General features: G+C 45.9%; 1 protein-coding gene and 1 long non-coding RNA gene across 2 annotated transcripts; one reads left to right on the forward strand and one right to left on the reverse strand.

Moving 5' to 3' along the window:
- Positions 1-25,654: 25,654 nt before the first annotated feature.
- Positions 25,655-566,722, reverse strand: HPGD (15-hydroxyprostaglandin dehydrogenase). The gene is made up of 7 exons (XM_069631435.1): positions 566,449-566,722; positions 565,803-565,926; positions 404,990-405,096; positions 362,133-362,229; positions 133,166-133,242; positions 62,557-62,720; positions 25,655-27,798 (listed from the first exon to the last, which is right to left on the reverse strand). The coding sequence occupies exons 1-7, from the start codon at positions 566,539-566,541 to the stop codon at positions 27,666-27,668; spliced, it is 795 nt and encodes a 264-aa protein (XP_069487536.1). The 5' UTR covers positions 566,542-566,722; the 3' UTR covers positions 25,655-27,665.
- Positions 566,723-985,102: 418,380 nt separating this feature from the next.
- LOC138515569 (uncharacterized) lies at positions 985,103-1,064,139 on the forward strand. The gene is made up of 4 exons (XR_011282080.1): positions 985,103-985,185; positions 985,930-986,078; positions 1,046,319-1,046,338; positions 1,062,469-1,064,139. It is a non-coding gene; the product is annotated as an uncharacterized lncRNA (long non-coding RNA).
- The last annotated feature ends 89,294 nt before the right edge of the window (positions 1,064,140-1,153,433 follow it).

The following is a 1,153,433-nucleotide window of genomic DNA, read 5'->3' on the forward strand; positions in this document are numbered from 1 at the left end:
TGAGCAACTAAGAGTTACTTCAATTCACGTGAGTACCAATACAGATTAAAGTTGGATTGCCTATATTCAACAGGCGTAAAGCTGGAGTCCGGGTTTTAAGAACAAGGAGACCCTAGATCTTTTCCACACCTACCAATACCCATGCCCTTCTGTAACTGTCTGTGTTGACCCTTGGGTCGCTAGCAGGCTCTACTGGTGGAGCATGTGCGTGTATACAGAAAACTGAACGTTTTCCATGTTCGTTGTGGGCAGTGGTGGAAGTGCAAAAAAAAGGAACTAGTGATACTCTGGCTGCATCCAGAAAAGAGAAAGTGGAATGGTCGGACAGATTGGGGGGTCAGGGGAGGGTGTAGTGATGACCAGGATTATAAACTTTGGCTCAAATTGTTGGATTTACAGGTCTGCACAGTAATAAAGTCTTATAGAGTTACTTACAAAAAACACAAATTGCATAATAAAGCCACATGACAACATGTATATCCTTATGATAGCATGTTAAACCAAAAGAATATTCTTGTGGGTTTAATGTTAATATCCTCAATGGTAAACTATAAGTCCCAGAATGCAAGATATTGTCAAACTGAAAAATCTAGTTAACCCCACTGTACTTTCAGTGATTTAAGATATGTAATGCAAGAAGTTGTGTGTGTAATAAACAAAGAATGATAGATATGCAGATTCTTTGTTACAAACTTCCAGCTCGTTGTTATTCGTGATGTTCAAAACATTTGATTAGTGAGTGTTAAGGATTTTGAAGATGCATCACACTCCAGACCAGGACTCTTTATACTGGCCAGGCTGCAGCGCACAATCAAAATGCCTTTAAATTTCTGAATTTGGATTCCGTTTTGAGAAGGCAGCCAACCCATCTCACACCCCCCTTAACATACACCCCGTGTCGCAATGGACCATGAACCAGGGCGGTGTGTAATGATAGAACATTTATTTATTTTTAATTATGAATAAAAATAAAACACATACAATATAGGGCAGCAATCACCAGTGTGGTGATAATTACACAGGAAAATAATAGAATACACTTAGTTTAACCTATATAAACCTAACCACTGTGAATAACTGATATGATATTCCTGATCCCTGATCCGACTCCTTTGTTGCATAAGAGTGCCTCTCGGCCTGTACCTTCTTACCTGCTTGCTAATCGTTAACAACACTTGTACTATACTTTCTTTATGTATTATTATTGCATTATTGTATGTAACCAAGCTCAAGTATACTTGTAACTGCTGCGCCTGGCTACCCCTGGGTTTGGAGCGCATTATCAAATAATAAACTAAACTAAACTTCTAGCACAGGATACACAATGCACAATTGAAAGAAAGCAAAATTACTTAAATGGCAATACAGTTAAGCATTCCCCCTGCAAAACCCCCTCAATCCCCTGTTGTGGGTGGAGAGGGGTAGCAAGGAGTCAGGTATACCATGCAAAAATCGGATTGAAAATCCAACCTACCACCCCTGAATGGGAGGCAAAAACCGGATTGAGCTCCCTCAAAAAATGAGCAAAATGGCACTCGGAATTACTAAGCAGTTGTTTTACATGAGCGCTTGAATGAATAAGGCAAGAATGTGTGTGGCTGTATCAAATAAGCAAGAAAGCTCGCCAGCTACAAGGCAATGTACTAACAATGGGCATACAGTTTAGAAAATCGACTTTGGAATGAAAAACACAATGCAGCAAGAATCACACATGGCGAAATTTCACTTGTTTTGTTTCACAGATTTAAAATAGCAGAACGGCTTGGAAAATGACCGAAACAGATAAAATTGGAATGCGGTTTTAATGCTAAGGGACAAAGGCACATAACAGGGATTGGTTGAAAGTGAAAGGATAACTCTGGATGGATGACAGTATGGAATTCTTAAAGGGAAAGGAAACTCAGTTTTTAAACAGGAACAATTTCACGGGACAGCTCGGTTGTGTTAGTAAAGTGATTTATTTTACTGAAACTATATTTAGTGACTAGATTGTTAAAGAAAGGCACATTATTTGAGGAGGTTATTTGCAATGGCAACCTATCCATGCTGCAGTCAGCTCTATATGAGAATTAATTAAATTATTCAAAATAGTACTAGGGACTTATACAACAGACGGAAATGATTAGGAAATAATGGCGCTAACACATGGAGATCAACACAATATTTTTTTCAAGGACAGGATGCACAGAGGATTCTAACCATTTTAAAGGCATAATACCAGGTAACAAAGCAAGGGGTGCAGTGTTTGGTTACTGGGGAAGGGAAATACAACAGGCACTTGAATGGAATAGATTGGACAGCCAGCCGGGCTTCGGGACACGGAACAAAGATCTGATCGCTTGGGCAACAGCTGGGCTCTCCTCTAAGGACATATCGGGGCAACCAGAGTCTGGTGTCATTAAACAGCGGGTGCATCAGCTGGGCAAAGCAGGTACCTGGCCAAATCAGATAGCTTCGCAAAGCAGAATAATCCCAAAAGAGTTCAGTAGCCTTCTCCCCTTTTTCCCTAACTTATTTGGATTTTTGTAGGGTTTAATTCTGGATTTGAGGTTCAGCCTAGGTAAGAGGTGGTTCTGGCTGGATCTGCTATCAGCTACCCCTGGCCTGGCACTGGAGTCTGGGATCTAGCAGGGTGAATGTTGGATGTCTGGATCTCTGGATGTTGAGTTGGATTTTTGAATGTCCTGACTCCCCCCTAAGCTTCCTCCTTATAAAGGCCGAATGACATCAGCGGATTTTTACAATGTGGGCAGAACTAAGCTAGACCTACCTCTAAGAATCGGATAGGTCAGCCTGTGGATGTCACCGCCTCCCTGTCATCTGATTGGATTGAAGGTGGTGACTCAGTTTTAATGTTGGTGTTTTCACAATGTGCTTTGTTCTACCAAAGTTACTTTTGCCAAAATCAGTTATGACACAAAATGCTAATTTTTATAAACATCGCCCTTATAAAAATTAGATAGGCAAATACCTGTCACGACCCTCGCCCAAAACCCCTTCTGGCAAACCTATTGGCCAGGTGGAGTCAGGACTCGGGCCTCTAGAGCCTGGCATCCTCTTCAAAAGCCCTCATGGGGCCAGTCCTGGCGCCTATGGCACCAGGCTCATACACCATGAACAACAATGTGCTTGGGAATTACTTTATTGTATTGTCAGCCAACATGGAGGCATCCACATAGCTTGGTACCCTAAGAACCAAGCTATGCGGTCTAGTGTTTTGGGTGTGGCAGGCCTGGAACTACTTTCCCTGGTACTACTTTACCTGGGCTATATAAACCACACCCTGACTGCAGAACATGCTTCGTGTTACTTTGCAGCTTGCAACGTGACGCTCACCATGTCCAGCTATTCCCTCGAACCTCGGACAAGCAGAACCTGCAAGGAGACAAAAGGAACATCATTAGCAGCAGCATCTTACCTGCAGTCTTTATCTTTAAACATTCTCAGCTACTGAGAACAGCTTCCTCGAATCTGCACGCCTCCCGGACAGAACGACCTGAAAGAGGAAGATAGAGGCAACATTAAAGAAATATGTAGAGACATTTACAAATTACGAACTGCTCAAAAGGCTTACCTGGCTGGTCGCCTCTCGGCTGGCACCACTCCGGACATTCCACTCGCGCTGAAGAACACCGCGACCTACCAGGAAGGAAAACACAGGTTAGCAAAGGCAAGACTTTGCAGCGCTGCATATAGCGCTTACTTACCACACCATAGCGCTCTTAAAGCACCATCATTTACCAGTGGGGCTCAACCAAGCTAGTTCGCCACGCTGAAGCTCCGCAAACCTAAGGGAGAAAAAAGAGACATTTTAAACAAAGAAAGGCATGCAGGATAGCAACAAAACTAAAGAACAGCAATAAGACCTACCTGACCAATATCAAACGGGCCGGCATCAGTGAAGTAACTGGACCGCACTCACCATGAAAGACAACACGCCCCTGCAAAGAAGGCAGGACGGAGAGCACGCCTAATTCTGCCACAAGGTGAGGAGAGGGCGCCAGAGGGACTGAAAGCATACGGGGTGGAGGGAGGATACTTACCCCATTCGGTCAGTCTTGAACACAGTCCTCCTGTATTTTCAGGCAGAACCTTCCCCGCAGACCACATCAGGGCAAAGCTGAGAAGCATACCAGCGGGTAAACCGGCTGGGTGGCGTCCCTGTGGATACCAGGTGAGCGTAACAATACCATATTTCACAAGGAACATTTCTGTCCACACACCAAGTTTTTGTGATATTGTTTAGTCATTCCGGCAATCTTTCACCATCTCCATGGAAAGCGTCACACCTAAAATTCTACAATTGTCTACATATATACATATTATCACTGGGCATATCTTCACTAAGTTGCAAAACTGTACCACGTACTCTTTCCCCAGAAATGACAGTTTCCTGGTGTTTGCCTCCACCACATGTCAGAAGGACCTGCAACGTCTTATTTCAATGGTGCAGAAATTACTATTAAATGGTCATAATTCCACATTACTGTTTCTTTAGGTTACTGAAATAAATACTTTCATATCAAATCAAATGGATGGCATCTGTCACTGGAGGGCAGTCCTTAAGATTTCCCCAGTCATCCTACCCCCACTGTGTCAGCTCTGGGCAGCAGGGCTACCATAGCAACCTTTCATTCTTGCAGATGCAGCTGAAGAGAGGTGTCACCAGGAATCCACACTTGCCTGTGACAAGGCTCATTCCCCTGATCCATTCTTCCCGGCTGGAGAAATGCCAGGAAGCCTGATGAGGTCGCCACATTCCACACCATGGTCCCTTTCATGTGCCCAGGAGGCTGTTCCACTTGGGCAAGGTAATTCCGTTCCCAGAAGGGGCAGGGCCCTTTGAAGCCAGTGCCTGCCAAACCTGGTCTGCTGTTCTCAAAGTAATTTTATTTATTTCTTTTTTTTTCCTTTCTTTAAACAGAAACCAAGTCTTTTTGGAAGTACATATCATGTATATTTGAGAGCAAACCCCATCTTCCATCACATTTCTGTGCAAGCACAGGGTATCATTTTAACATTTCACTTTCAAAAGGCATTTCCCTGCTTGGCAAAAGCACAATTTTACACATGGGTTAATTCTTCTTGGATGTCACTTTACAAATGTGGTGTTTCCTTGCATCTTTATCCTGAACATTTCCATGGCCCTAGTCAATTTCGAAAACACAGGAATCTGTTCAACGCAAGGGTTCTTTGAAACTGACATAAGCAAGGGAGAGAGAGAGAGCTTCTTGTGAGGAATTTTGCTATTGTCACTTTGTCACAAAAGTAAAACACTCGCCGTACGGCCTGGAGTGAATTTCTCTGCTATTTCACAGATTTTACTTGACACATAATGACTTTCAGGGAGGGTGGCCCTCCTTTGCTGGTGTATAACCTGAATATGGATGAACATAGATGTGTCTTACTGGAAGCAACTGTGTAATGTTGAAAAAAACGGAAATGGCATCAGTGCGCAGTCATTTTAAACACAGAATATGTTATTTTTCAGTGAGAAGTTTTTAGCTGGCAGCATAGCAGCGCTGCCTTTGAATTACTTTCTTTGCTGCACATGAAGAAAACACTTGCAGTCATTCTCAGAGTGTTCTATGTTTCATCTCGCCCCATATGTGCTCTACAGAGCCAGCGCAGCCATTATGTTTGTAACTGCAAAGCACAGTTTTGATGCAAGGGAATAGTGCTCCGCAGAGCCAGCACAACCATTCTTCCTGTAACTGTTGAAAATGCAGTTTGGTGATGTAGGGGAAGTTCGGCTGGGCTGGTAAATGTACCCCACATAACATGAAGCAACTTTATTGGGAAGGACGAGGTCAGCCAGTTGTAAATACAGGAGAAAGTGTCTGGGTTTAGAGAACATCAGAAAGAAAAGAATTTGATTAGATGGTTTACCACCTGAAGTGTAATATTTGCATAGGTATGGAATTTTAGGTGTGTATATGGAGACGAGTCATGACTCCTGTACATGCGTAGGTGGCTCTACCAGTGACACATTAACCCTCCATAATTAGCATTTTCAGGTGAGTCGTGAATTGACGTGATTCACGTACGATGGTTTGCGGGCCACTTTTTTTGAGGCGAGGGCTACTTTTCTTTGGGTGTCCAGGCTTATTTCTTGTCCCAGTCCAACACTGCCTCACCCATCCTGGAGGCAGCAGAGGTGGGTAATGGGAGTGGAATTAATGTAGACCAACAGCCCATGCCACTGCGCTCACCGAGACAGGGCCTCACGGTCTCATCCCGGTTTGGTAGGCCACGCAGAATTGAGGGAAGTGTGCCTGCTGCCCACTTGGAGTGGGAGGAAGAATTGCTTTGTGAAATTGCCCAGCAGGGCAAGGTACAGCAGGAAATGGGCAGGGACATTAATTGTCTGGCTGAGAATATCATCTCTTTTAATGCCTGAAGTCCGGCTATTGTGTGGGGAAGTCTCTGCCTTGAGGCAATGCCTACATGAAGAGATAAAAGCCTCAAGGAACCTCTGCAGGCAGGAGATGTCATACTTGGGGGTACTCCTGAATCTTCAGATGGAGTTCTCAAGGAAGCATTACCATCTGGAGAGGTCCTCCTTGGGGGACACTCTCAACATGTAAATGGATGCCTCAAGGGTAACCAAACAAGCTGGCATGCAGGCCACTCGCAAAAAGAATCATGAGTGTGACGTCCCAGTTTGGTTGATGCACATGCGCGGGCCTCGTGGTGGCCCCGCGCATGCGTAGTTTAATAAAGTGCGCCCGTGCGGCAGTTCCCGCCGGGACGCGGAGCAAGCAGCATCGCGTCCCGAGTGTTCTTGGGTGCGTGTCTGTGTGTGTGCCTGCGTGGGCCCAGGGGGACCAGATGTAACAACTGGCGATGAGGCGGGATCGCTGCCACAGCGTTCGCCCTACGGACATGGGCGTAGGACACACGTCGTCGGCACGAGAGTGCACGACGCAGATCGAGCGAGAACGTTTGTCGCCTCGAGGCAGTAGCGGCCTGAAAAGGTGCTCGTGCGCTGCCACGAGGGAAATTTTTGGAACTTTTGACTGTCCCCAGCAATCTGGGGATAATCCAAAAATAAAAAAAAAACTACAAAAAGACAGACACGAAGCCGCGGATTGGACACAGCGAAAAGTGCGCGGAAGAACGCATCAGCCAGGTTAGCGGCCTCTTTCACACCGAGGGGTGCCTGTGCGACCTGTGAAGATGTCAGGCAGCGAGGATGAAGCGGAAGTGGCAACAAGAGTGGTGAGGACACAACGGGGATCGCTACTGCCCATGCAGGAATTCGACATGTCAGGCCCCCCGTCTAAGCTGGGTCCCAGGTGGCTCCTATGGGTCAAGAAGTTGGAAATGTACTTTACAGCGACGGGGACTTCGAATGACGACGCAAAAAGGGCGACCCTTCTATATTCAGCTGGCCTGGACATTATGCGCATCTATGAATCACTTGCCCTACCGGTGGTCACGTATGACACGGTCAAGACCGCGCTGGAAAACCATTTCATCCCACAGTCCAATGTCGACTACGAAAGGTTCGTTTTCTGCAGAGAGAAGCAAAGGGAGGAAGAATCTCTCGATCAATTCTGTGCCAGACTTCGATTGATTGCCAGCACGTGTCGCTGGGACAACAACGAACTGATGATTAGAAACCAGGTGCTCCAGGGCTGCAGCTCGGGCAAATTGCGACGTCAAGTGCTGAGGGAGCCAGGATGGTCACTGCAGCAGATACTGGACAGTGGGAGGACTTACGAGCTAGCGGAATCCAGAGGGGCGAGTATGGACGCAGCGGTCAGGCCAAATGCAAGGGAGGAGGCCTTTGCTGTTTCCAAGAGAACTAAGCTGAAAGAAAAGTGGGCCCCGAAGGCATCGGAGAACAGGTACCCGTCCACGCCTGGGTCGATTTGTCCGGATTGCGGGTATGACTTGCCCCATGTTGAGGAGTGCCCCGCCAAGACGAGGTCGTGCGGGCGGTGCAATGGTCTAGGACACTATGCTCGCATGTGCCGCGCACCGGCCCCTGTACCCACCCAGAGAGGTCCCGCGAGGGCGAGAGGTGGCGGATTCAGAAGGCAACGCAGCATTGCTGCCCTCGAACAGGAGATACGGAAGTTACAGATCACGGAGGAAGAGGAAGAAGATGAAGAGGACAAAGTAGAGGTATTCTTCATCTCCAACATTGCCTCGGAGAGCAAAAGGAGGAGGCAGCCCAGGTGCGAGGTGGACATATTGGGGGTGCCGACCCAGGTACTCATAGACACGGGTGCTTCTGTGTGCGTGCTGGCAGAGGAGGACTACCAGAAACTTCCAGGTCCACCGACACTAGACAAGTCCACGGCGAAGATATTTACTTTTGGAGGAGACACCCCGCTGCCACTCAAGGGTGTGTTCGTGTCACCTGTGTCGAAAGGGGGTAGTAGCATCAAGGCAAAATTCTTTGTCACTGACGTGAGCCCTCGCTCGCTCCTCAGCTGCGCGGCGTCGGAGGCCCTCAACTTGGTTCATTTTGCATATGGTGTATACCAGATAGACATTGAGACACTGCTGGACAGGTTCTCGGGCATCTTCGAAGGCATAGGGAAACTTAAAGCACCCCCAGTGCGCCTGCATATCGACGAGTCCATCAGACCGACGGCCCTCAAGCATCGCAGGATCCCGTTTCACCTACGGGAAAAGGTGGAGGAGGAACTCCGATCACTGGTAGAGATGGACATTATTGAGAGAGTGGAGGGGCCGACGCCCTGGGTGTCCCCGATAGTGGTGGCCCCCAAGCCAAAGCAGCCTGGGGCAGTGAGAATCTGCATGAACATGCGCCTCCCAAACGCCGCAATTAAGAGGGAAAGGCACATCACACCCACTCTGGATGACATCATCGGAGAGCTTCAGGGGGCGAGAGTATTCTCGAAGTTGGACCTATGAGCGGGCTACCACCAGCTCGAACTGCACCCGGACTCCAGGTTCATAACTGCTTTTACGACGCATGACGGCCTCTTCCAATTCTCATCAGCCACCAAAGTTTTCCAGAACACCATCAGAGGAGCTTTGGCTGGCCTTAAAGGGGTGCTGAACATGAGCGACGACATCTTAGTCTTCACGGACTCTGAACGGGAGCACATGACGAGGTTGGAGGACACGCTCCTGAGGTTGAAGAACCTAGGGCTCACCCTTCATCGACAAAAATGTGAGTTCTTCAAGGACCGCATTGGCTTCTTTGGGTTCATTTTCCACGCAGCCGGTGTGTCGCCCGACCCCGCCAAAGTGAAGGACATTAAGGAAGCCGCCCCCCCCCAGTCACCTACGGAAGTGAGGAGCTTCTTGGGGATGGTTACTTATTGTGGGCGCTTCATCAAGGGGCTAGCGTCGCTGGCAGAACCACTCAGAGTACTAACGAGGAACGACGCTGCTTAGAAATGGGGAGCCAATGAGCAGGAGGCATTCCAGACTCTGAAAAATGCCCTATCAGGTGGAGACACCATGGCTTATTTCAACCCCAAAGTGGAGTCAGAGGTGGTGGTTGACGCCAGTCCGGTAGGAGTGGGAGCGGTGCTGATGCAACCTGACGAACGTGGGGACATGCGCCCCATCGCATATGCGAGTAAGGCCTTTTCGGACACGGAAATGAGATACTCTCAGATTGAACGGGAAGCGTTAGCCATCCTGTGGGGCTGTCGCCACTTCCGGTTGTACATACTGCGCAAACCTGTAGTGGTGGTAACGGACCACAAGCTGCTCCTGTCCATACTGGCTGGGGGGTCGTCCAAGCCGCCCCCCAGGATAGAGAGGTGGATGCTAGCCCTGATGGAGTACGGGGTGAAACTCGTATACCGACCAGGCACGAACAACCCGGCCGACTACCTGTCGCGCCATCCCAACAAGGAGAACTCTGTCACCGACATTGGGGCGAATGAGTGCCACGGGCTGTTGTGTCAGGTGGTGGAAGGGTCTCTTCCAATGGCAATATCGAGGCTGGAGATGGCAACAGAATGCTCAAAGCATGAGGTGTTCACCATAGTCAAGAATGCCGTGAGGAGCGGCGAGTGGAGGGAAGTGCTGCAGGACAACTCCCGCCGTCAAGCGGAGGCTCAGAACGACCTCCGGGCGCTCTGGAAGGTGAAGGATGAACTCTCAGTCGCGGACGATGGACTCATACTTCGAGGGCGGCAAATTGTTGTCCCAAGGGCACTGCGGTCAAGGATCCTCGAACTTGCCCATATCGGCCATCAGGGGATTGTCAAAATGAAGGCTCGGCTGAGAAACAAAGTATGGTTCCCGGACTTGGAGGGGCGAGTGGAGAGTTTCGTGAGGAGGTGTATCGCATGTCAAGCGGCGGCCCCGGGGGACAGACCTCCGCCGATAAGGTCGATGGAGAGTAGTTGCAGACCATGGGAAACTGTCCATGTGGACTTTGGCTCGACGGGTCGGGGAATGTACTTCCTGGTGGCAGTGGACCAATGGTCCAGGTACCCCGAGGTGGAGGTGGTACAGTCTACGGCGACAGAGTTCGCAACGAAGGCACTAGACAAAATGTTTGCCACCCATGGATTCCCAGACCTCCTGTGCTCGGACAATGGGCCACCGTTCACCGGCAGCCAATTCGCAACTTACCTCCGTGAACGGGGGATCCGGCATCGCAGGGTGTCCCCGCTCTGGCCGCGGGCCAACAGAGAGGCTGAGAGAATGATGCGGACTCTGAACAAGGTCCTGAGGATCTCCGCCTGTGGTGGTGAAGACCTGGAGAGGAAGCTCGTGGAGTTTCTGAGGGAATACCGGACGACGCCCGAGGGGAATGCTACCGGAGGAGGATGGCCGTCTGCCCGGAGTGATAGACGATGAGGGTGTCAGGGATGAACGGGCCAGGCGCAATGATAAAGAAAGTGAAAGGAGGGGTCTGCAAGAAAAGGAGGTGCGAGTGGGTGACACCGTGTTGGTCCGGAACAGGCACCCCGAGGGGAAGTTGTCCCTGCCCTTCGAGCCGCGCCCGTGGAAGGTAACGCATGTCAAGGGCACCATGGTGACGGCAGCCTGCGACCGAGGAACAGTCACGCGCAACCGGTCGTTCTTCAAACGCATTGAAAGACCGGCTGAAATGGGACCTCCGAGGAAAGCGCAGGGCTGGCTGGTCCGCCAGGAGATCCGGAGAGCGGGCAGGCTAGTCCGCCAGGAGCTCAGGAGAGCGTGCAGGGAAAGGAACCACCGAGACCAGAACATGAGGCTTCTCCTCCGCCTCCCACCTCGCCAAGGTACCCTATCCGCCGTGAGCGGCGGTTGACCGGGCATCTCAAGGACTATGTCCTGGACTCACGTCTCATGTGACTGAGCTGAACGAGGAAAGGTGAGACTCCTGGGCGGTCATATGTCCGCCCGTGCACCCGGCATGCAGGGAGATGCGCGCCCAACTGTTTATGTTGTTTTGATTAAAGTTAAAAAGGGATGTGACGTCCCAGTTTGGTTGATGCGCATGCGCGGGCCTCGTGGTGGCCCCGCGCATGCATAGTTTAATAAAGTGCGCCCGTGCGGCAGTTCCCGCCGGGACGCGGAGCAAGCAGCATCGCGTCCCGAGTGTTCTTGTGTGCGTGTCTGTGTGTGTGCCTGCGTGGGCCCAGGGGGACCAGATGTAACAATGAGGACCTACTTGCCAATGGCACACTGTTGCATGCTACAGTATCACGTGTGGCTGTGGCAAATGAGGACCAGGTATCGTCTTTGCATGGACAGGATCCCCCATCACAGGATCCTCTGCAGGGTGAGTCTTCACAATAAATCTTGCAAGAGATGCCATTGGAAAATTCCCTGCACACCCATCTCCTGTTACCACATCCCTTTCCACACCCCTTCTTCCTGCCCCCTGCTGACTATGAGCACAGTAATGGAGTTTGGTATATTTTGTTCTTTTAGCAGTCCACGGTGGACTTGTTTATTTTGGTTCTACAGAGATTGCCGTAGTGCTCTATGAGCAGTTGGTTGACTGCCTATGATACTTTGCAAATGATATATCTGGTGGGTTGTACATACAGACATGTTCAGTGAAGATGTCTGACGTGGTTAGTTAGTGAAGAACATGATCCCACATTCAGGTAAACGTAATGTGCCAGGATGTGCATAATATGTTTAGTCTGTCTGACTGAGTCCTCGAGTTCTCCTTTAGACATCTCTACTATCATTTCAGATCACTGAAGCATGAGCATGGCTGTTGACCTATACATTAAAATGGTGTCCTGATATGGCATGAGTAGGGTTGTGCATGAAAGTGTCAATCTGGTGATATATGGGGGATTTTCATTGACAACAAAGATGGGAGTTGTCTCATCTCCGTTATTGTGGACATTGGTTGAACCTCTGCAGCATGCTGGTAGTAGCCTGTCCCCAGAAGTTGTATATGTGAACATGATACTGGCGAAGGGACATGTACTGACTTGTTTGGTGCCATGTCATTTGCACTCATGTCCTGTGAGCCTTGCATGCCATGTCCTGCCATGATTGCTGTCAAGTAGCCACTCTATCATGCATGAGCATTCAAAAGACTTGACTTTCAGCTTCCACGTAAGCGCATGTTTTCTGCAACATGCAGCACTATTTGTGTGTTTCACATGTTTCCATGTTTATTATGAGTAGGGTATTTTGTACTTTGATGGAGAAGTGCCGATGTAAGTGGACAAACTACGTTTCTCTGTTGGAATCTGCAAAGCAGCTGCCATGTTGCTTTTAGTGCCAACTTAGTTGCAATTGGTGTGAGAACTTGCATCAGGTTGAGATGTATTCGGGTGTTCAGTGTGTGTCAACATTGCTTACTTGAAGCTATGGAGGACATCATGATCATAGGGAGATGTACATGTTTAAGGTACCAGAGGCATACATGAGGTGTGAGGTTGCAGGGGAGGGATGGCCAGTGTATGCCCATCAAGGTATGATGCTGCCAGCAGGGGAGGTTACAGAGAGAAGCTTCTCACACTGTCTCAGGTAGGGTGATGATTGGAAGGTGTTTTGTCTTGCAGTTCTTTATGTTGCGAAGTTCTCTCACCAATGGTAAATATGCACATTTTCATTTTCTTTTTGCATCGACAGGCTACACAGTTACTGCACAGGAAATGTCCCATGATGGTTCATAAATGAGAGCATGGTTTACCTTGGCCTGCGGGTGAGGCTCAAATGCTGCAGCACTAACTGTGAGCATGACTGTTCAGTGTGCTGTTGGGGGTCCAACAGGCATAGACAAGAAAACATAGGCAGGAAAGGGCTATCTGCTGGCTTTTTACATTGATGTTCCAGCAGAGTAGTTGTCTACTGATATTGTCACTTCTGATGTGTGATGGGCCTACTTAGATGCAGCATATGTAAAAGAGCCATCTGTCTGACTGCGGGCTGATTGCCTTAAAGAAGATGCTGCTGGATTTAAAATAGTGTACAGGCGTGCACTGGGTGACAGTGCAGGGACGAGAGGGTGATGTTCACAAACCCTCATTTGAGGAGTCCATTGATGGTCTGTGCATCTGCGTGCAGGACACATTTCAGGGGAAGGAGGTTAGTTGACTGAAGGCTTCAGATTAGACTTGCACACACCCTGGTGGGAGGTAATCCTGTACGACTTGACTGGACAGTGGGTTGTTACAACTGGTTGTAATTGGTGTTCCATGTCAGTTATTGCCACTTTTCCCACTTCCCTTCTACCTCATTCTATTACCATGCTTCTGGGGGTGTTGCATGCAGGGCCTGGTCAGACAGTAGGATTGTCATGTCACCAGACATGTCAGGCAACATTGTGCATATCAGTATGAAGGACGTGTCAATTACAGGGACCACACATGATACTTAGCTACCTGTCTGGCAGGTGTCCTTGCTGATTTAAGGATCACCTGCGGCTTGCCACAGCTTATTGGTCCGTTGATGGTGACCTGTTGTTCGGCATTGAATGTGAAGAATTAGGCACAGGCAAAGGTGAAGTCTTACGCAGCATATGCCAGTGAGGCTGTGATCTACCCAGTAGGCCAGGCAACTCCTACTTACTCTTCCTGTATTGCCAGTGGCGCGTGTGCGCATGCATGCATGCACACATGCTCACACACACACACACACGCACACACACACACACACACACACGCACACTAGGTGTTCTAACTCACATGCCTCTAATCAAGCAACTGCTGAAGGAGTTGAGCCACCTCTGTTGTTTAGTACATGGACAAGGAATAGGGGTGTGGGAGTAATGTAGCGTTGAATCTGTGTATTCCCCACAAGTTCATCTGTGCCCTAAGACATTGTTATAGTCTGGAGAGGTCCTCCTTGAGGGACACTCTCAACATGCAAATTGATGCCTCAAGGGTAACCATGCAAGCTGACATGCAGGCCACTCACAAGGGCTCTATCAGAAATGTCGTCAGGCCCAGTACGGTAGTCGCCTGTCTGTTCCCCTTTCCTTCCTATCTGAAATGTCACCAGGCCAAGTACAATACCTATTTTCACATTCTTGTTGTTCATGGCCTGCAAGAATGTCACTGTATTTTACCTTGTTCCCTCCCTTGCCTTGCCTTGAAGCGCTTTGAAACACATTGTGTATAGGCGCTATATGAATAAACTATCATATCATATCATGCAGGTTGTCATGGTGCATGCTTCCTATTGCTTGATATTTGTGTAGATAGGGGTGGTTGGAGCATAGGGACTGCTCTCAGTAGAATTGTGTATTTAGGTTTATCGTTGCCAAGTGAGGCTATCTGTTCCATGTCCAGACTATGGTCCATACACACACGGAAACACTGCTGCAGGACAGATTAGCTTCAGCCATTAGGTCGTACTTGCTGCACAACGGGTGGGATGTTGGGGTCATGCTGCCTGTGCACATGTTGGCTGTGCCGTCGTGGGTAGATTAAATGACTATGTTCTTTGAATTGAATAGTCTTCACAAGACAAGAATCTACATTGACCATGAGTGGTGTAGGTGTTGGAACGACATGTTGTACACATGTGTTGTATTTGTTTGTGATGTGTTAAGGCATGTGTGATTGTTGTGATATGTGTGCTGATGTGTGGTGGCTCCCAGAGGTCACGCACATCACTTTCTCATCTGGGTATATTTATCCACTGCACTGGGGGCAGGGAATGTAGGATGTGTTGTAGACATCAACCTCTCTGATGACTCAGCTGGGTGTTCTGTGTTTTGGGACTAGTGGGGTGTGGACAGCCTGAACTCTTATGCCAACTGTTACAGGCAGGAGCTGGATTTGATGCCATGTGGAGTGATACACACAAGTATTGATCGATTTCAAATTGCTTACTTATATTCCACAGAATATTATGTAGTCACCCAACCATTCTGAACTAACCCTAGGAGGATGTTCTAGCCTAGGGTATGCTGGTGCACTATTTATCTAGGGTGAAGGATAGAGGAGGAACTGTCCCTATCGTACACCAAATAAGCTCTTTATACTGGGTTAGACATGTGATAGTGCGAGTCCGAATAGCAGTTTCTTTAATACTCCCTTCTTTTTATAAAAACAGGGCGATTACACAGGGCGTGCAATCAATGTATGAGCTTCCCATATACACAGGTAATCACGCTGTTTCTATGAAACATTGAGCAGTGCAGCCGAGCAGAACGATGCCAAGGGACAGTCCATCAAATTTGCTGTCAGATGAGCAGGGAGCTCGGTGATTCATGCCATATGGTGGTGGTTGAGTTTGGTGCATCAAGGGATCATTTTGGCACCATGTTAATTTATTCTTGAGATAATCAGTCCTCAAAATCTGCCACATATGTCTGTAATCAGTGGCTATGTCGTGTTTGCTGCTAGAACCATGATTCTCTATTAGGGTGGGTGTGGTTGTACCTGCAGGGAAGATGGAATTGAGTAAGGATTAGCAATGGATTGTGCTTTTGCAGTTTTCATGGGAGCTGTTTACCATGGTAGGCAGATCTCTGAGGGGTATTGTTGTATTTATGTGAGGTAGTAGGTTGACAAATCATCGGGTGCAGGTATGGTAAGGTGTACAGGAGGATGAAAAGGTGTATTCGATTTTTCTACAGGGGTTCAAATGGGTGTCGAAGAGTCTGCAGGGGATCCATAGATTTAGGCAATTCATATTTTGTTTGAGCGTCTGATTCAGCTGGTTTCAGTGCATTCCAGGAAGGTTGGATTTGTGAAGAGAGGTCTCCATATCATAGGAGTAGTAAGGGACATTGCATTACCTTTCTATAGTTAGTTCCACTTGTGTTGACATTCACCTAACTGACCCTATGGGCAGGCAGGTAGATCAACTTCAATGTGTACGAGTAAGGGGCGGTGTACATGATGAACACAGACTTCAAAATCCAAAAAGACTAGGGTGTAAATTAACTATGTACTCACTTGGTTCAGATGTGTTTGACATACACTGCTGTCTTCATGGCAGAACAGCAGGCCTGAATAGTTAATTGTCACAATGATGGTTTGTCTTCTATTCAGTGGCAGATCTTACCATGGGCTTTTACCAGAGGTGGACACAGAAGGTTGCCATATCCAGGATGAGCTATGGCATGTGGTCAAATGAGGGTACAGGAGTGATTTTGAAAGTATGTTGCCCACTAACAATACAGCATCGCTGCAATGGTGTTGAAGTTTGGAAATTGTATTTGCAGCCATGATGTGAATGTGGATGATGCAGATGAAAGGGGTAGAGATGTTGTAATTGCATGCATGCAGAGACAGTCGGATTTGTGTGGATTCAGGATGACAATGGAACCTACATTAGCAGGGAGGATGTGTTTTTGGGGAATGATTCTGGCGCTTTCAGGTGACTGGGGAGAGATGGGCAGGTCAATCTTGTGCGGCTGGGTTGTAGGGTGGGCTTGGAGGTGGCAGGAAGGAAGCCCTTTACTGGTGTTTTACTGGGCAGGACCATGATGGTGTAATGGAACAGTGTGTGTGTACTCATGGGTGGAGGTGCTGTTTAGATGCAGTCTTACCTGTTATTGATTAATGGGCTTTCATCTCTATCATCTATCTCTATTTATATGGAAAGGTTTGGATGGTGTACTGTGGGAGTATAGTACAGAGGCGATGGAGGATAGCACAGGACACACCACGCTAGTCATGGAAGCAAGACCATGCAGATTAACATGAGTTTGAATTCCGGATCAGCGCTTAGTAACCAAACTCAGGTACGGTATTAAGCACCTTATAAAAAAACAATTAAATAAATAAAAAATATGTGAGGCAATCTAACAAGGTGCAGCATATTTTGGTTGCAAGTGTCAAGGGGTGTGAGAGAGCAATGGTGTGGTGGTTCACAACTGGTTTAAGGGACAAAACAGTCATGTCCATTAGTGATTGGGTATGTATGTCTTTAGATTTGCAGTCCAGCATTGATATTTTTTGGGGACTCAGGAAAGTGTAGCGATGCCTTCCAGTCATGCTTTGAGGTTGTTGTGCAGGGCATTGGTGTCAGTGTGGGAGAGACAGCCTTGGTTACAGACTCTTTCTTACAGGATAGATGCAGCATTACAAGTGAAATGACTGGATGGGGAAGGCAGTAATTAATTTTTGGGGCCCTGGAACTCAGACATAAATGAGGGGTGAGTGCAAAATCAGGGGTTATAGATTCAATGAGGGGTGGGGTTTGGATGTCAGGGTGCAGGTTAATTCATTGTTGTTTCCTTTTCATTTTGGATACAGCGAATCCTGCAGTGATGTTCCTGATATATGGATGTATGGCCAATCAATTATGTTCTGTGCAGAAAAGCAAGACAGGGAGGAGAGTGTTTCAAAATTTGACAGAGTGCTGATATGTAGATGTGTGGGCAAGGTGTTCCCGTTTTGTGTGATTGCAGAGAGAACATCTCTTTCCAATGTTAGCTATAAGAATTAGGGGCATGATATGAGTCCACCAATACTTATGCACTCAGGTGAGGATGCTTTGATTTAACTGCAAGGGGAAGCACTGATGGAGTGGTTACGCATGGGAAATGGCGCTGTTGCATGATAAAGGGGCATTGAACAGGGTAATGTTCACTAAACTGTCACCAAGACAGAAATGGAGGGGGTTCTTGGAAGAGGAAGCAGTGGCAAGGAGTAGACATACGTTGGAAGAAGATGATGCTGCTGTTCAGCAATGTATGTGTGTTGCATGACGTGCACAGCCCTTATTTCATGTATGCAGTGGTACATTGTTTTATGCACGTCTGAGTATTTATTTATTTGTGATTGGAGTTATATGTGTTGGATCTGCAGATTGTAGTTCATGAGGTGGTAGTAGCATTGATAGTTGTAGGGATGGCGTGGTAGTAGCATTGATAGTTGTAGGGATGGCAGGGTAGTAACAACTCCTCTGGGCTTTGTATTCTTTTGGGTGTGATCCATCACCAGTTGTCGGAATAGCTGGGTGAAGGTTGGTGCTTAGTATGTCATGGTAGAATGTGGCTGTTGCTGCTCAGACAGACAGGCATGTTAAGGGTTAGTTCTTAGAGGAGGAGGCCTTCAGGAGGTTCGTATGATTTACGTGTTAAGGGTTGATGAGTGGGTAACGAGAAATGTAAGTGAGTGAATGTGGGAGGGTGTGCAGGGTTTTTGATTGACAATGTTCAACTAGTAATGAACATGTTACTTTTTTGTTAGTCTGTGTAAGTATTCTTGGGGCAGCGACATTAAAAATACAACATGAAATACAAATGAGTCTGCACATGTTTTCTGCATTTTATTTGATGGTTGTAGATGTGGGAGATGTGTGATTGTTTGAGTAGGGGGCACACACCATGGGCCTCATTACGGCCCTGGCGTTAAGGGTTCAGCGGCGCCGTAAAAGGTGTCGGCGCCGTTAAACCCTTAACGCCTCATTACGAGGTCCCTTTGCGTGACCCGACCTTACCGGCTGGTTTTTCCAGCCGTTAAAGTAGGGACCCGCAAAGGGACTTTGGTGCTAATAACGGTACCGCAAATTGCGGTACCGTTATTAGCGCCTTCCCCATTCCCATTGAGCCCTATGGGGCAAAAATGGGAATGGGGAAGGGCCATGGCGGCATGGGGAATTACCGCCCCACCAACCTCGGAATGGGGTGGTAATTCCCCATTCCGCCATGGCGGACACCGGCATGGACCATGATGCTAATAGCACCATGGTCCTCCGCCTGGGTCGTAATGAGGCCCCATGTGTCTACCCAAGACAGCCGTTCTCAGGGTGTTGTTTATGACCCAACTGTGGTTGCCATGTTTCTTCGTTGAAGGCCATCAAGTATGTGGGTTTGGTGTGTGCTGTGGGGTGCATTCAAAGGCCCCAAACTGAAGGTCCCTTTTACCTGAAAAGCACGATTTCAAAAACTGACCCCAAAACAGCTTTTCATGTGTATTTTCCAAGTTAAAACTGAAGGGCCATGTGGAAAAGGCCTACCTGTCACGACCAAAGGAAAAGGCGCATTTTAGTCCACAAAAGAAGAAGGAATTGAAGGTCCCTTTCACATGGAAAACTGGATTTTTAAACACTGACACAAAAACAGCTTTGCATGTGTGTGTTTACAGAAAAATTTCAGGGAAAAAGACATGGTGTGTGCCGACAAAAATAATTGTATATTATGTTTGCATACAAAATACCAGCAGATATTTGGAAGCCACTTTGTTTTCCATGGAAAAGTTTCTGTAGGCCAGAAACAAACCCTTTTTCTGGCTGTGGGACACGTCACAAAGAACTACAACATTGCACGGCTGGCATCCTAGTGCTTACAACTACATTACAATGTGGCTTGCTCTGGAAGGTGTGGCAAACTAAGTGCCCTTTAGACTGGCTGTCCCTGCAGGACCATTTCCCTTGGCTGATGCATGACCAAAATGTAGACAGTAGGTGTGAAGATTGGAGTGGGGGGCTACCATTAGGAGAGCCTGAATCTGTAACTTTAAAGAGCAAGTGTCCAACACAAAGGGCCTCATTACACGGATGGCGGTAAGGATTTACCAGTACCGGTAAAATACCGGTACCGGTACCGGTAAATCCTTACCGCCTTACTACGAGGTCCCTTTGCGGGTTGGGGGATTTAACGCCTGCTTTTTGCAGGCGTTAAAATCCAACCCGCTAAGGGACCTCGGAGCTAATTATGGCACCGCAAAATTGCGGTGCCGTAATTAGCGCCTTCCCCATTCCCATAGAGCCCTATGGGGCAGAAATGGGAATGGGGAAGGGCAATGGCGGAAAGGGGATTTAACGCCCCTCCAACCTTGGAATTGGGCGGTAAATCCCCTTTCCGCCAAGGCGGTGCCGGTATTTTACCGGCATGAGCCATGGTGCTAATAGCGCCATGGCTCACCGCCTACCGGGTAATGAGGCCCATAGAGACTCTAAACATAAACTCACAGGCTGGGTCAGAGAGACAAATGGCTGGATGAAACAGATCTCCCATTTGCTGAACATACAGATTTACAATTAATTTAAAATGACTGTTATAACTTAGGCCCTTTTCCCAGCAACCTCAAGTCGGATTTGTTTAAATGTATGATGTAATTTCCAGGCAAATGTAGTTATCTAAAACTCATCCACCTGCGACTCAGGGAACTGTAATGGCCATCTAAAATGGGGTTCTGACTGATCTGAAAATGCTCCAAATGGGAGAGTTGGTGAACGGGTGAAGGATAACATTAGGACTATGGGTAATGAATTACATGATCCTAACTATTATGCTTTCTGTGAAAAACAGAGGGTAATTCCTAAACGGTTGTGCAACATGGTGCGGACCTGGCTGTAATCTTTTTAATTCCTCATGATTAACTGAAAAGGAATATATATATATATATATATATATATATATATATATATATATATATATATATATATTATGGCAGATGCTAATAAAATTATGAAGTTTTGCTATATAACTAGTTTTAGCCAAAGGACTAGGAGAACAAATGGGTATTGCAAATGGGGCTGACATATATCTGCTCCAGACTCTTTAACCAATCCTGTGAGATGGGCTGGATTTGGAAGGAGAGAAAAGGGTAACTGTCCAAGGCTAGTTGTGAGAACTCTTGCAGGGTACTTCCCCAGGATTGTAAAATTGGTGGTGTGATCGCTACTATATAAGAGGGACTGCACTTGGAGGAAAACACAGAGCTGCTGAAATTTATCATCAAGAGTCCTGCTGAAACTTAAAATCTAACAGCTGCAAGGAAACAACAGAGGATATCACTGAGCTGTCTATTTCTAGGAGGGCCCAAAAGCTGATTGGGCCCATGGTGGAGACGTGGGAGGTCATCCTTGAGAGTGGCGTGACCAGACCCCTGCACTATCTTTCCAGAGTGTCCTGAAATGCAGCTGTCTTTCCTGAACTTTAAACAGAGGCTTTCTATGTAAGTAGAACTGAACCCTTGGAAACCAAAAGGTGGGGGAATCTGTTTGCCCCAAATCCTTTCCCTTTATAGTGGGGCCAGGGGGGGCAATTTGAACCATGTTTCCACACATAGGAACCCACAGGAGACCCATAAGGCTGCATATAGCTTGAAATGTGGGGAGGAACAGGCGTCTAGGGAGTTTATGCTGGAATTAAAGCAGGCATTTTCTGAGGCTACCCGGCGGGTGAACACCAATAGTAGGGTGTACATAACTAAATATTTCCATGCGCTCCCCAGATACATAATTACTCAGTTGGTGCATTATTTTCACAAGCATAGGACCATGGATTGGGTGATTGAACAGGCCCCCAGAATCTATGAGGTCCAAAAGCCTGCTGAGAGTAAAGATATCGCTAAACCCCCCCAAAACCATCTAACACCCCTGCTGCAGCAAAGGTGGCAGAGGTAAAAATGACCCCTCCATTGATCTGGAGATGGGGGGCCTAAGTAACCCTCCTGCCAACAAGCAAAATGGATGGCAGAAGGGATGCCCCAACCATCCCAATCGAATGGTAGTCAAGCCAAGGCCCAGAACAATGATCCCTGTACCCTGCCACCTATAGAAGTCCTAGGTCCAAGGGTACAAAACCAATCCTGGGGTATGTATACACTCCCCCGGCCCAAGTGGGGGCTAATCAGGTAAGTACTGCCCCAGGAAACTTCCCTCTAAACTTACATCGGGAGAGAAGAATCACTGCATCTCCCAATCTGAACTTTTTCCCCAGATATCCCCCAAACCAGAACTTCCAAAACAATCCTCCTCTCTCTCCCCGATTCCAGGACAATAGATCCGGCATAAGGGACAGTTACACTTTTTGGGAACCGCAGAGGTATGACTTGAGACCTCGCTAACACCCAGACAAGGTCTCACAACTAGAGCAATAGGTTCAGTAACTGATCGATGATCTGGGGCGCATGCTGAGGGCTCAGTCTAATTCTCAACCTAACCCTGCTTCCCAGAATTCTCCAAACCCCAGGTCCGATCCACCAGTGGGGCAATGTCTGACAACCCACAGGCTCCTGCAGAGGGGGCCCTGTGGAGGGGAGATGCCAAGCCCTAGAGAAAGCTTCCTTTCTCACCCAAACAGAACCACTAAGATCCTCTCAGCCTGAAAAAGTCTCTTCTACCCCCGAAATGTTACAACCCAAAGAGCAAAGGGTACGTAGGAGAGGCCAAAGAAGAACCCAATTTGTGGAGGTAGTCCAGATCATCCCCTTTGAAAGAGAAGAATCCCTGGAGGACTAAGGTAAACAGACCTTCTCTTTCAAAAACTGGGGGATGCTTCCCAAAGAAAAATGGGTTCCAAAAGACCTTGAGTGGGACAGGGTAAGTATGGAGACCAACTCAGAACCAGAAACTATTCAACCCCAAACATGTGATCCACACAGAATTGAAATGGAGGGGTTGTCCTTTCTCCAATGACGGTTCTGAGAACTGTTGCCAGGTAACGTGGTACGGCCAATGAGCCGGGGAAAAGGAGGATTCCCCAACAACTATTATGGTGAGTTGCAACATTTGATCTATAGATTCCCGAAACTCAAACAGAATATTGCCTAAGATCGCAATGTTGAAGTTCAATATTAAGAAAATGACCACAGAGCTGTCAAATAACTCTCACTTTCTTTGCTGATTTTATGCACTAATTAAGGTGCAGGGTCAGTGGGAATTATCAGCCCTGGTGATACTGGATCCCAAGCCACCCACCTGTCCTTTGACCAACTAAACTCAGGATGGGCGGGCCACCAAATTCCCCTCACACCACTTCCTGGACAAGTCCAAAATTTCAACAGGAATTATATTTCCGTCTAAGGGGTTTCGGATCTGGAGAAAAAATAAATGGATGGCATCGGCTGAAACATCCGGTGATAGTTGTGACTCCAGAGGGCACACCTTGATTACTGGGGAATGATCTCCTGAGAAGGTTATCACCTTGGATAGACTGTGTAAACGAGGTCCTCTGGACTCAGGCAAACCCCCCTATAAAATTAAAAATGAGTACCAATTATGTAAGCCTGAATGGTACCTGTGACGCAATTGATTAACTTTCTGAGAATGTAGAGTTCCATTTCAAGAATAACTTAGTCCCAGACATCACTGTCTTCTGTGTAGTAGAACAAATTAGTGATGGGAACTCTTCTCCATTCTTGAAAATCAACCTTCCTCCCAGTTATAAGTGGCAATCTACACTGGAAGGGAAGACCCTAAAACTTTACACCAGTCCAAAATCAGAAGAAACATTGAGTCTGAAAATCCAAAATTATCAAATCATCCCAATTTTTACCATCTAGCTTCCCCCAACGCATGCCTTTCAGTGGAGGGAGGTCTGAAATCCAGTTTTCCGGTCAGACTTCCCAAACTCAGACCATATTGGGGGGGGGGTAAAAAACCAACCGCTAAATCACCCTCTGTGTATTTTAAAGTGAAAGTGTGGGTGAAATAATTGCCATATGCTTTCAGACAAATTTGTGAAAATAAACTGCTAGCTTATAAGCGTGCAGGAAAATCAAAATTGCACAGCACTACATGTATTATTGTTTTGGTTATTCTTCAGTTTAATTATTTCTTGAAGTGAAATTTGTAGACAGTAAAGACTTGCAATTTGGGTTTTTTTCTTAACTAATTTGTAGAATTGATTTGTGTAACAAGAAATTAATGGTGAGACACAAAGAGGGTCGGTGTGTAGTTTTGCAAATGCTATAACTTTTAATTTAAATAAATACAAATATATTTCTTGTACATCGGCCTTGTTCTTGGCTCATTGTTAGCTCGGGGGGGATGATCCAAGGGGCATGATATGCGTCTGAAGTAGGGCTGAAGAAAATAATGCATTAAACAGTTTGTTTCATAACGCCTTGAGTGGGGAGGGAAGGAACTCCCTGTGTTGAGGGTGACCTCTCAATAAACCATTACAGTGCCTTCCACACAGGATTCCTTTCATGAGAAGTATGTCTGAATAAGCTCATTGCGTATGTGCTGTTCTCTCACCCGTTGGCCTGCTAAGGGTATGGGTACTGCCTGTGGCTGTGGACCCAACCCCTCATGCACCTCTATTGGGATACAACATATTTTCATACAACATGTGGTGCATACACTAATATTACACCTGAAGGGTCAAGACAGCGGAACCGTGATTTCAGCACTCCAAATGTGCGCTCCACTACACCTCTTAGTGGAGATGTCAGCTACATTGGATTGGCAGCATCATGAATGGTGATAGCGGGTAGGCAACGTCCCCTTTAAATGACAATATTCAAATTCTTTTAATGGTATGTAATATTAGAGTGGTATGTATTGGATGTGACCCAATCAGCATGTTTGTGTGCGTGTGATGGCTGATACTCACCAATGATCTACTTGTTGCCAAAATGTCCAGATGCCAGTGCCTGGTGGATGGGGCAATGACATAATCTGTGGCTATCGTGGGTACATCCAAGGTAGTTTGCATTCACCTGCATGATATGCCCCTTCGCATCACAGATGACCTGCACATTGATTGAATGCCAATTTTTTCTATTCCAAATTACATTTTCTATGAATAATGGAGGTTGAAGTGCCACATGTGTGTAATCAATGGCCAGAAGAACCCGCAGGAAGTAGGCAACTGCATATAATTCATGAGCCACTCTTTGCTTTGCCTGCAGGGTGCGCAGCATATCTATGTGGCTTTGCACGCATGCTATAATGCAGCGCAAGACTTGCTGGAGACAGCGTGATTGTGTGGGCTGTTAAATACCCCCAACCATGGCTGTGAACCCGTGGAATGTGCCAGTGACCAGGAAGTGCAAGGCAGATATCACTTTCACCAGGGGTGGTATTGGGTGTGAGCACATGGTGAGGGACACCAAGTCATTCTTCCACTCCCTGACCAAATCAATTATGACGTGGGGGGAAATGGTATGTGCCATTCCCATTCATCATGCGGCATACCGAATATTGCTGCGCATTAATTCAAGATTCTGGCCCTCCTCATCCTTCTCCTCCTCCTTCCATGAAGTATTATGAATGCGAGCTAGGCAGGAACGGGCAAGGTTGTGACATTTCTCTAGGATTGCATTGCCCTTTTATACTTGGGATTTCACGGTGTAGTCCTACTTTGCACCTGATCACGGGTGGCTGTAACATTTGGGTCCTTTCCACTTAGCGCGGACGCATGATTTAATCTGTGAATGGATTCTGGTCCATGAATCGGCAAAATTAGTTTTGCGTGGCACAAAGTGCACTTTTTCATTGCAAAGTGCATTTGGGCCATGCAAAACTATCTGTAAATCAGGCCCAAATAATGATCCCTCCACATTCAATAATACAGTGCCATTTGATAGAAAGAACCCTCAAATCAGCTTCATTCGGCATCAACGTTACCTTTAATTATCAACAGAAATTCTGTTGGGCAGCACAGAACAGACACAAAGCCATCATTATGCACGAAGATGAACCAACGCTATTTTTACCCATAAAACCTTTCCTTCACATATGCCTCCATTTTGATTAGGAATTGTTAGAACATTTCGAAATCACAAATGTTTTCTCCATAAAAAAAGAAAAAAACCGTAGCATAATTGAAATCTGTCAGAAAAATCGGAAAATGTGGTTTAATTAACAAACGCATAACTGAACCATGTGCACAACAGTCTCCCTAACTTGTTGAGTGAGCTGAAATATGCAACATCACAACATGTTTGAGAATATCACAGCATTAGAGGGGACTGGAATCATGGATGTCCAAACATTTTGAAATAGGATTATAGTTTACCAACTGAATACTGGCTACAACCCTGATTACACCGAATTGACAAATACATTTTTGGGTTTCTCTTGGAAGCTGCACAATCTTCATACCAGACTTCATCCCATGCAAAGGCATTTGCTTTACTCAAAAGCAAGAATCACATTAGGCATTTACCCACAGCCTGCCCCATTGGTATTCTAATCACTGAGGCTAGGAACTCGATTATGTTACAATTAGAACGACCCACTTTCTATTTAAGTATGTTTCATGCGCCATGATATTCAGCTTTTAGAAGCCGATGTTTCTGCCTGGCTATAACTTCCCTGTGCTCTCAACGGATCCACTTACTGTCCACTAAATTCACAGAATGAAGATGTGAATTAGCTCACAGCGGGTGTTATAAAACCCCCCAAAGAGTGGTGGTACGAATGAGAATTACATCAACGGCTTGTCTTGATTTTATGTGTGGTGTGCAGTTTTGTAAATGTTGCTGTGCCAATAGCTAGCAGGTTTCTACATCCTACTATTGTGCGCATAATATGTTAGATATATTTATATTCTGGTTAAATATTAAATGTACAACTAACTACAGCTTATTTGGATGCTACATAATTGAAACCATGTTTTAGGGAGAGCTGCAGAGATAATGGTCCCAAACTGCATTCATGGAAAGAAATGGTTAAATTAACATTTAAAAAAAAAACTCAATTATCAATTGCATTTGAAGTAAATTGACATATGCTTTCCAAATCATGTAGAAAAATATAGATATCTTTGGTCCCAAAAAATGTACTCATCCCTCAGATAATGCTTAATAGTCCAAATAAGGAGTGCAAATAGTACCACGGAGAGTTAAAAGAGATGAATTGACCTTACTCTGTACAGTAAGGTTATAAATTGCGACAAGTCCCACTTTCATGACAACCAGAAAACGAATCATTTCACATTTGACCACTTCATTCAACTCTACTTCTCCCCTCAGAGCTCTTCCCTGCCCATTCCAGGTTGTCTGCTAACCCCCAGTAGCATACTCAACATACAGTACTTTGTTGCTTCCTGGCCAAGTTTGCATTTTTCAAATCCCATGCATACATACATTTGTTTTAGAAAAAAATGGGATAACTATTCAAGATTAGTATTCAAAGAAATGGCATCATTTTCTTTAACCTTGTACTGCGCTTAAGGTATTTCTGTATGGAGCAGCTTTTGTGGGTCATTTGTGGTGGAAACTGTGAACATTTCAACCCATATTACAAACGGACTAAATGGATACTATGTAGACAAGCATGCACATTATATCTTATACATGCTTGTCCTAGTATGCTTTATTTCATTGAATACTTTTGATATAACATATGGCACATTCTGCATTTCAACAAAGCTTTAACAAATGTAAAAATGTACATTTCCTGTTTGTCATGAATAGGTCATTCACATATTAAGGACAGTAAATCAAACATCACTAGGCTCAAACCAGTGTATACAACATTTTTCAATCAATTGGGGTGCACCCATTTTCTATACAAGCTGTATACTTCTGACTGTACATTATTGCTTTATTTGGTCTCATATCTTCTTTTCTAGCAATAACACCCCTTCTCGACTCAAAGTGCTCAATTAATGGCCATTACACTTTCGTTTTATAAGGTGTGCTGTAATCTTCAAAGTGAATCCCCTGTGACGTCGTGATCTTCATTACTGCTCCATTTAAAGCGTCGTCTTCAATTAGGTTCATCAGTCCTTCTGCAATAATTGATGTACTACAGAAAACAAAGAGAAAACATACATTATTTTTTAAACCCTTGTCCTCTATATTACTTACTTGAAGCTATTCTTTGTCGAGAGACTGACGCACATAATCAAATAAATAACTGTTACAATTCCAATTGCACATATCGTAAAAACGTTTTTCATCATGCACGCTTGTTGATAAAGCTTTCAGGGACAGGCTGTACCAGTCAGTATTACATGCTGCCGAGTGGTGTATTGCAATAAGTCACTAGGCAAAGCATCAGTGGCGTGCTATTGTTATTTTTATGTAATAAAGACGATCGCTGGGAAGCTTCTTTACATCAGCGAACAGAAAGAGCCCAATGCAACATGGCTGCCATGGAAAAAAGAAAAAGGAGTTAAAAAGCTATATTTTCTATTTCAATGGACGCACAACATGAGCGAAGTGATGTGTCAGAGAAGGAGGGAGACAAAGTTTAAGTGAAAACAGTTTTTTATATGAAGGAGGATGAATGGGATTTGGGATATAGGCCGGTAGTGCCCGAGTTGGGGTGGGTGGCAAGGAGAGAGAGTTGTGGATGCAGTAAACTTAGTGAAAGCCCTGAGTGTGGCTCACAATCTGCAATTTCCCACGGTCTCCCTCAGCCTTACTTACTTTATTGTTTAACCAGATTTCTTCATTAACACCAAAGTAGTTGTACAAGTACAATATAACACAATGCACTTAAAAGTCAGTATTCAATTAGTAACTTGATACAAAACATATAAAATCAACCCAACAGATATTCCCACCACGGTTTTGTTAATAAGTCATCCAGTTGACCAAAAGTATTAAAACAAATGAAATCCATAACTTTCTAATTCATTATACAGAATTAGTTGGTATCTTTAAAGCTATTTTTAAGTACTAGCTGTTCCCTGTGTAACAGACCCGTTCTAGCAGATCTTAGAGGTCAATATCGTTGGTAATTCATAGCGTCACTTCTGTGCCCCTTCTCAAATATCGGAACTACCACCAATCGCTTCCAGGAAGTGGGCGTAGGTCTCTGTGACCTATTAATGTTCATTGAAAAGGCTAAATGTATAGGTAACTGTCTTCTTTTGAATTTGAAAGGCATATAAGTATTAGATGGTATGCGAGGTATGTGCGGTATAAGAACAGTATCTAAGTTCCACCGATTACATTGGCCTCTATGATGTGCCTTTGTAGATGAGTAATTATCAACCTTGTTCCATTGCATAGTCCCCGTGATGGCATACGATTGCGCAGTAGCACAATTACAGCACCTACTTTCAGTTTTAGCTTGTGAGGAGGGATTTGTCCTACAGCGTTTCGCTCTTTAGAGACTGCAACATTGAGCCCCTGATTAACTGTTCATTGACACTGGAAACCGCTGTGCCCTTTGTGAAGAGAAGCGGGGGTGGAAAGAAGTAACTTGAAATTATTCCGAATGTTTGCGGTACTGGAAAGTGAAGGAGACCGCAGAGAACCGTGCTCATTCTGTTTGTTAAAATGATAGCTTTGCCATTTGGACAGCAGAGGGCAACCTAACGGCTGATGAATTGCATCAGCTTAGTACGGAAACATACCTACGTGTTTTATACATACAGATTCAGCTAGAGTCTACAAAAACAGTGGGCCATCGCAGTTAATTAAAATGGGCACTGCTTCAATACAAGATCTAATTGTGTTAGTCAAGAAAAAGGGTCTCAACCCTTCCATCCGCTCATTCCAGTAGCGAGGGCAGAGCAAAAGAAAATGTACCATGTCTTTTTCATGCCCCAGGCCACAAAAAAACATTTTTGGGAGCCATTTACCAAGCTGTTTCGCCTGTTATGGGGTAGCAGGTTCAACCTCGCCATTATCAGCAGCCTCCTACAAGCATGTGACTTTATCTTACATCCCTGGCTTGATGTGTACACCTTCAGCTCTGCCTATGTTTTCAACGAGGAGAGTGTATAACATGTCTGATTCACTTGCCCTTGATCTAGGCCAGACTTAAACTGTTGATTTGACATGACTTATAAAGCCTAGGTTAGTGTGGTCCCTACTGGACCCTAACAGATCATGCCAAAGGCCATCAGCTTCTCAGTACCAGTTATACTTATTACTTAAAACTGAGGTCTCCAGCTCTGAAAACCCAGCAAAAGTGTTAGGGTTAGTGGAAATGCCCATTTTCAGCTTTAGGAAATAGGTTAAATATCTTGCACGGGCTATTGACTCTATACTCTGTATCCCTAACTCGAGTCTCATGGCACTACTGTGGGGTTTGGGGAGGAGGGGGCGGGGGGTGAGGAAGGCCCATCATTTGACGTATACATTTATTCTAGACTAGTTCCAGGGACTTATAATTTCTGTATCCCCAGATTTCACACACGTATAGGATCATAGATGAGACCCTAATTTTGAAAACGTCCGAGCATTTGTCAAGTCCCTGAAAGTAAAACCAAAGAAGCCCCTTCTGCCTGAGGGCAGTCCTCTCTGCCTGAAGCTGCATACGTTTGGACCATAAACCCTTCCTCGTGAACAGAAGACCAAGGTACGTGCATGAGTCGACCACCTCAATTCTCTCACCGTATAAAAAACCCATTGTGTTGGTCCCTTGTTTTCCAAAAACATTTTGATTTTCTTTAACTTGTACCTATGCTTCTCTTAAAAAATCATTGGCATAACTAAGCACATGATTAAGGCCGCCGGGGGTTAATGATGAAATGACACTCATCCCCATATAGAAGAGCACTACAGTTACTCATCCGACTGTGGTGATAACAAATAGCTCTCAACATTGCGTGAGCTTACAGCCAGAAAAGAATGTATATAATACAACAGGCAACTTGGCCCTAAAAAAAGATATGATTCATGATGTGTAGTGGTAGGATTGTTTTTTTATATTGTCACCACTGTACTTTTCAGACCTACACACTTGCAAACAGAATAACCACTGCTGACTATGTAACATATGACAGTCTATAGATAATAAGTGACCCCCTCTTTTTAATAGCAACATACAGTGTTGAGATCCGTAAATAAAAAAAAGGCATCCATTTAAAAATATATTTTTAGTTCCACAATAATAATGAGGTCATATGGATAAACTAAATATGCGCTTACTATGTTAACGGGGATTTGTCAAGTCTCAAACTGGAACACATCTGCAGATGCCCGGAGCACTTTTGAGTTTGGCCTTTGTGAGTAACTTGTACATGCTCCAGGCACCTTTAGATTTGCTCAGTTTTAGGCATTGTGAACCAGGTATGAGATGGCAGTAGAAAATCAGAGATGCTCAATGTCACCTCTGCATTAGCTCCGGTGCAAATCTTTAAGAATCACCGCCTTAGTTCATAACATAATTCATAAAGAGTAGTTCTTTCTGGATTCTTTAGAAAGTACTATATATGGAGTAAAGTACCCCCAAATGTAAGCTACTGGGATACTGAAAGGCACTAAGGAGTTCATTAATCCTTTAGAGGTACGAGGTTAAAGGTCAAGTTCCTTTAGAACTTCACAGAACTCCGGGGGAGATCCATTTCTTGTAATATGTGGGTGCCTCCATCCCAATCCAAAACCCCTCCTATCATTTATTTTCTATTTTTTTCTTTTTTTGCAGCTTATCACACTCATCTTTCTCGATTTGTCTCTCCTATGGTTCCGCTTTTCTTGCTATGTCTGTTTTTTTGCATTTTGACTCTTTTCATTGCCTATTCCCGTGTTTTCGATTTTAATGAGGTTTTCATATTATTACTTTATTTATACCCCTATTAACTGCCCCCATGCCAATCTCTCCTCTGTTCCATTATTCTTGCGATGCACTTTGTCCTTGCTTTCCTTGTTTGCCTTACCTCACCTCAAGCTCCTTACTACTCTACTGCTTCTGGAAGGGGGAACTATGAGAGGGGTTCATGGGAGAGAGCGGAAGGAGGGGGGAGTTGAGGGGGTAGATGGGTAGTGCTTCGTGCACCACCGGAGCGCGGGAGGCTGGTCGGCCATTCCCTGAAATGTCTGTGTAGTCTAGAAACGGTAACCATGTGCTATAAAATCTGCCCATGTTTCCCATGCGGTTGGCGGTTATTTTTTCTGCAACTACTGTGTCCCAGCATTTCGCCGCCACATAGGGAGCACCGGGCCCTCGGCCTGTTTCCATAGCCGGGCTATGGTGATTTTAGCTACTGTGAGCAAGGGCGTACATAGGTCCGCCAGGTGATCCGTCAGTGGGAAAGCCCATTTCCCGCAGTAGAACAATTCCCGGGTCCCATGGAATTGTCAATTCCGTGATTAGTTGGATCTGTTCCAGCACCTCTTGTTGCCAAAATCAGGTTGACTTTGGGCATGACCATAATAGATGTAGTAGTGAGCCTGTTGTTGGACAGCCCCTCCATCATTGTGGCGGTATTGCTGGGTTATTTTTGTTTATAATTTTTGTGGACAGATACCACTTACAGCACACCTTCACTGCCCCCTCCTTGTTCATAATACATTTAGAGCTCTTGTGCATTCGGGACCAAATGCATCCCCAATCTTCCAACCCTAGTTCTCGCCCGAAGTCCCTCTCCGATTTGAGCATGTAGTTTTCTTTCTTATTGGGTTCGGATTTGTCGAGTAGCCTATAGAGAAGTGAGATTTTCACTTTGGGAGCCAATGCTGTTAGGGTGCGCTCTAGCGCGGTGAGCTCCTTGCCCCATATGTTTTTGTTTTGCTTTGTGACATCCAGTGCCTAAGTTGCGTGTACCAGAATCTTTCAGATTCTGTGAGCTGCAATTTCGTCTTACACTCCCCGAATGTTAGTGGGGCCCCATTGATGAAAAAGTCTGCTAATCGGTTTAGTGCCCCTTCCCTTTACTTGTCAAGGCCCTCCTGGGTGGTCCCGGGGTGAATTCATGGTTGTTCCATATCAGGGTAAGGGGTCCCAGAGAGCCCTGTTGTCCCATTTGCGAGCTGCCCTGCTCCTGCATTCAACTGTGTTTTTTGGTGGATGTTAATGGGCTTGTGTTTGGGGGCCCCCATGTCGTTGTGGTGTGTGGTAGGGTTGCAAGTGGCTCTGGGCTCCATGATTCCTCCATTTGCTTCCAGCGGGGCTGGTTGGAGGTTGCCTGCCATGCAAAGGCCTGTGAGAGTTGCACTGCAAGAGAGTATCTGGTGACGTCCGGCACCCCCACGCTACCCATGCCCGTGCCCCAAAACATGATTCGCTTGGCTATTCATGGTCTTTCCCTAATCCATACATATTTTAGTAAACCTTTTTGCAGTTTTTGGAGCATTCTCTAAGGGATCGTGATTGGGAGGGCTAGACTATGGTAGAATAGTCTTGGGACCAAGTTCATTTTCAGGGCCATGATTCTTCCTAGCCATGACACCTCTTGTTTGTGCCAGCGCTCCAGGTCGTTGTGCAACTCCCTGAATAGTTGTGGGAAATTAGCTGGAAATCCTTATTCAGCCTTATTTGGGAGCTGGACCCCCAGGTAAGTGATGTGGGATTTGGTCCAGGGGATGTGGTGTCTGCCTGCCAGTGCTTCTCTGTACTTCTGCAAGATATTAATACATAAGGCCTCTGAGTTAGTGTAGTTGACCCTAAACCCTGATGCTTCACTGAATGCCTCAATCTCTTGCCAGAGAGCTTCCAATGAGTCATCTACCTGGGTTAGGGTGAGGAGCATGTTGTCCGCATACATGGCAACTTTGTAGCAGCTGCCGCCCACCTTTAGGCCTTGTATGCGTGGATTGTCGCGTAGTCTGGTGGCAAAAGGCTACATAGAGAGTGCGAATACTAACGATGAGAGGAGGCATCCTTGACGTGTGCCTCTGGAAATAGCCAATTTTGAGGATCTGGTGCCGTTTATTCTCTGGGAAGTGGTGGGGTGTTGATAATTGGCTAGTCCCCATTTAATAAATCTTGGGCAAAAGTCAAAGTGGGTTGAAGAGGAATGGGCAAAATCACCCCCTCCTCCCACTCCAATGAGGTATATGATGCAGAAGAAGAACCAAAGATATCGTGAACGCCCATACTATTTCGGACCAGTTCCTAGTGCTCCAATCATTGATAAGTAGGTCGAGAGGTACCAACTCAGCTAACCTTACAGACCAGCTGTAGTACAAACCCTGCCCAAGGTAGATGAAGACCCTCAAGCCGCAACTAAGGAGACTTCAATTGACAGTATTGACTAAAGCGCCAAGAAGCAGACACCACGATGTAGCAGCGTTAGACAGGAAGTACACATGCCACCCGCACAGTGAAACACAAACAAGCACTCGATTACATGAATAACACAAATGTGCAGTTCTATAGTTAGAGGACAGCTACACCTATATACTGCCATTACTTTATCATTTTGTCACTAGTTTAAATGTAGCAACGCAGAAACCGCAAGAAGCAAGAGATCCTGAATGAAGCTTGCAATTAACCTTATGGAACTGCAGGAGCACCTATGGGACCGGACATTCCAGTGTTACTAACATATAGGGAGTATAGACAACATGAACATGTAGAAGCCATGTTATGGCTTAGGAAAATTACAGTAAGCCACAAGCCATCAGCTGAGGCGAATTTAAGCTGGACAAGTGTAAACTTGTGAGACAGGACCCCGCTGACAAGGCCACTGCCAAGGCCACTAGATACAAACAACATTCCATTCCCTGAACGACAGTAACACCATCTGCAGTAAATACAAATAATTCCTCTTAATTCAGAGCTGCAGAATCTCCAAATCATGGGGCCTCATTACGGGTCCGGCGGTAACCCTGCTGGTGCTACCGGCGGGTTACAGCTGGACCTGTGAAAAATTACTGTTTTTCACAGGTTGGAAAAATTGCCCGTGCCTGACTTCCCGGTGCCCCCGGGCTCTTCCAAGTCTGGTGGCCGGGAAGACAGGCACCAGTAATGTTGCTAGTCCCCATTCCCATGGAAACCCATAGGACTCCATGGGAATGGGGACACGGAAACACAGGCACTGGCGGGCAGGACATCATCCACCTGCAGAGTTGTAGTGTACCGGTCCGGAATCAATGGTGCCAGTAGGTTTACCAGCACCATTGTTCCCGGAAAGGCACATTTGTAATGAGGCCATGGTCTCGGAACACGTGACTCAGTCGACTCTGATGATGAACCGAAACCAGAGCTGGGGAAGAGACTCGATCCCACGCCTCCAGACAGAAGCATGCAACAAAGGCGTTTCAATGTAGGCACGTGTTGCACGATGTGAATGGGTACCCTCATGGTCTAAGGTGGTGCACATAAGTTACAATACTGACACATAGTCACTCTTATTACCTTGAGAACCATGCAGATCCCAAGCCTAGGGAGATCAGCTCTAGCCAATCACAGTTCAGGCCCCCAGGAGTGGGTAGCAATGGATAAGAACCAATGGTAAAACCCTCACACTGCAACATTGTGTAGAATTAGATAATTGGGGATGGACGAGGCCAGCCACCCGACATGCGAGAGCCAGTAGACTAACATGTAGAGAATACACTATAGATGGACTATAACTCAACACCCAATCCCAGACAACTATAGGTTTTCTGCATAAGGGCCCAGATTGTACCGTCACTCTGACGTCATGAAGCCACAAAAATGGCCCATGAGCCAGAGGAGGCTGAGACATCCACTGATTTCTTCTATTGTTGTACAGATCCCTGTTGGTTTTGGCTGTAATAAACCGCTGTTTGAACTTGCTGTCTGTCTCCCATCTAACAAGTCAAACGCCTCGTCAAGTGAGATCACCGCTAGTTCGTTCCCTGTCCTGGTTACGCTCTCAATTAAGTTTAGGGTGCGTCTGATGTTGTCCTGCGTGGTGCACCCCGGAATGAACCCTATTTGGTCTGGGTGGATTAGTTCGGGGAGGACTCTTGCCAGTCTGGTTGGTAAAGTTTTCGAAAAAGATCTTAGCTTCATTGTTCATTAGTGTTATAGGCCAATTGGAGGCACGTTGCTCTGGATCCTTTCCTGGCTTTGGGATAAGCACTGTTAAGGATTCTTCCATAGAGGGAGTAAAGCTTCCTGTTGTCAGGAAGGAATTAAATAGTGTCGCGAGTTGGGGGACTAAGATGTGAGCAAATGTTTTATAGAACTTTGCCGTAAACCCGTTATGGCCTGGGACTGCATTTTTTAGGGATTTGATTGCTTCCGTTATCTCCTTGGTTGTGATTGGGTGCTCAATGGGTTCTAGTTGGGGCAGGGTTTCCCTATTCTGGGTGGCTTTCAAGTAGCAGATTTGTGCCACTTTCTCCGTTGGGGTTCCCAACATGATTCCCCTATGGTGGCTTACCATTGCCTCCATCTTATCCCCCTCCGCGTACCAGGTTGTTCCATCTTGGCCTCTAAGTGTTTGGATGTTATTTCGGGTGTGTAGCTTTTTAAACTTCTATACCAAAATCCGATTTGCTTTGTTGCTGTTCATATAGTAGTATTGTTTGGTATACGCTAGAGCTCGGGATGATTTATCGGGCAGATGCATTTCCAGAGTGGATTCTGCTTGTTTAAGTTCTCTGCCTATTTTAGTGGTTTGGTGTTTTTTTAACCTTTTTTCCAGCTACGCCACCCTCTCCTCTAATCTGGTCTGTTGTAGTTGCCCCCTTCTCCTTTGCAGAGCAGTTAATCAGTACTCCCCGCACCACTGGTTTCATTGCATCCCAGACCCTTACTTCAGAGCACCCCAGTGCGTTTTCTTCCCTAAAGTAACAGGTGAGTGTCTCAGATAGTTCGCTTCTGATTGCTGTGTCTTGTAGTAGGGAGTCTTATAGTTTCCAGTGTCTTTGTAGTGGGTTTGGGAGACCCTGGACTTGCACATGGGCCATTACTGGGGCGTAATCTGATAGCAATCTAGGATGGATGTGGACCTCTTAGATATAGGGAAAAAGTGCACTGTACATCAGCATTAGGTCTATTCTACAAAGTCCCTTGTGGACGTGGGAGTAAAATGTGTAAACATGGACCTCTTCATTAGTGCGTCTTCAGGTGTCTATTGATCCTGTTTCCCTGAGGAATTGAGCGAACCATATTGCCTGTGAGGAATCTTCCCTTGTAGGTGGTAATGTTTTATCGCTGTGTGGGTCTGGGACTAGGTTGAAGTCAGCTCCCTCTGTGAATGTGTTCATATCTGGGAGGATATTGGAGAGGAAACGATCCTGCACGCTGTTTGGGCAGTATATGGAGGCCACAGTTAGTGGTTCTTCGAGGAGGAGGCCCTTTACTAGCAGATATCTCCCCATTGGATCTCACTTTACTGTGACTCGTGTGAGGGGGACCTCCAGGCTGAATATTAGAGCCACCCCACTCTTTTTCTCCCATGCTGTAGCGAAGTAGCACCCCGTGTATTGGTTAAAGGGAATCTGTTTTTCATCCGCTTCCCGGAGGTGAGTTTCCTGCAGGCATACTATGTCGGTGGAGAGTTGGGCTAGTCTGTGCTCCACTGATTTTCTTTTCCCTGGGAAACTGAGGTCCTGCACGTTCCATGTTACCATACGTAATTATTTGTTAGTGTCAACTGCCATGTTTACTCCCAGTTGCTATGCTCATCCATCCCCATACCACACCTGCGTGTCCCAGAGTGGAATTAAGGTTACCCCTGTTGCTTGCCCGTCTGCCTCTCTGATAAAGTAATTTCATGTTCCTCCTGTTCCCTCTTGACCATTCCCTCGAATCAAACTCTCCCCAAACTTTCCCCATCCTCCCTCCCCCCCCATGGAAAGTGAGCAGTAGAGCACAGCCCTCAACCTACGGGGCAACCGGCTCAAAGCCTGCACAACCAACCTTAATACAGGCCAACAGGGCCTCTTGCGGACATAGGTAAACATAGTAATTGCTTTCGATCTGTACAATGTTCCACTGAGTACCTATCGCAGGTGTCTTCCATAATTACCTCCTCCCCTGTTCACAACATTTGCTCAACAGTGGAAATTCGGGAGGTAAATTGCCAGAGCCCTGCGGAGCGGGTGGCCGCCTGTTTGTGGGCAGAGCCCTGGGGACCTACTGAGGTACGAGCACTGTGGCCCCAGAAGCGAGGCGTCCTTATGAAAAGGGGAGTTACTACTTCTCAGTCTTGGTCGCTTATCTTGCTTTTGTGGACTGGGCCATTGATCCTGCATCTTCGGTCCACCCGGGTACAAGGTTTCGCAGTGTCTCTTAACGTGATCTGATTGTGTGATGTTCCCTCTTTGGCGTTTTCATTCTCCCCAGCGGGGAGTCTTTCCGCTTCTTTTACGGTGCAGATTTGCCACTGCTTGCCTTCCAGGTTAAAGTTCAGTGCGGTGGGGTTACCCCACCGGTACAGCACTTTCTTTTCCCGCAGCCATTCCGATAGCGGTTTTAGGGATTTCCTCTTCAGCAGCATAGGTACGGCTAAGTCTTGATAGAGCATGATGAATGCGTCCCTAAATTGGATGCGCGTGGAGTTAATGGCTTCTTGCATTATCTCTTTCTTAATCCTATAGAAGTGCACTCTTGCCAGGATGCTCGGGTGGGGGGGGGGGCGAATCCTTGTTTTCATCTGGTTCTGTGCACCCTATTGAGTTCTGGTGGGATGCCATCAGGCAGCGTCAGAATAAAATATAAGAGGTACTGCTTGAAGTCGCCCAGTTCTGCTTCTGTGATGGAGTTTGGCATGCCCCGATTTCTGAGTCTCCTTGCTTCCAGGGACTTGCATCTAGCTTCCAGTGCCGTTATCCTGTCTGTGCCTTCCCCGATCTAGTATGTCTGGTCGCATAGTGTGGTTTCAATCTCTGCGGTTCTGCTTTGCACCTCGTCCATGCGCCTGTCCAAACTGGTGATTTTCCTCATTAATTCCTCCGTGCCCTTTTGGTATTCTTTAGTCATGGCTACCAGCAGGTCCTGGAGGTCTGTTTGGTTAACGCTTTTGCAGGAGAGTTGCTGGTGGGCTCTGGATCTCCTCCGTTGGTCAGTGTCTACGTCCGTTCCCCCCGCTTCATCTTCTCCATGGCAGGTGCTGCCAATAGAGAGGATATGTCTATTTGCTTTGCTGCTTTGTTTTTTTTCTCCTCCATTTTTCCCTTCGTTGTTGAAGTTTGTGGAGGAGTGTCCGGGCAGGCCCTTCTGCCGTAGTCGTGTGCCGTGTTGTGTTGCTACTGCTTCTGTCTGTGTATGTGCTGCAGCGTGATTCTTGCGTGAATCTTCGTTCTGCTTGCTAAACCTTGCGTTCCTGGCGGGTTCCGCTGACACTTCCCTCCCTTTCGGGCATTACCCCTGTGAGGTGGGCTTGTGTGGATGACGAGCGGAGAGTTGTTTGTGGATTCTGTACCGTCCTGTTTTAGTTGTTCAATAAGCAGCGTTGCAGATGTTGCTGGGCCTAGAGTGCCGTGTGCGCTTCAACCCCCCTGTAGTTCTTCCAAGTCGGTGCTCTCATGCTCTCCAGGCAGCCTTACTTGATTATCTGGGCTTATCGATGGCCCTGTCTTTGTATTTTCTCCAGCTCGGTTGGGGTTCAAGGACAAGGGGAGGGGGATTTACCCCTGATCGGAGCCTTCCAGCCCCAAGCTCACATAATTTAAGGCTGTGCTGATTTGTCTTTTGTCCCTGGAAATGAGTTGTGTCGGAGGGTAATGCAGAGCTTGGTGCAGTGATGAAGGACAGCTCAGCACTTCCTCCGTGCCTCTTGCTGTAGGTAAATGCGAGTGCTCCCAGAGTGGGTGCATGTGTCTCCCCCGGAGCTGTTACAGCAGTGCTGGGACTTTAAGTGGCGGTTGGTATCTCTGGGAAACAAAGTTGCCTCCACCCGCGGTTACTGCAGCATTGCTCTGTCCCTTCCGTCTGGGTCTCCGGAGTGGAAGGGGTGTTGATGCCTTTAGGGGTGCTGCAAGCGGCGGGGGTCTGGTGCTGTTCTTTGGAATTCTGATTTCACACATCGATCTGCCCCCACCTCGGTAGGTTTATCTGGGTAGCCCGATCAGCGATGCCTTAGCATTGCTTCAGGGCTTACCTGCGCTGTTTGCAGTTTCTCTCCAACTGGGGTGGATGGCTGCCTCTGCTTGGGTCAGAGCTCTACCTCCGGGTCTCCGGAGCAGCGCTGGGCTGCTTCCTCCATTGGAGCGGCTGGCGACTGAAGGATGGCGACTAATGCTGCTTGTGCGGCAGAGGCACCAGTATCTGTATAGGGCTGCATTAGGCGGTCATCGCCTTTTAGTGGTCTCCCATCATTCTGGAACCTCGGCGAGCCAGACCCCATCTGCCATTTTGGTAGCTCTATTAGATGAGCACCCGCCTCACAGCGTAGCTTGGTGTGCATAGACGGAGCCATAATGCGAGCTCACACTCCGTCTCATTATTCTCTGTTCTGCATCCTTCTTTATTGTTGAGTCGTGATTTGAACCACACTTTTTTACCGCTTCTATTCTCTTGGTTGTCGTGCTCGGGCCGGGAGCTCTTAGGAAGCCATGTCGTGTGCCATTGGCTCCATACCCACCCCCCAATCAGATATATGTTAAATGGAGCTTACACTCTGATGATTAATATAATTAAACACAGCCTGCATCAATCATAATATGTAACCTTTTTGTTGTTAACCTTAAAATGTAAGGTACACGGGCCCCACAAATTAAGCACAGACTTCTAAAACAGAAAATATTGCTGTATGTTTGCTCACATGGACCCATAGACAGCACCTTGACTCAATACAAGTTAGTGCCCGTTTTCCATTACATGTGACCGGCCCGTGGGCACCAGTAATATCACATCACTGTTGTAATGTTTAATGATAGCCAACTCTCAATGCAACAATATTGCCGTACCACAGTTGCTGTAGACGACCTGTTATTGTTTTCCTTCCTTTGAAAATACAGGCTTCCAAAGATCGATCATTGTGGGGGTTGCCCCCACTCCTCCTGTCCCTAATCACCATGTCCTCTTGGATTTAACACTCTCCACTAGTCAGTTTTGGCAGATGTTTTTGAGGTTCCCATTTGCTCAGCAAAATAATTATATTGATCATCTCTACTACTTATCCCTCATTCTTATTTTTCATTTGGGAAACAACCACAGCAGAATATACACAAATAACATAAGTATTAAAATGGAAGAGTGAATTACAATTGGAAGTGCACAATTCCAGACCAAGCACCTTTAGTAATGGTCTCTCCTTGTCTATACCCTTATAAATCCCACCTTAGCACCCCACCTGGCCAATCAAACAAGAGTGCGACTTGGGTCTCCAAGGAGACCCTGTGAAGGGGGCCTCAAACCCCTCCCTCACATCCTGTCCACCCAGTTACTCAGACGCCTAAGGAGGGCTTTTGTGTAGAAGCCCGCCAAAGGACGGCGAACAAAGGAACCAAACCTGGTTTGGCTCGCAGAGTAAAACACTAGAAAAACCTTTATAAAAAGATAAGGCGAAACAACTCGGCCGGAACCAAGTAAAATTAAAAGTTGATTACCGGGTTTTAGTTTGGGGCTACCACAATAGCCTCTAACAGTACAGAGGCTATTTTCATAGCTCGAGGTAGAATAAAAATGGTAGATACCACTGCCACCAGCCAAATCTTAGAGAAAGGGAACAAAATAATGTTCCATGAGAAACAGACAAAAAAGGATAACTATTAACCCCTCCAGCACTCTATTGGAAGATAGGCTGTACTGGGTCAAAGACAAGTAAAGTTAATGGCAACTTTACATTTTCTTGGAGACAGTAGTCAGTGCCAGAAAATAGAGTTTAAAGTGGGAAGTCTGAAAAGACAACCCTGTGTCACTGCACTAAAGGTGCTGTGTGACACACAGTAAAAAGATGATGCCTACGGGGTGGGTGAGACTCCATAGCCCATGAGCATAAAATGTACAACACACAGAAAAACACATGTAAGAGTGGGAAAGAAAGGCTCACACTCTTACCAGGTGAAAAGATTAGACCCTAGAAATCCACCAAAGCTGTTGAGGGACTCAACAGGTAAGGGAAATTAGCCATTCTGGAGAATTCTCCTGTACAGAAAGTTCCATATGGTATGAAGAAATCATTTACAACATAGGTTCTCTAGCATAGAAATACCCAAAGTTTGATAAAAGATAAAAATAATATGGTTTCACAATAGGAGGAAAATACATACATGGAGACTGGCATAGGCAAAGAATAGATATGCAAGATCATGAATGCTCATATTTAACTAGCCAACTGCTACCAAAACCTAAGCAATGTAGTTTTTACTTGAATATAACATTAAAAAATCTCTTTCACATAATTTTCCTATTGAAAGAATTCACAACTACGGCCATTGTCTCACCCAGACCTCAGTTATATTTGGAAAACTATGCACACTATTCCAGAGCTGGGCATGCTTCGTGATTACTGGCATTGCAATCTCCATAATGTCATTATGCATGTGTAGCCAATGGTCAGGAATGTTTTCAGCCCAACCTGTGCTCACGGCAGTACCTTGTTTTGCTACATGTTATGCTGTGCCGGTGAGAAAAGTAGTTGAATTACTTTTGAGATAGGGATCTGAGAATTGATTGGCCAAGCTATTTCCTCTCTCATCCAGCTCAATAGCAATATTGCATATCTAGAAAGGGTAAACCACTACGAATCATTACTAAGTATAGCCATTTGATGGCTTTTCTTGGCCAGTTGCTGTCACAAATCAAAGAAATGTGTGTTGATTTTTTAAAATATTGGTCATGGAACATAGAAATATTTAGCCCAAAAAAGATACAAGTGTGAAATTAAGTACCACTCATCCAGACTTTCCAATATTACCCCCAAATATTGTCCATTGTTGCTATTATGGATACTGGGCCAGAGGTAAGAAGGGTGATATCGCCAGCAACAAAATTGATATGCGTGGTGCAATTGATCTCTGGAACAGTGTAGGGGTTAATATTTCCATCCTGGATGATATGTGAGATGGGTGGCTTAATATATAGGGCAAACAGGAGGGGCACCACCATCCTGCAAGTCTATCAGAAACCTTTCTGATAGAACTGTACTGAGACAGACACATGCTGCTAGTCCTTATATAAATGGAGAATAGTGTTGATAAATGTAATTGGAAATCCAAGATGTCTATGAACCACCTACACATTTAAAGGACACATAGGACAGCCACATGATTACTGTGTTCACTGGTGTTATATGTTGTGATAAACCGATGTTGTTGTGGGAGTACTATTGTCAAGTGTATCTGTGCATTAGACCATCCTTATCCTTGGTTTCTATCTATGAACGCACGCATACACTTTGGTCCTCTATTTCTTTTTTCTGATTGTTCCTCTTCCTCCTTATGCTCATCCTGCCAGAGAAGGCCAGGCCATCGGCGCGCCGAGGAGCATCCACCGGTGGGTTTCCCGTCACCCAAAGACCACAGAGTTGCCGATGACTCCACGCCCTTGCTGGGCCACAGTTCTTCAAACTCTTTGCGGTCCAAAACTATAGACATCGAGGTGCCCCGCACTCCTCTTCCTTGCAGGATGTTTACGCTTCCCTGTCGACGAGCACCGCTAGGAACAAAGCTGCCACTTCACTGCCGTAGTTCACCGTGTTCATCACAAGATGTTCGACGACCCGTGGCTCCTGCCTTAAAGGGAGTGCACTCAAGAAGGGCCGTCAATTTCCCGACGAGGAACTCTACAACACCAGGTACTTTGGGGTTGCTGAACTATTGGAAAGATTCTTGGGAACAATATATGGACTGGGCTTGTGATATATCTTTATTCTACATGTTGCCCAGGTGGGGGGGAGGGGATCTCCACACAGAACTGTGTCTAGTGGTAGGGGCCAGTATTCTGCCAATTGTTCTAACCAACTGCTTTCCTCCTATGTCTATTGTTGGTTGCCTTTATTAAGTCATCTGTGTGACATTTGACCAGAGTATAGTTGATGCACTTTAATGAGATTTGATAACAATTGTGGTACCACTTTAGAACTGTATATATTTGCCATTGTAGATTTTCTGAGCAGAAAGAGAGTTATTGGGATAGTGTACATAACCTTGAATATTAATTATATAAAGACTGTGTTTTAACTAATACAGTGTGTGGGCATTCCTTTGTGGGGGCGTAGGGACTAAACTGTACTTAACAACCAGCCTGCATCACCTCCTGAGAAGCTAGTCCTTTATTGCTTGGCCACGTCCCAATAATAGAGAATCTTGGCTGCGGTCCTCTGTGCCTCTTCTCTGCCATATAGAGAGCAGACGTATAGACCCCCCTCCAGTCTTTACACCCTGCTTCCGAGTCTCCATTCCCGTGGAGTCCTATGGGATGCCACGGTAATGGGGACTAACATTTTCCAGTGCCTGACTTCCAGATCTGCTGGGACTTGTAATGTCCTGGTGGCACTGGGAAGTCAGGCGCTGGAAACAGTGCTACAGGGTTGGCGGCAACCTGCCGGTGGCACCGGTGGGTTACCGCCAACCTCATAATGAGGCCCAGTGTTTTTTGGTGTTTGGTTACTGATCCCTCCCATTCCCTGCCCCTAGCCATGCTAATTCCACCCATTCCTGCCCATCTCTGGAATTCTTTTATATATTGCTTGTTGTTGGAAAATATGTCAGAGCTTGCATGCTTTTCCTGCATTTTAGTGTCTTTCTTATGGAATCTCGGCATGCCGTTCATGCTCATTATCACAGGCGCTACAAGTTTGACCATTTGTCCTTTTTTTGTGTCATCTCCATTCACCCTGGTGTTGGAGCGTGTACACTGACTCTCTTTGATTAGGCAAAGCTTGGAGACAGGCTGCAGGACTGAGAGCTCTAGGCTTGACCCTGCCGCGTTGTTCATGGAGGTGTCCGGTTGCAGCAGCAATGTTGGTTTCACCAGCGTGTCTGCACGAAGGTCCATGGGTACCGTAGGTGGAAGATGGATGCTGGAAGCTCCATGGACTCAAGCAGCGAGCCCCGGCCTTGCAAGTGAGCAGTGCTGCCATGGCTGCTGTAAACGTGACCTGCCTGCTTTGTATCAGACTGTTTTATGAATGTGTGAGCACTTTTCAAAATAGCCAGTTGTTCGAATTTTTTCTCATAATTATGCAGTTTGCCGTCATGTCTTGAATGCTCTGCGGGGCTTAGTTGGCAGTATGTGTGCTGAGGTTTTGAGCTCATAAGAAAGGATAAAGTGAAGGCACTTAGCGAAGCAATGAACAAAAATGTGCAGACTGTGCTGTGACTTGTTGTGTTGCTGTGGGCATTGAGTGCCCCGCTGCTCGGTCCTCTATTCAAAAGGGAGAAAAATACTGAAACCATCGGAAAGTAATCTCGTTATCGGGTGAGTTTGTGTTAGCAATTGACTTGATAACTTGCGTGGTGTTCATTAATAGTAATAGCGTTTCCGATTGTTTTCTGCTGTGATTAAATGACTGCACCATGAAGGGGTGCCTGGGTAGCACCTGGTCCCAGAGATTGGCAACATGCAGCCCTTTTTTGCTGGTTTACTGCTCTTTCTGGTTTTATTTTCATTTTACAGTTGAAGTCAATGAAATAAATCATCCGTGAAAAGGGAAGAGCGCCACCAGCCACCAACGGTTCCAGACAGTTATAGATTCTCGAGAAAATGAAACCGTTGGGTTAGGAATCAAATCCCTTCAGTGGATGAAAACAGTTTGTTAACTCCTTGTGCGCGGGTCAGAGGTTTCCTTTGCAATGTTTTTAAGAACCACTAGTTATCCTCCTCCCCGCCCCCCATGCCTGGTGTTAGCATAGGAGAAGGTGGTGGTGTGCAGGATGAAGGTCTTGTTTTAGCTTTCCAGCTGCATCAATTTGAGATTCGTAATAAAGACATGTAAATGAGAGGTCAGTTCCAAATGGCACAGTTACAGAGGTACATCCCTGATTGAATAAAAGTGTGATTCCTCAGTCATTGGATGTTTCTTGGCTGAAAGATGGCCTTTTTTTGGACTTCATGGTCGCGCAACGTGTGACCTTGTACATAGGCGAGAGGGAGGTCATTGTCCGGGTGACGAGAACACCCGGGATAAATTAGGTTGCCCTTTCTGCTCAGGTATAATGCCCCCGGGGCCTTTGTTTTCTTATCTTTTGACTGCTGTCAGAGCATCCTTTTCTAGTTTCATTAATTTTATTGGCACGTCTGATTTAATTGCTTAATGCATATAATTGAAGAGGTGTGATTTGCTTATGAAATAAATGCATTGCTAAGACAGAGTGCTATGTATATTTAGTGCACTGCTACAGTTACGAACGCAATCTGTACCTTAAGGTCCGGTTTGAAAAAGATTTGTGTTAAACTGAGTTGAATTTTTCACTGGACCACATTACAATCTGTATTTCGACGTGTACTTTCCAACTGGAATGATTCAACACGTACTTCACGTTCAACTGCAATATCTCTTCCAACGAATTTTTTTTATTTTTTTATTTGTGTTATAGTCAACAATCTGACTTTTCACAACAAATCCATTTACATAGCAAAGAAAAAGAGAAAAAAATGACTGATCCATTATACATAGCAAAAAGAAAAAACACAATGTCTCCAAAGAAAAAACACAATGTATAATACAACTTTGTCTCCAATCAATACATAAAACCATGTTATCCCATTGGTTTCACCAACTTCAGTTCATTTAATAAGTGTCCTTCCCTGCCGTTAGTCTCACCCAGAACTCTTCTGTATTAAGCCATTCTTACTGGTGTACAAAACGTGCTAAATATTTTTGCCTGACTACTGTAGTCGAGCTACAAGTTATAAGGAAGTGTTTCAGATCTTGAGGTATTCCTTCCCCACAGAGATCACAGTAACCCTCCCGAGGCTCCATATTCAACCGTATCCTCGTAATTTCCTCAGTCACGGTTAGATTTAGTCAGAACCACAGGAGTTCTGATCATCATCTGGGTTCTGGGAATCTTCGTATAGATGGCAGACATAGCCTCTTGGTTTGTCACTTATCGGGATTAGCTTACATGATTTAATTTCTATGAAACTTGCCCATGTCAAGATCCAGTTCATTTGCGGCAGAGCACATTTCACTAGTCTGGATTTTCGATGAGGACAGTCTATGATTGCTCACATTTCAACAAGGTCTCACATGAATCAGTTTTTAAGTCTGTTAGATAGACACAGTTATCTTGTTTCAGATGTTCTTGTATATCCTTATAAAATTAATTATTTCCCGGCAATACCACCCGTCTATAGAGTGAACGCAATTTCCAGTCCAAATACATTCGTAATGATTGTATTCACTATTCATAGTTTAACCGGCCCATTGGGAGGGACCTTGGAAGATTGAACAACTTCTTCCACAAAAGCCCCTCCAAATGTACCCAGTTCACTATGTGGAATAGCATTGGACTCCATTCCATACAAAATTGTTGGAGTTACTTTCGCTTTGTAGAATTTAAATAGTGGCAGTAATGAGAATCTGCAACATTTATTCATGATCTTTTTCCTTTGGCCAGTCAATTGAGATATCTTGCTCTCTGGGCCGTCTTCCAGCTTCTTTAACGAGGGACGAGGGGAATGATCTTCGTTGAAAGCCCAGGTATTTAACCTCGTTTGTCACAGGAAAAGATAGACTACTCAGCCTCCAGATAAATATTGGGATCGTTTTTAATGGGCTGCAGAAGATTGTTATTGTTTTATGTAATGGGTTTACTACTAGGCCATTTATCTCTGCATATTTCTCAAAGGCCGTGATCATTCTTTCCAGGCCTACGGGAGTAAAGTCTAATAACACCATCGGCTGCGTAGGCCATCCGGTTGATGTTACATGATCCTATTCTGCGGCTGGCGAGGGCTAGAGCCGAGAGGGATTCTGCAAGGTCTGTGAGGTATAGATTGAAGAGGCAGGGTGCTAACATGCATCCCTGCCTTTTACCCCTATAGGTAGGGATCTCTGAGGATAGGTTTGCCTGCATGTCAAGTCTAACCTGTATGCGTGTGTTTTCATACAAGTATATAACTACTGCCAACAGGTTCTCTGGTAATCCCCAAAAACCTCACTAAAGTATTTTACCAAGACGTCCTCTGCAACCACATTCGACTGTAGTGAGCCCTGTACTAAGCCCTGTTGGTTCACCAGAGGCCAAAGTTTGTTTTGTATTTTCTGGTCTGACTGCTTCTAGCATCATCTGTCCATTTCGCAAACTCCGCTGGAATCTGTGATTACGAGACCAATTCCTACATGTATTTTGCGATTTACTTTCTCATGATTGAAAGCCATATCAGCATAGCCATGCTGTTGTATATTTCTTATTGCCTTTCTTAAGCCTTTTTTTCACACATATTTGTCTCCTCGTCAAATTTGGGTGCATATTTGGCACACCTAAAACCTGACTTCGCTCTTGGTGTGTAGAGGTCCCACAGGAACTCCACAAAGCTCCCTGGGGCTGACAGGGCTTCCCAATTGGTTTTGGCCTCTGAATTCTTCCACCACATTGAAGACTGCAAGTATTATAGAGGTGACGGTGTGAACATGCATTATAGGTACTGCCCCTCCTTACTGTACGTTATAGGGATTTTGCAAATCACCTTGGAGTTCTGTGACCTTGTACAGGAGATCCGTTTGCGCTTTATGCATTGTATTATAATAATCAGCCTTTGGTCTCATATGAGTCGCTCTCAGAACTCCTCAGTGACTTGCAAAAGCCTTTGCCATATCCCAACCTGTTGGCATTGCCAATGCTTGTGCTTTTCAGATGAATTCGCATAGAAAAGGCATTTGCATCGAGGGGATTTTATGTAGCACAGTGTTAAGGTGCATTTATGCAGCACGTATTACTGAGCATTCTGCTGTTTTGCATTGCTGTATTTTTATTCAAGTCACAGCTACTCTTGTTAGTGAGCTGAGGACTCTGGAAATCTGATTGAGATGCTGAAACAGGCCACACAGGTTGCACATACACATCTCACCAACAATCGTTCTACCCACTGAGCTACCCCTGCAGTTTACAGATAATCCGCACAGCAGCAAATACATTTAAAACCCAGTCACTCTGTGTTGTTCCCGATCTGGGTAAAAAGCAATGACATGTCATGCAATGCAAGCCAAACCCCCATGTCCTCGAAAACACACAACTATTGTCTGGACCTTGCTGGCGGGGGTACAATACACCAACACCCAAACTCAGTTGCGTGACAATGGCGGTGGTCATTTTGCTTAGCATAAAATATGTGTGTAACATAACACAACACACACATGTTTCACTCAGCTCCCAGAAATGTGCTAGCGCAAATGTTTGCACTATTATTTTTTGGTAGTGTCACTCCAAGGCAGAGGTTTGAGGCCCCTCAAGCCCTAAGAGCCCCACTTTACGCTACATCCAGGGCTCCCTGAAAAGAGAGCAAACAAATCTCATAGTTTTAGTTTCCTCATGTATCTCATGGTTACAAAAACCCAAGGCTTGTGCTCAAAGTGCTTATGGACAGACTTTAAGCCTTCCACAGTGTCATGTTCAGTGAATGCACATAGAAAGCCATGTCAAATAAAACACAACGTGCAAAGCCCCTTTCCTTACTCCACTAAGGCCTGAATGGCCTCAAATGGCCGGGCTCCATATATGGGAAAGGTGGAGGGAAATATGGCCACGTTTAACTGAGAGTGGGATTTCGATCACGGCTTCCTTGGGAGCAAAAGCCCAGTCCTTTCGTCCTGGAGGTTCTCGAGTCCTGCTAGGGCCTTTAAGGTGTTGGTTATGTTCATGCGAGTCAAGCATCCTCATAGGCTTACACTGGGCGCTTATGGGAGCGAAGGTGGTTGCCTAGTGGATTCGTTTATGTGACAGTGAGCATGAGCAGGCCCTTGATTATACAGGGAACGTTACATCGTATTCTTAATTGTGGTCCTTGGCAGATTCATCTCACTTGTAATCACGGTCATAAAAGTGAATATTATTCCTCATTTTTTAATGGTACCTTGATTTATTGACTTTGAAGAATGAAAGGCGGAGTCAGCCCTGCCAGGGGTTCGCACTTGAAAAGTGAGAGGTGATCACTTTGTATTCCCAGAGGTAAAGACAGGGAACTTAAAATGGGAAAATATATCGTTTGAAGCCAGCCCATTAAGCACTTCAGCAGTACCCTGTTAACTCCCGGATTAAGTACCAGGGCCTAATTCACAGACACGTTTTACAATGGCAAAACCCCATTGGAAAACGCTCTGTGAATTAGGCCCTCAGAGATCTATGCCCTATGCTGAGAACATTCTGGAGCAATGAGCTCACATAACTCCTCTGAAACTGAATATCATAATGAGTGCTTTTATCAACCAACAGTAAGTGGGTTTGTCAGTGTGTATTGTAAATGATGTGAGATGGGTTTGTCAGCCCCCTATATGTGTTTAACTAGTTTCATTAAAAAAAACAAAGCGTGACAGTGAATTACTGTCTGGTCACAGGGAAAACCGGCCTTTAGGACTACGATGGATGTTTTCATCACAGCATTGACCAGAAAAAAAGCCATACGCCTCCCTTGTTGTGTCCTAATCGGACACCGGAGCCAGTGCCCAGGAATGCGTACTGCCAGTAATAGAGGAGACACAGCAACCAGTATGTGCTCTCCGGTCCCCCGCCCATGCACTAACTACGTTTCAGCGTGAGGCTGCATTTATTAGCCGGGCGCGATGGCGTGGCATGTCACTGGACCTTAAATGGGACACACACCACACCCTGACTTTCCTGCTCCAGCGGTTACCCCACTGCTGAAACTCTCCTCTTCTCTAGCGTGTGCCCCAGCTTAAACCTTCCCAAATGTTCTTGTAGCCTCTGTTGTGTCCTCGTCAGGACACTGTACCAATGGGGAGGGACATAAACGAGAGGAGGTGATATGGGAAGGGAGGGGACGGAAGTGACGAGAGGATCATCTGCGACGAGGCAGTTGTAGAAAGGAAAAAAATAGAAAATGTTATCCTTCCTCGTCTGTCTCTTGCATTGTTATTAAACATTCTTTGTTCTGGTCAGGACGAGGCCAGAACTGCTTATCGTAGGCTCCCAGGCTCGCCTCAACAAACTAGACCAAAGGTATCAATCCTGAACCATTGACGGCAACATCATAAAAGTCTCCAAAGAGGTCAAAACACTAGGTGTGTACCTCGACTCCACCTTGTCACTAAAAAAACAAATAAACTCCACTATCTCAGCCACCACCTACACCAATAAATTAATCAATGCCTGCAGGCCTTTTCTCTCCATCTCTAGTTGCCTCACTTTATCAAGAGCGTTGATATTGTCTAAATTAGACTATTACAACACACTCTACCTAGGCACTACCACAAAAAATGTGAACAGGCTCCAGATCCTGCAAAATAATGCACTAAGATGTGCCCTTAACCTCCCGCGCAATGCTCACATGTCCACGGCCAGCAAAGAAGTCCACTGGCTCCCGATCCGCGACAGAATCAAGCTAAGAACCCTGGTCATCACCCATAAGTGCCTGTCACGCACCACCCCTCGCTACCTCTCAGACAAATTCGCTAGACACTGCTCCACTAGACCCACCAGAACCCCTTACCTGCACCAACTACAGATCCCCAACTATAACCTAAAAACAGCAGGAGGTTCAAGCTTCCCATTGCTCGCAGCACAATGTTGGAATACCCTCCCTCTTGCAATTATATCGGAAGCCGCATTCTGGCCATTCAGAGCCATGGTGAAATCATGGTTACTAGCCTAAACATCCAATCTGAATGACACGTTCGCCCAGCCGCCGTTCGCCACATGTATTAAGGTTCACCCTGGCTTTATCCGATTCAGGACCACCCTGTAACCCGGTCCTCACTCTCCACTGTAACTATCTTGTACCCTGTTCTCTGTATGCTCTATTCTTGTATGTAACTACTCAGAGCCTGGACTAATGTATGCTCTGACTGGTGTTTGTGTAACGATATGTAACTCTGCTGTGCACATGATTATGCACCCAGCTACCTGAGGGTTCGTTCACGCTTTATAAATAAACTAAACTAAACTAAACTAAACTAAACTAAACTAAACTAAACTAAACAGCCCGCCCAGTCATCTCACATAGCTCTCAACCATGTGTGCTGCAAAGGCGGGTGAAATCACCCAATTTTGTTTTTGGCGGATGAGACGCCCATTGGAATGAATGGGCGTGCAGGAAGCTTGGCGGGTGATTCAGCCCTTTACAAGGCGGATGACACCCGCCAAAAGCGTGTGAGTTGAGAGCTATGATCTCATCATTCTCTCCATTTCATTTGTCTAGCCTCCCTGTCTTCTCAGCAGACACCAGGGTACCTTCCCAACGAAAACAAAAAACATTGTTCAAATGTATTTCTTTGTCTGGGGTCATGAGTCAACCACGCTGTCTGCCCGTGTAAGTGCCATTGCTCCATTTTGTCTCTTTAAAAACTGGCAGGATAACATGTCATAAAGGGCATGGGAAAAAGAGCAAGAAGCACACATCACTCCATAGCTGAGCTAAGTGGGACAGAATGAGTGACATTGAAGCTCCGTGCCCACAGTGGGCATGCCACTACTCGGCATGTACAGTCTCCTCTGGGTTTAACTTCACAAGCATATTTCGTCCAGAAGATTGAGATTTAGCCCTTGATTGAAAAAGAGAGTCAGACAAATTGTCCTGTGTTGATCTTGGGGTACTGCACTTAATAATTTCACCATAAACAACAAAGAAGGATCGTGTTTTTTACCTGTCAATCACAAGTCATATGTTGGGAAGCCAAACAAAGCAGCCCTAACATGGTGGTTGACTAAAATATGACCTGCCAAATAGAAATAACTCATTAGGCACACACAACTTTCCAAATACGAAACAGTTGCCATAGTGCTACGGGAGGTGGCAGGGCTTAGTAATATTAGCCCCCACCAAACATTGCTGCTGCCCATTCTCAGCTATACACAGCCTAGTCCTTGACGACCCCAGTGATTTAAAGAAAAATAAATAATCACCCTGTCTTTTTGTACCGGTGCCTCCTTGACTTATAGGTGATGCAGAATGTGCTGAGGCAGGAGCAGACGAGGCAGTAGAACAGGTTATGCAATGAACCAATCAGAAGGTCTCTGAGCATGGGGTTGTGATCCTGCACTCTACAATCCGAAAGCAAAGGCCTGCATGCTTCAAGCATCAATTAAGAACCAGAAGAACACAGACCACTATTCTTACTGAGTCGCATAGCACAAAATGCAGGGCGTCCCTGCGAGTCATGTGGAATGCTGCCCTCCCCAAGCTCCTCATCAAAGCAAGTGCTACACTACTCTCAGGACCGTACTGAATCACCATACCTTCGCAATACCGATGATGATCACTGAAATGGTCCCCCACACAATGGTAAGGTTTATGACTTCTTCATTGTGATAAGTCTATATCACATGAACGCCCCACCGCTATTATCAAAGGCTCCTTCTAACTGACCTGAAGCTCTACTCATATTCTCATTCTAAATTGTACACTCTATATTCCACACATGCGTTCTACATAAGCAGAATGCTACAATCACACTGCTGCAGGGGCATGCTGTGCACTGGAGTAGGTAAAAGATGCAAGTATGATTTTAATCAAAGCTTCAATCTTTCACCTAGTGTAGAAACAAGGGGGGTGATGCCTGGCACCCTTATGTGCCGGCCACCAATGGTAGTTGAGTATCTTTTTCAGGGGGCATACATATTTGCCACAAGTATTCGAAAGAGCGACCGTGCATAGCCATGGACACCGAACCAACCAAGGTGAGTTTGAAGAGCTTCTCCCCCGATGAAAGATTTTTAATGATTAGGTCAAATTGTGCATTATACAGCGCACTTTCAATGACAAATCAGATAATAAACCAGACAGTTTTCAATCGGTTTTGAAGGGTAACTTATGAAACAAATCCAGATAGACACGTAACACTAATCATGCTTTCTTTTGTAGGGTAACTCCACAAGGATCTATGTGATCACTGCGCCACCCGTAACTGCGACGGCCAAAATGCTGACGCCAGTTACTGCGCGGCACAGTGATCATGTGGATCACTGTGCCTCCTGCCCCTGGCCTGCATTACCCCTATCAACCCCACACTCCACTTACCTTTAGGGCGGCACACGCAGAAGTGTGCCGCCCGTACTCTGCGATCCCTGCAGTGTCAGCTCCTCCCACTAATGTGGGTTGGAGCTGATGCCGCAGGGTGCTTTTCTTTTTTTCTTACGTGTCACCCGCTTTCCGAAATGGTAAGCAGGGGAACATCCCCATAACCCCCGCTCTGCTTGGGCGCAGTAAATGTCACCCTCATTTTGTGCACCTCCAAAGTCGCAGTGACTCCAGGGGCATACAAATGAGGGTGACATTTTTGTACAATACCCTCCACAACAACCAGACATAGATAAAACAACCTGCTAGGGAAAAAGGCTAAGGGCAACTTTTTTGAGAGGAACAAGAGTGTAATTTTTTATACAATAGGAAAATGGTAACAGGCTGTTATAAATCCACTGCCTCAGAGTTCTCTCTCTTTATCAAAGGGAACTTCATCTTATAAACGTAGGAATTATCATTCATGACGTGTTCCAATATACAGTATTCGTCCCCCACCCTGATTGGCTACCACCTATTTATATGTTAATAGCCACATATGGGCCTTTCTCCAATTGGTTGTGTCATTTTCTCCTCCACAATCTCCACACGTGGGTAACGGCCTCTTCACCTTGAAGCTCTGCAAGGTAATTGGTTAGACTATAAAAGGCACCAACTTGTCTTTACTTCTAAGCATGTGATGTGCGCCTGGTCATCAACATGAACTTGGCAGTTAACTTCTAGGGCAGCCTGGTCATTGCAAACAAAGCAACTCTTTTCTCATCCCAGAAATACAGGTGCCCCATCTTGCCCACCGCTGCAATCTTATAAGCATTGGCATCATACTTTGCTTTCCCTTGTGCAGATCACGGACCTTGTTCTCTGTTCCTCCTGTATCAGTTACCCCACCCAAGAGATAGGCCTGGTGTCCCACTTATCCATCCAATTCATGAAGGATTTAAGAGTATTATCCATGTATAACTTGTAGTTCAAATGGAATGACCATTATTCCCGGGGGCGCTAGTGTCCTAATTCTCAGTTCATGTTTTGGCAGCTGCGGACCTCTGCCCCGACTCTGATTAGTATGGCCTTCGTACTGGGCCAGAGGCCTTCTCCCATTTGGCTGCTTGCATTGCTACCAAATTGTTCAAAGGTCTGACTAGATATATTTATATGTGGGTGTAGGTGCGTGTTCCCTACCATGCCTGTATATTGGAATTTGATACTCAAGCAAGAGATGGGGCCTCGATGTTCTGTGTCTCCAACATGGCCTGCGAAGATTCAGGCCAACTCTTAAATGCAATGTTAGTTAATGTTATAAACGTTGCACACATGCAATGTATTCTACGTGACACTATCGCAAAGTAAATGGTTAGTTTTCCCATGTAAACTTCCAAAATACATGTCTCCCGCCAGCTGCTTTCACCCATAAAGTTCCCCCCTACTTCTTACACCACCCTTTATGCGTTCACCATGCGTTAATATATTTTTACGCAATCTAAAACATTTGGGAGAGGTGGTGATCTGAACATGCATAACAACACTTTATCATTGATACCCAGTAAGCAAAATGTCTTGAAATGGCTGTGCTGGCTTCACCAAAATGCCACTCAACCCACGTAATAACACTTGTCATGTTTGCTTTATCATGGATGCCCAGAGAAAAATACACTGTGACTGCCATTAAGTAATGGCTAGACTGGCTGCACCAAAGTGCCAGTCTAGCCATGTAATAACACTTATCATGCTTGCTTTATCATAGATTCCCAGCTCATAATGTCATGACACAGCAAGAGATAGCTACACTAGCTGCACCAAAATGCCAGCATAGCCACGTAATAATACTTATAGCTATCTAGTACAAAATGCCATGCCAGCCATTCTTGGCCCCCCAGCATCTTTCACACACACACATATAATCACATTCATAATGTGAATATGTGTGTGTGTGCGAGGTGCTGGAGCGCATAAGGGGGCGGCATGGCATTTGTTTCCTGGACATCTATGATAGATACAACCATCCATGTCTGCCCCCTGAGCGCCCCCCCCAGCACATCGCACAAACACACACACAATCACATTCATTGATTATATGTGCATGCAAGGTTTTTAGGAGCCCAGGGGGCAGGCCTGGCATTTCTTACTGGGCATGTATAGATTCAATATGCTCAATGTGATGTATTCAATTGTCATTTACGTTTCCAATATAGCTTCAGCTCGAAAACCCTATACTTAAGTTTGTATTTTACTTTACAGTGAAATTTCGCAAACTGCTGTTTTTTGTGCCAATTTTTTATGTCTTGGCAGAAACTTTCGCTAGCCAATCACAGACAGGCACTCCAGTGCAGATACGTCATGACTCACTGCTATATGATTTATAATAGTAACAGTTTCACCTTCTACGTTTGGAAGAATTACATACACATTTCCCCCTCAGAAAATATTGCTAGCTTCAGCTACTTGAAAATATATGTTAAATACACTGTTGGTGCATGAGGAAAACAATGTATTTCTAAAGAAAAGACTGTTTTCAAACATACTGGACGCTTCATTTCATTCTTCTAAAGCTCTGTTCTCTGCGTCCCATGTGGACAAGCAATCGTGTTTAAAGACTAGCACAAATGTTCTAGTTTTGAGCTAATGATTTTGGGCAGGTGTTCAAGTGAAGTGCAGCTCAACATTATGTGTGTTTTTCCATTTTACCCACCATGCAGCTCACACACATGCCGGTTCTGGAACTTGTGACCTTTAGAGCGCATACAGTTCGCAACAACAGAGATATCAAGCAAGCTATCTCACTGCGATTCTTTGGGATAACATTAAAGGAGTTGAGATGTGTTGTGTCTGGTTTATTGATTTATTACAATTATTTGTGCAGTTTAACCTGGGCACAGCTTCACAAGCTACTTTTGAGAAAGCAGAACAGGTAAGAAGAACAACCTTTTGTCGCTTGTGGTAGAAAGGGAGGAGGAAGAGTCAAGGGAACAGTTTTGCATTTCACTCCTGACCAAAAATATTCTAGGGGAATGACGTCGGTTGTTGTTGAACACCTTTGAGAACGGTCTTCTAACCCATGCAGCAGCGTTCCAAACATATCTGTTTTGACCAACACGGTTTCTCAAGAAACTGCCAAATAGGCCTTTTCAAGCCTCTTTCACCCTCTTGCCACCCATACGAATCAAGCTCAGACTGCCACATTGGTGCTAAATCCCTTTAATATAGGATGTTCACGCTGTGGGTTACAACTCCTCGTGTATTATTTCATTTTCATGAACATTGTGCTGCCATAAATTCTCTTTATCCTGGCATTATGGTTTTGTAGTGGGGAAACGGGCTGTTTGCAGAGTGGGTGCAGCAGTGGAAGGGCAAGGTGTTTGGGGCGCATGCACATTTAGATAGCTCCCAGCATATTGCAAGGGCAGGCTGAACACTTACTTTAGGGTGGGGGGTTGTGCAGCAGGGCCGCATGCTGCAGAAGAATGGAGTGGTATGGCTAGGTGGGCTGGTGTTGGATGAGTTGGGCATTGGGAAAAATAACCTTTATTTACTTCCTAGGATAGGGATGTGTGTTTACAGCAAGCCCAGCTGCTTCATTGGAGGGTCACACGCAGAGCTTGCACGTATCAATATCAATATATGTGTGTGTGGAAAATGCCTCAATGAAAATAAAAACTGTATTTTATTATAAAAAGGCAGAGCACCCCAATAATGCCTCCAGGCACCCAGGTTTACTCTCACACAGAGTTATGTATTTAAAATTGTACGGTTTTAGGTATACATTATACATGACAAAGTAAAGCAAGGATGTCAGGTATTACGTCCTCATGTTTGAACCTCAGTATGCAGATGAGCAAATGGCATCAAGGCCATCAGTAACTATTACATCACAAGTGGAAATGAAGAGGTTGTGGAACCGCTCCAAATAATTTGCATACGTGATCTAGAATCTTTGGTGTCAATTCCAAGAGTGGCATTTGATGCTTTTGGAAAATATTTCTAAGTAGCAAAATATGTCCTGTCAATAATATCTACAGGGTGAAGAAACCCAGCGAAAACCCATCACTCCATGGGAGACTTTGGGGCTACCTGTCATTCAAATACAGTCCAGGAGGTGCTTATGACAATGATTATTATTAGTATTATGATTAGGGTATTTATGGAGCGTGAACCTTGCTTAAGGAAGCAACAATCATAGGAGGAATAACACAGTGAGGGAAGCAGAGAAAATAGGAGTGAGGACTTAAACAGAAGGGTGGGTATTTGGCAGCATGGGGGGGAAGATAGAGGGGTGCCGATCACCAAAACTCAGGTATGGTGGGGAGTGCAGGGTGTGTGGACGTAGGTGTTATGGAGGAGCAATTACTTGAAGAGGAAGGTCTTGAGCTCTTTCCTGAACTGTAGAAGCGATTGGGAAAGTCTGATGTTGATGGGGGAAGCTTCCATCTTGGAGCATAGACAGTGAAGGCCGGTCTTCTAGTTCTTTCCTTCCTGCACTGTCATAATTTAAGTCTGCACATTTCCTTAGCTCTAGTGGATAGCAGTCCTCTGTAGATGCTGAGTTTTGCAGTAAGGTAGCTAGGGGACTTCAGGGTGACAGGCATGTAGATGATGCAACAGGATTTGAAGATGATACAGGCTTTCAGTGGCAGCCAGTGCCGTTTGATGAGGGTCAGGGTGATGTGTCGAATTTGCAGATTCCTTTAATGAGTCTTGCTGCAGCATGCAGGGCAAATTTCAGGGTTGCCAGGGTAGTCACAAGAAGGCCTTCCAAAAGGGCATTACCACCATCGCGGTGGGAGAGGACCATGGCTTGGACAGTGGATCTGAAGTTGTTTTCTGGGATGAAGTCTAGGGGAGGCATGGTATCACAAGTAGGACACATTCACAATAGGTACAATTTGTAATACCTTCATTGAAGTTTCTGGGGTTGGAAAAACTCACACTTGGCCCTATAACTAAGATGGGAGTAGTCTCAACCATCAAACGATAAACAAAACTGTCCTAGTGGAGTCTGTCAAGTCAAAATGGCCTATCCCAACAAAAACCTAACTCCTGCCCTATCTCTTGTAGAAAAAGTATATAAAGGAGAAATGTATGTTAAGGAAAAATCAGTGTTCAAAAGAATAAGAGTGGCTGAATCAGCTCTCCTCCCCACGTTAGACCACATGGAGAAAGGCGGTCCCGGTCGGCAGGATGACACACACTGGCTTGGGTTTTTAACACAAAACAGTTCCACAAAGAAAATATAGACCAAGGCCCGCTTGGCCTTCTACGTTAAAGTCTCTCTTTCCAGACTTGCAAATAATGTTTCAACAACAAGTTCACGTAGGTCCCCCTCTGCCGGGCTCAGACCTTTCACAACAAAGATCATATAGGTCAGACCTCTTCAAAAAAAAGTTCAACAATACTTGCAGGGGCCTCCTTTCCCAAAGCTTTTTACACTTCGGGTCTTCCTCAGTCGGGCTCAGACCGCTTTCGAATGTCGAAAACCTTTGAATATGCAGGACCACTTTGACTCAAAATCCAAGGTTCAGCTTTTCACTCTCCTCTTTTCTCTGGGTTATTTTTGCTTACTTCGCTTTCGCTGTTCATTCACTTTATCATTACAAACAATGCACCTTTACCAGAGACTTTCGAGTGGGCTACTTCTTTTTGCCGGACCACTCTGTTACTCAGTATCGCTGATTTCACAGCTGTCCTTAATTCAAAGTTCATTCACAATTCTGCCTTTCTTTGCGTCTCATCCACACGCGTGTAGCGTTCACTTGTAATATAATGATCCCACTTCAGACTTTTTTTTAACAACATCTCTCAGTTTGCTTGTCAACTCATCGGCTTTGTGCGTTCTTTCTTGGTTTTTACAGTTTCCAATTCACGAGTCAAGGTTAGTACTAAAGGCTTGTCCTCACCTCCCCAACACTGCCATTCATCCCCAGAGGGTCGCTGGCATCTGTGAAACACAATGCAACCTTCTGATGTGGGATCTGGCCTTCTCCACATATCTTTGATGGCCTGGTGGAGGCAGCAACCTCCTGTAGGGAACTCTTGGGGTGTTCAACCCGCTGCGCTCATCCCTTGATCCGTTGCTCTGCTCCAGTAGGTTTGCCTTTGTCCCAGTTCTGCTCGTACTCGTGTTTCGCTTTGCTCAAAGTGTGTCTCTACAGTCTGCCTTTTGTCCATGTGAGGAGAGCTAATTGGTATCAGGTGTATGCACTAAGAGTCAAGTGCCTGACTTTGCCTGACCCGATTAGTGGGACATGTCCAGTATGATGTTTAAGAGTTAGTCTTGTTACTCTAATTCACCCTCTTCCTCACCACAGTGGATTGAAGTTAGGGGGGGATTGGGACCTCAGAGAATCCCAAAAATTGAACCCACCCTAAAAAAATAGGATGGGTTAGGTGAACAAAAAAGGGGTGCATACCGCATCCCAAAATTGGATGCCTCACCCCACTCCCCGAAGACCCCTCACCCATGTGATCCTCCTGCACTGGTCAACCCCCAGGGTCTGGATGCAAACACGATGGCCATGCCCTGGCCATCTGAGAGATAGATCCCTGGGGACTAGTGGGTGAGACACCCTCTGGTTTCTCACATAAGGACTTGAGTTTCCAGAGGAGAGAAAGTTGGTACCAGACTGTGTATTCCTTGCTATGTGCTGTTTGACCGTGAGGTGTCTGTCGATGTTAAAACCAAGGTAGATGCGGTGTGAATTCCTCGAGGTTCATAGCAGAGAGCCAGGTCTGGATGTCAGGATATTCAGTGTTGTTGGTCAGCTGTAGGAATTCAGTCTTTGAGGGGTTGAGCTTCAGATAAGCAATAGGCATCCAGGACTGGATCAATGTGAGATAAGGTCATGTTTACACCACAATCCCAACAAATGAGTCAGTAATACATCTTTTTGTCAAATATTTCATGGAGGTCTATGAAGCAGGCACAATGTGGTAGTGTGACCAGTGTGGTGTACTTGCTGGCTAGGTGGGGTACACTAGAAGTATGATTCGTGGAACACTGTGCCTGACAGAACACTGCTTTGAACATCAGGGTTATCCAGCTTCTACAGTGGTTGGCATTGCTAGTAGTTCCAAATGTCTTTCTGACATGGTCATTGGTATGGTCATGGCCACTATCTGCGTACCACAAACTAGGGTAAAATGCTGTTGACCATTCGCTATGCCCTTTGACCACCGACCACTGTGCACTAATTATGATGAAATGCTACGACATACTGACCAGTGTTTCCCTTTTTTATTTGTCCAACAGGAATATGGGCCTGCAGTTCTTGGAGTCTGCTCTGCTCCCAATGTGCTTTGACTGCAGAGGTGTGTTGCTGTCTGTGTATTAGAACATTTATGAAAGTCTTTAGAAAAATTTCTTTTTAGGTAGCAGACAAAAACTGGAGCTTTGAAAGAAGAGCAGCAAATAAACATCTAGTGTCTGTGAAAACAGTGGATTTTAAAATAATCGCTTTTCCTCATGAAACAACAACACATTTAGCAAATACTGTTAAGTGGTGCAAGCTAGCAGTGCTTACTATAAATGTATATGTAATTGGCCTGGATGTATATGGTGAAACTCGGCTCAATGGTCCTTTCTCAGACAATTTGCGTGTTCATCTGATTATGGTCTTCAGGGCACTGTGTTAGAAATCACGCTTTAGAGTCATGACGTGTACAATGAGGGGGCCTGGCATGGCATGGAATAATTGCTGCTTTAACATAACAAAATGTGCACAAATACAACAGACTGCAGGATTTCAAATGTACTCATATATGGGCCTCATTACAAGTTGGGCGGTGCGGGTTAAATGCAACAATATAACCGTATACCGCTGCATAACTGCACGCCCAACTGAGTTGGAGGATTCACCTCCAGCTATGAACTGGAGGTAAATGTGCAGTCTTTCCGACCATTTATGGCGGAATTACCGCAGCAGAATTACTGCTGTGGTAATTCTGCCGAAAATGTCCCAACGGGTTCTAGGACCTAAAAAAAGAATGGGGACTTACACCGCCACTGCACCCCTCCCTTGATGATTTTCCAAATCTGGATGTCTTGTCTACAATTACGTTGAAATAATGCATATCTTTTATAATGAATCCAACATCTACTATTGGTAGCTGGTTTTTCCTCTTTGTTTGCATTATGTATTGTTCTCCATTTCCGTTGTGCAGTGATGAATGGCTACCTAGAGGATAGTGCTCACATCAAAGTTCTTCTTTAATTGTTGAAAGTGGTATTAATAGTATTTCCTCATTTTAAAAAGGTGATAATCTTAAAGGTTAACATTTAACTATGATGTATTGATTGATACTATAAAGCAATATATCGAGTACACACTTATGGCCTTGTTACAAGTATGGCATAGTAGGAACAAATCGGCGGTAATGGAATTACCACCAATGTTCCCACTGTGCCATACTACGAGTATGGTCCTGGATTGTAGGATTTACCTCTAGCAGAATGCTGCAGGTAAATCCTCGAACTTTCCACCGGAAAATCAGCAAAATCAGCAGAATTACCACAGCGGAATTACTGCTGTGGTAATTCCACCAAAAAAACCCCATTTAGTCCTACGGACTAAAAACAAATGGGGACTTACACCGCCACAACCACTTGTAATCCGGTGGTAATTGTTTTTTACAAGCAGTCAGGACTTTAAATGTCACTGTCACTCGGAGCATGCTTTCTCCTCATTGGGCAGTGTGCCACTGTTGTTTTGGCATCCATTGTGCACTCCAAGGGAGGTTTGATCTCCTTTTAAAGTAAACGGATTGTTAAGAAAAACATGAACACACACTGTGGTCGATATTAAAAATGCAATGAAGCAATTTTTTGTTTTTGTAACCACTAGGTACTCCGAAATCAGAAGATCAAGCGGCATTGCATGTACATTTACTTACTTTAGCACGCCATAGGATTGCATCATTCCTTTGATATTATCCTTGTACTTATAATATTCTCCCATAATTTCTTCTTTCTCGATGGACTCAAGGAGTGGTGTGTCAACAAAAGCTGGACAAAGTGTGTTAATTCTTACACCATAGTTTCCAATATGTGCAGCAGCCTGCGAAATATTTATATGAATAAAGAGCAAAGTCAGTATAACTTTAAGCAATTCAAAGCTGCATGTATATCATGTATATACGAGTTATGCTTCCGGAATTAATTTGCTGGCTCTATACACTGGGATTTAGAGAGATAGCCAATACTGACACAGCTTCAGCTATTGAGATTGTGTGAACCATTATTGAGCTTATAACTACAAACAGGATTCAAAAACAAATCATATTTCTTGTTTTTGGTTATGTTATTTGGGCATACTGTAAAAATGATGAAAATGTATGAATTGAAAATCAATCCTTGTTGCACACAAATGTAAATGAGATGTACAAAAACCATTTAAAATACATGAAATCAATGCACATCATTGGCAAGAAAATCATGTATTAATATACGTAGGTTTTAAAAATACAAAGGTGTTGGGAATCTCACCTAGAAATCAGACAGCTGCTCCTTTGTTAAAAGGGTTCCTTAATATTAACTGTATTTTGCATTTCTAAACGTTACTGACAGAAATGAATGAAAACAGTAACACGTATGTTTCAACAATAGGCATGCTCGAGCTTTCCAAAAACAGACCCACAGGTCCCACAAACCTTTACAAAAGAAGTTTGTGAATGGGGTTAGCAGAACCTTTAAAATGGCCCATGAATTTCACATATCTGCCTGCAATCCTCAAAATGAATGGAACAACAGGGGTTATTTCCTAACTAAACGTAGTCCCTTCTCCCTTTCATGGTGGCTAGTCACGCGGTGGAGATGTGCCAGGAACAGTACTGTTCCCGGTGCCAGCGAGGGACAGAGCAGCACAGGTAAGTGGGGTGTAAGTGATTTCAATCCAGCACACACACAAGTCAAGCCCAGCATGTAGTGCGCAAATGAAACCCTTATTTATTTTTATCTTTAAATTCAATATTCTGAACGATATACTACTCATATCACACCCTTCTCCTGAGAGCCCCCCGGTCGCACTGAACCAGGAATCAGGCTAGTTTGCAAAGGTAAATATGTATTTATGTATTTAAAAATGTAATCACAATATATTTAAATAGGTACACAACAATCACCAATGGGGTGACGGAATACTGAGTAATATCTTTAATACACCAAGAATCAAGTAATGAGCACAAAAACAAATGCAGCACAGAAAATAATACTTTTGGGTTGGTTTGGAACAGATGGCACTATGGTTAGTGGTTCCCCCTGCAATACCCCTCAACCCCCCCAATAGGCAATTAAATAGATGTGAAGAGAGAGCAGGTATTCAGGAATAGCACAAATCAAACAGAATATCACTCCCTCCTTCCCCCTTCAAACATAAGAGAAAAACGGAATTGACTTTTCAGCTGTCAGGATGGCTTTGAAATTGTCTTTGGAATTGGCTGAGCAAAAACACCAAATGTGGTCAAAGAATTATTATAAATTCCTATGTGAGCCACTTTGAACAGTTGCACATAATCCCAAACAATGATTTAGTCAAAAGAAAACATTTGAAATCTCAAAGTCCAAGTGGTAAAACAATTTAAAGCTAATTCACACGTGTAAAACCTTTCAGAATTTCAATTTGCGGAAAACTTTTCTTTGCTTGATTTTCACTATAACGGGTGAATCGGAGTTGGGTTCTATGGATAGCTAAGGATGTTAGGTACAAGTAGGAGTTACAATTTTGCTTCTGTCATAAAAACTGAGGGAGGTATAGATGTTTTAGTAAGAGTTATTTTTGCAAATAGGCGCGAGAATGGAAAACAGAAATGCACTTTTGAAAATGACAGATGGGTTTGATTACACAATATTATTACTATGAAAAAGCGAATGCCACAGATGGATCTTCCAGTCACCTGATCAGCATAACCCGCCTGTTGTGGATACTCTACTTTTCCTTGGGATTTACTTGTCTTAATCAATAAGAAGTTAGGGTTTAATAACACAATTGAGAAAAGAGTCAGCGCAAAGATAGTTCTAACAATACTATGGTTCTGAATTAAAGATGGGATGGGTTTGAGATTGGGCTCATACAATGCAGATACATTATGGGTCACTGTTCTTCCTATTGATACTCACAGAATAAGTTATTAAATTGGACCGTCAATTCTGGTCATGGGTTGGATCTGTCAAGGAAGGACAGCACATAAAGCACGGGACTGGATCAGCTAGGCCGGTCACCATATTTGCACAGGATCTGTCCTTCTTGTTTGTGGGTATTTCAATCAGCTTGATAGCGAGTTCCTCAGGCAAGCCTTGTGGTAGCAAGCCAGAGAATTTCAGGATACTAGTTCAAAAGGCCTTCTCACACCACAGCACTTCACTGGGTTGCGAGAACAAGTTTGAGATTTAGGCCTTGCAGAAAGTCAATAGTTCTCTATTGCTGGCAAGAGTCTTGGCATCTGGATCTGGAAGGATGTTAAAGCTGGATGTAGATCAGAGTGCTTCGCCGGAATCAGGAAAGTGAGTGGATCAGTGAGTCCCTATGTGTTGTCAGCTGTCTCTACTTATCCTTTCAAATGACATCACAAAATGGGTGTATGGGCCGGCTTAACTAAGCTTGCCCCTGTGAGCTGGGATTGGATCAAAACCTCATCGCTGCCTTGCATCTGAGTGATTGGATCAAGGCCGGATGATGTCACATTTTATGGTTTGCTTTACAGTCCTTAGAAACCTCCCTTTATCCACTGTTCTCAAAATCAGATTTTATCCTAAATACATATTTCTACATTGGTCACCTTTACACAAATCACACAGAAAGATTCCATATTTTATGTAGTAGCTGTTGCTCAAAATCCCCACAGCTGTGGGATCTTGTTTCATCTTTCTACAGAATTTTGTCCTTTTTGCCATGAACAGAATTTCCAAACATTCTGCAACTTTCCACAAATGTGTGTGTTTACCATAGGGATGTGTGTGTAAAGTTTCACAGTTTTAGCATTAACACAGTTCACATAAAACCACATATATTGCCATTCCTGTCCAGAATATGTTACACAGTTCTACCGCCTCTTAAAACGTGCAGCCAAAAATTAGATTGACAGATCGGTCCTTTGTATATTTTTCACCACTTTGAAGCTCAAGTTATGAGTATTTAACAATTGTTCATTGTTCATGCTTAACAGCAAATGGTTTGCCCATTTGTCTCTCCTTGCAGTCCAGGAGCAGCCCCCTCCCTTGGGAGTTCCTTCCAGGAGCAGTTTACGACCCCTTTCACACCTCTGTTTCCTGGGCTGAAGGGTCTGCTATTGTTCATTCTCTTTCTGTAGACAAAAGTCTGGGCTAACCCACTATTATGAATAAACCAGTGAGTTTCCGCTGAGAGGATTTCCCATCCCCTTGGAAGAAACCTGTTTTTTGACTTCCAAAGGGTTGCAGCTCAGCCAGGCTAATTTATTCTTAATTAAAAATCCAGCAAAAATCAAACTTGTTGCATCAAACATCAATACATTACTTTCTGAGCTTTAAATATGTGGGATCACAAACACAACCGAGATCTGTATTCCTTTTAGCTACAATACGTTTATGTTTGCTAATCAGGCAGACTTTTAGTTTAAATACTTTGAAGTTTCATCAGGAGCTCATCTGACAGCTGTCATTCACAGGTAGCCCAGGGTTCTGCACACAGAGTTTGACAGGGGTAGTCACTTTACATACAATTCAGTTTGTCTGAAGAAATGTTTTACTCTTTACACTTTAGGACTTTATATATTCGCCATACTTCATTAGATTACATGAATATTAGCGCCAAGCAAGATTTTGAATGTTGAGAAGTGTTGTGTATAGGCATTCTGGAGTTTTTAGCAACAAAGTAAATGTCAATTATAGGCACATTTTGGAGTTTCATTTGCAAAGCGCTGCTTCTCTCTCTGCACTCTGTTGGCTGGTCATGGAGCCCACTGGCACTTTTTCTGTAGTGTGTGCTCTATTCCACCACACATCCACCATGGGAGGCAGGTTGTGCATCCATCTTTTTGTTGTGTTGCAGAATGCGGTTTTTGTAGGTTTTCGGTGCGCACAAGGGTTTTGCAGCCATTGTTGCAGTTTCTTGCACCATAACTATCAGAGTGATGCCGCACAGCACAGCGGAGTGGGTCAATACATCCCACAGGGGCGGGAGTATGGAGGGGAGAGGATATGTGAAAAAGAGGGGTGGGGGTTGGGGAAAAGGGTAGGTGATGCAGGAGAGCACTTATCTTCATTCATGGCATGGGAAGATGGTAGCCGCCTGCTCTGAGGAGGTGGAGCGGGGTCAATCCCAGTGTTGTAAAGACCCTGTTCTGAGCTTCCTCATTGGCTGGGAGGGTGCCACACCCCCGCCCCTTATTGGGTACTAATAAAGATTAATAAAACATGGGATCATATATTGATATAGCACAAGTCATATAAAATGTATATAAGGCACTGAAAAGAGAAACATAATTCTTTATCTACACACAATCTTGAGCCATGACACCAAACAGCTATTCAGTTAGAAGCTTTATCCCACCTAGTTGAGGTCAAAATTGAATATTTATTATGTGTCGAGATTTCACTTTACTGTCTCCATATTCTTATTGCAGGATGGTTGCACAGTGCTATGCACAGCACAGCAAAGGAGAGCACACACCTTCTGTAATAGGTCCTAAGGTTACTTTACTGTTTTTCTTTAGAAAGTAACTATTTTGCTATGGCACTATAAGCATTTTAACTAGTGGTGTGTTTTGTTTTTGCACGCTTTGTGAGGTGCACTTTAAACCTTTACAAACTTCACAAGGTTGCTTGAAGATGCAAAGTTTTGTCCACGTCCATGTCTTACAAATTATGGTAAAAGGCTGTGGTACACTGACCATGGTCATTGGTATGGTCATGGCCATTATCTGCTTACCACCAACTAGGGTAAAATGCTGTTGACCATTCGCTATGCCCTTTGACCACCGACCACTGTGCACTAATTATGATGAAATGCTACGACACACTGACCCGTGTTTGCCTTTTTTATTTGTCCCTCTTTCCTCTTCATGAGAATTTCCCCAGAGAATTTCACGCATAAACATAACTGCAGAAACCACTGTGCATCCTTTTCTTACTGCAAAATGGTTCCCACCACATATGCAGTGTGTTCTGATTACCGCAGTAAGACAAAAACACCTTTAAAATTAAGTTCCGATTTTAGGCCCCTGTGACTCTACACATGCACCCTCTCTCCCTTTAGGGCCTTGACACATCCCCCAAAGCCACTCTGCCCCCATCCCTTCTAATATAATGTTTCCCTTGCGTCTTCCCTTGACAGACTTCTGTTACTGTGGTAACCTTGCTCTGTACCCGTGGAATTCTTACGAGAGTCCAGTAGTAAAACAAAATGGTTTGACTGGAAAAGACTTCACTAGCATTCCTAAAAGTATCAAACTGACCCTTGGTCCTCTTCCATCCTACCCAAACCTGCAGGAACAGTTCACATCAAGGAAACAAAATGGCGAAAGGCATCAGTGCCACAAGGCACCCTTGGTAGATGAATAAACGTTATTTTGAAAGGTGGCCCCCTCTTCACTGTCACATTTTTAAGAAACTGCTCTATGCATTTACATCAAACCACAAAAAGGAATATCTGCACCACTTTGCACTCAACGTGCTTCTTATATGGCACACATATGTCTAGCAGTTTTCACTTTGTGCCCTTTTCTCTATGGGAACATGAATGGGCCTGGTCCATAACCCGTTTTTTTACAGTTTGCCGAATAGACCCTACAGTTTCCAGTTTGGGTGTGGGTGTAGGGGAATAGGCCGTACCAGACAGCATTTGAAAAAATGCTAGCAACAGAATGTTTACAAAAGTTCATGGTTCATAGGTTTCAAATCATTTATCAGGCAGCCTACCTATATATATATATATATATATATATATATATATATATATATATATATATATATCAGATAAAGTACCTTTTAAACATACGTTATAAAGATATTGCAAGTCGCAGAGGAGTTCCAACTGGGATTTGCTTATTCTGATGCCCTTTTTTCAACCCTTTGTGCATTTGGGCATATAAGGGGGTGTTTCATGCATATTTAAAAGTGCAAGTTGAAATCACAAACAGGATGAGCTTTTAAATGTGCAGATATGAAGGTCGTGGCCCTGTGCCTGTTGGGGGAGGTGCAAATCACGACAGAGCCATTTCTGACCTTGCCATTCATTTTTCTTTACGTGCGACAGCTGCAATCACACTTGCATTTCCATCCCCCTAACAGGGATGGGAATGTTTTTTTTATTTCAAGCATTTCACAGAGAAAGGTGAAATGCACTCCCAACAAATAGATGGTTGCTAGGAGCGAGTCAAATATTAGTCATACAGTTATACGTGGTACCAACACTAATGTATGCAAGCGGGCTTGACAGTGCATCATTGCGCCAACGCCATGCCCCTCCTGAAATACGCAGGTCATCTTTGAAAACTTGCATACTTCTGAAAGTAGCACAAATGAAACGAGCAGACTGTCTGCACTGCTTGCACGTGCGCTACCTTTTGAGGATTTAGCCATTCGATTCTTCGGCTTTGTTGTTGAAGATGTTTTCCCTTCCTTCCCTGAGAAAATGTGCTCCGAGGTTGCTTACTCTGATCAATGCTACAACAAATATAACAAGCAATTGAATTCCTTTAGATGCATAATGAATGGGACTGTGGCTTCAGTACGTGATCAAAGAGTTTAATAGAAAGATTACGGAACTAAACGCTGTTATGGATTGGAGCTGATTGTTATGAACAAATGGTAGACATTGTGGCTTTAGAATATTCGAAAGCATAATCTGTTCCTGTACATTTTCGAGCAATAGAAGTTAATGTCACATAACCTTATATTCACATTGTACATGTGACACAATTGCCACACACCATGTATTGCAAATTAAATTAGGATCACATTTAAGTCAGCATTTCAAGATGTGGTCAAGCTGAATCCATCTGTCCCCAACATTGTGATGGGACAATTGACACTTTAATATTTGAATTGGACAAGTACTCACCCAAACATGTATCTTTGTCCTGAATCAACAGCTTTGGCTGTGGATGAAACGCCCCCTTTTATTAGGAGCTCAAAATGTCCTGTGGGTAGGCCGATAAGGACAAATCAGATTGTGATTAATTCTTGGTACAAGGATATCAGATCTGATTGTTAACCTGAGACTTAATGGGCATCAAACCCATTATGGATTATCCTTGTGAATCAATTGATTCTCTGACCAATAGGAACATGCACTTGATTAAGGATTTTTGAGGGCACTTCTCAGTTATCAGAGAAGATATTGTATCTTTAATGAAGATGAATAGCTCCCAGTGCCTGTAGGAAAACTGTTGATGTTGTGTATGATGTCATTAAGGAGTTAAAACCAAATGGCTTATAGAGGGTCGTTTGAATCTCGGCATCCTGTCAACTCCCAGGATGCCTACCAAGGTACATATAAAGAGGGAGCCTTATTATGAATATATGTCCACTCTTCCGGGTCACAACTGCCCAATATTGATTTCAATAGTGGAAAAGTTGTGGATGTAGGCAGCAAAGTCCAAAGCTTGACTTTATTAACAATGGCCAGCCATATTACTTTTTTGCAAGTGGGAATACATTTTCTAAACCATTCTGAGCAAGAGATTGTTGTTTTTGAATATTTCTTCCACCTACTGATTACATTTGGCCTATTGGGGACTGGCATGCTTTAGCCGGCCCACTTTTTAAAGACCCACATCTCGGCCCTGATACAGCAGCAGCTGTTCTTGTCTTCACTGCTCAGAGCCAGGAGGATCTCGACTCCGTTCCCACTATACATCTGAAGCTGTAATCTCCGTCCCTGATGCCTTTTACTCTGGTGCTGCCTTTCATCTCTATCCTACGTGTGGTAGGCTGTAATTTGAAAAAGCAAATTTTGAAAGCAAATGAAAAATCAAAAATTATTATTAATTTATCTGTTTATTACTGCCGATCACTGTGGGGCATTCTACAGCATTTTCACTGCCTCCCAATGCTCTGGGGGCAGTCTCTAGTGTGGTTGAGCGGTACTTCTTTAAATCTAGATTCCTGTGTGCATTTCCAAGATGGCCACTGCCTTTACCCTCACTTAGAAGGCTCCCCTGAGTGCCTCTTTGTCCGCCTCCCCTCCTACTGATTGGCTGCTACTTCATTTGGCCTATTGTTGGGCCGTCAGGCTTTAGCCGGCCTCCTCTTCAAAGGGCCATGTTTAAGGCCCTGTCCGTTCCTGTCAGTGACTGGCTGTTCTCCGAGCCCAGCTTTCTGATATCTTCAAAGAAAATGCTCCGTACTGGTATATTTACACACATTGCCCCTCATGACTGTCACCCCTACTTGTGCCATCACGTGAGTACTGCTAATTAGTGGCTGCCTCGGCGGCACTGAATTCATTTCCTCTGCCTCTCAAGTCATACACCTTCCAGATGCCCCATGCTATTTTGGTCACTCTGCATGCTGCTTTCACTCACTGTGACTCATTCTCACTGTAACCAACTACTGTACTGTTGCACGGCACTTCCTGTGCCATTCCTCCAAGACTGTGCCTGTTTGCTTGAAAATTGTTTAGCTGTGCCTCCTTCCTGCATTGAAAATGCCTGTTTGCTTAAAAATTGTTTAGCTGTGCCTCCTTCCTGCATTGAAAATGCCCGTTTGCTTGATAATCGTTTTTAGCTGTGCCTGTTTGCTTGATTGAAAGTGCCTGTTTGCTTGAAAATAATTTTTAGCTGTGCCTCCTACCTGCACTGAAAGTGCCTGTTTGCTTAAAAATTGTTCTTAGCTGTGCCTGTTTGCTGCACTGAAAGTATCTGTTTGCTTGAAAGTCATTTTTAGCTGTGCCTCCATCCTACTGTTGACTTCACACCTATAACCCATTTGGCCTACTGTGCCAAGTGGATCAGGTACAGAACTGTGCTTTGCAACATACTTGCTGCACTGTGTTTCTTTCTACTTTAGCTAAAATTAGAACTTGGCTGTGTGCACATGCTGCACTGTGCTTCTTTCTGCTTTAGCAAAAATCAAACTTGGCTGTGTACTTGCTGTTACCATTTTTTAAATCACTTCTTGCTGGGTGCATAACTTTTACTTACTACCTTTTTTAAAAACAGCGTTTGCTGTTGAGTACATCCTGCATTAACGCCCTGAACGTTCTACCTTGTCCTTAGTGCCCCCTCATACCCTCTGTCTCCCACCCCCTGTGTTTTTGTCCCTCAGACCCCCATACCCCTCCCTTCCATGTGCCTTAGTACATCAGCCTGGTAAGTGCCCTCCTCACCACTGCAGCTAGCTATGTCACTATCTGTCTCTCCTATCTTCTCTAACCGCTTCTCTATTTCCTATCCCTCTCCTATCACTAAATCTGTCCGGAAGAAACTTAAGAAGGACATACTGAGCTCCAACACAGGCCTTCCTATTGCAGACACCTATGTCACAGCTTCCGCTAGAGAGACTCTCACAGACATCCTCTTTGTCATTACCGCACCCGACCTATGGACCCGGTACATGGTCGCCTTTCTATGACACACTCATCACTGAAGTGTACAAGATCCTCTTTGTGCCCAGGCCCAAGGGGTCAGGAGGGGAGTGGTGTTGATCTTCCCAGAATGGATGCCGGTGTCCATCATCCCCACTCAGTCCTATTCCTCCTTCAAGTGCCTAGTACGCAGGGTCTTACTCTCTCCTAAATCTTCTCTCCTTATGGTCACCTTCTATTGGCCCGGGACAGTCCACTCTCTTCCTCTCCGAATGGGCTGACCTGGCCTCCTCTCTACTCTCCTCCTCCTCCTCCTATCAACTCGTCCTGCTGGGTGACCTCAACATCCATCTGGACTCTCCTGACTCCTCAGGACCTTTCCGCAACCTATGCAATTCTCTTCCTCTCCATTACCTTCTGGCTCCACGCACACAGCAGGCCACTCTTTGGATGCTCTCATCTCTACTGGAATCCCTCTCTCTATCCCTCTCACTACCTCACTCTCTTGGACCGACCACGCTCTTCTCTCTTCACACTTGAAGCTCTCCTCTCCCCTTGCATTGGCACACCCGGCACGGCCACTCTGTTTCAAAGTCACCAGACCCATGAAAAGAGTGACAGCAGCTGCCTTTGCCTCCACCTACTCTCCGCCTCCTACTCCTGCGACCGACTCCCACCCTGACAAAGCCCTCCCTAACTTCAATATCTCTATCTCTAACATCCTTGATACTCTTGCCCCTGTCATGAGGGTCAGAGTGAAGCCTTCCAAAATGTGCAACTCTTGGTACGACTCTGATCTGGCTGCCCTTAAACGCAAGTGTAGGGCAGCTGAGCAGAAATGGAATTGGTCAGGCGTGTTAAATGACTTCAATCAAGCACTCCCACTAAGTCAATGCCTTGTCTGGGATTGCTCAAGGGAAGCCCTTATTTATATATTTTTATGACAAGTTATACTCTGGATGATAAACCCTTATATAACGCCCCTCTCTTTGAATCCCCCTGACCCAAGAAGTAGGTTTGTTTTGCAATTCAAAAGATTTATTGAATAATTAAACAATATATATATCACACTTTTATAATAAATTAATATTTGATATCACACCTATGAGTATAATGTCGATCAACAATGGATAATGTTATACTAGGACACTTATTTTATTACTTAGGAGTAGTATAGAGGATAAGGTAGCTGAGAATGCTTTATGGTTTCAAGGAGATGCAAAGATGAATAAAAGGCAGTACAGAAATAAACTTGATATGATTTCAGCAAAAGATAATATGATCACTTTTTCTCTGACAATTCACTCCCCCCCTATGCGATGTAAGGAGATGGAAGTAACACACACAGTCTTCAGGAATACAATCACAGTAGAATACGAATTCTGTTCCCCCCTAGCAAGCTTATAGCACATGGGATGATTTTGAAACACAGGCGAAAGACTTTCAGGTGATTTGCAAGGGAGTGAAATATGCTAAAATTGATTTTAAATCCCTCTAGAGGTTCAGGGTGAATGAGAGATACTTTAAATCAGTTCAGGTTCTCACTAACAATGATTAATGAGGGATTATCAGGTTGAAAACGGATTTCAGTAATGGAAGCAAAGGACAGATCTTTCTACACGTGGTTGAAATGAAGCAAAATGTCAAATCGCAGCACTTTTTTTCGAGTGCGTCGAGCGCAATTAAGGAGGCGCTATAAGGAGTAGCAAGTCGGTTTAGAGCTTGTTGGAAATCTGGGAACCTTAGCTTTACAATAAAAGTTAAATCTTGGTCCTAGGACACGCGGTCCAAAAGATACGGACGATTTTGTGAAGGTAGTTTTTCAGAAATGAAATTACAGTTTCGGAATGACAGATGCGCTTTGAAAGGTTTGAATCAACAGGAGGAACACCCGATTTCTTATGATGCAGTTCTAAACAGGTTCAAATGTTTTGAATCAGATTATTGTAAACTAAGAGATGGGTTTTGCACAGTTCTGGCTGAGTACTTGCACTATAAATTTAAAAGGAATGGCCTCGTCACGGATCTGGTCAACAGGTTTAGCTGCGGTTCTCTCTGCTCGGCGGGCCAATCAGGCACTGGTTCTGTTCACAGCGGTCTGGTCTGGGTCTCTGGTTCTGCTGGTCTGGATCAAATGGATTCTGGATACCGCACTGCTTTCTGGATACTGGTTCTGTTCTGGATACACAGGACTCTCAGCAAGCAGCAAACCACACAGCCCAGCGGTTGAATAGTTTGCAAAAGATTTTGAGGCCTGCTGAAGACTTCAGCTCTTTGGAGTTTTTGTTCTGGAGTTAGTCTGGATCTCTGGAGTTCTGGTTTCATGAGTTCTCCGTCAGCGTGCTGCGCAGGAATTCAGTTGAAGGTTGGAAAATGAATGTCCCTGTCCGGCTTCCAGTGGCTCTTTTTATGACTTTTGAAAATGGGTGTGGATGCTAACTTTCTATGCCCAACCCACTCATGATTTGATAGGTCAAGGATTTCTCTTTGACCTGATTTGAGAAGGGAGCAGTGAGACATCCTATGTCATCAGGTGTCATGTTTATGGCTCCAAAGAAAGAACACTCCCCTTTGATTTTACCTTAGAAAATCATTTTCATAACTAAACATATTTCCCAAATACACAAGTGGTTGACATTACATGTACATATATATTACTTCGGGTAGGTCTCTGTTCCAACTCTGATGTTTCTAAGAGCCAGGGTTAAAAAATGGCAACCTATTTTCGTTTTTAGTTGGTTTACCAATATTGGATTTTTACCAAAAATTACACAGATGTACACCGCCTTTCTACACATATTCCAGTAAATTTTCATTTTTCTAGCGTGAATCCTGTGTCTGTAATCTCCATAATTCATGGGGTTTTGCCTCAGAACATGGTACAGAGTCCTAACACCTCTTAAAATGTGCACAGAAAAAGCACAAGAATAATGATATTAATTATATAATTTTGACAAGTCCGTACTATGAATTATCCAACTTTTTAAAATTATGCTCTGGCCCAGAGGGGTGTGGTTTCCCAAAGCGCATGGTGTAACTTCTGGTTTGTCCACTTCCTGCAACTCAAGTTGCTCACAGAGGCACCGCCCCTCCCCGTTTCTCTCAAGAGGAAGCCATTTACGACCCCCCCTAATTTAACATTTGCCTGAGCCGAGGAAGGCGCATTGTTCCGTTTCCCTCCAGTCCTAGGTGCTCCTCCCCTGATTCAATCAGGGAGGTTTCATCTCCTTTTGGTGGGGGCAGCAGAATGCAGCCAGGCCTGGGAAGAGTGGCTGAGCAGGTTTCAACACCTGTCGGGGGTAGTTGCTGGGCAGAATTCACTCTCTTCAAGCCAGGCTTCAGCCAAATGTCACTTTTGTTCCCAGTTTTTCTTCATTCAAAACAAACTTACAATTTGTACACATGCAGCTAGAATGCTGATTCTAAGTTCAAAACTATGACATTTAACAGTTGCAAACTACGTGACACTCAACAGTAGGTCACTCATTTATTTTAAACATTTAGATTTTAGTGGCTTTCAGTCCAATTTAACTTAAACTGCTGACATCCACAGCCCAGCCAGTTTCATTATGAATATTATTTTAGGCTCTTTCTTTTCCCAGATTTTGTATGCACACAAGACTACATTCTGCCAAATGTCTGCTGGTGTTCAGTGAGATTTTTGAATATCTTGCAATGTTTAAAATAGGCATTTTGAGCTTGCACTCAGAGAAACAAAGGTGATTTCAAAGTGTTTTTGAGCTAACAGGCACTGCTGTTTTTCCTTTGGCACACATTCCACTCATGGCACTCCTGGCCCATCACGCTCACACAGGTGGGTGGCAGGTTCGGCGACCATTTTGGTGTGCGCAAAACTGCGCGGTTTTCCTGGATTCTGGCGCAAATGTGGGCTTTTTCGGCCATCTTGGATTTTCTGAGCCCACAGCCCCAAATGTTGCAGCATAATAACTCGAACATGGGTCAAAACCCCTGACAGGCGGACCTTCTGACAAACTGGCCTGCCGCCTCCTTCAAAGGCAATATCGACTCTGCATCCACACCAAGAAAATAGTATTTATTCAAGCCTGCATCTACGTAGCATCAAACAACACAGCCAAACTTTTCAAAGTCTGGAAAGAACTGGCTAATCCTGCAGCAGCCTCCTCTTCTGTCACACCCACTCAGGACCTTTGCTCAGCAACACCTCTGGAGCCTCCCTTTGCCCCCCCACCACTTGTCTCTCCTCCCATTCCCATCACACCTGATGAGGTCACCAGAGAAGTCCAGTCTATGAAGGCCTAATCTAAACAAGTCCTGCCCCTCCAAAACCATGAAGGACAACATTGACTCTCTAGCTCCAGCGTTGGCTGATCTCTGCAATCTCTTTTATTGCCACTGGAGTTTTCCCAACTGCTCTTAAGTACTCCCTTATATACCCTCTGCTTAAGAAATCCCCTGCCGACCCCTCCATTCCGGCAAACTACCACCCCATCTCTATCACCACTTTCCTTGGCAAACTCCTGGAGGAGCTGGCTATCTCTCAGCTGACTATGCCCACTGAATCTGCTGGTTTCCTCCATGACCATCAGGCTGGCTTTAGAGCATCCAGAGGCATGAAAACTGCTCTTCTGAACGCCTGTGAAGACCTGCTCTCAAATCTTGACACTAACGCTCCCTCTGTCCTCATTCTTCTTGAGAGCTCTCCTCTGCCTTTGACACGGTAAACAACAACATCCTGATCGCACATCTCCGTGACATTCTGGGAATAACAGGTCAGGCTCTGGCGCGGTTAACCTCCTTCCTTTCTGACCGCCCATTACAGGTGGAACTTGGGTCCTTTCTCTTTACTAACAATCATTCAACCTGTGGTGTTCCCCATGGTTCTAATCTATCCGCCTTATTCTTCAATGTCTAGATGGCTACCCTGGCATGTGTGATTGCCACTTTTGGCTCTAACTTCCAGTGTTATGCGGATGACACGCAACTCTTCTTCAGGCTACCCTCAGCCACCTCCTCTACCTCGCTCATATCTGACTGTGTCTGCAATTCAGTCATGGTGTGCTGCAAACAACCTCTGCCTCAACACCAGTAAGACTGAGATCGTTTGCATTGGTACTCCTGCGCCCACTTTCCCACTCTCACTCTGGCCGGCCTCCCTTGGCCCTGCTCCCGCACCCACCTGTAAGGCAATAAACCTAGGGATCATCTTCGACTCCACTCTCTCCTTCTCCACTCACATTTCGGACATTTCTAAAAAGTCTAACTACCAGATGCACCTCCTCAGAGGTACTCTTCTTTTTCTCACCTTCCACCAGTTGCTCACTGTCTCCAGAGCCCTGGTTCTCTCAAGGCTGGACTGCTGCAACAGCCTATTTCTCAACCTCGCTGCCTCTTCTTTGTACCCTCTGCAACTCATCCAGAACAGAACCGCAATAATTATCCTTGGCCTCAAGCCCAGGGACTGCATCTCTCCGGTGCTGTATGCGCTCTCCACTGGCTCCCCGTGGCTACAAGGACCAAGTTCAAGACCCTCTTTATTTTTCCACAATGTTTTCTGGGGCCTAGGATCTACCTATATGCAACATTGCCTACCTAAATATTGTCCTTCCTGAACCCTCCGCTCATCTACCTCCAACCTTCTGCGAGTGAGCCAGTTCTCCAAGCAGAGATTTGGAGGGAGATCTTTATCCTCAGCAGGGGCCTCCCTCTGGAATAGCCTCACTGCTGCCCTCTGTCTTGAGCCTGATCTCCTTAAGTTCCGGAAACTCCTGAAGACATTCCTCTTCTACTCTTCCTTCTCTCTCCCACTACCATGCTAACCTCTCTCTCCGCTTCATCCCTCTATCCCTCCTTTTCCACACATCTTGCTGACTGGCCGCTGGATGTACCTCAGAGTCTCACAGGTCCCTGGCACCCTCACCAGTCCTCTCGCACTTGCCTCTGGGCCTGCACTTGCCTCATCGTTACTGCCCTTGGTCAATGACCCATGAGAGTGGCATCTCTCAGCACTTACCCCAGTTTCTGACTGACTGGGTGCACTTGGACCCCCTCTGCACTTGTCCCCCCTACCCTCTCCTGTACCGTCTGTGCACTTGCATGATCTGAATGTACCATGCCTTGAAGATGGTCTATCTATCTTCCCTGTATCCCCTCCTTGCATGGTGGCGCCTCAATGCACTTGGAAAGACTGCAGAATTGTTGTCAGACCTATTTGCTGTTATCTACACTGTTAATTGTATTATATGCACGTTCTCTGCCTGTGCAGACTTGTATCATTCAGAAATTCAAGGGCTCTGAATGACTGTTTTTTACCCTTGTTCCCTCCTTCCTTGAGTGCTTTGAAACACTTGTCTTGTGTATAGGCGCTTTACAAATAGACATTACCATACCATAGCATACCATCAGGTGTGTCCATGGCTGTCAGACAAGTAGGACTGCCCTGAGCTGAAAGAATGTAGAGTGCCAACCAGGATCCCCTCAATGTCTTATCTTTGAGTTTACTTCTCCCCAACATAGTGCATTTTTGTCTAAACCCTTACACAAGGGATTGGACGCAGTCCATGTTCTCAGATGAAACAATACAGGTATTAGGGACAAGTTAGGTGACAAGGATTTGGTCAATTTCAAAAGGTTGCAGGGGAAATTTTGATTTCAAGAGACCAGGCCAGTAGAAAACATTTTACAAAGAGGTATGTGTCACACTTAAGCTTTTCAAGGTCTACACATATCTTGACCAAGTGTATTGTAACCTGGATCTCCACAGATATTTCACTAACAGATGAAAAGTAGAGGTTGGAAATAATTAATGTATGAAATATCTATAAACACAGTTTGAAACAATGGAGGATTCTAACCCCACCGGTTGTTAAATCTTCTTTCTTTGCTTCTGACTTGTGATATCAAGTGATATCTGCTCTTTAAATTTGACTTTTCTTTTTATGAATATTTGGAGTGGTTACATATTAAGCTATGACCAAATCTTCAGTCTTCCAGAGGAATCAAGAAACATTGTGGCCAATCAAAGACATTTGCTATGTGGGGACTTTTTAGCGGGATTTAATGTCATACACAATCTGATAACCCACTAGCATTACCTTCAGAACGCCGACTAGATTTTCCCCAATTGATTACATGATTGTTAACACTCAAGCTTGGTATTTAATGATTGACTTCATGGTAGTTAGAAGCATGTAAGTTCACCCGGATCCCTTTTATTATCTTTATGGGGTGATTGAATGTGCCATATAATAGGTCATGCCTGGAAATTCATTGCAAATGACACCATCTATAGTATTGTGGAAAATTGTGCACAAAGTAATTGCAGGCACTCTGCAAAAGGAGTGAACATTAGTTATCTAAACATGTCATTCTGTGAGTACGACCAAATTATGCTTGCCTTGCAGTAAAAACCTTTTGCCCTGCACATACTCATTTATTCTTCCAGGAGTGTAAATAAACCAGAAAGCTGCTGCACTAACAGTAGCCTGAGACCCTGACTCTGTGTTCGTGTTTAGCTTGTGAATTAATGCCTGTCATGAAGAAATGTAACACTGAGTGTATAAAAGTTGTTTGTTTTCAGAATAACCTCAGAGGTACGGACAAAGCCTTTGCTGTCATTTTGCTCTCTGCTTAAGCGCATTCTAGATGAATAAACCTTTGACTGCCATAATGGGGCTGTGCCGGTATCTCATTCTTGGTGTGTCCACAAGCGGGCATTATGCATGAATTATTTCCCACAGTATGGAGGCCCTACAGTGGATGACTTTTAATCTTGAGGGAAAACTGTCAACTATTGGAATTAGTTTTCAATGTGTTACTAAATCTGGAATCAATGTTAAATGCTTACACCAATTGTTTAGAAGTGATTAATAGATATACTTACCTATTCACTACCATTCAACCTTTTTTTCACCTCCTTTTTTGTGTCCACCAAGGAACCCATGAGAGAGAGAGAGAACGCAGGAGACCGAACGGAGCAGCAGAAGCACTCTGTGCCGGCAGAGAATCCAGGTGGAAGGAGGCCACTCAGCCATGCGGATGTCGAGAGAGCCTCCAGCTGCCCAGACTACCCAGCTAGTGTAGCCACCACAGCCTTATACGAACCCCTGACAGAGAGAACGTGTGAGACCAAACAGAGCTGCACGAGCACTCAAGCCGGGCAGAGAAGACCCAGCAACGAACCCACAGCTACTAAGGTTTTTGGGGAAGCCAGAAGGGCACAGGAGCCCCAAGAACCAGGGTTTAGAAATACAGACACTGCCTTAAATAAAGGGAGGCAAGTAAATACATGGCAGGCTAGATAACCGCGTATATAAGTGACAACCTGTAAAGAATCAAGAGGAGCCTGGGACCCACCACCAAGGAAGAAGGAGATCACTAAACCCCTCCTATGTCACAGTACCAGGCAGGCTAGTGAAATAGGACCGCTACACAAAACCCCAATTGTAAACACTGAAAGAAACATGTGAAGGACCAGGGGAAGGGAGCAATTCCCTGTGGCATTGTGAACACTGAAAGAAACCTGAGAAGGGGAAGGGAGTTATTTCCCTGGCACTGTGAAAAACCTAAGAAAGGCCCGGATGTAGGGAGTCATTCACCCTGGGTCTGTGACATTGTGAATACAAGACCATACTTGGCAGGCTAGTGAACAAAGTTGGTGTAAGCCTGTGGAAGGGAGTCATTGCCCCAACTTGAGTAAACTTTGACAACGAGCCCAAGAGGGACCTGGGGAAGGAAGTCTTTGCCCTAGCCTTCATGAACTGTGGAAAATGGAACTTTCTGTTGTACCTACGAAAGAGACTGCAACCTTGGGTGGGAGTCATTCACCCAGTAAATAGTCCCTCCACATCACCAACACCGTAGACATTTCTCTGAAGAAGAGAGACACTCTTCTGCTTTAAGAAGACTCCCCAATCCTTTAGTTTAATTAAAAGTATAAGGGAAGGAAATGAGTTTTTGAAACCGAGTGTGGTGTTTTTAAGCTACAGACATTCTGACACATCCTTAGAATTTAATTGAGGCAGGGAAACCCCTCTTAGAGTTAGTGAAAGTTAATTATTTTCCTACAAATAAAAGTCTTTGCCCAAAAACATACCACCCGTGTGTCAATCTCCTCCTTCCACACCCTTACAGTGGGCATGGGGTTGGAATTTGCTGCGTTCTGCCATATAGGTACTACTGGCCCATACAATGGCAACAGCTGGCAAATGGTGTTAGTACCTGGGCATATAATATCAGTGCTAGAGAATGGCTGTCCAATAGCGATAAAAGAGCTGAAACTGTTGGCTTTGCAAATTGTTTTTAACAGGATTTAGGTGCAGATGTGAGGACACTTATTATAGAACCATACACTATCCCAATTAAACTCATAATCAGGCTACCAGCACTATTTGCTCTTCCTCACAGATGGGAATATTACGTAGCCCACGTGTGCAGGGCATTCTTATTCAAGCCAATCAAATGCACTGTATACAACTTTTGGATGCACAAGATTCAATAAAAAGTATCAAGGCCCTAAAGTAGATGCATTTGACCCACTGTAGGCACATGGCAAATATAATTTGGAGAACTAAACTACAAGTCCCAGAATGCAAAGGGCAGTTGACTGAAAAAACAGAAATGGTTGGTCACTTTGCAGCTTTGAAAGTCACTCAAGCTGCTTCCTCTACAGTATTAGACAGTTTGGCATTGGGTCATAACAAACATATAAACATGTTTAGAGCTCCGAACAGTTTGCAAACATGTAATATGATGTCTTTGAGCATACAGCAAGTGTGCATAGCCAGGAGCTACACACAGCAATAGGGAAGTATAGATGATGAAGGTTACACAAACAATTAACACTGTTGTTCTTAAGTTGCTGCTTGTGCCCTTGACTGAACTCTTGAAATATTTTTTTTTAAACTGAAACTCTGAATTCTCAGTGGAAGAGGAAGGGAGGCATTCTATAGATGCTAATCAATTGCCCAGAATAAGTTGAATGTTCTTCTCTGCCATTAGTTGCCACAGCACCGGAAGCAAGATATGATTCTGAAGAAGAAAAAACATGTAAACATTGTAGCATTGGTGAAATGTAGAAGAAGAAAATATCTGGCATTAATGGACATGCCATATTATCTTATTGCGGTCAAGCCTCCTCAATTCAGTAACATTTTGTGGAGGCAAGCACAAATAATGAACCATAAAGGAACTAAATGCCTCAAGAATTATAGATGGTTTACCATCCATAATAATGTTTTACTGTCAAATGAACCCTGTTTGGCAGACACAAATGGGTAGGTGGTAGGTGGAGGGCAAAGACAGAGATGAGAGTTATGGTAGTAGCGATAGGAGGCTGGAAGTTGGAGATGACAGGTGACACAGGAAAAGAGGCAGGAAGAGGAAGAAGGAGAAAATGCATGCCTGCTGAAGTGTTTGGAACATTAATGTGAGGTAATCTGAGAAATTGCCATCTTGCAAGTGTGTAGAAGCCATGGCCTTTTTGATTTGTATTAATTAATACAATGATATGGGTAATTCCATCTCAAAGGGTGATCTGCTAATTTGTTCCCCCATTCATAAAAAGCATAGTGTACACCTGTGCCTTGCTAAATCCCTTAACTGAGCTGCAGCGCCTGCTATCCAGTGGCAGAGAGCAGATCCAGAGGTGACAGGTGTCCATGTGACAGCTGCTTTGAAGGCCATGTCACGTACAGAGGCTGCATTTAAAGTCTGCACCTCTGTTCCAAATCCACATAGGCATGAGGAATTACTATTCTGGGAGTTTAACCTTTAAACATAAAGCCAAACCTGAATTTAGGGTATGGTGGATAGTAATTTGTACAGCTGTAAGAAGCAACACCAGATTGATATCATACATGTTTCAGCATGGTGAGCCCAGACCAGCTGTGGAAGGATTGTGTGTACTGAAAGCCAGGCCCTACCACAGCAGGACAAGTGATTGAATGGCTATTTGTCTCCTTTGATCCTTGGTGAGGTCTGGTGACATCTCTCTCTAGAAGGACAGCTTTACACCAGGAGAAACAGGAATCAAAGGGAACACTCATCCAAAATGACTAGCCCTTTTCCAGGGTGGACAAAGGGAGTGGCTGCGATAGTGTAGACAGAGGGAGCTCAGCATAGTAAGAGAACGATTCCACTATCTCGTTTCGATCAATACCTTGCTTTACTTCCAGACCCCTCCATTAACTTTAGCACAAAGATGCGACCCCTTAAAGTAGGCTTGTTTTAGTCCAATCACCTGCAGGCTTTTTCCTATAAAGGATAGAGTCTACCACTCCTCCTTTAATTCACCTTTGCTCTTCACAAACTATTATTATTATTATTATTAGAAAGAAGTAATTTGGAGAATTGATCTTTCCAAAGCCCTCAGCCACAGATAATGAGAAGTCCAACACAGAGTCAAGCCCTTCTCCCTATCTACTCCCAGGGCACTTTGGGGGTGACTTTGGCTGAGGACCAGGGCCTGCCACTGTGCACCAAACCTCCCTAGGCTGGGAGTGCAGAAGCGGAACAAACGTATCCGGTCATAGAGCCCCTGGAGTGTGTGTCATAGCATCTGGAGGAGCAGATCAGCCATTGCTCCCTCTTCTGTCATATTGAACTGGCCAAAATGTATTCAAACCGTTTCACTGCACTCGGACTAGAGGGACTCACTGGTGCTGCCTTTGGCACTCCATCAAACTCAATTTACTGCTGCATCACACCAGTCGAACTGGCTTTCTGCTGCATCGTCACAAAGCGGAGCATGTCACCTGTTCGGCTCGAACAACAAGCTCACTGCTGCAGAATTTACTTGAACCGCTGCACCTCTGCACCTTGCATTGGAGCACCACAGTCACCACATCAAACTGACTGACCTCGACTTAGCCCGCTGGAGGATTGCATCATATATGAACCTGAATCAATAGTTACCAACATCTCAAACCGCCTCAACTCCCGATCCGACTCCAGTGAACCATCTGAACTGCATGAACTGAGCTCCCGATTCAAACAAACTAGATACCAGCTCACCACTTGGTGCAGCATGACTCTGTGTACCCGAACCTGGTTCGACCCACACTGCAGCACAGCTTGAAGCCTTGGTCAACACTGTTGAACTGCCTAAGAACAGCAGAATGGTACTATTGACCAATAACTGCTGCCCGTTATCTTTCAGCCTTAGGAGTGGTTAGGCCACTTTTGCACCTTTTCCACTGAAAGACATATCCTTTTATTAATTGTGGTTGCTTTTAGTGCTGCATCGTTCTATCTATTGCATATTCTGTGTTCCCTCTTACAGGGAGGGGGGTTCAAAGTGTTTTTATAGTTATTTGTTCACTGGTGTGTTTGATTAAATTATTTATATTTTTATAGAACCTTGATTGGACATTCCTTTCATTTTGGACTGTTTGTACTTTATTGTTTAGGTTGCTTCTGGATCACGTTCACAACCCTTCTGAGAGTATGTCCTTCCCTCAGGCCACGCTACCACCAAAGGCGAAAGAGGTATATCTCTTGACTGATACTGTTTTACTTTTATGATTGGGATTACTGCTTATATGTAGAAGTGTGGGGGCTGAGTAGGCGATTTAGCCACTACTCATTCTTATATTCCTACAGAGCAGAAGTCATTTCAACACATAAAATCAAAGGGCTCCTGGTTACAGCCCTGCTCTACCCAGGTGGTTTGATAATTCAAACAGACAAATGAACAGGGTCAATGAACCCAGTACACACTCTTCTATAATGATTTTCACACAATGGTCAACATTACCAGAACGTAAGCATGAACCACATTTGTCTTCCTTTTTTCAATGGTTTAATACATGACAAAAATTGTGTTTGAGTTCAAACATATTTACAGGACATTCATCAATTCGAAAAACAGTATCTCCACGTGATACATTGGTGTTCACCCAAGATGATTAGCTTGGATCACAGTACAAAATATATATCTACCCTTCAATCAGTGAGGGATAACATTGAGACAAATGAGCAATTCAATAAAGTGTGGTTAATTACACAGCTTTTACAGTGTGTGTGTTGGGCACTCAGAAAAGGAGTCGACATGACTGTGTTTCGGCCATTTCTAGCTACACTGTGTAGCTGCAAATTGGTAGGCCTTCATCAGGACAAGAAAAGAATTTGTAGTGGGAGGGTCCTGTTCGCTCATGTTTGTAAGATGCCACGGCGTAGCTCTGTGGCATCTGGACTGGATGGCAGACCAAAAAATAATCGTTTGCATACAGCGTTCTGAAGCGAGCAGCCGGAGACCCTTCAGTTTCGCCTGACATGCTTGCTCCTATCTGTACTCCTTTCCAACAGTATGACTTATGGGGAATATCCCAATAGCCAAAATGTTAAAGGGAAGTTATGGAAAAAACATTGGATAATCCCGTAGGGTCATTATCAAAGGCATATCATTCTCAATTTTGAAAGGTGGGGTGTAGTGAAAATTAACGTACCAATAGAAGCAAATATTAGTGAGGCCCACTCTTATTGTTATGAAAATTACAACCCACATTTTCCAATAAGTTGTGAAAATCCTTTTTCTAACTATATCTTTTGTCTATTGGAGTGTTTGAAATCAGCCAAATTTTAGGTGCATGGAATATATTCAAAGGAGAAAGGCCCCCTGTCCAGATAAATTCCTCTTGAAATATGTAACCAGGATCCAACACTATGCGCACCAATTTCTTATGTTTTGTTCAAATCAGCCCTAAAAGCCGCCATAGTGTTGACTCCTTGTGTGTGCCCATTATCGAACTATCTTTAGAAAAGACTGTTGCACTTTGTCTATTGATCACAGGGCATGTAAGCTCTTGGGCAAAACATGTTAAACAGGATCCATTCGTAGGCTTGCTATCATCTGCCTAGAACAGCTTCCACATGGTAATGGGGACATCAGACCAATGATTTTGCTTTTTCCTAATTGCCTCAAATATGTTCAGTTCAAAACAAGTAATACTTGCTAGATTTTCTAGACTTAAAGGCTACTTTCAATTCAGTAAATCAAGAAAACGTATTGTTATCCCTAGTAAAAGTAGGCATAGCTATTCAGCTCCCTAGAGATTGTCCCCGATACAGCTCTTCTAAGGTACGCTGTCAGAAGAAGAGGGAAATGACAAGACCCCTCCACATTATAATAGCTCCAAAGCAGGGCTGTGTCCTTGTCCCCAATCTTTTCGACTGTTAATCAATGAGCTGAACAAAGAAACTTATTTTGAAATGAATGTACTATTTGTGTGGGGCAGTCCAACTACTTTCCTGCTCTGTGCCACTGATGCAGTGTTAGTGGCACTGATGGCTCAGGGACTGTTTTTTGGACCTATTGTAAATTAAAGGACTGGGTAGTAATCATCGCTAAGACCAAAGTAATTCTCATGAGGATCTGGAAAATCCCCAGACTGATGCAGAAAACAGAGAGTACTGTGTTTGAAACATGTTGGCATTTGTGACTATTTGGGCAAATGGATTGCCGTAAGCCTATCCTGGTTCTCACAGGTAGGGACGAGTCAGTGAACTGCCACTTGTAACTTTATCACTATCCTTCACTTGAACTGGAAGTTTGGAGGGACTGCTATAACATCTGCTCTTAGAGTTTTTCAAGCAACACATTTGTGAGCAGCATTATATGGAGCGGAACTGTGGGGATATGGTCCTATTCCTTGCCTTCCTGTAGCTGAGTTCAAGTTCTACAAAACTTTGATTTTGCCTCTTGGACATAACCCCTTCAATATGCATACAAACTGAATTGGGTTGGGGGAGGGGATTGTAATATTTTGGACATGCTTAAACTGAGTTTGCTAATGCATTAGATTTATACCAGGCCAGCTCCCATAAACAACACCCTTTATGATCCATCTTGCAGAGGCTTCTTCTTGCGACAAATCTATGAGGATTGCATGGATGGCATCCACGAAAGCCTAGTTTTTCTGTGTCTGTCTGGGCCCTGCAGGGCTTCAGGTGCCCCCCCCACCTCATCTCCTCCCACACAGCACCTTATGCTCCACCACCTCCCACCTCAAGGAAGTGTTCCCCAGCATGCAGGCGGCTACTCCAAGAACTTGTGACTCCTTGGAGCATTGTCCGCCCATTGCAGAGCACCATGAGTTATGCTCCGATACCTGATGCCTATTCACTAACTCACCAATGTGAAATTGAGCTGTGCCAAAACCAATGTTCTGCTGTTTCGCCTATGCCTTTGATATATCCTTCATTTTACTGCATTTGTTTGCTGTTTGGGCAATTTCAAATCTAGGTGTGTTTAACAACTGTACACCCCCAATTGTGTACCCAAGTGTTTGTACTCCATCTGTTTGCTCTCCTTTTTGGCTACTAGGCCACCTTGTGTATTGTGCTTGTGCCATGCAGTCTCCTTCTATCCTCCACCCTTATCTCTCCACCGCCTCTATGGCACTCTACCTCGCCTATCTATTGCAATGGCTTTACAATCACCTATCCTCCTTCACTTACGAAGTCTGGAAGGAAAAAGTTTTAAAAAGTTTGACCACCAACCCTGGTCTGCCCATTGCAGACACCTACGTCAGCGCAACTTCCAGACAGATTGTCACTGATATCCTCTTTTCTGTCCCCTCTCCAGATCTCTGAAACCCTCATATTATCTATACTCTCTCTCCTTTCCTATCCTCACCAGTTAATGGTGGCACTAAATGGGAAGTACTCGTGGCGGCTTCTCATCACCCAGTTTCATCATTAATGTTTATTGCAATGGCACTATCATGGCTCGGGGTCCCCAACCCAACCTCCCCCTCCTCCTCTTTGACCGGCACCGGTTGTCCCTCATCAGCTTCCTTCCTGCACCTCCTACTCCTTCCTCCTCTCTCCCTGTCCCTCTTCCCCCTCCTCCGATTGGTGTACCATGCTCCTGTACCCCTCATCGGAAAACCTTCAAAAGGCACAGACCTGCTTCATCTAACCACGCTGAATGCTTGCTTTGCTATCAAACACTCTGCTGACATCTGCCTCCTCCTTGAAGACATTCACCTGGATATCCTCGCTCTTATTGAGACGTGGTTCAATGCCAGCTCAGTCACTGCTTTTGACTTCTTTCTCCCTGATGGCTACAAGATCATTTCTAAGACTTGCCCTAACCGTTCTGGTGGTGGGGTTGCCCTGATCTTCTCTGAGTGGGTCCCTTCTTCCTTAATACCCACCCAGCCATACTCCTCCTTTGAGAGCTTGGTCTGCAAACTGGTCATCTCTCCTACCTCCTCCCTGACCATTGCCACTATCTATAGGCCTCCTAGCTCTATCACCCTGTTCCTCTCTGAATGGGGTGATTTCTGCTCATCTCACCTGACATCTTCATCTAAAATCCTTCTACTGGGTGACTTCAACATCCACCTTGAATCCTCAAGCAAAGCGTCCACTCTCTTCCGTGACCTCTGCTCCTCGCTCTCCATCTCCATTCTCCTCTCTAGTCCTACCCTTTCGGCTGGACATACTCTTGATGCCTTTATCCACACAGATCTTTTGGTCTCTACTCCACACGCCACTCCACTCACCTGGTCAGACCACTCCCTTCTCTCCTCCCACCGGGGCCCTCTCAACCCTCTGACCGCACCTTCCCCAGCTCAGTCAACCCCGTTCACAGACATCTTGTCAATTTGCATATTTAAGTACCTTTGGGTCTCACCCTAAGTTTCTAGGGGAATCCAGACGTGGACCCCTTGCTCACTATTCTTAGAGAGGCACAGCTCCTCCCTACTGATGAGGTCTAACTAGACCGAAACCCGTGTCTGGGGATGCTGTTGGTACTCTTGTTCAGAGGAGAATGGCTTAGCATTTCGGTGCTGGACTGCCCCAGGGCAGGACAAAGACTGATATGTTTGGGATATTTCTTCTCTGTGAAAGATAGTGAGCTAAAGACTATGGGTAAGTCTCTTGTAACCAGGACTAATGTCTGGCAGAGAGACTCCCAGGACCCCCCTTGTCAATTTATAACTGTAGGAGCCCAGGGTAGCCGGCAGGCTATGCCGGCCCCCTCTCAAGGACCCTGTGTAAGGATGCACCCTGTCTGGCCCTGTCCTGATCCTGGCCACATACGGCTGGTAAGCCACTATGCATGCACAGCCAAAAAAGCTTTGTTTGCTCTCTGCTTATCTGCCCCATATATACAACCTCTTAGCCACTTGATCCACCTTCATGCTTCCTAGCTGACGCCACCACATCAGCTCAAGGCCCATATCCGCACACAGTGGTGCACGCAATCCATTCACTGATTCTCCGTGCATTACCTATGCCCACCTCAGCCAGGAATACTCGCACCAGCTTAAGAAACCCTGCTATGTAAGCCACGTTCATTTGGCCGACCTAGGCACTCCCACAGCAGTCTCACCTGCAATAAACCCCCAAACCCTGATGGTTATAACCCGAGCCTAAACCCCATGAAGTCAAGGATTAGGACTGCTCCCTCCACTTGCAGCCCACAAACAGGCTTACTCACATGTCTAATGTTCACACATACAAAAAACTGCCGGCCTCACAGGCATGACTGTTCGCCTACACGTAATCACGGGGGTACTTCAAATTCAATCAACATGCTCAAGCCAACACAAAGACAGTTTCATTTGCCCTATATCAGCAAGGCTCCTCGGCCTATACACAGTACTGCCTTAAAGTTAAATGTCAGCACTACTGCCCTGCAAAGTAGTGTTGCCCCACTGCTGAACCTATTTTCTGCCCCAAAGTCAAAAATGTTAATAGTATTAATGTGCAAAATGTTAACATTGCCCCCATCCTGAACCTAGCCACTGCTCTAGTGTCAAATGCTAATACTATTGATGTGCAAAATGTTAGTGCTACACCTATGTTGAACCTAGATACTGTCCCTAAGTCAAATGTTAGCATAGTTGCCTTGTATAATCCGAGCCCCGCCCCAAGATCCAACCCAAGTATTGCCCCAATGACACATGTCAACACTGCAACCACGATCAACAACAGTATCCTCGACTCCCAATACTCCACCTCAACATTGACGGATCTGTGATCCCGGTCGCCTCCTCGGTAAAAGCACTGGGAGTCCACCTTAATGCCACTCTCTCACTAACTCGACAAGTAAATGCCTTCTCCTCTGAAGCTGCTTACTCTACGAAACTGCTTAACGCTGTCAGGCCCTTCCTATCCATAGACAACTGCCTAACAATAGCCCGAGAAGTAATCAGTGCCAGGCTTGACTACTGTAATGTCCTCCTCGCTGGCACCTCCTCTCGCAACATAAAAAAGGTCAAACCATCCAGAATAATGCCTTATACACTGCCCTTAATATACCACTCTCTGAGCACATCTCGGTCGCCCGAAGAGCTGTCCATTGGCTACCCGCCAAGGAAAGAAATCTGTTGAAGACCCTATCTATCACCCACAAGTGCATTTCCAATACCGCCCCACCTTACCAAGTGCAGAACATTGCCAAAGCACAATCCAACAGGCCAACTCGAGTCATCCACTCCCACAGATTATTCCAACCCAAGTTCAAATGAACCAAAGCGGGAGGATCCAGTTTCCCAGTATTAGCTGCCAAATACTGGATCTCCCTTCCACCTGCCCTCAGAGTGGAAGAATCCTACTGGGTCTTCCGTAAAACCCTCAAAACGTGGTTATTCAAATTACATGGACCCACTCACCCCTAAACTACAATAGCTTATGTATGAAGAGCACCCTATAGATGCTGCTATACTCGACAATATATTCCAGCAACTATGGCTAGCTGTATTTGTATATGTATATGTACTGCCACTCCGAAAAGATTGTAACTACACTTATGCCTATGCCCATCCTGGGCCTATGTAACAGGTAAAAGCGCCCTGATGTCTACGGGTTTGCGCACGCTCTACAAATGAAAAAAATAAATAAAATAAAATAAATAAATGATTACGCAGCACTGTAGGAAGTAGTGGTTCAATTCCCTTTTTGGTGAAGTTTAAGCCAAGATTTGAAGAAAACCAGAGGCGGGCTGGCTTTAATTGCAATTGGAAGCAGTTCCAAAGGGAGAGGGGTGAGTAGGGATAACGAACGGAAGTGAGTGGATGCGCGGGGCATGCAGCAGTGAGGTTGAGTGTAGAGGAGGAGCTGAGGAAACAGGATGGTGAGCAGACAGAGATAAAGTAAGCCAGGTACTGACGAGCAAGACCATTGATGGCTTTGTGGACTAAGAAAAGGAACTTGTAAAGGATGGGGCTGTACATGGAGAGCCAACCAGAATAGTGTCAGTAGGTAGAAGTGGGCGAGGATCTGCGAAGGTGGCAGATAGTACAGGTAACGAAGTTTAGGACTTTGGGCCTCATTACAAGTATGCTGGTGCAGTAATAACATACTGACCACAAAAGTGATGGGTGGAAGGTTTCGAATGAATCTAAACCACTGGCAATTGCTCTGGGCAACCTTCCACACCACCGTTTTTTAGCCCGTCTGCGCCATTGCAAAAGGGGACCAGCCATGTGCAAATCAGTCAGCAGCTGCCGCCACCGAAGGTAGCAGCCCAGCCCGAACTGCTAGGCCAGGTCCCCTCTGCACAGAAAACCAAGCAACCCCAGACATGTTTCGGCCTTTTTGGACCTCCTCAGTGAGGTGCAGCCTGGTTCCCTGTGGCGCAGCGAGCAAGGGACCCACGTCTGGGCATACCCTCTCTCACAAGGAGATACAAACTGACCACAATGGCGCAGACGGGCTAAAAAACGGTGGTGTGGAAGGTTGCCCAGAGCAATTGCCAGTGGTTTAGATTCATTCGAAACCTTCCACCCATCACTTTTGTGGTCAGTTTGTATCTCCTTGTGAGAGAGGGTATGCCCAGACGTGGGTCCCTTGCTCGCTGCGCCACAGGGAACCAGGCTGCACCTCACTGAGGAGGTCCAAAAAGGCCGAAACATGTCTGGGGTTGCTTGGTTTTCTGTGCAGAGGGGACCTGGCCTAGCAGTTCGGGCTGGGCTGCTACCTTCGGTGGCGGCAGCTGCTGACTGATTTGCACATGGCTGGTCCCCTTTTGCAATGGCGCAGACGGGCTAAAAAACGGTGGTGTGGAAGGTTGCCCAGAGCAATTGCCAGTGGTTTAGATTCATTCGAAACCTTCCACCCATCACTTTTGTGGTCAGTTTGTATCTCCTTGTGAGAGAGGGTATGCCCAGACGTGGATCCCTTGCTCGCTGCGCCACAGGGAACCAGGCTGCACCTCACTGAGGAGGTCCAAAAAGGCCGAAACATGTCTGGGGTTGCTTGGTTTTCTGTGCAGAGGGGACCTGGCCTAGCAGTTCGGGCTGGGCTGCTACCTTCGGTGGCGGCAGCTGCTGACTGATTTGCACATGGCTGGTCCCCTTTTGCAATGGCGCAGACGGGCTAAAAAACGGTGGTGTGGAAGGTTGCCCAGAGCAATTGCCAGTGGTTTAGATTCATTCGAAACCTTCCACCCATCACTTTTGTGGTCAGTTTGTATCTCCTTGTGAGAGAGGGTATGCCCAGACGTGGGTCCCTTGCTCGCTGCGCCACAGGGAACCAGGCTGCACCTCACTGAGGAGGTCCAAAAAGGCCGAAACATGTCTGGGGTTGCTTGGTTTTCTGTGCAGAGGGGACCTGGCCTAGCAGTTCGGGCTGGGCTGCTACCTTCGGTGGCGGCAGCTGCTGACTGATTTGCACATGGCTGGTCCCCTTTTGCAATGGCGCAGACGGGCTAAAAAACGGTGGTGTGGAAGGTTGCCCAGAGCAATTGCCAGTGGTTTAGATTCATTCGAAACCTTCCACCCATCACTTTTGTGGTCAGGCAGTAATAACATGTCAGTAATTACGTTTACTGACACATTTCCGCACTGGCATACTCCAAATTTGCTGGTGGGGTGGCTGGAATTACCTCCAGCCAGGAGCTGGTGGGTAATTCTGCCAATCCACTAGCAAAAATAGCATGTTTTACCAGCACTGGTATTACGAGTGCTGGCAATCCCGGCAACTACTCCTATGAAATGGGTAGTAACTACCCCTACAGGCACTTGTAATCTGCTGGTAATTTCGGCAGACCAATTGCAGTAACAGTAATTCTGTTTCGTGGTATCCCACCTGATGTACCAGTGCGATACCACCAAACCTGTAATGAGGACCTTTATCTTGAGGGACGAATGGTGAGGGCTACTAATCTTGCAAAGCTGGTAGCACCCCTGGTGGAGTTGTAACTAAATTACAGCTGCCAACAGCATAGTTCACAAGACAAGTGTAAAGTAGTACTATCACCTGGTGCCAAAATAAGGTGCTTAAAAAACACCCCTGTTCAAGGAGCATAACGCCTATCTTAGGATAGCACATCAAAAAGAGTTCCAGTGGCACAGATACTTCAGCAGAAATCTCTAAGACCACAGAAACAAGGTAAAAGAGGCAAGAAAAACAAGAGGAAACAACAAAAAGTTTAGGGATCCCATAAAATGAGAGCAGAACCCCCGAAAATGAGATTCTGCCCCGACAGAAAAGCTGTCTGATTATTGCCTAGAAAGAGCTTGGACTACGAAAAGTGAAAAGGGTCATTTGACCCATGCAGATCCACTGATATCTTTAAAGTCGAATTTGGCAATGCACCATTTCTTTTTTAAAGTATGGCGAATCTGTAGGAAACGGAAATTGTAATGAGCTCTAGCTGGAATTTCCATATCTTTATTGGTGGTGTATACTACTTGTATAGGCTTTATCAGAACAACGAAAACATTGTTAGCAAAGTGATACTAGAGGTGTTTTGGCGCCTATAAACACTTGTGTACGGGCGCGCTATAAATGTCATATCATATTACAATACATTTTGTGTTAGAACGGCCTAGAAGTTTAAAACTTGGCTTCAGGATCCTTCAGGAGACTCAAAGGATAGTAAATCATTGCCCCAGCTCTCCGGATAGTGCATTGGCTGCCTGTCAAATTCAGAATTAATTTCAAAACCTTGTGTATTGTCCAACATGTCTGAGGGCTGGCCCGGACCCCATTGACAGGAAACTCATCCCATACCTGCCTGTCAGAGTGTTTCTAACAGACTTCCACTTGAACAAGAAATACCAAAGAGGGCAATTCTGGCAAATATCCTATGGAACTTCATCCCCAGGTGACTTAGCTCTTGGAAGGTCACACAACCTTCAGGAAAGCCCTACAGTCCTGGCTGTTCACCAGGCCTTAATAATGGGAATGATGCCAATTTGAATGCTCCCGAGGTTGAAAAGAATGTACTGTCCTACTCATGTGCTTTCCAAAATGGGCACTGGACTCCAACATCTCCTCTTAAGCATAAGGTGTTTGATATACAGCTACTCAACCTAGACCTAATTAGAATGATCTCAGCCATGCACACTACAGTGGACACATGAAAGCAGTGACAGAGCTGGCTGGGCCACAGACTCCCGTAAAATGAGAATTTTCACCTCAGGGGCCAGTTGCAATGGCGTCAGTGCCACCCAGGTGACTTCCAACAGCAGGCATGGCTTTCCGAGTTATATCGTTAAGCACATTACTATTGGTACACCCTCCATGAGGGCTGCAAAAAAATCCGGTACATTTCACCTATGCACATCCACCCACACCCCCCTCGATGCACGTGGGACATCAACACATTCCCACATGTATCTGATTAGTGTGGGATCAAGGAAATCCAGAAAATCCCTGAAAAAGCACCCCATTTCCATCATAGGACAAATTAAGGACAGCCAAGAACCTTTACCCTGATACATTTCCACAGCGTTTTCTGCTTCACGCTATACACTTCGCATACATCTGGGCACATATTCCGTAGGTGAATGCGTGCTACTAACTCTCACTACTTCACATTAACTTGAGTGAAGCCGTATAAAGGTTATTCTGCCTATCTTTACCTCTTCTACCTTCCTAACACACATCATCCGAACCACCTGCTCCCCTGACGGACCCTAGCTGGTAGTGAGTCTAATAGGTTACCAGGTCCTGTGATTAACTTCTGGATATTCAGACACCCTAAGTGTTCTCTTCAGGTCATTACTGGGAGCCAGTTAGAAAAATACCGGAACACAGGAAACAGGCTCTTTGGCCCAGCACCCATAAATACTTCACGATTCACACTTACCTCTTACACTCTCCTACTTACCTGTCCCCCCACCCACTTTCTTCAGGAACCAAAGAGCAAGTGGCAGCCAAATGAGCTGAAGCTGTGCCACATGACACCACTTTATTATGATACATACAAATAATTCTTAATGCATACTCAAATGTGTGAGGTTTTCTGTCTTTCAACTACATATATCAAGTGCTTAAAGCAAGATTTTTATCTTAAAAGATATACAGGTAAAAGTATGTGAAATTAAATATTTAAATCAAGTGTCAATGACATTACAACAACCAACTCAAGCCTAAATAAAAAGAAACTTGACCTAATTATTTTCAGGGCGCTCACAAGACAGACAACAAAAAACAGAAAAAGGGGGCTTGGAGCAGAGGGCAGTATACCATACGATTGCAATATGGGTCATGCGCTTGGTTTAATCCATTCCCCTGTCAAACAGGAGTGTTTTCAGTTGCTTCTTGAACCTGGATGTTGAAGCGAAGGCTATAAGCTCCGAGGGGAGTGAGTTCCAAATGGTAGGTAGGTAGGCATTACAACTGGCACCACCAATCTTTTTTTTTAAAGTAACACGTGGTTGACGTAGCGTCATATTGTTGTTTGAACAGAGAGTTCGTCTGAAAGGAGTTCTTTGAACTCTCGAAGTAAGGTAAGAGGGTGCTTCACCTAAAAGACATTTGAACTCCAGGAATCAGCCCTTAAATTGTATTCACTGTTCATCTGGGAGCCAGTGTAACTTCCTATGAGAAACAGAAATCTTAGAACAACGACTTAACCCGCATATAGCGTGAACAGCTCCGCTCTGCGACACCTGTAACTTCTTTATGTTGGATTTGGAGGTACCTACCAAAAGACTGTTACAATAGTCCAATTTCGAATTTACAATGGCTGCTGCAAGCAGTACTCGATTATCCTCAGATAAATACTGGTGAATCTGCCACAGTAGGCTGACAAACCAGGCGCAGGAGGATTTAAGGTAAGAAACGTGTTTCTCAAGGGAGATGCGAGTCAAAGAAGACTTCTAATGTTTTGACTGCATCAGACACTATGATGGCATTACCATTGACTTCAAAACATTTATACCGAGTGTCAAGATTTTTTGGGTTTTTTTTTGGTGCCAATAATCAGCAGCTCCGTTTTTGAGTCGTTCAAGGCCAGAGAGTTAAAAGCCATCCATAACTGTTATGGCCTTGAACACTTTATTCACTCTGTCCACGTCTTCACTATAGACCACAGATAGTTTAAACACTATCTGGGTGTCGTCTGCATAGTTTGCAAACTGCACCCCGAATGAAACAAGATCACATAGGGGTTTTGAGTACACGTTGAACCATAGTGGAAACAAGCATGAACCCTGCGGAACTCTGCAGGTTAAAACTGTTCTTCGTAACTGGCCATTGCCCTTTACCACCTTAGCCGTCCTGGGTCCTAGGAAGGTTCTGAACCAACTTGCAGCCTGGGTGGTACATTTACCCACCTTAACCAGTCTTTTTTCTACAAGAGCATGGTCGACCAAATCGAAGGCCGATGAAAGGTCCAGCATAAGAGGTAATGCTGCATTACCTTCCTCGATGATGCCCATGATATTTGATTTTAAATCTAGGAGAGCAGTCTCTGTCCCATGATTCATGCGTAAGCCAGATTGTTCATTCACTAGGACAAGATTCTGCTCCATGAAGGTCTGGTATTGAGCACAAGCTATTTTGTCTATTATTTTCAAGAGGAATTATACGTTTGTGAATGGTCTGTAGTTTCCATGGACTGTTGGGTCAAGATTCTCCCTTTTTATTAACAAGTTATCCAAGCCTCCTTAATATTCACTGGGATATAAGCCTCTTGGAAGGAGCAATTTACAAATCTAGTGACCGATGGGGCAAGCGATTTAGCAAAGTCCTTAAAAAACGTTGCAGGGAAGATATCCCCCTTACAGGATGTGGGCTTCATTTTTTGATCATCTCAAACATCTCATCTTCCGATACTTCTTTAAAGGCAAAAGAGGACAGTGCCAGAGTTTGTAACATCACATGCCAATGCAAGATTAGCTTCGGCAGGTTGTAAGAGCTTAACCTGAACCAATATGTGTTTTTGATGTGTTGTTTTTTGGGTAAAACTGTCATGTATATGTTGGCACCAGTCATTGTCTACAACAATGGATGGCTCAACCGCAGACCCTTTAAGTTCTTGTATTACTGTAAACAGTTCTTTTGGTTTGCCTTTTCTATTTTCTATTCTTTCATACAAATTCTGCTCTTTAGCTTAAAAAACATCATCCTTTAAAGCTCTGACTGCAAGTTTATATTTTGACGCAGTATCATCTGATGGATATTTCTGCCAGTTACGTTCCGCCTTGTGTTTCACTCCGCTGGCATGCAGGACTCTAAGGTTAACCATTTGTGTAAACTGACTACTTTGTTCTGTTTAACACATTTTAATGGAGCTAAGGAGTCAAATGCTTGGTTAGTGGCTGCTTTGAAAGTGGATGTAAATACATCAAGGGAGAGACTCTCATCCATATATGGTTATAGCAGTAACACTCGAGGCGCAAAGGCCTCAATAGAAACCTTTTTGCAATTACGATTAGTATTGAGGGTCTAACTACTTTTAATGGTTTGGTAGGAAGCAATGGAGAAAGAATCTCAAAATGAAGAAAACAAATGATCAGACTAGATACATCGATCCACTGATGTGACCCACATAGTCTGCTTTTTCGACAAAAGCCAATCGGGGATGTTACCCCAACTGTGGGTAGGAGTATTAACATGCTGAAGAAAACCAATAGTTTGGAGTGATAGTAATAGAGTTAGAGCCTTATGATCTAGGGGATTATTTGCCATAAATTAAAGTCTCCAAAAATAATAAAAGGTGTCATTGTGATGCTGGAAATGCATTGGACGGACAGGGCCTCCATGTCCTTGTTGTGTACTCCCTTATCATGTGTGTTCTGTGTTGTTTTCTGCACAGAAGTCCACGTGGGACTCCTGGAAGTGCAGATCTCCCTCTCTTTGGTTGTGGTGAACAGAGACCCTTGGGATAGCCTTGCAACACTCATGGGTGGGGGTACAACCCTGTACCCATAGTGTATGTTTTTGGGCACCTGTGTGTGACCCACAGAGCAGGGTATGGGCTGGTGGCAGCTCCATGCTGAATTTGACAGGTGCACTGAGTATCCTCCATTTGGGATACCAAGGCCCTGGGGTGGATGTGAATGGCCTGAATGCACTGTGAGCCTGATTTGCTGCCTGCTTGCATGAATGCCCTTCTGACTGATTGGATGACTGAGCTTGACTGAGCTTGGCTCAGCAGTGTGAATGAGGGACATAACTGTATGTCTGGGGATTGCTCACTTACCAAAATTGTTCAGAAGCTGAAGTTGAAACTTGAAGCTGCTTATCATTGAAGCCCATAATTGCTGCTGTTTTCCTTCAACCCGATCCGAAAATTGTTGAGTCCGTTGAGGACTGATCCAAGAGAGAACCTGGCTTAGAGACCTTTCCCTGAGCTATGAGGGAACATTGTGCAGAAGCTGACCTTCATCAAGGCACCCTGGAAGCCAGTCCAGAAAGGCTGTCAACCGGAGACGGGGTCAGCCGAGAAATCTGAAGTAAAGCACCCAGACATCGAGGCCTAGAAGTCATTGCAGTCGACTGGGGTTTGGAGGATTTCTGTAACCGCTGGTAGACAGTCAAGTCAAGTTGCCTAGAAGCGTCGACAGCTTGATGCTGTGCTTCTTGATGACCGGATCCGCAAAGCTCTACCTTTTGCCTAAGAACATTTAAACAAAGGGCTCCCTTGCCATCACCGGCGACGGCTTTGCCCGTCGGAGAAAGTCGAGGTTGTCGACGACTGAGGAGAATCCGCCAGGGATTTCCCGCCACCCGAAGTCCACAAAGAGGCTGACGAGTGAAGGTCCAAATTCCAGCCGTGGTCGAGTCCCGATCACCGATTCCGACACTCGACGCCCGTTGCAGGGCCTACATTCATCGAGTCATCTTTGCGGCACCAAACTCTTTTCAGCAAGGACTCTCGATGCCAGGGTTCACCTTTCTTCGAGGACTCTCGACACCCTGTGGCTCCTGTTTAAAGAGAGTCCACCCTCAAGGTATCTGTCGATTAAACCGTCGAAGAAACTCTGCTAAACTGAGGTACATTGGGGTAGAAGAATATATATAGTTAAGTCTGGTACCACATAGACATTGTGTATATATTTGCCGTATTAGATTTGCCAAGTACACAGTGTGTTATTAATTATGTATATACATAGATCCTTATTTCTTATTTAAAGAACTGTGTTATCACATAACAGTGTGTGGACATTTCTTTGTGGGGAGCTTGGGGATTGCACGGTACTTAAGAACCAGCCTGCATCACCTCCTGAGAGTTTAAGCCTTGGTTGCTCGTCTTTTCGCTACCCTACAGAGAACCTTGGCTGGGGTGCTCTGTGCTTCTAGTCTGCCATATAGAGGGCAGGAGTATAGATACCCCCCTCCAGTCTTTAGACTGGTGGCAGCAGTGGGATGCTAATGGTTTTAAGAATCAGTGTGTAACCTTGCCACCTACAAAGTATACACACTTTGTTAATTTAAGGTTTAATGGTGTGTACTAGAATAACTACATTACATGCAATGGAATCTATTGCAAATGGTAAATTGACTAGGATGAGCTTAGAGGCTCTCCAGAGTGCTTGAGAAGCCAGGGATTTAGACTTTGAAGATCATTCTAGGAAGTCTAGGGATGTGCTGATAGCTGCCCTAGTGGACTACCAGACTGATTGCAATGCTCTTGATGAAGGGGGGGATGCAACCATTGAGGACACTGCCCATGGGGTTGTTATTGAATCTGTTTCTGGGAGTGCCACCTCTCCTGCTGTCTCTATTCCAAAAACCAGGATTGTTTCTTCAGGGAATGCCTTGGAACTTGAATTATTAAGAATGGAATTGGCCTTTGTATATAAAATGTTGGAAACCGAAGCTGAACTAAAGAGGGAGGAGTTGGCACAGCAATTGATACTCAAAGATAGGGATCCTGAAGTTAAAAACAAGGACACTGAATGTCAGAGAATCCAGCTAGAGAAAGCTAGAGTGGAGACTTCAGCCAAACCAGTTGAGTGTCAGGTCCCCTGCCACGAAGTATTTTTTTTTTTAATGTTGTTATTTGCATTTATAATCATACATTTATCAGGTTTACAATTTACAATGCATCTCTAAGGATTATGGTAACTAATGACAGTCTAACATTAAGAACGAAAAACGGTGTCTGTCTTCTTGCCCCTCCGGGTGGAACTGAACCGCAAGTTCATGGGTGCATGACACTGACATCCTAGCGTTCAGCTTGGGGGGACCATCCCGGTTAGGTGTTACAAAATCCACTTCCCATTGAGTCACACATATGCAGCATTTTACAATACAATTCAGGGAGGCTCGTCATCCGCTCAAATGTTACACTCACGTCACCATCAGACATGTTAATTCCTATGCCCCAAGTAGTGGTCTCAGCAGCCGACCATCATTCTAGTTCCTTTCACCATCTATCACATTGTGGGCCCCTGGGTAATTTCCATGCCATAGCAATCACCCTTTTCGCTAATATGCACACCATGTCCATCGGTTTCACAATATGTTTGTGCTTACTCAGCCTGGGATACATACCCAGCAGGCACTCCTTCGGAGTACAATCATACCTGTTTACCCCTGCTTTACGACAGGTGCTTTCCACCTTCTCCCAGAATCTCTGCACTTTGCAACACCCCCAGAAAAATATGCACCAAGTCGGCTTCCTCTCTGCTGCACCATGGACATGTTGATCGTGCATGTTTGTTAAAACCTGCCACTCTTGGGGGGGGGGTCATGTAAGTCCTATACATTACGTTTAGCTGTATTAACCTGAATCTGGCGTTCCTAGACGCCTCTTTCCGGTATGCGAGTACCCTTTGCCATACTTTTTCAGTAATCGTGACTTAGATCTCTCTCCCATTTTTCCTTCAATGTAGCATTGCAGGGATTGGGCCTATCTGAAAGTTGACCATATAGTCTAGACACAGGTCACCAGCCGTCGTTCAGGGTATACATCTCCTTCAGCAGAGGGTGCAATGTCGGCTCTTCTGGGCAGTTATCCCATTTCCTTTTAGCTGTTTGTTTGATGCGTTGATACCATATCAACTCTAGTGTTTGCAATGATTCAAAGTCTCTGAATATTCCCTCTTCAAACATGTTCCCCCATGTGTACAGACCCGCCCTCTCCCAGTGCCTTGTAGACATCGACCAACATCGGGACTTCTGGTGTGCAGGGGTGTTGTAAACGGAGCACCAATTTTGTCCTGCACCACATTTGCCTGGCCAGGTGCACTATCAGGGAGGTATCAGCTGGCCCCCGAGGGGTGTCCCATAGGACCTCTTGTGGGTGCAGCGGTGTGATCAGTCCTTGCAGATAGCCAGTTTCAGCTGTGGGCTCATCTGATAGCCACTTGGTTACATGACTGAGCTGTGACACCAGATAGTACCTCTCTAAGTCAGGGAGTTGTATCCCTCCTTCTTTGTGCGGCAATTTCAGCACTGCCAGAGACAGTTTATGGCGGGCTTTGCCCCATAAGAACTGTCCAAGCAGAACATCCAATTTCCTAAAGAACTCTGATTTTATGTGGTAGCATATGTTTTGGAAATAGTACAAGAATCTCGGAAGGAAGACCATCTTGGTGATGGCCGCCCTGCCCATCATCGATCGGGGTAGCTTGGCCCAGAACTTTATGGAATTACCTAAGCCCTTTATTACAGCCGCCGTATTGCACTCATGCGTAAGCTCAGGTGTGTGCTTGATGGTGACCCCCAGGTTCCTAAACTCGTGCGGCTGCCACTTTATTCCCACATTTGGTAAATCGAGCATGTTCTTCCCCTTCAGCACCGCCAGCGGGAATGCACATTACTTTTGTTTACTAAATCTTATTCCTGATACTCTTGCATAGTTGTCTAGTATTTCTAGTATTACCGGGGCATTAGCCTGCGGGTCCCTTAGGTATATGAGGACATCATCTGCATAAAGCGATATTATGTTGTATTTACCCCCCACTCGTATCCCAGCATCAAACAACTGTTTTCTGAGATATATTGCCAGTGGCTGTAGACCCAGGATGTATAGCATAGGTGATAATGGGCAGCTCTGTCTGGTGCCTCTCTGAATTGCCCATGCTTCTGACACCATTCTGCCGGTTTTAACTCTAGCCTGTGGAGTATTGTACAACACTTGGATCCATCTCACTAAGCCCTCTCCGAACCTTAACTCCCTCAGGACTTCCACTAGCCATTCCCAATATATCGAGTTGAATGCTTTGATGGCGTCAAGTGATAGTATCGCCATAGGGACCTCGCTCTCTTGTGTCTGTGCTATGATATGCTGGAGCCGGCGCAAATTGGCCGTTGTGTTATGGCCCGGGACAAAACCATTTTGATCCTCGTGTATCAGGTTCCCTATTACCCTGGCCAGTCTCTTGACCAATATGGTGGTTAATATTTTGCTGTCATAGTTCAGCATAGCCAGCGGTCGGTATGAGTCGCAGTCTGCTGAGGGTTTGTTTGGCTTTATTATCAGAACTATCAGCGTTTCATTCATACTTTGTGGTAGGCATCCAGTCTCGTACACTTCTGTGAAAACTTTGTGTAATAGCGGGGTCAGTATGGGCTTGTAGGTTTTGTAAAACTCTGGCGGTAGCCCATCACTTCCCAGTGTTTTACAAGTGGATAATGATCTGATCGCATCTGTCACATCCTCAGGGGTAATTACTTCGTCTAGCGTTTCCCTTTGGGATGAATTTAATTTGGGGAGCCCTATCTCCTCTAGCGTATCCCTTATGTCGGATGTCTCTATTTGGGCTTCATGAGCATATAACATAGAATAGAAAGCAGCAAAAGCGTTGTTAATCAACGCTTGTGTCTTATGTGTCACCCCTCCCTCGTCCCTAATTTCAGTGGGTAGGTGCCTCGGGTGTTCTCTCTTAGATATCCACGCTAATAATCTGCTCGGCTTATCTGCCTCCTTGTGTGCTCTGGCAGTGCAAGTAGTGTAATCAAACTTGGATAACCTCCCCCACGCCTCTTGGCATAAATCTCTAGCCTCTACCAGTTTGGCCTCATCTTCCCTAGTTCCCTTGGTGCTAGTTTCCATCTGCAGAATTTCCCCCTCCCGGCACTCCAGTTCATTTCTCAGCATTCTCCTGATGCCACCTGCACTCGCTATCGTTTCCCCCGGTTTATAGTCATAATGTCGAAAAAAAAATGTCGACAGACAAAAATGTCGAAAATAATAATGTCGAAAATAATAATGTCGACATCCTATACTTATAATGTAAAAAGTCATTTTTTCGAAAAAAAAATGTCGACTTTTTTTTTAGACATTATGACTATAAACCCTTAAAACTATCAACACCTCACCCAACACCCTCCTGCAACCCCCCCCACACCCCCCACCCCTCATATGCAACACATTCTATTTATAGATTTATTTATTTATTTATTCAATAAATAAATAACCAAAAAAAGGATCATTTTCTATGGAGGGGGTCCCCCCCAACCCCCCCTCACCCAACACCCCCCTGCCACCCCCCCCACACCCCCACCACCACCCTTTCACCCTCATACTCAACACATACCAATTATATATTTATTTATTTATTTATTTAGTCAATAATTAAATAAATAAAAATAGTATCATTTATTATGGGGGGGGTCCCCCCCAACCCCCCCTCACCCAACACCCCCCTGCCACCCCCCCACACCCCCCCCAACCACCCTTTCACCCCTCATACTCAACACATACCAATTATATATTTATTTATTTAGTCAATAATTAAATAAATAAAAATAGTATCATTTACTATGGGGGGGGTCCCCCCCACCAACCCCCCCTCACCCAACACCCCCCTGCCACCCCCCCCCCCCACACCCCCCAACCACCCCTCATACTCAACACATCTTATATATATATATATATATATATATATATATATATATATATATATATTTATTTATACAATAAAGTCAAAATTTCGAAAAAATATCGAAAAATGTCGACATTATTGTTTGTCGACATAATTTTTTTCGACATTTATTTTTCGAAATTTTGACTGTCGACATTTTGACTGTCGACATTATGACTGCACACCGTTTCCCCCCATGTCACCACCTACAATGTTTCCCAAAGTGTACCCCAACGTTCCACGCTGCCTTGATTAATACGGACAAATTCTTCCAACTTATCCCCTAGTTCTGCCCTAAAAATCTGGTCTGTAAGGGCTCCTGTGGGCATCCGCCACATTGGGATGGGGGGTCTAGGGCCTCTGATAGACCAGTGGATAAGCAGTGGCAAGTGGTCAGATATCGATCTGCCCAAATATTGTGCGCCTTCTATTTGTGCGAATAAGTTCCTGTCCATGTGTAGATAGTCTATTCTGGTGTACAGTCCGTGGGGAGAGGAGTAGTGCGAATAGCATCTTTCGGTAGGGTGGAGTTCCCTCCACACATCTACTAGGTCTAAATGATCTATTTACTTGTTTAGTGTCTGGTAAGTTGCTTGTGTCTGGTGTTGGGGTGCATTAGATCTGTCCAGCACCATATCCCTTGTGCAATTGAGGTCCCCCACATGAATAGGCCATCTCGGTGGGGTGTTATCTAGGTGCACAATATCTTGAGGTGTGCAGGTATGCTATGGTTGGGGAAGTAAGAATTCACTATACAGACCTTGATTTGCTAAATAACTCCCCACATTATCAGGTATCTGCCCTGTTTGTCTGTTTCTGTGCCCATCAGCTGAAAAGGTACCTCCGGGCTCACCCACGTGAACACCCCTCTGGCGTATTTAGAGTATTAGTCTCCATGTCCCTGCCCCCCAGCGTTCCTTCAATTTGGCCATGGCCTCAGCCGTGAGGTGTGTTTCTTGTGGTAGGGCTATCGATATTCTTTTCCTACTTAGGAAGGAGTTAATCCTATTTCTCAAGTATGTGCCCAACCCTCTTACATTCCATGTCAATATCCTAAGTTGCTGCGCCATGATTTTGTGTGTCTGCCCTCCTGTACCCATTTCCCCAGCCATGTGTCAGTTCGTCCCACCTCAGCGTCCCCTTGATCAGGGTGTGCCCCTTCTCAGTCTTTGCATCAGTAGTGGTCACAGTCACCCTTTTACCTGGATTCCGTAGCTCGAAGACAGACCAACATATAGAACAAATAACAAACCAAACTGTTGCTCCCAGCTGCTGCATTTCTTCTGCAGCACTCAGGGACCCTCGCGCCATCAATTCCCATCCTGGGTTTCAAGCGCAAATCTTCACTTGCTAGCAACAGGCCTGCACTAGTAGTTTCATTTGGGTATGTCCGTGTGATCAGTTGGGGAGACCGAGCTTGACCACCAGCCATTTTGTTGCAGCATAATGTTCAAGTGGTGTTTTAATATCAGCGAGCCAGTTCCTCAGTAGTGGCCAAATGCACTTATGAGTTTCTCTGCCTTCATTATCAACAGCAACGGGGTCCTTTAGGTGACCGCTTCTTCTCCGTCTGCCAAGTTGTTGTGCTCCATCCACATTGTGGCCGCAGCCTGTGTTTCCAGGAATACCTCTGGACCCTTGTATATCACCTTCAGTCTGGACGGGTATAGTAGCATGTACTTCATATTCAGTTGCCGGAGCCTGGCCTTGATTGGTATGAAAGAGTTCCTCACTCTCTGCACTGTTGTCCTGTAGTCAGGAAAGATGCTTATTTTGGAGTTGTCGCGCTCTATTGCTCCACCCTCCCTGGAATATCTGAGGATGGTTTCCCTGTCTTGAAAATTGAGGATCTTTGCGATCATTGGTCAAGGATGTGAGCCCGGTGGAGGTCTCTTTTGGATGGATCTGTGGGGTCTTTCTACAGCGAAGCCCTGCGACAGTCTGCCCACACCAATTTCCTGCTGTAATAATGTTTCCACGTATCCGGTCGGGTATTGCCCATCTATCCCCTCAGGCACCCCTAGAATTCAAATGTTGCTGCATCGGGCGCGTCCTTCCGCCTCCTCAGATCTCGTTTCTAGCATAGCAACTTGTTTTTCTAGTTCACTGACTACGAGTTTCAGGTCTGCAGTGCTCTCAGTTGTCTCAGTGGAATGTTGTCTCGGCATTGGTGACCTGCTCTCTTAAATTGCGTGCGTCTTGGCGCATTAATTGCATGTCAGACTTGACCTCCTCAATCTCTGTGTCAATAAAGGACCTTAGCGCAGCTATTGGTTCCAGTACTTGTCCATCTCTGCCGTCTCCTTCTGGTTCTCTCTGGGTTGCTGTATCAGTTGCCCGTTATGTGTTGTGGCATGAGGCTTAGTGGCGTTGAACAAATCCATTATTGTTGGCTTTGCTTTGTTTTTGGACAGTGACATTTTAGATTTAGGCATCTGGGGATGCGCAGTCTCAGGGTTTGGGGCAGCTATGGTTTGCCCTTCGCAACCTCCAACAGCACAGGAGGTATCCTCGTTGTGTTCCGTCTTTGCTCTTTCTGTGTCTTTATCCCTGTAACAGTCAATTATGCTGGGTGCAGCTTGTTCACAGGTCCCACAAGCTGTCCTGTCAATTGCTAGCGTATTCACTCCTGTGTCTGTGTCTCATGGGACCTGAGTAGGGCCAGTCTGCTGTGGTCTCCACTGTGTATGCCTCCTCGCAGCATGGGTCAGCGGGTTGTTCCTCATACCTACCGGGGTCCCAAGTCAGCAGCGTAGCACCCCTTGTTTGTGAGGTTCAGTCAGTTGGGGCGCTCATATTGCGACTTGCGCAGTGTTTAGCTGTCCATAAATGACATCGATGGATGCCTTTGGTGTGCCCTTAATTCATCTTTATGATGTGATGATCATCAGGCCTGCAGCCACATTTATATTGGGGTCCGTTAGTCCGCCTCTCACTCTCGGTTCGCTCCCCACCCTAGCCTCCTCTGTGCCATTCTGCTCATCCTCATATTTCGCCAAATCTTTGCTGTGGGAGTGCAGCAGCGCTCTAGTGTCAGTCTCTTGCAATTAAGCGGCGTTCCCCAATTCATGGGCTGTCCGGAGGTCGGGTCCGTTCTTACCTCCCTGTGCCCTCAAGGTGGTGACCGCAAGCGGTCCGACACACGTGCTACAGCTTCACACGCCGCCCCGTACTTCATCAGACCCACAGTTAACCACACTCACTGTTCTGTGTTCACTCAGTGCCTCCCGTCTTACTGTGATATTTCCCGTTGTGTAGTCTCTGTCTCCGCACCAGCAGCATGACGTGAGTCAGGAGACCAGTCTCCTGCTCCGGTTCAGCTGCCTGCTTCGTTCGCTGCTCTGCCAGTGACAGGGTTACCAGCAATTCCACAGGGCGCACTATGTACCTCGCTGCAACCAGTCTCTGCAGCAGCGTTATGGGATCCGCCCAGTCTCTGAGGACTCTGCCCCGACTCAGCTACGGTGTCCGGTACCTCGGGCTCGAGTCCCCCTGTGCGCCGCTCCCTGGCCCAGGTGATGTTGTCAGGGGCAGCAGGACCAGGAATGGTGCGGGGACACTTCCTCTCCTTGCCTGGCTGCGTCCGCCTCTTTACCCTCTGTTGCTCAATTCAACTCCAACCAGGTACAGCTGAAGTGCTTGCTTCTCCTATCGGCAGCAGCGCTCCACCCCTCCCCCTTCAGCAGCTCAGGCTCGCAGTCGCGTCCGCCATTTTGCAGTGCCCAGGGGGGAACTGCTCTTGAATCCGATCCAAGCTTTTCCAGGTCCGATTTTGCACAGATTTACTGCGTTAGTGGCTGCCTGTGTTTTGCCCACCTTTGGGTGTCCTTATTTCGTCCTGTTGTGGCGGTTAGCCACCTTTGGAGGATCAAACTTCAGGATCTTGGCTGGAGCTCAGTTTCTCTGCCTCTTCACTCCATGAGCACCAGGCCACGCCCCCCACCTGCCACCAAGTTTATGAAAGATTTGGTTGGTGTGTGTGTGGAGGGTTCTGATATCCTCCAATGGATTGAAGCATTTGAAATCGCCTGTGTAATCCATAATGTTGATAAGAGATTGGGGTAAGTTTTTGGTTGAATAGAGTGCCTCAGACTGGTTATTACAGTATTCTGAAACTGAGTGTGGAAGAAAGGGGTTAGTATGAGTGCATGAAATCTGCTTTGATTGCCAAGTTTGGCAATATACCTACCCAATGCTTTAAAAGGTTCAGGGAATATAAGAAAAGAGATAATGCTTCTTGGCTTGACTGGATGAGTGCCACACATATGAACATGATGGGGTGGATTGATGGATACAAGGTGAAAACCTTTGTTGAATTGTCCAATTTTTTTAGCATTTTTCTGAAGCCTGTTCATCAGATCTGCGTCAGTATGTGGCTGACCAGAACATTTTGGATCCCTTTAAGCTGTTCAGGCTGGCTGACAAGTGGGTCTCCTACCGGGTGTCCCTTAAAGAACCCAGTGGGAAGGACAAGGACAAAGAAAAAGGGGAATCTTAGAAGTCTGTGGAGTCCTAAAAGCTATCACAATCGAATAAACCTAAACCTTCCTCTCCTAAGAGCCAAAAATCTAGTGGGGAAAAGTCTAATGGGTGGGAGTATGTGTAGTGGTTCTCCTGCTGTAAAGCCAGCACCAAGTGGATCCAGTACCGTACCTCGCATTCTTGGCACTTGGTGGGACTTTGGGGCTCTGGACCACAAGAAGGGTAACCCCAGGTGTAAAGGTAAGGCACTTGGCATCCAGGCTCTCAGTCTGACCTACCCTTGCTCCATGCCTGAGGTGGAGGCCACTGTTCTCCCCTCCTCTACAGGAATTACATTTGGTTCACCTGCAGAGATTTCCCTAGTGTCCCTTGGGGCCTGGGACCAGTACACAGAAGTATAGGCTACTATCCCACAAAACACCCACAGATCTTTGAGAAGTGTCCTCCTGAATGGCCGGCCTCTACTGGTTTGAGAGACACTGGAGCAAGTATGACAGTGGTGGACATGACCCTGCTCATGCCAGAGGACTATGTAGGTGCTCCTCTGATAACTACCCGGTTATCTGGTGGGCCTTCCAAATTATCTCTTGTAGCCCTAGTCTCCATCACGATGCAGACAATACAGCAAAGCTTCCTGTCCTGGTTCAGGCCAATGTACCTCAGATCTCGGATGGACTACACCTGACTGCTGCTGCAGACATTAGATCGCAGGTCACACCGGGTCTGACTGCTAGTCTAGTACCAAAGCCAAAGGGGAGACCCAAGGTAAGATGGAAGAGCAAGAAGGCCACTTCCGTGACGGGGGCTCCTTCTCTTCCCGCTGTTTCAACAGCTCCCACTGGGATTCAGGCTCCAGATGGGCTGGGTCCAGTGGTAACCTGAGACTCAACTCCTGAGGGAGAAGAGCCTGAAGACCCTCCTGTGGGAGAGGTGCTCAGCCCAGAGGATCGCTCTGGCCTTCAATGCCTGCTGGCTGAAGAGGGGCCCTCTAGGGGCGACTTCTGTAATGGTCAGAGAGAGTGCCAGTCTCTCGAGGGTCTAAGAAAACAGGCCCAAGCACAAGGTGAAGTACCTATGTCTTTCAAAATCTATTGAGAGGGTGAGCTCCTTTGTAGAAAGCCCACGAAGCCTGAACCTGGTGCCCTCAAGAGGTTGGTGGTACCCCAGGTTTATATGTCCTTCCTGTTGCAGTTGGTGCATGAGGTGCTCTTAGCTGGTCATTTTGGGACCAAGAAGACTAAGCAAAGGCTCTCTGCACATCTCTACTGGCCCCGGATGGGAGTAGAAGTGGAGTCCCACTGCCAGACCTGTCCCACTTGTCTGGTAGGACTAGAGGCAGTGTCATTGCCCCACTGCAGCCTTTGCCAGTGGTTGGCACATCATTTCAGAGGGTTGGCATCAATATTTTTGATCCTTTAGGTCCAGGATGAACCTGTGACCACCTGATGTGGGAGGGTCTGTTTGGTCATGCCACCAGGTACCCTGAGGCTACACCCCTTCGGACCGTCACTGCCAAGGTGGTTGCCAGGGCTCTCCTGGGAATTTTTTACCAGAGTTGGATTCCCTAAAGAGGTGGTCTCTGACAGAGGATCCAACTTCATATCTAGTTACATACACGCAATTTGGAAGGAATGCGGATTAACTTATAAGTTCTCCACCTCCTACCAACGCCAGACGAATGGTCTGGTCTGGTTGAGGGGTTCAATAAGACGCTCAAGGGCATGCTGGGTGCCTTGGAAGAGCCCCTAAGGAGGAAATGGGATCTCCTCCTACCATGCCTACTGTTCGCCTACAGAGAAGTGCCTCAAGAAACTGTTGGTTTCAGCCCCTTTGAACTTCTCTTTGGACATCCCGTGAGGGGGCCCCTTGCCTTAGTAAGAGACGGTTTGGAAGCCACCCCTCCAGGTTCTGAAAAGCAAGTGGGGGACTATGTGATAGGCCTCAGACGGAGGATGGCACAGATGATGGGCCAGGCAACAGCAAATCTTAGGGCAGGTCAAGAATTGAACAAGTACTGGCATGACCTTAAGGCCTAGCAAGAGGATTGGACTCCAGGACAGGAGATCCTTGTGATGGAGCCTACCAAGCCTAGAGCTTTGGCAGATAAGTGGACTGGACCCTTCAGGATAATCTCCAAGATGGGTGAAGTCAACTATCTGGTTGACATGGGAGTCCTTGGGGTAGCCCCTCAGGTATTCCATGTTAACAGACTCAAGCCTTTCCACAGCAGAAGAGAGGAAGTCTAATGTCTTCTGCTAGCTTCAGAGCAAGAGGAGGATGAGAGTGAGCCCCTTCCTGATTTGCTGCATAGCAACCCTCAGGATCGCTCAGTGGAGGGAGTGCATCTCTCTCCAGATCTGACACCAGAGCAGCAGTTGGCCTGCAGGGCTTTGCTACGCCAGTATGGTCTTCTGTTCTCACTGACACCAGGGCTCACACTGTGGTGCAGGCATAAAATTGACACTGGTGACAGTGTACCTGTCGAAGGCAGGTGCTATTGGATGTTGGATACTGTAAAGAACCACATCCAGGCTGAGGTCGCCAAGATGTTCAATCTGGGTGTAATTGAAGCCTCAACCAGTCCAAAGTTCCCAGGCAGGTACCAAGGACTAGAGGTTCTGTGTGAACTTCTGATGAACTGATGCGCACCCATTGCCCAGGGCTGATGAGCTAGTGGACATCATATGTGCTGCCAGATTTTTGAGCACCTTTGACCTTACCTCAGGCTGTTGGCAACTAGCTCTGACGGACCACGTCAAGGAAAATACTGCGTTCTCAACACCTGAGGGGCTCTACCAGTTTAGAGTCATGCCTTTTGGGTTGAAGAATGCACCTGCCACCTTCCAAAGGTTGGTTAATCATGTGCTCAGTGGGCTGGAAGCCTTTTGTGTGACCTGTTTAGATGACTTTGCAGTCTACAATTTCACCTGGGAAGAGCATTTGACTCATATGGATCGGGTGTTGCAGGCATTGCGATGGGCTAACCTCACGATCAAGGCCACCAAGTGCCAGATAGCTCAGGTAAAAGTTACTTATCTTGGTCATGAGGTAGGAGGGGGTCAAATCCAACCTCTTCCAAGTAAGGTACAGGATGTACATGACTGGAACCTATGTACATTACGCAAACCCAGGTGACAGTTGTTTTGGGGCCTAACTGGGTATTACCAAAACTTCATGGCAGACTATGGAACCATAGCTGCCCCCCTGCCAGCTCTGACTTCGCCCAAGCAACTGAGGAAGGTTAATTGGACAGAAGACTATCAGAGGGCCTTTGTTGGCTTGAAGGAAAGTCTGTGTAGGGCACCTGTGTTGTGTGTGTGTGACTACAGCAAACACTTTATTGTTCAAACTGATGCCTGCGACACCGGAATTGGAGCTGCCTTGTCTCAGTTAGATGACAAAGGGAGAGAACTTGCTATCATATTCATCAGTAGGCAACTCAACGGTAGAGTACTTAGGTGGGTTACAGTTGAAAAGGAATGTTTCAGTATAGTTTGGAGCATTAGGCATTTTACGCCCTGCCTTATGGGGTCTACCTTCAAGGTCCAAACAGACCATAAGCCCTTAAAATGGCTTACGCAGATGAAGGGTGAAAAAACAAAACTGCTAAGGTGGTCCATTAGCCTGCAAGGGCTAGGCATCACTATTGAGCATAGACCAGGGAAGAGTCATGATAATGCAGATGGCCTTTCTAGTAGGTATGTTGACCGTCTGGATGAGAGCGTCAATCTCGTGGGGCGGAGGGTGTGACTGTGATCCTGGAAATGCATTGGAGGGATAGGGCCTCCATGGCCTTGTCCTGTACTCCCTTTTGGGTGTTCTGCGTTCTTTTCTGCACAGAAGTCCATGTGGGACACCTGGCAGTGCAGCTCTTCCTCTATTTGGTTGTGGTGAACAGAGACCCTTGGGATACCCTTACGCCACCCATGGGTGGGGGTACAACCCTGTACACCCAGTTTATGTTTTTGGGCACCTGTGTGTGGCCCAAAGAGCAGGGTATGGGCTGGTGGCAGCACCATGCTGAATTTGACAGGTGCTCCGAGTATCCTCCATTTTGGGATATCCAGGCCCTGCCATAGGAATCAATGTATTCCTGATAGGAGACAAGATGGCCCCTATGGCCTCTTGGTTTTTATTACCTGTTACATTGTTTTCCCAAAGTCCTGGGAAGCCTTGACTCTTTCCCTTCCCCTGACTGGCTGTTGGGTGGAAGAACCACATATGCTATTGTGGGGAAGTCCAGGCCAGACTGGCTGGAGCCTTCCCAGTGACTATGTTGTGGGTACACCCTTGGGGTGAGACCTGGGTGAATGGACTGTGTGATCAATATGTATTCCATGTTATGGGTGTCTGGTATCTGTGTGTGTGGCACACAAAATGAGACATCCCTGCCTGAAACTGACATGAATGCAGTGTGCTCTGCTTAAAGGCTGGGTGCTTGCCCCAATCCACATTCCTTGTCATGGGTGTCTGGGTGGATGTGAATGGCCTGAATGCACTGTGAGTCTGATTGGCTGCCTACCTGCATAAATGCCCTTCTGACTGATTGGCTGATTGAGCTTGACTCAGCAGTCTGAATGAGGGACAGAACTGCATGTATGGGGACTGCTCAGTTACCAAAATTGTTCAGAAGCTTGTTTAAATTTTAAGCTGCTTATCCCTGAAGACCAACTGGAAGAAGAAGAATTGCTGCTGCTTTCTTTTGATCTCATCCTAAAGCCGCCAAGTCTGTCGAGCACTGATCTGAGAGAGGACCTGGCTAGGAGACCTCTCCCTGGGCTACGAGGGAACATCGTGCAGAAACTGACCTTCATCGAGGCACCCTGGAAGCCATTCCCAAAAGGCTGTTGACCGGAGACGGGGTCCGGCGAGAAATCTGAAGTAAAGCACCCAAACATCTAGGCTGTCGAAAGTCCAGTGCCATGGACTAGGGTTTGGAGGATTTCCGTAACCGGTGGAAGCCAGTCGAGTTGTGTTGCCTAGAAGTGGGTACAGCTTGACACTGTGATGCTCGACGACCGGAGCCGCAATGCTCTACCTTTTGCCTAAGAATATTTAAACAATGGGCTCCCTTGCCATCACCATCGACAGCTTTGTCCCGCTGGAGAAAGTGGAGGTCTTCGACGACCGAGGAGAATCCGCCGGTGGGTTTCCCGCCATCCGAAGTCCACGAAGATGCCGACAAGTGAAGGTCCAAAGTCCAGCCGTGGTCGAGACCCGATCACTGACGCCGACATCCGATGCCGACACTCGACTCCCGCTGCCAGGCCTACGTTCTTCATCAAGTCATCTTTGCCGCACCAAACTCTTTTCATCGAGGATTCTCAACGCCAGGGTTCATCTTTCTTCGAGGACTCTTGAAGCCCTGTGGCTCCTGCTTTAAAGGCGAGGGATCTGTCAACGAACCGTCGAAGAAACTCTGCTAGACTGAGGTACATCGGGGTAGTTAAATATATATGGACTGGGCTGGTCAATACTCTTTATTACAGGTTGCCCAGGTGGGGGGGATCCTCACTCAGAATTGTGCCTTGGTACAGGGAGATAACATTCTGCATTGTTTAACCCAACTTGTCTTCCTTCCTATGTCCTATGCTGATACACCTTACTCTTTGATTTGTATGCCATTAGAACTGTCAGCAGTTGGTGCATTTTAAAGAAGTCAATAATGTGGTACCACATAGACATTGTGTATATATTTGCCACATTAGATTTGCCAAAGTACAAAGTGTGTTATTAATTGTGTATATATATTGAACCTTATTTTTTATATAAAGAACTGTGTTATCACACAACATAGTGCGTGGACATTCCTGTGTGGGGAGCTTGGGGACTACACAGTAATTAAGAACCAGCCTGCATCACCTCCTGAGAGTTTAAACCTTGGTTACTTGTCCTTCGCTACCTTGGCTGGGGTGTTCTGTGCTTCTACTCTGCCATATAGAGAGCAGGAGTACAGATACCTCCCTCCAGTCTTTACAGTCGTGTCTTTAAATCCTCCACCAATGAATGATTTGAGTTTCTCTTCAAAGAGTGGTGTTTGCTTGGGTGGTCTATATAATAGCAAAACACTAAGAGAATTGACAGGATTAATGTTCACTTTTATGAACATAGGTTCAGATAAGTCAAATGTTGGAAGGGCATATATATATATAAATCTTTAAAGAGTATGAAGACTTCCCCACCTCTGATTCCGTCTCAATCATTATGGAGGCAGGAGTATCCAATACTATATAAGATTAGAAGAGATTGTATATAATCCCACATGTGCGGGCAGAATGCTTTCTGCATGTGTGATGAACATACATACTTTCTGGACTCACAAACATTGATCATCATTTTTTCACTGCTGATTTTAAGGTCAAGGTCCTCACGTGATATCACTGGCAGAACTACAGCTGCACCAAGTCGTTGAGGAGACAAGAGACCAGCAGCACAGACTGGCATTTGTTTGTGATTTTTTCTGTGTTTTGATTGTTCACTTTTAATATTATCTTTACTTTACCACTCCACTTGCTCATGTTATGAAAATTCACTCGCCATACACAATCTGAGGGTGACAAGTCTGAACCCGCATAGGCTATTTCTATATACTCTATTGTATTAGGTATTGAGGTCACCTCATAGTTGTCACCCATATTTGCTTTTCAACGTCCCTGAATTGATATTAGGAAATTATGACTTAGACAGCTATCTCTTTGTATGGTCCACTGTAAAGAGTGACAATGTTTAAGCAGAGGGTAATGCTGTGTGAGCTCACCATAACATTATGGAGAGGGAGACTTGAGCATTTCTTGTCTATTTTTCCACCACCATCTCTCTCTTTCTCCCTCTCTTTTCTTCCCTCTTACGGTTCCATTGAAAGATTACTCATTTAATTCACCACCTTCACAGTATGTTTAAAAAACACTATCTGCCTTTTGCCATCCCATCAATACTTTTTACTCTACTTTTGAAAAAAGGGTGCACAGTGAGTGAGGCACATTGATGCTGTGGCTGCCTACATTCATCGTAAATATTATGCATTTAGCATTTTCTTTGTCTTGTGTCATTTAGTTTGTATATCGCTGTCTTTGGGTTCATGAGTAAGGATATGTATATATCTGTTCTTGTGTGAGTATTGCAAAGTAAGGCCGGATGTGTGTATTGTGAGCTCCTCCCAGGGCCGGACTGGGACCCAAAAGAGACCCTGGACTTTTGTTTCAAAGTGGCCCCATATTTCGCTGAACGACTTAGCCCAGCACGTGAGCCCAACACACTGTGCATTAGACAGGCCATGAGACGCTCTGTCCCGCACATGTCCCTGGGCATACTATGCAGCAGAGGACAGGACCATGGCACACTCCGCAAGTTCTAGACAAAGAAAGGTGCTACCACTTGGCTTGAGTTTAAAAAGGACTGTGGGTAACCAGCCATTATTAAGGTTAGGAGGATGAAATTAACAGGAGGAAGGAGCACTTGTCTTCCCCTGCTTCTGAAATGCTACCAATTAAACAGGCTAGGGTCAATCCCCCGTTCCAGGTCATGGATGACATTGTTGTCATCCTTCCCCGGACCTTCCTCTGGTTCTATGTTAACTGCCTGGTAGCTCGGGTCATTTGATGGGCTAAAGCACAGGTGGGCAAATAAAAGCGGAGGCTTTTATGGAAAATGGGACCACCAGGAGATCAATGCTTAGTGACGCTCGGGCCCCTGAACATGGCACAGCTTTCCCCATTCCCTCTCCAAGCCTATCCTTGGGCTCTGGCAGATGTGGGGCCACAGGGGGCGTGGTTGTCACTATTCACATTATGTGAAGGTGTTCACTAGTTCTGCTAGTTGCTCTCTCTCTCTCTCTCTCTCTCTCTCTCTCTCTCTCTCTCTCACTGGATTTATTAGGGGAGATGAAAGCTCTGTGCACGTGTCCCTGTGTATGCTTTCTATGCCCAGGGTGTGCAAACATACAGGAACTATGTGTACATGATTCTGAGGGTCCTCTCAATGGCTTAACGCGTTCAGGGGATAGGAGCTACGTGTAAAGGCCACTGAGAATGCTATCAATAGTACAGTGTGTGCACAGAGGTAGAGGCTGTGTGTACAGACCCCTGAGACCACACACACAACAGCATTGTGTGTACAGGGTGATGGGGGCTCTGTGTAGGCCTCGGAGAGCCCTCTCAGTAGCCCTGGGGCAGGGAGTTCAGCACTATGTGTGGCCCCCTGAGAACGCTCTCAGTGCCGTGTGTATATAGAGGTAGGCGCTATGTTTACGGCATGAGAGAGAGCTCTCAAGCGATCTGTGTGGGCATATGCGGTAGGTGCTATGTGTAGGCTTCTGGGAGTGCTCTCAAGAGATCTGTGTGAATGTAGGAGCTATATACACATGTAGGTGCACTTGTGGGTGAAGGGAGGTGGTAGACCTGCATAGAGAGGTGTGGGGCTGCCCGCATGGGCCCTGGGTATGAAGGGATGTGAAGAGAGGCCTTGGGTGTTCTGAGTGACCCTCTTGTATGAGCAATGCGCACATGCCCCTAATAACTGTCGCAGTGTGTGCATGGCAGTAGGTGCTGTGCACAAAGCAGGACAGCCGTGTGAGCACACTGTACCGTAGAGAGGCAGGCAGGCCACAGGCCAGTGCCACATCTGTATTGCACACAGTCCACGTTGCACAATGTGCAGGAAACTGGTCTGAAACACACAGGGCCCACTTTAGTCTTGGTGCCCCGTGGCAGGGTGTGGGAGGGGGGGCTCCTGTGCTATTAATTCCCACCAGGCTTCGTGGATACGCTGAAGAGACAGGGCACTGGACACATGTGCATTAGACAGGTCACTGGAGTTGAACCACAGCAGGCAATGTTTGGGGGATAGGGCACTGTGCACAAAGAACAGCCAGTCAATGTGCTCAAAGTCTTGCATCAGGACACAGTGCAAAGTACATGGGAAGGAAACTAATGGGCAATTATTCAATCCACACTGTGCAAGGATTGGTCAAAGAGATCACACTGTGGGAAAGAAAGATGCAGGGACACAGAGTAGGCCATCGTTATAGGGCACGTGATCAAATGTGTAAAGTGCATCTACCACATACAGTTTTCAAGGGCGAAGAAAAAGGTGGCCAGGGGGTTAACCATTGAAAACCGTTTTCTGATTAATCATTCCCATTGTGTAATAAACAGACTTTTGGGATACAGTGTAATGCAAATGCCCACCTATTACTTAGTTATGTGATGCCAACGCATGAATTGTAAAACATACACGCAGGGGGAATACACTCCTCTCATATCATTCGTAAAATGTACATTTCGGAAACACACTCAGTAAGTGCATAGGATATGATTGGTAACGTGCACAGACTGCAGGGATACACGGATAACACACCCTCGTGGGCCAGTGGTACTGCCAGCCACGTGCCATAGTTCCCTGAGTCCCATTTGGTACATTTTACGGATGGCTCTGGGTAGTGGAGGGGGTCAAGAAGAGAGTAAACCTGGAGAGAAGAGGAAAGAAGGAGGTAAAAGTACCGGAGCAGAACTAGCAAGTAAGGCTCACTCAGCAGTGTTTTACCCAAAATGCTCATCCGGTGCTGTCCGTTGTCACCACTGCGATACGGCATGAACGGGTGTGTGCTCTTTCAAGTAGCGGTCTTTGACACTCCCTTCTGACAGCTGCGGCTCTCCCCTACCCCCGTCAAAACGTGCTTGGCAGGACCTCAATGCAACTTTAACAACTCCAGGACACCACTACCACACGTGGATGTGTGAATTGCAGCAAGTTCAAGCCACGGAAAGCGTCTACCGAACCCCCACAAACAATATAACGTTATGCCAAAAAAGAAAAGTGAGGAAAAAAATGTAGAAAAACCATAAACAAGTAATAATTTACCTACAAGTACGTTTGAAACTTTTTTTTTTACACTGGATAACATGGCAGTTCCCCAAGACAATTTACCCATAAATGCCCATTTTAGACGCTTGACACCCAACTCTAACTGAGGGAACAAGGTTAATTTAATGTAGCTTTAGATGTTCCCTTCATCTTTGACGAAGTCGTCGCTGTTATTTCGGATCTCCCTAAGGGTAAGGCCCCCGGCCCAGACGGCCTGACCGCCGAGTTTTATCAGGAGCATGTGGCCCTCCTTGCTCCACGAGGTTTGGGAGGAGTCGATGCGTCTTGCTACCCTCCCCCGGTCCCTACGTGAGGCTCTCATTACCGTGCTTCCCAAGCTGGGTAAGCCATTGGATGAATGTGGCTCCTATAGACCTCTGTCACTCATTAACACTGATACAAAAAATTATCGCAAATAGGTTCCTCCCCATCATGAAATACCTAATCCACCCAGACCAAAGTGGTTTTGTCCCAGCCCGCTCCACCGCCTTAAACATCCGGCGACTATTTAATGTCATATCTAGAATAGACCCCCGAGCCAATGCTGTGGCCGTGACGTTGGATGCCCAAAAAGCCTTCGACATGGTCTCGTGGCAGTACCTGTGGGCAGTGCTCAAGAAGGTGGGGATCGGCCCATACATGTTGTCCTGTATCAAACTCCTATACACTAGCCCTGTGGCTAGGGTCCTAGTTAATTCTCACCTTTCGGCTCCCTTCTCCCTCCACAGGGGGACGCGACAAGGGTGCCCGTTTTCTCCCTTGCTATTTGCGATGGCCATTTAGCCCATGGCGGATAGTGTACGAAACAACCACGTGCGCAAAGGGATCCGGCTGCGAGATACCCCTGAAATTATATCACTGTATGCTGATGACGTGCTTCTATACATTAGAGACCCCTCGATCCACCTTGATCCGATCATGCGCGAAATTATCAAAATTGGCACATTCTCGGGCTTCACCATAAATTATACTAAATCAGAAATTCTACCCCTCACACCCGCAACGCCCCAACCTACCTGCGAATTTCCTCTCAAATGGGCACCGGGGGGCATTAAATACCTAGGGGTCCAAGTTTCCCTCTCAAAATCCTCCTTATTGTCAGATAATTATGGGGCCGCTGCACAATATGCCGGCGCCAGGATGGAAAAATGGCGTAATCTCCCCCTCTCACTATCTGGGAGACTGTCCCTCATAAAAATGATCATAGTCCCGAAACTCCTTTACATATTTGCTAATGTTCCACTCTGGCCCGGGAAACAGTACTTTGCAGACCTGCATGCGGGATGCGCCCGTTTTCTATGGCATTCGGGTGCCGTGCGCAGGAAGTGGCAGCATATGACCCTTCCGTATGAGAGGGGTGGCTTCAGTGCACCTGATCTCACTCAGTATTGGATAGCCGCTCAGGCCCAGCATGCTACATACTGGTACCATCACCACGACCCCCCCCCCGCATGTTAAGCTTGAAATCCTGGCGACTGAGGAGGTGAATGTCATGTCCCTGATCCTCTTTCACTCATACCGCTCGGAGGCCCCTGCTGACCCAGTGGCGTCCACTATAAGAGCGTTGCGGCAGATTCTGAAGCCCGGTTCTGGCTCCCCCTGTATTACAAATGGCTTCCCCTCTGGTCGTTCCCTGGCCTCAACCCCACACAAGATACGCTCCTCATGCGCCACTGGTCGGACCTGGGATACAAATCATTCTCCGACCTGTTCCCTGACGGGAAATTCATCACCCCGGATAAGTGGAAGCTGGGGCACTCCAAGTCCCCTCTTGAGTTGCTACACTACTTTCGACTTAGGGCGGCAGTCCAAGACATGTGGCTGTCATATCCGGACGAGCCCCCTTAATCCCCCGAGGTTTGCTACATCTCCAATTCCGCTGGTGGAAGGGGCATTGTATCCTCCCTTTATAAAATGTTGATGGCGCGAGCTGTAGAACCCCCCCCACACTGCTCGCGATGCCTGTGGCAGGGAGCTGGGATTGGACATGACAGATGGGATGTGGTCCAGAATGTGCATATATACACGCAAGGTTTCTCTTAATTCCAGAATTAGATGTGTTCAATATAAGCTGCTCAATCGCCTGTACTATACTCCCCATGTGATTGGGAAGTTTGCCCGGGATCAATCCCACCCCTGTCAAAGATGCAGATCCAATGATGCGGACCATGGCCATATGTTCTGGCTTTGTGGGGCACTGACCCCGTTCTGGAATGCGGTGCTTCAGACTCTCTCCGAAATAGTGGGGTTCTGTGTTGACCCTGACCCCCTGTCTCTTTTGTTTGGGCTCTGGGAGGGGCCTGAGGCGAAACGCGAGGCTAAATTTCTGAATGTGGTGGCGAGTGTGGCCAAGAAATGCATTTTGCAATGCTGGAAGCGCAGAGCCCCCCCCTGGAGATGTGGTTGAAAGCCCTCACCTGGACGCAATCTTGTGAAGAAGACTACATTAACATGTTGCCCAGTAATGCTCGTCCTAAAAACATATGGACTGGGTTTTGTAGCTACCTGAACCGCAAAGTGGATCTGGAACTTTTGTCATCTCCCCCTTCTCCGGAACTGAGGTCAGACCATAACACTTGATAAATGCTTATTTGTAAATGACCTTAGATAGGATTACATGTGTCCCTCTGTAGAATTTATGCTTTCCATTCATATCCGAAATGTAACTGTGTGTGTTGGATTGTTGTAACTTGCGCTATGCCAGCTGCCATTTCTTCCCAATAAACAAAAGTTTAAAAAAAAAAATTTAATGTAGCTAAGAATGTATGCGAGGATCAGCCTGACTTGGTGTGACACCCCAGCCAAGCAAATGGCGGGCCGATTCGGATTGGTGTCACTCAATTGCCAAGAAACAAAAACTAACCCTTGGACCTAAGGTGGTGTATCCACAATGATGCAGATGCAAGATAAATTGCTCACCGGAAGCAATTAGATGGCTAACCTCTTTCTTGACAGACAGAAAATCCAGGGTTCACTGGGGTAACAACTTCTCATTTGTGGAGACAATCAACTGCGGTGTTCCTCAAGGAGCCAGCCTGTCTCCTCTACTCTTTAACCTGTACACAAGATTCTTATGTCTGGCCCTCAACAAATTAGATGTCTTTTTCAACAAATATGCCAACTGCACTCAGCTGGCGGTGAAATTGAGCGGGGACTACAAACAGGATAGTGCAAGGGTGGAAGAAATCTACAAATCCATTGAAAACTGGATGAAAAACAACTGGCTATGTCTTAACGCAAATAAAATGGAGCTAATGGTCTTCGGTACAAGCCATGCCAGAGCCAAACTAAACAGCTCATATCAATCCTTCCAAATAAACAACATCCAAATCAAAGTGGTAGACAGAGTTAAAACATTAGGGATGTACATGGATTCGTCCATGAGCGCCGAAGCCCATGTTCTCCAATTAAACAAGAACTGCGCTTACCGTCTTCATCTCCTCAAGTCAATACGTTCCTACCTAAGCGAAGAAAATTGTGCAACTATAGCCAGAGCCACCATCTTATAAAGGCTGGATTATGGCAACGTCCTTATATTGGGTGCAAATAAGGGTCATATCGCCAAATGCCAAATCATTCAAAATAATGCGGTAAGGATTATCCAAAAGAAGTCCAAAAAGGAACACATAAGCGAAGACAGAAGGAATCTACACTGGTTAGCTCTTGAGGAAAGAATTGCATTTAAAGCTATGACGCTGACTCACAGATGCATCCATGGGACTGCCCCGTCTTACTTGAAAAACCAACTGGTCACAAATGTACCAAGACGGACACGCAGGTCAGATTCAAAAGGTCAAATCGAAATTGCCAGATTCAAAAAGGTTAACGGACTTGGGAAAGCCTTTCATATTAAAGCATCTACGATGTGGAACAACCTGCCCATCTCCTTAAGACTAGAACAAAAATACATAAGCTTCCGGAAAAACCTCAAGACTCATATGTTTCAATGTTAAACCGGTCCAAAGAAACTGATTCCCTTAATGACTTAATGAGCGCCTTGTCCTGTGATTTATATGTTTTGTCTTTTCGTGTATATGTCAGGGCCTTGATGCTTGCGAGCTGCTGGCACTATATAAACAAATAAAATAAATAAATAAATTGTGCATATTTCAAGTTCGTTAACATATCACCACAAATAACAGCATGCTTGTGACTGGAGTCAGTGTACAACAGACACATATCCACTTATTTTGACCATGTGCTTAGGTTTATTTTTATTGTAAGTGGTCTGGGTATTCCATGTACTTGTGTTCATAGGTTCTTTTGTGAAAGGCGCATTTACTTTCCTCCATGTGGATAGAAGATTGTGTTAAAATTGATCTTGATGTGACACCGGCCTAGAATCAGGTGTGCAACGAAACCAAAATTTCGGGGGCGGGGAGAGGGTAACACTTCAAATATTGGGAGAGGTGATAACTTCAGAGACTGTGGGGGAGGGGCAACCTTATTTGTCTGGGGGCATCTAACTTCTTTACATACTCCAATGAGACTATTCTAGTGTAGCATCAATGTTACAAGCAGTTAACCCTCTTATTTAAGCCTGAAAGCACCTACTTAAGGACTGCTGTGAGAATGAGCGGTCTCCTGTCCCCTCTCTACCCTTCCCGTCACTCCCCTGGCATGCAAGTACAAACCCCACATCACGAGTTCAATTGCCTAAAAATGTATGCAAATGAATGCAGGTGCTAACAGTGAAATGATGTACGTTCTTAATTGCAGGGCCTTTGTTAACAGCGAAGCCCAGGTACCGTTTAACATCTGTGTCCTGGTCTGACCAGCTGTGGCTCTGTAGGTCAGCAAGGTCGAGTTTACGTAGCCCACATTTTAAGGGGGGGCTGAAGCCTGGTCAGCTCAATGGTCTTGTGCCACTTCCTTGTATCAATCAATGGCATCAGCGGGCGTCTACATTGAACTCTCAACCTTAATTACACGTGTCTAGATTTATAAAACGCAAACATCGCATCACTTCTTCAACGTATTGACTCGGATGAAAATGATTTTATATTTCTGTTTTTTTTAGTAGCAGGTGCTTCAGTGAAATGTGCCAATTAGTTACACTACATCCATAGCTAAATAGGAGAACAGACTCTGTCTTAAGAAAAAAAGTTGCAGCCTACAAAGCTCTTCCTTGGCGCTTCCTCTATAAGTTAGAGTAATAACAATAATGTTGGTCAAACACAGTTAGTAGTCTAGGTTGTCAGGCACAAGTACTTTGCCAAAATGTGTGACTGCCACACACGCTAATTGTTAAAATATATGTTGATGAGAAAGAGACTCTAATGCGCCAACCTGATTTCTGAATAGTTTGTTGGTGAGTCAATAAAAGAACTGCTTCATTGAAACTTTTTTGAGATCAAAAAAGAAAATCCAATTGTATTTGTTTAAAAAAATAAGGAAAACAGTTGGGTGTTACATCACACCTTTTGTTTTTTTGCTTCATTCAAGTAGACAGGGAATATGCGTTTTCACAAAATAGCTAGTAAAGCAAATGATATTCCCATGTAGCTTGTATAGCAAATGACCCTCTCAAATGACACTCTCAACATGGGGTTCCCCATTGATTGTGACAATGGTTCATCAGGAGAGACAGTCGGTATTCCTAATTCTTAATTTCCCAAAAATAATTCTTGTTGTATCCAATATTTTTGGGTATTTTTGGTTAAAGTGGTACTGGAAATCCAATTGGTTGAAAGGGTAATTAACCAAGTTTTGTCCTGCCTAAAATAAACTAAAGGAAACACTCTAACAAAGGATATCCGTCCCTCACACTTAAACTTATAACAAATAAACAAGGAAATGCACAGCAGTTCAAAACAATATGGATTGAGTTCATAAAATAACCAAAGTCTCTCTTCAGAACCTGGGTGAACTCCCCTTCCCAGGTTTTAAACATGATTTTGCTTCACAGTTCAAGAAAACGACTCAAGGAAATCCTGATTCGCAACCAAGTTCCAATCTAGTTTGATGTAAAGTCAACTTGTCAACAGAAAGTTCCAACACATGGATTGTACAATTCTTCTTCTTCTTTACACAGGTTTTTATTTCTTCAATAGCAATAAAGGTTATATTGGTCAGGATAATGTGCCACTTTAACAACTCCAGGAAATATCACTTCTTCTCAACAGCCTTGTTTGGCTCTTCCTCCAGGACTGCTAAAACATACAATGGCCCTCATTACGACCCTGGCGGAAATCGCGGTGCTAAATGCACCGCGGAGCATGGCGGAAAGCTGCCGATAGCGCCATGGAGGTTGGCGGATTTTCCGCCCCATGCCGACCTTGGCGGGGCGGTAAATCCCCAATCCCCATTTTACCCTTCCCCATTCCCATTTTTGCCCCATAGGGTATAATGGGAGTGGGGAAGGCGTTAATTGCGCCACCGCAAAATACGGTGGCGTAATTAACATCAAGGTCCCGTAGCGCCATGGATTTCTCCGCCCGGAAAAACCAGGCGGAAAACGTTCCATGGCGCTACGGGAACTCGTAGTAGGGCGGACGGGTCCGCCGCGAATAACGCTGGCGTAAACCCACTCCGCCAGGGTCGTAATGAGGGCCAATGTCTCCGTCAGGATCACCTTGTAGAACTTCTCCAACTTCCACTTGGCCTGCTTCCTTGCCAGGCCTATAATCTCCAAACGTTTGCCATTCGAGTATAATACTCTGCTCAAACAACTTTCCACAACAACAAGTGCGTGTTATGGTCAATGTCAACTGACAAGAGGTCACAACAGTTCCACAGCATTCAATATATGACAGCTTCAAGACTTTCAACAACTTTTCAGGAAGACAAGGTTCACATTGATGCTCTTCAACACTTTTCTGTAATGATATGCCTCTCCTTCTGGATATCTCTATCCAGAAGGGCAGCCGTTTTGCCACTCTTGTTTCCTCACCTCAAAAACAACCTAAGACTGACAGGGATAGAGTCCCTTCCTATCTCTCCCCTGGTTTTGACAAGGTCTGGGCATCCCAATTTGTACTAGATTGTGCATATAACATGGGTGCATAGTTCCAGAGTTTATATCTGTTACATTAGCCCCCTTCTGCTGTTTACAATATAGGCCAGATAGTGTTTGTCTTATTTTCAGCCTCTCTTGTCTTGGGCAATGCTTACTGACACCTACTCTCAATAAAGTCGCCTTCATAGTTGGTTGTGTTTTTCACATCTCACACTTTCCAGATTCCTGTAATTTGACTTTTTTATTTGAAGTCTTAGCTGCTTTTCCCTCATTAGATATTCAAATATGACATGGGGATCATTTTCACTCTTACGTGAGTTCTGCCTCTGTTTTTTAACATCTGTTTGGTTTTCAAAATAAACACATGTATTACTTTCATTCACACCCAACTGCTGCTTTGCACTTGTTCTGCTCCTATGCGAGTGTCTCTCACTCACACTCCTGTTTCCAACTTGCGAGCGGAGACAGAGCACTCTGGGGTCTCTCCCCGGTCTCGACATGCACCTTTGTTCCCCTCGTGTTTCATAGGACTTCTGCTGCTGTTGCTCTTCATGGCACGGCAAACCTCCTCAGTAAGTCTGCCATTGTTCACGCCACTTGCTCCGGAGACCTCCTGGTACTCGCCAGCAACCAGTGACGGCCTGGAGTCTTACAGGTACATGCCAGCCACCTGTTTCCCACTGTGTAACCTCTGCACTTCAGGTTTCTGGGGATACCAACCCCCTCAGGGCCGGCAGTTGGAATCTGCCCTGCAATGGTCCTGGTGTCCTCTCTTTCGTCCAGCTTCGGTCTTGGATGCCAACTCGGATGATGTGCCTTCTGCCTCTGGCTTGCTCTGCTCTTCGCCAGCCGAGCCAACTCCTTCTCTATGGCCTGCACCTGAGGGGTATTTTAAGCCTCTCCGTCTCCCTCAGGTGTGGGTCATCTCCAATAATGAAATGACCACTCCTGCAACATTGTGCCTCTTCAGCCCTCTTACCCGTCCCAGGTTTTCTGATTTCTGTTGTTTTGCTTTCAAACCCCAAAGCGTTTCTTATAATATGAGGGACCGTTATAAGAATTAGTTATTAACCCTGATTCTACAGAAAAAAAAGCAATCCTTTTACACTGGTGTTATTCCCAACTTTCCTTTCGCTGCCTATTTTGGTAAAAGGGAGGTTCGAAAGGGTTTTGATTTCTCTACAGATATAGGAGTGTATGAGTATGTTCACCCCTATTTGTATGGGTATCTCACGGGCCAATTAGATGTTTATTGCAAAAAGCCATTACAGACTTTGGCATTGCCCAGCCATCCTCCCTAGAGGAAGATGAAGACCATGTATTATCCCACGGATTACTTTCACTCCCCCCCCTTTCTCCTCCCAGGTGATCCTCCCACAGAACACCACCCCCAAAGTCAGCATCAGGAAGTGTCTGGCTTTCCCTAGCCAACTGGGAGGATTTTCGGGAATTAGTGAGCGATCCGTAGCATTCATCACATAAGCCTGTGGGTCAGACAGAGGCATTACATTGCCCATGGTGTGCAACTACACACAGCAGACAATACAATGGGAGAGAGGGGCACCAGGCATGCATTAATAATCCTCACCTGTCAGGCGGCAGTCTATCTGGTGCCCTCAGCTGCAGCCACAGCCTCCCCCAAGTCACCTCCTGCCTCCTGCTGTCTGATGATGGATGCAGTGCGGCTCGCCTTGCCTGTCGTCGGAACACACAGCACATAGGCCAGGCTCCAGCAGGGCACTAGCTCGGACTCAGCAGTGTTGCACATTCAATCACAGGCCCGGCCACACCTGCGCATGTGACTTGAGCACAGAGCACACTATGGCTTGTGCAGTTTCAATGCGCAGGCGTGCGCTGTGTGTGCCCCAAAATCCACAGGTGGGGAGCGAGCAGACAAATCATGCAGTGAACCACACCCAGACTGGTTCAGGCTGGCCTGGCCTGGAGGATGGATGTCTCAGAGTACTGCTAGTTTGATATGAGTCCCCATGTGTCCTTCCCCCAGGAAAAGAGGCCCTATGTCACTGAGGACTATTGGGGAAACTCCTGGTGTCCCGGTGGTCCAGTCCAGGCCTGGCTTCTCACTATGGCTTCTATAACTTTTGTCTCTTTATCGAAATGACCAAACAGAAGCCTGAGAGTAAGTGACGTAGTCTGGAATTAGCAGGGCACTGTAACGACTGGAGGGTGGCATCTGTATTTCTTTCCCCAATACAGTTGGGGTAGAGGCACAAAACACACCAGCCAAGGTTCTCTATATGGTAGCAATGGACGAGCAACCAAGGATGAGACTCAAGGGAGGTGATGCAGGCTGATTCTTATGTACACTGAATCACCAAGCCCCCACAAAGGAATGTTCACACACTATGCCATGTGCTAACACAGTACCTTTATGTAAAATAGGGTTCAGGTAAATATATACACATAAATAAAATACTTTGTACTCTGCCAACACTATCCTAATGGCAATAATATACACACTATGTGGTATCATAATATACTTTGATTCAGTAAAAATGCACCAATTTTTGACAGTTATTTAAAAGCATGAGAATTCTAAGCAAGGTGTAACTTCATAGATTACTGTAGGAAGGCAGGTTAGAGTAGGACAATTGATAGAATGCTTTCTTTAGAGTAGATAAACAATACTGTGTGAGGATCCCCCCCATCAACCCATCAGGAAAAGTCAAGGTATACTTAATCTTGTATATTACAGCCCTGTGCAAATATGTTCAATAACAGTCTGCTTCTCTTTCTACAGATCCCACTACCCCAAATTACCTGGTAAACCACAGGATAACAGGATCCAAGATGAATCTGGAAAACGTGGATGAATCATGAGGATGCAAGATGCTCTTCTTCTTCACATCACAGCACCTTGAGTACCTTAGCAGGTGAAGTGGTAGAGTTTCTTGGCTTTACTAGACGAGACCCCTCGAGGATCAGCCCTCTCATAGAAGAGTAACTGGGATGTCTGTCGAGAAGAAGAAAGGAACCAAGCAGTGTCAGAAAGGCAGTACTTCCGGGCTTCAGAGTGTTCTCCATTGGTGGGTTGTTACTCCGGTTATGGATGTCCCACAAAGCTGAAACTAGCTGTGGACCTCGACAAGGCCTGAATGAAGACAATAAGATTTATGATGGCCTTGGATAACTTTCAGTGGTGACGGGCATAGTGGCAGAAGTAGGTGTCGGATTTTGGGATTTCACAGTTTACCATCTTTAGGACCACTGGACAGGACTGTGCACTGTCACCAAGTCTGGACACTTGGGATGTCTTCTTCAGATTTTCATGGTGTGAAACCGACTGCCGGACACTCCACTGCAGGCAGTAACCCAGGACCTTCTCCGGTGTGGACAATTGGGCAGTTGTCATTGCAGGGATGCCTCATAAAAGATTCTTCAAAGATTTGGAACTTTCACAGCTCTGGGTGTCAGCCAGCACTCTGCCAGGGTACCCGCTTTTGCAGGAGATACTCGGCACCTTGGTTTCCAAACGTCACAAACAGTCATCCAGACCCTTGGTGGCACAGATGAACCTCTTGAGTCAAGAGGTTTAGACACTCCTCTTCTGGACCCACAAAAAGGTTCTGTTCACCGGATGGCAGACACACAGGGCTGGCTTCCAAGATACTTTGGGTGAAGAGCAGCAGTTGCACTATGTCCCCTCATTGCTACGTTAAGAGGTCACCTATCCAGGTCCACTCTGGTTCAGTCCTTGAATTAGCATGGTAGTTTTTGGATTTGATGAAGAGATGCAGCCGCAGACTTCTTCCTCCAACTGGATTCCAGGATGCAAGCTTAAATGACTTCAGCTTCAGGTCTCCTGTTACAGCTTCTGACAAGGAGTTAAGTGTGAGGCCCCGCGTTATACAAAACACTCCCAGTTCACTCAGGCTGAGCCAGTCTCAGCCAGCTGGTTATACACAAGTGCATTCATGCAGGCAGCACCCAATCAGGCTCACAGGCATTCAAGCTATTCATCAGAAACCAGACACCCACAACACAGGATGTGGATTGGGGGCTACTCCTCAGCCTTTCAGTGCCCCACACTGCATTCATTCCAGTTTCAGTCAGGGCTGGCTCAGGCATTCTGTCACACAACCAAAACCAGACACTCACAACACAGAATGCATATTGATTACTCACTCCATTTCAGGCAGGCTCCACCCCCAGGGTATACCCACAACAAGCAGTCCCTGGGAAGGCTCCTGCCAGTCTGGCAGGAGGCAGCCCCAGAGCCACATTTGATCTTCCCACCCTACAAACATTCAGGGGAAGGGAACAGAGCCAGGGCTTCTCAGCACATTGAGAAACACGGTGGTAAGGCAAAGGAAACCAAGAGGCCAACAATGGCAATCTTGCCTTTGTGTAGGAATCCATTGATTCCATTGGCAGGGCATGTCTATCCCAAAAATTGAGGCTACCTAGAGCCACTGTCACATCAGCATGTAGCTGCCACCAGCCCATACCCAGCTCTGTGAGCAACACACATGTGCCCAGAAACATACACATACAGGTTTGTCCTGCTACCCTTAACCCTACCATGGGTGTCCTAAGGGTATCCCATGTCTCTGTCCACCGAGAACTAAATGAAGAGCTGCACTGCCAGGGGTCCAAACATAAGCATAACACACAAAATAAGGAGGTATAGGTCAGGGACAGAGAGGCCCTGTGCCTCCAATGCATTTCCAGCATCACAGGCACCCTGCTGGTATCACTGTTTTCTTAGGTCATGGCAGAAGATTCAACATGGGGTAAGCCATTTGGCTGCTGGATGGCGTCTTTTTTAGTGAAATTGCACTTTTACCACTGTTCTGTACTTTTAGAGCCAGTGGCAGGGACCCACCTAATTGGCTTCACTGAGGCTTCAGTAATGCACCAATCACTGAAGGATGTACGTTAAAAGAACGTATCCCAAAAGATTGAATTACAAATTTAGGAGCCCACATGCCCGCCTTTTATCTTTTGGGATTTTGCCTGTTTGTCCTCTGCACTGCCTTTAATGGATGCAGGGGACACCCCACAACCGCCGAAGCCCATAATACCGAACTGGGGGAGCGTGGGACAACCCTGCAACCCCTGCTCTTCTATTCTGTTTCATGGGCTTTGATCTAATCAACTATGCCAAATGCACACTAAACGTGCATTCGGCATTTTAGATTATATATTTTCATCCATTTCCATCACTGAATCCCATATCGATGTATTTTGAAAAGTTTGTCGCAAGGTAGCCATGTTCACTGTGTGACATTTTCCACAATCTGGCCTAGAGAAGACTTCAGAGATTACCGTTTCTGCCTAAAGAAACGCTCACTAGGATTTGTTTTAAGAAGCACCCCCTTTATGGGTAGTGTTCTTACAGAAAAAGCCACTGAATGGTTATGGGGGAAAGGTAGCATTATTGATTCAATTATACATGCGCGGTACAATTAAAGAAACTAAACTAAGTCCCAAATGTCATACTGGATGTTTTCTGCAAAATTTGGGCCAGAAGGACTTTATTTATGTTAGGTCGGTGAGTTCATGATATATTTATAGAATGTATGAGTCTTTCAACAAAGTGACTTCATCAGCTATGTATGTTTCAATATTGGAATCCCTCTGTGGATTCGTCATGTTCTATCCTCAAGAAAGATACCCCTTTCTTAGAGAATGTTGATGTGGGTTTGTATGCAAGGAGAATTAATGGTCTGGGGCAGTGGTGACTAGAGCGGGGCACATCTGCTCCAATGCTTTGCCGATTATTTTATATAATACTGTACCGCCCCATGCTTGTGGATTGTGTTTTGACCTCACCTTCTCGTTGACAGCCTCATCAGATTACTGTGTTCTAAACCAGCACAGGTGTTGTTCACGTTCGCAGGAGAAACGTGTGCCATCCAGGCATGTAGCAACAGACACTGTATTGGCAGACATGCTGAGCCATAGACAGCTGTAAGAAGTGAGGCAGTAAGGGGTGACTTAGAACCATGTCGCGGACCCCTACTGGTGGGAGGCCCAACCCCAGTACAGCTCACTGAGAGGGCCAAACTCTAGATACCATTCTAGCAATCAATGCATCCAGATAGAAGCTGTCAATGTTCTGCTGCATGTCCCAACACCCTCAGAGTACAAGGGTGGGTCTGGGCACACGTACCAAAGAATCGCAGTTCAAGCTATGAAGGATCAAGGATACACCAGTAAACTGGCCAATGTCAGCTGGGGGCTGCATTTAGTCGTTTTTCGGTAGACTGCAGCTCCTGTTTTTATTGGGGTGTTCTTTTTTCGAGACTGCCAGGTCTTCATATGCCTTCAGGTTATGCTCTTTTCCCATGTGAAGTTACTCCTCCGGGACTCGTCTCATTCAAGGCTAGATTGGTGAAATCTCTGGCTCCAGTGGAAGATGCAAATGACGAGGGAAGGAAGATAGAGCGAAATCATAAGGGAATCTACAGTTACGTATCACCAGTTCACTGTCTATTGTGACTCTAAAGTTTTTGTGATTCTGTGTAATATTTCCCTTGTGGAACATTTACATGCTTGCCTGGTGTTTATTTATGCTGGCAAATGTTTATTGAGGTTGCCACTGTACAAACCTAATTATTTCATTGCAAGCTTAATTAGTAGGACCCCCCTAATTTACTTGAGGTTGGGGGTTCCAGAACTTCTACATTCACTTGCAGGTTAGCACCATGTTTGTTGATCAGTCCAATCACAGCCAATGCACATGCCACAAGAAACCTTTATTTAGAAACAAATTTGTAGGAATTAGCCTGGGCCAGCAAACCTCTCAATGAAAAGCTATTGACAAATTGAAAGTAAGTGAGACAAAGAAAGATTCCAGTATCGTGGAAAAAGCAGACCTGTGCAAGACTCTTCCAGGTGCTACATGGCAAACATCGTTTTGCCATCTAGATGTATTGACTGGAGAGAACTCATGTTCAGGACTGTGGCAAAAGGTAAGCCTCCTAGTACTTCAAGTGGTTGCGTAAGAGTGACCCCTTGTCCACAGACTATCCTTGATCGGGTAGTGTGCTGCCTTATCAGAGATTACAAGCAGAAGACCCAACATAAAAACACTTTCCAGATTCTTGAGGTCTGCAGTCCATGTAGGCAATCTTAAGCTAGATGAAATCTTCAGGAACAGGTATCCACAACAGAAACATATATAAGATAAAAAAGAAGGCCAAAACAGCTGAGTTCAAGAGGAGCTGACCAGAAGAAAAAAGGATGATGTGTGGCTAACGACTCCTCCGAATACTTCCAAGACCAGATTGGCACCAATGAAGCTCAGAAAATCTGTCTACATGAGAAGGTCTTCAGCAGCTACAATTGCAAGAGGCCGCGCAGGTCCTTGCTTCATGATAAGTCTTCATCAGGGACTGGTGCTGTGTGGGTCTTTTTCTCTTGCATTGTAAAGCAACACTGTCCACTGGCCGTGTCACTGGGTCGCTGTAGCAACCAGCAAAGGTCATCTGCTAAGCATTTTCCTTATAGCTTAGATTTTTCTTCTTCATGCGTCTAATTGAAGTGGAGGCCCAGAACGTGGTTAATCCGCCAGTATGCATCTTATCCCACATGACCCACCACATAATTCATTATTAGGAAACACATGGCTCAACAACAGACATTGTCACCACATATCAAAATTACATGGCTACAAACAATGTAATGGCATGTCTGCAACACAAACAACTGAGAAGTTCTTCCATATGGGGTTGGAAATATTTACTCACAGCTATTGCTCGCGTGAATCCAATCACACCATGCTTCGAAGCGGAGTAAACCGGTTGGTATGCAGCAGGCATAAGACCTTCAAGAGAAAGAAACATCCGTTTATTACATTTGTTTGACTTGTTCGTTTTTAGAAATATTATGTATTCCAGTGACTCAGCTCCAAGATGCACCAGGACCACTTTAAAGAGAACAATTGTCATTGCAGGAGTAGCTCCCACATGAGCTGTTGGACAGCGTGTGTTCTCCCGTTTAGACAGCATAACAGTAACTAGGATGTTATAGGGAGGCAGTGAACATGTAATTAATTGGGATTGGATTGCACAATGAACACTTCATTTACTTATTGGCATTACATTACATATAGTTTTAATAGTTACAATTCGAAGTTTAGTATATCATCAAACATCGGACCGTAACTGTATCTTAGGTCAGAGTAGATAGCCTCAAGCATAGATACCAATGTTACACTTTGTTTGGTATCAATATTATTTATACAATATACGAAGATCATGAACAAGCATTTTTCTTTCAAATTCTGTGAAACATTACATTTAATTTCAAAAAGCATGATAGGGATTTGCAGTGCCGTGTTTGCCTTCTACATACTTTAAAAAAATAAAAAGTTTTATTGTTTTATAAACAACACACCAACTTTACCAACTTTTAGGACATTCACATATATGCATCACATAATTATTGTTGCATGTTTTGCATCACAGTCCACCCCCCTCCTACCCCTTTAACTCGAGTCCCTACTTCAATACCTCAGGATTCGTTCCTTAGGGTTTATCCCCCTCCTTGTTCTCAGGCGTCTCATCTTCGCTAAGTTCGGAGTGAGAGTCCCGCCATCGTGGCCACCAGTTGTCTCCACGCTATCAGGGGTCCTGCCTCCTCCTCCCCTCCCCTAGTGACCGCTTCATACCATGCCGCTGTCTCCGCCTCTGCCCATTCCAGGAGGTCGGCCCACCACACCTCTATTCTGGGTCTTTGGGCTGCTTTCCAGCCCATTGCAATTCTCTGTTTGGCCAAGATGTAAGCTAAGTCTTTCATCTTACTGATGTGCTTCAGGTTGCGTGGTCTGACCAAAACCCCTCAGCATGCATGCCCATACTGACTCCACCTCCAACTGAATCCCCTTTTGGGACAGACGTTGTTGAACCTCCATCCAGAATCTGCCCACCTCCGGACATGCCCAGAACATGTGGATCATATCGGCCTCCACCTCCCCACACCTGGGGCACTTCTGTATCACCGAGCTTCCAAACCTGGCAATTCTGCTAGGGGTCATATATGCCCTGTGGGTGATGTATAACTGGACCTGCTGTAGCCTCGCATTCCGGGATACCTTCTTATGATACCTCTGGGCCCTCTCCTATTGTCCGTCTTGCAAAGGTTCTCCTGCCTCCTCCTCCCAATCCCGCCTCAGTTGGAGCAGCTCCTTGCCCCCCCTGGCCATCAATAATTCGTAGATTCGGGATATTTCGTGCCCGCCCTCCGAAATATCATACAACGTCTCAATGACTGTATCAGGTTGTTCCCCTGGTGCTACCTCAGGCCACCTCTCTCGCAGTCGCTTGATAATTCTTGTATATGTAATATATTGTCCCTTGTGTACCCCTGTGTCCTCCATAATCCTCTGGAAGTCTAGTACCTCCCCCTCTTGCCATATGTCGCCAAGGGTCGCAAGGCCCATCAGTTGCCAGTATTTGAGGATCACTTTTATCATTTGCGTGTCCTCCCCGGATAGCGCCACAAGGGGCACCTGCGGGGAGCTTGGGGTCGGTTTCCCCGCCATTTGGCACACACTGCGCCACATTTGCCGACCCAGTTCAAGCAATCTCCCGCTACGTTGCATCTCTGGTTGGGGCAGCCACACCAGTTCCCTCAGAAAGAACGTGCGGCATACTTGCTCAGCAGTCTAGCTTCAGCCGTCTCCTCTTGGGACAGCCACCTTGCCACATACTGGAGCTGTCCCGCCAGGTAGTATATCTTGAGATTCGGTAGCTTTATGCTCCCCTTATCACAAGGGTTCCGCAGCTTACAAAGGGCCACCCTGTTCCTGGAATTATGCCACAAGAAGCCCCTGCACAGGCTATAGAGTTTTGTAAAAAAGCGTTTAGGGAGCATGTGTGGGATGTTCATGAAAACATTTAACAGCCTGGGCAGAACCACCATCTTAATCAGGGCCGCCCTTCCTATCATGGCTAGGGGGAGCTTTGCCCAGAAACCCATACTATTTTTAATGCCTTCCATTGCCCTCTCCGTATTGTATTTATGTTCATCCGCGGTCGTATGGTATATGTTAATCCCCAAGTATCCGAATATCCTGGTCTGCCAGGGTATCGGCAGAACAGGTAGGCTCCTGTGCGGGGCCCCTCTATATCTCCCGAGGGGGAACATGCTTGACTTCTTGGGGTTCACCGATATGCCCGAGAGGGTCGCATAGCAGTCCATCACTTCCAGGACATACTGTAAGTTTTCCTCTGGGAAGCGCAGGTACAGCAGTACATCATCAGTGTACAGTGATATAAGGTGCGGTCCCCCCTTCGTGTGGATTCTTATCTCCCCATACTGTTGTCTGAGACAGATCGCTAGTGGTTCTAATGCAAGAATGTAAAGCATGGCTGACCAGGGGCAGCCCTGTCTAGTGCCCCTGCCAAGCTGCCATTTGTTTGAAATTATTGTCCCCGTTTTGACCCTGGCCATTGGGCAGCTATATATCATCTTAACCCACCTCAGGTACTCTGGTCCCATCCCGTATTCCTCTAGGGCCGCCAACAACCACGGCCACCTCACAGAGTCAAAGGCTTTTATTGCGTCCAGCGAGACTATGGCCATTTCGCCTGGGTCCTTTTCTGTCTGTTCTATAATGTGGTGCAGCCTTCTATGGTTGTCAGTTATGTTCCTACCCGGGACATAGCCTGTTTGATCGGGGTGTGTAAGTTTGCCAATTACCCTTTTGAGTCTGTTTGCCAGCACTGCCGTTAGAATTTTGCTATCTTGGTTCAACATTGACAGGGGTCTGTATGACCCGCAATCTGTGCTTGGCTTGCCTGTTTTTAGTAGCAGTATAATCACCGCCTCCCTCAGAGACTCCGGCAGCCTTCCCCTATGGAACGCTTCGTTGAGCATAGCTAGCAGCGGGGGGAGGGGGGGGGGAGTACTTCCTGCTTGTATATTTTATAGAATTCACTAGGGAGCCCGTCCGACCCCGGGGCTTTGCATGTGGGTAGGTGCAGACCCACCGTCTCTAATTCCTCTATTGTAATTGGGGCATCCAGGTTCTCCCGTTCCTCATCGTTGCCTTCTACATACTTAAACCTAAAATCTTAAAGCACTCAAAAACAGTGAATTTGTCCTTGCATCAAATAATGTGATAATGTAGGTGTACGTTTTATTGAGGTTTTCCTGCATCTCAAATTGATAAGAAGGATCAGATTCTTGCCCAATTTAATTTGGAAAGGATGGCTGGAACAAGCAGATTGCCCTGAAATGAAGCAACACCTGAAGCACATTTGATATAGCCTAACTTTCACATCTTAAGGTGAAGTAATCTGTAAAAGAAGCATTCTGAGGGGGTGTTAATGAACCAAATACTATACAGACCCGGCTGAGTAACTGCTGCTCCCCTCTTTGACTAAATATCAAAAGTACAAGTCAGACCATCGTTATATTACATTGTATGGATTAGAATCTCTTTTGTTCAACACTACCATCATCATTTGTTTGTTTTTAAATTTACAAAATACCAAAAAACTACACATGAGCACTAATAAAGCATGCAATCACAATGGCAGATATTAATATATAATTGTAAAAAGAGGGTCACATTCATTAAAACAAATAAATAGTAATGTCAACATTTAGCAGGTAAAAGTAGCTTCATGTTCCAATACATTTTTAACCGCACGCACTAAGGTATATTCTAGTGTACGTGTCAAGAAAGGATCTTCTATCCCTTGACATCCGGGGTTCCTCACGTGTCAATGAGTTAAAGAACCAGAGAGAAATCAGACATGATCAGCTGGGGTTAGTTAGGTAAGTGTTCTACCCTCGTCTTATATACGTCAGCCCGCAGATAAACAGTGATGAATTGCTTCTCTCTCTTATGTACAAGGTAATCTAGCACCAAAGGATGAAAGAGTAAAACCTTACAACGTTGTGGACATTCCGGAAGTGGATGCTGTAATGGTCGCAAGTCGCAACCTGAGAGGACTGGATGCAAGGTCGTTCTCCATTGTTTCCATGCATTTTGCTCCGTCCCATTATTCTGGATATAGAATAGCAATGCAATGGCTCGGTGGCATGACAATGACAGAGTGCTACACTTGATTAAAGTGTTGACTGCTGCTCTGGGCCTAACAGAGACTGATAGTTCTGTTTCTGACATGACCCTATCTGCGTGGTCCAACTGCCTCTCACCATCACATATGTTAATCACACTCTGTGTAGACTGCCTATTGGCCCTTTCCACTTACAGAACTCTGCCCTCAGTGTGGTAGAATCTTCTAGTAGCAGTGGAGTTCTCTTAGATGCTTCACACTAATTTTCTAGAAGTGTGTTGAGATTTAGAAGACTGCAGGGGAGTAGGGTTGATTCAATACAATTTTTTCACCAGGGCAGCTTAAATAACTGTTTAGGTAAGTGATGTTCTGCTAATGTTGGTATAAGTATAAGAGTTGCCAACAGTATCGCGAGCAAGATGTGTACACGAATCTTGCCATGCTCAAATCTCAAAGCTTAGTTGGAACAGTCACTCAGATCATTACACACCTTTAGAAGAAAGCTCCTTACGCAAGGCTCAATAAAAAAATAAAAACATTGATAAACACCTTGAATTTGTCCAAAAAAAGAACAGCCCTCACAGGTGTGAGTGTGAGGAGAACATGCCATATCAAACCTCTCAGTCCAGAACTGCAATCACCTCTTTGGCTAGAGCTGGTTTCAAGAGTTGAGTTAAAGATCCTTTCTAAAACCTGGCACTGCAGCCAGAGGTACTTACCCAAGCAGGACAAACCGTACACACTACCTAGGAATCTCAGCTTGCCCAGAACTTTCTCTCATTCCACTATAAAAAAAAAACATGTGGTGGCAGAAAAGGGCTGATGGTACTCAACCTCACTCTCTGGAATGCCTGCCCAAAAACCTCTGACAGCAAGTCAACCACTGCCACTCCAGTAGAGCAAGGAAAGCGTTCCTGCATGGGTATCTCTGAATATGGCTAAATTCACTGCCTTTGAAAGACTGAGTATACCGAGACCTGAATTCACTTTAGGCACTAACCATGCCCATTGGGGCAGACTAATCCATGACTCATAACTTGGACTGCTTGCATCACCAAGACTGCATCTAGAATGGGAAGTGGGCACTGACCTGCAGACGGTTCCTTTTTGATAATTTGCTACTGAAGTAATTACTTCGAAATTGTACTTCAAATGTTTTTATTTTTATGTTGGGGTTCCTCCCACCCCGTTTCCCCTTTCCTCTCCATTACTACCCTTCCCCATAATCCCCCGCCACGAAACGCAGGGATGCGATTAAAAAAATGTGGCATGACACACTTGCATTCTGCAGCGTGTGCCCAGCATGAATTGAATTTTGTTCACAGTGTATCAATGATAACTTTTTCCTTCCCTATGGAGCTCTATGGAAAGCCACCGTGTGGATAATGTTGCTTAGTACCTAGATAGGTCATGTGGATGCCGGAAATGTAGATTCAGTGTCGCAAAAGAGCTTACAGTGGAATGCCAGGTTCTGCAGTGTGTGGTGTGTTTGGAATGTGTGCGCCCTGTTGCCGTCCTTTAGTATCAGTGTCACCTATGTCTTCTTCCCGTATGCCCTAGAATGTGTATGATACAAATGCCTGCGAATTGCATGACATGAATTGTGCTATTAAAAATGTGCTCATATTTCATACAAAACCCTACATGACACTGAAGTGGTAACCCCCATAGGACAGGTTATTTTCTTACACTGGCATCTTACTATCTGCCCAGCCAACTTCATCAGCCTCCTCACAGCCAAGTTGAGCATGTATGCAGAGCCAGCAGGTTTGGCGGCGTATGCCAACATATGAGAGCAGGACCTGCACAACTCTCTCGACCTTCAGACATGCTTTAACAATCCGCCTTTTACCCAGATCAGCCAGGGTGCATCTCAAGCCTTTGCCCCTTCACCTACCTCTACTACATAGAAAGAGCTCTTTGTGTTTCAGTGCACCCACCAAGCTAATATGCTGAACTCCTCAGGTCCCATGACTAGGTTACCCCCTCGCAGGGTTTTGTCAACGTCTCACCACTATGGTGAACCCTAAGCTTCAATGCGACCCTCATGTGGCATTGTCTGCCGCTGTAGACTGTCCCACGGGACTTCAGAAAAATATTCACATATTGGTCGTGATGCAAATTGTATCATTAAAGAAAACAATGAATAAAACCAGAGTTGCAATGTCCTTTTCCCTAACGTTGTTGTTCGATTGTTGCAACGTTTTAAAGTTATGTTATACTAGTACATGCCTTTAGTGGCTTCCGTGCGCATGTCCATGACCCCCAACGCCCTGACCTTTCAATTGCTACCCATCCTACCATCCCTAAGTCTCTGTGTTCACCTCCAAATCAACCACCAGGGGCCAACCACGTGCACACGCTGCAAGAACACACCTGCTCGAGCAGTTCCCAGATAAACACCACACCACACCACACTCAGCCCGTCTGCTGCAACACCCCAACATGCTTACTATCCTTACTGTAGCAACACCAGCGGGTTACAAATGATCCTCAGTAACAAATGTGGATCACGGCAAAGGTCCACCTGACAGAGGTGTTGCTAGGTCTGGAAAACATCAACGGCTACCCAATGTCAGGACTATCTGGATTCGGGGCTAGCTAGCCTTTTGGTTATAGCCCCTGAGCTTCTATCCAGGGCTATAACCAAAAGACGTGGGGCTGTAGTCCCCTCACGCCCCACTCCGTAGCCACCTAGCAACGCTTCTGCCACCTGGCAACAGACACCTGCCCAAAAGCAAATGGTAGGAGCTTAATAGTACATGCAGCAAGCACACTTCTCTTTCAATCTGCACACACAAAATGCCTCTTCTTGCAGGACCCGGCTGCAAGGGGTCGCCCACACATGGAAGAAGCTGCCCTTCACAAGACCCATTCATACTACATTGCACATGGACTATAAAATTTGACCTTTTATGTAGTGCTTTCCGGAAGGTTGGACTCATTCAAATTTCAGCCAGTAACGTTATATACTTTCATAATTTCGCCTCTAATTGATGACAACAACACATCTCTCTATAAACCGATCGTGTTCCTTGCAGGAAATCCTGCCTCTGGAAAGCTAGGAGTTTGGTTATGTGTTTGTGGATCTATTTTAACCATGTTCATACATTTGTATTGGGTTTATTTCTCGGTTTTGATATTTTACGTTCGACGTTTCGGTCCCCCTTTTGCTCGCTGCATTTGGGTTTAGAGGGATTTGTGTCTGTTTGTAAGAACCACGGGTTGTCTGGACCTTAACTTAAGAGGTACAACTCTATGATTGGAAGTCTGCTATAGATAAATGTGACCAAAAGCTCGATTTGTCTCTAGCACACTCAAAAGTTTAAGGTGGAGGATTAGTCATGCATGGTGAAGCCATACACGGTTGTAATTTTTGCAAGAACTCTAACTGCAGCCCTGTCTCCCCGTACCTCCTCCGATCCCTGCAATGGTCTCATGGAGCAGTCATGTAGTGTATGGGGCGACGATCTATCCTCACGACGTACATTGGACATCGTCATACTCCTATTCACTTACAGGCAGCATAGAGAATGGGCCAGAGCACAATGGAGCGGGGATCCGGCAAAACATGTCTTCCCGGAACGGAGCTCCGGCAAAACATGTCTTGGCTGCCCTGTCCCCAGACCTAGGGCCTTCCCCATGACACTCACACCCACGCTTCAATGAGCAGGCAGTTTTCATAAGATGTTGCAGCAGAGCAGAGTTTTCTGAAAGTAGTCTATTCACATCCGAGCTACAATGAGCAGGTGCCTTCCTGCTTCAAAACAAGAAGCATCTGTCCTGAAGCTGAGTTATTACATGCACGAGCAACCCACGTTTCAACAAACTGAGACTTTCAGTGGACTTGGCATGAGCAACTGAATACAGAAACAGCCAAAGCCTCATAGCTGTCCAGACTGAGATATATATGTAGATACATTTATTTCTTAGTGTGAGTAATGTGACCAATTAAAACTGCAGTGCCCAACTTCCATTATTTGCTGAAAATGGTTTCTTACTCACAATAAGACATCTTTCAAATTTAAAATTCTGGATATACATATGTTCCCATAATTCTCTTTGCTTTTATGCAAATTGCCAGGATTGGATTCTATGAAGAGATACTGTGCCTCATTACGAGTTGGGCGGTGAGTGGTTAAGTTGGCTACGCCAATTACGAGTTTGGGCATGGAGTGGAGGATTTGCCTCTTGGAAAATCCTGGAGGTAAATCCTCCAACTCACTGCCGAAGAATCGGCGGAATTACCACAGCCGAAATTCTGCCACAGTAATTTTGACAAAAAAGCCCCATTGAGTCGAATTGACTCAAATTAAATGGGGAATACATCACTACTTGTAATCTGACAGAAATTCCACTGGACCAAGTGGCGGTAAGGGTAATTCGTTAGGGCAGTATTCTTGCGGATTTACCTCTGGGATAGCACCCAACTCATAATAAGGCTCACTGTATTGAGGGACCTGGCCTGGGACATTGCTCCTCAGCCCACCCCTCCAAGGATGAGAGGTTTCGGTTCCTGTGTGTGGAAAGGAGGTATGAATTTCAGCAGCAATTCGGTTACACAAAAAATGTCAAATATGACACGTGTGCTGCCAGAGTCTGATTTGCGGTGGGGGTGGAAAAGGCCCAGGTACCAATAAAACATGTGACCCACAATCAGAAAGTGCCATTTATGAATTTCCGTAAACACTGTAGAGCAGTACAGAAAGGCACAGCTTTGGTCAAACAAAGGCACATTTTTGGTCAAATTTGGTGCAAAGAGTGCATTTCTAAAGGACACTATTTGTCAAAACAGCCACCTGTGCAGGGTAATAACTCATCAAAGTGGCCCACATTCTCCTGCAGTGTTGGCCCACACGAAGCTGGTGGTCTGCCTCTTTGAGCATTGCCCTATTTCCCCTCAGACCAGTCCAAGATTGGGCCTGCGATGGTCGCCTCTAACCTTCACCTGGTTCTCTTTGGAGACCAGAGACATCGGGAAGGTGAAAGACATGGGAGGAGGTACAGCAGCACCCACTTAGTCCCTGCATTCGTCAAATTTCTAGACATTGGCCCTCATTACAACACTGGCGGTAACCCATGGCGCTATTAGCACCATGGTTGCTGCCGGTGTTGTAACGAGTCCGCCAATGTTCAATGGGGAATTGCCACCCCATTCCAAGGTTGGCGGGGCGGTAATTCCCCATTGAACATTGGCCCTTCCCCATTCCCATTTTTGCCCATAGGGCTCAATGGGACTGGGGAAGGCGGTAATTACGGTACCGCAAATTGCGGTACCGTAATTACCTCGAAGGTCCCTTTGCGGGTCCTTACTTTAATGGCTGGTCCAGACCAGCCGTTCAGGTCGGGTCCCGCAAAGGGACCTCGTAATTGGGCGCTAAGGGGTTAACGGCGCCGCAGCCTTTTACGGCGCTGTTAACCCCTTAGCGCCAGGGTCCTAATGACCCCCATTGTGTGGATGGAGGGTGCGCCCTTCTTTCAGCGGTAGATAATGCCAGTGTGCACCAATGCAGAATCACAGCGCTTCATAATCATTTGTTGTGGTTTTATTCTTGCTTCCTGCTGAAAGACAGAAGGCGCACTCTCAATTGATGGTCTCGGGGAGAACTCAATGGCCTGGTAAAACCATGGGATACAAGATAACCACCGGATATTAGTGAGAGCATATGTGGATGCAGAAAGGAGAAATGCTTTCATTATTGACATTAAGAGACGATAAGGAAAGGGGTGCTTTACTAGCACGAAACTGCAAATACGGGAACGTTTCTCATGTGGCAGAATCTACTGTCAAAACTATTTGTGTTACACATGCTACAAGCTCACTGTGCTGTGTAAATCGTAACAATGTGTGGTCCAGGCTGTTAGTAGAACAGCATGCAGTGCATTCGTTTGTGCACACGTCATTTGTGTTGAAATGCTGGAGCTCTTATCACAAACAAAACATGTAAAGATACAAAACACATAATCCCCTTCTTTGCAGAATAAATTATCTATGAGGCGAGCACGAGGGGATCCCATCTGCCCTGTCATTACGTTCATAAAAGCAATCGTTACAGGAAAAAAAACATGTGGTTTGAAGTGTCCATTCAGTTTGCAAGGCTGAGCCTATTCAGTTAACGCCTTTGTTGATGGCCTTCGAGCCACGGATTACAATTGTGGGTAAGGCACAGACATCAAAAGCATGCAGCATCATGTTCAAGGTCATCGGAATAGTACTATTCACTGAAATCTACGATTTCATATAGGTGACTGACTGTACAGAGAAAAGCAGCACAAGTGATTCTTTCAAAGACTGCAGACGTCTTGCAATCCTTTCTTTCTTGGCCGATCGTGGCAGTAACTTCCAAATCATTGGCACTGCTCTTAAAACAGCCATTGGCATCCTGAGGGCAGATGCAGTATATGTGCCTAACGAGTAAATGGTCCATAGCGAGGGGTGCAGTGAAGATAAATTGGGTACATTTCAGAGTTTAGCAGTCCTGCAATCAGGCACATAAACCTGAGCATTGTAAACCAAAATGGTTCCAACATTGAATGATAAACCCCACATTGCATCATACTGTCACAGATGTTTTCCAGACTCTAGGCTAGAGTCTGGCTACTCTTCCTAAGAAGGCACACATGACTCCTGAAGCTGTCATTGCATCACCTACAGGTAGTTGTGGTCAAGTAGTTGTGGTCAAGTAATCCAGGCCGAGCCCAGAAATATAATGAACCCAAAGGGAGCGTAGCCACACGCTGCACAGAATGGCAGCCTGATACAGAGCTCCTGCTCCTTTTACTAATTTATTGTTTCAGAGGAGTCCACATTCATTTTTTATCCTTGTATCCGACTTACCTTGTTTAGCGATCCTGCAACGAGTGTTGTAGCTTCCCGCCGGCTCCAATCTGCTACCTCACTTGATGCGAACAAAAGGTCGTGTCAGACGTTTGGCGGGGGCCTGTTTTACTGGAGGCTCAACTGTCTTTCATAACACCGGCAGCCTCATTCAAAGTGACTCTTGTAATTTAATTTAGATTTTCAAGGAAGTTTCAACCCATTTTCTCATTCCCTCTCTCAGAAATATTTATAAAATGTGTCCACTAAATGGTCTTGGCTTTCTATCTCTCAATGAGTGATAAATATTTTTCACTCACTTGAAAAATACCACATAATAAATAAATGACCTGTGGAAAGATAATTTACTGTTGGTAGTCTGGCATCATTCTCCGTTTTCTTTCTCTCATGAGGTGCTGGTTTCATCATGACATTTGGTTATTGTTTTGCCTCTTTTTTTCAAACACTTTAAGGGTGACTGGCTATAACTTTAATACTTTAACCACTACATTTGCAGTAAATTCTGAGGGGTTTTCAGGGTCATATAAATATCACCTTACTGACTTAATTTTCCTCTGAATATGGCCACATCGAAAGGTCAAGCTAAGTCCTCTACTTATAAAGAGAAATCAGCACCTGTGGCGGCCGGTCACTTTAAAAAGGCCAAAAAGTGACTCTCCTCCTCCTGCACAAACAGTATTAGAGTCAAGTATGGAAACTATATTGCTGGAAATAAAGGCACGAAAACCCTTTATGGAAACCACTAATGACAAACTCCAACAAATGGAGGAGCCCTGGGCAAACTTTGAAAATAGAATAGATGAGGTTGAATTTGTGTGGCTGAAGACATCGCCACTCGAGTTGCTCACATGGAAAAATCAACAATTCATATGGTTCCGAAACAAAATGAAGATTTGAAAAAAAGAAATCGTAGAAATAACCTTTGCATGCTTGGTTTTCCAGAGGGAGTGGAAGGTAACGAAGTTGCCCTTTTTCTCAAGAAAACAATACCTAATATCCTTGGCTTGCATTTGTCCATTGCTCTTGATAGACAAATGAAACACAGAGCGGGGCCCAGGAAAGGAGAATTGCACAAGAAAAACACACCAAGAACAATAATCTTTTTACTTCTCGAATATGCGTAGCTTCAGCTGATTTTACAGAAAGCTAAAGGAATAGACCATCTGGTTTGGAATGGTCACAGGATTTTCATCTCACAGGAAGTGTCTAAAACCACGGCCCAGAGGAGAAAAGAGTTGCTTTCCTATCATCCTGCACTCAAACAATTGAATGCGAGATATGGCCAGATCCACCCTTGCAACTTTAAAGTCCCCTTGAATGGCAACACTTCCTCATTTGATGAACTATCAGACTTAAAGAACTTCATAAGACTTCAAAAGATGGAAGCAATGAATACCAGTACCACTAGCCACATATGATATGCCACAGAGGTCAAGTCCTAAAAATTAAAGTGGGCGGACTCATCAACAAATGCAATGGGATGTGACGTCACCAGAAATTAGCATATCAAGTTGAAATATGCACATTTCATTAAATGGGCTTTGCATAACCACCCAAATTACACAAGATGAATGGCATTTGCCTTCCATGAAATCAACATACACACAAAACCAAGAGAGGATATTTTCTTCTGATAGTGTTTTTAAAAATGTTAAAAGGTGTGCATGTTTAAAACTCCAAGAACCAATACAAATGTTTTACCTGGGACTTGCAGTACCGAAATGCGACATTTTTCCTTTAGTTGTTAGTTATTTTTCATCAGGTTATATAGTGCAGTGGTGAGGTGTCTGGCCTACAAACCTAACCTAAACGTAACAAACCTAACCTAAACTGTGGTTCAATCCCCGTGGTTGACTTTAATGCATACATTCAAAGAGAACATTCAATTTTTCTCATTTTAGCCGCGTGTACCCTCGACTTGAGCCATGATATGCCATATTCTCTTTCTTAGTATCCTTCTCATATTTCGCTTCAATAAGATACTTCTCTGAAATGATTTTTCTCTGGAATTGTCAAATATGATGACTATTTTGGAGTGGGCAGCCTTTATTGTTCGGCTTTTCATTTAACCCTTTTTTGGGATGCACCTAGTTTCCCTTTTGGCATTTTACATTGCGATTCTGGCCTTTGAACTTTTGTGTTTTGTCCTACCTTATTTTTTCTTACTTGTTGGGTGGATTCATCTTGAACATTATGATGCTTCAATTTTGTATTTCATAACACCAGGTGGTCAGATGTTGCAATGCTTTTTTTCCCTTTTCTCTTTTTTAACAATTTTTTGGCAAACTTAAACATTATTATATTGGTTTTGATATATGTTATCTTCTGCTTATATGTGAGGTTTCTTAATTGGGAACACGTTTTATTTATCTAATCACTGCTTATTTTCTTGTTATCTCTTGTTTAACTAAGACATTAACTTGTATGACATGGAATGACATGGATCTTAACAATCCAGTAAAAAGACAGAAGATTCTAGCTCTCATTAATAGATTTAGGCCAACTGTCCCATGTTTACAAGAAACCCATTTATCATTACAAAAATCCATGAAACCAAGAAAGAGTTGGGTAGGCAAGGTAATAGCTAGTCAAGCAAATGGTAAACTTAAGGGTGGAGGAATTTTGATTAAAAAAGGTACTCACTACCAGATCCTACATAAAGATACAGATACCAAAGGTAGATCCAGTTTCTGACGAGAGTTGAAACGAATGATTATATAAACTGACCTTCCTAATCTGGTATTATGTGGGGCCATTAATAATATTATTGATCCATTTTTAGACAGAAGATCCCATTGCCAATTTAAAAATAGTAAATCACACAAAGATTTTACAAGTTAGTTATTTAACAGACTTTGGGGTTGTTGATTCATGGAGATACCCAATCCTACAGATTTAGACTTTGCCTTTCATTCCCTTCTACATAATTCATTCTCTTGAATTGATTATATTTGTGTTGCCAAATCTTTATTACCTTCAATAATTGATTCCATTATTGAATCTTCAGTTATCTCAGATCATTCTCCAGTAATAACAAACATTGAATTGGGATGCATTAGGAATGGTACTAATAGATTGAGATTCAACAACTCAATACTCCATGACAATGGGCCTCATTAGGAGTTTGCCGGTCTGGAAACAAGGGTGCCGGTAAGCTCACTGGCACCCTTGTTTCCAGATCAGTAAACTCAGAGTCTGCCTGCCGGAGCCGCTGTGCCTGACAGGTCTGACCGGGTGGGTGCAGCGGCCATGGTAGGCAGACCGGTCATGGAAGCACCAGCATTGTTAGCAATGTTGCCAGTGGTTCCGTGTCCCCACTCCCATAGAGTCATATTGGACTCTATTGGAATGGGGACTTACATTTTACCAGCGCCCGACTTCCCGGGCCACCGGAGTTGCAATCTCCCAGGGGCACCTGGAAGTCAGGCACCAGTAAAATATTATGGGTCTGGCGGCAACCCACTGGTAGCACCAGCAGGGTTACCGCCGGAACCGCACTGAGACCAATTAACTTTGAAAAATCTGTTCTTGATTTTCATCATTTTTTCTTTCAAATCAATAAAGAAGATGGTACCTTCCACGCCAACAATTGGGATGCCTACAAAGCGGCAATGCAGGGACATATTGGGCCTGATTCATGGAAGTCTTTTATAATGGCAAAATGCCATAGGAAAATGCTCTGTGAATCAGGCCCATTATATCTTTTGCAGCTAAGAGAAAGAGCGAAGCAAAAAAATATCTAGATGCCCTTCTTGGTCAACTGCGGATCTTGAAGAAATACAGCTCTACAGCGAATGTTGCTATGCTTTGACAAATTCTTGCTCTTTGTTTTTCTATTAATAAAAAAAGAACAGACCTAGTGCCTCTGGTGTTATACTAAAGTTTAAGTCCAAAATCTATCAATCTAATACAGCAGGCAAAGTTCTAGCCTAATATCTCAAAGTTAAGAAAGAAATGTCCAGAATATCAGCCATTAGAAATGAACTAGGTAAATTAGTAACCTCTGATACAGATATTTTGAATGCCTTTGCCAAATTGTTTAAGAGAAATTATATACCTCAGAGCACATGCACTCTAATATTGACTTTAACAATTTGTTTGATCATTTAAAACACAACCACCCAATAAACATTGATTTAAGTAGCCTTAATACTCCTATCCACATACATGAAATCATCAAGACTATTAAAGATCTTAAGAAAAGTAAACTAATGGTCCGGATGGCCTTTCTATGGACTTTTTTTGAGCATTTTTCTCTCTCACCAAAATTAGAATCCTTCTACCAATTCTTTTCTAAAGCTCTTTTGGTTCTTTTTCCTAAACATAGCAAAGATAATGAGTTACCCAAAATCTATAGGCCAATTTCATTGATTAACTCCGATTGTAAGATTTTTGCAAACATTTTAGCCAATGGAATAGAATCCTTTATGTATACATTATTTAAGCCAGATCAGGTAGGATTTGTTAAAGGGAGAATTATTTCAGCTAATACTAGACTGTTTATGAATCTTCTCCATTGTATAAACAAAAATAACCATCCAACAAATTCCTATATGGCAATAGCACTTGTTTCAGAAAAAGCATTTGACCGTGTTGAGTGGGATTTTCTTTTCCAAGCCTTATAGTGGCATGGAATTGGAGATGGCTTTATACAGCTGGTTAAACTTCTATACTCTGACCCAAAAGCGTCCATCTTTATAAACAGTCAATTTCTTTGTTTTTCCCTTCATTGATGTGCTAGGCAAGGTTGTTCCCTCTCCCCTATTTTATTTGTCCTGGCTCTTTATTAGAATTAATTCGAAGGAATAAAGATATTGTAGTAATTAACTGTAGTAGTTCTGAATTTAAACTTGCTGCCTATGCTGATGGTTTATTAATCTTTCTTGAAAACCCAATAATAACACTCCCCCACTTACCAGATACTATTGACTTATTCTCTCATTTCTCAGGGGTTAAGGTAAATAAAGATACATTTGAAATGCTTCCACTTAATATACATTGCATAAAAGATGATTTTACACATTTTGGCCTCAACTGGAATCCAGTCGTTTTTAAATATCTGAGTATTTCTATTGCCTTATCACTTGCTCAAATGGTCAAGATAAATCTTCAGAATCTGCAATTAAAATTAAATGAATCAGTAACCAAGTGGTCCCCCTTATATCTACCATGGTTGGGAAGATTAGAAGCCATCAAGATGATGTTCTCACCTGTGATTCTATACTATTTACAATTGCTCCATATCCCTTTACCAGCCTCTATTTTAAAATCGATGAAGAAAATACTCATTAACTTCCTTTGGGGTCCTAAGAAAAAGAAAAGTAAACTTAAACACTCATATGATTGCTGTGGTATAGGATTTCCGAATTTTAATAATTATCAAAAAGCCTTTGTTCTAAAACTTGCCAAAAATTGATTTTCTCCTAATGAAGATGTGCATCCTCCTACTTGGCTGATGGTTGGAAAGTTTCTGGTCTTGCCATTTAACATTAGAGACATAAAGCGGGTAATTCATAGAATTTAGCGCACAAGTGGCGCACGCGGCTGGAGCACAAAGTGCGCGTGCGGCAGTCTGCGCCAGCCGCGTGTCCCAAAACCCATTTTGGCGCACAGCGTATTCATGGATTTATGCATCCATAAGCAGCCGTGGCGCAGCGACCCTGCAACAGCACCAGTTATGCCCCCAACCCCGTCCCGTGCACCAAAAACATTGCACAAATCCAGTACATGGCACAAAGGCCAGTGGACCAATATACAGCCCCCCCAACCACGAGAACGCGTGTAAAACACTCTGTGCACCCCTTGGAATACAGTTACCCCGCTCGCGCCAGGCCTATCGTGCGTAAAACTCCCCACGGACCCCTCGGAATACGCGTACCCCACTCGTGCCAGACCTATCACGTGTAAAACTCCCCGCGCACCCCTCGGAATACGCGTACCCCGCTTGCGCCAGAAAAATCACGTGTAAAACACCCTGCGCACCCCTCGGAATACACATACCCCACTCGTGCCAAGCCAATCACGTGTGAAACTCCCCGCGCACCCCTCGGAATACACGTACCCCGCTCGCGCCAGACCAATCGTGTGTGAAACTCCCTGCGCACCCCTCAGGATACACGTACCCCGCTCGTGCCAGACCAATCGTGTGTGAAACTCCCCACGCACCCCTCGGAATACACGTACCCCGCTCGCGCCAGGCCTATCGCGCATACAACTCCCCGCGCACCCCTCGGAATATGCATACCCCGCTTGCGCCAGAAAAATTGCGGGTAAAACTCCCTGCGCACCCCTCGGAATACACGTACCCCGCTCGTGCCAGCGAAATTGTGTGTAAAATTCCCCGCGCACCCCTCGGAATACACATACCCCGCTCGTGCCAGGCCAATCACGTGCGAAACTCCCCGCGCACCCCTCGGAATACATGTACCCCGCTCGCACCAGACCAATCGTGTGTGAAACTCCCCGCGCACCCCTCGGAATACGCGTACCCTGCTCGTGCCAGACCAATCGTGTGTGAAACTCCCCGCGCACCCCTCGGAATACACGTACCCCACTCGTGCCAGCGAAATTGCATGTAAAACTCCCCGCACATCCCTCAGAATAGACGTACCCCGCTTGCGCCAGACCAATCACGTGTGAAACTCCCCGCGCACCCCTCGGAATACACGTACCCTGCTCGCGCCAGGCCTATCGCATATAAAAGTCCCCATGCACCCCTCAGAATATGCGTACCCCGCTTGCGGCAGCAAAATCACATGTAAAACTCCCCGCGCACACCTCGGAATACACGTACCCCGCTCGCGCCAGCGAAATCGCATGTAAAACTCCCCACGCATCCCTCGGAATACACGCACCCCGCTCGCGCCACGGCAATCGCATGTAAACCTTCCTGCACACCCCCGGAATACACGTACCCCGCTCACGCCAGGCCAATCGCGTGTGAAAGTCCATGCGCACCCCCGGAATACACGTATCCCACTCGCGTCAGGTAAAATGCATGGAAAAAGTTCCCCCTGTAGTGTGGGCTGCCTGTGGGGCATGGGGAGGGTGGATGGGCTGCCTGCGGGGCACGGGGAGGGTGGAGGGGCTGCCTGCACGTCATGGACTGGGGTGATGGGCTGCCTGCGGGTCATGGGGAGGGTGGATGGGCTGCCTGCGCGTATTCCGGGGGTGTGCGTGGACTTTCACACTGATTTTGCTGGCGCGAGCGTTGTACACGTATTCTGAGGGGTGTGCGTGGACTTTCACACGTGATTTCGCTGGCGCGAGCAGGGTACGTGTATTCTGAGGGTGCGCGTGGACTTTCACATGCGATTTTGCTGGTGCAAACGGGGTACGCATATTCCCAGGGGTGCGCAGGAAGTTTTACAAGCAATTTGGCAGTGTGTGCCCTCCGGGGTGTGCCCCCCATGACCCACAGGCAGCCCACACCACAGGGGACCATCCCACACCCCTGGCCATGCCCTGCAGGCAGCAATCACCCCATACCATGCCCCGCAGGCAGGCCACATGGCCCATGCACTTGGGAGCTCCGACTCATGCCCCCCACCCCACCCACCATTGACGGGCACCTGCCAGCAGGCCCCGACTCATGTCCTCCACCCCACCCACCATTGAGGGGCACCTACCAGCAGGCCCCGACTCATGACCCCCACCCAACACGTCATCACAATCCAGATCCATGGCCCTTATGGCCACCCAAATCCCACCCCATGCCACCCCATGCCACCCCAGTCCAAACACCCAACCAAGCATTCCATCCACTACACATTGAAATACCCATGCCATGATAGATCCCAAATAACCAGTATGAACGTGAATACAGGTCCGTCAGACCCACACAATGGAGATACATGACTGAGAAAACCCACATTGTGACATGCACGAAACCAATGAGAGATGACCACACAAATGAAGTAAAAAAAACACAACTGTATGAATGAAAAGAAATTACACAAGAAAAAAACTAATGAATAAAAGGATGTCCGAAATAAAGCTAAAAATATAAATACTGAAATCAATAAAATGAAAATAGAAATGCCTCAAGTGTCCGTCCATAAAACGAAATCCAAAGTTAAAAAAAAAAAAAACATTCCTCCATGGTAAAAATAAAATAGTCAAATCAGGTCCATAACTATATACAATGTAAAAATAAAGTGTCCATGAGCCCAACAATCCGAAGGAAACCTAAGAAAAAAACCTACCTAATAAATAACTATTTACAAAAAGGTGGGGCATAATCCATGCGCCCTAAAGGAAAAAAATAAATAAAGGAAACAACTACAAAACTATTTACAAAGGCGGCGGGCTAGTCCCATGGCTCACTGTTTGATGTTCCGGGCCAGGGCATCATCAAACCCCACGTCGATGTTCCGGAGGCGGGCCTGTTCCCTGGCCTTGAGGTCTCACAGGGATGCAGCCATGGAATCCCTCAACTCCCTGCAAGTTTCATCGAGGCCCTCCTCCTGCCTCAAAGCCCGGTGCATGGAGTTCTCCGCCCTGACCATTTTGAGCCGTGCCTTCTCCGCCCGCCGCCTCTCGGCATCTATCTGCTGGCCCAACCGCTGCCACACGGAAGACACTCCCAGTCCGGGGTCCTCCTGCCCCTCTGCCGATGCCTGCCCCCGGGGTGTTGATGACCTCGAGTCATGATGCTTCCCATGCTGAGCCTGCTGCTGCCTTCAACGCAACTGCCTCTGCCACCACGATGGCGTTGGGGCTGATGGAATCCCCCAGTGCCGTCCTGCACGTGCCCTGCCCGATGATGCCGGTACATCTTCCATCTGCTGGGGTCCAGTTGGTGGGGTGGCCACCCCTGCTGGACCTCCAACTCCCGACTTTGGCAGGGATGGGATCTCCACCAGGCTGGCTGCATTGTTTGGGGCAGGTCCACAGGGGGCCCTGGTGGCATCTGGGCCGGAGGACGGCACGGAGAACGACTGGCGTATATTGTGCATAGAGGAGGAGAGGTCTGCAAGACTGGCCGACACATGGAGGAAACCCCCGATCATCCTCCCTCCCAACTGGGACACGTTGCCACACAGCTCTTCATGATGACGTGCGTGGTCCCCCCAGGAACCACGCACGTCATCACAAATGTCATGTGTGCGCAACGCAACCCCAATCAGGATGGACTCAATACTGTCATGGGTCCCCTCGTCCGCAGGTAGAGGAGTGCCAGATGACGTGGACCTCCCCACTACCTGCGGACGGGCCTGGGACGGGGCATCCCTGCTGGTGCATGGTGATGCAGTCACAGTGACATGCACAGGCCCCTCCACGGTGACCTGTGCTGTCTCCTGCCCCTGCCCCTGGACTGCACCACTTGCACCAGAGGTACCACCCCCACCAGGCCCCATGAGCGTCTCAGTAGCAGCCTCCTCCTCCTCCTCAGAACACACCACCAACCTGGTTGGCTCTGCACCGTCTCCCACCGTCGCAAGCCCCTGTGGGGGCTCACCCACCCCTTCCGCTGCAGCCGTAGTGGCGGATGCAGCACCAGTCCCCTCGCTCCCGGATGATGGAATTATCTGGGAGGGTGACTGGGCCTTGCGTCGCTGGCCGGTGGAGGCATCCCTGCCGCTTTCCTCCGCAGTGCCGTCTCCGCCCTCTTCTTCACTCGCCACTGTATAAAGGCAGACATTGAACACAAGCATCACGGTACTGTACAAAAGTCCCCTAGATAGGAAGCAATAGCACATGAGTGGCACTGTCAAGCGTCACTTCCATCATGTCCCTCCACAACACATGGGTCAGTGCAAGCAACACACATGCAGAAAGAGGCATGGCACATGCAACAAACATTTGCATCCATGTCCAAGGCACCATAGTAACATCCAATGGTGGGCTGAAACTCACATGCATCATGGGACATGGTGATGACATGCACACAAATCACCGGAGGGTCATGAATCTGGCCCTGTTTACACCCAGACACAGTGGATACAAGGATGACTAGGCTGCATCAGTGATTCAACACAGCGCCACGGACATGTGTCATACATCCATGGTGCACACACTACTCAGACACACGGACATGTACACCATGCATGTCCATGACAGCAGCACACATTTATCACACTACAAACATGTCAAAGTTAAGAAACAGGAATGCATACATGTGTGCATTCCGCATGCTGCTCTGCATGATGCATTGTAACACATACACCATCCATGTGGGTCACGCCTGACTGGACTCACATGCAGTACCATCATGTCCCTGCACACACATATCCATACATGACCCATGCAGCCGAGTAGCTAACTACCACCACACTGCAACATGCACTGTTTTAAACGTGTATGCATGGGCACTTACCGCTCGACTCCAGGCGGGCCTGCATCCTGATGATCTGGTGGTGAAGCACTGGGCGAATGCGCTCCAGGACCCTCATCTGCTGGGTGGTAAGCTGGACCCGGCGCCCCGCTGCCTCCAAGAGGCGCCGGGCCTTCTTGAGGGTCCTGGACTTGTGGTCCTCCCATCGCTTCTGGACGTGTTTGATGTTGCGGGGTGCCACCCCCTCTGTGTTGATGGCACCCACTATTTCCTTCCAGATCCTCTTCCGTCCTTCCTTGTCGGCACGCGATGGTGTGAAGAGGGCATCATAATGCCCCAGAACTTGCTCCACCAGGATACCAACTTCCTTTTCATTGAAGCTGGTAGCCCTCTGCCTCTCTGCTGGGGGGTTGCCACTGGTGCCGGATGGTGTTGTGTCGGACATGGCAACCCCCGAGGCAGGTGTGGGTGGGCAACTGGGTCCTGGGGCTGGGCTGTGGAGTGATGGAACACCAGTTGGGAGTCCTCTGTTCAGCAGGGGTGGTCACAGCAACTGGACCCCTGCAGATGGCAGATGTGCAGGCACCAAATGGCAGGGCACGGGGGCAGCAGGCAGCAGCAGATGACTCGTGGGAGGCTGCTCGGGGCTCTGGGGGGCAGTAATTCGGCCTTCTGGGCAGGAGCGTGTTCTTTCGTGTGTAGTCGCGTGACCAGCTTGACACAGAGTGATTTGGCACGTGAAAAAACAGCACGTCAGCGTGCATTTCGAGGAAAGCCCCTTAGCGCATAAGCATGTATGTGATGTAACACGCACGGGTGTTTCCCTCGGCACGGGTTAAAGGTCCCACGTGGGTTTCCATCGCTCTGTACCTGCTTTTCGTGGAGAGCGGTGCGTGTGTTTTCCAGACGTTGGGGTTCACACACGATTACTTCACAGCGGCTACAGTGCGTACTTCCTCTTTTGGTGGGGGTGTTGCCTACGCGTTCTTCTTCTACATGCACGGCAGACGGTGAGTCGCGCACGCTAGTTTTCCCACTGCGGGTGTCCCCGTTTGTCACGTACCCCTTTTTTCGGTCATACTAGCATGCGTGTTGACCACGTACACATTTTTTGTGTTCCTCGCTGCTACAGCATGCTGCGTGTGTTTTTTTACATGCACATGGGCTACAGGGGTCACATATCTCTTTTTCTTGCTATTTTGGGATGCCTGAGCGTTGCGTGACCACAGGGGCCACGGGCAGCCTTGCAGGAGCACAGGGGTGCTGTTTGCATCACGTTCCTTGCCCCCCCCACCCAAGTTACCCAGGACAATTGTTGTGTGCACATCTCATTGGTACTAGTACATCTGTGCCATGGTTGGGAGGCCACAAAAGGTGAGGGTCACCTCAGTTGAGCGGCCTCCACGTGCCCTTTCCCCTCACATGCGCAGTGCCTGTGCGTGTGGTTGGGGATGTGGGGGGAACCACCATGTCCACCAGTACGCCCCACCGTCTTGCAACATTGTGCAGGACACATGCTGCCACAATGATCCTGCACACTACTGGAGGTGCATACAGTAGCTGCCCGCCAAAGCGGTCAAGGGACCAGAAACGTGACTTGAGCACTCCAAATGTGCCCTCCACTGTGGGCCAGGTTGCAATATGGGCTGCGTTGTATCTTGCCAGGGGTGGGGTGGTGGTGTTCCGTATTGGCCTCATCATGTGGGTGCTCAGAGGGTAGGCACTGTCCCCTGGGGAGGTGATAATGGTTGTCATTAGTTTGGTTTGTGTATTTGTCTGTGTGTGACATGCATGCATGTGCACAGGCATTTGTACTCACCAATGAGCCATGTGTCGTCATGCTTCCCAGCTTCCAGGTCCCAACTCAGGGCGGACATTCTGTACATGAAACTGTCATGGGTGGACCGAGGATAGTTAGCATAGACTGAGGTGATGATCCCCTGTGCATCGCATACTACCTGCACGTTAATGGAATGCCACTGCTTGCAGTTGCGGTGGATATTCTCTGTAGCCCAGGGTGGACGTAGAGCTACATGGCTGCAATGTAGGGCACCAAGCACTTTGGGGAAGTGTGGCACCCTGTAAAAGTCCTTGACCATGGCCTGCCTTTCTGCGGGTGTTCTGGGCATGTATACGTGCCTGCGGACTGAGAGTCGCCCAGTCATGATTGCCAACACCTGGTGTAGGCAGCGTGACTGTGTGGGCTGTGAGACCTCCCCACTATGGCAGTGGTCCGCTGAAATGACCCAGTGGCCAAGAAATGCAGTACATTGAGCACCCTTTCCAAGGGGCTCAGTGCTTAGGAGCACAAGGTGGGTGATGTGAGGTCATCCTCCCACTCCTGGACCAGGTGTAGGATGATATGTGGTGGAAACCTATACCTGCCATAGACCTGGTCATCAGGCATCCCAATAAGGCTGGTCCTGGGCAAAAGAAATGCGGGGCCTCCCTATTCTTCTCCTCCTGCGGTGTCCCATGATCAGTGCTGCGAGAAATGGGACATTCTTCGTAGCTGTATATACGCGTTTGTCATTTGCACGCACTTTTATAATGCGCGGGGACGCTACAGCCTGCCTTCGTGTGGCGGACGTGTTTAGGCCTGTGCGCGTCTTTTGCCGTGCGCTGGTTTTTCCCTATTCGATTCCATGAATACGTGTAGTTCGCGTGCATGTGGGCGTTCTGTGTACTTCCCAGCAGTACTTCCCCAGTTACGCCCTTATTTTCATGCGTTGTTCCCCATTCCGCATGTTCCTTCCCATTTTGGTGTGTGCACTAGCATTGTGCGCTTTCGCTGTGCGTGTCGCGCACAGCGTTCGGATGTTGCAGTGACATGTAGGCCCGTGTGCGCCACGCGCGGATTTGGCGCACATCCCGGGGAAAACACGGGCAGGGCCTTCCATGAATCGCATACATGCGCTTGCTTTTTCACTCTTGTGCCAGCTTGCGCCATGAATTTTGGCGCACATTTGTTCCATGAATCGGCCCCAAAATTTCACTTCAATGGTTCCAACATGGGTTTTTCTAAAAACAATTTGCCTTACTAACTCTTATTTAAAGGATTTACCCTTTCATCTAATAAAATAAACCTGCTAAGGCCTTTTCTCCTTTCATATGGTGTAATATAATTATAAATAATTGCCCTATTTTTCGAGAATTATTGTATTAAGAAAGGTGTCAAGTTTATTAATCGAATAATCACGGGTGGAGATATCCTTACTGCTGAAGAATTTAAAATCAAATGTTTATTACCAAGATTTCCTCTCAGCCAATATGTTAACTTAATGAATGCGTGTCTCGATGCCATGAGTAGAATCTAACAAATTGGAGGGTGAACCTACTAGACTACGTTTCATGGAATCTCTTGATATCGTCAAAGCCTCTAGCTTCTATAAGACACTAAAGGGAGATAGATCCCCTAATACCAGGTGGTCATCTGAACTGCAATGGGGAGAGGATTGTGGAACACACTTTGATGATCAACTGTGGTCTATTATTTGTACTAAGACTAAAAGTGAATCTTTCTCTGCAAACTTAACCCAAACGCTGTACTTCTTCACTCATAGATCATTTATTACTCCAAAGAAACTCTGAATGTCTAAAATGTCTAATGACGATTTATACTGGTTTTGTCAATGAGCTACTGGAGCCTTCAGTCATATGTTTTTTTAATGTACTCTGATTAATTCCCTTTGGAAACAAGTTTGAATTATTCTTGAACACATTTTTAAAATGCCTGTCCCTCCAAGTTTAACTAATATCCTGCTGGGAAGTTAAGCATTTAATGCTGGGAAAATTAAAACATTTTTTATTATCTTTGACCTATTCATACTCCCTACTATCTGCTTAATTACATCCAATTGGAAAGATTTTACAAACATTTCTATCAAAGGTTGGTAGAATAATATATGTAATGTACATAGAATGGAAAGATGCTTTGCCAACTCACCCTCTCTCTTTTAAACATGACAAGAAATAGCAACACTTGTTAATTATTTAAATGATGTTAATGTTTAAACCAGTTATGCCTTTTTTAACTTTCTTTATATGAATTACAGTGAGCCCTTTGTTATTGCCTCATTTCTTGATTATCAGATTTATTTTCTTAGTTCTCTTTTTTTTTACATTATACATCTCAAGCAATTTATTCTGTAATAATGTAATATCTATTATTATATTTTGTTATGATCTGTGTTACCATAATATGTATTCATCTTTTATTGACATTGAGAATGTTGATATTTAATTTGTATTTTGAATAGAATACCACTTTATAAACTAAATAAATATAATGAACCGGAGACCGCGAGTGTCTAAATTTCAAGCGTTCAGAGTCAATAACCCTAACGATGGACCACAGGCTCAGTGCAGCATCGCGGAATCACTGGGAATTAATGATGTCTGTACATGAGCACAGGTTGCCCAAGAGAAAAATGACTAAAAGTGAGTGGCGGACAGCAGTGAAATGCTAGCATCCACGATTTTAGGAAGAGGAACTGCTAAACCAGAAGTATAACCGTGTGTTTTACAAAGGCCAGCAGAAAATGAAACGACCATCATCAACCCAATACAGCTCGACAAAAGCATAAATTAAAATAAAAAAAATGATATATAATATAACATATCTAAGATCTTTGTTGCCAACCAGTTTATGCAAACAAGAATGTCATCAGTGAGGGAAAGGGACGCTGGGTGGTGAGGGAGAGCGCGAGTGAGGGAGAGAGAGACTGTGTTGGTGAGTGCGTGAATTTGTGTAAACCCCATAACTCCTGCACGCTTTGTTTATCTGACTATGGGGATGGCAGGTGGATGTCTGGTGGATAGGTGAAACATCATTGTGGTCAGGGGAACAGGCCATTGTTAGAAACCTCTCCCCGTTCCCCACCTTCTCTCTGTAACTGTAGCAGACGGACGCTTTTGCTGTGCCTGTGGACAAAATAAAAGTCACCTACACAGTGCTGTCTTTCCCGGTGACGACAGGACCCTTTCCAAAAGCATGTTTACGTTACAGGCTACTGTATCCTTAAATGAAGACTTTGTCAACACAGTAGATTAGTGGCAGGGCCTCTCCATCCTGTTATGGCACAGGATGACAGGACACATTCCACTGGGAACGACAGCACCGAAGCTGCAGAGGTTTATCCATGGATTGCTGTGTCGTGACATGGCTTGTGTAGATGAGCAATATTTTGTCATGTAATTAATGAACCACAAAAAGGAGTGTTTGTGTAGGTGGGGCCACACACTGCATTGTTATGTGACAATAGCATACACACAGGCACAGACGCGGGTGCGCGCACATACACCCCCCACCCCCATGAATCATCAGTGGTGTTTTGAAAAGTGCCTTAATTCTAACGGAGGTTGACTTCTGTTATCATATAACAAGATGTTCTCACAGCACAGACCTGCACAACCATTGACCGCTCACCAACAGTGACAGACAATTCATATGGATTTGGATTATACCTTTCACATTGCCCTAGGATTAAAAGGCAGCTGACACTTTATTTACATATTTCAACTTTGTACAGAACACAGACATCACCTGAAGCGGCTCGGCTGCTTTGTCTGGGTTTTGGGTTGGTTTATTTCTATGTGGACTCTTGTACACAGAACGACACTTTTGAAATGAAGACTCCTTTGTTGGAATGGGCACAAAGGGCAGGGTTCTGCACCAAACAATGGATCTCTTTCACAGTACAGGTGTCAAGTGCTGACATTCTGTCGTAGTTGCTCCCTCTCTGCTCAAAGCTCAACTTTTCGTCCCAGATCCACATTTTTAATCAAAGCATCAAATGAAGATGACGGGCCATTGCCAGCCGGTAGTGCCAGTTTTGTCCAACGTGTCACATTTGTGTTTTTTTTTTTTCATTGCCGCCTGTGCTAGACAACGAATATCAGTGTATGGTCTGTGGAAACCCGTTAATTGGGGCAGGCCCTAAGACCATGCCCTCTTACATGTGCTGTAGGAAAATTAACATGAATGCAGTCTGGCAGCTCTACTGTATTAGTGTAAAAGGCTCGGGCCATTTAACCACTGGTGTGCATGACTGTACGATGGCCATGCTGGCTTGGGAAGTCCGTATTGGCCTTTGACAAGGTACTCATTTTGCTAACACGGTCTAGTAGGTGACTGGCTCCCTTTTGTTGGAGTTTACTTGATTTTGCGCTTTGGTCCTTTGATGCTTGTGGCCGAGGAGCTCTCTCACATGGAAGGTGCACTGCTCAATTGAAATGAGCCTCGCATCTCGCCGGGATACTCAGCCAAGAAATCCATTTGTACAATTACACGATTAACGCTGTTTTCTTCAAATGTGTGAAGTTGAATATGGTCTAACACTTCCCCAATGGTGTCCCTTTGAGCATTCATCAAAAATGCCATAGTTCATTGTAGCAAAAAGATCAAAAAACATAGTTATGGGTGCTGTGTAAGAAAATAATGTATACCTAGTTTAATCATTACCTTTATAGTATGTTTTACTTTGAACAAATAAGGGCACAGGTAGCTTTTTGCACCATTGCTTATTGTGAGTAGTCAGATTTGCATGTTGTGTGAGAAAGATGTTACATCGATGTTGCCCTACACATTATCAATGAACTACAGAGGAATCTCATAGCCAGCCAAACTGAAAATGATAGAGGGCAATATCAGGGTTAAAATTGAGGGCATGGGCCCAACTGTAAACATGGCTCACATTGGCCCTACAAGCTCTATAGAGCTAATGGATATTAATGCTTTAGTTCTGGAGAGAGCTTTAAAAGAGCTGCCAAAACTAGAACTGTCGACTCAGGCAAGAGACCCGTTTTATAAAAGTATGATTGTCCCCACTCAACAATGGGCGTTTGGCAGTGGTCGGGCCCAGGAGAGGGTACACAAAAATCCTTTTGTGGAACATAGTGGGTCGGAAAGTAAATTGGAAGACCCTGAATTAAACACATTTATATCTTCTTTTAAGGTTCTCCTATTCCAAGAGACCTGGGAATTAACATTGATGGAATTGTCAAACTTTCAAGGATTTGCTGTCCCGGCTGTACAGAGTAATAGGGGCAGAAATAAAGGGGGCTTGGACACATATATCTCTGTTAACCTCAGTGTTAACTGTACCTCAAAGCGTATTTCTAATACAGTGTTAAAGGTGTCTATCAGAAACGCGGAAGGTAAATCATTGTCCATGTTTCACTTTTATAATGCCTCACAAATACTCAATGCTATTTCTGATATAGTGTCACCTTTCAAGGCCTTTGGTGTGACTGGGAATATCCATTCAGCATTCTGTGGTGAAAGCTAAATGTTGATATTAGGCAGTGATTTCAAAGTAAGGTTGGGTGATTGACACGTGGGAGCAGAAGTGACCCAGGATGTGGACCGTGCACTTGGTGTCCCACCACCTATCATGAGGGAAGGGTCCACATCTAAAGCAGGTGAGCTGTTCTTAAGAACATTGCTGGAAAGATGTCTCCGCTCAGTAAATGGGAGGATGATATCGGATATGCCCAGACAATCCACATTTTGAAACAAGAGGTTCCAGTCGACAATTGATTACTTTATAGTATCTGTGTTCGACTGGCACCTCTTGCAGGATTTAAGCATTCTGCAAAGACCGGAGTGTGACCATGATCCTCTAATATTGCAAGTTTTCGTTGACTCCAAGCATGTATTAAAGACCTCAGCAAATCCTCATAACAAATCCTGCGCTGAGGAAACCAATAGAATGGGCAAATATAGATAGAGTAAAATTGGTGCATGTCTTAGCTCAATAGAAACTTGTCTAAACATCTCTGCCAATGACGTGGTAAAATTGCATGCATTAGACAGCATATTAAAAACTGCACCGTCCAATTTGCCAATTGTCTTTAGGCCCATTCAAAGTATTACAAACTATCCCACCTGGTACAATAAGGAATGTAGGAAAATTAAATCAAGGCTTTTAGAAATCATTAAGGATCCCAGCCGGGACAAAGCTGGTCTGGCTGAAACGAGACAGCTCCAGAAACAAACATTAAAAGATGCTAAAAGTCTCTAGGAATAAAAGGCATAGCAATGATTGACACTAGCTGCAAAGAATGCCAACAATAGTGAGTTATGGAGAATTCTGTCTGGGGTGCATAATGCATCCTCAAATATCACAAACATAACCCCGTCGGAAAAAACCTGGGTTATACATTTTCCAAAGCTGTACAACCAAATTGATGATGTCATTGGCCCAGGACTGCGAATATCCCCCACTGGGATCCACCATTACAGTTTGAGGTAAATGACCTAAGAACTGCTCTGTTTTCAATTTCATCTGGAAAAGCTTGAGGCCCGGATAAGTTGGCCCTTGTGGTTTTCAAGGTAAATCACCTGATATGGGTGCCAGTCTTTACAAGATCTTTAATGCCATAGTGGCAAAGGAGGGTACTTGTAGGTAAATAGATAAAAATCAGGGTGAGAGATCCGAGAGCAGCTGTCGAGTTTTTGAAGCTATTTTATTTTGCCTTCAAAAAGATTTTGCACAGATTAGTATTTTTAAACATTTACACAACTTTCGATAATCACGAAAGGTTAGGTGGACAGATATTTCTTTTTTTGCAAAATACAAATGAGTATCGTCCTCTTTTCTTGCGGAGGAACAATTTTCACAGTGATGCACGAGTATACAGTACAGGTGATTGATGACAGAAGGTGTCAACGGTGTGCAACCCAGGACTGTGATAGGTCCAGGGGTATTAGAACAACAATACTGAACACAACACTATTCTACAAACACATATAAACAGGGGTTGTGCCACAGAAAATCGACACGATAGTGTTTCGGCCAAGCTGGGCTGGGATTACGCCCGAGGTGGTAGTGGCCTTCATCAGGATGCTTTCTTACTACAGGTTCTGTCCGTAAAAGAAATCTGTGGGGGAAGGGGAGAGCTGTCAGGATCTCGGATAGTTAAGGTTTCATTTACGTATTAATAAATAATGGCTGAATGGTGCCTAAAAATACACTCAGAGTGTATTGCCATAGAACAGCTTACCGTCTGCTGTGGTGCAGCGGTGACGCTGTGCTGGAGTCCTGTTATGGTTGCCGGACGTTTGGAGACATGGGAAGACTCGTATGACTTGGGTCACTCAGGCTACTAATTAATGCCTATGGTCTCTGGGAGCTGTAGAGATAAAGGTAAGTATACCGTTATCCCCGCATGTGGGGGAGTCAGTGTATTTAAAGCACAAAACGAGGCCCATGTATATCCAGCATGGGATGTGTTTTAGTGGTGAGTGTTGGACCTGGAATGATGAACACCGGTGGTGTGGGTGTCTCGTGAGAGTGGTGTTTGTCAGCAAAACGATCAGGTGATGCCTATCGAATTGGTATCCTGTCGGTGGCAGGAATCAAGTTTAAAACGCCACGGTGAACTATGGGCTGTGAAACACAGTTTACTGTGATTAAAGGTGATACGAGCGTGCAAGAGGAGATACGATTTTGTGGTAGGTGCAAAGTCCGGAGTACTTGTGCTGGATCAGGGTGGAAGCTGGCTGTAGCCATCGCTGTGTTTTTGGTATATGCAGTTTGCCAATCTTATTGCAAGCATGGTGCTATTGTGCGCGTTTAGAAGATGTCTACCAAAAGGCTAAAGGTTTCTACAGTGCACGAGTGGGACTATAAAAGGACAGTGAATTAGGTAGGAAATGCTGGAGGTACCTAGGCTGTCTGTTCCGAACTTTCTAAATGAGAGAAAGAGCATAAAGCAACAAGTTGACTTAACGAAGCCTGTGTTGGCTGTGTCTGCGCTCCTCGCGGTAATGGATGCTACTGAGGAGTGCAGACACCATATGTTAAAAAACAGTACAGCCGGGCCGGCCAGCCAATAGGGTGCCCAAAGGAGAGTAGGGTGAGGCAAAGATAGGATTGAGTAATGGCCGTGGTTATTGGTGTTTGACAGTGGGCCAATAGAGAAGAGGCATGACAAGCAACAGATAAGACCCGTATGTGTGGGCTCCTGTCATGGATGACTTAAAAAACGGGCTGGACTGTTGTGGACTTAGTACAACGGGAGTGCGGCAGAAAGTAAACTGCTACAGATTAATGGAAACTGAAAGATGTGGATGGCTTGAAAAGAAGTCAATCGAAAGTTAGAGACATGTAAGAGATTTAACATGGTTTCATCCAAAGTCTAGACTATGTACAAAACATGTCCTTCGGAGGTGGACACAAGGTTGTGTGGTAAAGGCTCGATATACATAAATTGGTGTTAAGGTCTTGGTCTACAACTAGTGTTGAAAAATCCACATATATGCACGACAGTATAAGCGGTATAGTTGCTTATGTGATTAAAGCAGGATCATCCAATGCTGTATATACACAGTTGTTCAATGGCAAGAAAAATATGCAAACATACAGTGTCAGATAAAGGACAGCAAGATGTGAACCAGTACTCGGGAACGACCTGTAATGGACAAACGCCAGTAGGGTCTACGGGGGTCACTTAGTCCCAGAAGTGTTTCCACTCTACGGTGATATTGAGTCCAGTTCTTACTGTGTCCAGTCTGTGGACCCATTTCTGTTCGAGCCTAGTGAGCGCTAGATTGTTATCGCCTCCTCTTCTTTGCTGTTGTAGTTGTTGTAAGATGGTCCAGGTAAATTGCTCATTGGTGTGGCCTTTTCTGCTGTAATGCTCCACTAGTGGTTTATCCTGTATGGAGTTCTTGATGCATGATCGATGTTCACTTATCTTTTGTTTAATGGGTCTGGTTGTTTTCCCAATATAAATGAGCTCGCATGGACACTTTATCACATAGATTACGTTTTTACTCTCGCAATTCGTATGGCTGCGCATTGTCCAGATGAAATTTTTATGCGTGAATGTCTTGCTGGTCTTGGTGTAGCGACATGCGACGCACTTTCCACATGAGTAGTGTCCTACTATGGGCGGTAGGCCCCATAGTGTGTCTTGTTGTTTTTCCGGTTCGAGAAATGTATGTACCAACATGTCTCTAAGGTTCCTGTTCTTTTTAAAAGCAAATAAAGGTTTTTTGTCCAAAGTGCCTTTGTTTTTTATCAGGTGCCAATTCTTGTTTATGGTGGTTTTTAACAAGTTGCTGATAGGGTTGAACGTGGTGACACAGACCGTCTGGTCTATGGGTTCCTTGGTGTTGTTGGTCAGACAGATAGTGCGGTCGGTGTTGGCTGCTCTTTTGCAGGCCATTTTGATGGTTTTTTTGGGATAGCCTCTTTCGCTTAGGCGTTTTTGGAGTTGTTGGGCATGATGTTCGAATTTGTCTTTATCCGTACAGTTCCTGCGTACATGAAGAAATTGTCCGTACGGTAGGTTGTATTTGAATCCTAGTGGATGGAAAGTAGTGAAATGGAGTAGGCTGTTCCTGTCGGTTGGTTTCCTGTATAGTTCTGTTTTTACAGAATCTCCAGAGCGGTAGATGTGAATCTCCAGACTAGCGATGACCGAGAACTTCTTTCTTTTTCAAAACCAGATTTACCAGCAGGTAAAAGGCGTCAGCATGGGGGCTACCTTTGCCCCTGACGTAGCCAACCTATACATGGCACAACATGAGGAAGATAACATCTACCATGATGACAACCCCTACAAAGCTCACATCCTGCTTTGGCGCCGATACATCGACGATGTTCTCCTAATATGGGAAGGGAGCAAATAACTTTTGCTTGAGTTCCAAAAATGGCTGAATCAGAGAGACTCCCACATACAATTCACCATCGAATGGGATCATCAAGCGGTAAATTTCCTGGACCTCCACATCTACCGCTCTGGAGATTCTGTAAAAACAGAACTATACAGGAAACCAACCGACAGGAACAGCCTACTCCATTTCACTAGTTTCCATCCACTAGGACTCAAATACAACCTACCGTACGGACAATTTCTTCGTGTACGCAGGAACTGTACGGATAAAGACAAATTCGAACATCATGCCCAACAACTCCAAAAAACGCCTAAGCGAAAGAGGCTATCCCAAAAAATCCATCAAAATGGCCTGCAAAAGAGCAGCCAACACCGACCGCACTATCTGTCTGACCAACAACACCAAGGAACCCATAGACCGGACGGTCTGTGTCATCACGTTCAACCCTATCAGCAACTTGTTAAAAACCACCATAAACAAGCATTGGCACCTGATAAAAAACAAAGGCACTTTGGACAAAAAACCTTTATTTGCTTTTAAAAAGAACAGGAACCTTAGAGACATGTTGGTACATACATTTCTCGAACCGGAAAAACAACAAGACACACTATGGGGCCTACCGCCCATAGTAGGACACTACTCATGTGGAAAGTGCGTCGCATGTCGCTACACCAAGACCAGCAAGACATTCACGCATAAAAATTTCATCTGGACAATGCGCAGCCATACGAATTGCGAGAGTAAAAACGTAATCTATGTGATAAAGTGTCCATGCGAGCTCATTTATATTGGGAAAACAACCAGACCCATTAAACAAAGGATAAGTGAACATCGATCGTGCATCAAGAACTCCATACAGGATAAACCACTAGTGGAGCATTACAGCAGAAAAGGCCACACCAATGAGCAATTTACCTGGACCATCTTACAACAACTACAACAACAAAGAAGAGGAGGCAATATCAATCTAGCGCTCACTAGGCTCGAACAGAAATGGGTCCACAGACTGGACACAGTAAGAACTGGACTCAATATCACCGTAGAGTGGAAACACTTCTGGGACTAAGTGACCCCCGTAGACCCTACTGGCGTTTGTCCATTACAGGTTGTTCCCGAGTACTGGTTCACATCTTGCTGTCCTTTATCTGACACTGTATGTTTGCATATTTTTCTTGCCATTGAACAACTGTGTATATACAGCATTGGATGATCCTGCTTTAATCACATAAGCAACTATACCGCTTATACTGTCGTGCGTATATGTGGATTTTTCAACACTAGTTGTAGACCAAGACCTTAACACCAATTTATGTATATCGAGCCTTTACCACACAACATTGTGTCCACCTCCGAAGGACATTTTTTGTACATAGTCTAGATTTAGGATGAAACCATGTTAAATCTCTTACATGTCTCTAACTTTCGATTGACTTCTTTTCAAGCCATCCACATCTTTCAGTGTCCATTAATCTGTAGCAGTTTACTTCCTGCCGCACTCCCGTTGTACTAAGTCCACAACAGTCCAGCCCGTTTTTTAAGTCATCCATGACAGGAGCCCACACATACGGGTCTTATCTGTTGCTTGTCATGCCTCTTCTCTGTTAGCCCACTGTCAAACACCAATAACCACGGCCATTACTCAATCCTATCTTTGCCTCACCCTACTCTCCTTTGGGCACCCCATTGGCTGGCCGGCCCGGCTGTACTGTTTTTTAACCTATGGTGTCTGCACTCCTCAGTAGCATCCATTACCGCGAGGAGCGCAGACACAGCCAACACAGGCTTCGGTAAGTCAACTTGTTGCTTTATGCTCTTTCTCTCATTTAGAAAGTTCGGAACAGACAGCCTAGGTACCTCCAGCATTTCCTACCTAATTCACTGTCCTTTTATAGTCCCACTCGTGCACTGTAGAAACCTTTAGCCTTTTGGTAGACATCTTCTAAACGTGCACGACAGCACCATGCTTGCAATAAGATTGGCAAACTGCATATACCAAAAACACAGCGATGGCTACAGCCAGCTTCCACCCTGATCCAGCACAAGTACTCCGGACTTTGCACCTACCACAAAATCGTATCTCCTCTTGCACGCTCGTATCACCTTTAATCACAGTAAACTGGATTTCACAGCCCATAGTTCACCGTGGCGTTTTAAACTTGATTCCTGCCACCGACAGGATACCAATTCGATAGGCATCACCTGATCGTTTTGCTGACAAACACCACTCTCACGAGACACCCACAACACCGGTGTTCATCATTCCAGGTCCAACACTCACCACTACAACACATCCCATGCTGGATGTACATGGGCCTCGTTTTGTGCTTTAAATACACTGACTCCCCCACATGCGGGGATAACGGTATACTTACCTTTATCTCTACAGCTCCCAGAGACCATAGGCATTAATTAGTAGCCGGAGTGACCCAAGTCATACGAGTCTTCCCATGTCTCCAAAAGTCCGGCAACCATAACAGGACTCCAGCACAGCGTCACCGCTGCACCACAGCAGACGGTAAGCTGTTCTATGGCAATACACTCCGAGTGTATTTTTAGGCACCATTCAGCCATTATTTATTAATACGTAAATGAAACCTTAACTACCCGAGATCCTGACAGCTCTCCCCTTCCCCCACAGATTTCTTTTACGGACAGAACCTGTAGTAAGAAAGCATCCTGATGAAGGCCACTGCCACCTCGGGCGTAATCCCAGCCCAGCTTGGCCGAAACACTGTCGTGTCGATTTTCTGTGGCACAACCCCTGTTTATATGTGTTTGTAGAATAGTGTTGTGTTCACAATTGTTGTTCTAATACCCCTGGACCTATCACAGTCCTGGGTTGCACACCGTTGACACCTTCTGTCATCAATCACCTGTACTGTATACTCGTGCATCACTGTGAAAATTGTTCCTCCGCAAGAAAAGAGGACGATACTCATTTGTATTTCGCAAAAAAAGAAATATCTGTCCACCTAACCTTTCGTGCTTATCGAAAGTTGTGTAAATGTTTAAAAATACTAATCTGTGCAAAATCTTTTTGAAGGCAAAATAAAATAGCTTCAAAAACTCGACAGCTGCTCTCGGATCTCTCACTCTGATTTTTATCTATTTACCTACAAGTACCCTCCTGGGCATATCAGGACTTTGCCATGCGCCCTTTATATACTCTTATAGTGGCAAAGGATCAAATACTGCCCAGCTGCAAGATGTCCATTATAGTACATTTATTTTAAAAAGTTTGGATCCTAGCTGTTATCGTCGTATTTCTATGATAGATTTGTGTGCGAAATAGCAGGGAAGGGTCATATATAGTCACAAAATTGAGTGGGCACAAAATAAAAACATTACGCTAGAGGAACAATATGGATTTATAGCGGGAGTGGGCACAGACAAGCAGGTCCTAAACCTCGGGCTAATAGTGGATAAATATGTGCAGGGTCATGGTTGTCTGGTGTACCTGGGATTTATGGGTCTAGGTCAGGCTTTTGAGAAGGTAAACCGGGATACGTTGTGGGACCTATTGTGGGGTAGTGTCAGCCCCAAGACAAGAGGGCACCTGTTCTTGTCCCAATAAAAAAAAATACTTCAAGCCAGTTAAAACACCAGACCAAGCCTTCCGAATTCCGACAATTCAGTGCCGCAAACCCACAGCTACTGCCACACTGTATGAGTGAAGTTGAGACATCGACCCACCAATGCTGCGTTAGAGGAATACAGTCAAGACAGATTGGAGCAATGACTGAAGCTTGAGCCCATCAATGAGACTTGCTTGCTTTCTACTTATGGCTAATGTAGAGACCTTGTGGGCTAGCGTCCTTTCCTAGGCATTACCGAGTGCTTCCCTTCTTTAATGGGGTGATTAGAGTCTTTAGTGATTCTGTTTTGTTTTGTAAGGACTCCTGCAGTTATAGAGATTTGCTTGGAGATTGCATTTATTCTGGAGCTTACTGTTCTGTCATTGGGAAACTTCCACTTCTGATCCACATCTGTGGAGAATAGATGCTGCCACCGGTCCGCTCTATCAAGACAGAGGTAAAGGAAGTATACTTCATCTGTTTTACCTTTATGACTGAAACACCTTTGAACCAAGCTGTCGTACTAGTTTGGGTATAGTGCATAGATGTCTTGTCTGCCCCTTTTATTTCTATTGGGCAGAATAGAATATTGTGACATGCTGAGTTAGGATTACCACTTCCCAAAGTGACTAAGTCGAAAGTATTGTTATTCTTTATCACCGTCAGGGGTATGGTATTAGAACCGGTTACAAATACCAGCAGAGAAATACAGATCTAGGTTTATTCGTCAAGAGGTGAATGGGCCATTGACATCGTATTTATTAAAAGCAATTTCAGATGCTGAATTATTGGAAAAGGGAAAAGTGGGCAAGGATAAAAACGAGGGCCGGAAAGCGATGCAAGAGAAGGGGTGTGCTGTTTGGGTGATCTGTCAAAGGAGTACAAATCGAAGTCATAGTCTACACGATGAAGAGCTTTTTAATTAATTAATTAATTAATTAATTAATCTTTTATAACACCAGAGACCAGTCTCTGAAACTGTGTTGCTCTGCGTTGTCTTGCTTTCAAGACAAATACATTACTCTGAGCTATCCTCCCGGCCCAAGCTATGAGTAAATAATACAGAGCAATGATGATGTATCCAATAATGGTTTTAGGGAAAAAAAAGAAACTCACTGTAGCGTTCATCTCGTATTATAGTACAGTAAAATAAATAAAACATTTTAAACATTACAGATAACACAACATAGTGTTACCTGTCTTAAAGGTTTTAGGACCTACTTCTTCATGCGAATAAGCAGTACATGGTTTTGGAAAAGCTGAGTTAGTGTAGTAGCATGGGTCACATCTTGGAAAGGGAGAAGACTCACCATACAGCAGGTGTCTGCAATCTTTGGCTATCCAGCCACAGCTCCAAACATCTGGAGAGCCACAGTGTGCAGAGCACTGCGATTTAGGGCAGTGGACACACCTACTAATGGAGTAAAGCACAATAGGGCTCATTCTGAGGTTGGTGGCTGTTCTGTCTTGCTTCTCTGGATTTCCTGCCAAACTCGTTTACTGTTAGCACCAATTGGTCTGGTAGATTCACTGTGATATTCCAAGTGATAGTATGCATGGGGCCTTAACCCCCATCTTTTGTGTGCATGGGGATATTGGCGGAATTACATTTGGTGGCAATTCTGCCTGGTGTAATTACACCCCATTTATTTAGCATTGAACTGGAGGGTTTACCTCTTTGCTGGAGGTAAATGCTCCACTTCATTCTCAATATTGCAATTTGGCACCGTGGGAAAATCACAGTAATTCAGGTACTGCCCAAAAAAATGGCACTAACTGCATTTTATACTGCACCGCCAAACTTGCAATGAGCCCAATTGTTCCTGAAAGGAAGCCTACTGGTGTTGTTCGAAAAGAGCAAGACGATTGATGATGCAGACGTTTCCAATTGTTATTGTAACTATATGTTTCTGCAGTTCAGGATGCTGACCCTGGCATATTGGGTGGGTCAGTGAGTCATGAAAGGTCAACTGTTTTATGTTGTTGAGGTTGAGTGTAACATCATGGACTTGCTTCAATCTAGTTTTGCTTGTTATTTGTATGGAGGAACTTGTAACGTCTACTTAAATTAACGTTGTCATCAACTTACCTGCCAAATACAGCAGTATTGAACAGTAAGACGATTTCGTAAAAAATGGCCTCAAACATTAAGAGAAAGAAGCTATCATGTTATGCAGAGAAATTAATATGCATACTAACAAGAGGTTGTGGGAAAAGGCCGAATGCACAATGATTACAAAGGGGCACAAATATCCCAACAACACAGATCACAACACCGAATAGTGAAATACATAAAATTAAAACATGTGTTGGTTAAAATATTAATATATTTTCAGGGTTGTCCAACAAAGGGCACAAAGGCACTCAATAGATTGAAAAATCTGCTGGTCAATTCAACAGCTTTGAGGAGTATGTTGCGAACTAGACGAGGAGGCAGAGTCGAGTTTAACACTTCAAGGGTCTTTATTTGAACGAAAAAAGGAAGCATGCCTAAGTGTCCTTATTGCTACAAGGGATTTTCCCTGCCTACAATCTAAAATAAGGGTGCTCGTCAATTGTCAAAAACAAAAATTAGTCCTCAGTCCAAAGCCTATTACTTATCTGGCCCCACCAGTTTTGAAAAAACAACATAAAAATGAGCCAGAGCCGTAGCCTCCTAGCTCTTGCTTTGTCCAGGAAATGTTAGCTGGATCTCTCCCAAGTACTACAAATGATCGGTCACAAAAGAAAGGTTTTCAAGTGACTTTTTAAATCCTTCAGAAAAAATTGCAAGTCTTTACATAAACCAACTGTCTCATATTCTTCAAGGAGCGGGATTATACCCTTAGTACGTTTCCACCAAATTGGACCCTTTCTTTCCCTTAATATTGTGCCTTGGATAGGTTTATTGAACCCTACAGGTTCTCTTCTTGCAACAATGTCTCTTAATCCTTTCGGGCTCTCCAGGCCCCTCTGGTCTTTTGGATCATATTTCTCTCTCTTCGTGTAACTCAACCCATCCCTGTCCATCCTAGGTAACTCTTATCTTTTCTGCCTTCGGGTGTGCTCCAGCAGGGTTGCGTCTATGGTGTATGTGTTTATTTTCTTTCTCCTGACTGTCTCAGCAGTTTTGGTGATCCTCGAACCAAAAGAAGAGGATTTGTTCCTCCGCTGTTCCCTGGTCTCAGCATCAGTTTGAGACCCCCAGACCAACCATGTTTGCAACGTGGTCACACCACCAGGTAAGAAGGTCCGTCTCCTGCCCATCTATGTAGTTTCTGTGCTCTCCACCCTAAGAGTGGTGGATTCATTCCTCGGTTGTGCCTTGGTCTTTGTGTTGGTTTGCGGGTCCCAGACCCACCACGGCTACAGTGTGGTAACAACAGCAGGTAAGACGGTTCTTCCCAGTCTCCGCTCCATCTCGGCAATGTTGCCCTTCTCGGTGCTGGACTTCCAAAGTCTCTTTTTTCTCTCTTCGGTTGTCCATGCTACCGCTGGCTCTGCTGTGTAGCGTGGCTTCACCCCTCCAGGACGTTCTCACATTAGAGGCTCGCCTCTGCGTAGGATTCTTCCTCCTCCATTCAAGGTTCCTCATCTATTAATTCTCACCACTGTACTTCAAAGGGGCGTGCTGTTTTTCGTCAGCTGCTGGACTCAAGGGGATTCCAGCATTGCCTTGAGCCAAAGATATGAAAGTAATGTCAATAGGGTTTGAATGTAAAACAGAAGCAACAGCAGTCTTTTCCACTCCCATATATGCAGAGAGTATTTTTTTCATAGGGAGTTCCTTTTAGCAATGGGAGACCTTGTCCCCTAGAGGGGAGTCACTCCTAGTGACGCCCCACTTTCCCAGACCCCAAAGCACGCTCTTGCTTAGCGGGCTCAACACAGTAGCCTCACAGGGGGAAGCTCCCCCTAAGGAAAAAGAGACTGACATTTTCCAGCTTTGTCACAATAGCTTTGTGCAACACGCTCGCCTTAGAAACCGAACAGTGTCATACGTCATGGGTTTGATGCCATGGTTGGGTTGACTGAGTCCTTTAAATGCTCCAAGCCTCTCAGGTTGATAAATTGAATACCACATTGCCGGTAAAAATGATAGCAAAAAGAACCATTGGTTACCAATCCCTCTGAAATATTATGCTCTTTCAGGTATTATAAGTTAAATGCCCCAAATGGTAAGTTACCCTCATTCCACATAAAACATTTTACAAGGGTTTCGTAATGGTGTAAAATTGTTAGATTAAATGCAAAAGCAGCACCAAAGATGAATCCAGGAAAAGGTCAGAGCAAAGTCCACTGGGTGTGGAAGCCTAGTGCATGACATTTACAAGTGCAAGACAGGAGTGAAGATACATGTAAAACGCTGCTTCTACTATACGCAAGAATCTTTCAGACATTTCACACCTGCAGCAGATTTCATGAGTTTAGCAGTGCTGAAAACACGTTGCACCATCAGAGAACAATGGCATCGGTTAGAGATCTACAACAGTGGTAATAATACAGACATGCATTCACCATGGGAGCTATGTTAATTTCACAACACAAAACAAAATAACAAAATAAATGGCACTCTTAAACATTTGTGTACGAGCCCGATACAAATAAAATATCAATATCAACATCCGTACTGTGTGTACATTTAAGCGATTAGTCCCATTCTGTCGGATATTGGGTCTGCCTCAACACCAAGTAGCAGTCCTCTGTTCAGGTGAATGTCAAGATATGATTCTTCCCCTTAGTGCTACATTTTTACTTATCAGGGATACATAGAGAGGACCACTTGGCTATTTTGCTGAAATTGGATACTGTAGAGACAAAGAAAAAGTGGGCTCTCATTGCCCTTATCTTACACCTTGGTCTTGGGCATCCCACTGCACTATTCGCCCAGACGGACATGAGGGGCTTGAGTTCCCCAAAAAGATCAAAAATAGCACAGAGCCCCAGCACCACTAAGAAACTATTGCATGGTGAGCTGATTCACAGAGTAAAGTCTGTGCATAATCCAACAGTGCAAAGAAAACATTGTACCCCGTAAAATTCCAACGCAGACCACCAGCCCAAACCAAGGTTGCTCTGTGAGCAGACATTGCACTGTGAAGAGAGGCGCTAAATAGGCGATTACAGCGATTGCGTGGTGCAATCATACAGAACTCCTCAATGAATGCTTGGATTACTTACTGGTAATCTTCTTTACTCCAACACCTACTCTCCTGTGTCACAGTACTTACTCTATTAAGGTTCTCAGACCTTTGACAGAACCCTTTTGCCCATCCCTCAGACACTCATAGCCTGTGGCATAAATTACTTTCCGAATTCCACAATTCACCTTATAATATAAAGGAACTGGAACAATTTTAACACCGGGGAGCTACAAGAGAGTGTCAGTACTGTGAAGAGGAAGAGCAGGACTAGTAGTAATGAAGGTAGGGCCCACACAAGGATGGAGAAGGGGGTAGAATATGCATCAAGGCTCATAAACCTGTGAACAATGAGGTTGTTAGTACTGTGTCAAGGAAGAGTAGGGCTATGAGTAATGAAGATCAGTAAGTAATCCGAGCATTAACGCCACGTTCATCTTCCATGTCACATACGTTACTCTGTCAAGTATACCACAGATCCAAAGATTGGGCCAGCACCTACTTGGAATGAAAAATAATTACCCCCTGCACAACGGGAGCAGTTGCCATTCTATGTTGAGTCACAAGCAAAGCCCTGTTTCCCCCAACTATAAAAAGGCAAGTGTGGAGGACATTCCTCACAGAGACCAACAATTGAGGGGCAAAAAGTCACAGGCAGTGGATAGACATGTATCCAGACCATTCAACAGGCCTACGTCAAGCAGGCTGAGGGCCCTAGCCTTCTACGGTCCAAATCCAGGGAAGCCCATAGTCACAGAAGCTCTGGGTAAAGACCAGGGAAGAAATCAACAGTAGGCTGATTCCGAGCTCTCAGAGCCCCAAGGAACAGCTGTGCAAGACAAGGATTCATCACTACTCGCCGCATGAAGTGGGCAGAACCAGGGACTGAGAGGGAAATCTCCAACTGCATAATTTGATCCATAATGCCCTGTAGGGGGGGCAACCCTTTGGGAAAACAAGCACCTTGCCTCTCCAGGGTTCACTGTCTGGAATGCCAGGAAGGAAAACAGGACGATATATGGATTGGTCTGGTGCTTTATACAATGGGATGGCAGGATAAAATAATTATTAAACATAAGAGTGGTCTTTGAAAAGAATTCTGTCGCTAGGTGGAGCATCTTCATGAAGTAAGTACTGTGATGAGCAAGAGGGACATGGAGGTTATAACTTCCTCCCAAGCATCAGCCAAAGACAGTCTGTTAGTGTCTCTATCATGTAAGTACTCACCATGCAAATATCAAGTACACTGGAGACATAGGAAGGCAGATCGGCCTGCAAGGGCAGACCCAAGCCAGGCATAGTTAGTGCTATACTCATGAAGGAGGGAGAAGAGAATGAAATAGTCAAGATGGGCATCTTAGACGATGAATTCCCACTTGACCCGAGGCTGGCCTAATGCACACTAGTATCAGGTACTGGGTCTTCCACTAAGGCCCCGTTTCCTGCTAACACAGAAATCCTTTTGGACCACATGTTCATTAAAGAGTGAAGAGCCTGAGCACTTTGTGATACTGCTGCAAGTATCACCAGTCTGTGACAACAGTGAGTGCGAGAGGACCAGAAAGTCCCGGTCTGAGGGGATTCAATGGTCTCACCCGATGCCCACTGGCTACCAGGGAATTCAGTTGGAGGGTAGAAACCTCACAATTTTGCGTCACTGTTAAAGATGCCACTCCAGTAGACTGTCTGCTAGGAAGCGATAAACCCGATTCCAAAATCATTGCCATGGTTACATCATCTTGGGCAAAGGTGGCAGCTTGGGAAGCAGCCCTGGCAGCCCTGCGGCTGAATACAGCAAAAAACCGACTACGCCAGTACTACCCAGTCAGTACCCAGAGTCAACTGAGATGCCTGATCCTGCCAGTGACGATCTAGTGGCCACTGAAGTGCCTACTACCATGGTAACCAACTCAGTAACCTCTGGATTGTCTACAGGCATAGTCCCAACACTGAGGCACAGTGGAGGGCACAGTGGTTTTAGACCTCATGAGTCTCCCCAATCTAAGTGACTTGTCTTTAGCTGGGGGCCCGAGTCCGGCAGGCTTTTGCCAGGCACAGCGCGGCTGTCCAGCTTTGCAGATCTACATGAGCAGGCAGAGAAGCAGGCCCAGGGAAAGCCTCTGGGATGTTTAGGGTGCACTGGGAGAATGGCCTCCTGTACAGAAAGCCCTAGAGGCAGGGGGCCAACCGGCGGTCCCTCAATGCCACAGGAGGGTCATTCTGGACTTGGGTCCTGACATTCCTTTGGTCACTTCGGAATGAAAAAGACAACCAATAGGCCGTCTACCCATTTTTACTGCCCCCCACCCCGATGTTGAGCGGTTCAACATGATATGTGGCTTGGAGGAGCCCCACAGAAGAAAGTGGGATATTCTCCTGCCAGGCCTCCTGTTCTCCTACCAGGAGGTGCCACAGTAAGATGTTGGGTTCTGTCCCTATGAGCTCCTGTTTGGCCATGCTGTTAAGGGTCCGCTCAGTCTGGTGCAAAAAGGTTGGCAGGGAAATCCCCCAAATCCTTCCCATGACATAGTGGACTATGTGATTGGTCTTTGATTCATGATGGCTAAGTACAGGGAATAGAGCAACCAGAACCTGAAGGCCATCTAGGAACTCATGAAGCCCTGGCATGACCAGAAGGCGACCATGGCAGCGTACACACTAGGCCAGATGGTCTGGATCATGGAGCCTGTCAAGCTCAGTGCCTTGCATGACAAGTGGACTGGGCCCCACATTGTGCTGGAAAATGTCAGTGAGGTTAACTAACTCATTGACATTAAGATCCCCAAAGGAAGACACATTGAGTCTTCCATGTTAACCGGCTCAAACCCCATTATAGCTCAGATGCTTTATTGATGATTCATCACGGATGACGAGACTGGGGAGGAGACTGATCCCCTCCCAGACCTATTGCATTCAGAGCCCACTGAGGGCTCGCTTGAGGGAGTTCAAATCTATCCAGACCTCAAACAGCAAATGCATGACAGCCAGCAGCTGCTGGAAAGAATTCACAGGACTTTTATCGCTGACTCCCAGGAAGATTGATTGGTGTGTCCATGATATCGATACTGGAGACAGTAAACCAGCAAAAAGTAGGATTCACCAGATGTCTGACAAGGTCAAAGACACCATTAAGGAGGAAGTCTCCAAGATGTTGGGCCTGTGGGTTATTGAGCTGTCCTGCAGCCCCTGGGCTAGAACAGTGGTATTGGTCGTATTGGTCACTAAGAGGTCCAGTGGCGGGAAATCTGAGGCCTGTATTTGAATGGACTACAGGGGGTACAACTCTTTCATGAAGATAGAGACACACCCCATCTCTCAACAGCTGAATTCATGGACCGCTCAGGTCCTGCTAAATTCATGAGTACCTTTGACCTCATGGCAGGACAGTGGCAGGTCAGCCTGATGGATCATGCAAAAGAGGGGTCTGCATTCTCCACCCAGAACGGGCTTTATCAGTTCACGGTTATGCCCTTCAGATTAAAGAATGCATCTGCCATCTTCCAGGGAAGGGTTAACCATGTCCTAATGGGGCTGGAAGACTTAAACGTTGCCTAACTAGATGATGTGGTGGTATTCAACTACACCTGGGAAGAACATCCATCCCATCTGGAACAGACGCTTCAAGCCATGCAGAAAGCTGGCTTGACTATCAAGGCATCCAAGTTGCAAATAGTGCAGGTTACCTTGACTTACTTAGGTTACCGATTAGTCAGCAGTAAAAAGTAGCATCTCCAGGCCGCAATCCAGTTGGTGAAGGATTGGCCTCATGGGTTATTACCAGTGTTTTAGTAAGGGTTGTGGGACCCTTGCCCTGTGCTTTAAACAATGTCACGTCACAGAAACTGCAGAAGAAGTTCACTTGGACCCCTGCCTGTCAGTCATCCTTCCAGAGCTTGAAGGAGGGCCTGTCGCATATTTTGGGCAAGAGTTTATCATTCAGACAGACGCTTGAGAATTTGGCATTGGTGCAGTATTCGCGCAATTGAATTCTGAAGCGGTAGAACAACCTGCTGTGTACCTAAGTAGGCATTTGACCAAGCTAGAGCACAACTGGGCCACCATTGAGAAGGAGGCATTTGCGGTAGTTTGGACAGTACACATTTTTGGGTCTCAATTCTCTTTCCAAACTGACCGCAGACCTCTGAGTTGGCTTATGGCCATGTAGGGAGAGAACCCCAAGCTACTGCATTGGGCCATATCCCTGCAGGCATTGGACATGGAAATCCAACACACACCTGGGCCAAAGAACTTCAATGCGGATGGCCTCAGTCAGTAACTTCACCAGAAGGTTGAGCCATACTCTTAGATGGGTGAGTCTCAACCATTTTGGCTAGGGGGTATGTAACGAATTGCCAACTGGCCAGGGTGCAAAGCCCTGGATTTTATTAAATGATAAAATGATGCAGGTAATTCCATCTCTGAAAGCGTAATCTGCTGATCAGATTCCCCCTTCATTGGTTCCATGCCAAAAGCCTATTATGTATCTGAGTCCTACTGCATCAGTATCCTGAAGCACAGCGCCTGCTCTACCTGTGGCACAGAAAAGTCTCTGCTGTGCAAGGGCTGCACTTAAAACATGCGCCCCTGTACTAAAACTATGATGATCATAAGTAACCCATGATGGTGACAAGATAATTTCTAAAATAAAGGCTAAGTTTAGGCATTATGCCTGCTCCTACTTATGATTACGACCACCACCATCCCAATTTATATTGTGCATGTGTCTGCTCCTGTGAGTCAGCTCTGCAGTGGAAGGTGATGTGTATTCTTGTAAAGGTGCAACCAAAAAACACACAATTAGAATAATACTCAATTATAGAGGACTCAGTTGCACGTCAAAACCCAGCTTTAATCAAACAATAAATCCTAGCTGGGACAGCATACAAGTATCTCGTTCTCATACCTCTCAAACTTTTCAATGATTACAAGTGAATTTTGCCCCAAAACTAGATCAGCAATGACGTCACTATCAGTCTACAAAGCCTACGGGAAGTTAAGTTGGTTAATAGCTCAAACTACATATAGGATACTGTCGTGATAAGCTGCTAGGCACTTGCAGTAACCTGCATTTGCACTAACCCACTGAGCTATCTTGTGTGTATTAGAGCCTATTCGAAGCGTGGAGGAAAATGCTGACATCAACCAGGACTCTCGAACTGGGTGAGCCTGCATGCTTGCAAGGGGTTAATTGCGAAGGCCTTTTCTGAAGACATAAAACATCTAGCATTTGCAAGAGGCTCTATGCAGCCCTTGGGAGCCAGGCACAGCTTTGCTCGTCTTCGCTCTGCGAGTCAGGTGCACTGATAAGGCAAGAATGTCTGATCTTTTCAAAACACAGTGCCCGAAGCCTGGGAGCCAAGACTGGCTGTTTCCAGTCTTGTAACTTTCCCAGCAAAAAACATGTTTACTGCTGGGAAGGGAGAGCCTAGAAGCTTCTCGAAGAGCTGACACGTCATGATGATTGACGTGCAGCTCCTAATAAGAGAACTATACTTGGACCAGGGAAGGGGGGACTCATCCTGGGCTGTTGGAAAGACGCGTGTATCAAGAAGAACAGTGCCTGGACGACCAGCTGTGCACTATCAGGGCCGAGACTCCTAACATCACATCCCCGCTCTGGTGTAGGACTGTGGGGGCTTGGCCAGTCCTCCCCTCCTCTTCTGAGGAGTGCCGGGCACCTGTAGCGGCGAGGGTCCTGGGTGTGATCAGATCGTACCTTCATCTACATTTCATTAGGAGCGTAAGACCAAATAATTGCATATTCATCTGTGATTGATAATTGGCATTATATAGCTTGCACTTTCTATTTCCACATTATTATAAATTGCTGCTTAGTTTTCATTAGCCACTGTAGATAATAAATGCAAGCATTATATATTCTGTGTGATTGGCTTTTTTCCAGACTGAGATCATCGTGCACCTTAAACCTTATTTGTGTGGGAAGGTAATTAGGAGTGATTTACTTTGCACAAAGGGCTGGATCCCAGGGAGGTGCGGGTACTGCTTATCACTACATTTGGCGCTGTGAGCAGGGTTTACGAGTACAATGCCATTCTGGAAAAAACATGCAAAAGATGAATGCAATGGGGAAGATAGTGCACTCTGTCACATTCCAGGATGGCCGGCATCAAATGCTTGGTCGGGTGTGGCAGATATTTTGCATCGTTAGTCGGCACCGAGGGCATGGGACATGCTTGAAAATGATGTTTCCCCGGCGGTAATTAGTAAGTGCTTGGAGAGTTTACCGCTTGAGAGATGCAGAAGGGAGCTAAAGGCAGCAGGAAACATAGGCTGGTTATTCCTGCAGGCGCTCAGAAAGGTGCATGAGAATGAATTGCTTACAGATGCGCAGATTCGCAAATTAACAGATGAGATTTCCCTGCTCCAAGAGCAACAAATTATTATGAGAGAGACCCTTGAATCGTCCGTTAAACGGGCTGATCAGATGGGGGACAGGTGTGCCTCTTTAGCTGTGCGTGTAGCCACGCACAAGCGCAGACAGCGGCGGGGCAATCCGTCAAAGATAAGGATTTGCGTGCTAATTGGGAAAGATAACTGGGACCCAAATTTATGGTCGGGTGAAGTCAGTGATAGTGAAACTGAGCAAGCATATGACTGGAATGAGTCTGTTGAAATTAGACTTGCTGAATTAAATTGTTCTGATGAAGAGGAGCTGGAATGTGCTCCAAAGAAATGTGTTTATCCAGCGCAGCCGTTAATCACTAACAAGTCAAAAGGCCAAGCTGGCGGTGCAAATATTCAGAATACAAGGATTGTCCGCGATTATACACAGACAGAGCTTTTAGAGATTGCTAAGTTATTTAGACAGAAGCCAGGTGAAGCACTTCTGAGATGGTTCCTTCGCCTCTGGGACACGGGTGCCGATAGTATCTTCTTAACCCCAGAGGAACTGTTAAAGATGGGTTCACTCAGTACTAATGTGATGTTGGGACAGATAGTGCGCGGTGCGCTCGGACAGCAAGGTTCTCATTCCTTGTTTAATTGGCTTCAGACTGCCTTAATGACTCTGTATGGGAGTCCAATGGATATGGAAGAGAGTTGGGGCGGTTGGCAATCACTAACTGAAGCAACAGATCAGCTTAGAGAGATGGGTTTGCAGTGTGCACTGTACAGTGCAAATTTTGCAGGGCCTGACATGGAGTTGTTTACAGCTGGCATGCGCGCACGTTTGTTAAGAAATGCACCGAGTCACATGAAGGGCGCATTGCTTTCATTGCTGGGTCCAGCGCAGGGCAAAGCCATTGGTGAAGTGGCACTTCTGTTAGGGCAATTAGAAGGGCTGGATGTGCGTAAAGCAGCGCGCCTAGTGGCTGCAAACAATGATTCAGAGAAAAAGCGTGGTAAAAATGTAAAGTCTAAAGAGAAAGCTGATACTGTCGAGATCACACGCAGACAAATGTGGGTGGACCTGCTAAAAGCAGGAATTCCAAGGGAAGAGATAGATGGTAAACCCACATCTGTGCTGCTTGAGAAATGGAAAAAATTAAAAAGACAGGGATTGGAAAAAACTAAGCCCTCTGCACCCTCTGAAGAGGAGGTGTTGAAGCCCAAAGTGCGAGCAAAAGGTTACCCTGATTTGGCAAAGGACAAGTGGGAGGTCCCAGACCCCATTTTTGATTGAAGGGCTAGCTCTGTCTTTGAGGTACGGTTAATAAAGAGAACTAGTCCCAGAGACAGACGCCCTTTTGTGCCACTTACCTTGTACTTGGATGAGAAAGTAAAACATGTTTTGGCTCTACTAGACACAGGAGCTGAGGTAACCATTCTGAATGGCAATCCCAGTAAATTATCTGGTCCCAGAGTTTTGGTCAATGGTTATGGGGGAGCAGAAACTGTTGCAAAAGCTTTTAATGTAAAAATGTCAATTGGCGAGGGATTGCCTTTCACAGCAAATGTTTTGATTGCAGATATACCGGAGTACATCCTTGGCATGGATGTGTTGTTGGGCAAAAGTGTGACTACAGATTTAGGCGAATTTGTTTTTGGCAATCGAAAAATCCATGTGAGAGTTATTAACCCCGTTGTGGTTGGGCATGCCAAATGGTCCCCCTTGCATTTACCTCCTCCTGCTGACCCAGTGTGCGTGAAACTGTACCGGTTGCCAGGAGGACATAAAGAGATTGGTGAAACTATTGAGTCATTGGTGAAAGCTGGCATAATGAGGCAGGCAGTCAGTCCATTCAACTCGCCGATCTGGCCTGTCCGCCGCCCGGATGGGGCATGGCGTCTGACAATTGATTAACGCATTTTGAACAAGAAGGTGCCGGCCTTAGCTGCGGCGGTGCCAGACATCATCACCCTGACTGAAAACCTTACGAGAGAAGTGGGTGAATGGCATGTGGTCCTTGACCTGGCCAATGCATTTTTTCTCCATTGATATTGACACTGAATCACAAGACCAATTTGCTATCACTTGGGGAGACAGACAATTTACCTTTACTAAATTGCCCCAGGGGTATGTGCATAGTCCCACTCAGTGTCATGGATTAATTGCCAGAGACTTAAAGATGGTGCAATTGGATAATGTATTTATTGCTCATTACATTGATGACATCATGCTGACCAGTGTTGAGAAAGAACATGTAGAAAACGCTGCTGAAAAGTTGATCACACACATGCAAAATCGGGGGTGGGCCATAAATCCCAAAAAGGTACAGGGGCCTGCTCAAGAGGTGAAATTTCTAGGTGCAATCTGGTCTGGGTCAGTTAAGAAAATTCCTGACCCGGTAATTGATATGGTTCAGCAGATGGCTCACCAGCAGATAAAAAAGAGGCACAAAGATTCATTGGGTTAATGGGGTTTTGGAGAAATCACATACCTCATTTAAGCCTGATACTGAAACCCATTTACAAAGTCACCAGAAAGAAACATGACTTTACATGGGGCCTAGAGCAACAGACTTCCTTCCAACAGGCTAAAGACGCATTGCAAAATTACATCACGCTGGGGCCCCTGACAAAAACTGATCCTTTTGAATTGGAAATTCTTGTCTACAATGACGTGGCTGTGGCAAAAGCAAGGACAGAAAAGAGTGCCACAGGGGTTCTGGTCAAGGAAACTCACAGATCCTATGACAAGATACACTCCGCTTGAGAAACAAGTTGCTGCAGTGTACTGGGCTCTAGTTGAAACTGAAAGTATCACAGGCGAGCAACCAGTGACAATTTGCACAGAAATTCCAATCATGGGCTGGGTGCGTGACACTGCTGCAAATGGGAAAAGTGGCAGAGCACAAGACGCCACTCATGTCAAATGGAAATGGTATTTACAGCAACGTGCGAAAGCTGGCCGCACAGGGGTTTCCAGACTGCAAGAACAAATGCTGGAGGCGGTAGATCTGGAAGCGATGCCTGAACCAAACACCCCTGTGGCGTTGCCAGAATCTCCCTTCAAAGTCGCACCCGCCTATGATACATTGACAGAAGAAGAACAAAAGTCTGCATGGTTCACGGACGGCACCGCAAAGTATGATAAAGGGCAAAGACAATGGCAAGCTGTCGCATTCCAGCCCCACCGAGAAACACTGCTAATGAGAGAAGGTGTGGGAGGATCAAGTCAGTATGCTGAACTGCAGGCAGTGGCCTCCGTGATTGAACAGGTGAAGGAAATAGAGACTGCATACATATACACAGACAGTTGGGCCACATATCAAGGCCTGACACATTGGGCACCGGCATGGAGAAGAGATGGTTGGCAGATCAAGAACACACCGATCTGGGGAGGGCCAGACATCTGGGAAGAGATGTGGTGCAAAGGTGAGAGGTGCAAAATCTGCATTGGGCATGTCGATGCACACATGCCCCCTGACACCTCACTGGCTGCCCTGTTCAACAATGAAGTGGAATAAATGGCAAAGATTCGCCCAGTGACAACACCGCAAGAAGCTGAGGTGCTGCAAGGGATGGCGGATTGGGCACACCAAACCTCAGGGCATCTAGGGCATACAGGAACTTATCAATGGGCAAAAAAGAGACAATTGCCCATTACCATGGATCAAGCCATACAATCTGCCTCCCAATGTTCCGTGTGCAGTGAAGTGAAGCACTACCCTCTGGAGAGGAAGCCTCAAGGCCCTTTGAGAAGAGGTGAAAGAGCTGCTAGCGTATGGCAAGTTGACTACATTGGCCCTTTACCGCCCGAGAATGGAAAGCATTATGTGTTGACCATGGTAGACACATACTCTGGACTGCTGTTAGCTTATCCAGTCGCCCATGCAGATCAACGGGCTACCTTGCAAGGCATGGAATACCTCATCAGACACTATGGCATCCTGGATGAAATCCAATCAGACCAAGGCAGCCATTTTGCTGGAAACAATATGCAAGACTGGGCACTAGAGCAAGGCATAAAATGGACACTGCACATCAGCCGATACCCCGAATCCTCTGCTCTGGTGGAACGTAGCAATGGGCTGCTCAAGCAACAAATAAAAAAGCTGACTAAGACTCACACTCTCAAGGGGTGGTCCAAACATCTGGCACAAGCACTGTTTGAACTGAACAATCGTCCACTGGGAAATCGCCAGACACCCTTTGTGAGACTGACAAGTGTGAAAGTGGAATCTACAAAGACTCTTGTTGTGTGGAAAACCGACAAAGAAGCTAAGCTGCCTGTGGAAGCAACTGCAGGCAGCATTGGACTTGATCTATCTACCTGTGAAGATGATGTTATACCGGCGGGGCAAACCAAATCCATCTCGCTGGGTATTGGCATCAAATTGCCGGCTGGCACTTATGGACGCATTGCTGCACGATCCAGCCTGGCAAAACAAGGCATTGACATATTGGGAGGTGTGATTGATCCTGATTATAGAGGGACTGTTTTGGTACTTTTACATAATGCTGGTGCATCTGCAGTACCATTAACCAAATATGACCGAATTGCACAATTGATTTGTGAACAAGCAGTTGTCCCCCTAGTAGTAGAAAGCAAGCAATCCCCAGACACTACATTGAGGGGGGAAGGAGGCTTCGGTAGCACGGGAAAAAAGGTGTGGGTGCACCATCCTAACAAAAAGCCTGAGGCTGTGGAAGTGTTAAGTCAAGGTGTTGGAAGTACTTATGTTGTACTTTTGCATAATTCTGATGTGCCTGTTTATATTCCCGCTACTAGGCTCACACCACGAACGTAGAGCAGTATGAAGGGGATGGAACTTGCCTTGCTGTGGATGCTCCTGGCTTGCCAAACCAACGCTTTCTCTGTAAAGAGTGGGTTATTGCAAGACACTACATGGACTCTGAGAATCGCATGCACTATACCTGATGCTCCAGTCCTGCGTGATAACTACAACCGCACCGTAACCTGTGAGAAAAGCGTTACAAATGAGTATCCACATGGAACTGCAAGAGTTCTAGATTGGCACATTGTCGGACACCTTTTATCACTAACTCATGTGACTGGCGCTTATGAAATCTTAGGTCCAAAGGTTTCAGTGAATGGATCAAATAATTTGTTTGATGTTTCATGTTTCTTTTGCCCCAAGAACTGCAATGAGTGTACTCGCCAAGATTTTCTGGACTATAACTTGACCAAATGCCTTTCATACAATTGTACGTTGAAACAGCCTCTACCAGATGGTAGTATGGTGTTTGTATCAAAAACCAATAGTGTATATGGTAGGCATCCCACTTGGAGGATGGTGTTTTTCAAATCACACAAAGTAGAAACTGTGAACATGCTAGATTTTCCAGTAGTAAGACAACATTTAAATTGCAGACATGTAATGCACGCTTCCATCATTTCAGAGGTACACTTAGACGTAGACTTGTCACGGGGCAATGTCTCCTTAGTACTACCAAGCTGCTATAAATGGAGTCAATTTCTATGGCCCATCACCAAATTGCGCGTAGCTAGGGGTTTAGATTCATTGATTGCGGGTGCAGCGGGAGTGGGAACGGGGGCTTTAAATGCTTTTGACATAGAAACTGTGCGCAACAAGTTAGCCACTACGGGTTCTGATGCCAGCGGCGCTATAAAACTTCTGGCCCAGTGGGGCCCATTGATAAGTCCTACCCTGCGCAACACTGCTACAAGTATTGGCAACCATTGGAAGTGGCAGAATTTCAGCTATGAAGACATTTTCTCTGCCATAGGACAAGTCAACAAAACTGCTAAAGACACACGATGCATTTTATGGCAAACTTTGCTAAATCAGCAGGTGTTGGCTTTCCGCTCCGAATGGGGGCGACTATCTTCAACCCACTGGCACACGGAGCTACAGTTACCAGCAAACATATGGATTAAGCCGCTTGCTTTTGATTGCATGAATAACACCTGCCATGCGTTAATGCAAGTTAATAGGACTGCTTATGCTCTAGAAATATGGTGCCCTTTTATAGTATTGCCTATGAAAATCAATGGTTCCTGGTGGGTTCCGCAAATACGAGGGGAATGGTTAGACAGCCAAAACTACACCATCCACAGTCACACCTGCATGCCCTGGGATCAGGGGTGGGTGTGTCCCCTGACTGGGAGGGTTCCGGACCCATGCATACATCCCGTAGCAGGGGAGTGCACCTGGATGCAATACCACATAAATGGGACTGACATCTTCCAGATAGATCAGCATAAAGCTTGCGCAGTTACTAATCATTCCTTGCTTATTAACAATTATAGGTTATTAGGGAATCCTCAAGTATTTTGCTTAGATCAAGTTGTGACTATCTTAGACATTGTTACTCATACCCTATATTCTTTAACCCAGTGGTCTCACACTACTCTGCATGCTGAGCTCGGGCATTTGCTTAACTGGACTCTATCCTATAGAGTGATTACTGCCCGGCTTCAAGCTATTAGACTGTTTGCTCAAACTGCTTGGAAAGATTTCCAGACGCTAGCTACCTCAGTTATTTCTGCAGAGTACAAGCTAATAATAGACAGAAACCAATTGATCAAAACTGCTGACCATCTGCAATCAGTTACTACTCACCACTGGTGGGATATATTCACTGGATGGTCTCCCTCCTCCACTAAGCTGCTTAATATAATACTGCACCCATTGCTGTGGTTGCTGATTTCCCCAATATTCATACTTATCGTCTTCATTGGGCTCTTGCGCAGAATGTCTTTCCTTTATACTAGAATGACTGCGCTAGAGAAACGCTTAATTGGCCTACAGCACACTGTGCATGCTTCCAGATCATGGAACTGAGTCAGCATTTTCAGGCCTCACTTTGAAAGGGGTGGAATGTCGTGATAAGCTGCAAGGCGCTTGCAGTAACCTGCATTTGCACTAACCCACTGAGCTATCTTGTGTGTATTAGAGCCTATTCGAAGCGTGGAGGAAAATGCTGACATCAACCAGGACTCTCGAACTGGGTGAGCCTGCATGCTTGCAAGGGGTTAATTGCGAAGGCCTTTTCTGAAGACATAAAACATCTAGCATTTGCAAGAGGCTCTAGGCAGCCCTTGCGAGCCAGGCACAGCTTTGCTCGTCTTCGCTCTGCGAGTCAGGTGCACTGATAAGGCAAGAATGTCTGATCTTTTCAAAACACAGTGCCCGAAGCCTGGGAGCCAAGACTGGCTGTTTCCAGTCTTGTAACTTTCCAAGCAAAAAACATGTTTACTGCCGGGAAGGGAGAGCCTAGAAGCTTCTCGAAGAGCTGACACGTCATGATGATTGACGTGCAGCTCCTAATAAGAGAACTATACTTGGACCAGGGAAGGGGGGACTCATCCTGGGCTGTTGGAAAGACGCGCGTATCAAGAAGAACAGTGCCTGGACGACCAGCTGTGCACTATCAGGGCCGAGACTCCTAACATCACATCCCCGCTCTGGTGTAGGACTGTGGGGGCTTGGCCTGTCCTCCCCTCCTCTTCTGAGGAGTGCCGGGCACCTATAGCGGCGATGGTCCTGGTTGTGATCAGATCGTACCTTCATCTACATTTCATTAGGAGCGTAAGACCAAATAATTGCATATTCATCTGTGATTGATAATTGGCATTATATAGCTTGCACTTTCTATTTCCACATTATTATAAATTGCTGCTTAGTTTTCATTAGCCACTGTAGATAATAAATGCAAGCATCCTATATTCTGTGTGATTGGCTTTTTTCCATACTGAGATCATCGTGCGTCTTAAACCTTATTTGTGTGGGAAGGTAATTAGGAGTGATTTACTTTGCACAAAGGTCTGGATCCCAGGGAGGTGCGGGTACTGCTTATCACTACAGATACATAGGGGTTAGTTACTTTTTGGTCTATGCCTATCTGATGGCTCTACCTGGACCCATCCCATTATAGATACTATTTCTAATACATCATTACCGTGACAGCTAATTGGTTGGCATTATCCATCATAGGTGGTGTGGCAAGGCGACTTTCCATCGGTTTTTGCCTAGCCTCCCAACGTTGGAAATTTTGATGAGACATCAAGATATGAACAGAACATAAGTGAGGAAGAGAATTCCGTTGTGTGCCATAATTCCAATTAAAGAAACTTCTGGTCATCCTGAGGTGATGAGGCTTTCCCTTTCCTTTGTACTTGCCATTGTGTGTCGTCTGGTGTCTGTGTGTGTGTGTAGTGAGGGAGTTTTGCAGGTGTCTTATCTGGGTTTGGCTTGTGATGAATAGCTAGTGTTCTTCATGTCTGGATCACGTGTTAGGATACCATGTTTGCTAGTGGATTTCCTTCTATTTATTGAGGTTTTAGCTAATTTTGATGTGCATGTTGTGTTCTTTGTGGCCACTTGGGAAGCTAGTGAATTACTTTCTATAACGTCCTTTCGCTTACTGATCTCGTGTACCTGGACATCAATGGTCGTTTGTGCTCTTATTAAAATTAATTAACTTGGGAGTCTACCGCTTCCCTTCCTGGGAATCGTTATCTTGTGCCTGCGTTCTGTTCATCTTTTACTCCTTTCCTTGTTCCTGACCTTGGCTCTGGCTGTGAGCTACTGTCTGGGCTCTGCACAGGTTTCTAGAATACATGTCTTTTGTAAATTCAGCATCTTGGCCTCTGAGGCCTTGCTAATTCTGAGACCTGCTGCAGCCTCTACGTTAGGAAAATGGCTGCGCTTCTGTTTCAGTCTCCATAATGGCAACCTACAGCCGCTTCTATTCATCTATTCATCTTGTATGTCTGCCGTACAATGGTGTCCCTGCCTGTGTATTCAGCATTTTATCTATCTATAATTCAACTGCCCTATCAGTGTACGAATTTGCGCTCACTCCTCATCATCGCCACTTTCCCATCACTGGGACTGAGGTGAGACATCCACTGCCATCTTGTTTTAAATCGTGTTTAAATGCCTGTTGCCTTTGTCGAGGGCTGTGCACTCTGTCTTGTTTCCCAGCCCTCTTCCGTGATGTGCTCCCTTGTTGTTTCCCTCCCCATTAACCCATTGGATAACTATTTTCACAGCTTGAGCGAGGACCTAGTCCTTTGCTCATGCCTCGTCATAGCCACTTTCCCATCACTGGTGCTGAGGTGGGGCATCCACTGCCATCCTGCCCCCACATTGTGTGTTTTTGGCGTTTAAATCCCTGTTGCCTTTGTTGAGTGCTGTGTGCTCTGTCTTGTTTCTCAGTCCTCTTGCATGTTGTGTTGTGCTCCCTCCTCCTCATTGGGGGGACCATGGCCTACTTAGGAGATTCCCTCAGGACAGCCGCACTGCCTGTTGCAGGCCCCTGCGGTGAAGGGCCTGAGGCAATGGGCAGCTCCCACAGTTGCAGCTCCACAGGGTGTTATAGCCAGTGTTCACTGAGTGAGCATGCCATTTAGCCATCAACAAGTAGCGACAGACAAAGTAAGACAGTTGCAGGCAGGGGGATCAGCCATTACTGCTCCATATTTAACTGACCCTCCTTTCTTAATATTACTTATTTTACCGAATTCTGCAGTCTGCTGCACTTGGCAGCTATATGTTATCTTTATCTGGCATTGCTAAATTGTCATAATTTGCCTGTGGGCTTTTCCCCCTTTTTCAGGAAAGTTGAATCTGTGTGTTCTTCTTGCATTTGCTGCTGTATTTAAAAATGAGGCTTCTCCCTCTTTTCTGAGAAAGTCTAAACTGTATGTTCTTGTATTTGCTGTTAAAATAAATTAGGTTCTTCCCTCTCACCTCTATCTGGGGTCTTCCCGCGATACTGATAACTCGCTTCCAGGGGGTGTTCTTCGACCATACTATGTTACCCAGGCCTTTCTCCGTTCGTTGATGCTGGACTCTACTAGTGTCATTGCTGTTGTTTGCAGTTGGTGTCGTGTTCTGCAGTTCCTGCCTCCCTTCATCCCTATCCCCCTTCCTCCACTCTGCACTCTCCCTCAATGGTGCTCTCTCTCTCCCCTATCTTCTCAAATTGCTATTCTATCACCTATCCTATCGCTCTGATGAAGTCTGCAAGGAAAATGTTCAAGAAGGATCACCTGGTCTCCCATCCAGGCCTACCCATCACTGACACCTAGGTCAATGCTTCCTCCAGGCAGCCTCTCACAGACATCTTATTTGTCGTTCCTTTGGTGGACCTATGGATTCCCCTTATGATCTCTCTGCTCTCTCCTTTCTCTTCCTCTCCCATTAATGGTGGCAGCCGTTGGAGGTTATCCTGGCATCCTTCCTGTCCTCTAGGGTTATCATTAATGTATACCGAAATGGCACTGTCTTGGTCCAGGGTTCAGCCAAACCTCCGCCTTCTTGATAGGTGTCTTCCATCTCTCATCAACTTCCTCCCCTCTACTGCCTCTCCTGCTTCTGCCACCCCTCTGCCACCTCAGACAGATGTACCACCCCCTGTACCCCTCCTCAGAAAACCTTTAAAAGTGGCAACCTGCTCCACTTAGCTACCCTCAACACTCACTCTGCCGTCACACGCTCCTCTAATATCTGCCACCTCCTTGAAGACATCAACTGAGACGTCCTTGCTCTCACCAAGATGTGGCTGACTGCCAGCTCTGTCACGAGTTTTGACACTCTCCTCACTGAGGGCTACAAGATCCTCATTAAGCCCAGGCCAAACCAGATCAGGAGCAGAGTTGCTCTGATCTTCACTGAGTGGGTCCCTGCTACTACCATACCCACTCAGGCCTACTCCTCTTTTGAATGCCTTGTCTGCAGGCTTGGTGTCTCTCCTGGCCTTTCTCTGACTCTGGCCACCATCTACAGGCTCCCTGGCCAGGTATCCCACTTCCTCTCTGACCTCACCTCTTCTCTCCTTGCCTCCTCCTCCAAGCTTCTCCTCCTTGGACACTTCAATATTCGCCTGAACTCCCCTGATGTGGCCTCTGGGCTCTTCCTAAACCTCTGTGACTCTCTTTCCCTCTCCATTCTTCCCTCCGGTTTGACACACTCCGCTGGACACACCTTGGATGCTCTCATCTCTTCAGACATCCCCATCTCCAGCCCTCTCATTACTCCTCTCTCCTGGTCTGAGCATGTTCTCCTTTCCTCTCACCTGGACCTCCTGGGTCCCCTGGCTAAGCCCCCAAATGCACTGCCAACCTCCTTCTCCATTATTCCACTAATGAAGCGAGTGTCAGTTGCTGCTTTTGCTGCCACCTTCACTCCCCCTTCTATTCCTACCACTGACTCACTCTGACACAGCCCTTACTAACCTTCAACTCTCCATCTCCAACACTCTGGACACCCTTGCCCCTGTCATGAGGATCAGCATGAAACCTGCCTCCAAGTGCAATTCCTGGTATGACTCTGACTTGGCTGCTCTGAAACGCAAGTGCAGAGCAGAAGTGGCAGGCCTCGAGCACATCCCCTGACAGACTAGCCTGCTGCCTGCTCTAAAGGCAATCCAGACTTCCATCTGCTCAGAGAAGAGGACCTATATCCAATCCTGTATCTCTGCGCCACTAGAAACACTGCTGCAAAGGAACTTCCCAGCCCTACTGCATTCTCTAAATCCCCTATGCCTTCCCTGGCATTCTGCACTTCTCTGGCCAACCACTTCATTTCTAAAACTCAGGACATCTTGTCCTCACTCTCCTTTACTCCTCACTCCTCTCCCTCGCCCATTCTCAGGCCTCCCTTGGCCCCTCTGCCCACTCACCTCCTACTCTCCTCTTTTTCTCCCATAACACCGGATGAGGTTTCTAGACAAGTCCGCTCTAGGAACGGCTCATCCAAACAGGTGCTTCCCCTTCTCTTCTAGAACTATCAAGGACAATTATCTCCCTTGCTCCAGCCTTGGATGATTTCTGCATTCACTCCTTTGCCACTGTATCCTTCCCCTCACTCCTCAAGCACTCCCTTGCGCAACCTCTCCTTAAAAAGCCTTCTGCCGACCCTTCCTGTCCAGCAAACTACTGCCCTTTCTCCATTACCCCCTTCCTATTCAAACTCTTGGAGAAGCTTGCCATCTACCAGCTTATCCATCACACTGAATCTGATGGTTGTCTCCAAAACCACCAGTTTGGCTTCAGAGCCGCCAGAGGCACAAAACCTTCTCTCTTGAACACCTGTGATGACTTGCTCTCTAATCTCGATTCCAGCTCTTCTTCCGTTCTCATCCTTCTTGACCTTTCATCTGCCTTTGATATTGTCAACCATGCTACCCTGGTAAATTGGCTCTGGGACACCCTTGGACTGGTGGGCCTCCTTTCCCTTGGAACGACCATCCCAGTTTCAACAGGGCCCTTTTCTCTTCACTATCTCACTCTCCACCTGCAGAGTTCCTCAGTGCCCTATCCTCTCACCTTGGCCGTTCAACATCTACCTGGCTCCTCTAGCCCACTTCATCTCCATCTTCTCTCCTAACTTCCAGTGACATGCAGTTGACACACCCACCCTCCACGGGCCTCCTCACCTCACCTTCCTGTGAGGCAAACAATCTTGGTGTCATCTTTGACTCCCCTCTCTTTCTCTCCTCACGTCTCTGACTTTGCCAAGAAGGCCCACTTTCAGCTGCACCTCCTCAGATGCATTCTCCCTTTCCTCACCTTCCCCAGCAACTCAATGTCACCAGAGCTCTGGTCCTCTCCATGCTGGACTACTGCACCAGCCTCTTCCTCAATCTGCCTAACTCCTCCCTTCGCCGCCTTCAACTAATCCAGAATAGGACTACAAGATTTATCCTTGGCCTCAAGCCCATGGACCGAATCTCTCCATCCCTAAAATCTCTCCACTGGCTCCTGGATTGCTGCGAGGATCAAGTTCAAGACCCTCTGCATCATCCACAAGGCTTTCTGGGGTCGGGAACCCCTTTACATCCAACTCTCTCTCCTTAAATACCTCCCTGCTAGAGCCCTTCATTTGTCTAGCTCTAACTCTCTGCACATCAGAAATGTTTCCAAGCAGAGAGTGGGGGGTAGATCTCTCTCCTGCGCAGGTGCCTTCCTCTGGAATGGCCTCCCTGCCACTCTCAGATTTAAGCCAGATCTCTGGTAACTTCTAAAGACCTTATCTTTCTGTTCTTCCTTCCCTCTCCCCTGCTAATATCCCTGTCTGCCTCTTGACGGGTTTCCCAATTCCCTCCGAGTCTTCAGAGCACAAGGCCCTCTCACCCCAGTCTATCCCTGCACCTGGTCTCCCCGGATTTCACCCTCATTCTGCACTTGCCCTACTGGGCCCCTCTGCCCGCACTTGCCTGGCTGGGCCTGCACCCTTGTAGCTGTCTAGCCCCTTACCTCACACTTAGCTTGTGGACCTTCCTTTCCCTGCACTCTCTGCTTTCCCCTGCTTTGTCCACCTGGCCTCCCCTAGCACTCGCTTTTTCTAATGGTCCCTTCTGTCCTGACTGGCACTCCCCTCCCCTCTACCCTGCACTTCTTTTACTGCACTTGCACATTCCAAATGTCACAAGGCCTAGTAGGATCATTTTTTTGTCCTCCCTTTTTCCCCCGACCCTCTGGTCTTGTCGAGTCTTGAAACATATTTTTTATAGGCACATTATAAATACCCAATAAATAAATAGAAAGACAATTACTGAGTCCCTTTCTTGATTCACAGGAACCGCCTGTGCTTTTATACTGTGTTGCACTTTTTATACTGCACACGATTTGTGCATTCTACAAACTACCTTAGTCCTTATTTGTGTCGCACACCCCAACTAATTCTTTATGGCAGATTGCATGTAAATTCACTTTGGTTAACCCCTTAACTGCTTGGCTATTATGCAGGTCTCGTCCTCAGCACTTAACAGGCATATTGTTTCATGGAGCTCATTTTAACTCATTGTCAAACACTCCCAGGTTCAGGGGGTGGTACGGCTGTCTTAGCTTGTGACGTCTCTCGCCCTTGTGGTAATTGTGTGGGCCGGGGCAGAAGTCGGTAATGACATTAATCTGCGTCATCACATTCTGGTCAGCCGGGTGTAGCCCACCAAATGACAGGACAGGAACCTAGAGGGCTGACCCTCCTCTTTCATATTTCTGAGAAGGCTGGTAGCACCCTATGCCTGAGACAGCCACACACCAGGATGCACAGCAGATGTACTGGGCCCAGGCATCAAAGGAGCACCCTGATTCAAAAGCAGTAGCCTCACACCAGGTTGCTGTATCTCTAAAGGCCTTGGTTCTCAGTGGGAAGGGATGGGGATTATGATGGGCATGAAGGCTCTGGTCAAGAGAAGGAGACGTCTACCATTTTCGTTCTCGCTGTCTCTGTCTCTTTTCTGTCCCCTCCACATCCTGTGGAGTAAAGCACCTTGGTTGTGAGATCATAAGGGCAATGTCCACTCCATTCAAGAGCAGGGATTGGACTACTAAAGCAGACTAGCTTTAGTTCAATCACCTGGGTACTTTAGCCTTTAAAAGAAGGGGTCCAAACCCTGTGGCAGATTCTCTCAGATCCTCTCAGATCTTGTATAGCCACATATTCACTCTGAACAACACACTGGACATCCTTTGAGAAAGTTGCATTTACCAAAGCCCTCAGCCTGATGTGAAGAAGGAATTATACAAGACAAAAAGGAAGATCTGTTCCCTACCCTCTCCCAGTGCACACCGGGAATGACTTTTTGCTGTGGATCTGGACCATTCAATTCTGCACTGAAATCTCCTGAGCAGCGAGAGCAGACCCTCAACAGAACACTCTTGTCCTCGTGTACCCCTGAATAGGCCTCACAGCAACCGGAGGGCCAGACCAGCAAAAGCTCCCTATTATACCGCACCAAACCTGTTGCTCAACATTCACCACACCTGGAATGAGAGGGACGTCGCCGGTGCTGGTTGTTACGTTCCTCCACCACTTCAAACTTGCTTGCAATTTAAATCAGCTAGATGCTGCATTGTGTCCTAGCAAAAGGTCATCACCTGCTAAACCCAAAGTGACTGCTCGATGCCGGGACTCTAACTGTATCTCTGGCCACTGACTCTGACCTGAGGTTACAACCACGGCTCGACCCAGCTAGCTCTTGAACTGCCACTTCATGGACCTGCACATCCACGCACCCAAGGTCACCCCTTCGATTAACGTCGTCCGGTGACTTGAACTGCTAGAACATCACTCATTGAGCCGACCCAGCTGCTAAAGACGGACTCAACCTGGCCAACTAGCGAAGCGATCCTGGGACTACCCCGACTTGCAACCTTGAGAGCCGCCCTTTGACTGCACAGAGTGACCGCCTTCGCCCCTATTCGACTCTTGCTTGCTGCTTGGGCCCACACAATCCAAAGTGCCTGAATTGAGCTTGATCTGCTTGAGTCTACATTTGACAATGGGTCTAACTTAGTCAGTCCACCAATAACTGAATCCAGGTACTGTTGACTCTGAACCTTCCCCTCTGTCCACTTGGACCCTAGAGACTGGTTAGGTTACAAATCACTCCTGTTTTCATCCAAAATATCCTTTTTGTGGCTAGTGATTTACTTACCACCCCATGGAGCTACGCTCAAAGTGCTACTTTCTCCAGTCTATTGCAGCTTCTCTGTCCTTCCTTTGGGGTGGGTGTTTGCACAGTATGCTCTGCTCAAACTACTTGCAGATGGTGTGTTTGATTAAAGTATATATATTTTTATTGGCCCTTGATTGGACATTCCCTTTATTTTGGACTTTGATACTGTGTTGTTTGGGTGACTACTGGTTCACCTTCACACCCCTCTTAAGAGCATAGCCTTCCCTCTGCCCACGTTACCACAAAAGTCAAAGGAGGTATATCTCTGAACTGTCCCCGTTTCTTTAAGGTGCACATAGAAATAAACCTGGAAAACACCACTAGAATGTTGAACCCATAATGAAACACAATTCTCTCATATCAGCAAAATAAATAACACCTGGCACTGAAACCTTGCTCCTCTCCCACATTCATGCCCTCCTTTCCCCTTTGCAGCCCTCATGGACACCACCCTTACACATTAGAATGGACTCCTATATGTTGCACCCTCATCCATAAAATGGCGTGTAAGCCTAACACTGCCAAAGAACCCTCAACAAACAGCACGGATGCACCACTGAAACACAGGTCAGTTTAAAAACAGCATGCACCATCTACAATCCTACATCCCACAATTACCAAGCCCACCTTTCTGGTGACACATGCATCCCTTTACGCCTACAAACCATCAGAAGTAAGGACGTATGCAGACCTCCAGTCTACAGCGTCAAGTAACATGAAAACGGAAAACCGGCCTCCTCTCTCCATGAGCACAGAACCTGCAACACACTCAGGGTCAACCTCTGACTTGTCACCACACGTACACCTCTCAAGAATGAGCCCAGAACAGTAATTCACAAGAAATTACTCATCCACAACACCTACCTCCACGCACCCCCCGCTGCCCATCAAACCTGACATTTGACCTTTTCTGGGCCCTGCAATACAGCACCTGATTGCATTCACATTTATTTGCAGCATATTTGGCTGCACTCCCCATTGCTACTTTCCCACACCCTTGCAATGATCCCTTGCTAACTGCTTCCATCCACGTGCACATCCCCACATGACTAGGTAAGTGCACTGTAGCTTCCTGAATAAAGCTCCACCGTAAAGAAACACACACATGCAATCAATAGGAACAAAAGGGCAAAACCTCACAGGCCACATCACATCCTAACCCACCCACTCCTTACAGTAATGAACTGCCTACATATTTTCTAAAAGCTGGAAGCTGCAAAACAAGATATGTGTTAGGCAGACACAATAAATGTAACAACTGAACAAATCAGCTTCTGCATTGAGTGACCATGATACACTAATACATACCTCCACTATGCCAGGAAGCATGCACGCATATCCTACAGCAACATGTCCATTACCAAAATGAAACACAGAGTATTGCATCCAACCTAGTGTCACTCATGCCAAATATCAGAACAATTAGAAGCAATTGTTTCTTTAATGTGACTCAATCATCTTGGGAAGGTGGTTATAGTGATTCCTCAATCAGGCCTATTGTTTCTGCTTCTTTCAACAAGGGAGCTCAAATTTTCCTAAAATGTTCTCTTTTTATTAATTATTTTATATCACTCTTGTTTCATTCATTCGTATCTAATCAGTCTGCAGGGGTGTACTGGGAGAATGGATAACTGTACAGTGAGCCCAAAAATTCTGATGCAGAGGCCAGCCAGTGGTTGCTGGTTCCCCCAAAGCCACAGGAGGTTCGTACTGGACTTGGCTCACAACATTCCATTGGCAGGTCATTTAGAACCTACCAAGACAGCTGACAGGCTGTCTGCCCATTTTTGCCTACCTCAGATGGGAGTAGAAATAAGAGAATGTGTCTGGTCCTGCCTCACTTGCCAAGTATCCAAGGGTGGGGGAGCCACAAAGGCCCCCTTAATTTCACGGCAAGCGGTGGGGGGCCTTTTGAGAGGATCGGTATGGACATTGTGGGTCCTTTGGATCCCCTAACTACCTTAGGGACTGCTGTATCTTGGTAGTGGTGGATCACACCACCCGGTATCATGAGCCTGTGCCTTTCAGAAGCTTCAAAGCCCCAGTGGTGGCGAAGGCTCTCATAGGCATATTCTGCTCTGTGGGTTTCCCTAAAGAAGTTATTTCTGACATGGCTCCAATTTCATATCTGCATATATGAAGGGCATTTGGGATGTGTGGAGTAACCTACATGTTTTCCGCAGCCTTTCAACTATAGATAAATGGGCTGGTCACAAATAAGTACTAGTAGTTTCATATTTTAAGAATACCCTAATCAATTGCACTTTATTTCTTAGTGAAAGGTTTCACTTTGGGGTGTACTTTTTCTTGGTTAAAAGTCTGATCTTATTAAATTAATTCTGGGTCGCAACTCTTTTGTAGTGACCTGGCATCATTCAGTGATTCTGACTGCCCTCCCTCCTAGGGTTGGAACATCTTTGTCTTCTTCCTGAGGCCACCCATCTATGCTCTGGTTTAGCTTCATGTTAGGTGATTGCAGCACCATCTTGTTTTGTTATTGCATCACCTCTCATTAGTTAGGGTTGACAGTTAACACTGCCAAGGCCATTGGGAAGGTCACTAATGCAAAAGGAATGTCTGCCTGTGCCTAAATACACATACCGTAGGGCAAAATCAAGGGCTGATCTTTGAACAAAGTATGTTTTGGCTCAGGGTTGGCACTTTAGCAACACAAGGTTAGTCAAATATATTGGTATTGTGTGTACAGAGGAGTGGCATTGCAGAGGCCAGGGAAGTACTTGGATGCCCTTATGTTGATTGGGTTCGCAAATAGGCGATGCTTTTGTGCCCCTATTTGTTTTGACTCATATGTGGGACTTTAGCACCTCAATGAAATTTGGATCATTGTTGGCACTTTAGCAACCGTTAATTTAGAATAGTTGGCTCTTTAGCACCACAAATAGTTTGGTTAAAAGAAATGTTTAAGTTCCAAAATAAGGTTGAGCTCATAGCCTAAAAAGCAAACAATAAATAGATAGTTTTCATTCATAGCTAGCGTGGCTATACAATGTTGGTTCCTGCTTGATGCTTTGGCACCAAGCAGCACCAATGATATCTTTATACTTGAGGGCTGTGGCATGCAGCGGACAATGTACACTGAAATTAAACTGGGAGACAGGTGAAGCCATGGGTGTGCAAGAATGTGGTGTACTCTTCTGTGGCAATGCCCCCTAATTCATGCAGGACACCCTCCAAATCTCTCTACCTGGCACCTGGGAGAAGACCTGCATGGTGGAAGGAGTACTCTTAATCAAAGCCAGGACTGTTTCTTTTTGCCAATACGTGCTAAGCTTAGGGCCTTTTAGGAACGTGCATGCAATGGATGGGTTCACAGAATTACTCTGGAGTCCAAATAACCGAACCAACTCAAGAAGATGGCAAAGTACTGTTTTATTAACAATTATCTTAAACAGGGAGTTACAATGAACATCAATGAATTTTCACTCAATTTCTCTCAGCGATCTTTTCACAAAACATAGACTTTATACTAAGAATATGTCAGAGGTGACATTCTACTACGTGGCACATAATGAAACACCTACTAGGGATTGTGATAGGCTTAAGGGGAACCTCTAACTATACATTACATAGGACCTAGGATTGTGATTGGCTGCCCATTGTCAGATCGACAATATATGCCTACCTCTAAAACATGCAATCTTCAAAACAATTAAGTACACAGTTTTCAATTGGTCTTCAAACCATAAGGTCCTTCGTTTTACGGACCTCTACAATTGGTTGGTACCCTTGTGCCATGTCTGGATCATTCGGTTCACTTAGCAGCATGTAAGCCCAGACCCAGGTGCAGGGAGGTGGGCCTGAATCTACCTCCCCACCCAATTAGCCCAACATCTCTTAGCGCCCATGCCTTCTGCCATGAAGATTGTCTTTGAACTTGGGCTTGCAAAATATCCTTGTGTCAGGGCACATGGGAGTGCAGGCACTCACTATCGTCGCTGTTCTAGGACTCCAAGTTCCAGTTTATTTTCATCCTTGGCTCACGTGACCGGAGACCACGATTTAGTCCATTTTGCATTTATTAAATGCCTTAAATGAATAAAATGTGGCACTCTTGGTGTTCTTCCATTGCACCTTAACAAGAGATGATTCATCCTTCTCACGTTCACTCCTTCCAAGAATAGATAGCTTACCTTGGCTGCTTCAGTTTTGATACCACGCCAGACAGCCTCGCCATGCAGTTCCACGATTACAGCTTAATCTAGCTGCGACACAATTCTCCCTCTCTTCTTCATGGGTCCTGGCTTACTAAAATGTATGATACCGATGTCAAGGTTGTATACAGTTGCGGCTCCGCCTGCATTCTACTCTCTACATATAGCCAGCTTCTATGAAGACTTAGTCTAGCTTGCCTTTCAGCGTCTGCCCATTTATTTAACGGTTGATTTTCTGCAGCACTTCATGCATGTGTAATCTTTTTTGTATTTAAAAGTTCACTTGACTCTACTTTGTCATTAGTTTCTGTAAAATCTATGCATTCTCTTCAGCCAATATCTCGGGACGTTGCGCATGTCTCAAGTGACATCACTAGCTTCTCTTTTTCTCTTTTTCATATTCCTTCAGGGAGTTCCTCCCTCAGATTGTCGTCCCTTCAGGGATGCATTCGATAAGGTTGTTTTAATGGGTATCTTATTTCGAATATACACTGCTGTATTGGCACAACTTCTGGTGTCAAACACGGCACGATTTCAGGGGTTCCAACATATATGAAGTAGGGGGGCGTGATTTCTTGCAGAGGCATGCAGCTGCTCCGCTACAGTGCTATTTGTTGCCCTTTGAAGAGCAACATGAAGCAAGATACGCCATGAACTACTCAGTGATGTACTGAGCGGAGGGCAGGTGGGGGTACCTTGCCCCAAATGTGGCTCTTTTCAGTGATAGACTGGGACATTGGCAGGCCAATGAAGGTGCAGAGCAGGAGTTCCTGCTTAGCACCTTCGTTATCCTGGCAACAGGGCATCCCCCCGTCCTGCACCCTCATTGTTTGAGCCCCGGGCAGCAGAGCGGCTTTCCCAGGGGCCTGACATGTTGCTCTGTGTCAACAGAGCATCACACTGAGAGCCATTAGGTACTGATGAGAGTGAGAGGATACTATTAGCCGGGACTTTTGTCCCTCAAGAAATGAGAATGGTGGTGATCAGAAGTCAGAAGGGTGCATAATGCTGCATTCTTTATGACCTGCTTTAAAACCCAAAGGGGATGTGTTAGGCTAACATTAATATGCATGATGCTATTGTAATTTTGCATGCTTGATGGGGACAATAAAATTAAAGTCATACTTTTATTGCTCAACATATTTCTATGATGCTCTTATATGTAATGTGGTTTGCTTCGCAGACATTGCTATAAGGTATTATTTAAGCACATGAAATGCAAAGCAAAACCTTAATATCTATATCAGCTCGACCTCGGAAGCTGTGTTCAGTTGCTTAAATTACCCACATCCCGGTTTCACCGTTTAACCAAAGTGTTTGATCCTGGGCAAATCATTTAATCACACTTTGTCTTATCTGCAACTCTGTAAGTGATTCATGTCACAGGTTATGTTAATATATCGTACTATACTGAAAAAAAGCCTCATGACTATAGATGCACCATATATAATAGTGCAATTTAGGTATTTTGCACCACAAAGAAATGTTCCACTTGTCTTATTTATGGAAACTTATTCTAAAGTCACTTTTATGGTGCCTCCAAGTATGAAAGACTGATGATGCTCCTTGCAAAGTCCTTTTCTGTGAAGTCACTTCTGTTGGTGTCATCCATATGCAAATTAGGCGGTTTGCATGTATTTTGCCCCACAGAGCCTGGACAGGATCCACTAGATGAGTTTCCTACATCTGTAATAGTCTACCAGTGTTTTTGTTGTTGTTATGTGTAAGTGTTAAACTGCCATCTGCCACTAATGCTATCCAAAAAGTATTTTGTGGAGGGGGGGGGGGCGAATTATACCATATGGTATTTCGCACACTGCAGGTTATTCTGATGCGCTACCACGTACGAAGTGACCTGCAAAATCATTTGTAAAGTTGGCCACCCTAACAATGAGGCTGCTGCCATTCGAGCAGGAGTACATGGCAAACAGGTGTTCATGTCACACCCTGCTCTGGTCCACTGCAGCAGCTACAATCTGGAGGGGCACGGACACGGACACCAGACGGTGCTGTATGTTCTGCCTTCAGCTCCAGTCCCGTGTGCATTTCTGAATCTGACTTCAGAAATAATTCGGAGTCAGAGTACATCCGACTCCAGAAAGAAATGATCCGACTCCAGAAAGAAATGATCCGACTTCTTTCTGAAGTCGGACTAGCGAATGCGCTCAGGGACTTAAGAAAGTAACGTTCTAATTGCAGCGCGCACACCGCCCTGCATCATGTGGGGGACAGGAACGATTGTATGTCAGTTTAGCATTTATTTTCCCAGGAGCATTTGGGAGGAAAAGAAGCAGGCATTTTTTCCGAGGTACATTTTTCCCGCCACGCACCCCACTTTTGCAATGCTGCATACTCCCCTGGAACTCCTGCGTCGCACCAGTGCGCCAAACGCCATTGTCATCACATCTCAAAAAGGCATCCATGTACTTCCCAAACAACAACCGCGGCAGTGACAGGCGCTAGTTCACATGGTGTTATGTACACCCAACACACAAAAGAAAAAAAGGTCATTCAAAGTGTGTTCGTTGAAGACTTCCTGTGAGCAGTTAATAGAAATGTACAAAATAAATGTGACCTTTTGTCTGCTTGTATAATCTCTTGTGCCCAGAACACAAACGCTGAGGCGGAGCTCTGTGAAATGACTTCCTTTCCGCTGAACCAAGCAGGAACTTGCTGTTATGCTAGTGATCGTTTATCAAAATATATTTCTGAATAGTTGTAAAAGCTGTTGATAAACATCAGCTAAGTGTTTTAGCCTGACAGAAATCACTTGTAGATTTATGTAAGGCTATCGTGGTTAGCACATGCGCAGTCTGCAGCCGACGGTGATTGTGGAGACCCCAAATGTCCCAGGCTGCTCAGGCTGCCTATACTTTGCTGAGCGCCAGCTGTGGGCCATGTGTGATGTATTTGTGATGACCCGAACAGAGCTGGCTAATATGTAACCCATATTGAGTTAATGACGAATAATTAAACAGGTCTGAAATCATTTATTTTTGTTCGTGACCTCTGAATCTTTGATACAAACTAAACGTGTGCTGGCACACATTACTATATCTGGGAGCAGTTGCCAGAGATGACTGTCCTCAGTAAGACTAGTTAACACCTGAGGTTCACTACCCACCAAAAACAGTCATCTAAATGCGCACATCCAGGGGGCTGAAAAGGTGTATAGAAATGTGTGCACTCTGGTGAAGGAGGACTTGCTTCCATATAGATGTATCTGGCGCCATATATGGATAGACAGACCAGCGTCTCTGGTGATTTACCATCGGTGCACAGTGTCCTACGCGCGACTCCACTGTGTACCGGTCACGCACCTATACTGGAATGGCAGCACCCATGGGAACGGTTAGCAACGAAACCCAGTCCCTCTTCAAGTGCAAACCTTGACTGCATGAACACATCAGTGCGAGAACTGTTAGAATAAAGGTCAAGTTTGTAGAGCAGTTTGAGTACTGGTTGTATATTGCATCCTTAATAGGCGAAATGGCCGCTCACCGTGTTTTTTTAAAATTTTCAACATGACAATAGAAGTCTCATCCACGGTTGACTTTGCCATCACAGGCTGTCTTCTTTAATACTAATTTTAGCAAGGAAAAAACATCAAAATGAATAAATATCACAGGATTCATATTATTTTTCTTGAGGGGAAAGGTAATGGAGCTTTGTATTTTATTTAACGCGCAACACATCATGGGTGAAAAGGAACATGCTGGAGGTCTTTGTATGCAATTATCTGTATTAAGTTACATGTGCTGCATGCATCATGCATTTTAATTTTAAATGGGCTACTCACATAATGTTCGTAGCCTATTCCATTGTAATGGCAGGCATGCACAGTGCACGGGTTCTGCATGACAGAAGGAAGGCAAACCCATTCTACAGGTTCCCCAAGATACGGGATCACTTTCAGAAGAATATTTAAAACTCATGTTCTTGTTAGAGAATTGAAAAAGACAACTTAACAATATCAGTGCACTCAGACCATTTTCGCCTCTCGTATGAGGCACCATCTGTGATCCTGATGACATTTATATCTAGGGAAGATTACTACAAAGTTACTTTACATGGCACATTTGGCAAAGCTACGGCACATCAATTAAACAAAGTGACTGACTTCAGTTCTGATTGCTTGACAGGCTATTCAATCTATTGTTGCGTGTTACCTTCATTTGTTAGTGAGTGCTTTTCTCTAAAAGCCAAAGAGCACCCGCGATAGATGTGTAGTATAGAGCAGCACCTCCATGGTAAATTGCATTGCTGGAAAGAGGCTAGTTGTAGTTGTTTTCAAATTGAGCTATTACACTGTTACTCTATGTAGTAAAAGATATCCAACAAGGCCATGTTAGTATGGAAAAGGGTCAATGGCCAATTTTTGCATGATGGTTGCTTGCAGGTAACTAACATCATTATTATTGTTCATACCTGGTGCAAATGCAAGGGCTGATAATTTAACAAACAAGGAAATCTTCTCTGCACACCTCCCTTGTGATACAGAAAACCAACCTTTGCTCTGTGCCGGAAGATTTGACGCATTCTGAGAACTGGAGGAAAGTTTCATGGTGTATCCGAACTCTGCTGTCATGGGAGCAAGGGAGGAAGTTCGGGGTTGCCATGGATTTCAGTTGTAACCACTGAGAGGACTTTAGTCATCGAGAACCTGAGACAGACTTGTGCACTTTATCAAAGTAACTGATGGCAGCACTGTCGTTTGTAACCATGACTTTTGTTCTTTGCCTGCTTGTTATTGGCTAACAGAACGTTCTGTAGTTATTTCTTAATTTAACATTCTATGATGACTTTTATTTTCATTTCCTATGATTTCATCCAAGTTAAAGGCTACATGATTACACTTTTTGTGACATCTCCAGGATCAAAGGCTATGTCATTTTGTCTCATGAAATATCATTGTCGTGGTCAAAATATGTGTAATATCACTTATGTACATTTATGATTTTGGGGAAATTGTGCCTGTGACCTAGCGCACAGAAGAAAGTTGCCGTGTGAAAATATTTGTAAATCAAAATCTTGTTCTGCGCTATCTGTGCATTTGAAATGTCCTTCTCATAAATATCGGGCATGGTATTTTGAATTCCGTCTGAATTGTCTGCCAACGTTAGAGGTCTTTTGACCGAAGTAGGTTTACCTAGGGAACTCTGTGGATGTCGCTCGTGTGGGCTGGCACCATTAGAGAGAGACCATACATCATTTGGTAATGAATGTCCTGCCTTTTTGAATCATACGATTCTAAACTTAGGTCCTTTCATCCCCTTGGCCCTCATTACGACCCTGGCGTTGGACCATGGTGCTAACAGCACCATGGTCCATGCCGGTAATTTACCGACTCCGCCATGGCGGAATGGGGAATTACCGCCCCATTCCGAGGTTGGCGGGGCGGTAATTCCCCATGCCGCCATGGCCCTTCCCCATTCCCATTTTTGCCCCATAGGGCTCAATGGGAATGGGGAAGGCGCTAAGTACGGTGCCGCAAATTGCGGCACCGTACTTAGCACCAAGGTCCCTTTGCGGGTTGGTTTTTAACACCTGCAAAAAGCAGGCGTTAAAGTCTCCAACCCGCAAAGGAACCTCGTAATCAGGCGTTAAGGGTTTAACGGCGCCGCCACCTTTTACGGCGCCGTTAACCCCTTAACTCCTGGGTTGTAATGAGGGCCAGCCTACAGAGTAGACAGATGGTAACTTCTCACCTTTTTCTGGTTTTAGTTAATGCAGCAGGGTGAATATGATTTGAGTTTGGTGTGGGATGGTGAAGTAGGTGCATTAAGTTATGGGATGATGGGTAAACTTTTTCTGGGGTCCAATTTTCGATAAACATTTTTGTGACTATGGTAGCTGTCATAATAGATTGAATTCCATCTCGGCATGGTAAGATTTTAAGCTAACGGTTGTGAAATGTATGTTAAACTGTATGTCCAACTTTAATGATTTTCTTTTTTCTTTCTTTGTTTTTTTTAATGAAATATTCTACTTTTATCGTTTTTACGAATTTTATACTTATATCTATCTATTCTGGGGTTTTTTATATTGAAAATGTTATATGTTGCTTGTGTTGATTAGTGTGAAAAGATTTAATGTAAACTGAAATGCACAAATAAACAAATAATACATGAAAAAAATTATTTGAAATCACCATTCTCAAAACCATCATTTTATCATGCAAGGAAAAAAAATGCACGATTTCCAGCCAGGGAAAACATCTCATCTAAATATTGCTGTGGAAATTGCAACCAAGCTGTTTTGTTTTAGAAAGGAATAATTCTATGATGGTTCTACAAAGAGAAGCATTGGATCTGCTATTTAGCAACCAACTACTTTGCTAAAGCGAGTCTTTGGACCAGCTCTAATACTTGAACTGGTCCACCCCAACTCTTACCTTGAGTATTGTTCACGAGCAAGGGCACATCTATATAAGTTTATGCTCTACAAAGAGAAGGCTCTTACTGTAATAGGTTACCTTACCAGTTCCTTGCTGTTTTTAAAGACCAAAATATCTCTTTCATTTAGGGCTACCTTTAGTGTTTCATTTTTATCATTTGTCTGCATGTTGCCTGTCAGCTCTAGCATCTCTCATTGTCGCTTTGCTTGATGAAAGCATGCTTGACCTTTAACTTTTCAGATCATCCCTGTCTTTGACATCAAAACAGTCAGTTTAACACATTTACGAACTTACTGTTCTGCCTTCTTGCAGTCATTCTAAGCAAGATTTAAAATCTGGTTCAATGAAGCACGATGTCCCTCCCATCCCAGGCCGCACATCCATACAGGTCCAATCTCACAGAAGTGTTGTTCCAACTGTTTAATATACTTCGTCCTCAGTTGTTTGTGAAAGTATTGCCGGATGGACACTAGATGGATGGTAAAAACAGCCTATGTCGGGCATTTAAGAATTGAGCTCTGCGTTTTAGTAACCTTGGTTAGATTCCATTGGAAAGATTATACTTGTTAATATGGTACACTTGTGTCATGCCTGTCGCCTCGCGCCCACCATGCACGTCTCTGGTCCCTAAACGCTCCCTCTTACCTGTACACTCAGCCTTCAGATCGGCCAGGCAGTTCTACACACGTTGGAGGTTGTCTGGGAAGCGTCATTACTAATTACATTTCACATGCACTTGCTGGTGTTCGTGATTCTACGGGCACTTTCATTTTCTTTACGATGGTCGCAGGCTCCAATCATATGAAACGTATCGTTCCAGGAGGAACGTGATTAGCGACGCAAATACGTGCTTGTCATGTGACCAGTATTTAACACGGCACCATCAGACCCGCAGCGCTTCTGATCGTTTTCCGATCCTTTGGCGTTCTGGAGCTTGGAGTTTGTCTCCTCTAAGCAAACTCAGCGCTTCCAACATTTGTGGCAAGTACTTCACCTCCCCTCCTTCGCTCCATCTTCGCTCAGAGAGAATCCTGACTCTGCGTTCCTTTGTGGCGTTAACTTTCCGCTAGGATACCCTTTGAAGCCGTTCTGCTTCATTCATTATAATTTTCCTTCCTGGTACGTTACCCTGCAGCCTTCCCTTCCTGATTTACTACGCTGCAGACAATTCTCATTTTCTGCTTATGGTTACTACTTATTCCTGGTCTGTTTGGAGCTAATATCCTTTTCTGACAAACTTTAGCATGTGGTTTGTAATTAGCTGTTACTGAACCACCACCATTGAAATAATTATTTTTGTAAATTATCGTGAGTTCAATCCTACATTCTCACGACTTCACAACTACAAAAGGGCTTACCTATTGGAACAAGTTCTCTGTCCCTCCTTCCTGCTTCCATGTGCACTGAACTGTTGAACGCTATCCTGTGTGCACCAACCCGACTCTAGTGCGGCCCTCGTTCCGCCCGGGTTAGATTCCTTACTAACTCCCTTTCCTGGTCGTTGTTTCCTTTTGGATTATTTCCGGACTCATGGACATACTTGGCTGTGCTGATCAACAAGTTAGTGTATCCTGCATAGGCCCTCGTTGTTCTATTGGCTTTCCTCTGTTCTAATGTCCTTCCTTTCTACCAACAGCCTGGTGAATCTTGTTCCTCTACACGCCCTTTCCATCAATGACTCTCTTTGGCTGTAGATTATAATAGTCACAGAGTGACATTGATTGGAAGGTCTTCTCTTGACAGGACATCGTGCTACTTCCAAAAGACTGTTATTCACGGAACAGCTACGATTGTATCCTTTGTTTGGCTACCAGTCTGTATCCTTTTGATTAGTGTCTCATTTGAGTCACACACAGTCTGTATCCTTTTGATTGTTGCCTTGTATCCAAATCATAACAGAATCAGAAGCCAGAATGGAGGGTACTGATCCCCTATCGGTGGTCACGCAATTGGTGGCTAATTTGAGACATGAAATGATCACTGCCCAGGATACCTTTCAGCATCGTATGGATGTGATGCAAGACGCTTTATGCACCTACCCACAAGGGGTAGCTACCCCTGACGCCGTTGCCTCAGGTTCAGGCCTAGCAACGTCACAGAGAGCAGGTTCAAGTGCTGATGCCAACTCAGTTTCCTCTGGCTCCACCAGAAAGATTTACTGGGGAACCTAAAGCATACCGCACTTTCGTAAACCAATGTCGCCTTCACTTCCTATGCAGGCCCAGTTCTTTTCCGGACTTAACCACCAAGGCAGCATTTGTGCTGTCGCATCTGGGGGGCACTGCGGCGACTTGGGCAAACCCATTGTTGGAGACCAACAGCCTGCTATTATATGACTGTGATGCGCTGCTGTCAGCAATGAGCAAAGTATTCGATATGCAGTATGCAACCCAGGCAACGGATCTAGAACTGTTGAATTTACAACAAGGAAACCAATCCTTGTTGACCTATCTTGCACGTTTCAACCAATTAACTGCGGAGACACAATGGCCGGAAGACAAGAAGACTGCAGTCTTCTATAAAGGACTGTCCGAGGAACTAAAAGACGCCTTGTCAATGTTTCCTGACGTACCATCAGGGTACACGGAGTTGCTCGATCCTGTTCTACAGATTGACGGACAGAGAATTTCTAGAAAGGGCTAAAAGAAGCCCTTTTTGTTTTCTTCTATTCCTTCTGGAGTTACCCAGGGCCCCTCAAGTGAACCTGAGCCTATGCAAATAGGCGCCATTCGGGGTCAGTTATCCGCAGCTGAGCGAGAAAACCGTTGCAAGAACAACCTATGCATGTATTGTGGTTCCTCGGACCATCTACTGGTTTCCTGTCCTAAGAAGCCAGACAAAAAGATGGGAAACGCCAAAGCTCGGCAATAGTGGGAGTCCCTTTGCCAAGTACCAAATCGGACTCCACGTTGTCCTTTGCATCCTCCATAGCAGTAGCGGTATCTTTGTGTTTCAATGATAACACCATTCACACTAAGGCTATGATAGACTCCGGTGCGACCAATAACTACATTGATGTTACCTTCGCCAAACAATCAGCAATACCTATGAAGATGAAGCCAGTACCGGAATCAGTCAATACAGTTGATGGTTCAGCCTTATCATCCGGTTTGGTAACTGAGGAAACACTACCCATTACAGTGTCTTTACCGGAGGGTCATACTGAAAACATAGTCTTTGATGTAATCGCTGCACCTCAGTACCCGTTGATAATGGGTCTAGAATGGCTTAAATTTCATAATCCTGTGATAGATTGGGTCACAGGTCACATCCAGTATCCCTCTGAACATTGTACTGAGAAATGTTTTCTGAATACTGGAGGGATTCATGACACGCCTGTTTTGGCTTCCCTTCAAGGACTACCTCGAATAAGTGCGATTACGTCTCATAAATCGACTGTTCCTCAGGAATACTCCAAGTATGCTGATGTCTTTGACAAGGGCAAGGCGGAGATATTACCACCCCACCGACAGTACGATTGTCCAATCGATCTGATTGCCGGAGCGAAAACTCCTACAGGTTGGGTATACTCCCCGACTAAACAAGAGGATGCTGTCCAGAAGGTGTACATTGACAAGGCCCTCACAACTGGCTTTATACGTCCTTCTCATTCCCTGGCAGCATCTCCTCTGTTTTTCGTCCCTAAAAAAGAAGGGGACTTGAGACCCTGCATCGCTTACAGAGCACTCAATGCTATAAAACTCAAAAACCAGTATCCTCTGCCTCTGATTAACGTGCTGCTGGATCAATTGGTCACTTCTGTCATATTTACTAAACTGGACTTGTGGGGGGCTTACAATCTTGTACGTATCCGGTAGGGCGACGAGTGGAAGACCGCCTTCAAGACCCAGTATGGTTTATATGAGTACGTTGTTATGCCTTTCGGGTTGTGAAATGCCCCCGCAACCTTTCAGTATTTTATGAATGACATCTTTAGTGACTACATGGATCAGTTTATGGTTGTATACCTGGACGATATTCTAATTTACTCAAACTCCCTAGAGGAACACATATCACATGTTTCCAAAGTCATACAAAGGTTGAGAGAGAACCATCTCTTTGTCAAAGCAGAAAAATGTGTTTTTAACTCTCAAGACGTGGAGTTTTGGGTTATGACATCACCAATCACGGAGTGAGAATGAGCCAATCTAAGATTAAAGCCATCCTAGAATGGGCTGTGCCCAGTTCTATCAAGTCCTTGCAGTCGTTTTTTGGATTTGCGAACTTCTATAGATGGTTTATTCACTCTTTCTCTAGGGTGGTGGCACCGCTTACTACTTTAACAAGCCCTAAAAACAAGTTTCATTGGACACCAGAGGCTAAGGTGGCATTCGTTCAACTTAAGGAGGCGTTTACCATGGCCCCGGTTTGACAACATCCTGATCCAGAACTGCCATTCATACTAGAACTGATGCTTCTAATCAGGCCATTGGTGAGATTCTTTCACAACAATGCAAAGATAGCGGGTTGGAACATCCTGTAGCATTCTTCTCACGTAAACTGGCTCCATATGAAAGGAACTACACAGTAACCGAAAAAGAGTTATTGGCAATCAAAGATGCATTCATTAAATGGCGGCATCATCTTCTTGGGGCAAAACATCCAGTAATCGTGTATTCAGATCACCGTAACTTACAAGCTATTAAAACCATGAAGTGCCTTATGGCTCGCCAGGCTCGCTGGCATTCCTTTTTTGCCCAGTTTGATTTTCGCATCACATACAGGCCCGCTAGGGACAATACCAAAGCGGATGCCCCATCTTGTCTGCACTCTGGTGTGAACAATGCAGAAAACAAAAAACCTCCATTATTGGCAGAACATGTAGTCTTTAGTTGTTCTGCACAACCTTTTCTGAAACAGGAGGTCCTAGACTGGGTTTCACATAACCATCAGGAAGTACGTAACCTCCATCTTGAAATCAGAGGTGGCTTACCATTTATGAATGGCGCGTTGTACTTACCTAGCGAGGAAACACGTACCAAGGCATTGCGTTGGAGTCATGACTCCCTGGTAGCGGCCCATCCTGGCCAGAAAGAGACATTGGAACTATTACAACGGTGGTGTTGGGGGCCCAAAATGTCAAAGGACATTGTGGATTACGTCTAGTCTGGTTCACAATGTGCGCAATGCAAAAATACTCCAAGCCAACCTATGGTACTGTTGCGTCCACTACCAGTTCCCCACAAACCGTGGTACATGATATCCATGGACTTCGTAGTTGAGTTACTTCCCGTCCATGGATATGACACAGTTTGGGTTGTTATCGATTACTTCACCAAGATGGCCCTGTTTATACCTTGTCAGGGCATTCCCACTGCTAGGGTATTGGCCGACATGTTCCTAAAGAACGTCTTTCGGTTTTTTGGATTGCCTTCTATTGTAATCACTGACAGGAGGTCGCAATTCGCGTCCCGTTTCTGGAGGGCGTTAACCGCTGCTCTAGTCATGGAAGATCGCATGTCCAGCTCTTACCATCCTCAAACTGATGGTCAGACAGAGCGGGTTAATGGAACTATGGAACAGTATTTACGTTGTCTATGTTTGCAGTACCAGTCTACCTGGTATTCGCTGTTACCAGCCGCGGAATTTGCCTATAATAACTCACGGCACTCCTCCACTTGCACTTTTCCGTACTACGCCCTTTATGGACAACATCCGCGATCCCTTCCATTGGATTTAGCGCCATCTGAGGAAGCACCTGGGGCAGCTGACAAACTATCGGCACTGTCTGATTTGCATAAAAAAATAAAAGTACACCTAGAGAAAGCCAAAACCCGCTCCAAGTACTATGCTGATCAACAATGGATGGCCGCTCCAGTCTACAAATCTGGCATGTCTGTCTGGTTATCCACCAGACACCTAAAGATACCAGGGAAAAAGAAGCTCCTGGCACGCTTCATTGGACTCTACAAAATCACGCAGGTGATTAACCCTGTTGCTCTTTGTCTGGAACCGCCCTCACGTTGGCGGGTACACCCGGTGTTCCACGTGTCTTTGATTAAACCATGTACGTCGCGGACACGGCTGCCCGTCCGACCTTTGGCTCTTTCTGTTAGGGATGGTAGGGATACTAACGAGTATGAGGTCCGAGCAATTCTGGGCATGAAAATCCGAGCTGGGGTTCCCCATTACCTGATAAACTGGAAGGGGTATGGCCCGGAAGACCGGTCTTGGGAGCCTTTGTCTAACATCCATGCTCCTATATTACTTCATCGCTTTCATGCTGTGAGAGGGGTGGGGCGTTCTTTGGGGGATGGCACTGTCATGCCTGTCGCCTCACGCCCACCATGCACGCCTCTGGTCCCTAAACCCTCTTACCTGTACACTCGGCCTTCAGATCGGCCAGGCCGTTCTACACATGTTGGAGGTTGTCTGGGAAGCGTCATTCCTAATTACATTTTACATGCACTTGCTGGTGTTCGTGATTCTACGGGCACTTTAATTTTGTTTACGATGCCCGCAGGCTCCAATCATATGACACGTATCATTCCAGAAGGAACATGATTAGCGACGCGAATACGTGCTTGTCATGTGACCAGTATTTAACACAGCACCATCAGACCCGCAGCGCTTCTGATCGTTTTCCGATCCTTCGGCGTTCCGGAGCTTGGAGTTTGACTCCTCTAAGCAAACTCAGCGCTTCCAGCATTTGTGGCAAGTACCTCGCCTCCCCTCCTTCACTCCATCTTTGCTCGGAGAGAATCCTGACTCCGCGTTCCTTCGCGGCGTTAACTTTCCGCTAGGATACCCCTTGAAGCCGTTCTGCTTCATTCATTTTACATTTTCCTTCCTGGTACGTTACCCTGCAGCCTTCCCTTCCTGATTTACTACGCTGCAGACAATTCTCATTTCCTGCTTATGGTTACTACTTATTCCTGGTCTTTTTGGAGCTAATAACCTTTTCTGATAAACTTTACCATGTGGTTTGTAATTAGCTGTTACTGAACCACCACCATTGAAAGACATTTTTTTGTAAATTATCGTGAGTTCAATCCTACCTTCTAACAACTTCACGACTACAAAGGGCTTACCTATTGGAACAAGTTCTCCGTCCCTCCTTCCTGCTTCCATATGCACTGAACTGTTGGACGCTATCCTGTGTGCACCAACCCGACTCTATTGCGTCCCTCATTCCGCCCGGGTTAGATTGCTTACTAACTCCCTTTCCTTGTCGTTGTTTCTTTTGGATTATTTCCTGACTCTTGGACATACTTGGCTGTGCTGATCAACAGGTTAGTGTATCCTACATAGGCCCTGGTTGTTCTATTGGCTTTCCTCTGTTCTAATGTCCTTCCTTTCTACCAAAGCCTGGTGAATCTTGTTCCTCTACACGCTCTTTCCATCAATGACTCTCTTTGGCTGTAGATTATAATAGTCACGGAGTGACATTGATTGGAAGGTCTTATCTTGACAGGACATCGTGCTACTTCCAAAAGACTGTTATTTACGGAACAGCTACGAGTGTATCCTTTGTTTGGCTACCAGTCTGTATCCTTTTGATTAGTGTCTCATTTGAGTCACACACAGTCTGTATCCTTTTGATTGTTGTCTCGTATCCAAATCATAACAACTTGTGGTCTTCAGATTGGTATATAGGCGCTGGTAAAATGGGAAGGGCAAGGGTCCAGAGCAGAGGAGGTGATCTTGTACGCTTGTTCCATGTTAGTACTTTAATTGATGCTGTTGGTTTGGACAGTGGAGAACGAGTACGGGGGGTGCAGATTTCCTTTGTTTCAATGTGAAAGTGTAAGTTGAATTGAAGCTTTGCATAAAAACAATTATAAATGAATATTTAACTTGTATTCATGAGGTAGATAGAGTTGTGGTTTTGAATATTTCTGTTCAATTACTAATCGCAAGTATGTACTGCTTGATCAAAACTGATCATAATTGAAAGATTTTATTCTGAACCAAGGTACTTTATTAGTTAATTTGTTTATTCTTGAAACAGCTCCAAATTTGGAAACTTCTAAATTATAGGGATATATATTCCCCTTTGCCCAGAAGCCTCAACTTCCTCCCACTAAGCGTTAAAATATAATTAGAAACGGATGGCAGCTATTGTAAAAGATGAAGGGAGAGGCACACATTGATAGAGATTCATGGAAATGCCACGCAGTTCAAGTATGTTTACAGATGAGGGATGCATCACATATGCATTTATTTATTTATTATATTTATAATGCGCCCAACCCTGGGGTATCACGGTGTAGTTACAGACATCTTAATTATACTTAATAGCATTCACAGTACATTCATCGGACAATAAAACAGGATTTAACATATTGGAGAAACATTCGTTGTCATTACATGGTGAAAAGATGTCATATTTGAATTCAGATAATGGGAATCGTGTCATTGGTGTCTGGTTATGGGGCTAGCTGGGTCGCAGCTGGCTAGTTAAGTGGGAGGGTGAGTTGGGTAACAGCTGGTAAGAGTTGGTTCAATAGACAAGTTTTTAGTGGCCTTTTGAAGCACTGGAAAGATTCTTCATTTTGAATGTTTGTTGGGAGTGTGTTCCAGTGGTATGGGGCCATGACTGGGAAGCTGCTTCCTCCTGCTCTAGAGCTCTTGAAACGTGGGACCACAAGGAGAGTATTTTTGTTGGATCTGAGCGTTCATTTGGTTTCTTTTTTAGCTACTGAGTTATTGGTATATGTGGGTGCTTTCTTGGTGAGACATTTATGGGTAACGCACAAAGCTTTGAAGATGATTCTAGCCTTGATGGGTAGCCAATGGGTCTCCCTCCTGATGTTGGAGATGTGGTCTTACTTTTTTAATCCCAAGGCTGCGCTTAGTGCTTTATTTTGCATTAGCTGTAATTTTGCCAGGTTGGCGTTGGAAGTGCCTAGCAGGAGTACATTGCAGTAATCCAGCTTGGATAATATCAGTGCCCTGCCTAGTGTAGTACAGTTATTGGGCAAGAGGAATTGGCGACTTAGGGCAATTAGTTTGGAGGTGTAGGAGGTGGCTGAAGATAGGGCATTTACATGTTTAGTCATGGTTAGGTACATGTTTAGTCATGGTTAGGTTGGCGTCGAGGTGCACACCTAACGTTTTTACCTGTTTAAGTACTGGAATATGGGTGCATTCAATGTTAATTAATGTGTACTCCGGGTGGAGGGCGCTCATTTTAGTTGGGGAGCTCACAATGAGAATCTCAGTTTCCTCATCATTGAGGCATAAACCGTTGAGCCATCCAGTTTTGTATTATTGCATAGATTTTATGGATGACCATGGTGTCCTGGTCATAGTTCACTGTAATCGGTATGAGGATCTGGGTATCATCCGTGAAATTCGTATAGATGACACCCATAGCATCCAGTGCCGCAAATAAGAGCTTAGTATATGCGTTGTAGAGAGTAGGAGACAGCCATGATCCTTGTGATACCCCTATCGGAACTAGTAATGGGATCTGCTGCCTCTTTACCAATGGATAGTCTAGAGGAGCGATATGCTAGAAAGGATTTCACCCAGAGGGTGGCCTCCCTTGAGAAACTGAACTCATTTGCTAGTGTGGCACAGAGTTTGTTGTGGTCCACCAGATCGAATGTGACAGATAAGTCTAGTAGCAAAAGTATGCACAGCTTGCCTGCGTCCCTAATTGCGTCAATCTGGATTTTCAGATCCAGGAGTGCCATTTGGGCCAAAATCCAGATTGTCTAGCTCCCAATAGTTGGTTTTGGGTCACCGGAGTGAAATGGAACAGCCTTGGCCTTGTCTTTAGTTGTATCAAGAGTGGTGGAGGGAGTGTTTTTATCAGCCAGAAGCTTTCTTTTAGCAGAGATTTTATTTTGTAGTGATTCGATTTTGGAGGCTAGTGCGTTTTGGATGGTGGTACACAAGACTTTGCTAGAATTGACCAGCGTGGTGTCTGGGGTGGGATTTTCCAATTCTCTGAGGATTGTGAAGAGTTCTTTGGCAATCGAGGTGGCGTTGCTGATCCGAGTATTAAATGCATTAGCTGTGTGGGATAGGATTGCTGATTTGTATATTTTATTGGCTGCTAGGAATGCATTGGCCAAGTCTATCATACAAGTTTTTTTGTGAATATGTTCTAGGGATCTTTTGGTGCACCTGAGCGAAACTAGTTCATCAGGGAATACAAAGAGGAGTAACAGACCCAGACAACTGCCAAGTCGTGGCTGGGCTGGGGGAACAACCAAACCTCCGTCGGGAGGAAGGAAGAAGGTGCTGCTGGCCAGAGACCTCAAAGTAGACCGAGGTTGTCAAGCATAGGGGAAGGAAACCCCAAGAAGATGAAGAAGAAGAAGCAGCAGGCGAGTGCAGTGGTGTGACCCTGGGGGGGTATACAAGAGAGTGGAGGATGCGCCGCAACCGTGGATGCCTGGAGATTGTGGAACAGCAGGGAGAAGCAGGAAGCCAACGGAATGAGAAAGCAATTCATTTGGAAGTCCCGCTCCTAAGAAGAGGTCTGGCGACTCCAAACCCTGTGAAAGAAGGTAACCGAGATGTTGGGAGATCCGGGAGGGATCACAGCAACAGAGACTGCAACCATACTATTCATGTCAGTACTTGGTCAAAAGTTAAGAAGAGCAAAGAATACTCTGGGACTTGGTTTACTTCTCCCAGTAGTCGAGCAAAAGTTAAGAAGAGTAATGAATACTCTGGGACTCAGCCCACTCGTCCCAGTTGTCAAACAGAAGTTAAGAGGAGTTACGAATAATCTGGGATCCAAACTACTCGTCCAAATACTCAAACCGAAGCTAAGAAGAGTAACAAGTACCCTTGTACTCATCCTGCTTGTCCCAGTAAGTGGCTAGAGAGTTAGAAAGGCCACATAGAAGACAGTGAGTTTAAAGTAAAGAAGCAGAATAACATTAAGAATTAGAAGAACACGAAGAGGGAACTAGTCTTTCTAGTGAAGTAAGGAAGAGAAGGACTTTCAGAGACACTATAGAGAGCCTTTTTCCTAGGATTCTAATGCTCAAAAGGCTAAAGAGGAGAGGCCTAACCAGAAAAGCAGTAGGGGAAAAAGAGAATGGGAAAAGTCACGTACAGGAACTACATCAGTTAATTAGAGAAATAGCTCAACAATATCCGTAGATTGCATATAGAAAACAACAAAAGATATCTAGGAGAAGGGAGCCACTCTCCTAGAATTTTGTTGAATGAATGCTGAGGAAACCTATTCAGAGGAGGGAGTCATTCTCCTGATCATTTTGTTATTTGAAAGTGGAAAAAACACATTCAGGAAAAGGAAGCCATTCTCCTGGCCCCATGTTATTTGAAACTGTTCTAAATCTAGTCAGGAGAAGGTAGTTATTCTCCAGAACATTTTTTGTTTTCTTATAGTGGTAGGGATGTAACAGTTTACAGTTGGACGGATGACAGACCATATTCGTTTGGACTTCCCTAAAGATGACAAGGCCCCTAGTTAGTTGGTAACGTAGGGAAATCCATAGGGTAGGGATAGTCAGGGACTCTTCTGCTATTATTTCAATAAAACCCTGAACCACGAAGAACTTGTCTGACTCCTCCTTCTGACCTACCAGAGTACATTAATTAAATCCACCATGTGCAAGAAAACTAAATAGAAAAACACTATATAAAAACCTCACATGTGGGAATAACCACAATGATAGTAGAAATAGTATGTTCATGTATGAAAAGGGATGAATGGTGACCTAAGCAGTTTGAACTGGACCAGGGGGGCAGTTATCTGCCAATATTACTTTTTCATTTGTATTGGCAGTTCGGCAACAGGGAACCAGGTTTGTAGGTGCTTTTGGTGCACTTTGAAGTGGCTCGAGTGCGGCGGTCGCATTGTTCTAGGCAGGGACCAATGTTCAGCAGTGGTCGAACAGGAGCTCTTAGTGGTTTGAAGGTAAGGCTTGGAGAAGGGCGGATCGTGAGGGCCACCCAGGGTGTTTCAATTGTGAAGATGCTGATGATTGGATACACGATTATACATCTGGTTTGATGGAATGCTTGAGGGGCCATGGATTGTTAGGGCCACCAGTGTCAGTTCAACAGTTGAGTAGATAATGAAGCTGCTGGAGACTGGATTTCCAGTTCAGTTCCAGTGGTTTGATGCTTCGTCCAATGGTTGGTGTTCAATAATCCACGAGGACCAGTTCAACTGGTGAGGAAGATCGACAGCGAAGATGCTGGCGTGCAAGTGGCTGTTCAAAAGTGGTAGATGCAACAAAGAATGTGTAGTTTGAGCCAAGGTGCAGTTCGGGTTCAAAGCATTTGATGAGTGCCAAAGGCAGCTCCAGCGAGTCCTGATGGTTTGATGAAGTTGAAAGTCTTGAATCAAGGTTTGCGGTAGTTTAACAGTGGAAAATGCAGGAATCCCTCCCTGGGGGTCTCATAGACAGGTGTAGTCCTTGTTATGAGACTCCCATAAAAGGGAGGCTGTTGAACACTTCCAATGGTCCTTTGCCACAATGAGGTCCTGGGCACTGATACATGTCTTGTTCTAGGAGGATAGTGTGAGGAATGTTACCATCTGCAAGGTGGCTGTGCGCTCGCCTGGGCATTTTTATATTTTAAATGAAATTGAATGATGGTACATCAACCTCTGGAAAATGTGTGGGGCTTATCCACACATTTTCCTATGCTCACTGCATGACAGACACAGACCTGTGTACTCTGGGTAGACACAGCCTATAGGCGCCGTCCCCCTGTCATATGTAGTTGGAATATGACAGCCAAGAATACATCAAGGCATCTCAGAAGGGGGAAGGCAAAATATTCCTACTGCCATGGCCAGCCTAATTAACCAACAAAGGTTCCATGGATCTGCCCTTTCCTTTGTTAGCTGTTGTTGGCAGCTTCACATACTAATCAGCGTTAATTCAAACAGGCCCACGGGAGACCTGGTCGCACGAATAACCAAGGACAGGAAAACCCCAACAACCTTTGATATGCACTGTGTCAACCTGAAACCATCTCCTGCCTCTCAGTTTCAAGAGCAGTGACCTGTCATTTCTGGAACTATGTATTTACAGTAGTCATCCATGCAAGAGGACCCTATTCAGAAGGTACGAGTATGTGGTTTGGCAGAGACCAAAAGTCATGTCCCGCCGCAGCTTCAACAGAGACCTTCCGCTTTAATCAGGAACCACAGAGAGCTCAATTAACCATAGAGACCCTTGATCTACAACAGACAGGAAGATGGGTGGGATTTAGTATAACACATTTCATCCCTTTACCTTTTCTGTTGCAAAGCACGCTGGTTATGACCTCAGGCACATGTGAGATTGTTGGTGGGGACCCAGAATTGGTTCATTAAGGTAGGCTTATCCTACACCAATCATTGGGGTCCATTTGGCTTTAAAAGAGAGTTGAGCCCCTATTTTTGGGCAGATCATCTGAAGACTTTGCAAGGATTAACAGGGAGAACTCATGTGGACCATGGCTGAAGGCACAGTCTTCCTTACAGCTTATGTCAGTGAAGGAAGGCCAGGATTTCCAAGTGATAAGTAAGATCCCTCCCCTATACATATGCCAGGGAACAGAGGGAGATACTGAATCCAGAAGGTTCTGCAGCAGCTCCAGAACCGATACCCAGCCATACACTCTGCTCTGCTCTGCAGCAAGCTTCATAGGTGGGAAGTACCAGAGTTCTTGAACCAGGACAAGGCAGCTGCCTGCAACACCCTCCTCAGCTTTGGGCGGTCTGCCTTGAAGCATGACACAAGCCCAGTGAAGATGCTAGGAGGAGTGCATCTACTGACGCCCACCTTAAAGGACATTTTTGAGGCAGTGAAGCTCCTCGAGCTGCAACCGACTGCACCGCTGATGACTGTTACGCCGCAGTTGCTAACACCGTCCGAGACGCCTCGACATGTGCTTCAGACCAACCGGTCAGCACTGAGACAATTCCTGACCCAGAGCTACCATGTAGGCCAGCCTGCAGCCGTCCATCTAGCCTCGCTCGCCAAACTGCCTGCTGCCTGATACCCGCAGCTGTCTCTCATCTTGAACTCTGTCACAGAAGCTGCAACGCACGCTGAAACCGACTCCACACTATTGAGCACCAAGTACTTCTACAAGCACAAGGTACATTGTGGTTCTGTCCCCCATGGTCCTTCTCTGAAGGCCCCTAGTGACATTTTATGACCCATTGCTCCCTTTGTGCTGAAACCAATGATCCTTGAACTACTGCAATTAATTACTTTACAAACTACCCTCTTGTCAGTGTTCAGAGTGCATCCCCTTTCCTTCTTGGAACTGTCCTCTGCATTCCTTTACCGGCTGGGTTGTATTTTGTAGTGTGCTACAACTGTCTTTTGTGATAATAACAAATTAGATATTTGTATACAAACTTGAATGGACAGTCCCCTTTATCATTGAGTAATAATTGCTTTTTCGCTGTGTTGCAACTAACCAACGATCCACGACCTTGCATAGTTAAGCCTGCCGGTCTGTCCGTGTTTCCAAAATTAGACAAGAAGGTTTATAATTTGCTTGTGTTTCCAATCTGTTCGGATCCCTTCTGGTGTACTAGAGGTGTGTGGCTGATTGATGGTTTAGAAACTGATATTCATTCCTGGACGACTGGTGCCACGGAAGTTGATTTGTCACATAGGTTCTCCCCCATTGTGCCATTGGCTGGGTAGAGAACAGAACTGGCTTATGCCTTGGACACTCAGACTTCACCTCACTGATGGAGGGCTTTAGAAAGTCAACTCTGCCAAAAGAAGTCGAGTGTTTGTTCCAAACTTTATCTGAGACTGAGTGGGAGACCCCTTCTTTTAAAGGCAAAAGTCTGTCCTTGGAACAAGTGGACTTTGTCTTCTGATGTCACACCCAAAGTTATTTACGCAACAGAAAGTGGAGGGGACAGGAAGGAAAGATGGAGCCAGAGATAAGCAAGATGGTGGCACCTTCCTGTAGCCGTAAAGAGCTCCCTTTGTCTACATGAACCCCACTCACTTCTCTTCCCAATAGAATCAAAGTCCCATTTGGTATGCAGCACCCTGGTGTGAGGTTACTCCTTTTGTGAATGGGTGTACCCTCTGATTCCTGCTCCCAGGACAGCTTCCTGTCGAGTCAATGTCTCCATGGGAAGGGCATTCCTTACCTTTACAAAGGACCAAAGAGAGGCAACCAGCAAGGTTACAATCGTGCTTCTTGCTTGCAGTAGCCAGGACAGTCTGACTGGGTGAAATACAAATAACCTTTCCACAGCTGAGCTGGACACCAGGGCTAACAGATATGTGATATCAATTGAATGTGACTGTGATAATCATGAGAAATAGAATCCACCATACCATAACTCATGTATGGCTTAAATACAGTTTAATGGGCCACTAGGACAGTCAACTCTATTGGGTTTGGAACAGAGGTGCTCATCTTAAATGGAGCCCCTGTGCTTCAGTGACTTTGGCTGTCACTGCAGCCCTCAACAGGGCACCTGTGACCAGAACCTGCTCTTTGCCACGGGACAGCAGGGGCTGCAGATAAGGATAGATTTAGTGAGGCACAGGTGTGTACTTTACTTTTGCCATGGAGTTTGCAGTGAGGGGATGGTGGGTGGGGAGGGGTCTGGTTAGCAGGCCACCCTTTCTGAGAGAATAACACATCATGATATGTTTAAATAATAATCCAAAAGGTCAGGGCTTCTACACTCTTGCCAAATAGCAGTCCTTCACAATAACCACACGAATGCAGAAGTGAATCCGTTGTTATATTGTGAGGCAATGCATATACAATAGCTCCCATTTTCCTTTCACTTTGTGAGGAATAGACCAACGTGATTATTACAGGACGGAAAACATATGGACTTTGTGTTAACACGGGTATGTATATAGCTGGTGGTAATAACACCGTTTTTATACGAGACAAGGGCCTGATTTACAAAAGCATTTTTCAATGGAAACATCCCTCATAAAAATGCTTTGCAAATCAGGCCCTTAATGTGGTCATTACTCACTATGTGCATAATACCGGTTTGGAAACTTGAAGTAGAGGTCTGAATGCTAGGATCGATTCCCTATATAAATGCATAAGTGTAGTGTGTATTGATGATTGAAGCTGATGCGAACATGCTAGTTTACATAGGGCACAACGGAATCTGAATTGTAGTTTGCCACGTAATAATAGGGTTTCTTAATACCCAATTCAGTGGTACTCAATGTTACTCAGTGCATCGATCTCGGAAGGTTAAATGGTCCGAATTGGAACTGCCTGAAATGAAACCTAGCAATGACGGTTTCGTAAACATGTCAGGGGAGAGCACTTAACTTACTGTACAATCCCACTTAAAGTATAGTGTGTGAAACTACGTGTTTCAAAGAACAGACTTTTCCTTTATTACAAATGTCTTATGTTTTAATTGGTTTGTGATGTCATAATGTAAAGGCGGAAATGTAACTGAATATGTTCTATTCTTATTAGCACAGGGAATGGGAACATGCTTTAACTTTCTTATAGATTAACCCCTTACTTTTACAAGACGCCTAATGCATGCTCATGTTAAACCCATTCCAGTTACGTGAATTTTGCGATTCAAATACTTAATTTATGAGGAAAACCTTGCTATTTAAACACTACAAAATGTAACCACATTTAATGTACTAACTCTGCTTGTCTATTAACTTTACTCACTATTAAGGAAAACATTTCCTTTATTACCCAAAACATGTGCTGCTCCTAACACTATGGGCCTGATTCAGAGCTTGTACTGTGTATATAGTGTGCAGAGCCGACATTCTCCCCTCCAGTTTCCAACACCATCATTCTGAGAAGGGTGGAAACACTGGAGGGGAAATGTCGTGCTTTCCAGCAGCAGAAGCTGCTAAACTCTATCTTTGCCGGGGAAACGTGCTCCAGTGGCTTAGCGAGCATTTTTCAAAGGAGTGGCACTTTTTTTAATCCAAGGACGTTTTCTTAAACTTTCTTTGAAATAGAAAAGTGCAGGGACGTCATTTCACCAAAATGCCTGGGATAGCGGAAGTGACATCACATGACCCTCGACCTCTGATGACATCACAGGAAGTGATGTAATTTGCCCCACCCCCTAAGTGATATCACGGGAAGCGATGGACCACGACCTTTCACCCCTTGACAAAACAGGAAGTGTCATCACATAGCATTGATCCTAAGTATACTATGAAAAATATGGCTATGATATCACTATAATGTGATGTACATTTCATACAAAAATGGATCGCCATATGCATAGTCCGGATCAGTGTGTATAGGCCCATATTACCAAATTACTGTGAATGCAAGCAGACTTCCATGGTCAATGATAATGATGTCTTATTATGTAGCACTTACGCTTAAGCGCTTTATATAAAGCATTATCACCCAACCTGTGTTGGTACTCATTCATCGACCTCAGAAGGATGAAAGGCTGAGTTGAGGTGTTTAAGAACATACTAAATCAGTGACTCACCCCCTGAAGTGTACCTGAAATAAACCTTTAGTGAGTCTAGAAATTATTGTATAGAATTCCAGAAAGACAAATGATGATTTATAATTCCTATACTTTCTTATTTAGGGTCACTGCTGAAAGTGTTAGACTTGTGGAACCCCGTTTTTTTTTAAGAGGCCTGTACAAGAATGTCAACCACTCCAGAACCAAAGAGCCACATGGCACTTGCCACAGAAGCTTGCATTTAAATACAAAATGTTTTCTTTTTTCCCGGGTAGCAAGGGAGACCTCAGGGCCCAGGGGTCGCAGTTGTTACCCCCAAATGATGTCCCTGGAAAAGAGGTCCTGCAATCGGAGAAATTCTACATAATGGTAGAATGGGCGCTGTGGGCTTAGACGGCACTTCCAAGGGTACCGTTAATGTCTGCATCTTTTGGCTGGTACAGGAAGGGTGTTCTGGCCGCTGAATGCAGTCCTTGCCAACTCCTCGCATGTGAGGTGGTTGGCAAGGCTGTTGCCATGCCGTAAATCACAGCTTTGCAGGAGTGGCGGCATATTTATTGCCGCCACTCCCGTAATACACTGGAATGCATGTCTTCATGGAAAAGTGTCTCACGGCACATTTCCATTTTAACATGCACCTATGAATCGGGCCCTATTATAGACCTCCATAGTGGTAATTACCGCTTGGGATTGTGGGATGTTTTACCCATGCATCCGAGCCCTACCACAAAAACGGTGCATTACTGGCATTGAAAACATCATGATGGCCAGAACTCCCCAGAAAATGCACAGGGAAAACATGAAGAATAGGCTGCCACCCAATTTTGCCTATGTTGTGAGCACAGGAGGGCACTGCCTAAAACCACCATTGGGCTACACACACAGTAGCCTGAAACCATTGGGAATGGCAAGGCTGATTGCCAAAAGCAACCCAGAGCTGTTGGGAATTCATTTTCTTGATGTCAAAAAGTTTCTAAAATCATGGGCACAAGACCACTCTAAAGATTTAACCTTCCTGTGGGGGGTTCCACATCACCACTCTACTGTAAGGACTCCCATCAAAATAATGTTAAGCAAGGATTATATACTATCAAGTAAAATCCCCTTTTTGAAATGCATTAATTCAAGACAGATCCCAAAAATGGGTGCAGTACCAGCTTTGTCCACAAACCGGCGCTAGCGGTCTAAACTCGGACAGGAGAGCTGTCTTGCAGAACTGTGCATTGATCAGAAAGAGTCTTATTAAATTAAAAGTTCAAAGGGGTTGACTGGCCTGAGAACTCTTAACACCCCAGAGACCCACACCAGCCCAGGATATCACATGGCCCTGTTGATTGAATCAGGGGAGGGGCACCTGTGGACTGCAGGGAACTGAACAATGAGCCTTCCTTGGCTCAGGCAATTGTTAAATTAGGGGGGTCATAAATGGCTTCCTCTTGGAAGGAAATGGGAGGGGCAGGGCCTCTGTAAGCAAGCTGAGCTTGGGGGAAGTGGACAAACCAGAAACTCCACCATGTGCTTTGGGGAAACCACACCCCTTTGGGCCAGGGCATAATTTTAAAAAGATGGATAATTCATAGTGCGGAATTGTGAAAATTATATAAATAATATCATTATTCTTTTGATTTTTCTGTGCACATTTTAAGAGGTGTTAGGGCCCTGTGGTATGTTCTGGGGAGTATTGGCGGAAAATAAGGGTATTACTCCAATCGTCTGTATGTGAAAAATCTGACACTTCATCATCTAATGCCCATACACCTTGCGCACATTTGTGTAAATGTGGGTAAAGATCTGATATTGGTAAACCAACTTAAAACGAAAATAAGTTGTCATTTTTTAATGCAAGTCCCCAAGAAGATCAGAGTTGGGCCAGAATGTACCTTAAGTAATCTGTAATGTGTACATGTAATGTCAAACAACTGTGTATCTGGGAAATATGTGTAGTTATGAAAAATGATTTCTAAGGTAAAAGCAAAGGGGCATTTCTTCAATAGATCGTAAATGGCTGACATCACTCTGACACACTATCCTTTCTCAAATCAGGGACCAAAGAATCCTTTGGCCTATCAAATCTTAGAGGGTTGGGCATGCAGAATTAGCCGACCCACCCACTTTCTAAACACATAAAAAGAGCAGCTGAAAGCCAGATAGGACTTTCTTTTTCACTTTCTGTGGAGCATTTTGACAGACAACTCCACATCCAGACTTCAGACTTCACTTCCAGAGACTCCTGACTCTAGAACAAAACTCCAAGAACTCTAGAACCCAACAGCTGAACTCCTATTAGCAGGCCTTCAAAACTTAGCAACCAAACCAAACTATTCAGACAGCCGGGCTGAGCTGTCTGATTCTGGCTAATACCCAGTGCCAGTACCCAGAAAGCAGTGCTGAATCCAGAACCACAGACTAGACCAGAAAGCAGAGCTGTACCCAGACCAGACCGCTGTGAGCAGAGCCGGTGCCTGACAGACCCAGAAGGCAGAATTATCCAGAGAGCAGAGCTGACCCAGATCTCTGTGCGCGGAACCAGTACCAGAGAACCGCAGCCAATCCTGACCCGATCCGTGACGAAGTCGCATTCCTGTCCAACATATAGTGTGAGTACTCAGCCAGGACTGTGCAAAACCCAATCTCTTAGTTTAAAATAATCTAATTCAAACTATTTTAACCTATTAAGAACTGCATCATAGAAATCGTGTCCCTTCCTTTTGATTCAAAGATGGAAAATTGTCCTCTGTCATTCTGAGCTTTACTTTTATTTTGAGAATCTACCTTCACAAAATCGGCCGTATCTCGGGAACCGTTTGTCCTAGGAACTTTCATCTTAAAGCTAAGATTCTAAGCTTTCCAACGAGCCCTGAACCTTATAGTGCCTCCGTAATTGCACTCGACGCACGCAACTAAATTGCCGCGATTTGACATTTTGCTTCATTTCAGCCACGTGTAAAAATATTTGTCTTTTGTTTCCTTTGCTGAAATTCGTTTGCAACCTGACAATCATTCATAGAGCATTGCTAAAGTGATCATGAACTAACTTAAAGTAGCTGTCACTCACCCTGAACCTCTAGAGGGAATTAAAATAATTTTTAGCATATTTTTCCCTCCTTTGCATACCACCTTTAAAGTACTTTGCCTGTGTTTAAAATCATCCCTGTTGATCTAAGCTTGCTAGGGGGGAACTGAATTGGGATTGTACTGTGATTGTATTCCTGAAGAACTGTGTGCGTCACTTCCACCTCCTTACATTGCATAGAGGTGGGGTGAATTGCCAAAAGGGAAAAGTGATTATATTATGTGTTGCTGAAATCATATCAAGTTTATTCCTGTGTTGCTTCTTTTCTACCTTGCATTTCCTTGTACCATATAAAGCATTCTCATCTACCTTATCCTCTATACTACTCCTAAGTAATTACCCAGTGTGCTAGTATCACATCATCCATTGTTGATCACTCACTGTCATATGTCTAAGTGTGATATCAATTATTAATTTATTATAAAAGTGCGATATATATATATATATATATATATATTGTTTAATTCTCAAATAAACCTTTTAAATTTGCAAAACAAACTTACTTCTTGCCTCAGTGGGGTCAGGGGGATTCTAAGAGAGGGGTGTTATATAAGGGTTGTCATCCAGAGTACAGGAACTGGACATAAAAATATATAAATAAGGGCTTCCCTTGAGCAATCCCAGACAAGGCACTGACTTAGTGGGACTACTTGATTGGAGTCTTTAACAGGATAATGACCCTTCCCCAATATATAGGCTGAAGCAAATTATCCCCGCGATAATGACCTTTTCCTTGGTCCATCAAAAATATAGAAAATTCACTACTTCATTTTTTAAGTACAGAACATTTTGTTCTGATCAGCCACATATCCACATATATAATTTGCAGGACACATGAAGTTCACACAAAGGCTACAACTAAGAAATTAGAAGCGTGAAGTACAGCATTAACCTCTGAACACATCTAGTAATCATTGAAAGGAGCTGAACAAAGTATGAACAAGTAACATACATCATGCTTAAACTAGTACCAGAAGGGGATGTTTAGTGTCACCACGAATTTCCCAACACCGTGCAATTCAAATAATTTCACAAAACTCAGTTTGTGGAATTGCTCATGCTAAGAAGATATGCTCTGTTTTCACCTTGCAAAGAGCTTTTTATTTTTTTTTAAAACTCTTTATTTCTCATTTTCAACAAGTTACAATAAACAACAGAATTAACATCCTATGTCATTGAATTGAAAAATACATAACAGTGGAAAACAAAACAAAACAGAATTCCAAAACATAACTCTGTATTCCACCATATGTGAAACTTAGGACTAACCTAAAACAAAGCCAGATGTACCAAACAAATGACAACAAACAAATAAGACCACAAAAAACAACCACATAGACAACACAAACCCCTTCCCCATATATTAATGCTAATAGACCAATGCACTCCACTCCAGAACCTAATCTAGCATCATCCATAAAGGTCAATAAAGCTCCCCCACATTTCCTCATAAATAGTTTCCTTGTTTTGTTTACAATACATCGTTTTCTCAAGTCTGGATACAATTCTAACATCTAAAATCCAGTCCTCCACCATCCCTTCTTCCGTGTCTTCAAGACCCTCAACATCTGTTTAGCCACCACCAACAAAACTTTGATTATCCCACACGATATCACCCAACTCACATCCCGTCCACCACTATACAATAATAAGATGACCGCTAAGGGAGTGCGTGGATAAACAATGTCCAAATTTGATCGACCCTATCAATAACCTCCCTCCAAAAACTCACCACTCTTTCACAATACCATAACATATGTATCAAAGTACCTTGTTCTTTCCCACAACCCCAACACCGATCATCACCAACTAATCCCAATTTACACATATGAACTGGGGTCCAATATATTCTGCCCAATATCCTTTGATGTATATAGCGTAATTGCAAATCCACTTTGACAGTTGTCGGCACTCTCCAAATCTTTTCCCATTCTCTTGGCCAAGTTCTCTGCCCAACTCCTCTGTCCATGACAACCTCAGCTTGTCCCATGAATCTAACCATTGTCCATCAGGTTGCATAATCTGCATAAAGGTAGACACTTTTTGGAGTCCAATTTCCAAAATATTAAAATTCTCTGGTTTCTTCAAAAATGGAGCGCCCAACATGTCTCTCCGTTCTGATAGTAGAGTTACCAAAATATCATACCTTCTTAATTCCCTGTTCCTTAACCCAAATTTCCCAACTAAACTTGCAAAATGTACTACCCCTGCAGCACTCCACACATCACCAATAGTCAAAACACCCCTCTGAACCCAACCTTTCCAATTCAGTACCTTATTATTAAACTGCAGCCAAGGATTATGCCAAAGAGCTTTTGAATAGGATCGTGGTTGAAATAATGGGCTTTTTCAAACACTAGAATGTATGTCCAATGAGTTGAGCTGCTGGAGCTGGACAGGTGTGCAAGCAAACACCCATCTCTGAACAGTGACAGAAGGAGACCAAAGGTAAAGGGCGCTGAGAAGCTTGTTTATGATGGCATATTCTGCTCATAAACAAAACTATGGACACTTGGATGAACGGAAAGATGTATGGATGAAGAGATGTGCAGATGGATCGTGGATGTGTGGAAGGATGGTTGGACGAGCGATGTGTGGATACATGGATGTTTATATGGGCGGCTGGATGGGTGTGTGGATGGATGTGTGGACGGATGAATGTTTATATGGATGGCTGCACGGATGTTTGGGTGGACTGATGTGTGGATGTTGCATGTTTATATGGTTGGCTGCACGGATGTTTGGGTGGACTGATGTGTGGATGTTGCATGTTTATATGGATGGCTGGACAGATCTACGGATGCTGAAAGTGTGGATGGAGGGCTTGGAAGACCATAGGCCTCATAAGTTGGCCGGTCCATTCTTAAAGCGCCGGTATTAACATATACTAGCACTTTACCGGACCTGCTGACTACAGGTTTGCCGGTGGGGCACCCGAGTTACCTCCAGCTAAGAGCTGGAGTGAAGGCAGGCATCTACCGGCAGAAATAAGCATTGTTACTGCCACTGGTATTGTTGGTGCTGGTAATGTTTGCAAATCCACTCGTCGAGTCCTCTCAGACTCCATGAATGGGGATTAACACTGTCACTCCGGCACTCGTAATCCTCTGGTAATGCTGCTGGACCGAGTGCCAGAAACAGTAATAACATTTGCTGGTATCCTGGCAGATTTACAGCCAGGATACTGCTAACATTATAATGAGGCCCAATGTGTGGAAGAAGGGATGTTTATATGGATGGGTGGACAGATGTGTGGTGGACAGATGTGTGGTAGGATGAATGTTTAAATCAATGATTGGAAAGATGTGTGGGCAGTCCTGGACTGGCCTACAGGGACACCAGGACTTTCCCCGGTAGACCTTGGGGGTGTGTGGGGGGGGGTCGTAGGGCCTCTATTGGGTGAAAGATGCATAAATACATGATTGGGAACGAACATCCAGGCCTGCTTGGCTAGTATGCTATTCACTGGCTGCTGCATTTTTTTCTGTTCTGCCCAGGCCGACCCACCATGTCGGCCACATGGCTCACGCCTGTGCATTTGTGAGGGGCATCAACTGCACGTGCCCTTTGCTGTGCTCATATCACATGCGCAGGTGCAGCGCAGCCCGGGCCGACTTGACTTCAGTGCTGACTCAGTGATTCTGCTGTTGCTGAGTGCAGTATGCGCCGACCGTCAAACCACAAGGGAGCGGAGCAGCCAGCGAGCAATGGAACTGCCATTTCAGGTTACTATTAGAAATTGTAAATGTTTTTTATGATGGGCTAATTTTCAGAACGGTAGATCAAATGAATACACGCACGTTGCTTGCCATACAATGTGTAATCTTTCCAGAAGTCCTTAACGCCGAACGTGTAGCACTTGGGCCTCGCTTGCGCAGTAGGGCCATCTTTATGTTGCTCAGCCATGTAAAGAACGTTTAGCTGTGTGCCAGACTAGCCGGAAGAATCGTGCACGGGGGAAGCGTCAAACGGTGCGAAACATATGTTGGCCTGAAATAGATCACGGTGGCTGTGACACTCTGTGTGCTGTCCGGTACCCCTTTTTTAAAATTACGTTTACAAGTGGGAGCCACCAGTGCAAGTAACACATGCAGCAGGGCACGTTGCATCCAGGGGCACAAGGAAATGAAGCGTGTTCCTCAATCTGGCATTTCTATCTTCAGAACTATTATTACTTTAGGAGTTGTGTTGGTCTGCAAACTTTCAATATGTGTGTGTTCAATTCTGTGTTTGCTTAAGTGACTTTCTCATGACTTGTGGGATATGCAGCATAGAATGGGTCATTTTGTGTCATAAAACGGTATTTTTGCAGGATTTTCGTTGCACATCGTTCTCTGAGTCGAGGATGCGATTGTGAGCCAGGGTGCAAGAGAGAGAGAGGGGGGGCAGTGTGTGCGAAAAAGAGAGTGTGTGCACGAAGGTGGAAGAGAGCCAGGATGAAACAAAGAGGGCGTGTGTGCAGGTGCAAGAGAGAAAGACAGGGCATGAGAAAAAGTGTGCGCACGAAGGTGGAAGAGAGCCAGGGTGCAATAAAGAGGGTGTGTGTGCAAAGGTGCAAGAGAGCCATGGTGCAAGAGAGAAAGACAGGGCATGAGAAAAAGTGTGCGCACGAAGGTGGAAGAGAGCTAGGGTGCAATAAAGAGGGTGTGTGTGCAAAGGTGCAAGAGAGCCAAGGTGCAAGAGAGAAAGACAGGGCATGAGAAAAAGTGTGCGCACGAAGGTGGAAGAGAGCCAGGGTGCAATAAAGAGGGTGTGTGTGCAAAGGTGCAAGAGAGCCAAGGTGCAAGAGAGAAAGACAGGGCATGAGAAAAAGTGTGCGCACGAAGGTGGAAGAGAGCCAGGGTGCAATAAAGAGGGTGTGTGTGCAAAGGTGCAAGAGAGCCAAGGTGCAAGAGAGAAAGACAGGGCATGAGAAAAAGTGTGCGCACGAAGGAGGAAGAGAGCCAGGGTGCAATAAAGAGTGTGTGTGTGCAAAGGTGCAAGAGAGCCAAGGTGCAAGAGAGAAAGACAGGGCATGAGAAAAAGTGTGTGCACAAAGGTGGCAGAGAGCCAGGGTGCAACAAAGAGTTTGTGTGTGTGCAAAGGTGCAAGAGAGACAAGGTGCAAGGGAGAAATACAGGGTGTGAGAAAAGGACTGTGTGCACTGTGGTGGAAGAGAGCCAGGATGCAAGAGAGAGAGACAGGGCGCAAGGAAAAGAGTGTGTCCGCAAAGGTGCATGAGAGCCAGGATGAAACCCGAGAGCCCTTGTGCAAGAAAGAGCGAGAGTGTGCTAGGGTATGAGAGAGCCAGGGTGCTATCGAGTGAGAAGGTGTGCCCAAGCAAAGGCACAAACAGGAGAGCTAGGGTGCGCAAGCAGGGGCGGGTGCACAAGAGGGAGAGGGAGCTGTGCGAGATGAAGATGGGGCTGTCTTGAGAGGGACAGGGGCTGTGTGAGCGGAGGCAAGGGGTACGTTAGAGGAAGAGGGGACTGGACGCAAAGGGGAGATGAGAGGGAGAGTGCATGAGAGGGAGAGTAGGTGCTAGAGGGATGGAAATCAAATACATTGACCCAGGGCCCTGAGCTACCGTCACCCATGTTTTATTTCCCTCACATTGTGCTCCCTCTCCTCTGAGATTGTGATCTTTTAGCCTTTGTGTGTTAACTCCCCTTTTTGCTATCCCCTTCAGAGACACTCTGCACCCTTCCACCCATTTTCACATTACAGCTTTATTAATTACACAGCCATGGTTCTTGTATTGACAGATAACAATGAATACATTATTATGTGTTGGTGCACAATTCATGGTCAGATGGGAGGAAATTAGTATAGCTGGATAACATTGGAGACTGAAACCCATACACCGCGTATAAAATCCCAGGTTCCAGACTTTGCTAAATGGTGTGATTACTTTTACCCAAATGGGCCTATATTCATAACGGCTAAAGAAAGATCACTGAGAAGTGATTAATTTCAGTTTGCAACATAAAAAACCCTAAACCCTTTATTGCTAAATACACAATTGTCACACCCAAGATCACCGAGATTCTGCACGCCTTAAACCCACTCCTATCAACTCCTCCACGCCCTTTACACGGAGGACATTTTTTACAGTGTTTGCCTGTGGTGCCCTTTATCTTGCATATGCTAGTGATAGTAAATATGTCTACACTTGCCATATGATGGCAGCATCAAGGCACGAGAGGCTGTAGCCTGTACATGAGGACTATAAGCTGGCACTGCCCACATATATGAATCTACATTCAGCATATTATGGAAGCAGCTGGGCAAGGGAAGCTGTTCTTAGCATTTTATGACTATAACTGGCATGTAAGGTTTTAGCTGACATAACATGATAGTAAACGGCAAAGGCGGCTGGACTAGCATATGGAGGAAGATCCGCTGCTGTATAACAGCTCGCCTAGGTGTGCCCTTGGCATATCTTGACAGCACTAATGGCATATCGTGATAGCAGCTTAGTTAATATATAGCTGTCAGCTAAAACACTCTTATCCGCTTTAGCTATATTTGCTGTTATTAATTGTGCACACGTTTTAGGCGCTTTTACTTTTGTCGCATCACTTCTTGTAGTGTCATCAGGAGTGGGTGGGGTGGTCAAGGTGCAACTGATGCCCTCTCCAGTGAAGTCATCAGGTGTAAGATGTCATTTTCACTACTGCTTGTATTTTGGTAAATTGACGTCCTTAATGCCATGAACCCGGTGTTCATGTTATAATGGCGAAGCTGGTGGTGTTGATGGGGCGTGGGGGGGGGGGAGCTTATGGCATGCCATGCTTCAGGACCTGCTATTTGCTATGTGCAACATGTTGATTACATTTTCAGCTGAAAGCCGTACACTTAAATCAACAGGGAGGCCCAAAATGCCCTATAAATGTAACTCTGTCCCATAAAAGTTTGCTCTTTGTAATCCATGGCACAATGCCCTGGATGTCTGGTATAAATGAGAACAGACTGACTCAGTCTCTTTTTTTCCAGCCTAACTTCTTCCATCACTGACACTATAATTTCAGCAATTACACAACAAGATCTGTCAAGCCTAATAAACAATGAAGTTAAACAGAAAGTTTTAGGTGGAATTAGAAAAACAAAATCTTAGAATTAAATAAACCTCTTGTCCTTGCTGTAGGTTGAACCGACCATTAAGCCCTGTACACCAGGGGAGGTGTTTTTATTGTGGATTAATGCCCGGCACCAAGTTATTGCCACAGGCATAGCAGAGGGTAATAATTTGGGCAAGGGCATTATCCTAGGTGATAAGGCTAGTAGCACTTTGTGGTAAACTAAAACAAAATGGTGTATTTAATGTTGGTTGCTAGGCTGCTGCTGAAGTCACAGTTTGTGCAAGGACGTCAATAATAGAGATTATTGACAGTCAATAATGTCTTATGGATGCTGACAGGTTCCAAAACTCCAATGGGTGTAATCAGCCAGCTCCCAAGTTAAGCGCCTGATGCAAATCATAGGGCGCTTAATGAGGGTGAAAGAGCTGGGAACTGTCCATCCCACCTAGCCAAAGTGAGCTAGAATGTCACTGTGATATTAGCAAATACTGGCCACATGGGCAAAAAATGTAGAGGATAAAAAGAAATCCAAGTAAGATCCATTAAACGTGTGCAAAGTACAGCTGCACTAACCTGTGCGCTGGCTGCCTGCCACTGATTGCAATGCTGCGAGGCTGGTGATGTGGGTGGCTGGATAGCGGAGAATGAGACAGACAGGAGACTGGTGGACTACGGAGGTGGGTGAAATAGGAGGCCATGTCTGGGAGATAGAAATATGGTAAGGGGCGCCAGAGCACAGAGCAGGCACTGGAGTGGGTGTTAAAAGCCAGGAGGAAAGCACAGGAAAAGAGGAACCAAGGTTATGGTGTGGGCAAGGACAGGGAGATACATTGGGACAAAGACGAAATGGCACAGTGTGAGAGTGGGGAGCAGAGGATTGATCAGGCAGCTGTGACAAGTGAGTGTAATGGCAGAGGAGAATGCACAGGGGTCGGGTATACCAACAGGGGCCAAGTGAGGGCAGACATGCACATGAGAGGAGAGGTAAGCAAAGAAACAGGAGGCAGCAAAGGCACTGGTGTTGTCACACAGGGGGAGGGGAACATTCATTGTGGTGAAGGGGGGGCCCTATATCGGAGTTTAAGCCCTGTTCCTGTCCCATTGTTGCCAGGATGGACTGGCCTTTAGGGAACTCTGGAGATTTCCCGGTAGGCCTCTGCACCCTGTGCCTATTTTGTGTTGCGACTTCCACCTTTCCTCATAGGAAAAGGGTTGGGCTTTCTGAAAATGTGAAATATGGAGCCACTTTGAACATTATTTCCAGGGCCTCTTTTGGTTCCCAGTCCCCCCGTGTGTGGGTGGACAGATGTGCGGATGAATATTTATATGGCTGTCTGGGCAGATGTGTGGGCGGATGGATGCCTGGGTGGTGGTGGAGAATAGAAGTGTGGTTTGGGTGGATGGATATATGAACTGTGAACATGGTTCAATTGATAAACTACTTTTAGTCTATTAACGCACTCACTCCTTCCTTGGAGATCTTAATGTAGTACGTAACCAACGAGTTCATTGATTTGTACAGTTACCGCTAAAGTACCTATGCACTTTAGGCTGTATTGTTTGCTATAAGAAATGTGTGTCACCAAGCCCCTAAAAGAAGCCCAAGGTGTTGTGTGAATGAGACGCAGCCCCACAGTTATATATAGATCTTGGCGTTTTGAGCCTTGCTGCATCTCACCGGAAATGCCCGTACTACGTGTACTTAGCTTGAAGTATTGTGAATAATAATTTGAACATTCAAAAAAGAAATACTGTAAAATACATGACGATTCACACTCTTTTTATCAGGATATACCAACTCATGAGAACACAAAAGCATTATTGTGCTCCTATTAAAATGTGGCGATTGGAATTGTATAAGCAGAGCACACTAACCGAGCATTGGCCATAAAACACAGGCACCCACCTAACCTGAACTGCTAGCACCCAAAGCGCAGCTGCAGGCACCTTTGCAACATTACCCCTAGGTTTAGATAAATAGCCACTGATAAGACTGTAGCCAGGGGATTTGAAGTGTGAACATGAAACCATGTGTCCTCAACCGCAGGAGAAGACAAGGCCGACATCTATGAGTGAGAGTAATCTCAGGCATAGAAAGATGATATTTGCTAGCATAGACTGAGCACGCCTCCGCCACCGCAAACAAAGCACTTCTACTTAACTAAAGTCCCCACTCAAACAGCCGAAAGACAGCCAGGAAAGCAAGCCATAGTGTCTACACTGGCGGTAGACAGTGGAGGGCGAGTGGAAGGAATAGAAGTATTTTATTTTTTTACACAAAATAAACATAATGAACAAAATAGTTGGTTTAAATCAATACAAATACATTAGTGAAGGCCAGATGTGCTTGATCTTAGGTACTATAACCTCCTTGGTGAGTGTATGCCCCGTAACCGTGGACACTTTTGGAGCAAGTAGCTGTGTTGTACCTTTCTTTCTCTGATGCATGCAAAAGAAGATCCACACATTTTAGGTCTCATGTGTGCAACACATGTGGAAACAATGTATGTAGACGGTAATGGTTATAATGTGTCAATTACAGAACAACACTAGACAGAAGCCGGAGAGTTCTTTACAGTAAAAGCAGACCACGTGAAGTGGAGCATCTGCATAGCGGGGCGCACGGCAGGAGGGTGCAGGTACACCGTGTTAGGTGCTCTATGGTGCACAACATTTACTAAGGAGCCCTTTGAACAGCAAGACCCTAACTCCCTTCCTGAACTGCAAGAGCACTGCAAACATATAGATGTCAGGTGGGGTGTTATTCTACCAGGCCAGCACCTAACAGGAGAGAGCCTAAGAGTGTCTGGTTACAGCACTTTCTTAGCAGGTATCGCCATGTTGCAGTTTATGAAATGGTGCTGGCCTCACATATGGTGAGTTTCACATCTAGTTGAGGGGATGCTGGAGTTGGAAATCTCATGAATGGCTTGCAGGCTGTACTAAAGATGACCTACGCTAGATCTAACATCTAATGAAACTCCTGGAGAATAGGGGCTGTGTGCTCGAATTTGCTGATGCAGTGACGAATCTAGCTGAAGTGTGCTACGCTGCTGCACCTGGGTTGAGTCGATTCCCTCATGTTGGTGAGACAGCTCTGTGATCAGATGGCAATCCTGAAGTCATAGGATAGAACAAAGGGTTTCATTTTGTGCAGGAGTAAAGTTGATAGCAGGCGGTGTGTGTCTTTTTAGTGATCCGATGTATGATAGGCTGCAGTTGATGAGGGAACCTAGCAATTTTATTCTAAGCTCATGTTTCTGCCTGAACCCTTGGAGATGCATGTAGGATAGCCACGATTGAATGTGTGCTTCTCAGGCTGGACTGTTTGCCTCAACAATATTTCTAGGGACAAATTGTTGTGTAAAAGAAGATATATATTTATAAAAAAGGGTCTGTGACGAGTTGCACTCTAGCAGCTCGCTCCATAAATGGCATAAATCTGCTGAACACGGGTGCCGGTCAAAACATGATTGGACAGCTCACAAACATATTAAAAAACAAAGAAAGCTTTCGCCGAACCTGGCGGCACTCCAAGCAATCTCCAGAATATCGTTTTAGTCACATAGAGCAAAGAGCAAAGAAGTCTTATGGGAAGAACGCGAAAATTAGCGATAGTATCAATAATCTCCATTCATTTTCTAACTCCACAAGTTTGCTTCCAACCCGATGGAAAAAAGATCTGAGGACGTCAACGCGTGAAGGAGCATGTAGGTCAGGGACAGTGTTACGGGAAGACCCCTGTCAACGCCTTTTCAAAATCCAAAGACAAGATGTAATTGTCTGCACCACCCACTGGATGTATGTATATTTGCCCCTTCTATAATCCAATCTTTTTTTTACTCCCTTATAAAGTGACTCTCCACTTGTTATCATCTTTGTCCTATTGTAAAGGCTCCCCTTGGGGGAAATACCTTGGCCATCTGGAAATTGGTTACTTGAAGTCATTTGTGATCGAAGTGACATCCAATTCTTCGAATTAATAAAAATATAAATATATTTCCTCGTTACTTGTCCATTTTACAGCTCACCACACAACACAGGCAGATGAAGATCCTTTTCAATGAGAAAGTAATGGAGAACTCTTTTTTTCAGCATCAGCCTATCTCTTCAGGCTACAATGTATCTTAGGAGGCCTGATTGTCCTTTAAGGTTTTAGTGTAGCAAACCAGGATCAAGGACTGACGCTTTAGTCACCTGGTGGAGCCCCTTGCCATTCATTATCGTCCATTTCCTGACATTGTGCAGTTCTCTGCAGGAAGACATTAGCTCTTTCTGGACTCACTGCTCGGGACACTATCCACTAATCTTCACTAAATCCTTCAGAAAGCTGCTCAAGCAACAATGATGGGAAGGCCTTCTTTAGAGAATTTCTCATATTTTAATTATTTATTTTAATTTGTCTAACGCGCCACACACCCGTAGGTCTCTAGTGACGTTGTGCTCTCTAGACGATTTTCCATTTGTATTCGTAGCCTGCTACTTGTAGTGCATTAGGGACTGTGATTTCATGAAACAAAAAAAAAAGGTTCCCAGACAATCTATATCTTTAGGGATGACTGCATGCATCTTCTCAAAGAAATTGCCATGTAAACAAACCTGGCATGCTCTGCTACCAAAATGAAGGCCACCATTGCGACACTCATCTATTTCTTTGATACTGTGTATAGGACATGCATACATGGTTTCGTTTGGCATAGGCACACCTAGGCCTATAGGTCAGTGGAGTAACAGCCACATTTACTCCTGGAAAACAGGAAGATACTCCCTAAAAATACTCCAAACAAAAAATATGAAACCAGGGATACATTGAATCCAGCTTACTGCTTCCACCCAAACAGCTCCACAGATTGCCATGGGGCGTGAAATGCACCAAGGGCCATGCCGCTAGAAGGCACAGGAGATTAGTGATAGTGTGGCAGGGGCAGGACAGGTTGTGGCGGGAGGCCAGCAGCAGCAGCCGTTCATACCAAAACCCCCTCCCCAGTTAGCAGACTCCTGAACTTCCACCATGCCCCCAGTAGAATGCACGGCATCCGGGCACCAGGTACTTCAAGTACAAGGTGTCATGACTGGTTGTACTTCAAAGAAAATGGCAACAGGGGGGGCGGGGGCAGGGGAAACAAGGACAAAGAGACAAATGGAGTCGAGGTGACAAATTATTTTGCATGAATTACTAGATGTAAAGAAGTCTGCAGAAGGATAACACATAAAAGGAAAGAAAAAATATATACTTATACTGGAAATAAAAACGTCATGGGAACAGGGGCGTCGCTAGGGGGGACAGTGGACGGTGAGGAGCTCCGAGCTCGAGCTGCCACCGCCTGCCAGTGTGACCCGCCGCCGTCACCTTCCCGTCCTGGCCCCCCTCTCCTGTGAAGAATTTAAGAGTTGCAGCCGGGCCCTGGCCCCATGCCATGAACACCTAGCTTAGGTAGGTATACCGTGGTAATATATTGCTAGGCCTACGTTTGGTATTGGAACCGAACCAGTTATTCTAAACAGTTCGGTCAACTGTCTAAAATAACGTCGGTTGGGAGTTGAGTTTTACACTTGCGAAACATCTTAACACGTTGTGCTCATCAGGTTAAGCACTTGCTACTTTCTCCTCACCCCCTCATCCTTCCAAGGGCGCAGATGGAACCCCATTCACTTGAGTAATATTGACAGCGATTCTACCCGAGTAAGTCGAAATGTCGTGCTCACGACCTTTTGTAAATGTGTGCGGAGTAGAATTGGAGATTTACAGATCTGCAGTGATTCCGATCTTTCTGTGAACAAGCAGAGTGCTCCTGCTGCTGAAAACCATTGTAGATGCAGGAGGGAAAACAAGCGAGTTCAATTGGGGGCGGTGGAGAAGATCCAAGCTGGGGACAACAAAGTCTGTGGGCATGGTGCATGAGGCAGAATCTGAAATTGTAGCAAATTCACCAGGGCGCTTCGGGGGGGGGGGGGGGTTAAGCACTGTGATGTTAGAGCTAGCACAGAGCATCCAGTGGTGTTGCTGGCAGACAGCAAGTGTGCTGACATGGAAACTAAACACATGCGTTTGGCGACTCCACACTCAAAGATTCTGATGCTGCAAGGAAATGTATAGTGCTCATCAGTGCCTGGAATTCTCCTGACTGGATTGTGGGTAAATTATCACAGTACCCATTTTCAGTATGAAGTCTAATCATGAAATTACAAATTCATGGTTAGCACCTTGTATGTTGTGAACAAGCAACTGTTCTGCCCTCCCCTTCTGTTAGGGAATGTTAGTGCTCTGAAACGTCTAATTTGAAAAGCAGAGTTTTGTGGTCATTCTTCGAGATTCTCATTTTTTCTGTATGAAATTTGATGTGTCTCAAATATAGGTTATGTTAATTTGTAACAGTATTTGTAAAAGACAATCTACATAGATTGAAAATTGCTGAAAAATACTGTATCTCACTGAGACAATTTGCCTGCTAGCTGTCTAAAATAAATCTGTGTGTATATTTGGTTCTTTGTATGGTAGCAAGAAATCCATCCATTTTCATATGCCTTGTTCATTAGTGTATGTGCAATCTGTTGTATGCAATATTTGGGTATTGAGCCATATACTGTCTCTTCATTTAGTCATGTTATCAATTCTTGATTATAGAACTATATTCCATTATAGCACGTAGAACCATTAGGAATCATAGGGCGCTATTCAAAGATGTGATATAAGTTGCAAAGTGCAATCGAAAAACTAGCACTGGACATATCCCATGCATGGAACAAGATGACAATTTTGGGTATCAAATAATTGAGCGATAGGGTCGCCAGGTCACCCCATATAACGTCAACATTGTCCAGCCAATCTCAAGCTTTCATTTTGCAAATAACTTTGATAATTTAGGACACTTCATGCGTCTGAAGACTACGAGTCCCAGAATGCATTAGGTTTCCATATGAAAACTAAGTAATAGGTCCTTGGTTAACAAGTAAAAGTGTGCTGGGGTTAATATATTACAATATGCTAGGTCCCTCCTGAATGCGAAAGGTGGACATGCCTAAAGCGTGGAAAGCAGGAACTCGCCACAGAGCAGAAGCAGACAGCCAGGAACAGGCATCGTCAGAGACAGGGTCTGGGCTGCCCAGCTGTAGTCAGTCACCAGCTGATGGTCGTTGTAGCCTCCAACAGACTCCCCCAATGCTGACCCTTGCAGCCTGGCCCAGCTGAGCCCCAAGAGGCCTGCACAATTCTTTCACTGTGCCCCAGTGTACCCCTTAGCCCTCTACAGCTTAGCCCCAGCAGCCTGGCCTAGCTCTCCCACTGTGGTCCAGTGTAGCCTGCAGCCCATCCAGTAGAGCCCCCTGCGTCCTGGCACAGTTCCCTAACTGTGGCGCAGTGGAGCCTGCAGCCCCCACCGGCAGAGCCCCCAGAAGCCTGTCTCAGCAGTCTGGCCTAGCTCACCCACTGTGGTCCAGAGTAGCCTGCAGCCCCTTCCAGTAGAGCCCCCTGCGTCCTGGCACAGTTCCCCAACTGTGGTCCAGGGTCGCCTGCAGCCCCTCTAGGAGAGCCCCCAGAAGCCTGTCCCAGCAGCCTGGCCTAGCTCAGCCACTGTGGTCCAGTGTAGCCTGCAGCCCCTCCAGTAGAGCCCCCTGTGTCCTGGCACCCTAACTGTGGCGCAGTGGAGCCTGCAGCCCCCACCAGCAGAGCCCCCAGAAGCCTCTCCCAGCAGCCTGGCCTAGCTCACCCACTGTGGTCCAGGGTAGCCTGCAGCCCCTCCAGTAGAGCCCCTGCGTCCTGCCCCTGGTCTCTCACTGTGGCGCAGTGGAGCCTGCGGCCCCCACCAGCAGAGCCCCCAGAAGCCTGCCCCAGCAGCCTGGCCTAGCTCACCCACTGTGGTCCAGGGTAGCCTGCAGCCCCTCTAGTAGAGCCCCTGCGTCAAGCCCCTGCTCTCTCACAGTGGCGTAGTGGAGCCTGCAGCCCCCTCCAGCAGAGCCCCCAGAAGCCTGCCCCAGCAGCCTGGCCTAGCTCACCCACTGTGGTCCAGGGTAGCCTGCAGCCCCTCCAGTAGAGCCCCTGCGTCCTGCCCCTGGTCTCTCACTGTGGCGCAGTGGAGCCTGCGGCCCGCACCAGCAGAGACCCCAGAAGCCTGCCCCAGCAGCCTGGCCTAGCTCACCCACTGTGGTCCAGGGTAGCCTGCAGCCCCTCCAGTAGAGCCCCTGGTCTCTCACGGTGGTGCAGTGGAGCCTGCGGCCCCCACCAGCAGAGCCTCCAGAATCCTGCCCCAGCAGCCTGGCCTAGCTCACCCACTGTGGTCCAGGGTAGCCTGCAGCCCCTCTAGTAGAGCCCCTGGTCTCTCACAATGGCACAGTGGAGCCTGCGGCCCCCACCAGCAGAGCCCCCAGAAGCCTGCCCCAGCAGCCTGGCCTAGCTCACCCAGTGTGGTCCAGTGGAGCCTGCAGCCCCCTCCAGCAGAGCCCCCAGAAGCCTGCGCCAGCAGCCTGGCCTAGCTCACCCACTGTGGTCCAGGGTAGGCACCTAACACACATGCGTTATAACCGTAAGCATCTACATGTATTTGATGAGGCAGTCTTATACCGCAAAAGAGATCTCCGACGTTGCATCCACCCAATCCTTCTTATCGAGTACCCCTGTATGCTCTGTGGTCTCCAGCTGCATCCTTCCTTTTACAGTACGGTTGGTCGTCTGAGTCGGTCTCATGCCTATTCGATTTGCCACAGTTTTTTCATCCATTATTCCGTCTTCATTTGGTTTATATTCACTTTGCTCTCTGTGAACACATATGTTCTCATTTTACTCCAAACCTCTTTTCCCGCCATACCCACTTTACCGCCATTACCACTGTGCCGTATTTTGACGTCCAGTTCTAGGTGTTCCTTTCCACAAAAAAATGCAGCCCCTCGAGCTGTGTTCACTCTTGCTCGGAATGTAACTATGTCATTATCAGGGCCCTGGTGTTCAATTAAAGAGGAGGTTATTCACCTACTTCTTCCTTTCACTCACTTATTCAGGAACTCTCATTGCCTCAGTATCACGCCATGCTAGTTTCAGTTTAGTCTTTGTGCACTAGGACCCCTCTTTCCTACCCGGATCACAACAGACAAAAAAAAAAAGTGTGAGATAACCCGGGAATCCTATACTGCCCAAGTGCAACACCAGAGTGCCAGCCGTCTATTTAGCTACCCACTCACCCACACACATAGAACCACAACAGGGCATTTCTAAGCTATTGTTGACTGACTACTCACGTGTTTCCCTACCATCACACCAGGGTACTGCTACCTTTCATTTATCAACTCCTCACTTGCTCAGCAGCACATCAGGGTACAGCCCCTTGTAAATATGAATTAGGCTGTCCGTACTGCTTCAGCAGCAGCTAGGGTCCTGTGAGCCAAGCTATTAATGGATTAAGCACACACTGCCAGAGCATTACCCTGGAAATGAGGACATACTCGGATCCTGAGAAGAACAGTAGAGTACCGGTGGCCTAGTTCTGGGGCAACTGTGCACCAATTCGGCAGAGAAAAGTGCAAGAGTCCCTGCGTCATGAAATGCACACTCACTGTCTCATAATCACACTGGGTACAGCCAGCCTAGTAATTAAGCCACGCTCACCCCGACATCATTATGCAGGTACTTCAAGACCATTACCTAAGCACTCCATCAGTACCTCAAGATACTTCCGTTCTAGTAATTAAGCACAAACTGCTTCCATAGCAATCCAGATCACTACAGACCTAGTAATTAGGTACTTGGAACCAACTCAATAGTGACTAGGGCACTTCCAACCTGGCAAGTATTTACACACTCATTGTCTCTGTGGTTACTTGTATTCCCACACACAGTGCAAAATGTCACAGCGATTCAGGCTGTGTGGGGCTTTCGAATTTGGGAATGGCTAGCCCTTTTCAGTTATCACACAGATGGAAAACGATGGAATGGAAGAATCCCTGAGCAATTCTCACTGGTTATGATCAATCAAAAGCTTTCCATCCATCCCTGCTGGTGGCCTCGGTAGCACACCATGTACTTCCAGGCCAGAAATTAAGCACAAGTGAACTGCCTCAACCTCACACCAGGTACTGCTATCTCAATAACTAAATGTGCCCTTGCCACCTCAACATCATGCAGTGTACTGCCAACCCAGCATTAAAATGCATACACACTGACTAAGCAGTACATAAGGCCATTGCCTGACTTGCAGTTAATCACACACTCCCTGCCTCAACATCACAAAGTGTTTGCCAGCCTTGGGGTAATGCTCACACTCATTACATCAACATCGCACCAGGGTACAGCCTTGCACCAAAGGACTCAATCAGTACTGAAGAAAGTAGGGATGTACCGATTTAAGTATTTGGCCGAATACCATTTAGTTGGCCAGGTATTTTGGCTGGAGTCGGAAGAGTCCAAAAATGTGTGTGCAGGCACGTTATAAATGATGTATAATATCATAAATAGTTGCCTTTTTAACCCTGGTCAAGTTGAGGATTACCGCCACTTATTTCAGGACTGCCCAACCTGTAATGAGGCCCATTGGCTCTGAGAATCTAAACCTCGATGACTGATGAACTGTGTAAACAAACTCCTGGGTGTATTGCTTTATACCCAAAATGTAATCCACAAATCTACCCTTACTTAATAATAGGGTGTACTCTTTCACATTCTAGCTTGTGCTATCAGCAAAATAGGTTGCAATTTCTTTTTAATTACTTCAACATCACAGTGCGTGTCCACCTGGTCACATAGCCAATACCATCAAAAACAAATAATCTAGGCTCCCTCCAGAACACGTCCGTGATATCCCTGCGCAACTGGGTTCTACCTTTATCCAATAAACGTGGAGACGTGAACAGACCACTCCTCTATAAATGTTTGCACTGGCATATAAAATAAGCAATCAGCAGAACCACCAATGACCACGACCTAAAAAAAAGGAATAATGGAGAAGAAGCATTAATAACACATGGCTATCGTGTCTTTATCTCAAGGTTTCATTCTTTAATATTTTTAAGGCAGAGTTTCTTGAATATAGTTATGTTTCTCCTCGCTGTGTTAGGATTATTCAGTCCCTGCGGATCTGCTCTTGCACCTCCTCAATTTCTTCATGATATTGTCAGTCTCTAGGTGGTTGCACAGGGCATTCAAAGCCTTTCCAAGTCTTTAACAACTCTCAATCCGCCTCAGCTTCATGTACTTCCGGGTTCATAGCATTTCTCCCTAGCCACTTTTTAAAGCTCTCAACTGCCCTCTCAGCATTAGGCGTCTCAAACTATATAGGCCCTTTCTAAAACTTCTCAATGCCCCTCTGAGACTATAGGCATCTTTCATGTTTCTTGGTAGCCCTATCACACCTAGGTACTTTCTGAAACTTCTCAATGGGCCTCCCATGTTCTAGGTCACATTTCACACCCTTGAGCACCCCCTCTCAGGCTCACTGTGGTTTTATCAGGAACATCAGTGCCACTTCCAGGCTCTAGCGGGATGTTAGGTGTCCTTCAGATTCTCAATGCCCCTTTCACATGTTTTAGGACTCCCCTCAGACTCTAGTTACTTTTGAAGGGGGACTTTTCAAAATAAAAATGCAAATTGCATTCAGGGGAGCACCAACATTTGCACTTACGTGCGGTGGGGTTCCATGCAAGCCATTTTCACCTTTTGTAAGGCAGAGTGCAAAGGGTAAGAATAAAACGAGGTGAAAACTTTACTTGCACTCTCCGGTTTGCATAAAACTAAATGCTGCCTGCAAATTGCACTTTGGCACTTTGCAGGCAGCTTTACTAATGGATAGCTCAGGAATACACCTGCTCACAGCAGAGATAATATCTCTATGCCACCCTCTTCCCTGCGTCACCATACACTGCTTTAACTCACCCGTTTTATGATCCAACACCTAAGATAATACCCTAACTCTTCTCATCCCCTAAATCTTCTCATCATTTTCCAGAATCAGCCTCTTCATGTGAGAGCCAGATACTGGGACTCTATGGCTACCTACACCAGCTTCCCATTCTTCCTGCCCCTACAATGACTCCTAGTCCTTCAGTAATCCTGCTCTTGTTATACTCTACCTCCAGAATCCAGATTGGTAGGGAGCTGTCCTCAACTTTGTTTCAAATTCCATTGCCTCTTGGGGTTTTTCTCACTGGCACTATTCCCATTACTTTTTTTTTTCTGTTCGGGTCCTGTCACGTCATAGGGTAAGGTCAGGTAATATAGACCCTGTTGGATGGTTGGATTTTGTCAGTCTTTCGCTGTGTATTTGGTCGTGACGCTGTTACTTTGTGTTGGGCAAAAATGTTTGTTTAAAGACAGTTTTTCAGGTGAATAATCAATTGCTCTTTTATTGCTTTGCATACTTCACCAAAATCCCCTGCGCTTAACTTCAACATTCCTAAGGAGTTTATGGATCGAGTGGTGGCATCAGTCTCCCTTGCTGTTTTTCAATGGTCTCCTCTCCTCTGTACAAGGAACTCCCATTAATGAGTTTGTATCAGGCTCAGGCCGTTCCTCCAACCACTCAGTCTGCACAGCCTCATCCTGCCCCTTGATCCATATTTTCGTCCCTCAATTAAACTGTTCTGGCTTCTTCCATCGTGGTTCTTTTTTAATGGCCTATTCTTCTTTGGTTGGCTTCTCTCCGTTTATCCCGCTTGGTGGTTTAATCCTATTGCAGGTTCAGTTTGGCTCTTCAGGCCTCTATGGATCACATGCTGTCTCTTGTTCATCCATCTTTATCCCAAAAAAGAGCAATTACTTCCCAAAATCACTGTTTCTCGTGAGGTTTCTGTTTTGAATCCCTATGTTCTTTCACCTTCCTCTGGTGTATCTATGGAGTCGGTGGTACACAGATTGTGTTACTTATCACCACATAATCCACATTACTTTCCTTATTTTTACCATTCATCAGGTGTTTGACTTTGGCCCTCCAACTTTCTACTGCCTAACGTTGTTTGTTTAGTGCCTCTGTAAATGTATTCAACAGCTTGTTTTTTTCAATACCTTGCCATGTACAAACCAATCAACTCTGTTTTAATTTGTGTCTGGTTAGTTGGACTTGTCTCTGTCTTTTTTTAAAATATGAGTTGGTACATATCTAGTGATATTCGTTCAAGTGCAGCTTTTATTTCTTGCCCGTTGGCCTTACTTTTTAGTGACAGATATTCCTTGCGTTGCTTAAGTGAATGCAGCCACAGGATTCCTTTCCTTGCTAAATGGGTACTATTTGACCTCTTTGAGGTCCTTTAACTTAATGTTTCTGGTATTCCTGCCCCGTCATCCTTACTTTCAGGTCCATATAACATATCATATCTAAATGAATTTGTATCGCGCCACGGGAAGACTTACCTGAATTAAGGCATGTGCACAAATGACTGCAAGGAAGACATTACCGAAATGAAAATGCTTTGAGTGATTTAAGGAAGGGGACATATTCATTCCTGTGACACAGAGTTAATGGCAGTGTGCTCCAAAGGCGGCGTCCTGCTACTGCAAATCTTTGGTCTCAATATGTATTTTGGGAGATAAAGAAACATCTTATTAATTGAACATAGGGTGCAGTGTAGGGTATACTCTGGATCATTTGTCCAGATATGTAGGTGCCAGACCATGCAGACATTTTAAAACTTTTGATGGTAGCCAATGAAGGGATTGATGGGGAGCTGTTACTGGGTCACAACAGGAAAGATCAAAGATCAGTCTAGCTGCCACATTTTGGATGTTCTGTACCTGATTGAGCTGACATTCTGGAATGCACAGCATATACAGAGTTACATTCATCCAATTTGGAGTCTATGAAAGCCCCCACTAGAGTAGGGTAATAATTATTTTCCACATAGAACAATAGATTTTTCAGCAAGATAAGCTAGTGGAAAGCTGACTGAACCTTTTCAATGATCTGGGCATTAATAGATTGTGAGGGAAAAAACGAACATAGTTTGATGGAAGGCTAAATAGAGGAGGATATTAGCATCTGGACATAGCCGAGGCAATTATATTTTTTGGCCCTAGGAAAATAATCTCCTTCTTACGATGTTTAACTGCAGGCAGTTATCACACATCCAGTGTTCAACCTCGTAGAGGCAAATTGAAAAAGTTAGAGAAATCATAGGTGGGACAATCAATAGTAAGGTACAGTTGAGTATTACCAAAAGAATGGAACACCACTGAAAAGTAGGTGGATATTATTTAGTGCATACTGCCACTCTTGACTCTTTGCTTTATGGACACTGACTTTTCTCTTGGATAAGACTGTCAGGGGCCATTTATCATGACACAGTACTGTCAAGCTAAGCATCCACGAGGACATCCTGGTTCACTCGAACACATACTCGTTTTTACCTCCCATAGTCCTCACAGGTCTTATCAAAGGCCTTACAATTGGTATTTTGAAGGAGTGCAGGCTGTTTAACAATTTCTTGACCCGGGAAACCAAATGCCATAAGCCCCAAAAATTGTTCCTTACTTTTTAATGGCTGCTATACAATATTATAGGTATTATTGGCGTCACTCATTCTCCACCTTCCAAGTGGGATTCCTTATTATTCCAGAGGGTTGCCGGGAATCCTCAAATAATTACCCCCTGGATTCTGATTCCTCTGTGTAAATCATGATCAGGCAGATTTATTTTAGTTAACATTTTCTTTGGACATGGGCTAGTAACTTTTAATCAGGTCCTTGGAATCAACTTTCTGACAAGTGAGTGACACAGTTGCATTAATAACACAAGGGCATTGTTACTTTGTTTTAAAGGGTAGCTCTTTAATATATTTTATGAGACAAAGTCTCAACATATGTATTATGCTTCTCGCTCTGTCAGGATTGCTCAGTCTCTCAGAGCCTGCTCTTCTACCGCGTTACTAATTTCTTGACGTTGCGATATTGCCGGTCTCTTACTGGTTTCTCAATGTCTAGTCTTTCACAATTTCAGTCTTTCTCGGGTCCACATAGCTGCAGGACTTTTGTACGCACTTCTCCGTTTTTATTTATTGTCTGTACATCCCACGTAGGCTCTAGGTGTCATTTGGGCTTCCCACTGCCCCTCTCAGTCTCCACAGGCTGGTAATGAAACATCCCAATGCCCTCTAAAGCTCTAGGCATCACCCATGTGTCTTTCTCAGAACCCCTCTAACGCTCCTTGCACTTTTTGAAAACTCACAATTGACCTTGAACATCCTGAGAATCTTTCATACCTCTGAGGTCCTCTCTCTTGCTCTAGGAGTCTTCCAGGCCTCCAAGTATTCCTCTCGGTCTCAACTGGCTTTTTAAAGCTTCTCAATGCCATCTCATGCCCAGGTCCACCTGTCAGGGTTCTCAGCATCCTCTAAGGCTCTTGGCACTTTGTGGAGCCTCTTACTGCCCCCTGACATTCTATGCATCGTTCACACATCTCGGTGCCCCTCTCAGGCTCTAGGAACTTTGCTGGGATTAAATGTGCCACGGTTAGGTGCTAGCCACTTTCTACACATACTCAATGCCTGGTACATGTTTTAAGAAACATCTAAATGTCTCAGTGTCCAGACACATTTTAAAACATTTCAGGTGCTTTTATTAACATCAGCCTGCATCCTGGTACTAGGTCACAAGGTAGTCTCCACTGGATGTTCAGTTGGGCAGCTTGATGCTTCTTACTCATGCTGGAGATGGTGACTGTATCTTCTTGAGCCAATCAGTTTTCTTGCACTGCTTACTGTTGCAGTTCTGTCCCATTTCATATCACTCTCTTTTGTGGCATCTATCACACCTGGAGATGTTTTGGGTGATATGACTCCAGTTGGTCAACTTGAATGTTTGCGTTTGGTGGAGCTACCAGGCAGAGCTGTAACTTTATAGGATAACAAGAATGCTGAATTCTGGTTTTTGGTTTGATCACCATTTGTATTTTGTATTTGTATTTTATTGTATATATAGCGCTTTACTCCAAAGCGCTTTACAGTTTAACAACAAGAAAACATCAAACATGGAATGTAGAAGCAATAATAATATGCATGAATCAAACCAGAAAAACAGCATGTGGAATAATTTGCATTTGAGAAGGAAGAGAAAGGAGAGGTATGGGAAGGAGAAAAGGGAAAAGGAAAAGAGAAGTAAAGAGAGTAGTAGGGAGGGTGGAGATCATAGGGAAGACAGGGAAAGATAAAGGAACATGAAGATGGTGTTGGGAGGAGAAAGAAGAGGAGGAAGGGGAGAGGAGTCAGGAAGGGGGTGAAGAAGTGATTGTAAAGAGGAGCGGAAGGAGGAATAGGTGGACATGGAGCGGATAGTAAAAGGAAGGGAATTCCAATGTAGGGGGGCAAGGAGCTGAAAGGAGCGGAAACGAGAAGAGGCACAAGGAGGTGGGGGAACAGAGAGTAAAAAGAGATCAGCAGAGTGCAGGGAGCGAGAGGGGGCATAGAAGAAGAGAGGAGCGATAAGGAGGGGCAAGATCATGAAGAGATTTAAAGGCGAGACAAAGGAAGTGAAATTTAAGTTGGGAGTGCTCTTCCCTGCTTATGGGTGCATCATCACAGTATGTTTAAACAGAGATCCTTAAGGCATTCCATAAAAACCTTCCCTCTCATCCATGGTAAAACATATGGGCTACCAAACCAAACATTGTTATGAGCGTACAAAGCTGTGAATCAGTTTGCCTTTCAATATATTTCAATGACTGCCTCAGGCCCTGGCAGTAATCCCCCTATCAATTTGAACCATTTACCAGAAATAGTCATAGAGTAGCAGGGAGAATAAGTAATTCCTCAAGCGGTGCATTCAGAATATCGCTTGACTCTCTACTGACTATCTAACACACACCGCATGGACTTCATGGTCCGTCTCAAAACTTCAGAGTTTAGGGAAGATATTTTAACAGCAAAATGGTAAATGAGGTTTTCCAAATTCTGTTTTGTCTATGGACAAGATCTTCTCTCCTATTTGAAGAAACTGCACATGCCCCTTTCTCAGACTTAAAGAAAATCAGCTAATCCAAAATATATTGAATAGGTGCCCTAAATGCATAACATTTGCATTTAATATCAAAAGGCACCTTTAAAACCAGGAATCTATTCCAAGGCACTATGCATCATTGGAAGATTGGACTTCATATTTACTTTAGTTAGGGCCTTCAACTCAAGTATGTTGTTTACATGCAACAAGTGTAGTGGCTGAAAGGCTGAGAGATATGGTCAAAACATCCCAGCCTTAGCAAGATGCTAGCTGCAGCATTCTGAAATGTTATCAGCTGATGTATCAGATATAGAGAGTGGCCCAAATAAAATGTGCCATCACTACCTGGACTCTTCTAGGGAAGGTGAGAAAGGAAAAATCTTTGTCAGCAGGTTCAGGTTTTAGAAGCTTTTTGTTGTAACGGCTTTGCCGGTTTGTGCTCTCTTCACGAGCGTGGAATTCTCCTTAGGATTCCATGCTCATGCCGAGTCGTTGGCGGTTGGAGGGAGGTGGGGGAAGACGTGGGGAGAGCGGTAAAGACACGGCTGTTCAGGTTGATGATTAAAGTGGTTCCAACTTACCTGGCTCTTTCGCGTCATTACACTGGCGACGAGCTTCAACCTGATACCGCGCCTGACGAAGCCGTGTGTCCTGTTGTCTTGGAGGCTCTCCTACAGCCCAGCAACCTGGTCGCACTCTCCTCAGCAGACGGTCTTCTGTGCCTGAGACTGGTGCCTTCCGTGCCGCGCTCCCGGACGTGGTCGAGTGCGGTCCACAACAGCCACCACTGTTGTTGCTGTCAGCAGACGGTCTTCTGTGCCTGAGACTGGTGCCTCCCGTGCCGCGCTCCCGGACGTGGTCGAGCGCGGCCCACACCAGCCACCACTGTTGTTGCTGTTGCCGCGCTCCCGGGCCTGGGTTGAGCGCGGCGTTAATAGCCTCCAGCTTTCCTCGCAGGTGAGGCCGCGCACGCTCGGGTGGGGATCTGGCCCGGGTGGGTTCCCCCTCCTCGCCGCTTCTCCTGGCGGTTTGCCAGCGTGACTGTGCCCGCGTCAGGGATTTTACCGTCCCGCCCCTAGAGGAGGAGAAAACAGCCCCTGCGGCTGGAAAGGGGCGGATTTGACTGGAAAGGGGCGGATTTGACTTTTCTCCACTTACAGTTAAACCCTAAGGTCCCAGGAGTGCCAACGGGCCCTTCCGAACTAACTCTCCACGTTCTATCAGCAGAAGGGTTTGTTTTTTTTTTTTCTTCCTCTTGCTACTTCTGCTGAATTTGCCATTAACCCTGTTCAAGTGTCCTTGGGCCCGCATCTGTATTGCCGACTGTGCTCTTCTCTTGTGAAGTTTCTACCAGTTCCTCGTTTGCAAGATTGCCTTCTACAGCATTGTTCAGTCATGCAGCATAGCAATGCCCGTCTTCCCCCCGCCTTTTTACCCAACCCGGGTGAGCCTCCCATTGCATGGGAGCTTTGGGTGGACACTTTCAAAGTGTACCTTAGAGCCTCAGGGGGTTCCAGGCTGTCAGACGATGATAAGGAGGCGGCCCTACTTAACTGTCTCGGCACGGAGGGCCTAAGGATCTTCAGACATCTTCCAGGAAATAACGTGTTGGCGTTGCCCACTGGTGATGGCGAAGGGGAGGGGGGCCAGGCGGTGGTGTTGGCTTATGAAACTGCTCTCAAGAAGTTGGAGGCCCGTTTCGGCAAGAGAGCCAACATAGTGTTGGAGAGGTATCACTTTTTCTCGAGGGCGCAAGGTCCTGGTGAAAGCATTGACTCCTACGTGACGGCCCTGCGCACCCTTATTTCGACCTGCAAGTTCACGGGCCTTATAGACGAGTACATTCGCGACCAGATCATGATGAGGACAAGTGATTCCAAGGTTAGGGAGAGGTTATGGACGGAAAAGGACCCTCCTTTGGATAAAGTGATTGAGATAGCCCGCGCCCTGGAGGAGTCCAGGAAGAGCGTCAAGGAAATGACTGAAAAAGTGGATGTGGTACACATTGTTCAGCCACGCAAGGCAGAGGATACCAGTGCCAGGGACAAGGACCAAAGAGGAACGTTTAGCGCCAAAGACCTTTGCAAGAAGTGTGGCTGGCGAGGACATGTTGCAGGGTCCAAGGAGTGTCCTGCTTCTGCGGTTGTGTGCAGGAAGTGCAAGGGGAGGGGGCATTACGCCCGCATGTGCAGGGGTGGTCCGCAGAGGGAGAGTGTGCGCATGGTGGACCCCGACGGGGCCGATGAGGATGTAACTGTTGTTGGGTACGTCAGTCCTTCGCAGGTCCCGGGTGTGCGCGCCAAGGAGGGGGCGCTATTGAGTGTGGGACCCACCAAGAAGAGCGCGTGGGCTACCCTCAGTGTGAATGGGGTTCCCCTTAGTGTATTAGTTGACACTGGCTCTCCTTATACCATGGTCTCTCCCGAGCTGTACAAGGCTAAGTTTCAGAAAAAGGTGTCCGACTTGATTCCACCTGACATTAAACCTTGTGCTTATGGGCGTGTCCCCATTAAAGTGTTTGGTTATGACTGGGTTGACATAGAGTTCCACGGGCGAAAGACTAGAGGCAAACTTTATGTGGCACACAAGGGTGATCCTGTTATTGGTTGGGATGAACAGGCAGCTCTTGAGATCGAGGTTCGCCCGGGTAAGGCGGTCCCAGTCTTGTGTGTGAGCAAGGAAGGTGGGGATGAGTGGAAGGGTGCTAGTATATTGACGGCTGATGTTCTCCAGGCCAAATTTCCCTCGGTGTTCTCCTCCACTTTGGGCAAGTTGCGTGGTTTTTCCCACAAAATAGTTTTGAAAAGGGGTGCTACCCCGGTGGTGCATAAGGTCAGACGGGTGCCCATTGTCGCACGGGAGCCACTCAAGGCAGAACTGGACAAACTCTTGGAGGCTGGTGTGATTGAAGAGGTGGAATCCTCAGAGTGGCTGGCTCCTATTGTATTGGCGCGCAAATCTGATGGAGGCATGAGGATGTGTGTCGATCTCAGGGATTTGAATTGCAATATCTGGATCGACAGACATCCCTTGCCTAACATCAACGAAATGCTCTCTCTTGTGGGGGGAGCGTCTCATTTTTCCACTCTTGATCTATCCTCTGCCTATCACCAGGTGGACCTTCATGTTGAATCGCGCCCCCTCACCTCATTCATCACCCCGTTTGGGGCCTTTCGTTTCCGGCGAATGCCTTTTGGTTTAGCCTCCGCCTCTGCTGTTTTCCAGCGAGTGATGCAGAAGCTGTTCTCCGGTGTGGGAGGCGTAGAGTATTTTCAGGACGATATTTTGGTGTGGGGCAGGTCACACAGGGAGCATGATGAGAGGCTTTTGCAAGTTCTTGGCATATTGGAGAAGAGTGGTTTGACAGTCAAAATGAGTAAATGTAAGATTGGAGTGGGGAGCGTCACTTATCTAGGACACACCTTAGATGCTAAGGGGATACATCCTAAGGCTGATTTGGTGAAGGTGTTGTGTGAGGTGTCACCACCCGCCAGCAAGGACCAGCTGAGATCATTCTTAGGGTTGGCCGAATATTACAGCAGGTTCATTCCCACGTACTCTGACAAGACTGTTGCCATGAGAGCGTTACTCAAAAAGGGTGTTCGTTTTGACTGGTCTGAGTTGTGCCAGCGCGAGTTTGAACATTTGAAGGCTCTAGTCGATCAAGCTCCTTCTTTGGTTTCCTTTTGTCCCTCTAGGAGGACAGTTTTGACCGTAGATGCGAGTGAATACAGTGTGGGTGCTGTACTTGAGCAGTGGCTTGAGGGGGCTTTCCGCCCTGTTTCCTTTGCCTCCAGGGTACTCAGTGAGACAGAGCGCAGATACGCAGTGATAGAGAGGGAGGCCCTGGCTGCGGTCTGGGCATCGAAGCACTTTAGGACGTTTTTATGGGGTGTGGAATACACTTTGCGCACCGATCACAAACCGTTAGTGCACGTTTTAACAACCAAAGGATTGTCCCAAGCATCTTCCAGAGTGATGCGTTGGATGGCTGACATGGGGGAGTACAATTTCAAGGTCGAGTATGTGCCTGGTGAGAAAAATGCAGTGGCGGACTGTCTCTCTCGTTTCCCACGCCAAGATTCGTATGTTGGGGATCCAGTCCAGAATGTAGCAGGGGACAAGTGCACCTTGGTGGCCAAAGTGTTTCCTGCAATCAGTGAACAGGAGTGGGATATTGAGTGTGGTCGGGATCCCGTTTTGAACAGTATTAAGTCAGCTCTCGCGACTGGTGCGGGCAAGGAAGATTTGAGTAAGTCATTTGGTCAAGTATGGTCAGAGTTGTCGGATGGTCCATGGGGCATCGCTAGAGGTTCTAGGTTAGTTCCGCCAGAGTCTCTAAAGGCTAGGCTTGTGGAGTTAGCGCATGAGGGTCACATCGGAAGATCTATGACGAAAAGGAGGCTCAGAGAGGGGTATTGGTGGCCCAAGATGGATGAGGAAGTTGAAAGGGTTGTTAAAGACTGTGCAGCCTGTTCCGTCAGTGATAACGAGCGAGGAGGGCGGATGAACGCCGAGAACGGATGAGCATGGAGAGTGGATGAGCGTGGAAATCGGATGAGTATGGAGAACGGATGGGTGGGAAACGTGGAAAGCAGATAAGCGTGGAGAGCGGATGAGTGTGGAGAGAGGATGAGTGTGGAGAGGGGATGAGTGTGGAGAGGGGATGAGAGTGGAGAGCGGATGAGGGTGGAGAGCGGATGAGTGTGGAGAGCGGATGAGTGTGGAGAGCGGAGGAGCGTGGAGAACGGAGGAGCGTGGAGAGCGACTGAATGTGGAAAGCACAGAGCAAGTGTGGAGAGCGGATGAGTGTTGGAGAGCGGATGAGTGTTGAGGAGCGGATGAGTGTTGGGGAGCGGATGAGTGTTGGGGAGCGGATGAGTGTATAGAAAGCGTTTGAGTATACAAAGCGGATGAGTGCGTAGGCAGACAGGAGTTCATGCGCTGGGTAGACTGGAATGCATGCACAAGAAAGACAGGAGTGCACACTTATGGAACACATGAGAGCATGCGTGAGGCACACTGGAGAAGAATAGGTCAAGCAAGCATGAATGTGTAGTACAATCCCGAACGCCTGAAATGAACAAAATGAATAGAACGGACCTGCCCGCTCGGAACTGCGTGACATACATAATATGTTTTGGAATGCAGTGAACATTTGAAAGAGTACTTATCATAACACATCTCACGCCTACTCTCTCCCTTACATCACCACTCAACTAGAACACAGAGATACTATGACACCATTCGGTATAACTGTTCTCATATCTACATCTCCCGCTCACTCCACAACACTCTAAGTAAACACTGCTGGTTTCACACCCCCCAGCCAGGCGTTCTCCTCAGGCCTAACGCAGCCACATTCGTCCTGGATAAAGCCAGCCAGAGCGAACACATACTCCTGATCTCTCAGCCACCACACCTACCGCTAAGAAGCAGCTACCACCTGAATTCCGCATCAGCTGCACACATACCTGGTGCACACACGCACTTTTGACTCTCTCTTCTCTCTCTACTGACCCGAACTTCGGTTCCCGAGGGCGTTCAACCTACCAGCGCCTTCAGACCATACCAATGGTATATAAGGCGCTATATAAATGCAAAATAACATAACATAACATAAAAGTAAGACGACCTTAGCGGAGCCAATCCACCCCGTGGAGGTGCCCCAAGATGTGTGGTCCATGGTAGCGGTGGATATCATGGGGCCCATAGACACCTTGGGAGGTGGGTTGAGATTTTTTGTGGTATTATTGTTATTGTTATTGTTATTTTGCACTTATATAGCGCCTTATATACCATTGGTATGGTCTGAAGGCGCTGGTAGGTTGAACGCCCTTGGGAACCGAAGTTCAGATCAGTAGAGAGAGTAGGGAGAGTCAAAAGGTGCGTGTGTGCACCGGATATGTGTGCAGCTCGTGCGGTACATGTGTAATAGCTGATTCTTATTGGTAGGTGTGGTGGTTGAGAGATCAGGAGAATGTGTTCGTTCTGGCAGGATTTATCCGGAACGGATGTGGCTGCGTTAGGCCTGAGGAAGACGCCTGGCTGGGGTTGTGAGACCAGCAGTGATTACATAGAATGATGTGGAGTAAGCGGTGGATTTTCGTATGAGAACAGTTATACCGAATGGTGTCATAGTATCTCTGTGTTCTAGTTGAGTGGTGATGTAAAGGAGAGAGTAAGCGTGGGGTGTGGTAAGAATGGTTATATGCTCTTTCAATGTGCAAATGTGCAAACACTTTCCCAGAGAGGCTACCGGGCGAACTTCTAAGTACAATTTTCCATACAGAGGCTATTGGGAACATGTCTAAATTCAGTTTATCAGCGAGGCTACTTGGTACACTTCTAAGTGTAACTCTCGCGGAGGCTATTGGGTACACTTCTAAATGCAAATTATCACAGAGCGTCTACTGGGCACATTTCTAAATTCAATTGTTCAGAGAGGCTATTGGGCAAACTTCTAATTGCGACTTTCCAGGGTGTCTATTGGATACACTTCTATAATCAACTTTCACAGATGCTATTGGTAGCACTTCTAAATGCAGCTTTCACAGCGTGGCTAATGGGCACACTTCTAAATGCAGCTTTCACAGAGGATATTTGGGCCCATATCTAAATTCATATTTCCACAGAGAGGCTACTGGGCGCACTATTAAAATCCATTTTCCAGTGAGGCTATTGGGAATAATTCCAAATTCAGTTTTCCAGCGAGGCTATTAGGAACATTTCTAAGTTCAATTTACCAGAGAGGCTATTGGGCACACTTCTAAATGTAACGCTCATTGCGGCTAATGGGTACGCCTCTAAATTTCACAGAGGGGTTGTTGGGAACACTACTAAATTCACAGCGAGGTTATTGGGCACACTTCTAATGGAACTTTCCAGAGTGTCTATTGGGTACATTCTAAATGCAGCTTTCCAGAGTGTCTATTGGGCACATTACTAAATGCATCTTTCACAGAGGATCTTGGGCACACATCTAAATTCAATTTATGTATGTGTGTAGCTTGTGCAGTATTCGTGTAATAGCTGCTTCTTAGCGGTAGGTGTGGTGTTTGAGGGGTCAGGAGTATGTGTTCGTTCTGGCAGGATTAATCCAGACCGGATGTGGCTGCGTGAGGCCTGAGGAGAACGCCTGGCTGGGGGTGTGTAACCAGCAGTGTTTACATAGAGTGATGTGGAGTATGTGATGGATGGTGGTATGAGAACAGTTATACCGAATGGTGTCATAGTATCTCTGCGTTCTAGTTGAGTGGTGGTGTAAAGGAGAGAGTAAGCATATGGCGGGTTATATGGTCATTCAAATGTTTTCTAAAATGTTCTAAAGAGGCTATTGGGAACACTTCTAAATTCTACTTTCTCAGAGAGGCTATTGGGGACACTTCTAAATTCAACTTTCACAGAGAGGCTATTGGGCACACTTCTATAGTCAGTTTTCACAAAAGGCTATTGGGGACACTTCTAGGTTCAACTTTTCACAGAGGCTATAGGGCACATTTCTAAATTCTACTTTCACAGAGAGGCTATTGGGGACACTTCTAAATTCTACTTTTCACAGAGAGGCTATTGGGAACACTTCTAGGTTCAACTTTTCACAGAGGCTATTGGGCACATTTCTAAATTCTACTTTCACAGAGAGGCTATTGGGGACACTTCTAAATTCTACTTTTTCACAGAGAGGCTATTGGGAACACTTCTAGGTTCAACTTTTCACAGAGGCTATTGGGCACATTTCTAAATTCTACTTTCACAGAGAGGCTATTGGGGACACTTCTAAATTCTACTTTTCACAGAGAGGCTATTGGGGACACTTCTAGGTTCAACTTTTCACAGAGGCTATTGGGCACATTTCTAAATTCTACTTTCACAGAGAGGCTATTGGGGACACTTCTAAATTCTACTTTTCACAGAGAGGCTATTGGGGACACTTCTAGGTTCAACTTTTCACAGAGCGTCTACTGGGCACATTTCTAAATTCAATTGTTCAGAGAGGCTATTGGGCAAACTTCTAATTGCGACTTTCCAGGGTGTCTATTGGATACACTTCTATAATCAACTTTCACAGATGCTATTGGTAGCACTTCTAAATGCAGCTTTCACAGCGTGGCTAATGGGCACACTTCTAAATGCAGCTTTCACAGAGGATATTTGGGCCCATATCTAAATTCATATTTCCACAGAGAGGCTACTGGGCGCACTATTAAAATCCATTTTCCAGTGAGGCTATTGGGAATAATTCCAAATTCAGTTTTCCAGCGAGGCTATTAGGAACATTTCTAAGTTCAATTTACCAGAGAGGCTATTGGGCACACTTCTAAATGTAACGCTCATTGCGGCTAATGGGTACGCCTCTAAATTTCACAGAGGGGTTGTTGGGAACACTACTAAATTCACAGCGAGGTTATTGGGCACACTTCTAATGGAACTTTCCAGAGTGTCTATTGGGTACATTCTAAATGCAGCTTTCCAGAGTGTCTATTGGGCACATTACTAAATGCATCTTTCACAGAGGATCTTGGGCTCACATCTAAATTCAATTTATGTATGTGTGTAGCTTGTGCAGTATTCGTGTAATAGCTGCTTCTTAGCGGTAGGTGTGGTGTTTGAGGGGTCAGGAGTATGTGTTCGTTCTGGCAGGATTAATCCAGACCGGATGTGGCTGCGTGAGGCCTGAGGAGAACGCCTGGCTGGGGGTGTGTAACCAGCAGTGTTTACATAGAGTGATGTGGAGTATGTGATGGATGGTGGTATGAGAACAGTTATACCGAATGGTGTCATAGTATCTCTGCGTTCTAGTTGAGTGGTGGTGTAAAGGAGAGAGTAAGCATATGGCGGGTTATATGGTCATTCAAATGTTTTCTAAAATGTTCTAAAGAGGCTATTGGGAACACTTCTAAATTCTACTTTCTCAGAGAGGCTATTGGGGACACTTCTAAATTCAACTTTCACAGAGAGGCTATTGGGCACACTTCTATAGTCAGTTTTCACAAAAGGCTATTGGGGACACTTCTAGGTTCAACTTTTCACAGAGGCTATAGGGCACATTTCTAAATTCTACTTTCACAGAGAGGCTATTGGGGACACTTCTAAATTCTACTTTTCACAGAGAGGCTATTGGGGACACTTCTAGGTTCAACTTTTCACAGAGGCTATTGGGCACATTTCTAAATTCTACTTTCACAGAGAGGCTATTGGGGACACTTCTAAATTCTACTTTTCACAGAGAGGCTATTGGGAACACTTCTAGGTTCAACTTTTCACAGAGGCTATTGGGCACATTTCTAAATTCAACTTTAACAGAGAGGCTATTGGGCACACTTCTAAATTTGACTTTTCACAGAGGCTATTGAGGACACTTCTAAATTCAACTTTCACAGAGGCTATTGAGGATACTTCTAAATTCAACTTTCACAGGGGGTATTTGGCACACATCTAAATTCAACTTTCTCAGAGAGGCTATTGGGCACACTTCCAAATTCAACTTTCCACAGAGGCTATTGAGGACACTTCTAAATTCAACTTTAACAAAGAGGCTATTGAGGACTCTTCTAAATTCAACTTTAACAAAGAGGCTATTGAGGACTCTTCTAAATTCAACTTTCACAGAGGCTATTGGGCACACTTCCAAATTCAACTTTCCACAGAGGCTATTGAGGACACTTCTAAATTCAACTTTCACAGGGGGTATCGGGCACACATCTAAATTCTACTTTTCACAGATGCTATTGGGCACACTTCTAAATTCAACTTTTCACAGAGGCTATTGAGGTCTCTTCTAAATTCAACTTTCACAGAGGCTATTGGGGACACTTCTAAATTCAACTTTAGCAAAGAGGCTATTGAGGACACTTCTAAAATCGACTTTTCACAGAGGCTATTGAGGACACTTCTAACATGCTAACGATCCCATTTCTATCTAGATGCGACGCAAGCTAGAGTTAAGAATCCTGAGTGAGGCACATGCTAACAATCCCATTTCTATCTAGATGCGACGCAAGCTAGAGTTAAGAATCCTGAGTGAGGCACATGCTAACAATCACATTTCTATCTAGATGCGACGCAAGCTAGGGTTCAGAAATTCTAAGTGTGGTGCATGTTAAGAATACTAATTTTTATCTAGATGCGGTGCAAGCTAAAGCTCAGTTCCCTACACGTGTGGCACTAGCTAAAATTGGCAAGTAGGTTCATGTGCATCGTAAGGCAGTATTTACAATCCATTTACAGTGGTCGCAAGTCTTCCTAGGTATGTCTTGATTTAAGTCTATGGCAGTCTATGCTATGGAAGGTAAGGTAGAGTGACAGGGGCTTTCTGGAGTAGAGTGATTGCTCTACACCCCACCCATGCCATACTCACAGTTTTGTTGGTGTCTGGCTTCCTTTGCTTCCCCTGCGGACACCTGCAGACACTTTGTGGAGCCGCCTCTGTTGGAGCCGCCCTTGGCCTCGGGGCCCTTAGCCGCGGGGCTGCCGGGCAGAGGGCTGCCCTGGGGGGGTGGCTTTAGTAGTATAGAGTGAGCCATTCGGGTGAGGGGGTGGGCTGGGAGGCGGGAGGGGAGGAATGGGAAGCGGAACGGGGATACTAAAACACGTGGGCGCCGGTACCAGGAGGCACACCGGGCCTCTAAATCATATAAATGAGACTCAGGAGGGTCTTGTGCTGGGCCTCACTCACCTCTGTGTAGCGCCTGGTGGAATGGCGTCTGCACGGCGAGTGAGGTCCCTAGTCCTGCAACACACGGCCTCTAGGCCAATCAAGGGCCGGGGGCGGGCTGGGAGGCGGGAGGAGGGAGGGGAGGAATGGGAAGCGGAACGGGGATACTAAAACACGTGGGCGCCGGTACCAGGAGGCACACCGGGCCTCTAAATCATATAAATGAGACTCAGGAGGGTCTTGTGCTGGGCCTCACTCACCTCTGTGTAGCGCCTGGTGGAATGGCGTCTGCACGGCGAGTGAGGTCCCTAGTCCTGCAACACACGGCCTCTAGGCCAATCAAGGGCCGGGGGCGGGCTGGGAGGCGGGAGGAGGGAGGGGAGGAATGGGAAGCGGAACGGGGATACTAAAACACGTGGGCGCCGGTACCAGGAGGCACACCGGGCCTCTAAATCATATAAATGAGACTCAGGAGGGTCTTGTGCTGGGCCTCACTCACCTCTGTGTAGCGCCTGGTGGAATGGCGTCTGCACGGCGAGTGAGGTCCCTAGTCCTGCAACACACGGCCTCTAGGCCAATCAAGGGCCGGGGCGGGCTGGGAGGCGGGAGGAGGGAGGGGAGGAATGGGAAGCGGAACGGGGATACTAAAACACGTGGGCGCCGGTACCAGGAGGCACACCGGGCCTCTAAATCATATAAATGAGACTCAGGAGGGTCTTGTGCTGGGCCTCACTCACCTCTGTGTAGCGCCTGCTGGAATGGCGTCTGCACGGCGAGTGAGGTCCCTAGTCCTGCAACACACGGCCTCTAGGCCAATCAAGGGCCGGGGGCGGGCTGGGAGGCGGGAGGAGGGAGGGGAGGAATGGGAAGCGGAACGGGGATACTAAAACGCGTGGGCGCCGGTACAAGGAGGCACACCGGGCCTCTAAATCATATAAATGAGACTCAGGAGGGTCTTGTGCTGGGCCTCACTCACCTCTGTGTAGCGCCTGGTGGGTGGAGGCCACGGCTTTGTCTTCCGCAACTACGGAAAAGGTAATTGATTTTTTGGCATCAGTGTTTGACAGGGAGGGTGTACCTGCGGGAGTTGTCACCGACAATGGTCCCCAGTTTGTATCAAGTGCCATGCAAGAATGTTTCTCTAAGTTAGGGATTCGTCACCACAAAGTGGCTTTGTACAACCCAGAGGCCAATGGGTTAGTGGAGCGCATGAATCGGTTCGTGAAAGGAGCGGTTCAGTTGGCGATCGCTAATGGGTTGCCGTGGTGCAGTGTGGTGTCCGAAGCACTTAAGGCATATTGGCTTACCCCTTCATTACTTACGGGTTTGTCTCCGTTTGAGCTAATGAGGGGAAGGAAGCCTGGGTCCAAGCTGAGGGTCGCTGCCTTGGGGGGTGGTGTTCAAACTCGTGTGAACATGCAATAAGTTCTCGATAGAGTTCGCGCCAAGCAGGCTGTGTTTTGGCAAAGTCAACTTAAACGGAGGAGGCACTTACGTGTGAAAGTGGGTGACCATGTAGTCGTGAAGAATCCCAGGTTCGTGGCCAGGGGTTTGAGCAAGTTCATGCAGCCATGTGTGGTGACCAAGGTTGGTCGTGGCTATGTAAAGTTACAGGACGGTACCAGATGGAGTTTGAGACGTGTGGTTCCTGTGGAAAATCCTGGTGGCATCTGGCGGGAAGAAGATAACCTCTACGCGGGGGGTCAGGATAGGAGTTTTGATGGGAATTGGACAGCTGCTCCTTGTGAGGAATCGTGTGGTTCCGCGAATGACAGTAGTGGTGATGGTACGGTTGGAGGTGGCGAGGGAACGGTTAGGTCTGGTGATGATGCGGCTGGTTGTATTGCGTCCGTTCCAGGGTCCACGGGGGCCAATAGTAGGGTGGTAGTGCCAGCACCGGGGGGTGCAGGAGTGGGTGAGAGTATGGTGGTCTCTTCCCCGGAATGTGAGGGTGTTGCGCCTCTGGGTGGGGGAGTTGATGAAGTTTCCCAAGGTAGTTCTCAGGATTCTGTGCTGTTCCCAAGGGAAGTGGGGCCTACTGAGCATACTTCTTCTGGGGAGACTAGCAATGACACAAGTATCTGCCCAAGGAGAGTGAAGAAAGTGCCAGCTAAGTATAAGGACTTTGTCCTAGAGTTTGCCGATGATTGAGGATTTTTATTTATGTCTTCCTTTAGGCCAATCTTCTCCTCCTTCCTGTTAGGCAATATACTTTCCCTGTGTTCCCCCTCTCTGTGTACTCTGTTTTTTTTTCCAGTTCCTACTTGTGGTGTTTGGGGCATGTTCACGCTCTTTTCCTGTGTGTGTGTGTGTGTGTGTGTGTGTGTGTGACGGGGGGAGAAGTGTTGTAATGGCTTTGCCGGTTTGTGCTCTCTTCACGAGCGTGGAATTCTCCTTAGGATTCCATGCTCCTGCCGAGTCGTTGGCGGTTGGAGGGAGGTGGGGGAAGACGTGGGGAGAGCGGCAAAGACACGGCTGTTCAGGTTGATGATTAAAGTTGTTCCAACTTACCTGGCTCTTTCGCGTCATTACACTTTTCCTCACCCCAGTGGCTGCCTGTGCCAACTCGGTATCAAACAAGATGATTCGTTTTTTTTAAATACATGAACTGGTTTGGGCCCTTCACCAAGCTCTGCTCTAGGCAATAGGATGATTGGTCAGGATTCAATAGCGACTTGCATATCAAGGATCTCTGTGATTGAGGTTTTTCTTCAATTTGTTTTCCTGCCATCAAGCAATCAATGGGCGACAGTCAGAAAAGTAATTTTCCATCATGAAGAAGTATGCTTCCCATTCGCTAATAAGCCTTGTTGGCATAATGCTGAACCTTCAGATTATACTTCTGGATGAACGTAGTCACAGGGGTAAAGTAAACATTAAAAAGAAGAGTTGAGAAGGCTGTCTTCTGTAACACTTCACACGTCATTGTTCACCCGGTCAATTAAAAAGGATGGAGAAAATATTTGCGGACTGTATTGTGGGAAATTCACTACAAGGCATAGTGTTTGATAGCTATATCCATCATGAATGAGAGTAGGATTGATTGGTGATGGTGTTGTAAGCCGCTGGCATGTCCCGGAACACCAGGGTTTGGACAGCATCAGCCTCCCATTTAAAGTCATTAAGACAGGAGGTCACCACTAGCTCAATTTCCTGCAATGGATGGAAACCATCCTGGGCTGGGTTGAGAACACAGTATCACATCCCCATTCAGGAGAAAAAAATCCAACTTGAATGCTTTGGGACATGTGACACCGAGAATTGTGTCTACTGCATACGCTGTCCATGTGGACTATGTTATGTGGGGGAAACTGGACGGAAGTTAAAGATCTGGATGAACAAACAAGTCTTGCATACGCAATAAGAACTTAAACTCAGCAGTTGCCAGACACTTTGATCAGAAACAACATACAGCAGCCCAATTGAGGTTCCAAATACTAGAGGTATTGAATAATCAACAGCCAGGTATTGATTCAAGAAGAAGACGTCAGCAAAGAGAAGCGTTCTGAATAGATTGATTGGACACTATCACCCAGAGGAATGAATGAAGAATTTGATTTTAACTGTTTTCTATAAGCTGATTCGACCCACGAAAAAACACTTTTTACAAACAATCTCCCGGGCTGGATTACCTTATGCTGAGCATATGAGCACCGTCTAGATTGCATCCTACAAAGGATATTCCTATTTTTGATCTCCTTTAACCTTTGTAGTTTACTCTGATGTATAACTGCATTTTTTATGATTTTTGTATTATGATTTTGTGTATTTTCTTATTTATGTCTAATTGCATTTTTCCCATATTCAACTTTCATTGTTCAAATTTCTTTTGGGTTTCTGCATGCTCAGTCATGTGGCATGTTAAATATCTATTTGATAAGGCACCATAATTTTAGATATCACTTAAACATATCCAGACATAAATACACCAGACTTATAAGTCTGCAGCGCCGACATGACGTGGTCTCCTTAATAAGGACATTGTATCAGCCATAATGAGAGACTGACCCAGCTGTCAACCTTAATATTTAACATGTCAGTAGTATCACACTGACATTAATACAGGTATCGTCACTCTAACATGTAGGCGTAACCCTTTTTCTTTCTTTGAAGCCCCTAGCAATATGGCAGCACTCACATGGACAAGCATCCATGTTGAAGGTGGCAGTCACTGTAGCAACCGGAGCCTCACTCCCGGAGTAACACTTACAGGGTAATTCATAGAATTTCGCAGAAAAGTGTCGCAAGCGGCTGGCGCAGAGTGTCCGCGTGCGATTGACTGCGCCAGGCACGTGCGCTAAAACCGATTTCCGCGCACAGCGTATTCATGGATTTCAGGCTCCCAAACCAGCCGTGGCGCAGAGTATCGCAGCGACCCTGCAGCAGCGCCAGTAACGCCCCCAAGAACGCCCTCGCGCAAGGAAAAGCCATCAAAATCGCTAAATCATCGCAAAGGGCAGCGCTAACCCTGGACCAGTCCACAGGGCTGCCAAACAAGGAACGCAAAGCGGGTAACGTGCATATCAGGGGTACGCGTGAAGTTTTACACGCGATTAGCCAGGGCACGTGTATCACAGGGGTACGCAGGAATTATCACACGCGATTTGGCTGGGTACGTATATTACAGGGGTGCGCGGGAATTATCACACGCGATTTGGCTGGGTACGTGTATTCCAGGGGTGCGCGGGAATTATCACACGCGATTTGGCTGGGTACGTGTATTCCAGGGGTGCGCGGGAATTATCACATGCGATTTGGCTGGGTAGGTGTATTACAGGGGTACACGGGAAGTTCTACACGCGATTCGGCTGGGTACGTGTATTACAGGGGTGCGCGGGAATTCTCACATGCGATTTGGCCAGGTACGTGTATTACAGGGGTGCGTGGGAATTATCACACGCGATTTGGCTTGGTACGTGTATTACAGGGGTGCGTGGGAAGTTCTACACGCGATTGGCCAGGGTACGTGTATTACAGGGGTATGTGGGAATGATCACACGCGATTTGGCTGGGTACGTGTATTACAGGGGTACACGGGAAGTTCTACACGCGATTCAGCTGGGTACGTGTATTACAGGGGTGCGCGGGAATTCTCACATGCGATTTGGCCAGGTACGTGTATTACAGGGGTGTGCGGGAATTATCACACGCAATTAGGCTGGGTGGGTCCTCACAGGTGTTCCCTGTACACCCTCCACAGCCCCTGCAGGCAGCCCACAAAACAGGGGACTACCCTGCACACCTGCTCATGTCCCCCTGCACCCCCACCCCCCAGCAGTGCAGGGGCAAATTCCACCAGGCCCCCACTCATGTCACCCACCACCCCCACCCCCCAGCCACCAGGGACACCCTCCACCAGGCCCCCACTCATGTCTCCCACCACCCCCACCGCCCAGCAGTGCAGGGGCAGCCTCCACCAGGCCCCCACTCATGTCACCCACCACCCCCACCCCCCAGCCACCAGGGTCACCCTCCACCAGGCCCCCACTCATGTCACCCACCACCCCCACCCCCCAGCCACCAGGGTCACCCTCCACCAGGCCCCCACTCATGTCTCCCACCACCCCCACCCCCCAGCCACCAGGGTCACCCTCCACCAGGCCCCCACTCATGTCACCCACCACCCCCACCCCCCAGCCACCAGGGACACCCTCCACCAGGCCCCCACTCATGTCTCCCACCACCCCCACCCCCCAGCAGTGCAGGGGCAGCCTCCACCAGGCCCCCACTCATGTCACATACCACCCCCACCCCCCAGCCACCAGGGTCACCCTCCACCAGGCCCCCACTCATGTCACCCACCACCCCCACCCCCCAGCAGTGCAGGGTCACCCTCCACCAGGCCCCCACTCATGTCCCCCTGCACCCCCACCCCCCAGCAGTGCAGGGGCAGCCTCCACCAGGCCCCCACTCATGTCACCCACCACCCCCACCCCCCAGCCACCAGGGACACCCTCCACCAGGCCCCCACTCATGTCTCCCACCACCCCCACCCCCCAGCAGTGCAGGGGCAGCCTCCACCAGGCCCCCACTCATGTCACCCACCACCCCCACCCCCCAGCCACCAGGGTCACCCTCCACCAGGCCCCCACTCATGTCACCCACCACCCCCACCCCCCAGCCACCAGGGTCACCCTCCACCAGGCCCCCACTCATGTCTCCCACCACCCCCACCCCCCAGCCACCAGGGTCACCCTCCACCAGGCCCCCACTCATGTCTCCCACCACCCCCACCCCCCAGCAGTGCAGGGGCAGCCTCCACCAGGCCCCCACTCATGTCCCCTATTACCCCCACCCCCCCGCCACCAGGGGCACCCTCCACAAGGCCCCCACTCATGTCTCCCACCACCCCCACCCCCCAGCCACCAGGGTCACCCTCCACCAGGCCCCCACTCATGTCACCCACCACCCCCACCCCCCAGCCACCAGGGTCACCCTCCACCAGGCCCCCACTCATGTCTCCCACCACCCCCACCCCCCAGCAGTGCAGGGGCAGCCTCCACCAGGCCCCCACTCATGTCACCCACCACCCCCACCCCCCAGCCACCAGGGTCACCCTCCACCAGGCCCCCACTCATGTCACCCACCACCCCCACCCCCCAGCCACCAGGGTCACCCTCCACCAGGTCCCCACTCATGTCTCCCACCACCCCCACCCCCCAGCAGTGCAGGGGCAGCCTCCACCAGGCCCCCACTCATGTCACCCACCACCCCCACCCCCCAGCCACCAGGGTCACCCTCCACCAGGCCCCCACTCATGTCACCCACCACCCCCACCCCCCAGCCACCAGGGTCACCCTCCACCAGGCACCCACTCATGTCTCCCACCACCCCCACCCCCCAGCCACCAGGGTCACCCTCTACCAGGCCCCCACTCATGTCTCCCACCACCCCCACCCCCCAGCAGTGCAGGGGCAGCCTCCACCAGGCCCCCACTCATGTCCCCTATCACCCCCACCCCCCGCCACCAGGGGCACCCTCCACCAGGCCCCCACTCATGTCTCCCACCACCCCCACCCCCCAGCCACCAGGGTCACCCTCCACCAGGCCCCCACTCATGTCACCCACCACCCCCACCCCCCAGCCACCAGGGTCACCCTCCACCAGGCCCCCACTCATGTCTCCCACCACCCCAACCCCCCAGCAGTGCAGGGGCACCCTCCACCAGGCCCCCACTCATGTCTCCCACCACCCCCACCCCCCTGCCACCATGTGCAGCCCCCACCAGGTCCTCACAATGTGCGTAATGGTCAGCCTCCACAGCCAAAAAGCCCTACCAAGTAACCCATTCACCCACATGGAAATGGAAAGCACATGTTACACCCCCAATGTTCATGAAGCAAATGAACCCATGTCCGTCACACACATATTTTCCAATTGAATGGGAAAACACACAACATGATATGCATGAAACCAATGAGATGAAACCACACAGTGAACAATGTAAAAAAAAAATGTATTAGAAAAAAATACGAATGCTAAAGAAAGAAAACTAACTACAATGTAAATGTGAAAAAAGAAGCTGCATGTCCGCATAAAAACACAAAACTAGAAAATCTAATCCAAAAAATTTTGTCCAAAGTCAAATGTCAAAACTCTCCGTGCAACAAAGAACTATGTACAAAAATAACAAGGGTCCATCATCACAACAGAACTAAGGAAACCTCCTAAAAAACCTACCTAAATATCAACTATATACAAAAAGTGGAGCAGTGTCCGTCGACTCCAAATCATAAGAAAAAACAAAGGAAACCTAAAACTAAAGAACTATATACAAAGGCGGCGGGCAAGTCCAGCGGCTCACTCTGTGGTGTTCCGGGCCAGGGCATCATCGAACTCCTGTTCGATGTCCCGGAGGCGGTCCAGTTCCATGGCCCCGAGGGTCCGCAGGGACGACGCCGTGTCCTCCTCCAACCCCCTGCGGATTGCCTCGAGGCACTCGGCCCGCCTCAGGGCCCTCCGCATGGAGTTCTCCGCCCTGACCATTGTGAGCCGCGCCTCTTCCGCCCGCCGCCGCTCCGCACCTATGGCGTGGCCCAACCGCTGCCACACGGAAGACACTCTCTGTCCTGGGTCCTCCTGCCCTCCGGCCGATGCCTGCCCCACCGATGTCGAAGGCCCCGAGCCTTCATGGCTCCCACCATCTTGCTGCTGCTGCTGCTCTGCCTCTGCCCGTGCACTGCCTCCTGCTGCCTGCACATCCTCCGCCGGCTGGGGTGCAGTTGTTGATGTGGCCACCCCTGCTGGACGTCCGACTCCCGACTGTGGCAGGGATGCCTCCTCCACCAGCCTGGCCGCACTGTCAGAGGCAGCTCCACAGGGCACCCAGGTGACTGATGGGTGGGAAGATGGCACAGAGGACGACTGGCGCGTAGGGGGTCCAGTTGAGGAGGGGGTCGGAACAAGCCCCATCAGACGGAGGAATCCGGTCTGGGTGACCTGTCCCAGCAGGCTGACGTGGTCAACGAGCCATTCGAGATGACGTGCAGTCTCTCCATGAAAAGACTGCAGGTCACCTCGCATGGCCCGTTGACGCAACGCCACACCAGCCAGGACAGGCTCAACCCGGACCTGGATAGCCACGTCCGCAGGCATAGGAAGGCCAGTTGACGTCAGCTCATCCCCTGCCTGAAAACGGGTCTGGACATAGGCATCCCTGCTGGTGCAAGATGATGCAGGGACAGGATCGGGGACAGGATTGCACACAGGCACATCCGCGGCCGCCTGTGCTGCCTCCTGTCCCTGGTCCTGGACTGCACCACTAGCACCAGTGGGATCCCCACCTCCAGACCCCGTCTCTGGTGCTTGCACGGCCTCCTCCTCCACCAGACCCCCCACCAACCTGGATGACTCCGTGCCATCTTCCCCTGTTGGGCCCTGTGGGGTCCCAGCTGCCCCTTCTGCTGCCGAGGAGTCCAACTGCAACCTCCGCCTCTTGGACCTCCCCCCGGCAGCTGCGGCCTGGGACGCGGCACCGGACTCCTCACTCCCCGACGAGATGACAACACGGGAGGGGAGCCGGGCCTTGCGTCTCCGGCTGGCGGTCGGATCCCCGCCGCTGTGCTCCACAGCACCTTCTCCGCCCTCTTCATCAGTTGACGCTGCAGACAGGGAGAAACAAAACACAGGCATCAGGGCACTGTACAATGGACACATACACGCATGACAGTTGCACATGAGTGGCATTGGTAAACCTCAGACATGTCATCACAATCCCCAACACACATGTCATTGCAACTGGCACACATGAGCCATACCACAGCCATATCGCAACTGCACCACCATCCCTACACATACAACAGCATCAGCAGCCAAAGGGGAGCCATACATCACATGCAACACAGGAAGTGCACCACACATGCACACACACCACCACACTTGCATGCATGTCTACACCTCTGCCAAGTGTCGCACTGTTCAGACGGGCATCCATGTCACATCTGCCAATCAGGCTTCCACATACCGCTGTCACATGCATCCATGTAGCATCACTGTTGCACCTTTGACAAATACACACACATGCACATGTACACAGTGCTCATACATGCAGCCGTAAACAACATACATGCCTGACATCACGGACATGTCTACTTACATACACATTCATCCAAACATGTGTGCACGCACAACTGCATTTGCCATGCAAGCCCACACACACAAGCACTATCCATGTCTCACACATTACAGCCCTCGCATGTGTCAGCCCCACGGCCCTGTACACCCCCACCCATACTCCACCCCATACAAACAGATGTGCAACCGGCACAATGGGGAATGATCACCACACGCCCTGCTCACAACCAGGATGCATGTACACTCACCGCTCGACTCCAGACGGCTCTGCTTCTCTAGGACCTGGACGTGGAGCGCTGGGGATATGCGTTCCAGGACCCCCATCTGTTCTTCCGACAAGTGGCCCCGGCGCCCCTTGGCATCCGCTGCCTTCAAGAGGCGCCGGGCCTTGTTCAGGGTCCTGGACCTGAAGTCCTCCCAGTGCTTCCTGACATGTTGTAAGTCCCGGACTGCCACCCCCTCCGCGTTGATGGCAGTCACGATGTCAGTCCAGATCCGAGTCCGTCCTTCCTTGTCGGCGCGGGAACTTCCAAAGAGGGCATCATACTGCCCCAGGACTTGCTCCACCAGGACACCAACTTCGGTGGCACTGAAGCTGGTGCCCCTCTGCCTCTCTGGCCGGGGGTTGTCAGTGGTCACAGATGGTGTTAGCGCCGACATGACAACCCCAGAGGCAGGAGTGGGTGGGCAACTGGGTCCTAGGGCTGGGCTGTGGAGCGATGGAATTCCAGTCGGGAGTCTTCTGTTCCAGCAGGGGTGGTCACAGCAACAGCACCCCTGGCTGATGTGCAGGCAGCAAATGGCAGCGCACGTGGGCAGCAGGCAGTCAGGCAGCAGCAGATAGCAGGTGGGAGCGTGCTCGGGGCTCTGGGGGGCAGTAATCCGGCCTTCTGGGCAGGAGCGTGGTCTCCCGTGTGCTCACGCGTGGCCAGCTTGGTACGGAGTGAATTGGCACGTGAAAATCCTGCACGTCAGCGTGAAAACCGAGGAAAGGCCCTTAGCGCGTAAGCGCGTCAGAACGCATACGCGATTCCATTGGACCAAAGGCCCTCAGCGCGTAGGCGCGTCTGTGACGTGACCCGCACGGGTGTTTCCCACACAGCACGTGATGACAGAGCACACGTGGAAAGACTGCACGTCAGAGTCTCATTGCGTGTGATTGGTGGAAATGGCCGTACACCGGGATACAGGTGCGCTGACGTACTTGCGTGTGTAAGTGTCCGCGCACACCTCATATACACGTACATAGGCCAATCGCGTGTACACGCACTTTTGTCCAATTACACGCGATGAGACTCTGACGTGCAGTCTTTCCACGTGTGCTCTGTCATCATGTGCTGTGTGGGAAACACCCGTGCGGGTCACGTCACAGACGCGCCTATGCGCTGAGGGCCTTTGGTCCAATGGAATCGCGTATGCGTGCTGACGCGCTTACGCGCTAAGGGCCTTTCCTCGGTTTTCACGCTGACGTGCAGGATTTTCACGTGCCAATTCACTCCGTACCAAGCTGGCCACGCGTGAGCACACGGGAGACCACGCTCCTGCCCAGAAGGCCGAATTACTGCCCCCCAGAGCCCCGAGCACGCTCCCACCTGCTATCTGCTGCTGCCTGACTGCCTGCTGCCCACGTGCACTGCCATTTGCTGCCTGCACATCAGCCAGGAGTGCTGTTGCTGTGACCACCCCTGCTGGAACAGAAGACTCCCGACTGGAATTCCATCGCTCCACAGCCCAGCCCCAGGACCCAGTTGCCCACCCACTCCTGCCTCTGGGGTTGTCATGTCGGGGATAACACCATCTGTGACCACTGACAACCCCCGGCCAGAGAGGCAGAGGGGCACCAGCTTCAGTGCCACCGAAGTTGGTGTCCTGGTGGAGCAAGTCCTGGGGCAGTATGATGCCCTCTTTGGAAGTTCCCGCGCCGACAAGGAAGGACGGACTCGGATCTGGACTGACATCGTGACTGCCATCAACGCGGAGGGGGTGGCAGTCCGGGACTTACAACATGTCAGGAAGCGCTGGGAGGACTTCAGGTCCAGGAGCCTGAACAAGGCCCGGCGCCTCTTGAAGGCAGCGGATGCCAAGGGGTGCCGGGGCCACTTGTCGGAAGAACAGATGGGGGTCCTGGAACGCATATCCCCAGCGCTCCACGTCCAGGTCCTAGAGAAGCAGAGCCGTCTGGAGTCGAGCGGTGAGTGTACATGCATCCTGGTTGTGAGCAGGGCGTGTGGTGATCATTCCCCATTGTGCCGGTTGCACATCTGTTTGTATGGGGTGGAGTATGGGTGGGGGTGTACAGGGCCGTGGGGCTGACACATGCGAGGGCTGTAATGTGTGAGACATGGATGGTGCTTGTGTGTGTGGGCTTGCATGGCAAATGCAGTTGTGCGTGCACACATGTTTGGATGAATGTGTATGTAAGTAGACATGTCCGTGATGTCAGGCATGTATGTTGTTTTCGGCTGCATGTATGAGCACTGTGTACATGTGCATGTGTGTGTATTTGTCAAAGGTGCAACAGTGATGCTACATGGATGCATGTGACAGCGGTATGTGGAAGCCTGATTGGCAGATGTGACATGGATGCCCGTCTGAACAGTGCGACACTTGGCAGAGGTGTAGACATGCATGCAAGTGTGGTGGTGTGTGTACATGTGTGGTGCACTTCCTGTGTTGCATGTGATGTATGGCTCCCCTTTGGCTGCTGATGCTGTTGTATGTGTAGGGATGGTGGTGGCAGTTGCGATATGGCTGTGGTATGGCTCATGTGTGCCAGTTGCAATGACATGTGTGTTGGGGATTGTGATGACATGTCTGAGGTTTGCCAATGCCACTCATGTGCAACTGTCATGCGTGTATGTGTCCATTGTACAGTGCCCTGATGCCTGTGTTTTGTTTCTCCCTGTCTGCAGCGTCAACTGATGAAGAGGGCGGAGAAGGTGCTGTGGAGCACAGCGGCGGGGATCCGACCGCCAGCCGGAGACGCAAGGCCCGGCTCCCCTCCCGTGTTGTCATCTCGTCGGGGAGTGAGGAGTCCGGTGCCGCGTCCCAGGCCGCAGCTGCCGGGGGGAGGTCCAAGAGGCGGAGGTTGCAGTTGGACTCCTCGGCAGCAGAAGGGGCAGCTGGGACCCCACAGGGCTTAACAGGGGAAGATGGCACAGAGTCATCCAGGTTGGTGGGGGGTTTGGTGGAGGAGGGGGCCGCGCAAGCACCAGAGACAGGGTCTGGAGGTGGGGATCCCACTGGTGCTAGTGGTGCAGTGCAGGACCAGGGACAGGAGGCAGCACAGGCGGCCGCGGAGGTGCCTGTGTGCAATCCTGTCCCCGATCCTGTCCCTGCATCATCTTGCACCAGCAGGGATGCCTACGTCCAGACCCGTTTTCAGGCAGGGGATGAGCTGACGTCAACTGGCCTTCCTCTGCCTGCGGACGTGGCCATCCAGGTCCGGGTTGAGCCTGTCCTGGCTGGTGTGGCGTTGCGTCAACGGGCCATGCGAGGTGACCTGCAGTCTTTTCATGGAGAGACTGCACGTCATCTCGAATGGCTCGTTGACCACGTCAGCCTGCTGGGACAGGTCACCCAGGCCGGATTCCGCTGTCTGATGGGGCTTGCTCCGACCCCCTCCTCAACTGGACCCCCTACGCGCCAGTCGTCCTCTTTGCCATCTTCTCACCCATCAGTCACCTGGGTGCCCTGTGGAGCTGCCTCTGACAGTGCGGCCAGGCTGGTGGAGGAGGCATCCCTGCCACAGTCGGGAGTCGGACGTCCAGCAGGGGTGGCCACATCAACAGGTGCACCCCAGCCGGCGGAGGATGTGCAGGCAGCAGGAGGCAGTGCACGGGCAGAGGCAGAGCAGCAGCAGCAGCAAGATGGTGGGAGCCATGAAGGCTCGGGGCCTTCGACATCGGAGGGGCAGGCATCGGCCGGAGGGCAGGAGGACCCAGGACAGAGAGTGTCTTCCGTGTGGCAGCGGTTGGGCCACGCCATAGGTGCGGAGCGGCGGCGGGCGGAAGAGGCGCGGCTCACAATGGTCAGGGCGGAGAACTCCATGCGGAGGGCCCTGAGGCGGGCCGAGTGCCTCGAGGCAATCCGCAGGGGGTTGGAGGAGGACACGGCGTCGTCCCTGCGGACCCTCGGGCCATGGAACTGGACCGCCTCCGGGACATCGAACAGGAGTTCGATGATGCCCTGGCCCGGAACACCACAGAGTGAGCCGCTGGACTTGCCCGCCGCCTTTGTATATAGTTCTTTAGTTTTAGGTTTCCTTTCGTTCTTATTATTATTTGGAGTCGACGGACACTGCTCCACTTTTTGTATATAGTTGATATTTAGGTAGGTTTTTTAGGAGGTTTCCTTAGTTCAGTTGTGATGATGGACCCTTGTTATTTTTGTACATAGTTCTTTGTTGCATGGAGAGTTTTTACATTTCACTTTGGACATCATTTTTTTGATTTGATTTTCTAGTTTTGTGTTTTTATGCGGACATGCAGCTTATTTTTTCACATTTACATTGTAGTTAGTTTTCTTTCTTTGGCATTTGTATTTTTTTCAATACATTTTTTTTTCCATTGTTCACTGTGTGGTTTCATCTCATTGGTTTCATGCATGTCATGTTGTGTGTTTTCCCATTCAATTTGAAAATATGTGTGTGACGGACATGGGTTCATTTGCTTCATGTACATTGGGGGTGTAACATGTGATTTCCATTTCCATGTGGGTGAATGGGTTACTTGGTAGGGCTTTTTGGCTGTGGAGGCTGACCATTACGCACATGAATGGGGATTGTGAGGACCTGGTGGGGGCTGCACATGGTGGCAGGGGGGTGGGGGTGCAGGGGGACATGAGTGGGGGCCTGGTGGAGGTTGAGCCTGCACTGCTGGGGGGTGGGGGTGGTGGGAGACATGAGTGGGGGCCTGGTGGAGGCTGCCCCTGGTGGCTGGGGGGTGGGGGTGGTGGGTGACATGAGTGGGGGCCTGGTGGAGGGTGCCCCTGGGGGGTGGGGGTAGTGGGAGACATGAGTGGGGGCCTGGTGGAGGGTGACCCTGCACTGCTGGGGTGTGGGGGTGATGGGAGACATGAGTGGGGGCCTGGTGGAGGGTGACCCTGGTGGCTGGGGGGTGGGGGTGATAGGGGACATGAGTGGGGGCCTGGTGGAGGGTGCCCCTGGTGGCTGGGGGGTGGGGGTGGTGGGAGACATGAGTGGGGGCCTGGTGGAGGGTGACCCTGGTGGCTGGGGGGTGGGGGTGGTGGGAGACATGAGTGGGGGCCTGGTGGAGGGTGCCCCTGGTGGCGGGGGGGTGGGGGTGATAGGGGACATGAGTGGGGGCCTGGTGGAGGGTGCCCCTGGTGGCTGGGGGGTGGGGGTGGTGGGAGACATGAGTGGGGGCCTGGTGGAGGGTGACCCTGCACTGCTGGGGTGTGGGGGTGATGGGAGACATGAGTGGGGGCCTGGTGGAGGGTGACCCTGGTGGCTGGGGGGTGGGGGTGGTGGGAGACATGAGTTGGACATGGGTGGGGGCCTGCTGGCAGGTGCCCCACAGTGCTGGGGGGTGGGGGTGGTGGGGGACATGAGTTGGACATGGGTGGGGGCCTGCTGGCAGGTGCCCCACAGTGCTGGGGGGTGGGGGTGCAAGGGGACATGAGTTGGACATGGGTGGGGGCCTGCTGGCAGGTGCCCCACAGTGCTGGGGGGTGGGGGTGGTGGGAGACATGAGTGGGGCCCTGGTGGAGGGTGACCCTGCACTGCTGGGGGGTGGGGGTGGTGGGAGACATGAGTGGGGCCCTGGTGGAGGGTGACCCTGGTGGCTGGGGGGTGGGGGTGGTGGGAGACATGAGTTGGACATGGGTGGGGGCCTGCTGGCAGGTGCCCCACAGTGCTGGGGGGTGGGGGTGGTGGGAGACATGAGTGGGGCCCTGGTGGAGGGTGACCCTGCACTGCTGGGGTGTGGGGGTGGTGGGTGACATGAGTTGGACATGGGTGGGGGCCTGCTGGCAGGTGCCCCACAGTGCTGGGGGGTGGGGGTGGTGGGAGACATGAGTTGGACATGGGTGGGGGCCTGCTGGCAGGTGCCCCACAGTGCTGGGGGGTGGGGGTGGTGGGAGACATGAGTGGGGCCCTGGTGGAGGGTGACCCTGCACTGCTGGGGTGTGGGGGTGGTGGGTGACATGAGTGGGGGCCTGGTGGAGGGTGACCCTGGTGGCTGGGGGGTGGGGGTGGTGGTAGACATGAGTGGGGGCCTGGTGGAGGGTGACCCTGCACTGCTGGGGTGTGGGGGTGGTGGGAGACATGAGTGGGGCCCTGGTGGAGGGTGACCCTGCACTGCTGGGGGGTGGGGGTGGTGGTAGACATGAGTGGGGGCCTGGTGGAGGGTGACCCTGCACTGCTGGGGTGTGGGGGTGGTGGGTGACATGAGTTGGACATGGGTGGGGGCCTGCTGGCAGGTGCCCCACAGTGCTGGGGGGTGGGGGTGGTGGGAGACATGAGTTGGACATGGGTGGGGGCCTGCTGGCAGGTGCCCCACAGTGCTGGGGGGTGGGGGTGGTGGGAGACATGAGTGGGGCCCTGGTGGAGGGTGACCCTGCACTGCTGGGGTGTGGGGGTGGTGGGTGACATGAGTGGGGGCCTGGTGGAGGGTGACCCTGGTGGCTGGGGGGTGGGGGTGGTGGTAGACATGAGTGGGGGCCTGGTGGAGGGTGACCCTGCACTGCTGGGGTGTGGGGGTGGTGGGAGACATGAGTGGGGCCCTGGTGGAGGGTGACCCTGCACTGCTGGGGTGTGGGGGTGGGGGGAGACATGAGTGGGGCCCTGGTGGAGGGTGACCCTGGTGGCTGGGGGGTGGGGGTGGTGGGAGACATGAGTTGGACATGGGTGGGGGCCTACTGGCAGGTGCCCCACAGTGCTGGGGGGTGGGGGTGGTGGGAGACATGAGTTGGACATGGGTGGGGGCCTACTGGCAGGTGCCCCACAGTGCTGGGGGGTGGGGGTGGTGGGAGACATGAGTTGGACATGGGTGGGGGCCTACTGGCAGGTGCCCCACAGTGCTGGGGGGTGGGGGTGGTGGGAGACATGAGTTGGACATGGGTGGGGGCCTACTGGCAGGTGCCCCACAGTGCTGGGGGGTGGGGGTGGTGGGAGACATGAGTTGGACATGGGTGGGGGCCTGCTGGCAGGTGCCCCACAGTGCTGGGGGGTGGGGGTGGTGGGAGACATGAGTGGGGCCCTGGTGGAGGGTGACCCTGGTGGCTGGGGGGTGGGGGTGGTGGGAGACATGAGTTGGACATGGGTGGGGGCCTACTGGCAGGTGCCCCACAGTGCTGGGGGGTGGGGGTGGTGGGGGACATGAGTTGGACATGGGTGGGGGACTGCTGGCATGTGCCCCACAGTGCTGGGGGGTGGGGGTGCAAGGGGACATGTGTTGGTGTTCATTAGTTCAAGGAGACATGTGCCTTTGCTGGGGGGCATGCCCATGTTGGGTGGGCTGCCTGCGGGACATGACCAGGGATGCAGGGTAGTCCCCTGTGGTGTGGGCTGCCTGCAGGGGCCGTGGAGGGTGTACAGGGTACACCTGGGAGGACCCACACTGTCAAATCACATGTGGGACTCCCCGGCACCCCTGAAATACACGTACCGTGCAGAAATCGCATGTAAAACTTCCCGCGCACCCCTGAAATACACGCGCCCAGGCTATTCGCGTGTAAAACTTCCCGCGCACCCCTGAAATACACGCGCCCAGGCTATTCGCGTGTAAAACTTCCCGCGCACCCCTGAAATACACGCGCCCAGGCTATTCGCGTGTGGAACTTCCCGCGCACCCCTGAAATACACGCGCCCAGGCTATTCGCGTGTGGAACTCCCCGCGCACCCCTGAAATACACGCGCCCAGGCTATTCGCGTGTGGAACTCCCCGCGCACCCCTGAAATACACGCTCCCAGGCTATTCGCGTGTGGAACTTCCCGCGCACCCCTGAAATACACGCGCCCAGGCTATTCGCGTGTGGAACTTCCCGCGCACCCCTGAAATACACGCGCCCAGGCTATTCGCGTGTGGAACTTCCCGCGAACCCCTGAAATACACGCGCCCAGGCTATTCGCGTGTGGAACTTCCCGCGCACCCCTGAAATTCACGCGCCCAGGCTATTCGCGTGTGGAACTTCCCGCGAACCCCTGAAATACACGCGCCCAGGCTATTCGCGTGTGGAACTTCCCGCGCACCCCTGAAATACACGCGCCCAGGCTATTCGCGTGTGGAACTTCCCGCGAACCCCTGAAATACACGCGCCCAGCCTATTCGCGTGTGGGACTTCCCGCGAACCCCTGTAATACACGTAGCCCGCTCCCCCAGGCCCGATCGCGTGAGGAACTTCCCGCGCACCCCTCAAATTCACGCGCCCAGGCTATTCGCGTGTGAAACTTCACGCGAACCCCTGAAATACACGTAGCACGCTCCCCCAGGCCCGATCGCGTGAGGAACTTCACGCGAACCCCTGTAATACACGTAGCCCGCTCCCCCAGGCCCGATCGCGTGTGGAACTTCACGCGAACCCCTGAAATACACGTAGCCCGCTCCCCCAGGCCCGATCGCGTGAGGAACTTCACGCGAACCCCTGTAATACACGTAGCCCGCTCCCCCAGGCCCGATCGCGTGAGGAACTTCACGCGAACCCCTGTAATACACGTAGCCCGCTCCCCCAGGCCCGATCGCGTGAGGAACTTCACGCGAACCCCTGTAATACACGTAGCCCGCTCCCCCAGGCCCGATCGCGTGAGGAACTTCACGCGAACCCCTGTAATACACGTAGCCCGCTCCCCCAGGCCCGATCGCGTGAATAACTTCACGCGAACCCCTGTGATGCACGTACCCTGCAAATCGCGTGTGACACTTCCCGCGCACCCCGGTATACATGCACACGTATTTTTTGTCAGCGGGTGTCCGTGTTTGTGGGTACCCCTTTGCACGTCATTTTTCCTGGAGGGCCACAGTATGGGACATTCATCATGGCAGTATATAGGTGCTATTTGTAGCGCACCTTTTGGCACACATTTCTTACAGCCGCAGAGACGCTACCGCCTCCTTTCTTGTGGCGGTCGTGTTTGTGCCTGTGCGCTGGTTTGAGCGTGCGCTTTTTTCCCCTATTCTATTCCATGAATACGTGTTGTAGGCGAGTGTGTGGGCGCTCCGCGCACTTGTGCCCTGTACTTCCCCCGTGACGCCCACGTTTTGGCAAGTTGTTCCCCATTCCGAGTGTTACGCCCGTGTTCCGCCTACTTTTATTGCATGCGCCGCGCTATGTGCGAATTTCGCTGTGGCCTGTGCGATTTTCGCTGTGACCTGGCGCACGCTGTTAGATGGCCTGTGCGCCAACGTGCGCCAACGTGCGCCGCGCACTTTTTTATCGCACATCCGCTGGTTTTCTCGCGCACGGCCTTCCATGAATCGACGTGCGCTGCTTTTCGTGCGATTTTCGCACTTGCACTGCGATTTTCGCTATTCCACTGCGATTCGCACGTTTTTGCCCACTTGCGCCGCGCTAATTATTCCATGAATCGGCCTCTTAGCGTTTACTTAGGTAGCAGATGGCAGCAAACAATGAGTCAGCACGATATGGCTTTGACACAGCATTGACACTGTACACAAAGTATGTGAAACGCACAAAGATAGGTCCATTCGGGACTCGGTAATGTACGGCTCTGTGTTAAAGGAATGTTATGATACCTAAACAGGTCTATGTTTGCACCTAAACAAACAGCGGTCACGCTGTACATTTAAAGGATGTTATTGTTTTTAAACAGGTCTACGTGTGTACCTGATCAAAAGCAGTTACGCTGCATATTGAAACGCAAGCAATTGCGCTTGTGGACGTTATTTTTTCAAAGGTCAGATTCTTGTATACTAGTGTAATTTTCACGATAGCATAATCTCCCTGCATGTGCCCACATTGAATGAACTGTTGGGCACAATAATATCGTGTTTAGATCACTGACAATTACTTTGGCAGCATGTACGCCTTTACACGAGGTGCATTAACACATTAGCATATATACACGATGTAGGGGATTTAGCAAGGAGACAACCACATGCGTAATGTGATACTACAACAGAATATGTTGGCGAATTGTATTTCTAATGAAGAATGTTTATGTATATCTCTCTCCTTTTTCATGTATGTTTCTATGTGCGTGGGTACCCCGTTTGCTTTAATGCATTTTTCTTTCAATTGTTTTATGTTTTCCAATTTGTTACGTTTGAATCTGATTATGCTGTTATTTTTGTACTGATACATTAATGAACACTGATGTTTGCTATTTGGCTATTATTTTGATTAGACAAGGCCCTGATGAAGGACTACAAAATCTGAAATGCATTGGCCACCTTATGATGTTTGCTTATAAAAAAAGCAACAGCACATTGTCCTTTGGAAGCTTTAGAATAAATCGCAGAACTTAAGAATCAAACATTCGTTAAATTGGATTATTGAGAAGTTAAAATATTTGAAGAATCCCAACGAGATATAAGGGTGTGCCGCCCACACCGCAGGCAAAATTGCCTAGGTCTTTCTTCACATTGAGGATGCAGTGGGACACAACACAGTTCTGAAGATGTTGTGTGATGACACGTTCCAGCAGTTTGGCCAACAAGGGCTTGTTTGCAATCGACATGTGCTTAAACAGGTCCCTGTGGTGGCCTGTTGCTATTTAAGAAAAGGAGTATCATGGTCCATCTTAGATTCAATAGGGACTGTCCCGGAGATAAGATAGTTATTGTGAAGATTCTTAATTTTCTGGGCTAGTGGTGGGACACAGGCTAGCTCCCTAAGAATCTCCTGGCAGCTGCAATCAGCTAGAAATGTGTTTTTATAATCTCAGTCAGTTTGCATATCAAAACAGAAAATCGAAGTGTCTGAACTTCATAACAATTGAGGTATATTTGCTAATGTTGGTTTGTATACATTATTGGTGATGGCTTTGTGTATTGTATTAACTGTATCAAAGACAATATTGTAATCTCTTCATAAAGGCAATGGGATGGTAGAATCTAATTTGTCATGGCTCGTGAGCTCTGGGCTACTCTGATTGTAATTGTTCTTGGAACTATCACTTTCTTTTTAGAATAACAAGACATTTGGACTTCCTCGCATGTCTGATTAAATATGTTTTAGTCAATGTTAGGTAGTGTTTGTGCAAGGAATGTTTTAGTTGTTTTTTTATGCTTCTTTAACGTCTGAAGTTATAGAGTGAGCCAACTATTTATGTGGTGTGCCCCTGAACAATTTTGTCAGTGATTTTGCTCATATTCAATCTAATCCCTTGCTTTTTTTAAAATTAATTTAGCCAAATTACTCAACCTTTCAATATATTTAACATAATACAAATAGAACATGGTCATGTAACATGAATAGATACATACATACATAAAATACAATCCATACAGAAATTAAAAATTGGTTCGAGGAGGAAAAAAAGAAAGAAGTTGCAGACGTATGCTAACCAACAGAGTGAATTTGAATGTACATGTTGGACTCACACTACATAAAATGTTAGCAAACCTAGCAGTCTTATTTCTTAAGCTGGTGATCAGAGTTGACTCATGAGAACATAGTAATCCTAGATTTCAACTAAATAATAATTATGGTTACTACAAAAGGTAACTCCTCTTTTTGACATCCACATAAAACCATAATCTTAAATTTCCCCTTCATATCATTTTCATTTGAAGCTACTGGAGCACTATACACAGTCAAGCTAAGATATTTTTACATCTCATTTCAACACAGATATGCATGTATTCATCTACTGCTCCAAATACATTACATATAGCCTTATACACAGATCTGAATGGTGACATTTGCATGTATTCGGGCCAATTTTCAGGTACAACTCAAGAGATTGATTTCCGGTCATTAAGTGAGAATAAATTACCTCAACATACTTTGTTTGGTGGCATTGACCAGATCTAGTACTTCTCACAAGATTATATCGGCAATTATTTTGCTCCGTTAGTCATGTCTTGATGGACCTTGAGCACAGTCATAATACTTTTTTTATATATTTGTACAAATAACATCTCCAAGTAAATGGTACAATTTAATAATATCAAATAAGATACTCGTTCACAGGACATCAAGGAAGAATGCTTACATTTGTTCACTTGGGGTCTCCTGACAAGAAGTTGATAGTAGCAATTCTGATGCTCATCGAAGGAGTAGACAATATCAGGGACCACCTGAGACTGGGATTTAGCTCTCCAAAGAATTTACAATGTCTACCAAAGAACATCTGCTGGAATGAGCGCTGGACAGTAGATTATCAAATGTTGTAATGTTTCCTTGCAGGTCAAATCCCTGCAGTAGCGACATATATTTTGTTCCGTCTTAAGAATTTTGCGCTCGGCCAACACATCATGTGTTGGCCAAAGATTTAGTCTAATTCACAGAATGGATGTTCTGATTAAAGCTGAAGGCGACTTAAACATAAGTAGGATTCCATCACCCGAAACTTTTTTTCACCAAAAGGATTAGCAGCAAAGTGCTTATGAGTTAAACACAATCTTCTGTTCTCTATCCAATCTGCTAAATATATTTTCTGTTTAGCCCTGTCTGGATCCCTGATAAGGATTTCAATGGAGACCTCTGCAGTAGCAAGAATAGGATAAATGGCTTTTTAACCATCTATTGACGAAGGTGTGGTTGGAAAGGAATACATAGTTGGACAAGCTCTGGAGTATTATAATTCAGATCTGTTGACACAAGGCATTTTCTGAATAAAGCACTGAGTCGTCAGTGGTATAATGCATTTTGAGAAATTAACCCCAGCTCATATCGCAAGCACATGATAGGAGCGCACTGAGGTAGGTGTAAGGCTTGCCTCCAATATTTCCCCTCCAGTTTGTTGAAAAAGGTGGATGGCAAGATGGCCCTGGTGTGAAGTATGCTTGGAGTGACTTTTTGTGTGTAGTATGTCAGAGCCGGGGTTAATGAGAACGTATCTATTTAGAATTATTCTGGTCTGAGATATGGCTGTGATTAGCTTTCGCTCCAAGGAAACTAAATGGGTTCTATTATGGGCTTCCCCATCAATAATCATCCCTACGTATGTGTATTGTGGTACCACTTCTAATGGGACATTGTTAATGGTCCAAGACATTTTGCCACAAGCAGACTGCCTAGGATGATATGCTAGAATCTTGGTTTTTTGCAAATTAATTGACAATTGATTCTCACCAATGTATTGTGTTAAGGAGTCTAGTAGTTTTTGAAGACCCCTGGGAGTTTTGAAAATAAGAGCAAGATCGTCAGCATATAATAAAACTTTGATTGGAACACCATTCAATTTAGGAGAATCAGAAACAATGTTCTCAAATGCATTTATGACAGCATGTATAAAGAAACTGAAGAGGGCTGAAGCAAGAATGCACACTTGCCTCAGCCCTCTAGATGTGGATATGGAGGAAGAAAGCAGGCCCTAGATAGTTAATCTGATCTGGACTGAGGTGTTAGAGTGCAAGGTGTAAATGATGTCGGTCAGAGTGGTCGGACAACCTGCCTTAAACAGTTGAGACATAAGAAGCACTCGCGAAACAGAAACGTATGCCGAGTGGAAATCAACTAATGAAAAATAAATGGGCTGTCTAGCTTTGTGCGCCTGCGCTTTGATTGCATTAAGACATAGTAGGTTGATTGCCATCCCCAGGCCAACCACAAATCCCATTTGATTGGGGTCCTGTTGGTGTTGTGCCAGGGTGCATGCGTTAAAATCTCAAAGAATTAGCTGAGAAAAGATCTTTCCAGGTGCGATTTTATGAGCTCTTCTATGGAATCTTCAAAGATTTGTAAATCCCATGGTTCGGCAGAATGACTGGAGTAAACTAGTTTATCAAATTCCAGGTCGGCGTACAGGCTTAAGTAGTGTTTAGGCCATAGATGTTCCATGACGCCATTAATCTGGCTGCAAATCTGCTTATTGAATTCACTGTTATTCAATAAGTGCCAAGTTTGGTGCTGGGTATTTATTGTGTAAGGAAGTCAGGAAATCTTCACTATCTTGCTGGTACATGATGAATCTTCGTGCTCGTGCCCAATTCTTATACCTGCATTTGGCTGTTTTTAAAGCTCTTTCCCTGGCAGAGCTGGGCAGTCTAAGAATGTCCCTTTTTACCTTGCGAAAATTGGCCTTCCTGCGCTTGAGCTCTGGATCAAAGCAGTGTGTATTTTTAAACGCTGCAGGTCCAGAGGCCATCATGGAGATCTTGACCAGCAAAGCAAGTTTAATCGTGGTTAATTTGTAGGAGCTGCTTTGACCTTTGAACTGTTGTTTTTGGGGGTTGGAAATACCAAGTCCAATATAGCGTGAGCATGTCATGATCGCTGTGGATTTGTTTGAAGATTTCGAAGGAGATTGTTGCTTAGAACAAACACTCATCTATAAAGATATGATCGATCATGCGCCTCGACACGCCTGACTCCATGTGCTTTGCAGAGGCATGTCGCCCAGCAAGGAGCCATTGGCCATCCTGAGATTTCTTTTGGCCATGAACGCAGTCCATCTGCGTGCGTCCTCATATCTGACCTTGGGACCCATGATTAGGTAATTTACATTAATATTTCCTGTGATCATTGGCAGTGATCTCTGGGGACAAGGCTATGCCATCTAGAAGTGATGCTAAGGCGTTGTTGAAGCTATCATCCAAGATGCTGGCTGCATTCCTGTATATATTCAGCAGGGCGATGTTTTGGTCTTGCTATCTAATTCTGACCAACTGCTGAAAATTATTTGGAGCAGCCCACGCTTGAATGGTAAGGCCGGTGCTGATTTTCACTGCTACCAATAGGCCTGATGTAGGTCTGCCTCTTGTTGAGGACATGGCTGGGAGCAGGCAAATATAATGATCTTCCCATATGGGTGTAGCGGTCAACCAGGTTTCCTGAAGGGATACAATGTTGAATTTGTCAATTTGATTGTTTACGAAAGATTGCAGATGGGAGTGGCCGCAAGTATTCCAACTGGCCAAGCTCATCTGTAAGAGCAGTTTTTGCCTGGTAGTTATGCCATAGGATGTTGTGGAAGATTCGGATGTAGTGTGACTTCATGATTACAGTGAACACAATTGGAACTCAATGAAGTAGGATTACTAGTTACAGTATGAATTCTCTTCGTGTCAGGGTCTCGGGATTTGATGATAAATAGATCCATCTTTGCCTTCCAAAAAGGTATTCAAGACCATGCCCGAAGGGATCCAGAGTCTTACAAAGGATAAATCCTCATCGCTCAGGAACTCAACCTGATCGACATCAACTGATGATATATCTTCCAATGCAGGCAGTTTAGCAAAGATGTTCATGGTGCTTGATCTGCATAGATCGTATTTAGCATACGGAGCATCGCAACATTTCATGATTAAGGAGTGTGTTTGTGGAATAAGCTGTGACCTGCTACTTGGAGGTTTCGTGACGTTCTCACGGTGTTCAGCTTTAGGGACACAAACGCTCTTTAAAGCAGGTTTGGTTATGCATGTGACTTGCCTCCACAGCTCGGGTCAGAACCGCAAATTATACTTTGGATCACAACATGGATGTGCTTGTGTGGTAATCTTTTGTGGGACATTATCGTGACCTGAGGGATTTTTCTGTGAGACTTTCACGGTTTTAATTCTTCTAGATTACTTAATTTGCTCTTTAAGGTGCAAATCGAGATGGGCATCCACTGCCTTTTTAATCTCGCTGCACCCTTCATCGTGCATTGGGTCATTGCTTGCCTCTAGGGTTTGGTTTAAATTGATGGTCTGAGTTGTGACTGCGTTGGTTGCTTTGGAAGAGGCAGTCTTGTAATTTTGGTATATGACCGCGATGAGGTCATTCAGAGGTTGATATGTTAAAGACCGATCTTTATTTATTTGGTCAGTCCGATTATCCACTACATTCATTGCCTTTAGTAAAGGAGTAGCTACGGGCACTCTGTATTTAGAGTTTTTCTGTATAAGGTTAATGGCCCGAAAAAAAAGGTTTGACACTTTTTACGCTAGCCGAACGGATAGCTTTCATGTTGTTAGATTTCTTTTTCTGTAACTCGGCTTGTTTTGATTTAGGTTTGGTAACATTCTGGGGCACCCTTTTACGATCCCTTGTCTACAGGAATGGTGAAAGGGCTTGATGAAGGGCCACCAGCAGGCAAGGAAATGTTTTGATCTACACTTATCGATGATGTATTTAATTTGTCCACTTGTGTTGTAATTAATTCTTTGTCCACTGTACGAATAACTTGTTTAAACAGTGGAAGCACTGGAGGTCATAAGAGGGGGTCCTATAACGTGTAAACTGGAGTCAGATGGAGTGCCTGTAGACCGGGACATCCTATTTTCGGAGGGGATGTTTTCATGAATTCTGATTGACATTTCTTGGGCAATCCAATCCGAAATGTGTTGTAATAGAGCCGATTATAGGGTCATTTTTGTGTCTAAGGTCTCGAAGAGTTTGTATATATTTGTGTCTGTAAGTTCAATAGTCTGAATGATCTACCCTACCACTCGTATCACACCTTTCTCAAAATACCCCCCAGGTCACAATGGATGAGGAATTAGGCTAGTTTGTAAAGGTAAATATTTATTTATTTATTTAATATCCAAATCACACATAAGTTCTATATATATATATATATATATATATATATATATATATATATATATATATATATATATATATATATATATATTTATATATATATATATATATATGTGTGGAGGCAATCACCAGGTGGTCAAAAATAAGTAAAGCAATTGAATTATCTTATATTAATGCAGAATAGAAAACACAGGAAAAAGAACAGTTTTGGTTTGTGAACAGAGACCGTTTAGGTTAATAGTTCCCCCTGCAAATGACTGAAGGTAAGCAATCCTACACAGATGTCAGTAATCAGCAGGTATTCAGGAATGAAAGACAATGGGCCTCATCACGACTTGGGCGGTAACGCCGGCAGTATTACCGCCGGCGGTATTAGCCCTACCGCCGAACTCCCCGGCGCTAATGGCGCCGGATCACGAGTTTGGCAGTAATGTTAATCCCCATTCCCCATTGAGCCTATTCGGGAATACCCCATTCCCCATTGGGCTCAATGGGAAAATTTTGCGCTAATACCGCCGGTGGATTTCCCGCCAGCGGTATGAGCGCACATTTTTGGCGGATTTCCCCCCAGTCCGCCGAAGTCCTGATTTGGCGGACCCTTAAATACGGCGGTAATAGCGCTACCGCCGGATTTAAGGGTTACTGCCAAAGTCGTGATGAGGCCCAATGTCTACAGTTTAAATGCAATCTTCCCTCCCCAAATAAGAGAGAAAACCGTTTTTGGAAATAGACACTTTTAAAATGACAGGTGAGAAATGGCTTTGTAAAACAGTGCAAAAGGTTGTGACATTGCTTAAATGGAGAATAATTCTGAGGAAAGCAACACTAAACAGGTCCTAACACACATGGGCTACAGGATAAACAACAGTGTATACTTGAGATCAGGAAGAAGACGCGTGGAAACTTTTGAAAACTGCAAATTCGCAGCAAAATTTCACTATGCGATATTTGGAAAAAACTGATCAAATACACTGTTCCACAATGCAGTATTTGTATGTGGATGATGTAGCTAAGGGACATAGGTATCAGTGAGAGTTGAAATGTCATTTCTATCTTTAAAATTGAAGAGGTTATAGAGGTTTTAGTGAGAGGCATTTTTGAAGAATAGGCACGAAATGAAAACAGAAAGTCGGTTTTAAAAATGACAGATTGGTTTATTACACTATAGTAATGACTAAAAGAGGATGCCAGCCGGGAATCTTCACAGTTACATGGCCAGCGTAACCCTTCACGTAGTGGATACTCCAATTCCTTTCTGGGAGTTACTTTAAATACTCAAAATCACTAATGATTTATGGTTTTGCAAAACAATTGAGAAAAAATCAGCACAAGAATAGTTCTAACAATACTAGGGTTCTGAAATTAAAGATGGGATGGTTTGAGATTGGTATAAGACAATGCAAATATACTCTGGGTCACTGTTCTTCCTATTAATACTTACAGTCCCTTGTGATTAAAATGGACCGTCAAGGTTCTGGTCATGGATCGGGTCATGTCTACCTTCAGCAGGGCACTTCTGGAGGGATTGGATCAGCGGCGCGGTTCTGGTCGATTTTGGACTGCACCTCAGACTGGATTTGTATGGGCCCTTCGGGTCACTGGACAAAGCAGATTAGCAGGATGCAAGTTTCAGCAGGCAAGCCTTTATGGTATCAAGCCAAACTGGATCAGTATTAAATCACTTCAAGTTTGGGATGTTTGAAATTGGGTCTAGCTAGAAAGAGTTCAGCAATGCTAAAGTCTGGATTCTGCAAAGAAATCAGGATCTTTAAATGAGTCTTGAGTCAGCGACAAGATGAAGAGTTCTGGAACAAGGTGCTGCGCGGAAATCTGGACGTGTTCTGGAAGCAGTGTGTGTTATGTGTTGTGTAGTTCCTATATTTATACTACCAAATTACATCATCAAGTTTATGGTGTGGGCAAAATTTCAAAAACACACCCCCATGGCTGTGAGTGGCCACAGGCACTTGCCTTGTTTTGGTTGGCAGTCAGAACAGAGCTGTCATCTTTACGATGGGATTTAGGAACTCCCTCAGTGATTTTGACCACAATTTAGCTTTCAGTCGACAGACCAAGGGTGGCTATCATCACCATGCCCCCTTCCTCTAAACAGCATGAACATGGTAGCATATCCTTTTGTAACTAGAGGCGTGTGCTTTTAAATTATGTACACCATAGTGAGTTGATTAAAATAGTTAATGCCATTAACATTCTGGAGTAAGGTAGGGGAACTGCTGCTACGAGTCAATTTCTGGCGATTGTCAACAATTTCTTTTTGCATATAGGTTCCATTGAGGGCAATTAGCGACTATGGAGGGCTCAGATTGCTTTGCAGTTATCATCATGACTCCCTGCTATGACATCATCACAGTGAAAGACGAAAGTCATATTTCACGGCAGTGTTGTCACACTCCTGCACACATACGTTGCGCCACAACAAATGCTTGTCTGCTTCCTCCACATGCCACACTTGATGCCTTCATAATGCAGCCCGGAGCTCATTTCTAGCCCGTCGACATTACCTATGAAGGCCACATGGGAAACCAGAAAATGATACCCATATGCCACAGACAATTGTACATGGGTGACTATCAACCATAGGAAAATATGCCACATAGCGGCTCAGATTCTCATCCTAGACAACTCGAGCTCTGCTCGCTCTCACTTTCTGTCAGATATGACCGATTCCCTCTGGTCGGATTTTTCCCCATAATTGATAGTAACCCAGGTACATTTCTACATATTCAGGTACTTTTGCACTGATGGGGAGTTTGCTTTGGTTGTCCTTTATCTTCTAAGTCTGCCTATCTATATCCATTGGTTAATATGAGATGCTCAGCTCTCCCGGGTGACAATGCCAAAGCACAGATCATTGACACTATCCACTAATCCTCACTAAATCCTTCAGAAAGCTTCTCAAACAACAATGATGGGAAGGCCTGCTTTAGAGAATTTCTCATATTTCATTTATTTATTTTAATATTTATAATGCGCCACACATCCGTAGGTCTCTAGTGACGTTGTGCTCTCTAGACTGTTTTCCATTTGTATTCGTAGCCTGCTTCTTGTAGTGCATTAGAGACTGATTTCATGAAACAAAAAGAAGATTCCCAGACAATCTATATATTTAGGGATGACTGCATGCATCTTCCCAAAGAAAGTGGCATGTAAACAAAGCTGGCATGCTCAGCTTCCAAAATGTAGGATTCCATTGAGACACACATCTATTTCCTTGACACCGTGGAAAGGACATGCACACCTGGTTTCGTTTGGCATAGGTAGACCTAGGCCTATGGGTCAATGGAGTAACAGCCACATATACTCCCAGAAAACAGGAAGATACGCCTAGAAAATAGGATAGGGTTAGAATACGTAAACAAAAAATACGAAACCAGGGATATATTGTATCCTACTTACTGCTTCCACCCAAACAGCTCCACAGATTGCCATGGGGCGTGAAATGCACCAAGGGCCATGTGGACAGAAGCCACAGGAGATTAGGGATAGTGTGGACAACAGGTCAAGAGGCGGCAGCCGAAACTGGTTCTCTTACATCAAGTCGCCTCGCCAGGAAATAGTATATGGCACAGAGGTACTTTTGCCCCATAAGTAAAGGGGGCTGTGACAGAAAGTCAGCCAGAACAGTCCAGCTCTGAACGGAGCAGGACCCAAGAAGAGAAGTTTCTTTTCCACCCAACTCGCCTTACAAAACGAACACAAGGAAGAAATCCCGGCCACCGTATGAGGGTCATGAATGGACGATAACAATGGGACGGAGAGGCTGCCCTCTACACAAAAGAGAAAGCACCAGCCAGAAAGGCCACAGGACCCACTCACACGCACCTAGTCTTTCGACTGCACACAGTAGCAATGACACGCAAGGGACTAACTCCCCCAGACCTCGTAAAGCCCAAGAGCATGCATCTGATTGTTTGGTTATAGCTATATTTTGTTGTAAATAATAAAGGCCTACAACCAGGTAATTATTTCTGTAACTAATTTCTCATGGTGATAATTTCAGGTGGTTACCAGTTTGAATGAAAATGTAATTTTATGGGAAATAAAAACGTCATGGGAATAGGAATTATTTCTTGACTCAAGAATCATTTCATTCCCAAATTCCGAAAATAGGGAGGAAAATACGTTCACTTCAAAATCTTATCTAGAAGCCTGGCCGTACCTTCATATTGAAAGGACTTTCAGATCATATATTTTGCACATGGTCTTTGATACTGTCAGTTTGTCTGCCACTCAAAGTTGGGTTTTCTTTTACAATGAACAATAAAGTGTATTGACCAGTATTGCATCTGCAAGCTCCGGCTGATTTGTGGTGCTCTGCACTTCAGCCTTGCACTCATCCTGTCACGTGGGATGGGATTCTGTGAGCGACCACACCACCAGTGACTGCAGTAAACATAACTAGCTATTGTGAACCCCTGACTCTGGACATTTTTGTGAAAGAATATTTAACAACGTGGCTACGCCAGTGAGCTGCCATGGCAGGCATCAGAGCATGAAAGCGGTAACAAGAATGTTACAACTGTTGACTCCAAAACATGATGTGAACATAGTAGGTCATTCGTAAATCATTGACAGAAGCTCGAAAATGCGACCTCACATACCCAAACACATATTAACTTTTCATGCCAGAGTGCTTGACCTGCCAACCCCATACACAGTGAGAGCTGTACAAACCAACACTCCTTACTTGCAGACAAACTCACCGTTTTGGGGAATGTGTTTTCCTATAGAGGAGATCCATCAACCACCATTTCAATTCACACATTTCAGAAAAGTATCTAGGTTGACCTACTTATGCCTAAGGCCAACCCATCAGAAAGCCACCAGGGAATAGCAGCAGGTCTCCTTCAGCTCTAGAAACATCTTTTAACCCACCTGTTCTAATTAACGTGCACACGCTTAACCCAACCACTACATTCTCCACAACCTTACTCTTCACGTGTCTGCCCCTCAGCAAAACGAGCAGTCTGAATTATGTGATAAATTGGCTCTGAGAATCTAAACCGCAATGACTGATGAACTGTGTAAACACCCTCCTGGATATATTGCTTTAGACCCAAAATGTAAACCACAAATCTACCCTTACTTAATGACAGGGTGTACTCTTTCATATTCTAGCTTGTGCTATCAGCAAAATAGGTTGCCCTTATTAATTACTTCCACGTCACAGTGGGTGTCCTGGTCATATTGCAAATCCCATCAAAAACAAATTATCTAGGCTTCACCCAGAACGCGTCCATGATATCCATGGGCGACTGGGTAATACCTTTATTCAATAAACACAAAGATGTGAACAGACCACTTCTCTATAAATTTTTGAACTGGCATATACAATAAGCAATCAGCAGAACAACCAATGACCACAACCTAAAGAAAAGGAACGGCGGAGAAGAAGCATTAATAACACACGGATACTGTGTCTTTATCTCAAGGGGTCATTCTTTAATATTTTTAAGGCATAGTTTCTTGAATATAGTTATGTTTCTCCTCGCTGTATTAGGATTATTCAGTCTCTGGGGATCTGCTCTTGCACATCTTCAATCTTTTAATGATATTGTCAGTCTCTAGGTGGTTGCACAGGGCACCCAAAGCCTTTCCAAGTCTTTAACAACTCTCAATCCTCCTCAGGTTCATGTACTTCCGGGTTCACAGCATTTCTCCCCAATAACTTTTTAAAGCTCTCAACTGCCCTCTCAGACTATAGGCATCTTTCACGTTGCTTTGTAGCCCTCTCACCCCTTGGCACTGTCTGAAACTTCTCAATGGGCCTCCCATGTTCTAGGGCACCTTTGAAACCCTTCAGCGCTCCCCCTCTCAGGCTCACTGTGGTTTAACAGGAAAATCAGTGCCACTTCCAGGCTCTAGCGGCATGTTAGGTGTCCTTCAGATTCTCATTGCCCCTTTCACATGTTTTAGGACTCCTCTCAGACTCGAGTTACTTTTGAAGGAGGCCATTTAAATATAAAAATGCAAAGTGCAGTCAGGGGAGCACCAACATTTGCACATACATGTGGTGGGGTCCCCCTGCAAGCCATTTCCAACTTTTGTAAGGCAAAGAGCAAAGGTAAACAGTAAAACAAGGTGAAATCTTTACTTGTACTCTCCGGTTTGCATAAAAGTAAATACTGCCTGCAAATTGCACTTTGGCACTTTGCAGGCAGCTTTAATAATGGATACTTCAGGTATACACCAGCTCACAGCAGAGATAATATCTCTATGTCCCCCTCTGCTCTGTGTCACTACACGTTGTTTTTACACACCCGTTTTATGATACAACACTTTCTAAAATAATCCCCTAACTCTTCTCATCAGCATTTTCCAGAATCAGCCTCTTCATGTGAGAGCCAGATACTGGGACTCTATGGCTACCTACACCAGCCTCCCATTCTTCCTGCCTCTACAATGACTCCTTGTTCTTCAGCAATCCTGCTCTTGTTATACTCTACCTCCAGAATCCAGATTGGTAGGGAGCTGTCCTCAACTTTGTTTCAAATTCCATTGCCTCTTGGGGTTTTTCTCAGGGCCACTTCTCCCATTATATTTTTTCTGTTCGGGTCCTGTCATGTGATAGGGTAAGGTCAGGTAATATAGACCCGGTTGGATGCTTGGATTTTGCCAGTCTTTCTCTGAGTGTTTGGTTGTGAAGCTGTTACTTTGTATCCTCTGTCCTTAAATTCAACATTCCCATGGAGTTTATGGATGGAGTTGTGGAGCCTTAGAGGGTACTCATCAGCCTCCCTTGTTGTTTTTCAATGGTCTCCTCTCCTCTGTAGAAGGATCTCCCATTAATGAGTTTGCATCAGGCTCAGGCCGTTCATCCAACCACTTAGTCTGTACATTCTCATCCTGCCCCTTGATCCATAGTTTCATCCTTCAATTAAACTTTTCTGGCTTCTTTCATCGCGGTTCTATTTTAATGGCCTATTCTTCTTTGGTTGGCTTCTCCCTGCTTATCCCGCTTGGTGGTTAAATCCTATTGCTGGTTGAGTTTGGCTCTTGTTTGCTTTCTTTCAGGCCTCTATGGATCACATGCTGTCTCTGTTCATCTATCTGGATCTCACAAAAGAGCAATTGCTCCCCAAATTCACTGATTCTCATGAGATTTCTATTTTGAATCACTATTTTCTTTCACCTTCCTTTGGTGTATCCATTGATAGAGTCTGTGGTACACAGATCGTGTTTCTTACTTTTTCTCTTACGTTTAAGTGACAGATGTTCCTTGCGTCTCTTAAGTGAATGCAGCCACAGGATTCCTTTCCTTGTTAAACGGGTACTTGTTGACCTCTTTGAGGTCCTTTAACTTAATTTATCTGGTATTCCTGCCCCGTCGTCCTTACTTTCAGGTCCATATAACATATCATATCTAAATGAATTTGTATCGCGCCATGGGAAGACTTACCTGCATTAAGGCATGTGCACAAATGACTGCAAGCAAGACATTACCGAAATGAAAATGTTTTGAGTGATTTAAGGAAGGGGACATATTCATTCCTGTGACACAGTGTTAAAGGAAGTGTGCGCCAAAGGCGGGGTCCTGCTACTGCAAATCTTTGGTCTCCTTATGTATTTTGGGAGATAAAGAAACTTCTTATTATTGAACATAGGGTGGCAGGTAGGGTATACTCTGGATCATTTGTTACAGATATGTAGGTGCCAGACCATGGAGACATTTTACAACTTTGGATGGTAGCCAATGAAGGGATTGATGGGGAGCTGTCACTGGGTCACAACAGGAAAGATTAAACATCAGTCTAGCTGCCACATTTATGATGGTCTGTACCCGATTGAGATGACACTCATACAGAGAGTTGCATTCATCCAATTTGGAGTCTTTGAAAGCCCCCACTAGAGTAGGCTAATAATTATTTTCCACATAGAACAATATATTTTTCAGCAAGAGAAGCTAGTGGAAAGCTGACTGAACCTTTTCATTGATCTGGGCATTAATACCCAAGTCAGATTGCAGGGGAAAAAGGAACATAGTTTGATGGAAGGCTAAATAGAGGAGGAGATGAGCATCTGGACATAGCCAAGGCAATTGTATTTTTTGGCCTTAGGAACATAATCTCCTTCTTACGATGTTTAACTGCAGATGGTTATCAAACATCCAGTGTTCCACCTCGTAGAGCAGTGGTATTCAAACTGTGGGTCGCGACCCCCTAGGGGTCCGCGGGTGCATCCCAGGGGGGCCCTGAGAGCTCAGCATGAAAAAAGATTTTTATTTTTATTTTTTTTATTTTTTTTTAAGATTGGAAGAAATGGGCAGGGGTGGCCCACATGGGCGGGCTGAAGCATGAAACTGTCTCAGGCAACAATGAAAAAGTGGCCCACAGTTGTAAATGGATATTCATTCCTTTAGTCACAGACTGGGCCTCATTACTACTATGGCGGACCAGTAACAACGGTGCTGGTAAGCTACCGGCACCGTTGCTACCGTTCCGCCATAGTAAGAGTTGTGCTCGTGGGTGCTTGACAGCCCCCGCCAGCTCTGACCTCAGCTCGTCGGATGCACCAGCACCGTTATTAACGGTGCCGGTGCATCCGAGCTCCCCATTCCCATTTGAGCCATATGGGGCTCAAATGGGAATGGGGATCTACCGGCACCTTCGAAAGGGCAATTATCATGTCCGCCTAACTCGGCATGACCTAGTAATTGCCCATTCGTGGGTGCCAGACCCGGATGCAACTCCAGTGGCAGCCGTGCCGGTTTTACCGGCACAGCTACCGCCAGAGTAGTTATGAAGCCCACTGTTTCAATAGTACCCAAAGGGGTGCTTTGTGTTAAAATGTAAGTAAATTGTGATATATTCAGCAACAATGGTCAACATTACTAACTGCATAGTTAAGTAACTCATCAAAATGGTCCACATTGGCCAAAATGGTGGCCCATTTTGATTGGCCCAAACTAGCATTTTACATTTTTGGTACAGGCATTGCCCTATAGGCCTGTCCGAGCCTGGCGGCTCATCCATAATGGCAAGAGGCGCCCACCCAGTGGCCCCTCACCCATTATGGAGGAGCTAAGGAGCCAGCCCAGTGAAACAGTGAGCACTCCCTCAGCTGCTTTATCCAGCTAATGGAGTGCTCCTGGGCTGGCTGAACTGTCAAAGGGAAACACTGTTTCCCTTTGACAGTTCAGTTTAGTTCCCCAGCCGCACATGCTCACTGAGCCATGCAAGTGCTGGGGCGTTTTGGTTCGCCAGCATTGCATAGCTCATTGGAAATGCTGGCTGGGGCACTGCATGTCTGTATGTCCGAGGGGGAGCTCCTGCGCCTCCTCGCACATACGGACAGAGCAGCTGGAGCAGGCCGTTTCAGCACCCACACACAGGCCAATGCAGAAGGTACGTTTATGTTCATTGTTTTTATTTAAACATGTGTATGGATGCGTTATGAGTGAGTGTATGGTGATGGATGCTCATGTGAATGATAGAGTGATTGCTGTATGAATGTGCAGCGCCTTGCATATACACATAATCATGTTCATTGTGTTAGGACCAGTGGGGCCCAGGGGACAGGGATGGTATCTTTTTACCGGACATCTATCATTCAAAACCCTCTGCCTTGTCCACAAGGCTTTCTGGGGCCTGGGTCCAAAATACCTTCAGCTATTCCTCCGCAAATACCTCCCCCCTCGAGCTCTTCACTCCTCTACCTCCAACTCCCTCAGGGTCAGTCGTTTATCAAAGAAACGAGCTGGGGGTAGATCTCCGTCTTCGGCTGGGGCCTCCCTCTGGAACAGCGCCCTGCCACTCTAAAACTTGAGGAGAACCATCTTTCTTCCTGCACTTATCAGACCTACCCTGTCTGCTGCCTTAAACGTAGCACTTGCAAATTGCTGGCTGCACTACCACTGTTTGTTGCCTTTATTATTTATTTATTGTTATTTATCTGTTTCTCCTCTGCTTCGCACTTTCCACTTCTCCCCCCTTCCATGCACTTTTCCCCTCACACTTGCGCGTTCTCAATGTCACTGGGCCTAGTAAGATCGCTGTTTTATTCTCCTCTGTTCCCCTCCCTTGCCTTGTCACGCTCTGAAACACTTGTGTACGAGCCCGATAGAAATAAAATATCAATGCCTGCCCCCTGGACTCCCAGCAACAATTGCAAACTGTTTGGCTATTTACCCATTTTTTGTTAAAAGTATGCTCTACAATGCAACATTTTAACCTATTATTTAAAAAAAAATTCACAGGGGGAAACCCCCCCGAACCTCCCCTTAATGCCCCTCCACTTAAAAAAGATTCACCAGCCGCCACTGGCCCTCAGACTGTGTTGGGAACGGGATGGGGGAACCGAGGGACTATGGTGGGAGCACAATGGGCGGGAACCATGGGATAGTGATGGGAGCAGAGTGGGGAGAGCCCTGGGTGTGTGATGGGGTGGGGAGAGACCAGCGACTGGGTAGGAGTGGGATGAGGGAGCCCAGCGACTTTGATGGGAGCAGGTGACGGCGCGCAATATATACTGTCCATTTGGCATTTCTGGGGGGTCCCGACCTGCCCAAATTTTGCTCAGGGGGGCCCTGGCCAAAAAAGTTTGAAGACCACTGTCGTAGAGGCAACTTGAAAAAATTAGTGAAATCATAGTTGGGACAATCAATAGTAAGGTACAGTTGAGTATTATCAAAAAAATGGAACACCATTGAAAAGTAGGGGGGATAGATTTTGGCCAGTTCTGCTACTCCGCCTCTTGTATCATGGCCACTGAATGTTCTCTTGGAAAAGACTGTCAAGGGCCATTTATCCCGCCACAGTACTTTCAAGCTCAGCTTCCACGATTACATCCTGGTTTACTCCACCAGACACTCGTTTTTACAGTTACCTCCCATAGTCCTCACAGCTCTTATTAGAGGCCTTACAATTGGTATTTTCAAAGAGTGCAGGCTGTTTCACAATTTCTTGACCAGGGAGACCAAATACTTTGAGCCTCAATATTGTTCCTTTCTTTTTAATTGCTCCTATAAAATATTAAAGGCATTATTGGGGACACTCATTCTCCACCTTCCAAAGGGAAATTCCTTATTATTCCATAGGGTTGCTGGGAATTTTCAAATAATTACAACCTAGATTCCAATTCCTCTGTGTAAATCATGATCAGGCAGATTTATTTTAGTTAACATTTTCTTTGGAAGTGGGTTAGTAACTTTTAATCAGGTCCTTGGAATCAACTTGCTGACACAATGAGTGGCAAAGTTGCATTAATAACAAAAGGGCATTGTTACTTTGTTTTAAAGGGTGGCTGTTTAATATATGTATTATGCTTCTCACTCTGTCAGTATTGCTCAGTCTCTCCGAGGCTGCTCTTCTACTGCATTACTAATTTCTTGACATGGCGATATTGCCGGTCTCTTATTGGTTCTCAATGTCTCCACAATTTTCAGTCTTTCTCAGGTCCACATACTTGCAGGATTTTTATATGCACTTCTCGTTTTTTTTTTAAATTGTCTTTACATCCCACTTAGGCTCTATGTGTCATTTGGGCTTCCCAGTGCTCCTTTCTGTCTCCACAGGCTGGAACATCTCAATGCCCTCTAAAGCTCTCGCCATCATCCATGCTTCTTTCTCAGAACCTCTCTAACGCTACATGCACTTTTTGAAACTCCACAATGGACGTTGAACATCCTGAGAATCTTTCATACCTCTCAGGGCCCCTCTCTGGCTCTGGGAGTCTTTCAGGCTTCCAAGTATCTCTCTCAGTCGCAAGTGGCTTTTTAAAGCTTCTCAATGCCATCTCATGTATGAGTCCACCTGTCAGGGTTCTCATCATCCTCAGACTCTAGGCACTTTGTGGAGCCTCTAACTACCCCGGGAACTTCTAGGCATCTTTCACACTTCTCAGTGCCCCTCTAAGGCTCTATGAACTTTGCTGGTGTTATATGGGCCACTGTTAGGCGCTAGCCACTGTCTACACATACTCACTGCCTGGCACAGGTTGTAAGAAACTTCCAAGTGTCTTAGTGTCCCTCTTAGTGTCTAGACACATTTTGAAACATCTCAGGTGCTTCCATCAACATCAGCCTGCATCCTGGTACTGGGTCATAAGGTAGTCTCCACTGGATGTTCATTTGGGCAGCTTGATGCTACTTACTCATGCTGCAGATGATGACTGCATCTTCTTGAGCCAGTCAGTTTTTCCTTTACACCGTCTCTGGAGCCCAGATTGGTGGGGCACTCCACTCCTCTTTGTTTCAAATGTCAATTACTATGGGAGTTGCAGTTGTGTCCCTTTTCCTATAACTCTCTTTTCTGGCATCCATCACACCTGGAGAGGTATGGGTGAAATGACGCCTTTTGGCCAAGTTGAATTTGTGTGTTTGGTGGAGCTACCAGGCAACGCTGTAACTGTATAGGATAAAACGAATGCTGCATTCAGGTTTTTGGTTTGCTCACCATTTGCTCTTCCCTGCTTATGGGTGCATCATCACAGTAGGTTTACACTGAGAGACCTTTAAGGCATTCCATGAAAACCTTCCCTCTCATCCATGGTAAAGCATATGGGCTGCCAATCCAAGAATCGTTATGAGCGCACAAAGCTGTGGATCAGATTGCTTTTCAATTTATTTCAATGACTGCCTCAGGCCCTGGCAGTAATCCCTTATCACAGAAATGGTCATGGAGACTAAGTAATTCTTCAAGCGGTGCATTCAGAATATCACTTGACTCTCTCCTGACTATCTAATACCCACCTCATGGACTTCATGGTCTGTCTAAAAACTCCAGAGTTTAGGGCAGATCTTTTACCATCAAAATGGTAAAATAGGTTTTACAAAATCTGTTTTGTCTCTGGACAAGATCTTCTCCCCTATTAGAAGAAACTGCACATGCTCGTTTCTCGGACTTCAGCTAATCAGCTAATCCAAAATATATGGAACAGGTGCCTAAATGCATTACATCTGCATTTAATATCAAAAAGCACATTTCAATCCAGGAATCCATTCCAAGGCACTATGCATCAGTTGAAGACTGGAATTCATATTTACTTTAGCTAGGGCCTTCAACTCAAGTAAGATGCTTACATGCAATGAGTGTAGTGACTGAAAGGCTGAGAGATATGGTCAATCCATCGCGGCCTTAACAAGCTGCTAGCTGGAGTATTCTGAAATGTTATCAGCTGATGTATCAGATATAAAGAGTTACCCAAAAGAATTCTACCGGCATATTCCAAATAAGAAGTAGCCAGTGCTATCACCACCTGGACTCTACTAGGGAAGGTGAGAAAGGAAAACTCCTTGTTAGCAGGTTGAGGTTTTAGAAGCTTTTCTTCACCCCATTGGCTGCCTGTGCCAACTCGGAATCAAACAGGATGATTTTATTTTATTTTTTTAAATCTGTAAACTCGTTTGGGCCGTTCACCAAGCTCTCCTCTGGGCAATAGGAGGATTGGTCAGGATTCAATGGCGACTTGCATATCCAGGATCTCTGAAATTGAGGTTTTTCTTCAATTTGTTTTCCCGCCATCAAGCAATCAATGGGCAACAGTCAGCAAATTAATTTTCCACCATGAAGTATGCTTCCCATTTGCCAATGAGCCTTCTTGGCATAATGCTGAACCTTCAGATAATACTTCTGGATGAATGTAGTCACAGGGGTAAAGTAAACATAAAAAAGAAGAGGTGACAAGGCTGTCATCTGTAACACTTCACACGTCATTGTTAATTCAGCCAATTTAAAAGGATGGAGAACATATTTGCTGACTGTATTATGGGCAATTCACTAAAAGGCATAGTGTTTGATAGCTATATCCATCACGCATGAGCGTAGGATTGATTGGTGATGGTGTTGTAAGCCGCTGGCTTGTCATGCAGCACTAGGTTTTGGACAGCATCAGCCTCCTATTTAAGGCCATTAAGACAGGAGGTCACCACTAACTCAATTTCCTGCAATGGACAGAAAACATTCTGGGCTGGGTTGAGAAAGCAGTGGGCCACAACACAGTTATGAAGATATTGTGTGATGACACGTTCTAGCAGTTTGGCCAACAAGGGCTTGTTTGCAATGAACGTGTGCTTAAACAGCTCCCTGTGGTAGCCTGTTGCTATTTAAGAAAATGAGTATCATGGTCCATTTTAGATTCAATAGGGACTGTCCCTGAGATAAGATAGTTATTGTGAACATTCTTAATGTTCTAGCTAGTGGTGGGACACAGACTAGCTCCCTAAGAATCTCCGGGCAGCCGCCATCAGATGGGGCACCAGACAGTTTGCTAGAAATGTCTTTTTATAATCTCAGTCAATTTGCATATCAAAACAACAGAAAATTGAAGTGTCTGAACTTCATAACTATTGCAGGTAGATTTTCTGAGAGGTATATTTGCCAGTGTTGGTTTGTATAAATTATTGGTGATGGCTTGGCGTATTTTATTAACTGTATCAAAGAAAATATTGTAATCTCATCACAAAGGCATTGGGATGGTAGAATCTAATTTGTCACAGCTCGTGAGCTTTGGAGTACTCCGATTACTCGGTAGAGGCTGTTTTGGGGGGTTATGCAGCCTGTAATTGTTCTTGGAACTATCACTTTCTTTTCAGCATAACGAGATATTTGTACTTCCTGGCATGTCTGATAAAATATTTTTTTGCCAATGTTAGGTAGTGTTTGTGCAAGGAATGTTTTAGTCGTTTTTTTCTGCTTCTTTAACTTCTGCAGTTATGGAGTGAACCAACTAACTTACGTGGTGTGACCTTGAACTTTTTGCCAGCGATTTTGCTCATATTCAGTATTATCCCTTGCTTCTATGATAATGCATTTGTTAGAGAATACGTTCTATATTATTGACATGAGATTCCATTAGTTCAGGTTTGTAAGGTCTCCCGATACATTAGGATGAAAACCAGTTCCAATTCAATGTTAATTGGTTAGGCAATTTTAATTGGCATTTTCTAAGTTGAGGTTTGTCCCACTACATAAATATCAGCGAGAAATGCTCCAAACAAAGCAAGGGGTGTGGCGTGGGGTTCTGAACTAATCAGAAGGACAAACAATCCTATGAGTTGGCAACAACATGTGTGCTACCTTAAATTAGTTGGGTCAAATTCAAGTCTCCATGAATGACAATGTTTCCTGCACATCATGTGACAGATGAAATTTGTGCCGGGGAAGGCAGCTGGGTTAGTATTCTCGCCTGTCTGTACCTGTCCCCCTCCTCCATATCTTCTAGGAGTTCAGGAAGACAGGCCTCCTTTCAGTTACATCCACCTGCATCCAGCCCCGAGCATTGACATGGATGCTTTGCTAAAATGGCCGCTGCTGTTTTCATCACCAAGTGCTGCTCATGTGCCTGCAGGAGTGCCCGTCGACCAGAGAAGTGATTGGTTGCCTTTTTCCCTTATCCTGGGCCTCTCCCAGCAGGCAGATGATGTTTAGTCACTTGTGCCAGGGAAGGCCGCCCGATAAGGCTTCTCGCCTGTCTGTGCCTGTACCCGTCCTCCATACCATGTAGGAGATGAGGGGGACAGGCCTCCTTTCAGTTACATCCACCTGCATCCAGCATTGAGCCTCGACATGGACGCTCTGCTAAGATGATCGCCACTGCTTTCATCACCAAGCACTGCTGGTGTGCCTGGAGGAGTGCCCCTCGACCAGAGAAGTGATTGGTTACCCGTTTCCCTTATCCCAGGCCTCCCGCAGCCAGCAGGTGAAGCCGGGTCACCAGTGCCGGGGAAGTCTGCCGGGAAAGGCTTCTTGCCTGTCTGTCCCTGTCCCCCTCCATACCATCTAGGAGTTGAGGGAGACAGGCCTCCTTTCAGTTACATCCACCTTCATCCAGCCCTGAGCATCGACATTGGACGCTCTGCTAAAATGGCTGCTACTGTTTTCATCACCAAGCACTGCTCGTGTGCCTGGAGGAGCGCCCCTCAACTTGCAAAGTAATTGGTTGCCTGTTTCCCTTATCCCCGGCCTCCCCCAGCTGGCAGGCAAAGCCGGGCCACTTGTGCCGGGGATGGCCGCCAGGTAAGGCTTCTCGCCCGTCTGTGTCTGTCCGGGCCATGTAGGCCTCTAAAGTTTCGGCTCACAAAGGTATGTACTTCACTGACCCATGCACTAGTAATGTGTTCTCATTCTCATATTAGTCGCAAAGTCATGCCCTTCACTTGAACACTGTACTGCATGCCCTTATTTTCACAATGGAGCTTGCACAACGCCTGACAGCCTGTCTTCATTGTCCCTACAAGGGCATGCCGCTTGTGATCGTTGCGTTTTGCTGTCCTGACTTGAATCTGCAGGATTGCCGCACTAGGTCTGCCCTGCCGTAATTTGCAACATGTAACCGATCATTGCATCACCAGAATGTGACTTTGCACTCTTAGTGCGTGACGTGATTTCTATGCCTTGGGATTGCCGCACTAGGTCTGCCCTGCCTGTAACTTGTAACATGTATCTGTAATACATTACCCTGACTCTACATACATACTGTCCACCACCGTAATCTTTAATCTTTATGCCCCTGGATGGCAGCAATAGGTTTTGCTAAATCGTTATGTCCTGCACTTTACCGCTTGATACCGAGTCTTTGAAATCAATTGTCCGTCTCTATGAAATCAATTTTAACTAGCCCCCTGATGCCTCAGAGTTTGGTGCTCTGCTATAAATGTTAAAATATATAAAATAAATAAATAAATACATACACCCTGCCTATACGTCAAACCCTGTTTGCAACCCTCTCTTACCTGCCCTTTTCTGTCTGCTTTCAGTCGACAGACCAGGGGTGGCTATCATCACCATGTCCCCTTCCTCTAAACAAAAGCATGAGCATGGTAACGTATCCTTTTGTAACTAGAGGCGTGTGGTTTTAAATTATGTACACCATAGTGAGTTGATTAAAATAGTTAATGCCATTAACATTCTGGAGTAAGGTAGGGGAACTGCTGCTACGAGTCAATTTCTGGCGATTGTCAACACTTTCTTTTTGCATATAGGTTCCATTGAGGGCAATTAGCGACTATGGAGGGCTCAGATTGCTTTGCAGTCATCATCATGACTCCCTGCTATGACATCATCACAGTGAAAGACGAAAGTCATATTTCACGGCAGTGTTGTCACACTCCTGCATACCTACCTTGCGCCACAACAAATGCTTGTCGGCTTCCTCCACATGCCACACTTGATAACTTCACAATGCGGCCTGGAGCTCACGTCTAGCCCGTCGGCATTACCTACGCAGGCCACATGGAAAACCAGAAAATTATAGCCTCTTAGAGAAAAAGACTCAACCTTTCTTCCAAGAGGTCAAATTGGTTAAAAGATACCCATATGCCACAGATAATTGTACATGGGTCAAGGGAAAATATGCCACATATTGGCTCAGATTCTCATCCTAGACAATTGGAGCTTTGCTCGCTCTCACTTTCTGTCAGATGTGACTGAATCCCTTTGGTAGCATTTTTCCCCATAGTTGATAGTTACTCAGGTACATTTCTACATATTAAGGTACATTTGCACTGATGGGGAGTTTGCTTTGGCTCTCTTTTATCTTCTAAGTGGGCTAATCTAAATCCATTGGTTAATATGAGATGCTCAGCTCTCCCGGGTGACAATGCAAAAGCACAGATCATTGAGCTGCCCTTCTGCTCAGGCATTTGCCAATGCGGATTATAGGTCAATGCTTCTTAGTTTCATAGCAAACTACACTGGATTGTGCATGCAACACAATAACAGGCTGTCACGTGTTCTTTATCATCTAGGGCAGAGGGAAGACCTGAAATGCTAACATGTCTGTGATTGGACGCTTCGCCACCAGTTTAGATTAATTAAATACAGGTTACTCGACATTTTAGAAAAACGAAAAGTGCATGCGCGTTTGCACAAGGAAAATACATTTCCATAGGAAATTAAATTAAAAAGCAACAGTAAAGACCTACCTCCCCAGGGCGTGCAGCTGGTAATGAGCGTTTATGGTGTCCACAGGTGTGCCAGCGAAAGCCAGATCTGTAAACAAAGGGCAGCTATCACTTGTGAAGCCCGCAGGCTCCTGTTTCTTTGCCAGTACTCGACACTGCTGTTCCCTGCTTCGGTCGATCTGGCAGTGCTATGTTCCTTTGGCACCAAAAGCGTAGGAAGTTGTTGACTGGAAAAGGTTCAGATTTCATTAAGACATCATCCAGATCCAAGCCCAGTTCATGAAAGCCCTATGGGTGCTTGATCATATTAACTCCTAGTCATCCAAGGTGGTGAAAATGGTTTGAGCAGATCAGATAGATGAGCTAGATCGCGTCTGAAAAAATGACGATAACTGGAGAAGGCCTGTATACAATCTCAACTCTTTAAACCCAAGCTGAATTTGCCACAAGAAGAGCTGTGTCAATTTTTCATTACTAAACTGGGAAATCTGGCATGGGATTTGGCATTTTTGTTACAAAAATGGCTAAGGATTGTGACATTAAAACAAAGGCAGTGGCCTGAGCAGCGTTAGATAACTGTAAAGGGAGGAAGGAGTAGACCCCACGATGGGACAGTGTTTTGGAGAAAAAAAGGGGTTAATGCCCAAAATAAAACTAAAAAGAAAGTAGAATTAAAAGATGTTTGCAGAAATAAATATTGGATATTAAGATTGAGCTAATCAAGGTGGAGACATGCATACATATATTTTAAGTCAGAGTTTGAAAAATGAGGCAGGGCTACACAGGGTTTCCTCTCCTTATCCCATCACCCTTCAGTGATCGATAAATTAGGATATGAAAGGTCACAAATTTGCAATCGCAAGAGCTCTCTCTTTCTATCTGTGTGTGTTTTTGTGTATGTAGATATTCAAGGAAAAAACTTTAGTTGCAGGGGAGTTAAAGTGAGAACGTAATGCAACAAAACCCGTGAAATTCAACTAAAGCCACCTTAACTTCACGCCCCTGTTGTGCAGCCTATGACCATCATATTGACACCACAGATATCATCCCTGATGACATCACTAATCACATCATCTATGACATCATCTTGGAATTTCTGATTAGATTACAATGCTAACCAGCCAGTTTTTGGATGTTATAACTTTGGTGCCACTTAATGACACTGCATGAAATTTCAGAATTCCATTCTAGACCGATTCTGAATGTTTTGACAAGTGTGGTGCTGTTCTGTCAAGAGGGAACAAAATTAGATGCGGGGTCCCAAAATATTGGAATGTTTTATAAATGTGGTGCCATTTGACGAATCTGCTTAAAAGTTTGCACATTTTTTTTAGATCTAGTTATAAATGTTTTAGCAAAGTTCGGTGGGATTTTGTCAAGAGGGGAATAAATCAGAGGTGGGCCTCAACATGTTTAGATGGCTTATAACTTTGTTGCTGTTTGACGAACGTGTACACACGTTTTCAGAAAGATTAGAGACCCAACCTTGAATGGATTTTGTCAAGTGGGGACTATTGTATGTACGTACATTTTGACACTTTTTTGACAAGTGTCATGATTGAGGCACCAAAAATAGTGATATACCTTCGGGGACTGAGGTATAGCCTGTTGCCATGGGCAGTTGCAAGATTGTCTGGATCATAGCATAAGGTCATGACCCAGGCAATCTGGCTACTGCTCATGACCACGAGGGGTGACCAATGGGGATAAAGTGGCCATGTCCACCAAGGACCGGCTATGTGGTAAAGAATTTTGAAATTAGGATAGGTTTGAAAGGAAAAAGGAATTACAAGATTATAAATAATGTACTTCTACGGTGCATGGTGCAGCCTTTGCGTATGTTTAAGTATGATTAGGTTCCTGTATTAACAACAACACTTCAATATAATGTTTTGTTTAGATGAGTGCATTCTTTAATAGATTAAGTAGTTCATGATAGGTCTCCCGATCACCCCTGACATATGATATGATATGGCATTTATAACGCACCTATACACAAGTGTTTCAAGGCGCGACGAGGCAAGGGAGGGGAAACAGAGGGACGACAGACAACGGTCCTACTAGGCCAGGTGTTATTCAGATCGCGTTATAAACATTCTAAACACAACCCCTTGTCAGGACTTTCATCAAAATTAATTTCATATGTGATGTCATCAGTAATATAATGTAAACATTCCAATCGCAGTCGTATGCTCCCCCAAAGGGTCCGAAGGATTAGAGAAATTCTCTACAGCTGTTGAGGTCCATTGAAGGCACCTTGGCTACAGGTGTACTGTTTCACATATTATCAGAACTTTCTTTGAGAGTACTCCATTGATGACATATTTGTGAAGTCATTCAGGAAGTAATTTGTGTTGTCATACAGAATTTCATTAGTGATTACATCAATGATATCAATTGTAGCATAGTGTATGACATCAGCAATGCAATGAGTGCCCTGGAAGTAAGGTTATTAGAAGCCTTAACGGAAGAATTTGTATTGCGTTTTCTTTTGTTTAAACCAAAACCCAAAATAAATTTCAGTTCAAGTTCTGAGGCTTTTAACTTAAAGTACTGAAAGTTGGCTACTTAAAAATGTAATCTTTTCATGAACTAAGGTTTTTCAGTGATTTCTTCTATAGCAGTGGAGTGCTACAGCGGCATATCATAGGGGTTCCCTTCATTGAGTCCAGTCGGCATGTCTGCGACTGTAAGCTTCACATTTAATAGACGCAGAGAGCCTACAAAACCCAGAATTCCGCTGTGGGAGACTGGCTGAATGTGATCCTCGTGAAATGGGTCAACCTGACAAGTATGCCCAATTCATAGTTCAGTTATATTCAAATGAGCATGCTATTTTCATTCTACCACTTGCTACCTTAAATACATTTTGATCCTAGGGCCAGGCCTAAAGTCTGTTATTGATGTAAAACGTGCTTATACCGGCTTCATACATGTACAATAAAACGACAAGGCGTTACGGTCTTTCCGGCACATTATAACATGCTGTGATTTCTTGGGCCCGTGTCACTCGTATTTACCTGCTGTTTGGCGGCTTTGGCTGAGCTCGTTATAAGCAAAAACAGGACGACGAAGTTCACAGTTTGATGTTAACTGCGGTACCGTGACTTTTGCGACGACCTTTGGAACTTTTTCTGGACGTGCATCAGTTCTCAACGACAATTGCGTTCAGTGATTACTTGAGTGGGCTGCTATCAGAAACAGTGCATGATAGCCCTTTGATGGAAAGAATAATTGCATATTCATATCACTACCTCGAGGGACTTGTGGCTCGTTTCTATGTACCCTGCTAACAGTAACATGAATTTGACAAAAAAGCCATTTGTTTGCCTTTGGTGTTCACAACAGCGATGTTAAGTACATAACGGCCTTTTGCAAACATTCCAGTAGCATAGCCTTTTAGTTAATGACCTATGTGCGGCTTGGACTTTAAAAAAAAGACTCCTGCCATTAGAGAGGACAACAATCTAACTGCAATTGAGTCCTGCAATAGCTACCTGGTCCGAGACCTCAGCAACTTAATCAGTATCCTCCAAGATCACTGTGTAACCCGCAGTTATAGGTATGTGGCAGCCCTGCATCCTTGCAGCACTTAGGAGGTCATTACGAGTTAGGAGGTAACCATGCCGCTATTAGCGCCATGGATACCCCCTTGCCGGTTACCGGGTCCGGGTTCCTTGAATGAGGAATTACCAGCCCATTCCGACCTTGGAGGGCTCGGTAATTCCTCATTCAAGGAACCCATCCCCATTCCCATTCGAGTCCCTATAGTGCTCAATGGGAATGGGGAGGGTGCCAACATCAGGCTCGTTAATAACGGGCCCGTTGTTAGCACCCTGGTCTGCTCGCGGGACCAGGCGTTTTACCAGGTGGTCTTAGCGGGCCCCGCAAGCAGAACTCGTAATGAGGCGGTAAGGGGTTGACGGCTCTGGCACCTTTTCCGGCGCCGTTAACCCCTTACCGCCTAACTCGTAATGACCACCTTAGAAGCGGATGGAATCTGGCATGAAATGCTGTAAAACAAGCATTGGCAAAGTCAACAGTTTTGCCTTTACAACTGCAATTGAGCCTTTACCTGGCAGAATAAAAAAACTGCTAAGAAAAAACAATGGAAGTCCCAGAACAGCACACATGTTGATGTTACTGTGCAATAAAGCTAGCTCAAGGAGATCTCTGGAGGGTGTATTGTTGGGTCGGGAGGGTAATGGTTGAAAGTGGCAATAGGCGATAGGGAATATCATGGTCATTGACAGTCAATGGGTGGCTGAAAAGCCAAAGAGCCCCTGCAGGCTGTATCCCTCCTCACATTCCACTTTCCTTTTATCTGTATTCCTATGCCAATAGTTTTAGATCCAAGGTTGCACCAAAGTGCCACCTAATAGCTAAAACAAACAAATGAGATTTTATAGGGGATCAGCATTATTTTCATTTATTATGAAAGGCCTAAGCCAAAACTCTGTGTTTTACATAGATGCAGAACACAGTAATTGTTACCAAGGCAACTTTTTATACAGTAGTGACACAGAAAAAGACAACCCTGCATACATTAACACGAAGTTTTATGAAACATTTGTCGATTTCCTGGACAACTCCAAATGCAATGTCCAAATTCTTCTCCTCTGAATAGTGCAATTACGAAAACCTCTGCGTAGGCCTTCCAACACGTTTATCACACCTCCCGCCAAACAATAGATCCTTTCATAGGAATTAGAAGTCCCATTAAATGTTCATGAATCGTACGTGATGTTTTCCACTGTACATCCGGTAGAGGGTAACCTGAAGAGGGTGGGGATTCTCCTTGGTGGAGTGCTTCTGATCTTGTTTCTTCAGCTCAGGACATAGGTCCTCCACTCCTGTAATGATATATGCTTTCTGACAACTGTCCATTGTTTATTACCGTTAAGGATGGACAGATCCATTAGGCTCAGGCCCACTTCCTCTTTCCAGTAATCCCAGAGGATTACTGTGTCTAATCTCTGCGCTTGTGTACTTAGACCAGCATTGGCTTCAGCCAATGGCGAATGGTAAAAATAAATATCTACTGTAAATAAAGAACTAGGGACATGATCACTCCATGTTGTATATTATCATTTTCAAGAGAGGACATTCTAAAATCTCGCAGAAATGCACAAAGAGCTTTAATTCACATTCCAACTTGTTTATTCAACTGATGTAATAAAGTTTAGATCTTTCTCACACTTGTCTGCGAAATTTGTGAGAAAAAAAACATTGGGCCTCATTACGAGGTAGGTGGTAAGGGATTACCGGCACCGGTAAGGACACCGGTGCCGGTAATCCCTTAACACCCTATTCCGAGGTCCCTTAGCGGGTCCCTTCCTTAACGCCTGGTTTTACCATGCGTTATGGAAGGGACCCATTAAGGGACTTTAGAGCTAATAACGGTACCGCAATTGCTAAAAGAGGCCCTGGAAATAATGTTCAAAGTGGCCCCATATTACATATTTTCAGCAAGCCCAATGCTTTTCCTATGAGAAAATTTGGAAATACCACACAAAAGAGGCCAAGGGTGCAGAGGCCTACCAGGAAATCTCCAGAGTTCCCTACGGGCCAGTCGACCCCTGGAAATGTCCACAATCTCTGCAGTCCTCTTTCCCTGCAGGGTATGCTGAAAGAGCCTGGATAGCACATGCAATCTATCCGTGAACAGTGACATATGTCCATGGACGTCAGGGCATAGGGCAGCCCTTCTTCCCTTTGTAAACTCATCTCTGTAACACTCCCTGATTGGCTACATTCAGTCACACACCAATCACATCTACAAACCCTACATTTATCTCTCTCACCTTCAACAGTTCATATGTATCTTTCAACTCTGAGAGTGCATTTGTTCCAAACATTTACAGATTTCCATTTCCAGAATCGGTACGATCTACATTCCACAATGCACATCTAAGAAGACATACTACAGGTATGTTTTGATTTTCCAAAGTAATATTGTATCCCACACTTTTTTTAATATAACTTTAAGAATAACTGATGTTCTGTGCCACAAAACATGCTTCACTGCAGCGCCCATCCCATTAGCTCATTAGTGATTTTAAAAATGTCTTCTACTTGCATAGTGACTGGTACATGTGCTACTACTTATACAAGGGCAACATTCCATAATGCAATTATCAAGCTAGAGTATAACAAATAATGACATTTTTTTTAAAGGACATCCCTTTTATCAACTATGACAGATCTTCATATTACACTGTATTATACAACCTTGCCTTTAACTTCACTTCAACTACAGCTGCTTTTCTCTACTACAGAAAATGCTTCACTGCAGTACCTATCCCACTACTTCATTGGTGCTTTTAAAACTACCTCTGCTTACATAGTGCCTGCTATATGTAATACCACTTATACCAGGGAACAGTTACATAATTAAAAATACCTCAATTATCAACCTACAGTACAACGTATAATTACATCTTTTTTTTTAAATGACCTACCTTCTGTCAAAGCTATAGTACACCTTCATATTCAAATGTATTATATAACCTTCCCTTTTATTTCACTTCGAATGCAAGTGGTTTTCTGCAAAAGATTCTTCACTGCAGCAGCCATCACAATACTTAGTATTGCTTTCAAAATTACTTCTGCTTCCATAGTGAATGCCATGTCCTACTACTTATAGCAGTGCAGAATGCTGACACTTGCCAACAACCTTTCTTTTACATGTACGGAAAAAACATTACCAAAGAAAACCACTGAAGAAATAAAACTCTTCCATTTCTACAAAATAAGTATATTAATGTGGCATTTATGTAACAATTGTAATAACATAACTATACTGTGTATTATCCTAAACTGTCCATTCATACTACAGTCTATCATATCTCCCACTCCCTCATTCCATGGTGGCAATCACACTCTTTTCCATTACAGCACACCATTCCTCCTTATCCTATGACAGCATCACTCTCCAACCCATAACACTACAAACATTGTATCACACAACCCCCATCAACTATACATACTTCTTCCACAAACCACTTTCCAATTACAATCCATATCATTTACCCAACACCACACTGTTCTATTACAGTGGGGTGGAGTGAGTCTGCAAAGAAGGAGTCAGGTCGTGAGTCTCATCAGCTCTGCCGGGGACGAATATATCCTTGGGAAATCCTCCTGTTGGATGTGAATGCAGCAGGAACTACTGCACAGTAGAAAGCTGTGGAGCATCTGCGGCTCAATTCCCTGTGTCTCCGGTGACATTCGGTCCCAGGAGTCCAGAGATTGGTGGCCGGCGCAGGGAGCTTCGGACTCCCACGCACCATGTTGGAAGTCGGCCTGCCACCCCTGTGTGGTACCAGACCCGGGGGCCTCCTGTGCAGACGTTGGAGGGGAGCCGGCGGTGGCCCGGGGTGACCAGCCAACACACAGGTATACATCACTGGAGTGGCTTCTGGTGTGGAGACTGCCAGGAGACAAATAAGGGAGCTGCAGTCTTTGACTTTGGCGTTTGATCTCCCACTAACGAGGACCGCTCAGGTGATACCAGATGCCAACGCTCCAATATTCCAGCACTGCCTTTTACATGGGAGGTGTGATACACTGCCTGAGTCGTGGTCTGTTCCATTGCTTCAACTGGCAGTTTTCTACCAAATTGGTCCCTAACGGAACTCCTCAAGATGGCAGCTAGCGGCACTGCACAGTCGCCCTGAGAGGACCCATGGGTAGGACTGAGTGGTTTGCTGCTGGCACTGGTGGAGTGGCATCCTTGCTGCCGGACCAGCTATCCCTGCTGTTGTGTGGATGCGGGATTGGCATTATGCATGTATGCCTGAACCCAGCACCTGCCCATGATTGAATGTATGCAGCACTGCGTATGAATGCAGGTACCCAAGCGACGGCGAGGAGCGGAAAGGGACATCCGCACCCGAGATGCCTGCTGGATCATATGGTTGGCAGCAAGTAGGCACACAGGAACTGCTGGGGAGCGCTACAGTGAGGGCTCAGCCCCAGGGCCGGCAAGCCTGGTGCCGGCACACTGGGATCGCAGAAGGACTTGATCGATACTGTGAGTCCCGAGCCGGAAAGAATCACAGAGCCTGGAACTTTGGAGAGTGTCAGATCTTGAAACAGAGTTGTTAGATCACCTATGGCCACTGTGCTGCATGGATGAGCAGGCTGGTTAGTGCTTTAGTGCCATCTGCAGGAGCCACAACTGTGAACCGAGAGCTGCTCGTTATACCTGCGAACTTGAATCTTGCATGACTGCACCCAATGCCACTGAGTGCTAGCTAGTAAGATTTGAGTTGTGGGATGCTGCACGTTGTTGGCTACCTACAGAACTTGCTTTGGTGTAGTGTTTACCCAATGCCTGGGAAGCGGCATACAGCTCTGTGGTAACTCAGTAGGACTCCAGCGAATAGAGGAGGAACACCTGAAGGTGGCCGTGCATGGCTACTCCCGCCAGAGGCCCTGCAAGGTTGCAGCAGTAGGAAGAGAGCAGGAACTGCTCACTGCATATTGAGGCTCCTGCTGATAGGGGAGGGAAGAGAAGCCAACCACTTAAAGAGGTTATGGTAGCCGCATGAATTCCACAATAAAATCACAAGATCCTTCATCGGGTATAGCTAGTTTGAACTCTTATCTAATTTCATGTTAACGATGATCTCAATAAGGGCTAAACCCATGCTAGCTCTTTCTTGTTCCCAGCAGTCGATAACAGTTGGGAGATACACAACTTCTCATCGGCAGTGCTACCAGATGCTCCCAGTGTTGATTCCTCATCCCTACCCTGGGGGAACATAGGCAGCTGCAAGAACTCACTCGCCATCAGCTCATCATTGAAAGTGTGCAACATAAAGTCTAAATCCAACAACTCGGATATGTAAGACCAGATGAATTTAAGAATATTTGCTGAGGCACATAGCAAATTCTTCTAGTTCCATCATCTGCCTGTGTAATCCTTCCTGTGATGTCTTCACTATCTCCGTTGTCACGCGGAGAGGAACACGGGGCAACGGGAAGGGGAAGGGGAGGGACGGGATGTGTTTGACTCAGGCAGTTCCTGAGAAGCTGTATTTGAATAAAGACGTGTTTTGATCAAGTCTCCCTGCATCCGTCCGTTATTTGGAACCGCCCCCAGATCACGGTGTCGGAGCCTGCGTTAGACTGATCCACCTCTTGACACTGGTGACGAGGCGGAAGAATCAACGCCACAACAGCTACCATTCCGGCGTTTTCATGCTCGTGTCACATCAAGTGTCGGACGAGCGGCAGGCTGTGGCCCTGTCAAAGCGCAACGGTAAAGGTAAGGCGGGTGGGAGTGAGAAGGCTCCCTGCCAGCCACAATCCTCGTCAGGATTCCGGGCGGGGTACCGCAAGTACTCGCCAACAGCACACTCTGCAGGTGGAGCGCGTCAGCTCCCTGCATTCCGGGCGGATCATACCCGTCAACAGAGTTGGCCCGTGAGTAGAGCGAGGCAGCTCCCCACATCCGGGAGGAAAGACAGCGGTGGGTGGAGCGCATTGGCTCCCCGCGTGAAGGTAGGCCGTCACTCGCATACTCCCGCCAACGACGGATACGTGTGGTTGGAGTGCATCAGCTCCCCACAGCGTTCCCGCCAAGAAAAAGCAGTGGCATATGTGGGTGGAGAACAGCGGCTCCCCACACGTAAAAGGAATCCTGCTACGGGCGGCAACGCAGGTGGGTGGAGCACATTGGCTCCCCACGGCTTGAAAAGAAAAATCTTTTTTTTTTCTCCTCTCATCTCGCCTCGCATCAAGGCGGAAACTCGCGTGGGTGGAGCGCATCGGCTCCCCACGTCTCTTTCAACTAAAAGACCCTGCAATCAACTGCACAGGCAGCAATCAGAATGGGTAAAGCAAGACAGATACTGAGAAGAGGCATAGATACTGCAACAAATAGTAAGTGCACGGCTGTAAACCCTTTGTCATGCCGGATGATTTGTCTGAAGAATCACTAACTGTACAACTAACTCCTGCCTGATTAGCGCGCACAAGTATGACGGACAGCCTCATTTCACAACTGCCCCCCAATTTTGACCTCAGTGACACCAGCACATTGGGGCCCAGGTGGAAGAAATGGTTGAGGGACTTTGAAGTATGTCTCAAAGCAGTGGGCCCCCTGGAGGATGAAAGGAAACACAGCTTACTCACTCATGCCATAGAGTCTAACGTAAGAGACATTCTAGATGAAATTCCCGAAGATAATATAGACACCTACACCAACTTAAAAGTGACCCTCACCGACTATTTCACGCCGCACACCAATGTGGACTATGAACGGCACGTCTTCCATACCACAAAACAATTGAAAGGTGAGACAATGGATGCGTTCGTAATGAGACTAAGAGTCAAAATGAAGCACTGTGACTTCAACAAGTATTCAAATGAGGAGGCACTTCGCTCACAAATTATAGTAGGGTGTGAAAGCAGTGATTTCAGGAAACAACTATTGCAAACGCCATGAAACCTTGAAGAGATCCTACGCCTGGCCCGATCAGAGGCGGCGCTGACGGCACAGGTGGAAGGTCTTGAAGGCATCACCATCACCCACGGGAAGCATGAGATTCTACATAAACTTGAGAACACCCCAAAAGGGAACACAGACCCGTTCTGCTATCGTTGCGGACATGAATACCCACATGAAGGCACGTGCCCCGCCATGGGTCAAATCTGCTCTGCATGTGGGAGGGAAAATCATTATAAGGCTGTATGTTTCATATATCGTAGCAAAATGCGGGGAAGTGGAAGAAACAGACGTTCCACACCAGAAAGAGAGCTGAGACGTCCAAGTGCCAGTCGCGACTCACACCACCAGAATGACTCGACACGACGCAGGCATCGCGAAGAACCATCGGATCGGAGACAACCAAGGGCATCACAGGAATGGAGAGACAACAAGTCTGCATCCTCAGGGCGAAGGAGGCGTCCTCGGAGATACGTCAGGTGCTTGGTGGAACAATCATAATCAGACAATATCTCTAGCGCCTCTTCAGAGGACAATCCCAGGAATGAAGTGAAACCACGAAAAGGAGAACCAAGGGTGAAAGGCTACCTCTATGCACTAGGGAACCCCACCGCGAAAGAGAACAGCCCTTCGCTCATAATTCAAGTCAACAAGGTGGCTGCTGAATTCCTGGTGGACACGGGAGCCACGGTCAACGTGGTCAGCAAAGAGGTATATAACAACCTGCCAAATGCACCACGCCTGCAGCCAGCCAGAGCGCTCATTTTTCCATATGGCTCCAAGACACCACTAGCGTGTAAAGGCTTCTTCATGGCATCATGTAGATACAAAGATCACGTAAAAGAAATACCCATGCACGTTCTGGAAGCCGCCACAGACAGTGGATGCATCCTTAGTTATAAATCTGCCATCGACATGCGACTAATACATGTTCTGTACAGACTCATGATGCACAAGCATCTGGATCCCACTGCAAGCATTGACCAAGTTTTCCCTGCACTATTCAAAGGACTAGGAAAATTGAAGGACAGACAAATTGAGCTATACATAGACAACAACATCACACCTGTAGCACAGCACTACCGAGGAATTCCTATTAACATACAAAAACAGGTAGAAAATTAACTGATCAAACTCCTAGAAGCGGACATAATTGAACCTGTGGAAGGCCCTACCCCTTGGGTGTCCCCCATAGTACCCGTACCAAAAAAGGACTCCCCAGACATTCACATTTGTGTGGACATGCGGAGACCAAATAAAGCGATTTTAAGACAACGTCATCAATCTCCTCGGATCACGGATATGGTACATCTGCTCAATGGAGCCACAGTTTTTTCAAAACTGGACCTCATTAAGGGGTACCATCAATTAGAACTCCACAAAAGATCCAGGTACATCACCACATTTGCTACTCACCTGGGTCTCTATAGATACAAAAGACTCAGCTTCGGAGTCTCTTCAGCAGCAGAAATGTTTCAGTCAGAAATTCATAACATAATAAAACATGTGCCCAATTGTCTGAACTATAGCGACGACATTTTAGTCTTTGGGCAAACTCAAGAACAGCACGATGACACACTCATGCGGGTGTGCATGGCACTGGAGGAAGCACATCTCACTCTGAACAAGGATAAATGTGAGTTTAGGAAAACAACACTACGATTTTTCGGACACATCTTCTCTGAGAGTGGAATGACACCCGATCCCGAGAAGGTCAGTGCCCTCACAAACACCACACCACCAACCTCTGTCACTGATCTGCGATCATTTCTGGGCCTAGCAAGTTATTGCACAAGATACATAAATGATTTTGCATCAGTCAGTGCACCTCTGAGAGCCCTCACCAAACTCAACGCAGAATTCAGATGGTCAGACGAGTGCCAACAAGCATTCAAAATCATCATTTCGACCCACAGAGGCACACAGAACTAATTGTGGATGCGAGCCCAGTTGGCCTAGGGGCCATTTTGACTCAACTTGATCGCAAAGATGGTCAAGCCATACATGTTGTATCCTATCCAAGTCGCAGCCTCTCAAAAACTGAGCAAGCATACTCACAAGCCGAAAAGGAAGGTTTGGCTGTAGTTTGGGCATGTGAGCACTTCCACTTATTTCTCTATGGAAAACCGTTCACAATAGTCCCAGACCAGCAGGCGTTACTGTTCATTTACGGCAATGCTCATGCCAAAATGCCTCAAAGGATAGCTTGATGGGCCCTCTGGCTGCAAGACTACCATTTTGACATCATCCATCGGCCGGGGAAAGAACAACATCCAGCAGACTTTCTATCGCGTCACCCCAGCCAAGATTGCAGCCCAGACCCGTCCACTGCGGACCAATACATCATGTATGTGGTCCAAGAAAATGCCCCGCAAGGTTTGGACATGGAACATATAGCCAGAGAAACCAATTCAGACCAAGCAATACAGATCATCATGAGATGCCTCGAGACGGGTCGCTGGAAACATGCAAAGCAACTCAAAGAGAATGTAGGAGATGAAACTAAACAAGACATCACATGTTTACTGGCCGTAAAAGAGGAGCTCGCCAAAACAGAGGAAGGACTGTTACTCAAGGGAACCAAATTAGTGATTCCTCAGACCCTGAGGAAAAGGGTCCTTGAGCTTGCAAACGAAGGACACCTAGGAATAATGTCCACCAAAAGGATGTTGCGACAAAGAGTATGGTTCCCTCAATTGGATACCCAAGTGGAACAACTACTCAAGAACTGCCCCACTTGTGTGGTCCTTAACCCTCAAACCAGACCAGAACTGCTCAGAATGACTGAATTACCTGGAGGGACCTGGGAAGAAATTGCAGTAGATCATTATGGCCCATTAGAAGGAGGCGAATATATCCTTGTAGCCATTGATGAATATTCAAGATTCCCAGACGTGCAAATCGTTCCATCTACAGCGGCATATCACACCATTCCTGCGTTGGATCAGATGTTTGCCACATAAGGTATTCCAAAAATACTGAAATCAGATAATTGACGCCCATTTACAGGACAGGACTTCAGAAACTTTGCAGAATATATGGGTTTCCATCACAGAAAAGTAACACCGTTGTGGCCCCAGGCAAATGGTACCGTTGAACGATTCATGAGCAACGTTAAGCGCACCACGCAGATAGCTCGCCTGACAGGAGAACCGGTGGAAGAATTACTGTGTAAATTAATGAGAGACTATCGCAACAAGTAAGAACCAGGCTACCCCACATAGTTCTGGAAGAGGAAAGGTACAAAGGTGACGCTGAAATGAGACAGCAGGATGCGTCACGGAAAATGGACATGAAAGAAACGGCTGACAAGAAAAGAAGGGCCGAAGAGAATGATCTAGAACCAGGAGACATCGTCATTGCAAGACAGACACAAAACCGCAAGAACATGGCGGCCTTCAGTGAAGAACCCCTCACCATAACACAAAGAAAAGGGTCTCTCATCACGGCTGAAGACAGTACCCATGTAATGACAAGAAACAGCTCTCACTTCAAAAGAATGCCCGTGATCATACCTCTAGTTGAACCTTGCACACCAAGAGGCACCGGGGAACGGGATGCACCCTATGAAGGAGACAGGGAGGATTCCGGCATAGATGAGCCACGTTGGCTATTGCAGGAATCGAGTGAGAGAAGTAACTGGAGGCCACAAAGGACTCGAAGAAAACCGCACCGTCTCATCGAAGAAATGCCATGATCCAGAACTTTATGTTTAGTATCGGGGGGGGTGTGATGTCGTCACTATCTCACTTGTCACATGGAGAGGAACACAGGGCAACGGGAATGGGAGTGACGGGATGTGTTTGACTCAGGCAGTTCCTGAGAAGCTGTTTTTGAATAAAGACATGTTTTGATCAAGTCTCCTTGCATCCGTCCGTTATTTGGAACCGCCCCAGATCACGGTGTCGGAGCCTGCGTTAGACTGATCCACCTCTTGACACTTCCGTTATCCAACTTGTCCTTCAATGGACGGGCAGAAGAGGTAGCCGTACAATAAACAGTCCCTTCACACATCTGTGATGCAGGACCCGTCGCATCAGAGTCAGGTTCCAATCCCTGTGTAAGACGAGAAGCACCCATTTCACCAGCAGAAGAATTAACTACCGCCTCAGGTAATTTTAATTCCTTCATTAACACTTCAGAGTTCAGCAAACCAAATTCCAGAGCTTTTTTCAAAGTGGTCATAATGTGTACATGCGATTCTGTTTTGTTTGTATTTAGTGTCTGGGAAGTGAGTTGATTGAGAAGAAAAGATCCCATGTGGGCCTGAGGGGAACTTTAGATATTCGGACACACCATTCCCCATGCTATCAGTTGGAAGGGTTGTGAGATCAAAGTTAGAAGTGCGCTTCAGTCGATCTCAAGATATGTTAGCTAAGGTTGTAATGCATGACTGTGAGCTATTATTAAGTATGGCATGTGGAGGAGGGAGCACCGCAGGAAGTTCCCTTGATTTCCCAGAGCTACTAATTATTACATAGGATTTTTCAGAAGGCAAACCAGTCCCTTTTGGGTGTTCTTTAGCAATACAACAAGCTTTGGCGTACGAGCAGCATTTGTTATTATTTGCACGAGTTGTGTTACTACTTTGTGTGCACACCTCCACGGAAGCTGCAGTGGAGCACACTTACGTGCTCACAGAAGGGGGGATAAACGTACGCTTCCTCCCTTCTGTGGGAAAGTAATTGTTCAAATTCTTTTGTTTATTTCTTCATTTCAGTGGTTAGATCAGAGGAAGATGTTTCGGCTGTTCTCCCAGTATGCTCACCATTTAACACTGTACCTGCCGGCAACCAGCAGCTGAGTGCGGTGGCGCTCTTTGCTCCCCTCTTAGATGCTAAAAGGGTATGCACAGAGTTTGCATCCTGCTCAATCACTTTAAGAGGAAGGAGGAGAGCTTGGCTCCTTTCAGTTAACTGCTCCACATCAATTATATCCTCCTCACTGTTATTATTACAAATTTCCTTGCAAATAGGATTACTAATTTTATTTTGATCCTCAATGGTGTTTTTGATTTTTTTTGTTTTTTTAGTTGACACATCAGCAGCCTTTCTTCACCTCTCAGCCCTTAAAACTGCAGTTTATTGGTGCATCGGGACAGGAAGCCTACTTTTTCATTAGAGGACCCAGCAACACTGTCTTCCTTCTCCATTTGATCAATAATTTTCATGAGCGCAGAAGGGCTATCGGGTGCTCCATCCTCTTGCTGCAGCAATTTAGTAATTGGAGCTTCTTTAATCAGAAGTATGTTCTGTTTTATATCTCCTATGTCTGATTTCATCGCATTAATATCTGCTATTAGTCCCACCATACTGTGACTGTGTACATGTACTATGTGATTGAGGTGTAATGTGTATGAGTTAATTCTGCCCTGAATCAGAGTCACTTGTGGGATTTGCAAAGTACTTAGTGCCTCTCTCATGAAACGTCCTTGTCTCTTTACACGACAGCTCTGGTTTAAGTTCAATGTGTGAGTCTTTATAGGAATTAATGCAAGTCTCCCTTGCAATAATAAGACCTTCTAAACGATTGATCTTAGTTAAAATATCATTAATTGAGGATTTCATTTCCCGAATCTCAAGGTGAGTAAAGTCGTGGCCCTTATCTAAAAGGTCCCTTATACAGATAATTACAGGGAAGGTGTACGGCCTATCTGCGTCAGATGTGGGCGATATGTTAGTGATGGGTTCTGCTCCGTACGAGAGATTGTCCCTACACTCCTCACCTACTGATAGCAGGTTGTATCCAGGTTCCAGGTCCTTCCCTACTCTGTATTCACTGTCTTGTTTCCCAACTGGGCCCCAGTGGAATCATACATTGAGTGTTGCTCATTATGGGACGCAGATACTTTTTCACCATAGACATCGCTTCCGCAAGATCGTTGAACTAAGGGGGTCAAGAGGCCAATGGATGATCTAACCCATTTGTTGAGTTCCTCCATAACATCCGGTCCAATCTTTGACAGATCGTTCACTGACTCATTGACCTCAAGTGTTATGTTAGGTGTACTAGTTTCATGCAAATGAGCAGCAGCTTGCTCAAATTGTTCACAACATTCAATTTGTACTTTAATTACGATCTCACTGAGTGAAAGCGAGATTTCTGCATAGTTCAATGCATCAGTTGATGATAGAGGCACCTGTGCACAATGCGCAACCTGGTTACTCGATCCACCAGTTACTTTAACCCTGCTGCCAATCTGAGGAGCCAAAACAGAAGGAACATCGCTACCGTTCTCAGCACCCTAATGACCACAGAAGCCACCTACTGAGGCCGCGCCAAAGTCCGAATTGTCCATGCCTAAATATGTATTATTTCTGGGACACTCCAATAGGTCAATATTAGTAATCCCGGGCAGTAGGGGGTGCAACTTGTCTGCCACTGCGTAAGCTGCAAGCCATAATTCACACTGAATAAATTTCAAACGTGTGCAGTAGTAGTTCTCACGCGCAGTTCCTTATACTCGACTGCAACTGGCAGGTCAGGACTGATAGAAGAGACGAAGAGCAGAATTACCTCACATCTCACCACCCGAACAGCCCAACAGCACACTTGGACACATGTCGATGCATGTGCAAAATGTGTGCACCCCACGTTAAGTACTGCCTCTGGGAGTCAAAAGGGGCGTGGTTCAGGCACGCATGGGTAGGTAGCGTTGCATTCACAGATACGTCAAAGCAACAGCCTGCATACACCTAAACAAAGTCCAACCTACTTTGGCCCAGCCCAGCTTGTTTAAGCCCACCCCACACTCCCCTTCACTGCTAGTAATGCATCGGTAAAGCAAAACACCGGTAAAAAAACAGGTAAAACACCTGCGTTATATTTACTCTGGTGCTCAGAGTCCTTTGAAGTCCTTATGGCATTTTGCCTCACAAGTGAAGGCAGTCCTTCCTCTTGGCTTTACACGCACTTGCAAAACAGTAGAAAGGCAGTCCAGCAAGGGTCAAGTCCAGTCTCCAGCCCAACAGCACACTTGGACACACAAAGATGTATTAGACATGAAGCATATAGGCATCCATGCATGAAGTTACGAAGACACTCTAGTTTATTGGTGCTATACATGAAACAAATGCTTTTGACTCATGCAGATAAAGGACTGACACTCAAACCTACATACTCAAACCTTTGCTAAGCAGAAACAGCAAGACACCAAGATTACCTACAATCAGCTTGCACATGCTTAATTGCAACTAACATGGAAGGCCATACGAACAAAGATAGAAGCCAAAGGTGCATTGAAGTGAATGGGGAAAGCAAGATGGACTTTGGATAGGCTGACAGCCTGATTCAGCTAAAGAAAGACAGAGCTTTCAACGCATACACAGTGCACATCCTAGCCAAGGACAAGCAGAGACGGAAAGTTTCCACTTTACCAAGGCGATGAGGTACCTGCAAAGAATATAGCCTAAAATCCTTATAATTCCAAGCAGGAGAGCAGCATTTCGTGGTCCTCACTCATGTGACCTAGAAGAATAGGACAGTGCCTATTCATTCAAGGCAGATGGAGGAAAGCTGTTCCCATCAAACCAGAGGTGAAAAGATAAAAATAATACACATGTTCAAAGCTGGATGTACACTCTCAGGGCTTAGGCGATCAGAGATGGCAGCTCATTGGGAACACACAGCAACTTCGTGATCATTCCCATTGCCTTGAACAGTTTCACTCAGCCTGGTAGCTGTCCAAGGTACCAAGGCTGAGAGTACACGGTCTGTCCAATACTTCGCTACCTTTTTCGTTAGGCACATTATGTTGCAGTTACCAATATGTTGCAGTTACTAATAATTTTCCTGTTAACCTGCAACTTTGTAATTGTACCATTAAGAGGTGGTTCTAGTAGGAGCCACCAGATATGGCGATCCAATAACCAGACTAATCCCTATGTATTACATATACATTTTCCCTAAACTGACCAATCCCTTGCCCTGATAGTTTTTTTGGGACATAATTTGTTTTATGGTGTCACTGACCTTTAAAATGGTCTAACCAACATTTGCAGGACGAGAACTTCTGGTACAAGATGCTGTTCTAGTGTGATCCCTGCCATTTTGATTGATAATAAAGACAGTGAACTTTGCCCTATGGTTCAGTCTTCCATTCCTACGGCAGGGATTTAGTTGTGGCCCAAGTATCCTCTTGCTGGTAATCAGGGTACTGCTAAGAGTGCCCCTTCCACTCCTTTACACTCTTCTGCCCATAGCCAGTAGACACATTGTTGCAGGCATTCAACCCAAAGTAAACATACTATTATACCCATAGCCAGTAGCCACATTCTTCTAGGCATTCAACCCATTGTTTCAAGCATTCAAACCAAAGTAAACATACTATTGTGACCATCGCAGGTAGTCACATTGTTGCACACATTCAACCCAAAATTAAGATATTGTTGTGGCCATAGCCAGTGGCCATATTGTTAGAAGTAAACATATTTTTGTGGCTACTACTACTATACCCATATTCGGCAACAACCCCAAAGCCATTTATATACACAATAACGCATACATTTTTCCTTTTCTTCTTTCCCTCACCCTCCACAGACAGTCTTTTATCCTCAAAATAACCAAAAATGTACATAATTATTAGTCACACTCGCTAGTTTCATTACATAAGGGTAAAACCCAAATTTAGTTCTAGCATATAAGGTAACACTACCATTCTCAATAGATTTACGCAAGCATATGGTGATGTCCGTAATGGCCACAGAAGGATCAAAATGACTACAAACTAGGCGTCAACCCCACAGGCATTTCTACACACAATAACACAAGCAAGTTTCCTTTTTGTCCTATCCCTGAAAACAACCAAGAAAACTCTTATCCTCAAAATAACCACAAATGTATTTTTTACAGCTTTGTCTACCGCGATGTCCGCTAATGGCATGCACAGTTCACCAATCCCACATGGCGCCTGTTTCAAATGTTTTGACACTCCTCAGGTTGTTCAATTGACAACTGCGTACCTTGTCCGCGAACATTAAGCAGCTCTTTGATTGGTCTTTGATTGGTCATGGGGCATCCGCGGACAATGAATCAGGAAATGAGATTGCGGGCTGGAACGAGATCTCTATTTTTTTGGGCCCTCCAATTTGAGCATTTTAAAAAGATCCACTGAATGGATTTACACCAATTTTACAAAATCAAGCTTTCAAGGCCAGCCTGCTGCTCCTCATGCAAATGTGGTGCAAATTCATCCAAGGGTTTCGGCTGTAGCTGCAAGCACATTTATTTTTCATTCATGTCTATCCGGATTTCAAACTTCTTGGGGCCGCCTTATAAATTTGCTCCCCATTGACGAGACTACACAAAACTTCACAAAATCATTCAGAGTTGGATCTTGTTTCCTTTGCAAAGTTTCGTGAGGATTGGTCGAACGGCGCCAAAAGTTATAAGCCTTCCAAAAACTGTTCTTCCTGTGGGAAGTGCAACTTAACCATAACTACAGGGTCGCTACCGCAGACCCTGTAATATGTTTACGCACACACATATATGCATGCAAGTACCAACACTTGCACCCACACATACATCAGCACACATATCAGCATCCCCATTTAAATCACCAAAATTCTAATATTTCAATTTTTTTGCCCCAATCACAAATCTGCACACACGTATACAAATAACATTGTCTCGGCAATGTGAGGTCCAAATTCCTAAACTACAGAGCTGGTGATAAGGCAAAGAGTGTTCACACTCATTCTGATTGGTTAACCAAACTTTTCCCCTGATGCATCCTCATTCATGGCCTCATCAACGATGCCATTCCCTTATCTGGCACTGAGCTATCCTTCTCTCATCAGGTATAGAGTGCCCCAAATGTAACCTGTTTCCTATGTAAGTCTCCTCTACTGGTTGTTGGCAGATTATCATGTGTAATTCTATTTGGGCTCAGTCTGCTGAATGCTTGTCCCCCACCTTGAATTCTGTGCAACATATGATGATTTGCATGAACAAAACAAAAATAGTAAATGCCTGTTGCAGCATGAATGGTGACTGTTGGACCAAGGGTACAGCCTGGAGGATAATACAAGGCCACAAATGACTGTTTTCTGGCGTTTCATTCCAACATAAAGCATTGTGAGAGAAAAACATTGTTTTTGAGTGTCATCTTTAATCCATAAAAAAACATCAGAAGCAGCCGATGGGTAAAAGCAAGATCCAGAATGCAGGTTTGGAGCTAAAACAAGTCCTTAAATATTATGTCTGAGGATCTAAGAGTACTTTGTCACCCACTGTTGTGAACAATAGCTTTTGATTCGTGGATCCAGCCCAGAACCTAGAATCTGCTCAAGATCTGAAAGTCATCCCTATCCTAAGATCCAGGAGGTTAAAGAAAAAAAATAGGATGAAAGATCAATTGCTAGCTGCTTTTGAGAAAGGAATGAGCTGGGGTGGTGCAAAGATTTCTGCCCCTTCCTCGTGTTTCATGACTATAGAATCTCCTCACCCAAATGTGTTCTTAACTCTTCACATGCATATCCTGCCCATCACGTTCACAAGAATATTTTTTGCTATCATGTTTCAGATCTTCTTTCCAAAAGAATAATCAAATTGTGACTAAGATCAGACAAGAGTAGAAATGAAAACATCTGGCAGGATTAGGAAAAATCGATGATAACGTAACTTCTATGATTAGAATTAACAACCATCAGGCATCCCTACCCTGCACTCCTCCCACACCTGCACCCACACCCATAATCCCTCCCCCCACTAACACATACACACTGAGCCAGTTTACTGGCCCATTGTGAGTGCCTTTAATGATACACATCTTTAAAGGTTGTCTAAAGGATGTTTCTACTTCCTTTTACCAACCTTGATGGATCTCTGCCATCACTGCTCAATTTTGATGTTGAGCTACTGCTGGCTTTGCTTGCAGTATCTTTGCCCTGCCTCCAACCACATGAATTTGTGACTAAACCGAGATGCAAGTCAATGAAAGGTAGGGAGTTCTGGTGGATAGCGCTAGCCTTGGGTGGTGGTATACTCCCTCAGACCCACCTTTCAGACATCAGATATGGCAAAGAAATACCCTTTACTTGGCTGATCATCCTGGCACATACAGAGGGAAGTCGTTTAGCATCTTGGATGCCTGCGTGGAGATAGGAGTATCCCTGATAGCCCTAAGCAGCGTGTATACTACGGTAGGCACCATCAATCGGTGATGGTACATTCTTCCAACAGGCTGTTTACTGCCAATGGGCCAGGAGGTGGCGCAGAGACATGGTGGAAGCTCTGCTTTCACTAGATTTCCCAATTATGGGCTGAAAGTGTTATTCAATTCTCTACTGGCTACATTTCTTTCAAAAGTGCAATTCTTCAAAAACTCAACACAAAAGCGGCTGACCGGGTACTCATCGTGTTGTGTAAAGTCATTAATTGTGTGTCGTGAATTTGGGGCATGCCAGCACTTCTGAACTCAGTAAACATGCACAACACTGGCAGAAACAGGGCACTCTACATTCAAACACAGAAACCAAAGCAGAGACAGTAGCATGGCAAGCTCCCCAGACAAACGGTAAATGTACAATATTGGTAGCATCAGAGCAAGTGTCCCCCTCACGAAGAACAGTTACAACACAGGAAGTAAAATGTTTTAAGAAAATGCTTCCATGAAGATGGTTCAAAGACAACTATTAAGTGCGGGTGCTCTTCACCTTATATAGACATTTTGACAAAACTGATTTATCCATTCTAAGCCTTCTGTAAATGGCCTATTCCTTATGATGTTAGATCCCAGAATGCCTTATTTGCAGTACTTTATGGAGGCTCTCAAGGAGGAAGTAGGGCCTGGCATATTCAAGATGACTCAACACATCTATGTACAGGTTCTCTCCCGAACTACACTATACGATCCCCCTCTCCTGTTTGCCCGAGTTCAAATGGAAACCAATAAGTATCTCCTTAGTGTGGCTTCCCCATTGTTTTGCAGAGGTCCCTTGAATCTCCCAGCCATGGTGCAGCTAGGTTGTATAAAGACAAGGCCCAGAAAAGTACCCATGTGCAAATTATACTTTATAACATGGAACAGTTATAAGTGAGGCTTGTTTAGTGGAGATCACTTTCTAAAAAAGGAAACCAGCATCATTTTGCTAAGCAATTAAACAAAAAAGCTCAGGATTGCACCTCCCACAGATGGCATTCTGTCACAAAGCGTTCCTTGCAAATGGTTACAAGTGCAGAATGATCAAGCAGCAAGCTTATAAATGGGTACATGAACAGCATGGGTAGAGCCAGGACAAGATTGGCTCTGATGCAAAACTGGCACAGCATTAACAGTGCCAGAGCAAGTTTGAATGTCAAAGACCACTTACTCCACACAGCCTGCAATTCTCATGGATTTGGAGTTCTCTGCTTTCAGATGCCACGGTTACTCTTTCTCAATTAGCAGACCTTGGTGAGAGGGGAAGGTACATGGGGGGGGTGCGGAAAGTTGGAGTGGAAAGGCTAGGTGAGGCAATGGAGGCAGTAAGCACAGCTGTTGGCACACACACACACACATCTCTCTCTCTCTCTCTCTCTCTCTCTCACTCTCTCTTTCTCTCTCTCTCTCTCCTGCAAAAATGCTCATTCTTTGAACGGGGCCTTGGTCATTGCCCAATGGAGATATACTACAGTCCCAAATATGCTCAGTGTGCCTTCTAGCCAATATCAGGTTGTTCTATGAAGGTGATAGGCTCTGTCCCAACTTTTAAGTGACTTCAATTTGGAGAGGGAGACCTTTAAATTAAATTACAAGTAATCTGCAATTACCTTAAACAAATAAATGAGTTTAATGTCTTTCACTGTCAGTTTAATATAACATCAGACGATCAATATAAAACTTAGAGAGGTTGAACGAGATGCATTTACCTTCATCATGCACATGTTCTTAGCCATCATTAATATCTTGGTTCTATAAGCTGCACTTGATAAACATACACTCGCAATCAGGGCCAGCATTGATTAGCAACTTAGCATAGATAAATGCAAATCGATTGATCAGTTTATGTTTCTCAACTTTCCAAGAAATGCTAGATAATGCTTGTAGACAAGAATTCACCCACATACAAAGTATGGCTTCTTGTAAGTAGTGTCTGTGCCCAAAATAAAGTGTTTATGTTCATGCAGTCATTTTAATGTTACAGGAATACTATAGTTCATCTTCATAGCAAATGCTGAAACAAAGCAATCATGTGGTCATTGCTCAGTCAGAACCATTCCAGCATTGCTTAAAATGTTGTATCTATCAAATTGATTATGCTACAAATAATGTCCAAAAGGAAATGTGTTGTGTGTGCAGGACACTTGTCCTATTCCGAGTGTGTGGAAAAGGCTGTTCATCACCACGCCGTTGAACTTGCACGAGACCACTGCTCCCACTCCATCTCCCGTCTGCTTTGGCTTACCCATGCCCTGCCGCCAGTACATTCAGGATGGATCTACCATAACTCTCACCTTCCTGAAGAAAGTGACTTGGTAATGCCACATTGTTTTATCGAGATGTCCTTCCACTAGGCCTCTGTGTTTTTACTTTTGAGCCAGATCATGTGGCGAGCAGCCCAAGCACCAATGTCCGTAGGAAAGTGCCCTGCTTCCACTGCCAAGTTAGTAATTCCTAGTCCTGTGGCACTCTGGTTTGCGCAAGGGCATTGTTGAGACGGCCCAGAAACGTCCTAAATTACCCAAAGGACTTGGAGTCAATCCAAACCGGACTCACAGACAAAGTAGACAAAGTGCAAGGCACAATTCAGCGTCATCATAAGCCAAATAAAGCAGGAATAGCATACAAGCATTACAATCTTGTTTCTCTGAAGGGATACATAAAAGACAATTGGTTAAATACTACAAATTAGTCATCACTGATGTCATAACATAGTCTTAGTTCCAAAAACCTACAGGGAAAGGGGATTGGTTAGTGGTGATGGCTACATATGCATCAAACGTTTGATTGCATTGTGTAAATCTGATAGCTTCACCTGGAAATACTTCTAAATTCATAAAGGTAACAATACAGCATCCCTACACCCGGGTGATTGGCCCTTGACAGGTTGTGAAAACATGAGCCAGACATATAGCAGGGGCAGAGAGGCTCATGGACTGTTTACTACAATAGTTACCATCCCTTATTCCTAAACCAGGAGCCAGAGTAATCTCTTTTTACTTGGCCTTGTGTGGCGTCTTGTGTCTGTGTGTACGTGTAGGGAGTACAGCAGGTGTCCCATCTGTGCTCACTTCTAATGAATAGACAATGTCTTCCAATTATGGGTCATGTGTGATGAGACTGTGCATGAAATAGAATTTCATTCTATTCATTGAAGTTTGAGCTAATATTATCATGTGTGAGGTGTTTTCTGTTGACACTGGGGACACTCTTAACTTATCCTTCATGGAGCTTTTGGCTTAAAGTGTCCTTGCACCTGGTTACAAAGAGTGGTTGTGTTCTTAATTAATCTGGCAATATATTGCTTGTGCCTTGGGAATTGCTATCTTGTGCTTTCGCTCTGCTATTCCTATCCTCATGGCAACCTTGGCTTGGGTGGCCAGCTACTGTATGAGGTCTGCACAGATCTGTATTTCTGTGGATTCAGAGTTTTGAATTCTCTCGAAGTCTTGAGGCCTTTCGTTTAGTTAAAAGCATGCTCCGGCTTCCATTTTAAAGAAGATGGCTGCCCAATTAGACTCTTTTTTTTCTATGTTAGTGAGCTATATTCACATATTGTTCATGTTGCAAATGACTTCTACATTGTTTCCGTTAGTTTTCTTAATGTCTTGTGGATGCTATGTTAATATTCTTCATGTATAAATGCATTTTTGACCTAGCGCATGCAATCCTTCACGTGGAGTGCATGTGTGCTTTGTGTCTAGTGCATGTGCTTGTTACTGTTACAATGTTAGTTTCTGTTTTTGCCCTATTCAGCCTAAATGGTATCTATGTCTTGCTGTACCTGTCTGGGATAAGGACGGTACAGTTGCCTCAGTGAGTAATGTTTCTCACATGTGCGGTATTGGGTCGGGGTGGGACAGAAGCTACAGATGACATACTCATCTGCGTCTCAACAGCATCATGCAGCTTCTTAAGCTTATATTGGTTTACTTCTCTTTTGTAAACCAGTGGAGAAAAAAAAAAAACTCTTGTGTGTTGCCCCCTGCTGGCCAACTTCTTGCACTGGCCCTGAAGATGGGGGAGGCAGGATGTTCTCAAAATGGGTGATGTGTATTAGAAAAGCTACTGTCTGCAGCCCGAAGGCTCTCCACAAAGGGGATGAGGTGCAGTAAAGTGTGTGGGCCTGCAGGCTGAGTGCTCTCCAATGCAATCCACCCCTGTGAAGATTACTTCAAAAGGGATTAGTGGATTGGGCAATGCACTGGCCCTTGTTGAGTGCTCTCCAAAGAAATAGAGGAAAATGTAAACATCCACATTACAGTCATATGCTCCCTCAAAGGGTGAGATAGTTGAGAGAAATTATCTACAGAGGTTGAGGTGCATCAAAGTCTCCTTAGCTACATGTCTACTGTTTCACATATATCAGAACTTTCTTTGAGAGTACTCCATGGATGAAATATGTGTTTGAGAAAATTGAAGTCATCGATGAAGTAATTTGTGATGTCATACAGAATTTCAGTTATGTCTATTGTGTGACATAAGCAATGCAATCATGAGTGGGTCAATGGGAGCCCTGGAAGTAAAGCTATTTAGAGGCCTTAACTGCAGAATTTGTATTCGTTTTTGCTTTAAACCGAAACCCACAATTAATTTCAGATCAAGTTCAGAGGCTTTTTAACTTAAGTCCAGAAGTTGGCTACTTAAAAATTTAATGTTTTCATAATGTACTGGGGAGACCCCCGGCCGGCCCATAGAGTCAGGGTTTGCTCCAGAGTACTTTAAGACAAGATAGCTGCACCTTTGAGATGTATGGGGGTGCAGGTTTACTACTCCAACAGCAATCAATAAGGACAACTCAATGGTTTGGCAAGGGGAGTCCGTTTAATGACAAGTACAAGAAACGGGGAGGCATGGAAATCAACAGTGTGGCGATAGTCCGTCTCGCTTCAACTCCCATGAACTTCATACAAGTTGTAACATTTATACTCAAAACTCGTCATCATTGACGTGTAACACTCAAAAATTAACATGCAATTCTATTGGTTAGGAAAAGGTAACTTTACTATAGGTACTATATCTATATATGGTAACGAAGTGAGAGGATTGGATAAACACTATCAGGTGGGCGTCTAAGCCCTTCCTTCTAACATTACTATTATAGACGTCATTAAGAGTATGACGTCGTATTGGTTCTGCTGTCTATAGGACACGAGAATATTTGGTCCATTGTGATTGGGTTGGCTTCAACCCCATGCATAAATTTCCACTTTACTTAGCAGCATGCAGAATGGTCAGCCAGGTGCAGGGTGCCCCACGATTCACCCAGCCTTCCTTCAATCCATCATTACTTTAGTGGCTATGTGTCAATTAGTTGGTTGTGGTCGGCCTCGTAACTGTCTTCTTGTCAGGAAAAGCTATGATATCTTTGTCTGGGCGGCTGCCAAGCGTAGGTGTGAACCCGTGCTTCTTCTCTCTCGGATGGTCACATGCCACTCACACCGTGAATCTGCCTAGTTTCCCTCAATTTGTGCATTTAGTTCTTATTCGGCTTGCCACCTGCCTACGCCTCCTTATCTCGACCTTCCAAAAATAGTATATTCTGTTCTTATGTTCCAATTCTGTGAGGCTACTGTTTGTTCCTTCTATTGGTCTGACCGCGGCTCTTTCCTGGTGCACGTTGCCTCTGCTGAGTTTCGATTCAGCCATCTCTTCTCGTTTTAGCTGGAATACCAATCTTGTCCTGTTTGGCCTCTAATAACCTGAGTTGATTCTGCTTTTGTGTAAGTGGACTCACACTTATATAACTGTGCTTCGTTTTGAGGTAGATTATGTATAATGGCGCATGCCGCTCTATTCTTCTACTTAACACAGCAAGCCGCACTGTTTTCTTAGCTTTCTTGCGATTTCAAGCATATGTACAGGCATTAGCTGGTTGGATGACTTCATCCGGTTTTACAGCTTAAGTTTCTTTATATTTCAACATTGTCTCTCCTTCTAGATTGTCAATATCCTTATTCATGGCACTTCGTTTCTTTTGTCATCCTTGGGTCGTCGTATCTCCTTGCGAGTCCGTTCAGGCCTCCGTGACGTCACCATTCGTCTTCCATCAAGGTTTTTTTGGTTTCTTCCGGGACGGTATTTAGGCTGTGTTCATTCCTTCATCTTCTGGGTTTGTACATGATGGTTTCAAGACGTGTCTCTTTGGAGTCCATATTTTTATTACTCCTTTCAGGCTTCCTGCTGTCCTTAGATGTTCATCTTTATTCCATCTCATTAATTGGCATTGTCCATTTGGGCTACAGTAAATCCATTTTCCCTCATAATTTCTGTGTTTCCTCGGATAAAGAAACTTTGTACCTTCTGGTGCATGCTCGCTGGCCTTTACAAAGTCTCTTATTTCTTCATCAGTTAGATATCTAGGTTCCATCCTGGCTTGACATCAATCATGATCTTCATCCCTATGGCTTTCTTCGCAGTTTTCTGACATTGCGAGATTATGATTTTGATGACACAAAATCCTAGTAATATCAATAGCAGGGCTCCCAGGAACTTGAATATATCTGCCATCCATTGTGGAATCCAGTGATCCAAACCAGCTGTCATCAACTTCATCAGTTTCGTCGATCATCTTGTTCTGTAGCTTTGTCAGCATTCCTATAGCTTCTGTTAGAGTTCCATTTTCTTTGTCATGAGAAGGTATAAATGTGCAACATGATTCTCCAATTTTTGCACAAACTCCTCCATCCATAGCTGTGATCATGTCAAAGACGTATCTGTTTTGGAGAGTCATCAATCAAATTGCTCCTAACTCTTCCTTAATCGCATTGAATCCTTTTATGGTCGTGTTGATTGTCTGTAGCAATTCCCATCTGGTTATCTGCAACCATTTAGTGTTTACTCCAACTTGGATTCTTGGCATGAAAATCGTTGTGAACACTGATGAGGTGAGGCTGAATAGCCTGTGTTCATATGGGATTGCATGAAATGCTTCTTCTGATTTGGCAGAGAAGTATCTCTTCATTCAAATTATCAGTTCCACAGATCTCCTCTTTCTCAGGCGAGTGTCTGCTTTAAGGAAACTGTCAATGTTCAGGCCGCTTTTTGGGATCACCAGTGCTGGAACGTGTACAGTCACTATTGTGCATATGCCTCCCCAGTTTTTCGGCAGTCTGATATATGCCTTGGAGCCGCATGCCCAATAATGATCCATAATTACTGCTGTTCCATGTACCATTCCTGGAGCGTCAAAGATTGTACCACAATTCTGATTCTCTCCCATCTTCCTTGTGCCATTGTTCCTGAAGCACAATTTCAGGCTTTCTAGTGGCACTATCTGCAAGGGTCCTCCTCTGTCTTTGACCCATGTCAGCAGTTTTGCGAGTTTTGCCCATACTGGTTTGCACAGTGTTTGTCAGTTCTCAATTGATTCCTTGCAGGCTCCAAGGACCATCCATGCTCGACATATTACCACTCCTTGCTCCCATCGGTTTGGTGAAAGTACTGTTCCCCAAATCTGCATTTGGCCTCTGTTTTTCCAAATTTGAGCCTCTTCTGGAGTTTTCCCTTGGACATTCAGTCTCGCGTTTACTTCCCATCTTATTCCTGCTCCTTTAACTTTGGGTTTCTCGTACCTGATCACATGATTCCTAGTATGAGCTCTATTTCTCATCTTAATGTCCTGGACATAATCATCTTCATCGGGATAAGATGTATCAGTTGCCCAGATCAATGAGGCATCACTTCCCATGAACTGGCCTCTGGCCTTGCACATTGCCACGTGTGAGAGACAGTGTGCTGTCGGGACATCAATTTCTACAGCTACGAAGATCTTGGACTGCCCCATGCTGTACGATAGGAGTGCACAAACAAAGCATTCTCCTCCAGAATTTCATCTCCCAACCTCCTTCATGTGCTGGTACCAAATGTTGTTTCCTAGATGTGCTGTGCTGTCCAGGTAGTCAAGTTCATTGTCATCTCCATGCATACTTCTCTTGATTCTTAAGGTTTTCCTGTAGTTTTCTATAACTACATCTGTATTGCTTTTTCTTGCTGGCGGATTCTCAGGTATCCTGGTTCATCGTGCAGTTCTCTTCATCTGTATTAATGGGGTAGGTGGAAGTTTTACAATTCTCTCCTTCTCTACGTGCATCCTTTTTCCTGCTGTTCATAAATGCCCTTACCAACCACCAGCCTGACACTGGTCCAGTGTCTGGTTGGATCTCAGAACTAGTGCATGTCCCTTGTGTCGGAACATGTGTGTTTGCTAATAAAGTCTCTGTGGTTTTGTTCTTCAGTTCCTCTTGTAGTTTCCTCGCTCTGGCTATGTATGGGAATAATGAGTCTACAATCAGTTGTGTCCGTGCAGAGAGTTTCTCTGAGGCCGCTCTTGTTTTCTTAAGAGTTTCTGATATGACTGCTTCTGTTGGTTTTTCTCTTAACTCTTCTTGCTTTCTCACAACATCTTCTGTGGAGTTTCTTATGGCAGGCAGTGTCTTCTTCTCTGCTGCTTTCGTTTGTGGTTCTGTAGTCATTGACACTAGGCTTGTTTCGTGTGCACTCAGTGTGTGCGTGTAGTTGTCAGTGCTTTTGTTTCATTCATTTCATGCCGACCCTACTCCGGCTTTTCTTTTCACTCGTTACCTCAAGTGTGTGTGTATCATTGCTAATTACATTCATTTCGAGTTCATTCACTCCACGGTCAGATCTCCTAGGGACTGGAATGACTATATAATGGGCCTCATTACAACCCAGACGGTAAGTTCCCTACTTTACCACCATGGTGTAAACTGCGTTTACACCATGGTGGATGGCGGATTTACCGCCCCATTCCAAGGTGAGTGGGGCGGTAAATCCCCATTCCCCATTTACTCTTCTCCATTCCCATTTTTGCCCCATAGGGCATAATGGGAGTGGGGAAGGCGCTAATTACGGCACCGTAAATTACGGTGCCGTAATTGGCACCAAGGCGGGTTAGCGCCTTGCATTTTAACGCCTGCTAAAAGCAGGCGTTAAAATGGTAATCAGGCGTTAAGGGTTAACGGCGCCGATGGCGCCGTTAAACCCTTAACGCCTGGGTTGTAATGAGGCCCAACGTCTGGGTGCTTTTGTGGGTTTCATGCGTGTATCATCAGGTGGGTGCACTGAAATTGGAATGCTTCGTGCAACAATAAAAAATGCAGTTCTGATCGTTAATGACAGTAAAATAATGATAAATACGATGATGCGAGGGTGCCTCTTTGCTTGTGGGAGGATCAGGTTGCTGCTCTGGACCCACATCTCGATCATTTGCCAAATGTCAATGCTGTTATTCCCTCACCCAATATCGTCTTTCGAGTTCTGTGTTTAGGAGTGTCAGGTACTCCACAAGTGTCCCCCTTCTTGTGAGTGACAAATTGTCTCTCATTTCAGGATGCAGTTCCTTTGCTAGACTATGGGAAAATAAAATCAAATAAAATAACGCTTCAGTGAGTTCCTTTACTGTGCATATTCAATGTAAGTAAGCTCCCAGTCCACTCCTTGAATCTGCTTCAATCCTGAGGCCATATTGGACACTGATCAGTATGGAGAAATAGGGAAAAAAATAACAACAAGGATAACAAGTGAAGTTCTTGAATTGGTTCCCTCGATCCGTCCCTCGGCGGAAGGCATATTTTCTTTTTATAGAATCTCTTCAGATAATCTCTCTGATGGTTGGAAAGTTCCACTTGGAGTATGATTCCATGCAGGAGCATTCCCATCTGTGCAACATTAGCTGGTTCTCTGATGAAGGTAATGACGTCAACATCGATAGGTCTCCCCACTAGCTCTGGAAAGTCAGTGACTAGGCGAAAAAGGACATTGTGTGGCAATCGGCTATCTTCTGGTGACAGGGACATCTGTCCTGCCTTGCTGGGTTCATGTATTTTCCTTGATGTAAACAATGTCTGCACTGTCCGGTCGCGTGGAGTGCGACTAGAATGATGATCTTATTTAAAAAATGGCTTAAATGTTCAGGGTTTGCTGGGTCTCAAAGAAATGTGAGTGTATCCGTTGTTCTTCTAACGAAAGAACAGTACGTTGATAAGCTAATTTATTTCCACCTATGTTGGGGACATTTAATTCCTTTTTACTGTACTCGGGGAGTAGGATAAATTGTTCTGCGATGACAGTGAGGAGTTGTCTTATTGTCTTTTCGTTTTCAGGATCTTGTAAAAATTCTGTGACACTGGTGAGCCTCCCTACCAATGACAGGTATGATCTTAGCACAAGATCAAACTAGGTGACTAGTTCCTACGTGATATCTCTACTGTGGAACACCATAAGTGATTCCGAATAGGGTCTCGGTACTGAATGAATCGAGATACTGTATTTGCTTCCAATGTAAGTGTCATCGGTCAAAATTTGGCATAGTCCTTCTCATCAAGGCTTAAGTGCGCCTCAGTCCAAAGTTCAAATCAACAGATTATGCTGTGGCTTATACGCGCAATTTTCTTTTTCACCCTGCAACTACGATGCACAAAGTGTCCGTTTTTATGTCCTTATCCCCATTTCTGCTTAGAGGAAGTGTCCAAATTAAGCCACAACTTGCAAAATGTTCTTTGTCTTTACTTTGCTGGTCATGAGTCCTCTTCCTCGTCATGGATCTCGTCTGCACGTGCTGTGGATCTTCCCCGTCGCTCGTCGATTCCTCTCGTTGTGGTGCAGGCAGGGAGCCTTCTCCGATGTAGGGTTTGATATCACCGAGAAAATCCACGCTGTCCTGCCTTGTAGCTTCACTGCGGACAGAGTGCAGTCCTCTACGATAAAAGGACTGTTGAACCTTGGCTTGTCCCACCTTTTTCTTGTATGGTTTTCCACAAGGACGGCGTCTCCAGGGAAGATGAGTGGAACATGAAGACCTTGAACTGGGTCTGTCGCTGTGTCTCCTTCTGTGTTCTGTGCTGCGCTGCACCCTTTTCGTCGTCACTGCAGCTGGTCTGAAATTACAGTAAGGCAAGATGTCATGCAGTTCAGGTAATTTTGCATTTCAGACACTTAAACCTCTCCTGTTGACTGGGCATCACATCTAGCTCTATCTCGGGTGTCAGGGGAGTTCTCATTCTTCTTCCTGTAGCTATCTCGTGTGGCATAAGATGATGGTCGGAGCCTGGTTGGTTCCGAAGTGCATACAGTGCCAATGGAAGGCAGTGGAACCATCCCTTCCTTAGAGTAAGCTTCAACTTGGCTATTCTCTCCTTTAACAAGCCATTGAGCTTCTCGCAGACCCCATTACCTTGTGGAAGTTAAGCCAAAGAGAACATGTGCTTTATACCAAGCAGCAAGCTAATCTGTTCAAATACTGAATTAACAAAGTGAGGGCCATTATCTGATCTCATGACTTCCCATAACCCCCACCTTGGGAACACTTCCCTAACAAAAAATGTGGCCGCACAGGTAGAGTTTAGGTGTGTACATGCACCTGCCTCTATCCATCTAGAGAATGGACACACCACAACAAGTATCTGTACCCGTTACATACTTGAATCATGTCGACGTAATCGACATGCAAGTGCTGAAAAGGCCCATTTGGCTTGGGGATGACTCCTCTCATTACTTTTAATGTGTGCCCAGCGGTGAATTGCTGGCAGATTATGCAGTTCACCATAATGAATGCAACATGCTCCGCTAAATTCGGTGTGAACCAGTCTTCCGCGAGCGTTGCCGCTAGATTCTCCTTTGTCATGTGGGCTGGGTAATGTAGTTACTTCAGCGCTATTTTTAATAGGGCTACAGGCAATACTGGTTACCCAGGGCTGTCTTGTCACCACAAGCTGTCAGAGGGGTTTAAAGAACACCCTTGATGTTTCCACAGGTTTTTCTCTTCCTGTGGTGCCTCCCCTTGCAGTTCCATTAGCTGCGTTTGCCCCAGACTATTATAGGCTTCAGGTGTTGTTCGTGCAACCAACATTCTCTCATTTGTACGGGCAACTTCTACTTCCATAATCATCTCACTTTTGTATGCCATACATTTGGCTTCCGTGTCTGCTGCTTGGTTTCTGTGCGAGACAATATCTGCCCCATTTGACGACCGCTATGCCCACTGGGAGCTGCAGTGCCTTAATCAGCCTGTCCAATAAGGATGCGTGCTGCACTGGCGTGCCGTCTGCTCTGAGGTAGCCCCTCCTTTTCCAGCACGCTAAGCCTGCATGCACTGTTGTCATCACATAGGCGGAGTCACTATACACCGTTACTTCCTGGTCTGACTGATGGTATGGTATCAATGCCAATAAATCTGCACCCTGTGCTGAGTAATGGGATGGTATTCGCGCACTGACAAGTACTCACAATTCTCCATTTGCTATGTATTTTATCACAGCAACGCCTGTATATCTTTGTTCATCATTTTGATTGATCCTTGAAGACCCATCAATAAAGACAATCTCTCCTCCTGACAAGGCATTTTCTTTCACCCTGGGGATTTCATCATAGAATTATTCATAATTTGCACAGACATGTATGGGCTCTCCCTCAGTGACTGGCTCTGCTATGAACATGGCTGGGTTCACGATTTTAAATCAGTCTATTTTTATCGAGAGATTTGATATGATCACTTCATAAACTGAAGCTCTCCGAGATGTCAATGTGCTTTTCGGTTTCTCCAGAATAGCAAATAATGAGTGCTCAACGTACAAAGTCATTGAGCTTCCCATTACAATGGTTGTCGCCTTCTCTATTGCAAACGCTGCGCAGCTAGACTTTGTTTGCATGGGAAGTGGCCTCTCATTACTGGGTCCAGATTCCCACTGTAATAAGCCAGGGGCTTGTACCCCAACAAGGTTCTTTGAGCGTACACTGCCGTCATGATGCTGCCATTTGTGTGTGAAAACAAGTAAAATTCCTCTGCATAATTGGGGATCCCTAGAACTGGAGCTGTGCAAATAGCTCTTTTGAGTTCGGCAAACCCTTTCTCCATGGCCTCAGACCATTCAGTCTTTTCTTTCATCACTTGGGCCTTCTTTAGGGCCTAAAGGCTTAGCGTAAGAGCTGTAGTTGGTCGAAGACCCATGCCCTGACATAGTTGCATAGGCCTAGAAAGCTCTGCATCTCTTTTATCATGTGTGGCTTAGCCATGTTCAGTATGGCTTCAGCCCTTTCTGTGGTCACTTTCTTTCCTTCATGTGAGATCAGCTGGCCTATGTACAGCACTTCTTTTTGACAATATTCTAACTTTCCCTTGTCAACCTTATACCTTTCTCAGCCAGTAGAGTCAGTAGTTGAACAGAATTGCACCTGCATTGCTCTTCTGTTGTACTGCAGATTAAAATGTCATCCACATACTGCAGGACGACACTTTTTAATGCAATATTGCTTAAGTCCATCTGCAGGACTCTGTTAAAAATAGAAGGAGACTCACAGTACCCTTGTGGCAGCCTCGTGCTTTTCAGACGCATCTGTCTGAACGTGAACGACGTCAGATCTTGTGAGTCACGGTGCAATCGGATTGAGAAAAATGCATTTTTCAAGTTAATCACTGTGAAATATTTTGCCTCAACGGGTATATTACATAGGATTGTAGACGGGTTAGGGACTAGAGGGAACTCGTTCTAAACAATATCGTTTATTGGCCTTAGGTCCTGTGCTAGCCTCAAAGACCCCTCTTAATTTTTTTTCACAGGATACACTGACGTATTACATGGCAACTCTGACGTCACTAAAATGCCCTGGTCCATCATGGCAGAAATTGTCTTGAAAATCCCCTCATCTGCCTCTCTGGACATGGGATATTGTCGGGCTCTTGGTAGAAGCACTCATGCTTTCATGTTTAATCCTTACTTCTCCAACCCCCTTCAAGAGACCCACGTGATAGGGTCCTGTAGTCCACACTGAGACAGGCACCTTAGCTATGTCATCATCAAAATATTCAGGACGTTTTAGTGCCAACATCATTCTCTGAGGTACTTCTCTTTTAATCATTTTTACCCAAAAGGTGAGACTCACTTCCACCATTGTCTCTCCCATTTCTGCTTGTTTTTCAAACAGATCGTCATCAGTGACATCAGTCACTCGATATCCTTCTTCAATGGCAATTACCACACACCATTGTCTGCCCTCGTCATCGTAACCGTCAACCAAGACCATTTCCCTCGTATTGCAGCTGTGTGTATCATCAAGGGAAATACTTGTCCCTTCTCCTCGTGCATAGGTATTCTGGGTTTGAACAGGAACTCATCAGGGGTTCTCATGGTTTTGTCTGCAATGCCTGGCAATCCTGCCATAAGCACATGCATGCCATATGTGAAGATTTCTGTCTCTAACGGTCTGGCCCTCATGACTATGTGTCATGAATATGCTCTAACCATTTTGCATACATTTGAATAGTGCATTTCTGGAGTGGAACATACTATGCCCTCCTCCGTGAACGAGATTGTCATGTTCAACTTTGTCATCAAGTCTCGACCCAAAATATTTACTGGGGTCTGTCGAGAATATAGTAGAGGTACATTCATTTTGCAATCTCCTATAAAGACTGGAAGTGCTTTTGTAAAGGGTACTCGACTGGTCGCTCCTTTAAAACTCTGAGTATCTATGGCCTCACTGGACAAGGAAAATCTGCCTTCACGTATGCACGAGCGCGTCGCACCCGTCTCAACTAGGGAGAAATATTCTTTATCCCTTATAACGACATCCAGCCTGGGTTCCCTGTGAGGGTCTGGTGTCACCGATAGGATAGAACACATCAGGGTTCCCATTGAGCTGTCCTAGCTTATATATAAATTTGGCGCACTGTGTGCTGTTGGATTTCCCCCATTCTCATTGTTACCCCCCACTCCAGGGTTCTGGGTCTGACCTGTGCTCATCGTCTGCGGTAATTGCAACGGTGCCTGTTGGGATTGTCCTTGTGGAAAATTCCCCATGCTTTGTGGTTGCACTCCTTGTGCTTCTTGTTGCACTGTGTGATTCTGTACACCACCCTGCTGTAAAACTGCAGGTAGATTTGTCATGCCTGCTCTTGTTCCTTGACCATTCTGCATCATGCCTTGGTTTCTGCATGTGCGCGCCAAATGCCCTGTCATTCCACACAGCCAACAAACTAAACTGGTGGTCGCCGGATCATTTGCCCATTTGACATATCTTGGTTATCATTTTGCATATTTTGAAAGCCTCCTTGATTATTTTGGAAACCTCCCCGATTGCTCTGCCATCCTCTTCCCCTCAATCCTCTTCCCCTTGGATGAATCCAGCATTACCCTGATTATTCTGCTGCGGACTAGCCACCTGCTGCATGCTTGGTGCAGCTGTTCTCATTATCATGGCTCCCTCAAGAGCATACTTTGACAATTTCTTTTGCACCAATTTCGCTTCCTCACCCTTACGAGTCACTTCCTTTTTGTGATTCTTTTCTTGCAACAGTCTACAATAATGTGCAATGATCAACTGTATTCCAGCCCCAGGTTTGGCTTCGATTCCCAACAATTTCTTGAGTTGTTTCTGCACCGGCTCTGGCAGCCCTTGGCACAGGATATGGTAAAACACAGATATAGATTTAGTCCATGATTCAGGAGTCTCGAGCACCCATGCGTCTTGGAAATTCTTTATATAAATTAACGGATCTTCAGACTCCTTCATTTTTCCAGTCATTATAGCTCACATATCAGAAGTATATGGGTATAATACTTGTAGCGCTTTTGATACTGTGGCTCGACAATTGTTAAATGGTGCTCCGTAATGTGAAGTGTTAATTGTGGTTACCCCAGGGTAGCCTGCTTGTGCCCACACATCGTCTGCTCTCTCACAAAGTATGGTGATCAGGAGACCTTTTATGTCCCCTATAGCTAGCGTGTTGCCTCTGTCATTTTTTCTAACTCATGTATCCATTTTCCGGCTCCCGATGTCAGCATTGGAAGCTTGTTTTTCAAGTTTTCCCGATCCATGTGTGGCCATGGAATATACTGTGGTCTCATTCCGCCCTTCTCGAGCAACGGAAATTTTAATGCGTAACCCTCTCTCTCTTCTCTCATTGTTCTATCTATTGCAGGGGTAATATTCCCGCATCACTGTCTACCTGGCAATGCCCTTAGTCTGTCTACATAGGGTGGCGAAGACACCTGTTACGCTCACCTGGACCCCACAGGGATGTTGATCGGACCCGGACAGCTGCGGTCTCCTTCAACATGATGCGTAGTGCAGAGATGACTGTCTGGACTGGCCCGCCTAGTCTTGTCTGCTGGACCCGAAGAAGTATTTTCCTGCAAGTGGAGACAGGGATTAACCACCTGTGGGTTTTAGTGATGGCCTCCCAACTGTTTTCGCTCTCCCCACTAATCGCCTCGGACATCCCCTTAGTAACCTCACCTTATGTTCGTAAAAGATGAGCTCTCCATCCTGGGCGTCTTGCAGGGGCGCGTAGATACCAGTTACTTCACTGGTTTGAAGGCGTTGGGAGAGTTCCGGTAAGTATTGACTCTGAAGCCCTGGCAGGATTGGTAAGTATCAGGTTCAAAGAGTTCAATGTGCCCGATGTTCACTCTTGTCCCCTTCCTTCCTTCCTTAAGTTGCAACTGAGTTTGTGAGAAGAAGGTCTCGTAGCTGCTGCTGGCGTTCAGGTAACAGTCTGTGTTACCCAACGCTGTCCGGTAACTATTGCATGAGTTAACGTGTTGTTTTTCCTCCCTCTTTACAGATGCGGCATATGAAAATGTGGAGAGTTATGGAATAATACCGCCGGTGGTAAGTCTATAGTGGTAAGAGGTTGTATTTGTTGATTCCCTTGGCTCACCTTGTTTTTTCTTGTGTCCCCTAGGTGCCGGATTACGGCGAAGAAATGATGGAGACAGTGCCAGATCGAAAGATGCTGTGAGAACTGGTGAGTATGGCGCCGTGCTGGAGCTGGCGAAGCGACGCGTGCAGGACTGATGCACTTTCCAGGTCTGGATATGAAATGATTCTGGAATTAGGTGAGGTATTTGAAATAAGTTTGTTTTCTAACCTTGTCCTTTTCTTCTTCTTTATTCTAGGAGCTCCGGATTCGAGGCGGGCGTGGCAGAAGACTGGATGCTGGCTGCAGGCACACGGGCGTGGCAGAAGACTGGATGCTGGCTGCAGGCACAGTGAGCGTCATGCTGCTGGATGCAGAATAACGCGAAGCATGTGCTGCTGTTCGGGTGTGGTTTAAATAGCCTCCAAAGTAGTTCCAGGTAAGAAGTTCCCTAGAGCCACGCCTGAGTAAAAAATAGTCCCTGTAACAAAATAGTCCCATCCAGGCCTCATGTAGGCTTGGACTCTTTTGCAGCATGGTCTGCATCAGGTAAGTAAAGTATATTAGCCTTGCGCCAGACTGATTTCTATGATGAGCCTGGCGCCTAAGGCGCCAGGACTGAACCCAGACAGCCCCTAGCCGGGGCTGCTGAGGTTTAAACAAATGTCTGGATGCCTGCTCCCGGAGCTGAGGGCCTTGGTCCTGATGCCCGGGGGTAGGCATCATGACAACACCCCCCTCTGACCATGAGGTACTTCTTCATATCGGTCAGGCCGTGTGGCAGACTGACGCTCTCGGTATAGGTTCGCTATTATCTGACCACCTTATTCCTTTTTCCCTTGGGAGTCGCCTTTGGCTCCGTCCCTCTTCCTCATTTTCCTCGCGCTCCTCCCTTTCTTAGTCAGACATTGGTTGTCCCCAACTAGTGCGACTTCTTGTATCCTCTTTATTCCTATGATAGCTCTCTATTCCCACTCGGGTGATCTCCACAGTGTCATACAGCTGAGTACTTTCCAGGCCCTTGTCTTCCCCCTCCCCTTGGGGTATTTGTTCAAGCCCCATCTCATCATATATTCTATCGATCGTTTCTCCGATGCTTCTGGTGTCGAAGTCATCGTCAATATTTGTCCTAGACATGCCTGGCACTGAATCGTACGCTGGAAAGAACTCTTCGATGTCTTCCCAATCTACAACTGGAGCGGTTTTTTAACCTCTCTCCCCAGATATTCAAGATCGCGTGCCCTTTGTCTTCGCTTACGTTCTATATCGTCATCAAATTCTTTGCGTTTCTTCGCCTCTTCTCTGACTATCTTCTTCCTTTATCCTTTCATTTCTACATTCATCTGTCTTTCGAATTTCCTCATCTCTGTTTCTTTATCCTTTTTTCAGATACCCTTTGCTCTTCTTCTAACCTTTGCTGTTTCTGTCTGTCTTGATCATAGGCTGCTCTTGGGTTGCTGATACGGGTTGCCATGGTCTCCATTAACACTTCCGCAGCAACAGGTGCTGATGCATGACGTCACAGAGCATGAGGTCCTTTCCTCTTGCTTTTTACTTCACGCGCTTTCATTCACATAAAAAGACCTTAGAAACGAGATGCAGTGTCTCGCAACAGTAAAACTTTCTTGTTACCATGGACCTGTGCATCCCGGCGCCTTGTAAACCATGGTCATAGGTAAATAGGTTTAGATTATAAAAGGCACCATGATCATTCAAAGGAGTTCCACTGATGCCAGGAGCTGCAAGAAGAAGTGCTTGTGTTGTTTTTACATCAGTCTTGTATCTTCAGGCCACCCTACTTATATTTACGCTTTGTCATTTCTGTAGCTCCTGTTTTCCGTGTCACCAGTTACAGAGGGTGTGTGTCCAGTAGCACTCCTCCCTGTGGGCTCAAGTCTCATAGGCTGTTTATTAGGCTGTTGGGCTTGGTCCTTCATGGAGGGAGAGCACAGCGTCTCAAGACCTTCGAGAGTTACGGTCATCGCCAAGAGAAACCTGATTGCTAGCCAGCAATAAAGCATCCACTTTGCATTTCCTCTCCTTATTTTGTTTTCTTTTTTAAAAAGGCATGTCAATACAACTCAACTTACAAACACTGTGAAGAAATGTGTTTAGAAAACACACTATAACTAGAATCTTCTCCCAAGAGCTCAGGAGCTGAGAGTCCATTGCTTGTGTGTGCCCCAGTGAATACTAGGCTTGAGTACACTTACTTAATTTACTCTGGTCTCCTGGACTCTATATCAGTCTCCTGTACATGGACCAGACATTTGCGGCCTGTCTGGTCCCTCAGCTTAGGAAGAACAACAGTGTGCTTTCCAGAAGATGTGCCAGAATAACTCCAGGAAAAAGCTCAAGGTAAGCAGTTGACAAAAACTGGTGGTCCCAAGACCATAATCTTCAACCAAACTACCTGTCATGCTCCTTTTGTCCCTACCCATCTTATAGACAAAAAAGCACCTACATATGGTTTAGCCCATTAAGTGTGCTAAAAACGTCTTTAAATCAGTCACTTAGTCAATAAACATTACCTTGCTGGCAATGCTGCATCCTCCTTACAGGAGAACATCACCAACTAAACACAACCTAACAGCACAGGTTTCCCATCTATCTGCTTCACTTCACATGCCGATTCAAATGCAACAGAAGATGGGATAGCTGCTGCTCAGTCCAAGCCCACTGCTTCAAAAATTAACATCGGCAAGCATCAGACTTGATCCCAGACCTGTGCACTGTACAATACATCAATCTTTAGCCTGAGATATGTTACTTGAACATGGTCTTGCAACCTGGCATGTTTACAAAACTTGAGTTCAGTACACCACCGGTGGAGGGATCAAAAAAGACCACCTGCCTTAGGGTTCCATGAGTTAATATCCCCGCAAAAATATAGTCATACAAAAATATCGCCATATCCACCACCTGGATGGTTGCTGTCTCGACGCTACATGTGGGACGGAACCCTGACTGATAGTCATTTAGGAGGTGAAGTTGTCATTTCTGGAGAGTAGTTGTGTAGCATCTACTTTGTCCAAGATTTTGCCAATAAACAGGAGGTTCGTAATGGGCCAGTAGTTGGCTAGGTTGTCTGGATCTAGGGTTGCTTTTTTCACAAGAGGTCGAATGAGCAAGAAATACATGTTTTCCTGTTTATTTAGTGTAAGTTACCCTTAATAAATTGTACAGAAAGGCATTTGTCTCTACATCTATGTCTGTATCAGATCTTTAGTATAAAGACTTCAGGACAAAGTTCCATAAACAACCATACAATATGCAAGCACCATAATGTCCAAACACCTAGTCATTTAAACACCTGAGAGTGTCGATCAGTGAGAAAGGAGGTCAGCCAGGCCAGAGCCTGATCAGTGATACCCAGGTTACAACAGAGGTGATTGAGTAGAATGGCATCGTTGACCATATCAAAAGCAGAAGAAAGATTGAGGAGAATGAGGACAGAAGGAAGGTTAGAATCAAGGTTAGAGAACAGGTCTTCACAGATTTTCAGGAGAGCAGTTTCCATGCTTCTGGCCGTTGTGAAGCCAGGCTGATGGTCATGGAGACAGCCAACAGATTCAGTGTGAAGATTTTGCTGGGAGATAGCCAGCTTTTCCAAGGGTTTGCCCAGGAAAGGAGTGTTGGAGATCGGGCGATAGTTAGCCAGAGAGGAAGGATCGGCAGAGAGCTTCTTTAGGAGGGGGTCACAAGGGAGTGCTTGAGGGGGGGAGGGGAAGGTTCCAGTGGCAAAGGATTGATTGCAGAAATCGGACATGGTTGGAGGAAGGGTGTCGATGTGGTTCTTGATGGTTCCGGATGAACAGGGAAGAACCTGTTTTGACGAGACTTTCATAGATCGGACTTGTTTAGAAATGTTGTTACAGGTGAACAAGGGAAAGGAAGAGAAGGGAGGAGGAGAGGCGTCCACAGGCAGGCCAGGAGTGGAGGAGGAGGACGAAGAGGAAGGGAGGGTGGACAGGATGTGCTGAGTTTTAGTGATGAAATGAGAAGCCAAGGCTGTACAGAGGGCCTGGGTGGGAACAGGAGGTAGAGACTGCAGAAGGATTGTCCAGCTCCTTGCAGATTCTGAAGAGTTCGGTCAAGTTGTTAGATATCGCAGAGACCCAGGTTTGGATGTGTGCTCTCTTCTTGGTGAGGACAGAGTCTGTACTGCCTTTGGAGCAGGCAGCAGGCCAGTTTGTCAGAGGGTGCACCTGTTGCCCTGCACTTCCTCTCAGCCACCCAGCCGCCCCTCAGCCAATGTACAAGTTGCTTCCCACGTGCATCGTGCAATGACATTCAATTTATTTACCTACATCTGCAACTATATTATGATATTTAAAAATTACTTAAGTGCTACAACAATGCCAGTCTAGTGGCTACAACTGCACATTTTATAGAGATGCAAGGCAAGATAAAATGCAGAGATACAATCAAAATCAAGAGGAACAATTCCAATGGAAAAGCTGGTCTTACAATGAACCAACACACTAATAATGTTGTGCAGTGTAGAGCAGGGCCCAGAGCATTTGAAATCTCAGAATTCACTCTTGAGAAGCTGAGACCTGCCTGGGTCGACTGAAGGGGGTAGCAAGACCTTGGGTTGTATTTGTATTTTGTATTTATTTATTTATAAAGCTCACCAGGCCCAAAGGCATCCGGGTACATCGCATGCTTAGGTTACATCATGGTATGAACAGACAACGCATTACAAAGATTTACAAGGAATTGCATAGAGAATAATATACATACATGTTTCATGTTACAGGATAGCTGGTTGCATATTTACAAATGGGTGAAACTGTGAGCCGTCACAAGGGTGGTGGTGGCTAGTGGGCGGAAGGGGGCAAGTCCTTGGCAGATAGCCAGGTTTCGGCCATGTTTTTGAAGGTCTGGAAAGATGGTTCAGCTCTTAGTAGGCAGGGGAGCGAGTTCCAGAGTTTGGCCTCCATTACTGGGAAGCTGGTCCCGCCAGATCTTTGAAGGTTGAAGCAAGGTATGGATAGGAAGTTAGTCTGGGCACTTCTGAGGGGTCTGATGGAGGTGTGGATGGAGAATCTGTTGGCCAAGTAGTTTGGTGCTTGGTTAGTGAGGCATTTGTGTGTGAGAGCAAGTGTTTTCATGGATATTCCTTGCGCTACTGAGAGCCAGCGAATACTTCATTTGGTGTCCAAGTTGTGTTGGTTTCTGGGAATATTTAGTGCGGCTCTGATGGTGTTATTTTGGATGGTTTGTAACTTATTGATATTGCAGACGTTGGTGTCAAGATAGAGGGTGTTACAGTAATCAATTTTAGATATCACCAGAGTCCTGGTTAGTGTAGTACAGTTGGCTGGAGATAGGAAAGGGTGACTGGCTGTGATGAGTTTACAGGTGTAAGCAGCAGTGGAGGAGACCGCGTTAGTTTGTCTAGTCAAGGGTAGGGTGGAATCAATATAGATACCCAGTGTTTTAGTGTCCTTGGAGATCTTAATGGTGTTGCCATCAATAGTGAGGGATTCAAACAAGGGGGTCTAGTCTGCTGAGTCTTTGGTGAGAGCCGAGGATGAGAGCTCTCTCTTTTTGTCATTCAGACAGAGTCCGTGTTGCGCCATCCAGGCTTAGATAACTTGGTAGATGGAATAAACAGCAAGAGAGCCAGTGGTGTAGTCTCCTGTGATAGGGATGAGTATCTGGGTGTCGTCAGCATAATTCGTATATGTGACACTCAGAAAGTCCAAAATATTGAATAGTGGCTTTGGAAAAACGTTGTACAAAGTAGGGGAGACACATGATCCTTGTGGTACTCCACAGGTGACTAGTGAGGGTTTAGCTGCGGCAGCGGGGGAGAAGACCCTCATGGATCTGTTTTCCAGGAATTAACTGATCCAGATCGTTGCTTCATCAGAAAAGTTGGAAGCTAGTTTGAGGTGTCGACAGAGTATTTGGTGGTAAAAGTTATCTTTTTGGTCTTTGATCTGGGTTTTAAGATCAATGAGGGCAGTTTTGGTACCATGCTGCGGACGGAACCTGGATTGCCTCAATCCCAAAGGTTTGTTAGATTCAAGGTACTCTTGGATCTGTAGGTAGGCAGCTCGATAGAGGATTTTTAGCAGAAAAGGCACTGTAGTGATAGGCCTGTAGTTGGTTGGTATATTAGCATCCAGTGATGGGTTTTTTAGGAGCAGGATAACCCAGGCGTCCTTTAGATTGTCAGGGACAACCCCAGTGCTGAAGGAGGAGTTTATAAAAGTTGTAATAAAAAGGAGCTAGGTGATGAGAGGCCTCTTTAATAATAGGAACGGGGCATGGGTCTCCCTGGCAGTTGGTTGGTTTGAGGCTGTTAATAATATTTTGAACTTCCATGACAGATAGAGGTGAGAAGCTGAAGGGTTTCAATGAGTCAAGGCTAGGGTTATTATTGACCTTATGGGTATTAGGTAGTGGGTTAAACTGGAGACTATTTTTTTGTCATTAATTTTGGTTTGGAGAGAGGCTATTTTCCCAAGGAGTGCATTTTGAATATTGGCACACCAGGTGCTGTCTTTAGTGTAAGTGTCGGGAGTGGTGACAGGGGTTTCCAGCTCTTTTAGTATACTGAACAGCTCTTTGGTATTAGATTTGGCTTGTTCAATGTGTTTGTTGTAGGTGTCTTTTTTCGCTTGAAGTATAGCTTCTGTGTAATTTAAGGTGGCAAGAGTAATGCTGGCTTTATTTGTTTCAGTGGGATTACTTTTCCAGCGTGCTTCAAGGTTGCATTTTTCTTTGCGTAGGGTTCTTAGCTGAGGCATAAACCAAGAGTTGAGGTGAGCTCGAGGTTTGGCCTTTCTAAGTTTGGAAGGGGCAATGTGGCCAAAGGCTTTCAGCATGGTCTGATTGAATGTGTCAGCCAGGACCATCGGGTCAGTGCATGAAAGTGCCCGTTCGTTGAGAATCGGGAGGATTAGAGGGAGGAGTTTCTCACAGGTTATGTTGCGCTTATTTCTGGTGGAGATCGCAGGTGGGACTTTAGGGGTGGTAGTGATGGTTCTGGCAAGGATGTTAAAGGTGATTAGGTGGTCGTCTATCCAAGCACAAGGTGGGTTGGATTCAACATTAATTTCACAGATTAGGTCGGCTAACCAGTCAAGGATTCTACCCTTGTCATGTGTAAGCTCGTTAATATGTTGTGTGAAGCCTGAATTGGTAAAAAGATCATTGGATTCTAAGAGACCAAAGTTAAAGTCACCTAGTACAATGATTTGAGATTTGGTTGTAGTGTTGTCTGCAGGATAAGTCTTCAGCGAAGGTGGATAGTGGGCCCGGGGTCTTGTATATGAGATGGAACGTAATAGTCTGGTTTGGGGTGAGGGCTAATTTAGCTGTCAGCACTTCTGCAGAGGAGATTTGATGCATATAGGAGATGCAGAAGTTTAAAGAATTTTTATGTATGATGGCAATGCCACCTCCTTTGGATTGGCTGGTGTTACGGTCGTGTCTAATGATATTATATCCTACTGGGATAGCTAGTGAGAGTAACGGTCCTGAGGCAGCATGGAGCCAAGTTTCAGTGATGGCGATGAAATCAAGGTTGTGTGTTATGATGAGGTCCGCCATATCTAGAGCATGGGCAGGGAGGGATCTGGCGTTGATTAATGCCCCTCTGATTGAGTGTTTAGGAGCAGGAGTGGTGATCATGTCGAGGTTCTTGACCAAGGTCGATGTGGGTGGAGTAGTGTCGGTAGTGGTAGTAGGTGATATGTAGTTATTGTGTCGGGTAGGGATTAGAAGGTGTTGAGAGGCGTGAGAGAGTCTGGCGCCAAGTCTAGAATTCCTTATTGGGATCGTGCATGGATGGTTCGGTGCAGGTCTGGTGGCAAAGTGTTGTAGCCAGAGGGAAGGGTTGTTATGGTATGGGTTTGTGGAGAGAGAAGGGGTGGCCATAACTGTGGTAGTGTGGTGGGGTGGGTTGGCAGAGGAATCGTACTGAGTTTATGGGTAAGTGCAGTGAGTAGTGTGAGGTAAAGAGTAGATGCCACAGCTGATAAGAGTGGCCTGAAGGGTGGTTGCAGAGCAGAGTGATTGGCCGCTGGGCGCGTGTTTTGCCAGTGCGGAGTGACAGTGCAATTGTATGAGTCTGCAGGAGGGTTGGGGAAGGTGGAGAGTGCTGGGCAGAGGTAGGACTATTGTCAGGGCGCTACAATGTAGTTAGAGCTAGGTGATAACCAAATTCAGTTTCAGCCAAGGTGAAAACCAAATGCAGTTTCAGTTCGGGGCAATCAAAATGCAGTTTCAGCACGGTGGCAACCAAATGCAGTTTCAGGACGGTGGCAACCAAATGCAGTTTCAGTTAGGAGGCAATCAGATGCAGTTTCAACTAGGTGGCAGGTGACATGAGAAGTGGCAAGAGAAGGCAATTGTCTAATACGATTATCGTTGGTGAGAAGACACAGTAGGATGGTGATACCCACTTAGAGTGGCGAACAAGCACAATAGGTTAATGCAGTCTACTTAGAATATTGTGCGAGTAGGATAGATAGGTGCAGCATACTTTAAAGCACAACACACAATGAAATAATACGGTATGCTTCATGTGGCACAATGAGCACAGTGCGCTAGTGCAGGGTCCTTGCAAAGACATAGAAAGATTGAAGAGGTGAGACGGTGTAGTGATCAGTCAGAGCCATGGCTTAGTTGGGAGGGCACAGGGCTGTTGTAGGTAGTGACATGGTAAAACTTAGTTAAATAGTCAATGAGCTGATGGCATTTTGCAGAGTGTTCGGGTCTGCTCGATGCAGAAGCATGGATGAATGCGTTAGGTCAAGAGTGATGGTAGATAGGGTGCGTTCTAGAAGCAATCTGGTATAGGAATGCAAGGTATGATGCTCGGCTGTGACAGTGTGTATAGTAGAGCCAAAGCGTAGCGAGGGTGCACAGGGTTACTGTGGAGTGTTTTACTTACAGCGAGGAGACGATGGGCAGGAGGGTCATTAGCCTGGGCGCGTTCACTACGTGGTGGAGGGCCTCGGGAACAGCCTAACCGGCCGTACGGTCCCGCCGGCAACGGACAGGCACAGGACAGGTAAGGTCCTTGATGCATGGTCCTTAGGGAGATGGGCCTGCTTACGCCATCCGGCACTGGATTGGTGCAGATACAGAGGAAGGCAGACAATCAGGCTTCCAATGTCGGCATGGACGTTCTAGTGCTTCAGGAGTCAGGCGGACGAAATTGTGGCGGCATTCTTGGCATGCACCACAGCCTCGTGCAGGGTAATGGAGACAATATTCAAACACTTGTTGGGAAGTGGTGATCTGCAGTGGGGGCGGCAAGCGGAATGTAGTGCGGCGTCTTCAGGTGCTCTTGCGATGTGAATCGCATTGGTGGAGGGAATTTCAAACGAGTCACTTGTCTTTAAGCTAGGTGAAGCCCATTGGCTTACCTAGTGATGGCAGCATGCTCCGGTGAGTGAATCACTGCTCCTGCAGTGAGGTGGAGCTCCTGCTCGACCGGGAGTGATACGAAAATGCTGGGACACAGGCACAGGACAGGTAAGGTCAGGTAAGGTAAGGTTGTGGATATTTGCCACTGGTCACATCATGAAATGTAAGTCAATCGTCAATAAAATGCAAGTTATTGCATTGCTAATTTCCTTGGTAAATGATTTAAAAGCAATATCACAAAGTAAGGTTCTGGGTGTTTTTAAATCGCAAATGATTAATTGGGCCTGCAAAAATGGCTTACATTTTATTCTGTGCTTTTCATACAATGTGCCTTACAATTGACTTTGAAAGAATAGTGTGCGCGTAAGCGCATTTATAAATCACAAGCATAAAATGTAACACTCCTCAATCTTATCTTTTATAGGAATAACCTGATAACAAAATATCACACGGTAGGCCGAAACAGGAAGCGTAATGGCTTTTACAACTGCCAATAAAAGATAGGTTTGTGGACAATGTAAGGTGTAGTGTGTGTTAAAATGTTAGCATGCTGAGTCATGTGTTGATCTAGATCTGAATAAAAGGTTCCAAGAGCACCCTGAACCAGCATGGAAAAAACAATTTGCATGGCCAGTGCAGGGTTCTTCTCAACCAATAACCCGAGAAAAGCTTGAAAAGAACATAACCCATTCACCTCGTCAAGAAAGGTGTTTCATCCAGTTTCAGACTGTAACTGTGCCCTCCTCTCAACACTGCCACTAACCACCAAACCTGCTAGAAATAGTTGAATGAATCTGAACAAGGCGTTGACTCCAGAGCATACTTACGAGGCAGCATTTCTGAATTGTGCTGCTCAACTGCTCCCTAAAAGTTGATCAGGGAGACTTGTTTGTTTTATTTGAGTTCATAGGGGTACATCACTCACCGTTATAAAACGAATCTTTAGTGACATGGTCACCTCTGGAGCCTCATTCAAGGAGGAGATGTGGGGCTCCTGTGAGCACACTTCTGGACTTATCACAAAGGGGACATTTTGATGGCTAAATCGGCTAATTTTAAAGTCAACAACTGAAGTATTGTTGCTGAGGAGAAAACTTGGGACCTTCCATCTCTTTGTCAAAATGCGATATATCTTCATTAGATGTACAGATTAAAAAAGGGCACCTTGGCTAAACTATTCTGGAACAGAAGGTTTGAACTAAAAAAGATGGTAGCTTTAAAACACTAGTGATGTAGTGTCAGACCATTCTTACAGTTGATTTTGATTCGTAGGTTTTATACAGGTGTTATTAATAAGCACAAACTCATATTCTATATGTCCCTTCCTCTGTCAAATGTAACTTTGAGGCAATCATTGTGCTGGGACAGACAGACTATAACATTATCCAAGTGATCTTTTGGGGCAAGAAAGATGATCAAGACTTCAGAAACTAAGTTTTGGTCAGACCAAATACACATTTTGACATGGAGATGGACAAGGCCCCCTAGAGACAACTACATTATGGGTGAGTTCAGGGTAATGATTGTAGATAATACTAATAACAGACTTGGTACATGCAATTGCGGATTAAATGAAACACAATCACGTGTAATATTGTATTATTTGCATTGTGACTCGATTTCTACAAACCAATTTTTATTGAGCACTTTTCACAACAATGTATTTTGTTAAAAGAAAATCTAAATATTTAGTTTTAATTTCAGTCCTGAAAAACAGTTTTTAAATAGAAGTGGTTCAGATAATAACATGTAACAGAGCACTGTGCATTCCCTAAACAGTGAACACGAAGTGAGCTCTAATGGGATGCAGTCATATTGAGGTCAAGCAGTAGCTCCAGGTATAGGATAGAAAGAGAAGAAAGAGTTCAGCCCTCAGAATATGATAGAAGAAATTGAAGAATGCATGTTAGAACGTAGGAAGCCATAATGTAGTAAGTCCATTTTATTCACGTAGCCTAGAGCTGTGAAAAGGCATCCCATGAAAATCTAAATAACGATTATAGGGCAGTCTGTTGGAAAAAGAAAGACTAATTGTCTCAGGTGAAAATAAAATACTGCCTATGGCTATCCTCAAATTAAAGGCCAATTTGACTTTTACAATTACATTTGAAAGAACACAATGTTGGAAATCGTAACTATTTTGAAAGATGCCTTCATAATAATATTATGAAAACTATACCACGAAGTAATGCATTTTAATTTAAGTTGATCTGTGTATTCCAGCCTAAACCTCTCACATGCACCTGTAAAAGAACATATACAATGTATGCATAGTTAAGAAAATCAACTATAAAAAGGTCTTCACATAACTTTTCTTTCAATAGAGAGAAATTTCAATTACAACAAAATATAATAGTAATAATAATTTGTGTCCTTTCATAGCACTTCATGCCGCATTCCTCCAGCTTTTAAACACTGTAATAACAGGTCCTATACACAAAGATACCCTAACCTAACAGCGACACATAGAGACACACTTAGAAAAAAATGGAGAATGGTAATTGCTCTAACAGGGACCAGGTTTCAAGGTTCTACATATAACTCACAGTAATGCACAATCTCATCAGGGAAAAACACAAATCAAATGGGCAATACAAGAAAAACATTTCAATGTGCTCCAGGGATGTTGCCTAATTAATATCTGCAAAAAACACCTTCTGAACATAATACTCTTTAATTCTCCAACATGACCCCTCGACAATCATATGTCATTGAAAACCCATCGATTTCTCACCAAAAGTTTATCAACTCAACACCACTGGTCACTGATGAGAGAATTTGCATTGTCCCATAATAATCTACAATAATAATAATAATGCATTTCTTATATAAAGTTACACACCCATGGGTCTCAGAGTGCTGAAACAACAGAAGACATTATTATCCAAAACTGGACTACTGTAACGTCCTCCTACTAGGTACCTCCGCCAAAAACATTAATGGACTCCGGATTGCCCAAAACAATGCTTTGAGAGCAGCCCTCAATATTCCAAAGAGGGAACACATCTCCTTAGCAAGACAAAATGCACACTGGCTCCCAGTCAAAGAGCGCATCCAGTTCAAGACTCTCACCATTACACATGGATGCATATCCCAATCTGCCCCTAGCTACCTCAATGAACGGATACATCCAGTCCAATCGTCAGACCCAAAAGGGGCCTATATGCCAACCAACTCGCAATCCCAAACTTCACTAGAGTCAAAGCTGGCGGCTCAAGTTTCGAAGTCCTAGCGCCAAAAGCCTGGAACTCCTTACCGCCCAAACTAAGAGCCGAAACATCCCTCATAGCTTTCAGAAAAGCTCTGAAAACCACCCTATTTAAGTGAATCCCACCTATAATTCTATTCCATGCAACAATGTCTGTAAACCACAACTTTACCATGTTCTCGGTTCCCATGTAACCTTGGAACCACAGCCATGCCTCTAACCAAGTTCACCATGTTTAGTAAATTCTCTTGTAACAGCGCCACGATGCCCGAGGACAGCTGCTGCGCTTTAAAAAATGCAAATAAATAAATAAATCCTACAGAGTGGTACTCAATTTATCAACCTCAGAAGGATGAGTTGACCATGCCAGGATTCTAACCTGCCACAGCAGGCTGCGCACAGATATCTGGGGCAAGTGCTCAGCTCATTGTGGTATCTGACAAGCTATATGGTGATGTCAATAATGGTGATATCGTGATTTAGTCAGTCAACAAAAATATACATCTAATTCGAACATAACTTCAACCAGCATACAATCCCAAAAAGTAAAACAAAACTCACTTCCCATCTTCCACCACCTTATACCATTGGATCTACTCGTGCGCTGAACCAAAGGAGTGAAGAATGTGGTGCCAGGGGCTTCAGATGGCTACTCACAAGAGGTGTCATGCACTACACTTCTGTTTCAAATCTATCAAACACGTAATGCAATCCAGGTACAACACCTACTTTTATCATAACTCCACTTAGGAGATCCACCAGGCTGTTTACGCAAGTAATACTAAACACTGCATGAAATGTCTTACCACCACTGTCTTCTCTGCAATTCTCTGTCCAGCAGGCTTACGCTAGGGAACCACCATTCATCCGAACTATATGTTACCCAAAGAGATCACATGAGTGGCCACCTCTGCATTGGGTTCTGAAACCACACCAGGGAACTTGAAATTCAACAGACCGGTCACTGGGACCTAGCATCTGCTGGTACACCAAATCCTTTCGATGAACCACTCAGACAAACAGCAGAAGTAAACTGCCCTCTAAAATTCACTCCACCCATATCTTGATTCACCACCTTTAGTCTATCGAATAAAAAAATAATTTTCCTCTGACTTGTCACTCAGAGACACAGACAGAAATCTCAAATTCAACTGGAAAATCAGGTGCGTCAGTGCCTTATTGGTGGTTAAATAGAGCATTTATTTGCAGATTTAGTTTAAACATAAACATTTAGGTAAACATAGAATTTCCAGACAGGATATCTCGTCATCGGACCTTCAGACCATAATGTACAGCTCCCTGTAGAATAATCAGGTGACCAGAGTCTAAGATGCTTACTATTGTAGTCTGTAGCATTTGCAAACTTAGCGTTTCCACTAACACATTCCACATTCTCATTATCACTGAAAGCTGGCCCACTGACAGTTCTGTATTCACAATGAGCTACTAACGTCACCACACAAAATCATTCTGATAAAAGATGACAAATAATATGAGCTGGGATTTCCAGGATTCAAAATGCTGAGATTGTATGCTCTGAAATCTCTGATGCACTGAACACGAACACTGAATAAACAGTTTCTCAAAGGGTGCTCAGTTTGAACAATTCGGTCATTGTTACCATTATTTATCAGGAGTTACCTGAGCTACGCCTTCCTCTCCAAAGAACATCAAACAATTATTCTTTGTTGTGTTGAACAGAATTTACATTTTTGCTTTGCCCTCACAGCTCAATATTAGAAAACCATCCTGCTGAGATGACAATCAGTCATCTTAATGCACCGACACTGACACCAGAGTTCACATCTGTCCGAGATCCCTCATTTGGGCACAATCCAGAAATACAAAAAAGCAACGAAAATGTAATTTCCTTATTATATTATATGTAGTTAATGCTATTTAAGCAGATGAGGAGAAGTAGCTCCTTCTAGTGTATGATTTAAAACTTGACAGACATGTGGCTGGGTATCCCCCACTGCCTGTGCATTTCATATCCCAAGCCACTTTTTCAAAGGCAACACCATCATATCCTTGCTCTGGACATTCGGTGTAAGCTAAAGTATCCTACGATTTGTAGCATGGCATCATTTATTCCATACCAATAATACATAATCAAAATATCATTTTGATTGCATCTGGTAATAACGTGCAATTAATCTCTTTGGAAACCCATGCATGTCTGGTTTGAAGAAGGGAGAGTAACCATGATTTTCCAAACTAAGGTCTAATTCTGGGTTTATATAGTCGCTAAGATAACAAACAGTTAAACCAAGTTGTCAACATGGAGAAACTAGGGTCTATCCATGTTGTCACAAAGTCAGCCATGAGTTACTCCGATCTTCGTAGGCAATCTGGGAATCCAATACTCAGTAGTGCAACTTCACGTATGATCTGACCACTTTCTGTTCTCTTTTTAAATATATAAACGTACCATCTACACCTCTTTTTCGAACTGAAAACTCAAAGGATGTAATATAATTAGCACTGGACTCAAACTATGAGAGACTTCTTTTCATCCTATAGAATAATATAATTAACATACTCCACGTGGTTCTGATTTAGCTACATAACAAGACCACCCATAAGCTAGAAAGGGGTTGGAGCACAAGCAGAAAGAAGGCAGACAAATGTAATGTCAAGATATATGCCATAGCCCATTGGACAGTGTAAAAAAGGAGCACTGTAAGCATTCTGAATATCCTGCACTTTTGAAGACCCAAGGAACTCTAGTAAATTGTTAATAGTTTACATTAAGGTCACCAATCAAGAAATAGTCATTAGCGCCCTGGTGTGGAGCACTGGCTAATCACGATGCTTGGATTGTGGACTGTGTTCATAAGTATAAGCTTGAGTGCAGCTTGGCCTAGAACCCCTGCCCTTTATGTCACTTCACCCCCGCACTGCCAACTGCTCAGAAACACCTTTGCGAACTGTGAGGACCACACATAGGCACAAAGGGGTTCTTTAAATGAATAGAGGAACAAGTCATCTTACTCCAGCATTTCAGAAGCTGCACTATACTTCTAAAGTCCCTTTTCTATGTTGATAACCACGTTGTCTTCAACAAGGACAACAACATACTTTAAATGTACAGTGTGGCTTCAGTGATCCCTGAGGAAGACTTAATTTTTCCTTTTTCTCACAAAAAACCCCAATCACCTTCGTGTGAACTTTGTGAGTGCTAATGGCGATATTCACCTCGGTGACAGGCCGTTACCAGCAGGGTCAGCATGGCGTCTCAGTCAATATTGTCACAATAACATTGCTTGGACCCCAACAGCACTGTTAATGATTGCCTGACTTTCTTTGAACAAGAGATAGGCATCATTGGGAAATCCACAACAAAGAGCTGGTGACCCTGTATGCTATGCAAAGATCCTCTTAAACTGATGAAATTAAACAACTGCAGTGGACAGTAGAACCTTGCTTGGCAGCTGTCTTCCGGTATCTCTATCCCTTTTCATAATGCTTTGTTTGCACATCAATGTCCATCTCCCCCACAGGGTTTTCCTTCCGAACCTACTCAACATGCCCTAGTCACTCCCCCATTGCATAAACTTCAGCAGATCCACACCTGTAATTGAACTATCAGTGCAGTTCGAGGCTGCTGTAAGTTACCAGGATCATGGAGAGAGAGAGCAATAATAAGGAAACTAAAACAGAACTTCGAAACCAGGGAGCCCTTACAATACCAGCCCTCTGGTTCCAAGAGCAATTTGGCCAATTTGTTGAACAGCTTTATTATCAGTGTTAGACAAATAAGCAAGACACATAAAACAATCAAAGACTCATACAATATGTACAAATACATATTTAGACATGTTCAGATTAAAATCAAAATGTGTTTTTGATCCAACCAATTGGTGACATGGTGCAGATCGATAGTATCACATCAATGTTTAGTTTGACCACAGTGTTAAAATACACTACTACAAATGTACAGACTAGAGTTAATAAAATCTTTTGAAAACAGTTGTACCTTACTCTATATCTTGGAAACTGCATTTATACATAAATAAAACTCATGTCTTACTTAGCTCTTGTAAACCAGGATTTCACAATGTCAGAAATTAGATGTGCAGTCATCACACACTTGCTGCCACGGCAACACACAGTGATTGCTTCTTTAATCATATTAATGTCGAAGCTACAGAATAGTGTAATAAGAAGCGATCTCCTTAGTGAATGATACCTCAGGCAGAATAATAGGAAGTGGATTAAGTCCTCATTTGCTTCAGGGCAAAACCTGCAGCAGGTATTTCTATTGTTTATTGGTTTCCACCTAGCTGTGTTTTGAGCCAAAGGCAATGTCCCCAGCCTCATCTTCATGTAGCGGTTAGAAGCCACCTCTTCCAAAAACATTTCTAGGCCAAGGCTGTTTTTTTGTTGATAGATAACACTGTGGGGATATACTTATCCGTGATTTTGTCATGATGTTAGTAATGAAATATTAATTACACGGGTGCTTTATCACGCCCAGGGTTGTTTTACTAATATTGCCATGGCGATTCCAGCGGTAAGCCATATCCAATGCTAGGCTGATGACGTGACCCTGCAGAGTTAAGCACATCATCCATGTACTCCCCATAGGCGGCTAGACTGGGTCAGCTCCATCGTTTGGGGGAACCTTTCCTCAAACCCTACACTTCTGTTATCAAGTTCCAATCTTACTGCATCATTTGGGGCACTTACAGGAAGAGATAGCGGGGACTTTCATATATCGTTTTCTGCTGTTTCTAGTGGGTGCAGATGAGTCACTACGCAGAAACGAAAAGAGGGGGGAAGGCGGATGAAACACTAGATAGTATATCTGCAAGCAGTGCTTTTTGTGTTATCCGATTGGCAACGTTCGGGAAGCAATACAATACGAAAGCATAAATATTCCCCCACCACATACAGACATTAATTTAACGGAAACTAAATATCTTCTTACCTGCCAGAGATGATATATTGATAATGGTTCCGCCTTCGCCTCCATTTTTTTTGCTCATGTGCTCTAGGGCAATGTAGGTCCCTCGGATCACTGAGATCTGGTAGGAACACAAAAGAACAGCGGTGTTGAACTCGGTTACCTAAGGGCAGCTGGACATGCGCAGTATGCCTACAGTGGGGCTATCTGGGATCAGAATGCACGCAGAGATTCATAAATCCATTTCAGAAGAACGCAGATAGATTCGTTTAATTTAAACACCCCATGGCCTAGATACTGAGCTTAGTTGCAAAAGAGAATGCAAGTCTCCGAATGTCCCCTTCGTGGGATGCTTTGCCTGGCTGTTTATAGAGCAGCGAGCTGCACAGGGAAGCAGCACCATGTCCTCCTGTTTGAACCCTGTCAGGTTGTGCCCACTGATGAGGATGTTGTGACATGCCTGCACTGAATCTGTGTGTTCGCCTCTTGTTGATTCATGTGGTTAATGAGTTCGAAGATCTGCACGCTCTGCTGTCAGCTCATACCTATGTGCCCGTTCTTAATGTGATGGTGAAATATCTTCATGGCTTCGCTTCATTTTATGGGCACTGATTAGACTAAATGACTCAATAATTTTACCTTCCTCAATTATACTAAATTATTTTTCAGATCCTATTTTCCAGTGAGTCAAGAGCCTATTTGGGTTGCTTATAACATTAAAATGCAATCCTTTTTGGTTTAACTTTTGAAGGGGATCAAACCCTCTTGATGCCTGTTGAAACGTTGCATAGCATTGGGTGACTGGCGAAAGCATAAGTGGTGGCAGAAGAGCTTGAGGCGTCTGGACGCCATAGGATTCTGCTACTGCAGCATTTCCCGGCAATTTCTGGAGGAAGTTGCTTCTAATGCGCAGTTTGGAGGCACAGGGCCTCGGTAGAAGTTCAGAGGTAGCAGTAAAACAAGCAGCAATACAATTAAGGTTGGTAAACCTTTAAGCAGCAAGACTTTCTACATGTGCATGCCTGCATTATCACCAGAAATAGTGGTAATGGCGTCAGTAATATTGAAATCAGTGGTAATATCGCCATCCTCAAATGAAGCCCAATGCGACTTCTGCACAGTGAAAAATGGGGATCTCATTATTAGGTGGAGACACCAGTGTTCAGATTGGTGGTAATTGGAATTCCATTTGGTGGTATTAGCAATATAAATACCGCCACACTTGTTTGTTTGTTTATTTATTTGTTTGGTAATGCGCGCCAAACCCATTAGGTAGCCGGGCGCAGTAGAGGTCAAGAAAGCTTAAACTTGGTTACAAATGAGTACATAGAAGCATATAATATACAAAAAACAGTTTGAAAATAGGCTGCCATGGTAGCTACAGTGGCATACAGAAGGAAGCAAGTTAAGAGAACATGCAGCAGAGACAGGAGTGCAAGGTACCGAGAGGGTAAGCTAACTTGTAGTGATGCTCACAGGTTTAACTCGAGTGTCTTTTCTCAAAGTAAACACATTTGTAACATTCAGATGCCTCCCTTCATGGGGCAGTGATCAGAAACAGTCCTCCCTAGGCCCTGCAGAGGGGATCGCCATCCATTTGCTAAACCTAAATGGGTTGTGCATTTCGGAGATCACTCCTTCCGACTCAGGAAGGATTCTGGGCCTGTGTATAGCAGATAGAAACCTATAGTTTATCATAAAGAGTAGCGCCTACCTACCCGTGCACCTGCAATGACAGCCGAGTGACTGTAACTTATCAGCCCTTGGCTCAGGGTAATGGTCACATTCATAGTCTACAATAAAAGTCAGTGCCTTAAGACTGGCCAGCATGCTTTGATAAACCTGGACATACTGTCCAAAAGTAAAAGTCACACACAACACGTGCACCTACTATTGGGAACACAGTGGCAGTAAGGCATCTATTTCAAACTGTAGCCCATGTTTGTATCTAGATAAAACCTATAAATCCAATTGGACATTTTTAAAACATCAGTGAGGTGGGTTTTAGCAATATACCTTTACTGAGCCAAGACCTATTTTGTGGATTTGACGTCAGCGGCCTGGAGCGTGAGAAAAGTAACACCTATTATTGAGGCAACTCATTTTAAAGCGTGTGCTATGAAGGCCTTCAGCATCTTAAATATTATGTTTCTGTTTGCTTTAGTGAGAGTTTGCAAAGGTGCTAATGTAGCAAGTTAAGACGCTTTACTTTTCGATTGTGTTTGTGGTTGAGAATTGCCACATGTACAAGGTATTGAAAATGATGCTTCTGAGAAGTCAGATAAGTTGATGGTGCATGTAAAACACAACACAAGTCAGAATTGGTGTCCCTACTGGAACCACCAGTGGCTGAGGTGCTTGATGCAGAGGGTGATGAAACGAAGCAGAGTGAAAGAACATGCCAAGCAACAGCATGGGAGCCCACAGCTCTGGGGATGGGAGGGGAGGATAGAGAAACATAAATGAGAGGGGATTGGAGATGACAATATTCACTGCCACAGATATATCCCAAGATATTGTGACAGTAGGATCTAGAAGGGGTTGGGTAGAGCAAGGCCTTACACTGCTTAGGGTACAGACAAGGGATGTTGCAGCTTCTTAGAAGCAGCAATGGGGACCATGTGGGTTCTGGTAGTAGAAACTAGGATGACTGCTCCAGCTCCTATCCCACAAAGATGTTTTCCCAAAGCATTTGACTTGAGAAGAGTCATTGAAATATTTAACTGCAAGGGAAAGATGGTGCTGCTGGTATGAGGGGAGGGGCTAAACCAGGTTTTATGGGTTTCTGCCACCAATCAAATCAAATGTTCCTCTGTTTTGTAGGCACAATCTAAGGTGAGTCATGATGCATTCAGGTCACAAAAGAAATGCTTGCACCAGATCTCTTCTAAGGAAGGGGCTTATCTAAGACGACTGTTATAACCACCACTATCTGAACTCCCATAACCACCAGACAAACGATGACTACTATTATCACCAGCAATATGGCTTGAACCAACAACACTCCTAGTGTAATGCCTGGTCCTACCTGGTCCAAGGGCATGACTGTGGGATCGCTACTTCATCCTCAGTGGTACTTGAATGCAAGAAGCAACTGAGAATTAGCACAAACATTCATATTATGATAACATCTGCAGCAGAAAGGGAAAGAAACGTGGGGTCACTTACCTGTCATACACATGTAATATCTGAGCCTATTGTCACAGAAGCTTTGTGGGACACACACATGGCTGTAATGGTAATTTTCCTGTCACCATCTTGTTCCTCCTCCAGTGTCTGGACCTGGCTATGCCTGACTTGGCATACCAGAACATTCCTGCTCCTGCTGCCTTCGTCTATCCCACCTACAGCTATTATGAACTCCTCCTTGGTTTTATCACCACCTCCCGATGATATGAATTGTTCAAGACTTCCAGCACCTCCTCCCAGTACAACAAATTCCTCCAGATCTTTAGCATTTCCTCCAAATGATACCACCTGCTCCAGGCTCTCACTCTCTCCTACGAGCCAACCATCTTCTCCAGATTCTCATCAACTACTTCTGAAGTTACCATCTTCTCAAGTATCTTTCAGTCTCCTCCTGATCTTACCACCTTCTCTAGTCTACCTCCACCTCCTCATAATGTTACCACCTACTAGAGTCTACTGCTACCACAACCTCCTCCATTTTACTACCATCTCTAACTGATGTTACAATCTCTGCCAGTCTAAAACCACCACATCCAGGCTCCTTCACCCCCTCTCACCTCCAACTGCCCCTCTTGCATAGGTATTTCAACATGCTCCAAACTCCCCCAACCATCTCCAACCGCCAAAAGTCCACAACCAAAAACTGCGTCTGGCTGCATTTATACTGTAGTTCCCCCAGGTGACTTTTATTCTATGGGGATGTGCCTGTGAGGGATGAGTAATTCGTTGCTGAGATTCACTAACTGCTCTGAGGGTAGCTGGGGCTGATCTCGACTCATGGGGTTAGGGCATGGGCATATCTGACTTCTATGATATCCTGGATTCCAGATGTGTGCCTCTGGCCCTCCCTGAAGCTGCCTACAATGAGTGGAGGGCTGTGGTGCTTCCAGAGTGAGAAATATGGTTTGGAAATATTCTGCGCATGCTTCCTATACTTTCTGCTTTATTGTTAAGATTGTGTGAGAGAGGTGTGTGCAACTATATTTATTTAACCTAAGGTTCAGTTTCTAGGAATAGTGGCGTTGAAGTGCTATTTCCCAAGGCAGTTTCCCCATGTTCCGGCAGTTGTAGGATTAAAACCTTTCATCCATGGTGCTGTGATCTTTGTCATAGATTCTGCACACTTCGATTATAATTCCCTTAAATTCCGGGTGAGCTGTCAGCAGTAGTATTGTACATGCTACCTTTGCCTGTCAGTAAGAAAGGATTTGCCTTAAAGGGCAGGCCTTATGTTCCAGTATTGGAGATTTGTGTCTGGATACAGTGAGGTTTTAACTTCATCTCTGGGCGAGGAGGACCTTTTCCACTAACCTGCAGGTTGCTGTTAGGGTCTCTGTCAAGGTTTAGGACCTGTCTGCTCAGTTGAGACACTGTGGTGGGAAAGGACTGGATCCCTGGCAAGGCAATGTGACTGTCCCTTGCCAAGGGTTAGAGACCAGGGTAAGAAGACCAGGGGATCCTGCCCATATATCCCTGTGCCCAATGTCCACTGGCATGGGATGGCCCCTGGCCTGCTCAGTCATCTTTTTGGTGGTCCCCAGAGTCAGGCAGGGGACCCTGTGACCCTATGAAAGCGGAATACAACATTTGAAACCATAGAAATGCTTGGAGAATATTATCTTGCCATATTGGTTTTGCTGCTTGAATGGGATAGTGTTTCTTGCAGCAAGGTTTTATTCATATGTTCTAGTGCCCATCAGGCATCAACTCTACAATTTCCTAGGTAAGAAGTGGCCTAATTCCAAAGACCTCCTTCCTACAGACGTGCACCTCTAAGACCACAGAAATGGCTCTCGTGTGCCCTAGATTATTGCTCTCACATATCCACCTGTGGCCCAAGTCCCTGCCAGTTCACATCCTCTGCCAGCACGGGGGGGGGGGAGATGTGTCTGAAGAGTGACATGATAGAGCATATTACGAGGGTGTCTGTAGAATAGGTGTAATCATTGAGAGTTCAACAATGTCCTGCCCGTTGCCAGTATGGTGTCCACACCAAGACTCCTCATGACATGTAGCATCTTCTCCCATCCTCTGGATGTGGATCTCATACTTCACATGTACTGATGTCTATAAATACAAAGGAAGCATGACCCGATTATGCATATGATCCCTTTCTAAGAGATCTCTTGGGCTTTTGAGGTCTGTATTCGGACATAGCCACATCAAGCCAAGTTTGGACCTTTTTTTCACCGGCCATTTCTTGTGTCTGTTGATGCCCAAAACCCACTAGTATTACATTTAAGCCATTGCTCGGGAACATTTCTTCACTTCCTGTTTCTTCACTTGTATTTTATGATGAATATTCCACCCTTTTGAGCTACTCAATGACATATATTCTTCTTGAGAGATCTGTATCCGTTCATTGCTAGAACTCACCGGTATCACTTAGGACTTCATTACCTATACGCTTCAATCTCCTTCACATCGTTTTTAGTCCTCCAGGTATGACGTATTTTGCTGTTAGATTCACAGCACAACAACCCCACCAATAAACGGCAAAACTAAAGCAGCTGCTCTTCTACTCAGGGAAGGTGTGCAGTGACCGTTTCCCCCAAACCCCAGGGAACTCAATACTACACTTTCATCAGTCCCCTTAAACCTGTAAAGGTTGCATAGTTAGTACTTTTATGAAAACCTCTAATATTGCACACAGGTTAGGTCACATAGAAAACAGCAACAAATGTACCATTTAAAAATAAAGGGATGGAATAAATGTATAGTAGGGTCAGTGTCTTACAGCATTGGGTCATTGGGTAGAGTAGTAGAACCTTTCCTGTCCAATGGAAAACCAAAGTGATTGCTCTGGATTCTGGCCAGCTTCCAGTGGACGTAAATGGCGTGAATTCACTTCTATAACTGAAAGTATGCTGTCTGAATAATCATATTTTCGTTTTTTTACAGACAGAAAAATGCACATTTTACCTTGTTTACCATATCTAAATGCCCATAACTAATATGATGCATACTGCTAATTGTAAGCCAAATAACATTATTCTATTAACAATGTTCATATTCATTTTATAATTATATAATCAGTGTGCACATATTACTGTGGCCATGGTAGTGTCTCTACTTCTGCGCACCTACTGTATGCAACCTCAACCTACTCCCACCATCTTGACCTGTACCCACCCACCATACTGCTACTGAAACTATTCATGCTTCTGCACCCTACTCCCATCATCTATTACAGTCTATATATCTCGAAATGTAATGTACACAGATTACTGAATACATACATATTTATATATGTAAATAATAGTTTTTTTAAAACAAATTCATAATCAAGGCTTCTGTTGCAGCTAACGAGTTGGCAAGCTTTGAGGCGCCGTTAATCTCAGCAACGACTAGAGGGCATATTCGTGGATATGAATGGGCTGCATTAATAATGGGTAAAAAAAAAAAGGTAGCAATTTTTCATATTTTTTTTGAGGATTTTTTTGTTTTTTGTTTGACTTTTTTACAAAAAGGTGGTAAAAAAATGCCACTTAAAATAAACAAAAATTGTCCTAGTTGCAGTGGGCCTGGTGTTTTGAAGTCCCCTGCCCAAACATCTAGTTCAGCATCTCCCACGGTGACCCAGTTGTAACATTTGGCCTCATTACACGGAAGGCGGTAAGGGTTAACGGTCACCGGTGACCGTTAACCCTTACTGCCTTACTACGAGGTCCCTTTGCGGAACCCGACATTAGCGGCTGGTGTAGACAAGCCGTTAAAGTAGGGACCCGCAAAGGGACCAGGGTGCTAATTACGGTACCGCAATTTGCGGTACCGTAATTAGCACCTTCCCCATTCCCATTATGCCCTATGGGGCAAAAATGGGAATGGGGAAGGGCAATGGCGGAAGGGGAAATTACCGCCCCGCCAACCTTGGAATAGGGCCGTAATTCCCCCTTTCCTCCAAGGCGGTGCCGTTAATTTACCGGCATGGGCCAAGGTGCTTATAGCACCTTGGTCCACCGCCTACCGTGTATTGAGGCCCATTGTCTGCACAACACTTTGCAATCATTCAGGTCTGGTATCTCAACAGCATTGGGGGAGGTTGGGTCCCTGTGCAGGTCATAGTAGGTACAGTGGTGGAGGTGGATGGTGCCGAGGTTGCTGTGGTGGTTGCTGGTGTTGACGTTGACACCATGGAAGCAGTTTGACACCGTACAGAATTTGGTCCATGAGCATGTATTTAGTGTCTCTCATGGGCCTTTCTGTAGTCCTCGTCTATGTCGTCCCAGTGACTCTGACTAAGTGTTGAATGAGGACTGATGTCCCCAAACTCTGTAATGGCACATTTGTATGTCCCCAGCGTAGTTGTTTCTTGCAGATTCTGCACTGCACTTCTTCAGTTTCATAAAGGGAGTGGTGCTGTTCCACCATAAAGTAACTCCAGCTGTCTGCGTGTTTTCTCCTCCTGCATATTTTCTTGTGGGGTGGGGATGGGATAAGCACCCAAATTGCATCATCGCTGCTACTGCCGTGTTCAGAAATGTTGGATAATGTCTGAACTGGGAGGAACATTTAATACATAAAAAAATGACATGACAAAAAGGACTATGACACTTAAAATAAAATACATTTTAAAAAAGAAAACAACTAAAATTATTATTAGTCAAACAGAACAAATCACAGGACAAAGGACAGAGAGAAATGGACATAGAAGGGCAAAATGGATGAGAAATAGGAGGAGTTTGCTGATAACCTTCTTATAACTCAGAGACCCTGCTCAGTACTCAAAGAAAAAGCAATGAGGGAAAGTTATGGAGTTGTGTATGAGTGTGGTGAACATTCATGGCTATGCCCACCAGGCAATCAAGTGGTGTGGATTGTATTTGCATCTATATAAAAGTGTGTCACATCTACCCATGCGTATGGCTTCAGCCAATAGGCATCTAGATGCGTAGATGCAGCTATGAGTCATGTGTCTGTGCTTTACCCCAGCGTGCAATTAGATTGGTCAACCGAGTATGCACAGGTAAGTCATTGCACTGGGCATAGTCGCGTTGACATACCCCATCACCCAATTGGCTGAAACTGTACATTCGGCTATAAGTCATGTGTAGGCAGGTAAGCACTGCACACAATACTATTAGTCGGTGTCGAAGGCACGAAAGTTCATAGCCGCGTCAATAAAAGTCGCTGCCTGATTGGTCAATGCCGCACACGCGGATTTCATCATAAGGTGTGGGCACAGCCACGTTATTAGGCCTTCTCATTGATGCAACTATATAGTGCGCAAAATCGAATTGGTTGGCGCGGATGGCACGCAAGGTGCGAATTCACATAGCTGCATCAATGAAAGTTGTCGTCTGATTGGTCAATGCCGTACATGTGGATTTCATCATACAGCACGGGCATAGCCGCTTTAACAAACTGTGCCACCCGATTGGGCCTTCATGTTGACAGGTCAGTATAGTGCCTGCAATCCAATTGGATGGCGCGGATGGCGCAAATGCACCCAGCCAAGTTTACGAACCATGCCACCTTATTGTGCCTTCTTGTTGATGCGGCTATATAGAGCATGCAATTTGATTGGTCAGCGCGAAAGGCCTGAATGTGTGTAGCTGTGTTAACGAACTGCGCCACCTGATTGGGCCTTCTCATTGATGCGGCTACAAGTCATTTGAAGGCGCGTAAGTACAGCATGCAATCTGATTGGTTAATGGTGTATGCGCAAATATGTCATTGCGCGTGGGAGTAGCCACGTGTATGAAAGTCCCGTTCTGGTTGGCTTCTCCATATAGCCGCTGCTATTCAACGCACCCAAAGATTCCTCTTTTATTCTTATTACTTTTTGACTCTTGGTGGGTGAAATCACTTGTGAGCCTCCAGGACAGGAACTTTTAAAAAGCATATCCTAATTGTTCCATTCTTTTTTTTACCCCTCTTGTTCCTATACCATTGCTCTTTGTCCAGTCAGTTTGAATTTTTTAATTTTAGCTTATTTTATTTTTATTTTTTTTCCATTTTAAGTGGCAGTGTCCTTTTTATGTTGTTTTTTATGGTTTTGTTTTTTCCTCCCCGGTCCCTCATTTAAGTATGTCTGGGCCAGCAGTGATGAAGAGGTGGTGTGAGTGTGTACCGCCTTACCTCCACAGAAGAAGCAGTGTACCCAGAAAACATTTGCTGATAGCTGGCAGTGTGAGGAAGTTCAGTGTGTTTTCTGTGGCAAGGTGATGCGGAGGGGACCTTCCAATAAAGCATAACATTTTCTTTTCTCATGCCCAGTTACCCTACCTGCAACCTCTGTACCCATATTCACCAACCCTACCCCAACACTCTGTAGCTCCACACATTCACCCTATTTCAATTTTCTGTATAGCTACCCACCCATCCAACCTCCACTGTTTTTATCCTCAGACAGTCCTATCTGCATCCACCCTGCATCCTTAACTTTAATGAAAACACTCCTAAAAACAAACATTTTTAAATAATCAGCCATTTCAATTTTTCATTCAATATAAATGTCACACTTTCCAATCTCACTAATTACATCCCTTACACTGCCACCATTCTCCATCTGCTCACACATATCTGTATACCACCATAGAATCTGTATACAACACTTCACCTTTGATATAAAATACTCTTCTTTCCCAACCTCAACTATAAGACACTAAACACTGCTGCAACAACAATCCGGCATTGTATTACCACTAGGCCTAGTTTCCCCCTTATTTAAAAACACTGCAACACAATACAAATACATTACAACAGAAACAGAGCACTTCTTTTTATTAAAATCAGCAGCACAAAAATAACCTGGATATACACCTTTTCCTCACAGCCATGTTTGCCCTGTTTATTCTAAGGTGCAAAACACAACTCTCTTACACTTTAGTACACCACCCATGACACAACTTCATTAACTCTTTTTTCCAACTCCTCCTCCTACCTTCATTAATAAGACCCTCACTTACTAAAAGTACTTCACCATCACCACATATATCCATTGACTTTCTTTTACAATTACAGGAAAGAAGAAGATTGCCGAAAACATCTGCCGAAAAAAGAATATCCTTCACATGCTACAAAGTGAGTACATTAATGTACATGTATATTTCCCTAATTCTAACACTATACTTTCACTATATATATATATTATTTTCAAATCAACATTTATTTCACTCTTACTCATTATAATGCCCCCTCCACAATCTTTCTATTCCCATCTAAAGACCACCATTAGAACACCCACTGTTTTCCTCAAAACATCATAATGTCCCTACCTATTTAATCACAGCACCACTCCCTTCCTCACTAACCTAAGCCAATCACACCTCTACAGACTCTTACTCTTACAACCTTCCCAACCACACCTATTATGCCAATTCACAATCAAACAGCACTCTATTCATGTCGACAACCACACCCACACACCCATGCACAACACGTGCATATACATTCCACAACTTTCAAACCCAAAAGTTATTTTGTCCGTACAGACACTAAAAAGCAACTCCATAGAAAAGAAAGACAAAATAGAGCAGAGAAGAATAAAAGCAAGCCATATAGTCATCCACCTCTAAAATAATGTATAGAAAACATTAAAACAAAAGAGCTAGTAACCTCACTCAACAAAACAAATCCAGCCACCACTAAAAAAGGTAAGGCCCCTCTCCCAAAAACCAAAAGTAACAAAAGATGTACAAACAAATGCAGTCCTACTAATGAACCTAACACTATATCTACCAATGTTACCATGGCCATTGTAAAGCAATGCAAAACATTGATTCTACAAAAAAACAGCTGAAAAGTCACAATCTACCCTTAAAAACGACTGCAATAGACTAATCCTCGAAGCTCTAATTGACAGCACATTTCTACTAAAGAGAATATTGATTTTAAACAGAATAAAACCACTAACTAAATTATTCAAATAAAATTACAAATCGTACTTCTAAACATGCACAATGTCAATACAGTTACCTTTTCAAACTTCGTTGAAGGTGAATGGATTCAACTAGGCAGCACAAAACCATATTTCAATGAAGAGACTCATGAACAAGAACAAAAAAACAATTGCCATAGACAGTAATGGCCAAGGGTATGAAATGGTTGAAAGACACTATTATGTCAAAAGAAACCCTTATAGAAAAAACATCCCCAACAAACCTTCAACCAAATGTTCCTTTATGATATGATATGATATAATATTGTATTTATAGCGCGCGTATACACAAGTGTTTCAAGGCAGGACGAGGCATGGGAAGGAAACAAGGGGGAACAAGACAATGATCTTACTAGGCCAAGTGAAATTGAGATCGCGCAAGTGCAGGTAGGGGAAAAAGGGGAGAAGTGCCAGGGGAAGGGGAGGGGGAGTAGTGCAGGACATATGATTGACAAAACACAAATAAAGCAAAAAAATAAAATAAAAATAAAAAGGAAGTGCGGCCAGCAAGTGGCTGTACAGGGGTTAAGTACAGGCAGCAGTAAATTGGAAAGTGCAGGTAAGTGGACGATAGAGTAACAGATACAGCCCCAAAGTTCAGTGTTGCTAGGTGGCAGTGCAGGTGTACAACTGTGGGCAGGGACCTTGGCCTCGAGGATCTGAGGGTAGCCAGGTAACCAGTGCAGTGACAGACAGGAGATCAAGAAGAGGAAGAGAGAAGGCGGAAGCTAAGAGGAAAGTCTTGATCAGCTTCCGGAACCTGCAATGGTTCTGCTCAAGTTTCAGAGAGGCAGGGAGGCTGTTCCAGAGGAAGCACCACCCGAAGAGAGAGATCTGCATACAACTCTTTTCTTGGAAAAGCTATTGACCCTCAAGGAGTTGGAGGTGGAAGAGTGAAGAGCTTGTGAAGGGAGATATTTCAGAAGAGAACACTGGAGATATTTGGTCCCAAGCCCCAAAAGGCCTTGTTGACAATGAAAAGGGTCTTGAATTTGCATTGGGAGCCAATGGAGAGATTTTAGTGGTGGAGAGAAACGATCCCTGGGCTTGAGGTCAAGGACAAGTCTTGCAGCCCTGTTCTGGATGAGTTGGAGAGGATAGAGAGTGGAGGTAGGCAGATTTAAAAAGAGGCTGTTACAGTAGTCCAGCCTAGAAACGACCAGGGCTCTAGAAACAGTGAGCTTCTGGGGGATGGCGAGGAAGGGAAGAATACCTCTGAGGAGGTGAAGTTGCTAGTTTGACTTCTTAGAGACGTCAGAGTTGTGAGGAGAGAAGGAGAGAGTGGAGTTGAAGATACCCTTGAGGTTCTTAGCCTCACAGGTGGAGGCAGGAAGAGGGCCAATGGAGGCCAGCTAGAGAGTGCAGGGAAAGAGGTGTCGGTGCGCTGAGGAGGAGTATCTCCGTCTTACTGGCATTCAGGCAGAGATCATTGGTGGCGCACAATTATTGTATTGCAGACAGACAGTCAGGGATGAGAGAAGGAGAGGAGGTGGCAGAGGAAAGCCTTAAAACAAGCTGGGTGTCGTACACATAGCATTGGAAGTTGGAGCAGAGTGCAGCGATGCGGTGGGAGAGAGGTGACAATTATTGGTTGTACAACCAGGAGGAGAGAGGTTAGACCCTTGGGGAACACCGCAGGTGGAGAAAGAGATATAGGAGAGGAAGGACTCAAGTTGGACCTGGGAGGGTCGGTCAGAGAGGAAAGAGGTCAGCCAGGACAGAGCCTGATCAGTGAGAACCAGATTAGCATGGAGCGGGTTGAGCAGGATAGCACGGTTGCCCGTGTCAAAAGCAGAGGAGATCAAGAAGGATGAGGACAGAGGGGAGATTAGAATCAAGGTTAGAGAGCAGGTCTTCACAGATGTTCAGGAGAGCTGTTTCTGTGTTTCTGGCTGCTCTGAAGACAGACTGATGGTCACAGAGACAACCAACAAATTCAGTGTGAAGATTAAGCTGGGAGATGGGCAGCTTTTCAAGGAGTTTGACCAGGAAAGGCGTGATAGAGATTGGGCGATGATTAGGCGGATGGGAGGGGTCGGCTGAGGTTTTCTTGAGAGGAGGATGCACAAGAGCGTGCTTCAGGGGGGAGAGGGAAGGTTCCAGAGGTGAACGAGTGGTTACAGATGGCAGCCAAGGCAGGAGAGAGGGTGCCAATGTGGTCCTTGAAGGTTTTGGAAAAACAGGGAAGAACCTGTTTTGATGAGGTTTTCATAGATCAAACTTGTCTAGAAACCTCTGTGGGGGGAAAGAAGAAAAGCAGAGAAGGGAGTGGGGTGGCCCCAGAGGGGCCGGAGGACGAGGGGAGGCTGGAGGGAGAAGCAGGGGAGGCAGAGAGGGTGGACAGGATGTTGTGAGTTTTAGAGATGAAGTGAGAAGCCAGGGCCTGGGATGGAACAGGGGAAGTGGAGACTGCGGCAGGATTGGCCAGCTCCTTGCAGATTTTAAAGAGTGTGGCCGAGTTGTTAGATGCCGTAGAGACATGGGCTTGTATGTGAGCTCTCTTCTAGTGAGGACAGAGAGACGGTATTGCCTTTGGAGTAGGCAGCAGGACAGTTTGTCAGAGGATGTACAAGATGCCAACCATTTCCTCTCAGCCACCCTACACTTGCGTTTAAGGGTGACAAGGTCAGAGTCGAACCAGGAGTTGCACTTTGCTGTAGGCTTAAGCGGATCCTCATGACAGGGGCAAATGCATTGAGAGTGTCAGAGACAGTAGAGTGGAGCATGGCGAGGGCTGTGTCGGGGTGTGAGTCAGCCAAAGGTTTAGAAGGGGAAGAGAAAGAGGCAGCAAAAGCCTCAACTGACACACGCTTCATGGGACGAATGACTGAGAAGGTGGGTGGCAGTGTGGGGTGGAAAGAGAGGGATGAGAGGAATGGAGCAAGTGGTCACTCCAGGAGAGGGGAGTGGTGAGAGGGTTCGAGAGGGGGAGGTCTGAGAGATCGGAACATCACGATTGTGCCCTGCAGAGTGAGTCGGGCCAGAGGGAATAATAGAGAGGGAGAGAGAGTCGCAAAGGTCACGAAAGAGGCCAGGGCAGGACAGGAGGCATCCAGGCGGATTCTGAAGTCTCCAAGGAGGAGGAGTTGAGTGGTTGAGGCCAGGAGGGAGGAAGAGGTCAGCCCACTCGGAGAGGAAGGGGGACATTTGACCAGGTGGTCAGTAGATAGTAGCCACTGTGAGAAAGTTGCCAGGAAAGAGAGAGCCTACAGACCAGACATTCAAAGGAGTAGTAGGAATGCCTAGGAATGACAGAGGCAGGAATTCACTCCGGGAAGATCAGGGCTACACACCCACCAGAGTGGTTGGACCTGGGCATAGATAGGATTATGTAGCCATCTAGAAGGAGAGTGTCAAAGCTTGTGACAGAGGTGGCCGTGAACCACATCTCAGTGAGACCAAGGACGTCAAGGTCGAGTTTTTCCATGAGACGGCAGATGTCAGAGGAGTGTTTGACGGCTGAGCAAGAGTTTAGAGTGGCGAGGTGGAGAAGGTTACCATCCTTGAAAGTCTTCTGGGGAGCAGTACAAATTGAGGTACTCGCTGCACAGGTGTAGAAGGAGCCAGAGGTAGGGCAGAAGAGGAAGGAGAGGAGGGCAAGGAGCCAAGGAGGAGCATGAGGGCACCAGAGAGGTGGCAGAGGAGAGAGGCAAGGAAGCCGAAGGAGGGAGAGAAGGGACAGCAGGAGAGGAAAAGGTGTTAAGGTGCGGGAAGCATCTATCAAAGAGGAGGAGGTTGGCTTGAGGGTCTTGGACCAAGACAGTGCCAATGAGGTAAACATTGATGACCTTAGAGGAGTGGAAGGAAGCCAGGAGGGCCTCCCACCGAGTGCCACCATTTCGTGCCTTGAAACACCTGTGTATAGGCGCGTTATAAATGCCATATCATGTCAATGGGAGAGTAAGAGTAAGGAGAGAGCACAGACCCATATGAAGAGTCCATAGGTCTGGAGAAGGAACGACAAATATGAAGTCGTGAGGGTCTGTCAGGGGGAAGCACTGGTGTAGGTATCTGCAATAGGGAGGCCTGGGTTGGAGACCGAGATATCACTTTTGAACTTCTTCCTACCAGACTTCGTGAGGAAAGGATAGTCAATAGAGAAACAGTTGGAAAAGATAGGAGAAACAGAGAGCACCACAGGTGAAATGGAGGGGGTGTGGGGAGAGAGTGAGGGGGATGGGTGTAGAATGAGGGAAGAGCAGAAGGGGAGGGGTATGGAAACTAGGGGAGATCACAGGGGGGTGCAAGGAGAAGTGACGGAAAGGACAGGAAGGAAGGCAGATGGAAAAACACAGTGTACCAATAGGCACAGGCAAATTCGAAATATGCAAGGCAGATGGAAAAACACAGTGTGCCACTAGGCACAGGCAACTTCAAAATATGCAAGGCAGATGGACAAACACAGTGTGCCACTAGGTACAGAATGCCATAATGAAAGTCTAAACAAATCATCCAATGTACAAATAGACATGCAGCTCAATATGTAATGTATGCCAACAATCCTTTAAATCTTTATGACCATTCCTCAATCACTATGTGAAACTGATAGACAAAAGTAAAATGAAAACTTTAGAAACCATGGACTTTTGTCCAGTGCACAGCCACACTGGAATTCGAGGACAGTAATTAGCCTGCATTTTAGGAACTGTTTGCAAAATCACAACATCAAACTGTTAGGAACTCCATATTCCACAGTACAGAATCTTGTGCATATATTATGCATAAAGTGCTGCTCTAGAACTACAACATTCAAATAACATTCTTCTGCATTGAACACCCAAACAACTTCTTCGAGAAATATAGCACATCCAAAGTAAATACTTTGGAACTGATGTTGCCTTAGAAAATCTAATAACTTCAGAAAACATTTAGCGAACACCTCACAAACCTCCTAACAAACAACTAAAAAAAAAAAAATAGCAAAGTTTCAGGACACATCTGCTGAAAAACCAGTCCAAGTATATGTCTGTTGTCGCTGAAAATGTTATAAAAACAACACAAAAATAGTAGATATGGCCTGCAAAAAAGAAGACAATAAGGAATCCCAATGATTAGAATTAGCTTTAAATATAACAGTATAAAATAAATACAAAATAACTGACCCCTCAACAGTTTGCACGTAGTGCAACACAAAGTTTGACAATAACCTAATGCTATCACTAATAACTCAGAAATCCAAACAGTACACTAATTTCAAGCTATGATACACCTTCAACCCGAAAACAGCCAAATTGCCTCTATTCGAGTTACGAAAGGGCATTCATGGCAAAGTAGTATATTTGCCATTAAATCTTAAATAAAATGTTGAAACTCTAGGATCACAACGGCCAACAGATCAATCTTGGATTGTGCGAGTTAATGGTGGACCAACAAAAGACAAAATAATTGGGCAATAACTTGTCAATTTAAAGTTAGACAAGCCCTACAATATCGAGAAAAAAAACAATGAATACTACAAAGATATAAACATAGAGGAAAACTTAAAAGAAACCACCCAAATGATTTGAGATTCACCAGCAACTGGCCAATTTTAACTTGTAGATCCTATTACTGCAGCCAACATTTTAGAGCAGTATACAATTCACTGACTACACTCCAAAGACACCATTGAAGATGCATTTGAAACATATCAAACGCGTCAAGCCAAAGAATCCCCAATGAGCATATGAGAAAAAAGTGTAGAAGCACGTTTTTTTCCTCTACTCTTTCCTAAAAGGAAAGGAGGAAGATATGATGAAAGGTCCATACAAATTAGTGCATCAGAATTTCGCACTTTACAAATGTATTCTGAAGACCCCAGATTTAGCCAAAATGTAGAAAAAAATGTCCACCTCTTTTTGGAAAGTGAACAAGCAACTCTATGTTCTTGAATTGCACACACATTAAATAACAGGCTCCAATTTTTTAAACATTTCTTCTACACAACTTCTTCAAAAAATAAAAGACAAAGAGGATGTTTTGTAGTCAAGTATCACAAATCTCTTGGCAAACATGTGTGGTACAAAAGAATACTGGTTCCGACATTACAGTGATGTATGCTGTATGATATGATATGATATGATATGGCATTTATAATGCGCCTATACACAAGTGTTTCAAGGTGCGACGAGGCAAGGGAGGGGGAACAGAGGGAAGACAGAGACAACAATCCTACTAGGCCAGGTGTCATTCAGATCACGAAAGTGCATGGGAAGGGCGAAGGGGGAAAGTGCGGAGGTAGGGGGAGGGGATAGTGCAGTACAGGGGATAAATAGAATAAATAAGCAATAAGTAAAAGAACGGCAAACTTGTTGGCAAGTGGAAGGGTAAGTGCAGACATCAGGTGTCAAGTGCTGGTAGGGGGACTGTAGGGATACAGAAAAAAGTCCCCAAGTGCGGGGGTTTCCAGGGAGGCAGTGCAGGTGGGTGACTCGTGGGGGAGGGGTCCTGGGCCAGAGATCAGAAGGTGGCCAGGTAACGAGTGCAGTTTCAGTTTCAGCAAGGAAATTCAGCAGGGGAGAGGAGGCAGAGAAAGCAGAAGCAAAGAGAGTTTGAGGTGCTTCCGGAACTGGAGATGGTTCTCCTTAAGTTTCAGGGAGGCAGGGAGGCTGTTCCAGAGGGAGGCCCCAGCCAAAGAAAGAGATCTACCACCAACTCGTTGCTTGGAGAAGGGAATGACCCTCAGGGAGTTGGAGGCGGGTGAGCGAAGAGCTTGAAAAGGAAGGTATTTAGGAAGAGAGAGTTGAAGGTATTGAGGCCCCAGGCCTGATAAGGAACCTAGGCCGAACCACATGGTTTGTTACTTTAAGTTGTGCAGAGTACGCATCGGATGACATGCATGACTTCTAACACACTGCAAACCAAAAAAAAGATGTAATAGATATAAAAAGAGGAGAGCACTGTTCTCTTGACCCTGTCAATGTATCAAGGTACTTTAATTGCCATGATACACTTCATCTGCAATAAAACCACCCCTCCGTTTGGAGAAGTGTAACACTTCTTTTGGAGAAAAGAATATCAATCCAGGAGGAGCACCACACATCCACAAGCTTTTGTGGCTAAAAGATGTTCCCAAATTTGGCCATAAATGTGATGCCACTGTTTTACAGTTTATTGAAAAAAACATAACCTGCTACATCCCTTCAGAAACCACAGATAGCAACCTACGTACACAAATCTTATGCTTCCAAAAACATACGTGTGCAAATACTGCCGACGTAGATATAAAAACAGTGGTAAATACTATACCAAATGTCACTTTGGCTTCCCTAGACCAGTTTGCAAAAAGGACAAGTAAACAGCTTGATGTCTTCTGTTACACAGTGTAAAAGGCAAATCCCCTAAAACAAAAAAGGGACGCAACATCCAAGTACATCAATGATTACAATGCAATTAATTCCCTCATAGAACATAGACATACCATACATTGCCAGCAATTCCACTGCAGTTTCACGATATGTCGCAGCCTTTCTCACTAAAGCTGAGAAAACAGAGCTAAAAGACCTCTGGCATAATATATCATTTGACAAAACAGAGTCACAACAATTGCACAGGTTTGGTACAGAAATGTTCTCTCATAGAGATTGCGGGTGCTATAAAGCTGCAGACCATTTACGAGGCACAGCCTTATATGGCAAATCTGAACACATTGGGCCTCATTACAAGGTTGGAGGTAGCCTTGCCGGTAAAAAGTTCAGCACCCGTGAATGGGCAATTACTGGGGTATTCCGGCCCCGCCGGACCCGGTAATTGCCCATAGGTGGGTGCCGCACCCGGTAGATCCCCATTCCCATTTGAGCCCCAAAGGGCTCAATGGGAATGAGGATGCCTGTAGCACGGGCATGGTTCATTACCGTGCCAGAGCTACAGGATTGCTGTGCTCGCGGGTGCCTTTCATTCCGCCAGGTGAGATCTGGCAGAATGAAAGGCACCCGCAAGCACAACTCGGAGTTTGCCAGTCCGGATACAATGGTACCGGTAAGCTTACAGGTACCATTGTATCCTGACCGGCAAACTCGTAATGAGGCCCATCGTCTTTAGTCCAGCTTCATCCCGAAAAAGAGAACTAAAATCCTACCAAGCGATAGAAACAATAGCCACAAATTATCCTAAAAGCCAAGCCATTTAAAAAAAAAACAATTTAATAGACACATACTACCCAAACTGAAGTACTGCTTTGGAAAACAAGTGCCTGTACGACATAGCCCACAACTACTCCTACAAAAACAATGTCACACAAGATGAGACAATTGGCAAATATTCAGTCTCAATTTGTGATGGAAGCCTAGTGAAACTTACCAAACCCAGCTTAATTAATCATATAAAGTTATCATTTAAATCTCTGCAACATAGCAAACTTTATTACATGGCCCCACTGCAACGTTCTAAACCTTGTAGAAAAGAAGAAGAATTATTAGGGTGTATTAGGATGTTTATCCATACCAAGTTGTGAAAACATTCCATTTCACCAGTTTCTGCAGAATGCAAATCATGGCATAGTATGCCCTTTTTGCAATTCAGACAATCGTTCCAGCATACAAATAAACTCACATAAACTCACATAGCCAATATGTCATACTACAATGCAGATAGTACTAAAAAAACCTGTAAACTCACTAGCTTCACACAAGGCCACGTATCTCTTGGCAAGAAAACTTTCACAACAGTGGGCATAATTGATCCACACTGGTGCTACAACCACTTCAGGCCACTATACTGCACATGTCAAAAAAAAAGTGGTTGGTTTCAATGTAACGTGATGTCATTTTAGATGTCCTGGGTGTTAGTCTTAGCAGTGCACAGTGGTGGCACGAGTTATGGTTGCTTAGCTTACCATAACTGGTGAATTTCTGTTTTTTTTGGTTTTAATTGTAACCATAACGTCCCTTTAACAAAATGTTTCCATTGAATTTCATAGCTTTTCATTAGTGCAACTTAACCATGACGTCCCTTTAACAAAGTTTTTCATAGCATTGCATAGGTTTTTGTTGTACTGTTCTTGGGGTTCAATGTCATTGGGTGGTGTGCTACATGGAATGTTGATGGGTGAACTCACCCTGGATTTCCACCTGTGTCAGTTGAGCGAGTGCATTGGAGGCATCGGTACAGTGGGGGTCTTGCTGCAGTGTATCTAAATAAAGCACGTTATTAGTTACCTAAATGTGTGGTGGTGCTTTATATTTAAGCAATATGACGCGGTTGGTTAATGCCCCCGGGGCCATATTTAGAAGCCCCGGGGGCATTACCCGACCTGTAATACCACTCCCTCCGATGGTCATATTGCAATTAGTACCCCGGCACGTTGCACCAGGGCACTGATTGCACTTTGTCTTGAGTCGATGAACCATAAATGGCCACTGGAGATTTGGGAGAAGGGACTACACGTAGTGCCTTCTCCTTTTCCATGGTGACCAGTGGCAAAGGAACCCAGGGCTGCAGTGAGGATTCCGAGCCTCGTCGTTCCGGTAAGACCCGGGCGAGGGCAAATGAGCTTGCTTTTTTCAAGCTCATTGTCCCTCACCGGGTACTGATAGTTTATATTTGTGCAATTTTAAAATAATGTCTTTAAAATAATGTTAACAATGTTTTTTCACTGAACTTCACGGCCCATTGCACCCTAATTTGATACAACTTCCTAATATCATACTTACCCCCAATATAGAATAATTTTTCCAAATTGTACGGGAATAACTTTGTGGGAGTTGGAGCAAGAGGCTCTTTGCCCCCTTACATAACTAAATTCCTGTGTAACTTCAAGCGTAATAATTTTCTGAGAGCGAGAATAAACATCTTTCCAACAAAAGAAGTCCCAGAGGTAAGAAAACCACTAGATCTACGTGACTATCAGTGCCGCCTCTGCGCCTGTTATCACGAGACCCTGATACATGTCACTTTAATATGCCCAGGCAGCGCTGAGTTAAGTTCCAAATGGTTGGACAAATATTTAATTGACTTTTTGACCTCCTCACTAAAAGAGATATGGGGGAACGATGTCGAGTGAACGAACAAGGATGACTTTGCCCTTTTTAGCGTTTCTGAAAGCTCTTTTTGAACTGCCGGCGATAAAAGTAAAATCGCTAGTCCTCTCCAGGGCAAATGTACCAGGAGCAACCTAGTATTGCTGCTTAGTTTTTATATTTATTTTAACAGGTTCCAATGTCTAGGTTGCATAGAGAATATTTGTTTAGATCTTGAGGGTGCTCCTTAGAATTGTCTTTTCTAAATGTTTCTTTTTTCTTCTTTCTTTTATTCTTTCTTCCTAATACTCGACTGTAAAAGGAAAACATTTTTTTTTTTTTGCTAACTGTCAAATTGATGTAGCAAAGGTTTGACTAATTTAACCATACGCTAAATAAAATAAAAAAAGAAGCATTTGTTTCCAGTTTCCAAAGTTTCACCTTAAAACTCTGCCATTCCCCACCTTCTAGCAACATTTTTAACAGTTCTATAGACTTTTTGCAAATTTTCCACTGTTTTTGTGTTTGCCAATGTTCGCGAACGTCTGACGTCACCGCAGACTTCCCGGACAGTGTCACATGACCATGCGCGCAGCATGTTGAGGTGTTCGCGAACAGGTCTGCACTTAGCGAACGGGTCCGTGCTTGGATGTTTTAAACTGAAAATGTACCCTTGAACAGCTCCTACACCTATGTTCACTCATCATCCATTAAAAATCTAGCACACATCACATGATTGAAAGAATATTAGCAGAATTGCTATTTATATTCACAAATGGCATCAGCTATTGCCAGACCTCCTCCCCAGGAGCCACCACCATCACTAGCTGGAGGACCTACACAATGCAAAAAAGCGCAATACTTCAAAAAACAATGAAGTGGACCAGGAAGATGAGGTTGAGGAAATGCCTACCTCTAGCACCCAGAGAGAATAATGTGCGTGGCAGTTCTTTACCACTGTTGGGGATGTACCAAAGGCTAAAGCTACCAATGTGAAATGCATTCAGTGCAACATTGTACTCAGTCGCGGACACCTTGGGCAGAAATCCTATGGGGGCATCTACATGCGCCACCACATGACATCTAACTAATGGGATGCTCTCAGAAAGACTGTTCCTTTCTTAGGAAGTAGTAGGCTGTCTTCCTCTACCTCATCTTCCTGAACAAATACTACAACCACACAGCCTACTTCTGTGGCACACAATATTCCACCAGCTACCTTGCAAGTGATAAGAGGTTGATGATCCATATCTTTCAAATACAACAGTATTCTGTATATACTACAATGCACAACTATACAGGGGGAGCAGTTTCTAAGTGCTTTGAAGCTGTAATCAAGGAACACGAGAAACACTGCCCCCCGCCTACCTTATATTTAACACACGTGCAGAATCCTGTGCGGTCAACCTGCCCCTCCATATCTGTGGTTCATGCCCCTTCCCTCATTTCCCTCCCCACCTTATTTCCTGGCTGCTCTTGCAAAAAAATAAACATTACAAAAAGGTTGATTTAAGAACCACCTTTCACAGTTAAAAAATAGAAGTATGCTAATGGAAATAAGGGACAATGTTATACTAGAGCTAGAGAAAAAGAAAAAAAGCACAGAAACAATTGTTTGTCCGAAATTCTTCTCTCTAGTATGCAATGAATACCATAATCCATTGCCCTTTATGACTATCCACAGTCTCTGCATTCCCCTATCTAGCACATGCCTTATTAAAAAAGAAACTGGATTGCACATGCACACCATCACACAAGATAGCCCTTCTACTCTTTTTACTGTTATGTTTGTACCCCGTTCTCATTGCCTGCTTTAAACCATTCACACATAAAACCACCAAACAGTAAAAACTGTACGTATATCATATCAACATATTAAACTTCCACACACTAACTTCCGCTAAAAATGTTTTGCCAATCTATTGCATATACATTTAACTTGCTTAAACCAAGAAATTGTACACACTACTGCTTTAAATGCACATATACATTGTGCAGTAAAACAGGTGCATGAATGGAAAGAGCAGTAGACATTACCAAGTGCTTATCAAAGCCCAGAAGAAAAGTGTCAAGACATACCAAAGTAGAAGGATTCATCGAAGGGGGGCCAAGTTATAAGCCGTCCAAAAAGTGCTCTTTCTAGGAGTTGAGCAACTTAACCAGAACTACAGGGCTGCTACTGCAGGCCCTGTGATTCACTGAAAAACCTTAGTTAAGGTGCAGTTAAGTTGTGCAGATTTAACGCAACAAAACCATTGAAATTCAGTCGATGTGGGAAGTCCCCATAATGCCATTTTGTATGTAATTGTGAATCCCTTCTCTTATAATATACATGTGTTCATGGGCTTTGCAACAGGAACATGATGAGTTAAGCTGTTCATGGCTTCCCAAATTCGTTGAATTTCAAGGGTCTTGTTGTGTTAAATCTGCACAATTTATCTGCACCTTAACTATGATTTCTTTCAGTGAATGACTCTCTCTGTGGGAACAATACCAATAAGATCTCACTGAGGACATCCTTTTGCAACTCAGTAAACAAAACCCACCACTGCTCTCTGAAGTCATCTTCAACAAGGCACTCATTCTTATGGAAGACATTTTCCACTCAATGTCCAGAAAAGGTCTTACCTAACTTGGACTACCAACTCCACTGAGAAGTGTCAAGTCATTTAATCTGTTCTTATGAATGTTCAAGAGTTTTTGTTTCCCTTCTCTGCCTTGCAAGACTGTTATCCGTGTGACCATAAAGGGCAAATAAGACAGCACACCAGACGAATAGGTTTAATGTATGTTTAACACTGTGATTATGCACTTACCACTATGCGTATTACTTTGACACAGATTGTTTACTATGGTCACAATGGGTGTCTTGTGCACATGCCAAGCAGCCAGGAGGTAACAAGTACATGATGCCAATGGTACTATGGGTATCCTGGCTCCCCACCTTACAATCCCTGCCCTCCACCTCCAGCCCTGGCCAAACACTAATTTAACTTTACTACACATTTTCAATACACTGCCCATGTTCCTCCACCAGGGGTTTTCACATCCTGGACCATGAGGGTCATGCACTTAAGATAGACTGATCCCACTTCATTAAATTAAATCATGTGCTCATACCGAGTAAACCCGGACATTAGCACCTGATGAAGGATGGCACCATCTGATCACTTTACAGTTGTTCACTTCTCACCAGGCTGACCAAGCATCCACCTGGCTCCTGGGGAAAAAGAATGTGCACCTTCAGTCCAGCACCTTCCTGGACAACTTGACCTGACCTGACTATAGATCCCCAAGACCACCCAATGCCACCAATAGCCCTTGCCCGCCACGCTCATGCAGCTTTCTTCTGAACCCATCCCGGGTACAGGTTCCATGACCCACCTTCCGCCCACATGGAGCCCACTCTAACTGGTGCTTCTTTGCAAATGGATGCCTTAATTCTTCTCATATTCTCATATTCTCCTATTCCCTGAGCACAGTGACCCCCTGGTTCAATAACCTGGCCCCTAAACGGATAGCTCACTTCCCTCTAGCCCATTACATTTCCAGGCCAATCACCGACGTGGGCACTCTCAGCCAATAGCTGCAGTCCATGGGCTTACCCAATCAAGCTGTGTGGCTTATTCAATGTACTGCCACTATATCGTGGTCCACACTGATCCCAGGACGAATGACTTTTCAGCACCCTCCAGTCTCGCCAGGTAAGGACCCTTAGCACGCTGCCACAGGCACCCTTTGCTCACACCTAGCCTCTTCATACTCTCCACGGGTCATGGTCCACTTCTCCGACGTCCTTAGCCGATCAACTGACTGCGCTGGCATGGCGCTCTTATCACCACACAGCACTCTGACCACCCCCTATTAGTAACTTCTGGCACTTCCCGTCATCCACTGACACATGCCCTTGGCATTGCCTCCGACACAGCCCGGACCCACAAAGACCACAATTCAATCCTACGCACCACCCGGAGGGGACTTAAACTGGACCGGGGCGCCGGGTCTCGTTCCACTCCCTCCTGCATCCCCCACATGAGCCTATTAGCAGGCCCCAGTTCCTGTTTCATTTAGATCACTCACAGCTACCAACCTCATTGTGCACTAGTCCGTCATAACTTGCACACTTTGCTTGATTCCCCAGGTACCAACCTACACCATGGATACCCGCACTCCTGAATGGACAATACCCATCCATCCTCCAACTAAACAATTACTGTTAAGGATGGTTGACTTATGCACCCACATCGCATACAGATTTTCCCCTGGGGCAGTCTTATGGACCAGCACTTACCTTTGCCTTCCTCTCCTTCCTACTTCTCCCTCCTTGGTTGCCCTGTTTCATGTCTCGCATGACCCCCTTACCCACACTTCACCTCCTGACATTGACCCATCACACCCACCTTTGTCATGCCCTCCACACTCAGTATTATACTTCCAACCACTGTACCACTCTTGCACTGAATTGGGTTACTTGAAATGGGTTACAAATCGGCTGTAAAAATTGTATTGTGTCATCATGATTAGCCTTGATAATGGCACCTGAGGTCGAAACACATGTCAGCAAAGTCACAATAGATAACACAATACTAGAAACCAATGCCTAGATTTTGTGTAATCTATTATGACCAAATTACTCTCTTGACACATCTTAGTGTCTGGAACATAGGTGTCCGGTCTTAACCACCAATCCCGATCTCCCATGCAGAAACAGTGGGGCACTGTTTCTATTAGACCTAGCCCATACGCAGCGGGACATGATCAAATCTCACCTGGAAGCGCAGCAGTCCTACAGTTCTATTGCTCCCTCCTACATATACTCAGATAAGGACAGGGTAAAGAGATACTTGTCATAAATGGACATTTGGCAGGAATTAAGCAAGGTTCAAATAAACAGCCTGCTATATGAATATCTGAAAATTAAAAAAAAAAATTAAAAGTATGTTTTCAAACAATATGTAGATTAGAATAACACAATTTAAAGACTGTTTTGAAAATGAGGCTGGGTATATCTTCTAGACGCACTTACATCAAAATTGGATAATGGCATTCGTGACACTTGTGCATTTTGTGCAAGGCATGAGAGAGACTTAAGAACTCCAGGTAAACCACGAGCCATGTGGTCGAGACCAATACTCGGAACTCATTAGCTCACAGCTCGAGGGGCTATTTTTATGCTACTAGACTGGAAAAGAGATGGTTTGTTTGGTAGTGGGTCAATATGTGTATAAAGCATGGTCAATTAAATGCAGATTCTAGGAGTTACGGCAAAGTATTTAATATAAAATAGATTTTTCACACTGATGCTTAAATATTTATGAATAGATGGAAAATAAATTACTGTTTCATCTGATCATTTTCAATTGTTTCAACTGATGGCTGCTAGGTCAGTCACATCCAATCACCCCCAGTCTCTGCCTACCTCGCAGCACTTGCCTCGGCACCCACCGGCCTCAATCCTGTAGGCTTGCACCTTCTACCCATTGCGGCTCCAGGCCGCATAGCACTTACCATACTATCCACTTTATCTGATGCTCACCCACGAGCATGGACATTCCAGCACTTACCCCCAACCCCACTTCCCCTCTTCTCACTGCACTTGCACGTTCTGAATACACACAAGGCATAGTGGGTTCGTCTTGATCTTCCTCTGTATTCATTGTTTTCAATCCCATGTTCCCTGCCTCTGCCCTGTGGGCGCTTAGAAACAGAATTGACTTACTGTATAAACGCCCAACAAATGCAAAACAAATAAAATAAATAAATGCCAGTTGATTGGATAAAACAGATTATTTATTGGTACACTTAGTCATGATTTTTTTTCTCCCAATATGGTATGCATTTTAGAAATAATTGTACCTTGTGTAATAGTGTGTTCTGTGTACACATTTATGTACTATATCCCTCAGAAATAAACACTGTTCTCTTCAGAACAGCAGGGGGTGTTGTTCTTTTTGTGTGAGAGGGCGATGCTAGGAAATGTAGTTCTTATCTGTTTGTCCTTCAAAATTGTAATTGGGAACATGTCCTTGAGATATGTTTCGAGGAATCATTCTTTGTGCGGTTTCCGTTGAGGGCCTGGTGATAACACTCCGATGTGCCTGTGACAGCGGGCAGCAAGTCATCACTTCACAAATCCATCACTGCAAAAAATGCCTATGTAAATGCTATTATGCTGGTACGTTCAACATAATAGGCACAATGTGGACTATTCAGAATAAGCTTATAATAAGCTACTTGTGATGTAAAAACTATCCAATTATAAAATAATTGTCTGGCGCTGAATTAATCACAGTATAAATAGGAGCAGTGGCGGCTGGTGAATCTTTTAATTGGATGGGTGTAATAATGCCGGGGTTACCGAACGTAGTGAGCAAGCCCAGACCAACCATGTGGGGTTTGGGGTGGTTCTCCCTGGAAACATTTTTAAAATGAGTTAAAATGGTGCATTTTCTAGCACACATGTTTCTATTAGTTTTGCATGGACCGCATGAAAAAATCCAATCCATGCAGGTTACCATCAGTGCAGCAGCTTTTCAAAAATATTTTCATTATGATTATTATGGTATAATTGAGCGCAGACCTAGCTTCGAGAAGCAACAGAGCACTTTACAGAAGTATAAAATACAGATACATAACAGAGTGCTATACAGAGGTAATAACAGAATAGATAAACAGCGGGGGTATGATACAGAGGAGCACAGAGGAGGGGTACAGCTGAACCAGGTGGCGGGGAGGAGAAGGGCAGGCAACGTCTAGCGAGTCAGGTGGCGCGAGGGGTGACGTGATGGCCTAGGTTTTGATGAGGAGAGACTCCTTGAAGAGGTGGGTCTTGAGTTCTTTTCTGAATTATAGGAGCATGGGGGTGAGTCTGACGCTGACCGGGAGGGTGTTCCATAGTCGTGGGGCGTAGGCAGACAAGGCTCGTTTTCTCATTGTTTACTTTTTGCAGCGGCACATTTCAAGTCTGCATATGTCCTGGCTTCTGGTGGCGTGCTGTCCATTGGAGATGCTGACTTTCTCCGCAAGGTAGCTGGCTGACTAGAGTGCAGTTGCCATACAGAAGATGTAGCAAGACTTGAAGGTGATTTGTGCGAGCAGTGGCAAGCCAGTGAAGGCCGATGAGTCTTGGGGTGTTGTGATCATATCTGCGTAGGCCCTTGATGAGGTGTGGGGCCGCATGTAGGACACTCCTCAGGGGTACAAGGGAGGATGACGGGAGGCCTTTGGGATGTACATTGCCCCTATCCAGGTGAAATAGGGCCAGTGCTTTAACAGTGGATCTAAAGATGCTCAGAGGGAGGAAGGTCTTGACTTTCCACAGGAGGGAGAGCTGATACCAAGCTGTTTTTGTTTTCTTAGCTAGGTTTGTCTCGAAAGAGAGGTGTTAGTTGATGTGGAACACGAGGGACTTGTCGTAGGAGGTGAGCTCGGGTGTGAACACCTCACAGTTCATGGTTGATAGCAAGGTCGGTATGTCTGGGTGTTCAGTGTTTTTGGTGAGGAGTAGGAATTCGATCTTGGAGAGGTTGAGCTTCAAGTATGAACTGGACATCCAAGACTGGATCAGCAAGAGGCAGGTTTTGAGCCTATGGATGTCCTTAATGGAGTTGATCTTGAGGTATAGCTGCATGTCATCGGCATATTGGTGGATGTGGATGTTTTATGTGGCTCCACGTATAGATTGAAGATCACTGGGGAGAGGATACAACCCTGCAGCACCCCACAGTTGACGGCTAGCACTGGTAATCTAGAGGAGTCTATCTGAACAAACTGCTAGCAGTTGGCGAGGTAGGACTTGAATCAGCATAGGACAAGGACAAGGTTGCGGATTCCCATGCACTGATGTAGGATGTCTGTGAGCGCTTGGTGGTCTACTGTGTCGAAAGAAGCCAAGTAGAACCAAGAAGTAAGGGTGGCAGTCGTCAAGGATGTTGGGGGAGCTGTTGAACCAACTGCATGGTTGCTGTCTCTGTGCTGCATCTGGGTCCGAGCCTGGATTGGTAGGTTTGGATGATTGTGTTGGTATCGATGTGTTGCAGCATTTGTGCGGCCACCGCTTTCTCGATGATCTTACCTAGGAAGTGAATCTGGGTGATGAGGCGATAGTTACCTAGGTTGCTGGGATCCAGAGTGGGTTTCATTAGCAGAGGGAGGATTTGTCCTGTCTTTAGGGACGGTGCCTTGAGTTAGGAAACTGTTGATGATCTCCAGGTAGAGAAGGAGAGCTTCTGCAGGGAGGGTCTTGAGGATGGATGCTAGGAGGATGTCGTCTGTATGCAATGTGGCTTCGAGGGTTGCCAGGGTTTCTACCAGGTCCTCTGTCAAGAGTATCTTGCAAGTTGTCCAGGGAGTGGAGATTTCGTGAGAAGGCATGTGAGGTAGGGCTGTGGATGCAGAGCAGATGTCTATGTGCTGGCAAATCTTGCAGATTTTGTCGATGAAGGTGTTGATGGCAGTGTATTTTTTGATGGAGTGTGGTATGTAAGGGTCAGGTAGCGAGTTGACATGGTGCTTGACCGGTTTGAAGAGGTTTGAAGAGGGCTCTGCTTTTGTCGTTGGCTTCTGCTATGGTGTTCTGATAGTAGGAGGCCTTGGCTTTGTTGATTTGTTGTCAGCGGGTTGCTCAGAGTTCCTCGAGGAGTCCCAAGTTGGATGCGGTCCTGGTGCAGCACCAGGTTTTCTCTTGTTTCCTGATGACTATTTTGCTGAGGTTGAGTTTGGGTGGTGGTGTTGTTCGGTCCATGTAAAGTGGAGGTTGGTAAGGTCATCCATGAGGGCTTCCACCAGGAAGTTCTTGAAGGATGTGAAGGGCTGTTTGATGGGTTTCTGCTGGGAGTGTTTGACCGGGGTGGTATGCAGGATGTTGAAAGGCATGGCTAGGTGGTCAGACAAGTCAAGCGGGGGAGGAGAGCTGTAGTGGAGTGAAGACAGTGCTGTGATGTTTAGGTCGAGGATGCTACCTTTCTCGTGTGTTGGGTCTTGTGTGCTGTGTGAGGCTGAGGGTGTTAAGAAGGCAGAGAGTTTCCTCCAGTGGTTTGGTGGCCTTGTTGCCTGGAAGGTTGAAGTCACGTAGGAAGATGTTGTTGGTGTGTGTGTGTGTATGAGGGACACAGTGGTGATCAGGTCGGTGAAGTCTCTGATGAAGGCGGTGTTGGGTTTGGGAGGTTTGTAGATGAGATGGAAGGTGACTGTGTCCATCTGGGAGAGCGGTAAGTGGCAGGAGAGGACTTTGAAGGAGCCAATGTTGTCAATGTCAAGTCTGGTGCAGGGTCACAAGGTCTTATGTATGACTGCGATTCCTCTGCCTGTCTTGTTCGTCCAGTCTCTGTGTTGGATGCTGTTGTCGTCAGGGAAAAGGATATCTGGAATGTGGTTGGTCTCAGTGATGAAGATGGCATCAAGGTCATGTGTAGTGATGAGGTCGGTGATGTCTGCTGCATGGGTGATAATTGAGCGGACGCTGGTGAACATCAACTTCCATGTTGTGGACGGTGAGGCGGTGGAGATGGGTTTGGGGCTGAAGTGGATGAGGTTGCTGCATTTCTGAGTCCATGCTTTGAGGAGGGGCAATGACGTTGGTGTTGCCATTGCCTGGTGATGGTGGGGATGGCCTGTGGGGACAGAGGGAGAAAACACATGTCGGTGCGCATTTACCTGTTGTCTGAGAAGGGGTTCGGGCTCTGGGTCCTCCCGGTCTGAACAGGTCCAAACAGGTATTGCCCTTTTCTTTTTGAGACCTTCACTTAGAACGCCTGGGCAAGAGACACCCTTGATCTAAAAGTTAAGATCAGAAAGGAAGAGGCAGGCCTAAGAAGGTGCTTGGGGCTTAGGTCACGTGACCTAGATCCACTTGCATCCACTCACCAACTGCAAGGAAAAGAGGCTTGAGGGCTGCTTAAGTATTGAAAAAGGGTGGCAAAACAGGAAGGCACCAACAGTTTAAAGTGACTGATAGGTGGGCTGGGAGTAGGCCATGTGCCCTAGATCCACTTGCACCGGCGCACCAACTGATGCCCATACCCACAATATATGCAAGTATACACATCATTTTCATGATGGTTCTGCCCCAATAATGCTATTATTATCACTTAACATACTCCTGTTGGCTTTTCCAGTAAAAATGATATGCAACAGTAAGAAAGTACATCCAAACTGGCTGCACCAATGAAAGCCAGGCTAACAATGTAATTACACTCGTCATATTTGCTTTACCCATGATGCCCAGTAAAAAAAAAAAACGTCACATTAGAAAGTATAAATAAACTGTCTGAACACAAGTATGCCAGTTTAGCTACACAATAGCAGTCACCATGTTTGTTTTACCATTGATGCCCAATACCATGCGACAGTGTGAATGTATAGCTAGACTGGCTCCATCAAAGTATGCACTTCTAGCTAAGTAATAGCACTCATCATCCCTGTGTTACCCATTATGCCAATAAACAATTGCCATGCCACTGTAAAAAAAATATATAGCTAGACTGGCTGCACCCCCTATGTCATAGCACTCATGTTTGCTTTATCCTTGATGCCCAGTATTAATGTCATGTACCAGTAGCACCCCCCAAACAAGAGGCCAACCTTTCCATCCCGTAGACACTAGGCATAGGACAGGCACACAAGTTCTGTGGATCACACAACATAAACTCTCTCATTCACCCAGGAAGTCAGACATTCACACAACAAAACTCATTCACCTGTGCATTCATACATTCACCCAATATTCAGTCTCTCATACGTTTGTGCATTAATAAAGCAGTCATGCATGCATACACAAAAACAAACATTCACACACAGACACATTCTCAAACGCACACATACAACCACAATAAATGACACAGAACACATTTTCACCTACCACGCACCTTCAGCATGCTGACATCATCCAAAACACGACTGGAAGGCCCACTCCACGCAGAGCATGCTGGTTGACAGAAGATGTGAGGATTCCTCGCCTATCAGTCATCGACTCCAAAACTTGTAGCACAATGATGAGAGGTGATGGGGTTGACCTTCCTATGCCTCTCACCACCATTGCTCTGTGCATTTTCCATAGCCAAAAGAGCTACACGGTGAAATAAAAAAAATAAAAAACAGTGGGTGTACGGACCCCTGCTTAGGGGCAAACAGCATAGCCCCTGCAAATAATAAGACTGTGCTGCCTGCCACGCAAGTGAGGGGGTGTCATCCTGTGCCACACTTATGGGCAGCCCCAGCATGCGAGTCACTTCTTTATGGATGCCCTCAGCCAGTTCATATTATTAGACTTTCTCTTCGACCTGGCCCTGCAACTCACCCAAGGGGTATCTCTGCTCATTGTCCAATGCCCACCTCTCCCAAGGCCCAGGCCTGCCCAAATCCCATCCATGCTAGATATTCCTCTTATTCTGAGACCAAATCCAAACACCAGATGCATTCTTGGGCCGAGACCCCTCCCATTTCAAGGCACACCTCTGCTACTGAGCTCATCCGTACACAAAAGTGCATATCCACTGCATGGTTTATCGCCACCTCGAGATCCATCCTTGCCATGTGATTCATTCTCACTGTGAAACCTATCCCTGCCCAGAGACCTGAACTTGTTTAGATGCCATCTTACATGCGATCCAACCTGCAGCACATGACTCATCTCTACACCTCATTAAGTGTTAAGAAAATGGAACTATGTAAAATGCCAACACTACATTGCAATTTTGGGTTATCACAAGAGAAGAATGTGTATTCTTTGACTGTCTTCATTTTTGAGTCATTTAAACAAACACCCCCCAAAACGTACACTGTAAGGGAATTAAATTCACTTTGGGATCCAGTGCCTCTATAATACTCTTGGGATGTGGCTTTATGCTTTATATGGCACAGAACTCTTTATTGAGCTGTAAAAAGCTTATACCCACTTATACGCTTCAACCTCCAGGGATCTGGTGGTCGCAGTTTCCCTGTCCTAGCTTCAAAACTTTGGAACTCACTACCTAATCCTCTCAGAGCCGAATCTACCTTCCCGGCCTTCAAGCGCAGAGTCAAAACCTGGTTGTCTGCCCAAGATCCGCCTGGACTGTGATCCTTAGCACATGAGCCACAATTCTCTGCTAACAGCCCTCTGATACTTCCTTTACTGTAATCTGTATATATACTGTATCTCGTGTATCACTTCCACAATTTGCTTAATGTGTATTCTTTACCCTTATACAATGCATATATATTGTATTCCTCCTGTATATTTTGTATAACTTGTAATATTTTGTATAGTCTCTCCCAATGTAATGACTGTACATAACTCACTGTCTTGTTTCTATGCCTGTAACTAAGTAACGCGCCCGGATGCTCTGTGGCCTGGTGCGCTATATAAATAAAATAAATACTAAATAAAGTGCAAGTAGGGCAATAAAGGTATGATAACATGCTTGACTTTTTTTATTCAAAAATCGAGTTTTAGAAGTAGGATAATAGAATTTACGAATGCTGTCAGTACATTATGAGATTCACCTTTTTTGTCTCAGATGTGTAAAGCAAATGGCAGAAATCCTGTCAGTTAAAGGCCAATAACAATGTTGAAAAGTTCAACACTTCAGGAGTGTCAGGAGCCAAAAATATAAATGGATTTAAAAACAGACTACAGTACCTTATAGATCACATTGAATAGCATTGCCTCTTATTATTAATGTAAACATATAGGCACGAGAGGTGAAATCCCTTGTGGAAGCTGACAGGGTGAAACTAAAACCAACACGCCAAGGTTCCTGATTTCAAGTCTTGTGACCATACCAAACACTTCCTTCTTGAAACCAGTTGCAAGGTCATATTTTTGCTAACATCAATTATTTTCACTTCATAAACTTTAAGTAGAATTGAAATCTCAAAAGTATGCTGACCTGCTGGAGTCTGTCATGTTTGTTATATAAATACAATTAAACGCAAAAGTAAAGGTTAATCCCACAAAAAGTAAAGTCTACAAACAGTGGAAAAGAATAGCATCGTTTAGGTTCAAACATTTAGTGTATATAACTACAAATTCAATGATAAAACTCCAAGCATAAACACTCGATTCATACCACTACTTTTTTCCCCAATTAATATCATATGTAAAGACAACAAAAGTGTACTACGCACAAACGGTGTATCATAGACACAATGTGGGTCAAAAAAATTTAAACGTGTCTACAAGTCTAACTAATTGTTTTCATAAAGTATGATCTCTAACTAATTATATATTTATTTTTATTTATAGACAGAAAAGGGCAAATTAGGACATGATCACTGTGGACATATTATTGTGGCCATGGCTAATGTCTCTACTTGTGTGCATGTATTGCATCCCACTTTCTCTATATTCACTGAACCTACCCCACCATCTCTACTACAACCACACAGCATACTCCCCCCCTGTTAATCCTCACCCAGCTTATCTAACCCTTACTACCCCCACCTACTCATCTTACTGACACCGTTTCTACCCTTGTGTCGATTCCCTTATAGGTATACCATATCCACTCATTCTACCATTACTGAAGGCATTCATGCTTCTGTACCCTATTCCCACTTTCTCTTACACTGTTTATATTACAAAGTTCCAAGTACCACAGGATACACACATGTAATTTTTAAAGTTTTTTTAAATATAATTTTATAACTACGGCTACCGCAATAGCCAATGATATGCTGAGCTTTGGAGGTGCGTATAATAGCAGCAACGACTGGAAGTCGTATTTAGAGCTACAGGAGCGTCAATCACAGCACGGAAAATCCAGTTGCGGCCATACTCATGGCGCACTTCTATGCAGAGCTATTCTCAGGCCAATGTGTATATGTGTTTAGTAGCCTTGGCCATCACTGTACACTAGATCCGTGTCTACAAAGAAGAATTTAGAAAAATAAATGACTGTAATTCAAACTGCATGAAATAGATTACATAAAACGCTGTGATCTATTATTTGCAGTCTGTGTTTCATTTCATCCATCTTTATAACATAGAGGGTGGCCCTTAAAAGGGCCCTTTAGGGGGATGGAGAGTAAGGGGTGGAACAGGGAACATTAGGATAAACATGTAAAAAAGGGAATTAAAACAAAAAGGAAAAATGTTTTGGTATTTGTTTTTTCTTATCTTTTGTTTTGTAAAAAAGGGAGGGAAATTGCCACTTTAAAAAAAAAACTAAGAATGGCAATGAATCTGACGTTCAGACACGCTCTTTTTCCAATCCTCTACTGTGGCACCTATGGTGGCAACCCATTCGGGGCATATCTTGCACATGATTTTCATGACAGATAAACTGGGTGGTGGTAGAATGGCAGCAGGTGGATGTGAGGTATCAGGAGGTGAAGATGTCACTTTGGTATTGGTTGGAGGTGTTGCGATGGTGGATGCAGGTGCCCGATAGAGGAGGTGCAGTTACTCGCCGACGTAATGACTGAGATCCATTAATTTGGATCTTGTGGTGCGGATGGGACTTGCTGTATGCATTGTCAACATCCTCCAAGTGGACCCATACTAAATGATTGATTAGCATATATGTCCTCAAGCTCTGTGACAGAACATTGAAAGGGTCTCATCGTAGCATTTTATGGCACAAGGTGAACTGCACCTCCTCATGTTCTTTCCTGCAACAGTGTGCCTTTACACTGCCTGATATAGTCTTCATTCCTGAAGCCCTCTTACGTGGTGGAGACAGATTCGGAACCCAGACTATAGAGTCCTTATTTCTACCATTTGGGTCAGACATGCTGTTAAAACTCTGACAGGAGAGAAAAATATAAAACAATAAACATGACAATTCAAAGTCACAATGCCACAAACATACACAATAAAAAAAAGAAACAAAACCTAAAATAAAGAATAGTCAAACTGAACAAATAACAGGACAACAGAAAAGAGAATTAGGTACAACGTGGGTAAAAAGGATGGCAAAGTAAGTTATGAGAAGCCAAAAGTTCTTGCAGTTGACTAGCAAAAGCTGAACGAAATGACAAATATTAAGTGATTTGCTTTGGTGCTGTGAATATCAGTGGTTACGGAATGTTGAGTGTTCAGATTGGTCAATTTTGCACGCACAGACTTTGTGATACAGCGTGGGCGTAGCCGCACCAACAAACTGCGCTGCTTGATTGGACACTTTCCTTGACGTGGCTATAGAGTGGGCACAATCCAATTGGTCGGTGCGGAAGGCGTGAATGCGCATATCCGTGTCAATGAACCCCATCGCCTGATTGGTCAAGTTTGCACACGCGGATTTCATCGTACGACATGGGAGTAGTCGCATTAATGTATCTCGCACCGTCATTGGCTGATTCGTTGTTGCGGATATATGCCATGTGTACACAGTCTGCTTGGTCAATTCTGCAGATGCAAATTTGTCATAACCTCGGCTACGAAATGCATACAGTGGTTATTTTTTCTTTTTTTAATAGTTTATTATAACGCATTTAATACCCGAGTTCAGTATCTAAGCGCGGATCTGGGATTCAAACCCCTGTTGCTCTCCATGGCCTTGCTTCCAAGACCAGCAATGTTACCCCTGTGCTTATGGGCTTAGCCATGGATACCCTGTATATGTTACAGAAAGCCCCTTTACTTTTTCTTATTGCTTTTTGGATCTTGGTTCCTGACACATATGTGTAATACTTTGTAATGCAAGTGGGGTACCTAGTGCGGGGTGCGAATGTTTGTTTAGAAATTGTTCAATAAATTAATGATGAGTGTTGGGCTGTGGTGCAGGTAGAAAATGTGGGCTACCCCAACCCACCTGCAAGAAAGGGAGAATACCAGTTTTTCTCCACTTCCGTGCTCTGCACTCTACTTATAGAAATTGTACAAACGATTGATACTACAATATTCTTTGCCTGTGTTCAGTGCTGTGATTTATTGATGAGGTAAAGTACATTTTCACATGTCTCCAAAAACGAGAGTTAAGTCGTATCACAAGGTAGCCAATTTGCCAACACAATTTGTCCCAAAAATGCAAACACTAATTTGCCCAATAGTATAGTGTTGGCAAATTGGTTACCTTGTGATACGACTTAACTCTCGTTTTTGGAGACATTTACATCTGGAGCACTTATCCATTACCATTAGTACAATGTAATTTAAGCTATACCCATTCCAAGATGGTGCAAACATTAGAAACACCATACTCTATGGTGATCACGTGATTTTGTCAGCAAGCGTTTGAACGCAAGGCTAGCGTTTTGTATATGTATAAGCAAAACGAACACATTTTCAAGTTTATTTACAGCCTGAGGAAGCCCGTGTCTGGGCGGAACGCGTGGTGTTTTCTTACCCATGGGGGTACGTGTTTTTACTCTACTCTATGTGGTTCATGTGGATTGTAGGCATTTTAAGCAATCCAGTTTGTCTTTGCTTTTTGCACAATTAAAAAGGAAATTAAGCAATAACTACATGTGCTTGGGCTATTTTGTCATCCTTTTGCTGGGTGGTCATCACACCATGTGTTTAGAGGATGTGCTGTGCTTTTGGAATATATATATATATATATATATATTATATATATATTCACTTAAAAAACATTAGTTAAGGTGCAGTTAAGGTGTTCAGATTTAAAGCAACAAAATCCTTAAAATTCAGCAGACGTGGGAAGTCATGACCATCTTAAATCAGCACGCTCCCATTGATGTCCCCCATAATGCCATTTTGAATGTCATTGTCAAACCCTTCTCTTATAACATGTATGTGCTTATGGGCTTTGCAACGGGAGTGCGCTGAGTTAAAATGGTCATGACTTCCCACATCCGCTGAATTACAACGAGTTTGTTGCGTTAAATCTGATCACTTTAACTGCACCTTAACTAAAGTTTTTACAGTGATTTCAAAGCTTTGTTTAACAATAGTTTATTTACGGCTCATAGCCAAAGCCTTTGGCCATGTCCACTGTACATGGTCCACTAATAGGTTTCTTTTGGGCCCATGTTCCACTTCTATTTTTCCTTCAGCAGCACTAGGTAGGGTCCTTTATCAGTGCCCACTATATCTTTTAAAACACTACCTTTCTTTCCTGATCACGAACCATGGCCTTCATCTAGGACCACTGGCCACAGCCTTTGGCCGTGGACACTGTACAAGTTCCACCAATAAATTTCTTTGGGGCGAACTAGTCATGGTCTTCCGCCATGACCACACCACTAGGCTTCTTTGAAGCCCACTAGCTTTGGGGCCCACTAGCCATGGCCTTTGACTGTAGCTACAACACTAGGTTTCTTTGGGGTGCACTAGCCATGGCTTTTGTCCGTGGTGCCTTTACATATTGCCCCAATAGCTTTCTTTGGGCCCTTTGGCCATGGCTATTGCCCACAGCTTTCGGCCATGGCCATTTTACAGGTTGCTCCAATAGGTTTCTTATGGGATCACTGGCCATGGCCACCCCACTAAGTTTCTTTGGAGCACACAAACTTTGGCGCCCACTAGCCATAACCTTCGACTGTGTCCACACCACTAGGTTTCTTTGTGGCTCACTAGCCATGGCTGTTGGCCATGGCAACATGACATATTGCCCCAATAGCTTTCTTTGGGTCCTTCAGCCATGGCTACTGCCCACAGCTTTCAGCTGTGGCCACTCTACATGTTGTTCCAATAGGTTTCTTGAATAGGCCCACTGGCCATGGATGAAGGCCATGGCCAGTGAGCTCGGCCATCGGCCGTGGCCACACCACAAGGTTTCAGGGGGCACAATAGTCATGAAACTTTGGACTTGACCCCTTGACATGTTGCCCCAATAGGTTTTGTTGCAGCCCACAAGACATAGCATTCGGACGTGGCCACTTTCCATATTGCACCATTAGGTTCCTTAACGTAACCCACTAGCAATAGCCTTCTGCCACACCCATTAACACCACCTCACTGTAGTTGTAAAATGCCTTAAAAAAAAAAGAATCTTATTTTTTTAACTCTTCTTTTTGCAACTCTTTACTCATGCCCATGGTTAGTATTCCCCCAATATAAGCTACGTATTACCGACACCCGCAGTTACGCAAAAATGCTCAAAAATAACTGCTGTTATCTGAAAAACACTTGCAAAATCCCCAACTCTTCCACCCCCTCACAAGCACTCACCAAGTGCTCCGCTTCTCTTCCCATGCTCTCCCTACCCTTCTCGGGTCTTTTTCCCTCCCTGGCCCATTCCCCGAAAAACTCTGTTTCATGTGACGCACTGCCATTCCCAATCTCGTCTTCTATTGTTACTGTGATTATCCTGTGAGCTGCCTGCGCTATTACCAGAGTTATGCAAACTTGGTCCCCAGCCCCCACCCCCCTCCCCAACTCCACAACTCCACAATTTCACATGCTGTGCTCTTTCCCCTCTCCAACTTTAGCCGGAAACCATTTAATTCCTTCTTCAAACCGCTATTTTTCCTCTTTTCATCTTGGGCTAACCCCAAAAAACCACCGAAGTTATCTCTTGCCTCGAGCAAAATAAAACGGTGGCTCTTTGTGATGCTGGAAATGCATCGGAGGGACAGGGCCTCCGTATCCTTGTCCTTTACTTCCTTTTATCATGTGTTCTGTCGTGTTTTCCACGCAGGAGTTCATGTGGGACTCCTGGCGGTGCAGCTCTCTCTTTTGGTTTTGGTGAACAGACCCATGGGATACCCTTATGGCACCCATGGGTGGGGGTACAACCCTGTGCCCCTAGTGTATGTTTTTGGGCACCTGTGTGTGGCCCACAGAGCAGGATACGGGCTGGTGGCAGCTCCGTGCTGAATTGACTGGGGCCCTGAGCGTTCTCCATTTTGGGATGCGGAGGCCCTGTCATTGGAATCGGTAGATTCCTGATGGAGACAAGATGGCCCCCGTGGCCTCTTGCCTTCCGTCGCCTGTTACCTTGATCTTCCTGAAGTCACGGGAAGCACCGACTCTGGTCCTTCCCCCCGACTGGCTGTTGGCTGGAGCCTTCCCAACGACCGTATGTTGTGGGTACGCCTGAGGTTGGGACCTAGGTGAATGGAGTGTGTGACGAATACGCATTCTGTGTTGTGGGTGTCTAGTATCTGGTGTTTGACACAATGACAGCCCTGCCCGAAACTGGTATGAATGCAGTGTGGAGTGTTGAATGGCTGGGTACTTGTCCCAATACACATGACTTGTGAGTGTCTGGAGAGAAGTGAATGGCCTGAATGCACTATGCACCTGATTGGCTGCCTGCCTGCATGAATGCCCTTCTGACCGATTGGTTGCCTGAGTGTGACCCACCAGAATAAATGGAAGACCAACTAGTATATCTGGGGGCCTCTCACTGCTAGAATTCGTGTTCAGAAGCTGAAGTCCACTACGACGAGTAACTTGAGTAAAACTGAAGCTTTACCTTGAAGCCCTGCTGGACAAGAATAATTGCTGTTGCTCTCCTTGACAATCTGAAAGCTGCTGTGTCTCCAAGGACTGACCCAGAGAGGACCTGGTAAGGCGCCATCTCCCCGAGCTATGAGGGACCATCGTGCACGAGCTGATCTTTGCCAAAGCTCCCTGGTAGACAGACCTTAGACAGGCTGCCGACCCGAGACGGGGACTGCCGCGGAATCTCAAGGAGAAGCGCCCGGACTGTTGTCCGCCACTGTCGACAACCGCCATCGCCGACTGGAGCCGCCGTGCTCCCATTTGCCTAAGAACTTTCAGATCCAATGACGCTCTCTCCGCATCGCCGCCGCTTTATCCTGCTGGAGAAAGCCTGACCGTCGACGTGCCGAGGAGCATCGCCGGTGGGTTTCCCGCCACCCGAAGACCACAGAGACGCTGACGACTCAACGCCCTTTCTGGGCCACAGTTCTTCAAACACTTTGCGGTCCAGAACTCTCGACATCGAGGTGCCCCGGACGCCTCTTCTTTGCAGGACGTTTACGCTTCCCCGTCAACGAGCACCTAGGAACGAAGCTGTCACTTCACCGCCGTAGCTCACCCTGTTCTCCGTCAGACGTTCGATGACCCGGGACTCCTGCCTTCAAGAGAGGGCACTCAAGAAGGGCCGTCGATTCTCCGACGAGGAACGCTACAACACCAGGTACTTTTGGATTGCAGAACTGTTGGGAAGTCGCTTGTGAACAATATATGGACTGGGCTTGTGTTATATCTTTATTCTACAGGTTGCCCAGGTGGGGGGGATCTCCACACAGAACTTTGTTTAATGGTAGTGACCAGTATTCTGCCAATTGTTCTAACCAACTGCTTTCCTCTTCCCTCTATTGTTGGTTTCCTTTACAAACTGATTTGTGTGCCATTTAACCGAACAGTGGATGCACTTTAAAGAGATCTAATAGTAATTGTGGTACCATGTAGAACTGTATATCTGCCATTAAAAGTAACCGAGTACAAAGTGAGTTATCGTGAGACTGTACATAACCGTGAATATTAATTATATAAAGACTGTGTTTTAACCAATACAGTGTGCGGACATTCCTATGTGGGTGCTTGGGGACTACCATGTACTTAAGAACCAGCATACATCACCTCCTGAGAAGCTAGGCCTTGATTGCTTGACCATGTACCAATAATAGAGAATCTTGGCTGGGGTCCTCTGTGCTTCTCCTCTACCATATAGAGAGCAGAAGTACAGACACCCCCCTCCGGTCCTTTACACTCTTTCATTTCTGAATAGCCTCTCTGCTGCAAAGCACTGTGGGAGAAATAGCTAAAATGCATTGACCCCCCCTTCCCTGTCAAATATTTTAAAAACTACAGGATGGAATTACCCTAGACCTGAGTCAATGCTTTGTGCCCAAGTTGTTTCTTATTTGGTCCATTCCATCCAGCGGTTTTAGTCCTGCGCTGCACAGAAATGTGGACTTTTTCTCTTTGGCAAGATGAATGGGAGTAGGATGAAAACAGTTTTTGCTTTCTTAATAACTTTTTTCATTTTTTAACAAATCTTCCCCAAAATGTCCAGTCTGGGGAGGAGAGGATCTTTTTGTTTGCAAAATATCAGCCAAATCCATCAGGGAAGCCAAAGGTTATTAGCAATTCAATTTTCGGGTTTCCTATGGAAACAGCTAAAGTACATTTATGGTGAATAAGTACAGTGCAAAAACAACCTTGCAATTCAGTGAAAAAACGTTAGTTGGGTGGTGTTAAGGTGATGATTTAATGCCACAAAACCCCTGAAGCTAGACCACCACGAGGCTCCCATTGCGCAGCCTGTAAGCCCCCTAATCACATGACAAATGACAGCACTGATGATATCACATACGACATAATTTTTGGCATCATGAGTGACATCACTGGTACAGCAGATGAAACTTGCAAAAAAGGAAGATGAAACATTAAAAAGCGTGCTTCTGCATATAAGAGTGGATTCAGGTGGAAATTGTGGTTGGAGTTTGCACTTAAAAAAAACTTTACATATACAACCAGGGAATTCTGACACACCGCAGTTGTTCTATATTGACTTAGCATGTTTAGAATGTCCATTTCCCTGGTGATGATATCATGGTCATCAACAGAGAAAATGGATTTCAGGCACTAGGCTGTTGTACTGTGGTGTGCTGCAAGGTAAGTGTGTTATTTTGTTCAATTAAACAACCATACTCTGAGCAGCCCGAGTGCAGTTTCCCAGTGCCCCCTTCCCCTACATATCCTTCCATTCCCCCTCCTCCCACAGCTCTTAGCACCAGTGACGTTAACTATGCAGGTGCTATGGGTGTTTAATTGAGAAAATAAACACTTACCTTGTGGCACACATCGATGCCAGAGCCTAGTTCCTGAAATACATTTCCTCTGTTTGTCTTTGTGACATCAGCAATAGGGAAACAAACTTTTAAAGGTATGGCACAGCACAGTTCCACACCACCACAAGATCATATTTTTTATTTTTTGTTTTTTCAATATATTAACTAATCACATATGTAAAATTGAAACTTCACTAAATAAAATGTGTAAAGATTCTTACCAAGTTTACTTGGATAGTTTTCTCCCAGTCTTTTTCATTATTGACGCCAGCATTGTTAACCAAAATATCCAGCCTACCAAAATGCTCGACAGTTTTCTTAAAAGCATCTGGAAATAGGGTAAAAACATTTTATGTTAGCATTATTTTTTGGCAGATTCATAATGTTCTCACATAACATTAGTGACGTTTTTTTCATAATGTAAATCTTGATGGAAGGGGAACATGGGCACTGATAAAATGATAAAAAATGCATATTACAATCCATTTTTCTCATTTTGGAAAACCGACAAGAAAGAAAATAGGTTTACAGTGGTTGGAAACCAGTGTCTTCTAGAGTCAAGCATTGCATGATTTCACCATGGACTGATTATGGCAAAAAAGGTAAATGGTTCACAAGATGTGGTTTCAGCAAAGGCTTTACTAACTATCTTTGAAGAATACTAGTGCATAACCGGGTCATTTTTGCACTTGGAGTTGGCGTGCTTAGCTTTGTTAACGCAGGACACCCGGCATAATGGGTGACACCGGAAATGATGGGGTTGGTGTTCTGCAACAAATTCCAGTGAGACAACGAAGGGGACCAATAACTCGAGGAAGCCCAGTCTTCCACCGATAGGAAAATATGCATATCCAGCAGAATGAAAATCTACCATGAGGCTGAAGAAGCATAAAGTGGATCCTGGAAAATGGAACTACAGATTCATGGCAGCTAGGTCTTACACCGCCACCCTGGGGAAACTGAAATCTGCCCAAGGTTCTTGGAATATTCAAAAAGGACAACTGTTAAGAAGGGTTATTTGCATGTGTTGGGTATTCTGTATTGGTGTTCGCTGCCCTTCATTGACAGGACACCATGCACACTTTCCAGAATCATCGGCTGATCTGCCACTACGTGGATTGGCCAATACTTGAGCATTTTACACATCTACGTGCTGCCTACGCTACCAACGTATTCTGGTATGTTCCACTTACACTGTCACCGCTTCTAACGTACCATTGTACGCTTCACCTATGCTGGCACAGCCCGAACGGTTCTGAATCTGCATCTGATCTGTCTTCTGACTCTGCTGGATGTTAGGCAGAAACCTGTGCAGTTCCCTCTGGGACCACTGCAAAAGATTTAAGACTACAGGTGTTTGGCAGTAAACCCACTCGGTAGCAGTCGGTACCACACAGATTCACTTGGTAGCTGTGGCTGAGCAGTCAGACTTCCCTCAAGAAGAGTTAGGCAGTATACAGAGTATTCACAATAGGTCAAGAGGACACAATAGAACAAGTAAACACTGACCAGGGCTTGGTGTAAAAGAGATATAATTATTTATTTAAAAACCACATCTAGAAAAACACACAGGCACTAATAGTACGTAATTCAAAGATATACACTCCCTTAAAAGAATATTAGACAAGTCTTAAGTAAAGCCCCACTTATTTTCAGACAGCGGTGAGTGCTTAACGTAGATGGCACTCTAATAGTTCGTTTTAAAAAGGGAGAGAAAAGCAGAGAACAAATTGAACAGATCCCAACACTTTTACAAGAACATAACAAGAGAGGAAGGCAAAGTAAAACCGTGAATTCAGAGTCAGTAGGCTGGATCCGCTTTAAGAGGATCGAAATGAAATGTGTCCAAGGTCACACGGTTGCAGTGCACAAAAAAGTCTTGTAATGGTTCAAAAAGGAGTTGGACCAAAGAAAGGGACCAGTTAGAGGGTCAAGGCGGCCACCCCAGTCCAGAAGGTTAAGGAGTTATTATTACCTTGTAGCAATCTTTAGAAAGGGAGGCCTGGCGGACACGTTACCTTAAAGTTGGTGCTTCGTCCGGGGGAAGAGAGGATCTCGTTGTGGAGGAAGACAGGAGTCCGTTGCACTGCCAGGGAAGAAACCAGCCGCGGAGTTTCTCAGGTACAAGGAGCGGTCCGTTGATTCGCGGTTCAGTGGTGAGTGGCTATCCGGCCGCCGGGGTGCTTGGCACGGGCAGTTCGACCACAAACCGGTCTGGGGTGCGAAGAAAAGAAGGTAAACTTATTGTGCCCACCAGTCAGGGGAAGAAGCCTCTCCAGCCGGGAGATCTTCTCTGTTGTCGGGAAGTGGTGAGTCGGTTCTGCAGGGCTCCACCGGTGGTGTTGTCGTGGTAGGTCGGCTCAGCTTCTCCCTCGTCGGATTCTCAGGTCCTGTGGCGACTTCTGAAGTTCCAGTCCCCAAAGCCCTGCTTTTATGCAGCATACCCCCATTCACTCAGCCTAGCTGTCAATCAAACATGCTAAGTGGTGAGCCGGCCGGCTCACCACTTGGGCCAATCACACAAGAGTGCGACTTGAGTTACCAAGGTAACTCAGTCCAGGGTGCATAAACCCCCTCCTACACCCCCTGTGGTACCCAGACAGAGTGGCACCACTTTTGGAGGCTGCTGTGGAGAAGCCTGCCAAAAAGTGGAACAAAGGGCTCAACTTGGGTTGGAGTCAAAGAAAAGAACACAAACGCCATTTTAGAATTGAGTCTTGGCAAAAAATATCAACCGGAGAATTAATATTAATTAAATAAACCGGCGGTATGTTCGAGGCTATGCGAATTAAATAATTAAAGTTGGTAGCCTCGAACAATGGGAAAATCCCATAGGAAAATATTTGCGGTCGAATATAAAAAGTAGTTTCCACTGCCACCAGCCAAAACTCGATCAGGGGGGACGGAGACGTGCCCCCTCGACTAACAGACCCCGGGGCAATCGAATTGCCCTGACCAGTACGTCCACAATATGATGGTTTGTACCAGTTTCTGTTAATAATTTGGGACTAGTAAAGCCAATGGTGACTTTACATGCCCTGGGAGACAGTAGTCAATCCCAGGGTATGGAGTCTATGGTGGGGGGGTCACCATGACACCCCTGTGTTACTGCACGGAGGGTGCTGTGTAACACACATAGTAAAAACACATGAGACCCTATGGAATAAAGGGCCCCATAGCCCATAAAACACATAAGCAGTCAAAGGAACTCCATAAATCATGTCCAAGAGTGGGAGAAAAAGAGTCTCACTCTTGGCAGGAGGAAAAAAACAAACTCCAGAAATCCAGCAAAGCTGCTGGGGGAATCACTAGGTTAGGAAATTCAGCCTAAAGAGAGAATTCTCCCTAACACTGGACGCAGGAGACCTCTGCATGGTGCCTCCTCTGCATCCCACGGTGGATCGATTGAAGTTAGACCCAGAGACATCTGAAACTATAGCTGGAATTCGATACTCTACTGGTCTAAAAGCAACCCAATTGTAAGTCATATCTTGGGAGCAGGCGCAGCCATCTTAAAGAACAAAGCACTGCTCCAAGAACAAATAGGGGAGGCTGGCCGGTCATAGACATACATTCTCAATTAAAGGAATGGTTCGGTCAATTTTTTTTATTGCCCCTACGGGTCGGCCATGTGTTTTTAAGCCTAAGTCGCTCAATTTTAGAAAAATTTCCTATGGACCTTACCCGAGTTTTCGTCCATTAAACACACGCGAAAACAGGCACCAGGGAGCTGCCATTTTGTGATAATCCTATAATTTCCCCCCATCGCCCTGGCTGACCTGCTTTTGCGGCACTAAATCATATCCCCCGCCCCTGAGCCTGTCATCAGCAGGCGCGTACCGCCCATTTCACAACGCCAAAGCACGTCTCATGTCAACATTCGCTGCGCTTCAGCTAATGACGTGTCGCCATGGAAATGGCAGGACGCCTCTTTCCTCAATAAGTATGAACAGACCGTTTCACAACACACAGCAGCAAATTTTCGATTCCATTCCTCTCTCTGTGTTACTTTGAGTATTCTGTGACTCGTTTCTGAGCTCTGGTCAGCTACCTTCGTTGCTTGTAGCCTGTGTGGACAGATACCAGTACCACCGCTATCAATTATTTTAGTTTGTGCAACACACAATGGATACAATAATGCCCTACATGTACGAGCCCGAGTATACCGAGGAGGAACTACTGGAAAGGGAAACACGCGAAAACGATGGGGCTTCGGACAGCAGTTGGCAGGACGAATCAACGGATGAAGACTCTGGACCTAGTCGCATGGACGGTGTTTCCACCTGGTGCACATGCAATCGGTGCGAGCTAATGCCGACCGAGAAGGAGAACTGCTGCTGCTGTGAAAACTCGGGATGCGTGGCCTACATTTCGGAAGGCAAGCCACGACCGAAATTCATCACCGAGCTGCCAGACTTCAGGGCAGCCTGCCTCACACGGTCCGTGTTGAGGATAATGATGGTGCTTATGCACGAACTTCGCGCAACTGTTCGTCCTCGTAATCCGAGTAACGAGTAAGTATACTCTGCTTGTGATGCCACTACTATTTCATGGTCTTCTACTATATCCAAAATTACATATACATATCATTGTAACGCATGAAAGTCGTTCAATAGTGTGCAGTGTCTAGATAGCATTTGTCCGAGCAGAATGCCATTAGTTACAAGAATTGTCATTGACAACAAACGTTTATTAAACTTATCTTGGTCATTTAAAAACAGTTTGTTTCATTCCTTTTCACAGGTGGTACAGGCTGGTGGCCTATCGTTCCTTTACATGGTGGCTTCACGGGAGGCTTGGATACCGCGTTCGAAGAGTGATACCCGCCTGTGCCGTTCTTGCCATAAGAGAAACATTCCCGAGTGACAGCGGTCAGTACAGGGGATTTTCTCTCGCTGTGCTGCAACCTGAACTGTACAATGTGTAAACTTTTGTATTTTTGTGTCATCAAAATAAGCTACAAAATAAAACACCACATATATATTAACAACGGTTGTTTCCATTTTTTAAATCAATCAAGTGTGTCTCCATTCAAGGATGGACGTCAGACACCTGTGCTCGGAATGGGTGAAGTTCAGGTCGGTGTGAAGCGGGGTGGTCACTATCTAAGCTAACCAAATATATTATCAATAATGCATGCACTAAATAACACTTGTTCAAAGTCTTTCAGTCGGTTATGTCTCTATATAAGTCACACATATATCAATACTATCAATGAACATTGGATTATACAGGCCTTAGGTCAAGGGTCTTGACCACTATAATAGTGTTTGAAGTGTGGGTCTGTGGTTACAAGAATCTCCGATATGTGGCATTTGTTATTGATAGGCAACGATATACTGCAGTAGGGGTCTAATGTTAGTTGGGGATCTGCTAGGTGGCCATCATGGCGTGGTCAGTGGTCTGGCACATGAAGAGAATACCTTGCAGGGACACAGGGTCAGAATGGAAGTTACTTTCCACTGGCGAGGGTGCTTGGGCAAGGACAAGTTTGTGGAGATGAACGAGCCATGTGCATGGTTCAAGCCGGTTCACATGCAGGACCGTGATCTCAGAGAGTGATGTGTTACATTTATTAGCTGTTGCAAATACCTCTGGAGTTTTTCAGTCAGAGTGGGAACGAGGCTGTGGGCCATGTGCTCTGCGCGCTGTACTATCGCAGTGTCACCAAAATGGAGTGGAAAGGGGGTACAAAAATGGATGCCCCGTGTCCTTTAACATCACATAACAGCAAGGGACGGGCGCAAACGGCCAAGGTGCCGAACAGCCTGTACACTTCAAAAGGCATCCCACGCCCAGGGGCCATCGCTCACATGGCCTCCTCATACCCCGTGTCTCCAGGCAGGCCTCCCCTGAGGCAGGCCGCCCCCCTGCAATCCACCTAAGTGTGTCTCCATTCAGCAGTCTTCCTATGCCTTATCTGCACGCCCCAGGCCCATCCATCCCACCCCCTCTATCAAAGGCAGTTCGCACCCGGGGATGAGCGCTGGCATGGGGGGCTGTGACGGGCGCAAACGGCCAAGGTGCCGAACAGCATGTACACTTCAAAAGGTATCCCACGCCCAGGGGCCATCGCTCACATGGCCTCCTCAGACCCCGTGTCTCCAGGCAGGCCTCCCCTGAGGCAGGCCGCCCCCCTGCAATAAACATAATACCATGACATACACACGTCATTCATTCACAAACACACCCCTGTTTCTAATACTTTATAAACCACTTGATATGTCTCATGAGAACATCTTTGTGCTTTACAAGTCAACTCCTGAACCTTCTACCTGAGAAGCACTGAGATCTATGCTAATCTGCTCGTCGCCGTGCTATCTGTGACCGCTTCGAGCAAACTCGTCAGTGTGCTACCTGTGGCCATCTACCTGTTCTCCTGCAACATACCGCTCGGCCTGCTGAATCCAACTGTTTGCTGGTCAAGGTAAGGCCATGTATCCTAGTCATATTTCGGTCATTTTTACATTTCAATCTATTTGCTATTACAGTACCCAATAGAGCTATGGTCATTGGTCTCATTGCTATTGACTTGAGTTTCAATTGTTATGCTTTCAATAGATCTATTTATTTTCATCTGTGTCAATTGTCATCGAATTGCATCCTTCGGGGGTCCAGTCTATAATGTAAGCATGGTTCCTTTTCGTGCAAGACAAAACAGAAATTTCTGTAACTTATGCAAATACTAAGCCGCACATGATGAACTGGTATGGTTCCGGCGACCAAAACAAATCTTGCATTGAGCATGGTATGGTTCATTTACTTTTTTATGACATTTTCATTCATCAAGGTTTTATAATAATCTTCATATTTACTTTTCAGAATTTTCAACAATGCCTGCCTGTTCGATTAGCGGTTGCCCTTCGAAGACCCATGCTAAATCTGAAGGCACTACAATGCATGTATTCCCGAAAACTGTTGATCGAATAAGAGAATGGGTCAGACATTACGGATATCCACTGGATGAGCTGGAAAGTAGAGTCCAACAAGTCTTTGAGGACAAGAGGGGTGATCGATACCGCATCTGCAGCCGGCACTTTCCCTCGAACATGTACACCACATCTTGGGTAACAAAGAAGAACGAACGGCGATCGACACGAAAATTGCTTGCAAACGCTATTCCCACTCTATTCATCCCCAATCCGCCACTGGTGAGTCAAGTGTCAGTTTTTAGCTTTAGGCCTTGCAGTAGTGTGTAGGTAGCCGAATGGATTCATTGATATTTTAGGTGTTGTTTCCAATTTGTAATACTTTTGACATTGATATGAGTGTATAGCTTTTTGAATAATGACATTTATCAATATATTATTTTTAGATTTCATAACCCACAAACGAAATCTATATATGGGCACAGGGAACTGTGCTATATTGCTCATTACTCAAGTATTCTGTCTCCTTACATGGCAATTTAAATATTGGCATTTCATTATCAAACAATAATTTACCTTTGCAACTTCTTGACTATCCCTTGAATCTGAAGCAAGAACATTCTACTTCCGTCACATGCTCTCAGTTATCAACCACTTCTAGCGCCTATCAGGTAATCATACTTGGCTATTCTGCTACAGACTTGTTTTATGCATGTCAAGTAATAGTTTGTATGTATCGTGTGATTATTTTACCAATTGTTTGGTTAGTGCTTTCCAATTGATATACACCTTAGTTGTCGTCCCCTGGTGTTTGTTTTCAGTTATAATTAGTGTTATCCATACTAATGCAAGTACTGTCTTTCAGGGAGATGCTGAAGCGTCCACCACATTGACAACAGCCCTATTTGTTCTTCAGCAGCCCGAGGTATGGATACGGACATCTCAACTGACCGTGATCATCAGGACTGGAACACTTGTCGTTTGATTGTTCTACACCATGTTTCATTTGTGGTTAGCCGTTGATATGTACCTGTGCAGTCGACCCCAAGCGTGTGTTGTGTTTTCAATATTGTAATCCTTACTAATGCAAATACTATGTTTCAGGCTGTTGTTGAATCGTCAACCCACGCACTTGATACGGAGCCTGACATTCAAGTAATTCCGGTGGAAGTGGGACCATGCGGATATGAATCGGCAAAACAGCTTTCGGAAGTGTGCACCACATTGACAACAGCCCTAGATAATCTTCAGCAGCATGAGGTATGGATACTGACAGCTCCATCGAGCGTGATCACATAACGTGATTCCATTTGCTATACTTTCTTCCCTATTAACGCAAGTACTGTGTTTCAGGGAGATGGAGCTTCCACTACAATCACAAGATCACATTTAGATGATGCAGATGTAAAGAAATCGGAGAAATAAGTCGATTAATCTGATCATTTTAAAATATTCCTTGATTCTTTTAGATAATGCAACATTTGTGGTTATCTCTTCATATGTACCTGTGCCGTCGACCCCAAGTGTGTGTTATGTTTACGATATTGAAAACCATACTAACGCAAGTACTGTGTTTCAGGGAGTTGCTGATGCCTCCTCTTCAATACAATCATTCGTGGCAGTCCATGTAGAGCCAGAGGTATGTATACTGACATCTCCATCGAACTAGGTCATCAGAGCTCGAATACTTGTAGTTTGATTGTTCCACACAATGTTTAAACCGTGTTTGGCTATTGAGATGTACATGTGTGTTCGTCCTCACGTGCGTTTTACGCTAACAATATTTTGATACACAGTAATGAAAATACTATGTTTCAGGGAGTCGATGGAGCCTCATTCCGTGATGTCTATGCGGATACAGAAAATATAGTCTTTGCAGCGCAAGAGGAAGGGGAGACATGCGGATACGTATCAGAGCAACAGCGTGCAGATGTTGAAGGTTGAGTCAAAAAAGTTGTAAAGAAAAGAAACCAAAATAAGATTAGTTACAAACAGTTCATAACTTTAGACATTTGTTTGTGCTGGGGACTATTTTATGTTTTTTTCCAGTCAATTGTACTATACTTCATCTTGTGTTTAAACTGAACATCCCTTTTCCAATCTGTCCTCTAGTTACCCGTGGGTCTACGAACTATACATACACAGACAGTGAAGCGAATGAGAGATGTTGCTTGCCAGACCATTTACACTATGGAGGAACTATTAATTCAGACGTGGCGTGTTGAGACTCGGGATGCTCATGTCCAATGGCAAGAACATGAAATGAATGTGTCCGGAGAATCCAGCAAAGTTTTATTGGACCATTGCTACAGTACGACCGCACCGCCGCAACAACATGGTACTGGAAGTATTGAAGATAGCTCTGAAGTAGTCGCAGATCAATTCACACAATCTACACCCGCCCAAAAATTGCCACCAAAAAAGCTTTCGACATTGTTGTGTTTTCCCATCAATGTTGAAGTAACAGATGTTGAAATGACAGAGAATGAACCAGCAGCAGCATTCACCGACGCATCAGAACTTGATAGCAGCGATATTTCTTTCAAATGTGGTGATATGTCCTCAACGTCACAGGCCGAATCAACTTTGACGCAGGATGACAGTCTAATGAAAGAGGGCAAATACATAGTATTCGACAGTTGTTTGATGGATATTATAAGTATGCTGAAATGTGGGCATTCCGTCAGAGGGAAAGTATGTGGGAAGCCATTGATTCATGTGACTCGTCAAAAACAAGGCAGTAACGTCACAATACATGCCGCCTGTAGATTATATCATACGTTCTCATGGTCTGCACAACTGATGCTGGGGAAACTGCCAGCAGGCAATCTACTGTGTGCAGCTGCATCACTTTTTAGTGGCTCCAGTTTTAGAAAGTTAGAGTCTTTCTTTCAGTTTGTGGGACTCCATTTCATTTCAAACACGCAGTACTACAAATACCAACATGATTATCTGTTTCCGGCCATTAGTGATGCTTGGAAAATTGAACAATTGTCTCTAGCAAGTACATTCGAAGGCAAACGATTCAGGCTAGCTGGCGATGGACAGTGTGACAGCCCTGGAAATTCGGCCAAGTACTACATCTACCACTTTCAGGACATGGATAGTAAGAAAATTGTGAGTTTGGTGGTCGTGCAGGTAACACAATGTACATCCTCAGTGGCCATGGAGAAACTAGGATTTATAAAATCAGGGGAATATCTACAATCGAGGGGAATGCACATCGACCTCATAGCCACGGACAGACACGTTTCAATTGCCAAGACAATGAGAGAGCAGTTCCCACATATTAAACATCAATTTGACGTATGGCATCTTGCTAAATCAATCAATAAGAAAATCTCGGCTGCAGGGGAAAAAAAGGTTTGGAAAGTATTTCAGAGTGGTCCCAGTCTATCAGCAACCATCTTTGGTGGAGCTCCAAAACTTGTGAAGGGTCAGTGGAAATACTACTTGAAAAATGGCGGTCACTGATGCACCACTGTACCAACGTGCACCGCTGGTCACAAAACCTACATTTCCACCAATGTGAACATGGCCCTTTATCCCCAGTGGAGGCACGGAAGAAGTGGTTGAATCCATCTTCACCGACACACAAAGCCATTGAGAAGATTGTTTTCGATAAAACTCCATCAAGAGATTTGAGGGGACTGACAGATTTCTGTCACACAGGAGGTTTGGAGGTGTTCCACCATATGTGCCTAAAGTACAGGCCAAAGCGCTTGCATTTCAGCATACAGGGCATGAGACATAGGACTCTACTTGCCGTCTTGGCCCATAACGAGAATCTCGGCCGTGAACAATCTAGGACTAAGTGTAATGTAAGGATGCCTCGCTACACTAAGGCCTTTTCAAAAAGAAGTAAGCAATGGGTGATCAAACCAGTCTATGAGGAAATGGAGTTCGACTTTGTCAAAAGCCTTATTCTTGCTGTATTAGAGAAGCACAGATATCGAATTTTGAACGTTTCTGTGCAGAGCACTGATCCATTGCCACCCAACATTGCCACTGTGCCATGTCCACCCAAAGGAGAGCTGGTTGTGAAGTAAAAATCCCGGTTTAAATAATTGTAATACGATTGTCTTTTTGTAAATAAATTTTATTGTACAGTGTGCATACAAAGTACGCTAACCCTAACCCCTACCTTCACCATCCTGGATGCCGAACTACCTGGGTGTCATCTTTGAATTCTCTCTCTATTCACCTCATATTGCTGACCTTGTCTATATGTGTATGTATATATTGTTGTTGATGTAACTAATTTTCGCAATCTCTTATAAATGCTGGGCACTGTTAACAGAGGGGAGGCTTGCGTATTGCAAATAATTAAAACAAACAAACAATAAATCTCACTTTCAAATCAACTGCTCGGGTACTTTATACTTTCACCTGACCTTCCCCAAAAAATTAAAAGTCTCAATAGTTATGGTTCTTTGGGGCTTCAAAGCTCGCAGACAACGAGGACAAAATTGGGGCCTTAGAACGGGCCAAGCGAGCAGTTGCAGATGGGAGAGAAGCCAGTTCGTATTTGCACATTGAGGCGCACTACATAGATGGATTCGAAACTTCAAGTTCTCACAGATGGCTTTACTACGGGATGTTGCAAAGAAAGAATGTATGCTAATTTCTAGTGAAGGTCAGTGGCTTTGATTTTCAGCTCGCACCCTGAAGAGGCCCACAACTCGCACTGGCAGTATAAGGTTCTATTGTTTTTTGACCTTGAGAGACAGGGACCATGCAGAAAGAACTTCATTTGAAGGGGGGTTTGGGGGGTGCAATAACGTTTGAGACGATAAGGCAGAAAATTCTTAAACTAGACCGAGTTTCATGTTAGTTCAGTATACGAAAAATCGTTGTCAAGAGCACAGTGGGATTTACGGACTGCATTACGCAAAGACACAATGGAAATTGCAAATATAATGTAAGTAACTCTTTAGACGCTTTTATACCAGAATGAAGAATTAATTAATGGATGCATGAATAAATGAATGAAGAGATTTGAAAAGGTTTGTGGGATCGTCCTTGTAGCGGGCACATGGGCATGCAGGTCCACATTCCACACGCATGTAGACAAAAAGTCGTTTCTCATTGTGTACCAACCTCGATTTATTTAGTTAGTTTTCGCATTGATTTTAGAGCCGAACATACTCCATTACACTATACTTGAAAGCAAATAGTTTCAGCTCGGCCGTAATAAATAAAATGAATAATATTAATAAAGATCGGCTGGCGAGACTAATTATAAATTTTATGTTTTCAAAATAGGTACATACTCCCGTTTTGCCCCTGCCACCAGTTTCAGACACCGGCAGACGGTTTCTTCAGCCGCCAGCTGCAGCTTAATGTAAACAACTGCACCATTCTGATGATCTTATGGGACGATCGCCAAGGGCCCATATGCCCTTACGCGGTACTAGTGGCTAGAAGCAACATATCAACCTTTACGCTGGCCTAGTGCCTACTTGATGGAACAGCTTTGCAGTTCAACGTGCAACAAAAGTGCCTCTTTGAACGAAAACCAACACCCTGTGTACCATAAAGGAACAGCGCGTGACTCACGATAACATTTTAAGGATTTGCGGATAGAGATAAAAGAAAATAAATGACTTTCGGAGTTCATATGTCAATTGCTGAATATTCTATAAACATTTAATGTCAAATAAATGTACTTTACCAAATTTACCGTGTTGCTGTTTGATTTTAGTACAGTTTCATATTCCGAATTGTGGCACGTTACTGTGCTGCGTAGGTAAACGCACCCAGTCGTCTTCTACGCGACTTCACACAGAACCTGGAAACCAACACAGATCAGCTCACAACACAGCGCGCTTATAGGTGGCATACCACCTTATATCCCAAACTAATAACGATAGCAAATAAAACAATTCAGAAGTCATTCAGAAAGACCTAGAATAGTAGGGGCATGCATATGTGAGTGCATGTGTAGGGATTTGAACCACACACACGTGACACCAAAGGGGCATCAAGGCACATAATATTGTAGAGCCACATTGGTGCAATAATAATAATAATTTGTCATTTATATAGCGCTACTGCACGGATGTCAAAGCGAGCGCTCTTCTCGCTGTGCCACTTGACCGGCTAAGGTTCATACATGATGCAAAATATTATTAGCTGATAAAAAGAAGCGTTTTCAGATTTTCACTGGTAACAAAATGGTCTTTAAGTAGGCGGAGTGGGAGAGGCAAAACATTCCATAACTTTGCTGCCTGCACAGTAAAGGAACGTCCACCTCACTTTTGAAATCTGAATTTGTAGTGTCTTATACGTTTCCCATAAAAGATCATCCTTTAAGATAGAAGGCCATTGGCATCAGGCAGATCGTTTTACATTCTATGTGTTTTATTATTGCAAGCCAGTGGAAATCACGTAGCACCCAAGAAATACAGTTGCAAAGATTCGAATGGAAGACAATAATGGCTGCCACATTTTGAATGTACAGGAATTTTACTCATGATTTTTTAGGAAGACCCAGATAAATTCAGTTGCAATAATCCACGTGGCTGGCCACAAATGGATTCATCAATTGGACCTTTGTAGGAAAGTCCAAGAAGTTGTGATGAATCCTGTAGAGTCCTCACAGAAACCCTGCCTAAGGTCTCCTCCCTGCTGCCCAAGGGAAGGCAGCCACTACCCGATCCTAACCCTGGGGGTGGTATTAGGTGGGAGGATCACCTGGAAGGAGAAGGGTCCATAAGGAAAAGGAGGGCTGCACTAGGAGAGACGTTGTATTTGTCTTCCGCAGAGGGAGAGATTTCCAGGATGCCAGAATATTTGATGGCTTTTTGTCAGAGTGAGACCTCCCTTCTGAAAGCTACCATCTTCTTGGTAGTGAAAACTGTTATGATAAACATAGAAAACAGAGCATTAATACTCTGGCTTCTAAGGAATATGATTCTACCTTAGGTCTGAAACTACCACTAATCCCTCTGAAATCTCTCCCTAAAGGTGTGTTTAATAACAGGAGTGGATTAAATAAAGTTGCAGGCTATATTCAAAGTATAAAAAGTAATCAGAACGTTGGGTACTTCAAGCCCAAAAATGCCCAAAGTACTGGGAGGAGGAAAAGGGACTCAGAGCCACAGAACTGCAGTATACATTACAATTATCCTAATGATCCACACCCGAGCAGGACTGTTCAGTATTTAGGTATTTAAGGCCCCTCCGGTGCAGGTCAAGAGAGGCAAAGGATGGAGCAGTGAGCCACAGTTCCAGCAGCTGAAGCAGGGAAACAAAGATGCCGGAGTCACCGCTGCTGTTGAATCGGATGCTGGTCCTGCGAGGGTCTTTAACCTGAACTGCAGAGTTCGAGCAGCCGGAAGCAGTGCTTTGACAGGCTATCCCTAGGGAGAGAGGAGGTCTCCCTATTTCGTGCCTGGTCCCAGTAACTGGCAAGCACTGGAGTGCAGGAGGAGCAAGGCAGGCTCCTTTCTCGAGCAGCACGCGCTGCAAGAACATGATCAAAGCTGTCAAACAAATGAAGAGCATCAGAAGAAGCAGAGGCAGTGGTTTGAGAAGACCTGTGTAGAAAGACCAGTGAGTTGGCCTGTTGTAGGTAACCCTGAAACGCTCCATAGTCGAACGCTGACTGCTAAACCATATTTTGAAAATCGAACTAATGAAAGAAAGTCTTATTAGTGTTACAATCACTTGAGGGGGCACACCTTCAGAACACTTATAACCCATATTGGCCAAGTAATAAGAGAACGATACTGCAAACAGATTGTAACCAGTATTCCCAGAAGGGGGGGAAGAGGCAATAATTACACAATACGCCAACAAGCATTGCCTAAGCCAAAGAAAGACAAATATTATAAAGAGACATTTTAAGCAGTTGTGTGATGTGAAATTGAGAGAACAGGAGTGGCGGGAGAGAAGTCCTCCTTGTGAGGAGATTCAAGGAGGGGAGGAATACAACCTGCATTGCATGTGGCAAGTTAAACAGGGAACAAACTGCACCAAAGTGTATTGTGTCCTCACAGAAGTAGTGAATATCAAAGTTGTTGAAAGTCAAGGACTTTTCTAAAAGTGTGAAGCAAGCCTCATTGCAAAGTACTTGTAGTAGAGTTAGGAAATTTTTATCCTGGCAGGCCAGTATACCAGGAAAGATATTGTTAGCAGTAGTCCTGGCTGGTTAGTGAACCAGGAGGAAGAAATTTAAGTATCGCATTGTTGTATGTGATGAACTGTGTTAAAAATCATCCTGACAAGAACCTTGTTGTGAATCAAGAAGAATTGTGAAAGTGTTTGCTTTCCAGGAAGAAGAAGTAATTTTGAGATGTTGAATATCAGTTGGAAGATAAAAGACTTTTATGTTTATGGAAACATTGGGCCTCATTACGAGTCCGGCGGTAACCGAGGCAGTAAAACCGCCTGGTTACCGCCGGACTCGTATTACCATTCCGCCTCAATGATTCCCGGAATTACTGGGGCATTACAACCCCGGTGACCCGGGAATTCCGGAGGCGGAATCGTGTAAATCCCCATTCCCATTGAGTCCCATAGGACTCAATGGGAATGGGGATCATGGAAACACCGGCACCATCTCGTGATGGTGCCGGGGTTTCCTCGTCCGCCTGCAGGCGGTCGGTGTTAACCCGCCAGGTCAGACTTGGCGGAATTGACGCCTCCGCCTGCAGGAGTCATGATCACCCGGTATGGAAACAACGGTGGCGGCGGGCTTACTGCCACTGTTGTTTCCATACCGGGTGAGTTGTAATGAGGCCCATTGTCCAGTGCCAAGTGAAAGACTTTTGGAACAAGGGGAACTTTATGAACAGAACGTTTTTACAAAAAATAACTTTTCTTATTTTGAACTTTGGTTGGAGATCCTGCTTTGAACTTGGGGAGGGGATTCAACCCAGATTACAAAAATACTTAATTACCAGGTTAATGTTGAGTGCAACTGTTATTTTGTTGAATCTGAAATGCCATATTCTACCTTTATAAGTTTATTGTATGTACAAGCGCGAGGGACAGATTCCTTGTATTAGAGTGTTTTCCTTTAGGTCTGTTTTCACAGATAGGGACAACCTCTTTATGTTAGAGAGAGCGAGGTGTTTATCACGCCTTAAGAGTTGATAAAATGGCTAATTGTGAAAAAACCTTTACCAAGCAGTCTGTCTTTATGGCTTCCCTATTGAAGAAAGCAGCTGATGGTAAGTATGCTAATCTACGTGGTCATAGAAATGTGTGACACATGCCAAATGCATAGGTTGTGTACCAATTTAGATGTTTGAGAGCATGGACCAAATCAGCAAGGCCAGTAGATATCTTGCCATAGCTGACCTCTCTTATTGGTGACATCAAGAGATGGTGGTTCAGCAGTTAGAGTTTAAACAGCATTATTGGAACACATGTATATATCTGTTCTGTTAATTAGACAGCAAGCAGTTTGAGTCCATCCACTTCTTAACTTGTTCCATACAGCTTTTTAAATGTAGATGTTTGTAATTTCCGGATTGCCTACGCAAAAAATCATTTGGGTGTCGTCTGCATACATATTGCACCAGTTCAAATGGTTGCCCTTTACTAACAATGCCACCCAGGGTTTGTTAGCCTCTGACAAATCACTGTTTAAGTTCTGTTAATTGGGTGAATGAATCACACTCAAAGGCAAAGTTGTTGACAGCATTGCTGTATTTAATGCCATACATTAAACGAATAAAAAGCAAGCATCGCTATTCTCGTAGGGTTTGCACTGCTTGCCAGACACAACTGTTTGCTTCTGAATCTTGTGGTCCCTGGCAGGGACTTTTGATCCTACCACTTGTGTGTGGGGCTTTTCCTTACAGTTTTAGCTACATGGTGGTGCTTTAGTGCAACCTATAAGCAGAAACGAATGCATTAGAATACAGAGAAGTAGAGATGGCATATGAAGAGGGACACAATGCTTGGAGGTGTTGTTTGGTTATTTACCCATTGACTGCCCTTGGCCATGGCCGTGCTGATCCTCATGGACATTCCCACCCACTTCCTACCCCTCCCTGCCCAAAACACACCCTGCCTGGATCTGTTTGAGCAACCATTACCAAGCCGTACCATCAAACTTTTCACTCAAAGTGCCTGCCACGTTTTTTTTCAAAGCAGTCTTCTTTAAGCTAATGGTTTAATTAGTGCTTATGAGCAGTATGCTTGTCCTTCACTGAGGTCCTGTTGAAAGCAAGCATTGGTAAATCCAACAGTTTTGGCGGTAGGTGCACCATGTTTCAGCTGCTACCATTAATGGCCAATTATTACTATCCCGGCAATGCCTGGCAAATACATTTTCCATGTCTACAGAAAAGCCCAAACTGTTGGCATTGCCAATGCTTGCTTCTTGAGGGGTTATATTCCAAATAGTTTAGGGGCCGATTTTGATAAAGGTGTAGCATAAATGGTAATTACCAGGATGCGCGGCACCATTTAATGATGTCAAGGTACCACCTCTTTTCACAGTGGCCACGGGATGGCCTCGTATCAGTAACAGAGCTGCAAGCCCGATATTGCACCAACACTTCACTGTGATGACCTCATCAAGCATTCCGAAGGTCTCTCAAAATGTACGGTATTTACTGACAAATTCTGGGAATACCTCAAATTCTGCCAGCGGAATCATTGAAAATTGAACATTTCTACACTATCCGTTTTGGATCGGAATGAAGGTAGTCGCATGTGGGCACGACGATTTCATGTGTTAGGAAATGCGTACTTACACATGTGTGATCCACTCTTAGCTGCGTCACGCCGACATTGGCGCCAGTCGCCGCCCTGCCCGAGGTAGCATACTTCACAGCTAACTGCAAGCATTTGTAAATGTGCTCAAAGCACGTGAGAATGCAGGCGGCGCCAAAACATTCGCCAAGCGACGGTTCACAGGAGGATTCCAGACGCCGCCAGAGACCGACATTTAAAAAATGAAGATGGTGAATCGATTTCATAGGAGAAACTACTTAAAATGTCGATCATCTGCTGGTTCTATCTAGCACTGGCAGCTGTCCGCATGTGCTCCGGGAATGACATGTGCAACTAAAATGATGTTGAATTTCATGAGTTGTGTGGTATTTGCGAAGCAGCAGGCCTTCGTTTCATTAACAACAATGGCAGAGGCAACGACTCTGAAGTTGTTTGCACGACGAAAGAAGAGGGAGTGACTGGCCGGGCGTTGTTTACAAAGTCTTTGGAGTAGGGGGAACCAGGGTAAAGGGATAAATAGTTTACACCATCGTGAGAAAGAAACACACCAGTGCTTAGTCATTGAGGCAAGTGAGGGCTACTGAAAGGGAATAAAGATGGAGGCAACTTTTGGGTTCTTCTCACATTTTGATATTTTGTTAAGTGTAGCAATACATAAAAATCTGGCTTCTCGGAGTCAAATTGCATCTGTTCTGAACAATTGAGGCAATGGGTGCTAGTAACAGGATAACATGATCAGATAGAGTATAGCGCCATTGTAATGTAGAGCTGGAAACTCCAACACATTTATAAGGTGGGTGTGCATCTTTGCTGCCTTTGCGTTTGTGTTGCTTTAGAAGATTTGTTCATCCAAAACCATTTTAATGACGGATCCATCCTGGCATCGGATTTTAAATGCACAGCAAATTTCATTAGGTATTGCCGTTTTAACTTTTGTAAATCGGGTTTTAAATTGAAATTGTTAAATGCGGAAGGTTTACTTGAAACCATAACACAATAAATACACAGAAATAGATACAAAATAAATACATAAAAAGGCGCAAAAAGGGTATTTAAGTTGATCGCTAATAAATCTTTTTTTTTAAACTTCTCTTCCCAAATCAGGACAATTAGGTTTAAAAAGTAAGATGTGAGAACAAACATGACATATAAAAATATATAATGGAATGCATATTTGGAGAGAAGTGATTCATTTTACAAATGTTTATATAAGGTAGCTCGTGCCATCTCGCCATTGCTAAGCTGCACAGCCAAAATGCAACGATCGGATTTCTTGAAATCACAGGGACATCCACAGCGAGGCCCGGAATTTAGTCGGTTTGCTACCACTCCACTAAGGCACTCGGATCAAATGCCTTTTTAATGTTATCAATCAATCTTTTTAGCCGGAAACTTGTCCATGTGCAAGGCCCTGAAACCCAAATAATGAACAAAAAGCAGTGGCGAAAATTTTGCCAAATAAGCTAAATGAGTTTCACACGTTGTCATCTTCCTGGCACCTGCATTGCTACGAGCTTTTTTGTGAGTATTCAGGGGACTGAGTTTGCCTGCAAAGCCTTTGTCCGATTGTGCTGGCTTCTCATTTTCCCATCTCTGCATCTGTGCTCAATGTATGTCATGTTTTGGGCTTTCTGGCATGGGATGATCGTACCCTTCACAATATGTCGCGGTTGAGCAAACGCCATCTTAAGTTGCATAAAACGCCTTCCAGTACAAGTACAATCATTCATATTTGGTTATTTTGCACAACAGGATGTGCTTTCACGTGACGCCAGTGCCATTTGTGAGATCCTACCATCATGTTCCAGAGTGTCACTGGCAACCGGCTTGCAGAGCATATGGACTCGTTCGTGTGTTTTCACCGCTGATTTTATTCATTGCAGAATGTTTCGTTTTTCAATTTTCACTGATTTTCAATACAGTGTAGCAGCAAAATGTGGGGGGCGGGGGAACCCACCACACCCCACCAATACTCTTCAACCACATCCTCCCAAAAACATCCTGTTTCCCAAATCGGCAGTCTGTAGATTTATTTTCAATTATGTGCTGCAGGAGAATTCTGCACTGCAACATGTGGTGGTCAACGTTCTGTGATGAAATGACTGGCTACCTATCTCCTTAATAGGCTAGACAGTGATATCAAAAAGTGGGGGGCTAACAATTCAAAAGGGTATTTGGAGTAATAGATTTCATAGTAAGCGAATTACAAATGCAGGCCAGTGCTAATGGAATTTTCGGCACAACTGCCTCGAGCCGTTATCAAATGTTAATTTTTGGAACACACACATGATGAGATGTGTAACCATGCGTGACCATGTGTGACATTTGGTTGCCAGGCTGGTTGTTGTGTTTGAAGAAATAAAAGCAAGGGTTCTCTTTGCTCTTGTGAACTCGCCTTACATAGGTTTTATTCTTTGGAAATTGTATGGATGGAAAGGTTCTGTGTAATGTGGCTCACGTGTACTTTGTGTATGCTGATGACAGGTGGTAGATGTGCTGTCATGCATGTCAAGTATGTGCATAAGAATGGGATGTTGGAGCAAATGCTGCAATGAGTGCCATAGGTTTGTGTGCTGGAGAGTTAGCGGTCCGGCGTGTGCCTCCTTTTCCTACTTATCATAATTAACTGCAACCTGAGACGCAGTAATACGCTGGCATATTTATTTTACATACGAGTAGGATTATCTGCGATGTACCGGCTCTTCCCCCACTCAGATGCAGCCGAATGGTCATTACGTCTCAGGGAACTCCCACAGTCACTTCAGAGGGTGCATTGATCTCATTTTCCCTGTAGCAGTTGTCAGTTTGATGCCCAATTCTCCAATGAACATCCCGATTCTTACCCTGTGACATCACGGTGGGTGAAATGGCAGTGTGCCTTCCCCATTCCATGAACCACAGTGTCCACGCTTCTGGCAATCCTCTTTGGCTCACAGACCTGTGTCCATCACATCAACCAGGAGCTGGAACCAGTTTCGGACACAATGGAGTCAGCTGGCCTGTGCCTACCCCCCTTCCTTTGCTGCAGACCTGACATCTTCTAGGCTAAAGTCTTGGTACCAGGCAGCCTTTTGTCTGACCATCACATGTCACTCAAAAGGGGAGATAACTGGTACACATGTAGTGGTGGCAATGCCACTGGAATTAACTGTTGGCTTGCACACCTCTCCCCCGGTCGTAGGGATTCTGCCCATTTATGGTAACCACCACTCTGTACCAATGGGCACTGACCTCCAGTAACGTAACCACTTACTGATGAGGAGCAGAGCCAAACCACGGAAACCTGAAACTATGACAACTGACGCCCACATAGCATCCCTATGTTGCGCGCTTCAATGGCTTCTAAAAATCACAGGCATTTGATTTATGATGTGGCAGAGCCTCGCAAGGGCATCGCGCGCAGCATCTTTACTCATCCCTGCAACTAGGAACCTCCCATTGTTATCACTGTGCATAAGAAGCACAGTGGCATGTGCACCATAATGCCAAGGGCTTCTCTGGGGCAAACTCATTTGCCAGGGAAAGAGCCAGCACTGGCCTGGTGTCTACATGCCATTGCCGTTCTGACATGCTGCGTTTTGAATTTACACAAGAAATGAATTTAAAAATATCTGACAAGCGCCATCCTAGTGGGGTCCTGTAGGCATTCTGACCATGTGTGGGTTCACATCATATATCTGCCAGAAAAATACACCTATGCGGCGGATTAAGTATCCATTTACGCCCATAAACGTCATTTTACACCTTACATCAAAAAGCAGGGACTAAAATATCGCCACTGCAGAATCGCATCTGGAGCCATTAAATGCGCCACCAGCAGGAACGTGATACGTGTCGTTTGCCGTCAGATGACTTTATTCACAATTTAGAACTCTCTCAGAATAAACAGCACATCATTCTGAGTCAAACACACTGCCATTCCTGCTGGCTTTCTCCTTATTGACAATGTGCGATCTCTTTAAACCCGTTATTTGTTTTTCCATGGCATATAGCCCAGGTGGTTTTGTTTGGGCTCTTATTTCTCTCGCTCTTGTGCTTGGTGCGCCACTAACAGCAGACTAACTAAATACACACTCCTTGGAAGAGGGTGGCGGTGTGTTTCGTATTATCAATGAGGAAGTACCGAAAGGTATTTCTTTTCTACGTTCCAAATTGCCGAACATATAGCTCTGATGCAGCACTTTGTTAGCATCTTATCATGGGGACTCATTCACCAACATGTGCCCATTTGGTTACATGCCTCTGTCACTACTGCCACCCGAGGATATTTTGTTGGCAAGAAAAGAAAGCAAACCTTAAGTGAGAGAAAGGGTCTGCTCATTGAGTTGGCAACTTTCTTGCCACTCCCGCCAGATTTAGAAGGTTTGACAAATGATTTAACTCGGTCCCATAGTTCACATGCAGGCCTGTGTGCATAGAAGTTCTGTACTACTGGCAACTATAATCCTGCACACAACTGGTGTATAGAACCACACCGCCTTCTCAGTTTACGCATTGGCACATCATTTTCAAGATCCATATGACTAATTCATTTACATTTCTGGCACAAAATTGAGCAACAAAAAAACCAAAGCGTGCTAGTGTGTCTGGACGGCAGAAATGAAAATTATTATTGATTTAATCATGACTTTTATATGGCAGCTGAGTGTTGCTGTGTAACCACTTTCGAAAACGTCTTCTCCTTAAACAAATGTAAGATAAACAAGCGTCGAGCATGCTAGTTAGATTTCCTGTCACCTGCGTTCAGTGGTGATATTAGCAGGAGTAAATATATAAAAATAAATGATCTCACTTCGGCAATAATGGAATTAAAATGTTTAACAGAAATGGGTACCCTGCGAGGGGGTTTGTGGCGGCCTCCCAGCTCATGGGGAGGCTCAGAACACAGGTGTTACCAGACGGTAATCCCACTGTCCTGAGCCTCCACAGGGCTGGCGGCCGCCAGCACCACTTGCCAGGGAATGAGTTAAGTACGTCTAACCCCCAAACCCCCTTTAAACCCTTCCTCACATTTCCCTTCCTTCCCTCCCCCCCACTTAACTGCTTTTTGGAAGCAGACGCTCTGAAAACACTTCTGTCTCCAGCGCTGCCGCTCCCGGCCTGCGACAGGCTGCCATGGAAAGGAAGAAGGAACTATGTGTAGAGTCCCTTCTCTCCTTTCCATGGCAGTCATTTTGTTACTTTACTTTTTTTTCAATGGCTGCCATAGAAAGGGAAAACCGACTTCGTTTCCCCTTCCCCGGTGGCCATTTTTTTAACTCGCAACAGAAAAAAATGCTTTTAGTACCCCATTATTACAGGCCAAGGTACTAATAGCAATAAGCCCCTCACGTGGGGAATTACCACTTCAGGTAATGCCCCAGGCCTTTGTTAAGGCCCTCACTTCACTCAGGACAATTACTATGGTCCCTGGGGCATTACCTGGAGTGGTAATGCCCCCCCACTCAGTGCTTATTGCTTATGTAATAGAGGGAATTGTAGTAGACATGGAACAAGATGTAGACCACAGAGTGTGGTAAGGATTGGGGATCAATCATTATTGTCTATTGATTCATGGGTTAGAGCCAGACCATGGATCTCTTTACTTGGTTCACTCATGAAGCCAGACCTTATTATTTAAAAGCCTCTTTCAAACATTCTATCTTTAACATTTACCGATCAGTTAGGTAGTTTGGCTCGTTTCTCAATGTGGGATTGAGTGTGTTCCACAGTTCGGGGACCACTAGAGTTTTGCCCCCAAATGTATGTCATTGTACCCTCCATTAGCAGATGTTTTGCAATGTGGCCAAGCCCAGCTTCTTAGATGGGATATAATGTTAAAAAAGCCTTGTGTGAGGTGCACAGGATTTGTAGCTTAATCCTCACTTTTGAGGTTTACAGAGAAGTGATTTAAGGGCTGGCTTGATTTTGTAATGTTTCCTCAAATTCAGGATCTGTCTCACTGCCTGATTTAGCACTCTATGTAGCCTGTTTCTCAGCTTTTTTTGGTAGGCACAAGTTCACAAAATTGAAGTACTGAAGCACAACATTTCCAGGGATCACCCTACCTTCACTAGATTGTTGGTTTGCAGAGGCGGTAGGGTTGTTAAAGCAGGAACATTTAGACATTCATTATTCCTTTGACAACAGCACTGAGGTGAGTTATAAAGCTGAGCGCAGGATCCATGATAAACCCCACACTATGAACATTTGAAGTGGCTATGATGGCTGCTCCCAATAAGGGCCTTTAAAGGGAATTGCAATGACATTTCATTCACCCACCAGTAGAATGTCTGATATATTATATTCTTTGAGGGAGATGTGTGACCGAAAAGGCAGTTTAGGTTGGTCTGGTGTACTCCATCATTCTCCAGATCACATGCAGTTGAAAAGGTGTCATCCTTGTACATCCGGAACTGATGGAGATCTAAGAACTAACCCAGTAGAAACATACATATGTTGAATAGGAGAGGGGAAAGAGATATAACAAATATACAACACGGATTTGGTGAACTAACCTTCTTTGTATGGTTGCTAATAAAGTAATCAATTCCAGGGCAGATTCTGATTTGAGAACTCGGAGTGACGCACAAATGCAGGAATTCGATTTTACCTGCCTCACAGCAAGCTATTGCCAAGATTCCAGCAGCTTAATTTCTGTGTGACACAATGCAGGAGGCTCAACAAACAATGTGGGATCATTATGCCCCTGAGGGAATTTACCATTTTCGAGTTGCTCTCTTTGTGCCCAGCCTCATGGCACTACCTAGACAGACAGTGGGTTGCAGACACCATGGTTTCAGAACACCTTCACGTTCTGTAACACTAGCACTGTAATGTATATCTTCACATGTCCTTGCCCATTGATGCATGTGGGAATGAAATGCAGACTTATGCGGACAGGAATAATTAAACCCATATCCTGCAAAAGAAAAACAAAATGTGGTGCTCCCAGGCCTAAGGCAGAGGATTTGAAGAGGGCCCTAGCTTGAAAATCTTACACTTCCACATGTGGGTGGAGATATATAAAAGATATAATTTTTGAAGGAACAACAATTACTTTTTTTGATTCTAAATGGTCATTAAAGGGATCAATTATGGGAAACATGTGTCTAGCATGTATTGCCTTTTAATAGGCTCGACAGGCCAGTTACTTAGGCAACCACTATGGCATGCTGGCGTCTACGTGCCGCTGTTTGGGTGGGGCAAGAGTAAATGTTTCCCACAAGTGCGCATTACAAATAAAATAAATGTATGAAAGCGCAGCTGCATGAAGATAACAGGGCTTCTTGCTGACAGCATAGCCTGGATCCAAACGAGATGTTACAGGTTGAGCATTTAATGTGCGGGTAAATCTAGAGGAGTTGGATCCACAATTCACGGTCAATCGTGCATTTGATATACATCGATTAGAGTTATTGATTTATTCATGTGTTTTCTATAGTGGTTGAATGTTGCTTTGTGGCCACATCAAAACAGTTCTTCAAGCATAAAAGAGGCAAGATAAATCGGTAGGGAGCATGCCAGTTACATTTTGTTATCGTCTGGGGAAGGGTTGATCATTGAAGGAGAAAATATATGATAGGAAATTCACCTGACTGCAACAATCATAAAATTAGAGGGAATTGAAATGTTACATGAAGAAGAACCGGCAGTTTTCTTGTGGTAAGGATTATCAATAATTATTATTGTCTATTGAATCATGGGTAGGAGTCAAGCCAGGGACGTGACATTTTCCTATAGGTGAGGTAGTGCGGCTCAATGTGGGATTGAGGGCAATCAACAGTTTGGGCGCTCTGGACTACTAAAATGTTTCCACTACCTTTATGTCATTGGACCTTCCATTGCCGGAAGTGTTGCAACTTGACCAAGATTAGGCCCCTAAACTGTATATAGTGATTGGTCACTTTCTTGATGTAACCTGGGTTTTTGTTAAAAATAAAGTCCTGAGTATGGTGCAAAGGATTGCAAAATCCTCATGTTTAAAGGTTTACAGTGAAATGATTTCAGGGCTGGTTTGATGTTGTAACATTTCTTCAGGTTCAGGATCAGTCTCACTGCCTGATTTTGCACTCTTTTTAACCTGCTTGTAAGCTTTTCTGCTATGCTGAATAACACAAGACGAGAGTAATCACGCAAAACCATTGCCAGGGATAAAGTAAACTCCACTCTCTGGTTTGTTTGCTGAGGGGGTAGGATTTCTTTTTATGTAGAGGAAGACGGACGTTCATTCTTTGACAACAGCATTGACTTGAAATGTGAAGCTGAGTTCAGCGTCGAAGATTACCCCCAAACTTAGAATCTGTGATGTGGCTATGGTGCCTGCTCCCAGTAAGCATGGCATTTAAAAGGGGATTGTGATGCCCTCTGATTCACCTGCCAGTTAGGTGTCTGGTTCACTCCATAACTGTTCAGATGCAAGTGGATTTGGGTGTCATCCATATATATCCAGAACTATTTCTAAAAGGAGATCGATTAACTAAGCCAGTAGAAGCATGTATTTGTTGAATAGGAGATGGAAAAGAGCTAATCTATGGGGGTCAAAATCTATACTGAGAGGGATTGGTGGACTCCAATCTAACCTTCTGCGTGTAGTTGCTAAGAAAGGATTTCAGTCTTTTCAGGTCAGATTCTGGAAATCCTGAGCGACGCACACATGCAGGAATACAACGTTATGCACCTAGCAGCAAGGACTGCCATGGTTCCAGCAGGTTGTTATTATTCTATTATTTTGTTAAACAATGCAGGAGGCTCAGCAAACAAGTTAGAATCAGGACGCCGCTAGGGGGAATTAGACATGTGCAAGGTTCTCTGTTTGTGCCCAGATTAATCACACTAAGTCAATTGGCACCATGGTTTCAGAATACCTTTATGAGCTGGAACACAAGTAACACAATTCACATGGTCACGTGCCCATGCCCAAAGGGGTATGTGGTAAAGAATAGCAGCCTGATAGGAAAAATAATCACTAAACAGAAATCTGCATTAGAGTTACAAAATGGAGTGTTCTCATGGTGGAGCTCTTTACTGCAGCAAAACCTAAAGCAGAAGATTTCAAGAGGTTCATCGTTGAACACAACAAACTCGAACGTGGTTGAAGATGCCAATAAGATAGTATTTTTGAATGAAAGAGCAATACATTTTTTGATTGCCAATGGACATTGGAGGAATGAATTAGCGGACTGAGTGGAAATATGTGTCCGCAATTTAACCCTTTTTAGCAGTCATGGTAGACCAGTGCAATTTGGCAACATCGTGACATGTTGGTGCTTGAACAGCGCTGCTCAGATGGGGCAGGAGGAGATCATTTCCAAATATGCGCATTGCAAATAAAATCAATTTCATAAAGTAGGGCTGATAGAAGATAACAAGGCTTCTTGCTGACAACATATTCAGAATCCTATATTCAAACTGAGGGGTTGCACATTTATAAGTCATCATGGCTTAGAAGATTTTACCTTAGCATGAACACCTCTAAACAATGGTGTTGCCTGGGAATGATAGAGAAAAAATATTTGCGGTGAGCAAAACACACAGGGGTTCCATTGACAAACCTCGTTTTGACACTGACGCCCCAATTCATGGAAATGGGTGCAAAGATCCTGCAAAGCCAGCGCACAGAGAAGGGCTCTGCGCAGCCGGTTATGCTTGAGGAAATCTGTGCACCACGCGTATTCATCGAATTGTCCACGCAGAGTAACCCTATGCGCAAGTCGCATCCGGATCGCCCACGACACACCAACACGCAGAGCTATGGAAACACACCTATGCGCAATCCTCGCGTGCGAAGCAATGCACCCCGAAAACTGCCTATGAACACCCCAACCAGGCCAGCAACTCGGCGTGAGTGCGTGGTCTCCCTGGCAACTATTACCAGCACCTCCTCAACATGCATACCAGGTATTGCAAAAATCTCATTTTCAGGTACACATGCAAACAAATCCCCATAAACCATTCCTGCAACCCGCTACACTGCTTACAAGTACCCCCAAGTGTGATTGGAACCCCACCTGCGTGCACAAACACCTAAATCTAACGCCCAATCTTACCTCTGCGCAGAGATTCCTATGCGCAAGTGTCTGTACGCCTGCCTTCGAGTGGCAGATGGATCGAGTGCATTGCATGGCCATTTCCTTGATGAGAGGTTGCGCGGACCAATCTATGGTTATGCGCATTTGTGGGTGTGAGATGGACTGCCTGTGGGCTGTCCCTCATAACGCCCACATTTTCCCTTGTTCTTCCCCATTGTGCGTGTTCAGCCCTCTACTCTGCTTTGCGAGGTGTCTCGCACAAGGTACTCAGCCGCTCACAGAGACGAAGTCCCTGCGAAGTACAAAAAAGTCCCATGCAAACGATTCCATGAATCAACATGAGTTTTTTGCGCGCGGTTTGGCGCACAATGTCCTGATTTACCACGCAAATATTTCCATGAATCATGCCCTGAGGCTTTAATCAATATCTAAAAACACGTAAGAAAATATGAAGCTGCAGTTTGTACACACAAGGCGGCCCTGGTGAGCACCACAGCACTGGATCCAGATGCCTACCATGATGAAGAAAATTATTGACAGGACATGGAGGATCCATGAATCTAGTCAATTTTGTGGGTCCGAAGAAGTGAAGCTGCTGCTAAGGAAGCAAAATAGAGTGACCAGCCACTGAGCCTGTTACTGCTCGAGGTAGATGAGAATAGACTAAGGATCATCAGCCACAGTGCATGTTCTCCCCATAGGCTATAGTCAGTCCTTGAAAAATTGAGATGTACATGGATGAACATATGTTACATATGTTATACGACAGAAATATTAAAAGACCTCTGAGAGCCGAAAGAGAAGGTACTTCTCTGGCAATGGCTGTGTATGGAAAGTAGGAGAGAGTGAGTGGTTAGTTAATAGTGCAAAAAGTGGGCTCCAACCAGGCTTGGACTGACCTATATTGCAATAGGGCAATGCTTGAAGTGCAGGTTCAACATGTTGGCCTGTTTTTCTGGCCAAAGGTGGCCAGTTCTTTTGCCAAAGTGAGCCACTATGATGAATTGCTTCATTATGAAGCTAGTCATTGTGACAATTCTTACTGAACAAATGCTATTTCAAATGCACGATTTGCAATACATTTCACCCAAGCACAGCGCCTGGTATTCAACCCAAACAGTATGTCACAAAAGGAATAAATTGCCATTTGTGACAGTGGGCCTCTTGTTAATTGGGGCCCAAGCCAATTGTATGCCTGTATCTGAACCTGTCTGCAAGTGAAGGCATGATTGTGCCTGTGTTCCTCACAGAGGGGCATTTTTGTTCATGCAGACGTGGAGTAAGTCATCCTCCAACATGCAAGTTATTGAATTTAGTACTATAGGGGTGAGACGAATATCGGGTTCTCACCAGGTCGTAAACGAAGCACAAATCAATGTTGCTGAAACTAGTCATACCATTGACTGAGTGTCATATATATATATAGAGAGAGATACAAAAACATATATAAATGTAGGTTACCGTGTATTAATCGCAGCTATTTTGACTGCGGCTATTTTTACTGTTGTGTTTTTGCCATGTCCATTTTAGGTGATTTTTCTTTTTTTTTTTTTTTAAATAATAGGTGTTGTGTGTTTGAGTAGGGAATTTGGGGGTGCTGGGTGGCAGAGTGAGGTTGAGGGCGTGGGTTGGATGGGATTTGAGAGGGAACTCATTTAAAAACCAAAAATCACCAACAACGGCCAGTGTGTAAACATCACGGTTAAACCATCTGCAGTGAAAATAGCAGCAATTAAAACGTGCAACCATAAATGCTTTCATTGACTGTTTCTACTCTGTAAAAGGTCTAGTCAAGTAAAATAAAGGCCTACCCTTGAGTCTTGCTAATCTCCCCTTTTTTATGATATTTAGTTTGGGCTATTAGGTGTCGCTCGCGATACCTATAAACCAAAACTATTGCATTCAAATGCAGATTCATACAGATAGGGCGGAAGGGCATATGACAAGGGGTACACAGGAATGACATTTGATCAGGATCACGCAGTGTATAGGTATTGTTTAGTTATGAGCCCACCCATTCCCTGCCCATGGCCATGCTAATCCCTATGGCTATTACCAACCATTCCTGCCTTTGCCCACCCAAACCTCCTCAGTTTAATAGGAATTGGGCATTCGGCAAAACTAGGTTGGAGATATTAATAACTGCCGAGGGTGTCGCGGTTCGGTGTAGGAGCATTTTGTGACAGCTTCAGCAGGATCTTCGGTGTCAAGCAAGAGGTACCTGTGATCTCCATGGGAGGGGTCAAATTCTATAGCATGGGGCCGGTGAGGTGTGCACGGCCAAATGGGAACTGTCATGGTCTTCCTGTCACGGTTTATTATGTAGTCATTCTGAACTCAGGGAGTTCCTTTCTGCCGCAAGCAAGGTGGTGCACAATAAAGCACTTTTTAATTTGAGGCAAACTTTGGTGAGGCCTCCAACCCGTCTCGCACCCAAGCCCAACAAATACCCTGGGTCACCAATGGACTAGGAACCAGGCTGGTGTGTAGTAAGAATATTTATTTAAGATTTGACAAAATGCTAACAGCCAACATCAGCCACCAATGCTGTGGCAACACCCAGTATCACAACAATAACTATTATTCAAACAACACAGATGGGATTTTGAAAAATGCAACAACAGATTTAATTTCGATTTAACAAATGGAAAACATTCACAATACAATACAGGGTCCACAGAAATGACTTAATTTGAAATAATACGTTTCTCTGAGCAAGCCCAACCCTCCATGCCTCAATTAAATATGACTCCTGTGATTTAAAGTCAATGTGCAGGGAGTGAGAGCACAATGGAAAAATTGTTTTGGCTCTTTATTTAAAAAGGCGTTGTTTGGGAAGGGAATTCAATGGGGAAAATCGTTTTAGGCTTGTTACTAGAAGTGCAATATAAGGGAAAGGAATAGAGTGGGAAAAATCATTTTTCACATTTATTTAAAAAGCAAGGTTGGGAAAAAGGGACTCGAATGAAAATCGCTTTTCAACACACATGAAAATAAAAGGCAGGACTTGGTAATTTGAGGTCAGAGAAAAATGAAAACAAAAAGGAAAATTTCGTTTTTGTACCACACATACAGATGAGATGCAATACTTTGTAATTTGTAATTCTGATTTAAAATGAATGGGGAATTTTGTTTTTGCACCCTTCACCCTGACTTGAAAGGTGGTGTTTTGTGGATTACTTCTTTAGGGATTATGCAACCCCTCCTTTCTATATAGAAGTCAAGGATTCAGAAAACAATCAACCACGTCTTTATGGGCTATACCGGCTCTAACACACTAGGCATTCTGTGATGTTCTATATGGGAATTAATTGATTTATTTTAATCAAATGTGCTAAGGGTCTACAAAGGGTCTCCCTTTCCCACAACATAATGGTAAAGATTAAGGCAAGCAGTCCCCAACACAATGCAATTTCAACAGAGGAATGGTTTCCTCTGGGGAAATAAGTTGAATGAGATTTAATAAATTGTGTGAAGGACCTATCCAGTTTCACCACCCGCCCCCTCATGACCCACTAATGGAAAGCGATAAAGGCAGGTGGGTCCCCACAAAATGTATGGCTTTAGAATATCTACTTACATGGGAGCTCTATGCTCTTTTCTCGGGAAGCCCACCAGAATTTTAGAAGCCTCTTTTGTAGGCAGCTCACACCAGGCCTCTCCAACAGCAAGGTCCCTCCAGACAGGCCTCTCTAAAATGGGGCTCCCAGGTTTTCAGGAAAGGTTTCCCTGATGGTCTAGGTAGCTCTCCTTGCCTCTCTGCTAGTGGTTCCTTGCTATAGTCCAGCAGCAGGCTGTCTCCAGGAATGAAGTCCAAAAAGCCCTGGTCTGATGCAAACATACCCTTTTATAGGGCTAGTGACACTGCAACATGGTCATAATTCCTGCGCCAGGATTGGCTAGTCCACTCCCTCCACCCCTCCCCATCTCACCCTTTGCCTGCTCATAGGACCGGGAATTCCAGGAATTAAGCGAAGTGTATGATGTAGGCTGAGGGAGGAGAAAAGATACATCATTTCAAGATCACAGGGAATTTTAAAAGGTGTGTTCTAAAAAATCTCATCATGTGATATCTCCCTTAATCTTTCAGATAACCCTAGGAAGATATATATATCTCTGGGTTCTATATTTTATGGCGAATCAGACCATACTACTTTTATTTCGGCACGCCCGACCTGAGCAGAGCTATAATTCTTGTGGTTTTCTGCTGTGCCAAAATTGCTAATGGGATCATTTCCAATTTAAACCTTAATTTCATGATTTACTTCTTTGCCAATTTGCCCATTTCTCAGGTGTATGAAAATGGCAGAATCATAATTTTCCACATAACTTAAATTATGTACATCACACACATTTCGTTTTTACAGGCTCACAATGGGACTGTTTAATTTGAACCCGGTATGGGCTTGATAGGACACACAATGCCCCTTTTATTTAGAAAAAACTGTATGATATGATATATGATATGATCGGGTATTTATAACGTGCTTAATACCCAGAGGTTTCTAAGTGCAGACCTGGGGATCGAACCTGTGGTGCTCTGTGTGGTCTTGCTTCCAAGGTGAGCACGTTGCTCTTGAGCTATCCTCCTGAGACAGATTCAATGTTTAACCAATGGCAATGCATTGCATCTGTCAGTAAGTTTAATTTCTCTCGTTTCCATTTCTGTTACAATATGTGACTAGCCATCTAGTTTATCCGTGTTTATCTTAACATTTATTTTCTTCTGCTTGGATTCAAAGGGTCCTTGACTGGAGCTTAATGTACAGGTTACAGGAAGCTTGACCTCAAGGTCACTTCTGCAGGAAATATTATCAGTAACTCCAATAAATTAAATGTTACTTCTTTGTATATCTTGGCCTTTAAATTGACAACCAGACATTCTTCTTGGTGGGCCCAGCCCCAAAATGTCTGGAGTTCAGATTTTCAAAGGGTCTTTGTTCAGAGCTAAATGCACTTTTTATGCGGAACCTAACCTTAAAGGTATTTTCTGTTGGTTGTGTTATCAGCAATTCACCACACATTTCAAGCCTCTACTTGAAACCAAACCTGTATTCCTGGCATGTATCAAACCAAAGGGCTGCGAGGTCAGGATCCAGACACAGTTCAGTGGGGGATTTCAGCTTAGAGTGAAAAACAAGGGGCAGTTTACCATTCTGAAAGGCTAGCATATTATATTTAACCCATGTGTGCCTGCAACTTTCCGTGCTGCACCAGGGCCTGTTGTCCATACATACCATATTTTCCTTATACAATATTAGAACAGAGGTCAATGAAACAATCTCCTGCATACAAAATAGGCCATAGTTAGCACAGGGAATCAGTGTTCTTTAGGAAAGCGAAATGGGCCTTTCTCTTACAAATGTCATTTTATAAAGGTGAATGTAAGTCTCTTTCCTCCTAATGAATGCAATTTGTCCTTCACTTTATTTCTGAATTGCAAAGGCCTTGTTCCTCCTTTCTTGCTTCCAAATTCACAACTATTTCCTTTCATCCCATGTGCATTGCTGCAGTTTTTAAATCAGTCCATGCGTAATGCATTTCAATGTCAGTTTATTTGTGAGAAGTTGACACCCTCGCTCCGGCCCTTGCCGATTTTTGCAACCACTCCTTTGCCTCGGGATTCTTTCCCTCCCCTATGAAATATTCCTTTGTGCATCCTCTTCTCAAGAACCCCACAGCTGATCCCTCTTGTCCAGCTAACTATTGCCCAATTTCCATTACTCCCTTTCTGGGCAAACTCCTGGAAAAGTTGCCCATCTCTCAGCTTAACCTTCATTCCAATTCTTTTGGCTGTCTCCATGACCACCAGTCTGGCTTCAGAGCTACCAGAAGCACGGAAACTGCTTTCCTGAACATCTGTGAATATCTACTCTCCAACCTTGACTCTAACATTCCTTCTGTCCTCATCCTCCTTGATCTCTCTTCTGCCTTCGACACAGTCAACCATACCATCCTGCTCAACCGTCTCAGTGAAAACCTGGGTATCACTGATCAGGCTCTGGCCTGGCTGACCTCTTTCCTCTCAGATCGACCCTCCGAGGTCCAACTTGGGTCCTTCCTTTCATCTATCTTCCTCTCTACCTGTGGTGTTCCCCAGGGGTCTAACCTCTCGCCTTGGCTTTTCAACCAATACCTGGCAACTCTCACCCACTGCATTGCCACTTTCTGCTCAAATTTCCAGTGCTACGCTGACGACACTCAACTAATTTTCAGGCTGCCCTCTGCCACCTCCTCTCCCTCTCTCATTTCTGATTGCCTAACTGCCATTCAAGATTGGTGTGCCGCCACTGATCTTTGTCTGAATGCCAGCAAGACGGAGATCCTCCTCATCAGCACACCTTCACCATCATTTCCCCTCACTCTCTGGCCAGCCTCCCTTGGTCCTCCTCCTACCCCTGCTGCGAGGCTAAGAACCTCGGGTCATCTTTGATTCCACCCTTTCCTTCTCCGCCCACATCTCTGAGGTCTCTAAAAAGTCAAATTTCCTACTGCACCTCCTCAGAGGTACTCTGCCTTTCCTCTCCTTCCCCCAGAAACTCATGGTATCCCAAGTTCTGGTTCTCTCTAGCTTGGACTACTGTAACAGCCTCTTTCTAAATCTATCTGCCTCTACTCTCCACCCTCTGCAACTAATCCAGAACAGGACTGCAAGACTTGTCCTTGGTCTCAAGCCCTGGGATCGTATCTCTCCAGCTCTGAAATCTCTCCATTGGCTCCCAGTGGATGCAAGGATTAAATTCAAAACCCTCTGCATTGTCCATAAGGCTTTCTGGGGCCTGGGTCCAAAATACCTTCAGCTATCCCTCAGCAAATACCTCCCCTCTTGAGCTCTTCGCTCCTCTACTTGCAACTCCCTCAGGGTCAGTCATTTTTCAAAGAAACGAGCTGGGGGTAGATATCGGTCTTCTGCTGAGGCCTCCATCTGGAACAGCCTCCCTGCCAAACTTGAGGAGAACCATCTCTGGTTCCGGAAGCACCTCAAGACCTTCCTCTTTTCTACTGCCTTTGTTCCCCCTCTCCCCAGAGATCTGTTCTCTCTTGGCACTGTGCACCTGGCCACCCTCTGTCCTCCGGGCCCAGGTACCTGCTCACCCTGGCACCCTCCTGCACTGCCTCCGGGCCACTCCATGCACTTTTCCCCTCCCCCTCTCCCATGCACTTGCGCGTTCTCAATGTCACTGGGCCTAGTAAGATCACTGTTTTGTTCTTCCCTGTTCCCCTCCCTTGCCTTGTCGCACTCTGAAACACTTGTGTACGAGCTTGATAGAAATAAAATATCAATATCAATAGTAAGTGTCTTTCTCCACTTGTGAACTTGTCCATTGCAGTAGAATTTAACCAAGCCCATGTCTTTCCATGTCACTGGCCTTAAGTCAGAGAAAGAAGTGTGTTGGACTGGCCTGCATTTTCCAATGGATAACACCAGCCAGATTCCCTTTTAAATACTTGCGTGGCCTCTTTATTTCTGACATTCAAGGGCTATATTTTACCCCACATTCTATGGTTCACAAGTTTATTGTGACTACAACAAAAATATTGGAGGGGTGGCATGCGCCTAATGATGCCAACTACAGATTGCTAGATTGACAGTGTGGAATGCGCATAGGGTAGTGGTAATCTCTTCAGGGATTAATGTGCAGACAGGTCAAGCATCATTTTTTGCTTGTGCTTGCTTTTTACCAGCCTACTAAGCTGCAACAATACATCCCTTTTCTTTACGTTCTGTATTCGGAGCTTGGCTGTTTGGTTTCTAAATGAAGTACTGTGCGCCACAAGCCACTCACTTCTGACATGCAAATCCACTGATCTCCCAACTTTGGATACTTGGACTTAACTGCTGTGTGGACCCATGTCATGTGTGGCACATTGGGACAGTCCTGGCTTTTCATGTTGCATGCTGGAGCATGTAATGGGATAAAGGACACTCCTAGTAAGGTATTACAAGTTACAGCATGCAAAATGTGGCACTCTAGTGTGCAGTGGCAAGATAAAACCGATCACAAAGCAACCAAATGTCTACTTTTCCAACCAGAGAAATTCAGCTCAGCCTCAGTTTCCAAAACACCACTGACCGATGGAAACTGTCAGCAGAAAAAAGAAGGCAGCCAGCCAGCCAAGACCTTCCTTTTCTCCTCTGCTTTCTCACCCTCCCCGGGTGACCTACCTGTATGATGCACCACTGGTTGCTTGGTACCCTCAGAGTCTCACAGGGTGCCAGACTCCTACGCGATCTCAATCCCCTTCACTGCATCAGGGCCTATCGCGCATTTAGGGGCTGTAACTTTAACCTCTACAGTCCCCGGCCTCCTTGCCCTTCTGAGAGCCGCGCTGCCCTGGCTTCAGGCTCCGACAGGTCTATAGGGCAATAGGCCCATGGCCGAATCAAAAACACAAAATGTTGATGTGGGCCAATTTTCTGGACAATTTGGGCCAGTTTGAAGAGTTAATTCACTCTGAGGCAAGTAGTTTTGACCAGTGTTGCTGTATAAATATTCTTAAAAATGCACAATTTGCCTCACAATTTATCAAAGAACTCCCCCTTGGTTACTATTCAAACAGTGTCACAAAAGGAATGAATAGCCATTTGAAACTGTGGGCCACTTTTTCATTGGTGCCCAGGACAATGTTCTGGCCCACTCCGACCCTGCCTGGCTTCACTTCCCCCGAGCAATGCTGCCCTGATTGCACTTCCCCCTCCCTCCTCCTGGCACTTCCCCTTCTCCCTTCCCCCTTCACTTGTATTGTCTCACTTGCATGATTTGAATGACACAAGGCCTAGTAAGATCGTTTGTCTTGTCACGCCTAGAAACACTTGTGCACAGGTGCGTTATGAATGGCATATCATAGCATGGAAAGTGAAATGCGACTGGTGCCATGCATGACACGAGGCCACTTGGCAGCTATACTTGGAACTTTATATATCTGGCAGTGCTGCAGGGCTGCCTCTGCCTTGTTCAGTGTGTGTGTTTTATAGCACAGATACTCTGCAGACGACCAACCACGGTTAAAATGGTGGGGTGCAGTTTCCACAGGTCTGTATGCAAGCTTAAAAGTGTCATAGTGCAGGGGTGTATTTTGCGCTAGCGTTGAAAACAACTACCAGACTTGCACAACCTCAAAGTGCATTTGCTATGAAATGATGCCCTCAACAAAGGCGTATTGCTTTCAACCTCACAATGGTAGCAGAAAACGAGCATGCACTTCCTGCTTTGAGCAAAACAAGTAACTGTTCCCATAGCAATGTTATGTTTGCAAAGGGACCTTAGAATATTGTATGTTGAAAATATTTCTTTCTTCAACATAATAAGTAAATCTTTAAATTATTTATAGATCACAAAAAAAGCAGTAGAGCACCTTTTCCTTGGACATCTACTAGACATAGGGCCTCATTACGAGTGCAGCGGTTAGGGGTTAACAGCTCAGGTAAGGATGCCGGCTCCGTTAACCCCTTACCGCCGCATTCTGAGGTCCCTAAGCGGGTCCGGCTAAGGGTGGCTGGTTTTACCAACTGCCCTTAGCGGGAGCCGCTAAAGGACCAGGGAGCTAATAACGGGCCCGTTATTAACAGGCCCGTTATTAACTCCCTCCCCGTTCCCATTTAGCCCTATGGGGGCTTGAATGGGAATGGGGATAGGTATTTTGAATGAGGAATTACCGGTAATTCCTCATTCAAGGAACCCAGACCAGAGTTTGGAGGCAGCCATGGCACTAATAGCACCATGGCTACCTCCAAACTCGTAATGAGGCCCATAGTCTGTATAATACACTTCAAAGCAGTGAAATGGTACACAAAGCAATGCAGTATTTACACATGTACAGTAATAGAATGTGTATAGACCACCATATATAATCTTGCTGTGTCTTCTAAAGGCAAAGTTGCAACCTCGAAAACAAAGGACGGCAGCATCATAGCTCAGCAGGAATTTGCCTTCTATTTGCCGATTACTATGCTAATTCACTCTTTCTTGATGAAGCATGACATTGATTAACAAGGGACTGAGTCTTCTTATTACAATCTAAGGAGACAGAAAAGCTTAGAAGGACAGGTGGCAGGTGAGATAGGCATCAGAAGGCTCAGCAGGACCCGGAGAGCCATCGGAGGTTTCAAATCAGTATGAGAAGAGGACAGCAAAGATAGACTGGAATAGCCGCCTTGTACTTCATCCTCTAGCGCAATGATTCAAGTTGAAGTTAGGTACTCGTGACAAATAATGAATAGAGTATTGTACTGTTACTTGACAGTGTTTTAGATAGATGCATCATAATTGGCTCCTTCTTCAGACTTACATGAGGAAGTGAGCTGAGGTATACTAGCCAATCTGAGGAAATTCAGTTTTTGCCCGCCTGGATATATGTGCCTGTGGGCATTTTGGAATAATAACTTTCCTTTTCTTGAATTTATAGGCCACCAATGATCTATTCATATGTTGCAGGAATGCCTTGTTTTGTTGAGGTTTCAGTGATTTTGCTCAATGAAAATAATGTTCAGCAGATCTGAGCTCCACACAGCATGCATTCATCACCAGAATCCATTTCATCGCTGCTTCTCAGGCTGCAGTTCCTGTTCAGGGCAAAGTTCTTCTCTTTTCTGGTTTAACCTGAGTATAGGGCGTATAGCCTAATTTCAGTCACATAGCACTTTGCAGAGGTACACTTCACTTCTCTTCCTAAAACCAACATGCTACTATGTTGCAACCGTCCCTCTCATGCTTTGTACAGCCATGATAGATGGGCATTACCAGTGTAATCATTCTCCCAGTAAAATCCTATAATTCGGACATGGTTCTACTAAGATCCCATATAACTAAGTGTACTTTGAGTAGAAAGCTAACTCCTACAGTGCTGAAAGAGCATTAAACTGCTGGAAGACTTTCACATGGCTCGAGTTCTATAGTGTACTTTAGAGGTAAGCTCACGCTGCTGGTATCTGGTAGCCCTTGACCGGGTACTAAGTGGAGGTAGCCCACACTTCTAAGATACTACAAGCATGGCGTTGTAGTTCTGGAAGAAGCTTATACTGTGGAGTTCTGTTGCACTGACAGGGCTTGCAGGGTAAGCTCACACTGCTGTGGTCCCTTTGGCTGTGCTTACATGGGGTGATGTGGCAATGCCTCAGTACATGTAGCCAGTCACTAGTGCTATTCATTCAATACATAAGTCATTTCACCAAAATGCCAGGGGTAGCGGAAGTGACATCACACAACCCTTGACCTCTGATGACATCACAGGAAGCAATGGAACATGACGTGTTTCATCCCACGACAAAACAGGAAGTGGCATCACATAGCACTGTTTCTGATTATACTATGAAAAATATGCTTACAATATCACTGTAAAGTGATATACATTTCATACAAGAATGGATCACCATATGCATCGTTAATATCAGTGCGTATAGGCCCATATTACCGAATCACTGAATGCAAGCAGACGTCCAAGGTCAAACGACAATGATGTGTTAATATATAGCACTTAGGCTTAAGTGCTTCATATAGAACAAATATACATACAATATCACCCAACCCGTGTTGGTACTCTTTTATCAACCTTAGCAGGATGAAAGGCTGGGCTGACCTTGCTGGGAGTCGAACCTGCAACCTGCAGATCACACACACAATACAGCAACCAGTGCTCAACCCACTGAGCTATCTTACCGCCTATAGCCATCAGAAAACCAGCCACTCCAGAAACAAAGAACCACATGCTGCTGACCCCAGCCCATGAGCCTCAATGTAAAAAAAAAATATATATATTTCTTTTTTGCATTTATTTTTTTGGGGTAGCAAGGGAGACTTCAGGGGTCGCTTTTGCGACCCCTGATTGACGTCCATACATGATGGCGGGAGTGTTGATGCTACAGAGAGTACGAGTTTATTAGAGCTAACCAGGATATCTGTGCATCCTTGAGGAAACCAAGGGAAGTTACATAGAAGTGAGGTAGAGGTGTAACTGTTTAAGGGCATGAGTACGTTACACGAGTGAGTTTACTTGCAAGAGGCATAAGGGAAATTACAGACATGAAGCACATTACAAGTATTACAAATGTGAAGTTTGGGCTTCAGCGACTAAGTGATGTGACGCAGGAATAATAGCCCTGTAGTACACGTAGCGCGTATAGAGTAAGAGTATCAGGGGTGTATGCAGGTGTGTGTTCAGAGCAGTGATCATGTTCTCCCCCTACATTTGTCTGTGCCCCCCCTACTTTTGTCTTTGGCCCCCTCTGTGCCCCTCCTAAATTTGATTCCTGGCGACGCCACTGGCGGCGGTATGCCTTCCCTCCACCCACTCACCAGGTGATCACGTGTTTGGCTGGGGCCCCTGTTGCTTCACCTCCTGTTTGTTGATCGCATCATCGTCGCCAATTTAATGATGAAGGGGAGATGCCATCGCAGGTACCAGTAAGTTGCACGCTGTATTAGCAGGATGCACGTAAGGAGCCCCTCAACAGTCATCCATAAGCTCTCACCCACATCTAAACCAACAATCCCCGAACCTTCCCAGTCACAGAGAAGTTCTATATTACAACAGATGGTAACTCCATGCATCAGAACTTTACGTTTGGCACTCAGCAACGTAAGAACCAAATGACTTCCCGTACTTGGTCATTGACAATAAGAAACACTGATACCATGTTCGAACCTATAAAGGATTGCATGTTAGTTGGCCTGGTTCTAGTTGCACACCAAGTAACATTGCACACAAATGAAACACGTAAGCAAAAGCATATTAATTCGAGCAATAAGCCCACTGGTGTAGCAGGGACCCCCACAGGCACTGCGGTGAGAGTCCTGGGACAGCGTAACGAAAACAATTTCTTTATGAAGGCAGATTGGCTTCTAAAAAACTATTTCTTTTTGAAGTCACTATTTCAATTGCCTACAAAATTAAGCATTTGAATGCAGGTACTAACAGTGTAATGCCTTACGTTATAATTGCCGGGCCTTTGATGACAGCGATCCCCAGGCGCTGTTTCACATTTGTGTCCTTTTCAGCCAGGTCGAGTCAACATAGCCCACATTTTCAGGGGAGGAGGGATGAAGCCCAGTCAGCTCAATGGTGTTGCGCCACTGCTTGTGTTTAATGCCTTGATTATTTATTGGTAATTTTCATTACTCCTTCCCAGTACTTGTGTTTGAGGCACTTTGCCTCATACACAAGTACTGGAATGAGGTAGAGGGACATGAAGGTAATGCCTGGCTTCCTTCAGTATTCCCACATTTCCTCATCCCAGTACGTACCTATGAGGCAAGGTGCCTCATACTTAAGCACTGAGACAAGGAAGAGGGACGTGGAGGTAATTCTGGGAAGAGGAACTAATTTTGGGCATTGGGGCAGGTAGTGGGAGGGAGAGGGTATGTGTGAGGGTGTCGGGTGGGGGCAGGGATTGTGCAATAAATCATAATGGTCATGCATGTCCAGGCTAAGCAGGCATGATATGTGGTGTTAGTGTCTAGAGAGGCATTTTGGTGCAGCCAGTCTAATAATTTCTCAGTTTGGCTGGACGTTTTTAAAAAAAGAAATGTATAAACACATTTTATTATTTTATATACGTGAGATGAGCAACTTACGGGACCGAAAGGTCCAACCTGGTCAAAGGTGACCATTTACAAATAAACATACTAGAACATAAAGCATAAAACAGAGCAAAGTTAACCACAATCTTTGAACTCAAAAAAGTTTGGTCTTGAAGTATCTCCCATCTCTCACATCGGGTATTACCAGGCTTTCCACTGCATACAGTACTTTGTGTCTTTCGCCTAAATCACCTTTGTGCTCACTGCGCCTCTTCCCATCTCTGCCATATCTTATCGGCCTTTCTTGGACAGCCTCTTGCTGTGTATACTCTACATTCCATCATGATGCACACGTTTACGTCTGTAATCCATTGTTGGTAGGGGTTACCTCTGAGCCCCACAGTCTCGGAATGTTCCTCTTAATTAGTGCTGTGGTCGTTGATAGGAAGAGTTTCTCATATTTGGCCAGATCACCCTCCTCTTCCACCCCCAGCAATAGCAGTTTTTGGGTCCCTGGATATCTCCCTCCCGAGCACGCGTGCAAGTTCATTGCAACATTGCTGCCAGTATCTTTGGATGTCATCGCACCCCCATATTATGTGGAAGAAGGTGCCCTCTTCTTTTTTGCATCTGAGGCACTGCGGGTCAGCAATTTTCCCCCACCTGTATAGTGTCACTCTGGGGTAATAAATCCCGTGGAGTATTTTTAGCTGTACCAGTCGAAGTCTGGCCGAGATTGTCACCTCCCCGGGATACATGAGGGCCGTTACCCAGTCCTCTGCTTGTATTGTCCCAAGGTCTCTTTCCCATTTCAGTTTCAGACTCAATAGCTCAGTCGTGGCAAAGGAGGTTATGACATTGTACATTGTGGATGTGATTTTGGAATCAATTCTTGTCTGGACTATGTTTCTCTCCAGCGGTATGCTTTCAGGCATGTCAGCTAGGGCTTGGAGATAAACTCTCAGCGCGTGTTGTAATTGTGTATAGTGGTAGTGATCGGTAGGTGGGAGGTGGAAACAGGTCACTAGGGATTCAAAGGGCACCAGTTTACCTTCAGTGATGATGTCTCCTATCGCATTGATCCCAAGAGCTGTCCAATTGTGCCATCTCGGGAGCTTGTCCACTTCAGGAAGGGCAACTCTCATAAAGCAGTACTGCTAAGTGTAATTACCTGGCTAGACTGGCATTTGATTTCTACCAGTCAAGCCTTTACTTACTATGGCATTGTATATTTTTCTGGGCATCTGTGATAACATAACCATCATTGGTTTATTGCTTCTACTGGCATTTTGGTGCAACATGTCTGTGTTCAGATCATGCACCCCATGATCACTGCTCGTATTAGGTAGGGGGGGAAATGGGGGGCACAGGGTTTCAAAGGGGGGGCCCGCCCCCCCAGGCCACCCACTAGCAACGCCACTGACCACCGCTGAGAGGAATGGCAAAGAAGGGCACTGGAGGAGCCACCCAAGTCTGAAATCATACTACCAATTAAGGGAGGAGTGAGGAGCGAGTAAAGCGAGTGTGCATCAGACAGTGAGTGAAGAAACCTAAGCAGGGCGAGCACACCAGAGGAGAGGGACACTGGCATGCTGGACGCGTGCAAGTGCACTAAATGAAAGGACCCACTAATGCTACAAACACATGTTGGATAAGCAAAAGAGTGACACGTTAAACAGGCAAAAAAGGACAAAGAGCAAAGGGAACAAAAACCTATTCAAGGAAACCATTTGAGTGTGCATGAGAAACAGAGCCAAGTCATAGAGAACTATCAAGGTAGATGTGGGTTGGAGCTGCTGACCTAGTGCAGGTGTGGAGGATTACACGATCATTCGGCATATGGAGTGTAGACGAGTAAATACAACCCACAACTAAATACAGAGGAATACATAACTGAAAGGAGTGGACAAAAGCCTTCACTAGGGGAGGGCTCGGGGGCTATAGCCCCAGGTGGTTGAAGCCCCATATAGAAGCTCAGGGGCTTCAACCAAAAGGCCTAGCTAGCCCCGAATCCAGACAGTCCTGACATTAGCATAGCCCTGGATCCTTTCCAGACCTAGGCAACCCCCTGGAGTGAACAGTTAAAATAGCATGCTCAGGTGTAACACCAATGACATTCTTGGAAAATGCAGGAGAGCCTTTAACAGAGTATGAAGAGTGGAAGGATTTATTCAGATTATACCTGTATTCTTTTGTTGGTGACAAGTTTTTGGATGAACGGATGCATGCAACTTTAATGAATTTCTTGGGTAAGGAAGCAGTCCCATCAGCAAATGGTGATGGTGAGGGTCCTTCAAGGGGGAGCATGTACAACCAAGCGCTACAGAATATAGTGGAGCAGTATGGACATAATAAAAACATCTTTTTAGAATGATACATGTTTTTCACCCACAGACAGATGCCAATGGAGAGCGTGAATGCTTACTTCACGGGACTGAGTATACTAATTGCATCGTATTACTTTACTGACATAGAGACTGAATATATCGGATACCAATTAGTGTTGTGCATGTTAAACACTAATATACAAGAGAAATTGTGGCAAGCCAAAAAACCCAAGTGAAGCATTGGAAATAGCAAGAAGCATTGAGTTGAGCAAAAAGCAGTGGAAATGTGGAGAATGAATCGAAGCAGTACAACCTCCTGAAGGAGAGTGAGTACTGGCAGTTATGACTAAAAGAAAGGAGTTTCAGAGTACATGCGATTGTGGAAATTCAGGGACGAGTTTCAGGAGCACTTGTTTTCAATGTGGAATGATGGGTCATATGGCAGCGGATCCAGATTGTCCTGCACTCAGGGGAACATGCAGGAAATGCAATAGAAAGTGGCGCTTTGCTAAAGTATGTTGATCCTATGAGGTGGGGAGGAAGGAACAAGGAATAAAAGAGTGGGTGAATGTGATTAACGTGGAGGAGGTAAAGGATTATTCTAAGCTGGTGGTAAAAATGCAAGTGCCTATGGCATCGGATAAGTAGGAAGAAAATGGAAGTTAGACAATGTACAGTTGCTTATGCTGGTGGACTAGCGATCACCCCATACATTGGTATCGCAAACGGTGTGCAATGCAGGTATAAGCAAGGAACAGGTGGAGCTACGGAAGTGTGACATTGAAACTTCAGCATGTGGAGGGGCATCAATTCACATCTTAGGCTACAAGCAGTGGGAGATTGGGGTAGGAATCAAGCAATCAGAGGAAAAGGATATGTCACAGAAATAGGAGATAATCTGTTAGGGTCTGCAAATGGAACTCAAGTCTGGGCAGGAGACCAAAATGCAAGTGGATTCAGAGGGAAACACTTAAAGAGAAGTAGTAACAAGATTTCCAGAAGTATTCAGGGATGGTGTTGGAAGATTAGAAGGTTTTAACCATATGAAAAAATGAAAGTGGGGTGCAGTATGTTAGGCAGAATCCTGTGCAGTGCCCTTAGGCACCACTACACACAATTAAGACTACAGGTGGCAATACAAGTTTTACCTTTGGTACAAGCCTGCACTACTATGTCAGAGTGTTAGCAGTGGCGGAGCAGCCAGGCTTATCTCAAGAGTATATAAGCAGTAGCAGAGATTACGCAAAGGGACCACAATTACTGTGACTCAAGTAAACACTGACTCAAGGTTTCAGGTAGAAAAATATAAGTACATTTATTTTTAAACCATTCGTTATAAACACAACACTTCTATTAAACAAACAAAAACCACACGTTAAATATGCTACAACTAACCAATTCACTTTGTACAGTAAGTCTCAAGGTAAGTACCCTGTGTTTGAAAGAACCGGTGTTACGAACAAAACATGTTACCGCAAATACGATTGCGATCACTTTTTGACAGTTCGGTCTACTAAATAATCCACGATTCCTGGAGCTTCATTGTGAAGGAGGTGGTCTGAAGGGGTCTGCACCACACAGGAATGAGGCCGGCAGCAGCGACGAGGAATAAAAGATGTGCTCCTTAAAAACAGGAGAGGCTCTTCAGATGGCTATCTGGACCACTACAGCAGCGTGCAGCGATTTCGACCAAGGAAGAGGATCCTCTGTCTGTGGAAGATGAACTGGTTATCCCCACCAAGCTCAAAGAAAGAAGACTCCGGACTGGATCTTCTCTAAGTTGTTGAAGGGAAGATAGCTCAGGACTGCAGCAGGGCTTCACCGGGATGGGGTAGTTGCAGCAGCCGTCGTCCTCTCTGCTTCTCTTCGGTTCCTTGTAGTTCCAGTGGCGACTCGCTGACTTCTAGTCCAAGAGACCTGCCTTTTATGCGAAAACCCCCCATTCACACAGCCTGGCTGTCAATCTCCCAGCAGGGGGGTTGTCCAGCCCGGACAACTACCCTGGCCAATCATGACAAAGTGCGACTTGGGTTTCCTAGGATACCCTCTGCAGGGGGTGACTATGCCCCTCCCTCACATTCAGCCCACCTAGACACCCAGTCGCCTTGAGGAGGGCTTCTGAGCAGAAGCCGCCAAAAGACAGTGAACAAAGAAGGAGAACCTAGTTTGCCGCGCAAAGTAAAACACAAGAAGAACTTTAACAAAAAGAAATGGTGAATAAACCCAACCGGAGCCAAAAGAAAGATGATTTGGTCAAGCGGGTTTATGTTCGAGGCTAATATAATAGCCAAGGACAGTACCACGTTTATCTAATATAATCGCGGTAGAAAAGTTAGGGTAGATAGCACTGCCACCAGACGAGTCTAAATGTTAAAAGAGCGAAACAATGCTCTAGGAGGTACAGATAAAAAGGGATACAAATTAACCCTTTCCAGTACTCCATGGAAGATGAGGAGTACTGGATCTGTGGTAGATTGACTAAGTAAAGTTAATGGTAACTTTACCTTTTTCTGGGGGACGGTAGTCGCCTAAGAAATGGAGTCGGGGAGTCTGAACGACAACCCTGTGCCACTGGACAGAAGGTGCTGGGTGACACACACAAAGAAGGGGGTTACTGAAGTGGTGTACTGCCGAGCCCACAATCACAAAGAAACAGGTAGAAACACATAGCAAAACACAGGTAAGAGTGGGGGAAAGCTCACTCTCTAACCAAGTGAAAAAATAAACTCCAGAAGTCCAGCAAAGTTGCTGGGGGACTCACTAGGTGAGAGAAATTCACCATGAAATGAGAATTCTCCCTAGCACAGTACCCACTGTCCACAAGGTGAGGCCAAGTCCTTTAATTGTAAAGGTGTATCTGGAAAAGGCATTGAAGACATTGGGCCTTGTATGAGTCCTGCGGTAGCCGTGCCAGTAAATGCCGGCACGGCTGCCGCCGGAGTCATGAATTTACAGGCACTGAGGACATACCGGGGCATTACAGCCCCAGCGGACCCAGTTAATCCCCATTGCCGGGTGCCAGTAATCATTACTCCCCATTCCCATTTGAGTCCCATTGGACTCAATAGGAATGGGGAGGCCGGATGCACCGGCACCATTTGTGAATGGTGCCGGTGCATCCGTCGAGGTGTGCTCGCAGATGCCATTACGCCCGCCAGGTTAGACCTGGTGGGCAGAAAGGCTCCCGCAAGCAGAATTCATAGTTTGCTGGTCCGGTAACAACGGTACCAACAGGCTTACCGGTACCATTGTTACCATTCTGGCAACCTTGTAATGAGGCCCATTGTGTAGGAAGGAAATGTCAAATGAGGCGAGCGAGTGGTTATCACCCTCTGTAGTTGCACAGAAGACAGACAACAGACAACAGACTCAGAGTATGTGTAGATTTACTCAATGCAACCAGGGCAATTTGGGTAACCCGTTAACCTCTCCAAAACATCAACAATATGTTATCCACTGTGGGACAATTAAGATGGCTTTCAACCATTGACCGGTCTGCTTATCAGCAGATAGAATTGCATCCTGATTGTTGACACATTACATCATTTAAAACACCCATGGGAACCTATCAGTATAAGCACATGTCCTTTGGTCTAGCTTCTGCTACTGCGATGTTCCACAGAGCAATGGAGAATTTCTGTATAGTGAGCAAGGGCATATACTACTTCCAGGATGATATTCTAGTATGTGTGTGGGAGGAAAAGGAGCATCATCGACTATTGGTATAGTTATTAGAACCTCTGAAAGAGGTGGGCCTAACAGTAAAAAAGGAAAAGTGCAACTTTAAGGTAAAAAGTCATACTTGGGACATATGGTCATGGGAGAAGGGGTTAAGAATAAAAGTCAAACTAGTAGGGGCAATCAAAGGAGCATGAGAACCTGAGGAAAAGGAATAACTGAAATCTTTCTTAGGTCTGGTGCATTTTTATGTAACATGAATTCCAAACCATTCACAAAGAACAGCTGTGCTAAGAGAGGTGCTTAATAAGGATTAGTTATTTAAATGGTCAGAATATTGAGAGAGGAATTTAATTAAATGAAGAAAGCTATTGCAATGGCACCTAATTTGTTTAGGTCTGTAAATGGGTGCAATATCAGGTGTTGGTGTAATGTGTCCAAGGCAGGGATGTGAGGACCTAAAGCATTTGCTTCAAGGGCTTTGAGTGAGTGTGAGAGAAAATATTCTGTAATTGAGAAGGAGATGTGGGCTTGCTGTTGAGTTTCAAGGTAATTCAGGTCCAATTTGTAGCAGATTCATTTTGTAGTGAGGAGTGACCATAAACCACTAGTACATCTGTTCACTGCTAGGGTTTCGAGCATTATATCACCCCGAATTGCAAAATGGTAAGCAGATACACAAGAGTTACATTTTTCAGTGGAACACCTTCAAGGAAAAAATAAAGTGGTGGCTAATTGATTATCGAAATTACTTCCTGTAGAAGCATTGAAAAAAGGGGAAGAGGAGCGAATGGATGCATGGGTTGTGAATGTGTGCAATCTTTTGGGAGCAGTGGTATCAGAAGAAGAGTGTAAGAATGGGATAGAGAATAATGAATCAAAGTGTGCAGTGAAATACACATAGGAAGCTCAGCCTGACAAACTGCAATGTGGAATTATGGTAACTGAGGAGTTATTGACATGTGAGCGGTGTTTGGCACGAAAAGAGAAGCCTCCCTGTGATGTGAGATGTAAAATAGTGATGAACCCACACCTAGGACATTTGGATTGTAGTTTTACTAAAAGGAGATTATGAGAATGATATTGGTGGCCTGGGATGGATGATATGGTGGAGAGTGTGATAAAGGATTGTCAAGTGTGTGTTGAAAGTGATACATTTAGGAAGATGGATGCAGTACCGCTAAAACCTGTAGGTGTGCCAATGGAGGTGTGGGAAATTATTGGGATTGTTGTGATGGGTCCTATAAACAGTGTGAGGGAGGAATGTTGTTACCTGATGGTTTTAGTAGATTACACATCTAGGTGGTTTGAGATGAAATGTGCCAATTTTGTGAACACCAGAATTGTAATAGACTTTTTGTCAGGTGTGTGTGAGTGTGAACGATATCCCAAATACATAGTGAGTGATAATGCAGTACAATTTGTGTCTAACGAAACAAGGTACTTTCTGGAAGCACATGTTATTATGAATATCAGGACGTCACTAAACCACAAACAGGGGAACAGGTTAGTGGAAAGAGTAAATAGGATTATTAAAGAAAATGTACAACTAGCACTGTTGAGCGGATCACCATGGGAACAGGTTCTGTGGGAGATGATTGCCACACAGAGATTCCCCGCATTTATGATGGTGTAATCGCCATTTGTGGTAATGAGGATTAGAAATATAAAGTCAGATTTGTTTCTCCCATGGTTGAGCGGAAAGGGTGAAATTTCATTGGATGGGGATAAGATGATGAAGACAGTGTGCAAGTACCAAGAAGAAGTATGATGTGAAGCGGAGGTGCACTGTGAAAGGTCAAGCGAAGGTAGGAGACTGGCAGAGGATTAGGAAACCAAACAGGGTAAGCAAAGGTGAAAGCATGTATTATGAACCATGGAAGGTGGTAAAGAGTGGGTCACATCATGTAATGTTGGAGGATGGATGTAGAAGGAACAGGCGAAGGGTGGTCAGTTATTGTGCTGGCCAGCGAGCAGTGGTTCAGGAAGGATCAGGGAATGACGTGAGAAGGACAAATAGAGGAGGAAGAGCGTGATGAGCAGTGCGGGAGTGGCGAGATGAGTGACAGGAACAATAATCGGCCGAGTTCCAGGATTAGAACTGTCCTTGGTAAATGGAGGGATTATGTCATGGAGTGTACACGAAGTGGAAGCATCAATGAAGGGGTAGTAAACTGTTTTCCAATAATAGGGTTATTACAAGGTTACGTTTGAGTGTGATATTTTTACATTTGAATTATCAATCAATACTGTGCGACCTAGAGGTGTTATTACAATATTAAGATTGAATGTAATTTTTTACCATTTTATTTCAATAGAGCTATTAATCATCACTAATGCATAGACTAAAATAAGAATTTTAAATTGCATCATTTTATTAAAAAAGGCATATGTTGCAACATAAAATGTGTCTGATGCCGAGTTCTCTATTATGAGTGAAGGTTCGGGAATTGGAGGTTGAGATGTGGGTGAGAGCTGATAGATGCCTGGTGCGAGGCTCCTTACATGTATCCTGCTAAAAAAGAATGTAACCTACTCTCCCCTTCATCATTTCACCATCTCATCACGGGGACCCGGTCACCAACATGTGTCCATAGGGTTACATGCCACTAGCACCACAGGTACCAAGGGTTCTAATGCACGCAAGACATCAGCAGTGGCTTGGGAACCAACAGTGGCACTGGTAATGTTTTTAATGTGGCCCCACTGTACAGTGTGGCAGCAAGACCAATCCCTCTAAAAAGGGCTTGCGGTGTACTCACACAAGAACACCTGACAGGAAATGGGCCCAAATAGTGAATTCTAAAGCATATTTGCCCCCTGTGTAGGGATTAAAAAGTAGTTACTCATAACGAGAAACGAACAGTTCACATTTCTTATGAGTGAGGCTTTATAACGAATTCTTTACTTCAAACGGATGTACATGATGTGGAGAAATGGAAGAAGGGGGCTGGGTGCATTGGAGACAGTTTAAGAGCAGAACTCCAGGGTACCCCCACAAAAGAGGCCCATGGTGCAGAGGCCCACTGGGTATCTCACTAGTTCCCTAAGGGACAGTGCATCACTGGGTCTTCTCAATGCATTGGCAATCGACTCACAACTCCCGTCAATTACTGCCATATTTGGAACATTTGACAATCAATCTCACTCCGCCGTATAGTACACATATAGTACACATATAGGCAGTTTTAGCAGTGGAGCTTGGATTTCCAAATACCAATGACATATTCAATTAAGTTTCTGGTACAAAACTGAGTAATATAATGCCTGAAGTGTGCAAGTGTGTATAGACAGTAGTGTGTGTTATAGGTGTGGAGGAGTTGGGACCATAATCCACTGTCAATCGTGCGGGTGATACATTGAAATTAATAATGTCATTGATTTCATCGTAAACTACATATAGCGGCTCAGCCTTGCAGCTTCTTCACCTAGCAAAAGGGCAATACACATGCAGGGAAAATAACAGTTCTTTTTTTTAATAATCTTAGGGAAGTGATGACATTAATAGGAATAATTATACACTAGGTAACTGATCTGATTCCGAGAATCATGAAATTAAAAGGTTTAGCAGAAAGTAATAAAGACATTACAGGAAGACCATGCAGTGTGTTTGTGGTAAGGATTGGGGCCCAAGCATTGTTATTGTCTATTGATTCATGGGATAGAGACCATGCATGGGAAGTTTTTAATGGTTCACTCAGGAAACCAGGCCTGGTCATTTGAAAGCCTAATTGAACAGTTCTGTATTTAACATTTTCCTGTAGATGAGGTTTTTCTGGCTGGTTTCTCAATGTTGCATTGAGGGTTTTCCACAGTTTGGGGCCCTCGACCACTAGAGGGTTGACCTTAAATGTACTTTTAATGGACTTTTCATTGGCAGATGTTTTCCAAATTGGCCGAGTCAGGTTCTGAGATAGAATATGCTGACTGAACAGTTTCTGGAGGAAACCTGGGCTTTTGTTAAAGGAAGCCTTGTGCATGTTGCATAGGTATTTGAATTAAATCCTTTTGTTTAGAGGTTTACAATGGAGTGATTTCAGAGCTGGCTTGATGTTGTAATAATTAATCAAGTTCAGGATCAGTATAGCTGCCTGCTTCTGCACTTGTTGTCGCCTGTCTGTCAGCCGTTTTGGTAGGCTGAAATGTACAACATTTTAGCAATCAAGCATAGCCATTTTAAGAGGGATCACGTTAGCTGCACTTAGTGGTTTGGTTTGCAAAGAGTCTTTTGAAACAGGGAAACTTGGACGATCATTCCTTTGATAATAGCACTGACTTCAGATGTCAAGCTGAGCTCAGAGTGGAGGATTACCCCAAATGATGTGCCTGCTCTCAGTAAGGAAAGAATGTAAAGGGGATTGTTTTTTTAAAATTGTTTTATTGGACATTTGTATGGCGTGTTTTCCACCAGATTCTCAAACCAGTAGAATTTCTGATATAGATTATATGAGGCAGATATGTGGCGCAACCAGTCAGTTAGGCTTACCTGGTTCACCCTCATGGTCCAGAGGCAAATGGATTTGGGTGCCATCCATGTTATTCTGAAACTCTTGCTAATGGAGATCTAACAACCAAGCCAGCCAATGCCTACATATGTTGCAGTGCAGAGGGGAACAAGATGAGCTTTGGGGGTCACCAACAATAGACAGGTGATTTGGTGGAATGCTATCGGTTGTTAAAAAAGGATGCAATACATTCCCATGGTAATCATGAACTGGAAACGGTGAGCCATACACAAGTGCACAAATTCAATGTTACCCAACTAATAGCAATGTATTGCCAACATTCCGGCAGGTTATTACGGTCTGACACAATGCAGGAGGCTTAACAAACAATTTGGAATCAGGGTGCCCTTAGGAGGAACTAACCATGTGAGGGATGCGCCATTTGTGCCCAGACTCATCGCACAAACGCAGTTGACAGTGGATTGCAGACACCATGGTTCCCCAACACCTGATATGAAAAAGATTCATTAAGCGGAAATCCTGTATCAGAAACACAAAGTTTAGCACTTTACATCAGCAAGTCTTTAGGCAGAAGATCTGAAGAGACCCATCATTCAATATATCTAACTCCCACATATGGGTGGAGATATCAGTAAGATAGCATTTTTGAAAGCACAACAATTAATGTTATGATTGCAGACAGACCTTAAAGGGATTAACCAGAGGATTAAACAGGAGCAGTTGGCCACAATTTAACTCCTTTTAACCATCATAGTAGACCAGTGTAATGTAATTTGTATTGAGCGCAACAAAGGCCAAAAAGGCATATGTTAAATACTTGTGCCTGACACACAAGCGTCTGTACGGCAAAGCACCAGCCTACCTGAAATCAAAAATGACCTTCCATAACCCTCCCAGAGCACTAAGTCCAGAAGCCAAGGGACTAATAACTGCCATGAGGCACAAAAATGAACATGGTATGGGTAGAGCATTTCCTCATCTTGCAGCAGTAAGCTGGAACAAACTTCGGACCAGCCTCATGCTGGAGCCTAATCACTCCTCCTTTCGGAAGAAACTCAAAACGTTCCTCTTCAAGTAAACTATGGTGAGAGAATTCCTTTCTGGCCTTTAAACTTCTGAATAACTCTGGTATATATATATATTTGTCTTGTGATCACTGTCAGTTTCTTGTCTGACCTTGTCTTTATGTTCTGCTGTCAGCGCAATACAAATAAATAAAAAAATATGGGCGCTGACCATCAAATAAGAAAAACCCACCCAATCTCAGAATGAGAACGTCTTAAAAGCTCTATGAAAACCCAGGTGATCCAAGATCTCCCTCAGGATGGCTGGAAGAGAGCTACACAAACCCCAGGCTTACACCGAGAAGGAGCACCCTCCAGCTCAGGCTTAACAGAAACGAGGCACTTCCAACAGATTGGAGGAAGATGACCGCAAAGTGCATCTGGGGAGGTAGTGAGTCACTTTAGATTGAAAGAAAGAAGGCCCCATGTGTAAAAAAGCATGGTGTGCAATGCTGAGTGCCTTCATTTGATCAGGATTTTTACAGGAAGCCAACAAAATTTGCAGGATTTTAAGTAGATGGACCAGAAATTCAGGTTGACCTAAATAGATGCTATTGCAGTAATCTAGCGTGCCCATAATAGAGACTGACTACATTAGCGCGTAGTTGTGGGGGCACATACGGCAGCACTTTTCTAAGAAGTCTCAATTTATAAAAGCCTGAACTACAAACTGGCATAATCTGCCCCTCTCTAGAGCCAGAGGGAAGGAGTTTCACCCCTAAACTCTTAACCGAGCGGCTACAGGTGGGACAGGTTACCAGGCCACCAGGTCAGAAGTCAGAGTGCCAAAATGAATGAGCACAAGGAGGGCCAGTCATCATAATTTCATTTTTCTTGCCGTTGAGTTTCAACCAATTTTGGGACATCCAACTGTGGAAATCGATATAATATTGTGACCCCAATCGCATTGTTTAAATGTATGTTGGCCTACGCCAAGCTGTCTAAAGAATACTATGTACATAGGTTCCGCGGCAAGGTCTTGACCTTAATGTATCGTGTAAGCCGCCATCTTGGATCTAGCCGCCATTTTAGGTACTCTTGCAGTGTGGAAGTCACCCTGAATCACAAAATGGAGGCCGAACGACATTTTGTGTAAGACTTCGGCCATGGTGACCACCGCACACGTGAATGAATAATATGTCCGCAGGCTACTTGTTAGGGTCATGAACTAAGACCCTGTCCTCTCTTTAACCTATGTGTAAATATGTAACCGTATCAGCGGAACTGATCTAATATATGGAAATTGTGTGTTCGACCTGGCTACGAACCCTAGCCATGGTTCCAAGAATGGTTAACTTGCAAGAGGGCTGGCCAATGCAGTACAAAATGTATAAAAACCCAAGCATCCCGATGATCGGTCTCTCCCACTTTCAGTGCGAACCTAACGTTGAAGGTTCGTGTGTTAGTCAGAGGGCCGAATAGCTATTCGCATGTCAATTGACTTTGGTAACTTTGTAACTTTGAAATAAAGCGCTTTGTATGTCCTTTGTAACCTGTGTTGGTGTGTTTCCTTTTGGGCTTCCCGGCCTCATATCAATTTCTCTGTTTCCACAGTTGGCGCCCGAATAGGGACCCTCAAGATTGATGCCGGATCATTGAAGGTTGACGCAGACTATCGAATCGGGATCGGACGGTGTGATTCTGCGGGCCCGACCGATCGAGACGCGATACCTCGGCAGCGCTGCACGATCCGATCCTTGGGCGATAGTCGTGCGGTCTGACACGGCATCTTGACGAGGGTCCAATTCCGAGGCGGGCAGATTTGCCGAAACCACCGAACACAGGTAAAATTTGTTAGTTGAAGTCCTTTGTAAACCGTACGGTCCTCCTTAGGTTTGGTCAGGTGTAGTCGTGACCCGGCTCTTAATTTAACCCTGACAATTTGAATTTGGCGTATTGTATCTGCAGACACAATTATTGGACCAGGTAACACCAATTCTTTGAGAAATGCCTGGGAAATTGTCTAGCTGCTTTAGGGTTCTGTTCCGCAGCGATCGACAATCTTTGGAATTTAGCCGTCCGGCACCACAGGAGGGGTCGCCGGCGTGTACTATGTACTGTAAGTATGGCATTGGTAGTATTGTATTTAATGACATTTGGCACAGACAGACCAGAAATGCCTCCGAATTTCAGTGGCCAATCAATGGTAGCTTTGAGATCCCCCGTATTGAATACTTAGAGTCGATCTTGCTTAAAAAGAAGGCTAGGCCAGCAGCCTTTGATGTGTTACAAAATTGGAAAAAGGAAGCATTACAGCAGCTTAAAAGTAGGGATAAACATGCACGACGTCATAAAACGAATGCCGAAAAGGCATTGTTGTATGACAAGGAAAAACGATTAGATGAAACCCAGAAGATGGACAGAGCTTTCTCGCTCGGAGTCCAGAAAATGTACCCCTCTAAAGATTTCCATGTTTCCGAGGAGTTTATTGAGAAAATATTAAACGAACGGAGGCCTGATTCTTCAGCGCCACCTCCGTATGCTCCCGTTGTGGGCACCTTGCCCGTTCCTGCTATTGCTCCTATCGCTATTCCTACTCCTCCTGCGCAGCCTACTGCCCCTAGTTCTTTGGTTGTCGCTCCTCTGTCTATTTCGTCTATTACATTACCTCTTTCCCCTGCACCCTTGTTAGGTTCACCTACACCTCCGATTCTGGGGAGTCCGGTGTTCACTAAATCAGATCCCGGTGCAGGGTCGAAAATTGTGACTCGTAGTACTGTTCCTGCGGGCAGGAAACAGGAACTATTTGCTTGGGCTAAACATTGCATGGAAAAAGGTGATCAAACTGATGTACTTTCGACATTATCTAATTTGCACAATTTTCCCGAGAAAAACGTTTTTATTGAAGGACTGGGGATTCATTTAGGTGTAATGTGGGGTAGATTGCAGACTTCGGATCTCCCACAAGGGGTGAGAGATCTGAACGCTTTGGCACTCTCGAGGGATACAGAGCAGAAGGTATATGGGCATGTTGATAGGTTGTTTGAGTTTAGAAGGGATTTTGAAAGGTTACAAAACGAGGATGATGAAGACGATAGGATATATGTGCAGAAACGGTTCCTTTCGTGCCGAAGATCAGCACCTGAGGAAGTACGGATTTGTACCAGAGATGCGATTCGGTGGATCTCGGATTCATCGATACCGCCAGATGAGGTATATGACACATATAGTCAATACACGATAGAGATGCAAAGGAAGGTAATCCAAGTGATGGTACAGCACTTACAGGAGGAATGTATAAGGAAGAAGGTTGGTTGCCCCACAGAGTTATTAGGTATTTGTAAAAGAGCTTTTTCGCCCGACACTTCTACAGCTGCTTTAGCGCTCGATTTGGCCTTATTACTTAGTAAGCGGTCGGAGGTCCCTATATCTCAGTTGCCTATGAGAGAGGTCCCTCCGACCCTTGTCCCAAAAGTAGAAATCCCCGCCAACGCGGCGGCTGGTACTGCCGCGGTGGATATCCCTGCACATTACGTATCACAGTTTGTTCACGTCCCGTTCTCTCGACAGGAAGTGAACACGATTAGACAATCAGTTCCTGATATCAGGAAGAACCCGACAGGATTTTATAAAGAAATAGAATCCGTTTTGCAATCTTCTGTGTTCACCTTAAGTGACATGGATTTATTGTTTCCAGTGCTTTTGCCTGTTGATGTATGGAAACAGGTACGAACAATAGATGATGTGCCGGGGTTAGGGGATACATGGGTAAATCTGACTAGAATAGATGGGGAACGACCAGCTGGTGAGAAACCACCCCAGGTAATACTCACTTTACCCGATAGAATAGTTGCCAAATTAAAAACTATAATTCCGGAAAAAAGGATTATTTGGGACAAGCTTACGGCCTGCATCCAAGGGAAAACTGAAGGTACTACTGAATTCTTTAATAGATTCGAACAGGTGTTCTCCGACTTCAGTGGACAGGATTTAGGTACAGAGTCGGGGAAGAGGTTGTTTGTGGACAAATTTGTGCGTGGATTGTTGCCCGACATCCAGTCACAAATTATGTCCTCAGAGAGCGCTTGGCAGGCAAAATCTCAGTCAGAGGTCTTGCATATGGCTCAGTATTACGAGAATCGGGTTAATAATGAAAAAGAGAAAATTGAAAAAAGAAGGGGTGACCTAAAGACTAAGGTATTGTTGCAGCAAATTGTCAGAAACCCCAGAGGAGGTACGACACAGACTAGAGGTCAGTACATTCCAAGAGGAAATACTCCTCCAAATTCTATAAATATTAATCAGTGTGCTTATTGCCGCCAGGAAGGTCACTGGCGAGCACAGTGCCCTGCCCTCCGTCAGAGGTCAGGAGGCACATTCGGAGGAATGGGTAGGCGACCACGGGGCCGCCCTGGAGCAGGGGGCCCTGATAGGGGTCAGCTTCTACAAGATCCCCAGCAACCTTTTTCACGGGAAAGTCAGACTCTGAGTATGGACTCGAGAAATATATTTGATCACCCTTCCGCCGCCTATCTTTCTGAGGAACTTCCCTTTGATGAAGTTCTTCCTTATTAGGATTGCCCGAAGCAGCGTTTGGAACCTTTACCTATTCCCGTTATTCAGAAGGGCCCCTATGTTGAATTATTGGTGGGGAATAGGAAACATCAGTTCTTGATCGACACTGGAGCACAAAAGTGCTCCATCGACCATTCGAGGGTTCCAAACATCCCACTGTCAGGGCAAACAAACGTCTCTATAGGGTTCTCTGGTATACCAACTGTTTGTCCGGTTTCTGCGCCGGTATCCGTTTCTTTGGGTCCTTTTACAGACCAGTGCCCTTTTCTTCTTACTTCAAACTGTGGAGAAAATTTGCTGGGGTTGAATTTGTTGAAGAAACTGAATGCAGTGATTCATTGTTCCCCTGACGGAATAAGATTAACAGTTTCACCACAGCAACCCTTTAACTCCCAATACTTGACCCGACCTCTACCTCCCGAATTTGACATTGTCCCAGAATGTTTTTGGGCAATAGACGATAATGATGTCGGGATATTGCACATCGACCCTGTTAAGATAATATTGAAACATGGGGTTAAGCTACCGCGCATTCCGCAATATAAAATTTCAATTGAAGGAGAGCGCGCTCTGAAATGCATTGTCTCCGATTTTGTACATCTTGGAGTGATCGAAGAGATTACAGGTAGCTTATGTAATAGCCCGATCTTGCCAGTATATAAGAAAGGCGACAATGCAATTCCGTACCGGTTTATAATAGATCTTTGTGCTATTAACCGGGTGGTAGCCCCACAATTTCCAATCGTGCCTGATGTAACAACGATCTTAACAATGATCCCTGCTACGGCTACACACTTTAGTGTCGTAGATTTGAAAAACGCCTTCTTTAGTATTCCGATACATGAGGAGAGCAGGTATTTGTTTGCGTTCACCTTGGGGGGACGCTCGTTTACATTCACAAGGGCACCTCAAGGGTATACTGAAAGTCCTAGTATCTATAGTAGAGCCTTAAAAGAGCAGCTCGACACCCTTGAATTACCACCTACTTGCACGCTGCTTCAATATGTAGACGATTTGCTCCTGGCTGCAGACTCTGAGAAAGCTTGTAAAGAAGGCACTATATTGTTGCTTGTTCATTTAGCTGAAAATGGTCACAAAGCTTCACTTAAGAAATTTCAATATTGTTGCCAGGAGGTTGCCTATCTAGGCTACCTCCTGTCAAAGGAGGGGAGAAGATTGATACCTGAACGAATAAAACACATTTCTGGCATGTCTGTCCCAAAAACACAGAAGGAAGTCAGAGCCCTGATAGGGATGGCGTCCTACTGTAGACTGTGGATCCCGAACTTTGCCCTAGTGGTAAAACCGATGTTGGCTTTGACGAAGAAGGGCATTTCTCTGCCACTGCCATGGGAATCGGAACATCAACGATCATTTGAGCTTCTCAAAGCCGCGCTGTGTTCAGCACCGGTTCTGGGTACACCAAATTACGATAAGGCCTTTGTGTTGTTTGTGCATGAATGTAATGGATGTGCTTTGTCTGTGTTAACGCAGGAACATGGAGGGAAGAATAGGCCGTGCGGCTATTATTTCTCCGCCCTCGATCCTGTTGCATGCGCTTTGCCGCGATGTCTGCGCGCTGTTGCTGCTGCCGCTGCGTCTGTAAAACAGAGTGAGGGGATGGTCCTAGGCCACGATTTAATTTTGATGGTGCCTCACTCTGTCGATATTCTATTGAATAAAACTCAAACACAACACCTTACTTCTGCCCGGTTGACCAGGTACGAATTAGTTCTATTTGCTCCTCATATCCAAATTAAAAGGTGTTGTGTTCTCAATCCGGCTGAACTTTTGCCTCTCCCGCAAACTACTGCTTGCGGCGATGACGGATCACATGACTGCCTGTATGCCACCGAACAAGAAACAAAGGGCAGAATAGACCTCTCAGATACTCCTTTGGAGAATGCGGAAGGGGAGCTGTTTTGTGATGGCTCCTGTTTTAAACTTCCGAATGGCACATCTACAGCTGCTTATGCAGTTACTACTTTGAACAAGATCGTAGAAACTAAAAGGATTCCGCATAACTCCGCGCAGGCCGCAGAGATTATAGCGTTGACCCGCGCTTGTGAGCTCTCCCAAGGGCATAGAGTTAACATTCATACGGATAGTCAGTACGCCTTTGGGGTGGCTCACAACTTCGGAAAACTGTGGTCGGAAAGAGGGTTTCTGACCTCACACGGGACCAAGATTCAGCATGGTCCCTTAATAGTACAACTACTTTTAGCGCTCTCACTCCCTGAACAACTAGCGATCATGAAATGTGCAGCACATCGCAAGGTCATAGACGATGTGGGCAGAGGAAATGCCTTTGCAGATTCGATAGCTAGACAAACAGCCACAGACCTTAGCACAGACATGTATACCTCGAGGGAAGTGAGAGATGGTTGTATAATAGATGAAGGCATTGGGTCTGTGCGAGATATTCAGACTGATGCCTCTGTTGAAGAATCTAGGAAATGGGCTGAAGGCATGGGGAAATTGGATGACGAAGGGTGTTGGGTGGACGCATCTGACGGGAAATGGTTGCTTCCTGATTCTTATGTATTTGCAATGGTCACGATGGCACACGGTCCAACACATGTGTGTGCCCAGCAAATTGCGAAGATATTACAGCAGGTTTGGGTGAATGATAAAATTTTGGGAACTGCAAAAAGATATGTTCAGAATTGTATGATTTGCCTACAGCACAATGTGGGTAAAGGGACAGTGACTCCAAGGGGAAGTTTCGGGCCCCCCTCTGTCCCCTTTGAAACCATTCACCTTGATTTTATTGAAATGGAGCGATGTAATAACTTGAAATATGTTCTTGTTATCATTTGTGCTTTTAGCAAATGGGTCGAGGCTTTCCCCGTCAAAGATGCTACCGCCATGACCACCGCAAAGATCTTGGTAAAAGACTATTTTCCTCGATTTGGGCTCCCGAGGATAATTTGGTCGGACAACGGCCCCCACTTCATCGCAGCCGTAATGTTGCAAATATGTGTTGCCTTAGGGATAGAGAAACGTTTTCATTCAGCTAGGCACCCTCAAAGTGCGGGGTTGGTAGAAAGACACAACGGTATTTTGAAAAACAAACTTGCAAAAACATGTGCCGACACTAAATTAAAATGGCCAGATGCTTTACCTATTGTGTTGTTAGCTATGCGCACCACACCCCAGACTAAAACTGGGCTCTCTCCATTCGAGGTAGTAATGGGAAGGCCTGCTAATATTTGGGGTCTCCCTAAACCTAAAGCCCTGAGGGATGTGGAGAATGCATTGCTCATATATTATTGTAATCAATTGACTAAAAATCTGTATTTCATTTACCACCAGGTGAATGCCGCCTTACCTGTACGGTTTACGGGCCCAGGACACGATATATTGCCCGGCAGCTGGGTCCTGGTGAAGGCCTACGAAAGGTCTTCCTGTCTCGCGCCTCGCTGGCGGGGACCCTACCAGGTTTTATTGGTCACCAGGACGGCAGTGCGGGTGGCAGGAAAGAAGAATTGGGTACATGCAACGCATGTGAAGAAGATCCCTCACCCGACGCCACACGTTACAGAAGAAACAGAACCCCTCGCTGATGCTACGATCTCTGATCTCGGAGTAGCAGGCAGCGCTGTGAGTGCGTTGGAGAAGTTCTCTGAGCCTGAGGAGCTCGGGGAGCCGTCCATTCTGTCTCCACACTCTCTTGATCAATCACTTCCGGAAACTCTTGTTTCAAGTTCTGCGACTTCCGTCGGCACCGACGTGACGCTCCCCTCAGGGAGCGACGATACTTTGCTTTTGGATTCAACAAACTTGGGTACCATCAGGTACAACCTTCGACAGCGAAAATAAAATTACCGCACGAGTATCGTGCATCTGGAAGAAAAAGGAGTGATTGAAATACTATTATCTTTCCCTTTTTTTGGAACACAGAAAAGGAGGGTTCTGTTGGCTAGGGTTGGGAAGGACTAAGAAATCGCTCGGCCGAAGTGCCGCCAGCAACGAACATTGGGGCCGTCGATCGGGATAACCATGATGCCTGCCGCCTTCACCGCTGCTCCTCGTATTGAACTATTAGATAAGGAGGTGACCAATTCGAACAATGGACAATGTGCCTGGGCCCTGAAAACGTACTGTTGTGTTCTCGTTTTGATTATTGTTAGTTTTGCAACTGCTGCCGTGGGACTTTGGTACTTTGAAGAAATCTATCCTTTGAAGCCTCTATTACCGACCAAAATTGTACCAACTGTTTTGACTCCCTCTGTACACCTTCACACTCTGTCCCCTAGGGATTCTCGGCATAGACAGAAATATCATAATAACACTCTGATGATAGTGATGAATGCTACGCATGCTATTTTTAATAGGAGTAATTGTTGGATCTGCACTCACTTACCACAACATGGGAACAAGGGACTGGGATGGTATATACATCCCTTACCTCTAACAACCTCTTGCTATGCCTCTCTTAGAGCACTCTTTTTTGGCCGATGGAATGATAGCATCTCAGGGAACTTCGATGGGACTAATTTGAATGAATTTGAAAAACGTGAATTGACTCCCCTGGGATGCTCGCTTTTCGCAAATAGGAGTAGACCTAATATCGCTTCTATTAGGCCGTCTGATAAACTTTCTTTTCCTTTTCAAAATCTAGTTTCTTTCAAGATGGCTCCGATAGGCAATAAGGATGCCATGCCTCCTTCTTATTCTGTAAATCACAGTCCTGATTCTGTCCCTTTCTGTGTACAAAGAAATGGCACTAGGCCAAATGGGAGATTTCGAGCCTTGTGTAAATATTGTAAATTTGACTGGGGAAAATAGGCCTTTGTATGTAGGGGGACCCGTTTATTTTGTTTGTGGTAGTTTAGCTTTTCCCTGGTTGCCGAAGGATTGGCAGGGGACTTGTTATTTAGGGATATTGTTACCAGGTGTATTTATAGCCAGTACCTTAGAGGTATCTAAGGCTCGCCCGCGACGGGATAATGATGGAGATACCCCTGAACAAGTGTTCGGGGATATAGCCAAATCAGTAGTCCCCTTTTGGGGACAAATAGCAAATTCAGAAAACATTAGGGGATTAGCGAGGGTGTTGGAGAAAACGATCAACCGGACCACGGACATACTTTACAATATGACCTTAGAGCAAAAGGCAATAAGATTGGTAGCACTTCAAAATCGAATGGCATTAGATGTCATTTTAGCTGAACGAGGTGGAGTATGTAAATTAGTGGGGTCCGCTTGCTGTGTTTTCGCACCAGATTCTTCACCAACAATATTCAAAGCAATTCAGAATTTACACACTCTTAGTTCTGAAGTCCATATCCCTGTAGGAGACTGGAGCCTTAGTACTTGGTTTTGGGATTCTCTACGATCTTGGGGGTGGAAGGTGCTATCTGTTATTTTAGGTATTTTAGGGACTCTGTTATTTCTTTGCTGTTGTTTTCAATGCCTCCCGAGTATATGCGGAATGATAGGGGGATGTTGTGCCCAGGTTATGAGCGCAATAGGGCGTAAAATATACACCCCGAAGACAGCATCTAAAGAATTCATGTTGCAAGAAGTTCTTATGAACAATTTTATGGCTATTGACATTTCAGACAATGATGCGGAACCTATGGATGATAATGCCTTCAAGTATTTTCAAAAGTATTAGGGAATGATGTTTTAGCACTTGGCATAGGCCAAAAGGAGGGTCTGTGGAAATCGATATAATATTGTGACCCCAATCGCATTGTTTAAATGTATGTTGGCCTACGCCAAGCTGTCTAAAGAATACTATACATAGGTTCCGCGGCAAGGTCTTGACCTTAATGTATCGTGTAAGCCGCCATCTTGGATCTAGCCGCCATTTTAGGTACTCTTGCAGTGTGGAAGTCACCCTGAATCACAAAATGGAGGCCGAACGACATTTTGTGTAAGACTTCGGCCATGGTGACCTCCGCACACGTGAATGAATAATATGTCCGCAGGCTACTTGTTAGGGTCATGAACTAAGACCCTGTCCTCTCTTTAACCTATGTGTAAATATGTAACCGTATCAGCGGAACTGATCTAATATATGGAAATTGTGTGTTCGACCTGGCTACGAACCCTAGCCATGGTTCCAAGAATGGTTAACTTGCAAGAGGGCTGGCCAATGCAGTACAAAATGTATAAAAACCCAAGCATCCCGATGATCGGTCTCTCCCACTTTCAGTGCGAACCTAACGTTGAAGGTTTGTGTGTTAGTCAGAGGGCCGAATAGCTATTCGCATGTCAATTGACTTTGGTAACTTTGTAACTTTGAAATAAAGCGCTTTGTATGTCCTTTGTAACCTGTGTTGGTGTGTTTCCTTTTGGGCTTCCCGGCCTCATATCAATTTCTCTGTTTCCACACAACAACCAATCTCAGCCAGGCAAGATTTTAGTTTGGAATCGGGGTCACATACTGGGGAATCCAACTTAAAAATGAATTGAGTATTGTCGGCGTATGTATAAAAACATATGCCAGACACTGCCATTAAATTCTCCAGAGGGCGCAGAAAAAGATTAAAAAGTAAAGGGGATAGAGATAGACCCTGTGGCACTCCGCACAGAATGAATGCGGGGTGTGCACAGAAACCTGAAAGGGACACCATCTGCATGCGGTCCTCCAAAAACAATAAAAAACAGGTCAGAACAGATCCCGCCAGTCCTGCTTGTTCCAGGCACTGCAGAAGGATGTTATGGTCAATAGTATCAAAAACCACAGAGAGGTCAAGGAGGACAAAACCATGGCCTCCTCACGATCCTAGAGCAAATCCAAGTCATCCAGGATTAATAGCATCACTGATTCGGTCCCCACAAGTGGCCTAAAATCAGACAGAAAAGGGTGCAACTACCCATTTTCCTCCAGGAACCTTGAAAGCTGATGGTTATATATGGCTTCCATCAGCTTCATGATAGCCGGAAGAAGAGAGCTTGGCGGTAGCTGGCAGGGGACAGAGGATCAGGTGATGACATCTAAAGCAAAGGTGTAACAATTGCATGTTTCAAAGAAGCTGGAATAACCCCGCTCTCAAAAGACTGGTGCAGTGCAGCAGTAAAAAGTGCAATTGTGTCCAGAGTAAGGGACTGAAGCACATACAGTGGAATGGGGTCAGGAGGGAATGATGATTTAAGCTTACACATAACCACCAATACAGTCACATTCGAGACAGGCTCAAACCAAGAAAAGGTCCCGCTCCAGAGGGTGGCTTTGGAAGCGGCTTCCACAAACCCTAGTCCAGTCGACATGATCAGCGTCCTAATCTTGTCGATTTTGTCTGCAAAAAACAAGCTAACCACCTCGCAGGTGGGTTGAGAGTGGGAAAGATCAAAATGAGTAGGACTGGGAGCAGAAAGTTCCTTCATCACGCTGAGCAGCTCCCCAGATGAACAGGACGCAGTCATAATACGATCTGCATAGTGCTGCGATTTAGCGGATTTCACTGCCGGCTTATATTGAGATAGGGTCTGTTTATACTCAACTTTGGCAAGTGTCTTGTAAGAGAGACACCACTTGTGCTCCACCCGACAGCACTTCTGCTTCAAGGTTCTCAGATCAGGTGCTGGCCAGTAGCCTTACATAATGGTTCTTTAATGCTGATGTTTAGAAGGGGCAAGAGGAGATAATTCCCACAAGTCTGCATTAAAATGCAAATAAATGTAACACAGTGCGGCTGCAAGAAGATAGCAGAAGATAGCAGAGCTTCGTGCTGACAAATTATTCTGGATCCTATATTCAATGGGGGTGGGGGTTGTGGATTAATCAGTAAAAATGGCTGTTAAATTTGAAATCAACCTAATCTCCTTTAGTGGTGCGCGACACCCATTGGCGTTCTGTAGAAAATCCTTGTTTTGACACAGAGTATTTAGTCACAATCCAAAAAGATAGAAGAGGATATGAAATTGTTGTAGCTACACACAGGAAACTGCTTGTGAGTACAACATCATTGCACCAGGACCCCGACCATGAAGAAGAAAATTACTGACTGGACAGAGAAGCCATGAATCTGCTCAATTGTGGGGGTCAGAAAAGGTGAAGAAGCCAGTAAGGTAGCGAAGAAGAGTGACCCACCATGTAGCCTGTTAATGCTCGAGATAGTTGAGACCTGAATATGGACATAAGCCAAAGTATACATTCTCCCCATATGATCCAGCCAGACTTTCAAAAACAGAGGTTCATGGACAACCAGCAAGAAATATAAAGGAACTCTGAGTGCCGAAGGAGAATGTCCTTCTGAGACTATGTGATGCTGGAAATGCATCGGAGGGACAGGGCCTCCGTATCCTTGTCCCTTACTGCTTTTTATCGTGAGTTCTGTCGTGTTTTCCATGCAGGAGTTCATGTGGGATTCCTGGCGGTGCAGCTCTCTCTTTTGGTTCGGTGTACAGACCCATGGGCTACCCTTATGGCACCCATGGGTGGGGGTACAACCCTGTGCCCCTAGTGTATGTTTTTTGGCACCTGTGTGTGGCCCACAGAGCAGGGTATGGGCTGGTGGCAGCTCCATGCTGAATTTGATGGGTGCCCTGAGTATCCTCCATTTTTGGCATACCCAGGCCCTGCCAATGGGATCAGTTGATTCCTGATAGGAAACAAGATGGCCCCCGTGGCCTCTTGCTTTCTATTGCCTGTTGCCTTGTTTTCCCAAAGTCCTAGGAAGCCCTGACTCTGTCCCTTCCCCTTGACCGGCTGTTGGGTGGAAGTTCCATATATGGGGGGTCATTCCGAGGTTGGAGGTAAAGTAAAAACGATGCCGGTAAAGGATTACCGGCATCGCTTACCGCTACGGGCTATTCTGACCAACCAGACCCCTATTTACGGCATCGTACTATACGATGCCGTAAATAGCGGTCCAAGCACGCGCGCGGCACACAAAATGCTGGCATTACCGGCATGCCGTGAACCGAAGCTGATCACAAGCCATGCGGATATGCAAATAATGGCCTAGTGAAGGCTGAAAAGTACCTTACCGGCATGGAGTAAATACCGGCATCTCCGAGAAGGTGTTAAGAACCCTGAGCAGTGTTTCCAAGACCCACAGGTGCACACAATCAGCACAGGTGGAGGCAATGGAGTGTGGCACAGCACAAAAGGAGCACACCCACACACACCACACCCTTTCCCACACCAAGATGATACCAATAGTAGTAGCATTACTGGAGCTGGAGGCCCTGCTTGCAAGGCAGCAACAACAACAACAACAGCAACAACAACAGCAACCACAGCCCCCACCATAGAGGATACACAGGAGGAGAAGGAGGGTGAGACAGGCCCAGCATGCCCCACCAGTGCAGCCACCGTTACCATGCCGGCAGCCCCCGATACCTCGCATTAGAGCCCCCCCTTAAACCTAACACCAGAGCAGATCCACACCCTGTACCGGCTTGACCGTGACACCATCACCACCATAGTGATAAATGACGACATAGTGAAGGTAGTGTCTGTGCTCCACTTCCTTGCCACAGGCACCTACCAGCACACAGTGGGGCACATGCATGGCATATCACAACCCTTATTTTCCCGGATACGGACCCAAGCGCTAGATGCCCTCCTCAAGCACACAAGGGACTACATATCCCTACCACGGACTCCCCAGGAGATATTCGATACAAAATTTGCCTTCCATGCACTGGCAGGCATGCCAAATTGTATAGGTGCCCTCGACTGCAGCCACGTGGAGTTGGTGGTCCCGCATGCCATGGAGGTGGTGTATCGCAACCGCAAGCAATACCACTCCATCAACGTGTAGATGGTATCTAATGCCAGCAAGATCATCACACATTGCTGTGCCCGATATCCAGGATCAACTCATGACTCCTTGGTCCTGCGGAACTCCACGCTACCACGCTATTTGGAGCGACATGCTGGACGACGTTCCTGGCTGCTTGGTGAGTTGCCTGACTGGGCCATGGCAGTGCATCAGGGTTGTGAGGTGGGTGGCTGCATACTCCACCTGGGTGGGACGGGGGGGGGAGATGCATACTCCACCTGGGTGGGAAGGGGGGAGATGCATACTCCACGTGGGTGGGAAGGGGGGGAGATGCATACTCCACCTGGGTGGGAAGGGGGGGGAGATGCATACTCCACCTGGGTGGGTGGGAAGGGGGGGAGATGCATACTCCACCTGGGTGGGAAGGGGGGGAGATGCATACTCCACCTGGGTGGGAAGGGGGGAGATGCATACTCCACCTGGGTGGGAAGGGGGGGAGATGCATACTCCACCTGGGTGTGAAGGGGGGGGGGGGGATGCATACTCCACCTGGGTGTAAATGTTGACGCCAGGGCACGATGTGCACCTCACCGAACACTGTGCCCCAAAGCAAGTGATACAGCACATGACTACCAAATCACACAGTGATGAAATAAGGCCGACACCTAACACTACATGACTAACAGGTAACCAGGCCACATCCCACAACACATGCACCACTCATCGGCGGCCCTCACACATCGTAAGGGCATCCTGCACTATGCGCTGCATATGCACTACGTTGCTGCCTCCAGCATATCACCACACAGGACAGTCATCCCTGGGAGTGCATTGAAGTGAGCCTAACAGGGATACCACAGCGTGTCACTGGTTCCGCACACCCATAGGAGTGCTGCAAGTCACCATGGTACTGATCAGTGAAGAATGACGAATATGCTACTGGCTACAGTCAACACTCGCTGCTACCAAATCTCACAGAACACAACACATCAATGATTTTAGGCCAACACTGCTGCAGGCGTATATGATGCACGTGCAACAAGATGTGAGTGCACACCATAACTCATCTTGAAGATGATACCCCCTCCATCATTCAATTGCACGGGACACCTAGCGGGGCCAGAAATGGAGTCAATGCATCCAGGGACATGTGTGTATGGGCAGAAATCACCTGCTGCCATGTAAGACTGGTACAGTTGTCCACCATGATTGTATGAACACTTACCTTCATTCCCCTCTCATGCAGGTGATGGTGGCTATCCCTTGAAGCCTTGGCTCATGACCCCTGTCCAAAACCCACAGAACAGGCACGAGGAGGACTACAATCTGTCCCATACCTGTACACGTGTGGTGATTGAGCAGACCTTTGGCCTGTTGAAGGCACGATTTTGTTGCCTCAGCCGGTCGGGTGGGGCACTCATCTACAGTCATGAGAAGGTGTCCAAGATCACCATGGCATGTGTAATGCTGCACAATATGTGCATCAGTCGGAACGTGCCCCTACCCCCTGACATGGAACTGCTACCACCTGATGATGATGAAGGGGAGGAGGAGGAAGAAGTGGCAGGACAGCATCACAGTGCCGATGCACAGGAGGGACGTGCCCTGCGGCAGTCATTGATTGGACAATATTTCTGACACACAAGTCAGCAGAGGGTGTGAGGATGTCAGGATATCGGGCACTGGGTGTGGGGATACATGTACACTATGCACTGTGCGATATTAAATGACACATGCGTAATGATGAATGTCCACTCTGTTTTTTTTAGATGAACAACCGGTGTATTCAAAGTGAAAATTTAAACGTGAAAAACAAACTCTCCACCACCCTCCACCCTCCCCCTCCAAACACAAATCACAATCACCCCCTCCCACCAAACCTCCCAAACACACCCTCACCCCGTCCCCTTCCAACCAACTCCCAACCACACCCTCACTCCCTCCCCCTCCCACCAAAACTCCCAAACACACCCTCACTCCCATCCCCTTCCCACCAAAACTCCCAAACACACCCTCACCCCCCTCCCACCAAAACTCCCAAACACACCCTCACCCCCCTCCCACTGCCCCTCCCACCACAACAACCCCACACTAGTCCCATAGGGTCCACATAGTCCACATGTGGATGGCAGTATTGTCACTGTGCGTCCCAGAGCCAGGGGGGTGGCATGTCCTGGCAGCGCATCGTACGGAGGGACCGACGGAGCAGGCTGGTCTAGTTGAGGGGGTGTCCTCATGCTGGGGGCTGTTGTGCAGAATGTGCAGCCTCCAGAGCATCTGCTATCCGGCCAAGGACCTTACAGAGCCGGTTGGTGCTGTCCGTGATGACCTGACCCAGTGCCCTCAGTTCATCCCGCCACTCCTCCCTGGCCTGCCGATTGTCCTGCATGAAGTCAGTGATCAAGCCTGTGAGCTGCTCATCCTGCTGTGCATCAATGGCCGGTGTTGTGGCCCTGCTAGGGCTCGGGCTCACATGTGTTTAAGGCGCTTCCGCAAGGGAACTGGCCACAGGACTGGCATGTCCCTGTGTTGCTCCTTGCCCAGTAAGCTCAGGTGTGTCGGTCTCACCCGAGTCACTATAGGAGACCTGGGGGTTGGTTTGGGAATCAGGGGTGTGGACGACTTCAAATGTGTCCTCCTCAGTCGCTCCACAGATGGAAATGGGGCTGTCGGCAGCATCGAGGGAGGCCGTGGCTGCCACCTCCCCAGCCACACTCGACACCTCAGGCGTAGGGCATGTGTCTGCCGCCAGTGCAGGGTGGGGTGGGGTGGGGGTGGGGTGGGGGTGGGGGTGGTGCACCCTCCACAGGACTTGCTGGAGCCGGTGGTGTGCCTCCAGTTGTTCTCTTCCTCACAGGGAGACAGCGGCCCCTGCCTTGGCCCCTGGAGGTGCTGGGCCGGTTGCTCTCCTGCTCCTCGCTGTCATACTCACTGCCTGTGGGGCTGGAAGAGAGGGACGGCATGAGTGTTGATTTGAGAGCCAGCATTTGGACATGGCTACAAAAGCACATTCAGATATTTGTGGGTTATCGGCATTTCGGTGGAGAACGGCACATTATTCAATATTTGGGTGGTAAATGCATGCATATGTCTGTGTCACTCATGTTGGCCGGGTACTGTGCTGGCTCACATGCACACTGTTTACATCAACTGCCCTGTGTGCCTCATAGAATTGGCCACTTTGTGTGGTATGTGTCATATAGGTTACGGCCTCGCACCTGGCACTAGCCTGGGTCACACTTGCTTCGGCATGATTTGAAGGGGGGGGTGTGACCGACCATGCCGTGACTCCTTGGCCAGACATTAGCAGTGACTTTCATAACATTGGCGTTGGCAGTATTGACTTTGGACATTCACCTCCATCAGCGGATGATGTTGCCCTGCACGCCATTTCTCCAACCCCTTTGATGGCTTCAGGGCCCATCATGGCCGCACATGTCTCCTCCCACGGCATTAATTTCATGGGCGAACCTGGGCCTCCTCCTGTCTCCAAGGCCTGGCTTCTATTAGCAGAGAGGATGCTCCGCACCCTCAGCCGCAGGTCGTCCCACCTTTTTCTGCAATCATTTGTGGTGCGGGGGTGTTGCCCACAGCGCTCACCTCCTGCGCCACTAGAGCCCAGTTCTCTTTTTTTTTTTTTTAAATCACTGCCACCCTCCGCATGTCATTGCTGAAAACAGTGTCAGAATGCTTGTGGAGGGTATCCACCAGCATTCGGAGTTCGTCAAGGCTGAACCGCTCCTTTCGGAGGTGGGCAGCTCGCTTTTTTGGTGCTTTGGGCATTCCTCCTTGATGATGGTATCTTTCCGGTATGTCGAAAGTGTGCCAGCGGTCCTGTCTGGTAAGGGTGGCAATGGATTGTGTTTTTAAAGATGGCTGCCATGCTCCTTCCAGTTCCTGTGCGATGATGCTGTTTCTGGTTCCACATTTTAACGGTGACCGTAAATAACGGTGACCGCTATTTACAGTCACCGCAAATGCCGCGTTACTGTTCGCTACGGTGCGGTTCATGCCGGTAGGGGTTTTTTCGGCCTATTTTGCGGCATGCCGCTACATTCATTACCCACATGGCGCAAAGCTTGTGCCCGCGAACTCATAATAGTGTGCTTTTAGCAGTCTATTGCCAGCTCGGACACTCTATTTGCGCCATGCCGGTAATGGACGGAACTTACCTCCAATCCCGGAATGAGGGCCATGGTGAAGTTGTGAAGTTGTGAAGTGCAGGCCAGACTGGCTGGAGCCTTCCCAGTGACTGTATGTTGTGGGTACACCCTGTGGGTGGGACCTGGGTGAATGGAGTGTGTGACGAATATGCACTCTGTGTTGTGGGTGTCTAGTATCTGGTGGTTGACACAATGACTGAGACAGCCCTGCCCGAAACTGGTATGAATGCAGTGTGGAGTATTGAATGGCTGGGTACTTGTCCCAATACACATAACTTGTTGTGAGTGTCTGGAGAGGAGTGAATGGCCTGAATGCACTATGCACCGGATTGGATGCCTGCCTGCATGAATGCCCTTCTGACTGATTGGTTGCCTGAGTGTGACCCAGCAGAATGAATGGGAGATCAACTGGTATATCTGGGGGACTCTCACTGCTAGAATTCATGTTCAGAAGCTGAAGAGTAACTGGAATGAAACTGAAACTTAACCTTGAAGCTCTGCTGGAAGAGAAATATTGTTGTTGCTCTCCATCATTCTGAAAGCTGCTGTGTCTCCAAGGACTGACCCAGAGAGGACCTGGTAAGGCGCCCTCTTCCCAAGCTATGAGGAACCATCATGCACCAGCTGATCTTTGCCAAAGCTCCCTGGTAGACAGATCTACGACAGTCTGCCGACCGGATACGGGGACTTCCGCGGAATCCCAAGGAGAAGCGCCCGGACTGTTGTCTGCCACTGTCGACGACCGCCGTTGCCGACCGGAGCTGCCGTGCTCCCGTTTCCCTAAGAACTCTTGATCCACGGATGCTCTCGTCTGCATTGCTGCCCACTTTATCCCGCTACAAAAAAGGCCTGACTGTCGACGCGCTGAGGAGCATCCGCCGGTGGGTTTCCCGCCACCTAAAGACCACAGAGACGCCAGCGACTCGATGCCCTTGCTGGGCCACAGTTCTCCATCATCTCTTTGCGGTCCAGAACTATCATCACCGAGGTGCCCCGCATGCCTCTTCCTTGCAGGACGTTTACACTTCCCCGTCAACGAGCACCGCTAGGAACGAAGCTGCCACTTCACCATCGTAGCTCACCCTGTTCTACATCGGACGTTCGACGAGCCGTGACTCCTGCCCAAGGGAGGGTATTCAAGAAGGGCCATCGATTCCCCGCCAAGGAACGCTACAACGCCAGGTACTTTGGGGTTGCAGACCTATTGGGAAGTCTATTGGGAACAATATATGGACTGGGATTTCATCTTTATTCTACAGGTTTCCCAGGTGGGGGATCTCCATCTCTTTATTGATCTGTGTGACATTTTGACAGTATAGTTGATGCACTTTAATGAGATCTGATAATATTTGTGGTACCACTGTAGAACTGTATATATTTACCATTGTTGATTTTCAGAGCACAAAGTGCGTTATCGTGATATTGTATATAACCTTGAATATTAATTATATAAAGACTGTGTTTTAACCGATACAGTGTGCGGACATTCCTTTGTGGGTGCTTGGGGCTACACTGTACTTAAGAACCAGCCTGCATCACCTCCTGAAAAGCTAGGCCTTGATTGCTCGACCACGTACCAATAATAGAGAATCTTGGCTGGAGTCCTCTGTGCCTCTCCTCTACCATATAGAGAGCAGAAGTGCAGACACCTCCCTCCAGTCTTTACAGACTATGGCCCTCATTCCAAGGTTCGTGCTAGTCATGGCGCTATTAGCGCCATGACTAGCACCAATACCGGTACCGGTAGCGCCACCGACGTGGTGGTATGGGAACTTACCGCTCCATTCCGCCCTTTGCGGGACCGGTAAGTTCCCATTCGAAATGCCATTCCCCATTGCCATTTGAGCCCCCTTAGGGCTCAATGGGAAGGAGGAAGGAGGCAATAACGGTACCGCAAATTGCAGTACCGTTATTGACCCCAGTATCCCTTTGCGGGTCCCGTACGTAACGCCTGGTAAAACCAGGCGTTAATGGAGGGACCCGCAAAGGGACCTCGTAGTAGGGCGCAAAGGGATTTCCGGCACTGGTGTCATTAACGGTGCCCGGTATCCCTTTGCGCCCAGCTTGTAATGAGGGCCTATGGCTGTGTATGGAATGGAGGCGAGAGGGGCTGGGTGATAGTGCAAGAAGTAGGGCTGCAACTGAAGGCATGATTTTGAATGTGTTCCTCGTGTGCAGCACAGAGGGGCGTAAATTCATACGGAAGTGGAGAGTCAACCTCCTACATGCAAGTTATTGAAGTTAAGTAGAATTGGGCTGAGATATGTTTACCGTTCTCAGCTGGTCGTAATAAAAGCATACATTGATGTTGCAGAAAATTGTCAAACTATCTGAATGTCCATAAATATTAGAGACACGAACACATACATTAAGGGTTCAGTGGACAGTGTTTTATTTGAGAAGAATGTACTCGGGTAAAATAAAGGAATGACCTAGTCTCTGGCTAATCTCTCTGTGTCAGAGTAGACAGTGCAAGGGACATATGAAGTATGTTTTCAGTTGTGTGTTTAGTTCATGCACCACAAGCAATTTCCTTCCCAGTTACTTACACCCTCGTGCTTTAAAAGTGTATTCTATTAAAAAGGAAAATGGCTAATGCTACAGTATGTTTCAGATGCAGATGAATAAATGTGAACCAATGTTTACATGGTGTTCTAGCACTGAATGACACTTGGCCAGTTTTAACTAAACACCTTAGTGAAAGAGACCTTTTCCATGCAATACTTTAACCCCCTTCCTTATTAGTTCTTTGCTACAGTGCCAGCATGGCTCTCACAGTGAAGGACCTGCTATTTGGACACTGTTTAGTGATAGGTCCATTAAAAGAGGGAAACGCCAAACAAGTTCATCATCTGAAATAATGTATTCTCATAATTGCGTAACAAATCCTGATGTGAGTGCTTTACTGCCTGCTGTTGGCTCAGCAGGGACCAGGTTAGAGGCATGAACACAGTAAGGGCATTAACAGGTTCCATGTGATCATACAAGGTAGTGACGTCTGCTGCAGAGAGGTTTATAGTGATTTGCATCACAGTCAGGGGAGAGCAGAGGTTCCTAGGGCAGATATGATACATATTACAAATAATACAAACATGAAAGCAGGAGCTTCGGATGCCAGAAGATGTGGCACAGAAATAATAGACCTGTGACAGGAAATGTCGAGTTGGAGGCTAAGAACTGCTTGTGGTCAAGGAATAGGTAGTTTAAGGGGCACATCAAGGGTGTTTTCAGTTGTGTGCCGAGTTGTTGCACCACAAGCAACCTCTTTACCCCCTTATACCCATCCATTTAGATTTTGATTTCATTGTTTAAAGCAAGGTCCTTTCTCGAGAGCAGCAAAGCGCTGAACACGGTGGCCAGCGTTTGGGTCTTGTGAGTTGTGGTCTGTGCATCAGTCTATGCGTTCACTAGGATTAGTCCTTGAACAGTGTTGTTGAAAAATCCATGTTTTGAAAGGTTTGTAAAATTGGCGATATGTGGGTGCATGCAGCGATGATACCCAGATCAGGTTCCAGAGGGTGGGTGTGTGACAGTTGTGATTTGAGCTGGTTGGGCGATTTACTGCTTTAGGAGCATTAACCACCAGGTTTTTGGTTTTAGCCACCTGGTACACTGGTGTGCTACCCATGACTGTTTTGTAGATGATACATACAGACTTGAGCAGTATCCTGGATTGGAGAGGACGCCAATATAGATTGCGTAGGATGGAGCGATTTGGCCAAATTTCCATTCACCGTAATAAAGCGTGCTGTAGTGTACCATAATAAAGCATGCTGTGATGTGGTGAACCGCTTTAAGGGGAGCCAAGTGAGAAGTAATTTCCCCGATCAATGTGCAAGACCACAAGGCCCTGTACTACAGTCTGGGAGTTCTGCAGTAGGGTGAAGGGTTTTATTTTGCGAAGGGTGGGGATTTGGAGCAAGGCCACTTAGGCCTTCCTGCGCATGTTTTTCTGGAAGGGCAGGCTGTTGTTGATGGTGAAATCTAAGCATTTTGCTGAATCTGAGAGTTGTGGATCAAATCCTTCTAAGCACATATCCATGAGCCATTATTGTTGGATGAATTGTTGTTTAGCTGGGGAACTAATGATGACTAATTTGGTGTTGGTGGGGCTGAGTTTGAGGTAGACAGTCGACATCCAGGACTATATGATGGCTAGGTAATTGTGGAGACAAATGATGTCCTATTGGCTTTTGTTCTCATGTACATATCATCCACATATTGGTGCATGTCTACATCAGGATCTTTTAGGAATGTTCCCAATGGGTCTATGTAAAGGCTAAAAAAATGATTGATGAGAGGATGGTGCAATGGGGGATTCAACAGGAGATGGGGCGTCGGTTAGAAGCAACATGTTTATATGGACGCCCTGGTGTCCGCCTGAGAGGTCAGAGTTAAACCAATTCACAAGAGTGCCAGAGAATACGATCCTGTAGGAACGGACGCATAGGAGGATGGACTGGATGACGATGTTGAGTATAGCCGAGGGGTCAAGGATGACGAGGAGGCATTAGCCCTCCTTATCTATTATTTGGAGGGCATTATTCACCACCTGGATGATGACTGTCGGGATGCTATACTAGGGGCGGAACCCTTACTTTATTATTATTATCAGCATTATGGTATTTATTGAGCATGGACCCAACTTTGAGAAGCAACAGAGCTTTACAGAGGTATACAACAGATGCACAACGGTGTGCTTTTCAGAGGTAACAACAGAACAGATATGCAGCGGGGGTAGGATACAGAGGGGCACAGATGTACAGGGAGGAGTGGAGAGGGGGGCGAATGGCATGTAGTGAGTAAGGTGGAATGGGGGCGACATGATGGCCTAGGTGTTTAGGAGGTGAGACTCTTTGAAGAGGTGGATCTTGAGTTCTTTTCTGAATTATAGGAGCGTGTGGGTGCGTCTGATGCTGATGGGGTGGACGATCCATAGTATTGGAGTGTAGACATAGAAGGCTTGTTTTCGGGTCCTTCTCTTTTTGTTGTGGCGTATATCAAGTCTGCACGTGTCCTGGCTTCTTATGGTGCACTGTCCACCGGAGATGCGGAGTTTCTCCATGAGGTAGCTGGGTGACTTGAGGGCGACTGCCTTATAGATGATGCAGCAAGACTTGAAGATGTGTGCGTGTAGTGGGAGCCAGTAAAGGTCGATGAGGGTCATGGTGATGTGCTCGTATCTGCGTAGACCCTTGATAAGGTGTGCAGGCATGTGTAGGACACTTCTCAGGGGCACAAGGATGGGAGGTCTTCGAGCAGGCCATTTCCCCATCCAGGTGAGACCAGTGCTTGAATGGTGGATCTAAAGCTGTCCGGAGGGAGGAAGGGCTTGACTTTGATAGAGCTCATAACAAGCTGTCTGAGTTTTTTTTCTTAGCTCTGTGCGTCTTGTAGGAGAGTTGTTTGTTGATGTGGAACCTGCAGGAATTGGTGCAGGAGGTGAGCTGTGTGTGTGAAGCCCTCAAGGTTCATGGATGACAGCCAGATCTGTATGTCTGGGCGTGTGGTGTTGTTGGTGAGGAGTAGGAATTTAGTCTTGAAGGGGTTGAGCCTCAAGTATGCAATGGACATTCAAGGCTGGATTAGCGAGAGGCAGGTCTTTGAGCTTGTGGACGTCCTTGATGGATTCGATCTTGAGGTATAGCAGTGTATCGTCAGCGTATTGGTAGATGTAAGTGGCTAGGAGGGCCTCCTGTGGGACACCACCGGTGACAAGTAGCATTGGCGATCTTGAGGAGTACATCTGAACAAACTGCTGGTGGTGGGTGAGGTAGGATATGACAAGGTTGCTGAGCCCTGAGCGCGATGCACGGTGTTCATGAGCGCATGGTGGTCCACTATGTCGAAAGTAACCGATCGGTTGAGAAGAAACCAATAGGCAGGTGTGGCCGTCAAAGATGTTGAGGGTGTCATCGACCAGCTGTATGGTTGCCATCTGCATGCTGCATCTGGGTCTGAACCCGGATTGGTAGGTTTGGAAGAGATTGTTGGTGTCAATTTGTTGCTGCAGTTGCAAGGCTACCAAATTCTTGATGATCTTACCTAGGATAGGAAGATAGGGGATGGGGTGATAGTCACCTAGGCTGTCGGGATCCAGAGTGGGTTTCTTTAGTAGAGGGAGGATTTGTCCTGTCTTTAGGGTTGATGGGAAGGTGCCTTGAGTTAGGGCGCTGTTGATGATCTCCAGGTAGGGAAGGAGAGCTTCTGTAGGGAGGGTCTGAAGGGGGGATGCTGGGACGATGTCATTAATATATGATGTGGCTTTGAGGGTGGCCAAGGTTTCTACCAGGTCCTCTGTAGAGAGTGTCTTGAATGTTGTCCAGGGTTTGGAGATTTCATGATGTGGAATGTGAGGGGGGGGGGTCTATGGATGCATAGCTGGTGCCTATGTACTGGTCGAAACCTGCTGATTTTGTCGATGAAGAAGGGGGTTGATGACGGTGGATATTTTGATGGACTGTGGTATGGCAGGGTCGAGTAGCGGGTTGACACAGTTCTTGACCACTTTGAAGACTGCACTGCTTTTGTTGTCAGCTTCCACTATGTTGTTCTGATACTAGGCGTCATTGGCTGTGTTGATTAGTTGTCGGCGGGTTGCTCAGAGTTCCTTGAGGAGCACCAGGTCGAGTGCGGCCTTGGAGCAGTGCCAGGTTTTCTCTTGGTGTCTGATGACTCTTTCGAAGAGGTTGAGTTCTTGAGTGTACCAGGGTGCTGATGGTTTCAGATTGCAGGTGCATGGTTTCAGCAGCGTGTGTAGGTCAATGGAGGCTCAGAGGGTGGCGCTGAGTGATTCCAGTAGAGAGTCATAGTACAGTTGGGGGTGTTTGGTCCATGTGAGGTGGAGGTTGGCGAGGTGTTTTATGAGGGCTTCCACTGGGAAGTTCTTGAAGGACCTGAAGGTTTGTCTGATTGGTTTCTGCTGGGAATGCTTGACTGGGCTGATGTGCAGGATGTTGAAAGGCATGGGAAGGTGGTCAGACCATTCAAGTGGGAGAAGAGAGCTGTAGTCAAGGGAAGGCAGTGTGGTGATGATTAGGTTGAGGATTTTACCTTTCTCGTGCATTGGGTCATGTGCTGTGTAAGGTTGAGAGGGTTGAGAAGGCTGAGGAGAGATTCCTTCATCGGATTGGTGGCCTTGTTGCCTTGGAGGTCGAAGTCACCTAGGAAGATGTTGTTGCGGTGGTGAGGGACATGGTGGTGACCAGGTCGGTGAAGTCTCTGATGAAGGTGGTGTTGGGTTTGGGTAGTCTGCAAATGAGATGGAAGGTGACGGTGTCCGTAGGGTAAAGCGGGAAGTGGCAGGAGAGGACTTTGATGGAGCCAATGTGTCAACGTCAAGTCCGGTGCAGGGCCACAAGGTCTTGTAGATGACTGCAAGGCCTCTGTCTTTTTCAGCTGGTCTCTGTGCTGGATGCTGTAGCCGTCAGGGACAAGGACATCTAGGATGTGGGTAGAGGTGGGTATCAGACAGGTCTCGGTGAAGAAGATGGGGTCAGGGTTGAGTGTGGTGATGAGGTCAGCAATGTTTGCTGCATGGGTGATAGTTGAGCGGACGTTGAGGAGCATCAAGTTCCAGGTTGTGGACAGTGAGGGGGTGCTGATGGTCTTGAGGCTGATGTGCATGAGAATGCTGCGTTAGGGGCGGGGCGATGCCATTGAGGTTGGCGTTGCCTGGTGATTGTGGGGATGGCCTGTGGGGACGGAGGGAGAAGATACATGTCAGTGCATGCTTAACCGTTGGCTGAGCTGGCATTTGGACCCTAGGTCCTCTGGCCAAACAGGAATTGCCCTTTTCTTTGTCTGCCCTTTATTTCGGAGGTCTGGGCGAGAGATGCCCTTGATCTAACAGTTAAGAGCAGAAAGGAAGAGGCAGGTGTGGGAATGTGGGTGGGGCTTACACCACGCGACCTAGATCCACTTGCACCTGCTCAACAACTGCAAAGGAAAAGAGACTGGAGGGCTGCTTAAATAGGGGGAAAAGGAAAGAAAAAAAGGAAAGCACCAGCAGGTTAGCAGTGATTGACAGGTGGGTGAGGCTTAGGCCAACTGCAAAGAAGATAGGAGGGCTGCTTAATTGGGGAAAAAAGGGTTGCAAATCTTGAAGGCACCAACAGTTTAGCAATTCTTGCTGTTGCATGAATGATGGACTCAGTAGATTTTTTAAAAGTGATTGCTTTGCTATGGGTGAAGCGCTATTGCAGCACTTGCAGTGACAGCAGCGATGTTCGATTACTTGTCACTTCTGTATTCAGGCATGTGGACTTCTTCTATCTTCTCCGCTACACCGGGATCCACTCGATGTGCATCCGCTTGGCTGAAATCACGCATCAATTTCTTCTAACATGTACAGCACGGAGGGTCACGTAACAATTGCCACAACCGCGAAGAATTGTAATTCAGGTACCTGTTTAATACTTAAAAATTCTTCTCATGCCAAACAATGAATTGTTACGTTATACCTAATTCGATTGATTATGTTTATTTTTGTTCATTAAACCGGCTATACATGATAGTACACTAATCCTAGAATCTTTTCCAACAGCAATCCTACAACTTATATGACCGCGTTAGTACGTCCTCATTTACAAGGTACTCCACAAATAATACAACCCAATGTGAACTCACTATTGCTTGTATCTAACTTTGGCACTAAAATCAACTCCAAATGGAGAACTAATTCAAGTGTCACCGTTTTGTCTCTTCCCTCCCTCTCTCTTTCTCCTATGACTACTCTACCTCAATCCGTCACAACTCAAATTGTGATACGGTGCATCTACAAACACATCTTATTCACAGTATTTATAATATTCTGTTTGCATATTATTATTATTATATAATGGTTGATTACGTGTCAATTTATGATTAATTGTACCATACTGAAAAATTGTGTCATGCTCTATTGTGTGCAAAATTGCAAAATGTGGGTCCGATAACCCATAATTGTTCTGGTCTAAACCAACTGGAAACCGTCTTTTGACTTTGGGTTGTTACATCGCCCGCCCCAATTCTCCATTAACTGTCTATGTGACAATGTACACATGCAAATTGTGTGTCACATTATATCACTTCTTCCTAACATGTTGAACCTTTTACTTTAAACACAAATTTGTTTTCTTTTGTTTTTTGTATGTAACCAATTTTGGATAACTCTGAATATAATTATATGCACCATATCAGTCTCAGAGGAAGAGCAAGGACTGCTCGAAACACGTGTCAGACTGTTCTCTGATTTTTGCAATAAATCTGCAACTTAAGCAATATCTGATTGATTATTGTGTTGGCGCAGTGAGACTGGAAAACCCACTTTAGTTCTGTCTTACCGTGCAGTGCCAGGGCAAGGCACTCACACTCTCTGGTTACCTGCTGCCTTCCTACCATTAACTCTCAGCAAGCGCAAGGTTCCTACATTGGCTTTTTTGTGCCCCTCACCTAGTTGTGTAGTGACCGCTTTTTTGAATATTTTGCCAATAAACGTGATGTTCATGATGGGCCGGTAGTTGGACAGGTCATCTGGGTGAAGGGTTGTTTTTTTTCAAAAGAAGTAGTATAATACCATTTTTGAGGGTGCCCAGGAATTCAGTGAGGGAGTGTTTAGAGTGTCAGGCTCATCAATTGTTCAATGATGGAGGCCGGGATCCAATTATCCGAGTAGAAGGTAGGTTTGAGGGAGGCAAGTATTTTTAGGAGGTCTGCTGGAAAGGAGAGGAGATTTCTGGGCCCAGAGGGGTAGTGTGTGGGCAGAGGTGCATGGGGCTAATGCTGGGGAGATTGATTCAAAGATCTGATGGATTTTGTCTATTTTTTCAATGATAAAGTTGTTGATTCTGTTGAATATTTCCTGAGTTGCTGGAAGGGTGAGGGTTTTCTACAATACTTTACAACATTGAAGAGGGCTTTCCTCCTCCTAGAGTCTGCCATGATGGTGGTGAAGTATTAAGCAGGTATGGTCTAGGTGATCAAAATCCTATGGTTGGTGCAAGGAGATTTGAGGTTCATGAGATCTCAAGGGTTATGAGTTTTACTCCACTGTTTTTCTAGGGTTCTAATTGAGCATGTGCGGAAGGCTGGGGAGTCCCAAGGGGCAGATGGTTTAGTCTTAACACAGCTGTTTTTCTGGGTGCAAGAATATCCACCAGCTTCATAAAAGAGATGTTGAATAATTCTAGGACGGCAGAGGCATTCCCTGTGATGGAATGCCTTTTAACGTTTATTTTATTTACAAGGAAAACAAGTATTATATTTTGGGTGCAGATGAATAAAACATCTTTCAAATGTTTATGTGGATTTCTACCATTGACTGACACTTAACTAGCTTTAATTAAACACTTTACTGAAAGCAACTTTTTCTGAGGCGTAGGTTGACCCCTTCATTGTTAGTTCTCTAATACCGTACCAAACAGGCTCTAATTCAGGTTATTTGTTTCTTAAAGAGTCAATACAAACGTATAGCACAACAGTGAAAGACTTGTTATTTGGACACTTTTAGTTAATAGAGTGAAACACATACATAGGCTGATGGTTTGTTCATTTACATACTAGATCAATAAACCACGAGGTTTGTCTGGTTCACTGCATCATTATCCAGATTCAAGTCGATTTGTGTGGCATCCATGTACATATGGAACTCTTGGTGATGGAGAGCTGATAATTAAGCCAGGATATACATACATATGTTGAATAAGAGAGGGGATTCGATGTGTAACCAACTTTGCAGAAAGGATTCAGAGGACTTCAACCTAATCTCCGGTATGTGATTGTTAAAAAAGGATTTAATCCATTATAGGACAGATTCTGATCTGGAAACACTGAACTCCGCACAAGTGCAGGGATTCATTGTTACCCGCCTAACAGCAAGGTATTGCCAAAGTTACAGCAGCTCATTACTTTGAGCACAACACAGGTGGCTTAACAATTTGGAATTAGGAAGCCCATAGGGGACATTCACCATCGGGTTGTGAATCTCTGACTACTTACAGGTCTTTTGAATGCTCCTAGTCCTACTCTTCTATGTCACAGTATTTACCTCCGAGGCCACAGCCTCACCCGAAAGGACCAATCTTCCAACATCCTACTCCTGTCCCTCTTCCCTCTTGGAGGAATAATGACCTTACCATCTCCAGTTCCGGAAGCACCTCAAGACCTTCCGTCTTTGCTTCTGCCTTCGCGCCTCCTCTCACCTGCTCATCTTCTCTCTCTCGGCACCGTGCACCTGGCCTACCCTCTGACTTCCGGCTCAGGTACCTACTCACCCTGCCACCTACCCGCACTGCCAAAGAGGGTATTTAAGTAATTAATTTGTTGATTAGCCAAAATCACATAGTGAAGTTTCACACTCAGGAAGGCTCCAAGACGATAAAACTGGACATGAATTAGTGCTCATGACATTGTCAAACAGAGTAGATAATGAGCCTGTAGGAGTAAGCAAGAAATGTCGGTATTAACGTAAACGCCATAAGCTATTCGTGAATCTAAGGAAAGAATACCCAACATGAGGCGAATAGCGAGAAATGGAACTCCTTACGGCAAGTGAAAAAATAGTTTTCAATTTCTTGCTTCCACTTTGGCCCAGTCTCTTTTTACCAAAAAAAAGTCTCTGCACCATAAATTAGTTTAAGAACAAATTTGTGATGATAATATAATAAAAACCGGTGCTAAAGAAAATGTATAAAACCTTGATGCGCAACTGGGAAATTACTGCAGAGGCCATTTGAATCGTGGACCTGACTGGGGCCTGTTTCTCTCTCTCTCTTGGTGGATATATTCACTCCCAAATATTGGTTAGGGAGAATTCTCTAGAATGGCTAATTTCCCTTACCTACTGAGTCCCTTAGCAGCTTTGCTGGATTTCTAGGATTTATTTTTTTCACCTGGTAAGAGTGTGAGCCTTTTTTCCCACTCTTACCTGTGGGTTTTTTCCGCCTCACCTGCTCCATAGGCATTATCCTTTTACTGTGTGTTACATAGCACCTTCAGTGCAGTAACACAGGGTTGTCTTTTTCAGACTTCCAACTGAAACTACATTTTCTGGGACTGACTACTGTCTCCCAGAAACATGTAAAGTTGACATTGACTTTATTAGTCTTTTTAAAATCAGAGACCCAGTACAAACTATCTTACATAGAGTTCTGGAAAGGGTTAATAGCTATCCCTTTTTGTCTGTTTCTCATGGAACATTGTTCCGTTCCCTTTTCATTAAGCATTGGCTTGTGGCAGTGGTAAAATAGCCTTGGTATTGTTTTAGGCTATCTAAGTAGCCTCGAACTTAAACCTGCTGGACCATATACGTTTTTATATGGTTCCGGCTGGTTTTATTCACCATTTCTTTTTGTAAAAGGTTTTTCTAGTCTTTACTCTGCGCGCCAAAGCTGGTTTGATTCCTTTGTTAGCCGACCTTTGGCGGGCTTCTGCACAGAAGCCCTCCTTAGGCGACTGAATGTCTGAGGGGGACAGGATGTGAGGGAGGGGTTTGAGACTCCCTGCACCGGTCTCCTTGGAGACCCATGTCGCACTCTGGTATGATTGGCTGTGGTGACTGTCCCGACGGGACAGCCACCCTGCTGTGTGATTGACAGCCAGGATGTGTGAATGGGGGAAAACTGAATAAAAACCATGTCTCTGGGACAGAGAAGGCAGAGTCGCCACTGGATTGAGAGAACCAAAGAAAGCTGACAGAAGAGGACCTCTACCATGACTGAAACTCCCGGTGAAACCCTGCTGCGGGTCCGAATCTCCAAACTTCGATGACAGGGAAGATCTGCAAGGAATCTTCTCCCCTTGAGCTGGTGGGAAAAACCAGTTTTCCAAACTGCAAGCCAGGCCTCCCTCCTCTGGTCGAATTCGCTGTGCACAGCTACAGTGAACCGGATAGCAGGGAGAAACAGACCCTGCTTGGGTTTTAAGGAGCACACCTTTTATTTGTCGCTTTCCTCCACTGTTGGTTTCTTCCCTAGGCAGTGCAGGACCCTCCACTTTTCCTCCTTCTTTTCAGTCCTACAGTCGCTTCAGGAACCGTGAGCCTGCAGGACCTGCCAGGAACGTCTGCCTCAGCTACAGCATACTTCTGCTCTAAAGGTACTGTGTTAACCCGGTTGTTCGTTTTGTCGGACCACGGGGAAAGTGTGTAAAATCTTTCGCCAATCTGAGGGCTTGTCCTTCTCTATTCTTTAAAGTAACTTTTCGTCCGTCCAACTTCGTTCTGAACTCTTGGCAAAGACTTAAACGCAAACTACCCTGAACTGTGTGATCCTCTGCAAAGACTTTGGTCCATTGACTTTGGCCCTGGCCTCTTGATTTGATTTCCTCACTCTAGTTCCTTTTTCTGGATTGCCCTGCTTACTTACTTGTTGGTGCTTCTCAACTTTTGTCTAACTTTTTCTTTCCCTCCCTTTTTATTACTGGAGTGACATTTTGCTCACACTTCATTTTGAGCCTAACTTGTTCAGAATCTATTGGGTGTGGTGTAGTGTATTAGAATTGTGATTTTTCAATTACTTGATAATAATGAAATGTTTAATAACTGATGTGCAAATAAATGTATATACTTTTACTCAGAAACCTTGAGTCAGTGTTTGTTTGAGTCATAGTAATTGCTGTCCTTGGTGTAACTACTGATACTGCTCACTTTGCTCTTGAGATAAATCTGGCTGCTCAGCCATCGCTACCACTTTACTGTGTAGTACAGGCTTGTACCAAAGGTGAGTTTGTACTGTCACTTGTAGTCCTAATTGTGTGTGGTGTTCCAAAAGGGTACTGCATATAATTCTGCCTAACAATATTTATACTGATCCACCTTTTCAAGGAGTCTCCAAGAAATAGAACATTGCAAGCCTTTTCTCTTAGGATTACAAATCACACTTCTTTTTGGATTTATAACCAAAACTTTGGATTTCACGGCACTAAGAGTTAGGTCCAAGCCATCGCAGTAAACATTTAAAGCTGATAAGGCCTGCTGCAACACAACCGGTGTAAGATCAAATAAGACTATGTTGTCGGCAAACAGCAAGTCATTAAAAGAGACTGAGCCAAGTCTAGGAGGATTAGTTCAAACGTTTTCCAGAGCCAAAGTAAAATTAAAATCCAAAATATACAGGCAAAATAAAAATGGGGCCAAAACACAATCTTGGTGTAATCCCCTACTCACAGAAATCCACTTTGTGTAGGAACCCTGCTGATCCAGGTGTACTCTCAGCCTATAGTATTTGCTAAAGGTTTTGGGGTCTGCATTCGTGGCAGCCCTGCATATTTCCTGCAGCGAGACCCCCCCCCCCCAACAATAGCCAGGACATCCCTAGATGTTTCCCGAATGGGGCGTGTCAGCCTCTGCGTAAGCCATGGTAATGGCCAACTGGATACACCTACTAATTGTTGCCACCAAGACCTTGTGCCCCACTCCTGGAGGCCCAAGGGTAACCAACAGACTGACAATTTTCCTGATGACCTCTGTCCATTTTAGGCACTCTAAAACGGTTCTCCAAGCATCCAAACAATACCAGGCCTCCCCCGATTGAGAGGACAGATTCTGAAAGAAGTCTGGCAAAAAATGTCCTGGGTCCTTTGAAATCTGGCACGGCCTTGGAAAGGAACCCTGCATCACACAGTAATATAAGGGAATCCATCAAGATCAGAAGACACAGTTGGGAACACAGTAAAGGCACTAAGTTCCACTAACCTGCACGTGTTTTGATGCAATTGGTTCAAAAAGACATGCATTAAGAGAGCACAACACCAGCTGAAGATTCCAGCTGGGAGCACTTGCACATGCTGGGGGACGAGAAACTTTACAACTCCTGAGTAGTTAACCCCCCCGCCCCCCATCCCCAGCTTATTCCATTGCCTGTTTGACACCTTGTACTCTCTAAAAGTCCTAAAAGCTGCTCAGCAGCGGAGGCCAAGAGGGAACCAATCACACTAGTTCTGCTGCAAGCTCCAGCAGGACCAGAAACCAACAGTTCCAAGTGCAAAAGGGCATAATCAGAATAATATCTACATGGCTGGACCTTAGATGAATTGGGCAAAGGCATATAAGAGCCCCCTGGGCCACTCCAAACTCAAAGAATCCACCCCACGAACAGCGTGAGATGGAATTCTGCAACAGAGCCTCCCCAACTGAACCATTTCTAGATGGCTTTCCCAGAGTCCCTAATCTGTGGCCTATTTCCCAGAAGTCACCTGGATGAAGGGAAAATTGCTGGGAACATGGAAAGATCCCACTGAAATGATCCATGATGTGGGCTGCCACCAGAGACACTAAGTGGGATCCGCCCATTGGCCAATTTCTCCCGCCAGAACAACCAGGTATTTGTACTGCATCCCCCTGGTGAGTGATATAGACTACCACTGATCTGTCCTGATCAGAACAACTATGTTGGAAACAATGGCTAAAAAGACAGAAGTGCCCTGGCAATGGACACCAAGACCTTCCATTTAGGGAATGGACATTCTCATTTAGACCCCATTTCTCCTGGTGTTCTAGGTGACGAGAGGTTGATTGCCATACAATGGCATTGGTAGCAAGTGTGATCCTGGCTAAGGAAACCAGATTCACTCCTTTCCTCATAGTGGAACTGGCCAACCACCGCGGGAGCTCCCTTCTCAGATTCTCTGATACCGGAATCTGCTCCTCAAAGGATTTAGATGCCAGCATCCATAACCAAAAAATGGGAAACACCAGGGGCTGCAAGTGTAGCCTCAAGAAGGGTAACAGAAAAATACAAAAAGGCCCCTGAACCTGAAGCCATGCCCAGGCAGGTGATGCGTCCCTCTGGAGGGTAATAAATGAGATGGTTCCATATGGGATTTCATCCAAGTCACCAAGAATCCCCACTCTGCCAGGACCTGACCTGGCAGTTCCTCAGTATCTGAGCCTCTGCGAGTGCCTGGACCCTGACCTGACAAACCAGTTGCTCAGGCAAGGGAATAACTGAATCCACTCCCAGTGAAGAAAGTACACCAAAGGTGCCAGGGCTTTGGTAGAGACAAACAGTGCTGATCAGAGTCCAAAGAGGAAGACCATGAACTAAAAGGTGTATCCCCTTCACATCAAATTTGAGATACTCATAAAGAGCCACCCTGATATGCACATGTTAATACACATCCTGCAAGCCAATCTCATTTGGTTATGTATGAAAGGCAGGTTCCTTTGGATAAGGGCAATGTGAATCCATTTTCTGAAGCCCTCAAGGTCCATGATCAATCATAACTTGTCCTAGTACATCGGCTCCAAAAAGATGATTGCGTACTATCCTGGCCCTTCCACCATGGTTGGTAGCTTCCTTATGTGCTCCTTTGTCAGCGTCTACTGGATTTCCTGGTAGAAAGCCACCCTCTTGATTCAGGACTGAGGGGATGACATCCACACATTACCAGTTGGCACCGGAGGGCGATCAAACCACCCTCGACTGTCCTGATAGCCCAGACATTGCAGGCAAACTTTGCCCATATTCCTGATAAATGCAACAGTCTGTCCCTTACGTGTGCACAGTGGTTTATCAAGATTTCTGTGTGTCCTGTGGGAACTTCACCATGACTGTGATGAAATAAGAACAGTCCCTGGTCCTCTACCATGCCCTGGACCTGGGTACCTCTTGGTTATTAGGCTTGGTTCATCCCGATACTCCCATGCCTCTTGAGATCTTCTTCTGCTTCCTGAGCCTGCCCGTATGCTCATCCACCTTTGAGACCTTGAGGACCTTGTTATCAAGGCTGTCTCCAAATAGTTTGCTACTGTCAAATGGGAGCTTCAGTGTAATCACTTTCTGGAACCCATCCACGCCCCAGTCCCTTCCATAAACATGTCTTCTCCTGAAAATGGCAGATCCCATGGCCAAAGCAGAGCCTCTGACCCCATCATATGAAATGTTAGAAAGCAATTCTACTTGCTTCTACATCTCCCGAGAATAGAGACACAGTTTTTCCCTTCCTCAGTGGCTCTGTTAAGTTTCTTGGACCCGTTCAGAACCGTGTCTGCTGTATATTAGGCATATGTATTTCCTCTAAGGGCAAAAGGACCATGCACTTCTGAGTGCTAAATACATCTTCTTGTCTACAGGGTTCTGGACGTCCACCTCCTCTGCTGCCGCTGACAACTGTCCCACCAAACTGGAAAGGGTTGAGTCTCCTTCAACTAGTTCAGGCATATTCTTCTCCTAGCCCCTTAGGGGGATGGGGTTTTGCCATGAACCTTGGTACTTGAAAATGTTCTGGGTCTTTCCACTCATCTGGGATTTTATCCCTGATATCAAAAATCAAGAGATGCCCTGCTTTTGGGAAGTGTTTATATTGGTGGATCCCAGGGTCTGAGGTAGAACCTGGAGAAACAGGATCAACAACTCTTATTTATTTTTTGTTTTTATTACTTGAGCATTTGTTAGGTGCCTTATACGAAAGAATTGTGTTTCAAAGCATCACAAGGCAAAATAGGAAGGGACTAGGGGAAGTAATAACAATGGCAAACTTTAAAATACAGTCATGGTCCAACTAGTCCTTGTGGGAGGCAGGCGGGGTGGGAGTGGACAAGTGCTGGTGGGGGGACCGGGAGGAGTGTGCTAAGGGGAGCCCAGGAGGAGAACCTCAGGCTAAGTGCTAGTGGAGGCGACTCTCATGGATGGAATGCAGAGCCGCCAAGCAGGGGCCCGCTAGGGCAGTGCAGTGGGGGGGGGGGGGTGCGGGTATCAAATGGAAATAAGGGCCTAGAATCCTGTGAGATTCATGAGGATCATGCCACCAGTCACAGCAGCAGTGGGGTGATTAACAGGGAAGGGAAAGAGGTAGAGAACAGCAGAGGTTTTAGCAGTTTCCGGAACTTAAGAAGGTGCAACTCAAGTCTGAGAGGGCCAGAGGGGCAGGGAGGCTGTTGCAAAGGGAGGTGCCAGCTGAGGAGAGATACCTTCCCCCCATTCTCTGCTTTGAGAAGCGTAGGACAGTCAAAGAGTTGGAGTTAGAGGAGCGTAGGGCTCTAGCAGGGGAGTATTTAGGGGGGGGAGAGTTGGAAATAGCTTGGTCCCAGGCCCCAGAAGGAATTGTGGGTCTTGAATTTGATCTTTGCAGCCCTCGGGAGCCAGTGGAGATATTTTAGGGCTGGAGAGATATGGCCCCAGGTCTTGGAGGACAAGGATAAGTCTTGCAGCCCTACTCTAGATTAACTGGAGGGGGCATAAGTAGGATAGAGGGAGATTGAGAAAGAGACTCATGGATTCGAATACCATGATAAGCATTTTGACCACCTCCTACCTGTCCAAATACTTCCCTTTAGGGTCTGGATCTTCCTCCAATGATGAAGTAGAGGAAGAGGAGGAACGTGTGCTAGAAGTAGACATAGATGAAGAAGACAATGAAGAGAAGGGATCCATCCTTTTCCTTCCTTCTGGAATCCCTCTGTTCATGCAGTGCACAATGAGATTCACCTCCATTTTAGATACACTTTTTGACTTCACTTTCCTCCCTTATGGGCCCCAGATACTTTATTCTTTTTATGAGGCTATGTTTCCAAGGGAGAGTGGTCACCTTCCTCCTTCTTGCCATCGCTTTTCTCCATCCTGTTTAGGGAGCCCATGTTGCCAACCTTTGCTTAAACTGTAAAGAATTGGCTTTTCACCTTGCCAGCTCTTCATACTTGCGCTGTTTCATGGCTGTTGTTCCAATCTAAGAGGACCACTGGGGTCTCCCCAAGGGGTGTTAGGGAGAATTCTCAAACATTTGCTAATTCCTCCCACCTTAGAGCCCTCCAGCTCTTTTGCTGAACTTTGGGACTTTCTACTTTTAAATTAATGTGTTTTCTGTGTTTGTTTCTTTTTGAATTATGGAGTCTAAACAACTCCATAGGCATCATCTTTTCATTTGTGTCAGACAGCACCCTCAGTGCAGTGGCACAGGGAAGCCTTTCAGGCTTTCCCAAGGTTTAAATACCTTCTCTCGGATAAACTACCGTTTCCCAGAGTAAGTAAAGTGAAATTGACTTTACTAGTCTTTTAAATTCTTAGACCCAGCACATCATATCTTACAATAGAGTGCTGGAGGGGTTACTAAGTATGCCCTGTGTCTAGATACTCATGTGGCAGTCAAATGCTACCCTTTTTCTCTCAGAATGGCTGGTGGCAGTGGTTTTACAACAAACTACCATGATTTATTCCGACCGTGAGCGCCGGAAGCGTTAAATCGCGGGAGCCATGTTTTTCAAGATGGCGTCTGAGCCCCCTCTGTAAAAACAGGTCCCGGTCTTCTTTTTTGCCATTTCTTTGTGGAAAGGTCCTTCTAGAATTTTGGTCCCTTTCTTCATTCGCCTTTGGCGGGCTTCAAGAGTGAAGACCGTCTCTGGCGCCTGCGTGTCTCAGGTGGGCAGGAATTGAGGGAGGTGCCCGAAACTCCCTGTGATTAGTCTCCTAGGAGACCCAAATGCACTATGTGGTGATTGGCTGGCTGACTGTGCGGCAAGGACAGCCACTCAGCTGGTTGAGTGACAGCTAAGCTGGAATGAATGGGAGAGAACTGAATAAAAGTTGAGTCTCTTGGCTTGGAAGGCAGAGTCGACTACTGGAACCGAAGAAGAGCTTGAAGAGAATGGCTGCTGCAAATCCTGGACCGTTGATTTGCCCGGTGAAGCCCTGCTGCAGGTCACCTCGACAGAGAAGCCCCTTCAAGGACAACTTCTTCCTTTGAGTTGGTGGGACCAATCAACTTGTAAGCCCCTGGATACCATTTCTGGAGCCGATTAGGATTAACCAGGGAGAGGGACATCAGTTTGTGTGCTTACTCACAGCCACCGAAACTGAGGTTTGCCAAGTGCCAGCTTTTTGACCAGTCGCAGTGCAGGAGTCCCCCGACATCCTCCCTCTTGCCCCATGACTGAGGCCCAGGAACAGCGAGATCTGCAGGATCTGCCAGGAACAGAAGTCATCAGCTGCATCTTTTTCTTCATTGTAAGGTACTGTGAAATAAGACTGAGAGTACTTACCTCTCGCGGTGAAAGTGCTTGAAACTTTTGCAACTCGCAGGCCTAATCAGCTTGTGACCCAACATATGATTCTTCTTTTTACAAACTACTTACAAGAACTTGTGCAGAGACTTTACCGTTTACTTACCAGAACCGCTTTATCCTATCCAAGACTTTAGCCCATTGACTTTGGCCTAGCCTATTGAATTGAATCGACTCTTCTGGTGAACTCAAAGTATATGCACTGTCTAAGAATAATTGTAACCTCTAATGTTCTAATAATCTTTGCCTTTTACTCCTCTTGAAAAGTATTCTGAAATAGTATTGAAGTATATTTGTTTGCGATTATATTGCCTCCTTCTTATGAATGTTTTATAACTGACAGATAAATAAATGAATAAGTATTTATCAAAGAAACCCTGGGTGTAAGAGTTTATTTGAACACTTGTGATTGTAGACCTCTGCGTGACATTACTGCTCACATTCTCCTCTTGAGATAAGCCTGGCTGCTCAGCTCCCCTATCAAAACTGTGTACTACAGACTGTAAAGACTGGAGGGGGTGTCTGTACTTCTGCTCTCTATATGGTAGAGGAGAGGCACATAGGACCCCAGCCAAGATTCTCTACTGTGGTAGCAATGGACGAGCAATCAACGCCTAGCTTCTCAGGAGGTGATGCAGGCTGGTTCATAAGTACAGTGTAGTCCCCAAGCCCCCACAAAGGAATGTCCACACACTGTATTACTGAAAACACAGTCTTTATATAATATTCAAAGGTATGTACACTATCACAATAACACACTTTGTACTTAGAAATCAACCATGGCAAATATATACAATTCTAAAGTGGTACCACATATATTATCAGATCGCATTAAAGTGCATCAACTATACTGTCAGAATGTCACACAGATCAATAACAAGGAAACCAGCAGTAGAGAAAGGAGGAAAAGCAAGATGGTTAAAACAACCTGTAAAATAAAGATATAGCACAAGCCAAGTCCATTTATTGATCAATAAGTCTTACTTTCTCCTATAATGTTTTTCCCCCCCCCCCCAATGTACCTGGTGGAGCAGAGTTCTTCAAAGAAGCGTCAATGGATCCTTCTTGAGTGACTCCCTTTAAAGCAGGAGCCACGGATCGTCGAGAGGCGTCGAAGAAGGTGAACTTGGCGTCGACGGCGTCAATGAGAAGTTCGAGGGTGCCGAGACCACAGCGTCGATCCAGGCGGTGATCGTCGGTGATGTCCTGCGAGGATAAGGTGTGCGGGGCACCTCGGCGATTGATTGTTCAGGACCGCAAAGAGTTTCTGAAGAACTGTTGCCCAGCAAGGGCGTGGAGTCGTCGAAGTCTTTGCGGCCTTCAGGTGGCGGGAAACCCACCGGCGGATTCTCCTCGGCACGTCGGCGTCCTCGACATTCTCCGGTGGGATAAAGCGGTCGTCGGTGCGGACATGGGAGTCCTTCGATTCAAATGTTCTTAGGCAAAGGAGCGGGCAGCTCCGGTCGTCGGCGGCACAGCGTCAATCGGTCCCCTCTTCTGGGGCAACACAACGTCGACGGGCCTCCAGCGGTTACACAATCCTGTGAACCCTGGTCGACGGCAATGGACTTCGACGGCAGCGAAGTCCGGGTGCTTCACTTCGATCTCCTCGGCGGTCCCGTCTCCAGTCAGCAGCCTTTCGAGGGTCTAACTTCCAGGGAGCTTCGGAGAAGATCAGCGGTGCTCGATGGTCCCTCGGAGCACGGGAAGAGGGAGCCTTACCAGGTCCTCTGTCGGATCAGTCTTCGACGAATTTGGTAGCTTTCAGATCAGGTCGAAGCAAATGCAACAGCAAGTCTTCTTCCAGCTGGGCGTCGAGGATCAGCAGTTCCAGTTACTCTTCAAGTGTAGACACAGCTTCTGAACAATTTCCAGTGGTGAGAGGTCCCCAAATATACTATCTCGTCTCTCATCCACACTGCTGGGTCACTCTCAGCAGCCAATCATACAGAAGGGCATGCATGCAGTCAGTCAGCCAGCCAGCCAATCAGGAACACAGTGCATTCAGGCCACCCACCTCCCTCTCAGACACTCACAAGGAATGTGGATTGGGACACGTACCCAGCCATTCAACACTACACACTGCATTCAGGCCAGTTTCGGGCAGGGCTGTCTCAGTCTTTGTCTCTCATACCAGAAACCAGACAGCCACGACAAGAAGTGCATATTGGTCACACACTCCATTCACCCAGGTCCCACCCACAGGGTGTACCCACAACATACAGTCACTGGGAAGGCTCCAGCCAGTCTGGACTGGACTTCACAACAACACCATATATGGAACTTCCACCCAACAGCCAGTCAGGGGGAAGGGACAGAATCAGGGCTTCCCAGGACTTTGGGAAACCAAGGTAACAGGCAATAGAAAGCAAGAGGCCACAGGGGCCATCTTGTTTTCCATCAGGAATCAACTGATTCAAGTGGCAGGGCCTGGGTATCCCAAAATGGAGGATACTCAGAGCACCTGTCAAATTCAGCATGGAGCTGCCACCAGCCCATACCCTGCTCTTTGGGCCACCCACAGGTGCCCAAAAACATACACTAGGGGCACAGGGTTGTACCCCAACCCATGGGTGCCATACGGGTATCCCATGGGTCTGTACACTAAACCAAAAACAGGAAGAGCTGCACTGCCAGGAGTCCCTTATGGACTCCTGGGTAGAAAACAATACAGAACACCAAAAAAAAGGACTACGGTACAAGGACAGGGAGGCCCTGTCCCTCCAATGCATTTCCAGCATCACACAGACTTATACCAAAGGTTGGTTTGCTTACGCCTGTAGTCCTAGTTGTGTGTAGTGGTCCCAAAGGGTACTGCATACAAACTCTGCCTAACAAGGGGTCAGGGCACTCACCAGACTTATCTCATTGTCAACTAATCAGGTATAGGACTATCTCATTATCCACATCAGACACCGAGGTTTGGTAAGGGCTGCACTACTCATGGCCCACCCTGGTCCCTGCACTCACGAGTGCCAAGGTGGGGTTCAGCTTACCATTCTCGGATCTGGGTTATAGAGCGTGGCTTGCCTCCTCAACATCCTGCGTCTGTTGCGCTTCACCATCCCCTCTCAACTGGCACCCAACCCCCACAGAAGCACCAGGAGAGATTCAGCTCTCTGTACCAGTCACCCATGTCCTGACCGCAGCCCCGGGGGAGTGGAACCCTTTCTCCCAAAGCCATGCAGTAGGATGAGTCTGGAAGATGAAGGTATGTTCTTGCTCACCCATATGGACCCTGTCCAAAGTACATGAATTTTTAAAAAACTAAGGATTGTGGAGAAACAGGACACAATTATACTTCCATTAGGGAAGAAGGGCAGGATCATGAAGTTGGAAGATGGGTTCTGTCAGGGGAGGCTGAGCCTCTGAGGCGAGTACTGGGATGAGGAACAAGAGCATGGACGTAATGCTCCGTTTGTGCTCAGACTAATCGTCCTAAGTCAATTGGGAATGGATTGCAGACACTCATCACAAGTTGGGCAGTAGCCCTTAAATGCGGTGGTAATGGGGTTACCGCCACATTTACCGTTCTGCCCAATCTTGAGCCTGGCGTGTTTTCCCCCAGCCAACAGCTGGGGTAAACACGTCAGGAAAATGCTCATTTTCGGTGTAATTACCGCTGGCAGTATTACCACATATTAATTGCGCCAAAAATTCCCAATGGGGAATGGCGAGTAATGTTTAGCGCCCAACCCATGATCCGGAGGTAATACCACCAGAGAGGGGGGCGCTAACGCAAATAAAGTTGGGCGGTATCCCAGTCAGCATAACGCCCAACTCATGATGAGACCTACAGTGTTTTCTGAACACCTTTATGAATTGCAATACTAGCAACTGAATTTTTATCAGCACATGCCCACGTTAAGTAAGTTATTCACAGATAGCTGTAATTATTCAAACCTATAATTTAAATACCTAATGTCATAGGGTGAACAAATGTGTTCTTCCAGGAATTCAGTCTATAGTGCAAGTGTAGGCCCGCACACATCTGCTTTCACTATAAAGCACACCTTTCAAGTGATAAACATCTGTTTTCAGACCCACCCTCCTCCCTCGTGCGATACAGTGGTCTTCCACATGATGCAAAGAGTTGTCAAAGCACATACATGCACAAATAATGTTTGTGTTTAAGTGTAATATTATATTCGGTATTTCCGTTTTTTGCAGTAATCCAATAATGATGCCATAAGTGAATTCACAAATATGTTCTTGCCGCACTAACTATAGAACTATATGGTGTGCATTTGCCAAAATTTCCCAAATAGATAAAAGTTGTTAATCATCTCCTAGATTTAAATTATTTCTCTGGTAAAGAATTGCAGGATAGGCGTCTTATTCCTTGGACACTTTTAGGGGGAATGGTATGGGCTTCATTTTATTTGGAATAGCTCAGACATGTCTCAGTGCATTGTCCTCATATATGACATTACTAATTAAAGATGACATCGTGCTTAGCATAAAGAATGTTGCATTGCTACTGTCCAGTGGCAGCTGGTTCATTTATTTAACTTGAGGGGCGTAAATGCATGGCCCTATTATGTCAGAGCAACTGAGCGTAGTGAGGGACCCCGAACCAAACAAGGGGAGCTTGGGGTTTTCTCCACTCTGGGAAACATGTTACAATAATGGGTGAAAATTGTGCATTTTACAATACTTTCTGTGAAATTTGAGTAAAAAGCCACACAGTTTGCAATCATTTTTGTATGGTAGCACATGAAAAAAACAGATTGAAGTCTCCAACAGTCTAGCCACATAATAACACTAATCATATTTGCTTTACCCTTGATGCACAGTTGCTATGCATCAAGAGTAAAGCAAACATAATATGAGTTTTTGCATGGCTAGATTGCCCAACATGTATGTAGTTCAGTCTAGCCTTGTAATAACACATCTGTTGGCTTTACCCTTGATGCAGAGTTTACCCTTGATACACAATTACTGCTGTGCTTCAAGGATAAATCAAACATGATATGTGTTATTACATAATAGCACTTATGTTTGTTCTACCCTTGATGCACAGTTACTCCTCTCCTGTGAGTCAGTGTGTCTATGCTGTTAGCACAGTAATGTGAAAGCCTGCTGGCCTCTCATTAGTTCATGCTTCATTAAAAACAAACAAAAATGTGTAGTGGTAGGCGGTACAGTCCCCTGTGCAAATAAAGCACACAGCTGTACTGTGCTGCCTGCCACACAGGTGAGGGGGTGGCCTCCCCCACCCATAGTGGTGGGCTGCCTTTGTTTACTGTCCCCGTCTCAAACTGGAGGCCCTGGTGGGTCTGGGGAGTGACGTATATGGCTGTAAGTGGCAGAGTACACCAGTGCATCCTTTGTTTTCTTAAAGATCGTTTCATGTTTGTAGTATGAAACTAATGTCTCACTGCACTACGGTATACCATCCAGCGCACAAGAATGCAAACGACTGTCTGGTCCTTTGCAAATAGGCAAGTAACGCAACATTTATGCATACACTCAACTCACATATAGTACTCTCACAAGCAGACACTACCCGCATACCCTCCACTCTCACTCTATCATTATGCACATAATAATCACAGGCACACACTATAAATATACCTTCTCACACTGCACAAGCCCTCACACACCCATGTGCATGCACACAGTCCTTTCATGACAATCTTTGCAAAAGCTCTTCAGAACTCATATTAATAAAAACATACAAACACTTCAGTCACACAAAATCCATATAAATGTATCTCACTCATGCAGTCTGCTCCATGCCATGCCATTACACTGGCATTCCACATTCATGCAGAACACATCTGTACACACAGACACACCCACACACACACACACACATACACACTTCCCTCAATCACGCTCAATGGTTACAATACATGTTCGACTATTAAACACAGAGGGGCCGATTCATGGAACAAACGTGCGCTGAAAATCTTTGCGCAAGCAGGGGCAAGCAGGCGCAAGCGCAAAAAAACAGGCGCACGCGTGCGATTCATGGAAGTCCCTGCGCGTGTTTTCCTCGGGATGTGCGCCAAACCCGTGCATGGCGCACACATCACTGCAACATCCCGAAAGGCGTGTGCGACGCTCACAGTGAAAGCGCACAACCTCGGCGCATACACCAGAAAGTGGGCGGAACACGGGGCGTAACGTGCGGAATGGGGAACGTGCGAAAATAAGGGCGTAACTGGGGATGTACTGCAGGGAAGCAGACGGAACGCCCACACGCACTCGAACCACACGTATACATGGAATCGAATAGGGCAAAGCCACGCACAGCCAAAGACATGCACAAGCCGAAACACCCGCGCGCCTCACGTCACAGACGCGCTCACGCGCTAAGGGCCTTTGGTCCAATGAAATCGCATATGCGTGCTGACGTGCATACGCGCTAAGGGCCTTTCCTCGATTTACACGCAGACGTGCAGGATTTTCACGTGCCAAATCACTCCATATCAAGCTGGCCATGCGTAAGCACACGGAAGACCACGCTCCTGGCCAGAGGCCGAATCACTGCCCCCCAAAGCCCTGAGAACGCTCCCACCTGCCATCTGCTGCTGCCTGACTGCCTGCTGCCCACGTGCCCTGCCATTTGCTGCCTGCACATCAGCCAGGGGTGCTGTTGCTGTGACCACCCCTGCTGGAACCGAAGACTCCCGACTGGGATTCCATCGCTCCACAGCCCAGCCCCAGGACCCAGTTGCCCACCCACTCCTGCCTATGGGGTTGTCATGTCGGGGCAAACATCATCTGAGACCACTGACAAACCCCGGCCAGAGAGGCAGAGGGGCACCAGCTTCAGTGCCACCGAAGTTGGTGTCCTGGTGGAGCAAGTCCTGGGGCAGTATGATGCCCTCTTCGGAAGTTCCCGTGCCGACAAGGAAGGACGGACTGAGATTTGGACTGACATTGTGACTGCCATCAACGCAGAGGGGGTGGCAGTCCGCGACTTCCAACATGTCAAGAAGCGCTGGGATGACTTCAGGTCCAGGACCCTGAACAAGGCCCGGCGCCTCTTGAAGGCAGTGGATGCCAAGGGGCGCCGGGGCCACTTGTCGGAAGAACAGATGAGGGTCCTGGAACGCATATCCCCAGCGCTCCACGTCCAGGTCCTTGAGAGGCAGACCCGTCTGGAGTCGAGCGGTAAGTGTACATGCATCCTTATTGTGAGCTGTGCGTGTGGTGATTTTTCAGTAGTGTGCAGGTTGCACATCTGTTTGTATGGGGTTGAGTATGGGTGGGGGTGTACAGGGCCGTGGGGCTAACACATGCAAGGGCTGGAATGTGTGAGACATGGATGGTGCTTGTGTGTGTAGGCTTGCATGCCAAATGCAGTTGTGTGGGCACACATGTTTGGATGAATGTGTATGTAAGTAGACATGTCCGTGATGTCACGCATGTATGTTGTTTTCAGCTGCATGTATCAGCACTGTGTACATGTGCATCTGAGTGTATTTGACAAGGGTGCAACAGTGATGCAACATGGATGCATGTGACAGTGGTATGTGGAAGCCTGATGGGCAGATGTGACATGCATGCCCATCTGAACACTGCGACACTTGGCAGAGGTGTACGTATGCATGCAAGTGAAGTGGTGTGTGTACATGTGTGGTGCACTTCCTTTGTTGTATGTGATGTCTGGCTCACCTTTGCCTGCTCATGCTGTTGTATGTGTATGGATGGTGCTGGCAGTTGCGATATGGCTGTGGTATGGCTCATGTGTGCGAGTTGAAATGACATGTGTGTTGGGGATTGTGATGGCATGTCTGAGGTTTGCCAATGCCACTCATGTACAACTGTCATGTGTGCATGTGTCCATTGTACAGTGCCCTGATGCCTGTGTTTTATTTCTCCCTGTCTGCAGCGTCAACTGATAAAGAGGGCGGAGAAGGTGCTGTGGAGCACAGCGGCAGGGATCCCACCGCCAGCCGGAGACGCAAGGCCTGGCTCCCCTCCCATGTTGTCATCTCATCGGGAGTGAGGAGTCCGGTGCCGCGTCCCAGGCCGCAGCTGCCGGGGGGAGGTCCAAGAGGCGGAGGTTGGAGTTGGGACTCCTCGGCAGCAGAAGGGGCAGCTGGGACCCCACAGGGCCCAACGGGGGAAAATGTGACGGAATCATCCAGGTTGGTGGGGGGTTTGGTGGAGGAGAAGGCCGTGCAAGCAACAGAGACGGGATCTGGAGGTGGGGATCCCACTGGTGCTAGTGGTGCAGTGCAGGACCAGGGACAGGAGGCAGCACAGGCTGCCGTGGAGGTGCCTGTGTGCAATCCTGTCCCTGGTCCTGTCCCTGCATCATCTTGCACCAGCAGGGATGCCTACGTCCAGACCCATTTTCAGGCAGGGGATGAGCTCATGACAACTGGCCTTCCTCTGCCTGCGGACGTGGCTATCCGGGTCCGGGTTGAGCCTGTTCTGACTGGTGTGGCGTTGCGTCAACGGGCCATGCGAGGTGACCTGCAGTCTTTTCATGAGGAGACTGCATGTCATCTCGAATGGCTCGTTGACCACGTCAGCCTGCTGGGACAGGTCACCCAGGCCGGATTCCTCCGTATGATGGGGCTTGCTACGACCCCCTCCTCAACTGAACCCCCTGCGCGCCAGTCGTCCTCCGTGCCATCTTCCCACCCATCAGTCACCTGGGTGCTCTGTGGAGCTGCCTCTGACGGTGCGGCCAGGCTGGTGGAGGAGGCATCCCTGCCACAGTCGGGAGTCGGACGTCCAGCAGGGGTGGCCACATCAACGACTGCACCCCAGCCGGCGGAGGATGTGCAGGCAGCAGGAGGCAGTGCACGGGCAGAGGCACAGCAGCAGCAGCAACGTGGTGGGAGCCATGAAGGCTCGGGGCCTTCAACATCGGAGGGCCAGGCATCGGCCGGAGGGCAGGAGGACCCAGGACAGAGTGTCTTCCGTGTGGCAGCGGTTGGGCCACGCCATAGATGCGGAGCGGTAGCGGGCGGAAGAGGCACGGCTCACAATGGTCAGGGCGGAGAACTCCATGCGGAGGGCCCTGAGGCGGGCCGAGTGCCTCGAGGCAATCCGCAGGGGTTTGGAGGTGGACACGTCGACGGCCCTGCGGACCCTCGGGGCCATGGAGGAGGACCGTCTCCGGGACATTGAGCAGGAGTTCGATGATGCCCTGGCCCGGGACATCCAAAAGTGAGCCGTCAAACTAGCCCGCTGCCCTTGTACATAGTTATGTAGGTAGTGTTAGGTTTCCTTTTTTTTTTGGACCTTTTGGACATTGGCCACATTTTTGTATATAGTTTATTTTATCAGTTAGTGTAGTTAGATAGGTTTCATTTCTTTTGTTGGGATAATGGACCCTGGCTTGTTCGTATGTACATAGTTCACTGTTGGATTGTATTTTTCTTTCACATTTTAACCATGGAGCAATGGCTTTCAATTTTATTTCCCATTGGATTTTGTTTTGTGGACAGTGACTTTGGACAACATTACTTTGGATTATGATTTTTGGTTTTGCTTTTTTTCACGGACATGCTTCTTTTCATTTTTGTACGTTCCCATTTCTGTTTCTTTATTTTTGATTCTATTTATGTTTCCTTTAATACATATTTTTTTATCGAACTTCAATGTGTAGTATCTCATTGGTTTCATGCATATCATGATATGGGTTTTGAGATTCAATGACACCCATTGGGTGTATGTGAGGGAAATGTGTTTATTTCGGAACTTGCAATTGGTGTTCTGTCATGTAATTGGCAATTATGAGTGGGTGGATGTAATACTCGGGTGGGTGTTTTGCATTTGGAGGCTGACCATAGGGACCAGGGATCTAGATTGTGATGACATGTTGGCTGGGGAACATGAGTTGGACATGGGTGGGGGCCTGCTGGCAGGTGCCCCACAGTGCTGGGGGGGGTGGGGGTGGTGGGAGACATGGGTGGGGGCCTGCTGGCAGGTGCCCCACAGGGGTGGGGGTGGTGGGGAACATGAGTTGGACATGGGTGGGGGCCTGCTGGCAGGTGCCCCACAGTGCTGGGGGGTGGGGAACATGAGTTGGACATGAGTGGGGGCCTGCTGGCAGGTGCCCCACAGTGCTGGGGGGTGGGGGTGGTGGGGAACATGAGTTGGACATGGGTGGGGGCCTGCTGGCAGGTGCCCCACAGTGCTGGGGGGTAGGGGGGGTGAGAGACATGGGTGGGGGCCTGGTGGAGGGTGACCCTGCAATGCTGGGGGGTGGGAGGGGTGGGAGACATGGGTGGGGGCCTGGTGGAGGGTGACCCAGCACTGCTGGGGGGTGGGGGTGGTGGGAGACATGGGTGGGGGCCTGGTGGAGGGTGACCCTGCACTGCTGGGGGTGGGTGTGGTGGGGAACATGGGTGGGGGCCTGGTGGAGGGTGCCCCTGGTGGCTGGGGGTGCAGGGGGACATGCGTTGGTGGGCAGTAGTGCAAGTTGACATGTGGGTTGGCTGGGGGGCATGGCCATGGTGGATGGGGTGCCTGCAGGACATGTGCAAGGTAGGCCCCTGTGGTGTGAGCCACCTGCAGGGGCCGTGGAGGGTGTAGAGGGAACACCTGGGAGGACCCACACGTGCAATTCACGTGTGGTGCTCCCCGCGCACCCCTGTAAGACACGTACCCTGATGGAATTGCGTGTGAAACTTCCCCGCACCCCAAAATACACGTACCCTGCTGAAATCGCGTGTGGAACTTCCCGCGCACCCCTGAAATACACATACCCTGCTGAAATTGCGTGTGGAACTTCCCGCGCACCCCGAAATACACGTACCCTGCTGAAATTGCGTGTGGAACTTCCCGCTCACCCCTGAAATACACGTACCCTGCGGAAATCGCGTGTGGAACTTCCCACGCACCCCTGAAATACGCGTACCCTGCTCGCACGGGGCCAATCGCGTGTGGAACTTCCCGCGCACCCCTGAAATACACGTACCCTGCGGAAATCGCGTGTGGAACTTCCCGCGCACCCCTGAAATATGCGTACCCTGCTCGCACAGGGCCAATCGCATGTGGAACTTCCCGCGCACCCCTGAAATACACGTACCCTGCTGAAATCGCGTGTGGAACTTCCTGCACACCCCTGAAATACACGTACCCTGCGGAAATTGCATGTGGAACTTCCCGCGCACCCCTGAAATACGCGTACCCTGCTCGCACGGGGCCAATCGCGTGTGGAACTTCCCGCACACCCCTGAAATACACGTACCCTGCGGAAATTGCGTGTGGAACTTCCTGCGCACCCCTGAAATACGCGTACCCTGCTCGCATGGGGCCAATCGCGTGTGGAACTTCCCGCGCATCCCTGAAATACACGTACCCTGCGGAACTCGAGTGTGAAACTTCCCGCGCACCCCTGAAATACGCATACCCTGCTCGCACGGGGCCAATCGCGTGTGGAACTTCCCACGCACCCCTGAAATACACGTACCCTGCTGAAATTGCGTGTGGAACTTCCCGCGCACCCCTGAAATACGCGTACCCTGCTCGCACGGGGCCAATCGCGTGAGGTACTTCAAGCACACCCCAGTGATACACGTAGCCCGCTTGCCGTGCTGGTACAGGGTTAGCGCAGCCCTTTGCGCTGGATTGGGGATTTTGATGGCTTTTCCCTGCGCGAGAGGCGTTCTTGGGGGCGTAACTGGCGCTGCTGCAGGGTCGCTGCGCCACTGTGCGCCACTGCTGGTTTTGGTGGCTGGAATCCATGAATACGCTGTGCGCGGAAATGGATTTTAGCACACGCGGCTGGCGCAGGGATTCGCACGCGCACACTGGGATCAATACCAGACATGACTTAAACTACACATATGCTACTCACACCTCACCGACACAAAAAACTGCCAGATAACAAATAAGCCATTGTCACACTCAGTTCTCTTGCACACTCCATTCAAGTAAAAAATCTCGAGTATAACAAAACAGTGACGTTTTTCCCTGGCCCTCGATGGGACTTGTGGGTTCTACGGGTGGCTGTCTTTGGCATTCCCAGTACCTTATTATGCATGACCTGACTTAGCCCCACATGGTTTGGGAGTTGCGTTCAACCTCTCCCCATATGGGGTCAATGTGTGCATTAATTGCACATGACACATTATAGGCCAGTGTTCATTGTCGATGGTTTTAAGATTAGTTCAACAATTGTAGAATTCAGGAAGGTAAAATTGAGGGTTAACAAAAAGCCCAGTTATAGACTGTGTGAGTTGTGACATGAGATGTATTCACGAGGGAAATGGGCAAGCTAGGTGGGGTTGGGTCAGTTTAGGCCAAGTGGCTGGTTCCAGCTTGGTTGAGTTTTAAGTGAGCCTTTATGATACTAAAATCGCATTAGTATAGTTCCGTGCAGTGGTCAGGTAGCAAGGTAGCTGTCAAGGAAACTAATAGTGGTACTTCCTCTGCTTGTACTGATGCCCTGTATGAAAACGTGTAAGACATAGAAAACAATGCAATTTAGCATGCTTGCAATTTATTTTGATATATTTAAAATAGATATATACATTCTTACAAAATATGATAGCAACGAAACTGTGATAAACAGACAATCATTTGCTGCACAATATAGTTTGGGTAATGCAAAAGGTGCAATACACATATATTTTTAGCCCGAAAGTGTGAAGCAAGTATCCAGGGCACCCTGGCCAGAACGCCCAAGCTGAGCCCCCCTCAGCACCCAGTTAAAAATGTACGTGTGTGGAGAGGGTAGCACAGCCTTAAAAGTCCCTTTTCACAAATCTAATTGTTGCAAACAGGATTGTGAACAGGAAGGGCCTTGGGTGTAAGGAAACGGGTGTAGTAGCTTGTGGGGAATGGGTCGTGGTCTGTGGCACGATCTCGTTATGAGTGTGTATGTTAGGTTGTAAGAACTAGATGGGCACATTTGTTTCTGAACAACCAGTTTACATGTAGAACAAGGCAACACAACTAAACCTGGTATCTGCGAGTTCTATAACCTTTTCGTAAAAATTATGGGGCAAAAACATGTGAAGTAAGTGGCACTGTTGGATTCCCCCCTTAGAAAGAAAGCTAAAACGCTTTTGGAATGCGACCTGCAAGCCCTCTTGTGGTGGCGATAGGCGCCTCTGTAAATAATCGATATGTGAGGCAGCACAATTAACCAATCAGAGAGGCAAGGCCCCTCAAGAGATTCAAAATGGAGTTATGCCAAAGTGTCATTGGTGCTTCCATACAGGAGGAACTGGTGAATGCAGTGGGCAAGCAGGGCAACGGCCATCATGAGGGAAAACTCACTGTAGATTCGACTCCTTAATGGAGTTCTAGTTTGTACACAACACTGAAAAAATTCCCAGCCAGAAAGAATGGAGGTCGTTCAAACAGAAATGTACCATTCCACCCAGAAGACATGTTAAATGTGTTTTGTTGAAGACCAAACACACCAGGCAGACTCTCAGGTTATCTTCACTATCAGAGACCACATCAGCAGACCGGACGTCGCAGAGATCTGAGTCTAGATGAGCCTTTGCGTTCTCTGGAAGGGGGTGGGGGGCTCTGCTGGTTTTACCAAAGAGAATACAAAGACAAGCAACATGCCATTCACTTCCACAGCCAGTCAGCTCGCCACGGTTAGTTCAACACAATGCATAATGAAAAGGCATGCAGCATTACATCTAGCAAGCACCTTGCATTATTTTTTGAAGGGCTTTCTTAAAAAGGTGGAGTCGGCATGGCACAATTCACTCTCAATCTAATCTTGTCAAGTGCAAGTATTCAAAAGCATACACAATCATCACACAAGAGTAGGGCTTACATTTCAACAGCATACTGTATTATTAGCTCAGCTAAAGGCCTTGGATTACAGAATTAGTACTGAAGCACGTACTGATAGACAGAGACGTTGTAACAATAGACGTTCTAAGGGCTCAATATAGCTCACAAAACCCCATTATGTGTGTGTGAAGCGAATCACCATTCAGTAGTTTAAACAAAGGATTTCATTAACAGAACAAGTTAAAGTGACAATGAGCTATTATTTTAATGTGTATTCAGAGAATGTTCACCCCTTCTGCCACAGCCATTAAATAAAGAAAGGTGTACCTACACAGCCACCCATTCCAATCCCCTTAGGTGACGTAAGACTGGCTGCTTTCATACATACACTGTGTCATATGGAAACTGTATTAATGCCTCTGGTCTTTGTTTTCAGTTCCTCCTTTCCTTCTTTGCCCCTCACTGATGCTTCGGTTTCTCTTAATGCAGCCCTCTAATCCCCTCTCTAATCCCCTGGATGTGGTTCTTGCTCGTGAAACGCGTGCTTTGAGTTCTGTACTGCCGAAACTTGAAACTTCTTGCAGGAACTGCCGAAACCACAACCGCTCGTTTACTCAAGAGAGTTCAGCATGCGATGAGAGGATGATCATGCTGACCTCCTGATAAACAAAGTTTAAATATTGTGCGGATGTGGGCACATCAATGCCTGCAGATATTTTGCACAAGGTAAAAAATACGCCGTAGTTAAGAATTGAAACGAATATTTCTAGTGGTTCAAAGGGACATGCCATGTTGGTCAATAACCAGGAGTTGAAGCCCAATCGAAGCCACATACCTCAGGTCACCAGGACATTACCTAAAAGGTAAAATCTGATTTTACGGTTGTTATTGCTCCTATAAGAGTGTATTCAGGGTTGGATTGGCCCCTCTGCCTTTTCCCTGAGGAGTGGGGGCCGGTTTCTGGCCATGCCTGGGCCGGTTTTGGAAGAAGACAAAATTGTAAAAGAATGTTTTTTTTATTTAATTTTTTATCTTTTTCTCAAAAAGCCTTTCATCCTTCTTAGTTCGATAAATGAGTACCAACACAGGTTGGGTAATATTTTATGCATTTTTCTTCTATAAAAAAGAGATTATGCATAAGTGCTATACAATAACATATTATCATTTGGCCTTGGATGTCTGCTTGGATTCACAGTAATTTAGTGTACTTAGGAATAATGCTATTTGACGTCACTTCCTGTTTTGTCAAGGGGTGAAAGATCGTGTTTCATCGCTTCCTGAGATGTCACTTTGGGGTGGGGGTCAAATGACATCACTTCCGGTGATGTCATCGGAGGTCAAGGGTCGTGAGACGAGGGGCGGGCCACTTTCCTGAGGCGAGGGGTGGGCCACTTTTTTTGGGTGACCGGGCCTATTTCTTGTCCCAGTCCGACCCTGGGTGTATTTATAATAGAATAGACATATTTCAGGGGGTTTTAACAACCTTAGACGCGACAGCCTTAGAAAAAGTCTTTAATGTATGTGCATAAAATATTTATAGCACCAAATGCAATAGGGATCCATGAAATTATCACCCCATATATAGAAAAACAAAACATAACTGTCTCAATAAAAATATCAATTGTGGTATCTTTGTTAGGAGCACAATGTAGACCATGTTCAGGAGCATGCAAAATGGAAGACTACAGATGTCAATCCAGCATCAAGTGATCCTGTGCAGGAGTCAGATAAAAGGCATCCCTGGGCACAGAACAGATAACTGCATTTGGTAGGTGTAAAGACTGGAGGGGGGTTTGTCTGTACCCCTGCCCTCTATATGGCAGAGTAGAAGCAGAGAGCACCACAGCCAAGAATCTCTATGTGGTAGCTATGGGTGAGCAATCAAGGCTTAAGCTCTCAGGAGGTGATGCAGGCTGGTTCTTAAGTACAGTGAGTCGCCAAGCCCCCACAAAGGAATGTTCACACACTATGTTATGTGCTAATACAGCTCTTTATATAAAAATAATGTTCAATATATATATACACAATTAATAACACACTTTGTACTTTGGAAAATCTAATATGGCAAATATATACACAATGTCTATGTGGTACCACACTTAACTATTGACTCCTTTAAAATACACCAACTGCTGACAGTTCTAATGGCATACACATCAAACAGTAATGTGTATCAGCATAGGATATAGGAAGTAAGACAAGTTAGGTTAAGCAATGACAGAATGGTTCTCTTGCTAGTAAGACACAGTTCTGTGTGAAGATCCCCCCCACCACCTGGGCAACCTAACTTAATAAAGTGTATTAACAAGCCCAGTCCATTCCATTAATGTTAATCTAGCCTTTTTTCCTGGTAAAAAAAATCCACTACCACAATGTACTTGAGTTAGCAGAGTTTCTTCGACAGTTCATGAACTCCCTTTAAAGCAGGAGCCACAGGGCATTGAGATTCCTCGAAGAAATGTGGACACTGGCGTCGGGACAGCAGCTTCGATCTTTGCGGTGCTTGTCAACAATCGTTCGAGGACGTCCTGGGAAGATGAGGTTTATGGTGCACCTCAATGCAAAGAGTTTGGTGCTGCATAGATGACTTGATAAAGAACGTAGGCCTGGCAGTGGAGCATTGAGGGTCAGCATCATATGTCGTGTCACCGATCGGACTCAACCACGGCTGGACGGTGTCCAGTCATTTGGTCGAATTAAAACTGGTCGAATGACATTTGGTCGAAAACCAAATGGTTGAATTTTTTTTTTAATTATATATTTATTTTTCGGGTTTTCGTTTTTTAAAAAAAGGGTTTTTTAGAAAAAAAGGGGGTTGGGGGGGATCCCCCCTCCAAAAAAAAAAAAAGGAGTGAAAATAAAAAAATAAAAAAAATTCGACCATTTGGTTTTCGACCAAATTGGTGCAACCATTTGTCTGGTCGACCAATTTTTTCGACCAAATGTCTGGTAACCCGGCTGGACTTTGGATATTCACTTGGCGGTGTCTTTGTGGACTTTGGGAATGGTGGGAAACCCACTGGCGGATAGTCCTCGGTCGTCGGCGACCTCGACTTTCTCCGGCGGGACAAAGCAGTCGACGGTGATGCCAAGGGAGCCCTTCGTTTAAATGTTCTTAGGCAAAGTTGGGGTGTTGCGGCTTCGGACGTCAAACAGCATGACGTGAAGCTGTCCCGGCTTCTGGGCAACATGACTCGACTGTTTTCCAGAAGTAATGGAAATCCTCTGAACCCCAGTCGAAAGTGATGGAATTTGATGGCCTCCCGGTCTGGGTGCTTCAATTCAGATTTCTTGGCGGACCCAGTCTCTGCTCGACAGCCTTTGGTGACTAGCTTCCAGGGTGCCTCGATGAAGATCAGCTTCTGGGCAATTTTCTGTCATAGCTCGGGGAGAGGTCTCCTACCCAGGTCCTCTCTTGAATCAGTCCTCGGCAGACTCGACAGCTTTTAGATTGAGCTGAAGCAAAGCAGCAACAATTCTTCGTCTTACAGCTGGGCTCCAAGGATAAGCAGCTTCAAGTTTCAACTTCATCTGCAGAACAATTTGGTAAGTGAGAGAATCCCAAAATATACAGATCTGTCCCTCACTCACTGAATGAGCCAAGCTCAGTCAGCCAATCAGTCAATAGGGCATGCACACATGCAGACAGCCAATCAGGCTCACAGTGCATTCAGGCCATTCACTTACACCCAGACACCCATGATCAGGAATGTGTACTGGGGCAAGCACCCAGCCTCTCAGCACAACACACTGCATTCATGTCATTTTCAGGCAGGGATCTCTCATTCTTTGAGACACACACACACAGATACCAGACACCCATAACATGGAATGCATATTGGTCACACACTCCATTCAGCCAGTTCCCACCCCAAGGGTGAACCCACAACATACAGTCACTGGGAAGGCTCCAGTCAGTCTGGCCTGGACTTCCCCACAATACCATATATGGTTTGTCCACCCAACAGCGAATCAGGGGAAGGCACAGAATCAAGGCTGCCCAGGACTTTGGGAAAAACAAGTTAACAGGTAATAGAAACCAAGAGGCCACATGACAGGGCCTGCATATCCCAAAATGGAAGAAACTCAGAGCACCTGTCAAATTCAGCATGGAGCTGCCACCAGCCCATACCCTGCTCTGTGTGCCACACACAGGTGCCTATACACATGCACTAGGGATACAGGGTTGTACCCCCACCCATGGGTGCCAAAAGGGTATCCCCAAGGTCTCTGTTCACCATAACCAAAAAGAGGAAGAGCTGCACTGCCTGGAGTCTCACATGGACTCCTGTGCAGAAAACAACACTGAACACACATTATAAGGGAGTACAGGACAGGGATATGGAGGCACTGTCCCTCCAATGCATTTCCAGCATCACAGTAGGATCTCCAGGAATTAAATGGTCATCTGAAATGACTGTTGTATATGTTGAATATTTAGAGAATTCCGTTGAATAAAACTTTCAATAAAACCATTTATTAACAGAACTATCCCAAAACCTTTTACTGCTGATATTAATACCTTTCCAGACACATTCCTCGAACGTTTATTGATCGTTTCACTACATGCAGTAATAAACATGATGACTAAAATGGCACTACCTCAAATGTCCAGACACATTCCTCGAACGTTTATTGATCGTTTCACTACATGCAGTAATAAACATGATGACTAAAATGGCACTACCTCAAATGTTGATGTCACTTTGTGACACATTCCTTTACATAGATTGAAAATAAACGGGTCGCTTAAAATAACCTCTACCGTTGCTTAATAACTCAAATAATTTATAGATAACATGAAGGACTATTGTGGTGATAGAATGTATTTACAATATGTGTAGGCAATAAGAACTAGCAGAATTGCACCTTAAACTATGGGATGTCATTTCCTTCTTGAGTTTATACCTTAACTAGCATAAAAAGAAAGCACAGAGTTTACCATTCCTTTGGCCTGCAGGCACACAGAATGGATGTACAGCTCTTATACCCCATTAGAAGGTAAGTTTAATATATCAGCACCACTAGATGTCCAGAGCAATCTTAAAATAGTGGGAGTTTAATTACGTTCGTCCCAGTTTCTCGTGTTAAGACAGTCTTGTACATTTCAATGTATTATGTGTCAGAGTGTATGCAACTAGCCTTTTAATGACTAGCCTTGCCTGTGTCATGTAAATATATTGACTGTTACAGTACACGTTTTAGTTTACTGTTTTTGAAGGAGTTACTTTTTAACTTTTTCATCAGTTCCTTTATTTTTAACTTTCAAACAGCAGGCTCATACACTGTTCTTTGACAGAATTGGCATCGGTTTTCATGAAATGACGGCAGCATAGTGATTGTAACTATGGTCTACTGCGGTTAGTCTTCTTTTGCCCTGTAATAAAATTCACTTAAAATGTATTTACTTAAGAAAGGCCCGTTTGTATTATTGATTTAGATTGGGTGCAATATATTAAGTGCCAAGCTATTAGCCATCCAGAAAAAGTCACTATTCATACAGACAGCACACCATTTCTTACTCACCAAGACTGAATTATCACTAGCCTACAGCTAGTGAGGATTGCAAATTTTGCACCCCGATTTAGAATATTCCAAACATTTAAGATTTAGTCTTTTTCCCGAAGAAGGGTCAGAAGATAAACCTAAACCGAGGCAAGGTTATACCATCACATTTTCCTGACCAACTGATTTTAATAAAAGACAACATAAACACTGCTATCGTCTTACTAGTTATAAGTTTACATTAGTTAGCAAAGAATGTTTGCAATACAAAAAACATAATTAAACGTCTATATTCATTTTTTCCTCTATATGAGTATTGTATGGTTCAAGTATTTCTGTGAAGATGTATTATTTATACAGAAGAAAATAAAAAATGTCATATGGAATAAACACTTTCAATGAGAGGATGCAATAGCCATCCATTTGTGTAATCGGTAGTGGTAGCTTACTTATAAAATAACAAATGAAACAGAACAAATTAAAAAGCTTTTTATCCAAAAATATATTTATTGAATGTCAGATTTCACAAAAATTCTAACATTAGTAAACCAAACAGTACAAACCCTTGGATTCAGCACAAAAGCATAATCAGAGCAACCACATTCAGTTAATAAAAGAGTCTGTCCATTTATATACAAATTATCACTTAGGGCTAAAAACTATGAGAATATCAATTAAAATAATAATACAAACCCCATTAATAAAATCTGCCTTTGCCACTAAGGGTGTCTCCATCATTGTTCTTGTTTAAGAAGGGTATGACGACTTTCCTCTTTGATAAGAGTAAAGATTATAGAAGTTCGTCTAAGGAGGTCTATTTTTGAGAGTTTGAGCCTGTGTGTTTTTTTGTTGTGTTCCTTGACAGCACCCTGTGGCCTTTGGGTGGGTGGCGCTATACAACAAATGTACAGATAGAACAAAAACACACCATGACATGTCTTCCTCAGAACCAAAATAATGAGCTAAAGAAACAAGAAAAAGACCTATGATTCAAATGTGTGCTCTCTCTACTGAATGGCAGTCTACTCAAAAATAATTAAATTAATGATTACCTCTGATATATTTTAATTCATGAGATATGTTTCAAATATCTCCAAACCGGGCCATAGTTGCCTACAGGGAGATGCAAAAACATGCACATTTTAATACATATAGTCCCCACACTAAGGGTATATGTATGTAGCAGTTGAAAATTAATGAACTTTTCTATGGATTCAAGAATTGCACTAATCATCACAGAACTTTCCCAGTGAAGCTCCCAAGCATGTACGAGTCAATAAGCAAATGTTCTGTGTAGTGATTCTAGCATAAATCCTCACCTGTAGCAAAACAATCAAAAAGGACCAACCTCACTAATCACGTCTAAAACGGACAACTAGTGTTAAGAAATCACATCAACACTTACACAATTATAAACAACCTAACTTGCAAATTACCTTTCAGGAGTAGGGTGCTGTGCTTCCCTATTCGGGGTAAGGGCATTATCTACCTTTTGTGCCTTGGTTATTTATTACTTATGTCACTGAGGGGCCAATTCATAGATTTCGGCGCACAAGTGGCGCACGCGGCTGGCGCACAGTGTGCACGTGCGGTAGTCTGCGCCAGCCGCGTGCGCCAAAACACATTCAGGCGCACAGCGTATTCATGGATTCCAACATCCACAACCAGCCGTGGCGCAGAGTGGCGCAGCAACCCTGCAGCAGCGTCAGTTACGCCCCCAAGAACGCCCCTCACGCAGGGAAAAGCCATCAAAATCCCCAATCCAGCGCAAAGGGCAGCAGCAAACGCAGAGCGGGGAGCGTGTATTTCAGGGGTGTGCGGGTGTTCCCACACGCGATAGGCCTGGGTACGTGTATTACAGGGGTGCGCAAGAAATTCCACACGCGATTGGCCTGGGTACGTGTATTACAGGGGTGCGCGAGAAAATCTACACGCGATTGGGCTGGGTACGTGGATTTCAGGGGTGCGCGAGAAATGCTACACGCGATTGGCCTGGGTACGTGGATTTCAGGGGTGCGCGAGAAATTCTACACGCGATTGGCCTGGGTACGTGGATTTCAGGGGTGCGCGAGAAATGCTACACGCGATTGGCCTGGGTACGTGGATTTCAGGGGTGCGCGAGAAATGCTACACGCGATTGGCCTGGGTACGTGGATTTCAGGGGTGCGCGAGAAATTCTACACGCGATTGGCCTGGGTACGTGTATTACAGGGGTGCGCGAGAAAATCTACATGCGATTGGCTGGGTGGCTGGGTACGTGGATTTCAGGGGTGCGCGAGAAATGCTACACGCGATTGGCCTGGGTACGTGTATTCCGGGGGTGCGCGAGAAATTCTACACGCGATTGGCCTGGGTACGTGTATTACAGGGGTGCGCGAGAAATCCTACACGCGATTGGGCCTGTGCGAGTGGGGCAGTGTATTACGTGGGTGTGCGGGAAGTTGAAGAGGTGAATTGCCAGTGTGGGTCCTCCCAGGTCTCCCCTCTACCCCCTCCACGACCTCTGCAGGCAGCCCACACCACAAGGGACTACCCTGCACCCCTGGTCATGTCCCGCAGGCAGCCCATCCACCATGGGCATGCCCCCCAGCCAAGCCACATGTCCCCTTGCACCCCCACCCCCCAGCACCGTGGGGCACCTGTCAGCAGGCCCCCAACCATGTCCCACTCATGTCCCCTTGCACCCCCACCCCCCAGCACTGTGGGGCACCTGCCAGCAGGCCCCCAACCATGTCCCCTTGCACCCCCACCCCCCAGCAGGCCCCCACTCATGTCCCCCTGCACCCCCACCCCCCAGCACTGTGGGGCACCTGCCAGCAGGCCCCCAACCATGTCCCCTTGCACCCCCACCCCCCAGCAGGCCCCCACTCATGTCCCCCTGCACCCCCACCCCCCAGCACTGTGGGGCACCTGCCAGCAGGCCCCCAACCATGTCCCACTCATGTCCCCTTGCACCCCCACCCCCCAGCACCGTGGGGCACCTGCCAGCAGGCCCCCAACCATGTCCCACTCATGTCCCCTTGCACCCCCACCCCCCAGCACTGTGGGGCACCTGCCAGCAGGCCCCCAACCATGTCCCCTTGCACCCCCACCCCCCAGCAGGCCCCCACTCATGTCCCCCTGCACCCCCACCCCCCAGCACTGTGGGGCACCTGCCAGCAGGCCCCCAACCATGTCCCCTTGCACCCCCACCCCCCAGCAGGCCCCCACTCATGTCCCCCTGCACCCCCACCCCCCAGCACTGTGGGGCACCTGCCAGCAGGCCCCCAACCATGTCCCACTCATGTCCCCTTGCACCCCCACCCCCCAGCACCGTGGGGCACCTGCCAGCAGGCCCCCAACGATGTCCCACTCATGTCCCCTTGCACCCCCACCCCCCAGCACTGTGGGGCACCTGCCAGCAGGCCCCCAACCATGTCCCCTTGCACCCCCACCCCCCAGCAGGCCCCCACTCATGTCCCCCTGCACCCCCACTCCCCAGCACTGTGGGGCACCTGCCAGCAGGCCCCCAACCATGTCCCCTTGCACCCCCACCCCCCAGCAGGCCCCCACTCATGTCCCCCTGCCCCCAGGTCCTGACGAAACGCATTCATGGCAGTAATGGGCAGCATACCCAGCACAAACACCCAGCCAAGGATTGCATCCACCCACATAGTAGATGCAATTAAATGATACAACCCCAATGGCAAGTATGTAAATGAACACATGTCCGTCACACACACATACACAATGGGTGCAAGTGAATGTCAAAACCCATATCATGACATGCATGAAACCAATGAGAAAATACCACAAATGTAAGTAATAAATATATGTATTAAAGATGAAAATGAAGTAAAGAAATAAAACACACAACAATGGGGATGACAAAACAAATGGTCCATGTCCGAGAACTAATAGAAAAAATCAAAAAAAAAGGAATCCAAAAACTAATGTAGTCCAAAGCAAAATAATGGGGGGAAAAAATAAGGAAAAACCATTGCCTCATGGTGAACACAAATATAAATCCAACAAATGTTTTCCAAACATCAAACTATGTACAAGAATATCCCAGGGTCCATGAGCCCTACACCATAAATCAAACCTACTACTACTAACTAATAAAAAAAATATATACAGAAAAGTGGCCATTGTCCGAGCGGTCCAAAAAAAACTTAAAAAATAAAGGAAACCTAACAAACACTAACTAAAGAACTATATACAATGGCAGCGGGCAAGTCCTGCGGCTCACTCTGTGATGTTGCCGGCCAGGGCATCATCGAACTCCATGTCGATGTCCCGGAGGCGGGACTCTGTCCTGGACCCGAGGTCTCGCAGGGACAACCCCGTGTCCACCTCAAACTCCCTGCGAGCTTCCTCGAGGCACTCAGCCCGCCTCAACGCCCGACGCATGGAGAACTCCGCCCTGACCATGGTGAGCCGCTCCTCTTCCGCCCGCTGCCGCTCCGCACCTATCCGCTGGACCAACTGCTCCCACACGGAAGACACTGCCATCCCAGGGTTCTCCTGCCCTCCGGCCGATGCCTGCCCCTCTGATCTTGATGGCCCCGAGCCATGATGCCTCCCACGTCGAGCCTGCTGCTGCCTCCGACGCCACTGCCTCTGCCAGCACGACGGCATCCAGGCTGATGGAATCCACCGATGCCGTCGTGCACGTGCCCTGCCAGATGATGCCGGCACATCCTCCATCTGCAGGGGGACAGTTGCTGGTGTGTCCACCCCTGCTGGACCTTCGACTCCCGACTGTGGCAGGGATGGGGTCCCCACCGAGCTGGCTGCGTTGGTCGGGGCAGGTCCACAGGGGGCCCTGGTGGCATCTGGGCCGGAAGACGGCATGGAGCACGACTGGCGCATAGCCTCCACAGAGGAGGAGAGGGTCGCCAGAAGGCCACACACATTTAGGAAACCCCCGACCATGGCGGCTCCCAAATGGTTCACGTACGCACGGTGCTCTTCGTGATGATGTGCATGCTCCTCCCGGGAAGCATGCACCTCATCACGAATGCCAGCCGTGCGCAACGCGACACCAATCAGGACCCTCTCCACACGGCCAGGGGTCCCCTCGTCCGCAGGTAGAGGAGTGTCAGATGACATGGACATCTCCCCTACCTGCGGACGGGCCTGGGATGGGGCATCCCTGCTGGTGCATGGTGGTGCAGTCACAGTGTCAGGGACAGTGACATGCACAGGCACCTCCACGGCGACCTGTGCTGCCTCCTGCCCCTGGCCCTGGACTGCACCACTTGCACCAACGGGGATGCCCCCACCAGGCCCCATGTGTGGCTCAGTAGCGGCCTCCTCCCCCTCTGTGGAAACCACCAACCTGGATGTCTCCACGCCGTCTTCCGCCGGTGCAAGCCCCTGTGGGGGCTCACCCACCCCTTCCGCTGCAGCCGTGGCGGCATCCCCGCCGCTCTGCTCCACAGCGCCTTCTCCGCCCTCTTCTTCACTTGCCACTGTGTAGAGGGAGACATAGAACACAAGCATCAGGGTACTGTACAATGGTCCCCTAGACAGGAAGCAACAGCAGATGAGTGGCACTGTCATACATCACTTCCATCATGTCCCTCCACAACACATGGGTCAGTGCAGGCAAAACACATACAGTAACAGGCATGGCGCATGCCATGGACATTGGCATACATGACCAAGGGACTCATGATTCATACAATGTTGGTTTTAAACTCACATGCATCATGGGTCTTGCCATCACATGCACACACCTCACCGTAGTTCCATCCATCTGGCCTCGTACACCACAGACGCAGTGGATACAAGGATGACTAGGCTGCATCAGTGAATCTGAACATTGTCACAGACATGTGTCATGCATCCATGGCATTTACAAGTCACAGACACGCAGGTCAGACACACACACATGGACACCATACGTGTACATGGGACCAGCACCCATCCCTCACCCCCACCCATGTCCAGGAACAGAGACTGCCATGCTTCCATGTGTCCATTCCGCACAGAGCCCCCCATGTTGCAATAGAACACATGCACCAACCATGTGGTTCACACATCACTGTACTCACATGCCTGACCATGATGTCCCTGCACACACACATACGTACATGGCCTATGTCACACATACAGGCAGGTATCAGACAACCAGCACACTGCAACATGCCCTGTCTCACACAGCAATGCTTGGCCACTTACCGGCCAACTCCAGATGGGTCTGCCTCCGAAGGATCTGGGCGTGGAGCGCTGGGTCTACGCGTTCCAGGACCCTCATCTGGATGTCACTCAGGCGTGCCCGGCCCCCCTCCGCGAGGCGCCGGGCCTTATTGAGGGTCCTGGACCTCAAGTCCTCCCAGCGCTTCTTGATGTGCTTGATGTTGCGGGTTGCCACCCCCTCCGCGTTGATGGCAACCACTACATCGTCCCAGATCCTCTCCCGTCCTTCCTTGTTGGCGCGTGGTCTTCCGAAGAGGGCATCATAATGCCCCAGGACATGCTCCACCAGGACACCAACTTCCTTCTGACTGAAGCTGGTGGCCCTCTGCCTCTCTGGCTGGGGGTCGCCACTGGTCTCAGATGGTGCTTGCCCCGACATGGCGACCCCCGAGGCAGGCGTGGGTGGGCAACTGGGTCCTGGGGCTGGGCTGTGGAGCGATGGTATCCCAGTCGGGAGTCTACTGTTCCAGCAGGGGTGGACACAGCAACTGGACCCCTGCAGATGGCTGATGTGCAGGCACCAAATGGCAGGGCACGGTGGCAGCAGGCAGGCAGGCAGGCAGCAGCAGATGGCACGTGGGAGGCTGCTCGGGGCACTGGGGGGCAGTGATTCGGCCTTCTGGGCAGGAGCGTGGTCTTCCGTGTGTATTCGCGTGGCCAGCTTGATACGGAGTGATTTGGCACGTGAAAAATCTGCACGTCAGCGTGTAATTCGAGGAAAGGCCCTTAGCGCGTAAGCGCGTCTGCACGCATACGCATTTTCATTGGACCAAAGGCCCTCAGCGCGTGAGCGCGTCTGTGACGTGACGTGCGAGGGTGTATCCCTCATTGCACGTGATGACAGAACACACATGGATTTCAACCAATCGCGTGTGAAAGTTCACGGCACCCCGGAACACACGTACCCAGGCTAATCGCGTGTGGAACTACCCACGCACCCGGAAACACACGTACCCAGCCCAATCGCGTGTAGATTTTCTCGCGCACCCCTGTAATACACGTACCCAGGCCAATCGCGTGTAGAATTTCTCGCGCACCCCTGAAATCCACGTACCCAGGCCAATCGCGTGTGGAACTACCGGCGCACCCGGAAACACACGTACCCAGGCTAATCGCATGTGGAAAACTGCACGTCCGCGTGTAACGCGCATAATCGCGCATGAAAAACTGCACGTCCGCGTGTAATGCGCGTAATCGCGCGTGAAAAACTGCACGTCCGCATGTGACGTGACGCGCGCGTGCGTTTCCCTCAGCACGGGTTAAAGGTGAGCAGGCCCAGCAGTTCGCTGTACGTGCCTTCCGTGGAGACCGACGTGTGTTGCTGCTTCCAGTTGTTTCGCGCGCCATCTACTTCACAGCTCTCAAGGACGTATCTCTTCTTTTGGCGGGGGTATTGGCTACGTGTGTTTTTCTGCATCGCGCTAGTCAGACGGTGAGTCGCAAACGCTCCTTTTCCCACTGCGGGTGCCCCTGTGTATTGCACCCATTTTCGATGTCATCGTAGCCTGCGTGTCCCACGCGTACGCGCTATTCGTGTTACTGGGTGCCACCGCGTACTGCGGGAGGTTAAATCCACGCACGTAGGCTGCAGGGTTGCGTGCACGGTTTTACTGCAGTTTTGGGGTGCCTGAGCGTTGCGTGACCCGTCACCACATCACCGGGGTCACATACAGCCTTGCAGGTGCAGGGGGGCTGTTAACATCTTGCTTCCCACCCCCTTCACCCCAATTGCCCAGGTCAATTGTGCTGTACACCTCCCATTGGCACCACTCCATCTGTGCCAGCACTATTACATCTGTGCCATGGTTGGGAGGCCACCAAAGGTGAGGGGCGCCTCAGCTGGGCGTACTCCTCGTGGCGGGCATGGTCGGGGACGTGGCCGTGGTGACCAGGGAGTAGGGGGACTCCAGGGTGTCCAGGGCAGCCACAGAGGGGGAAGAGGCAGGGGTGCGCCACTTGAGCACAATGTTGTGCCATGTGTTGGTGCAGCCATGCCACCACCCCCTGTGGTTCCGGGGGATGCAGCTCCTGCATCTGGCACTGGCACCCGTATGACCCGGCAGTCCGTTCCATCGACTGCCACGGGCCCAAGGGTAGCGGTAGCTGCAGGTGCAGCTGTGGACACCGCCACCCAGGCTCAGGGTCTGCCAGCGCAGGCTGCGTTGGCACTTGAAGAGCCCTTGGTAGATCTCCAACAGGCCAGGGGGGAAACCATAGGGGCACGCCGGGCTGCTCAGACCAAGACACGTGTCCCTGGGGCAGTCATGTCATCTGCTGCCCCGAACAGCCGGGTGTTGGCAAGTGCAGGGGCAGATGCACCCAACAGCACCCCGGTTGTGAGTCTGCCAACCAGGACCGTTGCGGCCAACCACCCTGCCACAGCTGATGTTGCTGCGCAGGGTCCATTAGTGGGCACCCAGCTGCCACTGACACAAGTCAGGCCTTTGGTCATCCCTCCACCTGCCACTCCCTCGGCTCAATCCACCGAACCCACTGGCCATACTGGTCAGGGCGGCATTAGCCAGCCAGGGTCTGCGCCACAGTCCAAGAGGAGGAAGGTTGCACCTGCAGCACAGGCTGGGACCCCACACACAGCCACGACCTCCTGCACGTCGAGGAAGAAGCCTTTCTGTAAGCAGGAACTGGACTTCCTCGTGGACTACATGCGGGGACACAGCCGTGACATGCTAGTGGGTGCCAATAGTCAGACTACGGCTGCCCAACGTGACACCCACTGGAAGCATGTTGCGGAACATGTCAGTTCATTCGGCCATGAGGTGCGCACGGCGCAGGAGTGCAAAAAGCGCTGGAATGACATCAAGCGCAGCAGTAAGGCTAAGCGTGCCTCAAATTACAACTTGACTCTGGTGACTGGCGGTGGGCCTGCACCAGAGGAGGAAGAACTCACTCCGCATGAGGCTCTCGTTGCGGAGTTCATACCACCAGAATTGGTCGAAGGTGTGGGAGAGATGCTGGACTTTGATGCCCAGTCCAGTGAGTGTTGATGCGTAGTTGTTGAGGACGTGTGTGTTTCACTTGTGGGATGTGTTGTGCATGATTGCTGCTACATGTGACGTGTACATGGTTCTGATGTGTAAGTAATGCAATGCTACCGTCATGCATGTCTCCTCTGCCTGCATGCGGGACTCCATGTGGGAATGCTCCCTTGCCCCTCCTCCGCCACTCTGCACCCCAGTTCCACCTTTGCACTGGTCTGCTACATTCTTGCCAATGTGTAGTTTCTTGTTCATGTGTCCTGTGTAGATGCTAACTTCCAGCTTAGAAACTGCCAGACATATGCCGTGTGGTACAGCCTTAGTACTCGATGCAGGGTATCCCACTTGTACTGTGCATGGGTCAGATGTCCCGCAGGGACATGAGTGCCCATTCATGCTCCATGTGCATTGCACGCATGCCCCTATGTGTCCTTGACTGGATGATCACTGTAATATGAGTCCTTGGTTACATACATTGCCTGCCATATTATCGGCCTCCCCATGTCAACTGTGGCTCAGTCCTGCGTTGCACACATGTTTAGGCTCTGACAATCTGTGTGGCTCACAGGCCTCAGCCTGTTCAATGGCCAATGACTCTGTCCAACTCTTGTCGTGTCTTCTTCACACGTGGCCGGCCTCCGGATCTTCCATCATGTGTCCTGCCCACTGTCCCAGCATCATTTGCAGTGTTGTAATTTGAATCACATTAAGCTGTTGATGCCAGTCAACACTGCTTGTCAATACACAGGTGTATGGGCAGCCTTTTGATACCATGCTAGGCATCCCTGCTTTGGTACTGGGGTGGAGGGGTGCTTGGCTGCTAGACATGGTACACATTGAATACACAATGCACGTGATGTCTGAATTTGACATTGCACTGCCTTCACATTTCCTTGCACACACCATGGAGTGCTTGTACATGTAGGTAGTGAGTGGCGTACACATTTTCAGCACTGCATAGACCCACTTCCATGCAAACTGCCACCTTTCAACAGGTCTGATCACAGTAGCTATTCAAAGTAGACCCAGCATGCATGCCAGGTCATATGTTGTGTGTCACATGTCTGCCGGATGCCTTTGCTGTCGGTGTGTGTGTGTGTTGTGTGCTTCTGACATGTGTAGTGACCTTTTCCTCTCTATTTTTCAGGTGATGACGCAATGGATGCAGAGGATGGTGTTGTCATGCCAGACACAGGGTTGGTAAGACCACATCAACCCGGCACTAGTGGGGGTCGTGGGGTGGTAGGCCACGAAAACCCCCAAGTGCTGCAGTCCATCCTGTCTCTGGCTGCCTATGAGTCCAGCCTTGATGACGACTCTGACGTCCATGTTGAGTTGGATGAGCATCAAGTCCATGTGTCAGGGGTGAGTGATTCTGATGTGGACACTCCTCTGTCTGCGACACCTGCACTGAGGGATCAGACAGTCTTGGTTCCTCCGCCCGTGGTGGATCGGGACGCAGGGTCACCCTCCACACCAGTCACTGATGTGCCTGGGACATCACGTCGACGGGGGAATGTAGTCGTGCAGCCGCAGGCGGTGCCAACACAGCGAGGACCCCCGGTCCTTGGGTCCCGCAGGGGTCAAGCCCGGCAACGCGGTCGCCGCGCGCAACCGCTGTATACTGAGTGGGAGCAAGACATGACTGCCAATTCCGAACGGCTGGGGGCAGCAATGGAGAACATCGCTGAGAGCATGGAGCGTGTGGCCCGATCTGTGCTCCCCCCTGCTAGGCAGGTGCTTCTCCAGCAGCAGGCGGCACGGTCCACGGCCCGCTCGCTCAGGCTGGGCATGGCGGCCTCAGACAGGGCACGCCAGGCTGAAATGTCGTCTCTGCGTCAAGCAATTGCTGCTCACGCAGAGGCGCACATGGATGCCCTGAGGGAGGAGTATGCCTCCCTCAGATCCACTCTGGGTGTCCTTATGATGTCCCAGAGGCAGCAGGCAGAGGAGAGGTTTGCACAGCTTGAGCGCACCATCTCGGCTGAGCTACAGGCTTGCCGGGAGGTGCAGCGGTTGTCCAGCCAGGCCTTGCAGGAGGAACTCCGTGTTACACGTGCTACCTTGCAAGAGGAAGCACGTGTATCACGTGAGGTTCTGCATGCAGACCTATGTAACATCGCCACACAGAACCAGGCTCACCTGTCCGGCAGACTTGCTGCCGACGAGGGGCAAGCTGCGGCTAGGCGTGGCCAGGCTACTGTGCCACGTCCTCCTTTCCAGGATGAGCCAGACTCGGACGACCATCTATCTCCCACATAGGTCGCGCTGTGCAGGCGTTGAGCCCATGGAGGTATTTTTTTTTGGCTCAGCATCATCGCATGTGGATGTTGAGCAGCACCCTGTACCTCCCCCCTCCTGGGTGCCTCCCCTCCCCCCCGGGTCGTATGTGGCCATTTTTGATTTTTCTTTTAGTTTAGTTAGTTAAGTTTCTGTTTGATAGTTAGTTTAAATAGGTAATGTAGGTTTTCCATAGTTAGTGTAATTAGTTAATAGTTGAGTTAGTTTAAAATTTGTAGTCTATTGTGCTTTCATGTGACAGTGAGGTGCCTTGTGGTTTTTGAAGGCATCCACTGTCTGTTCCAGCTGGGCCCTTCATGGTTGTCTTGTGTATGTGTTTGCTGCTTGGGTTCCTTGACTCACATATGCCACTCCTGCCTCCCTTATCCATGGGCTCGCAAGGATGGTTCGGTGTTACAGAATTTTACACAAGGGCTTTGGACTGTCATATCTGTGGCATGTCTGGTGCTTTGTGACTTGTGTTGACACCCCTAGTGGGGATGATTTAGGTGTAATTGTCCACTGTTCAGCTTTTGCTAGATGGGGTGTGTCATGATTAATGTGGACATTGATTGCTATGCATTGTGTATTATGTCTCATATCTTTCCTGTACACGTGCCTGTTGCAATTCATGCTGTAGATAGTGTTCCACACTTTGGAAGTCAAAGACGGACTGATGGTGTGATTTGTGATGTGACTCTCTGACATGGTCAAGTAATGAGATGCCTGATGAGACACACACAGATCACTTTGATGCATTAATCATTTGTTTCATGCACTTTCTGCAGGGGGATGAGGCACCAGAGCACCTTTGCCAGCAGACATGGCCCATTGGACGACGGAATTCCTGACCCGTTTGTTGGTGCCCACATGCACATGTGTGTACGAGCAGAGCCACAGTGATTGCAGACCCACATCCTAGAACTGCTGACATGTTCCAAGGAACTCCAGGCAAGGTGAGCATCACAGGGGGGCCACGACACAGCAAAGCTTGCACCAGGCGAGTTGCACATGCAGGCTTAGTCACAGCACTGAGGGTGAGCTTAGACGAATATTGGTGTTGAAGCACACAATGCAGCTCAGATGTGTTTGTGGACTGATGGCTGTTGATAGTAGGGTTGTCTGGGACACATGCAGGGGCAGTGGCACATACCCTGCGGTACACCAAGGTTCATTGAGGCACTTGTATCAACCATGTAGCCTTCCGAGACATGGAAAGGGGCAGCTCACAGGGACATACAGCAAGGGACATACTTGGGTGCAGTGCATGTCTATTCCACGTACTTCATGATAAATGCACTGCCAACTTTGTTTTGGTCATGGTGGTACGCAACTTGCTCTGTAGTCATGGCTTGCCATATGGGTCTGTCTGCTTACCCAGGGAACATTGCATGTTGTGTGAATTGTGACACATTGGTGTTCCATTTGCCACGCACCCACCAGCGCCTGACTTACTGCATTGACTGTGTATGACCTGTCACAGGGGTGATGTTATATATGGGTACGAAGCATCGAGCACTGATTGTCTGTTTGTAGAGTAGTTTGTTGCTATGGGGCATGTTTTGTGTTGTGTTTTTGTGTAATTGGCACATACAGGTTGTTGACTGTGTCTCTCTTTGCAGCATTGCAGTGCTCCTGTAACCGGCCCTGAGAGTGCGCAGGCAGGAGGCCAGCACTCAAAACCAGAGCTAAGTGTCTTGTTGTTTTCCTTACAAACTGCCCTGCATAGGCTTGCTGTGGAGTGTACTGATGCATGGATGTATGTGTGGTCCTATTTGGTATGTTTTTTTCCCTAATCACCCGTGATCCTATGCAATTATGAAACCTGTGCCCTCTACCCGGTGTTCCTGCTTCCTGTGCCTATCCAAGCAACGTTCCCTGACGCTCTTTCCCCACTGGGGTTGCGGATGCCTGTGTAAGCCCCGAACTTGCAGGCGCCAAAACCCTAGAGGGGGTGGTTGGTTCGTACCACTCCTGAGCCTGGACTACAGAAGGCCATGACAATGATGTCCAAGTTTGTTTGGATTGTGTATGTGTTCATGCAGGTTGTACATTTTCGTGCATTCCCTAGTTTCATGTGTCATTCCTCCTCCCCTCACCTGCCACTCATTCCAGTCATCCAGTGTGTCTACACCTGTCCCGCATATCCCTGAACCTCATTCCCCACCATGATCTCAGGGGCCTGTGTGAGTTTGACCTTGCAGGCACCCGGGACATGGTGTGGGTGGTTGTTTCATGAGACTCCCGCGCCTGTACAGGGGACCTGTAACAGTACACATCCAGTCATGGTGCATCATCCTATGTCATGTACCACACATGTCTCACATCCTGTCGTGACATTGTTCTGCTGTGCTACCTTGGTTGTTGCATCATTGTGGTAGTACTTGGCGTTTGTGAGGTACTGCTACGTCAAGTCATCTACTGGAGGGTGTTTGGGTTCGTTTTCATGCCTTGGATTTTGTGATTTTGGAAATGAGTGTGGATTCTGAGGGTTCAGGCATCTTTTTACACACAAGGTGGGAGATGGACACGAAGGGTAAAGGTGATCCTGTGGCCAGGTGGAAATGAGGGTTGGAGGCTCCATGACCCAGGTGCAGTTGTTCAGTGGGTCATGGTCATTTGCGCGGGAGGGGGGGGTTGTTGTTGATAGTTGCATTGCCCTGCAGTGTGATGGGAACTCTGACATTGTAATGTTGTTGTCCTATGCACATGTTGTGTTCTGCTGATCAATGCCTGTTCATGTGTTGTGTTTTCCTTTCAGGTGCGAGGGGATAGTTGTGGTTTGACATGCTGGGGTGTACACATGGTGGATGTTCACATGTGATGTGTAGGGAACACTGATGGTCACTTGAGTGCACATGCATATGTGGAGTGCATGTCCCTGCAGAACCACACACTTGCACTCGGATGCACTCCATGTACTCCCACCCTTGCATATCCACGTGTACACTGTTTGCCTTCTGGTGCCCACTGTGTCCCGGCAGCACATGTTCTGTGACCGATTATGGTTCCAGTACATGCCTAATTTGATGTTTGATGTAGTCTGTCACTTAGATGTGATGCTCAGGGTGTGCATCACACGCAATGGCTGTTCACTGTGCTGTGCGCTGAGCAGTGTGATGCAGGAGTGTGACACTGCACACATGAGCTGCAGTGTTGATTTTGCAATGCATAATGTGCATATAGACAGGCATTCATTGTGATGTTACGTCTACGACTGTTGCAATGCATTTGGAAACGACTTATTTTGGGTGGGACATTTTGTTGGTCTGTCATTTCATCTGATTCCGGGTCAGGCATCATTGTCTGATGCCACTGTACATTTAGGACATGGCAATGTGTACCTTATCGTTACTGCGTCGGTGTATGGGTATTGCTTGCCATGTCATGTTGATGTTTGGGAGGGTTTGACTGACATGACAGTGATGGCCATGGCCTGTTTTGCAGGTGTGTGTGATGTACACCTTGCATGTCCAGGTCATCCGCTTCTCAGAGCAACTAGCTGGGGGTAGGTTTCTCTCCGCAGCAGGGCCCTCCCCCTGGAACAGACTTCCTGCCTGACTTGAACTTGAGGGGAAGCATCTCCAGTTCTGGAAGCACCTCAAGACCTTCCTCTTTGCTTCTGCTTACTCTCTGCCTCTCCCTTGCAGAATTCTTCACTGGAACTGCACAGGAGCTGCTACTGGGACACTCTCACCAACCTCGGTCCCTGGCCCAGCCACTGTCCACTTGCACTGCCACCCTGGCAACCCCTGCACTGCAGTACTGTCTCTCTATCCCTACAGCCTTCCCTTCCCAGCACTTGTCTGCACTTACCTTTGCATTATTTTTTTGGCCTACTTCCCCTGTACTGGACTCCCCCCCACCCTTCCCCTTGCACTTTTCCCTTCCCCCTACCCCTGCACTTGCACAATCTCAATGACACCTGGCCTAGTAGTACCGTTCTCTGTGTTCCCTTGTTCCCCCCCCTGCCTCATTGCGCCTTGGAATACTTGTGTATGGCCCATGTCATGTCACATGTCACATGTCATATGTGTGCATTTTGGTTGCACAGGATAGCTTGTGTTTAAGTAGCTAGGGATGCAGACGATGTGGCACTTCCATGGCAACTATCTCAGGGTGGTAGGGTTGTGACAGTTGACTGTCACTTTGTCATCATCGATTGTCACCTGGTATGTGCCAGGCCTGTGTGCACTCCGCAGGGGTGGGAGTTTAGGTGAAAAATGTGGCCACAAGCTGGGTCCGGGCTTCCTCGCCACGTGCCCTGTCCCCTCCCATGGGCAGCGCCTGTGCCTGTGGTTGGGGATGTGGGGGCACCACCATGTCCACCGGGACGCCCTGCCGTGTTGCAACATTGTGCAGGACACATGCTGCCACAATGATCCTGCACACTACTGGTGGTGCATAGAGTAGTTGCCCACCAGAGCGGTTAAGGGAGCGGAAACGTGACTTGAGCACTCCGAATGTGCGCTCCACTATGCCCCTGGTTGCAATATGGGCGGTGTTGTATCTTACCTGGGGTGGTGTGGTGGGGTTCCGGATTGGCGTCATCATGTGGTTGCTCAGAGGGTAGGCACTGTCCCCTGGGGAGGTGATAATAATTGAGATTATTAGGGTTGGGATATTTGTCTGTGTGTGACTTGCATGTATGTGCAAGGGCATTTGTACTGACCTAGCAGCCATGTGTCGCCATGCTGCCCAGCTTCCAGGGCCCGGCTCAGGGCGGACATTCTGTATATGAAACTGTCATGGGTGGAGCAAGGGTAGTTTGCATAGACAGAGGTGATGATTCCCTTTGCATCGCATACCACCTGTACATTGATGGAATGCCAGTGCTTGCGGTTTCGGTAGATGTGCTCAGTGGCCCTAGGTGGACGTAGGGCCACATGGGTGCAATCTATGGCACCGAGCACTTTGGGGAAGTGTGCCACCCTGAAAAAATCCAGGACAACGGCCTGCCTTTCTGCGGGTGTTCTGGGCATGTATATGTGCCTGCGGACTGAGGGGTGCGCTGTCATGATTGCCAGTACCTGGTGTAGGCAGCGTGACTGTGTGGCCTGTGAGACCCCCCCCCACTATGGCAGTGGTCCGCTGAAACGACCCAGTGGCCAAAAAATGCAAGACATTGAGCAGCTTTTCCAAGGGGCTCAATGCTTGGGAGCAAAGGGTGGGGGATGTGAGGTCATCTTCCCACTCCCTGACCAGGTCTAGGATGATATGGGGTGGAAACCTATACCTGCCGTAGACCTGGTCATCAGGCATCCCAAAAAGGCTTGTCCGTGGTGCAAAAATGCGTGCCCTGGCTATTCTCCTCCTCCTGCGGTGTCCCACGATAAGTGCAGCAACAAATGGGGCATTCATCGTCGCTGTATATACGCGTTTGTTGTTTGCGCGCACTTTTATGCTGTCCGCGGGACGCCTCCATGTGGGCGGACTCGTTGACGCCTGTGCACGTCTTTTGCCGTGCACGTGTTTCCCGTATTCGGGTGTCATCGCGTGTGATCGGAGGGGAGCGAGCGTACACGCGATTGGCCTGGGTACGTGTATTACAGGGGTGCGCGAGAAAATCTACACGCGATTGGGCTGGGTACGTGTGTTTCCGGGTGCGCGGGTAGTTCCACACGCGATTGGCCTGGGTATGTGGATTTTAGGGGTGCGCGAGAAATTCTACACGCGATTGGCCTGGGTACGTGTATTACAGGGGTGCGCGAGAAAATCTACACGCGATTGGGCTGGGTATGTGTGTTTCCGGGTGCGCGGGTAGTTCCACACGCGATTAGCCTGGGTACGTGTGTTCCGGGGTGCCGTGAACTTTCACACGCGATTGGTTGAAATCCACGTGTGTTCTGTCATCACGTGCAATGAGGGATACACCCTCGCACGTCACGTCACAGACGCGCTCACGCGCTGAGGGCCTTTGGTCCAATGAAAATGCGTATGCGTGCAGACGCGCTTACGCGCTAAGGGCCTTTCCTCGAATTACACGCTGACGTGCAGATTTTTCACGTGCCAAATCACTCCGTATCAAGCTGGCCACGCGAATACACACGGAAGACCACGCTCCTGCCCAGAAGGCCGAATCACTGCCCCCCAGTGCCCCGAGCAGCCTCCCACGTGCCATCTGCTGCTGCCTGCCTGCCTGCCTGCTGCCACCGTGCCCTGCCATTTGGTGCCTGCACATCAGCCATCTGCAGGGGTCCGGTTGCTGTGTCCACCCCTGCTGGAACAGTAGACTCCCGACTGGGATACCATCGCTCCACAGCCCAGCCCCAGGACCCAGTTGCCCACCCACGCCTGCCTCGGGGGTCGCCATGTCGGGGCAAGCACCATCTGAGACCAGTGGCGACCCCCAGCCAGAGAGGCAGAGGGCCACCAGCTTCAGTCAGAAGGAAGTTGGTGTCCTGGTGGAGCATGTCCTGGGGCATTATGATGCCCTCTTCGGAAGACCACGCGCCAACAAGGAAGGACGGGAGAGGATCTGGGACGATGTAGTGGTTGCCATCAACGCGGAGGGGGTGGCAACCCGCGACATCAAGCACATCAAGAAGCGCTGGGAGGACTTGAGGTCCAGGACCCTCAATAAGGCCCGGCGCCTCGCGGAGGGGGGCCGGGCACGCCTGAGTGACATCCAGATGAGGGTCCTGGAACGCGTAGACCCAGCGCTCCACGCCCAGATCCTTCGGAGGCAGACCCATCTGGAGTTGGCCGGTAAGTGGCCAAGCATTGCTGTGTGAGACAGGGCATGTTGCAGTGTGCTGGTTGTCTGATACCTGCCTGTATGTGTGACATAGGCCATGTACGTATGTGTGTGTGCAGGGACATCATGGTCAGGCATGTGAGTACAGTGATGTGTGAACCACATGGTTGGTGCATGTGTTCTATTGCAATATGGGGGGCTCTGTGCGGAATGGACACATGGAAGCATGGCAGTCTCTGTTCCTGGACATGGGTGGGGGTGAGGGATGGGTGCTGGTCCCATGTACACGTATGGTGTCCATGTGTGTGTGTCTGACCTGCGTGTCTGTGACTTGTAAATGCCATGGATGCATGACACATGTCTGTGACAATGTTCAGATTCACTGATGCAGCCTAGTCATCCTTGTATCCACTGCGTCTGTGGTGTACGAGGCCAGATGGATGGAACTACGGTGAGGTGTGTGCATGTGATGGCAAGACCCATGATGCATGTGAGTTTAAAACCAACATTGTATGAATCATGAGTCCCTTGGTCATGCATGCCAATGTCCATGGCATGCGCCATGCCTGTTACTGTATGTGTTTTGCCTGCACTGACCCATGTGTTGTGGAGGGACATGATGGAAGTGATGTATGACAGTGCCACTCATCTGCTGTTGCTTCCTGTCTAGGGGACCATTGTACAGTACCCTGATGCTTGTGTTCTATGTCTCCCTCTACACAGTGGCAAGTGAAGAAGAGGGCGGAGAAGGCGCTGTGGAGCAGAGCGGCGGGGATGCCGCCGCGGCTGCAGCGGAAGGGGTGGGTGAGCCCCCACAGGGGCTTGCACCGGCGGAAGAAGGCGTGGAGACATCCAGGTTGGTGGTTTCCACAGAGGGGGAGGAGGCCGCTACTGAGCCACACATGGGGCCTGGTGGGGGCATCCCCGCTGGTGCAAGTGGTGCAGTCCAGGGCCAGGGACAGGAGGCAGCACAGGTCGCCGTGGAGGTGCCTGTGCATGTCACTGTCCCTGACACTGTGACTGCACCACCATGCACCAGCAGGGATGCCCCATCCCAGGCCCGTCCGCAGGTAGGGGAGATGTCCATGTCATCTGACACTCCTCTACCTGCGGACGAGGGGACCCCTGGCTGTGTGGAGAGGGTCCCGATTGGTGTCGCGTTGCGCACGGCTGGCATTCGTGATGAGGTGCATGCTTCCCGGGAGGAGCATGCACATCATCACGAAGAGCACCGTGCGTACGTGAACCATTTGGGAGCCGCCATGGTCGGGGGTTTCCTACATGTGTGTGGCCTTCTGGCGACCCTCTCCTCCTCTGTGGAGGCTATGCGCCAGTCGTGCTCCATGCCGTCTTCCGGCCCAGATGCCACCAGGGCCCCCTGTGGACCTGCCCCGACCAACGCAGCCAGCTCGGTGGGGACCCCATCCCTGCCACAGTCGGGAGTCGAAGGTCCAGCAGGGGTGGACACACCAGCAACTGTCCCCCTGCAGATGGAGGATGTGCCGGCATCATCTGGCAGGGCACGTGCACGACGGCATCGGTGGATTCCATCAGCCTTGATGCCGTCGTGCTGGCAGAGGCAGTGGCGTCGGAGGCAGCAGCAGGCTCGACGTGGGAGGCATCATGGCTCGGGGCCATCAAGTTCAGAGGGGCAGGCATCGGCCGGAGGGCAGGAGAACCCTGGGATGGCAGTGTCTTCCGTGTGGGAGCAGTTGGTCCAGCGGATAGGTGCGGAGCGGCAGCGGGCGGAAGAGGAGCGGCTCACCATGGTCAGGGCGGAGTTCTCCATGCGTCGGGCGTTGAGGCGGGCTGAGTGCCTCGAGGAAGCTCGCAGGGAGTTTGAGGTGGACACGGGGTTGTCCCTGCGAGACCTCGGGGCCAGGACAGAGTCCCGCCTCCGGGACATCGACATGGAGTTCGATGATGCCCTGGCCGGCAACATCACAGAGTGAGCCGCAGGACTTGCCCGCTGCCATTGTATATAGTTCTTTAGTTAGTTAGTGTTAGGTTTCCTTTATTTTTTAAGTTTTTTTTGGACCGCTCGGACAATGGCCACTTTTCTGTATATATTTTTTTTATTAGTTAGTAGTAGTAGGTTTCATTTATGGTGTTGGGCTCATGGACCCTGGGATATTCTTGTACATAGTTTGATGTTTGGAAAACATTTGTTGGATTTATATTTGTGTTCACCATGAGGCAATGGTTTTTCCTTATTTTTTCCCCCCATTATTTTGCTTTGGACTACATTAGTTTTTGGATTCCTTTGTTTTTTGATTTTTTCTATTAGTTCTCGGACATGGACCATTTGTTTTGTCATCCCCATTGTTGTGTGTTTTATTTCTTTACTTCATTTTCATCTTTAATATATATATTTATTAATTACATTTGTGGTATTTTCTCATTGGTTTCATGCATGTCATGATATGGGTTTTGACATTCACTTGCACCCATTGTGTATGTGTGTGTGACGGACATGTGTTCATTTACATACTTGCCATTGGGGTTGTATCATGTAATTGCATCTACTATGTGGGTGGATGCAATCCTTGGCTGGGTGTTTGTGCTGGGTATGCTGCCCATTACTGCCATGATTGCGTTTCGTCAGGACCTGGGGGCAGGGGGACATGAGTGGGGGCCTGCTGGGGGGTGGGGGTGCAAGGGGACATGGTTGGGGGCCTGCTGGCAGGTGCCCCACAGTGCTGGGGGGTGGGGGTGCAGGGGGACATGAGTGGGGGCCTGCTGGGGGGTGGGGGTGCAGGGGGACATGGTTGGGGGCCTGCTGGCAGGTGCCCCACAGTGCTGGGGGGTGGGGGTGCAAGGGGACATGAGTGGGACATGGTTGGGGGCCTGCTGGCAGGTGCCCCACAGTGCTGGGGGGTGGGGGTGCAGGGGGACATGAGTGGGGGCCTGCTGGGGGGTGGGGGTGCAAGGGGACATGGTTGGGGGCCTGCTGGCAGGTGCCCCACAGTGCTGGGGGGTGGGGGTGCAAGGGGACATGGTTGGGGGCCTGCTGGCAGGTGCCCCACAGTGCTGGGGGGTGGGGGTGCAAGGGGACATGAGTGGGGGCCTGCTGGGGGGTGGGGTTGCAAGGGGACATGGTTGGGGGCCTGCTGGCAGGTGCCCCACATTGCTGGGGGGTGGGGGTACAAGGGGACATGAGTGGGACATGGTTGGGGGCCTGCTGGCAGGTGCCCCACAGTGCTGGGGGGTGGGGGTGCAGGGGGACATGAGTGGGGGCCTGCTGGGGGGTGGGGGTGCAAGGGGACATGAGTGGGGGCCTGCTGGGGGGTGGGGGTGCAAGGGGACATGGTTGGGGGCCTGCTGGCAGGTGCCCCACAGTGCTGGGGGGTGGGGGTGCAGGGGGACATGAGTGGGGGCCTGCTGGAGGGTGGGGGTGCAAGGGGACATGGTTGGGGGCCTGCTGGCAGGTGCCCCACAATTCTGGGGGGTGGGGGTGCAGGGGGACATGAGTGGGGGCCTGCTGGGGGGTGGGGGTGCAAGGGGACATGGTTGGGGGCCTGCTGGCAGGTGCCCCACAGTGCTGGGGGGGTGGGGGTGCAAGGGGACATGAGTGGGACATGGTTGGGGGCCTGCTGGCAGGTGCCCCACGGTGCTGGGGGGTGGGGGTGCAAGGGGACATGTGGCTTGGCTGGGGGGCATGCCCATGGTGGATGGGCTGCCTGCGGGACATGACCAGGGCGTGCAGGGTAGTCCCCTGTGGTGTGGGCTGCCTGCAGAGGTCGTGGAGGGGGTAGAGGGGAGACCTGGGAGGACCCACACTGGCAATTCACCTCTTCAACTTCCCGCACACCCACGTAATACACTGCCCCACTCGCACAGGCCCAATCGCGTGTAGGTTTTCTCGCGCACCCCTGTAATACACGTACCCAGGCCAATCGCGTGTAGAATTTCTCGCGCACCCCCGGAATACACGTACCTAGGCCAATCGCGTGTAGCATTTCTCGCGCACCCCTGAAATCCACGTACCCAGCCCAATCGCGTGTAGATTTTCTCGCGCACCCCTGTAATACACGTACCCAGGCCAATCGCGTGTAGCATTTCTCACGCACCCCTGAAATCCACGTACCCAGACCAATCGCGTGTAGATTTTCTCGCGCACCCCTGTAATACACGTACCCAGGCCAATCGCGTGTAGAATTTCTCACGCACCCCTGAAATCCACGTACCCCGCTCAATCGCGTATTTAACTTCCAGCGCGCCACTTTTTTGATGCGCTGGGACTCTACCGCCTGCCTTCGTGTGGCGGCCGTGTTTCAGCTTGTGCGTGTCTTTGGCTGTGCGTGGCTTTGCCCTATTCGATTCCATGAATACGTGTGGTTCGAGTGCATGTGGGCGTTCCGTCTGCTTCCCTGCAGTACATCCCCAGTTACGCCCTTATTTTCGAGTCTTGTTCCCCATTCCGCGCGTTATGCCCCATGTCCCGCCCACTTTCTGGTGTGTGCGCTGAGGTTGTGCGCTTTCACTGTGTGCGTCGGGCACGCCTTTCGCGATGTTGCAGTGACTTGTGCGCCATGCACGGGTTTGGCGCACATCCCGCGGTGAACACGCGCAGTGACTTCCATGAATCGCACGCGTGCGCGTGCGCTTGTTTTTTTCCGCTTGCGCCTGCTTGCGCCTGCTTGCGCGAAGATTTTCGGCGCACGTTTGTTCCATGAATCGGCCCCTGAATTTTTTAGCCTGATGTTGACAGATTATTGTTTACATATTTGAAATACTAAGGGCCCTATTCTCATGTAGGTGTTAAGTACCGAAAAGGACGTTAAAAGTCTTAACAACCTTTAGACCTATTCTGAAGTTGGTGCATTCCTCCGAAGTCAGAAGGAATGCGCCAATTTCGGAATATATGTGGCGGTTGCTGGGATGGGTTGGAAACCAACCTAGGAACCGCCACATTCAGAAACTGGCTTTTTGGAAGCCTATTTTTGTGGCACTCCGTCAGTTTAATATGTGCGCTAAACATGCGCACAAATACGGTATCCTTTGTGTGCCGTTAAACTGGAGGAGTGCCACAAGAAGCCTTGTTTGGTGTAAATGAAAGTGTTCATATACACCCGTGTGTTGGATATGGACACTTTCATGTACACCATAGCAAGCAGCTTCAACGTTACCTTGAAGCATCTTGCTTTGGAGTACATGAAAGTGTCCATATACAACACACATGTGTATTTGAACACTTCCATTTACACCATACCTAGCAGCTTCAACATTGCATAATGCAACGTTGAAGCTGCTCGCTTTAAATGAAAGTGTTTATATACACCGTACGGGTGTATATGAACACTTTCCTACAAACCACAGTAAGCAGCTTCAACATCCTGCAATGTTGAAGCTGCTCACTTTGGTGTATAGGAATGTGTTAATCTGTAACAGTTTAAAACAGGCGCAATCCTCACAGATCACTGTCGTGCTCTACGAGGATGCCCAGGACCACTTGAGAATAGCAGTGGAACCTGGGTGTCCTCTTTTGACGCAGTGAATCGTGCTGTTTAGCACCTTCACTGCGCCAAGATGAGAATATGGGCCTAAGTAGGATTTTTACCCTTTCAGATTATGACACCGCTCTTATACGTATATGACAAGATTACGGTTAAATGTCTGTTTTGTTGTGATCATAAACTGGTGTTCTCTTTGGCATCAGCACTGATAACTTTACATGAACTATTGTACTATATGATAAATACATTCATAGTGAAATCTATTTATTATTATAATGTATGAATTGATGTGTGCCCCAACTTTAATTTTGCAGTATTTTTCTATGCAAAGTCAGAAACGACAATAAGCAACACGCTTTCAATAATTAAAACTAGGAACACACAATAGCCCACATATATACGTGCAAAGGTTTTTAATTCCACATTGATCAGGCTCTACATGAAAGGGTATTCAAGTGTCAAAATACAACAACAATAAACACACATTCCTTAGTCAGTTAAAATATATTTAAAATGTGGACCTATTTAATAATAAAGCCTGGTCCCGATTGGGGAGTAACGCCATGGTCTTTGACAACACTGAAAAAGCATTCTGGTCAGCTCAATTGCTGCCTTATGCAGTTAACGTTCAAGTGCGAGAAGAGTTTACCATCCCAGGGAAGGTGGTACAATTTACTTTTCCCCTCAAAATTAAGCAAGGACAGAACCTCAAACAACTGGACGGCTATATAAATCTAAATTCCCATCTCCAACAACAAGGTTTGTATTTAAATCCGACACCTCTAGTAGACCTAGAACACAACACCATTTGAATATTGGTGGATAACAGCATTCCTCGAAGTATCACTTTGGGCACAGACACTTTTATTGGAATTGCGGTTGATGCCCAACATTATCCTATTAATTTGGGTAATGGAATCATGGGACCAATCCCAAAGGACTTTTTTGACATCAGCGATGGCATTCCTCCAGAAAATACTTTTACTAGGCATGGGTGGAATTTTCTGGTGTATTTTTCCTGTCCCTGTGCTATGGAAGATGTGACCTGTGACATTAGGAGGGAGGAGCTAGTGTTCAGAGTCAAGGACCACTAACTCGAATGCCCTGTCCAGGTCAACACCATCAAAAGAGATCTCTCCACCCAACTGGAGGAAACCGCTAAAATTGCCATGCCCAAGGTATTTCTAGGTTTCAAGCAGATGGGAAAAGATCAGACTTGCTAATGCCTGTGAGAATGAGGAGCAGAGATAAAAGCTAAAACAGGTCTTCCTGGAATTCCAAGATATCTTTTCAGTGGACTCATATGACTGTGGACGCACATCCATTAATTCAACCACCATTCTCATGGACCCTGAGATGGCTGCAGTATTTGTGAAACAATACAGTTTATCTCTCGTGTCCATGGAGTCACTCAGAGAGATGATGAATTTAGAATCCTGTGGGATAATTCATCCGATTCACAGTACCTTCAACAACTCGGTACTGGGAATCCTCAAACCAAATGGCAAATGGAGACTATGTGCAGACCTGGGGGAGTTCAACAAATGGGTCCACATGTCAGGATGGCCCCTTCCCTATATCAATCATGGACTGGCCCAGATCCAAGGGTCAAAGGTGTATGCTAGCATTGACCTGACCAACAGTTACTGGACAGTACCCTTGAGTAGGGAAGACCAGCACAAGCATGCCTTTACCTTTGGGGGGCAGCAGTACACGTGGACTCAAACACCCCTGGGATACATAAACTCAGGCAATGAGTTCAACATCTTCCTACATAAGGCCATGCCCAATTTGGGCAAAAGGGAAAACCTGGCCTATGTGGATGATGTTGTGATCTAGAGCTCAACTGTGGAGGAACATATAGCAGGAATTGGCTATGTTCTAACACAGTTGCAGAATGCCGGAGCAAAACTGTCCTATCAGCAGTCAAAGTGGTGTAAGAACCAAGTGAACTTCTTAGGGCACAAGATCACCCCTGAGGGTCTTAATCCCCAGGCGAAGTTCGAAGCCTTATTGAAATTAAAAGACCCTACCACTTTGTGAGAATTAAGGAACCTTCTTAGAATTACTAATTAAAGCCAAAGTTTCATTGAAGACTACGCAGAGGTCACTCGACCCTTGGTCCATTTATTATAGGCCGGAGTCAAGTGGGAGTGAGGCAGTTAAACAACTGAAAAGAAGCCTTTCCCAGGCTCCTTGTTTGGCTTACCCAATAAAGAACAAGGAGTTCTTCTTGGAAACGGGGTTCTCAGATACTTGCCTAACAGCGTTATTGTATCAAAAGCATGACAAGGTCAACAAAGTTATCTCATATGCGAGCAAGACATTGTCCTCTGTCGATGGGTGCACCTACCATGTTGATAAGAACAGGAAAAAAGAACTGGTGGCTGGCTTTGTGAATGCCTGGGTGAATGATAACCCAGAACCCACTGCTGGTTATAAAATAGGACCCTGAAGTAGTCAGGTTGCATAGTCGATGGCTGTTTATCAAGCCATCCTCACTACAGTGCACCTCCAACTCAATTAACTGGTCATAATCACCAATTCCGATTATGTCAGGAATGGCTTTGTGGAGAACCTGATCAAATGGAAGAATCGTGGCCTGCTTTGGTCCAACAACAAACCTCTAAGAATGCCAAACTGATCCAGTCAATCGATGATCTGGTGACCTCCGATGAGATGACCATCTATTGGAAGAAGATAAGAGGTCATTCCAAGATAGAGGGGACAGATAAGACCGGGAATGACTTGGCTGACCAGCTGGCTAAAACCAGAGCTAAGCAGGGAGATTTCATAGAAACAGAATCCCTGCTGGGTGAAATCCAAATGGCAGCTGTCACCAGGTCAAAAACTCGGGCTAACAGCAAATTCTCGACAGTTCAGTGGAGTAAACATACCCTGATGCAGATTTGATCACTGCACAGAAATGTTATCGACACATTGAAGACCCCGTAAGCTTTCCTCTAACAGAGTCAGATTATAACGATAAAGAGGATCTCCGGGTGTTGATGAGGTTTTTCAAGATGTTTCGGATCCAAGACAGTTTGTTGGTAAGGAGAGCCCTATCTCGCTGTGACCAATGGGTGGGACCTACCTCATTCCGAAGCATGGTGTTGAAATACGCCCATGATGTGGCCACTGCCGGTCATAGGGGGTTTCATACAACATTGGAAATCTTGTGTGAGGTTGCCTACTGGCCCCACATGGCCCAGGACCTCAGCATTTACCTAAAGGGGTGTCTTGTGTGTGCTGAATTCCAACCCAGTTCACTCACACACAGAGCTCCCCTACAAAAAAGGGGACTGAGACTGCCTTGGTCAGATTTGCAAGTCGATTTCATGAGGCCAGTGATTAGCTCCTCTAGAGGAAACAAGTCATGTTGATAAAGACGTGCTTGTTCACAAGTGGGTATAGTGGCTTCCAGCCCCGAATTGAAAGGCAGAGACAGCTGCTGCATTAATGATCAACCACATCTTCTCTTCTTTTGGCATCCCACAAAGTATTGAGTGGGACTGAGGAAGCCCTTTTACCAGTGAGGTGATGGCGACGATGTGAGAGATTCTAGCGGTAAAAAGAAAACCCCACATTGCCTACTGCCCAGCCGCAAGCCAGGGGATTGAGGATGCAACAAAACAATTGTGAGTATCTAAAAGATGTTCATGACAGACTCTGGGCCCAGTTGGGACATCCGATTGCTGCTTGTCCTGATGGCTATTAGGTCTACACCCTCTTCTGCAACAAAGATGTCTCCATTTGAGCTCAGGAACAGCCGAGGAATTGTGTTACCACAGCATCTGCTCTGTATGACCTAGGAGAAGACACTGATAAATGCATCCACTACTCATGAGTACATTGACAATTTAAGGAAGCACGTCCAGCATGCTTTTACTTATGCTCAGTGCAATTTAGGAAAGTTTAGGAAAGTCGGCTGAAGGAATGAAGACCTATTAAGGTCTAAAGACCACCAAGAAAGAGTATGACGTAGGTGACAAGGTTTAACTGTACAATTTTCAAAATCAGGCCAAGGAGCAGACATTTCTCCCATCTTGGCGGGTTGCCTTTGAAATTGTAGATAAAATATCACATGTTGCTTACAAGATCCATATCCCAAAAGGAGAACAGACAGAAGAAAAATGGGTCCACAGCAATCGGTTGTAAAGCTGTCAACTCAGACACGCTTAACGACTGATTGATGAGCCAAATGAAAGTCGAGCAGAGGAACCACCCAAATAATAAAAAGGAAGGATGAAAAATCATATGGAAACTAAGACGGATGAATATATAACAGGGAGTAATTTACTTGGTGTCATTGTACAAATGGAGAAAATAAATAAAATATGTTTTGTGAAATGGTGAAAATGTCATGTTATAATTGTATGTTGTTATAAATTCTATGTAAATCTTCCAGGGAAATGTGTGAAAAAAGTACTGAAACTCTTTTGCTATCTTTTATTAGAGTACTGACCTCCTTAACTTCCAGTCTGGAGGAGAGAGAGGAGTCCAGTGGGAACCCCAGGGACCTGGAAAGGAAGGAATAAAGGGGGTGCTGTGCCATACCCTCCATCCCAAAGATGGAAGGGGAGGCTGGAGGGCCCACTCCCAAAAACAAGGAAGAAAAGGAGGTGCCATGCCATACCCCCAACCCAGAGATGCAAGGTGAGACTGGAGTGCCCACTCCCTAATTAAGGAAACCACGCCTAATGAAACCACACTCTGCCCTGCTCTTCCCCAACAAAGAGTCATGAAAGAACAGGGGAGGGCATGTGGGTACATTCAAAGGCCCCAAACAGAAGTCCATTTCACATGACCAGCAGGATTTTAAGCACTGAACCAAAAATGCCTTGCCCTGTGTTTTTTTTTTGTTTTTTTCCATGTAAAATTTATGAGCCATATGGAAAAGGGGCCTACCTGTCATTACCAAAGGATACACAGAATTTGAATTCACAAAAGAAGGAGGAATCAAAGATTCCTTTCACATGGAAAACAGGATTTCTAAACAGTGACACAAACAATGGCTTAGATTGGTGTGTGCAAGTAAAAGCAGTTTAAATGTCAAAAAGTGTCACTGCTCACTGAAAAATGTCAGGGAAAAGACATGATGCTGACACCAATCAACGTATATCATGTTTCACATAAAAAACACCAGTGACATTCAAAAGCCACTTTGTTTTTATGGAAAAATGTCAACCCAAGACAAACCCTCTTGCTGGTTGAGGGAAAACTTCACAAGGAAATCTTTCACTGCCAGTCTGGATGTTACATCTCCCATCTTATTACCAACAGCAATACCGTGTCCTGCTAACGGTGTTGAAATTCAGTGTTTTCCAGACCTGCTGGCTCTGAAGGCATTGAAAGCAGGAGAAATTCCCCTTGGCTGTAGCATGACCAATAATTTAAATTGACAGTACATCCTCGTGGGAACTGGGGGCGTAGAGCGTTTGACCCATGAACCTTATGAAATTAGCTACTATATAGTGCTTGCAACCAAAAAAAAAATATGTCATGATTGTATAATTTACGAAGTGCTCCCCGGACTTGGGCTCTATTGCTTCTTCTATGGACGGCATTGCAGCCCCAATTCAGTTGACCAATCTTGCTGGAAAAAGCACATTTAAACGTTACAAATCGGGGGAGGTATTTTTATTCCACCTAAATGCATCTACCCCCCCCCCCCCCGATTCCCAATTACCTACCTGTTCAGGGTTACCTGAGGCCTCTGTCCCTGTAAATTTTGAAACGAGAGCGTCAACGCCACTCAGTCATCCTATTCGTGACCTGCTTCATAATAACCTAAATTATACTTTAACAACGACTACAATGAGCAACACCATAGGAAGTTTGTTCCCTATTAGATCAATACCTCTGCTTGAACCCGAACAGAGAACTATCACCAAGGACCTAAGAACTCCCCCACAGATGGGAGAAGTCGCACAAAAGATCAAAACTGGGATAGATCTTTTGGAATTGGAAAGTCAAATTCATTCCGAATCATCATTTGAACTGAATGTTCCATCAATGTCCTGGGAAAAAGAAGGTCCATTGGGTAATCAGCAAGTCAAATAGGCGGCAAGAACTAGTCCATTGCGGAAGTCCAATTCTCCAAGTGAGGAGAGTTCAAATCAACTTGTACACCCTACAATAATGGCCCTGAATTTTATTTTAACCTCTTTGGTTAAAGTTTTCGAAAACCTTAAACTTGAAGTCCAGCAGCAGGCTGGTTACCTCCTGGAAATGACCAAGGAATTGGTACTCAGTGAAATTACTATGGTGGCAATCAAAGCACCTCTCAAAGACTCTTTCACTGAGATTTTGGGTGAAATTCACTCAGTATTTGGAGCACATTCATCCAAACTATACCATCTACTAGAAAAATGGTCAGAGACCAAAGAAGAGATTGGATCTCTCTCTGAGAAACTTGATTGACTGCCTCACCGACTTCCTGAAGCAAGCCATCCGCCTCAGGGGAATAACATCCCAGTGGATGAGATGGATGATATGCCTCTCTCTGCATCCCTAATGGAGTAACTGTTCCGTTTAGCACAAGATGTTGAGATTGAACAATCCACTGATTATATGACCAAGGAGGCAGATTTAAATCTCCCGCCGGGGGCAGAATCAGAGGTGCAACTTCGGCAAAAAGAAATCCAATGGGAAAACCAAAAGGCGGTTTAAAAAATTGCTATCAAGGGTCTATTGTATGCTTTACTGTCAGTGGTGGGTACATTAAAGAAAAGAAAACAGAAGAACCGGAATTCAGAGACAATACGGGTTATTAAAAAACCTGAAAGGGAAATCCATATCAGAGGCGGATGTAGATCCTCCAAGAATTCCAAACATCGGAATGGGCAAAAGGGGAAAATTTGCCTCCAAACCTCATAAACAGCATAATTAAGAGCGTCCAGAAGGGGAGGTAAAACAAACAGCTGCGCTGGCTATTCAAACTGATTCCATTATTCTGCCTAGAAAAATTGCCCCCATTTTCCTGAAAGCTGTTCAGAAAGCCAAGCAGGCCAAGTCTATCCTAAAATTGGCTCCAATTTTTCTAAAGGCAGGGCAAAAAACAAGTCAAATAAACTCAAGCCCGCCACTTCGACATAACTAGGAGCCTAGGACCTTGGCTTCAACTGACCCAACTCAATCTGCTGGCGATGTTTAAGGGAATTTGGAGAATCGGGGATTAACTTTGGTCCCTTCTCAGGCTGTGGGGGCAGTAGGGGGGGGACTCTCGGCCCTCTGATTTTGAATGTAATTTATCTTAAAAAAATAAAGCTATGGATACGCAGCTGCCATCTGTATAAACATCACTAGTGGATTCGGAGCTCAAATAATATCTGTCTGGAAAGTCTCTGTTCGATACTGGTGCTTCTCCTTTGAAATCGATCAAGTATTTTAAAGGAAACAAAATTGATCCCTTCACTTAAGTATTTCTCAACTGCTGATTTCAAATTGGTGAGCTTTACATTTAGCATGACTAATATGAGTGAAAATGGGGGCAACAACTTCAAAGAGCAAGCTTCTATTACAAAGGAGACTGATAAATAGAAAACTCTGGGTACAGGCTGACCCAGTGAAAACAAATGGCCGGAAGGCAGGAGAATGGCCATTTGTCCCACATGAACATTCACAATTAATTTAAAAAGACTATTATCATTTAGCCTTTTTCTCAGCAACCAAAAGTCATACTGGTTGAATTTATGTACCATTTTTTATGTCATTTCCAGTGGATTGTAGTGATATAAAATTCCTCCACCTGCAAATCAAGGAACTGTAATGGTCAGTTAAACTAGGTTTCTGGCTGATCTGAACATGTTCCAAAATGTGAGAGTTAGCGGGAGGGTGGGGAATAAAATTAGGGATATGGGTAATGGCTTACATATTCTTAACTGTTATGCTTTTTATGGAAACGGTAGAAAGGTGCCACATGGCCATGCTACATGATACGGATATGGCGGTCGGCTTATCTAATTCTCCATGATAAACTGAATCAGAAAATATCTATATTATGTCAGTTGCTAGTAAAATTATGAAGTTATGATACATAACTAGTTTTTGACAAAAACTGTAATGGAGAACAAAAGGCGATTACCAATGGGAATTGCCATATGTTGCTCCAGCCCCTAAACCAGTCCTGTCTTGGAGGTTGTATAAGGGGGACTGCACTAGGAGTAGGGGACACACAGACACAGAGGAACACTGATAGGGAGACAGAGAGGGCTGCTGAAACTTACAATCTGACAGCTGTATGGAAACACCAGAGGATATTGCTGAGAGTGCATCTGGGTAGTGCTGTCTATTTCTAGGAAGGCCTCAATGCTGACTGGGTCCTATGGTGGAGAGCTGGAGCCCATCTTTCAGAGTGGAGCGACCAGACTCCTGCCATATCCTTCCAGTGTGTCCTGTGTTAAGGGACTTCAATTCAGTACTCCAACTAAGTCAGTGCCTAGTCTGGGATTTCCAAGGGAAGCCCTTATTTATATATTTTTATGACAAGTTCATAGATCTGGATGATAAACCCTTGTATAACACCCCTCTCTTTGAATCCCCCTGAACTCACCGAGCCAAGAAATAGGTTTGTTTGCAAATTAAAAGATTTATTGAAAAATTAAACAAGATATATATATATATATATATATATATCACACTTTTATAATAAATTGATATTTGACATCACACTTAAGAATATGACAGTGATCAACAATGGATAATATGACAATTGTACGCTTATTTAATTGCTTAGGAGTTGGTATAGAGAGGATAAGGTAGCTGAGAATGCTTTTATGGATTCAAGGAAATGCAATGGTGGAAAAGAATGCAGCACAGAAATAACTGAGATGGTTTCAACAAGAGATAATATGATCAATTTTCCCCTTCTGACAATTCACTCCCCCCCTATGCAATATAAGGAGATGGAAGGAGAGCACACAATTTTCAGGAATACAAACACAATGCAATACAAATGTCAGTTCTCCCCTAGACAGTTTAGAGCACATGGATGATTTTAAAACACAGGCAAAATACTTTAAATGTGATTTGCAAAGAAGTGAAAATATGCTAAAAATGATTTTAATTCCCTGTAGGAGGTTCAGGGTAGGTGATAGCTATTTAAGATTGGTTCAAGTCACACTGGCAATGATTCAGGAATGATTATCAGAGGGAAAACGGATTTCAGCAGCTGCGAGCAAAAGACGGCTATTTTTGACAGGAGTTAATTTCTCAATTTGCGGCAATTTAGTCGCGTGTGTCGAGCGCAATTACGGAATAACTATAATCTAAATAACTGTAGGCTTGTTGGAAAGCTTAGAATCTTAGCTTTAAAATGAAAGTTAAATCTCGTTCCTAGCACGTACGGATCAAAAGATACGGACCATTTTGTGGAGGTCGTTTCGCGAAATTAAAGTAAACTTCAGAAATGACACTTTTACAGCTTTGAAATGACAGAATGAACACACGATTCCTATGATGCAGTTCTGGACAGGTTCAAATGTTTTGAATCAGATTATTTTAAACTAAGAGATGGGTTCTGCACAGTTCTAGCCGAGTACTCACACTATAAATTTGAAATAGGCCGTCAGGGTCTGGTCAACAGGTTTGAACTGGACTCCGGGCGGTTTCTGGTACTGGTTCTGCTCACAGCGATCTGGTCTGGGTCTGCTAGCGGCACTTCACAGCGGTCTGGTCTCTCTGGTTCTGGTCTCTCTGGATACAGCACTGCTTTCTGGGTCTGCTACCGGTTCTGGCAAAAGTTCTTGGCAAAGAATCCAACAGCTCGCCCGGCTGTTGAATAGTTTGGTTGCGAAAGATTTGGAGGCCTACCGAAGAGGATTCAGCTTGTGGATTGGCCCCTGCTTCAGGTTCTAGCTTGGTTCTGGATCTATTTGGAGTTAAGTTCTGGATCTGAAGTCGTCTGGCAAAATGCTTTGCAAGAAATTGGAAAGTGAATGTTGCCTGTCCAAAGCAGTCTCTTTTTATGTGTTTTGAAAATGGGTGTGTGCGTGGGCATAACTAAGCCTGCCCCTCACAACTTATCATTGGCCAAGTCCTCCTCTCTCCGTTGATTGGGGAACTCAGTTGTGAGTCATTGTGATGAGGTATGTTCATGGGTCAGAGGATCCTCCCTTTTGATTTCACTTAGAAAAATCAATTTTACCCAAAACACATATTTCCCAGATACACAGTTTGTTGAAATTACATGTACACATCATATATTACTTAAGGTAGGTCTCTGTTCCAACTCTGATGTTTCTAAGAGATTGGGTTAAGAAATGACAACATATTTTCGTTTTTGGTAGCTTTTCCAATATTGGACTTTTACCCAAATTTACACAGAGGTACACCCCCCTTCTGGGCATATTACAGTAATTTACTATGTCTCTAGCATAAATCCTGTGTCTGCAATATTAATAAATAGCGGGGTTCGGTCTCAGAAAATCGTACAGAATGGAGTTTGGTCTCAAATCGTGAGGGCATATGCCATTTTTAGGATCCCCAAATTGTACATTTCTGTGAGCTTAATACAAGATTTTATAAGCAATTTAATCAAACATACATTTGCCCTTAATTGAATTCACATATGAGTCTGGGTCCGCCCCCAGAAGCTTGGCCTGACTCAGAGATCAAATGTCTCTCCTTCCCCCAGAGCACCGTTTACAGTCACAGCTCAAATCAGCATATTCTATTCAATGGAAAGAGTCTATTGTGTTGACTGAGGTCAGCAGACCAGGGGGCCACTCGGCATTTGGTTAACAGAAACCTGTGATTTCCTGCCTTCTTGTGTGGAGTTCTGAGGTGTAGAGGCTTCCCAGCCTCTTGGACTGTTAATTAAATCAGATTGTCTTCTGGGAACAGCAGGTGTTAAGACTTTTCATTAACCAGCAAGGCTTTGAAGTCCCAGCTAGCTCAGGATCCTTTTGCAACTCCTGAAATACAGTTCTCCTATCAGAGTTTAGATCGCTAGCGCCGGTTAGTGTCCAATGCTTGTACTGCACCTATTTTTGGAAGCTGTCTTGAATTAATACATTTCAAAAAGAAAGGATTTTACTTGATAGTATATGATCCTTGCTTGGCATTGATGTGGATCTGCAGTAGAGTAAAGTAGAACACTCAACCAGAGTTGGATTTTTGTTTGGTGGTTTCAGGCCCATGATCTTAGCAATTTTTGACATTAATAAAAACAGATTTTGAACAGAACCATCTTTCTTTGCACTGGTGGGTGGCAGGTCAGGCGACCATTTTGGTGTGCGCAAAACTGCGCGGGTCTCCTGGATTCTGGTGCAAATGTGGGCTTTTCCGCCATCTTGGATTTTCTAAGCCCACAGCACCAAATGTTGTAGCATAATAGTTCAAACGTGGGTCAAGACACCCAACACCTGAGATGCAGCTGGTTTTCCTGAACTTCAAACAGAGGCTTTCTGTGTAAGTAGAACTGTGCCCTGGGAAACCAAAAGGTGGGGGTCTGCTTGCCTTAAATAATTTCTTTTTATAGTGGGTCAGGGTGGAGGGAGCAAAACTATGTAGATGCTTAGCCTATTTAACTAAACATTTTGTTAAAATTTGAAATTAACAAAGCTCATTTCTCAGTGTGCACTGAAAACTATAGCCTATAAATTAACAGGGTAATCCTTTTTGTCCTGCTGACCCCGACTTCTTTAAGGAAGAGGGGTGTCTTTGTTCTTAAATCAGTCCAACCTTTTTATCCAGCTTCCCCAACAAACGCCTTTCAGTGGAGGGGGGTCTAAAATCCCGAATTCCCCAAATCATTCAAGTTTTTCTGTCCGACTTCCCCAACACAGACCAAAGTAGGGGGGGGTTCTGAAAAAAACACCTTGTGTTTATTTTAAACCAAAAGTGTGGGCGAAATCATAATTGCCATATGTATTTGTACAAGTCTTGAAAGCCTACTACTAGCCTCCTGCAGGGAAATAAAAATCGCACATCACTACATTTATAATTCATTATTTCTTGAAGTGAAATTGGTAGAAAGTGAAAAATTGGGATTGTGTTCTTTTCAACTCACTTTTGTGATGTATTTATGCTGAGAGAAGTTGATTGTGCTGCGACATGGATAACGTGGTGTTTTGACATTTTAATGCACATTTCTATTACATTTAATTTAAATAAATACCAATATATTTCTGGTACACCGGCCTGGTTCTTGGCTCATTGTTAGCTCATGAGGAGGGATCCCAGGGGCATGATATGTTTCTGAAGTAGGGCTGAAGATAAGAATCTGTTAAACAGTTTGTTGCGTCACACCTCAGGTTGAGAAGGAAGGAAATCCCTGCGCCGAGGGTGGCTTCTCAATAAACCACGTATACAGACAAATAGGTGAGCCCCGACGTGCAGGCGTGGGCAAGTAACACGTTATAAAGAAAGAACCAAAAGGAGGTACCCGCGCTGTAGACAGTCCTGATTTCTGTCATTTATTTTAGTTGAATCCCCATATTAATATACGGTATATGCTTTCAAAGAAAGTCACAGAAACAAAAACCAAAGAATAAGGTCCTAAGAGTACAAACAATACATTTATTTTACAAGAGACATTTTGTTATTCAAGTTGCTTCTTACATGAATTAAGAAAAAGGTATCAACAGAAGAAAAAAGACATACAACATCACATTCATCATATATACAAATAACAGTTTGGGTAGTTTTCAATAACTTAGTTTAATGAAAATATCCTCACAGGAAACAAAGTGTTCCTGTGAGCTGGGTCTTACCAGGGTGTATAAAAAATGACCATGGTAGGTAGACACAAAGTCATTCAGTCAACTTGGTTTATATGGTTGTCTGCCATATGGTTATCTGCTCAATAAACCATTACAATGGAAGCTGATGAACATGGTATAACACAATGATAAACAGGGGTGGTTCATCCTTAATGAGTGAAAGGGTGTCATTCTACCACCCATGATTGAGGAGCCAAACAAAGAAAACCAGGTCAGTGAAAAACACTGAGCATATTCTCAGCTCAAGAAATCAGTTTAAAATGCACCACTTTGCTGTCCCTGTAGAGAAATGTGTCTCCTCTTTTATAGTACAGTACTCTAGACCAATGTTCTTTACAAGGATGGGGCATTTTGCTCCCCCAGCACTGCATGGCCGATTGAAGATGCAGGCTGGGGTACCACAGGGCCAAATGCATGAAGGGAATGCTCTTGCACCTACTCTCGCATTAAGATGTCATGGTGTGGCATTTTGGTTGTGCATGTCAGATTGCAGGAAGCTCTCCCCGATTCCTAGTTCCTGTTTGTGTGGCGTGTGGGACCCATAGACAGTGTCTGGAATTCAGAGCTGGACCAGGTAAGAAATCCGAATTTTGTATATATGTGTGCATGTATGTATGAATGTATGAATGTATGAATATATATGAGTAAGGGGTTGTGATTGTGTAAAGTATAAATCAGTGCAAGTGTGAACGAGAAGCACTGTGTATGTGCTATTGGTACACTGTGTGTGTGAATGAGAAGTAGTGTGCATGTTGTATGGGTGCATATTTGAATGTGAATACATTTGTATGTGTGTGTGCGGGTGGGAGAAGGAGTGAGCCTCTGACTGTTTGAGGGTTGGGCTGCATTGGAGCAGCCACCAAGGACATGTTTTCTTACAGTGGGCATAGCATTTTATTGTCACTATGAGAAAGTCCATCAGGATGAGTGCTCTTGTATGGGCATACAGGCCTGCATTAGCACAGATAGCATGGGCTTTCTTTCCTTCAATGGACATAATATTTTACTGGCATTATGGTAACAGCCAACATGATGAATGATCTTATGTGGGCATCAAGAGGGTACACAGGAGCAAATTGCATGGACTTGTTTTCTTACCGTAGAAGTTGCATTTTCATTGGTAGTATGACAACGCCAACATGATGAGTGCTCTTACATGGGCACACTGCACTACATTGGTGTAGCCATTATTTACATGTTTTCTTAGATGCAAAGTATTTAGACTGTATTTGTATTTTATTGAAATTTATACAGCGCTTTATTTCCAAAGTGCTGCACAAAAGAACATCAACAGTACATACAATCAGTGTAATCAATAGTGTTCAAAGTAACCGGTAGGAATCATGCAGGAGACTGAAGTAGATGAGTTTTTAGAGATGAGCGAAATAGTGAGTAAGATGTAATAGATCGAAGAGAAAAGGGGAGGAGATTGCAGTGGAGAGGGGCCAACAACTGGAAAGATCGAAAACGGGATTGTGCACAAGGGGCACGTGGAACAGTAAGTAGAAAAAGTCCAGCAGAGCGGAGAGAACGAGATGGAGAGTAAAATGAAAGAAGAGAAGCAAGATAATCAGGAGCAAGACCATATAAAGATTTGAATATTAGACAAAGGAAGTTGAATTTCAACTGAGAATGAAAAGAAAGTCAGCCAAGAGAGTCAAGTGAAGAAGAGATAGAGTTGCGATAAGATAATAAGCAAAGCAAGCGGAGAGAAGAATGATAAATTGATTTACGTGGTGCTAGCCAAGAAACAGGAAGGCCAAAGAGCAGAACAGAACAATAGAAAAGTCGAGAAAAGATTAGGGAAGAGACCAGGAGCTTTGCAGCATGAAATGTAAGAAAGGGATGTATTTTACAGATATGAAAGAGATGAAAATGACAGGCGTGAGAAGTAAGAGATGTGGTGACTAAAGGAGAAGTTAGAGTCAAGATAGAGTCCAAGATTACGAGCAGTAGGAGAGCTATGCAAGGAAGAAGGTAGAAAAAGGATAAAAGGAGGCTGAGAAGGAGGAGGAAGAGTAGTCACTGGGAAGAAAATAACTTCCATTTTGTCAGTATTTAAAGTAAGAAAGTGAGACATCATCCATGAGCAAAAGCAATATCATGAAGTATACTGGCCTACATTGGTGCAGCCAGCATGGACATATTTGGTTACATAGGCACAGTTATTGTAATACCATTATTGACAAAACCAACACAATAAGTGCTCTTACATGGGCATACTCGCCTACAATGGTGAATCTAGAATAAATATGTTTTCTTACAGTGCCATAGAATTTGTACTTGCATTTAGGGCAGAGTCAATGTGATAAGTGTTCTTATATGGGTTTACTGGACTATACTCAAGCATACAGTATGGAAATGTTTTATAAAATTGGCATGGACTTTTTTACTGGCATTATGGACAGTGTAAACATTGTCTACATTGGTGCAGGCAGTATGGACATGGTTTACAGTGATATGGCATTTCTTTCTGGCATTATGGGTTAATATATCATAATGAGTGTTCTTACATGGGTATACTAGCCTACATTGGTGCAACCAGAATGGGTATGTTTTCTTACAGTGCAATGGTATTTTTATGAACATTGTGTACAAAGACAAGATTACTGTTTTTTTATATTAACATACTGGCCTACATTGGTGCAGCAGCTAGTATGAGAATGTTTTTTAAACTTAAATGGCATTTAACTGGCAGTATAGGGAAATCCAACATGAGTGTTTTGAAATGGGCCTACTGGGCGACCTTGGTGCAGACAGTATGGGCATGTTTTATTATATTAATAAGACATTTTTACTGGCATTACGGGCAAGCCTAAAATTGTGAGAGTTCTTATATGGCAATACTGGCCAACATTGGTGAAACCAGTATAGGCTAATTTTCTGAAGTAGCATGCCATTTTCATGGGCATAATGGGATTGTACAGAGATTTTTACATATTTTTGATTTATTTCATTTCACCTGATCCATAGGTCAACTGACCATTGTGTGTCCTCATGGGTGCCTTCGGTTGGTACATCCGGTCTGTATTTTAGGAATGTATTGTATGGCATATCTTACAAGGGCATATTGGCTGACATTGGTGAAGCTGATATGGACATGTTTTCTGACAGTGGACAGAGCATGTTACTGTCATTACTGTCATGATGAGTGTTCCTACAGGGAAAACTGGGCTACATTTGTGCAGCCAGCATACATATGTTTTTTCCTACAGTGGGCAGTGCAGTTAACTGGCATTATGGACAAAACATAAATTGTGAGCTTTCTTAAGTGAGGGTGGGAGACTCCATTGGTGCAGGCTGCGTGGGCATAGTTTCTCACAGTGGGCATAGTATTTTTACTGTCATTACAAAAAGTCCACAGGATGAGAGTTCTTACATGGGCATACTGGTCTACATGGGTGCTGCCAGTATGGACATATTTACCTACAGTGACACATGTTTTACTGGCATTGTGCGCAAAGCTAATATAATGAGTGCTCTTTCATGGGCATATTGGCTTACCTGTGTGGAGCGACATATTTTCTTACAGTAGTATGGTATTTTTACTGCCATTGTGGAAAAGTCAACATGAGTGTTCTTATATGAGCATGGTGGACTACATTGGTGCAGCCAGTATGACATTATTTTCTTAGCAGTATGTCATTTTCACTAGAATTATGAGTAAAGGCAGTATGATGAGTGTTCTTACATAGGAATACTGTCCCTCATTGGTGTGATGGAATAGACATGTTTATTTATAATGTTATGATATTATGTCCTGCTTCCATGGGCAATGCCAAAATAATGATTATTCTTAGATGGCATGCAGGGCTACATTGGTGCAGCCAGAAATTACATATTTTCTCACAATTGCATGGACTTTTTACTGGCATTATTAGCAACACCAACATGATGAATAATATCACATGGGCATACTACCTATATTGGTGCATACAGTATGGACTTGTTTTTTAACAGTGGCAAGGCATTTTTAATGACAGTATGGGTAAAGGTTACACAATGAGAGTGCATATGTGGGGAAAATGGTGTACATTGGTGCAACCAGTATGGACACATTTTCTTACAGTAACATAGAAGTTTACTTGCATTATGGGCATAGTCATCATGCGTGTTTTACATGGGGTTAGTGTCCTATATTGGTGCAGTCAGTATTGATATGTTTACTTAAAGGCACATAAGGTTTACTGGGATTATGTAGTGAGGAAGTATGAGTGTTCTTACATTGGGATACTGGCCTACATTGATGCAGCCAGAATTGACATGTTTTCTTATAGTGACATGACGCGCTGCTTTTGTGGACAAATCCAACACTTTATTGACATTGTCGGGGTAGCCAACATGAGTATTCTTGCATGGGTATACTTGCCTATGTTGGTGCAGCTATTATGGACACATTTTCTAACAGTGGCATTGTATTGTGTCTGGCATTATGGAAAAAACAACATGAGAGTTCTTGCATTCCATATTGTCCTACATTGGTGCAGCCAGTATGGACTTTTCTTAACAATGGCATGGCATCTTTACTGTCCTTACATGCAAAGCCAATGTGATGAGTGTTCTTGCATGGGAATACTGGCCTATATTGGTGCAGGCAGTACGGACATATTTTCTTATAGTGAAATTACATTTACCATTATTATGGGTAACGCCAACTTGATGATGTGTTTTACCTGGGAATACTGGCCTACATTGGTGCAGGCAGTATGAACATGTTTATGTTTTTGACAGTGTATGGCATTTGTTACTGGCATTCTGGGCAAAGCCAACAAGATTATTGTTTTAGATGAGAATGTTAGACTACATTGGTGCAGCCAATATGGACCTATTTTCTTACAGTAGAATGGCATTTTACTGATATTGCATGCAAAGCCAACATGAGTGTACTTACATGGGTATATTGACCTGCATTAGTGCAGCCAGTGTGGACATGTTTACTTACAGTGAACCAGACTTCTTTTTGCTGCAGTTTTTGGACAAAAATAACAGGAGTATATTTTTGCATGGGAATGCTGTCATATATTGATGCAGCCAGCATGGAAATTGTTTTTACACCGACAGAAATCTTGCATATTTTATGTGCAAAGGCATCATAAAAATTCATTTGAAAATACTGCTGTACACCGTTGCTGACTTAGCATCTACTGTTTTTTTTCCAGGAGTTAGCCACACAGTTTACAATCAGTTTTGTAGGGTATTTACTTAAGCTTTCACAGAATGTCTGCTGTAAAATGTTCTTAGAGTAAACCTACTAAACCCAGCTTAACTGGTTGGGACTCCCTCGCGTTGCTTGTATCTCATGCACATTCATCGAAATTGTTTACTCCTGTAGAATTAAACAAATCACCATCCACCCCACTGATGAAACCAGGGAGGCAAGCACCAATCAAGATGAAATGTCACAGAATATTGAAAAGGCAATGAAACATCACATGATATCTATTAATAATAAAATAAATTATCAAACCAAACAAAGCGTTATCTGCCAAAGATTAGAGATCGAAACAGGTAGATCTGAAAACCAGGAATACAGGAAATATAACAGTGCAACATGTACTTCAGTGAAATTGAAACCAGCTTCCTCCTTCACTGCACCAAACGCAAAGCTCCACTACACTAGAGCAGAGAGTTTTCAGTGAAAAGTGAGGACTTCGCTAAGCCTATGGATGAACAAAAATGCAAGTCCAGGGAAATTGAGGGGAGGTGGGAGCTATTTAGCTCCTGCTTGTAGAGTCTGGTTAGCTAAAAACCAACAGCTAACATGAGCCACTTTTGGCTCTCCAGGCCAATTGGTGCCTTACAAACATGCACATGTGACATTAACTTTGAAAAGTTGAGAATGCTTGTAATGAAGAATTAGTGCATATCTAGAATACATTTAAACATACTGAAAAATACAAAATGGACACAAAGTTAGTGTGCATCTCATGTAAAGGTTATATTTGCTGTGTGCTGTGTACTCGCTCCTAGTTCTCTGGTGGTAGGTCCTGCCTACTGGGTGATGCCTGACACACAGGAGCTGGCTTTAGCTCCTGTTCATTGCATCTTAATTTCGAACCCTGAAGTTCTTTTATTTAAAAACTGAAAGAGATGAGATAAATAAAAAAACTTTGACACGATGTACCAAAAGAAGGCACCTAGGAACCAGGAGTCTTGCCAGATAATGCCCAACGGGCAGCAATTAAAGGCTTAGTCGGCATATGGATCAAGTGAAATAAATAAAGTCCTCATCTGATCTCTATGAAGATTGTAAAGAATATATAAATATCTTTGTACAGTCTACCTTTGGCAATATAGAGATAATTACCCATGACAGTTAAGTTTTGTTGTATTGCATTTGATTATGTCCGAAAAGGTGTGCCTCTGGTGAAGAAAGTTGTATGCATTTGCATAAGGATTGCATAAACCTTGAAGTAAATGCATATTGCACTCACAACCCTCTTTAGTTGATGTTGTAGGTGCAGAGCAGTGAGAAAACTGGCAAACATTAATAGTATCAAGGTGCACTACTCTCCATCCTAAAGCAAACCTTCAGTACATGTTTCCAAATTGATGCGTGTGCTTCACTGTCACGGTTGTATGATGCACAATAGCTTAGTGAATGTATGCAGCTTTCACGTATATTCATTTCAAACTTGGTTTACATGTTTGCCTTTTTGAGAGAAGGAGCATTCATATGTGCTGTAGGACAAACAGTGCTCTCTAAGTGTAAAGTCCTGGCACAACATTAAGTAATAATTATCGGTTATTATTGTAGATGGTGATTGTTTCCACTAGGAAACAAAGCCCAGTGGAATGTGATTAAAATAATGTGAGCTGACTCCAGCTGATATGTGGAATAAAGAGGCTGGTGGACTGTTTTTCAATCTGTCCAGACATTAACAGCTGATGGTCCTTCCATAGGACTATTCAGCAGAAGTGTCACTGATCAACAGAGAGGATATTTATTTATTTGGTTTTTATACAGCAATTTTATCCAATATCTTTACAATTGAAGCAATAACAGTGCATACAGTGAGACAAAATACAGTAAAGATGACCAAATCAAGTCAATGCAGCTAGTTATAATGAGAGGCAACAGACCATGAATGCTATTTCAAAATATGTTGAGGAAAGACGTACATCAAATGGAAGTAAATTCCAACGCTTGGGAGCCAATATTTGGAAAGAACAAAAGTGCTAAGAGGTGCAAGAGGGACGAGGGGTAGTGAGAAGAAATTGAAAAAGAAGAGTAAAAAGAACTTGATGGTTGATACAAATAAATAATACAGGGAAGATAATTAAGAACATGAGAATGAAGAAATTTGAATACAAGACATAGAAAATGAAACTGGAAACAAGCAACAAAAGGAAGCCTACGAAGCTGAGCTAAATACAGAGAAATGTGTGCTGAATAACTAATATTGTGGCATTAAGCTTCGCTTAGGCCGTTAACTTGGGATGCCGGGTCGTTGCCCCTGTTCCATCCCTTGCAGTAGGGGCTTAACGCCATTAGCACCCTCTGGTTAACAAAGCAGTAACCCGGGGAGCTAAGAAAAAAGTATATTCAGTCATTGAACGGGACACCTTGCCCATCCGTTGAATGACTAAAATACTGTGTTAAGATGGCCACCATGGAAAGGGAAGAGGGGCTCCATAAAATCCATACGGAGCCCCTCTTCCCTTTCCATATTGCCTGGAGAAGCTCGGAAGCTGCAGCTGTGCAGACCGCCGCCGCACTAACAGGTAAGTGAGGTTGGGGAGTGGGTTGGGAAATGGAAAGAGGAAAAAAAAGATGAACAAAAAGAGGGACAAAGGGGGGGGGGGGAGATGGAGGCCGGGGGAACCAGCCGTCAGGTGGCTTGGTATGTGTGCTCAGATTGTAGGTTTCAGCCTGTGTTTCTAGCCACCCGATTGGCTGGTTGCCGTGCTCAGTCTAATGCAAAACAGTATTGAATGGAATATTTGCATACTTGGCCAATACAAAGTGAGCCACAATAATTCAGTCGAGAAAGAACTAGAGTTCAAAGAAGTTAAGTAAAGAAGAAAAGGTCAATAAATGATGAATTTACTGAATGTTAAAAAGCTGAAAACCAACAAATACAAACAACTGAGAGGATGTTTGGTGTCGCCACGTGAGATAAAAGCTCATTGACAAAAGACAGTGTCACCTGAAACCGCCCTCTTTTTCTGTGGCCTATTTCAATAATCACCCCGGAATTATTAGATCACCCCATTTTTGTTTCTGATATGCATTTCAAAGAATGGACAAAAAAAGTTATCAATTTCCGATAGCTATAAATGTAGTAGTTTAGAACAAATCGTATGTAATTTATCAAAGCTATTACATGAAATGTCAACAATTTTCAGAAGGCATGCTACAAGACTCCTGTATTGGTGTATGGACAACAGGGTCAACTATTGGGAACAACTAACACACCATGACATGCAGGAAAGACCACGTGTTCACTATATTGTATGTTTAAATGTACAGTATTATAGCAGTATGCATGTACTTCTACCGTTTTGTAATAGAAAAACTCTACATTTTTACGTGATGTTATACTTCAAAATCATAAGGTGAATTGTCTTTAGGCATGTTCTATGTCGTTTTTCCTTTTGCACAACTGAACACTGTACCTGGCTCTTACTGAGTCGCACCAAAGAATGACCCATGTCTTTCCATTGCAACATTTACCTCTATAAGTCTTGCACTCGTACACATACATCAGAGCACTTGCTTAGTTTTGTTTTTATAAATGGGCAAACCTCCCATACATGCTTCCCCGCTTCCCCTTTTTTAAATCTATGCCCCTTATAATTGTCCCCCTCTACAGCTTGATCCCAGACAAGGGAGCAGCACCTATAAACTCTTATTTAGGTGCATCTAAATAGGTGCATTTGCTTTTGTCTTTAATACTGGTGCAAGCACCCCATGCCCCCTCACGTGTTTTCATAAATGACCGCTTACCCCTTATACCACTTGCTCCTTGAAAAAAAGAGCAAAACCAAAGCAAATGCATTGATGTATGGGTATTGATGCAAAGACCTATAGGACCTCATTCGGGTTGTGGTGGTGTGGCAATAAGAGACAGTAAGGAAATTCCACTTTTCAGCACCTACGATTTCAGAGTTTCAAGCTTGATTTGTTTGTTTGTTTGTTTATTTATTTATTTATATGGTGCACCAGACCAGAAGGTATGAGGGCGCAAGCATTACAAGAATATTCTCAACTTAGTTACAATACTGTACATTATTTACATTATTATGCATAGTGGGTAGATGCAGTTACAGTGAGTAGAAACAGTTACAAGGATACAGAGTAACATTACGACATAGTTACAGGTTGAACAAATGTGTAGTAGTTGCAAAGTATTGTTATTGGCTGTCATTATTGGTCTTTGTTCTTGAAACTCACCAAATCCATCTGTTTTTGCGTGGAGCAAATTTCCTGCTCACAAAACTGTTCCTGCATGCAATATTATAGAATATGGCAAATACAGCATGCCTTAATACCAAATGGAGTCCAACAAGACTCCAAAATGGGGAATTACTCAAAATCATGCAGACCCTTCCTATTATCAGATGCATAAGGATAACTGTATTTGTGTTCGGCAAATACTGCCAAACTCTAAATGAGGCCCAGATAAGTAAATGCTGTGATCACAGGACATGCCATTCATTGCAACAAATATGTATAATGAAACAAGTTATTGTTATATTAATGGCTGAAAGTCTTGTTCCATTGATTTAGTGATTGCTCATACAGATGCAGCAGGCATGCGTTTACAATAACCTTTCAGGGTTTGGTTGCATTTAAATCTGGACTCTGACCTTGTTTCAGAATTTTCTTCAGTCTTATTGCTGACACTCTGGCCAAGTATATTCCACATCTAAGTGCTCTCTGAGTTTGCGTCACAATTTGTATTTAGTTTATATGTTTGAAGATTGCTACTTTATCAAAGAAGGTTTCATATTTGAGTTATAATAGCGAGATCTACAGCTCTTCCCCAGGATCTTTGAATTCATTCTGAGGAAGAACAATGTTGATAAAAGGCTTTGTGATGGTGCCTGATGGGCCATGTAAGCGCCATGTCTGACAATTTAGCTATCTTTCAAGTAGCATACAGGGTTGGCTGAAGATGTGTCAGGGCTCGTTGGTGCCCATTTCAACATATGGTTTGGGGGCTCCATTGCCTAGAGCAGAGATAATACAGTCTGAGGCACCTATGTGGTGCTTACATTTGATGGAGATGTAAAGGAAAGCAGAGAGGGGTCAATAGCTGCATATTATAGTGGGAATGTTAATGACATTTCAAGCAAAACTGTGGCATGGTCAGGGATCAAAATTGTATTAATATCTCCTTCTCTGTAATTCTGTGTGCATAAACCAAAGTCAACAGCATATCTATTTGTGAGAACATTTTATGATGACCAGAATGAAAAGTGTATTGCCTGTCCAGGGTATGTTGAAGTCTCCATATATCTTGCAGACTATTCTCTCTTAAAATCTGTCATAGCCTTCCGCTTTATCATACTTTCCATACTCACACAGCTTACACTTTTATCCAACATTGGATCAAGAGTAATATTAAAATCTCCTCCCCCACAACGAGGTTGGGTTGACCTACATTCTATATAAACTGTATAAACGTCAGGATACTTGATGTGAAGATTGTGGACAATATTGTGAAAGAAGCTATGTTTTTTCTGGAGAAAAACTGCACGAATTAAGTAGCAGTGGAATGTGTTTGGGAGGCATTCAAATGCTACGTGAGGGGCATGTTGATTGGACTTTTTAGTAAAAAGAAAAGAGACGGGGAGTTGGAAGTGAAGACACTAGGAGAGGACATTTAAGAAATTGAGAGACACAATTAATAATTATTCTCTGGAATCTTGCTTTGCTCTTGAACTCAACAAAAGGAAGTTGGAAGACTTACTTACAGAAAACGCTGATGCGCTATTGTTTAAAACAAGAAGCAATTATTATGAGGGCGGTGAAAAATGTTATTGTCTCCTTGTACACTTTCTCAAAGTCATGGAAAATTAAAAGTCTATTAACCAATTGAAGGCTTGACGGGAGTTTAACAGGGAATTCAGAGAATACTATGCAAAGTTATATTCATCAGATGTACACATGAACCCGGAGCTCATGAAAGTATATATAGAAAGCTGCAACCTAAAAAGACTGAAGCCAGATGAGAGATTGAATTCGGAGAAGGATCTGAACATAGATGAACTTAAGAGTGCTGCGTGCCGCTTAAACTCGGGGGGGAAGCACGGGACTGGATGATCTACCTGCAGAATTATACAAGATCATGCCGGATAAGGTACATGCACTGATGTTAGCCATGACGCATTCCCTGCAGAAGAAAGGCGTACTTCCACCCACCACTCAACACAGCACCATCTCACAAGGGAAACCAACAGTGAATTTAAGTAACTAAATGCCGATAAGTGTGATTAACACAGATAATAAGATCCTTGCAAATACCATAGCAACGAAACTGGAAAACTTGGCTGGCTTTGTGAACGGGAACGGGAGACATACATCCGAAAACATGTGCAGATTGATCCTAGCCCTATGTGAAAGCAGGAGGCTAGCGACAGAAGTGTCGGTACTTTCACTGGACGCTGATAAAAAGGTTTGATCGCATTGAATGGGAATACCTCATGGCCACTTTAGAAGGTGTTGGATTGGGAGAAAATATACTTGAATGGGTTAAACTGCTGTACTCAAAACAAAAGGCAAATATAAATACAAATGGTTTTACCTTGGAATGTTTTGAACTAGGCAGAGGAACAAGACAGGGATGTCCAATTTCACCACTGCTATTTGCCGTTGCAATGGAGTCGTTAGCGGCAAAGATCAGAGGAGATCCGTTAATTCGAGGTGTTCAATTTGGAGAGGCCTTACAAAAACTTTGGATATGCTCCTGGTGTTACAAGGTATAGACACATCTGTCCAGGCAACTATGGATCAAATCAACGTTTTCCATGAGTACACGGATACAAGATAAACTGGTCAAAATCTGAAGCAATGCCAGCTTCAATGGCTTCAACTAGTCAATGGCTAAGTGATTATGGTCTCAGTTGGTGCCCAGAGAAAATACAATACCTGGGCATTTGGCTGACAAAAGAAGTGGATCGCATGATGGATGTTAATTTGCATCATGCCACTGAAAACCTGAAAAATTACCTGTGCCGGTGGAATGAACTGGGATGAGCCTATGGGGGACAGTGAACACAATCAAGATGACTTCAGCACCTCGTATTAATTATATCCAGAGTATGATCCCAGTGGTGGCCAAAAAGAAGGAAATGAGGAAAATGGAGAGTTTGATACAGTAATTCTTGTGGGATGGGAAAAAAACTCATCTGAAGTTATTGAAACTACAAATTTCAACGGAAAATGGTGGATTGGCAGTCCTGGAATTTCGAGAATTATCACCTGGTCTTCGGAGCAAGACATTTGCTTCCTTTCATCGAGAATTCATAGTATGCTTGGACACAGGCAGAAACCTGTAGGTGTACACCACTGGCCTCGAGGGTGATACTGATATCAGAAGAGGCACATCGTTGCAAATCATATGCGCCAACAAAATTCCTGAGGGAATGCTGGAAAGGCCTTTTGAAGCAAGCAAGAAGGAAGTTTCCAGCTCCAAAAACTCATTGTTGTGGCTAAACCCGGAGTTTAGGTTGGAAGGGAAGACGTTGTTTCGGACGAATTGGTTTTTGAGTGGTATTCAATGGCTGGGTAATCTTTTCGAGAGGAAAGAAATTAACACAACCAAAATGGCGGCAGCCAATCCAAACCCCCTATGATCCACGAGGCACATTTCAACTGAAAAATCTGATGCTGCCCCTGGAAGCACATATGCTATTCTCATTTGTGTGTGATGTCAAAGTGTCCTTACAGCAACCAAATTGGGACTAGCCCCAGTTACAATTGCTTGACATGGAAAACAAAGAAGCCCAGTGCCTCACTCAGAGTTGGCGCTGTGATACTGTGAAATACCATTAGCCCAAAGCTGCAAAATCCATTGGTGTTGGTGGACCGACCTACAGTGGACTCTGCACCATGGGCCTCATTTGGGTGGGCATCTTTGTTTTCTGCTTCTCTAAATCTGCCCCATGCACACTGCCCTCTTCCCCTTCGAAACGTTCTTGTAGAATAACGAAGAGCTTTAATCAGAGGGCTTGCTCGCACAGTGTAATATGGGCAACTTTTTTGAAAAACATTTCCAGTCCACCCCTGCCCTGCCCATTAGACCTCGCTCCTGTAGCTATACTTTGCTCAACAGTGTCGAAATGTCAATGTACATGGCAGAAAGCACTTGAGGCAGACTCTCTTCTTTCAGTCCTACCTCAAGAGCTGATATGTGTGTTCTCCCTAGGTAGTTTTATTTGACTTGACTTTGTGAACTGCTTCCTGCTTACATACACGTATTCTGTACATAGGTGTCTACATGTGTGCCATAGTTGCCAACATGACCCATTCCAATCTGTAGTTGGTTATCCAGTCCTGGTTTTTTTCTTTGCATTCTGGGACTTGTAGTCCGAGTAATATAATGGGGAAAGTGGAACTACAAATACCAGAATGCAAAGAAAAAAAAAACAGGACTGGATAGGCACCTACAGATTGGAATGGGTCGTGTGGGCAAGTTTGGACTGTGTTGCTAACGTGTACACTATTGCATTTACGTGTGTTGTGATCGTATGCATGCTTGCATGTAGGTGTGTGGTTATGCCTACTTTGGTGCATTGTTGAAATGCGCGTATGCTCACAGGGCTGTGTGTTTGCTTCAATGCCTTCTTTTAAACGCTTGTGAAGAAGCGGCAAATATCCCAGGTTTATGCATCGTACACAATTTCACTGACTCGTATACATATTGACTCCACCTTGAAGCAATAGCATCTCAGAGGTCGAAGTGAGCGGGAGCGGTGCTCCTATACTTTTTATTTTTAAGTTTCACTGTTCCTATACTTTTATTTTAAATAGAAACCATTCTGGTATGGTTTAGTTTTAAAATAAAAGTGTAGGAAGAACTTGAAGCTTGCACTTTAGTGCACTGCAGTAAACATTCCCTTAAATAGCAGGTGTGTTTGTTTCTGGGTTTGGATTGTGTGTGGGAGTGGGCGTTGCAATGGCGTTTGTGGGGAGTGGGTGACGGACAGCAGGGAACATAGTTCCACTATTTCTTTTCGTACAGTTCGACCACTGTATCATCTGTTTTAGACGAAAAGGGGGAACGCGGCATGCGTGCTGCCTTCCAACTGAATGCCCAAAGCAATTATTGCTAAAAAAAAACATCCAAACTCTGCAGCGTGCAGCGTCAGGCTTCGATAATCCTGCTTTTCTTTGCATAATACTAGCCATGTGAATCACAGACTGAAACCGTTCTGTGCAGCTTCTTCAATGCTAATCGAAATCCCTCAGAACTGGATGTTTTCCAGGCACGAGCGCTGCTGCAACTACAACACACAGACACTGCTTTGGGGGATGTGCTCTTTCAGGTTATTACTTGGCCGTGGTACTTTAAGTTCCTGTCACATCCGCCTGCTTACCTTTCAGCTGCTCCTCGTCTGTAACATCGCACTGAATAAAGAGAGTCCTGTGGCTCCCATACTGAGTGTCCAAGGACGCCTTGCACTCCTCGCCTGCGACAGGGTTCAGATCCAGCAGGGCTATCTGTTGCGTGCAGAGGCAAAAGAGAGAGGAAAGGAAAACCATTGAAAACAACCTCTTTCTATTAAAGAACGGAGCCCATATTTGTAAAATCTTAAAAATGCAGAGAGGGCACTGAAGCAGTACATTCTGAAAGGAATGTGACCGTCTATTGCAAGACACGGGAGTCGCCTAAATGCCCAAAGCAAAGGACTTGAGAGAAAAATAACATTTTGTTTACACGCGATCAGAACGCGGAGTCAACCCATTCAACAGAACGTGATGTAGTTACTTGCCGTCCTGTAAAAACAGGACTTGTAGTGAAAAGGGGAATTAGAGAGCAGCTTTGTTACAGAGCCCGGTGTTTTGACAATGCGTCGTTTACACATACAAGAGGAATAGCTCTGCACCGGGCGCAAATGCACACCCAGCCCTGCCTGTGCCCAGGGATACACACCGCCTGCTCCCCGTGTCGCCCTTCGAAGTGCGTACACTGACAGCAAGCGCGTGACGCCTCGAGCCTACAAGGAAGCAGCGTGCACTTACCGCAGCCCCCTTCTCCAGCAGCACCTCGACCAGGGCTCGCCCTATTCCCTGGGCAGCCCCCGTCACCAGAGCCACTTTGCCATTGGCATACATTGCGTCCTTCCGTAGGTATCCCTTTTGTAACTATCCCTGGAAGCTGCTTCTGTATCTGTGTTCCACGCCGTCTGCCGCCAGGTTGAATGAAAGTGCCCAGCTGTGTATCTCGCCTTCCTTGTATTTTTTCACTTTGTTTCCCGTCTGTTTTGTGTGCTTCGCCTATCTCGCGCCGCTCCTTCTCTCCCTTTTTTTTTCAGAGTGGGCGGGATGTATTTCTGTCATATACTGCTGGAGTTCGAGGAACCGGGCTCGGTGTCACCTGCCCCCTGCTTCTACTCACGCCTCCCTACTTTCATTATTAGCTCATTGGCTGCGTTATTTCTGCGTTGACAATTGCGAGATTTCCTGACCTTTTTATACTATTTATTTGTAGATGAGCTCAAGGGATTAAAAGTGAACTGGGGTGTTTTTCCGGTCTTACAACGCCATCCCCATGGTTATATGGACATTGTCACGGGGAGGATAGAGCATGCGAGAGACAAACATACATCGAAAGATAGGTTTATAAAGAAAGTTCAACAAAGTATACGAGATACAATTGCGAGAGAGAAAGAGAGCTGAAGTGAGCAGAAATGGGGTGAGAACAAGTCTACACGAAACATGCCAGTTCTTAGTAATTTGACAGACAATATCATTCAGAGAGGCACAAGTGTTTTCTTAAGCATATCATTTTGAGCCTCACCCACCCCTCCCAAAGGGAGAGCATTTTCTAAAGCAGATTCTCTCACTTCACACAGGAGCGGTCATCTTGACACAGAATCTCTCATACTGAAGGTGTGGATTTTATGATAATACTTGGATGGGGTCTTTGGATGCAGTTTCCCTCTTTCAAAGAGGAGGGAAATGAGATAAGGTTTTTGTTCATCCATTGTGCCACCGTTCGTAGTTAGTCAAGGGTCCACCTATTAGAGCATAATGAAAACCCCATACTCAAAAAGTAGAAGAAACACGGGGCAAGAAGCAAAACTGTTTATTACGGCTTGGTGAGCACAAATCAGACAGACCAGTGGATAGGCTCTGATCAAAAGGCTGACGTCTGAATGGAATATGAATAGTAGTTTTATACCAACAGATACAATGATCGGAAATCAGGGTCGGATTGGACCCTCGGCCTCGGGCTAAAATCAGCCCTGGGGAGTGGAGGCCGGCTTCTGCCCATGCCTGGGCCGGTTTTGAAAAAAAAAAGGCAAAAAATTGTTTTTTTTGTAAAACCATATGTTTCGTAGTGTACTTAGGAACAATGCTACTTGATGCCACTTCATGTTTTGTCACAAGGTTAAAGGTCATGTTTCATCGCTTCCATGGATGTCACTTTGGGGTGGGGTCAAATGACATCACTTCCGTTGATGTCATCAGACGTCAAGGGACGTGAGTCGAGGGATGGGCCACTTTTTTGAGGCGACGGGTGGGTCACTTCATTTTTGGGTGTCCGGGCCTATTTCTTGTCCCAGTCCGACCCTGTCTTAAATCCATCGAAACACTTGCAAGTTGGGGAATCTATTTGTTCTATCTTTCCCAGGGATTTCATTGGTTTGTGGACATCACCTCCTTGAAGTTTACGTTGATTAGTGAAGCAGCGTAATTGATGAAAACAGTTTAACTGTTTCCCATTACAAAGCCTCCCATTGTGGTACCACATTTATGCACACCCCACTCCTGAAAAACTTGTTACTGAAGTAACATTTGTGCTGACCTCCAGAACTTTAATACACTACCACTGGTCAGCACCATTGAGAACAGAACACAAGACACCCTGCAGCTGGTGGGAAAGGGAACATTCACATGATACCTGTTGGATAGTAACCTTCGCAAACTCTGTCGTAGATGTGTTGGAGACTGGCCACCTCCCCAAAGCTCAAGAACGTACCATCTGATTGGTCCTCCCAGGAATGCCACTCTGTCCATTGTTCCCTTCCCACAGTCATCTGCCAATGGGCATCAGTGGTCATGTGACCAACACACTGGTACAGAGCCACCCTCCCCATGGCCATGTAGGGCGGCTAGTTTGGCTGACTGCCCTGTAATTACATCACCGAATTCTAGTTATGTTGGCTTTCTCGCGATGAGCAGCTTGAGCCACACCCCGCTTTGCAGATACCTGTCATATTGGTCACGTGTTTCAGATCGAGGTTTCCCATGTCCAGCCTGCCCAGACGGATTTTCCACTACATGTGTCTATGATGGCACTATTTTTGTCCTTCACCTTCTTTAGCTAATCATAAGCCAGTATCTTGGACAGTCTGAACACCCAATGCATCATTATACCTGACTGTTCTCAGTAAAGTCCTTTGTACACAGAGTCTGTGTCTTAGAATACCTGTGCCTTTTCACGTGTAGCTGCCCCCACACTCCTCCTTCGTTACTCTGGCATTTGGTAGGTGCTTCCCCCTTTCTGGTGCTGGATTAGCACCTTTAACATATTCCCCCGTTAGATCGATCTTTTGATCAACAGTTCTGTCCCTCTTGTACCTTTTCCCTTTTCCTTGCGCACCCATGCCCTTGTTATGATATGATATGTTATTTATAACGCGCTTAATACCCAGAGGTTTCTAAGTGCAGTCCCGGGGATCGAACCCATGTTGTTCCGTGTCATCTTGCTTCCAGCCGAGCATGTTGCCGCTGAGCTATCCTCCCGAGATAAACTGGTCATGTCCCCTTCCTGCTCAAACCCATCCAAATCTTCCCCAAAAATCAGTATCTTTGTTCCATCAGGTGAACACTCTCCCCATAATGCTTTGTCATTTTCCAAGTCTGGGGGGGGTGCTGTGAAAATTATTTCTACTTCATTCTCTCTTTCATTCATACTGGGGTGTTCCTCACCTAATACCTCCTCAACCTCAATTTTCTGTAATGCCATTATGTGAGTGTTTGTATGCTGGTGGCATTTGCACCAACGGATGATTAGATGGCCAATGCAGATGGTGATGATTATCATGACAAGCACCGAGATGGTTTTCTTAAATGCTGTTACAAGCCAGTTGGGTGCCCAGGTGAATGAGGAATCCAGCTAGGTTGCTTGTGATGTGTTTTGTGTTTCTTTTACCATTCTCTAATGTATTGTTCTTTTTCCTCTACTGCGTCTGTGATTGTTCCATTTGGGGCATCATTAGCAGGGTTTGAGGTGCAGCATGTGCTCCCTATCTTATGGCACACCCCTCTATCGCCGTCATGTGATCCAAAATGAAACGAGGTTGGAGGCTCATCAATCGTAGAGCCCGTAGTTCTTCATGCACTGCGTTGAGTCCCTTTTCGTTTGCATATGCCAGTTGAAGAAGTTCATAGTGTGTGATCTGCAACCATTTTGCATTGGCTGCAGCCTGTACCCCAGGAAGCAGGAGAGAAGTAAAAAAAAAGATAGATGTTTAGCTGAACAATTTCAAATGGGGTGGAATTTTCTCTATGCTTTTGGTGGATTCCGCCGAGATATAGTTGCTGCTGGACCGTTTCTTCCTTGTTGGGTTATGTTTGTTTCTTTGTATCTCTGCTGGCACTTTCTCTTTACACATGGACAACTCATTGAGTGGTATCAAGTCTGCATGGGGCACAACTTAGGTAGGATTATGATGGGTTACCAGTGAACACACCCCCTTTCAGTCTGATGGTAGCTGGGTGTATGTTATTCCACAATGCCACCAGGTGTGCATTCCAGCTGCAGTCCCCTTTTGCATTACCGCAATATCCATCATCCTCCTGCAACCTGTATTCATCTCCAGCATTATTGTCCCATTTGCTCTGAAACACAAAGAACAGTGTGTGAGTGGTTTTATGTTTTCTGAACATGGGTTTTCATTTATCCATGTTAGAGCATGTACATAACTGTTCATGTTTTCTTACATCTTGCATTTATTTTCTTCGAAGCCCGCTATAAAGACTGGAGGGGGTGTCTATACTTCTGCTCTCTATATAGCAGAGGAAAGGCACAGAGTACCCCAGCTAAGATTCTCTATAGGGTAGCGCAGGTCGAGCAATCAAGGCCTAGCTTTTCAGGAGGTGATGTGGGCTGGTTCTTAAATACAGTGTAGTCCCCAAGCACCCACAAAGGAATGTCCACACACTGTATTAGTGAAAACACAGTCTTTATATAATTAAGGTTCAAGGTTATATACACAAACAAAATAACTCACTTTGTGCTCAGTTAATATACAATGGCAAATATATGCAGTTCTAAGTGGTACTACAATTATTATCAGATTTCATTAAAGTGCATCAACTGTACTCTGGTCAAATGTCACACAAATCAGTTAATTAAGGTAACCAACAATAGACATAGGAGGAAAGCAGTTGGTTAGAACAATTGGCAGAATACTGCCCCCTACCGCTAGACACAGTTCTGTGTGGAGATCCCCCCTCCTGGGCAACCTGTAAAGTGAAGATATTCTACAAGCCCAGTTCATATATTGTTCAATGAGTCGTTTTTCCTTCTAAAGTGTTTCTACCACCCCAATGTACCTGGAATATCAGAGTTCCTCGAGGAGGCGTCAATGTATCCTTCTTGAGTGACTCCCTTTAAAGCAGGAACCACGGTTCGTCGTGGGCCTCGAAGAAGGTGAACTTGGCATCGATGATCCTCGATGAAAAGTTTGATGGCGTTGAAGCAGCAGCTTTGGTTCTGGCGGTGCTCATCGACGACGTCCTGCGAGGATGAGGCGTGAGGGGCACCTCAATGTCGATAGTTCAGTACCGCAAAGAGTTTGTGAAGAACTTTGTCCCACGAAGGGCATCGATTCGTCCAGTGTCTCTATGGTCTTTGGGTGGCGGGAAACCCACCAGCGGATGCTCCTTGGCGCGTCAACGGCCTAGCCTTCTCTGGTGGGATAAGGCGGTTGGAGGTGCGGACAAGCGCGTCGGGAATCCAATGTCTTAATCAATGGAGCATTGCGGCTCTGGTCGTCGACGGCATGGCCTCAAGCAGTCCCTGCTTCTGGGCAACTAACTTCAACATGCCTCCAGCGGTTATAACAAACCTGCAAAGCTTGGTCTATAACATTGGGCGGCTTTCCGGTGCTTCTCTTCGTTTCTCGTCGGCGGTCCCTGTCTCCGGCTGACAGCCTTTCATAGGCTGACTTCCAGGGCACTTCGGCGAAGGTTAGCAGTGCACAATGGCCTCTCGTAGCTCGGGAAGAGGGCACCTAACCAAGTCCTCTATGGATCAGTTCTTGAAGACACAGCAGCTTTCAGATCGACGAAGTAGAGCAACAGCAATACGTCTCTTCCAGCCGGGCTTCAAGGTTAAGCTTCAGTTTAAATGTCATTTTCAACTCCAGCTTCTGAACGATTTCTAGCAGTGAGAGGCCCCCAGATATACTGTTCATCTCCCCTTCATTCTGCTGGGTCACACTCAAGCAACCAGTCACTCAGAAGGGCATTCAGGCAGTCAGTCAGCCAATCAGGCGCACAGTACATTAAGGCCATTCTTCTCCATCCAGACACTCACAACACAGAACGTGGATTCAGACAAATACCACGCCATTCAACACTACACACTGCATTCATACCAGTTTCGGTCAGGGCAGTCTCAGTCATTGTGTCAAACACCAGATGCTAGACATCCACAACACAGAATGCTTATTCGTCACACACTCCATTTACCCAGGTCCCACCCACGGGCGTACCCACAACATATGGTTGTTGGGAAGGCTCCAGCCAGTCTGGTCAGCACTTCCCCACACTACCACATATGGAACTTCCACCCAACAGCCAGTCAGGGGGAACGGACAGAGTCAGGGCTTCCCGGGACTTCGGGAAAACCAAGGTAACAGTCGATGGAAGGCAAAAGGCCACGGGGGCCATCTTCTTTCCATCAGGAATCTACTGATTCTAATGACAGGGCCTGGGCATCCCAAAATGGAGGACGCTCAGGGCACCCGTCCATTCAGCATGGAGCTTCCACCAGCCCGTACCCTGCTCTGTGGGCCACACACAAGTGCCCAAAAACATATGCTAGGGGCACAGGGTTGTACCTCCACACATGGGTGTCATAAGGGTATCCCATGGGTCTATGCACCAAACCAAAAAAGAGAGCTGCACCGCCAGGAGTAGCACATGAACTACTGTGTGGATAACATGACCGAACACACAGTAAAAAAGAGTAAAGGACAAGGATACGGAGGCCCTGTCCCTCCAATGCATTTCCAGCATCACAGTCGCCCCCCCAGACTGAGGTTAGGGTGCCTAATCTCCCACGAGATAGACACCCTCATCCAGACGGTCAACATACCTTCTGGAAAGGCCCTCTGAATTATCATGATTCTTCCCTGGTCTATGCTCTATGGTGAAGTCTAGCCCTTGCAGGCTTATGGACCACCTGAGCAGTTTTGGGTTCTCACCCTTATGATATGATATGATATGGCATTTGTAACGTGCCTATACACAAGTGTTTCAAGGTGCGATGAGGCAAGGGGGGGAAACAAAGGGAGAAAGACAACGATCCTACTAGGCTAGGTGTCATTCAGATCGCGCAAGTGCAAGGGTAGAGGGGAAAGGGAGAAGTGCAAGGGGGAAAGGGAGAGGAGAAAGTGCATTACAGGGTCAATAGCATACAGGAAATAACAAGGGCCAACAAGTGGCAGTGCAAGTAAGTGCAGATAAGTGCTGGGAAGGGGGGCTGTGGGGTACAGACACAGTCCTGTAGTGCAGAGGGTGCCAGGGAGGCAGTGCAGGGGAGAGTGGCTGGGCCAAGGACCGAGAACGGCGAGTGGCCCAGTTGCAGATTCAGTGCAGTTTCAGTAACTTTAGCAGGGGAGAGGGGGAGAGAAAGCAGAGGCAAAGAGGAAGGTTTTGAGGTGCTTCCGGAACCGGAGATGGTTCTCCTCAAGTTTCAGGAGGCAGGAAGGCTGTTCCAGAGGGAGGCCCCTGCAGCGGAGAGAGATCTGCCACCAACTCGTTGTTTGGAGAAGCGTCTGACCCTGAGGGAGTTGGAGGCGGATGAGCGAAGAGCTTGAGAAGGAAGATATTTAGGAAGAGAGAGTTGAAGGTATTTTGGCCCAAGGCCCCAGAAGGCCTTGTGGACAATGCAGATGGTTTTGAACGTGATCCTCGCAGTCACTGGGAGCCAGTGTAGTGATTTCAGTACTGGAGAGATACGGTCCCTGGGCTTGAGGCCAAGGACAAATCTCGCAGTCCTGTTCTGGATGAGTTGCAAAGGGCGGAGAGTAGAGGCAGGCAGATTTAGATAGAGGCTGTTACAGTAGTCCAGCTTCGAGAGAACAAGGGCTCTGGAGACAGTGAGCTTCTGGGGGAAGGAGAAGAAAGGAAGGATACCTCTGAGGAGGTGTAGCTGGTAGTGTGACTTCTTAGAGACGTCAGATATGTGAGGAGAGAAGGAGAGTGTGGAGTCGAAGATGACCCCGATGTTTTTTGCCTTGCAGGTAGGAGCAGGAAGAGGACCAAGAGAGGCCAGCTAGAGAGCTGCAGGGAAGGAGGGAGTGGGTGTGCCGATGAGTAGAATCCCAGTCTTACTGGCATTAAGGCAGAGGTCATTGGCGGCACACCTATCCTGGATAGCAGAAAGACAGCCAGAGATGAGGGAAGGAGAAGACGAGGCCGAGGGTAGCCTGAAAATGAGCTGGGTAACATCACATATCACTGAAAGGAGGGCCATGTCGGCGGTGCGGTGGGCAAGAAGTGCCAGATACTGGTTGAAGAGCCAGGGGGAGAGGTTAGAACCCTGGGGGACACCAAAGGTAGAGAAAAAGATGTCAGAAAGGAAAGACCCCAGTTGGACCTGGGAGGGTCGATTGGAGAGGAAAGAGGTCAGCCATGCCAGAGCCTGACCAGTGATACCCAGGTTATCATGGAGACGGTTGAGCAGTCTGCGTAAGCCACTTCAGGGGCTTATGATCTGTTTGGACCTTGAAGGTAGCCCCCGTAAGGTAGGGCCTAAGACGCCTAAGGCTCCAAACTATGCTCAAACATTCCTTTTCAACAGTAGTCCACCTAAGTTCTCTACCCTTGAGTTGTCTATGAATATGATCTTATGTTCCCTCCCTTTGTCATCTAACTGTGACAAGACATCTCCAATTCCGGTGTCGCAGGCATCCGTCTGGACGATAAAGGGTTTGCTGTAGTCAGGTGCACACAACACATGTGCCCTACACAGACGTTCCTTCAAGCCATCAAAGGCCCTCTGACAGTCTTCAGTCCAATCAACCTACATAGGCTGTTTGGGCGAAGTCAGAGCTGTCAGAGGTGCAGCTATGGTTTCATAGTCCGCCATTAAATTGCGATAATACCCAGTGAGGCCCAAAAAGGCTTTCACCTGGTTTTGAGTAGTGGGAGTCTCCCAGTCATGTACATCCTGTACCTTACTGGGGAAAGGTTGGATTTGACCCCCTCCTACCTCATGACCAAGATATGTGAATTTCCCCTGAGCTATCTGGCACTTGGTGGCCTTGATAGTGAGGTTAGCCCGTTTCAAGGCCTGCAACACCTTGTCCAGATGTGTCAAATGCTCTTCCCAGGTGGAACTGTAGACGGCAATGTCGTCTAAGTAGGCCACACAGAAGGCCTCCAGCCCACTTAGCGCATGATTGACCAATCTCTGGAAGTTGGCAGAGGCATTCTTCAACCCATAAGGCATGAACCTGAACTGGTAGAGTCCCTCAGGTGTTGAGAACGCTGTCTTTTCCTTGGCATGGTTCATCAGAGCTATTTGCCAATAGCCTGAGGTAAGGTCAAAGGTGCTCATAATTTGGCAGCACCTATGGTGTGCATGAGCTCATCAGCCCTGGGCAATGGGTGCGCGTCTGTTTTGGTGACGGCATTGACTCCTCGGTAATCCACACATTACCTCCAATCCTTGGTGCCTGCCTGGGAACTTGCCTTGGTAACAAGGACCACTGGACTGGACCAGGGACTGGCTGAGGGTTCATTAACACCCAGATACAACATATTGGGGACCTCAGCCTGGATGTGGTTCTTAACGGTATCTGATTTATGGTAGCATCTGCTCTTGACAGGTACACTGTCACCAGTGTCAATTTTGTGCCTACACCACAGTGTGAGGCCTGGTGTCAGTGAGAACAGAGAGACATACTGCCAGAGCAAAGCCCTGCAGGCCCTCTGCTGCTCTGCCATCAGACCTGGAGAGAGATGTACTCCCTCCACTGAGCCATCCTGAGGGTTGCTATGCAGCAAATCAGGAAGGGGCTCACTCTCGTCTTCTTCCTGCTCTGATGTGAGTAAAAAACACGAGACTTCTGCTCGCCTATGGAAAGGCTTGAGCCTGTTGACATGGTATACTTGAGGGGCTACCCCAGAAACTCCCATGTCAACCACATAATTGACTTTGCCCATCTTGGAGATTATCCTGAAGGGTCCAGTCCATTTGTCTGCCAAAGCTCGAGGCTTGGTAGGCTCCATCACAAGGATCTCCTGGCCTGGAGTCCAATCCACTTGCAATATTTAAGATCATGCCAGTACTTATTCAATTCCTGGCTGGCCTTGAGATTTGCCGTCACTTGACCCATCATTTGTGTCATCCTCCGTCTGAGGCCTAACACATAGTCCCCCACTTGCTTGGCAGGACCTGGAGGGGTGGCTTCCGAACCTTCTCTGATCAAGGCAAGGGGCCCCCTCACGGGATGTCCAAAGAGTAACTAAGGGGCTGAAACCAACACCCTCTTGAGGTACCTCTCTGTAAGCGAACTGCAGGAATTGCAGGAGGAGATTCCATTTCCTCCTTAGGGGCTCTTCCAAAGTGCCTAGCAAGCCCTTGAGAGTTTTATTGAATCTCTCGACCAGACCATTGGTCTGGGGATGATAAGAGGTGGAGAAGTTGTAGGTTACCCCGCACTCTTTCCACATGGTTTTCATGTAACTAGACATGAGGTTGGATCCTCTGTCCGAGACAACCTCTTTAGGGAATCCAACACGGATGAAAAGGCCCAGGAGAGCCCTGGCAACCACCTTGGCAGTAACAGTCCGAAGGGGTATAGCCTCAGGGTACCTGGGTTCATGATCAACCAAGACCAGGATGAACCAATGTCCACCTGAAGAGGGAGGGTCAAGGGGACCGAAAATGTCGATGCCCACCCTCTCAAATGGTGTGCCAACTACTGGCAACGGCTGCAGTGGGGCAATGACACTGCCTCCAGTCTTGCCAGACAACTGACAAATTGGGCAGGTCCTGCACTTCTACTCCCATCCGGGGCCAGTAGAAATCGGCACAGAGCCTCTGCTTAGTCTTCTTGGTACCAAGATGACTACCTAAGGGCACCTCATGCACCAACTGCAGCAGAAAGGGCCTGTAAACCTGGGGTACCACCAACCTCTTGAGGGCACCAGGTTCAGCCTTAGTGGGCTCATTAACAAAGAGCTCACCCTCCCAATAGATCCGGAATGTCCTCGGCACTTCTCCTTGTGCCTGGGACAGGGCCTGTTTCCTCAGACCCTCGAGAGAGTGGCACTCTCTCTGACCCTTACAGAAGTCCGCCTGGGACAGTCCCCCTTCAGCCAACAGGCATTGAAGGCTGGGGTGGTCCTCCGGAATGAGCACCTCGCCCACAGGAGGGTCTTCTGCCTCTTCTCCCTCAGGAGTTGAGTTTGGGTTTTCCACTGGACCCAGCCCATCCGTAGCATGGATACCAATGGGTGCTGTAGGAACAGCAGGAAGAGAAGGAGCCCCCCTCACAGAGGTGGCCTTCTTATTCTTCTGTCTTCTTACCTTAGGCCTGACCTTTGGCTCGAGTACCTGACTCACAGCCAGACCCTGTGTCACCTACGACCTAGTGACTGCAGCAGCAGTCACGGGGAGACCATCAGAGATCAACCCCAACTGTACTAGATAATTTCCTAACAGAATGTTAGCAGGGACATTGTCCTGAACCAGGACAGGAAGCTTTGCTGTCTTGTCTCCAATCATGACGGTGACTAAGGCTACAGGCAATAATTTGGGAGGCCCACCAGCTAACCTGGTGGTTCTCAGAGGAGCACCTACATAGTCCTCTGGCTTGAGTAGGGTCCTGTCCACCACTGTCATGCTTGCCCCAGTGTCTCTTAAACCAGTAGAAGGCTGTCCATTCAAGAGGACACTTCTCAAAAACCTATGGGTGTTCTGTGGGATTGTCGCCAGTACTTCTGTGTACTGGTCCCAGCCCCCAAGGGACACTAGGGAAATCTCTACAGGAGCACCGAATGTGATTCCTGTAGAGGAGGGGAGGACAGTGGCCTCCACCTCAGACATGAGGTAAGGGTAGGTCAGACTGACAGCCTGGAATCCAAGTGCCGTACCTTTACACTTGGAGTCACCCTTCTTGTGGTCCAGAGCCCCACATTCCCAACAAGTGCCTAGAGTGCGGGGTACAGTACTGGAACCACTGAGAGCTTGCTTTCAAGCAGGTGGACCACTACTCTTATTCCCACCCACAGAGGACTTATTCCCACTAGATTGTTGGCTCTTAGGAGATGAAGGTTTTGGTTTACTCGACTGTGATTGCTTTGGAGACTCCTCAGCTTTCTGAGAGGTCCCCTTTTCTTTGTCCTTGTCCTTCCCACTGGAGTCCTTAGGGGACACCCAGTGGGAGACCCACTTGTCAGCCAGCCGGCCAGTTTAAAAGGATCCAAAATGATCTGGTCAGCAGGGTTCAGAAAAATGCTCAAAAAACAAAAGGTGGGACAATTCAATAAAGGTTTTCACCTTGTATCCATCAATCCACCCTCTCATGTTCATACGTGCAGCACTCACCCAGTCAACCCAAGACACATTCTCTCTTTTCTTAAAATCTCTGAACCTTTTAAGGTATTGGGTAGGTGTGTTGCCAAAGTTGGCAATTAAAGCAGACTTCATGCACTTATGCTGAACCCTTTCTTCCACACTCAGTTTCAGAATACAGTCATATCCAGTCTGAGGCCCTCTGCTTAACAAACACTTAGCCCAATCTCTCTCATCCACATCACGAATTGCACAAGCCATTTCAAACGCTTCAATCCATTGGAGGATATCAGAACCCCCACATACACACCAACCAAATCTCTCATAAACTTGGTGGCTCGGGACCTGGCACTTTCAACTGGTTTCTCTGAAGTCTCCACTCTAGCTTTCTCTAGCTGGATCTTCTGACACTCAGTGTCCTTGTTATTGAGTTCAAGGTCTTTATCTTTGAGTACAAGATCCCTATTCTTGAGCACCACTTGTTGTGCCAACTCCTCTTTCTTAAGATCAGCTTCTATTTCCAACTTGCGGTATTCAAAGGCCAATTTCATGCTAAATAACTCAGGTTCCAAGGCATTCCCTGATGAAACATTGCTGGAGGTCGGAACAGAGGCAGCAGGAATGGTGGCATTCCCAGAGACAGATTCAATGGCAAACCCCGTGGCAGGGGCCTCAATGGTTACATCCTCCCCTTCAAGAGCTTCCCAATCAATCTGTTATTCCACCAGGGCCGCTATCAGCTCAGTCCAAGACTTATCCACAGCGCCTAACTCCCTGGCTTCACAAGCACTTTGGAGAGCCTCTAAGCTCAACAGTGAAACACCTATTAATGGTAGGGTTTGGTTAAGGGGAAAAATCTAGATGTACACTCATATAGGAGCTAGGTCTGTTATTGGCTGTCCGATATCAGTTGGACAATTTATGCCTACCTCTTAAAACATGTCTTTTCAGAAACAACAGATACAGTTTCTCAGTGGTCTTTGTTATACAGACTAAAACAATTGTTTGGCATGCTTGTGCCATGTCTGGAACATTTGGTTAATTTAGCAGCACGTAAGCCCAGACCCAGGTGCAGAGAAATAGGACATGAAGCTACCTCACCACCCAATTAGCCTAGCATCTCTCATCACCCATGCCTTCTACCATGAAATTGTCTTTGTACTGGCCTTGCAGATTGTTGTTGTCTTGAGAATGCACAGGAGTGAGGACACTTGATATCATGTCTGGAACTCCAAGTTCAAGTTCTATTTCCATCCTTGGCTCACTTTCCAGGAGACCACAATCTGGTCCATTTAGCAGCTTTTAAATGCTCTAAATGAATTAAAACTTGGCATTCTTTGTGTTCTTTCTTGCACCTTAACGTGAGAAGATTCATCCTTCGCACTCTCGTTCTCCTTCAGAGTAAATAGCTGACCTCGATTTCTAGGATCTTGACTCCAGGCCAGCAGCTTTGCCACGCAGCTCAACAAGCCTGTTATTCTGCTGCAACGCAACTTTCCATTCTCCCTTCATGGATCTGGCTTATTTATTTCATGATACCAATGTCCAGTTTCTGTACAATGGCCGCTCCGCCTGCATTCTATTCACTGCTCATAGCTGGCCTATATGATGACTTGTTCATTTGTTACCTTGCGTTGCGTAGCCTATATGATGACTTGATCATTTCATACCTTGCGCTTCAGTGTCTGTACATTTATTGAGATTTTGTTTTCAGCAGCACTTTGTTAGCATGTAATTTTCTTCTTTTCCACGTTGATAGTTCACTCAATCCTTTACTTCATCATTTGTCCTTTAGCATACATACATGGTCTTCACTCAGTATCTTGGGACATCATCTGTTCATTTACTTAACTCTTTCTTATATTCCTTCATGGAGTTTCTCATGTAGGTTGTCATCACTTCGAGGATACATTCGATAGGGTTGTCTGAGTGGGCTTCTTCCGAATGCTTGCTGCGGTATTGGCACGATAGCTGGTGTCAGGCAAGGCAGGGTTTCATGTCTCCAATACAGAGGATGTAGGGTAGGGTTGTATCTTCTGCTGATGTTGTATACATCTGCTCCTCTACAATACTACGGTACACCCCATGGTCATTGTTGATGCCTTCTCAAGTCCAAACGCTGCAGCCACAAGAGATTATTCGCAAGGGAAGTGTCCTTATATTACTGGATCTATGCTTCCACTGTCGAAAGCTAGCAGCTGGTGGCCCTGCAGCTTCCTTTGTGTGAGTACAGCCGTCATCACCGAGCCATTTGAATGTGAGAATAGAGTTTTCAGCTGTAATTTGGGGTAGCTAACACTAGTGCATGTGCCAGTGCGTCTTTTAGTTCTGTAAAACATTCATTCATTTCAGATGTAAATTTGATGTCCCTCTACTCTTTTTGTACTTCCTTAAAGCCCTGCAGTAGGGATTTGTTAAATGTGGCATAATCAAATAACCATGCTATGCTGTCATTGCATAGTCCTAGAAACACCTACATCTCTTTCACCGTTCGTGGGCAGGTGGTGGAATGAATGCCCTGTGTCCTTTTGGGTGTTATTCTAAGCCCTTCAATGGATAGTATTTGCCCCAGGTACACAACCTCTTCTAGGCAATACTGTAATTTTGCCTTATCCACCTCAGACCCCTTGTCTCCAAATAGTGACAAAACATGTACTGAGTCTGTTTTACACTCTTCTTCTGTCTTACTCCATATTATCAGATTGTCAACATTTTGAATCACTGTACTTGATGCTCGCACATTGCATAGATCCATTTATATTATCCTATTGCAAATACTGGGCTTCGCAGTACCCCTGGGGCAAACTGGTGTGATTGAATCCAGTTCCACCCTACGTGAAGTCGGTCAGATATCTTGAATCTGGGTGCAATGGTATAGAGAAGAAGGCATTTTTCAAGTCAATGACCAGGAAGTACTTTGCCTCAGCTGGGATATTGCACACTATTGTAGCAGGATTTGGAACCACAGGAAATTCCGCTTCCACCACTTCATTTAGGGGGTGCAAATCCACAATGAAACGTCATGACATGCCCTTTGATTTCTTTATCGGATAGATCACTGTGTTATTGGTTGAGGTAGATGTCTGAATTATCCCTTGCTGCCAGAATGCATTCAAAGTGGAATATATCCCATCTGCCTCTCTGTTCAATGGGTATTGTTTTGCCCAGGGAAGCAAGGCCCCTTGATTCAGTTTTATTTTTACAGCCACAATCCCTTTCAGTACCCCCATATCACAAGGTTCCTTGGTCCACAACTCATCTGACACCCTTTGGAGATTCTCTCTGTGTGTTTATTTTCCTTCTTCACGAACTGTGTCAGAATGGGCGCCATTTTCTCCGATATGTGAACTGGGCAATGTATCTGTATCTGGAACACCATCTCTCCTTCTTCCTCCTCATCAGCGAACAACTGTTCATCTGATACTTCTTGAATTGTTAGAGTGGGGTCAATGCACAGCACTGTTCGCCATTCCATGTTGTCATTTTCTGTTCCACATTGAATCACCATGTCTTTGCGAATTAATGCTTCTTCCAGGTGTAACACCATTGTTTTCCCCTTAAAGTCAACCTTCTGGCACTGTGGTCTGAATAGGAATTCCAAAGTCAGTCAGAACACCTGCCCCTGTATTCCCGGGACTCATCCTAGCAGAACTTTGATGCTGTACAGGAACATTCTGTGGTATAGTGGATGTGCTCACAAGGTGCTTTGCGCGTATGCTGCCAAGAGAAGTGTTGCTACCTGGTCATAGTAAATGCCGGTCATGGAGCACACCATCCGTTCTCTGTAGATTATATGGTTGCAATCAATTTGCTGAGCAGGTCTCGCCACAATATATTGATGGGTGTGTTTTTGCAGTACAGTAAGGGAGCTATGAGGTGTTGTGTCCCTATGGTTAATGGTAAATCTTTTGTTACTGGAACAATGCCACCGTCCCAGAAAAGCTGTGCGTATCCATCAATGTGTTACATAATGGGAACCCCCCCTCCCGGATTCAGGATTTTGTTGCTACTATATCTATAAGGAACGAGAACTCCTATTTTCACTGCTACCTCGGGTTCCTCTTCAATGTCGTCAGTTACTGCTAGGACTGGACATGCTCAGACTTTCTATGGGCCCCCCTTTTGCTGTGTGTTACTCAGCTGGAAGGGGAAAGGGTTCCCACCTATCACGCTGCTGCCTGTGTAATGGGGCACCACATTTTGTCCTAGCACCATTGTTGTTCTGCCTGCTACTGCAGGTGGCTCAACCATGGCTGGGACCATTATCCCACTGTCAGTTGTCCTTTCCTGGGACTGCACTCCTCCCTGCTGTGTTGGCATCTTTGCTGGTTGTAACTGCCCTGGAGGACTTTGCATATGTTGCCACTGGAGCCCCTGCTGTTGCACTACTTGGATTGATGGGCTTGTGCCTGTTGCATGTATGGAACGGTGTGTACCACATGCCCCCTGTTCTGACATATGTTGCATGGTATGAACACCCTGTATCCTGTTCCTCGATACCCCCCTCTTCCCCGTTGTGAAAACCCTCTTCCTATAGGGAAATGTCCCCCATGCATGTAATTCCAATGTGGTGGTGTTCCCCAGTGTGGTCCATACTGCTGCTGCATGTACCCTCCTTGTTATGGTGTTTGACCTGCAGGAAACCCTCTCTGTGGTGCTGGCACCACAGTGGCTGGTACTAACAGCGCTCATTCTATGGTGTATTTAGCCAGTTTCTTTTGAACTATTTTGTTTTCTGTCTTCGTGGCATTCTCTGTCTGCCTCTCGCTTTCCTGCTTTCTCTTACAGTAATGTACTATTGCTGCTTGTATTACGGGCCATCCCTTACTATCTATACCCACTACCATATCCAAGGATGCCTGTACTTCTGTTGGCAGTCCTTTTACTAGTATCTGATAGAGCAATGGTATGCATTCATCCCAGGACCTTCGAGTCTCTTGGGTCCATAAATCCTGGACTTGCTTTATATATTCAGCTGGGTCATCGCCACCTTTAATTTTATAATCCCTGTCCCCAGGTCATAGCTGTCTCGATACATGCTTCATAAAAGCTTCCAGACATGTGCTCCACAATTGTTAAATGGAGCTCCGTCAATTTCACTCCTTTATATTCAGCCTGATTCCAAATGTGTCTGCCTGTTCTCCTATTCACTATGGCAAACAAACCTCTCATATCCCCTTTGGCCAGCATCACTGCTGCAGCCTTATTCTCAAGTGCCTGTATCCATTTACTGGCCCCGGCTAAGAGGGAGGGCAAGCTACATGTTAGGTTGTCCCAGTCCATTGTTTGCCAGGTCACATAATTGGCTCCCCCTCATCCCTCCTGTAGTAACAGCATTACCTGTGTCTTTGGTCCTGTCCCTCCCTCTCTAACAGCTTGTGTTAGCCCCATTTTTACCGTCCCTGTCCTACTACGTAAGGAGGTGGACCAGTCCCTGTCAAAACCATCACTGTCCTGTCGTTTCCACTCTTTTTGTCCCCTTCTCCTAAATTTGTCAGGTGTCCATTTGTCACTGTCCCCATCACTCCATTCGTCTCCTAATAACCCTTCATCTGAGGCTGTGTCTTCCTTATCTGCTTCATTGTTTTTCTTAGTTTCTTCCTCTTCGGCCTCCACATCCAATTTAAATTGTATTCTTCCCGGTAGCCCTTCTCCCTTATCCTCCTTGCTCTTCCTCCTCACCTCTGCCTCTATCACCCGATCTGCTTCACTGAATCACGCATCCACCTGTTGGCGCATATTATTATTATCGATGCCGGCTCGTATGTGCATCTCCTCTCCTTGTGCTTCTTTTACTTTCTCCCCCATTGCTTTCCCCTGGTCTCTCTTTGAGGTTTCCCGCCACGGGTTGGTATACCCTACGGCTGGTCGCAGGGTGGGAAATAACCCACAAGGCGTGGGAGGTGAGCTTTGTCCGCCCCCTCCAACTGTCTCTTCTTCTTCTTTCTTCAATTCATCCCCTTTAGTCTTCTCGTATAGTTTCCAGAGACCCAATATGTTTTGTCTGCTTTTTAGCTCAACATTTTTATATTTTGTTAATAGGTACGAGAACATATTCTCTATTATCTTGCTTTCAAATGTCCCCTACCCTGGCCACACATAGAAACACTGCCCTGCAGTCTCCCCGGCCCAGTGAACATTGTATTTTAATAGTTTGGTGCAATTTGCGGCACATGCGGTCTAGGTGACTGTCCACATAAGCCATTATTTCCTTTCTTTTTATTCTACTACCCTGTGTGTCCCCCTCCTCCTGTTCTCCCAACTCTTCCCCTTTTTTTTTTATCCCCAATCACACCTCTCAATGTTCCCTCTGGCCCTCTCCACAGGCCCTACCCGACACTCCACTCATTCCCAATGGCCATCTCCACAGGCCCGACCGCTCAGTCAATTTCAGTTCTTGACAACCCTCTCCACGGGATCACCGTTCCCTATGTTAGTGCAAGAAAGTCCAGTGTCTAACCATGCATCACAGGCACACTCCTGCTGTTGAAATGCAAAAGCCTGCCATTTTACATGAGAAACCTTTTGGTGCTGACTCGTTGACCACGAGCCGTAACCACTCAATCACTCTAACTACCACATGTGTGTCCCTCTATATAAAAAAAACAACACAACTTGTACCCCAATGGCACAACTATACAATCGCCTGCACTATGTGCCACTCTTTTCTAATGGAGTTTGCCACACACTACGTACCCCTCCTGATCTACAGCAGGCATGCTCACACCAGCGCCCACTCCCTATCGGGTGGTATGCTCTAATATCTATGCTACTACGGACAATCATCCTCCCTTCTCTGAGGATGCGTCCTATACACCATGAAAAGAATTTGTCCCTTCCCCTCCGTAGGAATGCACTATTGCGGGCCCACGGGCGACTAGCGCAATACAAACAAATAAATAAAATTGTACATCATCTTCTCCCACGGTTATACTCACATCCTGGATACTCTAGTGTCTCCTCGGTACTGAGCCTTCACCACAGTCTCACCCTTCCACTGAACGTCAGACGGTGCTCAGGACATGGCAGACCTTTGCGAACTCAGCATCTGCAGAGCCTCCTCAGTGATGTGCAATGAACATGTCTGCGGTCACCACGGCCGTGCCCCCATGGAGGGCAGCCTGTATACCCTCAGCGATCTGGGGAAGACCGAGATATCTCGCTGGTGCATCCAAAAATGTAATCAGGGGTTCACCAATTAGAGCACAATAAAAAACCACATACTCAAAAAGTAGAGCAAACACCGGACAAGAAGCAAAGCTGTGTATTACATCAAACAGAACAGTGGATTGGATCTGATCGTAAGACTAACATCTGAATGGAATACGAACAGTAGTTTTATACCAAGAGATAAAATGGTCGAAAACCATTGAAACACTCACAAGTTGGAGAATTCACTTTTTCTGTGTTTCCCATGGATTTCATTGGTTCATGGACATCACCTCCTTGAAATTTACGTTGATTAGTGAAATGTAATTGAAGCAAACAGTTTAACATTTTCGCGTTACAATGCCTCCCCATGTGGTACCACATTTATTCACACCCCTCTGGGAGCAACTTGTTATTACTGAAGTAACATTTGTGCTGACTGCCGGAACTTTAATACGCTGCCATTGGTCAGCACCATTGAGAACGGAACACGAGACACCATGCAGCTGGTGGGAAAGGGGACATTCACATGATACCTGTTGGATAATGACCTTTGCAAATTCTGTAGTAGATACTTTGGAGGCTGGCCACCTCCCCAGAGCTCAAGAACTTAACGTCGGATTGGTCCTCCCAGGAATGCAACTCCACCCAGTGTTCCCTTCCCACAGCCACCAGCCGATGGGCATCGGCGGTCATGTGACCTGCACACTGATACAGAACCACCCTCTGCGTGGCCATGTAGGGCGGCTAGTTTGGCTGACCACCCTGTAATTACATCAGCCAGTTCTAGTTATGATGGCTTTCCCGTGATGAGCAGCTTGAGCCACACTTCCCTTTGCAGATCACTGTTGTATTGGTCACGTATTTCAGATAGTGGTTTCCCAGGTCCAGCCCACCCTGAGGGATTGCCCACTATGTGTAATTATGATGGTGCTATTTTTGTCCTTCTCCTTCATAAGCCAGTATCTTGGACTGTGTGTACACCCAATGCGTCATTACCCCCTACCATTATTGGTAAAGCCCTTTGTACGGGGCGTCTGTGTCTTAGAATACCTGTGTCATTTCCCATGTAGCTGCCACCACCACCCCCCTTCTTTACTCTTGCATTTTGTAGGTACGTCGCCATATCTGGTGCTGAATTAGCACCTTCAACACAGAAGCAACAGCCTTACCATCGTCAATGTTATACCAATTCTCTCCCGTATAATCAGCGTATAATCAGCAATGACAGCTGACAATGACCATCATCAAGTTTCAAAGCACACCCATCATTTTACTCCCCGCCCAAATGGAACCCTCCAAACACCCACCCACCCATGATAGGGAAACAACAATTATCTAATATATACAATCCTCATATGGTCTGTCATCATTGCTACAGCAGTTGTCTAGCTACCATGTTTGTTCCAGGACCTGGGATACAAATTGCATTTCAAGTGCCGGTCTAGTAACACTGTCCAAACTCTGTCACATCCGCTCTCTATCTACGTGGGTCACATCCAAGGCCTATGGGCCCCCTACCAGGATTTACAGTTGAGGGGATTGGGCTATCCATCCTTAGTTTCTGACCTGATTGGTCTGAAGTTTGCCTTTATCTGTAGTAAGTCAGAAAGGGAAACCATTCCAAATCTTTATGATTATGCATCTCTGAGAGGGTTGCATCAGGCTCTCCATGTCATATATAAAAAGGCTTTGTTGAGTCATTCTCTGTGAGCAGGGAGGAAGGACCGCTTCAAGTATATTGTTATGAATGGCCTCACCACTAGTAATAGGTTTCTAGTCATGTACATGCATCTTATGTAGGTATCTCCATCATCTTCCAACCCAAAAAGCACCAAGAGGGGAGACAATGATCTCTCTACACCATCTACCGCGTCTATCCAGGTCAGCACCTCGTTCCAGTAATACTGCGCTTTTGGGCAGTCCCACCAGACATGCCAGTAGAGGCCTATCTTGCCGCATCCCTTCGAACATACTGGACTTGTTTCCGGGTACATCTTGGCCAATCTGTTTGGGGTGAATTGCCAGTGCTGCAATAATCTATCATTATGCATGTGATATTGCATTGCAATAGAGGCAGACCATACCTGTCTATGAATGGTTGGCCAGAGGTCCCTGTCTTCCAAGAAATCAATACCACACGTTCCTTGACACTTAGCCCTTTGTGTTCCCTGATTTCTTGCTTCTACCAATGCCATGTAGCACCTTGAGATAAGGGCCCTAGTGCTAGGCCCTGAAGACCCTTCGCATATGGAAACAAGGCACAATCACCATACACTAGTGATACGACAGACATGAGGTTCAATTTCCAAGTAGTAGAGTTTATTGCAAAGCAAATACATTCTCAGTCGGCCGACTTTGTCTAATGTCTCGCAATGTGTGTCACCCAGACCTCGTGAGACGCAAGAGAGAGAGCCTACTACAACAGTATCATATATATAAAAAGACAATCATACAATCTTTGTGACACATCAAAACCGCCCATAATGTATCTTCTTGAGCTAGGGTTCAGTAATTGACAATTATGACAAATATGACATATTGTGACAGGTTTCTTACTCAATCTATATTATTCGTTTTAGCAACAGTTGCAATTTGCAGTAAGCAGACATAGTTCTTTGTTGTGAAGAACATTAGGCACTTGTTCAGCAAGGATACTGTGTTTGTAGGAGAGACACATTCCAAAGCGTGTTATCTACTGGTTTCTATTTGTGAACTAGGGGTCAGCCTGATTTAAGGAGAACCCTGAAGGGGGGGCAGCTAGGAAAGTATAATTCATGTTTAACAGCTTGTTTCTACAGTTTCAGCGAGACCGGCCGGCACCTGGGCTGCTGATTAAATGCCTCTCTGCTCGCCTTCAAGGACTTGCGAAGGAGGAAAACAATGTATTTCTGTCCTGTTTGGCATTTCTGTCTGGGCCGGTCTCTCAACATGTAGACTGTAGCCTCGCTCTTTGCATGAGCTTTCAGAATAAAATACATTTTGCAAAGCGTTGAACAGAAAGGAAGAGAAAGCAAATGGCGGATGTTACAGCAAAAAATGGTCGCCCTATGGTTATGCTGACGATTCTCTGTTGGCGATGTAGGGCATGTGATGCGATTGGTTTTCGGCCAACATAATATACCTTTTATACTTCGTTAGGGTAGTTTCTAGACTTACACTAGTACCTAAGTGAGTGTTTAGAATTTGCTTGAATGCTATCAGTGGACGACTCTGGCATTTTCTCCAAGAATGGTCTGTTAAGACTCCTTATAATTGAAGATACATGAAATTGGACATTTGATCTCCCCCAATTCCTCATCTAGAATAAGTTTGCTTAGGGATTTTCCACCCCTCTACAGCTGCCCCATGCAAAATAAATCTCTCTCATACTGGGGATGGAATCAGAGTGGTTCATTGATTTTGTCCCTGGTTTGGGGAGCCCATAGGGAGCTAAGTGGTATAGGGAGGCAGGTGGTCATTTCCTCTGTCACCCTTGTTTTTCTCCATAGGGCCTACAACATGGCCAATACTGGGCGCGCCCTAACTGTACATGGCAGTCATCTATAAGGTCCCCATAGCCATTCTCCAATGGTAACTGGGGACATGAAGTCATTTTCCAGGTTTACACATTGCTTATCCTTGTTGCCCCTCTCGTGGTCTAGAACTATCTTTAGTTGGGCTGCTCTGTCATATTCCCTGAGTTCTGGAAGACCGACTCCTCCCTTTTTGTTAGGTAGCATCAAAGTGTTGTAAGCTACACGTGACTTTTTGTTAACCCAGAGGAAATTCATGGAGACTACTTTTGCATCATCAAAAAACACCTGAGGGTTTTTCACCATCAACGCTTGGAATAAGAATAGGAGTCAATGGAGAAAATTCATTTTCAGAGCAACCAGATGGCCGATCCAGGATTGCACCAGCCCTTCCCATCTCAGTCAGTCAAATAATGGTATCATGTCCCTCAGCAAGGAGACTCAGAAATATTGCAATTTTCTAGGTTTTATAAGAAAACCATTACTGGTTATTTGTCTGGTCAGTTCAGGCATGTGATCTGTCAGAGGAAGTATTTCAGATTTTGTTAAGTTTATTTTAAACCCCTTGTAGGTATCATATTCCTTTACCTTCTCAACTAACCTGCAGAAGGAAGTGGCTGGAGGAGTTACGCATGCCAAGATATCGTCTGCAAAGAGGGTACGTTTATATTCCCTTCCATGTCTCATGAATGACTTAATTGACCCCTCCTTATGAATATCTTCTGCCAGCGGTTCCAGGGATAATGCAAAAAGTAGAGGAGAAAGGGGACAACCATCCCTGGCCCCTGTGTAGAGGAAACATTTCAGAGGAGATTCCGTTCACTGTCACTGCCACTTTTGGGTTTCTATACATGGTTGTGACGACTGTATACCAATGAGTGTCTCATCCAGCCCTTCAGAGGATCGATTTAAGAAAAGGTCATTGAACCCTGCCAAAGGCCTTTTCTCCATCCAATGAGACCAGTAATGGGTCTCTTTCTGTAGGACATATGGTGGCCATCAGGTCTAAAGTCTTCCAGATGTTATATGATCCCTTCCTCTTTCTAATGAAACCACCCTGGTCATAGTGTACCAAGATGGGCATTAACCTACCAACCTCTCTGTTAGAACACTGCCATACATTTTTGCCTCTACTTTTAGGACTGAGATGGGGCGATGGGAGGCACACCCAAACTTGTTCTTCACTTCCATTGGAATCACCACAATCCAGGCCTGAGTAAAGAATCGGGGCTGGGGTCCCGTCCATGATATTATTAAAGAGTGTACTTAGAAATGGGGCCAATGTGCTCCAAATCTCATATAGAAAGCTGAGGTGTGCTATCCGTGCCTGGGACAGAACCAGGTCTCAGCTTGGCCATAGCCTGGAGAACCTCCAGAGGGTCAATCAGGGCCTTCATTCAAACTAGGTCCTCACTTGCTAACCATCAATGTACTTCGCTATATCTTGGTCACTAGAGTTCACGTCACCAATATACAGGGCAGCGTAAAAGTGGCTAAACCTTCGCGATATGGCCTCTGGGATGTCAGTGTTTCACCCAGAAAGTCCCTCAGCTCATTCACTGTTCTCAAGGCTCTCTGTTTCCTGAACCCAGCTGCTAAAAAGGAGTGGGCTTTATACCGTTTTTCAAAAGACCTTTGCTTAAGGCAATGAAGCTTGGACAATGCAGCTCCTCATCAGAGGCCCTTTAGTTCCTGTCGCAATTTGACCACTACTTTTTGGCTGTCATCCTGGACAATCCACCCCTCTCGTAAGGCCTCCCCCTGAGTCCTTATGGCCTGCCTAAGCTCCTTTACTCGTAAGACCCTGGCTTGTTATTTTCCCAAACAGTACGCCTCGTAACTTCTTTTGTGTCGTTGGTCTTACAAAAAAAAAAACCTCATTTTGGACTCAAATGTTTCAAGCATATCTCTGAATAAGGTGTTATTGCAGGACCATTGTTTATCAATCACAGTCAGATGGAGCAAATCTATTGTAGGCGTCGTCATATCATGGTCAGACCATGCCACTACCAGGATGCCTGAACTAACTATACTGTGTGCTTTCTCTGAAGCTCATAACATATAGTCAAGTCGTGTGTAGGTTTTGTGTTGCAGAGAGTAGAATGTGCATGCTTTTTGGTCAGGGTGTCTAGCTCTGAAGGTGTCCGTCATGTAATACTTGTGAAAAAGCCAGATAAAACACTGCCCAGCCTGCTCACTGTCCTTGTTGCCCCTCTCTCAGTGAGTGCCAATCTTTCAATAGGTTGGCCAGTGAGTTAAGATCACCTGACCAAATCAACAGGCCTTTCTTCCACTCCTCTAGTGTTTTAAGTGATTCATTAATTCAGAAATTATACTGTCATTGATTAGGTGCGTAGAGCACACAGAGTGTCAGCGCAGTACCATTAAGTGTTCCACTAACTGCTAGACACCGCCCGTGTTGTCACTCCTCGGTTGGTGGACTTGCAATCTCAACCCTTTCTTAATCAGGATTCCCAATCTGACTTTTTGACCATAACGTAGCCGCTATCCCATTTCCCCTTGCAGTGATCTCTCCTCCTTTTTTTAATTTAGTCTCTTGGACAAATAATAAGTACATACCATACTGTCTAAATTCCCTCCCAAGCATGGATTGTTTCTGAGGTGAGTTTAGGCCCTTCACATTCAAGGACCCCACTTGCAGCATTCTTTCACATATCATCAATGTCCCATTGTTTGCTCGCCCTCATCTGCCTCCATCTTGCATTTCTTATCAATCGGAGGACCCCATTAACTAACACCTTGACAGTGCGAGTGTTATACGCTGTGATAGCATCAGACTTACCGTTTCCTAGTAGCCAATGTTTGTTGATCCCCCTCCCAATAGTCGCACTTCCCCTGCCTCTTAATCCCTGTTATCAAAACCCCAGTATCTCTTCGACCGTCCCATTTTGAAGAAAGCCCTATTAAAATAGGGCCACCTAATCGGGCCCCACAAACCTGCTAATATCATAAACACAATAATAACACAAGGCCCCATAGATATATCATGCCCCATCTAAACATCCTAGTAAAAATAAAGATCCAATCGATGCCCCTATGATTAGACTGGGTCAAGCCCTATCCGGCATCATATATACAAAGCTCTAAGCATTCATCGGATCTGGAACGAAAAGCAATCCCAATTGTAGGTAATATCCCTCATGGTGTATTCAGTTGCAGAATTTCCTAGACCCATGTCACCGCCCTCTTCATGGCTGGTGTGGTGATTCTCTCATCACTAAATGTGGCCCTGCCAGCTCTCTGGAAGGTCCTGTCCCTTGGGTTCCATTCTTTAGGTGATCCAACACTGTGAGGAGTCAGCAATGCGAAGTGGACAACTGTGTGATGATTGTTCAAAACATACTATTTTTAGAATATACCAAATAAGGTAAAATGCCTCACTCTACCTATTCTGCTGAGGATTTCCCTGCCTAACCAAAGCGAAAGGGAAACACACTAACACAGGATGTCTGTCCCTCACACTAAACAACAAATACACAAAGAAAAATATGTGGCAATTCATATAACATGAACAACATTAGCAGTTTTGCGACAATCTATCAAAAACCCGGGCGTATGCCCTTCCCGAGGTTTCAAAGTAAATTCTGCTGTTCAACCACATGATGATATTAAAACCTGAACAGCTGTTGCATGAACTTTTTCCATAAAACTTTCAATCAAGCACAATAAAACCCCTGTATCAGTACTAAAAAGGGGGCCTGTCATCGACCTAGCGATTTCCTATACTACTCTTAGAGCCAATAGGTACTTGTAATTGCAACGTATTACTTACGCTTAAGCATGGAATCCCCTTCAATCTTATCCAACCCATTTTAACAACCTTCCAAACATGAAAGGCAGCAGCCTTCGTAACCAATGACTTAGAACCATGCAAAGCGCTCCAGAATTACTCTGTCATATATGAGGGCATGTCATGATAGCTCTTTTCAAAATGATTTGCGAAAAAATCCTACACTGGCTCAACAGATGTCTGGATGTTTCCACCGTATCATGGCAGGACCGGCAGAGATGTTTGTCCCTTGGTAGGCCCTGCCATGCCCCAGTATTTTCATATACCGGCAATATTCCAAGGCGTAAATACATAATGAGGCAGATCAGAGATGGCATATGTAATTTTAATAGATACTCGCAAGGGCTATTTATAGTCATGCCCTGAATTGAATACTGAGCATATTTACTTTTACTTGCTAAATAATTGATTGACATTATACAATCATGGTCCTTAGATCTTCTATCAAACTCAGATGCATATACTTCCCCCAATGAACCCGGCAGACTAGCCATTCCAATGTTATCACAGTGCTCTTTTGTACCAAGTCCTGCATCTCCATAAATCTTGCACTAGACTTCATACGCTGAGTATGTAGGAAAGTTAGACCCAATAGGCTTTCTTTTTCCAAATCCATAAATACAATTGTTGCCCATAATTTACACACAGCTAACCTCCACTGTATGTCCAAAGACACTAAACCCGGCACCAATCGGATAGCTACCACTGGGATAGATATTGATAAACCAACAATGATCTTAATATATTGCCTTCTAATTTCTTGAGCCATATGACTGCGTTCTCAGGAAGTGTTTCCAATGCATATAATATGCCCGGCACCGACGCTCTATAGGCCATAGTTTTAGGCTAACTTTAACTCAAGTGTACCATGAGAACAGTTTCCATTGGTTCATAGTGCTTCACTTTGTTCAGCCTGCAGCAATGTTGCATCTACTGACAACCACATATACCACCACAGCTGTAATTCTTTGAACTACTACCACAACTTCAGTAATTTGGCATTCAAGATTTGGACAGGATTCACTTTTAAGCACTTCAGCACCTTCGTGTAGGCACAGCATTCTCCCTCTGTATATATACTTTCAAAAGGGGCAGGCTCTTTGACTTTCTTGTCTGTATGCCATGAAATCAAGCTAGGTTTGCCTTTATGACCCACTTCTCACTTCCTTTTACAGTCTTTGGCAATATAGGCTTTGTTGACTTAAAAATACCTTTTACAAGCAGTCAATTTCCCTTCCCCGACTTTGCCTTCATCTTTTACCAACTGTTAGCCTATGTAATTACCTACAAGCCTCAGAGCCACTCTCTAGGCATCAGGTAATGCTTGCACACTTATGTCCTAGGCAAGGTAGATTGTTATTAGGTTCATACATTCCGTACCAACCGTACATTCCAGTTCAAAATCTTGGAGATGCAGGTGAGTGGAGCCCCCCCAGAACCCTCGTGGGACCTGGTCAGCAGAATGTTCCCAACAAAATTGTGTCCCCCTGCCCTGCGTTCCTCCTCGCTTCCCCAGCCCTTCCACACTTCCTGTATCCCTGTTCCCGCCTCCCAAGCACCGTGAATGGCCAATGGGAATCCATTGCCTAGATCCACTGGGCCTCGCTGCACCGTGCATTCCAGTTCAAAATCTTGGATATGTAGGTGAGTGGAGCCCCCCCAGGACCCTCGTGGGACCTGGTCAGCAGCATTTTCCCAACAAAATTGTGTCCCCCTACCCCGCATGCCTCCTCGCTTCCCCAGCCCTTCCACACTTCCTGTATCCCTGTTCCTGCCTCCCGAGCTCCGTGATTGGTCAATGGGAATCCATTGCCTAGACCTACTGGGCCACACTGCACCGTACATTCCAGTTAAAAATCTTGGAGATGCAGGTGAGTGGAGCCCCCCCCAGGACCCTCGTGGGACCTGGTCAGCAGCATTTTCCCAACAAAATTGTGTCCCCCTGCCCGCGTGCCTCCTCGCTTCCCCAGCCCTTCCACACTTCCTGTATCTCTGTTCCCGCCTCCCGAGCCCCATGATTGGCCAATGGGAATCCATTGCCTAGACCCACTGGGCCACACTGCGCCGTACATTCCTGTTCAAAATCTTGGAGATGGGGTGAGTGGAGCCCCCCCAGGACCCTCGTGTGGGACTGGTCAGCAGCATTTTCCCAACAAAATTGTGTCCCCCTGCCCGCGTACCTCCTCGCTTCCCCAGCCCTTCCACACTTCCTGTAGCTCTGTTCCCGCCTCCCGAGCCCCGTGATTGGCCAATGGGAATCCATTGCCTAGACCTACTGGGTCACACAGCACCATACATTCTAGTTAAAAATCTTGGAGATGCAGGTGAGTGGAGCACCCCCAGGACCCTCATGAGACCTGGTCAGCAGCATTTTCCCAACAAAATTGTGTCCCCCTGCCCGCGTGCCTCCTCGCTTCCCCAGCCCTTCCACACTTCCTGTATCTCTGTACCCGCCTCCCGAGCCCCATGATTGACCTATGGGAATCCATTGCCTAGACCCACTGGGCCTCGCTGCACCGTACATTCCGGTTCAAAATCTTGGAGATGCAGGTGCGTGGAGCCCCCCTGGGACCTTTGTGGGACCTGGTCAGCAGCATTTTCCCAATGAAATTGTGTCCCCTTGCCCCACGTGCCTCCTCGCTTCCCCACCCCTTCCACTCTTCCTGTATCCCTGTTCCCACCTCCCGAGCCCCATGATTGGCCAATGGGAATCCATTGCCTAGACCCACTGGCCTCGCTGACACTGTACATTCCAGTTCAAAATCTTGGCGCTGCAGGTGAGTGGAGCCCCCCCAGGATCCCTGTGGGACCTGGTCAGCAGCATTTTCCCAACAAAATTGTGTCCCCCTGCCCGCGTGCCTCCTCGCTTCCCCACCCCTTCCACACTTCCTGTATCCCTGTTCCCATCACTGCGTTAAAGTTGAATCTAGAAGGTATTCCGAACAACATTGAATGTGCCCCAATAGTGTCACTGTGTTAAAGTTGAATTTAGAAAGTGCGCCTAATAGCGTCATTGTGTTAAAGTTGAATTTAGAAGGTATTCCCAACATCATTGAGTGTGCCCTAATAGCGTCACTGTTTTAGAGTTGAATTTAGAAAGTGTGCCTAGTAGCGTAACTGTGTTAAAGTCGAATTTAGATAGTGTGCCCTAATAGCGTCACTGTGTTAAAGTTGAATTTAGAAAGTGTGCCTAATAGCGTCACTGTGTTAAAGTTGAATTTAGAAGGTATTCACAACATCATTGAGCTATTTTTAACTGGATAAAGATAGTTAAGTCCATAGAATGGATCATATGAACTATGTTACGACACTGCAGGAGAAGCTTTAAACGTACCACTGATATGGATAAACGGGTTGCTTCCTGGTTTGTGACATTGCTGTACGTGATTGGTCAAGTGTGGCAGAGACTAACGTACTGCCTCACAGTGAGAGATTGTGATAGGCCCGCAAAGGCAAGCCCACACACGTTCACCTATTGTAGCCAAGGTAACGGGTGATACTTGCAGAGTCCGCATATAGGTTGCAGGCTGACGGACTTGAATGACTGTTGCGTCTGTAACTCAATATAAAGAGACCCGGTGGGGGCAGCATATTACACATCATAAAGCAGCTGGGGTGCAGTGAGTAATTATCTCATGTGTCCACAAAGTGTTGCAACCACAAAACGGTTGTTCCATGATAAAGAACGTATTTGGCACGAATGGAAAGGATCTGCAAAAAAAGGGGTGGGGGCGCTAACTACGAAAACAAGTCCATGTTTCAAACTGGAAGAAAATGTAATCCCTACCTGGATGCAGTGGTGTGAATCATTTATGATAACCGCTAGGGCAAGCAACTGGGGATGAAAGCAAACCTTTGATGTCCAAACTTTTACAAGGGTGGGATGAATTCTTCATTTAACCCGAGTATATGATTTTCCATCCAGAAAATCCAACGTGCTTCTTTCTCAAGTAAACTTTTTAATGTATTGGTGGAGTCCTTTACTACATCCAAAAACCCACCACAATATTTCATTTGGTGAGTGTTTCAATGTCATGTAATGATCCACAAGAGGCGCCGTAATGGTTTTGCACCTGATACGGGAATGGTGTTCCGAAATGTAGAAAGTACTAATAGCGTCACTGTGTTAAAGTTGAATTTAGAAAGTGTGCCCTTATAGCATCACTGTGTTAGAGTTGAATTTAGAAATTATGCCTAATAGCTTCATTGTGTTAAAGTTGAATTTAGAAGGTATTCCCAACATCATTGAGTGTGCCCTAATAGCGTCACTGTGTTAGAGTTTAATTTAGAAGGTATTCCCAACATCATTGAGTGTACCCCAATAGCGTCACTGTTAAAGTTGAATTTAGAAGGTATTCCCAACATCATTGAATGTGCCCTAATAGCGTCACTGTGTTAAAATTGAATTTAGAAGGTAGTCCCAACATCATTGAGTGTGCCCTAATAGCGTTAAAGTTTAACTTAAAAGTGTGCCTAATACTGTCACTGTGTTAAAGTCGAATTTAGAAGGTATTCTCAACATCACTGAGTGTGCCCTAATAGCAACACCGTGTTAAAGAGGAAATTAGAAGGTATTCCAAACACCATTGAAAAGATGGAAAAAGAAGGGAAAGGATGGAACGAATGGAATGGATGGAATGGATACATCGAAGTGTATATCTCTGTATCTCCTATTTATGCTATGTACCTGTATCCGTACCTAGAACACAGCTATGCTATCTAACAGTATTATTCCTCTATCCTTTCAATTTAAAACCAGCCATCTAATCCCCACTAAAATACCATCCGGATTCTTCCTTGCACTTGTCCTCCTCCCCACTATCTTCCACTGGACTCATCCTTTGCATTGATAGGTGAGTTCAATCTCCCAAACATTTCTCCTAGCCTGCAGCTTCAACTCACCTCTCTACTTTCTGATCATTTCCTCACTTTCTCTTCAGAATCTACCCACTGGCTCCCACACTAGCTCTTTCTTGAACTTGCTGTTCTGTCCTCTTTCCTCTACATTCCCACTCTCACTATAGACCCCATTTACCACTAAAGACTTAATTTTCCACATCTACACTGTCATTCCTCCATCACTTTCTCTACCACCCATCCCTGCTATCAACAAGTGCACATTTACACCGGGCTGCCTTGGATGGAAAATATCAGGTCCAGCTTGCTCTCTTGCTCAGCCGCTAGATCCCTCTATTGGACAGGTCGTTTCTAATATTAATCTGGCTTTCCGCTGTTCCTTCAACCTTGATTGCCCCTGTACCTTCACATCATCTTCCCCTCATCCCCACCTTTAAACCAACCCCAGATCTGTCTTCTGAAAACCAATATGCAATGGCACCTTAGAGAAGGTGGTGTAAAGATGCCACTTCTCTTCACCTAGTGTACAATGCCCTCCTCTCCCTCGCAACACCCGTAACTTTGCAAAAGTATCTTATTCAGTAACCTAATAACAAATCAAAGTTCTCACCAGCACACATTCTCTTGACACTATAAGGCATGATTCCTGCTCCTCCTCCTTTGTCGATTGCTTCTAACCTCACTGCCAAGGACCTTGCTATCTGCACTCCTCTAAAATCACCAACATCGAAGACAACCTTACGACTCTTATAGTCCTTCCTCCTCCTTCTTCCTTTCCCTCCCTTTGCCCATCACCACCACTGTTCATTCACACTTTCCTCTCCACTGTAACTGGCTACCATCCTCAGAAGAGTCAACCCATCCTAGCTGACCTGTTTGCCCCCCAGGCAGTCAAGGAATTGGCACCACTTACTCCCTCTCTCCTCCCTATTTAACCTCTCTGGACCTTTCCTGCCTGCTTCAAGGATGCAATCTAATTTCTATCCTAAAAAAAGCCTACTGCTGAACCCAATAATCCTGCCAACTACCATCCTCATTCTCCTTTCCCTCACTATTTGAAAATCCTTGAACGACATTGATTTCCTCTTGCCTTGACAGAAATTGTTGTGATGTCTTAAGGGAAGCAGGGAGCTTTCAATGCTTTCCCTATATGATGTCTCAACCCTGTGTGATGTCATGGAATGTTCTGGTTGCATCTTACAGATAATGTTCTAAGTGGGTCAGTTGGAGGAAAGTGTTGAAGGAGAGGAGCCTCTGATCGTTGGGGGTCTTCTTCCCTTATATGTAACCTAAATAAATACTGTTACATGTCTTACCTGACTGCGCCAGCCTCTTCATAACAATGGCGACGAGGATGGGATGTTGAGGTCCCGCAGACAGGTCAAAGGAGACCCCCAGCATCTGCCAACGTCGAGTCGCGGCCCGCAGCAGGCGATCGCATCGCCCCGACGTCTGCTCCGCCCGTGCTTCCCCTAAGCGGCCGGGAGGACGGAGTTTGGAAGTGCTCCGTGAAGCCGCTGCGGGGAGAAGTGTCGGCGCCGCCAGAGAAGTAGTCGACTGGCAGTGGGCTGCTCCGCCTCCTCTTTGCGTTGAGCGGCCCGCCACACACAACGACGGATGCTGAGGCCCCATTCCGGTGTCCCTGAAGAAACGACCGAAGCTGCCGAGAGAGAAGTTCAAGGAGGACTGCACCGCTTCCTAGCAGCGCCCCGAGCAGCTGTCGAGTGATCACGGCCTCAGGGAAGGTCGCTCCGCTCCCGAAGCGTCGAGCGACCACCGTGTCCCTGCAACATTTGTGCAAGTAAGTGCCTTCAACTCCGGTTAGTGCCCCTGCTGATCCCGGCCCACACTCACACTCGCCAGTGTAGGGAAGACGCCGGACTTCGCTACCGTATGTCCCTAGCAGATGACAAAGAAAAAAAAGATCTCTTACTGCATTGAGTTCCAAAGGTGAACTGTCACGGCGAATACACGCCTTGTTGAACTGGTGCAACAGATCTTGCAAGGTTCGAGCTAGGAGAAGTATATTTTCATACGGAAGCATGACAGCATTGCCTGGCATATCTGGCCCGCCCGTTTTCATGGACACTCCAGGTGCGGCGAAGATTGCTTGGCCCCAGTGGCGAAAAGGTTTTATGCACTATATGAGGGCAGCTGGCGGAACAGCATATTCTAGTGAAAGAAAAGTGGCATTGCTATTACACTTCCTAGGTTACGAGGGACAGAGGATTTTCGAGACACTTCCTCAGTTGGTAGGTGAAGGAAGCGGAGATGACTTAAATGAATTTGAATCGGCACTGCTCAAATTAGATAAGCATTTCAACCCCAAAAGGAGTACAATTTTGGAGCGGTATAACTTCCGCATGCGGATTCAGGCTCACGGGGAATCTGTCGAAGACTATGTCACCGCTCTCCGTCACCTTGCACTGACGTGCAAATTTCAAGGAAGTTTTGATGAGCATATCCGCGATCAATTCATGACGCATTGCCACTCAAATAAAATACGTGAGGAACTTTGGCTGAAGGACGAGCCAAATCTGGATGAGGTATTGGACTTGGCCAAACGTGTGGAGCACTCGCTGGCATGTGTTGCCAAGCTCTCCAAGACTGAAGGAAGTGATTCTAAGGAAAACAGGCAGGAGGTGCTGAGTGTGGGTGAAGGAAAGAACAAAAGGAAAGGAAGAAACAAGCAGAAGGAGAGGAACAACGCAGAAGAGAAGAGAAACCAAGTGTCGGCACAGAGAAGCGAAAAGAGAGAGGAAAAGAGGGGCGAGAGATTGTGTTATCGATGTGCCAGTGCGACGCATTTTGCAGCCTCTGTAATGTGCCCAGGGCGAAAGGCGGTGTGCAATAAATGCAAAAGGAGAGGACATATTTCCACGTGTTGCAAAAATTATCAATTTGGCCAGACGGGACAAAGGAAGGTCCTGTTTGTAGAGGATGAGGATGATGGAGAATCGTCGGAAGAAGACACTGCGTTGGCATTGACAAATGTTATTGTGAACACAGTTAATGTTGTAGCCAGTGGTGGAAACACAGATGATTGTGAGCGGCCTTATGCCGTGGTGGCAGTGAATGGGTGCAAGGTATCAATGATGGCAGATTCAGGAACAAAAGTTACGTTACTATCCAGGAGTGTTTTTGAAGACGAGATGAAGGGGAAGGTGTCAACGTTGTCTGAACCTGACATAAATCCGGGAGGCTACAACCAAGATAAGATTGATTTACTAGGATATGTGTGGAGTAGATTTGAGTTTAAAGGTCGCAGTTGTGATGGGAAAGTGTATGTAACAAAAAAAGGCCAATCCTTATTGGGATGGAGAGAGCAGAAGAATTTAGGAATCAGACTAGACCCCAACCACCCCGAGCAAGTTTTGCAAGTGTCAGAGGCATCCACGATGTCCTGCAAATACACGAGAGAGTTTGGTAAGGTGTTTGATGAAACCTTGGGAAGAATAAAGGGTTTTCAACATCAAATATTGCTAAAAAACGGGAGTGTGCCCATTGTAGCCAAACTCAGACCGGTGCCCTTTGCCTTGCGGGATAGTGTTAAACAAGAATTGCAAAAATTGTTAAAGACAGGAGTAATTGAGAGAGCTGGGGGTGTTGAATGGGTTTCCCCAGTCGTAGTAGTGAAGAAAAGTTCAGGGGACATAAGATTGTGTGTGGATATGCGTGAGTTGAATAAGTGCGTGTTAGTGGACAGGCACCCGCTACCCAACATGGGTGAGTTGCTGACCATGGTCGGTGGGGGGAAGTATTTCTCCAAACTAGATATGACGTCGGCCTACCATCAGGTGGGAGTTAGAGGAGACATGCAGAAAGGTCACAGCGTTTGTTACGCATGAGGGAGTGTTCCAGTTTAGGAGGATGCCTTTTGGGTTGGCATCTGCCTCCTCTGGGTTTCAGAAAATAATGGATCGCCTTTTGAGAGGAGTGAAGGGCGTGTTCTGTTTTCAAGACGATGTCTTGGTGAGTGGAGTGACTTTGGAGGAGCATGATGGGAGTCTGTACAAAGTGTTAAAGATATTTAAGGATAGGGGTATCACGCTGAGAGAAGAGAAGTGCAAATTTGCCGTGACAAGTGTGGACTATTTGGCACCACTTACTCCCTCTCTCCTCCCTATTTAACCTCTCTGGACCTTTCCTGCCTGCTTCAAGGATGCAATCTAATTTCTATCCTAAAAAAAGCCTACTGCTGAACCCAATAATCCTGCCAACTACCATCCTCATTCTCCTTTCCCTCACTATTTGAAAATCCTTGAACGACATTGATTTCCTCTTGCCTTGACAGAAATGATCTCAGCCATACCCTCCAATTGAGGTTTCTAAATCAGCCCATAACATGTCTTGAACTTCCTCACCTTGGCACATCACTGTAAGCTGTCCATATTCATCCTTCACAACCCTTGGCTGCCTTCAACAGGATTGACCACTCCTCTCTTCTGCTCACTGCCAACACCCTTGGCATTCAGGGAGCCTCTCATAAATGGTTTGCCTCAAATCTCTCACATAGATCCTCCTCTATCTATTAGAATGTTAACACTTCCAGTTCTACCCCTCTGCTAGTCAGCATCTTTCAAGGATCCTTCATTGGTCCCCTTTTATTAACCCTCTACACATCCTTCCATGGATGACTCCTCTACTCTTTCAAACTCTCCTATCACCTATTTGATGCTGGCATTCACATCTCCTTCTCTATGTTTACTCCTGAACTAAATGCAGGCATATCTGACTGCCCATCTGCTATCCGCTACTGGATGGCACGTCACTGTCTCATGCTGAACTCATCCAACACCATAGTCTTATATTTTACTGACTCCAATGCCCCTCATCTTCTCCTATAATTAATCTTGTTCCCACTTGACTGACTCTAACCCTCCCCCAAGGCATGCAAACTTAAGGTCCCTTTTGCTTAGCGCTTTCACAATGACTGCAAAGGAGAACAATCATACCGCCGCCCAACAGCGTCTAAAAGCACAAATGTGCAATTAAACCCCACGTATAAAAAGCACAATGCATTCCCAATAAACAATTGAATTTCACAATGCCGGATCCTGCATAGGTAGCATTGATATTACTACATAGAAGGAGAAGGAGGGCCAGAATCTTCTATCCACGAACAACAATATTTGGGATGCCAGATAAGGAAGTGTATGGAAGAAACTGCCTCCCTCCCCATGTCATCCTAAACCTGGTCAGGGAGTGGGATAATGACCCGTCATCAACCACCATGTGCTCGCAGGCTGTGACACCTCTCGTCAAAGTGCTATCAGCCTTACACTCCTGGCCATTTGATCAAACCATATTACCACATCCATTGTTGGGGTATATCACAGCACACACAATCAAGGTACCTCCACCAGGTCTTGCACTGCATCATAGCACATGTGTATAGGCACATTGACATGCAACGCACACTGCAAGCAAGGCAAAGAGTGTGCCAGGATTTGTATGCAGTTGCCCACTTTGCCGAGGTCCTGGGAGCCATTGACTGCACCCATGTAGCACTGCAACCCCACAAATCACTGAGCACACATATACCATCAGTAAACATTGCCATTCTATAAATGTGCAGGTGATCTGTGATGCCAAGGTATCACACATCATGCATGTGAATGCCAATTAGCCATGATGCACTCATGATAACGTGCGTCATTCCCTCATAGAACAGGCCCTGGCATCGGGATCCTTTGGCAACACCTGGCTCATAAGTGAGTACCAACTATCACACACATACAAGCAGTCACTTGACAAATAGAAACACAAGAAATGACACTACATGTAATCAATTATCATTATTATTATTATTATTGCTATTAGGGTATTTATTGAGCATGTTCCTAGCTTCATGAAGCAATGGAGCCACCACTATCAAAGGGAGAGGAGCACAGTGAGGCAAGCAGAGAAAAAGGGAGCAGGAGATAACAGGAGAGGGTGTGAGTGGGCAATTGACAGCAAGGGATCTACAAGCAACCACTGGAGGAGACATTGGGGAGCAGATCACAGAGTCTCAGGTAGATTAGGGAGTGCAGGTTGTGTGGACCAATGCAATAGGGAGGAGGAAATCCTTGAAGAGCAAGGTCTTGCGCTCATTCTTGAACTTTTAGAAGTGATGGGCCAAGTCTGATGTTGACGGGGAGAAGGTTCCAGTGTTTTGGAGTATAGAAAGAGATGGCCCGCCTTCTGTTCTTTCCATCCTGCACCATCAGAGTTCAAGTCTGCACATTTCCTTGATTTTGGTGGATGGTAGGCCGCCGGAGATGCTGAATATCTCAGTGAAACAGCTTAGGAAATTCAGGGTGACAGCCTTGTAGATGATTCAACAGGATTTGAATATGACACAGGCTTTCAGAAGGAGCATGTACAGCTCGACGAGGGCCAGGGTGATGCAGTCGGATTCGCAGAGCCCTTTGATGAGACTTGCTATAGCATGCAGGACACATCTCAGTGGTGCCATTGTAGTCAACAGAAATCCTTCCAAAATGGATTTGCTACCTTCCAGGTGGGAGAAGACAAAGGCTTGGACAGTGGATCTGAAGTTGTTTTCTGGGATGCATGGCTGGATTTTCTGCACAAGAGAAATGTGGTACCAAAAATTTGTGTCTTCCTGGATATGTGCTGTCTAAAGGAGAGGTGTTGATTGATATCACACTTAAGAGAATTGGTGCAGGTGGCAAGCTGGGGCATGAAACCTTGAGGTTAATAGCAGAGAGCCAGGTCTGGATGTCAGGGTGTTGTTGGTCAGCATTAAAAATTCGGTCTTGGCGGGGTTGAGCTTCAGGTAAGCACTCGACATCCAGGACTCAATCAATGCGAGGTGGGTCTTGAGTGGGTGGTGTGTGAGTGTCTTCAATAGAGGGTATCTTGAGCTAGGGGTGCGTGCCATCTGAGTATTGGTGCATATGGGCATTGTGTGGCAACAGATGGGGTCTGAGAGGTTCCATGTAAATATTGAACATAACTGGGGAGAGTATGGATCCTTGTTGGACTTCACAGGTGATGGGTATAGTTGGTGATCTCATGGAATCCATTTGGATGAACTGGTGGAAATTAGCAAGGTAAGATTTGAACCAGTGTAAGGTTATCTCACTGATCCCCATGCAGCAATGTAGAATGTTGATGAGTGTTTGGTGGTCTACTGTGTAGAATGCTGCTAAGAAGTTAAGGAGAACCAGGAGGCAATGATAGCCCTCATTAAAGATTGTATGGGGCATCATTGATTGCCTTCATGGTAGCCATTTCTGTGCTGTATCTGGGTAGGGAGCCAGATTGGTAGGTTTGAAGGACGTTGTTGGCTTTGATGTGTTGAAGAGTTCTGTGACTACTGTTTTCTGAAGGATCTCAGCTAGGAGGGAAAGAGGGGTGATGGGGCTGTAATTGCTGAGGTTGTAAGGGTACAATGTTGGTTTCTTGAGAAGCAGGAGGAATTGGCTGCTCTGAGTAAGGGCAAAGCGCTTCAGTCAGAAGGGTCTTGAGTAGTGACGCAGGGAGGATGCCGTCCATGTATGATGTTGCCTTGAGGAATTCTACAGTGGCAGTGAAGTATTCCAGAGTGAGTGTCTTGAAAGTTATCCTGGTGGTTTTGTGAGATGGAATGTGTAGTGTGCTGTCAGATGTGGTATTGGTGTCTATGTGTTGGTGGATCATTCTGATCTTGTTGATGTAGAAAGAATTGATGGCTGTGAATTGTTCGATGGAGTGCAGTAAGGGTGGGTCAGGCAGAGGGTTGATGGAATGCTTGATAGCTCGGAAGAAGGCTTTGCTTACATTGTTGGCCATGGCTATGGTATTTTGGCTGTGTTGACAAGTCATCTGCTTGTAGCACTGAGTTCCTTGAGCAGAGAGACGTTGGATGCACTGCAGGATTTTATTCAAGTCTTTATTTTCTGATGATTCTTTTATTTAAGGTGGGATTTGGGGGGTTGTGGGAGGTTTATGCCTGAAGGTGTGTTGTTTCACGGGGCATGGAGGTTGCTGTTTTTTGTGAGGATGGTGTTGCATTCTTGGAAAAGCGTGTCACAGTTCTGGTTCATCTGCAATAGTTTGGTCCATATGAGGTGGAAGTTGGCAAGGTTTTCCATGAGAGCCTCCATTGGAATGTTCTTGAATGATCTGAAGGCTTGTTTGCTGGATTTCCGAAGAGTGTGCTTGAACGGCATGTTGTTGCTAGGGCTGGGAAGGAAGGACGATCATCCTAAGCCCCCCAGTGCTTTCAGATAATGCAGAGGAATGGAAGTGTGTAGTAGGGACATGGGAAGGTATAGGGGGGCGTGAAAGGGGCTATAGTACAGGGAGGGCGGTATATGTTTTTGCTCTAGTGTACATGGGGAACCAAACACCGTCTTAGATAGTAGCAGCCACATTGGAATCGACCCCTAGCTTAGCACTGCAGCCAGGGCTGTAGTCCCGAGCCACAAACATAGAAAAACGTGCATGCATGCAGAAATAGGTTGTAGCTTGGGCATCGGGAGAAAGGCCAGAGCTGCAGAGACTCATGGACCCTCAATTGTTTCACATTGCCATCATTTTGTATACCAGATGGAATGCGCCCTGCAGGGCCACAAGGGGGTTCAGATTTCTCTGTGAAAAGTAATCCCATGCGAAGGAGGGCACGAGCCTGTGAGCTTCCCTGTCCCAGCTTCAAGTAATAGCACCCAAAAGCCCCTTTCCAAACACCACCAGCATTCCAAGGTACCAGTCAGTCCCAGACCACCAACCACAAAACTGTTAGACCCCAGTCAATCAGGAAAGGTCAGAAAGCAGGGACCAGTTGCCTTCATCCTAGGTCACGTGATTTGTGCTGTGAGGAGCGATAAAATAACATAGCTTAAAATAAAACATAGTGGAGCTTTGGATGGGCGATGCTGTGTCTGGAATCAACTTAATGTGTGCGATGCAATGACCTCAACGTATCCTCTTAGCCGTTGTCTGCAGTACCAGGTGCACATCAGGTTAGAGATGGAGCCTGCATTGTTTTTCTTCGCCTAATAACCAATTAAGCATAGCTTCATGTCTGATGACGCATGAGTAGGAGCCCACATGGAAGAAGATGGTCAGAAGGGGCTGGGACCAAGGGCATGTTATCCCCTGTGAAGCAGGTAGCCTATGTATAGGGTTGCACCAACCAGCCATTTGGATTTGTACATTATGTAATTTATGTCACTGACAACAATGTCTGCCTTCATAAAGTGTTGCTCATTCTGATTTTGGAAGAACGTTCCACAGCAGCAGAGTGCTTTGCTAGTGCATTTGTAATTTTTTTGGAAATAAAGCATTGTTCTCCTTGCAAGAGGTGTGCAGGGCATTTCTCCCCAGGGGGTTGAATTTGCTCTGCTGTGAGTGTTGAGGGGTATCTCTACACTAGTGCCAAAGAGGATTGAAAGATGTTCTGACCAGTTGAGTGGGATTGGAGAGATGTTATGTTGTGTAGGCAGGGATGTGATGATGAGGTTGAGGATATTACCATTCCTGTGAAATTGTTCTTTTAGGTGCTGCATGAGGTTCAGAGTTTTGAGTGGTAATGGCGCTCTTCCTTCATTGACTCGGTTGTTAGGTTTCCAGGAATGTTGAAGCCACTGAGAAAGATTTTGTTAGTGTGCATGAGAAACATGGTGATGACCAAGTCTGTGAAGTTTTCGATGATGGAGATATTGGGCTTGGGCTATCTGAGATGAGGTGGAAAGTGACCATATCCGTTGCGAAGAGTGGAAAGTTGCAAGAACGGCTTTCGAAAGAGCTAATGAGGGCAACGTCCAGTTGAGTCATGGCCATTATGCTTGTGAATGATGCCGAGGCCCATGCCCATCTTGTTTGGACAGTCTTGTTGAAGAATTCTGTAGCCATTGGGGATGAAGACATCTTGGATGTGGGTGAAGGTGGATGTCATCCAGGTCTCAGTAATGAAGATGGCGTCCAAGTTATATGAGCTGATGAGGTCAGTGTGTCTGCTTTGCAGCTGATTGCTCAGCATACATTGGCAAGCATCAGTTTTCGTGTTGTGATGGATGCTGGGGTGCTGATGGGGTCTGAGGTGAAGCGGCTGAGGTTGCTCTGATGAAGTGTCCATGATGTTGCTGGTAAGTGGCTTGGTTGGCAATGAGCGATGATGGTGGGGATATGCTTTTGGGAGAGAGGCGTGAAACACATATTCAAGGGAGTATACCTGATGTTGGAGGAGAAGGGGTTCTGGTTCCGCATCCTTCAAGTCCAAACAGGACCAAACAGGGTTTCAAGTCAAGTCAATCAATTCAATAACTTTATTAGGCATAAAAACCTTTAGCATAGATTAAGTGTACCAATTATACAAGAAAAAACACAATAATTTAGATGTACATATGTTAAAAAAAGAAATAAGGTAAAAAACACATGTTAAACGGTAAGATAAAATGAAACAAGTCCTGGTGCTCTAGTAGAAGTGTTGTTACGTCTTCATCCAATATCACTTTTATGAGGAGAGCATGCTCGCAGCCTCTTTGTTAAAAAGAAATATATATCTCTGCATCAATAACCAAGCTCGATGTACATAACGTGCCGATGTAAAAACAATGTACAACTTGCAGCGAGTGCAACTGCACCCTGCAGTAAAGCACTGTCAGAGGTGTGCTGATCGTCGGATCGTCGGATGTGGCTGCGCTGCTGTTCCTCTTAACTTTGAGCACTGTGCTGCATTATGTTCCGAATGTTTGGTCCTGGGTCCCTTCTTCTAACAGGAAAGAAGGACGGAAGGAGCCAGTGGCGAGCCTTCAGAAGCGTCTCGGATCAGCGGCCTCAGTTGGATTTCTTTTCCACCTGGGGACACACTTGGTCCCTGATTGATTGGAACGCCTTGGGAAATTCAACTGAACACTTTCCCATTGTGCTTTCTCTCCACCTTTACCTGGCAGGGGCAGCTGCCACAGGGACTCAGACAGGCACAGCAGGCATTCGTACCCGCCCGAGCGTTAGGGAGTCGGTGGGGTGTGCTGTTGGGTGAAGTGGAGAGGTGAGGGGGAGTAGCGGCCACATGTTGGTTGAGTTTGATTCAGGACCGTGGTCGTAGTGGTCTGATGAAACTCAACTCCCCCTCATATTACCTAATCCTGCCTATTTACCCTCTGTATATTATTCCCCCACTACATCTTTTCTCGTTTCCACTTTTTTCTTCTGTTCACACTTACCCGCTGCTAGCCTCCCTGCACCTTTACTTGATAATTACAAAGGAAATAATTACTAAGGAAATTGATTTGGTGGGGTGCATCCCCCATTATCTTGAGAGAATCCAGTATGGCCGAGAATATGATTGATCTACTTTTTATTGGTGACATCTGAGGTAGAACAAGTGACCAACTTCGACATCTCTAACTTTAATAACTCAGGAGCATTAGATAATAATGAATCATTGTTCGACCTATGCTACCAGATTAAAAGGAACTCGTTAGACCCTCTATCAACTCTTGCAGAAAAAGCAAAGAGCCTTAACCTATCGGTCACACCTAACTTGGAGGCATTGGTAATGTGCTCAGAGAGAACGATAGTAAGTGACAAAGAGCAGGTGGCAAATAGAAGTAAAGCACCACCGCCTTCGCAAATGGCCTTGAGTGAATTTCCGTCGATATTGGCCTCCTTGGTGGTTAGAGTTCACATGCTTATGGCCCTGTGTACTAATATGTCTAGCAACCAGTTGGTCATAAAGGAAATTCTCTCAAAAATTGCTAATGTTAATGCAGCCTAACTAAAGCCATAAGCATAGCTACTCAGTCAAATTACACAGACCCCATGATAAGGGTTTCCCAATGTAGAGTAAAGTTGTCTATCATTAAGACGACTACCTCTAAAGGTTCAGATGTGGGGGAAATCGAAGACACCCTATCACCAATGCAAGAACCCATGTCAATTAATTCCGCAAACAATGATTCCTGGAGGATCATGATATGATATGATGAGGCATTTATAACGCGCTTATACACAAGTGATTCAAGGCTGAAAATAAGGAAGACGCACTTGTGGCACTACCAGCTCCCCGAAGAGACTGAAGAAAAATAGAAAGTTGAGTCTGGCTAAGCTCTGGACAATCCCTCTCTATTGGGAAGAAGCCATTATTAGCCATGAAGGTAACAAGAAACCTGGCCCAACTAAAACCCTAAGTAGACCTAAAGGGTTGCAAACAGTTTCATTTTCTAATGATCTGGGGGATGATATTCATAGAAAGGTCGAATTGATGGGCCCATTGGATACATGGGTTCAGCCCCAGAAGGATCCAATATGCAAAAAATCAACAACGATGGCCCACATCCTAGAAGATTCCCTGCAAGCTCAAAGTAGGCCCAAGATGGACCGTACTATAGTAGCAGAAGCTGGAAAATGTAAGTGCCGGGACCATCTAGGGAAATTCCCTCCACAAGCAATTGAAAGCAAGCTCATAATTGAAACCCAACATGCAATAGCAAGGGTAAAATCAACGTGCATTGACCAAGGAGTGATCCGTACTCATAGGATTAATGAAAGTAGGGAAAGGAGGTACGTATTTGCTGGATTGGAGCCCATGGTAAAAATTGAAGAACTGCAACCGAAGCAGGACAGCCCTTTCCTGAATAGGAAGGTTGTTGAATATGGGGAAGATTTCCTGACCTGGCATCGATTTCTTCGAGTGATATTTGTGGTGTGGAACTCCCAAGGTGGGATTGCCGGGATAACTGGGCTATCATTAAATATAAAATGCCTGCCATTGCATCACTACTACTTATTTGCTTGAATGCCTTGGCAGAAATGGATTTCAAATCAACACTCTGGGCCTCATTTTGAGTATGGCGGTAGGGGGTTAACGGCACCGGTAAGGATGCCGTTGCCGTTAACCCCCTACTGCCATATTCTGAGGTCCCTTAGCGGGTCCCACCAGGAACGGCTGGTCTGACCAGCCGTTCTTAGCAGGACCCGTTAAGGGACCATGGAGCTAATAGCGAGACCGTTATTAGCTTCTTCCCCATTCCCATTGAGCCCTATGGGCACTCAAATGGGAATGGGGAATGGTTTTCTGAATGGGGACTTACCGGGTCCTCCAAAGTTGGAATGACCCGGGAAGTTCCCATTCAGCGTCACCGGACCTGGACACGGGTTTGGAGGCAGCCATGGTGCTAGTAGCACCATGGCTGCCTCCAAACTCGTAATGACCCCATCTGTTTGAGCATGGGAAGAAAGGTCGGGGTGAGACCAAATGTCATCAGATATAATACGTGTCTGTCCAAATCTAATGACTCGCAAGGTATGAGTGGTGGATATGGGGGGATATCAAAAATAATTGATATTCTTGTAATATTGAGGAGATCACTTTTACCTGTTGGAACACCTGAGGATACAGGTCTTACCGTTCCCATCCCCAGGGAATTGAGATCATCGAGACTAGTGACAACATATTTTTGATACAAGAGACCTGCTTGGTGGATGATCTCATCATTGATGGGTATTCTATCGTATTGGCCCATGCAGTTGGTGGGAAACAAGGGCGTCCATCGGGTGGGATGAGTATTGGCGCAAGGAGCAAGGACCTACATGGATTTAGAACCTTTCATGCCATAGTTAGCCTTCAAATCAGTATTAGCAACTACTGAGGTCATCATATTTTTTGACATTGATTGTTAACATTCACTCTGCTTCAGGTGTGAAGGGATACATGGAGGACATCATTGTATTGCAAAATATATTAAGTAAATGGTATGAAAAACACCTTGCTGGGAGGTTAATTGTAGCCAGTGATTTAAATGCCCACGTTTCGATGAATGTGACCTTGTCAATGAGGAACTCGCAGGTGAACCCCCCCGCCATACTAAAGGGTTGGGGTGGCACCTGGGCCAGGTTGTTCTTCTAGAACAATTTTGTTTGTCTCAATAGGATTGTGCAGGGTAGGGGTACAAGAATACAAACCTGGTCGAATGGCACTAGTAGGTCTTGTCTTGACTATGTTTTTGTTGACAGGAGTACACAAGAGGTATCTTTTAAAAAATGTTTTATTTAATGTGTATCTAAAAAGTTTGTGATCACTCCCACCGCCCTGATAGACCACTCTGTCTTGACATGGACTCTTACGCTGGCGAATCCATATAAGGGTAATAAAATAAATTGCCAGGTGAATGTAAATTCCACAGGAAATGTTATCTCATGGAACGACAAGAGAATTCTTAAAATGAGTAATTTCCTAAATAATAACAAGGCATCTACTGTTAAATAGCTTAGGAATAATAACTGAGACCTGTAGCTATGCATGAACTGGCTCTGTTAACAAGTTCGGATATTTCCTAAATTGTTGAAGCCTTTGAAGCAGCACGAAAACGTGTTTGATTCGGAGAGTCAAGCAGCAAAAAATACTTTGCGTAAGCTCCATAGAGCTCTTGATAAGAACATCAGCCACACTGTATCGGATAAAAAGCAGTTTAAGAGTACGATGACTGCGAGGCATACACATTGTGTCAGAATATCATACATTGGCAAACTGGCTTGCCCTCTATAAGCTCATTAGAATGCGGGATGACAAAAATTTTTGGGGCATGGCTCGAAGATTTTGAAATAACTCCAAATGTTATGACAAGGGTTACACACATTTTCACAACAGAGAGAGGGAGAACAAATCTGGAGCTCTATCATGGACATGGAATCTGTTTTAATTATGGCTGTTGTGGTTCATATAAGTGTGTCAATAATTGCTTAAATGCCCAAGAAGTAGTAAGATCAAATTCTAAAAGGGAAACTTTAACAAAAAATCATGACCTTTCTTGATGTTTTAGTTTTAACAAATTTGTGTGTTTACAATAAGTGTATGTTTTAACATTTTATAATGATTGTAGGTAATATGTTTCAGCAATTAATTCAATCAGATATTTTTTTCTTGGGTTAGGTATAGTATCTAGCATTTTGTACTTATGTATGTATCTTATATATTTCATAATGTTATGTATTAATAATTATGTATAAGGTTTATTTTAACCAATATTGCACAATATAAAAAATGATTGCAAAAAAAAACAATTTTCCTATGGACTGAACTCATTAAGAGTTGGATAGCTTCCTTGATGCTATGAACTCCTTGTTCATTAAATAGTGGTTTCAAATACAATCTCCTTAAATCCAGTGGCAGGGCAAATTAGCATGTAATGTATTAATGTTTCATTAGCAAAACCACACAATAGGCATAGAACAGATCCCAAGGTTGACCATGAGCAGGTGTACCATGATATATGCAATATCTTCAGCCTCATTTGTACATACAAAGAACGCTCATATGGGGGATAGATTTCATCCAGGAGGCTCAGCGAGTTTCCCATCATTTTACTATGTGGAAACTGTGGCGTATTCTTCAAAGCGGCCCATTCGATTTCCAGCTTTTCCATGGCTTTCCTCCTTGCCTTTGCTTTAAGATATACTTTTCGGAATGTTTACAGTTCAATGGGTTATCCTAGAGAGCTCTCTCGTCCCACATATATAATGGATGGTTTATATGGGCCAACCAACTGCAGCTGTTTGCAACCTCCAAAAGTAAAACATTCTTCAGAACCTCCCGGTATGTTAACAAACCCGGGGAAGACCAAAGTCTGACCCAACAGAGCACCGGTTTGAGGGCAGTCTCGTCGGCTATAGGAAAAACATTGAGGAGCGATAGCACCAAGGAAGTCGGGGCACTTATAGGCAACAAAAGTAACTTTTTCAGGAATATGTTTAAAATACTTGACTGTGGGACCGATTTACAGTGCCCCACAGCTCTGACCCATAAATGGTCACTGTCAAGGCCTGCTTATCATATAATTCCAGATCAGGAGAAATTGCCCCACTACCATGGGTTGAGAAGAAAGAGTGTATTCCACCACTGTATTTCCCCATATTAGCCTTAGTAAGTTGGTCAACCATCCCCCTCACTCAAGGAACCTGATTCCCAAATAGTCCAAAAAATTGACTTGTTCCAGCTTTATGCCATCCGCCATTACTCTCAAAGGAATATTCTTCGTAAAGGGTAGTTTAATGACCAGAACTTTGGTTTTATTTGCATTCAGTTCCAGACCGAGCTTGCTACACTTACTCTTAAAAATAGCAGAAAAGTCTCAAGTCCCCTAGAAGATGTGCCAGAATGACCGCATCATCAGCATGGAAAAGGGTAGGCCATTTCTTATTTGCAATTCTTGGGGCATCGAGGGCATCTTTTTCTAATGCAACTATTAAGGCTTGTATATAAAGTATGAAAAGGATGGGCGCTAAGACACAGCCCTGACGCACCCATCTATTAACTAGAAATGGCCTTGATTGCGCCCCCCCAGGTCCATAGCAGACTGAGGCCTCAGTTTTTTTGTACAATAATTTACTGCGATCCACCAATGGCTTGGGTACATTACGTTCATTTAGTACCTCCCAAAGGGTAGTTCTTGAGACAGTACCAAATGCTGATTTTAAGCCGAGAAAAATGGTATAGGTCCTGGTTTTTGACAGAATTACATATTTTTGGATCAATAAAAACAAAAGAAAACAATGATCCACAGTGCCTCTATCGGCACAGAAGCCTGCTTGCCCTCCTGTAATAATCCCAGCTTCATTCACCCAGATTTGTAGTCTGGTCAGAATTATTCTGCCAAATGTTTTGCCGACACAATCTAGTAGAGAAATTGGGCGGTATTTCTCTGGGAGGCCCCTCCCCCTTTCTTGTAAATGGGGACTATGGTTGCATCCCTCCAAGTCTTGGGGATTGTTCCTGAACAGGTCACATCATTAAAAACCTTAAGTAAAATTGGAGCCCAGTTTAAAATGTCATCTTTGTAGAAGTCCACAGGTATCAAACCACGGCCAGCCGCTTTTCCCGATTAGGGTATTTATCACCTTGTTGATCGAAATGGGCCAGGACTCCGATGGCATTGAACAATTTTCTTTTTGCCCAAACACATTCCCTACTAATGGGTCTGGACTTGCATACAGTCTAGAGAAATGGGCCCACCACTCATCTGCGGAGATATGACCTTAAAGAGCCTGCTTGGCTTTCCAATTCCTTGATTTTACCAGTCTCCCGAAGCCGGCGCTATCTCCCGGCGCCAATGCCATATGCAGGACTGCCCACCTTGATTTGTCATGCTGATTTGTCTGTCTCATCGGAGACAGTGCTTGTCCGGAACTCCACCAGCTCTTTTACATAAAACATTGCCCTTCTTTGCCCTCATACAGTCCCCATCATACGAAGCATTTTGCACCATGGTCTTCTTTTTCAGGCGGCCTGGGCATATGTTAGAAAGGGAGTCAGTTTCCTGCTAATTAGTTCAAATTCTGCCAGTCAGAACTGGTCGCAGCTTGGACCCTGGGCAGGTCTGGCTTCAGGGATAGATGTGATGCCCTTATGTGGAATTGAAGCATGAGAGGATAGTGATCAATCTCACTTATTTCTACTACTTCAAAAACCCAAGACCCTAAACCAGCTAGTGCCTGTAATGGAAATGTAGTCTTCACGTGACAAACCATTACAGCCATTGAATGTTACTTTCGCTGGCTGGTCGCCTTGTATTCTGCCATTGCAGGCTCTAAGGTTCAGGTTAGCAACAATACAAGCTGTTCTCTTCACCCATCTATGGACCCTTTTCGGCAGAGCTGTCTTAAGAATTGAATAGTCCAAGCTGGGTCTTATTCATACTGAAGCTCTAGTGTTTCTTTCAATGTTTCTGTCTGGAAATTCATATCTCCAGCAACTATACTAAATTCTCCCTGAAGGATCAAGGGTATGCTTGATCCAATCAGCTCCTGGAGTTTCGACATGGCTCCCCTGTCAAAGTCCACTTTGGGTCAAGGGAGAGCTTATATATTTGAGGGAGCTTACCTGATGTTGGAGGAGCAGGGGTTCTGGTCCCGCATCCTTCAAGTCCAAATAGGGATTCAAGGCAAGTCAAGGTAGTTAATATCAACCTATATAAAAAACACATAAAATACAAGTTAATCATAAATATAATGCCCATATTAAAACCCATATGGCAGTAAAGGTCCATATGCAATTGCACCAGCTCACCAATTGCAAAAGACGGGAAGTTGGAGGGCTGCTTAAGTAGGGAAAATGGGCAGTAAAAGAAGAAGCCACCAAACGATTAGCAGTGATTTACAGGTGGGTGCGGATTAGGTCATATGACCTAGATCCACTTGCACCAGCTCGCCAACTGGAAAAGAGTCTGGAGGGCTGCTTAAGTAGGAAAAAAGATGGCAAGAGAAGAAGGCACCAAAAGATCAGCAGTGATTTACCAGCGTTTGGGGCTTGGGTCACTTGAACTAGATCCACTTGCACATGCTCACCAACTGCAAGTGGGATGTGTGGGGAAACACACAGATTGTGGATGTTCTTTTTTATTCACCCACCCATTGCATGCCCATGCCATTCTTTCTGACCATTCCCACCCATTACCTAAAAGACTTCCTAGAGGGATCTCTTTGAGCTTGCTCTCTCAAGACATAAGATCAAACTTGGTCATAAAACCTGCCACTGTTATTTTTATGAAGTCTTAGTTCATTGTTTCATTGCAGCTGTAAATGCTCTCATGGTGTAATAAAACATGTATTAAACAAGTGTGCCTCAGTCACTTAATTCGTAAGCAATATGTGTGTCCTCGTATCTGTACTTTGCTCTGAAGTCCTCTTTAGAACAACCATTGGCAAATCCAAGTGTTCGCCTATGCCGTTGCTATCGTATGATAGTTATGATAGGTTACGCTTAATACCCAGAGTTTCTAAGCGCGGACCCGGGGATCGAACTTGTGTTGCTCCGTGTCGTCTAGCTTCCAAGGTGAGCACCTTGCCGATGAGCTATCCTCCCGAGACATGCCCAAGTACTCTATGATTTTCAATCTGTTGGCAATTTACAGTAAACGGAGGATAACAAAGGGGAAACGTGCTGGTCTTGGAAACAAAACCACGCACAGCAGCAGACGTTCGAATCCGGGATCTCCGTGAAATCGAGCTCAGGTATTAAGCACGTTTTAAAAAAACAATTGAATTAAATACATATTAAGGTAGTGCCTAGCAAGTGTCTATCTTTTCCTTTTTGGGACTTCCACGCCATACCCTATATATTTTCGCATTGCCTGCTTCTGCCTCTTCTCTGCCCCCTCTGTTATTTTGTTCTGTTCCTTCCTGAAGGCAAATGGCATTTTCTTGAACATTGTGTTACAAACATGCAATTAATTATACCAGACATTTGTTGAAAAGATAGCATCCCAAATAAACACAAGCAATGCTTCAGCTGCACAGAGTGCCTAGTTTACGAGTATAATTTATAAGTAATATCGTTAGCTTAATGTGACACCATTTCATCATGGAATAGTATTGGAAGAGTGAATGGGATAACATGATATGTTTACCCCAGACGTTATTTAGCGTGCAGTGTTTTCTTGCATGGCGAATGGATTCAATGTTCAGTAGGTGGCAATGTAACAAATCCAGTCAACATTTGATCACTTCGATGAAAGATGAAATAAATCTTGGCAAATGTACAAACCTTGCTCTCTTATTTCATCTTCTAGCAGAACAGGATTACTTATTTGAAGCGTGCTCAGAAACATTATCCAGCAAAACGCAAATACAGAGGAATTGTCACGAACTGATACGTCATGATAAATATCGGGGTGGGGGGACACATGAAAGTACTTCAATTATTCACCCTTAGATAGGAGGAGGGAGCGCCCGTGAATGTATGCTGTGTAACGCCTATGTAAAATTACCGTCCGCAAGTACCCCCTAAATATCGTTCTGTGTACCACAAAGTGATTGATCACAAGGTGCCAGAGCACCCTAATGATACTTTGTAAAGTTTTAAGAACATTTTAAAAGACCATGTTTTCAACAAGGCCAAAACACTACTACAGCAGGTCTGCTCTGGCCCATTGATCCTGTAAAACAGCTATACCTGGGGCTGCTGTACTAAAAACATCCTAAAATGCTTCTATTCAAAGGAAAGGTAACCATTCAATCCCACTATCTACCAGCTGCTGCTCTGCTTCTGCAATGTCAGCATCTAACAGCATTCATCAGTTTCACAACCAATTTTCTGTTGTGTTAGCTTTTCCCGGTATCAAATTGAAAAGTGACTGGGCCTGAACACGAGTTGGGTGGTATCACAGCGGTAATACCGCCGTGATACAGCCCAACATTAATTGCGTTAGTGTCACTTGGTCCCGCGCTATCAGCGCCTGATACCGTGTTGGGCGATACCCAATGGGGCATTTTCAGCACAATTACTGTGTGCTAATACCGCTGGCAGTAATTGTGCTGAAAACAGGGCGCTAAATGGGATTTCCACATTCAGCAAAAAAGCTGGAGGCAACGCAGCCCATTTAGTACCCAACTCGTGATCAGGCCAGCCTTTAAAATCAGCAGTATTAGCGTTACCACCGCATTTGAGGGCTACCGCCCAACTCGTGATCAGGCCCATTGAACTTTAGACAAACTGTTATTCTCAAGGACTGAAACTAATATCGTACCATCTCCATCAGTGCCTTACACACTGTACATCTTTTGAGAACTGTCATGGCTGAAAGATTAAAAAACAACTTGGGATGCAAGGAAAAAGGTTTTAAATAAATTAATTTTTTAACACAAATAGACTTGTGGCTTAGGGGGGACTGGCAGGAAGAATGAGGGATTTTCGAAAGAAACTAAAAAGGAGACATTCCAGTTTGTTTGAGGACCAAAGTCCATTAGTACACTCATAACTGCCCTGGGCCTCTGCCACCTGGCGGTCAACCAAAAATCCCTCACAGTAATAGAATTGCAATCATCCCCTGTACTATTTTGCTTGATTATTTTGGACTGCTCTGTTGCCGTCACTGTAGTGAGGATGGTGAGGTTACTCTAGCTGTTCTTCCCGACCTACCACATATGTGAGATTCTTACTTACTTCAGGTCTTGTCACACTGTTGTAATGTTCTTTGAGATCTCACAGGCACTAGGCCGCTTTAGGTGTGTGTTCCAGCGTACTGGCACCTGACTCTGCCACAATCAATGCCAGCTCAGGTTGAAGAGGTACTTCCTCTGCAAAAACTCCTTACCCTGAACTTCTTTCTGCTATATCCCCTTTCTTTTCCTCTTCTACACCCCACAATGATCAGGTATTAGAACCTCTTCTCCTGACATTCTCTTCTCTTGGGTTCTCCACTGTGAGTCACCATTTTTTACTCTCTGCCCCACCAAAGCAGTTCTGCCTTTGCCCTTTCTTCTACCCTCTGGAATTGATATACCTTTCTGTCCTTTTCAGAACTATGTCACCTGCTTTCCTCACTCTTCACCCTCCATGGTTGTTTGTGCTACCACACATCACCCCACACTTTCCAGCGACCTGGCTCTACCTGCCCCTCCTGTTCTTTTTTGCATGTTCGACTTTCTGCTCATTCACTTTCCTCACCAACCCCCAACAGTTGCTGCCTTCCTTCCAATACCATCCATCCTGAGCTGGACCTCCAGTCCGCTTTTATTCTTCAATGGACTTGCCCTCCTATATTTGAGAATGACAAATCTCCACCAGCTTCTGTGTACAGCCTGCTTCACACAGAAATTGTCTTTAAAAAATTCAAAGTCAGGTTCCTGGTTGTGCCTTGTGCTGCAATGGGCAGTATGGCTTCGCAGAGACAACTATCGAGAGGGGTGTCTACTATCTTGCCTTTCACAATACTCCCTCCACTGGTGCAGCAATGTGTCCTCTCCGTGTCATGACACTGGTCACTACAGTGTCTGTCAAAGTCCATGGATGTCCACTTTGAATAACTGAGCACCACAACAGGGAAATGTCTTGTCTGGCATTAAACCTCTGCAGAATATTGCCCGTTGGAAAACATCAGGGCACAACAGTCCCCTCTGCAGGTCCTGATGCCACTGATCCATTCACTAGTGTACCAGCCCACTGATCATGGGCGTTGAACAAGCGATTTAGAAGTAAAGTCCTTGCGGGTTACAGAAATCTGACTTGTCAACAGGCATGGCGATGTCTGTAGTTATTGTCAATTATTGATATTTGTAATGGGCAGGAATTGTAATGTGCATGTGGGTGATAGGTTTCAAGGGAGGATCGACATATTTGGACTGTAGTATCACACGTTACAATGGCTACATCTTAAGTTGGCAGAAGGAGCGGGGGAAGAGGGAAGGGCAAGTACAGAAAGGCTCTTGTGGAAGAGCCCCATTTTCAAATGTTTGTAGAAGGTCCAGGTTGATTGATCGGGTCTTATGGCGGGTGGTGGAGCGTTCCAGAGTTTCGTTGCACTGAACCGACAATCACCAATTGCATGGGGTAGAGAAGTACACTGGTTTGTGGCGTCAGTTGCGGGGGAGCCTTTAGTGCTGTGGTCGGAGACGTGTAACCTGGAGCCATCCAATAGTGGGGTCAAGAGGGTTATATGGCAGGATACTAGCTATGCTAGGGGGGCTGCCACTAAGACCACAATTGGAAATATGGGGCATGGGACCATTCAGAGGGCAGGCTTCCTGGGAAGTATTTATACTGTGTATCCAGCGGTTACGTGCCTTTTTGGAGTATTGTGCCGGCCTATTGTACCGATTAAGTGAGTGTGTTGGATTCCTGTCTACGAGACCTGATGGGGACTGGCTTATTGCTTGAGGCCTATCCATGACATGGGCAGCTGCACTGCATTGGTGTAGTATCACGTCCCTATCTGGGGTGGTGGTGGCATGTCTAGGGTACGTTTTGGGAATTTCTTGCTAATGGTGTAGTTGTGGCGCGTGCCCCCTCTAAGGTGGGAGTTCTTAACAGGGTAGACATAGGAATGGTGAGGGGGGGCACTAGTGAAGTCCAATAACACTCTACTTGCCATTACAGACCATACATGGACATGCTTGTATCTTTTTTGCCTGCCAAAGTGTCTTTGAGTGGAATTGAATGTACCTAAAACCTGTCAGTTGCCCCTCCTTTAGTTAGCCACCTCTCTTACCCTACTGGTCAGAAATGACATGAAGAGTCCAGTGTAGTGCCCTACGCAGTCATAATCCTCTTTCCACCTTGTGTGGGGATTTGGCACGCGGAAGAGTACACAATTCAGCCTTTATGCTTCCACATTTAGTGGAATATGGTGCACCTGCTTGGATGTCTTGGTAAAGTGCAGTTTGGGAAATGGAATCAATTCTCTGCCTCTTACCCACTCTCCATTTCTCTCTGGCCTTTTGCTTCTCATCCTCACTGATTACCTTACCTGTCTGCTTCTTATTGTCCCATGTGAGTATTTCCTCTATGTCTCTCCCAGGTAGCCTGTTACTGACTTCAGCGAATTGCACCCCCTTCTGTTCCCTTCTTCTTGGAATTCTCCCTCACCACGCCTGAAAAGAGTAACTCTTCATGCCCCATCCATCAAACTTCAGGAGGGAACTGAAGCAGGATTTGCGGAGTATGGACATGATGGAAAGTCTATTGGATCCTGATTGTCCCGTTCAAATATCGTATCCAGTGAGCTTAATTATACTAATGAAAAGACAGATGGGAAAGATCAGGAAAGTAGTGAAGATTTCCGTGGAGAAAATGGCATGGCATGCCTCCTGTTGATATAAATCGACACAACACATTTCTTTCAACAACCCTCCCTTAGAACTCAGAGCAGGCCACATGAAAGATCACGTTTTGTGCTAGCAAGTTGTGACAAATTGCCTTTGGCAAGTAATCTGAGTACTAATAATTGCTGTGATAGCTGCCTTGGTGAGTTGGCCAATCTGCAACATTCTCTATAAATATGTCCACAATACAGTCAACATAGAGTTCAGCATTTTTATATACTAATAGATAATCAAGAACTGAACACCTCTCTTATTTCCTTGCCCTATCTACTAGGATATTGGTATTTACTGGTGAAAAAACCTGGGGCCAGCTTCTACATGCAGCATGTAACTTCACGCGAAGACAGTGAATGTAGATGAAGGCCATTAACATGTGAAGAGGGGTTATTTGTACTCAGTGAGTCCTTTCCCTTTAGTTTTATAATATATTCATATAAATATGTTGCCTGCAATAGAGCACATGAACGGATGTTATTCCTGTGTAATCAATGTCCTGGACTGTAGTTTAGTAACTCAGGTAAAGTCGAGAGAAGATTATTGGATTTCAAAATGTGTAGGGCCCGTAGGATCTTGTAACCGCTCCATTCTCAACCTTGGAATTCATCTTACGCTAACATATTGTTGACCTATGGACAATACAGGCAGAGATTGCTGTTAGCCTAGAGTATGTTAGATTTTTTTCAATATTCTGTTTTTGTACTGTGTTTTACCCCAACAAAGGCATTTTGTAAGTACTTGTGTATTTTATGTTTCTATCACAAAAGATTCACGGAGCTGAAAGTGTTAAATAAAACTCAAATTCAAACTCCCCCCTTGATATGATATGATATGATATGATATGGTATTTGTAACGCGCCTATACACAAGTGTTTCAAGGCGCGACAAGGCGGGGGGGGGGAAACAAGGGAAAGACAGACAAACGATCCTACTAGGCCAGGTGTCATTCAGATCGCGCAAGTGCCGAGGTAAGGGGAAAAAGGAGAAAGTGCAAGGGGAGGAGGTGGGGGGGAAAGTGCAGTACAAGGTAAGTAGCGTAAAATAAATAATGAATAAAAAGGGCCAGCTGGTGGCAAGTGCGAGGTAAGTGCATAGCAAGTGCTGGGAAGGGGGCTGTAGGGATACAGTGACAGTCCCACGGTGCAGGGGGGGCCAAGGGAGGCAGTGCAGGTGGAGAGTGGCTGGGCCCTGGACCGAGGTCGCTGAGAGTGGCCCAGATGCAGGTTAAGTGCAGAATTCAGTGGGGAGTTAAGCAGGTTTAGCAGGGGAGAGGGAGAGAGAAGGCAGAAGCGAAGAGGAAGGTTTTGAGGTGCTTCCGGAACCGGAGATGGTTCTCCTCAAGTTTCAGGGAGGCAGGAAGGCTGTTCCAGAGGGAGGCCCCTGCTGCGGAGAGAGATCTACCCCCAGCTCGTTGCTTCGAGAAGCGGCTGACCATGAGGGAGTTGGAGACGGATGAGCGAAGTGCTCGTGAAGGAAGATATTTAGGAAGAGAGAGTTGAAGGTATTTAGGCCCCAGGCCCCAGATGGCCTTGTGGACAATGCAGAGGGTTTTGAACTTAATCCTCGCAGCCACTGGGAGCCAGTGAAGAGATTTCAGTCCAGGAGAGATACGGTCCCTGGGCTTGAGGCCAAGGACAAGTCTCGCAGTTCTGTTCTGGATAAGTTGCAGAGGGCGGAGAGTGGAGGCAGGCAGATTTAGATAGAGGCTGTTACAGTAGTCCAGCCTTGAGAGAACCAGGGCTCGGGAGACAGTGAGCTTCTGGGGGAAGGAGAGGAAGGGAAGAATACCTCTGAGGAGGTGCAGTTGGTAGTGAGACTTCTTAGAGACGTCAGATATATGAGGAGAGAAGGAGAGTGTGGAGTCGAAGATGACCCCGAGGTTTTTAGCCTTGCAGGTAGGGGCAGGAGGGGGGCCAAGGGAGGCCGGCCAGAGAGCTGAAGGGAAGGAGGGAGTGGGTGTGCCGATGAGTAGAATCTCAGTCTTACTGGCGTTAAGGCAGAGGTCATTGAGGGCACACCATTCCTTGATAGCAGACAGACAGTCGGAGATGAGGGAAGGAGAGGAGGAGGCCGAGGGTAGCCTGAAAATGAGCTGGGTATCGTCCGCATAGCACTGGAAGTAGGGGCAGAGAGCGGCGATGCGGTGGGCAAGGAGTGCCAGATACTGGTTGAAAAGCCAGGGAGAGAGGTTGGATCCCTGGGGGACACCACAGGTGGAGAAAAAGATGTCAGAGAGGAAGGAGCCCATTTGGACCTGGGAGGGTCGACCGGAAAGGAAGGAGGTCAGCCATGCCAGAGCCTGACCAGTGATACCCAGGTTATCACGGAGGCGGTTTAGCAGGATGGCATGGTTGACAGTGTCAAAGGCAGAGGAGAGATCGAGCAGAATGAGAACACAGGGAGTGTTGGAATCGAGGTTCAGGAGCAGGTCCTCACGGATGTTCAGGAGAGCAGTTTCCGTGCTTCTGGCCGCTCTGAAGCCGGATTGATGGTCATGAAGATTACCAACAGATTCAGCATGGAGGTTAAGCTGGGAGATGGCCAGTTTCTCCAGGAGCTTGCCCAGGAAGGGAGTAATGGAGATTGGGCGATAGTTAGCGGGGCAGGAGGGGTCGGAAGAGGGTTTCTTGAGGAGGGGGTGCACAAGGGAGTGCTTGAGGGGGGATGGGAAGACTCCAGAGGCGAATGAGAGGTTGCAAAAGTCTGCAAGGGCAGGAGCCAGGGAGTCGAGCCTTAGTCCTCTTATCCTGTTTTGCCATGCACTTGGTGCTCCCTTCACCCCAATTTATGCCCTCCCCACCGCACATTTCACTCCCTTCCCACTGTCTTTGCATAGCACTCATCTCATATTCTCACCCCTTGGTCTCTCTCATGCACCTTTCCTGTAGCTTCCTGCCAATCGCTTCATTTTTGGCGCACTGATTTTCCCTCCTGCCTGTCCTATCCTGCATCCTCATTTCAAACTTTTCATCACACCTCACAATACCTATTATTCCCTGCTTGTGGTCAGCTCACTGCCTCCCTCGTTTCCTGCCTTGCTCCTGCACTCTACTCTGGTATTGATGTTTCTCCTCATTTGATCATTCTTTCCTTTCTTGTGTTTTGTACAGCTTATCCATCTCCCCGCCTTGACTTCCTGTGCTGCCCCTCTCTCTTTCTAACCCTCCTTTTTCTTTATCCCTACTCTGGTGCTCACCCTTCCTCTCCGATATCATTCTTGCTTTTGCCCCCATTCTGGGATATTCATCCCAGCTTTCTGACTGCACCATCCCTCTCTGGGCATTTTTCTTGCTCTACCACCTGGCTGCCCTCTATCCTATTTTTCCATCATCCTCCGTGGCTTTCCATCCCCGGGTCTGTTGGCCCACCACCAGCCCTGACCTCTCATTTCATCCTTTATTTAAAACCTATCAGGACCTTGTGTCAGCAATTGACCAGCCCCACCTTCCTCTATTATTCCTCCTTCACCCTACATTATGCTATGACTTTAATCTTCTGCCATACTTTCCATTTGCTTGCCTTGTTTTTCCTTTAGCTTCCCTCCAGTGTTCAGCTTTGACACAATCTTCCTAAATTGTGCCTCCCTTTTCTGTTAATGTTCTTTCTCTGTATTATTTTTGTGTTACTTTCCTTCTTCCCTTATCCTTTATGCCACTGTCTGGTTCTGGTGCATTCACCCAAGCATTTCCTTCTGAAATTTCAGACGCAGCATTGCCCTTCAATGGCTGGAGCCCTCTTCCTTACTTGTTACTCACTGTGGCTCCTGACGTACCCTTCATTTCCCTTTACCCACCTTGCATAGTTGGCCTACTAGGTGTCCTCTATCCTCCTATTTTCTGCATCTCCTTTTGGAGCTGCCCCTCTCCTCCTCTGTTCCTATCCTCTCGCTCTAACCTCTAATCTTCCTCTATGACTACTGTACCTTATCTTACCTAATTATTTTAGCATAGTCTTCACTGTCCCATCCTCCAAATCTGAATAAGAAATCATTAAACAAGCAATTTGAAATTCAATCAATACCTCCCCATAGCTGACTCCTACACCAATGTTGCCTCTAATGAGGCAGTGGCTGTCATCGTTTTTACGGTCATGTTTCTGTTGCGTGGGGGTGCTTCTGTGCAGCATTCTATCACCTATTCAGTTAGTTACAATCAATGGTAATAAAAGATTACCTAATCCTTTTTCCTCCTTATATTAAATTGGTCATCAATGTCTAATATAATTAATCTTCGGTGATCCAGTGCAGTCACATACATCTTCTTGTTTTGTACTCTATCATTGCCTTCCCTTCTCTGCATCCTTCTTGTCAGGCCTCCCCTTTTCACATTCTCTGCCCCCTATTTATTGTTTCCCATTACCTTGCTCTCCCCTTACATATCTTACTGTCGCCTTGTTCCACCTCTGAAACTATCTTTTGGTGCCCCCTCTTCCCGGGCTTCATGAACCACATCTTAGCCATCACGTATCTGGAGCCAGGCACACCTAGGTCTGAATTGAGTATTGCTGCGCTCGTTGCCCCCTTTCCAACTAAGCACACTGTTGATATTCATGAACTTTTAGAAGAACTGGGATTGGCTATTTAGCTCTCACAGATGCCTTGCTTTCTAACAACTACACACCATTTGCTGTACTCTCCTCCCTGAAGGTTAAACGATCTATTAATCCAAGTCCTCCTTGGAATTCATAGACTGTAAATGTGTCCTTGATCCCAACAGTTTCATTACATGTGGTCCTGTTTGTGCTCTGTTGGAGGGATATCATGTACTTTCCCTGTCAGGCTGAGGCAGTCACATGGCCCGTGCCTTTGTTGTGAGCCTTCTCTTTCTGCTTTCCCCTGATTCCCTACATCAATCTGGCTAATCCTGCACAACAGACACTTGTAAGGAGGGTTGGGCCTGTTTTGTGCTCTGTTAGAGAGATATTTTGTACTTTATCGTGCTATTTACTGCCTGTTTTATCTCTGGACTATTCCTAGACTGCACTCTTTTGCAAATCCGTTGTTTGTTTCTGGCTTTTCCTTTCCCACCCATATTCACCTTGACAATAAAAGATATTCCCACATATGCCACCAAGAGAATTCTACCAACACCTACACTTACTTAGCATTTCCTCCTGTCTTTAGAGGGACTATAAGCTACCATTGACATATGCAACCCATCATGATTTCCTGAGATCCATGTACCCCAGTTTTCAAAGATCCACCATGAAATCTCCTGACATAACAGACATCTTCCTGTTCCTCCTCTACAACTCGATTAGAATGGGAAGAGTACCAGCACAGTTGTAATCTGCATACATCAGACCTCTGCTTATTAGGCCCAGAGCTGACACATGTGACCCAGTCAGATATTGCTCTCAAACACCCCTTTCACCAGGGAAACATCTGGAAAAATCCATACATACACAACTCTAGGATTTCATCAGGACAGACCCCTCCCAAATGAGGCACATCACGGATTTAGACCTTCTAGGAGTACATGTGGATGAAACCCCAGAGAGGGCTCTAATCCTGCTAGAAATCTCACCTGCGTTTCACACATGAGTCACAAGATCCTCCTAAAAAGACTTGAACATATTGGTATTAAAGAAACAGCTGTTCTCGTAGTCACCTCCTTCCTCACAGGTCGAACAGAAATTACTATCTTGGGCCCATACATTTCCAGGCCTCACCCACTTATCTGCAGAGAACCCCAAGGACCCACACTCTCACCTCTACTTTCCAACATATTCATGACACCCCTACTGGACCTTATTAATGGATCTGGTATCTTCTGCTACAGCTATGCAGATGACATACAAATAATCTCAACATTTGTGAAGGACCCATCACCAAATGCTCCAGACAATGAAAACTGCCTTGCTGTCACGACCCTCGCCCAAAACCCCCTCTGGCAAACCCATTGGCCAGGTGGAGTCAGGACTCGGGCCTCTAGAGCCTGGCATCCTCTTCAAAAGCCCTCATGGGGCCAGTCATGGTGCCTATGGCGCCAGGCTCATACACCATTAAAAACAATGTGCTTGGGAACTACTTTATTGTATTGTCAGCCAACATGGAGGCATCCACATAGCTTGGTACCTAAGAACCAAGCTATGCGGTCTAGTGTTTTGGGTGTGGTAGACTAGGGACTACTTTACCTGGACTATTTTGTTGGGGCTATTTAAACCACACACGAGCAAGACAACACGCTTCGCGTTACTTTGCAGCTTGCAACATGTCGCTCACCGTGTCCAGCTATTCTCTCAAACCTCGGAGAAGCAGAACCTGCAAGGAGACAAAAGGAACATCATTAGCAGCAGCATCTTACCTGCAGTCTTCATCTTTAAACACTTGCAGCTACTGAGAACAGCTTTCTCAAATCTGCACGCCTCACAGACAGAATGACCTGAAAGAGGAAGATAGAGGCAACATTAAAGAAAGCAGTAGAGACATTTACAAATTCCGAAATGCTCAAAAGGGTTACCTGGCTGGTCGCCTCTCGGCTGGCACCACTCCGGACATTCCACTCGCGCTGAAGAACACCACGACCTACAAGGAAGGAAAACACAAGTTAGCAAAGGCAAGACATCGTAGCACTCCGCATAGTGCTTACTTACCGCATCATAGCGCTCTTAATGCGCCATCATTTACCAGCGGGGCTCAACCAAGCCAGTTCGCCGTGCTGAAGCTCCGCATACCTAAGGGAGAAAAAAGAGACATTTTAAACAAAGAAAGGCATGCAGGATAGCAACAGAACTAAAGAACAGCAATAAGAACTACCTGAACAATATCAAACAGGCCCACGTCAGTGAAGTAACTGGACCGCACTCACCCATGAAAGACAACGCCCCCCTGCAAAGAAGGCAGGACGGAGAGCACACCTAATTCTACCACAAGGTGAGGAGAGGGCGCCAGAGGGACTGAAATCATACGGGGGTGGAAGGAGGATATTTACCCCAGTCGGCCAGTCTTGAACACAGTCCTCCTGTATTTTCAGGCAGAACCTTCCCCGCAGACCACATCAGGGCAAAGCTGAGAAGCATACCAGCGAGTAACCCAGCTGGGTGGCGTCCCTGTGGATACCAGGTGAGCGTAACACTTGCACACCTGGGCTCATGGATGACAGCAAACAGACCCTAGTAAAACAGAACTGATGCTCTGCATTCCTACATGCTCTAACACTACCACATTCCCTTGGCCTGACGAGATGGGCTCTTACCCAATCCTATCGATCACACTAAGGAATCTGTAGAGGATCAGCTGTATATATCTGCTGGAGATCCAGACCCCCTACCTCCCCTGCATTGGAGACATGAGACCATTGCTTGCCTGACACCAGCTATCATACCAATACCGCAGTGAATATTTGGAAGGAGTTAGCCATTGAGACAACCCTAGCGAATGTTCGAATGTACCCCCAAAGTGATTACAACCTGCCAGGGGAACTCCCTGTAGGAATATGAGAAAGAGCTAAGTAAATGAACTGATGACATCATATTAAAATGTGAGCACAATGTCCCAAGATACTGACTAAAGACAAAATTTATGGATCCTAGATGAAAAATGATGAAGTAAACAATCGAGTGAACTACCAATGTGGAAAAGAAGATTACACGTTAGCAAAGTGCTGCAGAAAACTGAAGTTCAATGAATGTACAGAGGCTGAAACGCAATGTAGATCAAGTCATTGTATAGGCTAGCTATGAGTAGTAAATAGAATGCAGGCGAAGCCACCATTGTACAGGAACTGGACATTGTTATTATGAAATAAATAAGCCAGAAACCATGAAGGGGGAATGGAAAAGCTGTGTCGCAGTAGAATAGCAGGCTCATGGAGCTGCATGGTGAGGCTGTCTGGCCAGAAGTCAAGATCATAGAAATCGACGTCAGCTATCTACTCTGAAGAAGAACGAGTGTGCAGAGGATGAATCTTCTCACGTTAAGGTGCAAGAAACAACACAAAGTATGCCAGGTTTTAATTCATTTAGAGCACTTAAAAGCTACAAATGGACCAGATTATGGTCTACTGTCACGTGAGCCAAAGATGGAAATCGAGCTTGAACTTGGAGTTCCAGACACAATAGCGAGTGCCCTCACTGTGCATTCACAAAGACGAGAACACTCTACAAGGCCAAGTACAAAGACAATTTTATGGCAGAAGGCATGGGTGAAGAGAGATGCTGGGCTAATTGGGTGGTGAGGTATCTTCATGTCCTATCTCCCTGCACCTGGTTCTGGGTTTACATGCTTTTAAATGAACCAAATGTTCCAGACATGGAACAAGCATGCAAATCAGTTGTATTAGTCAGTATAACGATGGACCTTATAGCTTGTAAAACCAATAAGAAACTGTGTATCTGATGTTTCTGAAAATACATGTTTTAAGAGGTAGGCATAAGTTGCCTGCCTGATGAAGGACAGCCAATAGCAATCCTAGATCCTATATTAGTGTATATCTAGATGTTTCCCTTAACCAATCCCAACCCTTGATAGGTTTTTCACTCTTGCCACGTAGTATGATGTCACTTTGATGCATAATTAAGTATAGGAATTGTATTTTTGTGGAGATCACTGAGAGACTGAGCGTACATCTGTTGATTTTCATTGTAACCACCCTGTTTTAGATAATTGTTAATAAAACAGTAACTTGCCATCTTCTTAAAAATGCCCAGTTATCTGGACTCAAAATTATTCTGGTGTAATCCCATCCATTACATATGTATGTTCCAAGGGGCCATAAACTCACGTGGTATCAGTGCCGATGATTTCAGATCCAATCCAGTTTGACTTCAGAGTATTAGACGATCTGGAATCCTCCGCCATTAGCTGGGAGATCGTGAAGTTTTCAGTGGAGAGCGGCCAATAGAAATAAACTTGCAAGAAGAACCGAGACGGTGGGCAGGTCCCTCTTTGAAGAAATCCCTGCTCGGTTTCCACGGGCGCTGTGCGGACGGAAGGCGAAGTGGTCAGATTGGTGGATGAGTCTATACCGAAGGCCTCGATTTGATTAATGGGTGTATGTAGACTAAGGAAAATGGCAATATAAAGGGATTATAATATTTGTGGGTAATGGGACATTTTGTGTAGAAAAAGGAAAACCTAATTAAACCTATTTTAAGGGCAATTGAAGAAGACGTTTCAAAATCCAATCAGAATATTAAGAGAGAGAATATGCACATTCAGGACTTTGAAAGGTGATCTCTTAAACCCTACATAGGGTAACACAATTGGAGGTGGGGGAACTATACCCTTTAATATTAATGGTTATAGAAGGGAAGGTGATCACAAGGGTTATTAATGTGTATTGTGTTATTGTTTTGAGTCTTATTTGGTGTGTGAAGTCTCGAGAGGTATGAAACTGTAAAGGTTGGAAGTGATGTTGTTTTGCGGTAAAGTGTAGTAAACGATTGGCGCCAATCAGAAGAAAGATAGGTTGTTGAAACAAAAGAGGATTGAGCTGCCATTGAACCTGCCTGCTCACATTTGTTGTTTTGAGATTAAAAGGGGTGAGCAATATGCCTTGAGATGAATAGAGATTTTATTAACGATCTGTTAAGTATCAACAGTCAATTGTGACTTGTTATTATGGAGGACACTCCTCTCATGTACCTTTGTAAAACACTACCAAAACATGCACCCAAGCTCAAACAGTACAGTGCAGAATGTGTACAGGGCACAGCTGATAAAATGTGCAAGCCATGGCCAGAAGGGGGATCATTATCAAAAGCAGTATTACAACACATGACCACCTAAATGCATGCTACATACACAGAAAAGACTGGCAGTTTTAGAACTTTGGAAAATGTACCAAGAGGAGAAAGAGGACCCACCGGCGGAGGAGTGGATGCTTAATCAGAATAAAGGTATGGGTATTGAGCCCTCAGCTCCTCTTACTTTGCCCAAAATTAAGAGTGCACATATAGACGAGATAGGAGTTTATCCTTTAAAGGAATTGGAAGCAGAGGTGGGGTATAGTAACCCAACATATGCACATTCCGCTTACAGTAGTGATGACAGTCCAGAAGAGAGCAAGAGGATGGAAGATGTCTGTAAATTCATCTGAGATAAAAAAGAAAGAGGTGAGAGATCAAATATATCAACAGGCAAAGACCGAGAGATGGAAAGGAGAAAAGTATGGGGATGATGAGGTAATGCACGTACCGAACGAATGGATGTGAGAACTAATATTACTCGGGTTAGATGGGAAAAGCATCCAGGGGGTTAGGCAAAGAGAAGGTAAATACAAGCAAGAAAAGAAGGACATGGAATGAGAAAAGAGATTAAGGGAGGATGAGCAAGGAAGAAAAAGCAGACATCGATGGGTACAGATATATAGCGAACAAAAAAAAGATGAAAAACAGGCAGAGGAACAAAGGAAGTATGACACTAGAAAGAAATAGATAAAACAGAATAGAAGGCAGCAAGGTCTTCATGCCAATCTTATTCTTAAAGAATGAATAAGACCAAGCGATGAAATACAGGGGCAATGGGACAAGGTAAGTGAAGTTCTCCTGATGAGAGAAAAGAGTCAAGAAACACCTAGAGTAGAACAGAAAGAGGAAATATATGATGCAGAAAGTATTGGAGAAAGGATTGTTAAGGTATATCAGCAAATAAGGCAAGACAGCGAGTATGGGATTCGCGGGAACAGTAGCCGATCCCTGACACCTAATCCACAGGATGAGGAGGGAAACGTGTTTACTGATGAACGCAGAGCATTGTCTTTGAGCAGATTAAATATAGATAGAGAAGAAGAGGATGATAGTCACACTAGTTGGGGTCTAGCAATGTCAGATGAGGAAAGAGAGTCAGGTTGTGAGACGTAGGGAGTGGGTATGTGCGTACCCCTGAGAAGTCAACAAATGGATAAAGAGGTAAGATGGTCAGATCTGAAACACCCTAAGGAAAGGACACCAGATCCTATACCATATCCTGAATTTCCCTGAAGACAATCATGTAGTGAGAGAGGGGAGTCTCCACTATGTCAGTAGGCTGAGGTCACAACCAGCATGGAGACGAATAGTGACAATTACCCCTGCCAAAGGTAAATGAATAGTGGGATCCAACTATGGGATGGGGATCTCATAGTTCCCCTTGTTAGAGAAGGGAGGAGCAAGACCGCAATATATTCCATGGCCTCAGATGGATAAGGATAACTTAAAATGCAAGCTCCCTAGTTGGACTTTGGGGGCTGGGAAAATGGATATACGAATTAGAGAAAGTGACAGGGGGGAAACAAGCTGGCCATAGGAGACATAGAAGGTCTATTGGCAGCTATTCTTGGAGAGAGATCTGATGGCATTTGAATACGAGCAGGATATGCGGATGTGACAGCAGAAGACACATTGCATGATGAAGCGCCATTTCATAATTGCAGGGCATATGTTTGGAGGGCTCTATGGGTACAGTATTCTGATACATCAGATATTGGTACAATTATGACACATAAAATGAAGGAAGATGAAGACCCTATTGCTTATATTCAGGATATTCAAGAGAAGTGGCAACTTGAAACATGTGAACCATGGGTAAAAACAGTAGCACTATTTTCTCATATTTTGTGACAGGGATTTCCAGAACCGGCACAGAGATAAATGAAAAAACAAGTAGGGATGGAAGCGAAGCCATGGGTTGAGATACAATTAACTATTGTGCATTGTTGGTTAGTTCAGAAGAAGTTGTCAAAGTTTGCTGTAGAAGGGGCAGTATTGACAAGTGGAGAAGGAGTGGGAATGCAAGAAATGATGGGTACGTCACAGGTAAATAATGCACACCCAATGGATCAAAGTGGGTATGGGTTTTGGCCATGAGGTAGACTTCAGAGGAAGAGGAGGTGGATTTCAGAATGCCCAAGTCGGATTTCAGAAACCTGAAGATGGATTTCAAAATGCCCAGAATGGAAGTCAGAAATCTCAAGGAGGGTTTGCCTGAGGGCCACCCCCATTATGTAGGAATTGTGGGATGACAGGGCATATTGCACACATATGTAGAAGCCAAGGGAATGCGCAACAAAGTGGGCAACCTTTAAGAGGGGGGACAGCTTATCCACCACCATATATTACACAAACATGAGAGGGCTTTGCCCAGGATCACACATCCTATTAAACGCAGGTGCTGCAAGCACAACAGCAGGGGTCGGTGCAAATGCACCCACCACAAGGGCAGTCACAACAAGCACCTATGCAAACACAACAGAATGAGAATATAAGGCAAATATTAACTACTTGGATATAGGGTGTCACTGCGGTAGGATGAAACCCTTTTAGGAGGATGCGGATGAATGTGTACCCTCAATAAGACAGCTCACAGGGTGACTTGATGTGTTAAGCACTGTCAGTGACACAATACCCCCAAGAGGAACCAAGGGTTGATGTGACGATAGGTGGCAAATCCTTTTCCTTTCTTGTAGACAATGGGGTGGCTCGCTCTTGCATAAGGGAGAGAAAATATCCAATTTCAGTTATTGCCATGAATGCTCAAGGGTTTTCTGGAGCTACAAATTTAGTTCCTTTTACTGATAAATTACCTGTTTCTATTGGGGAATTTTACATGTCTGTCCCCTTGCTATATTCATGACAGACTCCAGTTAAAATCTTCGGAAGAGATTTAATGATGAAACTTAACATGACAATTACATTTACTGGTCAAGGAATTGTGTGCTCGACTCCAGGAATACACTATTTAAATGTAAGAAAGGTTATACTGGCATTTACAAGACAAGTGGCTCTACGAGGACTTCCGGTAAATCTGAAAGTGTTTATCTATAAAGGGTGAGTATTTTATTGAAATGGCTACCTGGATTAGTAGGGACGCTTGTGGGGATACATGATGAGTTCTTATTTAGACCACAAGTACCTATGGATGAGGAAGAAGAACAGATGATTCCTATAGAATTGGAAGCAGGTATAGTACGAGGAGAAATAGCAATGCTTGAAAAAGTAGATGACGAAGGCAGAGCATTGAGGACAGTAATAGGTCTTGAAGAGGGATACAGTTTGACTGATATAACAGATAAAGATATGTTCAGAGATGAATGTATAGACAATGAGGTAGTGTTTTTATAAGCATCACATACTGATAAGGATTGAGAAAAAATATGTCCCACAGCAAATGGCGATAATGCGGCAACGACCAGCATTCTTTCAGGAAGACCTAGAAAAGCTGTCAAGTGTCCTATGGACTGCAGGCCCATATGATGTAGGCCTATTGAAGGGAATAGGAGAAGCTAAAATAAAACTCAAGCCAGGTGCAATTTTACCATGAGCAAAACAGTACCCTATGTCTCGAGAAGCTGACAAAGGCATATTTAAGACTATTTCAACAATGATGAATCAGGGAATACTAGTGCCATCGGACTCCTAGTGCAATACTGCAGTGTATCCGATAAAAAAATCTAAAGAGGGGTCATGGAGATTTATCCAGGGCTTGCGCCGTATTAATTACATTGTAGAAGCTGAGTTTACATTTGTTCCTAATCCTGCGACAATATTTTGTACCAACCCAGTTGAAGCAAAGTATTTCACTGTGATCGATTTGAAAAATTCATTTTTCTCCTTCCCGTTGCACAAGGACTCAAAAGACCTTACTTCCTTTACCTTCATACAAAAGAGACTAAAACATACGCATTTACCTCAAGGGTATTGTGAGACCCCATCAGTCTTTAACAGGGTCCTACAGATGGATTGAGGCAACACTGAACTCAAGAGTGTGGTAATTCAGTACATAGATGACATATTAATCTGCAGTGAAACAGAGGATGAATGTAGACAAGACTCTGTTCAGTTAATGACTATATTGGTAGACAAGGGATATAAGGTAGACAAGTAGAAATTACAGTACTGCCAAGAAGAGGTGTTGTACATAGTTCAGTTAGTTTTACATGAAGGAAAGAAAGTGACACCTGAAAGATCTGAGGCTATCATGAAGACACCAAAGCCAAATACCTGAGGCAGATGCAGCAATTCATGGGCTTATGCAATCATTGCAGGGCCTGGGTGTTCGATTACAGCACTTAAACCAAACCTCTTTTGCAAATGCTTAAGAAAGCACAAGCTGGAAGGAAACAATAGAATGAACTGAAGAAATGGAGGAAGGATTTGAGGAATTAAAAAGAGCAATCTGTACAGATCCAGTTTTAGGGATTCCCAACTGTAGCGAGGAATTTTATTTGTTTTCACACACCAATGGGTCAGTAATGACAGCAGTACTCACACAAATAACAACATTAGGGTATAAGCCTTTGGCATACTGCAGTGGTATTTTTGACCCATCCTTGAGAGGACATTTTCCATGCAAACAATCTTTGGCTGCTGCCGCATTTGCAATTGAGAAGTCCACAAGTATTACCATGGGCTATTCCATGACTCTATGTGGAACACGCCTTATTTGCCATTTTAGAGAAACCCAAAAGTACATTTTCATCATAAAGAGCTTTAGCTTATGAAGTAATGAATTCTAATGCAGTATTTAAGGCAGTGAGGTGTAAAATAGTGAACCCAGCCACGCTTTTAGCTGAACCTGTAGAAGAAGGTGAGCATGTGCATGACTGTTAAAATGATGTCGAATTCTATGATGATTTACCCTGTGTGAAAGAAAATGCTCTAGAGGGAGGGGAGATTCTCTTTATTGATGGTTCTTTGAAAATTGACCAAACTAGCTGGGAGAGGCATTCAGGCTCTGCAGGTATAAGGCACAGATTAAATGGTTAATCTGAGGTAGTGGCAAGTGAAAGACTACCATCTTATTTTTCAGCAAAAGCAGCAGAATTGGTAGTGCTTATTGTTGCGCTCGAGAAACACAAAGGGCAGGAAGTGAAGGTGTACAGTGACTGCGCCTATGTGACATCAACTGTACACGCAGGTCTATCATGCTGGAAAAGGAGGGGTTATCTCTGTGCAGACGGCACTCCAGTGCAACATGCGTCTTTATTGGACAGGCTCATTAAGGTACTACAACTCCCAGTAGGGATAGCGGGCGTAAAATGCGCAACATATAATAAACAAATAGACATTATCTCTCGCGGAAACAAAGCCACAGATGCAGAAGCCAAAAGCATTGCATGCTCTTCAGAAATTTTAAATTTTGATACTGAAGATATTAAAGAAACTTTGAATAGAAGCATGATAGTACGAAAGGGGAATTAATATTCTGTCAGTTAGACAATTAATGGAGATTCAGGGTAGAGACCCACAAGAAGAGCAAGAGCTATGAAAACATAGGGGGTGTTCTTTATCCCCACTGAGGCATTATGGAGACATGAAAGCACTGGAAAGCCAGTTATGGCAGCAGCATTGTTGAAAATTGCACTTGAGCAGGTACATTACCCCATGCATGTAACTAGAGAAAGTCTTGCTGCCACAATTGCAGAAGACTGGTTTGTTCCCAATCTATTGGCACACGTTGCACGGTTCATGGTGAATTGCATCATGTGTCAGATGTTTACTGCTGGGCATACACTAAGAACAATCAGAGGAGAAATACCTCAACTGAATGGTCCTTTTCAACATTTGCATATTGATTACTTTGATATGCTGCAGACATGTAATTGAAGGAGTACAAATTGCATCAGTACTATGCCTGAACGTCGGTTTCTGATTAGAAATTGGAAGAGAGATCAATACCAGGATTCATTTTTAGGAGAATATCTGTTTCAATGATAGTATATGATAACCGGTTGTAGGTGACTTGTTCGAAATAGAAAGGATCGAATGCCTTTTTTTCGACACCAAATGTGCTGAAAAGAAAGTTTAGAATGCTTTTTTTTTTTTAATGGTGGGTTTCCCCCCCCGACCCCGTTTTCTTTTTTTAAAAACTTTTTTATGCATACTAAACTAATAAATAAATAAATAAATAAATAAGCATTTGAAATGTTTTTTTTTCCGGTCCTTTTGGTTTAAAAAAAAGGGCATTCGATCCTTTTTTTTCTCGAAACTATGAATAGACACCATGATACCCGTCCACAGTGACACACATCGGCTTGTAGTTGCTATTTTTGTGTTTATACTTCAGTCCAACCCTACAGTTGTTAGGGGAGATGTTAATATTCACACCTTTCCACATGACCCTAAAATGGTCCTGTGATAAGAAGACTCTTAATTGCGATAATTGAGCAGATTGTACAACTACGAATGTAAATTGAACACCTGTATTAAAAATGATAAGTGAAGAGGATAATGTCATTATAGAGAGAGCACGAGTACAACAAGTATTGGAAATGGCACACCAAATGTTTCTCCATACTTCTATGTATTTTCTTTATCTTTCTGTATCTTACATTTAAAAGTCTTTATTTTCCTAATGGTCCCATTGAAAAAAAGAACTCCTATGATTTTTCCTAGTATGAGTACAAACGATGATAATTTCTTTAACCTCTATGTGCATGTCATGCAACATAAAAGGGATGCAGAAGAAGATTACCAGGGGATAAATACCTATCTTGATAATGCAGCTCACCTGGGGAATAACATGTGGTACCAGCACATGAAAAAGGTGGGGAGAGCGAATCTGATGTAATTGCTATATCTGCTTTCTCATCCCCTATGCCATGAATACAGTAAATACCTTCATTTCAAAAGAGATGTCAGCACAAAATCCAAAGTGTCTCAGTCATCTATCATCATTTACTACTAGAGGACAGTTTCAAGGGAATTGGGCAATCTTGCGATGGAGATCAAGACAGTCATTTCCATACCAGGATGATTATATCAAGACAATACAAATGGAAAAAGAGCCTGGATGGACAGACATGATGCGTGTGTGTCCTGCTGCACGAAAATACAAGATGATTGTTGAAGAAACGAAAAGAATGAACTGTTCTGACATGACGGAAAAGACTGGGATGCCTGGATGTTCGGGACATTCACAACTACTGATCTACGGACGAGTGAGTACAAACAAAGGATGGGAAAATAGAATGATGTCCTGTGCAGCTCATATGTTGAGGAAGGAAGCAGTGCAAGGATTCCAGAAGGTTAATGACGAGTGTCTGAAGTCTTGGCCCAAGACTCCAAACTGCTGACATGGGTGGAAGATGAAGCAGGCCCAATGTCTGTAATCCCGCTGGTTAATGTGACACTGTGTTTTCGAAGCAAAGGAAAACATTACATTGGGCATAATAAGGAGTTCAAGAACACAATTTACGTTCCAGGAATGAGGAGAGGGACACCTGTCCTAATGGATCGATATTTGGTCTGAGGATCTAGAGAATATGTGAAACTGCCCACGAACTGGGGTGGAGTCTGTACCTTGATATATTTCCATGTTCCAGCATTGGTGATTCTACAAAGTGACCAGAAGATTGAAGAATTTCCAAAAGTGGACGTTCACCTGAGAAGAAGGAGGTCACTAGAACTCTGGCGGATGAAGAGATCAAATTATTTCTCACAGAAATCACTAACGGCTTATGAAAACATTCCTGACGAGCACAAACTGTTCAGCAGAACTGCAGTGATATTAACATCTATGTTCATGCCTGGAATTCAAAGAGCGGTGAATGCTTAATGGCTACAGATCAGCAGGTGGGAGTGGCTGCAAACAATAAATGACACTATAAAAGGATTAAATGCCATAAAAGAAGAGCCGAGGCCATAAAGCTGATGACCCTCCAGAATAGATGTGACATTACCCTTGTATTTAATTATTATATTGAGTTAGCGTTTTGTAATCTGCCACTAGTGTGCAGGATACTGCACAGTGCAAAGGTTGAAAGTGGGAGAGCGGTTTACGGGAAATAGGTGAGTTGGTTCCCCGTGTAAAAAAAGATACATGGAGGAACATAAAGGACTTTATAAATGCTGTGTGAGCTGATGACTCCAGACTTGATCACTGGTTACATTACACACATACAAAAATGCAACATGAGTGCAAGGTAATGCCATGACTTACATGGATGATTATTGTCTTCAACTGAGTTAGGAATTATTTTTTTAATAGGAATATTTTGTATAACTTTCTTCTGAATTTCAGTTCAGTCTAGGTATCTGCGGGAGAGCATTCCACATCATGGGACTCATTACATGTATGGTGGTCCGGAAATAAGGGTGCCGGTTGCACGGTACTGCCACCCTTTCCAGACCGCCACAGTACAACTCTGCGGGCGGGGACCCTTACTCCTGGCAGGTCTGACCTGCTGGGCATAACGGCACCCGCCCGCAGTGTTTTCAGGGAAGCAATGGCACCATTAGCAACAGTGCAGGTGCTTCCCTATCCCCATTTACATGGAGTCCTATGGGACTCTTCGGGAATAGGGAACAACATTTTCTGGCACGTGGTATCCTGGGCCATTGGAACTTCCCAGTAGCACCTGGATATCAGGCGCCAGAAAAGTGTTACGAGTCTGGCGACAATCCGCCGGTAGCACTGTCAGATTACCTCTGGACTCGCAATGAGACTCCATGTCTCATCTCAAATCCGTTTTTTAACGGCCCATAGACCAGTTTGTTACAGGTACTGGGCTTCAATGTTCCTTTGGTGGGTTCCTGGAAAACCGGTCCATAAGGTAGTTAAGGCCAATGTTGCATACTGGTTTGGCTAAGCGTCTTGAACTGTAGTCACCATTGGATGGGTTGCCACTGGAGCAGCTTCAGTGCTGTTGAGATGTGATTTTGTCAGGCTGCCCGGCTTTATACGGCTCTAATCCTTTTTGCCTCAACAGTGTGTCTCCCAGTGTAGGGAAAATGGGTTGACAAGCTAGGTGAGTGCGGTAATACCTTGTTTCATAGCCATGAAGGGTTCTCGTTTGAAGGACATTTTGATCCTGTAGCTTGGATACTTCCAATACACATTTTTCTTTCCCAATTATTTCATAACACATCTGATCATAGAACTGAGTGTTATTTCTGGTTAATTTTATCCAATTGTTGAAATATCTCAAACAGTGCTCTTGTAGATTTGCCAACTTTGGTTTTCTGAGTGACCTACACGTTTTTAATTGTCTCTGCAAGATCTGTCTTCTAGCACAGCTAGCTAATTTCAACAAATGACTGTGCTCTTTACTGGGGTATTTCTTCCACGCCCTCTTTTCAGCCCTGACCTTGGGTTCTCATAAATGCATTTCATCTGAAAGTCAACTTCTTACCAGAGAATGAGTTACTATTTTGTTTTTCCAGATGATGACACATATACGAGTGGAGTTAGACAAGTGGATGAGGGCAATAATGTCATACTTGAACTTATCAACATGCATTGCCTGGTGAGCAGACAAGGTTCGATATCAGCCATTTTGTTACTTTTATCTCTGAGGTCATACCTATGTGGGACATATTCTTGGTTAACATAATGCTTAAAATGATGATGAACAAATACATCTTTGGGGTCAGATCAGCGATGAGGCTGAAAGTCAGTGTTAATTGGATTTATATTGGGAAACAAGACCCAATCAAGGAGGGGTCGGTACCCAGTCAATTTACGAATCAAATTTCAGAGTGATACATTTAATTGCGACCATAATACCGAAATAATACTGAAAATATTAAATAAATAAATAAATAAATAAATATATATTTATATAGGGTAAGGAGTTAAAGGGGGGTTGGGGTTGCGTTATAAGGATAGAAAATCAGGGGATTTAAAGACACTCCCAAATTAAAAATCAGTATTTTTCGGTATTTTGGTCGCGATTAATTGTACACTCAGTATTTTCCTTCGGTAACATCACATATAACCGGATGGGTCATTTGCTGTGTGAAGTTCCGGCCACAGGTTGTTAAAAACTCAGTCCTCTGAGAAGGAACCAGAGATCTAAGGCTTGAAGGCAAAATATCTGTAACAAAATAAGGAATTCTACTTCCTAAAACCACATCTTTTTATTACTTAAGCAATATGCCCCAAGCGGTGGGGGCATTACCGACTCAGGTAATGCGCCGGGGCCCATAGTTATAGGCTACGGGTGAAGCGAGGGCCTTAACGAAGGCCACGGGCATTACCAGAGTCAGTAATGCCCCCGCCACGAGGGGCATATAGCTATTAGTACACTGGCCCACAAAAACTGCGTGACCGGGGCACTAAAAGCTTTGTTTTTTTCCTGAAACACTGCAGCGTTTCGTGAAAAAAAAAAAAAGACGTCAAAGAAAACGGGAAAACGGAGTCCATTTTCCCTTTCCATGGCGGCCATCGCGAGCGGACGCGCTGGAAACAGAAGCGTTTCCAGCGCGTCCGCTCCCGAAAAAAAGAAGGTAAGTGGGGTTGGGAGGCGGAAGGGAGGGAAAAGGGAAAAAGAAAAAGAAAAAGAAGGAAAAAAACGTACCTGGGTCTCCGGCGGGGGACGATGGAAGTCTCCAGCCGTGTGGAGGCTCAGAGCGGGAATGGTCCCACTCCGAGTCTTCACATGGATGGAGGCTTTCATCGTCCCCTGCCGGAGACCAAGGCATAGAAGGTAAGTGGGGTGGGGAGGGCAGGGAGGTGGGAGGAGGGAGGGAAGGAAAAAAAAAGCCTTACCTCTGTCCCCGGTGGGGGGCGAAGGTAGCCTCTCAGTCTTGGGGATGCTCGGAGCGGGGATGGCCCTGCTTCAAGCCTCCTCATTGGCTGAGGGGCTGCCACGCCCCCTGCCGGTGACAAAGGCCGTGGAATCCCGATGGAGGGATTCCCGGCCTGGTAACGACTCAGCGAGGGCCAATCAGAATGGCTCTTTCATTCTAATATTCAATAATAATTATAAAAAAATGAAGTCAACTCTATTGCTTTTAAGGATAGGCTGATTTGTACCAGTTGTATATCCATCAATCTCTCAAAATGGTTGGGCAAAATGGTCATCTCCCAAAATGGCAATGGTGGTCACTGCAGGATTGTCCTGACCCACATTAAGGGCAGGGCGGGCGGCTGCTCTAAAGTTGGAAGGAAACGTGAGCGGGATATGATAGGAGGAAAATACCTCCCTGTAACTCATCTTGCAATTGTGATTCTGAAGTACAACAGGGTGGGCCTTTTCTGGTTTGGTAAAATATGAAATGCGTGATCCCAACCAATGAATGGCAGCAATACACATGTTCCTTCACCAGGTAAAAGGTTGCGTTTGTTTCCTGGCATTTCCCTTTAGAAATAGGCCATCTAAATGAGGCGAATGCATTCCTGGGGAATGCGATTGCCTCCTAAGTGACTTGAACAAAATAAGTGGAGTCTCAGTCATGTATTGAGGATATTTTTTTCTAAACATCGTTCACTCTGCGCGCACTATGCAGAGCGGAAAGAGGACAGCAGATAACAGCGGAAGCACCCAGCAAAGATAGCAGACAGGGGAACTCAGAAGAAAACCAAGAGATGCCTTATTTGTTGCCCTTTGGCTGACGCACCGAATCGCGCAGTGGGTTTGTACTGTGGTTTCACGCAACCGGTTTATCTTCCGCAACCGAGAATGCAAACAGAGGAACTCAGACCCGTCTCCATGATTCCGTAACTGTACACAAAGGGAATAAGTGAGGGTCGTGGGGGCGGGCTGATACACGTGGAAAGAAGGCACAGTGTGGAGTAGATGCCTTGAGACAATCTGGACAATCGGTCAGACGTTCAGAACACGCTCGCTTTCAATGTGTTTGAAAAATATGGATACACAAAAACAGACTCGAACTGGGGTATAAACAATTCTCGGGCAGCAAAGAAAAAGTGGCCCACCCTTGCGAATGGAAATTCCTTGTTTTTGTGACAGACTGTTTGAGTAGTACCCAAGGGGAAGGTTTTTCATAAATTTTGATGCAAATTGTGCAGTTTAAAGAATATGTATTTAGTAACATTGGCCAAAACTGCTAGCAGGTGAAGTAACTTATCAAACTGGCCCACATTTACCAAAATAAGTCCCCCTTTAACCACAAAAACGGCCCCACAGAAGTATTTTGTGTTTTTGGTTCAGGCATTGCCCTATAGCACTATAGGCCAGTCAGAGCCTGCATAAAAAGTAAAATCAAGTTTCAAGTCTGGCACGTAAAATGTTCAGATCTCCGCCAGAGCACTCGAGGATACATATTAGAGAGAGACCCTCGTGCCAGTCATCTGCTCCGTGGTGCGGTACCCGGGCCTCTTGCTCACAGCACTGTTACAGAAAAATGCATCGGTCGGTGAGAGAGGAGATGCCTAAAGTTGGAGAAATATTTGCAAGAAATGATTTTAAAAGCATGATTTGTTTCCATGCGTCTTGATGCATGTGTGTGTTTAACTCGTGTCTGCTGTATTACATTGTGTTTTCTGTTGATCTTATTTTATTTTCTGTGGCTGTCATTGTTCATGTGGTCACCTGCACATGAATGTGTCTGTATATAAAGTTGCTTTCATGTTTCACTACGTAACATCCACTCTATGCAACTAATGTGCCCACCCTGCACAACTGCATGAAACATATTTAATTGTACTACTTTCAGCAAGGAACAATGACATGCATGACTGACTGATTCACAGCTGAAGAAGAGAGACATGGAGTACCTTTCTTCCACGCATGTTGTAGCAGTTTCTACAGATATTTATAGGGGACCGGATGCTGCAGCCCTGGAAATGGCTGATTGTACTGCACATTGCATTGCAGGGAGAGATGCCCTCTGCCCTACAACATGTCGATATGTCACTTGACAGGCTCTTGCCTCCTTTCAGGAGCCAAGAGAAACCCTGTGTAGTAACTAGGGACATTCAAATTCCATGTTTACCAATATAAATGGAACATACGTGCATATATGTGGCCCATAGCTTGTAACAGCAATGGTTGTGAAGGCATGTTTGTATGACTGCTCTGTGAGGTGGGAGGGCAAGCGTAGGGTATGCAGTCAGATTTTCAAATGTATCAACAGACTATGTCCGGGGACAGAAGGCCATACAGTGAATTTGTGTTAATTATCTTGCTCTGTGTGTGCTACTATGTCCAGTTAGGAAGAGGTATGTTTCATTCAGCCAATAGGACCTATTGACCCAATTACTCCCCAACATCTGATTTCACCCGTCCACTGATCAGCACAATCAAATACATCAATCACACCTTCGAACCCATGCATCCATTACAAAATCACAAACAAACATCTATTTGCACCCATGCATCTATAGAACCATGGCCAATTCACTCACACTCACCCATCAATCTAAAGACACTCATCCACATATCCAATCACACTCATGCAAACATTCATGCCAATACATACACACAATTTACCCAATCAAGCAGATCAATCTATCCGCCAATATAATCATATCCATCCATCTTTGTTCGCCTAATCCCACAAATACAGACAAACAGCCAAGCAATCACATCCCTTAACACAATTACATTTAGTATCCATCTTAACAATCATGCCCAATGATCCATGCAGCCATCCTGCAATCCCACAATCAAACTCATCCATCCTACCTTCCATCCATCTATAAACAAGAGCTAACAGTGATTAAATAAAATGCCAGCAATATTGACTTTTCCAAGGCTTGTTATATTACTGTTTGACTTTCCAAAGCAATGCAAATTTAATGTTACACTATATTACTCAAACACCATGCAACATTGCATGTGCATTGTTCTGTTTGAGTGACTAAACATATGTGCAACCCAATGACCAACTTTGCTGACGACACCCACATTTTGCTAACACTAACTAGTTACCACGCCACTGACTCCGCAAACATCAATCAAGTCTACAGCATCATCCAGGCCTGAATGGCGAAACACCATCTCTGCCTGAATGACGACAAAACCGAGCTCCTCATAGGAGGATTCCCGTATCATTGCAAATAACTAGACCCCGCCTTTGAATCCTTCTGCATTGACAGAAACACTACCAGCATCTCAAACCATGTGCAAACACTAGGTGTTCACTTAGATGCAGAATTATCTATGCACAAACACATCAAAGCCCTCGCCTCCTCAGAAGCATACACCACCAGACTCATCAACCTCAACAGAAAATTCCTCTCCACTGACAACTGCCTCATCCTCGCCAGAGCCATTATAGGCAGCAAATTAGACTATTGCAATGCCATCCTTGCAGGCACCTCCTCTAAAAATCGGATCAAACTTCAGCTGATATAACACTATGCCCTCTGGGCTGTTTGGGCCCTCAAACGCTCGGACCACATCTCCCATGCCAGACACAATGCCCATTGGTTGCCCATCAAAGCACTTATTGATATTAAGATTCTCTCCCTAACACATAGATGCATCCAAAATACTGCCCCTGCATTCCTCGCAGATTCACAAAGAAAATGGCTGGGGCACCTTCTTCACAGGTATTGCCGCCACCCTTTGAAATACCCTACCTCTCCACGACCAAGAGCAGGCTTCCTACCTCATCTTCAGAAAACTGCTAAAAACCTGGCTGTTTGACGAATACGCCTAACCTTTTTTTGGGGCACCCATTGGTCCCCACCTGTCTTTCTGCAACATTTACTGTTATGCTATGTACCATATTCTTTCCGTGCTTTGTTTCTTAAGTTATCAGCGCTGTGATACTTACGGGTTTGGGCGCTGTAAATATATGCAATAAATAAATAAATGTCTAACCTAGCTTCCGTCTATCTTGTGCACTCCATTCTTACGTACTGTGATAATGATTACTAAAGTTTACTTGATGACTTCTTAAATATGCACGACCAATATTTTGGTCTATTACCTGTACAGCGCTCCATTGCACCCGAGCTAGGTTCACATTATAAAAATATAATAATAATTATAATACAACAAAAATGACTAATGTTTTGAAGGGGCTTACTCACATTTCTAAGCAGTATAAAAACCCAAGGTAGAATAAGGTATCATTGTATTTGAAGCAGTGAAGGGGAAGAGTGACCCTTGACTGATTCATGGTGACCACTGAATGAAGCCACTTGACCATTTCTATGTGGCTTAATCGAAATAACGTACTATGTGGCAATTTACTACGTGGTAGGTTATTTCATGGCTTTTTCCCCAATACCACCCCTCTGCCTACTCACACCCAGTCCTGCCCTTTCCGACCCCTCTTTATTGCCTACCCAACCACATATACCTACTTTCAGTACCCACATAATGTAACCTACAGTGAAGTAACTATTTCGATGGGCTTGAAAAGGACATACCTCCTAAGGAATGGGACAATTCGATCAATGTATGGGGCACAGGGTAACTAATGAATAGAGAGAGTCATCTGTGAGTAGGACTCCATGACCACTGCATGGAACAGGGTGTCCATTGAGGTGGGCTCCACGACTCACTGATTATTAAATTCCACTCAATGTTTCTGACATGCTCCCATGCATTTTCATAGTTGATATCTTAAGAACCTTGCTGGATTTCACTTTTCTAGGGGTCAACAAGTGCAACCCAACATTTCATGGACCAGGGGGGGGGCACTGAATGAGTTGACCAGAGAAGGGGACATGCGGAGAGTGAATGTGTCAAGGTGAGCACTGAAGGAGGCACAAGGAGCAGAACATGGAGAAGAGTAAGTGAACAAGGTGCAACTTGGCTATTGAATGGGATAGAGTTACCAGCAAATGATGCAGAATGACCAGTGAGTAGGGCATCCATGCCTGTGATTAGGGCAGAATGATGAGTACATGGAGCAAGGTGAAGGAAAACATGACCAATGAAGGTAAGAGCAAGTCACGTGAATACGGAAAGTGACCAGTCAATGGGGATTGTTGGACAGTAAATGAGGTAGGGCTATCAATGACCAATGGAAGAGGCAGATCATTAGGACCCAGGCGGTAAGGGGTTTACGGCGGCGTAAACAGCGCCGACCCTTACCGCCTGATTCCGAGGTCCCTTAGCGCCATGGAGGTTTTAACACCTGCTTCTAGCAGGTGTTAAAATCCATGGCGCTAAGGGACCTTGTTGTTAATTACGCCACCGTAATTTACGGTGGCGTAATTAACGCCTTCCCCACTCCCATTATGCCCTATGGGGCAAAAATGGGAATGGGGAAGGGTAAATGGGTTAATGGGGACTTACCGCCCCACTCACCTCGGAATGGGGCGGTAAATCCGCCATCCACCATGGTGTAAACGTAGTTTACACCATGGTGGTAATGTTGGCGCAATTAGCGCCTGGGTCGTAATGACCCCCAGTGACTTCCGAATAGCCAGAACAGCCTGGGCATGAAGCTGGGTCATTAGTAAATAAAATGGAACAACCATGAAATGCAGGCCTATCAATGTGCAGTAGAAGTTTTAATTTATTTTATGTTGAACCTTTGAAAATGTGCCCACTAACCCAGAGCAGCACATTTCAATGTGTAAAAGTGCAAAGAAAAGGTTATACACCACGTTAGTCCAGTTTTATAATCACCAATACTACTTTTGATACCTTTTATAAGACAAGCTGAAAATATTATGTTGGTATGGTAAAAACGCAAAAACCATTAGGTTTCCTCAGTTTGTAGTCAAATGATAAGATGAGCAACACACATCTATAGTGCTGAACAGAACCTTTACACAAACAGGAAGTGAGAATCTTTCACTTAAACTATATTGGCTGCAGGAAAATGTGTGCATAGAATTCAGTCCTCAAGCGGCCACTTATATTTAGAAGGCAATACATTTGTGATAAGAACAGAACTATGCTTCCATCCATTCTAAAATAGTTCTCATCTCTACCAGTGCTGACAACATATGTTTTCAGTAGGACAAGGTTATTCTCTTAATGATTTGGCTGCGATCTGGGGAAATAAATATCATGGACATGAAGAAACAAAAAGAAGATGCAACATGAGAAACAATAAAACAGAGAGAAAACAGAAATATAGAGATGAAAAAAAGAGTAGTGGGACCTCACAATAATTGCTAATATTGAAAAGGCAAAGGGAAACAGCCAGGTTCCTGAAGCTTTCCAAAATGGCAGCAGAGAAGGCCTGTGAGGAAGTGACTCGGTCGGGCCATTTTCCCAATGTGAGGATTACACACTGAGAAAGCCTCTGTGCATAGTTCACTCTTTTGGAACTTGGAGATTACAATCTTGATAACATCTTGGATCAGAACCAGTCTGGATCCAGCAGAGACCTGCAATATCTCCAGGCAAATGAGCTGGTTAGTACAACCTCAGTGCCTTACCGGAGATACAGCAAACCCGAAATTAAGTCAAGAGTTCATTGAGTAACCAGAATGTGAGGTGATTCAAATGGCAAAAACCGTCAGCCAATGACGATTAGTTACAAGAAGGAGGAGAACGAGGGACCAGAAAGAATTACATTACCCCTGATAGAGTTGTCTTCAAACTGTGGCGCTCAGCCCCCTAAGGGGGCCCACAGGCTGTCCAAGGGGCGCACGGTTCTGCAAACACTGGAGCACAGGGATTGGTTTTAATCGAAAATATAAGCGGAGATGGCACCTGGGTGGCCCGGCAACAATACTTTTACTTAACGGGGCATGCTTGGCAACAATATTTATACTTAAGGGGGCTTGGCATAACGTAGTTTGAATACCACTGCGCCAACAAGTCTTACCAACAGCCGAGAGATTGGATGATGGGTCTAAAATCAGATGACTAAACAAGCAGTTTCACTCTCCTGGGTACTGAAAGTGGAAAAGAAAAGGGTTTTGTGATGCTGGCAATGTGGTTTTTAAGCTTGGTTGATTATAGTTTGAACTTTTACACTGTACTCATACTTCTGAAACTCCACTTTAGAACCAATAGGGTGTTGAAAAGGAGGGGCTGAGAAAGGGTGATGAGTATGAAAATAAAGAAAAGCAAAAGGACTTTATTTAGACTAGTGGCTTTAATCATAGAAGAGGGTGTGGCTCATGTGAGTTTCATTAGGGCCACTTGGAGATGGAGATGTAGTGTTAAGGGAGAGAACTATGAAAGAGGAAACGTGTCCCCATAAAAGATGTACTTTTGTAGACAAGGATTTGGTAGGGCAACCTTTGTTGGCTTGTTGGCTGGTACAGCGGGAACTATTTTGAGAACAACCACGTCACTTTATATTGAAACATTGTGTGAATTGAGCATTTACCATGTTTCAGATGTTTGGTACCGATGCATAGTTTCTTTGTGTTGTGTGAAGTGTTAGATTCCGTTCAGACAACAGAGAGGACAAGTGACAAAGTTTGAGCTTGCTGTGGATTATTTAGTGGTTGGCATAAAGCCCAGCACACACAACATTATAGGGTCTGGGCTGGTCTTGTTTTGGGACATGAATAAGAAGTGTGGAATTCTGTGCACGAGTCTTGTGTGTTGTAAGGCTCAGTTCATCAATTACCTGCATGATAAACAGATTGATGCTTAACAACAAGGAATGCTATGAGACTAGAGGATCCAGAACCCAATACTGGATCTACTGCTCGTACTGTTGGAGCTGTGTAGGAAGCATTCAGACAAAGGCTATCGGATAAAGCACCCCATGCCCAGATTTGCAAAAGGATAAGAGTCTCATACACATATCAAAGATTTAACAGCTGTCTCCATAATTGGAGTGATATCCAGCATCATGGCTGAGAACAACCATAAGTATAACGATAGGGGTGAAAGCGACATCGGGCCTTATTTATAGTTGTGTGGAAATCCTGTGGAAAAGGACCCATCAGCAACCCCCTCTGTGGGATTTAGTGGTATATCCCAGCTGGGCTATTTCATCCAAAAACAATGGGTGAATGGAAATTGCAGTTTCTCTGTGAATGTTTTACGACTATGGAATTCTCTTCTGCTGACTTTGAGAGGTACGGAGAATCATCACCAGTTTAGGAAAGCTTTCAACCCTGTACTCTTCTTACCCTAGTTACCATTCCTACTTCTGTTCATCTCAAAGTTGGACTGCCTACGATTTTTGTTTGGTCTTTTACTGCTAGGAAGCAGCCAACTGCTGGTGTCACTGCACCTTATTAAAAAGCAGGCGGAATCCATCCGGATTCAGGCATCTTCACCCCCCTGAAGGTCTAAGGTCTGAGTTCCTTTGTCTGGTCACAGAACTCTGAGGTGGCTTGCAATGCCTTGTTAGGGGATGGTGGGGGCATTTAATCTTCCTTATACATGGCGATACCATCCTTCCTGTTAAGAATTGGTCTCTGGCTCCCTCTGATGCAATAGATATTCCAATTGTTGATTTGTGGTAAAACATATGGATGCTGTTGGTTTGGAAAAAAAACAGCAATATAGAAATGATAATGGGGGTCATTACGAGTGAGGAGGTAAGGGGTTAACGGCGCTGGTAATGGTGCCGGAGCCATCAACTGCTTACCGCCTCATTACGAGTCTGCTCGCAGGAACCCACTAAGGATGCCTGGTTTTACCAGGTGCCCTTAGTGGGTCCCGCGAGCAGACCAGGGTGCTAACAACAGGCCCGTTATTAACGGGCCCGTTGCTAGCACCATCCCCATTCCCATTGAGCCCTATGGGGGCTCGAATGGGAATGGGGATGGGTTCCTTGAATGAGGAATTAGCGGGCCCTCCAAGGTCGGAATGGCCTGGTAATTCCTCATTCAAGGAACCCGGACTCGGTACCCGGTAAGGGGGTAACCATGCCGCTAATAGAGGCATGGTTACCCCCTAATTCGTAATGACCTCCAATGTGTTTTGTACAGATATAAAGTATCTAAAAGCCATCTTTGTGGCTCAGAATACGTGGTAAAATGCAGAAAGAATCCTTTACTATTGTGCTAAACTGCAAGATTACACAAAATAACATATTATCATGGAAGTATTCCTATTCATCAAATACTGACATTAATTGGAATTCTGCTGAAAGAGAGATGCATTTCACACTGTGAGCTGGCTCCCTCAGTATCCATTGTAAAGTTACAAATGAATTACAAAGAGAGTAATGATGTCATGTTCTTATTACAGGTGAAGACTGTTAGAATATGTATGTGCAAGCTTTTATTCAGATATTGCAGTATTGCATAAATAATAAGAAACCCACAGGCATAGTTTTATACATCCCTATTACACTGCCATTGGTTTTATGTATCAATGCAACTGATTGAGGTAGCAATATATAAACACACTTTATCCAATCACATTTACATGGGCGTCATCTTGGGGGGGGGGGCAAGGGTGTTTGTCCCGCCAACTTTCGTGGCACACCATTTTGTCCCCATCATTTGGCAGGGGCTCCTTTCCTTTAGATGTCATGTCCCCCACGAACATTTTCAACAAAGTTACTCCACTGCACATGTACAATATATAACACACTCACGAAGCACACTTGGACGTTATAGTGTTTTCTGTCCCAGATATTTCAACTTTGCAGCTCTGTAAATAATGTGCAACTCACTTGTTTTGGATGAGATGATAATTGATAAAGGGTACCTGCTCATCCACATGGTATTGCAGGTATGCAGAAATGCAATTTCAGTCCTCCTTAGTAGAACTTCAACACAGCTGTGGTGTGTTTTCTGTGTTGCAGTCTTGGCTTTAGCCATATGTAGGCCTACACGCACTATCAGGAAGTTCTACTAAGGCAGACTGAAATTGCATTTCTGCGCACTGTGTGATACCATGCGCAGTAACCAGGTACCCATTATCAATTATATGTGTTTGTTGTGTGATACAAACACTGACCAGATTTCATTCGATTAAGTGGGGTTATCTTGGTCCGTTTAGGTCAATTAACTTGGAGGTTCTTGAGAAATTGTGACTTTTTCTTTCTTTTAATTTTTCTAGTATTAGCAATCATGTGACCTGGTTTGAACGTTGTGGAGACCAGCATGCCTACCTATCAAAACTTTGCAAGTGTGCAGTGGATAGCCCGGATGAATATCCTATTAATTGTTTGATAGGGACAGACACATGTTTTGCTGTATTTGCATGTACACAAATTGGGCCATTGTAGATTTCATCTTTTGTCCTATTGTGGGTGAATATAAATTGGTAATGTGTTATTTTGTATGTTTTGTACCATGTGTCTTGTGTTTTTGTGGGTTGTATGAGGTTTTATACATTTTGTGTAGCACATTTTGAGATGAATTCATAGAAATTCGCACAAAAGTGGCGCACGCGGCTGGCGCACAGTGTCCCCGTGCGATACACTGCGCCAGCCGCGTGCGAAAAAATCCTTTTCATCGCACAGCGTATTCATGGATTTTAGCCTCCGAAACCAACCGTGGCACAGAGTGGCGCAGCGACCCTGCAGCAGCGCCAGTTACACCCCCAAGAACGCCCTCGCGCAAGGAAAAGCCTTCAAAATTCCCAAATCATCGCAAAGGGCTACGCTAACCCTGGACCAGTTCACAGGGCTGCCAAACAGCAAACGCCACGCGGGGAACGTGTATTTCAGTGGTTCGCGGGAAGTTTCACACGCGATTGTCCTGGGTACGTGTACATCAGGGGTGCGTGGGAAGTAACACACGCGATTCCATCAGGGCACGTGTATTCCAGGGGTGCGAGGGAAGTATCACACGCAAAAACAGCAGGGTACGTGCATTTCAGGGGTGCGCGGGAAGTATCACACGCAATTCCATCAGGGTACGTGTATTCCAGGGGTGCGCGGGAAGTATCACACGCAAAAGCAGCAGGATACGTGTATTCCAGGGGTGCGCGGGAAGTATCAAACGCAAAAGCAGCAGGGTACGTGTATTTCAGGGGTGCGCAGGAAGTATGACACGCGATTCCATCAGGGTATGTGTATTCCAGGGGTGCGCGGGAAGTATCACACGCAAAGGCAGCGGGGTACGTGTATTCCAGGGGTGCGCGGGAAGTATCACACGCAAAAGCAGCAGGGTACATGTATTTCAGGGGTGCGCAGGAAGTATCACACGCGATTCCATCAGGGTACGTGTGTTCCAGGGGTGCGCGGGGAGCACCACAAGTGAATTGCACGTGTGGGTCCTCCCAGGTGTTCCCTCTACACCCTCCACGGCCCCTGCAGGCGGCCCACACCACAGGGGCATACCCTGCACATGTCCCGCAGGCAGCCCATCCACCATGCCCATGCCCCCCAGCCAACCCACATGTCACCTTGCACTACTGCCCACCAATGCATGTCCCCCTGCACCCCCAGCCCCCCAGGGGCACCTTCCACCAGGCCCCCACTCATGTCCAACTCATGTCTCCCACCATCCCCACCCCCCAGCAGTGCAGGGCACCCTCCACCAGGCCCCCACTCATGTCTCCCATCACCCCACCCCCCAGCAGTGCAGGGGCAGCCTCCACCAGGCCCCCACTCATGTCACCCTGCACCCCCAACCACCAGCAGTGGAGGGCACCCTCCACCAGGCCCCCACTCATATCTCCCACCACCCCCACCCCCCAGCAGTGCAGGGGCAGCCTCCACCAGGCCCCCACTCATGTCTCCCATCACCCCCACCCCCCCAGCAGTGCAGGGGCACCCTCCACCAGGCCCCCACTCATGTCTCCCATCACCCCCACCCCCCAGCAGTGCAGGGCACCCTCCACCAGGCCCCCACTCATGTCTCCCACCACCCCCACCCCCCAGCAGTGCTGGGGCAGCCTCCACCAGGCCCCCACTCATGTCCAACTCATGTCTCCCATCACCACCACCCCCCAGCATCCAGGGGCACCCTCCACCAGGCCCCCACTCATGTCTCCCACCACCCCCACCCCCCAGCAGTGCAGGGGCACCCTCCACCAGGCCCCCACTCATGTCTCCCACCCCCCCACCCCCCCAGCATCTAGGGGAACCCTCCACCAGGCCCCCACTCATGTCTCCCACCACCCCCACCCCCCAGCAGTGCAGGGGCACCCTCCACCAGGCCCCCACTCATGTCTCCCACCACCCCCACCCCCCAGCATCCAGGGGCACCCTCCACCAGGCCCCCACTCATGTCCAACTCATGTCTCCCTCCACCCCCACCCCCCAGCATCCAGGGGCACCCTCCACCAGGCCCCCACTCATGTCTCCCTGCACCCCCAACCCGCAGCAGTGCAGGGCACCCTCCACCAGGCCCCCATGCATGTCCAACTCATGTCTCCCATCACCCCACCCCCCAGCAATGCAGGGCACCCTCGACCAAGCCCCCACTCATGCCCAACTCATGTCTCCCTGCACCCACACCCCCCAGCATCCATGGGCACCCTCCACCAGGCCCCCACTCATGTCTCCCACCACCCCCACGCCCCAGCATCCAGGGGCACCCTCCACCAGGCCCCCACTCATGTCTCCCACCACCCCCCCCCAGCAGTGCAGGGCACCCTCCACCAGGCCCCCACTCATTTCTCCCATCACCCCCACCCCCCAGCAGTGCAGGGGCAGCCTCCACCAGGCCCCCACTCATGTCTCCCTGCACCCCCAACCCCCAGCAGTGCAGGACACCCTCCACCAGACCCCCACTCATGTCTCCCACTATCCCCACCCCCCAGCATCCAGGGGCACCCTCCACCAGGCCCCAACTCATGTCTCCCACCACGCCCACCCCCCAGCAGTGCAGGGGCAGCCTCCACCAGGCCCCCGCTCATGTCTCCCATCACCCCCACCCCCCAGCAGTGCAGGGGCAGCCTCCACCAGGCCCCCACTCATGTCTCCCTGCGCCCCAACCCCCAGCAGTGCAGGGCACCCTCCACCAGGCCCCCACTCATGTCTCCCACCACCCCCACCCCCCAGCAGTGCAGGGGCAGCCTCCACCAGGCCCCCACTCATGTCTCCCATCACCCCCACCCCCCAGCAGTGCAGGGGCACCCTCCACCAGGCCCCCACTCATGTCTCCCATCACCCCCACCCCCCAGCAGTGCAGGGCACCCTCCACCAGGCCCCCACTGATGTCCAACTCATGTCTCCCTGCACCCAACCCCCCAGCATCCAGGGGCACCCTCCACCAGGCCCCCACTCATGTCCAACTCATGTCTCCCATCACCCCCACCCCCCAGCAGTGCAGGGGCACCCTCCACCAGGCCCCCAGACATGTCCAACTCATGTCTCCCTGCACCCCCACCCACCGGCATCCAGGGGCACCCTCCACCAGGCCCCCACTCATGTCTCCCACCACCCCCACCCCCCAGCAGTGCAGGGGCACCCTCCACCAGGCCCACACTCATGTCTACCATCACCCCCACCCCCCAGCAGTGCAGGACACCCTCCACCAGGCCCCCACTCATGTCTCCCACCACCCCCACCCCCCAGCATCCAGGGGCACCCTCCACCAGGCCCCCACTCATGTCTCCCACCACCCCCACCCCCCAGCAGTGCAGGGCACCCTCCACCAGACCCCCACTCATGTCTCCCATCACCCCCACCCCCCAGCAGTACAGGGACAGCCTCCACCAGGCCCCCACTCATGTCTCCCACCCCCCCACCCCCCCAGCATCTAGGGGAACCCTCCACCAGGCCCCCACTCATGTCTCCCACCACCCCCACCCCCCAGCAGTGCAGGGGCACCCTCCACCAGGCCCCCACTCATGTCTCCCACCACCCCCACCCCCCAGCATCCAGGGGCACCCTCCACCAGGCCCCCACTCATGTCCAACTCATGTCTCCCTCCACGCCCACCCCCCAGCAGTGCAGGGGCAGCCTCCACCAGGCCCCCGCTCATGTCTCCCATCACCCCCACCCCCCAGCAGTGCAGGGGCACCCTCCACCAGGCCCCCACTCATGTCTCCCATCACCCCCACCCCCCAGCAGTGCAGGGCACCCTCCACCAGGCCCCCACTGATGTCCAACTCATGTCTCCCTGCACCCAACCCCCCAGCATCCAGGGGCACCCTCCACCAGGCCCCCACTCATGTCCAACTCATGTCTCCCATCACCCCCACCCCCCAGCAGTGCAGGGGCACCCTCCACCAGGCCCCCAGACATGTCCAACTCATGTCTCCCTGCACCCCCACCCACCGGCATCCAGGGGCACCCTCCACCAGGCCCCCACTCATGTCTCCCACCACCCCCACCCCCCAGCAGTGCAGGGGCACCCTCCACCAGGCCCACACTCATGTCTCCCATCACCCCCACCCCCCAGCAGTGCAGGACACCCTCCACCAGGCCCCCACTCATGTCTCCCACCACCCCCACCCCCCAGCATCCAGGGGCACCCTCCACCAGGCCCCCACTCATGTCTCCCACCACCCCCACCCCCCAGCAGTGCAGGGCACCCTCCACCAGACCCCCACTCATGTCTCCCATCACCCCCACCCCCCAGCAGTACAGGGACAGCCTCCACCAGGCCCCCACTCATGTCTCCCTGCACCCCCAACCCCCAGCAGTGCAGGTCACCCTCCACCAGGCCCCCACTCATGTCTCCCACCACCCCCACCCCCAAGCAGTGCAGGGGCAGCCTCCACCAGGCCCCCACTCATGTCTCCCATCACCCCCACCCCCAGCATCCAGGGGCACCCTCCACCAGGCCCCCACTAATGTCTCCCTGCACCCCCAACCCCCAGCAGTGCAGGGCACCCTCCAACAGGCCCCCACTCATGTCTCCCACCACCCCCACCCCCCAGCAGTGCAGGGGCAGCCTCCACCAGGCCCCACTCATGTCTCCCATCACCCCCACCCCCCAGCAGTGCAGGGGCACCCTCCACCAGGCCCCCACTCATGTCTCCCATCACCCCCACCCCCCAGCAGTGCAGGGAACCCTCCACCAGGCCCCCACTCATGTCCAACTCATGTCTCCCTGCACCCCCACCCCCCAGCATCCAGGGGCACCCTCCACCAGGCCCCCACTCATGTCCAACACATGCCTCCCATCACCCCCACCCCCCAGCAGTGCAGGGGCACCCTCCACCAGGCCCCCACTCATGTCCAACTCATGTCTCCCTGCACCCCCAACCCCCAGCATCCAGGGGCACCCTCCACCAGGCCCCCACTCATGTCTCCCACCACCCCCACCCCCCAGCAGTGCAGGGGCACCATCCACCAGGCCCCCACTCATATCTCCCATCACCCCCACCCCCAGCAGTGCAGGGCACCCTCCACCAGGCCCCCACTCATGTCTCCCACCACCCCCACCCCCAGCATCCAGGGGCACCCTCCACCAGGCCCCCACTCATGTCTCCCACCACCCCACCCCCCAGCAGTGCAGGGCACCCTCCACCAGCCCCCCACTCATGTCTCCCATCACCCCCACCCCCCAGCAGTGCAGGGGCAGCCTCCACCAGGCCCCCACTCATGTCTCCCATCACCCCCACCCCCAGCAGTGCAGGGGCACCCTCCACCAGGCCCCCAATCATGTCTCCCACCACCCCCACCCCCCAGCAGTGCAGGGCACCCTCCACCAGGCCCCCACCCATGTCTCCCATCACCCCCAACCCCCAGAAGTGCAGGGCACCCTCCACCAGGCCCCAACTCATGTCTCCCATCACCCCCACCCCCCAGCAGTGCAGCGGCATACTCCACCAGGCCCCCACTCATGTCTCCCATCACCCCCACCCCCCAGCATCCAGGGGCACCCTCCACCAGGCCCCCAATCATGTCCCCCAACCAACATGTCATCACAATCTAGATCCCTGGCCCTTATGGTCAGCCTCCAAATGCCAAACACCCACCTGAATATTGCATCCACCCACTTAGAAATGGCAATAACATGATAGAACCCCAATTGCAAGTTTTGGAAATGAACACATGTCCCTCACATACACCCAATGGGTGTCAGTGAATGTCAAAACCCATATCATGATATGCATGAAACCAATGAGATGATACTACACATTGAAGTTTGAAGAAAAAATATGTATTAAAAGCAACATAAATTGAATGAAAAATAAACAAAAAATAATGGAAATTAAAAAAAAATAAACCAGCAGGTCCGTGAAATAATGCAAAACCACAAATCATAATCCAAAGGAAAGGTGTCCCAAGTCACAGTCCAAAAAAGTAAATCCAATGGAAAATTAAAATCGAAAACCATTGCTCCATGGGTAAATCATAAAAAAAAATTAAAATCCAAAAGTCAACTATATACAGATAAACACTCCAGGGTCCATGATCCCAACCGAAGAAATTAAACCTATCTAATAACACTACCTAAAAAAAAAAATATATACAAAAATGTCCAAAAGGTCCCAAAAAAATGCAAAACCAAAGGAAACCTAACACTAACTACAGAACTATTTACAAGGGCAGCGGGCTAGTCCGACGGCTCACTTCGGGATGTTCCGGGCCAGGGCATCATCGAACTCCTGCTCAATGTCCCGGAGGCGGTCCTCCTCCATGGCCCCGAGGGTCCGCTGGGCCGTCCACATGTTCACCCCAAAATCCCTACGGATTACCTCGAGGCACTCGGCCCGCCTCAGGGCCCTCCGCATGGAGTTCTCCGCCCTCACCATCGTGAGCTGTGCATCTTCCGCCCGCTGCCGCTCCGCATCTATGGCGTGGCCCAACCGCTGCCACACGGAAGACACTTCCCGTCCTGGTTCCTCCTGCCCTCCGGCCGATGCCTGCCCCTCCGATGTCGAAGGCCCCGAGCCATCATGGCTCCCACCACGTTGCTGCTGCTGCTGTGCCTCTGCCCGTGCACTGCCTCCTGCTGCCTGCACATCCTCCGCTGGCTGGGGTGCAGTCGTTGATGTGGCCACCCCTGCTGGACGTCCGACTCCCGACTGTGGCAGGGATGCCTCCTCCACCAGCCTGGCTGCACTGTCAGAGGCAGCTCCACAGGGCACCCAGGTGACTAATGGGTGGGAAGATGGCACGGAGGACGACTGGCGCATACAGGGTTCAGTTGAGGAGGGGGTCATAGCAAGCCCCATCAAACGGAGAAATCCGGCCTGGGTGACCTGTCCCAGTAGGCCGACGCGGTCAACGAGCCATTCGAGATGACGTGCAGTCTCCTCATGAAAAGACTGCAGGTTCCCTCGCATGGCCCGTTGACGCAAAGCCACACCAGTCAGGACAGGCTCAACCCAGACCCGGATAGCCACGTCCGCAGGCAGAGGAAGGCCAGTTGTCGTGAGCTCATCCCCTGCCTGAAAACGGGTCTGGACGTAGGCATCCCTACTGGTGCAAGATGATGCAGTGACAGGATCAGGGACAGGATTGCACACAAGCACCTCTGCGGCGACCTGTGCTGCCTCCTGTCCCTGGTCCTGCACTGCACCACTAGCACCAGTGGAATCCCCACCTCCAGACCCCGTCTCTGTTTCTTGCACGGCCTCCTCCTCCACCAAACCCCCCACCAACCTGGATGACTCTGTGCCTTCATCCCCCATTGGGCCCTGTGGGGTCCCAGCTGCCCCTTCTGCTGCCGAGGAGTCCAACTCCGACCTCTGCCTCTTGGACCCCCCACCCCGGCAGCTGCGGCCTGGGACACGGCACCAGACTCCTCACTCCCCGACGAGATCACAACCTGGGAGGGGAGACGGGCCTTGCGTCTCCGGCTGGCGGTGCGATCCCCGCCGCTGTGCTCCACAGCACCTTCTCCGCCCTCTTCATCAGTTGACGCTGCAGACAGGGAGAAATAAATAAAACACAGGCATCAGGGCACTTTACAATGGACACATACACACATGACAGTTGCACATGAGTGGCATTGGCAAACCTCAGACATAGCATCACAATTGGCAACACACATGTCATTTCAACTTGCACACATGAGCCATACCACAGCCACATCGCAACTGCCAGCACCATCCATACACATACAACAGCATGAGCAGGCAAAGGTGAGCCAGACATCACATGCAACACAGGGAGTGCACTACACATGCACGCACACCACAACACTTGCATGTATGTGTACACCTGTTCAGATGGGAATCCATGTCACATCTGCCAATCAGGCTTCCACATCCCGCTGTCACATGCATCCATGTTGCATCACTGTTGCACCCTTTTCAAATACACTCACATGCACATGTACACAGTGCTGATACATGCAGCTGAAAACAACATACATGCGTGACATCACGAACATGCCTACTTACATACACATTCATCCAAACATGTGTGCCCACTGTAAGAGGATTCAATTCAACACTACAGCTAAGTCAACGCCTAGTCTATAATACTGAATGAAAACCCTTATTGATATAACTTTATGTCCAGTTCATGCGTTCTGGATGACTACCCCTATATAACACCCCTCTCTTGGAATCCTCCTGACCCCACTGAGCCAAGAAGTAGGTTTGTTTTGCAAATTTAAAAGATTTATTTGATAAATTAAACAATATATATATATATATATCACGCTTTATAATAAATTAATAATTGAATAGCACACTTAATCTGATATGATAAAGATTAACAACAGAGAATCTGGCACTAGCACACCTCTTTATAATCAATGATGAGTGGTTATAGGATGGATAAGATAGCAACAATACTTTTATGGTTTCAAATGGATGCAATATGGAATGAAATGCAGTACAGAAAATACTCAATATGCGTTCAACAAAACAATGTAATCACTTTTCTCTGGCAATCCCCTCCCCCTTTTATACAATGCAAGGAAATGGAAGGAAAGCACACAGTTCTCAGAAATGCAATCAACTGTAATTCAGTTCACCCAGCAACTTAGACTACCGACGTTGAAAACACAGGCCCAAATGCTTTTAAATGTGCTGGCAATGTAGAAAAAAAATATGCTAAAATGCTTTTAATTCCCTCTAGGAGGTTCAGGGTGAGTGAAATCAAGTTAATATTAGTCCAGGCTCACACTAGCAATGATTCAGGGATAATTAGCAGGTTAAACGAATTTCTGGCAAATGGAAGGCAAGCAGCAGCAGATTTTTACACGTGAAGAAATTTGCAAATCGCGGCAAAATTCGCGAATGCGTCTGGTGCGATTACAGAGGAACTACAAGGGCTAGCTTAAATAGAGGCGCACGGTGCGTGAGGGATGATGGCTGAAATTGTGCACACACAAGACACCCCTTCAAGTATTGGTCGAGGTCCTGCCCCATGTGTGGCCAGTATGCAACCTCTCTTAAGATTTCCAATGTTGTGTGAAACCCCCTATGACCGGCGGTGGCCGCATCATGGGCGTGACTTAACATCAGGCTTCGGAATGAGGTAGGAACCACCCACTGATCGTGGCCAGCTTTGGATTTCCTTACCAACAAACCGTCTTGGATCCGGAACATTTTTGGACATTTCATCAACACTCTTAGGTCCTCTTTCCCAATGTAATCGGTATCCGTCAGGGGAAAGTTCTCTGGGTCCTCAAGGTGTTGGTAGAACTTACCAATAATTGGATCCCCCTTCTGAGCTGTAATCAAATCAGCATCAGGGGTCTCCTTACTCCATTGTGCAATTGAAAGGTCGTTGTGAGCATTTGTCTGGGACCTAGTGATAGCAGTGACCTGGATTTCCCCCAACAGGGACTCAATCTCAATTAGATCCCCTTGGATGGCCCCGGTTTTGGCCAGCTGATCAGCTAAGTCGTTTCCAGTTTTGTCTGGCCCCTCTACTTTGGAATGACCCTTCATCTTTTTCCAATAGATGGTCATCTCATTCGAGGTGACCAGATCGTCAATGTTTTGGATCAACTTCCCATGCTTCAAGGGTTTGTTGTTAGCACATAACATGCCCCTGGCTTTCCAATTAACCAGGTGCTCCACGAACCCGTTCATTACATAATCCGAATCTGTGATTATGACCAGTTCGTGGAGTTGATGCTGGACAGCAGTGAGGATGGCCTGATGCACAGCCATCAATTCTGCCACCTGACTACTTCGGGGACCAATTTTGTATCCAGCGGAGGGTTCTGGGGACTCATTCACCCATGCATTCCCTACGCCGGCCACCAGTTCTTTCTACCCGTTGTTGTCAACATGGTACGAGCATCCATCCACATAGACAGTGGGCATTCCCTCACACTTGTCCTCTTCAAAGACTTTGTGTGGGGAATTAAGGTATGCCTCCATGTTGTCCTTGATTTTTAGACTTTCGTCCTCGAGACAGTTTTCTCTGGCACAATCATGCAAGTCAGCCAGACCTTGCGCGAGGGGACTCTTCTTGTTTTGGCCATATCGGACCTCCACAGGAAAGCCTTGCATTGACAGAATCCAGGAAGTAATTCGGGAATTATTCACATTTCCGGCCCGGATTCTGTCACTTTGGAGATATTGCAGAGGCTGGTGTGGAGTCTCCACTATGATGTGTTCCCCCTGGATAAACGGGTGGTAATTCTTCAATGCCCACACTGTTGCCAGGTGTGCCTTCTCACAATCGTTGAATTATTCCTCCACAGAGGATAAAGTTTTGCTCGCATAGGAGATTACTTTATTGACCTTGTCATGCTTTTGGTATAATACTGCCGTCAAGCACGTATTAGAGAACCCTGTCTCCAGGAAGAACTCCTTGTTTCTGACAGGGTAAGCTAGACAAGGCGCTTGTGAGAGGCTTCTCTTGAGTTGTCTTACTGCCTCGGCTTGTTCTGGACCCCATTCCCACTTGACCCCCCCCCCTTCAGGAGATGAATCAGGGGTCTGGTGATCTCTGCGTAGCCCTCAATGAACTTTCTGCTGTAATTAGTCAGTCCAAGGAGGCTCCTTAGTTCCCGCAGAGTTGTGGGGTCTTTCAATTTCTGAAGTGCTTCCACTTTCTTTTCCTGGGGACAGAGACCCTGAGGAGTAATCTCATGCCCCAAGAAATTAACACGGGTTCTGCACCACTGTGCTTTTTGAAAGGAAAGTTTTGCTCCGGCGGCCCTCAACTGTGTCAGAACATAACGGATCTCCGCTATGTGTTCCTCCACAGATGAACTTTTGATGAGGACATCATCTACATAAGCCAGGTTACCCCTCGCACCCAGGTCGGGCATGGCCTTATGTAGAAAAATGTTGAATTCATTGCCGGAGTTTAGGTATCCGAAGGGAGTCCGGGTCCATGTATACTGCTGGCCCCCCAAGGTAAAAGCCAGCTTGTATTGGTCCTCCCTACTGACAGGCACGGTCCAGTACCCATTGGTCAGGTCTATTGCAGTGAATACCTGTGACCCCTGGATCTGGGCCAGCCCTTGGTCAATGTAGGGCAGAGGCCATCGGGAAGTATGGACCCGTTTGTTGAGCTCCCTAAGGTCAGCGCAGAGTCTCCACTGGCCGTTTGGCTTTAATATTCCCAGCACCGGATTATTGAAGGTGCTGTGGACTGGACGGATTATTCCCCGGGACTCAAGGTTCTTAATTATTTCAGTAAGGGACTCCATTGATGCGAGAGGCAAGCGATATTGCTTCACAAACACTGGAGTCATGCCAGGGTCCGTGGGGATTGTTGTTGTGTGGACGTCAGTGCGACCACAGTCATATGAGTCTACCGCAAAGAGATCTTGGAAATCCAAGAAAACTTGTTTCAACTTTTGCTTTTGTTCCAGAGTCACACAGGCATCAGCTATGTTGACTCTCTCTTCCACCATCTGCCTGAAGCCTGGAAAGACTTCTGGTTTGGCTATCTCAGCGGCCTCCTCCAGCTGGGTGGAGAAGTCCCTGGTCAGAGGGCTGATTTGGACCGGAGGCTTCAGGTGGGAAAGGCAGCCCTCATGGACCTGGAAAATCACCTCATCCCTCCTGAAGTCACAAGTCACATCTTCCTTACCATAAGGGCAAGAAGTGTACACCAGGAAGTTCCCCCCATGCCGGGTAAAAATCCTGTCTGGTGTTGTATTGTCATCCCTGTCACTGTCAAAACAGTCCTTGGGGATTGGTCCTAACAGTTCATTTCCAAGATCAGTGGAGAAATGTCGGTCATCAACCGCCATTCCAATAATGGTGCCTGCGGCTAGAGTAATACTCTTTAAGTCGCTGTTATCCACCTCTATTGGAATGGTGTCATGTTCTATGTTGACTAATGGAGTTGGGTTTACCCCCAACCCTTGCTGTTGGAGAGAAGCATTTAGATGTATATAAGCATCAGGGTTTTTCAAATGTTGTCCTCTTTTAACTTTCACTTCCAGGGAGAATTGTCAGGTCCTTTCTGGGATGGTGACTTCCTCTTTGATCTGAATCTCAACTGCATAAGGTAGCAATTGAGCTGACCTAAATGCTTTTTCTGGATCATCAAAGCCCATGGGATTCTCCGCTAATCGGGACCAAGCTTTGAAGTTTATTAGGTCCAAACTAATGGCAAAGCGATTGAGAATGTCACTGCCTAAGTAAAAGGCGGCAGTGACGTCTCGCACGACCCAACAGTTATGGACTATGCTCTTGTTGCCAATGGAGATTTTGAGCATACACCTGCTTGGCAGGAGATGTTTGGAATTAGGTGCTTCCAGGTCCATTTCCCATTTGTCTATCAGTTTGAATGTGGGAATGGCTGGATCTTTTGGGAGTTGGCGGAACATGGCTTCGCTGATGAAGCTCTTACCGTTGTTCACACACACTCGAGCGATAACAGAGTCCTTCCCATCATTTAACTGGACAGGGATGAACAACTGCTCTCCAATTTGCTGAATATCAGCCAGGCTCTGAGCTGATTTCACATCTTTCTGGACTATAGGAGTGGGAGTTTCTGATTGTGGATTAGTAAAGAATTTCAGGGTGTTTCCTTCCAGTGTGGAATACCACCTTAAACTGGAAGGAAGGTTGATTTTCAGAAATAGAGAGGACCCCCCATCACCAGTCTGTTGTCCTACTGCTATTACTGTCACGTCTGGAATTTGGCTATTCTGGAAGTGAAATTCTACTTGGTCAGATTTTTGTTCAACCATGTGGCAGGTTCCGTTTAAACTAACATGGTTGACACTCTGTTTTAATTTTATTGGCCGGCTAGTCTGGGTCCAGAGGACGTTGTTTACGCAATCTATTAGGGGTGACAACCTTCTCAGGAGGTCATTCCCTAGTAAACAAGGGGTGCCCTCTGGGGTCACAAATCTGCAGTCCCCTCAACGGGAATTTCCTTCCCGTCAAAGTTCTGGAGTTGTCCAGGAAGTGAGGTGAGAGGAATTTGGTAATTCTCTCCCCTTCCTGCATTCAGTTCGTCAAAGGCCCTTCTGGACAGAAGGGTAGCTTGAGATCCAGTGTCCACCAGTGCCAAAATTGTACCCTGCCCCTGTACTTGTAACGGGGCATAGTATCTTCCTGTTATGACTTTAAACAAAACTTCACTGTATCATATTCAGAACGACCCCGTGTGAGGATTACATAGAAACAAAAAGGTCTCTCACCTGGGAAATGGAACAAGGATTGATGAGGATTAGAAGACAACGAATATCCAGGTGGAGATTGATGTCTATTTCGATCTTCCGATGACAATTAGAATTCCCCTCGAGAAACTCCCAGTGAGCCGGCACAAAGGCCAGGGCAGAGGAAGGTTCCCAGGGAAACCCTCTTGGGGAATAAAACCCTGTGGAGCTGCTAGGGAACGTAGACTCCTTGAGAAGTCCCGTGGACGTAGGTTACGCTATCCCGGGAGTTTTGGAGATGACTGGTCGTGTCTTTAGAAGATCGGGGCCAGAGCAGTAATGCCAGGCCGGCTGATGAAAGATAGAGAGACAGAGTGATTAGTCTTAAAGCTGCCTAGAAATCAGATAGATAACCCCTGAAGCAGGAATCTTACCAAATGATCAGTTGGTAACACGGCCTTGCAACGAGAATAGTAGAAGACCAGGGATGGACTAAGAGACTGGGCACGCTAGACAAAGCAGAGCAAAGCACAAGAATGGTAAACAAACAAATGAAAAGGAAACTAGGAGCCACCTTTAGTCAAGGAGAAGACTTGAAGGCAATCTTACCGAGAATGACCAGAAACCCTCTCAATATCTAGGGGTACAGATGTCCCGAAGGAATGAGGTCAAAGGGTGGTGGTTCTGCGTTATAAATGAAAAACGAAACTAAGAATCCACAGGTAAAGAGACCAAAAACCCCTCTCAATGCTCCAAACTAAACAAGTGCCTACCACAAGGGAACCAAGCCGGTAGGATACGGTGGCAGGAAACACCTTCTTCAAAGGCGAGTAGCTTAGAAAAGCTCAGAGAACCCACAAGACTGAAAGGCACCAAGACGTCCTAAACAACAAACACAATTCAACAACAAGGTTCTGTAAGGATCAAAGGAGCGCAGTCATAATTATTAGAAATGAACAAAGGCAAGTCTGAAAAGAGGGAGTAAGAGATTCCCTAACACGAACTCACGTAGCGTTCGCCAGCTCCTAGGAGAGTAGCAACGCGTCCTTGTCCGGGATGTGCAGGTTGATAAGCCGTCGGCGTTCCATCCCGGAAACATCGCAAAGCATGATGGGGCGCAACGACTAGACTGCTACACACACTGTAGCGGTCCGCGAGGCCCGCCATGTTGGAATCAGGCATGTCAGTGCAACCCGCCATGTTGAAGTCAGGCATCGCACTGTGGGTAAAGCGAATAGCCGTGACACTTCCCTCCTTCTCCTCAAGGGGGCACAGATAATGTACATTTTTGGACAACTGGTGGGCTAATTTTCTGGTTTTGGACATCGCTAGCGAAGAGATTTGGGCGGAATTCTGCGGAGAGCCTTGGGAATCTGAAAGAAAAAGTTGGCAACTGGAGATCAGAGCCATTGTGGGTTCCCCTGGCTCCGGTTCTGGAACGCCCCCCCCTTTTTGGAGGCAGTCACCAGGATGGGTTTGAACCAGGGGATTTTCTTGCTGTTGGTTCTGGGATGAGATGGTGGGCGGCGGTAGCTCAGTCTCCACATCTCCCCAGTCTGGATTTGCATCCCTAGGGACCCATTTTTCTTTGGGCGGAGTTCCCCCCTCTCTGAAGGAGAAGATCCTTTTCCCAGGATCCTCTGAGGATCCCTCTCCCTCAAATTGGAAGATCTGTACCTCCTCCTCAAACTGAGTCTGTTTGGGTCTTTTGTTTCTCCTACCCCCCCTCTGCTCCTTAGGAGGCAGACTTTCAGGGGCAAGAGATTTTGTTTCCGGTTCCTGGGTTTCCAGGGGCTGTTTACAAGTGAAGAAGGAAGCTTCCTCCAAGGCTTTACACCCCCCTTCCCTTTGTGCCTCCTCCCTGGGAACCGGTGAGTTATCGGGGTGCTGCCCCGTCATTGTTCTGGAGCACCAGGTCCAGAGTTGGGTGCGTTCTGCGCCGGCACGCCCATCTGGGGGTTCTGCTGTGCCCTCAGTATTTGACCCAGATCCCGCGCCATGTTTTGAACCTGGCGCTCTAACTGGGAAACCCGCTCAGGCTGATACGGGGCCCTGTTTTCTCCCCTGGGCTGATCCCGGGAAGGGTAGCTGTCCCTTCTCTGGTAATACCCCGGATTGGGAAGATTTGGGTACCCCTCCACCCTTGGCCTCCCCTCTCCCGGATTAGGTTGTCTGGGCTCAGGGAATTGGGGAAAGAAGGATGGATGATTTTGGGGTTGGAAATTGGGTGGATACCTGGGGAAAAAGTTCTGCCCAGGATTTGGAGAATTTCTGCCCTCCTGTGGGAAGTTGGGAGGGAAGTTCCCTGGGTTAGGTGCTTGGCTGGATCCCCCCCCTTGGGCTGGAGGAGTCCACACATAACCCAGGATGGGTCGATTTCCCTTGTAACGGGGACTTACATAATCAGGAGAGCGAGGGACCCCATTTGTGGGGCTGCCTCCCTGGCTCCCTGTCTGTGACGGGCCCGAGGACCTTCTGGGCCTAGCATTATTAGGTGCAGGTAGGTTTTTAGGCCCCCCCATCTCCAAATCCAAAACGGGGGTGACCTTTACCTCTGCCACCTTGGCAGCAGCAGGGGTGCTGTTGGCTTTGGGGTTTTTCTGGGCATTACTTTTGCTATCTACCGGTTTCTGCACCTCATAGATCCCGGTAGCCTGTTCAATGACCCAGTCTAAAGATCTTTTCTCGTGAAAATCCCTCACGAGCTGGGTCATTATGTATTTGGGCAAGGCATGAAAAAATGTATTAATGAATTCTCTACTGTCTGTGCGCACCCTTCTGGTGGTCTGCGCAAAAGCACGCTTTAACTCCTGCACAAATTCTTGTGGGGCCTGATCCTCCCCACATTGTAAATTGTAGGCTGCCTTGCGAGCCTCTTGAGGATTTCTATGAATGGAAAAATGTTTCAAGATGGCCGCCTTATAGGTGGACCATCTTAAATGATTTTGGTCCTCCAGCCCCGCAAAGAAACTGGAGTATTCCGGGGAGAAGGTCCACTTTACATATTGACAGCTTTGGCTGTCCTTCAAATGGAAAGTCTCCATCATTTGCTCAAACAACTCTAAGTGCTCCCAAACAGAATACTTAGCGTTCTTATGGTAAGGCGGTATGACGCTCCTGATCGCCTTAATCTGCTTTAAGGGGTCCTTAAGCAAGGCCCTTTTTGCCTTATTGGCCTTTTTGGTTCGGGTAACCCTTGTCCATTCATCCTCTGACTCAGAGGCACTGCTCCCAGAGGTTCCTGTCTGCTCTTCCAGGTTTTCCCGGATTCTGCGAGCCTGGGAATGGCTGGCCGAATGTGGGGACCTGGTCTCCTGTGTCCTGCGCAGTTCAGAGGAGTCTTCAGATTCCTCCTTGCTGCCAGGATTTGATGGGTACCCCCCCACTGACCTAACTGGGAAGAGGTTTTCAGGATGCCCTTAATGGGCCTACTCTCCTGGGGTTCCCCATTAAATTGCACTGTGCTGGGGTGCCCATACCCGGATGCCCGCCCCTCCATACCTGGGTGGTACTGGCCTATGAGCCCCATACTTTTGTCTGGATAGTAGTCTGCCATCCCTGTGGCCCGGTGCTCATGTGCGCCAGGGAATATGGGGGTGGCAGAGTCCAGTGACTGAGAGGTATGAGGGCCTCTGGTACTAGGGCTCCTGAGGTTATGCTCCGGAGCTTCCCTTTCCCAGCGAACCTCATCTCTATCCGCCCCTGCTCCCTGTTGCAATGCAAGAGCCTGCATTTGTGCCTTCAGTTCCTCAGTTAAGGCCTTACTAGACTCTATCAGTCTCTCCTGCATCGCTACCTGTTGCTGGAGCCTATCATTGTGCTGGCAGAGAGCCTCATTCTCTCTCTGTGTTTCCTGATTGGTCCTGGAGCACTGGGCCAGTCTTTGCTGCAGGAGGGTTACCTCCTGGGCTGTGTCCCTATTGGCCTGCTCCTGTCTTGCCAGAGCCTCCTCCACCCTCCTGGTGTGCTCTAGCAAGTCCTGGTGTTCTTTTTGGAGGTCACCCAGTCCCTGGTGGGCCAGGTGATTTTCTTCTGTTTTTCTTTTTAAATGGCAGACTTCCTGGCCTAAGGCGTCTCTTTCCTGGCTAAGAGCCTGCATTTGTGCCGCCAGGTCGTCCCTCTGCCTTTGAAAGGCACCAGCTTTCTGGCGTTCTTCATCAAACTCTGCCTGGGTATCCAGGTCTTTCAAAATCAGCTTGTTGCTCTCTGCCTTCACTCTATCTAGATGACTTTGCAGGGTGGCTACCTGCTCCGTGCATGCCCTGTTGAAATTGATCTGTTGCTCCAACTTTTTCTGGTTCTGCAGTAAGGAGTCCAAACTGTCTTGGTGCTCCTTCTGCAGGGCCAGAAATCTGGTATCCTGGTCTGTCTTTTCCTGTTGTAGGATGCCCATATCCTCTTTTATTTTAATGATATATTGCCTACTATCATTTTCTGACTCCTGGCTCCTCTGCAGCCTCTGCTCAGAAGAGGCCAGATCAGATCGGGCCTTCTCTAATGCCATCTATCGCTTATTCGCCAGATCTTGGCTTTCAGTACATTTATCCTGCATGTCTCCCATATATAGGTACAGGTATGCCGCTATCCTAACCATCTTGTCTTGTTCATCCTTAGCTTTAGGAGCCATGTATAGTTCACTCAGGGCCACATGTAGGGGACCCTGATCTCTCCATAGGTCTGACCCTGTTTCAGTGACCTGTCGCGTGATGGCCTGCAACCAGGCATCCTGGCCCTGTTCAGTCCATTCACCTCTCACAAATAGTTTATGTAAGAGGTGCTCTCTGGCTATTTTCATGTCTACTAAGGTCGTCATTCTAGAGATTGGTCTCTGTCCTGACTTACAGAAGTTTGTATTTTATTTTTTCTTAGAGCGTTCCTTTGAGAAGTGCTTTACAGCGTAACACAGCGTGTGCTCCGACCGGATATGCGTATCTGGTCAGCTGGCACGCTGTATTAATCTGCACAAGTGATAGATCTAATCCAAGAATCCCGGACGAGCCCCCAATTTGTAAGAGGATTCAATTCAACACTACAGCTAAGTCAACGCCTAGTCTATAATACTGAATGAAAACCCTTATTGATATAACATTATGTCCAGTTCATGCGTTCTGGATGACTACCCCTATATAACACCCCTCTCTTGGAATCCTCCTGACCCCACTGAGCCAAGAAGTAGGTTTGTTTTGCAAATTTAAAAGATTTATTTGATAAATTAAACAATATATATATATATATATCACACTTTATAATAAATTAATAATTGAATAGCACACTTAATCTGATATGATAAAGATTAACAACAGAGAATCTGGCACTAGCACACCTCTTTATAATCAATGATGAGTGGTTATAGGATGGATAAGATAGCAACAATACTTTTATGGTTTCAAATGGATGCAATGTGGAATGAAATGCAGTACAGAAAATACTCAATATGCGTTCAACAAAACAATGTAATCACTTTTCTCTGGCAATCCCCTCCCCCTTTTATGCAATGCAAGGAAATGGAAGGAAAGCACACAGTTCTCAGAAATGCAATCAACTGTAATTCAGTTCACCCAGCAACTTAGACTACAGACGTTGAAAACACAGGCCCAAATGCTTTTAAATGTGCTGGCAATGTAGAAAAAAAATATGCTAAAATGCTTTTAATTCCCTCTAAGAGGTTCAGGGTGAGTGAAATCAAGTTAATATTAGTCCAGGCTCACACTAGCAATGATTCAGGGATAATTAGCAGGTTAAACGAATTTCTGGCAAATGGAAGGCAAGCAGCAGCAGATTTTTACACGTGAAGAAATTTGCAAATCGCGGCAAAATTCGCGAATGCGTCTGGTGCGATTACAGAGGAACTACAAGGGCTAGCAATATCGTTTTGGGGTCCTAGAAAAGCCTAGGATCTCAGCTTCCAGATGTAAGTTACTGCAAGTCTCTAGCACAAACGGTCACGGAGATATGAGCGATTAAATAAAGGTCGTTTTTCAGATTTGAAATTTTAAAGTTCAAAAAGACAAGTGCAGCTTGCAACTAGAAAATGACAGGTGACAGCTTTACAAATGACAGGTGACAGTTAGGAGGCAGTTCTACTTAGATTAAAATAGCTTGAATTATATTATTTTAACTAAGAGATTGGTTCTGCACAGTTTTCTAGGTACTCACACTATATTCTTGAGTGAAATGGGCCTCGCCACGGATCTGGTCAGGTTTTAGACTGGACTCTGGTCTCTGCACTTCACAGTGATCTGGGTCAGCTCTCTCTGGTTCTGCTAACAGGTCAGCTCTACTCTGCTGGTCTGGTCTGGGTCTCTGAAGGTTGATGGAGGTAAAGTATGGATTTTCCCGGCAGAGCTTCCAGCTGCAAATGGATTTGAAGGTCCCTATCTGTCCTGTCTCTCTGCTTTTATGTGTTTTTAAAATGGGTGTGTGTGAGCAGCATCACTAGGCTCTACCCCTCTCCACTTATCATTGGCCAAGCTTTCATTTCTCCCCTGATTGGGGGAGCTAAGTTGTGTCAGAGTGATGTCATTTTACAGCCTGCAGAAAGTCCACTCCTCCTGTCAACTTGCACACAAATCTAGATTTGAACCAAATACATATTTGCAGAGGTACATATTGTTTTAAAATCATATGCACCCATCATGCATTACAGGAGGTATACCCTGTTCAAACTCTGCTCTTCCTGGGGGCTTGCATTCAGAAATGGCAATATTTTGCACTTTTTAACTGGTTTGCAATACCGGACATTACCCCAAATTTACACACATGTGCGCAAGGAGTATGGACATTAGTTGATGAAGTGTCAGATTTTTCACATGCACACATTTTGAGTAATATCCTCTTTTCCGATAAAACCCCCCTGAACATGCCACCGGTTCTAAAAACCTCTTAAAATGTGGGCAGAAAAATCACAAGAATTATGGTGTCATTTAAATAATTTTCACAAGTCCGCTCTATGAGTTATTCATCTTTTTAGAGTTATGTTCTGGCCCCAAAGGGGTGTGGTTTTCATGTCACATGGTACAGAAACCAGTCTTTCCAGTTTCTGCCAAGCTCAGAGACCCTGCCCCTCCCAGCTTCTGCCAAGAGGAAGCTCCATTTACGACTCCCGCCAATAAAACATTTGCCTGAGTCAGGACAGGGCTTTGTTCAGAGCTCCTGTATTCTGTGGGGGCTCCCCTTAATTCAATTATCAGAGAGATGGCATATCCTTAGTGTGGCCAGCAAAAGGCAGATAGGCCTGGGAACACAGCTGTGACTCAAGTTTCACTCCTGATGGGGGGTAGTTGCCAGGCAAAATTGGAATCTCTTTAAGCCAGTTTTTAGCTACATGTCATTTCTGTTCCCCAGTTTTCTGCATTCAAATAAAACTAAACATTTTTACATATGCAGCTAGAATGCTGATTCTAAGTTTAAAACTATGACATTTAAACAATTGAAACCTATGTGACACACAAAAGTAGGTCACTCAGTCAATTTAAACATTTAGATTTTTTAGTGTCTTTCAGTCCAAATTTACTTAAACTGCTGAAATCCACAGCTCAGCCAGTCTTGTTATAAACCTTCAAGTCACTTCAGAATATAACTTTACATTGGATCCACCTCTTAAAATGTCTTTCTTTGGCATGTTTTGGGTTCATTTATTCAGTTTTCTACAAAATCTGGTGGTTTTAAAACGCCGGCTTTTGGATAGTGGTGAGTACTGGTACTGCACCCCTTTTTTGGGATTTAAGAAAAAAAAATGAATTCCCAACAGTTATGGGTTTGCTTTTGGCAATCAGCATTGCCATTCCCAATGGTTTCAGACTACTGTATGGGTAGTCCAATGGTGGTTTTAGGCAGTGTCCTTCTGTGCCCATAACATCGGCAAAAATGAGTGGCAGCCTATTCTTCATGCATTTCCCTGTGCATTTTCTGGGAAGCTCTGGCCATCATGATGTTTTCCATGTCAGTACTGCACAGTTTTGAGGTAGGGCTCGGATGCATGGGTAAATACATCCCACACCACACAACTGCATTTGGCATGCAAGCCTACACACACAAGCACCATCCATGGCTCACACATGACAGCCCTCACATGTGTTAGCCTCACGGCCCTGTACACCCCCACCCATACTCGGCCCCATACAAACAGATGTGCAACCGGCACACTACTGGCACATCACCACACGCAGAGCTTACAATCATGATGCATGTACACTTACCGCTCGACTCCAGGCGGGTCTGCCTCTCAAGGACTTGGACGTGGAGCGCTGGGGATATGCGTTCCAGGACCCTCATCTGATCTTCCGACAAGTGGCCCCGGCGCCCCTTAGCATCCGCTGCCTTCAAGAGGCGCCGGGCCTTGTTCAGGGTCCTGGACCTGAAGTCCTCCCAGCGCTTCTTGACATGTTGGAAGTAGCGGACTGCCACCCCCTCCGCGTTGATGGCAGTCACGATGTCCGTCCAGATCCAAGTCGTCCTTCCTTGTCGGCGCGCACACTTCCGAAGAGGGCATCATACTGCCCCAGGACTTGCTCCACCAGAACACCAACTTCCCTGGCACTGAAGCTGGTGCCCCTCTGCCTCTCTGGCCGGGGGTTGTCAGTGGTGCCAGATGTTGCAGTGCCCAACATGACAAACCCAGAGGAAGGAGTGGGTGGGCAACTGGGTCCTGGGGCTGGGCTGTGGAGCGATGGAATCCCAGTCGGGAGTCTTCGGTTCAAGCAGGGGTGGTCACAGCAACAGCACCCCAGGCTGATGTGCAGGCAGCAAATGGCAGGGCACGTGGGCAGCAGGCAGTCAGGCAGCAGCAGATGGCAGGTGGGAGCGTGCTCGGGGCTCTGGGGGGCAGTAAATCGGCTTTCTGGGCAGGAGCGTGGTCTTCCGTGTGCTTACGCATGGCCAGCTTGATACGGATATTTTTCACGCTTTTGTTCCTGGCAGACGTTGAGTCGCGCACGTATTTAACATCTGTGCTTGCCCCGTGTGTCGCATTCTCCTTCAGAGGTCATTCTAGGCTGCGTGTGACACGCATACGTTCATTCTTGTGTTTCTGGGCGCCTCAGCGTAGTGCAGGTTTATTTTTCCACACACGTGGTCTAGGAGGGGTTGCGTGCACCTTACTTCCCTTTTTTGGGGTGCCTGTGCGTTGCATGACCCATCATCTTTCCCCAGGGGTGACATACAGCCTTGCTAGAGCACTAGGGTACGATTACCATCTGGTACCCAACCCCTTTGACCCCCAATTGCCCAGGACAATAGTTCACATCGACTCCCATACACACAATAACATCAGTGCCATGGCTGGGAGGCGAACAAGCCGTAAGGGTGGCAAAGGTGGCTGAGCCCGAAGTGCTGGCTGTGGTGGATCCGGTAGGGGACGTGGCCGTGACCTGCAGGGTACCCCTAGACCCCCATGTGTGGAGGAGCAGTCAGGGACACCCAAGCCCCCCCCCCCTAGTTGAGGGTAACGTGGCTGACACCATCCATGCTCAGCCCTTGTTGGACCAGCCCACTGTGGAACCAGACCTGGCACAGGGTGACCCCATGGCTGACTTCCAGGTCAGCAGGTCTAGGCCACGTGCGCCGGTGCACGTTGGTGTCATCAGGCCACGTGGATCAGGGGCAGCTAGGTCATCTGCTGCCCCGCGTGGGCAGGCTGGGGAGGCTGCAGGGGCAGCTGCGGCTCCATCCACCCCACCTCTCACACACCCAGCCAGGACAGTGTCGGTCCAAGTCCATCCTGCTGACATTCCCCCTGACACCATCACACTTGAGCTAATGCCTGCACCAACTCCCATGCTGAGTGTGCAATCCAACACTCCTAGTACAGAGTCCACCGGGGCTCCTGCCCCTAGTGTCCAGAGCGGCGTAGGACACTCAGGATCCCCACCACCTTCCAAGCGGAAGAGGAAGAGTGCTTGTCCAGTAGAGGCTGATGCCCCAGACACGGCTACACAGTCCGGCCCGTCAAGGAAGCCCAGCTTCAATGAGGCCGAACTGAATGCACTTGTAGAGTATGTGTCCGCACATGACCGCGAAATGGTGATTGTTGCAGGATCCAAGACCACACCTGCACAACGTCAGGCACACTGGCAGACCATCGCGGACATCATAAGTGCCCTTGGAATCGTGAGGCGCACAGCTACTGAATGCTACAAGCGCTGGAATGACCTGAAGCGCAGGGCAAAGTCATGCTGCTACTCTAGTGAGTGGAGGTGGGTCTCCAGCAGAGGACATAGAACTCATTCCACATGAGCAGGTTGCTGGGACCTACGTCACGGAGGAGCAGATCCAAGGCGTGGGAGAACTGGCAGATTACGAGGCATTGTCCGGTGGGTGCACATGCATGTGGGTGTCATCCATGTGCATGGTGTGTGTGTGAGGGCTTCTGTTTGGGTGCCAGGTGAGGGTGTGTGTACCTGAGTAGTTTGGGTCACCCATGTGCCTCATCCAATACATTCTGCGCACCAGCATTTGGGTATAGCAGTATCCCTTCTGCCAACATTAGACATCCAGCCCAACACCACGCCAGTTGCCCTTGAAGTGTCATCTTGCCATAACATTGTTGCTTATTTTCCTCTGTTTATTCAGGCAGATTGTTTGCATACCACCACTTTTACTAGGCATTTCTTAGTCCTATTGCCACATGTCTGACATTGCTATGGTTCTGTGGAAATCGATATAATATTATGACCCCAATCGCATCGTTTAAATGTATGTTGGCCTACGCCAAGCTGTCTAAAGGATACTATGTACATAGGTTCCGCGGCAAGGTCTAGACCTTAATGTATCGTGTAAGCCGCCATCTTGGATCTAGCCGCCATTTTAGGTACTCTTGTAGTGTGGAAGTCACCCTGAATCACAAAATGGAGGCCGAACGACATTTCGAGTAAGACTTCGGCCATGGTGACCTCCGCACACGTGAATGAATAATATGTCCGCAGGCTACTTGTTAGGGTCATGAACTAAGACCCTGTCCTCTGTTTAACCTATGTGTAAATATGTAACCGTATCAGCGGAACTGATCTAATATATGGAAATTGTGTGTTCGACCTGGCTACGAACCCTAGCCATGGTTCCAGAAATGGTTAACTTGTAAGAGCGCTGGCCAATGCAGTACTAAATGTATAAAAACCCAAGCATCCCGATGATCGGTCTCTCCCACTTTCAGTGCGAACCTAACGTTGAAGGTTTGTGTGTTAGTCAGAGGGCCGAATAGCTATTCGCATGTCAATTGACTCTGGTAACTTTGTAACTTTGAAATAAAGCGCTTTGTATGTCCTTTGTAACCTGTGTTGGTGTGTTTCCTTTTGGGCTTCCCGGCCTCATGTCAATTTCTCTGTTTCCACAGTTGGCGCCCGAATAGGGACCCTCAAGATTGATGCCGGATCATTGAAGGTTGACGCAGACTATTGAATCGGGATCGGACGGTGTGATTCTGCGGACCCGACCGATCGAGACGCGATACCTCGGCAGCGCTGCACGATCCGATCCTTGGCGATAGTCGTGCGGTCTGACACGGCATCTTGACGAGGGTCCAATTCCGAGGCGGGCAGATTTGCCGAAACCACCGAACGCAGGTAAAATTTGTTAGTTGAAGTCCTTTGTAAACCGTACGGTCCTCCTTAGGTTTGGTCAGGTGCAGTCGTGACCCGGCTCTTAATTTAACCCTGACAATTTGAATTTGGCGTATTGTATCTGCAGACACAATTATTGGACCAGGTAACACCAATTTTTTGAGAAATGCCTGGGAAATTGTCTAGCTGCTTTAGGGTTCTGTTCCGCAGCGATCGACAATCTTTGGAATTTAGCCGTCCGGCACCACAGGAGGGGTCGCCGGCGTGTACTATGTACTGTAAGTATGGCATTGGTAGTATTGTATTTAATGACATTTGGCACAGACAGACCAGAAATGCCTCCGAATTTCAGTGGCCAATCAGTGGTAGCTTTGAGATCCCCCGTATTGAATACTTAGAGTCGATCTTGCTTAAAAAGAAGGCTAGGCCAGCAGCCTTTGATGTGTTACAAAATTGGAAAAAGGAAGCATTACAGCAGCTTAAAAGTAGGGATAAACATGCACGACGTCATAAAACGAATGCCGAAAAGGCATTGTTGTATGACAAGGAAAAACGATTAGATGAAACCCAGAAGATGGATAGAGCTTTCTCGCTCGGGGTCCAGAAAATTTACCCCTCTAAAGATTTCCATGTTTCCGAGGAGTTTATTGAGAAAATATTAAACGAACGGAGGCCTGATTCTTCAGCGCCACCTCCGTATGCTCCCGTTGTGGGCACCTTGCCCGTTCCTGCTACTGCTCCTATCGTTATTCCTACTCCTCCTGCGCAGCCTACTGCCCCTAGTTCTTTGGTTGTCGCTCCTCTGTCTATTTCGTCTATTACATTACCTCTTTCCCCTGCACCCTTGTTAGGTTCACCTACACCTCCGATTCTGGGGAGTCCCATGTTCACTAAATCAGATCTCGGTGCAGGGTCGTAAATTGTGACTCGTAGTACTGTTCCTGCGGGCAGGAAACAGGAACTATTTGCTTGGGCTAAACATTGCATGGAAAAAGGTGATCAAACTGATGTACTTTCAACATTATCTAATTTGCACGATTTTCCCGAGAAAAACGTTTTTATTGAAGGACTGGGGATTCATTTAGGTGTAATGTGGGGTAGATTGCAGACTTCGGATCTCCCACAAGGGGTGAGAGATCTGAATGCCTTGGCACTTTCGAGGGATACAGAGCAGAAAGTATATGGACATGTTGACAGATTGTTTGAGTTTAGGAGGGATTTTGAAAGGTTACAAAATGAGGATGATGAGGACGACAGGATGTATGCACAGAAACGGTTCCTTTCGTGCCGAAGTTCAGCACCTGAGGAAGTACGAATTTGTACCAAAGACGCGATTCGATGGATCTCGGATTCATCGATACCGCCAGATCAGGTGTATGACACATATAGTCAATACACGGTAGAGATGCAAAGGAAGGTAATCCAAGTGATGGTACAGCACTTACAGGAGGAATGTATAAGGAAGAAGGTTGGTTGCCCCATAGAGTTATTGGGTATTTGTAAAAGAGCTTTTTCGCCCGACACTTCTACAGCTGCTTTAGCGCTCGATTTGGCCCTATTGCTCAGTAAGCGGTCGGAGGTCCCTATATCTCAGTTGCCTATGAGAGAGGTCCCTCCGACCTTTGTCCCAAAAGTAGAAATCCCCGCCAACGCGGCGACTGGTGCTGCCGCGATGGATATCCCTGCACATTACGTATCGCAGTTTGTTCACGTCCCGTTCTCTCGACAGGAAGTGAACACGATTAGACAATCAGTCCCTGATATCAGGAAGAACCCGACAGGGTTTTACAAAGAAATAGAATCCGTTTTGCAATCTTCTGTGTTCACCTTAAGTGACATGGATTTATTGTTTCCAGTGCTTTTACCTGTTGATGTATGGAAACAGGTACGAACAATAGATGATGTGCCGGGGTTAGGGGATACATGGGTAAACTTAACTAGAATAGATGGGGAAGGACTAGCTGGTGAGAAACCACCCCAGGTAATACTTACCTTACCCGATAGAATAGTTGCTAAATTAAAAACTATAATCCCAGAAAAAAGGATTATTTGGGACAAGCTTACGGCCTGCATCCAAGGGAAAACTGAAGGTACTACTGAATTCTTTAATAGATTCGAACAGGTGTTCTCCGACTTCAGTGGACAGGATTTAGGTACAGAGTCGGGGAAGAGGTTGTTTGTGGACAAATTTGTGCGTGGATTGTTGCCCGACATCCAGTCACAAATTATGTCCTCAGAGAGCGCTTGGCAGGCAAAATCTCAGTCAGAGGTCTTGCATATGGCTCAGTATTACGAGAATCGGGTTAATAATGAAAAAGAGAAAATCGAAAAAAGAAGGGGTGACCTAAAGACTAAAGTATTGTTGCAGCAAATTGTCAGAAACCCCAGAGGAGGTACGACACAGACTAGAGGTCAGTACATTCCAAGAGGAAATAGTCCTCCAAATTCTATAAATATTAATCAGTGTGCTTATTGCCGCCAGGAAGGTCACTGGCGAGCACAGTGCCCTGCCCTTCGTCAGAGGTCAGGAGGCACATTTGGAGGTATGGGTAGGTGACCAAGGGGCCGCCCCGGAGCAGGGGGCCCTGATAGGGGTCAGCTCCTACAAGATCCCCAGCAACCTTTTTCACGGGAAAATCAGACTCCGAGTATGGACTCGAGAAATATATTTGATCACCCTTCCGCCGCCTATCTTTCTGAGGAACTTCCCTTTGATGAAGTTCTGCCTTACTAGGATTGCCCGAAGCAGCGTTTGGAACCTTTACCTATTCCCGTTATTCAGAAGGGCCCCTATGTTGAATTATTGGTGGGGAATAGGAAACATCAGTTCTTGATCGACACTGGAGCACAAAAGTGCTCCATCGACCATTCGAGGGTTCCAAACATCCCACTGTCAGGGCAAACAAACGTCTCTATAGGGTTCTCTGGCATACCAACTGTTTGTCCGGTTTCTGCGCCGGTATCCGTTTCTTTGGGTCCTTTTACAGACCAGTGCCCTTTTCTTCTTACTTCAAACTGTGGAGAAAATTTGCTGGGGTTGAATTTGTTGAAGAAACTGAATGCAGTGATTCATTGTTCCCCTGACGGAATAAGATTAACAGTTTCACCACAGCAACCCTTTAACTCCCAATACTTGACCCGACCTCTACCTCCCGAATTTGACATTGTCCCAGAATGTTTGTGGGCAATAGACGATAATGATGTTGGGATATTGCACATTGATCCTGTTAAGATAATATTGAAACATGGGGTTAAGCTACCGCGCATTCCGCAATATAAAATTTCAATTGAAGGAGAGCGCGCTCTGAAATGCATTGTCTCCGATTTTGTACATCGGGGAGTGATTGAAGAGATTACAGGTAGCTTATGTAATAGCCCGATCTTGCCAGTATATAAAAAAGGCGACAATGCAATTCCGTACCGGTTTATAATAGATCTTCGTGCTATTAACCGGGTGGTAGCCCCACAATTTCCAATCGTGCCTGATGTAACAACGATCTTAACAATGATCCCTGCTACGGCTACACACTTTAGTGTCGTAGATTTAAAAAACGCCTTCTTTAGTATTCCGATACATGAGGAGAGCAAGTATTTGTTTGCGTTCACCTTGGGGGGACGCTCGTTTACATTCACAAGGGCACCTCAAGGGTATACTGAAAGTCCTAGTATCTATAGTAGAGCCTTAAAAGAGCAGCTCGACACCCTTGAATTACCACCTACTTGCACGCTGCTTCAATATGTAGACGATTTGCTCCTGGCTGCAGACTCTGAGAAAGCTTGTAAAGAAGGCACTATATTGTTGCTTGTTCATTTAGCTGAAAATGGTCACAAAGCTTCACTTAAGAAATTTCAATATTGTTGTCAGGAGGTTGCCTATCTAGGCTACCTCCTGTCAAAGGAGGGGAGAAGATTGACACCTGAACGAATAAAACACATTTCTGGCATGTCTGTCCCAAAATCACAGAAGGAAGTCAGAGCCCTGATAGGGATGGCGTCCTACTGTAGACTGTGGATCCCGAACTTTGCCCTAGTGGTAAAACCGATGTTGGCTTTGACGAAGAAGGGCATTTCTCTGCCATTGCCATGGGAATCGGAACATCAACGATCATTTGAGCTTCTCAAAGCCGCGCTGTGTTCAGCACCGGTTCTGGGTACACCAAATTACGATAAGGCCTTTGTGTTGTTTGTGCATGAATGTAATGGATGTGCTTTGTCTGTGTTAACACAGGAACATGGAGGGAAGAATAGGCCGTGCGGCTATTATTCCTCCGCCCTCGATCCTGTTGCATGCGCTTTGCCGCGATGTCTGCGCGCTGTTGCTGCTGCCGCTGCGTCTGTAAAACAGAGTGAGGGGATGGTCCTAGGCCACGATTTAATTTTGATGGTACCTCACTCTGTCGATATTCTATTGAATAAAACTCAAACACAACACCTTACTTCTGCCCGGTTGACCAGGTACGAATTAGTTCTATTTGCTCCTCATATCCAAATTAAAAGGTGTTGTGTTCTCAATCCGGCTGAACTTTTACCTCTCCCGCAAACTACTGCTTGCGGCGATGACGGATCACATGACTGCCTGTATGCCACCGAACAAGAAACAAAGGGCAGAATAGACCTCTCAGATACTCCTTTGGAGAATGCGGAAGGGGAGCTGTTTTGTGATGGCTCCTGTTTTAAACTTCCGAATGGCACATCTACAGCTGCTTATGCAGTTACTACTTTGAACAAGATCGTAGAAACTAAAAGGATTCCGCATAACTCCGCGCAGGCCGCAGAGATTATAGCGTTGACCCGCGCTTGTGAGCTCTCCCAAGGGCATAGAGTTAACATTTATACGGATAGTCAGTACGCCTTTGGGGTGGCTCACAATTTCGGAAAACTGTGGTCGGAAAGAGGGTTTCTGACCTCACACGGGACCAAGATTCAGCATGGTCCCTTAATAGTACAACTACTTTTAGCGCTCTCACTCCCTGAACAATTAGCAATCATGAAATGTGCAGCACATTGCAAGGTCATAGATAATGTGGGAAGAGGAAATGCTTTTGCAGATTTGATAGCTAGACAAACAGCTACAGACCTTAGCACAGACATGTACACCTCGAGGGAAGTGAGAGATGGTTGTATAATAGATGAAGGCATTGGGTCTGTGCGAGATATTCAGACTGATGCCTCTGTTGAAGAATCTAGGAAATGGGCTGAAGGCATGGGGAAATTGGATGACGAAGGGTGTTGGGTGGACGCATCTGACGGGAAATGGTTGCTTCCTGATTCTTATGTATTAGCAATGGTCACGATGGCACACGGTCCAACACATGTGTGTGCCCAGCAAATTGCGAAGATATTACAGCAGGTTTGGGTGAATGATAAAATTTTGGAAACTGCAAAAAGATACGTCAAGAACTGTATGATTTGCCTGCAGAACAATGTGGGTAAAGGGACAGTGACTCCAAGGGGAAGTTTCGGGCACCCCTCTGTCCCCTTTGAAACCATTCACCTTGATTTTATTGAAATGGAGCGATGTAATAACTTGAAATATGTTCTTGTTATCATTTGTGCTTTTAGCAAATGGGTCGAGGCTTTCCCCATCAAAGATGCTACCGCCATGACCACCGCAAAGATTTTGGTAAAAGACTATTTTCCTCGATTTGGGCTCCCGAGGATAATTTGGTCGGACAACGGCCCCCACTTCATCGCAGTCGTAATGTTGCAAATATGTGTTGCCTTAGGGATAGAAAAACGTTTTCATTCAGCTAGGCACCCTCAAAGTGCGGGGTTGGTAGAAAGACACAACGGTATTTTGAAAAACAAACTTGCAAAAACATGTGCCGACACTAAATTAAAATGGCCAGATGCTTTACCTATTGTGTTGTTAGCTATGCGCACCACACCCCAGACTAGAACTGGGCTCTCTCCATTCGAGGTAGTAATGGGAAGGCCTGCTAACATTTGGGGTCTCCCTAAAGCCCTGAGGGATGTGGAGAATGTATTGCTCATAGACTATTGTAATAAATTGACTAAAAATTTGTATTTCATTTACCACCAGGTGAATGCTGCCTTACCTGTACGGTTTACGGGCCCAGGACACGATATATTGCCCGGCAGCTGGGTCCTGGTGAAGGCCTACGAAAGGTCTTCCTGTCTCGCGCCTCGCTGGCGGGGACCCTACCAGGTTTTATTGGTCACCAGGACGGCAGTGCGGGTGGCAGGAAAGAAGAACTGGATACATGCAACACATATCAAGAAGATCCCTCACCCGACGCCACACGTTACAGAAGAAACAGAACCCCTCGCTGGTGCTACACTCTCTGATCTCGGAGTAGCAGGAGCGTTGTGAGTGCGTCGGAGAAGTTCTCTGAGCCTGAGGAGCTCGGGGAGCCGTCCATTTTGTCTCCGCACTCCCTTGATCAATCACTTCCGGAAAACCTTGTTTCGAGCTCTGCGACTTCCGTCGCTACTGATACGACGCTCCCCTTAGGGAGCGACGATACTTTGCTTTTGGATTCAACAAACTTGGGTACCATCCGGTACAACCTTCGACCACGCAAATAAAATCGCCGCACGAGTATCGTGCATCTGGAAGAAAAAGGAGTGATTGAAATACTATCGTCTTCCCTTTTTTTTGGAACAAAGAAAAGGGGGGGGGTTCTGTTGGCCAGGGTTGGGAAGGACTAAGAAGTCGCGCGGCCGAAGTGCCGCCAGCAACGAACATTGGGGCCGTCGATCGGGAGAACCATGATGCCTGCCGCCTTCACCGCTGCTCCTCGTATTGAACTATTAGATAAGGAGGTGACCAATTCGAACAATGGACAATGTGCCTGGGCCCCGAAAACGTACTGTTGTGTTCTCGTTTTGATTATTGTTAGTTTTGCAACTGCTGCCGTAGGACTTTGGTACTTTGAAGAAATTTATCCTTTGAAGCCTCTGTTACCGACCAAAATTGTACCAACTGTTTTGACTCCCTCTGTACACCTTCACACTCTGTCCCCTAGGGACTCTCGGCATAGACAGAAATATTATAATAACACTTTGATGATAGTGATGAATGCTACGCATGCTATTTTTAATAGGAGTAATTGTTGGGTCTGCACTCACTTACCACAGCATGGGAACAAGGGACTGGGATGGTATATACATCCCTTACCTCTAACAACCTCTTGCTATGCCTCTCTTAGAGCACTCTTTTTTGGCCGATGGAATGATAGCATCTCAGGGAACTTCGATGGGACTAATTTGAATGAATTTGAAAAACGTGAATTGACTCCCCTGGGATGCTCGCTTTTCGCAAATAGGAGTAGACCTAATATCGCTTCTATTAGGCCATCTGATAAACTTTCTTTTCCTTTTCAAAATCTAGTTTCTTTCAAGATGGCTCCGATAGGCAATAAGGATGCCATGCCTCCTTCTTATTCTGTAAATCATAGTCCTGATTCTGTCCCTTTCTGTGTACAAAGAAACGGCACTAGGCCAATGGGAGATTTCGAGCCTTGTATAAATATTGTAAATTTGACTGGGGAAAATAGGCCTTTGTATGTAGGGGGACCGGTTTATTTCGTGTGTGGTAGTTTAGCTTTTCCCTGGTTGCCCAAGGATTGGCAGGGGACTTGTTATTTAGGGATATTGTTACCAGGTGTATTTATAGCCAGTACCTTAGAGGTATCTAAGGCTCGCCCGCGACGGGATAATGATGGAGATACCCCTGGACAAGTGTTCGGGGATATAGCCAAATCAGTAGTTCCCTTCTGGGGACAAATAGCAAATTCAGAAAACATCAGGGGATTAGCGAGGGTGTTGGAGAAAACAATCAACCGGACCACGGACATACTTTACAATATGACCTTAGAGCAAAAGGCGATGAGATTGGTAGCACTTCAAAATCGAATGGCATTAGATGTCATTTTAGCTGAACGAGGTGGAGTATGTAAATTATTGGGGTCCGCTTGCTGTGTTTTCGTACCAGATTCTTCACCAACAATATTCAAAGCAATTCAGAATTTACACACTCTTAGTTCTGAAGTCCATATCCCTGTAGGAGACTGGAGCCTTAGTACTTGGTTTTGGGATTCTCTACGATCTTGGGGGTGGAAGGTGCTTTCTGTTATTTTAGGTATTTTAGGGACTCTGTTATTCCTTTGCTGCTGTTTTCAATGCCTCCCGAGTATATGCGGAATGATAGGGGGATGTTGTGCCCAAGTTATGAGCGCAATAGGGCGTAGAATATATACCCCGAAGACAGCATCTAAAGAATTCATGTTGCAAGAAGTTCTTATGAACAACTTTATGGCTATTGACATTTCAGACAATGATGCGGAACCTATGGATGCTAATGCCTTCAAGTATTTTCAAAAGTATTAGGAAATAATGTTTTAGCACTTGGCATAGGCCAAAAGGAGGGTCTGTGGAAATCGATATAATATTATGACCCCAATCGCATCGTTTAAATGTATGTTGGCCTACGCCAAGCTGTCTAAAGGATACTATGTACATAGGTTCCGCGGCAAGGTCTTGACCTTAATGTATCGTGTAAGCCGCCATCTTGGATCTAGCCGCCATTTTAGGTACTCTTGTAGTGTGGAAGTCACCCTGAATCACAAAATGGAGGCCGAACGACATTTCGAGTAAGACTTCGGCCATGGTGACCTCCGCACACGTGAATGAATAATATGTCCGCAGGCTACTTGTTAGGGTCATGAACTAAGACCCTGTCCTCTGTTTAACCTATGTGTAAATATGTAACCGTATCAGCGGAACTGATCTAATATATGGAAATTGTGTGTTCGACCTGGCTACGAACCCTAGCCATGGTTCCAGAAATGGTTAACTTGTAAGAGGGCTGGCCAATGCAGTACTAAATGTATAAAAACCCAAGCATCCCGATGATCAGTCTCTCCCACTTTCAGTGCGAACCTAACGTTGAAGGTTCGTGTGTTAGTCAGAGGGCCGAATAGCTATTCGCATGTCAATTGACTCTGGTAACTTTGTAACTTTGAAATAAAGCGCTTTGTATGTCCTTTGTAACCTGTGTTGGTGTGTTTCCTTTTGGGCTTCCCGGCCTCATGTCAATTTCTCTGTTTCCACAGTACAGTGGACTGGCTTTGTTTCCTGGACATGATTTGTTTAGATATGTCCCTGTGCTATAGGACCATTTTGGGCTGGCAGCTCCAGGTTAAACATTTGAACCATTTCAATGAAAAAATCAATTTCATGAGCAAACTGGACTGAATGAACAATTGGTGCCTTCCTCTCCCTCTTCACTTTATGGCCAATGTGTGATGCCACTGCTAGGCAGCATGCAGCAAATGTGTTCATCTTCCATCTTGGTGTCATCAATGTGTGCCATCTGCCTACCCTTCACACGCAGTGACGGTGCATGCATGGGAGGGTTTTAGTCATGTGGGACATGTGTCAATCAAATACTGTTTCTGTAGCTTTCAGCCCTAATTGTGTGCCATAGTGCTAATGCCTGTTTCCATTTGTTTTCTTTTATGTCTTTGCAGGGGATTACGCACTTGATACGGCTGGGGTTGTGGAGATGGTGCAGACCCAGGAGGGTTCTCAGGCCCGACCCACCACCAGTGAGGGACGTGGTGTGGTGGTGGGTGAGAACCCACAACTGCTGCAGGTCGTGCTCTCAAGGGGTGTCTCTGGCTGCACCTCCCCCGAGCTGTATTCAAGTGTCGATTCGGATAATGAGACCTATGTGCCGTCGCAGGTGAGTGTTCCTGGGAGGGATTCTGTTCTATCCGACCCACCTGCACCAGGGTTAGAACCCTCAATGGGGATGTTAGTGTTGGCAGGTACGCCTTTGGTGGTTACGGATGCAGGGTCACACTCCGCAACATCTGATCTTGTTCCTGGGCCAGCAGATCAGAGGGGGAATGCAGTTCTGCAGCCTCAGGCAGTGCCGGCACAGCAAGGCACAGTTTGCCTTGCCCCAGACAGGTGTGGTGCCCGCCGACGTGGTGGCCGTACACCAGCTGGCAATACCGCATGGGAGCAATCCATATACGGTATGGCAACCCAACAGTCAGCATCATCAGAGATGATGGCTCAGGCCATGGATAGGGTGGCCACTTCCATTGTCCCCCGAAAGGCTGATGGAGTGACTACAGCAGGCAACAGACTCCATCTGCCAGTCACACAGGGAGTAAATGTTGGTGTCCGACAGGGACAGGTGGGCGGCACTGGCGACTCTGCGGGAAGCCATTTCCATAGAGTCCCAGGGCCACAGGGAAGTCCTGAGGGTGGAACTCCTTCACCTCAGGATGACTCTTGTTGAGCTTGAGGCTTCAACAAACAGAAGGACAGAACAGCAGCTGGAGCGTCTCACACGTACGCTCTCAGCTGAGATGCAGGCAACTAGGGTGGAGGTCCGGGCATCCCGTAAGTTGTTGCATGGGGACCTACGCACAATTATCCTCCAGAACGAGACCTACTACACCCGCATGCTTGCTGCCATGGAGGAACAGACTAGGGCTTTGCGTGGGCTGCCTCCCATAGTGCCACCACCTCCTGATGCAGCTGCAGAGGGTGAGGAGAGCGACAGCAGTGATTCTCTCACAATAGGGTAGCCGTGCAGGCCATGAGCCCATGGAGGTGTTTTTTTTCGCAAGATCCACACAGGTGGGTTTTGGTGTGCACCCTGTCCTCGGACCTCCTGGGTGGCCTCCCCCACTCCTCTGGGCCCATTAATGGCCATTTTTTATTTTTTTTTAATGTATTTTTTTTGGACAGTGTGTTGCCTTTTGTGGCTCCCGTGGGCATACGCTGTATTGTGGCTGGGCACATGCAGGCTTGTCATGAATTTGGTTCAGATGCTTGGGTTTGTGTGACACACACCCCTCCTGCTTCCCGTTTCCATGGGCTTGCAAAGGGTGTGCCCAAGTGACATTGACGTACATGGTGACGTTGGACTCCCATTCGATGTGTGGGCAGTCTGTAGTCAATACTGTGTATACATTCATAGTGCATATTGTTGTTGTATTGTACACAGCATGGTGTATTGATATGTGCCTCTGCATCCATCTCATCCTCCTAATTTGCAGGTCCAGTTCTCATGTCTTCACAAGGCGGTCCACCTTGGAACTGGAGTCCATGTTGTAAGCAGTGCACCTACACTCTTGCGTGGCGCCAACACTGTATACTATGAAGTGTTCGAAGTGCTGGCATTATCAGGTAGTGAGGCTACCAATTTTCTAAGTCTGTAATGTCATGTTTAAGGTAGGTTGGAGGTTGTGTAGGTGATTGGTATTCTTGGTAAGTATTTGGTAATGTGTGTTGTAGGTCCTGCATTACTGTGAGCATTTCATGTGTGGCCATGTTTCCATTAGGGACACTGTAGTTGGTGACACTTGGGGCATGTTGTGGGGATTAATTTGTTTGCTCTCACATTGCATGACATGCCATGGTGTGTTGTGTGGCCGTGCTGGGGAGGGGTTGGGTGACATGGCACTGTTCTCATGTAATATTTTGCAAGTGGGTATTTATTTCTGCAGCATGGAAGTGTGTCTTTTGATGACACTGCATTGGTGGTGTTTGTGTAGGTAGGGATGCACACATTCTGACACTTCCACATGAACAATCTCAGGCTGCTATGGTTCTGACAGTTGACTGTCCCTTTGTTCGTCATAATTGTCAGGTCGAGTCATCATTGCTTATCAGACGGTATGTGCCAGGGCTGTGTGCACTCCATAGGGGTGTGATTTCTATGTGAAATAATTAGCCACCAGATGCGTATGGGCTGCCTCACCCCATGTCCTTTCCCCTCCCATGCGCAGCGGGCGTGCATGTGGTTGGGGATGTGGGGGCACCACCATGTCCACAGCCAGGCCCCGGCGTGTTGCAACATTGTGCAGGACACATGCTGCCACTATGATCCTGCACACTACTGGGGGCGCATATAACAGCTGCCCGCCAGAACGGTCAAGGGAGCGAAAGCGTGACTTGAGCACTCTGAATGTGCGCTCCACTTTGTCCCGGGTTGCAATATGGGCTGCGTTGTATCTTACCTCGGGAGGCGTGATGGGGTTCCGAATTGGCGTCATCATGTGGGTGCTCAGAGGGTAGGCACTGTCCCCTGGTGAGGAGGTGATGGGTATCATTAGTGGGGTAGTGACATAACTCTGCATCTGACATGCATGCATGTGCAGCGGCATTCATACTCACCAAGCAGCCATGTATCGCCATGCCGCCAAGCTTCTAGGTCCCGGCTTAGGGTAGACATTTATGCTGCGCGGTCGATGTATGCCTGCTTCATGTTGGCGTACGTGTTTCAGGATTGGACAATTTATTTTTCGGCGCGTTGTAGGCGACTGTGTGAATCTTCCCGCCCACCCCAGGAATACACCTACCCCACTCTCACAGGCACAGTCGCGTGTGGAAGTTCACGCGCACACCAAAATACACGTACCCTGCAAAATCGCGTGTGAAACTTCACATGCACCCCGAAATACACGTACCCAGGGCAATCGCGTGTGGAACTTCCCACGAACCCTGTAATACACGTAGCTTGCTGGTATCGCGTGTGGAAGTTCACGCGGACCCATAATACACGTACCCTGATGGTATCGCATGGGAGACTACCCGCGCACCCCAGGAATACACATGCCCAGGCAAATCGCACGGCTGGGGGGTGGGGGTGCTGGGAGACATGAGTGGGGGCCTGGTGGAGGGTGCCCTGCACTGCTGTGGGGTGGGGGTGGTGGGAGACATGAGTGGGGGCCTGGTGGAGGGTGCCCCTGGATGCTGGGGGGTGGGGGTGGTGGGCAACATGAGTGGGGGCCTGGTGGAGGCTGCCCCTGCACTGCTGGGGGTTGGGGGTGATGGGAGACATGAGTGGGGGCCTGGTGGAGGGTGCCCTGCACTGCTGGGGGGTGGGGGTGGTGGGAGACATGAGTGGGGGCCTGGTGGAGGGTGCCCCTGTACTGCTGGGGGGTGGGGGTGGTGGGAGACATGAGTGGGGGCCTGGTGGAGGGTGCCCCATGAGTGGGGGCCTGGTGGAGGATGCCCTGCACTGCTGGGGGGTGGGGGTGGTGGGAGACATGTGTGGGGGCCTGGTGGAGGGTGCCCTGCACTGCTGGGGGGTGGGGGTGCTGGGAGACATGAGTGGGGGCCTGGTGGAGGGTGCCCCTGGATGCTGGTGGGTGGGGGTGCAGGGGGACATGAGTTGGACATGAGTGGGGGCCTGGTGGAGGGTGCCCTGAACTGCTGGGGGGTGGGGGTGGTGGGAGACATGAGTGGGGGCCTGGTGGAGGGTGCCCCTGGATGCTGGTGGGTGGGGGTGCAGGGGGACATGAGTTGGACATGAGTGGGGGCCTGGTGGAGGGTGCCCTGCACTGCTGGGGGGTGAGGGTGGTGGGAGACATGAGTGGGGGCCTGGTGGAAGGTGCCCCTGGATGCTGGTGGGTGGTAGTGCTGGGGGACATGAGTTGGACATGAGTGGGGGCCTGGTGGAGGGTGCCCTGCACTGCTGGGGGGTGGGGGTGGTGGGAGACATGAGTGGGGGCCTGGTGGAGGGTGCCCCTGGATGCTGGGGGGTGGGGGTGGTGGTAGACATGAGTGGGGGCCTGGTGGAGGCTGCCCCTGCACTGCTGGGGGGTGGGGGTGATGGGAGACATGAGTGGGGGCCTGGTGGAGGGTGCCCCTGGATGCTGGTGGGTGGGGGTGATGGGACACATGAGTTGGACATGAGTGGGGGCTGGTGGAGGGTGCCCTGCACTGCAGGGGGTGGGGGTGGCGGGAGACATGAGTGGGGGCCTGGTGGAGGGTGACCCTGCACTGCTGGGGGGTGGGTGTGGTGGGAGACATGAGTGGGGGCCTGGTGGAGGGTGCCCCTGGATGCTGGTGGGTGGGGGTGATGGGACACATGAGTTGGACATGAGTGGGGGCTGGTGGAGGGTGCCCCTGGATGCTGGGGGGTGGGGGTGGTGGGAGACATGAGTGGGGGCCTGGTGGAGGGTGCCCTGCACTGCTGGGGGGTGGGGGTGGTGGGAGACATGAGTGGGGGCCTGGTGGAGGGTGCCCCTGGATGCTGGTGGGTGGGGGTGATGGGACACATGAGTTGGACATGAGTGGGGGCTGGTGGAGGGTGCCCCTGGATGCTGGGGGGTGGGGGTGGTGGGAGACATGAGTGGGGGCCTGGTGGAGGGTGCCCTGCACTGCTGGGGGGTGGGGGTGGTGGGAGACATGAGTGGGGGCCTGGTGGAGGGTGCCCCTGCACTGCTGGGGGGTGTTGGTGGTGGGAGACATGAGTGGGGGCCTGGTGGAGGGTGCCCCTGGATGCTGGTGGGTGGGGGTGATGGGACACATGAGTTGGACATGAGTGGGGGGCTGGTGGAGGGTGCCCTGCACTGCTGGGGGGTGGGGGTGATGGGAGACATGAGTGGGGGCCTGGTGGAGGGTGCCCCACAGTGCTGGGGGTAAGGGTTCTTGGAGACATGAGTGGGGGCCTGGTGGGGGGTGCCCCTGGATGCTGGTGGGTGGGGGTGCTGGGGGACATGAGTTGGACATGAGTGGGGGCCTGGTGGAGGGTGCCCTGCACTGCTGGGGGTGGGGGTGGTAGGTAGGAGACATGAGTGGGGGCGTGGTGGAGGGTGCCCCTGGATGCTGGGGGTGGAGGTGATGGGAGACATGAGTGGGGGCCTGGTGGAGGCTGCCCCTGCACTGCTGGGGCATGGGGGTGATGGGAGACATGAGTGGGGGCCTGGTGGCGGGTGCCCTGCACTGCTGGGGGGTGGGGGTGATGGGAGACATGAGTGGGGGCCTGGTGGAGGGTGCCCCTGCACTGCTGTGGGGTCGGGGTGGTGGGAGACATGAGTGGGGGGCTGGTGGAGGGTGCCCCTGTATGCTGGTGGGTAGGGGTGATGGGACACATGAGTTGGACATGAGTGGGGGTCTGGTGGAGGGTGCCCTGCACTGCTGGGGGGTGGGGGTGATGGGAGACATGATTGGGGGCCTGGTGGAGGGTGCCCCACAGTGCTGGGGGCTGGGGGTGCTGGGAGAAATGAGTGGGGGCCTGGTGGAGGGTGCCACTGGATGCTGGTGGGTGGGGGTGCAGGGGGACATGAGTTGGACATGAGTGGGGGCCTGGTGGAGGGTGCCCCTGGATGCTGGTGGGTGGTGGTGCAGGGAGACATGATTTGGACATGAGTGGGGGCCTGGTGGATGGTGCCCCTGGATGCTGGTGGGTGGAGGTGATGGGACACATGAGTTGGACATGAGTGGGGGTCTGGTGGAGGGTGCCCTGCACTGCTGGGGGGTGGGGGTGATGGGAGACATGATTGGGGGCCTGGTGGAGGGTGCCCTACACTGCTGGGGGGTGGTGGGAGACATGAGTGGGGGCCTGGTGGAGGGTGCCCCGGATGCTGGTGGGTGGGGGTGCAGGGGGACATGAGTTGGACATGAGTGGTGGCCTGGTGGAGGGTGCACTGCACTGCTGGGGGGTGGGGGTGGTGGTAGACATGAGTGGGGGCCTGGTGGAGGCTGCCCCTGCACTGCTGGGGGGTGGGGGTGGGGGCGATGGGAGACATGAGTGGGGGCCTGGTGGAGGGTGCCCTGCACTGCTGGGGGATGGGGGTGGTGGGAGACATGAGTGGGGGCCAGGTGGAGGGTGACCCTGCACTGCTGGGGGGTGGGGGTGGTGGGAGACATGAGTGGGGGCCTGGTGGAGGGTGCCCCTGGATGCTGGTGGGTGGGGGTGCAGGGGGACATGAGTTGGACATGAGTGGGGGGCTGGTGGAGGGTGCCCTGCACTGCCGGGGGGTGGGGGTGATGGGAGACATGAGTGGGGGCCTGGTGGAGGGTGCCCTGCACTGCTGGGGGGTGGGGGTGGTGGGAGACATGAGTGGGGGCCTGGTGGAGGGTGCCCCTGCACTGCTAGGGGGTGGGGGTGGTGGGAGACATGAGTGGGGGCCTGGTGGAGGGTGCCCCACAGTGCTGGGGGGTGGGGGTGCTGGGAGACATGAGTGGGGGCCTGGTGGAGGGTGCCCCTGTATGCTGGTGGGTGGGGGTGCAGGGGGACATGAGTTGGACATGACTGGGGGCCTGGTGGAGGGTGCCCTGCACTGCTGGGGGGTGGGGGTGGTGGGAGACATGAGTGGGGGCCTGGTGGAGGGTGCTCCTGGATGCTGGTGGGTGGGGGTGCAGGGAGACATGAGTTGGACATGAGTGGTGGCCTGGTGGAGGGTGCCCTGCACTGCTGGGGGGTGGGGGTGGTGGGAGACATGAGTGGGGGCCTGGTGGACGGTGCCCCTGGATGCTGGTGGGTGGGGGTGCAGGGGGACATGAGTTGGACATGAGTGGGGGCCTGGTGGAGGGTGCCCTGCACTGCTGGGGGGTGGGGGTGGTGGGAGACATGAGTGGGGGCCTGGTGGAGGGTGCTCCTGGATGCTGGTGGGTGGGGGTGCAGGGAGACATGAGTTGGACATGAGTGGTGGCCTGGTGGAGGGTGCCCTGCACTGCTGGGGGGTGGGGGTGGTGGGAGACATGAGTGGGGGCCTGGTGGACGGTGCCCCTGGATGCTGGTGGGTGGGCATGCTGGGGGACATGAGTTGGACATGAGTGGGGGCCTGGTGGAGGGTGCCCTGCACTGCTGGGGCGTGGGGGGGGAGACATGAGTGGGGGCCTGGTGGAGGGTGCCCCTGGATGCTGGGCGGTGGGGGTGGTGGGAGACATGAGTGGGGGCCTGGTGGAGGCTGCCCCTGCACTTCTGGGGGTGGGGGTGATGGGAGACATGAGTGGGGTCCTGGTGGAGGGTGCCCTGCACTGCTGGGGGCTGGGGGTGGTGGGAGACATGAGTGGAGGCCTGGTGGAGGGTGACCCTGCACTGCTGTTGGGTGGGGCTGGTAGGAGACATGAGTGGGGGCCTGGTGGAGGGTGCCCCTGGATGCTGGTGGGTGGGGGTGATGGGACACATGAGTTGGACATGAGTGGGGGGCTGGTGGAGGGTGCCCCTGGATGCTGGGGGGTGGGGGTGGTGGGAGACATGAGTGGGGGCCTGGTGGAGTGTGCCCCTGGATGCTGGTGGGTGGGGGTGCATGGGGACATGAGTTGGACATGAGTGGGGGCCTGGTGGAGGGTGCCCTGCACTGCTGGGGGGTGGGGGTGTTGGGAGACATGAGTGGGGGCCTGGTGGAGGGTGCCCCTGGATGCTGGTGGGTGGGGGTGCAGGGGGACATGAGTTGGACATGGGTGGGGGCCTGGTGGAGGGTGCCCTGCACTGCTGGGGGGTGGGGGTGGTGGGAGACATGACTGGGGGCCTGGTGGAGGGTGCCCCTGGATGCTGGTGGGTGGGGGTGATGGGAGACATGAGTGGGGGCCTGGTGGAGGGTGCCCCACAGTGCTGGGGGGTGGGGGTGCTTGGAGACATGAGTGGGGGCCTGGTGGGGGATGCCCCTGGATGCTGGTGGGTGGGGGTGCTGGGGGACAAGAGTGGGGGCCTGGTGGAGGGTGCCCCTGTACTGCTGTGGGGTCGGGGTGGTGGGAGACATGAGTGGGGGGCTGGTGGAGGGTGCCCCTGTATGCTGGTGGGTAGGGGTGATGGGACACATGAGTTGGACATGAATGGGGGTCTTGTGGAGGGTGCCCTGCACTGCTGGGGGGTGGGGGTGATGGGAGACATGTTTGGGGGCCTGGTGGAGGGTGCCCCACAGTGCTGGGGGCTGGGGGTGCTGGGAGAAATGAGTGGGGGCCTGGTGGAGGGTGCCCCTGGATGCTGGTGGGTGGGGGGGGTGCAGGGGGACATGAGTTGGACATGAGTGGGGGCCTGGTGGAGGGTGCCCCTGGATGCTGGTGGGTGGTGGTGCAGGGAGACATGATTTGGACATGAGTGGGGGCCTGGTGGATGGTGCCCCTGGATGCTGGTGGGTGGAGGTGATGGGACACATGAGTTGGACATGAGTGGGGGGCTGGTGGAGGGTGCCCTGCACTGCTGGGGGGTGGGGGTGATGGGAGACATGAGTGGGGGCCTGGTGGAGGGTGCCCCACAGTGCTGGGGGGGTGGGAGTGCTGGGAGACATGAGTGGGGGCCTGGTGGAGGGTGCCCCTGGATGCTGGTGGGTGGGGGTGCAGGGGGACATGAGTTGGACATGAGTGGGGGCCTGGTGGAGGGTGCCCTACACTGCTGGGGGGTGGGGGTGGTGGGAGACATGAGTGGGGGCCTGGTGGAGGGTGCCCCGGATGCTGGTGGGTGGGGGTGCAGGGGGACATGAGTTGGACATGAGTGGTGGCCTGGTGGAGGGTGCACTGCACTGCTGGGGGGTGGGGGTGGTGGGAGACATGAGTGGGGGCCTGGTGGAGGGTGCCCCTGGATGCTGGGGGGTGGGGGTGGTGGTAGACATGAGTGGGGGCCTGGTGGAGGCTGCCCCTGCACTGCTGGGGGTGGGGGTGGGGGCGATGGGAGACATGAGTGGGGGCCTGGTGGAGGGTGCCCTGCACTGCTGGGGGATGGGGGTGGTGGGAGACATGAGTGGGGGCCAGGTGGAGGGTGACCCTGCACTGCTGGGGGGTGGGGGTGGTGGGAGACATGAGTGGGGGCCTGGTGGAGGGTGCCCCTGGATGCTGGTGGGTGGGGGTGCAGGGGGACATGAGTTGGACATGAGTGGGGGGCTGGTGGAGGGTGCCCTGCACTGCCGGGGGGTGGGGGTGATCGGAGACATGAGTGGAGGCCTGGTGGAGGGTGCCCTGCACTGCTGGGGGGTGGGGGTGGTGGGAGACATGAGTGCTGGCCTGGTGGAGGGTGCCCCTGCACTGCTAGGGGGTGGGGGTGGTGGGAGACATGAGTGGGGGCCTGGTGGAGGGTGCCCCACAGTGCTGGGGGTGGGGGTGCTGGGAGACATGAGTGGGGGCCTGGTGGAGGGTGCCCCTGGATGCTGGTGGGTGGGGGTGCAGGGGGACATGAGTTGGACATGAGTGGGGGCCTGGTGGAGGGTGCCCTGCACTGCTGGGGGGTGGGGGTGGTGGGAGACATGAGTGGGGGCCTGGTGGAGGGTGCCCCTGGATGCTGGTGGGTGGGGGTGCAGGGAGACATGAGTTGGACATGAGTGGTGGCCTGGTGGAGGGTGCCCTGCACTGCTGGGGGGTGGGGGTGGTGGGAGACATGAGTGGGGGCCTGGTGGACGGTGCCCCTGGATGCTGGTGGGTGGGCATGCTGGGGGACATGAGTTGGACATGAGTGGGGGCCTGGTGGAGGGTGCCCTGCACTGCTGGGGCGTTGGGGGGGGGAGACATGAGTGGGGGCCTGGTGGAGGGTGCCCCTGGATGCTGGGGGGTGGGGGTGGTGGGAGACATGAGTGGGGGCCTGGTGGAGGCTGCCCCTGCACTTCTGGGGGTGGGGGTGATGGGAGACATGAGTGGGGTCCTGGTGGAGGGTGCCCTGCACTGCTGGGGGCTGGGGGTGGTGGGAGACATGAGTGGAGGCCTGGTGGAGGGTGACCCTGCACTGCTGTTGGGTGGGGCTGGTGGGAGACATGAGTGGGGGCCTGGTGGAGGGTGCCCCTGGATGCTGGTGGGTGGGGGTGATGGGACACATGAGTTGGACATGAGTGGGGGGCTGGTGGAGGGTGCCCCTGGATGCTGGGGGGTGGGGGTGGTGGGAGACATGAGTGGGGGCCTGGTGGAGTGTGCCCTGCACTGCTGGGGGTTGGGGGGGGTGGGAGACATGAGTGGGGGCCTGGTGGAGGGTGCCCTGCAGTGCTGGGGGGTGGGGGTGGTGGGAGACATGAGTGGGGGCCTGGTGGAGGGTGCCCCTGCACTGCTGGGGGGTGGGGGGAGTCATGAGTGGGGGCTTGGTGGAGGGTGCCCCTGGATGCTGGTGGGTGGGGGTGCAGGGGGACATGAGTTGGACATGAGTGGGGGGCTGGTGGAGGGTGCCCTGGGGCCTGGTGGAGGGTACGCCACAGTGCTGGGGGGTGGGGGTGCTGGGAGACATGAGTGGGGGCCTGGTGGAGTGTGCCCCTGGATGCTGGTGGGTGGGGGTGCATGGGGACATGAGTTGGACATGAGTGGGGGCCTGGTGGAGGGTGCCCTGCACTGCTGGGGGGTGGGGGTGTTGGGAGACATGAGTGGGGGCCTGGTGGAGGGTGCCCCTGGATGCTGGTGGGTGGGGGTGCAGGGGGACATGAGTTGGACATGGGTGGGGGCCTGGTGGAGGGTGCCCTGCACTGCTGGGGGGTGGGGGTGGTGGGAGACATGACTGGGGGCCTAGTGGAGGGTGCCCCTGGATGCTGGTGGGTGGGGGTGATGGGACACATGAGTTGGACATGAGTGGGGTCTGGTGGAGGGTGCCCTGCACTGCTGGGGGGTGGGGGTGATGGGAGACATGAGTGGGGGCCTGGTGGAGGGTGCCCCACAGTGCTGGGGGGTGGGGGTGCTCGGAGACATGAGTGGGGGCCTGGTGATGGGTGCCGCTGGATGCTGGTGTGTGGGGGTGCAGGGGGACATGAGTTGGACATGAGTGGGGGCCTGGTGGAGGGTGCCCTGCACTGCTGGGGGGTGGGGGTGGTGGGAGACATGAGTGGGGGCCTGGTGGAGGGTGCCCCTGGATGCTGGTGGGTGGGGGTGCAGGGAGACATGAGTTGGACATGAGTGGGGGCCTGGTGGAGGGTGCCCTGCACTGCTGGGGGGTGGGGGTGGTGGGAGACATGAGTGGGGGCCTGGTGGAGGGTGCCCCTGGATGCTGGTGGGTGGGGGTGCTGGGGGACATGAGTTGGACATGAGTGGGGGCCTGGTGGAGGGTGTCCTGCACTGCTGGGGGGTGGGGGTGGTGGGAGACATGAGTGGGGGCCTGGTGGAGGGTGCCCCTGGATGCTGGGTGGGTGGAGTGGTGGGAGACATGAGTGGGGGCCTGGTGGAGGCTGCCCCTGCACTGCTGGGGGTGTGGGTGATGGAAGACATGAGTGGGGGCCTGGTGGAGGGTGCCCTGCACTGCTGGGGGTGGGGGTGGTGGGAGTCATGAGTGGGGGCCTGGTGGAGGGTGTCCCTGCACTGCTGGGGGGTGGGGGTGGTGGGAGACATGAGTGGGGGCCTGGTGGAGGGTGCACCTGGATGCTGGTGGGTGGGGGTGATGGGACACATGAGTTGGACATGAGTGTGGGGCTGGTGGAGGGTGCCCTGCACTGCTGGGGGGTGGGGCTGATAGGAGACATGAGTGGGGGCCTGGTGGAGGGTGCCCCACAGTGCTGGAGGGCGGGGATGCTGGGAGACATGTGTTGGTGATCAGTAGTGCAAGGCGACATGTGGGTTGGCTGTGGGGCATGGCCATGGTGGATGGGTTGCCTCTGGGACATGAGCAGGGGTGCAGGGTAGTCCCCTGTGGTGTGGGCTGCCTGCAGGGGCCGTGGAGGGTGTAGAGGGAACACCTGGGAGGACCCACACGGCCAAATCAGGTGTAGCATTCCCCGGCACCACCGAAATACACGTACCCTGCTGAAATCGCGTGTGAATCTTCCCGCGCACCTCGGAATACACGTACCCAGGCCAATCGCGTGTGGAACTTCCCACGCACCCGAAGTACACGTACCCAGGCCAATCGCATGTGGAACTTCCCGTGCACCCAGAAACACACGCACACGCTATTTTTCGCACAGCAGGTGTCCGTGTTTGTCGGTGCCCCTTTACACCTCATTTGTCCTAGAGGGCCACTGTATGGACCATTCATCATGGCTGTATATGGTTGCTTTTTGTTAGCGCACATTTTGGCGCACATTTATTTCAGGCGCAGGGACGCTACCGCCTGCTTTCTTGTGGCGTACTTGTTTGGCCCTGTGCCCGTCTTTCACCGTGCGCTGGTTTGCCCTATTCGATTCCATGAATACGGGTTGTAGGCGAGCGTGTGGGCGTTCCTGGTGGAGGGTGTCCCTGCACTGCTGGGGGGTGGGGGTGGTGGGAGACATGAGTGGGGGCCTGGTGGATGGTGCCCCTGGATGCTGGTGGGTGGAGGTGATGGGACACATGAGTTGGACATGAGTGGGGGGCTGGTGGAGGGTGCCCTGCACTGCTGGGGGGTGGGGGTGATGGGAGACATGAGTGGGGGCCTGGTGGAGGGTGCCCCACAGTGCTGGGGGGGTGGGAGTGCTGGGAGACATGAGTGGGGGCCTGGTGGAGGGTGCCCCTGGATGCTGGTGGGTGGGGGTGCAGGGGGACATGAGTAGGACATGAGTGGGGGCCTGGTGGAGGGTGCCCTACACTGCTGGGGGGTGGGGGTGGTGGGAGACATGAGTGGGGGCCTGGTGGAGGGTGCCCCGGATGCTGGTGGGTGGGGGTGCAGGGGGACATGAGTTGGACATGAGTGGTGGCCTGGTGGAGGGTGCACTGCACTGCTGGGGGATGGGGGTGGTGGGAGACATGAGTGGGGGCCTGGTGGAGGGTGCCCCTGGATGCTGGGGGGTGGGGGTGGTGGTAGACATGAGTGGGGGCCTGGTGGAGGCTGCCCCTGCACTGCTGGGGGTGGGGGTGGGGGCGATGGGAGACATGAGTGGGGGCCTGGTGGAGGGTGCCCTGCACTGCTGGGGGATGGGGGTGGTGGGAGACATGAGTGGGGGCCAGGTGGAGGGTGACCCTGCACTGCTGGGGGGTGGGGGTGGTGGGAGACATGAGTGGGGGCCTGGTGGAGGGTGCCCCTGGATGCTGGTGGGTGGGGGTGCAGGGGGACATGAGTTGGACATGAGTGGGGGGCTGGTTGAGGGTGCCCTGCACTGCCGGGGGGTGGGGGTGATCGGAGACATGAGTGGAGGCCTGGTGGAGGGTGCCCTGCACTGCTGGGGGGTGGGGGTGGTGGGAGACATGAGTGGGGGCCTGGTGGAGGGTGCCCCTGCACTGCTAGGGGGTGGGGGTGGTGGGAGACATGAGTGGGGGCCTGGTGGAGGGTGCCCCACAGTGCTGGGGGTGGGGGTGCTGGGAGACATGAGTGGGGGCCTGGTGGAGGGTGCCCCTGGATGCTGGTGGGTGGGGGTGCAGGGGGACATGAGTTGGACATGAGTGGGGGCCTGGTGGAGGGTGCCCTGCACTGCTGGGGGGTGGGGGTGGTGGGAGACATGAGTGGGGGCCTGGTGGAGGGTGCCCCTGGATGCTGGTGGGTGGGGGTGCAGGGAGACATGAGTTGGACATGAGTGGTGGCCTGGTGGAGGGTGCCCTGCACTGCTGGGGGGTGGGGGTGGTGGGAGACATGAGTGGGGGCCTGGTGAACGGTGCCCCTGGATGCTGGTGGGTGGGCATGCTGGGGGACATGAGTTGGACATGAGTGGGGGCCTGGTGGAGGGTGCCCTGCACTGCTGGGGCGTGGGGGGGGAGACATGAGTGGGGGCCTGGTGGAGGGTGCCCCTGGATGCTGGGGGGTGGGGGTGGTGGGAGACATGAGTGGGGGCCTGGTGGAGGCTGCCCCTGCACTTCTGGGGGTGGGGGTGATGGGAGACATGAGTGGGGTCCTGGTGGAGGGTGCCCTGCACTGCTGGGGGCTGGGGGTGGTGGGAGACATGAGTGGAGGCCTGGTGGAGGGTGACCCTGCACTGCTGTTGGGTGGGGCTGGTGGGAGACATGAGTGGGGGCCTGGTGGAGGGTGCCCCTGGATGCTGGTGGGTGGGGGTGATGGGACACATGAGTTGGACATGAGTGGGGGGCTGGTGGAGGGTGCCCCTGGATGCTGGGGGGTGGGGGTGGTGGGAGACATGAGTGGGGGCCTGGTGGAGTGTGCCCTGCACTGCTGGGGGTTGGGGGTGGTGGGAGACATGAGTGGGGGCCTGGTGGAGGGTGCCCTGCAGTGCTGGGGGGTGGGTGTGGTGGGAGACATGAGTGGGGGCCTGGTGGAGGGTGCCCCTGCACTGCTGGGGGGTGGGGGGAGTCATGAGTGGGGGCTTGGTGGAGGGTGCCCCTGGATGCTGGTGGGTGGGGGTGCAGGGGGACATGAGTTGGACATGAGTGGGGGGCTGGTGGAGGGTGCCCTGGGGCCTGGTGGAGGGTACGCCACAGTGCTGGGGGGTGGGGGTGCTGGGAGACATGAGTGGGGGCCTGGTGGAGTGTGCCCCTGGATGCTGGTGGGTGGGGGTGCATGGGGACATGAGTTGGACATGAGTGGGGGCCTGGTGGAGGGTGCCCTGCACTGCTGGGGGGTGGGGGTGTTGGGAGACATGAGTGGGGGCCTGGTGGAGGGTGCCCCTGGATGCTGGTGGGTGGGGGTGCAGGGGGACATGAGTTGGACATGGGTGGGGGCCTGGTGGAGGGTGCCCTGCACTGCTGGGGGGTGGGGGTGGTGGGAGACATGACTGGGGGCCTAGTGGAGGGTGCCCCTGGATGCTGGTGGGTGGGGGTGATGGGACACATGAGTTGGACATGAGTGGGGTCTGGTGGAGGGTGCCCTGCACTGCTGGGGGGTGGGGGTGATGGGAGACATGAGTGGGGGCCTGGTGGAGGGTGCCCCACAGTGCTGGGGGGTGGGGGTGCTCGGAGACATGAGTGGGGGCCTGGTGATGGGTGCCGCTGGATGCTGGTGTGTGGGGGTGCAGGGGGACATGAGTTGGACATGAGTGGGGGCCTGGTGGAGGGTGCCCTGCACTGCTGGGGGGTGGGGGTGGTGGGAGACATGAGTGGGGGCCTGGTGGAGGGTGCCCCTGGATGCTGGTGGGTGGGGGTGCTGGGGGACATGAGTTGGACATGAGTGGGGGCCTGGTGGAGGGTGTCCTGCACTGCTGGGGGGTGGGGGTGGTGGGAGACATGAGTGGGGGCCTGGTGGAGGGTGCCCCTGGATGCTGGGTGGGTGGAGTGGTGGGAGACATGAGTGGGGGCCTGGTGGAGGCTGCCCCTGCACTGCTGGGGGTGTGGGTGATGGAAGACATGAGTGGGGGCCTGGTGGAGGGTGCCCTGCACTGCTGGGGGTGGGGGTGGTGGGAGTCATGAGTGGGGGCCTGGTGGAGGGTGTCCCTGCACTGCTGGGGGGTGGGGGTGGTGGGAGACATGAGTGGGGGCCTGGTGGAGGGTGCCCCTGGATGCTGGTGGGTGGGGGTGATGGGACACATGAGTTGGACATGAGTGTGGGGCTGGTGGAGGGTGCCCTGCACTGCTGGGGGGTGGGGCTGATAGGAGACATGAGTGGGGGCCTGGTGGAGGGTGCCCCACAGTGCTGGAGGGCGGGGATGCTGGGAGACATGTGTTGGTGATCAGTAGTGCAAGGCGACATGTGGGTTGGCTGTGGGGCATGGCCATGGTGGATGGGTTGCCTCTGGGACATGAGCAGGGGTGCAGGGTAGTCCCCTGTGGTGTGGGCTGCCTGCAGGGGCCGCGGAGGGTGTAGAGGGAACACCTGGGAGGACCCACACGGCCAAATCAGGTGTAGCATTCCCCGGCACCACCGAAATACACGTACCCTGCTGAAATCGCGTGTGAATCTTCCCGCGCACCTCGGAATACACGTACCCAGGCCAATCGCGTGTGGAACTTCCCACGCACCCGAAGTACACGTACCCAGGCCAATCGCATGTGGAACTTCCCGTGCACCCAGAAACACACGCACACGCTATTTTTCGCACAGCAGGTGTCCGTGTTTGTCGGTACCCCTTTACACCTCATTTGTCCTAGAGGGCCACTGTATGGACCATTCATCATGGCTGTATATGGTTGCTTTTTGTTAGCGCACATTTTGGCGCACATTTATTTCAGGCGCAGGGACGCTACCGCCTGCTTTCTTGTGGCGTACTTGTTTGGCCCTGTGCCCGTCTTTCACCGTGCGCTGGTTTGCCCTATTCGATTCCATGAATACGGGTTGTAGGCGAGCGTGTGGGCGTTCCGCGCCCTTGCCCCCTGTACTTCCCCCGTGACGCCCATATTTTCACGCGTTGTTCCCCATTCCGAGTGTTACGCCCCGTGTTCCGCCTACTTTTGTGATGTGCGCCGAGCTATGTGCGATTTCGCAGTGGCCGTGGCGCACGCTGTTGGATGACCTGTGTGCCGGCATGCGCGGCGCACTTTTTCAGAACACATCCAATGTTTTTCTTGCGCACGGACTTCCATGAATCGATGTGCGCTGGTTTCCCTGCGATTTTCGCACTTGCACTTCGATTTTCGCACTTTTACTGCGAATCGCACGTTTTGGCACTTCTGCGCAGGAATTTTCAGCGCACATTAATTCCATGAATCAACCCCTTTATATCAACAATTCTGGAATAAAGTCAAATGTTCATTTTATGAGTATGCTACTACAACATCCAAGTTTGTATAGCGTTTCTTTGACTAATTGAAAACATGGGCTGAGATGGTAATTTGCATAAACTTTCAAAATCCCGTAGATGTCTTCATCAGATGGTGGTCACACGATAAAATAAGCAACAAAAAACCTTGTGATGGACATATCTTTTGCAAAGAAAAACGGTAGAGATAATCTGCATTGTCTGCATTGAATTCAGTCCTCAAATGGCCTCCTTATCCAGAAGGAAATGAGCTTGAGATGAGAACAGGCAAATGCATGCACCCATTAGAAAACAGTGCTCCGCTCCATCAGGGCTGGGAAATTATATGTTTAGAAGGGCCGTACCAAAAACATTATGTTTTTCAAGTACTGTGGAAAAAGACAGAACAATGAGAGAATTGCATGGCATTACATTACTTACCTACTTTGTGTTCTGCTTGTGCACTTCAGTTTCATCTTAAATTAGTCATTATGCTTCCTCCAGAGAACCATGTGAGAACACAATGAGCACAGCACTGATTAAAATGGTCTCTCCTTTGGCCAGATATTCAAACCTTTTGTGCAAAATAGTAAGTAAATTAATTCAGCACACATTGTGCATCTTAAATTATTTGGAATGGAGGAAATACGTTCAGCTATAATGTGTATGATCTGATAAAATGTCCACTAAGGCAAACATAAAGCATACTGTTTTACTGTGTGTGGTTGCTGCATAACTGAAAAAGACAAGTAGTGGCACATTTTGTGCTATGCAGCAAACCTTGTTAAAAAAAAACATTAAGATTAATTATTGCGCTTGTGAAAGCATTTTTAGATGTTGGCTCCATTCCGTGTTATCTAAGCATTTGCTCAATTTCTATCAGCAATGCAAATGCTATCTAATCCGGCCCATGGTGTCACGCTAATTTCGTCACCGTCTCTTGGGATATTTTATCTGTTCCCAGGGAGTTTGAGAAAGTTTTTCTTACTTATATCTATATTCAGCGAATAGGGACGTTATGGTTAAGTTGGGCTAACAAAAAACTATAAAATTCAGATGTTATGGCTACAAGTAAAGTCGAAAACCCCCAGGACCTATCCAGTTATGGTAAGCTAAGCAACCATAACTCACACCACCACAATGCAATGCTAAGACTAACACCCAGGACATCAAATATGACATCACAAATGTCATGGATTACATCACTGATGACATCACATATCAAATTTATTCTGATGAAAAGTCCCTACAAGGGAGTCTGTTTACAATGTTGGTAGCAATATATCAGGGTTGATCGGGAGACCTCTCATGAACTACTTAATGTATTAAAAAGTGTACTAATTTAAACAAAATGTATATTGGAGTGTTGTTTATTTGTTGGATTATATAAGGCGCTTATACAAGAAAATGTTTCAAGCGCCACAAGGCATACGGGAAGGCAACTAGAAAGCAAATAAACAGACTGAAAAAGAATTAATAGAAACGGACTGCGGTCCTGCTAGGCCTTGTGATATTCCAAGCATGCAAGTGCAGTCAAAGAAAGAAAAAAAGGGTGCAGTGGGGTTGGGGTAAGTGCTATTAGGTTCCCCTAGGGGAGGAGGTGCCTGAGGTTCCCGTTGGGGAGGCAACAGTTAAGTAAAAGCATGGGCGGAGTCATCCCAGGCAAAGAGGGAGGTCTACACCCAATAGGTAAGTGCAGGGCAGAGGCAAACCACTGACATGCGGGTCTGGGCCCAGAGGGCATTGAGGGGAGCTGCTGGTGCCATTGGGCAGAAGGCTAGGGCCCTTTGGACTCTCGAGGGACCAGGCTGCCATTCACACCAACAGAGGGGATGGTTAGCATGGGAGAGGGAAGGAGGAGAAGAAGAGAAAGATCTCTAGTTGTTTGCAGAATTTGAGGTGGTCCGGTTCAAGACAGAGAGAGCGGGGGAGACTGTTCCATAGGAGGGAGCCAGCTGAGGAGAGAGATCTGCCCCCAGCTCTCTGCTTGGAGAAGTGTTTGATCAGCAGAGAGTTGGGGCGAGAAGATGAAAGGCACCTGGAAGGATATAGTTTAGTAAGAGGGAGTTGCAGATAGTGTGGTCCCAGGCCACAGGCAGCCTTGTTGATGATGCAAAGGCATTTGGATTTGATCATTGCAGCAACCGGTAGCCAGTGGAGAGATTTTAGAGCTGAAAAGATACAGTCACAGAGCTTTAGGCCCAAGGATAGTTCTTGCAGCCCTATTCTGGATTAGTTTAAGAGGACTGAGCAAAGAAAGAGGCAGGTAGAAGCAGAGGTTTTTGCAGTAATCTAGCCTGGAGAGGACCAAAGCTCTAGAGACATTGATCTTCTGGGGCAAGGTGAGGAAAGGGAGAATGCCTCTAAGGAGGTGACGTTGAAAGTGGGCCTTCTTGGCAAGGTCCAAGATAGCAGGAGTAAAGGAGAGAGTGGAGTCGAAGAAGACCCCAAGCTTTCTTGCCTCAGTGTAAGGAGAGCGAGGTGAGCTCATAGAGGATGGCCAGAGTGCAGGAGGGGAACGAGGAGCAGGTGTCCCAATAGGAAGGATCTCGGTCTTACTAACATTAAAACAGAGATTATTGGAGGTGCACTAACACTGAATAGCAGACAGGCAGTCAGGGATGATAGAGGAGGGAAAGGAGGAGGAAGAGTGGAGCTTGAAGAACAGTTGTGTGCCATCTGCCTAACACTGGAAATGAGGAGAGCAGGCAGAGATCAGGTGAGAAAGAGGTGCAAAAGAGATGTTGAAAAGCCAACATTATAGCGCCCTGGGGACCATCACATGTAGAGAGAATAGTGGAGGAGGTGAAGGAGCCCATGACCACCTGGGAAGGGCGATCAGTGAAGAAGGAGGTCAACCAATCCAGTGCCCGGTCTGAGATAGCAAGAGAATCTTGAAGCCACCTTATAAGGAGAGAATGGTTGACCATGTCAAAGGCGAAAGAGAGGGCAAGGAAAATGAGAACAGTAGGAGAATTAGATTCAAGATTTGTGAGCAGTTCTTCACGGGTCTTCAGAAGAGCAGTTTCCATGCCTATGGATGCTCTGAATCCAGATTGATGGCCATGTAACAACCGACAAGCTCAGTGTGTTGGGTCAGTTGGTGGATAATCAACTTCTCCAGGAGGAAAGATGCAGTAGACGTAGGACGGTAGTTGGCTGGACATGAGGGGTCAGCTGAAGGGTTGTTTTAGGAGGGGGGCACAAGGGAGTGATTGAGAGAAGAAGTGAAAGAGCCAGATACTATTGTGTGGTTGCAGAAGTCCCTAAGAGCCGCAGCCAGGGAGGAGATGTTGTCCTTAATGGTTTGGGAAGAACAGGGAGACACCTGTTTGGATGAGACCTTCATAGGCAGACTTTTCTAGAGACCTCTTCCTTTGTGATAGGTGCAAAGGTGGAGTGAGTGGTAGGGGGTGGAAGAGAGGCCAAGGGAGGCAAGGGGACGGGGCGGAATGGAAGAGGGGAGGAAGAGAGAGGGGACAGAATGTCCTGAGTTTTAGAGGTGAAATGGTTGGCCAGTGCAGTACAGAGGGTCTGAGAAGGAAGAGGTGAGGTGGAGACTGCAGATGGATTGGGTAGTTCCTTGCAGATTTTGAAGGGTTCAGCTATGTTGTTAGAGGCTTCAGAGGTATGGGCCTGGAGCCCTCCTCTTGGAGCAGATAGAGAGACAGTATTGCCTTTGGAGTAGGTGGCAGGCCAGTTTGTCAGAGGGTGAGCCGGAGGTCTGCCACTTCCATTCAGCAACCCTGCCCTTGCATTTCAGAGTGGCTAGATAAGAGTCGTACCATTTGTTGCAATTGGAGGTAGGTTTCATGCAGATCCTCATAATATGGGCCAGAATGTCAAGAGTGGCAAGGACCGAGTATGTGGGAGAATCAAGAGGAGGGGAAGGTGGAGGAATGAAGGTAGAGGCAAATGCAGCAGCTGACACTTGTCTCATCAGTCTGATGACTACGAAAGGAGGCTGGCAGTGCTGGTGTAGCCTCGGTCAGGGGGACAAGAGGTCCCAGATGAGAAGAGAAGAGAGAGTGATCAGACCAGGAGACCGGGGTAGTGAGAGTGATGAAGAGTGGGATATCAGCAAGGATGAAGGCGAGTGTGTCCAGCAGAGTGGTCAGGGCTGGAGGGGAGAATAGTGAGGGAGAGAAAGGTACATAGATCATGGAAGAGAGAAGACGCAGGAAGTGGAGTCAAGGTAGATGTTGAAGTCTCCAAGGAGGAGGAGTTTAGAGGTAGAGGTCCGAAGAGAGGAGGTGAAATCAGCCCATTTCAAAAGGAAGACAGACACAGGGCCAGCAGGCCTGCATGTACATAGTGGCATGAGTGAGAGAGAGACACCACGCTTGCAGACAAGACTTCAAAGAGGAGTAGGGCTGTGTGGGTAAGAGAGAAGTAGACACTCACTCAGGGAAGATCAGGGCTACTACACAACCAGTTCAGTTGGGCTGGGTCTTGGAGAGGATCTTGTAGCTATCAGGGAGAAGGGTGTCAAAAGCAGTGACTGAGCTCGCATTGAACCAAGTCTTGGTAAGAGTGAGGATATCGAGATCAAAGTCTTCAAGAAGGAGGCAGATGTCAGAAGAATGTTTGACAGCAGATTGAGCGTTCAGTGATGCTAAGTGTAGCCGGTCACCACCTTTGAAGGTTTTCCAAGGAGGGGTACAGGGAGGTGGTGCACCAATCAGAGGTGGTGAAGGAGGTGCAGAGAGAGAATAAGAAGAAGTAGCAGGAGAAGGTAGGAAGTTGATCAGGGCCAGCAGGCACTGATCGAAGAGTAGAAGATTGGGTTGAGGACACTGAGCCATGACAGTGCCATTGTGATAGATATTAATGATGCACCTAGAGGATGAGAAGTATGCCAAGAGTACTTCCCATCAAGTGCCACCATTAATGGGTGACGAGGAAACAGGGGAGAGGATAGAGATCAGATGGGAGGTCCAAGGGTCTAGAGAAGGGACAAAGAAGAGGATATCAGTGATTGTCTGGAAGTAGCACTAATGTAGGTGTCAGCAATAGGTAGGCCAGGATTAGAGGCCAAGAGATCTTTTAAAAAGAAATTCTTCCAGAGTGCATGAGAGAGGAGGGATAGGTGATAGAGTAACTGTTATGATGGCACACACCTGTGATCCCAGCGTGAGTCTGGGAGGCTGAGGTTGTGGATGGGGGTTCACGGCTGCTGTTCACATCCACTGGTGATCTGTGCTAGAGCTTATCTTAAGTATATTCTGTGTAACCCCAAGTGAAGGGGCCTGTGTTCGGTTCCTGGTGAACCCCGAGAGAAGGGGACTGGTTCTGTGTCGAGTGCGATCTACGAAGTACACGAGCAGCAAACTGGGCCTCACAGACACGACCTCCAAAAAAGAAAAAGAAAAGTTAGAATAGATGGGGGAGATGGAGAGTGCCATAGAGGTGGAGGAAAAGAGGGACAGTTGAATAGGCTGCACAATGCACAGGCAAACTCAACAGACGGCCTAGCAGCCGAGGGAGGCAAGAGGATGCATAGATGTAAAGCAGACCTAAATTGGAATTTACCAGAAAGCACACAAATGTAGTACTGAAATGGAGGATGCACAAATGTATAACATGCCTAAATCTGAATTTACCAGAAAGCACACAAATGCAGTACAAAATGGAGGATGCACAGATGTAAAACACACCTAAATTTGAATTTACCAGAAAGCACACAAATGCAGTATAACATGGAGGATGCACAGAGATTTAGCACACCTACATTTGAATTTACCATAAACCATTGAAGCAGGGCATTATGTGTCATGGGTACTAGCATGGGAACACATGGGAACACAAACACGTGGGGTAAGGCCTGTGACACGAGCAGGGGCTAGATGGGTGAGGGCCTGGCAAGCAAACATGCACTGAGAAACTGTTAGTAGGAACACCTTCTTATGGGCTTGTTTTCCCATCCACTTCCTGTACTCTCAACATGGATGCTTAGGGACATCCAGGAAATGTGGGAAACTGTAAAGCACGTTCTAGTGTTTGGGTGTGGCTGCCTATATAAGCCACACCCAAGATATGGTCCAAGCTTCGTGTGCCTTCTGTTGCCTTGTGCACACGTTCAATGCCGCCTGGATTCCGGCCTGCTTCAGCCGCTCATCACTTTGGAAAAAATGTACCTGTTTTCTCCCTTCATTGCTCAGATATCCTAGGATCACCGTCAGCTGTTTTTACTACGCGATCAGGTGAACTGCCTCTAACTACACTTCAGTACCCGATATCCAGTTCTCCTGCTCTCCGAACCCGGTCTCCTGTTCTCCAGCGCTTCAGACCCGCTTATCAGTCCTTCCGTGCTCCGGGCGCGATCTGTGGAAGAAAGAAGAGAGCTAGTCAGAACAAGAATAAGTAAGCGCGCGCATGCAAAATAAACCCTGATCTCCCGCCCGATCACAGAACTTACCTTTCGAGGAGAGGCTAGCCGAACTCTTCTCTCCAACACCCGCAACCGGCTGCCAGCCCGCTCTGAAACCTGTAAAGACAATAAACATTACTACACCGCTCAGTTTTTGCCCGATCAACTGCCCGCCTAAAAAAGCGACCCGCAATCCAGTGAAGTAACTGGTTGGACATGCCACTCAAAGTTTGGACTTACCTGTGGGTTCTTCTTTCGCCTGAACTCACGGACATACCCAGTGCAGAAACTGGGCAAACTCCGGAAAGGGCACCTTCACAAGTATCACCGCCTGAACTCAGTGAGCTTTCTGCTCCGAATCCCAGACTTGATCGCCCCTGCGGGTGCAGGATGGAGGGCGTGCCATTCTAATAGAAAAGGTGAGCCACACCCCATTTAGGGAAGACACACCACAGCGAAACAGGGAGGGCAGAGGGAGGTTTAGAAAGCTAATTCACAAAACCCCTCAAAACACCAAATCTCTCTTGGCAGGTCTGCTTCTCAATCTCGGGGTACGAGAGGAGGGATCCGGAGGACTCCATTGCACCCGCAGAGACCAAGGTGAGCGTGACAGAACACGAAGCATAACGTAAACCACTCTGCCTGAGCAATGGAAACCTCGGAAGTGGATCAGTTGTCCCAGCTCCTTGGGGAGTTGCGAGCTGAAGTGCATGCAGCCCGCGCTGAGACAAAAGCCTTGAGGCGCGAGTTGATAATAACAGACAAGATTGATGAGATAGCCCGGCAACTGCTCCAAACCAAGGCAGGGCGGTCACCATTACCCGGTGGAGCTGCTGCTTCCTCAATCCCACAGACTCAATCCGTAACCCCTGTACAGGTGATATTTCCGGATAATATTCCATTAGCACCACCAGAAAGATTTGTGGGAGACCCAAAGAAATTTGGAACCTTTATGAACCAGTGCCGTTTGCATTTCTTGTTTGAACCCGGGTTGTTCCCCAATGACCAGTCCAAGGTGGCCTTTGTCATATCTAGGAGGTCATGCAGCGGACTGGTCTGTCCCGTTAGTAAGTAGGGACGATACCTTGTTACGAGATTACGCCGGTTTTCATCATGAGATGGAGAAGCTCTTTGCCCGTCGCACGCAAGGTCAGGCCCTAGACGATGAGCTGTTATCACTCCGACAGGGCAATCAAGGTCTTCTGGCTTACGTGGCCACATTCAATCGGCTGGTTGCCAAGACAAATTGGCCGGAAGAAAAACGAGTTACTCTGTTTTATAATGGCTTACATGGGGAATTGAAAGATGTACTTGCACGGGTGGTAAACCCCCCAGAGGGTTGCGCTGAGTACATAGATCTAGCTCTCCAGCTTGATCATCGGCTACAAAACCGGAAGACTGACCGTTCCCGTTCCGAGAGTAGAACATTCTATCTCCGACCTAAGGAGTCAGCCCTGCCCTCTGCAGAGGCACACCCTGAACCCATGCAACTAGGCGTAGTACGGGGCCCACTCACTAGGTCTGAATGGGACAGGAGGCGACAAGAACAGCTATGCCTATTCTGTGGTCAATCAGGCCATTTTCTCCGCAATTGCCCAGCAAAGCCACCTCGGAAGACAGTAGGTGCCATGGATGGAAATAAAAATACAGAGGAGGCGGAAAACTCCAACGCCCGGCAAACATAGAGGTCGGTTTGTCGAGCATGGTAAAGACCCCTCAGACCTCCCACTTTGCCATTCCAGTCATCCTGAATCCACCACACTCGCCCAAGATGCATGCAATCGAGGCCTTCATCAACAGTGGGGCTGCAGGCAATTATATGGACCTGGAGACGGCTGACAGGATGGGGTTATCAGTTAGCCCAAAGACCATAGCTGACAACGTAACCGCGGTAGATGGTTCCCAATTACTTTCTGGCCCAGTAACTCATTGCACTACAGATGTCACGCTCCTCTGCCAGGATGGTCACAGGGAAATAATCTCCTTTGATTGGATTAAGGCTCCACAATTCCAGGTGATTCTCAGAATACCTTGGTTGGAGGCTCACAACCCCCATATAGACTGGCGAGCAAGAACATTGGCCTTCTCAGAGGACTCCAGACGCTGTATGGGACCTCCAAATGCCCAGAATACCCACTACTCGCGTCCCCTAAATCAGTGTCGGTGCTAGGGATAATTGGAATGCCACCTGAATACCAGGAATTCCAAGACGTGTTCGCCAAAGAACAAGCTAACACTCTTCCACCTCATTGTTCGTATGACTGCCAAATTGATTTACTACCTGAGGCCCAAGTACCATGCAGTCGAATCTACGCCCTGACTGAAGAAGAGAACTCACACCTAAGGAAGTATCTGGATCAATATCTAGCAAACGGATTCCTCTGTCCTTCAAAGTCACCTGCAGCTTCACCACTATTCTTCGTCCTCAAGAAGGAAGGTGACCTCTGCACATGTATTGACTACCGCGCATTGAATCAAATTACCATAAAAAATAGGTACCCACTGCCATTAATACCAGTCCTGTTAGACCAGGTACGACAAGCGCATGTTTTTACAAAATTAGATCTACGAGAAGCCTATCACCTGGCGCATGTTAAAAAAGGTGATGAATGGAAGACCACGTTCCGCATCAGGTACGGCTTATATGAGTAGCAAGTAATGCCGTTCGGGCTATGTAATGCTCCAGCGGCATTTCAACATTTCATGAATTACGTTTTGCGGGAGTTACTTGACGTGTGTGCGGTAGTGTATATCGACAATATTCTCATCTATTCATCCAACATGCAAGAACACATCATGCACGTGCGAGCTTTACTCCGTAAACTGCATGAGAACCGTCTTTACGCCACGCTTGAGAAATGCCCGTTCCATGTCACGAAGATGGAATTCTTGGGGTTCGTGTTGTCTCCGCAAGGCATCCGGATGGACAACAGAAAGGTTGAGGCCATACTTACTTGGCCCTCACCCACATCTCTAAAAGGGGTACAAAGCTTCTTAGACATTTCAAATTTCTATCGACGCTTCATACCCGGTTTTTCACACCTGGTGCATCCGATTACCTCACTTCTCCATAAACACCGAACGTTTGAGTGTACGCCAGCTGCCGAAGAAGCCTTCCGTGCATTGAAAGACAGGTTCACCTCAGCCCCTGTGTTACAGCACCCTCAATCAGATGTCCCTTACATCGTTGAAACCGACGCATCCAGTGTAGCCATGGGGGCCGCCCTCTCTCAGTGGAATCCAACAACTGGCCACTTACATCTGGTGGCATTTTGGTCAAGGAAATTTTCTCCAGCAGAGCTAAACTATGCTATTACAGACAAAGAGCTCTTAGCAATCAAGGACGCTCTCAAAGAGTGGAGGCACTATTTACTGAGCGCTAAGCATACCATCACAATCATAACCGATCATCGGAATCTACAATACCTGCGCTCAGCTAAGGCCCAGTCATCACGACAACTTCGCTGGACATTGTTTCTAAGTGAATATGACTTCGTAATCACTTACCGACCTGGAGTCAAGAACGGCAAGGCAGACGCGTTATTGCACATCGGCAAAGGAGAAGAGGCCTACAATAATCCAGACCCAGTGGACATAATTCCCAGTGAAAAGATCCTAGGCCTTTGCGATAGTACTCTCTCCCCACTGGATACGCTCAAGAAAGAAGTGAAGGATAGCATTCCCGCTGAAGAACTAAGAACTTGGGACCAGAAGGGGGCTCACTTTTCCATACAGGACGATCTCCCCTATTTCCAAGGGTGCCTATACCTACCTACACATGCTCTTCAAGAAGAGATTCTCACTAGTTACCACAGTTCGCCCCTGGAAGGTCACCCGGGAGGGGCCAAGAGAGTGGCCAAAGTAAAGAGACACTACTGGTGGCCGACCTGGCAGAACGACACACTGAATTTTGTGAACTCATGCGGGATATGTGCTCAAAATAAGGCATCAAGGCAAAGACCAGCTGGTCTGCTACAACCCCTGACTATACCTCCTGCTCCTTGGCACACAGTGTCGATGGATTTTGTCACGGATCTACCATCCTGTTCCCGGTACACCACCATCCTGGTGGTAGTTGACCTTTTTCTAAGATGGCCCACTTTATACCCTTGAAAGGAATACTTTCAGCTGAAGTGTTAGCCCAGAACTTCCTAGACCACATAGTGAAATTACATGGGTTTCCATCCGTGGTAATATCTGACAGAGGAAGCCAGTTTATATTCCAATTTTGGAGGAAATGCTGTGCGTTAGCAGGAGTGGAAATTCGCTTATCCACCAGTCACCATCCACAGACCGACGGACAGACGGAACGCACAAACCAAACTCTGGAGCAATATTTTCATTGTCTGCTACACCAAACAAACCATGCTTGGTTGGAGATCTTATGGATGGCAGAATATGCATACAACAATTCAACACATGCCTCTACTCAACTGACTCGTTTTTATACTTTATACGGACGGAACCCACGAACTTCGAAATGCGATCCACCAGAAGCTGTTGAAATGCCTGCGGTCAAGACCTTGCATGAACATATCACTCAGGCCACCAAGGAAGCAGTGAGACATTTACAGATAGCCAAAGAAACGCAAAAAAGGTATGCAGAACAACACAGACAAAAGGCCCCAAACGATCAGATCGGAGATTAGGTGTGGCTGGCATCAAAATATATAGCACTAAGAGGTCCAAGGAAATTCCAACCAAACTTCTTGGGCCCATTTCCAATCGAAGCAGTAATATCACCAGTTGCTGTGAAACTAACCTTACCACCCCGCATGCGCATACATCCGGTGTTCCATGTTTCACTGCTAAAACCAGTGCACCCAGATACACGAGTAGCAACACCCCCAGCTCCAATAGTAGTACAAGGTGACAAACCAGAATATGAAGTCAAAAGGATTCTGGACTCTAAGATAACCAAGGGATCCCTATACTATCTAATAGATTAGAAAGGGTATGGGCCACAGGATAGGTCATGGGAGCCAAGTGAGAACATTCATGCTCCCCGGCTACTGTGTAAATTTCATCGGGATAATCCCACCAAACCTGGACCAGGGAGAACACCCTTGGGTGAGGCCTTGAGGGGAGGACTGTCATGGGTACTAGCATGGGAACACAAACATGTGAGGTAAGGCCTGTGACACGAGCAGGGGCTAGATGGGTGAGGGCCTGGCAAGCAAACATGCACTGAGAAACTGTTAGTAGGAACACCTTCTTATGGGCTTGTTTTGCCATCCACTTCCTGTACTCTCAACATGGATGCCTAGGGACATCCAGGAAATGTGAGAAACTGTAAAGCACGCTCTAGTGTTTGGGTGTGGCTGCCTATATAAGCCACGCCCAAGATTTGGTCCATGCTTTGTGTGCCTTCTGTTGCCTTGTGCACACATTCACCGTCGCCTGGATTCCGGCCTGCTTGAGCCGCTCATCACTTTGGTACGAACTTACCTGTTTTCTCCCTTCATTGCTCAGATATCCTGGGATCACCGTCAGCTGTTTTTTCTAGGCGATCAGGTGAACTGCCTCTATCTACACTTCAGTACCCGATCTCCAGTTCTCCTGCTCTCCGGACCCGGTCTCCTGTTCTCCAGCGCTTTGGACTCGCTTATCAGTCATTCCGTGCACCGGGCGCGATCTGCGGAAGAAAGAAGAGAACTAGTCAGAACAAGTAAGCGCGCACATGTAAAATAAACCCTGATCTCCCGCACGATCACAGAACTTACCTTTTCGAGGCGAGGCTAGCCGAACTCTTCTCTCCAAGGCCCGCAACCGGCTGGCAGCCTTCTCTGAAACCTGTAAAGAAAATAAACATTACTACAGCGCTCAGTTTTTGCCCGATCAACCGCCCGCCTAAAAAAGCCACCCACAATCCAGTGAAGTAACTGGTTGGACTTGCCACTCAAAGTTTGGACTTACCTGCGGGTTCTTCTTTCGCCTGAACTCACAGACATACCCAGTGCAGAAACTGGGCGAACATTCGGAAAGGGCACCTTCACAAGCATCACCGCCTGAACTCAGTGAGCTTTCTGCTTCGAATCCCAGACTTCAGCGCCCCTGCGGATGCAGGATGGAGGGCGCACCATTCTAATACAAAAGGTGAGCCACACCCCATTTAGGGAAGACACACCACAGGGGCACAGGGAGGGCGGAGGGAGGTTTAGAAAGCTAATTCACAAAACCCCTCTAAACACCAAATCTCTCTTGGCAGGTCTGCTTCTCAATCTCGGGTACGAGAGGTGGGATCCGGAGGACTCCATTGCTCCCTCAGAGACCAAGGTGAGCGTGACATTATGAACACAGCAGAAAGCATGCAGTATGAGGCACAGCAATATGCATATTTCAATTGGTTCAGAGATTTTAATTTACAGCTAGCCGCTAAGGGAGTACAGTCTTTGGCAGTCCACTCTGCAGCATGCTCCTGAGTCTTTCTACTGCTACTGCTGTTTTTGTGGGAGGACCCATAAAACCCATTCCTAGGCCGCGGAGCGGCCACGGAGCTAGTCGCGGAGGTAGTGCAGTCTTTTGCAGTCCTTCATAGGACTGAAAGACAATGGTGTTTAACACATCACAGCGGGCTCCGACCTCCCATTTGAAGAAGCAAACCGACAACAAGAGGAAAAAAGATGCCTACGCAGCTCGCGGATAATCCTACCTAGACGAGACTTCTTCCCGGCACGGCAATTTCCTAGATGCTGCCTTACATCCGTGCCAGAGGCAAACTTGGAGTTCCTGCTATACCCGAACTCAAGCACTTCAGGCAGAGACACTTTTCGCTCCTTCTAACCTCTGCCGAAGGCTGGAGCAAAGCTTAGCGAGGAGAGCCCTATCAGGGCAGACTGTGATAGCCAACTCAATTATGCCGACACAGCTTCAAACGCTGTTTTAAACAACTCCATACCGGCATCTCCGGCTCGGTACCAGACAAATGCTAAACCTGACGGAGCCCCGCTCGACCAGACCCCGGCAGATAGTGACCCAGTGCAGCCCGTCGAAGGACAGATTGCAAGGGGAATAGCTGCTGCAGTGGCTGTGGATGAGCGTGAGTGCTAGGACACTTTGACGAAGGCTGGCCGTAAGGACAGCGCAATCCCAGAAACCCTTACCTTGGGGGAGCAGACCGTGGATCTCCCAGTCAATCCAGGGATCCATGGTGAGCTCTCAGTGGAGTTTTGAGAGGTGGAAGAGCAGCAGCGGTTTCAGTCGCAAGGCGGTGTGAAGAAAGCTCCAGCGCCACCCTGCCTCCCGCAGCCACTGCCTCTGTTGTGCGCCCGGCCGGAACAACCTTGGAAGCTAGGCCCTCTAGCGGTGGCGGCTCAGGTGCATGCAGCCCAGGATGAAGATTGGACACCTTCCCTACAGGATCGACTGACCACTAAAGGGCCACAAACTGACGGTTTCATCGAAGATCTATCAGAAACAAAACAAACCGACACAGGCTCAGTGGCAAACAAGGTCTCTCCCAATAATCTGCCTCCCAGCAAACCCTTGCGGGTAGAAAAAGCACAAACTTTTACAAAAAAAAGGAAAGGTAATAAACGGAATTAAGCCACCACCGCCCGACGAAGAATAAAAAAAAACACCAAAACCACAGCTTTCTCACAAAGGGGGACTTCAGACAATAGACTTCTAGACCTAGGGAAGATCAAGCGCTTGGGAGCCCTAAAGGAGAAAAGAAGTAACAACGAATTGCACAAATAAAAACTCCTTGAAAACTGCTCTTTGCAATTCCTTAAAAGACTTCTTTATAAGATAAGGGAAGCGAAAACATGATGCTCTCGAAGAACTAACAGATGCCGAGATCCTAGAAGCAATTACAGAACCGCTTCCAGCAAATAAATCTCGCAAAGTGATGCAAAACACCACAAAAGATCTTCAAGAAAAAAAACAATTTTGTCCTCGAATATCAATTTTGAAGCTCTAAACGAAAATGTCCCTGATCCCTCAATACCGAGCCCAACCGAGGAGCGTAAACTAGAACCAAAGGCAGGGGGAAATCCTGCCAAACCTGGAAATAATATGAAGAACGCAGAATCCGACTCAATTCAGCATGAGATTACTTCTCAGTATCAACAAAAAACTTTGAGCCCAGGCGGCTCGCAACAGTTACAGCAACAAAGGAGTAACAAGACCTTGACTCAGTTTAAACCAATAATCTTGAGCTCTCGTCCTAACTCACAGACGAGAGATGTATCCTACATTCCACCTACGTGCCCAGCTGAAGTTCAATGTCCGTTGATACCATATAATGGCACAAACAGTACAATGAGCCCCTCGCCATAAAAACGTCTAGAGAAACAGGCTCCAAAAAGCTTGTGCCCCCACTGACAGACACAGGAAAACATACTAAATACGCCTGGTAGAAATCGACGACTGAGCGATTTACCATCCATAATGCCTAGAGAAACACCATAAAAAAACAGGTATGCTGACAATAATGTCTGCCGTAACAATTGCTTTAGTACCTTTCGGAAAACTCTACGAAGCGTTAAACGATACACTAAAAGACCACACCACTTTATTTGCAATGATGCACACAAAGCTGATCTACCTGGAAGGCAGTATTACAGCCACAGAGAAAGTATTCAAGGACCAACATTATAGATCTGACCACCTTTCCAACACTTACGGAGATCCTGGTCCTCAGAACATTCCATCAGTTCAGATCAGTAAACCACGATCAACGTCTGCTACTCAAACGGATTCATTACAATGCTTGGAAAAGCGACAAACAATTCTCCAACTGGGAGTCGACAAAGCCCAATCCACCCTGACCCCTTTTAACTTCCAAAACGGTCGATGTAACTCGACTTGTTCTGACCAAACAGGCTTGTTTAGATTTGCCAGAAACCAACAAAATTCTAAAACCCAACATGAGGGAAAAAGAGGCGCCTACTATAAAAAATCAACCGAAGTAGAAAACTCCTGTATCATCATTGCCTCCCCAATAAAAGATTGCATGAGAACCAAAAGGCCCACCCCCGACTGACCTCACAAACTCTGGACGTTCGACAATTAGAGAGATGAAAGCTATCTCCAAAGCTCAAGAAGTGACAGGCTTGAAACAAGACAGGGGGAGATCTGCTTTCGACAGATCCTCACAAATAAAAGAAAATGAATGATGAAAAAGCTGCACTGGAACTACGAGCAAGCCAAGATCTTCCAACATCACGGAAGTCCCCACAACAGTCTCTACAGAAATCCCCAATAACTACTGGAGACTTTCTGGCAGACAAGACCTTCATGAACATTACACTACATCTCACTCCTGGCAGGGAGGGCCCCGATGAACTATACGGAAAAAAGAGAGACGATGAGAGGAAAATGAGGGATGAACCGCGACCCAAAAAACTGAGACAAACTAGCGAAAAACCTCCCCAGTTCAGCCAATTAGAAGTTTAAGAAAACCAAGAGACCCTTTACATTTTAAGAGCTAGGTGGCTCCTCCATCATCAAAAACTATCAGAGATTACTCAAGATCTGGGAAAAGGGACCCCTGGAGACACGATCGATCCTTGCCACATATAACCTGGAACAGCACAACAACAAGGGCCACTCGAACCCACGCTGAGCATCACAAGTACGTCGTGACTTCTATCTCATCTTGTCCCGACGAGTGGCCCACTGAGAGAAGAAAGAATGATTTACAGCCCAACGTATTACCACCTAACTTGACAAAAACCTATAAGTTAGAACAAGTCCCAAGAAACACTGAAAACCTGATTCTAAATCGTGGAACAGTATTAAAAATACTGAAGCACATTTGAGACCTCAACAAATCAGATGACTTTATTTTGGTGGAATCGTACCACAAAGCCCAGAAAGCAAAGGTATATCTCCACATAAGAGCCACCGCCCTAGGTTCATCGATCAAAGAAGGAGTAGACAACAGACTACAATGAGGTTATTATCTAACAGAGATTCAAGTAAAAATTCATGAAGATTTTCAACAAGCTGATCTTACCCAACATCCCCTTCAACGACTGCAAGATAGGACAAAAGCGGAAAGGACATACAGGAGTAGTAGGCTACCACAAAGGACAATTTACAGCGACCTTCCCGGCTGTCAGAACCATACCAGTGAACCATCTACATCAACGCTGAATGATTCCAAGAGAGAAAGGAGATATCCAACTAAAAGCTCGGACAACCAAAAGATCGAATTGGCTTCAAACCGGTTCGACTTAGCCTCAGAAGCTTCTGATCAGATTGGGTATCCCAGAGTCCCTGAGGAGAGCCAAAGCAAATCATCGGCAGGAATAACGCCAAAAACCCAAAATAAAGATAGATCATTTGAGCCGATCACACAGCTCTGGTCATGGCTTTCGAAAACTCTTTCTAACAAAGAGCAATTCGCCACTTCTCAAGAAAAGACGACGAGCAGGAAGCAAGAAACGGGCATTGAAACAGTGGCAACTACATTAAAAATGGGCTTCTGGAACACCTGAGGTCATCAACATCTGACAAAAAAGGGTAAAATAGACTTGGGTCGCTCGATTTTAGAAAAATTTCTTATCGACCTTACCCGAGTTTTCGTCCATTAAACGCACACGAAAACAGGCAGCAGGGCGCAGCCATTTTTTGATAATCCTATCACTTGCTGCATCACCTTGGCTGACCTGCTTTTGCGGCACTAAATCATATCCTCCGCCCCTGAGCCTGTCATCAGCAGACGCGTACCACCCATTTCACAACGCCAAAGCACGTCTCGTGTCGACATTCGCTGCGCTTCAGCTAATGACGTGTCACCATGGAAATGACAGGACGTCTCTTTCCTCAATAAGTATAAACAGACCGTTTCACAACACACAGCAGCAGAATTTCGATTCCATTCCTCTCTCTGTGTTACTTTGAGTATTCTGTGACTCATTTCTGTGCTCTGGTCAGCTACCTTTGTTGCTTGTAGCCCGTGTGAACAGATACCAGTACCACGGCTATAAATTATTTTAGTTTGTTTAACACACAATGGCTACAATAATGCCCTACATGTACGAGCCGGAGTATACCGAGGAGGAACTACTGGAAAGGGAAACACGTGAAAACGATGGGTCTTCGGATGGCAGTTGGGAGGACGATTCAACAGCTGAAGAGCCTGGACCTAGTCGCATGGACGGTGTTTCCCCCGGTGCACATGCAATAGGTGCGAGCTAATGCCAACCGAGGACGAGAACTGCTGCTGCTGTGAAAACCTGGGATGCGTGGCCTACATTTCAGAAGGCGAGCCACGACCGCAATGCATCACCGAGCTGCCAGACCTCAGGGCAGCCTGCCTCACACGGTCCGTGTTGAGGATAATGATGGTGCTTATGCATGAACTTTGCGCAACTGTTCGTCCTCGTAATCCGAGTAACGAGTAAGTATACTCTGCTTGTCATGCCACTCCTATTTCGTGGTCTTCTACTATATCCAAAATTATATATACATATCATTGTAACGCATGAAAGTCATTCAATAGTGTGCAGTGTCTAGATAGCATTTGTCCGAGCAGAATGCCATTAGTTACAAGAATTGTCATTGACAACAAACGTTTATTAAACTTAGACAGTAGTTGGTTTGTGCATACACTCCTTTGCGCCACATTCTTATGACAGTCAAATAAATTTCCAAAGCCAAAATTTCCTTGTACAAATAACTCTTGATTTATTTGTTTTCTTATTCGCCCTTTAATGGATGACACGTGTTTCGGCTCATGCGCCTTTTTCAAATCCGGGCTGGTTATATACATAAAGAAAATAAAATAAGAATCAAACAAAACAGAATTAAAAGATCACTTGGATTTACATTCTAACATAGTTTTAAACACATTTCATGAATACTATGGTAAATTTAAGTAAGTGCTTGTACCTAATATCATCCTTAGTTAAACATTGCCACCAAAATGTTGTATTCTTCCAACACCTCGTGAAATAATAGATAGGTCCATCAACATACATGAAAAGTACTTTGAATGGTTAGTATAATTATGAACGTTGTGGAGACGTATTGGTGGGGGCAGGATGGAGAAAAATGTGATTTATTTGATAGTAAAAGTACATCTCAGTTGGTTTCTTACCCTTATATGCTTAAGTCGAAATCCCCCTTTCCCGGGAAATAGATGTATGATCGGATTAGTTCAACTTGGTTCTAGGGTTCAATCCCTCCTGGAAAACAGATCAATTGGTCTGTTAGACTAATAATAGGCATTCGGTTCACACCCTATCTTTGTCTGGATTTGCTATGTATCTCTTGTTTGTTTACAATAGCGTCATGTCGCACAAATTCGAAAAAACAACAAATAAATGTGTGTATCGCTCCACACAGAATGTGTTTGTTCCCAATAATATGCACGCATTAAATCGGTGGTCTTCCCTCCCTCTCTTAGGGCTTACCTACAAATTCTCCTGCTTAAGCCTCACGCGTCGGGGGTCCCGTCTTAGCTACAGGCGGCTCCTTGTTCAAGTAGAGTTTCAAGCTACTAGTCCCTTTTTCGTTTCTCTACTACTCAGTTTGGCGGCCATATTTAGAGTTGAACGCCAACTGCAAACATAATTCGGCGGCCATGTCTAACAATTGTCGCCTGCATTTGGTTAAGTACCTCAGTGGTTTACCGATACGTAAAAGAAAAAGTGTTATTATATTGGTTACATGATACTAATCTTGTATTTCTAGAAGTTCTCCTAATATAAGAGAGCTATGTTTGCGATATGTTCGTTAGTCATGGGTTGCTTGCTAACGATTGTGTGGGCTTACAATATAGCACTATATTATGGGTGAAGCATTATGGTTGACGTAGTTCCATATATTGTTAATTACGGTATTCATTTTACCGTAAATCTACTAAGGGATCTCTACATGAACCAGGCCTTAGTGGTGGTGTGTATTTGAGTGATATTGCATATACATAATAATAATATTTCTTATTTATATCCTCACGTTGACACCGTGAACGTTACATGAACCTCTGGTCTAATATATATGGTTATATATATCATATTTTCCTAAATACACATTTAGTGCAATTTACAGGCATTCGCACTATTAAGCAGATCTTATACATATTCACTCTTCCAGTTTTTCTTCTTCCATTGCTTTCTGTTACTCATTATTTTCCACCTATCCATTAATCATCATCACAAAAAATGAATCATTTCATTGTCTGAATTTAATCCTTCTTCTACTGTTTTACAACGACAAATTAATCTGGCTTCTTCTTGTCTTAAACGGAGTTCTTGATTTCCTCCTCGATTGCCCATCCTGATTTTTCTCAGACCTATGAATTTAATGTCTTTTTTGTTATGCATTTGATGTTGACTCTGCCAGTGTGCGGACAGTGGGAGGTTCTTATCCTGGCTTCCAATAGCCGAAATGTGTTCCCTAATTCTTGTTCTTAACTCTCTGATAGTACTTCCGATGTATAGCCGATTGCACACACATATAACTGCATAGACCACGTATTTGGATCTGCAATTGATTTGTTCCTGGATCTTTATTTTTACACCTTTTTGGTGTATGAAAGTGCTTGTTTCTTGTACCGCATATTGGCACATTGAGCAAAAACCACATTTCCTAAAACCTGTTCGCGGTTGACATAACCATGTTTGTGGTTTCATTTCTTCTGTCTCTTGTTCGGGCAGCATGGATGGACTCAATATATTCTTCAAAGTTTTCGCTTTCCTGTATATTATTGTAGGATGATCTTGTATATATTGCCCTATATGTGGGTCCAATTTGAGTAGGTACCAATTTCTTTTCAAAACTCTCCTGATTTCCTTATTGTTAACACAATATGCTGTGATGAAATGTATGATGCGGTCTGGTTGTGTACCTTTGTCATCTTGGGATAGCGTTGATTGTCTAGTCATACTTCTTGCCTTCTTCCTAGCAGTTTGGATTGACTTATGGGAATATCCCCTGACTTTGAATCTGTCTGACAGCAGGTGGCACTCCCTCTCAAAGTTCGTTAATTCTGTACAATTACGTCTTGCTCTGAAAAACTCTCCATTCGGAATATTATGAATCACCGGTTTATGATGACAACTGGTCGCATGAAGTGTGGAATTAACTTCTGTTTCTTTTCTGAATGTTTTGGTATATAGTTGTTTGTTGGATACATAGATGGTTAAATCCAAGAAATTAATTTCAGATTTGCTAGTTTCACCAATGAACTCCAACCCGAATTCATTATCATTCACTTGATATAGTAAGGAATCCAGTTCTTCTGTTGTTCCATTCCAAATAATCAGTACGTCGTCAATGTACCTGAGCCATTTGATTATTTTGGTCTGAAAATCTGGTAGTTGGTATATGAAAGAATCCTCAATCATGCCCATCACAATGTTAGCAAGGGCCGGGGCGTATTTAACCCCCATTGCCACCCCCCGTATTTGGCGAAAGAATTGATTATCAAAAATAAAAATATTGTTCTCTAAGGTTGCCATGAGCATTTCTTTGAGCATGCATGTAAAATTGAAATATGACGCAGATTTGTTTTTAAAGGTATAATCAATCGCCTCCAGGGCCAATTTGTACTCAATGGATGTATATAAAGCCTTAACGTCCCATGTTGCTAACAGGTAAGTGTCCTGCCAGTGAATTTCTTCTAGGATTTTTATAGCTGCTGTTGTATCTTTTAGATATGCCTTGATTTTGATTACTTCGGGTCTTATTACATTGTCAATGTATTGCGCTATTGGTTCCGTCGCCCATCCTAATCCGCTTACTATGGGCCTTCCTTCCGGGATAGTGTTGTATTTTTTGTGAACTTTCGGGAGAAAGTAAATGGTTGGAATTGTCGGTTGGGTCACTCGTAAATGTGTTTTCTCTTCTTCTGTTATTAGTCCTTGCTGGTGCCAGGCATTTATATTGCTTGTCAAATCTTGTATTATTTCCGATGTTGGATTGATTGTTAGTCTCTCATAGCATTGTGGATTTTCCAGGTGATTCATAGCCATTTTGATGTAATCATCTCTATTCATTACTATGATGTTGCCACCCTTGTCTGCCTCCTTGATAACTATTTTCGTGTTAGATTGTAGCCTTCGTACAGCCAGGATTTCGTTTGTTGTAAGGTTTTTGGCAATGTTCTTGTTTTGTGTTGACAATCTAGTTCTTAGATGGTATAGGTCTTGTGTTACTGCTTTATAAAATGCGTCCACCATGTTGTCCGGTGATAGTTGTGGTGTGAACTTAGATTTAGGTTTCAGTTCTTTCATAGAAAAACTGGTTGGTTGTATTTTTAGCTCTTGAATGGTTTGATGCATCGGATAGTCTCCTGGTTCCTGCAGACTCCTCCATTCAAGAGCTAAAAATACAACCAACCAGTTTTTCTATGAAAGAACTGAAACCTAAATCTAAGTTCACACCACAACTATCACCGGACAACATGGTGGACGCAATTTATAAAGCAGTAACACAAGACCTATACCATCTAAGAACTAGATTGTCAACACAAAACAAGAACATTGCCAAAAACCTTACAACAAACGAAATCCTGGCTGTACGAAGGCTACAATCTAACACGAAAATAGTTATCAAGGAGGCAGACAAGGGTGGCAACATCATAGTAATGAATAGAGATGATTACATCAAAATGGCTATGAATCACCTGGAAAATCCACAATGCTATGAGAGACTAACAATCAATCCAACATCGGAAATAATACAAGATTTGACAAGCAATATAAATGCCTGGCACCAGCAAGGACTAATAACAGAAGAAGAGAAAACACATTTACGAGTGACCCAACCGACAATTCCAACCATTTACTTTCTCCCGAAAGTTCACAAAAAATACAACACTATCCCGGAAGGAAGGCCCATAGTAAGCGGATTAGGATGGGCGACGGAACCAATAGCGCAATACATTGACAATGTAATAAGACCCGAAGTAATCAAAATCAAGGCATATCTAAAAGATACAACAGCAGCTATAAAAATCCTAGAAGAAATTCACTGGCAGGACACTTACCTGTTAGCAACATGGGACGTTAAGGCTTTATATACATCCATTGAGTACAAATTGGCCCTGGAGGCGATTGATTATACCTTTAAAAACAAATCTGCGTCATATTTCAATTTTACATGCATGCTCAAAGAAATGCTCATGGCAACCTTAGAGAACAATATTTTTATTTTTGATAATCAATTCTTTCGCCAAATACGGGGGGTGGCAATGGGGGTTAAATACGCCCCGGCCCTTGCTAACATTGTGATGGGCATGATTGAGGATTCTTTCATATACCAACTACCAGATTTTCAGACCAAAATAATCAAATGGCTCAGGTACATTGACGACGTACTGATTATTTGGAATGGAACAACAGAAGAACTGGATTCCTTACTATATCAAGTGAATGATAATGAATTCGGGTTGGAGTTCATTGGTGAAACTAGCAAATCTGAAATTAATTTCTTGGATTTAACCATCTATGTATCCAACAAACAACTATATACCAAAACATTCAGAAAAGAAACAGAAGTTAATTCCACACTTCATGCGACCAGTTGTCATCATAAACCGGTGATTCATAATATTCCGAATGGAGAGTTTTTCAGAGCAAGACGTAATTGTACAGAATTAACGAACTTTGCGAGGGAGTGCCACCTGCTGTCAGACAGATTCAAAGTCAGGGGATATTCCCATAAGTCAATCCAAACTGCTAGGAAGAAGGCAAGAAGTATGACTATACAATCAACGCTATCCCAAGATGACAAAGGTACACAACCAGACCGCATCATACATTTCATCACAGCATATTGTGTTAACAATAAGGAAATCAGGAGAGTTTTGTAAAGAAATTGGTACCTACTCAAATTGGACCCACATATAGGGCAATATATATAAGATCATCCTACAATAATATACAGGAAAGCGAAAACTTTGAAGAATATATTGAGTCCATCCATGCTGCCCGAACAAGAGAAAGAAGAAATGAAACCACAAACATGGTTATGTCAACCGCGAACAGGTTTTAGGAAATGTGGTTTTTGCTCAATGTGCCAATATGCGGTACAAGAAACAAGTACTTTCATACACCAAAAAGGTGTAAAAATAAAGATCCAGGAACAAATCAATTGCAGATCCAAATACGTGGTCTATGCAGTTATATGTGTGTGTAATCGGCTATACATCGGAAGTACTATCAGAGAGTTAAGAACAAGAATTAGGGAACACATTTCGGCTATTGGAAGCCAGGATAAGAACCTCCCACTGTCCGCACACTGGCAGAGTCAACATCAAATGCATAACAAAAAAGACATTAAATTCACAGGTCTGAGAAAAATCAGGATGGGCAATCGAGGAGGAAATCAAGAACTCCGTTTAAGACAAGAAGAAGCCAAATTAATTTGTCGTTGTAAAACAGTAGAAGAAGGATTAAATTCAGACAATGAAATGATTCATTTTTTGTGATGATGATTAATGGATAGGTGGAAAATAATGAGTAACAGAAAGCAATGGAAGAAGAAAAACTGGAAGAGTGAATATGTATAAGATCTGCTTAATAGTGCGAATGCCTGTAAATTGCACTAAATGTGTATTTAGGAAAATATGATATATATAACCATATATATTAGACCAGAGGTTCATGTAACGTTCACGGTGTCAACGTGAGGATATAAATAAGAAATATTATTATTATGTATATGCAATATCACTCAAATACACACCACCACTAAGGCCTGGTTCATGTAGAGATCCCTTAGTAGATTTACGGTAAAATGAATACCGTAATTAACAATATATGGAACTACGTCAACCATAATGCTTCACCCATAATATAGTGCTATATTGTAAGCCCACACAATCGTTAGCAAGCAACCCATGACTAACGAACATATCGCAAACATAGCTCTCTTATATTAGGAGAACTTCTAGAAATACAAGATTAGTATCATGTAACCAATATAATAACACTTTTTCTTTTACGTATCGGTAAACCACTGAGGTACTTAACCAAATGCAGGCGACAATTGTTAGACATGGCCGCCGAATTATGTTTGCAGTTGGCGTTCAACTCTAAATATGGCCGCCAAACTGAGTAGTAGAGAAACGAAAAAGGGACTAGTAGCTTGAAACTCTACTTGAACAAGGAGCCGCCTGTAGCTAAGACGGGACCCCCGACGCGTGAGGCTTAAGCAGGAGAATTTGTAGGTAAGCCCTAAGAGAGGGAGGGAAGACCACCGATTTAATGCGTGCATATTATTGGGAACAAACACATTCTGTGTGGAGCGATACACACATTTATTTGTTGTTTTTTCGAATTTGTGCGACATGACGCTATTGTAAACAAACAAGAGATACATAGCAAATCCAGACAAAGATAGGGTGTGAACCGAATGCCTATTATTAGTCTAACAGACCAATTGATCTGTTTTCCAGGAGGGATTGAACCCTAGAACCAAGTTGAACTAATCCGATCATACATCTATTTCCCGGGAAAGGGGGATTTCGACTTAAGCATATAAGGGTAAGACACCAACTGAGATGTACTTTTACTATCAAATAAATCACATTTTTCTCCATCCTGCCCCCACCAATACGTCTCCACAACGTTCATAATTATACTAACCATTCAAAGTACTTTTCATGTATGTTGATGGACCTATCTATTATTTCACGAGGTGTTGGAAGAATACAACATTTTGGTGGCAATGTTTAACTAAGGATGATATTAGGTACAAGCACTTACTTAAATTTACCATAGTATTCATGAAATGTGTTTAAAACTATGTTAGAATGTAAATCCAAGTGATCTTTTAATTCTGTTTTGTTTGATTCTTATTTTATTTTCTTTATGTATATAACCAGCCCGGATTTGAAAAAGGCGCATGAGCCGAAACACGTGTCATCCATTAAAGGGCGAATAAGAAAACAAATAAATCAAGAGTTATTTGTACAAGGAAATTTTGGCTTTGGAAATTTATTTGACTGTCATAAGAATGTGGCGCAAAGAAGTGTAGGCACAAACCAACTACTGTCTAATTTTCAAACGGAGTCGAGGAACTCTATGTCTCCGTGTGGACTTACACCCCTGCGACAATTAATCAATTTAACAAGAAAAATTAAGTCTAACACGACATCGGGAAGATATCATTAGCCTCATCATTACAGGTCGCGAGTGTACACCTCAACATCCCCAACCGAAAAAGTTCCTCCATTAAGTTGTTTATTAAACTTATCTTGGTCATTTAAAAACAGTTTGTTTCATTCCTTTTCACAGGTGGTAGAGGCTGGTGGCCTATCGTTCCTTTACATGGTGGCTTCACGGGAGGCTTGGACACCGCGTTCGAAGAGTACTACCCGCCTGTGCCATTCGTGCCATAAGAGAAACTTTCCCAAGGGACAGCGGTCAGTACAGGGGATTTTCTCTCGCTGTGCTGCAACCTGACCTGTATAATGTGTAAAGTCTTGTATTTTTGTGTCATCAAAATAAGATACAAAATAAAACACCACATATATTTTAACAACGGTTGTTTCGATTTTTTAAATGAATCAAGTGTGTCTCCATTCAAGGATGGACGCCAGACATCTGTGCTCCGAATGGGTGAAGGTCAGGTCGCTGTGAAGCAGTATGGCCACTCTCTAAGCTAACATAATATATTCTCAATAATGCATGCACTAAATAACACTTGTTCAAAGTCTTTCAGTCGGTTATGTCTCTATAAAAGTCACACATATATCTATACTATCAATTAACATTGGATTATACAGGCCTTAGGTTAAGGGTCTTGACCACTATAATACACTGTTTGAAGTGTGGTTCTGTGCTCACAAGAATCTCCGGTATGTGGCATTTGTTATTGATAGGCAACGATATACTGCAGTAGGGGTCTAAAGTTAGTTGGGGATCTGCTAGGTGGGCATCATGGCGTGGTCAGTGGTCTGGCACATGAAAAGAATACCTTGCAGGGACACAGGGTCAGAATGGCAGTAAGTTTCCACTGGCGAGGGTACGTGGTCAAGGACACGTTTGTGGAGATGAACAAGCTATGTGCTTAGTTCAGGCTGGTTCACATGCAGGACAGTGATCTCAGAGGAAGAGTGATGTGTTACATTTATTAGCTGTTGCAAATACCTCTGGAGTTTTCCAGTCAGAGTGGGAACGAGGGTGGGGCCCATGTGCTCTGCGCAGTGAGGCCTGGTCACCAAGATGGAGTGGAAAGGGGGTACAAAAATGGATGCCCCATGTCCTGCTCAGTGGTCCCATCTACGCGAATGTCAACCAAAGTTAACATCACATAAGGGCAAGGGCGAACCCACTACTGGAGGCACTTGGTCCGAGTTTCTACTGAGAAGTAAAGGATGAGAGGGGCCTGATGGCCCCGCGATCCCACACACTTGCCTGCACGCCCACCGGCCCATCCATCCCACCCCCCTCTATCAAAGGCGGTTCGCACCCGGGGATGAGCGCTGGCATGGGGGGCTGTCACGGGCGCAAACGGCCAAGGTGCCAAACAGCATGTACACTTCAAAAGGTATCCCACGCCCAGGGGCCATCGCTCACATGGCCTCCTCAGACCCTGTGTCTCCAGGCAGGCTTCCCCTGAGGCAGGCCGCCCCCCCTGCAATCCAAATAAGTGGGTCTCCATTCAGCAGTCTTACTGTGCCTTATCTGCACGCCCCAGGCCCATCCATCCCATCCCGCTCTATCAAAGGCGGTTCGCACCCGGGGATGAGCGCTGGCATAGGGGGCTGTCACGGGCGCAAACGGCTAAGGTGCCAAACAGCATGTACACTTCAAAAGGTATCCCACGCCCAGGGGCCATCGCTCACAAGGCCTCCTCAGACCCTGTGTCTCCTGGCAGGCCTCCCGTGAGGCAGGCCGCCCCCCTGCAAACCACATAATACCACGTCATACACACATCATTCATTCACAAACACACCCCTGTTTATAATACTTTATAAACCACCTGATATGTCTCATGAGAACATCTTTGTGCTTTGCAAGTCAACTCCTGAACCTTCTACCTGAGAAGCACTGAGATCTATGCTAATCTGCTCATCGTCGTGCTATCTGTGACCGCTTCGAGCAAACTCGTCAGTGTGCTACCTGTGGCCATCTATGAGTGTATAGCTTTTTGAATAATGACATTTATCAATAAATTATTTTTCGATTTTATAACCCCCAAAGGAAAACTATTTATAGGCACAGGGAACTGTGCTATATTGCGCATTTTCAATTGCATTATTCTCAAGTATTCTGCTTGACTATCCACTGAATCTGAAGCAAGAACATTCTACATCCGTGACGTGCCCGCAGTTATCAACCACTTCTAGCGTGTATCAGGTAATCATACTTGGCTATTCCGCTACAGACTTGTTTTATGCATGTCAGGTAATAGTTTTTATGTATCGTGTGATTATTTTACCAATTGTTTGGTTAGTGCTTTCCAATTGATATACACCTTAGTTGTCGTCCCCTGGTGTTTGTTTTCAGTTATAATTAGTGCTATCCATACTAATGCAAGTACTGTCTTTCAGGGAGATGCTGAAACGTCCACCACATTGACAACAGCCCTAGATGTTCTTCAGCAGCACGAGGTATGGATACTGACAGCTCCATCGACCGTGATCATCAGGACTGGAACACTTGTCGTTTGATTGTTCTACACCATGTTTCATTCGTAGTTAGCCATTGATATGTACCTGTGCGGTTGACCCCAATTGTGTGTTGTGTTTTCAATATTGTAATCCTTACTAATGCAAATACTATGTTTCAGGCAGTTGTTGAAGCGTCAACCCATGCACTTGATGCAGAGCCTGACATTCAAGTAATTCCAGGGGAAAGGGAAGCGGGACCATGCGGATACGAATCGGCGCAACAGCTTTCAGAAGTGCGCACCACATTTACAGCATCCATAGATATTCCTTAACAGCACAAGGTATGGATACTGACAGCTCCATCGAGCGTGATCATATAACGTGATTCCATTTGCTATACTTTCTTCCCTATTAACGCAAGTACTGTGTTTCAGGGAGACGATGGAGCTTCCACTACAGTCACAAGATCCCATTTAGATGATGCAGATGTAAAGAAATAGGAGAAATAAGTCAATTAAATCTGATCATATTTAAATATTCCTTGATTCTTTTAGACAATGCATCATTTGTGGTTATCTCTTTATATGTACCTGTGCCGTCGACCCCAAGTGTGTGTTATGTTTACAATATTGAAAACCATACTAAATCAAGTACTGTGTTTCAGGGAGTTGCTGATGCCTCCTCTCCAATACAATCATTCATGGCAGTCCATGCAGAGCCAGAGGTATGGATACTGACAGTTCCATGGAACTAGGTCATCAGAGCTCGAATACTTGTCGTTTGATTGTTCTACACAATGTTTAATTCGTGTTGAGCTATTGAGATGTACCTGTGTGTTCTTCCTCACGTGTGTTTTATGTTATCAATATTGTGATACATTGTAATGAAAGTACTGTGTTTCAGGGAGTCGATGGAGTCTCATTCCGTGCTGTCTATGCGGATATACAGAAAATATAGTTGTTGCAGCGCAAGAGGAAGGGAAGAGATGCGGAAACGAATCGGAGCTACAGCGTGCAGATGTTGAAGGTCGAGTCAAGAAAGTTGCAAAGAAAAGAAACAAAAATAAGGTTAGTTACAAACAGTTCATAACTTTAGACTTTCTTTGTGCTGGGGACTATTTTATGTTTTTTCCAGTCAATTGTAATATACTTTATCTTGTGTTTAAACTGAACATCCCTTTTCCATTCGGTCCTCTAGTTACCCGTGGGTGTACGAACTATACATACACAGACTGTGAAGCGAATGAGAGATGTTGCTTGCCAGACCATTTACACTATGGAGGAACTATTAATTCAGATGCCGCGTGTTGAGACTAGAGATGCTCATATCCAATGGCCAGAACATGAAATGAATGTGTCCGGAGAATCCAGTAAGGTTGTAATGGACCATTGCTACAGTGCGACTGCACCACCACAAGAAGATGATACTGAATGTATTGAGGATGGCTCGGAAGTAGTCGCAGATCAATTCACACAATCTATAGCCGCCAAACAATTGCCACCAAAAAAGCTGTCGACATTGTTGTGTTCTCCCATCAATGTTGAAGTAACAGATGTTGAAATGACAGAGAATGAACCAGCAGCAGCATTCACCGATGCATCAGAACCTGATATCGGCGATATTTCTTTCAATGCTGCTGATATGTCCTCAACGATGGAGTCCGAAACAAGTGTGATGCCGGATGACAGTCTAATGAAAGAGGGCAAATACATAGTATTCGACAGTTGTTTGATGGATATTATAAGTATGCTGAAATGTGGGCATTCCGTCAGAGGGAAAGTATGTGGGAAGCCATTGAATCATGTGACTCGTCAAGAACAAGGCAGTAACGTCAAAATAGATGCCGCCTGTAGATTAAATCATACGTTCTCATGGTCTGCACAACCGAGGCTGGGGAAACTGCCAGCAGGCAATCTACTGTGTGCAGCTGCATCACTTTTTAGTGGCTTGAGTTTTAGAAAGTTAGAGTCTTTCTTTCAGTTTGTGTGACTTCATTTCATTTCTAAAACGCAGTACTACAAATACCAACATGATTATCTGTTTCCGGCCATTAGTGATGCTTGGAAAATTGAACAATTGTCTCTAGCAAGTACATTCAAAGGGAAACGATTCAGGCTAGCCGGCGATGGACAGTGCGACAGCCCTGGATTTTCTGCCAAGTACTGCACCTACCACTTTCAGGACATGGATAGTAAGAAAATTGTGAGTTCGGTGGTCGTGCAGGTAACACAATGTACATCCTCAGTGGCCATGGAGAAACTAGGATTTATAAAATCAGTGGAATATCTACAATCAAGGGGAATGCACATCAACCTCATAGCCACGGACAGACACGTTTCAATTGCCAAGACAATGAGAGAGCAGTTCCCACATATTAAACATCAATTTGATGTATGGCATCTTGCTAAATCAATCAAAAAGAAAATCTTGGCTGCAGGGAAAAAAAAAGGTTTGGAAAGTATTTCAGAGTGGTCCCAGTCTATCAGCAACCATCTTTGGTGGAGCTCCAAAACTTGTAAAGGGTCAGTGGAAATACTCCTTGAAAAATGGTGGTCACTGATGCACCACTGTACCAACGTTCACCGCTGGTCAGAAAATCTACATTTCCACCAATGTGGAAATCACAACTGAGTTGCAACATTAGAGAAATTAAATTAGATGTTATATGGTCCTCATTACAACACCGGCGCTAAACCATGGCGCTATTAGCACCATGGTTGGTGCCGGTATTGTAACGAGTCTGCCAATGTTCAATGGGGAATTACCACCCCATTCCAAGGTTGGCGGGGCGATAATTCCCCATTGAACATTGGCCCTTCCCCATTCCCATTTTTGCCCCATAGGGCTCAATGGGACTGGGGAAGGCGGTAAGTACGGTACCGCAAATTGCGGTACCGTACTTACCTCGAGAGCCACTTTCCAGGTCCCTACTTTAACGGCTGGTCTAGACCAGCCGTTCAGGTCGGGTCCCGCAAAAGGACCTCGTAGTAAGGCGCTAAGTGGTTAACGGTGCCGCAGCCTTTTATGGCGCTGTTAACCACTTGGCACCAGGGTCGTAATGAGGCCCATAGAGTATATTCTATCAAGTGTATATGAAAAAGAATATGAAAGTTTAATTCAATACTGCTATGTGAGTATATGGACGGGACTGAGTTTACTCTGGACCTTTAATTTTTCATACATTCAAACCAACTGCTTCTTTTTTCATATATGCAGTATAGTGGCCTAAAGTGATTCTGGCTACAGTGTGGTAGATTATACCCACTGTTGTGAAGGTTTACTTGCCAAGAGATACTTGGCCCTGTGTGAAGCTAGTGAGTTTACAGTAAGTTTTGCTGTCATCTAAGTTGTACCTTAGAAGCATTAGTATCACATATTGTCCATGTGAGTTTATTTGTATGGTGGAACCATTGTCTGAATTGCAAAAAGGGCATACTATGCCATGATTTGAATTCTGCAGAAGCTGCTGAAATGGAATGGATTCATATTTTGGTATGGATATATAGACAAATCGTAAATTAGGGATGTGCTCTTGTGAAACATGGTTGCAGAGAGTGCATGTATGTTTCCACATGTATGAATCTGGAACATTTCATTTACAGGGATGTTTTTGGTTTCTAGTAGTTATAGTAAGTACACCTGGTATTCTTGTGGATCTTCCTGTGTGTTTATAGTACATTTTACCAATCCTGTACAGTAGCCCAATTCTTGCCTTATACCTGAGACACTGTAAGTGCTGTCAGGATTATTTTTGGCATTTCTATGAAGGACGGGTATTTGCAAACACAACTAGTCTGAGCCGTTTAAGTAAATGTTGTCAACAATTGGTGGCAATAGGAAGAGAAGATTGATTGCTACATTTGCATAGCAATTTACTCCAGTTGAGTTGCTGAATTTAAATGGACCAGAGAGTTGTGCCTCTGTATCCTTTGATGGGCCTGCAGTTGTTTTTTGAGAAGAGACATGTGTCTCTTTCTCTTCTGATGGACGTGCAGTTGTTTTTGGACTACAGGGTTTTGTGGTTGTATTATGTGACGGAGCAGCAGTAGTTCTTTGCTTTTTTAGTAGTATCACAAGGAGATCTGGTATAGCTTCTGTTTGTATTAGTTTTCTTTTTAAAGGTTTTCTTTTGTTGAGGTACTGCATACATATCTTGATGGGGGATGTACAGTGCACACAACCTGCTCTATTACAGGATGCAAGGAATGTCTGCATTGACTTTGTTTGCATCAAAGTTATTATTCTGTTTCTGTTTATGTTTGTGGTTATAACGTGCCGTAGCCCACAGGCATCAGGGCACACATATACTAAGGACAAAAACAACTAGCAATACCAACAATACATAAACGGGATGAGGCCAAACGATAGTAAGGTGCTAGGCAGAAGATAAGTGTTAAGGATGGATGGAGCTACTATTGGAATAGAACCGTCTTGAGCCTATTTCGGAACATCTGGAGGCTCTTCTCTATATGCAACTCGACTGGGAGGTCATTCCATGCCCAAGTAGCTATAACCGGAATGGAATGGCCTCTACCTCGGCTTCTTTTAATCGTTGGGCAGATTAGACGATAAGTGTTATTTGATCTCCCCTGTATTTGGGGGGTGAAGTAGTTTATGTGTTAAAGGAATGGTTCGGTCAACATTTTTTATTGTCCCTACGGGTCGGCCATGTGTTTTTAAACCTAAGTCGCTCGATATTAGAAAGATTTCCTATGGACCTTAACCGAGTTTTCGTCCATTAAATGCACGCGAAAACAGGCAGTAGGGCGCCGCCATTTTTTGATAATCCTATCACTTTCCGCTTCGCCCTGGCTGACCTGCTTTTGCGGCACTAAATCATATCCCCCGCGCCTGAGCCTGACATTATCAAAACATTAATATTCCCCGCCTCTCTCCGTGACGTTACTGTGCTGCGTAGGCAAACGCGCCCAGTCGTCTTCTACGTGACTTCACACAGAACCCGGAAACCAACACAGATCAACTCACAACACAGCGCACCACAATTCGGAATATGAAACTGTACTTTCAAATAATCAAACAGCAACACGGTACATTTGGTAAAGTACATTTATTTAACATTAAATGTTTATAGAATATTCAGCAATTGGCATATTAAATCGGAATGTCATTTTTTTTCTTTTCTCTCTAGCCGCAAATCCTGTTCCGTTTTATCGTGAGTCACGCGCTGTTACTTTATGGTACACAGGGTGTTGGTTTTCGTTAAAAGAAGCACTTTGGTCGCACGGTGAACCGCAAGGCTGTTCCATTAACTAGGCACTAGGCCAGCGTAAAGGTTGATATGTTGCTTCTAGCCGCTAGTACCGCGTAAGGGCATATGGGCCCTTGGCGATCGTCCCATAAGATCGTCAAAGTGGTGCAGTTGTTTATGATAAGCTGCAGCTGGCGGTTGAAAAAACCATCTGCCGGGGTCTGAAACTGGTGGCAGTAGCAGTAGGGTAGGATATATCTGTTTTGAAAACATAAAAATTATAATTAGTCTCGCCAGCCGATCTTTATTAATATTATTCATTTTATTTATTACGGCCGATCTGAAACTATTTGCTTTCAAGGATAGAGCAATGGAGTATGCTCGGCTCTAAAATCAATACGAAAACTAACGAAATAAATCGAGGTTAACACACAATGAGAAACGACTGTTGTCTACATGCGTGTGGAATGTGGACCTGCATGCCCATGTGCCCGGTACAAAGACGATCCCACAAACGTTCTACTTGCTCTTCATTCATTCATTCATCCATTCATTAATTCTTCATTCCGGTATAAAAGCGTCTAAAGAGTTACTTACATTATATTTGCAATTTCCATTGTGTCTCTGCGTAATACAGTCCGTAAATCCTGCTGTGCTCTTGACAACAATTTTTCGTATACTGAACTAACATGAAACTCGGGCTAGTTTCAGAATTTTCTGCCTTATCGTCTTTTACGTTATTGCACCCCTCCCTCAAATGAAGTCCTTTCGGCATGGTCCCTGTCTCTCAAGGTCAAAAAACAATAGAACTTTATACAGCCAGTGTGAGTTGTGGGCCTCTCCAGCTGAAAATCAAAGCCGCTGACCTTCACTCTAAATGAGCATACATTCTTACTTTGAAACATCCCGAGTAAAGCCATCTTTGAGAACTTGAATTTTCAAATCCATCTATGTACTAGGCCTCAGTGTGCAAATGCGAACTGACTTCTCTCCCATCTGCAACGGCTCGCTTGGCGCGTTCTGAGGCCCCCAATTTTGTCCTCGTTGTCCGCGAGCTTTGCAGCCCTAGAGAACCATAACTATGGAGACATTGACTTTTTGGGGGAAGGTCAGGGAAAGTATAACGTACCCGAGGAGTTGAGTTGAAAGTGAGATTTATTGTTTGTTTGTTTTATTATTTGCAATACGCAAGCCTCCCCCCGGTTAACAGTGCGCAGCATTTACATGAGATTGCGAAACTTAGTTACAGCAACAAAAATATATACATACACATATTGGGCCTCATTACGACCCAGGCGGTAAGTTACCGCCTGGGCCGTGACTTTACCACCATGGCGTAAACTACGTTTACGCCATGGTGGTTGGCGGACTTACCGCCCCATTCCGACCTGGGCGGGGCGGTAAGTCCCCAATCCCCATTTACCCTTCCCCATTCCCATTTTTGCCCCATAGGGCATAATGGGAGTGGGGAAGGCGTTAATTACGCCACCGTAAATTACGGTGGCGTAATCAACTCCATGGTCCCTTAGCGCCATGGATTTTAACACCTGCTAAAAGCAGGTGTTAAATCCGCCATGGCGCTAAGGGACCTCGTACTCAGGCGGTAAGGGTCGGCGCTGTTTACGCTGCCGTAAACCCCTTACCGCCTGGGTCGTAATGAGGCCCATTGACAAGGCCAGCGATATGAGGTGAATAGAGAAAGAAGTCAAAGATGACACCCAGGTTGTTCGCCACCCAGGATGGTGAAGGCAGGGGTTAGGGTTAGGATGGGTAATTCCCCATTGAACATTGGCAAACTCGTTACAATACCAGCACCAACCATGGTGCTAATAGCGCCATGGTTTAGCGCCGGTGTTGTAATGAGGACCATATCACATCTAATTTAATTTCTCTAATGTTGCAACTCAGTTGTGATTTTATTGCATCATCAAAAGAGTGGCAGTATGCAGTGCAAAAGCCAATGCATTTCGGGAACGCAGTCCGTGATCAGGGCTAGAACTGTTCATTAAGCATGCATCAATACAGCAGTGTAAAAATTCACACGTTTAACCATATATTGAAAACAACAGCATACATAAAAGCAAAACATTTGAAAAAAAGAAGGAAGAAAGAATAACATATATATTGATTAATAGCAGATATCCACTCCCATATATTACATTGAAAATAAACACGTGTGGTCATTTTACCTGCATGTACTACTGATGCACATCTACAACTAAAAGAGACAACAATATATGTCCATATTTATGATCATCCAAAACCAAAAAGCAGTTTACCTAAGTCTTCCTTGCAACCCATTGAAGGTTGGAAAATTGGCACTTTCTGTTAAAAAGTCAACAAAGAGAAAAGGAGGGAAAGGAAACAACAACCAAAACACGCGATATTCTTAGTGAGTGTGCTTATCCAAGCCGCCACTTTGGATGGATGTAAATAATAGTTTCCTACTTTAACTGGTGTGTGGCTCACTGTAGCTTGAGCCCCAATGTGAATGGTGGTTCTCTGCTCACTGTCACCCCTGGATACTTCAGTCTATGGTTGTGCGCTTGCCGTGTAATTTGTCTCTAAAGAACCCTGAAATCAGATCTAGCAGTCTGTACAGGGCTGTTTTATACTGTGGCGATCTAGAATTCTCGGTGTTGGGTTTGGGTGCATTTTGAGATGGGTAAGAAAATTGCTGCTGACCTTTCATATATTCCTACATGAGACATTAAACTACTCACCCAAAACACGTGCAAAAGCATTAGGATGCATCCTGCAAATCATTATTACTGCACCATATTACATATTTACCCAATAACAATAATGACATGATATGATATGGCATTTATAACGCGCCTATACACAAGTGTTTCAAGGCGCGACGAGGCAAGGGAGGGGGAACAGAGGGAGGACAGACAACAATCCTACTATGCCAGGTGTCATTCAGATCGCGCAAGTGTATGGGAAGGGGAAGGAGGAGAAGTGCGAGGGAGAAAAGGGAGAGGACAGTGCAGTACATGGGGTAAGAAAAACAGTAAGTAAAAGTATGGCCAGCAGGTGGCAAGTGCAAGGATAAGTGCCTACACCAGGTGTCAAGTGCTGGTAGTGGAACTGTAGAATACAGAAACAGTCCCCAAGTGCGGGGGTTGCCAGGAGGGCAGTGCGGGAGTGCGACTGGCAGGGGAGGGGACCTGGCCCGAGATCAGGGGATGACCAGGTAACCAGTGCATATTCAGTGTCAGCCAGGTAGTTAGCAAGGCAGAGGAGGAGAAAAAGCAGAAGCAAAGAGAAAGGTTTTGAGGTGCTTCTGGAACCGAAGATGATTCTCCTCAAGTTTCAGGGAGGCAGGGAGGCTGTTCCAGAGGTAGGCCCCAGCCGAAGATAGAGATCTACCACCAAATCGCAGCTTGGAGAAGCGACTGACCCTGAAGTCCTCCACTTTGTAAAATGTTTTGTCTGTTATCAGTATGGCGGTGTCTGTTGGTGATTGGGCAAACCTTTTTTGAAAGGAAGCAGCACCTGGGCCCCATATGAAATATGTGGGATTTGCGGGTGACCTGGCACCAATAAAGCACAGTATGAGTACTGGTGAGCAGCGTCCGTAGCGTACGAAAAGAAGTAGTGGAAGTATGTTCCTGCTGACCTGCCCCCACTCCGCACAAACCCCATCACCACACACCCAACGTACAACACGTACAATCCAAATCCCCAAACAAACACAGCTGCTGTTTAAGGGAATGTCCAGGGCAGTGCACTGAAGCGCAAGTTTCTACTTTTTCCTACACTTTTATTTTAAACCAAAACCATTTCGGAACGGTTTCTTTATAAAATAAAAGGTAAGAAACAGTAAAACTTTTTTTTTTTTTTAAAGCAGAGGGGCGCCGCTCCCATCCGGTCCCGCCCACTTCCACCGCTGGCGCCGTGAGCTCAATGCGGAGCAAAAGCAGGGAAGTGTGCATACACAACAGATACAAGTTTATTTGTAGCAGCCAGTGTTCATGTATATAGGGTGCCCTATGCAGATCTGTGTTTTGAAGCTGGGAGTACTTCAGACAACACGACACCATTAACACTGGACAGTTTCCGACAGCAGCGCCTGGAAGAGACTCTGAGATTGATTGCACTCAATACACCCATTCCGTTTCCTCCACAAAGGCTGGAGGCACAGCGCATTGCAAGGTCAGAGGAGACACATTTAACAGAACAAAATGCACTCATACATAACCCGTGTATGTGATCAAAAATCAGAAAAGCAATTTTTAGGAATCTAACCATTACTCTTTTTAGAGCTGCCCCCACAGGCAGAGCAATTCCCATGAAGAAGGCGAAGGGATAAGATCACAGCCTGGGTGTGAGGGGAGTGACAGGTCACAAAACAACACATCCTTGCAGACAGAAAACATTTGAGTGTATGTCACAACAACACAGGGACCTGCAGGCATGGCCGTTCACATAATTACAGGGGCTTGAAGCCAGAGAAAGAGCATGTCTCGACAGGGCATGCGGGCCTCCAAATTACATGACATTGCAGACAGAGAAAGGCAGCACAGGGAGGGCTTCTAGAGCGAGTATGACACAGCGTTACATATGTGGGCCACATGTCTTCTGCAACACCAAGCTGATGAATAGGAACGAATGAGAGCCGCTCCTAATTCAGCCACAGTTCCCTTTAGGTGTTCGGTTACTGATGATTCTGTGAATACAGCACTAAGACTAATCAGTGGAGAGCAAGTTCTTAACCAAAATCTCCCTCATAATGTGGCTGCACCAGTCGTATCTTATTCTTTTGAATTTGAATTGTCAGTGTATACATTGAATTTGTAAAGCGCCCCTTACAGACTGCCGTTATCAAGCCGCGTTGCATAATCACCCATTCGCAGCCATGGGATGGCAAATCAGCAGAAGAGGCAGGCGTGCAGAGCAGTAGGCAGTTGCCTGTTAGACTAATATATACAGGAAGCAGGTTCCCAAGCTCAGAGCCAGCAACCCTACGTAAGAACCCCCTACCAATTTGAGGTAAAATTGTGCAATGGAGCTTGTAAAAGGACGTGTTACTAGATGATTCATTTGGCTATTTAAAAGCAGGTGCTGTTGCCAATAGAAGCCATGCCATCCTATAATGGCTTTAATGGAACATCGCCAGCTCTTAATGCTAATCATTACATTGCATTTCATGGCGAGTATTCGGTCTGGATGACCAGTAAGTGCGAGAGGACATGGCATATAAGAACTTCGCTTAGACCTTCACCGTACCCTGTCTACATTCCAGAACTAGGATATTGCGTTGCATTCCTGCACGTGGACTAGAGTGAACACGCTCGCCTGCATAGCTGGCATGCTGACCTGTCTGCCTCTTCAAACTGTCAGCATTTGGCAGCTACATATTACCACATACATAAGTAACATATACCCTTTTAATCTGGCAGAACGTTTGCCAAAGTAAGCGATTTCAGTAGGTTTAATTGCATGAACATGTTATCTTTAGCCCATAAATCCTCATGTTTGCATCATGAAAAGGAGCCATGGAGTGACAGCATGTTATCGAGTAGCAAAGCAAACCATCGAGCCACATGAGAGAGAGGCTGGCACCATTTAAATGTTGACAATTATCACAGCGCCAGGCAGGAATGTGAAGGCAAAACAGCTGTTTCGATTTTCAAAGCCTCTTCACGTGTGTCCATCTGCTTACCTGTCTAAAGAATTTGACTTCAGGAAGTGCAAAGAGCTACATATAGAAATTCGATTCTCAAAGGTCCCTGTAATCTAAACGTACACTTTTGCAATGCATAATTATTGTTGCCTTACAATGCTGTTATTCCTCTTGAGCACTTTTCCAGTTAAATTATCGCAGATGTCAAAATGTCTTTCATTTTGTTAAACAAGCTTTGATTTGCTGATTGCATTGACATCATTTCATGCATTGTTTTTTAGTAAACACTTTATTTCCAAATCCCAAAAGAAAATACCAAGGCAAACATATACTTAGGTGACTGCTGAATTATTTTAGTGGGGGGCAGGGGGAGGCATATTCCCCACATTTCCCAGAGTGAGCAAGTGCACTGAGTGAGCCTGCACCATTGCGACACGTTTGTTGGGCGTTGGGCTTCCCTGTGAAAATGTATTACATAATGGTTTGAGAAAAGTTCAAAACAACTATACAATGTGCAATTGGTTCTGTTGGATCACATTTTGAAAACTCTAGTAGACGCCAGGTATTCTAGACGACATGGGATCATTTATGTGCTAGCTGTGCTGGAAGCAGATCATAATGGCTGTTAACACAATATGCTATTGCTGCACTTCTTCCATGCTATAAGCCCTGTGCCAAACATTATATGCCAGCATTGTCCTATAAAACACATCTCATCCTGTCAGTGCCCGAAGAAAAACAATGAGACATGTCTCAATAATATATACCAGCATTGCTCTGTAGAACACTATTGTTAGCTGCCTTTGTCTAAAGCAAATCATGAGGTGTGTCGATACAATAAGACAGCCCTGCCCTTCGTTCATACTGCGGCCCAGTGGCTAAAAAACTACTGGTATAATTGCCAAAGTAAAATAAATATTTTCATGCTGCTTGGGCCCAATATATGCTGACAGCATCACTGTTGAAACACATTAAGATGGTCACTTCCCCTACATAATAATAATGTGACCTATATTAACAATGTGTTCCACAATTGCATTGTAAAACATGTGTTCATCCTTCTGGCTCCCACTGTAGATCAGAGGCTTGTCAACACAATATGCCAGTGTTGATTCTGGTTCATGCTTCTGGCCGAGTGCCCAACAATATATGCCAGCATTATCAGTGTAAACACACATATTCATGTTGGCTGTGCCCAATATAATATAATACTATTGGCAATGAAAACACAATTTGTCATGCTAGATGTTCTCAATATATGCTTGCATTGCAATAAAACTAATTTCCAACGATTCAATACCTAATATAGTCAAGCATTACCATTGTAAATAAAAATAGCACATTTTCATGCAAGCTTCGAAAACTATATGCAGCATTGCAATCATAAAAACACATGTTCATGTAAGCTTAGATCAATGCAGAGGCCTGCAAATCAATACTGCCCCAATTTGCATTCTGCTGGCCGAATGACTAACAATATATGCCTTCATTGCCTTTTACAACATGTTGTCATGCAGCCAGTTCCCAACATTTGCTAGAATTACCACTTAAAGACAGTTTTAAGGTCCCTGTCACCGAGGCCTTTCAACAAAGTAAGCTAGCGCTGCCCCCAGTGACAAACACTAGTTTGCATCATTTCCCTCTGAAGCACTTTGCAATTCAGCCACTATCACATTTATGCAGCGATTGTCAAGTGATTTTTACCACCTGCAAAACAGCGTTTTGAACATACACTCATACACAGGATTGATATTAGAATCAACCTATTACGTTTTGGTAATGGTGCTAGCTGTTACAAGGATTATACTTTTTAGACGTGTCAATACCTACCATTCATCAGTTGTTACACCAGTGATTTAATGTGGACTCTAAGTCTAAGGGGTTAATTCATAGATTTCAGCGCCGAGGCAGCACAGAGAGGGAGCGTGCGCCAGCGTGCACAAGCCGTGTGCGCTAAACAGCATTCTGGCGCACCGCGTATTCATGGATTTCCCAAGACATTTTGAACCCTGGCGCAGCGAACATCCCGCAGCGCCAGTTACGCCCCCAAGAACGCCCCTTGCGCAAGGAAAAGCTATTGAAATCCCCAATACGGCGCAAAGGGCAGAGCTAACTCTGGACCAGCTCACAGGGCCGCTATACTGTAATCGTGTGAAAATACTACGTGTACCCCGCAGCCAAAACGCGTGAAAAGGTACTTGCGCACCCCCTCGGAATACCGGTACCCTGCTTGTGCAGCGAAATCGTGTGCAAAACTCCCTGCGCACCCCCGGAATACACGTACCCGTTCACGCTAGTGAAATTGCATGTAAAACTCCAGGCGCACCGCCGGAATCCACGTACCCCGCTCGCGCTAGCGAAATCGCATGTAAAACTCCAGGCAAACCCCCGGAATACACGTACCCCGCTCGTGCCAGGTAAATTGCGTGGAAAAAGTCCCCCCTCTGGTATGGGCTGCCTGTGGGGCATGCCCAGGGTGGATGGGCTGCCTGTGGGGGATGGGGAGGGTAAATGGGCTGCCTGTGGGGCATGGCCAGGGTGGATGGGCTGCCTGTGGGGCATGGGTAGGGTGGATGGGCTGCCTCTGGGGCATGGCCAAGGTGGATGGGCTGCCTGTGGGGCATGGGGAGGGTGGATGGGCTGCCTGCGCGTATTCCGGGGGTGCGTGTGGAGTTTCACACGCGATAGGCCTGGCGCGAGTGGGTACGCGTATTCCGGGGGTACGCATGGAGTTTCACACGTGATAGGGCTGGCGCGAGTGGGTTATGTGTATTTCGGGGGTGCGCATGGAGTTTTACACACGATAGGGCTGCTGCGAGCGGGGTACGTGTATTTCGGGGGTGCACATGGAGTTTCACACGTGATAGGCCTGGCGCGAGTGGGGTATGTGTATTTCGAGGGTGCGCCTGGTGTTTCACACGCAGTAGGGCTGGCGCGAGCGGGGTACGTGTATTTCGGGGTTGCGCGTGGAGTTTCACAAGCGATAGGGCTGGCGCGAGCGGGTTACGTGTATTTCAGGGGTGCACCTGGAGTTTCACACATGATAGGGCTGGCGTGAGCGGGGTACATGTATTTCGAGGGTGCGCCTGGAGTTTCACATGCGATAGGCCTGGCGCTAGCGGGGTACGTGTATTTCGGGGGTGCACCTGGAGTTTCACACACGATAGGCCTGGCGCGAGCGGGGTACATGTATTTCGAGGTGCGCGGGGAGTTTCACACGCGATCTGGCAGCGTGTGCCCTCCCGGGTGTGCCCCCCTCCCCATGCCCCCCTGGCAGCCCACACCATAGGGGACCAGCCCACACCCCAGTCCATGCCCAGCAAGCACTTCAATACCCATGGGCATGCACCGCAGGCAGCCCATTACCCCTGCCCATGACCTGCAGGCAGGCCACATAGCACCATGCACATGGGAGCCCCAACTCATGAACCCCACCCACCCCACCCAACCCCATTGACGGGCACCTGCCAGCAGGCCCCGACTCATGTTCCCCCACCCCCCACCTATCCCCATTGATGGGCACCTGCCAGCAGGCCCCAACTCATGTCCCCACACCCCCCACCCACCCCCATTGACAGGCAAATGCCAGCAGGCCCCAACACACGGCCCACCAAACAACATGTTCTAACAAAACAGACCCATGGCCCTAATGCCAACCCAAATCCCCCTTACCCCCCAGTACAAGCATGCAACCATCCACATCATTCATTCCCCAATGACCCATGGCATGACACTCTTAAAAGAACGACCATGCCCATGCATAAATGCACAACAGAGCCACACAGTGGCAACACATGACTGAGGCAATGTTTATTGAGACATGCACAAAACCAATGATAGTACACAACACCAATCATGAACTCAGAATGAATTTATTAAAAACCCAATGAAATTACAGAAAGAAAATTAAACGTGAAAATCAATAAACAATGACAGATATTAACAAAAAGTAATGAAAATCGAATGAAAATAAAAAAATCCACAGCATGAAAAAAGAAAAGTGGTCCATCGCCAATGTCAATAAGAAAATAAAAATAAAAAAAAAATAAAACCATTGATCCATGGGAATTGTCCATAAAGAAAGTATGTACAAATCTTCAACTATATACAAACCAAGTCCAAAGGGTCCATGATCCCAAAAATAAATGAAACCTACCAAAAAGTCCTGGGAAAAAAAACTATATACATGAAGTGGAGCAAAGTCCATTAACTCCAAAAAAAAGAAAAGACAAAGGAAACCTAACACTAAAGAACTATGTACAAAGGTGGCGGGCAAGTCCTACGCCTCACTCTTTGATGTTCCGGGCCAGGGCGTCATCAAACTCCTTTTCAACGTCCCGGAGGCGGGCCTCTTCCCTGGCCTCGAGGTCTTGCAGGGATGCAGTCATGGTGGCCTCCAACTCCCTGCGAGTTGCCTCGAGGCACTCAGCCCGCCTCAATGCCCTGCGCATGGAGTTCTCCGCCCTGACCATAGTGAGCCGTGCCTCCTCCGCCCACCGCTGCTCTGCATCTATCCGCTGGCCCAACCGCTGCCACACGGAAGACACTCCCAATCCAGGGTCCTCCTGCCCTCCGGCCGATTCCTGCCCCTGTGATGTTGATGGCCCCGAGCCATCATTGATCCCACTTTGAGCCTGCTGCTGCTGTGCATGTGCCCTGCCTGATGATGCCTGCACGTCCTCCTCCTGCTGGGGTCCAGTTGTTGGGGTGGCCACCCCTGTTGGACCTCCGACTCCCGACTGTGGCAGGGATGTGTCCTACACCAGCCTGGCTGCTGGGTCAAGGGCAGCTCCACAGGGTGCCCAGGTGATTTTGGGCAGGTAGATGACACAGAGGACGACTGGCGCATAGGGGGTGCAGTTGAAGAGGGGGTCGGTAGAAGATCCAGCACACGGAGAACCCAGCACCGGTGACCTGTCCTAGTAGGTTGACACGGTCAATGAGGTATTCGAAATGACGTGCATTCTCCTCACGAGAAGTCTGCACGTCATCCTGAATACCACGTTGACGCAATGCCACCCCAGCTAGGACAGGCTCAAACCGGTCACGGATTGCCAAGTACGCAGGGAGAGGAAGGCCAGTTGTTGTTCGCGCATCCCCTCCCTGAGAACGGGTCTGGACGAAGGTATCCCTGCTGGTGCGGGATGATACAGTCACAGGATCGGGGACAGCATTACACACAGGCACCTCAGTGGTGGCCTGTGCTGCCTCCTGTCCCTGCGCCTGGACTGCACCACTAGCACCAGTGGAATCGCCCCTCCAGGCCCCGTGCGTGGGCCTTCCACGCCCTCCTCCTCAACCGAACCCCCCACCAACCTGGATGACTCTGTGCCATCTACCTCATAGCCCCCTGTGGGGGCTCAGCTGCCCCTTCTGCTAACGAGGAGTCCACCTCCGACCTCCGCCTCTTGGACCTTCCCTCAGCAGCTGCGGCCGCGGACATGGCCCCAGATTCCTCACTCCCCAAAGAGATGACAACCCGGGAGGGGAGCTGGGCCTTGCGTCTCTGGCTGGCGGTGGGATCCCTGCCGCTATGCTCCACAGCACCGTCTCCACCCTCTTCATCAGTTGACGCTGCAGACAGGGAGAGACAGAACACAGGCATCAGGGCACTGTACAATGGTCTGATGCACACATGACATTTGCACATGAGTGGCAGTGTCAAACTTCACAGATGGCATCACACTCCCCAACACACATATCATTTGAACCCACACACATGAGCAAATTAACAGGAATGTTGGAGCAGGCAGCAGCATCCAAACATCCATACACATACAACATCATGAACATCCGAAGGTTAGCATGATGCCACATGCAACACAGGGAGTGCCAAACACATGTACACACACCACCACACATACATGCATCTGTACATCTTCACCACCTGTCACAGAGCAATCATCGGCAACTATGTCACATCTGCCAATCAGCCTCCTACATGTCAGTGTCACATACATCCATTGTGTATCACAGTTGCACACATGTCAAATACACACACACACACGCACATGTACACCGTGCACGTACATGAAGGTGGAACCAGCATCCATGTGTCACAACCCAACCATGCCATAGTATATACACAGAAATGCTAACATGTGTGGATCCCCACATCCATTTGGCCATCATACATTTGAACACATACACCATTGATGTGCCTCACACATGACTGGACTCACATGCGACAGGCTCATGTCCCTGCACATACACATCCATACATGAGCCTTTCCAGACATATGTCCAAGCTCCACACTCCTGGCACACCTCAACATGCACTGCGTCCAATCAGTACACATGGACACTTACCGCTCGACTCCAGACGGGTCTGCCTCTGAAGGACCTGGAGGTGGAGTGCTGGCCGTATATGTTCCAGGACCCTCATCTGGTTGTCGGTAAGGCGGACCCAGCACCCCTCTGCATGCACTGCCTGCAAGAGGCGCCGGGCCATCCTGAGGGTCCTCGACCTGAAGTCCTCCCAGCGCTTCTGGACGTGTGCTATGTCATGGGCTGCCACCCCCTCCACATTGATGCAGCCACAATGTCCTTCCAGATCCTCTTGCGTCCTTCATTGTCGGCGCGTGGTCTTCCGAAGAGGGCATCATAATGTACCAGGACTTGCTCCACCAGGATACCAACTTCTGTGGAACTGAAGCTGGTAGCCCTCTGCCTCTCGGGCTGGGGGTTGCCAGTGGTCTCTGATGTTGTTTTCCCTGACATGGCAACCCCTGAGGCAGGTGTGGGTGGGCAACTGGGTCCTGGTGCTGGGCTGTGGAGTGATGGAACTTCAGTCGGGAGTCTTCTGTTCCAGCAGGGGTGGTCACAGAAACTGGACCCATGCAGATGGCTGACGTGCAGGCACCAAATACCAGGGCACGTGGCCAGCATGCGGGCAGGCAGCAGCAGATGGCTGGTGGGAGCGGGCTCAGTGCCATGGTTGGGAGGCGACCAAGTGGTAAGGGATGCAAAGGTGGCTGACCTCCAGGAGGTGTCCGCAGTAGCGGATGTGGCCAGGATGTGCAGGGTGGCCCAAGAGGCCAGTGTGTGGAGGACCAATCAGGGACACCTATGCCCCCTCCCCCAATTGGTGGGGGAGATGCAGCTGACACCATCCCAGCACAGGCACTGTTAATCCGGCCCATATTGTTCACCGAATTTGCACCGGATGACTCATAGGCCGACTTCAGTGTCACAAAGTCAAAGCCACGTGTGGCGGTGAAAGTTGCAGTCACCAGGCCACGTAGATCTTGGGCAGCAATGTAATCTGCTGCCCCAAGTAGCCAGGGTGAGGAGGCTGCAGGGGCAGCTGCAGCTCAATCCACCCCAGCTCTGAGTCACCCAGGCGGGACAGTGTTGGTCCCAGACCATCACACCAAGGTTGGTCCTGGCAACAGCACCCTGCAGCCAATGCCTGCAGTGAGACCTTTGATCATCGTGCCTTTGCCTACTTCCAGTGCCCAGTCCACCTGCGCTTCAGCCCCTACTGACCAGAGTGGCGTAAGCCACTCAGGGTCCGCACCACCTCTCAAGAGGAAGAAGCATGCTCTTGCAGAACAAGCTGCGACCCCAGACACGGCTCACCTCTCCGGCATGTCAAGGAAGTGGAGTTTCAATGATGTGGAACTAGACGCACTTGTGGCCTACGTGTCGGCCCATGGCCACGAAATGCTGGTGACTGCAGGGTGCAAGACTACGACTGCTCAACGTAGGGCCCACTGGCAGTGCATCGCAGACCAGATTAGTTCCCTTGGATTCATGAGGTGCGCAGCTGATGATTGCTCAAAGCGGTGGAATGACCTCAAACGCAGAGCAAAAAAAAAGCTGGCTTTCAATCATGCTTCTACTCTGGTGACTGGCAGTGGGTCTCCACCAGAGAAGGAAGTACTCACAGAACATGAGTCAATCACTGGAGGCTTCATCACAGAGGATCAGATCCAAGGCATGGGAGACCTACCAGACCTTGAGGCAATGTCCGGTGAGTGGCCATGCATGTGTGTGCAAACCATGTGTATGTTGCTTGGGTGATGTGTTCTGATTGAGTGCCAGGTGAGGCTGTGTAGTCATGACTGCTATGGGTCAACCATATGGTGCCTCCAAACCATCCCCCGCCCTTGGGTTTCACAGTATCCCTTCTGACCGCAGTTTACACGTTGCACCTGATTACTGCACTTGCCCTTCAACTGCCATAATGCCACAACATTGTTGATACTGTTTTCCTGTTCATTCTGCCTGATTGATGGAATCATTTGCATGATAAACACACATTTTTGTGCCATTCTGCCCCAAATTCACCATTCTTCAGACATAGATTTCACCCCACAATGCCTGCCATTTCTTTACTTATTATGGAAATGATTTAATCCATCAGGCTGATTGACTTTTGTGCACCTACACATGCTCTGCACATGATCACTTCAGGGCCCTGTTTGAATGTTCAACATGACAATTGACTTCTGTCATGTCCAGGTGACCAACCATTGATGTATCCATGTGCCTGCCATCACTGTATTAGTAAACACTGGCTTTGTTGCAGCATGTCACACATGCGTGTTTTGTCACACTCTTATGCATGTTCTATTTGATGATGTCCATCTCACTTGGATGGGGGACAGTACTGATTTCCTACCATACGGGTGTCCTTGTCAAATCTGCCATGGCTATGCTACATGCCATCTGTGTGCTGGCATGTGTCATGTATGTGGATTGGCCATGCCACAGGCTAATGTGTGATGCAGGTGTTATGCAGCATGCAGCACATGTGTTGCTTTTCCATCTCAGAGTCCTCAGTGTCTGCTTTTAGGGTCCCCTTCCACTTCATTGCTAGTGCATGCATGACAGAGTTAGTGTCATGTGTGACATGTGTCATTTATGTATTCGATGTGTAGATTGTGATGCCTATGTGTGTCGGCTATGCTGTTCATGCCTGTTTTCATTACTTTTCTTTTATGTTTGTGCAGGTGATGAGGCACTAGATACTGTTGAGGAGGAGGAGATGGCGCAGGGGCAGGAGTACTCACAGCCCCAACCAGGCACCAGTGGAGGAAGTGGGGTGGTGGTGGGTGAAAATCCATTAGTCCTACAGACCATCCTGTCCACTGGTGTCTCTGGGTACACCTGCAAAGACCTCTATCCCTCAGGTGCTGAATCTGACATTGAGACAAATGTCCCATCGCAGGTGAGTGTTTCTGGCAGGGATGCTGTTCTGTCCAAGCCACCTGCACTGGGGGTAGACCCCTTTATGGGGCATTCAGTGTTGGAATGTCTGCCTGTGGAGGTTACGGATGCAGGGTCACACTCCACTATATTTGCTCCTGTTCCTGGGCTAGTAGTTCAAAGGAGGAATGCAGTCCTGCAGCCTCAGGCAGTGCCAGCACAGCAAGGTGCACATCACCTTGCTGTGCCTGTGCCCCCCATTCTCCACTACCTGCCTAGGGAAGAGGGCAGGAGCCCTCTCCCCCTCCCTGAAGCCGCCTCCAGCAGCCAGCGTCGACAAGGAGGTCCCGAGAGACCTGCCTGACCCGGTCCCGAGGCCTGCCTGACCTCCCAATGCCGGGCGCATCGCGGCGCCGAAACGAGGCTGAGGCCGCCTCCTTCTGCATCCGTGCATCCGCCGGCAGGCGGATACGCCGGCGGCCTACACGAAGGCCATACTAAGGCCTGTTGAGCGCCTGTTTGGAGCCATAGGAGCCAGGGGCCAGGAACTCTGCCCTTACCGCTCCAGGTAAGCCAACGCTGCCACCTGCCACCTGTTTCTGTGCCTGTTTATGCCCGATTCTGCCGTCTGCCATACCCTATGCCCATCTTATTCCAGGTAACTTTCGGCCAACACTACTGCACTGCTCCCAGCTACCCATGGTCTCCAGCACTATGTGTGTCTGTGACACCCCAGGAAATAGTAACCAAAGTGCATAACCCGTGTGCACCACAGGACTGTTAGGTGTTACCCCATTGCATTTTTGCCTAATTGTGATATTTGGAATCTAGGTGTTACCCCACTGCATTTTTGCCTAATTGTGCTATTTGGAATCTAGGTGTTACCCCATTGCATTTTTTGCCTAATTGCGCTATTTGGAATCTAGGTGTTACCCCACTGCATCTTTGCCTAATTGTGCTATTTGGAATCTAGGTGTTACCCCATTGCATTTTTTTTGCCTAATTGCGCTATTTGGAATCTAGGTGTTACCCCATTGCATATTTGCTGCCTACCACTATTCCTGCACATGTTCTGTTTACAAAGCCACCTATGTCCTCCCAGTCAGAACCCACAGAGCTCCTACCGCAATCCAAAGTTCACCCCCTGATCACAACTGAATCTAGGTGTCACTGCCCTATCTGCATACTGCACTTTTATTGCCCTGCCCGAATTGAACTGTACGTGTTTGTATTGCTTCTCACCCTGCCTACCCCATCTCTCAGATAACACCTACATTGCTACTCCCACTCTGCTCACACAACGCCAGCGCAGTACTGCAGAAAATGCTAACTATATTACTCATCTTCTGTGCAATGGCCACGCCCGCATCCCCAGACACGCCCATCCAGGATACTGACTCAGGAGCCCCCCCTCCCCAGCCAGGCACTAGTCTCACCAACGACTCCCACACAACTAGGTACTATCCTGACCCTTCCTACCCAAGATATCATTGCAAGTCAGGACCTACAACCTTTGCCTCCCACCCCTGCACTACCACTGAAAGAAACAACAAACTTCGCGCTAGACTCTCCAAACTTTATGAGCCGCCCCGAAGATTCCTGTCTGATTCCAAATGCAAAGCCAAAAGTTCCACCAAAGGCACCACTATCCCCACAACCAAGTCCAAACCTATCATTCATACAAACATCTCGGTAAAAACGGATGTACACTCCTACAAAGGAGCTCTCCTCAATACCAGATCATTGGTCGCACATGCCCTTGATATAGCAGACCTAATTATCAAAGATAAATTAGACTTTATTGCTCTAACTGAAACGTGGCTCCACAATGCAGCAGGCCCATCTTTAATGCTGGCCATCCCAGACGGCTACACTATATCTAGGCAAGACCGGGTAGGTAACCGGGGCGGTGGCATCGCCATCATATCTAAAGTAAGCTTAGCTCTCAGACTAGCCCCGACCCAAACTCTGCAATCATGTGAATCCCTCACTGCCAAACTCCCCATAAATAATACCCAATCCCTCACTATCCACCTGATCTACAGACCACCAGGTCCACTCGGAACCTTCGAGGAAGATCTACACAACCTAATTTCTAACAATGCGAAAACCACTTCACAACTACTGCTACTAGGGGACCTTAACTTAGGGTACAACGACCCAGCAGACATACATGCCTCCACCATAGCCAATACGATCTCATCACTCGGACTCTCACAAAAAGTCAACCTACCCACCCACCTGAAGGGTAGAACCCTAGACTGGGTTGCTGATGCTAATTGCTCAGCGGTCATCTCCGCCACCACACCCTGGACCGACCACTCGCTGGTCTCATTTAACCTACTGACCTCTAGATCACCTACCACAACCGTGTCACTGGCACCACCCTGCCTCACAAGAAACAAGAAAAATATCTCAATAGAAAAAATCATCCCAGCTATCCTTCCAACCCTAAACGCATTGCCAGACAATCTAGATCCCAACACACTAGTTCACGAATATAATAAAATCATGTTAACTACCTTGGACAAAATTGCCCCACTCAAACCTCGCACCAGCAAGCCAAAAACCCATTTAAACAAAAGGTACACACCCGAACTCAAAGCCCTCCGCCTAAAAAAGCGAAAATGTGAAGCTGATTGGAAATCATGCCCCTCCAGTGAAAAGAAAGCCATCCTTGACACGATCTCTCGGCATTACAAAGCTGAAATCTGCTTAGCTAAAAGGAATTCCTATAACATCCGCATTGCCAACTCCAACTCAAGTATGAAGGAGCTCTTTTCCATACTGAAGGAACTTGAGTCCCCCATTGCCACACCCGACACCTGCACTAAGAACCAGACCTGGTGCACAGACATCCAACAAGCACTAGCAAATAAAATAAACACCCCACAAAATAAAATTCAACTAAAAAAAGACTCCCTAAACCTCACTAACCCTCCCACATCTCCGCCCAAAGCCTCACCAAGTACACACACTAACTCATTCACCTTCTCTAAAACCACCACCCTTGAGGTCGAGAAAATCATCCTCTCTCTTAAACCATCAAACTGTAAAGGCGATATCTGCCCTGCACACATAATAAAGGACGCAGCCAGAGACCTGTCGCTCTTTATCTCTAAACTTATAAACGCCTCTTTTTCCTCAGGCAGTATCCCTTCCAACCTAAAACAATGTTGGGTGCTCCCCCTCCTCAAAAAACAGACGCTTGATCCCCTCATCCCCACCAACTACCGACCCATCACCACGGTACCCTTCCTACTGAAAATCTTGGACAAAGTTTCCTATGTCCAGATTCAAAAATACCTAGAACTACACAAGCTACTAGGCGCCAGACAATCAGGTTTCCGCCCACTTCACGGCACGGAAACAGCCCTCATCGATCTGAAAACCCAAATTGATGATCTGAGGGACAAGGGCAAGACAGCACTCCTCCTCTTACTCGACCTCTCCGCGGCTTTCGACCTCGTCGACCACAAGGTCCTCTGCAGACACCTTGACTCAGCTGCTCATTTCTCCCCAGAAGCTATCAAATGGATTGAATCCTTTCTGAGTGAGAGAACTATGAGAGTCTTCTCCCCTTCAGCAGCAGCAGACCCCTCTCCTATCACTTGCGGAGTCCCGCAGGGCTCATGCGTCTCCCCCACACTATATAACATCTTCACCAAACCCCTGTTCGACGATTTGGACCATCTGGGTGTCACCTACACTAACTATGCTGATGACACTCAGATTCTCCTCCCACTTTCAGGGGATCACAGTAAGGACAGAGAGTTGGTGAATAGGGTATATCTCATCATTCAGGCATGGATGGCATCTCATGGTCTATGCCTGAATGATGACAAGACAGAGCTCATCATCTTAGGTACCCCTGCTAATATCAAGAAACTAGGCCTTGAATATGCCGAATTCAACATAGATGGCAATCTCATCAGAGTATCCAGGGAAGTAAAAACCCTTGGCTTTTATCTGGATGCCACTATGTCATTCACTAAACAGGTCAACTCACTAGCATCTACCACTGCGTACACGTGCAAATTAATAAGGGCAGGCAGACCATTCCTATCCAATGACAGCTGCCTGATCCTGGCAAGAGCACTCATACTATCTAGGCTTGATTATTGTAATGCCCTCTATAGCGGTGCCAACAAAGCCATTATCCACAGGCTTCAAATCTTACAAAACAATGCCTTGAGAGCTGCCCTCGGCATTAATAAGAGAGATCATATCTCAACCACCAGACGCCAACAGAAATGGCTCTCCACAGACAACAAAATCAAACTAAAGTTGGCCTCCCTAACCCATAAAGCCCTCAACAATGCCGCCCCCAGTTATCTGATGGACAAGGTAAAGAGAAAGTCCTCCATCCGACAAACAAGAACTACCAATTCCAACTGTCTGATAATTCCCAGATTCAAACTCTCCACCATTTGCGGGAACAGTTTCCCGGTGAAAGCTGCCACGCTCTGGAATTCTCTGCCACACAACCTAAGAGCTGACCAACCATACTTGCACTTTAGAAGACACCTCATCAGTCACCTTCACTCCAATAACCCTTGTATTTAGCTGCACTTTCTACACCTATGTATAGATAGTGATACTTTTGTTCGTGATTCTGCCCTCGCCTCTAACAGCCCTGCACACATCTGTACACTTACCTCCTGTATAGATATTGACTTTTTATGTTTAAAGATTTGTATACCTCTTATTCTTGTAATCCTGAATATTTTTTCAGGATTTCCCGCTTCTAACAGCCCTGTACATATCTGTATATCTACCCCTGCATAGATATTGACTTTGTATGCATGAAGATTTGTATATTTCTTACTCCTGTAATTCTGATTATTTTTATTACTACTTCAAAGTGTATATTTCTGCAACATTGTAAGCTTCGAATTATCTTTTGCCTGCGCCCTGTTGCCCCTGGGTAAGGTGCGCCATACAAATAAATAAACAAACAAACAAACAAACAAACAAACCTTGCCCCAAACAGGTGTGGTGCCCGCCAACGCGGTGGCTGTGTGCCACCAGGCAATACTTTGTGGGAGAACTCCATGTATACTATTGCAGCACAACAGGGGGCATCGTGTGAGATGATGGCTCAGGCCGTGGATAGGGTGGCCACTTCCATTCTCTCCCCTGAAAGGCAGGTGGAGCTCCAGCAGCAGGCAACAGAGTCCATGTGCCGCTCACACAGGGAGGACATGTTGGTGTCCAAAAGGGACCGACGGGCTGGACTGGAGACTCTGTGCACAGCCATATCTGCAGAGTCACAGGCCCACATGGATGCCCTGAGGTTAGAACACAGGTCCCTCAAAGATACTCTGGGTGCACTTGAGGTGTCCCAGAGTACAAGGTCAGAACAGCAGCTGGAGCAGCTAACACGCACAATCTCAGCTGAGCTCCAGGCAACCCATCAGGAGATCCGGGCATCACGCAAGGGCTTTCAGGCTGAAATCCGTGCTACCCGTGAGGTGCTGCATGGGGATCTCCATACCATCATCTTGCAGAACCAAACCTTTCAGACCGGCATGCTTGCTGCCATGGAGGAGCATGCCAGGGCTTTGCGTGGTCTGCCTCCCATACCACGCGCACCTTCTAATGTACCACCAGAGGGTGATGACAGCGATGGCAGCTCTCCCACTATAGGGTTATATGGTAGCCGTGCAGGCCATGAGCGCATGGAGGGATTTTGTTTTTTTTCTCAACATCAACGCATGTGGGTGTTGGGGTGCACCTTGTACCTCCTCCCTCCAGAGTGCCCCCCCCGGTCAACACATGGCCATTATTTATTTTTATTTTTTATTTTTATTTTTGACAACAATTTTCATTTTTATTTTTATTTTTATTTTTGGTTTTTCATCTTTGATTACGAATTGAAAGTTAGAATTAGAATTTTAATTTTTTTCTTTTTCTTTTTTCAGTTTATTATTTTCATTTTCATTTCATGTTTCATTTGAATTTTTCATTTTCTTTTTATTTTGTTTTTTCTTTTTTAATTTAATTAGTATTTTCATTTTTTATGTTTTATTTGATTTATTTTATTTACTTTTCATTTTCGTTTTTTTAAAATTTGCATTTCCTTTTTTGTTGATAACTATTTTCTTTCAGATTGTACATTAATGGTACAGTGTGTTGCTTTGTGTGGCTCCCGTAGGCATCCGCTGTATGTTCCAGCTGGGCACATGCAGGCTTGTCCTGAGTTTGGGTTTGAAACTTGGGTTCCTGACACACATGCCACTCCTGCTTCCTCTTTCCATGGGCTCGCAAGGGTGTGACCAAGTGACAGTGGCTTACACAGAGGCATTAGGCTCCCATGAGTTGTGTGGGCAGTCTGTAGTCCAAACTGTGTATACACCCCTAGTGGGGATTGGTGATGATTTCTCCACTGCATGGTTGATTTCTATATTGTATTACATACAGGACATTTCGCATGTATGCATGTAGCTTCTTCATTTCTTAACAAGCCAGTCTCCATTGCAGATGCAGTTCATGTTGTATGCAGTACACTGCCACATTTGCTTACCAGCAACACACTGGAGATGGAAGGTGTTAGGGATGATTCTTATTTCATGGCTAATTTCCCTTACCTAGTGAGTCCGTCAGCAGCTTTGCTGGATCTCCGGAGTTATTTCTTTTCACTTGGTAAGAGTGTGAGCTTTTCACCACTCTTACTTGTGTTTTGCAATGTGTTTTTTCCTGTATTTATGATTATGGACTCTGGAGTACACCACTTCAGTAGCCCCCTTCTTTTGTGTGTCACCCAGCACCTTCTGTGCAGTGACACAGGGTTGTCATTCAGATGCCCCCCAACTCCATTTCTGAGGCTGACTTCTGTCCCCCAGAAAAGGGTTAAGTTACCATTAACTTTACTTAGTCAAATTAACCACAGATCCTGTACATCCCATCTTACATGGAGTACTGGAAGGGTTAACTCTTAGCCCTTTTTATCTGTACCTCGTAGAGCATTGTTTCGCTCTTTTAACATTTAGACATGGCTGGTAGCAGTGGTATCTACCCTAATTTTCTACCGCGGTTATCTTATATAACCGTGGTAATATTGTAGGCTATTGTGTTAGCCTCAAACTTAAACCCCCTTGATCAAATACTTTTTCTTTTGGCTCCGGTGCGGTTTATTCGCCATTTCTTTTTGTTAAAATCCTTCTAGTGTTTTACTTTGCATGGCAAACCAGGTTTGCCTTCTTTGTTCACTGTCTTTTGGCGGGCTTCTGCCAAGAAACCCTCCTCAAGGAGCCTGGGTGTCTAGGTGGGCTGAATGTGAGTGTAGGGTGTGTAGTCACCCCCTGCACAGGGTATCCTAGGAAACCCAAGTCGCACTTTTTCATGATTGGCTGAGGTGATTGTCCGGGCTGGACAACCCCCTGCTGTGTGATTGACAGCCAGGCTGTGTGAATGGGGGATTTTTGCATAAAAGGCAGGTCTCTTGGGCAGGAAGTCAGAGAGTCGCCACTGGAACTACAAGGAACCAAAGAGAAGCAGAGGAGAGGTCGACTGCTGCAACTATCCTGGTAAAGCCCTGCTGCAGTCCTGAGCTATCTACCCTCCAACGTCTAAGAGGAGATCCAGTCTGGAGACTTATATTTTTTACCTGAAACCTTGTGTCAGTGTTTGCTTGAGCCACAGTAATTGTGTCCCTTTGTGTAATCTCTACTACTGCTCATATACTCTTGAGATAAGCATGGCTGCTCCGCTACTGCTACCACTATAACCTAGTAATACAGGCTTGTACCAAAGGTAAAACTTGTATTGCCACCTGTAGTCTTAATTGTGTGTAGTGGTCCCTAAGGGCACTGCACAGGATTCTGCCTAATAGAAGGGGTAGATGTGACTTGCACTACTTTCATTTTTTACTGTCATACTTTGCCACTGTTGGGTCCTGTACTAATGTATTGCCTTGCTGGTAAGTATTTGTTCATGTGTGCTGTTTCCTTTTCATTAGTGAGAGGGAATTGTCTCTGGACTCTTTCCATTTGGGACGGTGCACTTTGTGACACTTGTGTCATGTGTTGTGCATTCATTTGGTTGCTTTCACATAGCATGCCATAGCCTGGTTTCGTTGGGTAGCTGAGATGGGATTAGGGAGGGGTTGGGTGACATGACACTATTTGGGTGGACTATTTTGCAAGGATATAGTCCTTCATGCTGCATGAATATGTGCCTTTTACTGACACCATTGGGTCTGTTTAAGTAGCTAGGGATGCACACAATGTAGCACTTCCAGGAAAACAATCTCAGGGTGGTATGGTTGTGACAGTTGACTATCCCTTTTGTCATCATCATCATTAATTGTCAGCTGGAATGTGCCAGGCCTTTGTGCACTCTGCAGGGGTGGGATTTTAGGTGAAGAAATTTGCCACAAGCTGGGTACGGGCTGCCTCACCACGTGCCCTTTCCCCTCCCATGTGCAGCGACCGTGCATGTGGTTGGGGATGTGGGGGGCACCACCATGTCCACCGGAACAACCCGCTGGGTTGCAACATTGTGGAGGACACATGCTGCCACTATGATCCTGCACACTACTGGGGGCGCATATAGCAGCTGGCCACCAGAGCGGTCAAGTGAGCGACAACATGACTTCAGCACTCCAAATGTGCACTACACTATGCTCCGGGTTGCAATGTGGGCTGTGTTGTATCTTACCTCGTGTGGTGTGGTGAGGTTCCGTATTGGCGTCATCATGTAGGTGTTGAGCCGGTAGGCACTGTCCCCTGGGGAGGTGATAATGGTTATCATTAGTTGGGTTTTCCCATTTCTCAATGTCTGACATGCATGCATGTGCAGAGGCATTTGTACTCACCAATGAGCCATGTGTCGCCATGCCTCCCAGCTTCCAGGTCCCGGTTTAGGGGTGACATTCTGAATATGAAACTATCATGGCTGGACCCCAGATAGTTGGCATATACTGAGGTGATGATTTCCTTGGCATCACATACAACCTGTACGTTGATGGAATGCCAGTGCTTGCGGTTTCGATAGGTGTGCTCAGTGGCCCTGGGAGGGCATATAGCTACATGGGTGCAATCAATGGCACCTAGAACTTTGGGGAAGTGTGCCACCCCGTAAAAGTCCTGGACCATGGCCTGCCTTTCTGCAGCTGTTCTGGGCATGTATATGTGCCTGCGGACTGAGGTTTGTGCAGTAATGATCGGCCAACACCTGGTGAAGGCAGCGTGACTGCGTGGCCTGTGAGACACCCCCAACTATGGCACTTGTCTGCTAAAATGACCCAGTAGCCAAGAAATTCCGTACATTGAGCACCTTTTCCAACGGACTCAGTGCTTGGGAGCACAGGGTGGGTGATATGAGGTCATCCTCCCACTCAGCAACCAGTAACGCCCCCATTTTCACGCGTTGTTCCCCATTCTGCGTGTTCCGCCCCGTGTTCCTCCCCCTTTTGTTGTGTGCGCTACACGTTGTGCGCTTTCGCTGTGTGCGTCGCTCACAGCGTTTAGTGATGTGTGCGCCCGTGTGTGCCACCCGCGGATTTGGCGCACAACCCGGGGAAAACACGCGGAGCGCATTCCATGAATCGACAAACGGCTGCGTGCGCGTGTGCTGCGATTTTCACGCTTGCGCTCCCCTTTTCAGTGCACATTAATTCCATGAATTACCCTGTAAATGTATTGCATCTTTTCATGATCTCAATCTGTGAGAACCATTTTTAAAAATTAAAGTGAGTTTTGCACATGTTCTTACATGGAGTCAAAAGTACAAAGAGTTTATATTGAAAACTTTCTTGGAGAGTAACTGCACCTCTAGGTATTGTGAAGAGTCTAATTTTACACATTTTTCTAATATGAATACAACTGTTCTAAAGCTATCTCCGATTCGATATTGCAAGAGAAAAGTCTTATTAAGATGGATGATTCTCCTTTGGTCAAAGGGCTAAGGGCCGCCGTCCGGACCTTCACGTGGCGTGTTCAAAAATGGTGGAAAAATAGGCACAAAGGTCCAGACAGAGGACCTTAGTCCTTTGACTTAAGGAGAAACCTTTGTAAACAAGTGCTCAATGAACATATCATTAGTAACGTAAAACTTTTTGAGAGTTCCCAACACCTGCAGGCGATGCTTCCAGTAAACATAAAAGCCTCAAAATGAATCTTGACAAGTCTTTTTCCCTGCAGTGTCACCTTATTCTGTCAGCAAATTCCAAAGTTGATGACCACCAGAAAGGTCCATGCTCCTCTTATCCAGTCCTTCAGTCTCCTGGCTAAACAAGTCAACAAAAGTATTCACAAACCTAATCTAGTAATGTCAGGCCCTAGTCTTATACAAATACAAACAGTGGTTCCTTGGGAAATCTTATTCAAGAAGATCTCACAGTTACAACCTCTCCACAGCCTTCTGGCATCTCAACTGCCATTTAGTTTCTTCTCAGACCTGTTCATGTTCTCTTCTCCAGATCTCTCCATTATCTTTCTCATTCTCTACTTCTCCATGGTCTTTCCTGTTCTTATCCTGACCTCTTCAATTTCTTTCTCTTTATTGTTCAGGCAGCTTCACAGATGTCTCAGTCCTTTACATCTCTTCATGGTCTCTTGGTCTCTTCTCAGGAGTCAATTTTAGAACTGGTCATTCACTCTTTCCACTCCTTTTGGGTTGTGTCTGGTGGCTTCCTTTCCCTCCACCATTCACGCATTCCTTCTAAATGTTAAGATTATTTCCCCCTTTCTTGATCAGGCAGCAAACATATCACCCTCTTGCTGGGTTTTCTCTTTCTGGGACCTCTCAGAAGAACCTAGTTCTCTGCTTCCACCTTCTTCCAGGTCCCTGGAGGAAAATCATACTGTAGACACCACTTCCTACTCACAACGGTTGCTGGTGCTGTGGCCTCTGCCTAAGGTCTGGCAGAGCTTCTGCTGGATACTGGCCAGCAGGTAGGCTACCTTGGTTTTCCCCACCTCATTCTATACACCTAGACTGGTAGAAGGATTTGTATTCAGCCAAGACTAGTCTATCTTTTGGGCAACCTGCCTTGGTTCCTCTGATTGGCCCCCTTGGTATCCCTACATATTATCCCCACCGAAAATATCGCCGTATACATGGTCGTCTGGAACGCCATAGGTGATATTTTTGGGGGGGATAATTTGTGGGAGTGGGGTTGCGGGGGTGTCCCTCGCATTTAAAAATAATGCAGAGGTTGCGGGGGTGTCCCCTGCAGGGTCCATGCCTCAATATCGCTGCAAAAATATGGCAATATTTTTGTATCGCAATATTTTTGCAGGGATATTAACACATGGAACCGCCCCCTTGCCATTGCTTCCCTTAAATGGTGTTTAGGGTATTATTGTTCTTCTTTTCATTCTTGGTATATTTGAAAGTGCCTCCATTATAATATGGGACCATGGGTAAGTTGTCTCTGGACTGCTTTGTCTGCCTCTCATCCAGTGACCTCAATGAACCTTTGGGGCCCGACTACAAAATATTTTCCTCAAGGGGGTCTTGGGATGAAAATGACTGACTTAAAACATTGTACTTAAAAACCATTTACACATTCACATGTGAGAGATTTTACATGAAACAAATGCCATAATTACCCATTTACAAGCACTCTTTTAGTGCACAACAATGAAAAGTAGTCCTCTTCAATCATTTTGTTTGTCTTTGCCTGACTGCATTTTGCAAAGCAATGTTTTGATTTTGCACATGAGCAAGGACACCCAGTAATGCATGTAGATCCTTTAGCTGTAGAGGAAGTGGCTTAAAGCCAACCATTGAACCAATGCAATAGGTACACACAACCCTACAGATATGGGGTGTATCGTCCACTTTTACTCAGTAAAAATAGGCAAATACGCCCATAAAATACTAACACAAAATGGGAAAAAGACACATATGACCATGTGCCCCTGCTTTCACTAACACAGCTCCATGGATATGTGTGGACCAGTAGTCCTCGTAGCACAACAGGAAGAGATTGCTATTATTACTGCCTGATTGGAAGAAGTAAACATGTATCTTTTATTGTGTGTGAATAACTATCTACAAATAAATAAGTATAACAAAGATATTTCAGTTAAAATAATTGTTAATTAAAATTACATGTTTACTCCCTAAAAAATCATTTTACTCCCAATTTTAAAACATAGGGAGTGAAATATTCCCACTTCAAAATCTTATCTGGAGCACTGGGCACACAGCAGTCTCAAGCTTGCACACATGGCACATGGACGCGACGAGGCAACCATCAACATGACAAGACATATTCCAAAACAAAATTAAACAAAATAAAAAAACGATACAAGCAACTGTTTAGATTAAACTCATTTTTCAGCCCCAAAGATAAAGCATATGCCTCACATGTTGTTTTTGGTAGCAAAGTTATTCAAATATAAACAATACATTTTGCTGGATGTTTTGATATTTGTTCACTGAACACAGTTATTCGTGGGCAGTTCTGACAACTGAAGCACGCCCCTTGTGAAAAGTGCATAATTTGACATTAGACAAAAACACACCATATGGCAAAAGCAGCTGAACTGATGAGGTAACAAATTAATGCAACTACAGGAAAGGATGAAACATTGGCCATAATCCTGATGGCTTTTTATGTCTGGCTAGAGGGAGCCTGGGGCTCTTCAACAAACCTAGGGATTTCATTGATTTTTTCTTAAAACTTGCATTTTTGATTTTAAAGCAAACAATCCAGATTTATATTAGCTATGACAGATGGGCGCATTCTTAAAGCCTTTTGGATCTACATGGCCATGTATCAATCCAGTGATTTTTAAATTTGGGAGAAGTTACCACTCTATTGCATTGTCTAGCATACATTAGCAGAAACCTAGAGTATCATTTGCGTGTCTGACATGATCACTAACGGATATATACTAATACTATGAATGCAATCTTTACCTACACATTTTATATACACATTCTCTAGATTAGCGGAAAGGCTTAATGGAAGCTACATTGATTTGGAAAGAAGCCTGATGTTTCTATGCAATAAGCCAACCATAGAAACCTGTTGCACATCTTCTTTTACGCCTGAACAACCAGACGTCTATTGAAAAATCAACTGGTAGCTTTTTAGGACTCTATAAGTAGAGGTCTTATTTCAAAGAATTAACGGCTGTAGACACAGAGAATTCTAGAACCTGAACAAGTACATTCCTGGAGGGACAATGTCAGACAAAGGTTTACTCTGGTGTTCTCACTAAGCACTTTCTTTAGGAGAGGTGGTTCACCTGTTACAAGGACGAGTTGAAAGGAGCCCAGGTTTCTTTTTAAACAGACCCCTTCCCCTGGAGTACTGTATGCTGGCCTTGTATGCAAAATTGGATTTAGTGCATAGTCTTGGTACATATATATTGCTGTCATGGGTTTACATGCTGCTCCCATGGTGAGGCCAGAGCCCAGACAGGGACGCTGAATAATACTGGATTATAGGAAGTACATGCTCTTTGCATCAACAAATTGTGCATGCAAGGGTTCAGCAGCAAAGCCTGTGGTTAGAGGTTATGATGGCGCTATGGCTAAGATGCCCGCAACAGTCTGCAACAGGACCTGGACTTTGCAGTGGTCGACAATTGCTCCAATTTCCCTGTTGCCTTAAAGACTTGTAAAACCGTGCATACATCTTTTTCAATTTGCTCCAGCTTGTGGGGACACATTTTACCAGCTATTGGTAGCCTGTAGAAACCATGATAGGCATAGCCGAGAAAAATGTGTACATCAGCTGGTCTTTCATTGAAAGAGGTGTCTGGCATCAGCTACAGTTATGCCACAAGTGACCACACCCACAATAAACTTAAGAGAGACTAGAGGTAATATTTCCTATGACCGATAGTGAACAGCCCTCTATAAACAGAACTCTTAAACAATACACAATGTTCACTCGGTCCCTTGCTTCCCCAAGTCCATATTTGGTTGAACCTTACTGTATGAGGTTAATAGCCATTAGATTCTCATACTACACCACATTGTATCAAAAAATAGTATTTTATTTTTCATATTTCAACAGTAAAAAACTTTTTTTCTTTGATCTTTTCTTCTTCACAGTTCCAATTTTTTAATCTTTTTTAAAAAGGAGTATTTCTGATAGTATGCAAATCACAATATCTGCACCATTACCATGCAATATCGTTGTATACATTTATTCTCATGTAACAGTTGACCATTTAATAATTAGCAAAAATTCATCTCTTAACCTGGATCTACAAGTTGCTCACCCCTATCGTCGAGACAAGCAACCCAGTCCGTAAAAACCTTTCACTTATTCTTCCTAAAAATCATGCTTACTTTCATACCACATCCATACCATACCCGACATGTTTCATTTCTTACACACTTACACACTACTGACAAGGAAATTCTTCAGGGATAAAATTTACACAACATTCAATTAAATGCACAATCGTATCAGTCTTCTTGTAGACTTAATTTCTTGCGGGGTCAGCTTTCAATGAGATCCCATCGCACTTTTCTTTAGGGTCCAACCTTCAAAAACGAATACACTGTGGGAAGCAAGTGTGGGATAATCGAAATTTAGTATTCGAGATAGTATCCCGGTCGACATTTATATTATGCACAACCTGCTATGTGTCAATCATCAGCGGAATGGTGTCATTACTTAGACCATCACCTTCTTTACATCTGTTATATCTTCACAGCTCCACCCCTATCTGCAACTAGGTCCTTCAAGACCACACCCATGCTGTTATCACTTCAGGTCTAATCTTTAACTACGACACTGAGTATTTCACAACTTTATAATCAATTAACCCAATCATGCGGTACAGTTAAGATGTCCAAGTCTGTCTATGAATTTGCTTTACCTTCTACAGGCTAACTTCTTCTTATGTGTCTTCTTGGGGGGTCCCCCTCGATTTACAATCCTCTTCCTAGTTAAAGTCTGTCTGATGTTGGGGTGTGCTTGGCTCTCAACTGGATACCACTATCTGCGATCACTGGGAGGCATTCCTATTTAAGACAAAAACACAGGTAAACCAATTTGTGTAGCTTGGCTTGATGTTTATTCTATTTGTCAGTTCATTATGCTCAAAACAACCCTGCATATCTGTATACTGACCTAGCGTGATTACTTTGTGGATTCCTGTTCTATTTAATAGTTGACTTTATCCCGTGCCGCTCCTCATTTAGATAAATCTTCTAAATTTTCTCACGTGGGATGGGACGACTTTCTATCTATAGTTTTCTAGAATGGAGAGAGGCACATCAGGTACTCGGTCGTGATTCTTCCACGTACCGCTGTTCATTTAAAATTAGAGTGGGGATATCGCCAAAAGGCTTTATGCTCTTACCTTTAACGAGCTTGCCTTTGCTGCCTTGTACGGGGTTACAGTCGCTGCTCACATGTGGCTGTCCTCTCTCTCAAGTCACACTCCTATCTCCGCCTGGTGTCCATTTCTACCTGTTCTCATTACGTTCTCTCGCTTGTTATCGGATTTCGCCCCCCACATGACCAATTAGTCACGTGATCGGGAGACAGCACCTTAATGGTCTCTTTCTCTTTAAAGACTATGTCATAACCTATCTTGCCTTCGGCCCCCACTTAGCCCAGCCAAATGTGGTCGCTACATCATCCCATCGCACGGGAAAACCTCATGGTTTCTATTGAAGTCGGCAGCCAAAACTCCATCGGCATTGGCTGACACATATTTCCCGCTACGTGAGTATGGTTGGTTTAGTTTTTAATGTCCAAACATCCTGCGCCGCTCATTTTTTCTTAACGTTCGCTTAACATCGTTTCAACTCGATGGTTAATGTCATTTGTTATTTGACTGGCGGGTAACCAACACCGCGCCACAGCATTTCCCCACATTGTAGTCGTGATCGTATGATATTCACGGGGGTATGTGCACGACAAACAACCACTACTGATATTCCTGATTGAGTCATTTGAATATGGATGGGGGACCCATGGGAGTGGATTTTAGGGTTCCCTTACAAAACTGGCTATACCACATTGACTGTTTCCTACTTCCTGTTGGACCTTACTCTTGGTCGTTTTTTCTTCACAGTCATCCTAGAGAGGTTGTACATAAAACAGCACAGGCCAGAGTTGATTTTATTTATTCACTCTTCTCGTTCAGTCCCAATTCTGTACTTTTTGTGAGAAAAATTAATTATTTTTCTTTCTGTGCTAACTTTCTCCTGTCAAGGTTCAAATCGTTCGTCGGTCTAACCACATAGACCACAGACCATCTTAGTTCCTCTACTTTGTGTACCATTTCAATGAAATGTCCCACAAGGGGAGCCGAATGGACTCTATTTCTTATGCAGCTTTTATGCTCTGTGATACGGATTTTAATTTTTCTTTCCGTCTTCCCTATATATATCTTATTACAGGGGCACCAGATGACATATACAACAAACACCGAGTTGCAATTAGTCAGAACTTTCTGCTTCCAAGGGTTCTTTAGACCTAGATCGATTTCCATGGTTTTTTTTGTCTGTTGGCAGCAGGTACACGATCCACATGGGTAATGCCCTTCTGGGGCTCGCATCCCCCAGGTCTCTGTTAGTGTCATTTGTGGTTTGATCTGTTTAGTAATATCATTCCGCATAACCTGATCTTTTATAGATCTACTTCGTCGGAATGCCATCAACGGTCTCTGCAGAGGTACTTCGCCTTTCTCAAGAATCCCCCAATTACGGTGGATTATTTTTTGAATTCTATTAGATAGATTACTAAACGTGTTAACAAACACTAAGTTATCTTTATTTTTCTCTCTTGGGTTTTGCTCGAGAATGGCTTCTCTGTTGTTATTATCTGCCCTCTTCATTGCTTTTTTTGTCAATTTAGCCGGGTAGCCTCTTTCGTGTAGGTTCAACCTCAATTTTTGTGCTCCTTCTCTATAATCTGCACTATTAGTGCTGTTCTTTTTTAGTCGAATGAATTGACCAAAGGGCAGGTTGTCACGCGTGTGCCTCGGATGGAAACTTGTATAGTGCAACAAAGTACTGCGATCCGTGGATTTTTTATATGGTTTCACAAAGAGTTCTCCCCTTGCTGGATCCACCTTGATGGTAATATCCAGATAGTTAATCTCTACCTTGCTTGTGCTTTCCGTGAATCTTAAATGTTGGTTTTGATGGTTAATCCAATCGAAGAAACTGGTTGCCTCGTCTTCATCACCCCTCCAGATGATCAACACATCATCTATATACCTCCTCCATACCAATATGTTCTTCTTGTATGGATTAGTCTCGTTATAGATGCAGTGTTTCTCAAAGGCTTCCTTATACAGGTTCGCAATACTTGGGGCTAGGGTGGCTCCCATGGCCGTGCCCTGTATTTGTTTGAAGAATGAACCATTAAAATGAAAATAGCTTTCCATAAGTGCCATCTCGGCACACCACATAATGAAAGACACTGGAGTGTTGGTGTTCATCGTTTCTGTTAATAATCTTTCTTCCAATACCTCAAGCGATGCTCTCTGTGGTATATTTGTATACAGAGCTATTACGTCTAGGCTGATCAACATCTCAGATTTGCTGTCAAAAGGTCTACCTTCCATCTCGTTTATTATCTGTGTTGTATCTTTTACAAATGAGGCCATCTTCCTCACCATTGGTTGCATAAAGTTATCTGCAAATTTAGAGAGTGGCTCCAAAATTGAATCACATCCCGACACAATCGGTCTCCCTGGTGGTCTAGTCAGAGATTTATGTATCTTGGGGAGTATGCAGAATTGTGGAGTCTTTGGTTTATCGACAACTAGAAACACAGCTTCTTTTTTCGTTATCCATCTTCTTTCTTCCGCTTTTGTTACCTTTTGATGGATTAGTTTTTCCAATTTGAGCGTAGGGTTTTCAGCCAATTTCTGATAGTTGTTGCTGTCGCCCAGTTGATTCATACACTCGTCTATATAGTCCTTTCTGTTCAGGATAACCGTGGCTCCACCCTTAACTGCTTTTCTGATTACTATCTGGTCGTTGAAAAGTAATGTGTTCAGGGTGGTTTTTTCTGCCTGGGTGAGGTTTTGAAATGTTTTCTCTGTCTTAGTTTGATCTTCCAAAGCGGTGACTTCTTGGATCACCCTACTTTCAAAAACTCGTGCTTCAGCCGTATGTGTTTGCGATGGAGGACAGTATTCAGATTTCCTATGTAGGCCACTATCTGATTCGCTGTTATCACTTTTGTCTGAGAAAAATTGTTTCAGATGGACTTTTCTCATAAACTCAGAGAATTCTTCTCGGAATTGGAAACGATTGTGTATGTTAGTAGTGACAAACCCTAGGCCTTTATTAAGGTGTCTGGCATCAGCTACAGTTATGCCACAAGTGACCACACCACCATCTGAAGACAGCAGTATTGACCATCTGGAATTCAACTTCCTAAAGGAACAATGCAGTGTACTAAGTGACCACTGCAACCAATAGAACTGAACATCGGATGGGACATTGTTCTCACCAATTCAGGGACAGATGCCTAAGTTCATTTGTCTGAAATGGCGTTTTGAGGAGGCCACAAAGCATGTTATCACGAATGAGGTGCCACTCACTTCTTTGCTCACACTGGTTTATTTCCTTGTAATAAACCTGTACATTAGCTAAGGTAGCACTTTGTGACTGATGAAACAGATGTATTAGATCTGGGGAGAGGATTGCTGTAAACCGTCCACGTGCATGCATATGTGTTTCCAATGAAAGGTTGTAACAGATTCTGGTGTCCTTTGTCACCCTAAACTGTAGAGTGCAATGGCTGCGATCAGCAAAACATGTGGTGGGCTGTGGGAACCCAGACTCAAAATGAGCAAGAATACACTGATTAAGGGCTCGATTCATGGAATTATTTGCACAGGAAATAGGGGACTTGCGCAGCAAACTGCGTGTGAAATCCCATACGTCGATTCATCTAATGGAATGCATGGGATTTTCTTGGGACTTGCGTAGATTTCGTGGTGGCTTGGCACACGGCTGCGAGCAGCCGAGTGCCTTGCGCGAGACACCACACAGAGCATGGGCGTGGCTTGCGCTGAGGGCTGGGAAGTGGGCAAAACACAGACAATGGGGAGGAACATGCAAAAAAGTGGGTGTTGCGAGGGATGGGCTGCAGGTAGTCCATCACACGCCCACTATAGTGCAGACCGATACGTATTCATGGATCCGACCGTGCAACCTCTCGTCAGGGAAATGGCCATGCAAAGCCCTCATACTATCCACCGCCCGAAGGCAGGTGTACAGGATTCACTGTGCAGAGGTAAGATTAGGTGTCGGATTTAGGGGTGTGTGTATGCAGCTGGGGTTACGATCTAATTTAGGGGTATCCGTATGCAGTGTAGCAAGGTGCAGGAACGGTTAACGGGGGTTCACATGCAGATTTTTTTAGTTTCACCCAAGTTCTGAAAGAATTATATGCATGTGTTGGGGTGCCGGTAAGAGTTATCGGGGACCCCGCGCAGGGCCCCAGAGATGCATGCCTGCATGCGTGGGACCCCATACATTGTTTTGAGGGTGCATGTATCTGTACCCGGGGTACATGCAAAGGTAGCTGTTTGTAGCTGTTTTTGCTTTGCATGGGCTCGTGTTGGCGGCATTCCGGCCTTGACTTGCATATACAGTTACTTTGCATAGACAATTCCATGAATACGCGGTCCACGCAGAAAAACCTCTGCATGCTTGCTTGTGCAGTGTTGTTCTCAGGTCACAGCCTTTTCGGGATTAATGCACACTTTTGCATGAATTAGGCCCTAAGTGTGTGCAGCACCAATTGCCTGAAGTGCAGCAGTGTCCAGGTTAGTTTTCATGAAGATGCTCATTCCTTTGCTCATTTTCTAATGTATTTATTTATTTATGACATTTATATGACACTCAAACCCTGGGGTATCACAGTGTTGTTGCATATATAGCATCATGTGACACAGATCGCATTAGATTGCAATAGACATCATTCATACTTATTGAATAGCCATGTGTTGACAAGTTTTTTTAATACATCGTATGATTGCTCATTTCCGATTTCCATGAGGATGGTGTTCCAGAGGGTGGGTGCGGAAACCCCAAAGCTACAGCCTCCTGCTTTTTTAACCTAAAATAGGGGGTGACCAGGGAGATACTGGCATTGCACCTAAGGATTCTACCTAGTTGTTTCTGGGTGATTGTGTCGTTGAAGTAAGTGGGTGCTACATTGTATATGCATTGTATTATAATTAGTCATCTTCCGCACACAATGCTGTTTCGTAACATAGGAGGTAGGCATATGAGTCTACAGAACTCCCTTTTCGGAGTCAGGAGTCTTCACTGCGTCTAGCTCTTCAACATACAGCTAACCTGTGGCAGCATAGATGGCGAAAGATGGATACATGATACAATATGGTATTTTATTTGTATTGCGCTCATACACAAGTGTTTCAGAGCGTGACGAGGCAAGGGAGGGGAACAAGGGAGAACAAAACAATGATCTTAGTAGGCAGTGACATTGAGAATGCGCAAGTGCAGGGAAGAGGCAAGGGGAAAGTGCAAGGGGGAGGGGAGAAGTGGAAAGTGCTAAGCAAGGGATAACAAAAATTAAAAACTGGTATTGCAACCAGCAGGGTGGCAAGTGCAGGATTTAACATGCAGACAAGGGGTGTTTGATAAGTGCAGGTAAGGGGACTGTAGGGTTACAGATACAGATCCCAGTGCAGGGGTTGCCAGGAGGCAGTGCGGGTGAGTGGATGGATTGGTAGGGACCTGGGCCCGAAGTCAGAAGGTAACCAGGTACAGGGTACCGAAGCAGACAGATTTGCAGGGGAGAGGAAGAGTGAAGGAAGAGGCAAAGAGGAAGGTTTTGAGGTGCTTCCAGAACCGGAGATGGTTCTCCTCAAGTTTTAGAGTGGCAGGAAGGCTGTTCCAGAGGTATGCCCCAGCCGAGGAAAGAGATCTAACCCCATATATTTTTGAGACAGTTGTATCCTGGGTTGGCATGGTTATACACGATATTAATGGCTCACTAAGTGGTCAATGAGGGCAACATCATTGGTCAGAGTAGATATCGGAAAACGTAATCTCCCCCTTGCTGTTGTATGGGGTTGGAAGATTCTTGTATGCTACCGGTAAAGTGTGTCTGTTTGCAAAAGATGCTTTCAGTACTCCAAGTTGAACAACAGGCATTCATTGAACTGACGGAGCACTACATTGTGGCAGACAATGGCAAAACTTCTGTGCACCGCCCCAAACAACAGGTCAGTGTCGGGATGGGCACAGACAAGTGTTGTGGGTGGTTTGGCATGTGATAGTGAAACTGTGATCTCCAGCACTGGTTGAGGTTACGTACTGATGATGGCCTATGAGAGTCAACGATTACACTGAGTATGGCCAGTAGCGTTGTTGTCAAGTTGGACTATTGAACACTCGAGCACAGAAAAGGAGAGTTGGTTCTTAAAGGAATTGTGTAACACGCCTCATGGCTTGCGTATGTATATGGCTCTTCTTCACAAAACATTAACTCTCTATAGTCTCTTATGGATCTCCCTCCCAAAAGTATGATATTTTGCATTTCTTTAAAGCACCTGGGAGCCTATACCTACAACATTTTGAAATAGGTGAGATAGATCCTCAAATAAATTGTAAAGGTCACCCACTAAGGTTAGTTGCTCTCTCAAAATAAGAATGCGTATAGCTCTTCTGCAAAGAGTGCTATTCTCTAAAATGATTAAATGCTCCTCCACACAGCATAGCCTCTGCCTCAAAATTGTCAATGGCTCTCCTGTACTGGGAAGTGTGCCACTCACTTAGCAGTTGTCATGTCTCTTGTGCATAAGTGAGATTCTCTACAATACTGTTTATGGCTCGCCTACACCTAGAAGATGTTCATTCAAAGAGTTTATGAGTCAGATCTGCTCCAGCCATCATTTCTTGTTACTCTTCAGTACAGCAAAGAATGTCCTTCAAAAATGCATATGGTTCTCCAGCACAGGAGAGCCACTGCCTCGAATACCTGTATGGCTCTCCCACAATGGTGAACTGCATTTCTGAAAGTTGTCCGCAAGAGCTTAGCCACTCCAGTATAATTCCTCTTTCAGTTTCCAGGATGGGGATTGCAGAGTATGCAAGTGACACTCACGAGGATCCTGGATTTTCACAATGTATTAGGCAGTCACTCTCAACTCAGGGAGCCCCCCACCCCCAAGCAAGGTGGCGTGCACCCAAATCGCTTATACAGATTCAACTTTAGTTAGGCCTCCAACCTATCTCGCACCACCGAGCAAATACCCTCTGTACCACCAAATAGCTAGGTACCAGGCCGGTGTATAGTAAGAACATATGTGTATTTAGTGTTTTACAAAGAATAATAAAAACAACTGTAGCGGTTTATTATGCGATCACTCTAAACTCAGGGAGTTCCTTCCCCCCGAAGCAAGATAGCACACAATAAAGCACTTTTATTTTAGGTTTAATTTGGTGAGGCCTCCAAACTGTCTCGTACCCAACCCCAACAAATACCCTGTGTCACCAATGGACTAGGAACCAGGCCGGTGTGTAGTAAGAATATATACTTATTAATTTAATCAAGATTTGACCAACAGACTAACATCAGCCACCAATGCTGTGGCAATAGCCAAAATCACAACTATGACTCGGTTATATAAAACAACACATGTGACATTTTGAAACATGCGATAATAGCTCACACAGATTTAATTTCAATGTGACCAAGAGAAAACGTTACTAATACCATACAAGATCCACAGAAATAACTTAATTTGAAACAACACTTTTCTCCCAGCATCCCACACCTTCAAGGACTCAATTAAATTTGACCCCTTTGACGAAAGGCAAGGTGCAAGGAGTGTGAGCACAATGGAAACATTGTTTTGTTACTGATTTAAAAGGCAAGGTTGGGAAAAAGGAACTCAATTAAAATCGTTTTTCAACACACATGAAAATAAAAGGCAGGACGTGATAGTTTGAGGTCAGAGAAAAAATGAAAACAAAAGAAAGATTTTGTTTTGCAACACACATGCAGATGAGATACAATATGTGTAATTCTGGTTTAAAATGAATGGGGATTTTCGTTTTACACCCTCCACACTGACTTGAAAGGTGGTGTATTATGGATTACTTCTTTTTGGGATTATGGACACCCTCCCTCTCTGTATAGAAGTGAAAGATTTCAGAAACAGTCAACCAAGTATTTATGGACTATACCAGCTATAACACACTAGGTATGAATTTTGTTAGTTTCGAATTCTAACAACACTCAACCCGTAATTCTCCATATGGGAATTAATTGATTTACTTTAATGCAATGTGCTAAGAATCTGCACAGCTTCCCACTCCCCACACTATAATGGAAATGTTTAAGGATGGCTGCTCCCATCACATTGCAATTTCATGGTTTTCTATGGGGAATTTACTTTGAATGGATTTAATAAATGGTGCGAAGGGCCTATCCAGTTTCATCTGATCAGCTGATCCTCATCACAGATGCACTTCAATGCTACATCCGGACTACATCCAGCTGATCTAGGGCCTCCTCACTCCCTATGATTGTGTGCTGCCGCTTGACTTACTTTCTGAACGAGGAATCTGCAGATTGACCTTTTTCTGTCTTCCCTCTGTGTCTATCCGACGTGGCGTTCTCTTGCCAAAATGGCCACCGCTCTCATGTTTACCATGGTTGCTTAGCAACGACCTCCTGTTTGATTGGCTTGCCTTTGAATATCCTGTGCAAAGGCCCGCCCGGAGGCGTGAGCTGACACATTGATCCAAGGAACTCGTTATAAGGCACGGAGCCTGTCTGTGCGAGTCCTTGGCCGCCGGGCTGCCTCTGCTATGAACCTTTACACATACATGGACTTCTTAATTACCTCTGATTAACTCTGTCTGTTTCTCGTAGTATCATCTTGCCACTTGTACCTGTTCTATGATTGCTTTTTTCCGGCTATCCCTCCAGCCTGAATGCCACCGCTCGTACATTCCCAGCGCTAATCTTTTTGAACACCAAACAGTAATTACAATTGGTTCCTAGCTCCGTATTCTACTAAATATCAGTACACCTTGGCCCTCATTATGAGAATCCTGCTAAAAACTGAGTCATTACCGGCATGGAGGAAGTAGCGGGTCTGTGCTCCATTGACGCCGCTAATAGCGGCTGATTACGAGTGCGCGAGCATGCACGCGCCCCCATGCCGGTAATGGCCATACCGCCATGCCACTAAAGGCCCTCCAACCCCCCGATAGCGGCATCATGGGATCTGCCGATACCGCCTCCACCAACGAGCGACCACTTAATACCGACCCGGTAATAACATCATGTTAATACCGGGCTTGTAATACCGGACCCGGAAGTAACGTCATCACGTCAGAACGGGAAATGCGCCGGTGGCCATCTTCAAAAACACAATCCATTGAAATCCTCCCAATCCACCAGCGCTACAGAGGAGAGACCAGGGCCATTGTATACATCATTTCCAAAGCTACCCGTAAAACCAACCCCTGCCTGCGCAAGAAACACTTCTCTGATGAAGAGTTAAATATGCTGGCAGATATCTTTGCTGCCCATGCCGACGAGGTATTCACACATAACCTCAAAAGGGAGGCGCAGCTGAGGAAGAAGGAAATCTGGGAGGAGGTAGCATGCAAGTTGTCAGCGGTCGGCACCACCCCCCGAACAGTCAAAGACTGCAAAAAAAGATGGGACAACCTCCGTCTCAGGGTCTGGAACATCCTGGCCAGCAATCGTAGGGAGGCCATGGCCACAGCCGGGGGTGCCCACTCACCGGTGAAACTCATGTGCTGGGAGGAAACCTGCAGTACAACCATCCAGATGGAGTCGATAGAGGGCTTTGGGGAAATGGAGACGGGTGGCGCGACATCTGGAGATGGAGGTGAGTTACCCTGCAAACCCCAGTAGCCCAAACCATGACGTAGCACAAATTAAATACAGTACAGCACCATCTCATGTATCTTGCATGTAACACCATCACTGATGCCCTGCATCTCTTCTTCCACCACAGGCACTGATGGAGAAGGTGGGAGACAGGACGCTGCACAAGGCTATCTACGTCCAGGTCCAGACTGCTGGCCACTGGCCAATCCTCCTCCTGAGCAGCACCGCGGCCCACAGTCCTACCCAGGGCAAGTGCACAGGCTTGCAGGCACATGAGGACACCACAGCAGCGGACGAGACTGCGACCACAGAGCTGCCAACAACAGCTGAAGAGGAGGCTGATGGCACCCATTCTGTTGCCACAAGTTCATTGGGTGAGGCAGCAGCCACAGCCCCACTCAGTGACGTCGATGTAGGAGTGGAGGAGTATGTCAACCTAGATGGAACAATCCATGTGGAATGTCCACACACTACAAGCCCCCTGTCAAACCCCCAACACGCCACTCAGGGCACACTCTTAAGCCCCATGCTGGATCCTGCAGTTCTACTGCACAGTTCAGACCTCACTACCACCCCAGAAGCCAGCCCTGCAATGGGTCACCCAGCCTCAGCACCCTCAACCTTAGCAGCCCCCACTGACATTACGGTATGCCTATCAAGGGTGGAAGCAAAGCAGGACTCGATGATAGAGCTGGTGCGCCAATATGTGGCTGACGGGGAGAAAACACGCAGGGAGATCTGCCAGGCCAATGCTGCGACCATTGCGGCCATTAATACCAGTGCCATAATGATCCGTGACAGTTTGGGGGCCGTCACGCAGGTCCTGACCAGCATGCTACAGCACATGCAGGGCCAACAACCAGCACCGGCGGTGCCAATACCATCTGCATCCACCCCATCGTCAACACCTGCATCCTCCACCCCCTCCAGCCCTGTCCGAATGACAAAGCAGAGTGCAAGGCAGACCGAAATGCTGCCCCCAGACACAAAAAAGCCTGCAAATGGTGTGGGATGAGAATGGGCGAGGGGAGAGGTGGTGTTGGTTGTATAGAGGGGATTAAGGGGGTGTTCATTGGGGATATGGGTGTTCATTGGGGGTATGTGGTGTTCATTGGGGGTATGTGGTGTATTGGTGTTTTGTGGGGAGTAGAGAGGGCGTGTGAGTGGTGGAGGGAGAAAGCACTGTTCTGTAAATTGGTGGTCAGTCATAATTTCGGAAAAAAAATGTCGACTGACAAAAATGTCGAAAAAAAAATGTCAAAAAAAGAAATGTCGAATTATGTTTATTTTTTTTAATTATATATTTATTTTGGGGTCCGGGAGTAAAAAAAAGGGGTAAAAAAAAAAAAAAAAAAGGAGGGGTTTGGGGGGACATTTTTTTTTCGACATTTTTTTTCTCGAAATAATGACTTTCGACATTTTTGTTTTCGAAATTATCACTATAAACTCTGTAAATTACCTTAATACACCCGTTGTGTTTGAAATCAATGCCTGGACATTGTTAATTTCGTATGTGTCCATTCAATTCATGACAGCGCACAGTGCCCAACTCCCCACATACCCTGTGTCCATGTCCACACGGTCCCAGTGCCCAGTGAAGCACTGACACATAACCATCAATGTCCCTGTGGTTCAGAAGTAATCGTCAATCAGTGATTGGTGTACAGCACGGCCATCTTGTGCATCACGTACTGGCAGGGGTGCTGCTTCTCCTCCATCATCATCCTCATCATCCTGACCCGGTGCATGCATATCAATGTCAGGTGGCAGTGGTACATTTCTCCGGATGCACATGTTGTGCAGCATGACACAGACCATGTTTATCTTTGCCACCTTCTCAGGGCCATAAAGGAGTGTTCCACCAGACCCGCTTAGGCAGCGGAACCGTGCCTTCAACAGGCCAAAGGTCTGCTCAATGACGATGCGGGTACGGGTATGGACCCGATTGTACTCCTCTTCGTGCCTGTTACGCGGGTTCCGCACAGGGGTAAGTAGCCATGGCTTCAAGGGATAGCCTCCATCACCTGCATGGGAGCAAAGTGAGGTATGTGTGAGTCAATCAGAGCTGACACCTTTAGGATTCACGCCATGGCCGCAGCTATTTGGTGTTGAAATGCACATGTCCCTGTATGCATGCACACAGCTTTATTTGATGCATTGTGAACTGAAATATGGCCTGCTTGTGCGTCTTGCTTTTTGTCATTGATTTACAGCATTGGTTTTATGTATGGCATTGATGTGGCATGTTTGGGTTGAGATGTTCAGGTCAACAGTGTTTGGCTGAGTGGATTGTCCACTCACCGCCCAATCCCACCCAGGTGGAGTATGCATCCCCCCCAATCCCACCCAGCTGGAGTATGCATCCCCCCCAATCCCACCCAGCTGGAGTATGCATCCCCCCAATCCCACCCAGGTGGAGTATGCATCCCCCACCTCACCACCCCGATGCACTGACATGGCCCAGTCAGGCAACTTACAGAGCAGTCAGGCACGTCCTCCTGCATGTCGCTCCATGTGACAGGGTAGCGTAGAGTTACGCAGCACCATGGCATCATGTGTACATCCAGGATATCGGGCACAACAATGTGTGATGATCTTGCAGGAGTCACATACCATCTGCACATTGATGGAGTGGTATTGCATACGATTGCAGTACACCGCCTCTATTGCATGAGGGACAACCAATTCGACATGGGTGAAGTCGAGGGCACCGAGCTGGGTGCTAGCGTGCTTCAGGAGGGCATCCAGCACTTGGGTCAGCATGCATGAAAAGAGTGGTTGTGATATACCATGCAACTGGCCCACTGTGTGCTGGTAGGTGTCTGTGGCCAGGAAGTGGAGCACAGACACCACCTTTAGTAGCGGGGGGATGGCAGTGCGAATTTCTATGAGGCTGATGATGTCGTCGTGTATCATGTCCACTATGGTGGTGATGGTGTCCCAGTCCAACCGGTACAGGGTGTGGATCTGCTCAGAGGTTAGATTGAATGGACTTGGTCTGATGCGAGGGATCGGTGGCTGCCTACGTGGTTCCACTGGCTGCACTGGTGGAATTTGCTAGGCCTATCTCACCCTCCTTCTCCTCCTTCGTCCCCTCTGTGCTGCCTGTTGTTGTAGCTGTAGTTGTTGTTGTTGCTGCTGTTGTTGTATTTGTAGCAGTACAGGCATCTTCTCGAGCCCCATGATGATTGCAACAGCTAGTGGTATCATTTTAGTGTAGGAAAGGGTGTGGTGTATGGGTGTACTTCTTTTGTACTGGGACAGGCTCTATTGACTCCACCTGTGGTGATTGTGTGCACCTGTGGCAGTTGGCTACACTGCAGGTTGCTATTTACGGGTGGTCCGCAATGCCTGTATTGCCGCCGTCGTGCAGGCCCTAATTACCGCCTTCGGGATGCCAGTAAGTGCATGCCCGTGTAACTTGTGATGTCCTATTAGCGGCATCCCAGTATTTCCACCGCGAAGGGGCAGGTGTACGCGCTTGCCGGTATGTAGGGGCACGGTACGGGTGGTGGCGGTATTGGCGGGTTGTCGGGTCGTAATGGGCCGGACCCGTTAACGATGTCGGTAGTACCATTCCGCCTTCCTATTTTCATTACCTCCATGCTCGTAATGAGGCCCATTGTGTTTCATACTAGCAACCAGACATCCACAACAAGAAGTGCATATTGGTCACACACTCCATTCACCCAGGTCCCACCCACAGGGTGTGCCTACAACATACAGTCGTTGGGAAGGCTCCAGCCAGTCTGGCCTGGACTTCACAACAACACCATATATGTAACTTCCACCCAACAGCCAGTCAGGGGGAAGGGACAGAGTCAGGGCTTCCCAGGACTTTGGCAAAACAAGGTAACAGGCAATAGAAGCAAGAGGCCACAGGGGTCATCTTGTTTCCTATCAGGAATCAACTGATACGAATGGCAGGGCCTGGGTATCCCAAAATGGAGGATACTCAGAGCACCTGTTAATTTCAGCATAGAGCTGCCACCAGCCCATACCCTGCACTGTGGGCCACACACAGGTGCCCAAAAACATACACTAGGGGCACAGGGTTGGACCCCCACCTATGGTGCCATAAGGGTATCCCATGGGTCTGTACACCAAACCAAAATCAGGAAGAGCTGCACTGCCAGGAATCCCACATGGACTCATGGGCAGAAAACAATACAGAACACAAATGAAAAAGTACTACAGGACAAGAACAGGGTGGCCCTGTCCTTCCAATGCATTTCCAGCATCACATTTCCTCAAAGACAATTTGATGAAACCTCAGTCCCTTCCTCCTCTCATGATTATTCTACACAAATGCCTAACTCTCCCATTTTTGTTTCCCATTCTGAACTCCACCCCTTTGTTGAATATATTTATTTTTTTGTACTAGAAATGTCTTGTTTATTGTTGTGTGATTTTGTTTTAAAAGTCCCAAAATGTCCGTAATGTCCACACTCAAAATGGTGTTGACCCCCGGACAGGTACATGCTGCATAGAATGCCTACATGGGTACATGAGTGCGTACATGTACTAGAAAGAACTGAATAATGCAATGGTGTTTATAGCAATGCAGTGTTTAATGAAGTATTTGCTGAATGATAGTTCTTCCAAAGATCCCTGACATTTTTTTGGCAACATTACAGTCACAATCCTGTGTGGAGGCTGTGCATGAAAACTAAATGCACCTGTGATGTCATCAGTGATATCATCAATGAAATTTGTGATGTCATCTCTGATGTCCTGGGTGTTAGTCTTTGCAGTGCACGGTGGTGGCGCAAGTTATGGTTACTTAGCTTACCATAACTGGCAAATTTCAGGGTTTTTTTCGGTTTTACTTCGAACCATAACGTCCCTTTAACAACATTAAAATGTACCCTAACATTTTTTTTTTACTGAATTTCATAGGTTTCTAGTAGCGCAACTTAACCATAACGTCCCTTTAACAAAGTTTTTTTCACTGAATATAGACATAGATAATGTAAATATTATAAATGTTTACTAAAACCCCCTTAGGTTACATACATATACAATAGAAAATACTAAACCCCCTACCACTCTATTAATTTTGATTCCTGCGGACCGTGCGCATGTCCGCGGACGGACGCCATCACCATCAAGACTGCAAAACCTCAGGAGGTATCTTAAATTATTATATCATACAATAATAACACCAAACATATTAAAAAAGCACCACATAAATACATTACATTCAATAATAAATAAAAAGTGCAAACTGTATATGTAACACACCAACCTTCCAATTACATAACATATGCAACATAATGCAAAATACCAAAACAAAATAATTATGCCTCCAACAGAATTACCTCACACAAACTGTACAGCAAAAATCAACAGCACACGTACGCAGCAGTAACACCAAAACTTAGCAACAAACTATCGAGTAGACAACATTTATTTTATATAGTTGTAAACTTTCTGTATTAGGTACAGTAAACATAATGGGCCTCATTCCGGGTTTGGAGCTAACCATGGATTAATTAGCTCCATGGTTGCCTCCGAAACCGTCCCAAATCCGGCATGGTGAATGGAGTAATTACCGGTCCATTCCAGGGTTGAAGGGACCGGTAATTCCCCATTCACCTTTTGCCCTTCCCCATTCCCATTTCTGCCCCATAGGGCTCAATGGGAATGGGGAAGGAGGTAATTACGGCACCATAAATTACGGTACTGTAATTACCTCCGAAGTACCTTTGCGGGTCCCGTACTTAACTCCTGCCAAAAGCAGGAGGTAAGGAAGGACCAGCAAAGGGACCTCGGAATGCAGAGGTAAGGGATTACCGGCATCGGCACCCTTACCGGTGCTGGTAATTCCTTACCTCCAACCTCAGAATGACCCCCAATGTATTTATTTCTTTTTACACAGAAATGTCTACTACGGCTGGAACAATATTTTCCTCGTGATGAAATAAGTGAAAACATTGATACCGATGGAAGACACCACACTTCTCTATATAAACAAATTAGTACCCATTACTTTATCTGTACTTACCATTTTTCTTTTAAACACACAATACAGACATTAAAAATAATACAGAAACAGATGTTAGAAAATCATCTGCAGCAAATGCAGCAAAAACTGGATCTATTAAAAGAATTTTGCACTCAGAAATATTATTTTTCCAAGTGTTCGGGCATGTGCTTCTAAGCATACGTTGATCGATCGTACAAACATTTTCTATGCACCTTACCGTAATTTTCCTCTTTTTTACACATGCGAAATCAGGCACCAGGGCATGGCCATCTTGTGATAATCTTATATGTTGCCGCATCGCCCAAGGTGCACTGGCCTGGCGCACTAATTCATATGCACCGCCCCTGAGGCTAACATCACCAAACCTAGTGATATTCTCCACCTATCTCCAGGACATTACTATACAGGGTAGTAAAACGCACCCAATCATCACCTACGTGATAACATTATTTGATGAAGAACCCGGAATATCAACACACATCATCTCATAACACAGCACGTCCCAACTTTGAATATAAAACCATACTTTTAAAGGAAACAGCAACACTGTACAATTTGTAAAGTACTTTTATTTCCCAATAAGCGCTCAGAGAACATCCGGAATTTGTCATTTTCAAGCAAATAGGTAATTTTTTGCTTCGTTCTCGATCCACAAATGTTTATTGTAAATCACGCGGTGATCCTTTTGGGTATAAGAATGCACTGGACGCACTTTGCATCACAAGCCTTTGGCATGAACTTGGCGCTAGGCCACCGTCAACAATGTCAAGTTGCTCCTTATAGCTAGTATGGAGTACGGGCATATAGGGCTGTGGCGATCATCCCAAAAAAGCGTCACTGTCATCCACCCATTTATGTATATCTGTAGCTGACGGTTAAAAAAAATTAAATTGGCATCTGGAATCCATGACAATCGCAGTAGGTTAAGATGTAGCTGTTTAAAAAAAGATAACATTGTGTCTCAGTAGCCAATCAATATTACAGTTTACAATTTAACCATTAATTTGGCCCCCTGTTACAAGTATTGATAAACACGGACTTGAAAAATATGAACTCAGACAAAACAACGTGCAAAGTGCTCTTCAGTTTGCTTTAAAAGTTACTCTATGGACTATGGTCAGCTCAAAATGGAATGCTTAGGCTAACGCTGCAATTACAGAGCAAGATAAAACCAAGTAGTACACATAGACGGAATGTTAATTAAATATTAGCGTTGAATTACGCGTTTGTGCAACCTGGGGAAACCCACTACTGGACTACATGCATCTCAATGCTCCACTGCCCATGTGCCCAGAACAAAAGAAACTGCACACACAAGTTGTAATTGCGTGTCGTTGCAATATGCCACACACAACAAACAATACAATGTAACCCACCAATAATGTCACCAAATGTTAATTTGACTAGTTTGTGTATAAAATCGTCCAAAGTAAAACTTTATAATATTCAGCATTTCCATTCTATCACCATAATACAGACACTCCGTTCAGTTCAACGAATTTTCATAAAATCAAATTCCATGTTCCTTTGTCCAATTTTTGAATGGTGAACATTATCATATTTCAAAGTCTTACATCCCTCCCTTCATACATTCCTTTCAAATCCTCCCTTTGTTTCATGGTCAAAAAGAATTGAACCTTATTCTGTGTACCATGTATGGGTTTCTCAGCTAGGAAACAAAAATTCAACGGCACTGACCTTCACTCAGAATGGTAGCCGATAACCCTTCAGAACACAGTGGCATGACAAATATTTTTGAAAAACATATCAATTGTTTGCTACCATTCACCAATGCGGGCGACATTTCTACGGATGTATTTTGTTCCTCTGCACAACTTCGCACTCTCCCAGCGACTCCCACAGTCAGGCCACACCACCTCTCACCTCATCCCATCTCCTCTTCACACAGCAAACAATGTAAACATTTTCGAAAGGAGCACTTTTGAAGCCCTGACAAAAAGTGGTTGTATGAGAATGTCCGAGCAAACCCTGCTAAAACCCCCTCTGGCCACCCCGCAGACCCTGACCCCATTGACCACAGTTGTATATTAGTGGCCTATAATTTGCACACGTGTATTTGTACTATCCCTCTTTCGGTCACTAGCGAGATGAACGGTGTGGGCGTCTTGCCACCTTACAAATATACATAGTAAATACATAATAGTAATGCTTTCACATTAGAATACAGATAGTATCAAAAACAACTGCAGCCTAAATGGATTTACACATGGTAAACTATCACTTGGTAAAAAACCTTCATAACATTAGGTATAATCTACCATGCACCAGCCACAACCAATACACGTCACTACTCTGCATACATGTAAAATAAAGTGTGGATGGGTAAAATATGATGATACCAATATTACTGTAAAACAGAGAATGAGAAAGTCTGTGACCTACCTCAATAAACCACACCCTACATCTTTTTTCCACCTGCTGAGGACAAAGAACAAAACTATTGGCCTATATTGCCCTAGGTACTAAACCAGAAAAAATAACCTTGACATTTGGAAGTATTTTCATTACTGCCTGAACCAAATATTCCAAATCTGCCAACAAAGTAGGGGCACTGACATACCCCAAATACAAAGCACCACAGTGCAAAACAACTACATGTGAAATATTGACCCTGCCCATATCTCCACAAACTTGAACAATTCCCTGCACATTAAAACCATGCACAGTGCTCCACATCACATCCATTCCTTTAACATCAAAATCGTTTGCCACATTCCTACATTTAGCATACTACTCCAAACCATGCACTAACATATCTCCAACCACCAAAACCCTGCTTTTCTCCACCTCTAACATCTTCACTACACACAACCTCTTTCAACACAAACACAACCTCAACATCTGATTGGCTGATCCCTACAGTCCCCTTTACATGCTGCTTTTGCTGAGAAACACTGGGGCAGCCCTTCTACCCTTTCCACTTCACTTACTGCACCATTTCCTCATTGGCTACTGTTAAACAGTCACACAATCATCCACCAATCACATCCAAGAACTCTACATCTAACTCTATCATCACACATTAGCACTTTAGATGTACTATTGATCACTCTCAGTACAATTCGGCTGTCACTGCCACAGACCTACAGCAACATACTATATAATTGGCCAATATTTCTACTTGCAGATTCATGCACATCCACATGCATGTACACATCCACATGCATGAACACAGACTACAGGTATGAATATTTTTTACACAGTACATGTACAGCTCTTCTAAGAATACATGTAAACAGAGTAACTGCCACTTACCCTGTATAAACTGTAAAATGACCGTACTGTCATTTATCCCATCTGCTAGGCAGAAGTGTCAATTCCAAACCTGTCTGCTCTCCAGATTTTGCTTTACTCACACAGCTATCTTTTTTTTTATTTCATATTAAAAGATGGCAGAAATAACAGTATAATTATAAAAAGACTGTCCAGTGTGTTATAAAATTACACGCAACCAGGATAAGTACATGCATCTTCATTCAAGCACACACACAAACAATATAATTACAAAGGCTCTCAGCTCAAACAACACCACTGCCTCTATATGAAGTCCTACTCCTTTATTTCCCACACCTTCACAAATACATACATTACATGCTTTTCTATACAATCTCTGCCATTTACAATGTAAAAATAGCAAAAAATGCATATGATTATTTCTTCTACCTCTTACCATCCAATAACAAAACATTAAAAAAACAAGTGTGCTCTACACGTTTACTATTATACTGATTTGTAAAACATACTCAACTAACAGATTCTAAATAAAAGATACAGTATGCACATAGGCAATGAAAGTGCATATGCATACTTTGCTCAGTTCTAAGAAAACACTACTACTACAAAAAAAGCCAATGTCTACATTAACAAAAGTGCTATAAACACACATATTCACTAACTTATTTCTTTTACAATTGCAGTGAAGACCACTCTCCTGAAAAGCAGCAGCATCTGAAGTATGAAAAACGACTTCGAAGTAACCTACTCTTTCCATAAAAAAAGTAAGTACAATACTAACATAATGTTCTAACTGTTACTCAAACACACTAGCATTTTACTGTTGTAGAACAAAGAAGTGTATTAACCCTTTCCCATTAGATGTATTATTAGCGCTTCCCCTTACCAGTTGCAACTTTATATTGTCATCTGAAGCCTAGTATAGTAACACACAAATACAAGAATAACCTTCCCAACTTGATATAGCTGCCGATTGCACAATCACACACCTCCACAATCATCCTTTCCGTCATACTCAGACACTCATGCACAAAGCACGCATACACGGCACAACAGCCCCACCCACACTTTCTTTTTTCTCCAACAAACCCCAAAGAATGGCTACCAAAAAACAACTCCGTAGAAAGCATTGCAGAAGTAGAGCAAATCAAAATAAAAGTGTCCAAGATAATCATCTATCTCTACCAGATGTTGTACAAAAACTTCAAACAAAACAGCTAATAAAGTCATTACGCAAAACAAAACAAGCTTCCAGTACACAAACTTTGCCCCCTCTATCAAAATGTAAAACGAAACAAAAAGTGATTAACAAGACTTCAGCTACCACTACTGCTAACGATGCACCTATAAATCTTGATATAGTAGCAACTAACCATACGAAAAAAATATTTTACAAATAATTTTCTGCCACAGATTCCTTCAGAACCTTATAAAAACAGGAGAGAAGTCATGAGAGAACCTTTAAAACCTACCATAGAAAAGTAATCCTAAAAGGTCTCATAGACAGTGCAATCCTTCTCAAAGTTATTTATTTTATTTTTAAACAGAATTAAACCACTAACAAAACTAACTACTAAATTACAAAAAACACTTCTCAATAAACTGAATATCAACAAAAATATTTCCTTAAAGATCTGTGGAGGTGAATGAAGTCACACCACGAGCACAGAACCATATTTTAATGAAGAAGCATATAAACAAAAACAAACAAACCCAATTGCCATACCTAGCAGTGGATGAGGGTATGAACAACATAATAACACCATTATGAAACAAGAAACTCTGTTTACAAAAAATCTCCAGAAATCTCAGTATCAAGTCTCCATTCAAATAAACCAAAATGTCCAGTCTAAAAACGGCCGTGCAAATCAAAGTGTAACTTTACCAAAAAATCTTTCAAATCCTTACGCCACTTCCTCAATCAGTATGTAAAAGGCAAAGACAAAATCAAAATGAAACTACTACAAAATATGGAGGCCTGTCCAGTGCACAAATACACAGGACTATAAGGACGTTCATTAGCCTGCATTTCAGGACCTATTTCCAAAAGCACCTTCCATCATATCAAAATGATATAAACACATCATTCAACTATAGAAATCTGGTCCATAAACTATACTATGCTAACATTCCTGCTTTAGCACTAGTCAGTTTAAATAACAATCTTCTACATGGTACAGTCAAACAACTACCCAAACAAATAGAGCATATCCAGAAAAATATTTTGGAAGTGAAAGCCACTTACAAAATGCATTAGCTTTACAACAAACTACCAACTACTGTAACAACAGCAACCTTCTATTAAACACATACAAAAAAGAAATACAAAAGTTTAAAAGTACCTCTGGTGAAGTACCAAACCATGTGTGTGTGTTGCGGTAGGACTTTTTATAAAAGTAGCACAAAAACTGTAGACATAACGTACAAAATCGAAGACAATGAAGATTCCAAATGGTTCCAATTAGCTCTCTATCTTATAGCAGAAAACAAATACGAAATTACTGACCACTTAATACTTTGCAATTACTGCACTGCAAAACTTGACAACAGCCAAACAAATCCATGTGCTATCACAAGTAACTTGGAATTATTCCCACTACCAAAACACCTGCAACAACTACATTTATATGCAACATCATAATTCAAACAGTGCACCCACTTTAAGCAATAATACGCCTTCAACACAAACATTAAAATTACCTCCCTCTAAATTAGTAAAGGCATTCGTAGTAAAGTAGTTTATTTACCATTAGATCTCAAAGAAAATGTACACACTCATACAACACAACCAAAATATTTACTTACAAAGGTATCTTATAACACAGTCCTGTTAAAAACTCTACAATCTTAACTGCATAGCCTAGCCAAAACTTCACATACAAACTGTACAAATCAAACAGTACACAAACCTTTGGGTGGTGGAGATTTGATGGGTGTTTGATTCTATGGGTGTGTTATGCTGCGGTGGTTGTGGCCAGGGCCTAGACGCTTGGGTGCATGGGCTACAGCCTATGGCCGTCGTACATGCACCCAAGACTCTAGGCCCTGGGCACAACCACCGCAGCATAACACACCTATGCTACCACATATTTTGACTGTGGTATATAGGCTGCTTATAGGGGATATTAATTACAATGCATCCACTACTAACAACCCAAAACCAACATCATACTAAAGTAAAATAGCTACTAGTGCATTTATTATGTCCGCAGGCCAACTGTGAACACCGCGAACATGGTGAACACATCAGGGGCACCTGCCACCAAAACAAAAACAGTATTTGACCCATCTCTTACTCCCCAACTCTCCCCAAGCACTTCTGCACACCAACACACTCCCCAAATTTGCATTTTGCCTCTGTTCGCAACCACGCTGTCGTCAGATCCAAGATGGCGGGCGCATCAAAACAATGTGACACACCTCACACCTCATCCCAGCCAATCAGAGAACACGCTAAAACCCCAGATTGGCCAATCAAGTTGCATTGTGGTCAGCTCACCCACCATTGAGTCAGGCTGCCGTCAAGGAATGCAGTAGTAAAATTCGAATTTAGATTGCTTAGATAGAGACGATCTCACAAATCCAATCTACTCTATGGCTTGTTTGTAACTTGTGTGGTTTAAGAGTTATCTTGAACATTGGTTTTAAATGCATGTGTCATGTGAATTAAAATGGTGTGTGGTTTCCTATGGAGTCTCAGCCTCAGTTTTGTTGCAGAGGTAGTGAAATTCATGATGCTAGCAGGCCTCTTGGCCAATGAATAATTTGAATGCTATGATGGCCAATGATTAATTTGAATACTATGACAGGTCTCTTTGTTCTCATTCCATTAGAACAACCATGTTGTCTACCGAATGGAAGACAGGGTCATAAGGTGAACACTGTAAGTGCACTAATGTTTACTCGTGATGATCACAATTCTGAAATATGTTGATGCCTCTAGCGTTACATTGAGGCACTATCCATGTACTGTGGTACGAGCTGTCCATTTCACAAGGTGGCACCTATTCCCTTGCATTGTCTGTGCAATATTTCTCTGAACAGTTTAATCATACATGTTACACTTGAAGAAGGATTGAACTTTTCAGTGCCTTATGATCTAGTTGATTGTTTTTTAGCTCCATGTATGGTGAGATATGAGGGTGAGGGTGCCAACAACTGCTTGATGATGTAACATTACATAACATAAAAGGGTCTAGTATTGTTGAACTTTAATTAATTGACCCAGTGAATGATTTGTTGCAAAAGCTGCCAAAACATTTAGTAACAACATTTGACTCTAGGCTTCATTAAAATATGGTACCACATTCTCTTAGATTGTTGATAAAGAAAGGGGATTAGCATCACCAAATTTCTGCATGTGTGTATGATGAGCCATGGACGAAAAATGTAAAGATCTGTTACTTAATAATGTCACACATTCTAAAAGAGAAATCAGTTTTGGATGCATCGGATAGGCAAGATAACGTGCATACTACTAATCTTACTCAGGGTCCCCTCGCCACACCTTAAACCAAAGACAACAACCAGAACCACAACAAAGATGTTGTCACGCTTACCTCTGGTGCCCTGCAGGAGTGCTTGGTCTGGACTGTACTGCAGTGTGGCACCCTCACTGGTCCCCTTCGCCCAGTCATATATGTCCCAGCCACACCTTCCCCTACTGGGCCGGATGGAGCGAAAACCTCCAAGGGACTGTGAGTTTTGGAGGGGCCTGGGTGTGTTCGGGACTTCTGGTGGTGAGGTTCTGGGGAATGTTGGATCAACCTAAGGGTGAACACAGGGTAAATCCACTGTATGCTAATAACTGGGGTTCCCCACCTCCGTTCTATCCCCTTAAGGAATGAGGCTGGCTGGAGCGCATGGGCGTGACTCACATGTAGTTCTGTAATGACGACTTCAGCTTCTGAGATGGATGTTCCCCAGGTTATTCGTCCAAGAGATGTGAGCAGGAATGGCAAAACAGGTAAGTGTCTCTGTGATCGACACAGCTTGTTGGGCGAGGCATCGAACAGGTAAGTCTCTTTGCCGATCAAAGGGGGTTGGCACTGATGTGAGATGTTTCTCCGGATGTGGGTCCACCGCTAACGATCTTGTGTTCTTCTCCCAAACCAGGAGCAGAGTGAATGGCATCAAATCAGCGGCAAAGCACCAAGATAGGAGGATTGAGTCTCAAAACACAGGTGAGTTCTCGAGTTCTCAGAAGGAGGTTTACGGTGCGAGGGGAAGGAGGCTGGATTCAGATGCTCACCCTGTTGCTTTCTTTCTTACAGGGCATTGGGTACACAAAGCGGGATTGGCCTCGGTGACGAAAGACAGGATGAGAGTCCGAATGGAGGTGCAAGGACGAACCAGAGGCGACAGTGGAACTGTGGTAGCCAGGATGCCGAAGGCCGCAGAGTAGTACGGAAGACCAGACCAGGATACAGAAGGTTGCTGAGGATGCAGAAGGCCCAAAAGGTTTCGACAGGATACTGAAGGATGCTACAGACCAAGAAGCTCAACGTAGATGATGCTGAGCACAGGAGCGGTAAGAGGAACACTACTCTTGCTATGAGCAGACGAAACGCTAAGCACAGGGTGCGGTCGGGGGCATGGCTTTATGGCCCTGAGCCACACCCTATGAGAGCTAGATCTCCAGGGGCGTTGACTTCTTGCACATGCCAGGTAATTCACTGCACGCGCCATGCTTGCACGTGCTTAGTGTTCCTTGACGATAGCTGGCCGGTGCCTTCCCTGCATTCAGCCCTTCTTCACGGGCTGCAACAGGGTCACGCCCACCCCCTACATTCACACCAGCCAGCCAGCATTCCTGTCCACAGCCTCCTTAGTGTACTAGAGGGGGATCCCCCTTCCTATTGGCCTGCCATCCTTGGGCCCACAATGGGATCATGACAGCACTTCCCTCCAAGGCCCCCCCAAGGAGCGTCCCTCCCGGTCCTGGTTTGTGGGGGTGATTATGGTGAAAACGGGCCATTAGCCAAGGGGCCTGAACATTTTCTTTGGGTTCCCATGTTCTATCATGCGCACTATACCTCTTGCAGTCCACCAAATAATATAAACTTTGCCTACTGATTTTAGAGTCAAGAATTTCCTTCACGTCATATTTGTTTTCCCCTTCTTGGATTTCTATCAGGGGGGTTTACTTAAGGAATCCTGTGTTCCGGGGTGCACTGGTTTGATCAGGGACACATGAAAAACAGGGTGGATTTTCAGAGTTGGGGGAGATCAAGTTTTAATGCCACAGGGTTAATAATGGTGCGTACAGGGTAGGGCCCTATATATTTATGGTGGAACCTTATTGGGCCGTTTAGTCTGATATACTTGGTGTAGAGCCATACTTTGTCACCAGTCCGGTACTCAGGAGCCTACTTTTTGTTCTTGTCAGTGAAGAACTTTTGGGTATTGGTGGTTTCCTGAAGTGTTTTATGGGCCTTTTGTAATGTTTCTTTGATAGTGGTATGGAGGGATGTAACTGCAGGCATTTCCAGGACTGAGGTTGGATCGAAATCGGTAGTTCTTGGGTTTCGTCTGTTGAGGAAGTAAAAGGGGGAGAACCCAGTGGCGCTATGGATGCTATTGTTGTAGGCATACTCTGCGACCCATAGACGGTCGACCCAAGTATCTTCAGACTGAGGAAATATACAGCGTAAATATTGTTCAAGAGTCAGGTTAGTTCGCTCAGTCTGTCCATTCGTTTGCAGGTAGTGACTAGTAGACAGCCGGGCGTCAATGTGGGCTTGGTCGCAGCAATGCCTCCATAACCTAGAAATGAAATGGCTTCCTCTGTCAGAGATGATGCTTGACGGAAACCCATGTAATCGCACAATGTTCTTCAAAAAGGCGTGCGCTAGGTTCCCAGCATTCTGCAGCCCCTTTAAGGCAATGAAGTGCGCCAACTTTGTGAGTAGATCCACTACAACCATAATGGTATTGTATCCGTTACAAGGGAGAAATTCAGTTATGAAGTCCAGGGAAATTGTGTGCCTTGGGGTCGGTGGTATTGGTAGGGGATGGAGTAATCCGGAGGGTCTCGTCTTGGCCATTTTACTGCAGGCACAAACATTGCAGGTCTTGACATACTGAATCACATCTTTTTGCCAAGTGGGCCACCAGTAATATTGGCAAATCCTCCACAAGGTTTTAGTGATCCCCGGATGAACAGCGAGCGGTATATTGTGGTAGCTGTGTAATTGTTCTTTCTGCAGTCGGGGCTCTGGGACATAAAGTCATCCTTGATCAAATGGAAGACCATTTTCAATGGAATGATATTCATTCTGGGCTACCCATTCCTGCCATTGTTCCGGGGTTAAGGCTTGCATGACCTCCTGATGGAACTGGTCCAAAGGTGACGATGTTGGACTGGTCAAACCCAGCAGCTTGGTCCTGGGGATGATAGAAACTGGTTCGGGGGTGCATAAGCATCCTTCCCTTCTAGGCTCCATCTGATGCACGACAAGGCGTCTGCTTTCCCGTTTTTGACCCCAGGACAGAATGTAATAACAAAGTCATATTCGGACAAGAACTGGGCCCAGCAGAGTTGGCGGGGTGACTGGGCATGTGCGGTCGGTAAATACTGCAAATTTCGATGATCGGTGTAGACCATGATAGTGTGCCGCATGCCCAGCAGATGGTGGTGCCATACCTTAAACGCTGCTTTAATTGCCAAGAGTTCCTTGTCAGTTATGGAGTAGTTCATTTCTGTAGGTGAAAACCTTTTTGACCAAAATGCAATATGATGCAGATGAGTGGTTACGGGGTCTCTCTGAGATAACAACGCCTCCATCTCAACACTGCAGGCATCTGTTTCCACTACAAATTGAAAGTCTGTGTTGGGATGTTTCAAAATGGGAGCGGTAGTGAACTGTGTCTTGAGTTGCCTAAAAGCTCGTTCGGCTTCGGGTGCCACTTGAAAGGTTTGCGCTTTAGTAGAAGAGAGGTGATCGGATGTGCTATATCTGAGAATCCTGGTATGAAGCATCAGTAAAAGTTTGCAATGCCAAGGAAGCTCTACACCATTTTGATTGAAGTGGGTATGGGCCAGTTTAGGATAGCCTCCACCTTCCTGTTGTCCATCTGAATGCCATGCAGGATTAATATAAATCCTAGAAATTCCACTGTTGTGACATGGAAGTAACATTTCTCTAACTTTGCATACAAGTGGTGTTGGCGAAGTTTTCTTTTCAAACATGCAGTGTCCTCCAGTGCTACTGTTTTTCTCCGCTTCTATTTAATATACACATCCGGGCCTTGCTTGATCTGTTAGACACCCTGAGTGTCTGGTATACCAACTACACCAATGACACTCAGGTTTTTCTTCAGCTCAGTGGTTATTATGAGCAAGACCTTTGTGCTATAAATATCATCTACAATGCCATCCAGGACTGGATGGCTTGTAATTCATTAGCACTTAACTGTAAGAAGACAGAGCGTTTGATTGTTGCCTCTAAAGCAGGTCTGAGTACGTTGATGTCTGAGTATCCCAACTTTTGGATTGCGGTCAATATTATTGCTGTCTCAAAGAAAGTTAAAACCTTGGGGGCAGTTCCTGATGAAGAACTGTCTATGAGGCCTCATGTTTCTTACAACCGCTCCCCATGTGGTCTCATCACCAAACGTATAAATTACAACCGTCCTTTCATAACTGTTGAAATCTGTGCCTTGCTATCCACCACTCTCATCAATTTGAGACTTGACTATTTCAACAGCTTGTTGGCAGGTATTACAGCTCTCAGCATTCGGCCCTGCAAGTAAACCAGAATAATGCGGATCTCTCTTGATGTGCACACGTTTCCGTCTCCAGGAAAGCATTGCATTGGCTTCCTATTAAACAAAGGATCACTCACAAAATTCTGACACTGGCCTTTAAATGCCAATCTCAATCATGCCCGGATTATGTCTCAGATCGTGTAAAGCCTAATCCCAATACTAGGAACCTTCATTCCTCCATGGTGCCTACCTTCTTCCAACTAAGATTCAAAGTGGCCCGCTTGGTGGGACCAGCTTTGACGTTCAGGCACCTCTTCTGTGGAATCCTCTTCTTGCCTCTAGGCATCAAACTATCAACCTCTTTTCTTTCAAGAACGCAATTAAAATGAATCTCTTTAACCTTAGCCTGGACTAATCTAGTCTTTTGCTACTGTTGTCTACTCTGGTTATGAATTTCTTTCCTATGCTTCTTTTTTGATTTTTGTATTGTCTTGTGCTGTGTGTGAGGCCCATGGGCATATGCCGCTTTATACAAATAAAATAAAATAAAATAAAATAAATAAAATAAAATACAATGGAGCATAAACTCTCGCCTGTGAAGCATAGTAACCCATCTACTAGCCTCTAGAAAATGCAGAGCCTTCATTTTTAACTCCACTTTAGAAATGATCCTCACCATTCCAGGATTCTAAAAATAGAGGGCCATAGCAAGATGGTTTAATAAAAACGTTGTGTGATAACCAGTTCACTTTATGAGCCACATGTAGAGAAATCATTTTCCCTATCAAATCTTTGGTTGGACTCCCTTGTTGATCTTCCAATAGAGCCTTGAAAACTAACAAGTGTCTCAAGCAGATTGTGTCTGTTAAATATGTAGAGGCTGTTTCTATATGATTATAGGTTGAAGAAGGACCCATTAGTAAGCATGACAAAAATGGATTCTGCACTTTCTGGAGACGGTCCCGCTGTTCCTTCTCATAGCTCCAGATTTTGCATCCGTAGTTGCCTACAGGAATTGCTTTGCCCCTGTAAATCATGAGTATATGTTCTACTGAGCTACATTTCAATATTCTGGCCATTTTAAAGATACCATCAACTACGCATTTTGAGTGTTTGCTTCCCAATATATTAACCCCAGTTTAGATTCTGATAATTGTAGTACAATTCAAGGATTTTTAACTAAGAATCTCTCCCCAGAAGAAGCATAGTTAGAGTTGTATACATCCTCAAAATGCTCGACCCAAACCTCCTCTGATATGTGTGCTTCGAAAGTAGACTCAGATCCAGTTTCCACCCATATATTATTTCTGGACACAATCTTCCCCAAAATTTGGAATGAGACATAGCAGCAGCATCGCATAGAGTGTTCAAGTGATTGGTAACAAGCTCCACTCTCCTACTGGACAAAGCCATTTTGAACTTCTTTCGGCTAAGTCAAATTTCATCCAGTTCCATTGGAGTCTAAAATACGTTTTTTTCTTGTGTTTACACTCAGTGGACAGCCAAGATTACAACGTCCGAGGCATCTTGCTATTATCTGACAAGGTGTTTCTAAATATGCTTACAAACCACAGAAAGGTTTTCAAAAGCAGATCAAATTGTCGGTGTATCTGCCTCAGGATTCATACATGTCATCAATTTCGGAAGCAATTAATCAAACTGCCATTATCAGTGTTTTAGCAAAGCAGTCTCTCTCTGGAACATTTTAGAAAAGGTCCTGAGTATTGAAGAGGAGTCCTAGACATAGTATGATCAAAAGCCTGGTTGAGTAATAAAGGATTCTGGTCACTTTCATGCCTCCACAAAACTTCAAAGCACAGGCTAGAACCCCACCATCTCATCGACATCAACACGTAATCAATAGTACTTTGTGACTCACTGTTATCAAAAGCATAATATCCCCTCGATCCTAAGCAGAGACACCCATTAACTGTGCTGTAACCTGTTTCCCTGAATAACTCCCATAGAAATAATGCTGTGGAACACAAAAACGGATGCAGATGATAATGTATAGCTGCTATTAAAAGCAAGACATTAAACTACCGACCACCTTCATAACTTAATGATCAAACACACTACAGCAGACACGGGAATAACACAAAACATATGAATCCACCCCTGGATACATTCAGGCCCATCATAACCGCCTATGTGCCATCACACCTAGATGGTTAAGTGCACAAAGAGCCAGTTTGCTTACAATTTTCACACCACAACTCAGCAGCAAAGCAACCTTACACTCTGCTCCTGCTAACAATTCCCAATCCTTGAGACCATGAACATGGCATGTTCAACCGAATTGCCCATTAACAGAACATACCCATGGAAACCCTATATAACCCCAGCTATTCTTTTTTAATGCTGCCACGTTTGCTCAAAGTCTTGGTGATGATATTTAAAACATTGGAATATTTAAGCATATTAAGATGTGCCTTGTTGCAGAAAAATATCACATTACATGAAGATAGAAACACAAGGTAAAAAATACAAGGAAAATTACAATGATTCATCCCTAAACAACTCTGTGTGCTTTCGAGCATCCTAAGCACAGGCCAGCTTCATTTGAGATTCAAATGCCATCTAAATTAATAAAGTGAAAGCAGAAAAAAAACAGTTGAACTAGTTCTGGTTGTGTAAAAGGGCCTAAAATATAAATTCTAACATCAGCTGTTTTCCTTTAATGAGAGAATGGGCACTGTGACTGAGGAGCTGCCTCTTAAGGATATCACTAAATTAACCATGACACCATTTATGTTTTCTCTCTATTCAAGTAAACATTTAACCAAATAAAACTGTTATTTTCTGTGATGAATATGATTATATGAGAAATATAAAGAAAAATAAGATGGAATTTTCAAACTGTTAGTGTGCTTTGATACACGTTGGGTATGGATGAAGCATATTTTCCTATTCTAGAACTTTCTCTGCCCAGTGAATCTGGAAGCATGTGTAGACACACATACATCCATTTCCATAAGCACTAGTATTTCAGAAATCACTTATTAACATGTGGATGTTACAATTGAGATAAAACAATTTAAAGATGCGCCGAACCAACAAGCACTCACCTTACCAAAGAGTTCTAATTTGGGGACAATTCTTTCACATTGTTTTGAGCTTCAGTTCCAAATGGGTGCTGATTATATCCTGTATTGTTTTGGATAGATTTGAATTTGATTTCTGCCAATTTATCCATCCTTACTTTTTATCCCATATGCACAAAGGAGACTGGGCACCAAGAGTGCTGGGAACCTACTGCTGCTCTGTCACCTGCCAGCTGCCCCAAAAATGTAAACTTAAGAAAAGCAACCAGGTAGCTGTGATGGATTGCCATCTGGCAAGGGTGTTTAAGTTTTTGATTTGTATTAAATTAATGAAATGATGCGGGTTAGTCGATCTCAGAAAGGGTAATCGACAAATGTGAGTCTTCCTTCAAAAACTCCCTGCCAAAAATGTAATGTACACGTGTGCCCTTCTGGATCAGTAGCCTGATCTGCAGTGCCTGTATTCCTGTGGCACAGAGTGGGTTCAGAGATCACAGTGCCAATTCGACAGCTGCAGTGACAGCCAAATCGCTTCAGCATAGGGGCTGCATTTAAGCTATGTACATCTGTTCCAAAACCACATAATTATGTGTTCCTTGTCCTGATGGCACGTTACATTTTAAATGAAAGTCATACCTGAGTTAAGGTATAGTGGATGGTAGTTCTCATAAATATTACACCCTTATCAAGTTGGTATAATACACGTTTCAGCCCTATCAGCCCAACTCAGCTGTCGAAAGATTAAGTGCATTGCCACCAGCCAGGCTGCCTTTGCTGCTTGCAAAGGTTGAACCATGATTCAAGTTCTTTAGACCCTGTCGAACCAACAGGGCCCACTGGTGCTGCCTTTGGCACTCACCTGATTTGTGAGCTGTTGCTCGTATCAGTTCACTGCTGCACAGGGCCCACTAAGTGCTTCCTTGCCTAAGCTCAAATAAGATTCCATCTCTGCACACACACTGTTTAAACCTCTCTTTGAACTGCCAGCATCTTTGTTGCTCCTCTTCATAAATAGTCATCAATAGTCGACTCGAACCTGGGTGATTTATCAAGCTGCAACCTTAGAACACCGGACCGAACTGCCCGAACAGCCGACTCAAACTGCGCAATCAATCACCAACCTCTTCGCCTACTGAACTGACCCCGGTGGCCCTCACAATCCACACTTCATTGAGCATCCCTTTGAACTGCAGCAAGCTTCAGTTCACTGCTGCACTGAGCCCAAGAAGCGCTTCCTCACCTAAGCTCAAATAAGAAGCCATGACTGCATACACAGGCCCTCATTACGACCTTGGCGGAGGTCCATGGTGCAATTTGCACCATGGTCCATGGCGCTAAGCTGCCAACTCCGCCATGGGGGTTGGCGGACTTACCGCCCCATTCCGATGTTGGCGGGGCGGTAAATCCCCAATCCCCATTTACCCTTCCCCATTCCCATTCCTGGCCCCATAGGGCATAATGAGATTGGGGAAGGCGTTAATTACGCCACCGTAAATTACGGTGGCGTAATTAACAACAAGGTCCCTTAGCGCCATGGATTTTAACGCCTGCAAAAAGCAGGCGTTAAAATCACCACGGCGCTAGGGGAACTCGTACTCAGGCGGTAAGGTACGCCATGGTTTACGCCGGCGTAAACCCCTTTCCGCCAGGGTCGTAATGAGGGCCACACTGTTTAAACTTCTCTTTGAACTGCCAGCATCTTCGTTGCTCATCTTCATCAATAGTCGACCCGACCCTGGGGGACTTATCGAACTGCAACCTTACAACACTGGATAGAACTGCCCGGCTCAAACTGCGCATCCAATCACCAACCTCTTCACCATCGAACTTACTACTGAACTGACCCTGGTGGGACTCACGATCCACCGTTCATTGAGTATCCCTTTGAACTGCAGCAAGCTTCAGTTCAATGCCATTGCGCCCCTACAAAAACCTGTCACAGGTTTGGCTCGAACCAACCACTCAATGATGGACATTGTCCCAAACCACTGGAAGCAATGCCTCACGTCTTGACCCAACCTAGTGTTTACCAAATTACACAAACCTGCTCAACAGCAATTGCTGCCTCGTCAAACAGCACATTGGATTATCAGGATCGCAGCTTCGATCCATCAGCAGGAGAATTATATGCTGACCCTAACCAGCACTTACCAGGCCTCAAAATGGACTCGATCTTCGAACCAATTCTAGTGAGCCCCCTGAACTGCATTGCTTGAATGCCACCATGAAACTGATATAAGCTACCATTTCGAACCAGCTTGACGCCTGATCCCTGCATGGGATTTCACAAACCACTGCACCCGAACTTAACTCGATCAGCTCGCACCGCACCCAGAACCCTGTTTCGAAGCTGTCGAACTACCAAGAACCACAAAACTGCTTCTTTGACTATTAATTGTCCCCTCGGTTCTGTTCTGGGCCATAGAGACTGGTTAGGTCAAAAACTCTTTTTTGCACCAGAGCATATCCTTTTTACAAATATTGTGGCTTTTACGTCCCTTTTACTCCTGATTCATTATACAGAGTGCTGCCACTTGCAATGATCTCTATTCTTTCCTCAGGAAAGGGTTTTGTTTACTGTTTTTCTATTTTGTTATTATTGTATATGGTGTTAACTGAACATATATATATATTTGTAGAACCTTGATTGGACAGTGATTTATTTCTTACTGTTAAACTTTGCTTTTTGAGTTGCTACTGAATCACATTCACACCCCTCTTTAGAGTAAAGCCTTCCCTCAGTCCATGGTACCACAAACAGTGAAGGAGATATATCTCTTAACTGTGTCTGTTGTCCCTTTATGATTGGGTTCACTCGGTTTGTAGAGTGTGAGGGCTGAGTGGGTGTTTTAGCCTCTGCTCATCCTTATACACCAGCAGTGTTTGCACGGCACTGTTTTCCCATTTCACTACTGTGTGCTCAGACGTTCTCCAGTTCTATGTATGTACATGTAATAGCTTCGATTTTATAAGTGCAAGTACATACAATAAGCAGAAAGTATTGTGCAGAAACAGGTATTTATTTGGCCCTTTGTGAAAAAGCGAGGGTTGTTTGTGGCCCACCAATAGGGGTATGACATCCTTTCATCGGGGGATGTCTTTTCGCTGGGTTTTTTACCGTGAATTTTTTAACAAAAAAAACCATCTAATTTTGTTGGGCGGGTTAGAAAATGATATATATGGGGTGTGGGTGATTAGGAATACATAGAAAATGAAAGGGAATGGGGGGGGTTGGATGGGAACCCCTTCATAAATAATAGTAAAAAGATTTGAAGGGTTTTTTTGTAAAAAAAAAAAAGGCGGTAAAAAACCCAGCGAAAAAACATCCCGCAATGAAATGACATGGAACCTCCACAAGTTGCCTTGCCATGACATTTTTTCCTACTTTTAAGTATTGTAAAATTGCCTCAATCCTACTCATGAGCGAATAGTAGCGTGTGTGAATCAGCACCGAGGCGGGTCTGCCTCAGTTAAACAGCTATAAGCACAGATTGAGTCTGAGCCAGATTCAGTTGTGAAATCCTCGCCTTTGGCTTAAACAAATTGGAACTGCTGCCTGCGCCAGATGAAAGAGCTTTAATTATTACTTGTCTTGAATTTAATTTGATTTAATCTAATCAGGTATTTATAAGGCCTCCATCATGCACTGCTTTTCTTCTAAGTGTTGCTTCTTTCAACACTGCTACAATCTCCTTGCATTGTAAGTTAAAGTGGGTTCTGGTGAATGTATTTAAAGAGGGTCACAAGTCCATTTACCTGCTCTGTTATTGAAGACAGATTTAATTTGCCCTGTTTAATGTGCACTAGAAAATAGAGCCTGTGCTAGAAAGGCAAAGTGCATTGTATCACTTTTGGCACCGTTAGATTATCCCTTGATATGATATAAGATTGTACACCCCTCATCAAAGTCAACAAAACTGTAACTTATTAACATATGTTCAGGATATGCATTCCTAAATGAAATAAACAAAAACTATGAATCCAAATGACCACTGCTAACGCAAAGGACTCAAACTAAGGATGTATTCTAATATCGAAAATCTTGATACTTAGAGAACAAGTAGTTTCTCAGAAGAATATTTCTTTTTTCCTGTTAATATTTCTTTAGATTCACATTGAATTCAATTTAAATGTAATTACGTGTTTTGTTGTGAATAGCCGTGGAAACCGTTGGCAAGTCTCTGTAAACACACAGTTGTGTAGAAAAGCAATAGTTTTTCAGTGTATTCCTTATAGTCCAAACACTGCGGGCCTGATTCAGAGGTGCATGTTAATATGGACAAGAGACACTTTTCCATGAAGACATGCATTCCGATGTCTTACGGGAGTGGCAGCAATAAACAAAGCCACTACTGCAAAGCTGTGATTTACGGCATGGCAACAGCCTTGCCAACCACCTCACATGCAAGGGGCTGGCAAGGACTGCATTCAGAGGACAGAAAGAACACCCTTCCTGCACCAGCCAAAAGACGCAGATATTAAAGGAATGGTTGGGTCAAAAATTTTTATTGCCCCTACGGGTCGGCCATGTGTTTTTAAGCCTAAGTCGCTCGATTTTAGAAAAATTTCCTATAGACCTTACCCGAGTTTTCGTCCATTAAACGCATGCGAAAACAGGCATCAGGGAGCTGCCATTTTGTGATAATCCTATCAGTTGCCCCATCGCCCTGGCTGACCTGCTTTTGCGGCACTAAATCATATCCCCCGCCCCTGAGCCTGTCATCAGCAGACGCGTACCGTCCATTTCACAACGCCAAAGCATGTCTCGTGTCAACAATCGATGCGCTTCAGCTAATGACGTGTCGCCATGGAAATGGCAGGACGCCTCTTTCCTCAATAAGTATAAACAGACTGTTTCACAACACACAGCAGCAGATTTTTGATTCCATTCCTCTCTCTGTGTTACTTTGAGTATTCTGTGACTCGTTTCTGTGCTCTGGTCAGCTACCTTCGTTTCTTGTAGCCCGTGTGAACAGATATCAGTACCACCGCTATAAATTATTTTAGTTTTTTTAACACACAATGGCTACAATAATGCCCTACATGTACGAGCCTGATTATACCGAGGAGGAACTACTGGCAAGGGAAACGCGCGAAAACGATGGGTCTTCGGATGGCAGTTGGGAGGACGATTCAACAGCTGAAGAGCCTGGACCTAGTCGCATGGACGGTGTTTCCACCTGTTGCACATGCAATCGGTGCGAGCTAATGCCAACCGAGGACGAGAACTGCTGCTGCTGTGAAAACTCAGGATGCGTGGCCTACATTTCAGAAGGCGAGCCACGACCGCAATGCATCACCGAGCTGCCAGACTTCAGGGCAGCCTGCCTCACACGGTCCGTGTTGAGGATAATGATGGTGCTAATGCACGAACTTCGCGCAACTGTTCGTCCTCGTAATCCGAGTAACGAGTAAGTATACTCGAGTGCGGAGAGGGCAGGAGCCCTTCTCTCCCCAGCACACACTACGCTACTCCCACACTGCAGGAGCAGCATCAACGCCCGTGAGCGTGAAAAGAGATCAAGGGCAGGAGCCCTTCTCTCCCCATCATCCCTGACGCAGCACCCATACTGCAGGAGCAGTCCCATCACCTGCGAGCCCCATGAATAGAGCGTGCAGGAGCCCCGACCTCATCCCATTTGACGCGACACGCACGTGGCAGCATCAGCTGTTCCACTGACCTCGAGCCTGCAGACTGCGTGCAGGATCGCCCTCACCTTAGCCCTGAAGTAGGTGAGCTTGCAGAATATAGGGCCCTTTGTACATATTGTGCATACCCTGCCTAAAGTGCCCGAAATCTGCTTTTATCCCTGATTCCCGAAGTTGCCTGCTTCCAAAATGGCCGCCGTGCAGACAAACATGGCCGCCGCACAACGTTGCCACAGCAACAATCGTGCTTTTCAATAGCACCGACCCACCGGCAGGCGGAAGCCGGCTCTAACCCTTCCGGCGAAGGCCCGCTGGAAAAGGCCCTGTTCTGCGCCTGTTATGCGCATGGTTGCGCTCTGCTGCAGAAGCCCCAAGATTATCAACTACTCTCGTTCCGATGAGGACACAATATGTCTCGAGAAGACCCCGCTTGCATACTTAACCTAGCGTCCATATCTAGCTGTCACCATGCCTCTGCAAGCATCTGTGCCTGTCTCAGATAAGCCTGAACTGCACAAGCAAAGGTAACTTGTAACATTCTTACACGTGACCGTTACCACTCTATCCCCCCCACTCTACCCCCCTGGCTCATGCCCACTGATTGTGTTACGCCTCTGGTCGCTAACAGACCACTTTCACTGTGTTGTGCCTTTGGTCGCGACTAGACCACATTGATTGTACTGTGCCCTCTGATCGCTAACAGACCACTCTCACTGTGTTGTGCCTTTGGTCGCTACTAGACCACATTGATTGTACTGTGCCCTCTGATCGCTAACAGACCACTCTCACTGTATTGTGTCTTTGGTCGCTACTAGACCACATTGATTGTACTGTACCCTCTGATCGCTAACAGACCACTCTCACTGTGTTGTGCCTTTGGTCGCTACTAGACCACATTGATTGTACTGTGCCCTCTGATCGCTAACAGACCACTCTCACTGTGTTGTGCCTTTGGTCGCTACTAGACCACATTGATTGTACTGTGCCCTCTGATCGCTAACAGACCACTCTCACTGTGTTGTGCCTTTGGTCGCTACTAGACCACATTGATTGTACTGTGCCCTCTGATCGCTAACAGACCACTCTCACTGTGTTGTGCCTTTGGTCGCTACTAGACCACATTGATTGTACTGTGCCCTCTGGTTGCTAGCCAGATACTACCCAAATCCATATTCAAACTATGCCAGCCTGGCTAATACTCATCATGTTCCCCTTCTGCATTATGCCCGACTGCACACCATGTAGCAGAAATAGCTATATCCCATTCAGTAATGGACTCGCTAAGCTTGGCTGTCCTAGACATCACCCCATTCCCTGCCCAACACCCTTCTTACCCTCCCTACCTCCTTTCCCCCATAGCGTATCCACAGACCATAGTACCAAAATGAGTGTTACTTTAGGTAACACCCCACCTAGCCTCGCTACAGATGACCACTCTGAACACTTCCAGAACTTGCGCAGCTCAATTGAACACTACCCTACAGCCTACCCCAACGTCATGACCCGCAACGACAGACTAGGTTGTAGACTCCCTACCCTACTTAGCAAAACTACCACGAATCATATTACTAAATTCACCAATAAAAACACCATTGCAAACTCTGTGCCACTTAAAGGAGCCTTACTCAATGTTAGATCCCTTGTGGCCCACCCTACGGAAATTGCAGACATCATCTGCTCAGCAGACCTGGATTTCCTCGCCACCACAGAAACTTGGCTCCATACTGCAGCAGGCCCCTCTCTATCTCTCGCAGTTCCAGACAACTACTCCATCCTCAGGGCCGACAGACCGGATGCCCATGGAGGAGGTGTAGCACTCATTTTCAAATCCTCGCTCGACATTAGATCTGTGACCGCCCCTCCTTTAAAGTCCTGCGAATATCTATCCATAAAAATTCAAACTTCCCCCAAGTATTCTATTACCTTGGATCTATTATACAGACCCCCTGGGCCCATAGGTTCATTCGAAGAAGATATAACCACCCTCATAGCCGAAAAATCCAAACCTCTATCACAGAATATTATCCTCGGTGACTTCAACCTGGGCTACAACGACCCCCAGGACACTCCAACATCCTCCCTCGCCAATGTACTTGGTGAACACAACTACATTCAACTCAACACCTTACCCACACATCAAAAAGGTAGAACCCTAGACTGGCTCGCTGCCCACAACTGCAACATTATCTGCAAAGACCCACAACCACTGATATGGACTGACCACTTCCTACTCTCATTTGACATCAGTACTAATAACCCCCTCCACAGACAACACCTGCCTGCACCAGCATGCCTGACGAGAAACAAACGAAACATCACTGCTGAAGCCCTCATCCCACTGGTTCTACCTACCCTCAACATGATCCCCAACACATCAGACCCTAACCTACTAGTAGAGACCTACAATAACGCCATGACCAATGCTATTGACCGTGTTGCCCCACTTAAATTACGTAAAAGTAAATCTAAAGCACACCTTAATTCCTGGTATACTCCAGAACTCAAAATACTAAGAAAAAATAAGTCTAAAATGGAAACCCTCTGGAAAAAGAATCCATCAGCAGAACATAAAGTCAATCTTATGAATGCATCCTCCCTCTATAAAAAAGAAATTATTCGCACAAAAAAGGAAGCCTACAACACAAGAATAAGTAATGCTAGCTCCAGTACCAAAGAACTATTCACTATCCTGAAGGAGCTAGAAAACCCCAATCCACCTATGGATTCATCTGTGAAGGACCAATCTTGGTGCACAAGTATCCAAGATGCCCTGGCAAACAAAATTACTGGCCTACAAACTAAAATCGAAAACAAAAGACTTCAACTCTCCAATAGCAGCCCCACCCTTAGCCCCCTCATGCCCAGCCCACCTACCACCCCCAATACCAACCTGGGCTTCACCTTCAAAAACGTAACTGCACTAGAAGTGCAGAAAATTATAACATCCCTCAAACCATCAAACTGTAAAGGGGACAGCTGCCCTGCACAGATCATAAAAGATGCAGCAAGAGACCTCGCCCCCTTCATCTCCAAGCTTGTAAATGCATCTTTCTCCACTAACTCGGTACCCAACAATCTGAAACAATCATGGGTCCTCCCGCTACTAAAAAAACAGACCCTGGACCCCTCCATCCCCACAAATTACAGGCCCATCACAACTGTTCCCTTCCTGCTAAAAATTCTCGATAGAGTTGCCTACCTGCAAATTCAGCATTACCTAGAGTCTAACCAATTACTCGGATTGCGTCAGTCTGGCTTCCGGCCTCAGCATGGAACAGAAACTGCCCTTGTTGACCTAAAAAGTCAGATTGATGAAATTAAAGATAGGGGCAAGGCTGCCATCCTACTCCTCTTAGATCTCTCAGCGGCCTTCGACCTGGTTGACCACAAAATACTCTGTAACCATCTCTCCTCTGCCGCCCACTTCTCCCCCGCTGCTGTCACATGGATACAGTCCTTCCTAGCTAACAGAACTATGAGGGTCTTCTCCCTGGAGGCAGCAGCAGACCCTATCCCTATTTCCTGTGGTGTCCCACAAGGATCATGTGTTTCACCCACCCTTTACAATATCTTTACAAAGCCCCTCTTTGATAAACTGGACCGTCTGGGTGTCACCTATACAAACTACGCGGATGACACCCAGATACTCCTCACTATCTCGGGCAACTATGATATTGATGTAGCCAGGATCAATGAAATCTTCTCCGTCATTCAGGCTTGGATGGCCACACATGGCCTCTGCCTCAATGACGAGAAGACCGAACTGCTCATTGTTGGCTCGCCAAACAACCTACAAAAATTAAGTCCCAACTACTCTAACATCATAATCGATGGCAACACCATCCCGGTCGCCAAAAATGTGAAAACACTTGGCTTCTATCTTGATGCCAACGTTAACTTCACTAAACAAATTAACGCAACCGCCTCATCCACGGCATATACCGGAAAACTCATCAGAGCCTGTAGACCATTTCTCTCCCCTAACAGTTGCCTCATACTAGCCAGAGCCCTTATACAATCGAAATTAGATTACTGCAATAGTCTCTACTTAGGTGCCAACCAAGCGATAATTAACAAGCTCCAAGTCCTTCAAAATAATGCACTACGGGCAGCGCTAAATATCCCCAGACGTGAGCACATCTCGGCCACCAGAACCACATGCAGATGGCTCACCATCCAACATAAAATCGACCTAAAAACACTCTCCCTGACGTATAAAGCTCTCAATAATCTAGCACCCCCATACCTGACCAACAAACTCACTATGAAACCCTTCGTTAGAACCAAGAGATCCTCCAACACCTTATGCCTAACAGTGCCTAGATTTAACTCTAAAAGAGCGGGAGGCTCGAGCTTTACTGTCCTCGCCCCCCAACTTTGGAACTCCCTGCCACTGAGCATCAAATCATCCAATTCCTTCCAGTCATTCAGGAAACTTGTCATCGGGTGGCTTCTGACAAATAGTCAACTTTGAAGTCAGACCCAGATATATACTGTACTGTCCGTTCATGCCTCACTTATTTCACTATTGGGTGCTCTCACCCCCACTGCCTGTATATAACTGCTATTTAAAATTGTTCTAGCATCACTGCTTATTACCATGTACTGCGCCTTGTAACCTTGTGTGCCTTGTAACCTGTACTAAGCGCCCCTATACTCCTGGGTCCGGAGCGCTATAGAAATAAAACAAACAAACAAACAAACAAACTCTGCTTGTCATGCCACTCCTATTTCATGGTCTTCTACTATATCCAAAATTACATATACATATCATTGTAACGCATGAAAGTCGTTCAATAGTGTGCAGTGTCTAGATAGCATTTGTCCGAGCAGAATGCCATTAGTTACAAGAATTGTCATTGACAACAAACATTTATTAAACTTATCTTGGTCATTTAAAAACAGTTTGTTTCATTCCTTTCCACAGGTGGTACAGGCTGGTGGCCTATCGTTCCTTTACATGGTGGCTTCACGGGAGGCTGGGACACCGCGTTCGAAGAGTGATACCCGCCTGTGCTGTTCGTGCCATAAGAGAAAGGTTCCTGAGTGACAGCGGTCAGTACAGGGTATTTTCTCTCGCTGTGCTGCAACCTGACCTGTACAATGTTTAAAGTCTTGTATTTTTGTGTCATCAAAATAAAATACAAAAAATACAAAATAAAACACCACATATATTTTAACAACGGTTGTTTCGATTTTTTAAATTAATCAAGTGTGTCTCCATTCAAGGATGAACGTCAGACATCTGTGCTCCGAATGGGTGAAGGTCAGGTCGCTGTGAAGCAGGGTGGTCACTATCTAAGCTAACATAATGTATTCTCAATAATGCATGCACTTGTTCAAAGTCTTTCAGTCGGTTATGTCTCTATAAAAGTCACACATATATCTATACTATCAATTAACATTGGATTATACAGGCCTTAGGTTAAGGGTCTTGACCACTATAATACACTGTTTGAAGTGTGGGTCTGTGCTCACAAGAATCTCCGGTATGTGGCATTTGTTATTGATAGGCAACGATATACTGCAGTAGGTGTCTAATGTTAGTTGGGGATCTGCTAGGTGGGCATCATGGCGTGGTCAGTGGTCTGGCACATAAAGAGAATACCTTGCAGGGACACAGAGTCAAAATGGCAGTAAGTTTCCACTGGCGAGGTTGCGTGGGCAAGGACACGTTTGTGGAGATGAACAAGCTATGTGCTTAGTTCAGGCTGATTCACATGCAGGACAGTGATCTCAGAGGAAGAGTGATGTGTTACATTTAATAGCTGTTGCAAATACCTCTGGAGTTTTCCAGTCAGAGTGGGAACGAGGGGGGGGGCCATGTGGTCTGCGCAGTGAGGCCTGGTCACCAAGATGGAGTGGAAAGGGGGTACAAAAATGGATGCCCCGTGTCTTGCTCAGTGGTCCCATGTACGCAAATGTCAACCAAAGTTAACATCACATAAGGACAAGGGGCGAACCCACTACTGGAGGCACTTGGTCCGAGTTTCTACTGAGAAGTAAAGGATGAGAGGGGCCTGATGGCCCCTCGCTCCCACACACTTGCCTGCATGCCCACCAGCCCATGCATCCCACCCCCTCTATCAAAGGCGGTTGGTTCGCACCCGGGGAGGAGCGCTGGCATGGGGGGTTGTCACGGGCGCAAACGGCCAAGGTGCCAAACAGCATGTACACTTCAAAAGGTATCCCACGCCCATGGGCCATCGCTCACATGGCCTCCTCAGACCCTGTGTCTCCAGGCAGGCCTCCCGTGAGGCAGGCCGCCCCCCTGCAATCCACATAAGTGTGTCGCCATTCAGCAGTCTTCCTGTGCCTTATCTGCACGCCCCCAGCCCATCCTTCCCACCCCCTCTATCAAAGGTGGTCGGTTCGCATCCGGGGATGAGCGCTGGGATGGGGGGCTGTCACGGGCGCAAACGGCCAAGGTGCCAAACAGCATGTACACTTCAAAAGGTATCCCACGCCCAGGGGCCATCGCTCACATGGCCTCCTCAGACCCCGTGTCTCCAGGCAGGCCTCCCCTGAGGCAGGCCGCCCCCCTGCAATCCACATAAGTGTGTCTCCATTCATCAGTCTTCCTGTGCCTTATCTGCACGCCCCCAGCCCATCCATCCCACCCCCTCTATCAAAGGTGGTCGGTTCGCACCCGGGGATGAGCGATGGCATGGGGGGCTGTCACGGGCGCAAATGGCCAAGGTGCCAAACAGCATGTACACTTTAAAGGGTATCCCACGCCCAGGGGCCATCGCTCACATGGCCTCCTCAGACCCCGTATCTCCAGGCAGGCCTCCCCTGTGGCAGGCCACCCCCCTGCAATCCACATAAGTGTTTCTCCATTCAGCAGTCTTCCTGTGCCTTATCTGCACGCCCCCGGCCCATCCATCCCACCCCCTCTATCAAAGGTAGTCGGTTCACACACGGGGATGAGCGATGGCATGGGGGGCTGTCACGGGCGCAAACGGCCAAGGTGCCAAACAGCATGTACACTTTAAAGGGTATCCCACGCCCAGGGGCCATCGCTCACATGGCCTCCTCAGACCCCGTATCTCCAGGCAGGCCTCCCCTGAGGCAGGCCGCCCCCCTGCAATCCACATAAGTGTGTCTCCATTCAGCAGTCTTCCTGTGCCTTATCTGCACGCCCCCGGCCCATCCATCCCCCCCTATATCAAAGGCGGTCGGTTTGCTCCCTGGGATGAGCGCTGGCATGGGGGGCTGTCACGGGCGCAATCGGCCAAGATGCCAAACAGCATGTACACTTCAAAAGTTATCCCACGCCCAGGGGCCATCGCTCACATGGCCTCCTCAGACCCTGTGTCTCCAGGCAGGCCTCCCCTGAGGCAGGCCGCCCCCCTGCAATCCACATAAGTGTGTCTCCATTCAGCAGTCTTCCTGTGCCTTATCTGCACGCCCCCGGCCCATCCATCCCACCCCCTCTATCAAAGATGGTCGGTTCGCTCCCGGGGATGAGCGATGGCATGGGGGGCTGTCACGGGAGCAAACGGCCAAGGTGCCAAACAGCATTTACACTTTAAAGGGTATCCCATGCCCAGGGGCCATTCCTCACATGGCCTCCTCAGACCCCGTATCCCCAGGCAGGCCTCCCCTGAGGCAGGCCGCCCACCTGCAATCCAAATAAGTGTGTCTCCATTCAGCAGTCTTCCTGTGCCTTATCTGCACGCCCCCGGCCCATCCACCCCCCATCTATCAAAGGCGGTCGGTTCGCACCCTGGGATGAGCGCTGGCATGGGGGGCTGTCACAGGCGCAACCGGCCAAGATGCCAAACAGCATGTACACTTCAAATGGTATCCCACGCCCAGGGACCATCGCTCACATGGCCTCCTCAGACCCCGTGTCTCCAGGCAGGCCTCCCCTGAGGCAGGACGCCCCCCTGCAATCCACATAAGTGTGTCTCCATTCAGCAGTCTTCCTGTGCCTTATCTGCACGCCCCAGGCCCATCCATCCCACCCCCTCTATCAAAGGCGGTCGCTTCGCACCCGGGGATGAACGCTGGCATGGGGGGCTGTCACGGGCGCAAACGGCCAAGGTGCCAAACAGCATGTACATTTCAAAAGGTATCCCACGCCCAGGGGCCATCGCTCACATGGCCTCCTCAGACCCCATGTCTCCAGGCAGGCTTCCCCTGAGGCAGGCCGCCCCCCTGCAAACCATAATACCACGACATACACACGTCATTCATTCACAAACACACCCCTGTTTCTAATACTTTATAAACCACTTGATATGTCTCATGAGAACATCTTTGTGCTTTGCAAGTCAACTCCTGAACCTTCTACCTGAGAAGCACTGAGATCTATGCTAATCTGCTCGTCGTCGTGCTATCTGTGACCGCTTCGAGCAAACTCGTCAGTGTGCTACCTGTGGCCATCTACCTGTTCTCCTGCAACATACTGCTCGGCCTGCTGAATCCAACTGTTTGTTGGTCAAGGTAAGGCCATGTATCCTAGTCATATTTCGGTCATTTTTACATTTCTATCTGTTTGCAATTACAGTACCCAATAGAGCTATTGTCATTGGTCTCATTGCTATTGACTTGAGTTTCAATTGTTATGCTATCAATAGATCTATTTATTTTCATCTGTGTCAATTGTCATCGAATTGCATCCTTCGGGGGTCCAGTCTATAATGTAACCATGTTTCCTTTTCGTGCAAGACAGAACATCCAAGGGACGAGTCACATGTTCAGAGTTTAGTCACATAATTTAAAACATTTCTGTAACTTATGCAAATACTAAGCCGCACATGATGAACTGGTATAGTTCCGGCGACCAAAACAAACCTTGCATTGAGCATGGAATGGTTCATTTACTTTATTATGACATTTTTATTCATCAAGGTTTTATAATAATCTTGATATTAACTTTTCAGAATTTTCAACAATGCCTGCCTGTCTGATTAGTGGTTGCCCTTCGAAGACCCATGCTAAATCTGAAGGCACTACAATGCATGTATTCCTGAAAACTGTTGATCGAATAAGAGAATGGGTCAGACATTGCGGAAATCCACTGGATGAGCACAAGAGGGGTGATCGATACCGCATTTGCAGCCGGCACTTTTCCTCGAACATGTACGCCACATCTTGGGTAACAAAGAAGAATAAACAGCGAACGACACGAAAATTGCTCGCAAACGCTATTCCAACTCTATTCGTCCACATTCCGCCACTGGTCAAGTGTCCGGATTTAGCTTTAGGCCTTGCGGTAGTGTGTAGGCAGCCAAATGGATTAATTGATATTTTAGGTGTTGTGTCCCTTGTAATACTCACTTGTAATACTTTCGATATTGATATGAGTGTATAGCTTTTTGAATAATGACATTTATCAATAAATTATTTTTCGATTTTATAACCCCCAAAGGAAATCTATCTATGGTCACAGGTAACTGTGCTATATTGCGCATTTTCAATAGCATAACTCTCAAGTATTCTGTCTTCTTACATGGCAATTTTAAATATTGGCATTTCATTATCAAACAATAATTTACCTTTACAACTTCTTGACTATACCTTGAATCTGAAGCAAGAACATTCTACTTCCGTACTTGGCTATTCCACTACAGACTTGTTTTATGCATGTCAAGTAATAGTTTTTATGTATCGTGTGATTATTTTACCAATTGTTTGGTTAGTGCTTTCCAATTAATATACACCTTAGTTGTCGTCCCCTGGTGTTTGTTTTCAGTTATAATTAGTGTTATCCATACTAATGCAAGTACTGTCTTTCAGGGAGATGCTGAAGCGTCCACCACATTGACAACAGCCCTAGATGTTCTTCAGCAGCACGAGGTATGGATTCTGACAGCTCCATCGACCACGATCATCAGGACTGGAACACTTGTCGTTTGATTGTTCTACATCATGTTTCATTTGTGGTTGGCCATTGAAATGTACCTGTGCGGTCGACCCCAAGTGTGTGTTGTGTTTTCAATATTGGAATCCTTACTAATGCAAATACTATGTTTCAGGCAGTTGTTGAAGCGTCAACCCATGCACTTGATGCAGAGCCTGACATTCAAGTAATTCCAGGGGAAGCGGGACCATGCGGATACGAATCAGCGCAGAGGCTTTCGGAAGTGCGCACCACATTTACAACATCCATAGATATTCTTCAGCAGCACGACGCATGGATACTGACAACTCCATCGAGCGTGATCATATAACGTGATTCCATTTGCTATACTTTCTTCCCAATTAACGCAAGTACTGTGTTTCAGGGAGACGATGGAGCTTCCACTACAATCACAAGATCCCATTCAGATGATGCAGATGTAAAGAAATCGGAGAAATAAGTCGATTAAATCTGATCATATTTAAATATTCCTTGATTCTTTTAGACAATGCAACATTTGTGGTTATCTCTTTATATGTACCTGTGCCGTCAACCCAAAGTGTGTGTTATGTTTACAATATTGAAAACCATACTAACGCAAGTACTGTGTTTCAGGGAGTTGCTGATGCCTCCTCTTCAATACAATCATTCGTGGCAGTCCATGCAGAGCCAGAGGTATGGATACTGACAGCTCAATCGAACTAGGTCATCAGCGCTCGAATAGTTGTCGTTTGATTGTTCCACACAATGTTTAAATCGTGTTTGGCTATTGAGATGTACCTGTGTGTTCGTCCTCACGTGTGTTTTATGCTAACAATATTTTGATACATAGTAATGAAAATACTATGTTTCAGGGAGTCGATGGAGCCTCATTACGTGCTGTCTATGCGGAGACAGAAAATATAGTCATTGCAGCGCAAGAGGAAGGGGAGACATGCGGATACGAATCGGAGCAACACCGTGCAGATGTTGAAGGTCGAGTCAAAAAAGTTGCAAAGAAAAGAAACAAAAATAAGGTTAGTTACAAACAGTTCATAACTTTAGACATTTTTTTGTGCTGGGGACTATTTTATGTTTTTTTCCAGTCAATTGTACTATACTTTATCTTGTGTTTAAACTGAACATCCCTTTTCCAATCTGTCCTCTAGTTACCCGTGGGTCTACGAACTATACAAACACAGACAGTGAAGCAAATGAGAGATGTTGTTTGCCAGACCATTTACACTATGGAGGAACTATTAATTCAGATACGGCGTGTTGAGACTCGAGATTCTCATGTCCAATGGCCAGAACATGAAATTAATGTGTCCGGAGAATCCAGCAAAGTTGTATTGGACCATTGCTACAGTACGACCGCACCACTGCAACAACATGATACTGGATGTATTGAAGATAGCTCTGAAGTAGTCGCAGATCAATTCACACAATCTACACCCGCCAAAAAATTGCCACCAAAAAAGCTGTCGACATTGTTGTGTTCTCCCATCAATGTTGAGGTAGCAGATGTTGAAATAACAGAGAATGAACCAGCAGCAGCATTCACCGACGAATCAGAACTTGATAGCAGCTATATTTCTTTCAAATGTGGTGATATGTCCTCAACGTCACAGGCCGAAACAACTTTGATGAAGGATGACAGTCTAATGAAAGAGGGCAAATACATAGTATTCGACAGTTGTTTGATGGATATTATAAGTATGCTGAAATGTGGGCATTCCGTCAGAGGGAAAGTATGTGGGAAGCCATTGATTCATGTGACTCGTCAAAAACAAGGCAGTAATGTCACAATACATGCCGCCTGTAGATTACATCATACGTTCTCATGGTCTGCACAACCGATGCTGGGGAAACTGCCAGCAGGCAATCTACTGTGTGCAGCTGCATCACTTTTTAGTGGCTCCAGTTTTAGAAAGTTAGAGTCTTTCTTTCAGTTTGTGGGACTCCATTTCATTTCAAAAACGCAGTACTACAAATACCAACATGATTATCTGTTTCCGGCCATTAGTGATGCTTGGAAAATTGAACAATTGTCTCTAGCAAGTGCATTCGAAGGCAAACGATTCAGGCTAGCCGGCGATGGACAGTGCGACAGCCCTGGATTTTCTGCCAAGTACTGCACCTACCACTTTCAGGACATGGATAGTAAGAAAATTGTGAGTTTGGTGGTCGTGCAGGTAACACAATGTACATCCTCAGTGGCCATGGAGAAACTAGGATTTATAAAATCAGTGGAATATCTACAATCGAGGGGAATGCACATCAGCCTCATAGCCCCGGACAGACACGTTTCAATTGCCAAGACAATGAGAGAGCAGTTCCCAAATATTAAACATCAATTTGACGTATGGCATCTTGCTAAATCAATCAATAAGAAAATCTCGGCTGCAGGGAAAAAAAAGGTTTGGAAAGTATTTCAGAGTGGTCCCAGTCTATCAGCAACCATCTTTGGTGGAGCTCCAAAACTTGTGAAGGGTCAGTGGAAATACTACTTGAAAAATGGCGGTCACTGATGCACCACTGTATCAACGTGCACCGCTGGTCAGAAAACTTACATTTCCACCAATGTGAACATGACCCTTTGTCCCCAGTGGAGGCACGGAAGAAGAAGTGGTTGAATCCATCTTCACCGACACACAAAGTCATTGAGAAGATTGTTTTCGATAAAACTCTATCAAGAGATTTGAGGGGACTGACAGAATTCTGTCACCCAGGAGGTTTGGAGGTGTTCCACAATATGTGCCTAAAGTACAGGCCAAAGCGCTTGCATTTCAGCATACAGGGCATGAGACATAGGACTCTACTTGCTGTCTTGGCCCATAACGAGAATCTCGGCCGTGAACAATCTAGGACTACGGGTAATGTAAGGATGCCTCGCTACACAAAGGCCTTTTCAAAAAGAAGTAAGCAATGGGTGATCAAACCAGTCTATGAGGAAATGGAGTTCGACTTTGTCAAAAGCCTTATTGTTGCTGTATTAGAGAAGCACAGATATGGAATGTTGAACGTTTCTGTGCAGAGCACTGATCCATTGCCACCCAACATTGCCACTGTGCCATGTCCACCCAAAGGAGAGCTGGTTGTGAAGTACAAATCCCAGTTTAAATAATTGTAATACGATTGTCTTTTTGTAACTAAATGTTATTGTACAGTGTGCATACAAAGTACGCTAACCCTAACCCCTAACTTCACCATCCTGGGTGGCAAACAACCTGGGTGTCATCTTTGAATTGTCTCTCTATTCACCTGATATTGCTGACCTTGTTTATATGTGTATGTATATATTTTTGTTGATGTAACTAATTTTCTCTATCTCATGTAAATGCTGCGCACTGTTAACCGAGGGGAGGCTTGCGTATTACAAATAATAAAACAAACAAACAATAAATCTCACTTTCAACTCAACTCCTCGGGTGCTTTATACTTTTCCTGACCTTCCCCAAAAAATTTAAAGTCTCAATAGTTATGGTTCTTTGGGGCTTCAAAGCTCGCAGACAACAAGGACAAAATTGGGGGCCTTAGAACGCGCCAAGCGAGCCGTTGCAGATGGGAGAGAATCCAGTTTGCATTTGCACATTGAGGCGCAGTACATAGATGGATTCGAAACTTCAAGTTCTCACAGATGGCTTGACTACGGGATGTTGCAAAGAAAGAATGCGTGCTCATTTCTAGTGAAGGTCAGCGGCTTTGATTTTCAGCTCGCGCCCTGAAGAGGCCCACAACTCGCACTGGCAGTATAAGGTTCTATTGTTTTTTGACCTTGAGAGACAGGGACCATGCCAAAAGAACTTCATTTGAAGGGGGGGGAGCAATAACGTAAGAGACGATAAGGCAGAAAATTCTGAAACTAGACCGAGTTTCATGTTAGTTCAGTATACGAAAAATCGTTGTCAAGAGCACAGTGGGATTTACGGACTGCATTACGCAGAGACACAATGGAAATTGCAAATATAATGTAAGTAACTCTTTAGACGCTTTTATACCGGAATGAAGAATTAATGAATGGATGCATGAATAAATGAATGAATGAAGAGCTAGGAAAACATTTGTGGGATCGTCCTTGTAGCGGGCACATGGGCATACAGGTCCACATTCCACATGCATGTAGACAAAAAGTCGTTTCTCATTGTGTACTAACCTCGATTTATTTCGTTACTTTTCGCATTGATTTTAGAGCCGAACATACTCCATTGCACTATCCTTGAAAGCAAATAGTTTCAGCTTGGCCGTAATAAATAAAATGAATAATATTAATAAAGATCGGCTGGCGAGACTAATTATAAATGTTATGTTTTCAAAACAGGTATATCCTTCCCTTTTGCTACTGCCACCAGTTTCACACACCGTCAGATGGTTTTTTCAACCACCAGCTGCAGCTTAATGTAAACAACTGCACCATTTTGATGATTTTATGGGACGATCGCCAAGGGCCCATATGCCCTTACGCGGTACTATCAACCTTTACGCTAGCCTAGTGCCTACTTGATGAAACAGCCTTGCGGTTCAACGTGCGACCAAAGTGCTTCTTTTAACAAAAACCAACACCCTGTGTACCATAAAGGAACAGCGCGTGACTCACGATAAACTTTTACGGATTTGCGGATAGAGATAAAAGAAAATAAACGGCATTCGGAGTTAATATGGCAATTGCTGAATATTCTATAAACATTTAATGTCCAATAAATGTACTTTACCAAATGTACCGTGTTGCTGTTTGATTTTAAAGTACAGTTTCATATTCCGAATTGTGGCGCGATGTGTTGTGAGTTGATCTGTGTTGGTTTCCGGGTTCTGTGTGAAGTCGCGTAGAAGACGACTGGGCGCGTTTGCCTACACAGCACAGAAACGTCACGGAGAGAGGCGGGGAATATGAATGTTTTTATAATGTCAGGCTCAGAGGCGGGGGATATGATTTAGTGCCGCAAAAGCAGGTCAGCCAGGGCGATGGGGGAAATGATAGGATTATCACAAAATGGCAGCTCCCTGATGCCTATTTTCACATGCGTTTAATGGAGGAAAACTCGGGTAAGGTCCATAGGAAATTTTTCTAAAATCGAGCGACTTAGGCTTAAAAACACATGGCCGACCCGTAGGGGCAATAAAACATTTTGACCGAACCATTCCTTTAATGGCACCCTTGGAGGTGCCGTTAAACCCCACAGCGCCCATTCTCCCATTATGTAGGTAGCATTTCTCAGACTGCAGCGCCACTTTTCTAGTTTAATGAAAGTTTAAGAAAAGTGGCAGTCTTTTGAAAAATGCTCGCTAAGTATTTCCACCCAGCTCATCTCCGAATGATAGTGTTGGGAACTCGAGGGGAGAATGTCGGCTTTGCACACTATATATTGCAATGGCTCTGAATCAAGCCCTTCTCACCTCATGCAAATATAAAACACCTCTGAATGACATATTCATTCAATTGGGAAGGAACATTTTTGGAAACTTAATTCAAGCACGATTGTACTGACTGGCAAAGTGTAAAGGAAAGCCCATCAGATTTTTTGCTGCTTTTGACACTGTCAGCAGCTTCTCTCTCCTTCCCACGCTCCAGGCCTTTGGGTTTCACAAATCTGCTCTTGCCTGAATCGCCTCTTACATGGAAGGTCAAGCCATTAACATCTGTGTCATCTCTATACATCGTGCAACTAGGCACATTGTAAGGAATAAGGTGTACTAGGATTGTCCCTGACATGGAAGGCGATGACAAATTAAGCATTGTAATTTTGATTCATGTGCCTTCAAAATAATGTGAGGACATGTGAAAATATTTTCAAACTGTGGGTGGTTTTCCTATGTTTGTGTATTGTTGATTTATGTTGTGTTTTGAATACATGTTTTTAACAAATTAATTGAATTAATAAAGACAAATATATTTTTGGATATTAATGAGTGTGGGAACGAGATCCATACTTGAGGTGATCTATCCGGAAAATCCCCCTGACCACTTTATTCCTTCACCCCAGCTATCTCAGAACAGATTACGAATAGTATCACAGCAATTTGTCATTAAATGGCTCTTCACTGCCTCATGCTGAACTCTCTAAGAATAGAAGTCATCTTTTCCTCAAGTCCAAAGCTATCCCTCCTTTCTCTCTTCCCCTCTCCTATATCCATTCTACCTGACCTTCTTGCTCCCTCACCTAGGGCTCACAATCTTGAGGTTCTCTTCAATAGCAATCTGTGCTTATTAACTACAAAAACTATAATCTCCCCTCTTCGGCTCAGCAAACTGGACTACTGCTCATTCTTCCTCATTGTGTTTTTTCTCTATTCCTTCCTCCCTCTAGATAAAGTCCTCAACTTTGATACCTGCACTCTCTGCAACCTACCCAGATTCATACCCACTTCTACCTACCAACAACATACTGGTTGGCTCTCCATGCGCAACTGCTCTTGTGTAGGGTCCCTCTTCTAGCCTAGAGAAATATCAATGGTCTTGCTCCTCAGCTCCTGTCTGATTGTATCTCAGTTTACTCACCATCTCTTTCCCTGTGATCCTCGTCAGCATTCAACCTCACAGTCCCATACCCTTCCTGTGCCTCATCTCGTTTCTGCTCTCTCTCCCTACTTGCCCCGCTCCTACGTAAAACCACTGCCCATAACAATCAAAACCAGCACAATTGGTGATCTATTCAAACTCAGCTTAAATGTCACTTACGTGCTATAGAAGGAGTTCCCCCCTGCCCGCTCCCCCATCCTACCTACCTTATCTTACCTCTGCCCCCATTCACACTTTTCAATGTAATTTTATATATTTAATTAGTACTTCTCTTTACTTTGAAACACTTTCCCTCTTAGGGTAATGTTACCTTTGTAAGTGACCTGTTATTTTATATACATTTTATTTTGGTTTGTTTTGTTTTGTCCCTGGCATCTGTCCTAGTTTATTAGACACTCATAAACTGGCTCACTACTTGTTCCCAACTTTATGTTATTGTACAGGCACCCTTTGTTTTCCTGTTCTCCAGATAAATACAGTTAAAAATTTCTTTTTTCAAAGAATCAAAGGTCAAAATATCTGTAAACATATAAGCTGCTTGCACGCAGAAGAGGGTGAAATGTCGTAAACAAATCTCAAACAGTGACTGTGAAAGTTTACAAAGGCACGCCAAAAAATAGTATGAATTAAAGATTCCTGTAAACAATGATGGCTTGGGCATTTCTGGTGATGCCTTTGAAGACGAGACGTCTGACACCTTAAAGTGAGAGGTAAGTGTAATACAACTACACAGCAGAGAGAAGTAATACAGTAAGTGGCAATGGGGAAGGAGGATAAAGCGAAGGAGTAGGAAGCAATGTTTCAAAGTAAGGAGGAAGAACCTGACTGTGATCACCACCTGTTCACATTGAAGGGAAATCTAAGCCCAGTCATCTTGATTTCCTGTTCCTGCACATTAAAAACATTCTGCCAGAATTGTGGGATGATTGTTAGCCAGGGGTGTTGGTAGATAGTGTAATGCTCTAGAATATCACATGCATGCCCTCCACCCACCATCCTGTAAAGTGAAAGAGGAATTTACTAGACGAAGGGCCCATCGGGGGGTGGGCAAAGCGGTAAAAATGTGGTGGTAACCAATGTTCCCTCTAAGCTGTGCACATCTGCGCTTGGCCAGCTTCCTTCTGGGTGCCGCTCAGAAGTATTTTAGCAGAGCACACAGAGGATTCCCACCAATTCAGTAAGATGAAATAATTCACAAGCTACAACAGGTACCTAATATTTGCTTTCTCACAAAATAAAGCTAAATTGGACTAAGTAGTCTTGATATTCTGGTCTCATCTATTTTCATTGCCCTAATATGCAAGCTTGACCTTAAAAACTAGAAAATCCTGAAAACAGAATATACCCACAAGAGGTTCAAAACTAAAATCAAAAGGTGGCTCCACGAACAGAAGATATTTCTAAGATATGCATGCATACATTAACCAAATAAGATACCCTCCCTACCCATGACTCTTATGCATGACTCTACCACTCTTAAACCATATGACTAACTTCCGCCGCCGGTCACATTCAGATATTTCCAAAGAATGGTCACTATGCCTACCCTAGCTCTGCAAACATTTACCAGACTTGTACCTACATCCACTTGGTTTCTGTTTGTTATAATAGGAATGACGTTCAAGCACAAGAATTTCTGTTACTCATGGTGCCTTTGCAAAAGTGTCACCCAGACTATGTAACCCAATTGTCAGCTCAAATATCGAATACTGACTGTAAGTAAGCTAACATTACCCTATACGTGGAGAACAACATTGCAACATCATTTAGTTGGCCTGCAAGGAATAATAGGTATGGGCTATGCCTGCCATTGTTTGTATATAGTATTAGGGGAAAAGATAGTCAAATAACTAGCATGCTTTTTACACAATAGGCACCCTTTCCATGTTTTCAGAGTTCCATGGGGCATAGACCTTAACATATTATGTGGTAATTCGATGCTTTACAAAAAAAGTTTCACTGAGCACTTTTCCAAACCAACAATTTAAAGGTGGGGTGTGTTGCAAACAATCTTGTATTAACTTCATAGTAATTGTGCACATGTAGATTCATAATATGTTCTTAAACTTCACATAATGTCATGGTGAAGCTTTAAATATGTTTTGCTTGCAAAGTATTGAGGGTATGCAAATATCCGAGTTAGTGCCTTGCTACTACAATTCCTCACTTTTTACAGAGCCCTGTCAACTAGTATTGGAGGGCAGCAGAGGAGCCAGGGAGGGGTATGGTTGGAAAGGCACAGAAAGTACTCCTTCATAGTGAAGAACAAATAAGCAACTTTATAAAAACAAATCAGATGTTTTGGCAGGAAAGTACAGCAAAGGAAGGTAGTTGTTGATTTGCTAGGAAACTGCACCTTCTGTTTCTTTCTATTCTCTGCTGCCAAGGCTTTTCAATATAATCATATGTTTGCGTTTATTGTCTCTAGCATTCCCATGCATCTTCTTTAAATTATATCCGTGAATTTCAGGAGAGGGGTCCCTAGTCAAAGAAAAAGGCATTCAATCTGTTGTACCCCTGAGGATTGCTGCTATTGGCTTAAAAGGCAAGTATATGTGATATTCTTCAGTGGGGCTCATGACGAAACCTCAGTAAGGCTCTTTTTTAATTTTATCTCGGCTGTGGCGAGGAAGGGTGAGCAAAACTATAAGCTGCATTATGTGCCCTGTCATTTCACCTCCCATTTCAGGGTTAAAAGCAGGGCTCGGATACGATTTTACTCCCTACTTGCTATCAAATAATTATCGAGGGAGTAAGAAAATAATTACCATTGACAGTAGGGATATGTCATGCTTATTAAAATATGTTTTTGCCCCTTAAAATTCCTCTTGACATTTCTTCTATGCACTGGAGTACTTTTGGTAGGTACATATCTTGAAGTCTTGGACTGGTTGATAAGGTCTGCTTATAATCACATATAAAATATTTATATTTTTAGCCTATATATGGTTGGACAACATGTTGTAAAATGCACTTTTACACTGATTTGTAAAGGATTGCAGTGGTTAGGAAGGGGACATACCCTTCCAAACTCTTCAGAGATGGTAGCTCACTAAGTATGCATGCTCACAAAGTGGCTTACCTTGTTATTAACTTGCACACATGGAAAATAAAGTGCTCACAAAAGCTACCCATTTCCACAATTAGGGAAAAATTATCAGAGGGAACGTTGGTGGTAACGCTATTACCGCAGCATTACCACTCCACCAAATCCCGAGTTTGGACGGAAAGTTGGAGGTTTAACTCCACTTTCTACCCATTTGCTGTGCTACTACTGTGGTGCTATTTTCGCCGGCGCTAATAGTGCCAATACTGCCCCATAAAGTCCTATGGGGAGTAACAGCCTTAGCACAACTAAGAATTTATTGTCGGATACTGCCAAACTTCTGATGAGGCCCTAATTGACCGCTGATTGTCAGGTCAAAAATTTCAGAAGAAGCCACTCTCCAGTGAGGGAGAGCCCTACAAGGATATTATGGAGTGGGCCTCCTGTGCTGAGAACCATGAACATTATCAGCTGGAACTGCTCTGATGTGCAGAGGAGAACAACTAACATTGAGGGAGCAGATCTCTGGTGCTTGAGAAACTAATCGAACTGTTGGGAGTATCCTCTAGATTTGGGTCCATCTACACCACTAATGGTAACTATATGCAAACATACGAGCACTATCTATATAAGACTTCAAATCCCATGTTGCACTACGTGGATTGCGCATGTGACGGTACAACGCCACTACACATTAGGCGCACAATATAAAAGTTCTGGCAACGAAGGCTGCGATGCGAAAACACGCAGACCACTCTTTGGGTATATCGCAACAGGACACTGTCTGATCATCGGTAAGCCGTGTGGAAGCGGTTATTCAATACAAGTATAGTTAGAGCCACAGAGCTTAGTTCACAGAAAAGCGTATTTAAGGAGATCAGAAATGTATCAACCTACGGTATGTTAACCAAGGTGTGCACTGGAATTATTATGATAATAATGATTCTCCTAACCCATGAGACCTGTATTTATTTATGTATAGGTCTGTCTGAAAAGAGGAAGTATAGGTGAGCAAATGTAAAGAGATTACCACTATAACCATCATTAAGACAAGATGGGGTTGAACAACTAATCTGAATTTTAATTGCATGTCTCACTAGACGGCACAATAAAGAAAGTGGTGTTTGAATGGCCTGATGACTTGTGGGTGCAAAATGGTCACCCAAATTAACACAGTAATATGCACATATGCACTTAATAAACAATAGAGAGGATGACATAGTTTGTAACGCCCTTGCAAGCAGGACGCAGAATTTGAGGTGGATAATGGTAAATAAATGCTTAACAATTCCGTTTATTAATCTATAACACTAATGGTGAAATATCACAATAGAACAATACATGTCTACTACCAGCAATGTAAATGAGGCATGCAAAGGCACTTGGAGCCCATTATAGTCATTTAGTTAATTTGTTGTGATCTAGGTGCAAACAGCACATAGTTGCTAATGATTATATGTTTCAATTTTTCTGCTTCCCTCCAATTTTTCCCGACTATCACTGATGGTATGTACCTTTGCACCTTGTTTTATGATGACATGATGTAAATGACCATCAAAATGTCTGGCTTTTCCCATTTTGGCATCAAATCCTTATTTTGAATGAAAAATTTGTGGTCTTTTTTCTTTTATATTTACAATTTATGTATGAATGTTGCTATCTACATTTGCATGATACTATCAACAGCCTTGAAGAAGACAAGTTGTCGAAACATGTGCTGGCTGTTTTTTCAAAGAATCAAAGAATTGTATAACAACAACAAATCAAGCGTCGACACAATTCTAACTGTAAAACTTAGTGCAATAGTGCATTGAGCTAATAGCAATTATACACTCTAGTGTAGTAGTGTCATACATACTGTTGTTTGGCTTGAGCATCTCACCTAGGCACACAAGATATAAAACCTTTAAAGGGAGTGAGTCACTTTCCAGTGTAGGGAAATCATGCAACATTCCAAGGCCCTCCTTTGTACATTAAATCGTGTTTAGAGGAAAGCCCTCTGTGTAGAAGAACCATTATGTATTTTATGCTGGATAGCCTAATGAAATTATGTATTTGCAAAATGTGTTATGTGCCAAGTCAGATACAGAAGATACTTCCCACAAAGCATGCAAAAGCAACAGTCCTTAAACGTGAAAGAACACTTCAGGCCTTGAGTGTGGCATGGCTCATGTCAGCCATGTAGGGAGCTTGCTTTTTTCGAAGGGCCGACTTCTCAGCTCATGCTGTGGTCATAAGTTTCCCTTTGGGTGGTTTTAGAAAAACATGGATGCGTGAAGCTTTGAGCGTAGGTGCCAAGACCAGACCCTAGGATCTATCAGAAGAAAACATCAAATATGTTTGTGCATGCTCATTATACCGAAATATGAATCAATATTGGGAATTCGTTTTTACAAAACTATTGCATTGTGTGACACATCTAAAAACACTTGCAAACATATCTTTAATATATTATACATTATGAAGACTACATATTAAGCCCAAACATTCAGAAATTAATGTTGTATCAGCATCAACAACCCACAGTGGCATTTATGAGAACAGCTCTTTTGGACATTATTGCATCACTTCGGTAGATTACCTTGCCCAATCACCTTTTTACATATCAAGGACAGAATCTCAATATGGCGGGCATGTGAGACTCTCTCCAAGGATCTGACTTCTTCCCCAATATACTAGAGCTTCTGACTTTCATTCGAGAAAGCTGAAGCAGAGTTCTACCTACCATAGCATACACTGGCGCTGCGGCTCAGTTTATATTTCTGAGTGAGGTTCAAGATCTGTTTGATAATATTCTTTTTCTTTTGGCATCCTGGACTCAGGCCTTTCCAAAAGGGCACAAGTGGGTGTGGTAACTGCAGCATGCCCCTCTGCAGCTATTCATGGGCACCACCAGAAGATGAAAGCCATGCTGTTGACATTAGCGGCAGTATCCATAAAGTGAGGGAAAACAGCATTTGGCCTTAGCCACTATCCATGTTGCAATAATAGCTTTCTTTGAGACCCGCTAGCCATGGCCTTCAGTTATAACGAGTGGCCACGGCCATCAGCTTTGGCCACTGTACATGTTACACCAATAGCTTTCTCTGGGGCTCATTTGGCAAAGCCTTTGGCCATGATCAGTGGCCATGGCCTTCGGCCGTGGCCGTGACATATGTTGCAGCTATAGGTTTCTTTGGGGCCCACTAGCCATGGCCTTCAGCTGTCGCCACTGTACCTGTTGCACAATATGTTTCTTTGTGGCCCATCAGCCATGGTCTCTAATTACATCACACATTACATCACTGATGACATCACTGATGGCATCACTAATGACATCACAGATATCACTGGTTTGATTAAATACATTTTGAAACCTGGCAACTTTATTTTGTTTGTATTGTATTGTATTGTATTGTATTTGATTTTTGTATAGCGCCGGTAGCCCGAGGGCATCAGGGCGCTTGTACATAAAACACTGGTACTACAAGACGAACAACACGTATGAGACAGACGATGGGAACAAGTACTATTGCATTGCGAGGTCTCTAAGAAAAGTCCTACGTCCAAGATCTCATCTAAAAAGGTGTGTCTTCAACATCTTCCTAAAAGCAGAGTGATTAACTTCGGACCTAAGGGGTTCGGGAACGCTGTTGCACAGTTTAGGAGGTAGCACAAGAAAGGATCTGCCCAGCCCTGTTTTTAGCTTGAACCTGGGCACATCCAGGAGGCATTTACCACCCGAGCGTAGGTTTCTGCTGGGGTTGTAGGGCACTATGTGTGTTTTCAAGTAAGCAGGCGCTGTGCCATAAAGGCACTTATGTACCAGGCAGAGAGTTTTGAACTTGATGCGTTCTTCTACTCCAAGCCAGTGCAGAGCACGCCTCTCTTCAGTAACATGGTCTTTTCTTTTCAGATTTTTTACTAATCTGACCGCGTTGTTCTGGATCACTTGACAACTGGATAGATCCCTGGATGCGGCCCCCAGCAACAGGGCGTTACCATAGTCGAGCCGTGAGAGAATGATGGCTCTGGCTATCGTTGCCCTGTTTACTTCATTAAGTAGTGGTATGATTGCTTTCATAAGCCGGAGATAGTAAGCTGGGTTTTTTTGGAGGAAGTTACTCTGGGCGTGAGAGTCGACGACTGAATCGACCATCATACCCAGAGTCTTCACCTTGGGAACCACCTGGATAATGGCGTTTTTTATTTGAAAATAGCTGTACTCTGCCCCTAGTTTTTCCAACTGACGACTGTTACATAACATATGCTCACATTTCATACTTGCACAGTACATTGTACCCTGCCCTTGTGTCTTTAAATGTAGTGTACATGGCACAATTGTAATTGCATACAGAGATTATTACAATGAAGAGTAGTGTTGGGTATTTTGTGTAGATTTGGGGCCTGGCGGTATTTTCTTACCGCCAAAAATAATTTAGCAACAATCACTCCTTGTATTCAGATTGGGTTATGTATAATAATAATACAGTGGATATGCAATATTTCAGTACACAGACATGGATGGTTGGTATGCGTGGTTGGTATGTGTGGTTGGTGGTATTTTGGTGAGCATAATTCCCTTGTTTTATTTGTGGCCCCAATATCCAGAACCCCTTATTTTTGTTTAGATTTTTCGTGTAATCACCATAGAGACCTCAGGCTTGCATTTCAGGAACACCACATTTTCACTTTTAGTGTGCCACCATGGGCAATTTCTCGCTGTCTTATCTACGGCAGCGAGCTATCATGTGGTATTTTTCACTAACTTATATACGGTAGTGAACTATGTCCCGGGTCTCTATTTTTGCTGACTCATGTACCTTCAGCAAAAAGGCTATAACACGCACAGTTATTTATAATTGCTCATACTGAATGACATTTGCTCGTACTGAATGGCTGCAGCCAAATCTTATTTTTAGCTACATTGAAAATGACAATTGCACTGTCTAAACATCTCCCCACATCATCAGCACTGTATTGGTAAATATAAAACACACCACCCGTCTGCTTTCAGATATTTTTGTGTATTATAGAAGTTGCATTCAAACACGATCTCACTCTTTACAGAAATAAATAAAATAGCACAGTAACAGCATTATTTGTGATACACTGAAAAGAGAGTGGCGGAGACAAGAATTCAATTTGTAACATTAAACACGTGGGTAAAGCACAGGAATCCCCTTTCCTACACTGACTGAATATTTTCATACACACTCAGCCCCCACACCTCAGCGAGATAATTACCAGGCTTATTCAGTATGTAACTTCTTTGGCTGGTCGCCTTCTGGAGGGATTCACCCAGCAAGGACAAGCATCTGCTGTCACTCAAACTGGGACTTGTTGACTGGAAAAGCCAGTCTCTGCAAACAAGTTGAATCTGCTTTAGGAATCAGGCATCCTCAGCTGTCAACCCTGTCCTTCTTCGAGCTGTGTCCAGAATCGTCTGTCCTCTCCCCCTTTTCAAGATTCTACAGGAAAACCTGGTTACCGAATGCTTGTTGTAAGAGGATTCAATTCAACACTACAGCTAAGTCAATGCCTAGTCTGGGATACTGAATGGAAACCCTTATTGATATATCTTTATGTCCAGTTCATGCGTTCTGGATGACTACCCCTATATAACACCCCTCTCTTGGAATCCCCCTGACCCCACTGAGCCAAGAAGTAGTTCTGTTTTGCAAGTTAAAAGGTTTATTTGATAATTTAAACAATAGATATATATATCACACCTTATAATAATTTAATCATTGAATATCACACCTAATCTGAACAGTAATCAATAATGGATAGTCTGGCACTAGCACACTTGTGAATAGGAACAGAAGAATAAGGTGGTAGAGAATGCTTTATATAAGTTCAGATGGATGTAATGTTGAATAAAAATGCAATACAGAAAATACTCAATATGATTTCAACCAAACAATGTAATCACTTTTCTCTGGCAATCCCCTCCCCCCTTTATGCAATGCAAGGAAATGGAAGGAAAGCACACAGTTCTCAGAAATGCAATCGAATGTAATTCAGTTCACCCCAGCAAGCTTAGACCACCGAAGTTTGAAACACAGGCCCAAAATGCTTTTATATGTGCTGGCAATTAAGTGAAAAATATGCTAAAATGCTTTTAATTCCCTCTAGAGGTTCAGGGTGAGTGGTATCTAGTTAATATTAGTCCAGGCTCACTCTAGCAATGATTCAGGGATGGTTCTTAAGAGGCAAACAATTTTTTAGCAAAGAAAGCAATGAAACTGTTGTTTTCACACGTGGAGAAATTTGCAAATCGCGGTAAATTCGCGAGTGCGTTTTTCGCGATTGCGGCAAAAGTATATGGAATGGAATGCGGTTCTAGGTTCGTTGTAAAGCCAAGATTCTAAGCTTTCAGAGGAAAGTTAAACCAAGTTTCTAAGACAAACGGTCACGGAGATATGAGCGATATGGTAAGGGTCGTTTTTCAGATTTTAAATTTTAAAGTTCAAAGTGACAAGTAGAGCTTGCAACTAGGAAATGACAGGTGACAGCTTTGCAAATGACAGGTGACAGTTAGGAGGCAGTTCTACTTAGATTAAAATAGATTGAATTATTTTATTTTAACTAAGAGATTGGTTCTGCACAGTCTGCTAGGTACTCACAATATATTTTTGAAATAAATGGGCCTCGCCACGGATCTGGTCAGGTTTTCTTCACTCGCCACGGACGGTCTCTGCGCACAGCGTCTGGGTCAGCTCTCTAGTTCTGCGAACAGTGGTCTGGTCTGGGTCTCTGGTTCTGATCAGGTCTGTGGGTCCGGATACAGCGGTCTCCGGTTCAGCTGGTCTCTCTCTGGTTACAACACTGCTCGCTGGCAAATGGCAAGAGTTCTTGCAGAGAATTCAAACAGCTCGCCTGGCTGTGATAATGGCAATGATTCGAGGCCTGCTAAAGATGGATTTAGCTTGTAGTTGACCTCTCTGCTACAAATTCTGGAGTAAAGTCTTGGTCTCTGAAGGTGGATAGATTGAAGTCTCTATGTTGGCTCTCTGGAGGTTGATGGAGGTAAAGTATGGATTTTCCCGGCAGAGCGTCCCGCAGCAGATGGAATTGAATGTCCCTATCTGTCCTGACTGTCTGCTTTTATGTGTTTTGAAAGTGGGTGGAAAGGCTAGCTTCCTAGGCCCTACCCCTCTCCACTTGTCATTGGCCACTTCCTCCTCTTCCCCTTGATTGGGGCAATGAAATCAAGTGCCATCATGATGAGGTCTGTTTATGGTACAGAGAACCCACCCCTGTCAAATTACACACAATCTATATTTTGACCCAAAAGACATATTTGCACAGGTACACATTTGTTTAAAATTACATGCACCCATCACATATCACAGGAGGTATACCCTGTTCCAACTTTGCTCTTCCTGAGAGCTTGCATTGAGAAATGGCAACATATTTCACTTTTTGGTCAGGTTACCAATATCAGATTCTTACTCAAATTTACCCAAATGTGTGCAAGGCATGCAGGCATTAATTGATGAAGTATCAGACTTTTCACATGCAGACATTTTAAGTAATACCCTCTTAACTGCTAGTTTGCCCCCAGATCATGCCACCGGTTCTAAAAACCTCTTAAAATGTGGGCAGAAAAATCACAAGAATTATGGTATCATTTAAATAATTATGACAAGTCCGTACTATGAGTTATTCATCTTTTTCTTAAACCATATTCTGGCTACAGGGGTGTGTCTTTTCAGGTCACATGGTACAGAAACCAGTCTTTCCACTTTCTTCAAGCTCAGCCTCTGTCTCCAGTTTCTCCCCCTCCCAGTTTCTGCCAAGAGGAAGCCATTTTTATTACCCCTGCAATAAACCATCTGCCTGGGCCCTGGAAGGCCCTTTGTTCAAGAGGAAGCCATTCATGGCCACTTCCATAAACCCTCTGCCTGGGTCCTATGTTTAGCCTCTAGCAGTCCCTTGGTAATCCAATCAGAGAAGTGTCAGATCCCTTTTGGTGGGAGCAGCAAAAAGGCAGCTAGGCCTGGGAACACAGCTGTTGTGCAAGTCTCAACTCCTGTCGGGGGTAGCTGGTGGGCAGAATTCAGTTCCTTAAGCCAACCCCCAGCTAATGTCACTTTTAGTTACCCAGTTTTCTGCATTCAAATAAAACTAACCATTTTACATATGCAGCTAGAATGCTGATTCTAAGTTTAAACTATGACATTTAAACAATTGCAACCTATGTGACACTCAAAAGTAGGTCACTCATTTCTTTTAAAAATTTAGATTTTTAGTGTCTTTCAGTCCAAATTTACTTAAACTGCTGAAATCCACAGCTCAGCCAGTCTTGTTATAAATCTTCAAGTCACTTCAGAATATAACTTTACATTGGATCCACCCCTCAGTAAGTCTTTCTTTGGCATGCTTTGGGTTCATCTATTCAGTTTTACACATATAAAAAAAATCTGGTGTTGTTTTAAAACGCCAGCTTTCTGATAGTGGTGAGTACTGGTACTGCACCCATTTTTGGTATTTAAGAAAATGAGTTCCCCACAATTCTAGGTTGCTTTTGGCAATCAGCAGTGCCATTCCCAATGGTTTCAGACTACTGTGTGGGTATTCCAATGGTGGTTTTAGGCAGTGCCCTTCTGTGCCCACAACATCGGCAAAATGGGTGGCAGCCTATTCTTCATGCACTTCCCTGGGGAATTTCTGGGAAGCTCTGGCCATCATGATGTTTTCAATGCCAGTACTGCACAGTTTTTGAGGTAGGGCTTGGATGCGTGGATAAAAACATCCCACATTGTCCAATAAGATTCTATCATGTCATCTCCTCCCTCACTACACAATGGTTTAATTTTTTTACAGTTGCAACTGTAACAAACTGATTTCCTGCTTATTCGAAGTCTTTGCTTCCTGCAGTTACTGTGGACAGAGCACAGAAAGGCAAAAGAAAAAAAAAACTTGAATGTGTGTTTAAAACTGATTTTCAGAGTAGGCCTCAATTTGCAGTGAAGACACATTCCTTTAATTAATGAATTATAATTATTAGTCTTGTTAGTGAGATTAGTTTGTTAATTACCAAATGTGTCTCTTGCAACATAGGCATTTCAGGTGAGAAATTGTGTGCATTTGAAGGTACAGATGTGTGCTTTTAACTGTGAAAAATGTATTTGCATTTTATATGTAAAAATCGTTTTTGACTGAATAACCTGCCCTTACTTATATGTCCATGCTACACTGGCACCACATAGCTTGAAACAACTGCATCATAGCAATGCACCAAACCCATGCAGTGGCGCTGCATCATAAAAATGCTCAATAACACATGTCTTGCTGTACCACATTATATCAATGCACCAAACCCATGCAGTGGCGCTGAACTTCAAAAAAAAAACATGCTATACATTGATCCTGTGCAGTGGTGCTGTACTCTGTGCTCCCAAAACACGCTAAACAATCCTACAGTAGTAAATGGGGGCGTGGCTACAGAGCCATGGAGTAGGCCGCAGATCCCGGAGGCTCCCGTAATCCGTCGTTGATCCTGGTATTAACTAGATAAATGGGAAACAGCTGATGTGCTATCTGGATTCCACAGAGGTCGGAACATGCTGGGAGCGTAAGGAGCAAAGATTTGGGGGAAAATAATACTTCCTGAAGATAGAACAGAAGGACGAGTGCCAATGCGTTATAACAATGGAGAGGGCGCTGTAACGTACAGAATGATATATGGAATTTCCTGGCATCGCGGACCACCCGTAAATAGCAACCTGTAGTGTAGCCAACTGCCATAGTTGCACACAATCACCACAGGTGGAGGCAATGGAGCCTCTCCCAGTGCAAAAGGAGCACACCCACACACCACACACCTTCCTACACCAAAATGATCCCACCTGCTGTTGCAATCCTGGGGCTGGGGGACATGGCTGTATTGCTACACCAGCAGCAACAACAACAACAGGCAGCACAGAGAAAACACAGGAGGAGAAGGAGGGTGAGACAGGCACAGCAAGTCCCACCGGTGTAGGCAGAGGCACCACATAGGTAGCCACCAAACCCTTGCATCAGAGCCAGTCCATTCAACCTAACCCCTGAGCAGATCCACATCCTGTACTGGCTGGACCGGGACACCATCACCACCATAGTGGACATGATACACGTCGACATCGTCAGCATGATTGAAATCCGCACCGCCATCCCCCCTCTACTGAAGGTAGTGTCGGTGCACCACTTCCTGACCACAGGTACCTACCAGCCTACTGTGGGCCAGCTGCATGGCATATCACAACCTCTCCTTCCACGCATGCTGACCCAAGTGCTGGATGCCCTTCTGAAGCATGCACACAACCACATATCCCTACCACGGACTGACCAGGAGCTTGCTGACACTAAAGTTGGCTTACATGCAGTGGCAGGCATGCCCAATTGCATCAGTGCCCTCTACTGCACCCATGTTGAATTGGTGGTCCCACAGGTCATGTACCACAATCGTAAGAAATACCACTCCATCAATGTGCAGATGGTATGTGACTCCAGCAAGATCATCACACATTGTTATGCCCAATATCTCGGATCCACACATAATGCCATGGTGCTGCGGAATTCCTCGCTACCCTGCTACATGGAGCGTCATGCTGGACGACGTGCCTGGCTGCTCGGTAAGTCACCTGACAGGCCTATGGCAGTGCAGTTGTGTGGGGATGAATACTCCACCTGGGTGGGATGGGGGAATGAATACTCCACCTGGGTGGGATTGGGGGGTGAGTGGAGACAGCAGATAAACCATAACACTGTGGCCCTACACTTTCCGACCTGAACAAGACCCAACAATGCCTTACATAAGACCAATGCCGCATACCAATGACGATACGCCAGATGTACAAGCAGGCCACATCCCTCAACGCATCCACTGCACATCAACTGAGTATACCCTCTGCAACACAATCCAGCAACATGCAGTGAGTATGCCTAACGCATATGAATGTAGCAAAGCACAACATAGGACATCTGCAAGAGCATGCAAGGGATCACCCTGCATCGTCAGGACAACACAATCCACACCTGCAGACTGTTGTCCAGCACATATTGCGACAAATGTACCTGTGTGCATACATCCAGGGACATGTGCATGTGAACACCAAATAGCTGCAGCCATGACAGTGATTACTACAGGTGTAATGCCAGAAATTGAGACACACATACCTCATTGTGCTCCCATGCAGGTGATGGTGGCTATCCATTGAAGCCGTGGCTCCTCACCCTTGTTCGGATCCCACAGACGGGCACAAAGAGGAGTACAATCGGGTTCATACCTGTACCTGTGTTGTGATCGAGCAGAGCTTTGGCCTGTTGAAGGCACGATTCCACTGCCTCAGCAGGACTGGTGGAGCACTCCTTTACGGCCCTGACTCGGTGGATAAGATCACCATGGTCTGTGCCATACTGCACAACATGTGCCTCCAGTGGAACTTACCCCTGCCACCTGACATTGACTAGCAACCACCGGGTGAAGATGGGGATGATGAAGGATAAGAATATTAACTCAGCCATGTGCCAATGCACATGACGGACGTGCTGTGCGCCAATCAGTGATGGACATTTTCATTTGATGCACTGTGATGAAGAGGGTGCATCAATTTCCACTCGCTGTGTAGTGGGATTGGGGGACTCTGGGCAGTGTACACTGTTGAGCATTAAATTGTGACAAACTCAATAAGCAATGTCTGGTCATGTTATTTGTTTCCAAATGAGATGTAATTATCAATGAAACTATTTACATAGATGAACAGCCCACCCACGATTCAACTGAGTCTACCCATCCACCCCCATCCCCTCCCACCACCCTCCACCACTCATCCCTCTACCCCCCACACACACTCCCCCCAAACACCCCCCATCCCTCAACTCCCCGACACACCCACGTCCCGGCACACAATATGAGTTCTAACAGCCTCCATCCCCCATGTCTATCCGGCTACAGTCGGCCCCTTTTGCATGGAGGCTGTGGCTCCCCTGGCCGGTGCATGGTGCATAGCGACCTACGCACTGGGCTTGTCTGAGTTGAGCTTACAGGATTACTGCTCGTGGATGGTGGGGTTGTGACTCGGCAGGTGCTGCAGGAAATTGTGCCATGGTGGCAGCCAAATGTGTGAGTGCCTGGGTCACTGATTCCATGCCCTGGCGCACCCGCCTGGCAATGAGGTTCACAGCACGGGTGAGTGCCTGTGTGCTGTCACGGTGGGCCTGGCATGTGGTTTCCCCTACTGTGATGAATTGTCACAACATCTCATCAATGGACTGTTGAAGCTCCTCCATGTGGGTGATGCGGGCCTCTAGGTCACGTATGTCATTGACTGCTGGTGGTCGCATGGGAGATGGAGTTGGACTGCTTTGAGAGCTGAATACGGGGCCACCCATCTCCTCCCCAGAGCTACCACCACAAGACCCATGTCCCAGGGAGTGCTGTGGTGTGTGCCCCATGGATGGTGTTCCCTCGGTGTCCTCCGACATGCATTGCCCTGCCGTGTCAGCCTCGTCCTGTTGGACATCATCCTCTGCACTATTTGTTGCGGATTGGGCCACCTCCTCTGGGTCACTAGTGGCCGGTGACTGAGGAACCTCACCATTGCTGGCCATTGGTATACCATCCTTGTCCACATGAGCTGGCGGCAGTGGGGCAGGAGTCGTTTTGTCTGTGGGCTTGGGGGCCTGTGTGCCTTGTTGCAGGTGTGCAGTGATGGCACCCAATTTCCCAGGCCAGTGCACATTACCATGTGTCGGGGGTGGATGCTCCTCAGGTCCTACAGCCTGTGGCCCCTCTTTAGCGGACCGCTGTGGCATGGGGGTGCTGGTTTTCATCCGCCTGTCCCTTGACGTGGACGGCCTAGTGCCATCATCTTCCCCTCTGCTTCTGCGTGGTGCTGTTGGCTTTGTTTCGGCGGTGGGCCTGTCATCGCTGTCTGATACTGTGCCTGTGTGAGATGGAGAGGCAGGGCATGAGGCATGGGTATAGAGACATACAACATACATTTATGTAAGTACATTTTGGTCCTGTGCTTTGCTGTCTGCATGTTGGAGGGGCAGACATGGTGCTTACAGGTGTTGGGCATGTGTTGCAGTGTCTGTGCATCCTTCTAGCGCATCCACGTTGTGCATGCAGTTTGCTTTGTGGATTACGGGTGTGTCATGGATTGCATGCAGTGTACATGCCTCAGGGTCTGCGTGCCATGTGATGTGTCTCTAGGGCTCTGGTTCACACTTGGTGGTGGAGATGTATGCACCATGCACTGGGATGTGACAGTGGTGGGGCCTGCTTCTCTGCTGTGCTGCATGTGTGTGTCTGCATGCTGATGGTACTAGGGTTTGGAATTGGGGACTCTGGTGGTTTGTGTCAGTGGGGTTGGTTGCGTGTGTTCACTCTTGTGTAGTGCCAACGCTAACTCACCTTCGTCAGCCGATGATGTTACTCCTGTCTCAGCATGCCTGACAACCTTAAATGGGCTCCATGTGTATCAGGGAGCAGCACGTTTCCTCCCACCGTGCTAGGTTGATGGGCGAGGATGGTTCGCTTCCTGTTGCCTGGGCCTGCTGATGGTTGGTAGTCAGTATGTTGTGGACATGCAGCCACAGGTCGTCCCACCTTTTCCGGCATTCTTTTGTTTGCCTGTGGTTGTCCCCACTGCGGACACCTTCTGGGCCACCTCCTCCCAGATATGTTTCTTCTTGATTTGTCTCGCACATCGTAGGTCTGTGCAGAACACCACATCTGTATGCTGGGCCAAGGTGTCAGCCAGCATGTTTAGTTCCCCGTCGGGGAAACGTTTGCGCAGACAAGGTGTGCCTTTGAGGGTGTACTGTGTCATTTTCTGGCAGGCTGGGATCTCAGTTTTGGATTTCAGTGCCTGTAGCCATGGGATTGCAATGGATTGTGATTTTCAAGATGGACGCTACAGCATTTCCTGTTCCGGCGCAATGACGCTATTTCCAGGTCCTGTATTACGAACCTTGTATTTGCATGATGGTATTTATGGGTCTGTTGTTAAGGGGTTGCTCCTGGGCGGAGGTGGTATCAGCGGGTTCCGTGATGCTGCTATAAGGGGATTGGGGGGGCGTTTGCGGCATGGAGGTGCAGCCATTACCTGCATGGGGGTTCACGCGTGCTTGCGCACTCATAATCAGCCGCTATTAGTGGCATCAAGGGTTCACGGACACACTAATACCACCATGCCGGTAATGACTGCGTTTTTAGCGCAATTCACATAATGAGGCCCTATGTACTGTAAGAGAAATAGAAATAATTATTTCAGTACGGTGTGTACAAAGGACATTATTTGTTGACAGTAAATAATGTACTGCATACCATTAGAGATATTATTGTCGCTTATTTCATGTATTGTGAAGTTCTCTTCCAACCATTCTAGTGTGCTTGCCATTTCTGTGAGAAAGAAAAGGGCTTCTGTTTCACAACACATGTTTTTGTAATGAAAGCTAATAAAATAAAAAATAAATGCACTGCACTTACTATTTAATATGAATGTGTTGTCCAGTAAGCAGCTGCTGTTTTCAATCTGTATCCGGAGTTCAGTGAGATCATATGAAATGTACAGTTATGGTGTGTGATTGGTGCATTCCATTGCAATGTGTGTTACCTAAGAAGAAATTAGTATTTTAAAAATAGTAATAAAAACCTGTGAAAAGTATTGAAAAAACTTTGTTAAAGGAACATTGTGGTCAAATTTCACTAATAAAAACCTATGGAGCTTATGAAAGGGAGACCACATGAACTGATTACCTTTCCTGAAAGGGAATTATCCATAGAATTGTATTAATGTACAATTGCTTTGGCACCCTCGCCAGATGGCAAACCATCACAGAGTCACTAAAAAGATGAATATCCTGATAAAACAGGAAACAATTTAGCCAATTTATTAGAAAAACTAAAGCCTTCCAAATAGAATACCTTGATATAGAAAATATCCTTGGAGAAATACAAAAAGCAGTAGTAACTTGATCACAATCTCAAGCTAAAAGTGAATTTTATACTCTTTAGTGGAGTAGGAATGTTCCAGATCAAGAACGAATTACCCCAAAAGGAAGATACATTTAATGGAATATTAATCAATACCTACACAATATAGAACATGTTTCCTTAACTGATCAAGACGGTCCGGGAAAGGAAGATATTTGCGTCTTAATACTAGTTCAGGAAGCAATAACATTTCAAGATAAACATTTGGTTAGGAGCCCCCAATCAGGTTACGAGCAGCGGGTAGTATATACCTCATTGAGAAGCATAATGTTAAATCACACCCATGATGCAGTGACAGATGATCATCTGGGATTTCAAAAGACAATTGAGATTCTACATGACTTCACTTACTGGCTCAGTTGCAACCAAGTTCTCCCACTCACCAAGCTGTGCTAAAATATAGAATAATGACATTACTATGGTCTGATCTTCAGATCAACTTTATATGATAGGTTATTTATAGGTTATTAACTTCATTGGTCCAGTGCTTTGTGCTGCAATTGGCACCAAATGTTTGTTGACTATTACATGCTTATTGACCAAGTGGACACAGTGCCTCCCTGCTCTGAACATCAAGGCAGATATGTGAGATATGTGTGACAGGGTCAGTATCATGGCCCTGTCAAGGAGGGGGACTGTGACAAATTGGATTCTGCCTCATAGGAGTACAAGGATGAGTAGGGGTAAAATGGACCATTCAGCCCTCACACTTCTAGAAATGAAAAACACACATAATCATAAAGGTAAAACAGGCTCAATCAAGAGATATACATTCATTGCCTTTTGTGGTAGAGTGGGCTGATGGGAGGATATACTCTCAAGAGGAGTGTGAAGGTTAACCAGTAGTGACCCAATCAACACAGTATTATAGTCCAAAATAAAGGGAATATCCAATAAAGGTTCTATAAAAATAAATCCTTTAATAAAACACACAATCTGCACGTAGAATGAAAACAGATTACTATACAAAAACCCACCTCAAGGAAATAACGAAGAAGATGCAACAGACGGTAGAAAGTAACACCATGAGTGTAGTTCCAGGGGTGGTATGTAAGGTACTGCCATAAAAAGGGTATAGGGTTCAATACAGGTGAAATTGTGATATAAGCAGTCTCTAAGGTACAAGTGGACAGTGGGGACGGTTCTATGTCAAGAGAACCTGGATTCAGTTCTTGGTGGGCTGAGGTCGGCGAGTCATGCTCCAGTGGTTCGATTCGGCTGGCGACGGTCATCCAAGTGGTGATCAAGTGTGATTCGATGTGTGATCAATGAGGAGGCAGCTCACTGGTTAGCTCGGCCGAGCCATGGTTGCAACCCCAGGTTGGAGTCAGTGAGTGACCCTCCAGAGATTCGATTTAGTTTCTGGCATTGAGCAAATTATTGGGGCCTAACAAGTGAGAGGCTTCTCTAGGCCATGATGCAGTGTCCAGCTGGTTTAGATGCAGTGCTATAGTTAGGAAGGTTGGCGGAATCCAGACAACAGCACCAACACCTTCTATGTTGTTCAGGATGCGGGGAACCACAGAGTGACCAGTTCAGTGTGATAGAACAGGGACCTTTGGCTGGCCTGTCCCTCCGGTTGCTGTGTGGCTTTTGCAAAGGACTCAAGGAGAGGATGCCCCAGTCCAGGGTCTGGATTTCTGGCAAAGAAGATCTATTGCAAAGTAGTTGGTCTTGGTCCACACCACTGGTCACTCCTGAGGTTCCATGTGAGTGGTTAGGGGACAGATCTTCCTTCAGTCTTGGACATCTCCATCTTTACCTCATTCTTCCTTCAGCTTTTGGACAGTGCAAATGGCGCAGAGGAAATACAGGTGAGAATGTTCAGAACATCTCTGTAGCCTTAAAGGATCCTTGATGAACTGAGAGAATTCTTCTGAAGGGGAGCAAGACTCCTTCTTTTAAAGACCCAAGTCCCCAGGTGATTGGTCTTGAGCTAGCCTGCTTTAGGGGGCAGATCCCTGCTCTTGGCTGTAGTGGACATTGCCCTGTTGATCTTGCACCCACCGTGCTTTGCCCCAGAGGAAGTCTAGAAGACAGAAAACAGAAAGATGGACATTGAGAAACAAGATGGTTGGAGGCGTATTCCAGTGTCCACAGCAGTCCTGTCTATCCTCCTCTTACCCGCTTCCCTCCTACTGACAACAAAGACCTTTTGATTCCTGGGCCCAGACAACTGCCTACTGTGCTGCTGTCTCTATGGAGGGGATAACCAGCCATCACAAAGAAAATCAAAGAGAGGCTGGGTCCTCCTGGTTTCTGTCCTGCCATATGGCAGTATCGACCCCTCTGACTTGAACCCACATTCACTTCCACAGCAGAGCTGACTCACAGGAGCTGATGCATGTGCAATATCAATTGGGATGTGGAGGTCATGATCATAAGTATTGCCATGCACTATGTCTAAACTCAGGCATATCCTATTCATAGAGATTACCCTGCCACCAGCGTTGGGTACTCATGATCATTGTAATTTGGGTACAGGGGGCATGTCTTAAATATCCCCTCTGTACTGCAGTTACTTTGCTGTTGCTGCAGTGGTTGAGTGGATCAGACTACTGATGCTGCAGGGCACAAGTGCACTATGCCTTTGTGACAAAGGGGGATCTGGTTAACAGATTCCCCCTGTGGAGAAGGAATCACCCTCATCATTTTATGTACTAAAAATAAAGAAAAGCCAGGGATTAACAAACACCCTTGCCAGATGGCAATTCCTCCCATGCCCCCTAGCCAAAAATGTTGAGACTAACTCTTCTAAGAGTATGGCTCCCCGGTTTGTTTAGGATGTCCATGACCGATCCCTGTAGGGTTATGGCCCAACGTAGTAACTTGGGGTTCTCTCCCTGCTGGGCCATAAGCCACATCAGAGGTCTGTGGTCAGTTTGGACAGTGAAGTGAGACCCAGAAACATAGGGCTTGTGCTTGCGTACCGCTGAAACTGCCACAAATGCCTCCTTTTCAATGGTGGCCCAGTTGTGCTCTCACTTGGTCAAGCACCTAGTAAGGTATGCACAAGATGGTTCTACCCCTTCAGAGTTCAGATGTGCTAACACTGCACCAATGCCAAATTCACAAGTGTCTGTCTGTATGAGAATCTCTTTGCCGAAATCCTGGATCTTCGGAATGGGGGCCTGGCACAGACCATCCTTCCAGCTCTGGAACTATGACTGAAAGGGAGGGGTCCATGTGACATTTTTTTTGGCAGCTTCTTCGAGGTTACCTCATTCAGGGGAAGGGGAAGAGTCCCATATCCCTTAATAAAAGGCTGGTATTAATCCAAGAGGCCCAGGAAGGCATGGAGGTCCCAGTCCATGACTGCCTGGACTTTGGCGTGGAGAGGCTGTTTCTTATCACCACCAACCTGGTGCCTTAGATAAATTACAGTACCCAGAACTATCTGGCATTTGGATGTCTTGATAGTCAGGCAAACTCCGTCAGGGGTTGAAGCACCTAATTCAGTTGGGATCGTTGGTCTTCCCAGGTATTGCTGAAGCCAGCAACTTTGACTAAGTAGGAACAACTGAAATCCTCCATCCTCATTAGGACCTGGTTTACCATCCTCTGGAAGGTGGCCGGGGCATTCTTTAGCCCAAATGGCATAACTGTGAACTGTTAATTCCTGTCTGGGGCACAGAATGCCGACCTCTCTCTTGCAGAATCGGTCAGCTTGATGTGGCTGTAACTAGCTGTCAGTCGAAGGTACTCATGAATCCGGCAGTGCCTAACCAATCAGTTAGCTCATCTGACCAAGGGATGGAGTGTGCATCTGTCTTCATGTCAGAGTTCAGCTCCCGATAATCCATGCAAGAGCGGACCTCAGTCTTCCCGTTACTGGACCTTTTAGGGACCAGTACCATCAGGCTAGCTCAGGCGCTGCAGAAAGGCTTGATAACCCCCAAGTCCAACATCCTGGAGACCTCCTCCTTGATGGTATATTTGACCTTGTCTTACACCCGGTGAATTCTACTCTTCACCAGCTTACTGGATCATGTGTCGATGTCATGGACACACCAATCAAACTTCCCAGGAGTCAGGCAGAGCAGACCTACGTACTGTTCCAGCGCCGGCTGGCTGTCTCGCTGTCACGACCCACCTCTTAAAACCCCCAGGCAGGCCAATAAACCAGGAGGGGTCCCGACTCGGGCCCCCACCAAGCTGAAGCATCCTTTGCCCCGGCAAAGTCTTTGGTGCCAGGCTCATACTTAATGAGGACTGTGCTTGGGAACTACCTTACTTGATGCCAGTCAACATGGAGCCATCCACATAGCTTGGTTCTTTAGAACCAAGCTATGCGGTATAGTTTTTTGGGTGTGGTAGCCTAGGGACTACTTTACCTGGACTACTTTTCCTGAGGCTATTTAAACCACGCCCAATTTAGAGAACACGCTTCGCGTTACTCTGCAGTCCTGCAGCGTGACGCTCATCGTGTCCAGCAGCATCTGCGAACCAGGAAAGAACCGCACCTGAAGGACAAAGGAACATCGTTATTTGCAGTAGTTTACCTGTGATTCCACCGCTAGCTGCCCTCTGCTCCTGCAAACAACATCCAAGGAACAGCGAGCCTCCCGAATCGTTGGACCTGCAAAAGGAGGAAAAACAAGACATTAGACTTTTACAATTGCACCGGTGGCTTACCTCTCGAGTTGCCCATCGGCCAGCACCGCCTTGTAACTTCTTGCTCTGGTGAGCGCCGCAACCTACGGGAACAAAGGACAAACAGGTTAGCAAAGTCAAGGCATTTGAGCGCTGCGCATAGCGCTTACCTATCGCCTCAAGGCGCTCTCACCATAATCACCCGTCGGTGATCCCGAATTCAACAAACGTCCCGCCACGAACTCCCGTCCAGCTGAGGAGAGAGAAAAGACATTATAAGAAAAGGCAAGGCATCTTAACGCCGCGCACAAGCGCCTACTTACTGCATCAAGGCACTCGCAAACACTCGCTCATCACCTGCCGGTGATTCAAAACTCAGCCCACGGCCAACCGCAAACTTTCGCGCATCTAAGGAGAGAGAAAAAACATTAATGCAAGAAAGGCTTACAGTATACCAGTAATAAGACCTACCTGAAAGACTTTAAGGGGAGCATCAGTAAAGTAACTAGATGGCTCACCTCCACAAGGACAACGCGCCACTGCCAAGAAGGCAGGACGGAGAGCATGCCAAAACAGATAACAAGGTGAGGAAAGGTCCGGGGAGGGGGCTGCGGGCATACCGGGTGTTGGAAGGCTCTCACCCCAGTTGTCCAGTATTGAACATTGCCCACCTGTTTTCCAGGCAGAACTTCCCCGCTGATAATACCAGGGAGCGGCTGAGAAGGTTACCAGAGTCCCTGCAAGTGAGTGGCGTCCCGGTGGATACCAGGTGAGCGTAACACTCGCCTTTGCTGTTCAGTGAGAACTGTGGAGAGTTGAATTCCTTCAAGAGACCCGTTAGTGGGCTCTGCATGTAACAAGTCAGGGAGGGGATATGTTTCCTTCTCTGTCTCATCATCTGTGAGTAGGGCCATCACCAAGTCATCCAAGCTGTAGTGGGATTTTAGCCAGTTTATGTGAAACACCTGATGCTGCCTCTGGGTCTTCATATGAATGAGGTAGTTAACCTCACTGATCCTTTGAAGCACCACATAGGGCACAGTCTACTTGTCGTGTAAGGCACTGGGCTTGACGGGTTCCATGCTCCAGACAATTTGGCCTTGCGTGTACTCCATCATGGTCCCCTTCTTGTCATTTCAGTGCTTCATGAGCTCTGACTGGCCTTCAGGTTCTGGGTGCTCTGTTCCCAGAATTTGAGCATCCAGGATCAGATACTGAGCACATAGTCCAGCATGGTATGGAAAGGAGTTTGGGTATTGCCCTCCTATCCTTTATGCACCATGCTTAGCAGACCCCTAACGGGATGCCGAAACAGGAGCTCAAAAGGACTGAACCCAACACCACTCCGTGGCACCACACAGTAGGAGCACAAGAGGCAGGGCAAGAGAATATCCCATTATCTCCTGAGTGTCTCTTCCAAGCCACCTATCATGCCCTTCAGTGTCTTGTTGAACACGGCGGTCAGTGATAATGCCGAATGCAATAATGTCGGCAGTCAAAATGTCGAAAAGAAAATGTTGAAAAAAATAATGTCGAAAACCAATAATGTCGAATTTTTTTCTACATTTTTTTGATTTTTTAGAAAAAAATAAATAAATAAATATAATTAAAATGTGTTGAGTATGAGGGGTGAGAGGGTGTTGGGGGGGTGGCAGGGGGGTGTTGGGTGAGGGGGGTTGGGGGGGACCCCCCCTAGTAAATGATACTCTTCTTGTTTATTTATTGAATAAATAAATAAATATATATATATATATAATTAAAATGTGTTGAGTATGAGGGGTGAGAGGGTGGGGGGTGGGGGGGTGACAGGGGGGTGTTGGGTGAGGGGGGTTGGGGGGGACTCTTCTTGTTTATGTTTTTATTGATAGTGCTAAATGACATTTTTTTCGACATTTTTTTTTCTAAAAATGTATTCTTTTCATTATATGTATAGGTTTTCGACATTATTGTTTTTGACATTTTTTTTCGACATTTTTGTAAGTCGACATTTTTGTAAGTCGACATTATCACTATAAACCGTTGAACACCTGTTGGTTTATGCGGAAAGGCTATGGAGAACGTATAAGTAACTGCCCACTCATCCCATATTGCCTTCATGTACGCGGATATGAAGTTGTATCCCCTATCAGAAATAATTTCCTTAGGGAATCCTACATAGAAGAATATCCGGATGAGAGCCTTTGCAACCACGTGGGCCTTAATGCTCCACAGTGGGACATCCTCGGGGTTCTGGGTGGCATGATTAACCATGGCTAAAATGTAATGGTTCCCAGAGGAGGCTTGAGAGTGGCAGTAATAAATTAAGTCTGTGACTCCGGAAAGTCGTGATTTATGGCATAGCAACAGCCTTGCCTACCACTTCATATTTCATTATATAGCAGGGACTGTATTCTAAAGCCAGAACACCCTTTCTGCACCAAACTAAAGAAGTGTTTATTAACAGTAACCTGGGAGGTGTCGACTGTGAACAGAAAAGCATTGTGAGCTCCATGCAAAATGAGGAACACGTCATTCTGTGATAGAATGACATATTTCTCATTCTACATGGAGCTCACAATCAGCCCCTGTTGTGTAAAAATGCACTTGTCCACATGTTTTCTCATGTGCAGTTGTTATAAGTTTTGCTTTCAATTATATATTTTTTTAAGCCTAAGGAAATATATTATTTTAGCTTCTCTTGCCCCATATTCAATTGAAGACTACACGTCCCACAATGCTATTTATGAATTACAAAATGCCATATGTATTCTTTGGGGTGGCCAGGGATATTGCCTAACCTGGGGCGCTTCAACCCTTGGCCTCAATGCTAACTACCCTACTGTACAACCCCTGTACATCTCCACTGAAAACCTAACAGGGTGCGTACTCCCCTGAGGCCTCATCTGCTGCAGTCAACCTTGAATTGACAGTGTCCCTACATTCCACAGCTCGCTGAAACACATTCACAACTTTGTGCAACAGATACCTCCCTGCTGGAAGCCGAGAGTGGTACCAAAGCTCTCTCAACACCTCTCTGCCCCATCGGGACCATCCCGCAAGGCCAGGAGTCCACCATCCGCCACCTCCCCTACCAGTGTCCCATGTTTCGAACATGTGGTGGCCTGGGACCCACGAGACTCCCTGCGGGTCCGCCTTCAGGCCCTCTGAACACTACTCTACATGAGAAACTTGGTACTACTGAACAAAACGTCCTAAACCACATTTAGAAGATTCAGACAGGACCTGTTGAGGTACACCAGACCCCCTGGCCCTCCTTGGAACTGAGCCCCCACAAGGATCAACTCATTCCTGCTGCAACACCTGCTGTATTTCGGTGCTCCCAATTATCTCACCTCAGCACTCCAATCACTTGGCCCATGGCTTAACCGCTCCTCTGAGCTGCCCTATCCCGGTCGGACATTACCAAGGGTGCCGGTGGCAGCAAGAAGGCGGGTGCAATGGACAAGTACGCTAAGCCAACCCCGCGCAACGACCCAGACCAATCTCGGCAACCTCAACCAGATCCACCCATGATATCCCTGTGACCCTCACAGGCACTGGACCTATCTGGCATGATGGAGGCCATGACGAAAGGTTTTGCTGTTGTCCATGAAAAACTTGATGAAATCAATGCAACTGTGGCATCAATACGCTCTCAGCTGGTGCAACAAGGGGCCCGGATAGCTGAGGTGGAGAACAGGATAGGCACAAACGTGGACAATATCCAAACACTCCAGGACACTGTAAGCTTCCTCTTTAGAGACATGAAGCAAGTCAAGGCCAAGTGCGATGACCTTGAATCATGCTCCCAATAGATAATATTAGGATAGTAGGTGTTCTGGAGACTGCTCTGACCGGGAACATGGAGCTGGCAGTTGAGAACTTTCTTAAAGACCTTCTGGATCAACTCACCTTCTCCCTGCTTTTCGCTGTGGAGCGGGCACACGGAGCACTTTCATCTAAACCAAAACCAGGGGACTTCCTGAGGCCTATCATAGCCAAAATCCTGAGCTACCGTGACAGAGACGCACTCCTCTGCCTGGCTCGGGAAAAAAAAGAATGAAGACTCAAACTGTCCACATATTCCCAGACTCTTTGATCCCTGTTCAGCTAGAACAATGCCAATTTGTCGGAGTTAAGATACTTCGCGAAAGAAACATACAATATGCTGATCCTGGCCCGCCTCAAGATAAAATTCGAGGCAAACTCTACTCTTTCACAGTACCCAGCGAAGCAGCGAAGTTCATAGAAGCACAGATCCCGATGGCTGACCCGGATCCCGGACCGGCGAACTGACTCGTGGGACCCCTCTTGGGCATGTATGCTTAAACTTTATGCCTATAGCTATGCCAACCCATGTGTCGATTGTAACCCAATGTAAGCCTCACCACCTTTTTTCGGTCATGGTTAGGATGCAATGTCCTCTTTATAGCTCAGAGTCATGCAGCAACAGCGCTCCCACTAGCAGATGCTTATTGGTACCACATTGTTTCCTACCCCGATGCCCATTTGGCATTGGGAGCTGTTAGTAGGGGGGGAAGGGAGGGGAAGTATAATGCTAAATTGGGGAAAGCAGTGAGGGAGGGGGTAACATACTGCAGAATGGGGTCTTTACCCTACCCCGGTGGCAAGAGAAGCGCTTTAGCGCTGGTTGCGCTCTATCAGAAACTAATAAAAACGACTGGTTTCAGTGATATACGGGATGCACATAACAGGGACAGCAACATTCCAATCATAGTCAAATACACTCTGGATCTATCAGAGTGTTTATGGCACAACAGGTAAAGATACTAAGCGGGAATGTCCGAGGTCAGGCAACATAATATCCTACGCCCACAGACACAAGGCCATTATACGGTTTCTACAAGAGTCACATGCCAAAGAAAGCACTTGTCGCAATATTGTAAAGTTAGATATACCTTGCATCATAATGTTGGCCTAAGAATGTACACATTGACATGCGCTATTGCAGTTTCTGAAAACGCCATCTTGACTGCTTTGCTCTCATTTTTGAGTATTCATTCTAACTGAGGTGAACGCTCGCAAAGTCACCACTTTGGAAGCTTCCCTAAAGCATGCGCCTACACAGGAATGTCCAAATCACTGACCATGCTGAACTCTGCAACAGAGAACCTTGAAGCACTGGCACGAACATAGCTAATCTGTAAATTAGGTGCCATTCTGTCTTCCTTGACTTTCTTGTGTTCCGCAGCTAATTGTGAACGTGCAAGTAGACAATTAAAGCGAAGCACGATTTACAGCATATTCTGTTTTCTAAAACGAACAAACTACTGAGTAGACATGCAGACTGACCTTTTAGCTTAGCACAAACATAGATAAAGTAGCGTCATTTAAACATTTCAACTCGAAAGGGGAACCCGACAAGGCTGCCCATTCTCCCCTATTCTCTTTGCTCTAGCCATCGAGCCGATGGCGGAATATATCAGGATACGCCGCAGCCATCAAGGTATCTGGTTATCTTTATACGCAGATGATGTGATTCTTTACCTTTGAGACCCCATGACCAACCTGACGCCAATAATTTCAGATGTCACATGCATAGGAGAACTCTCCCGCTTTACAATCAATTTCTCAAAATCTGAAATATTCCCCCTCACTAATGGCACAACAGACTGTTGTGAAACCACTTTCCTACACTCGTCCCCCGAACATGCCAAATACTTAGGGGTGATGGTATCACGCTCCCATTCCCCCTTGCTGCGGGACAACTACACCTCCCTCAGATCCTACACTGAGACTAAGATGCAAAATTGGAGAACTCTCCCGCTCTCCCCTGCTGCTAAACTATCACTGATTAAGATGACAATACTCCCTAAGCTCCTATAGACATTTACTAATGTCCCGCTATGGCCGGGTAAATCATACTTTGCCGCTATCCACGGTGTATTTGCGCAATTCTTGTGGAATTCCGGAGCAGTCCGTAAGAAATGGGTGTATTTGACGTACTCCTACAATAGAGATGGGTTCACGGCCTCTTAACCTGCAATTGTACTGGATTGCTGCTCAAGCTCAGTTCGCCACGTTCTGGTATCCAATGACATCCCCCCGCCACATGTAAAATTGAAATCACTTGCTGCGGCAGACTCGGTCTAAAACACTGATACTAGACCAACGCTACAAGGATAGTTGCACGTTTGACCCGGTTGCCTCTACACTGTGTGTATGGCGCTTACTATTCGTCCACACTTGCACTGATAAACACTACTACCAATGGCTCCCCCTATGGAAATTCCCTGAGCTTAAACCCACGTGCGGCTTCAGATGCATCTGTTTCCAAAATGAAGGGCTTGGATTGATCTGGTAATCTTAGCATTGGTGCGGAGGAAAAAGAGTTTTTCAACTTCTCGAAGGCATGTAGGGCTCCGTGGTTCCAACAGAAGTTCTTTCCTTTTTGAAAAAGTGTTGTCAATGGTTTGATGACCCGGGAAAATCCTGGAATGAATTTACAATAAAAATTGGAGAATCCTAACAATCTTTGTACTTTGGGCCTCATTACACGGACGGCGGTAAGGGTTAACGGTCACCGTTAATGGCAACGGTGACCGTTAACCCTTACCGCCGTACTACGAGGTCCCTTTGCGGGTTGGAGGATTTAACGCCTGCTTCTTGCAGGCGTTAAAATCCAACCCGCTAAGGGACCTCGGAGCTAATTACGGCACCGCAAAATTGCGGTGCCGTAATTAGCGCCTTCCCCATTTCCATAGAGCCCTATGGGGCAGAAATGGGAATGGGGAAGGGCAATGGCGGAAAGGGGATTTACCGCCCCTCCAACCTTGGAATGGGGCGGTAAATCCCCTTTCCGCCAAGGCGGTGCCGGTATTTTACCGGCATGAGCCATGGCGCTAATAGCGCCATGGCTCACCGCCTACCGTGAAATGAGGCCCTTTGTATCTCCTTAACATTTTGAAGTCGTTTCCATTGCAATATTTCTTGGGTATGAAAAAAAGAGAGGCTCCCGTAGCGCTCTTAGATTCTGTTATAAGACCATGATGTAAGTTTGTTTGAAGCTACTCTCTCAAGGCTTCTTTTTCAGGACCCGATAAGCTATACATCCTGCCAAATGTTACTTGTGCTTCAGGTAGAAGACCAATAGAACAACCCTCCTTTCGATGAGGAGGTAATTCCTTGAACTCTTAATTGGAAAAGACACCTTGGAATTCCTGGTAGCATTCAGGTAATAGTGTGATGTTAGAAATGGCCATAGGTCGGGATTCCATCTTTTCTTGGTGTGGTGCCGCGAACAACACCTTCAGGAAGGCAAGAAGAAAGGCACTGTTCTGATCCCAAAAGCATGGTTCCAGCTGACCAATTTATATAGTGATTGTGTTTGATTAACCATTGTAGCCCTAGAATCAAGGGATAGTGTGCTGCCTTTATTAGATCAAAAAGAGATTTTTTCCTCGTGAGAAGAGATCTTCACAGGGTTGCAGTGTTTTATTTTATGGGTCCCGAAGTGAGAGGAGTTCCATCTACTCCTTCTACAGGCAAGGCAACTGTCTTTGAGATAGGAGGAATGTTATTTCTTGAGGCCCATTCTGAATCCATATATAGCCTAGCAGCTCCACAGTCTATCAGAGCTAAAACTTGATTTATGATACTTTCTTGCATTTGTAGCATAACAGGTAGAACCACCATGTTCTGGGGTTATGCAAACTGCCCTGGGAACTCTGTACCAATGACCCGCTCATGGTTCCCTTTATGGGCGCGTGGAGGTGTTTCCCAAGCGCCGTGGAGGTGTTAGATGACAATCCTTCAGGACATGTTTATCAGAGCCACAATATATGCATAACCCTGGAGTTCTCCTCCGTAGTCTTTCCTCTGGAGTTAATGGTCCTCTAGCCATCCCCAACTGCATAGGTTCACCTTCTTCAAGGTTTCTGGGTGTCCTGAGGCCTTCAGGTCTGGGGGGCGCAGGTAGTAATCATGGTCTTCCCTTGCGTCTTTCCAGGTTCCTTTCTTGTATATGATAATCCATTTGTAGGACTTCCGTGATCATTTCTGCCAAAGTTTGAGGGCGTGGTACTCTGGAAATCTGATCCTTGAGGTCTTCACAAAGGTTTCTCCTGAATATAGTCAGAAGAGCATTGTCAGGCCATGCAGTCTCATTTGCCATTTGTTTGAATTTTGTTATAAAGGTGGGGATCTACATGTTACCTTGTTTGAGATCAAGTATATTTTAGCAGTGGCCACTAGTTCTCATCTTCCAAACATTGCTTGTAAACTGTTGATAAAGCCAACTGCTGAATCCATAAAGTGATTGTTGGTAGTAACAAGCGGCGTGGCCCACGCCAGGGCACTTCCGGACATGCTGGAAATCAGAAAATTGACTTTAGCTCGCTCTGTAAGAAAGAACGTAGGCTTCAAAGTGAGTTGGACCGTATAGGAGTCCAAGAAGCCTTTTAACCTTTTGGGGTCACCATCATACTTTCCCATAGGTAACGGTCCTGGGGGTAGTTCAGCACAGGAGGTAACCATTTGTCTAAGAATAGTGTTCTCATTTCTTAAAGTCTGAACCTCAGTGTTGAGGTTCTGTACAGCTGCCACTAATTGTTGCACCTGCTGATCCATGGGAGTCGCTTTCTGTAACAATCTTCTTGTTAAAAGAAAGGGTACTCACAATGGTTGTCTCCAGTCCAAGGATGTCATTTAGGGGTCGCCAGAGGTCACAGCTGTGACCTCTGAGGTCTCCCTTGCGACCTCTGTGGTCACCCTTGCGACCTCTGTGGTCACCCTTGCGACCTCTAGAAAAAAAAAAGAAAAAAATATGTTTTTGTTTTTTTTGTAATGCAAGCTCATGGGCTGTGACCAGCACCATGTGGCTCTTTACTTTTGCAGTAGCTGGCTTTCTTGTTAAAGCCCCTTAAAAAAAGAAGACAAAGAAGAAAAGGAGTGACACAAGTCTAACACTTTCAGCACTGACCCTAAATAAGAAAGATTAGGAATATCAAATAATGTGTCTTTCTGGAATTCTATACAATAATTAGTCTGTCCTTCAACGCCTCAATTCAGCCTTTCATCCTTGTGAAGTTGATAAATGAGTACCAACACAGGTTGGGTGTTATTGGGTGTATATTTTTTCTATATAAAGTGCTTAAGCGTAAATGCTATATAATAACACATCATTATCATTTGGTCATGGACATCTGCCTGCATTCACAGTAATTTGGTAATATGGGCCTATACACACTGATCTTAATGATACATATGGCGATCCATTCTTGTATGAAATGTACATCACATTATATTGATATCGTTGCTGTTTTTTGTAGTGTACAATGCTATGTGATAGCACTTCTTGTTTTGTCAACGGGTGAAAGGTTGCGTGACATCGCATCCCACGATATCACTTTGGGGTGGGATCAAAGGACATCACTTCCTGTGATGTCACCAGGGGTCAAGGGTCGTGTGATGTCACTTCCGCTACCCCTGGCATTTTGGTGAAATGATGTCCCTGCTCCAGTCTTCGTAGGTTCTGATCTGAAGATGTTCTCTTGGCAGACCTGTAATGAGAATGCTTCCCACAAGGCATACAGAAGCCAGTAAATGGGCTCTGTGCACCTCGGGGGCAGCACCTTTGGGAAACCCTTGTGGGGAAGAAAACCTGGCAAGCTGGAGCTTCAGAGATGCAGCTGTAGATATAGTAGTAAGGCTGCCTTGATGTGGTGGTGAAGTTAGGTGCTGCTGGATAGGTAGTGGCAGAGTTCCAAATGGTTTACAAGGGGAAAAGTCCTGTTTGTGCGAATAGGGATAATTCCCAGAAGCAGAAGATTTCCAGGAGGCAGAAGCACAGCGTAGAAAGCATTCAGTAAGCGGCTGGAACAGCAGAAGGGATGCCGCTCATCCTAGGAGAGCCGCATTGGAGCTGCGGTGTTATGACACCAAACGCCCGCGGCTAGGAAAGGGAGGAGGAGCTGTTGTTGCTGAAGAGCAGCGGAGCACCGCGGTGCATTCACACCAACCATGTTAAGAGTGAGCTGCGGAAAATGCAGCAGACAGAGCAGTCTGAAATAAGTGAAAAAAGGAGCAAAATAGTCCAGAGTAGATATGGGTAGATCAAGTGAAAGGAAGAAATAACGGGAAAGTTAAGAAAAAGGAATACAAAGAATGAAAGGGAACAGAGAGATAATTGAATCCCATATGAAACCCATGTTGGCTTATAACTTCAGTGCTTATAACTTTGTTGTTGGGTACATGGCCTTTGGCCATGCAACCAAGACTCTAGGTCCTGGCCACAACCACCACAGCATATCACACCCATTGTGGCTTATAATTTCACTACGTATAAATTTGGGCTTGTGTGCATGGCCTTTGGCCATGCACTCAAGACTCTAGGCCCTCCCCACAGCCACCTGATCGATGTTCGATACTACGGGTGTATCTATAGCTGTGATATGCTGTGGCGGTTGTGGCCAGGGCCTAAAGTCTTGGGTGTATGACCATAGATATTTTAATGTATGGGTGTGCAGTATATAAAACCCATGGTGGCTTATAAATCCAGTGCTTACAACTTTGTTTGCCTTCGGCCTTCACCCAAGACTGTAGCCATCCCCACAACCACCTGATCCATATGCGATACTACGGGTGTATCTATTGCTGTGATATGTTGCGGTGGTTGTGGCCAGGGCCTAGAGTCTTGGGAGTATGGCCTACGGCTTACGACCATGCACCCAAGACTCTAGGCCCTGGCCACACCACTGCAGCATATCACACCCATGGCGCCATATAAGTCAGGAGCACACCCATAGAAACAAAATGTTTAACTACGGCATGTACTCAATTTTAATATTCGCTAAAACCACGCGTGTCCTTAGAACAGTTTCAAGTTGCCTGTGCAGAGCATGGACGGAAGTACTATCCTTATGAGACCCCTCATTTTCAGTAATTACAAACATCCCGGACAGGGTGGGCATGGGGAATACATCATTAGCACCTGCCGCCTAAACAAATACAGTAGTTCACCCATCTCTTACTCTCTGAAGCTCCCCAAGCACTCTGACACACCAAAACAGTTTCCGAAACATCATTTCGCCTGTGGTCGCCGCCACGCTGTTGGTGGATCCAAGTTGTCGGGCGCATCCAAACAATCTGACGCATATCAAGCCTCACTCCAGCCAATCGGCGGACATGTCGCGTGCCCACGGTCATGACGCCAGCCCCTTAGCCAATCGGTATCTTTTCTGCGGAGCGAACAGGGAAGTGTGACCACGGAGCGGACATAGATATCACTAATTTTTTTAGACATACTTTTTGGTCCTTTTAAAGAAAACTACTGGACGGTTTGGAACCAAATTTGCAAAAGCATGCTTTCGGGACCAAGGTCCTCCTCCTGCCGCAAATTTGGTGAAAATCCATCCAGCGGTTTGGCCTGTAGGCATGCGCAAAGTTTTTTCCCCATTCACTCTATGGGAAAAAAAGACGTTTTGGCACCCCGCCCTATGACTTTGCCCCCCTGGACCAAACATCACCAAACTTTGCAAAAAAAAATCAGAGTGGTCCATATACTTTTTTTGCAAAGATTTGTGAGGATTCGTCCAGGGGGAGCAAAGTTATAAGCCGCCCAAAAAGTGCTCTTCCTATGGAAACAGCAACTTAACCATAACTACACAGCCACCAATACTAGTAACCATTACTACCGTGGCTGTGTAATTATAGAGTATAGTGTGATGGTACTACTTGATAGCATAATGTTTCTCTGTATAATAAAGGCTTTAAATAAATAACTGTATTCTTATAACAAACTGTCTAAATTAAATTATTGTGTGCTATTCTGTGTGGACTCATTGAGGGCCCCTGACCCCACCCACACTCTCCTGAGGAAAAGCCTTTAATGCTCATCTATGCACCTTGATTGGGTTTTGGATAACCTCTCGAAGCTCCCTGTTCATCATAACAAGGGCGACCTCCTAAAGTCTGTCCAAAAGGCCAGAATTTAGAATTCCATCATAACGTTAAGCAGTGTAACTAATAAGGGTGTAATAAACCATTCTTTCTGGACCATCTGAACAAATCTGCCATACAATGGGGGATCATAGAACTATACAAGAAATAGCAAACATAGAGGGGCAATGGATGGCTGTGCCTGACCCACTTCTCTCTGGATTGCACAGAAATCATATACTTGATACAAACACAGAAGGCATACATGTGATACAAATTCTTCTTTTAAATGTGAAATAAAACATTGTAGTACATGTGTTCCGCAATAGATCTCACAGATACGTCGAAGTAAATCAGTCAACATTCCCATACTTGACACATTTTCTCTCTTAATTCATAATTCCAAAATTAGTGTTTGCGCTGAATTACCTTTACTGTGATATTGTGCACCAGCCGTAATTATGTGATTATGTCTTATTATTTGTGTATCCCAGCCCATGTGTTTCTGGTCAAACGTTCTGTATGCCGCTTTTCTCTATCTCTCAATATCTTGTGTTTGATCAGCCTTCCAAAGTAGGGCTCTCAGTCTTTTTACTCCTTTCACTATGGCAAACGACAGCAGATTTGGGTTTATCAGATATAAGTAAGGGTTACCTTTTTAAACTCCACATCATCTACAGACAATGTATTCTCATCTGGATTAAAGTCAGCCTCTTTACGAGGTCAGCGGTAATCCAACGGTGCCACCGGCAGGTTCCCGGTGGTGCGGGAAGTCAGGCGTCGGATTTGGTAAATCCCCATTGCTAACGGTGCCGGTGCTTCTGTGACGACTCTTCCTACAGGACCCATTGCGCCTGGCAGGGTCATACCTGCCAGATACGACGGCCCCTGCAGGCAGATTTGTATTGTGGCGGCCTGGAAACAGGGGTGCCGGTAAACTTACCGGCACCCTTATTTCCAGCCCGTTACACTCGTAATGAGGCCCAGTATCTCAATCAGGAACATTTTCAATGTCAGCATCATAGAAGCTGCTTGTTTAGTTTTTGTATATTAAAATAAACAAACTATAATTGAAGAATTTTTTAATAACGTTATCATTAGCAGTCTAGTGCAGCGAGAGGTATATATTCTAGCAGAAGAGCGTAAACCCAATTCAATCATGTCAAAATGGCATACATTGCCTTTTATAAAGGTTAGTTAGCTGGCAGCAATTGTAACTTTGCATTATTTACATATTTGAACAAGTCCTGTGCAAATGTAAGGGTGCAGATGCTGTCAACTAGTAGATGTATAATCAGTTTCATTTTTTTAAGCAAAGTGGATATCCCTACTCGTATTGATGGAAGTGATACCTCCCTACATTTTAATAATTACGTTCTGATAACGTTTACCATCATGTCTGCGTGGCCTTAACAACGAAAGTATAGTAATCATATTCTATTTCAGTTGAGGCTATTGATTAGCCACCATCTATTCTTAACTAAATGAGATGTTAGGAGCATCATTTCCTCCTCACAATTTTGAATGTTCACTACACTGCTGGTGGAGGAAGCTGCATAGCTTATTGTACAGGGTCTGGAATCTTGCTTGCTTAAGTGTTGCTGTTATATATATGCTATAGTGTGGCAGGATAAATTAGAATGTTGGGTAACACATCTTAGTTATTTGACATTGTCAGTGTGACAAGGATCAGGAAGTATGAAAAGGGAGAATCTTTAAGAAAATTCTACTTTATTTGGGATCCAATTAAACAGAATGAGCACCAAGTAACCTAACAAGGATTAAATAACTAAAAATTCCAGCTTTCCTCAACACCCAAGGTTAGCCTCTTCTTGTGAAAGGGCTTCCTGCATCAGTCTCTCTTCTTTCCTCTCCCCTCTGAGGGTCTGGTGTGAGTGTCCACCTCCCCTGTAGAACAATCTCCAGCTTTGGCCTTTCACATTCCCTGATGTTTTGGTTTCCTGCAGCCTTTTCCTCTTTCTCACCAGGAACTCCCCTTCCTATCTACTGTCCATTGTGGGTGTTAAAGCTTTCCCAAACCCCTTTTAACAGTGTCCAGGCTTAGAGCATTTGCTGAATGCATCCCTATTAGTGTAAGGCCTCCTCTCCTACTCAGATGTCTCAGGTTCTTGGAGGATCTGATCTCCTGGTATTTGTGGAGGTACAGAGGAGGCCCTCCTCGTCTCCCTAGAGGCTGAAATCCTTTACTTGCTTATATTTTCATCCCAGTGTATTGTTCTCATTCCCCTCCTGCCTATCTTCCTGATTTGGCTATCTATCAGGTTTGTCTGTTACACCTTTGTTGAACATCCTCTGTATACCCCCATATACTCTTCAAACTCCCTCTGACTTTCTACCATTGACTCCTGATGTTCTCCTGTCTCCTACGTATGCTCTCTAACTATCTACATCTTCCTGTTCCACCTGCAGCCCCTTCTTCAGCTCTCCTTGTCAACTTCTGAAAAGGTTTGCCACCACCTTCTGTATGATATCCGTACTCCTTGTGATCTTTCCCAACCAACACCTGATGTTCTTTACCAAACTCCTGCCTCCTAACACCAACCTCCCCCCTACATCTCCAACCTTCTCCTTGCTGTTACCAACCTCAACCTGTGAGTCTCCATAAATGTCCTCCTCTTGTCACCAACCGCCTCCTGACACTCTCTACCTATCTTGCTGTTTCATACCTCTTCCTGAATCTTCATCAAATTCCTCTTGATGTTCCCAAACCTCCTCCTCACTATCACCAACCTCCAACTGACACACTTCACTTTATTCCTCCTGATATTTCCCAACCTCCTCTTCACTATCAGCAACCTCTTCCTCAAACACCTCTTCCCCCCCTCTCTGTTTTCTCAATACTTCTTCCTCTCAGTCAATCTTCACCCACCATCTCTGCACTAAACTCCTCTCTCATTCACCTACTCCAAGCTCCCACACTACCAGCATAATTTTGAGACTGTGATATGGCTTTGGTCCCACCTTCAATCCATCCACTGTTGAAAGCGGAGGCAGGTGTGTCATCTGTGATGAGGATTGGTTTGTGGGCTCCAACCCTTCGGATTGCTTATAGCCCTGATGTGGGATTTAGAACTGTCCCATCCCTCCCCTTGGTCAGTTCCTTCTGTGCCTGATACACCCTGCACCTGACTTCAATCCTCTCTCTGCTAAAAGAGAACTCTGAGTGTTACTTCAGGCAGATGGTCTGAGATCGGCTGGTGGGCCCCTTCCATGAGGATGCTTTCAGTTATGATGCGGGCCTTGAAGCTGGCTAATCCCTCTTTTTGGGTGGTCCTGTCTTTGGTTATCATGATCTGGCACTGACCCTGTGGTGGTTTCCCTTACCCTAACTGTATGAGAGTAAAGGCTTTCTGTGATGGCCGGTTGACCACCAGTAAAGTTTCCTGTCCAAATTCAGGTCCTTGTTTTTTCCACTGTAGATTTGTATGAGATTCCCAAACGCACACACAGATACCTGAGCATGCAGGTGCTCTTGATTCTGTGAGACCTCTGTTCCTCGACTCCCTTTAGGTAGAAATAGTGTCTATGGTGCCTGAATTAGCTAGAACACAACCACTGCTCTCACACCTGCCTACATAGATGCAAAGCTCTGTAGCTCAGGTGGATCACACTCCATCAGGAGCCAAGCAATTGCTAGGCTAGAGATAAAACTGACATGCAAGGAAAACAACAAGGAACGGCCCTTCTATTACTACACATATAACAGAAGGTCTCCTAACAAACCAATTTGTATGCGCCTATGTGTGCATTTTTCTTGCACACATACTTGACACTTTGGGCCTGATTTATGGAATGTCTAGCGCAGTGAAAAGTGACTTTGTGCTGGTGCAACTGATTTAAAGAACAATGCAAAGTGTATTTTTGCAGTGCAAAGTCATTTTGTACTGCAAAAATACACGTTGCACTGTTCTGTAAATTAGGGTGTTTTTTGGAAGTGCAAGGTCACTTTACACCAGTACAATGGGGGTCATTACGACCTGGGCGCAAAGGGATACCGGGCACTGGTAATGACACCGATGCCGGTAATCCCTTTGCGCCCTATTCCGAGGTCCCTTTGCGGGTCCCTCCCTTAACTCCTGGTCTTACCTGGCGTTATGGACAGGACCCTCAAAGGGATACCGGGGTCAATAACGGTACCGCAATTTGCGGTACCGTTATTGCCACCTTCCCCCTTCCCATTGAGCCCTATGGAGGCTCAAATGGGCATGGGGAATGGCTCTGGTGAATGGGGAATTACCGGTCCCGCCGACCTCGGACTGGACCGGTGATTACTCCCTTCACCAGACCCGAGTCGGACCGATTTTCCAAACTCGGAATGAGGGCCAATGTCACTTTACACCACACTAACAATTCCATAAACCAGGCCCTAATGTCTAATTATTCGCATTAGTCTTTTAGCAACCAAGCAATAAGTCCTATTTAAAGAGTGGGCGTGTGGATCACCCACGAACCATTTTTATTTATTTTTATTTAACCATAATTGACAATAATTTGTAATTGTGGTCTCCTATTTGTATTTAAATGCTAAATCTCATTGTTTGTGAGTTAACACATTGTAAAAATACAAACATAAAAGCATTTGCTGTCAAAAACATAAACGGTTACAGTAAGAAGATGCATGTAAAATAAATACTCAATATGTACATAGTAGGACCATATGAAAAAACACACACAATATTGGGTGAAAGAAGCTCAGTATGAGTACGGCCTCTGAGGTCTGAAGATGTGTCTAACCTCTGTGACATTGTGAGTCTGGACTGCTAAGGAGGAAAGACTCTTAGGTAAGTAGATAGTTGGTTCGAGACCATTTATTCCTGGCTTCCCAGGGGAGGATAATACTAACCCATGGGGGCTGATTGAATAAAGATGGTTAAGTGACCCGTTCACTATTATGCATACATAAACAATCAAGGGACACATTCTCTAACTGCATACCTGCCCACTGAAACACTAATTCAGTTTCAATCTGGACTGCACTAACACTCTGGCTGTTCGTTAAGGGACTCCAGATGTTCCTCGTAAGTCAACACCTGCCACATATTTGAACACTCGCTCCTTACCTTCTATGTTACTCTCATGGACATGTACATCACTCCCTTGCTTCTAGCTAGGCTCATGCTATATAAATATACCAACCTGAGCCCATCATACTGGAGGAGACAACGGTCCCTGAGTCACCTCCCTGGAAGTCCTCAGAGTCAGGGAGGGGACTTAATTAAATCACTCATTAGTTCATTTATAGCCGAGTACATGCTAGTAAAGCTACATTGTAATATTAATTAAATATATGAAAACATGACAATATGTTCTCCAACACATTTTCCTTCCTATTCTAACCACCACCACTACGGAACCTATCCCCCAACTCCACTTCATATCTCACTGTATCCCACTGAAGAAAAAGGCTATTCCACCAACCACCAAGATATCTCTTCTAGTTCAAGAGGTCCCCTAAATTGATACCTCTACTATTCAGCCTTACTAAAAAAAAAAACAATTAAAGCTTCTAGCCAAATTCAGAAATAATGTATTATTGTATTATTCAGTGCAAAGAGGGTCAATAAAGTGATTGAGGCACCAGAACCGCTTGACGGTTTTAGATCTTTTATCTCCAGGTTTGCTCTATTTTCCAGCACATTCAGTGTAGTGTTTCTTTGAGTTTCTCAAACAACTTTAAAACGGTACCTGTGCCATTATGAGTTATTCATTGTGTGGTAATTGCATATTTTCCTTAAGAGAAACAGTTTTTTCGTAGACCCCTTGCTAGAAGCTCTGCATGTAACTTTTCATCATCAGTGGTATCTTCCATCAGCTCTGGTTAGCCAAATATTGCTTAATTGGTCACAGTCTATAATATATATTTATGTTTTATTTAGTTCCGGTTGAAAGACATGTAGATGGCTGAATTTCTTATCAGAGTTGAGACCCTATGTGACAGATGTATCCTTTTGTCTTACATTTTCACCAGATCGGTACATTTGTTTGAAGAGTTTCAATTCGATTAGTTGATAATTATTTTTTTGTGTGTTTATTGATGTGTTATTTATATATTGCGTACGCCTAAGCGCTGTACATAGCACCGAAGTTGGTACTCTGTTCAGATATCTAAAGGTCTATTGATTGGGCTCCAGAGGCCTCATGATGACCTGTATATTTCAACAGTAGCTAATCGATGGTTTTCAGAAGTAATCCTCGGTCTATTGAGAAATATCACTGCTACCTCTGTCTCTGCTAAAGGACGCCATTGGACAAGCTATAACTTTTCATGATTTCTCACGTAATGACTGCAGATCGGCATCTTTATTCATAGCCAAAAAGGGACCATTAGTGCTGTCAGTTCTGCCACTTGCAGACTCATCAGTGGCAATATCATACATCAATTAATCCATACATTTATCGGGAAATGCCATAACACTATACACTTTCCAAAGGGGCCCTTAGAGAAACATGGTCCTTGACATGCTGCCACTACTAACAAAATAAAATGTTGCCTATGGGTGGTTCTACGGTAAGCTTGTGATGTCTCTTTCATGTCTCTTTCATGCTAACACTGCTAACATAGGTGTTCCCGCAGGGATTAAGTGAGAGTTATTGGGACTCCTGCTCTTTAAACTGCACTGGTTATCGCACTATTAGATCTATTGAACATTCTAATATTTTTCCAACTCTCTGGCGTGATGAGGTGCGGAGAGATCGACACATTCCACGTAGTAACGGCGTGATTCATGGGAAGTGGCAGACAGACTGGCAATAATAATTAAGATGGCCATGGCTGGTCAACATGACCTCAGGAAACTGCGGTGATCTAGCGGCGAAGAAAGCACAAACCGATGGGGGAATCATACCATTCATACTCCAGGCAATCCGCAAGCATCTAGGAGGCAGTAAATTCGGGGTTAGCATGCTCCGAAGAACTGAACTGCCAACGCGGTAAAACTCTAGACATCAGACATACACCGGGAAAATCACGAACACCCGTTTCCTGCTTTGCATAGGGCCACTATCGCCTTAAGACTCCTAAGACTCCTAATACTGCTAAAATAGGCCACTCACACCAATGCAATCCCAAATGGGTTGTTGTTTTGTCCTGAAGATGGCTCCGGCCCAGAAATCAAGACTTGGACGCAGCCGAAAATCGAGTCGACAGTACTTTGTCTAAAATCCTATTGGACGACAGAGAGTTGCCGAGGGGAAAACACTCATATCAAAATTGTTGTTGATATGTACCTGTAACTTAATAATTGGGTGCATTAATGTGTAATCATCACTCTGCACTTTAGGGTCGAATTGGAAGAACCTTTGTTTTTTATTAATTGTTTTTCTGATCGATTGTATACTTTGCTCAGTCTGCACAGTATGACTGATTATGAATGTGAATTAATGATGTGGGTTGTATGAGATATTGTATGGGTTGCTGTTGGTTCATGAAGTGTGTTTTTTTAAATTCTAAATGTAATCAATTTTTACTAGAGATTCAATTCAAGCTCTTTTTAATGTATGCACGAATTATTTTACACCCCGTCTTCTTATGGACATTTTTTGTATGATATAAAATAAAGAATAAATTGCAACTTAAAAATGTATGGGGTTCCTATATAAGGAGATCGCTATCACAATTAAAATGATTAATATAATGCCTGAGAGTTGATATATACTCTTGGGTCTATGCATTTTGTACAACCTTCTAATATTTTGGCATAACTTTATTCTTCCATTTTCCTAAATAGGTTGTACTCTTGGCTTCTGCACCCCTTCCATTGAACTTACTGGTTCCTGAATTTTCCCGGGTTTATAAGGTTAGGACCCCTTCTTTAACCCCTCCCTTTAGTTTTTTATTGTTCCCACTTGGGGAGCTTCAAAGTGATTGCATTCTGGCTGGAATCTTACAATGGAGCAATTAAGAAATGTTGAACTTCACTTCTAGGTGCCTTTGTGAATTATTTGGCTCATGGTGGGGCACAGTGAGATTTGTGATACAGAGATCCCACCCCCAAAGACATCTGACCAAATTCAGGGGAATTGACTTTAGGAATGTTAGCCCGCTGAGTCAGAACATTTTAGCTCTGCCTTTATTCATCTGATTAGGCTGTTTGAAACAATGAGCTCGAAAAGAATTCTGTGGGCATCATGGTGGCCATTAGTACAGCAGGGCTCAGGTACCAGAAACAGATTGAATTTCAGATTTTTAGCAATCTTCCGATGTATCTGAAAATTTGACATGGACAGCATTCATTCCCTTACATTGCCTTAGTGCAATAGGTGGCCCATTGCTTTCCTGTTTTCTCTCGGTATCACATCAACCCAACAAAGACAAATACTGCGAGTCCAAAAACATCTACATATTTTAATCAAATTTAAACCCAGTTTGTAGATAAAATAGAGGAGGGTTAGGTTGGGTTATTAATTAAGGTCGGGCATGTGGGGCGGCGGCTGCGGGGGTGTTCTCTCGGCATTCGCAGCCATAGGATCAGTCAAGCAGGAGTTTTCCAAGAGATGCACTTTAAGGACATACTTTTATTTTATTTATTTATTGTGTGAATTAGTGTATACATTAAACTTTACACACATATACATCAATCATTACACATCAATAATTCAGCAATTCGTAAGGAAAAACACATTTAAAAAAGAGAAATTTCATACAACGATAAAAGTAGTTTCATTAAGTTCATTACATCAATTAGCAGCCTATCATTTGGATTATTTAATAAATTCAACCACAATTCTTCCCAGGATAAAAGTGTGTGAATAATAAAATATAATTTAAAAGTCTCTTCCCGAAGGGCAGTTAAAACAATAAGATGCTTCCGAAATTCACCGCTTAGTTTACAACAACGACACAGACGATCAGATAAGGGCCAACCTACCCGACCACCTACAACATCATTGGTAGGAAAAATATTTAATTTATAACGTAGCCAAACATTTCTAATGTATTTATTGAGAAGCAGTTAAATAATTCTGCAGAACACTAAATGATAATGATAATGATGTGTTAATATATAGCGCCTTAATCCAAAGCGCTACTACCCATACCAAAATGTTCAAACACTTTGTATGAGCAGAAGCCATCTCTGTTTTTAATCCAATCTTCTTCAAATAAAAGCTTCTTGACATTTCCTGGATTGCGGTCAGTCAGTACTGAATTCACCCAAGTTCTGAGAACCACACAGTTATCTTTATTGAACAATGAGTTAAGTTCAGTAAAGAGATTGAATGCTGAAGGAAACAATGTAGATTGCAGGAGACATATTCTTCTCTAATCAACCTTCCTTTTAAGTGAAGTGATGCCCACAATGTGTTTTACCCAGGGAAAAGGAGTACCACCCGGAAGATTCAAGAATCGTTTCCACACAAATGCGTCCTCCTTGGCCCAGTCCAGGTTGGCCTCCCTGATCTCTGCCCCATAAATCAATTTCAGGACAATCACTTGATTATATAGTTTAAGAGCCAGTGTCACAGAAAAACAACCACATTTTTTATCAAGTGCCCGAAGTTGAGCTGCCGCTGCATGCGGTCCTAGTCTCAGTTCATCAGTTACGGAAGACATAGACCATTTAGAATGGATAGTCACGCCAAGATATTTGAACTCGGTCACAACCTGTAGCCTCTTTCCATCAATATACCATCCAAAGTTAGGCCTCCCTCATATGATCTTGCTATGGTTAAAGATCAAAACCTTGGATTTTGTGATACTGATCTCAAGGCCCAGTTCCCTAAAGAAACTCTGAGCCCACAGGAGGAGGGTTTCCTGTCCTCCAACTGCTGTATAATCAAGTAGATCAGGATCGTCTGCATAGAGAAGATACTGGATACTAACCATGCCCGACCTCTGAGGGTTCACTCCTGGCGCCTCCAATGCAGCCCTGATTCCTAAAATGTACAAATTAAAAAGAAACAGAGCAACAACACAACCCTGTCATAGACCACGATTCATGGATATCCACCTTGAGTACCCACCCCTCCTGTCCAGCCTAACCTTGATCTTCAAATCTTTGTGGAGGAACTCCAAAATAAGAACCAGAGCCTCGGGGCACTGCCACTGCCTAAGTATTCCCCATGGTTTATTGTGATCCATACAATCAAAAGCTTTAGAAATATCAAGAAATTAGAGATTGATTGTGCAATTTGTTTGAAACGCCTGGTTTTTCAACAGCTGTAGAAACAAACAGTTGAGGGCTGTACTTGTACCCTTACGAAAACCGGATTGATTGCAATTCTGCTTATTGGCGGTGATTGTCCATCTTTCCAGGGCATGCAATAAAAAGCCAGAGAAGATCTTATACAAGGCATCCTAAAGGGAGATAGGGCGATAGTTCCCTGGATTTGCCATATCTCCATTGTTGTATATTACCAACACAATAGCCTCTCTCCAAGTGTCCAGACACATAGTCCGCCCAACCACGTTCTGATACAACTGAAGTAAAACCTCTGCCCATAAAAGTGGGTCCGATTTTAGTGTTAGATTGGATAAGCCATCAGGATTTAGCCATCTTAATCAGGGTTTCAATACCAGCCAGATCAATCTCTAGCAAAAAATCAACCAGCATTATAAAACACACATTAGATACAAGGCGTGGTGACCATAAGTATTGATAATGGCTGCTAAGAAATCTGTTAAAATAGTTGGTACCGGATTAAAATAGACATTTAAAACAATCAACACTCTAAAAGCTTGCATAATTGGATCAAACCATGCAATTTTACATCCCAACATATCCGAGCGATCAGTGCAAATATTTGAACCAGGACGAATATGCCAGGCACAGATTAGACCACCATAAGGCCGATCCTTTGGACCCTTCCTCGCACGTTCTTAAATAACTGGAAACTCGTCAACTAAAGGAATGTCCAGCATGAGAGAGATTCTTTAATACATACTAAATCCGCCCCCGACCAAAGGTTAAGGCGGAGATGGTTAACCCCACGTGTATTCCAAGATTCAAACCTACCCAGTGAAATTCAACAGGGGCCCCTTTGTGATGGATTATATTGGTGCAATGAATTAATAATATGGGACCAATCATAGGTCACATGATAATTGATTGACATTGGTAAAACATTGTTGATCAAATTCGAAGCAGCTAGTTGTACATTAATCTTCAGAGGTACACATGGTTTAATCTCAAAACCATAACCTCCACTCTGAGAGAGTGGGACTGGGATTTCATGTGGCCAGTCGTTTGACAACAAAAAAGACATTTTGGATAAACATTCAGCCTCTGCCATGACTGAGGTATAAACAAGTTTGGAGTAAAAGCCTATTACCACCATGTCGACATGACAGAAATCTAAGAAGAAGATTCTAGCAATGTCTTTAGAAGAGAGTGATTGGAGACTAACTGTTTGACCAAAAAGGGTCTGGATTTATTGTTGATTAAGGGGATATAATTCTTTGACCTTAAAGGTACGTCTGAAGCATAAATAGCTCAACTGATCCCCCTCGGCCAGACAGTGGCAAAGACCCATCCTCACAGGCCTCCTTTCTCTCCAGAAGTCAGGGTAGTAGAACGCCCCGGTGGACCTCTAAGAACTCTAACTGTACCTGACACCAAACTTCCCAACCCAGATCCCTGTACCATAGACTACCTTCACTCTGCTATTGTTAATAATCTCTGGGGGGTGGCACCCAATGATTGGACTGTCTCCCCAGCTGGCTCAAATGTATGTGCTTTAGCGTCAAGTATTTTAGGAACGGGGTCAGAAGGTACACAAGAATTAGTGCTACAGCACTAATTTCTACCGGCACCCTCTGTTGTAGTAAAAAATCAGGCTTCCCCAATGCACTAGCCTCAAGAGCCCCCTCATTGGATTCAATTGAGCAGGTTATCAGTGAAGAAAGATTCAATTCCATCTCAGGGGCTTCATCTTTCTTAGGATGGAGCTATGATGTTATCAGAGAGTTTTTGTTCGCTTCTTGTAATACCGAAAGAGGCAGACCATCAGACTTTGTCAGCCTCAATCTCAGAGTCTTACCCTTCTCCTGCCCCCCCTCCCCTGGATGTTAATTCCTGTGCCAGGTCCTCCAGATTCTCACCTTCTTCAGGAAATATTTCTTTCTGGGCCTTCAGGGATCGTAAACAATTCAGGGAACCTCTGTTGTTATTAGATGCTGCCCACTGAACTTTAGTCATATTCCTAGCTTTCTTCCTCCCTCTGTTCTCAGCCACCAGAGTCCCATTTCAAGCATCGACGATAGTGGCCCCAGAGGGAGGAGCCATCCCACACCCTTCATCTGATGTTGTTTGAGGGGAATGGTTTCAAGAGCAACTGTAACATGTGGAGAAGGGATCTTGCGAAGAGGGCTCAATCCACAAGCCCCCTCGCCCTCTTCTAAACCCCCAGGCTTTTTTGTTTTGGTGGAATACAAAAGGGAAACAACCCCAAAGGTTTGACTTGCGACAGACACTGAGTTCACTGACAATGACATACCACCAAGCAATGTATTTTTGCAGATTACCCTGGGGCACTCATTGTCACAATGAAGCCCTCTATGAAGTTCACTTTCGCCAGCAAGTCTTATAGTGATGATTGAACTTCTCTTAGTTTGTACATGTTCAAGTTGAGCCCCCGGTCCATTGTGTCCAGTATCCTGGACAGAACAAGAAAGGGAAAACCGTCAACTACGTGGTCCTCCTGGACCTGAAAAATGTGACCCATAGACAAATGCTCCTTAAAATTGCATGATGGCCTCGTCTCAATAGTTGGGGAAGAACAGTATGTTGCAGCAGGCCCTGGCTGATTAAATAAATTATGGCCATCCGATAAAGGTGGCGATCCATGGCAAATGGTGAGAAACATATCCGCCTCTGGCACAGAGAGTACAAGTCGATAGGAAGAAACATTGAAGAGTTTAACCTCCTACATTCCTCGCGCGCAAAAAGGAGATCCCTCAGTGGTATGCCCAGTTTGACCGCCCAAAGATAGGCATTCTCTTTTGGCAAATTCTGAAGACACTGCGGCCACCAAATGGACACATGCGAAATAAGATTGGATCCCAGGCGATCCGTCAAGTCCTCTGGATCTGCGTGGGTTAGTGAAACAGAACAGTCTGTATTGATTAAGACATCAGTAGGTTTCTTTGCTAATATTGGATTAAACTGCTCCAACATAATAGGCCCTGCTCCCAGGCAATAATTTCAGGTTTCCGGTGCACAGTCTGTGGATTTGCCACTGCGTAAACCCAGCATGGTTGAGAAGAAAACAAGTTTGTCACAAGAACAGGATTGCTAAAACCCAAGGACGTCATTTGGGGGTCGCCAGAGGTCGCAACTGCGACCTCTGAGGTCTCCCTTGCGACCTCTGTGGTCGCCCTTGCAACCTCTAGAAAAAAAAGAAAAAAAAATATTGTTTTTTTTAAACTTTTGTTTTTTTTAACTTTTTTTTTTGTAATGCAAGCTCATGGGGTGTGGCCAGCACCATGTGGCTCTTTAGTTTTGGAGTGGCTGGCTTTCTTGTTAAAGCCCCTTAAAAAAAGAAGAAAAAGAAGAAAAGGATTGACATAAGTCTAACACTTTCAGCACTGACCCTAAATAAGAAAGATAAGGAATACCAAATAAAGTCTTTATGGAATTCTATACAATAATTGATACTCATTAAATGTTTATTTCAGGCACACTTCAGGGGGTGAGTCACTGATTTAGTCTGTTCTTAAGCATAAGTGCTATATAACAACACATCATCATTTGGTCATGGTGCTTGCATTCACAGTAATTTGGTAATATGGGCCTATACACACTGATCTTAACGATACATATGGCGATCCATTCTTGTATGAAATGTACATCACATTATAGTGATATCGTAACCATATTTTTTGTATTGTACAATGCTATGCGATAGCACTTCCTGTTTTGTCAATGGGTGAAAGCTCGCGTTCCATCGCATCCCGCGATATCACTTCGGGGTGGGATCAAATTACATCACTTCCTGTGATGTCACCAGGGGTCAAGGTCACACTCAATCACGGTCTATAGAGGAAGTGATTTTTCAAAACACATTTTAATATGTATAAACATTTCATCAGGCTATTATAGCAGTAAAAAAGTTGTTCAGTATGTCAATGGTTCTTTCCGAAATAAGAGAAAAGTTCCACTTATTCACTTCCAACAATTAAAAATCAGTACCAAGTGTATAAGTAAGAGCTGAAAAAACACATAAGGCATTTCACATTATATAATGCCAATGTACTTGGAGTTTTCTAGTGCTATATCTGCAAACCAGTGTATGAATATTTAATGGCCACTAGGGTGCCAGCAACTATAAAAATCCAACCACTTGTACCGATAACACACAAGGCTTGGATTGTAAAGACACCTCAATGGAAGGGTCCTTTTTTAACATCTAAAAACTTGTATAGACAAAAGACACAATATAATGTCAAAATGTGTAACACCGTCTATGTAGGCAATTCTGTACACAGATCTAAAAAAAACGCATGAGACCAGCTCATGCTGTATCAAGGTCGACCGGTTTCATAACCATATCTTATTCTGGTCATCTTCTTCAGGACTTTATTTTGTAAGGTCTTGACTCCTTGTCTGGGATCGCTGTCTTGCACCCTTACGTGTGTATTTCTATTCCTATAGGGTATGAATCAAAGAGAAACAGAAAGTGGAATGGTCACATTGTGTTCCATCTAAACTGCTACTGGTGTATACTACTATGCCTCTATTGCTTATCATAGGTGTATCTAAGGATATCACTAGGCTTACTTGCTATAGTGAACAAATTAATGTGTCCAAAGTAGTGCCTATTATTACATAAAACATAGGGGGGACAAGGGAAAGTGGGGGGTGATTGTGTACATACATGCACGGACGACTCCAGAGTTTAAACCACCTTGCCTACAGGTTTAAAGGAAGTGGAATAACCTTATAGCCCCTTCAAGACTGTGCCTGATCTTACCGCACTGTACTGAGAAACGTCACTGCTCAGAAATGTCTGGGAGCAGAGCGCGCCAAGGCGCTGTGGATACTGAATATCACGCTGCCAACTTAAGCGTTGGCTGGTATAAAGTCTATAAACAATGGACAAACCAGCAGTCAAAAAAATGCGAGTGAGTCAAGAAGCTTTCATTATTTCTACAAACACAGCAGTTAATGTTATAAAGCTGTATTAGCGGCTTGAAAACGGCTCTTACCTAACTTGCTGTTATGGTGCATGGGACAGAGCATCAATGCTTCTGCGCGGTGCCTCAAAGCCTTGGAAATGCTTTCACTACTAAGCGCCATCCTGCTATGATGCCTATATAGAAAAAAGTGCTTTCAGGAAGCAAGGAAAAAACTCTATGTTTGTTCGGCCATCTTTGCTCTGGTAACGTGTTCAGCCATCTTGGATCAGGCTGCGAGCGTGTGTCTATATATACTTCAGGCATGTGTAAATTCGAAATGTCCTCTAATCTAAAAAGGGGGAGGGGGCGGGGGGCACACTACTAAGTGATCCATGATTTATAAATAATTAAATCATTAAATAAATTGTATCACAGACACAGTCAGGGCTAATGGTGTGCCGTGTCCTAAATCGAGTGGTAACTAATTTGAATAAATACTTAAATACATTAAATAAATTGAATCACAGCCACAGTCAGGGCTAATGGTGTGCCGTGTCCTAAGTCGAGTGGTAAGTAATTCGAATTCAGGCTTTCAAGAGTGGCGTAGGTCAGCAAGGTGCTACGTAAGCCATACAAACTGCAAAGGCAGCAGCATTCATCTATGCCCGTGTATGAGCCTATCTATTCCTAATTCTTGATGTCCATGAAGAATGACACATGCACTATTTTTGCTGTGCTTATGTTTATATATTGGTATAGGAGCCAGCTTTTACTGCTATATTATTTTCTCAGTGAACGCACAAGGGACAGTTCAACATTGGAAAAAAACTTTTTCAAAAAATATATTTTAAAAGGAATTTCGCATTTGTTTTATCAAAAACCCAATTATTAAACTCACGACATCTTTATATATACATATGTATATATAAATAAAATTAATTACCACTTCCACGAAATCTGTTTTTACAAACTGCTGCAGCATTGTGGTTAATGATGGCAATACATATCATACATAGTTGTTACACAAAGAGAGAAGGCGAGGCTGTATTATATACAAAACAAAGGATACCCAGGCTGAATAACAGACTAAGGCTAGATGGTACATCATAATCCTAAAAAAGTACATACATGCATTGTATTTATTACATCATCTATTAATTAAGATCATACCTCAGGTGCATCCCCTTCCCCCTATTTATGTATGTAACCTCAATTCAGGAGAACATTATTAGAGCTTATACACATGTACGAAAGGGTAAATATATGCGTTAGTCCCCTAGTTCTGTCATGCTACCGTGAGCTTATGCACTGTGTGGTGTTTTTAAGTGGGGAGAACGGCTAACTCGTTCCATTGAATGAATTCGTTAAGCCCTTTCTTGTGTGTATTAAGCCTAAATATCCAATTTTGTTCTCTCCTAAAGAGTATATTCTGGAAATTGCCACCTCGTTTAGGAATGTTAATTTTTTCAATTATTGTCCATTTGAATACCTCTGGACTATGTCCTTTCATGATGAAGTGGTTTACCATGGGTGCTGTCAGCTTTTTTGTCCTTAGACACGAACGGTGTTCGATCATCCGTTTCTTTATGGGTCTCATGGTCATCCCTACATATTTGAGATTGCAAGGGCATTTGATCAGATAGATCACTCCTGCAGTGTTACAGTTGGTAAGTTGCCGTTGTATCCAAGGGGTACGAAGCCCCAAGTCTCTTTCTTTTGTGCGCTCAGTTTGTGAGCAAATGGAGCAGGATCCACATGGTGAGTGTCCTGTAGGGGCAGTACTTTGCCAAATAGTTGCAGGATTTTTGTCTCTTTTTTCTCTGAGAGTTTTAACTAGCTTGTCCCGGATATTGCTCCTCCTTTTAATGGCAAATTTAGGCTCCTCCAGGTGATGTTGTCCAGTATTTAGAATCGGCCATAGATTCTTGATTTCCTTTTTCAACTTATTCAGCATAGGGGAATAACTCATAACTGCCATTATATTGTCTTGAGCAGGTGGTTTCGGGTGTTGTTGCAGAGTAACACTTCTAGGAATGTTTTGGGCTCTCCTGTATGTAGAATCAATTATCCTCTTCGGGTACCCTCTATGAGCCAGTTGTTTCTTACGCGCTTTTCCTTGTTCTTCATAATCTGAAGTCTGGGTGCAGATTCTTCTATATCGAAGGAATTGCCCGAATGGGAGATTATCTTTCAATGCCTGTGGGTGGTAACTAGAATATGTCAGGAGTGAATTCCTGTCAGTGGCCTTCTTGTATACTCTTGAACATAATGTATCTTGTACCACCATGATGTTGAGGTCCAGAAAATGTATAGCTTTTTTTTTATCAAAATCTAAGGTGAATTTCAGAAAAGGATTTAATGAATTGAGCCACGTATGGAATGTGTCTATTTCCGCTTCTGTGCCTCTGAAGATCATAAAAACATCATCTATATACCTCTTCCAAAGTTTTATTTGGTCCAGGAAGGGATTCGAGGAAGGGTAGATAGCATCACATTCAAAAGCATTGACAAAAAGATTAGCCAGACTCGGGGCAAAAGTGGCCCCCATAGCAGTCCCAGATATCTGTTGATAAAAGATGTCATTACAGATGAAATAGTTTCTGGTAAGAGCTATTTCAGCGAGTTGTATGATCAAACCAGGGGGGTATTGTGTAGATCAATGCCTGATTCCAGGAGATGTTGCACCATGGAGAGTGTGGCTTGTTGTGGTATTTTCGTATACAGTGACTCTATGTCCATGGTGACTAGCCATTCTGTCTCTTGATTGAAGCTAATGGAATCCAAAAGGTTAAGCATTGCTGTAGAGTCCTTTACATATGCACGCATCTTCTGAACTTCATCTTTGATAAAGAAATCAACAAATTGTGAGAGAGGTTCTAAAACTGACTGAATCCCCGATACTATGGGTCTGCCGGGAGGTGGAGTTATGCCTTTATGGATTTTCAGAGTGGCATAAAAAGCTGGTATTCGAGGGTGCGATGGTGTTAGAAAGGCTGCTTCTTTTGCGCTTATATATCCCTCTGCCTCTGCTTCTTCAATTATAGTGTTGATTTGCTTTTGCAGTTGGTTGGTAGGATTGCCCGGAAGAATGCGGTAGCTGGTGCGGTCTTGTAAAAGCACCTGAACCATGTTGTCGTAATCTACCTTATCCATCACAACAGTTGCTCCCCCCTTATCCGCCGGCTTAATGACGATGGATTCATTATCTGCCAGAGTTTTTAATTCTGCTGTTTGTTCTTTCGTACAATTAGAATGTGTAAAAGGAATATTTTCTTCTAATTTGCTAATTCTCTTGAGCAAGGCTTGTTCAAAAGTCGTGGACTCAACTGTATTAGAAGCATAAGGAGGATGAAATTGGGATGGTGGCTTCAAGCCTGTAGCATCTTGTATGCCTGGTGTATTTTCATCAAAAAAATTGTTTCAATCTGATCTTTCTCATCAGTTGATTGACCTCTATTCTTGTTTGGAATGGGTCATAATATGCTGTTGGTACAAAGGACATGCCTTTTTGCAAGACCTCATCTGATTTTGTAAGTGTGTATGTAGATAAATTGACCACTAGCGAGACATTGGCTGTTGAAGGCCTCTTCCTCTGCTGCGGGTGACTACCGTAGGTTGTCCTTGCCACCCCTGGTTGCCTCTGTTGCCTCCGCGTTGACCTAAAAAAGGAACATTAGTGGGCGCTACCGGGGCCTGATTTGAATTGAATCTAACTCTGGGATTGGCTGAACTGTTAGATGAACCAGATGAAGAGCCTGATCTGTTTCTGTTGTTTCCTCTCTGCATATTTTGGAATCTGAGCTGCGCTGCATCTCGTCTTGCCTGTATTGCATCATCTGAAAAATAATCAACTCCCACATATGGATATATTTTTTCATGGGAGAATGCTGCCAGGTCTTTCTTTAGTTTTGGAATAGTGTGGGAGCCAGGCCATGCCTGCTCTGAGATGAGAGCTCATACATTATGATGCATATCGACTCCTTTGAAAACGGTGGGTTCCTTTTTATGCAGTGCTACCATGCTACCTTCTGGCTCCATCCGGGTGCTTTAAGACACAGTTGTATGCTGCAAATCTAAAAAGCGACACATTAGACAATCACATGAATTAAATTAGAACACTTTAAAAAATAAAAGTGCACTGCTGATTCTGTGCTGTGGCCCTGTTGCATAAGCCCATGAGAAGGCTCTAAAACTCTCAAACATGTTATTCAATGGGTGAATGTGAAGGATTGCTGTCTGATAAGGGTGTAGACGCAATGGTGTTTTAATTGTAATCTCTATATATATAAAGGGAAAAGGTGGGTGGGTCTGTTCTTGGCATGTGGGTAGGTTCCATGGTGTAGAAAATGTACATAGTAGAAGATATACATTTTTCTAAAAAGAATTGTAAGTGGTCTGCAATGCTTAGCCCTGCCATATGTGGATATGTGTGTGTGTCTATTCGATATGTTCAGCATACTTCCCCACATGCTAGAAAAACTGAAATGTGACATGTGGGTAGGTTCCATGATGTAGACAATGTAAAAAGTATCAGATATAAATGTTTTTCATTTTCTTTTTCAGCAGTCTGCAATGCTTACCCCTGCCATTTGTGAATATGTGTGTGTGTGTGTCTGTTTGAAATGTTCAGCCTACTTCCCCATATGCTACAAACCTGAAATTTGGCATGTGGGTAGGTTCATTGGTGTAGACAATTGCAAAAAGTATAGAAGGTAGTGGTCTGCAATGCTTAGCCCTCCATATGTGGGTATGTGTGGGTGTGTCTGCTTGAAATTTTCAGCATACTTCCCAACATGCTACAGACCTGAGATTTGGCATTTGGGTAGGTTCCATGGTGTAGACAATGGAAAAAGTATTAAATATACATTTTGTTTTTTTAAGCGGTCTGCAATGCTTACCCCTGCAATATGGATCAGAGTTCTGCCGTAGTTCAACGTAAACTTCAGCAGTTCATTGTTCCTGAACTTTCCACACTATCAGCATTCTAGCTGGCATTAGCGGCACTCACTAACAAAGTCATGCAGGTGACACAAAACAGTGCTTTTGTAGTAATGCGGATGACAAGAAATGATGCATGTCTCTTCAATAGCGTCTGCAAGGAAGTTGTCTATCGCATCATGGCAAATATTTCATGATAATTACAGGAACTTCATTTCCCACGTAAATTGATGAATATATGCCCTCTGAACAGTACAAAGCTTACATGCTTGAGTGGTATGCGTACGGATACAGCAATCCAAGCTTACACGCTTCAGCCCTAGATGTACATCACCTATGATAGTGCCTCTGCTGTAGATCAGGACACCAATGATGTTGCTGCGCAATCTCAACGCTCCAACTCAAAGTAGCTGGAATCAATTTGCGGGATTCATGCTTTTCTTATGGTCGGCTTTATGTGGCTGGCTCCAGAGTTAGAAACAAAGACAATCTGTTCACACTAGCTCCTACAGGTAAGACTAGCAATATTGTCTACAAAGAAGCATTGGTTTAGGGATAATAGTATACCAATGATGGCAGTAGGGGAAGGGGGCCAGCCGCTACAAATGAAAGTCACCATAAGTAACAAGGCTTGTTCACCTCCACCTGTTGCTATTTGGGTAACGGAAACAGCCATGTAACCTCATCATCTATATTCGTTCATTGAATAAACTTCAAACTAGGACTAAAGTAGGAATGTCTGTCCAAAGCATGGGTACACCTTCTAGTTAAATATAAAATGATGCAGTCAATCCATCTAAGGAAGGGTGCTCTGCTAAACAAACCCCACTTTCAGAAAGCTCCATACCAAAAGAACAATAAACACCTGTGTCCTGCTACATCATTCTCTTGATTTGCAGCTCCTGCTCTTCAGTGGCACAGATCGGGTGCTCTGTTGAGAGCTGCTGTGACACCAAAGTCAATGCATACAAAGGTTGCATTCAAATCTGCAACTAATCCAAAACCATGATCAGTTTGAAGAATTTTCCATCGGTTGGCCGTGTAATCTCTAAGAATAAGCCAAGCTTGGGTTTTGGTATGGAGACTAAAAGTTCACACAATGATTACAAGCCAAAACAGAATCATTTGATACTGATGTCAAAATTGTTAGCTCAGGTAAACTGTGGAAAGACAATGTGGATTCTAGTGAGACTGCCTGTCTCTGCTCAGCGAGAAGGACAATGGGAAGGGAAGCTGTCTCTCTTTGATCCCTTGGGAGGTTGGGTAAAACCTCTCCATCCCAGGAAACACTTATTGGGAGGACTCCTGAGAACCATGTGTCGAAGCGGTACACCCTCAACAAACAGGCCTTTATCACGCCAAGGTGTTGTACATCAAATAGACTTTGAAGCTGTAGGATTAGGAACATGCAGAGTTAGGACAGTCAGACAGAGCATAAAGGTCTGGAGGAATGGATACTCCATCTTGGATTTCTGTGGGCTTCTCTTTCCTTACTTTCTCCTCCACTGCCTGCAGAGCAAAACACTTTGTGTATGATGCAAGAAGGCAAAGGTTCATTATCACCTTGACAGGGATTGTATCCCTTACACCAACCTTGCTTTTATCCAATCTCCTGGGAACATTGACCTGTACAACGAAAGGGTTTCCCATCTTGATTCCTTTTGGACTTTTAAGAAGCCTTTTAAGATGGCAAGAAGAATTTATTTGGACCCTACTCGGACAGCAGTCTTTTACAAAGCCCTCTGCCAGAGGTGAAGACATATGTTCAAAGGCAGAGGAAAGCTTCTCACTGGCGGTGAAGGAAACCTGCAGGTGTCAGCTAGATTCCCCAAACTGGGAGTGAACAGGAAAAGTACTTATCTTGTTCCTTAGCACCTGGATTGGGACTTGTAGTACCTGAGAAGCCAAAACAGCTAGCTTCTTGTGTTCCACCACTTCGAGCCTTCCCAGAGCCTGAATCAACTTTGTTGGAACGTCTATGAACCAGATAGGACCCATGGTGCTGCCTTTGGTTCTCTCGTTGCACAGTATGCTGCTGCATCTTGCCAAGGCTGCTGTGGCTCGACCCAGAGGTTCGCTTCTGTGGAAGCCTTTGGACCACCCCATTTTGTAACAGCACCTCGAGCCACCAGAATATTTGCATCAAGCTGGCACTTGATTTGAACTTGAACTGTGTTAGGGAGAATTCTCATAAATTTGCTAATTCCCTTCACCTTAGAGACCACCAGCAACTTTGCTGGATTTTGAGGACTTGATTTATTTTACCTGGAAAGAGTATGAGTCTTTTTTTCCCCACTCTTTCATGTATTTTGATGTGTGTTTTACATTTGTTTTCTTTGAGATAACTCCACAGGCATCTTTTCATGTGTGTTACACAGCACCCTCAGTGCAGTGACACAGGGATGTCTTTTTAGACTTACCAAAGGTTTAAATACCTTCTCTGCGATAAACTACTGTTTCGCAGAGAATGTAAAGTGAAATTGACTTTACTAGTCTTTCCAAATTCCTAGACCCAATACACACCATCTTACAATGGAGTGCTGGAGGGGTTACCTAGTATCCCCTGTCTCTAAATACTCATGTAGCAGTCAAATGCTACCCTTTTCTATTGAAAAGTCTGGTGGCATTGGTTTTACAGCAAACTACCATGATTTTTCCCGACCTAAATCTAAAGCTAAAAATCACGGGAGCCATGTTTTTCAAGATGGTGCCTTAAGCCCCTTTGTTTAAACGGGCCCCGGTCTTCTTTTTTTGCCGTTTCTATTTAGAAAGGTCCTTCTAGTGTTTGTCCCAGTGCGCCAAAACAGGTTTGGTCCCTTTGTTCATATGCCTTTGGCAGGCTTTAGGACTGAAGACTGCCTCCGGTGTCTGAGTGTCTGGGGTGGGCAGGAAGTGAGGGAGGTGCCCGAAACTCCCTGTGCTTTGTCTCCAAGGAGACCCAAATGGACTCTGGCTGACTGTCCGGCAAGGACAGCCACCCTGCTTGGTGATTGACAGCTAGGCTGGAATGAAAGGGAGAACACTGTTTAAAAGGTGAGTCTCCAGGACTGGAAGGCAGAGTCGACCACTGGAACACAGAACCGAAGACGAGCTGGAAGAGGACGACTGCTGCAACTCCTGGACCGTTGTTTTGCCCGGTGAAGCCTGCTGCAGGTCCGAATTGCCAAGCTCCATTCGACAGAGACGCTCCTTCAAGGAAAGCTTCTTCCTTTGAGTTGGTGGGACCAATCAACTCACAAGCCACCTGGATACCAGCCTCAAGGCTGGTTAGGATTAACCAGGGAGAGGGAAACCAGTTTGTGCGCTTTTCTCTACAGCTATTGGAACTGAAGTGACTCCATCTTGTTTGCTTTTTCCACCATCCCCCGACGTCCTCCCTCTGGTCCCCATGACTGAGGCTCAGGAACAGCGAGATCTTCAGGACCTGACAGGAACCACTACTCCAGCAGCATTTGTTTCTTCATATAAAAGGTACTGTGCCAACCCAATTGAGAGAATGCAACTCTCGCGGTGAAAGTTCATGAAACTTTCCCAACTTGTAGGCCTAATCAGCTTGTGACCCAACATATGATTCTTTTTTGCCTAAACTATTTCTAGGAACTTTTGAAAAGACTTTACCTTTTGATACCAGAACTGCTCCTTCCTGTCCAGGACACTAGTCCATTGACTTTGGCCTGGCCTATTGACTTGAATTGAACTCCTCTGGTGAACTGAAACTATTTGCACTGTCTAAAAAGTATAAATGATCTATTTTACTTAGCTTGTGCCTTGTGCTCCTTTCTAAGTACTGAACTGCCATTTGGCTCCTATTTCAGGGGAGCTCAAACTGTCTCAAAACCTTCGAATTTTGTATTGAAGTGTATTGGTTTATAATATTAATTTGCCTTCTTCTAGTGGAATGTTTTCTAAATGATTGTGTAACAAATTAAGAAGTGTTTTTACCAAGAACCCTTGAGTATAAGTGTTTACTTGAACCACTGTGATTGAAAGTCCTCTGTGTAACTACTTGTACTGCTCACATTCACTCTTGAGATATACCTGGCTGCTCAGCTCGCTACCACAAACTGTGTGGTACAGACTTATACCAAAGGATGCTTTGGCTAACACCTGTAGTCCTAATTGTGTGTAGTGGTCCCAGAACTCGACTTCCAAACCTAACCTGGAGAGCTCAGTGAACTGCACCATCCCAATGATGGATCAAACCTCATGGAGCTACTCATCGAACCTGACTCAATTCAAACTAGTCACCAGGATCAGCACGAGTTGCCACATTCAAAACCAGCTCGATCTGCAAGTACATTGCCAACAAACACCATCCAACGTTATCAAACTTTCAAGCAAGTATAAGGTGCTTCTGAAAAAGCCTATACCTCCCTGGTCCATTTCTGAGACCCTATTGATCGCCAAACAACCCATTGACCCTTTTTCAGAGGCATAGGGCTTTATTATAAGTTTGCTGGTATTCCGCTGGTAATTCAGGTAAGCTACCGGCGAACTGACCTACCTTTTCTGCCACCTGATATCCCGGAATTTCCAGGATATTACTGTTGGCAGATAGGGTGGAAAAATCTCCATTGCATGGAGTCCCATAGGTTTCCATGGAGGAGATTGCTGGTATTGCTGCCACCAAAATTAGCGGTGCTAGTAATACCAACAGTTTTTTGATGGTGGGGCCTGATTTACCTCCTCTTGGCTGGAGGTAATTCAGGGACCCTCACTGGCAAACTTGTAGTTTTGTGGTGTGGTAAAAGTGCTGGTCACGTAATTACCGGCACTTTTACCACACCACAAAACTTGCAATGAGGCTCATAATCTTTTTTCAGTGACATTGTTACGTGTTACAATTTCTTGTTCTTCGCCCCTTCTACAGTATCCAGAGAGCCTACATTTAAATGTATGCATTTTCTCTGTTCCCCCCACGTGGGTCAGTTTTTGCCAGTGTTTTAATAGTATTGGAGTGTCTTAGTAAAGTATACATGTTTTTATAGAACCTTGATTAGACACTCCATTATATTGAAGTCTTATGCTCTTTCTGTTTGAGTTTCTACTGTTTTCACATTCACATCCCTTTTAGGAGTATAATCTTCCCTCCGCCCACGTTACCCCAAAAGGAGAAGAAGGTACACCTCCTGACTGTGTCTGTTTCACCTTTATTATTGGGAACAATGGGCCTCATTCCTTGATTGGAGGCAGTCATGGCGCTGTTAGCGCCATGACTGCTTCCAATAACGGTACCGATTCCGCCCTGGTTCAATGGGTACTTGCCAGTTTATTCCAACCTTTGCAGGACCGGTAGGTCCCCATTGAAAATGGCAAACCCCATTCCCATTTGAGCCCCCATAGGGCTTAATGCGAATGGGGACGGCGCAAATAACGGCCTGGCGCATGCCAAGGCCGTTATTTGCACCCCGGTCCCCTAACGGGAACCGCAAGGTACGTTTGGTCCGACCAAACGTATGTTACGGGTCCCGTTGCAGGACCTCGGAATAGGGCGCAAAGGGATTACTGGCACCGGTGTCCTTACCAGTGCCCGGTATCCCTTTGCGCCAAATTCGGAATGAGGTCCAATGTTTGTTTGTAGTAGTGTGAGATTTGAGTAGGCTGTTTAGCCACTACCTATACTTGTACCTCTACAAAGCAGTAGTCATTTTGTCACAGCGAGATACTGGGTGATCCTGAAAATACTCATGTGTGTGTAAGCACGCAGCTGAGTCCTCATGCCATCTACCTGCTCTAACAGCCAGCCTCTTTTGCCTTGCCATTTCTGGGTTTCCACTGGAGATTGTAAGCTACAGCTCCTCTTGACCCTGTGCTAGGCTAACACCAATCGCCCCTCCCCCCCCACATGCAACTGTGATTTAAAGTTCTTTCATGTGTCAGTTCCCTTCTTGTTTTAAAAGGTGACAGCGTCGTGATGCCTGAATGTTCTCAGCAGGGACAAGGCAGAGTTGTTGGGTGTCCAGTGTCCTGCTTTTTTACAGGAAAGGCTGCTGGGATGAGATTGTTCAAATTCGGCTGGGGGTCAGACAGGAATATTAGCCCCAGTACAAAAAGAAACTAAACCTGTGGTAATTATTGGCACTAAAGATCTGTGAATTCCGCTGTAGTGTGCTATGCTTCTCCAGACCCTTTATATTTGTTTAGGTTACCTCCTAAGTAGATTCAATAAGCACACAGCCACACTGCGCAGAGAAAGGAAAATGGTCAGAGACATTTTTTATCTGCAGAAGCACATCCTTTAATCTGCAAGCCGACATGTGTTTTGACCTCACAGTATTTTTCTAGACTGTTTCCCACATTGTGTAGTAAATGGAATAATACACAGTTACCAATAAGAGAACATAAAATTACATCAACCAAGCACCCAAGGCACAAACAACAGGTGCATGGATGTGGGAGACAAATTCATCATCACATTGGATTCAAACCAATAAGAACAAACATGAGTTGTACAAGAAATGCACCGAGCATCCATTAATAGAACACCTACAAAACACACATGAACAAAAATGACAATAGGTCCAATCAAGCACAACAAACAAGAAAAGAACAGAAATTGGAGAAAATAAATACAAAGTTGAGTCAATTCGGATAGTTTGTAGGCAGCCAATTGTCCGCAATTAGGTGACATTTTGAGCCATGTGTTTGAAACAAATGTTTTAAACATGCGTACCTGAACCCACATGTGGGTGCCCCCCACATCAAGTTTGCAGTGACCTCTGAGCCACTAACTCATAGGTTCTTAACACAACTTAGTTAATAGTAGCGTGCATCTGATTGCTATAGTGCAATTCAATCTGGCCAGACACCTTGTTAGTAATAATTCAACGTTTCCCAAGATCATTAATACCAACTGTTAGGAAAGATTTGTCTTTACTGCAGCTTTCCTTTAATCTTAATGGAACCCCCAAACTTTTTGCATTTATTTTTGAATCTGACCTGTACTTTTTGCAGTACAGTCAAGCGTTAAGCTTCACTGCACTGGCTTTTGCTCATATGTGATGGGGAAACTGACATGTGCTTCAGGATGTCAGTACTGGGAAACCTTGTTTCCCTTAGTCGTGTTACTACTTTTCGTTACTTTTGTATCACTTGTGGTAACTTTTTTATCATTGTACAATGCAACTTACAATACAGTACAATGGGGTACATATTTGTTTTGCCCTAGACTAATAGCCAGAGGATTTTCTGTTACTCTAGATGTGCTAAAATGATAAGCTGGTGGGAGCAGCGACTTTTTCCCACTTAATGGGAATTTTTTGAGGAGGTTTAGAGAATACAAAAGAAGAAAAAGTATGACCTATGTAACTTTTGTTGCAGATTCTTTAAAAACACTTGTGTGGCTGGACAGAGGGCAATCGAGTAACCACCTTTGAGTGTTTGATCAATTTGGTCATGCTTGAACATATCTTTGCCTCTTTTAAGGACAAGCCTGCTTCAGGTAAGCAGGAGGAGGGAAAGAAGCAGAAAGAGAAAGATGGTGGGGGTACTGATAGAACTATGTCCAAGAAGGCCCCCAAAATGTTTAATAAGTGGAATTAATCAGGTCAGGGTACTGGGTCTAACCCTCCCAAGCATGTGAATAGTTTCTCTAGCCTCCTTCTGTGTCAAGTTTCAGTGGGACTTGTTACACTTGTGGAGAAAGTGACCGTGGGAAGGGGGACTCCAAATGTAAAGGTAAGACCTTGGGGGTCCACTCTGCCAGTCAGGCCTTCTCTCAGTATGAGGAAGAAGAAATGTCAGGGGTGTCCTTCCCTTTAGACAGAATTTCCTCAGAGGAAGAGTCTGAAGTTAATCTAGATTCCTTGGAAACGAGTAGTGCTGGAGCATTGGCTCCCATCCCAGTCCTGTTGCATAGTGCTATTTCTTTTGAGGATAGTGTTCAGGTAGGAGGTGTAAATACCTCTACTGTTAGGAACACTGGGCTCAGTCCTACTGAAGTAGCTTCCTTCATGTGAAACCCACAGGTTCTTGCCAGGGCTCCTGTGGGCGATACGCAGGTGGCTGGTAGGCCCTGTCTTAATGTTCCAGTAGCACTGTATTTCAAGCTGTTAATAGAGAAATGGTCAGGGCTTCTGTCAACATGAGGGGAGTGGTTCCGAGAAGAGTGCTGGGTGAGTTGAGTCTTCAAGACTTAGATCCTGATAGGACCTCACCAGACCCTTCAAGCACTAGCTCGCAAAATCAGGCTGTTTTAGCCAAGCAAAAGCCTAGGCCTAAGGGGAAACCCATGGCCAGAGGAGTCGGAAACAGTGGCAGAGGGCAAGATATATTCCCCTTACGTACCTACAACATCTCCTGAGGTAGTTGGAAGAGTCCCTATTACTAGCTTCGAAGAAGGCCCCCCAGAAAACCTTTAATCCTATGGGTCTCCTCAACTGCCTAGTATACAGGTAGAGGAGAGTCCCTGGCGAGAGAGAAGTATGGGCCAACAGAAAAGGAAACCATCATGGTCAGGCCTATGGAGAAAGGCCTGCTTCCAATGGGGGGAATTCGCCTCCAATGAAGCAAAGGATTCGAAAGGAAGGTGAGTTATTGCAAAGTAAACCCACAGAGCCCACCGGAGAAAACCTTGAGAGGTTGGAGGTTACTCAGGCTGTGAGGCCCTTCCTCCTACAGTTTGCGTGTGACAATCCCCTGGTGTAACGCTCACCTGATTCTCGCAGAGGCGCCGGTCTTGACTGGGCGACTACCGTATCTTCAAAGGTGATGTGTAGCACCCGGTTGGCTCTTTGGGCTGGACCTCTGTGCACTGTATGCCTGACGTGTAGAGTAAGATGTCTGCAGATAGAAAATATGGGGTTAATGAACTGGGGTTATTGGGGTGTCCCTATCTCTTTCCTCTTCTCCTCTCCTGTAGACCCCCAAAGGTTAACGCTCTCACCTTAGGTAAGTGAATGCCGAGCTCTCCATCTGCCTCGGGGCAGGGTGCTGTAACCAGTTTCTTCACTGGATAGGTAGCGCAGGCCTCTTAACTTCAGAGGACTGCTGTCCGTTGTTTACTGCACGAACGGTAAGTTTCGAGTCATTCAAATGTCTTTAAAGTCTTTAGTAATGATGTCTCTTGTTTTGCAGGGTTCCGGCGATGGCGGATGACGGGCTGAAGTGAGTTGAAGATGGAGCCCGTGTGATGAATAGAAGCGCCTGGAAGCACGTAAGTAAGCGCTTGTTGCCTGCTTCACTATGCGCTCTAACTGTCTTTTTATTTTGCAGGTACGAGTTCGGAGCGGCTGCAGGGTGCCGGAATACCCACTGGATTAGATGTGGAAAGGAGTAATGGCACGTGAGTATTAAAGTTCCCCAATGTCTTTAAACGCACCTTGTTTTGTCTTTCAGATGCGGGATGCAGCGCCGAAGGCCTCCGGAGCGTGCGAAGAGTTGGTAAACTTTTGTCTTTCAGATGCCGGAATGCAGTGTGAAGACCTCCGGAGCGCACGAAGAGTAGGTAAGCCTTTGCCTTTCAGATGCCGGAATGCTAACCTGTTCTTTCTTGTCTTTATAGGTGTTGCTGAAGACTGGATTCAGGATGGTAAGCCTTTGCCTTTCAGATGCCGGAATGCTAACCTGTTCTTTCTTGTCTTTATAGGTGTTGCTGAAGACTGGATTCAGGATGGTAAGCCTTTTTCCTTAGGCCCTGGACCGGATGCAGAAGACACGATGAGCGTTCTGCTGCAGAGGTTGCAGAATAACGCAAAGCAAGAATCATCCACCGGGTGTGGTTTAAATAGCCTCCTGTAGTGCTTAGGTGTCTCCTTCCACAGCCACGCCTAAGTAAGAAAAGAGTTCCTGGTAAGAAAAGAGTTCCTGCCTTCCAGAAGAGTTCCAGTGTTCTGAATCTAGGGAGTGGCTCCAGCCCCACCCAACAGGAAAAGTAGTTCCAAACAGAAGAGGATCAGAGGCTCAACTGGCAGGCAAGTAAGCAGCATGGTCTGCTGAAGGTAAGTCCACCCAAGCATTATGAGCCCGGCGCTTCCAGCGCTGGGACTGGGCATATTTATGAGCCTGGTGCCACTGGCGCCAGGACTGGGTCCAAAAGGTCCCAATTGGGACTGGTTGGCACTCGGAACCTGGGTTATGGATCTGCTTCCAAGGGTGTTGGGAAAACCCTGACCTTTTGGAAGCAGAGATCATGACAGTACCCCCCCTCAAGGCCCCTCCCAAACCGGGCTTCTCCGGGGGTTTTGGCTTGTCAGGAAATGTTCGGTGAAATCTTTTGATTAGGCGAGGAGCGTGGACATATTCAGCAGGTTCCCAGGATCTCTCTTGGGGGCCGTAGCCTTTCCAGTCAATTAGGTAGAATAGTTTAGATTTGGAGATCTTGGAGTCCAGAATGCTTTTGACTTCAAACTCGAGTTCTCCATCCACTAGGATAGGTTTTGGAGATTTGGTTAGTCGGGTTTGAGGTTGCACGGGTTTTAATAGAGAGACGTGGAAGACCGGATGTATCTTCATGTGCGGGGGCAAGTCCAACTTGACCGCTACTGGGTTTACTATGGTAGTGATGGAATAGGGACCAAGGTATCTTGGGTTGAATGTGCGTGGCCCTTTTAGAGATAGATATTTGGTGGATAACCAGACTTGATCCCCTACTTGATAGTGAGGGGCTTCCTTCCGATGTTGATCTGCTCCTTTCTTGTATTGTTCTTTAGCCCTTTGAAGGTGAGAAACAGCTTCCTTAAAGGCTTGGGTGATTGTAGAATGCAGGTAGTCTACTGCTGGTGTTTCAAGATCTTGGAGGGGATCCAACTCCGAGGTTCGAGGGTGACTGCCGTACAAAAGAAAAAACGGGGTTTTCCCAGTTCCCGAATGGACAGAGTTATTGTAGGCATACTCGGCTATCCAAAGGATATCTTTCCAAGTTTTTTCAGTTTGTTGCAGCATGCAGCGTAAATACTGTTCCAGAGTTTGATTGGTCCTCTCGGTTTGTCCGTCGGTCTGAGGGTGGTGACTGGTCGATAGTCTCACATCAATTTGAGCCGACCGACAGCAACTTCGCCAAAAATGAGAAATAAATTGACTACCTCGATCCGAAATTAGAACCGAAGGAAAACCGTGCAGTCGGACGATGTTTTCAAGAAATTCTCGGGCCAGAGTTGCTGCTGTTGGCAAGCCTTTGAGCGGAATGAAATGCGCCATCTTGGAGAATAAGTCCACGATTACTAGAATCGTATTGTATCCGGAGCATGGAGGTAGATCGGTGATGAAGTCCATAGAAAGCGTATGCCAAGGGCGAGGTGGGATGTCAATAGGGCGTAAGAGGCCTGCTGGTCTTTCCTTTTGACTCTTCTTTTGGGCGCATACTCCACAGGACATTATAAAGTCTCTGATATCTTTTTTCCAAGACGGCCACCAGAAGTAGCGCTTGATCTTTTCTGAGGTCTTGGCTATACCGGGATGACCTTCCATTAAAGAGTCGTGATAACAAGAGATTACTTTTCTCTGTAAATCTGTGCTGGGTAGGTATAATCGTTCTTGGAAATACAATAAGTTGTCCTTTACTGCAAAGTCCTTTCCCTGCAGATGCCAATTCTGTATGTCTGCTGGAGTTACAAGTTGCCTGGCTTTATCCTTAACTTCCTCTATGGATTTTGTGGCGATTACACCCAGAATTCTTTGTTCGCGAATGATTGGTACAGGTTTAGGGTTGACCAAGTGTTCTTCCACTCCCATCCGAGAAAGGGCATCGGCTTTACCGTTCTTTGTACCAGGTCGATAGGTAATTATGAAGTCAAACTCGGCAAAGAATAATGCCCAACGGAGTTGTCTAGAGGATTGGGCTTTTGCGGTCTTCAAATATTGCAGGTTTCGGTGATCCGTAATCACAGTAACGGTGTGTCGGGCCCCCAGCAGATAATGCCGCCAAGCCTTAAAGGCAGACTTGATAGCCAGAAGTTCCTTGTCAGTAATCGTGTAATTGATTTCAGGAGGCGAGAATTTGCGGGACCAAAATGCCACGGGATGTAACTGATTGGTTACCGGGTCCTTTTGTGATAGAACTGCCCCCATGGCAAGGCTTGAAGCATCAGTTTCCACGATGTAGGGGAGTTCGGGGCGAGGGTGTTTTAAGATTGGTGCAGAGATAAATTTAGTCTTCAAATCCTGGAAAGCTTGTTCCGCCTCGGTAGACCATTCAAAACGTTTGTTTTTCTTTAACAAGGCATTGATGGGCTGGACTATTCGAGAGAATTCTGGGATAAACCTGCGGTAAAAGTTAGCGAAGCCTAACATGCTTTGCACACCTTTTACGGAGGATGGTGATGGCCATTTGAGAACTGCATCGACCTTCTTTGAATCCATACGCACTCCGCCAGGTTATAATATGAATCCCAAGAATTCAACTTCAGTCACGTTGAAAACACATTTTTCCAACTTAGCGAAAAGTTTGTGTTGACGCAATCTTTCGAGGACCATTTTCACGTGTTTCCGATGTTCAGATTCCGATGAAGAATAAACGAGGATGTCGTCAATGTAAACAACAACACATACATCTATGAGCTCTCTGAGGACATCATTCATAAAATATTGAAAGGCGGCCGGGGCATTGCAAAGTCCGAAGGGCATGACCTGATATTCAAATAGCCCATACTTGGTGCGGAAGGCCGTCTTCCATTCATCGCCCTCTTTTACTCGTACCAAGTGGTAAGCTCCTCTAAGATCCAGCTTTGTATATATGCATGCTTTTCTGACTTGGTCCAGGAGTTCAGGGATCAAAGGTAACGGATATCTATTCTTAACGGTGATCTGGTTCAGGGAGCGATAATCGATACAAGTTCTAAGGTCTCCTTCCTTTTTTGGAACGAAGAACAAAGCTGAAGAAGCAGGGGACTTGGAAGGACGAATAAACCCATTTGCCAGGTATTGATCCAGGTATTGTCGAAGGTGAAGGTTCTCAGGCTCGGTGAGGGCATAAATTCTACTACAAGGAGGAGTAGATCCAGGTATCAGGTCTATCTGGCAGTCATAAGACCTATGAGGAGGTAGAGAGTTAGCCTGATCCTTCCGGAAAACATCTTGGTATTCTAGGTATTCGGGAGGTAACTGGGGAGTCTCTGAAGAAATTGCGGCCAGTGCAACACCAGGTGGAGGGTGACAAGTAGAGACACATTCTGGAAACTGGACCGTTCTTGCTCGCCAATCGATCAGAGGATTGTGTTTCTCTAACCAAGGTATTCCTAGAATAATCTGAAACTGAGGGGCCTTGATCACATCGAACACGATCTTCTCATGGTGTCCATCTTGACTTACTAGCGTCACCTCTTGAGTGGTATGCGTTACTGGCCCGGAGGCTATCTCCGTACCATCCACCGTAGTAATGACGTCCTTTACAGCCTTGGGACAAAGAGTTAGATTCATCCTCAAAACCATTTCATGATCCACATAATTGCCGATGGCACCGCTGTCGACGTAAGCTTCAATTGCATGTAATCGATCCGGATTATCAGGGCTAATGAGGACCATAGGTATCACGAAATGCGAGGTCACGGAACTGGTTTTCACGCTCGGCAAGAGGACCTCTATTCTTGTCGGGCGAGGTCGTTTCCCTGCTCAGAGTTTGTAACTTTGGTAACTGCAGCTCCTACTGCCTTCTTGGCAGGTTTCACCGGACAGTCTCGAAGAAAGTGCCCTGAGTTTCCGCAATATAGGCATAATTGCAACTGTTTCCTCCTTTCCCGCTCCCTTTGTGTTAGAGGACCTTTCAGACCCCCTATTTGCATGGGTTCCCCGGAGTCTACTCCTTTGGAAGGAGTTGGCGGTTTGGAAAATACTCGAGCATCAAACTTGGAACGATCGGCCTTCCTGTTCTGCAGCCTGTGATCTATTTGAACGACCAAGTCTATATAATCCGAACAGTCTTGTGGGGGATTCACTACTTGGGCTAAAACGTCTTTGAGCTCTCCACGTAGACCTCTATAAAACAGCGTAATCCTTTTGTCCTCAGGCCATTGAGTTTCCACTATTAGTCTATTGAAAGATGCAATATAAGCCAAAAGGTCTTGATTACCCTGTCGCAACGAAAGAAGCTCATTGTCCAAGGCCTGCCCCTGTGAATGTCTTGCGAACAGTTTTTCCATACTAAGCTGAAAGGCTTGAAAATCATGGAGAACCGGATCATCTTGATTAACTAGAGGGATCGACCAGTCTGCCGCATTGCCACTAAGGTACGAAAGTACAAAAGCTACTTTTGCTTGATCAGTTGGAAAGGCTGCTGGCCGGCATAAGAAGTGCAACCGGCACTGATTGATAAATACTGCAAACCTCTTTGGGTCACCAGAAAATCGTTCGGGCGGAGCCAGAGGTACATTCCCAGGTAAGTTGATCTTCACTGGATTCATAGAGGATGTTGAAGGAAGATTTGCCCCTGATGCGGGTAACGGGGTCTGTCCGGCTTGTGACTGTAGCACTTGTCTAGCAAGATTGTCTGTTCTCTCCTTGGAAATAATTAGTTCCCTTCTTAGAGCATTAGTTTCCTGACGAGCTGCATGCACTTCTGCCCTTAGTTCCCCAAGTAACCGGGCTAGGGGGTCAGTATCCGAGGTTTCCATAGCGCCTGGGCGAGAGTTTTGCGGTAGGCTTTGCGTTCTGTAACGCTCACCTGATTCTCGCAGAGGCGCCGGTCTTGACTGGGCGACTACCGTATCTTCAAAGGTGATGTGTAGCACCCGGTTGGCTCTTTGGGCTGGACCTCTGTGCACTGTATGCCTGACGTGTAGAGTAAGATGTCTGCAGATAGAAAATATGGGGTTAATGAACTGGGGTTATTGGGGTGTCCCTATCTCTTTCCTCTTCTCCTCTCCTGTAGACCCCCAAAGGTTAACGCTCTCACCTTAGGTAAGTGAATGCCGAGCTCTCCATCTGCCTCGGGGCAGGGTGCTGTAACCAGTTTCTTCACTGGATAGGTAGCGCAGGCCTCTTAACTTCAGAGGACTGCTGTCCGTTGTTTACTGCACGAACGGTAAGTTTCGAGTCATTCAAATGTCTTTAAAGTCTTTAGTAATGATGTCTCTTGTTTTGCAGGGTTCCGGCGATGGCGGATGACGGGCTGAAGTGAGTTGAAGATGGAGCCCGTGTGATGAATAGAAGCGCCTGGAAGCACGTAAGTAAGCGCTTGTTGCCTGCTTCACTATGCGCTCTAACTGTCTTTTTATTTTGCAGGTACGAGTTCGGAGCGGCTGCAGGGTGCCGGAATACCCACTGGATTAGATGTGGAAAGGAGTAATGGCACGTGAGTGTTAAAGTTCCCCAATGTCTTTAAACGCACCTTGTTTTGTCTTTCAGATGCGGGATGCAGCGCCGAAGGCCTCCGGAGCGTGCGAAGAGTTGGTAAACTTTTGTCTTTCAGATGCCGGAATGCAGTGTGAAGACCTCCGGAGCGCACGAAGAGTAGGTAAGCCTTTGCCTTTCAGATGCCGGAATGCTAACCTGTTCTTTCTTGTCTTTATAGGTGTTGCTGAAGACTGGATTCAGGATGGTAAGCCTTTGCCTTTCAGATGCCGGAATGCTAACCTGTTCTTTCTTGTCTTTATAGGTGTTGCTGAAGACTGGATTCAGGATGGTAAGCCTTTTTCCTTAGGCCCAGGACCGGATGCAGAAGATACGATGAGCGTTCTGCTGCAGAGGTTGCAGAATAACGCAAAGCAAGATTCATCCACCGGGTGTGGTTTAAATAGCCTCCTGTAGTGCTTAGGTGTCTCCTTCCACAGCCACGCCTAAGTAAGAAAAGAGTTCCTGGTAAGAAAAGAGTTCCTGCCTTCCAGAAGAGTTCCAGTGTTCTGAATCTAGGGAGTGGCTCCAGCCCCACCCAACAGGAAAAGTAGTTCCAAACAGAAGAGGATCAGAGGCTCAACTGGCAGGCAAGTAAGCAGCATGGTCTGCTGAAGGTAAGTCCACCCAAGCATTATGAGCCCGGCGCTTCCAGCGCTGGGACTGGGCATATTTATGAGCCTGGTGCCACTGGCGCCAGGACTGGGTCCAAAAGGTCCCAATTGGGACTGGTTGGCACTCGAAACCTGGGTTATGGATCTGCTTCCAAGGGAGTTGGGAAAACCCTGACCTTTTGGAAGCAGAGATCATGACACCTGGTGATGCATCCTAGTGTGAGGATATCACCTGTGTGGTCTAGCACACATTCTTGCTGGCCCATGATTGGGTTCCCAGAAGACACTCAATTTATTTTCCTATTTAAAGTCATCCTCTGTGTAACTACGGCATAACTTGCCCTCCAACTATTCTTTCTATACCCTCGTGAGGTATCTGTCCCCAGGCAGCAATGGTGGGCCGCTTATCTAGAGTGAGGGGATATACCAAGAACTTGCCCTATAGCTATTCCATCACAGTCACTACTGTTTTTTATCTCAAAGGCACACATTGAAAATGACTTATGTGTCACATACCTCGCAGGTGGAATCTAATTACTTTATTCTTTTCTCTTGTAACTAAAAAGACAAACAAATAAAAATCATATGTCTGAAAATACTGTCATTGTTAGTGAAACATACTAAATCACTTCCCTAACTTGACATTACCTAACGTAATGTCCTCAAAATGTAATTTTGTTTTTTGGCAAGAGTTCTGTTATCTACTTGACGAAGCTGTCAGCACTTGGTTACAGTGATTTAGTATGTTTCACTATTTTCAGTCATATGATTTTTATTTGTTTGTCTTTTTAGTTGCTGAGCAAGGGAAAAAATAAAGTAATTAGATTCCACCTGCGAGGCATGTGACACGCAAGTTATTTTCAATGTGTGCCTTTTAGATAAAAAAACAGTAGTGACTGTGATGGAAGGACAGGATCTTATGTTTCTTCTAGTTCAACAGTCCTGTGTTGACTGCATCAGACCCAAGTGGACTCGGAAACGTAGTATGACCTACTCCATACAAGTTGCAACTTCAGACAGTGTCGTCAAAGCTCTTATGCAAAACGGGTTTCATACCCCATCCTCTAATATAGATGCACTGCCAAAGTTCTTATAGTAGCAAGTGTTAAAGGCAAGCAGATCAATGGCCCATATATTGGAGTGCTGCAGTGTGTGATAAGGAACATGGCTCAAATATTTCCCAAAGGGACATATAATACATATAATACTCAGCATATGTCTTGCCACATTGGCAGGGATTCTCAGTTAATACTACTTAACATAGATGACAATGTTGAGATTATAATTCTTAAAATGAAACACATGCAACAAGGGACATATACTTCGCCACATATATCTTGCCACATTGGCAAACATTCTCATATAATACTACCTGACATAGGTAACACTATTAGAATGTATTGGGGTAGCCTGTCCAATTGGGCCTTGACTGAAATTGACACTACTTCGATTGTGTGGCTGTTATGTGCCAACGTAAATGTATTAGTCACACTGGGCTTGGAGCTTACGGTTTGCCATCAGAGGGTGGCACACATTTCCCAGTTTGGCCAAATATTGGCATCAGCCACTGTAAGGACCCTAGATGTGAAGCGGGGGCTTTGTGGAATGTGCAAACTAGAGAAGCACGAACAGCCATCAGGGATAATGGAGAAACGCTTCCAGAGAACGAAGCTATGACATGGGTGGGACCTACAGTGGAAGAGATTCCTGAACATAAAAGTGACGGGACACATTGACTTATTAACATTGCGAGTTGGAACACACAAGGATTTAGTCACTTAATACATACGAATGGCTCTCTGGATATTTTGACACAATTTGATATATTTATGCTCCAGGAAACCTGGTTGGATAGTTCCCTCAGGTGGAGGGATACCACATTTACCAAACTTTTGCTAAAAGAGGCCTGAAGGGTAGGCCGTTTTGGGGGTCTCATAATCGGGGTCAAACATGGCTTACGATCCCACCACGGTAAAGGACAATGTGAAGGCAGTTTAGGTTTGGCAGGAGGCAAGTATGAACGATTGGAAAATGATGCTGATCAATATGTATATACCCTCCAGTTTTAAAATGTTGGACGAGGTCCAAGCATCCCTTGAGGAGTTATTGCTATTTGGTAAAGGGAAAAACGCTGAACTCATGATTATCTTGGGAGGAGATTTGAATGCAAAGTGCGGTTTATTCTGTGCGGTTTATTGCAAAGTTTAAAAAAATGATGTGTGATGACCCATGAAATAGGTAACTGCAAAATTAATGAGTGGGTTGCTTTCTTATGGAAATGGGATTTATTTATGTTAAATGTTAGAATGGAGGGTGATATCCCCGGGAGATTTACTTGGAGGGGAAATGACTGTGAGGCCATGTTAGACTATTAATTTGGAATTAAGGCTTGTCTACTTGTGACCACGGAATTAAAGGTCCTCCCCGTAGAGTTCAATGATAATAACAACATATCAGTTTGTATGAATCTCCAACATACTAGACTTATTGAAAGTAAGTGCATCGGTGTTCATACTAATCATGCAGGTAATTGTATCCTCTTGACAGCAAAGCACTTAATAAATGGATATTGGAATGTCTAAATTGAGAGACAATGATCTAGTTGCCTTGGAGCAAATACATTGTGAGGATATAGAGAAGTGGATCAGTGCTTCAACTAATAAAAATTGTGATTGGTAACAAAACCCAGGGTATAACGTGTAATAAACCTGTGCATATATTTGATAGTGCTATAAGAGATGCCAAGAAATCTATGCGAAAAGAAATATGGCAGGAAATGTTTGCTGCACTTAGTAGTGCCAACCATAGGAAAATGTGGGATATATTAGCCAAAGTCAAGCGGGACCGATATAAATGTTTACTGAACCCTATACGAGAAAATGATTGGCTGGACCATATTAAAAAGCAACGTGGGAATACTATAGTAGCCTCACATCCGGTATTTAAGACTGGGGGATGGCCATTGGTAATTGATGAAAATGATATTCATTTGATTATTTTGAAACTTAAAAACTCCAGGGCGCTCGGTCCAAATGGACTTGCAAACATAGTCTTAAAACAGAACCCTGAAATATGGGCTTGTATAGTAAGAATTTTATTTGACAAGGGGCCTCATTCCAAGTTGGGCGGTAAGGGTTAACGGTCACTGGTAAGGAGACGGGTGGCGTTAAACCCTTACCACCTAATTCCGAGGTCCCTTAGCGGGAGCTGCAAAGAACGTGTGGTCAGACCCGCTAAGGGACCAGGGCCCTAATAACGTTATTAGCGCCTTCCCCATTCCCATTGAGCCCTATGGAGGCACAAATGGGAATGGGGAATGGTTGGTTGAATGGGGACTTCCCGGGTCCTCCAGGGTGGGAATGACCCAGTAACTCCCCATTCAACCAGACCGGACCCAGACCCGGTTTGGGAGGCAGCCATGGTGCTACCACCCAACTCGGAATGACCCCCAAGGTGTGGCTGACACAAACTATCCCGATGTCTTGGCAGAAGTCCATCCTCTTACCGGTGTATAAGAAAGGTGATCGGCTTATGCCTGAGAATTATAGGCTCTATCCCTACTAGATGTGTCTGGGAAGATAGTTTCCACATTAGTTTTTAGGGCACTCCAGACATGGGCAGATGAGTCTAATATATTACAATTTATGCAGACTGGGTTTCGTCCTGGCTGCTGTACTATTCTTAACTTAAGGATGTTAGATTCACTGATTAGGGATACAATGGAATCCAGAGGACGCAGTTTATATGTCACGTTTGTTCAAAACAGCATTCAACAGAGTTAACAGTATGATGCTGTGGGATAGAATGCTTGCCTGTGGTTGCCCGAAGTGGATAATCAATGTGTTAAGAGGACTACATTTTAATACCCAATCCCTTGCACGTATGAATGAAGAGAAAGGCCTATCTGCTCCAGTCCTAATTGGGAAAGGGGTGAAGGAGAGTTACACCATTGCACCATTGCACCCTTTCTTTATAATTTATATATGGCCGACCTCCCGGCTTACAGCGGACAAGGGGAGCTGTCCCAAGGTGCATGATAGATTGATCCCTGTATGTTGTACGCCGATGACTTGGTTATGTTGAAATATACTTATATGGGAGCAAGGGCAATGTTTGAATCCCTGATTAAGTACGCAGTGGAAAACAAGCTGTGTATAAATATGTGAAAGACCAAGATCCTGGCTATTTCATCAAAAAAGTGAAGCCCCCTGGTTTTTATACTTGCCTTGGTAAAGTTGAGTATGTTGCATCTTACCCTTATTTGGGCTTAGATATGAGTGGAAGCAAGGTTCATACCTACATAGTGGCCACCAAGAAAGCTAAGGCCTTGTGTAGGAGCCAGTTAATCTGTAATTTTGTAAGAAATACTGCCAGGTTTTCAATGGAGGGGGTTATTAACCTCTATAAACAATGGTTCTTCCCCATGGTGCTCCATGGATTGGAGGTGTTGACTATGAGAGATTGGAGGTGGGCCACCTAGAGCAAGCCTTTTGGAAATGTATGCTGAAGTTGGGCAAGTCAACCCCAATGGAATATATTCAGCTTGAATTGGGGCTTGCCTCACTCAAGAGTGAGTTGCTCATTAGAAGGGGAGCACTTCATATTAAAACGTATACGCACCCCAAATGCCAATCGCTCTCTTTATTGGGGGCAAATGCAAATTCAACACTTGCGGGTGGAACAGGACTGTTTATATAAGGATATTGGATGGTACCCTGACCTTTCGAGAGGGACAAGCCACCGACAATTAAAATGTATCCTGAAGCACAAAATTAAACAGTGGGATTGGGTCAATAATTACAACCACTTGGCCACTATTAGAAGCCACTGCTATGTATCAAAGGTGGTACATACACACCTAAAACCCCAGAGGTATTTCAATCAGTGCCCAAATTTAACGGTGCAGAGTTTTCGACTAAGATTACGTACAAATCAACTGCCAACATGTGTCTGTGGGGGTGCAACTGGGACTAACTCTCAATGACAGACATTGCCGTATATGTAAAATACCCAGGAAACTGGAGACGGCAAAACATGTATTTACAGAATGTTTGACAATGAGCACCGAATATATAAATATCCCGGGACACATGGTGTATTGCCATGATTTTATAAAGGATGATTCTTTTTGGGACTATTGTTTTAATACGGATACAGAAAGCACACACAGGTGGGGTATCATAAGAAAATGATTGTCACTTGATAAGTAATACCTGGGTCAAAAATCAAAGTTAGTATTTATTCTTTTAAGGGGAGTTTATATCCTTGAATTTTAATAAGTTTCAATATGCTTAGTATTTTATTCTATTCTACTACATTTGATATATGATGGTTGTTTTAAGTTTATTTGTTAGGACCTAAATTTTAGCCCTAATTACCGCCCGAAATGATTTAGATTTTTCAGCGTTCAGTACTTAGGAATGTTATCAATATCCTTACTAGGTAAATATTTCCTTGGAATTGAAAGGAAAGATCCCCAAGAATAGTATGAGCATGTGTTCAAATTGTTTTAAAGCTAAGGAGAAAGCTAAAGATGAAATCGAAATTGTAATTTTTATTTGTGTATTTATTGATGTGGATATATCTGAATCAAACTGAATTGTTTTGAATTGTTTTCTGAATGCATTTTGTAAAAGTTCTTTTAAAACTATATACAAATACATAAAATAAATCAAATTAAAATGTATTCTTAACATGGTATACACCAGACCAGGTCCTAGATTGCTGATGCCAAGATTTGAAAACACAAATATTCCAGGATTTAAATCACTTGATATTCAAATACAAACACCCATTGTTGTTATGCTAAGGCACCCAACTAAATCCACAATAATAGTTCTGTAGGCTGCAAACTAACAGTGTTAAAAAAGTACTAATACTGTTTGGTAATGCAGAGGTTTGGTGAGTAAAACCATGAGTCATAGCCACATTATATAAAGACAGAGAACTCATTATCAGTATTAAGTCCTTGTTATGTTATGTTATGTTATAGCATTTCTATAGCGCTAAAACCCTAAGGCATCCAAGCGCTCCTTCACAAGCAAAAAGGTCAGTGAGGATAACCGAAGATAGAGTTAAATGAACAGTTCTGTTTTTAGGAGCTTCCGAAACGCCAGATGATTACTTTCTGTTCGGAGCCCCAGCGGAAGGTTGTTCCAGTCCTTAGCCACGAGCACCGGGAAGGAACGTCCATTTCCACGGGCTCTCTTTGTCCTTACCACCTGCAGACATAGGGTGGATGTAGAGCGAAGGTTTCTTGCAGGTTGGTAAACCGAGATTTTGTCCTTTAAATATTTTTCGGCTGTCCCATAAATGCATTTGTGACCAAGTGTTAGCATTTTAAAGGAGATCCTGGCTGATATAGGAAGCCAGTGTAGCTCCCTTCTGGCATCGGAGGTGGGTTCATGCCTTTTCATACTGTAGATTATACGCACCGAGGCATTTTGAATTTTCTGCAGTCTAAGGACGTCTTCTCTACTAGCTCCCCCCCAATAGAGCATTACAGTAGTCCAGGCGTGGTAGAATCACATCTCTGACGAGCTTGGCTCGGTTGTTTTTTTAAATTAGAGGGGCGACCTGCCTCAAAACTCGCAGATGATATTGAGAGCTTTTTTCAATGGCGTCTACATGTGCACCTGCATCCAGGGAGGCCTCCATGTATGCACCTAGTGTCTTCACTTTATCAACTACTTTGATGAGACTGTCGTCAACCAGGAAGCCAGAGAAAACCGGGGCTTATGCCTCTCTCGATTTTTTGGACCCATAAATCATGAGCTCCGTCTTTTCTGCATTCAAGCATAGCCAGTTTGTGGTCATCCAGTCTTTTATCACTCTATATACCTCATTAAGTTTAAGTTGGTCTGCTTGATGGTCTCCTGATAGTTCCATTGACAGCTGGAAATCGTCAGCATAGTTTGTAAAGAAATAGCCCAGCTTCTCCAGTTCTTTACAAAGAGGGACGATATAAATATTCAAAAGCAAGGGCGACAAACATGCTCCCTGAGGGACGCCACATAGGATAGTTTCTACTTCCGAGAAAGCCTCACCCCAATTGATGAACAGTCCTATATTTACAGATTAGTCTCAATTCCAGTTGTCTCAGCTTTAGTTCTCAGTCTCCTCCTCTTCATAGCAGAGTCACTTGCATAAGGCCAACACAAATATAGATCTTTGGTGTTGTTTAATTGATGATGCTTCTGCCAATGAGTGGCAAGTGGATACTTTGCAACCTGAATGGAGATGGTACTCAGATGTTCCCTGACCCTTACTTTCAATGCACCAATTGTGCTGCCAATGTCCTATGAGCCACAAATACATACAATGCAATATATAACATATTTGGTGTTACAATTGATAAACCTCTCAATCTTGCTGTGCCCAATCCACCAAATGTAACCTTGTCTGTTTCCAATGCAAAAAGACACATTGAACAATGCCCCCATTTATGAAAGCTGCCTTTACACCGTTTGGTTAAACAATCCCCAGTCTTTGGCGTTTCTTCCATGTAGGATGGACACAAAAGCTTCCTGAGTGTAGGCACCTTAGTGTAAATAACACTTGTAGTGGTATCTAAATATGTTGCAAAATATTTGCCAAGACACAATAAATGCCAATCCTTTTGTAGTATCTGAAACACTTACTTACTTTTCGTGTTGTAACAGGAAATACATCTAAGTATATTAGAATCCCAAACCTGTTCTTTTGGTTTAGGTACCAACAGCGTAGCTTTCTCCATCTTATTGACTTGAATCTCAGCTTGGTCCAGTAGCAGTGATATATAGCCTCTAGCTAAAAATCTGGTCATTATCACTTGGGGAAATTAACCTTCCCCAACCTATGGCTGTCAGCACACTTGTTGGTGGGCCATTATCCCTAATAATTACCCCCTCCTCTGTCTATAAGGCCATTGTAAAAACAATAAGTAAAGAGAACAAGAAAAAGGCAGGCAGAGAGGGAAGAAAGAAATAAGGAAAAAGAAATAAAGAAAGGATTGGCCTAAGGGGAAAAATTAACGACAACACAGAATGAGTGTTGTAGGGAAAAAAGATATATAGAAAGATATATAGTGTACTGGCTGGTAAGTACTGTGTGTGTGTGTGTGTGTGTGTGTGTGAGAGAGAGAGAGAGAGAGAGACAGACAGAGAGGGAGAGAGAGAGAGAGAGAGAAAGGGAGAGAGAGAGAGAGAGAGGGGGGGAAGAGAAAGCCAATCTACTGCTGCCCATGTTGTAGCTATTCTGTGTGTGAGTATAACGTGCACTGCTGCTAACAACGGAAAGTTATGGTAGAAGCTTGTCCTATTGCCTGTATTGTAACTGTTCTGAGTGTCTGTGTGTGTGATGCCTGCTCTGCTGTTACCCCTCATTACTGGTTCTCTGTTTGTGCCAAAGGAGCATGTACGGCTGCTGCCACTACCCTATTCTGCCTTTTTCTGTCTTTAGCTAACAGGAACCATAGGAATGGGCAAATTTACTAATGTGCAGGAACTGTATTGATTGCATCAATATCATTCCAGTTTACCGTGTGTACCTGTTGTGTGTAGGGATCTGTTGCACTACTGCTGCCGGGTTTTTTGTTTTCCGGTCAGTATGCTTACAGTGCAGCCTAAAATACAAATTAATAAATATGTTTGTACTTAGGAATCCTGAACTGCTCCTTCCTCCACTATTAACAGAGTGGTTTGGGTTTCGCTAGCACTGGAATAACAAGGGTGTCTCTGGTCTGGGTTGAGTGACATTTGCAGGGCATTGCTATTTTGAATTCAAATGTTTATTGATTAAAAAACAAAGTTTTCCCAGGCACCTTGTCTTTCCCAACCTCCTCCCAAATGTCAGACAACATATTACATCATGTCTATGAATCTTGCCCATATTTCTTCAAAAAGTTTACTTTTCTTCGGCTTAGAGAATATTACTTTTTCAAAAAAAGACATTTCCCTAAGTTCCTCAGACCAGAGTGAAGCAGAGTGCTACTTATCACTTTACCAGTCCCTCAGTATCACTTTCTTTGAAGTTAGGGCAGTCCTGAAAAAAACTACATTTTTGAGGAAAAGAAAGATCATCTAGAATATCCTCACCCAAAATCAGTGCTGCAACATCAAAATCCATATTGAGTCAAAGTTGTAATGGGGTAGATGAATATGCAGTGATCACCTACTGCCCTATCTCAGATAAATATCCAAGTACCAACTCCTGCCCCTACTCCACACCAGTACCTTACAGGTGAGAAACAATACCAGCTGAGGCAGCCCTATCGCCCCATGAATCTAGGGGTGTGAGATGAGAAAAACTAAGGGAGGGTCTAAGAAAAAAATACTCCAAACAGTCAATGTACATGTCTCTGCCATAAAGAATTAGTTAAGTGGTTAGGAGTAGCGGCAGAGTAGCAGTCTGAAGCAGAGACTGCCAGTTATTCTCCGTTCCAGTCTTTCTACTGTTGTTACTTTTCAAGATCACCTGACCAACCTTTAAAAACTCTGTGCTCCCGCGGAGCGGCCGCGGAGTAGCGGCAGAGTAGCAGTCTGAAGCAGAGACTGCCAGTTATCCTACGTTCCAGTCTTTCTACTGTTGTTACTTTTCAAGATCACCTGACCAGCCTTTAAAAACTCCTTGCTCCTGCGGAGCGGCCGCGGAGTAGCGGCAGAGTAGCAGTCTGAAGCAGAGACTGCCAGTTATTCTACGTTCCAGTCTTTCTACTGTTGTTACTTTTCAAGATCACCTGACCAACCTTTAAGAACTCCTTGCTCCCGCGGAGCGGCCGCAGAGTAGCGGCAGAGTAGCAGTCTGAAGCAGAGACTGCCAGTTATTCTACGTTCCAGTCTTTCTACTGTTGTTACTTTTCAAGATCACCTGACCAGCCTTTAAAAACTCCTTGCTCCCGCGGAGCGGCTGCGGAGTAGCGGCAGAGTAGCAGTCTGAAGCAGTCTATGGCAGCTGTGGACGCTGGGGACTCTACTCTGCCGTCCCCGCATACTGCAGAGAAAAGTGTGAACGACTTGCAGCAAAGGAGCTCACGCTCGCGCACTTGGGCTGAAATGGAGGGACTTTATGTACAAAGCAGATGAAACCCTTTGCCACAGTCAAAAATGCCTAAACTGATACCCACTGAACAGCCGCAGAGCCTACTGAGTCCTTTCGGAAGAAATGAGCCCACTTTATTGACTCCAGAGACTAGTGGGGGCTCTTGCCCTAAAACAACATGGGGCAAAGACAAATCATCGGCAGAGTCATCTTCTCCAACACGGGGGCTTTAGCCTACTGTCCAAGGCTCCTACATCAATGAGCTGGGAGAGATGGATTCCCGGACTGTATGCCGAAGAAATGATGAAACATTTAAAAACTCACAGGGCCGCTCCGAGGCTCTTCAAGAAACCCTGGCTGACGACTCATGTGGAAATGGCTGCGTCTTCCCAACTGTGTGTGCTCCGCCGTCTGTTGGAGGACCGACGGCGTCCAGCTTAGCGCAGCTGGTGGAGAACGGTCTTGGAGATCGAACCCAAGGGCGCGCGGGGCCTCCGGTGATGGACCTGGGGGCCACGGCGAGGCTCCCTATGGAGGGATCACAGGGACATAAACCTACGGAGGAGCAAACAGAGGAGGGCGAATTTCGACAAGTACCGGCTGAACCAGAGGGCCCTCCGGTGGCCGCTACGAGAAAGATCACGACCGAAAAACTTGATCGCAGAGCCATTCCAGGATTTCCACAGACCTGACACCCAACTGAAAGACAGCTCAGTGGGTACGGTAGGAGTAACATCTCCGAAACCCCCACGGGAGACGACAATACCTGATTTGAAAGAATTGTCCTTAATAAAAGAAAACAAACAGGTGGGAAACATAAACCACCCAAAAGACTGTCAACCGACAAAACCACCTGTAAGGCAATCAGAAAAAGGGCCGTCCTGTAAAAAACTGAAAATTACCCAAAAACCAAATAACAACTTAGTGGCTAAAATATACCCCGAAATTGTACAATCACTTCCAGCTGTCAGAACGCAAAGGCTTTGACTTCAACAACGCTGGAAAAAAGAGAAGAAAAAGACAAATAAGGCGAGTACTAGAATGTACAAACAGCAAAAGCCAACAAGAAACTTCCATATTCTCGCCTCAGAGCATGGCAGATTTTTTTGTGAATCCTAGAAAAAGGAAACTTGATAACACACGAGAAATAACTGATAGCGAAATGCTGGAAGTGGTGCATTGTGTAGAGGACTTACAGCCGGAAACATCATCTTTGGGACTGAATATTGGAGGCCCAAATCTAGAAAGCCATAAAAATGTACTTGGTTGTGCCATAGATGAGCAAGATAAACTCGTGTCCAGTCCTCCCCCTACAAACGAACCTGCGGGGGATGAGAATCAAGTAAAGACACCGGAAAAGGAGCCCAAAAGGGGCAGCACTGAATCGGCCAGTTCTGGGATAAAAAAAAAAACCTATTAATAATAATAATGAAAAACATACATCGATTAACTCTATAGAAAGCGAGGATCCAGAAGACTGGCTTGCAACAACTGAGGACGCTAACATATCGACACATGAGCCAGACGCATCTGAAACAGGCACGCCAATTAGGGATTTGGGGAGAAACCCTAGACATGATCCCTTGGTAGTGAATACACCGGAAAAAAACTGGACATGGTGACACTGATGGCCGTGGTGGCAGTTGCCATGGCCCCCTTCATCAAACAGCACGAGGCTATAAATGACTCATTAAAAGACAACTGCGCTCTACTGGCTACAATGCACACTAAGTTTGTTTACCTGGAGGGGTATGTTACCGCCATGGAGACTGAAAAGTTAAAGGCGGATGCATCAAGATCATCGGCGATAGGGATAGGAGAAAAGATAACAAATACTGGAATTGTATACACTGAAAAGGGCGCCCGACCATGGGATAATGCGTCAACAAAAACCCAAGTGCCTATTAAACCAACAGAAGAAGCCGAGGTATTCATTATAGAGGAACCTTTGCTTACTCAGCCGCTAACAATGAGACCTAAGTCTACAAGTACACATTTTCATCCAAATGTAGCAAGGAATGACTCCTTGCCTAGCGGACAAAATCCAAAAACAATGCAAACTCCGGCCACTAAAAAAAATGTATCTACTCTAAAAAATCTCCCAAACAAGAGTATGGAATCAGCTATCAATAAAGATTTTTCCATTTTCTCGGAATGTAAGTCATCAGCTATATCAGCCGCCTACAATGAACAACAACTTGTGTTTTGCTTACCAGTCCAGGAAATGAGCTTCAAAGATAGGAAGAAGACACAGACGGCAAAAATAAAAGCAAATACTGACGCAAACTGCTTAATTTCAACAAATATAGAGACATCCAACACACCAACAGGTGTAAATGAAATGGATACCTCCAAAGCTTCTATAACATCAAAGTGCACAGAAGATCTCCTGATGGATGAAGTGCTTGACAACCTAAATCAACCCTGCGGACCACCGACCATAGAAAAGGGCCATCATAACTCAGAACCTCAAACAGATGGAGGCCGAGCAGAAACAGGGGATGAAAGAACATTTTTATCACTTGAGGATCGTTGTAAAAAGATCTCCTGTAATGCAAACTGGGGCCTTACAAAGCAGGCAAAAATTGGACCAAATATTGTTAACAAGAGTTTGCAAAACTCAGACTTAACAAAAGACCTAGAATTTTGGGACAGAAGGGGAGAAAAACAATCTCCCATTATACCCGAAAAAGAGGCAGTAAAACAAGACAGACCTGAGTACTGCACATGGAAAGAAGACAGAAAAGTGAATAGACATGAAACTAAACAGGAAAGACATGAAAAAAAATACGAAAGAAAGGCCCAAGGTCGAGGGGCAACATCCAAAAAGTACTTTAGAGGCACTCCAGCCTTTAAAGTTGAACAACTTGGAAACTGTCATGACTATGTGATCTTGAACAGGAGAACTGTTATGGAATTACTACATAGTATCCCGAACTTAAGATCAGTGAACTCCAGAGATCTGGAACTAGTTGAGCCCTTTCACGAAGGACGCCAAGCTATGACCCACTTATTCATTTCCTCTACATCAGTTAAGCGGAGACTGTGTGACTCCGTGAAGCACTTCTTAAAAATGGGTTACGATATCATTGAACTGGGAGAAGAGAGAGGAGCAAAAGGAGAAGATTTAAACTATCTGAGCGAAAAAAACAGTACCAGAGGAAAGAAAAAGACCTACGAGATGATTACAGAACCCGAGAAGAGAGGAGCAAAAAAATAGACCTTCCAATATACTATAAAAGTGATAACTCAGAACTTGGAGTCCAGAAAAGGACGAGGCATCTGTCTAAACGAGAACATGGCCAAGAAAGGACAACAGAGCCAGACACTGGGGCTCCCGCCTTAGAGCGCACAAACAAAGATCTAGACACCGAAGTGACGAAATACGATAGAAAGCCAAAGGGGCCAGCCTTGCAGATCAAAAGAACGTGTACACAGGATACGAAAGTGGCAACCAATACCAAAGGAACAAAAGAAAATCTAAACCCTCTACAAAACTTGTGGGCCTGGCTCCCGAAAGCTTTGAGTTCTCAAAGTAACAAATAGCAACTCATCTCTGGCAAAAGCTTTGGAGACGACCTGAAAAGAGGCCAAAACACAAACCACGCACAACTCTGCTCATGGAATACGCGAGGGTTTATGCACCTCACTGTACAGAACGAAGTGAACCTTGCCTCTTTTGACATAATGGGGCTCATTATGACCCAGGCGTTAAGGGTTAACGCCGTCGTTAACCCTTAACGCCTATTCTGATTTTAACGGCTGCTTTTAGCAGCCGTTAAAATCCATGGCGCTAACCTGCCATGATGCTAATTACGCCACCGTAATTTACGGTGGCGTAATTAGCGCCTTCCCCACTCCCATTATGCCCTATGGGGCAAAAATGGGAATGGGGAAGGGAAAATGGGAAATGGGGATTTACCGCCCCACTCACCTTGGAATGGGGCGGTAAATCCGCCATCCACCATGGTGTAAACATAGTTAAACGCAATTAGCGCCTGGGTTGTAATGACCCCCAATATGTTTACAAGAGACATGGCTTACTACAAAGCCTATTCTTGATGGATTTGAAATTGCTTTTGCGACTGCCAAAAAGGGACAAAAAGGACGACCTTCCTCTGGCCTTTTAATTGCTGTAAGAGCAGGAAAAGGAATGAAATTTATTAAGATTCTGTCTCTCTTGATGATCTCAGTACAAGTCAAATGGATATACTGGGATATACAAAAAATGAAACCAGTTTCATTAACAGCTATCATTATAAACTTGTACTGGAATCCTGAAGCCATCTCCAATCAGGATTTTCTGGACATGGTCGAACTAGAAATAGACAAAGCATACATCGACCACTTTGAAACACATCTATTAGTCTGTGGAGACCTAAATGCTGTATGCACTAATAACCAAATTAAAACCAAAGCCGAGGCTAGGGGAAAAGCATGGTCAATACTGATGAAAGCCAAAGATCTGCCAAATGTGAGCTCAACGTTCCAGAACTCGGACCTGTTGCCAACTTGGGAAGGTCGAGGCTTGGTGGCAACAATAGACTACATCTACGCCTCGACAGCCCTATTGTCTATTATCTCACCTTTTGACATCATTAAAACAAAGGCGAGCGATCACAATCTTTTGTCCTTAACTTGGCCAAGCGTCCCTCATGAACAAACATCCTCGACCCCAAATCTCGAAGTAAATACAAAAGGAAACCGACTTGCCTTGAGCTTGGACAACGTCATCTCTTTGACGAAAAACTACATCAAGATAGAACAAAAGGCGCAAGCTGACAATTTACCAGACTACAGTACCTTATTGAATGTCTTCAGAAAACCAAGATTGCAAAATCGTATTAATACGAATAAGTCAATCCACACCTATGACAACCTCTTAGTTGAAAAAAGAAGCCAATTTAGGAGAGTCAAGCGAAGACTAATAAAACACAGCTCAAACCATAATAAACAACTATGGTTAAGTGAACAAAAAACCTATAAGTCCTGGCTGAAAACCCATCGTCTTGCAATGTATCAAAAAGACTCTGAAGATATGCTGCGATGTATAACCGCTAAGGACTCGAGAACTTTTTGGGCTTTAATCAACACAACAGAACGGATAAACTCGGATGCTTTCATAAATGGCATTCCTGAAGCCAAATGGACAGCGCATTTTGAAAACCTCTTCTTTAATCGAGAGGGCATGGAACTCACAAACTTCACAGACACCGAACCTTGGATTGAGCTTCATGATCCGCAGGATATTTTATTCGTCTTAAAAAAACTGAAAAATTCCAGGGCACCTGGGCCAGGTGGCCTTACAAACAGACATTTAAAAGAATACCCTGAGGCATGGGCCAATTTCATAAGCGAGGTATTCCAAAGATTGACAATTGCAAAGGTACTACCGAAATCCTGGACAAATGCAGTGGTTGTACCTATTTACAAAAGAGGGTCGAGGGACGACCCAAAAAATTACCGGCCCATTGCTTTGCTGAATGTGATTGGGAAGGAGGTGTATGGTTCGCTACTTTTACGACATTTCCTAAGGTGGGCAAAGGAGGCACCCTGTGAAGATCCTCTTCAATTTGGCTTTAAAAAGAACGTGGGAACTACAATCAATATTCTAACGATTAACATCCTAAAAAACAAAAGCCAGTCGAGAGGGACCAGAACTTATATGGCCTTCATTGTCCTAAAACAAGCTTTTGACCAAGTCAACAGACAGAGACTATGGGAGAAGCTAAGATCATGGAAATGCCCTGAACAAATCTTACACCCAATCATGGCATTACACACAGCCTCAAAGATACAAGTGAGGCTTGATAACCAAGGTACTCTTTCGGAGGAGATTTCAACCAACCAGGGGGTCAAGCAAGGATGCCCTTTGGCTCCTGCACTCTTCTTGAGTTTCATTGGAGACTACAAAGAAACAGAAGGAAAAATAAGATCTTTTCCCCCGCAAATTGGACAGATGGAAATTTCAAGAATCATGTACGCGGACGATATCTTAATTGCTGATCAAACCGCAATATGGTTGCAGAGACAACTAAACAACCTTGCGGAATACATAAATGCAAATGGTCTCAAAATAAATAAGCCAAAGACCAAAATCATGCTCCTTGGCAAAAGAAGAAGTAAAGGTGATTCTTTTACTTGGTTCCTGGAAGGCGAACAGATTGAAATAGTAAACCAATTTAAATATTTGGGCATTATTGTGGACAACTCACCCAAGGAGCTTGCAATGCAAAAACATCTGCTTCAGAAAACAAAGAACTTAACATCGCAAGCAAAAGCGATTGACAGAAAATATGGCCGTTTTTCACTTATCCCAATTGTGGACTTCTACAGGGTAAAGGTAGTTCCTACACTAGTTTACGGAGCTGAAGCGATGCTTGGGATACCACAAAACATCTGGAACAAGATGGAAAGTCAATATTGGAGAGAAGTCTTGAAATTACCAAAATCAACGCCAATAGCCCTGATTAGACGCGAAATGAGCCAGCTCTCACTTGTCTCTATAGTGGAGAGGAACAGCATGATGCTGTTCAGAAAATTACTGTTGGAAAATCGGCCAATGCTCGTGGGAGCAATAAACAAAGAAGCTGAAGAAGCCGGTGTGGCCTGTCTGACCAAATGGTACAGAATCCAGGAAGCAAAACTCGATCATATCCAATGCTCAAAAAAAGATCTAATGGATAATCCGATAAAAATCCCAAAAAAACTAAACGAGATGGATTGGATATGTACTTTGGAAAAGGCAGCCCCATACAAACTAACTTTACATCTGCCACATACTGCTCACAAACTACACGAACTTCAACCATACGTGAAAAAGTACCCCAATAGAAAGCTGAGGAATACTTTTTTAAGAGCCTGCCTCAATTTACTACCCACAAATGAAATTTTAGAGATAAGAGGCCTGGCTACTACAAACACGTGTAGATTTTGTAAAGATCTGAGCACAGTGGAAACAATTGAACACTTGTTGTTAAGATGCCCAGGAGTCGACTCAATAAGAGGACCGTACCTGAAAGAAATCTTAGCCGCGGCCTATACCTATAAGGGTGGCCGAGATTGATTGGAGGCGGTAGAACCACCTGGGTAACTGCCACGGCAAAAATCTTGGACACAATTCTGTCAACGGTCGAAAAAGGCATATAAGTAAAATTGAAAGTAAGAAAGAAAGAAAGAAAATAGAAAGCTCACTTTTAAAAACCCTTTGGGTTATAGAAAGTATAAAAAAAAATTAGTTAGGTTGCATGACACTAGTAGAGATTACAGTTAGATACTGTGTATTTAATAAATCTGGGTTTTACTGTGCACTTCAAGTACTCCATTATTAAGTATTGTTTTTTATTAGTGTGTCAAATCAGTCCCATTTCTACATTTAATAGCAGAAGATGGTTCTCTAGGAGTATCAAGGGCTCCTTCCAGTGTCCCCTTGGACAGCGAGGGTGGCCTGTGTGAGAGCAGAATTACATCCATCCGAGAGAAGAGGTCAGCGTAGGTAACCCCATTGATGTGATAGTCCTGCCCTGACCCCGCAGGCTGCCGCAATTGGCGTGAACTGGAGCAGCAGCAAAAGGGGACTCAACTCCCAAAACCATCAGCGATCCATGGATGTGAGTATAAACTGTGCACGGGAAAACTGAGAATGTAGTGTTTTGTGTATTATTGATTTATGAGATATAGAAAGAGGGAAAGCTTTCGATAAGGGTTGAAAAGGACTGCATGGTAATCCTCTTTTAGGGACAGAGAAATAACATAGAATGATACCCTGCATATAAAGGGAAAACAGCTATTTATTGTATTGATGCTAATGTTGGCGATAACATTTTATTTTGTTGTGGTATAGCATAGGGTAATAGCAGTGTTTTGTTGTATTAATAGAAGAGTGAATTTATGCTGTTGACAAGGAAAAGTGGTTTGGAGTGTGAACAGTGGTACTGTGGTGCTGCTCAGGACCCAGATTTTGTGCCACATGGTCTTGAAGAGAAATGTGGGTGTGTTAATGTTCGAGAGAAGGCTTTTAGGGTAGGTGTAAGGAAAAGGAGAGACAAAGGTGAGCAAGTGTTGAGGTGTGTGTTGATTATTGGTAAGTTGTTTTTATATCGCCATCAAGGCAGATACCACATTCATTGGGTTAAAGATACAGCCGGCGAGATGTTTATGCCGAGGCTTCATTCGAAAGAGGTGCTGTAACACATGTGCACTTATTGACATGCTACAATTAAGGGAGATCAATTACAGAATAGACTAAGTATACTCAAGCTGTGGAAAATGTTTGAAGACGAGGTAGTGCAACCGAACAAGAAAGGATGGATACTTAATCAGCATGACGAAGGGCATATACCGCAGATGGCTCCTCCTATTGCTCCTCTGACCAGTGTCCCGTCCTTGACCGTATAGGCACTATAACCATTAAAGGCTGCTGCAGGGTTTACCAACCCCAAATATTTGCTCCCAGCATATAGTGATGATGACAATATGAGGGGAGAGAAGGTGAACCAGCGAAGGCCACTGTCGTTTCAAGTAGAATATGACACACATTGTAGTTTGCAAACAATGCTAACAGAAGGGGATGGAACAACAATTGTGGCAGATAAATGGATAGGAGGGCAAATAATACTTAAACTTGATAGAAAGGGCATAGATGATTCTAAAGAGAAGACGTTAGAAGATGGGAACAGAGGGGATAGAGAAGAAGAATAGGATGGAAGAAGATAGCGAAAGAGAAACAAAAGAGACAGAAGAGAGAGAAAGAGAAAAAAATTGGAGAGGAAGAAAGAGAGAGAGGGAGGGATGCTTAAAGGAAGTGGATGACATAATTAGCAGAGAGGGAAAACGTTACAAGAAGGCACAGCTGCAGTCTAAACAGAAGGAGAAGGGATAGCATGAATCAATTAGAAAATTTGGGGAAAAGTCTCAGAAAAATATGGGTAGAATGTATTGGAGGATATAGTGAGTGGGCTGTATGTGAGAGAACACCTTAGAAGACTGGAGTTCCAGGAAGAAGATGAGTGTGAAGATGAGAGAAAAGACAGTCAGAATGAGAAGGTATTGATGAGAACAGGTAGGAGGAAGCTCCACAAGCACCTCCTGAAGGCTCACTTATGGGAAGAGGTATTGATTTGATAGATTTTGAAGCTCGAGCGATAGAGCCTGTTCGGTATCCATTGCTCCCATAGAGACATCTATGAGTCCATAAAGGAACATACCATGTGTAAATAGTTTAAGAGATCTACTAGGCCGTAAAAAGGTTCATATGGATGCAACACCAACGAAGACAAAGGGTGCGGATGCAGCCATGCGCAGAAGCAGATTGAAACAATTCCCCTAAATACAGAAAGGAACAGGATTAATACAATATGTACCTTGGCCACAAACAGAAAAAATAACTGAATATATAAATTACTCTCACTTACAATGTTAAACTATAATCATATAGTGCCTCCTTATTATGAATATTGGATACGTTTAGTCAGTATACTACAGAAATACAGAAGAAAGTGTTACAGGTAATGGTAGAATACCTACAGGATGAATGTATGAAGAAAAAGATTTGTTGTCCTGCAGAATTGATGATTATTTATAAGAGAGCCTTTGCGCCCGATAATGTTTCCACCACTTTAGCGCTCGATCTGGCTTTATTGGAGTTGCCTACTACTCAGTTGCCTATGAGAGAGGTTCCTCTGACATTTGTTCCTAAAGTTGAGATTCCAGCTAATGCCGCAACAGGCGCAGCAGCCACTACTATTGAAGCTCACTATGTGTCACAATTTGTTCATGTCCCATTCTGCAGACAGGAAGTGAACACTCTTAGGCAGTCGATCCCAGACATTAGGAAAAATCCAACATGGTTTTATAAAGAAGTAGAATCTGTCTTGCATTCGTCAGTTTTCACCTTAGGTGATATAGACCTGTTGTTTCCCATGATCCTACCTGCTGATTTATGGAAACAGATTAGGACTGTAGATGATCAAGCAGGACTGGGTGACACGTGGGTTAACTTGGTACGGTTAGACAGAGGAAGAAAAGCTGGTGAGAGACCATTGCAAGCGATACTGACTTTGCCAGACAGCATAGTAACAAAATTAAAAACTCTGGTTTCCGAGAGAAGGATTGTTTGGGACAAACTCACTGCTTGTACCCAAGGGAAATCTGAAGGTGCTAACAAATTCTTTAATCGGTTCGAACAAGTATTTTCAGACTTTAGCGGACAGGATTTAAACACCAAGTCAGGGAAAAGGTTGTTTGTGCATACATTTCTGCGTGGATTGTTGCCTCATATCCAATCACCAATCATGACTTCCGAAAGTGCTTAGCAAGCTATATAACTGTCTGCAGTATTGCATATGGCTCAGTATTATGAAAATAGAGTCAATAGTGAAAAAGAGAGGATTTAATAGAGAAAGGGAGACCTGAAAACCAAAGTATTTTTGCAGCAGGTACTTAGAGGAACCAGAGGTGGGAGTGCATCATTTAGAGGCCATTTTGTTCCACAAAGTAATACACAGTTAGGTCCTGTACACATGAACCAATGTGCTTATTGCAGACAAGAGGGTAATTGGCGAGCACAACGCGTGATCCTTCAGCAAAGATTGAATAACACATATGGGTAGACGATCCAGAGGCCGCCTCTGAGCACAGAAGTGTTCCATTGATCATTCACGGGTTCCAGATATTCCATTGTCAGGGTAGAATAACGTTTCTGTAGGGTTTTCTGGCACACCAGTGATTAGTTCTCAGCCGGTACCAATTTCACTGGGGCCATTCACGGATCACTGTTCATTCCTTCTAACGACAAATTGTGGTGGGAATCTGTTGGGGTTGAATCTGCTGAAGGAATTAAAAGCGGTAATTCATTGTCCTTCAGATGGAGTACGTTTGACGATTTCACCCCAGCAATTTTCTGCCTCACAGTTTTTGATTAGACCTTTACCGCTTGAATTTATTTCCGACGTGTTTATGGGCGGTTGACAACAATGATGTCGGCATTTTGAAAATGGAACCTGTTAAAATTGTTTTGAAGTCAGGAGCTAAGTTGCCACGTATTCCAGAATATAAGATTTCAGTTGATGGTGAGCAAGCTTTGAAGAGCATAGTTTCTGATTTTGTCCATCGTGGAGTAATCGAGGAAATTGCAGGAAGTTTGTGCAATAGCCCGATTTTACCTGTGTATAAGAAAAGGGATAATGTGATTCCTTTCTGTTTTATTATTGATTTGCGATTGTACCTGATGTAACCATGATATTAACAATGATCCCAGCTTCTGCTACCCATTTCAGTGTGGTGGATCTTAAGAATGCCTTCTTTAGTATTCCCGTACACGTGGATAGTATTTGTTTGCGTTCACCTTAGTGGGACGCTCATTTACATTCACTCGTGTGCCACAAGGGTACACGGAGAGTCCAAGCATTTACAGTAGGGCTTTGAAAGAGCAGCTCGATACACTTGAGTTGCCTTCCACTTGTACATTGTTGCAATACGTTGACAATCTTCTCATAGCTGCAGACTCAGAAATTGCTTGCAAAGAGGGCACTGTGCTGTTGCATATTTATCTAGCAGAGGATGGCATAAAGCTTCATTGAAAAAGTTTAAGTATTGTCGACAGGAGGTCTATCTCCTGTCAAAGGAGGGAAGAAGATTGACACCTGAACTTATAAAAAGCGTATCTAGCATGTCTGTCCCAAATACACAGAAAGAGGTCAGAGCCTTGATAGGAATGGCTTCTTACTGTAGACAGTGGATCCCTAATTTTTCACTAGTGATAAGACCAATGCTGGCATTGACAAAGAAGGGCATTTCTTTGCCATTACCGTGGAAGTTGGAACACCAGAAAGCTTTTGATCTGCGCTGTGTTCAGCACCAGTTTTGGGCACACCAAATTATGATAAGGCCTTTGTGTTGTATGTGCATGCATTTGATGGATGTGCTTTGGCTGTGTTAACGCAGGAACAAGCGGGGAAGAATAGACAGTGCGGTTATTTTTCCTACACCTGTTGCATGCGCTTTGCCGAGATGTTTGAAAGCTGTCGCTGATGCGTCAGTAAAACAATGTGATGGTATGGTTTTAGGTCACTCTTTAACCGTGATGGTACCCCACTCCGTAGATGTTTTATTAAACAGAACGCAAATGCAACACCTTACTTCCGCACGATTAACAAGATACAAACTGGTCCTATTGCCACCGCATATTCAAATTAAGAGGTGTTGCGTATTGAATCCGGATTAATTATTGCCTCTTCCGCAAGACATTGCTTGAAGCAACAAAATGTCACATGACTGCCTCTATACTAAATAACAAGAAACCAAAGGCAGAATTGACTTAAATGATACACTATTGAAAGATCCACAAGTGGAGCTGTTTTGCGATGGCTCCTGCTTCAAACTTCCAGGTTGGTACATCCACTGCTGCTTATGCCATCACTACATTAAGCACTAATATGGAAACCAACAGAATCTCGCATAACTCAGCGCAGGCCACAGAGATTGTTGCACTTATTTGAGCTTGTGAACGTTCCAAAGGGCTTAGAGTAAATACACTTACTTAGAAGCCAGTATGCCTTTGGGGTGGTTCACAACTTCGGTAGATTATGGGCAGAACGAGGTTTCTTGACCTCACACGGAACTAAAATCCAAAATGGTACCTTGAGAGGTCAGCTACTATCAGCACTTGTGCTTCCTACTCAACTAACAATCATGAAGTGCGCCGCACATCAGAAAGTAACAGATGATGTAGCAGAGGAAACGCTTTTGCTGACAGGATAGCTAAACAGACTGCTACTGATTTGTGTTCAGAAATATATATAATGAAAGAAGCTATGAATACCTGTACAATCGACGAAGGAATTGATTCCATAAAAAATATTCAAGCTGATGCCACTCCAAAAGAACTCAAACACTGGGCTGAGGGTTTAGCAAGTCTGGATGAGGAAGGTTGTTGGGTGGATTACGAGAGAAAAAGATGGATGTTACCCGATACTTATGTCACCACCATGGTCACAATGGCTCATGGTCCTACTCATATTTGTGCTAGAAAAATGTGTAAATTGCTAGAACCTGTTTGGGTAAATGTAAATATTTCAAAAACTGCAGAGCTTTTGGTCAAAAACTGTGTGGTATGCTTACAGCATAATATGGGGAAGGGTACAGCGACACCAAGGGGTAGTTTTGGTCTCCCCTCTGTGCCTTTTGAGGTCATTTATTTTGACTTCATCGAAATGGAACGCTGCTACAACTATAAGTACGTTCTGGTAGTCATTTGTGCCTTTAGCAAGTGGGTTGAGGCCTTCCTTGTGAAAGATACCACATCAATGATCAATGACAACGGCGAAAACCATGCTTAAGGAATATTTTCCTAGGTTTGGGCCGAGAGTCATCTGGTCGGACAATGGTCCACATTTTATCACTGCTGTTATCCTGCAAGTATGCGTGGGATTGCAGATTGATAAACGGTTCCATTCGGCTAGACACGCTCAGAGTGCCGGACTTTTAGAATGACATAATGGTATCCTAAAGAACGGTATCCAGGCATTGCTTCGAATACATAGTTTCGAATGCCAAAGTTTCGGGAAAAAAATGCATTGAAAAAATGCATTTCTTTTGTAGGTAAAGATTTTCTTTAAGGGGTAAAAAAGCAGGGGTTAAGGGGGACCCCCCATTAACATTTTTGTTTTAAATTGCATTTTTTCAATGCATTTTTTTTCAAAACTTTGCCATTCGAAACTTTGCCATTCGAAACAATCACCAGGAACCCTAAAGAACAAGCTAGCAAAAGTTTGCGCTAGCAGTAATCTGAAATGGCCAAATGCCTTACCGGTAGTTTTACTGTCCATGCGGACAACCCCACAGACTACAACTGGACTCTCCCCGTACAAGATCGTGATGGGAGGCCAGCTAATATATGGAACTTACCTAAACCCAAAATACTGAAAGACGTGGAGCATTTGCTTCTTGCTGAATACTGTGACCAGTTAACTCAAAACTTGTATTTGAATTATCAACAGGTGCGAGAAGCCCTCCCAGTTAAATATGAGGGGCCAGGTCATTGACTTCGACCTGGGGACTGGGTGGTAACCAAATATTTCAAAAGAGCATCCAGCCTCGCACTGCATTGGAGAGGAACTTTCCAGGTCCTGTTGGCCACACAGACCGCTGTACGAGTAGCCGGAAAGCGACACTGGATACACGCGACGCACTCAAGAAAATACCTTTCCCTTTGCCACTCAATGACGAATAAAAGAAGGAAACTGTTTGCTCTGCTTCGCAGGATAAACCTGTCTTGAACAACACCAAGGGTGTTTTGGAGATTCTACCCTGAGCCACTGGGCCCTGGGGAGACTGCTGCTTTGTCTTTGAATTCTTCTTTGGATCTTTCTGCACCCTTGAGCAATCTTGCTTCTGTTCCACCACTTCCATCAGGAAGCAACAACACTCTGTTCGCAGATCACGCCGTACCTGGAGTCTTGAGGTACGATCTGCGTCCACAGCACTAGACTTACAACACAGCATGGCTGTGCTCATGAGGAATCACTGTTGAAGCTAGTCCCTTGCCACTTTCTCACTGAAACATAAGTAGGTGGCCGGGACCGGCAAGGTTACCTTCAAGCAAGATAAACCATGTCGTCGGGAGATCACCAATGAATGAATTTAAGGAGGACTTTTCGAAGCGAACTTTGAGGAACAATGCCCGTCGCTAACTCTACTCGTACGAAGCAACCGATCGGTCTTGTGGCTAACAAAGACATTGAGCATCAAAAATCATGGTCCTTGAGGATTTACTGCTTTCTTGTGATAATGTTAACTGTTCTAACAGATGTACTAGCACTTGGGTTTTGGTATATGGAGGGGGTGCGTCCTCTTGAGACTTTGTTACCCACCGAGAGTGTTCCCACTAAGTCTGCACCTTTCATACATCTGCACACTCTACCTTCTAGGGATTCCCAACACAGACAGAGTTACCACAATAATACTCTTTTGTTAATCATGAATGCGACCCATGGGATTCTGAATAGAACGAATTGCTGGATATGTTCGCTTTTGCCACAGCATGGGGAAAAAGGGTTGGGCTGGTATATTCATCCTCTTCCTTTGACTACTGCATGCTATGCCTCTCTAAGGGCACTATTCTTTGGTTGTTGGAATGATAGCATTTCTGGGAACTTTGATGGGACTATATTGAATGAGTTTGAAAGACGAGTCCTGACACCTCTGGGATGTTCCCTTTTTGCAAATAGGAGCAAAATCAATGTTGCTTCTATTAGGCCTTCCGATAGACTTTCTAGACCTTTCCAATCGTTGATTTCTTTCAAAATGGCTTCCGTAGGCAACCGGGATGCCATGCCTCCTTCTTACACTTTCAATCACTGCCCCAACTTTGTTTCCTTCTGCATTCAAAGGGGTGGTTTTCAGTCAATGGGTAATTTTGAGGGTTGTGCCAATATTGCATATCTGACTACTGAGGACAGACCTTTGTATGTAGGTGATCCTGTTTATTTTGTCTGTGGCAATGAAGCTTATCCTTGGCTACCTAGAGATTGGCAGGGTACTTGTTATTTGGGTATCTTGCTACCAGGGTTATTTGTAGCCAGCACCTTTGAGGTCTCTGGAGCTCGTCCAAGGCAGGACGAGAATGGTGATACTCCTTTGCAGGTCATGGGTGATGTAGCAAAATCCTTCCCGGATCCGCTGTAAAGCCATCAACACACCCCTAATTAGCCACTTTATGGAATACGGCCACACAACTGAAGATCTACGTTGGTGGGTGATTGACGTCATTAAAAATGCGTCTAACCCACTCCAAACGTTAGCAAATAAGGAGGCACGCTGGATCTTTTTATTGGATATGATTGAGCATGGGCTCAATGAAGCTTCTCCAGTATGGTAAAAATCATCGTTTACAATAAATTTAACTCCTAGGTAGTAAATAAATAAATATCCCTTTTCTTGCCCCACGCACTGCACCTATGCTTGGACCTTGGCTGAGTGCATTGCAGTACTGAATGAGTGGGTGCGGGACTCAGATAAATGTGACATCTTCTGGATGCACCACGTGGAGATACTTTTCTGCTGCTTAGTATGGTTAAGTTCCAATTGAATTCAACTCTCCTATCCTTGCTGTTGCCTATATCAATGGCCTTGCAGTCCAACATACTTTTCGGGCATTTCTCACTGCCTCAATACCGCGTCTCTATAGTTACTGAACTGCTCGGGCCAATATTGCCTTAGTCCTCTTTCTATGTGCATGCCCGGTGTCATAGTCATGCCTCCGGAAGCCAAAGCACTTCACTCGGCTCTGAGGCACCAATCAGGATGCTCATTCATGATACTGTGAACAGTTCCCAGGAGGCGGTGTAATAACTTAAGGTAAGAAACTACCAGCCCGCTCCCTCCCTGTTTATTATACCTAGAGTTCCTCGAATGAACCAAAACATATCTTCGGTCATGCAGGAACACGAACACCCAGCACTGTTGGCTCTACTTGTATTCATGACGAGCTTGCAGCAATACAGCTCCCGTCCAGACTAGGGCTGGATTTCAACGGCACCTGCTTATAAAAGACTCCATTGCCGGCAGCAGGTATGTGAATGCTTTTATTTAAATATACAGTTTCCTGCATTCAAAGGGATTATGACCACACACCAGTGGGTCTAGATCTCAACTCGGTATGCTGTATACTTTATTTCAGATTGGGATTTACTTCCCAGTGGGGACGCCTCCAGACTTGAAACAATAGTTCTTGGAGATTTACATAATGACTGCTGAAGGAGGTTCATAAAAAACACCTTTCATGCTAACACTTCATATTGAGTCATTTTTTGGATACAACCTAAATGATGGGATCACATTTGATTGCATTCATAGGGGCTGAATCAATTATCAACTCTCCTGACGAATGTGGTCTACATTTGCCTATACACCACCGAAACGCCATCTTTACCGTGCTCCAGAATAGGGGCATATACACCCCTTACCAGAGGACGTGGGTATTCATACTTGTCACCCCATCGGATAGCGGAAGGCGTAGTACATTATTTCAGCCTTATGTACAATCATTTAGTTTTTTGTTTCACCTGAATAAGGCTATCATTCATTGGACCTTTGTTTTACAACTAACATTATTTCAGCCTTATGTATAATTTCTCAGTTGCTTGTTTTGCTTGAATAAGGCTTTTCATTCAATGTTCACTTGCTTGGCAACTAAATTTCAAGGCCAAAAATACTAGCCTCAACTAAGTTAGGGACAGTTAGCTATGGCCTGCTGCATGCCCTATTTAGCACACAAAGCCGTATAGACAGACAAAGGTTGCTGTCATACAGAGCATTATATGTCAAACTTATTGTTTTTTTTCTTTCTTCCTTCTTCCCCCCCCTTTTTCTCTTCTCTACAAAAAAGCCAAATGCAGTTGTACATATTGGAAGGTTTATAAATATTTGTCAATTTTTCTGTGAAATTGTTCACCAATGTATTTAGAAAGTATGATGCAATCAAAAATTGTCTACATGGGATCTAGCTATTTGTTGTTTTTTCCATTCTAATAATTATACTTTTTTCTGTATTTTTGCGTCTTTGTGGTATGTGTTATCAACAATACCCACAATACAACTCAGGCATTATAGATGTTATAATCTGTACTAAATTGAATGATTTACTTAGTATAGCTACCAGTCTAATAAATTACTGGCAGCCTCTTAATTCATTCTTTAACTTTAGCTACACGGTAACATCTCCTTGTTGCATTCCAGGTTTATACTCCATTTTGTTCCCGAGGTATTTGGAGTTCCCCTTGGTTTATACTATATTTAAAGTCTAGGCTTTGTTTAGAGGATTGAAATTAAAAAATCTTTTTTGACCCAATGTTTATGAGGGGTCCTGGTTAAATTTGATCAGAGTTCTTTTTTTCCCCTTTTTTGGCACGGTCTTCCTCACTCAGCTTCTCATATACTCTATTAATTTTATTAATTCACTTCTTTCCAGCATAACTCAACAGGGAGGGCCATCCTAGTATGGCCGAAAAATTCACTCTAAGTTATGATGATGACCAAATCAGAGTGATACTTCGTGGTCCATCACTTTTTGACCCCACAGGTCTAGGTCAGACAACAGCTAACTCTAATACTGCAAATGATTTACTTAAACTTAAAAAGAAAGATTTTCGCACCACATTGCACGGGCATTTCCTTAAGGAATACCTAAAAAAGAACATTATCCCGTCCGGACTAATTGGGCAAAATGAACCATGCGTAGTCTTAGATGATCAAGAATATAAAACCAATTTCAGCTATATTGCGACAAAGTGCAGCCGCGACTTAATGGTTCTCACTATTTCAACAGCCCAAAGGCTAGGAGATGTCGTCCAACAAGAATTAGACACAGCAGAACAACTGTTTATGAATGACACCTCCATAACAAACGCAAAGGACAAACTTGCAGAAATTAATAAATCATTTCAGGAATTCAAAGACACGACGTTAGCGAAAAAAACAAAGAAATTGGCCAAAGATGTTCTAGACTTTAAAGTGGAGGTCATTTACCCATACCTTGAACCCAATTACTCAGCAAATACTGCGAGCCAAAGTCATCAAACTGGCAATTCACAAAAGCGACGTCAAGTCACATTTTCAGGAAGTAGCAGCAATTCCTCAGGATCAGACAGGTATTTCTATTACCCTACTTTCTACAGACCTTTTTAAGGCCCCCTCAGCCTTTTTTAGGCAGAGGGCAACCCGCGGCCCCGGCCCTGCATGGTTTCCCCCTCAGTTCCAACAGTGGGGTCGACCTCAGAGACCACCACGGTTCCGCAGGAGGAACAGCAGACCAACCTGGAGTCAGTAACCCTCCCTATCTTTAATCTCTTCCAAATCCCACTGTCTGAGAAAGAAATGCAAGTTTTGGCCAAAGGGTTGACGTTCATACCTACTCACCCGACAGACTGGTTCAATGTACAGACGGTGATTAGAAGATTCTTTAGGTCCTTGAGGATTAAACTATTCTTCTTAGACAAGGAATGTCCACCAGATGAGAGAGAAACAGGGCTATATCCGCAATCGACATTTACTCCGGATGATAACACTATGCCCAACGAACTTCTTACAATCGAGAAATGCATTCTCAGAGACCTTAAAAAATGACAAAAGCAGCATAGGCCCATACGATACAATCTCAGACAGCAAGAAAGGTAGGCACTCAAATCCCTCATTAACAATCCACAGATTGTTATAAAGCCTGCAAACAAAGGCGGAGGCATAGTAGTCATGAATCAGCCACAATACCATACTATGGTCTCAGAACTTCTTAATATGCCAGGGAGCTACCACCTTCTCCGCAAAGATCCCATTAAGGATATTCAGAAATCCATACTAGAGATTACGGACTATGCCCTTCAATGCACTTGGATTACTCAAAAAGAAGCAGAATTTCTCAATAAAGCAAATTGCTCCACCCCAAAATTTTACGCCATCCCTAAAATTCACAAGCACGCAATCAAACCACCAGGCAGACCCATTTTAGCAGGCTGCGGCACTATCCTTGAACCGATTCGTCAATTTATTGACAAATACCTCCAACCAATCAGTCAACAGACAGCAAAATACCTAAGAGATAGCACCTCGGTCATCTCGTTGTTTGAAGGGAAGTCTTTTGACCCCACAACTAGTCTTTTGGTCACGCTCGACATCGTAGCGCTCTACACCAATATCCCCCACGATGAGGCCATGGAATCTATACGTGCTAACCTCACTCATTCTACACTGTGTAATAAGGCACCGGTTGAATTTATCATGGAACTGGTCTCCTTAGCACTTACCAAAAATGACTTTAAATATCAGGAACAGTTCTATGAACAAACCCAAGGAACAGCTATTGGGGCAGCATTTGCCCCCAGCCTGGTAATTATATTCATGTCCGATTTTGAAACAAAATTCATTTTTTCAGACACAAATCCCTATCATCAGTACATTGAGTACTGGTGCCATTACATAGATGATATTGGGCCTCATTACACGGAAGGCGGTAATGGTTAACGGCCACCGTTAATGGTAACGGAGCCGTTAACCATTGCCGCCTTACTACGAGGTCCCTTAGCGGGTTGGTGTTTTAACGCCTGCTTTTTGCAGGCGTTAAAAACCAACCCGCTAAGGGACCTCGGAGCTAATTACGGCACCGCAAAATTGCGGTGCCATAATTAGCGCCTTCCCCATTCCCATAGAGCCCTATGGGGCAGAAATGGGAATGGGGAAGGGCAATGGCGGAAGGGGGATTTACCGCCCCTCCAACCTTGGAATGGGGCGGTAAATCCCCTTTCCGCCAAGGATGTGCCGGTATTTTACCGGCATGAGCCATGGCTCTAATAGCGCCATGGCTCACCGCCTTCCGTGTAATGAGGCCCATTATCTTTATTTGGCACAGCACCATTGACAATCTCAATGCTTTTCTGCTATGGCTTGACCAATGCCATCACACTATCAAATTTACACTCTCTATGAGCAATACTCAAATTGCTTTCTCGGCCTTCTAATTCAGCACCAGACCCAAAAACTGGTATGCTCTTTATTCACCAAACCTACAGATCGCAATACGCTATTGCATTTTGACAGCTTTATCCCATGCACACAAAAAGAAAATGTACTTTACTCTCAGATTTTGAGACTAAGGAGAAATTGTACATCAATATCAGACCATGATTACCATGCCAGGATTCTGACTACTAAACTCAAACAACGGGGCTAACCTAAAAAAAAGGTTTCCGATTCATACAAACGGACAAGATTTACCTCTCCTGAAATCCTGCTACAACCTAAAGATCAGACACCGAACGACAAACTAGTCTGTGCTTCCACATTTAGTCCACACACCTTCCTAATTAAAAAAAACATTAAAAAACATTGGTCTGTGGCACAACTGTCCCTATCGGAGGAACCACTTCCGATATTTGCAATGAAAAGACAAAAGAACTTAAAAGACCAACTGGTTCATGCCTCCATCCAAAGCAAATCCTCTAGATCAATAACATCTAGCTGGGATCTACGACCCCTTACAGGACATTTCCTTTGTGGAACATGCTCTATTTGCAAATTTGCTGTCAAAACAAAAGCTTTCCCTTTGAATGGCAAAACCTGGGAAATACGACACCATTGTAATTGCAACACCATGTGTGGTTTATTGTATTGAGTGCCTGTGTGGCCTTAAATATATAGGCAAAACTACAGGGCCGGTCCGCACACGCATCACAGAGCACCGTTCCCGGATTCTCTGTAAAGCCATCAACTCACCCCTAGTTAGCCACTTTATGGAATACGGCCAGACAACTGAAGATCTACGTTGGTGGGTGATTGACATCGTAAAAAATGCGGCTAACGTACTCCAAACATTAGCAAATAAGGAGGCATGCTGGATCTTTTTATTGGAAACGATTGAGCATGGGCTCAATGAAGCTTCTCCAGTATGGTAAAAATCATTATTTACAATAAATTTAACTCCCAGGTAGTAAATAAATAAATATCCCTTTTCTTGCCCCACGCACTGCACCCATGCTTGGACCTTGGCTGCGTGCAATGCATTACTGAATGAGTGGGCGCGAGATTCAGATAAATGTGACATCTTCTGGATGCACCACGTGGAGATACTTTTTGGCTCATCAGTATGGTTCTGTTCCCATTGAATTCAACTTTCCTATCCTTGCTGTTGCCTATAGCAATGGCCTTGCAGTCCAACATACTTTTTGGGCATTTATCACTGCCTCTGTGCCGTGCCTCTATAGTTACTGAACTGCTCGGGCCAATATTGCCTTAGTCCTCTTTCTATGTGCATGTCTGGTGTCATAGTCACGACTCCGGAAGCCAAAGCACTTCACTCGGCTCTGAGGCACCATTCAGGACGCCTACTCATGATACTATGAACGGTTCCCAGGAGGCGGCGTAATAATTTAAGGTAAGCTACTACCAGCCCGCTCCCTCCCTGTTTATTATAACTAGAGTTCCTCGAATGAACCAAAACATATGTTCGGTCATGCAGGAACATGAACACCCCGCACTGTTGGCTCTAATTGTATTTGTGACGAGATGGCAGCAATACAGTTCACGTCCCGACCAGGGCTGGATTTCAACGGCACCCGCTTCTGAAAGACTCCATTGCTGGCAGCAGGTTTGTGAATGCTTTTATTTAAATATACAGTTTCCTACATTCAAAGTGATTATGACCAAACGCCAGTGGGTCTAGATCTCAACTCGGTATGCTGTATACTTTATTTCAGATTGGGATTTACTTCCCAGTGGGGACACCACCAGACTTGAAACAATAGTTCTTGGAGATTTACATAATGACTTCTTAATGCTCGTACACGAGGCATCTACAGTAACACTCTAGGTAGGCACTTACGATCCCTGTTAGTGGAATAGAACTCTATTCTCTCTGTACTTCTTCTCCCTTTTTTCTCTAGACTGCTCCCTTCATATTAAGCACATTACAAAACACTGCACATGGGCTCTCATTTCAAGGCTCTTCTAATAAACACCCCCACACAATGAATACAGTGTATTTGTTCACCTTTTGGGCATAATCAGGTGCTGCACCCTTTCCCTCACCTTAGTAACAGGAAGAAGGAGGTTGGCTGCTGAAGGGCCCCCGCCAAACTAAAAGGGGTTCTACCCGGTATCTCTCCCACTGATTCTGCTGAACCTTCACCAGTACCCTGTGGAGTCCTGCAAGGCTCTTGCGTGTCCCAGACACTCTATAATATATTCACAAAGCCCCTCTTTGATATCCTTGACTATCTGGGTGTCACGTATACCAATTATGCGGACGACACCCAGATACTCATTCCTATCTCGGGGAACTATGAAACAGACAGCAAACCCCTTAATGAAATCTACTCAGTAATTCAAGCATGGATGGCACATCATGGACTCTGTCTCAATGACGAAAAAACCGAGTTGATCATCCTTGGCACTCACGGCAAACTCAAAAATCTCAATCCTGCATTTAAATCCTTCACCATAGATGGCAATCTTATCCCCGTGTCAAATAACACCAAAACCCTGGGGGTTTACATCGATGCCACCTTATCCTTCTCCAAACAAACTAATGCAGTAGCATCATCAGCCGCTTACACCTGCAAGCTGATCACTGCATGTAGGCCGTTCATCTCCTCACCCAATTGCATTACTCTTGCCAGAGCATTAGTCCTATCCAAGATAGACTATTGTAATGCCCTTTACTTGGGCACTAGCGACAAAAATATCAACAAACTGCAAGTAATTCAAAATAATGCCATCAGAGCTGCCCTCAACATCCCCAAAAAGATGCACATCTCGGAGACCAGACGCAGACTACGTTGGCTTCCAGTCAAGCACAGAATATCCCTTAAAACTCTGGCCCTTACACATAAAGCCAGGGCCAACCTTGCACCAGCCTACCTCACCAACCAACTTACACCTCACACTTCTTCAAGACCACATAGAGCAGCACAAGCTAACACTATGTCCATACCGAGATTTAAACTTCATAACTCGGGTGGTGCTAGCTTCCCTGTACAAGCCTCTAAATTATGGAACACAATACCTGCGCTTTGCGAGCAGAACCTTCATTTAACCTATTTAAACATAACACAACGTTTTGGCTTCACAACATGGACTCTATGACAGCCTAACCGCCTGATCCCAGCATGATTGACTGTCACTGGCACACTTTTGTAATTAATGTACTTATACTAGACTATGTATATATGCATTTGCATGACTAAGTTTGTACCCACCTGTAACTGCAATGTAACGTAACCCTTATTGACTGCTTTCAATTGCAACTGTAACCAGATCTAACTTATGCGCCCGTATGCCCCTGGGCCTGGCTGCGCTTTATAAATAAATAAATACAAATACATCATATGCTGCTTTTTCTCTTTTCATAAAAAACACCTTTCATGCTAACACTTCATATTGAGTCATTTATGTTTTGGATACAACCTAAATGATGGGTTCACATTTGATTGCATTCAGAGGGGCTGAATTAAGGATCAACTCTCCTGATGAAGGTGGTCTATATTTGCCTTTACACCACCGAAACGCCAACTTTACCGCACTCCAGACATAGGGGCATATACACCCCTGACCAGAGGACGAGGGTATTCACGCTTATCACCCCATCGGATAGCGGAAGGAGTAGTACATTATTTCAGACTTATGTACAATCATTTAGTTTCTTGTTTCACCTGAATAAGGCTATCATTCATTGGACATTTGTTTTACAACAAACATTATTTCAGCCTTATGTATAATTTCTCAGTTGCTTGTTTTACTTGAATAAGGCTTTTCATTAAATGAATTTCAAGACCAAAAAGACTAGCCTCAACTAAGTTAGGGACAGTTACCTATAGCCTGCTGCACGCCCTATTTAGCACACTAAGCCTTATAGACAGATAAAGGTTGCTGTCATACAGAGCATTATATGTCAAACTTATTGTTTTTTTCTGTCTCCCCCCCCCCTTTTTCTCTTCTCTACAAAAAAGCCAAATGCATTTGTAAATATTGGAAGGTTTATAAATATTTGTCCATTTTTTTGCGAAATTGTTCACCAAAGTATTTAGAAAGTATGATGCAATCAAAAATTGTCTACATGGGATCTAGCTATTTGTTGTTTTTTCCATTCTAATAATTATACTTTTTTCTGTATTTTTGAGTCTTTGTGGTATGTGCTATCAACAATACCCACAATACAAGTCAAGCATGATAGATGTTATAGTCTGTACTAAATTGAATGATTTACTCAGTTTAGTTACCAGTCTAATAAATTACTGGCAGCCTCTTAATTCATTTTTTAACTTTAGCTACACGGGAACATCTCCTTGTTGCATTCCAGTTTTATACTCCATTTTGTTCCCGAGGTATTTGGAGTTCCTCTTGGTTTATGCAAAATCCTTTGTGCCATTTTGGGGACAGATTATGAACTCAGAGGATATTAGGAGATTTCCACAAGTATTGGAGAGAACTACCAACAGAACCAGCGATATACTATACAATATGACATCGGAACAGAAAGCAATTAGATTAGTGGATTTACAGAATAGGATGGTGTTAGACGTCATCCTAGCTGAGCGTGGTGGAGAATGTAAATTGGTGGGATCTGCTTGCAGTGTTTTTGTGCCTGACTCCTCCCCTACAACATTCAAGGCAATACAAAATCTGCACGTCCTAAGAAGTACATGTTCCTGAGGGAAATTGAGATCTTACTGCTTGGTTCTGGGACTTTCTATGGCCTTTGGTATGTAAGCTCTTTTCTGTCTTAGTGGTAATCCTTGGTATTCTATTGTTCTGTTGTTGTTGCATACAATGTCTTCCTGCCATCTGTTCCATGTTAGGGCAATGTTGTGCGTAAACTGTAGGTACATTGGGAGCAGAAATACATGCACCTGAGAAAATGACTAATATTTTTGTAATGAAGGATATCACTGTCAAGGATCTAATGGCAATTGATATATCTGAGGAATGTGATTCAGGATGTACGGACATTGAGACATGGCATTTTGAGTAAAGCGAATGGTTGAGTAAAGCTCTTGGCTTAGGCCAAAAGGAGGGTTTGTTAAACCGTAATCATATAGTGCCTCCTTATTATGAATATTGGCCTAAGCCCATTCGCGTTACGCAGAAAACCGCGTTGTAAAGTTCAATTTTGGGTTAACTTCGCTGCCATTTTGAGACTCATCCGCTATTTTGATTTCAAACTCATGTTCTGTGTACTAAAGTGGTGGACTGTGTTTTCGACTTGCAGTCGAGCTGAACAACCTTTGAACTTCGTTAATGTTTAGGTTGACTGAGAGCCGACTGTTTAACCTATGCAAAGAAATCTTGCGCTTCATACGAACTGCCATTCAAGTGTTGTCTGCGCTCGAAATCCTCACCCTCTTATAAACTCCGGAACAATGAACAGTAAACGTTGATCGTATGCTTTAGCTGAACTGCATTGTAGTGACTCTTGGAATAAGGCTTACCCGGCATCCGAGAATCTACAGCATCACTGTATTTTCATGGACATGTACACTTGTTTTAATCCCTTGTATAATATTGTAACATCTGTCATGTGAACTAGGCATGAACTCTAGCCCACAAATTATTAACGTGGAGAGAGGCTGGACAATATTGTAGAAATCGTATAAATATGCCTGTGTTTAGATGTCCAGCACTCTCTCTCATCACTGTGTCGGCTGGTACACACTGCGAGGTGTTGGGAGCCAAATAGCTATCTGTTTTGCTTTATGAACTGTACAGTAATAAAAGATACTTGTATCTTTTCAGCCCGTGATTGGTGTATTTCATTTGTGGTACTCAGCCTCAATATTTATTTGGACTTTCAACAGTGAGTACAGGGAAATGGATTTATGAGTTAGAAAGAGAAACAGCAGTCATGACTCTAGCGGTAAGTGGCATGCAAACTTGTTTTGTGCCATATAGGGTGAGCAAACAAAAGACATCTGGAAACGTGCAGGGTGCCCTGGGGTGACAGCCCACAACATGTGACATGACGGGGACACATCAGACATGATTGCGATAACAACAGGGAAAATGGGGCCAGATGAGGACCCTGCTGCCTATATACAAGACTTATTAGCAAAATGGTGTTTAGAAACAAGGAAAGCATGGGATAGAAATGGGACAAGATGATGACCCTGCTGCTTATAAACAAGACATATAAGCAAAATGGTGTTTAGAAATAAGGGACGCATTGAACAAAAATATAACCATTTTGTATCACATTTTATGTCAGGGACACCCTGAAGAAGTACAGAGTCAATTAAAGGAAATTGAGGGGATTGAGCCTCAGATACAATTGAACATTGTTCACTATTGTCGATTTAAAACAAGAGAAAGACAGGAAGAAGGTTGAGGAGAAGTGAAGTTTGTACAAATAAAATTGTCAAAATTGTCAAAAGAAGGAGCAGTATTAGCAAATGTTGGGGTGAATAACAGTGTGCAAGAAGTACAGCAAATGCAGCAAGGTCTGAATGGAAATTTTGCGGAAATAAGAGAATATAATTATTATACCCGGGGGAGAGTTTTTGTACTAAGAGGAAGAAGGTTTGGATTCCAAGCACCACAGACAGGAGGGTTTAATGTAGGACAGTAACGATTGGAAGATTCAGAGCACAACATTGGTCATGTGGAAAAGTAGGATACATAGCAGCGGTTTGCAGAGATGGGGAGGAATTAATCAAAATTGGCAGCAATCTGAACCTAGAGGGGGGCCAGTATATCCACCCCAAAATAGTGCTATGAGCAACATTACAAAGCCCAAGATTATAAACAGTATCAACCAACGCAGACACAGGCTCTGCAAAAATACCAAAATCAGCAAGCAGTCATCCGCAAATGCAACAATCAGAGCAGCCGGTAAAGACTCCAACATAGTAAGCACACGTACAGCCACAAACACCATAGACTACAATAGCATAATGGGATGCAAATATATTGCTGTGAGCAGGACTGGCGCATAGATTAGGAGGTGTGGCAGTAGTGAGAGGAATACCTTCACATGAACGGGACTGAACATGTATCCAAAATAGCACAGCCCACAGATTGACTTGATGTGTCCAATTCTTTCAATTACCCCAGACCCAAAAGATCAACAGAGGGTTGAGGTGACTTTAGGCGACAATACTTTTTCCTTTTTGGTTGAAACTGGCGCAATGAGATCTTGTGTTAAGGAGGTAAAGTATCCAATGTCAGGAATCCCAATGGACACAAAAGGATTCTCTGGGACTATGACAATGGTTTCTTTTAAAGACAATTTGCCCATAACAATAGGAGAACATGAGATGGCTATGCCATTATTATATTCTCAGAAAACACTGGTTAACATATTGGGGAGAGACCTGATCAGCAAGCTAATAATAATGATCTCCTTTACTGATGAAGGGATAATATTTTCAACACCAGTTATTCATTATGTGAGATTACAGAGAGAGATTTATTTCAGACCAGCGGTTCCCACGGATGTGATAGAAGGGCACATTATTATCATTGAACTAGAAGCAGTAAAGACAAATTGCCATATTGTCGGGAAGAAGTATTATATCTAGGTCAGATAATATCAAAAGAGGGGAGGCAGGTGACACCTTAAAGAGCAGAAATCATTACAAGAACGCCCTGGCCAAATACAGTAAAAGAGTTACAGCAGTTTTTGGGGCTCTGCAATTTTTGTCACATATGGGTTTTTGATTACAGCATATATGATTGGACCCTCTTAGAAGGACTGAAGGAGGCACCGAAAGACAACACTGACATAGTATGGACAGGAGAGATGACAGGTGTCTTTGATAAATAAATAAAAAGCATTAAGCACATCTTCCGTGCAAGGGATCCCAGAGTATAAGGAAGATTTATTTCTGTTTTCACATTCAAATGGAGTTGTAATGACAGCTGTTCTCGCTCAAAAATATTCAACGGGAAACACACCATGGGTATTTTACAGTGGGATCGTAGACCCAGTAAAGAGAGGTCATGAACCATGTGAGCCAGCATTGGCTGCAGCAGCTTTTGCATTTGAGAAGTCATCCAATGTAATTATAGGTTGTTCAGTTACATTAAATGTTGAGCATTCTCTTGTTGCCATTGTTGAAAAGTCCAAAAGTCCATTAACTACACAGAGAACACAGAGTTTCGAGGTTATAATATCTAATCCATCAATCAAAATTGTGAGGTGCTGCATAGTGAATCCTTCAAGGTTCATAGCGGAGCCAGTAAACGAGGGAGATAATGTACATGACTGTACTACATACACTGATTATTATGATGATATACCCCATGTTAAAGGAAATGCCCTCAGAGGGGGAATAATTCTCATAATTGATGGTTCCTCAAAAATAGAGAGCCGGCCCACCCACTCAAGGCCCAACACGTAAGGTTGGAGCCTGTCTCTGCCCTCACTCTCCTTCTCTGCAGCGACGACACTGGGAGGGCTGGAGCCCTGCCCCTCATCACCCGATCTACAACCACACCGGGGAGAAACATCCAGCTACGACGATCCAACGGCAAAGGTATTTAATCCTTCTGGTGCCCGTGAGCACCTCTCCTCCCCCTGCCTTGGCCCTCATGCTGACGACGTGCTTTACACAATATTAACACAGTGAATTTGAAAATTCCCCGCAAAATGAAACAAGCGTGCAAGCGCTTCTATGATGGCCACCGCTTTATTTGGCTTCACTCGTTGCTAGGTAACCCAACAGCTGATCCCCGTGAGCGGCACGCTCTGATTGGCTCAGCAGGCCTACAACCACTGGTCAGCAGCACCGGAAGGCCACAGCCGGCCCACCCACTAAAGGCCCAACACGTTAAGGCTGGAGTATGTCTCGCCGCATTCGAGCTGCGGGGCGCAAACCTATGCCCGTCAACACAACCAGCGGTAAACTGACTCTATAATGTATTGTATGCAGCCTAATCATTTCCTCTCTGTCTATGCCAAACTTCTTATGCCAACAATTGTTTTTAAGGCTCACCTACAACCCTTTGTGTCATGACTACTGGCACTGATTGCACGCTGACTCATTTACTGCTGTAATACACTGCGAGTGTCATCATTATCTGTACCCCGTGCATGAACGCAAGGACCTCCGCTTTAGTCCGCAGCACCAGGCATGCCCAATTACCCAGTGTGCCTCACACCATACTTGGACGCGCCCACCTCCATACTCACTCGAAAGCAGATTTACTGCAAGACTCATGTGCCTTGCTTAGTTGTTTTGATTATACTGCTGATTGCCTGCCTTTACTGATGCCGAAACTGCCTAGCCATGGGTTAACAAGTAATCGTGCACACATAGACAGTAGCACCTATGCACGCCTGGCTGTCTAGAACTGTACATTACGGCACTCTGTGGGCCCCATTGATCTAAACAGTGCCCCATTGTACTCTGTATGCTTCAGTGTCTTGAACTGCGCCCACGGCATCGTATGTAGCTCCCACTGATTAGAACTGCGTGCTCCCAACACCCCATTGTCGCTAACGGCCTCTTGCCACGGTCCCCTGCCATTGCTCACTGCTGATCATGGGACTAGCCCACACTGCCTATGAACTGTTTTTACTTGGCCCACCAATGCTTTGCTACCCAATCGGACTAGCCCACCTCTGACTGTGAAACTGCTTAAACTACTCAGGGGACTAGCCCACACTGCCTGGGAAACTGCTTAAACTACTCAGGGGACTAGCCCACACTGCCTGTAACTGTTTTTACTTGGCCCACCAATGCTTTGCTACCCAATGGGACTAGCACACCTCTGACTGTGAAACTGCTTAAACTGCTCAGGGGACTAGCCTATACTGCCTGTAATCTGCTCTCTACCTAGCCAACCAATGCTGCTGCCCAATGAAACTAGCCTACCATGATGGCTGAATAGTATACACTGCTCTCCACTGCTTAGTGGGACTAGCCTACATTGCCTGTGAACTTAATACGATGCCCACAACCACCTACTCTTAACCAGCCTATACTTGACACACACATAATAATTTAAACATGACACACTCACTCCCCTGCTCCCTCACCATACCACCTACACCATTCCTACCAGCACTATACACAGGTAGGACTAATCCTAATCACATCACCTGCCTTAATAGTAGCGCTAACAATACTACCACTCCTTCTAAACCACCCACAAAAAAACCAGATCGACACTCGCCCTATGCCTCTCCACATAAGAAATCAAAGACTAAGTTGCCGATCTGCCCACCACACACCCTACACCAAGACTCCTCCTGCTAAACACTCCCTTCATATACCACTTCCAAACAATACCTCAATGCCAAATACACCTAACACAACCAACACTTCCCATGCCACCCCTGCATCAACTAAAATAAAGGACAACCAGAAAACACAACTCCAATGCACACTCATCAACACTCGCTCACTACCAGCGCATGCAACGGAGACCCATGATCTCATCACCGACCTAGACCTAGACATAGTAGCCATAACCGAAAACCTGGGTACACGATGCCTCCGGACCAGCCGTATGCCAAACCCTAACGGCCAAGACAGGGTACATCATCCTACGCCAAGACAGAACATCTGGTAAAGGAGGAGGGTCGCCTTGATTTTCAAGGAAACCCTCACCGCTAGGCAACTAAAGACTAACGAAGCTGACAACTTTGACTCACTATCAGCTAAAATATCTCTGTCGCCAAACAAGACCATAACAATACATACTGTTTACCGCCCACCAGGCCCAACCCTCAACTTCCAAACTAACATCACCCACATCCTTGGTGACAACTTAAAAGCAAACTCTAAAGTCATACTCTTAGGCAACCTCAACCTGGGTTTTAAACACCCGAAAGACAAAAAAAGCAAAGTTCTCCCTAAAGCCTTCCTAGAGCTAGGTTTCACCCAACGAGTGAATGAATCCACCCACACCAAAGGTAGGATCCTAGACTGGATCACCGACCACAATTGTGTGGCCGACATCAGCTCTAACACCCCCAGACCATCGACCGACCACCACTTACTGCACTTCTTTATACCACTAAAAACAGGAGGGAACCCAAACCCACCTGCACCGGCCACTATGGCAAGATCAAAAAAACTGCTCACAGCAGATAGACTAATCCCCCTCCTGGAAACATCAGCACTTGCTCATCTCACCTCTAACGACCCAACAACACTAGTTGAGATTTACAACAACACGCTAAAAACTATAATAGAGGTTGTAGCTCCACTGGAAGAGAAAAAAGCCAATAAGATACTCCATGCTAACTCCTGGTTCACACAAGAACTCAAGGATGCACGTAATGCCAAAAGAGCAGCACTAACTGCCTGGCGGGTCAAACCTTCCCCCATCACAAGTGACACATACCTCACTGTCGCTAAACAATATAAAAAATCCATCGCTACAGCCAAAGCAGCAACCTACAATGCTAGAATTGAAAAAGCTAACTCACAATCTAAAGAGCTATTCGCCATCTACAATGAGCTTACGATTCCCACCATCTCACCACAACCCACAGAGAAAAATACCACATGGTGCAACAACATCCAACATGCAATGCTAAATAAAATCAAAACACTCAAAAATAAAATCAACTCAATTTGACAAGCTGCCCAAACCCAACTCCTCACCAAAGCCATCCACAGACAAGCCATACAGTAACACCAAAAATAGCAGAAATCCACCCAAACCTTTCACATTCAGAGAAGTAACTACTCCGAAAGTCCTACATATCATGAAGAAAATCAAATCATCACTATGCAAAGGTGACATCTGCCCAGCCAACCTGATCAAAGATTGTGCCCCAGTACTGGCCCCATTGGTCACCACCTTCATCAACGCATCCTTCGCCACCAGCACTGTCCCACTCACCCTCAAGGAAGCCTGGGTACAGACTGTAGAGTTGCAGGGATGTGTGCCACAAGAAGTGCTGGAATTGTGGAGGAAAAAGAGATGCTCATCATCACTGACAGAGCTGTGTGTCACCACCACTGGCCCAAAGAGTCAGATGTGATGCCCCCCAGTAGTGGGTGCCGTGAGCTGCTACCCAACACTGGCCTATTTGAGTCCTTATAGGACAAACAAACACAGGGGGCCCAGCTGGACTCAGTACTGGTGCCTCTGGCGCCAGCCTCATATGCAGAAGTAATGAGGGACTACTTTATTTCCATTTGGCTGCTTATTTCTAGAGCCAGCTCCATGTGCAAGCTGCTAGGTGTGGCTGGGGGTGGAAGCTAGGCCCGTCTAATGAGCATGGCCCAGAGGCCTAGCTATATAAGCTGCTCAGTTCACAAGTCTTTTGCTTCGTGTTGCTTTGCACGCTGATGCAACAAGACGCTCACAGCCATGTGAGCCTTCGGATACCTACCTCCTGAATCCTGCGATGCTGATCTTGCTTTACAGCATTCTTCTCGCTGCAGCTCATCTTCCGGAATCCAACGATCCAGCTTCTTACTCAGCTCCATAGCAGTCTTCTTTCTTGCGAACTCGCCCGCTGCAAAAGGAGCAAACACAAGGTTAGAACATTTCACTATTAGGAAATCGCTCTGCATTTTCAACACGCGCGCATTCCTATGAGTAAACTTAACAATCACCGGCAGTCGCTAGCACCGTTCTTCATCACTCCAGCAGCCGCTATCGGATCCAGCAGCTACACAGACCCGCACCACCGCCTGCACGAAAAGGAACAAAAGAACGGGGTAAGAAAGGAGCAAACTATTAGAACCAACACTTTTACAAGAAAACCAACAGTCGCAGGACAAGACAAACATTTCAGACAAACAAACAAGAATATTGCTGGTGCCTAAAGGACCAGTGTAGGAACTCAGTCCTCGCCAGTCCAACGTCTTCTGTCAGAAGTAGACAGAGAGCCCACAGACATTGGATCAGTGAAGGAACTTGGTCCTCGACAATCAAGGGCCCCTGCCAGAACTAGCAGGACTGAGAGCCTGCAAACCTTATACACCAGGTGAGCTCCTCGCAGCAGGGCATCTATGAGAATCCACACCTCGGGAGGATGGGACGTGGGCAAGGGCCTTAACCTAGTATACTCACGCTCATTCACTCCACGCAGGTGCGGCCCTAGGAAGCACCTTCTTGTCATCACAGCCACCAGCATAGAAGTTGAAGGCAATCCTAGGACCACTCACATTCCTGGGAGGGTGGCTACCATGCCCCAACGCCTCCGCAGAGACCAGGTGAGCATAACAGAACGTGAAGACTCCCAAGAATCTCTGCCTGGGCGTAATGGAAACCTCGGAAACCGACCAGTTGGCCAAATTGCTGGGGGAGCTAAGGGCTGAAGACAAGAAACATGCCTCAAGACAAGAAACCAACACTCGGAGGCGGGAATTAATTGTAAATCGGGAGAGCACAGACGATCTGACAAGACAGGTGCTCCAGACACAGGCCGGACAGGCGCCGCTGCCTGGCCTGCACCATCTGTTGCAGTTTTGCAACCTGCACCAGTGCAGGTAGTCCTTCCAGGGGTGGTCCCTCTGGCCCCTCCAGAACGCTTCACAGGCGACCCCAATAGGTACGTCATTTTTATGAACCAATGTCGCCTACATTTCTTGTGTAGACCTGGAGCATTTCCCCAACGAACAATCAAGATTTGCGTTTGTGCTTTCATATCTGGGAGGTAGTGCAGTGGACTGGTCAATAACTTTGGTGAACCGGGATGATCCATTGCTTCAGGACTTCGGAGGCTTTCAGCTCGAAATGGAGAAGCTGTTTGCTCGACACACCCGAGGTCCGGCCCTGGATAAGGAACTGTTGTCTCTCTGGCAGGGCAATCAAGACATATTGACGTATATCACCTCTTTCAATCGCCTTACAGCTGAAACAAACTGGCCGAAAGGAGAAGAGGTACGACGCTGTTCTAACGGGGCTTGCGAGGAGAACTAAAGGAAGTGTTAGCCCAAGTTGTGAATCCTCCCGAAGGATGTGCAAAATACATCGATCTAACAGTGCAATTAGATCAAAGGTTGCAGGATCGGAAAACTGACCGGGAAAAGTCAGAGGGTCGATCGGTTTACGTACGGCTCTGTGAAGTTCAAACGAAACCACATGATCAGCCTGAACCAATGCAAATCGGAGGCTTGCGCAGCCCTCTCACCAAGGCAGAAAGGGAGAAAAGGTGACAGCAGCAACTTTGTCTGTACTGTGGTAAGGCTGGACAGTTTCTCCGGGACTGCCCAATGAAGCAACACAGAAAGACAGTTGGGGCAACTGACAAAGCTGAGGAAGAACAGACCCCGGTAAACTCCAGCGCCCAACAAGCGTAGGAGTCCACTTGTCGAGCGGTACCAAGGAACTTTTACAGACCTCACACCTGGTCATTCCTGTGCTCTTGGTCAACCATAAGCAACCATCAAAGATACATTAGACAGTGGAGCTCTGGGCAATTATATCAACCAAGATCTAGCCAACCGGATTGGTCTTCCCCTTCGACAGCAGCGGACATCAGAAAACTTCATGGCAGTTGATGGGTCTCAGCTGTCTTCCGGCCCCGTGATGCACCACACCGAGAAAGTCACCCTTCTGTGTGAAGACGGCCACCGGGAGGAACTTACCTTTGATCTCATCAGTGCCCCGAAATTTCAGTTGATTCTGGGGATGCCCTGGCTAGAGACTGACAACCCTACGATTGACTGGCGTACACAAGTTCTGACCTTCCCTCGAGACTGTGCAAACACCTGTTATGGCATGGAATCTCCTTCACAAGGCTTAATGAAACCAAGACCGAAGGAGAGAACCATACTGCGCTTAACCGGAACACTACCACCGGAATACATGGACTACCTAGACATCTTCAAGAAGGAGCAAGCAAACACTCTACCCCCACACAGGCCATACGACTGCCAGATAGATCTAGTACAGGGTGCACAAGCTCCCTGCATTCAGATCTATGCCCTAACTGAGCAGGAGAATCAACATTTAAAAACCTACCTTGATCAATACCTAGCAAACGGCTTCATACGTCCGTCCAAATCACCTGCAGCCTCACCCCTCTTTTTCGTACCTAAGAAAGAGGGGGACTTGAGGACCAGTATTGATTATAGATCACTCAACCAAATCACGCGAAGAACCGGTATCCGTTGCCACTCATCCTTGAACTTCTGGATCAAGTTAAATATGCTCAAATCTACACAAAACTGGACCTAAGAGGGGACTACCATCTTGTACGAGTTAAAAAGGGGGACGAATGGAAAATGGCTTTTCGTACAAATATGGCCTATATGAATACCAGGTAATGCCCTTTGTGCTGTGCAATGCCCCTGCCGCATTTCAATTCTTCATGAATGACGTGCTCTGTGGACGTCTGCGCACTACTTTACATTGATGACATTGTGATTTACTCAGCAACAAAGAAATACTGTTTCAACCACGTCTGAGCAGTTCTGGAGAAACTCCAGCACCATTGGCTATACGCCAAGTTGGAAAAATGTTTTTTCATGTAACAGAAGTAGAATTCCTCGGATTTTTGTTCACCCCTCGAGGCATATGCATGGACACACATAAGGTAGACTGAAGAGGAAAAAGGGGACAGTCCCTTCCCCCCACCCACATACAAACTATGGCCGATGATGTCACGACCTAAGTACCCTCAGCGAGATGAGTTTGCACCTCTGTCCACCTCCTCGGATGTCAATATCCACCGTGGCCATGCCCCACCTCCATAACCTGGCCGCATCCCACCCAGAGCATGAGGTGGGAAAGAAGATGGAGCTGAGACTGACCACATGGACCAGCTCGATTAAACGTCACAAACCTATACTGCCATCGTTAGAGATGTCATGACGACATAGCCACAACAAACAGAAACACATGTGCTGCCATGCACCTGGATCAGACACACACCAACCCACACGAAGAACACACTCAGTGCTACGACTTAGAGGACTGTGCACACTCACAGACATGCATCGTTATTATTTTTCACATAGGTCAGCAACCGCATCGCAGAAACGCAAGACGCCAGATGAGTTTGTGTATATGTTTTCAGATGCTTCATGCTACTAACCCCTGAAGATAAGACCCTATAGATGGACCAATGTACAAATAACCACACCACACCCTCACACCCCTTGCCTTATGGACCATATACCTCCACATCTCACCAAGCCGAAGTAGGCCGCAAACCAGAGTCCACAGACCCGGAGCAGTTAATACAGAGCTACAAGGTGCTGATCATGCAGCCCAATCCTGAAGAGAGCCCCACAGCCAAGATCACAACGTTGCAATCAACATGCCGTGCTCTCCAAGCCAAGGTTACACCTGCCACTGCTATGACTCCCCGGAGCAGACATACAAATCAAATCCCCATAATTCTGCCTCAACCTTAACACGTGACCAGGCCAAACTGATACGAAGCCAAGCTCCAAGGACTGAAGAGGCACTGGGGTCCCACATCTGGGACCCAGCTTGCAACAAAGAAGTAACAAATTAAACACCGGCAGCAATGGGAAAGAAGCGCTCTAACAGCAAGTAGCAGCACCTGTCCATTGTCTTTCACTGACACATAGTCACACATTGTTGCCAGTACCAGGTACATCGCAAGCTGGGAACAGCGATGGTCCCAGGCTTGGGGAGTGGCTGATGGGCCATTCAGGACATGGGGGGGCTAACCACTGATGGCATCACAACCGAACAAATCACTAACTCTCTCCATGTAACAATTTCCAAGTAGCAATTTTTAGGGACAACCCAAGCGTACCACCTGACCTCTACTCTACCAATTAAACTTTTCCACTATACCATCCTACATAGCAAAGGGAGTGGTACTGTCACAACGAGATCCCGACACCGGACGATTACATCACGTAGCATTCTGGTTACGCAAGTTCTCCGCCCCTGAGTTATACTGCGCAATCACAGATAAAGACTTACTGGTAATCACGGCGGCATTCAAGGCAAGGAGACATTACCTTTTAGGACCAAGACACACGGTTACTGTGATCACAGGCCACCGCAATCTACAATACTTGAAAACTGCCAAGGCTCAGTCCTCATGCCAACTCCGCGGGGCTCTTTTTTTTGCCAAATACGACTTGTAATCACCTACAGACCCGGAGTACGCAATGGGAAAGCAGATGCTTTATCGCGAATGAGTGAGGATGAAAATGCATTTGCTACACCAGACCCAGTGGCCATCAAACCAGAAGGGCGGATCTTAGGTTCAATTACCACAACCACCACGTTACACAATTTAAAATCGGACCTGCAACACCTCATGGATCCTCTGACACGGCAGAAATGGTTAGAAAAAGGGAACAAACATACTATTGTAAACAATCTACCATACTATCAAGGACGACTCTACGTTCCAGACAAGGAGCAACAAAATCAAATCATAACAAATGATCACGAATCATTAGTGACAGCTCATGAGCTGGTGACAGGACGTAGAATAAATGTCCCAATTGCTCTGCAACACGTGCACGGGTGCTGAGAATTATATCTCCAAACAGGTGCAGGCGAGACATGGGGGGGCTCAGCAAGAATCAATGATGATTTAAATGAACATTGTGACCCTGCTAGTTTGGTATAAACTCTCCCACTATACCCTGGGGACCAGGTTCTGTGTTGAAATTTCACTAGAAAGTGGCACAAGCCAAGATTGTAGAGTCGCACATGGTCGAGATAGCAACGCCTTTAGATGTGAAAATTAGGGGGTGTACAACACGGTTGCATCTTAGTGATATTAATACGTATTGGTTTGAGAACCCCCCTGTCAGAAGATTTGGAGCAAGAAGGTGAATAAAAAGTCTGAAGACCCTAGATTAGGGTGATGACAAAAATTAATCGGAAGCAAGAAGAACAAGATAAATAGAGACAGTGTGGGGATTGTTTTCCATTCCAAGAAGGATATCAGATGTTCCTCATAGATATTTTGTTTTTTCTTGTCCTTTCATTTTTCCTGAACACTTATCCCTTTTTAGGAGTTTTGAACATGTGTATGACGGTTTTGTCCTTTGCCCAAAAACATATATTGTTTCAGAAAGATATTTTGTCTCAATTTTAACTCGTTTTTCTTGTGAATAATTAGATTGTTTAAAAAGGGACACATCAAATATGTTCTCTTGTTACCCAAACGTGCTTATAGGCCTAAATATATGAAAAAGATAGATTGCCTGGCTATTATGGTTTTAGCATTTTTATTAGCATTTTGTTGTTTCTATTTCATTTATTGCATTGCAAGGAAGCACATGTATACAAATACTATGCCAAGGCTAGTACTCAGTGATGATAATACAAGTATAGGTCCTGAGATATCAACATGAAATGTCCCCTGGAATGGGCACACCTATTAGAAGAGTAAAAATAAGTGTGCAAGAAGACATGAACCACATGATGCAGTATTTTGATAAGTCAATCTATGTTACAAAAATGTGTGGTACCAGCACATGCAGAGGGTGGAAAGGGAGAAGTCTGATGAGAGCTGTTTCGTTTGAATCCCCTACACCATGAAGGCCTCTCGAGTGTTCATAGCAACACACGCAAACATACACAGAGCACATTGTTTAACACATCTTGCACTATGCACCACAAAAGGGCAATTCCAGGGACTAAAGACTACCTTAAAATGGTTAACATGTGCAGATTCGATTTGTGAAGATAGCTTCATAAAACAAAGGCCCCTGATGATTGACAGAAAAAAAAACAAAAGTTAATAAAAATACATATCTCTGCACAGAGAGATTAAAATAGAGGACCATAAATTGTTGCAGTGTCCCGACACACAAGGGAAAGAAGTACCTGGTTTCTGGACTAGAACTCAGTTACACATAGCAGGGAGAGTATTGAGCGCAGAAGGATTGGTTGATGGTGTGATAGACTGTAAAGCACAAGCACTCATAACAGCACCAAAGGTGGCTTTGGAGAATGCAAACATGGTGTGCCTTAAAGACTGGACTGAAGATTCTCAATTGCTTACATGTGTAGAGGATGAAGCAGGATCAGTGCCCATAATACCAATAAAAGAAGCAACCCTGTTTTTCAGAAACAATCGATCTGTGAATGTAGGAGTGAACGAGGGTTTCCAACATATCATGGACCCACCAGGCATGAAAGTGGGCACAGCTGTATTAATGGATCACTATTGGCCTATGGTTCAAAGGACTATATGCAGTTGCCTCCAAATTGGAGGTGATGGGTTATGCTCCATAGTAGTAATAAGTGCAACAGCTCTGTTGGTGCCATAAAGTGAGGTCCAGATTAGTGATTTTCCTCTAGATGAGGGTAAACGCAAGGAAGAAAAGGTCTCTTGACCTCAAAGATAGCCGAAGGGTGAATTATTTTTCAGCAAAATCAATGGAAGCCTATAATGACATACCAGACTACCACAAACTGTTCAGCAGAACAGCAAACATCAATAAATGCCAAATGGTTACAGATAACCAAATGGGAGCTGTTGCAAACAATAAATACCACAATAAAGAGGTTCAATGAAATTTAAGTGGAGTTGAGAGCAGTACGATTAATGACTCTCAAAAATAGGTATGTTCTTGATCTTATCACGGCCATTGAGGGTGGCACCGAGATAGACTCATCTTGTTGAATGTATATACCATCAAAAGATAAGAAAAATGTGTCCCTTTTAGATGCCCTAATAACCTTACAGGAGCTGCACACTAAAATGGTGTTAGAGGGGAAAGAAATTAAATTATCTACCTGTTGTTTACCTAACTGATGCGCACCTTGTTGGCAGACACATTCAAAATGTTACTGGCCATACTGGTACTGGTCCTGACAGCTGTCTGTGTCCTGTCTGTGTCATGAACTAATGTGAAAAGGCCAGCATAAAAGGCACTGGAAATGACAATAATAGTAAATGTGGGTGATCATATGCACAAATACACCCAAACAGATGGATTACCCCATATGTACCCAATGGAACAACCTTTTGGACTCCCCGGGACAACTTCCAAATGTCCTATCGACCCCTATAATTACACCAAACATTGGGTGGATTGTGAAGGTGATGGAGACTGCTGTTTCAGGAGGTAGCCTGATGGCGGTCAGGTAATATTGCTACCTAAAGATGGCTATAATGGAATGGGGAGAAGTGAAGGAGTGGTCGAAGAATGGACCAGAGGGGGGAGTGCAATGGGAGAGATGAATATGAAGGTTTCACCTACTGCCCCAACTCCTCAGCAGTACAGTACAGGTGAGAAACTATACCAGCTGAGACAAAGCAATGTTCAAAGAAACAATACTCCATAGAGTCAATGTACATGCCTCTGCCATAACAAATTAGTTAGGTTGCACAACACTAGTAGGGATTACAGTTAGATAGTAGATAGCAGAAAGCGCAAGTGGTGTGCTGTATATACAATAGACGGAAATAGAGTCATGGATAGATGCAGCATACACAGGAAGAAAAGTCAATGTATGGCAGATGCACAAGATCAATGTAACATGAAAAGAGATGAATATATGTCATGACATGGTGAAAAGAGCAGAAGTACAGCCTTTTCCCTAAGCATAAAGGCCGCAGCAGGCCTGGGAGTAGCATGACCTCAGAAAGGATGCTGAATTCATAAAAACACTTTTATTTTAGAAGGTTTGAAACAAACGTCCCAGCCTGTAGTTCTTAGCAAGTGCCGAGGTCAGATGCACGGAAGGGAGTAATGGATGTGCAGAACGCAAGGATCAGATAACCATTCTCAGGACTCGAAGCAGTAGACCTCTCAGTTAATTTCATTACAATAAGAGCAAAGACAGCCATTGATCCAGATGCATGAGATCGGTATGCCAAAAGACTCTATAACAGATAGATGAAGGGTGTCTCCACTGGTCACAAACAGTACAATATGCAAGTTAGAATAGCTAAAAACCCAGTAAATTAGGAGAAATGAATTCTCCAACATGGTCGTCTAACACGTGATCAAGGCATGAAGAATGCTAGCTTTTCATTATAAGCCAGGTACAGAAAAGACACCTGATGAAACTCCTAGCACACACAGACATGAGACTCTACACAAGGCCAAATGCAAAGTAACAGATAGGACCCATGGCCTGGGAATGAAGGGGAGTATGTTTAAGTGCAATAAGTGCAGGCCATGGACTTCTCTCCCCCCTACCATAGGGGTCTCTCATATTTTGACATCTCGTCAATGGGTCCAAGGGTGGTGAGCAAATTGTACAACCAATAGAAATCCCTCTTGCCACAATGACCATGATAAATAACTCCAGCCAATTAGTGGCCAATATGATGATGTAGTGAAACTATTATGTATAATGGGCAGGGCTAAGGAGGAGACATCAGATAGTTCTAACCCAATGAGGAAATTAACACATATATAATCCATATGTATTTTAAGGTACTAACTAATCCAATCCACGTATAGGTTTTGTAAATATCGTACTATGACATTGTCGCTTATGTATTTTTGCTTTAAAAACTGCTCACACCAATTATATCGCAAGGCTATTTGTAAGCTATCGCACCTGTGAATCGGTTTTTGAATGAAGCTGGGTTTTACTGTGCACTTTCAGTACTTCATTATTGAGTATTGATTTTTATAAGTGTAGCAAATTGGCCCCATCTCTACAAAGTAACTTAATCATGGTAGCTATAATTCAATTCCAAAATCCTTGCTCCTTGTTACACTCCCAGATCATGTGATTACATGTACCCACTTTATATCTACAGCCCCAAAAGACTATGAGCCACTCAGACCCCTCTTAAAGAGTCTCTCTGGTGTCCAGTATACTCTATTGAGGATCTTAATTTGTCTCACCCTTTCCTCACATTTTAAGCCACCTATTCTCTGTCACGGTAGACCCAAGGCCATGTGACCATGTCCTAAGAAGATCTAAATTCCCTACCTTATTGCTAAATAAGAGTGTATATACTATGGATGCAAGGTGCCCTTCTTTTCTAAAGTCCAGTCTGATGTGAGCCACGCTCCTAAACCCAATACGTTTTACATCACCTATTGCTGTCTATTCTCCAAAGACAGTTTTTAAGGTTCATCATAGATGAAAGTTTATAGCATAGTATCCATTTATTGTTTTCCATCAGGTACCCGAGCCAGCATATCTCATTGATAAACCAATCATGCCAGAAAAGCCATATGGATGAGTTTACTGAAGGAAATCCTTACAAACTCAGTAGGTGTGTAGGTTGCATTGCCTTTGGCATTCCTCGTTATGAATAGAGTCTTAACTTCAAGGGGAGTGTTCATTCTCGACTCTGCTTGTGACCAATTGTCAAGAGACTCTTCCTTGAAAGGAATCCGATATTTGGATTTAAATGCAAGAGGATAAGCTGTGAGGTTATGCACTCCTAGGCCCCCTTTTCGCATGAGACCTGCAACTTGCATAGTTTCAAACACAATTGTTTGTGATTCCATATCAATTCTTGTATCAGTTTCTCTACATCATTTAATACACCTCTGGCCTGGGGGAGATGGATCATGCTTACATATTAATGTATACATTGGGTAACTGTCATTTTTATCACATTGACTTTTCCCCAGAGCTATAGTCTCATCTCCAACCATCGATCCAAATCCATCTTCTAGTTCGACATCATCCATTTCATGTTCTCCCTCCTCAATTGACTAATCTCGTTTACGCAGCATATTCCCAGGTGTTTCATCTTCTCTGGCCACAATTGAAATCCATAGCACCAAATCTGATCTGCTACACACGATCCTGAAGGCAGAAGTGCTTCTGATTTTAACCAATTAATGTATACCTGGGAAAGGTTTTGAATGTTTCAATACGTCCTATCAAAGCCAGGCGAGTGTTCGCCACGCTTTGCACCACCAACAGCAGATCTGCATAAAGTGACAAGTTAGCACAATTCCGCCATACAATACTTGTTGTAGTCTTCCATCTTTTCTAATCGAGTTGGCCAGGTGCTCCATTGCAAGAACAAATGACAGCGAAGAAAGGGGGCATCCTTGTCTTTTGCCTCTCTCCGGTTCTATTGCTTCAGAAAAACGACCATTTGTCAAGACCAAAGCTGTCGGTTTGGTGAACAATAATGTAATCCAGTCAATTAAAATCGTTCCTAAACAGAATCTCTCAAATGTTTTAAAAAGGAAGACCTATTCAATACGGTTGAAGGCTGCCTCTGCATCCAGTGAAAGGGCCACCATTTCAATTGCCAATTTCGGACTCTCAAACAGCATTAACACAGCCTGCACATGTTGATAGAAGCATGCCTCCCCTTTACAAGACCCAGACAGTTCGTGTCCACAGGTTTTGGCACTATGTCCTTTAATCTCATTAATATGGCTTAGTTGTCCATATTGATTAAGCTAATAAGCCTATTCCTACTCCAAGTAGTGGAGTGTTTATGTTTCTTCAGTAAGAGCGATGTTGAGGCATGCCGGACAGTACTCGAGAGTACCCCTTTCTTTCTTGAAGAACAAAACATCTCAACCATCAGTTTAAGTCAATGTCAGGCATTAGTCTGTCTAATTCTACAGGCAGCCTGTCAGCTCCAGGACATTTCCCACCATTCAAACGGAAGGCTGCTTTTTTCAACCCATCAGAACTGAGTTCAATGTCTAACTTTTTCTTCTCTGTTTCTGTTAATCTCTGTAAGGAACAATTGTTAAGGCATGCAACCAGATACATACTATTGTTATTTCTCTCTGTAGAATATAACCGGGCAAAATAGTTCTGGAATTGATTAATCCAGGATCATATGACAAATGACACACGTCGCCCTCAATGGTACAGATTGTCCTTTGCTATTCCAGTAGTCTCAAGCACTGTGGTAGCAGACAATCTCATCTTTCTCCACCCTCCTAGCAAGTGAACCTCGTCCTAAAGAGGGCTTGTTTGGCTTTTCAGACATTAGCTGGTTAAATGCATTTTTTTCCCGTATAAATTCCACATTTCTCTCCATCGATGGCTTTCCTATATAATCATTTTCTAATATTTTCACCTCCATTTCTAGTGATTTGATCGCTGCATCTCTTGATTTCCATCTTTTGCTAGAATGGGCTATCAGTGGGCCTCACATACAGCATTTAAATGCTTCGCAAGTTGATTCTGTAGTAGCCTCCTCGTTCCAGTTTGTCTCGAGGAAGAAATCAGCCTCCTGTACTATTCTTTCAACAATCCTCTTCTCCTCTAGCAAAGACATGTTTATCTTCAATATGCTACACTTCTGAGTTTGAAACGTCGAAGAGACCTCTATCAACATAGGGGCATAGGGGCATGATCTGAAAAACATGCATGAGAGGAAGTTATGAGTACATTGCCCAACTGTCAGAAGCATGTGAATGCACGAATATACATTGTGACATTTTGAATAAAAGCTAACACATTTTTTACTAAAGGGTGGGTTAATATCCAAACAACCATCAACTGGAATTCATCAAGTTGAGAGACCAGGGCTTTCTGATTTCCATCTCCTTTGCAAACACTGTGCATACTGCACCTGTCCCGAATCAGATCTAATGTTTCAATAAAGTTACCTCCCAGAATGACATTGCTCTGTCCAATAGTCTGAGGGAAATGTGTCACTGTCCTATAAAATTAACCATTACCTTTATTTGGGGTGTAAAGATTGCATATTATAATATCATAACCCTGTACCCTCATATTAATTGAGATGATCCTTCCATCTTGATCTTTATTATGGGATGCTAATGATAACAGTAGGTTCTTCACAATGAGGATACCCACCTGCCCCTGGAATTCGTGGAGAATATATCCACCCACCCTCTCTGTAGTTTTTTAATATCAGAATCAATTAGGTGAGTTTCTTTTATTAACGCTGCATCTGCTCCTATTCCGTCAAGGGGATCCAATATTATGTTCTTTTTATTGAGACAGTTAATGCCGAGGAAACTACTTTCAGACTTTGTTTAGTATGTTGCTTCATAGTCACATCACTCACATCACAGTCTTTGACATAAAACAAGTGGGAAACGAGGACGAAAAAGAGAGTAACAAATGGGCATATAATCAAAGGAAAGTTTAATTAAAGAAAACCTTCTTTGTAGTGTCCGTTTTGCCCAATATTGGCTATTCAAAAATTGCCAAAGCTCCCTCTTCTTCAATTTCCAAACAATGTCACAATATAATAATGTAATACATTTCATGCATTTGTAGTCATTTAGATATGTAACCCATCTGCAGCAACTGGTGGCACTTCATGACTAAAAGTACTTGGCATACATACCCCATTCATTAAACCTTCTAGCATGTCACCACTGAGTAATCCAACTGGCTAGACAAATTGGACCCGTCTCTAGGCCTGTGAGAACTGGTAACTCTCAAAGCTGGTGGATAATCAGGAAAAATAGGTCTAAGGCTAAACAAATTAAGACTGTTGGATCTTCTATTGAAGACTCCAGTGTAAATCCTAATGTTAGGAGGAATGTTAGGAGGACAACTTCTATAATAGGTCAGGTCAGATCTCAGAGAAAGAGGAAGCATGTACCTTGCTTGACCACAGCCCCTCCAACCAAGATACCTGAGACCCAACCTGCTTTTGAAAGAGAGATGGTGAGGAACCATGGAGGCCCCTCTAGATCTAAGGGATTCATTTCTAAGGGCCCCTTGAAAAAGCCTATTGTAGATTCAGAGGTTGTTACAACTTCTGAGGGACTGTTAGATCAGATCCTGTGTACATTAAAAAAGAGAGATGTACCACCCACACCAGGTTTGTAGGTCATATAATTTACAAATGACAACCACTGATAGAAAGTTTCATAGCAAGGGTTACAAAAGGTTGCTGGTGTACTCAGCAGGCCATTTAACCACCTTGCAACAGGAGATCCATCCTGGTGGGGATTAGATTCTCCGGTACCTTAGTCTGGGGGGGATAGGTTTTAGGGAGATTTCTCACACAAGTGCTACATTACCTCTACCTTAGAGCCCTCCAGCTCTTTTGCTATATTTTTGGGCTTTGAAATTTTCATTTTCAATGTGTTTTACATGTTTATTCTCATGGGCTATGGAGTGTCACCCACCCCATAGGCATCATCTTTTTACTGTGTGTCACACAGCACCTTTAGCGCAGTGACACAGGGTTGTCTTTTTAGACTTCCCACATTAAACTACATTTTATGGAACTGACTACTGTCTCCCAAAACATGTAATGTTGCCATTGACTTTACTAGTCTATTTAAATGTACAGACCCAGTACAACCTATCTTCCAATAGAGTACTGGAGGGGTTAATAGTTATCCCCTTATGTCTGATTCTCATGGAACATTAGTATGTTCTTCTTTCTCTAAGATTTGGCTGGTGGCAGTGGTGTCTACCATTTTTATTCTTCCGCGGACTATGAAAGTAGCCTTGGTACCGTTAGAGCCTATGGTAGTAGCCTCAAAATCAAACCTGGTTATACACTTTTATTTTTACTTGGTTCCGGTCGAGTTGTTTCACCATATCTTTTTGTAAAGGTCTTTCTAGTGTTTTACTCTGCATGCCAAACCAGGTTTGGTTCCTTTCTTCGCCGTTCTTTGGTGAGCTTCTGCACAGAAGCCCTCCTTAGGCACCTGAGTGTCTGGTTGGGCAGGATGCGAGGGAGGTGTTTGAGGCCCGCTGTACAGGGTCTCCTTGGAGACCCCAGTTACACTCATGTTTGATTGGCTAGGTGGCTGTCCTGCCAGGACAGCCAACCTGCTGTGTGATTGACAGCCAGGCTGTGTGAATGGGGGATTTGGTGCATAATAAACCAGTCTCTGGGAATGGAAGACAGAGTCGCCACTGGAATGAGAGAACCAATGAGAAGCTGAAGGAAGACGACTGCTGCAACCACTGGACACCTGGTGAAGCCTTGCTGCAGATCCGAAGCGCCTGAAACTTCGACGACAGTGAAGATCTGCAAAGAATCTTCTTCCCTTGAGCCTGGTGGGAACAACCAGCTCGCCAAACGCCAGACACCGGCCCTCATCCTGGTCGAATTTGCTGGGCATCGCTGCAGTAGATCCGATAGCCAGTGGGAAGAGAACCTGTTTGGGTTTTAAGGAGCACACCTTTTATTCAACGTTTTGCTCCGCTGCTGGCTTCTTCCCTGGTCACTGCAGGACATTCCAGCCATCCTCCTTCTTGTCACCATGACTGAAGCTTCAGGAACCATGAACCTGTAGGAACTGCCAGCAACAACTGCCTCAGCTACAGCATTCTTCTTCTTTTAAGGTACTGTTCAAATTCGGTCGTTCGTTCCGTCCGACCACTGTGAAAGTGCAGGAAACATTTTGCCTCTCCAAAGGCTTGTCCTTCTCTTCTACTTTCAATAACTTTTCCTCCGACCAACTTCATTTTGAACTCTTGGCAAAGACTTAACCTCAAACTACTTTGAACTGTGTGATCCTCTGCAAAGACTCTGATCCATTAACATTGACCCAGACTTATTGACTTGAATCCTAGTTGTAGTAGCCTTTTCTAGATTGTCTTGCTATAACTTATTGGTGTTATTGATTTTGAATAACCTTGCCCTTTTTCCCTTTTAAATTGCTGGAGTGCCATTTTGCTCACACTTCATTTTGAGCCTAACTTGTCCAGAATTGATTGGGGGTATTGCAGTATATTAAGATTGTGATTTTCTGCTGCTTTATGATAGTGAACTGTTTTATAACTGATGGTGTAAATAAATGTATATTCTTTTACTCAGATACCTTGAATCAGTGTTTGCTTGAATCATAGAATCATAGTAATTTTTGTCCTTTGTGTAAACTCTTGTACTGCTTACTTTACTCTTGAGATAAGTCTGGCTGCTCAGCCATCGTTACCACTTTACTGTGCAGTACAGGCTTGTACCAAAGGTGAAATTGTACTTACACTTGTAGTATTAATAGTGTGTGGTGTTCCCAAAGGGTACTGCGTATGATTCTGCCTAACAACAGGTCCCACTTTGTCCAGCATTCACTTCATAGAAATTCCAACACACCATCTACTTAAACTCCTTGAAGATGCAGTCTGCAGTACTATTGGGTTGGTGGTTCATGACTCACTAAACACAATGATATGTGGGTAGATGGTGATATAACTAGACTGGTCATTTTGATGACAAACGTCCTGTGATTTTGTTTTTGCTTCAATTGTTGAGCTTGGGCCGATACTTTTTACCCACAGGCTACTTTCCCATAGTAAACCACAAACCGCAAAATAAGGGTGCTTTCTAATTTTGCACCCTTGATCCTTTGATTGATATGATGGTTGTGTTGTGGTGCCAGGTTTTAAGAGGAATTTCATCATGAATGGGGTTGGTACTACTGATAAGTTTCCTCTACGAAGGTCAGCAGAGTCCAGATGTGGTTTGTTGTCTGCCCTGTACTATCAATCCCAGCAATAAGGCTACTCATCTTAAAACCCCTCACGAAACCTGAGTCGACTCATGCTCAACAAGTAATGTATTAATCAACAACAATCAAAAATAATAATAACAGGACAAAAAGAGCCATTCCATTATTGTCACCCGTTGCCCAGATATCCTTGTGTTGATGTGCAAATTGGTTTAACGCGCAACATGGCACTGCCGTCTGCTCTTTTCCTCGAGTTTAATTATTCTGTTCTCCATCTACACAGAAATCACTGCGGATGCACATGTTTAGAACTGCCAACCAACAGCTAACTATGACTAGGGTTACCAAGCAGAAATCCAGTTCCCCAGATGCTCAGCAGCGCAAAACTTAAAATTTCAGATTCTCTTCTACAAAACAAACAAGGCCAGCATCTCCTTAGGGAATCCTCTCACCCTGCAGATTGCAATAGTGCTCGGCCCTTCAGATGTAGGCAAGGGTCACATTATAGCAATATGCTGTCTGTAGGTACTAGGTATGCAGATATTATGTACATAAGCATGTTAAAAGCTCCTCATACCACGATGAGACACTCCTTGCACTCTCACCCCTTCCAGCAAGAGAAGATTGGAGCAGGAAGTTAAGGAGGTGGACTTCTGGCGTAGTGTTAAGTACCAACTTGCTCCCAGAGGCTCATTTTGGCAGGACAGTGCCTTGGGCGGTCAGCTATAACTACTGAACCCATATGCATGCATTAGAAATGGCCGAACTCCAAAGCCCCACCCATAATGATAGGCTCACAAATTGTATCAAGTGTTGGCAATAAAAGGCTGTGGGATTTTATTGTACAGATATGGCTTATGGCAATAACAATATCACATATCATGATGGTATCATACTTTTGGGCACCGGGTCCTGAGGATACCCCCTCGGACCTGTGCCTCCTTGTGTCCCACGATTTGTTGTGCGCACCGTACAGTGCCTTGTACTTCTTTTTGTTCTTCTCCCTTTTTTTGTAGGGTGGGCGGGTTCTGTGGTAAAGAAGCAAGAAGATTTGGAAGACACTGAGTAAACCTCCTGAGTAAACAGTGAACCTCCTGTTTGCTTGGGTCCCCGTTCAGTGTCCACAAACAGATTGTGTTTACTCTGAGCATGCTGCTCTCATTTATAGGACCCAGGGAGGCACTGGGTCTTTGTTGTGTATGTGGTGGGGGCTGCTGTTGTCGCAGCCCCCGGCCGTATAGACGACTGTCTGACCCCCTGGTGGGGGCAGATCTTTTGAAGTGGGCCCTGCCTGATGGTTGTTTTCCTTATGGCGCTTAGCACCTTGCTGTTTGGAGGAAGGGTGCGGTGACTGTTCGCACCTTACCATTCCGTGGCTTTTGTGCTGCCGAAACTGTGTGTCTCCGTAGCTGGGGGGAGGAGAGGAGCAGGCGCGGGGAGGTTGGGGCTGCCCTTCTCCCAGCTGCTGATGGTAACAGCAGTTACCCTGCCTCACTTGTGGGATGCCCATGCAGCATTGCCCATAACTGCTGAACCCATATGCATGCATTAGCAATGGCCGAACTCCAAAACCCCACCCATAATGATAGGCTCACAAATTGTATCAAGTGTTGGCAATAAAAGGTCGTAGGATTTTATTGTACAGATATGGGTTATGGCAATAACAATATCACATATCATGATGTATCATACTTTTGGGCACCGGGTCCTGAGGTTACCCCCTCGGACCTGCGCCGCCACACACGGGCAGGTTGCCGGCTGACCGTGTTCCCCCAAGAGTATGTCCTAGAGACAGCCCCTGTGAGCGAGAGTTGTATTGATTTCCCGAAAGAAATACTCCATGCCCTGGCTAGACAGATGGGTGCCGTTGTGGAGAAAAAGGTCTGGGTTGCCTAGTGTAATGGCTGGGTGCTTTATGAAACCCAGTCCTCTTGTCATACAGAATCTCTCTACCATCCTGTTCAGTTTTCTTCTGGATATGTCTATAGATTTGTAGCAGTTGGCCCCTAGCCATTTCTTTCTTGGTAAGATGGCTGAGAAATATATTTCGGTACCCCTCCAGCTGTGCGAAAAGCCTGCTTGGGAGGAGCAGATTTCTTCGTATAGGATGCGTCTAGCTGTATTGACTAAGTCGTTGCCCGCTAGGTGGATGATCAGGAATTCAGGGGGGTCCCTGTATGCCACCAGTTCTAATAACGTTTCGTGGATGTCAGCCCAGCGTAGGCCTCTGTATCCCCACCATGAAGTAATGGTGTTTCTGAAAGGTGGCCCTTCTTGGTCTCTTCTGCCCATCTGCCTGTCCTGAAAACGAAAGAGTGGCCGACTATCCATGCTGATAGGAGTGTGGTCCTCGATTTGCCTGTTGTTTCTGTGGTGGTGGGAGGTGGGGAAAAGAAGAACATTTTAGGGCGGAAGGCTATATCAATTTTGGTCTGATATATCTTTTATAACAGTCTGACTTCCATCCCCCTATGTTTTTTAGTAGTTGCGGTGCTAAACCTCATTGCCATGCTGCAGTGGCGGCACCTATCCTGAAGGAATGAGTGCCGAAATGTTTAGGATCCCACCCTGCTCTGCTGATTGCTTTTATCAGCACTCCTTTAAATTGGTAGCGGCTTAGGGCCGATGCATCCTTTTGGATTAAAAAACTCCCCCCCACCTTGGGTCGTTGGGCGTAATAGAGGTTGGTGATGCAAACTGGGCAGTTTATTGCCTCATCAATGCAACAAATATTGATGGTTCTTTTTGCACCTGTTTTCGACTATTGTATTTCTATGTTAACACTTTCCTGTCTCAACCTGATTTCCATGACGCCCAGACCGTTTGTGGCCTTGGTGCTGGAAGCGATGAGTTCTCCTACACGGAAAGCCCCGAAGTAGGCTAGGAAAAAGGCTGTTTTAAATAAAATTATCTCGTATGGGTGCCAGCATATGGCTTCCAAATGGCTTGCTATCTGCACCAGTTTGCTGAAATCAAGGGGTCGGCGGGTGTCCACTTGCGGACCCTCTATTCTGTCCCATCCCTTCATTGCATAAGTGATGAGGGCGTTCTGGGTGGGTCTTAACCGCCCCGTATTTTTGTAAAGTATGAAATTGCCACCAGGTGTCTTTTAGCCCAATCCCTTTTGAAACCTTGTTCCCGGGCCCATTTTAAAAATACTTCTATAGCTTTAATCGTTATTAGCTATACGTGGTTTATACCTGTGGCCTTAAATACTGTTTGCAAACACTTACTCTACTGTGTTGCCGTGGTGCTTGCCACTGCCCTCTCTGCCATCTCCGTTAGGAAGCCTGTGAGGTTGTTGGCACCCGTTGTTGATGTGCCTGATTCTTGTTGGGCATCCCGGCCTGGGCTCTCTGGCGCCGGCGTTGATGCCAAAGCATTGCTGGCACCCCTTTTAGAGGTGCCTACTTTGTATTGGTCATCCCGGCCTGCACTCTTTGGTGCTGGCATTGATGCCAATGTGTTGTTGGCACCCGATTTAGAGGTGCCTGCTTTGTATTGGTCATCCCGGCCTGCATTCTCTGGTGCTGGCGTTGATGCCGATGAGTTGTTGGCACCCGTTTTAGAGGTGCCTGGTTTTCATTGGGCATCCCGGCCTGTGCTCTCTGGCGTTGGCGTTGATGCCGTTATTCTTGTCTTCCCATTATTGCCCAGCATTCTGCTGGTATTGGCGTCATCTGTTCTTGGGCATGCAGCGCTAGCTCTCGGAATCTTGTCCACTGGAAACGAGATAAGGCATCAGCAATGTTATTATCTGCCCCTGAAATGTGCTTCGCTTTGAGTACAACGTTTACTTGTAGTGTGACCGTTGTAATGGCTCGTAATACTTTTAGTACTAAAGGGCATTTCGTAGACCTTCTGTTTATAGAGCCCACTACAGCCATGTTATCGCACCAGATCAAAAGTTCCGAATTCGCTAGTCGCCTGCCCCAGATGTATAATGTTAGCCAGATGGGGAATATTTCTAGTAGGGTGATTTTTCTTGTCCACCCTGCTGCTTGCCATGAAATGGGCCAGTGTCCTGCCACCCATTCGGAGTCTAGTATGGCTCCAAACCCCTTGCTCCCAGCTGCGTCGGTGTATAGAACCCTGTTAGACCGGGTATTTAAAGGCATTCGCCAAAGTAAAGACCATTTGAAATCTCTGAGGAATTTTCCCCATGTTTTCAGGTCTTCTTTCACCTCTCTGCCTAGCCGGATATGCAAGTGTGGTTTGGTGAGTGATTTGATTTTGAACTCCAGGCTTCTGGAAAATATCCTTGAGGTATTATTTTGGATGCGAAATTGAGGCTGCCTGCTAAGGATTGTATTTCCTTTACAGTCCCATTTTCTCTCATTATCAGGTTTTGTATTTTTGCCAGGAGTTCTGATATTTTTGTTTTGGGGATTCTGCAGAGCCCGTTTGCTGAGTCTATTTCGATGCCCAGAAAAATTATGTTTGTGTCTGGTTTGGTGGTTTTTCCCTTCGCTAGAGGAACTCCCCATTGTGCGGCCATGTGCTCCAGTTTTGCTAAAGCCCGGCCGCATTCCTCGGAGTTTGGTGGCCCTATGACCATGAAATCGTCTAGGTAATGCACTATTTTTGTCCCTGGTCTCTGTTTTAGGAAAGCCCATTGAAAAAAGGAACTGAATTGCTCAAATAGTGCACAGGATACTGCACACCCCATGGGGAGGCATCTATCTACGTAGAATTTGTTGTTAAAAGAGAAACCTAGCCACTGCTGTGACTCTGGGTGGACTGGCAAGGGTCTGAACGCAGATTTGATGTCCAGTTTGGCCATCAAGGCGTTTCTGCCGCACTCTTGTATGAGCCTTACCGCCTCTTGAAAATGCGTGTAAGATACAGCGGATTCTGTGTGTGGGATGCCGTCGTTTAATGACTGGCCTTTAGGGTAGGAAAGGTGATGAATTAGTCTCATTTTTCTCGGTTCCTTTTTGGGGCCCAGGCCTAGTGGAGATATTAAGTAGTCCTTTAAAGGCATGAAGTCCTAGGGACCTGCTACCCTGCCCGGTTGCAGTTCTTTCTTGATTTTGGTTTCTACTATCTGGGGGTTGTCCCTGGCTGACTTTAGGTTAATCGGGATGTATTGTGACCCAGTGCCCTTAAAGGGGATGAAAGAAAAAAAAAACCTTTGGTGAAACCCTGCGATAGTAACCTGCTGCTTTCCTTGTCTGGGTAGCTGTTTAGGGCGTCCCTAAAATTGTCCGGATTGATGGGCTTTCGTTCTGGTTCTAAGATTGGGATATCATTCTTTCTTGGCTGGTAGTCTGGTGCAGTTGCTTGGTGCATGGTCGCCGTTGCAGTTTGTGCAGGCGTGTTTGTACCAACATTCTTTGCCCCATGTACACTGGTCTTTCCCAAGATTTCTGTATGGGATGTTGGATTTGACAGCCTGCTGTTTGTTCTGTCTGGATTATTTTTAGCCGCCCAAGGATGGTTCCTCCGAAAGGGCTGCTCCCCTTTTTTGGACTTATCATTGTCATGGGATTTGCTTACTTGGGAATTTTTGCTATTTTTGGAAGAAGAATGCATGGTATCTTCTTCCTGGGGAGGTTCGGCGTTGAGGGTGTATAAATCGTTCTGGACTTCATCCCACTCAATGGCCGGCTTTTCTGACATGCTCCTCCTAAATATGATGTCGTATGAAAGCCATGTCTTCCCCCTCTGTGTTACTTTTACTTCCCTTATTTTATCAACGTATACCCAGATCTTCCTACCATCCAAAGGGAATTTTTCTTCATATATTGTTGCTAAGATGGCAAAGGCCTGTAACCAGTTGTCCCAGTTTTGTTCGACCTGGGAGTTTCTGGCAATAGCTTTTTCTTCTATTTTTTTGGGGACTCTGAAAGCGTCTTTCCCTTTGCGCTGAGCTTCTATTAGGGAAAAGATTTCTATACATTCTTTGGCCCATATGGCTTCTTTGATTGTGGTATCAATGTTCCATGCCAGGCATCTTTTGTATCTATTTAATATTTCTGTTTGGAAAGATTTCATTTTTTGGTCTAATTGTGCATTACAGATTGTTACAATGTCAGTTGTATTGCTGCCGGGTGTCTCTGTCACGCCCGTGTTGTCTGTGCCTGGGCTTGCCCATGCTTTTAGGGCACCTGTTGAATCAGTTGCTGGAGTTGTGGAGGCTGTTGTATTTGTAGCTGTGGGGGCTATTGGCAACTGCTGTACTTGTTGTGGCGGGATTGCTATAGGTAGGTGTTACAGGTGGGTTGACAACCGTTGTAGGTTCTATTGCGCTGGTAGGGCTTGAGGCCCCAGGTTCCCTTGTGGGCGGTGTCTGTTTCCCCCTTATTTCTACCATTAGTTGCTGTAATTCCGCTACATTCACGCATAGTTTTGACAATTTTTGGTACCTTTTCTGGCGCCTTTGGATATTTTTCTCCTTTTTAATGGTGCAGAAACCTCCCCCTGGCAGGGTGGGCTGGTAATTCCTTCCCTGGGTAGGCCGTACATGTTTTCTCTAACCCATGCCCATCCGTAGTGCTCTGCCGCTTCAATGGCTGCTAGCAATGGTGGTCATTTGGGCTTCTGCGCCGGTGTCGGGGGTGCCCGTGTTTTCCGTTTGGGCCCCATGTTCTTCTATGCCTGCTATAGGAAAAGGAAAAAGGTTTTATCAAGGGAGTTAAACTGTTGTTTTTTTTAATTTTTAAAAAAAATATGTTATTAATTTTATTCAAACCAAACAACAACACAAACAAACCCAACACGCAGTGTAATTTACAACAATTCCAGTAAACACCATTTGTATTTCCATTTTGCCACTGCTCCCCAAGTCCCACCCTCCATTATGAGCCTATTTGTACTTCACGTTCAGCATCTGCTACATGTGGCCGGGTCTCACTATCTTCGGATTCCGTCGGGTCCGATATGGATCCGAACAGTTCCGCTATTAATAGTTTCCATGCCATTAAGGTACCCACTTCTTCCTCCCCACTCATGCTGCTCACCTCCTGCCATACTACCGTTTCAGCCTCCGCCCATTTCTGTAACTCCCTCCACCATACCTCCACCCGTGGCTTGTTGCACTTCTTCCATCCCATGGCGATCCTCTGTTTTGCTAGCACATATGCCAAGTTTCTCAGTTTCTCAACATGTTTAAGTTTCCGTGGTCTGGGGAACCCTCTCAGCAAGCAGGCCCGGGCCGTATCTATGGCAAGTGTGACCCCTTTTGTCACTAATTTTTGTGCCACTTCACCCCAGAAACCTTCGATTACTGGGCATGACCAAAACATGTGTGTCATGTCAGCGTTTTCCATGTCGCACTTAGGGCACGCCTGTCGCCCTGCGTTCCGGAACTTGGATATCTTCAGACGGGTCATGTATGCTCTATGCTTTATGTACAGCTGTATTTGTTTAAGTCTGGCGTTTCTTGACACTTTTTTGTGATATCCCAGGGTGCGTTCCCACATCCCATCTCCCATTGGGGCCCTCACCTCCTCCTCCCAATCAAGTCTCAAATGTGTCAATTCCTTCCCCACCTTGGTCATCACCATCTCATACAATCTAGAAATCTCATGCCCCCCTTCCGATATGTCATATATTACCCCCACAGTAGTATCTGGTTCCTCTGCCAACACTGTTTCAGGCCACGTTTTCCGAATTTTCTGAACCATCCTATGGTATGTAACATATTGGCGAGTGTGTAATCCCACCTCCTCCCCAAGTTCTTCGAAATCTCTGATGGTCCCCTCTTGCCAGATGTCCCCTAACGTTACCAGTCCCACCGATTCCCAGTAGGTTCTGATAATCACCCTCAGCTGCTTGTCCCCTCCTGCTAATGCGACCAGCAGTATTTGAGGGGAGCATGGGAATGGGTCCTCCATCATCCGACACGATCGACGCCACATTTTCCACCCCAACATCATCATCTTAGGGCGCCTTCATATCTGTTTCAGGCAGCCATATAATTTCCTTTAAGTAAAATGGGGTACAAACCCGCCCAAACAACCTATGTACAGGGGTCACTTCGTCGGAGAGCCAATTGGCCACATATTGTAATTGACTTGCTATATAGTAGACCTCAAAATTGGGCAGCCTGATACCTCCCTTTTTGTAGAAGTTCTGCAACTTCCATAACGCTACTCTATTCCGGGTACCATGCCATAGGAAGTCCCTGCACAAACTATTCAGTTTAGCGAAGAACTCCTTGGGTATCATATATGGGATATTATTAAAATAATGTAAAAGCCTAGGTAGGACCACCATCTTAAGCATTGCCCCCGTCCCATCATAGCTATGGGCAACTTCTCCCAAAACTTCATGCATTTCCGGATTTTCTCAACAGCTACCACGGTGTTGTGCTTATGTTCCTCTTCTGCGGTGTGATACACATCTATGCCAAGGCAACGGAAAGAACCAATCACCCATGGTATCTGTAACACCGGCAACCTTTCCTCCGGGGTCCCCTTATAGCTACCTAGGGGGAATATACAGGATTTTTGAGGATTTACTGCTATGCCGGACAGCCCCGTGTATTTCTCCATCACTTCAAGGATATATTGAAGATTCTCTTCCGGGTATTTCAAGTATAGTAATAAATCATCCGCATATAAGGATATTAGATGCCGCTCCTCCCCAACCTCAATACCTATCATATCGTATTGTTGCCTGAGGTATATTGCTAGGGGCTCCAGGGCTAGGATGTAAAGCATCGGGGACCAGGGGCACCCCTGCCTGGTACCTCTTCTAAGCTGCCATCTCTCGGATATCACCAATCCCGTTTGAACTCTGGCTAACGGCTCACTGTATAGCATTTTTGCCCACCTGATATAACCCGGCCCTATTCCATAACCTCCCTGGGCCGCTAGCAGCCATGGCCACTTAACAGAGTCAAAAGCTTTAACTGCGCCTAGGGATACAATCGCCATTTCGCCTTCATTTCTATCCGCCCATTCGATCACACGGTGGAGTCTCCTATGATTATGGGTTATATTCCTGTTCGGGACATAGCCCGTTTGATCCGGGTGGATTAATTTACTAATTACTCTCCGCAATCTGTTCGCCAGGACAGCCGTCAGTATCTTGCTGTCCTGGTTCAGCATCGACAAAGGCCTGTAGGAGCTACAGCTATACCCCGGTTTGTTGGGTTTGGGAAGCGGTATTATGACCGCTTCTCTGAGTGACTCCGGCAACCTTCCTATCTCAAACGCTTCGTTAAGCATGTCTAGCATTGGGGGTAGCACTTCTTCTCTATATACTTTATACAATTCACTAGAGAACCCATCTGCTCCTGGGGTCTTACTGGTGGGCAACTGCTTCACAACCTCCTTCAACTCCTCCAGGGTAATTGGTGCATTAAGCTCTTCTCTCTCCTCATCACTTATCTTAGGTAGTCCTATATCTTCTAGTGTTATCTCCTCTTGACTACTCCCCTCCTTGTCTCTGTATAGCACCCTATAATAATCTACAAATTCCTTAGTAACTCCTTCTTGAGTGTCTACTACATCGCCATCTTCTCTAGTTATTGTCCTAATCGGGGGTATAGGGGTCTCACTCTTGTACAGCAACGCTAAAAGCCTACCCGTTTTATCTCCTCCCGCGTGCTGTCTTTCTACATACTTTCTGTAATTGAGGTTACCGAGCCTTTCCCAATGTTCCGCACATTGCTGTTGTAGTTTAAGTACTAGCTCAGTGTCCACACTGTCACTTTCTAATGTCCTTTCTAGTTCATCTTCAACTCTTTGTAGGTCAGCCAGAACCCCACCTTGCAGGCCCTTTGACTTAGCTATGGCTGCCCCCCGCATCACCACCTTAAAAGCTTCCCATAGTGTACCCGCCGAGTCAACACTACTAGTATTCGTTTCAAAATAGTTAATGATCTCATCTCTTATGTCCTCACGAAAGACCGGATCTTTGAGTGCCTCCGCTCTGAGAGGACCCTCGCCTTGTATTCTATTTGAGTGCTCTCTGCCACTACATCCGGCGTGGCAAAGACATAGTCCAGTCTCGTGTGTAGCTGCTGCGGGGCAGATTAATGCGAATATTGCCTGTCATTGGGATGTTTTGTTCTCCATACGTCTACCAAGCCGAAATCATCTAGTAACACCTGCAATGCTTTGGCCGTTGGGGTGGGCCTATCAATCCTGTTGTCAGATCTATCCACCTTAGGGTTCATTACACAATTGAAATCCCTGCCCCAAATAACCATGCTTCCCACACACATACTAGTTTGGTGCACAGAGTCCTGAAGTATGCCGCTGTGTTGTGTTTAGGGGCATACGTATTCACGATGCATACCTCTTTATTCTCCAACAGCCCTCTCAATATAACCATCCTCCCGTCAGTTTCCGCCATTTCCTGCAGTAGCTGAAACGAGACATGAGGTGCCACCGAGACTAGCACTCCCCTAGCGTAAGCAGAGTATGACAAACCCACCACAATCCCTTTCCATTTTTTCCCAACTAGCTCCAGTTTCTCCCGCGTCAAATGCGTCTCCTGTAACAGTGCAACATCTATCTTTTGCCTTTTCAAATACAGCATGACTTTATTCCTCTTCATATAACTGTTAAGTCCTCTGACATTCCACGTCACTATCCTGAGATCTCCCATTGCGCTCTGATATCTTCCTCCCTCCTTCCCAACCGAACCCTCCCGGTCATGCTATGCAGATACAACCCTTCAGCTCTTCCATGTAGGCTCATGTTTAAACTTAAACTCCCGAAAACTATGTACACCCCAAACTTCCCACCTCCCTTCCCTCCCCCCACCCAACCCTTCCCCAACAACACCCCCCCCAACTGTTGTCTAGCTCCATCCCTGGATCTCAGGCACCCCCACATCTAGCCCCATCCAACACAAACTTATGCTCAGGGCTCAGTAGGGTAAAGTCGCCCTAATGGCCACTTAACTATTAGTATTTTGGGGGTGAGTTAGCTCCATCCTATTGCTCCTATTACCAAATGTATTACGCATTGTTTTAACCTTATGCAGCTTCCAATTACAATTTACCTACTATATTCCAGTCCATGATGGGCACAAGGCCCGAATGCTATCCAGTGTTTAACTAGTTTCACTTCCCGGTACAATCCGGTACCCCCAATGTCCGCGGCACCAGTTTTTTAGCCGTGCTGTTCCTGCCGGCCACGGTCCTCTTCTTGTTCCGGGCAACCTTGCAGATCCAGCCACATTACCACCTCTTCGGGAGTGTCAAAAAAGAGCGCTCTGCCCTTATGTAGCACCTTTAGCTTTGCCGGGTAGAGCAACATGTACTTGATGCCGGCTGCTCGAAGCCTCCTCTTGATGGCCACGTAGCTGTATCTCAGTCTTTGCACCAGCATCGCATAATCCGGGTATGCTGTAATGTTGGCGGATGCTCTCTGTATTGTCCCACCTTTACGAAAATATTCTAGGATCTTCTCCCTATCTCTATAGTTCAAGATCCTCGTGATGATAGGTCGCGGCGGAGCCCCAGGTCGCGGTTTCCTCATCAAGGCTCGGTGCACCCGCTCCACCGTGAATCCCTGTGAAAGCTTATCTGCTCCTATTTCTTGTAGGATCATGTTTTCCTCATAGTTTGTAGGGTCTTGACCCCCCTCCCCCTCCGGCAGGCTGACCATCCGTATGTTATTTCTCCTCGCTCTTCCCTCAGCTTCTTCCACCCGATTTTCGAGGTTAGCAACCTGCTGTTTGACCACATGAACTTCCTTTGCATTAGTTGTGCTGACATCAGTATTGGTCTTTACTGCACTCTCCAGCCCACTTGTTCTCTCCGCCAGCCCCCTGACATCTTGCCGTAACAGGGTAAATTCAGTCTCGACCACATCGATTTTGCCCTCCAGGGCTGTCCGCAAGTCCGCCATTGCCACGCCCCACTTGGTGCTCAGCTCCGATATAGCCTCCAGGATTTGGTGCTTATCTCCTTCTGGGGCTTCTTCAGCAGTAGTCGTGGACGTGCTCCACTCCGATGTTGTGGGGGTCTCTGCGCTTTCGCGAAGACCTCCATTGTAGGTTGTTTGGTCTTGGTTCTCAGACTTTTCACCGACATGGTGCAACCTTGTCCACGTGTCTGGCTCCGGCCCGGTGCCGCTTAGTTTTTGTTCGAGTCGTTGGAGTCTCTGTATATCAACCTACACCAATTGTTCCAGACGGAATTGTTATTCAGGTGGATTGTAACTTTTCCGCGTCACAATTACCTCTCAGCGTCCGTGCCCATTATCAGCAGGGTGCTTCTTCATGGTCTTTGCACCTATCAAAGGCTGATGGTACATACAAGATGCATATACTCATTTGCTGCGTCCCAGACTTTACGAGGCCGCTTCACGGTCCACCAGTGTAATCCTTTGTTCAGGATCAGTCGCCATTTTGTTTCAGGCGTAGAGGTCTCGGCGCCACTTATTGTGTCAGTATTTGCTCATCCACTCCTCGGTGCGGCTTCGGGATGTAATCCCTGCGTGCTCGATGCTTCCAACTTATTGTGGGAACGCTGTCAGTCTTCTTGTCCGTTTCATGTATACATCGTCCTGGTCTAGTGGGAGCACCAAGGACGTGCCGCCTATCTCATGGCCCAGTGGCCCAACGCTGTGTACTTCCTCTCGGGCTATTCGTGGGCTTCTCTCCAGTAGTCGGCCACTCACTGTTTCATCCGACGCTGCACACCAGCAGTCCAGTCACTGCCCGCCTGGCACCCGATTTCAAGTGCCGCCGGGGGTCTCTTTGTGTTGGCAAGCCGCCATCTTAGTATTGATTGCGCCACTTATGGATCAGGACACAAAGTGGCCTAATTCAATCTGCTGTGTCCACTTTCTCTCGCCGAAACGCTCATCTGCTGCCTGAAGTATTCACTCAGGTACCGTATCTTTTTCCGCTGGAATCAGCCGTCAACAGATGCGTTTTGCTCCGAATCAATAAGTCGGATCACAGAGCTCCAAGGAATCGCAACCTACTCCATGGCTGCTTGGCGACGCCCCTCTTAAACTGTTGTTATCGGTGAATTCTTTGGTCCTGTTCTATTTGTTGCCCATGCTGGGTAACTGTTGACTGGTGCCTTCTTGACTGGGTCCAGAAAAATGGGCAGCCCCCAGGCTTGATTTACTGGATTTAAAAAATAATTGGTTTCGCTGTGAGGTTGCCCTGCAATATTACAGAAATTATTTTAAATCTGCAGTCTATTGGCCCGCCGAGCTTGGAACTGTGTTCGCCAGCTCTGCGTGGCTGTCAAGCAAAGACAAGCTCCCAAGCTGGCTTGTGACTATGCCCGAGTTTAAAACTGGCTTGTGTTATCTTGCCCTGCCTACCTTATAACGCGGGGGTTCCGGTCCACTGTAATAAAATGTATCTCTTCAGAACATAAATGTCTATTTTTCTTCCCTCGTAGCCCCAGAACGGTGGCTCACCTGTAAATTGTTCAATCGGTAGCCGTCCGCGCCGTGCTGTTCGAGTGCCTCTCTCTCCTTCGTTCGCACTGGTTTTGGGGATGATCCCGCAGCACATGTCTTTGTTTGTTTTGTTTTGGACACGCTCGCCGCTCGCTTTTCCTTCTATGCCGAGATGTTGAGATTGACAGCGTCCGCGCTGGCCGTTCGGTTGCCGCTTCTTCCTTCGTTAAGGCTGCATTGCAATTGCTTTGAACAGTACAATGTTCAGGAAGGAAAAAGCCACTGCGATGTACAGCGAACTTCACAGATTGCTAAAGAAGCAAGAAGATTTGGAAGACACTGAGTAAACAGTGAACCTCCTGTTTGCTTGGGTCCCCGTTCAGGGTCCACAAACAGATTGTGTTTACACTGAGCATGCTACTCTCATTTATAGGACCCTGGGAGGCCCTGGGTCTTTGTTGTTTATGTGGTGGGGGATGCTGTTGTCGCAGCCCCCGCCGGATAGCGACTGTCTGACCCCCTGGTGGGGGCAGTTCTTTTGAACGTGGGCCCTGCCTGACGGTTGTTTTCCTTATGGCACTTAGCACCCTGCTGTTTGGAGGAAGGGTGCGGTGACTGTTCGCACCTTACCCTTCCGTGGCTTTTGTGCTGCCGAGACTGCGTGTCTCCGTAGCTGGGGGGAGGAGAGGAGCAGGCGCGGTGAGGTTGGGGCTGCCCCTCTCCCAGCTGCTGATGGTAACAGCAGTTACCCTGCCTCGTTTTTGAGATGCCCATGCAGCATTGCCCAGCACTGGGGTAGAGTTGATTACATGTACGGTTCTGCGTGAAGTGTCGGACTCTGCCCAAGTCCACTACAGTAAATGTTTTCGATATCTAAACATTCATAAGAATGCAAGTACCTGCGTATTGACTTATTTGGTGTTTGGGCAATGTGCCAGGCACATGTGAAATGTTGCAGGGGTATAGTTTCATCAGAAAGTGTCAGATAACACCCTGGAAGCGATTGCATGGGAGGGCTTATGTGTGACTCGACAGGGTGTTAAGAAATAATACCAAGAACATGAAGCAACAGTTTAACTGATACCTTTAACAGTGTATGCAGAGGCGTTTTGAGAGCACAGACATTTATTTACTGGGGATTTATAAGATCATACTTTTAGTGACACAAAGCGTATTTTTAGAGTTAGTATAATGAGTTGTATGCAGGTCATTTGTAGAGAGAACACAGATCCTTTGCTGAAGGTGCTTTTAAATGGGGGAGGACTGTTTCCACGCTGAATGCACTTGTAAATTCATAGCCCAGACATTTTACCTTCAGACCTTTCATTTAGACTGCGTTGGTTTATTCGCTAGACAGGATAAGTTGAAGTACGGTTTCCATCAACAATCCCCAGCTGAGTAATCACGTTGTACATTCTATACATTTTGCAGCCAAAGTTGTCTCTGTCTTGCTACATCCACAGCCTGAATTCAAGCATCCATCAATTCCAAGGAACATGACCTTTTACCACTGCCGGCATCTTTCCTGTTGTGCTCCCTGGCAGTGAACGACAGGTGCTGCCTCTGGCCTGATCACTGAACACACTGATGTGCAAGGGCGGGCTCCAAATTTTCTCGCGCATCTGTGCAGCGCTTTCATAGATTTCACGTGCCCCAGCTCCCTGCAGGGAAACGTGCTGCACATGCACAAAAGGGGGCACGTTTCGGCAGGTCGGTGAAAGCAGAGCTGTGAAACACATCAGACACTGATGGGGTAATCAAGAAAGCAGACAGGGTGAAGGTGTTTGCCGTAAGTGCTATTGTTGAATGTGATATTTTAAATATTTATGTAATTCAGCGTGTGCTATCTATGCTGTGCTGATGTGTTTGTCTCTAGTTCTTTATGTGTCGAAGTTTAGAAAAAATAATAATAATAACTATGTGACTACTACCAGGGGCATGTCATAGTAGTGGTCATACTAGTATCCAGTCCTGAAGCCCCTCGTTCCATCAAAGCTACACTGGCATTGGTACTGTGCCTTGCCATTGTTCAGGGACTCCAGTAATCCTCAGAAACGTACATTGAGAAAGAGAATGTTATGGCAGGTGTGTGACTGGGCTTTTGCTTTTCGCAATTACAATCTGAAGCTGTAAACGTTTGGGGAAAAGGAAGTCCTCAAAGAGTGCAGCAACTGCATACCATATTGAAATTCTGTACTTCCACTTTCTATGTCAAAGTGAAAAGTGCTGCAGATCAAGCTATCACAACTATGCATTACTTAGGCAAAGAAGGTATTCTCATCCAAGCGCTGTAGGTTGCTCAAGTTGATAGTGATACCTCAACACAATTTCGCAGTGCGTGTGCTATTTTTGAAATTGTTTTCTGATGTGCCAGTCGGTGTGCCTTTAGCTGGGCCATGTGGTAAGCATAGCAGCCCTCTGTAGGCGCGGTGGCGAAGTACCCCACAAAGGAGATAGCCAAACTCACTGTACATCCTTCTTCATTCCCCCTCCATGCTTCTGGTCCCAGGCTCTAGAAGCCCCTCCTCCTCCCTTAACCCTGTGCACTGTCCTGCCTTTCCCTCCTTAAAGGTCGTCTTCCATTTAAGGAGGATTGTCCTTAATGACTCCACACACCTCCCATTACAATAGCTTTGGAAGAACTAAATCTCAATATTGATTAATACTTATTCATGTTAAACATGCACACAGAACCATACTTGACGTATACTACAAATGCATCCTAGATTGCTGATGTATACGCTCAATACTTCACAGACCCACGTCCCTCTGAAATACACCCGCCCCACCCATCCGCGGGAGGCCGGGCCATAAGCTGGAAGGTTTGTGTGAGGTCCGGTGGGGCAGCACCTAGCATGCACATGGTGGAGGCGGGCAGCTGGGTCCCCGAGACAAAGGGGACCCAGGCTCTGTGTTGCCTGTGCAGGAAAGCGAGGTGAGGGGGGCAGGTGAAAACAGGTAGTCCCTGCCCCCTACCACCTCGCTCCAACTTCAAAGGTCCCCCTTCCCATCCTGGCGGATGCTGAGCGGGACCTTTGAGGTTCAAAGAGGGGCCGCCTTTCCCCCAGGCAGAATTTTGCCTTTATCTGGCGTGGGCAAGGTGGCCCCTCTCATTCTTTCTCCCCGCCATCTCTGACAGCAGCAGGACAGCTGCAGCGGGTTACTGGACTTCTTGATTTTCAAAGCGGGAAGGCTGAAATCTCCCCAGCCCCTCCTATAACTCCGACTGAAGCCGGGCTTTAGGAAGCTAATAATACTGGCCCAACCCAGCAGGCCGTAACTAAGCAGGAAATACACGCTGCTGTCAGAGGAAGACGTAAGACTACTGCCATATCTAAGATTGGCAGGGAGGTTTCAAGCAACCGGACTGTGCGCCGAAATAGAAAAAAGCTGCAAAAAGAGATAGGAGAAGAAATCTGCAGAGATCGGCATCTGAGCAGCTGACATTCCTGACTTTTAGCAAAGCCGAAATGTATTATTGCAGGAGGCCACGTCTGGCGAAATCTGCCGCTGCCCAGGGTGAGGTAATATAGAGGACCTCCGTGGGCGTAAAACGTCACACGCAGGAAGCTGACCGCATGAAAGGCACCCCCGCCGGCTTGCAAGCTCTGTACATACACAGAGGCGAGCGGAGGGCCGGACTCTTTCCCAGCCCAGCCAGCACTGCCGAAAGCCTGCCAGCAGTGCAGGACAAACTGCGGAGGACACTGCCATATCCAAGTGGCTGGAGTGATGGCGGGCAAGTTCAGCATTGGCTACAGCTGTAGACCTGCTGGGGGCAGATGCAAAGGCCGGAGGAGTGCGAGCCTCGTCTAGCCTTGGCACAGGCTTGCAGGAGGCAAGCAGCTGGGGCCAGCTCTGCAAACAGAACAGTAGCCATGAAGGGGACTGTCTCTGCCCCACCCCCCACAGATGCCCCCCACTCCCCTGCCCCTCACACCCCTGCACAGATGAAAGAAAGCTCGGCGCCTTTGGGGACCACGAGATGACATGACATTTCTGGATGCTGGGCCCCGCCACCGCCGCCCCGACACTGAGCATAAAACCAGGAGCTTTGAGCCCCAGGACTTTGAGCCCCACGACGGCAGAAACGCCGGGGGTGACCGTTTCAAGGTCACACTGGGAGCCATACATGGGAATGTGGTGCTGGAAAGACAGTGACTCTTCCCGAACCCGCTCGACACAAGCGGCGGGGCGAGAGCCAGAGAGAGGACCAGGGAGTGAAGAGTTGCAGAGCTGCAGTGAAGCTCCAGCCAGGAGGTGGGAGGTGACTCAGGGACGCCCCCCCAGATTACCCCCTAGCCCCCACAGGGCAGCAGGCACAACAGACCAAAGACGAACACAGCAGCTAAAGGAGGTGCCTTTACAGTGCACCCAGGAAGACCTGCAAAAGGAAAAGAAATAATAAGGAACAATTCCGCTCTGGCACATTATCACATTGCCAAAGGCAGCTCAGCAGAAAGTGAGCATTTTCACTCTGGGAGGAGTTGAACACGGCGAAAACAACAAGTCGAACGGTGGGAATAAAACCGCTTGGCACTTAACCCTGTACCCAGGTCGATCCACCACAGAACAGGGTCACTGTGGTTAACAGATTGTCTCTTTGCCACAACACGGCACCGGCAAGCGTCTGAAGGGAACGCCTACAGTGCACAACCCTGCGAGAAAGCACAAAACATATTTTTGGAAGCAGGAAGACACGGAGCAATAATTTTAACTTAACAATGGTGCCTTAAAGAAGAAGAAAAGAGCCTGACACCATATTTGGTGCTATTTTTATAAATGGCACAAGGGTGCGGGTCCTGGGAAAAAGAAGAGGCATGGGGATGACTTGAGCAGCTCTAGCAGCGAGAGTGAACAGCACGGACACAGAGTCTGAATCTGGGGGCGAGGATGACCAGGGCCACCTTAAAGCATGGGTTGGGCCTAGCAATGACGTTGTGTCTCCAAGTCCACAAATGTCTAAATATGGGAGGCGCACAGCCGGCAAAAGTGTGAATAGAAGTTTTAAAAGACTATTGCATGGCACATTGAGCGCAACATTAAGAAAATGATTTGGAAAAGCAATTCATTGATATTTGTGCTTTCCCATCCCGAGCATAAAACTATCCAACAAAAGCGCTTAGGGGGTTTCAAATCACAAGTGGATCAGGAGCAGGGAATAATCCTAGTAAGGCTCTAAGAACCCACCCCTGTTGCAAGACAATGCAATAAAAGCACATAGGGGGATTCTAAACACAAGTGGTTCATGAGCAGGGAAACAATCCTAGTAAAGCTCTATGAACCCACCCCCATTGGAAAACAATCCAACATATGCGCTTAGGGGTTTTTCAAAACACAAGTGGAACAGGAGCAGGGACAAATCCTATTACGGCTCCAAGAACCCACCCGCAGGAGATACAATCCAACATAAGGGCATAAGGAGGTTACAAAACACAAGAGGATCATGAAAGAAGAAAAAGCCAAACACCAATGCAGTACATATAGTGGAGGACACAGCAGCAATAACTGCACCATAAACGATCCCTCCAGGCCCAGCCCAAAAGTCACTGAGGCCAAAAGTATCCAATAGAGTTAAAAAAGGGGACTCACCAATAAAAGCAGGCAAACCTTGCAAAGGCTAGAAGGCTACCCCAAACCAGCAGCTAGATGAATTTTTGGGTCAGGGAGTTAAAGTTTTTTTTTTTTCTTTCGGATCCCATCAGGGGACACAGATCACACACCATACACAAAAACCTAAATGCTGCCTCCTCCTTTGCCCCCATAATCAGAAACAAAATGGAAAAGAACTAAAACCGGGCAGGATAGAGGGACCCATCCACCTCCCACCTTTCACAGAGTTTCTATGCTGCAATCACCCCCATCCCCCCAACCCCCTCTGGGCCTCGTGCCCAGAAAAAGAGCAGGGGGAGTTCAGGATGACCCACCACCTACCTCACCCGCTTGGGAGCTCATTCAAGAGGGCATCCCTGCCTCAGAGGCAGCTGTCTTCTACAGCTGTGTACAAGATGCAGTGGACTTAGTGAAACTGTCAGGTAGCATCACCCTCTTGGCAAAAGCTGACAGCAAGTCAGCAGTTAGGCTGCAGCCTGTACATGAGAGCTCCTTCCAGTGGCTGTGTTTTCCCCTTTGAGAACAAATTCTATTTTGACAAATGCCTCCCCATGGGCTGCACCATTGCATGTGTCTACTTAGAGCAGTTCAGTTCAATTTTACAATGGACACTGCAGCAAGCCATGCCCAGAGCAAGAATGGTGCATTATCCAGATGACTTCTTGTCACTGGCCCAGCAGGGTCACCATTATGCAGCTCAGCCATCCAAAAATGTAGCATAACCATGCAGGACCTACGGGTCCACTGGCGCCTGAGAATATGGTAGGACCTACCACCCTCCCCACCCCTTTCATTCCTGGGAATTGAGAATGACTCTTCCAAGGGTGAATGCCACTTACCCAAAGGAAAAATAGAGGACCTTTTTAAAGCAATAAAGTTGATGACAGGCAGGGACAAGGCGACCCTGCGGGAAATGCAATCTCCCGCTGGTAAGGTCATTTCTGCTACCCAAATCATTCCCCAGGGCCGGGTCTTCCACAGAAGCCAGTAACTGAAAATAAAGGGGGTAACCAAAGCCACTCCGCCACATCAGATTGGGCAAAGAGATAGCACAAGACCCAGCCATATGGGAGTCATTTCTTGCCAATTTCAATGGCAAAGTGAGTTGGGGGAAGCCCATAAATGATGCAGGGAAAAGGATCTGGTTCACAGATGCGGCTGGCAGCAAAGGCTTTGGGATACGCTTGGGTGACAAGTGGTGCACCGGCCACTGGCCTCCCCGCTGGCACAAGTGGGGTTGGACCAGTAACATCACCCTGCTAGAGATTTTCCCCATATGGTTGGCACCCTACTTTTGTGGGGACCTGTCGGCCAATACAGAGCTGGTCACATGGTCAGACAACATGGCAGTTTTACAAGAGTTTATCAAGGGTGCTGCATCTTGCTATATGGTACTGAAAGTATTAAGAGAAAGTACAAAGTTAGTCTGAAACAGAACATTGTAATAATTGGATGGCACATTGCAGGCAAAGACAACACAGCCGCTGACGCTCTGTCCCGTTTGCAGATCTCCACTTTCAGGGCACTAAACCCACAGGCATAAGCAACGAAGACAGCAGTTCCAGGGGAGGGTGGGGCCATCCCGGGAACAAAACATGACAGACCCCTCCATCCCTCCAGACAAGGCTCCCCCATGAGAACCCCTGCCTGCATCTGCCACCAGGGCAAAAGCAAGTAGGGGGTATTCATATCAAACAAAAAGGCCATGAAGGGCTTTAAACCTGTTACGGGAAAGAGAAGTCAGTTATTAAAACCCAGGCTCATAGAACATACCCCGAGGAGAAACAAATCACTAAGAGCACATAGGGGGTTCAGACACAAGTGGATCATCAGCTCAGGAAAATCCAATTAAGGCTCAAAGAGCCCACCCCCTAGGAGAAACAATGCAATAAGGGCACATAGGGGGTTTCAAACACAAGCGGATCATGAGCGGAGAGAATGCCGATTTAAACACAAAAGTGGTCAGACAAAGTCTAAAACGCCTTCAACAAAATTAATTAAAAAATGGGTCAGCACTCAGTAGATTTCAATCGAGGCCAGTTATCAAAAAGACCATGATTGCAATAGGATGGAACCCCCTTCCGATTTGGGTTCCCACTCCTGTAGGATAGGAGCAACCACTTCAGCCAAGATGGAGGGGTTGCAGGGAAAAGCCATAAAGGGGATATGGGGCTGGAAATCGGGGACTTAAAAAAGTTATATTAGGAAAGACTCGATCTGACAGTCTTCTCCCTCCCGTCTTCCCACCTCCCCCGAGTGCTCACAGGCAACCTCCCTCCAAAAACAACATGGATCATGGGCCACTCATTTATCATATGGGCCAGAAGATGGCTGGAGGAAACCCAGGTCAGCATGCATTTTCAGGACACCACCACTACTGGTGGGGCAAGCCAGGCATGCGCTGGGGGGTCCGCCACTACAAGTGGACGGCCTACTGGTGGCCTACTCCCCTCCCCGGAGTATCTCCACATCCACCTCGGGGGCAATGACTTGCCTCAACTGGGCAGGGAACTCCTCTTGGCTGAAATCTGCACCTCCCTGAGATCCCTGGCCCACATGCTAAGACTTTGAACAGAAGTGATGATGTCAGATATCATCCCGCGCCTACATTGGCATGGGGCAGAGTGCAACAAAGCCTGGGGAAATCTAGGCGCAAACTGAGTAAAGCAGTGGCCAATTCTTGCCTTTTCTCAGGCCTCAGATTCATTAATCATGGCATCTCGGTGCATAACCAGGCCATGTTCTGCAGTGACGGGGTCCACCTGTCCATTTAAGGCATTTACATTTTCACCAGGAACATTTTCTGGACCCTGGCGGCCAGGAGCTGTACTTAATTCATAACTCCTAATTTGGAGGGACCTGGGGGACGCCGCTCAGCATCCCCTCAGGGTGGCGGCGAGGATCAGCCTCGAGCGGGCCCGAATTGGGATTAGGGCCCCCCGCTCACCTGATCCCTCTGTCCCCAAAATATATTATTGTTATCCTTCTTATGTTCTTATGTGATGTTATGGTTGATTTTTCTTTTAAAGCTTGTGGCCAAAGTTTTTCCACCACACATCCTGGTTTCAGTCTCCTCATTCCTGTAACTGTCATTACTGTCTTTCCTGTCATGTCATACTTGTCATCATGATACCTGTCACCCGCATGCCACTCAGCAGCACAAAAACACTTCCAGGCTTATACATCCGGGCCCTCCCGGATGGGAGGCCCAGGCCGTAAGCTAAGAGGTGGGAGGTTTGTGCGAGGCCCGTGAGGCAGCACCTTTTAGGTGCTGCCCCGCTTAGCATGCACATGGTGGGGACGGGCAGCTGTGCCGCCGAAACAAAGGGGACCCAGACTGCGTGTCGCCTGTGCAGGAAAGCGAGGTGAGGGGGGCAGGTGACAACAGGTAGTCCCTGCCCCCTGTCACTTCACTCCAACTTCAAAGGTCCCCCCTTCCCATCCTGGCGGATGCTGCGTGGGGACCTTTGAGATTCAAAGAGGGGCTGCCTTGCCCCCAGGCATAATTCTGCCTGTATCTGGCGGGGCAAGGTGGCCCCTCTCATTCTTTCTCCCCGCCATCTCTGACAGCAGCAGGACAGCTGCAGCATTAAAAAATACCTCCCTCCCACCCTGCAAATAGCTGTAAAGAACCCCAGCAGCGGGGGCCAGGTGGACTATGGAACGTACACAAATACAAGGGGAGGCTAAAACGCCTCACTTTAAAAATAAAAACAAAATTCAACTCCAAGAAGGGCTTTAATAGAAGCCAGGGTTTTTTTTGTTGATTATTTAATTTTTCTATAAAAATACAGTTATGTAAGAGCCAGGCGCTCAGAATCCATCAACAAAAGCGGATCACGAGACAGAAGGATCCTCATCAACTCTCCAGGAACCCATTTCAGATAAAATCAATACAGGTTAGAGCTCTAGGGGTCTTACAAAACAGAAAAGGAGGGAGGACCTTGAGCAGAAACATGTACTAGTAAGCCTCAAGTATCCACCTCCATGCATGCATAGGGGAGGTCTCACCGCAAGTGGATCAGGAGCAGGGTAAGTTCCTAGTAAGGCTCCGGAACTCAATCCCCTCATTTTATATCCAAGTTAAGCGCACTGGGGTACACAAGTGGAACATGGGCAGGGGAGGCTCCCAGTAAAGCACTCAGAACCCACCCCAGCGGCGAAATAGTACAATACAAGCGCTGAAGGGGTCTCACAACACAAGTGGATCGGGAGCAGGGAAAATCATAGTAAGGCTCCTTGAACCCACCCCGGCTGAAAAACAAGCAACCTAAAGCGCTGAGGGGGTCTCACAACACAAGTGGATTGGGAGCAGGGCAAAAACCTAGTAGGGCTGGTAGAACCCACCCCCGAAGAAATAATTACCCCACAAACAGAGCGTGGGGGCTTCAAAAACTCAAGTGGAGCAGATCACAAGAACCCACCACTGACGTATCAAGTTGGCTGCAGGTGGAAATACAAGAACCCACCTCTGAGGAACCAAGTTGGCGGCAAGTGGATCATGTGAGTAGAAACTGACAAATTCATCTACGAAGATTACGCCGCCATCCATGGAAAACTACAAAACACAGGACCAAAAATCAAATGACTCTAGAACCCACCCCGAGGAGTATCAAGTGAAAGGTTTCACAACGGGGGGTTGTTTTGTCAAGAAAACCAGATCAAGAGCCATAACTTCAGTAAAAATCACCCTGTGAGCAAGCGAGGGCGCAAGTGCTAAACCTGGTAAGGTTGGACATCAATGAAAGGCACATAAGCCCACACCTCCCTACCTCACATGGAAAGGACAAGCAAAAGCAGGCAGAACCTGCTCCAAAAGACAAGCAAATTATGAATAAGTCACAGCTCACACGCTCTGGCCAAACAATTGTCACAAGCTTTCATATGAATGGCGGCGGAGATCAGCCTCGAGCGGGCCCTAATTGGGATTAGGGCCCCCTGCTCACCTGATCCCTCTGTCCCCAAAATATATTATTGTTATCCTTCTTATGTGATGTTATGGTTGGTTTTTCTTTTGCACCATGGCTGGTACTAAAATAAAGCTTGTGGCCAAAGTTTTTCCACCTCACATCCTGGTTTCAGTCTCCTCATTCCTGTAACTGTCATTACTGTCTTTCTTGTCATGTCATACTTGTCATCATGATACCTGTAACCCGCATGCCACTCCCCAGCACAAAAACACTTCCAGGCTTATATGCAAATGGTCTGTTTGTGACGAATGAGTCAGAGGACTATTCGACCCTTTGAACCAAACAGGAACCCAACATGGCTGACATGAACCGTGCTGCACTCGATGCCTGAAGTGCACTTCCATTTCAATAGACTAGTGTTCTTGCATCTTTTGTGAAGACTGTTCCTGGTTTGTAGCGTAAACAATTTTCCAAATAAATTACTTGGCGTGGCAAGAACCAGCATGTAGGTAATAAATCTCATTTAATGAATGACTTACATATCAAAGAAAAATTCCAGAATTTCAGTTTCCTGTTTGGGATTGTTTACGGGGAACTCCTCTGTGATCTTGACAGACTCCCATTAGCGTGAGTCAGCGCTCGCCATAGGGCTTTTCGATTCTTGCCACATGAGCAAAAATAGCTATCATCCTCATACCCATTAACATAATCATCAAGAATATTCCACTGTGAACACATTACATAATAAGCAAGTTGACGGTTTGGCTTGAAATAATTATTTTTTCTCTATTTATTGGTAATTTATGAAGTATCAATTGTGAAGCCAGACTCCAAACAGTGCCCCGAAAGGACAAGGTTGGGGAGGGGAAAGGAGGGCTTGATCATTTACATCCTTGGAACATTCCAGATCAGTTAAGTTATGTTATGTTGTTATGTGGTATTTAACATAGCTTTTATACAGCACCAAATCACAGCCGTGGTAGCCTCAGAGCACCTAGGCCTGACCGAAACTGTAGTCAGTGAGGAAATAGGGAAGAGAGTAGAGGAAAATAAATGGGTTAACAAATAAACATGCAAATACACAAGTTAGTAGGTGCAATAGAGTGGGGTAATGATTATGAAGGGGTGAGTGCTTAATGCTCCAATAAGCCTGGAAAATGAGAACATTGTGCCAAAAGTTGAGAGTAGGTTCAAAGGCGTCTCTAGATAGTGGATAATTTCCTTGAGGGCAGAATGACTATAGAATATTGTAGGTTTTAGTGTATGTCTTCTTGATGGATTTGAAAAGTGCTCAAACAACACCATAGAGACTACTCCTAATAGAGTTGGCTTTAACTTGGGTCTACACAGATAAAATATGGGGATCAATATGTGTCCATAAATAATCACTTTGGAACATCCACCCAGGAACAAAATGATCAGGATTGCGTTTTTTTGCACAAGTATGAATGGTATTTTTTGTATGTATGGGGATGAAAGAGTATGTAAGGAATGATATGTGAGATGTGAGCTTTTTTTTGTTGATGTGATAAAATGTGTGTTCTTTTTATAGATGTGTTATTAATATATTTGATATGCTCTTTTGTAAAAATGTTCTACAATTAAAATATGATCAAATAAACCTTAAACAAATGAATTCTGACATGCTGTCTTGTGTCTAAAACATACACCCTTTAAATAGGGTTGCTGTCTTGGAGGGGATTATGCAGCGTCTTTTACGCATGAATTTACATGAATCAAGAATAGGAGGGTGTGCACTTATCTACGGATAACTGCAGTTTCTGTTTAGCAAACGACCCCTGGAAGAATATCTGTTGACTGAAAATACAATTAACGTCACTGCCTAAATAAAGAAAAGCATAATAATTCTGGACCAGGATTGGACAGTTGTGACAGGTGAATGTGAACAGAAACGTTGGGGAAGGCAGGGTAGAGGAAAATCCCACTTTCTGGATACAGTGCAAACCTTGACACCCTTATTTCATGACAGGTTTTGAGGCATCATTGAGGGACTTTTGTAGTGGGTACCCATATGATAGAGTAAGTTGAATAAAGAGTTCCTAAAGGATGAGTATGACTTTGTGTTCCCTGACAAATTACCCAGTGCCATAAAGGTGGCAAGAATCGTTTTCCCTAATGCTAATCTAGTGCACGTTTGCACTTGCACCATTGCAAGGTTTCTGTAATCTGGACTCAGGTGTCATGTGTGACAGTACTTCTGTATAATTTGTTAAAGGTAGGCCAGGTCGGAGCCCTAGAAAACATGGTGGATTTTACAGAGAGTTCTTAACATGATATATGTGTCCATAGGCGGCCAATGGAGTGATTTAGAAGGCAAGTGATATGGTCTCTATTCTTCAACATTAGAATCTGCCTATCAGCCTTATTTTGAATGATCTTGAGCTGGTTGATATTCATCTAGGCAGTCCAAGGAAGTGACTGTGACAATAACCAAGTCTTCAGAGAACCATAGCTCTACTCAGATGTATAGCATGTTAAAGTGATTCTCATCCACACACTTCTTCATGATGAATCATCAGTGCACCTGCCCCTCCACCTTGTAGTGATGCATTAAACATGTTTTCTATGGAGCATCACTTAGAACTTGGTGCACTTGTAACTGTAACCCACCCTTATTCACCACAATCATCTTGTGGTAATGGCTAGTCACACACGTGTGAGGAAAGGGCGTCTGCTCTGGAGGCACACGCCACATGAAATGTTCCTGCTGGTGATGTCTGTGGCCACCAGAGAAGAACATGCTCTAAGGGCATTCATGCTATCATGCTTCACCACCGAAAGGCAGGATACGACCTCCACTGTCATACATATCAGCCATCACTTTCTGCATTTATTTTTGATTCTATTTGTTTTCAATAATATAATTTCTCAAATAATGAAAGCATCCGACACAGTGATATAAGTATTTGTATAAACACGTAATTGTAGAATAACACTATACTTATGAAAAAGCCTTCATTATATATTATAGCTATGATTCTGCACAGGTAATAAATAAGAGACCATTTGTATATGATCCTTTCTAGTCTCCAACTACATTTCTGTGAATAGCGAAGTCTAATCAAAACAGTCAGTGGTGTGTTGGTCTTCGAATGAGCCCAAGTCGTTCACATTTTAGATTTTGGTCAGCATGGTATATTTCATGGAAATTCCAAGCAAGATTAAAATAATCTTATCGCAAAAGAGAGGATGAGACACATTTTCAGTTTTTAGTCTGACAATTCAGATGGCAGGGTGAGATATTATTTACTTTTTTCTCCTAACATTGGCCAATTCATCACCTATGTGTTGGGGAGCATGAGACTATAGGTGACTACAACAGCATTGGAGAGAACATCCAGCACCCTAAATGTGCATGAAAATACAAGTTGCAAAAGTCCCTAAACAAATTAGCAAACAGCATGGAAGCCAGGAGTGAAACGTGCGCGCGCGCGCACACACACTTCCCTTATGAAGGCCCAACAAAGCATGAGCAGCCATGCTTTAGTGAACCATAGCATATTCACTTTATAGCTGAAAATAACCCCATGCCATAGTGTGCACAGCTGCATCTAACATCAATTAGGAAAATACAAAACGCACTAACAATAATAGTGAATGACAACAGCCCTTTGCACTAAACGGAGCAAGCAGTACATGTAGGCCTCGTAATCTAGTTAGCGACCTCACAAGGATGGTGTCAACTGGTGGTGGTAAGGTGTCCTGTGGAGCTTCACCCTCCTTGGTTTCATGTTGGCAAGGGTAGGTTGTCCATTGTAAGGTGTCACCAACATCCCAGTCATCATCCTCCACATCATCCTCCACTGCTGTGTCATCTGCATCACCTGGGAACAAGAAGACAATGTCAGTGTTGCTGATACATGTAACAATATGGGCACCATTAAAAAAACAGCAAATCTCTAGCGGGGAATGCAGCATGTAGTTGACTTGATGCATCTTTGCTGGAGTAAGGTGAACTCACTGTAATGGGCATATGGATCTGTGTGGTTTAGACATGAGAAACAGTACAGTGTGAAGTGCCAGCACAGCATTAGACAGTGTTACTAGACACTGCATGTTAGTATACAGAATATGACAGCAGATAATATTCCCCCCATATGTGCAGCACCCTGTGCGTTTGTTACTCATTCCTGTTGGTGATATTACTCCAGAACATGCATTCACAGATTAGCCATGGAAAGGTGTGTAATAAACACCCTTAGTTGCCCTGGACTCTACTATGCCAATATGTACACACAACTGTTGGAAAAAGGCTCTCCATGTTTCTGTATAGGGAACTGCTGTTTGTTTTACCGGATGAGCCACAAGGGTCCATTCAACAACAGCAATTGCATGCGTACTGGTCCCTCTGTTCTTGTGTTTTGTTGTTGGTTCATACCATATGTACCATGAGTGGGAATATGGTTCATTGGCTCTTTCCTTTTTCTATTCTCCCATTTGTGTACACAAGATGCTGCCATATGATGGGCCAACCCCATAACCAAACAGATCTGTGTCAGCAAGCAGTCAGTTCATTTGTTTCTGGATATGGTGTGTGTGGGTGCTGTGGGCGTTTAACCCTGGTCATGAGTGTGGCAGTCAGATGCACTGCTGCATTAATCATAGGGATATATGTGATTTCATCGAATCCATTACTGCAAATACATTTTAATCAATTTGTTTTACCACATTACACCGGAAACAGTTAATGATAATGATAATGATGTGTTATTTATATAGTTCCTTTATCCAAAGCGCTTTACAGAGAATACCAATATTAGAACTATGCCCTGTAATTGTTGAACGGTCTTCCACTCATTTCATATGTCCATTCACATCCTGCAGTGCAAGCTAAGGTTATTGGCTAGGATGTGGCTTGGGGGATGGGGTCACTGTATATTTCATCACTGGCTAAGGTGCATTGGCCCTCATTTGTGCAGAGTGCTATAACATACACACTGACATGGCATATTTGTTTATTTATAAATCTTTGTATTGACGTTTAAAAAAGAGAAGAAAACAAAAGAATGTACACAATCTCATTACACAGTACAATGTCCAGTTGACCAGAATATTAAATAAAATGAATCAGCACTCCACAGTGAAAAAGAAAATAAGTAGCAATATGATATGATATGATATGATATGGCATTTATAACGTGCCTATACACAAGTGTTTCAAGGCGCGATGCGGCAAGAGAGGGGGAACAGAGGGAGGACAGAGAACAACGATCTTACTAGGCCATGTGACACTGAGATCGTGCAAGTGCAGGGGAGGCGGGAGGGGAAAAGTGCCTGGGGAAAAAGGAGGGGGGTAGTGCTGTAAATGGGATCAAAACAATAACAAGAAGTGCGGCAAGCCGGTGGGAGGTGCAAGTGGAAGTGCAGACAGCAGGTGTCCAAAAGTGCAGGTAGGGGGACTGTAGGGTTACAGATACAGACCCAAGTTCAAAGGTTGCCAGGTGGCAGTGCAGGTGTGCAACTGGGTGGGCAGGGACCTGGGCCCGAAATCAGAGGGTAGCGAGGTGACCAGTGCAGTATCAGATGGGAAATCAGCAGGGGAGAGGGAGAGAGAAGGCAGAATCAAAGAGGAAGGTCTTGAGGTGCTTCTGGATCCGAAGAAGTTTCCGAGAGGCAGGGAGGCTGTTCCTGAGGGATGACCCAGCTGAAGAAAGAGATCTACCACCATCTCGTTGCTTGGAGAAGCGACTGACCCTGAGGGAGTTGGAGGTGGAGGAGCGCAGAGATCAAGTAGGAAGGTCTTTACGAAGAAAGAGTTGGAGGTATTGAGGACCCAGGCCCCAGAAGGCCTTGTGGACAATGCAAAGGGTCTTGAACGTAATCCTCAGAGCTACTGGGAGCCAATGCATGGATTTTAGTGCTGGAGAAATATGATCCCTGGGCTTGATGTCAAGGACAAGTCTTGCAGTCCAGTTCTTGATGAAGTGAAGAGGGCGAACAGTGGAAGCATGCAGATTTAGAAAGAGGCTGTTGCAGTAGTCCAGCCTAGAGAAAAACAGAGCTCTAGAGAGAGTGAGCTTCCGGGGTAAGAAGAGGAAAGGAAGAATACCTCTGAGGAGGTGCAGCTGTTTGACTTCTATGAGACATCAGAGATGTGAGGAGAAGAGGAGAGTGTGGAGTCAAAGATGACCGCAAGGTTCTTACCTCACAGGTGGGAGCAGGAAATGGCCAAGGGAGACCGGCCACAGCGTGAGAGGAAAGGAGGATGCAGGTGTGCTGATGAGGAGAATCTCCATTTTACTGGCATTAAGGCAGAGATCAGTGGTGGCACACCGCTCCTGGATAACATACAGACAGTCAGAGATGAGAGAAGGAGAGGAGATGGCAGAGGGGAGCCTGAAAATGAGCTGTGAGCCATCCACATAGCACTGGAAGTTGGAGCAGAGAGCGGAAATATGGTGGGCGATAGGTGCCGATAGGTGCCAGGTATTGGTTGAACAGCCAAGGAGAGAGGTTGGCCCCCTGGGGAACACCACAGGTAGAGAGTGAAACAGAAGAAAGGAAAGACCCAAGTTGGACCTGGGAGGGTCGATCATAGAGGAAAGAGGTCAGCTAGGCCAAGGCCTGATCGGTGATACCCTGGTTATCACGGAGACGATTGAGCAGGATGGCATGGTTGACCGTGTCAAAGGCAGAAGAGAGATTGAGCAAGATGAGGATAGAGGGGAGAAACACGGTTAGAGAGCAGGTCTTCATGGATGTTCAGGAGAGCAGTTTCCATGCTTCTGACTGCTCTGAAGCCAGACTGATGGTCATGGAGACAACCAGCAGATTCAGTGTGAAGATTAAGCTGGGAGATGACCGGCTTTTCCAGGAGTTTGCCTAGGAAAGGAGCGATGGAGATTAGGCGATAGTTAGCCAGACAGGAGGGCTCGGCTGAGGTTTCTTGATAAGAGGGTGCACAAGAGAGTGCTTCAGGGGAGAAGGGAAGGCTCCAGCGGTGAAGGAGTGGCTGTAGAAGTCATCCAGGGCAGGAGCAAAGCTATCAATGTGGCCCTTTATGGTTTTGAAAGAACAGGGAAGAACCTGTTTTGATGAGCCTTTCATAGATCCGACTTGTCTAGAAACCTTGTCAAAGGAGAACAGAGGAAAGGCAGAGAAAGAGGGAGGAGAGGTGGCCACAGGGGGGCCGGATGTAGAGGAGACAGTAGAGGGAGGAGGAGAGGAAGAGAGGGTGGACAGGATGTTCTGGGTTTTAGAGATGAAATGAGAAGCCAGGGCTGTGCAGAGTGCCTGGGAGTGTACAGGAGAGGTAGAGACTGCAGCAGGATTGGCCAGCTCCTTGCAGATTTTAAAGAGTTTGGCCGAGTTGTTAGATGCCGCAGCAACAGGGGCTTGGATGTGGGCTCTCTTCTTAGTGCGGACAAAGAGACGGTATTGCTTTGCAGCAGGCGGCAGGCCGGTTTGTCAGAGGATGCACAAGAAGCTAGCCATTTCCTCTCAGCTACCCTGCAATTGCGTTTAAGAGTGACGAGGTCAGAGTCGTAGCAGGTGTTGCACTTGGCTTTGGGCTTCATGTGGATCCTCATGACAGGGGCAAGAACATCAAGTGTATCAGAGATAGAAGAGTGAAGCATGGAAAGGGCTGTGTCAGGATGCGAGTCAGCCAGAGGAAGGGGAGAGAAAGTGGTGGCGAAAGCCTCAACTGACACACGCTTTGTGGGTCGGATGGCCGAGAAGGTAGATGGCAGTGCTGGAGTTGGCTTGGCCTAAGAGGTAGAGAGCGAGAGATGGGAGGAAAGGAGAAAGTGATCACTCTGTAAAAGAGAGGAGTGGTCGGAGGAATGGAGAGGGGGAGGTCTGAGGAGATCAGAACATCCAGAGTGTGTCCTGCAGAGTGAGTCGGGCCAGAGGGGAGAATAGAAAGAGAGAGAGCGAGAGAGAGAGTCACAGAGGTCGTGAAAGAGTCCAGAGGAGGGACAGGAAGCATCCAGGTGGATGTTGAAGTCTCCAAGAAGGAGGAGTTGAGTGGTCGAGGCCAGGAGGGAGGAGGAGAGGTCCACCCACTCAGAGATGAAGGAGGTGATCTGACCAGGTGGCCGATAGATAGTAGCCACAGTAAGAGAGTGGCCAGGAGAGAGAGAAAGCCTGCAGACAAGGTCTTTGAAAGAGGAGTAGTCCCACGTAGAAATGACAGAGCAGGAATCCACTCTGGGACGGTCAAGGCTACACCCCCTCTGGAACGGTTGGAGCTATGCACGGAGAGGATCTTGTAGCCATCAGAAAAGAGAGTGTCAAAGCTTGTGACAGAGCTGGCCGTGAACCTTGTCTCGGTGAGACCGAGGACATCGAGGTCTAGTTCTTCCAGGAGGCGGCAGATGTCAGAGGAGTGTTTGACAGCTGAGCGAGAGTTGAGAGTGGCAATATGGAGAAGGTTAAATGAGAGAAAGTGCTCAGTGAGACATTCACTGAGCCCGGAGATGCCTGCGGTGTAGGGAAAACTACTTCAGATGGTGATTCAAGAGTTTAAAATTATAATTTGTGCTAATAAAATGCAAGAATGCTTCAGTTCTCTTTGTTCAGATCATTTTCTTTTTTATTTGCTCAATTGGTTGTAAGCAGATGTGCTAGCCAATGCATTTCAGACTTGAGGTCCATCTTCGGGACGGGCTCTACAAGAAAATAATAAGTACTGTCTTGTACATGTTGATTCTTATAACACAATAATTACAGTGAATAAATCATACATAAATACACATTTATGTCCAAAATAAAGCATACCTGTTCAGAATAGAGTATCAAGTGAGTGATTACAAATGGCTTCACTCTTTGCTATGTTGTCGCAGTAGACAGCCTAATATTCATTAGTACACAGTGCTTAGTGGGAGACAACATACCACCATCCTATGTGTTAGCTATACCACTCTATGTAAAAAAACAAGTGTATCTCCTTATGCAGGGAGATCACCTTCATGGTGCTCCAATCATCAAATGCTATTAATTCTTGGACCAAACTGTTGACCCATGCAGCAATGTGACCGTATCCCCAGTACCTAATAGGAGTACATAGGAATGACAGAGGAAGGAATCCACTCCAGGAAGATCAAGGCTACACCCCCCCCCCCCAGAAGGGTTGAAATCTGGGCGTGGAAAGGATCTTGTAGCCTTCAGGGAGGAGAGTGTCAACGCTTGTGACAGAGCTGGCTGGTCTCGGTGAAACCGAGGACATCAAGGTCAAGTTCTTTCAGGAGGTGGCATATGTCAGAGGAGTGTTTGACAGCTGAACGAGAGTTGAGAGTGACAATATGGAGAAGGTTGCTAACCTTGAAAGACTTCCGGGGAGGGGTACAAATCAGAGGTACGCCCTGCAGAGGTGTCGACGGAGCCCGAGGCGGGATGAAAGAGGAAGGAGGAGAGGGCACAGTAGCCATGGAGGAGGCAGAGGGGGGAGGCAAGGAAGCCGAGGAAGGGAGAGAAGGGACAGCAGGAGAAGAAAGAAAATTGAGGAGGCGAGGGAAGCATCTATCAAAGAGGAAAAGATTGGCCTGAGGGCCCTGGACCCAAACAGTGCCATTCAGGTAAACATTAATGATGACCTTAGAGGAGTGGAAGGGGGCCAGAAGGGCCTCCCACACAGTGCCACCATTAATGGGAGAAGAAGAGAAAGGAGAGAGCACAGAGGCCATATGAAGGGTCCATAGGTCTGGCGAGGGAACGACAAAGAGGATGTCAGTGAGTGTCTGTCTGGAGGAAGCACTGATATAGGTGTCAGCGATAAGGAGGCCTGGGTTGGAGACCAGGATATCCCTTTTGAACTGCTTCCTACCAGACTTAGTGAGGAGAGCAGGATAGTCAATAGAGAAGCAGTTTGAAAAGATAGGAGTAAGAGAGGTGAAGAGGGGTGGGGGAAATGTAGGAGGGGCACTAGGGGAGGACACAAGGAAGGGTGCAAGCAGACAAGACAGAAAGGGACCAGATAATAGTAGACAATTTAACTAAGTAGACAAGAGCTCAGATGGAAGAGCAAAACACAAAGCAATACAATGCAAAACAGGGCAGTCAATGAGGAAAAAACACAAAACAATATACAAAGAGGAGAGCAGTCGACAAATGATAACCTAGAGGAGGGAAGAATACAGCAGAACACAAAGCAATACAATGCAAAACAGGGCAGTCATTGAGGAAAACCACAAAACAGTATACAAAGAGCAGAGCAGTCGACAAATGATAACCTAGAGGAGGGAAGAACCCAACAGAACACAGAGCAAAACAATGCAAAACAGGGCAGTCGATGAGGAAGAGCAAAGGGGGCATGTGAGTGCAGGAGGATGGAGAAGGGGGCGCAAGGCACACACGGTCAGGAGTTGCGAGGGACCAAGCAGTCAGGGCCACACGATGTGATGAACCAAGGATGGGAGTTGCGAGGGACCACATAGTAAGGGACGCACCGCTGTGAGCGAAACCAGGGTGGAAGTGCGAGGAACCACGTGATCAGGGATTGCGTGGGACCATGCAGGCTAAAGGCATGCAAGCACGAGGGAGGCTCAGGATGGAAGGACACTAAGATACCTGACGATCACGATGTTCAGAGGAACGCACTGACGCGAGAGTGGCCAAGAATGGAGAGGGCGCTACAGTACACGCAATCGTGGATTGCAAGGGACCGCACAAGTCAGTGGTACACAGGAAGGCAGGGAAGGAGAGGGCGCAGAGGCGCGTGTGATTGAAGATTGCGGGGATCACACAAGTCAGGGAACGCACAGCACACGCAGAGGCAACGCAATGGAAGATTGCAAGGGGCCATGCAGGTAAGGGAGGCGAAGCACAAGCTATGCGAGGATGGAGGTGTCAAGGACATGCACGTAACAAGCAGAGATAGAGCGGCATTGATGGGGACCTGAACAAGGAGCGTGAGAGGCAGCGCAGGGAAGGGCACAGAGGGGGACAGAAGGAAGAGTGAGAGGGGAGCTGTGGACGGGGGGAGCGCACAGCAAGGTAAGACTCACAGGGGAAGGGTAGCACCAAGCAGGGGGGCAGGAGGGGTAGGCGTAGGTTGCAGGGGAGGGGAGGGACACAATCAGGGATGAGGCACAGTCAGAAGGGCTAAGAAGCGCAGGGCAGGCAAGCAAACTCCCCAACTTCTTACCTGGTGGCTGCAGACAGGAGGGTGAATTGTCTGCAATCACTGTCTACACTGCAGACCCCTTTATCACCAAACACCTGCATTCATTGTTCAACACCGTGACCTTGTCCTGCGAGAGCTTTGCCGCAGAGGGTCCGAACCTCGAATTTTATAGGCTTGGTAGCATGGATGTAACAAACGTGTTACGTGGAAATCGGGCAGCGTCTCCTGTGAACCTACATCATTTAACACCACAGCCTTGTTCTGCAAGGGTTTTGTTAAATACATTTCAAACAGACGCTGTTTTTCTTCAGCTAACCACAGTTTCTATTTCAATGGCGTATATTATGAGGGGTGTATATTTTCTTGCACCTATCTATATCTGGATCAGCCATATAGATCCAGGAAAGAGCCCCAGATCTCCTGAACAAGTTGAAGCAAATATTCTTAATTGGCACAGAAAAGGCCTAATTACAGATGATGAACGCCCTTTCGTACTAGTGAAAGAAACAGTGACCCCGACTATGTATTTTCTTCCAAAAATACGTAAGATTTACAATACCATACCGGAAGGTCGCTCAATCATGAGTGGGATTGGGTGGGTTACAGAGAATATATCTGATTACCTAGACTCTATCTTCAAGCCAAGGGCAAGCCTATTGAAGTCATATTTGCAGGATTCAACAAGCCTCATACATAAACTTCACAATTTTACATGGCACATTACATTCTTTCTAGCCACCTTAGTCATTAAGGCCCTCTACACCTCTATTTTCCACAAATGGGCAACTATTACAATTGACTACACTTTCAGGAGCGACTCTGCCTCGTACTATAATCATATCCAGATGCTCAAAGAAATGTTGCAACTAACCTTGGACCTTAACCTATTTACCTTTGATAACTGTATATACCAGCAGACCAAAGGGGTGGCTATGGGCATGAAATGTGCAACTGCCCTGGCCAACATCTTTATGGGCATGCTGGAAGACAATGTTGTCTATACAGCTCCTTTTTTTCATAATAGAATTAAAATGTGGACCCGCTATATCAATGACGTTTTCTGTAATGTTGATGGAAGTACAGAAGACTTTCAAGATTTTGTGAATGCATTGAATCAAAACTGTTATGATATCCAATTTGTAGGGGAATGTGATGCCCACACGATACATTTTTTGGATCTAACTATACATTCAGATGGGGATAAACTACAAACTTGGACATTCAGGAAACAGACAGAAGTGAATTCTACGCTCCATGCAAGCAGTTGTCACCATCATCCAACAATTCATAACATACCATTGGGGGAGTACATAAGAGCTAGGCGTAATTACCAAGAAGATGCCAAATTTGAAGAGGAATGCTCTTTACTACAACATCATTTCAAGGACAGAGGATACTCACAAACATGTGTTAAGTCTGCATACAAGAAGACCAAACTAATGAAACAGCATGACACTTTACAACACAAATCTGATAAAACCTCAGATAGACCCAGGGGCCTTGTTTTTTAACACAATATTGCACAGATCATCAGAGAATCAAAAAAATACTTAAAAAACATTTGTATTTACTGAAACCTGATGAGCACAGCAATCAATATCTAGGACACAATCCAAGTATGATCTTCAAAAGAGCAGGAACACTCAAGACAATACTCAGCCCATCTCCATTACCAGATGTCTAAAGCGTGACTCAGACCACTTGGCTCCATAAGAATGAAAATGGTTTCAGAAAGTGTGCCATGTGCACCCAATGTAGATAAGCACATGAAAAAACGACTGAATTCAAAGATGAAAATGGAAAACTCTGGACAATAAAACAAGGAATCAATTGCAGAACTAAATGTGTTATTTATGGTATTATTTGTGTTTGTAAAAAGGTATATATTGGCAGCACTAAAAGAGAATTAAGGGTGGGTATTCGTGAACATCTGGCCAAAATTGGCAGTCAAGATCCTTCTTTGCCATTAGCTGATCAGTGGCAAACCTTTCACCAAATGCATAACAAATCTGAGATAAGATTTTTAGGTCTCCAACATGTCACTCCTAACAAAAGAGGATGTGACAGGTTAAAATTATTGAGACAGGCCGAAGCACGTGCTATGTGTTTTTTCAATACAACCATAACAGGTCTTAATAGCGATAAAGAGATGGTGTCATTCCTCTAAGGTCAGTCTACCACAACCTGCTTATTAATATGTATTTTGTCAAAAACGATGATTAGTTTAACTTGTTTGGCTGATTGTGCATACACCAGGGTATGTGCACTAATGTGGTTTGAGAAATGTTATGTGTATTTGAATGAGAGCTGGGGCGATAATGCAGCTTGACTGAATTTAATTTTTATTTTCTGATAATGTAGGGTGAAAGCATCTTTTGGGCACTCATTAACTATAACCTTCACTAATGACTTTACATTCAGAAAAGGACTGTTTCCATATATCAATACATCCATTTAACACAATTGAGGGTCGTGAATTTTTTGCTTTAAATTAGTAAACACAATGCAACTGAGGTCACTAATCATTTCAATATTGACAATGCACATGCGTAGCACTAGAGAACTAATTAATCTAGCTCTCATATTAGCGGCAGATTATGATTAATTAGGTACACCCAAATGCATTTGTGCGTGCTACTATAATATATTTTTGATCTAACATGATAATAGTCACATCGCAATTCTTGAGTCTTTAACAATAGAGAATTTAACATTCAAGCTCATACAGAGCAATTGGTGAACCGACTATTGTTAGTGCCTGCAATAGGTTTGAATGGCATTGGCATCATGTAGCAATGGCGGCCCTTTTAGTCAGCATTGGTTGCTCCGAGGAGTATGTGCACCATGACAACGCGTTACCACGTTGCCATGGTGACCTAACATCAGCAGAGTTTCTAAAATGCCGTCGGCTGCCGAACACTCGTGTGCAGCCGGCACGTGTGTTCTAAAGCAGAAGGGTAAGCTCTCTTATCCTGTCAGCATTTTTATGCGTTTTGTTTTTACAATAATCAGGTATGACAGAAATAGTTATGTGTAACTTTGAATTTCACAGTATGGAAAAGTATGGCGATCCGCAGTATGCTTTAGGATCGAGATGGTAACACAGACTACACGTATTGAGTGTATTTTCCATTAATAGCTGTATGATTGAAATAGTGAAATAAAACTCTGAATCTCATTGTATGTAAAAGTATGGCGATTCGCAGCATTTTTTAGGATCGAGATGGTAACATAGACTACACGGAATGAGTGTGTTTTACAGTAGTAGCTGTGTGATTATTAGTTGTTCAAAGGCTCTTTACACCCTACGCGATACCAGATGATATTTCCATTTTGGATATTTTGCTAAGTTAACACTTCTAATTTTGTAACTAGCAAGTGGTCAACACTGTAGAGATTCTATGGACTCCGATCAGCATATCTATAGTAAATCTTGGGCATACACTAATATAGGAACCTGAGAAACGTTCTATTACAGATTATTGAATTTGGGGATTTGACCCTGCTATTACTCACCTGACAACAGCCGTATGGATTTTTTCATGTTATTTGCGGGTAAGCAACCTTACAGGTTCTTGTTGGATACATTATACTGTGCATAGGGTTGACAATCAGATACGTAAACAATTGAACTAATGGCTTTCTATGTTTTCTCTCCTGTGCGTGTTACAATTGCTTTTTATTGGATGTTATTTCTACAGCTTATTTCTACGAATTGCGTCTCTAAGCATCAACGCCTCAAAGAAACCACGTCTCGAGTGGCAGCTGCATCACGATCCTCCTCTGCACAGCACGCCATCCGCGGGGCTCCCACTAAGCCTGTATTCAATTGCCTTGTCTCCCATATCAGGTAATGCGCACCCGACCGCCTGCCATAATTAGACAATCATGCATTGCAGCGATCGATTAATGACATATACCGCATGACTCCCTGTCGAGTGCATGTCCTATACACCGTACCCGTACTGTATCTTTGTCACATATACATGCCTGCTTATATATGCCACTGCTTGCCATCATATGTGTCTATGCCAAATTGGACCAGCTGACTATTTGCTTCTGCTTAAGCCTAATACAGTCCGAGACTAGCCTTCAGACCACTTTAAACTGTGATGTGCCTTATGGTCACTTCCAGACCACCTTAAATTGTGCTGTGCCTTATGGTCACCTCCAGACCACTTTAAATTGTGTTGTGCTTTATGGTCTCTTCAGGCCACTTTAAATTGTGCTGTGCCTTATGGTCACCTCCAGACCACTTTAAATTGTGTTGTGCCTTATGGTCGCTTCAGACCACTTTAAATTGTGGTGTGCCTTATGTCTTATGTCAATTCTGGGTGCCATGTTGTAGTATGTATGCATTTTTAGCCACGAATAGGACTCCCAATTCTTGGTGCCATGTTGTAGTATGTATGCATTTTTAGCCATGATTAGGACTCTCAATTCTACGCGCCATGTTGTAGTATGTATGCATATTAGCCACGATTAGGACTCTCTAAGCCAGATGCCCTGCTGTAGCATATCTGCCCTATAGACACTAACAGGATTGTCCAATCTAGGTGTTTCTGCGATAGCACATCTGCACCCCAGCCCCTATCGGGCTTGCCAAATACAGGCGCCATTTTGACACTTTCACAATATGCGTGCTACTAAGACCTCCTTCTCACACACACGCGGGTCTCTAGCCTGGACTCTTCTAACCATCACCATAACAATGGCCCTTACCAACTCTATACCTTGCAACTTGCAAGAGAGAAACTTGCGACTTAGAGCTAGGCTGCCACGACTTTATGACATCAAAAATAAAAGAACCAGTCCACCAGTACCCACACGCACCTCTACTGCCATTAATCCTAACCTCCTAGACTAAGCGACGATAAATCGTCTTGAACCATTTGGTGACCTATACTACAACAGAGGAGACCCAACCACCCTAATCCCAGATCTGCCAAAGATAACACTAAAACTCCGACATTATCAGGAGCCCTTATTAATGCTAGGTACCTTATAGCACACAATACTGAAATAGCTGATATACTGGCTATGGACAACTTAGATATCTTTGCTGTCACTGAAACCTGGCTCCATGATGCAGCCGGCTCTGCCCTCATGACTGCCATACTGGATAATTACAATATCCTAAGAGTCGACTGACTTAACACCAGAGGAGGCGGCCTGGCCATCATAACCAAAACGCAGTTAGCTGCCAGACTCACCCCACACCCAGCAATCACATCGGGCAAACTTCTCTCAGCTAAAATACCCATCTCAAATAATAGCACACTAACGATACTTCTAGTGTACAGACCACCAGGCAACTTTGAGGAAGACCTATCTAGCCTCCTCACTAACAGCATTAAAGACTCCATTCAGCTCCTTCTACTAGGTGACTTTAACCTAGGCTTTAATGACGCTGAAGACAAGCAAGCCCAATCTATCCAATCCATTCTAGTCAATCACGACATTACCCAAAATGTCCTAGCTCCTACACACACAAAAGGACGCACACTAGACTGGATAGCCAACCATAACTGCAACATCACCATCTCTAGTATCCTACCTCAAATATGGACGGACCACTATCTTATATGCTTTACAGCCAGCATCGAGCCTCCCAAACCTAACAAAAATAAAATAGCACCCCCCATGCCAACAAGAAGCAAAAAAGAAATCACAGCTGAAAAACTACTTCCACTTCTCCTACCAGCTCTCACAGCTAGCTCCAATGAATCCAACCCTAACGAGTTAGTTGAGTCATTTAACAACTCCATGACCAAAGCTCTAGATTTGATCGCCCCTATCAAACTCCATAAAAGTAAACGTGAAACTCACCTTAATTCTTGGTTCACCCCCCATCTCAAAGAAATGCGCATCCAAAAACGCAAACTCCAAGCTATTTGGAGGCATACTCCTTCTGCTGGCAATAAAACCACACTTGCCAACTTTGCCAAAAAATACAAAAAGGAAATAATTCAAACTAAAAAAGATTCATTCAATGATAGAATCAGTAAAGCCAACTCGAACTCCAAAGAGCTCTTCACCATTCTCCGTGAATTGGAAAATCCTATTGCCCCTACAGACAATGTCCCCAAGGACAAATCCTGGTGCACCAGCATCCAAAATGCCCTAGCAAATAAAATCACAACCCTTCAATCTAAAATTGCTAAGAAAAAAGCCTCCTTGAGTCCTAGTGGAACTCATACCACCCCACTGAAGGAGATACCCAGTATATCCAACCAAAGCAACTGTAAACCCTTCAGGTTTACTAATATTTCTATATTGGAAACTGAAAAGGTCATTCTATCCCTTAAACCGTCGAACTGCCAAGGTGACAGCTGCCCTGCGCAAATCATCAAGGATGCAGCCAGAGATCTAGCACCCTTCATCTCAAAACTTATCAACGCCTCCTTCAACATGAGTACTGTACCCACTAGCCTTAAAGAATCTTGGGTTCTGCCACTACTCAAAAAACAGACACTCGACCCATCAATCCCCACTAACTACAGGCCCATTACTACGGTCCCATTTCACCTTAAAATCATCGATAGAGTAGCCTACCTCCAAATCCAAAACTATTTGGAGACACACCAACTATTAGGCTCACGGCAATCTGGCTTCAGACCACTGCACGGTACTGAAACGGCCCTCATCGACCTCTAGACACAAATTGACGAGTTGAAGGATAAAGGTAGTACAGCTATGCCCCTCCTCCTTGACCTATCAGCGGCCTTTGACCTGGTGGATCATGCAGTATTATGCAACCACTTAGCGTCTGCCGCCCATTTCTCAAGTGAAGCTATAGCATGGGTACAATCCTTCCTAGCTAACCGTACGATGAGAGTGTTCTCCCCTGTAGAGGCAGCGGACCCAATCCAGATCACTTGTGGTGTCCCACAAGGCTCATGTGTCTCCCCGACAATGTATAATATGTTTACTAAGCCTCTCTTCGACAAACTTGACAGATTAGGGCTAACCTATACTAATTATGCGGACGATACGCAGATTCTCATACCACTATCAAGTTACTTTGTCGAAGACACAGCTCTAGTAAACAAAATTTACCTCCTCATTCAGGCATGGATAGCCTTTGGTCATGGAGTTGTTAAATGACTCAACATTTACCTCAATGACGACAAAACTGAGATATTGATCTTGGGTTCCGACTCCAACCTAAAAAAACTGAGTACCAACTATCGCAATTTCAACATAGATGGTAACACAATCAAGGTGGCTACTGAGGTAAAAACTCTAGGCTTTTACCTCGATTCCACTTTATCTCTTAAAAAACAAGTTAACACCCTGGCATCATCCACAGCGTACACCTGTAAATTAATCAGGACCTGTAGACCTTACCTCTCTAAAACTAACTGCATCATGCTAGCCAACGCATTAGTAATGTCCAAACTGGACTATTGCAATGCCCTCTATGCAGGTGCCAACAAATCCATTATAAATAAAATGCAAATCCTTCGAAATAACGCTCTTAGAGCAGCCCTTGACATACCCCGCAGAGCACATATTTCTAACATCAGGAAAGACCACCACTGGCTTAAAATCAGCGACAGAGTCCTGCTCAAGACACTATCGCTTACCCACAAAAGGCTCAACAACACAGCACCCCCTTACATCTCAGCCAGACTGACCAGAAAATCATCCAGCCACCACACTAGGGCTACCAACCACTTCCTGCTCGAAACTCCTAGATTCAGACGATCTAAAGCGGGCGGAGCAAGCTTCCCTGTCACAGCTGCCCAGGCTTGGAACGCATTGTCCACTGCACTGAGAGCTAACCTACCCTACTCTAACTTCAGATGTAAGGTAAAAAATTGGCTCTGGTCCAGCGACAACTAATTCTCGTGGTACCTAACGGCCACGATACCCTTGTAACCCAGTCTAAGAGGATTTTGCTCTCACCCTTTTACCTTGTACACTCTCTCAATACTGTAACATGTTAGTTTTTCATTCCAACTGCTTGCATTAACATGTATGTACCGTATTGAGATGTTTTTTTATACTCTGTATGCAACCTAAGCTTAAGTAACCTTGTACCTGCTGCGCCCGGCTACCCCTGGGTTTTGTGCGCATTATCAAATAATAACCATAAACATGTTTTCTCGACCCCTCTCAATCCCCCCCTTTGCCAGCCCTCATTTTTCTGTCTTCTATTTTATTTGTTTCTATTATTGTCATAATACGGGGTATGATGGTACTATGGCTCTGCAATTGATTATTATCCCTATGAATTGTTTTTCCTTTCTCCTATTTGTATTATGGACTATTTTGTCTATTTATGTTATTATATTTTTTGTTCATACTATTAGCCCTGATTTGATAAAGGCTCAGGCGAGCCGAAACACAAGTAATCACCATGAAGAGGGCATTTGTTGTTTGATTGAGCATTAAAATCAACCTTACATATACTCAATGGCGTGTAGTCCTGGAGTTATCATTCATTACTAGTTAATCAATTACGGTTAGGGCCTTATTACTGTCTAAATCCAGTGACCTGCGACATCTTAGAAGCCTATGGGAAAATATAAATTCTTTGGCCAACATTTCCACACTTCGTATGAGAAATTATAAAGGATTGTAAGGAGTCGCCTGACAGAGCAACTTGTAATAAAGCCTATTTTTTATATATCTCTGAAAAGAGCTTAATGTACCCAAAATATCAACGATTAAACAAAGTATAGAAGAAACTGCCATTGCACATAGTCTCTAATGTGCTACACAGTATGTCCACTCATAATAGGTACCCAGGAACGTGTACAGTTCCTCACCGAGATTGTGACCCCTCAGTTTTTTAGTTTCCAGGTCCAAAATGTATTTAGACTCCAGTTGTCTGAGGCAGAGTTCCCGATTGCTGCCTCTGGCTGCTTGAGAAACAGAATGTATACCAAAATAGGCAAAACCCTCTAGCTTTCCTCCGTGTTTCTCTTGAAAATGTATGGCCATCGGGTATGTCGGGTCAGCATTTTTAATGGCTCTTATATGTTGAAGCGCGCCTAGTTTTAATTTTTCTATAGTGCTCCCGACATACCATTTGTCACACGGACAAGTAAGTACATATATCACATACTCGATTTCACAAGTAATCCTTGACTTAATGGTAACATTTTTAGACAAAATAGGATGCAAATAGTCTTTAGTATTTTTAGCAAATTGGCTTGCCTTGCATTTTTGGCACTTATGGAACCCATCTGTTTTAGTACTGAGCTAATTTTAGCCAGCTGGTTTTACCTTCGGAATCATATAGCTGGATATGATATGATATGATATGGCATTTGTAACGCGCCGATACACAAGTGTTTCAAGGTGCGACGAGGCAGGGAGGGGGGAACAAGGGGAAGACAGACATTGATCCTACTAGGCCAGGTGACATTCAGACCGCGCAAGTGCAGGGGTAGGCGAAGGGAAAAATGCAAGGGGAGGGGGGGGGGGAAGTGCAGTACAAAGTAAGTACAATAAAATAAATAAATAGGGCCAGCTGGTGGCAAGTGCAAGGTAAGTGCAGACAAGTGCTGGGAAGGGGGGGCTGTAGGGATACAGAGACAGTCCCGCAGTGCAGGGGTTGCCAGGGAGGCAGTGCAAGTGGAGAGTGGCTGGGCCCCGGACCGAGGTCGGTGAGAGTGGCTCAGTTGCAGATTCAGTGCAGTTTCAATGAAGAATTTAGCAGGGGAGAGGGAGAGAGAAAGCAGAAGCAAAGAGGAAGGTTTTGAGGTGCTTCCGGAACCAGAGATGGTTCTCCTCAAGTTTCAGGGAGGCAGGAAGGCAGTTCCAGAGGGAGGACCCTGCAGCGGAGAGAGATCTGCTCCCAACTCGTTGCTTCGAGAAGCGGCTGACCCTGAGGGAGTTGGAGACGGATGAGCGAAGGGCTCGGGAAGGAAGATATTTAGGAAGAGAGAGTTGAAGGTATTTAGGCCCCAGGCCCCAGAAGGCCTTGTGGACAATGCAGAGGGTTTTGAACTTAATCCTCGCAGCCACTGGGAGCCAGTGTAGAGATTTCAGTCCTGGAGAGATACGGTCCCAGGGCTTGAGGCCAAGGACAAGTCTCGCAGTTCTGTTCTGGATGAGTTGCAGAGGGCGGAGAGTGGAGGCAGGCAGATTAAGATAGAGGCTGTTACAGTAGCCCAGCTTCGAGAGAACCAGGGCTCGGGAGACAGTGAGCTTCTGGGGTAAGGAGAGGAAGGGAAGAATACCTCTGAGGAGGTGCAGCTTGTAGTGTGACTTCTTAGAGACGTCAGATATATGAGGAGAGAAGGAGAGTGTGGAGTCGAAGATGACCCCAAGGTTTTTTGCCTTGCAGGTAGGAGCAGGAAGAGGGCCAAGAGAGGCTGGCCAGAGAGCTGCAGGGAAGGAGGGAGTGGGTGTGCCGATGAGTAGAATCTCAGTCTTACTGGCATTAAGGCGGAGGTCATTGGCGGCACACCATTCCTGGATAGCAGACAGACAGTCAGAGATGAGGGAAGGAGAGGAGGAGGCCGAGGGTAGCCTGAAAATGAGCTGGGTATCGTCCGCATAGCACTGAGAGTTGGGGCAGAGAGCGGCAATGCGGTGGGCAAGGAGTGCCAGATATTGGTTGGACTGCCAGGGAGAGAGATTAGATCCCTGGGGAACACCACAGGTGGAGAAAAAGATGTCAGAGAGGAAGGACCCAAGTTGGACCTGGGCGGTTCGATTGGAAAGGAAAGAGGTCAGCCACGCCAGAGCCTGACCAGTAATACCCAGGTTATCACGGAGACGGTTGAGCAGGATGGCATGGTTGACAGTGTCAAAGGCAGAAGAGAGATCGAGCAGAATGAGAACACACAGAGTGTTGGAGTCGAGGTTCAAGAGCAGGTCCTCACGGATGTTCAGGAGAGCAGTTTCCATGCTTCTGGCAGCTCTGAAGCCAGATTGGTGGTCATGAAGACTACCAACAGATTCAGCATGGAGGTTAAGCTGGGAGATGGCTAGTTTCTCCAGGAGCTTGCCCAGGAAGGGAGTGATGGAGATTGGGCGATAGTTAGCTGGGCAGGAGGGGTAGGAAGAGGGTTTCTTAAGAAGAGGGTGCACAAGGGAGTGCTTGAGGGGGGATGGGAAGACTCCAGAGGTGAAGGAATGGTTGCAAAAGTCAGCCAGGGCAGGAGCCAGGGAGTCGATGTGGTCCTTGATAGTTTTGGCGGAACAGGGGTGAACCTGTTTAGACGAGACTTTCATAGATCGGACTTGTCTGGAAACCTCGTCAGCAGAACAAAGGGGAAAGGCAGAGAAGGAGGGAGGAGGGGTGGCTGCAGAAGGGCCAGAGGAAGAGCCGGGGAGAGAGGGGGGAGGTGATAGGAGGAGAGTGAGGACAGGATGTCCTGAGTTTTAGAGATGAAGTGAGAGGCCAGTGCAGTGCAGAGGGCCTGGGAGGGGACAGGTGTTACAACTGTCCTGTGGAATCGCACTGCTGCACACTTTCAGGAATCGATACCCGTGACAGCCACGGTTAAACCCGGAATCGGGACTCTCAATGTGGAGGATCCTGAGACTGTAAGCCGCGCTCTAGTTGTTCCCGCTCCTCAGACCTCGGGAGTAGCTCCGCCCCCAACTTCCGGAATGGTATTTCCGGCAACAGGAACCTCAGCACTACGCGTTGCTTCTCTACCTTCTTATCTGAAGTTATTCCTCTGCTGCTTTTCAGTGGATCGTTTCCTTGTAGCTTCAATCCCTTTTCTCCTTACCTTTCCGTTTCCTGAAACTCAGAGATCTCGAATTCCTTCCGAGCCCAGCGGATCAACAGGAAGTCACCTCCCTGTGTTCCCGACTGTTCTCTCTGGTAGTGTTTTGTTCTGTCTAGCTATTTGTGTTCCGTGTCTCTCACAGGGTTTCTCCCTCTAATCTTGCTTATCTATTACGTCAACATTAGATTTCATCTTCAGTTCCCTCGAGCTCAAGCCCTCCATCCGGCTCTTTACAATTCCTCCCTTGGGCTATCACCAGTTGGTAAGACTCCAATTCCTACAACATTCTTTACATCTTCGTGTCTTTACTTTTTGACATATCCTACCTCTTTAACACCATATAGGCACATTGCCAACTTTTCACATCCGATTGAAAAAGAACAGCTTAGAAGGGAATAGGCTTGTCAGGGTAAGCTTCCTTTCTTATCCCTACCACTCTACTATATTAGATTCGGTATCTTTACTTATCTGAAATTCTATTCTGTTTCTATCAGAATCCACCCTGACAAGAATCCGGTTCACAGCCCAACCAGTGTGACCCTCCACCAGCCGCTGCAGGAATCTACGCTCCCCAGCAGCACCTCACGGGGTTTTTTCACTTCAGGGTTTCCCCTGGAGATTCCACTTCAATCTAGCCTTGGGCTGGGTTTGAGAGGAGTTTTCAGGTAATTCCCTCATGCTTCTAGTTCAAAGAGAGCTGACCATCACGAGGTAGGTGTCATTCTCATTTGCCGAGAGATAATTTGCTTCAAGTACTTTGTTAGTATAAAGTTATAACAGTAAGCAACGCCTGGTTGACCTAGAGAATTCGCTTATCTTCGGCATTTGTGAAGGACGACTTCTGTGATGGATCAACAAATTCAGCAGCTCATAGCTGCGGTACAATCTCTGACTTCAGAGGTGCAGAGTCTGAAACAAGAAAATGCTAATCTTTGACAGGCTCAGCATCAGTCTCAACAACAAACTGCCCAGTTGGCTTCCCAACAGGCAGCAGCTAGCAGGGTTCCGCATTGCTCAGAAGTTCCTCCTGGTCCCTTACCAGGGGGTCAGTTCGATGGTAATCCACATAAGATAAAGGAATTCCTTGATGCTTGCTCAGTACAATTCGCCTTTAAGGCAGCCTTCTTCCACACTGATCGTGACAAAGTAGGGTATATGATTTCACAGATGGTGGGACCTGCCCTAGCTTGGGCTACTCCCTTGGTCACAACCAATAATGCTATATTAGATTCCCATTCTGCCTTCTGAAATAGCATTAGATCAATGTTCGGTAGGCAGGATATTCGGATAGCGGCCCAGGAACAACTACTAGACCTTAGACAGGGCAATCAAGACATCCTGACCTATATTACTAGATTCAAACAGATTGCCAGTGAATCTACTTGGTCAGATGATGCACAGGTTACTCTATTCAGGAGAGGCCTGTCTGAGGATCTTAAGGATGAAGTATCTAGGGTCCCACGTCCCACGTCATTGACAGAATTCATCGCTTTAGTCATGCAAGTTGACTATAGGATAAAAGAAAGGAACAGTGAAAGGTGTAAAGGGAAACTCACTACTCGTACATATTCCACTACTCCTGTAACACACAGAGGTAACTCTAATGAGGAACCTATGCAGTTAGGATCAGCTAGTCGAGGGCCTTTATCCCCTGAGGAGAGATCACGCAGAAGGACTCAGGGATTGTGCATGTATTGTGGCTCAAATACTCACACTGTCCAGGAGTGCCCCATCACTCCCCCGAGACGTTCGGGAAACGCCAGCTCCCGGTCGTAGGAGGAACCACGTTCCGGGATTCTAAAGTGTCTTTAGGTTCCTCTTTAAATATGCCGGCCTCACAAGGAAACCAGCATCCTCACACTCTAATGTTTGTATTACATATCACCCTCACATCTGATAATCAGAAGATAACCGAGATTCCGGCACCAGTGGACAGTGGCGCCGCCGGAAATTTCATTGATGAAATTTGGGCTAAACAACATCATCTACCTTTGTTTTCTAAAGGTGAAGCCATCCCTGCTGAGAGTGTAGATGGTAGCCCTTTAACATTAGGGCCTATTATTAACCAAACCTGCCCATTAATCATGTCAATTCTTACACACGAGGAAGTCATTACCTTGGATGTTATACGAACTGCTCATTACCCTGTCATTTTAGGACTACCTTGGCTACGAATGCATAATCCCTACATAAATTGGGCGGCAGTTTCACTCTTCCTGGGATCAGAGTTTTGCCTCAATAATTGTTTGGGGAAAACTAGCAGGGTTTTTCATCCTAGACCAGAGGAGAACAGACAAGTCACTATTGTTGGGTCTGTCATCGGCCTTCCTGCTGAGTACCGTGAGTTTGCTGATGTTTTTTCCTCCTTGGAATACTCACTGCTCCCCCCTCATCGCAGAGATGATTGTGTAATCGATCTTATTCCAGACCAGCCGTTACCCTTCGGAAGGATGTACATCCTCTCTTCATCTGAGAAGGTCGCCTTAAGGGAATACCTAGATCTCAATCTAAGGAATGGACTTATTACTGAATCTACATCTCCAGCGGCAGCCTCACTATTCTTCGTACCCAAGAATAATTCTTCGGAACTTCGACCCTGCATAGACTTCAGAGGGTTGAACAAGATCACCATTCCAGACCGATACCCGATGCCTTTGATTCCAGATATTTTAGAGGCCGTCAAGGGAGCCCTCATTTATACAAAACTGGACTTAAAGGGTGCTTACCACCTTATCAGGATCAAAAAGGGAGATGAATGGAAAACGGCCTTCCGCACACCTTTTGGCCATTTTCAATACCAAGTCATGCCATTTGGGTTGTCCAATGCCCCGGCCATTTTCCAGCGATTCATGGATCATCTATTTTCGGATTTACTATTACATTCTGTTATCGTTTATCTAGACGATATTCTGATCTTTTCAAAGGATATTTCTGAACATCAATCCCAGGTCAGAGAGGTATTACATAGACTCCAGAACAATCATTTATTTTGCAATCTGGAGAAATGTTTCTTTCATCAGCCCCAGATGACCTACCTGGGTTATATTCTTTCGGCACAAGGTATCGCAATGGATCCAGACAAGGTTATGGCGGTTCAGAACTGGGCTAACCCTCGATCAATCAAAGAAATTCAACGTTTTGTTGGATTCTCTAATTTTTATCGTCGGTTTATCCCCAACTTCTCGGCTCTTACTCAGCCTTTAACCAACCTTTTAAAAAAAGGAGTTCCATATGTCTGGAATGAGGAGACGCAAAAAGCTTTCGATACTTTGAAGAAGAGGTTCACTTCAGCGCCCATTCTCATGACTCCAGATCAATCTCGCCGTTTCATTCTCGAAACAGATGCCTCCCAATATGCCTTGGGTGCAGTTCTCCTTCAAGAGGATGACCAAGGTTTGGAACGCCCCATCGCATATTTATCCAAAACTCTCTCTCCGGCAGAATTAAACTACACCGTTCTTGAGAAAGAGCTATTGGCGATTAAGAGGGCTTTTGAGGAGTGGAGACACTTGCTATTGGGAGCTCAGTTTCCTGTGGAGGTCCGTACTGACCATCAAAACTTAAGGATCCTTCAATACGCTCAGACATGCAACAGCCGACAGGCTAGATGGGCTCATTTTTTCTCCCCTTTCAGGATCATATTTTCATTCATACCTGGGAGATGTAATTTGCAAGCTGATGCCTTATCACTTAAAGAGATCACTCATCAATTATCTGTCAAACCTGAACCGATTTTTCCCCGTGGTGTTCTGAACATCAAAAGGAATTACAAATCTACGGATTTTCTCAAACGTCTGGAACAAAGCTCTGTGCCCTCCATTTTGAAGAGGTTACTATGAAAGAGTTGAGCCTCTTGTCCAAAAAGGAAGGGTGTTATTTCCATGGGAAACAGGTTTTTGTACCCACCAAATCCTTACAGAAGGAAGTTCTAAATATGTGCCACGACTCTAAATCTGCAGGACATAGAGGTAATGTCAACACCCGTGAATTGGCCTCCTGATATTTTTGGTGGCCTTTAATGCGAAATGACATTTTAACATACGTCAAGTCTTGCCCTGTCTGCCTGCAAAATAAGAGTCCTAGACATTCTCCCTTCGGAACTCTGGTCAGAATGCCAATACCCACTCGACCTTGGGAGATTATTTCAACAGACTTTATTGTGGATCTTCCAATTTCCGAAGGATGTTCGACTATAATGGTTGTAATTGATTCATTTACCAAACTGGCTCACTTTCTCCCCTTCCCTGGTCTTCCTTCGGCGGCTCAAATGGCACGAACTTTCATTTCCCGAATTTGTTCTCTTCATGGTCTACCTGAGACTATCATCTCCGATAGAGGCTCTCAATACACATCAAAATACTGGAAACAGGTCTGTCAAATTTTGGGTATCATCCGGGCTTTGAGCTCAGGGTATCACCCACAAACCAACGGTCAGACTGAAAGATTAAATCAGACCCTGGAAGGATACCTACGGAGCTACATTTCAGCAGCTCAAGATAACTGGCTAAGTTTACTACCAATCGCTGAATACGCTTATAACAATGCGTATCATTCAATGATTAAGACCTCTCCTTTCTTTTGTTCTTATGGATTCCATCCTGCTTCTTTCCCTGACAAGAGATCTTTGGATGACAAATGTCCGGACGTGAAGTCTCTCCTGGAAAAGATACATCGGGGTCAACACGTAGCCTCTCAGGCTCTTAAATCTACCCAGGAAAGAACAAAGAAGATGGCAGATCGCCTCCGATCTAAAGCTCCAGTAATATGACCTGGAGATCTGGTTTGGTTATCTTCCCGTTTCCTACCTAGACACCTTAGGCCTTCCAAATTTTCTCCTAAATTCATGGGCCCTTTTCGGGTGATTTCGGCCATAGGGGCAGCAGCCTTCAAGCTGAAGTTACCCAAGACATGGGCTCCTATACATCCGGTTTTTCATATTCCTCAGCTGAAACAAGACATTCGAAGTACTTTCCATCCTATGGTTTCTTCTCGTCCACCACCTATTCTACATCATACTGATGCGGAGTACGAAGTCTCAGAGTTATGTGACTCACGTATTCACCGTGGAAGACTTCAGTATTTGGTAGACTGGAAGGGCTACGCCCCTTCTGATCGGACTTGGGAATCAGAATCCAGTATCCATGCTCCGCGGCTAATTAAAAGGTTTCACAAGAGACACCCCAGTAAACCAGGGTGTAACGACTTTAAGAGGGGGCATACTGTTACAACTGTCCTGTGGAATCGCACTGCTGCACACTTTCAGGAATCGATACCCGTGACAGCCACAGTTAAACCCGGAATTGGGACTCTCAATGTGGAGGATCCTGAGACCGTAAGCCGCGCTCTAGTTGTTCCCGCTCCTCGGACCGCGGGATTAGCTCCGCCCCCAACTTCCGGAATGGTATTTCCGGCAACAGGAACCTCAGCACTACGCGTTGCTTCTCTATTCAGAGTCGCGCTGCGCATCGTAAGTTCGCTACCTTCTTATCTGAAGTTATTCCTCTGCTGCTTTTCAGTGGATCGTTTCCTTGTAGCTTCAATCCCTTTTCTCCTTACCTTTCCGTTGCTGAAACTCAGAGATCTCGAATTCCTTCCGAGCCCAGCGGATCAACAGGAAGTCACCTCCCTGTGTTCCCGACTGTTCTCTCTGGTAGCGTTTTGTTCTGTCTAGCTATTTGTGTTCCGTGTCTCTCACAGGGTTTCTCCCTCTAATCTTGCTTATCTATTACGTCAACATTAGATTTCATCTTCAGTTCCCTCGAGCTCAAGCCCTCCATCCGGCTCTTTACAATTACTCCCTTGGGCTATCACCAGTTGGTAAGACTCCAATTCCTACAACATTCTTTACATCTTCGTGTCTTTACTTTTTGACATATCCTACCTCTTTAACACCATATAGGCACATTGCCAACTTTTCACATCCGATTGAAAAAGAACAGCTTATAAGGGAATAGGCTTGTCAGGGTAAGCTTCCTTTCTTATCCCTACCACTCTACTATATTAGATTCAGTATCTTTACTTATCTGAAATTCTATTCTGTTTCTATCAGAATCCACCCTGACAAGAATCTGGTTCACAGCCCAACCAGTGTGACCCTGCACCAGCCGACGCAGGAATCTACGCTCCCCAGCAGCACCTCACGGGTTTTTTCCCTTCGGGGTTTCCCCTGGAGATTTCACTTCAATCTAGCCTTGTGCTGGGTTTGAGAGGAGTTTTCAGGTAATTCCCTCATGCTTCTAGTTCAAAGAGAGCTGACCATCACGGAGGTAGGTGTCATTCTCATTTGCCGAGAGATAATTTGCTTCAAGTACTTTGTTAGTATAAAGTTATAACAACAGGAGAGGTAGAGACTGCAGCAGGGTTGGCAAGCTCCTTGCAGATTTTAAAGAGTTCAGCCGAGTTGTTAGATGCCGCAGAGATGCGGGCTTGGATAAGGGCTCTCTTCTTGGTGAGAACGGAGAGTCGGTATTGCCTTTGGAGCAGGCGGCAGGCCAGTTTGTCAGAGGATGAACATGAAGCACGCCATTTCCTCTCTGCCACCCTGCACTTGCGTTTCAGGGTGACGAGATCCGAGTCATACCAGGAGTTACATTTGGCTTTGGGCTTCAGGCGGATTCTCATGACAGGGGCAAGGATATCAAGAGTATCAGATATAGCAGAGTGGAGCATGTAGAGGGCTGTGTCAGGGTGGGAGTCAGCCGAAGGGGGAGGGGGGGGCGAGAAGGTGGCAGCGATAGCCTCAACTGACATGCGCTTCATGGGTCGGATGACCGAGAAGGTGGGTGGCAGTGATGAGGGTGGCTTTGCCTGTGGGATAGGGAGGGTGAGGTGGGAGGATAGGAGAAAGTGATCACTCCAGGAGAGAGGAGTGGAGAGATACTAAATTGTCTTTTAGCTAAGTGGAACGCCTAAATGTGATGTTAATGTTGTTGCCTAATATAATACCCAGATGTTCATCTAATTTAAGTACATGCCAATGTTTGTGCATTATATGTCGTATGTTTTTTGAGCCTTTACCAAATGTTAGAATCAGTCTCGTGTCTGTGGAATCTGGATCCTCTTGGGTCACTGGATTGGACATTAGTAAAGAAGAGCAATCTTTCTCTCGTGCTTTACTGTATGCTCATTCTAACATCCTCTTGGGGTAGCCTCTCTGTTGAAACTTTGAGGCCATATACCTGCATTCCTTGTCAAAGGTTTCATATACACAAACACTTACATGCACACACCCACATTTAAAGAAAGTAGATTTTCTTACCTTTAATCCATTGGTCCAGTAAATAAGGCCTTCAGCTCCCTGTAACAGTCAGGAACGCTTGATCCCGTCATCTGCAGGGGCCCCCTCCCAGGACAGAAAATGGCGGGGGCATCCCCACTGTCACCATGGGGGCTACAGGGGCCCTTGCTATGCCAGTGACTGATGGCAGCCATTTCCCACTCCTCCCATGGCCTCAAGTACAGGAGTGGTGGTGGTGATCCTCCTCCTGTGGCCAGGCACTCCCTGGCATGTTTTGCTAGCACCTTCTGGACATGCCTCTTGAGGTCCTGTGAGCCTTTCTTTATCTGGGGAAACTTTTGAGGTGTTGTTGATATGGCATTGACATTTTGCAAAATGGCCTTCCATAAAAGGTGCCATTTCATACATAAAGACAGTTTGCTAAGCACAGGGTGGGACTGGGGCTTAAAATTGTCTCAGACACCAATGAAAATTGCCCCAAATTAGCAAATGGTAATTCATTCGTTTTGTGAGAGACTATTTGTGTAGTGCCCAAGGGAGAGGTTCTTGATAATATGTTATGAAAATCTTGTATTTTAAAAAATATTAATTCAGTAACAATGGTCAAAACTATTAACTGCAAGCTAAAGTAACTTATCAAAGTGGCCCACATGGGCCAAAAAATTGGCCCACTTTGACCAAAGAAACTGGCCCACACTCAGGGACGTCATTTCACCAAAATCCCCCAATGACATCACAGGAAGTGATGTGATTTGACCCCACCCCAAGTGACATCAACTGAAGTGATGGCAAATGACCTTCATATTTTTTAAATGCATCTTGCACCCGTGTTTCCAAGTACTCTCATTTCAGCCAGGTATAAGAACCGAGGCACAGAGGTAGTCTTGATTTGTCCACGATTACACATTTGGGGAATGCCATTTTCCAGATTCAATTTGGGTCTATTTGTAAAACATACATAATGCAGTATATCTAACAGGTTAACCGAAATATGTAACACAGGCTACAGCTGGTGTATGAAACATCTATAGCTCAATAGACACCGAAGTGCGTGTTACCTGTGGCGTTGCAGTGTTAAACAAGGCAAAAAAGTACTGACCTGGGAAGGCGTGCGCTGCTGTTTAACCAGGAGAAAAAATGCTGCATGAGCAAGGCCTGAAAATTAAATAATTGACCATGATTTAGTATCAACAAAATTCCCTGGTCTGCGTGCACAGATGGGAATACACCTGATAATGTTATCTTTGCTGGAGTATAATACCTGGGAAGGTTTCTTTCAATATACCCAAGACACCCCATCGTTTTTATTATCTAAGTGTAGTAGTGGGTGCCAGAGGACTTAAAAAAAACAAAAAAACACCATTTAATGTAAGATCATTGCTGCACACACAAATTCCTAGCACTACACAGTTATATAAAATTGAAAACACCCACAAGTTGCTTCTCACCTGGGGACTCACTGGCAAACTTCAAGGTGTGCACTGCACACTACCCCTTTGTCAGACCCTGTGGTGCCTAATGGCGTAGCATAAAATTTGGTAGCTCCCTGTGAGCCATGCTGTGTAGGCCCCACCAAGCTCCTTAACAAAGCACAGGGCATGCCACACCCTGGGCTGGCCCCAACCACCACGTCGGCGTAATGTCCATTATGATTATGCCACTGCAGGGGCATGCGCTACAGCAAGTGAAAGAAGTAAATATGTTTTTTAATCAAAGCTTAAATCTTTAACCTAACATAGAGAAAAAGGGCGGTGCCTGGTCCACAAATATACCAGCCACCAGTGGTGGTTGGTGAGTTGTTTTTTTGCAGGGTGCAAATATTTGCCACAAGTATGTGATTGCGACGAGCATAGCGAGGGAGCCCGAACTAAAGAAAATGGTTTGGGGGTGCCCGGGGGTATTCCTCTCCCTCCCCAGAGTAAAGTCTTTCACTAATGGGTTAAAATGGTGCATTACGCAGCACGCTTTCTGGGAAAAGGTGGGTAAATGGCCAACAATGTGGGTAAAAGGCCAACGATTGGTTTTGTAGGGTGTAGGGTAAATCATGAAAAAAGTACAATAGATTCAAGTCACCAAAAGTGCACAGGGAATTTCCCAATGCATTATCATATCGGTCCCTGCAATATATGCCAGTATAAAAACATTTGTATGCTGGCTGTACCCATACAACCATACTTATGTTTGCTTTAAGATGTTTTTCTATAGTATTTTGTACTGGGCACAAAACTGGCTCTGCCAATATATGCCTATACTCCTATATATGTACATTCTCCCGTTGGTTTGGCCATTAAAAGTAACATGTCCCATAGGAAAACCTGTCCAAACTGGTTCCAATGTAAGCCAGTCTAGACCCATAAACACTTATCTTGCTTGATTCATCATAGATGCTCAGTTAACAAAAAATCATGCTACAGTGAAGAATATACAAGCCGCTACACCAAAACATCAGTCTAGTGAGGTAACACTACTTATCATGCTTGCTTTTTTTAAAGATGCTGAGTAATAAATATCATGCCACAGTAAGCAATAGCTAGACTGACTGCACCAAAATGCCGGTCTAGCCAAGGAATGGCACACATGAACTTGCATTTGCCCAAAAATACCAGTAAGACATGTAAAGTCAAAAAAAGGATGTGGCAAAAATGCCCCAGTGATCCCCAGTCTCTCATGGTCTTACACACACATGAATCCCCTTTCACCCACCAGTCACTCACCCATACATCTCCTCTCGCACTCACTCACACTGGTTTCACCACACAGGCACACACTAAACCGCACCCAGAACATTCAAACACACATTACGACATGTATGCTCATTCACCCCCAGTCACTCACTCACACATTCTCTTACATGCACTCATTGCATTCTCTACACAGGCAAACACCCATCCACCCAGAACGTTAAAAAACACACCATCCCATTCATACTCATTCGTCCACCAGTAACTCAATCATACACCTTTTCCTCCCTCCACCCATTGCATTCTCTACACAGGCACACACCCACCCACCCACAACACTCACAAATGCACATCACATCACTTCTCATTCAAGTCACTCACACTTTCTCTTACATCCACTCATTACATAGTCTACACAGGCACCCACTCACCCACCCAGAACATTCAAAAACACACATCACATCACTTCTCATTTACCCACCAGTCACTCACACCTTCACTTGCATCCACTCATTACATTGTCTACACAGGCACACACCCACAGACACACCCAGAACATTCAAAAACACACATCACATCACTTCTCATTCACCCACCGGTCACTCACACCTTCTCTTACATCCACTCATTACATTGTCTACACAGGCACACACCTGCTGGCACACCCAGAACATTCAAAAACACACATCACATCACTTCTCATTCACCCACCAGTCACTCACATCTTATCTTACATCCACTCATTACATTGTCTACACAAACACACACCCACCCACCCAGAACATTCACAAACACATATCACATCACATCACTTCTCATTCACCCACCCACCAGTCACTCACACCTTCTCTTACATCCACTCATTACAATGTCTACACAGGCACACACCCACTGACACACCCAGAAAATTCAAAAACACACATCACATCACTTCTCGTTCACCCACCGGTCACTAGCACCTTCTCTTTCATTCACTCATTGCATTCTCTACACAGGCACACACCCACCCACCCAGATCATTCAAAAACACACATGACATCACTTCTCACCCACCATTCACATACATACATCTGACATGCAATTCACACATACAAAACACACATCATATTACAAAAAAGCTTCTTAACTTTTTCTTGCAGCTTCCATCCATCCTTCCAGGCCCCCTTGGATCCTCTGTGCTGCTCACAAACAGGAACCAGAAAGCTTCGAGAGCTTCGAGAGCTGCAAGGAAGCAGAGGGAGAAGAGGTTGCAGCTGAACGTGGCATGTGAAATGTGCCACATGTCACGGTCAGCTCCAACCCCTACTGAGTGCCTTCTCGGCCGAGCCTTAACCCTGATGACTGAGGACTGGGCTGGGGACCCACCAGACCTTCCTGGTGTGGCGCGGCTCCCCGCGCCTGGGGAGGGCAGCTACACAATGAGCACCAGTTTTTTTGTGTACAAAAATGCATTTTTTCTTTTTAAAGTTGGGGGTCACAATGGAGCCCCCAGGTGTTGCAATTGTGGCCCCCAGGGGTCACCGTTGCGACCACTGGCGACACCTAAATGATGTTCCTGACCACACTAGCATTTTGTGTTTTTGGTCAGCATTGCCATATTGTCCTAGAGGGTAGTTGGAGCCTGGCTAAGCAACTTATTTTGCAGTTTGTTGGAATCTAGGAGTGTTCTGAAATGATTTTAAATTCACTGGATGGATCGTTTCACTGCTTCTATGTTGCTGCCCTCAGATGGAAAGCAACAATATCTATTGTAGGACAATCCTGCTTTATTAAGACTGCATTTGTCTTCTTGATTGCAAGCATATTGATAACACGCAATAGCACTTTCCAGCTAGACTGTTAATCATTGAGATGGAGTGAACCAGCATATGAATAACAATAGCAGATGCAGGTGCATGTACGAGTGAGGTTAATGTGCAAGACAGAGAGGTGGTGTAAATATTGCAACAGCAGTGGACATCAAGTTCAGGATCAACATTCAAGACCGTGACCATGTACAGTTTGATAAACATAATAATCCCAAAGACAATATCCACAAGCAAAAATAACTCGCTTGTTTTTGTAAGTTTTGGCCTTTTGATGTAAAACTTCACACACAGGGACAGGATCACGCTTTGATTTCTGGCATGTTCAGATTTTTTTATATAACAATAGTACCCACAGACAGATGTGAAAATGTATTTTATATTTAACGTTTATTGTCAAAATAAGCACTGAATGTAGTTGCACGTTTTGGACAAGTGTGCGTGTACATAAGAATAAAATAGACACACACTAAATGGACTCGAAATTATTGTAATTCTATGTCAAGACCGGAGGTGAGCATTATGCTTCAACTTCTTTAATTTCTACTCTTCAGCAGTTTCAAAACGTCACTTTCTTTATAACATTTATACATATATTTTTTAAATATAACAGAAAACACTATAAGTCCGGACTCCGAATTCCGTTCTTTCTAAATCAAACTGTCAGGCCTCTGCTGCACACGAGTGCAGCCAGGGGCTGACAGGCACAGGCAGGAGAGGGAAGGCGCAGGAGTACAGGTTAGTGTTTATTAGCATATGTGTGGCTGTGTGTTTAAGTGTGCCTGTGTGTTGCATGTGTGTGTGTGTTTGTGGGGTAGTGGTATGCTTGGGTGGTGAGGAAGGTGGTTTGTTTGGGGAAGGAGGGTTTCAGAAGGATGAAACCCCCAGCTTCAAAGACATCCCACCAGCAAAGATGTGGGGGGGGGCAACAGAATGAGCTATTTTTGCTTTATGTAGGCTGGAATACCTAAACAGAAAATAGTGGGAAATGCTCCAGACTGTGCGCCCCCACAAGTACCAGCTGGTGACAAAGCTGCACGCACACACTCACAATTGCAGAAACACTCTATGGAGCAGATAACCACTATGCAGCATAGAAATGTAATATCCCAACATGCAGTTCAAGCACAGTGGCATAGCTAAAGCCAGATTCAGCCACAGTGCTCCACTATTAATTAGTAGCTGGACGTCCAGCACCTCTTGCAGAATGGGTGATCCGCAGCTAGATACCAGCAGCAAATTGACACACTCAGTGAACATCCCCCCGAGCAACGATTAACACCAGTTGTCAGAGGACGTGCCAATAAACCTGCTTGGTTCAGAAAAAAAGGCACACATGCAACATGTTGATAGACTAATTTAAAAATGGAGTCAGACAGCTGGAGCAAGTAAAGCCAGAAGCAAGTGCTTACTGAGGAGGACACATAACTCACATTAAGCTTTAAAAGGGTCCTGGTTGACGTTCTCACTGACACAGTGACTCAAGGGGTTCGACCCTTGCAGGATAGATTAAAAGCACTAGAATATCTGATTGGGGATAGCCTGGGTAAAAGAGATAAGAACATTACTGACAGCATGTCCTCAAGTCAACCTTGCAAAGAGGTGGCAGTACAAGGGAGATAAAAGACCCTGAAGAGAAATATCTCTTCTACTCCCCTGGTCAAGGAACGGAGTGTAAAATTATGACTCTAGCAGCGTCGATGCTGTCATCCCCAAGGGAGCAGAATTTCGGTGATGGAGATACCTTGGCAGGTACCGACTTGTCAGACTCACATACTTTCATGAAAGTAGCGAACAGTAGAAATAGAAATAAGAAAGAGACGAACATACAAGACCCTAAGGACGAACTAGCAGACATGTTCGACCCAGATAGTATCAGACATCCAAGGTCTAATGACTGGCTACCATCTGCAAGAGTGACATCTTATATGGCACAGAGATTGCTCAAGCAGCTAGAGAAAGAGACAAGACTCTGTATGAGATCAGGGTGTCCACAGCCAGAACTCCTGGGCAAAGTAGCAGAGGTGATGATTGCCTTTGTCACAAAGGCAACCAAAGATGTCAGAAAGGACATGGATCAAGCCTGGAAAGGCTTTCAGGAGAAATTGTTAGATTTAGTGGGGCTGATCAGCAACATAATGGATCCAGCAGATAGAGTGGATTGTGAGCCAGTGGATACAGAAACACTGGGAAACTGGCCACAGATTGCATGTGTTTATCAGGCAACTCCAATTGCACCATTTCATTTGAGAGGAGCATTTTACTTAAACTTGATACTAAATTTGGGGATCTGGCTTCATACGAAGCAGGGAAAGCAGCACAAGGGCTCATTTACTGGTACGTAAATGGCTCTAGGGAAGGGACAGTCCTCTGTTAGAAAGATCTTTGAAAGATGGGTTTTACAGGGACCAGCCACAGTAGAGGTTGTTCGAATGGTTTGATTTCAAGCCCAGAAATGGCTTCAGAACTGTAGGGGACTGGGAGTCATGACAGCAAGGCTTGTTGTTCACGGCATGAGGGCTCTGAACAAGAGGTTACAGAGGAAGAGCCTACTTCCAACACCAAGGCTTCCAAGCAGGTGAGAGAGGCAAAAGCGCAACACCTGCCAGTGGGGTGCAGGACAGATTTATTCTTGGAAAATTGGTGAAGCCTTCCAGCGATGCTTGGGTTTTGCAAGCAGTTACAGGTTTCTGGCTAGAATTCATATGCAAAGGCATCCAGAGAGCACTTCCCACCCACATTGCATGGTCATAGGCGGAAGATATGCTGTCAGAAGAAGAACTACAGTTTTTGCTATGAAAGGCGCAATAGAGCGCAGCAAGAGATTCCCCTCCACCCCCCACATTTGACCGGTGCATCGACGAGACAAAGTGCAGCCCATCATCAATTTAAAGGAGCTCAATGGGTGACTAGTTTACAGGCATTTCAAGATGGAAGGTAAACACCTTACATTCTTCAGAATTGAGACTGGTTGGTAAGGATGAACTTGAAAAACACATATCTTATGATTCTGGTCGCTTGCGAACAGCGCATGTACTTGAGCTTCCTATGGAAAGAACAGCCATTGCAGTTCAAGAGCTTACCGTTTGGGCACACATGAGCACCACAGGCAATTATAAAAATCATGAGACCAGTAACGGCAGCCATGTGAGAGAGAGGCAAGAGGATTATAGTCTATCTAGATGACATTTTAATCCTAGAAGCTAACAAAGAAACACTGCAAGAACAGGTCCAATGGGCGTCAAACCTCTTCTCATCACTAGTCAGAGCTAGTGACCAGAAAATATATGGAAATCCCAGGGTTTGTCATAGATACCAGAAAAGCGACCCTGCAACTTCTAGCGCTCAAAAGAAGAGCAATGTTGAAAGAACAACAGACAGGTCTCGCAAAGACACTGATCTCCATTTGGATGTTAACAAGGATAGTACAGTTGCTAGCAGCCTCAATCCAAGCAACATTTCCAGGACCCCTACATTACAGAGCTTTGCAGAGATTGAAAATCAGACATCTCCAGGATGGTCTGGGATATCACCAGCTAGTGCCTTTAGATCAGGTAGGAAGAACGGAGTTGGAGTGGTGGCTCCAGAAGTGTGGGGGCATGGAATGAACATGGCACGTTTATAAACATTCCAGAGATGATCATAGCATCATACGCAAGCAGGTCCGGTTGGGGAGCATGATGTGGTCAGGTAGAGATGGGCGGCAAATGGTTGCAAGGAGAACTAGACCTGCACAGAAAATGCTTAGAGCTCTTAGCAGGCTCTCTTGCAGTGAAGACCTTCATTAAGGGCATAGTAAACTGTTGTATCCTTCTGACAATGGCAATTTGAGCAGTGTGATATATCAACCACCTAAGGGACACCAGATCCAAGATGTTAGTGGAGCTAGCTATAGACTCTTGGCACTGTTGCCTAGGGTTATGAATCCTATGGAGTCATCACTAATTCACAGACGATGATCTCCCATGTGGCCAGGGGACGGCAGCCGCTACCTGATCCTGACCTTGGGGGTGGTAAAATGAGGGAGGATACCATAGGAGGGGGCGGGTGCAGGGAGAGATGTAGACTCCATTGGGTGAGACGCTGTATTCTTCCCCTCCTGAGGAGGAAGATCTTCTAATACCTGAGTACCTGATGTCTTGTTGTCAACCTACAAATCCTCTTTTTTGTAGAAATATGAAACATCTTATTTTAAGACACTCTGAACAAAAATCCTTCATACCTCCACAGATACATGACATCTCCTGTTTATGATGTTTTTATAGGCACAACTCCTAAACAACATTATTTTAGAAATCCCCTAAATGGGACTTCTTCTCTCATGAAGCCTAAAATACTGAGACGAGGAAGAGGAGGTAAAAGGTAATGCAGATTGACAGAAGCCCAAAGTTGAATGTGCAGACTAGTTACTTGGGTAAATCACAAGTGCATGGGACATTTAAAAATGGCATCCGCATTCCAAATAGAAGCAGAACAAGAGGGGCCGTGCTGGAAGAAGTCAGAACAGGCGCATCCATGCGGCAGCTTGCAAGTGTGAGAATCGCTTACCGGCATGGCAGGAAGGAAGGAGAGAGGCTGTAGGCTCCTTTGGATGACCGTCTGAGTGCTGTGAGCACCAGAGGAGCTCTCACAGGTACGGCCACACCGAAAAGCAGCATTCTACATTCCAGGTCACAATGGGTAGTCAGCGGGAGAGCGCAAAGCTGACAGGAATGCTGGAGCAAGGTCCACAGCACACTGGAGGTTGTCCCAGAGAGGAATCCTCTTTGCAGAGACACACCATGGGTCAGGAATGCTACAAAGTACTGGTGGGACTGCCCAGAGGCATAGGGGACACTGGGATGTACCGACAGGCATGAACACAACTGAATGCATTCAGAACATTTGAATACTAAGCAGATAAAATACAACAACAAAACTTGAACGAAGCTGCATATATGAGATGTCAATGTGCGGAAAGTCGGAGCAAGTGTTACCTTGAGCAAATAAATACCAATGAGATAATAACCACAATACGAATTAACAAATTCCTGCGTATAAGATGTCTATGTGGGGAGGGTTGGAAAAAGTATTACCTGAAGCAAGCAAATAAAAACACAGTAAAGTGACATATTTGTGACATATTTAAATGACAGTGACATTGAGAAAAAAAGGTCTTGGTGAAAGAAGCACACCAGGCAATTGACATTTGGAGGGGAGGAAGATACCTGGTAGAGAAGTATGCCAGCGGATATGCAAGACCCCAGAGAAGAATTCCTGGCAAGGGAGTATACAGACAATTCTCCAAAAGTAAAAAATGCTGTAAGATACTGTGGCAAGATACCTGGCAGGGGAGTATGCCAAGGGATCTGAAAGGGTCATAGAGAAAAGCCTGGCAGCCAAATATACCAGGCACTTTGAACTTAAATTAGAACTTTCAAACTGTGGGAAGATACCTGGTAGGGGACTACACCAGGGGATTTGAAGAGCCCACTAAAGGCTGTCTGTTAGGGGAGTATACCAGGAAGTCTACACAAGTTGTAAAAAGGAAATTTACTCATGTTGCTGTTTGAAGTTGTGAAATTAAATAAATATGTGTTGGGAAAAGATACCTGGCAGGGCAGTAAAACCAGCTTTTGTGTGGAATTTCTCATCTGAATGTGGAATTTCTCATCTGAATAAGAACTCTTGTAGCTCCCGTACAAATAACGCAAGGAGGAGCTGAATTTTATAAAATCCTTTTGTGAATTCAGTACAAAGAAACCAAGAAAGAATTGAATTTTATGGAATGTATTGTTCGCAGAAGAACTTTCTCAACCTAATTCGAAGAATCAAGGAGATTGTTTGAACGAGACACTTTTGCCATCCTACCTGAACATTAAGAAACTGTTGTTTAAAAGAAAAAATGTTTTCTTGTTATTCTACCTAAAAACCCAGGGGAAGGGAATCGCCCTCTGGATCCAAGGGTCTTTCCTTGGAAAATACTTTTCTGTTTATTTGCTTATTTACTTTTGATCATGAACACTTTTTGCCAGCTATAAGTCAGAGACATTTCCTTGCACCCTTAGTTGTTTATTTTAGTGTGAGGGCCAGACTAGAATATTTTGGACACAAGGACTGTTTAAAGTTTAAAGACGTGATGCAGACTGATCTATAGTTTTAGTTTCCTAGGTAGGGAAACTCTCTTTACGGTAGGCATAGAGAGGCATTCATCCAACCTATTTCTGTTTAATAAATATGTTTGAAACTGATAGAACTATACTTTTGTGTCTGCCTCTCATTTCTGACCCCTCACACTAGACAGGAGAATAACCATCACAGCAGAGTATCTCTCTGGAGTTCAGAAAAAGGTGGTAGATTGGAATTCATGTTATATGGACAACTCTAGCAACTGGATGCTGCTCAATAGTGTATTTGTGAAGATAGTGGACTTATGGGGTTCTCTAGCCAGAGATCGGTTTCCATCCAGATTGGACAGACAAATAGACCGATTTTTCGGCTGGACCCAGAAGCACTAGGAGTGAATGATTTCCTGCAGACAGGGTCAAGAGCAATTAATTATGCCTTCTCGCAATTCATGATTTTAGCCTGGATGTTAGCAAAGAGCTGCAGAGAGAAGGCAGAGGTAGTGATAGTTTCGCTGCATTGGAAGTCGCAAACGTGGTTTCTAGTTCTGATGGAACTTTCCTCGGATTTCCTGCAGATGATTCGTCACCAGTGATATCTATTCATGAATCTGGCAAGGAATTGGCATCATCTGATGAAAGTTAGGAGCCTCCCATTGCTGGCCTGCAGGGTGTCAGGCACAGATGGAAATTGCCAGGTATTTCGGGACCAGCTGCCGAGTTTATCAAACAATCATGAGCCCATTCTATGCTCAGGAGTCATGACACTGCATGGAGGCGGTGAGAATGCTGGTGCGCTCAGCAGAGTGTTCATCCTGTTTCAGTCCCTGTAGTGCAAGTACTGAACTTTCTGGCATCAATGGCAGAGGTAGGCAGAGCCTTCAGGACCATAGGAGTATACAGGTCACGTATTTCAGCAGGTCAAATGCAAGTGGATGGAGCACCAGTAGGTGAACATTCAGCGCAGTAGTAAAGCTTCTGCGAGGTGTGAAAATATGCAAACCGCCAGTTCCAAAGTATTCGTGCCTGTGGGACATCAATGTGGGGCTTTAAGTTACTGATAGAAGGGTCACAGAAAGAGAGTGTATCAGATCTACAATTGGCAGGGAATTGTAGTATAATTTATTGTGTTTTGAAGTACAGCGCCACTGAATGTGATAACATTATTGCCAGCAATAATGTGGCACACATATAGCCAGCCCTATGTTGCTCGCATAACATATGTGTATGCAAATGGAGATAGGCTGCAGGTTTAAAAGTACACCAGGATATATATATGTATATATATATGTATATATATATATATGTATATATATATATATATATGTATGTATATATATATATATATATATATATATATATATATATATATTTTTTTTTTTTTTGGGCGGCTTATAACTTCGCTCTCCCTGGACGGATCCTCACCAAACTTTGCAAAAAAAGTATTTGGCTCACTCTGCAAAGTTTGGTGAGGATTCATCCAGGGGGGGCAAAGTTATAGGGGGGTCCCAAAACTTTTTTTTCTCCATAGACTGAATGGGAAAACATTTTTACTCGCGTCTACAGCCCAAACCGCTGGATGGATTTTCACCAAATTTGGACCAGGAGCAGCGGCTTGGTCCCTACAGCGTGCTTTTGCAAATTTGGTGAAAATCCGTCCAGTAGTTTTTTATAAAATGACCAAAAACTAGGTCAAAAAAAATTAGTGATATCTGTGTTCGGTCCGCGGACAGACTTCCCTGTTCGCTCCGCGGACAGTGTCCTGATTGGCCAATCGGCTTGCGTGATGTTCGCGGACATGCAACGTGTTCGCTGATTGGACGGCGTGGAGCGTGAAGCGCATCAGATTTTCGGTAGCGCCCGCCATCTTGGATTCGCGGTCGTCCGCGGACAGCGCAGTGAAACTTTGTTCAAAATTTGTATTTAGTAGTGTGTTGGTGTGTAGGAGTGTTTGGGGAGGGTGGGAGTGTATGAGATAGGATGAAAGTTGTGTTTTTTATGTGTTAGACGTTCTTTTTGTGTTCGATTTGTCTGCGGACATCACGGGTGTTCTGAAATGTTCTAAATAAACTGAATGGGAGGTGTTCTGAGGACTCAATATGTGTCCGTTTTGTTCGCAAGCAAACTGAAACTGTTCTAAGAACACTCGCAGTGTCCTGAAATGTTCGCAAATAAACAAAATGGGGGTGTCCTGAGGACGCTATCCGTATTGTTCGTTGTCAAGTTGAATATGTTCTAAGAGCACTCGCCGTGTCCTGAATTGTTCGCAAATACACAAAATGGGGGTGTTCTGAAGACGTTGTCGAACACTCGCTGTGTCCTGAAATGTTCGCAAATATGAATGGGGGTTGTGGCTGACAAGTTGAATGTGTTCTAAGAACACTCGGGGTGTCCTGAAATGTTCGCAAATAAACAAAATGGGGGTGTCCTGAGGACGCTGTCCGTATTGTTCTCTGTCAAGTTGAATGTGTTCTAAGAACACTCGCGGTGTCCTGAAATGTTCGCAAATAAACAAGATGGTGGTGTTCTGAAGACGGTTCTAAGAACACTCGCGGTGTCCGGGGAATGTTCGTAGGGGGTCTGCTGAAGACGCTGTCCGTATTGTTCTCTGTCAAGTTGAATGTGTTCTAAGAACACTCGCGGTGTCCTGAAATGTTCGCAAATAAACAAAATGGGGGTGTTCTGAAGACATTTCTAAGAACACTCCCGGTGTCCTGGAATGCTCGTAGGGGGTGTCCTGAAGGCATAGTCCGTATTGTTCGCTGGCAAGTTGAATGTGTTCTAAGAACACTCGCAGTGTCCTGAAATGTTCGCAAATAAACAAAATGGTGGTGTCCTGAGGACGCTGTCCGTATTGTTCTCTGTCAAGTTGAATGTGTTCTTAGAACACTCATGGTGTCCTGACATGTTCGCAAATAAACAAAATGGGGGTGTTCTGAGGACACTGTCCGTATTGTTCTTTGTCAAGTTGAATGTGTTCTAAGAACACTCGCAGTGTCCTGAAATGTTCGCAAATAAACAAGATGGTGGTGTTCTGAAGATGCTTCTAAGAACACTCGTGGTGTCCGGGGAATGTTCGTAGGAGGTGTCCTGAGGACGCTGTCGGTATTGTTCTCTGTCAAGTTGAATGTGTTCTAAGAACACTCGCGGTGTCCTGAAATGTTCGCAAATAAACAAAATGGGGGTGTTCTGAAGACGTTTCTAAGAACACTCCCGGTGTCCTGGAATGTTCGTAGGGGGTGTTCTGAAGGCGTAGTCCGTATTGTTCGCTGGCAAGTTGAATGTGTTCTAAGAACACTGGCAGTGTCCTGAAATGTTCACAAATAAACAAAATGGGAGTGTCCTGAGGACGCTGTCCGTATTGTTCTCTGTCAAGATGAATGTGTTCTTAGAACACTGATGGTGTCCTGAAATGTTCGCAAATAAACAAAATGTGGGTCTTCTGAGGACACTGTCCGTATTGTTCGTTGTCAAGTTGAATGTGTTCTAAGAACACTCGCGGTGTCCTGAAATGTTCACAAATAAACAAAATGGGGGTCTTCTGAAGACGTTTCTAAGAACACTCGCGGTGTCCTGGAATGTTCATAGGGGGTGTCATGAAGGTGTAGTCCGTATTGTTCGCTGGCAAGTTGAATGTGCTCTAAGAACACTCGCAGTGTCCTGAAATGTTCGCAAATAAACAAAATGGGGGTGTCCTGAGGACACTGTCTGTATTGTTCGTTGTCAAGTTGAAAGTGTTCTAAGAACTATCGCGTTGTTCTGAAATGTTCGTAGGGGGTGTCCTGAAAACGCTGTCCGTATTGTTCGCTGGCAAGTTCAAAGTGTTCTAAGAACACTCATAATGTCCGCGGACATTAAAAGTTTCCATAGACCATAGTTGAAATGTTTGACTCTATGGATGTGATATGCTGCGGTGGTTGTTGCCAGGGCATACAGTCTTGGGTGCATGGCAATTTGGCCATGCACCCAAGACTGTATTCCCTGGCAACAACCACCGCAGCATATCACATTCATATTTGCTTATAACTTTGGGTGAAAAACAAATGTATAAGGAACAAAGGTATTAGATACTATGGATGTGATATGCTGCTATGGTTCTCCTTATTATTGTATACTTACTGTTTGGTCTAGTAACGGGAGTCCATGTTTTTCTTGTTCATTTCTGTGATAAAAGAAAATAGCATGTTAGTATTAGTATTTTGTAATGACTTATTACATTGTATAATCAATATACTTTTTTTTCTTGGACCCTCATATTTAGTAGATTACAAATCAGAGTACTGTGCAATTTGCTTAGTTTCTGTATTTGTTGCTAAAATCATTGGGTCTGTGGCAGAAAAAAAAATCCATGTTGGATTAAAAAAAAATCTTTTTCTGTTATGCTACAGTTTATTTGTTTGTTTGTTTTCAGTGTTCACTTGTGGTTTCTGGCTAATGCTTTATACTTTGGCTTGTTGTATTTTTTTGGAGCAGTAACATATTATTTATTTGTTTTGATATTATAAAATTTTGGAGCAGTTAGATACCAATTGGCGTATTCTAACTGTCTATTTTTTTGATATATTTTAGTGGTATTGATTTATCTATTTGGATATTGTTAAATTATGGGACAGTTAGATACCAATTGGTGTATTCTAACTGTGTATTTTTTGGTCTAATTTAGTGGTATTCATTTATCTGATTAGTTGTTGTAGAATCTTTGAGCAGTTAGATAGCTTTTGGAGTATTCTAACAGTTTATATATTTTTAACACAAGTTTACTTAGGGTTTAAATACAGTTTAGTTATCAAATTTTGGTTTTAAGAACATCAAATAAGCGTTTGTAAGATTTCCTGGCAATTTCTGCTTTAGAGTAATGGTACTATCATTACATTCAAACCGTCCACATTTCTTTTTTATATATGCAGTGTAGTGCCGTGAATTGGTTGTGGCTCCTGCGTGGTAGATTATACCTATTGTTATGAAGGTTTTCTTACCAAGGGATATTTGACCATGTGTGAATCCAGTCAGCTTACAGTTGTTTTTGGTACCATCTGCATTGTAACGTAGAAGCATTAGTATTATGTATTTACTAAATGTTTGTATTACTAACGTGGAGCGATTATCTGAATTGCAGGTAGAGCATAATCTACCATGGTTTGCATTTTGTACAAGTCGCTGAAATGGATTCACAATTTGGTATTGATATATATATGAAGCGTTCATTGGGGATTTCTTCTTTTGTCACATTGTTGCAGAGAGTGCATGTATGTTTCCACATGTATGAAATCAGAAAGATTTCATTTATAGGTATGTTTTTGTTTTCCAGTACTTGTAGTAAGTACATTAGAAATTCTTGTGGATCTTCCTGTGAATTTATAGTGAATTTCACCATTCCAGCACAGTAGTCCAATTGTTGTCTTATTCCAAAAACACTATACGTGTTGTCAGGAATGTTTGCTGCATTTCTGTGAAGTACTAACATTTGCAAACACAATGGGTCTGTACTGTGTAAGTAAATGTTGTCAACAATTGGTGGTAATTGAAATAGAATATTCATTGCTACATTTGCGTAGCAACTTACACCAACTATATTTGAGAATTTAAATAGTCCAGGTAGTTCTGTATCTAACTGCTTTTTTTGGAGTTTGTCTTCCTTCTTTAAAGAAGTACTTGGTTTACTTTCCCTAATTGATTCTTTTTTGCTTGTGGTACTTGATGAAGCATTAGTTTCTTTTACTCTCTTTGGAGGATTTACAGTGACATCCTGTTGCATTTCTGTTTGATTTATTTTTCTTTTATAACGTTTTACTTTTGTGGAACAGAATATGTGTTTAGGTGGGGGGTGTATAGTAAGCGAAGTCTATTGTATTCTAAAATGCAAGGAATATCAGCGTTTATTTTACTTGCATCAAAGTTGATTAGAAATAGACTGTCAAGTGTACGTAAGCGTGATAGTGCTACATAGCTCATGCCTTCTTTAAAGACTGTGTTACCAATATCTATCATTGCTTTGTCTAGGGTAAGACCTTGTGATTTATGAATCGTGACTGCGTATGCAAAAGTTAGAGAAAATTGTTCTCTGCGTACATACATATCTTTGAAGAGAAGGAATCTAGCTGTTGAGCGTCCTATCCTTTTTACTTCTGAAAGTTTGTCAAAGAGTATATTGACAAACTGAATTTTGTTGTTGCGTGGGTATGTTTGAAAGCCAACAACTGTACCCAGTGCTCCATTAACTAGTCCTTGGTCCACGTTAAGGTTACGTTTAAGCATTACTCTTTAATTTAAGGATAATTTTAATATCTTTTCTAAGCCTGCTGTGTTTGAGATTGATTTTTCTAAACTATTTAGTCTTGTTATGGCTTGGTCACACATGAGTAGTGTCATACCATGTACATCTAGTTTGTCTGTGGCGCTAATTTCCATGATTGGTTGCATTTCTTTACTTAGCATGATTTCATTGAATTTGAAACAGCTTGCAAGAGTTGGCATTAAGGCCATACAATTGACATTTTTGTGGGCTAATTGTTCCATAACATCTGTAGCACATGCATTATCGCCATAAAGTGCATTAATGTGCTGGGTTTTCAATATTGCTTCTGCTTCTTTAGAAAGTATACCAACTCTGATACTTTTTAAAATGTTGGCATAAGTGAGATCTGCAGATTGCCGCATGTTTTCTGTTAATTCTCTGTATTGGATATGTTGCCAAAGGTTGACATTTCCAATGCTGCCAACAGTTTTACGGCAGAGTTTGTGTCCTAATGTTTTAAAAATAGGCTCACCTTTTACTTGTGTTAATTGAAGCAGATCTCCAAAAACAATAATGTGTTTTCCTGCAAAGAGCTCTTCATAGTCTTTTTTGAGTACTTCTTGTAATCTGAGGTGAATCAAAGCTACCATCAGGTTGGAGACCATGCTCACTTCATCTATTAATAGTATTTTCATTTGTTTCAATACTCTGCGTAATTCCATTGCAGCTTCTGCAGAAAGTTTGTAATAGTCTAATTTGTTCTGGTGTTCTACTGGTAATAGTAGTAATCGGTGTAATGTAACACCACCTATGTTGTAGGCAGCTAAACCTGTGGGGGCAGTGACAACAGCTGACATTTTGTTGTTTGTCAATTGTTGAAGGAACTTACTAATGATTTTGATTAGGAATGTTTTGCCAGAACCAGCTTCACCACTGACGCACAGTAGTATAGGTTTATAATTATGGCAGGAACATTCTTTATTTTAATGTTTTACACCATGTGCAATTTTTTTTGTTACTTCTTGAAAAATGCTACTTTGCTCATTGTTTAGTTTTGATTGTAGTATAGTTAAGTCTTCCTTATCTTCATACTGACACATGGTGTTTTCTACTTCTATCATAGCTAATTCTGCCTCATTTATTATTAGTGGTTCTCCCAGTGGTTCTTGGCTTCCTGTTACAGAAGGTTGAATACTGTCAGGAGTGTCCTTATCTAGTTGGGCTTGGAGTTCTTCTTCGTGTTGCTGTTCATTGTGCAACATTGTTTTGTACTGTGTAAAGTTTACATCAGTTATAGTGCTTTCATTTGCTTTGAAAGCATCCTCATATGAGTCATAGTTATCTAGTAATTATTCTTCTTTTCTCCATGGTTTGAAGAGTTGTAGCAGGGACATGTGATATACTTCTTTATGTTGAGGAGTCTTTAATGACAATTTGATATGATTAATTAAATTTGGTTTAGTGAGTTTAACTAAGCTGCCTTCACAGTTTGTCACTCCATATTTGCTTTTTTTTCATCAGGTTTCATATTATTTTTGGATGTGTAGTTTTGGGCTATGTGGTATAGACACATGTTTTCCAAAGTATTACTTCTGTTTGGGTAGTATGTGTCCAATAAATTGTTTTTTAAAATGTCTTGGCTGTTGGGATCATGTTTGGCTATTGTTTCTATATCTTCATATGATTTTAGAACTCTTTTTCTAGATTTAGCTGGAACAAGACTTAGCCATACTATATTTTCAGATTTACCATACAATGCAGTACCAGTTAAACGATCAGCTGCTTCATATGATCCACATTCTCTATGGGTGAGCATTTTTATGCCCAAGCTGTATAATTTCTGAGATACTGTTTTATCTGATGACAGGTCATTCCAGAGGTTTTGGAGCTCTGTCTTTTCTGCTTTAGTTAAGTATGCTGTGACATACTGTGCAACTGCAGTAGAATTGTCTGCAATGTACTGCACATCTATGTTTGCATTCCATAAGTGGGCAATGATTGCATTATAATCATTGATATATTTTTCTTCTTCTTTTCTTTTTATGTAATATGTATTTTTAGGTGACTTACCTTTAACACTATGGGGGTCATTCCGAGTAGGGCGGTAAGGGTTAACGGTCACCCTTAACGAGACCGGTGCCGTTAAACCGCCCTATTCCGAGTTCGCTTTGCGGGTTGGTACTTAACGCCTGCTTTTTGCAGGCGTTAAAAAACCAACCCGCAAAGGGACCTAGGAGCTAATTACGGCACCGTAATTTACGGTGCCGTAATTAGCGCCTTCCCCATTCCCATTGAGCCCTATGGGGCAAAAATGGGAATGGGGAAGGGCCCTTGGTGAATGGGTAATTACCGACCCCGCCAACCTTGGAATGGGGCGGTAATTCCGCCATTCACCATGGCGGAGTCGGAAAAATAGCGGCGTCAACCAAGGCGCTAATAGCGCCTTGGTTAACGCCAGGGTCGGAATGAGGCCCTATGTCTAACTGAAGACAAGAGGTTGTTCACTTGACCTGTATTTGTAACTGGTCTAGGGAAACCAAATCGGCATTTGGTGTAGTATTTCCCTTTGTTTTTGTATTTGCGACGACAATATTTTCCACATTTGTGTCTTTGAAATTGTAAAATTTGTGCATGAAGATCACTATTTGTGGCTTCTGATGGAATTTCACAAGTGACATATTTTTCAATAAACTGTAAAACAGTGGTATCACAGTCTTGACCAAATTTAGGAGCATCTTTAATCCACGAAAGCATGTGGATATGTGGTGCTCCTCTGGCTTGGTATTCTTTTCTCCAAAAGAAGTGTTGCACTTCTCCAAGGGGAGGAACAGTTTTATTACAAATAAAATGTAGCATAGCAACGAAGTGATGGTGAAAATATCTTGAAACATTTTAGAGGATCCAAAGAACAAAGTTCTCCAGGTGTTAGTATATCTATGTTTGTTTTGTTTTTATTTGATATGCATAGGAAATCATGTAAATCTTCCCATGCATATTCTGCACAACTTAATGTGACAAACCAAGTGGGTGGGCCAAGGTTTCTGATCATACAACGTACATCTCCATGACGTCGAAACCAGTACTCTTTAGTACCATGCCTATTTGTTAATAGATTTGTAATATTTGATTGTAAAACCTCATCCTTTTGTTGCACTTTTTCTAATAATTGTGTAGCTGTCATATTTTGAAAGTGTGATCCTGATTTTAATATGTGTGCAACTCCGTAACATAAAGTTGCTAGTTCACTTTCAAAGAGTAGGTGGAATATGTATTCCACATTTTGTCTAAATCTGGGATCTTCAGAATACATCCGTAATGAGCGGTATTCTGAAGCTGATATTTGAATAGGTCTATCATCATACCTTCCTCCTTTGCCAGTAGGAAAGAATAGAGGAAAAGCACGTGCTTCTATACGTTTTTCCCATATGCTGATTGGCGCTCCTTTTGTTTGATGCATTTGGTAAGTTTCCAGTACATCTTCTACGGTGTCATTACAGTGCAAAGGATGAATTGTATAATGGTCTAAAGTATTTGATATTGTAGCAGGATCTAGTAGCTCAAATTGACCAGCTTCTGGTGTTTCTTGAATTATTTCACTTGTATCTTTCAAGTTTTCTTCAATATTAATTTCTTTGTAATATTCATTACTCTCTTTAAGATATTGGAAAGCTTGTCTAACTTTATATACATCTACCAGCTGTTGCCATATTTTTTTGTCTTTTGTAGGTACTCCATTTACTAAGATAATTATAGATTGCTGCATTGGACGTTGCACTACGAGAGTATGCACATTTTCTTTTAGATCTAATGGTAAATAAACTACTTTTCCACAAATGCCTTTTACCAATTCAGAGGGAGGTAATTTTGCTGTTTTTGGTTGACGGCGTATTATTGCTTGAAATGGGTGTACTGTTTGAATTATGATGCTCTCATATAAATTAAGTTGTTGTAGGGGTTTTGGTACTGGGTATAATTCTAAATTATTTGTGATAGCACGTGAAGGAGTTTGGTTGTTGTCAAGTTTTGTAGTGCAGGAGCTGCAAAGTATTAAGGGCTCAGTTATTTCGTATTTGTTTTCTGCTACAAGGTAGAGAGCTAATTCAAACCATTTAGAATCTTCATTGTCTTCTATTTTGTATGATAGGTCTACAGTTTTTGTGTTACTTTTATAAAAAGTTCTACGGCAACATACACATACATGGTTTGGTACTTCAGCTGATGTACTTTTAAATTTTAGTATTTCTTTTTTGTATGTGTTTAGCAAAAGGTTGCCATGTGTAGAATTGTTGCTTAATTGGTGTAAAGCTATTTCATTCTGTAAATGGCTTTCACTTCCAAAATATTTTTTCTGGATATAGTGAATTTCTTCAATTAGGTCTTTTGCTGTACCATGTAGAAGGATGTTATTTAACTTTGCTAGTGCTAAAGCAGGACTTTTAGCATAGTACAGTTTATAGACTAGATTTCTTATAGTTGAATGATGTGTTGATATCCTTTTGATATCATGGAAAGTGGTTTTACAAGTAGGTCCTGTAATGCAGGCCAATGAATGTCCTTGTAGTCCTGTGTACTTGCGCACTGGACAGGTATCCATATTGTGCAGTAATTTAATTTTGATTTTGTCTTTGCTTTTTACATATTTATTGAGGAATTGGCGTAAAGATTTGAAACATTGTTTGGGAATGTTACACATTGACATGCATGGCCATTTGTACACTAGACGTTCTGATTCAGTTGAATGGAGGGGTAATTCTAAGTTTTCAGGGCATATTTTTGTGAGGAGTACTTCTTGTTCCATTATGGTATTATTCACTTTTTCATAACCTCGACCACTGCTATGTATGGCAATTGTATTTGTTTGCTTTTGTTTGTACGCTTCTTCATTAAAATATGGTTCTGTGCTCGTAGTGTGATTCCATTCACCTCCGCAGATACTTAAGAAGTTCTTTCTGTTGACATTTCGCTTATTGAGAAGTCTTTTTTGTAATTTAGTTGTTAGTTTTGTTAGTGGTTTCATTTTGTTTAACAGTAAAATAAATAACTTTCTTTTCAGAAGAATTGCACTGTCCATTAACGCTTCTAAGATTAATTTCCTACAATAGGTTTTAAGCATTGAACCTGATTTCTCTCCTGTTTTTATAATATTTTGAAGGACTTTGTGACGGTACCTTTTGGCTAAAATACTTTTCTTGGTATGCTTACTTTGCACTATATTAAAATTTGAAGAAGTAGTTTTATCTGTAGTGATAGCTGATTTTCTGTTAATTGTTTTTTGGTTTGTTTTACATTTTGATAGAGGAGGCAAAGTTTTTGTACTTGAAACTTCTTGTGTTTCACTAAATGACTGTATTAGCTGTTTTGTTTCAACTTCTTTTACAAATTCTGCTAGAGATGGATGCTTATGTTGGACACTTTTATTTTCATTTGCTCTACTTTTGCGTTGCTTTCTACGGACTTGACTTTTCGTAGGCATTCTTAAGGGTCTGTTGAAAAAATAAAGAAGATATGGGTTGGGGTGTTCTGGAATGTATGTGTGCTGTGTGCATGAGTGTTTGAGTATGATGATAAAGATGTATGTAATGGTGTGTGATTGTGCATTGAGAACTACAACTAGTAGGGATAGGTATTCTTGAATTAATGTGTTACTAAACTGGGGTTCAGATGACAAAAAAAAAGTAAGCTAGTCGTGTGGAAAAGTACAAATAGTAAATCTAATGTATACAATTAAAACAGTTGTTTGTTCTATAATATGAAAATTGTAGCGGTTCAGTTGGGTAATTTGTGTGTCCAAAAATAGGAATTTGTGGGCCATTCTGGCTGTAAATCGCTGTTTAAGACATGGAGATTTGTGGACAAAATGGTACACAATCTCTATTTTTAGGCACCAAAATAGCTTGTATTAACGTTATAGTATGTTTGATTAATAATACAAATATTATGGTGATATTCTACTTACTTTTTTTCTTAAATTAACAGGTAACTTCTTAGTTCTTCTTTGTTCTTCGAATTCGGCTGCTTCTTTTCAGGAGACTGGTCTTCACTGCAATTGTAAAAGCTTCAAATTAGTAACTTTGTTTGTATATAGTGCTGTTTTTAATTTAGATATTGATTAATTAATTGAAATCCTCAGTGCCTTCTTTAAAACCATTAAACTAATTTATTGGCATAAGATACATTGCATCAGTTCAGTACATATGATATGTTCTTAATTAACAAATTGTATTGAATGACTAAATGTAGCAAAAAAAAATATCTTTACTATGTCTTGTGAAATTTATAATATACCAGTGAATACCACTATTTCTGTAAGTAAGCTGTTCTAGGTAATAGCGCCTCAATGTCATGTCTAAATGAAAGTAATTAAGTAAATAAATAAATAAAAACAAAAAAATATGAAATTTTATAAGTATTTTTTAAAGATTTAAACATAGATTGTGCTTGCATGCAATTTTGTTTGAATATATGAAGTCTATATATTTAATTTAAAAAATGTTAGTTTAACATGATTTGAGTGTGTGTGTATAAAGAAAGTAAATAGTATAAAGGTTTATAAGTGATAGTTGATTTTAGGAAATTGAAAAAAATACAGTAAATTCATTTTACAGATTACACAAGCTAAAATTCTGTTTGAAAATGTGTTCATCTACTGTACAGAAAATATGCATACCTGAAGTTTGTGTTCATGCATATGGATATGCATGGAGCTGCAAGTAGAAATCTTGGAGACTTGCCAATGATATGACACTTGTACTCAGAGAGATTCACAGTACATTTGCAGTGCTGATCTATGATGATGCAGTTAGATCTAGAGGTATTGAATGTGATTGGTGCATGGTCATGTGATTTTTTAGCTACATCCAATGAGGGAATGGCAGAGAGAGTGAAGTGGAAATGGTCGAAGGGCTGTTCATGTTATGATATGTCCGCGGACATGGCGGTAGTTGCGGACATCGGGAGTTACATCAGGGGATTTTTGGGTTCAGAAGTCATGCAAATGAAAATAAGCACTGAAAGGGATTGGTCAGGAAAGTTTAGTGGGTGTTTTGTGCCAGGAGAGAGTTTCTCAGATACTCTTTTTGCTGAGAGAACAAAAGATAGTTATGGCTGTGTGTTTCAGAAAACAGATTGTTTGGATTTTGGGAGATTCGTGGATACATTGGTTGAAGGTGCATGCAGAAAGCTGTGGAGTAGCTGTAGATCTTGGATTTCCACATGTGGAAGTACACTGGCATGGAGTACGTGGAATGAAGTGGTTGGACTTGCTACCTCTCTGTGCTACTTTGGAGACAGAGCAACATCCAGACAGTTTAGCACATGTGACTGGAATTTTCTATGAAAGAAGGACTTGGGAAGGTTATGGACATGGTTCCTAATTCTCAAGTGATATTTTCACGGATTGCGCAGAGACAAATGTGGCTTCGTTCTTCTTCATTTGGTCCATAAATGGAAAAAGCAAGGCGCAATGTTAATAAGGCTGTTTGTGCCTTTCTAAGAGATTTTGGCATGTCCTCTTTTCACAATGAATGTTTCGTAGTACATACATTTTTCGCAGAGATGGAGTCCATCTTACTTATGCTGGCAATCAGATTTTTCTGAGAAATGTACAAAATACATTGTGATCTTTTTTGGAATTACAACAACCATTTTGAAGTAGGTGTTAATCATTTATAATTTTTGACTTACAAACACCACCCAAAGGCTCTTTTCAGAGCCACCACTTCTTCCCAGAGAAAATTGCAATGTTTGTGATGGGGTAGCAACCCAATTTTTTAAATGTTCGCGAACTGTCCGCAGACTTCTAAAAAATACAAAGAGCCCTGTTTCATTTATTTTCACTTCTATTTTTTAACTGTGAAAGGCGGCTCTGAAAAGAGCCTTATTTTTTATTTTGATTTTTGATATTTTGTATTTTTTTTGTTTTTTTATACACGACACACTAGGGGAGAAGGGGAAAGGAAGGTAAAGGGGGGGACACCAACCACAGGGATAAGAAAGGGCGAGCTGAGAGAGGAAGATGTAGAGTGGGTTTTATTTGGGTAGTGAGCAGATCTTCTCGTGCTCTGAGACGATACTCTCAAAAGAACTACGAAGTCGCTCCCCCTGCAGAGTACATACATACAACTGTGACCCTCGAAAGGTAACGGTCATCAGCATTCTGTATGGCCTGTGAGGCAGCTTAAGGAAGACGCTGTCCCACAGAGGTGGTCCTTGTGGTGACAGGATCAGAAACAGAGGATGAAGTAGAGGAAAGCAACCTGCTACGTTCTTCGCAAGGTACAACACAGCGAATAGCCCCAGAGTGAAATGACCTCAGGTGTCGCTTCATAGTAGTGGTCCCAAAGCTGTACTTACCGTGCTTCCCGTGACTGAGTATCATTTTGCACTCATTGCAGGTAACACGTTTCGCACGAGCCTTAGGAACATTACCATGAATGGTAAATAACCGCCACACCCAAGACTCACGCCTAGTGCGGGTAGTAGGGTTTTCCTCAACCTCATTCTCATCATCCTCTTCTTCCTCCTCCGCATCCTCACTGTTGTTCCCCTCTTCAGGCCCTTGGGGAGGTTGTGGTGGTGGAGGGGGTGGGGGTGGTGCTGAAGCAGGTGCAGCACCAGGTGGCAGTTCTGCAGCCAGGGATGCCATCTCGATGGTGTAATCAGCAAGTTGCTGGAGAAATAGCTGTGCTCTGAAGAATAGCCAGAAACACAATGAGAATAAGCTCTAGGGCGTGGTCTTTTATAGGGGTGCTTGTGCGCGGTTCGCGGACATGCGCGCTGTCCGCGGACAGATCGAACACAAAAAAAAGTTTGAAAAGTTTCAAAAGGTATGTAGAAACTCAGGATTACTATGTGGGACTTGTGCCATGGTGAGATTTTATTGGAAAATATTATGGATTCATTGAAAATGTACTTTTAATTTGTTCGGGGACCCGAACAGTGTCTACATTCAGAACACGCGATCAGCGTGGGCGCGGTTATATGATCCATTCGCTAACAAGTCCGCGAAGGAAGCGCATGTGCGCAGGACACCAAATGCACGGAGATTGGCTAGCGCATGCTTGTTGATGTTCTACGGACACTGTTCGGGTCCTGAACTAATTAAAATTGCGTCACACGTGAAACGAACATTTCAGGACACTGCATGTGTTCTTAGAACAGTTTAAATTTGCTAGCGAACAGTAAGGACAGATATTGTGTTCTTCAGGACACGTTAAATTTCGTTTATGTACGAACATTTCAGGACACCAATTGTGTTCTTAGAACATTTTCAACTTGCTAGCGAACAGTACGGACAGGTATAGTGTTCTTTAAGACACCTCCATTTTCATTTAATTACAAACAATTCAGGACACCGCGTGTGTTCTTAGAACAGTTTGAACTTGCTAGCGAACACTACGGACAGATATAGGTGTCGATTCATGGAATTAATGTGCGCCGAAAATTCCCGCGCAGAGGTGCCAAAACATGCGATTCACAGTAAAAGTGTGAAAATCACAGTGCAAGTGTGAAAATCGCAGGGAAACCAGCGCACATCGATTCATAGAAGGCCTTGCGCGAGAAAAATATCGGATGTGCGCTGAAAAAGTGCGCGGCGCACGCCGGCGCACAGGATATCTAACGGCGTGCGCCACGGCCACAGCGAAATCGCACATAGCGCGGCACACACAACAAAAGTAGGCCGAACACGGGGTGTAACACTCGGAATGGGGAACAACTCTTCAAAATGTGGGCATCACGAGGGAAGTACAGGAGGCAAGTGCGCGGAACGCCCACACGCTCGCCTACAACATGTATTCATGTAATCCAATAGTGCAAACCAGCGCACGGTCAAACCAGCGCACTGGCCCAAACACGTCCGCCACAAGAAAGCAGGCAGTAGTGTCCCTGCCCCTGAAATAAATGTGTGCCAAAATGTGCGCCAACAAAAAGCACCTATATACAGCTATGATGAATGTCACATACTGTGGCCCTCTAAGACAAATGACGTGCAAAGGGGTACGCGACAAACACGGACACCCGCTGTGTGAAAAATAGTGTGTGCGTACATTCTGTGCTGCGAGGAAAGTCCCACATGTGAATAGCCTGGGTCCGTGTATTCCGGGTTGCGCGGGAAGTCCCACACACGATTTGGCTGGGTCCGTGTATTCCGGAGTGCGCGGGAAGTCCCACACGCGATTGGTCTGGGTACGTGTATTCTGGGGTGCGCGGGAAGTTCCACACGCTAATTCTGCAGGGTACGTGTATTCCGGGGAGCGTGTGAAGTTCCACACGCGATTGGCTTGGGTAGGTGTATTCCGGGGTGCGCAGGAAGTTCCACACGCTAATCCTGCAGGGTATGTGTATTCCGGGGTGCATGTGAAGTTCCACACGCTAATTCTGCAGGGTACGTGGATTCCGGGGTGCGCGGGAAGTTCCACACGCTAATCCTGCAGGGTACGTGTATTCCGGGGTGCGCGTGAAGTTCCACACGCTAATTCTGCAGGGTAGTGGATTCCGGGGTGCGCGGGATGTTCCACACGCGATTTCAGCAGGGTACGTGTATTTCGGGGGTGCCGGGTAGTACTACATGTGAATTGACCGTGTGGGTCCTCCCAGGTGTTCCCTCTACACCCTCCATGGCCCCTGCAGGCCGCCCACACCACAGGGGACTACCCTGCACCCCTGCTCATGTCCCGCAGGCAGCCCATCCACCATGGCCATGCCCCCCAGCCAACCAACATGTCACTTTGCACTACTGATCACCAACGCATGTCCCCCTGCACCCCCACCCCCCCAGAATCCAGGGGCATCCTCCACCAGGCCCCCACACATGTCTCCCACCACCCCCACCCCCCAGCAGTGCAGGGCACCCTCCACCAGGCCCCCACTCATGTCCAACTCATGTCCCCCTGCACCTCCACCCCCAGCATCCAGGGGCACCCTCCACCAGGCCCCCACTCATGTCTCCCATTACCCCCACCCCCCAGCCGTGCGATTTTCCTGGGTACGTGTATTCCTGGGGTGCTCGGGTAGTCTCACATGCGATACCATCAGGGTACGTGTATTATGGGTCCGCGCGAAATTCCACACACGATACCAGCAGGCTACGTGTATTACGGGGTTCGCGGGAAGTTCCACACGCGATTGCCCTGGGTACGTGTATTTCGGGGTGCGTGTGAAGTTTCACACGCGAATTTGCAGGGTACGTGTATTTCGGTGTGCGCGTGAAGTTCCACACGCGACTGGGCCTGTGAGAGTGGGGTCTGTGTATTCCAGGGGTGGGCGGGAATATTTACTCGCGACTGAGCCTGGGAGAGCGTGTTACGTGTATTCCTGGGGTGGGCGGGAAGATTCACACGGTCGCCTACAACGCGCCAAAAAATAAATGGTCCAATCCTGAAACACGTACGCCAGCATGAAGCAGGCGTACGTCGACCCGCGCAGCATAAAAGTGCGCGCAGACAACAAACTAGCTCAGACGCCAGGATGAATATACCGTTCCTAGCAGCAGTGGCGGTGGGTTACCAAAGGAGGAGGAGGAGGATAGTGAGGGCCCGAATTTTCACTCCCAGAACCAGCCTTTTTGGGATGCCTGATGACCAGGTGTATGGGAGGTACAGGTTTCTACCACACATAATACTGGACCTGGTCAGTGAGTGGCAGGATGACCTCACATCACCCATCCTGTGCTCCCAAGCACTCAGCCCCCTGGAGAAGGTCCTTAATGTACTGCACTTCTTGGCCACTGGATCATTTCAGCGGACAAGTGCCATAGTGGGTGGTTTGTCACAAGCCACGCAGTCAAGCTGCCTACACCAGGTCTTGAACATCATCACTGCACGCCCATCAGTCCGCAGGCACATATACCTGCCCAGGACACCTGCAGAACGGCAGGCCGCCGCCCTGGATTTCTACGGTGTGGCACAATTCCCCAAAGTGCTAGGTGCCATTGACTGCACACATGTGGCACTACGTCCCCCCAGGTCATCTGAGCACATCTCTAGGAACCGCAAGCACTGGCATTCCATCAACGTGCAGGTAGTATGTAATGCCAAGGGAATCATCACCTCAGTATATGCCAACTATCCAGGGTCCACCCACGAAAGCTTCATTTACCGAATGTCTACCCTAAGCCGGGACCTAGAAGCTGGGCGGCATGGCGATACATGGCTGCTTGGTGAGTATGAATGCCACTGCACATGCATGCATGTCAGATGCAGAGTTATGTCAGTACCCCACTAATGATACCCATCACCTCCTCACCAGGGGACAGTGCCTACCCTCTGAGCACCCACATGATGACGCCAATTCGGAACCCCATCACGCCTCCCGAGGTAAGATACAACACAGCCCATATTGCAACCCGGGGCATAGTGGAGCGCACATTCGGAGTGCTCAAGTCACGCTTTCGCTCCCTTGACCGTTCTGGCGGGCAGCTGTTATATGCACCCCCAGTAGTGTGCAGGATCATAGTGGCAGCATGTGTCCTGCACAATGTTGCAACACGCCGGGGCCTGGCTGTGGACATGGTGGTGCCCCCACATCCCCAACCACATGCACGCCCGCTGCGCATGGGAGGGGAAAGGGCACGGGGTGAGGTAGCCCGTACGCAGCTGGTGGCTAATTACTTCACATAGAAATCACACCCCTGTGGAGTGCACACAGCCCTGGCACATACCATCTGATAAGCAATGATGACTCGACCTGACAATTATGACAAACAAAGGGACAGTCAACTGTCAGAACCAAAGTAGCCTGAGATTGTTCATGTGGAAGTGTCAGAATGTGTGCATCCCTACCTACACAAACACCACCAATGCAGTGTCATCAAAAGACACACTTCCATGCAGCAGAAATGAATACCCACTTGCACGGCCACACAACACACCATGGCATGTCATGCAATGTGAGAGCAAACAAATTAATCCCCACAACATGCCCCAAGTGTCACCAACTACAGTGTCCCTAATGGAAACTGGCCACACATGAAATGTTCACAGTAATGCACGACCTACAACACACATTACCAAATACTTACCAAGAATACCAATCACCTACACAACCTCCAACCTACCTTAAACATGACATTACAGACTTAAAAAATTGGTAGCCTCACTACCTGATAATGCCAGCACTTCGAACACTTCCAAGTATAGAGTGTTAGCGCCACGCAAGAGTGTAGGTGCACTGCTTACAACATGGACTCCAGTTCCAAGGTAGACCGCCTTGTGAAGACATGAGAAATGGACCTGCAAATTAGGAGGATGAGATGGATGCAGAGGCACATATCAATACACCATGCAGTGTACAATACAACAACAATATGCACTAGGAATGTATACACAGTATTGACTACAGACTGCCCACACATCAAATGGGAGTCCAACGTCACCATGTACGTCAATGTCACTTGGGCACACCCTTTGCAAGCCCATGGAAACGGGAAGCAGGAGGGGTGTGTGTCACACAAACCCAAACATCTGACCCAAATTCATGACAAGCCTGCATGTGCCCAGCCACAATACAGCATATGCCCACGGGAGCCACACAAGGCAACACACTGTCCAAAAAACCAAAATTAAAAAAAGAAAAAAGAAAAAAAAATCAAAAATGGCCATTAATGGGCCGGGGTGGGTGGTGGGGGAGGCCACCCAGGAGGTCCGAGGACAGGGTGCACACCAAAACCCACCTGTGTGGATCTTGGGGATAAAAAACACCTCCTTGGGCTTATGGCCTGCACGGCTACCCTATTGTGAGAGAATCACTGCTGTCGCTCTCCTCACCCTCTGCAGCTGCATCAGGAGGTGGTGGCACTATGGGAGGCAGCCCACGCAAAGCCCTAGTCTGGTCCTCCATGGCAGCAAGCATGCAGGTGTGGAAGGTCTCGTTCTGGAGGATAATTGTGCGTAGGTCCCCATGCAACAACTCACGGGATGCCCGGACCTCCGCCCTAGTTGCCTGCATCTCAGCTGAGAGCGTACGTGTGAGACGCTCCAGCTGCTGTTCTGTCCTTCTGTTTGTTGAAGCCTCAAGCTCAACAAGAGTCGTCCTGAGGTGAAGGAGTTCAACCCTCAGGGCTTCCCTGTGGCCCTGGGACTCTATGGAAATGGCTTCCCGCAGAGTCGCCAGTGCCGCCCGCCTGTCCCTGTCGGACACCAACATGTCCTCCCTGTGTGACTGGCAGATGGAGTCTGTTGCCTGCTGTAGTCGCTCCATCAGCCTTTCGGGGGGGACAATGGAAGTGGCCACCCTATCCATGGCCTGAGCCATCATCTCTGATGATGCTTCCTGTTGGGTTGCCATACCGTATATGGATTGCTCCCATGCGGTATTGCCAGGTGGCGTATGACGGGCACCACACCTGTCTGGGGCAAGGCGAACAGCGCCTTGCTGTGCCGGCACTGCCTGAGGCTGCAGGACTGCATTCCCTCTCTGATCTGCTGGCCCAGGAACAGGATCAGATGTTGCGGAGTGTGACCCTGCATCCGTAACCACCAAAGGCGTACCTGCCAACACTGACATCCTCATTGAGGGTTCTAACCCTGGTGCAGGTGGGTCGGACAGAACAGAATCCCTCCCAGGAACACTCACCTGCGACGGCACATAGGTCTCATCATCCGAATCGACACCTGAATACAGCTTGGGGGAGGTGCAGCCAGAGACACCCCTTGAGAGCACGATCTGCAGCAGTTGTGGGTTCTCACCCACCACGTCTCTCACTGGTGGTCGGTCGGGCCTGAGACCCCTCCTGGGTCTGCACCATCTCCACAACCACAGCAGTATCAAGTGCGTCATCCCCTGCAAAGACATGAAAAAAACAAATGGAAACAGGCATTAGCACTGTGGCACACAATTAGGGCTGAGAAGCTACAGAAACAGTACTTGATTGACACATGTCCCACATGACTAAAACCCTCCCATGCATGCACCGTCACTGCGTGTGAAGGGGAGGCAGATGGCACACATTGATGACACCAAGATGGAAGATGAGCACATTTGCTCCATGCTGCCTAGCAGTGGCATCACACATTGGCCTGTGATTGGCAGGCCAAATACACATGCCATCACACAGATGGCATGTACCCTAGCCATAAAGTGAAGAGGGAGAGGAGGGCACCAATTGTTAATTCAGTCTAGTTTGCTCATGAAATTGATTATTTTCATTGAAATAGTTCAAATGTTTAACCTGGAGCTGCAAGTCCAAAATGGTCCTATAGCACAGGGACATGTCTAAACAAATCATATTCAGGAAACAAAGCCAGTCCACTGTACCATCGCCATGTCAGACATGTGACAATAGGACTGAGAAATGCCTAGTAAAAGTGGTGGTATGCAATCTGCCTGAATAAACAGAGGAAAATAAGCAACAATGTTGTGGCAAGATGACACTTCAAGGGCAACTGGCGTGGTGTTGGGCTAGATGTCAAATGTTGGCAGAAGGGATACTGCTATACCCAAATGCTGGTGTGCAGAATGTATTGGATGAGGCACATGGGTGACCCAAACCACTCAGGCACACACACCCTCACCTGGCACCCAAACAGAAGCCCTCACACACACACCATGCACAGGGATGACACACACATTCATGTGCACTCACCGGACAATGCCTCGTAATCTGCCAGTTCTCCCACGCCTTGGATCTGTTCCTCCGTGACGTAGGTCCCAGCAACATGCTCATGTGGAGTGAGTTCTATGTCCTCTGCTGGAGACCCACCTCCAGTCACTAGAGTAGCGGCATGACTTCACGCCAGCTTATTTTTTGCCCTGCGCTTCAGGTCATTCCAGCGCTTGTAGCATTCAGTAGCTGTGCGCCTCACGATTCCAAGGGCACTTATGATGTCCGCGATGGTCTGCCAGTGTGCCAGATGTTGTGCAGGTGTGGTCTTGGATCCTGCAACAATCACCATTTCGCGGTCATGTGCGGACACATACTCTACAAGTGCATTCAGTTCGGCCTCATTGAAGCTGGGCTTCCTTGACGGGCCGACTGTGTAGCCGTGTCTGGGGCATCAGCCTCTACTGGACGAGCACTCTTCCTCTTCTGCTTGGAAGGTGGTGTGGATCCTGAGTGTCCTATGCCTCTTCCGCTTGGAAGGTGGTGGGGATCGTGAGTGTCCTACGCCGCTCTGGACACTAGTGGCAGGAGCCCCGGTGGACTTTATACTAGGAGTGTGGGATTGCACACTCAGCATGGGAGTTGGTGCAGGCATTAGCTCAAGTGTGATGGTGTCAGGGGGAATGTCAGCAGGATGGACTTGGACCGACACTGTCCTGGCTGGGTGTGTGAGAGGTGGGGTCGATGGAGCCGCAGCTGCCCCTGCAGCCTCCCCAGCCTGCCTACGCGGGGCAGCAGATGGCCTAGCTGCCCCTGATCCACGTGGACTGATGACACCAACGTGCACCGGCGCATGTGGCCTAGACCTGCTGACCTGGAAGTCAGCCATGGAGTCACCCAGTGCCAGGTCTGGTTCCACAGTGGGCTGGTCCAACAAGGGCTGAGCATGGATGGGGTCAGCCACATTACCCTCAACCAGGGGAGGGGGCATGGGTGTCCCTGACTGGTCGTCCACACATGGGGGGCTAGGGGCACCCTGCAAGTCACAGCCACGTCCCCTACCGGATCCACCACGTCCACCACTTGGGGCATGGCCACCTTTGCCACCCTTACGGCTTGTTCGCCTCCCAGCCATGGCACTGATGTTATTGTGCGTATGGGAGTCGCTGTGAACTATTGTCCTGGGCAATTGGGGGTCAAAGGGGTTGGGTACCAGATGGTAATCGTACCCTAGTGCTCTAGTAAGGCTATATGTCACCCCTGGGGAAAGATGACAGGTCACGCAACGCACAGGCACCCCAAAAAAGGGAAGTAAGGTGCACGCAACCCCTCCTAGACCACGTGTGTGGAAAAATAAACCTGCACTACGCTGTGGCACCCGGAAACACAAGAATGAACGTATGCGTGTCACACGCAGCCTAGAATGACTTCTGAAGGGGTATGCGACACACGGGGCAAGCACAGATGTTAAATACGTGCACGACTCACCGTCTGCCAGGAACAAAAGCGTGAAAAATATGCGCCTGTGCGCGTTGGCAACACCCCCGCCAAAAGAAGAATTGTACGCTGTCTGAGGAGACAGGACAACAGTAGAAGGGAACGCTGTTTGAGGAAACAGGCCCAGGAAAAAGAGGAAAAGAGAAAAAGCTGTCAGAGGTAACAGGGAGTACGAACTTGAAACGCCTTGAAGTAAATCGCGTGTGAACCGACAAGAAGTACAGATTTCACCCACTCGCTCTCCACGAAAAGCATGTACAAGGAAATGGCGTTCTACACGTACCTTTTATACACACGTCACAGACGCGCATACGCGATGAGGCCATTTCCACCAATTACACGCTTTGACACTCGGACGTGTATCTTTTTGTTTACACGCGCCATTCTCTACGCCCATGCGCGTGACGTCATAGATGCGCATGGGGGCCTTTGGGCCAATGAATTAACGTACGTGTGCTGACGCGCTTACGCGCTAAGGGCCTTTACTCGAATTACACGCAGACGTGCAGGATTTTCACTTGCCAAATCACTCCGCATCAAGCTGGCCATGCGTAAGCACACGGAAGACCACGCTCCTGCCCAGAAAGCCGAATTACTGCCCCCCAGAGCCCCGAGCACGCTCCCACCTGCCATCTTCTGCTGCCTGACTGCCTGCTGCCCACGTGCCCTGCCATTTGCTGCCTGCACATCAGCCAGGGGTGCTGTTGCTGTGACCACCCCTGCTGGAACCGAAGACTCCCGACTGGGATTCCATCGCTCCACAGCCCAGCCCCAGGACCCAGTTGCCCACCCACTCCTGCCTCTGGGGTTGTCATGTCGGGCACTGCAACATCTGGCACCACTGACAACCCCTGGCCAGAGAGGCAGAGGGGCACCAGCTTCACTGCCACCGAAGTTGGTGTCCTGGTGGAGCAAGTCCTGGGGCAGTATGATGCCCTCTTCTGAAGTGTGCACGCCGACAAGGAAGGACGGACTCCGATCTGGACGGACATCGTGACTGCCATCAATGCGGAGGGGTTGGCAGTCCGCGACTTCCAACATGTCAAGAAGCGCTGGGAGGACTTCAGGTCCAGGACCCTCAACAAGGCCCAGTGCCTATTGAAGGCAGCAGATGCTAAGGGGCGCTGGGGCCCCTTGTCGGAATATCAGATAAGGGTCCTGGAACGCATATCCCCAGCGCTCCACGTCCAGGTCCTTGAGAGGCAGACCCGTCTGGAGTTGAGCGGTAAGTGTACATGCATCATGATTGTAAGCTGTGTGTGTGGTGATGTGCCAGTAGTGAGCAGGTTGCACATCTGTTTGTATGGGGCCGAGTATGGGTGGGGGTGTACAGGGCCGTGAGGCTAACACATGCAAGGGCTGTCATGTGTGAGGTGAGACATGGATGGTGCTTGTGTGTGTAGGCTTGCATGCCAAATGCAGTTGTGTGGGCACACATGTTTGGATGAATGTGTATGTAAGTAGGCATGTTCGTGATGTCACGCATGTATGTTGTTTTCAGCTGCATGTATCAGAACTGTGTACATGTGCATGTGTGTGTATTTGACAAGGGTGCAACAGTGATGCAACATGGATGCATGTGACAGCGGGATGTGAAAGCCTGATTGGCAGATGTGACATGGATGCCCATCTGAACACTGCGACAGTTGGCAGAGGTGTACACATGCATGCAAGTGTGGTGGTATGCGTGCATGTGTAGTGCACTCCCTGTGTTGCATGTGATGTCTGGCTCACCTTTGCCTGCTCATGCTGTTGTATGTGTATGGATGGTGCTGGCAGTTGCGATATGGCTGTGGTATGGCTCATGTGTGCAAGTTGAAATGACATGTGGGTTGCCGATTGTGATGCCATGTCTGAGGTTTGCCAATGCCACTCATGTACAACTGTCATGTGTGTATGTGTCCATTGTACAGTGCCCATATGCCTGTGTTTTATTTCTCCCTGTCTGCAGCGTCAACTGATGAAGAGGGCGGAGAAGGTGCTGTGGAGCACAGCGCCGGGGATCGCACCGCCAGCCGGAGACGCAAGGCCCGGCTCCCCTCCCAGGTTGTGATCTCGTCGGGGAGTGAGGAGTCCGGTGCCGCATCCCAGGCCGCAGCTGCCGGGGGGAGGTCCAAGAGGCAGAGATCGGTGTTGGACTCCTCGCAGCAGAAGGGGCAGCTGGGACCCCACAGGGCCCAACGGGGGAAGATGGCACGGAGTCATCCAGGTTGGTGGGGGGTTTGGTGGAGGAGGAGGCCGTGCAAGCAACAGAGACGGGGTCTGGAGGTGGGAATTCCACTGGTGCTAGTGGTGCAGTGCAGGACCAGGGACAGGAGGCAGCACAGGTCGCCGCAGAGGTGCCTGTGTGCAATCCTGTCCCTGATCCTGTCACTGCATCATCTTGCACCAGTAGGGATGCCTACGTCCAGACCCGTTTTCAGGCAGGGGATGAGCTCACGACAACTGGCCTTCCTCTGCCTGCGGACGTGGCTATCCGGGTCCGTGTTGAGCCTGTCCTGACTGGTGTGGCTTTGCGTCAACGGGCCATGTGAGGTAACCTGCAGTCTTTTCATGAGGAGACTGCACGTCATCTCGAATGGCTCGTTGACTGCGTCGGCCTACTGGGACAGTTCACCCAGGCCGGATTTCTCCGTTTAATGGGGCTTGCTATGACCCCCTCCTCAACTGAACCCCGTATGCGCCAGTCGTCCTCCGTGCCATCTTCCCACCCATTAGTCACCTGGGTGCCCTGTGGAGCTGCCTCTGACAGTGCGGCCAGGCTGGTGGAGGAGGCATCCCTGCCACAGTAGGGAGTCGGACGTCCATCAGGGGTGGCCACATCAACGACTGCACCCCAGCCAGTGGAGGATGTGCAGGCAGCAGGAGGCAGTGCACAGACAGAGGCACAGCAGCAGCAGCAACGTGGTGGGAGCCATGATGGCTCGGGGCCTTCGACATCGGAGGGGCAGGCATCGGCCGGAGGGCAGGAGGACCCAGGACGGGAAGTGTCTTCCGTGGGGCAGCGGTTGGGCCACGCCATAGATGCGGAGCAGCAGCGGGCGGAAGAGGCACGGCTCACGTTGGTCAGGGCGGAGAACTCCATGCGGGGGGCCCTGAGGCGGGCTGAGTGCCTTGAGGCAATCCGCAGGGAGTTGGAGGTGAACATGTCGACGGCCCTGCGGACCCTCGGGGCCATGGAGGAGGACCGCCTCTGGGACATTGAGCAGGAGTTCGATGACGCCCTGGCCCGGAACATCCCGAAGTGAGCCGTCGGACTAGCCCGCTGCCCTAAATAGTTCTGTAGTTAGTGTTAGGTTTCCTTTGGTTTTGCATTTTTTTGGACCTTTTGGACAATGGGCCACATTTTTGTATATCGTTTTTTTTATTAGGTAGTGTTATTAGAAAGGTTTCATTTCTTCTGTTGGGATCATGGACCCTGGATTGTTTACCTGTATATAGTTGACTGTTGGATTTTCGTTTTTTTTTTATGATTTACCCATGGAGCAATGGTTTTCGATTGGATTTACTTTTGTGGACTGTGACTTTGGACACCTTTCCTTTGGATTATGATTGCATAGTGCATTATTTCACGGACATGCTGGTTTATTTTTTTTAAATTCACATTATTGTTTGTTTATTTTTGAATCAATTTATGTTGCTTTTAATACATATTTTTTCTTCAAACTTCAATGTGTAGTATCATCTCATTGGTTTCATGCATATCATGATATGGGTTTTGACATTCACTGACACCCATTGGGTGTATGTGAGGGACATGTGTTCATTTCCAAACTTGCAATTGGGGTTCTATCATGTTATTGCCATTTCTAAGTGGGTGGATGCAATACTCGGGTGGGTGTTTGACATTTGGAGGCTGACCATAAGGGCCAGGGATCTAGATTGTGATGACATGTTGGCTGGGGGACATGTGTGGGGGCCTGGTGGAGGGTGCCCTGCACTGCTGGGGGGGGAGGGTGCTGGGAGACATGAGTTGGACATGAGTGGGGGCCTGGTGGAGGGTGCCCTGCACTGCTGGGGGGTGGGGGTGCTGGGAGACATGTGTGGGGGCCTAGTGGAGGGTGCCCTGCACTGCTGGGGGGTGGGGGTGCAGGGAGACATGTGTGGGGCCTGGTGGAGGATGCCCCTGACTACTGCGTGGTGGGGGTGCAGGGGGACATGAGTGGGGGCCTGTTGGAGGGTGCCCCTCACTACGGGGGGGTGGGGGTGCAGGGGGACATGGTGGGGGCCTGGTGGAGGGTGCCCTGCACTGCTGGGGGGTGGGGGTGCAGGGGGACATGAGTGGGGGCCTGGTGGAGGGTGCCCCTGGATGCTGGGGGGTGGGGGTGCTGGGAGACATGTGCGGGGGCCTGGTGGAGGGAGGGTGCCCTGCACTGCTGGGGGGTGGGGGTGCTGGGAGACATGAGTTGGACATGAGTGGGGGCCTGGTGGAGGGTGCCCCTGACTGCTGGGGGTTGGGGGTGCAGGGGGACATGAGTGGGGGCCTGGTGGATGGTGCCCTGCACTGCTGGGGGGTGGGGGTGCTGGGAGACATGTGTGGGGGCCTGGTGGAGGGTGCCCCTGACTGCTGGGTGGTGGGGGTGCAGGGGGACATGAGTGGGGGCCTGGTGGAGGGTGCCCCTGACTGCTGGGGGGTGGGGGTGATGGGAGACATGTGTGGGGGCCTGGTGGAGGGTGCCCCTGGATGCTGGGGGGTGGGGGTGCTGGGAGACATGAGTTGGACATGAGTGGGGGCCTGGTGGAGGGTGCCCCTGACTGCTGGGGGGTGGGGGTGCTGGGAGACATGTGTGGGGGCCTGGTGGAGGGTGCCCCTGGATGCTGGGGGGTGGGGGTGATGGGAGACATGAGTGGGGGCCTGGTGGAGGGTGCCCCTGGATGCTGGGGGGTGGGGGTGCAGGGGGACATGTGTGGGGGCCTGGTGGAGGGTGCCCTGCACTGCTGGGGGTGGGGGTGCTGGGAGACATGTGTGGGGGCCTGGTGGAGGGTGCCCTGCACTGCTGGGGGGTGGGGGTGCAGGGAGACATGTGTGGGGGCCTGGTGGAGGGTGCCGCTGACTGCTGTGGGGTGGGAGTGCAGGGGGACATGAGTGGGGGCCTGGTGGAGGGTGCCCCTGACTGCTGGGGCATGGGGGTGGTGGGGGACATGTGTGGGGGCCTGGTGGAGGGTGCCCTGGATGCTGGGGGTGGGGGTGCAGGGGGACATGAGTGGGGGCCTGGTGGAGGGTGCCCCTGGATGCTGGGGGGTGGGGTGATGGGAGACATGAGTGGGGGCCTGGTGGAGGGTGCCCTGCACTGCTGGGGGGTGGGGGTGGTGGGAGACATGAGTTGGACATGAGTGGGGGCCTGGTGGAGGGTGCCCTGCACTGCTGGGGGGTGGGGGTGCTGGGAGACATGTGTGGGGGCCTGGTGGAGGGTGCCCTGCACTGCTGGGGGGTGGGGGTGCAGGGAGACATGTGTGGGGGCCTGGTGGAGGGTGCCCCTGACTGTTGGGGGGTGGGGGTGCAGGGGGACATGAGTGGGGGCCTGGTGGAGGGTGCCCCTGACTGCGGGGGGGTGGGGGTTCAGGGGGACATGAGTGGGGGCCTGGTGGAGGGTGCCCTGCACTGCTGGGGGGGTGGGGGTGCAGGGGGACATGAGTGGGGGCCTGGTGGAGGGTGCCCCTGCACTGCTGGGGGGTGGGGGTGATGGGAGACATGCGTGGGGGCCTGGTGGAGGGTGCCCCTAGATGCTGGTGGGTGGGGGTGCAGGGGGACATGAGTGGGGGCCTGGTGGAGGGTGCCCCTGACTGCTGGGGGTGGGGTTGATGGGAGACATGAGTGAGGGCCTGGTGGAGGGTGCCCTGCACTGCTGGGGGGTGGGGGTGCTGGAAGACATGAGTTGAACATGAGTGGGGGCCTGGTGGAGGGTGCCCCTGGATGCTGGGGGGTGGGGGTGCAAGGGGACATGAGTTGGACAGGAGTGGGGGCCTGGTGGAGGGTGCCCCTGACTGCTGGGGGGTGGGGGTGCAGGGGGACATGAGTGGGGGCCTGGTGGAGGGTGCCCCTGCACTGCTGGGGGGTGGGGGTGCTGGGAGACATGAGTTGGACATGAGTGGGGGCCTGGTGGAGGGTGCCCCTGGATGCTGGGGGCTGAGGGTGCAGGGGGACATGAGTTGGTGGGCAGTAGTGCAGGGTGACATGTGGGTTGGCTGGGGGGCATGGGCATGGTGGATGGGCTGCCTGCGGGACATGTGCAGGGTAGGCCCCTGTGGTGTGGGCCACCTGCAGGGGCCGTGGAGGGTGTAGAGGGTACACCTGGGAGGACCCACATGTGCAATTCAAGTGTGGTGCTCCCCGCGCACCCCTGGAATACACGTACCCTGATGGAATTGCGTGTGATAGTTCCTGCGCACCCCTGAAATACACGTACCCTGCTGCTTTTGCGTGTGATACTTCCCGCGCACCCCTGGAATACACTTACCGTGCTGCTTTTGCGTGTGATACTTCCTGCGCACCCCTGGAATACATGTACCCTGATGGAATAACGTGTGATACTTCCCGCGCACCCCTGAAATGCACGTACCCTGCTGTTTTTGCGTGTGGTACTTCCCGCGCACCCCTGGAATACACCTGCCCTGATGGAATCGCGTGTGTTACTTCCCACGCACCCCTGATGTACACATACCCAGGACAATCGCGTGTGAAACTTCCCGAGAACCACTGAAATACACGTGCCCCGCTTGGCGTTTGCTGTTTGGCAGCCCTGTGAACTGGTCCAGGGTTAGCGCAGCCCTTTGCGACGATTTGGGAATTTTGAAGGCTTTTCCTTGCGCGAGGACGTTCTTGGGGGCGTAACTGGCGCTGCTGCAGGGTCGCTGCGCCACTCTGCGCCACGGCTGGTTTCGGAGGCTAAAATCCATGAATTCGCTGTGCGATGAAAAGGATTTTTTCACACGCGGCTGGCGCAGTGTATCGCACGGGGACACTGTGTGCCAGCCGCGTGCGCCATTTTTGTGCGAATTTCTATGAATTACCCTCATAGTGTTCTTTAGGACACTATCATTTTTTTTTTTTACGAACATTTCAGGACACTGCGTGTGTTCTTAGAATAGTTTCATCTTGCTAGCGAACAGTACGAACAGGTATAGTGTTCTTCAGGACACCTCCATTTTGTTTATTTACGAACATTTCAGAACACCTGCACTGTCCGCGGACACCTACATTGTTTAAAAAAAAAAAGAATCTATTTACAACACAATATAAAAATTAAACTTTATTTAACATATATTAATAATTTATGACAGAGAAGGTGAGGCAGAAACAGAAACAAAAACAGGAGAATTAGGGGTTTCATCATGATTGTTATTAGGTGAAGAAGGGATGGAAGTCTCATCAAAACGTTTTGGGTTATGGAGAGGGTTTGGGGATAATTGACTGGGATATGGTGAGGAGGGACAAGTACATGTGGGGCAATGGTACGAGGTTTTTGGTTTAAAATGATCTTCCACAAAAGTTTTCAAATTATTAAAATTAGTCAACAATAAATCCATTTTTTCTTCTATACTGTGAAAAGTGTTATCCATAACAGGTTTTTCTGAAGTATTTTCTATTTTGGTATGCTCTGTACAAAAAAATATATATATATGTTAAATGTATACAAAATAATAATAATTAAATGGTTTATATTATAAAGTGTTTACCATTAGTTTCACTATCTTGTGACATTTCTTCATGTGGGAAATGTTCCTCTAGCCATTCCAGAGTACTAGACATTTCTGTGAGAGAAAAAAAAAAGATAATATATTTTTTTATCTAATACAGAAAGTTTATAAATATATGAATACAATTAAGTACACTTACTATTTCAGGTAAGATATGTCCTATGTACTCAGTGGGTCTGCTCTTGTTCTCAGTTCTGTTGTGTTTGTGAGGTAATTATGTTGGAAGCCAATTTATTTTCTTGTGGTATATTCCATTTTAGAACATAGTGCATTTAAATGAATGGTTAGTGTGTTGTATATATGGGTTACATTTCTTATGTATTAGTACATATAATGTGTTTGTGTGCTTTTTTTTTAAATTTGTTAAATGTTCCTATGGTATGATATAACAATCAAACATACCCCCCCAGAGTTTTTTAGGTAGTGGTACTGTTCTTCGAACATGTCCGCGAACATTAAATGAGTTCGCGGACATCAAGTTCAGTAGAAGAGATTCAGTCAGTTCCATATGATATGTATATAAAGTGAAAGTCATTATTGTTAAGTTGCACTACTAAAAACCTACGAAATTCAGTAAAAAAACGTTGTTAAAGGGACGTTATGGTTAAGTTGCGCTGCTAAAAACCTGTGAAATTCAGTAAAAAAACTTTGTTAAAGGGACGTTATGGTTAAGTTGCGCTACTAAAAACCTGTGAAATTCAGTGAAAAAACTTGGTTAAAGGGACATTATGGTTCCAAGTAAAACCGAAAAACCCTTGAAATTTGCCAGTTATGGTAAGCTAAGCAACCATAACTCGCGCCACCACCTTGCACTGCTAAGACTAACACCCAGGACATCAAAGATGACATCACAAATGTCATTGATGACATCACTGATGACTTCACATGTCTGCTCACTCTTTTTTCTTTTGCTGACATATCTAGGCCACATGGTTTTCTTCAGTAACAGTCATAAACTAAAACATTTATTTTATTTGTAGACGTATCCTTCAAGTAGGTTCTTACAGTAATTCCCTTAGAGTCCAGTCACATCATATGAAACATATACATACGGGAAAACACAAGCTTGAAAGACAGCTATCCTTTTTGGGCATAAAGATAATCAATAAACTTATGAGCACTTTCTGATAGTTCTAATTTTTCTTATGGCTGTACTTTCCCTGTATATGGTCATATTTGTATACATTGTACTCACACTACTTTCCTTAGGGTCCAATCACATGAAGTGATACATATACATAGGGTAAATAGCAGCTTTGAAACAGAGCAATCATTTATTTGCATGAAAATAATCAGTTAAGTTATGAATTGTTTCTGCTACTACTTGTGCTTTTTGCTAACTTCACTTTCCCTGTATATACCCATATTGGTATCTGTTCTTGTGTCTTTGTGTTTTGTCTATAGTAATGCAATTATCCACAAGGCCTTCCACAAACCCTCTGTATTATCCAGAAGGCCTTCTGGGGCCTGGGGCCAAAATACCTTCAACTCTCTCTTCCTAAATATCTTCCTTCCCGAGCCCTTCGCTCATCCGTCTCCAACTCCCTCAGGGTCAGCCGCTTGTCAAAGCAACGAGCTGGGGGTAGATCTCTCTCTGCGGCAGGGGCCTCCCTCTGGAACAGCCTTCCTGCCTCCTTGAAACTTGAGGAGAACCATCTCCGGTTCCGGAAGCACCTCAAAACCTTCCTTCTTTGCTTCTGCCTTCTCTGTCCCTCTCCCCTGCTAAATTCTACACTGAAATTGCACTGAATCTGCAACTGGGCCACCCTCACCGACCTCGGTCCTGGGCCCAGCCACTCTCCACTTGCACTGCCTCCCTGGCATCCCCTGCAATGCGGGACTGTCTCTGTATCCCTACAGCCCCCCCTTCCCAGCACTTGTCTGCACTTACCTTGCACTTGCCACCAGCTGGCCCTATTTATTTATTTATTTTTATCCTACCTACTTGTACTGCACTTCCCCCTCCCCTTCCCCTTGCACTTCTCCCTACCCCTGCACTTGCGCGGTCTGAATGATACCTGGCCTAGTAGGATCGTTGTCTGTCTTCCCCTTGTTCCCCCCTCCCTGCCTAGTCGCGCCTTGAAACACTTGTGTATAGGCGCGTTACAAATGCCATATCATATCATATCATATCATATCATATCATGTAATACATGTGTTTTATTAGCTACTTATTACATATTTCACAGTACACAAAAATCTATTAAGAAAACAATTATCATTTCATTATTCAACATATTAACATTACGAATATTATACCTTCATCTTGTACGCTGCACACAATGTTATGTTTCTGTATGAGTAGCTTAGTATACTAGATAGAACCCCATAATAGAATGCTATTTATATCAATGCATCGTTAAATGCACTAATTAGGGTATGATATTTATTGCAATGATCCTTGACACATTTTTCGCAACATTATAATAAGAATCCCTTGTACACATATTTCATGAAAACTACATACACATGTGATGTCATCAGTGATGTCATCAATGACATTTGTGATGTCATCTTTGATGTCCTGGGTGTTAGTCTTAGCAGTGCACGGTGCTGGCGCGAGTTATGGTTGCTTAGCTTACCATACCTGGCGAATTTCAAGGGTTTTTCGGTTTTACTTGGAACCATAATGTCCCTTTAACAAAGTTTTTTCACTGAATTTCATAGGTTTTTAGTAGCGCAACTTAACCATAACGTCCCTTTAACAAAGTTTTTTCACTGAATATATATATATATATATATATATATATATATATATATATATATTTTCTTTTTCTCTTACTTGAAATACCTCATTCACAGGAGACTACATTAGCTATCTAATTGACTGTCTTAATTAACAAATACTGATCACTAGTACTAACTCATTAACACTATAATGTACTCTCCATGTGGAAAATGAGGTAGAAATACATGTTCTGAGATTCATTTTAAACGTGCATTTGGATTTGTTTTTCTTTTCTCTTTGTTCACTGTGTTTGCAGAAAGCAGAATCTGCATGCCAGGAAATGAGTTTAGCTACAGTTTCTTACTGTAAAAAATTACCTATTGTGGAAGGAAGGGTGGTACGGTCTTTTAAAATTTGATTGGCGCAGAGTATCTGCAGTGGTTCCACGTAAGCAGAGGGGGACGAGACAGAGGTTTGCTGGGAAAGTCTGACAGAAAAAAGTTGAGATGGCTTTTTGCTGAGCTGCTGACATGGACCATCTGAGACTGGGCTGTGAGGAGGCATTCCCAGTCTCACTTAGCACCGGCTTGAGAACTGCAGATGTCTGCATGTTTTCGCTGTGCACTTCAGGCTTTCAAGATTACGAAGACAACCCTGGGCCCATTCCTCGGAGGCGTGCAAAGGGAGGTCGCATGGGGGACAGAAAATTGGTAATTATCCAAGTGAATTGAGGTTATTGTATGCTGTACGGATGACCTTCTATAAATATCAGGCAGCAGCCAAGGGAATCCCCTTTGTTTAATTGACAAAGTGAAGTTTGTTCTGTCGCTGTATTTTTTTTGTTTTTATCTTCTTCTTGTTACAAATAATGTGGAGTGAATTTCGTTTTGTTGCTGTATTTATTTTTCTCTTCTGTTTGTTACAGATAACATGGCAGCAAAAAGGGTAAGGTATTATTTTGAAATGCAACTGTTTATATTACAAATGTCATGCACATGAATCGTGTAGAGTGTTTTTGTTTTGTTTTTTCTTGGTGCATTTAGAATAATATTTCGGGAGAGGGGGAAGATTTTTAGGTAATACAGGTGTCATGTTTCCTATGCAGATGGAATAATAGCACTAGAAATGATAAATAGCTGTGTGCGTGTTTCTACTCAGTGCATGGTGTCTGAGTTGGATTTAATAGAATAGACATTGCTGGGCGTACATGAACCATTAAAGAGGCCATGGAAACATAGTTCACTAATGTATATAAATTAATGATAATACCACAGGTTGTTGAGAATGCTATATGTGAAACTGTGGTGTTTCTGAATGTAGGTCCGAAGCCTCTATAGATCACAAGAACAGTCTAAGAATAAGAAGGGTTTTGTGTATATTGGGGCCACAAATAAAACAGAAAAAGTATGCTCACTACTAAACCACTAACAATAATGTATACCACTAAATGATCCTATATAATGTAATAAGGAATGGTCACTGAAAGGAAATAAGGCCAAACCCAATCTAAATGCAAGGAGTAGGCATCACCAAATTACCATTATTTTTGGCGGTAAGAAAATACCGCCAGACCCCAAATCTACACAAAATATCCAACATATTTATGGTGCATTGCTGGCCGGGAAAGTGATCCTAAGCACCTACTGGGCGTGGCAAGTGTGTCTCACACTACCATCTGTCCATTAGAGGGAACCCATTTCATGATAGCAGTGTGTCACTAAAAACGAATTTCAGAATGTCTCAAATAGAAGCCAGGTTCTCAGAACAAGTGCAATATTTAGAGGCAAAGTTATATGCACATGGGACATGGTCATCGAATAATGCCACAGAATGGCACAACCGCATCTATGGTGAAGTGCAGAAAGAACCACTAGACAAAATATTTGCAGAAGGCAGCATAATTCAGGTCTGCCTTCTGAGATTATTAAATGCAGCTGATAAACATGCAGAGAAAGATTGTCTGATACGGCTATGCACCAAGACCTGCTTTATTTTGAATAGGTCCCTGCGAATGCAAGAAAATGATAATAAGCTGATTAACAGGTTAAAAGCCTGTTGGGGCAAGTAAAAAGGAGGAAATGTTAAGAGCAGAATTAGAAGGGTATCAAAAAGACATGCAGTTAAAATGTAGAGACCTTGATATTCAATTGTCCAAAAGCAAATAACAGTGTGAGGACAGTGAACAAGAATTGGTACATTTAAAAGCATTGGTGAACCACATTAGACAAGATAAAGATGAGATTGTTTCAGAAATGCAGGTTTTACAAAAGGAACATTATGAAAAGGAAAGTGATCTCCAAAATGCAGAAAAGGAAATGGTTAAAATGTTTCAAGAAAGAGACAAGAGAAACAAAGAATTCAATGAATACCAAATGTAAATGTGCGACATGCAGGAGGTAATTAATAAAATGAGTGATGAAAACAACTATTTGCAAAAAGAGGCAGATAGGCTCCTTAAGAAGTGTAAGGAATTGGAACCGCAAATGTGCATTCCCAGGTCCCAGGATAGACGGCAGGGCACCACATTCAATGGAGTTGAGGTGTATCCTATTTCTACCCAAAGAGCTAGTGCCCCAGTGATTGGGCCGGTGACTGAACTTGGTTGCAGCGCCCTTGGGGGATTTGATACACCCATTGGGGGCCGCCACCAATCCCGTACACCTGAAACCAGGGTTGAATCACCAAGTAGCGCAATTCTGTGCATTGCAACAAGTTGCCCCATAAAGATAATGAAATCCATCAAAGCCCTGATCAAACCATTTAAAAAAGGAGGGGAATGCTGCATTGAGGATCACTTAGAAGCAGTGCATGATATATTTAAAGCCCTCCAGATACCTAAGGAACAATACAGACAGTATTTTCATTTAACTCTAGATGCTCCCACAGCCAGTATCATAAGGGGATTGAATGAACAGCTGAATATGACATGGGCAGAGTTTGGAAAAGAGATTAGGCATCATTTTTCTCCTTTCCAGTCATTGCAGGAGGCAAAGAAAGTTGCTTACACAATCACTGCTGGGCCTAATACATCCCCTCGCCAGTTTTTACAAGACTTTAAAAAGAGCATTTTCTCGCTTTGATGTATCGTTTGACCCCAATTCTAATGAATTTAAAACTGCCTACTTCTATGGGCTACAGAAAGACATCATATCACAGTTGGTCCGTGAATTTGATTGTGACAAGTCCCTTGAGTGGATTGTACACCAAAGCACAAAACTATATGAAGTACTCTATTGTCAGGGTAGAAAAAGTGATAAAATGAAGGACACTAGACCGAAATCCAAGGAACCCTCAGCAACAGTGATGGAAATCAGGTCAGCCAAAATGTCCCTTGAGTCTGCTCAAAGTCCAGGTAAAAATAATTTGACACCTGAAAAAAGGGGTAATCAACAAAGGTCGTCACTTTCTGCACCAATGTTTCAATCACATTATCCTAGTAATAGGGAGAGCTACATCAGACCTAGGTACTTAGGAGATAGGCCCCGGGCAGGCTATTGGTCTGATATGCCAGGTATGAACAATAACCAGAGACAAAATCAGGATCAAAGAAATAATGGTCCCTACCAGACATTGGGGACACAGAGCAGATTTGATCCCAACACCATGATATATGGTAATCAGGATAGACCCCGATATGTGGATCGATTTACTGATAATGGGAGTCAACATAGGGGTCAGTACCCACAACATGAGAGACAGAACATGAGGCAGAATATGAATTACGCTCCATGTCAGTACAATGATTCCCCACCAGGGGACTACAACCAAAGGATGGGTGCAGCCCGCTCCCCTCCACATATGAATCAAGAGGTTAGGAACAATCCCAGTAGAAATCATTCCCCTGATAGGTATCAGAATAGACACAATCAGGGGGAAAACAACCAATATCGATCTAGGCCACAGAGAGAGGATTCTAGAAAGATGGAAAGATTCCAGTGTCTCGAGGCCCAAGTGAAAATGTTAGCTGAGCAAATAGGAAAGCTCTGTACAGCACAAAAACAGTCATCAAAGGAGGGGGCAGAAGACCATAGTAATGAATCTAAAGATTCAAAAATAAAGATACCGATGAATGAACATGTGACAGGAAGTGCAAATACCTTTAAAAAATAAGTTCGGTTTAACCTAGAGCAAAATCAAACATTGAAGATTTGTACAAATGAAACAGGAAAACCTAAAATTCCAAAAGAACAAAGAGACAGATTTAAGAAAAATGACTCATGCATGAGGAATACCAGTGAACAGGGAGTAAGTGGGGATGCTATAACTCCTTCCCTGGGCAATCAGAACAATAACCAAACACAGGCAGAAAAAATAAATACTCAAAAGGAGGGTACAGGTCAAACACCTGAAGAATTCTTTGAGCCACATATTTTTGAAGAAGTTAAAAGGGCTGATACCACACTAAATGATCAGAAATGCACAGAGTTAGACAATGACAAATTGCCAAGTGATGTCGTTACACATGTTCAGTTGGAGGATTGTAATGTGACCTCTGATGATACCTGGATGGATGGGCGAACAGTGGCCACACTCCAAAAAACCTCTGAACATGCAGCAATTAATAAAGTTTCTCACACAGAAATGGGCAAAAAGGAGGGAAAAATGTCTTTCCATTTACCAATGTGTTTAGCCAAAAGTGAAAAAGGCCTGAGAAAGGTGAGTCCTGAAATCAGTAAGAATTCACACTTCTTATGTGTGTTAGAGGAAGTTGAACACAGGTATTATGCTCCCATCACTATAGAAGAGAAATGCAATACATTTGCAATGATTGACACTGGCACACAGGCCACAATTATGCCTAAAGAATTGGTAAAGAGTGCCAATGAAGGGAGATCCCCACAGAATCAGATCACAGTGAAGGAAAGTGAAGGTCCAGTGCATAATTTTAACAGGGACGAGGTGCCTATTATAGGTGTTACCGAGGTTGACATAAAGATAGGAAAACACAGAATGAAACAGGAGGTATTGATCACATCTATTTGTGAAATTCCATTTATGATGGGAACAGATTGCCTGAAAAGATTGTCTCCTCTCATAGATGGGGTGAATGGAGTACTGTGGTCCTTGACCAACAAAGCATTGACACCTAAGAAACTAAAATCACAAAACAGCAATATAAATGAGTGTCACACCGTTGCCAAAACAAATGATAAAGTAGAGGTATATCTCCAGAATAGCTGTATACCTAGCGTCACTGTTATCTTGATGTGTCAAGATAAAATGCAGAGTGAAGATGAGAAACAATCTGTACAAATATATTTAGGCCCAAGGAAAAAATGGCAAACTGCCATAGATGAGCACACATTACTTTTTTATTTAAAAGAAAAGACATGCAAACAGAATACTGCTCCTAAAACAGATACAGAAAAACACATCACCACTCTTGCTGAAATACACATGGAAGATGAGCAACCATGGGTTCACATTGGTATAAATGACTATTCTAAAAGAATAAAAGCCACTTTAGCGCTTGAACAGGAAAGAAGCTTTATTAATGAGAAATTGCTGCAAAAAATAATGGCAAGGGAGGAGATCCCGAAATTTAGATTTAAAAACCATTATGTCTCTGGTTTGGACAGTCCAGACTTTGAAAACCGAATTGCAGGCAGATGCATGCTGAAGATTAGTTTTGGACAAAAAACAATTCACCATAATGTTTGGATAGTGAGTGGGACACAACATGACTTTTACATGGGTAATGATATCATGCACAGAATGTGTATGGTGTTAGATTTCCTTAATCAAAAAATATGGTCACGCCTAGGTGGGCTGGCACCTGAATTTGAAGACAAAAGAAGGGCTTATCATTGCGCACAGCTGGTCCCATATGCAATTGAATTACAGCTGAGAAAGGATACTATTATCCCTGCATTCACCAAGAAGTTTGCAATAACGGTAAAGTGCAAAAATGGACAGCAGATGAAAGATTCTGACGCATTTGTGTGTTTGAATGAATCCATAAAACAGCAAGGCCTGGATTATGAATACATGCCATTGATAGATGTTGATGAAGGGTCTATACAAATTATTGTGAATAATAAAGGGTGTCAAGATATTCATTTAGAGGAAAATTCTTCATTAGGAATGGCCATACAATAATCACATTATACTGCAGATCTAAATAACATGGTGATTGGAACTATCCCTAAAAAATATGTGGATGCCAGGAGTGAGTTGCCAGAATACCTGGATTCTCAGGCCAAAGCACTCTTTAAAATTCATTCTGTGTACCCTTATGATTCAAATGAGACAGTGTGCTGTCATCAAGAGGATTATATAACATTTGACTTAAATGAAAATGAAATAGAAAATCAGCCGATTGAAGTGGAAGCTGGTATACCAAAATATTTAAAAGTGGCAGCATTACAGAGAGACACAACCACACAGTTAGAAGAAAGCACAGAGATTCCTCCACTAGATTTCCCAGAATTTTCAAAAATGGTAGAGGAGCAGATTTTATCAGCAGATGCATGCAACAGCGATGAGGATAGAAATGAATTGAGGAGAATATTTATGGAGTTTAAAGATGTCTTTGCTAAAGATGCATATGATTGCGGCCTAACTGATTTACATGTGGCCACGCTACCGGAAGGATGTAGTAGGAGCCCAGTATTTGTGCGCCAGTATAGGTTACCACTGGCATGTTTAGAGTCATTGGCAGAGATAATTAAAAATTTGGAGTCTCGGGGAATCATCAGGCCTATTCATAGCACATCCAACACACCTATTTTAGGTGTGTTAAAGCCAAATGGTCAATGGCGGCTATGTGCAGATTTGCGGGAGTTAAATAAAAGAGTGCCAGTATCCAGATGGCCACTGCCATTCACTGATCAAGGCCTGGGTCAGGTGCATGGCTCAAAAGTGTTTACCACGTTAGATCTCACCTCTGAATATTGGTGCGTTCCATTTGCAGAGGAGATCCAGAATTAATTTTCATTTTCATTTGATAAGACCCAATACACATGGGTTAGAGTTCCATTTGCGTATGTCAATAGTGGAAGTGAATTTGGAATATTTTTGAGAAAGGCTATGCCTGATGCAGCGGAAAGAGGAACCATAGTTTATGTGGATGATGTCCTGATAAAAAATGAAAGCTTGGAAAGCCATTTTGATGAAATAAGACATGTTCTTGGCCAATTGAAAAAAGCAGGCACCAAAGTATTTTTACAAAAAGTACAATGGTGCAAGAAAAAAGTGAATTTTCTAGGCCATGAAGTGACTGAACATGGACTAAACCCACAAAAGAAGAAAATAGAGGCCATACAAAAACTAAAAGATCCCAAAAGTGTGAAAGGAGTAAAAAGGTTATTAGGAATGGCGGGCTATAACAGGAAGTTCATTGAAAATTATGTTGAAATTACTCAACCATTGACTAAGCTGTTAAAGCTGAATACACCCTGGAAATGGGAAAAAGAGCAGTCTGAGGCAGTGGCTAAATTAAAGGAATGTCTTGTAAAGGCACCATGTTTAGCATACTCTATAAAGGATAGGGATTTCTTTATAGAAATAGGTTTCTCTGAACATTGTATGTGAGCAGTGTTATCACAAATAATGATTTGAATCACAAAACCATTGCCTATGCAAGTAAGGAGTTTTCCCAAGTGGAATTTAAATTCAATGAATGTGAAAAGGCCCTTTTGACCACTGTGTGGGCGCTACAGCATTTCTGCCCCATTGTTCAGGGAGAAAAGGTGATTATTGAGACAAATCATCAACCTTTGCAGTTTCTAGAGAGTAAAAGAATTAGGTCTGGTAACCTAGCACAGTCCAGAATCACTTTGTCACGATCTTGGACTTGCGCGGAGGTAGAACGTACACCTACCTCCCCGTTGGGTCTTGGGGCCTGGGGGTGTTTACAACACAGGCTTCCGCGACCCTCTGGGGAAAGAGGGTTAGGGTCCGCTGGTTGGTTAGGTTGGGGTGGTTAGGAAAACCGGGTAACAAGGTAGGGAAAGGGAAGAGGAGGGATAAGGGAAAGCTGAGTGGTTTAGATGTGTTGCCCCTCCTGGGGTTCTGCTAAGCAATTGACACTGCACACATTAAAAAACACGCTATCTAGCAGTATGAATATTACAGCTTACCCACTGATCTGCAGAACATAAGATCACCACACATAGAAATCACATTGCAATAAGGAAACAAGGGAAAGCACTTAGCTTCGGGTGTCAGCAGGAGACTCGGGGTTAATTCACCAGTGTTCTTTCTTGCTGAGCGAACAACGGAACTCCGCTACAAGAACCAAAAAAAAGGAGTGAGCGTACATACGCTTAAGAAATGGAGCACACATGACATACCGCCGGAACCCGGCATAAACGTTAGCCACTTTAAAGTTAGATCAAACACGAATAACTTGTGTCTGAGCTCCGGCTCGCAATGTAGCGAATGAACAGTGCCGGAGCTCCGTTCATGAATTAACTGTGCCGGAGTTCCGGCCGTAAGGACTGCAAGGGTTAAAGTCGGAAAACCGGACTCCGCGCTTTGCTACTTGGCGTGGAGCTGTGCGGCTTCAAATAATCACAATGCCGCCGGGCTCCGAAACGCCACTGACTGTGAAGCGTAATGCATTCTGAACGAGTGTTCGAACTAGGACAACAACAAGGATTAAATGCACTTATCTGTAGGACTCAGCGGGGCCTGCAGAGTTCGCAGGCGGGGTGTGGCCCCGCTGATAGCTGCCTGCAGGAGCCCGCTGGAAACACGTCTTGCCTCTTCAAGATCCCGTAGCGCAAGCAGCGCTCCACGTGTTTCTGGCGCGCATGCGCGTTCTGCAGGGCGGGGTCCAGAAGCCTCCCGGTGTCTCTCCTGTACGCAAGGCTGCTGGGAAATGTAGTCTGGTTCCTCTTTTCCTTGTTTTGAAGGGCTAGGGGGTTGGTTTGTCCACGCCTAGCCCTTTGCCTGCAAAGGACACAAAGCAAGGTCCTAAAATAAAGGGGTTTTAACCTCTGTGTCACTCTTTTCCCGTGCTTGCTACCACTCACATTACTTTGGTGCTGCATGCTCCCTCCAGCCACCTGGGGTATCCTGACAGTACTCCCCCTCCCAACAGGTCCTGGTTTAGAGGGATTGATCAGGTGAAATGTTCGAATCAAACGAGAAGCATGGACATTAGTAGCGGGCTCCTCGGGACCATAGCCCAACCAATCTACCAGGTAATGTAAAACTCCTCGCACAACACGAGAATCTAGTATGCATTTCACTTCAAACTCTGGTACACTATTTACCATGATAGGTGGAGGCTTACTAAGGCGTGTTAAGGTTGAGGCAGGCTTTAACAGGGATACATGGAAAACCGGATGTACATGCATTCTGGGTGGTAAGGTCAGGTGAACCGCCACTGGATTTATGATTTTTTCGATGGGAAAAGGGCCCACAAATCGGGGTTGGAACTTCCTAGGGCCTTGCAAGTGTAAGTTTCGTGTGGCCAACCAGACCCGATCCTCAACTTTATATGGTGGACTAATTCGTCTTTTCCGGTCTGCATAAGTCTTATATGCTTGTTTAGCTTTTTCTAGGTTTGTTTTGATGACATGCCATACTTCTATTAAATGTTGCCTATGGTTCTTGACTGCTGGTACTGGGTCTGTAACATGGGGCACAGGCTGGAACCGTGGATGATACCCATAGGTGCCATAAAACGGTGTCACTTTAGTGGAGGAATGCATAGCATTATTATACGCTAACTCAGCTAACCAAAGGGTTTCTACCCAAGAAGAATCATTGTCGTAGGTCATACATCGTAGGTATTGTTCTAGTGTCTGGTTTACTCGCTCGGTCTGCCCATCGGTTTCGGGGTGATAACTGGTGGACAATCGCAAGGTAATTCCTAATGATTCGCAGAATGCCGTCCAGAAGCGAGAGGTGAACTGTGCACCCCGATCAGAGATGATGTGCTGTGGAATGCCATGTAGGCGTACTATATTCTGGAGAAAAAGGTCTGCAAGTTCTTTTGCCGTGGGGACCCCCTTGCACGGTATGAAATGTGCTAATTTGCTCAAAGAATCTACTATTACCACTATGGTGGTGAAATGATGACTTGCTGGTAGGTCCACGATCAGGTCCAAGGAAACAGTATGCCAGGGTACTGGAGGAGTGTGTAGGGGTTGCAACATGCCAGCCGGTTTTTGGTGGTCTGATTTGTTTCTTAAACAGCACTCGCAAGTATGTACATACTCTCGGATGTCTTTCCTCATTTGAGGCCACCAAAAATGACGCATTACCAATTCCTGGGTTTTGACCATTCCAGGGTGCCCTACAAAGGGCGAGTCATGACACCACTTAATGGCTTGTTTACGCGTTGCAGGTGTTGGTAAGTACAGGGATGATCCAAAGAAGGGTAAACCATTTTTAATTGTTTGTTTTTTCCCTGGATTGTTCCATTGCACTAATTCTTGAACTGACATGGCTTTTCGTATGTTATTGAACATATCATCTACTACAATACTACCCACAATACGTGTGGGTGGTACCATTGGCTTCGGTTCCTCTTTTCTATCCAGACTAGGGTCGGGTTCTGGGTAACGAGATAGTGTATCAGCCTTTCTGTTCTCCGTACCCGGACGATATGTTACCACGAAATCGTACTCGGCAAAGTGCATCGCCCATCGAAGTTGTCGGGGACTCAAAGCCTTGGCTGATTTTAGGAACTGAAGATTCCTATGGTCTGTCAGTATCGTAATCGTATGCCGAGCACCCATCAAGTAATGACGCCACTCGTCAAATGCTACCTTGATGGCCAGGAGTTCTCTATTGGCAATCACATAATTTCGTTCAGCTGGTAACAGGGAACGCGAGTAGAAGGCCACCGGGTGCAATTGTCCGGAATCGTCTCTTTGGGATAAAATTGCACCAAGAGCATAGCTGGAAGCATCAGTTTCTATGATATAAGGACGCGTGGGATCGGGATGAAATAGCACAGGAGCAGTTGTGAATGCAGTTTTTAAAGCTACAAAGCTTGCCTCTGCAGCCGCATCCCACTGGAAGGCTACGCCTTTCTTGAGTAAACGGGTGATGGGCTGTACTTTGGCTGCGAATCCTTCTATGAACCGACGATAGAAATTCGCAAACCCCAACACCGTTTGTACTTCCTTTACAGATGTGGGAGATGGCCACTCCGTGATGGCTTGGACTTTTTTCGGATCCATTGTAATGCCTTTCGGTGATAAAATGAACCCTAGGAATTCTATTGAGGTTTGGTGGAACGCACATTTTTCCAGTTTTGCATAGAGTTGATGCTCACGCAACCGTAGTAGCACTGCTTTTACGTGAGCCTGATGTTCCTCGATGTTGCGTGAGTAAATTAGGATGTCGTCAATATAGACCATAGTGAACACGTCCAGATATTCACGTAAGACCTCGTCCAGAAAATGCTGAAAGGCGGCGGGCGCGTTGCAGAGGCCGAATGGCATGACTTGATATTCATATAGACCGAACTTGGTTCGAAAGGCAGTCTTCCATTCGTCCCCCTCACGCACCTGCACCAGATGATACGCTCCTCTCAGGTCTAGCTTGGTGTAAATCTGGGCGTCCCTCACCTGGTCTAATAGAGTTGGTATCAGCGCTAAAGGGTAGCGGTTCTTTATGGTTATCCGGTTAATAGCCCTATAGTCTATACATGTTCTTAGGTCCCCGGTCTTTTTAGGAATGAAGAACAAAGGGGATGACACAGGTGACTTAGAGTGACGTATGAAGCCATTGGGCAGATTCGTCTCAATATAGTTTTTAAGGTGCTCGTTTTCAGATTCTGTCAGTGCATAAATCCTACTACCGGGCAAGGCCGCTCCTGGTTCCAAATCTATTCTGCAATCGAAAGTCCGATGAGGTGGCAAAGTTTCTGCAGCGGCTTTACTAAAAACGTCCCTAAAGTCTTGATAGACAGATGGTAGGCCAGTTTCAACACTCCCAATAACATGTTTTTCGTAGGACATTACACCTTCGATCTCATCAAGGTGGCAGTTTGTTTTACAATGGTCTGACATGAAACGCACTGTTCCTTGGGTCCAATTGACTTCGGGATTATGGGTCCTCAACCATGGCAGACCTAGAATCATGCCAAACTGGGGCGCTGCTATCACGTCAAAGCTGATGTTCTCAGAGTGTTGTGGACTACATTCTAAACGTACCCACTGAGTTTGCTTGGTAATTAGGCCTGAAATTAAGGGTTGATCCATCTACAGATTTTACCTCTTCACTCCGTTCCTTGGACAGTAACGGAATCCCCAATTGAGTTACTAAAGTTTCATCGACAAAATTTCCAGTAGCACCTGAGTCCAGCATCAATGACACTGGTATCCGATGATCCTGCCAGGAGATATGACCTGAAACGGTCACATGTGCTACTTTGCTTTGCAGGGTATTAGCTAAGGAACTAGGGGTGTTTTCAGATTGGCTCGCCGGGGCCACCCTCACTGACGAGCTTTCGCGTTTCCTGACTGCTCACCTTTGGGCTTTGCCAAACATTCTCGAACAAAATGTCCGGCCTTCCCACAGTAAAGACAGAGCTTCTCTCGACGTTGTTTGTCTTTCTCTTCCTGGGTTAAAGGGCCTCGAACCGTCCCTATTTGCATTGGTTCATCCAGGGGTTTTTCGCTCTTACCAGGTTTTGGTTGGTGATCCAGACGGACCATGGGCTTGGGATCCCACTTACGCTTATCTAGCCTCCTCTCATACTGTCTTTGATCCAACCGTAAGGCCAGGTCGATCATAGCGGAGCATGTTTCGGGTTGGCGATCTACCTGAGCTATCAAGTCTTTTACCTCGTCCCTTAGTCCTTGGTAGAATAGAGCTAGGCGCTTCTCCTGAGGCCAGTCTGCCTCCACAGCCAACCGATTAAAGGTGGTTACATAGGAAACCAAGTCCCTACCCCCTTGACGTAAAGTGAGCAATTCCCTGTCCTTAATTAGAGTTGCAGCCCTTCGATTGAATATTTTCCCAAATCCCTCCAAAAACATGTCCCACTGATAGAGAAGTGCGTCATCTTTCGTAACCAGCGGAGTGGCCCATGACGCTGCATCACCCCCAAGATACGAAATCATAAAGGCTGTGCGGGACTGAGCCGTGCGAAACACATTTGGTTTGGTGATGAAATGCAATTGGCACTGTATTACAAACTGGTTGAATTTTTGGGGATCCCGATGATAACGTTCTGGAGCTGACAAGGGGAGTGTAGGCTCGGTAGATACCTGTACCTGGACTGGGGTGGGTGGAGCATGGTCCGCGGGCAATGGGGTGGCCTGGGCATTTGCCTGAACGGTTAACGTATGGACCTGGCCAGCCAAATTAACGTAGTCCTGCCTTGTGGCAAGCAAATCAGTTTTCAAGTCTCTTAGGGCTTGTAATACCTCCTCCATGGTGACGTGCTACCTGGGCGCTTAATGATACGTGGGCTTGCGCTCCTGTCACGATCTTGGCCTTGCGCGGAGGTAGCACGTACACCTACCTCCCCGTTGGGTCTTGGGGCCTGGGGGTGTTTACAACACAGGCTTCCGCGACCCTCCGGGGAAAGAGGGTTAGGGTCCGCTGGTTGGTTAGGTTGGGGTGGTTAGGAAAACCGGGTAACAAGGTAGGGAAAGGGAAGAGGAGGGATACGGGAAAGCTGAGTGGTTTAGATGTGTTGCCCCTCCTGGGGTTCTGCTAAGCAATTGACACTGCACACATTAAAAAACACGCCATCTAGCAGTATGAATATTACAGCTTACCCACTGATCTGCAGAACATAAGATCACCACACATAGAAATCACATTGCAATAAGGAAACAAGGGAAAGCACTTAGCTTCGGGTGTCAGCAGGAGACTCGGGGTTAATTCACCAGTGTTCTTTCTTGCTGAGCGAACAACGGAACTCCGCTACAAGAACCAAAAAAAAGGAGTGAGCGTACATACGCTTAAGAAATGGAGCACACATGACATACCGCCGGAACCCGGCATAAACGTTAGCCACTTTAAAGTTAGATCAAACACGAATAACTTGTGTCTGAGCTCCGGCTCGCAATGTAGCGAATGAACAGTGCCGGGGCTCCGTTCATGAATTAACTGTGCCGGAGTTCCGGCCGTAAGGACTGCAAGGGTTAAAGTCAGAAAACCCGACTCCGCGCTTCGCTACTTGGCGTGGAGCTGTGCGGCTTCAAATAATCACAATGCCGCCGGGCTCCGAAACGCCACTGACTGTGAAGCGTAATGCATTCTGAACGAGTGTTCCAACTAGGACAACAACAAGGATTAAATGCACTTATCTGTAGGACTCAGCGGGGCCTGCAGAGTTCGCAGGCGGGGTGTGGCCCCGCTGATAGCTGCCTGCAGGAGCCCGCTGGAAACACGTCTTGCCTCTTCAAGATCCCGTAGCGCAAGCAGCGCTCCACGTGTTTCTGGCGCGCATGCGCGTTCTGCAGGGCGGGGTCCAGAAGCCTCCCGGTGTCTCTCCTGCACGCGAGGCTGCTGGGAAATGTAGTCCGGTTCCTCTTTTCCTTGTTTTGAAGGGCTAGGGGGTTGGTTTGTCCACGCCTAGCCCTTTGCCTGCAAAGGACACAAAGCAAGGTCCTAAAATAAAGGGGTTTTAACCTCTGTGTCACTCTTTTCCCGTGCTTGCCACCACTCACATTACTTTGGTGCTGCATGCTCCCTCCAGCCACCTGGGGTATCCTGACACACTTCATGGACATTACAGGGTTTCCTGTAGAAGTGAGATATGGCCAAAATAAAAAGAGCCCAGTTTCTCAAGGTAGGGCAGATCTACATGACTGTGCAGCTGAACATGTATCAAACAAAGTAGAAGTGGAATCTAGTTTACAGGAATTTGGGCAATCACCACACAAAGCTTTTGATGAAACGTCATGCAAGGATTTACCAACTGTATATGTTGATGTTTGTGCTTCTCACATTGAAAATGACAGTAATAAACAATTGGTGTCAGGAATAGGAAATGTCTGGTTGAAATGTGAAGACATCCCCAGTATAGGGATGAGAATTGGAGCTAGGAGCAGTCAAGTAGCAGAATTGGCAGCCATTTATAAAGCAATTGCTACTGCTTGATAATACATTTAGTGAAATTGTCCTGGTGACTGATTCCGATTATGCATGAAATAGCTTTGTGGAATATTTACCTGGCTGGAAAGCAAGAGGCATGACTACATACAACAAGAAGCCCCTTAAACATGGAAAGACAAATTGGTGTCAGAGAATGATTTGACAATATACTGGAGAAAAATTTGTGGACATTTAAAAACTCCAGGAGAGGATAAGAAGGGGAATGATAAGGCAGATCACTTAGCTAAAATTGGGGCTGTGATGGGAGAGTTGCTACCTATTGAACATTTACTTGGTGAAATACAAATTGATGCAGTAACACGCTCTAAAGCGCCGAAAGAGGTAGATCGACCAGTAGTACAATGGAGTTACGATACACCAGATCAAGATCTGATTAAGGCACAGAAGGATGATCCCATTTTGGGAATCTATTATAATCATTTGATAAACCCTGAGCAAAACCCTTTAACAGAAAATGATTGTGTGGGAAAAGAAGAGTTGAGGGTGTTATTAAAGAATAAGAAATGAATTAGACTGCAGCGTGGGCTCATGATTGGAGAGTCCATAACAGGACAAATACAGTGGGTGGTACCCCTTTCATTCAGAGGGCTAATGCTACACCATGCACATGATGCAATAACTGCAGGCCACAGAGGTTCACAAACACATTGGAGATACTGAAAGATTATGCTTACTGGCCACATATGTCCCAAGATGTGGAATTATATACTAGAGGATGTCTAGTATGTGCACAATTCAAACCTGCTTCACCAATGCATATAGCCCAAGTAATGAAACGAGGCTTAACTCTTCCATGGTCAGATTTGCAAATAGACTATGTAGGGCCTGTAAAGAGGTCGAGCAGGGGGAACCGGTATATTTTAAGTGTGGTCTGTTTAATGTCAAAATGGATAGAGTGCATTCCTGCACCAGATTGTAGTGCGCAAACAGCGGCTACATTACTGGTGAATCATATATTTTCAAGATTTGGGTTACCACAAAGAATAGAATCAGACAGAGGAAGTAATTTCACAAGCGCTCTAATGAGTAAGGTATGGCAAATACTGGGAGTGAAAAGAAAATTACACATTGCATATAGACCTGCTTTTTCTGGGGAAGTTGAACGCTGTAATAGGTCTGTTGTGGATATATTGAAGAAGTTTGTGGCAGCGGCAGGTTCCATCTGGGATTTACGTTTACCTTTGGTTTGGATGACAATCAGATCAATTCCTGCAAAGCAACAGGTATTAGCCCTCATGAAGTTTTGACAGGTAGGAACATGGTATTGCCGCAACACCTACTATACAGAACACATGAGCAGACACTTGTAAGTGCATCCACAGTTCATGAATACATGGATGAGCTGAGGAAGCATTTACAACATGCATTTGCTTTTGTGCAGCGGAATCTAGAAAGGGCTGCAGACAGTGAAAAGTCATATTATGATAAAAAGACGTCGGTGAACGAATATTGTGTGAGGTATCAGGAGTATAAATTTCATTTTGGAAAAGGTAAACAGAAAAATTCTAAATTTCTGGCAGCCTGGCAGGGGGCATTTTGAATTATAGATAAGATATCTCCCGTGGTGTACAAAATTTTGAAAACTGACGGTGAAACAGTAACAGAACAGTTTGTTCACGTAAATCAAATTAAACCCTGGCACCCCAAACATGAAGTAAAGAGGCTTGAGTGTGTAGAAATAGATAAAGCCCCTTAAATACGTGAAAGAGGATACATGAGTCTATTCATATAACAATGACAGAGAAATAAAAATAGAAGTGATAGTAGTAATAGAATAGATTAAAAAAAAGAGACTATATGTGATGATCATTAAAAGAGGGTTGAAACTAGTAATATTATTTTACAAAGTTGAAATATGTTAAATGATCAATGATGCTTTATGCACATTTGTTTTCTCTCTAACATGTGCTTAATTTCAGAAGGTGAAAAGAAAAGGGCGAAAGGTTTTGCAAAAGCACATGGATATTTTTTTTGGCAAAAGGGTGAAATTAATTTTGTGCTATATACTTAATTTGTTCCTTTTCTATTTGATTTAGAACACTAACAAATCTTTGGTCGGAGGTCACGGAACCAGAGGATACGGGAGACGATGGAGTCCTGGAGTCCCCTAGATGAAGATCAAGTGATATCTCCCTCCGGGTGGAGGTGAAGACAAAGTAACCGGGATGCCAAAAGAGATGACTCCTATGGAAGAAGCATCCAAGAGTGCCCAGATGAAAGAGTGCCCCAAATGAACAAGATGATGGGATGTTGCTGATCGGGACGTCTCAGAGGCAGACAACAATAGAAGAACAATGAACTTGCAGCATTGTTGGTGCATGAATTCCGATGTGTCCTGGAGTATGGAGTTCCACATCTTTATTGTTTTAATTAATTATTTTAATTTTCTATGTTAACTCTTTGTTTTAATTATTTCTTTTATTTTATTGTTTTATGATTGACTTCAAGTATAAGAACAAGACACTGGACTATATACACCTCAATTGGGAAGATATATGTAAAATATTTTATGAGGACTGATGGACTCAGAGATTAATTTCGATATTACGGTGGTTGAACAGTGATTTATTGGGAAATGTGTGAATATTCATTTTGTTGAATTGCTATGATTTAAAAGAAGAAAAGGAGCGTGTTTTGAGTTCCTTCCAATTGTGGCTTGTACCACTGCCAAATTCTCAGAAAAAGGAGGGATAATGTAGTATAATTTATTGTGTTTTGAAGTACAGCGCCACTGAATGTGATAACATTATTGCCAGCAATAAAGTGCCACACATATAGCCAGCCCTATGTTGCTAGCATAACATATGGGTATGCAAATGGAGACAGGCTGCAGGTTTAAAAGTACACCAGGATATATATATTTTCTTTCTTTTCTTTTACTTGAAATGCCTCATTCACAGGAGACTACATTAGCTATCTAATTGACTGACTTAATTAACGAATATTGATCACTAGTACTAACTCATTAATACTATAATGTGCTTTGAGGTACAAATACATGTTCTGAGATTCATTTTAAATGTGCATTTTGATTTTTTTTCTTTTCTCTTTGTTCACTGTGTTTGCAGAAAGCAGAATCTGCATGCCAGGAAATGAGTTTAGCTACAGTTTCTTACTGTAAAAAATGACCTATTGTGGAAGGAAGGGTGGTACGGTCTTTTTAAATTTGATTGGTGCAGAGTATCTGCAGTGGTTCCACGTAAGCAGAGGGGGACAAGACAGAGGTTTGCTGGGAAAGTCTGACAGAAAAAAGTGGAGATGGCTTTTTGCTGAGCTGCTGACACGGACCATCTGAGACTGGGCTGTGAGGAGGCATTCCCAGTCTCACTTAGCACTGGCTTGAGAACTGCAGATGTCTGCATGTTTTCACTGTGCACTTCAGGCTTTCAGATTACGAAAACAACCCTGGGCTCATTCCTCGGAGGCGAGCAAAGGGAGGTCGCGTGGGGGACAGAAAATTGGTAATTATCCAAGTGAATTGAGGTTATTGTATGCTGTACGGATGACCTTCTATAAATATCAGGCAGGGAGAGTAGCCAAGGGAATCCCCTGTGTTTAATTGACAAAGTGAAGTTTGTTCTGTCGTTGTAATTTTTTTTTATCTTCTTCTTGTTACAAATAATGTGGAGTGAATTTCGTTTTGTTGCTGTATTTTTTTTCTCTTCTGTTTGTTACAGATAACATGGCAGCAAAAAGGGTAAGGTGTTATTTTGAAATGCAACTGTTTATAATACAAATGTTATGCACACGAATCGTGTAGAGTGTTTTTGTTTTGTCTTTTCTTGGTGCATTTAGAATAATATTTCGGGAGAGGGGGAAGATTTTTAGGTAATATATGTGTCATGTTTTCCATGCAGATGGAATAATACTGTGTGCGTGTTTCCACTCAGTGCATGGTGTCTGAGTTGGATTTAATACAATAGACATTGCTAGGCGTACATGAACCAGAAAAGAGGCCATGAAAACATAGTTCACTAATGTATATAAATTAGTGATAATACCACAGGGTGTTGAGAATGCTATATGTGAAACTGTGGTGTTTCTGAATGTAGGTCTGAGGACTCTATAGATCACAAGAACAGTCTAAGAATAAAAAGGGTTTGTGTATATTGGGGCCACAAATAAAACAGAAAAATGATGCTCACTACTAAACCACTAACAATAATGTATACCACTAAATGATCCTATATAATGTAATAAAGGAATGGTCACTGAAAGGAAAATAGGCCAAACCTAATCTAAATGCAAGGAGTAGTCATCACCAAATTACCATTATTTTTGGCGGTAAGAAATACCGCCAGACCCCAAATCTACACAAAATATCCAACAGAATCTAGCGATGCTTCTATCTATGGGGTCATGCAGAAGGGTAGTGGACGTGAAGGCACTGGAGATAAATAGGAAAGTGTTCTACCCAGAAGGGGTGGCATTTACAGTAGCAAAGTGTACGAAGAGCAACTCATCAGTTATCTCATATCTGTATTTTTCAGAGCAGCCAAAATTGTGCATGCCAATTGCATCAAAGTGTGAGGTTAGGGCAAAGGAAATTAGACCTCAGGGCATCTCTAAGTTACTCATAGCATCTTGGAGACTGTTTAAATTCATTGCAGCCACTACAATAGCTAGAAGGATGCAAGAGATAATGATGCTAACGGAGGTGGACGTATCACCGTTTGGAACACATTCAGTGAGAGGAGCCATGGCCTCTAAGGCTTTTGGGTCTGGAGCTAGTCTTCAGGATATCTTGAAGTCACTGAATGGTAAAACAATTCCACTTTTAAGACATTTCACTTCAAGCCAAATTCAAGCATGGCAGTGACAGTGGTGGGGAGCTTTGAACAAGCATAATGCTCAGCCTGCTGTCTTGACCTAGAATGAATAATTAAAGACAGGGAGGCAAGCATTATCCTGCCCAGATATGCAATGTGCCAAACAGGATACTGTTGTGATTTTGTTGTGATGTATCACACTTGTGGTTGCATATATCCCTGCCCAATATATTCTCTTGCATTGACAGGAGAAGACCAGAAGACGGGATAGGAGACAGGTTTTTTGGGGTCAGTTACTTTGCATCAAATGCTGAGTCGGCGGTGGAATACAAGTAGTCAGTTGTCTATGTTTGCAGTTCATTTTGAATTCATCAACGTCAGTGATAACGGCAGGGAGTAGACTGTTTTATTGGTAGATGTCAGTTAAAAGGCATCAAAAGAAGAGGAAATGACCTTGGCAGGAAGTGACTAATAAGGCGCAGAGGAAAGGAAGTGGACTAAGTGAAAGACTGTAGGGGGTATCTGTATTTCTGCCGTCTACATGGTTGGACCAGAAGCACAGGCCACCCCAGCGAAGGTTCTGTATTTGGTAGCTATGGACGAGCAACTAAGGCTGAGACTCTCAGGAGGTGATGCAGTCTGGTTCTTAAGTACAATGAATGCCCAAGCCCCCACAAAGGAATGTCCACACACTCTGTTGGGTGATGACACAGCTTCTTTATATCAAATTAGGTTCAGATACATATTTACACATAAATAATACACTTTGCACAGATCAACATTATTCTAATAAAGGCAACAATATACATACTCTATGTGGTACCACACTATGCTTAGATTAATTAAAAATGCACCAACTGAATTGCTAAGCAAAGTGTATATTCATAGATCACTGTAGAAAGGTGGACTAGTTTAGGAGCATTGGCATTATTCTTTCTTTACACTTAAACAGTGATTCTGTGTGAGTATCCCCTCACCTGGACAACCTGAACAGGAAACATTAGGTTGTACTTTATCATGTATATTACTCCCTGCCAAATAAGTACAATAATGCTCTGCTTTTCTTCTGCATGCCCCTCCTCCCCAAAGTACCTGATATTTCACAGGAGAACAGGATCCAAGACACATCTGGGACCCGTGGATGATTCCTGAGGCTGGAAGATGCTCTTCCACGTTACAGTACCTTTGGTGCCTTGGAAGGTGAAGTGGTGGAATTTCTTGCCTTTACTCGATTGAACCCCTCAAAGATGGACCCCCTTTGGTAGAAGGAGTTGTTGGGATGTTGAAGTCAAGAGAAAAGAAGGAACCAAGCAGTGTGGAAAGAAGGCAGCAATTTCGGTAATCGCAGTGGTCTTTGTTGGCGGGTTGTTACTCTGGCTGTGGAAGACCTACGAAGGTGAAACTTGCTTTGGAGCCCAAAAAGGCCTGGCCGAAGAATATAAGACCATTGGGGACCCTGGATGCCTTTAGTTGCAGTGGCAGAAGTAGATGTCAGATTTTGCAGTTTACCGACTTTCGGTTCTTTGGTGCTGCAGCCGCAGCACAGACCTCTGGATGGTTTCTGGTGACCTCGACTCGACCACTGGACTGGAATGCAGGCCCTCACCAAAAATGGACACTCTGATATCTTCTTCAGATTCTGGGGGTGGGAAACACACCGACAGACCCTCCTCTGTACACAGCGACAATGGATCTTCTCCGGCCGGAAAAAAGTGGTCAGATGTCATGTCAGGAATGCCTCTTGAAGGATTATTCAATCAAATGGAACTTTCACAGCTCAGGGTGTCATGCAGCACTATGCCATGGTACCCACTCTTCTGGGCTTTAAGCTGCAATCTGGCTTCCAGCAGTCACAAGCACTCCTCTGGACTCTGGGCGACACAACTGGACTTCTGCAGATCAAGATGTCCATGCACTCCTCTTCTGGACTCACGAAGACCCACTTCTCTGGATGGCAGGCACACAGCACTGGCTCCTAAGGTATTTCAGAAGAAGAGCATCAGTCGCACGATGGTCCCTCATAGCTCAGGAAGACGTTACCTATCTGGGTCCGCTTTTGATTCTGTCCTTTGGGCAGCTCAGCAGTCTTTGGATTCCTTGAAGAAATGCAGCTTCAGACTCCTTCCTACAACTGGAGCCAGGTTCAAGCTTCAGGTTTCAGCTTCAGAACACATTGGTGAGTGAGGGGTCCCAAGTTATACACATTTGTTCCCCATTCACTCAAACTTATTCAGGCTCAATCAGCCAATCAAATGCAAGTGCATTCATGCAGGCAGGCAGGCAAGCAACCAATCAGGTTCCTAGGCATTCAGGCTATTCACTCAAAACCAGACACCAATAACACAAAATGAGGATTGGAGTAAGCACTCAACCGTTCTGAGCACTACACTGCATTCACTCCAGTTCAGTCAGGGCTGGTCCAGGCACTGTTTCACACAACCACAACCAGACAGCCACAACACAGAATGTGAGTTGACTTCACACTCCATTCATACAGGTCCCACCTCAAGAGTGTACCCACAACACACAGTCCCTGTGAAGGGTCCAGCCAGTCTGGCAGGAGGCAGCCCCAGAGCCATATATGGTCCTTCCAGCCAACAGCCAGTCAGGGGGAAGGGGACAGAGTCAGGGCTTTCCAGGAATTTGGGAAACAAGGGGTAAAGGCAATAGAAACCAAGAGGCTACAGTGGCCATCTTGCCTTTGTTCAGGAATCCATTGATTTCTATGGCAGGGCCTGGGTGTCCCAAATCCATAAGGGTATACCAGGGGTGTTATGATATGATATAATGTGGCATTTATAATGACCTGTAGACAAGTGTTTCTAAGCGTGACAAGACAAGAAGGGGACAACAAAAGGAGAACAAAATAACGATCTTACTAGGCCTTGTGTCTTTCAGATCATGCAAGCACGGGGAAGAAGGAAGGGGAGAAGTTCCAGGGGGAGGGAAAGGGATAAGTGCAGTTAACTCACAAGTGCAGTCAGCGGGTGGCTCATAAGTGAAGAGAGAAGGGACTGTAGGGTTGCAGATGGAGACCCTTAAGTGCTGGGGAGCCTGGAGGCACTTGGAGGGCAACAAGGTTAGATACTGTAATATAGCAATGTGTGTGATGCTACCTTAACTGGATACATTCACTTTTAACACTGTTGCATGCTGCTTATCCTCCAAACTTTCAGGAACCACATTCCTATGCCCGAGCCTTCTTTAAATGATTGATTTGTGTCTACAAGAGAGACAAACCACTGCTATTATTAATGAGCTCTGTTCCAGTTTGCCTGCCATCTTCAGTTTGTAGAAAATGGACAGATGAGTTAAAAGGTTCACTTGCTTTATACGATTATTATATTCCATTTGCTGTGATTGGAATTTATTTTACTGATTTTATTTTGATTAAAGGATTAAAAAATATATGGCTCAGGAAGAGGGTGCAGTGCAGTTCTTTATTTTATCTTTATTTTTGGTATTGTCTAAAGCACTTATCTAGCGCAAAAGCTGCAAAGCGATGAACAAGGTTTGGGTAGTCAGGGTTTGGTCTGGCATCTTGTAACAGTAGTGCAGTATTGTGAGTTGGGTTCTGTGCGTCCATTCAGATTAGTTCATGGCCAGGTGCTTTTGAAAAAGCAACCTTTTGAGAAATTGGTGAAATATAGAAAATGGCGTGCCGTTCCAAGTCGATCCTGGGTGTCAAGTTCCAGCGGTTGGGTGAGTGTCAAGGTCTCTTCCTAAATAGAAGACTATGGACTTATATTTTGAGATTTGCAGAAACATTTGAGACTAATGCCCATTGGAGTCATACCGAGTTTGCCCAGCCAAGCCCTGAGATGCCACCCTTCCCTGACTTTGGTCTTTCTAGGATCACTGGCATCTATTAAGGTTTCAAAAATCAGAACGATGGTTAAACCAAGGGATGAGCTTTGCTTCGAGAAGAACCATGTATCCTGGGAGATATAGGATGATGAACCTATTAGCAAAGAACACTGGAAGTCAACCCTTCTTGCCATCAGCAGAGTCAATATGGATCTGCAAGCATTTTGCCAGCCAGAGCAGTTCTGCTGTGCAGTCCACTGGACACCTGTCAAACTGCATTTCCTGATGCCATACAGAATGGATGCATGCTGGGAATGATATCAGGGAACATGCTTCCTCAGGAACTTGTTTAGCTGCCCGAAAATATGTCCCATCTGTAGCGATGTGGATTCACATATTCATCTAGTGAGTGGCCTGGATCTCTGAACAACTCCTCTTGTTGTCATTCTCAACACTCTATACATGGGCAGGCTGGCCCAGCTATTAATCTAACACACTTTCGTGGTAGGCAAGTGCGTACTGCTGAGACTTTGTAAATCTGAGAATACACCTTCAATGGACACCTGGCAATTGGAAATGTCAAACTGGTTGCCATGGAGCAGGTCATATGCTCACTGCCACTGAAGGAGTCGCTACATGAGCAGTCTGGGCAAAACTATTATGACCCATGTGACGGAATACATACTAATACAGACTTGGGTGGCAAAACTCAGTGGCTGACTGACCCAATGCACAACCACCACTAGCCCAACTCAACCAAGTGCAACTTCATATAAAGATGCATCTGACTTGCTCCTCAGGGAAGTGACCCTGGGGAAAAGGACAGTGGGTCAGGACAAGTTAAGCCAGGAGGGCAGTCCATCAGGACAATGATTAGGTCAGGAAATACTAGTAGAGCGCAGCAGGGGGCGAGCTGCGGTGTGGGCACTAGAGAATAGGAAGTGGGTGGGGGACAGAGGAAGACATGGGGCAGAAACATCTCCAAGTGAACAGCTGAATCATTATGCATAGTGAGCGATGCAATATACGAGTAAAAAATGAAGAGCGATAGTAAAAGCAGCGTGGTACAAACCATCTAGTGAGTTTACCTCGAATCCTTGTACAACCGTGATTCACTGCGACGAATCCCAGTGGCGAATAGCTCTTGGAAAAGGCTATACATTCTTAACATTCAGCATTGTAAACAAGATTGATGTAGAGTCGTTGATGTTTCCTAAAGAAACGAGGCAAACAGAAACTATGCTAACATTAAGCAAGCGTAATGTTATGAGTAGTTAAAAGGTGAAAAGAATTATCCGCGCTAAAATGCACCAACATAGACAGCCCCCTCGTTTAGTTACACACAAACTCCTGCAGCTCTTATAAAAAAGATCGCATCCACACGTGTAGCTCTGCAGCATCGTCTTGTATCTTGATTCTAGAATAAATCGCCTTGATGAAAAGAGTATTTCTAAGACAAAGAATTCAAGTGGCAAGCATGATAGTATTAACAGTGATGGCGAATGCAATTTAATTGGTAATGTCCATCTGCTGTATTGTTTCACTTCATAGATGATTGTATTCGTCGCATATGTGCGCTAGTGTGTATGTATGTGTGTGAGAGAGAATGCCCCTGTTGTGCTTTCCATTGTACACCACAAATGATATCATACTTGCCAACATTCTGTGACCAAAAAGATGTAGGATTTTTCAAGTTTCAAAAAGAATAATTTGCATAACAATGACATCACAGGAAAATACAAAACAAACATTGTTGGCACCATTGAAGCATTCTAAAATACACAACCCAACAAACAGCACAACATGGAAAGATGGTCAAATGTTAAAAATGTATAATTCTGATATTGATATTTTATTTCTATCGCGCTCATACACAAGTGTTTCAGAGCGCGACAAGGCAAGGGAAGGAGAACAGGGGAGAACAAAAACAACGATCTTACTAGGCCCAGTGACATTGAGAACGTGCAAGTGCAGAGTAGAGGGGGAGAAGTGCATGGAAGGGGGAACAAAAGGAGAGTGCGGAGCGAGGAGGAAAAAACATAAATAATAGTAAGTTAATAAATAAAAAGGCAACAAAAAATGGCAGTGCAGCCAGCAAGTGGCAAGGGATGAGTTTAAGGCAGCAGGCCGGGTAGGTCTGAAATTGCAGGAAGAAAAGGGGAGGGCTGTATGGGTACAGATACAGACCCCAGTGCAAGGGGTGGCCCAGAGGCAGTGCGTGAGGGTGGCAAGATGAGCAGGTACCTGGGCCCGGAGGACAGAGGGTGGCCTGGTGCATGGTGCCGAGGAAGACGAGAATCAGCAGGGGAGTAGAGGGGAGAAGCCAGAAGCAAAGAGGAAGGTCTTGAGGTGCTTCAGGAAACGGAGATGGTTCTCCTCAAGTTTTAGAGTGACAGGCAGGCTGTTCCAGAGGGAGGCCCCAGCCAATGAGATCTACCCACAGCTTGTTTCTTTGAGAAACGACTGACCCTAAGGGAGTTAGAGGTAGAGGAGCAGAGTGCTCGAGATGGAGGTATTTGCAGAGGGGTAGCTGAAGGTATGTTGGACCCAGGCCCCAGAAAGCCTTGTGGACAATGCAGAGGGTTTTGAATTTAATCCTTGCATCCACTAGGAGCCAATGGAGAGATTTCAGAGCTGGAGAGATACGATCCCAGGGCTTGAGGCCAAGGACAAGTCTTGCAGTCCTGCTCTGGATAAGTTGCAAAGGAAGACAGATACAGGCAGGTAGATTAAGAAAGAGGCTGTTGCAATAGTCCAACCTAGAGAGTACCAGATCTTGGTAGACAGTGAGCTTCTGGGGGAATGAGAGGAAAGGAATAATACCTCTGAGGAGGTGCAGTAGGAAGTTTGACTTTTTTGATACATCAGCGATGTGGGCGGAGAAGGAGAGTGTGGAATCAAAGGTGACACCAAGGTTCTTAGCCTCGCAGGTGGGGATAGGAGGAGGGCCAAGGGAGGCCAGTCAGAGAGTGAGGGGAAAGGAAGGTGATGGTGTGCCAATGAGGAGGATCTCTGTCTTACTGGCATTCAGATAAAGATTGTTGGTGGCACACCAATCTTGAATGGCAGTTAGGCAATCGGTGATGAGAGAGGTGGAGGAGGTGGCCGAGGGCAGTCTGAAAATGAGTTGAGTGTCATTCGCGTAGCACTGGAAGTTTGAGCAAAAAATGGCAATAAAGCGGGCGAGAGTTGCCAGGTATTGGTTGAAAAGCCAGGGCGAGAGGTTAGACCCCTGGGGAACACCACAGATGAAGAGGAAAATAGATGATAGGAAGGACCAAAGTTGGACCTGGGAGGGTCGATCAGAGAGGAAAGAGGTCAGCCAGGCCAGAGCCTGATCAGTGATGCCCAGGTTATCACGGAGACCATTGAGCAGGATGGTATGGTTGACCGTGTTGAAGGCAGAGGAGAGATCGAGTAGGATGAGAACAGAGGGAATGCTAGAGTCAAGGTTGGAAAGCAGATCTTCATGGATGTTCAGGAGAGCAGTTTCCGTGCTTCTGCCCAATCTGAAGCCAGACTGAGGGTCATGGAGACAGCCAACAGAATCAGAATGAAAGTTTAGCTGAGAGATGGCCAGCTTTTCAAGGAGTTTGCCCAAGAAGGGGTTAATGGAAATTGGCCGATAGTTGGCTGAACAAGAGAGATCCGCTGTGGGTTTCCTGAGGAGAGGATGCACAGGGGAGTGCTTAAGAGGGGAGGGGAAGGATCCTGAGGCAAAGGAGTGGTTGCAGAAGTCGACAAGGGCCAGAGCAAGGGTATCAATGTGGTCCTTGAGAGTTTTAGAGTTACAGGGATGAACCTGTTTTGACGAGGCTTTCATAGAGCGGACTTGTCTAGCAACCTCATCAGGAGAGAAGAGAGAAAAGGAAGAGAAGGAGGGTGGGAGGATGGCTGAAGAAGGGTCAGTGAGTACCGACGGAGAGGGGAGAGGAGAGGGAGTGGAGGAGAGGGTGGACAGGATGTCCTCGGTTTTTGAGATAAAGTGTGAGGGCAGGGCATTGCACAAAGCCTGAGAGGCAAGGGGAGGGGTAGAGACTGCAGCAGGGCTGGCCAACTCCTTACAAATTTTAAAGAGTTCGGCTGAGCTGTTAGATGCCGCAGAGACACAGGCTTGAATGTGGACTCTCCTCTTGGTACGGACAGTGAGACGGTATTGGCTTTGGAGTAGACGACAGGCCAGTTTGTCAGAGGATGAGCAGGAATCCCTCCATTTTCTCTCAGCCGCCCTACACTTACGTCTAAGTGTAGCTAGGTCGGAGTCATACCAGGAATTGCACTTGGCTTTGGACTTCAGGCGGATCCTCATGACAGGGGCAAGAGCATCAAGAGTATCAGAAATAGAAGAATAGAGGAAAGACAGGGCTGTGTCAGGGTGTGAGTCAGCCAGAGGATGTGGGGGGGGGGAGAAGGTGGAAGAAAAAGCCTCGACTGACACACGCTTCATGGGCCGGATGTCCAGGAAGGTAGGTGGCAGTGTTGGGGTAGGCTTGGCTTGGGGGGAAGAGAGAGAGAGATGAAAGGAGAGGAGGTAGTGGTCACTCCAGGAGAGGGGAGTGGAGAGAGGGATAGAGAGGTGGAGGCTAGAGGAAATCAAGACATCAAGTGTGTGCCCTGCAGAGTGTGTTGGGCCAGAGGGGAGGATCGAGAGGGAGAGGGAATCGCAGAGCAAAGTTGAGGGACAGGGAGCATCAAGGTGAATGTTGAGGTCACCAAGGAGGAGGAGTTGAGTGTTTGAGGCAAGGAGAGAGGAGGAGAGGTCAGCCCACTCAGAGAGAAAAGAGGTGATTTGACCAGGGGACCGGTAGAGAGTGGCAACAGTAAGAGAGTGGCTAGGAGAGATTGAGAGCCTGCAGACGAGGCATTCGAAAGAGTAGTCGATCTGAGTGGGAATTATAGTGGCAGGAATCCACTCAGGAAAGATCAAGGCTACACCCCCTCCAGGCCGAGTGGATCTGGGTGTGGAGAGGATCTTGTAGCCATCACGGAGGAGAGTGTCAAAGCTCATGACAGAGCTGGCCATGAACCATGTCTCTCTAAGAGCAAGGACGTTAAGGTCAAGTTCTTCAAGGAGGTGGCAGATGCCAGAGGAGTGTTTGACAGCAGAGCGAGAGTTGAGAGTGGCAAGATGAAGAAGGTTGCCAGCCTTAAAGACCATCCGGGAGGGGTACAAATCAGAGGTACGCCCTGCAGAGTTGTGGAGGTAGCCAGAAGATGGGCAGAGGAGGGGAGAGTGGGCAAAGTAGTCAAGGAAAGAGAGGAGTGGGCAGCCAGAGAAGAAAGGAAGTTGATGAGGCGAGGGAACCGCCTATCGAAGAGGAGGAGATTGGCCTGGGGACCTTGGACCATGACAGTGCCATTTAGGTAGACGTTAAGGATGACTCTAGAGGAGTCAAAAGAAACCATGAGGACTTGCCAGTGAGTGTCACCATTTATGGGAGAGGAGGAGACAGGACAAAGCACAGAGATCATATGGGAGATCAAGTGCTCCTGATGATCCAGAATATCTGTAAGAAAAAGTATATCTTGTCCAATGTAACCGTACAGACATGAACTATATGCAACTAAGTATAAGCAACACTGTAACTATATGCAACTAAGTATAAGCAACACTGTAACTAGCGCCATGATGTCTCCGGTCTGCTGTGCGCTCAACAAATGCGAATAAATAAATAAATAAAATAAATAAATTAGAGGCCAAGATATCCTTTTTAAACTTCTTCTTTCCAGACTTAGTGAGAAGGGAAGGATAGTTGATAGAGAAGCAGTTGTAATAGATGGGAGAAACAGACAGCGCCATGAGTATGAAAAGAGGGGGCAGGAAGAGGAGTAAGGAAGTGCAGCGGTATGGAACAGTCACTGGGGTAGCAGGATTACAATCAATGGCCAAAGGTAAATGCAAGATACACCCAAGTTTGACTTTCAAGTTAAATGCAAGATACACCCAAGTTTGACTTTCAAGATAGATGAAGGTCCTGTAGTTAAGGACTGAAGTGGGAGTCAGATGGTAAGGGTGAGTACAGAAACGACAAAAATTTTAGAACTTAACAAGGAGAGCTGAAGGAGTACCAGCAGAGAAGGTAGTACAAAGGAAGTCAGAAAGGATGGACTAACCACAGCAGAATGTGTTGTAAGAGTCATGGTAGTCCAATAGTCCAGGGGTAGCAGCCTCAGGGAGTGTTTGGCTGTGGCAGAAATAACATGTTGCAGCCTGTAAAGCAAACAGGAGGCTTTGTGTGGGCCTTGGTGCACTGGGCCGGCTCCCGCCTCCGGGTTGCTGCTATTGGTCTATGGCGACCTCTGCAACCAATGGGAGGGGGAGACCAGTGCAGGCCTAGTGGTGCTTCGGCAAAGGAAACATGAGCAGCCATCTTGGAGGCAGGAAAGAAACAATGGGCCCCAATGAGGGAGAGGCAGAAATAAAGTGAAAAACTAGGGTTTTTGGTAGAAATGAGCCAGATGAGGGCTCTCCAGGCAGTTAGTGCTTTGCCAGCAAGGTCATTTTCGAATTTACAGCACAAAATGCTGAGCGTGCCGCATCAGGTGCAAAACACACCAAAAATGGAGCGCTTACCCTTTGAGATGCGCTGGTTGTGCTGGAGTTCTTTGTAAGCAGCAGGAATGGTAAGTGAGCACCAAATTCAATTACACAGAAGGAAATCATACAAAGCTGGTAGGGAACATTTACCACTGCTCTGTAGCAGCAGCCAGGGCAATACATTTGTATTCCTGCAGTGCAAGTTGAACACTGAATCACATGGAGACTGATACCCCCGCAGTCTGATGGACAGATGCTGTGTGATGATGTTACGCTCTGTCACTTGCATTCACTGGTGGTTGACCTAAGGGTTTTACTGGCAAGAGTGCATGACAGAGTCACGTAGCTGTCAGGTCAGTGGATTGGTCTGAGCCCAATCAAAGTAATCACCTACCAGCCTGCCTTAGAGTCACTGTCAGGTCAGTGGATTGGTCTGAGCCCAATCAAAGTAATCACCTACCAGCCTGCCTTAGAGTCACATAAAGTACCTGGCACTGTAAATAGCAGTAGGATCTGTCATTCAAATCTGTAGGCGGTAGGACTGCTTAAAAAGCAGTAGCCTACTCCCTAAATCTGTAGGGTTGGCAAGTATGTGATGTGGTCACAGATTTGCAAGGCAAAGTCCCTTCTGAGAACTAAATCAAGACCCGCTGCGACTGCCCCACTGGATTCACTGTAAAGGAGGGTTAACAAACAGAAAATTACCATTTTCCAGTGGATTCCTATGGGAGTAAACGCCTGTTGCCTGCTGTATGAAGCCGACTTCCCGCTCGTCTGAGACTTGTGTACTCCTCAGTCAATGTCTAAAGCCATCCGTCATAGCCACGACGTGTCGGGGAAGGAGTCAGCTGGCAGGAGAGCAGATTGGATTTTTATGAACGCCATCGCACATATTGTTTCTTTCTTTAGAGCCAGACTGAAGTGAAACGCTCAGCGCAATAGCCAGTGCCGAGGCTCTTGAGGGGGCTGTGCAGGTGTTGCAAACGTCTCAATTTCCTGCTTCCTGCTTTCATGTTTTCAGAAGCCATATAAAAACTAGAAATCTTCGGCAAATAAGGTTGCCTCACACAAGTTCAAACAAGTTGAAATTAAAAAATATGATTAGGGTACTGTATAACCCTAAAACTGTTGAATGTACTAATCTGGAGACTAATTTACTGCTAGCCGGGGCAGGGGTAGCCTACCCCCCCCCTACAGATGAACGCACGCTAAGCTGTATCTGGCCGATTGTATTGCTTCTAATCAATTGGGTGTCCAGTTCATTACAGAGGTGGCTCTCTGAGAATGGGGGCCGGATATGGATACATTAAGTGATGATGATAATGGGCGTCATCACACGGATGGCGGAGAACCATGGCACTATTAGCGCCTTGGTTCATGCCGGTAAAATACCGGCACCGCCTTGGCGGAAAGGGGAATTACCGCCCCATTCCAAGGTTGGTGGGGCGGTAATTCCCCCTTCCACCATTGCCCTTCCCCATTCCCATTTTTGCCCTATAGGGCTCTATGGGAATGGGGAAGGCGCTAATTACGCTACCGCAAATTGCGGTACCGTAATTAGCTCCCTGGGTCCCTTTGCAGGTTGGTTTTTAACGCCTGCAAAATGTCATTTAATTTGTGTATAAAGAAACACTCATGCCCCCCTCCGCCCTCAATCACCAACACCTATGTCCCTTCTACCCCTGCACCCTCGATCCCCAACACCCATGACCTCCCTCCACCCTCAAACCACAACACCCATGCACTCTCTCCACCCACAATCCCCAAAGTCATCTTGGATTTTGGAAATTATTTGTTTCCAGCATTTTTCTTGGCAGCAAGATGCCTTTGGTGTGTGAGTGGCAGTGCACAATGACCACCGGTGGGGACTCCCTGATTGTGATCTTTCTATGGGGTAATGGAGGCAGAGCTGACTGACTCCAGTCCACGCATGTGTTGCATTGTAAGGATAAGTGCCGTCTGCATATTCGCCTGACCAGCTGACAGTGCCGCCACAAGCGCCTGCACCCTCTGACCTGCTCCACTTTATGTCTGGTGCAGCACTGATGTGCCATTTCCCTGGCTATTCTCCTTGAAGTCCTTTGCACAGCATCCCACATTGCCTGTTCATGCTCCAGGTGGAGCTCTTCCAGCTGTTCCATCCTCTCCAGCCACTGCTCCATTCTTGTGAGCCACTTCCATATCTTGCACCACTGGGCAGGCCATCAGGTTGGCAAACAGGTGAGGGTGTGTGTGTGTGACAACAATGTGGCTCATTGCTGTATCGCCAACATTGGAAGCCACAACACTGTGCCATCATGCTGTGTATAACACTGCAGGGCACAAATGACATGGTATTGGAGAAGAGTGGTCACAGGAGGCACTTGGTTTGAAGAGGGGGGCATGGAAAAGGGCAAGACAATTCAAGCCCCATCACTGACAAATGAAAAAGAGCCTACACTGGAAACCAAATGAGGCTGACTGGTGGTTGTAGTCGCCAGAGGCTCCTGCTTGACTTTAGGCAGGCTCATTTGGTTGTGTGTGCAGCAGCAGGTATGCAGGCATGCAGCTTGTTGGTGGTGGGAGCTAATGATGTTCCTATAGAGGTAAAAACAGAGATGCCAGATGATTCCGGGTACACCTTGGTTCCTGCTTTTGTGGGTGGGTTCTTGCGGCAGCTGCCTGATGTTTGAAGGGCAGGTATGGCGGAAGAGGTGCTTGGGGTGATGGTGTCTTCTGCTGATGTTTCAGACATGGCATGTGGCGGCGCAGCAGCACTGGCACTGATAGCTTCACCCATGTTGCCTTCTGTGCCTCTAATGAGTGTTACCACTAGGGTACGGCCCCTAGGTTGTTGGCACAGGTGGCTAAAGTTCTTGGTCTACTCTTAAGGAGGGTATCTATTCAGCCCTACGTGATTTGCCATGCTTGTAACTGTTCTCTGACTCTTGGGGTGGATACCTTTTTCTGCTGGTGTATGGCACTCACTACAGGGATAGGGCATGGTGCCTGACACTTTTGTGTGTAATATGGCTCTTTGTACATGTTTGCACTTCTGTTGACTAATGCGTGGGGGCCTTGTAATTATATTCACCTGGCATGGTGCATATGGCATGATAAAGGGTATCTCTGGGTTGATGGTTATGGAATTGTGCATTGCTGGATCTCAAGGCTGCATGAGGTGACAGTATGTTGATAGATACAGTTATCACATTTCTTTCCATTCATTTTCACATGGTGTGACTTCCAAGTGTACAAGTGGAATAGGTCCTTTTATGTATTCCTGTGGAATTGCTGACAGTGAGCTGACTGAGCCAGCAAGGGATTTACCATCAACATGTCACCTTAGTGTGTACGTAATGGTGGCTGGGACACCTGCACTGCCTTAACATATCCCTGTCCCCATGGGGTACTTTTGTGCTCCCCTGTTTTGGCTTGACTTCCTGCTCCCACTTCGACTGCTCCTAATCCCTCATTCCCTGCCATGTGCAGGATGTTTGCCACGTTCTTCTCCCAGGAGGTGAGGTGCAGCAGCTCCACGGTTTCTCTTCCAGTGGCCAAAGTCTTGTGATCATGACACTGCAGACACCCTCCTTAAGGGAATTCGACCTCTTTCTGCAGTCGTCTACGTCTTGCTGCACAGTGGCAACTTCAATACCTTGTCCCTTATTTCTGTCCATATTCTGTTCTTGCGGTGAATGCATGTCTAGCTAAGGTGGCTTTCAAATGGTTCTTTGGCATTGTCCACCCCCTCATCTGCTGAGACCTTCAGCTCATCCTCACTGAATTTGGATTTATGGCCCCTTAACTCAGGCCCCTTCAACATGCTGTTTTCTTCTGGCATGCTTCAGCAAAGTTTGGCCACTGGTGCGTATGGGAAGTGATGGATACAGGATGGGTTGTGTTCTTAAAGATACCATGACATGTTCCACCTTTTAGAATGTATAAAAGTCTTAATACAATCCTTGCATCATACCTTGTTGTTTCGTATCAGTTTGGTATCTGCTCAATTGCTGCTGAGTTTCCCATCTATGACATAGCTGTGTTTTCTCTCTCTGCTAATTGCTCCTACCATTCGGTAATTCCTCCAATTTCTCAGTGGTAACAGTAATTCCACCAAACCTTTGGGGAATTACAGATGTAGGATGTTTTTTAGCTGAATTATTGTACAGCCTATGGTTGCTGCACACGCCCATCCACTCATAATGTGGCAAAGATTGTGCCGAATACCACAGCAATAAAGGTAATTCCGTCCAGCAGAATTACCACCCAACTCATAAAGAGGCCCATTGTCTGGACCAGGTGAAATATAGAAAAGTGCGTTGGGGTTTCTGGCAGGCAGAGGTGTGAATGAAAGCACAACTAGGTCCAGTCGCAAAGAGACCATGGGCCTGATTCACAAAGTGATGTTTCAATGAGTTCCCATTGAAAAACTCTATGTAAATCAGACCCTCTTGTTCTTGTTTGTCAACTCTACTGCACCTTCCATCTTGTTCCTAAGAAGAACACTCAGCATTGGTGGGAGCTCTGCTAAATTTGAATTTGGATTATGCAAATACTCTATATGCAGACCTTCCAGTCTATCAGCTTCAGTAGCAGGAACCAGGGTAAAACATTTCTGCTATTTCAAAGAGACAAAGTGAATATCGGTGTCTGCTCTCAGACGGAAAATGAATTGCTTTCCAGTGGATTGCGGTCTGTCTGGCTATAAATTAAACAAATCAGAAAATCCAATGTCTGTTGGTGAAGGTTTTAGATTACACCATTTCCGTCTCGCCAAAGTTGAAGTACTCCGGGTAACACTCTGTTTGGCTGTGTAATGCATCGCTGGCATTTATAATAACAGGCTTATGACAGAAGCTTTTCTTTATGAAGATGGGTGCCTTTTCCCCTGAGCACTTAGGTCAGAGTGAATTTTGGAAAAACGACAATACTTTCTAAATGTTTGTACTTGTTTAAGTGGCTTCCATTTGTTAAAATGCAACAGTCTCAATTATATTCTTTAATTTGTGCGTTTATTTGAGATTTAAAAACAAAATAATGAATCAGTGAGAGCCGTCCTCTTCCCAATTTGATGATCCCTAGATTAAAATGAATAATATTTTAGGGTCAGCATTCAAGTGCTATGTTCATATTTTGGTGTATCAGGCAACCATGGGCAGATACGAAGTATAGTGATCCCAGGAACTTTACTAGCATTAATCGTGAGGGCGTTAATGTCTTCATACTGACACAGGGAGTCAATGAGATGCTGTAAACCAATTTGCATGTGGTCCACTAAAATGATGTCATCCACGTATGCTAAATAACAATATGTTTTCATTGTTGTTAATCCAAGGGGCGACAAACAGAGCAGAGGCCATGTGCACTTCCATATCTGAAAAATATATATTAAAAAGGCACGGGCCAACACACACCCGTGCACCTCTAACCCCGAGACAAGTGTCTGTGTGAATTAATCCTTAACAATGGTTTTGGGATATCTCACTCATCTATTTTATTCCACAAAATATCTCCGTTCACAATATCAAAAACCAGGGAAAAATCAATACAGGCCACATAAATAGGGGGAGAGTGTTTCTGTAATTACTTTTTGTTGTAAAACATCAAGGATAAAACCATTTAAAGTTGTTCATAACCCCTTCCTAAAACCAGTTTGCTTTTCCCATGCATCTGGTGGCTACCGTCCATTGCTCCAATGCCATTGAGATTAGGGTGGAAAACATCTTACTTTCTGTACCTGGACTGCCGCCTTTTTAATATATGAGAATTGTAATGGAGCATTTCCAAGTTTTTAGAGTCTTTTTTGTAACTATCCATTTTTTTTTTTAACTTAAATTTTATTGAAGTTTTAGATAATGACATTGGTCCAACCAGAATATAAACACAATGATAATCTGAAAAAACAATCACAACCTTTCTTTACTTCCGCCCTCCCTCCACCCTTCCCTCTCTCACCTACAACCCGTCATGTATGAAAAATATTACAAATACGACCAAGGAATAACACAATGTGACATGGTACCACACAAACGAAGGGCAAAAATCAAGCAAGTGCTCAAGGCGCTGGGCCCGCTCTCCGGTCCCACAAGTCCACTGGGCCGGGCCCCCCAGAGTCAATCACGGGCCCCGTGAACTGTTCATGAGTGTTTCATTAACCTCAACCGGCTCTCCCATTTTATCAAAGAAAGGGTGCCAAAGACCCTCAATGTTAGTTTTGGATTCATCGATTAGGTGGGTCAGGAATTCCATGTCGTATATGGCCCGAAGTTTGGTGACCCATTCTCTTTCCCGGGGGGGGCGAGCGGCCTTCCATTTCTGTACCCAACAACTTCTGGCGGCCACCAACATGACCTGTAGCATGTGGTCACGGGTTACCTTCGGGCCTCCCCCTTTCCCAATACCAAACAACATTAACCAAGGGGATAGGGTCCTTTCAATTCCATCAACCTCCTTTATCCAGGAGAGCACCTCACTCCAGTAGGTCTGTGCCGCTTGGCACTTCCACCACATATGTACATAATCGCCCCTTTCGGTATGGCATTTCCAACAGTGTGGGTCATATCCTTTACACACCTTAGCGATCCCTTGTGGAGGGTAATGCCATTTATGAATTAGTTTCAAGGCCTGGTGGTGGTATTGGGGAGCAGCTGTTGAGCGATTGGCCTGCCTGCACATTTTAGTCCATCTCCTGTCGATGATGGGGATAGCTAAGCCTCAAGCCCATTGCACCGGGTTGGGGGAGGTCCCGTGGGGTGGACAACAACAGAAGGGCGTATAGCCTGGAGGTCAGCCCTTTGGTTCCCTTGTATGTGATCAGGAATTTTTCAAAATTTGTTAGTGAGTGTATCCCCCCATCCCCCCAACAGAAGGGCGTATAGCCTGGAGGTCAGCCCTTTGGTTCCCTTGTATGTGATCAGGAATTTTTCAAAATTTGTTAGTGAGTGTATCCCCCCATTTATTTTCAGTTAGGACCTCTTCCAGCTGGAGATATCGAAAAGGGGAGAGGTCACCCAGGCCCAAGGCCTCCTTCAGATCACCCAGAGAGATGAATATTCCATCTGTCCACAGCTGTCCTGCCCTGGCCAGACCAGCCTCATACCACTGCTGGGAGGCCAAAGGTTAATCGATCCCGTCCATGAGTGGTGGGGCCCACATACAGCTCAGGGCCGAAGGCCACGTTGTGAGCTATCTGAGGTAACCCCCCTCTTTCCATATGGTCCATAATACCCCCAGGACCGGGTGGTTCAAGATCCGCCTTGGGATATGTGTTTTGGGAACCCACAGCCATTCATCAAGCGTAACCAGGGAAAAAAGCGCATTGTCCATTGCTACCCACTGTTTCTTTGGACCCATCACAAAGTGGTCGACCAGGATTCGCAACTGGGAAGCTTTTTAGTATGTCTCCAGGTCTGGGAAATTCACCCCCCCCTGCGGTGAAAGGGCTGGACTAACTGCTGTTAGGCTGTGGAGAATGAAGTGGTATGGAGCTTCCTACTCAACTACCAGTGGAAAGGTGCGTGTGCCCTTAAGGGAAGAAGACCTGCTAACCAGCTGACCCTTAAAAGGCCACCTCCAGCACTCTTGTGGTGTAAGCCCTGTGGTGAAAGGGCTGGACTAACTGCTGTTAGGCTGTGGCGAGTGAAGTGGTGTGGCGCTTCCTACTCAACTACCAGTGGAGAGGTGCGTGTGCCTTTATGGGAAGAAGACCTGCTGACCAGCTCACCTTTAAAAGGCCGCCTCCAGCACCCTTGTGGTGTAAGCCCTGCGGTGAAAGGGCTGGACTAACTGTGGTTAGGCTGTTTGGCGAGTGGCATTACCGCGGCCATTCAATGGCTGTTCAAACTACCCCTGTTTCAAGAACACGGGCACAGAAGAAACGTGAGCGACCAGGAGGAAACGAGGCAAATGGTGAACACTGCATTGCAAATCAGCTGACATCAAGAAAAGTAAGTCGCTTTTATTCCTGTGCCTCAACGAGTGACGAGTTAAATGCTGTCACTCGGCATGCTACGGATGATGAACCAGAACTTGCCAACTGTAATCATTTGCCCCTGCGCTGTGTTGTGATAGAGGATGGGGTAAGGCCTGTTAGGGCTGTTTGCAACTGTACTGGTAGCATCATCAGTACTTCCAATCACTCAACCCAACGAAAGGAAACACTGTGCGGGATAGACTGCAGCAAAAATACACAGCCGCTTAAAGACGCTGCCTTACCTGGCGTGTTGTCCGCGTCCGCCTGCCCGCGGGATGAGTTGGACGTGTGTGTGCGCAGGTCCAGCGCAGACTCCCGCAGGTCCAGCGGAGACTCCCGCAGGGGTGGGGAGAGGGAGGAGGTTTCGGGCGAGTCTGGTGTTGGCTCGCCAGTTCGTACAAGCTCCGCGGGTGATGGAGGGGATGCCGTGCTGCAGGTCCATGGCGGCGGAAATGAGGCTGGGACGCCGCTTGGGGGCTGCGTCAGTGGCGAGGCTTCAGGTGGCTCTCACGCGAGTGGCCGTAACTCTGCGCTAGCTCTCTCCGGTTCAGCGGTTGAGGCTGACGGAGCTGCTGAGTTTGGGGGAGGAGTCTCCCACACGTACGAAGTTGGGGCTGACAAAGTGGGCGTGACTTTGATCACCAGCTCGCCCGCTTCACAACACGAAAGCCAATCTTTCCCGACTGGGGATGTGGATGACGAGGTTTTTAGTACCTCGCTAGGCACTTTAAAAGACCCCTTTGCCCTGAATATAGCATCTATCAGTGCACAATTCACTGCGGCAGCAAATGGACTGGCAGTTCACATATTTGAAGAACGCCGAGACTCACTGGATGTCGCTTACAACATATTAAGCAATTTAATATCCATGAATAAAGCACGTAGTGGTAATCTAATGAAGGACTCATCTTTGCATGGGGTGAACGTTCAAAAAACAGCCCCCAAACGTCAGAACGCTGAACTAAATGAGTCCAATAAGGACATATGGGCTAACGTCTCATACAAACGTAGAAAGTCAGCAATCTGCGGCCCAAAGGAGAAGACAAGTCGGGCCTCTTCAGATGACTCGCCTTTTAGGCAGATGCATTCGCAGAAGAGGATTGCCAACACAAAATGCCTAGACTTGAGCAAAACGCACCAGAATGTGCATGATTCACAGTCTCCTAACACGCTTATATCGGATACCGGAGAACTGTCTGACTTTTCATTTATAGTACGCCCCTTCCCGAAGATAAGGAGGGGTAGAGTCTATAGACCCAGGAACACAAGGAAGCGTATCTCGGAGGTCAAAAACTTGGGGTATAATGATCCCAGCGTGACTTCTGAGTTACAAACTGCAATATTGTCTTCCTTAGCAATTTCCATGGCTCCCTTCATGAAATTATATGAAAATCTGAATGACTCAATGAAGGACCTCTCAACTCTGACTGCTTTAATGAACACTAAAATAGTCCATCTGGAGCACACATGTAGTCAGTCCCATGGGAATATCGATGATACCTTGAAAACCTGGATGCTTCACTCAAATCCTTATGTGACCAAAAAAGAAACGACTCTATTGTTCCTTTTCTATTTGATTTAGAACACTAACAAATCTTTGGTCGGAGGTCACGGAACCGGAGGATACGGGAGACGATGGAGTCCTGGAGTCCCCTAGATGAAGATCAAGTGATATCTCCCTCCGGGTGGAGGTGAAGACAAAGTAACCGGGATGCCAAAAGAGATGACTCCTATGGAAGAAGCATCCAAGAGTGCCCAGATGAAAGAGTGCCCCAAATGAACAAGATGATGGGATGTTGCTGATCGGGACGTCTCAGAGGCAGACAACAATAGAAGAACAATGAAGTTGCAGCATTGTTGGTGCATGAATTCCGATGTGTCCTGGAGTATGGAATTCCACATCTTTATTGTTTTAATTAATTATTTTAATTTTCTATGTTAACTCTTTGTTTTAATTATTTATTTTATTTTATTGTTTTATGATTGACTTCAAGTATAAGAACAAGACACTGGACTATATACACCTCAATTGGGAAGATATATGTAAAATATTTTATGAGGACTGATGGACTCAGAGATTAATTTCGATATTACGGTGGTTGAACAGTGATTTATTGGGAAATGTGTGAATATTCATTTTGTTGAATTGCTATGATTTAAAAGAAGAAAAGGAGCGTGTTTTGAGTTCCTTCCAATTGTGGCTTGGACCACTGCCAAATTCTCAGAAAAAGGAGGGATAATGTAGTATAATTTATTGTGTTTTGAAGTACAGCGCCACTGAATGTGATAACATTATTGCCAGCAATAAAGTGCCACACATATAGCCAGCCCTATGTTGCTAGCATAACATATGGGTATGCAAATGGAGACAGGCTGCAGGTTAAAAGTACACCAGGATATATATATTTTTTTTCTTTTTCTTTTACTTGAAATGCCTCATTCACAGGAGACTATATTAGCTATCTAATTGACTGACTTAATTAACGAATATTGATCACTAGTACTAACTCATTAATACTATAATGTGCTCTCCATGTGGAAAATGAGGTACAAATACATGTTCTGAGATTCATTTTAAATGTGCATTTTGATTTTTTTTCTTTTCTCTTTGTTCACTGTGTTTGCAGAAAGCAGAATCTGCATGCCAGGAAATGAGTTTAGCTACAGTTTCTTACTGTAAAAAATGACCTATTGTGGAAGGAAGGGTGGTACGGTCTTTTTAAATTTGATTGGTGCAGAGTATCTGCAGTGGTTCCACATAAGCAGAGGGGGACGAGACAGAGGTTTGCTGGGAAAGTCTGACAGAAAAAAGTGGAGATGGCTTTTTGCTGAGCTGCTGACACGGACCATCTGAGACTGGGCTGTGAGGAGGCATTCCCAGTCTCACTTAGCACTGGCTTGAGAACTGCAGATGTCTGCATGTTTTCACTGTGCACTTCAGGCTTTCAGATTACGAAAACAACCCTGGGCCCATTCCTCGGAGGCGAGCAAAGGGAGGTCGCATGGGGGACAGAAAATTGGTAATTATCCAAGTGAATTGAGGTTATTGTATGCTGTACGGATGACCTTCTATAAATATCAGGCAGGGAGAGTAGCCAAGGGAATCCCCTGTGTTTAATTGACAAAGTGAAGTTTGTTCTGTCGTTGTAATTTTTTTTTATCTTCTTCTTGTTACAAATAATGTGGAGTGAATTTCGTTTTGTTGCTGTATTTTTTTTCTCTTCTGTTTGTTACAGATAACATGGCAGCAAAAAGGGTAAGGTGTTATTTTGAAATGCAACTGTTTATAATACAAATGTTATGCACACAAATCGTGTAGAGTGTTTTTGTTTTGTCTTTTCTTGATGCATTTAGAATAATATTTCGGGAGAGGGGGAAGATTTTTAGGTAATATATGTGTCATGTTTTCCATGCAGATGGAATAATACTGTGTGCGTGTTTCCACTCAGTGCATGGTGTCTGAGTTGGATTTAATACAATAGACATTGCTAGGTGTACATGAACCAGCAAAGAGGCCATGAAAACATAGTTCACTAATGTATATAAATTGGTGATAATACCACAGGGTGTTGAGAATGCTATATGTGAAACTGTGGTGTTTCTGAATGTAGGTCTGAGGACTCTATAGATCACAAGAACAGTCTAAGAATAAAAAGGGTTTGTGTATATTGGGGCCACAAATAAAACAGAAAAATGATGCTCACTACTAAACCACTAACAATAATGTATACCACTAAATGATCCTATATAATGTAATAAGGAATGGTCACTGAAAGGAAATAAGGCCAAACCTAATCTAAATGCAAGGAGTAGTCATCACCAAATTACCATTATTTTTGGCGGTAAGAAAATACTGCCAGACCCCAAATCTACACAAAATATCCAACAGAATCTAGCGATGCTGCTATCTATGGGGTCATGCAGAAGGGTAGTGGACGTGAAGGCACTGGAGATAAATAGGAAAGTGTTCTACCCAGAAGGGGTGGCATTTACAGTAGCAAAGTGTACGAAGAGCAACTCATCAGTTATCTCATATCTGTATTTTTCAGAGCAGCCAAAATTGTGCGTGGCCAATTGCATCAAAGTGTGAGGTTAGGACAAAGGAAATTAGACCTCAGGGCATCTCTAAGTTACTCATAGCATCTTGGAGACTGTTTAAAATCATTGCAGCCACTACAATAGCTAGAAGGATGCAAGAGATAATGATGCTAACAAAGGTGGACGTATCACCGTTTGGAACACAATCAGTGAGAGGAGCCATGGCCTCTAAGGCTTTTGGGTCTGGAGCTAGTCTTCAGGATATCTTGAAGTCACTGAATGGTAAAACAATTCCACTTTTAAGACATTTCACTTCAAGCCAAATTCAAGCATGGCAGTGACAGTGGTGGGGAGCTTTGAACAAGCATAATGCTCAGCCTGCTGTCTTGACCTAGAATTAATAATTAAAGACAGGGAGGCAAGCATTATCCTGCCCAGATATGCAATGTGCCAAACAGGATACTGTTGTGATTTTGTTGTGATGTATCACACTTGTGGTTGCATATATCCCTGCCCAATATATTCTCTTGCATTGACAGGAGAAGACCAGAAGACTGGATAGGAGACAAGTTTTTTGGGGTCAGTTACTTTGCATCAAATGCTGAGTCGGCGGTGGAATACAAGTAGTCAGTTGTCTATGTTTGCAGTTCATTTTGAATTCATCAACGTCAGTGATAACGGCAGGGAGTAGACTGTTTTATTGGTAGATGTCAGTTGAAAGGCATCAAAAGAAGAGGAAATGACCTTGGCAGGAAGTGACTAATAAGGCGCAGAGGAAAGGAAGTGGACTAAGTGGAAAGACTGTAGGGGGTATCTGTATTTCTGCCGTCTACATGGTTGGACCAGAAGCACAGGCCACCCCAGCGAAGGTTCTGTATTTGGTAGCTATGGACGAGCAACTAAGGCTGAGACTCTCAGGAGGTGATGCAGTCTGGTTCTTAAGTACAATGAATGCCCAAGCCCCCACAAAGGAATGTCCACACACTCTTTTGGGTGATGACACAGCTTCTTTATATCAAATTAGGTTCAGATAAATATTTACACATAAATAATACACTTTGCACAGAGCAACATTATTCTAATAAAGGCAACAATATACATACTCTATGTGGTACCACACTATGCTTAGATTAATTAAAAATGCACCAACTGAATTGCTAAGCAAAGTGTATATTCATAGATCACTGTAGAAAGGTGGGCTAGTTTAGGAGCATTGGCATTATTCTTTCTTTACACTTAAACAGTGATTCTGTGTGAGTATCCCCTCACCTGGACAACCTGAACAGGAAACATTAGGTTGTACTTTATCATGTATATTACTCCCTGCCAAATAAGTACAATAATGCTCTGCTTTTCTTCTGCATGCCCCTCCTCCCCAAAGTACCTGATATTTCACAGGAGAACAGGATCCAAGACACATCTGGGACCCGTGGATGATTCCTGAGGCTGGAAGATGCTCTTCCACGTTACAGTACCTTTGGTGCCTTGGAAGGTGAAGTGGTGGAATTTCTTGCCTTTACTCGATTGAACCCCTCAAAGATGGACCCCCTTTGGTAGAAGGAGTTGTTGGGATGTTGAAGTCAAGAGAAAAGAAGGAACCAAGCAGTGTGGAAAGAAGGCAGCAATTTCGGTAATCGCAGTGGTCTTTGTTGGCGGGTTGTTACTCTGGCTGTGGAAGACCTACGAAGGTGAAACTTGCTTTGGAGCCCAAAAAGGTCTGGCCGAAGAATATAAGACCATTGTGGACCCTGGATGCCTTTAGTTGCAGTGGCAGAAGTAGATGTCAGATTTTGCAGTTTACTGACTTTCGGTTCTTTGGTGCTGCAGCCGCAGCACAGACCACTGGATGGTTTCTGGTGACCTCGACTCGACCACTGGACTGGAATGCAGGCCCTCACCAAAAATGGACACTCTGATATCTTCTTCAGATTCTGGGGGTGGGAAACACACTGACAGACCCTCCTCTTTACACAGCGACAATGGATCTTCTCCGGCCGGAAAAAAGTGGTCAGATGTCATGTCAGGAATGCCTCTTGAAGGATTATTCAATCAAATGGAACTTTCACAGCTCAGGGTGTCATGCAGCACTATGCTATGGTACCCACTCTTCTGGGCTTTAAGCAGCAATCTGGCTTCCAGCAGTCACAAGCACTCCTCTGGACTCTGGGCGACACAACTGGACTTCTGCAGATCAAGATGTCCATGCACTCCTCTTCTGGACTCACGAAGACCCACTTCTCTGGATGGCAGGCACACAGCACTGGCTCCTAAGGTATTTCAGAAGAAGAGCATCAGTCGCACGATGGTCCCTCATAGCTCAGGAAGAAGTTACCTATCTGGGTCCGCTTTTGATTCTGTCCTTTGGGCAGCTCAGCAGTCTTTGGATTCCTTGAAGAAATGCAGCTTCAGACTCCTTCCTACAACTGGAGCCAGGTTCAAGCTTCAGGTTTCAGCTTCAGAACACATTGGTGAGTGAGGGGTCCCAAGTTATACACATTTGTTCCCCATTCACTCAAACTTATTCAGGCTCAATCAGCCAATCAAATGCAAGTGCATTCATGCAGGCAGGCAAGCAACCAATCAGGTTCCTAGGCATTCAGGCTATTCACTCAAAACCAGACACCTATAACACAAAATGAGGATTGGAGTAAGCACTCAACCGTTCTGAGCACTACACTGCATTCACTCCAGTTCAGTCAGGGCTGGCCCAGGCACTGTGTCACACAACCACAACCAGACAGCCACAACACAGAATGTGAGTTGACTTCACACTCCATTCATACAGGTCCCACCTCAAGAGTGTACCCACAACACACAGTCCCTTTGAAGGGTCCAACCAGTCTGGCAGGAGGCAGCCCCAGAGCCATATATGGTCCTTACAGCCAACAGCCAGTCAGGGGGAAGGGGACAGAGTCAGGGCTTTCCAGGAATTTGGGAAACAAGGGGTAAAGGCAATAGAAACCAAGAGGCTACAGTGGCCATCTTGCCTTTGTTCAGGAATCCATTGATTTCTATGGCAGGGCCTGGGTGTCTCAAATCCATAAGGGTATACCAGGGGTGTTATGATATGATATAATGTGGCATTTATAATGCACCTGTAGACAAGTGTTTCTAAGCGTGACAAGACAAGAAGGGGAAAACAAAAGGAGAACAAAATAACGATCTTACTAGGCCTTGTGTCTTTCAGATCATGCAAGCGCGGGGAAGAAGGAAGGGGAGAAGTTCCAGGGGGAGGGAAAGGGATAAGTGCAGTTAACTCACAAGTGCAGTCAGCGGGTGGCTCATAAGTGAAGAGAGAAGGAACTGTAGGGTTGCAGATGGAGACCCTTAAGTGCTGGGGAGCCTGGAGGCACTTGGAGGGCAACAAGGTTAGATACTGTAATATAGCAATGTGTGTGATGCTACCTTAACTGGATACATTCACTTTTAACACTGTTGCATGCTGCTTATCCTCCAAGCTTTCAGGAACCACATTCCTATGCCCGAGCCTTCTTTAAATGATTGATTTGTGTCTACAAGAGAGTCAAACCACTGCTATTATTAATGAGCTCGGTTCCAGTTTGCCTGCCATCTTCAGTTTGTAGAAAATGGACAGATGAGTTAAAAGGTTCACTTGCTTTATACGATTATTATATTCCATTTGCTGTGATTGGAATTTATTTTACTGATTTTATTTTGATTAAAGGATTAAAAAATATATGGCTCAGGAAGAGGGTGCAGTGCAGTTCTTTATTTTATCTTTATTTTTGGTATTGTCTAAAGCACGTATCTAGCGCAAAAGCTGCAAAGCGATGAACAAGGTTTGGGTAGTCAGTGTTTGGTCTGGCATCTTGTAACAGTAGTGCAGTATTGTGAGTTGGGTTCTGTGCGTCCATTCAGATTAGTTCACGGCCAGGTGCTTTTGAAAAAGCAACCTTTTGAGAAATTGGTGAAATATAGAAAATGGCGTGCCGTTCCAAGTCGATCCTGGGTGTCAAGTTCCAGCGGTTGGGTGAGTGTCAAGGTCTCTTCCTAAATAGAAGACTATGGACTTATATTTTGAGATTTGCAGAAACATTTGAGACTAATGCCCATTGGAGTCATACCGAGTTTGCCCAGCCAAGCCCTGAGATGCCACCCTTCCCTGACTTTGGTCTTTCTAGGATCACTGGCATCTATTAAGGTTTCAAAAATCAGAACGATGGTTAAACCAAGGGATGAGCTTTGCTTCGAGAAGAACCATGCATCCTGGGAGATATAGGATGATGAACCTATTAGCAAAGAACGCTGGAAGTCAGCCCTTCTTGCCATCAGCAGAGTCAATATGGATCTGCAAGCATTTTGCCAGCCAGAGCAGTTCTGCTGTGCAGTCCACTGGACACCTGTCAAACTGCATTTCCTGATGCCATACAGAATGGATGCATGCTGGGAATGATATAATGGAACAGGCTTCCTCAGGAACTTGTTTAGCTGCCCGAAAATATGTCCCATCTGTAGCGATGTGGATTCACATATTCATCTAGTGAGTGGCCTGGATCTCTGAACAACTCCTCTTGTTGTCATTCTCAACACTCTATACATGGGCAGGCTGGCCCAGCTCTTAATCTAACACACTTTCGTGGTAGGCAAGTGCGTACTGCTGAGACTTTGTAAATCTGAGAATACACCTTCAATGGACACCTGGCAATTGGAAATGTCAAACTGGTTGCCATGGAGCAGGTCATATGCTCACTGCCACTGAAGGAGTCGCTACATGAGCAGCCTGGGCGAAAGTATTATGACCCATGTGACGGAATACATACTAATACAGACTTGGGTGGCAAAACTCAGTGGCTGACTGACCCAATGCACAACCACCACTAGCCCAACTCAACCAAGTGCAACTTCATATAAAGATGCATCTGACTTGCTCCTCAGGGAAGTGACCCTGGGTAAAAGGACAGTGGGTCAGGACAAGTTAAGCCAGGAGGGCAGTCCATCAGGACAATGATTAGGTCAGGAAATACCAGTAGAGCGCAGCAGGGGGCGAGCTGCGGTGTGGGCACTAGAGAATAGGAAGTGGGTGGGGGACAGAGGAAGACATGGGGCAGAAACATCTCCAAGTGAATAGCTGAATCATTATGCATAGTGAGGATGCAATATACGAGTAAAAAATGAAGAGCGATAGTAAAAGCAGCGTGGTACAAACCATCTAGTGAGTTTACCTCGAATCCTTGTACAACCGTGATTCACTGCGACGAATCCCAGTGGCGAATAGCTCTTGGAAAAGGCTATACATTCTTAACATTCAGCATTGTAAACAAGATTGATGTAGAGTCGTTGATGTTTCCTAAAGAAACGAGGCAAACAGAAACTATGCTAACATTAAGTAAGCGTAATGTTATGAGTAGTTAAAAGGTGAAAAGAATTATCCGCGCTAAAATGCACCAACATAGACAGCCCCCTCGTTTAGTTACGCACAAACTCCTGCAGCTCTTATAAAAAAGATCGCATCCACATGTGTAGCTCTGCAGCATCGTCTTGTATCTTGATTCTAGAATAAATCGCCCTGATGAAAAGAGTATTTCTAAGACAAAGAATTCAAGTGGCAAGCATGATAGTATTAACAGTGATGGCGAATGCAATTTAATTGGTAATGTCCATCTGCTGTATTGTTTCACTTCATAGATGATTGTATTCGTCGCATATGTGCGCTAGTGTGTATGTATGTGTGTGAGAGAGAATGCCCCTGTTGTGCTTTCCATTGTACACCACAAATTATATCATACTTGCCAACATTCTGTGACCAAAAAGATGTAGGATTTTTCAAGTTTCAAAAAGAATAATTTGCATAACAATGACATCACAGGAAAATACAAAACAAACATTGTTGGCACCATTGAAGCATTCTAAAATACACAACCCAACAAACAGCACAACATGGAAAGATGGTCAAATGTTAAAAATGTATAATTCTGATATTGATATTTTATTTCTATCGCGCTCATACACAAGTGTTTCAGAGCACGACAAGGCAAGGGAAGGAGAACAGGGGAGAACAAAAACAACGATCTTACTAGGCCCAGTGACATTGAGAACGTGCAAGTGCAGAGTAGAGGGGGAGAAGTGCATGGAAGGGGGAACAAAAGGAGAGTGCGGAGCAAGGAGGAAAAAACATAAATAATAATAAGTTAATAAATAAAAAGGCAACAAAAAATGGCAGTGCAGCCAGCAAGTGGCAAGGGATGAGTTTAAGGCAGCAGGCCGGGTAGGTCTGAAATTGCAGGAAGAAAAGGGGAGGGCTGTATGGGTACAGATACAGACCCCAGTGCAAGGGGTGGCCCTGAGGCAGTGCGTGAGGGTGGCAAGATGAGCAGGTACCTGGGCCCGGAGGACAGAGGGTGGCCTGGTGCATGGTGCCGAGGAAGACGAGAATCAGCAGGGGAGTAGAGGGGAGAAGCCAGAAGCAAAGAGGAAGGTCTTGAGGTGCTTCAGGAAACGGAGATGGTTCTCCTCAAGTTTTAGAGTGGCAGGCAGGCTGTTCCAGAGGGAGGCCCCAGCCAATGAGATCTACCCCCAGCTTGTTTCTTTGAGAAACGACTGACCCTAAGGGAGTTAGAGGTAGAGGAGCAGAGTGCTCGAGATGGAGGTATTTGCAGAGGAGTAGCTGAAGGTATGTTGGACCCAGGCCCCAGAAAGCCTTGTGGACAATGCAGAGGGTTTTGAATTTAATCCTTGCATTCACTGGGAGCCAATGGAGAGATTTCAGAGCTGGAGAGATACGATCCCAGGGCTTGAGGCCAAGGACAAGTCTTGCAGTCCTGCTCTGGATAAGTTGCAAAGGAAGAGAGTAGAGGCAGGTAGATTAAGAAAGAGGCTGTTACAATAGTCCAACCTAGAGAGTACCAGATCTTGGTAGACAGTGAGCTTCTGGGGGAATGAGAGGAAAGGAAGAATACCTCTGAGGAGGTGCAGTAGGAAGTTTGACTTTTTTGATACATCAGCGATGTGGGCGGAGAAGGAGAGTGTGGAATCAAAGGTGACACCAAGGTTCTTAGCCTCGCAGGTGGGGGTAGGAGGAGGGCCAAGGGAGGCCAGCCAGAGAGTGAGGGGAAAGGAAGGTGATGGTGTGCCAATGAGGAGGATCTCTGTCTTACTGGCATTCAGATAAAGATCGTTGGTGGCACACCAATCTTGAATGGCAGTTAGGCAATCGGTGATGAGAGAGGTGGAGGAGGTGGCTGAGGGCAGTCTGAAAATGAGTTGAGTGTCATCCGCGTAGCACTGGAAGTTTGAGCAAAAAATGGCAATAAAGCGGGCGAGAGTTGCCAGGTATTGCTTGAAAAGCCAGGGCGAGAGGTTAGACCCCTGGGGAACACCACAGATGAAGAGGAAAATAGATGATAGGAAGGACCAAAGTTGGACCTGGGAGGGTCGATCAGAGAGGAAAGAGGTCAGCCAGGCCAGAGCCTGATCAGTGATGCCCAGGTTATCACGGAAACCATTGAGCAGGATGGTATGGTTGACCGTGTTGAAGGCAGAGGGAATGCTAGAGTCAAGGTTGGAAAGCAGATCTTCATGGATGTTCAGGAGAGCAGTTTCCGTGCTTCTGCCCAATCTTCTGCCCAATCTGAAGCCAGACTGAGGGTCATGGAGACAGCCAACAGAATCAGAATGAAAGTTTAGCTGAGAGATGGCCAGCTTTTCAAGGAGTTTGCCCAAGAAGGGGTTAATGGAAATTGGGCGATCGTTGGCTGAACAAGAGGGATCCGCTGTGGGTTTCCTGAGGAGAGGATGCACAGGGGAGTGCTTAAGAGGGGAGGGGAAGGATCCTGAGGCAAAGGAGTGGTTGCAGAAGTCGGCAAGGTCCAGAGCGAGGGTATCAATGTGGTCCTTGAGAGTTTTAGAGTTACAGGGATGAACCTGTTTTGACGAGGCTTTCATAGAGCGGACTTGTCTAGCGACCTCATCAGGAGAGAAGAGAGAAAAGGAAGAGAAGGAGGGTGGGAGGATGGCTGAAGAAGGGTCAGTGAGTACCGACGGAGAGGGGAGAGGAGAGGGAGTGGAGGAGAGGGTGGACAGGATGTCCTGGGTTTTTGAGATAAAGTGTGAGGGCAGGGCATTGCACAAAGCCTGAGAGGCAAGGGGAGGGGTAGAGACTGCAGCAGGGCTGGCCAACTCCTTACAAATTTTAAAGAGTTCGGCTGAGCTGTTAGATGCCGCAGAGACACGGGCTTGAATGTGGACTCTCCTCTTGGTACGGACAGTGAGACGGTATTGGCTTTGGAGTAGACGACAGGCCAGTTTGTCAGAGGATGAGCAGGAATCCCTCCATTTTCTCTCAGCCGCCCTACACTTACGTCTAAGTGTAGCTAGGTCGGAGTCATACCAGGAATTGCACTTAGCTTTGGACTTCAGGCGGATCCTCATGACAGGGGCAAGAGCATCAAGAGTATCAGAAATAGAAGAATAGAGGAAAGACAGGGCTGTGTCAGGGTGTGAGTCAGCCAGAGGATGTGGGGGTGGGGAGAAGGTGGAAGAAAAAGCCTCGACTGACACACGCTTCATGGGGCGGATGTCCAGGAAGGTAGGTGGCAGTGTTGGGGTAGGCTTGGCTTGGGGGGAAGAGAGAGAGAGATGAAAGGAGAGGAGGTAGTGGTCACTCCAGGAGAGGGGAGTGGAGAGAGGGATAGAGAGGGGGAGGCTAGAGGAAATCAAGACATCAAGTGTGTGCCCTGCAGAGTGCGTTGGGCCAGAGGGGAGGATCGAGAGGGAGAGGGAATCGCAGAGGTCGCGAAAGAGCAAAGTTGAGGGACAGGGAGCATCAAGGTGAATGTTGAGGTCACCAAGGAGGAGGAGTTGAGTGTTTGAGGCAAGGAGAGAGGAGGAGAGGTCAGCCCACTCAGAGAGAAAAGAGGTGATTTGACCAGGGGACCGGTAGAGAGTGGCAACAGTAAGAGAGTGGCTAGGAGAGATTGAGAGCCTGCAGACGAGGCATTCGAAAGAGTAGTCGATCTGAGTGGGAATTATAGTGGCAGGAATCCACTCAGGAAAGATCAAGGCTACATCCCATCCAGGCCTAGTGGATCTGGGTGCGGAGAGGATCTTGTAGCCATCGGGGAGGAGAGTGTCAAAGCTCATGACAGAGCTGGCCGTGAACCATGTCTCTCTAAGAGCAAGGACGTTAAGGTCAAGTTCTTCAAGGAGGTGGCAGATGCCAGAGGAGTGTTTGACAGCAGAGCGAGAGTTGAGAGTGGCAAGATGAAGAAGGTTGCCAGCCTTAAAGACCATCCGGGAGGGGTACAAATCAGAGGTACGCCCTGCAGAGTTGTGGAGGTAGCCAGAAGATGGGCAGAGGAGGAGAGAGTGGGCAAAGTAGTCAAGGAAAGAGAGGAGTGGGCAGCCGGAGAAGAAAGGAAGTTGATGAGGCGAGGGAACCGCCTATCGAAGAGGAGGAGATTGGCCTGGGGACCTTGGACCATGACAGTGCCATTTAGGTAGACGTTAAGGATGGACTCTAGAGGAGTCAAAAGAAACCATGAGGACTTGCCAGTGAGTGTCACCATTTATGGGAGAGGAGGAGACAGGACAAAGCACAGAGATCATATGGGAGATCAAGTGCTCCTGATGATCCAGAATATCTGTAAGAAAAAGTATATCTTGTCCAATGTAACCATACAGACATGAACTATATGCAACTAAGTATAAGCAACACTGTAACTATATGCAACTAAGTATAAGCAACACTGTAACTAGCGCCACGATGTCTCCGGTCTGCTGTGCGCTCAACAAATGCGAATAAATAAATAAAATAAATAAATAAATAGATCCGGTGAAGGAACAACAAAGAGGATGTCGTTGAGGGTCTGTCTGGAAGAGGCGCTGGTATAGGTATCAGCAATAGGGAGACCAGGGTTAGAGGCCAAGATATCCTTTTTAAACTTCTTCTTTCCAGACTTAGTGAGAAGGGAAGGATAGTTGATAGAGAAGCAGTTGGAATAGATGGGAGAAACAGACAGCGCCATGAGTATGAAAAGAGGGGGCAGGGGGAGGAGTAAGCAAGTGCAGCGGTATGGAACAGTCACTGGGCTAGCAGCATTACAATCAATGGCCAAAGGTAAATGCAAGATACACCCAAGTTTGACTTTCAAGTTAAATGTAAGATACACCCAAGTTTGACTTTCAAGATAGATGAAGGTCCTGTAGTTAAGGACTGAAGTGGGAGTCAGATGGTAAGGGTGAGTACAGAAACTACTAAAATTTTAGAACTTAACAAGGAGAGCTGAAGGAGTACCAGCAGAGAAGGTAGTACAAAGGAAGTCAGAAAGGAGGGACTAACCACAGCAGAATGTGTTGTAAGAGTCATGGTAGTCCAATAGTCCAGGGGTAGCAGCCTCAGGGAGTGTTTGGCTGTGGCAGAAATAACATGTTGCAGCCTGTAAAGCAAACAGGAGGCTTTGTGTGGGCCTTGGTGCACTGGGCCGGCTCCCGCCTCCGGGTTGCTGCTATTGGTCTATGGCGACCTCTGCAACCAATGGGAGGGGGAGACCAGTGCAGGCCTAGTGGTGCTTTGGCAAAGGAAACATGAGCAGCCATCTTGGAGGCAGGAAAGAAACAATGGGCCCCAATGAGGGAGAGGCAGAAATAAAGTGAAAAACCAGGGTTTTTGGTAGAAATGAGCCAGGTGAGGGCTCTCCAGGCAGTTAGTGCTTTGCCAGCAAGGTCATTTTCGAATTTACAGCACAAAATGCTGAGCGTGCCGCATCAGGTGCAAAACACACCAAAAATGGAGCGCTTACCCTTTGAGATGCGCTGGTTGTGCTGGAGTTCTTTGTAAGCAGCAGGAATGGTAAGTGAGCACCAAATTCAATTACACAGAAGGAAATCATACAAAGCTGGTAGGGAACATTTACCACTGCTCTGTAGCAGCAGCCAGGGCAATACATGTGTATTCTTGCAGTGCAAGTTGAACACTGAATCACATGGAGACTGATACCCCCGCAGTCTGATGGACAGATGCTGTGTGATGATGTTACGCTCTGTCACTTGCATTCACTGGTGGTTGACCTAAGGGTTTTACTGGCAAGAGTGCATGACAGAGTCACGTAGCTGTCAGGTCAGTGGATTGGTCTGAGTCCAATCAAAGTAATCACCTACCAGCCTGCCTTAGAGTCACATAAAGTACCTGGCACTGTAAATAGCAGTAGGATCTGTCATTCAAATCTGTAGGCAGTAGGACTGCTTAAAAAGCAGTAGCCTACTGCCTAAATCTGTAGGGTTGGCAAGTATGTGATGTGGTCACAGATTTGCAAGGCAAAGTCCCTTCTGAGAACTAAATCAAGACCCGCTGCGACTGCCCCACTGGATTCACTGTAAAGGAGTGATAACAAACAGAAAATTAACATTTTCCAGTGGATTCCTATGGGAGTAAACGCCTGTTGCCTGCTGTATGAAGCCGACTTCCCGCTCGTCTGAGACTTGTGTACTCCTCAGTCAATGTCTAAAGCCATCCGTCATAGCCACGACGTGTCGGGGAAGGAGTCAGCTGGCAGGAGAGCAGATTGGATTTTTATGAACGCCATCGCACATATTGTTTCTTTCTTTAGAGCCAGACTGAAGTGAAACGCTCAGCGCAATAGCCAGTGCCGAGGCTCTTGAGGGGGCTGTGCAGGTGTTGCAAACGTCTCAATTTCCTGCTTCCTGCTTTCATGTTTTCAGAAGCCATATAAAAACTAGAAATCTTCGGCAAATAAGGTTGCCTCACACAAGTTCAAACAAGTTCAAATTAAAAAATATGATTAGGGTACTGTATAACCCTAAAACTGTTGAATGTACTAATCTGGAGACTAATTTACTGCTAGCCGGGGCAGGGGTAGCCTACCCCTCCCCCCCTACAGATGAACGCACGCTCAGCTGTATCTGGACGATTGTATTGCTTCTAATCAATTGGGTGTCCAGTTCATTACAGAGACGTGGCTCTCTGAGAATGGGGGCCGGATATGGATACATTAAGTGATGATGATAATGGGCGTCATCACACGGATGGCGGAGAACCATGGCACTATTAGCGCCATGGTTCATGCCGGTAAAATACCGGCACCGCCTTGGCGGAAAGGGGAATTACCGCCCCATTCCAAGGTTGGTGGGGCGGTAATTCCCCCTTCCACCATTGCCCTTCCCCATTCCCATTTTTGCCCCATAGGGCTCTATGAGAATGGGGAAGGCACTAATTACGGTAACGCAAATTGCGGTACCGTAATTAGCTCCCTGGGTCCCTTTGCAGGTTGGTTTTTAACGCCTGCAAAAAGCAGGTGTTAAATTCCCCAACCTGCAAAGGGACCTCGTAGTAAGGCGGTAAGGATTTACCGGTACTGGTAAAATACCGGTACAGGTAAATCCTTACCGCCATCCGTGTAATGAGGCCCAATGTCTCTCTACAATCACTAAATCGAGTTGTTGAAAAAGGAGGAATGGTTGCATGCATTTTTATTTTTAAACAGATCCTTTTTTCTGAACTGCCACCGCCAGGCTATGAAGACCCAACAGAAATGTGAATACTAAACTTGCAGCTCAGGAAACAACCTGTGGTTGGAATCTTATTGTTTTACCGACCCCCAGAGATGCAACACAACATTTCTAAGTGCTTTACCTTTCTGTGTTATGGAAACATACACATAAACCTCTCGTTGATATTGGGGGATTTCGATACTGTGAGGCGAATTATACTTTCGTGAAAATGGGCTAGTTGGGGAATCTCAGATGGGCTATTGAAAATGATAATTGCTCTACATTTTGACACTACTGTCAGAATTAGGATCTTGTCATCTAGCCACCTCACAGAACCTATACGTACATATGTAGGACTTAAGCAGGGATGTATACTGGCTCCTCTCTTGTTGAACCTGTACCTAGCAGACCTGCAGGAAGCTCTTACCTCTGACAACTCCTTTCCTCCACGACTTGGTTTGGCCTGGTTGCAATTGCTTGCTTAGGCAGATGATCTGGTACTTTTTGATTGCAACCAAAAGGGCTTACAGATTTCTCTCGATGCTCTTGATTCATAGTCTAATGAAAATCGACTAAGGGTTACTGTTTACAAACAAAGATCATGATTTTTGAGGCAGGCACACATTCCACAAGGAGCAACTATGTCAGGAAATTACATAGCAATCGCTTGGAAATTGTTCATCATTACGATTATCTAAGTGTAACCAATGATAATAGGTTAAAATGGTCAATACATTGTGATAACCTGCATATCACAACACGACAGCTATTTCGTGGTGACAAACCGTTTGCCTCAAGACATGGGGGTTATTCTCTCAAGCAGTAGCATCACCAAGAATCAAATTTAGGGGGACACAGAAGGGGGCAAATGTAGCGGGCCACCTAAAAATGGACAATGTGACTGTTTTCCCCAAGTTGACATGGGTGAAGTAGCACAAGTGAACCTGTGAAGGTACAAATAAATGGTGCATTTCTACAGCACAATGTTTGGGGACAGTTGGATAAAAAGACAGCAATTTTGTAGGAAATATTAAATGCTCAATTACGTCTGATGTCAGGTAGTCAACTGTGAGCACAATGCCAATTATGTATAATGGGTCAGTATAAATGACACCAGTTTTAGTAATGTGCCAGTATATCATGCAGCTTACAGCATTGCTTGGAAGTGCCACATTATAACAAAAATGTATTTTAAAGAGTTACCAACAAAATGCCAGATTACTTCAACGTATACCTCAGTGTTGCACAAATGCTGCAGAGTACTATCAATGCAGGGTGACCGGTGATGCTCTTTTACAGGGTGTTGCTAATAAAAGTTCCAACATGCCTGGGATCATGTTTCAATACACCATGGTTCTGAAACTGAAATAATCAGCACAATATGCCAGCCTGCCCGTTAAGCATTGCCTTGCTAGTTGCAAACAACTCTATTTAATCACAGTCAACTTAATACCAGTTCCAACAGTGCTATGCCATCCTTGCCTGATCCTGCCCCAGTATGACAAGGTCTGATGTAAGTGCAGCCTAAAATCTACCAATAATTCCAGCATATGCCTGGTCAGCCACCATACGTAACACATTTCCTTGTAGGGGCTGCTATAATGTGCCAAGTGCAGCTTTGAATGCCATAATAGAGCTATTCTATGGTTGGTAGAGTCACAATATGTAAAGTAGGGCCTCACAAGTTCACACTCAAAGGAACCAACAACGCCAAGACCAAGATCACATGCCCCATACCTGACATCCTGTCCCCACCACCCAGATCACAATCACAATATCTGGTACCCTAGCCCCCACCACCAAGACTGCAAGCCCATACCTGGCATTCTGTTCCTTCACCACCCAGAGCACATGCTCCGTGACTAGCATCCAGCTCCACCATAACCAAGAGCACAAGCCCCATACCTGGCAGCGTGACCCACTACTCAGAGCACAAGCCCCATACATGGCATCCTGAAAACCCACCACCCATAAAACAAGCTCTATACCTGGCATCCTGACCCCCAACAGCAAGATTGCAAGCCCCATATATACGTCCTGCCCCACCACCACCCAGAGCACAAGCCCCATAGTGGGCTTTCTGCCCCCCCACCCAGAACACAAACCCCCAGACCTGGCATTCTCTCCCACTACTCAGAGCACAAGCCCCATACCTGGCATCCTGCTCCACAACACCCAGAATACAAGTACCATACCTGGCATCCTGGCCCCCACCACCCAAAGCACAAGCCCTATACCTGGAATCCTACCTCCACCACTAAAATTGCAAGCCCCATACCTAGTATCCTGTCCCCACCACCAAGAGCACAAACCCAATAACCGGCATCCTTTCCCCTGCTACTCCCCTTCCATTTACCTATCATCCTGCCTCTCCACCATCCAGAACAAAAGCCTCATACCTGGCATTGTGCTCCCCCACCACCCAGACCACAAGGCCCATATCTGGCATCCTGCTCCACTATCCAGAGCACAAGTCCTATACCTGGCATCCTGCATCCCCACCACTCAGAGCACAGACCCCAACACCGGTATCCTGTCCCCACACCAACCAGAGCACAAGGCCCAATACTGGCATCCTGCCCCCACCACACAGAGCATAAACCCCATAACCGGCATCCTCCCCTACCAACCAGAGCACAAGCCCAATACATGGCATCCTGCCCCCCCTCCACCCAGAGAACACGCCCTATACCCAGCATCCTGCCCCATATCACCAAGACTACTAGCCCCATACCTCTCATCCTGCCTGCCAACAGCTCTAGCTGTCTTCTGTTCTACGCTGGCCTTCTCCATAGAGAGGTAGCTAGCACCATAACCTGACCCACTCCTGCCTGCTGGGAACGGAGGGCATAATAGGGGGCACAAGCTTTTGTAGGGTATGCAGGTGCCCCCCCGCAGCCCAACCTTACATACCCCACTGCTCTCAAATCAATCATTATGATCTATAACATGAAGATATTACCCAAAATATTATGTAGGGCAGAAATCATCTGGGCCCAATAATGCATTGGAAGGTTTAAGTAGCTTGAGAGTTTTTATTTAAAATCTTTTTTTAAACTTCCATCTCATCACCTGGAGTTTAACATCATTAGTTTGACAAAACAGCGATTGAATTTACATTGGTGCTTGATCAACTGTACATCTAACACGCTACGAAAATTGACCCAAAACAGTAAAAACCTCACATTTGTAGGAGCTCAACACCTGCAATTAGCCCAGTTAGCACAAGAATGACAAGAATGGTGTGAACGTCTCAACATTGACCCCTTAAAGGTCAATAGGTCCATCTTTAAATCTTTCAAAAAGGAATTACCATGATAGATCACGATAAAATAGTAGTTGATTTAGGTTGTCAAGCCCTGAGTGGGGAATTGTTAACTAATTTAGCAACACGCAAACATACTCCAAAATATTTGAATGATTTTCCCAAAAATTGTATATTACGGGAATGCCTTAGGATGAACTGGAATGCTGTAGGCACTCAAGAAATAGTAGCTGCTAGGTGAAACTTGCATCGAAATAATCGAACATGCCAACTCACAGATGTGTAAGCGCAAAAAAGTATTGTGTTAGAATGTCAAAGCCCAGTGAAAATTTGTAGGAAAATTAACTTGGCCTGTGGTTATCCTGAACTTTTAACAACTAAAAAGGAAGTGTCTTGGCCAGCTTTCTTCCAGGATAATCGATGTTGTTTGATTTACCACTTGACAAAATATTGGACGACAATCAAGGATGTTCTTACTCTTTTCTTGAAAGAGTACTTTATGTGACGTTTACTATTATTAATTGTAATTATACTTGTTTTAAAAAAAAGAATTGGCAGATTTTAACATCCATGCTGCTTGTCCTCAATATGTATTGATTCTAGGAAATTAGCAGACCTCTTAGAGGAACATCTTTACTGCAACCAAAACATCATCACATTACTGCCACTTTTACCACTGAAAATGTGCGTTAATTCCACCGGCAAAAATTAGCGTCATTAAAAAAAGGCAATTCCATGCATAACAATTGGACATCCTGCGGAATACTGCCAAAAACACATTGCAGTTAAATGCATTCAGGTGATGGAAATGAACCCACACCCAATGGGACCTGAAAGATGATATGAGCTCACATCTTCTCTGAAGACGCTTCCCAACACCGTGCTGCCATTAGCAGCATTAAAGATCCAAAACCCCTGCTTTACATTGAGAGGTAGATGGAAGCACAGCTGCACAACAGAGAGCAAGCAGCAGAAAAGCAGACAAGATGCCTGGCAAGATGAGTGCTAACTGATGGGCAACTAATAACGCTTTACCGCCTTAACAGAGAGACCATAGCAGAGTTAATCACCCTGATACAGGATGATCTACAAAGTAGGATCAACATAAGAACAGCAATCGCAACACTACTGAATCTTGTGTCACAGCTTCACTTTCTCACCACAGGCACCTTCCAGCATACTGTGAGCATGCTGCATTGCATGTCACAGACCATGTTCTCTATCGTGATTGGCCAGGTGCTGGACGCGCTCATGAAGCATGCTCCCCAGCACATCTCCCTGCCCACCAACCCTGCACAGCTAAATGCAACAAAGACACACGTATAGGCAAGTGCACACTTCCCTAGCATCATCACAGCGCTGGACTGCACAGATGTGACATTGGTGGTCCCCGCAGGAATCAAAAACGGTGTACAGGAACAGGAAACAATATTACCTTAATATTCAGGTGACGCAAACCTCTACGTAACACACTGCTGTGCCCACTTTCCAGGTTCCACCCAGGATGCCATGGACCTGTGAAACACAAATGGAGACACACATAGGTCAATAACCTGGATCCTGGGTAACTACAATCCCCATCATGCACACATGTTTTGCAAGTCAAAAGGTACTGATGATGGCTTGGGCAGACACCTATTTGTTGTCAAAATATTGCATTCACTGTCATGGCCCTGTGAAACAAGGACCTTCCCTCTGACACAACACATACGTCGCAGCACCACAATGCCTGAGGGAAACCATACGCACACAAGAAACAGTGTAGTGTTCCTGTGAACGATGACAGTGCAACTCTGACAGGTAGTGATGGCATAAACGCTGCAAACCCTTAATGGAATTTCCCAAGAGAAGAATCACTATCACAAATTACACAAGATTACAGTACACTTATCAGAGCTCATTCATGAGTTCCCAGTACTGGGCATCTACACACATGTTCAATGCTTCAATGCCGATCTAATTACAGCATATGACTGTAGCATGTGGTGGTTCACTGAAGTGTGAAATGGATTCTCCCCCAAATGCCATTACCCATTCCTACCTGTTCCATAATGCATTAATTATATATTGTAGGGATAGACAACTAGTGATTTCAAATATGCTAGAAGTATAGTAGCAGATATGTTGACCAATTTGTTACGATCAATTGTGACACTTTCTCACATATCTGGAACCAACGCCTATACCTATTATCTATGCAGGTGACTCTGCCAATCCTCATCTCCTTTGGATGATGACTCATGTCAGCACAGGGAGAGGCCAACAATGAGGCATTTGGCCTGCTGAAAGGACGGTTCTGGGGTCTCCATCAGACATGAGGCACCCAATATATAAACCAGACAACGTGGGCATAATTGTAGTGGTGTGTGCCATGCTGCACAAGATGTGCATAAAGAGACATGTCCCGCTGCCCTGAGATGTTGATAAGGCTTCCCCAGAGGATGATGACACACATGCTGGGGACCACTTGAAGCCACATAGTGATCATGGTGAAGGCAGGGACGGATGTCGTGTGTGCCAAAACGGATTGAGAATTTCTTTAAAGCACATTTGTTTACACATAACTCATTGTATATTCCCAAAGTAAATTTGTTCCGCCCACACAAAAATGGCTGTCCTCACATCAAGTATTAATGTCATTTAATTTGTGTATAAAGAAACACTCATGCCCCCCTCCGCCCTCAATCACCAACACCTATGTCCCTTCTACCCCTGCACCCTCGATCCCCAACACCCATGACCTCCCTCCACCCTCAAACCACAACACCCATGCACTCTCTCCACCCACAATCCCCAAAGTCATCTTGGATTTTGGAAATTATTTGTTTCCAGCATTTTTCTTGGCAGCAAGATGCCTTTGGTGTGTGAGTGGCAGTGCACAATGACCACCGGTGGGGACTCCCTGATTGTGATCTTTCTATGGGGTAATGGAGGCAGAGCTGACTGACTCCAGTCCACGCATGTGTTGCATTGTAAGGATAAGTGCCGTCTGCATATTCGCCTGACCAGCTGACAGTGCCGCCACAAGCGCCTGCACCCTCTGACCTGCTCCACTTTATGTCTGGTGCAGCACTGATGTGCCATTTCCCTGGCTATTCTCCTTGAAGTCCTTTGCACAGCATCCCACATTGCCTGTTCATGCTCCAGGTGGAGCTCTTCCAGCTGTTCCATCCTCTCCAGCCACTGCTCCATTCTTGTGAGCCACTTCCATATCTTGCACCACTGGGCAGGCCATCAGGTTGGCAAACAGGTGAGGGTGTGTGTGTGTGACAACAATGTGGCTCATTGCTGTATCGCCAACATTGGAAGCCACAACACTGTGCCATCATGCTGTGTATAACACTGCAGGGCACAAATGACATGGTATTGGAGAAGAGTGGTCACAGGAGGCACTTGGTTTGAAGAGGGGGGCATGGAAAAGGGCAAGACAATTCAAGCCCCATCACTGACAAATGAAAAAGAGCCTACACTGGAAACCAATTGAGGCTGACTGGTGGTTGTAGTCGCCAGAGGCTCCTGCTTGACTTTAAGCAGGCTCATTTGGTTGTGTGTGCAGAAGCAGGTATGCAGGCATGCAGCTTGTTGGTGGTGGGAGCTAATGATGTTCCTATAGAGGTAAAAACAGAGATGCCAGCTGATTCCGGGTACACCTTGGTTCCTGCTTTTGTGGGTGGGTTCTTGCGGCAGCTGCCTGATGTTTGAAGGGCAGGTATGGCGGAAGAGGTGCTTGGGGTGATGGTGTCTTCTGCTGATGTTTCAGACATGGCATGTGGCGGCGCTGCAGCACTGGCACTGATAGCTTCACCCATGTTGCCTTCTGTGCCTCTAATGAGTGTTACCACTAGGGTACGGCCCCTAGGTTGTTGGCACAGGTGGCTAAAGTTCTTGGTCTACTCTTAAGGAGGGTATCTATTCAGCCCTACGTGATTTGCCATGCTTGTAACTGTTCTCTGACTCTTGGGGTGGATACCTTTTTCTGCTGGTGTATGGCACTCACTACAGGGATAGGGCATGGTGCCTGACACTTTTGTGTGTAATATGGCTCTTGGTACATGTTTGCACTTCTGTTGACTAATGCGTGGGGGCCTTGTAATTATATTCACCTGGCATGGTGCATATCGCATGATAAAGGGTATCTCTGGGTTGATGGTTATGGAATTGTGCATTGCTGGATCTCAAGGCTGCATGAGGTGACAGTATGTTGATAGATACAGTCATCACATTTCTTTCCATTCATTTTCACATGGTGTGACTTCCAAGTGTACAAGTGGAATAGGTCCTTTTATGTATTCCTGTGGAATTGCTGACAGTGAGCTGACTGAGCCAGCAAGGGATTTACCATCAACATGTCACCTTAGTGTGTACGTAATGGTGGCTGGGACACCTGCACTGCCTTAACATATCCCTGTCCCCATGGGGTACTTTTGTGCTCCCCTGTTTTGGCTTGACTTCCTGCTCCCACTTCGACTGCTCCTAATCCCTCATTCCCTGCCATGTGCAGGATGTTTGCCACGTTCTTCTCCCAGGAGGTGAGGTGCAGCAGCTCCACGGTTTCTCTTCCAGTGGCCAAAGTCTTGTGATCATGACACTGCAGACACCCTCCTTAAGGGAATTCGACCTCTTTCTGCAGTCGTCTACGTCTTGCTGCACAGTGGCAACTTCAATACCTTGTCCCTTATTTCTGTCCATATTCTGTTCTTGCGGTGAATGCATGTCTAGCTAAGGTGGCTTTCAAATGGTTCTTTGGCATTGTCCACCCCCTCATCTGCTGAGACCTTCAGCTCATCCTCACTGAATTTGGATTTATGGCCCCTTAACTCAGGCCCCTTCAACATGCTGTTTTCTTCTGGCATGCTTCAGCAAAGTTTGGCCACTGGTGCGTATGGGAAGTGATGGATACAGGATGGGTTGTGTTCTTAAAGATACCATGACATGTTCCACCTTTTAGAATGTATAAAAGTCTTAATACAATCCTTGCATCATACCTTGTTGTTTCGTATCAGTTTGGTATCTGCTCAATTGCTGCTGAGTTTCCCATCTATGACATAGCTGTGTTTTCTCTCTCTGCTAATTGCTCCTACCATTGGGTAATTCCTCCAATTTCTCAGTGGTAACAGTAATTCCACCAAACCTTTGGGGAATTACAGATGTAGGATGTTTTTTAGCTGAATTATTGTACAGCCTATGGTTGCTGCACACGCCCATCCACTCATAATGTGGCAAAGATTGTGCCGAATACCACAGCAATAAAGGTAATTCCGTCCAGCAGAATTACCACCCAACTCATAAAGAGGCCCATTGTCTGGACCAGGTGAAATATAGAAAAGTGCGTTGGGGTTTCTGGCAGGCAGAGGTGTGAATGAAAGCACAACTAGGTCCAGTCGCAAAGAGACCATGGGCCTGATTCACAAAGTGATGTTTCAATGAGTTCCCATTGAAAAACTCTATGTAAATCAGACCCTCTTGTTCTTGTTTGTCAACTCTACTGCACCTTCCATCTTGTTCCTAAGAAGAACACTCAGCATTGGTGGGAGCTCTGCTAAATTTGAATTTGGATTATGCAAATACTCTATATGCAGACCTTCCAGTCTATCAGCTTCAGTAGCAGGAACCAGGGTAAAACATTTCTGCTATTTCAAAGAGACAAAGTGAATATCGGTGTCTGCTCTCAGACGGAAAATGAATTGCTTTCCAGTGGATTGCGGTCTGTCTGGCTATAAATTAAACAAATCAGAAAATCCAATGTCTGTTGGTGAAGGTTTTAGATTACACCATTTCCGTCTCGCCAAAGTTGAAGTACTCCGGGTAACACTCTGTTTGGCTGTGTAATGCATCGCTGGCATTTATAATAACAGGCTTATGACAGAAGCTTTTCTTTATGAAGATGGGTGCCTTTTCCCCTGAGCACTTAGGTCAGAGTGAATTTTGGAAAAACGACAATACTTTCTAAATGTTTGTACTTGTTTAAGTGGCTTCCATTTGTTAAAATGCAACAGTCTCAATTATATTCTTTAATTTGTGCGTTTATTTGAGATTTAAAAACAAAATAATGAATCAGTGAGAGCCGTCCTCTTCCCAATTTGATGATCCCTAGATTAAAATGAATAATATTTTAGGGTCAGCATTCAAGTGCTATGTTCATATTTTGGTGTATCAGGCAACCATGGGCAGATACGAAGTATAGTGATCCCAGGAACTTTACTAGCATTAATCGTGAGGGCGTTAATGTCTCCATACTGACACAGGGAGTCAATGAGATGCTGTAAACCAATTTGCATGTGGTCCACTAAAATGATGTCATCCACGTATGCTAAATAACAATATGTTTTCATTGTTGTTAATCCAAGGGGCGACAAACAGAGCAGAGGCCATGTGCACTTCCATATCTGAAAAATATATATTAAAAAGGCACGGGCCAACACACACCCGTGCACCTCTAACCCCGAGACAAGTGTCTGTGTGAATTAATCCTTAACAATGGTTTTGGGATATCTCACTCATCTATTTTATTCCACAAAATATCTCCGTTCACAATATCAAAAACCAGGGAAAAATCAATACAGGCCACATAAATAGGGGGAGAGTGTTTCTGTAATTACTTTTTGTTGTAAAACATCAAGGATAAAACCATTTAAAGTTGTTCATAACCCCTTCCTAAAACCAGTTTGCTTTTCCCATGCATCTGGTGGCTACCGTCCATTGCTCCAATGCCATTGAGATTAGGGTGGAAAACATCTTACTTTCTGTACCTGGACTGCCGCCTTTTTAATATATGAGAATTGTAATGGAGCATTTCCAAGTTTTTAGAGTCTTTTTTGTAACTATCCATTTTTTTTTTTAACTTAAATTTTATTGAAGTTTTAGATAATGACATTGGTCCAACCAGAATATAAACACAATGATAATCTGAAAAAACAATCACAACCTTTCTTTACTTCCGCCCTCCCTCCACCCTTCCCTCTCTCACCTACAACCCGTCATGTATGAAAAATATTACAAATACGACCAAGGAATAACACAATGTGACATGGTACCACACAAACGAAGGGCAAAAATCAAGCAAGTGCTCAAGGCGCTGGGCCCGCTCTCCGGTCCCACAAGTCCACTGGGCCGGGCCCCCCAGAGTCAATCACGGGCCCCGTGAACTGTTCATGAGTGTTTCATTAACCTCAACCGGCTCTCCCATTTTATCAAAGAAAGGGTGCCAAAGACCCTCAATGTTAGTTTTGGATTCATCGATTAGGTGGGTCAGGAATTCCATGTCGTATATGGCCCGAAGTTTGGTGACCCATTCTCTTTCCCGGGGGGGGCGAGCGGCCTTCCATTTCTGTACCCAACAACTTCTGGCGGCCACCAACATGACCTGTAGCATGTGGTCACGGGTTACCTTCGGGCCTCCCCCTTTCCCAATACCAAACAACATTAACCAAGGGGATAGGGTCCTTTCAATTCCATCAACCTCCTTTATCCAGGAGAGCACCTCACTCCAGTAGGTCTGTGCCGCTTGGCACTTCCACCACATATGTACATAATCGCCCCTTTCGGTATGGCATTTCCAACAGTGTGGGTCATATCCTTTACACACCTTAGCGATCCCTTGTGGAGGGTAATGCCATTTATGAATTAGTTTCAAGGCCTGGTGGTGGTATTGGGGAGCAGCTGTTGAGCGATTGGCCTGCCTGCACATTTTAGTCCATCTCCTGTCGATGATGGGGATAGCTAAGCCTCAAGCCCATTGCACCGGGTTGGGGGAGGTCCCGTGGGGTGGACAACAACAGAAGGGCGTATAGCCTGGAGGTCAGCCCTTTGGTTCCCTTGTATGTGATCAGGAATTTTTCAAAATTTGTTAGTGAGTGTATCCCCCCATCCCCCCAACAGAAGGGCGTATAGCCTGGAGGTCAGCCCTTTGGTTCCCTTGTATGTGATCAGGAATTTTTCAAAATTTGTTAGTGAGTGTATCCCCCCATTTATTTTCAGTTAGGACCTCTTCCAGCTGGAGATATCGAAAAGGGGAGAGGTCACCCAGGCCCAAGGCCTCCTTCAGATCACCCAGAGAGATGAATATTCCATCTGTCCACAGCTGTCCTGCCCTGGCCAGACCAGCCTCATACCACTGCTGGGAGGCCAAAGGTTAATCGATCCCGTCCATGAGTGGTGGGGCCCACATACAGCTCAGGGCCGAAGGCCACGTTGTGAGCTATCTGAGGTAACCCCCCTCTTTCCATATGGTCCATAATACCCCCAGGACCGGGTGGTTCAAGATCCGCCTTGGGATATGTGTTTTGGGAACCCACAGCCATTCATCAAGCGTAACCAGGGAAAAAAGCGCATTGTCCATTGCTACCCACTGTTTCTTTGGACCCATCACAAAGTGGTCGACCAGGATTCGCAACTGGGAAGCTTTTTAGTATGTCTCCAGGTCTGGGAAATTCACCCCCCCCTGCGGTGAAAGGGCTGGACTAACTGCTGTTAGGCTGTGGAGAATGAAGTGGTATGGAGCTTCCTACTCAACTACCAGTGGAAAGGTGCGTGTGCCCTTAAGGGAAGAAGACCTGCTAACCAGCTGACCCTTAAAAGGCCACCTCCAGCACTCTTGTGGTGTAAGCCCTGTGGTGAAAGGGCTGGACTAACTGCTGTTAGGCTGTGGCGAGTGAAGTGGTGTGGCGCTTCCTACTCAACTACCAGTGGAGAGGTGCGTGTGCCTTTATGGGAAGAAGACCTGCTGACCAGCTCACCTTTAAAAGGCCGCCTCCAGCACCCTTGTGGTGTAAGCCCTGCGGTGAAAGGGCTGGACTAACTGTGGTTAGGCTGTTTGGCGAGTGGCATTACCGCGGCCATTCAATGGCTGTTCAAACTACCCCTGTTTCAAGAACACGGGCACAGAAGAAACGTGAGCGACCAGGAGGAAACGAGGCAAATGGTGAACACTGCATTGCAAATCAGCTGACATCAAGAAAAGTAAGTCGCTTTTATTCCTGTGCCTCAACGAGTGACGAGTTAAATGCTGTCACTCGGCATGCTACGGATGATGAACCAGAACTTGCCAACTGTAATCATTTGCCCCTGCGCTGTGTTGTGATAGAGGATGGGGTAAGGCCTGTTAGGGCTGTTTGCAACTGTACTGGTAGCATCATCAGTACTTCCAATCACTCAACCCAACGAAAGGAAACACTGTGCGGGATAGACTGCAGCAAAAATACACAGCCGCTTAAAGACGCTGCCTTACCTGGCGTGTTGTCCGCGTCCGCCTGCCCGCGGGATGAGTTGGACGTGTGTGTGCGCAGGTCCAGCGCAGACTCCCGCAGGTCCAGCGGAGACTCCCGCAGGGGTGGGGAGAGGCAGGAGGTTTCGGGCGAGTCTGGTGTTGGCTCGCCAGTTCGTACAAGCTCCGCGGGTGATGGAGGGGATGCCGTGCTGCAGGTCCATGGCGGCGGAAATGAGGCTGGGACGCCGCTTGGGGGCTGCGTCAGTGGCGAGGCTTCAGGCGGCTCTCACGCGAGTGGCCGTAACTCTGCGCTAGCTCTCTCCGGTTCAGCGGTTGAGGCTGACGGAGCTGCTGAGTTTGGGGGAGGAGTCTCCCACACGTACGAAGTTGGGGCTGACAAAGTGGGCGTGACTTTGATCACCAGCTCGCCCGCTTCACAACACGAAAGCCAATCTTTCCCGACTGGGGATGTGGATGACGAGGTTTTTAGTACCTCGCTAGGCACTTTAAAAGACCCCTTTGCCCTGAATATAGCATCTATCAGTGCACAATTCACTGCGGCAGCAAATGGACTGGCAGTTCACATATTTGAAGAACGCCGAGACTCACTGGATGTCGCTTACAACATATTAAGCAATTTAATATCCATGAATAAAGCACGTAGTGGTAATCTAATGAAGGACTCATCTTTGCATGGGGTGAACGTTCAAAAAACAGCCCCCAAACGTCAGAACGCTGAACTAAATGAGTCCAATAAGGACATATGGGCTAACGTCTCATACAAACGTAGAAAGTCAGCAATCTGCGGCCCAAAGGAGAAGACAAGTCGGGCCTCTTCAGATGACTCGCCTTTTAGGCAGATGCATTCGCAGAAGAGGATTGCCAACACAAAATGCCTAGACTTGAGCAAAACGCACCAGAATGTGCATGATTCACAGTCTCCTAACACGCTTATATCGGATACCGGAGAACTGTCTGACTTTTCATTTATAGTACGCCCCTTCCCGAAGATAAGGAGGGGTAGAGTCTATAGACCCAGGAACACAAGGAAGCTTATCTCGGAGGTCAAAAACTTGGGGTATAATGATCCCAGCGTGACTTCTGAGTTACAAACTGCAATATTGTCTTCCTTAGCAATTTCCATGGCTCCCTTCATGAAATTATATGAAAATCTGAATGACTCAATGAAGGACCTCTCAACTCTGACTGCTTTAATGAACACTAAAATAGTCCATCTGGAGCACACATGTAGTCAGTCCCATGGGAATATCGATGATACCTTGAAAACCTGGATGCTTCACTCAAATCCTTATGTGACCAAAAAAGAAACGACTCTATTGATAAAAAAAGTCTTGGCTGACGTAGCTCGTGAAGCGCTTGCCTTGTTTAAATATGAAGGATTGGCCCTAGTAGGTGCCAAAAGAAAAAATGATCCTAACAGCTATAATACAATGCAGAGAAGCTCAGAGCTACCGGGAGCAGTGTGCCCAGATCCTACATCGCAATCCGTTGACAGCTGTGCAGAGAGTGCTTTAAGCGAAGCTGTAATTGTCCCTAGAGGGCCTGTGGCGCCTGCTCTAACATTCCAAGATAAGTCCCTTGACCCTATTGGTAACAAGAGTTCGGACTTCGTCACCGATCCCCAGTCAAGTTGCGTTGGTGCTGTGCCACACGTACCGGATCGAGCAGTTTGTAACTCACGAGAGTGTGAACAAATCATTAACATCTCATTCAACACGGCCTTTGAGCAGGCTAGAGCTTGCAAGAAAAATCTGTGTATTGAAGATCAAACGCCGACAACTTCTAACTTAGAATCACAGCTAAGTATCGAGAAAAGTGGGCCTTCTAGCAGTCAGGGAGGAGAAAAATTGAATGTATTCTCCATTTTTGGTGGCACCTCTAGTTCCTGCCCTGAAGTGGTTGAACAAAAAAAACAGAAAAATAAATCTACAAAGCCTGCGAAAAAATCTAAGAACCTGCCAGGGAAGAATAACAACAAAAACACGGGAGCACGAAAATTCTTGCGGAACATAAAGTTTGTTCAAATAGTGACTAAAGAAGTGTGCAATTTCGATCAAAAGGAGAATACACAACAACTTGAGTTGCAAAAAAAAGCTGCCACTCAACAAGGACCAAAAGAGACAGACTTAACTCCCAACGATATATCAGTGGCCCTCTTAAATATGTCCACATACGATGATCTAGAAGAAGTTGAGGTATCTCAAGTTGCTCCTCCGAAGATCCAAAGTGAGAACACTCGCTCTGATTCACTTCCCGTAAAGACAGTAGGGTCGGCACATATTGAATGTCCAGACGATAAGGTTGAAGTTGACTCTGTCGTCGAAGTTCCGATTATAAACCATGTTGTGGTTCCCAGAATGTCGGAACCAAGACGACTCGAACTTGCCATCTTATTAAGGAATCAGGATCTCCTGCGTCGGGTCCACTTGCACCGACAAGCCCACCGTTTGTGACAATGCAAGAAAGAAGGCGGAAATTACATAAAGAACAAGCACAAGTTTATCGGAATGAGTCCATTAGAAAAGAGGGCGCACACGTCTCTTGCACTCGGGATGAAGCAAGAAGAGATGGCAACTCGTACAAAAATCACATGAAAGACAACTCATCAAGTTCTGCGTGGGATGCAAGTCTGAACTCCCTTGGAAGAAAGAAAAGTGAAGGCAAAAGAGGGAAAGACTCAACACCAATATTTAAACTGATGATTGAAAGGATGGACTCAAAGGATAAGTTGATCTTAAATAGAACAAACATCATCCGATTATTCGATTTATTTCCAAGCCCATGTGCCATAAAGTCTGATGACTTACAAATCGTCCAATTTCCTAATGAAAGACGGCACGACAAAGTAATTCTTCACGTGATATCGTCATTGATAGCTAACACAATTGTTGAGGCGAACGTTGCACTATTCTCACTCGGATTCGAAGTCTATGCGCTGGAAGCCTTTAGCAGGAGCCCGGTCGACCAAGATGCAAGAAACTCCCATGATGCCCAAGCTGCTTGCAGCAGAACACAGTGATACGTTCTCAAACGAAGGAAGATAGCACTTGGTATTGGGGAGAAGGGTCAAAGAAGGTGGTCAGTGGCCAGCCAATGAGTCCAGTGCGCGAAAAAGAAAAAGTAGAGGGAAAAATCTTTAATCCAACGGCAATTGAGAATGTGGGTGCACTTGAGACACCTAAAACAGACATAAGGATTACGATATGTGGAAGCCAAAGTGCAAACCTGGCATTGGAGAGCACTAATAGTGGCCTAACTACTAATGAGGCCACTCGTGAGTGGGGATGGGTAGCGGCAACGATCAACACAAATGCCCAGCAATAATGCCAGGAATTACTCAGGGCGAGTGATTGCTTAGTGGCCTCCTGGAACACCCGAGGCTTCAACCATCTCTTTACACGACTTGGTTGGAGGGAATAACTATTGCTTGACATGGCTACAAGAAATTCCTCTTTCAAGTGACTACGAAGTGGCCCTGAACCCCGCAATAAAACTGGAAAAAGGGCGCCCTGCAGCAGGTCTGTTAACAATGGTAAACAGGGCCTCTGGTTTTAGGATTCGAAAATCCATCAACCACTCTTCATACATTCAGGAAACCACGATCACAAAACAGGAGATGGGCTCTGAAGATATTGACGAAATAATAATTTTAAACGTGTATTGGAACGTGTATTGGAACCACTTGAGAGCCGGTAAATCTGAATTCATAGAACAAATTGCTGAAATTCTGGACCCCCTCTACGAGCTTACGGCAAGGGCTAACATTATGATATGTGGAGATCTGAATATTGATTTCTTTAACCCTGTGTCAAAAGATAAAAAGGCTCTCGCAGATGAATGGCTAGAAGAAATGGAAGTGAGACAATTGCTAATGTTGAATGGGAATACCCTTGGGGTCATGCCCCCGGGAAAAACTTGGCACCGGGAAGACTCATCATCGATAATCGACTATATGTTCATTTCCATTGATTTGCACGCCCGAATAAAATCTTTCAGGATTAGGAAGGAATCCAGTAGTGACCACAATATGCTAATATCACAGCTTACATCATCATCGCCGAAGAACACCTTTAGGTGGCAACATTCTGTCTCGGTCGCAGCAAATAGGGTTAGACTTTGCTCAGAGGATCATGAAGTTGCCCAGCTGTCAATGGCTTACGGTCAGTACAACTTCCAATTAGAATACGAGCAGCTACTGCAGCAATTTAAGATCAAGAATGGAGGGCTGAAGAACTTAAACATGGTTCGTAAGCATTGGTTTGACCCAGAAATACAGATTTGGAAACGGCAGATGAGACAGGCAATTTGACAGGCAAAAATATTGGCCCCGATACTTCGAAAGAATGGAATTAGAGTTGGTATAAGAACTGGATGAAGGCACATGTCCACTTGACCATCCAAAATGACGCCGAAATAATGCTCTTCGCCTTACAAAACAAAAACACAAGAGAATTTTGGAGGATTATTAATAACATAGAAGCCCCACAAAAGGCCTTGCAAACATGCCTGGTGACGAAAGCAACCTGGATCTCTCATTTTGAGAACTTATATAAGGGATACAGGTTTGCGGTCAATGATAGTGAATTGACCTTTCCGCCACGTGCACTTAAGTATTGCAAAAGTGACATTGTGACTATCATTATGAAGGCTAACAACTCAAGAGCTCCTGGCCCTGATGGCTTAACCAACTACACCATCAAGCAATGCCCCGAGATTTGGGCAGAGTTTTGCATAACCCTCTTTGACAGAATAAACAACTCGGGGCATTCTCCTAAGTCATGGACATCGGCGATTATCGTACCGATATTTAAAAAAGGGGACAGATCAAACCCCAAAAACTATCGACCGGTGGCATTATTAGATGTTCTGGGTAAGATTTATGCAAGGAAGGCAAGCGTCCCCACACAGCACGATCCTCCCCGCAATGAGAGACAATGAAGGACTCTCCCAAAATGGGAATAAGGCCAAGACAGAGTGCGGGTGAGCGTAAATGGGAGTTTATCAATCAGAATAGGGCATGCAAAGGACTCTGCAAACTCCGAGAGCGCTCTGTCTGACAATAGCAAAGACAGGCGTATATATTTACAAAAAACGTCATAAGAACCTACACACTATAGGGGGCACAAGTTCATGGGGATTGAGTGGCGACGACTAACTATAGGTGCTGCTGTGATGTGGTTGGCTCTGGCTGGAAGACGTCACTGGGCAGCCTCGTGGGTTGGGCTGGGCCTGGCAGGGTGGCAGAGTTCATCCAGGCGGTGTTGTGGGGCCATCGCGGCCAGTGGCAGAGATGAATGTCTTCTCCTGACTTATTAGCCCTAGGCCATGCACACCGCAGTCATTCAGGCATATTGGTATTATCTTCTTTAGTAAATCTTTCAATAGGTTATACAACAGGTTAATGCAACACAGGAGGAATGCACCTTGTGAGGGGACTGGAGGTAATACGTCAGGGCATGGTTACCAGTGTCCTGTTGACCGGGGCCATAGGTTGAGGGGCTAAGCTTCAGGGCCTGGCACGGGCGGTACATGTCTTTCTGCCTTGTTAGAAGTTGTTATGGATGTTCCGCTGTGTGTTGTCAAAGTGTTGGGTGTCTTGATTGCACAGGGCCATAAGTCTGAGATGGTCCGGTAGGTTGTGAGGTTTACGAGGGGGCGCGTGTGTTCAGGCAGAGGTTTACTGCTGTGCTGTAAATAATGCATGTGGCAGGTGGTGGCCTTGGGTGCTACAGAGGGGGTTACAAATCTTTGAAGCGACTCCAGTCTGGTTGGGGGAGGTAACGCAGCGCGGCGCGGTCTCTGCTCTCATGCCTTGGCAGCCTTCGTAGGGTGGGAGGGGGAATGGCCTTGCACGTATTTCACAAAGGTATCTCCCTCGTGTGTTGCCGATTTAGGTAAAGACATCACAAACATTTGAACACTCTATAATACTTATTCAAAACATTACAAAACATGCATTTAAGCTTTGCTGGATGTGTCTTGATTATACCCAGTCTGAGTACCTTATTCATACATTATGTTTTAACAAGTGCAGTATTTAGTTATATGCATATATATTTGCAGTAAGTGAGGTAGAGTTAGGATTGGTGGAGAACATAGAAAGTAACCCGCCACTTGTTCGTGACGGTGGTGGCGCATGTGGGGCCTAGACATGCACACATGACATGCGCCTTCTCATGCATTCTTCACATGGGCCCTTTGTATGGTTACATTCGTTTTCTTGTGTCCTCTAGCAGCATTAGTTCAGTTATGGCACGAGCCCATGGGGTGTAAGTTTTCTAGTCATACACGTAACAAACAGATTCCTGGTGCGTGCCGTTATTATTAGTACCCAACTGCAATGGTATATGCTCACCATCGCTTATATCATGGGGGCATGATCTCTTGTAATTATACATCTTACAGGCTTTTGTAATATAAGGGATTTTATGAGAGAAAAGCATCCTTTGCAAGTAGTCTCAACATTAATATACAAAGATTGTCTGGCATATAACGACCATTTTACTGTTCTTTTCATTTGCCTAGGCCTGCTGGCCGGGTCATGCTGGGAGCGATGATACACTGCGGGAGGTGAACTGTTACAATGTTAGTGTATTACACTAGCTCATGTCCGTCTTGTTCGTGGGAACGTGCTCGCAGCGGATCTGCCAGGGTGCTGCGGCAACAAGGATGACTGAAACCCTCCAAGGGTGGGGGCCGCGCTACAGTGCGCTGAGCTCACACCATCTTTACCAGACAAAATAGTTTCTAGGCCTAGCTAAATTTTAATACGTGTGGGCAATTAATACGTGCGGGCAATGTCTCCAGTGGGTGAACCCTCCACCACCTGGGCCCGGGTGGCATGAGGGGACGCCCAAAAGAGCCATAGTCCTCTCCTGGGGAGAAAGCGTAGGCGAGGGGGGGTCTTCTTGGACCAGTCCTCCCCTACATTTCCCCCCTTTCGTTACTAAAGTAACGAATTCTTTAAATCTTCTATCCTCCTACATTCTGCCTCGTCCATCACCGCCTCATCCCATGCAGGAGTTCCTTTGATGGGCATCCATGCTCTGCACACTCCCCTTAAGCTCTCACCTCTCCGGGCATATTCATCTGGGGTACACATTAGATACATGCACCCACCATCTCCTTCCAAATCTACCCAGACTTCCTCATACCATTCTAGTATACGGGGCTCTTTGATGGTGGTGTGCCACAACTTATCTACAATATCTTTATCGTGGTATATAGGCACCAGTTGGTACCTGGGCAAGTTATCTATCCCTGTTTGTACTTGTGCTTCTTGCATCGTTTTTATTGTACCGTGTGAGTTGCCCATTGTCACCATCATCATTGCACCATTTGGTACTGCGTTAGCACAAACTCGAAGACCCACCTGGCACAGGCAAAAAAGTAGAAGGAGGAACACAACAGCTGGTATTAAAAATTTCACAGTTGTTCCAAGCCATGAGGGAACCCAGGAGAAGATGTTGTCGAACCATGTACTCGCTTCTGCTCCACCTTCCATTTTCATTTTTTCTCCTAGGTTGTGGACTGCTTCGATCACATGGGACAGGGAGCCATTCTCTGCGTCTTCAGAAGGTACGAAAGTGCAGCAGGCACTTCCTATTTTTCGGCAAACACCACCGTCCATCGCCGTCAACAGGTCCAAGACATACCTGTTTTGCATGGTCATTAGTCGTAAAGCTCTTAGTTCCACCTTGATTATATTGAATCCTTCTTCAGTGTCGTTTGCCAGCTGTATCAATTCCCAGCGTGTTATCTGGAGCCATTTTGCGTTTGCCCTTGCTTGGACACTTGAGACGAGTGAGGCACAAAATGTTTCTGCTGAGCTGAATAATCGATACTTGTCTGGGATCTGAGCCAATAGTTCTGATGATGCCTTTGATATGTAATTTGATGCTCGTTTGTTACGGGTCAGCACTTCTCCCTTGCTTCCAGAAGACAGGACATACATTTGTGTCTCTGCAGTTGGTTGAGCCACACTCTGCATGCGTTCCTGTGTCCCATCGACGTGGCTTTCTGGTATCACCATTAGGGCTGAGTGCAGAGTGGCCATTGAGCAGCTGCCACTCCATGACTGGGGGAGGTGTAGGTAGGCCTGTTTGCCGCACACCCAGTACGTGTCCATCAGGGCCGCTGTCCCTTTCCTTAGGTCTGGGATGGTGAGGGTCTTGTTGCAGTTCTTGTTTGTTCCCATGGGGGTTCTCCCTTCTCCTTTAAAGCACAGTTTGTAGTCCATTTCGCTTTGCAGTTTGAACGGTTTTTCAATGGCAGTTACCCAAGTTAGTTTTGAAATGTGTTCTCTCCATACTGGTGTACATGTTTCCTCTATCCACTGCAATTTATCCGGTGCCACACCTCTTAGTGCTTCCGCTTTGCACAGTACTTCCTCATCCTTCCGCTTGTTGTCGGAAAAAAGTGTCCCTTCTATTACAAGAAATGGTTCTTTCAAACATACCACTCCTGCCGTTTTTGGGTAGCACGTTTTCTCGTTCTGCAGCATTTGAAGAGTCACATCGTGTGCCTGGAAGGTGTTCTTAATCCTGCACAGCGTGAGATGAAGGAGACATTGGGCATCCACAATAGGCAACTCTTTGGGTAACAACACTTTGGGTGTACCTGATGCATGGGGGATGAGGGAACAGACATAACAGCTCTCGTTTGTAGTCTGTTTAGCGGTGGCACTCATGTCTGCATACCACTTATTTGTTTGATGGGGGTGTCGTGGGTCTTCCATCTTATCTAGACCTAGCCCATAGTATTCATCATACTTCCTCCTCCCTGCTTCTCTCTTTCGTCTGTTGTTCTTGTTACTCATGTACTTCCCAACCCCCCGAGCAGTGGACAAACTAGACCCCCCTTTCTCATTCCCGCCCCCCTTGGCCAATTCATCATATAATATTTCGTGCATTGCTAGTAGCTTTTCGTCTTCTTTCCTGACGTTATCTGGCAGATTGTTTTTTGGGATGGGGGCAAGCTGGCTGGTGGGGGTGTTATACAACCATGACATGGCAGACGGGTTTCGGTCATTCAGACTGTGGGCATTGTAATTGGATACCCCTGGTGGAGACACTGTGGTGCTCTGTATTCCACCTTGTGGCTTTTCTCTTTGTGAGGTCACAACACTGGATGGTGTGGTATGATACCCCCACACAAGTTTAGTTCCGTCCCATATCAAAAAATCACCTTCCCTGGTATTGACCCCTGCAGTTGCATTGGGCCCGGTGGTACTGTTAATTGGTCCAGTAGTGTTGTTACTCCCTCCCCCCTCGTACATCTCGATAGAGATGAACGCTATAAACCAATATGTAACCAAGCCAAACATTATCATAAAAAACAATGTGATGCATACTGATAATCCACACTCATACGAATATCTACATCTCTCATATACTAATTCTCTCATTCTACTAATTCTATCCGTTGCAGGCTGCCCGTTAGATGCCATGGAAGCTCCTGTTTGAGATATAAAAGTGCATTAAGTGCATGCATGTAAACGTTTTGCTGGCACCATCTGTGCCAATACATTTGACGGGGAATGGAAGCGGGTGGGGATGCGGGGGAGGGGTATTCACAGACAAGGGTATATACAAGCTATAATATTATTATTTCATTAATTACATACCACTCAACAAGATAAAAAAAAAGAAAGCACACACACACACATTTTTTTTTTTTTTTTTTGGAATATCCTTGTCAGTCATTATTCCATTCAAGTCCAGTGCTGACACATACACACACGCAAGTCGTTATTTAGCCATCCTACTCATTTGCATCGTTTGCTGTTGTCTGTGCCTCCTCATCTATCTCCTCTTGTACATTGCTGTATGCTTTTCGTACGTCGGTCAAATGCACCCAGTACCTCAATCCTTTCACCTTCACTGCCGTGGGTGTGCAGAATATTACTTCGTAGGGGCCATGGAATCGTGGTGCATTCCACCGACGCACAAAGCTTCTAACATAAATTGAGTCACCTGGCATCAGCTGTAGCTGTTGCTCTGGCTCCGTGACAGATCCTGTTACGTTTCCCTCTTCTCTAGTGAAGGGTGGGGAGAGTTGTTTTGATATGGCGCGCGCTGCTCTTGTCAATTTTCGTAAATAGTCTGTAAATTCGTCTCCCAATATTGCGGCACTTCTGTGAGCATCTGAGTGTTCGCGCAGTGGAGAGTGTGCTGTATTCATTCTCCTCCCAGTCACGATTTCGTGCGGGGACAAATGGTGGTCTTTGCTTGGCTGATTTCTTAATTCAAATAGCGCCAGGGGTAGACAGTAAATCCAATTTTTCTTCAATGAGAAGCATAGTTTTGATAACCTGCCCTTTAACAGGCCGTTCATCTTTTCCACTACGCCATTACTTTGGGGATGATAAATCGAACATAATTTATGTTTTATACCCAGTAATGTGGTCACTTCCTTGAAAAGTTCATTCACAAAGTGAGAGCCGTTGTCTGAGCGAATCACGTCACAAATTCCCCAGCGCGGGAACACCTCCCTTACTAGGAACTTGGCGGCGCTTTTGGCATCAGGTCGCGCACATGGTCCCGCTTCCACCCACCTTGAAAATGGGCACACAACCACGATCATGTACCGCGAGCCATTACACCTTTCCCCCATGTCTGCATAATCTATATGTAGTTCTCTGAAGGGGCCGATGGGTTTTGGAATTGTTCCTCGGAGTGTGCGTAATGTCATTCCTGAGTTGTATATTTGGCATGTTGTACATTCCAGTGCTAATCGAGACACATGCTCCTGGAGACAGGGCACAAACCATTCTTCCTGTATTTCTGCTGTGATGTGTTGTTTGGTATTATGTGCAGGGAAGTGTAGCTGTTGAAATGCTACTTCTAGTAACTGTAGTGGCATTACCACTTTCCCTGAGTTATTTTGCCGCCATAATAGGTCTGTTCCTGATTGGCTGCATCCCCGTTTTGTCCACGTTAGTTTTTCTTCTGCACTAGCTCCTTCCTGCAATTCTAGTATTTGTGATAAGGACATCATGTTGTACCCTTCTAACAGTTCTTCGGTTGTTGTGTTCTTGATCATGAACTCACCTGTGTCGTATTTCTGAAAATAGGAAGCCTCTTTGGCGGCAGCGTCCGCTGCCGCGTTCCCTAAAGACACAACGTCTGTGTTGGATGTATGGGCCTGGCACTTCACTATTGCTACAGCAGTAGGGTTTTGTAGGGCCTCTATTAATTCTTTTAACAATTCTGCATGCTGCACTGGTGTTCCATCTGCCCTTCTGAATCCCCTACGGCCCCATCTTGCTAGACCTCCATGTACTGTTGTCGTCATGTAAGCTGAGTCTGTGTATATTGTTACTGCACAGCCTTTTGCTGCGTGTAGTGCTTCTATGAGCGCAATCAGTTCTGCTGCCTGTGCAGAGTAATGCGACGGGAGGCGGTACTGTACTAATGTTTCAAACTCACCTTCCTCTAATCTCACTACCGCCATGCCAACGTGTTTTTCTCCCGTGTCCATATCAATTGATGCGGACCCATCCACAAAGTACACTTCCCCCTCGCTGAGAGCGTTTTCACACACCACTGTGTCCTCCCCTCCTTCTCCTGTGTGGGTTGCGCAGTCGTGATTTTGCATATCCTCTAATGTGCACGCTTCTGTAATGAATGTGGCGGGGTTCACTGTTTTACATCTCACTATGTGGATGTTGGCGCTGGACAATATAATCTCGTATGCTGTTGCCCGCTGTGTGGTCAGTGTGCTTTTCGATCTTTCAAGTATTGCAAATAATGAGTGTTCCACAAACAATGTCACAGGGCACCCCATTACTATTGTGGCACTTTTCTCAATCGCGAATGCGGCTGCTGTGAGCGATTGTTCGCACGCGAAATGACCCTGCATCACGGCATCCAAAGTACCACTATAGTACGCCAGGCGCTTGTGTCCTAAGGATGTTTTTTGTGTCAGTACTACTGTCATAAGTGTTCCTTTGCAATGGGAAAATAGGTAAAATTCGTGTCCATAATCAGGGTTTGCTAGTACTGGAGCGCTTGAAATTAGCTCTTTCAGTGATTGAAACGATATGCTCATTTCTTCTGACCATTTTATTTTTCCATTCTCATGTTGTGCTTCTTTGAGTGCTTGTAGGAGGGGCCTGGTGTATGCTGCATAGTCTAGTATCCATGCTCGGCAATAATTGCACATCCCCAAAAATTTCTGCATGTCTTTCACTGTCGTGGGCTCTCCTACTGACCTTATTGCCTCCACCCTGTCAGGAATTATTCTCTTTCCATCTTTTGATATGAGCTGTCCCAGGTATAGGACCTCAGTCAGGCAATACTGTAGCTTCTCCTTGTCTACCTTGTATCCTTTGTTGGCTAGTAAAGTCAGGAGCGTTGTTGAATCTTTTCTACATGTTGCTTCGTCTTGTGCACACACCAATAAATCATCCACGTACTGAATAATCGTACTCTCTACTGATAGGTTTCCCAAGTCTTCATGCAATATGCGGTTGAATATGCTCGGGCTCTCACAGTATCCCTGTGGCAGTTTGCAGTGTTCATATCTTTTTCCCCCCAGTGTGAACGCTGTAAGGTATCTACTCTCTTCAGCCAGGGGTATTGAGAAAAATGCGTTTTTCAAGTCCACCACTGTAAAATGTGATGCTGTTTTTGGGATACGGCATAGTATTGATCCAGGGTTCGGGACTAGAGGGAACTCTTTCTGTATTACATCATTGAGGGGGCGTAAGTCCTGTATCATCCTCCAAGATCCCCCTTTCGCTTTTTTGATTGGATAAATACATGTGTTACATGGTGAGTTTGAAGGCACTATTATCCCTTGTACTAGTAGTGCATTTATCGTTTCTTTTATCCCTTCTTCAGCCTCACGGGACAATGGATACTGTTTAACTCGGGGTAAGATAGCTCCTTGTTTTAGTTTTATTATCACAGGTTGTACTCCATGCAACAGCCCTACATCATGGGGGCCTGTTGTCCATAATTTGTTTGGTACTAGCCTCATGTCGTCATCAAAAAATGACGGTGGTGTTCCTACCACTGCCATCAATTGGACGGGGATCTCTCTGGCTTGGATCAAAATGTCACAGGGCATCGCTATTTCCATTACTATCTCACCATCTGTTTCTGTGTCTGAAAAGAGATCCTCATCTGTTACCTCGGGTAGGGCGAGGTTGGCGTTTGTACACAGCACGGTGCGCCACTCACATCCTTCTCTGTCCATTCCAATCACAGCGATCCGTTTCGTTGATACCTGCACAGCGTGCAAATCCAACGACACCACTGATCCTGGTGCTGCATTTGGACACACTATGGGGCGGAAGAGGAACTCTGCTGGAATCCTCCAATCCATGCTTTTTAGCTCTGGAACTATAAGGGCCAAAGTCTTTTGCCCTTCAATAAACATCTCTTCATTTTGTGGCAGCCCTCGTATTTCCTGTGTGGTTGTGTAGGCTTGCACTACCAACATTGCATGCAAGGGGCATATCCCGGGTGTAGAACACACTATTCCTCCTTCGGTAAATGATATGGTCATGTTAAGTTTACTCATAAGGTCCCTCCCCAGCAAATTTATCGGGGACTGTTCATAATACAGTAAGGGTGCCTTTACAGTCTTGCCCCCTACGGTTACATCCAAAACTTCTGTGTAAGGAACTTCAATTACAGCCCCAGAGAACCCCTGCGTCTCTAACTTCCTGTTAGATAACGGGAACCGGCCCTCCCTGACACATGATTTCTCCGCTCCCGAATCAACCATGAATACAAACTGCCTGTCTCCTATCTGCGCCCCTACCAATGGTTCCTCTGCTGCACTGTGGGTGGTAGATAGAACTGGACACGCAAGTGTTCTCTGTGGGCTGTCCTATGCGGGGTGTCTCATCGCCCCCCCTTCATTGAATACGTTACCTGAGACCACTGACATGCCGTTGTAAGGTGCTGGTGCGGGGGCCCCGTTTGCTGCTGTCGCGAAAGGGTTGCCTGATGTATATTGCATGCTGTCGTTGTTAGGCATGTTTTGTGGGTGGTTCTGTGTTCTATACTGGGGTCCCTGTTGCTGGCCGGCATTACCTTGGCTTGGGTTTCTTAGTTGTTGTTGTCCCATTGGGAGGCCATATGGGCTTCCCGGGTGGGGATGGCCATATTGTTCTACCTCTTGAAACCCGTTATTGGGTCTGCTTCTGCACTCTCTAGAATAGTGCTCCCATCGCCCGCAGTTCCAGCAACTTCCTTGTGCACCTCTAGGGCCCTGCCATCCATTTCCTCCCATTCCTCCATACCCCGTTCCGCCTCCTCTTCGGCCCCTGTACCCACCTCTTCCCCCTCGAGGGGTCCACTCTTGCCACTGCGGACCTCCACCTTGCTCTTGCTCATTCCACTGCCGCTGTCCTGTTCCCGCCCAATTAGTTGCCATCCTTCCTTGTATTGCTATCAGCCCCTCCTCCTCGTCCTCTCCCTCCCTGCTGTGTGGGAGTGCAGCTACTGCTGCTGCGACCTTCACCAATTTTGTCTGTACTAACTTTGCTTCGTCTGCCAACCTTTTCTGTGCCACCTCCTTCTCCCTCTCCTTTATTCTTTTACAATGGTGTATTATTATGCTTTGGATTTCTAGCCATCCCTTCGCTTCAATGCCTGCAATCTTGTCGAGCGCTTTCTGCACTTCCTTGGGGAGCCCTCTTTTTATAATGAAGTAAAATAAAGATGTCGATTGATACCAGGGCGTGCCCGTCTCCGCTCTCTACATCTCTTGAACCCGAAAAATGTAATCCATAGCCTCCTCCCCCTCATTCATGGTACATTGCATCACCGACTGCAAGTCCGGTGTATCTGGGAATGTTTCGCGCAAGGCGTCCCACACCCTGGCCCGTACTGTGTTAAAGGAGGCCCCATCATGGCGGTCACAATCTAAAGTTACTCCCGGGAACCCTGCTTTGACCCATACTCTTTCAGCCTGATCACCCACCACTGATACAAGCAGACTTTTCACATCTCCTATAGCTAGGGGTACCCCAGCAGTATGTTTTTCAAAGGCGTATATCCACTTACTTGCCCCTCCTGATAACGGGGGCAATAGCTTTAATAAGTTGGCTTTGTCCATTTGTGCCCATGGGATATAGTTAGGTCTCCCTCCTCCCCTGTGTATCAACGGGAGCTGTAGCTTTCCTTTCGTTATGGCACCCGGACCTGATGTGGGTGCTGATGTCTCTAGTGATGCCATTTTCCCCACTCTGTTCCTTAGTCGTCCCGACCACTCATCGTCCAGTGTTCTCACTGAACATGTGCCATCCCCCCCTTCGCTTCCCCCTCCCATAGCCATGCTCAACCTGTCACCTTCTTCTAACTCGTCCCTTATATCGCATAGTAATTCATCTCTATCCCCCATAGGCCTTTCATCATTGTCAGGATCTCCCTCATGTGCCTCTATTTCAATTATTCGGGTTGGTTCTTCCTCAATTCTGAACAGTATCTCGCCTTTCTTCCACCCCTCTTCAGGTCTTCTTGTCTCGCCTGGCGCTCTAGACGTGCGCCCTGACCTAGTCGCATTAAGTGCTGTTTGTCCGCACATGTCTTTTATCCTTGAGAGCTCATCTTTTGCTATTGAGAGTCTTGACTGTAAATCATCTGTGAGTTTCTCTATGTCCACCCTTTGTGTACTCGCCTGGCCTCGCTCCCTTGTACTTTCATATGGTGGGGGTGCAGTGGGCCTGTGGGGTGTAGTAGTTGTCGGGGGAGGTACATACGTTGGATCACTGTATCCTTCTGCGGGTACAGGTTTTTTTAGTATCGGGTACAAACTTATTACCTCTATTGGTGGCGCTACACTTGGCAATTCTTTGATATCTTTCTGTATCATCAGTGGATTGTCTGTAGTGGATGGGAGATCAGCATTTAATGCTGGTGCTTTAGGCGGTGGTACCTCTTCAAATAATCTCCAGAGATCTATTATTTCCCTCCTATTTTGCAACTGTTTTCCTTTATATTTCAAGAAAATGCATGTGACCACCATATCCAGAACGCTTTTATCAAATGACCCTCCCTCTGGCCATATCTGGGGTAGCCCCTCTCCCTTCAACTCAGTTACCCATTGGTCGTGATATTTCTTAATCCGCTCCGCGTACCCTGGAAGACTTTTACAAATATGTGATAAGGGTGTTTCAGCCCCCATTTCTGCGCTCTCCTAGTGCTTATTTGTCTCTGTGTGTCTGCAACTACAATATGAATGTAGTATCAATATTATTTTTCGTATTCTACTTCACATTCAATGTTATGCTCGGTTGGGCTCTCCCTCCCTTGACTGCACAATACAAAAACTGACTGTACACAATTTCTACTTGGTTCTCTTTGGGGGACACATACAAGAGCAACCCATCATTTATTTTGACAATATCAACCCGGAAATAAAAAGGCACCCACTCACGTCACTGTATCAACGTTGCCTTCAAAAGTTTTATCCGGTCACACTTACCATGACCATTTAACAATTATACATTTATAGCCGTTTTACACATTCGCAACATCAAAGTCGTCCTCTGACACATACGAGGTGCACACACCTCCTGGTAGCATTCAATTCACCATTCGAGCTGCCCTCCCTTTCCTCCCTAGCCGGCTGTCCCTGTCTGTCTTACTTAGATAAATGGATGCGCATATACGTATATTTGTATATTTTTTTTTTTTTTATTCTCCCCCTACCCCTAAAGAAAAAGAAAAGAAAGAAGTAATAGCGATCACTAATATATTCTCAGTGCCCCCTTTTGCTGAACACTTTTATCTTGTATTTCACTTCGTCATATACTCCCAGTACTAGTCAATATAGCACTATGCGGCGCCGCCTTCCACCCCCTTTCGGAGCTAGGTTCCCGTCACTTCTATCTCTTATTCACCTCGTAATCCTAATGGCCATATGCAAAGAAAAAGAAAGGAAATTTTAGAATAATCTTTAGTATATCTTCGTACCCCCTTTTTGTTCCCTGTCCTACACTTCTCTCCCCCCTCCCTTTACAATCGCTCACACTCAGTACTCACGTGCCCGTCTTGAACCGATAGTCTCCGAAACTGGGTCCGTCCAGGCAGTGTCGCCGTCAGCTCAACAGTCAGCCCCGACTCCGGCGAGCGGTACTCAAAGGGGATTTTTCAACCGGGATCCCATACCCTTTCTCTATTGAGTGCGCACTTCTTAGTGTACCGGTCGCCGTTGGCGGGCAGCCTCCCGGAGCCGGCTCACCGTGCGTATCCCTTTTTGACCGGAGATTCTCGTGCCAAAAGGGGACGGTTATAACGAGTTTAGGAAGAAATAATATCACGCTATCGGGGTCACCACTGAAGGCAAGCGTCCCCACACAGCACGATCCTCCCCGCAATGAGAGACAATGAAGGACTCTCCCAAAATGGGAATAAGGCCAAGACAGAGTGTGGGTGAGCGTAAATGGGAGTTTATCAATCAGAATAGGGCATGCAAAGGACTCTGCAAACTCCGAGAGCGCTCTGTCTGACAATAGCAAAGACAGGCGTATATATTTACAAAAAACGTCATAAGAACCTACACACTATAGGGGGCACAAGTTCATGGGGATTGGGTGGCGACGACTAACTATAGGTGCTGCTGTGATGTGGTTGGCTCTGGCTGGAAGACGTCACTGGGCAGCCTCGTGGGTTGGGCTGGGCCTGGCAGGGTGGCAGAGTTCATCCAGGCGGTGTTGTGGGGCCATCGTGGCCAGTGGCAGAGATGAATGTCTTCTCCTGACTTATTAGCCCTAGGCCATGCACACCGCAGTCATTCAGGCATATTGGTATTATCTTCTTTAGTAAATCTTTCAATAGGTTATACAACAGGTTAATGCAACACAGGAGGAATGCACCTTGTGAGGGGACTGGAGGTAATACGTCAGGGCATGGTTACCAGTGTCCTGTTGACCGGGGCCATAGGTCGAGGGGCTAAGCTTCAGGGCCTGGCACGGGCGGTACATGTCTTTCTGCCTTGTTAGAAGTTGTTATGGATGTTCCGCTGTGTGTTGTCAAAGTGTTGGGTGTCTTGATTGCACAGGGCCATAAGTCTGAGATGGTCCGGTGGGTTGTGAGGTTTACGAGGGGGCGCGTGTGTTCAGGCAGAGGTTTACTGCTGTGCTGTAAATAATGCATGTGGCAGGTGGTGGCCTTGGGTGCTACAGAGGGGGTTACAAATCTTTGAAGCGACTCCAGTCTGGTTGGGGGAGGTAACGCAGCGCGGCGCGGTCTCTGCTCTCATGCCTTGGCAGCCTTCGTAGGGTGGGAGGGGGAATGGCCTTGCACGTATTTCACAAAGGTATCTCCCTCGTGTGTTGCCGATTTAGGTAAAGACATCACAAACATTTGAACACTCTATAATACTTATTCAAAACATTACAAAACATGCATTTAAACTTTGCTGGATGTGTCTTGATTATACCCAGTCTGAGTACCTTATTCATACATTATGTTTTAACAAGTGCAGTATTTAGTTATATGCATATATATTTGCAGTAAGTGAGGTAGAGTTAGGATTGGTGGAGAACATAGAAAGTAACCTTGTAAACTTGTTCGTGACGGTGGTGGCGCATGTGGGGCCTAGACATGCACACATGACATGCGCCTTCTCATGCATTCTTCACATGGGCCCTTTGTATGGTTACATTCGTTTTCTTGTGTCCTCTAGCAGCATTAGTTCAGTTATGGCACGAGCCCATGGGGTGTAAGTTTTCTAGTCATACACGTAACAAACAGATTCCTGGTGCGTGCCGTTATTATTAGTACCCAACTGCAATGGTATATGCTCACCATCGCTTATATCATGGGGGCATGATCTCTTGTAATTATACATCTTACAGGCTTTTGTAATATAAGGGATTTTATGAGAGAAAAGCATCCTTTGCAAGTAGTCTCAACATTAATATACAAAGATTGTCTGGCATATAACGACCATTTTACTGTTCTTTTCATTTGCCTAGGCCTGCTGGCCGGGTCATGCTGGGAGCGATGATACACTGCGGGAGGTGAACTGTTACAATGTTAGTGTATTACACTAGCTCATGTCCGTCTTGTTCGTGGGAACGTGCTCGCAGCGGATCTGCCAGGGTGCTGCGGCAACAAGGATGACTGAAACCCTCCAAGGGTGGGGGCCGCGCTACAGTGCGCTGAGCTCACACCATCTTTACCAGACAAAATGGTTTCTAGGCCTAGCTAAATTTTAATACGTGTGGGCAATTAATACGTGCGGGCAATGTCTCCAGTGGGTGAACCCTCCACCACCTGGGCCCGGGTGGCATGAGGGGACGCCCAAAAGAGCCATAGTCCTCTCCTGGGGAGAAAGCGTAGGCGAGGGGGGGTCTTCTTGGACCAGTCCTCCCCTACAGCAACCACTCTGCAGAGAAAACTAGTAGAATGGGCAGAAGAAACGGCGCACGTAGACGCCCTACAAGCTGGGTTTGTGAAACAAGTGGGTTGTTCCTTAAACCTATTAATACTTAATTTGGCTAAAATGGAGGCCCTGAAATCAAACACAGCAATATACTTGGAATTTATCGACTTCTCAAGTGCATTCAATACCGTTGATCGGGACCTTTTGTGGTCCAAATTGCATCAATGGGGGTGCCCAGAAGAGTTAGTAGCCGCAATTCAGGAGCTCCACACAGATACAACTATCAGGATCCGCCTAGATCAATCTGGCACACTGTCAAAAGTGATCACTACACATAAGGGTGTAGAACAAGGTTGCCCGCTTGCAGCAGCTATTTTTAGCCTGTTTATATCGGATATAGGAAACTCGATAGATGCTATAGTCTCATATCCGCCGAAAATAAACAACTTACAGGTAAACTGGCTCCTATATGCTGACGATCTTGTTGTGATGGATATAACACCTGTCGGGCTGCAAAGAAAACTCGACGCCCTTCAAAATTACGTAATAGAGAACCGGCTGCAGATCAATGCAAAAAAAGCAAAATCTTAATATTTAAGAACTTGAGAGGAGCGGTATCAAAAAAAGCAAAAAAATTCAATTGGTGTCTAGGAGGCGTACCAGTGACGATATCCCAAAAAGTCAAATATTTAGGTATGGTCTTAAATTCTTGTATCAACGATGCCCCCTGGGTAGCTGATGCAAAAAAGAAATGCACCCAGTTAGTGTGTCAAGCGCTTTGTATGAAAAAGAAATTTGAACTAAAGTATTGGGACTCCCAAGAGGAATTATGACCTTGTGCATTAGATATGAGCTATCGTTCATTTCATTACAGGCAAGGATTACCTGGAATTTGCTATCCTTGTTTAGAAAGACACGTGTACGGAAAAACATCTTACAATTTGAAATCCTCCACAGCACCAGGGCCAAAGGACAAAACGTTGTGGCAATGTGGATGCAGCGTTGCGAAAGCTCACTAGATGAATACGACATTAACATCAACCTGCTCCACAAAAACCCTGACGCCGCAAAATTGAAAATCTGGCGTTCAGATTGGGAGAGAACTTGCTCTCAAAGAGCTATGGCAAAATTGATGACAGACGTGCCATCTGAAGCACATGCCTTTAACATGGCTCAACGTTACCTCAGCCTTTTTCCAGATCCCTACACACGGAGATGCTTCATGATGTTTCGTATGAATCTGTTTAAAACCAAAGAGTGTTTACAAACATGGAGTTGTAATAAGAACATAAACCTCACGTGCAGATTCTGCATGAAAGACCCAGAAACATTGAAACATTTGGTACTATTCTGTAATAGCCTCTGCGGTGAAAGAACTATGCAGATGGGTCTGTGGGGCAGGAATCACCCCTCCTTGTGTGCAGAAGAATGGTGGGGTCACATGTTTAACAGAGTTGATTCAAAATTGTTAATCCCATTGACGCACTTTCTAAAAACAATTGAACAACGGCTAGATGCGGTCTCTGGAACTTAGGATCTGAGTCATAACAGAGGGGCCCATGGGGAATTTTTGGACTCGGATGGACATGGCCAGAGGTCGAGGGGACAATGCAGGATGTCTGTTGTTTGTTTGTTGTTAACTGATGTGTGTAAACATTTTAAAGGTTTGTATAAACTGTATAAAATAAAAAAATACAAAAATTCACACCCCCCTCATCCTTGGGTCTTGTCAGGACATTATAGGAGATTCTATGGGATTTTTCTGCCCAGAGGTAGCGCAGGAGGGCCCGTCTAATCTCAAGGAAGAAGGGCCTTGGTACTAAGGTCGGCAACATCTGGAACAGATACAGAAATTTGGGGAGAATCACCATTTTGATTGAGTTGAGGCGAGCCATCCGTGACAGGCCGGACTTTGCCCATTGTCCGATGTCGCGTTTCATCGCCGACCATAAGGGTGGACAATTAGCGGCAAAGAGGTCAGCCAGGTTCTGTGGGAGCTGGATTCCCAGATGACAGAGACCTTCCACTTGTGTGCAGAATGGGAGGTTTTCAACATATTGCCTTTCGGTCTCATTGAGCTGCCATGCCACAAACGCAACCGACTTACCCAGATTCACCTTATAGCCTGCGAGGGCCCCATATCGCTCCAAACTACCTACTACCTCAGGGACTGACTGGGATGGGTTGGTGAGATAGAGTAGGACGTCGTCTATGAACAAGCTCATCTTACAATTAATTTCCCCTATCTTAACCCCTTTAATATTTTCATTCGCTCTGATGGCTATGGCCCAGGGCTCCATCACTAATGCATATATAAGGGGGGATATGGGATACCCCTGTCTCGTGCCCCTTCCCAGGGGAAACGTCGCTGACTCACCACCATTGACCATCACCCTTGCAGAGTGGTCTGAATAGAGGGCAGAAATCCACCCTTGCCATTTTGGCCCCATCCCCAGGGATGAGAGAACCCCCTCCATGAAGGCCAGCCCACCCTATCAAACGCCTTCTCCACGTCCAAGGACAGGAGAAGGGCGCCCTCCGTTTTAACCACCCTCGAACTAAGTATATGAATGGTCTTGCACATGCTACCCTCCCCCTGCCTATTGAGCACAAAACCTACCTGGTCTGGATGGACCAGTCGGGGCAAGCACTTTTCGAGACGCGTAGCTAGGATCCTAGCGAAGATCTTTGCATCGACATTCAAGAGTGAAATGGGTCTGTAAGAACTGCACTCCGTCGGGTCTTTACCGGGCTTCGGTATCACCGTAATTGTGGCCTGCAGGAAAGTTGGTGGGATGGTGTCAGGGGACCTAATTTGGTTGAAGAGCTTGGCCAATGGTTGTATTAAGACTGATTGGTACTTTTTAAAGAAGTTGGCCGTGAATCCATCCCCCCTGGGGCTTTGCCCACCTTGAGTCGCTTGGTAGCCCCCTCCACCTCCTCCGCTGATATGTCTCTTTCTAAGGCCTCCCACTCTGGTTCGGTGAGCCTGGGCAGGGAAAATCCTCAAGATATTTTCGGACTGCCTCCTTAGAAACACCCTCCTGTTTCAAGTAGAGTTCCTTATAGAACTCCGCAAAGGACTCCATGTTCTGTTTTAATTTGGATGTTACCCGCCGCAGCCCTAATACTGATAACCCGTCTATCCGCTCTGTTCCCCCTCAGTCTATGTGCCAGCAGGGTCCCGACCTTATCTCCCTTCTCGTAATATCTCTGTTTGGTGTATCTCATTTTCTTAACCACTTCACCGATTAAAACTGTGTGTAGGGCCTGCCTCTTATCTTTCATTGCACCCAGGAGGGTTTCCCGATCTACTTCCCCCTTAGTGAGCTGCATTCTCATGGCCCTCAGTTCCCCCTGGAGTTTAGTCTCGATCAGAGCCCTCTCCTGTTTCCTCCTAGTGCCCTCAGCAATGAGAAGGCCCCGAAACGTGGCCTTTGCCGTATCCCAGACTGTGACCACTGGTGTCTCACCCGTGTCATTCGTTGCAAAATAGGCCTCCATTTCTTTCTGTGGGAATTCCTTAAAGACCTGGTATCTCAAGAGGGTGTCATTACACCGCCACCTATATGACCTAGGGGTGCTCTGAAGCCTCCAGTCCATCACTAGGAGTTCATGATACGACCATGTGACCGATTCAACTGATGGACTTCCAATCTCCCCCCTCCCTCCTCTGATACTAATAGTAAATCGATTCTTGTATATGTTTGATGTGTGGGGGAAAAGAATGTGTGCCCACCAGGGGCTTGATGAAACTTACGCCAAACGTCCGCCCAGTAGAGGTCCTGTAGGAGGTCCCTCAAGCTGAGGTTGTCCTTCGTGGGTTCCTTTACCCCAGCCCCCTTTGCCGACCACCAGTCCAATCGGGGATCCATGATGAGGTTAAAATCCCCACCCAGGATCATTGCCCCCTCTGCCCATTCGTCCATGTCCTCCAGTACCCTACGAATAAATTTGGCCTGACCTACATTAGGTGCAAACAGGGTGGCCAATGTGATCTGCGTTCCCAGGGAGAATTCCTTGATTCCTAGAAATCGGCCACCAAAACCCCTTTTAGTCTCTACCTCTGTGAGGTGCATCAATTTTCCAAGGAGGATGCCGACCCCCCTTTTTTTTAGAGGATTTGTGTGAAGCCCAAAATGTCCCACCTATCTCCCTCCCTTTGTGAAGCCATCTCTTTCCGTTAATACATTTTCCCTGGTTCTGATGCAGAGAAGTATTAGTGGTTTCCATGGACTTTCTACAAACAGAGTTCATAATGCCTGCAATTAAAATATCTTGGTTTTAAGGCTCTTCACAAACTAACTCAATAATATGACCTATATTTTTAATAAAGGGAGCGATAAGATATTGGGAGGGATTCCAATACATATCAATAATTAAAAAAGATTTGAAACCATCCCCCATCTTAATGGTGACTTTTATGGCCAAAATTATTGAGTCCAAAATTAGTCGGTATTTCGTCAGGCCTGACTGTTTTACAGCCATAAGACCACCTTACGGACAGCCACAATTAAGATGTGTGGCAAGGAGATTAAAAACCTGATAACCACTTAGAATGAGTGCTGACCAAATCCATACTTCCTGCAATATCAGAATTTAAAAATCTTTATGATGCTTACATAATTCCATATTAGTAAGTAGCTGGGTATATCCATTGCAATTCCAGGATAGAATAGAAACTACTTGATTCACAATCCTTACCTAGAGGGCCGTACCCCTATCTCCCAAATGGTGTGCCATTGATGAGAGAGTAGCATCAAGCCATGACCAATCTTCCAAATTACATAGTGTGTCTATTGGATCACTTACAAACTGAAGTGATCGCTTCATGGGGTGGCCATTCAGACTCCTTACACGTAGCACTTCCTTCCTACTCCCATTATTATCACCTTTCAATGGGTGGATAAGTTGAGATGCAGCAACAGTAGGCAAAGGTTCATTGCAAGGTGTCAAATCATAGCCCTTTTGCCTCAGTAAATCTCTCTTAACTTCAGTGGAAGCAGCTTTTCACTTTTCCACTAGCAAATCTTTTTGACTTGTTAATGAAGAGCATGGAATTGCAATGGCATTAGGTTGAGACAATAACGATCCCTCCACAGAGAAAACATTTGTGTTGTATTCTTTCAATGTAATGTTCCTTATATCGGTTGAGGTTGCACAACTTACCATGGGGGCTGGGGGCTGCTTCGGCGCATTGTTCCAGAAAGCTCCTAGGACAGTTCTATACCCCACTTGCAACCAATGGTTGGTTAGAAATGATCAGTTGAAGAGCCGCCTTTGAAACATCTTCCATCAGGTGTAAATTGCTTAGCAAATGTCTTCTTAATTTTATTTTATTTGTTGATTTCTTTTTCACCTCAGCGGGCCGACTTCCTTTCTGCATGAGCAGTGACACTCACACCGGCCCACTGGTCAAATCACCTCATTTCTTTACGGGTGGGCTGACCTCTCCGTCCTGGCCTCAACCACTCAACTCCTCCTCCTCCTTGGTGACCTCAACATCCATCTCGATTCTCCCTGTTCCTCATCTGTGCTCTTTCCCTACCTCTGTGATTCCCTGTCCCTTTCTATCCTCCCCTCTGGCCCTACTCACTCTGCAGGACGCACACTTGATGTCTTGATCTCCTCTGGCCTCCCCCCCTCTCCATTCCGACCACTCCTCTCTCCTGGAGCAATCACTGCATCCTCTCCTCTCATCTCTCCTTTTCTTCCCCCCAAGCAAAGCCTACCCCAACACTGCCACCTACCTTCTCGGACATCCGGCCCAAGAAGCGTGTGTCAGTTGAGGCTTTCACTGCCACTTTCTCTCCCCCAACCCCCTCCACCTTTGGCTGACTCCCACCCAGACACAGCCCTATCCCTGCTCTACCCTTCTATTTCTGATGCTCTTGATGTGCTTGCCCCTGTCATGAGGATCCGTTTGAAGTCCAAAGCCAAGTGCAATTCCTGGTATGACTCCGACCTAGCTACACTTAAACATAAGTGTAGGGTGCTTTAGAGGAAATGGAGGGCTTCTTGTTCATCCTCTGACAAACTGGTCTGTTGCCTGCCCCAAAGTCAAAACCGACTCTCTGTCCGCATCAAGAAGAGAGGCCACATTCAATCTTGTGTCTCTGCAGCATCTAACAACTCGGCCAAACTCTTTAAAATCTGCAAGGAGCTAGCCAACTGTGCTGGAGTCTATACCCCTCCTCTTGCCTCTCAGGCTCTTTGCATAGCCCTTGCCTCTCACTTTATCTCACTGCCTCCTCTCTCTCGACTCCCCTCTCTTTCTGAGCTTGCTGTCCCTCCTACAGTTTCCCCTCCACCCTCTTTCTCTTCCTTTCGTCTTTTCTCCCCTGATGAGGTCGCTAGACAAGTCCGATCTATGAAAGCCTCATCCTAACAGGTTCATCCCTGTTCTTCTAAAACCTTCAAGGACCACATTGATACCCTCACTCCGGTCTTTGCCAATTTTTGGAACCTCTCCTTTGCCTCAGGATCTTTCCCCTCCCCTCTGAAGCACTCCCTTGTGCATCCTCTTCTCAAGAAACCCACAGCTGATCCTTCTTATCTGGCTAACTATCACCCAATTTCTAATACTCCCTTTCTGGGTAAACTCCTGGAAAAGCTGGCCATCTCTCAGCTTAACCTTGATTCCGATTCTGTTGGCTCTCTCCTTGACCACCAGTCTGGCTTCAGAGCTGCCAGAAGCACGGGAAATGCTCTCCTGAACATCCGTGAAGATCTGCTCTCCAACATTCCCTCTGTCCACATCCTACTTGATCTCTCTTCTGCCTTCGACACAGTCAACCATATCACCCTGCTCAACCGTCTCTGTGATAACCTGGGTATCACTGATCAGGCTCTGGCATGGCTGATCTCTTTCCTCTCTGATCGACCCTCCCAGGTACAACTTGGGTCCTTCCTATCATCTATCGACCTCTATATCTGGGGTGTTCCCCAGGGGTCTAACCTCTCGCCCTGGCTTTTCAACCAATACCTGCAACCCCCGCCCACTGCATTGCCATTTCCTGCTCATATTTCCAGTACTACGCTGACAACACTCAACTCATTTTCAGGCTGCCCTCGGCCACCTCCTCTCCTTCTCTCAGCTCTGATTGCCTAACTGCCATTCAAGATTGGTGTGCCGCCAACGATCTTTGCCTAAATGCCAACAAGACTGAGATCCCCCTCTTCGGTACACCTTCACCATCCTTTCCTCTCACTCTCTGGTGGGCCTCCCTTGGTCCCCCTCCTATCCCTATTTGCGAGGATAAGAACCTTGTGGTCATCTTTGACTCCACACTTTCCATCTCCGCCCGCATCTCTGATGTCTCTAAAAAGTCAAATTTCCTACTGCACCTCCTTAGAGGTACTTACTCTTCCTTTCCTCTCCTTACCCCAGACATTCACTGTCTCACAAGCTCTGGTTCTCTCTAGGTTGGACTATTTTAACAGCCTCTTTCTAAATTTACCTGCCTCTACTCTCCGCCCTTTACAACTAATCCAGAATAGGACTGCAAGACATGTCCTTACCCTCAAGCCCTGGGATCGTATCTCTCCAGCTCTGAAATCCCTTAATTGGCACCCAGTGGATGCAAGGATTACATTCAAAACCCTCTGCATTGTCCACAAGGCTTTCTGGGGCCTGAGTCCAAAATACCGTCAACTATCCCTCCGTAAATACCTCCCCTTTCGAGATCTTCGCTCCTCTACCTGTAACTCCCTTATGGTCAGTCGTTTTTCAAAGAAACGAGCTGGGGGTAGATCTCTGTCTTCGGCTGGTGCCTCCCTTTGGAATAGCCTCCCTGCCACTCTGAAACTTGAGGACAATCATCTCTGGTTCCAGAAGCACCTCAAGTCCCTCCTCTTTGCTTCTGCCTTTGCCCCCCATGCTGATTCTTTTTCTCTCTCAGCACCAACTCTCTGTCCTCCGGGCCCAGGTACCTGCTAACGATGCCACCCTCCTGCACCGCCTCTGGGCCACCCTTTGCAATGGGCTCTGTATGTGTACCCATACAGTCCTCCACCCCCTTTCTTTTCTTTCTGCACTTATCAGACATACCTTGTCTGCTACCTTAAACCCAGCACTTGCCACATGCTGGCTGCACTACCACCGTTTATTGCCATTATTATTTATTTTATCTAATTATTATTATTATTATTATTTATATGTTTCTCCCCTGCTCCGCACTTTCCACTTCTCCCCCCTTCCATACCCCTTTTTCCCTTTCCCATGCACTTGCACATTCTCAATGTCACTGGGCCTAGTAAGAATGTTGTTTTGTTCTCCCCTGTTTCCCTCCCTTGCCTTGTCGCGCTCTGAAACACTTGTTGAGCGCAATATAAATAAAATATCAATTCAATTCAATTCACTCAGGGCACAAAGAACGGCTCTCCTGGCATCAGACGTCTGCACTAACCACACTCCAGGCCAAAAGGCTTGAGGCTAGAGGAGCAGACCTTGCAACATCCCTCCTCATAGCACAGACAGTCAAGCCACACCATACATTAAGCACACACCGTCCATTTCGGACAATCAGCTACTATCCAGCTACCATTTGCACACCAGCTCTTTGACACTGAGAAGTTATTACTTTATTTTGAACAACTGATAGAATGATCAGGGTTTCATTGGACATTTTTTTTAAGATCCTTCATATAAGGGACTTCTTGATGAGAAAAACTATTTCACGTTTAACCCTTTAATAGACCAGTTTTTTAGAAGAGACATTACCAGCAAGGTGCAGTATCAACATACACCTTGAGCTTTAAATCTCCGATCTTAGTCCTAACTCAGAAACGGGGCAATGGGAACATTTATTTTCGTCAATTGATAACCTTGCAAAGCTCAAAGAAAGGATATAATTTGCTCCAAACGTCTGCTTGGCCTTTGCTATCTCATAGCACATTAAATGTGTTCATTACAATACTACCATACTCCTCATGGGCTTGGCGGTATGCACCCTAATTTGCTCCATGTCTGCATTCACTGTAAGATGCCTGTAGCAGATCTAATGCCCGGATACCCCCTCAGAGTAGGAATAAGTCTACTACTCAGGAACACACATGAGTATTTGACCCAAATGAATGTGTCCCCTGTTAACAAATTATCAAATATTTATGCTCACTTTTATTATAATTTAAATATTCTTCTCTTCTCACTCACTATTGGTTTAGAATTTACTGTATTTATTTTTTAACCATCATTTGATTTAGTCACTAAAATATGCATTTGTCATGATTTTCTGTATTATCAATACATGTTGACAAACTGTAGACACCCTTTGGTGTTTTCCTAGTCTAGTTAAACTAGAAAGAACAATGCAAACAAACTGTATTATCCCATATGTGGATCCCCATCTCTTTTGTTAATTATTGCAGATTTAATACATATCATTTTTCAATGTTTTGAGTTGCAAACATATTGGAGCTATATTAATTAATAAAATAGACACTGTGCTAGATTAAAGATTTAAATTGAATTTGATAACTACAGTTTAGTGGTTGGATTTATTTCACACTGAAATAAGTGTATGTGTAGAAACCTGCTATTTTATTCTATTTTGATTGCCCGATTGGTACTCACCTGTGATTGGATTGAAAGCTCCCCTACAGGAGAGCAAAGGTGATATGAAGAGCTCCCTGAAAATGTATATTTAGAAAAACAGGTTATAATGAAAAGAGGTCACGAAATAAAGTTCTAAAAGTACTGGAGTTCCCCTTAATGACTGCAGGAAAGCATAACAACTGATTTGGAATGGCTAGGGACATTTCTTGGACTTTTTTGATATCTTAATATATTATCATCCTCGTTTTGTTGATATATTAGTGGCTATTTTGTTGAGATTATTATATTCAACTTCCTTAACATGTAATATTTGACCCAGTCTGGCTATATGCAAAATTTGCATTTGGAGACCATGAGCAGAGGTAGAAGCAGATTGTGGGCGGTTGTATCATGCCTGGTTCAATACCTTTATGAGGGCAAAGGTAGAGTCTTGTGCCATGAGTATGCTGGAGAAGTAGTCCATTCTGTAAGGACTAATGATGATATTCTACATTTAGCAGCATGGTAAATATTGTGTGGTGTGGATAATATTTAGAGATGTTTGAGGGGTTGTTAAGACGGATTTCTGAACTCTGTCCTGGTGGCGCAGAAGTTCAGAAGGCCAACCTAATTACTTGGAACAGGGTAACCTCTGGACGAGCCAGACCAATCAAGGTAGCGATCGCGGCGGTCAAGACTAGGTCTCAAGAGGGGTGAGGGTGACTGAAAGCCCGCAATGAGCACACAAAGCAAGATCACTTTCAAACTACTCCAAACAGTTGTTATATCAAAAATATATACACATTTATTTTAAGGCCTTTAAAACAATGACCGTAGCGAGAAAATCACAATATAACGATATTAAACCAACACATACCATACCAATACAAGTCGCAAGCGTTATATGCACGAAATGTGTAGTCCACCTGCAAGGGAAGGAAAACAGGCAGTGCGATACAATGCTTTAGACTCAGTTCGCCTTCAGAGGCACCTAACTAGATGGAAGTCCGAGCCCTGCGAGGAGTGGAGCCTTGTGCTCAAAAGTACCTGCACACGCTGGTGCCAACGGGCAAAAGGGGAGTCTCTTCTAAGGAAATCAGGCAGTTCAGTTCAGTGCACAAATGAAGGAGAACAAGTTCCGCGACTCAAGCGCAGCCTCCACTGTGGGCAGAAGCAGAGCGCGAGTACGGAAAAAGGGTGCTGTTTTACACAGCGGGGAAAAGCAATGGGCTCCTGCAGGAGGGCGACCAGATCCTAGCTAAACTACTCAACGGTCCCCGATGCAAGCAGGCCCAGGCTTCTCCGCGTCAGTTTCAGCAGCTGGCAGGTTCAGAAGAGCAGGGAACGCCTCGTCGTCGTGTTGAGTAAAAAGACGTCCCAATCGAAGAAACCTGCACAGTTTTGTCACCACAGCAGGGCAACGGAGCGGCCGTGTGTATCTGAGCCAAATGTACACTACTCACTTCTGACCTGGGAACGCCAAGTGTACGAAGCGTGTGAGAGTGACAAGGACTCGAAATACTACACAACCTGGCGGTGGTTACAGAGCAAGACTCCCTTGTAAGCTGGTCAGTCAACTGGATGGCCCAGAGACGCTTCCGAAGGCTTACTGGCAGGAGATGATGAAGATGCCGAGAATAGCTGTTCCCGCTATTCCAAAGGGTCGAAGTACCAGTACAGGCCTTCTGGTTCGATCAAAGGTGAAAAGGGTTTCACAAGGCGACCGCAGTGCAGAGGAGGAGTCCTTCAGCGGGTCACCAGCGATTCGCCGGTCCAGCCTCTTGGTTGCAGGATACTTGGCTCCTGTATTCCTTCGTTCGTGAGAACTCCGGAGATCGACATGGTAGTGGTGTTTCCAGCCCCCTCTTATCCACGGTTCCCTTCGCGCCAAAACGGAGGGGACCCAATGGGAGATCTGCTCATCAACACTCACACCATTCGTGGACCAATCACGGACCACTGTGGTCCCAGGCATTCACACCACCCTAGACTCTCTGGCACCCAGGATGTGTATTGGGACCAGACATCCCAGCCCACACCCTGGAGGCACACAAAAGGCATGTAGAAGCCCGCGAAAGCATCTGTGTTTCGTGGGAAAGTACATGCCCAAATAAGGAAGGCCCCGGGTCGGCTCGACCTGGGGAAGGTGAAGGGAGCAAGACGGTCAGTGGACAGGACAAAGGAGCCTCGTGGTCTGGCCATTTTGGGAGCCAGGCCACCATTTTGGGTGAAGCGCAGAAAACGCGCTTAGAACGCCAAAAGGAGCTCAAAACACAAGAAAACGATTGCTGCCACCATTCCCGTCCCTGAATCACTTGCACCGATCAAATACAATCCTAAACGAGTATCTAGGGCCTGTAGAAGGCTAGAGACCCAAGAGAGCTGTAACTTAGCTTACAGTGCCCTCTTGTGTCATGTTGCACTAAAGCTGCAACATGATAAAAGAAACTACGGGAAACAGCGTTCCCTGGTACTGACTGTCTTAAGGGCATGTCAGTTTCCCCGTAAGAAAGGAGCGAAAGCCCAGAGGAGTGCGGCAGAAGGCTGCACTTCTCTGGTAAAGTCAAGAACAAGGTGAAAAACAACAGCAAAAAGTTTAGGGGTTGCCACATGGAAGGAAAATTACCTACAATTACGAAATCTTTCCTAACACTCGCCCCTCCCAGACTATGGACAGGGGGAACTAATCCACCTCCGGATGAGTCTCTTGTTCAGGTCGGTTAAACATTCTGGACAACCCATCAGCATTGCTATGTTGGACAACTGGCCTATGCTCAATAGTGAAGTCGAAGCCTTGTAGACTTATGGACCACCTAAGCAACTTTGGATTCTCCCCCTTCATGTTCATTAGCCACTTTAACGGCTTATGGTCAGTTTGCACAGTGAAGTGGGTCCCATAGAGGTAGGGCCTCAGCTTCCTTAGGGCCCACACAACAGAGAAACATTCTTTCTCTACCGTGGACCATCTGAGCTCTCTGTCCTTAAGCTGGCGGCTAATAAAACCAATAGGTTGTTCCTTACCCATCTCATCTACTTGTGATAGTACAGCTCCTATCCCAGTGTCAGAGGCGTCCGTCTGCACGATAAAAGGTCTTTGATAATCAGGGGCCCTGAGGACAGGGGCCTGGCACAAGGAGTCTTTTAAGCCATTGAAGGCCTTCTCACACTCGTCGGTCCAAGTTACCTTCTTGGGTTTCTTCGGAGTTGTGAGGGCAGTCAGAGGGGCAGCTATGGTGCCATAGTCTGCCACAAAATTGCGGTAATACCCCGTGAGTCCTAAGAAGGCTCTCACTTGGGTTTGCGTAGTGGGGGTAGGCCAGTCTTGTACTGCTTGTACTTTACTGGGGAGAGGCTGTATCCTCCCTCCACCTACTTCATGTCCAAGGTAAACCACTGAGCCTTGTCCAATCTGGCATTTACTAGCCTTTATGGTCAGGTGTGCTTTCTGAAGAGCCTGGAGCACAATCCCGAGGTGTTTCACATGGTCTTCCCAGGTGGCACTGAAAACTGCTATATCGTCCAGATATGCAAGACAGAATTCGTCCAACCCATTCAACACATGATTCACAAGCCTCTGGAAAGTGGCAGGTGCATTCTTCAACCCGAACGGCATTACCCGGAATTGGTAAAGGCCGCCTGGAGTAGAAAATGCTGTCTTCTCCTTGGCATGTTCTGCTAAAGCTATTTGCCAATAGCCAGCAGTGAGGTCAAACGTGCTGAGGTACTTGGAGGCACCCAAAGTATCCACCAGCTCATCTGTTCGAGGCAAGGGGTGTGCATCTGTCTTGGTGACAGCATTCAGAGCCCTGTAATCCACGCAGAACCTCAATTCAGAAGTGCCTGCCTTTGGAACCAAAACCACAGGGCTGGACCAAGGACTACTAGAGGGTTCAATCACCCCAAGGTCTAACATCTTGTTGACCTCGGTCTTAATATAAGACCGTACTTTGTCTGACATCCTGTATCCCCTACTTTTGGTAGGTACACTGTCTCCTGTGTCAATGTTATGTTTGCACCAAGGTGTCAAACCAGGCGACTGTGAAAACAGGGGGGAAAACTGCCTAAGCAAACTTTTCACCTCAGCCTGCTGATCAGAAGTCAGGTGAGGGGCCACTCGGACACCCTCAAAGGAGCTATCTGAAGGACCGCTTTGGAACAGGTCGGGGAGAGGTTCTGACTCCTCTTCCTCAACATCTGAGGCCAGTAGCAGTGCAGCGATTTCGACTCTTGGGACGAAAGCCTTCAGCCTATTCACGTGAAACACTTTTGGAGCCTGTCCAGGCCTTCCAAGGTCCACTAAATAGTTAACCTCACCCAGGGGCTCCACCACTGTGTAAGGGCCTGACCATTTGTCCTGTAAAGCTCGAGGCCTTATGGGATTCATGATCAGGACTTGCTGACCAGGTGTAAAGTTGATGAGGGAAGCTTTCTGGTCGTACCAATGTTTCACCAGCGCTTGTCCTGCCTTCAATTTATCACTAGCCAAGCCCATCAGAAGTACCATCCGTTTTCTGAGCCCTAGCACATAATCAACTACGTTGGTAGTAACAGGGGGAGTGGGCATCTCCCATCCCTCTTTGACGATGGCTAAGGGTCCCCGTACGGGATGACCGAACAGAAGTTCGAAGGGGCTGAAGCCAACACCCTCCTGTGGTACCTCTCGGTAGGCAAACAGTAAGCATGGTAACAGAAGATCCCGTTTTCTTCTCTGAGGCTCCTCCAGAGCCCCAATCATGCTCTTTAACGTTCTGTTGAAACGTTCCACCAGACCATTGGTCTGGGGGTGGTATGCAGAAGAGAACTTGTAGGTGACCCCACATTCTTTCCACATAGCCTGCATATACTTCGACATAAAGTTGCTGCCACGATCTGACACAACTTCTTTAGGGAAGCCAACCCTAGTAAATATGCCAAGTAAAGCTTTTGCAACTGACTTGGCAGTTACAGTTTTCAATGGGATGGCCTCAGGATACCTGGTTGCATGGTCGACCAGCACCAGGATAAACCTATTGCCCGAGGATGTTTGCGGGTCAAGGGGACCAACGATGTCGATCCCGCCCCTTTCAAATGGTACCCCCACAACTGGGAGCGGTACCAACGGAGCTTGGATTGTCGCGCCAACCTTACCAGACAACTGGCAGGAGGCACAACTCCTGCAGTGACTTTCTACTTGCACCCCCATCTTGGGCCAGTAGAAGTGCATGGATAACCTTTGCTTGGTCCTCTTCATACCAAGGTGACCAGCAAGGGGAACTTCATGCGCCAACTGCAGGAGGAAGGGCCTAACAGCAAGGGGAACCACCAACCTCCTATGGTCTCCTTCTGTAGACTCTGTGGGCTCACTATACAGGAGTCCACCTTCCCAATAAATCCTATGCATCCCAGGAGGTTCACCCTCAAGCTGGGAGCAGGCCTGTCTCCTTAGGCCTTCCAGAGATGGGCACTCACGTTGGCCTTTACTGAATTCGTCCCTATCAGGACCTCCTTCAACTAACAAGTCTTTTAGTTCAGGATGATCGTTGGGGTCAAATGCTTCAGGCATCCCCACCTCCTCGTCAGGCCCGGGCGATTGACCAACTTCCTCCACCGCAGTGGTAGGCGAGCTCGGGGGAATATTCTCTTTCCCTCGTCGTGACTTGGCGACTCCTTTCGCCTTGGGTTTCCCCTTCGGCTGGGGCGGCGTATTGGACTTGGCCAATGCTGCCCGTGCTTGAGACCGTGTGTAGGGTCTTTCGGCAGTGTCTCCTACGAGCCCTAAAGCTCTGAGATCATTACCTAACAAGACCTTTCCCGGGACGTTTCTCTGAATGCTCACTGGAATCCTGACTGCTGTACCATTTAAAGTAAGATTTACAGGTATTACTGGAAACATACGGAGGGGGCCGTCAGCCAACTTAGTGGGCATCAGAGTAGCTCTGGCAACTTCCTCTGAGTCTACCAAGGTAGAATCCACTACAGTGCGACTGCACCCACTATCCCTAAGAGCTGGAGTATCTACTCCATTGATCAGCACACTGTCTTTAAAGTAGTGCTTGGTATTATCCGGAATCCTAGCATAAGCCTCTGCGACTTTAGGCTCCCAGGAACCCAGGGACACTAAAACTACCTCAGCCTCTATCCCACTGGGAAATGAGTCTGAGGAGAAGGATGCTCCTGTAATCTCTTCTTCCTCGTAGGAGGAGAAGGCCAGATTAGCGGAGTGGACCCCCAAAGGTCTAACCTTACAACGGGGATCCCCCTTCACGTGGTCAGTTGCTCCACAAGCAAAACAAGATCCATTGGGTCTGTTTACATAGGGAGGCTTATTGTAACCAGAGTTCTGTTTCGGAGGCTGTCCTCCACTACCCTGTGAGTTCTCTTGTGTCTTACCCTTATTTTTCTTTTTGTGGCCCTTATGAGAAGAAGATTTAGCAGATTCTCCACCCTCCATATCTTTGGACTTTTTCCCCTCCTCCTGCTTACCAGGATGAGTTTTGTCCTTATGGGACACTCGATGTGACACCCATAAGTCTGCTGCAATGGCCAGCTTCTTAGGCTCTATCTCCTTCGAATCGGCCAAATGCTGCTTAAGCTCCGGGGAAGAAGAAGCAAAAATGTGTTCCAGCATGACAAGATTTATCATGCCTTCGAAGGTAGAAACCTTATAACCTTCGACCCAGCCAGTTAAGTTTTTCAAGGATTCAGTGACATAAGATACCCAAGCACCACCTTCCTTTTTCTTATACTCTCTGAAACGTTTCAAATATTGGGCCGGAGTCTTCCCAAACTTTAAAATGAGAGTTTGCTTTAACATTGCGAAATCAGCTCGCTCAGCCTTCGACATTTCCATAATGGCACTACAGCCAGAATGGGGCAGTCTGCTGAGTAACCAGGCAATCTTATCAGCATTGTCAACTTGTTGAACTTCGCATGCATACTCAAACGCATTCAGCCAGTCCATAATGTCATTCCTTTCTTCATACACACTGAGCAGATCTTTCGGAAACCGTGGATGAGAGGAAGCCCCAGACCCATGTCCAGGACCCTTGGACCCATTTGCAAACTGAAGCTTGGCCAGTTCCAACTGGTGATCCCTGTCTTTTTGTTTTTCTGCCTGTTCGATTTTTAGTTTGGCTATGCTGAATTCAAGCTCCTGCTGCCTAAACCGCAGCTCTTGCTTCTTGAATTCAAGCATAGCCTCCCCATCAGCACTGGCAGAGGAAACATTAGACATCTCGTCCTCCTTTTCCTCGTGGTCGCGATGGATCAGTGCGGCGGCAGAACCGTCGGTTCTACCAGTGAGAGCAGCCCCACCACCTTCCGCACTGTCCTCAGAAGTTATAGCGTCAAGCTGCGCTTCTTGCCACGCCACGATTCTTTGGATCATTTCCAATTTCGTGCCTTGAGAGGAAACACCTCTCTCCGCACACATCTTCTTCAATGTTTCTGATTTGGAAGCATTTAAAGTTAACAAGGTATTTGTTTCCATACTGTTAGATAGGACTATGGCCTTTTTAAAGTTATACTACAACAATTCACTACGTGTCCTGGTTGGAATAACCTGAAATGCCTTAGTTCGTGCGCAACACTGGATAGCTTCAGTCGTATCCCACCGCTGTACACCAATTTGTTAAGACGGATTTCTGAACTCTGTCCTGGTGGCGCAGAAGTTCAGAAGGCCAACCTAATTACTTGGAACAGGGTAACCTCTGGACGAGCCAGACCAATCAGGGTAGCGATAGCGGCGGTCAAGACTAGGTCTCAAGAGGGGTGAGGGTGACTGAAAGCCCGCAATGAGCACACAAAGCAAGATCACTTTCAAACTACTCCAAACAGTTGTTATATCAAAAATATATACACATTTATTTTAAGGCCTTTAAAACAATGACCGTAGCGAGAAAATCACAATATAACGATATTAAACCAACACATACCATACCAATACAATATATATACAAATACGACAGTCACAAGCGTTATATGCACGAAATGTGTAGTCCACCTGCAAGGGAAGGAAAACAGGCAGTGCGATACAATGCTTCAGACTCAGTTCGCCTTCAGAGGCACCTAACTAGATGGAAGTCCGAGCCCTGCGAAGAGTGGAGCCTTGTGCTCAAAAGTACCTGCACACGCTGGTGCCAACGGGCAAAAGGGGAGTCTCTTCTAAGGAAATCAGGCAGTTCAGTTCAGTGCACAAATGAAGGAGAACAAGTTCCGCGACTCAAGCGCAGCCTCCACTGTGGGCAGAAGCAGAGCGCGAGTACGGAAAAAGGGTGCTGTTTTACACAGCGGGGAAAAGCAATGGGCTCCTGCAGGAGGGCAACCAGATCCTAGCTAAACTACTCACCGGTCCCCGATGCAAGCAGGCTCAGGCTTCTCCGCGTCAGTTTCAGCAGCTGGCAGGTTCAGAAGAGCAGGGAACGCCTCGTCGTCGTGTTGAGTAAAAAGACGTCCCAATCGAAGAAACCTGCACAGTTTTGTCACCACAGCAGGGCAACGGAGCGGCCGTGTGTATCTGAGCCAAATGTACACTACTCACTTCCGACCTGGGAACGCCAAGTGTACGAAGCGTGTGAGAGTGACAAGGACTCGAAATACTACACAACCTGGCGGCGGTTACAGAGCAAGACTCCCTTGTAAGCTGGTCAGTCAACTGGATGGCCCAGAGACGCTTCCGAAGGCTTACTGGCAGGAGATGATAAAGATGCCGAGAATAGCTGTTCCCGCTATTCCAAAGGGTCGAAGTACCAGTACAGGCCTTCTGGTTCGATCAAAGGTGAAAAGGGTTTCACAAGGCGACCGCAGTGCAGAGGAGGAGTCCTTCAGCGGGTCACCAGCGATTCCTCGGTCCAGCCTCTTGGTTGCAGGATACTTGGCTCCTGTATTCCTTCGTTCGTGAGAACTCCGGAGATCGACATGGTAGTGGTGTTTCCAGCCCCCTCTTATCCACGGTTCCCTTCGCGCCAAAACGGAGGCGACCCAATGGGAGATGCGCTCATCAACACTCACACCATTCGTGGACCAATCACGGACCACTGTGGTCCCAGGCATTCACACCACCCTAGACTCTCTGGCACCCAGGATGTGTATTGGGACCAGACATCCCAGCCCACACCCTGGAGGCACACAAAAGGCATGTAGAAGCCCGCGAAAGCATCTGTGTTTCGCGGGAAAGTACATGCCCAAATAAGGAAGGCCCCGGGTCGGCTCGACCTGGGGAAGATGAAGGGAGCAAGACGGTCAGCGGACAGGACAAAGGAGCCTCGTGGTCTGGCCATTTTGGGAGCCAGGCCACCATTTTGGGTGAAGCGCAGAAAACGCGCTTAGAACGCCAAAAGGAGCTCAAAACACAAGAAAACGATTGCTGCCACCATTCCCGTCCCTGAATCACTTGCACCGATCAAATACAATCCTAAACGAGTATCTAGGGCCTGTAGAAGGCTAGAGACCCAAGAGAGCTGTAACTTACAGTGCCCTCTTGTGTCATGTTGCACTAAAGCCGCAACATGATAAAAGAAACTACGGGAAACAGCGTTCCCCGGTAATGACTGTCTTAAGGGCATGTCAGTTTCCCCGTAAGAAAGGAGCGAAAGCCCAGAGGAGTGCGGCAGAAGGCTGCACTTCCCTGGCAAAGTCAAGAACAAGGTGAAAAACAACAGCAAAAAGTTTAGGGGTTGCCACATGGAAGGAAAATTACCTACAATTACGAAATCTTTCCTAACAGGGGTTAAGCCTAGCTTTCCTGGCAATGGAAGTAATGCACAGCTGAGGTTTAAGGTCAATGTCAAGGATGCCTCCCAGGTTGTGAGCTTTGGTAGCTCAGTTGAGGAAATCAGGGGGAACAAAACATGTGATGAATAGAGTCAATGACAAGTTGTAAGTAGGGGAGGAGAGACTGTAGTCATAGAGGAATTGAGAATTAAGTAATGCAGTGAAATCATGGGGTGAATGAGGGAGAGAAAGAGTCAGATTTGCAATAGGTAAGTTTGGGGGCTCATGGGGGGAGGAGGAAAATACTTGGTTGCCATTGAAATAAAGATAGTATGGGGAAAAAGAAGGAAAGGTGTTTACCAAAAGTAGAGTTGTAGACTGTGATTAGGAGGGGGCCAATGACAGACCCTTGAGACGCCTCCAGATGGGTCGGGTGGGGGTAACAGAGGAGGTGGTATTGTTTCAGGAGATAGAGGAGTGATCAACCCTGGATGAGCATAACCAATAAAGGTGGGTGTCCTGCGACAGAAAAGTAGACTTTCACAATCTTTACAGAACTGATACCAAACAACAAGCTATAATGCAAGGATTGTATTAACATTTTACCCCGGCCTCGCCCTCCTCGTCCCCGACCACCTCCAGTAGGGCACTCACGAGCCCAATGGCCAGAACGTCCGCACTTGAAGCATTCGTTGCTGCTCATGGTGTTAGTTAGAAAATCTGCTTCGTAGTCCTCCTCCAGCCTCCTCCTCCTTAGGGTTTCCCCCCTGTTTATTTTCGGTTCCTCCTCCTCCGCTGCGCCACACGCGGGTTTGCACACGGCACCTTGGCTCCCACGACCTCCTCCCTTCTCACCCCCACCCTTTTCCTCCTGATCCCCCTCTGTTCTGCACACGACTCCAATTGTATTAACATTTTTGTGCAAACTAAATGCTGGGTAGTGGCAACATTTAATAAACAGCCTGTCAAGATGGCAACCGTGTGTAATAACAAAGGTTATCAGGATTACTGCAGCAAGTGCTCAGGCACACCACAAAGCACAGGACCAGCATCTCTCAATGAGGAATTCAACAGAACCAAGGCCCTGCCCTCCTGCTACAACGGGGTTTGTAATAGGAATGCTCAGTCCATTAAAGTTAAAGGCCCTCTCTACACATGCTTCTCCCTCCTCACCATACAACAATCTCTCTTCATTTCTGACTCCTGCTGTTGTGCTCTCCTCACCTGGGGTTCCCCATGTCATGGGTTCTTCACTGCCTGCTGCTCTCCTCCTGGTAGCTCTCCTAATGTTTGACCAGACTAGCTGGGATGGTTGTGTTTTAAAGAGTGTTTGCACCTCCTCATCCCTGGTGGACTCTAATGGAATAGGCTGAACCTGTGCAGTACAGATTGGCCCGGTCTCGGACTGGGTCATATGTTTGTGGTTAGGTGTGCTTCAAAGACATGGGCCTGACGTTATATGCATGCTAGCCACCATCTTGGTTTTAAACTAATCCTGGCCTGGATCATAATCTCATTTCCCCCACCTGGAGTTTTATTGGCCTTGGCTGTTTTAATTTTGCCCCTTTATCTTCCCCATTTTCGAATCTATAATCAGGTAAACCATGGGTAACGTAATCAACTTCTTTCAGTTGCAGGGGAATGGTGAGATGGTATGCCCTGTGACATTATCTGGAGTGGGATGACAAGTCTTTTTTTTTATATATGCAGCCTTAAACAGTGAACACGCATATGTTTCTTAGCATTTTATCTTATATTCAAACATGTCTGTAGGTTTGCAGGAGTTCTGTGAGCTGCTTGAGGTTCAAGAACTGTCAGATCATTCCCTCAGCAGAAAGCCAAAGGAAAATGTATCCAAACACTTTCTGGAAAGTGCTGAAGACCGGATGCTATGGCCCTCAAAGGCAAAGTATGGATTCTGCACTAGATATTTGGGTCAGGTCAGTGGGTCTGGTTAGTGGGTGCCGCTGACTTACTGGGTCTAATGCTAATGCAGTCCGTTAGGAGACCAGCTTAATCCCCTGTTCCAGGCAATCAGTGTGGGATAGGAGGGTATGAGTAACCATATGATTATTCACTGATTTGGTGGGGGGGGTCCTAGGAAACCCTGTACGACTCCTCTGGGCTCTATAGCCTTTCGCTATGGGGTTTGCTCAGCCCTTTTGTGCAACCCACTGTTGGACGCCAAGAATAGTTGGGGTGGGGGGGTCATCATAGTCCTGAAAACCATGGATTTGATAGGAGCACCAGAAGAGAAGGAAGAACCATTGCTAAGAGGCAGCACAGTGGTCCAAGATGATGAGGATAGTTGAGGGATGTTAGTGGTGAGCACTAGTAATTTGAAGTCGGAATCAGCATTGTTGC

Source organism: Ambystoma mexicanum, chromosome 6q (genome assembly GCF_040938575.1).
Source record: "Ambystoma mexicanum isolate Mex_15411 chromosome 6q, UKY_AmexF1_1, whole genome shotgun sequence".
NCBI lineage: Eukaryota > Metazoa > Chordata > Amphibia > Caudata > Ambystomatidae > Ambystoma > Ambystoma mexicanum.

What these genes read in the sequence shown, in the direction of transcription:
- HPGD (XM_069631435.1), bottom strand. Translation starts at nt 566,541, where the DNA reads ATGTATGCCAATGGCAAAGTGGCTCTGGTGACGGGGGCTGCCCAGGGA. An exon ending in AGACGAGGAGCAGCTGAAAG is followed by an intron (nt 405,097 to 565,802) that starts GTAAGCAGGCGG and finishes CCCTATTTCCAG; the next exon opens with ATGCTTTTAAGAAAACTGTC. An exon ending in CAATATATCATCTCTGGCAG is followed by an intron (nt 133,243 to 362,132) that starts GTAAGAAGATAT and finishes TTTCTCTTGAAG; the next exon opens with GTCTTATGCCTGCTGCATAC.